Source organism: Jaculus jaculus, chromosome 11 (assembly GCF_020740685.1).
Source record: "Jaculus jaculus isolate mJacJac1 chromosome 11, mJacJac1.mat.Y.cur, whole genome shotgun sequence".
Taxonomy (NCBI): Eukaryota; Metazoa; Chordata; class Mammalia; order Rodentia; family Dipodidae; genus Jaculus; species Jaculus jaculus.
Window position 1 is genome coordinate 40451459 of NC_059112.1, and position 1153433 is coordinate 41604891.

Below are 1153433 nucleotides of genomic sequence, written 5' to 3' on the forward strand. Positions count from 1 at the left end.
TCAGGCTTCTGACATGCAGAAACCAGTCAGCTTCTGCAGTGACTAGAGCAGCCTGTAGTCTCTTGTCAGGGGCAAGTGTCCTCCAGAGCTTGATTTGGAGGAGAGCCTCTGGGTTCCTGTAATCTGTTAGCTGCTACAATCAGCTGAGGACAGCGTCCTGTTACTCTGGTAAGAGTTGATGGTTGATGGGTATGGGCCCAATTCCCTGAGGGTATGTGGGTCCCCTTGGGTGATAAATTTTAAGGGAGCACCATCAATGGCAGGCGAATCTGGTTTACCTCTGTAAATCTGAGCAAATCTGAGCAGAGACATCTTCGAACAACCAGCACCACCCACATCAGCAAGCACAAAAAGCTAGAACTCTAAGTGGGTTTTACATGTTGGGATGGGGGTCTGAGATGTGTCCTTACTGGTATGCCTCCTTTAATAAAAGCATATCAAGGAACAATTGGGCTAATACAAATCAATAAGTATCAGGTAAACATAACCAGTGAGGACAGAAAGGCCCCAGCTGAAACTAAGAAAAATTGGCGAAACAAGCAAAGGTGCTGTTTTCCTGATGAACCGGATACCAGCACAAGGGGGAAGGAGACCAACACAGAGAAAAAACAACTCCTACCAAATCAGAGAGCCAGAGACCAAGAGGCTCCCAACACCTCATCACTGAAGCAGACAAAAAATGAACCCAACATGGCTCAGGGAAATTTTGTGGAAGAGGGGGTGGAAAGAATGTCAGAGCCACATGTTGGGTCATGATATGCAGAGACATTTATCCTACCCATAACTGTGGGCTAACTCCACAATGCACGACGCATATACCTCAACAAGGAGGGGCCAATGGGGAGGGGGTAGATCACGGATGAGGCTAATAATGGTATCAAATTGATTGTATTTGCTGAATACAAAACTAAGTAATAAAAAAAATTTTAAAGGAAAAAAATATTTTGAAATTTTTATTTAAAAGGAACAGTGACTAATCAGGAACAGACAGAGACAGACAGCATGAGTTAATGCTAAAGGTTAGTATTGTAAACCAGCGTCAGACAGGGGACCCTATTAGCTTGAATCTTGGTTTACATTATAATATCTTGTAGTTATACTTTCTTACTGGGTGTTTAAGACCATGTAGGCAGCCAAAATTAACTATGTGTTATATTTTAGAGGTTATTCATGGCTCTATAGGAGAGACTTTAGGGACCTGTGAGGAGATCTATGACTCCTTACAACGTGCTCCTCCAGATACAAAATGGCCTGGATATTCATAACCTCACAGTGCCTGGCACTACCAACACAAGACCATCATAATAGGGAGGGAAAGATCATGACATCAAAATAAAAGACAGACTGGTTGAAAGGGGGAGGGAATATGATGAAGAGTGGAGTTTCAAAGGGGAAAAGGGGTGGGGAGGGAATTACCATGAGATATTGTCTATAATTATGGAAGTTGCCAATAAGAATAAATAAAAGGGCTGGAGGGATGGCTCAGCAGTTACGGCGCTTGCCTGCAAAGCCAAAGGACCCAGGTTCGATTCTCCAGGGCCAGATGCAAAAGGAGGCGCATGTGTCTGGAGTTTGTTTGCAGCGGCTGGAGGCCCTGGTGCACCCATTCTCTCTCTTCTCTCTCTCTCTGCCTCCGTCTCAAATAAATAAATAAATAATATTTTTTTAAAAAAGAATAAATAAAAATAAATAAATTGGAGAAAAAGACGATGACATCAAAAAATGAGAGACTAATGGAGAGAGGAAGGGGATATGGTGGAGAGCAGAGTTGTGAAGGGGAAAATGGGTGAGGGTGGAAATATCATGGCTTATTGTCTGTAAGTATAGAAGTTGTCAATAAAAAATTCTTTAAAGAAATAAACAAGAAAAAAATAAATTAATAATTTAAAAACACTAAATAACAACAACAAAAAAAAGAGGTCTATGGACCAATCCAAGCAAAGTGATCTCAGAAGGGTTAATAGCCTTCTCTGAAAACTAGAAGGAACTAAAGAGTTTGAGATGGGCATGGTGGCTCATGCCTTTAATCCCAGCACTCGGGAGACAGAGGTAAGAGGATCACTGTGAGTTCAAGGCCACCCTGAGACTACATAGTGAATTCCAGGTCAGCCTGGGCTAGAGTGAGACCCTACTTCAATAAACCAAAAAAAAAAAAAAAAAAAAAAAAGAAAAAGTTAATAACTATCCCTATTACTAGCAGGCAATAAGGAACTCAAGAGGTATTTGGCCTCATTAAGTTCAATACCTTCCTGGATTGATATACTCCCCTTAAACTCAGATAGCTTTGAAGGACCAGAAACCATCTGAGTCTCCTCCCTTAGACAATCCTGGCTGAAGTAGCCTATTCTAAACAAGGATACAAACAGCTATGATTTTTCTATCAACTGTACCTAGTACAGTCTGTTTCTTAGGATCCTCCTTATATGTCTGAACTCCAACCTGGCTCAACGTTTCAACCTTCATCCTGCGAGAAGGCTGCTGCCCCTTGCTGTTTCTTCCAATAAACAGTCCATCTGTAGAGATCAAGCCCAGTGTTCTCTCTTGCTTTTCTCTAACACTTTCCTTATAATCTCGTCTTGTCATCTGCATGGCTGTGCTTGGCTGCCCTCATGACTGTCCTCTGGATTTCACAAATTCCCTTAGCTGTGGTCTCCAAGATTAAATACCACAGAAACACTGCAAACGGTAAAGATTGCTTTTATTTTTGTAACAAATCCACATCCCAAGGTCAGTTCAAAGAAAAGGGGGCAGGAGAGATGGTTTAGTGGTTAAGCGCTTGCCTGTAAAGCTTAAGGACCCCAGTTTGAGATTCAGTTCCCCAGTACCCATGTAAGCCAGATGCACAAGGTGGCACATGCATCTGGAGTTCGTTTGCAGTGTCTGGTGGCCCTGATGCACCCATTCTCTCTCTCTCTCTCTCTCTTTCTTCCTCTTTCTCTCTCTGTCTACTTGTCACTCTCAAATAAATAAATAAAAGTAAGCAAAAAATTTTAAAAAGAAAAGGAATATGTTTTGTTGAGTTTTGGTTTGGCTTTTGATTTTTGAGTTTTTGAGGTATAGCCTCACTGTAGCCCAGGCTCACCTGGAATTCTGCAGTCCGAGACTGACCTTGAACTCATAGTGATACTCTTAACTGTGCTTCCTGAGTGCTAGGATTAAAGGTGTGCCCAGCTTTTGATCTTTTAACCACATTTTTATTTATTTATTTGGGAGAGAGTGCCAGGATATCTAGGCACTACAAATGAACTGGGAATCTAACCAGGGTCCTTAGGCTCCACAGACAAGATCCCTAATCACTGAGCAATCTCTCCAGCCTCTGTTTTGTTTTTTTTTTTTCCTTTGGTATTTTTTTTTTCATTTATGAAACATCCATGCTGGAAGTGAGGAGATGGCTCAGTGGTTAAAGGTGTTTGCTTGCAATGCCTGCTGGCCTCAGTCAATTACTCATGTAAAGCCAAATGCACAAAGTGATGCATGTATCTGGAGTTCATTTGCAATGTCCAAATTCTCTGCCATGCCCATTCTCTCTTTCCCCCTCCACTCTCTCTGCTTGCATTTGCAAATTAAAAAATATTTTTGAAGCAAAGTGATGCTTGAAACATCCACGGGGACATAGCTTAGTGGTTAAAAGCACTTGTGAAACCTGCCAGGTTGGGTCTAATTTCTTCATAAAGCTGGACAGGCATTTTTTTTTTAATTTTTTTTGTTGTTCATTTTTTATTTATTTATTTGAAAGCGACAGACACAGGGAGAAAGACAGATAGAGGGAGAGAGATAGAATGGGTGCGCCAGGGCTTCCAGCCACCGCAAACGAACTCCAGATGCGTGCGCCCCCTTGTGCATCTGGCTAACGTGGGACCTGGGGAACCGAGCCTTGAACCGGGGTCCTTAGGCTTCACAGGCAAGCGCTTAACCGCTAAGCCATCTCTCCAGCCCTGGACAGGCATTCTTTTGCTGTGGCAAGAAACTCTAGTGTGTACACACATGCACACACACGCACACACACACACTGTGGTGGTTTGAATAGATGGCCCCCAATATATTCAGTTTTTTATTTGTTTGTAGTTTGCATCTGCAGCCACCTGGATGGAGGCAGTGTCACTGGGTGGATCTTAAGGTGTGGTGGTGGATTTCAGGTTTCAATCTAAAGATATGCAAAGTATGCCTAGCTGGAGTTCCTGAAGTGTGCTGTGCTGTGTGGCTTTTGGCTTGTGCTTCTCTCTCTCTGTCTCTCTCTCTCTCTCCTTGGTCCTGTGAAGGCAGGCCAGCTTCTTCTGTCATTTATGGAACTTCCACTGGATCTGTAAGCTTCAATAAATATCCCTTCCTCCATAACTGTGCCTGGTCTGGAAATTCATCTCAGCAAACCTGAAGCTGTCTGCAACACACACACACACACACACACACACACACACACACACACAAATAAATAAGTTGTTTTTCTTTTTTTAATCCAATGTTGGGCTGGAGAAATGGCTTAGCAGTTAAGGCACTTGTCTGCAAAGCCTAAAAAGCATGTGGAGTTCATTTGCAGTGGCTGGAGGCTTTGGCACACTCATTCTCTCCCTCTCCCATCCCTTTCTCTCTGTTTCAAATAAATAAATAAAATAAAAAGCCAATGTAACTTTATACCCTACATGTACATTAAAAACATAAATATACTTTTTATCTCTCCAACCCTTTGTCAGAAATCTTGAGGTACAATCCTAAAACCTGAAAATGAGTTCCCAATTGATGTCTGCTACCTTGTTTTCAAGTGAGGAAACCAGAATCCTTAGGTCATGGCTGCATTTACATAGCCAGTTAGTGTTAAAATCAGAACCAAAATCCATACTTCACTCCAGCCTGAGAGATACTATAAAGTGCTCTACAAATGATCGGGATGTAGCTTTGTGTTAGAGTGCCTGCCTAGCATGCTAAAGACCATGGTACCATGAATACAAACAGCAACTCAGCACTCGGGAGGCAGAGGTAGGAGGATCGCCAAGAGTTCAAGGCCACCCTGAGATTACATAGTAAATTCCAGGCCAGCAACAATAATAATGATAATGAAGAATTAGAAAATAGGGAGCTGGAGAGATGGCTAGGTCATTAAGGCACTTGCCTGCAAAGCCTAAGGACCCAGGTTCAATTCCCCAGTACCCATGTAAAACAGATGCACAAGATGGTACATACATCTGGAGTTTGTTCATAGCAGCTAGAGGCTCTGGCATGCCCATTTTCTCTATCTGCCTCTTTTGGTTACTGCTTGCTGCTTGTTGGTGTGTGCTTGTTGGCGTCTGACATTCTCTGGTTGTTTTGTGGTGTCTCTCTGTTTGGATCTAGCTGGGCCTGGTGGCTCACACCTTTAATCCCAGAACTTGGGAGACAGAGGTAGGAGGATCACCTTGAGTTGGAGGCCACCCTGAGACTACATAGTGAATTCCAGATCAGCCTGAGCTAGAGTGAGACCCTACCTTGAAAAACAAAACAAACAAAAAAATAAAATAAAATAAACAATGTTAACTGCCAAAGTGCTTCAACTAACTGATTCAGCCTCTTGTACATGTGCAAGGAGACTCAATAAAGAAGGAGCTATAATTAAAGTGATATGATTTTTCTTTTGGGCCTAGGGCAGACCTAATGATAATTAACCAAGCAGTGTGTAAACCTGAACGACTGAAATAAGCTCATAGGTACCAAAGGACAGGGGCCATCCAGGAATCAATAATAAGGGGAACAAAGGACTACAGTCTGCTGGAATGTTCACACTCCTTGGGGGAAAGGCAAAGCTCTAAGTGTAAATGACCCATCCTAGAATTTGATTTTTTATGTTTATTTTATTTATTTGAGTGAGTGAGAGAGAGAGAGAGAGAATGGATACATCAGGGCCTTAGCCCCAGACACATACACCACCTTGTACATCTGGTTAATGAAGAGTCTTGGGAATCTAATCTGGGTCCCCTGGCTTTGCGGGCAAGCACCTTAACTGCTAAGCCATCTATCTAGCCCTGTTTTGTTTTTTTTTTACTTTATTTATTTATTTATTTGAAAGTGACAGAAAGAGAGAAAGAGGCAGATAGAGAGAGAGAGAATGGGTGCGCCCGAGCCTCCAACCACTGCAAATGAGCTCAAGACATGCCCCCCCCCCATGCATCTGGCTTACGTGGGACCTGGGGAATCAAGCCTCAAACCAGGGTCCTTAGGCTTCACAGGCAAGCACTCAACCACTAAGCCATCTCTCCAGCCCTATTTTTTTTTTTTTACTTTTTCTTTCTTTCTTTATTTTGAGGTAGGGTCTTGCTCTAGCCCAGGCTGACCTGGATATCACTATATAGTCTCAGGGAGGCCTCCAACTCACCTACCTCTGCCTCCCGAGTCCTGGGATTAAAGGAGTGCACCACCATGCCTGGCTCCATCCTAGAATGTTAGGCATAGTTATTCTGACGTATAGACACATCACTCACCAGGTGTCCTACAACTTGCTGGAAATGTTTCCAGAAATAATCTGTCGCCTTTACTTTCCTTGTGAAACACTCCTCTGATCTATTATTTAGTTTGCAGTATGGACTCGTCATTGAGAGGTGTGGTAGTCTGAATATGGTAGTGTACAAATATGGCCCCATAAACTCAGATGTTTTATTAAAATTGAACTTGCAACTTGAGCCTCTAGCAGACAGAACCCTGCTACAGGGGACGCATCACTGAGGGCAGATCTGATTCCAGCCCAAAGGTGTGGTGAGAGCAGTTTGAGCTCTGTTGGTTCCTGCTTGCTGCTTGTTGGTGTGTGCTTGTTGGCGTTTGGCATTCGCTGGTTGTTTTGTGGTGTCTCTCTGTTTGGATCTATGAAAGGGAGCCAGCTTCTTCTGCAACTGATAGAACTGACCCTGAATTTGGAAACTGAAATAAACCCATTCCTCCCCTAAACTGTGTCTGGTGGGATGTTCATCCCAGCAATGTAGAGCTGACTATCACAGAAAGAAAACTCTTTTACTGTGAACAAGTTCTGGGTCTCAAGCTAAATATGTCTCCCAACCACAACTAATGAACAATAATAATAGCAAACTTACACAAACCATGTAGTATGAACTAGACACTGTTCCTGGTACATTGTAGCCTATCTCTGCTGAAAGTTTGACTAATTTATATATGAGGAAACTGATGGCCAGAGAAGCTGAGAATTGGGGCCTGGCATGCAGTTCTGGGATTCAGCCCAGACAGCATTGCACTTAGCTGTTCTGCTGAGCTGCTGCTGCTGATACGCGGATACTCCTATGCCACAGTTTTCTCCCTAGGGTCTGCTTATTGATAATGAATTCTCCCAATCTGAAGACCTTAGTGTAAGCCGACGAATTTCTCCAGCGGCCAAGTGAAGAACTAATCTGCTAAATTCTCAGTGGACAAATCAGAAGTGAGAGGACTTTAATTCAGTCTGACTCAAAGGCCACACTAATAATTACACACTACTGCAGTTTGTTGCACGGTATTTCCTAGGGAGACTAATCACCTCAGATGGACAGAGCACTAACAGATAAAGAAAGGGTTCCTTCCAAGTCCAGTTTGGTGGACTAGTGAGCTTATTGGCATTATTGAAAGAGCCATGAGTGACTCGAAGGCAGCTATGCTATTGGAAAGTCTCTTGGTTGACTATCAAAGAGGCCCATCCATAGTATGAAGGACTCATGAAAAGCTCTACTGCTGAGCAGTTCTACTCCTGGAACTGCGAAGAAAGATGGTCCTCTCCTGGCAAACCCTCATGGCACCAGAAAGTGCTATAGAACCTACTGGGTGATAACTGTCACCAGCAGCGTGAATAAGCAGAAGACCCTGCAAGGTAGTCAATCAACCAGCTGGACAAGAGGTACACACAAGTGCAATAGTGGTACACAGCCTTTGTGGGTAACCAACTACCCTTTGCTTAGACAAGAGGCCCACTCAGTGGGAGAGAACTCATAACTGGTACTGGGAACCAAGTCAGTACCCATAGCCAGGAAATTTACAAACCCCAGAAAGAAGCCTGTGTTGCTTTCTGGACAAGTAGAATGGATATCCTTCCTCATCAAACTCTCTCAAGGACTAGAGAAATGGCTTAGTAGTTAAGGTGCTTTCCTGTGAAGTATAAAGACCCAGGTTCAGTTCCCCATACCCACGTAAGTCAGACACATTTGTCTGAAGTTCATTTGCAATGGCTTGAGGCCATGGCATGCCCATTTTCTCTCCCCCTTTCAAATAAATAAATAAAAATATTTTTTAAAAAAAAGGTTTCTTAAATTTCTATGCATATCCCATTTGACCAAATCTGCTCTCGCCCTTGGTTGGAAAAACCTGTTTTATTTTACTGGTGGCAGAGAATACTAGGGGGATCAAAGATCCATGAATATAAAAAGAAAAGACAGGAGCTGGAGAGATGGCTTAGTGGTTAAATGCTTGCCTGTGAAGCCTAAGGACCCGGTTCGAGGCTCGATTCCCCAGAACCCACGTTAGCCAGATGCACAAGGGGGCACATATGTCTGGAGTTCATTTGCAGTGGCTGGAGGCCCTGGCGCACCCATTTTCTCTGTGTGTCTGTTGTTCTCAAACAAATAAGTAAAAATAAACAAAAAAGAAAGAAAGAAAGAAAAGACAGACTGCTCACCATGAAATGTGCTACCTCTACCACATTTATGGGGGTCCAGGAGAAACTGCAGAGGAAGCAGCAGCAGGAGTATTGCTCCCAGTACTAGGCTGACAACCACCTTCAGGGAAACAGCAACATACCTTACTGTGGTGAACTGAATATTTTAGCAGAAATACAGAGGTTACAGAGAATTCAACACTAAAAACAAACTGCTGAGGAATCCCCACCCCCAAGGCTCAGAGATTGTTGCAGAAGGGGGATGAGATGACTATAAGAGCCACAGGGTGGATAGAAATATCCTGAAGGAACTGGGGAGATGGCTTAGTGGTTAAGGCACTTGCCTGTGAAGCCTAAGAACTCATATTCCACTCTCTAGATCCCACATAATCCAAAAGCACAAGGTGATGCAAGCACAACGTTGCACATGCACACAAGGTGGCACATGCGTCAGGAGTTCTATTACAGTGGCTGGAGGCCCTGACACACCAATTCTCCTCTTTCACTCTCCCTCTCTTGGATAAAGAAAAGGCTAGTCTGTTGTGCTTGCCTAAAGAAAAAAAAAAAAAAAAGCCAGGCACAGTAGCACATGCCTTTAATCCCAGCATTCAGGAAGCAGTGATAGGTGGATTGCCATGAGTTCCAGCCACCCTGAGACTACATAGTGAATTCTAGGTCAGCCTGGGCTAGAGTGAGACCCTACCTCAAAAAACCTAATAAATAAGAAGAAATATCTTAAGGCACAGCCACTCCAAAGATGACTAAGGCCGTAATAACACCACAATGAATACTGATAACTCTACTGAGGAGAGCCCCCAGTATGACTGGAGAGGGGGAGGAGGGTATAAAACTATAAAATCTATGTAAATCCCATTTAATCCCAGCACTCAAGAGGCAGAGGTAGGAGGATCACCTTGAGTTTGAAACCACCCTGAGACTACGTAGTGAATTCTATGTCAGCCTGGGCTAGATCAAGACACTACCTAAAAACAAAACAAAACAAAAATCTATGTTAAAAAAAAAAGATAGCTGTTTGTGGTGGCACACGCCTTTAGTCCCAGTGCTTGGGAGGCAAAAGTAGGTGGATCACCATGACTTTGAGGCCACCCTGAGACTACATAGTGAATTCCAGGTCAGCTTGGACTAGAGTGAGATCCTACCTTAAAAAATCAAAAAATAAAGTAAAATAAGCTGGGCATGGTGGCTCACGCCTTTAATCCCAGCACCTGAGAGGCATAGGTAGGAAGATCACTGTGAGTTCAAGACCACCCTGAGACAACATAGTGAATTCCAGGTCAGCCTGAGCTAGAGTGAGACCCTACCTCAAAAAAAAAAAAAATAGGGGCTGGAGAGATGGCTTAGAGGTTAAGCGCTCGCCTGTGAAGCCTATGGACCCCGGTTCGAGGCTCGCTTCCCCAGGTCCCACGTTAGCCAGATGCACAAGGGAGCGCACGCGTCTGGAGTTCGTTTGCAGAGGCTGGAAGCCCTGGCGCGCCCATTCTCTCTCTCTCCCTCTATCTGCCTTTCTCTCTGTGTCTGTCACTCTCAAATAAATAAAAAATGAACAAAAAAAATTTAAAAAAAAATAAAATAAATAAAAAACAAATTAAAAAAAAAAAACATTTACAAAAAGAGGCTTGAGAGATGGTTTAGCTAATGAGGCATTTATTTGCCTCCAAGCCTAACGACCAGGGTTTGATTCCCCAGTACCCACATAAAGCCAGATGCACAAAATGGTGAGTGAATCTAGAGTTCACTAGCAGTGGCTAGAAGCCCTGGCACAACTATTCTGTCTTTCTCTCTCTCCTCTCTCTCTCTGCTTGTAAATAATAATTTAAAAGAAGAGTCCCACTCCTGCCAATTGCTGATCTCTTTGTAACCTTGGGGAGGGGAAGGGTCTCTTGAGAACCTCACGAAGACTTCTGATGCTTATGAAGACTCCTGTCTTCCCTGCAGGAGAGAGGAAGCTCTGCTCACCATCGCTGCATGGCTGCTTTTCAGAACAGGAACTTAACCTAGGGCTTTGTTCATGCTAAGCAAACACTCTGTCAATGAGCTACATATATCACCAGCCTTCTTAGGACTTTAGTTTGTTTTTTTTTTTTTTGGTTTTTTTTTTTTTTTTTTTTTTTTGGTTTTTCAAGGTAGGGTCTCACTCTAGCCCAGGCTGACCTGGAATTCACTATGTAGTCTCAGGGTGGCCTTGAACTCACCGTGATCCTCCTACCTCTGCCTCCCAAGTGCAGGGATTAAAGGCGTGCACCACCACGCCCGGCTCAGGACTTTAGATTTTGAGACAAGGTTTTACTGAATTGCCTAGTCTAGCCTTAAATTCACTAGATGTGGTTTGAATCAGAAGTTCCCTGTAAGCACATGACCCAACTAGTGGCAATTTGGGAGGTGGAGACTTGCTGCAGGAGGTATGTTCTTGGGGGCAGGCTTAAGGGTATTCTAGTCAACTCCCCTTTGCCAGAACTTGGCTCACTCTCCTGCTGCTGTTTGCCACCTGCTGTGGCAAGGTGGTGTTCAGCCTGTGCTCATGCGATGCCTTCCCCTGCCATCATGAAGCTTCTCCTTGAGACAGTAAGCCAGAATAAAACCTTTCCTTCCATCAGCTGCTTTGGGTTGGACATTTTGTCCTAGCAATGTGAAGGTAACTACAACACTAGGTAAGCCCAGTGTGGTGGTTTGAGTCAGGTGTTCTCCATAAACTTAGGTGTTCTGAATGCTAGCTTCCCAGCTGATGGAGATGTGGGAATTAATGCCTCCTGGAGGCAGTGTATTGTTGTGGACAGGTTTATGGGTATTATAGCCAGTTTTCCCATGCCAGTGTTTGGCACACGCTCCTGTTGCTATTGTCTACCTGATGTTGGCCAGGAAGTAATGTTCACCCTGTGCTCAGGCCATCGTTTCCCCCTGCCATCATGGAGCTTCCCCTCAAGTCTGTAAACCAAAATAAACCCTTTTTCCCACAAGCTGCTCTTGGTCAGGTGATTTCTCTTTTTGTTGTTTGTTTGCCAAGGTAGGGTTTCATTCTAGCCCAGGATGACCTGGAATTCACTATGTAGTCTCAGGGTGGCCTCAAAATCATGGCAATCCTCCTACCTGTGCCTCTCAAGTGCTGGGATTAAAGGTGTGTGCCATCAAGTCCAGCTTGGTAGAGTGATTTCTGCAAACCTGACCACAACAGTAAAATTGGTACCAAGAGTGGCATTGCTGCTAGATACCTGACTATTCTGGTCAGAGTTGGAAGACTTGAATGCAGTAAAAACTATGGACTGTGAGGTTTGGCTTGTGAGGGTGAGAAAGAGCTTTGCTTGGACTGGGTTAGAAGCAGTGTGAGAGGCTTGCTATTATGCTATGTCTTGAGAAGTTATGCAAGTTGGTTTGTGTAGAAACGGACTGGTGTATGCAGAGGGATATGGCACAGAAGTGAAATCTTTGGGCTGAAACTTCTGCCCCTTCAGCTGCAAACGTATGAGAGATTACAGCCTTTGAGATTGGGCCAGCTGACTGCCCTGGGGCAGCAGGAAGAATGAAGACTCAAGGAGTGTCCTTTTCTTCATAGTCTGCTTTATTCCCCACTGGGTTAACAAATGAGCACCCTACCTGGTATTTGGGAAGTATAAGCAATGCAAGAAAGAGAGGGTCTTGTATTTTGGAAATGGCCATGGGCAGTGTGAAGCAGGTGTGCTGGATGCCTGCATGGAGACCGGGTGGAGCTGAGAGGATGAACCATGGATTGCAGTGGAGACCCAGTAGAGATGCCAGGACCACAGGATGGCTGCTAAGGAAAGCTGCTGGCTCCAATAAAGTTTTCCAGGACTGTGAGTAGCCAGCTGTAGGGGTGTAATTGGAACTCCAGAGAATTGTTGCTGGTTAGAATTTTCAGACTTGAGATTGTCACTGGCTAGAGCTGTTGGACTTGAGGCTACAGACTTTGGTGTTTGCTCTGTTTAAATCTTGTATTGGCTGAATATTTCTTTGCTATGCCCAATGCCATCTTTTACAGTGTGAATGTTTATTCTGTGTTATTATGTATTTTGGAGGATATTTTGGTAGTATGGCTCAGTTAAAAGATCTTGAGCCGTGCATTGTGGTGTACTCCTTTAATCCCAGCACTCGGGAGGCAGAAGTAGGAAGATTGCCATGAGTTTGAGTCCACCCTGAGACAACATAGTGAATTCCAGGTCAGTCTGAGGTAGAGTGAAACCCTACCTCATAAAACAAATAAACAAACAAAAAAGATCCTGGATTATGGGAATGTTTGATAATTAGAATTGATAAAAACTATGGGGACTCTTAAAGTTGGACTGAATACATTGCATTTATATCATGGATGGTTATCAGTTAATGGGGGTCAGGGGCAGAATGTGGTGGTTTGATTCTGGTGTCCCCCATAAACTTAGGTGTTCTGGGTGCTAGGTTCCCAGCTGATGGAGATTTGGAAATGGATGCCTCTTGGAGGCAGTGTATTACTGGGGACAGGCTTATGGGTATTATAGCCAGTTTTTCCTTGCCAGTGTGTGGCACACTCTCCTGCTGCTATTGTCCATCTGATGTTGGCCAGAATATGACATCCACCCTCTGCTCATGCCATCATTTTCTCTGCCATCATGAAGCTTCCCCTCAAGCCTGCAAGGGGAAATAATAAACCCTTTTTTCCCACAGGCTGTTTTTGGTAGAGTGATTTCTGCCAGCAATGCGAACCTGACTGAAATACCCAGGCAAGCCAGAAAATTGCCATCCTTCTACTTAGCCTCCCAAGAAGCTAGGATTATAGTCTTGCATCACCAGATCAGAGTAGCATTTGAAATTTTATTTACACATATGAAATTGTGTGTGTCTGTGTGTGTGTGTGTGTGTGTGTGTGTGTGTGTGTGTGTGTATATATATATATATATATATATATATATATATGAAATTATATGTATATAGATAGATATATTTAATACAGAGGGAAGGAGGGAGAAAGAGAGAGAATGGGCTCACGAGGGCTTTAGGTCTTCTAGCCCAAGCAAATGAACTCCAGATGCATGTGACAGCATGTGCATCTGGCTTACCTGGGTACTGGGGAATTGAACCCATGTCATTAGGCTTTGCAGGCAAGCACCTTAACCACTAAGTAATCTCTCCAGCCCCCCTCCCTTCTTTTTTGAGGTAGGATTTCGGTCTAGCCCAGGTGACCTGAAATTCACTCTGTATTCTCAAGGTGGCCTTGAACTCACAGCGATCCTCCTACCTCTGTTTCCCAAGTGCTGGGATTAAAGGGATGCGCCACCACACCTGGCTCTCTTTGACTTTTTATAACCACTCCAGTGCTCTTTCATTGCATATTAGCCCCCTCCTATAAAACTCTCCCCCAAAATAAATATGTTTCAGTTTCTCTCAATTGAATTTGCACCAGAATCTTTCTTCTAATAACCTTACCAAAAGATGTGATGCCAGGGTATGGTGTTGTGGCACACACCTTTAACCCCAGCACTTGGAAGGCAGAGAGGTAGGAGGATCACTATGAATTGAAGGCCAGCCTAAGACTACATAGTGAATTCCAGGTCAGCCTAGGCTAGAGCAAGACTTTAAAACAAACAAACAAAGATGTGATGCCAGGAATGGTCCAATTTAATTTGAATATGATTTAATTTGGAGTTGGTCACTTATTACTGGCCAGCAGTAAATCAGTGGTATCAAACTTACTTAGAAGAAGCAGGCAATCTGCTCATTTTTCTCATAGTGTAAAACAGCACATGGGGGGAAAACACGTGGTATGCAGCAGAAGAAAATGTGTTGTTCTCAAATATGGAGGAAATTGTGACTACAATAACATTTAGCTATGTCCAGATGGAGCTGATCTTGAACAAGAGATGTTGAAAGATTGAGAATGACTAATCTGGAATATATACTGTGCCCAAGGCCCAGGGTCCAATCCTTTACACCCCTCTCCAAGTAAAACAAAATCTGCAGTTTGGAGTTAAGTGTGAAAATCCAAAGGCCTTCTAGGAAGCTGTAGGAGGGCAGAGAAAATGGGCAGCTGTCCCAGGACTTGAACATCATAGTAGGAGAAGACCAAGTGAGAACCTCCAAAAAGGCTAAGCTCGGCATTTAAGCTGTCATGATATTAAAACAGCAAGAAAACCTGAATAAACCCTCCAGTTTCACTTGCTTTTCTTTTAACATTATATTTATTATTATTTATTAATATTACTTATTTATTTGCAAGCAAAGAGAGGCAGAGAGAAATGAGACACAAACAGAGAGATTGAACATGTCAGGGCCTCTAGCCACTGCAAATGAACTCTAGATGCATGTGTCATCTTGTGCATCTGGTTTTACATGTGTACTGGAGAATGAAACCCAGGTTGTTAGGCTTTGCAGGCAAGCACCTTAACCGCTGAGCCATCTCCCCAGCTAATATTTTATTTATTTGCAAGGAGAGAGAGCAAAGAAATAGATATATATGGGTACACCAGGGCCTCTAGCCACTGCAAATGAACTCCAGACGTATGCACCACTTTGTGCATCTGGCTTCATGTGGGTAATGGGGAATCAAACCCAGGTCATTAGACATTGCAGGCAAGCACCTTAACCACTTGTTTTTAATTATTTACTCTTACTTTACTTTCAAAATCAACAGCTGGGCGTGGTGGTGCATGCCTTTAATCCTAGCATGTGGGAGGCAGAGGTAAGCAGATTGCCATGAGTTCTGGGCCACCCTGAGACTTCATAGTGAATTTCAGGTCAGTCTGGGCTAGAGCAAGACACAACCTCAAAAAAAGAAAAAGAAAACCAATTAATTCTGGAGACTACACAATTGGACAAAAGGTTACCAGCCCCTCGCTAGATTGACTGTAGATAACAGTTCTGGCACATGTTACGAAAATAAGTTGCCTAAGTTACCCTTCATGGACTCTGGGCATGTGCAAATACCTGATTGGTGAACTATTTGACACCAAGAGGCAAAAATAATACCTTCAAACAATGCTAACACCATCATTTTAAAAAATTATTAGCTGAATGTGAGTGTATATATGCATGCATATATGACTTATGTGTGGGTGGTTCAGAATCTCTTGTTGCAAATGAACTCCAGATGTATATGCCGCTTTGCATCTAGCCTTACGTGTGTGCTGGAGAAGCAAATCCAAGCTGACAAGTTCTGTAAATGGCACGTTTAACCACTAACCATCTTCCTGGCCCATCCCACCATTTTGAACATATATCTTAAAGAGAACAATGAAAATTGATTCTCCAGGCATAGAGTACCAAATCCTTCTTAGCCAGTGCTGTTCTCCCATTCTTGGAACACCCATCTTCCTCTAATGAATGTCCCAAACCATATCCTCAGGAGACAGTATCTTCCATCTCCTCCTGTGTGGCTACCGTGTGAACTCTCTTTCTTTCTCTCTCTCTTTTTTGGTTTTTCCAGGTAGGGTCTTGCACTAGCCTGGGCTGACCTTCAATTCACTACGTAGTCTCAGGGTGGCCTTGAACTCAGGGTGGTCCTCCTACCTCTGCCTCCCAAGTGCTGGGATGAAAGGAGTGCACCACCACTGTCAAACTCTCTTTTGTTTTTTGTTTGTTTGTTTGTTTGAGGTAGGGTCTCGCTCTAGCCCAGGCTGACCTGGAATTCACTATGTAGTCTCAGGCTGGCCTTGAACTCATGGCAATCCTCCTACCTCTGCCTCCCGAGTGCTGGGATTAAAGGCATGCACCACCACGCCCGGCTCAAACTCTCTTTTGTAAACCATGTCATTCCAGTGGTTACCATAGTGAAAAGGCCTATTTTAGCAACACTTTGCTCAGCCAGCTTTGATAAATATCCAGAAGGACCCTTTGTCCATGTCTCATCAGACCCTTATCAGAAATGACAGTCTATGGACTGCCATTTAACTGCCTGGATCATTTGTCCCAAGGACCATTCCTGAGTTCTACTGAGTTTTTTTCCTACTCACACTCCAATCATCTGTAGCTAGGATCCACATATGAGAGAGAACATGTGATGTTTGGCTTTCTCGGCCTGGGTTACCTCACTTAGTATAATCCTTTCCAGGTCCATCCATTTTCCTGCAAATTTCGTAACTTCAGTTTTCTTTACTGTTGAGTAGAACTCCATTGTATAAATGTGTGTAAATGTGCCACATCTTCATTTTCCACTCATCAGTTGAGGGGCATCTAGGCTGGTTCCATTTCCTAGCTAATGTGAATACAGCAGCAATAAACATGGTTGAGCAAGTACCTCTAAGGTAGTAAGATGAGTCTTTAGGTTATATGACTAGGAGTGCTGTAGCTGGGTCATATGGTAGACCTATTTTTAGCTGTCTCAGGAACCTCCACACTGATTTCCACAATGGCTGGACAAGATTGCATTCCTATCAACAGTGTAGAAGGGTTCCTTTTTTTCCACATCCTTGCCAGCATTTATAGTCATTTGTTTTCATGATGGTAGCCAATCTGACAGGAGTGAGATGGAATCTCAACATAGTTTTAATCTGCATTTCCCTGATGACTAGGGATGTACAACACATTTTTAGATATTTATGTGATCTTTATTTCTTCTTTTAAGAACTCTCTACTTAGTTCCATAGCCCATTTTTAATTGGTTTGTTTGATTGATTATTTAATTTTTGAGTTCTTTGTGTATCCTAGATATTAATCCTCTATCAGATGTATAGCTGGCAAAGATTTTCTCCCATTCTGTAGGTTGCCTCTTTGCTGTATTCACAGTGTCTTTTGCCATACAAAAGCTTTGTAATTTCATAAGGTTCCAGAAGTTAACTTGTGGTTTTATTGCCTGAGAAATTGGGGCTATATTCAGAAAGTCTTTGCCAAGACCAATATGTTGATGGGTTTCCCCTACTTTTTTGTGTAGTACTTTCAGAGTTTCAGGTCTATATAAAGGTCTTTGATCCATTTGGACTTAATTCTTGTGCATGGAGAGAAGGATCTATTTTCATCCTTCTATAGATACATATCAAGTTTTCCCAGCACCATTTGCTGAAGAGGCTGTATTCTCTCCAATGAATATTTTTGGCATTTTTGTCAAAAATCAGGTGGCTATAGCTACCTGGACTTACATTAATTTTAATAGCATTTGTTTGATGAAATTGGGAACACCCATGTTCAGTACATATATGTTCAGGATTGCAATGACCTCATGTTGGAGTGTGCCTTTAATCAATATAAAGTGACCTTCCTTATCTTTCCTAACTAATGTTGGTCTGAAGTCTCTCCTGTCAGATATTAGGATAGCAACTCATGCTTTTTATCTAGGTCCATTTGCTCGAAACACCATTTTCCAACCTTTCACCATAAGATAGTATCCATCCTTTGTAGAAAGATAAGTTTCTTGGAGGCAACAAATTAACAGATCTTGCTTTTTAAACCATTGTGCAAACCTATGTCTTTTGCTTGAGGCATTGAGGTCCTTGATATTAAAAGTTTTTCGGGATGGAGAGATGGTTTAGTGGTTACCTGCAAAGCCCAATGATTCCAATTTGACTCTCCAGGGCCCATGAATGCCAGGTGCACAAGGGGGTACATGCATCTGGAGTTCATTTATAGTGCCTAGAGGCCCTGGTGTGCCCCTTCTCTCTTTCTCCCTCTCTCTCTTTTCCTGAAATAAATAAATAAAATATATTTTAAGAAAGAGTTTTTATTGATAGGTGTATGTTATTTTTGCCATTTTTCTTGTTTTGTTGTTCTTCCAGTTTTACCTTTGCTCTCTTGTATTAACGAGTATTTGAGTATGGTTTGTTCTTTCCAGGTCCCTTATATGTGTGTTTTTCTTTCTGTTCAGCATGGAGGATCCTTAAAAGTATTTCCTGTAAAGCTGGTTTTGTCTTCAAATATTCCTTTATCCTGCTTTTTTTGTGTAGAATGTCCTTATTTCTCCATCTATTTGAATGGATAGCTTCACAGGATAAAGTAACCTTGGTCGACATTTGGTATCTTTCAGAACTTAGAATATATCATTCTAAGCCCTCCTGGCTTTTAAAGTTTGTGTTGAGTAATCTGCTGTGATCCTGATGGGATTGCCATTGTATGTGGCTTGATTTTTCTCTCTAACTGCTTTCAATATGTTTTCTTTGATTTGTGTGTTTGGTAGTTTAATTATAATATGATGAGGAGAAGTTCTTTCCAGGTTTTGTCCATTTGGTGTTCAGGCTTTCTGCATCTGCATTGGCATCTCTTTTCCAATTTGGGGGACGTTTTCTTCTATGGTTTTGTTGAAAACACCTAATATGTCTTTGGAGTGAAATTCTTCTGTTTCTACTATGCCCTGACTTCTTATGTTTGATCTTTTCATAGTGTCCTGAATATCTTGAAATTCCCATTTATTCCTTCCTATTAGTTTGTCTTTTTCTTTGTTGGACTATATTAGATTTGCCACCTGGTCTTCTAGTTTAGATATTCTGTCTTCTCCTTCATCCATTCTGCTGGTGAGATTTTCTACACAGTTTTTTATTTCACTGACTGTGTTTTTCTTCTTCTTTTCTTTTTTTGTTTGTTTGTTTGCTTTTTTTTTTTTTTTTTTTTTTTTGAGGTAGGGTCTCACTCTGGTACAGGCTGACCTGGAATTCACTATGTAATCTCAGGATGGCCTCAAACTGTCGGCGATCCTCCTACCTCTGCCTCCCAAGTGCTGGGATTAAAGAAGTGTGTGACCATGCCCGGCTGCTGACTGTGTTTCTCATTGCTAGTATTTCTGACTGGTTTTTCTTTATTATTTCTATTTCCTTATTGGTGTCTTGTATTGACCTCCTTATTTCATTAAGCTCATTTCTTGTGTCTTCTTTGATTCCTTTGATTTCCTCTTTGATTTCTTTGAACATATTTATAATCATTCTTTTGAAATTTCTCAGGTATTTCCTCTAAATTAGTCTCACTGGAGGTCATTTCTGATGCATTAATTTTTTTGCAGATTTATGTTGTTTTGATTTTTTGTGTAGGGGTTTTTGTATCTTGGATTAATTTAGTGCTTGGGCTTTCTAATTATCTGCAATATTATTAGATGTATCAATCAATCTGATGTTATATATCTTCAGGGGGAGCTTAAGTTGCTAGGTATAGCTCTTTAAATTCTCAGAGTAACCATAAAAGTGATCCTAGATGTTGGGTTTGCCTGCTGTGAGAGTATTCTAGTAGGCTGAGTGGAAGAAAACACAGGCAAATTCTAAAATTTAACTAAACAATGTACACATTCAATGAAAACCAGCACAGAGTATTTATGAAAGAGTAGGTATGATAACAGATCCTCCAACAAAGTCACTGTCCCTAAGGATTTGTATTGCCCCACACCCTTAATACTGTCAACTGAGAGGCTGAGATTTCTGCTCTGTAGAGGATTCCAAGATTAGCTTGTGGGCTGGAGAAATGGCTTAGTGGTTAAGTGCTTGCCTGTGAAGCCTAAGGACCCCAGTTTGAGGCTCAAATCCCCAGGACCCACGTTAGCCAGATGCACAAGGGGGCGCATGTGCCTGGAGTTCGTTTGCAGTGGCTGGAGGCCCTGGCACACCCAGCCCATTCTCTCTTTCTCTCTATCTGCCTCTTTCTCTGTCTGTCACTTTCAAAAAAAAAAAAAAAAAAAAGATTAGCTTGTGACCAAGTGAGACCCTTCCCCAATGAATGACAGAAGAGGAGACAAAGCACTATAAATCAGGAAGAAACATATAACAAGCACAAAATATATCTTATTTAAGAATGGGAAATCCAAGCTGGTCATGGTGGCACACACCTTTAATCTCAGCACTCAGGAAGAAAAGATAGGAGAATCACTATGAGTTCAAGGCCAACCTGAGACTACATAGAGAATTCCATGTCATCTCCGTGCTATAGTGAGACCCTACATTGGGAAAAAAACAAAGAATGAAAGGCAAATCTTACCATCTATCAGATTTAACACATAATGTACCCTGACATGGAAGGTGCAATTAGCACTTCCGTTTCAAGCCAATACACCAGGCTTATTTGGCAGGTAGTGACCTGGTATAATACCAGTTACCTTTGGGGTTAGCTTTGGTCTCAGTTATGCTGCATACCCACGTGGGTCCCTCTTAGCTGTGCTGTAGGCTCAGGTAGGCTGGCTGGGTTGGTGGGTTGCTGCTCTGATCACCTGTGCCGGGTGCTGTGTAGGTGAGTTCCCTTCCCCAGATCTATGGTGTTTGCTGGCACTTGCACTGGCTGTTGGGGGTGGGGGTGTGGATGGTAGCTGATGTTCTCCTGCTGCTCAGCATGATACTCTTCCTCACGAGCCCCTCCACTGGTCCTTGCCATCCTCCCCTTCACATTTCTCAAGTTTTCCAGGAGGCTGGTGTGAGTGGAAAAATCCCTTCACCTGGCTTTTCCTGTGTCTCAGGCAGAACCAGATGACCACGGCATGGGGACATGGTTCTGCCACTGCTGAAGCCACTTCTGACTGCTTCTGTGGTTTCTAGATGTTCTAGATCTCTCCTACTTCTCTGCTGTGATTGATGTTTTTTCTTTTTATTTATTTATTTTTTTATTGACAATTTCTATAATTGTACAAAGTATCCCATGGTAGTTCCCTCCATCCCTCCCCCTACTTTCCCCTTTGAAACTCCACTCTCCATCATATCCCCTCCCCCTCTCAATCAGTCTCTTTTATTTAGATGTCAAGACCTTTTCCTCCTATTATGATGGTCTTGTGTAAGTAGTGAGGTCATTGATATCCAGGCCATTTGGTGTCTGGAGGAGCACATTGTAAGGAGTCCTACCCTTCCTTTTGCTCTTACATTCTTTCTGCCACCTCTTCCGCAATGGACCCTGAGCCTTGGAAGGTGTGATAGAAATGTTTCAGGTCACTGCCATTTGAAAAGAGAAGCTTCTCTTCCTTAACCAAAAGTGAGAGTAGCATTAACATATGGGTATGAACTTTAAGAGAAATGCTTACTGGGCAGTTTGGTGAGCATAGTATATACATTTAGCCAGAAAGCAGCAGATGTTACAGCCCTAGGGCTCATGACTACACCTGTTGTAAGTTTTTAGTATCAGGGATGTATTCTCTCCCATGGAGTGGGCCTCTAGTCCAATTAGAGGGTAGTTGTTTTCCCTCATAACAAGTGTGCTACTATTGCACCTGTTGGCTCATGTGGCTTGGCTGGCCAAATATAAGGCTTGCAGTGTCTACTATTGAGTATCTTTACTGGTGGTTTCTCTCTCTCCCCCATTTAACTGCATGCAGTTGGCTTTTTCAGCTTTCTTTCAGCTGGTCTACATGGAGGAGGCTTTCAGTTCAGCTACAACCAGATTTCACAGTAACCTCGCAATCCAAATATGTGGAATCTTCAGTGACAGGGTCTTACCATCTATTCCTGGTGGGAAACCAAGGGCCTCAGCATGGCCTTTAATGTTTTGGGGTATCAGGGACCTCCCTGGCCAACAACTCACTGAGGTATCCCATCCCTGGCACTGAAAATTTTCTAATAATAATCTATGGCTCCTGTGTGTTCTATTGTCCAAAAAAGTAGGTTTCCATATGACTTATTTATATCCTATTAGATTTTGCTTAGCCCTCCCTCCACCTTTCCTTTACTCAATCTCTTCCTCTGACCTCACTTACTCCTTTTCACCCCCATTAATCTGTTCTACTTACATGTATACAATACCATCCTATTAACTCCCCCCCCACACACCCTCCTTTCTATTCCCTTTATATGTCCTTTCTAGCTTACTGGCCTCGGCTGCTGAATTTTCTTCTTAGTCATAAAGAAGTCCAATCATTTTTAGCTGGGGATAATTTCTTATATACCTTCACTTTTTAGTAGAAGAGTGTATTTTGTTGTTTTTTTTCTTTTCTTTTTTTCCCTCCCCTAAGGTGCTTTGGCATGGTTCTTACACCACCATCTTAACCAAAAGTCCTAGACCTCTTTCTTGTGTTCTTCTAGGAGTGAATGCACTTCATGGAGTTCATAGATTATAGGAGGAGGGACCCAGAAACCTCCAGCCCTGATGTGGCAGAAGTAGGGGGATTGCTGTACAGTTGAGACCAGTTTGGGACTAAAGTGAGTTCCAGATCATCTGGGCTAGAGTGAGATCCTACCTTGAAAAAAAAAAACAAACCCAACAAGTACCCCAAAACACCAACCAAACAAGAAACCCTAGAGGGGCTTGGTGGTACATGCTTTTTAATCCCAGCACTCAGGAAGCAGAGGTAAGAGGATCACTGAGAGAGAGTTTGAGGCCACCCTGAGACTACATAATGAACTCCAGGTCAGCCTGAGCTAGAATGACACCCTACCTTGAAAAACTGAAGGAAAAAAAAAGTCTCCTAAGGGTCATCTTGCCTCACAATCTGGCTGTCCTGGTAACTATACTATTGACTTCCTTCAGTCTTAGGCCCACATCTATAGAATGCCTTTCAGTGTTGTTGCTAAGCAATTTCATCCCAAAAGAAGTATTCCTTAGTCCTGGGAATTTCACGAGATTCAGGTCAATAAATCTGCAAGACCACACCCCAAGGTGATAGAAGCAGTAAAAAACTGTATAGCAGTATTTTACAAATACTGACTAGTATTTGGAAGGAAGTTTCTTTAATTGAATCAGGAAAATAGCCTCTCCTTAGAAGTGGAGGGAGGTTTAGGAGACTCAGGAGGTCAAGTTCTGGGGAGCTGAAATTTAAAGGTGACGATCTCTCTCCTTAATGTTACAGAAATAAACCAGGGACAGTCCGACCAGCTGAGCTGCCTGCAAATTGTATAGCGTGCTCTAGAGATTTGGTGTCTGTGACCCTTCATCTATGCTGCAGTGGGCTTTTCAGCCATCCATGTTTTGTAATTAACCCCAATAAAACTCATTGGTTTACCAAAATTGGTTTTGGTGCAATCATGCTTTGGTGCCCAATCTAGGATGAACAGATGTGTGTTTTTTTTTTATCCCCAAGGATAAAGTTTCACTGATCAATTGTTTAAAAGTGAGGACAGAGCCAGGCATGTTGGCACATGCCTTTAATTCCAGCACTAGGGAGGCAGAAGGGTGAGGACTGCTGTGAATTCGAGGCCACCCTGAGACTACATAGTGAATTCCAGGTCAGCCAGGGCTAGAGCAAGTCCCTACCTCCAAAACAAACAAACAACAACAACAAAAAGGTTGTATTTTAGGCAGGAGAGACGGCGCAATTGTTAAAGGTACCTAATGGCTTAGGCCCAATTTTCCAGTACTCAGTAAAGCCAGATGTACAAGATGGCACATACATCTGGAGTTTATTCGCAGTGACAGGAGACTCTGGTGCAGCCATACTTATTCACTCTCTTTCTTTCTGTCTCAAATAAATAAATAAACAAACAAATAAATAAATAAACTAATAAAAAGTGAGGACAGATTTAGGGCTAACCCTGTAAAAGCACATATGTTCATATGCAAACAAAGGAAAAGTAGGCAAAAATAAAGTGATTTTGGGGGTCAATTTTCTGTACCCTATGTAGTAAAAAACATGTAGTTTGAGTCCATGTTGTTGCTGGGTGAATTATGACAATGTCAACATGTTTTCTGTTCATTGCAATTGAGTATTTAGTGCAATAGCTGTAAGTTCCAGTTCTTGCGTTATAAAGTAGTTGTGCTCCAATACTAACGGTAGGATCTTATGGTCCTCACAGGTTTCTCAACCTTAGAATTTCAGATTCCTCAAAGGTAATACCGTTGAATCGACTTCCAAGGTGAGCAAGCAGCGTTGTGTGATGGCCACAGGCGCGTTCCCGCCCTAGCAGCCAGGCTCAGGAAGGGCGCAAGACTCCGAGAATCCTGAGTAGGCCCCGCAGGGGCGCGGAGAGAAATCCAGCCAATCGCGCAGCGGGAGGGCCTGGAATTCCCGCCTCTGGACGGCGCGCGCGCGCCCGCACCACGCACAGCACGCACACACGCTGCGGACGCGCGCGCGCAGGCCCAGCCCTCGTCGCCGCCGCCATTTTAGCTCCTGGTTCGGGCCGCACGGTGTAGGGCTGTTGTGGCGGGAGGGGTAGGGGTTTCTTGGCGAAGTCGCTGTCTGCCCTAGACGGTGTGTATCCGTCCGGCCGGCGTCTCTCCTTCTTGTCTGCTCCCTAGCCGGCCTCTCGGAGAGTCGCGAAGATGTCCAAGCGGCATCGGTTGGACCTGGGGGAGGATTACCCCTCCGGCAAGAAGCGTGCGGGGACCGATGGGTAAGGCCGGCCGGGGAAGGGCGCGAGGCCGCGCGGCCCGGGGCTTTGTTGGCTTCCTGACGGGGAGCGGGGATCACGGCCCCGGGGGTCTTTTGTGTGCGGGGTCGCTGGGTTGGGTCGCTGGGGGGATCTAAGTGTGCGGCGGCGGCGGCGGCGCCGAGAGGCCTATGGCGGCTGCGAGTGCGCCGGGGCCTCTCCTCCTCCTCCAGGCCGGGCCCCGGGATCGCGGGCCTCGCGTCTCCGCTGAGGCCTGCACGCAGCCGGGGTCGGGCAGATGGGCGGCGGAGTCCTGGGCCGTCCAAGGGCACCCAGCCCGGGGTCGCGCGCGGGCAGGCCTGGGCCGGGGGTTGGGGGAGGACGGAGACCCGGAGTGGCCTCGAGTGGCCGTGTTCGCGGTTTGGCGGGAGGGCGGGCGAGCGAGCTTCTCGGCCCATTCAAAAAGCTCTTGGAAGTGGCTGGGTGCAAACTTCCGCTCTCGGCCTGCTCCCGCCATCTCTCAGGGCTGCTTGGGTTCGAACTGCTGCCGGCCGAACGTGCCTCACTCTGGGGGTGGGAGTGGTGTACTTTTTCCCCCCTGCCCATAAGTTTTTATTTTTCCCTTCATGTTTTCTCCCCTTCATCAGTTTTTTCAAAATGCGGAGACGCTTTTCAGAAGGAAAAAAACCACGTTTTTAGTATTGCTAGAGGAATCGCGCCCGTGTCGTGGTGAGCCGGGAATGCCATACACAGAAGAATCATGGTGGCATCCTTTTTTGTTCTTTTCCTTGACCTTTTCCTAAAGGTACGGGATTATGGAGCAATTGAAGTAGTTGCATCAAAATCTTTTTTGTTTTTTTGGTCCATTGTAAGTTTTGACTTTTGGAGTACAGACCTCTCTGGGTGAAGGAAAAATAAGCCACCCCCCCCCCAAAAAAAAACCAAGTAGGAATAAGCAAATACGTTGCTTAATTATGTTACTTTACAGTATCCTGGAGACACGGAATCGGACATCTATGTATTGTGAAGTTTTGTTCACCTAGAAGTCCTTTGTGATAGATTTCTAGGTAATCTGTTTCAGTTGGAGGGTAGGCCATGTTAGGATGCGTTTTCACCTTGTATTGCTGTAAGTGGAAAGCACATCTGTCAGGTTTTGGGTTTTTGCAGCTGTGTTTTGGCTCACCGTACGAGGTAGGCATTGTAATCATACAATGACACAAGACAGGCTTAAAATAAAAATCCCAGACAGAAGTGTTTTTTAGCTCTGTCACAGATCCTTAGAGCTGGAAGCAAGTTTCAGGTGTGTGTTTCACACCTGAAGGAGGAAAGGAGGGAGGCTGGGCTACTTGTGTGCTTTCCATGCTCTATGGCAGAGCTAGAGTCTTGCTCATTTCTTTTGGGGTCTGTTTTCATGATATTGGGAGCACTTGGTTCTGAATTCCTACATAGTAAAAGTAAATTACTTGCCATATTTGGCTGTGACTGTTCTTTTAAGCGATCAGACTAGAATACAGAGAAAACTCACTAATAAGTGAGTGTGTTTGAGCACCAATCAAAAAGCTTTCCTTGGGATGTCCCATACTTCAGGTTGTGTGGAGATTTCCTTATTCTTGCAAAACATGTGTCCTTGGTAAAAACTGTAGCCTCATGATTATTATTTATTGTTTGCCTGTTAGTAAAGGGGCCATCTGTACAATACATGCCTTACATTCTAGGGAATTCTGGAGGATGGTTTTTTTTTGTTTGTTTGTTTTGAGGCAGACTCACTACTCCAGGCTGACCTCAAACTCACAGTGATCCTTCTACCTCAGCTTCCTGAGTTCTGGCATTAAAGGGTTAGTTACTAGGGTCTCCCTCACCCTTGCCCTCCCAGAGACTCACTGTAGCCCAGGCTGACCTGATATTCAAGTCCCAAGCTGGCCTAGACAAAGCTGTCCTCTTACCTTTGCCTCCTGAGTGCTGGGATTAAAGGCATGGGCCATCATACCCAGCTCTTATGATTTTTTTGGAAAATATTCATTTATTTGAGAGAGAAATGAGTAAATGTGCATACACTAGGAGCTCCTGCCACTGTAAATGAATGCATGTGCCATTTTGTGCATCTGGCTTTATGTGGGTACTGTGGACTCAAACCCGTCAGATTGCCAAGTAAGTGCCTTTAATCATGGAGTCATATCTCTAGCTCCTCTATGGTCTTTTTTTTAAATGATTTTTTTTTTAAAAAGTTTATTTGAGAGAAAAAGAGGCAGATAAAGAGAATGAGCACGCCAGTCCTCTAGCTACAACAAATGAACTCCACACACAGGTGCTACGTTTTGCATCTGGTTTAGGTGGGTACTGGGAAGTTGAACCTGGGTCCTTAGGCTTTGCAAACAAGTGTCTTAACTGCTAAGCCATCTCTCCAGTCCCCCCCATGGTCTTTTGAGTGCCATTTCTCATAACATTTTATTATTATTTATTTGTTTGAGAGCAGCAGATACAGAGAATGTGTGCACCAGCGCCTCTAGCCACTGCAGACAAACTCCAGATGCATGTGCCACCTTGTGTATCTGTCTTTAGGTGGGTACTGCAGAGTTGAACCTGGGTGCTTTAGCTTTCCCACCAAGCATCTTAACCACTAAGTCCACCACGTTTTTCTTTAGCAGTGAGTGTACAGTCTTTTTAAAACTTACTTTCTTCAAGTATTATTTTTATCTATCTATTTGAGAGAGAAGGGCAAGGACAGAGAATAGGTGCTGCAGGGCCTCCGGCCTGTGCAGATAGATATACTCCAGACACATGTGCCACTTTGTGCATCTGGCTTACATGGGTCCTGGGGAATAGAACCTGGGTTCTTTGGTTTTGTACCTTAACCTCTAAGCCATCTCTCCAGCTCTTTTGGTTTTTTGAGGTAGTGTCTCAGAGTGGCCTAGAACTCAAAGTGATCTTCCTACTAAGTTAAGTCATAAGCCTTCTAAGTGCTGGGATTAAAAGCCTGTACCACCACACCCTGCTAGTTTAAAATATTCATTGTTAGATACGGGTCCCCACCCCCACACACCACTTAGGTTTTTTTTTTTAAATTATTATTATCTATTTGTAAGCAGAGGGAGACAGAATGGGTGCACCAGGGCCTCTAGTCACTGCAAATGAGCTCCAGATACATGCAGCACTTTGTGCATTTGTCTTTGTTTACATGGGTACTTAGCAATAGAACGTGGGTTGTTAACCCTTTGCAGGCAAGCACTATAACCACTGAACCATCTCTTTAGCCCCCACTTGATAATTTTAAGGCACCTTTGTTGCTTGCTGAGGATACTGGAGTTTTTCTTTTCAGTGGCTTATGTATACATGACAGGATAGGCTTGTCCATTTTTATGAACCCAGCTGTCAAACACCACTATAAAGTTTCCCAGTATTTAAAGGCAGTGTAATTCAGTCAGACAGTGGGAGGTTTTATTGTATTTAGGCTGCTACACTACGGAGTAGGTTATTTGTTCTGGGTGTTTTAATTTTGGAGCTGGTTGGAGAAGTTGTACCCCCTCTTATGCACCTGGGATCTCTTTTTCCATAAACCCAAGTTTTTACTTGTTTTGTGGTGGTAGGGTCTCACTTTAGCTCAGGCTGACCTGGAATTCACTATGTAGTCTCAGGATCATAACCTACTTTCCTTTCTATTTGTTGGTTTTCCAAGGTAGGGCCACACTCTAGCCCAGGTTGATCTGACACTGTAGCTTGACACTGGCCTGGAACTCACAGCTATCTATCCTCTTCTGCCTCCACAGTGCCTCCGTGCCAGGCCTACCCACTCTTTTTTATTAGTTGCATAGCACTGCAGTTGCATAGGTGCATATAGCCCATATCCTGCTCATTGATGTGAGGTAGCTTCCCTGGTATCATCGTTTCGTAGATGAAACTATGATGGGCTGTTTAAGGCACTAGCCTGCAAAGCCAAAGGACCCAGATTTGATTCCCCAATACCCATGTAAAGCCAGGTACACTAGGTAGCACTTGGGTCTGGAGTATGTTTCCAGTGGCTAAAGGCCCTAGTGTACCCCTTCTGTCTCTTTGTCTTTCAAAAATAAAAATGAAGCCAGGCATGGTGAAAATGCCTTTAACTTTAATCTCAGCACTTGGGAGGCAGAGGTAGAAGGATCACTGTGAGTTCAAGGCCACCCTGAGACTAAGTAAATTCCAGGTCAGCCTGATGTAATTTTCTTTTTTTGTTTGTTTGTTTGTTTATATTTATTTGAGAGTGACAGACAGAGAGAAGGAGGTAGAGATAGACCGCAGAGAATGGGCGCGCCAGGGCATCCAGCCACTGCAAACAAACTCCAGACGCTTGCGCCCCCTTGTGCATCTGGCTAACGTGGGTCCTGAGGAATCGAGCCTCGAACTGGGGTCCTTAGGCTTCACAGGCAAGCGCTTAACCGCTAAGCCATCTCTCCAGCCCTGATGTAATTTTCTTAAAGGGAGTGATGTCTTAGTGTTTTAGCACTTAAGGTACTTGCCTTCAAAACCAAAGGACCCCAGGTTCAATTCCCCAGGACCCATGTAAGCCAGATACACATGGTGGTTCATGTCTCTGGAGTTTGCAGCAGCTGGAGGCCCTGCCAAATCCATTCTCTGTATATGACTCTCAAATAAATAAAACACTTCTTTTAAAATCATTTGTACATACTTGTGCACTTACATGCATAGAAATTCTGGAAATAAGATGGCTGGTCAAGAACAATGTTTATTTAGAATAATCTGCTTTTGATGGTAATTTATTTCTCATTAGCAATATTTTAGCACTGGATATTCCATATACAATTTTAGTTGAAAAGCATCGTTAAAAGCTGACATTTATGCGGTATTTGTAATATGCTACACAGCCTTGTAAGTTCATTACATATATTAGCTTAAATTTTTTGAACACTACACATGGCATCAATAGCCCCAATTTACAGTTGAGCCAGGATACTGATTAATATTGCTAATGTAGTACTAAGGATGTGCTTGACAGTTGTCATACAAATGATATCAAGCACTGTTTTCTAAATCACTATACTTCAGTGACTATAGCCAACCAACCTTGAAGCCCCTCCCCCAAAGGTGCCTTTTAAAAGAGAACATGTAAATGGACAAGAAGTCTGTGAGGCAGAAGTTTGAGCCCTGGGCTGGAGAGACCGCTTAGTGGTTAAGGCACTTGCCTGGAAAGCCAAAGGTCCCAGATTCAATTTCACAGTGCCCACAAGGTGGTGCATGCATCTGGAGTTCAGCTGTAGTTGCCAGAGGTCCTGGCACACGCATTCTATCTGTACCTCTCTCTCTCTCTTCCAAATAAATAAATAAAAATAAAGCCCTTGCTTTAAAATATTTTTAAAAATGTTTGAGCCCTGACTTGATTTTCTTTCTTTCGTTCGTTTGTTCATATTCTCTATTATTTATTTTGTTTTTAGAGGTAGGGTCTTAACTGTAGCCCAGGCTGACCTGGAATTCACTATGTAGTTTCAGGCTGTCTTGAACTTGGAGTGATCCTACCTCTGCCTCCCAAGTGTTGGGATTAAAGGCGTGTGCCACATCGCCCGGCCTCTTAACTGGTTTTTGCTGTGGATGGTGTGTTCTTACCAACATGCTTGCTAGTGTAGATATTATTTTATTGAAGCGCATTATATGGTTTATGGATTATTTTGTTTGTCTTTCTCTTTGCAAAGATAAGCTCCATGTGCGCCCCCCCCCCCCAAAGTAAGGTTTCACTCTAGTCCAGGCTGACCTGGAAGTCACTATGTAGTCTCAGGGTGGCCTCGAAGTCATGGTGCTCCTACTATCTCTGCCTCCTGAGTGCTGGGATTAAAGGTGTGCCCTACCACGCCCAGTTTAAATTTATTTCTGCTTTAGTTTCCTCTCCTGTCTTTCAAAATGAAGTGATGACTAGAAGCATGGATCCTTCTTTTTTTTTTTCTGCCCAGAGGTTGGGCCTTACTCTAGTCCAGGCTGACCTGGAATTCACTATGTAGGCCCAGGGTGGCCTCGAATTTATGGTGAAACCTCTACCTGTCTCCTGAGCGCTGGGATTAAAGGCGTAGGCCACTGCTTCCCCCCAAATAGGAATCTTTTATTTTTAGAATAGAGGCCATGGTGGCCCATGCCTTTAATCCCAGCACTGGTGAAGCAGAGGTAGGAGGAGCCATGAGTTCAAGGCCATCCTGAGCTAGAGTGAGACCCTACTTTGAAAAACTAAAAAAAAAAGTGTTCTTTACGGGTTTTCTAATGGTTAGTGTGTCAAGATTAAGATAGCTAGTATTCCCCTACCACCACCCCTGAATCTAGGGCCTCACATATGCTAGGCAACTGTTCCATTGGGCTATATCATCAGCTGTATTTTTAAAAAATTGAGGGCTTATGAGATAACTTAGCAGTTAAGGTGCTTGCCTGTGAAGTCTAAGGACACAGGTCTGATGTTCCTAGTACCTATGTCAGCCAGAGCCACATGGTGGTACATAAGTTCGTTTACAGTGGCTAGAGGCCCTGGCATGCTCATCCCCCCCATCTGCCTCTTTTTGTTTGTCTCAAATAAATAAAAATAAAATATTAAAGAATTGAGATAGGTGGGCCTTTAACTCACTGTGTAGTCCATATAGGACTTGAACTAGTGAGCATCCTGGTGCAGCTTATCAAAAACTGGGATAACAGGTATGTGGCACCAGGATATCTGTCAATTTGAGCCATTTGTGGCCAAATAGCACTTTTCACTTGGCTGGGCAAATTTCTTTATATTCTATTGTAAAGATTCCTGTTCACTTAAAAAAAAATTTTTTTTTTTCCGAGGTAGGGTCTCACTTTAGCCCAGGGCTGACCTGGAATTCATTATGTAGTCTCAGCTGGTCTCATACTCACAGGGACCCTACTACTCTGGCTTCCCAAGTACTGGGATTAAAGGCATTGTGCCAACGTGTCTGGGAAAGAGAGAATGTAGGTTCACTAGAGCCTTCACCAGTAGCAAATGAACTCCAGATGCATAAACCATTTTGTATATCCAGCTTTACATAGGTACTGGGGAATTGAACTATATAGTCCCTGAGTTGTTAGGCTTTATGAGCAAGCACCTTAACCTCTGAGATATCTCTAGCCTCCCATTCACATTTTGTGGTAATATAAGATTTATATCTTTTAAAAAATATTTTAAGAAGAGAAACAGAATGGGCATGGCAGAGCCTCCAGCTGCTATAACTCCAAATGTATGTGTCCCACTTTGTGCATCTGGTTTTACATGGATACTGGGGAACCAAACCTGAGTCATTTGGTAGTGCTTTAACTGGTGAGCCATCTCTCCAGCCCCATAAAATGTGCATTTAGTTAAATATCTAGACTAGAGCAAGAAAGAAACAAAGTCAGTGGCTGTTAACATATTTCAAACATAGGCTAAGACTTGAGTTTTGAATTATGAGGCTTCATTTTAGGTTTAAGTTACTATCTCTTTTTCCCCTGAAGTAGTCTTGCTGTAGCCCAGGCTGACTGGAAATCACTGTAGTTTCAGGGTGGCCTTGAGCTACCTCTGCCTCCTGAGTGCTGGGATTAAAGGCGTGTGCCTTCACGTCTGGCTTAACTTTATCTTTGATTTCTTTTGGATTTGGGCATTATGAGAGACTGTACTTAGTTCTAGCTTGTATGTCTTATAATTCTGTAATCAGTGAACACTGGACTGGAAGAAGGGGTATGCTGCGTGTAATAGATTTTTCTCCTCTGTAAGTATTTTTAATTAATTAATTTGAGAGAGAAATAGAGAATGGGCATGCCAGGGTCTCTTGTCACTGCAGACAGACTCCTGATGAATGTGCCACTTTGTTTACCTAGATTTATGTGGGTATTGGGGAATCAAATTTACACTGGCAGGTTTGGGCAAATAAGCCTTTAACCATTGGGCCACCTTCCCAGCTTCGTTCCTGGTAAGTTTGTATGGAGTAGATGGGGGGGGGGGGTGGACAGGGAGTTCTTGTTCTAGCCACCAAGGCTGACCTGCAGTTCCCTATGTAGTCTCAGGCTGGCCTCAAACTCATGGCCATCCTCCTGCCTCTTCTTCCTGAGAGCTGGAATTAAAGGAATGTGTCACCATGCCCAGCCATATTTGAAGGACAAGATCTGATACAATTCTACTCAATGCTGTCTTTTTAGCTGTATTCTGCTCAAGAGAATTAACCATTGATGATTAAGAAGAATGAATGTTCTGCTTCTGACACATGGCTCACATGCAGTGGGCCTTTTGTGTGTGAATAAGGAGCAGTGTAGTGTTTAGGGGCTGGCTTTTATGCAATAGATATTTTGTTGCCTCATTGTAATCTGGGTCCCAACACCTTGTGGCAAATTTGCAGTAGGAGCTGGTCTGAAGTAAAATAAATTAGAGTGTGCAAGAATAGGTTATGTTGTTTCTACCACCAGTACCTCAGATCATCAGTTACCACCAAAGTCATTCTGCTTGTCAGGTTTCTTATCACAGATTATTTGAAATTACTGTATTGATGACTATCTCCGCTTGATCTTAGCCAAAAGGCCAAGGACCATGTGACCCATCTATAGTAACCAGAAGTGGAACCAGAATCAATTTCTTAAAATTGGCCCAAGTTCAGTCAGATGGCTACCTTGCACAATAGTCATGTATATTTAAACAACTTAGTGTTCTGTGAAGCTTATTTTTAACATGAGTTTTTAAAATTTATTTATTTATTTGAGAGAGCCAGAAAGAGGCTCAGAGAGAGACAGTGGGCATGCCAATGCTTCCATCCACTGCAAACAAAGTACAGATGCATGCGACCCCCTGTGCATCTGGCGTACGTGGTTCCTGGGAAATTGAACCAAGGTCCTTTGGCTTTGCAGGCAAATGCCTTAACTGCTAAGCCATCTCCAGCCTGTGAGGCTTATTTTTAATTTGGCTGTATTTTATTTTATGGTTGACCAAGGTACATAGATTTAACTGTACTGCCAATGTTTTACTGCTGGTATGGCTAAAAATAGCAAGAACAGACAGTAAACACAAAAGTGCTTTTTAAAAATATATTTGATTGTGTGAGGGGTGGTGAGCATAACAGGACCTCTCAGCTGCTGCACACTAACTACACATGCATGTGCCAACTTGTGCATCTAGCTTGTGTGGGTCCTGGGGAATTGAACCTTGGTCCTTCGGCTTTGCAGGGAAGCACCTTAACTGCTAAGCCATCTTTCCAGCTCAGAAGTGCTCTTAATTTTAGTTTTCTTATGAAGCAGTATGCACTTAATGAGCAAAGTTGAAGCTCATATTCTGGAAGGTAAAAACAACTATAATTTCTTATGCATGTGTGAAACACTGAACACAGATAACCAAAAATACCCTTTCCATAGAAACGTCAAGGAGAATCTGGGAAAGATAGTGAAGTCATCTTTTTTCAGTTTGGCTTCTTTCCCCCACTCCATCCTCAGGCTGGCTGACATGCTGTCTAAGTAGGAAGAGTTTTTACTTGGCAGGGTGCTCATTTCTTAGGTTACTTCACCTTACATTTTAAAAAGATTTAATCATCAAAGATGTTTAGAGGGGTACATGGGAAATCCTTGATCATCATTTCTGATAGTTATGTAATGCATGGAGATTCAAAAACTATCAGGTTTCCCTGAACATTGTTTTTACTAAATTCAGAATCTGAATTCTAAATTTTTATTTCTAGGAAAGATCGAGATCGTGACCGGGATCGGGAAGATCGCTCTAAAGATCGAGACCGAGAACGAGATAGAGGAGATAGAGAACGGGAGAGGGAGAAAGAAAAGGAGAAGGAATTGCGAGCCTCCACTAATGCTATGCTCATCAGTGCCGGATTGCCGCCCTTGAAAGCTTCCCATTCAGCTCACTCAGCCCACTCTGCACATTCGACACATTCTACACATTCTGCCCATTCAGCACACACCGGCCATGCAGGGCACACATCACTTCCACAGTGTGTCAATCCATTCACCAATTTACCCCACACTCCTCGGTACTATGATATTCTAAAGAAGCGGCTTCAGCTCCCTGTTTGGGAGTACAAGGATAGGTTTACAGATATTCTCGTTAGACACCAGTCATTTGTCCTTGTTGGAGAAACTGGTTCTGGTAAAACAACACAGGTGAGTAATTTTGTCATGGTGAATACTTAACTATTGTGTGAACTTATGAAATGCTGCCTGTTGGTCTTGGTGGTCATTTGTCTGTTGTGATTTGCTTATTCTCACATTGTCTCATGAGTCGGGATCTGATAGGAAGTAGTTAAGGCTTCCAGTTCTGTTCCACACACCATGGCAGTGATCACCTCCAGCCCACCACAACCTGGAACAGTGCAGGATTGGGGAGGGACACAGTTCTGTAGTGCTTGTGTGAAGAGACCTGAACCATTGTGGTATTTTATTGTTTTGTTTTTATTAATAATTTTAAACTATGTGATAAGAGCTATCTCAAAAAGTATAACTACTAAAGGCATAAAGTCTCTACTTGTGACATTCAGCTGTCTGCCTCCCCATGCAACATAGTACTACAACTACTACTTGAAGCCAGATAGCCATGTCTTCCATAGGGAGCATATCACATTACCTTCTATAAGCATGTATTACGAGAGCATGATACACACCTGAGAATCTTTTGGATTGTATGTACTAAACTTGAATCTTACAAATTTGACAGTTTCAAAATGATGTTTGTGCACTTTTAATATGTGTTTTGCTTAGTAAGGCTAACCATCTTTTCATATGTTGTGACCTGAACCATCAGTATAAAGAATTTCTTTGGATTACGGAAGTCTCTGGCCATTTGGAAAAATGGGAAAATACTGAAAGAATCTAATGACTACCATCTGTCTTAATGCAGAGTTTTACTCTCGTGCTTCCTACTAGCTTGTTTTCCAAGTTCATATACATGTGAGCATTTGTAATTGAGCTATTTCTATACCTGCTTGCCTTTCTAATGGTATTCTCTTTAGAAATAGGAACTGATCTATTAGTTGAGTGGTTCCCTGAATACTGTCTAGGAAGCCTGGAAAGTCTCTGAAATCCTTTTGAAGGATTCAACAATTTTCTTTGCTTCCAATAGTAGAGGGCTGGGAGGATGGTCTAGTGGTTAAAGGCACTTAATTGCAAAGCCTGTCATTCCCAAGCTGCTCATGTAGGCTAAAAGCAAACAGTACCCCAAGTTTCTGCTGTTGGTTTGTAAGGGCAAGAGACTTTGAGGTACACCCACCTGCACTGCAAATTTTAGTATCTTTTAAACCCACAATAAAGCAATACAATGAATGTATCCACATATAATGTCAGTCATGCCAGACATTAGAGGTTTATAACCATGAAAACAGTACATGCCACTAGATTGTTGTTTTTCGTTTGTTTGTTTTCATAGAAAACAGTTGTTTATATATATAATAGGTATTTTTTTTTAATAATTTTGTGTTTTGTTGAGGTAGAGTTTAGCACTAGCCCAGACTGATCTGTAATTCACTATGTAGTCTCAGGGTGGTCTTGAACTCATAGCGATCCTCTTACTTCTACCTCCCAAGTGCTAGGATTAAAGGTGTGCACCACTTATGCCCAGCCGTAATGGGTTTTTATAAATAATTTAGCCTTCTTGCAAATAACAGATTTTCCAATTGCATTAAATTACTACTTTTTTATTTTTTGTGTATGTGCTGCCAAAGCGAGCACTACTTTAACTTTTTTAATTTATTTATTTTACTTTTGGTTTTTCGAGGTAGGGTTTCACTCTGGCCCTGACTGACCTGGCATTAACTATGTAGTCTCAGGGTGGCCTTGAATTCACGGTGATCTTTCTACCTCTGCCTCTCGAGTGTTCCACCACGTCTGGCAATTATTTATTTATTAGAGAGAGATTGCACGCAAGAGCAAATGGCAGATTGAGAGAGTGGGCACGACAGGTCCTCTAGCCATTGCAAATGAACTCCAGATGTTTGCACCACTATGTGTATTGCCTTATGTGGGTACTGGGGAATCTAGCCTGGGTCCTTTGCCTTTGCTAACAAATGCCTTAACTACTAGGTTGTCTCTTCCAGCCTGTTTTTTTTTTTTTTTTTTTTTTTGAGGTAGGATTTTGTTCTAGCCCAGGGTGACCTGGAATTTACTATGTAGTCTCAGATTGGCCTTGAACTCACAATGATCTTCCTTCCTCTGCCTCCCAAGTGCTGGGACTAAAGGCACATGCCACCACCCAGCTCTTTTTGGCTGTTTTTTTTTTTTTTGTTGTTGTTGTTGTTGTTTTTTTCAAGGTAGGGTCTCACTTTCTATTCTAGTCCAGGCTGAGCTGCAATTCACTGTGTAGTCTCAGGGTGGCCTTGAACTCACAGTGATCCGCCTACTCTGCCTCCCAAAGTGCTGGGATTAAAGGTATGCTCTACCATACTTGGCTTTAAAAAGTTTTTTGTTTGTTTTTATTTATTTATTTGAGTGCGGCAGAGAAAGGGAGAGAGAGAATGGCCACACCAGAGCCTCCAGCCACTGCAAACGAATTCCACATGCATGTGCCATCTTGTATATCTGGCTTATGTGAGTCCTGGGGAGTTGAACCAAGGTACTTAGGCTTCACAGGCAAACACCTAAACCCCTAAGCCATTTCCTCAGCCCCTATTTTTTTAATGTATAATTTTATTGTTGACAACTTGTATATTTACAGATAGTAAACCATGATAACTCCCTTCTCGCCCCCTTCATAACTCCACTCTCCATCATATCCCCTCCCTCTCTCCATTAGTTTCTCTTTTATTTTGATGTCATCATCTTTTTCTCCTATTATGAGGGTCTTGTGAAGGTATTGCTAGGCACAGTGAGGTCGTGGGTATCCAGGCAAAATTCTGCCTGGACAGATGTGTCACTATTGCACCCATTGGCTCATTTGGCCTGGCTGGCAAAATATAAGGCCTTCAGTGTCTACTGTTGAGTATCTTCACTGTGATTACTCTTTCTCCCATTGAACTGCACACAAAATGGCTTCTTCCAGCTTTCTGTCAGCTGGTCTACATGGAGGTGGTTATCAGCTCAGTACCAGCAGGATTTCTCAGTGGCCTTACAGCTCAAGTACGTGGAGTCTTCAGCAATAGGGTCTTGCCATTTATTCCTGGTGGGAAACCAAGGGCCTTGGCAATGGCCTATAATGTTTTTGGGGCCTCAGGGACTTCTGTGGCCAACAACTCACTGGAAGGTATCCCATCCCTGGCACTGAAAATTTTCTAGCAACGATCTATGTCTCCTGAGTGTTCCATTGTCCAAAACCGAGGATTCCATATGATTTATTTATATCCCCTTAGATTTTGATTAGCCCTCCCTCTGCCTTTCCTTTACTCAATCTCTTCCTCTAACCTCATTTGGGCCTAATCTATTTTTCTACTTACATAATATACAATACCATCCTATTAAGTACCCCCTTCCTTTCTCTTCACTTTATATCTCCTTTCTAGCTTACTGACCTTTGCTGCTGTTTTCTTCCTACTTTGTCTGGATTATGTATGAATTAATTTAAAATGTCTTTAGGGCTGGAGAGATGGCTCAAGCGCTTGCCTGTGAAGCCTACGGATCCCAGTTCGAGGTTCGATTTTCCAGGACCCACATTGTGCTAGATGCACAAGGGAGCGCACATCTGGAGTTTGTTTGCAGTGGCTGGAGGCCCTGCCGTGTCCATATTTTCTCTTTCTCCCTCTCTCAGCCCCTTTCTCCTGTCGCTGTCAAATAAATAAAACTAAAATAATTTAAAAAATGTCTTTATAATCAGCTATTCGTTACTCTTGAACTTCATATTCCTTGGTTTCATAGTGTGTGTGTGGTTTTTGTGAAGGATAGGTGAAATGCAGTAGCTATAAACTCGTTTAGGCAACACACTGAGTCTATTTTATACTGGTATTTCATGAAGTTGAGTAGTTCATTTAAATCCTTTAAAGATATGTTTTCCTATTTTTGGTGGAGTTGCAGTCATCCCTTGCAGTTTTAGTTGTTAATAACATGTTACTTTTACTTGTGAGAGGGAGAGAAATAAGCAGATCAGGGAGAGAATGAGCACATCAGGAATGCTAGCCACTGCAAATGAACTCCAGAGCCATGTGCCATTTTGTGTATCTGCTTTTAAATGGTTGGCTTGGGAATCAAATTTGGGTTATTAGGTATTGCAGGCAGGGGCCTTAACTTCTGAGCCATCTTCCAGCCTGGACAAGTTACTCTTAAATTGCAGAAGCAATGTATCCAAAATATATACTAGTGCAACAAATGTGCCCCTTTGTTCCCTTTAGCATTAGAATCTTATGGATTTCAGAAGCCTTTTTCTGTCACTATGTAGTCTCTGGCTGGCCTTGAACTCTTCTTAGGTGCTTGAATTAAAGGCGTGTGTCATCACATTTGCCAGCTTTGGTAATAAAGACAAATTTATGCCTTGTTGTAATGGATTCTTTTTTGTTTTTTGCCGAGGTAGGTTCTCAGTCTAGACCAGGTTGACCTGGAACTTACTCTGTATTCCCAGGCTGTCCTTGAACTCACAGTAATCTTACCTCTGCCTCCTGAGTGCTGGGATTAAAGGTGTGGGCCAGCCTCCATCCCTGGTGGGTTCTTTTTTGTTTTTTCAAGGTAGGGTTTTTCTCTAGCCCAGGCTGACCTGGAATTCACTATGTCGTCTCAGGGAGTCCTTGAACTCAGCAATCCTCTTACCTCTGCTTCTTGAGTGCTGGGGTTATAGGTGTGTGCCACCATGTCTAGCTGAAATTTGAGATGGTACCTAAAGTGCTACCATTGTGCATGTGACTTAGGGGGAGGACGTCAAAGTCAGTCATTAGGAGCTAGCTTCGTTAAAGTTTATAGCTACAAGGGAATACTACTGCTTACATTTTGCGATTCAAATTGTAAATGCTTCAAAACTATGTTTGCTTAAACTTTTGTTTTGAAGCATTTGTTAGTTGGATGATTATTTTAATTGCATGGAGAAATAATGATAGAATAGTTTATTGGTAAGCATATTGATTGAGCAAGCCTTAGTAGATGTAACCCCCTCAGGAGTATAACTGTGTGCTGTGCATGACCACTTCTGGCTTAGAGACTTAGATAAATTTGAGTCAAATCTGTTGTTTGCAATGAAAGTAATTCATGTTAAAAAGTTGATATGCTGGTAAAGTTCAAATAATTTAAATGTGAAATTATTTGATAGATTCCACAGTGGTGTGTGGAGTATATGCGGTCATTACCAGGACCCAAAAGAGGAGTTGCCTGTACTCAGCCCAGAAGGGTAGCTGCCATGAGTGTGGCTCAGAGAGTTGCTGATGAAATGGACGTGATGTTGGGCCAGGAAGTTGGTTATTCCATTCGATTTGAAGACTGCAGCAGCGCAAAAACCATTCTTAAGTAAGTGCTCTATCCTAAACTGATTGTAGTTTTCTGCCACTAGTTAAAGAGATTTGTTGGTAGAATTAGCCACTTGTAGAATAATCTGAAAATAGATCTTCTTAGACTTGTCAGGTAATTTTTTGGGCGGGGGGGTTTCAAGGTAGGGTCTCACTAGCCCAGGCTGACCTGGAATTCACTATGTAATCTCAGGGTGGTTTTAACTCACTACAATTCTCCTATCTTGGCCTCACGTTCTGGGATTAGCGTGCACACCACCACGTCTGGCCCACTTCTTTTTTACTGTGGATTCTTTCTCTTACAACGTGTGTGTGTGTGTGTGTGTGTGTGTTATATACACACACATATATATGGTTAAGTAAAAATCAAAGGTCACAGTGGGTGCTATATGTTCTGTGAAGTGTTACTAATATAAATGTGAAGTTTTAGTAGATGTACTTTGTTCATTTAAATGATAGAAAAGTAAAAGTGTTAGTAAAAATGAACAGCTTTTGGAACAAATGATGTGTGGAGTGGGTTCTGATTTATTTGTGAATGAGGGGTTAATTATGCAGCTGTGAAGTATAATCACCATAACTGCCAAGGGGAGTGCTCTGTTTTGTATTCATGCCTCCTTAGGTTCTGCTTCCTCTCTGTAGCTGGCAGGCACCTGAGTGACTGGATTGCGCCTCTGTCTTGATCTTTATCTTACAGTTGCATAAGTAGTGATATGGTGTGAGAAATTACTGTTTTTGGTTGCTATTACTATTATGTACTGACAGGATATTAAATTTTTATTGTTGTTTTTTGAGTTTGGGTCTCACTCTGGCCCAGGCTGACCTGGAATTAATTATGTAGTCTTAAGGTGCCCTTGAACTCACAGTGATCCTCTTATTTGAGAGAGAGAAAGCAGCAGATAGAATGGATTGCCAGGGCCTCTAGCTACTGCAGACAAATTTCACATGTATGCACCACTTTGTGCATCTGGCATGGGTACTGGGAAATCAAATCTGGGTTCTTTGGCTTTGCAGGCCAGCCCCTTAACCACTAAACCATCTCTCTAGCCCTTAATGGGACATTTATAAGTCATTTTTAGAAGCAGGTTTTATCATGCTACAATTTCCTTGAATTTTATTTTAGGAAGACATTTTGAAACACAATTTTAAATAGTTGGTGACATAGGTCTCATGGCAGACATATATGCCATGTGATGGAATAAACAAGTCACCTGATGGGATTTTTTTAGAAAGCATATGAAAAATTTATGTACAAAAGTAGAATATCATTAAACCCTTGGATTAAGTCACCCATTCAAACATATGTTCTATTCATACCATTCTTGTTAATCCATATGCAAGCATTTCCCTGTTTCATTATTTCAAAAAACATAAATACCATAATTCATTTTAAGTATTATGCTGTCTGTTTTCTAGTTTTTTGTAGTTGTTTTGTTTTGTTACTGTTTTTCGAGGTAGGGTCTTGCTCTATCTCAGGCTGACCTGGAATTCACTATGTAGTCTCTCAGGATGGCCTTGAACTTAAGGTGATCTTCCCATCCCGGCCTCTAGTTGCACCCCTCTTTCCTTTCTTTTCTTCCCCTCCCTCCTCATCTCCCCTCCCCACCTCTGTAGGGTCTTGCTGGAGTCCAGGCTGACCTGGAATTCATTATGAAGTCTCAGGCTGGCCTTGAATTCACATTGATATCCTCCCTTTGTCTCCTAAATGCTGGGATTAAAGGTGAGTAGCAACTATGCCTGGCAGAGAGAGAGAGAGTGAGTGCAGAATGGCCCATACCTGCTGAAAAAGAACTCCAGATTCATGTGCCACTTTGTGTTTCTGGCTTTACGTGGATACTGGGTGATCACACTGGTTGTTAGGCTTTATGGCCAAGTGCCTTAACTGCTTAGCCATCTCTCCAGCCCTGGAAAGTTAACTTTTTTTTTAATTTTTTTTTATTTATTTGAAAGCGACAGAGAGAGAGAAAGAGGCAGATAGAGAGAGAGAATGGGCACGCCAGCACCTCTGGCCACTGCAAACGAACTCCAGACGCGTGCGCCCCCTTGTGCATCTGGCTAATGTGGGACCTGGGGAACCGAGCCTCGAACCTGGGTCCTTAGGCTTCACAGGCAAGCACTTAACCGCTAAGCCATCTCTCCAGCCCTTAACTTTTTTTTTAAGAGCACCACTATTTTCTTTGGCGATCGGGTCTTATATAGCCATGTTTGCCTCACTTGCTGTGTGAAAGGGAGGAAGATACTGAACCCCTCTCCCTCCTTTTTTTCTTCAGGGCAGGGTCTCACTCTAGCTCAGGCTGACCCAGAATTCACTATGTCTCAGACTCCTACCTCTCTCTGCCTCCCAAGTGCTGGGATTAAAGTTTTGCACCACCACACCCATCTTTAGTTTTGGATACATCTATCATTTCAGTGGAGCTTTATTCACTTAATATTTAATAGTTCTGAAATCCTCTTTATGTTTGTCTTAAACCTTAAACTGTATCTTTGGGGAGTGTGGTAATTTGAATATATGGCCCCAATATATTCAGTGTTTTGTTAGCTTGTAGTTTGGATCTGCAGCCACCTGGCTGGAGGCAGTATCACTGGGCAGATCTTAAAGTGTGGTGGTGGGTTTGAGATTTCAGTCTAAAGATAATGCAAAGTGTGCCTTGCTGGAGTTCCTGGAGTGTGCTGTACGATGTGGCTTTTGGCTTTTGATTGTACTTCTCTCTGTGCTTGGACCTGTGAAGGCAGGCCAGCTTCTTCTGCCATTATGGAACTTCTCCTGGATATATAAGTGTTAATAAATCCCTTCCTTCATAACTGTGCCTGGTCTGGAAGTTCATCTCTGTGAACCTGAAGCGCTACCATTGCTAATTTGTAATTACACTAAAATTGGCAATATTTGTATGAAATCATTGCTTTTTGTTTAATTTTGTTTTTTCGAAGAAGGTTCTCATTCTGGCCCGGGATGACCTAGAATTCACAGTGTAGGTTCAGTCTAGCCTGGAGCTAGGATTAAAGGCATGGTCACACCCAGCTTTATTATCATTAAATGTCCAAGGACTTGAGGAAAATACTGGGTGGATTTTTCTTCATCTCTAGTAAGAATATGATTAGATATTTGCTTCATTGTGTCAAATTTTTCTTAGTAAGTTGCAGTTGAGTAGAGAACAGAATCTGGAAATTGAGTTAGGTGTAATATAAAATTAATAAGAAAAATAATATTCCTAGTGGTAGTTTTAATTGATAAGCATTGTTTTATGACTGCCTAGATAGAATTGGTATGATAATGTATTGTCTTATGATAACCCTAATATTAAAAATAGCTGAATCAAACATTTGTCCTCCCTTTTTTTTCATATTTTTCTTTTTTCAGGGTAGGGTCTTGTTCTAGCTCAGACTGACCTAGAATTCACTATGTAGTCTCAGGGTGTCCTTGAACTCATGGCGGTCCTCCTACTTTTCCCTCCCAAATGCTGGGATTAAAGATGTGCACCACCATGACTGGCTTGCTTGCCTGCCTTTATTTCATTTATTTATTTGACAGGGTAGAAAGAGGAGGAGAAAATGGGCTCACCAGGCCCTGTAGCCTCTCCAAGTGAACTTCAGATGCGTGCACCACCTTGTACATCTGACTTTACGTGGGTTTTGGGGATTGAACCTGAGTTCTTTGGCTTTGCCAGCAAGTGTCTTAACCACTAAACTATCTTTCCATCCCTACACTCTTTTTTAGCTTTTTCATATAGGCATCAAGTGCCTATATACCTGTTACATCTGAAACTAAGTTTTCACCACAAAAGAATAGTAAAGAGGACTAAATGCCACAGATTTCCTTCCCCCCATCGTCTCACTCTAGCCTAGACTGACTTGGAATTCACTAGAGTCCAGGCTGACTTCACACTCAGAACAATCTTATTTCTGATTTGGGAGTGATATGTGCTACCACACCCCCCTACAGATTCTTTTTATTTTATTTCATTTTTTTATGTTTCAAGAGAGAGAATGAGAATGGGCACACTAGGACCTCCAACCACAACAAACTCCAGATGCATGTGCTACCTTGTGCATCAGGCTTTATATGGGTACTGGAGAATTGAGCCTGGGTCCTCGACTTTGCCAACAAGTACCTTAACTGTTAAGCCATGTATCCCGCCCCTTGCATATTATTCATGAATGATTCAGAACTTAGCTAAATTTGTGTACTTTTTTGGTTTTTCGAGGTAGGGTTTTGCTCTACAGGAGGCTGACCTGGAATTGACTGTGTAGTCTCTGTGGCCCCAAACTCTGCAGCCATCACCTACTTCTGCCTCCCAAGTGCTGGGATTAAAAGGTGTGTGCCTCAATGCCAGGGTAAATTTGTGTAGTTACTATTTTTTTAAATATTTTATTTGAGAGAGAGAGGCAGATAGAAAGAGAATGGACATGCCAGGAACTCTAGCCACTGCAAACAAAGAGTTATGCAGTCAGGTGTGGTGGGTGGTGCGTGCCTTTAATCTTAGCACACAGGAGGCAGAGGTAGGAGGATTGCAGTGAATTCAAGGTCACCCTGGGACTATATAGGTAATTCCAGGTCAGCCTGGGCTAGAGGGAGCCCTACCTTGAAACCCCACCCCACGTTCTCCCTATAAAGATTGTGTCCAAAGGTAATTTCTCCAGTGCTTAGTATACATTTTTAAAACCTATTTAAAGATTCTTTTTAAAATTTAACTACTTAATTAATTTTATATTTTGTTTTTTCAAAGCATGGCTTCGCTCTAATCTAGGCTAACCTGGATTCACTACAAAGTCTCAGGGCAGCCACAAACTCAAGGGCAAAAAAATCCTCCTACCTGTGTCTTCTGAGTGCTGGGATTAAAGGCATGTGCCACCACACCCAGCTAATTTTATGTTTTTACATTTATGTATTTATGACAGAAAAAGAGGGAGAGAGAGGTAATGGGTGTGCCAGGGCCTCCAGCCACTGCAAACGAACTCCAGATGCGTGCACCCCCCCTTTGTGCATCTGGCTAACGTGGGTCCTAGGGAATTGAACCTGGATATCCTTTGGCTTTGCAGGCAAACGCCTTAACTGCTAAGCCATCCCTTGAGCCCCCTATTTAAAATTCTAAGTTTGGAACGAGGCATGGTGGCACACGTCTTTAATCCCAGCACTCAGGAGGCAGAGGTAGGAGGATTGCCTTTGAGTTTGTGGCCGCCCTGAGACTACATAGTGAATTCCAGGTCAGCCTGTCCTAGAGTGAAACCCTACCTTAAAAAACAAAACAACAAAAACAAACAAACAAACAAAAAGCTTGTCCTTGTATGGCAGCACACAAGCACTGGGAAGTCAGAGAGGTTCACTGAGTTTCAGGTCAGCCTGGGCTAGAGTGAGACCCTCCCTCAAAAAAAACCAAGAATAGCAAAAATCTAAGTTTGATATTGTGCTACTTTCAAAGGATCAATGCCACAGTGATTCTAGACTGCTTAAATAGCTACTGAGGCGTCAGATAAGTTGGGAAAAGATTTTCCTATTTTGTTTGATGGCGACTGTGTCTGACCATTTGTACTGAAGTATTAACAACTTGTCTTCCTGTTGCTGTCTTGAGGGGAGCTAGAGAACAGACCAGTAAATGATAATGGAACAGGTAAGAATATCAAGATAGTCTTGATAGTCAACACATCATATTTGATCTTGGTGGGAGAAGACATAGGTGTCATTTACTGTCTTTGCTGTTAGATTTGTAAGTTTAACAGTTTCATTCTTGCTGGGCATGGTGGTGCATGTCTTTAATCCCAACACTCAGGAGGCAGAGGAAGGAACTTTTTTTAAGGGAGTTGATAATTTTTAGCAATATTTGGGGTGGCTTTGTTTGTAGTTAGTTTTATTGGTATTTGAGGTGATAAAATTTTTCCTTCAGCTGCAAATTAAGGGATAATTTTGATATTGAGGGAATCTATTTATCATGTGGTACTTAGCAATGCCCAGCACTATTGACTGAATTACTAGGTATAGTAGGAAAATGTATACATAACTGGTCCTTATCTTTTGAAAGTGAATAAAAATTTCAGATTGAAATTAACTCATCTGAGACACGATTTTGGGCTTATATGAGAGAATTTGAGAATTCAGTTCAGAAGGAGATTTTGTTTTGTTTTGTGGTACTAGGGATTAAGCCCAGCCTCAGACATGGTGGGCAATTGCTCTACCACTGACTCTCTAGTCAAGGATTTCTTCTTAAGTCCACACCTGAGTTGAAAAGGATTGAGGTTCAAGGGTGATAGCATTCCAGGCATATTGGGTAGCTTAAAATTTTTTTTCCTGAAAAGTTAAAACTTTTATTTTTAAGACTTGGAAAAAGGAGAAAATACTGAGAGCTCCTGTCATGTGGAAGTCAGGTAGGGAGAAAGTGCTTGAGGAGAAAATACAGAGAGCTGTCATGTGAAAGTCAGGTGGGGAGAAAGTGCTTGAGAGGGGGCAGGGGATGGTGTGGGTGTGTGTGTTTGTGTCTGTGTGTGTGTGTTTTGATGGAGGATCTCACTCTATCTCAGGCTGACCTGGAATTCACCATGTAGCCTCAGGGTGGCCTTGAACTCTCAGCAGTCTTGCTATTTCTGTCTCTCAAGTGTTGGGTTTAAAGGCATATGCCCTTGTGCCCAGCTTTTATTTATTTATATATATGTATATGTATATATGGTGTGTTGTAAATACAAGCATAGAGGAAGAGAGACAGAATGGGCACATCAAGGCTACCTGTTGCTGTTGTGTGTCACGTTGTGCATCTGTCTTTACGTGAGTTCTGGGAAATTGAACCATGAGTCTGAGGTCACCCTGAGACTATGTAGTGAATTCCAGGTCAGCCTGGGCCAGAGCAAGACTCTACCTTGAAAAAAAAAAGAGTTCTGACAAAAAGAAGAAAAAGTTGTTACCCTAAAAATAGATTTTTATTTGCTTTTGTAATTCTTCTAAAGCCAAGTTGATTTTTCTGCTTAACTTGTTAAGATTAGGCTTTTGTCTGGGCTAGGGGATAGCTCACTGGTTAAAGGTACTTGATTTTGAAGCCTGATGGCCCAGTTTCAATTCTCTAGTACTCACATAAAACCAGATGCTAAAAGTGACCTGTGAATTTGCAGTTCAGCAATATGCTCAGGCATTTGTGTACATGTACTTAACATACACACGCACGCATTTTTTTTTTTTTTTTTTTTTTTAAGGATTGGTTTGGGGGCTGGAGAGATGGCTAACTGCAAAGCCAAAGGACCCAGGTTCAACTTCCCAGGACCCACATAAGCTCAATGCACAAGGTGGCTCATAAGTCTGGAGTTCATTTGCAGCGGCTGAAGGCTCTTGTGCCCATTCTCTCTCTCTTTCTGCCTCTCTTTTTTTCTCTCTCTCAGCCTCATTTTCTGTCAAATAAAATATTTTTTTTTAGGCACTTACCCACTTTATACAATGCCAACATTTTAGAATATATGGAATGGGACCTATAATATCTTAGCTTTCTATAATTGATAATGAAACTCGTGAGAGTATGAGATGATTTTGTTTGTTTCTGTGTTAGGGTCTCTAGCCTAGTCTCGGCTGACCTGGAATCTACTGTGTCTCATGCTGTCCTTGATTCTTCTACCTTTACCTCCCAAGTGCTAGAATTAGAGGTGTGTGCTACCATGCCTGGCCTTTATTACATTTTTGATAACATTGTTTGGAGCCAGGCTTGGTGTAGAGTGCATTTTGAATCCCAGCATATTGGAGGCTAAAGTAGGAGAATCTCTCTGAGTTTCAGACAAGCCCGAGCTACAGAGTGAGTTCCAGGTCAGCCTGTGCTTCAAAAACAAACAAACAAAAAGCAGGACTGGAGCCAGTGAGTTGGCACACACCTTTAATCCCAGCACTTGGGAGGCAGAGAGAGGTAGGTGGATCTCTGTGAATTCGAGGCCACCCTGAGATTACATAGTGAATTCCAGGTCAGCCTGGGCTAGTGTGAGACCCTACCTCGAAAAACAACAGCAAAAAACTGGGCTGGAGAGATGTTCACTGATTAAGGACCCTAGGTTGCAAAACCTTAATGGCTCAGGTTTGAGTTCCCATATCTGCATAAAGCCAGATGTGGCATATGTGTTTGGAGAGATTGCTATTTTAAGAAGTGCCCCAAATTTGAACTAGTCCAGGATATAACTTGTTTCAGTAAGCTGTGTAACTAGTTTTGCAATTAAAAAGTTAACTGCTTTTGAAACCGGTGTTCTCTCCCCCAAATTGGAAAAGAATTGCTTTTGATTATCTTAAGAGACCCTCCAGGTTATAAAGTGTCACTTTCTCATTAGTTTCTCTTCACACAACATACTGTATATTATATAATATGATGCTGGTGACACTTAACTGTACACATCTTGTGGTATGGTTCATGCCCAGATAAACCAGGGACAACCTAGGAATTGTCTCTGATGTGGAAGGTAGGGTTTGAGTTTGTTTAGCCACTTAACAGTGTATAAAAGTGGTTTGCAAATTTGAATAAACTAATTTGTGGCACTTAAAACATGTCAGTCTCATACAGCTTAGTGTATTATAACAGACATTGTGAATTATTGGGACTCCTCATAATGAATTAGCTAATTAAAGGTCCACTTGTGTTCTTTTACTAGTTAGTGAAGTATTGATCTGATAAAGGTTGAGTAAATGCTACTGAAATAACATCCAATCATCTTTCCCTACAAAGTTAGCGGATTGCCTAGTCTGAAGACAATTGCTATATGTGCTCAAATAGATCAAGGAACTTCTGAAGCATCTAAAAGCTACAGTGTTACTGACTTATGCTGGACTATTAAGTCATTGAGTTAGTTTAGTTGGCAGTGTTTGCTTTTATACATTTACATAAAATTTTGTATCTGATAACTGTTGTTGATATAAGAAATAATAATGGTTTATTTTTTTAAATACCAAAGAAGAAACAGTACATAAATAATCACTTTAAATCTCAGCACCCACAAGATGAGGGACAGGAAGATTGCCACAAGTTCAGGTCAACCTCAGTTATCTAATGAATTCTAGGCTGCCAGGATTACATAACTAGTACTTTTTTTGGTATGTGGAATAGAATGAAGTTGGTGGGCTTGTTTCAAGTGTTGGAGTAAATTTTGGAGGTTTATATGAAATAGAGGGATTCACTATACAGTCAGTTCAACTTAGTGTTTGGTATTAGCTGAAAATAATCAAGTTGATTCATGAAAGATTAGGTTAGATTAGACTAATGAAAAAGCCAGATTGAGGCTGGGGAGATGGTTCAGTGTTTAAAGGCTCTTCCTTGTGAAGTCTGATAGCCCAGGTTGGAATCATCAGCCATCCATGTAAAAGCCATTCACATAACATTGCACAAAGGGCTGGAGAGATGGTTTAGTGGTTAAAGGCACTTGCTTGCAAAGCCTAAGGACCCAGGTTCGATTCCCCAGGACCCATGTAAAGCCAAATGCACGAAGTGGCACGTGTATCAGCTGTTCTTTTGCAACGGCAAGAAGCCCTGGCATACCCACCCATTCATTCTCATTCATTTTCTCTCTCTCCCCTTCAAATAAACGAAATATTTTTAAAAATGGCTGTTCATATGTAGGGCCAAAAATACCCTGTACTACCCCACACATATGCTGATAAGTAAATAAAAATTTAAAAAGGTAAAAAATCACAGCCAGAGCTGGAGAAGTGGCTTAGCAATTAAGATGCTTGCCTGCAAGTCAAATAACCCAGGTTCAGTTCCCCAGGACCTACATAAGCCACAAGGTTACACTTGCATTTGAGTTAGTTTGCAGTGGCTGGAATATCTGCACCCATTCTCTCTTTCTCTACCCTCCCTCTCTAATCAGTACATAAAATAAAAAGTTTTTTAAAAAGCAGAGCCAGATTAATGAAATCATAAGTGGTTAATGGATTTTATTTAGCTGTATCATGAATTGTGCCTTTAATATTTAAAGGCTTCTTGTGCTTTAGTCCAGGTGTTAAATTTGAGAATAGCTACTTTTATTAGTAACAGCAGAGGCCATAATGAACCAAGACATGATTGACCCTTTCTGTAACATTGTATAAACCACTTTTGCTCTGACACTGATTGTACACAGTGTTCTCCTGTGATGGCTAGACTGTGTCTTCACTATGTTGTCTTGAGTCATTTGTAAGCTGTGTGTGTCTTTCTGGTTTATCAGTCAGTCTGATGTCATTTGTTTTCTAGTTGTCTTCCATTTATACATTTGCTTTTCTCTGGTGGTATTGTTACCCCTCAGTTCCAGAGTCTTTTTTTTTTTTTTTTAAGTATTTTACTTATTTATGTGAGAGAACGGGTGAAGGAGATGCAGATAGAGAGAATGGGCATCCAGGGCCTCAAACCACTGCAAACACATGCACCACCTAGTACATCTGGCTTATTTGGGAATTGGGGAATCGAACCTGTGTCCTAAGGCTTTAAAAGCAAGTGTCTTAACTGCTAAGCCATTTCTCCAGCCCCCAGATACTTAATGAATTGATTTATTTTGTACTTCTTTAGAGCCATTATTGATTTGGAGGGTGGGATCTAGGTTCCTGCTCTTTCTATGCATCTCTACCAAAAGCTTGCTGTTAAGTTTATTGAATAAGAACTTTTTTTCTTTTATGCTGTGGCACTTGATATTCTCACCTGCAGCAGGGGTTGGGTGGGAGGGACTGCTGCATGTAGCAGGACCTGAATGTCTTGTGTTGCTATTACCCTGTTTGGTCTTGTGTTGAGTTGGAGTCTCCTTACTGATTCCAGAACTGGCGGTGCTCTGATGATTCTAGGTCTTTGCTCCCTTGTGGGATGGCGTTATTAGGTGTATGTGGCAACACTCGGGCATTTACATGGGATCTAGAGATTTTTAATTCTGGTCTCAGGCTATCATCCCACAGGAAACTTAACCACTGAGGGGGAGCACACTCCCTTCCCTCCAAAGATTTTTATTGACGCTTAATTTTACAATTGATTTATGAAGTAGTATGTTTGTCTTAGGCAAATATGTATTTCTTATTCTATGTGTTTCTCTTTTTTGGTCTGAAGTTATGTTTTAAAATGACATAAGAAGCAAACCAATGCCTTCTTTGTGAATATAGGTATATGACTGATGGGATGTTACTTCGAGAAGCTATGAATGATCCCCTCCTGGAGCGGTATGGTGTAATAATTCTTGATGAGGCTCATGAAAGAACACTGGCTACAGATATTCTCATGGGTGTTCTGAAGGAAGTTGTAAGACAGAGATCAGATTTAAAGGTAATTTGTACTATCCTTTAATTGTTACATATGTGCATGCATTTAAAGTTAAGGAACACTGATCTGATTAACTGTTAAATAACTTGAAAGAAACGTTCAAGTACTTAGGTTGGTCTATGGCTTTGCTAAATTTTAATTTGGGGGGGTTCACTGAACTAATGAACTAATCTCTTGTTGTTAACCTCCTTTCCTATATCTTTATTTTAGTCTTACAGGTGTATTTCTCCTGTGTTTTGGGGAATGTGTGTGGCATGCATATGTATATGTGCATGTTCACCCATCTGGGTGGTGTGCACATGTGCCTGATACTAGGTGTCTTTTTTTTTTTTATTAAGGTAGGATCTCACTCTGGTCCAGGCTGACCTGGAATTCACTATGTAGTCTCAGGGTGGCCTCGAACTCAACAGTGATCCTATGTGTGCATCCCAAGTGCTGGGATTAAAGGCGTGCACCACCACGCCCTGCCCTAGGTGTCTTTTATAGCTCCCCCCTTACTTTTGTGAGACAGTGTCGCACTAATAAATTGAGACTAGTCACCAAGCTTTGAGGATTCTCGTGCCTCTACTTTCTCAGCACTGGGATTAAAGGTGATCATCCAACCTCAGTGCTTTACCCACAGCAATTTCCTACTTTCTAGCAATCTATTGTAAGTCATATCTTTTTTAAAAAAATTTATTTATTTATTTGAGAGTGACAGACAGAGAGAATGAAGCAGATGGAGACAGAGAATGGGCGCGCCAGGGCTTGCAGCCTCTGCAAATGAACTCCAGACGCGTGCGCCACCTTGTGCATCTGACTAACTTGGGTCCTGGGGAATTGAGCCTCGAACCAGGGTCCTTAGGCTTCACAGGCAAGCACTTAACCACTAAGCCATCTCTCCAGCCTCCATATCTCCCTATCTTTTCTAAACCACCAAAGTTCTTTAATAACTAAGTCACATACTTTTCTTTGACCATGCTTTCATTAAAAACTTATTTAAAAATATTTTTTTATTTGTTTGATAGAGAGAGAGAGAAATGGGCAGACAGGCAGGGAGGGAGTATGAACAAGCCAGGGCCTCCTACCACTGCAGATGAACTCTAGACTTGTGTGCCATTTTGTGCATCTGGCTTTGTGTGGGTAGGAAATTGAATTCAGGCTTCTGTGATTTGCAAGCAAGTGCCTTTTCTTTAGCCAGACACCTTTTTCTTAAGGCTGAAATATTTGTCCTAAAGTCCCAGGTTCTCATCACAACATAAACCTAGTGTAACTGAGAGTGGGAATAAGTACACAGGACCTTAGAAATAGATTAATAGTTAAGAACTATAGCAGAGCCTAAGGAGCTGGCTTAGTAGTTAAAGACACTTGTTTGCAAAGCCTGTCTACCCAGGTTAATTCTCCAGCCACCCACATAAAGCTGGGAGGGTATTGGTTTAACAGCAGCAGCAAGAGACCGTGTGCATATATATATGCAAATAAGTTTTTTTGTTTGGTTGGTTTTTGTTTTTTCGAGGTAGTGTCTCATTCTGGCCCAGGCTGACCTGGAATTAACTTTTGTAGTCTCAAGGTGGCCTCGAACTCACAATTATCTTCCTACCTCTGCCTCCTAAGTGCTGAGATTAAAGGTGTGTGTTGCCATACCCCATTTTTTTATTTACTTATTTTTATTTATATAAGGTTTTGAAAACTGGGACTGGAGAGATGGCTTAGTGGTTAAGGTGCTTGCCTCCAATGCCTAAGGACCCAGGTTCGATTCCCCAGTACTTAAATACACAGTGGCCATGCATCTGAAGTTCGCTTGCAGTGGCCAGAGGCTCTGGCATGTCCATTCTCTGTCTCTGTACTTGAATGTAAAAAGTAACTTTTTAAGAAGAACTTCAATATAATAGGTATATACTTTTAATATGTTATTTTTATTTATTTATTTGACAGAGAGAAAGAGGGGGAGAGAGTGATAATGGATGCACCAGGGCCTCCAGCCCCTGCAAACAAACTCCAGATGCATGTGCCCCCTTGTGCATCTGGCTATCATGGGTCCTTTGGCTTTGTAGGCAAATGCCTTAACTGCTAAGCCAACCCTCCAGCCCTGTAGTAGATACTTATAATGATTGTGGATATTTTAAGGCAGGTCTCTAGCTCAGGCTAACCTAACAAGGTATATAACTGATGGTGGCCTTGAACTCCTGATTCTCTTGATTTTACCCCCCAAGTGCTAGGATTATCACCATGTGAATCTTTTAATTGTTTATGTAATAATATAGTTTACATTGGAGGAAAGTGGCTGCATAAATTGTGTGGCCCTATTCCCGAACAGTTTTGCTTTTCCCTGTGACATTTTGTGGTGGTATGAAGAGTGTTCTTTACTTCTGGGGTTTTCCAAAGTATGTTGTGCTCATTATAGATACCTAAGGAGAATTGAGTAATTTTTTTGTATCTGGTCAACCATTTGAATTTATCCTTCATATTCTTCCTGCTTTGCCCCATTTAAAAATTGTTAGAATAAAGCCGGGCATGGTGGTGCACACCTTTAATCCCAGCACTCAGGAAGCAGAGGTAGAAGGATTGCCGTGAGTTCGAGGCCACCCTGAGACTCCATAGTGAATTCCAGGTCAGCCTGGGCTAGAGTGAGACCCTACCTCGAAAAACAAAAACAAAAATTGCTAGAATAAATTTTGTAATCATTATGCACTACTATTTTTTTCATTGTTCTCTTATGACTAATGGCATGTATCCCTTATAGGCACTGTTTTTTCATTTTTTTGGTTTTATGAAGATTTCTTATAGCTCTTACTGAGTATTTCTAAGTATTTTAAAGGGCTGTAAATTAACCAAGGCTCAGCCTTTTTAATTTACTTGCAGGGGTAGAGAAAATATGAACATGGTAGAGCATCTTGCCACTGTAAACAAAATCCATATTCATAATGATGCTTTCAATTTGTGGAGACCATGTAAGAATCCTTAAAAATAATTTCAAAGTAGTAATTGGCTGTTTTTCCTCCCCCAGGTTATAGTTATGAGTGCTACTCTAGATGCAGGGAAATTCCAGATTTACTTTGATAATTGTCCTCTCTTAACTATTCCTGGTCGCACACATCCTGTTGAGATCTTCTATACTCCAGAACCAGAGAGAGATTATCTTGAAGCAGCAATTCGCACAGTGATCCAGATACATATGTGTGAAGAAGAAGAAGGAGATCTTCTACTTTTCTTAACTGGTCAAGAGGTATCATTCTTTGCTTTAGCTTTCATATGCTATTTCTATGAAAGGGCTACTTTGAAGTTAACTTGGCATATATTAACCATATTCTTAGTGTTAGAAGTTTTTCTTCTACATGATTGTGAAGATAAATGTGTAAACCCTTTGTTTCTTTATACACTGGAAATACTTTTTGAAAACACTAGTTATTGTGCTCATTAATTAGCATAAATGTTGAATGGTCATAGAATTTCAAGATTTCACAACTACATTCTTTGGAGAAGCTCAGGATCTAAGCAGCATTTTGCTAAGGCATGTGTTTGCATCACCTCTTTGAAAATAGGCAGTTCTCACCAGTTACATGGCTTATGAACTTGCGTAATCTGTATCAGAATAGTCTTTTTTTTTTTTTTTAAGTTTTATTTCGTAGAGAGGGAGGGAGGCAAAAAGTGCCTTCAGCCAGTACAAATGAACACCAGATACATGTGCCTTCTTGTGCATCTGACTTACATGGGTCCTAGAGAATTGAACCTGGGTTGTTTAGTTTTTGCAGGCAAGTACCTCAACGACCAAGCTACTTCTCCAGCCCTAGAATATTCTTGTGTTTTGTTTAACCACTGTGGATTAGAAGGATAAAATGTCTTACTAGAACTTACTATTTTTTCCCCTATAGAAAGAAACACTATTTTGTGGTGTAGTATTTTCTAAACTTTTCAACAGTTTGTACCTGTTTGGTGTACTGGGAAGTTATCTGAATAAGCAATGTTAATGGGTTTCTTATTGGTTTTCTTTTGCTCTGTTGGACTTTGTGCATACATATCCAGTTACTTAAAAACGTTGAAACTAAGCTGGGAATGTCAGGGCATACTTTTAATCACCACCTCTCAGGAGACAGAGGTAGGAAATTGCTGTTCATTTTGAGTTCCAGGTCAGCCTGGGCTAGAGACTCCTCCCCCCCCACCAAATAAAACCAGTTTTCCAATTTGTTGAGTTTACTGTATTTCATAGAGGTATTCAAATTTAGGAAAACAAGAGTACCCACTTCCTAGAATCTACCCCTTAAACCTACCATATAAAAGTAAAACAGAAGCCGGGCGTGGTGGCGCACGCCTTTAATCCCAGCACTCAGGAGGCAGAGGTAGGAGGATCGCCATGAGTTCGAGGCCACCCTGAGACTACATAGTGAATTCCAGGTCAGCCTGAGCCAAAGTGAGACCCTACCTTGAAAAACCAAAAAAAAAAAAAATAAAATAAAAGTAAAAAAGTTCCACAAATAGAACAAAAAATAGTATACCCTACTAAAGACAGTCAATGAAATCTATGTAAAATAGATCCCCCCCCCGCCTTGAAAATATGGAGGAAAAACAAGGAAGTTTAGGATACACTGGTTCATGGTCCATCCTGAGTGTCTGCCTTGCTAGCAGCACCCTGTGTTAATTAGGGACCAGGTTCTAGAGCTATGTTGTTCAGTAGAACATTTTGCAATGATTAAAATATTTTTGCCTTTGTTGGGTGGCTTGTGTGAGGAGAGACCTAAGATTATTAATTTTATAGGATATAAAATTTAAATACTTCCATGTATTGACCTATCTATTTTTGGTTTTGTTTAGTACATTGGTTTTACCTTTTACTGTTTTTTTTCACGCTGAGGCTGACTTGGAATTCAGTCTGTATTCTCAGGGTGTCCTTGAACTCATGGTGATCCTCCCACCTCTGCCTCCCAAGTGCTAGGATTAAAGTGTGTGCCAATATGTCTGGCCTTGTGAGTAAATGCCTTTAAATGCTAAGCCATATTTCCAGCCGTAGGGATTTTCTTTTTGAATTTTCTTTGGTTGTAGCTATTGGACTTTTTTTTTTTTTTTTGTAATATAAAAGTTGGGCTTTCAAACAGATCACTGTTAAAGTCTGGAAATTTTAATTTTGTGGCATGTCATTGCAGACCATTTTATAGCATCCCCAGCCTCTACTCACTAAGTGTAACAACCAAAGATGCTTGCAGACATTTATGAAATGTCCTGTGGCGGGGGGTCCTATAGAGTTATTTCCTCAAGAGCATAGTTGGATCTTTTGGGAAACTAAGTTGTGTTGTAAATTCTGTTTTCCCAAATAAGTTATCCTTTGATTATCCTTTTTAGGTATTTTGAATTGAAAATTTCCATACATTTTGTAAGCAAGAATATCAAGTGTATTTGAAATGGCATGTAAGCTATTATTCTTGCTGTGAAAAGGTATAAAGTTGGTGAGGTACTTATTTTGTCCTCTTGTGTCTGGTATCTACAATTTCTCACTTTCTCTCCAGAGTACATAGTATATTTTCTGGCTTTAAATAGCTACTAATCGTTTTTACCGGATGTTGCAAGTTACTTTCTTGTTGCTGGACAAACACCTTGCTAGAAATAGAAAACAGGTTATGTGTGGGAAAGGATTGATTTCAGGCTTATAGAATCCAGGAGAAACACCATCAGTGTTTGTGAAAGAAGCTGCCACATTTCTATAGAGTTTAGCATGAACAGCCAGAGTTCCCGAAAACATCTTAGGGCTGGACTAGAAGATCAGCCCCCAGTGACACCTCCTCTAGCCTTTTTCCTATTGGAGTTGACTTTCCACTCCAGAATAATCCCAGTGCCTTTTGACAGTGGATAGGATTTTCTTCTCTCCAGTCTCTCCCGAAGGAACTTTGCTCCAAATGTTCAACTCTGGAGTCCTGGGAAAATGAAATTCTGGTTCATAGTGTGGTCCTTTGTAACCTCATGTCTTTAATGTGATCACCTTCCAATGCCAGGGGAAGTATTTGTACTATGCTGAATACCCGATTCAACACTGTTAAGTTTCAGTATGAGTGGTGAATTTTTTTTTAATGTTTCTTACTTGGTTTCATTCCTGTAATACAGCCATCCAATTTTATGAGTTGGGGAATAATAATCTGGCTTTTGTACGAAAGGAAGGAAGGGGGGAGGGAGGGGAAGGGGAGAAGGAAAGGAAAGAAAAGAAGAAAGACAGCCTGCCTATCCTGTGGCTATGGGAGACATTCAAACCACCACACCAGATAATTTAAGCATACTTAAGAATGTTAGCAGAAGTATGAGATGGTTTCATGGTTAGTTGAAATTTTGGGGATAACAGAAGGCAAATAGTAGGAGTAGGCTTTGTGGTTTTTCAGGTGTATGCTGGAACATATTTCATGAAGGGATACTGCACCTGAGTGGTTTACATGTTTACCATTACAGTTTGCACTTACTCAGTTTTGAATACAAAGGCTTGTGGGGAAGTTCTAGTTTGTGTAGTATGTATAGTATGTTTGTATGGTCTAGTATTTTTTTGTTCATTTCATGGGGCTTTGTTATCTTTACATGGCAAGTTTAAGAAGTAGATTCTAGGAAGTCAGTACTCTTGTTTTGATAAATTTGAATAGTTGTCATGAAATAACTGTAACATCAACAAATTGGAAAGTTGATTTTTGTTTTTGAGCAATTTCTCATTCTAGCACAGGCTGGCCTCAAACTCAGAGATTCTTCTACCTCTGCTTTCCCAATCCTGGGATTAAAAAGGCATGCACCACCATGCCTGGCCATTATTACATGTTGTAATCCATAAAACCAGGACCTCCAATTAAATACAGAGTTGTCAGAAGTCTCTAGGGAAGATAGACTACTGAATTAGATAATGCCAGTTGTTTATAGTAAGAGGATTTTTGAATGTGCTGAAACTTCTTTGCTGAGACATTTTAATCCTTAAGCAACACACTTAATATCTTTAATTTGGTTTAGTAAAATGCTTTTTCAACAAGCAGTGAGTGAGCTCATAGCAAAGGTCCAAATTAATCTAATACTCATACCATTGGAGCTAAAAGTCATCCCTCAAATCAGAAACTCCTTAATTTGCATCTTAATTCTCAGTATTGCCAGGTTTTTAAATTTTTTTTATTTATTTGAGAGGGACAGACACAGAGAGAAAGACAGAGGGAGAGAGAGAGAATGGGCGCGCCAGGGCTTCCAGCCTCTGCAAACAAACTCCAGACGCGTGCGCCCCCTTGTGCATCTGGCTAATGTGGGAACTGGGGAACCGAGCCTCGAACCAGGGTCCTTAGGCTTCACAGGCAAGCGCTTAACTGCTAAGCTATTTCTCCAGCCCAATATTGCCAGTTTTTAAGTAGATGACTACTGAGTGGCAAGTGAATAAATCCTCCATTTCCTTCTGTTGTATTTGTATGAATATAGGAGAGTTTGGTATTCTCAACTTAACTCTGGAAAGTTGTTAAATTAGAGGGTAATCTTTTTATGTTGTTTTTTGTCAGGCAAAATTTTCATATATAGCTCAGGCTGGCTTCAAACATGGGATCTTCCTTCCTTAGTCACTAGAGTTAGGGGGATTACAGGCAAGCATCCATGTTTAGCCTTAATGAAAACATCCGAGTACAGAATTTTCAAAGTCTTTAGAACTTGTTCATATAAAAACGTGGTATGGGCTTCTTGTATTGTTTTAAAGGTTTTGTTTTTGAAGTGCTGGGGATCAACCTAGGGTCTTCAACATGCTAAGCAAACCCTTTGACACTATACTGTTATTTTCCCCCCATCACATGTTAGAGCTTTTGTATTCTTTGTGCTTACCATTTTTAGTTCTATATATACACATTGGATAATATAAAGTAAAATTGGAATTAATTTTAAAAGTGTAATGTTAAATAAATGATTTGCACACTTAATGCTTTAATAGGTGAAATCTGAATGTTAGATGATGTTTGTCCATCATGGTAAAGTTAAAGTTGTAGGTAATCTGAATATTAGAAGCTTGATTTTGTATCTGTTTTGAATTTTTTTTACCTAAGTAGAGATCTTAATTTTGTATTTGCATGCCAGCAGGGGGCATTCTAATCAAGATACATTTTGAATTAATTAAAAATACTTTGCTTCTTTTACAAATACATTTTTGCATGACATTGTGTTTTCATTTTCTTATAGGAATTTGATCTCAAAGGAAACTACTAACATTGGATTCTTGGCAGTAATTTTCTAGTATTACAGTTTCTGAGATAAATAGTAACAGAATATTTATGTAGGAAAGTTGCTAGCCTTGATCTACCTAATGCTAGGATTAAACTGCCTCTCTAAATTGCTGGAATTAAACTTGTGCGATACAAAGTTACAGTTTTGGTTTGAAGTCATTTGAAAGGAAATTTAGTTTGATGTAAAGGGAATACCTGGAATACCTCTTTCCTTTTGTAATACTGTATTACTTAACATCTGTAGTAACTGGGCTCTAGATCTGTGTTGATGATGTAAAGCTGTTCTCATTAGGCATAGGGAAGCACATCTTCATATAATTGCATTAGTGATATTTAACATTAAAGGCTAATTCATTTATTTAAAATGTCTAGTACATCAGTTTCTTTTAGACTGTGACAATTGAAAAGGTTATGAGAGTGAGTAGCTGAATATTCCTGTGTGAGAAAGTTCAATTTTAGTACAATTTTTGAGAATTAACTAGGAAGTCTGATTCCTCAAGAAAGAGAGGCAGTTATATATTTAGTTCAGTCCAGAAATCAAAGTTTAAGTGGTTTTGGAAATCACACTGACATCTGTAAGCCTAGTTGTGATTATTAAATTGAAAATGGTAACCATGTAATGAAAGCAGATTGCTTATGTAAAATAAGTATCATTGAATTGAAATTAATTATAAATACTTAAAATGTTTTAGTAATTTTGTTTTCATACTTAAAACTTTTCTTTTGTAGGAAATTGATGAAGCATGTAAAAGGATAAAACGTGAAGTTGATGATTTGGGCCCCGAAGTTGGAGACATTAAAATCATTCCATTATACTCTACACTTCCACCCCAGCAGCAGCAGCGCATTTTTGAGCCCCCGCCTCCCAAAAAACAGAATGGAGCAATTGGAAGAAAGGTACTCCTAGAACTATTCCTCATAAACATTTCTTTAGTACTGTTGAAACTATGATACCAGTTAGGGAGAACTAGTTCTTAGCTGGCAGTTACAATCTTAGCACTTGAGAGGCAGAGCCAGGAGGATCACTGCAGATTCCAGGTGAGTCTGGTCTGCCTATGCCTGGAGACCCTGTCTTAAAAAGAAAAGCCAAAAAACACCCTATGTTCTGGGTGTGGACTGGATTGTACACAAACAATTGTCAGGCTCTTCAGAAGTAAATGAACTGCAACTCTGTTGCCTACTAGTTTATTAATAGATGGAATATCATTTTAAAGTTGATGTAGGCTGCAAAGAACATGTTTGTAGACCTTTGGGCTCTGTTCCACATATATGCATGTGAGTGTGTGCATATGTGTAGTAGCTACTTTTAAACATTTCTGTTGCAGAGAGGAGCTAGTGCATCACTCAGAGCTCAAAGGACTTAAACTTATGAAAGGATTTGTGAAATTACTTGTGCTGTGTATAGGTACGTTTGAAAATACTGTCATTATTGACCCTTGGATGAAATTGGCCTGCAGCAAGAGGTATATTTATGTCCATCTTTTCACGTAGTTCTTATTTGAGTTTCCTTGGCAAACAGGCCTATATGAGCTTATCATTTACTAGGTTTTGGTCCTTGAGATTCCATCTGTTGCTAGTCTTAATACATTTTGTTAGACGTTTGCTTTTTTGAGTTGTTAATCTTAACATTGAAAATGTTGTGTTGTTGCAGAGAGTTTCTTAGTAGTGGCTAGATGTTTATTCTGTGACCTTGTCGTGGGCTTTTTATTTAATTAACTAATTTTATTTATTTATTAATGAGGGAGAGGGAATGAGCATTCTAGGGTCTCCAGCAACTGCAAATGAACTCCATACACATGGTCCACCTTGTACATCTGTCTTATGTGGGTCCTGGAGAATTGAACCTGGGTCCTTTGGCTTTGCAGACAAGTCCTTAACTGTTATGCCATCTCTCCAGTCCTATCTTGGGCTTTTAATTCAAAACTATGGCTGGGTGTGGTGGTGCACACCTTTAGTCTTTCCTTTAATCCCTGCACTCAGGAGGCAAAGGTAGGTGGATCACTGAGTTCAGGGCCAGTTTGAGACTACATAGTGAATTCCAGTCAGCCTATGCTAGATTGAGAATCTACCTCAAAACAAACAGTGCTCCCTTTAGCCGCACATATGCTAAAATTGGAATGATACAGAGATTAACATGGCCCCTGTGCAAGGATGACACACATTCATGAAGCATTCCATATTTTTTTTAAAATTTATTTTGACTTTATTTATTTGAGAGTGACAGACAGAGAGAGAAAGCGGCAGATAGAGAGAGAGAGAATGGGCGTGCCAGGGCTTCCAGCCACTGCAAACGAACTCCAGACGCGTGCGCCCCCTTGTGCATCTGGCTAACGTGGGTCCTGGGGAACCGAGCCTCGAACCGTGGTCCCTAGGCTTCACAGGCAAGCGCTTAACCGCTGAGCCATCTCTCCAGCCCCTCCATATTTTTTTTTAATGTATTTTTATTTAGTTGGTTGAAACGTAAGAAGGGGGGAGAGCAGGCACATCATGGCTCTAGCCACTGCAAACTAACTCCAGATGCATGCACTCCCTTGTGCATCTGGCTTAAGTAGATCCTAGAGAGTTGAAGTAGGATCCTTTGGCTTTGCAGGCAACTACCTAGTCATCTCTCCAGCCCACATTCCTTTTCTTTTTTTGTTTTGTTTTGTCTGAGGTAGTGTCTCGCTCAGGCTGACCTGGAATTCACTATGTAGTCTCAGGGTGGCCTTGAGCGCTTGGCGATCCTCCTACCTCTGCCTCCCCAGTGCTGGGATTTAAGGCGTGCGCCACCACACGCCTGGCTCTGCATTCCATATTTTTAAAAACTCAAAATTCAAAACTGTGGGCTATATCACCATTGATAATATTTTATTCAGCTGTTATTGAAAGGTCATATAATATATTGGCGTAAGTCAGCTTCATCTTAGAGGTTGAGATGATCACTATTACAGTCACTCTGGATCATCCCAGGAAGAATGAGGGAGACTTTAGCAATCTCATAATGGGAAGGAACACTCATTGGGCCCATAATGTCTTTCAAACATGGGCTACTTTACTAGAAGAGGTTCTCAGCATCAAACTGTATTCGGTGCTGATCAGGGCAGCTGGTTAGATTGAGAGAGGTGTTCTGAGAATAGCAAAAACATGGACCATTCAAGTGCTAGTCAGGATGTAGAGTAACAGGTATTCTGCAGGCCTATTTAGAGTTGTAAAGGGACCAAAGAATTGTAGGGAAGTGAGAGGGAGGTTGTTAAATGGGTGCTATAACAGGAAGGTGGCTTACGATAGTCACAATTTCAAATTATATGCAAACATTTAGATGTGTAATCTAGTCTTTGAATGATTTTGATTAAATTGTTTACAGTGTTATAAAATAAGGCTAATTAACATAATGAGGGTGTTGAAAGTTTTTGGATAATATTTAATAACTTTTTTTTGAGGTAGGGTCTCACTCTAGCTTAGGCTGACCTGGAATTCACTATGTAGCTTCAGGGTGGCCTTGAACTCCTGGTGATCCTCCTACTTCTGCCTCCTTAATGCTGGGGTTAAAGGCGTGTGCCTCCATGCCCGGCGAAGTTTAAATATTTGACTAAACTCAGGTTACAAGGTATTTTATCTTTCTTTCATGCCTGTTTTACTCAGCCACTTCTGGGCTTCTTATGACTGATTTAAAGTTCCTCTTGTAGTTGTGGTGTGATTAAATAGTGTTCTTGGTTTTTGTTGTTTTGAAGACACGGTCTCAATATAGCTTATGGTGACGTAAAGTTCAGCTATCATCCTTGCTTTGCTTTTGGACTGCTGGGATTATGGGTGTGAGCCACCAGTAAAATAACTCTGTTTTCTTTGATTTTGTTTGTACAAAAATCGATTTTTTTCTCTTGTTGCTTAGAATAAGGCTCAGAATGTAGATTGCTCAGTAAAAGGGGAAATGACCCATTTGAAGTGAAGATGGTTCTCAGGTTTTTCTTATTTATTTGCTTGTTTGTGTGCTTGAGAGAAAAAGAGAAAGGCAGATAGAATGGGTGCACCAGCCACTGCAGTTGAACTCCAGAAGCATGTGCCACCTTATATGGGTCCTGGTGAATCGAACCTAGGTCCTTTGGCTTCACAGGTTAGCACCTTAACCACTGACCCCATTGTTCTAGCCCAGTTCTATATTTTTGAGCCTAGTGACTTATTAACTGTAGACAGTTAAGGGTACAAGCAAATTGTCCTTGAATTGGGCCTACTGCCATTTTCCTGGTGACAAAAATTTCAAATGAGTTTACCCTTAGATGCATTGTTGGGGCCAAACAGTGCTCAAGTAGAACGGTCATCCAAATACACTTACCTGGAAGTGCATTTTGAGTTGATCAATGTTGCTTCCATTAAAAAATAAATAAATCAGGTTACTCAGAGTGAACTTTGTCTTAGCACACTTTAGTAGTGATGCCAAAACGTTTAATCATATGATTTATTTTCTGTCTGGAAAATAGTTTGTCAGTAAGGTTGAAATACTTTACAAGGCTATTTGAATACTTAACTGAGTGCAAAAGTATAGTCTGGGTAGCTTGTAACATTTCTAGTGGTCCTTGGTAAATCCCTTGACAAGTGGGATCACTTTGTTGATTGGTTACTAATTAGGAAGTCAACAGTTTGCATCTGGAGCATGCTTATGGCTTGCTCTACTGATGTGCCAAAGTAGCATTTATAAATCATATATAATTGTGTCTGTTCTTTTGCATTATGTATATGTGTATATTTAGCTTCAGCTAGTATTATTTCTCAGGTTTAGTGATGAAATCAAGGAGAAATACTCTGTAGGCTTATCAATATGTTTTATGAATTTTGCCTTTCCTCCCCCTAACCCTTCTCCATAGTGTTTGCAGAACCCTCTTTTTGGTGACCATCAAGTTTGTTTGTTTTGTTTTTGTTTTTTTTGTTTTTGTTTTTTTTGCTTAGCAACAGACACTTTTTTTAATTTTTCTTATTATTTTTATTTATTTATTTGAGAGTGACAGACAGAGAAACAGGCAGATAGAGAGAGAGAGAGAATGGGTGCACCAGGGCCTCCAGCCACTGCAGAGGAACTCCAGATGCGTGCACCCTCTTGTGCATCTGGCTAACATGGGTCCTGGGGAATTGAGCCTCAAACTGGGGTCCTTAGGCTTCATAGGCAAGTGCTTAACGGCTAAGCCATCTCTCCAGCCCAACAGACACTTCTAAGTAATGGCATGGGACTTGCTAACTTAGCATACTCCCCCCCCCCCCTTTTTTTTTTTTTTTTTTGTTGTTGTTTTTCAATGTAGAGTCTTGCTGTAGCTCAAGCTGACCTGGAATTCACTATGCATTTTCAGGGTGGCCTTGAACTCTAAGCAGTCCTCCTACTCTGCCTCCTGTAGTCTCAGGGTGGCCTCAAACTCATGGTGATCCTCCTTCCTCTATGAGTGCTGGGATTAAAGGCATGAGCCGCCATGCCCAGCATAATTAATTTATTTACACGTGTGCACAAGCACGCATACAGGTAGTTTTTGGTGTTTTGAGGTAGGCTCTTGTATGGATGGCCCAGGGTGAACTAGAATTCACTATGTAGTTTCAGACTGGCCTGGAACTTAACAGCTATTTTCCTACCTCTCCTTCTGAGTTTTGGGATTAAAGCTATGCTCCTGGTTACTTTGCTGTTTTTAAATATATGTGTACAAATGAAATTACTGGGGAGAAAGATTAACTTTTGTTGTTGTTTTGAGGTGGGGTCTCACACCAGCCCAGGCTGACCTGACTATGTATTCTCAGGGTGGCCTTGAATTCTAAGCATTCCTCCTACTCTAACTCCTGAGTGCTGGGTTTAAAGATGTGCGACACCACGTCCAGCAAGATTAACTTTTTAAAAAAATTATTTTTATTTATTTATTTGAACGTGACAGAGAAAGAGGCAGATAGGAGACAGAGAATGGGCACGCCAGGGCCTCCAACCACTGCAAACGAACTCCAGACGTGTGTGCCCCCTTGTGCATCTGGCTAACTTGGGTCCTGGGGAATTGAGCCTTGAGCCAGGGTCCTTAGGTTTCACAGGCAAGCGCTTAACTGCTAAGCCATCTCTCTAGCCCAAGATTAACTTTTTTTAAAACTTTATTTATTTTGGGGGTGGAGGAGAATGGGCATGCCAGGGCTTACAGCCACTGCAAACAAACTGATTTTTTTGTTTGTTTGTTTTTTGTTTTTTGAGGGAGGATCTCCCTCTAGCCCAGGCTGACCTGGAATTCGCTGTGAAGTCTCAGGGTGGCCTTGAATTCATGGCGATCCTCCTACTTCTGCTTCCCAAGGACCAGGACTAAAGGCATGCGCCACCACGCCCAGCTCTGATTTAACTTTTGAATACAATAGGAATTATATTTTAAATTATGCAGTGTTGTGAGTCACATGTTGAAATTTCCCATGATACAGCTCCTTTCTACCCCAGGATGTAAACTATGCTTTTATCCATTGTATCCAGTGTGTATATACTTGTGTTCAAGTGTTCATTTCATGTAATAGTCCCACCGTTGCAAGCCTAGTAATGCTGGCATTACTCTTGGTCTGCCTTTCCTTCCCTTCATCTCCCTATATCTTTTCCCCTTCCTTTCTTTTCATGCCTCCGTTTCCTTTCCCCACAAATTATTAGAAAGTTCCAAAGTTGGTTGCTCTGCTTTGAGTATCAAGTAGATAGGAAATCAGTAAATGATACTATTATTTCGAGAAAAATAGTTGGAATAGTAGCCAGTGAATTTAGCTTCTTTACAAAGTTGGTTTTCCAGAAATAAAAGAATAGGGATAAGTATAAGTTCTTTTGTTTTTTTTTTGTGGGGGGTGGGTTGGTATATTCGTAGAGCCACTGGTACACACATGCCCTTGTCTATGCTCTTGCCTTATCTCTAAGCTGTGTTTTCCTCAATGCTGTTTACTCAGTAAAAGACTTTCTTGTCTTTCACTGTGGAAAACAACCCTTTTTAAATCTCAGGGCATATCTTTTATGTCACCTATACTTTGTATCAATTTCCAATCTCCCATACAAACTAGAAAAGCAAGAAAGAGCAAACTGATTCATCTTCTGCTTGTATGAGTTTATTTCTAATAGTGTTAGTAATCTGTTCCCGAAAAATCAGATATTCTGTGTAAAAATACTAACAAGGAGTAGGCTGTGGTGGACAGAGATAAGAGGATCTCTGAATTTGAGGCCAGTCTGGAACTAGAGTGAGTTCCAGGTCAGCCTGGCCTAGATTGAAGACCCTGCATTGAAAATTTTAAAAGGGGGGGGGTATTTAACTTCCCAAGTCAGCCTAATTTTTTAGATATATTAAATAAAACTAGTAAAATTGGGCATTCAGAAATGAGCTGTTGTATTATATTTGTAAATAGTTGGAACATCACTCCAAGTAAAGTTTCTTTCCTAATGTTGTTCTGTATGTAGCAACACATTGTAGGACGTCCCTTTGAGAGTATACTCTTTCCAAAGTACCTACATTTGTTTCTGATAATCTGCCAATTCTTAATGGATTGTAACTTGAGGGGTTTTACTGGGGGGGGGGTATGGCATGTATTGTTTTGCTTAAAAACGTTTGTGTTATTTTTAGCACTTGGGAGGCAGAGGTAAGATCACAGTTGAGTTCGAGACCAGCCTGGGATTAAAGAGAGCCTAGGTTAGGGTGAAACTATCTTGAAATAACAGAAGTTTTGTATTACAAATGCAACGTTTTCCTTTGTAAATATTGAATGAAATATATTATGTAAAATTAAGACACTTAAAGGATGTTCGATCTAAGAGAATCTATAAGGTATGCTTTTTATCATTTTTTTTTTTTCCTTGAAGAAGTATCTCACTGTAACCCAGGCTGACCTAGAATTCATTCTGTACTCTCTGGGTGCCTTTGAGCTCCCAAGTGCTAGGATTAAAGGCTTGTACCACCATGCCTGGCATTATTTCATCATTTATTATTCCTTTAACTATTTCAGTGAGAGAGAGAGAAAGGGGTAGATAGCTAGAAAGAATGGGTACATCAGGGCCTTTAGCCTCTGCAAACTCCAGATGCATGAGCCATGTTGTGCATCCAGCTTTATGTTGGTTGATATAGGGGATTTGAACCTGGGTCCTTAAGCTTTGCAGCAAGAAAGTGCTGAGCCATCCCTTATTTTCGCCCCCTTATTATTTTTAATGTGTTTTTTAATTATTATTTTTCATTTGTTTGTTTCGTTTTTTGAGGTAGGGTCTCACTGTAGCTCAGGCTGACCTGGAATTCACTATGTAGTCTCAGGCTGGCCTTGTACTCACAGCGATCCTCCTACCTCTGCCTCCCAAGTGCTGGGATTAAAGGCGTGAGCCACCATGCCCAGCTTTATCTTTCATTTGAAAGGAAGAAGGAGTAGGAAAAAATGGTAGTGCCATGGTATCTAGCCATTTTGTGCATCTGGCATTATGTGGTACTGGAGACTAGCTGGGTCATTAGGCTATGCAGGCAAGTGCCTTAACCACTGGGCCTGTTTTTCCATCCCAAAAAGAGAGGTTGGCAGGGACTGAACTGTAGCCCCAAGCTGGCTTAAAACTCACAGAAAGGTTCTACCTCAACCTCCTGAGTACTGGGACTACTGGGGTGCACTACCGTGCATGGCTGTATTTATATATTAACAATCAAAATGTAAGGTGGTGGGGTAGTGATCTGATTGTAATACTTATATTGTAAAAGGATTATATTTTTTTTTTCTTCTTGGTTTTTTGAGGTAGGATTTCACTCCAGCTCAGGCTGACTTGGAATTTATTATGTAGTCTCAGTGTTGTCTCGAATTTAAGGCGATCCACCTACCTCTACCTCCCAAGTGCTGGGATTAAAGGCGTGTGCCACCACGCCCGGCTTAGGTTGCTTTTAAATTACCAGCCCTTGAATATAAAATCTTTGTCCACTCCCCCCACCCAAGGGGCCCCTTCTGAGTCTCAGGCTGGCCTCAAACTTGTAGTTATCCTCCTATCTCTGCTGGGACTAAACGTGCCATGCCAGGCTGTATCTGTTGGTTTTTTTTTAAATTATTTATTTATTTGAGAGCAACAGATGGAGAGAAGGAGGGGGAGAGAGAGAATGGGCGTGCCAGGGCCTCCAGCCACTGCCAACGAACTCCAGACGCGTGCGCCCCCTTGTGCATCTGGCTAATGTGGGTCCTGGGGAATTGAGCCTTGAACCTGGATTCTTAAGCTTCACAGGCAAGCGCTTAACCGCTAAGCCCTCTCTCCAGCCCTGTATCTGTTTTATTTACGGGTATAATCGTCCTTTTGTTGGTAAAAGGTAGTGGCTAGTCTTAAATCTCATGCTGATTTTGCTTATATGTAATATGCTTTTGTGTTACCTGGTTTTTTGAACAGGTAGTTGTGTCAACTAACATTGCAGAGACATCTTTGACCATAGATGGTGTGGTGTTTGTGATTGATCCTGGATTTGCAAAACAAAAGGTACATAATTAACACTTTGGTTGAATACTTTTATATAATGAAAATATTTACCTGATAATTTGTCCCATTATTGTAGTGATTTGAAAACCGTTCTTTTTTTTATTTTATGAGTGAGAATTGGTGTGCCAGGGCCTTTCAGCCACTGAAGTTTGAGCTCCAGACACGTGTGTCAGTGCATCTGGCTTATGTGGGACCTGGAAAGTTGGGTCTTTAGGCTTCACAGGCAAGCACCTCAATCGCTAAGCCATTTCTCCAGCTCATGAACTGACTTCTTTATGGACCTAAGTTTTCTTGGTGTTTCTTTCTGGTTTCTTTTTTTTTTTTTTTCTTTGAAGCAGGCTCTGGCATAGTGCCACAGGTGCCACTGCACCCAGCCTCAGTGTCCTCTCTTAATACCAGGTTTATTTATTAGAGAATGGGTATTCCTGGGCCTCTAGCCATTGAAAATAAACTCCAGATGCACCATATGTATCCAGCCTGGGTTCTGGGGCTTGAACCTGGATTCTTAGGCTTCATGGGCAACTGCCTTAACTGCTAAGACCACGTTAGGATGCTTGAAATGAAGATAGGCCATGAGATGACAAATTTTTTAAAAATATAGTTTTATTTATTTGGGCGTGGGTCGAAAATGAACACACCAGGTCATCTGATTAGCTGCAAATGAACTCTAGATGCATATATCTGGCTTTACATGGTGTAGCAGACACCTTCAGGTTCACTGAGATGGACCTCCAGACCAGGCATAATTATGGCAGAAGGGATTTATCGAAGCTTACAGATTCAGGGAAAGTTATAGAATGACAGAAGAAGCTGTCCTGCCTTCACAGGACCAAGCAGGAGAGAAGCACAAACCTAAAAGCCAAAAGACACATAGCACAGTACAATAGAAACTCCACCTAGACACACTTTTCATATCTTTAGATTTAGATTCATATCTTTAGATTGAAATCTGAAACAATCTACCACATCTTAAGATCTTCCCAGTGACACCACCTCTAGCCAGGTGGCTGTAGATGAAAACTACAAAGTAATAAAACAATGAATATATTGGGGGGTCATCTATTCAAACTACCACACATGGATATTGGAGAATTGAACCTGGGCCATCAGGCTTTGCTTGCAAGTGCCTTGAGCTACTGAGCCATGTCTCTGGCCCCTGAATTCTGAATTGTAACTGATTTGTAGTGGTCACCAACACTGTTTGTTCTGGCATTAATTTTGTTGGATCTAGTTTTTTCTATAGGTGAAGAAAGAATCATATATTATTTCCATTCCAATAGGTATATAATCCTAGAATCAGAGTTGAGTCTCTTTTGGTGACAGCTATTAGTAAAGCTTCAGCTCAACAAAGGGCTGGTCGTGCTGGACGTACCAGACCTGGGAAGTGCTTCAGACTTTACACAGAGAAAGCTTATAAAACAGAAATGCAGGTAAGGATTACTGCTTCATCTTGCGTGTTTGAAAGATAAAATTGACTGTATGCTTTGAAGACAATTGCTTCCTTTTCCTCACCATGTATTTTAGGCTCTTAAGTTCCTTAGTTTTATCCTGAGTATATGAGATTTGTGGCACAAGTTACAAATACAACTCTTAACTTTTAATTTGTCTTCTATTTTTTAAGATGGAGAGAGACTCTATTAGATTAAAAAGAGAAGAAAAATTCCTGCCATGTGAAGGGCATGAGGGTGTAGAAAGCCCACATAGGTGTAAGGGTGGGTCTTTCCGACTGGGCTGACACCAGGGAAGCTTACTAAAAGAGCCAAGAACTGTTTCTATTTTTTGGCAGTTTTGACTTGGGTTGTGTAACATTAGACATTTGGGGCATTATAAAGATAGTTGGAAGAAAGTATTTATATTCTTTCAAGTATAAATCATAGGTGTTTTCCTCCCCTGAGACTGTCATGGAGAAGTAATCCCAAATAAAATAACTAAAAGAGGCAGAGACCCAGACACCTTTTCTCTACTTCCTGTGGGGGATTGAGGAATACTTAACCTAACAAATGTTTTTCTTTTTTTTTCCCAGGATAACACCTATCCTGAAATTTTGCGTTCTAATTTAGGATCTGTTGTGTTACAATTGAAGAAACTTGGTATTGATGACTTGGTGCATTTTGATTTTATGGATCCACCAGGTATGACCGTACATTTTTATTTTAACTAGATGGCTGTTTCTTTGCATATTATTGAGCATATGCATTAAATATGTTTTAATTTTGTCAAGATATGTTTTAAGTGATGATTTTAAAGCTAAGGTGAGTAACAATTACATGAGAAAATAACCTCCCTCTTCCAGAAGTTATTCTGGGAATTTAGGTTAATTGAGTTATCATTGGTGCATGAAAATGTAAGAATTGTACTTCATAATTTTACTTATAGAAAAGTAGCTTGATAATCATAGATGGATTAGCAGAACACATTTAGTATGGAGACTTGTGGGTTTTAATTTTTATTTATTGACAGAATAGGCACATAAGGGCCTCTTGCCACTGCAGACACATCATGTGCATCTGGCATACATGGACTGCTGGGGAGTCAAACCTGGATCCTTAGGCTTCACAGGGAAGCACCTTGACTACTATACCATCTCTCCAGCCTGAGCTTTGTGTTTTGAGACCTGGCCTCTTAGCTCAAATGGTCTTGGTCTTGATCTTGATTTTTTTTTAAATTTTTTTTATATTTTTATTTATTTGAGAGAGAGAGAGAAAGAGGCAGAGAGAGGGTGAGGGAGAAAGAGGGAATGGGCATGCCAGGGAATCGAGCTGCTGCAAACGAATTCCAGAGCATGTGCCACCTTGTGCATCTGTCTTACGTGGGTCCTGGGGAATCCAACCGGGGTCCTTCGGCTTTGCAGGCAGACGCCTTAACTGCTAAGCCATCTCTCCAGCCCTTGATCTTGATTTTTAACTGAGGACAGCCTTGGTCTCTCATCTTCCTGCATCCACCTCCTAATTCCTGGAATTATAGATGTTTGCTACCATAGTTGGCTTGAAGATTTTGTTTGTTTATCAAGGTAGACTCTAGTCAAGGCTGACCTAGAATTCATGTAGTCTCAGGGTGGCCTTGAACTCATGGGTATTCTCCTACCTTTGCCTTCCAGGTGCTGGGATTAAAGGCATGTGTGCCATCATGCCAAGCTTTGAAGATGGTTTTAAGGACAGAAACTTTTAGTAGTTATGTGTAATTTATTGTTTGCCGTGTCTATCTGTATCATTGAATTTGATGACAATTTGAGTTGGAATTGAGTCCAGTGTAGAATGAAAAATGAGATTGTTTATCCTAGTTTGCAACTTGTCAAATTTTTGCTTGCTAAAGACAACTTGTCTAATAGATTGTCTTTCCTTCCTAGCTCCTGAAACTCTGATGAGAGCCCTAGAACTTTTGAATTATTTGGCTGCCTTAAATGATGATGGAGATTTGACTGAATTGGGATCCATGATGGCAGAATTTCCTCTAGATCCACAGCTCGCTAAAATGGTTATTGCAAGTTGTGACTACAACTGTTCTAATGAGGTCCTATCTATTACTGCCATGTTGTCAGGTAATAGAGGGAAAGGAACCGTAAAAAGCCCAGCTCTTCAGAGTTTGGGTGGACTCCACTTTTTAAAAAAAATTAGCATGATAGCAAATTTTATTGATGGTTTTAAGGAAATCATTTTCCTTCCTAAATACCTTGTAAGTCAAAATAGAGTAAGAATTGGCTCTATTGAATGCAAATAAAAATTGAAATAAGTTTGGATGGAATTGTAACTGAGCTTTTTGATAGGCCCATCTCTGAAGTTTTAGTATTTAAAGTGCCAGTTCTTGGCACTGTAAATTGAGCCTGTAACACTCTTAAATTGAGCCTTTTCCAGATATATAAATGTACATTTCAGTGACCATCAACAGACATGAATTTCAAATATACTGTCATAAATGGAAGTACTGAAGCCTAACTTAGGTCTTAAAATTCTGATATTGTTATTCTTTTACAATGACAGACAAAACACTTAAATACTTACTAGGTAAACAGTAATTTTTGAAAATTAGAATATTAAGTCAAGGAAATAGTACTAGTTTTTAGTAGCATAAAGCAACTTATATAGATGAACTGTAACTTAGAAATTAAATTTTACAGAATGGAGACATACTGTGAATGAATGACCACTTATTTTGAGAGCTAAAATAGAAAATGATATTTTACCGGCACTTACAATACTATATGGTACTAGTTAGTAGTACTGGAGAAAACTTGTAATTATTGAGTTGTTTATTGGTCTTGATTACTTAATGACACAAATAATTCAGAATCAATGGAATTAAAGATTAAATTGAAGTTTTCTAAATAAGAAAATACGGGTTAGGTTAGATGTATGGTATATTCTCATGGTGTGATTTTTATTTAAGAAGTAGCTAAAATGTTTTCTTTCAGAGTTATGACTGATCAGACTCAGAGCAGATGGGCAGGGCAGTGTCAAACCTTTTAATTGGTAGTCTCATTTGCGGAGGTGGTGGTAGGTTGTTGTCTGCCTTTGTTAGATTCTTCGAATTGTACTTCTCCCGAGATTTTAGGTTTTAGAGGAGGTGTGGGACAAGAGTTAGAAAAGATTGTGCTTGTTTGTTGACTTATCCCAGTTTAGTTCCTCTGGGGATTTTTTTTTAAATTCATGCTATTCAATACTACTTGAACTTAAAGTTTGTCATATGGTGAGATTGAAACTACATCTCAGTCTTATTTGTAATAGTATTACAAAACAAAGTACTGGTGTTTATTGTTAGATGATCAGAAGACTAAGCATTTAAATGCAGCATTTTTTAATCAAGGCCATTTGTGGGAAAAGTTAAAATAGGGAGTAAGGAAGAGTGGTCATGGACCAAAAGTGGCTTGCTGAGCTTGTGTTGCTTTGAAGTTAAGTTGCAATCAGAGGCTTTTATGGGGCTCTACATACTCCCATTGCCTTTGGTGGTTAGTTCATGTCAACATTCACAGCTGTGAGTTCTGGACTTCTGTGAATTACCTTGCTTCTATTATCTTAAGCAAGACCTTTAATATTTCCTGTGATGTTTGATGTCTTTGACTACGTTGGCATCTTTTAAGGGGAAACTGTATGGGAAGATTAATTTGATATTGTATTTGATCTCATTGTTGACTATTCCCATTATCTTAAACCTGCACTGATAAGTCGTGATTTTTTTTTTTATTGGTAAGGTACTAAGAACATCAAAAATGTGTTGAAAAAGTCCCAAGTGTGTTAAGTACTTATTTTCATAATGCATTTTAAAAATTACTATGGAATTGATAAGTGAATTAAGGAAAGCTGTATTTCAAAAAATGTAGTGCTTATTTGTACCAAGTTAAGATTGTGAATTAATATTGAGGCTCTAAACTACTGTAGTTGCATATTTTAATGACCCATGAAATACGACTGTTTCAGACTAATTGTCAACTTTTAAAATACTGAATTTGCTTTTATATTGAGGGTTTGATTCAAATAAGCCTTTTTAAACTTGGCCTTCATTTACTGATGTTTTATTAGAAGCTGAAATGCTAAGGCTCATGATCCCAGCCTGTGTGAATTTTCATAATTCTAAGGCGGTTTAACCTTCCACCACTACTGCTATCATCAAACCCAAGGTTTCTTGACTTTTTTTCTTTTTATGTTTACATATACTTCTGCTCACCGGTGCTAATAGTGATACCCATATAGCCACAGACTTAGGGAAACAATTCTGATGGAATGTGGGAGCAGACTGGTTGCAAAGTTGTTGTAGTTATACAGTGATCTAGTACAGCTACCTAACCTATAGCCATTCAGTGCAATGAGTGGATGGCCTTTTTTTTTGTTTTCCTTTTTAAAAATTCCAGTTAAATAAAACACTATTGATGCCACATAATTCTGGTTATTGGTAGAGCTATCAGCACTGGTTTTTGAAATAAATTGAGCTTTTTAGTTTCTTGATGGCCTTCAGAATAGCTGTTTTTGATGCCTACTTTTTAGATCTAGTTAAAATAATCAGGTACTCTGTAGCTTTGAAACCCTCTTGTCTTACAGATGTGGTTAGGTGATGTACCAAATCAAGGTAGTAAACAGTCCAAGATGCAGTTGGAGGCCATCCTGCCCTGCCCTATGCTCTGTGAACTGACCTAGCTAGGCCTTGTTCCTCTGTCTGTGAATGCGTGACTCATCGATATGGGCGTTTGTGTTGGGCCCATACCAACCTTGTTTAGTCCCACAGTGTTTTGTTCGCCCCACGGAGGCCAAGAAAGCCGCAGATGAGGCCAAGATGAGATTTGCCCACATAGATGGAGATCATCTGACACTGCTGAATGTCTACCATGCTTTTAAACAAAGTAAGTGTAAATTAGATTGCAGCTACTCTTTTGTCTAAATGTCACTTGCAGCATATAAGATGTTTCTTCTTCTCACTTTCATTTATTATCTGTGACAACTTTACATTAGAAACCCAGAGGTACTTTAGGAAAATTCCTGACTAGCATTTAAAGTGGAATTGCCTTTTTTTTTTTTTAATGTTTTTATGGTCAAGGGAAAGATTAATAGAAAACCTGAAAACTGCAAAAGTGATTATAAACAAAACACATAAATTTAGCACTAGAATTATAATATACTCTCTCTCTTTTATTTCCATACATTTTTTGAGGCAGGGTGTGCGCCCCCCTTCCCCCTCCCTCTAGGTAGGGTTTCATTGTAGCACAGGCTGGCCTTGAAAATCACGGCCTCTGCCTCCTGAGTGCTAGGGTTAAAGGAATATGCTACTGTGCCCAGCTTGATTAAAGTTCTTTTTATTTTTTTCCCCCGTTTTAAGGTAGGGTCTTACTCTAGCCCAGGCTGACCTGGAATTCACTATGTAGTCCCAGGATGGCCTTGGACTCACACCCATCCTCCTACCTCTATCTCCAGAGTTCTGGGGTTAAAGGCATGAGCTGCCATGCCTGGCTTGATTGAAGGTTTTTTTTATCTCAGCATAATTGATGGCAGCAAAATGTTAGAAAGTACCTAAATGCTTACCAATAAATATTTGGTTCTGAGTTTTCTTAGACACATGATGAAATAATATTCTAGCTTAAAATCCTGAATATTTGCTAGTGCTTTGTTTTGAGATAGGGTCCTGTAGTCTAGTCTGGCCCCCATCTTCCTGTCACAGGATGATTTTATAAACTAAAAGAAGAAAATACAGTAATAAACACAGCATGAGTGGGAAATATTTGATTTTTATATCTATAAGCCAGTCTAACAGATATGTAATTCAGTACTATTTCAACACTTTGTGCCAAATATACAAGATTATCATTTGCTTGGGAAGTTTAGTTTCTATGAGATTTTTTTGGGGAGCGGGTTGGCAGAGAAAGAGAGTGAGAGAGAGAGAGAGAGAGAGAGTGTGTGTGTGTGTGTGTGTGTGTGTGTGTGTGTGTGTGTGAAGTGTACACACCAGACTTGGTACTGCAAATGAATCCAGATGCATGTACCACTTTATGTATCTGTCTTTATGTGGGTGGGTACTGGGGAATCAAAAGCAGGTCTGTCAGACTTTGCAAGCAAGCACTTCTAAACCACCAAACTATCTAGCTCAAGAAATTGTTTGCTAATTGGTAAAGTTGACATTGAATTTCTACTTTATGCTTTACTTGAACTAATTTTTATTATAAAACCTATTTTCCTACCTAAAATGGAGCCTGTTAAAGGAAGCAAGTGAAAGTGAACTTGTCCGATACTTGAAAATTAGTAGAAGTATTGCAGTATGTAGAGCAGAGATTAGCACCATAAATGCTACAATTGTGCCTCCCAATTGAATCAGACTTACTATTCAGGGAAAGGATTGAGTCCTTCTCTGCTCAGACCTATAAACATACAAATGGGAAATAAGAAAACTTGGGGAGTAGCAACATAGAGCTCAAGGCTAGTGTTGGGCTTTCTTTTAAAACCTTTACTTTATCCCTCTTGTGCCAAAAAGCTGGTAATTCATGATATTCTAGACTTCATTCCTGATAGGCCAGTTCAAGAACTCAACATTACTTACTATATGTAAAATGTCCTGGGATAGTAAGAATATCCTGTTCCTTTATTTGAGGGAAAGGGTACCTTTTGATTTCCATGCTTCTAAGGTGGGTTTTTTTGTTGTTGTTGTTTGTTTCCTTTTGCGGGTGGGCGGGGTCATGTTTTCACTCTAGCTCAAGCTGACCTGGAATTCATTATTGGTATCTCAGAGTGGCCTTGAACTCAACATGATCCTGCTCCTCTGCCTCCCAAGTGCTGGGATTAAAGGCATGTGCTACCACACCTGGCCTAAATATTTCTGTGGGATTTTATTTTTAATTTTTATTTTATTTATTTATTTGAGAGAGAAAGACAGATAGAGGGAGAGAGAGAGAATGGGCGCGCCAGGGCTTCCAGCCTCTGCAAACGTACTCCAGACGCGTGCGTCCCCTTGTGCATCTGGCTAACGTGGGACCTGGGGAACTGAGTCTCGAACCGGGGTCCTTAGGCTTCACAGGCAAGCGCTTAACCGCTAAGCCATCTCTCCAGCCCTCTGTGGGATTTTTTGTTGTTGTTTTGCCACACAGTGGCACGAGGAGTTCAAGCCTGTGTACATAGAACCCTATCTAGATCACTAGTTATAGATAGAAAGGCAGAAGTGTTGTCATTTTAAATTTTTAAAAATGTATTTTATTTACATGGAGAGAGGGTTGAGAATGGACGGGCCCCCTTAGCCACTGCAAACTAATTACAGACACATGTGCCACTGGCTTATGTGGGTTCTGAGGAATTGAACTAGTTTCTTTGACTTTGCAGGCAATTGCCTTAACCACTAAGTCATCTCTCCAGCCCCTTGTTTATTTTTTTAAATTATTAGTTACGTACACAGTGTGTAAACAGCCATGTTGATGCCATCATTAGCCTCCTCCCTGTTTTCCCCCCTCCACTGGGACCGTCCTAGTTGCAGAATGTGAGTCATGCATTGTGGGGTTAGATATCAACTATGGGTAAGGGGCAATGTCTGTGTACAGAATGTCCCAACATGTGACGCTTAACAATCTTCCTCTCCCCCCAATTTGGTGAATTTCTCTGAGCCTTGTTGGGTTCATTAGATGTATTTCAGTGATGAGGTCTTGGGAGCCTCTGTGTCTCTGGATAACTGGTTTGGTAGGAGTTGAGTGTTCTCTTTGTCTATCTCCTTCACCTTTGTGCTGATATCTGGTTCACCAAGAAATCAGCACTTTTGCTCATTTCCACAAATACTTTATGGTTTCAGCTGGGGCCCTCCTTCCTTGGGGTGCAGTGTGGTTAGGAGGACGCCATCTTGACCGGAAGCCTATTTTATTTATTTATTTTTTAGTTTTTCAGGGTAGGGTTTCACTCTAGCCCAGGCTGACCTGGAATTCACTATGTAGTCTCAGGGTGGCCTCTAACTCAAGGCAATCCTTCTACCCCTGCCTTCCAAGTGCTGGGACTAAACGCATGTGCCACCATGCCTGGCTCTCCTTTAAGTTTTTATTTAATATTTAATTAATTAGTTTATTTATTTGAGGTAGAAAAAGAGAAGAAGAGAGTGGGCGCTCCAGGGCCTCCAGCCAGTGCAGGTGAACTCTAGTTGCATGCACCCCCTTGTGCATTTGGCTTATATGGGTCCTGGAGAATTGAACCAAGGTCCTTTGGCTTTGCAGGCAAACAGCTTAACCACTAAGCCATCTTTCTGGCCCCTAAGTTTTTTTAAAAAATATAGGTTATTTATTTATTTATTTATTTATTTATTTGAGAAAGGCAGAGAGATAAAGAATGGGCACCCCAGGTCATCCAGCCACTGCAAACGAACTCCAGATGCATGTGCCCTTTGTGCATCTGGCTTATGTAAGTCTTGGGGAATCGAACTGGGGTCCTTTGGATTTGCAGGCAAACACCTTAACATCTAAGCCATCTCTCCAGCCCTTCTTTAAGCTTTTGATACTACCGGTAATGCCTATATATTTGGATTTGGGTTTTTTTTTTTCGGGGGTGCATAATGTCTTGCTCTAGTCCAGGATAACCTGGAATTCACTTGTAAACTCAGGGTGGCCTTGAACTCATGGTAATCCTCCTACCTCTGCCTCTCAAGTGCTGGGAATAAAGGTGTGCCACCACCATTCCCAGCTGGATTGATATCTCTCCTTTCATTCAAAATAAAATTCTGCATAATTTGACATTAAGTAGAATGTCTTTACCTGTTGTCTCTGTATGGCTTCTAAGACAAAGTTGGACATTGTACTTGGTAGGGCCCTAGAAACAAGGGCAGAAAAAGTTTCACAGATGGGTGCTGTAGTTCTTGAACAAATACCCATGGTTCTAGTTATTTATTCTCCTCCCCTTCTGATAGTACAATTCTAACTCCCGAGTTGTATAATGTTGGATTGGTTAGAAATTAACTATTCATTAGGAGAGTAATATTCTGTTCTCCATATAACAAAATTACTTGAAGTGCCTATAGGCTTTAAACATGAGTAAGTTTCAGGTATCTTTCTAGACTACATGTGTTTCAAGCTTGCTTGTGAATGGTGGCAAAGGAGAAGTCACAATGTTAGTTTAGTTTCTTTACAATTATATCACTCCTGTTCTGGCACAATTAAATGGTATTATAATAGGAATTGGAAATTTGCTCTCGTAACTTGTATGTTGTATTTGGTGTGTGTTTGCATGTGTGGACAGAGGCCAAATATCAACATCAGGTGTCTTCCTCAGTTGCTCTTTCACCTTTTCTTCAAAAAATAAAAAAGGGGGGGGGGGTGGTCAACAGACCCATGTCTGGCTGTCCAGATGCGATGTAAGCCAGGCACACAAAGGTGAGGCAAGTGCAAAGTCACAGCTGCCTACTAGGTGGCACAATCATCTGGAGATTGACTGCAGTGGCTGAGGCCCTGGTGTGCCAATCTCTTAAAAGAAACTTTTAAAAAAAAATTAAAGTGAATGAAAGAACAGAAACATTTTATTTATTATTTTGAGAGAAAAGGGAAGAGAGTGAGTATAGGTATACCAGGGTCTCTTACCACTGAAAATGAACTCTGGATATTTGTATCACTTTCTATATTCATACTTGGGAGTTGAATTCAGGTCAGTAGGCTTTTGCAAGCAAGTACTTTAAACCTCTGATCCATCTCCATAGCCTGTCAGCTTGTGGGTTTTATTTTATTTTTAATTATTGACAACTTCCATAATTATAGACAATAAATCATGATAGTTCCCCCCTCCTTTCTCTTCACAAATCCACTCCATCATATCCCCTTCATTTTAGTTTGATGTCATCATCTTTTCCTCCTATTATGATGGTCTTATGTAGATGTGTCAGGCACTGCGAGGTCATGGATATCCAGGCCATTTTGTGTCTGGAAGAGTGCATGGTAAAGAGTCCTATCCTCCTTTTGGCTTTTATGTTCTTCCTGCCACCTCTTCCACTATGGACCCTTGCACTCTGTCACTTCTTCTTAGCACTATGGTGTCTTTTGAGTCATCCCAGAGGTCACTACCATCTGAAAAGAGAAGCTTCTCTAACCAAAAGTGAGAGTAGCATTAACATGGGTATGAATATTAGGAGAAGTGCTTACTGGACAATTGTATGCATTTAGCCAGACCAGCAGGTAATACTCCACTAGGGCTCAGGCATGTATTCTCTGTGGAGTGGGCCTCCATTCCAGTTAGAGAGTAGTTGGTTTACCCCTTAACAGATGTACCCTATTGTACCCATTGGCTCATTTGGCCTGACTTGCCCAACCTAAAGCTTGCAGTATCCACTGATGACTTTGTCTCCCATGGAGCTGCATGCAGCATAGCTTAAAACCAAGAGCCTCTGCAGTGGTCTGTAGTGTTTTGGGGCATCAGTGACCTCCCTGGCCAACAACTCACTGGAAGGTATCCCATCCCTGGCACTGAACATTTTCTAGTAACAGTCTATGGCTTCTGGATATTCCATGGTCCAAAAAAGTAGTTTTCCATATGACATATTTATATCCTGTTAGATTTTGATTAGCCCTCCCTCTACCTTTCCTTTACTCGGTCTCTTCCCTTGACCTCACTTAGGTCTTTTCACCCCAGTAATCTGTTTTTCTACTTACATTTATACAATCTATGGCTTCTGGGTGTGCCAGTGTCCAGAAAAGTAAGTTTCCATATGACTTATTCATACCCTCTTAGATTTTTATTAACCTTCCCTCAACCCTCTCTTTAGTCAATCTCTTCCCCTGACCTCACTTAGGCCTTTCTACCCCCGGTGGTTGAAACTCACTCTGTAACCCCTGGCTGGTCTTCAACGCACAGCAGTCCAACCACTTCCAGGTGTTGGGTAAAGGTGCCCCTCCCCCCAGCTTGTTTTTTGATACAGGGTTTCTCAATGAGCCTAGAGCTCACTGCAACACTGGACCCCAGGGATCTCCTGTCTCTACCTCCTCAACATTGGGATAAGTGGTACACCAATGCTAGCATTTTGCATGGGCACTGTGGATCAGAACTCAAGTTCCCATGGTTTCATGGTTAGTACTTTACTCACAGAGATGTCTCCCCAGCTCCTTGCACCCCTCACCAAATATTTGTTGGGTGTGGAGGATGTTACAGCACAGTTTGGTATCCCTTCTTGCCTTTCACCTTGTTTTAGGCAATGTCTCTTGGTCCTTGCCATTATGTATGTCAGGCTTGCTGGCCCATTATCTTCTAGGGATCTTCCTGTTTGCTGCTCTGACCTAGCTGTAGAAATGCTAAGATTACAGTTGCACATGCTAGGTCTGCTTTAGGTAGCTTCTGGTAGGTCTACATGCCTGCATACATAACAGGCACTTTATCCCCTGAGCCTTTTCCCCAACACATACTTAATTATCATCATCTAAGATTGTCTAATAAAGTGTTAGTTGTAAACAGTCACGTGCCTGTTAATGGGTAAATAACTCAAAGTTGTGAACAATAATTTATTCAAAATAATTGTTTTATTAGGTTTTCTTTGAACCACATTATAGCCCATTTTTTGCTTGTATGTGAGTTTGTATGTGTGGTATATGCACATGTATGTAAGCTCATGGTACCACATGCTCTTGCCTGTGCTTTCCTGGGGTGGTCATAATGAATGTGGGCGTCTTACCCTGGCTCACCTGGCCTGTTCATGTTTGAACCAGCGTCTCATACTGATCTTGGAGCTAGGTGGTATTTTGTTTGTTTTTGCAAGTTCTGGGTATTTCCTTTCTTGTCTCCCTGCACAACAGCAGTTACAGATACATATGGCCAAACCGAGCTGTTTCTGTAGGTTCTAAATATTAAAACTTGGGTCTTGAGAGATTTCTCAGTGGTTAAGGCACTTGCCTTCAGCTTCCCAGTACCCGCATAAAGCCAGGTGTACAATCTGGCACATGTGTCTGGAGTTTGTTTGCAGTGTCTAGAGGCCCTGGTATGTTCATTTGCTAAAGAAAAAAAAGAGGGGATCCAAAATAGATTCAGACTTGGGTGGTCTGAGGCCCTCATGCTTGTGCAGAAAAAGCTGAACCACTTCTCCAACCTCAGCCCTTTTTGAAAAAGAAAATTGGGAGGCATGGAGATGGCTTAGTAGTTAAAGGTGCTTGCTTGCAGTGTCCACCTGGGTTCGGTTCCCCAGCCACCCTTTTAAAGTTAACTGTTCTAAGTTGAAAACAAATGTTGACAATATTGCAGTCATTAAATGTGATGTGTGCAAATCCATTGTCTAGGTTGTTTCACTTATTTATAAAAGTTTTTCCCTTTAATATAAAGATAATCTGTTTGTATGATTCATGATCTCCCCCCCCCCCTTTTTTTTTTGCTTTCCTCCACTTTTTTAGATCATGAATCTGTTCAGTGGTGTTATGACAACTTCATTAACTACCGGTCCCTGATGTCTGCAGACAATGTGCGCCAGCAGCTATCACGAATTATGGACAGATTTAATTTGCCTCGTCGAAGTACTGACTTTACAAGCAGGGACTATTATATTAATATAAGAAAAGCTTTGGTTACTGGGTACTTCATGCAGGTATGTGGATAATTCAGGAATGCCTGATTAAATGTTTACATGGTAATGTGATTCTAGGAAACTTTCCACTTAAATACAAAGTGAGGTTAAGAACATCTGTAAAAATCAGTTCTAAATGTTGGATTACATCTAGTTGCTTTGAATTAGTTTGTATACTTGGAGGTTATATTGTTTAATAAGTTATTAATAACCTTTCATAGCAAAGCTAGGTTTACATTAGGTTAGAAATAGAGACAGGGAGAGAGTGAGAGACAATAGGCACGCATGTGGCACCATGTGCATCTGGCTTACGTGAGACCTGGAGAATTGAACCAGGGTCTTTAAGGCTTCACAGTCATGTTCCTTAACCGCTAAGCCATCTCTCCAGCTCAGGTTTACATAAATTTTTATCATAACAATACCAAAAAGGAAACGTAAAATTGATGGACCCTGTATTGTGCTGTTGACTTTCTCTCTTTATTGTGTAGACATTCCCAAATTTATATTACTATGCTTAAGGTACATGGACAAGCCAACCAAGCAGTTCTGTCCCAGCAGCCCAAAATTTAAATTGCTAACTTGTTTTTTTATTTCTGTGTAGTACTCAGTAGTATAAATTCCTATTTCTAACAAAGATGACTGGGTCATTGCAAAAGCCATAAATATCTTTTGAGATCAATCCAGATTAGAAAAATAAAAGGCTTGTTTTATTTAATTTTAAATGTACTGTATTAGAGGTGATTTATTTTTATTTTTTTTTAATTTTTAAATTTTTATTAACATTTTCCATGATTATAAAAAAATATCCCATGGTAATCCCCTCCCCCTGACACTTTCCCCTTAGAAATTCCATTCTCCACCATATTTCCTCCCCATCACTATCATTGTACTTACATATATACAATATTAACCTATTAAGTACCCTCCTCCTTTCCTTTCTCTTCTTTTTATGTCTCCTTTTTAACTTACTGGCCTCTGCTACTAAGTATTTTCCTTCTCACGCAGAAGCCCAATCATCTGTAGCTAGGATCCACATATGAGAGAGAACATGTGGCGCTTGGCTTTCTGGGCCTGGGTTACCTCACTTAGTATAATCCTTTCCAGGTAGAGGTGATTTTTTTTAATCGCCGCCTCTGCCTTCAGCTTGTGTATTTGTTCTCTGTCCTTGTGTCTCAAGCAAAATATACCCACCGTTTAAGCAAGTTGTGTTGAGTAGCTAGACAGAATTTGAATGCATTCACTGAAATTAGAGGAGGGTCCTGTTAGCTATAAAAGTCTTCTGTTTTATGACACAGGGTCTCATATCACTCAGGTTGGCCTTGAACTGCTGGGACCAAAGTTGTACACCACAATACCTGGCTAAGAAAAATGTTTAGTGTGGCATAAGGTGGCCTGCTTTTCAGAAATAATTAGGTGAATATTATAATTGAGCATAAATTTAATTTTCTGATAATCCATTTTATTTATTTGAAAGAGAGGGGCCAGAGAGAATAGAATGAGTGTTCCAGGGCCTTTGGCCACTCACTGTAAACAAACTCCAGATGTATGCGCCACTTTCAGTTTCTATCTTAACGTGGCTACTGGGAAATAAAACCTGGGTCATTAGGCTTCTCAGGCAAGTGCCTTAAACTGTTAAACATCTCTCCAGCCTGAGCCTGATATTCTTAATGTTTAATGCAATGTGGTATACACTAGCTTATCTTTGCTATGTCTCCAAATTTGCCTGATACCTAATCCCCTCCCCCCATTAAATTCAGGATTTCTAAGCAGCATAGATAATGGTACCTGACATCTAGTATGTACTTAATACATGTATTGAATGACCCTCAGTTCATTACTCTCATATGCAGAATTGTAGAATTGGAAATATCATGCTATGTTGCCATGCATTATTCGTGAGGTATCACCAGTCTTGTTTTAGTGATCAGATAAGGAAACAGAAGAAAGAAGTACATATATAACTGCTCTTTTTCCCTTTTTATGACACACTGTTTACAGGCTACCTGTTTTGTGTTTCCTTAATCATGAATGTAGTGATGGTTTATCTATTCTGTAGTTGGCATCTGGTGCTTAAGAGTCTATTCCTGATAAAGGCTTAAGACAGGAAAGACCAAGGTAGTAAATATGAGGTGATATGGACCCATTAGATCTGTCATAGCTTCTCAACTCTGCCTATCCTGGTAATGTGACAGCAGCGTAGGTGTGGATATACCCATGTTAAATTTGAAATCTGAATCATATGTGACCTTTTTTCATATTTTACAAAATAACTACTGAAATTTTTTCTCCCTTAAATCATTTAAAGATGTGTCAGTCCTTGTTCACAGGCATTAAGATACCAGTTTCACATTAAAATCTTAGCCTGTAGGGTATATACTTGTTGATTCCTGCTTTTATCATGTAATAAATACAAGGAGCCATAGGTTGGAAGAGCATGAGGCTTGTCTAGTCTTAGTTATACAATAGTAGCTTTATAGTACTTTTGCAACTAGCTTATTGCCAGCATTATTTTAATTAGCTGGGTTTTGGTTTCAGGTAGCACATTTAGAACGAACAGGGCATTACTTAACTGTGAAAGATAACCAGGTGGTTCAATTGCATCCCTCTACTGTTCTTGACCACAAGCCTGAATGGGTGCTTTATAACGAGTTTGTATTAACAACAAAGAATTACATCCGGACGTGTACAGATATCAAGCCTGAATGGTAAGCACACCTTTTGTTTTCAATTAGCTTCTTAACATTTTGCTGAGAATAGCATCTTTTAGTCCTGCTGGAGACATTGCCTTGTCTGTGTGACTTAATCCTCTCCTTGAGTAAGGATGTATACTCTTTCTTATAGGCATGACACACAACACGGTGGTATGATTGTTTTTCACAGTTAGTCCTTGGATGAGAGGACAATGGGAATGTTGGTCTTGGTGTGGTATGGACAGAATTGGGATTTGAAAGGCACCATGAGTTTATTTGGAGCTATTCTGTTGCTGCTGTGCTAACTCAAGTCTATATAGCACCCTCTGGCTATAGAAGTCTTTTTAATATTTTTCCCCATTGCTATTAATTATTACATTAGCTCTTACATGTTGGTATATTTAGGAGCTATGCAAGCATAAAAGTCACTATCATTTGTATCTTTTAGCACATTTGCCATCCTTAGTGGGTTTTGTTTTTATTTCTTGACAGAAGCTACTCTGTAAATGGTGATGGAAAATGTCAGCCCAGAGTGGTGGACTGAAAGCATTTGTTAGGTGGTGTCACTGCTTAATGTTTTACAGCTTCTTACACCGATTTATGCTTTTTGACATTTAAATTGTGCAGAACACATTGTCAATTTATCTTAAAATGCTTTGTTGAGAATAATTCTATAGCTAAACTTTATGCAAGATTTTAGCAATATGTTCTTTGTAATATAGATTTATGTTTGTAGTTATTAAAACACAAAATGAGAAGAAACTTGTTTGAATGTTTATTTAGTTCATGTATAGATCTTACAAAATAACCTTAAAGAAGCAGGTCAAAGAAGTGTGCTGAAGTGAAGAACTTACTGGTTGTGTATGTTCATATTCATGTAAAAGAAAATATTACTAAACTGACTAAAATGAAAGATTTGTCTGATTTTTTTTCACTTACCACATTTGCCATTCATCAGGAATGTGATTAATGTCTAGCTTATTAGGATCTCTGCTTTGCTGAAATGTTGATAACTTTCTCCCCCCTCCCCTTCTGGACAGGTTGGTGAAAATTGCCCCTCAATATTATGACATGAGCAATTTCCCTCAGTGTGAAGCAAAAAGACAGTTGGACCGCATTATTGCCAAACTTCAATCCAAGGAATATTCGCAGTACTGAATTCAATGCTTACAGAACTGAAGTTATTCAGGGGACAGCTTTAAAAGATGAGTGAACTCAAAAGTTCAAGTTGTGCTCTTCATGTTGGTTCAATAATGGCCTTTATTTGAAAGCTTTTTAATTTTTCTTTACAGTAAATATTCCATTCTGATTTCATAAATTAAACATTTATGCCTCCCTTTTGTGTTGACACTGTAGCTCATACTGGAAAAGTCGATCAATGTTTTGCAGTTTATTGAAAGTAGTTCTATATATAACGATGTTATAAGCATTTCTTTAGAAATGGTTGAAAATGCTTCTAAAATGTGATTATCGACCATGGTATGCATGATCGTTGTAATTGTTGACATTCCTTTTAGAAGTTGTGAAATGTTACAACTTGTGCTTATGTAGACACAATCTTCTGTCTCAGTACAGAGGCACTGACTTCAATAAAGTCTATTTATACTAATTTTGGCCAAAGTCCTTTTGGTATCTTTATTCTGCTGTTTTTACCAAGCATGGGGAATGTCTTTATTGTAGTCATAGTGTTGTTATGTATTTAGCATTTTTCCACCAGGAGCACTTCTCAGACACACTTGTCATTAAAGCAGTATTTTAAAGAGCACAGTGTAGTACTTTGTTAGGTTAATCAGTATGTGATCTAATGGGCTAAAATGTAATACTTTTTGAAATTAGTTCCCCAAGGACAGACTAATGAAAGGATAGCTTTCTATGCTTACTTCTTAAAGTTCATTTCATAAGGCTGATAAATTTGTTGTCTTGTTAAAGACATTTTGTCGGGTCTTATTATACTCAGATGAATGGTTTTAACACTCTAGCCTCTGAAGTATGGTTATTTCAATTAGGTGAGAGTGAAATCAAGAAATAAAAACAAAATACATATTGTTTTGCTAAATTTTTGATGTTGGGAGTTTTATGTTTATAGCATGAGAAAATGAAATTTAGATCTTGTTAATATGGAGTAGATAAGCTAAAATTCCATATGACCAAAAACAAGGTGCTTGGTATGACCAGAGATCCTGTAATTTACTAGTTCATTTTACTTGAACATTAAACACTGTACTTACTAGTATTTGGATACCCTCTTCTCTGCTTGGATTTTTTGGGGGGAGGGGGCGGTAAGGCAAAGTCTCAACTCTAGCCCAGGCTGCCCTCATTCACAGTGATCCTCCTACCTCTGCCTCTGGGGTGCACGGGAATTTTATTATTATTTTTGTTTTGTTTTTTGAGGTAGGGTTTCACTTAGCCCAGGCTGACCTGGAATTCACTATGTAGTCTCAGCGTGGCCTTGAACTCACAGCAATCCTCCTATCTCTGCCTCCCAAGTGCTGGGATTAAAGGTGTGCGCCACCCTGCCCGGCTTTTTTTATTTTATTATTTTTATTATTATTACTACTACTACTACTACTACTACTACTACTACTACTACTGGTGAGGGAAATGTATGTGCTGCTGCAGGATATGACCCTGACAGTGTACATGCATACTTTTAGTGTGGCTCGGTCCTAGTAAGCCTTGTAGTTTGGAAAGGAGACAAGCAAGCATAGGGAGAAAGCTTAGCATTTGGCTTTTTTGATTTTCGAGGTAGGGTCTAGCTTAGGTTAGTCTTGAACCCTCCGTGATCTTCCTACCTCTGCCTCCTGAGTGCTGGGATTAAAGGCATGTCCTACCACACCCGGCTAGCACTTGGCCTTTATTAACAATGTTGTTAGCAACCTGGGACCCCCTCCAGTCTCACCTGCTTTAAACAATGGAAATAAAACACTTCCCTAATTTTTTGGTAACTAAAGAGGGAAAAGCCTGCCTGGATTAGTTTTGAGTGCGTGGGCACTATATAAAGATAATCTGTGTCCTCTGAACTAATGGGTGGGGGGAAGCCCCTGTTTACCATTCCTCTGCCTGTGCACAGTTGGATTGTATGTAGGCTTAAAATCAGATGGATGATGGGAAGGGACATGCACAGAAGGAAAATGCTAGACCCTATTAAAAGAAGCCCCCCAAATTATTTACATGTGAGAGAGAAGGGAGTAAGTGCACTAGGGCTCCTGACCCTTCAAAAAACCTAGACACTACACACCTCTATGTATTTGGCCTTATGTGGGTACTGGATAGTCAAACTCATGCCAACAGACTGCAAGCCTTTAAACACAAAGCCAGCCTTCTTTTGTCTTTTCTTTTTAGTGTATGAATCAGTCCCAAATTTAAAGGTAAAACATTGTTGAGTGATTGTACTGGCCATTTTCTGTTCTGAGACTTCTTCAGAAAAACAGTTCATTGCCTCTTTAGGCCAGCTAATAGTTCCATAAATGCTTAGAAAAAAAACTGTTAGTGACTTCTCGCTCTTTCTTGGATCATAGTTAAGTCTGAAATGATGGCCATGTAGGTAATAAGAGTCAGCTGGCACCTTCTTTTACTCTGGGCCCAGTAGCCAGATTTCTTTCCCCCTTGTCCTTTAACATGGTTTCTAAATACCCTAAACATTGCTGGTTAACCTGCCTTGGTGGTATTCTCTGGATTGCAGTCAACACTATGGTTTAAGTTAGTGGGCTGCTGTTGAACTTGTTCCCAGAGGAGCAGGCCTGCCATTGCTTCTGTTAATGCAACTTAAGATTACATTAACCTTTCCAGGAACCACAGTGCACATTGGCTCGTATTAATCTTACTATAAATTTAAGGCACCTAATTATTACATGAGTTTTAATCTTTGTGGCTCAGGACTGAAAAGACCTTCAAAGTCCTTGAGCAGTACTGATCTTTAGAGATCTCTACCAACGTGTTTAAATGCATTTATAGCTCATTAAGTTAAAAAAAATTTTAAGGTGAGAAAGGAATCTCAATTGTAAATAGTCCTGGGGTTGTACCAGTAAGAAAGCTATATATACTTAAAAAAATTTTTTTTACTTGTATTGATACGCATTTTTTAGCTAGCTATGGTGGCTCACATTTGCAAAAAAAATGCACTTTATTAAAAGTAAGGTTGGAGGGCTGGAGAGATGGCTTAGTGGTTAAGCACTTGCCTGTGAAGCCTAAGGACCCCGGTTCGAGGCTTAACTCCCCAGGACCCACGTTAGCCAGATGCATAAGGGGGCCGCACGCATCTGGAGTTCGTCTGCAGTGGCTGGAGGCCCTGGCGCGCCCATTGTCTCTCTCTCTCTCTCTCTCTCTCTCTCTACCTGCCTCTTTCTCTGTCTGTCACTCAAATAAATGAATAAAAATATTTAAAAAAAAAAAGTAAGGTTGGAAACCGGGCATGGTGGCACATGCCTTTAATCTCAGCACTTGGGTGATAGAGGTAAGAAGATCACCTGAAACTAGATTGTGAATTCCAGGTCAGCCTGAGCTGCAGTGAAAACCTACCTCGGGAAAGAAAAAAAAAAAGTAGGGGTGGAGAGATGGTTTAGCGGTTAATGCACTTGCCTGCAGAGCCTAAGGGCACAGGTTCGATTCTCCGAGACCCACGTATGCCAGGTGCCTGAGAGTTGCGCATGTGTCTTGAGTTCCTTTGCAGCAGCTGAAGGCCCTGGCATTCTCATTCTCCCCATCCCTCTTTCTCAAATTAAATTAAGAAATACATACATACATATTTTTTAAAAGCAGGCCGGTTTTGTAGATACTTTGTGTTTTGGCATTTTGTTTAAGAGGAATTGAGAAGGATGTTCTATTTATGCTCCCCCTTTTTTTAGCTTACAAAGTAGTAGGTTTTATTTCTCAGGCATTTTTAGTGTTCCCTAAGAAAACTCAGGTTTTGCAATTACTCCTATGAAGACAGTGCTGCATACACAGGGTTATTGAGAACTTAATGATCTCAACAACTTAATTCTGTTCATAGAATGGTAGGTAGATCGGCAGACCTTTCTTGGGCTTCACTTACTGTTTCTAGGACATTTGAAATCAACCAGCCTAGCAAAAGTGGTCCTTTCAAATCACCACCTTAGTTACATTTAAGGTCATCTGGAAGTTTGGTGGCAGCTGTTCTGTTCTATTGCTATGAGGGTATTCTTTATTCCATTTAATGTTGCATTTTTGTAGACTCAAATTAGTAATAGTGGTGGGCAGGTACTGTGGACTGAACCCAACGCCTTGTGTTTGCTAGGGCTCTCATTAAGCTGTGTGTATTCCCAGTTCTAGACTGTAGTAAATTGGACCTGTGAAGACCACATTTACATAACTTAATAAGTTTTTCAATATTTCTCCCTGAGGCAGTTTTTCACTTGTTAATGGCATTGCTCTGTAGTGCTTGTAACTTATTAAATGATAGACCATTACTCATTTTATTAAGCACCACATCTGAAAGGCATTGTGTGAGGCTATCTTAAAGATGGATTGAGAAGAACAGGATTTTTTGGAATTGAAGTCTGTGGGTTTCTCCCATTTATTTGGGAGTTCACTTACATAGTGTCAGGGTGTCCTCGAACACATAGCCATCCTCTTACCTCAGTCTCTCAAGTGCTTTTAGTAAAGGTGTGAACTACCATACTGAGTACAATTAAAGCAAGGTGTGACTGTGGTAAGAAAGATACCAGTATACTGGGTATGGTGGTGCACACCTTTAATCCCAGCACTTGGGAAGCAGAGGTAGAAGCATGAAGGCCAGCCTGAGACTACATAGTAAATTCCAGGTAATCCTAGGCTAGAGTGGGAACTGTACTTTAAAACAAACAAACAAAAGTATTCAGAAAGGAAAGATCTACTAGGTAGCTGAGTCTTGTAAAGTTTACTGTTGCCATGAGAGAAAAGACAGCAAGGAGCCAAGTAAGTTAAGTAGTCAAGGATGAGCCATTGCAAATAGCAGCAGCTTAAGTCTCCCTACTAGGAAATTTAAAATTTTTAGTTTCCTTTAAAAAAAAATACTTGGGAGAGAATGTATGTGCCAGGGCCTCTAGCTAGCCACTGCCAATGAACTCCATCCAGACACATGCACCACTTCGTACATCTGGCTTTACATGAGCACTGGGGAATCCAACTCCAGTTATTATACTTTGTAAGTAAGCACTTTAGCCCCCCCCCCCCAAGCCATCTGTCCAAAAGTGGATCCTGAGCTGCCGTTTGATTTGCTACTCTTAATTAAGTAGGTGCATTCTTCTGGAAAAGATGTTAATTTAGTGTTGGGGTTCAAACAGCAGAATTTGAACAGGCTATAAGGATTACTGACCAAGGATCATGGGTCAGAAGTGGCCATGGAATTTTTCTTTGAAGTGCAATTTATGCAAACTGCTTTTTTAGGTGTATAGCTTAAGTTACTCAGTGCACATTCCTCTCTCCTGCCTTCAGATTTCCTGTCTTTGTAGCACTACCCAAGGGAAGGGCTTGTTAATCCCTGTGATTTTTTTTTTTTTTCCTCCCAGTTTTCCCTTTTGTCAAAATGACATAAATGCAGTGTTCTGTCTGATTCTCACATGGCATCTTACTTGGAAGACACATCTATGTTTCATGCAGCGTAGTATTTTCCAGCTTTCTGTTAGCTGCTCTATATGGAAGAGGTTTTCAGCTCAGCTCCTGCCAGATTTCTCCGTGAGTTTGCAGCCCAAGCATGTGGAGTCTTCAGCAGTAGGGTCTTAACATCTATCTATTCCTCGTGGGAAACCAAGAGACTCGGCAATGGTCTGATGTTTTGGGGGCGTCAGGGACCTTCCTGGCCAACAGCTCATTGGAAGTTAACCCATTCCTGGCACTGAAAATTTTCTAGTAACAATCTATGGATTCTGGGTGTTCCGTTGTCCAAAAAAGTGGGTTTCCATATGACTTATTTATATCCTGTCAGATTTTGATAAGCCCTCCCTCTACCTTTCCTTTACTCAAATCTCTTTCCCCTGACTTCACTTAGGTAAGTAAAAAAGAGGGGCTGGAGAAATGGCTCAACATTTAAGGTACTTGGCTACAAAGCCTAATGACCTGAGTTTGATTCTGTAGTACCCATATAAACACTAGATGCACAAGGTGGTGGCACATGTATCTGGTGTTTGTTTGCAGAGGCCCTGGCATGCCCATTTTCTCTCTATCTCTTTGGTTTTTCGAGGTGGGGTCTTTACCTCAGGCTGTCATGGAATTCACTATGTAGTCTCAGGGTGGCCTCAAAATCATGGTAGTCCTCCTACCTCTGCCTCCTAAGTGCTGGGATTAAAGGTGTGTGTCACCATGCCCAGCCTCTCTCTCTTCTATCTGCTTGCAAATAAATAAAAATAATTTTTAAAGTTTTTTCAAAAGAAACTGGTTTGAATTTCACTATTTGAGGCAGAGAGAGAGAGAAGAGAGAATGGACATGCCAGAGCCTCCAGCCACTGCAAATGAACTCAGATGCATGCACCCTGTTTTGCATCTGGCTTACATGTGTCCTGGGGAATCAAACCTAGATCCTTTGGCTTTGCAGGCAAACGCCTTAACTATTGAGCCATCTCTCCAACCCCCTAAATATATTTTTAATGTATAGGATTAGTTCTTGTTGTACCAAATGTACTGAAGACTAGAAAAATACCTAAAATTCTTTTGTTGTTTTTTTTTTTTTTAATTGACTTCATAGTTGTAGACAATAAACCATGATAGGGCTGGAGGTTGACTTAGTGCTTAAGGCGTTTGCATATAAAGTCAAAGGACCCAGCAGGTTCAGTACCCCAGGACCCACATTAGCCACATGTCTGTAGTTCATTTGCAGTGGCTGGAGGACCTGGTGCACCCATTCTCTTTCTCCCCTTTTCTCTGTCAAATAATTTTAAAAATCATTTAAAAAATAATAAATCATGATAATTTTCTACTCTCTCCCCACTTTCCCATCACAGATCCACTCCATCATGTCCCTTTCCACTCTCTTTTATTTTGATTATGCTATCTTTATTTTGATTATGCTATCTTTTCCTCCTATTATGAGGGTTCCTTGTAGGTAATACCAGGCACTGCAAGGTTGTGGATATCCAGGCCTTTTTGTCTGGAAGATTGCTTTGCAAGCAGTCCTACCCTTTGTTGCTTGGTTTTTAAGCTTTATTAGGGAAATATTAGGACTTAGAATTAGTTGATGGTAGTTTTTTCTGCTTTAACTTTTATTGACAACATCCATAAATATAGACAACATATACAGTGATGATGATACCCTCCCAACACTCCCTTTTCATCTTTTTTTAAATTATTTATTTATTTGAGAGCGACAGACACAGAGAGAAAGACAGATAGAGGGAGAGAGAGAGAATGGGCGCGCCAGGGCTTCCAGCCTCTGCAAACTCCAGACGCGTGTGTGCCCCCTTGTGCATTACAGGCAAGCGCTTAACCGCTAAGCCATCTCTCCAGCCCCCTTTTCATCTTTTTACATTGAAGAGGACCTGGACAGGTGACTTTAAAGGCACTCACTCCCTAACCTTCAAATGTGTGCGTCTGTGCTTTGCCTTCCTTTCCAGAGAAATTTAATTATGGTAGTGAAAAAACAGTTTGTACGAAATGCTGACTGGCTTAGAGTGTCTCCTTAAAGTGATGTATAAGTGATCAGCATCTGCCTGTGTCAACTTTGGTAAAACTTAATTGGTTGGTCAAAGGTTAAGGAATGTCTTGGAATCCAAATTTCCCAAGTTTTTTTTTTTTTTTTTTTTTTTTGCTGGGGGCTGTAATGTTAAGAATGTTTTAGTGTAGAGAACTTGCAGAACAGGTAGTTTTTGACTATAGCAGCCTTGTTTATCTAACAAACAGGAAGACTTAACGGTGGGGTGCAGTTAGTAGGAACTTTTATAAGGGACTCCCCAGCGTACTCAGTCAGACCTGAACCTCAAAATAACTCAAGGGTAGATGAATTTGCTGATTTAGAAGACCTGGGCCCAGAGGTCATTTTCTATCAGCAAAGCTGCCACTCCTCACTTTGCCCACCTGTCAGCTGCTGTTTTCCCTGAGCTCAGTTCTGGGCAAGCCTTGATTATGGTTGGAGGCCTTGGTTTTGGCATAACACTATGAGACTGTGATGCTCACCCTTATTTTCTGTTCTAGGCCTGTTGTGTATAAGACAGTGCTCTTCTCCACACTTCTGTCCCTGACCCCTTGAGATCAGGTCTGGTTGTGTAGCCCTGGCCTTGAACTTGGGCAAGTTTTCTAGCCTCTGCCTCCCAAGTGCTGGGATTGCAGGTGTATGTTGTCACTTGTACCTCACAAGAACACATATGAAGAAGGATTTTCCTTGTCTGTGGTCCTAGAGCAGCCAAGGGGCATCTCTGCACTTGAAGATGCTCATGTTTAGGGCTGTTTTTCCTGTTGACCTGTGAGTTCCTTTAAGGATTTGAAAGACGTGTCATGCTTTTGTATCCCTAGTATAACACCAAGTCCAGAATACAATGTATTTTCAGAAAATAAGGGCTGGAGAAATGGCTCAGTGCTTCAAGGTGCTTGATTGCGAAGCCTGATAGCCTGGGTTCAGTTCCCTAGTTCCATGTAAAGCCAGATACACAGAAGCGGTGTGTGCGTGTGGAGTTTGTTGGCAGTGGTAGGACACAAGGGCAAACCCATATTCTCTGTCTACCTGTTTGTCTCTCTCTAATAAACACACAAATAGAAATATTTTTAAAGGAAAATGAAATGTAAATGTTTTTTACAGTAAGCAAAGCAATAGGCATCATAATTGTCTGTTTTGTTTCCCTTCCCTGTGCTCACCTTTTCGGCAGTTTTTTTTTTTTACTTATTTGAGAGCAAGAGGCAGAGAGAAAGAATGGGTGCACTATGGCCTCCAGCCACTGCAAACCAACTCCAGACACATGAGCCCCCATGTGCATCTGGCTAATGTGGGTCCTGGGGAATCAAGCCTTGAACCAGGGTCCTTGGGCTTCACAGACAAGTGCTAAGCCATCTCTCCAGCCCTCAGCAGTTCTTTATAACCACCATGTTTTTTTTTGTGTTTGCTTTTCATTGCTAGCCCCTCTCCTAATTGGTGGTGATAGAATTTCTCACCTTTTTTTGTTTATTTGCTTTTTTCAGGTAGGGTCTCACTCTAGCCCAGGCTGACTAGTCTCAGGGTGGCCTCTTAACTCACACTGTCCTCCTACCTCTGCTTCCTGGGAGCTGGGATTAAAGACATAAGCTGCCACACCTGGCTCAAATTTCTCAACTTCTTAAATGCCTTTTCCTTTTTGTCACCAATTAAGCTAGGAATGAGGTCGACATCTGATGTGATGGGTAGAATATGAGTGGTATAAATGAGCTCATGTATGTGTCAGTCTCAGCCCTGTCCTTACCTGGCAGAGAAATGGTGAGTTTGTGACTTTGTGGAAGCACATCCTCCTCTGCAGGCGGGAGGACTGACTATAGTAGCTGCCAGTGTGATGGGCTCACTAAACGGTGTGGTACACGAGGAATGCATTGCCGGGCCTTTCTTCTCCACCGTGATGCACTGAACTAAACAGGTCATTTGTAGGACCTGAGTAAAGATCATTCTTTGTATGGACCTTGAAACATTTCTTGTGACCACGGGCATACTCTCCTAACAGGATTTTCAGTGGACTTTGCTGAGGAGAGCCCACATGTAAATGTGAGTGCTGCTCTGAATGAGTTTGCACTATCTGGATGCCTCCCCTCCTTGATTGAGGCCAGAGGAGACTGGAAGGCAAGAGTCCATAGTGGATTGAGAGGGATCATGAGCCTTTCATGGATAAATGGTCACATTCCATTCATAAGTTGAATGGGATATCGCCTCTGTGATAAATATGATTAGAAATAAAAGTCCAAGCCAGGTGTGGTGGTGCACACCTTTAATCCCAGCACTTGGGAGGCAGAGGTAGGAGGATTGCTGTGAGTTCGAGGCCCCCCTGAGACTCCATAGTGAATTCCAGGTCAGCCTGGCTAGAGTGAGACCCTACCTCGAAAAAAAAGAAGAAATAAAAGTCCAAAATCTTGAGCCAGGTGGGCATGGTGGTACATGCCTTTAATCCCATCACTCGAGAGGCAGAGGTAAAAGGATCACCATCAGTTTGAGGCCATCCTGAGAAGACATAGTGAATTCCAGAGTGAAAACCCAACCAACCTTGAAAACCCAACCAACCAGCCAACCAACCAAACAACAAAAACCAAAGGCTTTGTGTACAAAGGACACTCAGAACATCACATACTTTCTAAGGGTTTGGTTTGAAGTTTCTAGGGAAAGGCCATATTTGTGGTAATCTTCCTTTTTATGTCCAGAGGGTCTTTGGCACAGCAGCTAGCAGGAGTGGGTGTCTAGGCTTAAACAAAAGATTGTGAGCTCTGCCAGCAGCACTTATTTTTGTTCTGTAGTATGTTGTCCTTTAATGCCATAAAGGAAGACAGCTATACTTGAATGGTACAAATAGGTATTTAGCCTGCTATATGTATATGCTACATATAAAAAATAACACTAATAAGGCTGAGGAGATGAGATGGCTCAGCTGTTAAAGGGGCTTGCTTGCAAAGCCTGCTGACTCAGGTTCTGCTCCCTAGTCTTACCCTGTAAAGCCAGATGCACAAAGTGGCACACAATTCTGGTTTTGCCTTCAGTGGCAAGAGATCCTAGTGTGCCATTCTTTCTCAAATTATATGGGGCTGGAGAGATGGCTTAGTGGTTAAGATGCTTGCCAGCAAAATCAGGACCCAGGTTTGATTCCCCAGTACCCACGAAAAACTATTTGCACAAGATGGCACATGAGTCTGAACTTGTTTGCAGTGGCTAGAAGCCCTGGCTCTCCAATTCTCTCAAATAAATAAATTATGTATATTAGTGTTTGTGTATACACACACTGGAGAGAGATTTTGAATTATCTACACAGTAATTGTAAATGGTAGCAATCTTACATCGTTCAGATACATGCAGTTTAACACTGAAAGGTAGTCCTGTTGTAATGGGAAAGTTTTCCAGTCAGATTTCCTATATAATTTCTAGATGAGGTTTCTTTTTGTGATTATTATTTAAAATTATACTGTTTGTTGGAAAATAAATCCCTGAGAAAAAGGTAAATGGCAGTTCATCTCCTAACCCTTATTTCCAGGTAATTACCTGTTTGTGGCTGTGCACTTCAGCCCTGATTTTTCACTGTTGATTCACTAAAGCATTTGTGATAAGCCCCTTAGCGTTGAGGAAATCCTGGGCCTGGTGCTGGGGGTTAAATGAAATAGGATGACAGGCTATGAAATAGTGTTGTCATAACTTATCAGTGGCTAGTAAATAGGGTAGTTGCCTTCTGACCCATCTTGAGTGAAGGCAGTTTAATTGCATTGCTTCTGTTTAGATAAGCACTTGGAACCCAGTCAGATGTGTGAATGATGTGGTTAAAGTATTTCCATTATTTAAGATAGGATTTCTTAAGTGATTTTTTTCTTAAGTTCCACTTTACATTTAAAGTTATATGAAAAATGTCTCTTTACTGTATATGTACATGGACAATTGTAACCTACAGTTGTAGGAGAATCCAGTGATTGTAAACAATTGGAATCATTAGAGCTGGGTGTGGTGGTATACGCCTTTAATCCCAATAATCAGGGGCCAAATGAGGGGGATCACTGAGTTACAGGTCAGCCTGGGCTAGAGTGAGACCCTAGCCCTCAAATAAAAAATAAATTGGCTTAGCGTGGTGGCACATGCCTTTAATGCCAGCACTAGGGAGACAGAGGTAGGAGGATTGCCATGAGTTTGAGTCTGCCCTGATATTACATAGTGAATTCCAGGTCAGCCTGGACTAGAGTGAAATCATACCTCGAAAAACTAAAGTAAATAAGTAAATAAATAAATAAATTGGAAGCGTGGTTTGTTCTATGAAATTCCCCTCCCCCGTTCTGTGAAAATAATTCAGATTGAATTTGTAATTTTTTTTTTAGCTATTCTACTTGAAGAAGACTGGCACATCTGGGCACGCCACCTTTTAACTTCTGTCAGCATAACCAGCACACTGAAATCCCGAGCATGTATCCATTGTCCCAAACTGGGGAAGATTGTTTGCAGCCCCCACAGCTTGTGTTTTTGTGCTTTATCAATTCAGACGTTCTACCAGGGTGGAAGACCACTTTGGTTTGCACTGGTGATGGGTTTTGTCTTCTGATGAGTCAGCTTTGTCAATTTTTGGAAGGGTAAACTTTTAACTTTGGCAGTCATACAGCATTTAACATTTAAAGCAAGAGTCTGACCCCTTGACTCTTAAAATGATGCTGTTGGTTTTGTTTCTGTGGAGTGGGAGGGCCAGATGGAGAGGGTTAGTTCCTTTGATCAGAGAAAGTGCTTGAGAAGGTGCTTGAGCTACAGTTTCTAACTCACTTTCACCTAAAAGCAAGGCCCAGAGATAACCACGTTTTGTTCAAGATCATTAAGATTGTTCCCTCGCCAGGCGTGGTGGCTCATGCCTTTAATCCTAGCACTCAGGAGGCAGAGGTAGGAGGGTCGCTGTGAATTTTTGGCCACCTTGAGACTACATAGTGAATTTGAGGTCAGCCTAAGCTAGACTGAGACCCTACCTCGAAAAAAATAAAATGAGATTATCTTATTCCAAGGGGTCTCCTACACACTGCAGATTCCTGGTACTAGTGTTTTGTTGTTGTTTTTAATATTTATTTGAGAAAGTGAGTATGGGCGCATCTGGGCCTCCTGCCTCTCTGCAAAACGGACTCCATACACATGGGACACCTTGTGCATCTGACTTTACGTGACTACTGGGGAATGGAACCTGGGCCTGCAGGGTTTGCAAGCAAGCAACTAATAACTAAAACTAACACACACCTTTCTAGCCCCTGATAACGTTTTTTTCTTGCTTTACTCAAAAACTTTTGAACTGTACCTGTGGCATTGATGAGGCTTTGAAACTCTGTGGTAGCTACAAAAGAGCATTTCTCCATAATTCCCTCCCACCATCCTCCTTTTCCCCTCTCCTCAGTCCTCCTTCCACTGAATCTCTTTGCAACTAGTCTCTTCTATTTTGATGTCATCAGTTTTTACCCTCTATTATATAGGTAGTATATAGGCTGTATGAGGTCATGAATACCATGGCCACACTGTGTGGAAGACAGTATTGTAAATAGTCCTTCCTTTCCTTTGGTTCTGACATTCTTTCTGCCACCTGCAGATGGTCCTTGGAGTGTGTGATGGAGATATCTCACTTAGTGCTGAGCATGCCACTGCCATTTCCATTTTCTTTTTCATCCTGTGTATGTGTGTATATGTGAGGCAGGTACTGGGAAGACTACTTGGATAGCAGTCCTAACCTTCCACCTTTTTTGAGGCAGGGTCTTTTGCTATTCATTGTTGTATATGCCTAGCTAGCAGGCCCACAAGCTTCTAGATAGCCTCTTGTCGGTACCTCCCATCTAACTCTTAAGTGCACTAGGATTGCAGACATGTGCAACTGTGTCTGGCTTTACATGGGTTCTAGGCCTCCAAACTCAGGTCCTCACACTTGGTTGCACAGCAAGCACTTGTCCCTCTGAGCAAGTTCCCAAACCCCAATATGTTGATTTTTCTTATGGGAAACTTGGTTGAACACAAGGAAGGAGGGAAAAAAAATTCCCAGTTTTGATGTATGTCTACCTTGTGAATACTTACTTTAATGTGCCAAATACTATGCCAAGTGTTTCTTATGTACTATCTGTCCATTTTTTTTTTTCTTTCAAGGTAGGGTCTCCCTTTAACCCAGGCTGACCTGGAATTACTATGTAGTTTCAGGATGGCCTTGAATTCACACTGATCTAACTACCTTTGCCTCTGAGTGCTGGGTGTGCCACACTCCTAGCCTGTTTGTCTATTCTTTCTGATATCCCAGCCAAACTAAGGGAGTGATGCAAAGTTATGTCAGCTCAAGGTGTGGGGATGGGGAAAGGTGCCCATCAACTTTATCTACAGCATGCTGTTTCTTTATTTATTTATTTAATTTTTTCTCGATTTTTTTAAACATTTTCCATGAAAGCATGCTGTTTCTCCATGATCAACCCCCATCAGCACGCAGAGACCCCTTGCTTGGGGTGTGCACTTGGAAGGCCTAGACTTGCTGTAGAAATCTCAGTTCTATTTTGTGGCTGTTCTCCTTCCTCATGTCCCTGTCTGCCTGTTTGGAAAAGCATGCTAAGGTCTCATCCTTACTGCTTTAATGTTTAGTCCCTGGTAAACTCATCTGTGCCTATAAAGACAGACGTCTGTGTCCTTCTGTAGCTCCAGGTCCTTTGGTGCTGGGAAGTTTATTAGGTTGTCTTTCGAATTGGTGGCTATGTTGGCCATTCCCCCCTTCATATTTAAATCATGTCCCTGTCTGCCTGTTTGGAAAAGCATGCTAAGGTCTCATCCTTACTGCTTTAATGTTTAGTCCCTGGTAAACTCATCTGTGCCTATAAAGACAGACGTCTGTGTCCTTCTGTAGCTCCAGGTCCTTTGGTGCTGGGAAGTTTATTAGGTTGTCTTTCGAATTGGTGGCTATGTTGGCCATTCCCCCCTTCATATTTAAATCAAGAGAAAGGATTGAGGGTGTAGTACTGTGCTGTCAAGTTAATTATTTGTACAGATGTAGAACATCAGTATTGATGTACTCATATGAGTGAAAGCTTAGCTTTCCTTGACATGTTGACATACTTGGGCCAGCAGAATTTTTAGGCTTTTGTCAAATTTGAGTTCTGTTGGCATGATGAAGTGTGGTTGATAAATCATCTCTCTTCTCTTGATGCCTGACACTCAGTGGTCAGGTTTTCAAATCAGAACACTGAAGACAATTTTTAGTCTCCTCTTCTGTAATTTCATCTCCATCGTGGAGGAAATAGTTGAAAGGCTGGGCCAGGAGATAGCTGGGGAGAATCCCGGTTCTTTATTTTCATTTATTTATTTATTTATTTATTTATTTATTTATTTATTTATTTATTTATTTATTTATTTATTTAATTTATTGAGAGAATGGGCACTCCAGGGCCTCCAGCCACTGCAAATGAACTCCAGATGCAAGTGCCACCTTGTGGGTATTGGGGAATCAAGCCTGAGTCCTTAGGCTTTGCAGGTAGGCCCCTTAACTGCTAAGCCATCTCTCCAACCTACCAGTGTTCGAGTTACTCCTTAGTGAGCTCTGAAACTGTAGGTAGTGCTCTTTATTCTCTGGAGAAGAAGAAAGTGATGCTCACCTCTCTTCCATATTATAAATGCAGCCCGTGGGCTGGAGGGATGGCTTAGTGGTTAAGGTGTTTGCCTGCAAAGCCAAAGGGCCCAGGTTCGATTGCCCAGGACCCATATAAGCCAGATGCACAAAGTGGTGCGTGCATCTGGAATTTGTTTACACTGGCTGGAGGCCCCATTCTCTCCCTCCCTCTTTCTCTCCCCCCGCCCCGCTTTCTCTGTCAAATAAATAAAATATTTTTGAAAATTTTAAAAAATAAATAAATGCCAGCCTATAAGGCAGAGTCATGATTTAGCCCACTATTCCCCTGAAAGTGATAGTGTATTGGAAATGTATATTATGTTGTTAGGAGGTATTTTTCAAATGGCCACTTTTTCCTCCATCCATTGAAAGATGACTGTTGGACTTGAGAAACCATGTCTTGTCTTTTAAGGAGACACCATGAATAAAAATGAAATTTTTTTAGCAAGAACAAGAGGCCCACTGAGGAGACATATGATAAGAGGCAGTCCCAGCTGGCCTGCGGAGAACCTGTGGCAACATTCTCCCATTTCATGCTCAGTGTTTAGACTTCAAGTACTGGTTAGAGCTGCTCCAGACAGCTTATATTAAGTTTCTGGTATTGTCAGTGTTTACAGACATCTTTTATGTCAGTTATTACATTTAAAGAATTGTGTTAGCTTTTTTTTGGTGGGGGGAGGTAGGGTCTCACTCTACTGCAGGCTAACCTGATATTTACTATGTAGTCCCAGGCTGGCCTTGAACTCACAGCCAGCCTTCTACCTCTGCTTTGAGGATTATGTTGAGTAATAATTGTGACAGGTGCTATGTGAATTATGATCCTGGCAGTAGACCTTGCCATTCTCCAGATATTTCTGGTTTGGGGCATGTGGTGCCCTTTGATGTTTGGTGTGACTGATGCCAGAATTTGGGGTTTGGAAGGGGTCTCCCAGACTTGTGAACCCCAATTTTAGGAACGTTACCCTATTTTTAGCAAAGAATGGCCTCAAGAAGGATAAATTATGAATTATTGAGCTTATTTAGGGAGAAATTATAATTCATGAGGTTTATATCCAGGAAAAGACTGGCACAGTTCCACACAAGTGGAAGGTGGGACATAGAAGCCCCCTCAGCAGACAATAGAGGATTAAGAAATCGTGAAGGATTCAGAGATGAAAGGTAAATCATGCATGTAAGCAAAGTGAGAAGATACCCCAAAGCATGACACAGATTGAAGGCAAGCAGAAAAAGACCCAAGTCAAGAGAAATAGTCTCCCCAGGCTGAGAAGGGGAGAAAGACTCGGGTGGATGTTCACGCCAGGTGAGAAATGGGCCATGTGGGTAACCACCTTTAAATGGTTCAAACATCCAGTCAGGGTTAGCTTCAGTGTGTAAGCAGAGACCTGACTGATGTGCACTCAAGTGCTGACCCAGGAAGATCCACGATGTGGTGGTTCATGGCCTCGGGGCTGACCCAGAGAGGGCAAGCTGAAGCAGCAGGGCATTCCTCCTGGGCTGTCACTGGCAGCCATCTTGGAGAGACATGATCAGAAGCAACTTCCAGTTTTGCTAGGATGGACAGAATGACATCTCCTTGTTCCCTCTTTGGGCTTCTGTCTCTTGACTACCTGAAAATAAAACTGCCTTTCTTCTGTTTCTCCTTCATGACCAGATTACTAGTTTAGGCCAGGTGGTTACTATAAAAGGACATTCGTGTGTAGTTTACCAGCCCCACTTTCCTCTGTCATGGTGACATTCCAGAATGAGGCAACACAGAGAAAGCTCCCAGCTGACCTGTGTTGTAGACAAGCCCTAAGTAAACTGAGGTGGCAAGGACCACCGAGCTTAGGGGCTGTTTGTTGTTATCCTGTAACTTAGTGCTTCTTGACTGATGCATAGACCATGCAGGTCTTATGCCGTCCCATGCTATTAAGTTCAAGGCTTGGAGTGAACAAGACATGCTTGCAAATTGTATTTAAAATTATACTTTTGCAGGGGCTGGAGAGATGGCTTAGCGGTTAAGCGCTTGCCTGTGAAGCCTAAGGACCCCGGTTTGAGGCTTGGTTCCCCAAGTCCCACGTTAGCCAGATGCACAAGGGGGCCTACGCGTCTGGAGTTCGTTTGCAGTGGCTGGAAGCCTTAGCACGCCCATTCTCTCTGTCTCCCTCTATCTGTCTTTCTCTCTGTGTCTGTCGCTCTCAAAAATTAAATAAATAAATAAAATTATACTTTTGGGACCTGGAGAGATGGCTTAGTGGTTAAGTGCTTGCCAGTGAAGCCTAAGGACCCTGGTTTGAGGTTCAATTCCCCAGGACCCACATTAGCCAGATGCACAAGGGGGCGCATGCATCTGGAGTTCGTTTGCAATGTCTGGAAGCCCTGGCGCGCCCATTCTCTGTCTCTCTGTCTGCCACTTTGTCTGTCTGTCACTCTCAAATAAATAAAAATAAAATTTAAAGTTATCCTTTTGGGCTGAAGGAATGGCTTAGTGATTAAGGTGCATGCCTGCAAAGCCAAAGGATGCAGGCTTGACTCCCCAGGACCCATGTAAGCCAGATACACAAGGTAGTGCATGCATCTGGAGTTCACTTTCAGCAGCTGGAGGCCCTGGCATGCCCATTCTCCCTCTCCCTCCCTCTCTCTCTCTAATAAATGAATTAGTTATTTTTGTTGTTGTTTTGAGGTAAGGTCTCACTCTAACCCAGGCAGGTTGACCTGGAATTCACTGTATTCTCAGGGGGCCCCTCGAACTCATGACAATCCTACCTCTGCCTCCCGAGTGCTGGGAGACATGCACCACCACGCCTGGCTTAATATTTTTTTATAAAATAAAATTCATTTTTTTGTTGTTGGATTTTTTTGATTTTTAAGGTAGGGCCTTGTTCTGGTCCAGGCTGACCTGAAATTCACTATATAATCTCAGGGTAGCCTCAAACTCACAGCATTCCTGCCTCTGCCTCCCAAGTGCTGGGATTAAAAAAAGGCATGCACCACCACACCAAGCTACAGTTGTCTGAAGTCAGTTGCCAAACTTTCAATGATATTTTCTTTTTGAATTTATTTTTTATTTTTATTTATTTATTTGAGAGAGAGAAGGGACGCACTGGAGCCTCCAACCATTGCAAATGAACTCCAGGTGCATGTGCCACCTTGTGCATCTGGCTTATGTGGGTCCTAAGACAAGTGCCTTAACAGCAAAGCTATCTCCTCAGCCCTTAAATATTACTTATTTGTTCGTTTATTTGAGAGAGAGAACCGGTGCACCAGGGCCTCTAACTATTGCAAAAAACTCCAGATGTATGTGCCACCTTGTGCATCTGACTTACATGGGTACTGAGGAATCAAACCTGGGTCCTTACACTTTGCAGGCAAGTGCTTTAACTACTGAGCCATTTCTCCAGCCCTTAAGGGTATGTTTGAACCATGCCATATTTCCACTAACCTAACATGAGAAGTAGGAAAAAAAGCAACAAATAGCCAGGTGTGGTGGTACACGCCTTCAATCCCAGTGCTCGGGAGGCAGAGGTAGGAGGATTGCTATGAGGCCATCCTGAGACTACATAGTGAATTCCAGGTCAGACTGAGCTAGAGAATGAGACCTTACCTCCAAAACAACAACAAAAAAATTAAGGTAGAGATTTGATATTAGTGAGTCCTCTGGGTCCCTGGCACTATGCTAGGCCTGTTGGCACAGTCAGCTCGTTCAAAGGTAATCATTCCTGGGAAGAGTCCTATGTTATTCTGTTGCACAGTATAGAGGAGATACAGGTCAGCTAGATCTAAGAGATGAAAAATTATTTTAGAGTACTGAATGCTGGCTGCAAATTGGAACTTTAATATATATGCGAAGTTTCACCTTAAGTTTAGAATTGTAATGATGGGTTGTTGTAGAGAGCCACAACCAGTAGAAGCCATTGACATAGGCACAGCAATGTCCACCTCCAATTGAACTGCAGAAATGAGTGGGAGCACAGCCCCTCCTTAATTCCTTCCCTGGGATTGTTTGTATGGGCCTTATGCAGAAAACAAGCAGTCTGCAGCTGCCTCTTCCCTACATCATTTGATCTTGTGTCCTGTTTTCTATTTTTTTTTAAATATTTTATTTATTTGTTTATTTGAAAGAGAATGGGATAGATAGAAAGAGAGGATGGGCACATCAGGGCCTCCAGCCACTACAAACAAACTAGACATGTGCCCCTTGTGCATGTGGCTTACATGGGTCATGGGGAATTGAACCAGGGTCCTTAGGCTTTATAGGCAAACACCTTAAGTGCTAAGGCATTTCCCCAGCCCTTGTTTTCTATTTTTGATTAAAGAAAGATGTCAAAGTTTTTCTTAGTGTTTATAAAATAAATCAATGCTGCTTAGAAAGTGCTGTAGTGTCTCCAGAGCCTGCAGACCACCCAACCCCAGCTTTCACTCTATTCTTTGTGTCTGTCTTTCTAATCCTCAAGACCCCAGTAGGTCAAAGCTACATTGGTGGCAGTAGGCTGTTTCACTTAACTGCCATGTTTATTTGAACCTGAATAGAAACAACTTAGGGGGGAAAAGTTTATTTTGGCTTATTGCTCCCCAGCATAGAGTCTATCATGGCTGGGGAGGCACTGCAGGTCCACATACTAGTTCCACACATCTTTACATCCATAGAGAGGAAGCAGAGCTGATGACATCATATCCAGGGGGAGGAAGCAGGGTTATGACATCGTCACATCCACAGGGAGGAATCAGGGCTGATGACATCATCACATCCACAGGGAGGAAGCAGGGCTGATGACTTCATCACATCCACAGGGAGGAAGCAGGGCTGATGACTTCATCACATCCACAGGGAGGAAGCAGGGCTGATGACTTCATCACATCCACAGGGAGGAAGCAGGGTTGATCACATTGAAGCCTAGCCAGTAAGCAGAGCATGAACTGGAAATGAGGCCAGCTCCTGCTTCCAATGATCCATTTCCTCTAGCAAGGGCCCACCTCCTCAAGATTCCCCAACCTTTTCAGACAGTGCCACCATCTGGGGATCAAGTGTTCAAGCATAAGAATTTATCAAGGACATGACATTCAAACAATCACATATACCTACATATTGAAAATAAGTTGTTCAGTTTGGGTTTTACTATAGATTGAAAATGGGAAAGGCAAATCTGTCTTCTACTGTTTGACTGTTTGACCTTCCACAATGACCTTGACCTTTCAAAATGTCTCCCTGATATAAAACACAACAAAGCTCCAACTGGCTGCCATCCTTGGCAGTGCGGTTAATTCAGTTCCATTGTGTAGGTGTATTGACTGGACTGTCTTTTAGCTGCACTCTTTGCTTTATTGCTTGATTCATTGTCTTGATTTATGTTATTATGTCTCTCTTAAAGAAAACCCCCTAGAGGCCTAAAGGAGGAGTGTGTTACCAGAATGTTAACACCTTTGCATTGATTCAAATTGTTGAAAAAGTGCCACAGTTAGAATTTAATTTGCTATCTGTAAAAGGGTATAGTGTCTGGTGGTTTGATTCAGGTGTCCCCTGTAAACTTATGTGTCCTGAATGCTAAGTCTCCAGCTGGTGGCAATTTGGGAATTGGATCCTCTTGGAGATGATGTATTGTTGGGCTTATGGGTGTTATAGCCAGCTTCCTCTTGCCAGTGTTTGGCACACACTCCTACTGATGTTGTCCACCTGATGTTGGCCAGGAGGTGATGTCTACCCTCTGTTCATGCCATCACTTTCCCCTGCCATCATGGAGCTACCCTTTGAGTCTGTAAGCCAAAATATAACCTTTCCTCCCACAAGCAGTGCTTTATGTGGTGTTTTCTGACAGTAACTTGAAGCTGACTTCAACAGTAGTTATCTCACATCCATATTAAGTATAGTAATTAATGTAGGTAAAACAGCATAGTCCCACACCATGGTCAACTGTGTACTAAGTTACCGTAGCTTGTTTTAAATGAGTGGGAGGCATACAGCATAAGTCACAGCTGAGACCAAAAAAAAAAAAAAATCTTAACTGTTTTCCATTTTGGCATGGCACCTAGTGATAAAACACAGACGCTGCATGTGCTGGACAAGCACTCTACCACTTCACTACATCCTCAGTCAGTGTTTGTTTTCAGTGAAGCAAACCAGCCTTGGCAAGATTTGAGAAATAGCTTGCCCAAGGTCTCTTATCTAGACTACAATCTTGTTTCCCTTCTCTAAACCAGATTACCTTGTCATCTTTCCAAGCACCTCTCCTTTTAAGTGCCAGCTTCCTGGTTCTACCAGGCAGCATTGGCTCATTAACCAACCAAAGAGAATGTGCATCTTTGAAGAGAGTGTGAGCTCTGAGCTGCCTGAGTGCCGGGGCAGCTGTGGCTCCAGCTGTCTAGGTTTGCATGGGATGGTGGCCGTCAGCCCAGGGAGGGTCTGATCTTGGGATGGGAATCTGCCCGCATGTTCAGTGTGCTGTGCACTCTACATTCTGAGAAGAGGTGGGATATAGAGCAGGTCTTGGTTTTACCTGTCCAGGTGAGTAGATGCCCATGTGAGAGTCAGTTTCTGCCTGCCTTCAGTGTGTTGTTGCCTGCTTTTTTAGGACTATGAGTAGGATGGAATTTTGTCATTTCCCAGTTTTATGACCTTGAGATTATTACTTATCATTAATATCTGAAAAATGTAAAATGGGATAATAGTACCTACTTCATAAGGTACTTGCCCTGAGTTAATAAGGTTATATCTGGAATGTTAGTGTGTGCTTGGTTGTGCTTAGCACCCGAGTGACACTAGCTACTGTTGTACCGTGTTACAGGAAGTTGTCTACTTGCCTGTCCCTCTGTGTCACATATGATGAAGTGTCAACACCCTCAAGCCTCTCCTCAGGCCTGATGGACAGAAGCTTGTATCACACATCGCTTCATAGAAAACCCTTTTTTCTTCTTGCATGTATGTATGATGTGTGTGCATGTACATGTGTATGACTATGGGCACATGTGTGTCATGGCACACATGAAGATCTAAGAACTTTGGTGTGGGTCCTTACCTTTTCACCTCGTTACAGGCAGGATCTCTCATTGTTCACTATTCCACTTGCCAGGCCAGCTTCTGGTGGATTCTCCTATCTCTGCCTCCCTTCTCACAGTAGGTGCTTGCGATTACAGACACCTTTTATGTCATCTGCCTTTATGTGGATTCTGGGGATGTACTCATGCTTGCCTAGCAAGTGCATTATCGAGCAATCTCTCACTCCCATAAAACCCATTTATCTCCCCACTTCATCTTCAGTGGCTTTTCCAGGCCTAACTTGCTTCTCAATGTACCCTCCTATAAGTCTGAGGCTGTCTCTCTTGCCTGCTGGTGTCCATGTTACTCTTCGCAATGGATTATGGGAAGATAGATATTTGTAATGTCATTTCTACCTTGTTACTTAGAGATGATAAACCTCCATATTCGAGAAGCCATTTCTAATTCACAAGGCACTGTTTTTATTGTCTTTGAGGGGGACATTACCCTGGTTTTGCAATTGTGCAAACAGGCTCAAATAGGAAAAGGATTTCCCAGGGCCCTGTTAGCTACTGAAGACTTGGCCTGAATTTTCTATTTCTTTTTTAAACCTCAGGTATAGGGTTGCGTTAATCATACATACCCTTTAGTAAATGACATAGTGTCATTGTTTGCTCAAGAAAAGTTCCTTTGACAGTACATAAAGGAGAGGACTGACTGTGTTCCAGTGAGATATTATTCTCAGAATTAGGCTAAGGTTGCGTTTGATTATAGACCATAGTTTGCTGATCTCTGCTCTTACGTGACATTCTTGTTTATATGAGTTACTCCAAGTGAATATTTAGTTTTGTGGCACTGTATTTTGATTTACGTTTTACATGTCATCATAGTGAGTTAGTTTGACTCATCTCTCCTCTTGCCTCGTTCTCTTTCTCAAATAAATAAAACATAAAAAATAAAAATACATAAAGGATCCTAAATACTCTACCAGCAAACTGCTAGAGCTGATAAACAAAACACTTTTAGCAACGCAGCAGGATACAAAGTAAACACAGAAATCAGTAGCCTTCCTATATATACCAACAGCAAACATGTGGTGGATGAAATCAGACAATTACTCCCACTCACAGTTGCCTCAAAGAAAATGTACCTTGGAATAAACCTAACCAAGGAAGTGAAGGATGTCTACAATGGAAACTAAAACACTCAAGGCAGAACTTACAGAACACACTAACAAATGAAAAGACATCCCATGTTCTTGGATTGGAAGAATCAATATTGTGAAGATGTCAATCTTACCAAAAACAATCTACACATTTAATGCAATCCCCATCAAAATTCCAATGGTAAAGGAGATATAAAGGGAAGAGAAAGGAAGGGAGGAGGGTACTTAATAGGTTGATATTGTATACATGTAAGTACAATGATTGAGATGGGGAGGTAATCTGATGGAGAATGGAATTTCAAAGGGGAAAATGTTGGGGGGGAGGAAGGGAATTATCACGGCATATTTTTTTATAATCATGGTAAATGTTAATAAAAATTTAAAAATAAAAAAGAACAGATTTTAAAAATTCCAATGGTATTCTTGACAGAAAAAAAAAATCCTAAAATTCATTTGGAAGCACAAAAAACCTTGAATAGCCAAAACAATTTTGAGCAACAAAAATAAGGCTGGTGGTATCACCATACCCGATTTCAACCTATATTTCAGAGCCTTGTTGCCAAAACAGCATGGTACTGGCACAAAGACAGACATGTAGATCAATGGAACAGAATAGATAACAGCCACCTGATCTTCGACAAAAATGCCAAAACTAATCATTGAAGGAAAGACAACCACTTTTCCTGGCTAGCCAGCTGTGTAGCTTGTGGATGATTAAGGAACTTTTTAGTAGTATTTTGTAGTCGGAGTGAAAGAGAGAAAGAGAACTGGCATGCCAGGGCCTCAGTCATTGTAATGGTACTCCAGACACTTGAGCCACCTAGTGAGCATGTGTGACCTTGCGCTTGCCTCACCTTTTTTTTTTTTTTTTTTTTTTTTGACAGAGAGAGGGAGATAGAGACAGACAGAGTATAGATGGGTGTGCCAGGGCCTCTTGCCACTGCTGATAAACTCCAGATGCATGCTCCACTTTGTGCATCTGGCTTTACAAGGGTATTGAACCTGGGTTATTAGGCTTTGCAAGCAAGCACCTTTAAATGCTGAGCCATCTCTCCAGCCTAGACATTTTAATTTTTTAATTTTTATGTATTTATTTGAGGGAAGGGGAGAAAGAAAATGGGCACACCAGATCCTTCAGCCACTACAGACGAACTCCAGATGAATGTGCCACTTTGTGCGTCTGGCTTATATGGGTCCTGAGGAATTGGCTTCACAGGCAAGTGCCTTAACTGCTAAGCCAACCCCAAAACTTTTTTTTTTTTTTTTTTTTTTTTTCATTTTTATTTTTTTGGTTTTTTGAGGTAGGGTTTCACTCTAGCCCAGGCTGACCTGGAATTCACTAAGGAGTCTCAGGGTGGCCTCGAACTCACAGTGATCCTCCTACCTCTGCCTCCCAAGTGCTGGGATTAAAGGCGTGCGCCACCACGCCCGGCTACTTTTTTTTTTTTTGCGTGCATGCACTTGCATGTATATGTGTGTATGTATATGTTTTTTGTGTGTGTGTGTGTATGTACACATGTGTTGGAGTTAGTTTTACATTGCTGGTAGAAATCACCTGACCAAGAGCAGCTTTGGGGGAAAAGGGGGTTATTTTGGTTTATGAACTTGAGGGGAAGCTCCATGATGGCAGGGGAACTGGCTATAACACCCATAAGGCCGCCCCCAACAATACACTGCCTCCAGGAGGCATTAATTTCCAAATCTCCATTAGCTGGGAACCTAACACTCAGAACACCTAAGCTTATGGGGGACACCTGAATCAAACCATGACATTCTGCCCCTGGCACCCATAAACTGATAACCAACCATGATGTAAAATGCAATGCATTCAGTCCAGCTTTAAAAGTCCCCATAGTTCTTACCAATCTCAATGATGTTCAAACATCTCTGTAATCCAAGGTCTTTTAACTGAGCCATAATACCAAAAAATCCTCAAAAAAGAGCCCATAATTGCATAGAATAAGCACTCATACTGCAAAAGGCAGCACTGGGTATAGCCCAGAAATAAAACATCAAATTCTGTAGCTCCAAGTCCAACAATTCTAGTCAGTGAAAAGTCTTCAAGTCCATTAATTTTAACCAGCAACAAGTCTCTGGAGTTCCAGTTCTTCCCCTCCAGCTAGGCTACTCACAATCTTGGAAAACTTCATCTGGGGCCGGCAGCTTTCCTTGTCAGTCATCTCCACTGGGTCTCCACTGCAACCCACAGTTCTCCTCAGAGTTCCATTGGGTCTCCATGCAGGCATCCAGCAAACCTGCTTCACACTGTCAATGACAGCCTCCAAAACACAAGACTGCATTGCAAGCTCAATGACCCTCTCTTTCTTGCATTTCTTATACTCCACAATACTAAATAGGGTGCCAGTTTATTAGCCTAGGGGCCAATAAAGCAGACTTTGAAGAACAGGACATACCTTTATTATTCAGGCCCCTTCAAAGAATCAACATTCTGTCTGTTGTCCCAATGCATGTGAGCTGGTCGAGTCTCAAAGGTTGTAATCTCTCATACAATTGCAGCTGAACAGGTGGAAGTTTGGGCCCAATGATTTCATTTTTTCTGTGCCATATCCTTCTGCTCGCACCTGTCCATTTCTATGCAGTGCAGCCCTGCACAAGTTTTCAGGGCATGGGGTATAACATCAAGCCTCTCACACAAACTGCTTTTAGCCCAGTCTGGGAAAGCTCTTTCTCACCCTCATAAGCCAAACCTCACAGTCCTTAGTTCTTACTGCATTCGGGTGTTTCAACTCTGACCAGAATAGTCCATCAAGCTGTATGTACAGCACTGCAAGGCACCTCTTAGGTCAAGGTTTCAAATCTTTCCACATTCCTCTTGAAAATCAGCTCCAAAAGGCCTAAACCACACAGTCAGGTGTCTAGCAGCCATTGACACCACTCCTTGGTACCAACATTACTGTTGTAGTCAGGTTCACATTACTGGCAGATATCACCCGACCAGGAGCAGCTTGTGGGGGAAAAAGGTGTATTTTGGCTTATAGACTCAAGGGGAAGTTTCATGATGGCACAGGGAAAATGATGGCACGAGTTGAGGGTGGACATCACCCCCTAGCCAACATCAGGTGGACAACAGGAACAGGAGACTGTACCAAACACTGGCAAGGGGAAACTGGCTATAACACCCATAAGCACACCCTCAACAATATACCACCTCCAGGAAGCGTTAATTCCCAAATCTCCATTAGCTGGGAACTTAGAATTCAGAATACCCAAATTTATTGGGGACACCTGAATCAAACCACCACAACATGTATGTACCCATGTGAGGCCTCATTAGCTCACCTGTAACAAGATGCACTTGCCTACAATTGCCAGATCTGATCATTGGCTGTCCTGCCACGTTGCTCTTTTGCCTGGTTGTTTTGAGGTGGAATCTCTGGTTCCAGGGCATGCCATTTTTTTTTGCACAGGTTCTGACAATTCTTGGGTCTCTGCTTCCCTGTGTGACTGAAGTTAGAGGTGTGTGTAGCCCTGCCCAGCTGTTTAGGTAGGATCTGGGGATATGCATTCTAGGGGTCCAGGCCCTCATGCTTTTGCAGGATGCTCCCAACCTCTGAGCCATCTCTCCGGTGCTAGAAATTATGTTCTTTTCAACCAGTAGGTCTGATAATTACAGCGCAACAGGAAATGAATGCAACTTGTATTATGAGCCTCCTGTAGAAGCTGTTGTCGATTGCTATGGCAATGCCTTCTGGTTTCCTCTTTCTGAAATCCCCTTCGCCCACTTGTCCACGTGGCCTTGAGTCTACTGGAATGTTGGAATGTCCACAGAAGTCCATTGCATGTAAGCATGTCCTATCACCTGCTTTGTTTTCTTTCGCGGCACTGACTATGCCCTGATGTCACAGTAAATCAGACATTCCTATTTACTTGTGGAAGCAGGGCCTTAATTTTGTTCACTCCTACCTGGCACAAAATAGGATGCCATTAAGTCATTGTAGGAAGGAAGGAAGGGAGGGAAGGAGGAAAGAAAGGAAGGAAAGGGTAGAAGGGAGGGAGGGAAGAAAGGAAGGAACTTGCTGGTAAGAATCCTCTTCCTGTGTGACAGTCCCACTTTACCTGTGTTCACTGTGGTTTGTGTATTTCTTCCTCGGATCTTTCAATGCAATGAGGATGCTGCTGAAATCATGGAAGGCTTCAATCACCCAGCTTGCCAACAAGAAATCGGTCTCATTCAATGCTGCAAATGACAAGAACAAGAATTCCTGGGCCAAGGCCAGCAGCTTTTTAAAGCCATAATTACAGGGATTTGAGCCACTATGCTGGGCCAAGGGCAAAAGTGAGCGGATGGCTCTGAGCAAATGGCTCACCTGGGCTTCCCAGGAGAAGCAGGCATACCATGTTGTGATGTTGAATCCTAATTCAACATCCAAGGTCAGCAGAGGCACTGGAGCTGGGAGCCAGCCAGGGAGGTTTGCACAATTACTCCCCACCTTTGCAGCACAACCTGAAACACTCCCTGAGCTAAAGGTTTAATTACACAGCTTAAACATACTCCTGGGCTGGGTGGATGTGGTGGCACACGCCCTTTAATCCCAGCATTTGAGAGGCAGAGGTAGGAGGATCACTGTGAGTACAAGGCCAGCCTGAGACTACATAGTGAATTCCAGGTCAGCCTGGCCTAGAGTGAGACCCTATTTCAAATAACAACAACAAAAAGTAAAAATAGCTGGGTGGCAGAGGTAGGAGGATTGCCTGGGCTGGGGCTGAGCTGAATTGAGGGGAGAGTCCCTAGCCCTTACTCTCCACAAGGGCTCCTTTATCCCCTCCAGCTCTCCACATGGGATCTCTAGTCATATGAGTGCCTTTTCTTGGCTCTATACTTCCTCAATAAATATAATAATTTAATAATCATCCTTCTCAGTCTTTATTTAAGTATTTGGTTAAAATTAGAAAGGAAGCCAGACATGGTGGCACACACCTTTAATCCTCCCGAGTATTAACTTGGGAGGCAGAGGTAGCAAGATGGCTATGAGTTCGAGATCAGCCTGGGATGATATAGTGAATTCCAAGTCAGCCTGCGCTGGAGTAAAACCCTACCTTGAAAAACTAAACAAAAGAAAAAAAAAAAAGAAACGAACCTAGGGTTTGGGTTTCAAGGACTTTCCTGGACCCCTAACACCGTGTTTGTTACACATGAGACCTGTTCTCTCACATGTATACCAGGAAGAGCAGTGACAGTGTCTGCCTCAGGTCAGTGTTGGGTCTTGGTCCCTTGAAGCTGCTCCAATGGCATTCCGTAGGCCAGGTGGTTTGTAAACTGTAGAAGATTATTTCTCTACATTTGCAGAAGCTGGAAGATCAAGATGAAGGCATCAGCAGAGAGTCTGGTGAGGGCTATTCTCTGGTTCCCAGATTGCATCTGCTCTCTCCCCTGTGTCCTCAAGTGACCAAAGGAATAAGTGAGCTCTCTGACATCTCTTATAAGGGTACTAATCCTATGCATCACAGCTCCATTCTCATGACCTAATTCACTCCCCAAACACATTCCCAGCCTAGGGTTGAGAGTGCACTTTGAATGTTGTCTGATTCGAGAACTGGTAAGTGTTCACTGTTACAGTAAGCACAACAAAACTTGGGATATGGTAGCTCTCCTTTCCAATATGACAAAGGGATTGGTTGGTTAAGAACATCTCTTTTCCAACAAGACATAGTGCTTGGTTAGTTAATATACATGAAATTTTCAAAATGTTACAACCCAACTGTATTTTAACTGAAAGTGTATGTAGGCCTAAACACCATCAGGGCAGGCTGGAACTGGATTGAGTAAAAGTCACTATGGCCTTGAACTCCTGGCGATCCTCTTACCTCTGCCTCCCAAGTGCTGGGATTAAAGGTCTGCACCATCATGCCTGGCCCCCCCAAAAAAATTAATAATAAGAGAGAGAGAGAATGGGTGTGTCAGGGCCTGCTGCCACTGCAAATGAACTTTAGACACACACCATTTTGCGCATCTGGCTTTGTATGGATACTGGGGAATCAAACCCAAACCAGAATACATTGCAAGCAAGTACCTTTAACTGTTGTGCCACCTCTCCAAGAGCTTTTTAAAAATTGTATTTATTGGCTAGAGAGATGGCTCAGTGATTAAAGGCCCTTGCTTGCAAAGCCTTCATGGCCCGATGGTCTGTGTTCAATTCCCCCAATACTTGTGTAAAGCTAGATACACAAAGTGGCACGTGTGTCTGGAGTTTGTTTGCAGTGGCAAGAGGATCTGATGCACACATTCACTTTCTTTCATATAAATAATTTTTTTCGAGGTCAGGTCTCGCTCTAGCCTAGGCTGACCTGGAATTCACTCTAGATTCTCAGGGTGGCCCCAAACTCACCTTGATCCTCCTACTCTCCCTCTTGAGTGCTGGGATTAAAGGTGTGAGCCACCACACCCAGCCAGATAAATAAATTCTTTGTTTTTTGAAGTAGGGTTTCACTCTAGCCCAGGCTGACCTGGAATTCACCCTGTAGTCTCAGGGTGGCCTTTAACTCATGGCAATCCTCCTACTTCTTCCTCCCAAGTGCTGGTATTAAAGATGTGCACCACCAAGCCTGGCTTTCAAATAAATAAAAATATTTTTACATTATTTATGCCATGCATGGTGGCACATGCTTTTAATCCTAGCACTTGGGAAGCAGAAATAGGAGGATCACTGAGAGTTTGAGGCCACCTTGACACTACATAGTGAATTCTAGGTCAGCCTGGACAAGAGCAAGACATTATCTTGACAAAGAACAAATTTTTTTAAAATTACTATTTGTGTGTGCCCACATGCATGTGCTAAGACCTCTTGCCATTGTAAATAAATGTCAGAGGCTTATGCCAGGTTTTTTTGTTGTTGTTGTTGTTGTTTTGTAAAGCTGGATGCGCAAAGTGGCACATGACCTGGAGTTTGTTTGCAGTGGCAGTATGCCCTGGTGTTCCCATTCTCCCTCTCTCTGCAAATAAATAAATGTAAAAAAATAACAATAAATTAAATAAAAGGTAATTTATTGGATTAGCTTATGGCAGTCCAACAATAGCAGTTTTCAGGCCTGGGAGTCAAGGCACCCTGTAGCTGCTCAGTCCACATGGCTGGATGCCCCAGCAGTCCCAATCCAGCACGGAAAGCCTGGAGGCGTCCTGGGGAGCCGCTGCTCTTCAGTCTACATGGGAAGGCAGCAGGTAGGAGAAAGGGGGTTCTTTTCTCAGAGTTTCTGCTTCCTTAGATAAAGTCCCCCTCTGAGAGGGGTCCCCACTCTGTGGGAAGGACTTCTTCCTTCAGTTAAGCCTTCCTGGAAGCAACCTTAGGGACCCACACAAGAGGAATGTCTGTGGATTCCTAAACTGACCACGCGACAACAAACCTTAACCCTCACAGGCAGAGAGTGTGTCTCCACCTTTCTCATTGTCTTAACAAATACCCTACCAGAAGTAACTTATGGAAAGAAAAGGGTCTGATTTGGCTTACAATCGAGGGGAAATTTCATGGTGACAGGAACACAAAGCAGAACTGGTCACATCTTCTGGCAGGAAGCAGAGAGAAGTAGGACATGGGCCAGATGATAACATCTCAAGGCCTTCCCCCAGTGATGCACTTCCTCCAGAAGGTCTCCACCTCCTAAAGATTCCACAACCTTTCCAAACAGCACCACCAACCGGAGACCATGTATTCAAACACCTGCACCTATAGGGGACATTTTACATTCAAACTGCAAGGGTTAGCCAGTGAGGAAGACAACTGATGTCAACCTCTGAGCTCCATTTGCACACTCACATGCATGTGAACATGCATATACACCACACACACATACATGAAAACAAGTGTAGTAATTGGGGGCTGGAGAGATGAGCTTCTGGGCCATTCTCCTGCCATTGCCTCTCTCCTCACCCTAGGCACACTGGGATTACAGGTGTCAGAACAGTGTCAGAACCTGGTGTGTGGGGCCAGTTTGGTTGCCTCACACTTGGGCGATCAATACATGTGGAACTAGATGCATGTGGGAAAGCTTACAGTGACCGCAGCCTCAAACTGATCAGTGGGACGGTGGGGTGTATTTGCAGGCGGGATACAGAAGACAGACTTAATTTACCACTGCACCGACAGTGTCCCTACAGCTGTGCGAGTCATGGGCCTGGCCTCCCCTAAGGAGTCAGCTCTGGAGTTCCTAAACCTGCTGCTTGCTTCATGCCAGGCTTGCCTCCACTCTGCAGCACTGGCGGGGAAGATCTGCATCCCCATCCTACCCTCTCTTACTTGTTTCTTCTGGACCACGCTCCTGTGGCTATGGAACCCATCCTGTTTAGCTCAGTTTTTCTATGAAACATGCTTCAAGGCAACAAAGAGAGAAAAAGCCACTTTCTCTGCTCCTCACAGCAGCCAAGAGAGAAAACTACCCTCTTTTTTTTTTTTCAAGGTAGGGGCTCGCTCCAGCCCAGGCTGACCTGGAATTCACAATATAGTCTCTCAGGGTGGCCTCTAACTGACTGCTGTCCTCCTGCCTCTGCCTCCTGAGTGCTGCATTAAAGGTGTGCGCCACTATGCCCAGTTTAGGAAACTCCCCTCTTACCCCACTCTCCTTGGCTTGCAGCTCTCGCAGCTCCTGACTCATCAGAAACCCAGCTGCTCCTGTGGGCCACAGGCTCCAGGTGATCAGAGGCCATGCTTCAAAGCCTTTGTGACAGGCATCTACAAAGGAAGCATATTTGACCCCTCTGCCCACTGTCCAGAGCCCTGCTCAAGGACATCTAGAAAGCTGAAAGCATAGATTCAAGGAACAGTTTGTGCCTCTGCTCCATGTCTGCAGTGCTGGGCCTGACCCACTTCAAATCCGTCACATCTCACCATTGGGCTGAGACACGTGACACTGCTCTTATCTCCCAGTATCTCTGTGCCGGACAGCCTCTGGCAAAAAAAACACACTCGTCACAGCTCTCAGAGCTGGATGGTGAGATGATGGGTACATGTCAGGCCTTACTGTGCAGGCCTTTGGGTGTCTTGATTCTTTTCTGGGTCTTCTCAAGTTTTTCGTGCTTCTCAAAAGCAAACAGCCTTAGCTGGACATGGTGGCTCATACCTGTAATCCCAGCACTCGGGAGGCAGAGGTAGGATATCCATGAGTTCAAGGCCACCCTGAAACTACATAGGGAATTCCAGGTCAGCCTGGGCTAGAGTGAAACCCTACCTCAAAAAAAAAAAAAAAAGTAAACAGCCTTAAATTGACTCAAAACCTGTTAAAATAGATACTATACAGTTAAAAGAGTCCTTCTTGGTCCTTGTGCATAATGTTCTTAACAACACCCCAGCATCATGCCAGATCTTTTCCATAAGAGCAGGACCGTGTGGCCTATGGTAAAGGTGTATGTCTCCATGTGTTTCCCTGAGGGTTTCACCATGCATTGGTTGCCAGGAGCATTTCTTCCAACAGGAAGTGTATATTAACCTGGAATGGCTAATTGTACATGTAAACTTGGCTGGACCACAATACTTTAATATGCAGTCCACCATGTGGAGGCATGTTGTAGTTGAGATTGCATATTTCATTCAGTGGACTGAGTAAAGCAGACTATCCCTTGTGATGTGGGTGGTGTCTTCCACTCATCCAGAGGCCATGGAGGAAGAAGTGAACGGAGCCAGCAGGTCTCTTTAGGCCCTGACATTTACCTGGTTTTCCAGCCTGCTGGTCTACCCTGCATATTTTGAATTCTGCCCTCCACCATCACGTAAGCCAGTTTTCTCTCTCCCTCTTCCTGCGCCCTACTCTGGGCCCTAACCATATTGCTTTGGAGCTTTCCCCTGTGTACTTCAGCTGATGACAGGAATCCTATAAGGCTCAGGAATGCACATTGCATAGGCATAAGGTGTTTGTGTCCAACTCCACACGGTATTGAAGTTCCTTCTGAAGCACTTTGGCTGGGTCGTGTTCCCAGTGGCACACAATGGAAGTAAACTCCAGGTCAGTAGGCAAAGAGGAATTTATCACGGGCCTATTGGGAACCTGTGTACTGGTCATGGGTGCTGGGAGATGGCACTCAGAAATTCAGGAATTGGGCTGGAGAGATGGCTTAGTGGTTAAGGTGTTTGTTTGCAAAGCCAAAGGACCCAGGTTCTATTCTCCAGGACCCACGTAAGCCAAATGCACAAGATGTTGCCTGCATCTAGAGTTCATTTGCAATGGTTGAAGGCCTTGGTGTGCCCATTCTCTTTCTCTCTGCTTTCTCTCTCTCTCTCTCTCTCTCTCTCTCTCTCTGTGTGTGTGTGTGTGTGTGTGTGTGTGTGTGTGTGTGTGTGTGTGAAAAGAGGTATATTTTGCTTACAGGCTCAAGGGAAAAGCTCCACAATGGCGGGTGAAAACGCTGGCATGAGCAGAGGATGGACATCACTCCCTGGCCAACATAAGGTGGATCAGAGCAACAGGACAGTGTGCCAAACACTGGCAAGGGGGAGCTGGCTATAACAACTATAATCCCGCCCCCAGCAATACACTGCCTTCAGAAGGCATTAATTCCCATATCTCTATCAGCTGGGAACCTAGCTTTCAGAGCACCTAAGTTTATGGGGGGCACCTGAATCAAACCAGCACATTCTGCCCCTGTGCCGATAAACTGAACCATACATGATATAAAATGTAATTAGAGGCCAACTCTAAAAGTCCCCATAGATTTTATCAATTCCAGTGATGTTCATGCATTCCCCATAATCCAAGGTCTCTTAACTGAGCCATAGTGCCAAAAAATCTTCCAAAAAAACCATAATGGCACAGAATAACATTCACACTGCAAAAGATGGCATTGTCATAGCAAAAAAATACTCAACCAATACAAGATTTAAACAGAGCAAACATCAAATTCTGTAGCTCCAAATTCAACAAACCACTGACAAGACTCTAACTCCAATAATCCAAACCAGCAACAAGTCTCTGGAGTTCTAATTCCACTCCTCCAGCTAGGCTATTCACAGTCCTGGAAAACTTCATTGAGCCGGCTGCTTTCCTTAGCAGCCATGTCATGGTCCAGGCATCTCCACTGGGTTTCCACTGCAATCCACAGTTCATCCACGTGGCCCCATGGGGTCTCCATGCAGTCATCAAGCAAACCTGCTTCGCAGTGCCCATATCCATTTCCAAAACACAAGACCGCATTGCAAACTCAATGACCATCTCTTTCCTGCATTTCTAATACTCCACGATACCACATAGGGTGCCAATTTGTTAATCCAGGGGGTAATAAAGCAGACTTTGAAGAACAGGACACTTCTTGAGCACTCAGGCTCCTTCAAGAGTCTGCGTTCTTTCTGTTGTCCTAACACAGGTCAGCTGGCCCAATCTCAATGATTGTAATTTCTCAATTGCAACTGAACAGGCAGCAGTTTCAGCCTAAAGAATTTTTTTCTGTGCCATAACACTGTGCTCACACCAGTCGGTTTCTACACAATGCAACCCTGCAAAAATTCTCAGGACATGGGCATAACAGCAAGCCTCTCACATAAACTTTCTAGCCCAGTCAAGTCAAAGCTCTTTCTCACCCTCACAAGCCAAACCTCACAGTCCTTAGTTCTTACTGCATTCAGGTCTTTCAACTCTGACCAGAATAGTCCATCAAGCTGTACTTAGAGCACTTCAAGGTGTCTCTTAGGCCAAGTTTTCAAATCCTTCCACATTCCTCTTGAAAACCAGCTCCAGAACCTGATGCGACTTCCGGTTAAGGTGGCAGCTTAGGTACCACGCCAAAGCAGCCTGGGGGGAAAAAGACCAAAAAACCTCAGCAAAATGCACACTTTTACTAAAAAGTGAGGTGTATAGGAAATTGAAATGGCAGTGGAGAAGTAGAAGAGATCCAGAGTCTGCACAGGCCAGCAAAAGAGGCCCTGGCAGGTCCACCAACCGCGGTGGTGGCAGCGCACCAGAAAGCTAACAGGCTCGGCTCCAGCCATAGGAAAAGCCACGTGAGGGGAGCTTCCACTCACACCAGCACTCTCTGAAACTCAAAAAACGAGAAGGGAGAGCAGCAGTGAACAACGGAGGAGCAGATCACAAGGTAAAAGGACACGTGGAACAGCGAGAGAACCAGAGCAGCTGCGGTTCCCTCCCCTCCCCCACCGCCTGTGCCCAGCTCCAGCACAGAGCAGTGGACCTGGGACCTGGCCACACCAACTTGAGTGAACAGCGGGACCCAAGCAGGAGCAGAGTCCCGCAGCAACATCAGCGGCTGCAGCACCAGCAGCAGCAGCCCCAGCAGCAGTAGTGGCAGCAGCGGCAGATCCAACAGCAGCAGCTTCAGAGGCAGCAGTTGCAGATACAGCAGCAGCAGCGGAGGATCCAGTAGTGGCAGCGGCAGCAGCAGCAGTGGACCCAGCAGAGGCAACAGACCCAGCAGCGGCAGCTTCAGGAGCAGCAGTGGCAGTTCCAGCAGCGGGTGTGCAGTTCTGCAGGGCCACAGTTGCCAGGCTCGGTTTGCCGTGCAGGAAAAGCCAGTGCCTAGCTCCAGAAATCAGACCAGCAGCCCAATGACCCAGCCAGCAACTTGACTAAGACCAAAATCATCCAAAAAAGTAACCGGGCTTGATTGCACCAGGGAAGGGTCTCACTTAGTCACAAGCTGACTTGGATCCCTCTGCAGACCAGAGGATCTGGTTGTTATAATAACTAGTCTTGCATAAATATTCGGGGCTGTTTTTGATTGATTGTGTACAGTATTTAGTTAAATTTTAGAATCTACCTGTATTTTATTCCACTCAGCCTACTTGAATACTCCCATAGCAGGGAAACTCAACCCCTAGGAACACCTTTGTAGATACTTCGAGAGCCTTAAGAGCCACACCTAACACCTTAAGCTCCTATCCTGAAGATATATAACATCAAATCCATTGATACAGCTAAGAATACCTAGCTAGTTAGAAAATCCAAGCATTAACTTAATCCAAGATGCAAAACTATACACATTATAACACAAAAAACACTAAAAAGCAAGACAATATAAATCCACCTAACAGTATTAATGGATCAGAAATGACCTCCAGTGAGAATGAGTTAGAGGAAATACCTGAGAAAGATTTCAAAAGAATGATTGTTAATGTGTTCAAAGAAGTCAGAGAACAAATCAAAGGAGTCAAAGAGGAACTCAAAGAGGAAATCAAAGAAGATGCAAGACACCAATTTCATGAAATAAAGAAGGCAATACAAGACATAAATAAGGAAATAGAAATAATAAAGAAAAACCAGTCAGAATTACTAGCAATGAAGAACACAGTTAATGAAATAAAAAACTCTGTAGAAAATCTAACCAGTAGAATGGATGAAGGAGAAGACAGAATATCTAAGCTAGAAGACCAGGTGGCAGATCTAATACAGTCCAACAAAGAGAAAGACAAACTTATAGAAAAATATGAGTGGGAATTTCAAGATATTCAGGACACTATGAAAAGATCCAATATAAGAATTCAGAGCATAGTAGAAGGAGAAGAATTCCACTTCAAAGGCATAGTAGGCATCTTCAATAAAATCATAGAAGAAAACTTCCCCCAAATTGGGAAAGAGGTGCCAATGCAGATACAGGAAGCCTTTAGAACCCCAGCCAGACAAAACCTGGAAAGAACCTCTCTTCATCATATTATAATCAAACTACCAAACACACAAACCAAGGAAAAAATATTGAAAGCAGTTAGAGAGAAAATTCAAGTTACCTACAAAAGTAAGCCCATCAGGATTACAGCAGATTATTCAACACAAACTTTAAAAGCCAGAAGGGCTTGGAGTAATGTATTCCAAGTTCTGAAAAATAACCACTGTCAACCAAGGTTACTTTATCCTGCAAAGCTATCCATTCAAATAGATGAAGAAATAAGGACATTCCATGACAAAAGCAGGTTAAAGGAGTATTTGAAGACAAAACCAGCTCTACAAAAAATACTTGATAGGATCCTCCATGCTAAAGAAAAGGAAAAGCACACATATAAGGAACATGGAAAAAACAAGCAATACTCAAATACAAGTTAACACAAGAAAGCAAAGGTAGAACCGGAAACACACACACACACACACACACACACACACACACACACACACACAAAAGGCAAACATAAATACACACCTTTCAATAATATCTCTTAATATCAACGGTCTCAATGCCCCAACGAAAAGACATAGATTTGCAGACTGGGTTAAAAAGCAGGATCCTACAATTTGTTGTCTCCAAGAAACTCACCTTTCTACAAAGGATAGACATTATCTTAGGGTGAAAGGTTGGAAGACGGTGTTTCAAGCAAATGGGCCTAGAAAACAAGCAGGGGTTGCTATCCTAATATCAGACAGGGTAGACTTTAGTCCGACGTTAGTCAAGAAAGATAAGGAAGGTCACTTTATATTGATTAAGGGCACAAACCAACAGGAGGACATTACAATCCTAAACATATATGCACCTAACATGGGGGCTCCCAAATTCATCAAACAAACACTCTTAGAACTAAGGTCACAAATAACACCAAACACAATGGAGGTGGGTGACTTTAACACCTCACTCTCATCAATTGACAGGTCATCCCGGGAAAAAATAAACAGAGAGGCATCTGGACTAAATGAGGTCGTAGAAGGAATGGACCTAACAGATATATACAGGACATTTCATCCAAATACTGCAGCATATACATTCTTTTCAGCAGCACATGGAACATTCTCTAAAATGGACCATATATTAGGACACAAAGCAAATCTTAACAAATTCAGGAAAATTGAAATAATTCCTTGCATTCTATCTGACCACAATGGAATTAAACTACAAATCAGTAGCAAGAAAGGCTATAGAGCATACACAAAATCATGGAAACTAAACAATATATTACTAAATGATGAATGGGTCAATGAAGAAATCAAGAAGGAAATCAAAAAGTTTCTAGAGTCAAATGATAATGAGAACACAACATGCCAAAATCTCTGGGACACAATGAAGGCAGTTCTAAGAGGTAAATTTATAGCCTTAAGTGCCTATATTAAGAAATTATAAAGGTTGCAAGTAAATGACCAAATGTTTCATCTTAAAGCCTTGGAAAAAGAAAAACAAGGCAAACCAAAAATCAGTAGACGAGAAGAAATTATAAAGATTATGGCAGAAATTAATGAAATAGAAACAAACAAACAAACAAAAAAATCCAAAGAATTAATGAAACAAAGAGTTGGTTCTTTGAAAGGAAAAACAAGATTGATAAACCCTTAGCAAATCTGACCAAAAGAAAGAGAGAAGAGACACAAATTAATAAAATCAGAGATGAACAAGGTAACATCACAACAGATTCCAGAGAAATTCAAAAAATCATAGGGACATACTATAAAAGCATATACTCCACAAAGTATGAAAATCTGAAAGAAATGGATGATTTCCTTGATTTATATGACCTACCTAAATTAAATCAAAATGAGATTAATCACTTAAATAGACCTATAACAAACATGGAGATCCGAACAGTTATCAGTAATCTGCCAACTAAAAAAAGCCCAGGTCCAGATGGATTTGGTGCTGAATTTTACCAGACCTTTAAGGAAGAGCTAACACCATTGCTTCTTAAGCTTTTCCAGGAAATAGAAAAAGAAGGAATTCTACCAAACTCCTTCTATGAGGCCAACATCACCTTGATACCAAAACAAGGCAAAGATAGAACAAAAAAAGAAAATTACAGAACAATCTTCCTCATGAACATAGATGCAAAAATTCTCAACAAAATTTTGGCAAACATAATACAAGAATATATCAGAAAGATCATTCACCCTGACCAAGTAGGCTTTACCCAGAGATGCAGGGATGGTTCAACATATGCAAATCTATAAATGTGATACATTATATAAATGGATTAAAAAAAATAAGTGGATTGAAGGACAAAAATCACATGATTATCTCATTAGACGCAGAGAAAGCATTTGACAAAATCCAACATCCCTTAATGATAAAAGTCCTACAGAGACTGGGAATAGAAGGAACATATCTCAGTATAATAAAAGCTATTTATGACAAGCCTACAGCCAACATATTACTAAATGGGGAAAAACTGGAAGCTTTTCCACTAAAATCAGGAAGAAGACAAGGGTGTCCAGTGTCCCCACTTTTATTTAACATAGTTTTGGAAGGGTTAGCCATAGCAATAAGGCAAAAGACACACATAAAAGGGATACAAATTGGAAAGGAAGAGATCAAGTTATCATTATTTGCAGATGACATGATTCTATACATAAAGAACCCTAATGACTCTACTAGCAAACTGTTAGAGCTGATCAAAACCTACAGCAATGTAGCAGGATACAAAATAAATACAAAGAAATCAGTAGCCTTCATATATGCTAACAACAAACACACAGAGGATGAAATCAGCGAATCACTCCCATTCACAATTGCATCAAAAAAAAATAAATAAATAAAGTACCTTGGAATAAACCTAACCAAGGAAGTAAAGAATCTCTACAATGAGAACTTTAAAACACTCAAGTGAGAAATTGCAGAAGACACTTGAAAGTAGAGAAAAATCCCTTGTTCCTGGATTGGAAGAATCAATATTGTGAAAATGGCAATCTTACCAAAAGCAAACTACACATTTAATGCAATCCCTATCAAAATTCCAAAGGCTTTCTTCATGGAAATAGAAAAAACAATCCAAAAATTCATTTGGAATCACAAAAAACCTCGAATATCTAAAATAATACTGAGCAACAAAAATGAGGCTGGTGGTATCACCATACCTGATTTTAACCTATACTACAGAGCCATAGTAACAAAAACAGCATGGTACTGGCACAAAAACAGACATGTAGATGAGTGGAACAGAATAGAGGACCCAGATGTAAGCCCAAGTAGCTATAGCCACCTGATATTTGATAAAAATGCCAAAAATACTCATTGGAGAAGAGACAGCCTCTTTAGCAAATGGTGTTGGGCAAACTGGATATATATCTGTAGAAGGATGAAAATAGATTCTTCTCTCTCTCCATGCACAAGAATTAAGTCCAAATGGATTAAAGACCTTAACATCAGACCTGAAACTCTGAAACTGCTAGAGGACAAAGGAGGGGAAACCCTTCAACATATTGGTCTTGGCAAGGACTTTCTGAATACAACCCCAATTGCTCAGGCAATAAAACCACAGATTAATCATTGGGACCTCATGAAATTACAAAGATTTTGCACTGCAAAGGACACAGTGAAAAAAGCAAAGAGGCAACCTACAGAATGGGAAAAAATCTTCAGCTATATATCTGATAGAGGATTAATATGTAGGATATGCAAAGATCTCAAAAAGTTAAATAATAAGAAGTCAAACAAGCCAATCAAAAAAATGGGCTTTGGAGCTAAATAGAGCATTCTCAAAGGAAGAAATACGAATGACATATAAGCATCTAAGAAAATGTTCTACGTCGCTAGTCATCAGGGAAAGCAGATTAAAACTACGTTGAGATTCCATCTCACTCCTGTCAGATTGGCCACCATCATGAAAACAAATGATCATAAATGTTGGCGGGGATGTGGAAAAAGAGGAACCCTTCTACACTGCTGGTGGGAATGCCATCTGGTCCAGCCATTGTGGAAATCAGTGTGGAGGTTCCTACAACAGCTAAAGATTGATCTACCATATGACCCAGCTATAGCACTCCTAGGCATATATCCTAAGGACTCATCTCATTTCCTTAGAAGTACGTGCTCAACCATGTTTATTGCTGCTCAATTTATAATAGCTGGGAAATGGAATCAGCCTAGATGTCCCTCAACTGATGAGTAGATAATGAAGATGTGGCACATTTATACAATGGAGTTCTACTCAGCGGTAAAGAAAAATGAAGTTATGAAATTTGAAGAAAATTGGATGGATCTGGAAAGGATTATACTAAGTGAGGTAACCCAGGCCCAGAAAACCAAGTGCCACATGTTCTCCCTCATAAGTGGATCCTAGCTACAGATAATTGGGCTTCTGCATGAGAAGGAAAATAGTAGCAGAGGCCAGTAAGTTAAAAAGAAGATATAAAGGGAGGAGAAAGGAAGGGAGGAGGGTACTTAATAGGTTGGTATTGTATATATGTAAGTACAATGATTGAGATGGGGAGGTGATATGAAGGAGAATGGAATTTCAAAGGGGAAAGTGTGTGGGGGAAGGGAGGGTATTACCATGGGATATTTTTTTATAATCATGGAAAATGTTAATAAAAATTAAATTTGGGCTGGAGAGATGGCTTAGCACTTAAGCGCTTGCCTGTGAAGCCTAAGGACCCCGGTTCGAGGCTCGGTTCCCCAGGTCCCACGTTAGCCAGATGCACAAGGGGGCGCACGCGTCTGGAGTTCGTTTGCAGAGGCTGGAAGCCCTGGCGCGCCCATTCTCTCTCTCTCCCTCTATCTGTCTTTCTCTCTGTGTCTGTCGCTCTCAAATAAATAAATTTAAAAAAAAATAAAATAAAATTAAATTAAATTAAAAAAAATTAAAAAAAAAAAAGAAAATCAGCTCCAAAAGGCCAAAGACACATAGTCAAGTGTCTTGCAGCAACCCCACTTCTCAGCACCAACATTAGTGTTGCAGTCAGGTTTACATTGTTGGTAGAAATCACCCTACCAAGAGCAGCTTTTGGGAAATAAAGAGGTTTATTTTGGCTTACAGGCTTGAGGGGAAGCTCCACAATGGCAGGGGAAAGCTGGCATGAGCAGAGGGTGGACAACACCCTCTGACCAATATAAGGCGGACCAGAGCAACAGGAGTGTATGCCCTTGTTTCTTTTATTATTATTAATTATTATTGTTGTTGTTGTTGAGAAAGAGAAGCCTAAGGACCCAGGTTTGATTCCTCAGTACCCAAGTAAGCCAGATGCACATGGTGGCACATGCATCTGGAGTTTGTTTGCAGTGGCCAGAAGCCCTAGCATGCCCATACTCTCTCTCTCTCTCTTACACACATATAAGTAAATAAATAAATATAAACACCCATAGCCAAGATTGTAATGAGTAATGGGTGACTCCAATAGATAATCCCTCCTAATCACTTATCCACACATATGGTCCTTCCCCCTGCCCATCCATCCACCCATCCACCCACCCATACACCTACCCTCCATTTACCCTCACCCACTGTGGTGTAGCTGTTTCCTCTGAATTGGGGATAACCATTGACATCTTGAATGGGAAAAGCTGTGATCACATGAGATCCCCCCTCCTCAGGAAGTTGCTGGGTGGGGGAGTGGCTTTCTGGTGGGTGTAGCCGCCTTTGATGCACCCATGCTATAGTCCTAGTAAACTCATTGGCTCACCAAGCTGGACTTGGACAATACCCTTTCTTTTTTCCTTCTTTCTTTCTTTGCTGTTGTTTGTTTTGTTTCTTTTGAGATAGGCTCTCTCTCTAGCCCAGGCTGACCTATAATTCACTATGTAGTCTCAGAGTAGCCTCAAACTCACAGCAATCCTCTGACCTCTGCCTCCCAAGTGCTGGGATTAAAGGTGTGCACCACCACGCCCAGCTCTAGAGTCCTTTCTTTAGTCTGTCAATGTTGCAATACCCACCAAGCTATCCATCTATGACCTACCCACCCGCCCACTCATCCATCTCCTGTTCACCCGTTCATTCATCTCTCCTTCTTCCCAGCATGCCTTCACCTATGTTGCCTCTCATTTTACACTTGAGCACCTGGTCTGCAAGAAAAGCTTATAGATTCAGTAGGGAAACAGGTAAAAATCATCACAAGAGAACCTATTAAATAAGAAAAGGGGATTGAAACTGAAGAGATGGTTTAGCAGTTAAGGCACTTGCCTGCAAAGCCCAAGGACCCAGGTTCAATTCCCCAGGACCCACATAGGACAGATGCAAGGGTAGCACATGAGTCTAGAGTTTGTTGGCAGTTTGCAGGGCTGGACCCCGGGCACTCTCATTCTCTCTTTCTCCTTCTCAAATAAATAATTAAAAAAAAAAAAAGAGGGAAGGAGCAAGCAAGAAAGGGCCGTATTGATCAATAGTAATCATTTGTTGATGCATTTAGCTCCAGTTGCTAAAGGCATCTGCTCTGATAATGAAATGAGAGCACATGAGTAGGTGGTGATTGTGAACTCAGGAGCTTTCGTGAGTGTGAGGAAATGAGCCTGTGCTTACCTGACAGACCCCAAGCACTGTCTGGCACGTAGTATATGTGACAACCACAGGAACAATTAGGAAAGAGGAGTGCCAAGGGAAACGGTTCATATTGTGAGAACTTTTCCTCTCTTCTTTTTCCTGTTTAGTCACATAGCAGTGACGAAACTGAAGCCCCAGGAAGAACAGTTTCAGGGACACTCTCAGTTGTCCACTACTACTGTTGTCATTGTCGTCATTATCATCATTATTGTTACTTGTTTTTCATTATTATTTTATTTATTTGAGAGAGAAAGAGAGAGAATGGGTGCGCCAGAGCCTTTAGCCACTGTAAACGAACTCTAGATGTACGTACCACCTTGTGCATCTGGCTTAGGTGGGTCCTGGGGAGTTGAGCCTGGGTCCTTTGGCTTCACAGGCAAACGCCTTAACCACTAAGCCAGCTCTCCAGTCCTTGTTTTGAGGTAAGCCCAGGCTGATCTAGAATTCACGATGTAGTCTTAGGCCGGCCTCAAACTCATAGTGAGCCTCCTACCTCAGCCTCCTGAGTGCTGGGATTAAAGGAGTACACCCCTATGCCTGGCAGAGTATTATTTATTTTTGAAGTTTCACTATATTTTGAAGTCTCACTATAGCCCAGGCTGGCCTTAAACTCATGTGATGTCTTACCTCAGCCTCCTGAGTGTTGGCAATATAGGTGTGAGCCACTACACCCTACTTCCACGACTTTTGTTATTTTGTGCCAGCCTCTGAGCTTCATTCTCTTGCTCTCACACAAGCTCTGCTTTCACTCTTCTGCCCATTTTATCTTTAGCAACTTGTAGGTTTTTGCCCTCTAGTTAATGACAGACAAGGCGGCATTCCTGTGTGGCTGTGAATAAGTTTCTTCATTTGTCTAAGGTCTGTCTAAGTCATTTCCTTGCACTGGTGCAATTAAAGAAGATTGTGAAGACTACAGAGATAACATATGCAAAGTACCTGCTTTGGTGTCTGCCATGTAGTTAGCAGTCCAGTCAAATTGTATCCAGCTATCATTTGCTGTTTAATAAATGGCCTCTGTGCTAGCCAATTGTCTTATTATTGGTATAAAAATACCTGACCAGAAGCAACTTCTGGACAGAAAAGGATCTTAAAAAGGGTCCATCCTGGGCTGGGGAAATGGCTTAGCAGTTAAGTTAAGGCATTTGCCAGAGAAACCTAAGGGCCCTGGTTCAATTCCCCAGGACCCACGTAAGCCAGATTCACAAGCGGGAGCATGCATCTAGAGTTCCTTTGCAGTGGCTGGAGGCCCTAGCATACCCATTCTCTCTTTATCTCTGCCTCTTCCTCTCTCTCTCAAATAAATAAGTAATTTTTTTTTTTTTTTTTAAAAAGGGCTGGGCGTGGTGGCAAAAGCCTTTAATCTCAGCACTCAGGAGGCAGAGGTAGGAAGATTACTGTGAGTTTGAGGCCACCCTGAGACTCCATAGTGAATTCCAGGTCATGGTGAATTCCAGGTCAACCTGAGCCAGAGTGAGACCCTACCTCAAAAAACAAACAAAAAAGGATCCATCGTGGCTGGGAAGACACACAGTCCAACAATGAGGAGGGAGAGCCAAGGAATGTATACAGAATGTTCTTTCAGCTTTCTCCAGGCTAGTGGGGTGCTGCACCCACAGTTAGGTTGGGTCCTCCCTACCTTAAGGACCAGATGCACAAGGTGGCGCATGTATCTGGACTTTGCAGTGGCTACAGGCATCTGCCTTACATGGGTACTGGGGAATTAAACCTGGGTCCTTAGGCTTTACAGGCATGCACCTTAACCGCTAAGTCATCTCTCTGGCCCACAGCCTCAAATATATAGTGGCTTAAAATAACCACTTTAGTCAGGTGTGGTAGCACACTCCTATAACCCCAACACTTGGCTGGTAGAGGCAGGAGGACGACTGTAAATGCAAGGGCAGCCTGCACAACATAGTGAGTTCTAGGACGGTCGGGTCTACTTAGCAAGACCTTGCATCAAAACCAAAAGTTGGACACATGCGCTGCATCTCATGGGTGTGGTGTCAGGAGGCTGAGGCTGGGTGGTTTATTGTGCTCTGAGCCTGAGGCCTGAGGGGCAGGCGGATCGCTTCTAAGAAGACCCAGTGATGGGGCCTGCACACTGGTGCAGACTGGCTGCCGGGACCTGGGCCCAGCTGCCCGTGGCTCTCAAGACTCTTTCACTGGAGTGGCTAGGTTCCAAGAGTCAGAAGCTACAATGCTTTTTATACCCTGGCCCCAAATAGCCCCTACTGACACTGCATTTTCCTTTTTTTTTTTTTTGGTTGATTGAGGTAAGTTCTCACTGTAGCCCAGGCTGACCTGGAATTCACTATGGAGACTCAGGGTGGCCTCAAAGTCACGGCGATCCTCCTACCTCTGCCTCATGAGTGCTGGCATTAAAGGCGTGCGCCACCACGCCCCGCTGTACTCTTGCGTTTTCTTAGTCCAGCTCTTCTCTTCACAGGACCAGCTCAGCTTCAGCTGGCAGCTGTGCTGACATAGCAAGGACTTCTCTTAGCAGTGGCTCCAAGCTGTCTTTGCTGGCCTCTGCCTGAACGGGAGGATATGGCTTTTGAAGCAGCTGTGGGTCTGACCCTCCCTCCCTGTGAAGCACCTTAGAAACCATTTGGTGCACTCACAACACTTTTTTTTTTTTTTTTTTTTTTGGTTTTTCGAGATAGGGTCCCACTCTAGCCCAGGCTGACCTGGAATTCACTATGTAGTCTCAGGGTGGCCTCGAACTCTTGGTGATCCTTCTACCGCTGTCTCCCGAGTGCTGGGATTAAAGGCATGCACCACCATACCCAGTTTATTTATTTATTTAGGGTTTTTTTTAGTTTTTTTTTAAGTTTTATTTATTTATTTGAGAGAGAGAGAGAGAGAGGCAGAGAGAGGGGGAGAGAGAGAATGGGCATGCCAGGGCCTCCAGCCACTGCAAATGAACTCCAGATGCATGTGGCCCCTTGTGCATCTGGCTTGTGTGGGTTCTGAGGAATCAAACTGGGGTCCTTTGGCTTGCAGGCAAATGCCTTAATGACTAGGCTATTTCTCCAGCCCCTTCTTTCTTTCTGTCTTTTTTTTTTAAAGATTTATTATTTATTTGAGACAGAGAGAGGTGGAGAAAGAGAGAGAGAGGGCAAGAGAATGAGCATATCAGGGACTCTAGCCACTACAAATGAACTGCAGACACATGCACCACCATGTGTTTCTGGCTTACATGGGACCTGGAGAATCAAACTTGGGTCCTCAGCCTTCACAGGCATGTGCCTTAACCACTAAGCCATCTCCCCAGCCCTTTCTCGGTTTTTTGAGGTAGGGTCTCACTCTAGCCCATACTGACCTGGAATTCACTATGTAGTCTTGGGCTGGCCTTGAAATAGCAATTCTCCTACCTCTGCCTCCTGAGTGCTGGGATTAAAGATGTGTGCCACCATGCTTAGCTGGCAACACCTTTTTTTTTTTTTTTTTTTTGGTTTTTCGAGGTAGGGTCTCACTCTAGCCCAGGCTGACCTGGAATTCACTATGGAGTCTCAGGGTGGCCTCGAACTCACGGTGATCCTCCCATCTCTGCCTCCCGAGTGCTGGGATTAAAGGCGTGCGCCACCACGCCCGGCTTAGCAACACCTTTTTGATCATGCCATTCTGGTTGAGCCCCAGCTCTGAGCAGACTTTCAAGATCGAAAACTCATAATGTACAGATTGCAGATCAATGATCTACAGCCTCTTGGTTGCCAGGACAAGTTTGTATTCTGGGTTCCTTTTAGAAGTCACCTGAATACTTAGGTGGCTCTATGAGGGCTGGAAAGATGACTTAGTGGTTAAGGTGCTTGCCTGCAGAGCCTAATGGTCAGCATTAGATTCTCCAGTACCCACATAAAGCCAGATGCACAAAGTGGCACATGCATCTGGAGTGAGTTTGCTGTGGCTAGAGGCTCTAGTGTGCCCATTCTCTCCCTGCTTGCATATGAATAATTTTTTAAAAGAAGCTCTGGAGCTGGAGAGATGGCTTAGCGGTTAAGGCATTTGCCTGAAAAGCCAAAGGACCCTGGTTAGATTTCCCAGGACCCACGTTAGCCAGATGCACAAGGGGGGGCACCTGTGTTTGGAGTTCATTCATAGTGGCTAGAGGCTCTGGTGCGTCCATTCTTTCTCTCTCCCTCCCTCTCTCTCTCTGTCTGTCAAATAAATAAATAAAAATTAAAAAAAAAAGATATTTAAAAGCAGCTATGTGAGTGCTAAGCATTTTATTTGTGGTTCGGGTCCATTTTTGTTTCACACCTCAGTTGTTTTCAGAAGTTTACTAGGGTGCATTTGACTCTGTACTTGAGACCCTGATGTCATGACATTGTTCAAATGTATAAAGTCCCATTGAGTTCCTTATTTTCTTAGGCCAGCAGTTCTCATTATTGGAATAAACGTTCATGGACCATCCAACCAGGTTGTCCAGTGGGTGGGGTACATGTTGACTGGTCTCAACAAAGTCAACCAAACTGGTTTCTTTGTTTAAGTTGAGACTTTATTCGATTAAGAGAAAGGAAGGGAAGCTGGACATAGTGATTCATTGCATGCCTTTGATCCTAGCACTCGGGAAACAAAGGTAGGAGGATCACTGTGAGTTCGAGGCCAACTACAGAGTGAGTTTAGGTCAGTTTGGGCTAGAGTGCAAAATTCAGAAAATCAAAGAAAGAGAGAGAGAGAGAGAGAGAGAAGGAAAGGATGGAGCGTGAAGAATTACTGCCCATGAGAAGGCAAGAGAGTAAATGCCACCTAGAGGCCTAAATTGGGGTAATTTATAGGTTCTGAATGGGAGCTGAGCTAACCAACCACAAAGCCGCCTTCATATTAGTTCTAGGAAAGAGGAACTCCTTCCCAGGGATGGACTCAGGCTGTTTTGGGGAAAACAGATCTTGGAAACTTCTTAAGGTAAATGATAAGGAACTGATGAAGATTTGGGAACTAACCTCTCCTGGAGGCAGTAGATTGTTGGGGGCGGGCTTATGAGTGTTATAGCCAGTGTCCCCTTGGCAGTGTTTGGCATATGCTCCTGTTGTGTTGTCCATCTAATGTTGGCCAGGGGGTGATGTTCACCCTCTGCTCATGCCATCATCTTCTCCTGCCATCACAGAGCTTCCCCTCAAGTCTATAATTCAAAATAAACTCTTCTTTTTTTCCCCCAAAAGGTGCTCTTGGTTGGGTGATTTCTGCCAGCAATGTGAACCTGACTGCAACAGTTGAGACTATATAGTGAATTCCAGGTCAGCCTGGGCTAAAGTGAGACTCTACCCCCCAAAACCACCAAAATAAGGAACTAAAAATATTTTTATTTATTTATTTGCAAGTGGAGAGAGATAGAAGGAAGAGAGACAGAGAGAATGGGCATGCTAGGGCTTCCAGCTGCTGCAAACGAACTCCAGATGCATGTGCCACTTTGTGCATATGGCTTACATGGGTACTGGGGAATCAAACTTGGGCCACTAGGATTTGCAGGCAAGTGCCTTAAATGCTGAGTCATCTCACCAGCCTGCCTTTCTTTCTTTCTTCCTTTTTTTTCTCTCTCTTTCTTTCCAGTCCTTTCTTTCTGAGGACCTTTAACTACTGTGAGCTTTGAACTTCAGAGAGGATAAGGAAGGGCATGTCTCACAGACTTATATGACCCTAGACACTTTTCACAGAGCACCTTCTCGGGCTTCTGTTCTTTGGGGCACAGTGGGAAATGTAGGTCTACACCTGTGCCTGCTTGGAGATGTTTGAACCCCACCTTTGGGTTTTTGTCTGCATTTCTGGTACCTTCCATCTTCCCTTCCTGCAGGTACAATGGAAGGCTGCACTTCTCTGGTGGAAAAGCTGGCAGAGAAGCCAGCTTTTCATCATTTGTCCTTTTAGCTCTGGGATCCTGGGTGAGTTAAACTGTTGGTTCCCAGTTTCTTAGGTATATGGACAACACCCAACACACACACGTGCGCGCACACACACACACACCATACCTCCCCACCACAGACATACACACACCCAATACCTACCCCCCCCCACATACACACTCGCGTCCACTCCCAGGTCCACCAGGGAGACCAATGAGGGAGCACGCGCGCCCCCTAGTGGGCACTTCTGCCTCTGCCACCCGAGCCAGGGCCTCCATCAAGAGGATTAACATAGGTGCTTTGTTACTGCTGTTCCAAACTGGTGTCTGGGCAATTCGACTTAGACTAAATAGGCAAGAAACTGCTTCAGTGAAGACAGTGAGTTTGAGAACAGGCATAATTGGTTCCACTCCCCACTTTACAGACGGATGTGATCCTTGAGGTCACACGGAAGGGACATGATGAATCTGGGACTGATGAATGAGCTCATCTTCACACACCTGAAAGCCTGTGTGGACAGCTAGAAACAAGATCATACTACTTTCCTGATGTGCAGTTCTTAATTGCAGTTGCTTTGATTTTATATGTCAAGGACATACCTAATGTCTACACAGCTTACAAACCATTGATGACCAAAGTTCATTCATTCCATCTGTTTTTGGTGTGTGTTTGTGCATGTGAAGTGTATGCACATGTGTTTGCAGATGCATGTGGCCCATGTTCATGCCTGTGGAGCCGAGGGGAGAATGTCTAGCATCCTCCTCTACGGCTCTTCCATGTCATTTCCTTGAGACAAAGTCTCTCACTGAGCCTGGAGCTGTCTTGTTTTCAGGCAGACTGGCTGCAAAAGGAGCTCCAGTGATTCCACTGTCTCTGCCCCCAAGAGGGCTGTGGTTAGAGGTGTGCATGACCTCACCTTTTTACATCATGCTAAGGACAGAACTCATGCTTTCCCATATCCTCATGCTAATGTGGCCAGCACTCCCTGCTGAGCCATTTCTGCCATTCCTCTCTATGCTTTAAAAAAATTACTTATGAGAGAGGGAGAGAATGGGTGCCTCAGGGCCTCTAGCCACTGCATAGGAATTCCAGAAACATGTGCCACCTTGTGCATCTGGCTTTACATGAGTACTGGGGAATCAAACCTGAGTCCTTAGACTTTGCAGGCAAGCACCTTAACCACTGAGCAATCTCTGCAGTCCTCTTTTAAAATTTTTATTTATTCATATATCTGTGTGAGTATGGACACACCAGGGTCTCTGGCTGCTGCAAATGAACACCACTTTATGTGGGTGGCTGGGTAATCAAACCCATGCTGACAGGCTTTGCAAGCAAGCACCTTTAAGTGTTGAACCATCTTTCCAGCCCCCCATTTGTTCTTTCATAGTGCTGGTGATTGAATCCAGGGCCTTGTACATGCTAGACATGTGCTCTACCACTGAGCGATACCTCCAGCAATAACAAGTTGTTTATGGAGAGTTTGCTTAGCCACACAAGCACTTCACATGTTTAACCTTTGCATCAAGCCTTGGGAGATGGTAGAAATAATTCTTGTTTTAGAGCAGAGGCTGAGACATGCAGCATTCAAGTAATTTGCTTAAAGCCACATAGATAACATGACAGAATACCAGCATTGAAACCCACACAGTCTGATTTTGCAGTCTGTGCTTAAGCAACACACCAGTCTTCCTGTCTAAAAGTCACTTGTTAGGGCCTGGAGAGATGGCTCAGTGGTTAAAGGTGCTTGCTGGCAATGTCTGGGTTCAAAATCCTACTAACCACATACAGCCAGATGCATAGAGTGGCTCATGCATCTGGAGTTTGCTTGCAGTGGCGAGAGGCCCTGGTACGCCTACTGTCTTTCTTGTCACAAATAAATAAACAAAAATATTAAAGGCTAAAGCCGGGTGTGGTAGTGTGCACCTTTAATCCATGCACTGGGGAGACAGAGGTAGGAAGATCGCTTTGAGTTTCAAGACCGGCTTGAGGCTACATAATGAATTCCAGATCAGCCTGGGCTAGAGTGAGACCCTACCTCAAAAACCTCAAAATATGTAAATAAATAAATAAATAAGGGGTTGAATGGATGGCTTAGTGGTTAAGGCATTTGCCTGCAAAGCCAAAGGACCCAGGTTTGATTCTCCAGGACCCATATAAGCCAGATGCACAAGGTGGTGCACACATCTGGAGTTCGTTCACAGTGGCTGGAGGCCCTGGCGTGCCCATTCTCTCTCTCTCCCTCCCTCCCTCTTTTTCTGTTAAATAAATAACTAAATCCCAGACTGAAGATATGGCTTAGCAGTTAAGGAGCTTGCCTGTGAAGTCTAAGGACCCAGGTTTGATTCCCCAGCACGCAGGCAGAGCAAGATGCACAAGGGGACACAGGCGTCTGGAGCTTGTTTGTAGCGGCTGGAGGCTCTGGTGTGCCCACTCTCTGCCCCTCTCTCTCTCTCTCTCTCTGCCTCTTTCTCTTTCAAACAAATACATTAAATTAAATTACAATATTGTTGGCCACATGGATTAACCCACAAGTATTTCTGATGTTCCTGCGAGGTGCCCACCTCTGTGCTGGAGCTGTGGAGGATACAAAAGATGCATGAGACTATTTGCTATCTATGATCGCTCCAGAATTGGTTTTGACTTCTTAATAAAGAGTAAAATCCCTGAGGAAATACTGAATGATGAAATTTAAAAGAGCAAGTTTTTCAAAGGAAGAAACTGGTTTCTAGCAGGCTGAAGGGCAAACATGTTTAGAAGAAAAAAAAAAAAAAAAAAAAGCAACCCAGGGAAAAATCCACACTATGTTAGTGACACATGTGATCCGTATGCCTGTGAGCAGGAAAATGCAAAAGGGGCGAGTGCCGTCTCCTACGGTAAATGAAGCGCGGAAGCTCATTAGACTATAAGAAAGTGTGGGGAGGAAGCCTGCCTTCGGAGCATCAAGGGATTGTAAGATAAACTATGTCAGGTAGGTGCAAATTGGAAACTGCAGACGCAAAGACATGATCTGAGGAATACATTTACAAAAATATCAGATAAATAATAAATTATTAAATATGTTAAAAGCTAAAAGGATCCTTGGGTCTGCAAGGCTCTTAAATTCAAGAGGAAAAAAAAATGTTGGGTTGTTTTGGTCCGAGAGGGTAGAGGGAGGGACTGGAGCCGGTCTGGCTGGATGACTCCTTCCTTTGAAGACACAGAAAAACACCCCAATAGAAATTTCACAGGAAATCATTAGGCCTTGGCATAGGATGTGAGGCCCCTGGGGAGAGGAGGGAGCATGTTGAAAATACCAGGACATTTGGGAGCTGAGAGGTGCCCATCCTCATTTGGTGCTCAGGAAACAGGCCTGGTGAGAAGGAAGTGCCACTGCTGGTGACAGGGAGATTTGGGTCACCAAGGCCCTTCTTTGGGCTCTGCTGTCACCTGTTTTTTCAGCTGGTCGGGCTGCCTGGGGCAGCAGAGCTGAGGGTGGCATCTGCAGGCTCAAGGGCATGAGAGCTGTGTCAAGACCACCGGCCTGGCAATGGTTTCTCCCTATGTTGTTTTCCTTTGGCATTCCAAATTCCAGAGGTCAGTTTATAAAGAGGAAAGGGGCCAAGTGTGATGGTATGCACCTTTAATCCCAGCACTCAGGAAGCTGAGGTAGGAGGATCACTGTGAGTTTGAGGCCATTCTGAGACTACACAGTGAATTCCAGGTCAGCCTGGGCTAGAGTGAGACCCTACCTCCAACAACAAAAAACCAAAAATAAGAAAACGGAAACACAAACAAACAAACAACCCCCCCCCAAAAAAAACAAGATTATAGTCGAGAGTAATGGTGCACACCTTTAATCCCAGCATTTGGGAGGCCTAGGTAAGAGGATTGTCAGGAGTTCAAGGCCAGCCTGAGATTACATAGTGAATTCCAGATCAGCCTGGGCTAGCAAGGCCCTACCCCCAGGAGGAGGGGAAGAAAGAAAACAAAACAAAACAAAACAAAAAAAAGAGGCAAGGGTTTCAGTCAGTGACCAGTTGGCCCTTTGCCTTGGTCTATGGAAGGAGCACATGAGCTCACGAAGCTCAGCTGCACGCCCCAGTGACCAGAAGATTTTGCCTCAGGCCCCACCCCTAAAAGTTCCACCACTGGGCAACAGCACCAAGATGAGGGTCAAGCTGGGACCAAACCTTTTACATGGCCTGTGGGGACACCAGAGGTCCGCTCCTTGCACTGCTGTGGGAAGGAAAGGTTAGCAAAGGTTATGCCAGCAGCTGAGCTAAGCGAGCATGTGCACAGGATTCAGGGTCTGTCTTTAAAAAAAATTTTTTTTTGCTTTATTTTTATTTATTTATTTGAGAGCAACAGACAGAGAGAGAAAGGGGCAGATAGATAGAGAATTGGTGTGCCAGGGCCTCCAGCCACTGCAAACGAACTCCAGATGCATGTGTCCCCTTGTGCATCTGGCTTAAAGAACCCAGCCTCGAACCGGGGTCCTTTGGCTTCACAGGCAAGTGCTTAACCGCTATGCCACCTCTCCAGCCCCAGGACCTGTCTTTACTTGGTCTCTGAACTAGCCAGTGACTTTGGACTAGAGGTTCAGTTTTGCTTATCAAATGGGAATGATTGAGCTGGTACTCCATCCACATTCACAGGTGTGTGTACATTGCCTCCTCAGCCACACGGGCACGGTCCTGCCCACATGCAGGGTGCGTGTGTGTGTATGTGTGTGTGTGTGTGTGTGTGTGTTTGTGTGTGTGTGTGGTGGGGGGTGAGAGGTGAGGACACACCTCTGATCCCTCGCCTTCATGTATGGAGTGCAATCTGGGGTGTTTTGATCCCAGCCCTTTAGTCACACAAGTTTATTTCATCAATGTGGCACTTACGATGTAGTTATTACTAACTAGAATGATCATTTCGCAGACCAGGAAACTGAAGTTTGCAGACGCTAAATAACTTTTCCCAAAGTCACTCAGCTGGAAGAGGCTTTGTTAGCCGGGCATGGTGGTGCACACTTTTCACGCCAGCGCTGAGGTTGAGGCTGAGGGAGGACCGCAATGATGAGGCCAGCCTGGCAGTAGAGTGGATTCCAGGTCAGCCTGGGCTACGGTGAGACCCTGCCTCCAGAACCAACATAAATACATAAATGAAAGAGGTGGGGATTGCTCTCAAGCCCAAGGCTCTGGAATCTTCAACCTACTGTACTCTCGGATCCAGCTGTCACAGCATGGTTCCGCGTGTGCGGCTGTGACCTGCAGAATGAAGGAGGAAGATGTCAGAACTGGTGGCCAGTGACCAGGGCGTTCCATTAAGGCAGTGACGAAAGCAGAGGTCTGAAGAGAGGGTCAGCGTTAGCAGGGAAGAAATGGAGGAGCAGCTACTGCGAAAGAAACTCTGACGTGCCCCTGTGAGCACAGGGCTCCAGGGGGAGATGCTGCTTGCCTGCTATGTGACCGCGTCTATAAAATGGGGACAACAGGAGATGGGGGTGAAGCTCCAAGGGGGCAAGGAGGGCCTGCTCCAGCAGAACACTGAGTACCGGTGAGAAAGCGGAACATGTCCTGTAAGGTCTCTTGCTCCACAATGGCTCCACTTGAGAATTAAGAGAGTCCAAAGGTGGGCTGGAGAGATGGCTTAATGGTTAAGGTGTTTGCCTGCAAAGCCAAAGGATCCTGGTTCAATTCCCCAGGACCCACATTAGCCAGATGCACAGGGGAGCACATGCATCTGGAGTTAGTTTTCAATGGCTGGAGGCCCTGGTGCACCCATTCTCTCTCTCTTTCTCAAATAAATAAATAAATGAAATAATATATATATATATTTTTTTAAAAGAGATCAAAAGTAGACCTGCATGAACACTAGTTTCTCCAGCTCATCACAGTAAACAGATTCAATGAGAAACTGGAGGCTCTTACCCTCAGTTTTCCAAGATGTCTTGTGGGGAAGCTCGTCAAATGATGGATATAAAACAACCCATTAGGTCACTGCCCAACAGACAGTGTGTTTTGTGTGTCACAGGAATCTCCTTATTATTCTACTATTGATTAAGTCTGAGCTTTGATATCCTACCTTTGACCTTTCAAAAGATGGTGCAATTAGTGGAACACAGTGTGTCAACCAGTTTTCCATTGCTGTAATTTTTGCAGTGCTGGGGGTCAAGCTGAGGGCCTTGTGTATGCTAGACAAACATTCTACCACTAGGCACACTCTTTTAGAATCAACCAGGATCCATGAGACCTTCATGGGTCCTTTCAAAAGGCACACATCCAAGGGTCTAATCACCTTTCAATAGATCCCTCCTCAACCCCCTGGCACGCCTCACACTGCTGCACCATGGCCATCACATGAACTTTTTTCTTTTTCTTTTTTTTTTTTTGTTTTGTTTTGTTTTGTTTTTCGAGGTAGGGTCTCACTCTAGACCAGGCTGACCTGGAATTCACTATGGAGTCTCAGGGTGGCCTCGAACTTAAGACAATCCTCCTACCTCTGCCTCCCGAGTGCTGGGATTAAAGGCGTGCGCCACCACGCCCGGCTTCTTTTTTTTTTTTAAATATTTTTTATTTATTTATTTGAGAGCGACAGACACAGAGAGAAAGACAGATAGAGGGAGAGAGAGAGAATGGGCGCGCCAGGGCTTCCAGCCTCTGCAAACGAACTCCAGACGCGTGCGACCCCTTGTGCATCTGGCTAACGTGGGACCTGGGGAACTGAGCCTCGAACCGCGGTCCTTAGGCTTCACAGGCAAGCGCTTAACCGCTAAGCCATCTCTCCAGCCCTTTTTTTCTTTTTTTGAGGTAAGGTCTCAGTCTAGTCCAGGCTGACCTGAAATTCACCACTATAATCTCAGGGTGGCCTCAAACTCATGGCAATCCTCCTACCTCTGCCTCCCAAGTACTGGGATTAAAGGCATGTGCCAACACGCCTGGCTATAATGAACTCTTAAAAAAAAAACCTTACTTTTATTTATTTACTTTATTTGAGAGAGAGAGAAAATGGGCATGCCAGGGTCTTGAGCCAGTGCAAATGAACTCCAGACACAAGCATCACCTTGTGCATCTGGCTTACATGGGTGCTGGTCCTTTGGCTTTGCAGACAAGCACCTTAGCCACTAAGCTGTCTCTTAGCACCCCACGTCACATGAACCTTTGGGGGCCATACTCAACCCATGTGCAAACCTTTGCACACAGTGGTCATATTCACAGGACAGAGTGTTCAATATCCTCCCTGGGTTTCATGTCATGCCATGAGGTAGATATCAGCCTATTTTACAGATGAAGGGGCCAAGACTGTGGAAGGCTGCACTTCTAGAAGGGAGCCAGGATCAGCCTCTGGGCCTCAGACTCCAGGTCCTGGCTGTCACCCTCCTCCATTCTTACTCCCTAGGGTTACTGTGAAGCACTTGTTTTACTTTGAGAGACTTAAATACACCTGACTGTAGATTGCCGTGTCATTATCTCCTTCCAGACATTTGCATATCACTTCCAACTGAACCTCCTCAGTCTTCCCCAGTTATCACTGACACATTCATCATATGGTAAGGGCAACTGGTTTTGGTTTTCTTCTAGTTTGCTCTCATGTCTTAAATCTTCTTCTTCTTCTTCTTCTTTTTTTTTTTTTTCCAAGGTACGGTCTCACTGTAAGCCTGGCTGACCTGGAATTCACTATGTAGTCTAAGGATGGCTTTGAACTCACAGCAATCCTCCTACCTCTGCCTCCCGAGTGCTGGGATTAAAGGTGTGTGCCACACACTCGGCCTTAACTCACCTTGTTCATGCATTTGCTTTTACAACACCTAGCACTACATTGATCTTCTGGTTTCAGGTGACGCCAGCGCATGCTTCATAAATAGTGGGTATGTGGCATCTCTTATTGGGTGACAGGGAGGTCATGGTCATTTCACTTCCTCCCTGCTGATGAACTGCACGCCTCACCCTTGGTCTTCCCACCAGTAGAGTAGTAGGCAATGACTCCTATGCAGCCACTCTAAATGTTATGCAAAGATCTGGCCGGATGTTGTTGCTGGAGCATGTGGAAGGCCGATCAGGCTGAGGCAGTCAGTCTGTCAGGACCAGGCAGCAGAACCTGGGGACTGAAGACAGGGCAGGGCTGGGCAGGGTGGAGCGGGCAGTGCTTCCAGGCTGGGTAATCTCCAACCTGAAATCATTACTTTCTGTGCCGCTCTCTTCAGCTACAAACTTGAGAGTCAGTGCACAGACTGGTAGGGGGTGTGGCACACTGTAGGAGCCTGGGCAAGACCAAATGTTGTTATGGTCATTCATATGATTGTATTGTGATTGAGATATGTCCAGTAAAGATAAAACATCATGGGCTGGAGAGATGGCTTTGACTCAGGTTTGATTCTCTAGTACCCAAGTAAGCCAGATGCACAAGGTGGTGCATGTGTCTGGAGTTTGTTTGCAGTGGGTTGGTAGAGGCCCTGGCATGACCATTTTCGTTCCTTCCTTCCTTCCCTCCTTCCTTCCTTCTTTCTTTCTTTCTAAAATATTTTACTATTTTCAAACACAGAAAGACAGACAGAAAGAGAGAATGGGTACACCATGGCCTCCAGCCATTGCAAATAAACTCCAGATGCATGTGCTGCTCTGTGCATCTGGCTTTATTAAGGTACTGGGGAATCGAACCCAGGTTGGTAAGCTTTGCAGGCAAGCACCTTAACCACAGATCCATCTCTCCAGCCCTCTAATTTCTCCCTCTCTTTCTGTCTTTTTATTTTTTATCTCTCTCCAATAAATAAAGAAATAAAAACTTAAAAAAATGAGCTGGGCATGGTGGTGCATGCCTTTAATCCCAGCACTTGGGAGGCAGAGGTAGGAGGATCACCATGAGTTTGAGGCCAATCTGAGATTACATAGTGAATTCCAGGTCAGCCTTGGCTAGAGTGAGATCCTATCTCGGGTAAAAACAAAAACAAAGACAAACAAACAAAAGAAATAAAATAAAAAATAAAAGATAATAACAATGGTATGTACAATGGAACTCCATTATCAAAGTATGTGTATATGTGACCCAAAGTACATAGATCAAAGTGGTACATGCTCTCACTGGCAGAATGCCTTCACCTCCCTTCCTCCACTCTTTCCTCTTTCTTTTTCTTGTTTTTGAGACAAGACCTCACTGTCTAGCCCAAGCTGGCCCTAAATTCATGATCCTTCTGCCTCAGCCTCCCAAGTGATGGAATTGTACAATGCCTGGCTTTTTTTTTTTTTTTTTTTTTTTAATTTCTTTCTTCAAGATAGGGTCTAATTCTAGCCTGAACTGATCTGGGATTTACTCTGTAGTCTCAGGCTGGCATCGAACTCACAAAGTGATCCTCCTACCTTCTGAGTGCTGTGATTAAAGACGTGAGCCACCATACCTGGCTTCTCATTTTATCTCATACTCCCCCCTCCCCCTCTCCATCTTCACCTCCTTTTCTTTTTCACAAATATGGATTAGTTTGTATTATCAGAAAATAAAATTAGCCAACTCTAAGCATTTGAAACAATAAAAATAAAGCAAGCAAGGCCCTCTTCCCACGGTATGTGGGGAGGAATAATGGCCTGGCCTCAGAACAGACCATCTGAACCAGGTGATGTTCACAACACCCACCAAGTGTGACATAGCAGACGTCATGCTAGGTTCCTTCCAGGCACAACCCAGTTGAACCTTCTTGCTGGGTCTGTGTGATTGGTACGATGGCTCTGTGTCAGCAGGGTCAAGTGTAACTTGCTCAGGAGCACATAGCTTTCTGAGACAGTGGCTTCCAGACCCTGAGGTCTACAGCTTCCTCAATGGAATCGTGAACGCTAGGCCAGCAGCCCTGGTGACACCCAGAAGCTGACTAGAAAGTGTGAACTCTGGCTCCCCACCCCAGCTCCTCCTGGCCAGCCTGTGCCCAGTGGAGCAGGTCCTGGTCTCAGGCACCTGCCACATGGTGTCTTTCTCCCCTGGCTGGGCTGTCTTCTCCCTGCCGGACCTTGCTGCCCTTCTCTCGGGAGATCTCAGTGTTCAGACCTCAGCAAAACATGAGCCATATGCCAAACTTCTCTTTAGAGACTGCTCTGCAGCTCCCAGACAGAGGTTTGCAGACAAAATGTTTGACGTGGTGCCTCACTCCTTTAATCCTAGCACTTGGGAGTCAGAAGTAGGAAGACTGACATGAGTTCAAGGCCAGCTTGAGACTGAATTCCAGGTCAGCCTAGGCTATAGTGAGAACCTACCTTGAAAAACCAAAACCAAACAAAAAAAGATGTTTGAATCCCTAGCCCCAGGTGGGATTATCTATGGATTGTTTATATCCCCCTAATTCCTTTCCAAATAGTTTATGGTAAGTAGGATGTTTTTGTTATTTAAGGAAAAATAAATAATGCAGGTTTTCAAGCCAGAAGTGCCTGAGATCTGCTCAAAAGCACTTAGGGTGCCCTGACTTAGGGGTCTAGCAACAGAAGGACGAGGGCAAATCCTTCAGTGTTTGTATGTGATGACAGGACACAAAGAAGCCTGGTTGGTTCAAAAGGCAGAAGCAGAGGCAAGAATCCGGACTGGGTGCAAATGGGCTTTGTTTTCTCACTGGCCCAGGGTAGAAAATCCACTCCGCATTGGAAAACATTAAAATGTGTAAAAGGAAGTAGGCAGAACCTTCAGCAGAGATTTACTGAGATTTTGGCTGTTTTTCTTTCTTTCTTTTTAATTTTCGTTTTGCACATATATGTGCGTGTGGTATACATGTGTTTGTGTGTGAGGGCATGTGTATGAGTGAGTGTGTGTGCATACATGTGTGGAGGCCAGAGCTTGATGTCAGTGAATCTCCATCTTTTAAAAAATATTTTATTTATTTGAGGGGGGGGCAGATATATAGAGAGAATGAGTGTACCAGGGCCTCTAGCCACTGTAAACAAAGTCCAGATGCATGTGCCACCTTGTGCATCTAGTTTTACATAGGTCCTGGGTATCAAACCTGAGTCCTTAGGCTTTGCAGGCAAGGACCATAATCGCTGAGTCATCTCTCCAGCCCTGTTGTGTTATTATTTATTTATTTGGGTTTTCTGCTCTAGTCCAGACTGACCTGGAATTCACTATGTAGTCTCAGGCTAGCCTTGAACTCACAGCTGCTCTCTTACCTCAGCCTCCCAAGTGCTGGGATTAAAGGCGTGTACCACTACGCCCAGCTTTCCATCTTTTATTATTTATTTATTTATCTCTCATGGAGTCTGGGGCTTACCAACTCAGCTAGACTAGCTAGCCAGCAAACTGTAGGATTCCCTGTCTCTGCCTCCTCAGCTCTACGATTAGAGGCACATGCCGTCACACTTGGATTTCCATGAGTGATGGGGATCTGAACTCACGTCCTCATGCTTGTGGGGGAAGCACTCTACCCACTGAGTCATCTCCCCATCTCTGGTTATAATCTTCATTGTTCTTATTGTTTATATTGAGAACTTTACTGTGTGAACGTATTTCAAACTGGTCCTATTCCCATCAGGTTATGCTCTTGTGTTCTCTCTCCCCCACCCCCATTCCACTGAGGGCCCCCCTTAGTGGGGTTGTCAGTAATCACTGTGGGGGAAATAAGGTCTTAGAGAGGTTGTATTCTACACCACTAAGGCTGTTTACACTCTTAGAGGCATACACACTTACGGGCATAGTCAGCCTTTATTTTTATTTTTATTTGTTTAAGAGAAAGAGAGAGAAAGAAAGAGAGAGGAAGAGAAACATAGAAAGAATGGGTAAACCAGAGCCTCCAGCTGCTGCAAATGAACTCCAGATGCACATGACACCTTGTGCATCTGGCTTACATGGGTCCTGGAGAATCAAATCTGGGTCCTTTGGCTTTGCAGGCAAGTGCCTTAACAGCTAAGCCATCTCTCCAGCCCCATAGGCATAGTCAGGTATGGGGCTGAATGACACAGTTGGTGCCCACATTTACATGTCCCACACACGGGTGGGCAAGCATAACACACAGGCTCCTTTGTGTATGTGGGAGAAAAGGAAACATCAAATGTGGTAACTTGGTGCGTGATTTCGCTTGGGTAAAAGAAGCATTGGAAATGAATGTTTTCTTCCCTATTATTCGTATATGTGGCCACACAGATAAAATGTGAGCTCTTGGTTGTTTTTTTTTTTTTTTTGCCAGTTTCTTATGAAATATCAGGTAGCTTTCACTAGTGTTAGAGCCAAGGCAGAGACCTGGGAAGATAAATGATTTAATTCAGCCTGTCAGATTCTGTTTGTTTGAAGCAAGGACTCACGAGGAGAAAAGCGCATTAATTGAGGTCTCAAGGTGGTAGTAGAACATATTTTCTTTATTGCTGCTCTCTGTGTAGGGGGATTGCTTTTCTTCTTCTTCTTCTCGTTCTTTTTAAGGTTTATCCAGTCTTTTTCAGCCAACTTGTTTTGAGCAGGTCCTGAGCTAAGCGCAGATATCCAAGGTGTGAAGCTCAGCTTGCAGGAAGCGGTGTAAAGAGAGGCGGGGCGCCAGGGCTTTCCTCTGGGCTAGTATAGAGGGCTGTTTCCAGAAAGACGGCTTCTGAGCTGGAGCTTGAGCAGGCTCTGCCAGGTAGGAAGGGTAGCAAAGTGGCACCCCGTGGGAGAACCTGGTCCTTGAGAATTTCAGCGTGCCACATGGGGGTCTGGGAGCCCCGTGAGAAAGCGCAGAGCACCGGCCCCTGAGGCTGGAGAGGCCAGTGGGCCTGTTGGCTCCGTAGAGCGCAGCGCGGCCTTATGGGAAGTCATGCCTGGGCAGAGACAGAGGGCACGAAGCTAGGCTGGAGGAATTGGTGTCATTTTTCAGGTAAAGATTTTGATTCAAAGAGCGATGAAAGCCATTGAAGGGAGAAGTGATTCACAGTATGCTTGGGAAATGTTGTTTTCTTTGCAGGGTGAAGACTGGAAGGTAGAGGAAGGACGGATGCGGGAAGGCTTTCTAGGTTCCTAGCGCAAGGAGCAAGCGTAAGAGGGTGGCCCGGTCTGGGCGTCGCAGTGGAAATACTGAAGGAGAGACCTGGGTGAGGGATATTGAGGGCCATGTAGTCTCCACTGTTCCTATAACACTGTCCCAACCTTTTTTTTTTTTTTTTTTTTTGAAGTAGGATCTCACTGTATTTCAGGCTCACCTGGAACTCACTGTGCAGTCCCAAGCTGGCCTCCAACTCGCATAAATCCTCCTCCCTCAGTGAGACAGATGATTAAATGTTGGGTCCAGCCCATCTTCTCCTCCTCCTCCTCTTTTTTTATTGAGGTAGAGTCTTTCTTACTCTAGCCCAGGCTGAGCTAGAACTCACTCTGTAGTCCCAGGCTAGCCTTGACCTTTGCCTCCTGAGTGCTGGGATCAAAGGCATGCGCCACCATGCTGGGCTTCTGTGCACTGAACTCCTGAAGTCTACTTTTATGAGCGATCCTGCAAATTAATTCACTTGACATCCATTGCAACATTCTTCCCAATTAACTCTGTGGAACTGAGAGATCAGAAGCTAAAATTCCATTTCCCAGATTCCCTTGACGTTCAGATCATGTGACCAAGTGACCCTGCCTCCCCCTTCCCCCCCAGCAAACCCACTTTGTTCAGACACAGACAATTGTCAGAAATATCTTCTGCCAGCTAAGTTCAGGGAGATCCAGTATGATGTTTGGGGAAACAAAATGGCCAAGCTGGCTTCCACTTCCTAGTGACACACCGTCTTTTTTTTTTTTTCCTCTTGCAGCTTTGTTCTTATTTATAGCATCCAAACCTATATAATTTCTTCCAGAAATTATCCAGTTTACCCAAGATTTTCTGCCTAAAATATTTGAAGTGAATTCTGTTGCCTGCAAGTAAGAACCTGTAAGTTACATCCCAAATAACTTCATTCATTATTATTATTATTATTATTATTATTATTATTATTCATTATAATGTTTAATCTGTTTGTCAACTTGACAGGATTTAGATTCACCATGGGATCAGTTTGGGGAATTCTGTGAGGGATTTTGTAGAGTGGGTTAATTGAGGTGGGTAGCATCATTCTGTGGGCTGGGAACTCAGGATGAATAAAGACGAGAAAGGGAGCTGGGCCGCAGCATTCCTCAGGCCTGGTGACCCACTGCCTCAAGCCCCCGCCGCCGCACCTCCCCCACCATGGTGAACTGTAACATCCAGCCATGAGCCCAGAGAAGCCCTTGTGGTGTTTCCGGCTTTTTTTTTTTTTTTTTTTTTTTTTTTTAGGTAGTTTCCCTCTAGCCCAGGCTGACCTGGAATTCACTATGTTGTCTCAGGGTGGCCTCAAATTTATGATGACCCTCCTATCTCTGCCTCCCATGTGCTGCGATTAAAGGTGTGTAACACCCCCCGCCCAGCCTCTTCCTTCTATTTATTTATTTGTTTGTTTTTTGAGGTAGGATCTCACTCTGGTCCAGGCTGTTCTGGAATTAACTATATAGTCTCAGGGTGGCCTTGAATTCACTGCGATCCTCCTACCTCTTCCTCCTGAGTGCTGGGATTAAAGGCATGTGCCACCACACCTAGCTTTTTAAAATTTTTCTTTTTGGTTTTTTTGAAGTAGGGTCTCACTCCAGCCCAGGCTGACCTGGAATTCACTATGTAGTCTCAGGGTGGCCTCAAACTCCTAGAGATCCTCCTACCTCTCTCTGTCTCCTGAGTGCTGGGATTAAGGGCGTGTGCCACCATGCCCAGATCTTTTAAAAAAATTTTTTTTAAAGTTTATTTATTGGTTGGGGGGAGGCAGATCCCAGCTCTGGGATTACCACACACCTGGCATTTTAACATTGGGGCTGGAATTGAACTCAGGTCCTTATGCCAGCAAGGCAAGCACTTTACCCCAGCCTCCTCCAGCCACTGCAAACAAACTCCAGACACATACGCCACCTTGTACAAATGGCTTTACATGGGTACTAGGAAGTTGAACCTGGGTCCTTAGGCTTTGCAGGTAAGCACTTTAACCACTAAGTCATCTTTCCAGCACAATCCTTCCTTCTTTAAGCTGCTTCTTGTCAGATATTTGGTCACAACAATGAAAAAATAATTGGTAGATACGTTTTCTTTGACCATGCAATGATACTTTTTTTCTGAACACAGCCTGGGGCTACAGAGTGAGTTCTAGGTCATCCTGAGGTAGAGTGAGACCCTGCCTTGAAAACAAAACAAAAGGAACAAACAAAATAAAAAGAGAGCTGGAATGGGCACATGATTAAAATCTGGCCAGCTAGAGCAGTGCACCCATGCTACTGTCCTTAGTATAGCGATCGGCACATGCCGACCAAAGCCAGTGATTTGAAATCTTGGCAGAGGCAAGGTAGGAGATCTAACTACTCTCTGCTGGGAGCTGAGAATGAGGTAGCAAAGCCAAAAGTTTGTGTAGGGGCCATGGGTTGAAATTTGCACAGGCCAGCCTTGTCATTTAAAATTATACCTACCAAAGTATACCTATGTATCCAACATCCATTCATCTATCTTCTATCAACTATCTGTCTATCCATTCATCCATTATCACCCACCTACCTATCAATCCCCTATCTATCCATCTATCTACGTGTCATCATCTTTCTTCACTTTTCTTTCTTTCTTTCCCCATTCTTTCCTTCTTTCTTTCTTTCTTTCTTTTTTTTTTGAGGTAAGGTCTCACTTTAAGTGCTGGCTGACCTAGAATTCATTTTGTAGTCCCAGGCTGGCCTTGAACTCACAGTGATCTGCCTACCTCTTCCTCTCAAGTGCTGGCATTAAAGGCATGCACTACCACGCCTGGCCTCTGTCATCTTTCTGTCCATCAATCTATCTGTCTGTCTTATTTCTATCTATATCTATTATCTATCTTCTATCTATCATCTGTCTATTATCTTCTATCCAACTGTCCATCCATTCCTCTGTCCAGTGCATCCTGGCATTTTCGTTTGTGTATGAATACCTGTTCATATGTGTGTGGGTTCATGCATGTGTGTGTGCATACATGTAGGGGCCAGAGGACAACCTTGGGTGCTATCATCAGGAACATCAGCCATCTGTTCTTGAGACAGGGTCACATTGGCTTGGTGTTCACCAGTTAGTCTAGACTAGCTAGCTAGCAAGCTTTAGGTGTCTGCTTTCCCAGCTCTGGGATCACCACTATACCTGACATTGTTTTTTGGAGGGGGGCATCTGATTTTTCAAATTATTGATAACTTCCACAATTATAGACAATAAACCATAATTACCTCTTCCCTCACTTTCCCCTTCACAACTTCATACTCCATCTATCCCCTCCCCTCTCAATTAGGCTCTTATTTATTTATGTTCTGTTTTTTTGAGGTAGGGTCTCACTCTAGCCCAGGCTGACCTGGAATTCACTATGGAGTCTCAAGGTGGCCTTGAACTTGTGGTGATCCTCTTACCTCTGCCTCCCGAGTGCTGGGATTAAAGGTGTGTGCCACCACGCCTGGCTTTCTCTTTTTTATTTTAATGTCAACATCTTTTCCTCCTATTATGATGGTCTTCTGAAGTTATGGTCAGACACTGTGAAGTCATGGATATCCAGGCCATTTTGTGTTAGACGAGCACAATGTAAGGAGTCCTACCTTTCCTTTGCCTCTTATGTTCTTTCTGCCACCTCTTCTGCAATGGACCCTGAACTTTAGAAGGTGGGATAGAGATGTTTCAGTGCTGAGTACTCCTCTGTCACTTCTTGCCTTTTGAGTCATTCCAAAAGTCATCACCATCTGAAAAGAGAAGCTTCACTAACCAAAAGTGAGTGTAGCATTAATATATGGGTATGAACATTAAAAGTGCTTACTGGGAAGTTTGGTGAGCATAATATATGCACTTAGCCATACAGCAGCAGATGTTACATCCCTAGGGCTCATGATTCCCCTGTCATAGGTTTTCAGTATCAGGCATGTGTTTCCTCCCATGGAGTGGGCCTCCAGTCCAATTACAGAGTGGTTGGTTTCCCCCATAATAGACATGCCATTATTACACCCATTGGCTCATTTGGCCTGGCTGGCCCAACTTAAGGCTTGCAGTATCCACTGTTGTTTATCTCCACTTCTCTCTCTCCCATGGAGTTGCATGCAGTATAGCTTTTTCCAGCTTTCTCTCAGCTGGTCTACAGGGAGGAGGTTTTTAGCTCAGCTCCAGCAAGATTTCACAGTGACCTTGCAGCCCAAGCATGTGGACTCTTCATCTGTATACACCTGGCATTTTAACATTGGTGCTGCTATTGAACTCAGGTCCTTATGCCTGAAAGGCAAGTACTTTACCTAGTGAACTATCTCTCCCAGCCTCAAGTGCTGAGGGTATTGATTCCCTGTGTTTACTTATTTATTTATTTATTTAAAATTTAATTTATTTATTTGCAAGCATAGAGAGCAAGAGAGATAGAGAGGAGACAGACAGAGAATGGGCACACCAGGGCCTCAAGCCACTGCAAATGAACTCCACACGAATTTGCCCCCTTGTGCATCTGGCTTACATGGTTACTAGGTAATCAAACCTAGGTCCTTTGGCTTCACAGCCAAGCACCTTAACCACTAAGCCATCTCTCCAGCCCCCTTGATTCCCTATGTTTAAACCTTTCTGCTGGGCATGGTGGCGCACACCTTTAATCCTAGCACTCAAGAGTCAGAGGTAGGAGATTGCTGTGAGTTTGAGGCCAGTTTGGTACTACATAGTGAATTCCAGGTCAGCATGGGCTAGGGCAAGACTACTTTGAAAAACCAAAACCAAACAAAGCAAAACTGTCCAATACTTCCACACCAGCCTTTCTCCAAGGGATCTAGACATAGCCATATGTTGCATTCAGGTTTGTATTGCTGGCCGAAAACATCTGACCAAATCAGCTTGTGGGAAAAAAAGGTTTATTCAGCACCTGGACACAGCCACACTTAGCAAATGTAGGAAATTTTAAGTCAATGTCACATGAATTTTAACCTACTGCTTAGAATGTTGCATAGTTTTACTTCAAATATAACTACAGCGGATGGAGGCCCTGGTGCACCCATTCTCTATTTATCTCTCTTTTCCCCTCTACTTCTCTCAAATAAATAAATTAAAACATAAATAAAAGAAAAAAGAAAAAAAAAAGGTTTATTTTGGCTCATAGGCTTGAGGGGAGGATCCATGAGGGCAGAGGAAAACAATGACATGAGCAGAGGGTGGACATCACCTCCTGGCCAACATCAGATGGACAACAGCAACAGGCGAGTATGCCAAGTACTGGCAAGAGGAAGCTGATTATAACACCCATAAGCCTGCCCCCGATAATACTTGGCCTCCAAGAGGTTTTAATTATCAAACTGCCATCAGCTGGGGACCTAACATTCAGAACACCTAATTTTATGGGGGACACCTGAATCAAACTACCACATCCCACCCCTGGCCCCCATAGACTAATAACCATCCATGATGTAAAACACAATGCATTCAGTCCAACTTTAAAAGTCCCCATAGTTTTTATCAATCCCAATGATGTTCAAGCAGTCCCATAGTATAAGATCTTTTAATTGAGCTGTAAGACCAAAGAAAACCAAAAAACCTATAATTGCACAGAATAAATACTCACACTGCAAAAGATGGCATTGAGAGCTGGGTGTGGTGGTGTATGCCTTTAATCCCAGCACTTGGGAGGCAGAGGTAGGAGGATTGCCATAAGTTTGAGGCCACCCTGAGACTACATAGTGACTGGGTCAACCTGAGCTAGAATGAGACCCTACCTCGAAAAAAAAAAAAATGGCATTGAGCATAGCAAAGAAATATTCAACACAATATAAGATTTAAGTAGGGCAAACATCAAACTCTGTATGTCCAAGTCCAACAACTCTAGCCAGTAACAAGTCTCCAAGTCTGATAATTCTAGCCAGTGATGAGTCTCTGGAGTTCTAATCCGCCCCTCTAGCTAGTCTACTCACAGACTCATAAAACTTCATCTGGTGCTGGCAGCTCTCCTTGGCAGCCATGACATAGTCCTGGCATCTCCACTGGGTCTTCACTGCAACCCATGGTTCATCCTCATGGCTCCATCATGTCTCCACACAGGTAATCTGATAAGCCCGCTTTATACTGCCCATGGCCATTTCCAAAACACAAATCCATGTTGCAAATTCACTGACCCTCTCTTTCCTGCATTAGTTATACTCCATAGTACCAGGTAGGCTGCAAGTTTGTTAATCTGGGCAGGGGGTGGGGTGGGAATAAAGCTGACTTTGAAGAATAGGACTCTCCTTCAGCATTCAGGCTCCTTCATTCTTCTTGCTGTCCCAATACAGGTCAGCTGGCCCGATCTCAAAGTTCATAATTTCTCATACAATTGCATCTGAATGGGCAGGAGTTCTGGCCCAAAGATTTCATTTTTTTTTTTCTGTGCCACACCAGTCCATTTCTATGCAAAGAAACCCTATACAAGTTCTCAAGACACAGGCATAATAGCAAGCCTCTTGCACAAACTTCTAGCCCAGTCCAGGAAAAATTCTTTCTCATCCTTATAAGCCAAACCTCACAGCCCATAGTACTTACTGCATTTCAGATCTTTCAACTCTGACAATAATAGTCCATCAGGCTGTACTTACAACACTGCAAAGTGTCTCAGGTCAAGATTTCAAATTCTTCCACATTCCTTCTTCAAAAATCAGCTTCAAAAGGCCAAAAGCTACACACTCAGGTGCCTAGCAGCAATGATCTCACTTCTTGGCACTAACATTACTGTTGCAGTCAAGTTCACATTGCTGGCAGAAAACACCCAACCAAGAGCATCTTGTGGGGAAAAGAAAGGGTTTATTTTGGCTTACAGGCCCAAGGGGAAGCTCCATGATGGCAAGGTAAAATGATGGCCTGAGCAGAAGGTGGACATCACCTCCTAGCCAAAACCAGGTGGACAATAGCAACAGAAGAGTGTGCCAAACACTGGCAAGAGGAAGTTAGTTATAATGCCCATAAGCCTACCTCCCAAAATACTTGGCCTCCAGGAGGCTTTAATTCTCAAATTGCTATTAGCTGGGGACCTAGTATTCAGAACACCTAAGTGGTGTTCTAGGGGGGACACCTGAATCAAACCACCATACCACACTTAATTATTTGAGGGAGCAAGCAGTTTTTACAAATAATTTTATTTATTTGGGAGTGAGAGAAATATAGAGAGAATGGTTGTGCCAGGGCCTCCAGCCACTGGAAACGAACTCCAGATGTATGTGCCACCTTGTGCATATGGGTTCTGGGGCATTGAACCTGGGTCTTCAGACTTCACAAGCAAGCATCTTAATTGCTAAGCTATCTCTCCAGTCCAAACAGTTATTTTCCTTTTTCTTTTTAGTACTTTTTTTTTTATGAGAGAGAAAGAGGGGGAGAGAGAGAGAATTGGCATGCAAATGCAAGGGCCTCCAACCAATGCAGCCAAACTCCAGGTACATGCATCACCTTGTCCACATGTGCAACCTTACATGCTTGAGTCACTTTGTGCATCTGGCTTACATGGGTCCTAGAGAGTCAAACATGGGCCCTTAGGCTTTGCAGGCAAGTGCTTTAACTGTTAACCCATCACTCCAACCCCAGTCCAAGCAGTTTTTTTTTTTTTTAAATTATTTATTTATTTATTTGAGAGCGACAGACAGAGAGAGACAGGTAGAGGGAGAGAGAGAGAATGGGCGCGCCAGGGCTTCCAGCCTCTGCAAACGAACTCCAGACGCGTGCGCCCCCTTGTGCATCTGGCTAACGTGGGACCTGGGGAACCGAGCCTCGAACCGGGGTCCTTAGGCTTCACAGGCAAGCGCTTAACCGCCAAGCCAGCTCTCCAGCCCCCAAGCAGTTTTAATAAAGCTGAGATGTATCCTGACCCATTATTCCCTTGAACAAATTGAGAACTGCTTTTGGAAGGGAAGAGGCTCCAAGTGAGGGACGCGTGGTATGACTATAGTGAACATTGCTATGACAAGGCTCCGTGGTAAAGAGCATGGATTGTAATCATTGTGGAAGTGAGGTCCTGTTGGGCTGCACATCACTCCATGTCTATTACATACATGATGTTGGCTAAGTTGGCTAATTTCTATGACATGGGTTCAAACTGGCTGTAATGAGTAAAGAGTAATGTTTGGCTGATGCACCTACAGGGCTTGAGCTAGATCCATGCTAAGTTCTGACAGACGCCTGCACTTCCCCGGGGCTGCTGGTGCCTTTTCGGGGGAGTAGTGTGTGCTGGAGGAGCTCCAGGCCCGCAGCTCGCAGCTCTGCTTCCCTGGCAGTGGGAGGACACCGCTCTCCCCATGTCCCCAGTGAAAACCTGAGGCAGAGATTTGTGGGATCATGTTGATTTCCCTGCACACCCACAGAGTGAGGGAGTCTGATGATAGAGGTGGCGGGGGGAATGTTTCTGGAAGGATGATCACGGGCTTGGTCCCCCCAAAAGGAACCAATGTATGCTAGCAGAAGCACTCCACCCACTGTTCCACTGTGCCCTCCTGGGAGAGCTGAAAATGCCATTGTTCCCCCTTCACCAGGTGTGGCATGTCCCCCAGTGGATTCAGCAGTTTTAGTGAAGCTTCTGGGATTTCCAGCTGCCCGGCTGGAAGAGGTGTCACTGTGGGCGGGTCCTGGGGTCTGGCCCTAAGGTGTTTCTGGGGGTGGGATCTGAATTCCAGTACAGAGTATGCAGAGTGCTGGAGCTCTGCCTGGGGTTCCTGGAGCGTGCTTGCTTGTGGTGCTGCTGGTGGTATTTACCTGTGCGGCTACCTGTGAAAGGGAACCAGCTTCTTCCAATATTATGGAACTTCCCCTGGATCTGTAAGTTTCAATAAATCCATTCCTCCCATAACTTGTGCCTGGATTGCAAGTTCATTCCAGCAGTGTGAAGCTGACTGAAACACCAGGTTTGTGTAACTTACATGTAAGTTTCATGTAAAATTACATGACAGTGCTTGGGTCAGATGCTGTTGCTGCCCCATCCATACCTCTACAGGCCTTACCACAGCCAGGCCCACAGCCCGAGATCTAGCAGCAGCAGTTGGTGAACAGAGGCCTTTCTCTGGATGTCAGACCCCATTGTACCTGTGCTGGCCACAGCAGGGATCTGCCGAGGAGCTCACAATCAATGCACCAGCCCCTCACTCATAGCAACTCAACTGCCTCTGCAGGGTCTAAGTGGGATTGAAGGCTCCTGGCTTGGAGAGGCATTTAAAATTTTTTACTTATATATTTTTTTTATTAACTTTATTTTTTAAATACGCATACACACACATATATATTTGTACATATATATATGTAGAGCGAGAAAGAGGAGAGAGAATGGGCATGCTGGGGCCTCCAACCACTACAAACAAACTCCAGACACATGCACCACCTGTGCATCTGGCTTATGTGGGTCCTGGGTATTGAACCTGGATCCTTAGGCTTAGCAGGCATGTACCTTAACAGCTAAGCCATCATTCCAGCCCTGCAATGGTATTCTTTTTCTAATTTTTATTTATTTATTTTTTAGAGAGATCAAGAGACAGAGACATAGACACACACAGAGAGAGAATTGGTGTGCCAGGGCCTCAGCAGAACTCCAGACACTTGTGCCACCTAGTGGGCATGTGCAACCTTTTGCTTGCCTCACCTTTGTGCGTCTGGCTAACATGGGATCTGGAGAGTCCAACATGGATCCTTAGGCTTTGCAGGCAAGTGCCTAAACCTCTAACCATCTCTCCAGCCCTAGAGTGGCATTCTTTTCTTTTTTTTTTTTTTTCTTTTTTGAGGTAGGGTCTCACTCTAGTCCAGGCTGACCTGGAATTCACTGTTGCAGTTAGGTTCTCATTTCTGGTAGAAATCACCCAACTAAGAGCAGCTTGTGGGAGAAAGAGGTTTATTTTGGCTTACAGGCTTGAAGGGAAGCTCCACGATAGCAGGGGAAAACGACGGCATGAAGAGAGGGTGGACATCACCCCTCTGGCCAACATAAGGTGGACCATAGCAACAGAAGTGTGTGCCAAAGCAACAGGAGTGTGTGCCAAACACTGGCAAGGGGAAACTGGCTATAACACCCATCAGCCCACCCCAACAATACACTCCCTCCAGGAGGTGTTAATTCCCAAATCTGTGTCAGCTGGAAACCTAGCATTCAGAACACCTAAGTTTATGGGGGACACCTGAATCAAACCACCACAACTATGTAGTCTCAGGCTGGCCTCGAACTCACAGCGATCCTCCTACCTCTGTCTCCCAAGTGCTGGGATTAAAGGTGTGTGCTACCTCGCCCTGCTTTGGAGTGGTATTTCTTATAGCTTGCTTTGCCCTCTTCACCTATAATTCCATGCTCATTTTTCGTTAAAATTTTTTGTTTATTTTTATTTATTTGAGAGTGACAGAGAGAGAGAGAGAGAGAGAGAGAGAGAGAGAGAGAGAGAGAGAGAGAGAGAGAGAGAGAGAGAGAATGGATGTGCCAGGACCTTCAACCACTGCAAACGAACTCCAGATGCGTGTGCCCCCTTGTGCATCTGGCTAACGTGGGTCCTGAGGAATCAAGCCTCAAACCAGGGTCCTTAGGCTTCACAGGCAAGTGCTTAACCACTAAGCCATCTCTCCAGCCCCTCATTTTTTGTTTTATGGCATCTCTTCCCAAAGGAACCCCTGGTGCTTGCATCGTTGTATCAGAAAGCCCGAAGTAAGAACAGTAACTACCAGTTTAGTATCATCCCGGTAAACTGTGGTAGTGTGGTTTTCTGTTGCTAATACCACAATGGGTATATTTTTTTTAAAAGATTTATTTGTTTATGAGAGAGAGAGAGAGAGATTAAGAATGGGCACGCCAGGGCCTCTAGCCACTGCAAATGAACTCCAGATGCATGCGCCACCATGTGCATCTGGCTTATATGGGACCTGGAGAATGGAGCCTGAGTCCTTAGGCTTTGCAGGCATATGCCTTTACTGCTAAGCCATCTCTTCAGCCCCACAATGGGCATATCCTAACAGAAAGAGATTTATTTTGGCTCATGGTTCTGGAAGTCCAAGATGGATAGACTGTATCTGGTGATGGCCTTCTTGCTGGAAGTGTCGTGAGGATGGGCAGGACACAGCATCGTGAGAGACAAGAAATGTATATGTATATGTATTCAAGTTTCTTCTGGTTTCTCGTCCTCTTCCTCCATCTCAGGGTTTGTCTCATCCTAAAGATCTCTTAGGGCCCCCTTACTAACTATCATAGTGAAGTTTCTACCTTCTTCATGTTTCACTATGGAGATTATGTTCCAACATGAGCCACAAAGCTGGGCTTAAGTTCCTGTGTTTCATGGCTGGGTTGCCCTGGGAGGTTATTTGGCCTCTCTGAGCTGTAGCACACATTATAGGCATTGATGATTCTTTGATCTTTTTCTTCTTTTTTTGTAAAATAATTTTTTTTTCTTTTGGTTTTTCAAGGTAGGCTCTCACTTTAGCTCAGGCTGACCTGGAATTCACTGCATAGTCTCAGGGTGACTTTGAACTCACAGCAATTCTCCTACCTCTGTCTCTCAAGTGCTGCGATTAAAGGCATGCGCTACCATGCCTGGCTCTGATTTTTTAAATATTTTATTTTTATTTATATTTGAGAGGGAAAGAGAGAGAGAGAGAGAGAGAGAGAGAGAGAGAGAGAGAGAGAGAGAGTGAGAGAGAGGGAGGGAGGGAGGGAGGGAGGGAGGAAGGAGGGAGGGAGGGAAGGAGAGAGGGAGGCAGGCAGAGTGAGAAGGAGAGAATGGGCAGGCCAGGACCTTCAGCTGCTGCAAACAAACTCCAGAAGCATGTGCCACCTTGTGTATCTGGCTTACATGGATCCTGGGGAACTGAACCTGGGTCCTTTAGCTTTGCAGGCAAACACCTTAACCACTAAGCCATTCCTCCAGCCTTTTTTGGAGTTCTTACTGTCACAGCTATTTTGTTCCATTTTTGCCTTGGGTTCTTTGTGCTGTGTCCTTCTCCCTGCCCAGTGTCCCTGTACTTTTCAAAGAATCTCCCTTTTGTGACACCCTTTCTCCTGCCATCTTCACCTTTCCATATCTCATGGCTTAAATTTTGTTTTAAATTTAATTTTATTTATTTATTAAGGGAACCCCAACAGACTGCTTTTTAAAAAATTTTTATTAGCATTTTCCATGATTATAAAAAAAATCACATGGTAATTCCCCCCCCCCCACTTTCCCCTTTGAGATTCCATTCTCCATCATATTACCTCCCCATCTCAATCATTGTGATTTTTTTTTTTTTTTTTTTTTTTGTTTCTTGAGGTAAGGTCTCAGTCTAGTCCAGGCTGACCGGGAATTCACTATGTAGTCTCAGGGTGGCCTTGAATTTACAGAGATCCTCCTCCCTCTGCCTCCCCAGTGCTGAGATTATAGGCATGCACTACCACATCTAGTTTTTAAAAATATGTTAATTAACTTATTTGCAAGCGTGGGGGTGGGGACAGGCATGCCAGGGTCTCATGACACTGCAAACAAACTCCATATGCATGTGCCACTTTGTGCACCTGCCTTCACGTGAGTACTGGGGAATCGAACCCAAGGCGTTGCAATCTCTCCATCCCAGGCTAATTCACTATGTAGTCTCAGGCTGGCCTGGAACTCACAGTGATCCTCTTACCTCTGCTTCCCCAGTGCTGGGATTAAAGGTGTGTGCCACCATGCCTGGCTCTATGTCTTTACTTTAATCTCTCCCCAGGGTAATTACAACTTTGATGAGAAGATGCAAGTACTTAAACCACTAGAAACAAAACTTGGCAACTGAAAACAAAACAAACAAAAAGCCTAAGAAGCCAGGCAGGAATTGTCAGATTAAACTTCTTCAAGACATGGGGAATACTGGTTTTCACTTTGCCAGGAGTTGACATGCAGTGCCAGAAGTTGTTGGCTCACAAACCAGTTGTGCCACTTATAGCTATATTTAGAATTTTTTGTTTCAATTTTAAAAAATATTTTATTTATTTATTTTAGAGAAAGAGAAAGGGAGAGAGAGAGAGAAAGAGAGAGCGAGCGAGAGAGAGGGCATGCCAGGGCCTCCAGTCACTGCAAATGAACTCCAGATGCATGCGCCACCTTGTGCATCTGGCTTACGTGGGTCCTGGGGAATTGAATCTGGGTCCTTTGGCTTTGCAGGCAAATGCCTAAACCGCTAAGCCATCTCTCCAGCCAGTTGATTTTATTTTTATTTACTTATTTGACAGAGAAAGAAGGGGGAGAGAGAGAAAGAGAGAGAGGGAGAGAGAAAGAAAGAAAGAAAGAAAGAAAGAAAGAAAGAAAGAAAGAAAGAAAGGAAGGAAGGAAGGAAGGAAGGAAGGAAGGAAGGAAGAAAGGGTGTGCCAGAGCCTCCAGCAACTGCAAACAAATTCCAAATGCTTGTGCTTCCTTGTGTATCTGTCTAACGTGGGACCTGGTGAATCAAACCTGGGTCCTATGGCTTTGCAGACAAATGCCTTAACTGCTAAGCCATCCATCCAGCCCCCTATTTATTTTATTTAAAAAAAAACATTTTATTTATTTATTGGAGAGAGAGAGAAAGAGGCAGATAGATAGAGAATGGGTGTGCTAGGCTCTTTAGCCACTGTAAATGAACTCCAGACACATGTGCCACCTTGTGCATCTGGCTTACGTGGGAAATGAAGAATCGAACCTGGGTCCTTAGGCTTCACAAGCAGATATCTTAACTGCTAAGCCATCACTCTAGCCCTGTTTTGATTTTAAAAAGACAAGCCAGTAAACATAATTTTAAAAAATTATGTGTTTGTGCGTATGTATATGTGTACGTGGAAGCCACAAGGTAATGTTGAATGTCATTACTCTTGGATGCTGTTTTGTCCACTCTTTTTTGGGTGGGGGGGGTTTGAGGTAGGGTCTCACTCTAGCCCAGGCTGACCTGGAATGCACTATGGAGTCTCAGGGTGGCCTCGAACTCACAGCGATCCTCCTACCTCTGCCTCCTGAGTACTGCAATTAAAGGTGCGCGCCACCATTCTTTTTCTTTTAAGTCACAGTTTCTCATGGGTGGCTAGACATCACTTTCCAGGTATCTGCCTGTCTCCAAAAGTGTGTACCGCCATGCCTGTTTTTTTTTTTTTTTTTTTCTTTTTTCCTTGTTGTGTTTTTCAAGGTACAGTCTTACTGTAGCTCAGGCTGACCTGAAATTCATTATGTAGTCTCAGGGTGACCTCACAGTGATCCAGCTACCTCTGCCTCCCAAGTGCTGGGATTAAAGGCATGCACCACCATGCCCGGCTCATGCCTGGTTTTTTTATGTAGGTTTTGGGGATCAAACTCAGTTACTCATTCTTGTGAGGCAAACACTTTACTGAGTCTACCCATCCACAGATTTTGTTTTAACAAAGGACAGAGATGGAATGAAATCTACTTCCTTTATACATTACGCAGCAACATCTGCAGTTTTAGCCAAAAGCATCTCCCCCTCTCTCTCTCCCTTTTTAAATTCACATCTATAAGAATCTGGTCTCTTGCATCTGCAGAGCGGAGCATCCAGCCACTAAGTACTAAATGACACCCTAGTGGTTGAGAGTGTTAATGCACCTCGTTTATAAACAAGGAAACCACCCTAACATCATTTGAACTATTAACCAATTTTCAGTGTAAGATTAGTGCAAAAGCTACTTCTTGGGGAAAAGAGTTATGAATAAATATGGATTGCTCATTAATGGGATGATATTAAGCCAACATATCATGTATTTTCAGCGTGACAAATTGTGACTTGGCAATATGATTCAGGAATGGATACTGAAGAAAGTTTGTTTTGTCTTGGGAGAACCAGCCCAGAAGATCTGGAAATCCAAAAGCTTGCTGTTCCCATTGTCAGATGTCTGCCTGCTGCCGTTAGGAGGGGTTGGTAAGGTGGTTTGAGCGATCGTTTCTCAATGAGCTTGTGGCTCCCTCTGCTTCCCAAGGGGCAGTCTCCATCTGTTCTGGCCCCAGTGGGGGTAGAGGAAGGATAGCTTGTTTTCTTGTTGTTGGGAACTAGCAAATAAACCTCCATGGTATGGTGCTAATGCCAGGTGAGTAAGCCTATTGAAGAAGGCAGAATTCTTTTGTGGGTCGGGTTGCTTCAGTAGAGGGGCAAGAAGACTAGGGAAGGAGGCATATCCCAAACTGATTCAGGAGGCTGACTCTTTGGGACTTTCCTGTTTAAAAATGCAAGTGCTGGAGACTGGAGGGGAGCGGAATATTTATGGCTAGAAGCCAGACTTCCTTTCTACAAATGTTCCCCTGTGTGCTAAGGAAGTTCTTGTCACCTGTGCCTGCCTTTTCCTCGCTGGATTCTGCTACATGCCTTGGGCCTGCTTGGTTGGTCTGTTTTTTTTTGTTTTTTTTTTTTGTTTCAGGGAAAGAGAAATAGTGGGCCAGGAGCTATCCCACTTATTATAGCTGTAGGTAGGAAGGGAAGTTGGGGTAAATTAAAATGGAAATAAAGTTGAGTGTGTTGACTCATGCCTGTAATCTAAGCAATTCAGGAGGTGGAGGCAGGAGGACTATTTGAGTTCCAGGCAAGCCATGTTATAAGAGCATGACCCTGTCTCACACACCAGCCCAGCTTGGTGGCACACACCTTTAATCGCAGAACTTGGCAGGGGAATAGGATGACTGTGATTTTGAGGCCAGTTTGGGACTACACAATTAGTTCCAGGTCAGCCTAGGCTAGAGTGAGGCCCGATCAGTAACAACAATAACAAACAAATAACAGTCACCTAAACCCTACCAACTAACCTCACAAAACACAGCTGTTTAACAGGGTTGAGTACAGGCAGGTGCCTCAACTGCTAAACAAATCCTCCAGCCCTCAGGGCAGAGTACAAATGTGCACTTATCATCAGTTTGGGCCAGTGGGAGAGTTGGAATCATGAACTCCATTTGTGCATGCGTGCGTGCGTGTATGTGTGTATGCATGCAAAATGGCTAGTACAGTGATCTGTTTCACCTGGATGGGAGAGGTAGATGGGTTCTTGATGCTCAGGTTCAATTGCTACTACATTGTAGCTGGGTGACCAGGACAGGTCACTTAGCATCTCTGAGCCTGTTTCCTCATCTGTAGAATGAGGATCAAGGGTCCAGAATCTAGCTCAGCGTGGTGTCACACGCCTTTCATCTCAGCACTTTGGAGGGTTAGGGTTAGTGGATTCCAGGTTAGCCTGGGCTACAGTGAGACCCTACATCAAAAAAAAAAAAAAAAAAAAAAAAAAAGGAATGAAAAAGGGCAGGAGAGATTGCTTAGTGGTAAGGTGCTTGCTTGCAAAATCAAAGGACCAGGTTCAAATCTCCAGCACCAGTAAGCCAGATGCAGGGTAGCGCATATGTCTGGAATTTGTTTGCAGTGTGAGCGCCTGCTTATACATCTGGCTAATGTGGGTCCTGGGGAATTAAGCCTGGCTTCTTTGGCTTTGCAGGCAAACACCTTAACAGCTAAGCCATCTCTCCAGCCCCCCAAATAAAATATTTAAAAAGAGTCCTGATTCTTCCAGAATTCCTCAGAAGAACACATTTATTTGTTCAATGTGTAGGGCAGGTGATTGAACAGAGATGGAAGAGGGACCTCGGCTAAAATCAGCAAAGCAAAGACATAATAATAATTTTGGATAATGTTTATAAGAAGAGCACATTACAACTATATTTCTATAGTGCTTTGTATAAATGCTAATTAAAAAAATTAGAGCTGGATGTGGTCATGCATGCTTTTAATCCCAGCACTTGGGAGGCAGAGGTAGAGGGGTTGCTGTGAGTTTGAGGCTAGCCTGAGACTACATAGTGAATTCCAAGTCAGCCTGGGCTAGAGAGAGAACTAGAGAGAGACCCTACCTCAAAAAATGAAAAAAAAAATTAAAGAAAACTATTATTTGGTCTGGAGAAATTGCTTAGTGGTTAAGACGCTTGCTGGACCCAAGTTCCATTCCCCAGGATCCATGTAAGCCAGATGCACAAGGGGAGCATGTATCTGTAGTTCGTTTTCAGTGCTGGAGGCCCTGGCATGCCCATTCTTTCTCTCTCTCTCTCAACTAAAAAACAAACAAATAAACAAACAAAAAAGAAAGCCTAGGAAACTCAGGCACTGGGCCCAAATTTACATTTGAGTCATTTTGCATTTAATACATGTATGGTAAACTTCAGGAAGATTGAAATGGGGCAGTCTTATTTCTTCCAGCCAAGAAACAATAGAAAATGCACAAGAAACCCCAAGAGTCAATGTTGGTGAGATCAACACTAACTTTCATACCTGAAAAGAATTCCTACAGGTTTAATACTTTTTAAAAACGATTGTATTCTTGAAGCTGAGTCAGTCAGCATAATTTGGCTCTGAGTTTAGCACATTAAATTTCATCTCTTGATGTTCTCTCCAACATTAACTATTTTTTTTTTTTTTTTTTTAAAAAGGAAAGCCAATCCTTCCCTCACTATTCAAATGTTTGGTGGTGAGTGCAGTCAGGGACCACTGAGTAGAAACACCATTGTTCATGGATCTAAAAGACAGGATGGTAACCTATTTTGTTTTACTAATATATAAAAATTGTCAAGGCGAGTGTGGTGGCACATGCCTTTAATCCCAGCACTTCGGAGGTAGAGGTAGGAGGATTGCCATGAGTTCGAGGCCACCCTGAGACTACATAGTGAACTCCAGGTCAGCCTGGGATAGAGTGAGATCTTAGCTTGAAAAACAAAACAAAACAACAAACTGGTCATTGGACATATCTTTGAAGAATAAGTTAGTCTCAGAAAAAGAAAGCAGGTACTTTTCCAGAAATGTACCATGTGAATTGAGAACCCAGAAGCCATCGTATTTTGCCAGAAAAGGGAGCTATCTTTGTGGAAAGATGATTTCTTCTAGCTGTATTTCCCTTCTGAAATCATGAGCCCAGGTCTGTGACATCACTGGGTTGCTGTGGAAATGTTTATTTCACAGAGGGGTTTGACTTCACGTGGGGAATTTAGAAGAAGTGTGAACTCTTAGAAAAACAAAATTTGTTTGAATTGAAATGTGCAGCACTTGGAAAAAAAAAAAGAGATTCAGAAAGAAAACAATATAAACTGCCTGGAAGAGATTTTTCAGGTTTTCCTGTGAGGATTCCAGTACTTGGAAGAGTATCTTACACAGGAACGGCAGTTTTCATTCGAATTTTACTTTCTATAAATACTTATATAGTCAGGAGATGTAAGGAAAAAAGAATATCTTTACAGGGGGAATTAAAAAAAAACCAACTTTAAGCCACTCAGTTATTAAGACAGTAAGGTTTGGTCTCGAAATACCTCAGCCCAAGGAAGGGAGGAAACTATACACATTTACATTTTTATAACGTATAATGGACTTAAGAGAATAGCTGCCTTTAAAGAATGGCGACTCAAGGGGCCTGACTTTTAGAGCAGAAGCTACAAAATCGTTTTTCGTTTTGAATTGTTAAATCAACAGAACGCCGTACCAGAGCCGTTCCTCCTGCTGGGGCAGTATTGTCCCCTAAATTCACATTCCATCCTCAGCCTAGCTGAGTTTGATGTTGCATCGACTCCGTCTAACTACAGCAGCCGGCAAAAGGAAGTGGGTTTGCATTTGGGATGGGAGAAGGCGGCTGCCGGCGTGTGTGTGTGTGTGTGTGTGTGTGTGTGTGTGTGTGTGTGTGTGTGTGTGTCTGCGCGCGCGCAGGGCGGGGGTGGGGAACTCGGAGCAAGCGAGACAGAAAGAAAATCGAGACGTAGCAACTGTGTGAACATAATTTCCCCGTGGCTGGAAGAAGGGTTCTGTGCATGGGAAAGCGATTTTGAGCATTCAAATGAAAAACCCTTCCAACGGGGTGGGAGGCAGGCTTTGCAGGAGGGTGCGGGGCGCCGGGGGTAGGGTGGTGGTTTGCTGGTGTGTGTCTCCCGGAGCATCCAGCTCTCCTCTTTCCCGGGCTTGGGGCGGTCCTCTTCGCTTCCAATCCACCTGCCCGCGGCGGTACCCGCGCCCCCTGGCGTCCCGAGGGGCGCACGGCGGCCGGGGGGATGGCGAGGTGCTCCGGCTGGCCCGCTGGGGATGCGAAGGTCTGGCGGCGCGGGGCTGATTTAGTGGCCGGGGCTGTAGTACAGGCTGTCCCCGGCAGCCGGCGGAGTCGGGGAGCCCACGTGACGGCCCCGGCTCTCCGGTGAGCTCCCCAAACAGACGCACACCCAGCCACTCGCGCGCGCGCGCACGCACGCACACACACACACACACACACACTCGTGCACACACACACACACACACGCGCACCCACACATACACGCACGCACGCACGCACCCCAGCCCGGCGCGCACACGGCCGCCCGCTCTGCCTCTGCGCCCTGCATCCCGACTCGCTCGTCCTCTCGCTTCCCCCTGCGGTCCCCCGCTCTGCGCGCACACAACACACACGCGCACACGCGCACACACGCGCGCACACACGCAGCCGGCACAGGCGGCGGCGGCGGCGGCGGCTGCCCGAGTCAGGACGAACCTCTCTAGGTACCGTCTTGAGAGGCGGCGGCGGCGGCGGCGGCCCGAGCATCCCTGCTCAGCCCGAGGAGGAGCACCGCCGGGAGTTCCCTTCCCCTCGGCCATCTCCTTCACCCTTTCTTTGCTTCATTTTTGCCAGAGAATTTCAGCTGGCTTATTGATTTCATTTGATTTTTGAACATTTTTCGTTGCTTTTGTGTGTGTGTGTGTGCGTGCGCTTTTTTTTTCCTTCTCCCCCCTTTCCTCGTTTTATTTGCATCCAGAGCATGGCGGGCTGCGGGCTGTCGGAAGACACCTTCTCTTCCTTCTTTTACAACTACGGCTCCTCCTGGGAAAACCCTTCCAGCCAGGTAAGGGGTGGCTCGGTGCCGGGCGGCGTCGCGCCCGGTGCCCCCCGCCGCTCGCTCACTTGGCACCAGGCGGGGGAGAAGCAGCGGCTTGGGAGGGGGTGGGGAGATTGGGGGGGCAAGTGGGTCGCACTGTCTGGGTCAGCGCCAACCAGCTATCGAGGTGCCCTCTTCCCCCAGCACCACCTTTCCGGGGCTTCAGGGTTTGTGGCGTCCCTCGGGTGCCCGTTCTGCCACCGACACCTACCCCTCCTCACCTCCCAGCCCAGCGGGAACCGAGAAAGAGGCAGGAGCTGGCGCGTTACCCCGAACAACTCCAGGCACAAGCAGGGAACTCGAGCGCAACCTTCCCCAAGTCGCCGCGGGCGCCGCGCCCCTGTGCGCCCGGCACCTGCCCGCCCTCCGGTTGGCGCCGAGGGGCTGCAGAGCCGCGACCCCCACCCCCGCGACGTGTTGTCCCTCCACTTCCCCCCTCCAGGGCTCCCAGCCACCTCTTTCCCTAAAATGGCTGCACTCTCAAGTAGTGGCGTCCCCTGACCCTCGAGGATGGGGAAGGGGCTGAGTGGAGGCTCCGCTCCACCCGACCCCGCGCCTCCCCGGGCGCTCACGAGCACCCCACGAACACACACTTAACTTTGATGACTGTGCAATGCAGTCCGGCTGCATCGTGTCCTGCACGCTCCCCGCCACCGGCCTGTAGGTGTGTGTGTGTTGGTGTGATTCGAGGGGCCTGGGGAGGCAGCGGGGGTGGATGCGGGAAGTGGGGGCGTGGAAAAAGACGGGTGTCAGCGGGCCACGGGTTACCTGGAGAGACAGGCATGTGCTCAGGGTCTGACGGCGCGGGAGAAGGGGGGGGGCTTGCAAAAGCTATTCCGGGAGCCAGAGCGAGAATTAGAGGAAAATGCCTTTTAATTAAATAACTGTTGTAGTCTGCTGCCCCCACTGCTTGTTTGGTGAAAGTCTACAGGCATCTGTCATGTCCAAACTGCATCGGGAAGTGGAGCTGGGGGTCCAGGGACGGAAGGAGTGAGTGGTGTGTGCGTGCGTGTGCGTGTGCGTGTGTGTGTGTGTGTGTGTGTGTTCGCGCGTGGCGGGCTGGGGAAAGTTGGGGCCAGCGGCCAGGTGGAAGAGCAGTGGTGTAGGTAGTAGCTTAGCATCCACTCGGTGGTCCGGCCGGGTCTCCGGGAGTTCCCCGGCCCGGTGGCGTGCACACCTAGGGGTGCGGGCCAGCAGGGCCGTAGGGGGGGGGGGTTGTCCGAGAAAAGAGCTCCGTCCAGCCGGGCTCTCCGGGCCGCCGTGGCGTGTCTCTCCCGAGCCCGCTCGCCGGCCCTCCAGCCTCGGCCGCTCGCGGGGCTGCCCGCCCGGCGTTGGCGCGCTCCCTCCCGGGCCCAGGGCGCAGCGCGCTCCAGCGAGCTCGCGGCGGGAGGGGCGGGGGGCGGGAGGCAAAGCCCTAAAGCAAAACAACCGGGAAATGTGCTCCGCCGCCCCCGCACCACCCTGAGCCCTCCACAAACAGATCGCCAAAGTAGTAGCGGTCGGGAGAACACGTCGCCTCTCCGGCGGTGGCTCGTCCCCCCGCCCTCCGTCCCCGAAAGCGCCGTGGCTACCCGAGTGAATAATCCAGAAAGGGCCGCCCGGGAGCTCGGAGAGGCTCCGGAAGCCGCGGCACGACATCGCCGGGCGGCCGCGAGCATCGGCCACATCGCCGGGTCGCCCCCGGGCATCTGCTCGCCGCCGGGCGCACGGCCCCGGGTGCAGGACGACGGGGTTCGCAGTGATACGGCCCGGGAGAGGGGAGGCCTCGCCGAGAGGGCAAACTTGCGGTAGCTGCCGAGACTGGAGTTGGGAACCCTGGAGAGGCACGAATGGGGTCAAGGAGGGTGCCCTGGCAGCCGGTGGCGTGGGAGGGGGTGGTTTTCTAGGCCACCCTCGTGGCTGGCCCCCAAGTTCTCTCCACGTCTTCCGGGATTGCCCGGAGTCAACGACCCCTTTGCTTGGCAAACTCAGGAGCCCACGAGCCTCTCCCTCTCTCTCTCTCTCTCTCTCTCTCTCTCTCTCTCTCTCTCTCTCTCTCTGTGTGTGTGTGTGTGTGTGTGTACGCGCGCTTGTGCGCGCTCGTGGTTGCCGATGAGTCAGAAACCAACCCCAGATGATGCCTTTGAGGACCAAGGCCAGAGGCTTGAAACGCACACGCACACACACGCACACGCACCAGCCTGGCCGGCTTTCGGGTTGCCTCGGCAGGGCCGCGCCCCCCACTGTTGGAGTGAGATGCGTTAGGAGAAGTTTCCACGTGCCTCCGACCTGCCCCTCGGGCCGCTCGGTTCTCCCCGGGAGGAAGAGCGGGGAGACACGGTGCCGGGAGGCACGCAGCGAGAGATACCGCTCCAAGGCGGAGGGGCGGTTTCGCAGCCTCTTTAATGAGATAGGAAAGAAGTCGTGGGAAGGGCCAAGGAGGCCCGATTTCTCCAGACAGGTAGTCACGTGCAAACTCCTTGGAAACCAGAGCAGGTGGGCGAGAGGGAGAGGTGGGGGGGGGGGAGGGAGGCGGGGTGAGTCAAGGAAAGAGCCCTGGAGGGGGACATTTACGAAAACAGGTAAACTGTTGGCTTCTTCGGGTAAAGTTAGTTTAACTTGATTAGGAAGAGGATTTCCCCAAAAGGCAACATCTTTCCTCTAGAAAGGGAGACGCATCGGGGCCAAGAAAACGCCTAGAATCTCCGATGGAGCGGCTGGCGTCGGGGGCGGAGGGCGGTGCTCCCAGACTGGTCCAGGGGAGCGAACTGCTCGGAGAGAGGGAGAGAAGGGGAGAGAGGTGAGGGGGGTGTTGGTTCTTCCCTGGCTGCGGTACGAACTTTAGGCTAAAGTGGCAGACAGATGGAAGATGGGCCTCGTTAGGGGAAGGGGCCTTCACATGCGGAGGGAGTAGGGGCTGGTACCAGGATTGGCGGTTTCCGAAGCAGACACCGAGGGCGGCTTCGCAGAGCAATCTAGTGTGTGCACTGGGGCCTTGCTGAATTCGTCTGTCTTTACAGCGTTTGGGCTTGGGCAAATGACTGCGAAAACGGCTCCAACTCTCCCTACGAGGAGAAAGGAGAAAACAAAGGCAATAGTTAAAATCCTCTCTCCCCCGTATGAGCAGAGCTGCCATAGGGGGAGGCCAGGGCCAAATTTGGAAGAGTGAGACTTATTCATGATTTTACCTGAATTGCTGCCAAAGAGCTTACAAATCCTCTCTTCCCTAAAAATAGCGAGTTCTTCAAATATAATTTGTTTACGCTACCTCAATTAAAAATAAAACCCCCTCCGTGTTATAAAGTGCTTATGAAGGTAAGGTTTGACTGGACTAAAAAAAAAAATCAAGCTTTTTATTTCCAGATCAATAACATGTGCTCTCAACATCTAATACCATGTAAAAGGAGCCTTTTTCTAACATCAATAGCAGGCAGGCATGGCTTAGTAGAGGCCCCTTTCCTGGAATCACAAGGCATTTTGATTACTTTCATTTTCACAAGAAACATGATTATGACACCTCTCGTTATAAACAAACGAGTGAAAACTGTAATGAAGATGGAGATTCTTGATATCTAGAAACAAGCGGGGCATGTATTTACTGCTAAACTGTGCAAAACAAACAGGAATGCAGCCACCTCTCACGGTTGAAGGGAAGGTTTCTTTTTCAGCTGTTCGGTGACATTTTATTATTAAAGCTGGGGAGGGTGGTGATTTTTTTTTTTTTTTTTTTGGAGCGAGCCCAATGTGTATTAGAGCCGAAATTACATCTGTTACCATTTTAAAAACTGGGAAATTCCATCCTGTATCTGAGTAGACCATGTTGCAAGTATTTTGCATCCACTTGTCAATGTGCAAAATATACCAACCGCTTGTGTGTGTGTGTGTGTGTGTGTGTGTGTGTGTGCAGGGGTGGGGCGTGGGGGGAGCATCTGCTTAGGTGAAATTTATTTCTTCAATTAGAACAAAACCCCCAATTAAAGTGTATATGTAAAGTGTCTGCTTTGGCTCCGTGCAGCAGACAGCACACTATTCTTTAATTTACAGTTTCACGCCTAGGGATGGCAGTAGTGCAAGCTTCCAGAACTAGCTTAATCTTCTCATGTGTGCTTTTCACTCTGGGATTCTCCCCCTGTAGTTGTTTAAGCTTCCTACCTCCCTCTGAAGCCAGCCGGACAGTGCTTACCTTTTGGACCTAGGTCACCTTAAATAGTCATTACTATGTTGGCCCAGATCGAAGGAGGCCAGGTCTGTATCATACAGAATCAATCAATGGAAAGTGAAAAATGGAGCTAATTAGCTGACTGCTTGGGTGTCTGCGGGGCCAGACATCTGGCTTTACTTACCTGATTGGCCAGCTCTAGGTATGGGAGCTTTACTTGGAGTTTGTGAGAAAGACAGAGACTTGACCACACTCTAACATCTCATTGTTTCTTGTTCCATCACATTTTTCAGACTCGAAACATAAAATGGCATCCTTATAAAGGCATTTGTGTTCTGTCCTCTCAGAGCAGGCTGTAGCTGTGTTGAATCGAGCTCTGACCGTTCCTTAGTACCTGTAGTTCTTTGCACTTTATCTTTTCAAGCAGGGTAGAAGTTACAATACAGATTCATTACTGGATGTGGGTAAGTCGTTAAAAGCTTGTTTTCTGTACCTTGTTTTATTTTTTGGCGGGGTGGGTGAGAGGTCCTTGGTACTATTTCCATAAATAGTAATAGACCAAACAGGAAGTACCATGAAGAATTGAATATTTTTTCTTTTTTCTGGTTATTCTATTCCACAATTTTTAAAGTGATTCATAGAGGTGAGACAAGATTTGAGAATATTTTCCATTTATTTACAACGTTTTTAGCTAGCCAACATCACAAAGCTCAAAAAATATAAACTGAAATTCTATACGTTTTAGATAAACACTTTTATTTTCCTGAAGATGTATATATGTGAACTTCAAACCATTTTTGAAATTATATGTGTGTGTGTATGTTTGAGAGAGAGAGAAAGAGAGAGAGAGTGAGTGAGAGAGGGGGGAGGGAGGGAGGGAGGGAGAGGGAAAGAAAGGCAGATAGAGAGAGAGAGAATGGGCATGCTAGGGGCCTGTAGCCACTGCAAACGAACTCCAGACACATGTGCCACCCTGTGCATCTGGCTTTACATGGGTACAGGGGAACTGAACCCAGATCCTTAGGTTTTGCAGACAAGCACCATTACCATTGAGCCATCTCTCCAACCCTACAAACCATTTTTACTTTATTTTATTTATTTGTTGTCTGCAGGAGAGTCAACCCATGGCCTTGTACATGCTAAATATGTGCTCTACCAATGAGTTGTAAAGCCCTAGCTTATATATATATATTTAATTTTAAACTTTTTATTTTATTTATTCATTTGGAGAGAGAAAGTGAGGGGGGGAAGAGGAGGGAGAGAGAGGGAAAATGTAGGCACACCAGAGCCTCCAGCCACTGTAAACGAACTCCACATGCATGCACCCCCTTCTGCATCTGGCTTTATGTGGGTACTGGGGAACCAAACTCCGGTCATTAGGGTTTGCAGGCAAACACCTTAGCTGCTGAGCCATTTCTCGAGTCTCTATAAGATGTTTTTAAAGTGCATTTGTACATTTTTACACTAAATAAAATTTAAAGGTCCTCCTGTGAGTATACCTCACATAACTCTAGTTTCTCTTTTTTATTAAAAATTTGTTTTATGTATCTATTTGCAAGGAGAGAAAGATAGTGTGAAAGAGAAAGGAAGAATGGGCATGCCAGGGCCTCAAGCCCCTGCAAGCAAACTCTGACACATGCGCCACTTTGTATGTTACTACTTTGTGTGAGCATCTGGTTTATGTGGGCACTGGAGAATTGAACCTGGGCCATTAGCCTTTATAGGCAAGTGCCTTTGGTTTTTTTGAGGTATGTTCTCACTTTAGCCCAGGGTGACCTGGAATTCACTATGTAGTCTCATGTTGGCCTCAGACTCACAGTGATCCTCCTACCTCTGCCTCCTAAATATTGGGATTATAGGGATTAAAATCATGTGCCACCATGCCTAGCTTTTATTTTTTATTTTATTTTATTTTATTTTTTTGAGGTATGTTCTCACTCTAGCCCAGGCTGATCTGGAATTCACTATGGAGTCTCAGAGTGGCCTTCAACTCACAGCGATCCTCTTACCTCTGCCTCCCAAGTGCTGGGATTAAAGGTGTGAACCACCCCACCCAGCTTTTTTTTTTTTTTAGGTAAGGTTTTGTAGTCTCAGGGTGGCTTCGAGTTTAGAGTGATTCTTCCACCTCTGCGTCCCAAGTGCTGGGATTAAAGGTGTGTGTCAGTAAGCCTGACTCCAGCTCTTTTAAAAAATGTCCTTTTATTTATTTATTCATTTATTTGGGAGAGAGAGAGAGAGAGGGGGGGGGAGGGAGGGAGGGAGGGAGAGGGAGAGAGAGAAAGAGAGAAAGAAAAAGGCAGATAGAGAGGGAGAGAATGGGCACGATAGGGTCTCCAGCCACTGCAAACAAATGAATTCCAGATTCATGTACCTTGGGCATCTGGCTTACCTGGGTCTTGGGGAATTGAACCTTGGTCCTTAGGCTTCACAGGCAAGTGCCTTAACTGCTAAGCCACCTCTCCAGCCCCTCTAGCTCTTTTTAAAATAAATTTTATTTATTTATATGTGTGTGCATGTATATGTGCACACATGTGTCGGGCATGCCAAAGCCTCTTGCCATTACAAACTAATTCCATATGCACCATGTTTTTGCATATGTGGATGACTTGGAAATTGAACACTGGCAGGCAGGCTTTGCAAGCAAGAGCCTTTAACCACTGACCCACCACTCTAGTCTCCAATTCTAGTTTTTCAGAGTTCTTCTGGGCAGACAAAGAAGGAGACTTGAAGTGACAGGCTTGCTGTGAGTCTTCTGTTTTTAAAACATATTTTACAAATAATTTTTATTTATTATTTATGAGAGACAGACAGAAAGAGAGAGAGAGAGAGAGAGAGAGAGAGGCAGATATAGAGAGAAAATGGACAACTCAGGGCCTCTAGCTACTTCAAACAAACTCCATATACATGCGCCACTCTGTGCATCCAGTTTTTTGTGGGTACTGGGGAATCAAACAATGTTCTTTGGTTTTGCCAGCTGCTAAGCCATTTCTTCAGGCCATGTTGTAAGTCATCATCATCTTCTTTGTTTTGTTTCTTTTTTTTCTTTTCTTTTTCAAGTAGGGTCTCACTGTAGCCCAGGCTGACCTGGAATTCACTTTGTATTCTCAGGGTGGCCTCCAATTTACAGTGATCCTCCTACCTCTGCCTCCCAAGCGCCGAGATTAAAGGCGTGCACCACCACGCCTGGCCAACTATTCTTTTTTAAAAAGATATTTATTTTATTTTATTCATTTATGAGAGAGAGAGAGGGAAAATGAATTGGCATGCCAGGGCCTCCAGCCACTTTAAACGAATTCCAGATGCATGTGCTACCTTGTGCATCTGGCTTACGTGGGTCCTGGGAAATCAAACCTGGGTCCTTTGGCTTTGCAGGCATACATCTTAACCACTAAGCCATCCCTCCAGCCCTGTGAGTCTTCCTGAGAGGCTAATTTCCATGAACTATCAGCTGGAAAATATTCTGTATTTTTTACAAACCTGAAACTTGAGGATCAAATAATGGTGATAGTAACAGCCACTTCCCTCCCTCCTTTTTTTCTTTCTTTCTTTTTTTTTTTTGGTTTTCCGAGGTAGGGTCTTGTTCTAGCTCAGGCTGACCTGGAATTCACTCTGTAGTCTCAGGGTGGCCTCGAACTCACGGCAATCCTCCTACCTCTGCCTCTTGAGTGCTGGCTACTCCCAGCTATCCTCCTTTCTTTTGAGGCAGGGTCTCACTTTAGCCCAGGCTGGCCTGGAGCCCACAGTGACCCTCTGGCCTCAGCATCCTGAGTGCTGGGATTAAAGGCGTGTGCCACCACAGCTGGATTATAACTAGTCTTTTGAAATGCTATTCCAAATATTTTCTGTTACTCATTTAATCTCAACAACAACATATGAGGTACTTCTATTATTCCCATTTTGCAGACAAGGAAAACAAGACAGAATTAAGCCCTTGTTAAGATCTCAGCACTGCAAATTGGGAGGCTGGCTAGGCAGGCAGCCTGGGGCCAGCTTCTTTTTACCCTCTGCACTGTCCCTGACAACCTGAACATACTGTGAGGCTCTTTGCCCATTTCTAGCAAGTTTTTGATGATGTCATTTATTTGTGAGCTTCTTGAAATAGTGGAGAGCTCCTTTGCTTGTCAGCTCTGTCCACTTTTCTTTCTTTATGTCACTGGATAAGATTCTCTTTGGGGAATGAAGTGACACTGTCTGCTTTGGTAGAGCCGACCAGAACTCCTTAATGCCTTTTTGCTTCTCTTGGTGATGGACTGGTGATGTTTGAGGTTAACATCGTTTTTGCTATAAACAGTTGATTCAGCTGAAGAGACAGATTAAAAAAATATTTTTATTTATTTATTTTAGAGAGACAGAGAGATAGAGAATGTGCACACCAGGGCCTCTAACTACTGCAGAGGAACTCCATGTGCATCTAGCTCACATAGGTAATTGAGGACTCGAAGCTGGGTTCTTAGGCTTTTCAGGCAAGTACCTTAACTGCTAAACCACCTCTCCAGCCCCCCCCCTTTTTTTTATGAGTAGGGTTTCACCAGGCTGACCTGGAATTCACTATGTAGTCTCAGGGTGGCCTCCAACTCACTGTGATCCTCCTACCTGTGCCTCCTGAGTGCTGGGATTAAAGGCGTGTGCCGCCACGCTGGGCTCCAGCCACTTTTTTTTTTTTTTTTTTAGGTAGGGTTTCACTCTAGCCCAGGCTGACCTGGAATTCACTATATAGTCTCAGGGTGGCCTTGAACTCACGGCGATCCTCATACCTCTGCCTCCCAAGTGCTGGGATTAAAGGCGCCACCATGACCAGCTCCTTTTTTGTATTTTTAAGGTAGGGTCTTGTTCTAGCCCAGGCTGACCTGGAATTCACTATGTAGTCTCAGGCTGGCTTTGAACCTCCAGTGAGCTTCCTACTTTTGCCTCCTGAGTGCTGGGATTAGAGGCATGCACCACCACACCTGGCCAAATGGGGCTTTTAGATTGTCACCTTACCAAATCAAACAGGGAAGAGAAATTTTATATTGTTCAGATGCAGTTAAGCCCTCCATCTCTGTCTTCTCTCTCTCTCTCTCTTTCTCTCTCTCTCTCTCTCTCTCTCTCTCTCTCTCACACACACACACACACACACAGGCATATACTCACCTTCATTTTATAATCTAACCCATATCTTGTGGGCTTGCAGTGTGTGTATTTATGTCTGCAAATCAGCGTGAGGCATGCCTTTCTCTTCATAGCTGTGTTATATCAAGTGTCTTCTGTACTGAGTCAGACACCTAACATTTATGTCCATCATGAACTAATGCCTTTTAGTGGCTCAGCCCTTAAATTGTGTCCCTCCTCAATATAGTTGTGGGAAGGGGAGGGAAGACATTAAATGTCAGTAGCTTCAGCAAGACAGTCTCTAGAAAGAGGGCAGAGTTACTCTCTGGTCTCACGTTTCTGTGGCCTAGCAGCAATGTAAAAGTGCAGGGTTTGCAGTGGAATGAGAAGACAGTCACCTCCTCTTTGTAGCTGTCATCAAGGAAGCGGAACTTCCTTCCAGAGAGACCATAGGAAGTCAGTGACCACACTGGCAGCAGATGTGAATGCGCACAGCGGACAATATCAAATAAAAGGGCAGCAGAGAGTGATTTGCTGTTGAAGGCAGTGTGACTTTTTGGTGCCTTCAAAGAATTCACATATTTTCAATATAATACTTATAGTCAAATATTTCTTTTCTTTTCAATTATTATGTGTTTTTAAAAAAGAAGTAAAGTAGAAATCACCATTGGGTGATGTTACAATCTTCTCATAAAGATAGATCTTTAAACAAATCCCAGTACCTTTAGGAATAGGGTACCAAATTGGTGCCTCCCTCTTTTTGTTTGTTAATAAGAATCGACCTGGCTTATTAAAAATATGCATGGGCCTGTGTGCATTTATTTGTTTATTTGGTGTATACACTTAGCAGAGGGGGAGTTTGTGCTTGGGGAAGTCTCACCTTGACTGGAAGAGGCTGCTGTGGGACCCTAACACAGGGACACCTGCGGTGGGGGTGGGGAGGGGGAGATGGCGGGTGTGAGGGGAAACATAGGTGTGGAAACTTAAGGAAACGAGGAAAAGCCAGTATGTGGGTATCACATGCTTCCCTCTGCAGCATGCTCTTCTGATCACATTGGAAACAGAGCTGCAGGTCATAGCTTCAAGGCAAAGCGAGAATCAAGATTCTACCTGGAGGAAGTCAGCACGCCAGGACATCCCTTGGGGAAAAGAATCTTAGAAACTGGGTAAAAAAAAAAAAAAGACATAAATAAAAATGGGAGCTCACCAACACACCCAGGCACATTTTGTCCCAATTTATTATTTCTAGTAGCAGTTTAGCCCCTAATGTTAACAATGAGTGATCATGATTCCGTAGTTTCGTTTACAGCATAAATTAGCATTTTGTTTTCTGTTACAGCTTTTGAATGAGGAATTATAATGTATAATTTGCTGAAAATAGATGTTATCATCTCTTAGGATGAGAACAACCACATAAACTTGAACAAATGATAAAAATGGAATCAATTACATTTCAAATGGAAGTCGTTTACAAACCCCCAAATACAAAGTGGCAGTAGTAGCTGGTTATTGTAACAAATAATTAGTTTTTTTAAACAACATTTATTGAATTCCATTGACAATTTGGTAATTGTTCTCAGTTGGCTGTAACCCTCCCTCTTCTGAAACAAAACTGGCAAGGAATGACTACATTTTATAAACTAAACTGCATTTTGCCTCATCAATTTACATTTCACCCAGGATGTACACTTATTCGTGTATATAACCTTTGTGAGTAATAGGAAGAAAACATCAAATTCTGTCACCCGGCTTAGGTGACAGATAAATATCCAAGGTCTGGTGACGGAGGGTATTTCCAGGTCCCAGGGGCATTGGGTGGGGGGTGGCGGGGAGCAAGGAGTGAATTTGGATGTGTATGAGCATAGGTTGAAAGAAGAAAAGATATCATCATGACTTATCAAATGGGCAGGTCATGGTTTTTTAGCAGGGATTGTTTCCCAGACCTATTGCTCTCTTCCCTTGACACTTTCTGTCTTGTATTGTCATACCCCATGTTCCCCTGTCATCTCCCACCCTACCGAGGAAGCTCCTTTGGAAAGAAAACTCTTAGTTCCTGGTCCCTCATCATGGCCAGCCTGTAGCAGACAGGTGGCATGTGCCAGATAAATAGCTAAAGTTTCAGAAAACAACTTTTCTGTCATGACACATGTCACTTTATTTATTGTTCTTTGTTCCTCCTCTTAGAGTGAGGAGGACAATTCTGCAATGTCTTTTTTTGGTTTGTTTGTTTTTTGTTTTTTCGAGGTAGGGTCTCACTCTGGTCCAGGCTGACCTGGAATTAACTCTGTCATCTCAGGGTGGCCTTGAACTCATGGCAATCCTCCTAGCTCTGCCTCTCGAGTGCTGGAATTAAAGGCGTGCGCCACCACGCCCGGCTTGCAATGTCATTTTTTGAAAATGGGAATTTGACTTGGAGATCAAATGAATCCTGTTTCCATTAAAGAGTCCCCAGGGAAGAGCATGGTTGGGCTATCATAGGCTCACTTAAGCCTCTTAATTTTTTAAAATGAAAAATTCTGAAGTGTATGCTTAAATTGATAAATTCAGAAAGAGTCAAGGAGGAAAAGCAAGAATTGGAGGGCATCATAGTTTTATACTTTTTGTTACTGTTACATGCTGAGTGGCTTACTCATTTCTGATTATTTCTAAAAGATTAATCCATTTCTTTAAAGTTAATATGCAAAGAAATTTGTTCAACATCACTTTATTTTTAGATCCCACGATTTAGTCTGAAACAAATCAGTGGTGCATTAGAAACGCACAAGAATGTATCTAATGATGGGAGTCGGGCTGAACAGATGCTAAAAAAGATGCTTCGTGTGAAGTCAAGGGAGCTGCGGAGGGAATGGGAAAAGTCTCTAGAAGTTGGAGGGCTTGTGAGGTGAATGCTGTGGAGACATCCACCCGCCAAGTGTGTGCTGTGGAGGGCAGAGCAAAGAGATTTCACTTGCTCCTACATGAGAGCAGCAACAGTGATACCCATCCCTATCACAGCTGGTGAGGTTTCAGTGACACCTTGGTTTTGTTTTGTTTTTGTTTCCAGGTAGGGTCTCACCCTAGCACAGGCTGACCCAGAATTCACTATGTAGTCTCAGAGTAGCCTCAAACTCTCAGCGATCCTCCTACCTCTGCCTCCCAAGTACTGGGATTAAAGGCATGTGCCACCATGCTGGCTTTCAGTGACACCTTGGACCTGGAAGACTTTTTCTTTCTTTCTTCTTTTTCTTTGTTTCTTGTTTTTTGAGGTAGAGTCTCACTCTGGTCTAGGCTGACCTCAAATTAACTATGTAGTCTCAGGGTGGCCTCGAACTCACAGTGATTCTCTTACCTCAGCCTCCTGAGTGCTGGGATTAAAGGTGTGTGCCACCACTCCTGGCTGACTTTTTCTACTGACTAATGAATGGCCAAGTCAAGACCGGTCTTCTCAGCCATTTCTTCAGTCAGTCTGGGATACTTACTACACTGCCTACAGCATAATAGATTCTCAGTAAATTATGTTGAGTCTATCACAGAAGAATCCATTTATCAAGCACTTTACTATAACATTGGACAAATCTTTAAAAGTGCTTTAACATGGACTAACTCATCAAAATATTCCTACAGAATAGCTGCTACTAGTAATGTTATGTGTTACAAATGAAGAAGCAGGGAGGCAGAGAGATGAGCTGGCCTAACCAAGATCACACAGCTGGCAAGAGGCAGTGTGAGGATTTGAATCTAAGTGCATCTGATTGCCAAGTCCATGGTTGAGCTCTCATACCAGGCTGCCTTCAGTTGTGTGATCAGATGACTGGATGGACCGAGGGGCCTCATGGATGTGGGTGTGGGCTGCCAAGAGGACCTAACCTGGCTGCTGACAAGGCAGGAAGTGGATGAAGTGACTCGTGCTCTGAGACAGGGACAGTGCTGAGATGGTGTAGAGAAGGAGCTGCAGGGTTTAAGAGAGTCATGGCATATGTTCTGGGCTTTGAGGAACACAGAGGCTATGGGCAGAGAGAATGGGTGCAGGAACAGGGCAAAAGAGGGTGTTCTAGGCAGAAGGAATGTGTGGGAGGCACTAAGCATGGAGTACATGGCTGTTTGGTCAAATTTTTCACTTGATAAAATACACTGACTGCCTGCAATTTGCTGTCCCTGAACACAGGGAACTGAAATTGATACACACCCCCCCCCCATGAAATCACAAAAGCCTATAGCATGTATACATGAGATACATGGCTAGGTAGATGGAGGCTATGCATACAGTGCCTATCTCTATATAAGCTATGTAAAAGGTATAGGCACATCTACCCATGTATATCATATATACACATACTATTTCTTGTCTATCATTTATCCACGTATGTGTATATATCTACCTGCCCATCACATATCTATTTACCTATGTATCTAGCTATCTGTCATCTAGCTGGCATTATCTCTTTTATTTTTATTATTATTTTTTTTTGTTTTTCAAGGTAGGGTCTCATTGTAGTCAGGCTGACCTGGAATTCACTATGGAGTCTCAGGGTGGTCTCGAACTCATGGAAATCCTCCTACCTCTGCCTCCCGAGTGCTGGGCTTAAAGATGTGCGCCACCACTCCCAGAGCATTATCTCTGTTAAACTGTGAAATACCAAGGAGGAAAAAATAACGCTCACCAAAGGAAGGCAGCTTAGACTTCGGCAATGGACAGGGTGACCCTGGGACCTCCTTTGGAGTTACTGATTTACACACCAGCTGTCCACCTCCCACTCTGATCTCTTACTTAGCAAAGGGAAGGAACTACCACAGTAGGGGTCTTGTGAGTCCTGTCATGTAGGTTGGAGAGTTTTTCACCCTGTTTTATCTGACACAAGTTAGCCAGCAAGCAAGCTGTCAAATTTGGTTTAAATTTAAGATCTTTACATCATTGAAATTTGCTTGTTGACCGTGCAAAAAGAACAGTTTAATTAGGAAATCAAAGGTAAGGTTTTAGTTTTAGATTTTACTGCAGTTCAATCGATGGCTAAACTTCCTTCCTTCCTTCTTTCCTTCTTTCCTTCTTTCCTTCTTTCCTCCCTCCCTCCCTCCCTCCCTCCCTCCCTCCCTCCCTCCCTCCCTCCCTCCCTCCCTCCCTCCCTCTTTCTATCCTTCCTTCCTTCCTTCCTTCCTTCCTTCCTTCCTTCCTTCCTTCCTTCCTTCCTTCCTTCCTTCCTTCTTTCCTTCCCTCCCTCCCTCCCTCCCTCCCTCCCTCCCTCCCTCCCTCCCTCCCTCCCTCTTTCTTTCTTTCTTTCTTTCTTTCTTTCTTTCTTTCTTTCTTTCTTTCTTTCTTTCTTTCTTTCTTTCTTTCGAAATTAAAATTAGCCACCCAAGCTAGAGAATGAAATAGTATCAGAACTTGGGGACATACTCTAAGGGACATTCAGCAGTACTAATGAAATCCTTAATGCCTTGCTTTGCATGATGCCAAACTAAAAGGGTTCCAGGGCTTTGAAGAAAACAGCATAAAACATTGCAAATGGGAATGGAACCGTCTCCACAATGCTTGTCAAAAGCTTGTTATTTTGGGCTGGAGAGATGGCTTAGCCATTAAATGCTTGCCTGTGAAGCCTAAGGACCCCGGTTCGAGGCTCAGTTCCCCAGGTCCCACGTTAGCCAGATGCACAAGGGGGTGCACACATCTGGAGTTCGTTTGCAGAGGCTGGAAGCCCTGGCGTGCCCATTCTCTCTCTCTTCCCCTATCTGTCTTTCTCCCTGTGTCTGTCGCTCTCAAATAAATAAATAAAAATTTTTTAAAAAAAGCTTGTTATTTTAAGAAGTATGGCTCCATTGCTAGTTGATTTAAAAGAGTTTTATTTATTTATTTATTTGTGTGAGAGAGAGAGAGACACACACAGAAAGAGAGAGAGAGAGAGAGAGAGAGAGAGAGAGAGAGAGAATGAGCACATCAGGGCAGAGAGAGAGGAAGAGAGGAGAGAGAGAGAGAGAAAAAAAGAAAGAAAGAAAGAAAGAAAGAAAGAAAGAAGGAAAGAAAGAAAGAAAGGGCACATTAGGGCCCCCAGCCACTGCAAACGAACTCCAGACACGTGTGCCGCCTTGTGCATCTGGCTTACGTGGGTACTGGGGAATAGAACCTGTGTCTTTAGGCTTCACAAGCAAATGCCTTAACTGCTAAGCCATCTCTCCAGCCTGTTATAATTGATTTTCTTGACCCTGATACTAACATTTGCATTGGAAAGAAGTTAAAAATTATTTCCCTTGATTAAACTGGTCCTAAAGAACAAGTTGTCTAGAACCAACAGGCCAACTTGGTTATATGGATTATAATAAATATCAGTTTATTTTTTTTCCAAAAATTGGCTCTCTTTATTGTTTCTCTGGACTAGACAATCAGGTATGATGATGGTTTGGGGAGTGGTTGTGAACTGCAAAGTGCTGCTTTCATCATTGTTGTTATGGTGGAGAGTTTGCCTGCTGACAAGAGGAACCATTAAACTTGAATACAGGCCCAGGAAAAAAAGCACATGTTAAAGAAGCATTGTACTCACTTAGGTAACTATGTTAAAATACTTGTTTACAGCGATGTCAAGCATTTCCATTGCGGGGTTGAGGAATAATGAACAACTTGGTATTAAATGTCATTGCTTCCTGTGTAACTGAGTCTGTCAAATTGATCTCTATATGCATCCTTCCTGAAGTTGTGATGAGTCTTCCCCAAGCAGCATTTACTTGTTTCAATAAAGTAATTAGACAATGTTTTGGAATCTGAGGTCGGTGGAAAATACTCAAATATCCCTTTTCCAGAAAATTTTGGGAAAATGCTTAATCATGTATATGGGAATATACAGTACTTGAGAAGGGTGCAAGACAGGTGTGGTGGCCCACACCTGTAATTCCAGCACCTGGTATGGGGGGCAGAGGCAGGAGGTTCATCACAAGTTTAAGGTCTCCCAATCTGCTCTACATAGATAGCTGCAGGCCAGCCAGGGCTACATGGTGAGACTCTGTCTCAAAAATCCAAGAAAGAAAAAAGGTTGTATAGATATAAAACACTCCTTGAAAGAGAGTTGTTTTTAGATTAATTATGCATATTGTATTTAGAGTAAATAGTTAGATTTTTCCTTAATTGATTTATAAGCACCTTGGATTTGTGTGTGTGTGTGTGTGTGTGTGTTTGTGTGTGTGTGTTTGTGTGTGTGTGTGTGTGTGTACACACACATTAACATTATTTGTATCACATTAAATATAATGAAGGACATGAAAAAGGTACTAACTAATTTAAAGTATATTATGTGCCTGATCAAACTGGTCATTTGATGAGCAGATTTTTTTTTTTTTTCTTTTTTGAGGTAGGGTCTCACTCTGGTCCAGGCTGACCTGAAATTAACTCTGTAGTCTCAGGGTGGCCTTGAACTCACTGCGATCCTCCTAGCTCTGCCTCCCGAGTGCTGGGATTAAAGGCGTGCGCCACCACGCCCGGCAGAATTATTTTTTAATGCCTTCTAACTATTTAAGGAAAATCACCCAACAGTCACACAACTATCTACTAAAAGGGCCAGAAGTTAGAGGGATAGAAACATCCCTTTAAGTACTTCCATAAAAGGATATTTGCTGAAAAACAGAGGAGGGCTTCTCTGAAATTAGAAGGAATAGCTCTTTTGGTCTGCATTCTTTTTCATAGGGAATACTGTTTTTATATTTTACTCATTAATTAAAAACATATTTAAACTTGGTTCTCTATTATACTATTTTTGAAAACTATGTCCAGAAAAATGATAGAGATATATAATTTATTTCTCTTGTTATAAATATGATACCTTTTTATTTTAGAATTTTTTTTTCTTAAGAAAGTTCAGATAAAAGGAAAAAATAAACTATCGGTCATTTAAATACCTCAAGATAACTACTGAGCACATTTTGATGTATTTCATTCTAGTCTTTTCTCTAAGATTATGCATTTCTTGTTTAATTGACATTACTTATAAATATTTTATAACCTGATTTTAGTCAATTTACATATAATATTTTTATACCTCTATCATTTTCAGTTGGTCCATTTTCTATTGTATAATAACAGGACTGTTTATTTAAGTCTGATATTTATTAGGTGTTTAGGATATTGGTAATTATGGCTACACTTGATGTACACCTATGATTATATCTTTAGGAGGATATGTGATAATAGAGCTTTTGGGGTAAAGGACATACAAACTTTCAAGATTTTGTGTTGTCTCTCTGAAAAGAAGTTCAGCCACACAGGTGGCAGCTCCCAGTGAGAGGACCAGGGGAGCTGTTACAAAGCAGATCCTCTGTTTACAGAATTTTCTCCATCCATTTGAAAACTCATAAATAAATACTTAAAAATATTTTATTTATTTGAGGGAAATAAACAGGGAGGAAGAGAGAGTGAGAGCATCGGTGAGCCAGGACTTCCAGCCAGTGCAAATGAGCTCCAGATGCACATGCCACCTTGTGCATCTGGTTTATGTGGGTTCTGGGCCATGGAACTGGGGTCCTTTGGCTTTGCAGGAAAACACCCTAACTGCTAAGCCATCTCTCCAGCTCCCATGTAAATCTTTTTTAGTTGCTGTACCACTTCTTTCAAAAGTGAGGACCTTCCTTGCATAATAGGTTTTGCAGATTCTTTTGGCTAATAGAATAAACTGTAGATCTGAGCAAATGGTTTGTCTTGTGGTCATTTTGTCCCCTCCTCCCAGAGCATACCTCTGCAAACACCAGCTTATGTTCCATTGAGCTCTGCAAAGAAATGTCTTCTTTTTTTTTTTTTTCTTTTTCGAGGTAGGGTTTCACTCTAGTCCAGGCTGATCTGGAATTCACTATGTAGTCACAAGGTGGCTTCGAACTCCCAGTGACCCTCCTACTTCTACCTATTGAGTACTGGGATTAAAGGTGTGTGCCACCATGCCCAGCTAAGAAATGTCTTCTTGTTCTACTAACTGGGCTATTCTTTCTTTCTTTCTTCCTTCCTTCCTTCCTTTCTTTTTCTTTTTTTTGGTTTTTTTTTTTTTTTTGGTTTTTCAAGGTAGGGTCTTGCTCTAGTCCAGGCTGACTTAGAATTCACCATATAGTCTCAGGGTGGCCTCAAAGTCATGGCAATCCTCCTACCTGTGCCTCCCAAGTGCTGGAATTAAAGGTGTGCACCACCATGCCCGGCTAGTCACTGAACTATTCTCACCTTGAGCACAAGGAATCGGCCTGGACCCTAAGCCGCTTCTCTTATCATTCGCTGGGAAATTTTGAGAGAGCAATGTCGAACATGCACTCATGTGTCACACTTGTTTGTGCAGACTGGACCCAGCTACACAAAATATAAAGACTTTTGTGAGAATATGACTTGAGTGAAATGACAAAATGAAGACTGTGTCCTCTTCTCCAGTGTGCCCCTCTTCCTTTCTCAAGTGTTGTCAGTATTGCCTTTGGACCCTGACTATTGTAAATCATCCCCCCTTCCCTGAAACCTGCCTTTGCTACAATATAATTCTTCCCTAAGAAAGTGCATCCAGGGATGGAGAAATGGCTCAGTGGTTAAACACACTTGCTTGTAAGGCCTGATGGCTTGGGTTCAACTCCTCAGTACCCACATAAAGTCAGATGCACAAAGTGTGTCTGGAGTTTGCAGTGGGAGGAGGCCCTGGTGTGCCTGTATTTACTCTCTCTGTCTCTCTCTCTCTCAACTCAATAAACAAATGTATTTTAAAGATGAAGAAAGTGCATCCAGCCATGCCATATTGCTCATTTGCTCACACCCTTTAGGCCCAGGGGAGCTGTGGACAGACACAGTGTCCCGTATGTTACTTTCCACCATCACAAGGACTGTAGGATCCTCGTGTCCTCTGCTCCCTGCCAGCCCCCCCCCCCCATACACATCCCCTGGACTATACCCTACCATTCTTTCTCGTCATTTTCTCTCCTTCCAGTTAATCCCCCTTGTCCACAGGCTGGTGTTGTCTTCCCTGCTGTAACAGCCACCTCCAGAGGGTGGTCATCAGCATCCGCGTGTGGAGGACGGTTCTGATCACAGTTGTAACACTGCGCCATTGTGCTTTAACAGGTCACATCACCCACACCCTGGTCCCATCCTTTGGAATGTCTCTGTTCTGAATCTTACTTAGACAGTGTAACCACATCCAGTGATAGGCTCGCAGCTTTCCCACCTGCTCCTTCACACATTCATCTGCAAGATCCCTGCACCACTGCCCCTTTTTCCCAGCTTCTCAATATACTCCTCCCATTCCTCCTTTATTAATGAGTTAGAGATTTCAGGACATATCATTTTCAATACTCTCTTGCCCAAGCCTCAAAGATCTTAGTCTTTTTGTTCTATATCTGTCCACAAAAAAAAAATCTCAGTCTTGGGTTAGCCCAACCAACTGCCTTCTTTGCTTCCTCATTCATGCAGGCCATTGCCTGGTGTTGGATAAAAACCAGTTATGCCAAATAATGCCACTGTAATTTTGTATCTTCCAACTTCAGTGTCTTTTGGCAAGTCTAATATGGTACATGATACTCATTTACTGTCCAAACAATGCCCATGGTCCCTTAACTCCTTTGACCACATTACCCCTTCCCATGTGAGGATTCCAGTTTGGCCAATGTGAGTTCTTCTAGTCTCTTATCCATGTCAAGATCCCCATCACTCTTATCTTTCCTTCCACTTCTGCAGTGGCATCATCTCTTCCCATCTTTTCCCAGACTTTGATTTATAAGGTATAGCTTCATGACTCAACTAAGTTAGGAGTGACTGCATTAAATTCTCCTACTTTGAGAATTCTTTCTTGAGCGCTACACTTTCCTGTAAGGTGTCCATCTTCTTTCGGTTGTATGGCATGAAAATCCTAGCTGATGTTGTGTATCATGCACTTTAATGGCATCAATCTGGAACTGTGGTTGGTTGCTCTCTATAGCTCACAGATTCCTGGAACCAAGGCAGATAATGTTTAAGGCAGGGCAGCCTATTTGTGCTGGGCTCAGCAAGAGAATTGTATTCACTCATTATTTTTAAATCCTCCCCTCTCATTCATTTTTTATTGCCTCTAGTAAGAATTTGGCCTTCAATACTTTGCTGAAATGCTTCTGGCAATCATTTCATAATTCCTTAATGTTGGAATTCTTAATAGCCCTTTTTAATGACATATCAATGATTTTGACTCTGCTGAAAAATTCTTTTAAAATATTTTATTTACAGAGAGAGAGAGAGAGAGAGAGAGAAGAGAAGAGAGACAGACAGAAAGAGAATGGGCACACCATGGCCTCCAGCTGCTGCAAATGAACTGCAGATGCATATACCACTTTGTGTATCTAGTTTTATATAGGTATTGGGGAATCAAACAGGCCATCAGGCTTTGCAGGCAAGTGCTGAGTCATCTCTCCGGTCCCTCCCCTTTTTTGAAAAAGGGTCTCATGTATGTCAGGCTGATCTCAAACTGGCTCTGTAGCAGCAAATGACTTTGACCTTTTGATCCTCTGGCCTCTACTTCCTCTGTGCTGAGATTACAGGCATATACAACACCTGGTGTTGAGGATTAAACTCAGGGTTTTGTTCGTTCTAGGGAGGTACTTTACCCATTGGGCCAACTCCCAAACCCTAAGAAATATTTTAATGTATGTGCAGGTGCATGTGCTTGTTTGGCGGGGGGGGGGGGACACACATGTGTGTATGTATGTGTGTGTGTGTGTATGTGTATGTGTGTGTATAGGCCAGAAGACAACCTTTAGAAATGCCGTCTACCTTTTTTGTTTGTTGGTTTTCAGAGGTAGGGTCTTACTCTAGCTCAAGTGGACCTGGAATTCACTATGTCCTCTCTGGATGGCCTCGAACTGTTGGTGATCCTCCTACTTTTACCTCCCAAGTGCTGGGATTAAAGGCCTGCGCCACCACGCCTGGCTGTATGTACCTTTTTTGAGACAAGTCCTCTCATTCATCTGGAGCTCACCAATTAGGATAGACTGGCCAGCCAGTGAGCTCCAAGACTCTGTCACCGCCTCCCCAGCACTTCATCACACCCCACATTTATGTGTGGGTACTGGCGATCAAATATAGGACCCCAAGACATGTATTTTTCTAACTAAGCTATTGCCTTAGCCCTTAGAAAAATTCTTTTTGACTTCTTTGATGTCTTTCTCATCTGTTGTTTTGTCTTATTCTCTTCTTAATCGACTTTCTTGCTTTGCCTGACTTGAAATGTGGATGTTCCTGAGGTCCCATCTTGAAGCTGTTCCTCCTTCACTCTATATTTATTCTTTCATAGCAGTCTACTCATTCTTAGAAATCAATTGCCTCACTGTCCTTCAAAGTCACATTTCAGACACACCTTCTCTCCTGACTTTAGAACTATTTAACCAGTCAGCTGCTCAACAGTCCCATAGATTTTTCCAATGTAGTATGTCAAAGGGACAATTTCTCACCCAGATTGCTTTGTTTTTGAATTCTCATCTGTGTAGAAGGCAGCAGTACTTATGCTACAGTGAAGTTAGTTGCCTTTTGCAGTACGGCAAAAATCATATCAAGATCCACTTGAGCCTAAAACAGCAGCCATGCATAGGCACACAGTTACATGGGCTAGGGATGTGGGCTGAGCCCAGCCATGGATGTAGTATGCAGGGTTCAGTTGGCTCGTGTGTCTGTGCTCAGCTGGCAGTTTTTTCACAGACCTGGCAACTGATTGGCTCATGGCTGGGGAGCTGAGCATAGTGGTGCTGTGTGTCAAGATTTCCATCCTCTAGCAGCCTTACCAAGAACTTACTTACATAATTCCTAAGAGTAAGAAGAGGAAGGTCATAGGAGGCTTGGATTGAAACTTACAGAAGATCACTTCTATCTCATGGGCAAGAACAAGTCAGAGGACCAGCCCAGATTCACGGAATGGCGAAATGAATTCCAATCCTTTAAAAAAAATTATTTATTTATTTATTTAAGAGAGAGGGAGAGGGAGAGAGAGACAGAGAATGGGCACAACAGGGCCTCTGGCTACCGAAAACAAACTCCAGACACATGTGCTACCTTGTGCATCTAGCTTACATGGGTACTGGAGAATCAAACCTGGGTTCTTAGGCTTTTCAGGTAAATACCTTACCTGCTAAACCATCTATCCAGTCCCTGAATTCCAATCCTTGATGGAAGATTCTAGTTTTAGCAGAGTCTCTAAGAACATATCAGAAGGAAATGCATGTGTGTGTGTGTGTGTGTGTGTGTGTGTGTGTGTGTGTGTAAGTTGCCACCTTTAAACCTTACTATGCCCATAATCTGAGGTGACCCACATCTCTAATATTTTTCTTTTTACTTATATGATCATGTCTTTATGGTAGCTTTTATATATTCCTGTCTCATCTGCTGCTGCACATCATTCTCAAGTTTAACCTCTGTATTAGTGTGCTAAGACTTCTATAGAAAAGTACCATAAACTGGTGTCCTAAACAACAGGATTATTTTTTCAAGGTAGGGTATCACTCTAGCCCAAGTTGACCTGGAACTCAGGCTGGCCTCGAACTCACAGTGATCCTCCTATCTCTGCCTCCTAAGTGCTGTGATTAAAGGTGTGCGCCACCACACCTGGCAGCAACAGGAATTTATGTCACTGTGGTTCTGGAGGCTGGAGGCTTGAGATCAAGGTGTTGACAGGTTTGGTTCCTTCTAAGATGGATGGATTTGTTCTAAACCCTTCTCCTTTGCCTGTAGATGGCCATCGATTCCAGTGTCTCATGTTTATTCTCTGTGTGTCTGTGAATAAACTTTTTCTTTTTATAAGGACACTAGTCTTGTTGGATTAGAGACCACTTTAATGTCCTTTGAATGTAATCACCTCTGTAAAGACTTCACATACTATTACATTCTGGAATCCTGGGGATTAGGACCTCCACCTGACCTTTCTGAGGGGACAAAATCCAGTGTAACGATACCATCCGTCTGTTCTCTTTTGCATCATTCTAAAATAGTGTTATTGTAGTGATGGAGCTGAAGTCTGAGGCCCTTTGTTAGGATTGTTAATGCAAAGTGTTATTATATTTTTGTCACTGATTCTATATCCTATACTAGACTGTTAGTTCTTTGAAGGTAGAATATTTATTTGTCTTAGTGTTATCATCGCATGGAATAGTGGGCTCCTAATAAACTGACTTGAATAAACTGAAAAAATCTGCTTCTGAAAACAAGAAGTAAAGTTACCAACTCTGAGAACAGGGTCTGCCAGAATATGGTGATGTCAAGATTTATAATTTAAAGAAGAGCAATGAATTCAGGCTTTGTGCTTTTGGGCTGACCATCAACACTGAAATAAGATTCATTTCTTTCTTTCTTTCTTTCTTTCTTTCTTTCTTTCTTTCTTTCTTTCTTTCTTTCTTTCTTTCTTTCTTTCTTTCTTTTTCCTCGAGGTAGGGTTTCCCTCTAACCCAGGCTAATCTGGAATTCACTATGTAGGCTCAGGGTGGCCCCCAACTCACAGTGATCCTCATACCTCTACCTCCCGAGTGCTGGGATTAAAGACATGTGCCATCACGCCCAGCTCTAAGATTCATTTCTTTACAATCTGATTCTAACTAGCACAGAATGATAGAAGGATTTCAGAATGTAACTTTCAAATCCACCTGTCCAATTAGAACATGTTTTGCTAAGTAAAGAAACAGGGTATCTTGCAAATGACAATGATGCTAAACTTTTCTAAAATAGCCTGGTTCTCCAAAGAACAAACCAACTATCATCTGTCTGTCTGTCTATCTCTATGTATCATCTATGTCTCTATCTCTCTGTCTATCTATTTATCTATTATCTATCTATCTATCAATTATTTGGAATTATATTAAGGAATTGCCTCATGCTGCTGTAGAGATCTATCTATTATCTATCTATCTGTTGCAGTCAGGTTCACACTGCTGGTAGAAATCACCCAACTAAGAGCAGCTTCTGGGATAAAGAGCTTTATTTTGGCTTTCAGGCTCAAGGGGAAGCTCCATGATAGCTGGGGAAAATGATGGCATGAGCAGAGGATGGACATTACCCCCTGGCCAACATAAGGTGGACAACAGCAACAGGAGAGTGTGCCAACACTGGCAAGGGGAAACTGGCTATAATACCCATAAGCCCACCCCAACAATACACTGCCTCCAGGAGGCATTAATTCCAGTATCTCCATCAGCTGGTGTTGCAGTCTGGTTTGCATTGCTGGTAGAAATCACCCAACCAAGAGCAGCTTCTGGGAAAAAGAGATTTATTTTGGCTTACAGGCTTGAGGGGAAGCTCCATGATAGCAGGGGAAAACGATGGCATAAACAGAGAGTGGACATCACTCCCTGGCCAACATAAGGTGGACAATAACAACAGGAGAGTGTGCCAAACACTGGCATGGGGAAACTGGCTATAATACCGATAAGCCCACCCCCAAAAATACACTCCCTCCAGGAGGCATTGATTCCCAAATATCCATCAGCTGGGGACCTAGCATTCAAAACACTTAAGTTTATGGGGGACACCTGAATCAAGCCACCACATTCTGCCCCTGGCCCCCATAAACTGATAAGCATACATGATATAAAATGCAATGCATTCATCTAACTTTAAAAGTCCCATAGTTTTTATCAATTCCAATGATGTTCATACATCCCCATCATCCAAGATCTTTTAACTGAGCCATAATACCAGAAACAACCTCAAAAAACCCATAATGGAGAGCCAGGTGTGGGGTGCATGCCTTTAATCCCAGAACTCGGGAGGCAGAGGTAGGAGGATTGCCATGAGTTCGAAACTACCCTGAGACTCCATAGTGAATTCCAGGTCAGCCTGATCTAGAGTAAGACCCTAGCTCAAAAAACAAACAAACAAACAAACAAACAAATAAACAAACAAAAAACCCATAATGGCACAGAACAAATATTCACACTGCAAAAGATGGCATTGGGCATAGCAAAGAAACATTCAACCAACCAATACAAGATTTAAAACAACCAGGGCAAACATCCACTCTGTAGATTCAAGTCCAACAACTCTAGCCATTGACAAATATCCAAGTCTGATAATTCTAACCAGCAACAAGACTTTGGTATTCCAATTCCGTCCTTCCAGCTAGGCTACTCACAGTCCTGGAAAACTTCATCGGGGCCGGCAGCTCCTTGGCAGCCATCTCATGGTCCAGGCATCTCCAATGAGTCTCCACTGCAAGCCACGGTTCATCCTCATGGCCCATGGGGTCTCCATGCAGGCATCCAGCAAACCTGCTTCACACTGCCATGGCCATTTCCAAAACACAAGACCGTGTTGCAAACTCAATGACCCTCTTTCCAGCATTTCTTATATTACACAATTCCAGGTAAGGTGCCAATTTGTTAATCCAGGGGGACAGGGAATAAAGCAGACTTTGAAGAAAAGGACACACCTTGAGCACTCAGGCCCCTTCAAAACAGTCTACATTCTTCCTGTTACCCCAGTGTAGTTCAGCTAGCCCAGTCTCAAAGGTTGTAGTCTCTTAATTGCAACTGAACAGGTGAAAATTCACCCAAAGATTTTTCTTCCTGTGCCATATCCCTCTGCTCACACCAGTTCATTTCTACGCAAAGCAACCATGCACAACTTCTCAGGACAGGGGCATAAGAGCACTTCTCACACAAACTGATAGCCCAGTCCAAGCAAAGCTCTTTCTCACCCTCATAAGCCAAACCTCACAGTCCATAGTTCTTACTGCATTCAGGTCTTGCAGCTCAGACCAGAATAGTCCATCACCATCAAGCCGTATTTACAGCACTTCAGGGCATTTCTTAGGCCAAGGTTTCAAATCTTCCCATATTTCTCTTGAAAATCAGCTCCAAAAGGCCAAAGCCACACAGTCAGGTGTCTAGCAGAAACCCCACTCCTGGTACCACTTTACTGTTGCAGTCCGGTTCTCATTGCTGGTAGAAATCACCCAACCAAGAGCAGCTTCTGGGAAAAAGAGATTTATTTTGGCTTACAGGCTTGAGGGGAAGCTCCATGATAGCAGGGGAAAACGATGGCATAAACAGAGAGTGGACATCACTCCCTGGCCAACATAAGGTGGACAATAACAACAGGAGAGTGTGCCAAACACTGGCATGGGGAAACTGGCTATAAAACCCATAAGCCCGCCCCCAACAATACACTCCCTCCAGGAGGCATTGATTCCCAAATATCCATCAGCTGGGGACCTATCATTCAGAACACCTAAGTTTATGGGGGATACCTGAATCAAACCACCACTCTGTCTGTCTGTCTGTCTATCTATCTATCTATCTATCTATCTATCTATCTATCTATCTATCAATCATCTATCACCTATCATCCATGTAGGCTTGTGTTAAGGAATCAGTTCATGCTTGTAAGTCTAAAATCTGCAGTGTAAGCAGGCAGGCTAGAGACCTGGGGAAGAGCTCTGTTTTCTTTCTCTCTCTTTCTCTTTTTTCAAGGTAGATTCTCACTCTCCAAGTACTTAAAAAATACTTTATTTTTATTTATTTATTTGAGAGAGAGAGAGAGGCAGAAAGAGGGAGAGAGGGAATGTGTGCACCAGGGCCTCCAGAAACAAGGCCTAAACAAATTCTAGATGCATGTGCCCCCTTGTGCATTTGGCCCACGCTGGCCTGGAATTCACTATGCAGTCTCAAACTCATGGCGATCCTCCTATCTCTGCCTCCTGAGTGCTGGGATTAAAGGAGTGTGCTACCATGCCTGGCTTCCTTTCTCTTCAGGCCTTCATCAGATTGGATGAGGCTTACCTACTTTCAAGAGTATAAAATCTTTGTTCAAAATCTGCCCATTTAAATGTTAACGATCCAATTAAAAAACACTTCTACAGAAGCATTCAGAATAATGTTTGATCAAATATCTGGATATCATGGCCAAATGGACATACAATTAATCATTTCACAGTCCAAACCTGCTGGTCTCATGATAGTGAATATAATAACTTGAATATAATTATAAACAAAATAAATCAGCAAGTGACCTGTGTACATGTGTCAAAGAAGGCATTATTAAAAATATTATTAAGGAGCTGGGTGTGGTGGTGCATGCCTTTAATCCCAGCACTTAGGAGGCAGAGGTAGGAGGATCACAGTGAGTTTGAGGCCACGCTGAGACTACATAGTGAATTGCAGTTCAGCCTAAACTAGAGTGAGACCCTACCTCAGGAAACAAACACACACACATACATGCACGCACGCAGGCATGCACGCACATGCACACACACACACACACACATATTATTAAGAAGACCAGGCATGGTGGTGCATGCTTTAATTCTAGCACTCAGGAGGCAGAGGTAGGAGGATCACCATGAATTTGAGGCCATTCTGAGACTACATAGTGAATTCCAGGTCAGCTTTGGCTAGAGTGAGACCCTACCTTGAAAAACCAAAAAAGAAAAAAATATATAAAGTTATTATTAAGGTACTTCCTGATTTAAGTATCAGTTAGTGTTTTATTTATTCTAAATATTTTATTTATTTATTTGAGAGGGAGAGAGAGATGGAGAGAGAGAGAGAGAGGGAGAGGGAGAGACTAGGTAAACTAGGGCCTCAAGCCACTGCAAACAAACTCCAGATGCATGCTCCATTTTGTGTATCTGGGTTATGTGGGTACTAGAGAATCGAACCTGGGTCTTCAGGATTCCCAGGTAAGCTTCTTAACTGCTAAACCATCCTTATAGCTTTCAGCTAGTGTTTAAAAAAGATATTAAGTAGATAAAAAAAATAATAACCATAGGACTTTAGCTAACTAGGGTACAAGATATGACAAGTGTTTAAGACAAACTTTAATATCTTTATTTGAAGGTTAATTCAATTCTAGTCAATAAAGACACAACACAAATATAGATAAGGTATTCATTTTTATGCAAACATGAAATCAAAGTTTATGATGTGTGCTGGGAACTTGTTTTACAGATTAAACAAAACAATGAAAATCAAAGAATTATTTGATTTAGAAGGCAAACTCAAGTACTGATGATCTGGGCTTAGTTACCTTCCCTTATGACTGCTCTCAGATCTTTCTGTGGCTCTCATCAATGCCCTGCAGTTTCCTGGCTTTGAGCAGACTCAGAAGAGCTCTGAGAAGAGATAATTGTTTTCTTAGACAGTTTTTGGTTTCTGAGAAACAGAAGAGGCATCTGTAGGTGGTCATTTGTGGGACACAAACAGACAGGTCACTGTATTTTCATTGAGCCTTGAAAACATGTATAAAGGTAGGAAATTGGAACAAGCTGTTTTTCCTTTTTCTTTCAAATGTCCAGATATTCAGATGATTGAATACTTTCTTCCAGGATGACCGTAAGCACATAGCCCAGATTTAACATGCTGTGTTTATATAATGAAGTAGAGAAAGGTTACTTGTAGTGATAATCCAACAAGGTGGTTATTAAAACTGCCATCATTTTTATAAGCGAGTACCATCCAGGCTTCAGATCCTTTCACTTTTACTGGGAAGAATCTTAGAAACATTTCTACTGTCCCAGGTAGGATTGTTTAAGAGTCCTATGTTGCTGAGCGTGATGATGCACACCTTTAATTCCAGCACTTGGAGGCAGACGTACGAGGATCACCATGAGTTTAAGGCCACCCTAAGACTATGTAGTGAATTCCAGGTCAGTCTGAGCTAGAGTGAGACCCTACCTCAAATACCCCCCCCCCAAAAAAAAAGAAAAAAAGAGTCCTATATTACTTTATTTACTTATTGGTTTGTTTGTTTTTAAAGGTTTTTATTGACAACTTTCATAATTACTAAGCCATAATAATTCCCTCCCATCCTCATTTCCTTCTCCTAAGTCCACCCTCCATTGGATCTCTTCTTCTTTCCAATTATTCTCTCTTCTTTTTTTAAAACGTTTTTTAACTGATAACTTCCATAATTGTAAACAATATCCCATGGTAATTTCCTCCCTTCCCAACTTTCTCCTTTGAAACTCCACTCTCCATCATGTCCCCTCCCCCTCTCAATCATTCCTCTCATCATTGTGTTCTTCCTATTTCCTCCTATGAAGGTCTTGTGAATCCTATAGTTTAAAGTTGTAGCCTTTTCAAGCTAAAATTTTTTCTTATCACCATTCTTGGCATGTGGGGAGCCAAGAGAAGGGGCACTGATGATGCCACCATGATGCAAACAATTCCAACTAGATTCACAAGAGTCTACTTTTGGGAAACAGTAGTCTATTTGATCTATCCCCTTCTGAATTTAAATTGAGAGCCAATGTTGATGATGAAGTAAGTTTCAATAAAATACTTTCTAGAGCATGCATATTTATTACTTTATACAGAAGCCTTGTAACTGAGTGTATACCAGTGAGGTTACTTTTAGGAGGTCTGTTGTCTGATGCAGGTTTTAAAATCCCTTTCCCCTGTCTTCTGCATGCACAAATGGAAACACACACACACACACACAAAAACTGTCCCTTTGTTTTCAAGGAGTAAAAACACATAATACTAAAGAAAATTAGAAGGTAAAACTCCAGAATAACATGATTCTTCAGATAATACAACCCAATTGTTGGAGACAAGTAATATCCAGTTTTATTTTTTGGTTGACCTATAATAAATACAGATTGTCTAGGTATTTACTATAGAGTGGTATTTCAAAACCAAATGATGACTATTAATTCCATTGTCAAATAAAAAAGTAATATTAAGGTTGAAATTAGTACATTGGGCTTAGACATGGGGGTGGGAAGTTGTTACAAACAAAAGTATTTGAAGAACACCAACTTTTCAGAGTTTAAGCTAGAGGACTGTTCTCCCAGCAAATGCTTTGAGAGCTTGTATCACATGGCAGGCACTGTTTTGGGACCTGGACATGTGGCATGAGCAAGAAGGTAGTACCCTGGCTTTAGGGGACAGAATAAAAATGATAGAATTGAATGTGCCATAGAATAATTTTGACTAATTACTGTGACTGTGGTAAAGATGGGCCACATGGTTGAACGGACGAGTTCGGGTCATGTTGCAGATGTCCTCAGGTGTCCAGGCTGGGGGTGGTCGTGGGAAGTCTTCCTGGGGAGGTTTTGGATGAGCTTTATACTCAGGGCACATCCCAGGTGCAGAAAGCACATTCCACTCTCCAAGCTGCAGCTGAAGAAGAGGGATGCGATTAAGGATAAGGCCAGGGCTCATGCAGCCCCCGTCCTGCTGGAATGCAGGCCAGATCAAAGGTCTAGAGTTTGTTTCTATGACTTCTGTATCCATTGGATTTGTTTGTTTGTTTTTTGAGGTAGGATCTCACTCTAGCTCAGGCTGTTCTGGAATTCACTATGTAGTCTCAAGGTGGTCTTGAACTCACAGAGATCCTCCTACCTGTGCCTCCTGAGTGTTGTGATTAAAGGCGTGTGCCACTACACCAGGCTCCATTGGATTTTAAAATTTTTTTAAATTAGTTATGGACATACTTAGTATGGAAACAACACATGTTGGTACCATCCTTTATTTTTATTTTTATTTTTTTTGAGGCAGGGTCTCACTCTAGCCCAGGCTGACCTGGAATTCACTATGTCATCTCAGGAACTCACAATGATCCTCCCACCTCTGCCTCCTGAGTGCTGGGACTAAAGGTGTGTACCACCATGCCCAGCTTTGGTACCATCCTTTTCCTCATCCCTGCCCCTTTTCTGAAGGTGCTCTACTTGGGGATGTAGGCTATCCCTGTGGGGACTGTGGGCTGTGCATTATGGGAGCAGCAGTCAGTTATTGGGGAGAGGTAATGCCTCTGGGCATGGTGAACCAACTTGTGGCTCTAACAATCTTTCTGCTGTCTTTTGCACAAAAGTCCCCAAGCCATGGTGGGTGAGTGTTAAGTCTACTTCAGTGATGGTCTCTTAGGAGCCTCTGGATCTCTGCTTTGGTAGGTGTCGAGTGTCCTCAGTGTCTATCTCCTTCACCCTGGCACTGATTATCAGGAGATTTTTTTTTTTCCCTAGGTAAGGTCTCACTCTAGCCCAGGCTGACCTAGAATTCACTATGTAGTCTCACGGTGGTCTTGAACTCACAGTGACCCTCCCACCTCGGCCTCCTGAGTGCTGGGATTAAAGGTGTGCGCCACCACACCCTGCTGGTTCTTTAAAATGTATTGTGTGTGTGTTTTTCAGGTGTGTGTGCCCCATAGTGCATTGGTAGAAGAAGACAATTTTCAGGCAAGTCTTCACCACCCCCTTGTTTTGAGGCTGGTCTCTTATTGCTATTCATTGCTCTATTCTATTTGTGAGAGTTTGGTAAATTAATCTGTCTTTACTTGTTTTCTTATAGTAGGTACATTGGGATTACAAAAACCCACATAGTGTTTGGCTTTTCTCTGTGGTTTGTCGTTCCAAATTCAGGTACTTGGAGCTGTGTGGCATTTTATCCCCAGACACCCCCCCCCCCCCGCCGAAAAGTATATAAGCATAAAAGGGACAAGGCCTGACTCATGTTTTCTGAAGATCACTCTGGCTACTCCAAAGTGGATGGGTTATAGCAGGGTCAAGAATGAGGAGGACAGTGTGAGGCCCTTGAATAAGGCGGGTGAGAGAGGAGATGGTGGCAGGCAGGGATTAAAGAGTTTAAGCAGCTGCTTCTGTTTGCCAACATTGCAGGGCGATGGACATGCTTGTTAAGAAGTGCAAATGAACTTGAAATCAGCCCCTCAGGCATTAAGAAGCAGACAAACCCTCAGGCTAAGGTCCTGCTGGCTCATGTTGTTAGGTTATTGTGAAGTGCTGAGTGATAATCCAAGCACTTGTGTAAGAATACAGTGCATGCTTCAGTCAAAGGAGAGAGGTAAGAAAATTTAGTGTGACCAAAGCTAAGGGCAGGTGTCCATGGTTCTGTCAAGTTGAGGATGGGGACAGTTTTCTATTAATGATGAGGAGCTATGGTGGTTTGAATGTAATGCTACCCACAGGCTCATGTGCTTGAAGACTTTGTACCCAGGAAGGTGATGCTTTTTGGGAACCTTTAGGAGGTTGAACCTTGCTAGAAGTATGTCACTGAGTGCAGGCCTTTCGGAGTCACAGCCTCGCCACACTCGCTCTCCTCTTTGCTCTTCTCCTCTATGGCGATGTAATGATGTGATACCAGCTTCCTCTTTCTGCCATGCTCTCCCTGCCACAATGGCATCTACCTTTTGGCAACTTGACAATTTTCTTTTCAAGGCAGGGTCTTGCTCTAGGCCAGGCTCTCAAACCCACTATGTAGTTTCAGGCTGGCCTTGAACTCACAGTGATCCTCCTACCTCTGCCTCCTGAGTGCTGGGATTCAAGGCATGTGTCACCACACCTGGAGGTGGCCTCTACCATTTGGAACTGTAAACTGGAGTGGTGATCTCTTCTTCTGGTTGGGTATGTTGTCTCAGCAATGAGAAACTAACTGATACAGGAACTCTCTTCTGTTGTTAAGTTTTTAATTTTAAAATATTTTATTTATTTATTGGAGAGAGAGAGAGAGAGAGAGAGAGAGAGAGAGAGAGAGGGAATGGGTGACCTCCAGCTACTGCAAATAAACTCCAGATGCATGTGCCACCTTGTGCAGGTTGGCTTATGTGGGCACTGGGGAATCAAACCTGGATCCTTAGCCTTCTCAGGCAAGTGCCTTAACAGCTAAGCCATCTCTCCAGCTCTGTCTTGGGTTTGACTTATGAATGTTTTCAGTGTTTAAAAAATCAGACTACTGTTCAGTTGGTTAGGGAGTGGAATGGTCATCTAGCTGGGAGTCAGCAGGGCAATTTTTGGAAGGTTGCATTTCTAAGTTTTGCATACGGTAGCAGTATGTTCAGCTGTTGGTGTCATATACCTCATTCCAGTTAGTGGTGGAGACATGGCACAATGTCAGCGTGCTGGGCTGGAATATACATAATAGGAGAGCAGAAGGGAGGAAGGAAGGGAGCCATCTGGAGGTGGGAAGAGGCCTAGGAAGGAACTTGGGAAGGGCAACAAATAAGAACAAAGTATAATGACAGTATGTACATATAAAGGTACTGTGATGAAACCCATTACTTTGTATGTGAAGCTAAAAATTAATAAAAAGAGAAAAAAGTGGGCTAAAAACTTGTACTGAAGGACAAAAAGGACAAGTGGCCAACAGTTTTAAAGGATGCTCTCAAAGTCATTAATTATGCATGAAATGCCAGTCAAGCCCAAAATTCATTTTGTGGGTATGACTTTATGTGGGTATTAGGGAATAGAACTCAGGACAGCAGGTTTTATAATATATATCAGTTACCTCCTTGTTGCTGGGATAAACACCCAACCAGAAGAAGCTTATGGGAAGGAAGGGTTTATTTCAGGCTTACAGATTCCAGGGGAAGCTCCATCATGGCAGAAGAAGCTGGATTATTTCCTCCTACATCCATAGCAGAGAGCTCAAGCTGGCTCTCCACCACCTCTTAGGGTTAGACTCAGGATCTGCCCCCAGTGACACACTCCAGCAGGGCTCCACCTGCTAAAGATTAAGCAGGAAGCTTAATCAAAAATACCTGAGTCTATGGGCCATTTACACTCAAACCATCACAATATACGACCAACAACTCCTAGCTTTGACTCATGACGGGTTCCAGCAGGAGGATTGAAGTTGGGTGTTAGAGGTGTATTGAAAAAACCTGCTTCATGTTTCAATGCTCAGTGCATATGTCTTAGTTAGCAATTTCTGGATTCTAAGAACACATTTGCAAAGGTGCACAACCTCTTGCCCAATAAGCCCAGAAATGCCTAATGATGAGGTTTTGGATCATTTTCATATGCTGCTTCTGCCCTGCCCAGACTGGAGGACTTCAGACTTGACCTCTGAAAAGCCTTTAATCCCAGACCTGAGTAAACACCAAGACATCAATTGAGAGATGTAGAAGCGTCTTATCCTTTGCACGCAAAAATTGTTCTTATAGATAATATAATGAAATTCACTCTGATGTTCTGAAAGGAGCCTGTGTGAATTGACAGGGTCCAGCTCCTGATGGTTACAATCCTCAGAACTGACCCTCTTTGCTATAACTAGTTGTACTTTCCTTTCTGTCTCTCTCTCTCTCTCTCTGTCACTCGATCTCTTGGCTTGGATGAGTTCAGTAGAATCTTCATTGAACTATCAAAGTTTCAAAAACACAAGTCCGGTTGTGATCATCCCTTACTTAAAACCTTTTCAGGAGCTAGGCATAGTGGCTCACTACTATAATCCAGTTTTTTGGAGGTTGAGGCAGGAAAATTAGGAGTCCCAGGCCAGCCTGGGCTGAGCAGTGAGTTCTGGGCCACCTTAGGTTATGACTTGGTTGGTCATGTCTTAGCTTCCCAGTGTTACCCTGTTGCCTCAATTCTCTCCTTCCCCCAGGTGCCAGAGCCTACAAGGGCTCTTCCTTGACATACATATGTGACATCTCTCATCCCACTGAAACTTGACTTGCATAACTCTCTTGCTCAGATCTCCTGTCCAACTCTTACATTCCTGTCATTTTTATCATATCATTAGAAAATAACATTTATGGTGCTGGAGAGATGTCTTTAGTGGTTAAGGAACTTACCTGCAAAGCCAAAGGACCCAGATTCAACTCTCTAGAATTCATGTAAGTCAGATTCACATGGTGGCACATGTGTTTGGAATTTGTTTGCAGTGGCTAGAGGCCCTGGCATGCCCATTCTCTCTCTTTTTTTTTAAATAACATTTTAAAAAATGTTTTATTTTTATTTATTTATTTATTTGACAGTGAAAGAGGGAGCGAGAGATTGAGAATGGGCACTTCAGGGCCTCCAGCCACTACAAACGAACTCCAGACGCATGCGCCATCTTGTGCATCTGGCTAACGTGGGTCCTAGGGAATCGAACCTGCGTCCTTTGGCCCTGCAGGCAAATGCCATAAACTGCTAAACCATTCCTCCAGCCCCAATCTCTCCCTTTTTTTAAAAAAATATTTATTTATTTGAGAGAGGGAAAGAGGGAGAGAGAGAAAGAGAGCGAGAAAGAGAGAGAGAGAAAGAATGGACTTGCCAGGGTTTCCAGCCACTCCAAACAAACTCCAGATGCATGTGCCACCTTGTGTATCTGGCTTATATGGATCTTGGGGAATTGAACTGAGGTCCTTTGGTTTTTCAGGAAAGCACCTTAACCACTAAGCCATCTTTCCAGTCCCCATTCTTTCTTTTTTAAATAAATAAAATATTAAAACAATAACATTTATATTTTGAACTTGAATAGTAACATTGAAACTGAAGGAAGAAAGGTAAAAACAGTGTGTAATAATGAACATTATTTTCCCAACCAGACAAATATATAATTTGTGCAGGTTAAAAAAGCATATTAATAACTTCATGAGGCTAACCAATTTAGGACTCAATTAGAAATGTGATCCCAGGAACTACATACAAATTATTATAATTATGGTGACAGGAAATGGTGCTCCTAGGAAATGGTAGGAGGCAGAAATTTAAAAGGAGAATATATTATTTTAAAGTCAGGCAGCTCATCTTTGCAGCTCTAAGAGTTGAATTGGGAAAATTAAAGATCTCACGTCATGAAGCTACGATCAGAATGAAGTTCTGAGCTAGGCCACTCAGCAGAAAGCAGTTTGCCATCGTAATTGGAAATACAGGCTTGTGGTGACTTAATGGAAGTGAGCATTTAATCATGTCAGGGCCACTGTGTACCATAGATTTAACATACCATCACTAACATATTTTGCAACTTGGACAATTAATTCCACACCTGTACTGGTCTGTATCCAGCTTTATAAAACATGTCCTCCCCATAAAAATAAATGTATGTGGCAAATAGCCCTTTCTCTCTCGTTTGCCAAAAAAACAGATTACTATCAGGAAGGCCAAATTATCACCTGCTGTCAACAAATGGATTACCCAAGTTAAGGTCATTATTGCTGCTGTCATTATCATACATATTAAACACGTTATGGATGAACATAGGAACGAGATGGATGGGTCTGAGTCTAGCTGAAGCTTCTATTAGACCCGTTTTGTGAAGTTCATTTTGTATGCTTATAAGATTATGAATTAAAACTGTCCCTGTAGCCATATTTTTATTTTATTTTAAAGAAACTACCTCTTTAAGTGAATAATTTTTCCCCTTTTCCGTTAAAGGTTTTAGATTAATTCTGTATCCCAAAAACGCTTTCTTTCATGTTGTCATCTACTGACATTTTTCTTTCTGGATTTTATTTTTAGGAATATAAGATAAAAAATACACTTGGAGGTGAAACAGCAAGAGATAGAGATAACAGGATTATTTATTTAGTTTATTCCTCTGTTTTTATTTTTCCCCTTATTATTTATGGAGTTTATGTCTATCCTTTCTCCCCTAAAACTCTAAAATCTGTTTCAGTTAACTTTGATTTTCATGTTTCTATTTTATTTAATTAAACTTTTTGAAGACTTTTTTTCCACTCCATTTAAATGAAACACGACTGAGGAGGAAATGAATACAAACATCTTTGCATAGCTGATATGTTGAAAAATGCATGACCACTTAAATGTCACAACTCGGCGAAGCATTTCTTCTTTCTTCCCATGTTGCTGAATTTTAAGGACAGGCTGCATTTTGCATTCTCTGCCCTGCTTCAGTCAGGGAGCAAACACTGCTCCTGGTTAAAGGACTGTCTCCACCCAGAACCTGCCATGGGCGTCTTCAGGATTCTCCTTCCTCCCTCCTCTCTTCCTGCTGCCCTTCTCCCTGCCTCCTTTCTCTTCTCCCCAGCCCTATTTCTCCTCTCTTTCTCTCCTCTTCCCTTTTCTCTGGATTTCCTCCATTCATTCTTTGGCAAGTCGCTAGGGCTGTGGGAATGACAGATGTGAGGCCCACCTTGGGCTGGGCCAGCAAGCTGCACATTTAGAGGAGGGAGTTGTCCCTCCTATCTTCTGTGCCTCCTGGACCTTATTCTGCCAGATCCAGCCAGACTCTGGTGGCCACTGCCTATGGCCCTGACTGGACTTCATTGACTTGCTTGAGCAGCCAGGCTGCCGTAGCCTAGACTCCAGGAATGAGGTAAGGTCTGGTTCAGATGTCCTACCAACACACTTCCACAGTGGGAACAGGGCAGGGGAATACTAATCTGGAAAGGAAAATAAAGGACACAGAAACAATTAGGTTATTATAGACAAAATCAATCAAAGCAGGGAGAAAGAAGAGTGCCAGGGTAGGGGAAGTGGGTCAGGATGCTTCCATTTGCCAAGCATCTCTCCCACGCAACTGCAGGCATCGGGCAGGGATGACATCCTGGCTGGGTGGTGATGGAGCTTTCTCACACTCACCACCATCCAAAGTGTCTCTCTAACAACACATGATGACTGCTTTTAATTAGCATGAAGCTTTGTTATCTCTTAGCTGCATATTGCTGTAGATTTTTTGGTAATATGCACACATTGTAACCTATAAAACCTATGCTTCTCGTGGGCGTGGTGGTGCATGTCTTTAATCTTAGCACTCAGCAAGCAGAGGTAGGAGGATCTCTGTAAGTTGGAGGCCAGTCTGAGACTACATAGTGAATTCCAGGTCAGTCTGGGCTAGAGAGAGACCCTACCTCAAAAATTCAAAAATATTTTAAAATCTATGCTGTTAAATTTTTTTATTTTAAAAATATTTTATTTGTTTACTAGAGAGAAAGAGAGAGAGAGAGAGAGAGAGAGAGAGAGAGAGAGAGAGAGAGAGAGAGAGAGAGGGAGGGAGAGGGAGAGGGAGAGGGAGAGGGAGAGGGAGAGGGAGAGGGGCAGGTAGATACATGTATAGATGGATGGATGGATAGACAGACAGACAGACAGACAGACAGACAGATAGATAGATAGATAGATAGATACACAGAGAATGGGTGTTTCAGAGCTCATTGTAAACAAGCTCCATACACATGCACCAACTTGTTCATCTGGATAACATGGGCACTGGGAAATCAAACCTGGGTCCTTAGGCTTCATAGGCAAGTTCCTTAACTGCTAAGCCATCTCTCCAGCCCCAAAATCTATGCTTCTGAGGTGGCAGCCCCATCTCAGTCAATTGCCACCATATAGACATCAACACTGTGATGGGTTTGGCTTTCTCAACAGAAATAGGAATTCCACATTCACTTGTTTGCTTTATTTTGGAGAGGGGTGTGTGAAATCTCCTGGTTTTAAAATGATCACGAAATAAAACCATCTGAAAATTAGCATTACCAAATAAGCGTGTTGTGGGCTTCACCCTCAGCCTAGTCTCAACCTTAGGATAGGACTGCTGTTCCCTTTCATAGGAGCTAAAAGAAGGCGTGTGGAAGAAAACATGAATTCAACAAATGTTTCTTGAGGACCTACTATGTGCTGAAGGCCATGCTGTTTCCTACAGGAATACATATAAAGGTTTCTGCCTTGCAGATACTTTTGGTCTGCTCTTGTGCCCTAGAGGGATGTCTGCAAGCGTGGCCATCATCACTGAAATAACAAATCTGGGTAATGAATGCCACAGGCCTCCAGGGTTCATTGTCTAATGAATGTCGTGGGCAATCTTGTTCTAGGAGCCCAAAGGAAGAAGGGAGGACTGTCAGTGAGCTTGATAGTGCAAAGGGATTTACAGGGATCATAGTATCAGGAATATTCTTCAGGAAGTAGGGAGTTCAGGGCAAGAGACTGAATAGCTTGTCCTGTGGGAGAATTCTCTCTGGAGAAGTCTTACCTGCAAGGGTTGAGACATCTGCCCATGCATACATAGTAAAGTCACAGCAAATCTGGCTCCACAGACCCCCAGGCCAGCGCTGTTTGTGCCACCATGTACTGGTTATCTTATCAGCTCTGTCTGGGACCTTGGATATGTGGGATTCAGAATGGTTCTAACAGAAGTCTTTGTAGGCCACTGCAGAGCTTCTGTGTCTGCTGATTGGAGATTATCTAGTGCTGGCATGACTTTTTTTTTTTTTTTTTTTTTAATCGAGGTAGGGTCTCACCCTAGCCCAGGCTGACCTGGAATTCACTATGTAGTCTCAGGGTGCACTTGAACTCATAACAATTCTACTACCTCTATCTCACAAGTGCTAGGATTAAAGGCATGCGTCACCACGTCCAGTTTGGAACTTTTCTTTTACATAGGAAAGTACTTTCTGATAGAACCTAGCTGGTGTCCATATAGCCCTTAGGTATGAGAGTCATCCCAGTTCAAACAGACATTGGGGATGGCTGCAATGGCGTATAATGTTGGACCTGGAAGAAGGTTATATGACAAAGCATAGAAACTTCAGAAACTGGAAGAGAGCAAGAGAGTAACTTCTCCCGGCATGCCTAAGGAGTCCTCACCACTCTGGAGAGCAGTGATTTTCAGACTTGATCTTATTAACTATAAAGCCCTGTGCTCAATTGAACTTCTCACTCAAAACCCTCGAGTTTAAAACAGATGAAAATGGTCCTCCCCTCTCCTCTTACCCAAGCCTTCTCTTAGGGTGCTGTGCTTAGCCCTAGGGCTTGGCAATCCAATATTATATTGGTTCTTCTCTCAAAGAGTGAGAAAGATGGGGAATGAGGCAAAACAGAGTTGCACAGGGCATGTAACCTAGGTGGGTATACAGATAGCAGGGTTTCTCTGTGAGTTTATTAGGTGTCCCCCTCAAGTTCTTTTTGTCATACGTGTTAGAGTATGCATAAGATATTAACTCAAAAATTTATAGTTAAATTACATTATAAATTATATTATAAAATTATGCAGCATATTTTAGCATTATATACTCAACTTTGGTGAAAAATTATTACTGCCGGGTGTGGTGGCACATGCCTTTAATCTCAGCACTCAGGAGGCAGAGGTAGGAGGATCACCATGAGTTCAAGGCCACCCTGAGACTCCATAGTGAATTCCAGGTCAGCTTGGGTGAGAGTGAGACCCTACCTCGAAAAATCAAAAAAAAAAAAAAAAAATTACTAATGAGCTATAGTGTAAATGTCAAAATGTTTGGAGATCATTTTCACAGATTATGAATGTCCACCTTTGGTGGTTCAAATCCCATCTATTTAGGGATCTGATTCCTACTATGATATAAGCGAGAAGCCCAGCTTTCCCAAAAGGAGGGCTTAGCTGCTCACAGGCACTCTGTAATTTGTCATCTATGGCAGATTTTGAGGACACAGACATTGCACTGGTATTTTTTGAGAGGAAATGTTTATCATTATAGCTTCCAAACACATCACAAACAAACAATAATTTCATTAGTAGCCAAAAATCATCATAATGCTGTTGAATATAAATTTCCCTGCTATGGTAATTGTGAAACACAAGGATGATAAATAAAAAATTGCAGCAGTAATGCTGGGAATAGACTTTATTGCTATGGGTAGGACACAGTGGGAGGATTGATGGGAACCAAAATTCGAGGTGACCGGTCTTAGCTGGGGGCATGGCTGTTGTCAGTAGGCGTGGACCTTGTTCTCCACTATCATATTCTCACTTCACACACAAACCCCTGCTCTGGAGAGGATGGGATAATGTTCCTTTCACTCTATCTGTCAAATCACACTTCTTCTTTGTCTTCAGTCTCTTATCTCAGCAGCTCCATCCTGTTACACAAGCCAAGCATCAGCGTCGTTCTCTATTCTATCCTATAGAGTCCTTCACCAGGAAGCATCAGTATATCTGCCTCTGGATTGTGTCTGCGGTCAATTTTTTCATTTTCCTTCTCCTCTTTCAGCTTTTGGTCCAATTATGGACGACACTTCTACCTTTCATCGTCCTACCTCCCTGCCTGTGCCTTCCCTCCCAAGCAGGTCATTGGCAGAGCAAGCATTACCTTGTGGCCTTGGAGCGTTTCCTGTCCACCTGCAGCCGTCCTGTAGCTTTCCCTTTCTTACAGAATGAAGTCCACCTTCTAACTCGTTTTCAAAGTCCTGTGGGATCGCTGGTCTCATCTTATGCGCTTTTCTCTCTTTGAAAGGTCAGCCACCACCAGTCCATGGCAGCCCTAGGACACTACCGTCCCCTCAGCTTGTTGTTGGATCATGTCCATCCTTCAGGCTCTGTGTCCCTTCCTGGAAGAGACCTCCCTCTTCTCTCCCACCCCCCATTTTAGCTAAAGTAGCCCTGGGACTTTTCCAGTCCTGTCCCTCTCTGCCCTAGGGCTGTAGCCTCCATGCCTCTAGGGGGCACTGTTGCCACAGAGCAAGGAATGGAGCACCCATGGCCTTTGAAGCTGTGCAGGGAAGCAGGCCTTCCCGACTGTGACTTGCGGGCTTGCAGCGTGGAGAAGGAGAGAAGGGGAGAAGGGGAGAAGGGGAGAAGGGGAGAAGGGGAGAAGGGGGAGGACACAACATACTGGCAAACAAAATGCCCACAAGTTCAGGATGCTCAGCTGGGTTCTCTACAGAGCAGGCCAGACAGATATTCCTGACCTGCCATGGACATGGGCTCTGGGATGTCAGTTTGTCAATTTGTCAATTTGTCTGCTACCTCTGCTCACTTCTGAGAGCGTCAGGTCTCAGAGCAGGGCCTGTGCAGTCACCTTGGAGCCTGAGGCAGTGGGAAGATCAGTTTTGCCCATTCAGTCTTTATATACAATGTAGACAGTTTGCTCATCATTAGTTGCTTGGAGGCTTTAAAAAATATTTATTTATTTGAGAGAGAGAGAGAAAGAAACAGAGAGAGAGAGAGAAAGAGAGTGAGAATGGGTGTGCCAGGGCCTCTAGCTATTATTCATGGTCCACCTTGTGCATCTGGCTTAAGTGGGTATTGGGGAATCAAATTTGGGTCCTTAGGCTTCGCAGGAAAGCATCTTAACCAGCTAAGCCATCTCTCCAGCCACCCTCCCCTTTTTTGAGGTAGGGTTTCGGTCTAGGCCAGGATGATCTGGAATTCACTATGTAGTCTCAGGGTAGCCTCAAACTCACAGCTATCCTCCTAACTCTTCCTCCCGAGTGCGGGGATTAAATGCGTTGCCACCACGGCCGGCTCCCCCTCTTCTTTTGTTATTGTTCTGTACGCCAGGCAAGTGCTGTGCTGTGAGCGTCAGCTCTAGCCTTTTGGTGTCAGGTTATTTATTTATATATTATATATTATTTATTTATTTTTGTTTGTTTTGAGGCAGCGTCTCACACTAGCCTAGGTTGATTTGGAACTCTTTTTTTTTTTTTGTTATTTTTATTTATTTATTTGAGAGAGGGTGGGGAGGGGAATGGGCCAAGGCTTCCAGCCGCTGCAAACGAATTCCAGATGCATGTGCCCCCTTGTGCATCTGGCTAACGTGGGTCCTGGTGAATTGAGCCTCGAACTGGGGTCTTTAGGCTTCACAGGCAACCGCTTAACCTCTTAGCCATCTCTCCAGCCCTCATTTGGAACTCTTTAGCCCTGGGCTGTCCTCAGATTCACAGCTATCCTTTTGCCTCAGCCTCCCAAGTGCTGGGATTAAAGGTGCATACCACTACATTGGTGGTGTCCATTCTTAAACATTGCATTAAGATACTCTTTTACTTACTGGGCTTTTGGGGATTCCTTTTCATTTTGCATCTGAGTAGCTCACTTTCTCCACTTATCTCAAAATGATAATGGGAAGGGACCAAATTTGGAGGGCACCCACTACCAGCTGGAGTTTCCAAGTCACCTGCTTGGAAGGGAATGCATAGGCGGGGGGTGGAGGGGGGCTAGGGCAGTGAGAGGTAGCACTGTGGTCCACAGTCTGACCCACTACCAGCTAGAGCTTCCAGGTCCTTGTGTCCCAGGATGAGGAATTCTACTGGAAACACATAGTAAGGTGATAGGAATAGAGACAGTTTATTAAGAAGGAAAACGGCACTTGTGAAAATGGGAGTGGGTTAGTGACCTGGAAAAGACATAAATGCCAAAAGCACCAGGCCATAAACTTCATGGCCTTTTTAGGTCATTTCCACAGCACTCACCTCTTCCCACGTTTGTACATCATAGGCCTTTTTGTTACTTGTTACACACAGCCATCACTGGAAGGTTTCCAGTGTTCCAGTTGCTATCACCTCCTTTCATATTGCTCTTGACACTCTCCAGGTCCCTGTTCTCCTAACACAAGAGCTTGTTTTTTTTTTTTTTTTTTTTTTTTTTTTTTTTTTTCTGAGGTAGGGTCTCACTCTAGGTCAGGCTGACCTGGAATTCACTATGTAGTCACTCAGGGTGGCTTCAAACCCATGGTGAACCTTCTACCTCTGCCTCCCAAGTGCTGGGATGAAAGGCGTGCACCACCACACCTGGCTACAAGAGCATTGGTGTTTTTATTTTTTTATTTTTATTTTTTTGGCTTTTTGAGGTGGGGTCTCACTCTGGTCCAGGCTGACCTGGAATTCACTATGTAGTCTCAGGGTGGCCTCGAACTCACGGCAATCCTCCTACCTCAGCTTCCTGAGTGCTGGGATTAAAGGCGTGTGCCACCACGCCTGGCTACAAGAACATTTAAAAAAGTTATTTATTTATTTGAGAGAGAGAGAGAGAGAGAGAGAGAGAGAGAGGGAGGGAGGGAGGGAGGGAGAGAAAATGAATGAATGAAAATGGGCATATTGTCTTGTACACCTGGCTTACATGTATACTGGGGAATGGAACCTGGGTCCTTAGATTTCACAGGCAAGTGCGTTAACCACTAAGCAATCTCCAGCCCAGTGCCCAGTTTTTAGGTAGGTGCTGGCGATACAGGGCAAGCATGTTACCTATTGACTGGCCCATCTCCATAGGCCTGGTCCCAGCCTTTTTGTTCAAGTGGAGATGCAAGATAGCCTCTCTGTTGAGCTGTGGCGAATGCTAGTGAGATGCTTAATTCACTCAGCACCTGTCTACAGAGTTCCCACTGTGTGTCAGTTCTGTGCACCATTCTGGGGTTCAAAAGTAAGAAGATGGCATGTTGGCATTTTCTTAGGGGGGCGGTGAGCATTCATCTGGGTCACACATGCTAGTGGTGTCTGTGCTGGGAGAGGCCAGGCGAGGATTTCTTCCTGGAAGCAGTGGTCCAGGTGGTCATGGCAGACAGACATTCCGAGCAGGGAAGGGCTGGAGCAAAGACCCAGCAGTGGGAAAGGCTTAGCCTATCCTCAGGAGTGACAAAAAAAGCCAGTGTAGCTAGCAGTGCATTCATTTTTATTGTCCTTTTACCATTAGTAGCCTCTGTGCTAGGCCCTGGGTGATATGGGAAGATAAGTTCTAGAAGCTTCCTTGGCTGGTTAATAGAGAATAGCTCTGCCTCAAACTGAGTCCTGGGTACCAGGGTTATACTTCTTGAGAAGTTTCCAGAAAGAGGTAGGGTATTACCTATGGGGTAAAGAAAGAGGGAAAAGAGTTAAACCTTGGGGCCGAGGCCATGTGGCTCAGTGGGTAAGTACTTGCTGTTCAACTCTGAGTGCCTGAGTTCAGATCTCAGACCTATGTAAAAGCCAAAGGTTTTGACAAGCTTCTGTAATCCCTGTGTGCCTACTGTGAGAAGGGAGGAAGAGAACTTCCCAGAAGTTCATGAACAGAGTGGTGAGCAACAGTGAGAAACTTTTCCTCCAAATGAATTGGAAGGTGAGAACAAATCTGAAAGTCGTCCCCTGACCCCCACAGTATTTCAGAGGACACTCTCCACAGTATTGGCGCATGTGTGCCCACACTCACATGTGCATATGCACGCATGCGCGCACACACACACACACACACACACACACACACACACTAAATAAATAAATAAAAATTTAAAAAAGAATTAAACTTATGATGGGTAGTGAATAAACAAGAAGGGACATTTCTGTGTCACCTGCCATTTTTCTTGGGAAAGGAAAGTTATTTTTCCAGAAATAACTCAGGTATTCAGCAAGAAAAGGTCCCACTGGTGTGGAGAACCAGTGCTGAGATAATTCCCTGATGTGTTAACATTTCTGAACAAAATGTACAGGCAGCTCTCACAGGCAGCACCCCATTTCCCTCAAGAGGCAGGTGAGTTTTGGGTTGTTCAGAAGGTTCCAACAGTATCATGTTTCCACGAGTCTGTCGGGAATAGAAGAGAAATGAAGACTGACTGTTGAAATTTACAGGTAATCTCAGGAATGCAGGAGAAATTTGTATTTATGTACAATTTTGATGTTGGAGAATCATTTCCCTGGAGGTCACAGAACATCTGGAACAGGGCCACTAGTTCTGCCCCTCAGTCCTTCTCGTGTTTTCCTGAGCCAGGCGTGACCTCAAAGAGCCTGAGTTTCCAAGTTCTGCTGTGACATACTGTGGAGAGTGTTTGTCACTCAAGTGACATTAATGGCAGTTGATGTGGCTTGGAAACTTCCACTGAATCTACCAGGAGGTATCGGCCCTTCATCGCTGTTTGCATTTGAGCTAGTGAGCGAGAGGTGAGAAATCCTGTACTCCATGATGAAGTCCCTCAGCTTTCTGGACACCCTGATGTGGTGGTGACACTGAGGGTCATGTGTGACATACTCTGTCCACTGCTCCAAGCATCTCAGCTTGGCAATTAACAGCTTCAGCTTTCCTGAGGGGTGCTGTCATCACCAAGCTGTGAAAAAGTCCCATCTGAGAGATGGTGGGTTCATAACAGAACTCCCTCTGTGGTCTATTGCTTGTGTCTCTCCTAGCCTAAATGCCCACTTGCCACCAGGGAAGAGGGGGCTGTTCTCGTCAGTAGTCTGCAAGACATCAGAGGGACACGGGCGGATCCCATGCCACTGCGAGGTCTCGAGGCACATTGCCAGGCATAGTGAGAAAGGCAGGGAACAAGTTGCCTTTCCATTCATAGGCTTTGGGTGATGGGGAAAAATGAGTTATTTGAGAGGCCAGTGAGCTTGGAGTTGTTTATGAGTCAAGCGTTCATAAAGGTCCAGAACACCATCTGGTCCAGGCCCCTGCAAGGCTGTGGACACCGGAGGCTTCTTGAGTTTCTGCAGTGAAAACGGGGAGCAGAACGTGTCTTCAGGAATGGTCAGGAGCCGGACTCAGTTGAAAAGGAGAGGTGGGGAGGGGGGACGCGCAAAGTCAGAAGAACACTTGGGTGGCATGCACGCGGCCCTGCTCCTGTCCCCACGCTGCAGGAAGAAGAGGGTTGGCCTAGGAGAACGCTTTACATGGGCGGAGATCACAAGAAACCCAAGCATCTACTTCCAGGGTGCACCATGGAGTAATTATGGCTGCCACATCACATCCCAGATTACCCCATTGTGTGGGATCTTTGATGGCAGAGGAAAGACAGGAAGCAAGGCCTGAGCACTGGCTCCAACAATGCGAAATAAAAACAAAAACGGAAAAAACAAAAACAAAAACAGGCTAGGCATGATAGCTTATGCCTATGATCCCTGCGCTTGGGAGACTGGCAGCAGGATTGCTTTGAGTTCTAGGTTGGGCTACAGAAGGAGAGCTTGTCTTAAAACACTAAAATAAATAAATGAGTAAATAAACAACAACAACAACAAGATGCAAAAAGGAGTAACTTGTGGCTGCAAGTTCACATCTCCAAGTTACGCTGTCATTCAGGATCTGATTGACGAAGAACATGGCAATGGAGAAGGCTGACAGGTCCTCCTTGAAGCAAGAGATGTCTTCCAGAAACTTGAAGCCCACAGAAAGGGTCGTGGGAGGTGAGGGTTTGGTGTCCCTTCAGCGGTAATGTTAATGGGCATTTGTTAAAGGAGACGTGGGCTTTTCTGCTTTATGGGACTTGTAGGCCAGACTAAAACCCCGTGACCTATTTCATGAACAAAACCACTGCAGAGTTGACAGTCACCCTCCAGAGAGTCACCTGTCCCCTCTGAGCACAGTAAGATAATATTTATTCATGATGTTGAAACATTTGAATGAAGCCATCAGGAAGCAGCCTCCCGAGAGAGACAGAATAATGTGTGGGGACACTGGTGAGAATTGCTGCTATACATGACCATGATGGAGACAATTACTGCTGAGGAAAAAGTCAATCTAGTGAGGCAAGAAACTGAAATATTTATATAAAACATTAAAAAGATCCCATTAGTTATTACCCGGGTGGACATATCTCCATGTAATTACTGAGTCTGCTAACAAAAGCAAATTTCTCTCTCCCAGGTTCCATCTTTAAGACATTTGAGTTGACAGAACTTCTTTTCATGGGGAAGTAATTTCTACAGACAGGGAATGGGTTTAGGGTTGCTGTAAAGTTTTCCTATTCAGTAGGTCAAAAAATGAGACTCGGGCTGGAGAGATGGCTTAGCGGTTAAGGTGTTGGCCTGCAAAGCCAAAGGATCCCGGTTTGATTATCCAGGACCCATAGATGCACAAGGGGGCACATGCATCTGGAGTTTGTTTGCAGTGGCTGGAAGCCCTGCCATGCCCATTCTCTCTCTCAATCTCTCTGTCTCTTTCTCTCAAATAAATAAAAAATAAAATAAAATAAAATAAATGAGACTCCTAGGGCTGGGAACAGCTAGAGAGAAGGAGACAAATTCTGGTTCTCACTGGACACAAGGTGTGTCCTATTTATTTTTCTCTGCCTCCTTCCTGGAGCTCTGTGCCTGGCTAAAGGACACTCCACAATGATCTGGTTGGTACTGTGTGAAGTCATGATTCTAGGTTGGGTCCAATGTTCAGGGCTTCTTGCAGTCTCTCTGCTCTCCCCTGGCTAGCCACCTAGCAGCCACTCAAAAGGAACTTCCATTCCCAGATACAGACAACCTGGCCTCATCTATATAAGGATTAAAAAAAAAAAAAAAAGAGTTGTATCCCTTGGGGACTGCCTCATTTTGATTGCGTATACCTAACATTTGATTTTGGCAACCTATGTTTTCCTCTTTTTCAGTGACTGACAGACAGACTTGTCAGTTCAGCTCCTTCATCTGTCTTCTTTACCTTTATTTCTCCTGTTTGATTCATTGCTCTCCTTTTCTTCTGGCTTTCCTTCTTTTATCTGGCTTATTGCTTTAAGTCCACATATTAACTCAGGTGGTTTCCATCTCTTCCTCCAAATTAGCCTCCATTCCCTCAAACCAGCATCCTACCCTTGCTTTCTCCAAAGCCATAATTTTTTTTTTTGTGGGGGAAGGGGTTTCGAGGTAGGGTCTCTCATTCTAGCCCAGGCTGACCTGGAATTCACTATGTAGTCTCAGGGTGGCCTTGAACTCATGGCAATCCTCCCGCCTCTGCCTCCTAAATGCTATGATTAAAGGCATGTGCCTGGCTTTTTTTTTTTTGTTTGTTTGTTTTTGTTTTTTCAAGGTAGGGTCTCACTCTAGCCCAGGCTGGAATTCACTTTGTAGTCTCAGGCTGGCCTCGAACTCATAGCGATCCTCCTACCTCTACCTCTTGAGTGCTGGGACTAAAGGTGTGCACCTCCATGCCCAGCTTCCAAAACCATAGTGATTTAGTTTTTCTCCCAACATGATATTGCCACAGCTCTGGTTAAGATCATCAGTGGCCCACTTTTCGAATCTAATGACCTATTTTCATCCTTCTTTTTTGAGTCTCTAAAGCAGCCTTCCTATTTCGAAATGATTTTCTTCCTTGTTTTGATTTCATTTGTCTCCTCATTCTTCATAAATATCTACTGATCCCTATCAGGTGCTGGGGCCCAGTCCTGCGTTCTGGATGCAGTAGTGTGATTGGTTCTGGTGGAGGAAGCAGGCAACAGTGCTACAGAGATGAACAGAAAGAATCATCCTGGGGCTGGAGAGATGGCTTAGTGGTTAAGGCACTTGGCTGAGAAGCCTAAGGACCCAGGTTTGATTCCCCAGAACTCACGTAAGTTAGACACCAAGGTGGCACATGCATCTGGAGCTCATTTGCAGTGGCTAGAGGCCCTGGAGTGCCCATCTCCCCCCGTCTGTCTATTTGTCTCTCTCTATCACACACATAAATAAATAAAAATAAAAAACATTAATACAAAAGAATCATCTTGATTAGTGAGGCCAAGAAGCCCCTCCCATTGTTGCCACTCTTCCAATGCCCTTAGTCTCTCTGGCTCTGTTCCCACCTTGTTCTTCCATGATCTTGATCCCAGGGTAGTAATAGTCTGTCTCCCTCTTTGTTTTTGTAAGAAAGTCCATCCAAGCCAGGTGTGGTGGTACATGCCTTTGATCCCAGAACTTGGGAGGGCTGCAGAACACAGTCTGAAATATGAAACAGAAAATGTCCAGGTGAATTTCATGTAGGAAAGGAAAGGGTTGTTTAGTGAAATTTTAGTTTCTGTTATTAATATATGTGCCAAATGCAGAATTCTGGCCTTAAAAGAGCAGGAGAAATATCTCGACAAGTCTTGACTTCAGGCTGGAGAGTTGCTAAGTGGTTAAGGCTCTTGCCTGCCAAGCTTATGGACCCAGGATTGATTCCCCAGTTCCCGTGTAAAGCCAGATGCACAAGGTGGTGTAGGTGTCTAGAGTTTGTTTGCGAGGGCTAGAGGCTCTGATGTGCCCTGCATCTTTCTCAGATTTTCAAATAAAAAATAAACTGAATTAAAAAAAGAAAAACAAGTCTTGGCTGTTAGTGTTCGTTCTAAATTCTTTAGTGTTGTCTCGGCCCTCTGCGGCCCTGCCAGCCTTCCCCGCCAGGTCCTTACTTAGACCTCAGCCTCAAGGAAGCTCTTCTCACGTGACATGAGCACGGATTCTCATGGTCCCTGAACATGCTGCTGCTGGTCTGTATTCCACCATTGTTCTTCCGGACTTCTGGGCTTCTTCTTTTCTCTGCAGCCAAGTCCTGCTTGGTGATTTTAAAAAAACAAACAAAGAATATTTTGTTTATTTATGTGAGGGGGGAGGACAATGGGCATACTAGGGTCTCTAGCCATTCCAGATGAACTCTAGATGTATGCAGCATCTTGTGCATGTGGCTTACATGGGTACTGGGGAATTGAACCTGGATCCTTAGGTTTTGCAAGCAAGTGCCTTAACCACTAAGCCATCTCTCCAGTCCCATGACTTCTTTTTCATGGCCCAGCATCAGTATCCCTCCCACAGCCACTCTTAGCAGTGTGATTTTTTTTTTAATTTTTATTAACATTTTCCATGATTATAAAATATATCCCATGGTAATTCCCTCCCTGCCCACCCCCACACTTTCCCATTTGAAATTCCATTCTCCATCATATTACCTCCCCATTACAGTGTGATTTGTTTTTACTGAGTGTTCCCAGGCTTTCTCATCTCCCATCAGTATTGGTCTTTTTGGAAAAAGATTTATGTTGACAGGTCTTTGTGGTGGTTTGATTTGGGTGTCCCCATAAACATGTGTTCTGGATGTTAGGTCCCTAGCTGGTGGCAATTTGGGAATTGGATTCTCCTGGGGGATTCTTCTGTTATAGCCAGCTTCCCCTTGCCAGTGTTTGGCATACTCTCTTGCTGCTGTTGTCCATCTGATGTTGGCCAGAAGGTGATGTCCAGTCTCTGCTCCTGCCATCATTTTCCCCTGTCATCATGGAGCTTCCCCTGGACTCTGTAAGCCTAAATAAACCTTTTGCTCCTGTAAACCACTTTTGGTCAGATACTTTCTGCCAGCAATGCAAAGCTAACTGCAACAATAAAACTAATAGTGAGAAGTGGGGTCATTGCTGCTAGAAACCTGACTATGTGGCTTTTGGCCTTTTGGAACTGAGTTGTAGGAGAAATGTGGAAGGATTTGAAACCTTGAATTAAGAGACTCCTTGCAGTGCTGGAAGTACAGCTTCATGGACTATTCTGGTCAGAGTTGAAAGACCTGAACACAGTAAGAACTATGGACTGTGAGGTTTGGCTTATGAGGAAAATAAAGAGCTCTGTTGGGACTAGGCTAGAGGGAGTTTGTGTAAGAGGCTTGCTGTTAAGCCTGTGTCCTGAGAACTTGTGCAGGATTGCATTTCACAGAAATGGACTGGTGTGAGCAGAGGGATATGGCACAGAAAGAAATGAAATCTTTGGGCTGAAACTGCTGCCCATTCAGATGCAATTGTTTGAAAGATTACAACCATTGGGATTGCGCCAGATGACCTGCACTGGGGCAATAGGAAGAATATGGAATGTTTTGAAATAAGGGGCCTGGATGCTGAAAGAGTGTCCTGCTCATCAAAGTCTGCACTATTCCCTGCCCTCCCTTCCAGATCAACAAATTGGTAGCCCACCTGGTACTATGGAGTATAAAACAATGCAGGAATGAAAGGGCCATTGGATTTGCAATGTGGTTTTGGTTTTTGGAAATGACTATGGGCAATGTGAAGCACACTTGTTGGATTACCTGTGTGGCGGTCCATTGGAGCCATGGGGATGAACTGTGGGTTGCAGTGGAGACCCAGTGGAGATACTAGGACTATGGGATGTCTGCCATGGAGAGCTGCTGGCACTGAATGAAGTTTTCCAAAACTGTGAGTAGCCTAGCTGGAGGGCAGAATTAGAACTCCAGAGACTTGTCACTGGTTAGATTTATTGAACTTGGAGACTTGTCAGTAGTTAGAGTTATCAGACTTGTAGCTACAGAGTTTGATGTTTGCCCTGTTTGTTTTAAATCTTGTATTGGTTGAATATTTCTTTGCTATGCTTGGTGCCATCTTTTGCACTGTGAATATTAATTTTGTGTCATTATGTCTTTTTTTTGGTATTATGGCTCAGTTAAGAGACCAAAGACTAGGGGGATGTTTGAACAGTATTGAGATTGATAAAAACTATGGGGGGGTTGTAAAGTTAGATTGAATGCATTGTATTTTATATCATGACTGGTTATCAGTTCACGGGGGGCTAGGGGCATAATGTGGTGGTTTGATTCAGGTGTCTTCCATAAACTTATATGTTCTGAATACTAGGTTCCCAGTTGGGGGCAATTTGGGAACTGAAGCCTCTTGGAGGTGATGTATTGTTGGGGGTGGGATTATGGGTGTGTTATAACCAGCTTCCCCATTGCCAGTGTTTGGCACAGTCTCCTCTTGCTGTTGTCCACATCGTGTTGGCCAGGAGGTGATGTCCACCCTCTGCTCAGATAACATTTCCCTTGCCATCATGAAGCTTCTCCTCGAGTCTGTGAGCCAAAGTAGACCCTTTCCTCTCATAAGCCTCTTTTGGTCAGGGGCTCTCTGCCCGCACTGCGAAGCTGCCTGCAGCATCTTCTGTCCTCATTAGCACAATTGGAGGAGGTACAATGTAAAGCCAGTTGATCTTCGTATCTTTGGGTCTGGGGCATAGAATTCAGAAGGTGTGTGTGTGTGCGCGTGCATGTGCATGCATGCGTACACATGTGCGTATTAGAGGTAAGGCAGCTGCAATGCAGGAGGATGTGCACCAGCATTGCAGCCACGACGAAATGTGTGTGTGCATGCCCGACTTGCATGTGTGCTGTTTGACTACTTTTGAGTATTTTCCACCTTGCCTGATACTCTTCTGCTGGCCACTGAGCACAACACTGGACTTCACCATATCCTAGGCTAAAGAGATGGGGGCTTGTGGTGACACCGCTTATTCATTTTGTCATGTGTCAGCAGCAATGTGACACCGGTCTGTGTCCTTGTGTTGGGTCTCTCATCACTTATGGAGGTCAGTGGCTGGTAGAATTGGGTCCAGTGGCCTCATAAAACCTGGGATTAATTATACCATGGCCCGAGGCTGCGGGAGTAAGGCATTTGTATACCTAACGATAAGAAAGATACAATTTCATTTTCTTCAGCTTCTCCAAGAATGTGACTTATAGTCACCCCAGGAGAGAGAGGAGAGATGTTGCCCTGCATATCTTCTGCTACATTATTCTTACTCCTCAGCTGCTTATGAATATTTTTGAATTTGTTTTAGAACACAGGTCAGCCACCTCCTTGCGGCAAGACCAAATAACACCCAAGGGCATCCTTCGTCGTCAGGGAACACTTGGTACTGGGTGCTGAGCTTGTACCCAGTTTCACCTGAGCAACTTTGGGGCTTGATGACCTTTGACAAAGTACCTTTGACTTTGCTCTGTAGAGTGAAGACATACTACTGCCATTGTAGAGTTGTTTTGAAGATCACATGGGTTAAACTGCTTTGGAACTGTGACATGTGTCAAGTATAACATCTTAAAGCAAGGAGAAAGAATAAAGGTCAAACCCGGAAGAGGGAGCGGGGAGTGATGAGTGGAAGAGGAGTGAGGCCCTGGGGTAGGAGATGGGATGGAGCAGTAGGGCTTATTTTAGGCTCTCTTGCCACCAGCCACCTTTGGAGTTCTTTCTGCTAGCACTGGCCCCAGGCACTGTTGACTTACACAGCCTGATGACTTTGTCTCCAGGGTCTTAAAGGGCATTCCCTGCCCCTTCCTTACCACTAGATGCCAGTAACAATACCTCTAGTTGTAACAACTCCAAGTGTGTCCCCTCAGGGCTCCAGGTCCTCAGGAAGGCAACATCCCATCCCATGGAGAAGTGCTGCTCTAGGCAGAACATGTGGCATCTGTGAGGCAGATCTGATGATGGCAGGCAGGGCACCAAACTAAGTCAACAAAGGTTTGAAAGGAGACTTCCAGTTCTTTTAGTAAAGACCCAACCAAACCCAGTTGTGATGCTGTTTTCCAGATAGGCAAATAGAAATCTTGTATTAAGAAAGCCAGTGGGCTGGAGAGATGGCATAGCGGTTAAGTGCTTGCCTGTGAAACCTAAGGACCCTGGTTCGAGGCTCGGTTCCCCAGGTCCCACGTTAGCCAGATACACAAGGGGGCGCACGCGTCTGGAGTTTGTTTGCAGAGGCTGGAAGCCCTGGTGTGCCCATTCTCTCTCTCTCCCTCTATCTGTCTTTCTCTCTGTGTCTGTCGCTCTCAAATAAATAAATAAAATAAAATAAAATAAAAATTTAAGAAAGCCAGTGACTGTTAGAAGTGGTGGTGTGTATCCCAGCACTTGGGAGGTAGAGACAGGAGGATCTGGCATTCAAGATCATCCTCTGCTGTACTGTGGGTTTGAGGCCAGTCTGGGCTACATGAGACCTTGGCTCCAAACATCCAAATAAACCAACAAAACAAAACCCTCCTTGTAAAAAAAAGGCCCAAGTTTAAAAGTGGCATATGCACCTGGAGATTGTTTGCAATGGCTGGAGGCCCTGATGCACCCACTTTCTCTCTCTGCTTGCAAATACATACATACATGCATTCATACATACCTAAGTTTATTTGGTATCTGTAGCTAGCTTCAGGACATATAACCTTAGGATCCAGGGTAGATAGAGGTGGGTTTGACTAGGACTCAAAGGGACAGGGCAGGTGTCTGCCCTTGAGAGGCAAAATCTATTGTAGCAAATAGAAGAGAGTGGTGGGGACTGTCAATGGTTGCCTGGTTTTGTTCTTTGCCCAGCTAAACCAGACTTGCTATCATTGATTAGAATTTAAAAGGTACCCAAGTTCCTGTACTCTTCTTCTGTTGCTTTGCCATGGAATAACTATTGGACTAGCAATTCTCTTTATTTTTTTAATATTTTGATTTATTGATTTGATGAGGGAGAGAGAAAGGGAAAGGGAGAGGGGAGAGGGAGGGGGGAGAGGGAGGAAGAGAGACAGAGAGAGAGAGAGAGAGAGAGAAAGAGAGAGAGAGAGAGAGAGAGAGAGAGAAAGAATAGGCATGCGAGGGCCTCCTGCCACTGCTTTAGCCCAGGCTGACCTGGAATTCACTATGTAGCCTCAGGGTGGCCTCGAACTCACGGCGAAGCTCCTACCTCTGCCTCCCAAGTGCTGGGATTAAAGGCACGTGCCACCACGCCCGGCTTTCATGCTGGCATTTTTATGTGGGTTCTAGGGATCAGAATCAGGTCCTCATGCTTGTGAAGCATGCATTTTACTGACTGAGTGACTTCTCTAGCTCCCAGACATTGTAATTTTTTAGTTTTTAATAATTTTTTAAGAGGGAGGGAGAGAGAGAGAGAGAGAGAGGGAGGGAGGGAGGGAGGGAGGGAGAGGGAGAGAGAATGGGTGTGCCAGGGCTTCCAGCCACTGTGAATGAATTCCAAACACTTGTACTACCCTTTGTACTAGGGAATCAAACCTGGATCTTTAGCCTTCGTAACCAAGTGCCTGAATTGCTAAGCCATCTTTCCAGCCCTGTAAGTTTTTTCTCATTTTTATTAACATTTTCCATGATTATAAAAAATATCCCATGGTAATACCCTTCCTCCCCCCACTTTCCCCTTTGAAATTCCATTCTCCATCATATCCCCTCCCCATCTCAATCAGTCTCTCTTTTATTTTGATGTCATCATCTTTTCCTCCTCTTATGATGGTCTTGTGTAGGTAGTGTCAGGCACTATGAGGTCATGGATATATAGGCCATTTTATGTCTGGAGGGAGCACGTTGTAAGGAGTCCTACCCTTCCTTTGGCTCTTACATTCTTTCTGCCACCTCTTCTGCATTAGATGTCACTGCCATCTAAAAAGAGAAGATTCTCTACCCAAAGTGAGAGTAGTATTAATATAAGGGTATAAATATTAAGAGAAGTGCTTACTGGGCAGTTTGATAAGCATAGTATATACATTTTTCCAGACATCAGCAGATGTTACACCCCTAGGGCTCATGACTACTCTTGTTTTAAGTTTTCAGTATCAGGGATGTATTACCTCCCATGGAGCAGGTCTCCAGTCCAATTGGAGGGCAATTGGTTTCTACCATGACAGACGTACCACTGTTGTACCTGTTGGCTCATTTGGCCTGGATTGCCAATTATAAGGCTTGCAGTGTCCACTGTTGAGTATCTTCACTGGTGGTATCTCTTTCTCCCATTGAACTACATGTAGAATGGCTTCTTCCATCTTTCTGTCAGCTGGTCTACATGGAGGAGGTTATCAACTCAGTTCAAGCAAGATTTCTCAGTGGCCTTGCAGCCCAAGTATGTGGAGTCTTCAGCAATAGAGCCCTGTAATTTAAAAAAAGAATTATTTATTTACTTGAGAGGGAGAAAGGTGCAGATATAGAGAGACAATGGGCATGCCAGGGCCTCTAGTCCTGCAAACAAACTCTAGATGCATGCAGCACCTTGTACATCTGGCTTATGTGGGTACTGGGAAGTCAAACCTGTGTCCTTTGACTTTGCAGGCAAACACCTTAACCTCTGAGCTATCTCTTTAGCCTGTGTAATTTTTTTTTCAAGGTAGGATCTCACTCTGGCCCAGCCTGACCTGGAATTTACTCTGTATTTTTTTAGGGTAGCCTCGAACTTACGGTGATTCTCCTACTTCTGCCTGTCGAGTACTGGGATTAAAGGTGTACACCACCATGCCCAGGTTCTCCTTGTAATTTTTTTTAATGCCCAAATCCCCCAGTTTACTAAAGATGGCAAAAAAATGCAAGTGGGTTTGTGATAAGGACATTAGGAAACTGTGAAAACATTGAACTTCTTGTGGAACCTTGAGCCTGTTCCAGATGGCAGTTAATTCTCCAATGCAGTACCTTCCTTTCTCCCTAGCAGGCTATTTGGCTCACCAGTTGCCTCACTGATTTGGCCTGAAGAATGGGAATACTGCTACACCATTGTACAGAAGTGAAGAGTATAGTAACTAAGATTCTTGCAGCTTTTAAAAAAAGTATTTTATTTTTATTTATTAATTTGAGAGAGAGAGAGAGAGAGAGAGAGAGAGAGAAAGAGAGAGAGAGAGAGAGAGAGAGAGACACAATGGGAACACCAGGGCCTCTAAGCATTGCAAACGAACTCCAGATGCATGTACCACCTTGTACATCTGGCTTACATGAGTCCTGGAGAGTCGAACCTGGGTCCTTTGGCTCTGCAGGCAAGCACCTTAACTGTTAAGCCATCTCTCCAGCCCTCTTGCAGCTTTTTCTTTTTTTTTCAAAACAGGGCAAAATGTTCTCTGTGATTCAAGCATTAGAAACATTCATCCCTCTGTTGCAGAGCAGTCAGCTTTCTGTGTATGTTTTCTGTTGCATTGCCAGGGTATTTATCTTTTCAGTATAGCTCTATTATCTTAAAATACATATTTTTCAGATCATTATAAGATGCCTGGTGAGATAACATCGGAGAGAGAAAAATCCATGCGCGCAAGCCAGACGTGGCGCGGTTTGAACACTTCCAGCGAGATGGCATGGGCTGTTTGGAAGGCTGGCATCTGCAGAGTGCGCTAGGCCATACTTACCCATAATGCATGGTTTTAAGGCCACTGCCGGTTATTATCTGGCCGGTAATGACCACAGAACTATACATTATTGCTATTAGGAGCCATTTTGGGACTATTTTCAGTTTTTCTTTTTATCGAGTAGCTGCTGATACCCCCCAGACCTTCGCAGGGTGGGTGGGGTTACAGTAGCTGGAAGTCTCTGTCACAGCATTGGGTTTTGTTGAGGGCAAGTTGGTGAACAGCTGCTGCCGTATATAAGCTGTCAAGGAGAATGAAACTGATTTGAAATGTTCCTTTTATCTTTAAATGGCACTTGGGACTTTTCACCCTGAGAAGCCTTATTTTCTTCTCCCTTTAAGTGAAGGACTAAGGTTGGAAGAGAAGTTGAATTTATTTATTTTCCCACCTTTTCTGAACAATTAGTTATGTGTCTCGATGGAATCATACTGTCGGTGTTATATATTTTGGAATTCGAAAACAGCTTTTCAGGAGGCTTTACCTTTCTATGAAGAGAAATCAGGATGGGGTTCAGAGTTAACTGCATCTCTCACCATTGCAATTGTAAATCATACTTAGGATTATCTGTCATTTATCTTACCAAGAAAACAGTAGTGTCAGAGCATGAATTAGCAAGATCTTTATTTTTTAATTGAGCGTTTCTTTTTGAAACATTTATTCTTAAATAAAACATCACTGAAGAGTTTTTGGTTAAAGCTCATTATTTCATTGCTAGCTTCAGTCAACTTTCATTTGTGTGTGTGTGTGTGTGTGTGTGTGTGTGTGTGTGTGTGTGTGCGCACAGAGATTCAAGTAATTATTCTAGAAGTCATACAAGGGGAAGAATCAGGAAAGCAACATTCTGACAATTTGAGTGAAGATGTGAATTCTCTCCATGAGAGTACACAGTGGTATGATTCTGTTCAGCTGAGCAGTTGATATAAAGGTCTTAAAAAGAAAGCTTGTTTGGACAGCTTTTACTGTCGGACAGCAGGCTTCATCCTATTGGTCCTGTTGATTTATTATTTTGAACTTGTTTTACATATGTATGCATGCTATATAATAATTTCCTTTGGCCTTTTCCCCCCCTATTGCTTTGTGGACTTATGAAGGAACAAATGCATTAAGATTTTTCTGAGAGGAAAATATTTTATTTGGAAAGATGCAATGGAACCTAGTACATACGCAAAACTGAATGTGTAAGAAGCTACTTCTCTGGGTCAGGCCCTGGTGTTCACTTGGAGGAGGTCAAACAGCAACTTCAGAGCTGAGAAATGTGAGAAAGAGGCACAAATCAAGGCAGAGAATAAACATATTTTGTCACCTCCACATTAACATTTTTAATGGGAGATTTTTATGTAGGAATAGGAAACAACTAACATTAATTATTATACTTGTCTAAAGTAGAGAAGAATCTACACCATATATCATTGTCTATTTATGTAACTATCTAATGGTGGATAAATTATACCCCAACTGCTGCAGTAAATTAAAAAATAATAATACTCCTAGCTAGGGAAGCAGTTTTATAAATCTATGGTTTGATAGAAATATTTCAGGAGAGGATGACATTTCCTTAGGACTTTATTATGTCATGTACGAACCTTTGCTAATGTATGCCATTATGGTACTGAAATTAAGACCATAATCAGGGCATGCGATATCTTAAGATGTATTTTATTATCTGTGACCATCAGAGGTTTTCTTCCACAGAGAAATAAGATGGGTGGCAAGTTGCATTTTGTGTAATTCTTTGCCAAATGGGAGGGCCATTGAGTATTTGGATGATGACAGAATAATCTTTTATACTCTTAAATACATAATCCCAAGAAGGTTTAAATCAATGCGTTAATTGGTAAGTGATACTGTAATTATATGCCTAATCAGGGAAATTTTAAATCTAGATTATTTACTTGCTCTCAGGAAATTAATCTACAGAGGTCATATATTAGATTGCTTGTTTATTAAGTGGAACCCCTGTAGTTACAAAATGCTGGCTGCTTCTGCCCTCCTGACGCATTCTTCTAGATGTTCCCAGCAGGTGTCGATGGCACAGAGCCTCGAGTGCTTATTGATCCAGATTCAAACAGTTCATTAATCTAAGCACACATTATATAGATTTTTCAATGCAATTTTGAGAAGGTTGAAAAACTGTATTGAATGATGAGATATGATACTTAAATTATGCTTCTTATAGCACCGCTCCCTTGGGAGTATGGCATTTCAACTGGGGTAGACCCTGGGACACATGGCATGTGGGTCCTCCTACTTCTCTTCCTTGAGTTATTTAAGAAGTTGACCTCGTATTGCTCTTGCTTAGTGTTCTTTCCCTTTACTGTTTTTGCATAATCCCTGAAGATATCCAGACAGTGTGCCCGCCCCCCACAAATCATATAAAGACTGAAAAAAAAAATCACATAAGGAACAAATTCGTTTTAAAGGATCTTCATTTTTCTCATGAATACAGTAAGTTTCCCTAAAGTCCTTCAGTTATTATGAAGTCCCTTAGTCTTACATTTATGCCATGTAGTTTCAAATAATGTATTATTCATATCCTTTAAAAGTTTTTTTTTTTTTTTTTTTTTTTTTGAGCTGGAGAGATAGATCCATGGTTAAGGTGCTTGCCTAATGACTTGGGTTCGATTTCCCCAGTGCCCACATAAAGCCAGATGCAATAAGTGGCACATGTATCTGAAGTTCATTTGCAGTGGCAGGAAGCCCTGGCATGCCCATACTCACTCTCTGTGTTTACGTCTCTCTCTCAAATAGATGAAATTAAAAACTTTTAATTGACAACTTTCATACATACAAAATATACCATGATCATAACCCATTCCCACCATCCTTCCCTTTCCTTCCATCCCAATCCTGTCCCTGCTGAATCCCTTTTTCCAGCTAGTCTCTCTTCTATTTTGATGTCATCACATTTCTTCCCTCCTATTATGCAGGTCTTATATAAGTAGTATCAGCTACTGTGGGATCAAGAATATCTAGGCTAGTTTGTGTCTGGAAGATAGTATTGTAAGCACCCCTCTCCTTCTTTTGGCTCTCACATTCTTTCCACCACCTCTTCTGCAATGGCCCCTGAGCCTTGGAAGGTGTGGTAGCAATGTCTCACTCAGTGCTAAACACTTCACTGTCTCTTCTTTGCAGCACTTTGGTGAGTTTTGCGTCTGTGTGGTGGTCACTACAATTTGGAAAGAGAAGCTTCTCTAACCAAAAGTGAGAAAAGCATTAATATATGGGCATAAACATAAGTATTTAGAGGGTAATTTGGTGGGCATAATATATTCATTTAGCCAGATAATGATAGTAGTTTCCTTCCTAAGGTTATCCCTTTTTTTGAGGCAAGCCCCACAGATTGGCCTTTTTTTAAAAAATGAGGTTGGGGGGGGGGAGCGCAAATTGGCATGCCAGGGCTTCCAGCCACTGTTGCCACCTTGTGTGCATGTGTGATCTTGCATATGCATTACCGTGTGCATCTGGCTTACATAGGATGTGGGGAGTTGAACATGGGTCCTTAGGCTTTGCAGGCAAGTGCCTTAACCACTAAGCAATCTTCCCATCCCCCTCCCCCATAGGCTTTTGATTAGGATTTCAGTACCAGGCATGAACTCCCTACCATGGAGCAGGCTGCTAGTCCACTCAGAGCAGTTGATTTCCCCATAACAGCCATGCCACCATTGCAGCGGTTGGTACATTTGGCCTGGCTGGCCAGCCTTAAGGCTTGTAGGGTCCACTGCTAGCTAAGCTTATTGATGGCTTTTCTTCTAAATAGGCTGCATAACTCTTTCTAGCATCATTATATTATTATATTCTAGAAGCAATAAAATGAGACTCCTAAGTTCTTAGGAGGTTTTAGGAAGAATTATTGTAAAATCTTGAGTTCCACCATCACGGTTGCCTTTCTGTATGGCTTTTTCTCAGTGAAAGTCACATGTCCTGAAGGTGTCTAAAGAGGTTTTTACCTTTTTGGTCTGTTGCGCATGTTAGTTCCTTCAATTTATGATAATGCCTTTATAGCCTCTGATGGAACTGGCTGAGGTAGATAACTATATTATTCATATAAATGTGTAAATATTAGCATATTTCCTAAGAGAAAAAAAAACAGGACTGTTGAGGATAATAACTTGACAGGAGGAGAAAGCATAGGAAATGGAAAGGCTAAGGGGCCATTCACCTCCTCCCCACCGTACGGCATGGCTCACTACATATTTTAACTCAACAGTTGACAAAGCTTCATTATACATACGATGTCTCTTTGATTCTCAAGAGCTAGTTACTCAGCTCTGTTTTGTTCTTCTAGTTTAATAGAATCACACATTTGTGTTCTCCTTTGATTTCCTGTGGAGCAACTTTGACTTAAGTGATAGACTGAGGCAGCCTGGCAACCCTACCCCCGACCCTGCCGTGTGTCAGAGGGAGTGACTCAAACATGGGCCTTCGTCTGGAGGCAGCCGGGTCCCTGGCTTGTCACCAGATAAATTACTGTAACAGGCAGGTAAATGCCAGTGCGATGAGACAACCTGCAAGCATACAGCTCTGGAAGAAGTGGGATCAGTTTTGTCTGTATCAGCAAGAGAAGGGATGATCGTGGGTGATACTAGCTGGAATTCAATATGTGTGGACATGGTGTTTACCAACGATGGGAGAATTTCTAGTGCTGTTCAGTGTCTGCAATCGCATGTAACAGGGGCTGTATTTAAGGATTGTGCTTGAGACCCGAGGTGCCTGTGTCCTGCCGTCTCAGCGCGCTGGCTCGAGCAGCTGCAGGACTGCTGCCCTGTTGAACCGGAATGCTGCCATGCTTAAGGATGCTGAACTAGTGGGGTGCAGTTTTGCTTACGCAGGCATTTGCAGCTGATTAAAGCCTTATTTCTAGAGCTTGCCCATTGTTCCATAAGTAATTTGTGCATGATTATGAAAGTTACTGTGTTACCTATTTATGCTAACTTTAACATATTCTATGCTGAAAACCATTAAGTTATTAAAAACATTTGCCTTATACGGCCACAGTTTTCTATAAGAACACATTTTCCCTTTTACTGTTCAGGGGAACAGAACAAAATGCATGTTGGCGGCTGACTGTCTATAATTTGGGGTTTGGGTAGGTCTCAGTTAACACAGGAAGGCTTACCACAGGAAGTGGATTTGCTTATGAATGTTATTGCATGGAAGGGCAACGAGCTTAGGAAGTTCCGGCCCGGGAAGGAGGCCGACGTAAGGGACGTGAAGCGGAGATGGCAGGCCTTTGGCCGTATAAACGGTTGTGCCTTATAGCCACGTCTGCGTTGTGCGGGCTTCAGGGTTTTCTGTTTATTTGACTGTCTTGATGAGTGATGCTGTAGGTCAAAGGTCAGTAACTTCAGCATGCTTTACCTTTTTTTTTTTTAACTTTTGGAAAAGGACAGCCAATTAATATGTTGGGCCTTGGGAGCCATGATGTCTCTCACCACCGCTCAGCCCTGCTGTTGTGGGATGAACATGTGGGAGTGCTTTTGTCCCATTGGAAGAGTAGGCTCTGGTCTGACTCCACCTTGAGGACTTTGTTTTAGACCTTTGGGAACTACTGTTATGATCTGGTTTATTATGAGTAGCGTCTGTACTATTGATTACTTACATCTTTCAAATATGTGTGTGTGTATGCATGTTTTCATATGTTCATGTGTGTGGGTGTGCATGTGTAAGTTTGGGAAGGCCAGAGGACAACCTCAGGTGTCATTCCTTAGAAATGCCATTCACCTATTTTTTGTTTGTTTTTTGAGACAGGGTCTCTCATTGGCTTAAAATTCACCAAATATACCACACTAGCTGGCAGTTGAGACCCAGGGACCTTCTTGACTCTGTCTTTCCAGCACTGGGATTATAAGAATGTGCCACCATGCCTGACATGTGAGTTCTGGGATCAAACTTGGGTCCACCTATTTGTGAGGGAAGCACTTTATCAGACTGAGCTATCTCCCTGTCTACTAAACTTATCCCTTTTATTGATTTACTTTATTTTTAAAATTTATTTTACAAGGAACTCTGAATTACTATCCTGGAAAGCAACGTTGTGTGTTATTAATAGAAGAGTACTGCAAATTAAGTGCAATGAATACAAAGCATTATGGTCATACACTTTCTGTATTCCTCCACCTCCTCTTTTGCCTTCCTCTTTCTCCTTCTTCCTCTTCTTTTAACAAGATGGCTTGCAATCAGTCTCAGGTGGATGACTCTCCCTTGGATGTCTTAGAAGAATAAAGCCAGGCAGGTCCTGTCCTGGAGGCTATTGAAGGAAGGGCTGGGGCAGGGACTACTGCATAGAAGACCAGATAATAGTGGGGCAGACCCAGAGTCCTTCTGGGTTGAACAATATGTACAATAGCCATTAAATTGGAATTCTAGATCATCAACAAAAGGTCTTTCTTTCTATCTTTCTGTCTTTGTTTTGTTATTTTATTTTATTTGCAAACACACACACACAGAGGGAGGGGGAGGGGAAGGAGAGATGAAAGGTAATGAATGGGTGCACCAGGGCCTCCAGCTGCTGCAAATGAACTTCAGATACATGCACCAGTTTGTGTATCTGGCATTATGTGGGTACTGGGGAATCAAACCCAGGTGGTCAGACTTTGCACGCAAGTGCCTTAACCATTGAGGCATCTCTGTCATCCCCAAACATTTTTTTAAATCTGTTTCTTCTTTCCTCCTTCCTCCCTCCCTTTTGGTCCTTTTCTTTCCTCCCCCCTTCCTCTCCCCTCCCTTCCTTCCTGCTCAGTGTAGTGGTGCTGTAGTCTGAATAGGTGTGTCTTGTGATGGGGAGTGGACATTCAAATAGAGAAACCTAAATTCCCAGTTCCTATAGTATCAAGAAATGGGTCTTGGGGAGTCCTTCTTGATAAGCTTGAAGGAACTCGCTTTGTTCACCATTGAGGGTGCAGCTGCAGAGTGTATACTAAGTCTTCTGGAGCTTTGATTGTTGAGTTCCTAGAGTTCAGAGCTGTGAGAAGCAAATTTCCTGTCTATAAGCCACACAATCTAAGATGTTTTGTTAGATCAACCTGAATATGGCACTTATACATGGTCTAGCAATGAAAGCTAGTTTGAGGACATGCCAAGGGACGGTGGTGGGTTGCTGCATGCAGAAGGTGGCTGACCCGACAGGGTCTGTGGAAGGTCTCAGCAGCGGGTGGAGGACACCAGCCCTTCAGAAGGCCTGGGTCGGGCATTAAGGCAGATGCAAAGACTGGAATCCCAGCCAAAAGTTTGCGCATGATCAGTCTCTGTACCAGAAAGCCACTGGAGGGTGAGGAAGGAGAGCATGTGGTACGGAAGAGATGAATTCCTGAAACAGTTTAGTGTTAGCCTATTTATGTAGCGCCATCATGCCTTCAATACTCTGGAAAAATAATCAAAGGAGAATTTAGAGCTGTTCTCGGATTGTCAGTTTTTCATCTAAAAATGTTAATGTACATTAAACTTTTAATTAAAAAAAGCATATCCCATCACAAACTATTTTTAATATGGAATATTTAGCGGTGATGTGCACGTTCTGTTCTGAGCTCCATCCGGCTATTAACTGGAATAATTTGGGTTTTAAAATGCACCGAATTAGGTTGTGAACAACTCTGGTTAAGTCCCAAACAAATTGCATTATTTAGGCTGCTGTCCTTACAAGGTGCACGCATGTCTTTGTTTTGTGCAGGGTGAAGCTGAATTTCTGTTGTGTTGTCCTGATGGCTTCAGAAATGCCAGCAACTGACAGAGCCATTTATGGAAAACAGGAAAGAGGAAATCTCATGACAGGTCCTTGGAGCCCAGGCTGAATCTTCCTTTTCACTTGAAGATAATTTTATTTATATAATTGCAGGTCTGGAAGACTTGAAAGGGCATAGGGTTGTCTGGATTGAGCTCAAATCTCTGTGCACATTTGTGGATTTGCATGAGGATGCATTTGGACATGAAAACCTAAAGTTGGCAGGATTTTTTTCCCTATCCTCTTTTGTCTCTTCTGGGTGATTTGGATGTGATTATAATCAGGAAATAGTTTGAATGTGCTAGAACCCTGATGATTCCTAATTCTGGCTGTCATATGCACCAGCCACTTGTTTCCCTTTGGAAGGAATTGTAGAGTCAGCAGATAGGAGTTGCTTTTTTCCAGGCTGAAGGAAGAGAGTGCGCGCCTGGCTCACCTGGCCACTAGGTGGCACTGCAGCCACAAGGAAGTGTGGTCACGGTTACATAGTTCGGCTGTGGCATTAAGGTAGTTCTCCAAGGCTGTGTGCTTTGGGCCTCCCTGGATGGCAGGACTCTGGGTTTTGCTGAAAGCGCTGGGCATCCAGGATGCTGCTGAAAGTGAAGAGTCCTGATGGCATCAGAAATGCCAGCAACTTCCTGGCTATACTGTAAAACACACACACACACACACACACACACACACACACACACACACACACACACACACACACACAGTTTGAGGTTTGCTGGGATGGATGTGGAATGGGCAGTGAGTGTCACACTTTCGAGGTTTCTGAGCAGGGTGGTAGGTTCCAGCCCAACAGCAGATGGTCTCCCGTCCTTACCTTTTTCTCTGGTGTTTATCTACTGGAAATGGTCCTTTAGCACAGAGAGAGCCAACTTCCGGAAGCCGATGAATGTCATCGCCTCTCCCGGTGTGCCAGCCTCAGCTTCCAGTTGTTTCCTCTCTGTTTCTAACCGCCGAGAAAACACATTACTGCCCAAAAGGATGATCTTGCTTTTTCACTTTCAAACAGAAGCCCGTATTTGAAACTTGGAACTCCAGCCACTGCCTGGAAGAAGAGAACCTAGCCAGAGTGTCAGAGGGTGAAAATGGAATGACAGCTATCTCAGTTGCCCGCAGAACCCTAGAACTAGCCATTTTTAGCAATTTTGACACAGAATTAACAGTTTTTTCCCCCTCATTGGTGAAAGATGTGATATTGACCAAAATTAAAGAGGGCTTGGTGAAATGAAATTTACTATCGAATAGCTTGAGGAAAATTGTGCTCAGAGTGTTGGTCATTAAACCAGTAAGCAGTAGGGATCAGAGTGGAAATGTTTCTGGCTGTGTTCATGGAGGTCCTGCTATGTGCAGGAACTGATGTGCAGACATTTAGCCTTTAGCCTGGGTCTGTGGAATGAATATTGTCAACCTGTTTGGCACATAAAAATGGCAGTGTGATGGTTTTATATCTGGCTTGGGTTCCAAAACTCTGATGAGACTTAGGTCTTTTGGGTTCTGACCTTTGTGTGCCCGCACTTAGGAAATGACTGGATAACGGGGCATGAGGATGTAGAAAAGGTCAGAGTTACTTTTCATGGTAACTCCAGGACCTGTGATTGGGTCTGGCAGGCTCACAGTACGACCTTGGTACACATTTGTACAATCTGTAGATAACTACCAGACAGCTGGAATATTCCATGGCTTTTAAACTTCAAAACTAGTACAGAATGTTAAAATAGCTTCAGACGTGGCTTCTCTTTCTAGTTTAGGACCGAAACTTCCCTCATTTCATTCCTGAATTCACTGGGGTAGGTACTGTCAACAAACTGTACAAAATGAGAAGGCTGGATCTCTGGTGTTAAGGAACATTCCAGAGGTTGGTTAGGTAGAGTTCAGATTGTCTGATTGTAGATTGGGAGGTCAAAATAGGGTTCCATGGAGAATATTAGTTCTTATAAATTAAAATTGTGTACAACAAATAATATCCTTATTTTTTTTTTGTTGTTTCTTTTCCTTTTTTGATTTTTTTCCTTATAAGTTGTGTGAGTGTGTTGTTTTTCAAGGTGGAGTCTTGCTCTAGCGTAGGCTGATATGGCATTCCCTATGTAGTCTCAGTCTGGCTTCGAACTCCTAGTGATGGCCTTACCTCAGTCTACCAAGTGCTGGAAATAAAGGTGTGTGCCACCACATCTGGCAGTTTTTTTTTTAAAGCTATATATGATGTCTATTTCTACACTTCAGCCAAAATAAATGGTCTGAGTTGGGGGCAATAGTACGTAGGTATTTGTTACTTTGTTACAACAAATACTTACTGTATTTGTTACTTTTCTCACTGCTCTGACCAAGTACCTGACAAGGAGCAACTTAAGGGAAGAAGGCTCTATTTTGGCTTATAATTCCAAGGTACAGTCTGGTGGCAGGAGCAGGAAGCAGCTGGTCACATTCAATCCACTCTGGAGGTCAAAGTAGGAGGATTGCTGGGAGTTTGATTTCAGCCTGGGGCTATAGAGTTTGTTCCAGGTCAGCCTGGACGAGAGTGAGACCCAGCCTCCAAAAACAACAAAAAAAACCCACAAAATAATAACAATAACAAAAATAGCCTCGATCCATAATCAGGCAGACAGAGAGAGAGAGAGAGGGAGAGAGAAAGAGAGAGAGAGAGGAAGGGAGGGAGGGAGGGAGGGAGGGAGGGAGGGAGGGAGGGAGGGAGGGAAATGCTAGTGCTCAGCTGTCTCTCTTTCTTAGGCTGCCCAGGATTCCAGCCCATGGAATGGTACTGCCCATGTTGAAGCATGGTCTTTTCACCTTGGTTAACCTAATCTAAAAATGACCTTGCAGACATGCCCAGAAATTTGTTTCTGTGGTGATTATAAATCTCATCAAGTTGGCAACCAAGATTAACCATCAGACATAGAAAAGCCATTTCACTTAAAAATATCAGTTTAAAGGTTTGCCTATAATGCTGATTGAAGAAAGCTTAGCAGATATAGATAATCAAAGTGTAATAAGATGAATTTCATTGATAATTTTCTTTGACAGTAAGAGATAAACATTTTATATTATCTGTATTTTTTTCTATGCATATGTTTTCAAGGAGAGATTGTTATGCAACTTTTAAAAACTTCAAAAAATTTATTTATTTATGAGAGTGAGAGAGAGAGAGAGAGAGGAAGCGAGAGAGAGGGAGAGAGGAAGGCAGAGAATGGGTGTGCCAGGGCCTTTAGTTACTGCAAATGAACTCTAGATGCATGTGCCACCTTGTGTATCTGGCTATGCGGGTACTGGAGAATTGAACCTGGATCCTTTGGCTTTGCAGGCAAGTGCCGTAACTGCTAAGCCATCTTTCTAACCCCCTTTTAAAGCTTTTTATTGACAACTTCCATAAGTCTAGACAATAAACCATGATGACCCCTCCTACCGCATCCAATTTCTACCTTCCGCTGAATCCCTTCTTTCCAATTACTCTCTTTTCTATTTCGATGCATCATTTCTTTTCCTCTCTTTCTCTCTTTCCCTCCCTCTCTCTCTTTTTCTGAGGTAGGGTCTTGTTCTGGCTCTGGAATTCACTGGATAGTCTCAGGGTGGCCTTGAACTCACAGGGATCCTCTTAGTTCTGCCTCTCCAGTGCTAGGATTAAAGGTGATCACCACCATGCCTGGCTCTTTTCCTCTTATTATGCAGGTCTTGTTTAGGTAACGTCAGGCACTGTGAGGTGATACGTATCAAGGTCATTTTGTGCCTCCAAGGCAGTATTGTAAGCACTCCTCCCCTTCCTTTGGCTCTTACATTCTTTCTGTCACCTCTTCTGCAATGGTGCCAGAGCCTTGGAGAGTGTGATAGAGATGTCTCAGCACTGAACATGCAACTACCACTTCTTGTCAGCACTATAGTGAATTTTCAGTTACCCAGTGGTCACTGCCATCTGAAAAAAAGCATCTCTAACCAAAAACGAGCATAGCATTAATATATGAACATAAACATAAGTGTTTAGAGGGCAGTTTGGTGAAGCATAATATATGCATTTAGCCAGTAACAGTAGTAATTACCTCCTCCCACCAGGGCTTATGACTCCCCAAGCCATATGATTTGACTAGATTTTCAGCACCAGGCATGAATTCCCTACTTTGGAGAAAGCCTCCAGTCCAATCAGAGAGCACTTGATTTCCACCATAACAGACATGCCTCCATTGTACCAGTTGATGTATTTGACCTGTCTGGCCAGCCATAAGGCTTGCAGGGTCCACTGCTGGCAAAACCTGTTAATGACTTCTCTTTCCCAAAAGGTTGTATGCTGTAGCAACTTTCTTTTGAAGTTCAGTAGTATACAGTTTATATGTCAATCATTTATTTCTCCATCATATATATTTTTTTGAAGCATACCCAATAGACTGGACTTTCGTTTTTTTTTAAGATAAAGAGAGAGATAGAGAATTGGCACACCAGGGCCTCTAGCCACTGTAATTGAACTCCAGATTCATGTGCCATCTTGTGTGCATTTGTGACCTTGCAATGGTCACCTTTTGTTTCTGGCTTATGTGGGACTTACCTGGAGAATCAAACCTGGGTCCTTAGGCTCTGCAGGCAAGTGCTTAAGTGCTAAGCCATCTCTCCAGCCCCATAACTTTTTAATTTAATTTAAGTTATTTATTTATCTATTTGAGAGAAAGACAGACAGAGAGAGTGTGAGAGAGATACAGAAATAGACAAGGAGATGGGTAGATAGAGTCAGGTATAGAGAGAGAATGAGAATGCCAGGGCCTCTAGCTACTGCAAACAAACTTCAGATATGTGCATCACCTTATACAGTTTGTTTATGTGGGTACTAGAGAATCAAACCTGGGTCCTTATGCTTTGCAGGCAAGTGACTTAACTGTTAAGCCGTCTTTCCAGCCCTCCACCATAACTTTTAATGGCTATAAAGTGTTCTATACAATGAACATATCATAATCTACATCATAACTTTTTCCTAAAATTATTTTTATTTATTTATTTGAGAAACAGAGAGAGAGACACACACACACACAGGCAGGTAGGGAGAGAGAGAATGGGTGCACCAGGGTCTCCAGCCACTGAAAATGAACTGCAGATGCATGCAACACCATGTGCATCTGGCTTACTTGGGTCCTACGGAATCAAACTTGGGTCCTTTGGCTTTTCAGGCAAGTACCTTAACCACTAAACCATTCCTTCTGCCCTCTATCATAGCTGTTAATGGCTACTAAGTGTCCTATGCGATGAACATACCACAATTTATTTAACCAATCCCTTATTCTTAGCCACTTGGGTAATTTCCAGACTTTTACTATAACAAAGCAATATTACAATGAAACATTCTTGAATATGTCTCTTTGTGCAGTTAATCTTGACCTATGAATTTATACAGAGCCTGAGAGGTTAGGGGATTTACCTGAGGGGCAGAACGTGGCCCAGATTCCAGATTCTTCTATCATGACAAGCTGTCTTTCTGCCTCATCAGTAGAGGTCCTAGAACCTATGTGGTGGTGGTGGCCATTGCCTCTCTGGCACTGTGTGGAAAGGGAGTCAGAAACAGAGCTAAGCTACCTCCAGACATGAAGTCAGGTTCAAAAACAGGCAGATCTGATAATTTTATTAACACTGCTAATAGAGCTCTGACTCTTTATCCCTTTCTTGCTTTTCTTCTCAAACTTTTTTATTCCCTTACTTTCCTTCCTGGTTCTCTACCCCTTCCTTGACCTCCTACTGTCAGCTCTCAGGGTTATTATTTAAGTTCCTGCTTTTCTTGATGTTCTTTTCCCGTTTTAGTGTAGGCAACAGGCTCCCAGCTCTAAACCCTAGTCCTGATGTCCCTCACAGCCCAGTTGTACACTGTCTGTCAGCCACTGGACATTGCATTCTGGGAGGTCTAACTGAAGCCATTGCTCTGTGCAGGCTAGATCTTGACCCTCTGGTTCTTCGCTTGCAAAGTCTAGCTGGCCCTGGGTATATGGCACTCAGCCCTTCTTTCCATCCCTCCACCTCTGCTCTAATTCTGACACGTATCACCTCTCCCCTGGATGGCTTCAGTGGCCTCCCATGATTTCACTGCTTCTCTCCACTCCCTGGCCAAGACAACTTACAGAGGCTTGGCAAGTTTCTCCTTCAGGTAGATCTCTACCCTAATGCATGGCTCATCTAGTAGATGCCAAAGCCTGGCCTTGAAGACTCTGCCCTTTGGCCTCAAGCTACTTCTTCACCTTGGCTGCCCTGTTTCTCTAGAGCTGCCATGCTTGTCAGAGTGGGCCCTTTGGCGCTCTCCTAGTCCTGCCTGCTCACGTCTGGCTCCGAGCCTGTGCAAGGCCAAGTTTCTGTCCAGTAGTCCCTGGCTTCCTCTGCCTGTTGAATGCCACATCTTCCAGGGTGACTGCCCCAATTGCTATTTTTTCTCTACTTAAAGAATATTTTATTTATTTATTTGCAAGAGGAGAGGAGAGGAGAAAGAGAGAAAGAAGAATTTCAATGAGGCCACTGCAAACAACCTCCAGACCTGTGCACCACTTTGTGCATCTGGCTTTAAGTGGGTATTGGGAAATCAAACCCAGGCTGTCAGGTTTTACAAGTAAGCATCTTTAACTGCCAAGCCATCTCTCCAGCCCACTTAAAAAATTTTGTTTTTTTCGACCTAGGGTCTCAACTCTAGCCCAGGCTGATCTGGAACTCACTCTGCAGTCCTAGCCTGCCCTCAAACTCACAGCGATCCTCCTACCTCTGCCTTTGGAATGCTATGATTAAATGTGTGTACCACCATGCCTGACCGCCTTAACTTTTTTATTAACAATTTTTATAAATGTGTATAATGTATTTTGATCATAATCCCTTCCACTGAACCACTTCTTTCCAACTAGTCACACTGGCACTGCCTTCATGATCATGGGTTGGGGTTATTTACCAGAGCTTGTGAAGCCAACCAGTGGCTCTACCGCTGAAGAAAATGTCTTCTGGTCCTGCAACAACTATTCACTGCCACTAACTCCTCAGGGAGGGATGGGAGCCTTATGTCCTCCTACAACACCTGTGATGGAACGTGAATGGCTCAGTGTTGTGCAGGTGACCAGTTGCTGTGAGAGTATGAAAGCAATGGCCATGTCATGCTTATCTGTCTTCATAGCAGTGGTCCCAAAGCAGTCCTCCCCAGTCTCTGGCTCCTACATTCTTTCTGCCACCTCGTCCACAGTGTTCTCTGAGCCTTGGAAGGGGTGATATAGATATTTCATTTAGCACTGAATCACTCCATAGTCACTTATTTTCATTACTTTGATTTTCAAGTCTCTTCAGTAATCATCACCAACTGCAGAAAGAAGTTTCTCTAACCAGAGGTCCAGAGAAGCACTAACCTATGGGCATAAATATAAATATTTAGAAGGCAATTTGATAAACTGATCCATCTAGCCAAACAAAACTAGTAGCTTCTTTCCTAGGGCCTATGATCTCCGCAGCAATAAGCTTTTGACCAGGCATGGATTCCTTCCTGTGGAGCAGCCCTCAAATCCAATTAGATAGTAGTCAGTTACCCCCACAGCAGTTATGCCTCTATTGCACGAGTAGGCACATCTTGTCTAGCTAGTCAGGTATGTAGCTCACCAAGCTTATCACTGGCTAAGGTGGTTGATGGCTTTTCTCCCTCAGCAGCCTGTATAGCACCTTCCTGCACTAAGACAGCTAGCCAGCAGGGAGTAGGTTTCCAGCTCAATTCCTTTTTGGGTTTTGTAATTCAATAGTGACCTTGACTTTGGTTAGTAATATCCCTTGTGTGTGTTTTATATATATATATACATACACACACATACATATATGTATATATATATATGTATACATACATATACATATACATATATATATATATATATATATATATATATATATATATATGTATGACTTATTTCTCATCTCAGAATTTTAGTCTCTTTGTAGCCAAGCACACATTATCTTTCTCAAACCGCTGCGGCCTCAATTTCCCCTTAACCTAGGTGTCACCCCATTCCAAGATATTATAAACTATTGGTTGCACAATACAAATTAATGTGGGATTTAAGAAGCTTTACATAAATGTATCAGAAATACAACCACATTGTAAAGCAAATCAAGGCTCACTGCAAAGCCCCCCTGTATGAGTTCATAATAGCTATTTCTTGTTGGATCTTCTTGCTCAATGTCTTGGCCACACATATGAATGAGATTCAAAAATAGCTGCTCAGAAGGTCAGTGGAGTTGGCTGGGAAGTTCTGCTTTTGTAAGTGGGAACCCTTTTCTCTGTCTTTAAAATATACTGTGCCTCATCCCTTTTAGCAGAAAAGCCACGGGACTGGAGCCAGAACAAGTCTAAAACAGTTGACCTCTGCTACTTAAAAGCTGTGTAATCCTATGCAATTGTTGTTACGTGTAACACAGTGATTGCTGCTATATTACTTAAATATTGCATTTGGCTCTCGGTAATAGACATTTGATATGGTGCCTTGAAAATAAAATAGGTTTACTTTTCTCTCTTGTATGTAGAGTCGGAAGATAGCCTAGAGTTTGACAGAAATGAATGACCCCAGCTCTTACCATCTACTTTGCCCTCTTTGTATGTCATTTCATATTTGAGGTAGTCTCCTAAATAGACCAAGATGGCTGCTTGAGTTCCAGCCACCATATGAGTTTTCTTAACAAGTGGAAAGGGCCCCAGATCTATTCCTTCTCCTTGAGAAATTTCTCTTCAAATAATTTCAAACATTTTTTTTTTCCCTGAAGTTTTACCCAATAACTTTGGTTTAGAGCTGGTGCAGCACTTAGGCCCAGCTGTATAATTGAAATACATGGGAGCCTTAGAAAGTATCTATACTTGGCCTCAGTGCCAATAAGTTAAATCGTCTGTGGTTGGGGGTCAGGATTGGGTATTTTTCAATAACCCCAGGTGATCCAATTGTATAATCAAGATAGAAGAGCTAGGGTGAGAATATACTTAATCATTTAAATGGGGACCCTTCAGAGCGAAAAGAGGGCCAGTGGCACCAACTGGGCTTGTGCTGGGTGAACCGAGAGGAGCAGTGCTGTAAGAAAAGCTCACCCTGTACTAAGCTCTGCAAGGTTCCCAGGTGCAGTGTTTTCTTCTGCTTGTGCTCTGGAAGGAGAAGAAAGAAGGGTAGAATAGATACTAACTGGGCTTCTAGTACTCTGTTCCTGCCCAGGCCCTAGAGCAGCATTTCATTTCATTATCTTAAAATGAAATGAAATGACTTTGTAAGATACAAATACTTTAAAGATGTGTCTATCAATAATACCATCATAATTTCCTAGGAATCTGCACACTGATGCCTAGAAGGAACCCAGCGTGGATTTGATTAGCTTGTGCCTTCAGGCCTTTTCTTAACTTAAGTATGGATGCTGGCCTCCCTGGGTTCAAATCCCAGCTCTGTTCCTGGCTTTGTCTCAAATTTTCCAGAGTTCCAGTAATACAATTTGCCTCTGGGGTGTCTATGAGGATGGAAGAAATGAACACCTGAAAGACATTTCATCTAGGAACAGGCATGGAGCAGACAGTCAGTCATTGCCCTGCCTTTACTGCTTATGGCGTGCATGGCTGTCTTTTTCTTCTTTCAAGTCTTCCATATCAGAGATCTTCTTGGGTGACACTGGGCAGGAGTCCTTTCTCCTTTCCTCTTTTTTTTTTTCTATTTATGAGAGAGAGAGAGAGAATGGGCACACCAGGGCCTCCAGCCATTTCAAACAAACTCCGGAAACATTTGCCACCGTGTGCATCTGGTTTACATGGGTCCTGTGGAATTGAACCCAGGTCCTCAGCATTTCCAGGCAAGTGCTATTTCTCCAGCACTCCTGTTCTCTTCTCTGGGAGGGAAGCAGAGGATGGCTGGAATTGAGGATCCCAGATGACTTCCATTCTTACTGGCCCCCTGTCCTGCCTGACCACTAGGATCTGTTTTGAAATACTGGTGGGGATCCCAGCAGGCTCAAGAAACTAACAGGCAGAATTCAGTGAATGATTTCTGCGCTGTGCCTTGCCCCTGACTTTGGGAGATTTGTGCATGTGCAATTACTGTTGCTAGTGGCTGTTCCCTCTCACCACTCTCCTCTCCCGGCCACAGGGCTGGCCCTATAATCTCCCTTTCCATCCCACTGCCTCGCTAACTTGTAAACTTTCTTCCCTGGGGCTTGCTCCTCTAATCTTGCCTGCTCCGTGTTTTGCTGTAGTCATGTCTTCCTTTATTCCTTCTGCATTGCTTTTATCTCCTTACCTTTCCTCCTGTGGAGTGTAAACAAACCTTAAGGCAAGAAAAAAAAAAAAAAGAAAAAAAAGTCAGGCATGATCCTGCTTAGCTCCCTTGAAGGGGAAAACACCAGCTAAGTCTTGAAGACAGCACAAGGCACAGCTGATAGAGCCCAAATTCAATATTTCCTACCTGTAGCACGGCTGTCTAGACAGTGCAGAGATGCCTGGGAAAGTAGCAGGCTTGTGGGGAGAGGAGCTACCTGCTCTCCTGTGTGCCGTGGGAAGCCGCTTCAGACTTCACTTTTCCTCAGAGATGTGATGCTTCTCATCACATCTGATGCTCTGGATGGGGCTGGAGTACTTCTAAAGTAGACTGGGCAGCCCTGCTGTCCATGGCCAGGGCCCCACTCAGCCACAGGTTGCAAAAGCAGCTGCAGACAATGGGTCAGTAGTGTATGTGGCCATTGTTACCAATAAAACTTTATTCGTGGACACTGACATTTGTATTCCTGTCATTCTCATGTTAACAAGTCTATTCTTTAAAATGTGTGCAAACCAGGTTGGGGAGATGATTCAGTAGTTAAGAGTGCTTACTGTTTAAGCATGAAGGTCTTTTGGGTGGGAGACCTCTAAGTTTGATTCCCCAGAACCCATGTAAACAGCTGAGTGTGAGGAATAGATGGTAAGACCCTATTGCTGAAGACTCCATCTACTTGGGCTGCAAGGCCACTGAGAAATCTTGCTGGATCTGAGCTGATAACTTCCTCTATGTAGACCAGCTGATAGAAAGCTGGAAGAAGCTATTCTGCATGCAGTTCAATGGGAGAAAGAGCAATCACCATTGAAGATACTTATCAATGGACACTGCAAGCCTTATAATTGGCCAGCCAGGCCAAATGAGCCAACAGGTGCAATAGTGGCACATCTGTTATGGTGGAAACCAATGTCCTCTAATTGGACTGGAGTCCCACTCCATGGGAAGGGAACACATCCCTGATACTGAAAACTTAAAACAGGGGTAGTCATGAGCCCTAGGGGTGTAATGTCTGCTATTGTCTGGCCAAATGTATATGCAATGCTTATCAAACTGCCCAGTAAGCACTTATGTTAATGTTCACAGCCTTATATTAATGCTACTCTCACTTTTGGTAGAGAATCCTTTCTTTTCAGATGGCAGTGACCTTGGACGACTCAGAAGGTATCATGGTGATGGAAAGAAATGACCACAGTGCTCAGTACTGCAATATCTGTACCACACCTTCCAAGGCTTAGGGTCTAATGTGGAAGAGGTGGTGGAAAGAATGTAAGAGCCAAAAGAAGGGCAGGACTCCATATAACATGCTCCCTTCAGACACAAAATGGCCTGGATATCCATGGCCTCACAGTGCCTGATACTATCTGCATAAGACCATCATAAGAGGAGGAAAAAATCAAGACATCAAAAGTAAAAGAGAGACTGATTGAGAAGGGGAGGGGGTATGATGGAGAGTGGAGTTTCAAAGGGGTAAGTCGGGGGGGGGGAGGGAGGGTATTACCATGGGGTATTTTTTATAATCATGGAAGTTGTTAATAAAAAATTTTTAAAAGTTAAAAAAAATCTGGGTGTGACCATGCATATCTGTAATCCCAGCCCACAGGGAGAGGAGGAATGGAGACAGTATTGTTGGAGCTCGCTGACAGACAGCAACTGTGGGTTGAAGGAGGGACCCCCATTTCAAGCAGTATGTCAGTGAGGGATAAGAGGACACCCAATGTTTTCCTCTACCCTCCAACTCATGCACACACAGAGCTCATGCGCACATGTGTGCATGCACCATATATCACACACACCATACAACACGCATGTTCCAAATACGCACCAACTGTGCAAACTATTCTTTGCTTGTAGGTGGTGGGTAGGATTTGACCTTTGGGTTATAGCTAGGTGACCCCTGTCACCATGATATCCATGATATGGAGAAATAAACGATGGTATTTCCATCCATGGAAGACTATTCAACGCTAAAATGAAGTGAGTTACTGAGCTCTGTAAAACCACGAGGGAATCTCAAATGCACAGTGCTGAGGAACAGAAGCCCTTGAGACACAGCTGCATACTCTGCTTCCAACCGCATGACTTCTGGGCAAGGTGCACAGTGGACAGCAGGAGTTGCCAGAGACTGCTGGCCAGGGAAGGCAGGAGACGGAGCAGGGGTTCTCCAGAGCAGGGAGGCAATTCTGTAGGATGCCACAGGTGGTGGCACGACAAACCACGGGGAAGTTCACAGCAAGGAGGCTCTGAATTTGTGGTGGAGGAGAGAGAAGGAGGATCCATACTGTGTGCTTGGGGAATCAGTACCCATCTGTTCAATTTTACAGTGACCCAGAAACCTAAAAATACAAGGTTAATGATAGCTGTTCAACTGAGCTCAGCAGATCCAATGTGTTAGTTTTCTTTTCTTTTCTTTTCTTTTCTTTTCTTTTCTTTTCTTTTCTTTTCTTTTCTTTTCTTTTCTTTTCTTTTCTTTTCTTTTCTTTTCTTTTCTTTTCTTTCCTCCCTCCCTCCCTCCCTCCCTCCCTCCCTCCCTCCCTCCCTCCCTCCCTTCCTTCCTTCCTTCCTTCTCTCTCTCTCTCTCTCTCTCTTTTTGTTGTTTTTGTTTTGTGACCAGATCTCATGAATTCCTTGCTGGCCTTGAACTGGCTACGTAGTCACTTTAAATTCTGATTTTCTTATTTTCACTTCCCAAGTGCTGGGATTACAGTGCTGGGTTAATTGTAAAGCATGGAGTTAATCGGAAGCATGGAGTTTCTAGCACATGTTACTGACAGAGTACAGGTAGCTTCTCTTTCCCCTGGGTGTTCTGAGGAACAAGAATCTGGAAGAATCTCTTGAATAAAACATGTTTGAGGCCTTTTAGAGACTCACAATGTGCACATTAATGCTTCTGAGAAGGCCTGTCATTAAAAACAACTGTCACCAAATACAAAGATCTCATTGAGGTGCTTTAACCAGGTGTTCCTAAATAGGTGGGCAACCTCAAAGTCTACTAGCCAGTAGCTAGCACACCATTAAAATGAAGTGGCCTGGGGTTTGTCACTCTCTGAGCAGTGCTAGCCTAAGGCATTTCAGAAAAGGTGCTAACCAAAGGCCACAGAAAAGATGACCACATGCTAAAGATACTTTTGTGAAATTTCAAAGGTGATAGAGGGGGAAAGACATAGTATTGACTTAACATGATGACAGTTCTATTGCAATTTAATGTTACCTAAAACATTATTGTATTTTATTAGAAAATTATAAGCCATTAGCAAATGTATGGATTTAAGCTGGCTTTTTAAATTTGATCAATTAATCCTTCAGTTTTTCAATATTAAAAGACAATTGAAATGGGAAGGCAGGTTAGCCAAAACGAAAAATTGGCTTTAATTACAAAACTCCTCCTTCAAACTCAGTTTGCAAGAAAGATGGAAATAGAATTATACTTTTTATTTTTCTTTGAGGTAGGGTTTTGCCCTAGCCCAGGCTGATCTGAAATTTACTATGTAGTCTGTAGCAGACAGCTTCAGGTTCACTGAGATGAACTTTCAGACCAGACACAGTTAGGGAGGAAGGGATATTTACTGAAGCTTACAGATCCAGGGGAAGTTCCATAATGGCAGAAGAAACTGGCCTGCCTTCACAGGACCAAACAGAGAGAAACACAAGCCCCAAAGCCACAGCACACTTTAGGAACTCCAGCTAGGCACACTTTGCATATCTTTAGATTGAAATCTGAAAGCCACCACCACACCTTAAGATCCACCCAGTGACACTGCCTCCAGCCAGATGGCTGCAGATGCAAGCTACAAACAAATAGAAAACTGAATATATTGGGGCCCTCTCTTCAAACCACCACATTCTGCCCCTGGCCTCCAATAGATTCATAACTATCATACACTGTAACTTGTCCTAGGTTAAATTTCAAAAGTCCCCACAGTCTTGGCTAATTTAAGAAATTAAATACTGTAAAAATCAAACAAGTTAAATACTTTCAACATATAATGGCACAGAGCAAACATTTCAACTGGTATAAGGCATAGCAGAGAGACTAAAACAATGCAGACTCAACCACCATCAAACAAACATCAAACTTCTGCAGTTCAAGTTCAGTACAACCAGAGACTGCCAGTCTCCAGATTTTACAACTCTGCTCCTCCAGCTGGGCAGAGTAGCCAGGGAACATTTCCATCCCAGGCCAACAGTGAGCTCCATGGTAGCCCTTGCATAGTCCTGGTATATCCAAAACATCTTCAGGTCTTCATGCAAACCACGGTCCTTCTTTCAAAGGCTCTTTCCACCTATCAGGGCATCATGCTCTGCCTCATGCTGCATCTCAGCAGTGGTTTCTGGAACTGTGTGCAATTCGTGACCACACCATGCATTTTTCATGCTTCTGAAACCAATACCAGGTGTGTATGATACAGCCATATTCTTAATTCACAGACAAAATAAATCATAACCTTGAAAAGCAGGTTCCTTCTCCAGTCAACTCTTTCCAAAGTGTTTGCATTTCTATGATAGTCTTTCCTCAGGCATCCTTTTCATGATAAAGCAATTGGACCATCTTCCTTTAAGATTGCTAATGTGTTTGACAATAGCAGATTCAGTAATATAAACAGTCTCAGTGCCTATAATTTTAACTTGCTTGAGGTTTTCCAGCTTAAAATCTTAAATCTCTCAGTCCAATATCTCTAGCCAAGCACATCAGTCCATTACAAATTTAACCTTGATCAAACTCTCTGGGCCTCAGCAGCAGAACGGAGCCAGCCCTTATGCTAGTAGCACAGTTCCAACAAAATCCTCTGTTGTCTTTCCTTCTCCTTAGAAAGTTAATAGGGCAAGCCTCAAAGTTCAGTACTGTCTGCACTTAGCATTCTCAAACTCTCATCAGAATAGTCAATAATACTTGGCATACCACTTCAGAAGGCCTCTTTAGTTGCAAGCACCAAATCCATGCCTATTCCTCCAAAACAAAGGTTCCAAAAGATCAACATCCACATGGCCAGGTTCATCTCAGTGCACTCCTTGGTACCAAGTTCTGTAGCAGACAGCATCAGGTTCACTGAGATGAACTTTCAGACCAGACACAGTTATGGAGGAAGGGATTTTATTGAAGCTTATAGATCCATAATGGCAGAAGAAACTGGCCTGCCTTTACAGAACCAAGCAGAGAGAGAGAAGCACAAGCCCCAAAGCCAAAAGCCACAGCATACTTTAGGAACTCCAGCTAGGCACACTGCATATCTTTAGATTGAAATCTGAAACCCACACCACACCTCAAGATCCATCCAGTGACACTGTCTGGCTGCAGATGCAAACTACAAGCAAATAAAAAGCTGAATGTATCGGGAGCCATCTCTTCAAACCACCACATAGCCTCAGGCTGGCCTCCAACTCGCCATGATCCTCCTATCTCTGCCTCCTGAGTGCTGGCATTACAGGCGTATGCCACCATACCCAGCTGAAAAAAAAATTATGCTTCTTAATATAGTAGCACATGTTAGTGGATTAATTTAATTTGTTAGTGGAGTTAATGACTTGCGAGCCTCTTTGGTGTTTGTGAGAAGAATGAATTATCCAAACGGAGCTGCCTTCCTGAGCTGCCCACTCTGCAGGCTCCAACATGGATCTTCTCCCAGCAAGAAGCATCTGGTGACCTCTCATAGTCAGCCCCGTGTCTTCCTGGTCCAGACACTACAGCTCTGTGGACTGGCTGTCGCATGCTTCCTTAAACACCCTCACTTATTTTGAATGCCCTCCGAGATGAAGTGTGTGCCTTCTCAAGATACCTCCAGTCCCAGAATTAACCTTATGTCCCCCACATGGCTCATTTTAATCAGGCCACCGCAAATGCATTCCCTCAGGTGAAACTGAATGTCATATGTATTTGTTTATGTGTTTTCTGGTGTGTGTGTGTAGTATGTGTGGTGTGCGTGCCTGTGGTGTATATTTGTGGTGTATACACCTGTGTGTGATGCACGTGGCCTGTGTATATACATGTGGAGGCCAGAGGTGACAATCCTCTATTTCTCTTCTGTCCTCTATTTCTCTTCTGCCTGTTCCTTGAGACAGAGTCACTGAATATGGAATTCATTATTATTCAGTCAGACTAGCTTACCAGCAAGTTCCAGTGATTCTCCTGTCTCTGCCCCACAGCACTGGAGTTACAAGCATGTGTTGCCATGCCTGGCTTTTTTTTTTTTTTAAAGCTTATTTATTTATTTGAGAGAGAGAGAGAGAGAGAGAGAGAGAGAGAGAGAGAGAGAGAGAGAGGGAAACAGAAAGAAAGAGAGGCAGACAGAAAGAGAGTGAGTATGGCATGCCAGGGCCTCCTGCAACTGCAAACAAACTCCAGATATGTGTGCCACTTTGTGCATTTGGCTTTATGTGGGAATGGGGGAATTGAACCTGGGCCACCAGGCTTTGCAAACAAGTGTTCTTGACCACTAAGCCATCTCTCCAGCCTATGCTCAGATTTTTATGTGGCTGCTAGGGATCAAATTCAGGTCCTCATGCTTGAGTGGCAGGTTCTCTTATATTCTCAGCCATCTCCCCAGACCCCAGTATGTGCAGGTTTTAAAGGTTCAGGAAGATTTTATTTGAGAGAGAGAGAGGGAATGAGGGAGAGAATCAGAACAACATGGGCCTCTAGCAAGTGCAAATAAATTCCAGATGCATGTGTCACTTTGTGCATCTGGTTTATATGGGTACTGGGGAGTCAAACCAGGGTCTTTAGGCTTTGCAGGCAAGTGCCTTAACTGCTGAGCAATCTTTCCAGGCCACATTTATTTTTGGAATAGAAATTTCATGTCACTTATGCTGGTACACAGGTATTCACCAGTGATGTAATATCATCAGGGCCTTGTGATTAAATGACTTATTTTCCATTACTGCTTGCAACAGTTACATGCATACTGTCATAGCACTTGAAAGCATATACTGTCCCTTTGGCACGCTCAGCATTGAGCAGTTTCATGAGAAGCTCAGAGAGGTTGGAAGATGTAGCCAAGGACCCAGTTAAAAGGTGCGACTGGGACTGGAATTCCACTGTTGACTCCAGGTCTTTCTTTGGCTGCTGCCTTCTGGGAAAAGGACTTCTGCATGGACAGGTTATCATGGACATATCAATTGTGCATTCAAAAAACATCTTTAATTGCCTCAACCATACGGAATCATCCAATAGTTACTAGTAATCTTCACTCTATATACTGTGAACCTTGTCTTGCTAAATCTTGTTCTCTAACAATTAGAACTTTCCATAGAAACTGTTTTGGGAAAACCTAAGAGGAGAAAGAAGGGCTATAATCATTCTCCTGTCCTCCTTTGAACAATTAGCCTCACATGGCCGAGCTTGACTTGACCATCAGCCTGCCTGAGTTGGAGATCTGAGACAGGCAACATTGTCCCTGATAGTATTTAAGAATGCATCCCCATCAGGTCAAGTTTTCGGACTGTTTAACTGCAAAACAAACCATCTCCTGACCTAGTAGCTTGAAGGATTTGCAGTTACCGTGGTTCTGTGGATTGCCCAACCTCAGGCACACGGGGTTCGCTGGAATTCAGCGTGCCTGTAATCAGCTTTCTGTTAAGGCCACAGTTTCCAGAGATGCAAGAGGGCAGGGTCTTCAGGCAGCCCACTCACCTGGAGATGCAGGTATGGCTCTTGACTTCTAATACACGTTTTTCCTGTGCTTTGCTTCTCTTAGCATAAATTCTGGTTCCAAGAGTGACTGTCCTCAAAGCAATGTGTAGAAATGCAACGCTCTTGGGGTCACAGACCACCCTTCCACCTTCCATTGAAGCAGCATATTAAGGCTGCTGCAGACTCAACAGATGGAAGTGTGTTTCTATCCCTCTATGAGAAAAGCCACTGAATGGGGAAACTTCCTTAATGCCACATGTCTTGTTAGTGTTCAAATTGCTCCAATTTTATCTTTTGCTTAGATACAGCTGCTTATTTTCTTCTTCTCCAGATCAGGGCCAAAATGAGGTGTACACATTGCATTTGGTGGATAAATGTTCCTATTTCTTTGATCTTGAGGTGGTCCCCCCCACTTTTTTTTTTTCAGCATACAGCCAGTTTCCAGTTTCTTACGAATCAGAATAGCTTGTGCTGTTGAAGTTTCCCCAGTCTGGACCTGCTGCTCAGATCCATGGTGGCTTCTGTCCCTTTTATTCCAGTTGTAAGCGGATTGTAAGGTCTGGAAGCTCGGTGAAGTTTAGGTCCAGGATTTTGGAGTACTTCTTTCTGCAGTCCCTGCCAGGAGGTACAAAGTTAGTTTCCCTCTGTCTGGTGCTGTTGAAATTGATTTGTGGGTTCAGATAGTGAATCCAGAGCTTCTGACTCCCATTTGGCCTTTTAAAAAAATATTTGAGAGAGAGGCAGATAGAAAGAGAGAGAATGGGTGTACTGAGGCCTCTAGCCACTGCAAATGAACTCCAAACACGTAGGCTACCTTGTACATCTAGCATTAGGTGGGTGCCAGGGTGTCGAACTTGGGTCATTAGGCTTTGGAGGCAACTGCCTTTCCTGCTGAGTCATCTCTCCAGCCTGATTCAGCCTTTTAAAAGGAAGCTTTCACAGGGCATGTTGGCACATACGGTTAATATCAGCACTCGGGAGGCAGAGGTCGGAGGATCACTGTGAGTTGGAGGCCAGCCTAAGACTACGGAGTGAATTTAGGGTCAGCCTGGGCTAGAGTGAGACCTTAACTTGAAAATCACCCCCACAAAATAATAATCAAAATAAATAAAAACTAAAAAAGGAAGCTTTGGAGTAGCTGCCTGCCACCTGGCAGGCTCAGGCTGCGAGTCTGGGACAGGTGTACCTTTACCTGTCTCTGCCTGCACTTACTGAGTTCTCACCTCCTGCCAGATATCCTGTCTGACGCTTTCTGCGAATTATTTCTATGGCTATTGTTTTTATTCAAAAACATATCAAAACCCCATTTTACAGAGGAGACCAAGACATAGACCACCTGTGTGCCCAGCATCTAGACCATGGGTGCCGTCTATTTAATTCTGATTTTCCAGAGGGGTTAGTTACCATTTCCAGGGCTTGGGGGAAAACCCATCTGAGACCATGAGAAAAAGAACGAGTCCAACAGGAGAAATGAAAGAATTTACACATTTATTTACATCCTCTTAAAAAATCTGGGGTTCTTGGACTGGATCCAGGAGAACTCAGGGATTAGGAAAGAAACTCTGTCAGCTTCCCCATGGAGGAGAACGGTTCACAAGAACACCCTCCTTTCTCCCTTTGCATTAGTCCTGTGTAAGTTGGTCATCAGCGTGTGGCTGTTTCCTCTGCAAAGGGTGTAGGGTTGATGCCCCGGGATTACATTAGTCCTCCTTGTTCTGCCCAGACGCTGGGCGCTTGCAGGAGGCTCAGAAGTGACAATTTTATTTTAAAGAAAATATTTGCAAATGCAATTTGCAGTTTGTACATGAAGAGTAATGAGCAAAATGGATGCAGCTGTCTCTTAAATGAACCCTGCGGTGCCATCCTGTTTTGCTTTCCTACCGAAGTGATAATGCAGACAGCTTTTGTGCCTTTCGTGAGGCCTTAGGAGCCCTCTAAAGCTTCAAAGAGAGAGTGGAGTGAGGCAACAAAATTGTGTGTGTGCCTTGTGGTGCCTGCTATGCATCCCATCCTTAGATATGGCTGCCAGAGCTGAGAAGGAGAAGGCCTGGAAGAAGAGAAAAGGACGAGTGCAGAGAGAGATGGAGCCCTCCCACGAGGGAGGAGCAGGGGCCGAATCTAGCCCGAGAGGCTTTGTCTGGTGTCAGGAACAGTGTCTGTTCTCCAGGGAACATTTCTGACTTGCAGCGGCATTTCGGTCATCTCTGCAGAGCTCCTTAGGACCGTCCTGGTACTGGGTGTTTGCTGTCAATGTGATCGCCAGCAGTCACGCTCTGTCCGCCTCCTGCGTTGTTCCCTGACTTGTTGGGTAGACATTTCCACATCACTGGGGCTGACTGGAGCTTGCTCCATCCTCAGTGCAGGACATTTTGGCAATCCTGACCTTCCCCCATGGGCGTGTATGTGTCCCACTCTGTCTCCATGTTGACAAATGTTTGGAAAGGGGAGATGACTGGATTCAGCAAATGCAATCTCTTGGCACCGCTAGCACGAGTGTATTACTTTTCTCACTGCTGCAACGAAACACCTGACAAGAGCTAACTTAAGGATGAAGGGGTGATGAGGGGGTACGGCTCATCGTGTCAGGGAAGGCGTAGGAGGCAGGAGTAGGAGGTGGCCGGGCGCGTTGTCCGTGGTCATGTAAGTGCTATGGATGCTGCTGCTCAGATTCTTTTCTCTTTACTCAGTCTGAGGTCCCAGCTCCGGGAGTGGTGCCACTCACAGGATGCGTTTTCCTCCTAATCTAACGTAATTATTATTATTATTTTGTTTTTTCGAGGTAGGATCTTGCTGTAGCCCAGGCTGACCTGGAATTCATATATAGCCTCAGGGTGGCATCAAACTCACAGCGATCCTCCTACCTCAGCCTCTCAAGTGCTCCACCATATAATCTTGAAACTCCCTCACAGACATCCCCAGGGATTAGTCTTGTAGGTGATCCTAGATCCTGTCAAGCTGACAACATTAAATATCACAGTTATTTTAAAGGCTGCTGAGTGAGTGAAATTCATTACTCCAGCAGACACAAGGGTGTGCCTATGACTCAGGCTAAAAGGGAAGGTTCCCTAGGCGTAGCAAGGGACACACGTTCATGTGAAAATTTTGTGGTCCCAGGAGCAGCTAGGACTTGCTTGGGCATATTTCATGGCTTTATTTATGGGCAGCGTGGCTTCCTTTTGTGGGGCATTGACTGTGGCTGCCATAGGGACATCTCCATCAACTTGAATGTGTTGACCACTCTGAGCGAAGATTGGTCCTTGGTCCTTTGGACCAAGCAGTCTGCCGCCTTCAGAATGGGAGAAATGGGAGCAAAGTTTAGTGTAGGTGTGTGAGGCACTGCAGAGGCGAATTACTATTTCCCATAAGTTTCTGTAGCACATGCCTTCCCCACAAAGAACCCCTGCATCATGTTGCCATGTTGGGCCTTCTGCTTTAGAAATTGCACATTTTATATCAAAACAGCAGGGAGGAAAAGGAAGAATAGAGGGGGAAATGCAAGGAAGGAAGGAAGAAGTGAAAGAGGATAAGAAGAGGAAGAGGGGGAAGAGAGTGAAGTGAGAAAAGAAAACACATGCAAGACAGTGTTTAGGATTAGGCACCTCACAGGCGCTGAGGAGTTCCTGGGCAGTGAGTGAGTTCAGTGAAGCATTGTGGACAGACTTGTCCTCTGAGGTCTTCCTTCCTAAATGAAGGGGATTGGTCACCCCACCTGGTTGGAAGCCACCATTGGTTGCATCTACATCTTGGGAGAAAAGTTTAGCATCTCTCTCAGGTGGGGTTCCACTCCCAGGTGTGATATGATTGGGAGTTTCTGTCTCATGCTTGTATGTCATTCACACAGTAGAGCATCATGGGAGCTGGGCTGGATTGATGTCCTCTCCAAGAATAGCACTGATTATAGAACAGATTTTCCCATATCCAGAGCCATTTTTAATTCACTGCCTACCACAGCTGCCAGCCTGCAGAGATAATTCCTTCTAGCAGAATAGCTTTAGATTATTATAGGGAAATCAAATTTGCATAAAAGCACTCTCTCTCTTCTCTCTCACTCTCTCTCTAAACAGATACTGTCAATTACTTCTGTTGGAAGAAGTTTTTTGGAGGGGAAATACATTGTCTTTCTGAAAGGAAAAAAAAAAAGGTGCCACCTGCAAGCTTTCCACACATCAGAGGTTTGGAGCGCTAGAGGTTGCAGTGACATTTCTCATCTAATGCTGGCTTTACAGAATTCAGTTCAAATAAGTTTTTTAGTTTTGTTTTTATGTTTCTTGTTTATTTATTTGCAAGGAGAGGGAGAGAGAAAATTCACATGCCAGGTCCTCCAGCCACTACAGATGAACTCCAGACGCATGTGCCACTTTCTGCATCTGTCTTTAAGTGGGCACTGGGAATCAAACCTCGGTCATTAGACTTTGCGAGCAAGTGCCTTAACTACTGAGCAATCTTTCCAGCCCCATTTTATTTTAGTTTCATTTTGATCAAACCATGGCTCAGATGACATAACTTGAATGATTCTTGCTTTTGAAATGCTTATTTTATTGGATGTATTCGAAAGTTGCATGTACTGAACAAGGCAGGCTTCCTTAGGTTCATTTGCCCATGAAGAAAGCAAGGCTCCAGGAAGTGCAAAGGACGATTGGAAGGCGAGCAGCAGTGGCTGATAGCTGAAGAGAAGAGTTAGCTCTCGGAGTGTGGTTTGAGCTCACGTTGCCATAGGTATTATGATGTCATTCCAGGGAGGAAAGATCACAGTTGCAAAGTGTCAACTGTGGTTGCCTATTGAAACCTTTTAAGTTGACATCATCGAAAAAGTCAGAAAAGTGTTATTTGCCCTTTCTCCTAATAAAAGCCTTCTCTTGAAAAAATACCATGAAACTCTGAGCCTGTATTCTGTTGAAGCAAGACTGTCCAGTGTCCACTGACCACTGCCCCTTGTCCTCACACCCTTGAAGTCACTCATGGAATCTTCCAGCTGGAGATTTTACACTTACTCTTCTGCTGAATCTGGAAGAACATAGAGATGCTATTTAAAATTACATAACACACACACACACACATATATATATATATATATATGCATACACATATATACATATATATGTGTATGTATGTATATGTGTGTGTGTGTGTATATATATATATATATATATATATATATATATATATATATATATGTAAAATTTTTTTTGAGGTAGGGTCTCACTCTAGCCCAGAATGGATCTCACTCTGTAGTTCCACACCGGCCTCAAACTCACAGTGATCCTCCTACCTCTGCCTCCTCAGTGCTACTATGTGCTACTATGCCAAACCTAAAAAAAAAATAAATTTTATTTATTTGTAAGTAAAGCAACATAGAGAGAAGAGAGATAGTGAAGGTGCCAGGGCCTCCAGTCACTGCAAATGAACTCCAGATGCATGTGCCACTTTGTGCATCTGGCTTTACATGGGTACTAGGGAACTGAACCTGGTTTGTCAGGCTTTGCAGGCAAGTGCCTTAGTTGCTAAGTCATCTCTATAGCTCCCTTTTCTTTTTCTTTTTCTTTTTCTTTTTCTTTTTCTTTTTCTTTTTTCTCTTGGTTTTTCGAGGTAGGGTCTCATTCTAGCTAAGGCTGACCTGGAATTCGCTATGTAGTCTCAGGGTGGCCTTGAACTCATGGCAATTCTCCTACCTCTGCTTCCCAAGTGCTGGGATTAAAAGCGTACACACCACGCCCAGACTTCCCTTTTCTTTTAAATTATTTTATTTTATTTGCTTTTCAAGGTAGGGTCTTACGCTAGTCTAAGCTGACCTGGAATTAACTATGTAGTCTCAGGGTGACCTTGAACACATGGAGATCCTCCTACCTCTGCCTCCCAAGTGTTGGGATCAAAGGCATGCGCCACCACATCCAGCTTCCCCTCCTCTTCTTTAAACATGGATTTTTTTTTTTCATATTCTTGCGCTGATTTTAAAATAATCATTTAATTTTTCTCGGCCTCAATGTGGTGGCCTCAAGTAAATGTCCCCTGGAGACTCATGAACTTGAATGCTCAATCCCCAGTAGATGGTAATATTCTGGAAGGTTGGAGAGTGTTTAGGACGTGGAGCCTTGCTGGAGGAAATAAGTCACTGAGGGTGGGCCTGTGATTGTACAGCAGTCCCCACTTGCCACACTGAGCTCACTCTCTACTTCCCTCCTGGTGATGCGAAGATGTGGTGCTGGCTGCCTGTTCCTGCCATGCTTTCCCCACATGATGGAACTTCCCCTGGCAACGGTAGGTGGAAACAAACCCTGTGCTTTCCTTAGGCTGTTGGTGTTAGGCTACTTTATCCCAGCAGTGAGAAAGTAACTGATACACTCAATTTACCCACTTAAAGAGTACTGGTAATTGTCTCCTGTGAGCTCTGATGATTCAGGATTTGAGGACTCAAGATTTTTATTTTACTTACCAATGTAGGCTGGCAGTCTACTTGTGTTCATGAGAAAGCCTTTATGGCTATTATTTTATTTGTTTGCTTTTTTCTTCCAGCCATCTTTTGGGGGAGAAGGTGAAGAGAAAGTAGAAATCTATCTAGCCTTCACTTTGGCAGGAGGGCTTTGCTTTCTTGATTTCAAATTTCTATGCTGTATCTAATCTCATTTTACTCAGAGAGTGAGGGTTCTTACAGCAAATACAAAGAGGAGCTTGGTGCTGAAAACTCCTCAGCCGTAAGGTGTTGCTAAATTCAAATTTGCTGTGCAAGCTTAATTAAAGCGTTTGATTTACTCATGGAAGTTGCAGACTAGACAGATCACCCAGGGATCTAAACACAACACTGAAGCCCTAGGGACTTCCTGAGCAGGGATCTTCCACTGGAGGACATCCTGTTCTGAGACCCACATCCCGGCTGCCTTTTCCTCACTCTGCTGCTATCACGTTTGCTCGGATAGGATTGATGTGGCATTCTGTAGAGGTTCCCACACTGAGCAGAAAGTACCTTTGGATGCTCCTTGCATAATCTTGCCAGTGTGCAACTGGAATTTGGGGACCCTGATCTCTACCCACCTACCGAGAAAGTGCCTGGAAGCAGTGTCATTGATTTCAAACCTAGCAAAGCAGTTCTGTCTGCATCAACCTCCACCCCCCATTGCCTCTTTCTTCCCAGTGCTGGAAATTCTACTTAAGTTGTTCTGTTTGGCTTTAGGCTTTGACTGTGTTAAGACATCAGTTTCTAACCTTTCCCAGGTGCACAGTTTGCAAGACACAGTCATACTCTTTATCTCATTCCATCTTCACAGACAGAACCCTGTGAGGTAGCAGAGGTGACATTGTTTCCTTTGGGAAGGAGAAATGCAGGGGAAAAAGAATGATTTGGGAGCCAGTTAGGGTGGCTTTGAGTCCCAGCTAGACCACTCATTAACTGGATGACCTTGGGGGTGGACAGGGGATTTGACTGCCCCGAACTTAATTGCTTTCCCAACATGAAGAGGCTTTGAGTTTTACTTCATAGAGTGATTGCAAGGATTGTGCTTTCATTTTATTATCCATTCACGATTCATTCATTCCAGAAATACTCATATAGCCCCTAATGAGAGCCAAGCCCATGTCCTTGTTTTTGAAGATTCATTAGAAAATGAGGCCAACTCTGTCCCTGCCCTCATGGGCCTTACAGTCTCGTACCAGGCAAGGTGTTGAATATGTAACTTCCTTGGTAAGTGGGTGCTAGGAGAGGTGGGCACAAAGCCTCATGGTGAAGACTGTGCAGAACCAGGAGCCTTGCTCAGTTCTGGAGCCTTGGTTTTAAAGCTTTTGACTGGTGGGTTCTCACCACCAGTGCTATGCAGCCAGGCAGCTCATGCTATGACAGCCGGAGCCATTTTATTTCTGTTACCATCTCTGGCTGGTGTTTTAGGACAACATAGTTAGATGGACTCTGACCCACTTCTGGGTTGCGCCCAGGCTCTGCTCTTTACCTGTGCGTCCTTGGATGATTGACCTGACCTCCCTCGGTCTCAGGTCCCTCACCTGCAGAGGTCAAGGGACAGCCTTCATGTTGCTTCAGTGGCTCATGGTGGGCATGAGATTAGGAGACGCCCAGCATGATGGTGCTGTGCTTGCTCTGTGATGGCCCTGGTGATCTGGCTCTCAAATAATTCCCCTGCTGGCAGAGAAAACACAGTCCTCGTCCACCCTGGGACTAGGAAAGTGAGGTCTGTGGGAACTGGGCCTGGTGTCTGTAGTGCACCTTCCCCACCTCAGGCGGCTCATTCACACCCTCCATCTCGAAACCAGGCTGGGCCGAGGCAGGTTAGGCATTAACAAGGTCCAGAGGGAAGGCCTTTCCTTGGTTCACTGCAATCCTGTCGCTGGACAGGGTGACAGGGACAGAACTCTAGCAAGTATGAGGAAGATGCTGCCTGTCTTTCTTCTTCCAGGCTTGGTTTACAGCAAGATAACTGTGTTCAGGCCCCAGCTTCTCTTCTTATGGCTAAGCAGTCTGACTTCTTAGACCGCATGCTCTTCACCTGAAAAGTAGGGTAATAATAGCAAAGGCTTTTCACTTGACCATGTTCCATGTACTTTACATCTACCAACTCACCGATCCCACACCAGCTGTGAGTCAGCAGCTGTTGTTATGCCTCCACATAGATGAGGACACTGGGAAGTTGTTAAGGCAAGTGAGTGAGTCGAGATTCAGACCCAAGCATCCTGGTTCCAGATGTTTGTGCTTTAAAAAAAATGACATTATTTTTGATGCAAGCCCAACAGACCAGCCTTTTCTTTTATGCAAAGTGCAAGAGTGAGAGTGAGCAGGAGAGAGGGAGAGTGGAGAGAGAGAATAAATTGGTATGCTGGGGCTTCCAGTCACTGCAGTCAACTTCCGGATGCCTATGCCACCTTGTGCGCATGTGCAACCTTGAGCACTTGTGCCACCTTGTGTGTCTGGCTTACATGGAGTCAGAAGGGTTGGACATGGGTCCTTAAGCTTCATAGGCAAGTGCCTTAACTGCTAACCCATCTCTCTAGCCCTTAAAATAAAAAAAATAGGGCTGGAGGGATGGCTTAGCAGTTAAAGTGCTTGCCTTTCAAAGCCAAAAAACCCAGGTTCAATTCCCCAGCACCCTCATAAGCCAGGTGCACAAGGTGGCATATGTGTCTGGAGTTTGTTGGCAGCGGCTGAAGGTGTACCCATTCTCTCTCCCTCTCAAATAAATAAATAAATGACTTTTTAAAAACTTTGTTTTACCAGTGAGAGAACAAGGGCATGCCATGGCCTGTTGCCACTGGAAATGAACTCCAGATGCACACACCACTTTGTGCAGTTAGCTTTACATGGGTACTGTGGGGAATTGAACCCAAGCTCTCAGGCTTTGCAAACAAGTGCTTTTCACCACTGATCCATCTCTGCTGCTCAGGCCTTTAACCCTAGCACTTGGGAGGCAGAGGCAGGATTACCATGAGTACAAGGCCATCCTGTGATACATAGTGAATTCCAGGTCGGCCTGGGCTACAGCAAAACCCTATATGGAAAAATCAAAAATAAATTTTATTTATTTATTTATTTATTTGAGAGAGAGAGAGAGAAAGAAACAGACAGACAGACAGGGGAGAGAAGGAAAGAGGAAATGGGTGTGCCAGGGCCTCCTTTGTTGAAGTAACTCCAGATGCATGTGCTACTTTGTACTTATGGCTTTATGTAGGTGCTGGGGAATGGAACCCCAACTGGCAGGCTATATAAGCAAGTGCCTTTAACTGCTGAGCCATTTCTCTAGCCTCACCATGGACACTTTTAAAAGCCATTACCACCCCCACCATCATCATCAACAGCCTCATCATTATCACCATAGGAGATGCTTACTGTGTGCTAGGTGTGTTCCTTAATTCTCACATTAGCACACAAATTGAAGGTTTCAGCAAATTAGACACATACAAATTAAAGCAAATGTTGTATAAATATTTCTGAAAGCAATTATAATGGAGGAAAAGGAATATATCTCAGTTCTCTGAATATTTAAGAAGCACCTTTTAGGGTATTTGACAAGATTCCTTTCTTTTACATATACATTCATATATATGATTAGAATACTAAAATATGATGAATGTAAAATACTGACAATACTCTTTGGCACTGTGCTGTCATATGGATTTTGACTGTCCCTCAGGGACCCATGAAGGCTTTGTATCTAGGCCATGATATTATTGAGAGGTGGTGGAACCTTCAGGAGGCAGGGCCTAATGAGAGGAAGTTGGGCCATTGGAGCTTACATCAACCTTTCCTCTCTTTGATTATCTCAAGTACTGGTTATGGTAATAGAAAGCTGACTAATACATACCCATTTTCAAAATGTTGTCTAGTGGACATATGCATTTGTACTTTGTAAATAATGGACTCCCCTACTATGTTGTGGGATCTTGGCCCATTTCTTCTGCTTACCTGTGGAAATTCTTGATTTGTATGTAATCATAGTCCACTGTGGTGGAGAATTAGTTAATCCAGTGTGACTGAGGGATTTTCTGAGAGCTGCTTCCTCATGCTCAGTACTTTTTCAATGATGGGTAAAACAACCTGTCAGAAGTTTCTTTTCTTTTCTTTTCTTTTTTTTTTCAATAGTTAATAGGTGAGTTATCCTCCATTCTAAAAGCAGAGGTTCTCTTGTACCTACTTCACATTTTTCTGATTATAAAAGAAACCAAACTTTTAGTTCTGCCTATAAGACTGGGTGATCAGATTGTTGGCACAAACTTCCTGTTCAAAGAACCTAAGAATTCTGGGTAAGATATAACTAATATATTTCCATAATATCTGCAAAAAGAGTGAGTGAAATTTCCATGCACTAAAAATAAAGAGGGAGATGGAAAGTGGGTGGGAAGCATTAGCTGAGGCTCTACCCTGAGGGTACTTGCTGAGAGCAGAAAATTAGACTCTTGAGCTTATAGTTCTTCTGGGATAGAAGCCAGCTTTGGGCCTTTGCCACATGGAAAGTTGAAGCTGAGACCCTGATGTAAAGCTCAGCCCTTGAGGGGCTCTACCTATGAAAATGCAGATTAGTATAAAAGATACCCCAGTTGGCAGAGATTTCTTAGCTGTAATTTCAAGCAGAAGAAAAATGTCTCCTTAAATTAGTGTGTAATGTCCTAAGAAGATGCAGATGCTCTTTATACTGGCCTGGTGGCATCTCTACAGCAGCCTTAGATCACCTCAGAACCCAGAGTTGAAAACACACAAAGGTTCTCATTGTCTTGTAGTCGAGTCAAGGGAAACACCAGGTAGCAGGACGAGAGCCTCAGACACCTCACATATTGGAGTTATGGAGGCACAGAACAATGATATGGAGCATGAGGTAAGCAAGCTTGCAATGTTCAGTGAGGGGTTGGGGAGATGACTCAATGATGAGTGGTGCTTGCCTACAAGCCTGCTAACTCAGTTCTGACCCTCCCCAGCAACCATGGAAAGCCAAATGCAAAATGGTGCGCACATGGATCCCAATGTAACTATGGCAATGGGAAGTCAGGCCACTAGAATCTATAAGCTTATAGACCAGCTACTGTGGTACATGATGCAGAAAAACAAATGAGAAAGACCCTGTCTCAAAATAGGTTGAAGGCTGTCTTCTGACTTGCACACACATGTCATGGCATGTATGTGGACACACACACACACACACACACACACACACACACACACACAAATGAATAATAACTAGTGCAGTGAAATCAGAGACCTGAAGCCAGGAGCAGAGGAGTATGCTTTCCCGAAATAATACAGTTTTAATGTGCACATGTGTATACATGTGGGGACTAGGAAGACTTGAAAACAGAACATCTGAATATAAAAAATGAATGATTAAAATTGGAAGAAAATTTATGGGCTTTGTCAGAAAGTTGAAAACAATCATTATCACTCAGAGTGAGCAATAATATATATTATATAATGATATATATTATATAGGTAGGGTCTCACTCTAGCCCAGACTGACCTGGAATTCACTATGGAGTCTCAGGGTAGCCTCAAACTCATGGCAATCCTCCTACCTCTGCCTCCCGAGTGCTGGGATTAAAGGCGTGTGCCACCAGTCCCGGCAAGCAATAATATTTTTAATATAATTCATTCAGAGTTTTTTCTGAACATTTTCCATTGCAGAATGTTTTCTAAACATTTTACAGAGTAGAATCTATATGAGCATAATTTTTGTATAATTTATTTTTTGTATAATAAACGTCTCCCATCATTTTATGGAATAGGATATGGATAAAAATCGATCATCTATCTATCTATTTATTATCTATCTATCTATCTATCTATCTATCTATCTTTCTATCTCTCTCTATATCTATATAATCATCTATTATGACATGCCATAAATATGTATGTGACATGACATAATGCAACTGTTCTACCATTGGATTTACTTAGGTTTCCTCATAAACAACAGTCAAAGAACATTTGACAGAAGCTTCCTGAGTTTTTTAAAGCTTAGGCTGGGATCTAGCACAATGTCACTTTCTTCATGTCCTACTAACTTAAAGAGTCACTGTATTCTCAGGGTCAGTGTAGCAGAGGCTGATAGAAAGATGAGACTTTGAAAAGCATGGTTCAGGGGAAACCTAGCTGAAACATGCATTAGTATTTTTTTATTTCAATAAAAATTACAAACCATAGAATATTCTACAGTATTTTGTGTCTTGTTCTCCTCAATCAAGTATTATGCCATACATTTTATCTTACATATATTATCTGGGATTAAGTTTGGCTGCAAATAAAACTCCAACTTACTGTGCTTAGACAAAATAAAAGTTTATTTGCATCTGGAGAGATGGTTCAGTTAGTAAAGTGCTTGTCATGTAAGCATAAGGACTTGAGTTTAGATCTCAGGAGCTCATGTAAATGCCGGATGTGGTAGTATACACCTGTAATCCCAGCACTCAGGAGTGGGAGGCAGGTGTGATCCCTGCGGCAAGCTAACTAGTTCAACTAGATGGCTAGGTGAGTTCTGGGGCTTAGTGAGTGACCCCATCTCAATAAATAAAGTGGAGAGCAATATATATATATAGAGAGAGGGACACCTAAAATTGATCTCCAGTGTCCAATGTATGCAATATGCATACAGTCATGCATGTACCACCCCCCAGTCACCCCCACACAGATGCACAGAGTTTATTTCCTTTCTGTATTTAAAAGGAATTGAGGTATCAGGTACAGCTCTATTTATTTTGTTGTTCTACTATATGTGACTTTTCAAAACAATAAAGATCCAACCAAGATGGCTGCTGGATATGTAGCCATCAGTGTTCTTCCAGCCAGGAAGAAAAGAGCAAAGAGGAAGTGTATCTGTCTTTAAGGATCCTACTTGGAATTTGCACCAACCTTCAGGGTGGTTCACATGTAGACATTTATGTTACTGGGAAAAGAACCCATTTACTGGCCATGGCCAAGTACAAGGGACGCTAGGAAACATAATTTTTTTTTTCAACATAGGGTCTTGCTGTAGCCTAGGCTGACCTGAAACTCACTATGTAGTCTCATAGTAACCTCGAACTCAATGGCAATTGTCCTACCTCTGCCTACTGGAGTGCTGGGATTAAAGGTGTGTGCCACCATGCTTGGCTGGAAACATAATCTTTATTAGAAAAAATGGGGATTCTTTTCCTAAAGAGGAAATACCAGTAAAGGGTGCTGTGGAGAGTGCTGCACAAGTATGTCTAGCCAGCGCAGTGCTCTTTGAACTGGATGTAAGGGCTGCTGGGAAAAAAAAAGAGAAAACTTGTACAAAGATAAGCAGGTAACTCGTTGTTTCAAAATAGAGGAGATTGTAATAATGCCTCCTGCCCAACAGAGACAGCCACCTAGGCTTTTTTTTTTCCCTTGAGAGCACTTGGTAGACATTGTCTCATTTCATCTGCACTGCAAGGCACCCATCAGAAAAATGCCACTAGACCACTTCTGTGCTTGACTATAGAGGTCAAGGGTCAACAACTCTTACAGACAGAACCTTCTTTTAGAGATGACTAGACTCAGTTGCCTAACACTGCCTAGCTTGCCAACTGTGGAAGTAAATCTAGAGTCAGGGTCTGTGAATCCCATCTAGGCTAGTGTGTTCCTGCAGGCCCAGCCACCTCCATCTTCACCTTCATCCTTATCTTCTGTAAGAGCTGTGCACTGTGCTCCCTGGAGTGACAGAGCTGCCTACAGATCCCTCTGCCCTCTTGTCTACTTGAGAATGGCACAATCCTCAAGACTTTCCTGACCAAGGATGTGGAGTTTCCCAGCTAAGTCTCTCAAAACACAGGAGCACTGACGGGTTGAGTCTCCCAGGAACTTGCATCCTCTCCAGAACGCTAGTGAGAGAGGAGTGAGAGACGGACAGTGAGTGTGAAAGAACAGGTCACCGCCAATCATGAGAAAGCAGAATGAGGAACAAGCAGATGGGTTTAGTCTCTCCCCTTTATGACGGGGAAGCATGAGTGGGTGGGACACATACCACACCTGGAGCCAGTCCTGGCCTTCCTTCCTGGCTTCATTACCTCTTGTGCTGTGACCCATGTGAGCCAGTTTCTTCCTCCATGGGTTGAACTGTGTTGTCTTAGTGAACCCTGGGGTGTAGTGTCAGGCTCAGCATGGTGCAGCTTGAAAGATCTTGTAGAGTGGCCCACACAGTAAAGAGAAGTGGCTTTGTCAACAAGAAGAGCCTTTCCTCAAGGAACGCTGTGGAAGGAGCGGGGCTGGAAAGACTGTGAGAGCCACAGAGTGGATAGGAATATCCTGAGGCAAGCTTCCCGTGACCCCACAGGGCCTGACTGAGGCCTTCATGACCCTACAGTGAATGTCATAACCCCACCGAAGCAAATCTGTTCTAGGAGCTGTGAAGGAATAGATCTCCCCCGAGTTCCTCTTCAGGAAGATTCACATGTATGGACTTAGTGTCTAGGAGGAGACAAGGACAGAAAACCACAGGAAGCCCGAGTGTGGAATTGTAGACTGGCCAACTCGAAGGAACACACCCCTATGGAGCCCAACCCTGTTTTCTAGAGACCAGTCCTGATGGCTGTTATACTGAATTTGAGGCCACTGAGGACTGTGCTTTTTGAGTCTCATAAAGAAAAGAGGAAGCCTGGGGTGGTGGCACACACCTTTAATCCCAGCACTTGGGAGGCAGAAGTAGGAGGATTGCTGTGAGTTCAAGGCCAGCCTGAGGCTACCAAGTGCATTCCAGGCCAGCCTGGGCTAGAGCAAAACCCTATTTTGAAAAACCCCAAAATAAGATAAAAGGAAACCTCAGGACTGGAGAGAGGGCTCAGCAGCTAGGAGCACTTACCATGCTAGCCTGAGGACCAGAGACCACTTCAATTCAATTCCCTGGCACCCATATAAAGTACATGACCATGTACTCCTGGAATCCTGGTCTTCTGGGGGGTGGAGACTAGAGACTGTCTGGGGCTCACGTAAGCTGCAAACTCAGGAATAAATGAGAGACTCCATCTCAAGGAACAATGCAGGTGCGTGACGGAGGAGGGACACCAGCGTTCTCCTCTGGCCTTTGCATGCACACACATGTACCATATATCTCACACACCCCACCACACACTACAGTACACATGACACATCGATACATGCACACACACATGAAAAGGGAAAAAGACCATCTTACTAACTGTATTACCACTAACAACATGCATTGCTAGTGGTGATTGACTGTCGTTACAAGACACTTCTGGCAAATCTAGGCAGGAAGTCGCTCGGGATCCATGTGTTGGCTTTTCCACTTGGAGTGAAGGTTCAAATATTGAAAGATAGGGCCTGGGAAGATTGCTCAGTGGTTAAAGGTACTTGCTTGCAAAGTCTTCTGGCCTTCAGTTCTCCAGCCACTCACATAAAGCTGGACAGGTGTTCAATAGCAATGGCTAGAGACCATACACACCACGTGTGTGCGTGTGCACACATACACATGTGCCAATAACTTAAAAATGTTGAAAGATACAAAGAGTACTTTGAAGATGAACCAACTGAAGTTTTGAGAGTTTGTTACTTGTTAAGGTTTTCTACATCTAGTAAGTAATGGGAGCAAGACCGGAGCCCAGGCCTTTCTGTCTGGGCTTGGAGTCACTTATGGACTGTCTTGTCTGCGAAGGATGACAGTTTATTATTATTACTAAAGCCATTGAGCAGGCATTATACTAGACATGCTTTTTCTTTTAAAAATATTTATTCATTCATTAATTTGAGAGAGAGGCAGATTATCTATCTATCTATCTATCTATCTATCTATCTATCTATCTATCTATCTATCCATCCATCCATCCATTTCTCTATAATCTATGATGTTGGGGAGGGAGAGAGAGAATTGGCAAGGCAGGGCATCTAGCCACTGCAAACGACCTCCAGATGCATAGGCCACATGTGCATCTGGCTTATGTAAGAACTGGGGAATGGAACCTGGGTCCTTAGGCTTCGCAGACAAGTACCTTAACTGCTAAGCCATTCCTCCAGCCCAGATATGCTTTTTCATTGTTTTCTGAAAACCAATTAACTTTCGAGTTCTAGATTATTCACTCTCAAGCAATAGTGATTAATAACATGTAACATGTCTCACTGATTCCAAGACATGCATTTTTAAAGAATTTATTTGAGAGAGCATGAGAAAGAGGCAGACACACACGCACGCGCACACACACACACACACACACACACACACACACACACACAGAGAGAGAGAGAGAGAGAGAGAGAGAAGAGGAAAGGAAGGAGAGAATGGATACATCAGGGCCTCCAGCCACTGCAAATGAACTTCAGATGCATGTGCCCCCTTGTGCATCTGGTTTATGTGGGTCCTGCAGAATCAAACCAAGGTCCTTTGGCTTTGCAGGCAAATGCCTTAACTGCTAAGCCATTTCTCCAGTCCCCAAGATAAGCATTTTAATCCCTCAACTTGTATTCCTCTAACCAGTGTTGGTGTATCATAGTTTAATGGGTAGCATCTTTCATTCTTAGTGGTGTATCTCCATCTTTGGATGGAAAGCAGTAGTAATGACTTGGCTCAGAGGAAGGATGAACAGCACAAGGGAATAGTGATATAGTGTGACATTGTGTATCAGGTGGGACACCATGGGGGGGTCGCATAGCCTATTTTCTACCCCATCTCCTGTTTCCCCAGTGAGAACTCATGTCTTTCAACTAGACTCAAGCGTGCAGATGTGCTGGCTTCTTGTCTTTCCCTGTCCACTTCTCTTTCCCATAACTGTTACTGTGTTTCTCAATGTCTGCAGGGGTACCCCAACATAGTATTAAGGCACCTCAAGAGACCCCTGAGCACTTTATGCACTTCAGAATTCGCTAAACCTTTCCAGGGGCCTTGAGGAGAAAAATCTTAGTTCTGATGGACATCTGCAAATGGATGAGCCTTCCCTTTGTCTGTCTCTCTCTTTTATCTTAGCATATTTTAATTGTCTGATATAAGGGTTTAATTGTAACATTTTCACACATGTACATAATGCATGTGGATCTTTCCCCCAATTCCATCTTGTCTTGGTTCTATAGTAGTCTCTCCTTTTCCTTCATGCCTTCAATTTTTTAAAAATATTAAAAAAAATTTAAAAATATTTAAAAATTTTATTTAGGTATTGGACAGAGAGAAAGAGGGAGAGAGAATAGGCATGCTAGGGCCTTCAGCCTCTGAAAACAAACTCCAGACACATGTGCCACCTTGTGCATCTGGACAATGTGGGTCCTGGGGAATCAGACCTGGGTCCTTTGACTTTGCAGGCAGACACCTTAATGCTAAGCCATCCCTCCAGCCCCTTCCCATCTTTTTTTCTTTTTAAACCTAAATTTTACATATGAGAAAAATACCATACAACATTTGTTTTTCTGAGTCTTGGTTAGTTCACTTAACATGATGATCTCCAGTTTTCTCCATTTTATCGTAACTGACATGTTTTCATTCTTCTTTATGGTTGAATAATACTCCATCTTTTATATATACAGTGGATCTTCTCTTTCTTTTATTCATTGATGGGCACTTGAATTGATTTCATAACTTGGCCACTGTAAATAGTGCCTTGATAAATACAGGTGTGCAGATATCACTGTTGTCTGCTGGCTTTGATTCCTTTGGGTGTATACCAGGAGTGGTATCGTTGGTAATACATCACCTTCCTTCTATAACAGAGAGAGGCCAGACACATGCAACAGAACTTAGCAGGAATTTCACTGTTTATTTTTCATTTGTTTTATGTGTATAGCTATATTATACTTGGGGCAAGATACAGTGGATTTCCATTTACAGTAATGCCACAGAATTGCCTTTTAAAGCAGAAATTTATTTCACTACAAATGTCAAGTACCAGAAAAAGAAAGGATATTAAACAACTATTAATGCAGATGCTTATGGCAAGAATTGTGAATGCAGAATTCGCTTGACAGAAGTGGGGTAGCAGTGACCTGTTCCAGGAACTGCCACTTCTCTGTGTGCCTGCCCACACTGCTGCTCAGCCCTCAGGGCTCCTTTCCTTCCCAGTAACCATGGGGTGCCTGTACTTCCCCCTCTGGGACCCTGCAGCCAGCCAGAAGCCTGCATGTCCACAGGACCTTGCTTCACATCCTCCCATGTTGTCACTCTCTCCTGTCAGATAAATACTCCGACGCTGTCTCTGTTGTGACTGGAAACTGGACAGGCAGGCACCCCTTCCCCATCCACCCCCGTGGCTTCTCAATGTCTTTGCAGTTATGACAAAGGAGCAGTGTTGGAATTGAAATTCCCGTGAGTGCTTGTTCCTTGTAACGGTCTCCTTGCAGTCGCCTAGCCCATGTGAGACTGCTTCCTTGCCTGCCTTACGCTTAAATGTCATTGTAAGCAGTGGGCTCCTGGGGTGTCTGTAGAACCTGCACTGTTTCCTCAGCATGAAGATTTTGGAGGAAGGTCATAGGGTCATCTTAAACATTGCCAAAGAAGTGGATTTTAAGTAAGGCTAGAGAAGGGATAGGAAGATGTGTGTCACTGTGCATGAGTCTGTACATGGGTGCATGCGTTTATGTGCATATGTGTATATGTATGTGACTATGTATCTGTGTATATGTATACATGTATGTGAAGGTGTATATGTGTGTGTACATGGGAGTATGTATACATATACGTGAATATGTGTGCACATGTGTGTGTCAATATGTGTATGCATGTATGTGAGTGTGTATAGGTATGTGTGTGTATATGTGTATAGGTATGTGCACATTTGCACACTCATATATATGCCAATGGGATAGTGATTCATCAGTGTACATATATGTTTGAATGAATGTGCATGTGTGAATATGTACATACGTGTGTATGCATTCTGGCATCTTCATGTATATGCCAGTGGAGCAGTGGTCCATGTACATCTGTGTGTATATGTACACATGTGTGTGTGCATGTTGACATCCTTGTGTATATGCCAGTGGAGCAGTGGTCCATCAAGTGTACATGTACATATGTGTGTGTACACATGTGTGTATGCCAGTGGAGCAGTGATTCATCAGTGTACATCTGTGTGCCTTCATACATATGTGTGCATTCACACACATGTATGTGCCAGTGGAGTAGTGATGAGTGTACATCTGTGTGTATATGTACATATACGTATGTGCACACACATGTATATGCCAGTGGAGCAGTGATCAGTCATTGTTCCATTGTTTATTTATGTACATATGTGTGTGGGCATGTTGATATCCTTGTTTATATGCTGGTGGGACTTCAGCCCATCAGCATACATCTGTGTGTATATATGCATATGTGTGTGCACACATATGTGTATATGCTGGTAGGGCAATGATCCACCGGGCTTAGAGCTTACCTTCTGGTTGACTTCCCTCTTCAGCAGAAGACAAAACTCAGTGAGCAAAGATAATGGTAATCTAAGCAGAAAGAGAGAGAGATAAATAAAATACTAGCAGTTTTTATACTTGAGCAGTCCCGTTATCCTTTCCAGGGTCTTAGATAAGGAGCTTTGCTCAGCCTGCCCAGCTGAGGTGATGGGGAAGTGTGTGGAATTACAAAGATAGATGCTGCTTCTAGAGAGAAGTCGATTCTGTTAGCCGCACTGGCTCCCAGAAAGAGAGCCGCAGAAGAGCTGGCAGCGCTGCCCCATGGGCTCAGGCGGACCGTGGTGCCTCTGCAGCTCCTCAGAAAGGGTCTGTTTACGAGTCTTAGAGTCTTATCTCTGCTGTGAGGTCGATGCCAGAGTCGCTGGAAAGGGAGGTGATAAAAATAGGAGGCAGCTTTATGGGACACGCCTTTTATCTTCCTATGAGTCTTTCAAGGCAGAGCACGTGGCTGTCTGTCAAAAATAGCTGCGCTCAGTTCATATTCATAGTGCATTCTTGAAGAATCTGCTGGGGGCATGAGGCTGCATGCTGAGCACCTGGGCTTGCTTTTAGGGTTCACCTGCACTGAGGTGCAGTCAACATGATAGTTGAACTGTACTCTGAGGAACGTTCCAGTACAATCAAGAATGACATACAACGGTCTGTGGAGTGAGAATCCCCATGTTTTTTAAAAAAGATCGTCACCTAGTTGTCAGTCGTTTATAAAGGAGAGTTGGGTGTTAATAATTGATGCAGCTGGACACTTTCTGCTATCCTTGCTTCACCGTTTCCTTAGGTTTTAGTTGAGGATCCTCCTAGAAGGGGTGGATAATGCTTATACTATCAGAATTTCTTAGGATCTCTCTGGTTTTCTGTCAAACTGAATTGGACAAATAATTAATTTGATCAACTTTATATTAAAAACTAATTTCTGCTTGTACCTTCACTATCCTTTGTCAGGGCAGAACCCTGTGGTTTGCTGATCTTTCAAAGAATATACCGTGAATCTGTCTCAGAGTCCATTGAAAGCAATTTACTATTCACATGTTAAATATATGGGACAGTTGGTCTTGCTACAGCAATACAATTATTCTGGAAAAGAATTTTCAATGATGAAAATAAAAGAAAGTTAAAATAGTCATAATTTACTGCTGTGGAGTACTGGGCAGCTGTTTTCTGCCTCGATCTGTATTCTAATAAGTCTTTTAAATGAAGAGATTTATGAGATTATTTTAATTTTGATGTCTTTTTAATGCTTCATGCATTTTAAATACAACCTTTTAATAGTTTTTGAGATTGAAGAATTTAATTTTGTTTTATACTGCAGAAATAAATGTATTCTCAGGAGACCACACCATTATTGTAGTTCTTTCTTTTTCAAAATTGGCACATCCACTACATGCAGCTCAATTGCTCCCCAGAACCAATAAAGTTAGTTTTCAACAAGGCATTTTCTAGATGGGGAGCCAACAAATTTGAAGAAAGCATGTGCCAGGGTGTCACAATGGAGCTGGCATTGAAATATAATTTGTGGGTTCAGATGCAAATTTACCTGAGCAACGAAAAGATTTCTCAATGAAGATGACCCGTCTTTCTCGATTCACTGGAGAAGTGTTGTGGATTCAACATGCTGTAGATGCAATTCACGGCTGTGGGCAAGGTAGGCCAAGTCAAACATCAACTTGGAGAGCTCTCTGTTGTGTGTACTATGAAAATGCTCTCCCAATTTTTATTTTTATTGTTTTTTCCTCCAAGGTAGGGTCTTACTCTAGCCCAAGTTGACCTGGAATTTACTATGTTGTTTCATGGTGGCCTTGAACACATGGCAATCCTCCTACCTCTGCCTTCCAAGTGCTAGGATTAAAGGTGTGTGCCACCACACCTGGCTACAAAATGCTTTCAAAAGACTGTATACTAGACAATAGTCACCCAGAAACAGATTTCTAGAAAAGCAACAACCTCCTGGTACAATTAGGCTTTTAAGAACTTCATGATATTTTATTTTTATATTCTATTCAGAAAAAACCCTATAAAATTAGGGAAAATTTTCCTATCCAAAAGATTTGAAACATTTCAAAACAGGTTTATAAGATGTAAACACAATGTGTTATTCCTAACTAGAAGCTTTTCATATATGTATATGTCTTTCTTTTGTTGTTTTTTTTTTTTTGAGGTAGAGTCTCACTCTAGCCCAGGCTGACCTGGAATTCGCTATGGAGTCTCAGGGTGGCCTTGAACTTATGGCAATCCTCCTACCACTGCCTCCTGAGTGCTGGGATTAAAGGTGTGCACCACCACACCAGGCTTCTATATTTTTTTGAGGCAGGGTCTCATGTAGTTTTCTTTCATATTCTAAGACAAATGAATTTCAGTTCTAAGTTGCCTTATTCATTCATACATGTGCTAACTGGAGTTATCAGAAAGTCATGAAACTATGATCTATCATTTCAGGGCTTTCAAATATAGAACATTCTTGTTTTATTTATTTATTTGAGAGTGACAGACACAGAGAGAAAGAGGCAGATAGATAGCGAATGGGTGCTCCAGGGCCTCCAGCCACTGCAGATGGACTTCAGGTGCATGCGCCTCCTTGTGCATCTGGCTTACGTGGATCCTGGGGAATCAAGCCTCAAACTAGGGTCCTTAGGCTTCACAGGTAAGTGCTTAACCACTAAGCCATCTCTCCAGCCCCTAGAAGAACATTCTTGACTATTTATTTACTTTTTGAGTTCTTTCCTTCTCTCCTTCCCCTTCTTTCCTTCTTCTTTCTCTCTTTTCTGCCTTTTTTTCCTTCTCTCTCTCCCTCCCTTTTCTCTCCATTTCTTTCACTTTCTCTTCTTTCTCTTTCTTGGTCTCTTCTTTGGTGAATCTGGAACCCAGGAGCTCAACAATGCTAAGCACACTGTCTGCCCTGAGCTTCACCCACAGCCGGTTTAGTATTTTTCTTTTAAAAGTAAGTGATCAAAATCCAAACGCTTTTTAAAAATACCACTGCAAGCAGTCTTTGGTAGCATGGGACAGGCTCCTGCTAACATGTTAAATGAAAAGCAGGCAGGAGGATGAGGAGATAGGTCAATTGGTAAAATTCTTGCCGTGGAAGCATGAGGACCTGAGTGTGATCCCCAGAACCCACTTGGGCATGGTGGCCCATTCTTGTAATCCCAATACTGGAGAGGTACAGGTAGGTGGAACTTTGGGGGTTGCTCACCAACCAGTGTGGTCTCTGTATGGCAAGTTCCATGTCCATGAGAGGCACTGTCTCAAAAACAAGAATGAGCAGGCCCTAAAGATGGCAGTTGACTGCCACATGTACACACACACACACACACACACAGTGTCAATGGGATAAAGGAGCCTATCTATATAGCATCATCTCAGTGATGAGAGAGAGTGAGAGAGAGAGAGCAGGCTTTTTTTTTCAAGGTAGGGTCTTGCTGTAGCCCAGGCTGACCTGGAATTCATTATGCAGTCTTAGGGTGGTCTTGAACTCACAGTGGTCTTCCTCCCTCTACCTCTGGCTCCCCTGTCTGGGATTAAAGGTGTGTGCCACCATGGCCTGTCGGAAAGCAGGTTTGGATAAGAACAGTGAAGTTACGGCATTAGCTGCAGGAAGCAAAACAGCATTGCAGGTGGGAGGCATGCAGGAGCTCGAGCCCATGGACTTACCCTGTGTAGATGAACCATTGTAGTATGAAGAATGGCCAGTGACCACAGAATTTAGAGTGATCTGTCACTTTTTCCCATAATTTCTCATAAGAAAGGTATTTGTATATAGCACTGAAACCTGATAAAATACATATACTTGTATAAAGTGAAGCATAAAAGGGGCCAGAGTTCATTCTATACGTTGCAGTAGGTCCTCCCTTCTTGTCATGTTCAGTATTTTCCCATAGTGATATGTATTACATATAATGCTAAATATTTATAACTTGTTTTTGCTTTTTTTATTTTTATTTTTTTAGCAAGGTAGGGTTTCACTCTAGCCCAGGCTGACCTGTAACTCCCTCTGTAACCCAGGCTGGCCTCAAGCTCGGATTCCTGAGTGCTAGGATTAAAGACATGCGCCACCGTGCCTGGCTACATAGTGATATTTTCGTGTCTATTTGCAGGGATGGAAGTGATAATGTCTGGTGTCTGGATTCTGGTCTCACTTTATAGCTGCAAACCTAGTCTTGCTGAAGGATGATCACATTGCAAGACTCTCTCAGGACATGGCTTCTACAGTGCAGTTTTCAGAGGGCTGCTTTTCCCAGCTCTTCCTTTCAATCATTTTCTCTAGGAAAAATGTTACTTACAATTCATGCCCTGATTAACGATTACTCCAGTTTTACAATACCATTAAAATCCCCAAACCCAGCAAACTGGTTTTGTCAACAAAAGGCAGGCCATTAACTCCCAAACAGTTTTTTCTTTTTCTTTCTTCTCTGAATGACACACCCTGGGTTTACACTGTCCATATCTTTCCTTTAATTTGCAGCTTTAGAGCCAAACCTCTTTCAGCCCTTAAGTAACATCTCGATTTGTGGTGAAGCCTGACAATTGATTGTTGTGGAGCTCAGTTTCCTGAGCTATTTAATGGGTTTAAGGCTTTGGAGAGTTGTAGTGAGATTGCAAAGATGCATGCAAATGATGGCAGATATACAAATGCAGGCATGCATTCAAATGGTGGTATGCATGGGATCGGTGTAGTAATTTTTGCTGTTGTCTTTATTTATGTTATCATTATTAGTGGTTGTAAGAAAAGCTTCCTTAAGGTTAGAGCTCTGATTCTCCTGAAATCCCTGTAGCCCTTAATAATAGCAGCTAATATTATCTGTGTGCTTATTATGTTCCAGACATATCTCTCAGTGCTCTGCGTACATTAATCTCACCTAATTTCTACAAGACCTCCTGAGAGGGATACTCTCTTCCACACTTTGCAGATAAGGAACTGGAATATAGACCATTTCTGTAGCTTGTGGAGGGTCTCCAAGCTAATAATGTTGGAGCTTGGATTTGAACTCCCAAACTGTGAAATAGAAAAATAATTTTAGATGAAGCATTATGATAGGTGATATTTAGTTCTCACAGACATGTTGGGAAATGGTCTTTGTGAGTCTAAATTTCTTAAAGTTAAAGCAGCAGACCCGGGGATGGGGATTATCACTCAGTGGTTAAAGGCACTTGCTTGCAATGCCTGCCATTACAAGATTCAAATCCCCAGTGCCCATGAAAAGCCAGACACAAAAAGTAGCTCATATGTCTGTAGTTTGTGGGCAGTGGTACAAGGCCCTGGTGTGCCCATTCTTTCTTTCTCATAAATAAATAAAATAATTTAAAAAATATTTTATTTATTTGCAAGGAGAGAGAGAAAGAAAGAATATGAGAATGAGGGAGAGGAAATTGGTGTGCCAGAGCCTTCTGCCACTGCAAACAGACTTGAGATGCATGCTCTGTTTTGTACATCTGGCTTTTTACATGGGTACTGGGGAAATCGAACCCAGGGCATCAGGCTTTGCTAGCAAGTACCTTTAACCACTGAGCCATCTCTTCAGCCCTAAATATATATATTTTTTAAAAGTAGCAGATTCTTCTCTTTCAAAGTGTCCCTACTTGTGCATATTCACAATGTTTCTAAAAATATTTTAAAGATGAAGCTGTCTAGTGTACATAGCATTCAACTAAAAATACAACAACTACATAATTTAGCATTTCACTAACAGTTTATGCTGGAACTTTCTGCCATCTTTGTTTGTTTTCAAGAAAATTGGTGAAAAAAAAGATTAAAAATATATTTATAGGCCCTGACTATATAGATAACAGCATATCTGTCAGTCCAGCTTCAGTGAGTCACCCTTGCAAATGGATGGCTCCATTTAACCTTGTGTCAGTTCTAAACAGGGCTCCCAAGTCTACAAATGCGTCACAGCCTCCAAATAGTCTACAAACAAGCTTAGAGGCATTTTTTTTTTAGAATTCTTTTTTCCTTACTTAGGACTATTTCCTTTCCATTGATTTTGCTCCCTGGTTACTCCACCCCCAGCCTCCCTTCTTTTCTTTTTCCTTTCCATCCTAAATTCTGAATGTTATTATAAGAACATTAAAGGAAAATTTGGAAAAAGAAACAAAAGTAATCATTATTCCTGCAACATAGCTTTTTTTTGAGTTTCAATTTGTTCATTATTTTATCTAAGAAAAATTTTTGTTTGTATACATAACTCATAATAATATGATTGCTGTTAAAGTGAACAATGCTATTTGCTTTTGTGAATTATTCCATCAAGCTGATGTTTATAATTTATATTGTTTTATTTCATTGCTTAATTTTTTGGGTGTTTCTAAGTTTCTGTTCTTTAATTTAGATAATTCCTAGTGAACATATTTTTGTATATAGCATTTGGATTTGCCATATGGCAAATTTCTGGGTGAATTATTGGATTACACATAAAACTCTTTATGTATGTCACTGCGTATAATGAAATGGGTATTTCTATGTGAATTGGCAGTAACATTGACCCCACTGTGTGTTGAAGTTCCTAGCAATAAATCAAATACCTCCAGGAAAACGGCAGTAAAAATGAAGTTTCATAAATTTTTGTCCAAATTTTATTTATGCTATACAAATGGATTTTTACCTAATCAACTTCAAGCCTACTTAATGTTGAAAGAGTTATTCAGTTAATTTAATCTTGGATACTCAGTAAACAGTTTAGGTAAAAATAAATTTAGTCCTGATTTCAAATTATTTACAGTTATCAACTAAAATTGTTTCTATCCGTCAACTTTTCAGTGACCTGGTTAGCATAAAGATTTAAGGTAAGACTTTAATTTAAGTTAATTCTATACATCCAAAGCCAGGTTTTGTCTTTTGCACAGACCTTCCTCACTTAGGTAGTGGCAGTACTGTTTACTCAGTTATCTAATCTAGAAACCTGGGAATTACCTTTGCTACTTTTTCTAATTTACCCACATCTTAACTGGCCACCAGGACATGTCTCCTCTGGTTTTTAACTGGCCTTAGGGTTTGTTCTTTCTTTGTCCATTGTTTTTGCCTGGGATAAAACAGGGAATTCCTCCAATTCTGTGCTTACTTCGACTGGAGTGAGTGAAATGACTCATCAACTCCTACTAGACTCTTTAGCTGGCCTGTTACCATGCCTCCTTTATCAGAAGTCCCATGTGTCATCTAGAAAGGATGACTCTGGACTCTTCCCAACAGTTGGGGTCGTCTGTGACCAGTCATGTGCTGTTTCCATCATTACCTTCTGTGACTCTTGGCCATAGTCTGCTACAGCGACTGTGCATTTTCCTTGCTGTTTCTGCATGCCTTGAGGCTTCACGCCTCTGCGCGTTGTTTCCTCTGACTGTCTGTTCTCTGTCATCGCCAAGCATCTGCTCACCTTGTAACATGCTTCTTTCTCCTCTGACCTTCCTACCTGAGTTACTCTCGGGAGCCCTGTGATCTCTTCCCTCAAAGAGTTGTCACATGCACTGGGATTTTCTACCTGTCCAGTGGAGTGTGAGCTCTTTACGGCAAGATTCACCTTGGTATTTCCCTTTAAATGACATTTATATCTCACAGTAGAAAAACAAAACATGCTATGTCAGATGTGGTGACACCCACCTCTAGTCCTAGCTACTTGGGAGGCTGTGACAGGAGGATCACAAGATGGAGGCCAGTCTGGACAATTTAGCAAAATCCATCCCAACATTAGAACAAAAGGGCTAGGGATGTAACTGAGTAACAGACAAGTTATCCAGCACGCTCAAGGCTTTGGGTTTAATCACCAGTATTGTGATAGGCAAACAAGACACACATACTCTCTCTCCATATGTATATATGTATATATGTGTGTATGCAGGAGTGTGTGTGTGTGTATGTATGCATGTGTGTGTATGTGTATATATATATATATAATGTATACACACACATTCACTTATATTTTATTAGGAATTTAAAGAATAAGTTGCAAGGAACCATACTCCCCATTTCACCATTATTTACTTCCAGTCAAATTACTTATACATCTACATATGACTTTTTTTTTTTTTTTGTTAGAGATGGGATCTCTTGTGTCCCATGCTGGTTTTAAACTTGCTTTATAGCTGAAGATGATCTTAACTTTCTGATGCTCCTGACCCCACCCACCTAGTGCTGAGATTATAGACATGCCCTGTCTAACTAGTTTATTTTATTTACGACCAGGGCCTCTAGCCACTGCAAATGAACTCCAGAAGCATGTGCCACCATGTGCATCTGGCTTATGTGGGTTCTGGGGAGTCAAAGCTGGGTCTTTAGGCTTCACAGGCAAGTGCCTTAACTGCTGAGCCATCTCTCTAGCCCTGACTGGTTTATGTAGTGCTTGGGATCCTAGGGCTTTGTGCATGCTAGGCAAGCACTATACCAACTAAGCTACATCCCCAAGCCTCCATAATAACAGTAATTATTATTATTTTACACAATCAGCATCATGGGCTGCATAGGTTATCTTATAAGCTTTAAAAAACTAACATATGAAAATCTTCCTGTGTAGTTAGTCTTTATAAGCATAATTTCTAATGGCTACATTATATTATATCATATAGACATACCATAATTTATTTAACCATCCTCCATTGATGCATGTTTTAATTTTTTTCAGTTTCAATATGCTAATGCTTCACTGAATAACTTTTATTGATATTTAACAAATTTTATGAAATAGAAGAAGAGTACAAGGAAGATTTATAATACAAGTTTAATTTATTCAAACTTTACAAATTCAATCAATGGGAGATATTTATGTAAAGTAAGAACTGTTTCACACATTAAAAGCTATGTTAACCCTTTAGATTTTATCATAGTGTTAATAATTGTGCATGTTTTAAGAATATGACTGTTACTGTAGATTAAACATAGAGTGTGGGAGAGTGAGTGTGACTAAGAGAACTTTAGCTTTCCCATTTTCTGGTTTTGCAGTAATATAGCTTTTTATGTAACCAGTTCATATTTGTGAAGTGCTTTGAAGATGAAAGCTATTATGTAAAGGCAAAATCACTTCATAAAAATGTTACATATAAAATACAAAAATCCATAGACAGACTCCAAGATTTTCAAAGCAACATCAGCTCTTTCATGTAATCATTTATAACCACCATCTTTAGACTAGTAATCCAGGATTCATTTATAGATTATTCTTGGAGCATTTTTAGTATTATCTGTTACGGTGAAATTGTTTTCACAGTCAAAGGCTGTGGTTAGGAATGACGTTATTCTTTTCAACTGCGGTTATTGAAGATGTAGTACAATTTATAAATAGGTGAAGATAAATAAAAATTGGCCATAAATATAAATCTTTATTTCTGACATCCAACATTATTGCCACCTGGATTGGGATTTTGAAGAACAAAATTTCATCATTTGCTGTGTGGGTTTTAAAGTTGCAGCAATCATAAATTACAGATCATTTTATTTCTGTGGAATGTTTGAAGAAAGAAAGATTATGAGTGACAGAGCTGGAGCAATGACTAGTGCTCAGCCAGGATTTTTTTCCAAGCAATATCCAACCTTTTCAATGTGAGATCCCTAAACTCAAGGTGTATTATGTGAACATTGGACTCCTTTCATTCACACAATCATTTTCATGTTAAAATATTGCATATTTTCAGTGATTGCTTATAATTACAGAAACACCACATGTCGCCACGTTTCAACTCACCCACTCCAAATGCTTACCAGACTGTCCTGTATCAGCTGAGACATGTGGTAATTTGAATGTGTGGCCCCATAAACTAAGGCTTGAATCTTGAGTCTCCAGTGGGGAAGAGATTTGTACTTGGGGGTGGATCTTGGAGTCCAGTCCTGAGATCCGTACCCTCAAACACACCTTAAGCCCAGTCCTAAGGTGTGTGTAGGCCAGTTTGTGCTGTTGTTGTTTGCTGAGTATTTAGTGATGGCTCTCTGCTTGGATTTATGGAAGTGAGCCAGCTTCTTCCAGCATTGATGGTGTTCTCCTGGGTCTTAAGCTTGAAATATGTTCTTGCCTCTAACAGGCTGTTTCTAGTTTGGTGGTTTTCCAGCAATGAGAAGCTGACTGCAACAACATAGCTCCTTGGCCAGAATTTCAAGTCAATGGTAGTGAAGTTAAGATCATGTTCCAGAATTGCTTCAACTCAAAGCACCAAGAATCAGATCAAACTTCCAGCTTGACTGACACAAAGTGGAAGTCTAGTAATTTCGCTTTTGTGTTTCAGACTTCTCTGCTGAGGTTGATGAATACGTGTATAAGGTGACTTTAACTTTGGAAAACAAGTGAAGTGTTTTCTGCCTAGATTCCTGCTCATTTACTCTTAGCCACTACTCTCCTGTGTTCCAGGGTACCTCCTTTCTACTTCCCACCCCTGTCAGACCCTTTTGTCCTAGGCTAGGATTGGCTGGATTTTTTGGGTACTGAAGTTCAGGCATATATGAATGACAAAATTAATGTTGTTTTGGAACTCTTTCTCTTTTTTTTGGCTTTTGACCTTTTTGTGCACTTGAAATTGCATTTAATATTTCATTACTACAGGTCTTTCCATTTAATTTCCTGGATTTTTTCTGCTTGGAAAAAAAAATCTACAAATTTGGTTTTGTGGTACAGAATTATGGGGTCTAATAATTCTCCAGTCTATGACAGTTCAGTAACTGGTGCCCTCTAGCATTTTTATTGCACACAATTTTATTGCTAAAAGGTTAGGCCATTTGACCATTTTATTTTAGATTTATCCATCAAATGTTGCTCAGGGAAAATTAAAATCATGACCAATTTAAAACCTAACAAACATGTAGTCGTGTTTGGAGGTGGTCTCTTTCACCTCCCCAAACTAGAAGCATGACATATACCAGGTGGGGTGGCATCCATGCAAAGGTGGATAAGCAGTAGCACAGGTAGGACAGCCCAGTACTGCATGCAGCCAGCCATGCTGTAGTGAAAGTAATGAGCATTTCCCAACAGCATTCCTATTTCAGTCACCTATACGCTTTTCTGGAACATTGATCTTTTGTCAAATAGTGAATTCTTTCATTCTGATGTAATGAAGAACAGATCAGTGAGCTGGTTAAGGAAATTCTTTTTAATGTTTTATTTTCCAAGTGGCTTAATAGTGATTAAGAGAAATTTAAGATGGGAAATGGGAAGATGCCTCCTGTAGTTGAGCACCTTTATTTATTTATTTTTCTTTTGATGGCATGAAGATTTCCCTGTCCATAGAGCAGATGAAGTATGTCCCTAATGTGACAAGCTTTCATGGAGACCTTGTCACTTTTTTGTTTGTTTTTTGCTTTTCAAGGTAGGGTCTCATTCTAGCCCAGGCTGACCTGAAACTCACTTTATAGTCCCAGGCTGGCCTCAAACTCAGTGATACTGCTATCTCTTCCTCCTAAGTGCTGGGATTAAAGGTGTGCACCACAATGCCTGGCAAATGTAGCCACTTTTACAGTGAATCTTCTTCACCCCATACATAGTGCTATAGGACATGTGGCACTTGATTGCTCTTGGTGCTCACAGTCTTGATGAAGAAGGTTCTTTCAGTGCTGGTGGTAGAAAGTTTGTATGCTTTGGTGTACTAAATGCATTAGCCAACTAGAGTTATTTCCCACAGAATGTCATTTCAGTTGGTGTTGGACCACACAGAAACAGTGATCACATAGTCATATTGCTTAGTGACACTGTAGACTTCTTAGTTTGTGTAAGTACTCTACAATAATCACAGTGTGGAAATTTCCTAACAATGAAGTTCTCCAAACATCTCCCATTGCTAAGTGATACATGACTGTGTGTGTCACACTTAAAATTTCCTTAATGAGCCAGGCGTGGTCATGCATGCCTTTAATCCCAGCACTTGGGAGGCAGAGGTAGGAGGATTGCCATGGCTATGAGTTCAAGGCCACTCTGAGACTACAGAGTGAATTCCAGGTCAGCCTTGGCTAAAGCAAGACCCTACCTTGAAAAAAATTTCCTTAATGAGTTGTTATATATAATATATAATGATAATAATTTTCCAAAGGATAATAAAATGTATGTGATATGAGGTGTTATTTAAGGTGTAACTGGGGAACTCTTGAAGGGAAAGAAGAGCCCAGTGGGCAGTGTCTGTTTGGCTTGAAGGTCTCTCATTTTTCACAATCTGCACAAACAATCTTATTGTCACTCATGATATCAGTTGTCATTACAAGCCACTGAGGGGCTGCTCTGCCTCTCATCTTCACCCTTGGGCTCCTGTCTTTCCCAAACTATAACAAACCACAGTCAAGACCTTGGGTTTGCCTTTTCTCTTGCTTGAGACGCTTCTCTTAGGATAGCTTCCATCCCATCCTCCCAGCTCAGTCTCATTTCTTTCCCTCAGGGAAGGGGTAGGTATGACGGTTAATATTAATTGTCAACTTGACTGAATTGAGAGATCCTAGGAGACGAGTAAAGCATAATTTGGATGTGTCATTTCCAGAGACAATTTGATCATGAAGACTCTGAGCTAATGAAAAGATTAACCCTTTGATGGATTCATGATCTGATGACATTGTTGGGAGATAGGGAAAGGAAGGGGAAGGGGCCTAGTTGAAGCAGGCTGCTGGGGACTTGTCCTTGGGAGTTTGCTGTATCTTACCCTGGCTCCTTCCATGGTTCTGTTTCCCCACTTCTTGGCAACATGATGTGAACTGTTTGGCTTTACCATGTCCTTCCACCATGATGGACTGATGCCTTTGAAGCTGTGAGCCAAGATAATTTTTTTTCACCTTAAGTTGCCTATTCAGTATTTTGTTCATAGTGAGAAAGTAACTAATAACTAGGCAATCTCTTTATTACTGTACCATAATGCCCCTGCTATGTGTTAGGTGGCTTTAGTTTAGATTTAGATTTAGTTTTTTTTTTTTTTTTTTTTTTTGTTGAGGTAGGGTCTCACTCTAGTTTGGGCTGACTTGGAATTCACTATGTAGTCTCAGGGTGGCCTTGAACTCTACTTATTTCTGCCACCCAAGTGCTGGGATTAAAGGTGTGCGCCACCATGCCTGACTTAGATTTAGTTTTTAATGGTTTTCTTTAGTCAGAGTTCTAACCCTGAACAGAATAGATGCTTTATTATTTTCTTTATGAATTGCTATGTTACTAGCTCTTACTTCCACATCTGTCATAGAGTATTTAATAATAAATATTTCCTTACTGAATTAATTGATAAAAATGAGCAATTTAAGCACAATTTTCATTTTATCTAGTTGACATGTCATTTTCCTTTTTAGCTGTATTTTTGGTCTATTTCCCATTCAACTGTTGAAGAAACTGACTGATTTTGATAAAATTTGGTATATTGCACAGCCCAAGTCCCATCTTGAATTGGATTTGTAACTCAGTCTGTCATCTTGAATCCAAATGGTTGCAGATAAAACTTGACAAATGTGACTTTGAGCGCATTTCAGTACAGTTGGGTACGTGGGTCGATGTACCATTTAATTGAAATGTGTGGAGTCTAAATTTCACAAATCTTAACCCTAACCTGAACCCACCTCAACCCAATTTTCCTTTTTAATGATATTTTTTTCCCTTCAAATCTTAACATTTGAGGCTAGATTAAAAGTGTCTTGGGAGGTGAGGATCAACAAGGCATTTTGCTGGTGGATGTTTAGCTATTTTCTCTAAAAGTCCTCACATCCCTCAACCTGACAGGGCTGGTGATTGGCACAGTGTTCCTGCATGACTCCTGGCAGCTGGGTCATGTGGAAAGGTCTCGGAAGATAGAGTGACAGGGTGTGTGTGTGGTTGGGGGTGGTGAGGAGTGTTCTCCACATGTCCCCCTCCGTCCATACCAGCAGGCCAAGGCTACATGCACGTAGAAGAAAAGGCATGCCAACTTTAGCTCAGTAGAAGTGAAGCCTTTCTCATACACAAAGTCTAGTCCTTCCACCCTGGGAGGGGTGTTGGTGGGGATTAAGAACCCTTTTTGTCAAAGGAAGCATTGTTTTGAACATTGTTGGGAAATTTTCACTCTGCTATTTGGGACTTCTTAGAAATCTATGGCCTCCCATATGAATTTTTCGTGTATCCAGATGGGGAGAAACTCTCCAAGCAATGTTTTAGGAAATCGAGTTTCTGCCACCTCGTTTTTCTGTTAGGTTCTGTGTGCCTGGGCTGAATGCGAGGTTCCTTTACTACAGAGTTGACAAGGGCATTCCTCAGTGGTTTACTTAGGTCTGCAATTGTGAAGCAATGCCTAGCATCTTCCAAAACACCAGAAAAGTCAGTGCTAATATGATAAACAATAAAGGCAAAAATATAGACTACAGGTTATTGGCTATTTGTAGTAGCAAATTCTGACCCAATGTCGTCAGAAACCACATTTGATTTGTTTTTGAAGCATAACTTTCCCTCTTGGTAGCTTACTCCTGTGGCCTCATTCCCATTTTCCTTGGTAATAGAAGATATTAGCTTAGTGCAGATTTGTGACTTGTAGAATCATATCTGAGTAAGTAGAAGTCACCCACAAATTCAATACTGAGAGACATCACATTCACAGGGTGTTAGCGTGTTTCCTTCCAATGCTTGTATGTATATCGATAGGGCAAAGCTAATTTGTAGCAGCAATCTTACAGCTTCAGTGTGAACGTGTTCCTTGCCACTTACTCTCAGTGGTCTGAGAAATTCACTCGGCAGCCTTGCCAAAGATAGAAAGGGCAACCATCTATTATTTGCTTATCCCCCCTCCCCCATCTGTGCAGACACCTTTTTGCCCTGGTGTCACCAGACCTACCCGTTTGCTCCTTAGCTTCCTCTGACCGCACGCCTCCTTTCCTGCTCTTTTGGCTGCAGGAGTCCAGGACTGGCCTACTTGTCTCCTGCGCCCGCAGTCTGTGAGCTCGCAATTGGAGCTGCTGCCTCCCAGCACGGGGCTGGGCTGTGTCTGTGCTTCCCTGTAGCTGATGGCCGGGAGGGCATTGCTGCTCAAAGGGAGGGCAGCCTACCTTCGAAGCTCTGAGTGCCATCCTGACTGACACTGATCTGATCAGCCAAAGGCTTAGGGATTCTAGAAAAATCTAGCCTGGCTTCTCTCCAGCTCTTTCCTCAGTGCACGTAGACCCTCCCGTTTCCTCCAAGTAGTAGTAGGAAGAGACTGGTGAGTGACCGAAGCTGCATTTATTTTCCACGCAGTCACTCTTCACCGTGGTCTGTGAGATAGGAACTAGACCCCCTACTCTGGTGGTGAGAGAGCTGAAGTTTAGGGAGCAGACCCTCAGAGTCTGTGTTTCACTGAACTACAAAGTCCTTTCTGACAGGAAAGGAAACTAACAGTTTGGCATTGGCAGTTGGCCAAGAACTGCAATTGACATGAAGGGAAAAGTGTTTACCAATAATGGCTGTGGAGATGAATGGGCCAGTAGCCCTGAAATTAAGAGCAAGACCCCAAGGAATGTTAGTGCTCCTCTGTCCTTGCTATCCATTAAGCCAAACCATATAAAGGTGCTGATTTTGACCCCGTTTGTGGACCCTTTTTGATCTAAAACTAGTAAAGAAAACCCCTCTATGATTTCGTCTAACAACTGTCACTTTTTTAACTTTCAGATATATATTTCCAGAAAAAAATTTCATGTTACCATTTTAAATGAAAAAAATAGTCACTATCACATATTACAAATAGAAGAATAACTAAGTGTTAGGACCCCCCCCCCCCCAAGTCAACGTACTTAGGTAAGCATTGCTGTCTGTCCAAAAGACATGGGCCAGAACCTGCTTGTCTTGAGTTAGGGAGGAGGAGGAGGAGGAGGGGAGGAGGAAAGCCAAGGCCTTCTCTTGGATGGGCTTACAGAGATTGCAAACAGGATCGCAAGCGGCAGCGTTAGTGCTGGTGCCTCGGCCGCATACGTGCTCGCTGCTGCTGCGGCTGCACCTCTCACCGTGGGCAGCGTGACTCGCCGGGCCCCTGCTGGCTCACTGGGTATGGAAGTCTTGGCTGCCTTTGTTCATTGTGACTTAGTCAAATGTGTGGATGGTGGTGCCTTCTTGAATAATTATGCAATGGCAAATATGCCAAAATTTTTCTTGTTGCATTTATAGCTACAGCTTTGCAGGGTGTTAAAAAAGCATGGCATGCTCCCAGCTACCATGTGTTTAAAAAAGTGAATGAGGATAGTGTTTTCTATTCTTGTTTCTGTGTGGCCCCTACTGCGCTTTCTCTTCCCGGAGCTTCAGTTTGCTGGTGGTCAGCCTTTCTCACCTGCCTCACGGGATGGTGACGAAGACGAGTGAGGCAGGCTGCACGTCACGTCCCAGCACTCTAATTCAAACGAACTTACTTCTAGCCTCCATGCCACCAAGTAGAATTCCTGTACCTTTTGCCCTCACCATGGAGAAGAAACTGTTAGAAGGAACGTGTTTTCCTCTCTGATGACCATTCTCAGAGTCTGAACATGAGGAGGGGATGACACTGGGCTTTGTTTTCTTTAAAATAACTCATATTTTAAAAAAGTCTGTATAAGATCCATATACATGTTAATTGAAAACAGAAGTAAGTCAAAAGAAGGAAGCATGCTTATCCGCGTTCTCATCCTGTTCTAATCTTTTCTCTCTGTTAATTCTAGTTTTATTGACCAGAGACTCTTTAAATCCTTTGGCCCTGGGCTCAGTCCTCCCTATGATGGCCTTATTGGCCAGGTGGGGCGCCAGTGGGAGGCTGAAGGGTACAGAACCAGGCCCAGGCATCTCTGACATGTTTGCATCCCATTGTTGGAGAGTTTGTGGGTCTTCTTTCAAAGGACGGAAGAAAACTGCTGGGAAGGAGTGGGGTCCATAGGCCATGAGGAACTTGCCATCTCCTTTTCATGCTGTCTCTCTCACATGTCACATGGATGTGTTGATACTGGGTTTTGTAGCAGGGCAAGTTCTGAGTTGATGTATGCAAGATTTCAGTTCCCTCCTTCTGTACACTGCTTGAGAATATAATCAACATATGTCAGTTCATGGAGTAGCCTACTGGGAATACAACACCTCCAGGTCTTTTTATTTCACATTTTGTATTGTGTAAATTACATATAGTATAAATACATAAGATTATGCATTTATTTGGAAAAACTTTTAGTCAAGGGATTGGTCTTAAAATTATGCACTTATATCATGAAGATATACATCTTATTTTTGAAGAAATAGATCTGAAAAGAGAAACTCCAATATTGGATTCTGTTATTATGGGAATCTTGGTCACTTAGCTTCATGTAAGAATATATGTAAAAAAGAGAAAACTATAAGTAAAATGAAGGGAAGGTGGAGGGAAGTTTCATTTTTTTTTTTGAATTCTAAATTTGAATGCAGGTTCCTATGACTACAAAGCAGCTTTATCACTTATTGAAAGTATCTGTTAACCTTCTGTGGCTGCAGGATGGCTGCCCTAAAGTGGTAGCGCACTTCATGATGGCCTCTTTAACAGACTGCCCAGTCTGAGTTGAAGAAGTCCAGCTATTATGTAAATGGAGTTCAGAGTGCATTCCTTCTTACCGTGGCTTCCGGTGTGCATTTGACCGAGCTGGTGATGACAATCATGTTTCACATCTTAACATACAGCAAAGCTGTTTAGATGCCTGTGACTTGAAAGTAAATCAGACATGTCTCTGTCATTTTGGCAAGTTGTAGGAAGGTATTTTTAGACAACCTGGCTTACATAATTTTGATGTCTCTCTTCTCCATGTAGAAACCATAGGTACATGAAAGTAGGGTATTCGGGGAGAATGAAGATATTTATTTCCCTTGAATAAGAGGCTACATTTCCTAGTCATACTCTGGGAAGGGTTGTCATCTGATTGTAGTGACTATCCCTATTTTCAGTGTTTTACCACTTCTGGTGATATTTTTTCCAAAGTACCACTTATTTCTTCAAGCGCAAAAGGATCCTGACAGTGGATCATTGACTTTTGTTTTTTGGTTTTTCAAGGTAGGGTCCCACTCTGGCCCAGGCTGACCTGGAATTAACTATATACTCTCAGGGTGGCCTCGAACTCATGGCCATCCTCCTACCTTTGCCTCCGAGTGTTGGGATTAAAGGCCACCATGCCTGGCCTCAATTGACTTTTTATATTTGTTTTTCTAGCAACAATAATAGTAATGTTATTAATATAATTACATTAATATATTAATATATTTAATACATTAGCTTTGTAAGAATGTTTAAGAAATTGATTTTTATTTCTAAGCATGTAAGAAAGGAAATTAAATTCCTACTTTTTAGGTAATATAAGAGGTGTGGTGGTTTGATTCAGGGGACACCTGAATCAAACTTAGGTGTTCTGAATGCTAGATTTCCAGCTGATGGGGATTTGGCAATTAACACCTCCTGGAGGACTGTATTGCTGGGGGCAGGCTTATGGGTGTCATAGCCAGTTTTCCCTTGCCAGTTTATGGCACACTCTCCTGTTGCTATTGTCCATCTTATGTGGGCCAGGGAGTAATGTCCATCCTCTGCTCATGCCATCATTTCCCCCTGTCATCATGGAGCTTCCTCTTGAGCCTATATGCCAAAATAAACCTCTTTTTCCCACAAGCTGCTCTTAGTTGGATGATTTCTGCCAGCAATGTGAACCTGACTGCAACGAGAAGTTTCTGGCATCTTCTTCCCACTCTTCCTTTGAAATTACTCATTATTATTTGTATTGATCTGGAATTATTCTCATCTATTTCTTTTTTGTTTTTTGAGGTAGGGTCTCTCTCTAGCCCAGGCTGACCTAGAACTTACTCTGTAGTCCTCAAGTGGCCTTGAACTCATAAAGATCCTCCTTTCTCTGCCTCCCAAGTGCTGGGACTAAAGGTGTTCACCATCATGCCTGGCTTATTCTCATCTTTCAAAATTGAAGTTACCAGCACTGTTTGCAGGCATAGGAGGCTTAGCTAATCAGATTCCTGACTCAAAAAGAGCTCATTGCAAAGCCCATTTCATTTGGAACTTTCTAGTGGTAAGCCTTTCAAAAGTGATTAAGTGAGTGCCTTTTAAGTCAAGAGGATAGTTGAAGGTCTGAACTTTTCTTTCTGTGTTTGCTTGTTCAGTTTTGATTCTCAGCTAAACAATTTGATTCTTGTGAACTAATCAGGCCCAGCTATGGCTATTTAGTATTTATTTCTCTGGTGATGCTATGCAGGCTTATCCTCTTCTGTGGTTTTTCTGAGACCCCTCCCCTCCTCCACTTCCTCCTCAGGTGTCCACTTTTCTTTACACAGAAGTGGTCACTCACTCTTGGGCTCTTAATAGTGATAACCAGCCATTAGTCCAAATGCTTCTCTTGACAGCAATTGCTTTTCTAAAGGACGAAAGCCACAGTTGGAACAATTTTATCCATTATGATCTATTTTGAACGTGCACAGCACACAGGAGCAGGGGTTCAGAAGCACACAGCCTGTCACTTATCTCCAAGTGTGCACATCAAGTAACACTCAGCCTCTGCTTTCTCCCCTCCCACAATGTTCCTGGACGGGATCCCAGCACCGTCGTCATCTCACAAGCATGATCACACTTGGAAGGTACCAGAAAAGGGTAGAAAATAGTTTTTCTTTCTTTTTTTCTTTTTCTTTTTAAAATTTCAGAAGAAAGCCCTCTTGTGTAAGTAAGGCTGGTTTCAGTGGGCCTTTCCTGTGAATGGCCTTTGAGAGGAGCCTGCTTAGGTTAAGTTCTGCTGGCTTTAAATTCCTTATACTCGGGGCAGTGGCTAAAAATAGCATGAGAATTTAAACCCCGAGGAGGGCAAAGTAGACAGCCTTGAACCAGGTTCAGGATTTTTTTTTTTTTGCACAGCATCTGATTGAGTAGACATGACCTTTGGAACTTCTGCTGGTTCAGTTGGTATCAGTTTTTTGTCACCCAGTTTGAAACAGGAGAAAAATATTTGCTGTTGGCCGTGGAGTAGGGAGGTTTAAACTAGAGGATAAAAAGAGAGGGGTTGGGGATGTGGCTCAGTTGGTAGAAGGTTTGCCTAGCATGCACTAAGCCCTGGGTTTGATCCCAGCACTACCTAAGTCGGGAGTGACGGTGAATTCTTGTAATCGCAGCACTTTGGAAGTGGAGGCAGTAGGATAAGGAGTTCAAGGCCATTGTTGGCTACACAGGCAGTTAGAAGCCAGTGTGGCCTACATGAGACCCTGTCTTTAGCAATAAAAACCCTCAAATAAACAGAAACAAAACATAAAGCTCTCAACTCAGAAACCAAACAACAGATAGTTATTTTTCTTAGCTATATTACTAGTAGTTTCATCAAACATGATAGCAGATAAAAGTCATCATTCAATGAGTTCTGGACTAGAGAGACTTCAGGCTAGCAGCAACTCTCACATAACTTGCACAGAGCCAATAAAAATTGGACTAATCATTTTAATAAACATGACATGATTACTTTTCTCATTAAAGATTTAAGAAGTCATGCTACATAAACTATAACTCTCTTCAATGAATGAAACTGAATAAAGGATGTGAAAATAATTTTTGGCTGGCTCTCAAGATGAGATGCTGGCATTTTTTGGCATAATTGCCAAGGAATCCTATTTTCCACTTAATATTTCATTGGTGTGGATTTCGGTTCTTGGCTAGGAAGTTCCTGACTAATGGGTCTCTCAGGCTGGTCCAGGCTCAGTGGCTTTTCTGCAAGTGATTTGGAGAATGAGGTACACTTGGCTCTATCCTCTGCTTTACCTCCTCTCCTTCACAAGTTGATGATGAGAGAAGCCCATATTGGAAGAGTATAGCATACCAAGCGAGCGCACGGTTCTACAATTTTCACTGTGTCTTCTTTAGTTTTGAACCTGTCAAGTGTTATCTGTCAATCACTTGCCCATGGCTCTTTAAAATTACGGAATGGTTAATGTGCATAAGAGACTGACTAATTCCAATGATTAGCAATGGGACATGTAAGAAAAAAGCTGAAGCATACATAAACAAATAAACCAATTTCTAATAAAGACCTCAATGTTTACTCATGGAAAAAAAAGGGAAATTATTTGATTGGGGAAAACAGGCATTTTGGAGAATGCCTTGCAACTAGAATTTATCTGATGTGCATTTAATAATATAATAACAAAGATGCTATACAAAAAACAAGGGGATTATTAGATTTGTGCATGGAAGGCAAAATTACTGCAAAGAATTGCTTTGGGGGATAGACAAGATACAGGAAATGAAATGAAATAAAATAAATACAGGGGAGATGACTGGATTTCCTATCGCTGGGTGCATTCTATTAATTGCTAATATAACACTGAGCCATGAATCACTCAATCATGGCTGCTGTTTCAATTCTGGAATTTTCCTCTTAAATACCAATTGATTAGAAAAGAAAAGTCATTGGGCAGGGAATATGGTTATGATTTCACAGTCGGCTGTGAAATACTGAAAGACATTGTGAAGAGGTTTTAAATACAGCAGAAAATTTTTTCCTCCCTTTATATTGGTGGAGGCTTTGTTGTCCTTAAAAGTCTCCGTGGCAGCTGAAGGACATCAGTTAGCTTCCCACTTTCCCTCTCTAGCTCCACACCTGTGGAGGGTTCGAGGGTCTGCAGGTGGAGGGTAAATCGAGTTTTCCACTCAAACAGGACTGGTTCACGTCCTATATTTTTTGGTTGCCAGAGACATCACCCTGGTTGAGCTATAAAATTGAACATTTTGGTCATGTCAGGCCCTCTAGTTGCTACAAATGAACTCCAGATGCATGTGTCACTTTGTGCATCTGGCTTTATGTGGGTACTGGGAAATTGAACCTGGGTCCTTTGGCTTTGCAGGGAAGCACCTTAATTGTTGAGCCATCTCTCCAGCCCCTAGCCTTTATTTCTTGTTAGGCATATGGTGAGAGTTAGTAGTTCATTTGTCCCCCATTTACTGAATACTGAGACTCTGGCAAGCACTGATATCCATGTGTTGGTTCTCGTCTAAAGATGGGAGGACTAAGACTTATTGAAAGTTTGCTAGCTGTTTGGAATCATGTTAATCATTTCATGTACAAGGTATAATTGAGCCTTTACACAACATGTGTAATACACATATGCATATACCTGTACAATAGCTATAAGCACACACAGACACACATACACATGTACAGACATATGTACAGAACTGTAGACAAACACACACATATGTATGTGTGTATGTATGTGTATATATATATACATGTATATATATATACATATATCTATATATCTATCTATCTATATATATATATATATATATATGGAATTAATCATTTCTACAGAAGTATTCCATTATAGAAGTATTCTTTGCTCTCAGGGAAAAAAAAAATCAGTGTTCTTAATGGAGGTGCATTTGAAATCCTTTTTTTCGAATTCTTTTTACTCTGATTAGAAGAGCCAGACCTGGTGCTGCAGGCCTGTAATATGCCAGCTGCTTAGGCTGCTACAACAGGAGGATTCCAAATTCAAATTCTACTTAGGGCTATATAGCTAGCTAAAGGCCAGCTTGGGAAGCTTAGTGAGACCTGGTCTCAAAATAAAAAAAAAAGCAAAAAGATTAGGATGAGGCTGGAGAGATGGCTTAGTGGTTAAGGCATTTGCCTGCAAAGCCAAAGGATTCCAGTTAGACTCTCCAGGACCCATGTAAGCCAGATGCACAAGGTGGCACATGCATCTGGAGTTTGTTTGCAGTGGCTGGAGGCCCTGGTGTTCCCATTCTCTCTTTCTCTCTCTCAAATAAATAAAATAAAATAAATAAAAAATGAATCTTTACATTAAAAAAAAGATTAGGATGTAATCATGTAATTGCCTAGCATATCTGAGGTCCTAGGTTGAAACCCCAGTACACTGAAAGAACAAAAAGAAAAGGGAGAGCTGAGCATGATAGCATGGGCCTTTAATCCCACACTCGGGAGACAGAGGGAGGAGGATCACCGAGAGAGTTTGAGGCCACCCTGAGACTACATAGTGAATTTCCGGGTCAGCCTGGCTAGAGTGAGCCCCTACCTTGAAAAACAACAACAACAACAACAAAAAAAAAAAAAAAAAAAAAAAAAAAAAAGGAAGAGAGAAAGAGAGTGAATGAGTGAGCTGGGGAGATGGTTCAGCAGTTCAAAGCACTTTCTTACAAAGCCTGATGTCCTGGGTTCAATCCCCTGGTACCCATGTAAAGCCAGCTATCCAAAGTGGTGCACGTACATCTGGCATTTATAGTGGCTATAATATAAATAAATGCCAGATGTACACGCACCACTTTGGAGTAAAAAGTTGCAGGAACATGATGTCCCAAGATGGAGGCAATGCTTAGGACCTTAGCCCCTTGTGATGGGAGGGAGGGGCCTTGAGGCACCTTCTCTGGATGCAGGATGATGGAATCCATGGTTTTGACCTAGGGCTTTGTGTCTAAGCCTCACTTTGGCTAAGGGTTTTGCCAACGGACATGCCATGAAAACTGAGAGGGGACAGTGTAGGAGCCCATACGAAATCCCCGCCATTTGGAGGGCTTTATTGCAAACAAGCCTTAAACACTGGCATCCTTCGTACCCCACTGGCCAGCCGGGCTTCTTTCTCTATTCTTGTGCACCAGAAAGCTGGTCACCCACTGCTGATATTTGCATGCTGTTTCCTTTGCTGTGTGGGGGGTGGGCTTCTTCAGGTGATCGTGGGTGTCTAAAGCTTAATCTGATGAGGCAGTCTTTAGCCAAGTTGAGTTTTTAATCGCTGTGTTAGTCATCCTTACTGATTACATAAGGAACGCTGTAGGAGCATTTCAAATGCCATCAGCTCTTGGCAGTGGAATGACAATGAGAAAAAGGCATTAAAAACCAGGTACTCATAAGGGCAGGCATGGAGAGGGGCCTCCAGCTCCCTGCTCCTGAATATGCCTCCACTCTGCTCTTTCATAAGAGAACTCACTGGAAGAAAAGCATAATATGAATTAATTATTTGCACATATGGTGTGTTCCTGATGTCAGCTAATGCTACATTAAGGATAGACATGCTAGGCACCCATTAAATAATCCAGTAAATATTTGTATTGTTCATGATAAACGGATGCCTTCTGTGGACATTTTCTGTGCCTTTGTAAACATTCCTTTAGGAGGCAGATTCTGTTTGTTGGGGCTTTATACGGGGCTCAAATCTGACAAAGAGTGCTATTTGAATTCCAAATCCAACAAAGAAACCTCATACCTACTGTTTTTTTTTTTTTGGAGCTAAGTGAATATTTAGCAACACTTTAATATAATAGCCAGATCATTATGGTATATTATCAAACTGAAAGCTATGTTAATAGCATTAATCACATGTACTCATTCTTGTGCTAGCCTGGGTGTTATGTCTATATGATTTCCACAATAATTCAGTGGTAATTAGTGACACAATCACTTCAAGCTGGCACTAAATGTTTATATTGAACCAACATGAGTGTTGGGGTGCAACATATAGATGAGCCCAGCCTCTAAGTAGATATTAGGGCCCCGTAAGGTGGCCTAGTTTTCCTTTGGTAATAGTGCTATATAACTTGAACCTTTACAAGGTGTGGAAGTGCCCTGAAGACATGGTCAAGGTTGACTTTTCAGCCTGCTTTCTGAAGGTCACATCATCAGAGGGAAATATATGAAGGAATAATCTTTTTTTCTTTTTTATAAAAATATCGTATTTTTTCATATTTTTCATATTTCACACATCTATAATGTACTTTGACCATATTCACCCCATTATCCTCTCTTATCCCCCTCCTACTTCCACTAAATCCTTTTTTCTTCCAAACTAATCCCATTTCTACATTCTTATCTCTCTTTCTCTCCCTCCCTCCTTCTCTGTGTCTCTCTCTCTCTTTTTTTTTTAAATTTTTTTTTCATTTTTTATTTATTTATTTGAGAGCGACAGACACAGAGAGAAAGACAGATAGAGGGAGAGAGAGAGAATGGGCGCACCAGGGCTTCCAGCCTCTGCAAACGAACTCCAGACGCGTGCGCCCCCTTGTGCATCTGGCTAACGTGGGACCTGGGGAACCGAGCCTCGAACCAGGGTCCTTAGGCTTCACAGGCAAGTGCTTAACCGCTAAGCCATCTCTCCAGCCCTCTCTCTTGCAACTCAAGAGCTAAACTTGGTTTCTTGTATAAGCATGGGTGGGGGTGTTTCCTGGAGCATGGGCAATTTACACTGGCAACTCCACTGAAGATCATGCCCCCTCTGTAGTAGCCATCTGGGAGCAGTGGTGTCTTGTGGACCCCTCCTCCACCAATGACACAGTGTTGAAATGGTTCAATATCATGCAGACATGTTAAAAGGGTTCAGTCCACAGCTACTGGGAGTTCATCAACATAACAGCCATGTTGTAGATAGTCTTTTTTTTTTTTTTTTGGTTTTCTGAGATAGGGTCTCACGTTAGCCCAGGCTGACCTGAAATTCACTATGTAGTCTTAGGGTGGCCTTGAACTCAAGGTGATCCTCCTCCTCCTCCTGCCTGTACCTCTTGAGTGCTGGGATTAAAGACATGCACAATACACCACCATGCCTGGATCTGTTTTTTTCTTTCTTTCTTTCTTTCTTTCATTCTGAAAAGAAACTAGGGTTTGAGCAAAACTCACATGTGTGAGAGAATGGCATTAAGGGGAGGAGGGGCCCAAGGATATGAGTGTGAAAATCTCAGAATATTAATCCTAATGAAGGAGAGCCTATTGGAAGAGCACCCTTAAGGATTCCATCTCACTGAGCCTCAGGAATCTTGGCCATCTTTGCATGGTGTTTAGCTTCTGTATGCTCTAGCCCCTCCTTTCCCTCACAGAAAGAAGGCTGTCACATATCTGCTCTTCTACTTAACCCAACTATGCGCAAGGAGGTGGTGCTTAAATGCGCCTCTAGGGAAGGGGGCAAACTGTGCTGGGCTGTCAGCTGACAGGGATCAGTGTAACTGTTTGGATGAAGAACTTCTAGACATTTCTTGGAAAGCTCAAGGCTAAGATCTCATTCATTTTGGGAAAGTGGGGAAAGCGGGCCAATAAATGCTTTTATTCACTTGAAGGCAAATGTGGCTGATAATTGTCTACTTCTTGGCTGTGGAATTTACCCCATAAAAAGCATTAATCATTTGATCTCCCCCTGCACTTTGTTTTAAACAAAACAAATGTTAAGTGTATTTACTTTTTCTCTAACTCTAGGGACAGATCTCTGATTTCTTAATAAATGACTTCATTCATTCATTTGATTATTTGTTGAACACACTTGAATGATTGTCTGCCAAGTCTCAGGAATTGGGCTGGATGCTGAAATTGACATAAGGATCCAGAACCTGTGATTTGGGGCTAGTGAAATGAGAGGTGGGAGACATACATTTCTAAATATGAAGCTGATCACAGGCAGTATGGGAAATGAGCGAGCTTCTGAAAGGGCAGGTATCCGGATTGGCACCCATGAGTGGAGTCTCTTTAGAATAAGATGTGGGGGACAGGACTGTGAGAAATATTATGGACTAGTTGAAACACATAGTGAATACAAGTTTTTGTTTTGTTTTTCCAGGTAGGATCTTGTTCTAGCCCAGGCTGACCTGGAATTCACTATGGACTCTCAGGGTGGCCTCAAACTCATGGTGATCCACCTATGCCTCTGCTTCCCAAATACTGAGATTAAAGATGTGCATGACAATGCCTGGTTGAAGTGAAGTTTTTGTATGGAATATTGTCTGTATATTCTTAAAACCCCTTCCTGGGCTGGAGAGATGGCTTAGCGGTTAAGCGCTTGCCTGTGAAGCCTAAGGACCCCGGTTCGAGGCTCGGTTCCCCAGGTCCCACGTTAGCCAGATGCACAAGGGGGCGCACGCGTCTGGAGTTCGTTTGCAGAGGCTGGAAGCCCTGGCGCGCCCATTCTCTCTCTCTCCCTCTATCTGTCTTTCTCTCTGTGTCTGTCGCTCTCAAATAAATAAATAAATTAAAAAAAAAACCCTTCCTTTCCTCCCTCCTTTCTCAATCCTTCCCTTCCCTCCCTCCCTCCTTCCTTTTTTTATTCCTTCTTTTTTCCTTCCTTCCTTCTCCCTTCCCTTCCCTCCCTCCTTCCTTTTTTATTCCTTCTTTTTTTCCTTCCTTCCTTCCTTTTTTCCTTCCTTCTCCCTTCCCTTCCCTCTCTCTCTCTCCTTCCCTCCCATAGCTTCTTGCGTGCTAGTGAGTACTATACCACGAACCATACTCCCAGCCTGTGATGTGTATTTTCTTCTTTATTCCCCATATGAGAACTCATCCAGACTATGAGCTTTGTTCAGTTCCCTCCTGGTCCCATCCCTTGGCACCTTCTACCTTACTGGATGTCAGGACAGGGCCCCTTCAGCAGATCAGCAACTCCCCAGAAGAAAGTGGGCACCATATGTGGGATGAGAACACTGTGTTGTGTTGGGGATCTGAATATAAGTTCTTCAGCCTTCACCAGGATGTCTTGCATTTAAAAAGAGCACTAGAGCTTTCTCATTGATTCTTTAAACTCAGATTGTTTTAGGCTAGCAGTAGACAATCAAACAACTCAGGCTATTATATACATGTCTCTTCTATAGGAAGGAACATATGAGACAATGTGATGTGAAGATAGAGGTGATGGAGATAGACACATGCAGGGAGAAATACACAGAGAGAGAAAGAGCGAGAGAGAGCATATGAATATGAATCTACTTATCACATTTATGCTAACAGTCACACCAGTTTGGATCTTGATGACTGTTGCTGTAGGCACTGAACCCTTGGCCTGTCTGAAGTGAACATGGAGTGTTTAGTCCTCACTGATGTGTCATGTGTACTGTTTTCATAGGTACAGTCCTGCCTCCCCTTTCCCTCTGAAACCTTTGGGCCTGGCCTTGGGCATGTGTCACCTTTCACCAGCTACTCCTCCCCTTCTCTGCCCTGCTGTGGCTTACTCTGAGCTTCTCCACCCTGACAGCAAGTAGATGCCAGAGGACCTCATCAGGGACCTCCCCATTGCATCCTCACTTTCTCTCCTCTGCTTGCAGTTCCTCTTTTCCCAAAGGACTAAGAGCTGGCATGAAGGACACCTCTTTTGTGGATCCTTTTTTGTGCTTACATGATCATTACCCAAAAAACTATTGAGTTTTATTTATGGTGTGTGTGTGTGAGCCCAACAGACTGTCTTTTTTTATGCAAGAGTGAGAGAATGAGACAGAGAATTGGTGTTTCAGGGCCTCCAGTCACTGCAGTTGAACTCTAGACATAAGTGCCACCTTGTGTGCATGTGTGACCTTATGTACCTGTGTCACTGTGTGTCTGACTTACGTGGGACCTGGAGAGTCAAACATGAGTCTTAGGCTTCATAGGCAAGTGCCTTAACTGGCAAACCATCTCTCCAGCTCCAGACTACTGAATTTTTGAACTATATGTCTGTGTGTCTACTTTAAAGCCATATAAAGAGAAAGCATGCTACTGCTTATGCTGTATAGAACACTCTGCTATCCTACAGGTACATGCTTAGCTTGTAGAGGTAACAGGCAAAACTGAGCTTTCAGCAATATCAGGCCCTGAACCCCTGACACCATCTCGGCTGTGTATTTTTCCCTCCCCCAACCTTGTTGCCTAAGCAGATGTTCCTTAGGCCTCTGATGAGCCATCACTTGTTTTGAGTGCCTGAAAACAGTGGTGCTTAAGATGCCTGTGTTCTCAGGAGCTCCTATTCTAGGGAGGGGGAAGGGAACACCTCTATACCTGTCATGCACCAGGACCAGGCAATAAAAGTGATGGATGATAAGAAGTCAGGTAAACAAGTTTCTTGCTGCCAGATGGAGGTGACTGGATGTATGAGTTACCTTGTCATTGCTGGGACAAAATGCTGACAAAAATTAGTTTAGAGGAGGAAAGGTTTACTTCCAGAAACTAACCTAATTTAGACGATCCCTCACAGGTGATTCTATCATGTTGATAATCAGTATAAACTATCACATTAGGGCTGGAACAGTGTGATGGGATGGGGTAGGTGAGGCTTGAGGTCTGGAGGGTAGATGACCACAGGGAGGCTGACTTGAGAGCCCCCATGTAGTTTGGAGATTCTGTTCTGAAGCCATAAGATAGTTTAGCAAAGTGATGCAATCAGATTTATGGTTTTTAAAAAAATTTTATTTATTTATTTGAGTGGGGGAGGAGAGAGAGAGAGGCAGGTAGAGATGGAATGAGTGCACCAGGGCTTTCAGCCTTTGCAAACAAACTCTAGATGCATGAACCACCTTGTGCATTTGCCTTTGTGGGCACTGGGGAATCAAACCAGGGTCCTTAAGCTTCACAAGCATTGTTGCAGCCAGGTTCACATTGTTGGCAGAAATAACTTAACCAAGAACAGCTTGTGGGTGGGGAGGTTTATTTTGGCTTACAGGCTTGAGGGGAAGCTCCATGATGGTAGGGGAAAATGACAGCATGAGCAGAGGGTGGACATCACCTCCTCACCAACATCAGGTGGACAACATTGGCAAGGGGAGACTGGCTATAACACCCATAAGCCCACCCCCAAGAATACACTGCCTCCAGGAGACATTAATTCCCAAATCTCCATCAGCTGGGGAGACTAGCATTCAGAACACCTAAGTCTGTAGGGGACACCTGAATCAATCTACCACAGGCACCAAGTGTCTTAACCGCTAAGCCATCTCTCCAGCCCACAGATTTACTTATATATATTTTTTCAGCTGATTCTTATAGCTGTTTGGTGTGTGGACCATGATAGGCCAAGGGTGGCTGTAGGGGTGGGTGGGTAGTTAGGAGGCTTCCACTCCAATTCCAAAGAGATGGGTAGTAGCTGGCAGCTAAGGAGGTGGAGAGGAGTTGTCAGGTTCAGATATATTTCAATATCAAACCAGTGACATCTCCTAATGGCTTGAATGTGAGCTGAGAGAGAAAAGAAGTAAAGAATTGGCCCAGTGGGCAGGGAGCTGTTTCCTTTCTGCTCAGATTGAAGGAGTGGAGTTCAGGATGTGGATTAGTGCCCAAGGCTACTGTAACAACTTACCAGAAACTTCGGTGGCTTAAAACAATTGAAATGGATAGTCTGCAAGCTCTTGAGGGTCCAAGTCTGCAGTTGGCGGTCGGTAGGTCAGCCTCCCTTGGGAAGGGAAGACTCCTTCCTTGCCTCTTCTAGTGGTTTCAGCGCTTGGCTGTTCTTGGTTTGCAGAAGAGACTTTCCAGTCTTTGCTTCTGCAATGACATTCTCCTTCTGTGTCCAAATCCCCGCTTTTTTGTTTTTAACCTTTTTATTGACAGCTTTCATAACTTTAGAAAGTAAACAATGATAATTCCATCCCCATCCCTACTCTCCCTCTCACAAATCCTCCCTCCATCATATCCTCTTTCCCTCTCAATTAGTCTTTCATTTTGATGTCATCCTCTTGTCCTCCTATTATGAGGGTCTTGTGTAGATAGTGCCAGGTACTGTGAGGTCATGGATATACAGGCCATTTTCTGTCTGGAAGATTGTAAACAGTCCTCTCCTTCCTTTGGCTCTTATATTCTTTTTTAATATATTTTTTATTAATTAGTTTTGTATTCAGCCAATACAGTCAGTTTGGTACCATTATTAGGCTCATCCGTGACCTACCCCCTTCCCAGTGGCCCCTCCCTGTTGAGGTATATGGGCCGTGTATTGTGGAGTTAGCCCACAGTTATGGGTAAGATAAATGTCTCTGCATATCATGACCCAACATGTGGCTCTGACATTCTTTCTGCCAAAAATTTCCCTGAGCCATGTTGGGTTCATTTTTGGTCTGCTTCAGTGAGGAGGTGTTGGGGGCCTCTGAGGCTCTGGCTCTCTGATATTTCCCTGTGTTGGTCTCCTTCCCCCTTGTGCTGGTATCCAGTTCATCAGGAAAACAGCACACTTGCTTGTTTCGCCAGTTTTTCTTAGTTTCAGCTGGGGCCCTTTTGCGGTATGATGGGGTGGCTCTCTTCTTAGGATCTACATCTATCTGAAAAAAAGAAGCAGATTCTCTAACGAAGAGTAAGTTTGGCTCTTATATTCTTTCTGCCTCTCTTCTGCAATGGACCCTGAGCCTTGGAGTGTGTGATAGAGATGTTTCCGTGCTGAACACACCTCTGTCACTTCTTCTCAGCACTATGGTGACTTTTTTTTTTTTTTGGTTTTTCGAGATAGGGTCTCACTCTAGCCCAGGCTGACCTGGAATTCACTATGGAGTCTCAGGGTGGCCTCGAACTCACAGTAATCCTCCTACCTCTGCCTCCCAATGTGGTGACTTTTGAATCATTCCAGTGGTCACTGCTGTCTGAAAAGGAAGCTTCTCTAACCAAAAGTGAGAGTCGCATTAGTGTATGGATATAACATTAAGAAAAGTGCTTACAGGGCAGTTTGGTGGGCATAATATATGTCAAATCCCCTCTTCTTATAAGGACACCAGGCTTGTGTTAGGGTGTGCCCAAATACAGTATGGACTAACTCAACTTTATCACATCTGCAAAGACTTTCTTTCAAAATAGGTGACATTCATAGGTCCTGGGGTTGATATTTGAACCTAGGCTTTTTGGTGGAGGGTGAAATTCAGCCTAGAACAGTGAGGATAAAATTTGATTTTATTTAGGTTAGATTTATATGACATTAAGTTTGCAAGGGAACACAGCGTGTGGCCTGTTGGACAGCGGGATGTGAAGCTCCAAGCAGGAACCTGCTGTAGGCATTAATAGTTACTCAAACCACAGGGCTGGGTGGGATCTCTGGAGAGCATGTACTTAGAGGTGAGGAGAAGCAGAAGGGAGCACTGGGTGAAGATAATTTGGCTTTGCGTTTCTCTTACCAGGCTCTGATCACCCCAGGAGCAGCAACCACTGCTACATTCCCAGCCCCCAGCATGATTCACAAATTGAGAAGTTCCTGTAAATGTTTGCTATGTAAACACATGTGATATTTGTTTTTTAAAAGTATTTTGTTTATTATTATTTTTTATTTGACAGGACACACACACACACACAGAATGGGCACACCAGGGCCTCTAGCCACTGCTAATGAACTCCAGACACATGTGCCACCATATACATCTGGCTTATGTGGATTCTGCAGAATTGAACCTGGGTCCTTAGGCTTTGCCAGGAAGCGCCTTAACTGCTAAGCCATCTCTCCAGCCCTTTCTTTGTTTTAAACAAGTAAATGTGCAATCTCAGTGGCAAATTCAATACCTACAGAGATGAGAATTCTGATTCATATGTAGCCAGGCCAACATGTGTATAATCACCTTGGCTGTTCCATGCTGGCTGCCTGGAAGGGAAGACACAAGCATGTGTGACATGGGTGTGGAACATCTGTTCTCTGTGGATTTTCCTTGCATGTCTCAGCTGTTCAACAGGCCAAACCACTTGCAGTCTTCACTCACTCAGGCCCTCCTCACAGCCTACTAAGGGTTTCAGTTTTGAGAAGTTGAGAACTGTGATGGAGTGTGTTATGGTTACCCTATAGGTATAGATGTAATGTTGCTGGGAAAAAGCACCCAACCAAAAGCAGCTGATGGGAGGAAAGGCTTTATTTTTGGCTTACAGTCTCTGGGGGAACCTTCATGATGGCAGGGGAAAACATGGCATGAGCAGAGGCTAGACATCACCTCCTTGCCACAGCAACAAAAGAGGGAGCCAACTAACACTGCCAAACTAGAGGCTAGTAAGCCTTGAGGTCTGTCCTCGGCAAAACGCCTTCTCTAGCAGGGCTTTACTTCCCAAGTTGCCATCAGCTGGGGGAATCATCTGATTCAAACTACCACAGAAGGCTTGCATACGGCATGAACTTTATGGCAAGCACTATAGACGTGAAGACATTGTCAAAAAGTGAGAGGGGAAAGAAACAAAAGAAATTTGTATTCTGGAAGGCAAAACAGTGGGCATAAGTGGTGCTGTGGTGATACTGAGGATATTTCAATGTAGCAGAAAACATTTGGTTCCATATAGAGCATCATGGTCAAGAGAGCCCACAAAATGTCATGTGTAAGATTATGAGCCAGAGGCAGGAAAGAGGGCTTGTCCCACAAGCATCAGGACCTAAGTTCAGATCCCCAGCATCCGCAGCAGCGCCCATCGCGGCATCCACAATGGTGCCTACAGTGTACTGCTCCTGTGGTCTTAGTGCTGGAGAGGCTGAGACAGGAGGATCTCTGGGGCCCACTAGTTAGTTAGTCTAGACAACGTGGTGAGCTGTAGGTTCAGTGAGAGACCCTGTCTCAAAGAATAAGGTGGAGGACTGGAGAGATGGGTCATTAGTTAAGGCACTTGTCTGAAAAACCTAATGCCCTTGGTATTGCAGTTAGGTTTGCATTGCTGGTAGAAATCATCCAACCAAGAGCAGCTGGTGGGAAAAAGAGGTTTATTTTGGCTTACAGGCTTGAGGGGAAGCTCCACGATAGTAGGGGAAAATGATGGCATGAACAGAGGGTGGACATCACCCCCTGGCCCACATAAGGTGGACAATAGCAACAGGAGAGTGTGCCAAACACTAGCAATGGGGAGCTGGCTATAACACCCATAAGCCGGCCCCCAACAATACACTGCCACCTGGAGGTGTTAATTTCCAAATCTCCATCAGTTGGGAACCTAGCATTCAGAACACCTGTTTATTGGGGACACCTGAATCAAACCAGCACATTCCGCCCCTGGCCCCCATAAACTGATAACCATACATGATATAAAATGCAATGCATTCATCCAACTTTAAAAGTCCCCTTTATTTTTTTTTTTGTCAGTTCCAATGATACTCAAACATCCCCATAGTCCGAGATCTTTTAACTGAGCCATAATACCAAAAAATAACCTCAAAAAACCCATAATGGCACAGAATAAACATTCACATTGCAAAAGATGGCACTGAGTTTAGCAAAGAAACATTCAACCAATACAAGATTTAAAACAACCAGGGCAAACATCAAACTCTGTAGCTTTAAGTCCAACAACTCTAGTCAATGACAAATCTCCAAGTCTGATAATTTTAACCAGCAACAAGTCTGTAGCATTCCAATTCCACCCCTCCAGCTTGGCTACTCATAGTCCTAGAAAACTTTATCCAGGGCCGGCAGCTCTCCTTGGCAGCCATCTCATGGTCCCAGCATCTCCACTGGGTCTCCACTCCAACCCACAATCCATTCTCATGGCATCTAGCAAACCTGCTTCACACTGCCATGACCATTTCCAAAACACAAAACCATGTTACAAACTCAATGACCTTCTCTTTCCTGCATTTCTTATATTCCACACTACCAGATAGGCTGCCAGTTTGTTAATCCAGGGGGGAATAAAGCAGACTTTGAAGAACAGGACACTCCTTGAGCACTCAGGCCCCTTCAAAAAAGTCTACATTCTTCTTATTGCCCCAGTAAAGTTCAACTGGCCCAATCTCAAAGGTTGTAACCTCTCAATTGCAGCTGAATGGGTGGAAGTTCACCCAAAGATTTTTTTTTTTCCTGTGCCATATCCCTCTGCTCACACCAGTTCATTTCTATGCAAAGCAACCCTGCCCAGCTTCTCAGGACATGGAAATAATAGCAAGCCTTGCACAAACTGCTAGCCCAGTCCAAGCAAAGCTCTTTCACACCCTCATAAGACAGAATCTCACAGTCCACAGTTCTTACTGCATTCAGGTCTTTCAACTCTGACCAGAATAATCCATCAAGCTGTACTTACAGCACTGCAAGTCATCTTTTAGGCCAAGGTTTCAAATCCTTCCACATTCCTCTTGAAAATCAGTTCCAAAAGGCCAAAGCCACATAGTCAGGTGTCTAGCAGCAATCCCACTTCTTGGTACCACTTTATTGTTGCAGTCAGGTTCGCATTGCTGGTAAAAAATCACCCAACCAAGAGCAGCTTGTGGGAAAAAGAGATTTATTTTGGCTTACAGGCTTGAGGGGAAGCTCCATGATGGCAGGGAAAATGACATGAGCAGAGGGTGGACATCACCCCCTGGTCCACATCAGGTAGACAGTAGGAACAGAAGAGTGTGCCAAATACTAGCAAGGGGGAGCTGGCTATAACCCATAAGCCCGCCCCCAACAATACACTGCCACCTGGAGGTGCTAATTCTCAAATCTTCATTAGCTGGGAACCTAGCATTCAGAACACTTAAGTTTATGGTAGACATCTGAATTAAACCACCACACTTGGTTTGATTCCCCAGTACCAAGATATGCAAGGTGGTGCATACATCTGGAGTTCGTTTGCAGTGGCTGGTAGCCCTGGTGTGCCCATTCTCTCTTATCTCTTTTGTGTGTCTCTCTTTGTTTGCCAAGACATATGACATTGATCTCTGGACTCCATACTCCAATGCAATATACATATTTGCCCACACTGTATGTCCATATGGGTATTCATACACAAATACTTGTATCACACACACACATGCACTTGCAAAATAGAAAGAAAGAAAGAAAGAAAGAAAGAAAGAAAGAAAGAAAGAAAGAAAGAAAGAAAGAAAAGATCTGGAACAGCTGGACTTGAATTTGATCTCTGTCGTTTCCTTTGTGCCCTTTTACCAGTTACTTATCCTCCCATTGCCTCAGTTATCACCTAGGCATTGCGGGGACACTGTCAGTGTCTGTTCCTCGGGGCTTTTAAAGACCAAGTTAGTATTTAAAGATCTTGGAACAGTATCTGGCTCATGTCAGCACTATTTCTGACACAAAAAGAGCTTGGATCTGGGTTTCAGTTCCGACTCTGGCACACACTAACTGTACGCCTGTAGTACTTTCCAGCCTGTTTCCTCATCTGTAAGGTAAACACCTGTTTGGAAACAATTTTGTGAAGATAATATGGGTGACAGCCCTGGAGCACCACCAGATACATTGTAAATGTTGTGGAAATTCATAAATATTGGCTCTCTATTGGTAGTAGCATGATACAGGCATTTGTCACAGGCATAGGGGTGGAATGTTTGCACTAAGAGGAACCTCAGAGTTAATACTGGTCACAGCCTTCAACCCTGACTATTTTAGCAAGAGACAGAGGCCAAATGGGCAGAAAAATCTTTAAACAAAAATATAGAAAAATTGAATGGCAACTTATTACTTGAGTGTGTTCATTAAACATTTTGTCAGATACAGGATGGTGAATATTTGATAGAGACATCAAGTGTCCCGGAATGAAAAGAGACAATATAATTTGGGGGTGAGACTTTGGTAGGATCCAGCCTGGGTTCGGTTCCAGCTTAGCCAGTTGTTTGTCTTCTGGCCTTGGGGATGGACTGCACGTTGGCAACCTTCAGAATCCGATTTTGATCCCTACACTCCAGTCATTGATAATTACTTGAATGCTCTTGGGGAAGTTAAGGGATCCAGTACCAAGGGTGTGAATGAGCTGTGGACACCTGGGACGCATGCTGCTGAGGCTCTACATGATGGGGTTGCCCTGAAACAGCATCGTCCCATGCAAGGAGAGAGGAAGCTCCAGGTTTTCCCCCAACTTGAACTTATCGTTTCCTGAGGGCTGTTCCTGGGATGCGAAGTTGGGATTCCTTCCTTTTCCACGCTGCACCACTCAGGGCTCCAGTGATCTTGGGAGCAGAGAGGTCCTTGGGCAAAGGTTCATGCTTGAGAGAAGCTGAACAGCCTCACCTGTGAGTGAGCAGGGGATATGGGTGAGTGCTAACAGTATCCGACAAGTCATTTGAACTCTTGAGGTCACAGTTTCTTCCTCTAGGAAATGGAAAAAATAATGGTGCATACCTCATAGTTCTTTGTGTGGATGAAGGGAGTGGGTGAACATATAACATTTAGTTCTTCCTGCTTGCTCTGTGCCCAGCCAGCAAGGACTGCTATTGTGCTGAAAGAGAGTGGCACAAGCAAGGTGACTATCCCTTCTAGAGCCCAGTGTCCATAGACAGTAGTCAGGAAGTAAATTATTAGAGTTAATGTCCATTTTATTTGCTTGGAGAAGTGCCCATAGTAGAATCTCATGCCCTTGGTCACTTAAAAGGATCACGTGTGGCTGACACATTGTGGGCATTTATCCGCTTGGACAGAAGGTCCATCTTGAGCAGAGAGTCTATAATTTACTTACAGGTGCATATAGTGGGATAACTCAGGTTAATGTCCATGAGCAGAGAGCAACAATTAGCAAGTTAATTAGGGTCCTGATTTTAGTTGCGAAGGATAATCATTTATTAGCTTAGGTCAGACCCTGGGCCCTCCCGTGCAGTGACTTTTTATGAAAATATTGACTGAGAGGGAATCTCTGCACCTTGCCACCCCAGAACTTACACAGCTGGGAAACCTCATTACTCGCATAGAGATAGCGAGGAGCGTGGAAAGTCTTGGGCCTTGGCTTCTGCCAGCCTGTTCACACTGATGGCCTCAACATCAATAGGATTCTAACATGGTGTGAATATCAATCTTTCTTCATGCACCATTCTGCTGGTTTGTGACTGCTATGCGCCCTTTTCCACTCAGACATCTGACAAATTGACATCATCCCACCTGGGCATTTACTGAAACACGAACAAGAACAACAACGACAAAAGCCCTACAAAAGGTGCCATTGCATCTTGGGGCTAAAAAGTATCAGGAAATAGTCAATTTTACTTTTCTCTTGTTTTTCACAGTGACAGCCATTGTCTTATATGTAGGATCATGCACAAAGGGGGTGGAGATTATTTAAAAAATCCAAATTTAGAGAAGGGGGAGAGAGTAGATTGAAGAGTCAGTTTGCAGGAGAGGAAGATTTGAGCCCCAGTTCGTCTTCCTGCAGGCAAGGACACAGGGCTTATTGTGTCTGTTGTGAATCCCTCTCCTATGCTCCTTCCTTTCTTTTGGCACTAGTGTCTGTTTATCATGTGGCAGAGTTGCTTAACATGTTCCTTGACTAATAAGGGGGATGCTGAGCCATGCGTCCTATGCTATGGAAAGGATGACGGACAAGGCTTTTAAAATCTGTTTGGCTCCCATTTCCTACTCCATCCATCATGAACTGTACGAGTGAGTTGCTTCTGTTTGTAAAGTAGGAGCAGAGGTGATGTTGTGACAAACACGGTCTTGGTAATCTCCTCAGCTTTCTGAAATAAGCTGATCTAAGGCCCTGGAAACATCTTACTTTCCCTTTTCTATGTATGTACTCATTTTCCAGTGTTGGTTTAAGCTGAATTTTCCCCAAGAAAATGCTTGAACTTAAAAGCCCAAGTTAAGGGAATGCTTATTAGTTATTTTCCTGGTTTCTGTGGCAAAATACCTGACAAGGCGCACTTAAGAGAGGGAGGGTTTATTTTGGCTTACAGTTTGAAGGGATATGTACGGTCTACCATGATGGCTGGCAGCAGGAACATGAATACTCTATAGGCAGGAAGCAGAGAGAGGCAAATATTGCTGCTCAGCCAGCTCTTCTCCTTTTTATCCAGTCTAGGATCCCAGACCATGGAATGGTACCACCCATGATGAGGGTGGGTTGTCCCACCTCGATTAATCTGTTCTAAAAACTCCTTCACAGATATGACATGCCCAAAGATTTGTCTCCTAGGTTATTCTAGATTTTGTCAAGTTGACAATCAATGTTAACCATCATAGGGTGGTTTTAAATTTATTTTATTATTTACTTGGCATGTGAATATATGCTTGTGAGTGTGGGCATGAGTGTGATGCAGTGTGTGTGTGTAGGTCAGAAGGCAAATTTTAGGTTGGTCCTTACCTTTCACATCATTTGAGGCAGTCTCTTGTTCTCCATGTGAGATTCTGGAAAATTCTCTTATCTCTGCCTCATTTCTTGTAGTAGGTGCACTGGGATCACAGATGCCCACCACAGCTTCTGGCTTCCATGTGGGGTCTGGGGATCCAAATGCAGGTATTTCAGAATTGTGTAGCAAGTACTTTATTCACTGAGCCATCTCTCCAATTCCATGGTTTTCAATTACATGAAAGAGGCTTTTTTTTTCTTTCTTTGGTTTTCCAAGGTAGGGTTTCATTCTATCCCAGCTGACCTGGAATTCACTCTGTAGTCTCAGGGTAGCCTTGAACTCACAGCAATTCTCCTACCTCTGCCTCCCAAGTGCTGAGATTAAAGGTGTGTGCCACCACACTCAGCCACATTTTTTTTTTCTTAGCACTGCCTTAGTAAGCTTAGCTTTAGGACAACAAAGAAAAATAAGTGGTAGAACTACTCCCACAAATGATCTTCCATGGCTGAGATCCAGCATTATAGGTATAAACTGATGAACACTGATGAAAGTTACTGATTGGAGATCTCTAGTCAGTGTCACTGAGAGACGGTAGAAAGCCCTAGCTCCTGCCTGCTCATCCAACCTGCATGTGGGGAACTGACCAGTGTGACAACAGTGTTCTACCCATGAGCTTCATCCAGGACCACAGTGCATACAAAAGGGTCAGTTACAGCTAGGCATAAGCAGATTGGCTGATAAACTTTTAAACATTTTTATTGCTAACTTCCATAAATATAAACAATATACAGTAATCGTAACCCCTCTCCGCAACCCTCCCTTTTCCCCTCAAATCCCTCCTCCACTGAATCCCTTCTTCTTTCCCTCTAGTCTCTATTCTACTTTGATGTCATCATTTCCCCCCTTCTATTATACAGGTCTTATGTAGGTAACATCAGCCACTGTGAGGTCATGACTATCAGGGCCTCTTTGTATCTGGAAGATAGAGTTGCTAAGCACTCCTCCCCTTCCTTCATTGCTTACAGTCTTCCTGCCACTCTTTCTGCAGTGGTCCCCTGAGATGTCTTATTTAGTACTAAACACTCCACTTGTCAACACTTTGGTAGATTTTGAGTCACCCCAGTAGTCACCACCATCTGAAATGAGAAGCTTTTCTAACCAAAAGTGAGAATATATTGGTATATGGGCATAAACTTAAGTATTTGGAGGGCAGTTTGGTGGTCATAATATATCTACTTAGCCAGACAACAGTAGTAGTTTCCCCCACTAGGGCTTATGACTTCCCAAGCCATAGGCTTTAAAAAAATCATTTATTTATTTGAAAGAGAAAAAGTGAGTGAGAGAGGGAGGGAGGGAGGGAGGGAGGGAGAGAGAGAGAGAGAGAGAGAGAGAGAGAGAGAGAGAGAGAGAGAGAGAGAGAGAATGGGCATGCCAAGGCCTCCTACCACTGTAAATAAATTACAAATGCATGGTCCACTTTGCGCATCTGGTTTTATGTGGGTACTATGGAATTGAACTCAGGTCTTTAGGCCTTACAAGCAAGTGCCTTTAACCACTGAGCAATCTCTCCAGCCCCCATAGCCTTTTGGGTAGGTTTTTAGTACCAGAAAGGTATTCTTTCTCATGGAGTGGGCCTCAAGTTTAATCAGAGAGCAGTTGTTTTCCCACATAACAGATGTGCAACCGTTGTTCCATTGGGTACATTTAGCCTGGACAGCCAGCCATAAAACTTCCAGGGTCCATTGTTTGTTGATACTATTGATGACTTTTCTCCCCCAATAGGCTTCATAGGTCTTTCCATCATCCTGATGGCTAGTCAACAGGGAGGATTCCAGCTCAGCTCCTATTTGCTTTCTCATGGATCTACAGCCCAAGCATGTGGAGTCTTCAAAAGTCTTACCATCTAGTTCTGCTGGGCAAGTGAGAGCCTCAGCAATGGCCTACAATGTTTTGGGGAATCAGGGGCCACCCTAGCCAACAACTCGCTGGAAGGTATCCATCTACTCCTGGCACTAAATTTTACTAATAACAACCTGTGATTTTAGAGTACAACATTATCCATCTCCATAAGATATTTCTGTCTAAACTCTTACTTTTTTTTAAAAACACATATATATTGTTACCCAGCAAAGAAGTATGTTTCTATAGGGCTTATTCATAAGTCTTAAATTTTGATTAACCTTCCTGCACCCTCTCCCCTCTTCCATTCCTTCCTTTGACCCCACTTAGACCATTCTACCCCCAGTATTTTGCCCCTCTACTTACATATTCATTGTGCCTTCTCTTTAAGACCTCCCCTCTGGTCCCTCCCTCATAGCCCCTTTATAGATTCCTGGTCTGTTGACTTTTATTCCAATGCATATACAAATCTAAACATTTGAACTCACATATGAGAGAGAACATGTGGTGTTTGACTTTCTAAACCTGGACTCGATAAGAATAATCTTTACCAGATTCACCCATTTCCCTGAAATATTCATTTTTTTTCTTTTTTTTTTTTTTTTTTTTTTAGGTAGGGTCTCACTCTAGCTCAGGCTGACCTGGAATTCACTCTGTAGTCTCAGGGTGTCCTTGAGCTCACAGTGATCCTCCTACCTCTGCCTCCCAAGTGCTAGAATTAAAGGCGTGCACCATCATGCCTGGCTCTATATTTCATTTTTCTTTACAGCTAAATAAACTTCTATTGTGTAAATATACCACATCTTCATTATCCATTCAAGAGTTAAGGGCATCTAGGCTTGTTCTGTTTCCTAGCTATTATGAATAGAGCAGCAATAAACATGGATGAGCAAGCATCTCTGTACTAATGAGCAGAGTCCTTTGGGTATATGTCAAGGAGTGGTATAGCTAGGTGATATGATAAATCTATTTTTAGCTGTATCAGAGACTTCTACACCAACTTCCACAATGGCTGTGCCAGTTTACGTTCCCACCAACAATGTAGAAGGGTCCCTCTTTTTCCACACCCTCACCAGCATTTACTGTCATTTGATTTCTTGATGGTTGCCATTCTGACAGATGTGGGATGGAATCTTAAAGTAGTTTTTAATTTGCATTTACTTGTTGGCTAAGGATGTAGAACATACTTTTCAATGTTTATTGGTCATCTCACTTTTGTCTCTCTTTCTTTTGGCAAGTTTTCTAAGGGTTTATCAATCTTACTTAATCCTTTCAAAGAACCAACTCTGCTGCATTGATTCTTTTCATTGTTTTTCGCTTCTATTACATTTATTTATGCCTCAATCTTTGCTATTTTTTCTGTCTACTATTGGTTTGGCTGGTTCTTTCTCTAAGGCCTCCAGATATAGCAATAGTTACTTATTTGTAACCTCTCTAATTTCTTTTTTTTTTAAAATAGAATTTAAAAAAATTTATTGAAAATTTCTATACTTGCAGATAATAAACCATGATATTTCCCTCTCCCCCCGCACTTTCCCCTTCACAACTCCGCTCTCCATCATATCCCCTCTCTCAATTAGTCTTTCTTTTATTTTGATTTTATTTCTTTTTCTCCTATTATGAGGGTCTTGTAAAGGTATTTCTAGGTACTGCAAGGTCATGGATATCGAGGCCAATTTCTGTCTGGACAGTTGCATTGTAAGGAGTGGTACTCTTCCTTTGGCTCTTACATTCCTTCTGCCACCTCTTCCACAATGGACCCTGAGCCTTGGAGGGTGTGATAGAGATGTTTCAGTGTTAGACATTCCTCCATCACTTCTTCTCAGCACTATGTTACCTTTTGGGTCATCTCTATGGTTATTACCATCTGAAAAGAGAAGCTGCTCTAACCAAAAGTGAGAGTAGCATTAATATATGAAACTGAACATTAAATGTAGTACTTTCAGGGCAGTTGGTGAGAATAAAATATACATTTAGTCAGATAAGAGCAGGCTTTATACACCTAAGGTTCATGACCTCCCCTGCCATAGGCTTTTGATTAGGTTTTCAGTACCAGGCATATATTCCCTCCCATAGAGTGGGCCTTCAGTCCAGTTAGAGAGCAGTTGGTTTTCCCCAGAGCAGACATGCCACTATTGCACCATCCACTGTTTTCACTGCTGAGGACTTCTGACTCCCATAGAGCTGCATGCAATGCAGCTTTTTCCAGTTTTCAGTTGGCTGGTCTTAAGGGAGAAGGTTTTCTGCTTAGTATCAGCTTGATTTCTCAGTGACTTTGCCGCTCAGGCATGTGAAGTCTTTAGTAATAGGGTCTTGCCATCTGTTTCTCAAGGGAAACCAAGGATCTTGGCAATAGCCTATAATGTTTAGGAGGCAACAGGGACCTCCCTGGCCAACAACTCACTAGAAGGTATCCCATCCCTGGCACTGAAAAATTTCTAGTAACAATCTATGGCTTCTGGATGTGCCATTATTAAAAAAAATAGGTTTTCATATGTCTTATTTTGAATATCTTGAATTTTGATTGATTCTCCCCACTGCCCTTCTTTTACACAATCGCTTCCCCTGGCCTCACTTAGGCCTTTCCCCTCCATGTGATCTGTTCTTCTACTTACATATATACAATATGATCTCCTTAAGTCCTTCCCTCTTCTCCCTCCCTTATAGCCTTTTTCTAGCTTAGTGGCTTCTGCTACCATTTTTGGTTCCAGCTCACACACAAGTCTACACATTTGTAGCTAGGATCCACATATGAGAGAAAACATGTGATGTTTGGATTCCTGGTCCTGGGTTACCTCACTTAGTATAATCCTTTCCAGATCTATCCTTTTCCCTGCAAATTTCATAATTTCATTTTTCTTTATTGCTGAATAGAACTCCATTGTGTAAATGTACCACATCTTTATCATCTACTTCTCTGTGGAGGGATATCTAGGCTGGTTCCATTTGCTAGCTATTGTCAATAGAGCAGCAATAAACATGGTTGTGCAAGTATCTCTAAGGTAGAGAGAAGAGTCATTAGCATATATGCCTAGGAGTGCTATAGCTGGATCATATGGTAAATCTATTTTTAGCTGTCTCAAGAACCTCTATACTGATTTCTACACTATACCAGATTACATTCTCAATAGTGTAGAGGGTTTCCCTTTTTCCACATCCTCACCAACATTTATTGTCATTTGTTCTGTTGATGGTAGCCATTCTGACAGGATCGAGATGGAATCTCAAAATAGTTTTAATTTGCATTTCCCTGATGGCTAATGATGTAGGACACTTTAAGGTGTTTATGTGCCATCTGTATTTCTTCCAATGAGAACTCTCTATTTAGTTCCATAGTCCATTTTTTTAATTGGTTATTTGATTTCTTATTGTTTTACTTTTTGAGTTCTTTGTATATTCTGGATATTAATCCTCTGTCAGATGTGTAGTTGGCAAAGATTTTCTCCCATTCTATAGGTTGTTTTTTTGCTGTATTCACAGTGTCCTTTGCTGTACAAAAGCTTTGTAATTTTGTGAGATCCCTGTGGTTGAGTAGTGGTTTTATTTCCTGAGCAACTGAGGTTATATTCAGAAAGTCATTGCCTCTGCCACTGTGTTGAAGGGTTTCCCTTACCTTTTCCTCTAGTAATTTCAGAGTTTCAGGTCTGATATTAAGGTCCCTGATCCACTTGTACTTGATTATTGTGCATGGAGAAAGTCAAGGATCTATTTTCACCCTTCTATATATAGATATCCAGTTTTCCCAGCACCACTTCTTGAAGAGGCTGCCTTTTATCCAGTGAATATTTTGGCATTTTTGTCAACAATCAGATGGCTATAGCTGCCTGGATTAACATCTGGGTCCTTTATTCTGTTCCATTGATCTACATGTCTATCTTTGTGCCAGTACCATGCTGTTTTTGTTACTGTGGCTTTGTGATATAGCTTAAAATTGGGTATGTTGATACCACCAGCCTTATTTTTGTTGCTCAAAATTGTTTTGGTTATTTGAGGTTATTTTGTGCTTCCAAATGAATTTTAGGATTTTTTTTTTCTATTTCTGTGAAGAATGCCATTGGAATTTTAATGGGGACTGCATTAAATGTGTAGATTGCTTTTGGTAAGATTAACATTTTTACAATATTGATTCTTCCAATTCAAGAACATGGGGTGTCTTTCCATTTCCTAGTATCTTCTGCAATTTCTTACTTGAGTGTTTTAAGGTTCTCATTATAGAGATCCTTCACTTCCTTAGTTAGGTTTATTCCAAGGTAGTTTATTTATTTTTAGGTTTTTTTGAAGCAATTATGAATGGGAGAGACTCCCTGATTTCATCTTCTGCCTGTTTGCTGTTAATATATAGGAAAGCTACTGATTTCTGTGCATTTATTTTGTATCCTACTATGTTGCTAAAAGTGTTTATCAGCTCTAACAGTTTGCTGGTAGAGTCTTTGGAGTCCTTTATGTATAGAATCATATCATCTGCAAATAATGATGATTTGATCTCATTCTTTCCAATTTGTATCCCTTTTATGGGTGTCTCTTGCTTTTTTTATGTAGTTAGGAATTTTAGTAGTATATTAAATAAGAGTGGGGGCAATGTACACCCTTGTCTTATTCTTGAATTTAACAGAAAATCTTCTAGTTTTTCCCCATTTAGTATTTTGTTGGCTATAGGTTTGTCATAAATAGCTGTTATTATGTTGAGATATGTTTCTTCTATTCCCAGTTTCTGTAGGACTTTTATTATGAAGGGATGTTGGATGTGGTAGCATGTGCCTACAATCCCAACACTTAGAGTCCTTAGGTAGGAGAATAACTGAGTTCAAGGCCAGCCTGGAATACATAGTGAGTTCCAGGTCAGCCTGGACTAGAGTGAAACTCTGTCTCCAAAAGACAAAACAACAAACAAACTCAACTGCCCCTAAAATCAGAAAAATAAAACAAAACAAAACACAAGACCCAACTCTCTGTTATTTCCAAGTAACATATATAATTAGCAAAGACAGACAGCCACAACCAAGTGTCAAAGGATGGAAAGCAACCTATCAAGCAAACAGAAAGAGTGAATAACATATAAGCATGGCTATTTCTTTATCTGATAAATAGACCTCTACCAAAGTTAATCAAAAAGAGGGACAGAGAAGGGCTTTAAATATTTTAATAGAATGAATAATCCATCAAGAATACACAAGAAGGGTAACTTTTTATGCCACAAATATTGGAGCCCCCAATTTCATAAATTCTAAAAGGCATAGAAGAGCATATACATCAAGACACAACAATAGTGTGACTTTAATACCATGTTCATATCTTAAACAGGTACTCCAAACTGACAACCAACAAATATACTTCTAAGTTAAACTATAACATGGACCAGCTAGACTCAATATATATGTAACAAATGTCTGTTAGATAGGGAATACATGTTTTTCTCTGTGGTACATGGAAGCTTCTCCAAAATCAACCATATTATAGGCCACAAAGAAAGCCTTAACAAATTTAAACGTTAGATAATTCCTTGTATCCTGTCAGAACCCAGTGGAATAAAGCTAGAAATCAACAAGAGAAACTTCAGCAACTACACAAATGCTTGGAGGTGGAACAATACACTTTTGAGTCAACAGTGATCATTGAAGAAATCAGGAAGGAAATAAAATTTTTCTAGAAATTAATAAAAATTATAACACAATCTACCGTATACTCTGGTTACAATCAAGGCAGTCCTAAGAGGAAAACTTATAGCCATGTGTGCATATTAAAAAACTCTCAGTGATGTTAATGGACTCAATTCACCAATAAAAAGATACAGGTATTAATAGGCTGGATAGAAGCAAACTAAATTAGGAAATAAGCAACTGTGGCCATACTAATATCTGACAAAAAAGACTTTAAACCAAAATAACTTGATAGAGACAAAAAGGGAACATTTCATCAAGAGGATATAACAATCCTAAACATATACTCACCAAACATAGACACACCAAATATTACAAAGCAAAATCCAGTAGACATAAGGTCAAACATAAATCCCAATAATAACAGTGGGTGACTTCAATACCCCACTATCACCAATAGATCATCTAAACAGAAAATAAATAAACAGTGGAGACAAATGACATCCTAGATTAAATGGACTTAACAGATATCTATAAACATTCCATCCCAACTTTCCAGAACACACCTTCTTCTCAGCAGTACATGGAACCTTCTCTAAAGCAGATCCTATATTAGGACATAAAACAAGTCCTCACAAATTCAGGAATAGTGGAATAGCTCCTTGTATTATTTGACCATGATGCAATAAAGCTAGAAATTAACAACAGAAACAACATAAAATATATAAACACCTGGAGATTGAATAATACACTGTTGAACAAAATCAATTGAAGAAACCAAGAAGGAAATAAAAAACTTTCTAGACCTCAATGATAATGAAAGCATAATATACCAAAACCTAGGGGACCAATTTAGTCCTAATAGGGAATTGTATATGTCTGAATGACTACATTACAAAAATCAAGCTATCTCAAGTAAATAAATTAATGATCCATGTGAATACTCTGAAAGGACAAGAACAATACAAGCCCTGAAGTACCAGGAGAAAGAAATAATCAAGATCAGGGTAGAAATCAATGAGTTATACATGAAGAAAATAATGAAAAAGAAACTGGTGAAGCAAAGACTTGGTTCTTTGAAAACACAAACAAGATTGATAAATCCTTAGCCAAGTTAACCAAATGAGGAAGGGGGGACCCTAATCAACAAGATTAGAGATGAAAAGGTAGCTGACAACAGAAATCAATGAAATTTAAAGAATCATAAGGACATATTTAAAAAACCTATATTCTACCTAACTGGAAAATCTGGAAGAACTGAATGAATTTCTTGGCACATATGATTTACCAAAATTGAAACCATAAGAGATAAACAAGTTAAATAGAGCTGTAAGAATAGCCTGGATAGCTGTCATAATGCTAGAAAGCACCATGTGAGATGCTGAAGGGTGAAAGTCATCAATAGTCTGAACAGAGGATCCTGAAAGCTACAAAATCAACCTGCCAGGCAAAATGTACCCACAAGTACAATAGCAATACATAAGTTATGGGGGTAATCAACTGATCTCTGATGGGATATGAGGCCTGCTCAGTGGGAGGGAATTCATGCATGGTACTGACAGCCAAGTCTAAAGCCTATGGCTTTGAAGGTCATAGATCTTGGAAGCTTTCACTGATCTTTGGCTAAATGGAGATGTTATGCCCATCAGAAAACTTTCTAAATATCTATATTTTATCCCCTTGGATTAATGCTCCTCTTACTTTTTGTTAGAGAACTTGTTTTTTATAGATGGGGACCCAAGTCTCTTCAAAATGGCAAGGTGAGAAAGCTGTCTAACACTGGACAAGTCACCTCTGTCACACCTTCCATGGTCCAGACAACATTGCAAAGGAAGTGGCAGATTAAAAATGAGCTCTGTTCTCATTGTTAGGCAGAAAACCTTCTCTATGCAGATGAAGTAGACACTGATGAGACTCAAAACTGATCAAAGCAGAAAATAAGAGGTTGTTGAGAACTCACTTTGGTGATTTTTCATGTGCCCTTAAGGGCTTAGGGAATCGCAGCAGAGAAGTTGGAAAGAATGTGTGAGCCACAAGATGGAAAGGCATATTGTGGAGCACTGTTCTCCAGACATGAATGAACTGGTGCATTCATGACCCTGCAGTGATTATCCACACCCCCAGAAGACCTGCACTATTTGGATCCCACAACCATTTTGGCCTAGAGGATAGAGGAGGACAAAAGGAATGAGACAGCTAAACAGAGAAAGAACTACCTTGAAACAGGATGGTCCTTAGTGAATAAGGGTGTGAAGAGGACAGAAGAGGATAATGTGATGAGTGCATGACCAATTTACAGTGTGTTACCATATCAATAAAAATTTAAAAAGAAGTGGAAAAATTCTTAGAGATCTCAAATAGTAATCTAATGAAGCAAGTTAAGGTAATAGAAGCAAGATAAGGTAACAGGATGCCAATACCAAACCCAGTGTACATCAAGAAATAATTAAGATTCTGGCAGAAATTACAGAAATACAGCCTAAAAATGCACAATGCCAATGAAACAGAGTTGGTTCATAATAACATTGTGAAACCTCTACCCAAGCTAACTCTAAGAAAGAAAGCCTAAATAAAATTAGAGATGAGAAAGGAGTCTAATTAAATCTAAGAGATTACAAGAAAACACTATTAAAAATTACATTCCAAAAAGCTTGAAAACTTAGATACCATGGGCATGTTTGTAAATGCATATGGCCCACCAAAATTAAAGCTAGAAGATATAATTTATTAAAAGTCTTTTTAGGGCTGGAGAGATGGCTTAGTGGTTAAGCGTTTGCCTGTGAAGCCTAAGGACCCCGGTTCGACGCTCGGTTCCCCAGTTCCCATGTTAGCCAGATGCACAAGGGGGCGCACGCGTCTGGAGTTCGTTTGCAGAGGCTGGAAGCCCTGGCGCGCCCATTCTCTCTCTCCCTCTATCTGTCTTTCTCTCTGTGTCTGTTGCTCTCTAATAAGTAAATAAATAATTAAAAAAAAAACTTAAAAAAAAATAAAAGTCTTTTTAATATTTTATTTATTTGCAAGGAGAGAGAGAGTAAGAGAGTGTATGGGCATGCCAGGGCCTCCAGCTACTGCAAATGAACTGCAGACACATGCACCACTCTGTGTCTGGCTTACGTGGACACTGGGGAATTGAACTCTGGGCATTAACCTTGGCAGGAAAGCACCTTAACTACTAAGCAATCTCTTAAGCCCCAGAAAGTATAATTTAAACAGATGCATAATAAGCAACGAAATTGAAGCAATAATTAAAAAGTTTCCCCACAAAGAAAAGCCCAGGACCAGTTGGATTCACTGTGGAATTCTATCAAACCTTCAAGGAAGATTTATACCAACACTTTTCAAACTGTGCCACAAAACAGATAGAAATGTCATACTACCAAACTGCTATTAGCAAAACCACATAAAGACACAACAGAACACTAAAAGGAAATAGCAGACTAGTTTCCTTGATGAGCCCAAATGCAAAATTTCTTAACAAAATTCTTGCAAATCAAATTTAAGAATACATTAAGGACATCATACACCATGACCAAACAGGTTCAACATATGTGAATCAATAACCATAATTCACCATGTCAAGGGCAGGTATCATATGATCATTTCAATAGATGAAGAAAAGACATTTGATGAAGTTCAGCATGCCTTCACAGTGAAATTAGGAGAAATTAGAAATTTCTGGAACATACCTCAGTTAATAAAGGCTGTATACAACAAAACTATAGCCAACATATTCTGAATGTAGAAAAATTGAAACCATTTCCTCTAAAATCTGGAATGAGACCAGGGTGCCAATGTCTCTACTCTTATTCAATATAGTTTACAAAGTTTAAGCTACAGCAATATGACAACAGAAAGATATAAAAAAATATAAAGACAGGAAAGAAATGAAATTATTCTCATTTTCAGACTGATTCTATACTTACACAACACTGCAGATGCTACCAGTAAACATTTAAATTTAATAAACACATTGTACAAAGTTACAGGATAAAAAAGTGACACATAAAAACCAGTAGCTTTTATATACTACAATAAATTTGCTGAGAAAGAAATGAGGAAAAATATCCCATTCACAATAGCTTCCCACCAAATCAAGTAACTAAGAACAAATCTCACCAAGGATGTGAAAGATCTCCATGAAGAAAACTTTAAGACACCAAAAAAAAAAAAAAAAAGAATGAATGAATGAGAGAAGGAAGGAAATAAAAGAAGATGCCAGATATTGGAGAGAACTTCCATGCTCCAGGACTGGTGAATCAATATTGTGAAAATAGCTGTATTATTGAAAGTAACCTATAGATACAATGCAATCCTCATTAGAGTGCCAATGATCTTCTTCTCAGAATTATAAAAAAATGCAATTCATATGGAAGCACAAAAGACCATGTAATACCAAAGAAAATCCAAATAGATGGACTCTACTGGAGGTATCACAATACCAGAGAAATATTATACTATAGATCCATAATGACAAAGACAGCATGGTAATGGAACAAAAACAGACACACAGACCAGTGGAATAGAACAGAGGACCTGGAAATAAACTCACACAGCTATAAACACCCAATTTTTGAAAGGGCATCAAAAACATACATTGGAAAAAAGGCAGCCTAGTCAACAGATGGTATTGGCAAAACTGGATCTTCACTTTCAGAAGATGAAATTAAACTGACATCTCTCACTCTATATAAAGAGCAGTTCAAAATGGATCAAGGGCCTTTATGTAAAGCCAGAAATGCTGAAAGTACTATAGGAAAATATAAGCAATACATTGGAAGTTATAGGTATAGATACAAATGTTCTGAAGATGACTCCAATAGCTAAGGAAATAGTCCTAAGAATTAACAAATTAAATTTAAAACTTTCCTCATAGCAAAATAAACTATTAGCAGAGCAAGTACAAAAGCCTACAGAATGGGAGAAAATTTTTGACAGCTATTTCTCTGACAGAGGGGTTAATATCTAGAATATTTACATATTCTAGAACTACAAAAACGACACCAAAAAACACCCCTGCCAATCATTAAACAGGCTAATGAAATGAACAGACAGTTCTCAGAAGAAGAAACACAAATAGCCAGGAGATATTTTAAAAGATGTTCAGCATCCTTAGCTGTCAGGGAAATGCAAATCACAACCACTTGGAGAGTCTGTCACACCTCTGTCAGAATGACGACAGATGCTGGCCAGGTTGTGGTTTTGAACAGGGCCACTCTTGTTTGTTGTCTTTCAGAGTGTGAACTGGTGCAGTCTCAGTCAAAATCAATGTGGAAGCTTCTCTAGAAGCTAAGAATTGAGCTACCATATAACCCCGGTATACCACTCTTGGCCATATACCCAAAAGATGTAATGACCTACCACAGAGATACTTGCACAACCATGTTCACTCTGCTCTAGTCACAGTAACTAAGAAATCAACGTAGGTGTCCACCAGCTGATGACTAGATAATGAATATGTGGTACATAAACACAATGGAGTTTTACTCGGCTGTAAGGAGAGATGAAGTTGTGAAAATTGCTGGAAAAGGATGAACTTGAGAATAAGAAATATATTAAGTGAGGCAACCCAAGCCCTGAAAGATAAAAATTGTATGTTTTCTCTCGTGTGAGAGTGAGTAGATGTTATGATTCAAGATGGGAGATCATGAGCAGGGAATAGTGGGTGATGAGGAGGTAAAGGAGAGGACAGTGTGGATGTGGAAAGGAGGCCATGTTGGGGGGAGGGCACAGGAGTGAGACAGAGGGAGAAGGGAAAATTGTTTGAAATTAGCATAGTGAAACCTAGTTCTTTGCATGCTAATAAAATAAAAAGTCACTTATCAACACATCCTATTGTATGGTAGGCAGAATAATGTCTTTCTCCTCTTAATATGTCTCTGTTCATTCCAGTGGGGGAGAGAGAGAGAGATAGTTGAGAGAAAGGGAGGGAGGGAGAAAGAGAAGAAACTTGAGGAAAACTATTGCTGGTTCTGAGAAGTCGAGGTCTGTGTTGTGTGCAAGGAAGGAACCAGCTTTAATGTACAGGAGACAGTCCTACTCCTGTGCCCCAGGAATGAACTCAATCCTTCCAGGCCATGATTTGAGCCCACTGAGGTGCTTGTAAGGCTTCAGACCCACAGAGCCATAAGAGAATACATTTGTGGTAATTTGTTGGCATCAGTGATAGTCAACCTTACAATGTGCTTTCTTAATGGTGAAGTGGCTTCTGGACCTGGGTCTATCTGCCACAGTCAGGATGGGCTGCTTTATTTCTTAGTAAAGTGAAATGTTCATGCTCTGATGTGTGTCGAAGAGTCTCCACACAGGCTCCTGAGTTACTAGAATGTCAGAAGGTGTAGATGGTGGTGATCCAAGAAGACATGAGTGCTGGTACGTGAGGCACCCCCTGTTCCTGACTCTTCAGGGTGCTCACTATCTAGGATGGTTAATAAATCTTGCTGTCAACTTGACAAGATGCAGAATCTCCATGAAAACAAATTTGTGGGCATGCCTGTGGGGAGAGTTTTCTAGATTGCATTAACTGATGTGGTCATACTTAATTGTAGGCAGCATTATTTCATGGGCTGGAGTGGTGGTGGTGATGGACTGTATAAACAGGAGAAAGCTAGCTGAGTGTCAGCATTCATCACTCTCTACTTCCTGGCTATAGAATGTGACTACTTGTTCCCTGATCCAGCCTGGCTTTTTCCATCATGATGGGCTATACCCTTGAATTGTGAGCTGAAATAAACCATCCTCCTTAAGTTGATTTTGTCAACTATTTGTCACAGCAAGGGAGTCAGTAACTACTATGCTCTTTGAATCCCCACAGTCATATGTAATGAGGATACTTTATTTTACAGGTGGGACCCTGATTCTGCGGATGTTGAACGACTTTCCTGGGCTTTTTACAGCAACCATAAATGGCATAGTGCCATCCTGAACCTCCAGGAAATATGCCCTTTGTCCCATGCCTTACTTGTGCCTCCTCCTTTAGGAAGCCTTAGGAGTTTGGACATCTCCTTCATATATCCTTGTGCTGTAGAAATCGGTAACATAGAGCCCCAGATGGTAGCTCAAACCTGTAATCACCACACTCAGGAGGATGAGGCCAACCTGGGCTACATTGGGAGGAGCTCAGAGTGAGAACCTGTCTACAAAAACCAAACCAAAGAAAACCAAATCAAAGCAAAACAAAACAAGGAGAAGAATAAAATAGAACTTTTTGTCAGCCTTTCCTTAGTGTTTTCTCAGCTGCTAGCATTTGGCTGAAGGCAGAAGACACTGTGATTGCCTGTTGCCCACAAATCCCAGAGCCCATGGGCTCCACATAAGCCCCCTCTGTGCTTGGCTTTTGATTACCTATCAACAATGTCTTGTGGCCTATGCAATAGCACCCAGTTTATTTGCAAAGTAATTATGTTTTTTTTTTTTTTAAGATAAAAGAGGATTTGGAAAAAGAAAAAATCCCATGGTTAACCATTTCAAAGAGTGTCTTGGGATGGGCTTTACAGTTCCTTCTGCACTAAGCCAGCTTCAGGCTACACCACTGACAGTGCTGGCTGGATTAGATGTGGGCAACAATGTCCCTGAAATCCCAAGACCCTCTGCCAGCCATTCAGTAGCCTACAAGTAGCCCGGAGAGAATGGTGGCTGACAGTTAATGAAGCCCAGCCCCAGTGCCATGGAAGACAGGCTTCCTTGAATGCAGCCACACTACTTACCCGGAGAACACTCACTTCATGGAGTTTAGTTCTGGGAGAGCAGAGTAGAAGGAAAAAAAAAAAAAAGAAAAAAGAAAAAGTTTACATATCTGCATATAAACTAACATCAGAGTTCTCAGCTTAAGTCCTGGTCTGTACTCCCAAATTCCAAACTTTGTTAGTTTCACTTTCCTCATCCACAAAAAACTAGACTATTATGATTATCTTACAGGGCTGGACATAGAGACTAAATATATTCTTGTATGTGAAATTCTCTGTGGTACATATCCTGTATGGCATGAATTCTGTAGGTAGGAGATGTGATATTTCTTCCTGATGGGATTGGCTATTTGAATAAAGGAAATATTGATGCCTTATTTTTTTTTTTAACTCCCTGACAAGTCTCTTGAATTAAGCTTAACTTGAACTTGGCATGCCACTTGGAACTTAGCTACAGCACAGTGTTGGGGGTTCAAAATGTACCAACTAAAGAAATTTCCTGGGCCGAGAATGTAGTTCAGTTGGTAGAATGCTTTATTTGAAGGCAATCCCTAGCACTGCAAATAAATAAATAAAAATCCCCAAGGTAGCAACATACTAAATCTCTGCTGCCAGCTTTAATAGATGCAATATTACCATTCATCGAGAAAGTCACCACGTTTTTGGTGTATATTACTAGCTTAGTTCATTCCTGCTGCTACAACAAAATATCACAAGTTGTAATTTATAAATTGTAAGAACTTATTTTTCATAGTTGTGAAGGTTGTGTACTCATATGATGGAAAAAAAAAATGGAAGGGCAGGAAGAATGTACCTCTCAGTGCCTTCTGAAAGCTCTGATCTTATCCATAAGCAAGCGCAGATCCCTTGTGGCCAATCCCTTCCTAAACACCCTCCTCTTAATACTGTCATCTTGGGGGTCAAGTTCCAAAATGAATTATGGAGGGACCCAAACATTCAGACCACAACAATCACATTTTCCTGAATTTATTGCCATGTCGCGGACTCTAGCTTAGGAGGTGTAGACAGGATAACTCATCTCTGAATATTGGCTTGGTTTGAATCAGGGCGCTGTAGGAGTGGTGTGTTAGTGGTGGCGTTTGATATTCTGAAACTTTGTATTTTGGCTCTCTATCCCTCTCTCTATAAACCAGTTGACTTCCAGAGCTTAGATGGAAGGCAACTTACTGAGAACATCAAAACCCAAGATTGGTGTGACAGGTCAAGTTTCTTCTCTAGTAGTTTTCTACTGTGTGAAGGCTGTCTTCTGTGAAGATGTGTAGAGATCACCATAAAATTATTTGCCTGGGCAGTGGTGGTGGTTGGGAGAGATTTTGGGTAAAGTGCTTGCTGTGTAAGCACAAGGTCTTGAGTCCCATTCCCAGCAACCATGCAAAAGCTGGGGATGGTGGCATGCCCCTGTGATCCAGTGCTGGGGAGGAGGAAACAGATTGATCCCAAGGATTTTTGGCTAGCTGGTCAAACAGAATGAGTGAGCTGTGGGCTCAGTTAGAGACCCTATCTCAAAAAATAAATAATTGGCCTGGTGTGGTGGTGAACGCCTTTAATCCCAGCATTTGGGAGGCAGAGGTAGTAGGATTACCATGAGTTTGAGGCCACCTTGAGACTACATAGTGAATTCCTGGTCGGCCTGGACTAGAGTGAGACCCTATTTCAAAAAAAACAACAACAACAACAACAACAACAAAATAAACAATTGAAGAAGTCACCCGATACCAACTTCTGGTCTCACACACAAATGCACAAATGTGCACCTGCACATACATGTATACCCACACACATTGGAACATACATACACACATGCATGCACATGTACCTACACATGCAAAAATTATATTTCGAAAGTCAGATACCTTATCCTATGGGCTAACAATGCAAGGCATCCCAATAGGTCGAAGTAGGCCGATGTACTCACAGAATGATGGCATTATTGGGAGGTGAGGAAAGGGAGGGGGTAACTCACTAGGAACGTGTCTTTGGGTCTATGTTTTCTGTAGCCTCTTCCTATGTTTCCTTTTTTTCTGCTTTCTGGACACTGCAATGTGTACTGCTCTGCTTTTCCATTGCCTCCCCACTGTGATGGATGGAACTCTCTAACATCAGGAGCCAAAATAAATCTTTCTCCTTTTAAGTTGTTCTCTTAGATATTTTGGTCACAGTTATGGAAAAGTAACTGGTGTACCTCCATAAAACTTAGATTTTTTTCAAGGGTGGTCAGAGACACATGTGCACACATATAGACATGCACTTTGTTTTTTCAAGGTAGGGTCTCTAGCCCAGGCTGACCTGGAATTCACTGTATAGTCTTAGGGTAGCCTCAAGCTCATGGTGACCCTCCTACCTCTGTCTCCCAAGTGCTAGGATTAGAGGTGCATGCCACCACGCCTGGTGCCATGTACTTTCACAGAGTTTTCAGATGTGAATGAACCAATACATGAAAGGGTTCATGCCACAGCCTAGACATGCTAAAGACTCAGTCAGTGGAAGTTCAGTTTGTACGTAGTCATCAAATGCCTTTTTCTTTAAAAAAAATTTATTTATTTTATTTTTAATATTTTATTTATTTATTTATTGGTGAGAAAGAGGCAGATAGAGAGAGAGAGAGAGGGAGAGAGAGAGTGAATGGGCATGCCAGGGCCTGTAGCCACTACAAACAAACTCCAGACACATGTGCCACTTTGTGCATCTGGTTTATGTGGGTCCTGGGGAATCAAACCTGGGATTTTTGACTTTGCAGACAAGTGCCTTAACCAACTTCTAAGCCATCTCGCCAGCCCCAAATACCTTTTTATTCCATGCACATGTTAAGAAAGAAATGCCTTCTGCCTTGGAAATTGGGGACATGGTTGGGTATGGGTCAGTTGAGTGTTGTGGAGAGACGATGGAGTTACCTTTAAGGCATCCATCAGACTGTTCAGGTTCTGCCTTCTCTCTACCTGAACATCCTCATCCCAGGTTTCCCTCCTGACTTACTAAACTCTGGCCTCACATGTGCATCCAGTGACTTAACCACTCAGCAGGTACTTAGTGAGTGCCTTTTCTAACAAAACAGCAGTCTGTGTGGGTGGTGAACAGAGCCGATCTGGCCTGGCCTCTGCTGCTGGTACTGCTGGTGTCTCAAACGTGGTAAGCTTTTATTCCTTTCCAGCCCTCTGTGTCTCCTTTGCCTAGAATGTTTTTCCTTTGTTGAATTCCACACACTAACTCCCTCCTCTATCCTTTTTAAATGCTTCTGTGTATATGTGTGTGTGTATGCAGGTGGTGTGTGCGTGCATGTGGAGACTGGAGCTCAACCTCAGGAACATCATTAACCTCCTTTGAGACAGGGTTTCTCCTTGGCCTTGAGCTCACCAATTTGGCTAGACTGACTGACTAATGAGGCCCAGGGATCCTCTGAGTCTGCCTCCTCAGCACTAGGATTATAGGTGCTCACCACAATTCCTGGCGTCTTCTTTTCCTTTCCTTTTCTTTTCTTTAGTTCTCTTTTCTTTTCTTTCTTTTCTTCCCTTCTCCTTCCTCCTTCCCTTCCCCCTTTTTCCTCCCTCCCTCCATCTCTCCCTCCCTCCCTCCCTCCCTCCCTCCCTCCCTCCCTTCCTCTCTCAGTCTTTTATTCCTTTCTCTCTCTCTTCTTCCTTCCTCACTACCTTTCTTCCTTCTTTCCTTTTCTCTCTATTTTCTTTTTCGAGGCAGGATCTCATTCTACCCCAGGCTGACCTGGAAGTCACTTTGTAGCCCCAGGGTGGCCTCAAACTCACGGTAATCCTCCTACCTAAGCTCTGAGTGCTGGGACTAAAAGCGGGCACCACCATCCCCAGTCCTGGCATTTGTATGTAGGTTCTGGGGATTGAACTCATGTCTTCATGTTTGCGAGACAAGTACTTGATTGATTGAACTGTCTCCTCAGTCCGCCATCTATCTTTTATATCTTAAAATTTCCTCTTTCAGACAAGCTTTGTTAATCTCTAAACTCAAACTCAATCTAAGTTAAATCCCACCATTATTCTTTCTCAAAGTAGCCTTAACTATGATTTCAGAATACTTATCAGAGTTTATTTGTATCATTGTCTGTTTATTGCCTCATTTGCTAGGCTGGAAGTTCTATGAGGTCACAGACTGTGTTGATTTTATTGTTTTAGCTCGTGCATGCAGACCTTAACCAGCTCCTGTGAGGTTCTTAAAAATACATATACTGATCTAATAAAAGAAATGACTTAGCATTGAAATATGTTTTTATTTCACAAGTGCTGATAGGAAATGCGGAGGCTTTTAGTGGTTATAATGCATTGAGATTGGTAGGTCTGTTTTGGTTCTCTAGCTGAGCTTATATCTATGTGTACATGTAATTTTTTTAATTGCTAACGTGTGATCCCAGGGAGCTATTTTTTATTGCTGAAAAGCTTTTAAGTCGTTTTCTTTTCCTCCCCACAGGATTAGCTTTTAGCATGCAGTTCTCCCCCTTGGGATTTCATCTTTGTTATAGTTTGGGTTAGAATGAAAGTCCTTGGGTGTTACAGGGGCTTGATTCTTCAGTTGCAAAATGTATATCTCCCCTTTGATTGCCTGTTGTCATTAAGTATCAACTCATGTCTCTGGAGATCCGCTCTTAGAAAAAAATAATGAAGAAATGGATGATGCATGGAAGAATACTGCTTCCCCATCTCCTTGCCTGCTGGGGTTGGGAGGGGTGACAGCAAAGGAAGTGGGGTTGTCATTGGTTTCAATGTGTAGAGTGAATAATAGCTCCAAGCATTGCTCAAACAGAAAGCTCATCTTTTTTGGGCTAAGTCGACAAGCAAGCCCACCGTGTTACCATGCTTTGGATACATGTCCTTTCCAAGTTCCAGTACTGCTGTGGAAAAAAAAAAAACAAAAAACTGCCATCATGGCAAATGATACTGCTGGATATGGATAGAAACTCCATAAAATTGTATGGATGATATTAATTTAGTCACCTACGGCTTAATAGTCATTTTATGGACATTAAAAAAAGTTTTGTAGCCATAATGTTTTATCTATCTTTATGGTCTCTTATGCTGTGTTTAATCAGTGTAATTATGGGAGGAGATAATTAAATATAGTACTATACAGTTCTTAAGATTTTAATGCTGTTATTACTAACTTAACCACAAAAAGGATATATAAGATCTAAACCATGGCAACTACTGAAGAGAAATAATCCATTCAGAATTTTCTGTAAGCAATTGAAATGATTGAGGTGACAGTCTACCTTTGCTGTCAGCTTGTTCATGTTATGTTTTTAAAAATGTTTTTTAAGGGCTGGAGAGATGGCTTAGTTGTTAAAGAGCTTGCCTGCGAAGCCCAAGGACTGAGGTTCGATTCCCAAGTACTCACGTAAACTAGACGCACAAGGTGGCACATGTCTGAAGTTTGTTTGCAGTGGCTAGAGGTTGTGGTGTACCCATTCTTTCTCTCTCTCTCTCAACTAAGTAAATAAAATATTTTTTATATATTATTTATTTGAGAAAGAAAGACGGAGAGAGGAGAGAGAGAGAGAGAGAGAGAGAGAGAGGGAGAGGGAGAGAGGGAGGGAGGGAGGAAGAGAATGGATGCTCCAGCTCTAGCTGCTGCAAATGAACTCCAGACGCATGTGCCACTTTGTGTATCTGGCTTACCTGGGTCCTGGGGAATTGAATCTAGGTCCTTTGGCTTTGCAGGCAAGTGTCTTAACAGCTAAGCTACATCCCCAGCCCCATTTAATGTATTTTTTACTTTCAAATGGGAAGAGCAAACAGGAGGAGGTGATACACTATTCTTTGAAACAAGTGATATGTCTCTACAGTTCAGGATGATTACATTGGACATAGTTTAGTGCCCCCTCACAAAGCTACTTATGACTACAATTTAACCCTGAGCTTATACATGAAACATATTTTATTGGATATGCATGCTCAGTCAAATTAGCTATATGTTTATGGATATAAATATAAACAATTACCTTAAAAATGAAAACAGGTTCACTATGTAATCAGGAAAGGTGTTTGGAACTGCTTGCAATAGGAGAGATGGGTCTGAGCTCCCCCTTGTGGCTGGATGGACTACCTAAAGGGCGCTCAGTAGTATGTGCGGTTAAGCTGTTAGTGGGGCTCTCAGAACAGGTAAGATTTAGGTTACTGAAATCATGGTGGAGGATGGGCCTGGTTTGGAAAACCACTATGAGCAACGGTGAAAAGTCTTGAAATGTCTATGGAAAAGGTGATGAGCTCATGCCTAATCTCTGGGCTAGGGCATGCAGACCTATGAAATAAGCTAGGGAGCCTGGAGAGGTGCATAAGTCTGTGAATGGAGTCTGAATTTCCCAAACTGACATAAAGCCAATGTGCCTATGGCTGGGAGGCAGTTAGGAAAATTCCAAGACTGTCAGACCAGCTAGCTTGACATTTGCAATGGCAAAGCAAGAGAGAGACCCTGTCTCAAACACGATGGTAGATGAGGCTTGATACCCTGAGGTTGTCCTCTGACCTCAACATGTGCTCTGTGTCTATGCCTGCATACATAACACAAACACACACACACACGTGCGCGCACACACACACAGAAAAAAGGTGGGAGAAGAAAAATAATCAGGTCATAATGTGGGAGAATTAAAACCTTATACAACCATACTAGGCCAAACAGAGGAATAGTATTCAGCTTTCAAAAGGAATGCCATTCTGATACATGCACAGCATGAATGAGTCTCAAAGACATGGTGCTAAGTGGCATATGCCAGACATAAAGACATGGAATGATTTTATCTATATGAGAGAGATAGAAGTCAAATTTATGGTGACAGAAAATGAAATGAAGATTACTATAAGACCAAGAAAGGAGGAATGGAGTTATTATTATTAACTTTTAATATATTTTATTTATTTATTTTCAAGGAAGGAGGGAGAGAGAGAGAGAGAGAGAGAGAATGGGCACATCAGGGCCTTTACATTGGACATAGTTTAGTGCCCCCTCACAAAGCTACTTATGACTACAATTTAACCCTGAGCTTATACATGAAACATATTTTGATGTTTCAAGAACAGATATCACTGCAAATGACCTCCAGACACATGGCTTATGGGTACTGGGGAATTGAGCCTGGGTCATTCCACTTTGCAGGCAGGTGCCTTAACTGCTATGCTATCTCTCCAGCCTGGGAGTTATTACTTGAACAGCTATAGGATAGTGGTATTCTTTGTACAATAGTAATGTGGTTTTAGTACCATGCACTATACACTTAAAATGATTAAGGTGGCAAATGTTATTTATGTTTTACAACAATAAGAGAAACAAAATAGATATTGGATTATTGAGCTTTGCAAGCAATGAGGTGATACTGCAGGCATTTTGGAAGGGAGAATGAATGGAATGAAGCCCTTGGTTTTATTTAGCCACGTGCTTTGGTTGGCACACCTCTGGAGGTGGCTCAGGTTTCTATGTAGTTTGAAAATGGACCTTCAGTCTCTATACTTTCATGATAAAGCAGCACTAACAGGCAGAAGCCTCTAACATAGAATGTGTAGCGAGGATTGGAATTGGGACATCAGAAAAATGACTCGTATCTTCTATTTGCAGCACTTCTTGGCAATGCCAAGGAAATCATGATTTGTTTGTGCACTTCTAGAAATCAAGAGACAGATGAAGCACTGAGGCCCCATGTTGAAAGTTATCAGCTGGAATTAATGAAAAATGCAAGAATAGATCCTTCAGTTTTAGTGTAGTTTTTTTCACCAAATTGATACTGCGTTCTTTTTCATTCTCCAGCAAATATATTCTCATTGTGTGCTCCAGGAAAATGATTAAAAAACATCATTATAACACTTCTCTTCCTTTCTTCTTCATTGGAAGAGGCCACAAGTGTCTGCATTTACAATTTGAACAAAACCTTTGCTTTTATTTTCTGATAGCTGTGTGGTTCATTGGCTCATAAGATTTCAAGGCGAGAGACTGGCAAAGGGGCCAGCAGATCATCACTTCTGATCTTCTTTAGAGACAGCTGGGGCCCAGAGAGTCATCCTGGGCCCTCTTAGAATTTCACCAGTCATCTGGTAGTTAGAACAAATGGCAAGCTTGGGAAAGGTGATATATGTTGGGGCACCAAGCCCAGGGACAAAGCAATGCCCTCAAGATGATAAGGAGAGGAGAGAAGGAGACCACTCCTTGCAGGACAGAGCCAGGGCCATGTCCAGGAGGAAGCAGGGGTGAGAGGGAAGGGACTCATTTGGAGAGAGCTTCATTTGACCATGTGGTCTTTGTGGTGGATATTGGAAGAGCTAGATGTAAGCTTGTGAACTTAGATGTGAGTCACCCTTCATTAACAAACACTTGGACAAGTTATTTATTCTTTTATATCTTGGTGTTCTCTTTTGTGACATGTCAATGTTATGTCCTAGATAGAGCTTTTCCAAGGGCAAGGCAGGGCTTGTAAGTCCAGAGCAAGACTCAGCAAGAACAGATATCACTATCTGGTGAGTGGTCAGGCATCATCCCTAGTGGAGGTCTTTCTGACCCCTCTGCCACCAGCCCCTGTCCTTGTTAGGAGCCCATGGCCTGCTCAAAGCTCCTATACAGAGGACTCTGTCTTCCAGCAGAGTGCCTTATTCACATGCCGGTCTGCTCTTCAATCCAATTGTTCTTTTAGGCTAGCCACTGTGTTCTACTCAAGTTTATAACCCCATTGTCCAGCCCAGGGCCTGGAAAAATACTGTTCAACAAGTGTTCAATGATTGGTTGAGTGAATGAATGACTAGGAGAATGGACTTGCTTGACTTTTCTTGCAAAAAGGAGGAAGAAAAGTTTGTGGGCAGAAGCTGGAGAGCCTGTATACTTGATGGTAGTGGCGAGAAGTTAAAGATGGATCTTTTGCATAAGTGTGGAATCAGTAGTGATTATTTGCTTTATAATACTTCTTGATAAAATTTGTGAAGATATTCTTTGACAAGGGATTCGGAGAGAACACAAACCTGCCTGTTCAATTACAGTTTAACATTAAAAAGAAACTTAACAGTGCTCATAATTTGTGATCCATCTATCTTACTTTTGGTATTATTTCCTAAAATGTAACTGAAAATTGAACAAAGAACTTTATGTGAAAAAGTTGGTTTTGGCACCATGAGCACTAAAAAAAAGCAAACAAGTATAGAAATGGAAAGAAAAGCCAGGCACTTACCAAGAGGGGCAGGAGCCCATGTTCTTTGGTATAGTTACACAGGATACAGCTATGAAACTGATGTTGGCAAGGATTGCAATAGCAAGGACAATGCAGGTGAAATTAGCAACATATGAAAATTTATGATATTAGTTAAAATCCAGGAACTCTAGCGAGGGGAATTGACTATAGCATCCCAAAGTCCACCCCCAATTACATTCCCTCTAGCAAGGCTCTGTCTCCCAAATTGCCCCCAGCTGGGGGTCAAACATTCAGAACACAAGTTTATGGGGGGAACATCACATTTACCACACTTACCTTCTACAACTCCATATGCCTCCTCTCTAAAGGAAGATAGGTATACATAACTCAGAGATCATTATGAAGACTGTTGGGTACAAGCACCTAACACAAAGTTGGTGATCCTTTGTGTGAGTTCCTGATACATTTGTTAGCTTGCCTATCTTATGCACTGATTATGTTAAAGGATTTCAAGGGCTCCTGCCTAGTAATTTGGAGAGTCAACTCTCATTATTTCCTATGAATGCAATAAAGTTGTTTTGAATATATCCTGATAAGTAACTGCTTTCCTTAATGACCCTCCAGCGGGATACAATAGGGAAACCTCTGAAGGTTTTTATTCTTGAAACTAATTTTTAAGTACAAGTGCTTCCAATTAGTCTTGGCTCACTGTGATTTGTAGCATACCAAAAAGGCTTGGGTTTCTAAATATAGAAATCAAAATACCTTGTGTCCTTTGAAAGCCAAATCAGAAAACCTGACACAAAAGGAGAATATGCTTACTTCATTCTCCAGTGAAAATATCATAAGGAAAATTGTCTCTCCGGTTGATAGGTGTCTCAGAAAGGGAAATGCTCAATCTGTTAATAACTTGTTCCTTTCCTCTACCCTCCCCAGTGCAGTGCAGAAAGGGATTTCTTAGAAAAACAGGTTCAGTAATTAAAACATAAAAACTTACTTAAGCAAGAGTTGGATGGTGGAGTCCTTTGTCAAGCTGGTGGTTAAACATTCCTGTGCAGTGCTGGAGAGATGGCTTAGCAGTTAAAGTGCTTGCCTGCAAAGCCTAAGGACCCATGTTCAACTCTCCAGATCCTACATAAGCCAGGCACAGAGAAGTAAGGCAAGTGGGCTGGAGTGATAGTGGTTAAGCACTTGCTTGTGAAGACTAAGGACCCCGGTTTGATTCCCCAGGACCCACGTTAGCCAGATGCACAAGGGGGCACATGCATGTGGAGTTCGTTTGCAGTGGCTGGAAGCCCTGGCATGCCCATTCTTTCTCTCTCTCTCTCCTCTTTGTCACTCTCAAATATATAAAGAAAAATATTAAAAAAAAAAAAAAGAAGTGAAGCAAGCGCAAGGTTGCATATGCCCACTAAGTGGTGCAAGCATCTGGAGTTTGATTGCAATGGCTGAGGCCCTGGTGTGCCCATTCTCTATCTTTTCTCCCTCTCTATCTTTCTCTCTCCTGCTCTCTGAACGTTAAAAAAAAAATCCTGGGCAAATAAAGAAAAATGACAAACACATTCTGTTACACTGAGATTTCTGGAATTCTTTAATAACGAGGCAATGCTCCAGCATCTGAGTCTTCTCCAGCATGTCATTGTTATGCTGGCACAAGAACTTTCTAGGGCTGTGTCTGCTTTCCACTATGCTCAGCACTTAAGAATAACTTGTACCTCACAGGGTCTCTGACAGTAGTTTTTGCGGAGATGAAAACACGGAACCAGGGAGAGGTTAGCTGACCTTCTGAAGCCTCCACTGACTCAAGTAACCAGCAACCGCAGTTAAAACCAAGCTGATTTTCTAAGCATAGTTTTGTCTTCTGTGTGATGGATATGATAGTTACCTAATAAAGATGCTGGGGACCATCAGGGAAATTAATAGAGGAAAATATGGTGTGTTCCCAGACCATAGCCAGATTCTATATCATGCAGAAGCCTGTCTGAAGCATAGAATCCTGGTCCCTGCTGGAGACCTTCAGGATCAGACATTCTGGGGTAAGGTTCACCAATGTGTGTTAAAGGAGCCCTCAAGGAGATTCTGATGCATTGTAAACCTAAGGACCAGTGGGCCACTTTCCTTCATGTTCTTTCTGGCTTTGTTTATTTCAGGTTGGCATGTAGTCAAGGGATTGCTGTTGGTGCCCAGACAGGGAAACTGAGGATCCATGGGGCTAAGCAAATTTCTGAGATCTACTTCGGAAAATCAAAATTAATAAGTATCATCTACCAACCACTTCTCTCCTTGGACTCTTAGCCCCATCAGTGGTGGGGTTTTGGAAGTCCTACATCTTATTTCATTTATAAAGTCAGGGTCATAAAGGTGCCCAGGTGTTTTGCTTATTTATGGCTACCTAAAAGCCACCTCATAACTCAGTAGCTTAAAATTTAATTTACTATTCTCCATCACAATGTTGTGGGTTAATTGGGATCTGTTGAGTGTGGGTCAGGGATGTCTTTTTGTGGCTGGGGCTGTAGTTAACTGATGGTGAGATTGGGTTGGATGTGCAAGATGGTGCCTTCATGTACATGTCACATCCCTTGGCTGAACAGTTTGCAATGGCTGAAGGTTGGACAGATGTCCTTGTCTTGGACCTTTCTCTATAACGAGCTTGAGTTTCCTTGCTGCATGATAATCTCAGGGGGCCAGAGTTCTTAAGTGACATCTGACTTCCCCCAGAGCAAACATCTCCATGCAGTGAATATATCATTTTGTGTGTACTGTTCTGGTCAAAGTGTTTATCCTACAGCTCAGGTTTCAAGAGAAGGGACCAAATCCTCATGTCTTAATAGGAGGAATGTTAAGGAATTTGTGCCTCTGAGCCCATTTTTTATTGTATTTATTTATTGATTGTTTTTTCAAGGTAGGATTTCACTCTAGTCCAGGCTGACCTGGAATTTACTATGTGGTCTCAGGATGGCCTCAAATTCACAAGGATCCTCCTACCTCTGCCTCCCGAGTGCTGGGATTAAAGATGTGTACCACCATACCCAGCTGAGTCCATTTTTTTTAATGTACCAGACACTGTTGATTAGTGCCACCAATGTTCTTTTCCTTAAAATTTTATTTTATCTATGTTGTAAGGGGTTATACTCCTTTGTCCCCTTGTCTCTGCTCCTGCAACCCTGGGAACCCTCCTCAGTGGGGTTATGGTATTCACTGTGGGGTCACAAAGGCCTCAGTCAGTCCCTGTGGGGAAGCTGGAGGGGCCATGCCTCAGAGAATTCCTACCAACTCTGTGGCTCTTACAATCTTTCTGCCCCCCTTCCACAATGTTTCCTGAGCCATGGCAGGACTGTTGGCAGTTTGACTCAGTGTTGAGTTCTTTGTAGCTTCTGGATTTTTGCTTTGATTGGTTTTGGTTGGCCACCACGTCTGTCACCATCACCCTGGAGCTGGTTGTCAGGTACTCATGTTGTTGCTTCCTCTGCACTTTCTCCTGGGCCTTGGCAGATGTGGTAAAGGTAGCGTGTCTCATTGTGGGCAGTTGGCTATCTTCTGATCTTAACCTTTTGTCTGCTATCTTCCCCTGGTTTGTTGCTTCCCAGGCAGCCACCAAAGAATCTCTGAGCCCACTTTTAACCACCACTTCTTTAGGGATAGTTGTGAAGATTGTATAGCTGTGAGCATTCAGTGTGCACTCAGTGATGTTAATGATGACGACAACATAGGAGGGTCTGGAAAGTGTGGCAGCACGTGTGGAGGGACAGCCTTGATGGCTCAGTCAGTCACTGGAGATCTTATGCTGGATGGTAGGTTAGAGAAAAAAAAAACTCACTCCCTAGGTTGTACACATTGGAAGTGAAGATTTTGTTCTATTGGGTTTGCTGTGTTCTTTTCTCTCATAGGCAGTCACTATTTCTTCCATACCTCCTTCTTTCCTTCATTCCCTTTCTCCTCCCTTTACCCATTCCTTCTTCCCTCCTTCTCTCCCTCCATGTATTTGAACCAGAAAACACTAGGACATTGTGCTAGATAGATAAGACAGAATCCCTATGAGTGGGGAAACAACAACAACAAAATTTAAGCCAGCGTTCACCGGTGAATAATTTTGTGATTGTGTTAAGCAGGGCCCCGGGAGACATATGATGTCCTAGTCTCATCTCTAGTGAGAATATTGGATCTGGAATAAGAAGGTTGCCACTTAAGCCTCTAGGAGGAGGGCTCCCAAACAGCAGGGATTGGTGGTAGAGAGGAATTTGGGGCAGCTACCCCAATGAGTGAAATATCTGTGGGACCAGTGGCGGGAGTTCACCCTGGACAGGAGTAGGACCCCATCAACTTAGAAGCAGAAGGACAGCAAATTTGGTCACAAAGCTAATGGAGTTCACTGGAATGGTGATTGTTGAAGAATCCCCAAATTTTCTACGTCTTTTTACCTGAAGAGGGGAAACAAGCATAAAGTGATGGACAATGGTATTGAGGGGTGAACTCAGCTGATTTTCCTTGAATGAATAAATCACGGCTTGCCTTTTGTCCCCAATCAGCAATAATCCTAGCATTCTAACCCCGGGTCAGTCCGGACAAAAGCAGCCCACTCGGCCCCTTTCCACATTTGCCAGCCTGTAATAGCATCCTTATCGGAGGAAATCTCTCGATTGCTCCCTAACATAAACTGTTTGCTGGGCAGCCAGGGTCAGTGGTGCCTGCTAAGCTTGCAGACCGACCTGGGTGCCCTGTTTGAACTGCGGAGGGCTCCACGGAACTGAAGTGGGCCTGGCTGAGATAGTGGTGTTTACAGAGACAGGCTTGGGTCTGGGACTGTAATTTCTCTGAGTTTGTGAACACCACTGGAGTGAGCTAGTTTATGAGCTGAATGACCAAGCAGTGTGCGCAGCTAAAAGGACATTGCTTCTTTCCCACTGGAGGAATTTAGCCCTCTCAAACCTTTTTTAATCTTCTGAGAAAGAAGATTTCCAATAGACTGTGGTGGGTGGTGTGGGAAAAAAAATCCCCCTTTAAGTTACAAAGCAAAACATACAAACAATACACATAGCTGTCACTCCCCCCACCCTTCCTCCTAACAATGAAACAGAAACAGGGAGAGAGGTGAGTTTAGTAAGTGAAAATCCTTTAAGTGCTGGACAAGCTGCCTGTGCTGACGGGCTTTAGGGGTGTCAAATGAGCAGTTTAGGGCTGGAAAAATCCTCCTTGCCCAAAGGGGTTAAAATGTGGACCATGTTTCTGAGTGTCTCTTTTCTTTTGTTAATGGGAACTGACATCCCCTACAATCAGATGGGACCAAGCTTAATCATATTCCCCATGACAGGAGAAATTAAGGTCTGTGGTAGAAGACATTATAATTCTGACAGAATTTTCATGCCCTCCAAAAGCCTAAATTACTCTGTTTACAAAAATCACATGTTGGTGGATCTTTGTCTTAATGCTCTGATTTGGGGGCCTGTTAATTTCCATTTTGTGGGGAAGGGACACTTCAGTGTTATTTGTGGCTTGCTATCATTTATCTTCCCATGTGCTTGAGCAGATAAGTGGCTCCATCCCTCAATCCTTTGACTCCAAAAGCTCCCCCATGCTGGATGACTTCAGGCTTTGGACTGGCCAAAGGCAGCAGTGAGAACTGAGTCATTTTTGTTTTTCCCTAAGGCCCAGCATGTTTCTTCCTTCTCAAATGATCTGTTTGGGATCTATCAGCAGTGAACTGTCTGGATTTGATCCAGCAGAGTACCTGAGGTCTGACCCCCATGTTCAAGACAAAAACAACTTTTTTTTTTTTGATGATGGAGCATTCTACTGTTCAGTGCTTATGTCTGAAAGTAGACATGGAACGACTTCTTTTGGTTACACATTGTGACGATAATATTCACAGTACTGCACAGCGGTTACAGCAGAAGCATAGCCAAGTGAACACGATGGCCAGCAAGGATGAATGCCCGTGCAGACAGCTGGCGTCATAGGCGCTGTGGGTTGGCATATGCTTAACAACGGACTCTCCATCAAGTGCCCGTAATTTCTGTGGTGTGTATACTCCCACCCATGCCAATTGCAAGCCATCACTGTGATATCAATTGGCCTGCACATGTATCAATTAGCTCTCATAAAGCCAACGTAAGCATGCTCCTGTCTGTAGTACATATCAGCTTAACATCCCTGAACCCACCCTCAGGCGTGTGCACTTAGGGATACATACAAAGCCAAGAGAGCCCTCGGGTGCTGTTTCTTCTTTCAAAAATGTGAAGTTACAAATGACTCCGAAGGTGTCTCTAGTGTTGCAGGACGCTTCCTGGGTGGAGTTCATTGCCTCCTGCTTCTCCATTGTAGTGAAGCTACAAGCTCAGGCTTCATTTTCAAAATGTATTTCTCACCCAATACTTCAAAAACATTTTTTTTTGTCCTTTTTTAAAAATACACTTCAACTGAGGCGGAGAAAATAATTTTGTGCCCTGGAACACCAGTGAAGCCAACTTTGAAAGTTACCAATTTGAAAAAAAAATTCAGATTGGGTATGTAGGCAACATAAATGGAGGCTATAATCAGGAAATTCTGCATAAGAGCAAATGGATTTGCGCTGATTTTAACTCAGTGGGTAACGATTGTAGCTAGCAGCATTCCTCTCAAGGCTTCTTGGGGGCAGCTCAGTTCTAAAAATGGTTGATGCTTCTATTAGGTGAGTGTGCTCCACTAATCTGTGATCTATTTTAGAGGGAAAAAACAATTGCATGCGGTCTGTGAGATTTTTGATCTGACCCCCTTGGTCAGAGGACGATTATTTCTCTTTTGCAGACGTGTCCAGAGTTTCTGCTTGCAAGTGAAGTCCTTACAAAGAATTCTAATAGGCACCCTGCTGGGTTGTTGTCTGTTCTTAAGTCGCTTTACATTTGAATTGGAAAGAAATAGTGGTCAGCTGAAATGCAGGTCTCTCTGGAAATGGCCTTTGCAGAGCCAAACAATGCAAGCCAGTGTCCCTGTCCCTCATCACCCATCACAACTAAATCAATGCAGTGGAGTTGCCTGTAGAGGAAAGAGGGCCATTGGCATATTGTACCACTTCTGACACACATTGTCCTATCCAGCCATAAACATGTCTGTGGGCTGCTGCTGCGTGTTCTAGAAAAGAGGTTACATCAGGGTGCTGCTGTGAAGAAATTAGAGAAATACATGTATCATCCTTCTTGCCCCCCCCTTTTTTTTTACATATCGAAATTAGTTTCTGATTCTCACTTGGGAAAAAAAATAATACAGTAGCTCCTAGTGGAAAACCTGTCTTCAGTTATATTTAGCAGGGAAATGAGTCAAACTGTTGAGAGACTGCCAGCTTTGTCATTATAGGATTATGCATTTTAATGGAACACAAGTTCGAAGGCCTTTGGGCTTGAGAGTTGCGTCACACATTTTACTTTCCCAAGCTTTCTGAGGCCCGGAGAAACTACTGAGATTTTAAAAGCCAGGTGTTGAGTGACCTCTGTTTCTTTTTACTTTATTTTAATCACTTGATCCTTCTTACACGGCATCACTGAGGATGAGGGAATCGACACCAGAGCATTTAATTCAAAGGGCACCTCTATTTTGGAAGCTTTACATGATGACTGAGCAGAGCAATGAATTTCCTCATCTTGGGAGCTTGCGTAGGTAATTCACGTCTGCATAGGGACAAGTCAGGCTCCACATCCTGTGGTGCTTCCTCGGGTCCAGCTGGGACTAGGTGAGAGAAAGGGGAACCTGGCTATCTTTGTGGCCTTGCAAGGATGATTTCTGGAAAGGGCTGGAAGAGTGTCATGATTTTGGAGGACTGTTAGGGCAGGCTTTCTGGGAGTCATCTTGTGGATCTTGGCCTTGTTTGCAATACGTATCCAGCAGCTTATCATTTGTCTGCATCTTTCTCTTTCTTCTAATCTTCCTTGCTGGGGGGTCAGCATGCTAGTAAAGCTCTGGCCCACCTTCATTGGGGTTTTCACAAGAAAGCCACCTGTTCACTGGCTTAGACATTCTGGCCCATGTCTCAGATTTTACACAAGGATGCCCTGTGTTTTCAAAAGACGCACCAAAAGAGTGGAGTCTGTCAACCTGTGCCAAGCAGATGGCAAGGGACACTGATGACACTCAAAACATATCAGAGCAGAAATTCAGAAGGTGCTGGGAGCTTAACACTCTAGTAGACTTATAACACACCCTCCCAGGCTCAGGGAGCATTGTGGAAGAGGGAACACAAAGACTGTAAGAGCCTCTGGGTGCGAAGGAGTATCCAGAGGCGCTGCTCTCATGACTCGTAACTCCACGGTGAATACCAGTTACCCCGCTGAGGAGGGGGTGAGGAGGAGGGGAATGGGACCAACACATTTGTCCATACAACAACGGTTCTAATTACTAAAAATAAAAAAGTCAAAAATAAAAACCAACAACAAAAAAGAGAAACTCATTATCTGGAAAAATGTTTTTAAGTTCTTACCCCTTAAATATATCTGAGAAGTGTCAAGAAGAGTGAAAACAGTGTTCATTTCAATTGCATTTCTTTGTGAAGAGAAACGCTGGAGTAAGAGAGCTGCTTACGTCATGACTGATACTGAGTGCTGGAGCTGTTAGCTTTCCTTTGGAGTTGGCTGAGTGAGTGTTAGGCTGTGGAATCGAATCTATGAGACATATAACTGATGATGTGGTATTTATTTTCTTTGAAGCAACTACATTATATATTCTAGAATAAAAAAGACATGAGCCAACCTTCCCTCCTTTTTTCCTTCTTTCCTTTGATACAAAATGGAAGGTAGGTGATAATTTTAGAAAACATTACAGAAATCTCAGGAAATGCCACACCTCATGAAGGTTTAAGAGTGCTGTGGCAGTAGTTCACAGGAAATAAAACTTTTCAAAGGAAATCCACTATTTAGAAATTTAAGTTTACTCAAGGAATTAAAAGAACTTTTAGATTACTTTAAAGGGTGCCTTCGGGCACACCGCTCAGATCAATGTTATTTAACCAGATTGCCTTATATTGGTATTTTCTGGAGTCCATGTCTTGTATAATGTAAGACACGTCTATATCTAGTAGGACTCTTGGAGAACAATTGTCTTTCTTTTTTGCTGATCTAGATTTTTGGGCAAGAAACATGAAAAAATGAAAAAAAAGGAGAAAAAAAAGAATTACTATGAAATCAAAGGCATCCTTGTGGATAGAAAGAGGTACTTTAAGCCAGGTGTGGTGGTGTACATCTTTAATCCCAGCACTCAAGAGGTAGAAGTAGGAGGATCATTGTGAGTTCAAGGTTACTCTGAGATTATATAGTGAATTCATTCCAGGGCAGCTTGGACTAGAGTGGGACCCTACCTCAGGGGGAAGAAAAAGAAAAAACAAAGAGGTACTTTAGAGAAAAGTGACATATCCTTCTTATAATGCATTCAACTTCCTCCACAGAAATGTAATGTGAGGAATAAATTTCTCCTGGGCCCCAAATGTTCAAATTTTAGTTATGAATATCAATAACATTAGCCATAACTTCAGACAAAAGTGTTACTTGAATGAACATTTAATTCTGGTAAGAAATAGGGTCAGAAGTTAAGGCAATTGCCTGTGAAGTGTAAGGACCCAAGTTTGGCTCTCCAGATCCCATATAAGCCAGATGCACAAAGGTGAGGCAAGGGTGAGGTCACACATGCCCATTAGGTGGTACAAGCATCTGGAGTTCTCTCTCTAAAACATAAAAATTAAAGAAAAGGAAATAATGCACACTAAGCTACCTGGGGGAAACAGTACTTACATCAGTGAATCCTCAGAGCTAATTGTGCCATGTTAAAAGCACTGCTTCAGCTGGGCGTGGTGGTGCACCCCTTTAATCCTAGTACTTGGGAGGCAGAGGTAGGAAGACCACTGTGAGTTCAAGGCCACTCTGAGACTCCAGGTCAGCCTGGGCTAGAGCGAGACCCTGCCTCGAAAAACAAAAACAAACAAAAAGCATTGCTTCAACTTTTATTATTTAGTTTCTCTAGAATTTCATGGGGTGCTCCTGAGTCTTGCCTGTCTTGTTTTTTTTTTTAATTTATTTTTTTTGTCTTGTTTTGTAGATACAAGGTAACCAAGAGTGCCCATCTGATATAGTCACAAACCTTCATTTATTAATTAATTGACTTGGTCTTTTTGCTTTTCTTGACACTTTTTCACCATGAAATCCCCCTCATTTCAGGACAAATGGATGAGTTTTATTCCTTTTTTAAAAAATATATTAAAAAAAAATTTATTTGCAAGCAGAGGAGAGAGATAAAGGAGAGAATGGGCACACCAGGGACTCCAGCTGCTGCAAACGATCTCCAGATACATGTGCCACTTTGTGGATTTTATGTGGGTACTGGGGAATCGAACCTAGATCATTAGACTTTGTAGGCAAGTGCCTTACCTACTGAGCCATCTCTCCAATCCTGAGTTTCTTATTTTTTTCTTTTTGGTTTTTCAAGGTAGGGTCTCACTGTAGCCCAGGCTGACCTATAATTCACAATGTAGTCTCAGGCTGGCCTTGAACTTGTGGTAATCCTCCTATCTCTGCCTCCTGAGTGAGTACTGGGATTAAAGGTGTGGACCACCATGCCCAGTTCTGAGTTTATTTCTCATCTCCACCTTTACTCATCTCTGGTGCCATTGCTTCTCCTCTTTTCCTGTTTGAGTCTGGAAGGTACACCTGTCCCCCTTCATCCACAGAGAAGTGTTTGTTCTTGGAAGGTGATGTTTGTGTCCTGCCTCGTCTGCAGCTTCTTTAGTCACAGAGCCAGTCGCACTATGTGATCTTTATGTTTTGTGGTTCACCAACCACACTGCAGATTTTTGAGAGCAGTACTCAGTCCCCGAATTATGCACCCTTGATTTGATCAGTGCTTGTATGATTTACATAAAGGCCTTTCTGACAGGATCAAAGACCACCGTAGATAACAGGCTGATTTAGGCCCGAAACTAATGATACTTCTCCATGTATTAAAAAAAATGGTTTAAAGTCTGGGGAGATAGCTCAGTGGTTAAAAGAGCTTACTTGCAAAGCTTGGGTTATGAGTTCAATTCTCCCCAGCACCCACATAAAGCTGGGTGGAGTACAGTCCCTGTGTGGTGAGCTCAGCAAGCCAATGACAGTGGGAGGAGGAGCAGGAAGATTCTGAAGCTCAGGGCCAGCTAGCCTGGTAGGATTTGCTGTGTCAAGAGACCCTTTCTCAAAGAGTGTAAAAGAACATGGACGTCTTCAGTTGTTCTCTGACCTTCACACGCTGTGGCACATGTGTGCCCCCAAAATAAATATTTAAATATTTATTCATTTTGCTTTTTTGAGGTAGGGTCTCACTCTAGCCCAGGCTGACATGGAATTCACTATGTAGTCTCAGGGTGGCCTTGAACTCATAGCAATCCTCCTACCTCTGCCTCCCGAGTGCTGAAAGTGCTGGGATTAAAGGTGTATACCACCACACCTGGCTTATTTATTTGAGAGAAAGAGACTGATTAAATATATATATATATATATATATATATATATATATATATATATATATATATATTTACACGCATATATATGTGTGTGTATATATATATATGTATATGCATATGTATATGGAGAGAGAGAGAATATGGGTGTGTCAGGGCCTGTAGCAACTGCAGATGAACTCCAGATGTATGAACCACCTTGTGCATCTGGCTTACATAGGTACTGGGGAATTGAACCTGGGTCCTTAGGCTTCGCAGGCAAGCACCTGAACTGCTCAGCCATCTCTCCAGCTCCTAAAAAATTTTTTTTAGAAAGTGTTTAAAAATTTTTTTCATGTGAATTGTTGGCACTTTTGGTGATAGCAGACTAAGAATAGGCACTCTCTTGAAGTTGTCCACTGGGATGTATGAAGTTATCTTTGGAGAAGTTATCACTTATTCAGAATGAATCAGAGTAGAAATATTTACTTTGTCTTTTGTGATATTCTACTTTAGATTGCTTACTCTTGTTAGTTCTTTTTATATCATCTCCTTTTACCTTAAATTCAAACTTCAAGAGTTTTAGATCTTTCATAGAAGATCTGAAAAATATTTCCTGTAACTCTCGTATTCACAGACATGAAGACTGAGTCATGGAAGAAAGTTCTGACATGTCTGGACTTCCTGACCTCTACTAGTTGCGGACTATTTTTCCTGACATTACCACGTGGTCTCCTGTCATTAGCGGCATGCATTTTTCTATTTACTGTACTTCATTTGACAAATCATTAAAAATAGATAGCACAACACTGGCCTCAGGACTAATCTCTAAGCAGCCCCATTATTTTTAGCTTCCCGGGTGGAGAATCGTCTATTTATCCCCGAGCTTTGGGGTTCCTCTCGGTTAAGAAGGCTTTAATCATGGCAGAACTTCACCTTTTACCCCACAGTTCCCGGCTAGCCTGCCTGGCTTTAATAGCCTCCTATGAGAGAGACCTTCTCCACAGCCTTTAGAAAGTCTAAATAAATTATGCCCACAGATTCCTTTTTATCTGCTGTTTTTAGCACACAATCTCCCCCCCCAGCCCCCCCCCCCCCCGCCAAAAAAAAAAAAAAAAAACAGGCCAGAGGGCACGTTTATCTTGGTAGGTGCTTTGAAATGTCTTCCTATGGAATTTCTCTTTTCTTGAACTTGGGTCGAGATGGATGTTTGTCTGGGGCTGGGCCTGGGCTGAAGAGGGCAACATCAGTTCTGCAGTAAATACTGCCTCCCCCGCCCCCCCCGCCCCAGTACCAAACAAGCTGCACCTCATGAGGCCACGCGCTCTGCCCCACTCTGCATTGATTTTTGGGTTGGCCTTTTTGGTTTTTGCATTTTCTCTTCTTGGTACAGCACTTCTAACCCTTGGCTCCTCAAAATCCTTTCTGCTATCAAGCCTTTTAGAAATTCCATCTTTCTGGGCTGTGGAGATGGCTCAGCAGCTAAAGGTGCTTGCTTGCAAAGCCTGTTGGACCCAGGTTCATTCCTTCAAGTATGTAGAGCCAGATACAGAAAGTGGCACATGGATCTGGAGTTGGTTTGCAGCAGCAGCAGGAGGCCCTGGCATGCTCACACATTCTCTCACTCTGTCTCCCTCCCTCTCTCTCTCATGAATAAATAAATAAAATATTTTAAAAAATTCATCTTTCATTTCTATCCCTCCTTCAGCCCAGAGGAGGCCTCCTGGGTGCTTCTCTGTTCTGTCAAAAGCTGCAGCACTTTTGTTTACTTGTGCGTGTTATTTTCTCATTGCTGATGTAAAATATCTGACCAGGGACAGCTTAAGGAAGTAGAGTTTATTTCACCTAACAGCTACAGGGGCTATATAGTCCATAATGGTGGGGAAGACTTGGTGGTGGGAGAGGGAAGCCAGCTGGTCACATTGCATTTAGTGAGGGTGAGCAAAGGGGGGGGGATAGAGGGAGAAAGAGAGATAGAGGGAATGTGAGAGAGAGAGAAAGACAGAGAGAGAGAGAAAGAGAGAGAGAAGGAGGGAGGAAGAGTGAGAGAGGAAAAGGGAGAGAGGGAGGGTGAGAGAAAGAAAGGAAGGGAGAAGAAAGTGATAAAAGGAAGTGGGGCAGGGCTATAAAATCCACACGGCCCGCCCACAATGACCCACCTCCTCCAGTGAAGAGCCACTAGCTAAAGGTTATATTGTGCAAATAGTGCCACCATCTGGGGGCCAAGTGTTTAAACACATGAGCCTATGGGGTATGCTTCACGTTCAAACCACAGCACTTGAGTGTTTCAGCACCAAAATCACTTTTCCTGGTGCGTGCTAGTCTGCAGGCGGTTGTGTTAGTCAAGACTTTGGTTCCTGTGTCACATAGCCTGCAGAAATAGTTTAGTGCAGACAAGGGTTAGTTATTGTGGCTCATGGCTGTAGAGGTTTCAGTCTGTGATTGGTGGCTTCATGGCTTTGGGCCTGAGGTAAGGGAGCATATTCTTATCCTGGCTGAAGGCCTGTGTGGCAGCCAGGTAGGAGAGAGAGGGAGGGTGAGACTAAGAACAAGAGATCCTCTACCCACTTCCCTAGTGACCTACTTCTTCCAGCCAGACCCTACTTCATAGCTATTCATCAATAGATTAGCCCATTGATAAAGTGCTCACCCTCAAATTCCAATTGCTTTTTGAAAGCCCCACCTGTGCACATTGTACTGGGGCTCAAGCCTTTACCAAATGAGCCTTTTGGGGGTGGGACACTTCATGTAAAAACATAGCATACAGTGATGGGTGATACCATCCAAACAAATGGATTCCATGGGTTCAACATCTAGCATAGGGTCACAAGATTGCAAGAATTCAATGTCTGTCAATCAGGGCTGGAGACATGGCTCGGTGGTTAAGGCACTTACCTGCCAGCCCTAAGGACTCAAGTTCAGTTCCCTAGTACCTAGGTAAAGCGAGATGAACACAATAGCACATATGTCTGGAGTTGGTTTGCAGTGGCTGGAGGCCCTGGCATGCCCATTTTCTCTCTAAATAAATAAATATATATATATTTTGTTGTTGTTGTTGTTTGAGGTAGGGTTTCGCTGTAGTCCAGGCTGACCTGGAATTCACTCTGTATTCTCAGGGTGGCCTCCAACTCATGGTGATCCTCCTACCTCTGCCTCCCAAGTGCTGAGATTAAAGGCATGCACCACCATACCTGGCTTAAATAAATATTTTTTTAAAAGAGACCATCAGTGTCTATCAATCAGTGTATGGATGAGTGATACAGGCATCATTTTATTTCTGTGACAAAATACCTCACTGAGGAGATTTTGAAGAGAAATGAGTTATTTTGGCTCATGGCTTCAGTCCATGGCACCTTGGCCCTGTTGCTCTAGGCCTGAGGTATAACATCATGGCAGAAGAAAGCTGCTCAGCTCCTGGAGACCAGGAAGCAAGTACAAAATGAGGAAGGGGCTAGGGTTCCAATATCCCCTTTGGAGGTACATTACTAATGACCTATGTCTTTGCACAAGGCTCTGCTTTCCAAAGGTTCTACCACTGCTCAATGTCACTATCAGGTGGGCACTGAGCTGTTAGCATGGCTTTGGGGGATATTTAGGGTCCTCACTATAACAAGGAATAAATAAGTAGGCTTGAGCTGCTGTGGTTAAAGGCAGCATACCCTTACCCACCCCCGCCCCCAACCCTGGCAAGTGACCATGGCAAGGCTGCTTATCTAGACTTTTTTATTTTAGTTATTTATTAGAGAGAGAGATAGAGAGAGAATGGTTGCATGGGTGTGCCAGGGCCTCTAGCCACTGCAAATGAACTCCAAATGCAGGCATCGCTTAGTGCATCTGCCTTTACATGGGTACTGGAGAATTGAATCTGGGTCATTAGGCATTTCAGGTAAGCGCCTTAACTGCTGAGCCATCTTTACAGCCCTAGACTTTTTGTTGTTTGGTTTTGCCACCTTAGAGGTTGAATTCAGGGCCTTGCACATACTACGCCAGTGATATACTTCATTAACACAATCCAAACTTCCAAAGCCTCATTTTTATGTCTGTAAAATAGGGGTAATGTTATGTACCTTACAGGATTAAGATGAAGGCTGAGCCATAGCATTGTTAGAATTCTTAGTTGCAATTTTGATGTTATTTTATATCCTGGATCAAAATGATGTCACTTTTCTCTTGCCTGTCCTCAGGGCAGAAATGAACATGGGTCCTGCTGGAGGACTGTGGGAATGGCATGGGAAGTCACAGCTCTAAGAGTACTTTATTAGCTCAAGACACAGTGACTTCTAGAATACTCGTCCTGCTCAGGTGACTATCAAAAATTAATTATAAGCTGGGCATGGTTGTGCACATCTTTGATTCCAACACTCAGGTGGCAAAGGTAGGAGGGTCACTGTGAGTTCAAGGCCATGCTCTTGAGGCCACATAGTGAATTCCAGGTCAGCCTGGGCTAGAGTAAGACCCTATCTTAAAAACAAAAAAACCTAACAAAAAAATATTATCAGCAATAGTGGTGCGCGCCTTTAATCCCAGAAGAGATTGGGAGGCAGAGGTAGGAGAATTGCTGTCAGTTTGAGGCCAGTTTGGGACTACAGAGTAAGCCTGGGCTAGAGTAAGACTTTATCTTGAAAACACCCCCCAAAGATTACCATTTTCAAAGCCCTTATGATGCTGCAAGCAAGTTCTATGTGATATCATTTATCCCTCAGAACAGGTGTTTAAGCTCAGCATGTTCATTCCCAGATGAGGAAACAGAAACCAAGAGGGTCAAGGGCAAGGTCTTGTATGAATAAAACTTAGAGCCAAGTATGGACTTAGAGTCTTTGTGCTTCCCCTGTGGGAATGTCCTGGGATCTTTGATTTGAAAGATATTGTTATAAAAAAAAAAAAAAAAACTGATAAAGAGGGGTTTTAAAAAGTGTTTTTGCATTGATGTTTGAGGGAGTCCATTTGCAACCAAGTTCTGCAGAATACTCGTACCTCTTTATTTTTGCTTCCATAGGATGTGATAAGACAGAAAGCTGTTGAAAAACAGTCGTTAAATAACCATTGCAAGTAGAGTGTTGGGACTTTGTGCCCACTGACGTCAAGTGTTCTGGTTTAGAATCTTGATGTGGCTCCTATACTACCTATACTGACTCAGCAGCTGTGGCTGGCTGGCTGTCTGGCCCATTTCTCTCTCTCCTGGTCCACCCGTCTGTACACCTCAGATAGAGCTGCTGTGGCACACACATTTGGTCTTGACAAATGCAGCGTCACTGTGGCCAGCCTCTTCCATCAGGAGAAATTGCAGTGGTGTAGCTAGACCAAGACAGATGGGAACATTAATGGCCCTGAAAATCATTCTGGAAGCCAAGAGAAGGAACAAACCAAGCAGAACCCTGAGCCCACAAAGGTCAGGATGAATAGTGCTGTGTTTAGAGGCTGCACTCTTGGCTTGGCCTATGTGGGTACTGGGTGCATATTGCTCTGGGGTTCTTCATGTAGGCTGGAACTCTGGGGGCAGGCACTGTCCTTTAAGAAGAGCAGGTACAGAGTGGAACCTTTAGATGACCCCAAGGCCACTGTGTTTGGTCTGGTCTAAGGCAAGAGTTTTCCAATTATGGTGTTCTTGGCATTTTGGGTCAGGAGATTCCTTCTGTTAAGGATGCCTTGTGCATTGCCCTCTGGGGTGCACCAGAGTCCCCGGAATTTACTCAGTGTCAGTAGCACCTTCTAGTTGTGACAGGTATAATATCTCTGGAGGCTATTAAATGTCTCCAGGGAGGGAACCAAGCTGGCCTTGGTGGTAAAGTGGTACTCTAGGGTCACTGGCTTGTGAAGTCTTAGCCTGGGCAGAGCTAGTTATGAGACCTGGTTCATTGACATATCTCATATCCCAGGTGTCCCAGCAGTGATTACAGTCTATCACTCTTGCATGGAATTCTGGAAGATGTGTAGAGTTTAATACTGTGCATAAAATGTCACACATTTTGAGCTTTCACCTATCAGGAAAGACTGTTTTTTTCAAGTGGCTAAATCTGTGGGCTGGTAGATAGCGTGCTTGGCTTAAAATTTCTTCTCCATCCCTTTTCGTACTCCTATGTTCATGGCAGACACTATAAACCCATCATAGCCTCCTTTTTCCACTGAACTTGCTGGTTTCAACACTCATTTTGTAGAATTAGTACATAAGATATACCTGTTTATTCTCATCTCTGGGCTTGACCCATTGAAATCAGAGAGAATAGCCAAATGTGAAGATAGTTGTGGAAAAGCTTTCATGATGCGAGAGAGGGTCTGGGCCTTGGATCTCTAGCTGGTTTTGATCCACCTTTTCCCTTAACATTTACAGGCTTCAGTTGTTTGTTCTATAAACACAGCCACATTTTCCTGGCAGAAATAGTCATGCCATAAAGAGCTTTAATTATCATTTGTGGATTTTCAGGTAATGGAAAGCAGATAGTCTTAGAAAGCATCTATCTCAATTTGCAGAAGAGATGATTCCTGTCATTTTTCAGTCTAAATTTCCAAGGCAGATCTTCAGTTTAGGTTGACAACAGCTCTCTGTGCATCGAACAATAATTTAGTAAAGATACACTTTGTCCCCAGTGCTAGACAGAACACATTTTTTTTGCATGTACAAAACAAATCATAAAATATAGATAGTCTTATCAAAGAAATTCTCTCACCACCCAGAATACATCACTATGAACATTTTGTCACATTTACTTCCTTAATTTTCTTTTAATCTAAGAAATAGATTGTCTTAGTGTACTTTTGCTGCTACAACAAAATAACTTAGACTGGTTAATTTTTAAATATTTATTTATTTGAGAGGGATAAATAGACAAAGAGGCATATAAAGAGAGGGAGGGAGGGAGGGAGGGAGAGAGAGAGAGAGAGAGAGAGAGAGAGAGAGAGAGAGAGAGAGAGAGAGAGAGAATGGGCTCACTTTGTGCATCTGGCTTAAGTAGGTGCTGGGGAATTGAACTTGGGTCCTTCAGCTTCGTAGGCAAGGACCTTAACCACTAAGTCATCTCTCCAGCCTCTATACTGGATAATTTTTTAAACAATGGAAATTTATTTCACGTACTTCTGAAAGCTGAGAAGTGCCATGTTGTACCAGTAAGTTCAGTGTCTGGTAAGGCTCCATTCCTTATAGCTGGAGCTCTAGACATTTCCTCATGTGGCAGAAGGGACCGAGGGCCTAGGTAAGTGTCTTTTAGCACTTGTGTAAGGTGCTTATCCATTCATGAGAGCAGAGCCCTTAATCACTTCTCTCTCATAAGGCTCTTGCTTAATGTCGTCACCATAAGGGTTAGGTTTCAATGTGAATTCTGGAGCAAACCCATTTAAACCATTGTTTAAATTGTGTAAATCTTTTTTTTTTTTTTTTTGCTTGTGTGTGTGTGTGTGTAGGTTGACACTGGGTGATTTGCTGAATTGTTCTCTACTCCCCCCTTTTAAAAATTTTATTTAATTACTTGAGAGAGATTGAGAGAGAGAGAGAGAATGAGAGGCCGAGAGAGGGAGAATGGGTGCACCAGGGCCTCCAGCCACTGCAAATGAACTCCAGACACATGTGCCACCTTGTGCATCTGGCTTATGTGGGTGCTGGGGAATCAAACCGAGGTCCTTTTGCTTTGCAGGCAAATGCCTTAACTACTAAGCTATTTTCCAGCCCACCCTTTTTAAAATTAAGCAAAAACTTTGCTATATGAACATATCGCATAGTGGTTATATTTTCATTGAATTATATTCTTTTCTCTTTTTTGTTTTGGGGGTGTAGGAAGCCCAGGATGACCTGCAACTCATTCTGTAGTCCCAGGCTGGCCTCAACATATGGAGGTTCTCCTACCTCTGCCTCTTAAGTGCTGGATAAAGGGGTGCACCACCATGCCTGGTTCTGGATTAGTTATACTCTTACTTCCTCTCACCCACCCCTATTTAACTGAGGGCTCTCCTCAGTGGGGTTATCAGTATTCATTGTATTCACTGTGGAGTCATGAATGTACCAGTCACTCTCTGTGGGGTGGGGCAAATCCTCAGGTTACTCTTCCAACCTTGGTGGTCTTAACATTCTTTCTATTCCCTCTTCTTGAGCTGTGGAGGGTGTGTTGTAAGCCTCCTTTAGTGTTGAGCTCTCAGCAGCTACTGATATTCTGCTTTGATGATTTTTGGATCTCTTCAGTTTCTACCACTGTCTCCCTGGAGAAGGCTAGCTGTGAGAGCAGCACTCAGATTTCACCTCCATTTCCTCTGTAATGTCTCCTGGGTCCAGAAAGATGTGACAGAGATGGTTGGTTTTGTATTAGGCAGTTGGATTTATTTTCTTGTCATTCTTAGGGGTCTTGGGTCTCCCTGGTAATTGTTACTATCTGTAAAAAGCAGTTTCTTTAAACAAGAGTGAGAGCACCATGGATCAAGGAGGATAAACAGGCATTTTGAGGACCTTTTTTTTTTAGTTTTATTTATTTATTTGAGAGCAGAAGACAGACAGAGAAAGAGGCAGATTGGGCACAGCAGGGCCTCCAGCCACTGCAAACAAATTTCAGATGCATGCGCCCCCTTGTGCATCTGGCTTATGTGGATCCTGGGGAAATCGAGCCTCGAACTGGGGTCCTTAGGCTTCACAGGCAAGCGCTTAACCGCTAAGCCATGTCTCCAGACCTCCACTTCTTTATTGACATAGGGTCTGTCTCTTACTGACCCACAACTTGCTGATTTGGCTAGTCTAAGACCTGGGGAAACCCGGTTTCTGTCTCCTCAGTGCTGGTGTTACAGGTGCATGCTGCTGCCCATGGCTATGACACAGGTCCTGGGAATCTGAATTTAGGTCTTCATGCTTCCCAAGCAAGTGCTCTATCAACTGAGTCAGCTTTCCAGCCCTTGTGACAGAACTTACAGGTAAAATGAAATAACCTAGCCATCCCAAATCTCCCAGTCTGCCTAGTCTTTCTGGAGCCAGCTCACATTCAGAAATTATTATGTATCTTAATAGTATAATTTTTACTCTTTTGTTTACCTACATATGAATCTGTGAAAAATTTATTGTTTTCATGGTTATTTACACATTTTTTACATACATTTTGACATGCCATTTATTTTTCCCTCAATGTCTTTCTTTCAAAATGTTATGATTTTGCAACCTTTCTGCAGTCATACATATAAATCTCATTAATTAGGAGCTGAAAAACTTTGTATATTTCATGGTTTGTATATGTTTTGTATTCACTGTATGAAAATGTTTTATTATCCATTTCCCTATTTGTGGACATTTATGTTGTTACCCATTTTTCACTTCTACAAATAATCTTGTAAGGAATAATCTTATAACTTTCCTCAGAGTCTCCCTAGTGTGTGTACCGAGCAGTGAAACTAGTGGTTCACTGGCCCAGACATTGGAAGTTTCACTAGGTAATAACTGCTTAAATATAAATATTTGGTATTGACATTAAATAAAATATAAGTATATTATAAGGTAATATAAATATGCTCTACAGCCAAGGGGTCCCATGTTATGTTCCCATCAGCAATGGTTAGTTGCTAGCTCTGGCCATTCCCAGGTGGGTTGGATGAAGGCTTCCTTCTCTCGTTTGGCTTTTGATCAGCCGGTCACTTGGGGATATATTGGGCAGGGCAGGGCAGAGATTTGCAGTTTGGAGAGCTGTCGACCATAGAAACAGTAAGCTTCCCAAACATAGTAGAATGTAACTGGCCTTCAGTTCACCATAGTGTGAAATGGCAAGGAATCAGAGATTACGCCCACCCTGCTTCCCAGTCTCCAGTGAGCACCCTGCCTCAGCCCGAACATGGTAAATACGTCTTTCCACCATCTCATTGACTTGTAACTCCCTTTGATGTCTCTATTTGAGCTGGCCTTCTCTTTCACATAATAAGGTTTCTCCTCTCTTTCCTCCACTGCTTTATTCTCCAGTGTGAAAACTGAAGCAATACATTATTTAGTTTCTTTGCAATCTCCTTATCCTCCCAAACATCTCCTTTGTGCTCTGCTCCTCTCACCGACTGGCTGATCCCTTTGCAGCCATCTTCTTTCTGATGTACTTAAAGAATTTAATATTATTTGTTGTGTTATCATTGGCTGTTTGTTTTCAAACACCATTTTTAATCCCTTCTAATCCATGCGTTACATCTCACCTGCTAAAGTTGATTTTTCTTTTTTTTTTTCCTGTGAGCTTCACACTGGAATGGATTTTAACTTTTTGAAAGCTCTTTCTTCTTTGGTCTCAATATATTTCTGAACCTTGGATTTCTTCTTTTTTTTATTGGACATTGTTTTTAAATGTTGTTCTGACTATAGATTTAAAATATGAGACTTTTTCATGGGAGTTTTCATTATATAATTACATGGAAGAATATCATATACTAGTTTGTTATAGACAAAGCAGTAAACAAATGCAAAACTTCCAGGAAAGTAAATTTTATGTTTTAATAAGTTGTACTTTTTCTACTGGTTAGGCCATAGTTGTGGAACAGAGAGAATTGTCTGGACTGCCCAGAGAATTGTAAACATCCTTTTCCTAGCCATGAAATCCTTTCCTTTGTTGGGAGGTTGATGGAGTCATACAATGGACCAAAAAGAAAAATTAAACTTCAAAGTTGATTTTCTGATAAAAAAGGAAATACGAGCTCTTCCTTGTTGATTCTTTCTTGTATAGAAACCCTTGAATATTGTTGATTTTTTTCCCCTTGTTAGAGCCCCTTGAATACTGCAAAGCTCCATTTTACCCTTAGACCACTCCTCTTTGTCTGACTTGATAACCTCATCTAGCATGTCTATTCACACCTATGTTAGACCTATTACAAGGCACTGAGGCTCTGACCATTTTTTCTAAACCTTAAAATATTTTCTTCATATTTTTTTAAATAAGAGGCTGGAGAGATGGCTTAGTGGTTAAGGTGCTTGCCTGCAAAGCCTGAGGACCCAGGTTTGACTCCCCAGAACCCACATAAGCCAGATATACATGGTGGTGCACGAGTCTGGAGTTTGTTTGCAGTGGCTGAATTACCATTCTATCTATCTTTAATAAATAAAAAATAATTAAAAAAAAGAATTAGAGGTGTTGGGAGAAATAGCTTAGTGGGTAAAAGGGCTTGCTGTGCTAGTGAGAGGGCCTGAGTTTGGATTCCCAGAACTCAGATAAAATGCTAGAGCCAGTAGCACAAGTCTGAAATCCCAGGATTTAACTACAGAAAGCTGGAAGATGACAACCGGAGAACTCTCAAAAGCTCCTAGGCTACTTAGCCAGGTGCACAAGCAGCAAACAATAAAAAAAAAAAAAAAAAAAAAAGGCCTGTCTGGAACAAGGTGTGAGGACCAACACCTGTGACTGGTCTCCATTACTGCTATTTTTTCCCCTCCTTTTTTGGTGTATCAAGGTAGGGTCTTGCTGTAGCCTAGGCTGACCTGGAATTCACTATGTAGTCTCAAGCTGGCCTCAAACTCACGGCGATCCTCCTACCTCAGCCTCCCAGGTGTTGGAATTAAAGGTGTGTGCCACCACATCCAGCTTTTTCTTTTGTTTTAAATTATTTTTTTGAAATTTTATTTATTTTTTGAGAGAGTCAAAGAAACAGAAAGAGAGAGAGAAAGGGACAGACAGACAGACAGAATGGGTGAGCTAGGACCTCCAGCCACTGCAAATGAACTCCAGATGCATGTGCCACCTTGTGCATCTGGTTTATGTGGGTGTCCTGGGGACTCAAACATGAGTCCTTTGGCTTTGCAGGCAAACACCTTAACCACTCTCCAGCCCATCTCTCCAGCCCTTAAATTAATTTTTTATTGAGTATATAAATGATAGATTTTATTATGACAGCCTCATACATGCATTTCATTTTGCTTTGCTCACACCTGCCTGCCTCCTTTATCTTCTTTTTAAATACATAACATAGCCATTGATAACTTTCTTTTTTTTTTCTTTAATTTTTTTAATTGGCATACATAAATTTAGGTATCATTCAATCTGGTATTTTTCAAGTATAGCTTATTAAAAATATTTTATTTATTTATTTATTTGCAAGCAGAGGGATATGACACAGGGGAGAGAGTGTGTATATCGGCTGGCCAGGGCCTCTAGCCACTGCAAATGAACTCCATATGCATGTACTATTTTGTGCCTCTGGTTTTATGTAGGTACTGGGGGAATCAAACCCAGGCCCTTAGACGCTGGAGGCAAGTGCCTTAACCTCTGAGCCATCTCTGCAGCTCAAGCACAGCTGTTTTGCTTCCCTTTCCCCACTCCTATTCCTCTTCTTCCTCTAATTCTCCTCTCCTCTGTGTCACCTGTATCCTTTGCCCTTCCCTACTACCTCTTCCAGCTCATTTCTTTATATTCCCTTTTGGTTACAGTTCTATCTTTATATGTTTAATTCTCATTTACTCCCCTATGTAGCCATACTTAATAGATCTTACAAGCTAGAATCATATCATCATATCATATCATATCATTATGATGTCAGAGAGAATATGTGGTTTTGGTCTTTCTGAGCTTAGGTCACATAATAGGATTCTTTCCAGGTCCATCCACTTTCCTGCCAATTTCACAATTTCATTTTTCTGCACTGCTGAATGGAATTCCATTATGAATATGTACCGTGTTTTCATTCACCTGTTGTTGGGCATCTTGGTTGATTCTGAGTCTCACCTATTGTAAACAGAGCTGTAATAAACATGGACATGCAAGTATGTCTGTAGTAGAGTGTGGAGACCTTAGGGTACATGTCCAGGAGTTGTCTGACTGAGTCATATGGGAGGTCTGTCTATAAATTTAAAAAAAGTATTTTATTTTTATTTATTTATTTGAGAGAAAGAGAGAGAGAGAGAGAGAGAGAGAGAGAGAGAGAGAGAGAGAGGTGGAAAGAAAGAGATAGATAAGGAGGGAGGGAGGGGATGAGCGAGAAAGGGATGAAATGGGTGTGTTAGGGCCTCCAGCCACTGCAGATGAACTCTAGATGCACGTGACACTTTGTGCATCTGACTTACATGGTTCCTAGGGAATTGAATCTGGATCCTTTGGCTTTGCAGGCAAACGCCTTAACCACTAAGTCATCTCGTCAACCCTGTTTCTCAACTTTTTGAGAAACCTTCATATTGGTTTCTATAATGGCTGTGCTAGTTTTTACTCCCACCAACAGTGCATGAGAGCTCCTCTTTCCCTGCATTCTTGCCAGTATTTATTGTTTGTTTTCTTGATATTAGCCTTTTTAACTGGGGTTAAGTTGGTGTCTCAAAGTGGTTTTAATTTGCATTTCCCTGATAGCTAGGGAAGTTGAATATTTTTAAAAAGTACTTGTTGGCCATTTTTTCCAAGTTATGGTCTCACCCTAGCCCAGGCTGACTTGGAATTCACCACTATAATCTCAGGCTGGCCTTAAACTCATAGCAATTCTCCTACCTCAGCCTCCCAAGTGCTGGGATTAAAGGTGTGTGCCACCATGCCTAGTTCATGGGTTTCTTTTTTTATGAACTGTCTGTTTATTTCATCAACCCATTTGGTGATTGGTAGATTTATTTATATTAGTGTTTCATTTAAGCATTTCTGTGCAAATTCTGGTAATTGGTCCTTTGTCTGAAGTAGAGCTGGCAAAGATTTTCTTCCATTCTGCAGGCTTTATTGATGGTTTCTTTCACTGTCCAGAAACTTTAAAATTTGGTGTTGTCCCATTTGTTGATTCTTTCCCCACTTTATGTGATTTTCCTTAATATAGAGTTAAATTTTTCTAGTTTTAAAAACATGTTCCAGGTTTTAGATTGCATTCCAGACATTGTGGACTTTATGTTGTGGAGAGTTTTTGCTATACTTTGCTATACTTCTCCAAAGGCATTGATGTTTATATAGTTGTTTTAGTAGGCAATGAACTTGGTTGAATTCAAAGAGAACTATATCTCTTGGGTGGCAGCTGACATCTGCCCATAGCTGATCAATGGCCCCATGAAGCTGTGGTTCAGGGTCACCAGAGACTTGCCATCTTCTGAATTTTCAGTTCCCAGGAACAGGTTCTCCATTAAATTCTCCCAAAGTCATAAAGATGGGAAACAGCTGTGACAATATCTTTTACCCATATTGATTTCTTTCCAGAGTCTGCCAGCTTTTATTTACTTTCTAGAGCCTTCATGTAGTTGTTTTTGTTATTTTGTCCAGAGTTTATAGTTATCTACAGGATAGTCAATCTGATAGGATGCTTCTAAGCCATATGGACATAGGTCTCAACACAGTGTTTAAAATACTATGCGTGGAGCTGGAGAGATAGCTTAGCAGTTAAGGTGCTTGTCTGCAAAGCCTTAGAACCCATGTTAGACTCTCCAGATCCCACATTAGCCAGACACAAAGGTGAGGCAAGCACAAGGTCTCACATGCCCACTAGGTGGCACAAGTGTCTGGAGTTCAATTTCAGTGGCTGAGGCCTGGTATGCCAATTCTCTCTCTCTCTCTCTCTCTTTGTCTCTCAAATAAAATAACAGCTAAAAAATAATACTATGAGCATGTGCATGCCACATTAAAAACAGCAATTTTTGGGCTGGAGAGATGGCTTAGCGGTTAAACGCTTGCCTGTGAAGCCTAAGGACCCCGGTTCGAGGCTCAGTTCCCCAGGTCCCACGTTAGCCAGATACACAAGGGGGAGCACTCGTCTGGAGTTCGTTTGCAGAGGCTGGAAGCCCTGGCACGCCCATTCTCTCTCTCTCCCTCTATCTGTCCTTCTCTCTGTGTCTGTCACTCTCAAATAAATAAACAAATAAATAAATAAATAAAATTTAAAAAAAGCAATTTTTTAAAAATTAATTAGAAACTTTGTTGTATGGACAAATCATGTGTTGGCCCCATTCCCCTTTTCACTAACTCTGTTCCGTTGAGTGTGCTCCTCAGTGGGCTTATTTCACCATGGGGTTATGTGTTATGAGAGCAGCAGTCAGTCAATATGAGGGGTGGGTGGGCAATGCCTCTGTCACTCCTTACCACCCTGTGGCTCTTACAATCTTTCCACCTCTCCTTACACAATGTTCCCTGAGCCTTGGCAGGTGTGCTGTGTTTACTTCAGTGTTAAGCTCTCAGCAACTTCTGAATTTCTACTTTGATACGTTTTGAGAGTCCACAGTGTCTATCGCCATCACCCTGGTTGTCAGGCTTGCTGTGAGAACAGCCCTCTTGCTTAACTTGCCTGTTCCTCAGTGCTGTCACATGGACCCTCACATTTTTGTGGGGGGTGGGAGTTTGCGAGGTAGGCTCTCACTGTAGCCCAGGCTGACCTGGAATTCACTATGGAGTCTCAGGGTGGCCTTGAACTTGAATATGAAAGAGGAGTCAGTTTGATTTTTTCTTTTTGAGATAGGGTCTTATGTAGCCTAGGCTGATTTCAGACTGATTGTAGCTGAGGAAAACTTTAAACTTGTGATCTTCCTTCTTCCATCTCCCAAGTGTTGGGATGACAGGTACGCCTCACTATATCCAGTCTATGTGGGGCTGAGGATGGAAGCCAGGGCCTTATCTATGTTAGGGAAGCACCATTTTTTTTTTTTTCCCCTGAGGCAAGCCCAACAGACTGACTTTTTTATGAGAGAGAGAGAGAGAGAGAGAGAGAATGAGAACTGGTGCACCAGGACCTCCAGACACTGCAATTGAACTCCACATGTGTGCGCCCCTTGTGTGCATGTGTGACCTTGCACATTTGCATAACAGTGTATCTGGCTTATGTGGGACCTGGAGAATCAAACATGAGTGCTTAGGCTTTGCAGGCAAGTACTTTTACCACTAAGCCACCTCTCCAGCCCTAGGCAAGCACTTTTCTACCAACTGAGTTACATCCCCAGGCTCAGGTGTCACTTGGGTATTGCTGTTCTTCCACAATCCTCAACCATCTGCAAACCCTATTTAATTTCCATGTATCATGTCCTTGAATCCTTCTGTATGTGCCTCCCCATCCTTGACAAATGTAAAAGCATCTTAATATTGGTCTTTCTTGGATCTAGCCCACATCCTTTTCCAAGTATCCGTCATATAACAACCAGGATGTTCTTCAAATATAAATCAGATTACATATCTCTGCATAGAATCTCTTGAGAGATTTAGATTTCTTGCTCATAGAATAAAGTGCAAGTTTTGTGTTATGCTCTATATGGCCAGATGTGACCTGGTTCCTGTCCATCTCTCCAACCTTATATTGGCCACTTTTTCTTTCAGGGCCTAGCCACATTGTCCCCTTTCCTCTTTCTCTATCACTGATTTTCTCAATTCTAGAGTTTTGCACTTCAGTTTCTTTTGACCTGAAGTTTTCTCTCTGATCTTTCTCATTCTCCTGCTGCAGTTAAGCTCTTACCTCCTTAAGTGACCTTTTCTAATCAATCTGCAGAGTTACTTTCTGTCTCATCACCTTGTTTATTTCCCTCCTGGTGTGTGTCATATTTATAATTGTTTTGCTTATTTATTAGTTTGTCATTGCTCTCACCTATTATGGGTTATGTGCTTGGTGACTACAGAATCCTATTTTGTCTTGATTGTTCTTTTTTGGTGTTGGCATCCACAACCCTTCTAGCCTCTCTCTCACTTAACCCTAAGGCTTTGTTTGGGTCCCAAGGACTTCAGACTGCAACTTGGGAATCAGAGTCCTTTTGGCCTCAGCCGTCTCTGATTCTGGAACATGATCAATTTTCCTGAGATGAACAACAGGTAAATTTAAATGCTGTTGTTTCCATGGTGGTAAAAGAATGATTAATCCCTCTGTACTATGTATGTAAAAATAGTTATTCTTGATAAAAAAATTAAGGCAAAAAATGTGGCCCCTTAACAAAATACATAAAAGCCAACATGATTTAAATGTACCTCTGAGAAGTATGCTGTCTAAACTGAAAACAAAAAATCTCTTGGCATGATTGCACCCTGTGTCCCTTATTAGTTGGACAAGGTGGGAATTTGATCATAACAGCTCTGGAGCATGGGTCTGTGTTCCTATGCACTCTGCCAACTGTGAGGTACAAGACCACTCATGCTATAGTGCTATCTTAGGTATTCATTATAAAAGGGGAGGCAGGTTAATGGAAAGAGCCATGACAAGACAGGGGGTGGCTCATGTGTCCATTGGGATGGGGTCACTGTTCATTAATGGCTGAAGCCTATTTCTTCTTTGGAGTCAGCTCTTCTCCTGCTCCTGACTCTAGACTTCATTTTCCTCTTAGGTAGCTGGGAGCCTTTATAAAAGTGCACTGTAGCTTCTTAGTCTTCTATGTGCTTCACAAAGACTCAGTTCTCCTGAATCGTTTGAACTGTGTGCAGTAGTAAAATAGGAAAGTCCTCAGCTCCTTCTGTCTCTTCTCGCTTTGGGGACAGGGAAAGCTTCTTGAAGCCAAGGAGAGTATCTTAGTCATTTTTCTCATCACTTCGGAAAGTACTTGAAAAAAAAATAGGAAAGATTTATAAAGGGTCACAGTTTCAGAGGGGATCGTCTATCATTATGGGCAGGGCATGGTGTGCCTCATGGTGATTGGAATGTGTGGTCAGGTCTCCTCACATCACAGCCACAGAAAAGAAGCAAAGAATTAGAGAAGAACTAAAAGTAGACCTAAGCTTCCAAGGCCCGTGTATAACTATCCTCATGTCCCAAAGACTGTACAGTCCAAAACAGTCCCACTAGCTGGGAACCGTTTGTTCATCCACACGAGCCTGTGGGAGGTACTTCACATTCAAACTGTAACAAAGTATTAAAATTCCTCAAATTCATTTGGCATTGGGCAATTCAAAGCAGATGTTCAGAAAATTATAGTTTCCTCTGTGAAAAAGTAATTATTTATCATAGAAGAGCTGATATCAGCAGAAAGTATTTCAGGGCTCTATTGGGGGAGCTGCCTCACATGTCTTTCCAGACTTTTCAAGTGGAATCCTCATTATCAAATCGATGGGAATCTGATGGTCTTTCCCTGGTAGCACTGGAAGGACTTGAGCATATATGCATGCTGGACCACTGCTAGTGACTATAGACATGGCTAGGCCAGTGACTGAAGTTTTTAAGTAGAGGAATTAAGTTGATTTTTGAAATTCTGATTAAAGCATTCTCTACCCCAGCAGGGTACTTCTGCCCAAGCTTGCTCTGTTCCCCTCCTCCTCCTCCTTCTTTTTTAAAATTTGTCCTTTAATTAGCTAAAGAAATGGGTTGATTTGGTACTTATTTGTCGTGTTTTGAATGTTGTGTGCCCCTTCCCTTCCCCCATCCCCTTTCCCCTGTCCTGTTTAGACATTTCCAACCCCTGTATTCTGTCTTACTACTTGTCTGTCTCCTGTCCCCTCCAACTTGTAAGTATTTTATTATTGTTCAGAACAATTTTAGTAAAATTCTGGAGATGTAACTAGCTAGTCCTCAGAGCATAAAGAACAAAGAAAGATCACCAAAATCAGTACAAAGGAAACCTAGTTAACTTCATTTCTTTTGTAGTGGACTGTTAGATGAAGTCAGGATATGCTATAATCTAATGCATTAATTATATATGTATACTATGTCCAGATAAAGATACACATGATATGGATAATAACTCCATTAATGTGCTTGACTAAGACTGTTAAAGTTATTTTTGTTCTTATTATTTTGGGGTTAGGGTATAGTATGAAGGTGGAAGACTGTAGGGTGACAGTTAGACACATTGTGCAAGCATGAGGCTCTGAATTTGGTTCTCTTAATACCCATGTAAAATGCTGGGCATGATGGTACACACCTGTAATCCCAGCATTGGGGAGACAGAGACAGGGAATCCTTGGGCTCACTGGGTAGCTAGTCTAGCTGAATTGGTAGCTCTAGGTTCAGTGAGAGAAACTGTATCCAAGAATAAGACAGACAACATTTGAGGAAGACACCCAATGCCAACCCCTGGCCTCTGTGTGCATACACATGCACCTACACACACACACACACACACACACACACACACACACACTTACCTACCTATACACACACTCATGCAGCATGCATGCACACACACACACACACACACACACACACACACACACACAAAGCGAGCAAACATTATCCATCTGCTTTTGATGTGTCAAACTTAATATGTCAAACTTGTCAGCCACCAACCTACGCAGCTTCTTTGGAACATCTGTTGGTTTCTTTCTGGATGTTAATGTGTGTGACCATAGGAGTAGCTTCAGTACAGACTTCCTCCTTGTTATCTGTGTTCAGCACTGCCAGTGCTAATTCTCAGATGCTTTCCTTCGGTGTTCCTGAGCACTCGCCTGGCTCAGGTAGACTCTTGTTCATGTCTGTCTAGACTAGTGGTGTCCTTGTCTGTAGGCTTGTATCCTTCCCATATTACACATAAGAGTTCCCTTAATACCGATTCATGTATATCCCATTGTTCTCGGAAAACATTTGCTAGCTTCCCACTCCCTATAGTTTGGTTCCTATTCACTTTGTTCTTGCTAGCATAATGTCCTACTGACTCTTCTTTCATCTATAACCTGAAAATCCCAGCTGCTATTGGAGTAGCTCTCCTCATCACTGTGACTGAACACCTGACAAGAAGCACTGTAAGGAGGCACAGTTATAGCTCGTTGTTGCTGGGAAGGCATGGCAGCAGGAATGTGAGGCAGACACATGACCCCTACAGTTGTGAGGCAGAGAGTGATGAATGCTGGTGTTGAGGTAAGCTGTCTCCTTGTTATTCAGTCTGGGACCTCAGCTCATGGAATGGAGATAGGGAGACCTACCCTGCATGTGGACATACCCTATCTCAGATAACTCAATACAGAAACTCCCTCTAAGGCATGTCAAGAGGTTTGTCTCCTAGGTTATTTTAGATCATGTAAAGTTGACAATACTAACTATTATAGCTACTCAGTGTAGGCTACTGAGAGCTTTGACTTTGCTTTCTGACCATCCATCCATCCATCCATCCATCCACTAATTAATGACTGTACTGAATACCAAGTTAGATATTAGGGGAGGAATGAAGATTAGACTTAGTCATCACTTTCAGAGAGCTTGAAGCCACATCTTAGACTCTGTAACTTTGCTGGTCTACTTCTCTTTTCTTTCTTAATGATATTCTCTCCGCAATGATTTTCATGACTCATAGGGAGGTATTTTCTTGCCTTGAAAAAAATATTTTGAAATGTAACACTTTTCTGTCAGACTTATCATCTTCTCTATCATTACAGCTCTTCAAAAGATATACTGGCCATTGAATTGCAACTTGAGTCCACAGGACATGTCCCTACTTTAATTTTGTAGTGATATCCATTGTGGTGGATGTCTGCAGAGAGGGAATAGAGAGAGATATGGCCTAGAAGCAAAAGTAAAAGGCTGACTAGTGAAATCTATGGGAGGTTTGAGTGAGCCAAATTCAGCAAGTTGCTATTGGAATGCTGGCTATATTTATTATTATGTTTTGTTGACTATGAATTTTGTTGTATGGCTTTATTGGGTGTTGGTCATATTCCCATCAGGTTATAGTCTGTATCCTCTCCGCTACTGCCAATCCACTGAGGGCCATCCTTCTGATCTGGCCAAATATAAGACACTTTATCTCCAAGGGGTTCTCCCATTCCTTCCTAAGGCTTCCATAAACTCATATTTCCTGCCTGATTGAAGATGATGAGATTATTTATAAAAGTCATTCAATTTTTATGTGCCTTGTATCTCATAAAAACATATTTTGTGGCAGTGGCGGTATTGTATTTGAAATGCAGGCAAGAACTAAACTTTTTATTTTTATTGATCAATTAACTTTTATGTAATTTTTAATATTTTATTTATTTTTTTATTTAAGAAAGAGGCAGATATATGGAGATAGAGAATGGGAAAGAGGCAGAGAGGGAGGGTGGGAGGGAGGGAGGGAGGGAGAGAGAGAGAGAGACAGAGAGAGAGAGAGAGAGAGAGAGAGAGAGAGAGAGAGAGAGAGAGAGAGAGGGAGAGAGAATGGGTATGCCAGGGCCTCTAGCCGCTGCAAATGAACTCCAGACACATGCGCCACCTTGTGCATTTGGCTTATGCGGGTACTGGGAATCAAAGCTGGGTCCTTAGGCTTCACAGGCAAGCACTTTAATAGCTAAACCATCTCTCCAGTCCCTATTTATATAATTTTTGTTGACATACAGAGATTTAGATGTCATTCATTCATTCTGGCTTTTTCAAAAACCATTTGTTTTAGTTGATTCTTGGACCTCCTTTTCCCCCAATCCCCTCTCTTCCCTCTCCTCTACCTTAGTGTCCTCCCTCTTTTGTTTATGTGTCGCTTGTGCCCTTTCATCCATCCCTCCTCTTCCTGCTCATCTCTTTGTAGCTTTTGGCTACCATTCTCTTATAGGTTTTACTCAAATTACACACACACACACCCACACACACAGAGTTACTTATAAATAGGTCAAGCTGGGATCCACATATCTGAGAGAACATGTGGTTTTGGTCTTTCTGAGCTTGGGTCCCTTCACTGAATATAGTTCTTGCCAGGTCCATCCATTTTCCTGCCAATGCCATTTTCTGTCTGCTGAATAGAACACCATTGTGTGATGTACCACATTTTCATTATCCACTCACCTGCTGTTGGGCATCGTGGCTGACTCTGATTCTCACATGTAAATAGAGCTGCAATGAACATGGGTGTGCATGAGTGTGGAGTCTTTAGGGCACGTGCCCAGGAGTTGTATGACTGGGTCATATGGGAAGTCTGTTTGTAACTTCTTGAGAAACCTCTATTCTTGTTTCCATAACGGGTGTAATGCTATTGCACTCCCACCACGGTGGATGAGGGTTGCTCTTTTCCCTGCACCCTTACCATTTGTTGGCTGTTTTCTCGATAACAACCCTTCTGACTCTGAGATGGTTCTCAGAGTGGTTTTAATTTGCATTTCCCTGATGGCTAGGGATATTGAACTTTTTTTTTTTTTTTTTTTTTTTTTTTTTGAGGTAGGGTCTCACTCTAGCCCAGGCTGACCTGGAGTTCACTATGTAGTCTCAGGGTGGCCTTGAATTCACGGTGATCCTCCTACCTCTGCCTCCCAAGTGCTGGGATTAAAGGCGTGTGCCACCACGCCCGGCGATATTGAACATTTTTAAAAGTACTTATTAGCCATTTGTTCACCTGTTTCTTGAGGCATACCCTAACATGTGGTCACACCGATGAGGGTTTTTTTCTCCTTCCCTGCATAGTATTTCATTTAGAAGTTTCTGTAGAGCTTGTTTGGTTGGCATGAACTGCTTTAATAAGTATTTGTTTGAAATAGCTTGATTTTTTTTTTCCCCATCAATTTTGAAAGATGACTTTGTATAGCATTCTTGGTTGGTATTTATTTTTGGGTCTTGGACCTTCCATTCTTTTCTGACTTTTAGGGTAGCTAATGAAAGCTCTGAGGTTATTCTGACACTCCTGCCTTTGTATGAGAGTGCTGCTTCTTCCTTAGAGCTTTTAGTGTTGTTTCTTTACTTTGTTTTTTTTTTTGATTTTTCAAGGTAGGGTCTCACTCTATCCCAGGCTGACCTGGAGTTCACTGTGTAGTCTCAGGGTAGCCTTGAGCTCATGGCGATCCTCCTACCTCTGCCTCCCCAGTGCTGGGATTAAAAGTGTGCACCACCATGCCTGGGCTACTTCGTATTTTGACATTGTTATTATAGTGTATCCTGCAGAGGGCCTTCTCTGGTCATGCCTACTTGACACTCTATTATGCTTCTTGTGTTTGGATGTCAACTTCTTTGTCTAGGTTTGGGAAACTTTCTTCTAAGATTTAGCTAGTCAGTTGGTCAATCCATTTGCATTTATCTCAGTTCCTTATATTACATGTATTTGGAGGTTTGATCTCTTGACTTTGTCCCAGAGTTCTTGGAAATACTGACTATGTTCTTTAATTTTTTTTTCTTTATATGAGTCTGTCTTAACTTTGTCCTTCTTCCCTGAGATTCATTCTTCTGCATTATCTTGTCTGTTAGCATTATATTCAGATGTGGTTTTTATTTGATTGATTGTAACTTTTAGTTCCATAATTTCTGTTTGATTATTTTTTAGCATTTCCATTTTATTGATGAATTTTCCTCCATATTTTTGACTCTTTCCTTCAGTTTACTCGCTGTTTCAATCATTTTGGAGACTGTCTTGTTGAGGTCTTGGATATATATTTTTTATATCACTCATCTGCTTATTTAAGGTGTCTATAATATGGCCATTAACTGTTTTTTTTTTAGAAGCAGGGCTTTAAATTCTTTTTCTGACATTTCAGTTAACTATTTGTCTGCTCCCATTATAGAATGGGGATAGAGAACATAGGAGTGTGTTGTGATGGACTACTGTTCATTCCTTTTTGTGTTTCTTTGTTGTGTCTTGGGCATTGGTACTAATGGAGCTCTCCTCTCAGCTTCCAGGGGTCTAGCATTAAGATTCAACTGATAAAACTTATTTCTTTTATTTTTGCCTTAACAAAAAGCAGTCATCTTTTATTGAAATATTTTCCTTCATTTGTATTTCTTCTTTTTATTGACAACTTCCATAATTATAGTCAATAAATCACGATAATTCCCTCCCTTCCCCCAACTGCCCCTTCACAAGTCCATTCTCTATCATATCCCCTTCCCCTCTCAATTAGTCTTTCTTTTATTTTGATGTCATCCTCTTTTCCTCCTATTATGAGGGTCTTGCGCTTCTCTAACCAAAAGTGGGAGTAGCATTAATATATGGGTATGAATGTTAACAAAAGTGCTAACAGGGCAGTTTGGGGAGCATAACATATCCATTTAGTCACACACCAGCAGGTGTTATACCCCATCATGGGTTTTCAGTATCAGGCATATATTCTGTTCCATGGAATGGGCCACCAGTCCAATTAGAGATCAAGTTGGTTTTCCCCCATAACAGACATGCCACTATTGCACCCATTGGTTAGGCCTGGTTGGCCAAACTTAATGCTTGCAATGTCCACCGCTGTTTGTCACTGCTGATAACTTCTTTCTCCCATAGGGCTGCATAAAGCTTAGCTTTATCCAGCCTTCTGTCAGCTGGTCTACAGGGAGGAAGTTTCCAGCTCAGCTCCAACTTGATTTCATGGTGACTTTGCAGCCCATAAACCTTGTTTCTTTAGCCTCCTGCCAAAGTACAATCCTGTTTTGGCTTTCTGTACCTGGCTACACTAATGATATCTTGGTGTATGGGGACTGGCTGTTGCCTGGGATCTCTCTGCTGCCACTGCTGCCTAGTGAAGATCATAGTTATGCATTAAGGGGTCTGGATGCCCTGCAGGGTCTTACTGTCCTGAGCTTTTGTCATACAAGCTCTGTTCCAAAACATTCTGCCAGGCATAAACTCAGGGCAGCAATCCCAACTCAGGTTTGGGCTCCTGCAGAAATCTGTGTGGCTCTCTCCAGCCTAGTCACCTCAGAACATTAATTCCTTTAGCCCTGATTATTGTGAGGTGCCTTTTTATTTTCTTTTTTTCTTCTTTTTTTTAATGTTATCAAAGCATAATCTTGACCATGTTTTATAGAGCACAGACTTATATCCTGACACGCTCAGTCAATGTCCCACAAAGCATAAGCACTTGCTTTTAGCTGAGAAGATAAACAGAGAAAGTTTTAGTACATGTCTGTCACAGAAACTTAGGACCATTTACCTAGTTTCAAATGTGTCCAGGTTGCAGAAAAGTACCCACGTAAGCCGGAGGCACAAGGTGGAAGAATTAGGGGACAGAAGAGATCATACCTTCAGCTATAAGGAAGGCAGGAGGAAGCAGGAAAACTTACCCTTTGAATTTCCAGCCAATGCCATCAGATATGATATGCGATTTTGGGAGTCTTTGAGAATGTCAGAGCCCTTTTCAGCTTTGGATGGACAATAACTCATGAGCTAAGGTACTGGAAGGTCACTGTCACACAGAGCTTCCACTTAGTAAGTGGCCTTCTGGTTTCTTGTTTTATGAATTTCCACAAATGAAACACACAGAACAGAGAATCAAGTTTAAAGAGATTTTGTTACAGAGAGTGAGCTTAAGAGAAGCAATGAATGTGGCACTACTGCTCAACTAGGCAGGAGTGGTGTTCCTGGCAAATTAGAGAGTCCACCTTGAAGCCCAGATTGGGATCTTTTATGGACTGGATGGGGGCTCAACTAATCAGCCCCATGCCAGGTTTCTAGGAAGGAGGTCAGTTTTTTGGAAAGGGACAATCTTCCTGGGATTTTAATCCTCCAGGAAGGGTGTAGCCTTCTCAGAGGGGGTGATTATCTCTTCTAGGAAAGGGGAACTCCTTTAGGGAGGAAGACATTAGGAAAGGCTGGATCCTTCCTTCCTTCCTTCCTTCCTTCCTTCCTTCCTTCCTTCCTTCCTTCCTTCCTTCCTTCCTTCCTTCCTCCCTCCCTCCCTCCCTCCCTCCCTCCCTCCCTCCCTCCTCCTTCTTTCTTTCTTTCTTTCTTTCTTTCTTTCTTTCTTTCTTTCTTTCTTTCTTTCTTTCTTTCTTTCTTTCTCTTTGTTTTTTCAAGGTAGGGTTTCACTCCAGCTCAGGCTGACCTGGAATTCACTATGTAATCTCAGGGTGGCCTCAAACTCATGGCGATCCCCCTACCTCTGCCTCCCAAGTGTGGGGATTACAGGCGTGTGCCACCACGCCCGGCCCCTTCTGACATTTCTGACCTTTAGCAAAATGGAAGGACTTCTTTATGAGAAAGCAGATAAGGATGACTCAGATTCTTCTCCTATAGGTTCAAAGACATTCTTCATTTTTACTTTCATAGGCACTCTTACCCCTAAACTGCCTCACTAGTCATACATTTATGGGCAAGTGCCATTTCTTCCTTCCCTGGGATTAGTTTGTCATGGTAGCACCACAGGTCAGCCAGATGTATGTGGGTCATTCAGGAGAGAGTTATGTAGTACCTTTTTTGTCAGTTCTCTGGCTTGAGTAGCCCTGTACTCTAGGCTTGGTACAAATAAACTCTCTGATAGCATGAGATTAAAGCTACCCCAGTGGGGCTTTTTGTGAGTTAGAGGAAAGTGAAATTCTTGCCCATCTAAGAATCTACTATGTAAGCTGGGTATTCTTATTGTGAGCTCCTCTCTATTTGGGTGGCAAGAGTTATCTGCCTTCTGATAGCAGAGATCAGCTGAGGATTTCCAACCCCAGATCCATTTAGGTACCAATCAAGAGCTTAACCTATAGCCTGGTTTTCACTGGGCAGTGCCCTCGTCTCTGAAGCCACTGAGCCTCTTGCTCATGAGGTCTGCAGAGATCATTGAAGTGGACCCTGTGGTAGGGTGACTGTGATGTGAAATCAGTCAGGAAACAGCTGCAGCCCTCAAGAGATGGCGGTAGCCCATCAGAAGAGTGGTGTGCTAGGGACTGCAGACCTGGGGCTCACTGAAGTCATTTGTTGCAGAAGCTGGTGCAGTAGGTCCTCACCTTGTCTTTTCTAATGCTTCTGTGGCTCCTCTGAGCACCTGGAGCTGGCTATCTGTTGCTAGAGGAAAACTGCATGTTTACTGTGTTGGTTTGAATTAGACTTCCCACATAAACTCATGTGTTCTGAATGCTTGCTCCTTGGCTGATGGCCATTTGGGAGGTGGAGTTTTGTTGGGGGAGGTGTGTGGCTGGGGGGTGGACCCTGAGGTTCATTAGCCTACAGTTTGCTGCGTTAGTTCAGCTCATTCTCCTGCTGCTGTTTTTCACCTGCTGTGGCAGAGGTGATGTCCAGCCTCTGCTCATGCCATGCTTTCCCTTGCCATCATGAAGCTTCCCCTAGAGACTGCAAGCCAAAATTAAAACTTTCCTGCCATCAGCTGCTTTTGGTTGGGTACTTTGTTCCAGCAATGAGAAGGTAACTTCAACAAGTCACTGTTTGGAGGAGCGTTTAGTCAGATGGCACAAAGTGATAGGATACCATGTATTCTGTCACGGGAACAGCTCACCTACTATCTGTGATTGTCTTTGGGGTTTGGCCTAGTGCCCAGTTAGTGGGTCCAGTGGGGCAAGTGGCACTGGTGGCAGTGACATAGCTCTGCCTGCCTGTACTTTACTTGGCGGTCCCAGTAAGCAATGGTCTGCATGTCAGGAAGAGTGCTATGGGCCTGCTGGAAATTGTGTTAATTTCAACTTTCCAAACCCTTCAGCTCCTGCTTGCCTGTGCTCTCCTGGAGACCCTTCCACTTAATATTAGTGTTCCAGAGCCACAAGATGCTGGGGTCCCCAGGCACTTTCCTCTGGGGCAGAGAACTTGGGCCTGTGCTCAGCACTACATTTGGAAAACAATACTTAGGCTGGAGAGAAGGTTTGATACCCCAATACCAATGTAAGTCAGATGCACAAGGTGGTACATGCATCTGGAGTTCATTTGCAGTAGCTAGAGGCCCTGGCATTCCCATTCTCTCTTTTCTCTCAAATAAATAAATAAATAAAAATATTTAAAAACGTTTTTTGTTTCTAGATGTCTTGTGGCTGTTGTTTGGCAGTCTCACATGGTCCTTTCCCATGAGTTACTTTGTAGGGAGTATAGACCTTGGGCTAGCAAACAAATAAAATATGATCAAATATGGCCTACCATGTGTTTTTGTAAATAAAGTTTTTTTTTTCACAATGCCAAGTTTATTTATTTGCACATTGACTTTGGCTGTTTTTGCACCATCAGGACAAAGTTGATAATGTAGCTGTGGATCCTGCAAAGTCTAAAATATTTGAAGCTAAGCTCTTTATCATCCAGGTTTCCAACGTCTGGCTTACACCCCTCAGAATTTGCAGAAAAGGGAACTGGTATGGTCAGTGTTCACTGTAGTACCAAGATCTCTGGGTGAATCAGTGGCCCTGTGAAGAACTCATCAGCCATCCTGATTTTGTCCCCATCTTGGTCACCTCTCCTATTGGTTGTACTTTTTAAACTTCTAGGCTCTGGCTACTCCAAACATCCTAGAATTTGTTGCCAGTCAGGTTGCTCCCATAGGATGAGAGCACATCCCTGTGTCTCCTTTGCTTCTGTCTTTCGGGCCATGTTCTGTTATTGTGAAAATCAGATAGCAGAATACACATTGAGTTTTTATACACTTGTAGGATTATAAATCTACTTCTGATGTGAAGATCCAGACACTCCAATAATAATAATGATAATGACTGTCATCTTTTTTTTTTTACAATTTTTTTTGAGGTAGGGTCTCACTCGAGCCGAGGCTGACCTGGAATTCACTATGTAATCTTAGGGTGGCCTTAAACTCACGGCAATCCTCCTACTTCTGCCTCCTGAGTGCTGGAATTAAAGGCGTGTGCCACCATGCCTGGCTATGACTGCCATCTTTTAAGAAATAGCAGACATTGTGCTAGGTTTATAACATGCATTAGCTACACTTCTTTGCACCATATTGCCATGAAGACATTATTGTTCACATTTTGTATGTTAAGAAGTGGAGACTGAGTGGTTAATTAACATGCCCAAGTTATAGAGAAAGTGAATAGTGAGTGTCTAATTAGAATCCAGGTCTATTTGTAGTCCCAAGGTCATGGTCTTTTCTACCTTCCTTCTTCTTAATGATCTCTTTTTCTTTCTTTCTCTCTCAGATATGTTGCAGTTATCTTCTCATTACTGTCACAAAACACCCAATTGGAAGTAGCTTATTGGAGGAAAGGATTTATTTTAGCTTACATTTTTAAGAGGAAGTTTTATTATGATGGAGAAAGCATGGCCAAGTGTCACATCTCTTCATAGTAGTAAGGGAAGGAAGTATTCTAAGTGAGCTAGCTGGCACTGGCAAGTTGGGCCAGTAAATCTCAAGGTCCACCTCCAGTGGTATACCTCCTCTAGCAAGGCTCCATCTCCCAGATTGCCACCAGCTGGGGACCAAGTATTCAAAACATATGAGGTGATGGCAGACATTTCAGTTATACAGCCACAATGTATATATTACATGTCAGGGTGCCCTCAAATAAGCATTATTATGCATATTATCTCATTTAACTGATTTTGAGCCTCAAGAACTTGTTGAAATTTGAGCTTCAAGGGGGCAGGACTTTGACTTATTCTCAGTTGTCATCTTAATGTGTGGATCAGCATTTGACCTCAGTAGAAGCATGGTAATGTTTGTTTAAGTGGGCTGGCTTTCTAGCCCTTTCTAGCTTATCTGAAATCCTACTTACCTGTGACTTGACTTTTTCCTTAAGCATGGTGGCTGTCAGGTTTGCACTGCTGGCAGAAAACATCCAGCCAGAGCGGCTTCTGGGAAAAAAGGGTTTATTTTGGTTTATAGACTCAAGAGGAAGCTCCATGATGGCAGAGGAAAATAATGGCATGAGCAGAAGGTGGATATCACCTCTTGGGCAACGTCAGATGGACAACAACAGCAGGAGAGTGCACCAATCACTGGCACAAGGAAGCTGGGTATAAAACCCATAAGCCTGTCCCCAACAATACACTACCTCCAGGAAGCTTTAATATCCAAAGTGCCATCAGCTGGAGACCTAGCATTCAGAACACCTAAGTTTGTGGGGAATACCTGAATCAAGCCACCAGAGGCATTTATCCTTGAACTTTAACACATATCTTTAGTGTAAGGGAATTACACGTTCCCATTTTTCAAGGACAATTCAAGTTTGTTCCTGTTGATTTCATGCAATTATTAATAAAACCCACTGTTAACTCTCAAAAATACCATGGTTGGGTAAATGAATCATAAGGTCACACATGCATGGCACTGAAAACACTGACAAGCATGGAAGGGTTGAATTTGGGGGTTTGGAAGAGAGACAATTAAAAGTAAAGGTTCTGGAGCCAGACCTCCTGGGTTTGAGTTTCACCTCCATCACATATCTGCTATGCCACTTGGAGAAGTAAGTTAACTTCACTTTGCTTCAGTTCTTTCTTAGAGACAAGACTATGATCGATATTACAGAATTGCTGGTGAGAGTTAATTCAAATGATCGTGCAACGTACGTGTAGCAAATCCTGAAGCTTTAGAAGGACTATAAATGTCACTATTAGGAGTTCTCCATCGTAACACTTTGTAACAAGCTCTTTCACAGGTTACATGAAGTTTGGGGGCTTTTGTTTGAAATATTTATCCTTTAGTTCTTGGTAAAAGCCAAGCTAAGTACACAAAGCTCCCTTCTACAAAGCTGTCCCTTTGCAACACAAGCTGGTAAGCAACAAGGATTTATTAGATCAAAATACCCTTGCACTGGCCTACACTTACTGTAGGTCCTCCCAGGCATCCTGGATTTGTCGGCTTGTCCTCTGGTTACCTGACTCTTCCATATCAGAAGCATTCCTCTCACCCGCCCCTGCCCTCAAAGCCCTGCTACAGTTCAAGGGGATTGAGTTCAGGCTTGCCTCTAAAGGTCTGCCCCTAAACCACATTACCATTTCCTATGTACATTTCTTCCCCCAGCCTGTGTATATTTCTTATTGGGACTTGCCCCATAGCAAAATGTTCCTCGTACATTCTCTGCTTCCAGGCATTTTACTTTTGCATGTGTATGTGTGTGAGCACATGCATGTCAGGTGTTGATGTTGGGTGTCTTCCTCAATCACTGTCCACTTTTCTATTTACTGAGCCAGGGTCTCTCATTTATATCCCCAGAGTTCTCCAGCTTACCCTGGGGATCCCTAGTCTCTGCCCCATCCCCCGAGTCTGGGATTGCAGACAAGTCACCACACTTGTCTGTTATCTCCATGGGTGCTGGGGGCATCCTCATGCTTGTGCCAAGTATTTCTCCCACTCAGCCATCTACCCAGTCCTTGGCATTTGTTTTTAAAGTGAGATTGTTTGAATACTGCAGAGTTCAGCTAAAGTAGACATGCAGCCTCTGGTTTAAAAGGCACCAGGAAGAAAAACCAACCAATTTCAGCCCCTTTTTCCCCTTCTTCTCTGTACAACACTGTTTATTAGATCCAATGATGTACTCGACTCCAAAACATTCATATGGAAAAAAAATTGAAGAATTGTGATTAAAATTGATTTTTTTCCCTTTGGGAAGTTGGAATCAAAAATGGTTACCTGCTCATTTATGAAACAGATTTATTCTGTTGACATGGAGGCTTGTTTGAAATGTAATTGAATTTCTGTTACCTAATGGAAAGTGACAGTTAACAGTATTTATTTTCCATTTGTGTCTCAGCAGATAACATAACACAATTTTGATTTGTAGTTAGCTTCGGAATCTGAGATTGTTCTATCTCTGTAATTGAAAAGATGAGAGTGTGATGGCCCCAATACAATCCTTTTTTTGTTTTTACACAACCAGTAAGGGCAGCATTAGTACAGTAAACAGCCTCTTTCTCAAGCTGCTAATGGTTCTATTCAGTTCTGCTGCGAGCATCCTGTCTTTCTTATTAGGCTCTGACCCGTCTTTCTATGCTGATAATCTCTCCATTTAGATTCACATTTTTTTCTTCTGCAACTAATTTCTGTAAATAACCTCATCTCTCTTTTCTGCCCCTCCTTTTAGTTACACACAAAAAATCACCTTGGTTTTGGAAATAAAGTGAACATTCTTTGTGGTTTAAACCGTTCCTGTAGAGCTGACATTTTTAGGTGCTGTATGTGCGGGAGACGGATGTTGAGATCGGGTTTGGAAAGTTCCATAGTGGCCTGGCTTTCCCTCACAGGGTGGGAATGATTCCTTTTGCTTGGTGTCATGTTTTCTCTTTATCTGATTCTTGACCAAGTAGCCTCTTGCTTGTCTGTACAAGAACATAATGACTTCTAAAGTAGACTGACCACGGGAAGGAATGTTTGTTAAGATGGTTTTCTTTTCACTCCGAGAAGCTGAAATCAGTTCTTGAGTGCATCTTCCCAGGCAGCAATTCATTTATCTTCCATTAGCTTTATTCCTTAGATCCTTTGCTTTCCCAGAAACCCCTTTGGGTGGATAATTCTTGACTGCCATATAAGAAAATGCCATGTATGCATGACAAATGGCAGAAGTGGAGGTTTCATGGCCATTGGACTTGATTATGGGTTGCCCTGCCTGGCCCTTAGCTTGCTAAGTGACCATAGGAAGCTCACTCCATCCACCTGCTGTAAATGAGGGCCTGGAAGGCCTTCAACAGTGGTTGGATGAAAGGTCTTGAGTGAAGCTATAGCTTTTTGATTCAATAAAACTCACTCTCTGCCTCAGGGCCAACTCAATCAAACACCCTGTCAAAGAGCCCTGGTTGAAGACAAGTGGCCATAGTGGCCTGGAGGGCAGGGGCAGAGACGAGAGCAGCCAGATGCTCCCATTCATAACCACAGCCTTTAAGGGGACAGGGAACATTTCTGTGCCTACTAATTTCAACTGCGCATCAGTCTCTGTGATCGGTGCAGAGTGCTAGAAAAGCAGGATTGCAGCAAGACAGAAATCAGGACATTATCAACTTTTTTTTGTGGGTCGGGGGGTGGTAGGTGGTGTTTTAGAAATAGCTATGCAGCCATGAAATCGAGCCTTTTGTAGGACATCAGATACCATCACCATCAATTATTATTCTGCCATCAAACCATTTCCTTGTTCATGCTGAAAAAAGGAATCAAGAGGGAAGATAGATTTTTGGAGGTGGCTTGAATCTAGAGTGGCAAAGGCTTATGAAAATTCAGTGCCTGCTGTCCAAGGACAAGTTGAGGAGGGATCCAGATGTGAGGTGCTTCTCTAAGGGTGCCAGAAATTATCCTTCCAGAAGGGTTTGGGAAAGCAGAGAGTCCAGGGAATGGAGCAACTGCTCACAAAGCTGGCCAACACTTTACAGCAAATGCTTATGAAGTTCAGGAGGCTTGAAAATAGCTCAGTGGGTCAAGTGCTTGTATTGCAAGCATGAGGACATGAGTTCGATTCTCAGCATCCACCCATGTCATAATGCCATATATGTGATCATGTTTGTTTGTAATCCCAGTGTTGGGGACTCAGAAACAGGAGGATCCCTGGAGCTAGCTGCTCAGCTAGTCTAGCCTAATTGGTCTAATTGATGAGGTCCAGATCAATGGGAGACCTTGTCTCAAAAAAGAGGTGGAGCCAGGCGTGGTGGCTCACTGCCTTTAATCCCAGCACTCAGGAGGCAGTGGTGGGAGGCAGAGGTAGGAGGAGCACCATGAATTCGAGGCCACACTGAGACTACATAGTGAATTTCAGGCTAGCCTGGGATAGAGTGAGACCCTGCCTCAAAAAACAAACAAACAAACAAAGTGGATGGGACTATGGGACTGGAGAGATGTCTTAACAGTTAAGGTGCATTCCTGTGAAGCCTAAAGATCTAGGTTCCATTCCATTCCCCAGTACCCATGTAAGAGATGCACAACGGGGCACATGCACCTGGAGTTTGCTTGCAGTGGCTAGAGGCCCTGGTGTGTCCATTCTCTCTCCCTTCCTTCCTGCTCCCCCTCAAATAAAATGAAAAAGTATTTTTTAAAAAGAGGTATATGGCATTTCTAAAGATAACACCTAAGGTTATTCTACAGCCTCCATGTGCACATGCATCCACACATATATGAACATGCATGCATGCACATCACACATGCACACACACAAGCACCTCACCCACCCCCAAGATGAGAAGCTGAGCAGCATGTTCTACAGAGTGAGTCTGGACATGGCTGGTGTGCTCCTTGAGAAAGCAGCTATTCACTGACCTGAACACTTCACGTGAAACACTTCTTGTGTTTTCCTGCTCCACCCCAACCCTCAGTCTTTTAACCTTGGAAGGCTCAACTGATCTTCCCTAGTGCTGAGATGATAGGCTCTTTCACCACACCAAGTTTATGGAGTGCTAGGGATTAAACCCAGGGCTTCCTGCATGCGGGCAAGTCCTCTAGGCAAGCACTCTAACAACCTAGCTGCATCCCCAGCCCTAGAAAGTAGTGATGACCACTTGTCATGAGCCAACAGTGCGTTAACTGAAGGGGGCAAGTGTAAAAACGACTCTAGACAGGATCTTTGCATTGTAGAGAGCTACTGAATATGAAAACCAAGGAACTTAGGGCTCTTTGCTATAAAGCACATACATACACTTTTTGTTTTTTTGGCAGTAGGAAGTGAGGAGGGGTGCATTTTAATGCTGACTCTAAAGTCCTCTTTGGTGGCCTTACCACGTGGCTAAAATCTCTTTTAAATAGTCTCAATATTCACTAAATAAACCCTCAGGCAATTTAATGATCTGATGACTCAGTTTCTCTGTCAATAAATATGTCAGTAGTTTTCCCTACCCCATGGTGTTATTTGCAATTTTCTACAAAGGTTAGGGATGAGAAGATTGGAACCTCTACTGGTGGTATTATTTACTTAACAGCTAGAGTGCAGGTCTCATCAGGATGAACCCCATTAACCCTGGGCTGAGGTGGTTTTACAGAGAAAATCCTTCCACTTCATGGGGTCTAAAAGATCCCGTGCCACCTTTTAAGATTAAGTTTGAATAACACAGCTACTTGTATTGAGGTGAAATCGGAACTGTATCCATGTATCCAATGTAAATCGGATCTTGAATGACTATTGCGACTTTTACTATGGAATCCTTTATACATACTGAAGTAGGTAGCAAAAGCATCTTGTCTTAAGTCAATGTGAACTTTAAAATAGGTTTATTAATGGAGATTAGACATAAGCTCTGTTGTGGCACTACTGGTATGGTAGCTCTAAAACTGCACTAGAGACCCAGGTCATGTCTGTCTTTCTCTTCTCCTTCCATGGTGTATGAACTTTCTTTTCCAAGACAAAAGAAAGCAATAGAATCCCTAGCCAAAACTTTTATGTTTAAGATAAAAGGAAAGACTAGTGCCAAAAGAAAAAAAAAAGGTGATCACCAATCCTCTGTCATCTTCTTGGTCATCCAGATGGTTCCAGTTTACATTTTATTGAGTATTCACCTCTTCACAGCCAGCTGCAAAGAAAGCTATGAAATAGAAACTCAACCGGGCACTTGGCATTCCAAATGAAATTGTAGCCTTGCCATTAGGAATAAAGAGGGGGGATGGGAGGGATGACTCAGCGGTCAAGGTGCTTGCCTGCAAAGGCTAACAATGTGGTTTGATTCCCCAGTACCCATGTAAAGCCAGATGCACAAAGTGGCACATGAATCTGGAGGGTTTTTGTTTGTTTGTTTGTTTGTTTTTTTCAGCTGCTAGAGGCCCTGGTGTGCCCATGCTCTCTCTGCTTGAAATAAATAAATAAAAATAAAAGAATAAATAATAACTGAATATTAAGTAGACAGCTTATCTCATAGATATTAGGTAGACATTCTCTGTCACATATAAACAGATGGGTCCATTTAACTAGAAGTAGATGTGAATTAACTGCCAGACACCAAAGGTAAATAGTTTAACTGGAAATTGATATTCACTTATAGTTATGTAAATGACTGATGCATACTTATTTTTACACAGCCATGCATTCAGTATCACCACATAGGCGCATATAGATGCCAGTATGTCTATATCATTTCAGGGTGTAACTTAAGCAAAAGATGAGATGGTTTGGAAAAATCCTGTTGCTAAAAAGAAAAACATAAAAGCCCTTGTAAGGTGATTTCTAGGCAATGAGGTCCTATATATCACAATGTGGCAAAATGAACAATAGTATAAAATGTGAGGAAGACACAGTGAGGAGTGTATAGTGTTCATTGAGGGAAGCTGAGTGTAGATAATGAAGGCAGGCAAGCTGGTGACCTCAGGCTTATTTCCTGCAGTTCTCACCTCATCAGGCCTGACCTTTAGAAGGCTGTGATGCATGGGGACCCTCATCAGATTGGAAATGATGAATTAAGTAAAAGCTTCAATTGCAGACATGAAAATGTTTCATTTGCACATCACAAACAGGACTCCACATGACGTTCTGATACAGATAGTATTTTTAAAATATTTTATTTTTATTTACAAAAGAGAGAGGGAGGGAGAGACAATGGGCACATCAGGGCCTCTAGCCACTACAAATGAACTCCAGATGCATGTGCCATCATGCACATTTGGCTAACGTGGGTTCTAGGGAATCAAACCTGGGTCTTTAGGCTTCACAGCCAAACGACTTCACCACTACGCTATCTCCCCAGTTCCCAGACTGTAATTTTAACATACATAGTTCTTGTAGATGGGGTTGATTTGTACACACTAAATATACAAAGATTTCCTATTCTGACACTGGTATTTTTCTAGCCTGGACCTAAAGTGACACTGTTCATATTGTAGGCGAGATGGTCTTTCCTGAAGGAACCAATCAGCCCAGCTAGTGGTTTCTTTTGTGGGTCCCCAACTCCTGAGTGATTCATGTGTAAGGGCCGGGATGAATTGACCCTTAGTTTGCCATACTGTGAGTCATAGGGATTTGAACAACAATCTGTGTCCATGTGATGATTTAAATAAGTCTTTTGACTTATTTGGAAAATTGAGGTCAAACTATAGCTAACAATTGTCATATTCTACCTACTGTGTGGCTGCTCCTTAACTCCAGTGAGACTGAGAAAGGTAGTTAACCATTTTAACCCCCTTCAAAAGCTTTGTTCTCCAAATTCCTGCCCCAGGACGTTCTGTAGCCTAAGGAAGCCCATCACAACTGCTCAGGAAATAATGTTCATGCAGAAGACACAGACTTCTAGCACTGGGCTGCCAATATACTTTATATTACCCTGGAAAGAATGCCTTTAGTGAGTACTTTTTATTAGCCAGAGTCTCGTTCATCAACTAGGGTCTGTGGTCAGCTTTGGCAATCCCTGCTGACAAATGAAGAAATCAGTGACAGAATTTTAAATCAGGTCCTTTGAGGAGTTGCATAAAACAGAACATAAAATTCTCACTGCAGCTGTTCTTGCGTTCAATCTGTGTATTTGGCTGTGACTTTTGGCAGTGTGTGTGCATTGGTTTTGGTGGGGGAATATTTGATCCCTTTTGTGGTAATGAGGCCTATGGATTCAGTCGACTCAATTCTGTGCTTCTTTTTACTGTGTGGTCCACCAGTGGCCCATTAGCTGTTATATTAGTGGAGCAGGAGGACTTGTTTGGCTTCTTATCATTAAATGCTTAGTACGTACATTTATGAAACACATTCGTAGTATAAATGCTATTTCACACAAGGAAGTCCTAGGTGCTTCGAGCTGTTGGCTTGTTAAGGAGTAAATTGGTACGATGGTTCCTAGTAAAATTTAAGAACTTTATAGGGACTGTGCCTCTTGGACATCTGTTTCTAGGTTTTATTTTTGATGTTGAACTGAACATGTTAAAAAGCCATGCCTGACTGATGCACTTTACATTTCCTTTTCTATTTTAAGCATGGATAGGATGTTTTCCTGTGAGTGTTCAGTGTCTATCCCACAATCTCATCCCTGCATACTTAGTATGCAGTGAAATGAAGTAGATAGGAGGTAAAATATGATAGTCAGGAGATGGTGGCCTGTGCTGCAAAGACAGTCTCCAGACATGCGGGGAACAGGACAGTCACATACACCAATAAGAAGGGTGACCCACATTTATGGAGTACTGACAAAGTAGTAGACACTGTTCTGAACCAATTACATGAATTAAAAATTCCTCAGAACAACTGAATGAGAGGTACACTGTCGCCACTCCATCTGGCACTCAAGGAAGTGAGGCAAGAGTGGCTAAATAACATTGGCGATGTCCATCAAATATGATGCAGGGTAAGATTAGAACTCCAGAGATGGTTCCTGATTATGAAGTACTACTATATATATATATATATATATATATAAATATATATAATTTTTTTTTTTGAGATAGGGTCTACCTCTAGTCCAGGATAACTTGGAATTTACCATGTAGTCTCAGGCTGGCTTTGAACTCACAGCAATCCTTCAACCTCTGCCTCCTGAGTGCTGCGATTAAAGGTGTACGCCTCCACGCCTGGCCTTTACCCAGTATTTTGTTGCTATCTTGCAGGTATGTCCAACCTGCTTGTGAGATGCTTGTGTCCCAGGATAGCTAGTATTGTGGCCCACCACATTTGTAGATGACAATGTTGTGTCATAATGTCAAAAGACTGAACACCCTTGAATGTTCCCTCCCTCTCTCCTTCCTTTCTTTTGGTGAAAACACCAGATTTTGCTCTTTTCTTTTCTTTTTTTAAAGTTTTTTAGTTTTTTACTTATTTGAGAGAGAGAGAGAGAGAGAGAGAGAGAGAGAGAATGGGTGTGCCAGGACCTCCAGCCACTGAAAACGAACTCCAGATGCATGCACCACCTTGTACATCTGGCTTATGTGGGTCTTGGGAAATCGAACCAAGGTCATTTGGCCTTGCAGGCAACTGCCTTAACCATTAAGCAATCCCTCAAGCCCAGAGTTTGCTCTTTTCTGATGTGCCAGTGGTTATAAGTTTCTCTCCCAGGTCCTGCAGACGGACTGTAGCTGGAGTTGCAGCAGCTGTCACAAAGGCCCATTGGAAGGTCTGTTGACCTGTTTGCACTGGAACCTGAGTCTTTTATTTTATTCCTCTGGTCCTGTGGTTTTCCATAAGGCCTTTCATTTTCTTTGTAGAAAATTATTTAAGCCTATCTTGCCAAAGATAGTTACTATTCCTTGAAACCAAAGTTGCCTGATTGATGCAGAGCTTACCTGACAAGGGAATGCTCGTTCTCAGTAACCGTTTTGATTCCCAGCTCCATGGGTGGGGGAAGCAGAAGCTCTGTGCGCAGGACAATTAGGCTACCATGACCACTGTTATGAGTAAAGTGGGATTCTTTTTTTAATTATTAACTTTTTATGTACTTGCAAGCAGAAGGAGACAGAAGAGAGACAGAGAGAATGGGTGTACCAGGGCCTCCAGCCACTACAAAAGAACTCCAGGTGTATGTGCCACTTTGTGCAGCTGGCTTTACGTGGGAACTGGTAATCAAACTCAGGTCATTAGGCTTTGCAGGCAAGTGCCCTAACTGCTGAGACTTCTCTCCAGTCTACAAATGGGATTCTTATCTATGGCTTAATTGAATCAAAATGTGACGGAATCTCACTTATCTTCCTTCAAAGCTCATATGAACTCAGGGAGTTAGTTATTTTCTTATTCTTTGGATAGAACCAAACAATTGGGGTGGACCTATCTTGACCTTATGGCAATTATTATTTTTTTATTTTTCCCCCTTTCACATTGGCCCTTTTCTTCTAGACGCAAAGCATACATATACAGAAGTGTAGTCTGTTTATTGGCTTTTAAGGAGTATAATACATTTCCACTATGGCTCGTGAAGGTAAGTGGTGTTTGTGTTTTGAGATGAGCTAATTGGTGTGAAAAGCTCATAGGCCTAAAGGAGGCACTTTTAGATGCACACTTCTGGGGGAAATATATACCCAAGTATCACAGTGGTTCAGAGTATGTACTTTGTGGAGAATGGATCTTGGGGACCAAGATTTGATCTGCCTAGCACTCCTACTTGGCATCCTTTTTTTAACTTTTGAAAAATTTGTTAGAGAAAGAGAAAGAGAGAATGTGCTCACTAGGACCTCCAGCCACTGCAAATGAACTCCAGACACATGCGCCACCTTATGCAACTGGCTTATGTGGGTACTGGGGAATAGAACCTGGGTTCTTAGACTTCACAAGCAAGCGCCTCAACTACTAAGCCATTTCTCCTGCCCTTTTACTTGGCAACTTTGGAGAGTCTGCCTCATTCATACTAGTGAGGTTATAATATTTACCTTCTGCTGGGTATGTAGTAAGTTTTTATTCCTTTTTTTTTTTTTTTCTTTTTGAGGTAAGGTCTCATTCTAGCCTAGACTGACCTGAAATTCACTATGTAGTCTCAGGCTGGCCTTGAACTCACAGCGATCCTCCTACTTCTGTAGTAAGTTTTTAGTAAACATTCATAATAACGATTGGGTGTTCTGACTTAATGTGTTAGCGCCCTGTGAGAACCACTTTGACACTTCTTTACTGTCTTGATGCTTTTCTTCTTGACCATATAAAGTTGCTTGTCTTTTATCTTCTTCTTCCACCATTACTGGAATCGGTTTCCAGTATCTAACACTGTGGTGGTGGTTTGGTTCAGGTGTCCCCCCAAAACTTTTAAGTTCTGACTGCTAGGTTCCCAGATGGTGGCAATTTTGGGAATTGGAGCCTCCTGGAGGCAGTGTACTGTTGGGGGCAGGCTTATGGGTGTTATAGCCTCAGTGTATATTCTTGCCAGTGTTTGGCATACTCTCCTGCTGCTGTTATCCACCTTAGTTGGCCAGGAGGTGATGTCCACCTCTGCTCATGCCACAGTTTTCCCCTGCCATCATGGAGCTTCCCTTTGAGTCTGTAAGCCAAAATAGACCCTTTCCTTCCACAAGCTGCTCTTGGTCAGATGCTTTCTGCCAGCAATGTGAGGCTGACTGCAACAGCAGTTCTTTATACCTGATACATTTGCAACTGAAACAAATACTGCAGAATGGTAAGATAGGAGGATGTGTTCTAGGCATTATAAACCAGACCTTTGTATGCAACCAGATACTGCACCTACCAGCTTTGTGATGTGGGCACTTTCTTGCAGCTGACCAAAACCAAAACAAAACAAAACAAAACAAAACAAAACAAAACAAAACAAAACAAAACAAAACAAAGCAAAATGCCAGCATCACAGAGATGGGAGATTTCAGAGACCTCAGCTGCAAAGGCCTATTTCAGAGGCTAGGTATAAAAATTAGTGTGTTCAAGGCTGGAGAGATGGCTCAATGATTAAAGGTGCTTGCTTACAAAGTCTGATAGCTTGGGTTTGATTCCCCAGTACCCATGTAAACCAGATGCACAAGGTGGCACATATATTTGGAATTTGTTTTCAGTGACAGGAGGCCCTGGAGTCCCCATTTTCTCTCTCTCTGTCTCTATTTTTCTCTTTTCCTCTGTTCCCCTCTCTCTAAATCATTTCTGGTTTGGAATGGGAATGGGCTGACCCTCTGAAGGCTGCACCACAGGCACCCTTAGCTCAGGGGTGCACAGGTGACATCACAAGTGTATTGGCTTCTGAGAAACAGTATCTTGAGCCTGTAAATAAGTTAAATAGATCTTTTACATCAGTGATATGGGCAAGGTGAACCTTTATATGTGGTTGCCAATTAGACATGCTTTCTTGTCTTCTCCAGATTAAACCAAATTCCTCAGGAAAAGAGTTGAAAGATGAATTATAGAACACTCAGTAAATTTGAATGTCAGATAAACAATCAATAATCGTTGGTATATATATGTTCCATTCAATATTTGAAACACAATTATAGAAGGCATTATTTTTATTTTTTGGCATTCAAATTCAAATGGAAATCCTGTGTGTGTGTGTATGCATGTGTATATGTGTATGTCTATATATGTGCACGTATGTATGCATATTTGTATGTGTATTTTTGTCTCTCCCTTTGCCAATCCTGCCAACTGTATTTGGGATCCATGCAGCAACTAATCTTTTAATCTTGCAGCCAAAGTCAAGAATGGGCTGTTAGGGATAAATTTGGGATTTTCTCCCTAGCATATTGTGTCCAGGATTCTGGCCCAATATTACCTCTGATGCTTTTCCCACAAACTCCAGTAGCATCCTTTTTTTTAACCTTAATTTTGTCTTCATCTATTTTCATCCCTTTCATCAGATGAATAGCATTCACTCATCCTATTTATATATTCTATTTATAAACACTGCAAAAGAGAGGATATGTTTGGCAGGAAAAACAGCTCCTATTTAGCAACTGGCAAACATTGAGAGAGGTTTTGGCTTCAACAAACATATCTTAAAGTTGTTGTGGAGGGAAAGGGATCATTACCATCCGGTACCTTTTGGTGTAAACTGAAGACATGAAAACACACAGAGGCATCCTGTCCCAGAGGATGGAGAGACTTTGCTTCTATCCTCTTGAGACTGCCTCTCAGCCCTGACTCTCAAGGCACTAACTAGCCAGGTTTGCATTAATTGGAGAGGCAAGTGGGTTGAAAGCAGTGGCTGATGTCTCTGACTGATCACAGCATCACCAATGGTTTGTGAGACAGCTTTTTCAGATGTGCTTCCCGTGGACTCACTGGGACCAGGCACTCACTGGAGATGTACAGTTTGGAGCTCCCACTTTAAGAAAGCCTGATGGGTGTCATTCCAGATACTCTTGAAAAACTGGGATTTCTTCCTGCTCTTCCATTGTATCTTTGAGGGATCAGGAGGAATAATAAAAGACTTCCTAGGCCTGCTTTCTTCTTTCAAAGAAAGAGATGGAAAATTTGAACATGCAGTGATTTGTTACCCATGGGTGAAGGAACCCAGGGGGATGCTGGCTCATTAGGAATCTCCATAGGCCAGAGATTCTCTACCCACAAGAAGCTATGTTTAAGACTGTCAAGAGCTCTTTAGGCTTTTGTGGCAACTCAGCTGGCTTATGCTCATTCTCATTTATTCTTTATTTATTTTTAATTTCTAATGTATAAGAGGCAAAGAGATAAAGAGAAAGGGAAAAAGAATGTGTGCACCTGGGCCTCTAGCCACTGCGAACAAACTCCAGTCATATGTGCCACCTTGTGCATCTGGATTAAGTGGGTCCTGGAGAATCAAACTTTGATCCTTTGGCTTCACAAGCAAGCACCTTAGCCTCTAAGGCATCTTTCCAGGCCTCATTTAGTCTTTAAATTGTATTTCACTGTGCTTCCTGTTTATTTATTTTATTTACTTATTTATTTGCAAGGGAAAGTGGGAGAGAGAGAGAGAAAGAGAGAGAGAGAGAGAGAGAGAGAGAGCATGCCAGGGCCTCTAGCCACTGCAAATGAACTCCAGATGCATATGTCACCATGTGCATCTGACTTACATGGGTACTGGGGAATCAAACCTGGGTCCTTAGGCTTTTCAAGCAAGTGTCTTAACCACTAGACCATCTCTCCAGCTCCTCCCTGTTTATTATATTTATTTCATGACATCTTTATTTATTTATTTGAGAGAGACAGAGAGAAAGGAGCAGACAGTGAGGGAGGAGGTAGGAGAGAGCATGTGTACACTATGGCTTCCCTGCCACTGCAATTGAACTCCAGATGCATGTGCCCCTTTGTACATCTGCCTTTACATAGGAACTGGGGAATTGAACCTGGGCTATCAGGCTTTACAAGAAAGAGCCTTTAACCACTGAGCCATCTCTCCAGCCCTTGTTTATTTTTAGAAGAGCCATAATTTGCAGCAAAAATAGATACTCTGTATTTATTTCCAGAGAAAGACTTCAGGAACGAAAGCTCATACAAGAAGCTTTCCATTGAGAGATTATAACATACATTTTAAGGACAAGGCCTGTATACTATGAGCACAGAAGCATCACTCAGTTCATGTTTTATGAACATCAACTGTGTACTGGGAAGGGCGTTGTGGCTATTAAGATGTGTATGACAATAACCATCACTCTTACTGGTTTTCTGCCTACCAAATTTGATTCTAAAAATGTAATGTAAATTGGCTCACTGTATTTATATATTTATTTGTCTCTTCATTGACATCAGATGAAGACCTTCAGTGTTGGCACAAGTTATGAGAAAATGAAGTAGGAAAGAGATTGAGAAAATGGAATTTATATATTCAAAGTCTTTGGCTTAAGTTCAAAAGAGAAGGCATGTTTTGCATGTAATAATCAGAAAACAATTTAGGGTTACTTGAAATACTAGAATTCAGAGCAAAAGGGAAAGACTCAGGGAGCAAGATCATTCTAGAAAGCCCTGAGGAGAGATAGAGTACCTGAGTTAGGGTTGAAAGAAGGATGCCTTTGAAGTGTTAGTGAGGCCCTGGGGGTAGTGAAAAGCATTCTGGGAAGGAAACCTGGCAGCCATGATGGGTGATGTTCCTGAGGTCTTTCTAAAAGGGTATGTTTGGGAGACAAACCATTAGATCCAAGATATCTGCTTATTTCTAACTGACATTTTCCATGGAGCAGTGGACAGTCATCTTGATCTGTAAACTCTTTATATCTCCTTATTTAGAAAATATTTTTAGGGCTGAAGAGATGGTTTAGTAGTTAAGGTGCTTGCCTATGAAGGCTAAGGACCCATGTTTGGTCTTTCTTCAGATTCCACATAAGCCAGGCACACAAACGTGATGCAAGTGCAAGGTCGCACATGTGCACTAGGTGACGCGAGTATCTGGTATTTGATAGCAGTGGCTGAGGCCCTGGCATGCCAATTCTCTCTCTAAAAAAATTATTTATGTATTTGCAAGCAGAGAGAGACAGAGAGAGAGAGAAAGAGAAAGAATGGGTATACCAGGGCCTCTAGCTACTGCAAACAAACTCCAGATTCACGTGCCACTTTGTGCATCTGGATTTATATGGATGCTGGGGAATTGAACCCAGGTTGTTAAGTTTTGTAGGCAAGTGCTTTAACTGCTAAGCTATCGCTCTAGCCCTACATTCCTTTTTTTTTTTTTTCTCAGAAGTGGCCAGGATTGATACAGTCAGGTCATTCAATGCAGCTCCCAGCAGTTGCCTCTTTCAGCACAGGAAGTATTTGTTGAGTGTCTATTTTGTACCAGGAGATTCGTTTGTCCTTCAGGGGGTTCATTTCTGTGCAGGGAAAAGAACAAGGCCCAGCTCCTGTTACAACCTCCAGAGAAGCCAAGTCACAAGGCACCAGGGTGTGGATGCGTCTGACTGCACTCCCAGGTTCTCATCTCCCTTTTGGTCCAGGTCCCTGCCCTCGTCTTCAACGACCTCTCTGGGGCTCTGCCTGGTCTGTGTGCTGCTGCTGTCCGACAGCCAGTGTATAACCCCTCTTCTTTGATGCTCACAGGAGCCTTATTCTGGGCTTCCAGCTGCTCTAGACAATTTCTCCTTAGATTCACTTATGTCTTCATTCCTCACATTTCTCCAAAGAATCCTCTCTCTAGTTCTTCCACTCTTCACTGGTTTTATACCAGATGTTTCTCTCTGACTTGCTGTTTCTTTCCATCTCCTTTTTGCATTTAATTAACATGCTTATTTTTCATGTGTGTTGTTTTTGCCTCAGGGACTCTGGCCCCCAAGTTCAGTATCAGTGTTCAGAATGGTCAAGATCACTGACTTTGGGATCATCTAGATTTAGGCGAGAAGCTGCACCAGAAGCTGTGTGTTTGAACTCTCCAAGCCACATTCTTCTTATGTTAGGGAGTGAGGTGCATGTGGTATTCAGCATCTTGCCTAGCAGGGAGCAAAAGCCCAAAGAATGACAGTCGTGGGCTATCATCTATTATTACTCAACACTGTTATAGATCAAGTTCCAGTTCAGGAAGTACTTTTAATTTTTTTATTTTTCTTGAGGTAGAGTTACATTCTAGTCCAGACTGACCTGGAATTTACTATGTAGTCTCAGGGTAGCCCCAAACTCATGGTGATCCTCCTACCTCTGCTTCCCGAGTGCTGGGATTAAAGGTGTGCGCCACCACACCCGGCTAAGAACATTAACATTGAATATGTATTTACGCAGCATGGCTGCACATGACTTCTTGTCTACTAAAAAAACAGACAGAAGACAGAATAAATAATGAGAAGAAGTTAATTTATGCAGTTTAATTTAATTAATGCTGTTTGAGGTATCTATCAAAAATTTTGGGCTGGAGAGATGGCTTAGCAGTTAAGGCACTTGCCTCTGAAGCATAAGCACTCAGGTTTGATTCCCCAGAACCGCATAAACCAGATGCACATGGTGGCATGAGTCTGGAATTCGTTTGCAGTGGCTGGAGGCCCTGGTGTGCCCCCCCCCCGATAAACAAACAAACAAATAAAAATAAAATAAATAAAATTTAATGTTTTATTTTCTGAGATAAGGTCTTCCTCTGTAAGCCATGCTGCCTAGGAACTTCTCTGTAGCTCGTTTTTGCCTCTGTCTCCTGAGAACTGGGATTACAGGCATAGACACCATGCTATGTGAGAGCATTTGAAGCAAGCAGATGTTTTAGGCTTACTGACTTGAATTTGTTTTGCAAAGCAAAGGAGAACAGCTTCTTAAACAAAGAAGTGACAGTGGGTATCTATTTTCAGGAGTACATTGGGCTGTTGGGTGGAATATGTTGGGGAGATTGAAAACATGTTAAGGGTCACAGAGCTGATTTGAGAGGCAGAAAGTGGGACAAATACCCATATTAGAGGGATGCCTGTGGTACAGGAAATGTGGGACCTGCAGGATAGGAGGAGCAAGTAGAAGGGGAACTTAGATTTTTTTTTTTAAAATAAGTACTTATTAATTTTCAAGCAGAGATAGGGAGAAGAGTGACAGACAGAGAGAATGGGACCACCAGGGTCCCCAGTCTCTGCAAACTCCAGATACTTGCATTGCTCTGTGCATCTGGCTTTTTGTGGGCACAGGGGAATTGAACTTGGGTTGTTAGGCTTTGCATACAAGCACCTTAACCTCTGAGCCACCTTTCCAGTCCCTGGATCTTAGATTTTTGAACATAGATGATCACAGAAATTTTAAGTTGATCCAAATGGGGACTTAAAGGGAGAGACCTAGAGCTGAATGTTAGTTGGCCTGACTCAACTGAAGCTGTGGCAATGCTCCATTCCCCTTACATGCACTTCAATATTAAAACCCAATAGAATCAGATGTAGGGCTATGACTGGAAACTGCTCGCCTTGAGATATTCTTTGAAATGTTTTGCTCACTTTGTTAGACACGAAGTTATCCCGTGCCTACTAGGTGCCAGAAATGACTCTACCAGCTGGAGGTCTGAGTCAATGAAGCGAATCCCTGCCCTCCTGGAGATGGCATTCCAGAAGGAGACCACAGGGGCAATCAGGGAAGTGGTACCATGTTCAGCAGTGGATTTGCATGTTACTTGTTCCTGTGACAGCTACAGGAGAGACTTTATAGTTTTCTCTATGATATAGATAGGAGACGGAAGCTTAGAGAGGGTGACTTGGGAGGAATAGCAGAAAGCTAACAGCCAAGCTTGGCAGGACATTCAGTAATGAAGCTGGGGGCGGGGGCAGTGGGGAAGAGAAAAGTAGGAAGAAAGCATAGCAGAGGTCCACAATAGAGAGAGAAATCAGAAACAGCTGTAGACGTGATCAGTGCCCAAGTGCCCCAGGAAGTTAAGCAGAGTAGAAAATGAGATAAGATCTCAGGACTTGGCCCGAAAGATACTACAGATGTTGTTCCAGTGGCCAGTCTCCCTGGGGAGTGCAAGCAGGTGCTAGGGTTGAGATTCTTCCCCAGATGGAGGACTATCTAATGAAGAAATAGAGCTTGCTCATTGCAGGGGAGGGAGGGACACACACACACACACACACACACACACACACACACACACACAGATTTATAAACATGACCAAAGGAAGTTATTTTTAGAGTGGTGAAAACTTCCTGTGAGGGCAAGTGCAGAGGGTAGAATGAGATGTTAGTGTAGCAGAGAAAATGAAATTGGAGCCTATGGCTGAGCAGACAGGGGTGGTAGAGGGAGCAGCCTTGGTAGGAGGGTTGGGCTCAACTCAAAGTGCAGGAACGGGAGGGGCGAGAGAGGAGGTAGAGAGCAAGGCTTTGCTGCTGTGTGCAAGAGGGACTCTGACTTCAGATCCCTCACTTTTTGGCTCAGCAGTGACATTCCATGGGATTAGTGCAAACCTTGGTCAGCAGAACCAAAGAGGGAGAAATGTTACGAGGAATATATCACATAGAACCAGCTCTTCACTGGGTTTCATTGTGATGTGTACAGCTGCCTATTTTATTTATTTATTTATGATTTTTAAAACAGCCATTCGTTCCTCTTATCCTGTTGGTGCATGTCTTATTCTTATAGAGAAATGCTGGTGATATTAAAAGGAAATTTGTATTTACACTTTCGTTAGTCTTTCACATCTTCTTCCTGTCAACTTCATGAGTGTGAAATGCCATTAATCATTATGGTGTCATAAAACACATTTTACAATCATGTTATTTCCCCCCTAGGTTTATTTCTACCATTCTAAGAGATATTTGTGTTGGAAATAGCTTTCATTTTGAGCCTTTCATCTTGAACCCCATAGTTATTCCTGGGACTACTGCCCCTTAGTTGATAATTGCTTTCTGATGCCTGTTACAGGCTTTTCAATCTCCTGAGGGAGCTCTGGAAAGGGATGGGTTAGGCCAATAAAACCCTGAATTTTTGAACAAAAATCACCATATGGTATTTCTGTTGGACCATGTGTCCAAAGCCTGGGGATTTAGAAACTCAGGTAGGGTCCTAATAAAGTAGGAAGGAGCTCTTTTCCCCAAGAAGCTGTCAGGGGTGGTCAGCTGCTGCAGGCTCTCCAGATGGAATTCAGGTTGTAGAACTAATAGGCTCCTGATGTTCAGGCTTGGAATCTGACATTGAGGCTAGCTTGAGAATGAATGGGTTGGAAGCTTGAGGCATGAGTGTATACCTTGAAGGTGGATCCAAGAGTACTGGGTTCCCAAAAGAGTGTACTTGGAAGGTGTCCAGAAAATGAGGTGGAGGACTGCAAACCCATGGAAATGGAAGGGTGAATGCCTCGCATCAGCTGGCTGTTTTTCTCCTTGGCTTCATAGCCAGTGGCTAAGGCTTCTGAATGGCGGATTTACTGTTTCCATTCCAACTCTGCACCCTTGGCCTTTTGCTGAACATGTGACCTTCTGTTAAGTATAAACACTTAATAAAATATGGTATAGCATGGCTATCCCTTTCTGGAAGTGGCAGCACTTTTTGTTTTGTTTGTACGTTTGTATTTTGACCTTTGTGTTCATCCAGTGACGCAGCTGATGAGTGTGTAGTGTGTGTGTGCATATCACATGTGCATGAGTGTGTAGTGTGTGCATGTTGTGTGTGTACATGAGTGTGTAGTATGTGCATGCATGTTGTGTGTGTGTGCATGAGTATGTAGTGTGTGCGTGTTGTGTGTGTGGCATGTGTGCATGTGGGTATTGTGTGGTGTGTGCATCCATGCATGGTGTGTGTGTGCATGCATATGTGCATGCATGTGTGCATGGTATGTGTGTGTGTGTGTGTGTGTGTGAGTGTGTTGGGGCAGGGACACATTTTCTGGTGTGAATGAGAGAAGGTGGTTGTGTAAGGACAGTCACTCTATTGCTAAGCCTGGTGCTTTGCTTAATATATCTACTTAAAAGCTAGAAAAGAAGCATCTCTATTAATGAGTAAAATAAGTTGCTAGTCGCTTCATATCAGGGCTCTTGCCTTTATGTAACCAAAGGGCCAATATTAAGTGATGTAAACATTAGAGGAGTTGATTGTCTTGTTAAAGCAAGATGAAAGCCCACAATGGCTCCTTGAGATTCCTCCTTCTTGCCATGGATTCTGTGACTTGTTATAAACCAGTGGTATGATTTGTTCTCCTGGGATATGTAGGAATGGGTAAAGACTATTGTTTTGGTTACAACTGGGGGTAATGAGAGTAATATTAGCACTGAGTGAGTAGAGATTGGGGGTGGTGCTAAACATCAGCAGCAGTGTATAAAACAATCCCCACAAACCCCAAATGTTGAGAACTCCCCTGGAACACAGCAGGAAATAACAAGTTGCCACTTCTAAGAGTAGATTATAAAGCTGTGTCTTCCATCTTGGGTTTTCTCCCTCATTTTGACTCTTTTGACTGCTTACTTTGGGGAGAGCCAGGGGCCATGTTGGCCCTTCTGTGTTGTGGCCTGTGTGAAGGAGTTTGGAAGAAGATCTCATGAGGCTTCCCAACAGCTCCACAAGTGGGCCTTGAGCTGAGTTCAGCCCAAATCAGCATCTGGACTGTGGCCTGATCCTGTGACCCAACTATTTCTGACTCATCCATATGAGGGATGTTTGCTACTTCAGGTGTTGAATTTGGGGGTGACTTGTTATACAGTGGTAGACAACTAGCATGCAGGGAGCTGACAGCTCGGCGCTTCTGGCATTGGATCAGAGGTTCTGCAACATCATCCAGGCCCAGTGCTCCCTGTGCCCTCACTTCACCATCTTCTGTGTTGACACAGGATCATGGGAAATCACACACAGTGCTCAGATCCACAGGAAGGAGCTAGAATTCCTCCTGAGCATCTTAGAAGGGGTGCAACCTTCTCAGGAACTGCTTATGGAACCTTCTCTTCAGATCCCTGCAGTCATGATGAAGACATGTACTGACATCTCAGTTGCAAGACAGGCTGAAAAATAAATACTGAGCATTTTTTTTTTGTCTCTACCATGTTCTTTATTAGCAAGAAAGGTGACAGAGAGAGGTTGAAAGGAGAGAATTGTATACTCTTTTCTCTCTGACCAGAAGCCTGTATCTTTGGACCACTTTTTCTTGGTGACATTAAATCTTGTCTTTGGATGATCTTCACCACACCTTTACAGGAGAGAGGCCCCACTGAGTTATGCTTGCACTCAGAGACCTGGTAAAGGAGGGAAGAAGGAAGCATGGGTGTGTCTAGGTATTTGGCTCCTGGCTGCTGGTTCAATGTCGAGGGAGTGCTGCTGGAATACAAAGCATTATTCCCTCTGAAGGTTTGGATAGAGGAGCTGAACACAGATGGATTGTGACCTAATAGTTTTGCTTTTCCTTAAGCTCCTATGTAATCCCTGATGCTTTTGCCTGGCACCACAGCCTTCCAGAGGAGAAATTATAGAGAGAAATGAAAACACATATTTCACCCTCATGGCGGCATTGGAAGTTGTGGGATGATGAGCAAGAATACATATGAGGGAGACAAGTTTATAAACCCAATGGCCTGCAAGGGAATGATTGAGGGCAAATTATGGCTTAGAAATAGAGACCCAAGTTGATAGCTGAGTTGCCAAAAGAGGTATGTTTGCAGAGAGAGAGAAAAAGAGTGCAGGATAGGTTGGAATTAGGAGATAAGTATGTTCAAATCTGAGCTCTGTCTACTATTAGCTGCATGCTCTTGGGCAAACTGTCTAACCTCTCTGGAATTTAGTTCTATAATGTGTAGTTCATGAGAATGCTTGGCAGGACAAGTAGACAGAAGCTACTTGACTTTTTGTGGGAAAGGGAATCTTGACATTTTGTTTCCCTTTCTCTAGCCTCCTCTTTTTTCTTTTTTTTTTTTTAAGAGAGAGAGTGGGTTGGGGGGGGCAGAGAAAGAGTGAGTGATTGTGTGTGTGAGAGAGAGAGAGAGAGAGAAAGAAAGAGAGAGAGAATTGGCATGTCAGGTCCTCAGCCACTGCAATTGAACTCCAGATGGCTGCACCACGTAGTGTGCATGTGTGACCTTGCACTTATGTCACTTTTGTACCTCTGGTTTACATGAGACCTGGAGAGAGAGCAAATATGGGTCCTTAGGCTTCACAGGTAAGCACCTTAACTACTGAGCCATCTCTCCAGCTCTCCCTAGCCTCTTTTTACAAACCTCCTTCACTCTTATTTCTTATTCTTCCTTGGGGGCATGTAGAGTGTCTCACTATGTGAAAGAGGATTGGAGGCATATAGGTGCTCCTAGGCATAGGAATTTAATTTCTTCTCTAGTGTGGGCACATTTGTATTGGGACAGGAGAGTGCTGGATGAGTCCAAGCTAATACAAAAGCCTAAATTATTAATAGTAAAAAATGAGAAGAAGAATGTGATGGGTGGGCACTGTGTTCTTCGGTGGCACGTTTTTAAAGCTTGAGATAAAGTCTTGCAATAATGCCCAGGCTGGTCTTGAACTCAAAAGTTCAAGTGGTCTTCCTATCTCAGTCTCCTGTGTAGTTGAGACTATAGGCAAGCACAACCACACCCAGACCCTCTGTGGCATATTAAATCATTTTATCTAGGCAACTGCCTCTTCCTCCTCTGCTCAAGACTGGCTTTTCAAATTCACGGTTCCCCGTCAAGTGGGAGAGCTGGAAAGCTCTGGCTTCTGCACTCTTCACATCAGTTATGATTTATTATTTTCTTCTTTCATTATTTAAAAGTGAAAACCATCGCAACACATCAGCCTACCTGCTAGGGGGATCGCAGGCATGTGCTGTTGTGCCCAGTTTGCACGTGGGAGCTGAGGGTCCAAACTGGCCCTCGTGCTTACACAGCAAGCACTTTACCCACTCAGCTAGCTCCCCAGCCCCAGACACCCATTTCCAATAAGCTTCCAAGGCTCACAGAGAAACACTAAAAATGGAATGAAAAAAAAAATTAAGTGGTTAAGAATATGTACTCTGGAGTCTGATTGCCTGGTTCAAGTCCCCATGCTTCCAATTCACTAGTCATGACCTTGAACACAACATTTAATTAACCTCAAAGCCTTGGTTTCCTCATCCATAAAAATTGGATTAATGAAACTAATATTAGACAATGCTTATCTGAGCACTTATAATGTGTCCAGACCCATTCTCACACTTCATATGCACTGATTTATTTAATCCCCACAGCAGCCTTAAGGATGGCGTGTCCTTGTCCCCATTCTCGGTGTGTGGAGCTGAGGCACAGGAAGGTCGAGAGTCACAGCACTCTTCAGTGAGTGCAACACACCCTTTGTGTTATGCAGCCTAAGCCCCTGAGTGTGACTGCTCCCACCCTGATTTCATGGGCTCTTTTGGAGGATGTATTGAAATGGTGTAGGCCAAATGATACAGTGTTTTCTGAGGGAGATTATTGTCATAATTACTTTATATTTATTGAGCTCCTTTCTGGAAAAAGTATGAAGTGTATTTCCCGGGTCAATCAGATTAAAGAATGATCTATTATTGACCTTTAGAAATCTCCCGAAATATTTAAATGAAGCCCTTTACTTCTTTTGCTCACTTCTTTCAAGTTCGAATGCTGCCAGCTAAAAAGGAGAACCAGAGTGTGTTAATTATCTAAAGGTGGGTGCTGCAGACACATGATCCCTACTGATGAGTCACATGGCCAACCAGCGGCAAGGACTCCTGTCCAGGTAACCTCCTGCTGGCTCCAGTGGTGGGCTGATGTGGAGATGGGGAAAAGGTCACTAACCGTGGATCTCGCAGCTGAGAACAATTGTGTCTCGTGTTTGAACTTACCGTTTTGGTCCAGATTCCACCACCACACCCTAGTCACTCCACTTGAGCCTTACAAGGAGGTGGCTTGTGGTCAAGTCATGTTTCTCTGCCTCAAAATTGTTGCAAAGGAGAAGTGAAGGCCACCGACTCAGTTGGCTTGTAGGGAGCGCAGGAAGTAACAGGCGTATTATCGGAGTTGACCTTCTGCTCAAACCTGTACCTGCTTCATCAATCACTTACCGGTGGGGCTCCCGAAGGTCAGTCAAATGATTCTGTTAATCGCCTGCTCATTCTCAGGTTCTCGCTTCAGGAGTAATAAATTTTTAAAACTTTTTTAAAAATGAAAACTTGGCTGACAGGTGTGTATGGAAGAAAAATAATCAGATGGAAGAGCAGTCATTTAGGAGCAAGAGGACAGAGCAAATTCTGGAAAAGAGAAAAGTTTTCTATGGCTGAGGGAGACCTTGTTGCTCAAAGAGCTATGCCAGGATGGACAAGGGGGATATGAGGTTCATGATATAGGTAGAGTGTGCCACCATTGCCACTGGATTCTGTACCCCTTGGCATCAGGACTTGCTGCACTACTAAGGGAGACAGCCAAAGCGACATGCTGGGGTGTCGGTGGAATGAACCCCATGGGTAAGTGACAAGCTCTGACAAACAGGCTCCCATGGCTTCAGACAGCTGCCTGACCCACTTCTCACTGGTCACCTATGATAACTGCCTGCCTCTTTTGTCTTAAACCTTATCAGGTGAGCTATAAAACTTTATGTCTGCTTTATTGTAAACAAGCTTCTTCTTCACTTGTGAAAATAGAAGCTGCATCTTATTGGTAAGATGGGGAAATAGAGCCACTGACAGCAGCCTAGGGAGGGGCTGCTTGATTGAGAGGTTTGCAGTACCACAGCTGTTCCAGCATCATGGGCTCTGTGGCAGGATGCCCCGAGGAGAGTCACTATTCAGTGTGTCTTTGGGACAGTTACTTAACCTTCCTGATTCTAACTTTCCTAGTTTGTAGACATGTATTGTCATACTTGCTTCATAGGCCTGTAATTCCTCCACGAGAGCCTTAATTCATTTAAACAGTCACTGATGCAGTAAACCTCAAAATAGCAGAGAGGTTAAAAGGATAGATTTGAGGGCTGGAGAGATGGCTTAGCAGTTAAGGTGCTTACCTGTGAAGCCCAAGGACCCAGGTTTGATTCTTCAGGTCCCACAGATGCACAAAAGTGGTGCGTGGATCTGGAGTTCGTTTGCAGTGGCTAGAGGCCTTGGCATGCCCATTCTCTCTCTCTCTCTCCCTCCTTCCCTTCCTCTTTATTTGTCTCTAATAAATAAAATTTTAAAAAGGACAGATTTGAAAGCAGAATAGCTTGGTGAATTCTGGTTTCACTAGTCATTTGAACAAACTTCTGAAGTCCTGGGAGAATCAATCTTACACACACACACACACACACACACACACACACCACACACACACATACATGAGGGGGGAGGGAGAGGTAAAGAGAAGAGAAAAGAGAGAAGAGAAAAGAGGGAAGAGATGAGACAATGAGAGCTTGTACCATCTAGGGTGATTGTGAAGATATGACAAGTTTCTTGTTATCTGAAACCTTTAGGATGGTGTCTGGCATGATTTTGAGGTAAAGACAATTACAAATCAACTGAAAACAGAAGGGGAGAAAAGGCAATATGGCTTCCCTACTGTTTTACATGGGCAAGATGGCTTCCCTACTGTTTTACAAGGTCAAGACCAGACACATTGTATAGTATAGCACAGAGCCTGGTGTATAGCAAGTGTTCAATAAATAGTCATTGTGCATATCATTGTATCATTATTGTCTCTGAGTTGACTAGGCTTAGTTACTGGATGTGGGACTCTTCCAAGCAGAGGTGGCTGACATCTGGCACTGTCCTCCCTTATGTCCTCAGTCCTCATGGCAGGCCAGAGCCTCCTCTCCTCTTGTGGACACCATGGCTATCTCCCTTTTTTTTTGTTTTTGATTTTTGAGGAGGGTCTCACTTTAGCCCAGACTGACCTGGAATTCACTTTGTAGTTTCAGTGTGGCCTCAAACTCACAGCTATCCTCCTGCCTCTGGGATTAAACAGGTTGGCCACCATGCCCTGTTGGATATCTCCTTTGCCATAGGCAGGCAAATGGGAGGCTACCAGGCAGGTTACTCAGAATACGAATTTTCAGCCATGATCACAAATGTCAGACATTTCCAGCTGTGGTTAGTCGATTCAGACGTGTAGTTTCTGTACCCACAAGAGCATGGATATGACATAGCTCAAGTGCTGCACTCCACACGCCTTCTGCAAAGAGTTGCTGTGGACAAACATGCCCCAGCAGGCCAGAAGATAGAAGCCCACAGAAAGCCCCAGTCAGCCATGTCCTCATATAGACAGTGGATAGAGGGGCCTGGCAAGTGGAGCATCATGGGAAATGAAATCTACTTTCTCATTAACTTTCACTGCACTATCGCTCATTGAGGCCATTGAAAAACTTAACTCCAATTTCCATAGAAATGTGTGCTACAGTAAAGAACATGATCATGTTGTGTCATGCACCCCCTCACCCACAGGCCCCAGCAAAGTAAAAGAGGATCCCAGGCTCCAGGAAGCCAGGTCCTAGCACATTTCTGAAAACAAAAAAAACTGTGATCTGTGGCCCTTTCTGCTTCCTGGGAAGTTAGGTTTCTTTATTTGGCATTTGTTTAGCATCTATTTACAAAGTTTAGATAGCAGCTGTGACTTCAGCAGGTACACAGAGAGGAGAGCTAGCAGGTTGCCAAATTCTGCTAGTACACACATCACAGGTAACGCCATGTTGACTGAATTTGTGGCAGATGTGAAAATTAAACTTTGGACCATGGAGTTACTAGGTGAGAAGAGAGCCGTCTAGTGATCTCTTGCAAGCTAGTGGTCAGCTAGTGGACAGGATACTTGTCTGGCTGGGAGGCCTCAGGGCATCCTATTTGGGAGAGGGTGGGACAGGGCATTGTTGCAGGAAGAGAGGCTGGGCTGGATAGTGGCTTTCTGGTTGAATTGGGCTGGGCCTCTCTAATAATAGCTCTCCAAGGGAAAGGCCAATTTGCTCTCCTGCTGTTTTCTAGAATGCTTAAATTCCTTTTTCTCAGTGGCCCAGTTATGTGACTTAAGCATATGGGGACTCCAGCAACTATCTGCCCCAAATCGCACATCCCGAGCACATTTGGAGCGATGTGCCATTTTGATGGGAAGCAAAGAAATGGAGAAGGGAGGGCAAGGCTGGCCCTCGCCAGCACACTGTGACAGTCACTTGTCCTTGCAGGGAGGGGCTGCCGAGGAAGTGGCGGTGCCTGAGGGTGCTGCGTGTGTCACCGGGGCTTTGTTACCATCTGTGGCAGGAGTGGGGAGTGAGGAGACCATGTGTGAGTCAGTGTGGGAGAGTCAGCCTCCTGCTTCTGGCTGGTGAATTCTTTGTTTGATTTTCCTTTTTTGTTTTTTTTTTTTTGGTTTAGAGAGCGAGACACAACCATAACAAATGCTTGGCAGGATTCAAGACAGAAAGTTTTTTTCATTTTACTTTGTTCTTGATCATCTCGAACATTCACATACTCTTTCTCTAGCTGCAAATTTCCCTCCACATGACCCAAAATGGATTTGTATAAGAATCCTTCCCCCTTCCCTCCTTCCCTCCTTCCTTCCTTCCTTCCTTCCTTCCTTCCTTCCTTCCTTCCTTCCTTCCTTCCTTTCTTCCTTCCTTCCTTCCTTTCTTCCCTCCCTCCTTCTCTTCCTCCCTACGTCCCTTTCTCACTCCCTTCCTCCCTTTCTCCTTCCCTCCCTACCTCCCTCTCTCCCTCCCTTCCTTCCTTCTCTCTCTTTTTTTTTTTTTTTTTTTTTTGAGATACGGTCTTACTCTACTAGCTCAGGCTGACCTGGAATTCACTATGCAGTCTCAGAGTGGCCTCCAACTCATGGAGATCCTCCTACCTCTGCCTCCCTAGTGCTGGGATTAAAGGCATGGGCAACCATTCCCAGCCAAGAATTCATGCTTTTCTTCCCCTCAGGATGCCTACCAATAACTTAATCTGACTTTGCTTTTCACTCAGCATTTGGCAAAGTCAAGATTTCTCAGTCACTGGCACTACGTGTTTGGGCAAATCAAACAGACAAACAGTTAATTCATGAACACAATTCTCATCTCAAAGGGAATGATAGATATCTTATTCTGGAGCTAAATATGAGTGATGATGGCTTAAGGAGCATGGATCTAGATTACCCCAAATTCCATGTTCCAATCTGGTAACAGTTTCCTGAAGCTTTTTTTTTTTTAAGTTTTAAAGGTTATTTGCAAGCAGAGAGTGATAGAAGAGAGAGAGAGAGAGCGCAAGAGACAGAGAGAATGGGCATGTCAGGGCTCCATTTGCTGTAAAGGAACTCCAGATGCATGTGCCACTGTGCATCTAGCCTTTTGTGGGTACTAGGGAATTGAACTCAGGTTGTTAGGCTTTGCAGGCAAGTGTCTTAACCGCTGAATCATCTCTCCAGCTCTCATGAAGTTTTTATAGTAATGAAAAAAGAAAGTCATAGATACGGAACTTTCTAATTCATTGATGGGTACATTACATAGGGGTTACAGCAAAGCTGGAAAATACCTGCTCTAAGCTTCTCTAATGATAGTCTTAACTTCTGGGTTGCTGGAAGCTAGTGGCTCTTTCATATAGTCCCAAAAGGCTTATCTAACAGTCATAGGATATTAACTTACGCACAGAGGTGGGCAATAAATGGCTGAGGTAGCCCAAGGTATTCTGGCTGTGGATCTGCAATGTTCCAGCCTCTCCATGATCATTGAAGTTCCAGTGAGTCAATTAGCCTCATAGATACAGCTAATTTCCAGGACTTATAATTCACATACCAAACCAAACCAAACCAAAGTTAGACTGTTGGCTCATTCAAACCAAACACTGCTTTATTTATCAAGCTGATCAGGCAAGCTGAAAGGGAGTGGAAAATGTTTTTTAAAAAATAGTTTATTTGCAAGGAGAAGGAAAGAAGAGAGAGAGAGAGAGAGAGAGAGAGAAAGCATGGGTGTGCCAGGGTCTCTAGCTACCACAAGAGAACTCCAGATGCATCTGCCACTTTGAGCTTCTAGTTTTACATGGGTGTTGGGGAATCAAACCCGAATCATTAGGCTTTACTGGCAAGTGCCTTAACTGCTGAGTGATCTGTACAACTACCCCCTTTTTTGGCTACATGGTGAGGTCACAAAAGTATGGTGTTGGGCCGGGCATGGTTGTGCATGTCTTTAATTCCAGCACTTGAGAGGCAGAGGTAGGAGGATTGCCAAGAGTTCAAGGCCACCCTGAGACTACATAGTGAATTCCAAGTCAGCCTGAACTAGACTGAGACCCTATCTTAAAAAACCAAATAAATAAATAAATTAAAAAAATAAATAAATAAAGTAAAAGAGTATGGTGTTGGGAGGCTGACAAGTTTAGATGAGAAAAATGGCCAATCATGCTTGCCAGCTACAGTGAGAATTCCAACACTCACACTTTCCTCAATCTTATGCGTCTTCTTGCTTTGAGAAGTTTCCATTGGTTGGTTTTGGTGTGGAAAGGTGTGTATGGGACATACCTCCATGGGCTCCATAATGACAAGACAGAACATAAGGGAGACATTGATGGAGAACCTGTGTGCTTCTGACAAAGGCACACCCGTGCAGCCTGACTCCTGGGTACAGGCATTCTCCTACTGTGCAATTTGTCCTTACAGATCTCACAGTGTAGGGATTTGTCAGTTTGTTGAGTCAAAATAGCAATGCAATGTGGAGACTTAGAGAATGACCCAGTTCAGAGGCTGTGAGAACAGAGGCGAGAAGGTAGAGCAGAAGTCCCTGAGAGATTCCAGAGAATGGAAGCATGTTTTCAAGAATTACAAAGGACTTAGTGCTGAGTCTATTTGCAGTCCATGAATTTTTGTAAAAACATTTTCCTACCATCTGCTTTGTTTTGTATGTTGGAACTATAACCTTTCACAATGGGAAGTCAATCTGGGGCAAATTCCTAGTGCCTAGGACAAAGCTTGATCTGTAGCTGGCCTCAACATATGCCAGTTGAATGAATGAATGAATGTATGCAGCTGACCATCATTTACACTTGTGGAAAGATTTTTTTTTTTTTTTCGAGGTAGGGTCTCACTCTAGCCCAGGCTGACCTGGAATTCACTATATAGTCACAGGTTGGCCTTGAACTCACAGCAATCCTCCTACCTCTGCCTCCCGAGTGCTGGGATTAAAAGTGTGTGCCACCACACCCGGTAGAATATATGGATTTTTGAGGGTTGTGAATAGTTGTCTCTTTGCATTGCTTTAAAGGTAGAGATGTGCTGCTTATAATAGCTACCATCTTGAACACTATAAGATATACCCAGTATATTCTGATATATGTAACTTAATCTCCTGCTTGTGATAGCTACCATCTTAAACCCTAAGATAGATGAGGTATATTGCGGTATACCTAACTTAATCTCCTGTCAGCCCAGTTTGTTATGTTTTTTTTTTTCCCCGCCTGTGGTAACAAAACTGGAGCAAAGAGAAGACAAAGTACTTTCTAATGGCCCCTAGTTGGGAAATTGCTAGAGTTACACTTGCTGTTCTCTCTATCTTACCCTCAAAACTGGGACTCTGTTTGCATTTACCCACTTTCTTGCGCCATGTTAATGTTGATTGGAAAGTCAGTCTTTTAAAAATTTATTTATTAGAGACAGAGAAACTCATGGTGGTGGTGATGGGAATGAATATATGTGCTCCAGGGCCTCTCGTCACGCAAATGAACCCCAGATGGATGCGCCACCACATGCATCTGGTTTACATGAGTTCCTAGGAGTCAAACCTGTGTCCTTAGGCTTTGCAGGCAAGCACCTTAACCACAAAGCCATCTATGCAGCCCTGAAAGTCAGTCTTTTAAACAAGGAAATAAATGAAATGAGAGGATTTTATGTTCCATCAGATTTCATTCCCCTAAGAGATTTATGTCCCTGGATTGTATTTCATTGAGACTTTTAATGAGGAGCTAGATTTATAGGTAATAATCAATAGAGCTGGGTTTCTGTTGCATATGCATACCTTTCACAAAGAGCAGGTAAAATGGATCTTTTTAGTCCTCCAGCACCCTAGCTGCACTGAGATTGTTGGAGGGTTCAGAAGAGAGTCAGAATCTACACTGAGAGATGCTGAGGAAATAGCAGGGGTTCAGGTCCATCATTAGAGAAGCAACACATGAAGAGACCTACCTCCCAGGAGGGAACGTGACTCTCTCACCAGAATCTCCACATGCATGTTTGTGAACATAGAGATCCACGAAGAAAGCCTTGTTTGTAGTTGATGTCTCCTAGAACAGCGTAGGAATCAGCAGAGAATTCCTCTTGCCAGTGGGTACTTGCCTTCCTCACTCCTGAAACTGAAAGGCCTGACGTATGGACACCCATGCATCTTGCTCAGAGGTTATGTATGATCAGAGAACCCATGTGTGTTCTACGTGCAGGACTGGGTCCACTCCTGCCTCTTTGATATCTTCCTCAGGGGTCTTTGCCTTGTCTTTTTCAAATCTTTCAGAGTTGCTTTATTTAACTTTTGCGGCATTTCAGTATCATCTGGCAAGAGGACTTAAGCTGTTTCTTCTCCCAGGTATAGTTGAGTTTAATTTAAGTATCCATAGAGACCAGAAAACCTTTAAGAGGCAAAGGAATGAATTTCTAATTATGGGATTCCAGGCTTTTGAGAGAGTCATGTTATAATCATTTCAGGAGCAAAGGGCTCTTCCCAGATGCCTTTCAAATATGATCACAGAGGCTACTGCTTGCTAAAGTTGGAAGTACATAGGAATAACCTGGAAGCTTATTAAATCACAGGAGGTCAAGAGCAGAACTTACTATCCAGATGGATATGTTTGGAATAGGACTTATGTGGTGCCATGTCTGAAACCCTGTGAGACAGGAGCTGCATTCTTCACTTTTTCTGAGGGTGGAAGTCATGGCATGAGCACAGGTGGGCAGGCTTGTGTAGGTGTGCCCTGCATGCACACTCATGTTGGCCCTAGAACTCCCAGTCTGTCACTCCTCTCCTGACATTGTGACTCTGGGCTATTTCCAAAGTTATAAACATGGCTCCTTTGTCCACAGAAAGCAAGCAGTAGGTATATTCCTGTCCCCAGAGGAGCTAGATGTCTGTATGGTCCTTGAGTCTTGGAAACTCAGGTATAAATACATGTACCTGCTAAAGATTTTTGTCTACTCATCCCTTGCCTCCTGGATGGCTGAGTGTGACCGGGCATGGGACACAATGATCGCATCGCAGTGTGTGGTGTTTTTCTTCCTTGTAGCCTTGCTTTTTGGCTGTTCTCATATCTTCCTTCTGTCCTGTCCATCCATCTTTCTTCCTTTCCCTCCTTTGACCCCTGGACACAGAAATCAGTAGGATACTCAGTATTTTGAGATGCAGCAATGTAGTTCTTCCCGTTAGCCTATCATGCTGCTGTAAAGCTGGGCTCCTCCGTCCAGGATGGGAATGGAGTTGTTAAAGACAGCTGATGAGGTGGCATCTGTTGGCCAACAGTTTCATGCTGCAGTAGCTCTAAGCAGATAACATTAATAGGAATCACATTTTAAAGTTGTAAATTTGATGTAAAATACTAAATTTGACAATAATTGTGTTATAAAGCAAAGATTCTGTTTATTAAAGGGCTCCTGCCTCTTCTTTGTGTGAGGGGCTCTGAAATTCTTGCTTGTACCTGCCCCTAGCAATTATTGTGCCTTCTCTAAAATTCTGTTTTATTTTTTCCATTTTCGTAACAACTACATTATGATGTGACATATTTTTTCCAGATATTTTGCTTGAATAAATAAATAGGATATTAAATTCAACTAGGGTATTAGATTATAAATTAGTTCTGTAATAGGCGTCATAATGTTATTTAGATTTTCAGTTTACACAGACCTTGTAGCAACTCCCCAGAGCTATGCTACAGAATTAGAAGTAGATAGAAGTTGATGTAAGAAAATTGGTTTTTGTAATATGCTGATGCCAGTAGAGTTGCACTCTGCGTAAAGGTATTTAAATAGAACATTCCCACTTACTTCAACTGTGCAGTCTAAGGATGCAGAGTGATTCCAAATGACTTATTTGTTGATGCTGACATTTGTCATGTGCAGCTAAATTACTTCTTCAAAGTGGTGCTTACATATGAAGGCTGAAAACTCCTGGCTATAGAAAGCCAGTCAGCCTCCCATGGGTGAAAGTTTCTTTCATCTGGTTGGTATAAGGGTATTGCACAACTGTTTTTGGTGACAGTCAGTCTGTTAAGTTGTATTTTACATTGAGGAATATTCTCCACCCAGCAACACTGTGTGGTTGTAGAAGTTGTTAGTGACCAGGATGTAACCTTACTGAGCCATTTTACCTAAATAACATAAATGTGAAATAAGCACATTTAAGAAATATGGGTTTGTTAGATAATTGCTAATAGCAATACAATGAGAGCAACTAGGTAGAATAAAAAGAATATTTCTCTTAATTTCTTATTCTCTTCTTTTATTTCCTTTTCTTTCTTTTTGTGAAATAGAGTCTTACTGTGTAGCCCAGACTAGTCTTGAACTTCTGTTCCTCCAACCTTGGCTCATGGAATACTGAGTTACTAGGGTTCACCACTATGTCTAGCTGGGGTTTTTCTTGATGGTAGATTCCTGGTCAATCTAACCCAACAGTGAGAAAACTACCATGGGTGAGACAGCTCTAGTTTGTTTCTCATTTTTGTATAGTTCACTAGCCAAGAATGACTTTTTTAATTTGAAAATGGTTGAGTAAGAATTAAAATGGAAGAATACTTGTCAACACATGTCAATGATAAAAAAAGTTCCATTTTGGTGGAGATAAAGTTTTATTGGAACATGGCCATACTCATTCACTTATGTATTGTCTGTGCTTCTGTGTGTCAGTTGGAGTTGAGCAGTTGCCATGGTGACCATCCTAAAACATCCACTAACTGGTCCTTTCCAGAAAGCATTTGCTGGCCTCTGCATCAAGAAGCCCCATAGCAGGAGGAGAGTGAGTAGGGAGTGGATATCTTCTGCTGGGGTCTTCTGGTGACTAGTGAGCAATGGTGCTTTAATTAATAGGCAAAATATGAATTAACAGATGAGAAAGATGGTACCCGTGGGTCTTGTTTAAAATAGATGCCAAGTAGAAAATCAGTTTAACTTCTGTAGCATGACTGAAAATATGCTGCTGGGATAAGTTCACTTTAAAGTTTTTATTTTAAGCATATGTGTATGTATTGTATAGGATGGTATGTGGGTGGTATGTGTATGAACAGTGCATGCGTGTGTGTGTGCAGATATGCACACCCATGTACATTTGTATGGATGCCAAGAGCAGGTGTACTCCTCAATGGCTCTTCCATGTTGCCTTCTTCTTCTTCTTTTTTTTTTTTTTCTGATTTTTCGAGGTAAGGTCGCACTGTGGCTCAGGCTGACCTGGAATTCACTATGTAGTCTCAGAATAGCCTCGAACTTTCGGCGATCCTCCTACCTCTGCCTCCCAAGTGCTGGGATTAAAGGCGTGCACCACCATGCCTGACTCCCATGTTGTCTTTTTGAAAGTGGAATCTCTTTGGACCTGGAGCTGCCACTAATTAATTTTTTTTTTTTCTGGTCATACTGAGACCAGGGAACCTTAGTCATTCTTCTATCTTTGCCCCCACACAGAACTGGGGATTACAGTCATGTTTGGCCATGCCTGACATGTTTAAGTGGGTGCTGGGGAATCAAACCAAGGCCCTCTCAAGCCTTCATGCTTACCTAGCATATGCTGCAGTCCCAATTTCCAAGTTTTATGGATACCAGAGGGTGTGTGCACCACCAGGATAAATCATCTCATCTGTCATATAGCAGTAGTAGGAAGGCAGTCTGGGCTGGCAGGTGAGCCCTGGGCCTGTTTCTACACAGCTCTGACACTTGCAAAAGCTTCTGTCAGCCTGGAGCCTTGGTCTTTTCATGTGTGTACTGAAGGGGCATCTGGTCCCAGTGACCTGTGAGATGACCCAGTCTCTCTGCTTATGGGCCCTAGCATCAGAAAGTCCCAGACTTGGGAAACAGAATCTCTGATTTCTGGCATCTTTGTGGCTTCCTTGTGCCTTTAAAATTCTGCATTTCATTAAGGGTTCACAAGTCTTGACATGTTTGTAAAGAAAGACACGGCAGGAATTCATATGCCTTGCCTTCTAACAAACATGTTGTGAATAACCTATATTTGGAGCACGATTTGTCATAGGATGTGGACAGGGTTTTAAATCCAAGCAAGCTTCTGAAATCTACTGCTTTATTCTTCCCCAGTAGCTCTCAGGGTGCTCCCACTGTGCACTTTGAAGGGAGTCTTTATTGGAGAAGCCACTCTCCATTTCCGAAGAATGGGAACATTTGCATTAAACGATGCAAGAGATGCCATTGTAATTTCATGAGAATTACCCTTCCCAATGAATGTTAGATTAAGAACCAAGTAAAATCCCTTGAAAGTGGCTGGAAGATAAATTAGAGCCTAGCTGCAGTTAGGTAGAACTAAATTTTATTCCTTCCCTTTAAAACGGTTTTTAATTGATTTGGCATACTTTTTAAGTTAATAATGAATACTGTGCCTGGGTCTGCATGATCACTCCTGTGAATTAGATCTATGGTGCCTGAAACAGCTTTCGCTTACAGAGGACAGTGATTTTAATGAAGAGTCTTTGCTTATTGCACCAGTGGAAATGTGTTTCATGGTGGTTCCAGACAGTTCTCTAATTAGCAGTCCAGTCTGTTCTCCCAAATATTTTATCTGAAATGGTATGGAAATGTGGAGAGGGAAGGTGCTTTATCATGATGCCGGGAGGCCTGCTCCGCCTGGAGGTCTTAGAGCTGGGGGAGTCTTGCAAAGATGTTGTAAGACCCAGAGATCTGGAAAAAAAAAAAAAAAAAAAAAAGATGAAAATAGGTAACCCTGAATAAACAAAAGGGGTTCCTAGGTTGGAATAACAAATTTCACAAGGTCTCTCTCTCTCTCTCTCTCTTTCTCTCTGTGTATCTATGTATGAAGGGTATAGATTCCTTAATTAGGGGCTGTGGACCAGGTATGCCAGGTATGAGGGGGGTGAAAGTGAGAACTTGGCATTCTTGCCCTTACCTGCCAGGCCATGGCGTTCCTCAATGCTTTGCTGCTTGTGTCATTGATGGACCAGAGGGTGAGTCCTGGAGACATACTTAATGCTAAATGGCCTTAGTTAGTGCCCAGAAGAAAGGGAGTTCCCAAGAGCTAAAAATGTAAAGTAGAACACAGAGTGTGCCCATGGACTCCCTTCACTGAATGAGAGGAAAGAAGTTTTAGAAAGGGTAAAGAAAGGAGAGAGATTAAAATTAATATTGTGCCCTGAGAGATAGCTTTCAGCACGTTTGTATGTTAAATAGGACATTGGATTGCTAATAGTTAGAGCATGATCTTGAAAGGTTAGGAAAATGATATGAATATGAATACAATAGTACAACTACTAATATATAATTGAAGCCATCCCATGTTTCCTATGCTATGTTAAGCATTACAACCAAATTATGGGCTTGAATTGTTACTTTAGCCCTCTGGGATAGGCATTATTATTTTTCATTTTGAAGAACAGGGCTGGAGAGATGGTTTAGAGGTTAATGTGCTTGCCTGCGAAGCCTAAGGACCTAGCTTTGAGTCCTTAGAACCCATGGAAGTTAGATACCTGTGGTGGCGCATATGTCTGGAGTTCAAATGCAGTGGCTAGAGGCCCTGGAACACCCATTCTCAGTCTCTCTAATAAATAAATAAAAACAAAATATGAAAACTAGAACAGCAAACAGAGACACAGGGAAATTGCCTTTAGCTAACTTTATGTGCCCACAGAGTAGTAGAACAAAGATTGACATTCAAATATCATACTATACAGGGAAATGGGCATGCTACTTAAAGGTGAAGAAAGCATTATGCATTTCTTGAACTCAGACAATGGCAGTCAGAGCTGGGGCTGAATTGAAGAGTTGCCAGTTCCCATCATGCACTTATAACAGTAGATTGCTGTATGCTCTCTTGCTACCAAACTGTAATTAAAATTATCATACAGTATAATGATTTCTAATACATTTCAGAACAAATCACCATCTTATATCTGACATGTTGTTAATGTTTACTACCATAATTACCAATTTGAAATATATGGCAGCAATTTTTATTAGTGTTTGGTTATGTATAATTATGTCAAATATGAGACTGCAATTTAGATTGAACTGTATCAGCAGAGATCATGCAAAGTGATTATCCTGTATATTTGACATCCTGGATGTTTTGTGAATCTATAGATATTTTTCCTCCAAATCATAAAAAAATATTTAAAGATAATAAAAAAGTTACTTATAGTGTTTTTCATTTTAAGCATTTTAGAGTGTGGGATTATATATTTTAAATTGTTATTTATTTATGAGTGACACACACAGAGAGAGAAAGAGGCAGATAGAGAGAGACAGACAATGGGTGCACCAGGGCTTCCAGCCACTGCAAAGGAACTTGTCTGATGTGTGCGCCCCCTTGTGCATCAGGTTAACATGTGTCCTGGGGAATTGAGCCTCGAACCAGGGTCCTTAGGCATCACAGGCAAGCGCTTAAGGGCTAAGCCATCTCTCCAGCCCGAGGGATTATATATTTTAAAAATGTGATATACTGAATCATGGGTTGACTCAAAAGGGACAGAAACACCCATCAGAGAATCTGTCTGGTGGGCTCAACTCTCTCATGGGCACTTTGAACATCAGTTTTCTAATTCTCCCAGTAGTATGCTCTTTCTTTAATTTGTACCTCCCACCAGATAACTAACCCCAGAGAATTTTAGAGATTTTATCCAACTAGCACATAGTGGAGCTGAAATTCAAGTTTAAATTCATGATTTTGCAGTTGTCCCTATAAGAGACTACCACTGCAGTGTGAATTCCCATTACTCCTCAGCTTTCCCTTATGGCTAGACCAAGTACTGAGATCATTGCCTTGAAAGATGAAGCATTTCATCAGATGTTTTGTAGACTCCAGTCCATGGTTGATGGCTCCCATTGCTTTTGGGCCTGTAGTGAGGTACTGCATCATGGCAGGAGTGAGTGGCAGAGAAAGCTTCTCACTTCATGGTAGTGGGAAGCAGATAGAGAGGAAGAAGAAGGGCTGGGAATCCCAGTAGCCACTTTAAGGATATGATGCCAATAACCTAACTTCTTTCCACTAAGTGAAACCTCCTATAGAATCTATCAACTGCCAGTAGCATTACTAGGTGGGTTCCATGCTTTCAACAGAAGTACAATTGAGAGAAATTATCCAGAACATAGCACCTATAAAATTAGTTGGGCCCTATATTTAATGAGACAATGAATATGCTTGTCTTTCTTTCCATATAGTAGTTTCTTTAGAGCGATAACCAATGCAGAATTTATGCACAGGGATAAACAACATACAAATGGTGAGTAGAGGGGGAGGAAAGAGAGAGGTATAACAGATACAGGATAGTGGTATAAATTCTGTTCCAAGTTCAAAGCCAGAAGAAGACCCTTGCCCCTGCTTAGAGACCAGGTATAGAGAGAGAGAAAAAAAAAATCACTTTTGTCTGCCTTTTGTTCTATTCTATGTAGGCCTTCAATTGGTTGAATGAGACTTCTCTATACTGTGGAGGGCAGCTTGTTTCCCTCAGTCCACTGTTCCGTCAGGAAACACCCATATAAATATGCCTTGAACAGTATTTAACTATGTATCTGGGCACCTGGTAAGCCTAGTCAAGTTGACATATGAAATTAACCCTCGCATATATTTTCTCATAAATTCTATTAGGTTCATTTTAGCGCTAGGGAAATGTACCATCAAAGGCTATTCATGCTTTCACAAATTAATGAGGGGGAAGCTGGGACCTGTGGAAGACTTCTGAATTAGATTCTAGTGTTTTCTCAGGACAGTTACCAAGTAAGTTCCCTTGTGGTTACCACCAGACACTCTGTGGCTGCCCTTATACAACATGGCTTGAGTTCTTAAAAACAATTCACACTTTTCCTATTTCATTTATTCCCTGTGCTGTACCCCTTTCATAGGGACTGAGATGTGGTGAAGTCCACACAAGTGGTAGAGTCAGGGTGTGAACACAAGACTTGTCTGATTTTAGAGTTGATTCTCTTACTTGGTCATTCCTCAACAAGGTATTGCTTTACTTACTTCTTTGGAATAAATGACTTTAATTCTATATCCTTCTCCAAGAAGATCTGGTTTCCTGTCTTCATATATCTATATCATTATGTTTCATTCCCTTTAAAACTCTCCATTTTTTAATTAATGTGCTTCAAAGGTTTGGTTGTCATAATTTATTCACATGTTCACATCTTGGTGATGAAAAAACATACAAAGAAACAAACAAAAATAAATACAGAAACTATAATCCAAGGTTGGAGATATAGCAGCTGGAGAATGTTTCTCTTATATGCACAAAGCCCTGGGCTCAATCCCAAGCACTACCAAATAAAAAAAAAATCCTATTTCAAAAATTAAAATCTGGAAAGATTATTTCCTTGTCTTAGTGAAAAATCAAATTATTTAAACTATTTTAGATTTTAAAAGCAATAAAACTATGTAATACAGTATTTGTATATCAATTCAGTTTCTACTGTGATTTTAATGAGTTTGCATTCACTGGTTCATCTATACATTCTTAGAGAAGACAATAAGGAAAAAAAATTGCTGCTATTCACTGGGTGTGGTGTTGCATGCCTTTAATCCCTGCACTGAGGAGGCAGAGGTAGGGGGATGGCTATGAGTTCAAGGCCACCTTGAGACCACATAGTAAATTCTAAGTCAGCCTGGGCTAGAATGAGACCCTACCTCGAGAAACAAAACAAAACAACAGCAACAACAAAGACAATAAACTCCCTGAAGGTAGGACCTCTGTGTGTTCTGTTCATTACTGTATGTGTTACGTACTATAGTACCTGGCCCATAGCAGGAACTACATTAAAATGTATACATTAAGGAACATCAATGAAATACTAGTTTCTCCTTTGCTTTTTACTTTGTTAGTATGTCACATACATTTTTAATCATAATTCTTTTAAATATAGCTTTAAATTTACAAAGCAACTGATTATTAGTGGAGAAGTTACATCCCAACAAGGATGAGAATTTTGCCCTGGTCATGTTCAAATAGCTTCTTACTTTTTGTATTGACCCAAAGCTGAAGTAATACTCCTTTGTATAATAGAAGGATACGCTTTCTGGGTTCTATTAGGTAGTCATAGAAATCTTTTCAACAAACCTGTTGTAGCTACCTGGCATCTCTTGTCTAGGAAGGCTGTGTCTAACCAAAGGGTATCTAGTCTGAGTTCCTGATTCCTTCAGTGCTTTCCCTGACCAGTCATCACTGAAGGACCAGTGGCTTTTATTTGCAAGGTCAGCACTGAGAACCAGATAAGGCAAAGTTTGACCATGTGATTGTTATAAGTGAGCTTGCTGGGACTGAGATTGGATGCTGATTAAACTCCTAGCAGTTAACTTGGCTAATTCAGGGTTCTGTCTGAGTCACAGGGTGCCAAACCAGATCATGCTGAAAAGGCAAAATGGAATTTTTTTTTTCCCATTCTGATTGTAGTAGATGCTCATCATGCTTTATTTAAAAAAATGCACATAAGCTAGGGAGATAGCTTAGAGGATAAAGAGCTTGTTCTTCAAATATTAAGACCTGAATTTGGATTCCTACCATCCACCTCAAAAAATAAGGCTGGGCTTGGTAGCTCTCATCTATAATCCCATAGTGGGGAGGCAGAGACAGGTGGATCATTAGGGCTCATTGGATAGCTCTCTAGTGAAACTGATGAGCTCTATATTCAGTGATAGATCTTATTTCAAAGAGTAAGGTGGATAGCAACTGATGAACACTCATGACACTGATCTCTGGCACACGTACATACACACACACATACACCACACACACATGGATTCCTGCCACCTACATATGATCATACAAACCCACACAGAAATGTACATGGAAGCATCCAGAACGTACATGCTAATGAACATGTCAACATTTATATTTTATTAAATCAAAATTATACATATATGTGCACATATAATTTTTGTTTGTTTCAAGTGCTTCGACCATCACAGAGAACCTCAGAGACATATGAATGAGCCCTTTTAAGAATCATCAGGGAAAAGAATCTTATAAATCCTTTAACCTAATTCTACAATTGATTTCCCTAAGAGAAGTTAAATATCACCATTGTTTGTAGATTGCTAGATTACCACAAAGATAATTCTTTTATAAATACAGATGGCACTCTTATGGAAATTACATGACAGCAAGGTGATGCCAATAAAAAAAGTGACATGCTGATTAGGTCATAAAATAGATTTAAATAGAATTATACTTCTCTTTCTAATTTATGGCTATTTTTTTTGAACTTGTGATGCCCTGTTTTCATTTTGGCCTTTAATAGTTGTTCCCTTTAAAACAAAACAAATTGCCGGGCGTGGTGGCGCATGCCTTTAATCCCAGCACTCGGAGGCAGAGGTAGGAGGATCACCGTGAGTTCAAGGCCACCCTGAGATTCTATAGTGAATTCCAGGTTAGCCTGAGCTAGAGTGAGACCTTACCTTGAAAAACCAAAAAATAAAAAAAATAAATAAATAAAATAAAATAAAACAAAACAAAACAAATTAAAGGAACACAATTTTGATTGTCTTGAGCATACAGAGCTCATCTCTGATCAGCAGGGAATCAGTGTGGAAAGCCTCCTTTTCTTCAGGATCTCTTCCTACCCAAGCCAGTCTGCCTGGTATGACTTCATGAAGCTGAGACAATTTCCAGAAGGCTGAAAGCCCAGTACTGGGCTCAGAATGACCCAAATATGAATCAATGAATATGATGTTGAATTATTGAGTCAAGTTACTTCTCTTGGTTTTGACATTCAAAGGGGAAGGGCAGAAGGCCATATGCTTATATGTTTAAATGACTGGATATATACTGTCCAGACATTTGAAACCATCTCAGGTTTACTTCCCTGCTTGAGCTTTCTCTTCTATTTTCTGTGGGTGTACTATACCAAAATAACTGCCTTCCCTCCCCCTACCATTGGTTAAGAAGAGTGTGTGTGTATGAGAGAGAGAGAGAGAGAGAGGAACTGTATCACGGGTTTCGGGACATGGAGGTGATTTGCATATTAACATCATGTTATCCACTTTCACTACTCTGTTTGTTGGTGGGTGGAATGTTGAGCAATGTTGCCCAACCTCTTGGAAACAGCACGTGAATAATCCCGTAATCAGTGTAATGTATTCTGCTATGGGAGTAATCAAGTCATTGAGCTTTGAAGTAAGATCCAATTTTTGGAAAGTGGCTGATGAATGCAGTTTCTGTATTCAGAGGAGGCGGATGTACCTGGACTATTTGGGTCTTCTGGTTGAATGGGGGAGGGGGGGAAGTACTTGAGGAAACTGAAGTGGACCATTCTAAAAATAATCCAAGTTTCAGGATATATTTTCCTAGTGGCATAGTATGCAATTTGAGATTTTAAAATTAAACACGTCTGTGTGCTTTTGAATTTTGTATTGCCAAGAGCTTAGCTAGCTGGAAGGGAGGGATAGGAAGAGGAGTCTCTGCTAGGTCTGAGGGTTATCCTCCCTCCTCCTGGGCCATCCTTTCTATGTATTTCTCAGGGTGGAGTTCTTCTTGTTATTCTTGTTCTAACTTAAAAGTTCTTGCTTCAGAAAATTCTTGGAGCAAATTTCCCCTATCCTAAGCCATAGAGCCATAGTCTCTCTCTACTCTCTTTTGTCTTCTTTTAATTATCATTTTCTTTCAGGCTCTTATCACTAAGAGAAATTCTTATGTACTTGCTTGTTTGCCCTCCTCTGGGAGATTATAAGCTCTTAGAGAGGAGAAACATAGGGCTGTTTATTGTGGTATTGATAAGCCCTTGAACAATTCCAGTCTTCTTAGACATGCCAGTCAGGGACTGGCTGAAAGAATGAATGCTTAATTCTAAACTGGGGGCCCCAAAATTTTGGGGCTCCAGGGAGTCCTCTCCATCTTTCATGAGCACTGTTAAGCAAGTCTATGGGCCAGGGGCATCTTTCCTATCATGATAGTGCAAGCTAACTAGACAATGGTACACGTGATCCATCTAGTCCCAGGTGGGAAGCTTCAGCTAACTGGGCAATCCTGTTCCCAGCTAGGCAACCCACCTGAAGTCATACAGATGCTCCAGTGGCCCTGCTAGTGGATATTTATCTTACTTAATATGTCAGCTCAAAAGTAACCCTGGCATCTATGTGTTTGTTCTGGTCTTGATTCACAGGTTGTTAGCAGTGCAAATCCTCTGAATACTGGAGCCCTTGAACAGTGCCTTTGTGTTGACTTGGGCCATTCTCCTCTGTGAGCTTGTGCCATGCCCCAAAACTTTCTAATGACTCTGCTGCTTGCCCCTCTCTTTTGCTCACTCTCTTTCCCCCTCTCTCTTTTGCAACTATTTCTCTCCCCTTTATTTTTATTACTTTCTTTTTTGTTTGTATGTGGTGTGTGTGTGTGTGTGTGTGTGTGTGTGTGTGTGTGTGTGTATGCATGTTGACATGTGTGTAGGCTGTATACAGGTGGATGTGTGCACATGTGGACCCAAGAAGTTGACATCAGGTATCTTCCCTGAGTGACTCTCACTTGAGCCCAGAGCTAATCTAGCTTGTGTTCAGCTAGTCTAGCTCGTGAGTTTGCCCCAGGATCACTTGTCTCCACCTCCTAAGTGCTAGGATTACAGGCGGGGTGCCATGCCTGCCTGGCATCCATGTGGGTGCTAGGGATCTAAATCAGGTCTTTAGGGCTGTATAGCTAGTGCTTTACTGGCGGAGCCATCTACACTGTAAGCACACATACACATTCTCTCTCTCGCTCTTTCTGTCTCTCTGTCTGTCTTCCTTTCCTTTTGCTTCAGAGAATGTGAGGCACTGGTGGATTCTCTTTCTCTGTCTTTGTATTCTAAGCACAGGAGGAACAAGTTGAGCCTTCTTCCACATCAGATTTATTTACTGTCCTAATATTAGAGAAGGGCTTTATGGAAAGCCATCTATACCAATCTTCATGTAGAAGCTGGCAATGTCCAGAATAATCATCAGTGTACGCATGCATCCCTACAGACTTTCTTACCCTTCTTCTTTTTTTCTTTCCTTGCATTGATTTTATGCTTATGAAATTAATGCATGCTCACTGTGAACAATTCAGATAATAAAGAAAACCTCAGGTGACTTCAAGCAGAAGGTTTCCCCGGTGTAGCCAAATGAGGATTTGGTTTTGAAGAGAATAATTAACAAGACTATTTTAAGTGGTCATTTATTGCAGAACATGAGGGAATTACCTGTCTGGAGGGATGAGAAGTGTTTAGATGTTGCCAGCATATTCCTCAAATGTACTGTGGCCCCAGAATAATCACTTTGTAAGAAAAAGAGAAGTTGCCATGGTTGAGTAGATAGAAAACACTGCTACTAGCCTTTCTTGGTTCTTAGAAAACATGTCGAAGTCTGCCCTGTCAAAGAAAGCTTCCAGAGCACATCAGAGCCAAACAGGTACACATTCCTTATTTATTATTCATTTTTAAAATGGCAAACACATAGCTGGGTGCTGGGTGTGGTGGTGCATGCCTTTAATCCCAGCACTTTGGAGGCAGAGGTAGGAGATTGCCATGAGTTTGAGGCTACCCTGAGACTACATAGTAATTTCCGGGTCAGACTGGTCTAGAATGAGACCCTACCTCAAAAAATCAAAAACAAACAAACAAACAGAAGCAAACTCATGTTTCTCAAGTCATCAAATGTAATTTTTCCATGCCAAAGAGTGCCTTGCTCAAATACGTGGGAAAATCATTCTTAGGATCATTTTTGATGTTTCTTACAGGTCACTGATGCCCACAGAGAATCACACTGCTTCATTTCCTTACTGTTTCCAAATCTACAGATATTTTTTCAAGTTTCATTGTTTTACTGCAGTGAAGGGGGCTTGGAGTTGAGATAGAGTCTTGCCCAGGCTGCCCTCAAACTCTTGGCAATCCTTCTACCTCAGTATTTTCAAGTGCTGGGATTACAGTTATGAGCCACCATACCTGGCTTACCATCTAAGATTCTAAGATCACTAACTTCAGATGAGAAGACAAAGGAGAACAGTCTATCAGTGGTTCCATACCAGGCACTATACTGGTCCTTCCTTTACCTCAGTCCCTTTGTGATAGCCATCTGTGAGTACCATTTTGCAGATGAGAATCTTAAAGCTTGGAAGTGATGTGAAGAACTTATGTAGGCTTCTCAGTGGGTGGGTGCTGGAGTGCAGGGCAATGGTTCCTGTCCCCACTGTGGATTCCAAAATCCAGGAATGTGCAAGACATTTGTAAAACATGTTATGGTATTTTGTTTAACACACATCCTCTGGTATAATTGGAATCATCTCTAGATGACTTTTAATACCAAATACAATGCAAATGCTATGTAAATAGCTGTTATACTGTATCACTTAGGAAATAATGACAAGAGCAAAAGGTCTGTATATGTTTAGCACTGATAAAATTTTCTGACTTGTGACTGGCTGAGTCTACAGATATGAGACCCATGAATGCAGAGGACTGATTGCGTGTGTGTATGCATGCGCACTATATGTTTATGTGTGTATATATGTATTCTCTGTCTATCATCTCTGTCTGTCTATTATCTATCTATCTATCTATCTATCTATCTATCTATCTATCATCTATCTATCTATCATCATCATCTGTCTATCTTATGCCAATATGCCAACTCCATTCCATGGTCTGAAGCACAGGAGGAGCTTGGTAACAAATATTAATTGGCATGAAATATGCCTGTGTCCCTGCAATACCTTACTCGATATGCATTAAATCAGTCTTGCACATATATTTACATGCTTATTCTCATACAGGGTGTCTCCTCACATCTGGGTATGAACTCCTTGGAGGAAAAAGTCTTTTGGTTATTTGTTCGCTACTGAGTCTATGGTAGATACTCTCTAAACATTTGGTGGAATAATAAATAGTCCAATACAAGTTTTTACCGTTACTTCTTTTCCAAAATCTCCACAGATTGCTTTCTCTGCACATCAGCTTCTCTCTGAGGAGTGGTTAAAACCTACTCAGAGCTGTAAATAAAGGAAGTCTGCCTTCTTGGCTATTCCAGTGTAGCCAATGCTGAAGGGCTCTGGACTAGTGTGTACTAGCTGCCTCACAGACACAGCTGTAGTTTCATGAATAAGCAGCAGTGCAATCACAGGGACAATGTGTAAAGTTACCATGTGTCAGACACAGGCAGGGCCCTGGTTAAAGCAAACCTAAGCTGTCTGAAACGAAGGCCCCAGGCTATGGAGGGGTTGTAGCAGCCTGAACAGCCAGGTCACATTTTGGGGACCAGCAGAGGAGCTCCTTTCCCCCATTCTCAGGGGTTGCAGTGTGCCAGGATCCTCCCTTCCATTCTTGGGGGTCGCAGTGAGCCTGGAACCCCAGGACAAAATCTCAGACAGATTGGCAGGAAGTAAGGCCACTCCTCTCCAAGCACAGTATACCTGGACATTCAGATAAGACTTAGGCTTTGGCCATAACCCTGTGGCCTTTGGCCAATTGCCTATGAAACTCCTTATATGGTATCAGCCAGCACCTTTGCATACCTTCCCTTTGCCATTGCCTATGTGCTGGAATGAATGTCCCCATATTAGGAATAGGCTAGCAACCTTTAAACCCATGAATCCCCGTAGGGTCCTCTCCCTGCCTTCAACTGCTTATAAATCCATTTCCCTGACAATAAACTGATAGCTGTTCACCAAAACTGACTCCCAGGAGTGATTCTCTTGTCACTCGCTCACCTTCCCAGTTGCCTGGGACTCCTTGCAAGACGGGCCTGCCCAAGGACCCAGGAACCCACATCCATGCTGTGCTCTACTTTAGCATGGTGCCTGAACTGCAGAAAACCAGAGTGAAACAAACAAACAAAAAAAAAAACAAAAAACAAACAAACAAAAAAACTCCAGAGAGCAGCTCTCCTGCATGTCCACTAAAGCCACACCTTGTCAGGCTTCTTAACTTGGAATGAAAAGATATTTCAATATCATTAATGTCCTCTGCAATCCTTCATACATTATACTTTTTTAAAAAGACTCTTTTTTTCCCCTTTTTTATTTGATTTTTGTTTATTTAACAGAGAAAGAGGGAGAGAAAGAGAGAGAGAAAGAGAAAAAGAAAGAAAGAAAGAAAGGATGCACCAGGCCCTCCATTCACTGCAAACGAACTCCAGATGTATGTGCCACCTTGTGCATCTGGCTAATGTGGGTTGTGGGGAGTTGAACCTCGGTCCTTTGGCTTTTCAGGCAAATGCCTTAACCACTAAGCAATCCTTCCACCAGACCCCCCTTTTCTTGAGGAAGGGTCTTATTCTACCTTAGGCTGACCTGAAAATCACTATGTAGTCTCAGGGTAGCCTTGAACTCATGGCAATCCTCCTCCCTCTGCCTCCGCAGTGCTGGGATTAAAGGTGTGTGCCACTATGCCCACTCTACATCATTCTAGAAAGAAGTCTGTGGATTCACCAGAGAGCTCAGAGGGTCTGGAAAAGTGAAGGGCCTCTGAAGAAGCCCTGGCTAGTAATCAGGCTGGGTGGGATACTGGGTTATGCCTAGGTAAGGGCTGAAAAATGGATTTTCTTTAATCTTTGAAGTTTTGAGGAAAATAATCTATGTGTTTGTTCAATATTTGCCCCTGCTCCTATATTCCCCAGTCCTCACATTCTCTCCCCGCCGTCCCCTCTCCCCTCACTACCTCATACTTGTCCCTCTCATACCACGACTTAGGGCAGAAAGATGGTTTAGAGAGGCAGGTTCATGGCCATCTTCACTCCTGCAGAACCCTCAGAAAAGAGTGCAGGACCCCACGTGGAATGCTGATGGAATTGAAAGGCATTTGGCCAGGTTGTTTTCCATCCTCACTAAAGTAGCCGGCTCTGATTGGATTAGAAAGCCTCAGAAGCACTTTCATCTCCATTGCTGCTACCTGTGCAGGGGAGACAGTGATGAGCAAATGGAAGATGAAGGAAGCTTTAGGAGGCTGAGCCTCCCAGCAGGGGGCTGCTGTAGGGAATATTAAAACGCTCATTCCCAAGATAAAGCCAGGATTCCCAAGGAATAAGTCTGCTGATAATATGGAACCTATGGTATACAATTATTGTCAAAACAAACTTTTAGCATACATATACAGCTTGGTGATGGCAGGCAATGGCTGTGTGCCAGGAGCTGGTTTTGTTTGGATAATAAGTCTGAGCTTTGAAAAAGACATATACTTCAATAATGGGTATGTGCTGAGGTTGGGGAGATGGAGGTAAAAAGCTGGATTATGAAGAAAGCTTTTTTTTCATAGAAACAGCAAGCTAGAAGGAGGAAGTCATTGAAGAAAGCATGAATGAAATGGAAGAACCACAAACATAATAAAAAGAAGTGTTATTTATCCAATTACATATTCAAGTCTAATGCTAAGGTAGTTGGAAAAAAAAATTAAAAGCCCTTTCTTGGAAATAGACCATGTTCTCTGGCCACTCAGGACGGAGAACCCATTCAAGGAGAAGACTGCTGCAATTCTGGTGGTTGTGGGCCAAGAGAAGCAGACACTCTGAAGTTTGAGCCAATTTGCTGTTTAGGCTAAAGGAGAAAGAGTTTGCCAGAGCTGAGATTCAAGAATGAGGTTCAATGGAGGGATGATTAGATCACTGGTGGTGTTTGGGATGGGTGGTGGTGATGGGTGATGGAGGCGAGAGTCACTATGACAATGTGCTCCACTACACAGGAAATATCCTGGCAGACTGAGAAGACAGGGGCGTAGGGAGTGCTGTGGTACTTTGTGGAGCAATTCTTATGAAAGCATGCCAGGAGAACTGACAAAGAGGCAAACCCAGTGATCCTTGGAAGGGGCCCACCCTGTCTTTCTGCATTCCAGGGATGTATGAGCCCATGCACACACAAGAAGGTGGCAAAAAGTTACCAGGAGAGTGTTGAAGTAGAAATCCATAGTTATTAGTTTTATGGCCTCTAGCTATAGAAACTAGCAGGTGAAGATAATCTACAGACCCAAAGTGGGGGAAAAATGACATTTTAACATTTTTGTCAGGTAGGCAATTTAAAAATAAACTCGAATTCAATGTATACCATTAATGCTAGAGGTTCTGTTATAACAATGCCAAAAAAATTGCCTTCTTTTCTATGGTAGTTGAAAAAAAAGCCATGTTGTAGGGGCTGAGGAACCATATATAGAACAGACATATGTGATGGTGATAGCAGCCCCCCAAGCCATAGAAAACAGACCAAGACTGTGCCCTGCAGAATTAACACCACAACCTATGTCAGATTCTGACTATTATCCTAATAGCAGCTTTCGCATTCTGTCCAGTCCCATTAGCGATTCCCATGTTGATTGCTCTGTTACTCGTGACTGTTAATTGCTTCTAAATCTCTTTGGATGTTCAGATGCCTTGGGGGAAAAAAATTCTGACTGGCAAAGGTGCGACTTTTATTAATGTGGAAGTAAACAAAAAATCTGTTTAGAACCCTGACTGAAGTGTCTGTGACTTGAGATGCCATAAACAGCGGAGGTGGCATCTTTCTTTGCATGTCTGTCATATGTCGGTGGTGTGAGGGTGGGGGCTGGGAAATAGCTTCTCAGAGGCATCTGTAGGCTTTGTCTAACGCTGGTACACTCTGTAGGTATGTTTAGCTGATCAGATCATGCCCTGGGGAATACCACTTAGCTTGGTATGGAATGGTAGAATTGAGACTTTTCAGATAAATTTGTGCTTAATAAGTACTATTATGTCAGAAGATGTGAAAATGTGGGTATGATTTGGCTTGTCACCCAGTCACTGGTCCCCATGGTTTCTGCACCTTGGCAATCTTACTTCATGAGCTTCTGTGTTTCCTACATAGGGAAACAAAGGCCAGGGGGAGGGGAGAAGGGGGGCTGCAGTGTGGCTCCCAGAAAAGCTGGCCAGGCAAAAAGGCATTGCATGCAGAGACATTGCCTCTTCCCCATAACTGATGGCTGCCCTCACAATGCAGGACCCACAATCCCCATGGGGTAACCAGCATCCCCAATGAGGATAGCCCCTTTGGAGGGGGGCAGGGATGAGGGTGAGGATGGTACCAACATGTGCTGTTTACACACTAAGCGTGTGCATAACTAATAAAATCATGCTCCCCCGCACACAAAAAGGCTACCTGCCTCTTGTTTCAGTGATCGAGAAGATAAAAATGACAAAATAGGTGTTTGCTGTACTTTTCAGAACCATTTTGCTGAGTGTTAGTGGAGTTTTGCTTTCTTCTTTTGTGTGGAAAAATCCATGATCTAGTATTGGGATTCATTTGTTAGTAATTCTAACAGCATATCCCGGTGAGAGAACGAAGAGGTAGATGAGGAGGGAGGCATTCCCAGGGCTGTCTGAGATCTACTGATTCAATCAACTCCCTTAGTTTGTTTTGATCCCGGAATTCAGCAGTGAATAAAAATTTCTTGCTTGATGGAGTTTCTATTCTAGTGGGGTGGGGTGGGGGGCAAAGAAAAACAAGCAAAGAGATGGGCCACGTAACACTAGGGCACAGTGAGTCTTCCAACGAAAGGGAAGACTGTGGAAGAGCATAGTGGGGTGGGGCTGGGTGAAGCCACATTAGAGTCGCTGGGGAAAGGCTCAATCTGCAGGGGTCCATCGTAAAAGTCAGCACTGTGGCTGTCTGGTCCCAAGTGACAGGGACAAGATCTGGGAGGCCGGAAAGTGCCTGAGGATCAGTGGAAGAGAAAAGAGGTCAGTGTTGGAGAGGTGAGGAAGAAAGGCATGGGAAACTGTGATCCTGAAATCCTGGGTATTGGGAAGATTCCAGAATGCCCATCTTTTAGCATTTCTGAAGTCCTACATGTACACCTCATACACAGAACCCAAACTCATATATTTTGATGATATTTCTGGAAGTATGATCCTTCTGAGACAAATATCCGTGATTCACTAGGAGTGTCTGGAAACTGACAAATCTTTCTGGAAGGCTTCACCATAGATTGGTTACATTGGTACTAAAATCACCAAACCATACGGTTATACGTTTCTTGATGGTAGGAACTGTGTCATTCACATGCTTGTATCTTTTCAAGAAATCAAATGAAATGATAAGCTTACATATAGTACCAACCCAATGAATATCAATTACTTTTCAATGTATTTAGAATGGCCCAAGAGTGCTGGAAAGTATGGGATATCCTAGAAAGGATTGTTAAAAATATTCCCTTCTAAAAATGTTGTTGTAAGATTATATCTGGAGCATTTAGATATTTTTGGATTTTTTTTTAAAAAGACAAATCCATATGCTGAAATATGAACATAAGTATATAACAAACTGAACAGTAGTAACATTATTTTCAGGCCAAATTTTAATTGGATGGTTGTATTATGTCAATCTAATTTTCCCTCCATGTTTTAAACTAAATACGACAAGATGTTTCAATCCTTTCTCTGGAATTAGAGGGATATATTGGTGCCTGGGTTTGTAAGAACATAGGGTTATACTCATCACTGGTTTACCTTGGGTAACAGTGTATAGTAAGTTGAGACTGTTGTAAGAATTGCATGTGGAATGTAAGTCCCCAAGAAAAGTGTGGGTGATCATGATGTATTGTGACGGGAAAGACCAAAGTTGTCATTCTTGTCCTTTTCCCATTCCCAAATGCTCACCATAATCAGCTCATAATTTATTCCTCTGTATTTCAACGAACCCATTTGCTAAGTGGGGGTAACACAAACTTAACCTCTGCCTTTCAGGTGTTTTGCGAAAATCAGTGAACTAATATTGGTAAAATTGGAGCCCCATGGATGAAGGGTACTTTGTAAGTATAACACATTATTGTCATGTTATTTTCTGTTACTTCAAAGTGAAAATACCATATATCTCTTTGCTCTTGCCAAATCAGGAATTCAGTGACACCAGGTTCACACTCAGATATTGACAATCTGACTGTCTTTGAGGAATTTAATGTTTCTGAACACTGAAATGTTTTGTCAATATGTTTGATATAGAAAGCCCACCTTCTTCTGCAAAATTAAAGTATAATATTGACTAGATAATTTGGAAGAATATATGTCTGAATCATGTGTAAAAGTGCTACTCTTGTTTTAAATATAAATGCAAAGTGTTTTCCTTTGTCTTCTCTCACTGTTTCTTTTTCATTTGCACTGAACTGGTATTTTGAGATCATTTGTGTCTTAGGGGAAGGTCTGGCTTTGATGAGGGAGAGTGATGTCTTGCTGATGAAAGTTAATTAGGTTTGCTAAGTTTTGCGTTTCCAGACTTGGGCTGAGGAGAGACTGAGCAGAATGGTGAACTGGAGGCAGACCATCCCTGACACTGGTTATAGTTTGGATGATTTGCAGTTGTTCCTATCCCTGGATGACAAAGGCTGCAGGCCACGTGGCACAAGCATGGGGCAGAGATGGTACAGTCCTCAAGCAGCTGTTTTGTTGGGGTTCCTCCATGGAATGTTGTATCTTTTTCTTTCCCTGGGTCAACCAATGTCCTGGGGTTGTATTGTGTGCAGACCGGCAGTCTATATGCGTAGTGCTTAATCTGTGGTAATTTTTTTCTTTCTCTTTTAAAGATGGCACCTGAAAACTATTAACAGAGAAATTTAAAAACTTACTGGAGCTAGCTCTGGCCTCAATCCTGAGGACAGTTTTTATTTTTATTTCTTTTTTTTGTTGTTGTTGTTTTTCGAGGTAGGATCTCACTCTAGCCCTGGCTGACCTGGAATTCACTGTGGAGTCTCAGGGTGGCCTTGAACTCACAGTGATCCTCCTACCTCTGCCTCCCGAGTGCTGGGATTAAAGGTGTGCACCACCACGCCCAGCTTGAGGCCAGTTTTTAAAAGCACCCTCTGATGGGTGCTGGAGCGCCTCTAGAGGTACAAGTCTGCCACAACTTTGTGAGTTGGCTCTAAATCTGCTCTCTAGGTATTTACTTATACCCTTGAATTTTTAGTTTAATTCTCCATGCCTTCAAAGTGTCTTTCTCCTCAAAAATCACATCCTCTCCTGCTGGGTCCCATAAGAAGACCTCATTGTACTGGCCCCCAACACTTACTCCTTTGGAAAGGTTCTTATTTGTTTGTATCTTTATTAACAAGCAGCCCTGATAATCTACCTCCTTCAGCCCCACTCTGTGCCTCAGAGTCCAGAGATCTAGTCAAAAGTGGACGAGGACGACCTCTGAAGATTTCACCTGGAGTCCCGCGCCTGTGGATTGGTTTGAGTACCAAGACAACAATCCCCACATCCCTGTGTGAGGTGCAGATGACTGACAAGGAGGAAGCTGTCTTGGTTAATAATACAATCTGCTCGCCTCCTGCAGACACAGCAGTAGCCTACTAATTCCTTAGAAGTGAATTAAGGTTGTTTACCAATGTTTTAAAGTAACTGCCAGGGTGAAAAAAAAAAAAAGTTCATACTAAATGAGACCACTCACTTACTTTGGAGTTGCTGTTTATTTTAAGCTGAGCGCATAAATAATATATTGAGATACGAAGGGTGATTTCAAGCATTAGAACACGAAGCCTCCTGTTTACTAACTGTCATTGGGCTGAAGAGAATTTAAACAGCTCCGAACCTTTTTGTCTGTGGATGCAAAGCATGAAATTAACTTTCATTTCATAGTAGAAATCATGATTACGGCGTCTTGTTGTCGTGTCTCCTGCCGATCTGGATCTCTTTTGCTATGCAAGACAAGCCTTGGCAGCAAGATGCTTTCCATGTTCACATGAAATAAGACCTTCTTCCTCTCCCACGATAGAAGCAGGGACCTGTCTCAACCGCTCAGCCTGCTTGTTCTGGATAGAAAGAGGAATAATGGAAATACCTTGGCTGACATTCCAGGGGGTTCACTTCTGTCGGTTGGAGGCCCTGTCTGAGTCTCGTTTGCTTTATCTCTAGAATGGGAATGATAGCATCTATTTTCAGTGCTTCATGGGAAGACAGTGAGGCTCTGATGAGGTAATTGTTGTGGCATAACTTTGAAAGTTATCAGGTGGACAAGATACCACCTTTTGATGTTACTAAGGCTGCATTTTAAATAATTTACATATACTAACTCATTGTATCACAACTCTCCTGTGGGATAAAAACTGGTAGGATCCCTGTGTTACCATTCAAAAGTGAAGTACAGGAGATGAAGTGCAGGGAAGCCAAGAGGGCCACTCTATCATTTTGTGGCTAATGGGCTACCCAGTGGCTATTTAAACACAGGGAAGCTGGTGTCCAGAGTTTATACTCTTTGCTATTATCTATTTTGGAGGAAGGGCTGGATTTTCCTATGCATGATGATGTCTCTTAGCCTATACTCAAGCAAATGAAATGTCATGCTTATAAGCATGGACTCCCTTCGGGCTGAGAAAACGTAAGGATGGCTTGTATATCAGCAAGGAGGCTTTTTTTTTTTTTTTTTTTTTTTGTGGTGTGTGTGTGTGTGTGTGTGTGTGTGTGTGTGTGTGTGTATAAAGAGCTTGATGAGTCTTAGCTGAAAAGCCCTAAGTGAAAAGACCTATTACTTTTAATGCCTTCAGAAACATGAAATTTGATTCATGTTTTGTCCCCTTAAAGTTGAAAGTGTGACTCTATCTTGGTATATATAGAGAGTGTTAGAGAATGAATAGAAAATGTATGGAATGCTTAATTTTGCATGATTACATTTCATATTTGCTGAAGTAACTGAGGCAAATAGAAATGCGTAATAGTCTTACAGAACTCCTATTTTGAATGCTTTGATGGAGTACTCTGGGCTTTCCAGTCTGATACATGAACTCTTTGGGATAAATCCTTATTACGCAAATGAACAGAAATCCATTTGTGCTCGCATGACTGAAAATACGTAATTTGTACAACCGCTTTTAAAATTTATATTTACACTATATTTGAATTTCAAAATAGAAAAAAGCCTAACGTGATTAATGAAAATACAAAATGATGTGAATTTGTCGACATCCCCTGAAATATGTTTAGTCTGTGCTAAGGTTCACATTTGGAGAGGCAAGAGTGGGGGTCTGGTTGGCTTTGGATTTCTGAATGAAACGGTTCAAAGCTAGAATGATTTCCATAATCCCAGAAAAAAAAAAAATGGATGGACTCCTAAGAAGTAATCAGCTGGGGGAAAGAATGAATTCTGTGCTTCCAAATTGCAAAAATCTCCGCAATTGCTGCTGTGCTCTCACACTTGTTATTACAATAAGATAATTGCATAATTAAATACACTACGGAATTTCAATAATTGGAAACTTTGTTTTCTCATCACAGTGTGCAACTTGCTGATGCTGAAAAGCATCCGCAGTGTTTCTGGAGGCCGGGATCATTTTTTCCCATCAAGTCCTCTGCAGCGTCCGCAGCTCCTCCTCCAGTTCTGAGAGACACTTCCTGTGCAGGCTATTTTTAGTTGGTTGTATTTAGAAAAGGTGAAATTAAGCAGGAAGTCCCCAAAGTCTGACTTGTCTGCTCAGGCCATGGAAATAAAGGATCATTCTGCTCAAAGTGCCCCTGGTGCTATCTAGATTCTTCCATGTAGCAATAGGTGAAGAGTGATCTGAAAGTGCATGCTGTTTGACATAGGGAGCCCCTCTGGAATGTTGGGAGGTGGCTGAATGAAGCCTCATTGGGGTCAAGGCTGGTATGGCTTCTTTCTTTCTCCTGTGGCAGTGGAACAAGCTCTCAGTCTCTCTTTTTACTTACTTCTAAAAGAAGAATCATAGTACTTGCATCTTTTTTGTTGTTGTTGTTTTTGTTTTTTGAGATAGAGTCTCACTGTAGTCCAGGCTGACCTAGAATTCACTATGGGTGAATTTGAGGGTGGTCTCAAACTCATGGTGATCCTTCTACCTCTGCTTCCCAAGTGCTGGGATTAAAGGTGTGCACCACCATGCCCGACAGCACTTGTATCTTGATATAGGTGTAAGGTTTAATTGAGTTAGTATCTGGAAAGAGCTTAGAAAGCACTGGGCAAATTATAAGCTTCCAGTAGATAGTGGCTACTATAATGAAGCAATCAGGGTGAGGCTGCATATTCGTTGGAAGAGCAGCAAGTGTTTAAGCAGAAGCAAACAAGTAGACTTACAGTTCTGCCCATTCCTGAGAGACTCAGTGAACACTTCATGTACCACTACCATGGATAGCAAAGAAACAGAAGATGAGTAACCCCATCCCTGGCTTGCAATAGTTCAATGCACTGATAAAACTAGACATGTAATTAGATGATGTTGCTGGTGACGACGATGTTGACAAAAATAATACATCAAATCAGTGTCTGGTGGGGACAAGATATTTTAGCAGGAACTGTCCTGACTTGTCATTGTTGTCCCTCGAACCTCATAAATGCACAATTTGGCTTGTGATTATTTAGTTTGGAAGTCAAAGAAGTTCACTAGCAGGGAGTAGGTACCTAGTACAGGGTAGTTCCTCAGCACATCATGAGTTCAATAACTGGGTAAATGAAGGCACCAGTAAAATGGGCTTTGAGCTCCTTTTCTTGATAAGTAGAAAATGTTTATCACAGTCAGTTTGTGAATGTAGATACATTTGCTACTGCTGGATGTTAGGGGTGTGTATTAGATAAGTGAGGCAAAGTGCCAGATTTAAAAAAGTCTGTCACCTTGCTGGGCATGGTGGCACATGCCTTTAATCCCAGCACTTGGGAGGCAGAGGTAGGATGATGTGAGTTCCAGGTCACCCTGGGATAGAATGAGAACCTGCCTCAAAAAAAAAAAAAAAAATTCTGTCACCTTTAGGATCCTTAAAGTTTCCTTAAAGATCCTTAAAGTGTTTCCTTAAAGTTTGTGCCTAACTTTTCTTAAAATTCCAGGTCCTATTATATACATGAACTTCTCATGTGTTCATGTTTGGCTATGCTTTATTTGTATGTGTGTATGAACCCCCACTACAATTATAGTTTGAAGAATTTCAGATCTGCAAAATAGTTGAAAGAACAATCCAAGCAATATTCTTCACACTTAAAACTCAAAACTTAGAACTACCAGGTACTGGTGTTTTGTTTCTCCCAGTATAAGTGCTTCCCCTTGATTCCCTACAAAATCATCCTGCAGGGAGTTGGGAGGTAGCTCAGTAGGCAAGAGCACTTGCCACACAGACATGAGGGCCTGAGTGTGATTTCCAGCATTAATGTAAAAATTTGGTTGTAACTATGCATGCCAATAGCCCGAATCTTGTGATGGGGGTCACAGACAAGAGAGTATCTGGAGCTCCTTGATCAGTCAGTCTTATTGAGTAAAAGAAAACTCAGCTGTCCGGGTTCAGTGAGAGACTCTGTCTTAAGGAAACAGTAATAAAGACTAACAGAGGAGGATGCCCAATGCTCTTCTTCAGTTTCTGTACACATGTGAATGGAGTGGGTTCATCTTCACACACATGTGCACACACCATATGTAATATACCACACATACCCTACAACACACATACCCCCCCCAAAATGCCAAAGTTATGCTGCATCTTCCAAACAGTATCCCCATCCTTGAACTATAGTTCAGATAACATCAAGTTTATCTTCTAAATACTGAATATTAAAATTTTAGAACAAAAAGCCAATAATAGAAATAAAAGAAAGTTCTTTACATTTTACAAAAAGCAAGCTTAAAAATTGCTAGTTGAACTTTATTTTTAGACTGTAACACACTAATGTGCTTAGAATATGACCAATGTAAGATAACTAAAAATGTAAAGGTTAGAAGAGTTTTCTCACTGCTGTAACATTCTTTTCCACAGAAGATTTATATGTATATAATTTTTTTTGAAAAGGCATGTTCCTTGACCATTGTTTTTTTTGAGTGCTTCAAAAATAGATATTAATCTAATTATTAATACAACAATGGATAGCTTTTCCTGATAAGAATCTCCACCTTAGTTGGGCATGGTGGCACACAGCCTTTAATCCCAGCACTTAGGCAGAGATAGGAGGATCGTCATGAGTTTGAGGCCTCCCTGAGACTACATAGTGAATTCCAGGTCAGCTTGAGCCAGAGTGAGACCCTAAAAAAAAAAAAAAAGAATCTTCATTTTAAGGAGTAACTTTGCAAACATAATTTAGAAGCCATATTACAAATTTAGGGATCTAGTTTTAAAAAGAAAGGATGATGCACTCAATTTGGGACCTCACTGACAAACTTACATGGAAAAAAAATCAGCCTTTTTCTGGCTACCTTGAATTATTAAGCACAAGGTATCTGTCATAAAAATATAACAAAATGTAGCAAAAAGCCATGTTGTTTCAGTAGCTTGGGAGATGCTGCGTGTGGAAGCCTAAAGACTGGGGAAGGGCGTGAGGAGGCGGTGGCCGGGGTGGTGGTGGGGACAGAGTGGTACTCAAAGTGCAGGCCACTTTCGTGTCCCGGCAAGTAGTTCTGAGGCAGTGTCCAACAGGGGCGTCTGTGTCGTCTCTCAGTTTGCCAGAAAGCATCCCAAAACTCTACAAAACCATCCAGGAATTACAACATCAGCGAGTAGACGACATAGAAAGAAACCATCCAGCTGTGCCTGTTGGCAATGAGAAGGGATAGCTGTCAGGTTGAAGGGTGAGAGAGGTGGAAAGAACCAGGAAAAGCAGATACCAGAACTAAAGCCCCGCTATACTGGGAGTGCTAAGAGTGGGTCAGACATCTGCATATCTCCTATGGTCATGGTTCTTAAACCACAGCCAGCCCTGGCCCTTAGCCATGGGGGTTCTGATTCAGTAGATCTTAGGAGTCCAAGTTCTTAACAGTCACCCTGCACCACTCAGGGAATCTCACGCTTGCCCTATGGTCATGTTTACTTCCCAGAACATGACAGCATTCGGTGTTGATAAAGATGACTGGAGTTGTAAAGAAAATGTTTACTTCGGTCTAGTATACTGTGGCCCTTTTTCAAAATCAAGGAAATCTTAGAATGGTTTATTTCTAAAATGCTTAAAATTGGAAGAGCTATACTGAACAATAGGAAAAAAGACAGATAACTATAGAATTATATCATACTGTGGAGCCAGCAAGACCACTGAGAGAAGTGTATGTGATGGGAAAGAACAGGGTGCTGCCTTCCAGCTGGGCTGTGGAGCACTCTCTGGGAGGGTAGTTGGCTGTGACAGCTCCTGGTGCTGTGGGATCCACAGGCTCTGTAGTGAGACAGCCTCTGTTTGAATCCTGACCATGGTTATAAGTAGTGGAGATTTAGGAAGATCATTCAAGCTCTTAACTCCTGGGACTTCCTCAGAGGCTCAGGATGAAGACTCCAGCAGGTGCAATATGGAGAGTAGTGAGCAGGGCACCTGTGGGCTAGTAGGTGCTCAGCAAGTGTCTGTAATTGCTATGATATATTTATTTAATTTGAGAGAAAAAGAGAAAGACGGTGGGGTGGGGGGCAGCAGAGAAAATTGTTGTGCCAGGGCCTCTAGCCACTGCAAATGAACTCCAGATGCATTCGCCACCTTGTGCATCTGGCTTATGTGGGTCCTGGAAACCAAACCTGGTCCTTAGACTTCACAAGCAAGCACCTTAACCACTAAGTAATCTCTCTAACCCTACTATGATGTTTATTTAAGGTGGATCTTAAAGTAGGTAGACGGTAAATGAAGGAAGGAGTAAGTGGGATGTTGGTTGGTTTTGGTTTTGGTTGGGACAGAATATCCCTAAGAGGAGTAACAACATAAGAAAACCATGAAGAAAAGGATGGCTGGTCCTTCCTTCCTTCCTCCCTTCCTTCCTTCCTTTCTTTTTTGCCTAGTTTCCAGTTTCTAAAAGCATGATCCATATAGATTTTACATACTCCAAACATTAATTTTATCCTGATAGTAGCTCTATAAATTTGCTATTTATTTAACAGTGCATGAAAATGAGTTGTGAGGATTTAGGTTGCCCTAGATAACATAGCCAGTAGTAGCAGAACACACATGGTACCTGTACTAATTGCTAGGCTATGCTGTTTTAATAACAACAATGGCTTCTGGTTGCTTGTACTAGGAACAGATAACCAGCATAGAAAAGCCATGGTGCTGCAGATGTTGGTGCCTAGAATGGCAGATGGTTTTACAAAATGACCTAATGAGTCATGAGGCGAGGACTAGTGGGGATGGTCCCTATATGGATTAGCTACGAGATTCTGGGACAGTGAAGGAGAGTGGCCAGGAAAGACTGGGGACATCAAGGGAGGTATTGGGTTATGTTCTGCACGTCATCCTTGTGTGCCACAGCATAAATCCCTTTAATGCTGAGACAGAGGGCGCAGGTTCTCCCTGGCCATGAGCTCAGGGAGGGAAAGGCTTGCAGCTTGAGGAGTGCTCTCTACTGTCCCCCTGTGCTCTACTGGGCAGCTGCAATGCCCCCCTCCACCCCCAGGCCTTGGCCTAATCTGTCTGTTAAATGGCTAGGCTTAGACCTGGGAGAAAGTTTATAGTCTCACTTTCTTCTCCTCCTCTTCCCTCTACCTGTTTCTTTCCTCTTCTGTCTCTTCTTCTACTACCCCCATCATCTCTTTCATTGTGCATGAGGACAGATTTCAAAGAGACCTTGCCCCGAGAGTATGAATACCTAATGCAATTCAATAGGAAAAAAGAGTTTAAGACTCTTGATGGCATTTTAATTTACCTCCAAGCACTCCAGGATGACACCTGTGTCCAACCTGCATCTCTCATTTGGATGTGGTCAGAAAACCTAGAAGCCCAGATAATCCTAAACCAATCTATGCGTAAGCTTTTATATTTGCAGAGATTTTCCTTTTTGAAAACCAGTTTAAGACTAATATTAAAATAAGCTTTTCTTCCCTGAGCAAATGAGCACAGGTGTTAACTCATAGACTGCAGGAAAGCAGGGTGAAATCACCCCCAGCCCTGGCAAGGAGAGGTAGAAACTCCACAGTCCCCTAAGATGGTCTGGGTGGCTGCCCCTCAGACTCTATAGCTGCCATGTTGTGCCCCTGTGATGCAGGGTTCTCACACCTAGTACGTGCTAGGTCTCTCATCTCTTTTACCAATATCTTCTCTCTCAACTTGAGTAAGAGACACGCGATATCTTACCCTTCTACTCCCACCGCATGCTGTGGTTGGTATTGGATATGCATCCCTCAATGAACCATTGCCTTTGGCTAGTGAGTGATAACAATTATTCCTCATTTCTTTATTTTATTTTATTGTTTTGGGGAGAGACACAGAGAGAGAGAGAGAATGGGTGCAACAGGGCCTTTCAGCGGCTGTGAACAAACTCCAGATGCGAGTACCCCCTTGCGTCACTGTGTGTCTTGCTCACGGTTTGTGTTAAAAGTTAACTGTTAAGCCATCTCTCCAACCCCTCGTTTCTTTCTTTCTTTTCTTCTCTTTTTTTTTTTTTTTTTTTTTTTTTGAGGTATTGTCTCACTCCAGCTCATGCTGACCTGGAATTCACTATGTGGCTGCAGGGTGGCCTCAAGCTCACGGCAATCCTCCTACCTCTGCCTCCCAAATGCTAGGATTAAAGGCATGTGCCACCTTGCCCAGCTTCTTTTTTTTAGTTTTAAAGAAATCATTTTATTTATTTATTCATTTGAGACCCAGAAAGAGTGAGTATGGGCCCAGCAGAACCTCCTATCAATGTAAATAAACTGCAGATGCTTATGCCTCTTTGTGCATCTGGCTATAAGTGGGTTCTGGGGAATTGAACCTGGGGTGTCAGGCTTTGCAAACAAGCAACTTTAATCACTTTAATCTCTCCAACCCAATTCTGCATGTCTTGATTCATGCTTTTTCTTTTTTTTTGAATAAATGTGCATTGAGCACCTATGGATTGACCTCTTCACCTCCTGACAATGGGGAAACTAAGGTTCAGAGGTGACACGGTTTGCCTGAGCACACACACTTGGCTTGCACAGCTCAAGGGAGACACGTCCACCTTCAGACTGATAGCTGTTTTCTGTTTGACATCTTGCGAACACTTAGGGAGTGAGTTGTTTCCTCCTCTATTAAAGTGGGGTTTTCTTACAGGTGGTTCTCTAGGATGTCATTCTCCTTCTCTGTTCTCATGGTGGAAGATCTGGAATATCATCAAACATGACTGCCATGGTGAACAGAGGCACCAAAGTTTCAGGAACTGCCCACAAAAACACCTCTGAGGGGGCCTCTGTGTTTGCCCCACACACTGCTCTGCAGACTAAAACAGTCATCACGGTGACTAGAAAATTGAATTGGTTAAGCCTTCTGGTTTTTGGACAGTGAGTAACTCTATGATTTTTACTTGTCTCAGGTTAAAGGGCAACGCGAAAGCAACAGTAAAACTTCATAGCTATTTTTTCTTCCCGTGTATGTTCATAGTGGTTATTTATATCTGGGAAGTCTCCATTGGGATTTAGTTCAGGATATAGACTTGGCAGAGTGGCTTCTGTATTCCAGGGTGACATTTGACAGACTGCAGGCAAAGAAGGATGGATTTCTGGTATCTAGATGGATGGATGTGGGGGCAAAGTGCTGCGATTGGACTGTATTATGAAATGGATTTATTGGTGTGAATCTAAAAGCAGCCCTTTGCTTGTCAATATGTGATCCGTATCAATAACATTTGATGAATTAGGGCTTTGTTTGCCTTACCAACTCCACTGGGCAATAACAATAAAAGACTCCAGGTGGTGTACTGTGAATGGCTTCTTGTGCGTGACTTACCCCAGGGCTCAGGGCTGTGATCCTGCACTTTTCCTCACCCAGAAGTGTGCCATTGTGCCTGCCTTTCTCCCCAGAATTAGAAATCATTTGCCTTGCTCAGTTCCATCTCAATATCCACCCCATGCATTAACCTTGACATGCTGTGCCCATGATGGAGGTAGCATCTTCATTTTCCAGATGAAGAAATTAAGACACTGTGAGGTTCAATGTGGCCCATGGCCACACAGTAAATCTAGAGTACAGCTGCATTCTGGACAGAGGTGCCATCGTTTCTGGGGAGAGTGTAATGCTTTCATTCTCTGCGGTTACAGAGGGAAAGCAGCTGACTTGCTAATACCTTGCACACACTCCCCCTACACACACACACTTTTGTTCACCACGTTGGTGAGGCAGCCATCTTCTCTGTGAGTCTATTGGTGAGCCCTTACAGGGACCAGAGGCTGATCATTCTCTTGGCAGAAAATGTGTGTTACTTGGTCTTTGTCAGTACAGAACCAGGTTGAGGACTTTCTTTGTCGCTATTAGATGCCAGTCTTGTGTGATGGTTCTTATCATGCCACAGCTACTTTCCAGAGTACAGACCCACACCCAGCTGAATGGATGCCAGACAGAATGGGAGAAGTTGGTGGAAGCAGAGTACTTGGTTCTTCCCCCTAAAAAGCTTACATTTTGGGCTAGGGAGATGGCTCAGAGGCTAAGGGGCTTGTTTGCAAGCTGAACGCCCTGGGTTTGATTCCCCAGTACCCATGTAAAGCCAGGTGCATAAAATAATATATGCATTTGGAGTTTGTTTGCAGCTGCTAGAGGCCCTGGTGTGCCCATTCTCTCTTTGTCTATCTGGCTCTCTGCACTTACAAATAAATTAAAAAAAATTTTTTAAAAAGAACTTATGGGCTGGAGAGATTGCTTAGTGGTTAAGGACCTAGGCTTGATTCCCCAGTACCCACATAAACCAGATGCAGAAGGAAGACATCTCATCTGGAGTTTGCTTATAGTGGCCAGAGGTCCTGGTGTACCCATTCTCTCTAATAAATAAATAAAATAAATGAAAAAGAGCTTACATTTTAATTGGTGCAAATGGTTGAATACCAATCTGTTACCTCCTAATCCTTCCACATGTGGGCTAACAGAAGTGAACAGAAGGTGAATGGGCTGTGTGACTCCATTCACAGGACCACAGCCAAAAACACAATAGCAGTGAGCAGTTGCACTTGTTCAATCAAATCTGTTTACTTAGCAGTCTTAGCAACTACCTGAAATAAGACTCCCAATGTTATGTTGGGCTGGCAATCCATGACCTGTCATACAAGTTCAGGTGTCATTCTGGGTTTAAAGCTCATCCCTTTGGTGTAAGTTATGTTACAGTCTCACTTTTAATCATCTTTAGGAATTTTGACTCAAAGTCATTTTACTGTCATCACAGTGATAAGGTTCAATAAAATACCAAAGGGGTACCTAAGTAGTGAGATACAGAAAAACCTTTTGTGAACTAGAGTTCTTTAAAAGTAAGTGGACTCTTGGGCTAGAGAAATGACTTAGCAGTTAAGGCACTTACCTGTGCAGTTTAAGGACCCTAGTTTGACTCCCCAGAACCCATGTGAGCCAGATGTTCAAGGTGATACATGCGCATAAGGTCACACGTGCTCACAAGGTGGCACACACATCTGTAGTTCGACTGCAGTGGATAGAGACCACCACACCAATTCTCTTTCTCTTGCTCTCTCTCATAAAAAAGAGAAAAACAGTAAATGAACTCTTATTATCTCCTTTAGGGAAAACTTTTCAAAGTGCTTTGGTTGCAAATTTCCTTTACAGTATCTTCATGTTTATCCATCTATTTTGCTGTGTCAGTGGATATAACATAATGATGTCCTTCCTTGTTCCTTCTTGTAGGGCCTGATGGGTTATGATTCTGAAGGTGAGATTGTGTTTGGTGGGCTGAGAGGACATGGAACATAAGTCGATTAGTTATCTTAGCAAGAGAAGTTTTGACGTTAGTTTTTCCCCCTCCCTGAAATACAAGTTTAAGGGCACGTTCTCTGTAATAACACTTGTATTGTTCATGTTGGGGAGGAAGACCTTACTTCCACTCTTTTTTTTAACCTCTGCTATGATTTGAATGTGTCCACCTGTCTTCATTTGCTGGATACTTGATTTGAGCAATGAGACCTTAGGGAGGTGGCTTATGAGAGCTCCACCCCATTAATCACTTTGCGATTAATGGATTCATATGTGGTTGAAATGGTGGCCTTGTTATAAAGGTAGATCTTTCTGGCCTGCTTGGTCTCTCTTACCATGAAGCCTATTTCACCCTGGGACTCAGCAAAATGTCTCCGTCAGCAAGAAGACTCTCACCAGACTCAGCTCCTCAATCTTGGACTTCCAAGCCTCCAGAACTATAAAAAAGCCATTTTTTTTTCTTATGAATTATCAAGTCTGTGATATTCAGTTAGAGCAACAAAAAAGGGCCAAGAATGTCAAATCCATATTTTCCATGACTCAGAGAAGTGGGAAGGGGTTATAGCTCATGGAAAAATGAATATTTTAGTATGTGTGAGGCCCTGTGTATGAACCTTGTAGTAGACAGCTTCACATCACTGGGATGAACTTCCAGACCTGGCACAGTTACAGAGGAAGAGATTTATCTGAGAATTACAGACCCAAGGGATGTTCTGTAACAGTGGAAGAAACTGGCTTCTTCTCACAGGTCGAGGCAGAGAGAAAAGCTGAAGGCAACCACCACCACCACCACCAAAACAGGCAAGCTTAGGAACTCCAGGCAAAACTCTAGGACTACATATTATTTTTTGCTGGAAATTCTAGATACACCTCCACACCTTAGAGCTGGACCCTAGGATCCATGCACAGCGACACCTCTTCCAGCCAGGCAGCTGGAGAACTAAACTTTTATTAAAACTCAATCTACTGGGGGACATCCATCCAACCACCACACACCTCAGCATCACCAAATAAATAAAGAAAGAGAAAAGAAAAAAGCAGAAGAAAGCAAAGCCAATGTCACTTGAAAATATTGTTAGAAATACGGTTTCTCAGAGATAGAGGTCAAATTGGGTTGGAGTAGCATCTACCAGTCTTCACTTCCAATATGTACCTTAACAAGAATGTTAGGGTTTTTCATATTAATTAAAACTTAACATTAGCATGCAAAATAATGGGTTTCACTATGGCTTTTTTTTTTTTTTTTTTTTTGAGGTAGGGTCTCACTGTAGTTCAGGCTGACCTAGAATTCACTATGTAATCTCAGGGTGGCCTCGAACTCGTAGCAGTCCTCCTATCTCTACCTACTGAGTGCAGAGATTAAAGGCGTGTGCCACCATGCCTGGCTCACTATGGTGTTTTCATATACATATGTTGTTATCTTCTGTTCTCATTGTCCCCCTTCCCCCACCTACCCTGCCCCCTGTCTTGTTGGTTTCTTCCCTTCTTCAGCTTTCATGTCACATATATTCCACTACCCTGTCTTTCTCCTTCCTTTCCCTTAAGATCTCTTCCTCTCCTTTTGTAGTCCCCTTCCTATGTTTATGTCACACACACACACACACACACACATCTAGATTGAGGATATGAGGGAAAACATGTAATAGTTATCTTTCTGAGTGTGCCTTATTTTGCTTAACATAATGCTCTCCAGTTGTACCCAATTTTCCTGTATCATGACTTTGTTCTTATTTATAGCTGACTAAAATTCCATTGTATATATTTGGCACCTTTTCTTTATCCATTCATCTGCTAATGAACCAGCATCTGAGGTGGTTCCATTTCTTAGCTATTGTGAACAGTGCAGTTAGCATCTTTACTTCTTTTTCAAAATATTTTTAAAAATATTTTGTTTATTTATTTATTTGATATAGAGAGACAGAAGGAGAGATTAGGTGTGTTAGGGTCTCTAGCCACTGCAAACAAACTCCAGACACATGAGGTACCTTGTGCATCCAGCTTTACATGGGTATTGGGGAATCAAACCTGTGTCCTTTGGCTTTGCTGGCAAGCACCTGAACTGCTAAGCCATCTCTGCCGCCAGCATCTTTATTTCTGATGAGCAGGTGTTTTGTTGACTCACACTTTGAGAAACTGTGTCAGAGGCAGAATAATTTTTCTAAGCAAGAGCCTGTGGAGGAGAAGAGAAGTATGTACTCAGAGAAAACTTCCCAGGAAGATGTGACTAGCTAGCTACACAATCTTATAGAAAACACAGGCTGTCCTATCCCAAATTTAAGTTCACAAACATTTCTTGGAGATATTCCCTTTAGATCCCAAAGTCTGAATGAGAAACAGACCACAGGGAAATGTCTATTATGTGTGCTGTTCATTTTTATGGCAGGGAGAATTTATTACATACAAGGGATATATTTATTATTTGATTGATATCAGATTATAGGAAATCTGTGAGGAAAAAAAAAACAATAATGCCAACAAATTATCACATTAAAGTTATTCATCCAGCCATTTGTATGCCATATGAACAAGCGCTCTTTGAAATGTTCAGTTGCTGTGTCAAATAGAGAAATTATTCATAGGGAGCATTTCCATTACTTTTAGAACAACACTACTGTGACTGAGCATGTGTGCACGCGCACATGGCTTGTGGGTGCCTATCAGCAAACAAGCCATGAACTAATAATGAAACAACAAATTAGCAACAATTTAATTAAGCACAATTTATGTCAAAGAATCTGAATAGGGATATGATTACATAATTACATGTAAAAATTTGAGGCAAAGAAGAGAGCTTTTGCTTTTCTCACGTCCCATTCCACATTCCGCCAGTGTCCGGCAGCTGGCTTTTGAGCTGCCAAGCTGGGTCGTGACTTGGGCCAAATCTTTTCAGATGGAGTGGTCTGTGTGAGCTGGCAGGCTGTCAAGCTGTGTGTGGCCCTCGTACTAGCAAATGAGTAAATCAGAGTTATAAGTTGAAAATGTGCCTCAAATTAACTTCGGCATAGCGGGGGAATGCGCCTGGCATAATTTAAAGTCCGGCTCAGTGACAAGTGTTTTCTCACGGCAGCTGAATCGAAGAGATGATGGGATATTAAGGCCTGGTAGGGCTCGGAGCTTCCACAGGGCATGAACTCAGTGTGCTGTGTTTGAAATGTCACATTCCAAGGGCTCCTGGAATTACCAGGCTGAGTGTCATATCACACTGTGGGCTCTGTTCACATGATGCAAGTCCTTGCTTATCTGACCAGACCTAAAATAAGACACATCAATGCTTTATTTATGAGCTCCGGGCCACCCAGGCCCATGATGTAAGTAACCTTGGGGTGCACAGCATTGGATCACATCAGTTCCCATCAACTACCTGTTTCTAAATGGGGAAAGGCATTTCCCAAGCACATAGCGTTATTCGTGGAGACACAAGACGGCTGTTGGGCTGTCACTGTGCTGATTTCCATGTAATGTGATCTAGCTGTTGAAAGCTGTGGATTGTCGGTCTCTAATGGTAGTTTTCTCCTTCTCTGTTAATTAGTTTTACTTTCTTCTTCTCCTTCTCTTCCCTGTCTCTTTTCCTTTTGTTTTATTTTCTTATCTCCCCATTCTCACACATTCTTAAGAACAACCTTTTAGCCAATTACAGACATTGCTTAGCACGTAACTGAAGATCAAGACGTTACTAATGGTTAGAGAGATGGCTTAGTTGGGCAAATGCTTGCCTTAGTTTGGTCCCCACAAGTCACATAGAAATATTAGGCATGGTGACATGTGCTTGTAATCCAGTGCTGGGACGGTCAAGGCTAATGGATCTCTGGAGTTCACTGACCAGCCAGTTTAGTCTAATTGTTGATCTCCAGGCCACAGACAAACCTTATCTCAAAAAAAATTGTGGACTATAATTGCCTCCAGGAGACGTTAATTCTCAAATCTCCATCAGCTGGGAACCTAGCATTCAGGACACCTAAGTTTATGGGGGACACCAGAATCAAACCACCATATTCCACCCCTGGCCTCCATAAACTGATAATCATACATGATGTAAAATGCAATGCATTCATTTAACTTTAAAAGTCCCTATAGTTTTAATCAATCCCAATGATGTTCATACATCCCCACAGTCCAAGATCTTTTAACTGAACCATAATACCAAAAAATAACTTCAAAAAACCCATAATGACACAGCATAAACATAAACATTGCAAAAGATGGCATTGGGCATAGCAAAGAAACATTCAGCCAATACAAGATTTAAAACAACCAGGGCAAACATCAAACTCGTAGCTTTAAGTCCAATAACTCTAGCCAGTGACAAATCTCCAAGTCTGATAATTATAAACCAGCAACAAGTCTCTGGCATTCCAATTCTGCCCCTCCAGCTAGGTTACTCACAGTCTTGGACAACTTCATCAGGGCTGGCACCTTTCCTTAGCAGCCATCTTGTGGGTCTCCACTGCAATCCATGGTTCATCCTCATGGTCCCATGGGGTCTCCATTCAGGCAACCAGCAAACCTGCTTCACACTGCCCAAGGCCATTTTCAAAACACAAGACTACACTGTGAACTCAATGACCCTCTCTTTCCTGCATTTGTTATACTCCACAATACCAGGTAGGGTGCCAATTTGTTTAATCTGGCGGGAATAAAGCAGACTTTGAAGAACAGGACACTTCTTGAGCACTCAAGCCCCTTCAAAAGAGCCTACATTCTTTATGTTGCCCCAGTGCAGGTCAGCTAGCCCAGTCTGAAAGGTTGCAATCTCTCAAACAATTTAGAAGTGAATGGGCAGCAATTTCAGCCCAAAGATTTTACTTTTTCTGTGCCATATTCCTCTGCTCACACCAGTTCACTTCTACACAATGCAACCCTGCACAACTTCTCAGGACATGGGCATTACAGCAAGTTTTTCACACAAACTGCTAGCCCAGTCCAAGCAAAGCTCTTTCTCACCCTCATAAGCCAAACCTTACAGTCCATACTTCTTCTTACTGCATTTAGGTGTTTCAACTCTGACCAGAATAGTCCATCAAGCTGTACTTACAGCACTGCAAGGCATTGCTTATGCCAAGACTTCAAATCTCTCCACATTCCTCTTGAAAATCAGCTCTAAAAGACCTAAACCATACAGTCAGGTGTCTAGCAATAATCCCACTCTTGGGTACCACTTTACTGTTGCAGACAGGTTCACATTGCTGGTAGAAATCACCCAACCAAGAGCAGTTTATGGGAAAAAAAAGAAGTTTATTTTGGCTTACAGGCTTGAGGGGAAGCTCCATGATGGCAGGGAAAATGATGGCATGAGCAGAGGGTGGACATTACCCTCTGGCCAACATCAGGTGGACAATAGCAAAAGGAGAGTGTAGCAAACACTGGCAAGGGGAAACTGGCTATAATATCCATAATCTCGCTCCCAACAATACTCTCCCTCCAGGAAGGGTTAATTCCCAAATCTTCATCAACTAGGAACCTAGATTCAGGCTGCCTAAGTTTATGGGGGACACCTGAATCAAACCACCACACTGACTTTTATGGAGCTTGGGGACAGGAAGCCTGAGATTGAATCCTGGCTCTAGTACTGCTGGGCTGTGACTGTGAGTGAGCTTACAACTCATCTAAGCCTTGACATCCTTACTTACCACAAAGGGATAATGACACACAACACTAAGGGAATTGAAAACCAGAAAACTAATATGTGTAATGAAACACGATGCTCTGATTATATGACTTGACATAAAATACTGTGACTGACTTCTCAGACACACAGAGAAACAAAAAACAAAAGACAGCACTCTGGCCCCTCAGCTCTGCATTTCCCCCTCTGTCCCTCTACTTCCATTCTCCATTCATTCTTACACCCTAGAAATGGATTATTTATGTCCAAAGACATGAACCTGGGAGAATGGAAAGAGAGATGATGAGGAACATGGAAGAGAAAAGTAGGAAGCCCCATGAAGAGGCATGGGAGTTTATTTAGTTTTTTGAATATGAAAATGTAGGGAGATTGTAAAAGCAGAGAAATGCTCAACACACCACTGATTTGAACACCATTCTTCATTCAACAGATGCCAGATCTACCTTGTTTCTTTTGCTTCAGGAGAATGTGAAGTTGCTTTCCTTATTCAGGAACAAAGGTGACAAATGTTGGATCTGTTTTCGTAGGCAACAGCTGAGAAAACAGTCAAAAATGACTCCATGTGACTAGGGCAATTTTCTGCTTGGCTCTTCAAAGTCAGAGTCCCTTTTGAGCTATATCTGAATCTAAATGTAAGAGCCAGGCTAAGGAAGTGGGACCAAGCACCAGGCAGCTGGCTAGGACCAGAGTTTCTACGTCTTCAGTCATCGCTCCTGCATTTTGTAGTGCCTTACAGGGCTGTTACCTGCCAGCAATTAAAACCAGCTTAGCAAAAATCCCATTCTTTCTACTTGTCTCCCTCATTTCTGCAACCATCCCTGACTCATGTCCACCCTCTTTCTAGTTTGTTCTGTTTGCATCATGGAGCATGAGGGTGGAAAAGCTAGCATCACTAATTTTATTGAGTGAATTGCATGTAGATAGTTCATAACTCATGGCATGTGCCCTGTCCTTGCATGATTCCAGAAATAGGGCACTCAGTTCCTGTCACATGAGCCAGGATACTCAACTGCTTAGTTAAGAGTCTAATTGTCAGAGCTGCAAAAATCTGTCTGTAATCTCCATATCTGTACCCAATATCCTTTCACAAGTGTTTACTAACAACCCACTATGTGGAGGTATCCATGTCTGAGTGAAATCTAGCTTCTGCCTTAAAGGAGTGCAGTCATAGTGATGTGTTGAAGGGCTGTAAATGTTCATTTTTTAAAAATTCAGCATGAGCTTTTCTGAGAACCAGGTACCTTGATAAGAGCAAAAACACCACTTCTGCTTCCATTGAAGTTATAGTCTAATGGGAGATAAAAACTATCAGAAATTGACTTGAGTCAATGCACAGTAAGATTGAAGTGAAGGAGGAGGCTATCCTGAGGGTAGATAACCATGGATTCTGACTCTGAGTAGGAAGGAAGGAAGGAGTAAAAAAGGTCTTCCCACCCAACAGCCTACTCTGAACTGTGAAGGACACATGGGCTTTAGTGAAGTTCTGAGGTGAGAGGGTTGGAGATAGACCAGCATCCCAGTGTCATGACAGGAGCAAGTATGGAGGCTTGGAATGGTGGAGACCAACAGGCCATGGACACCAACAGAGAGTGGGTCTCTGAGCTCTTCAGCCCTTTAGGGGATGTAGATTTGGAGAGAAGTTGTCCACATTGGTCATGGTAAGGCATGGAGCAGGTCACCTCAGGGAGAGGATACTGAGCACCAGTGATAGAGCAGCAGGCTTCCTAGAGATGGTGACACTGGAATCCTTGGGAAGCACGAGTAGTGTCCTCCGAGGTAGCCATGAGGGATGATGTTCCAGAGGGGGCAACTGCAACTATAGCAGTAGATAGGCCTGGAGACTATAGGGCCAGAAGCAGCAACCTGCATGAAGACATGATGCTACACATTGGGCATGGTGAGGTAGCCAAGATCCCTGCCTTCTCCACCAAGGTGTTGGGCCGAGGATGCTCTGGGATGAAGCCCTGTGTGGGAGAACAGGTCCTTAGCTGGGGATGTAGAACTGCCACTTGGCAGAGGCTAGAAGTGAAGACATTCAATGCCAAGAAGGGAGCCAACAGGAATAAGAGTTGGGGATCTCACATACCATGCCATTCATGTAGACTATTGCCTTGCTGAAGCTGGGCAGGTTCTGGCTCATGTTAATTAAATACACGCTGTAAAAAAAAAAAAAAAAAAAAAAAAAGTTTTGGAAACCAACTTTTCAGGGAAGCAAAATGATACAATATTGGATTCCAGACACAAGCAAGCATGAGTCTTCCCCATTTTACCTGCTCCTTAGCTTTGTTCATGCACCTGCTCATCTCCTTTGTTAAAAGAGGAGTATTAATTAGAAGATGCAGTTCTTCCCTCCCCCCAAGCATCTGGAAGTACGCATTTGTAGATAAGATATCTGGATTGAGATCCACAGTTCTGCCTCTTCTCCCAGATGTTTGGTGTCCCACTGACAAACCCCACAGGTCTCTGTGAACGGCCGTCCTGTAATGCTAGATGCTTGACACGCCCCCGCCCCCAGCTGCACATGCATTCAAGTTTGAGAAAGGAGAACTCGCACAAAGAGGTGCTGCAAGATAACCAAGCTAATTATAGGTCCAGAGAGAATTGAGAACTTTTCTGGCTGACTGAAAAAGATTATAAATGAGTATATTTGAGCTTTTTAGGACTAATTTTTTCAGATGACTATTTGTGCACGGCTGGCAGTGGTGAGGTTGGGGAGATTACAGCGTTGTGTTTACATTAGGGGCTCCACCTGAATTAATGCTGATCCTTTATCTGGCTGGCAGATAAAGAGCTAGAGACTTTGGAGTTTCAGTTTATTCTTTCCTAATTAGTAGTTTTTGTTATTGCTCCAAAAAGTGTATTCCAATCTTTTTGGTTAGCTTGTTAAGATGTTTTAGACTAATGATCCATTAGGGGTTTGGGCAATCATTTAAATATAGGAATCAGGGCTAGAGTGATGGCTTAGATGTTAAGGTGCTTGCCTGTGAAGCCTAAGGACCCAGGTTCCATTTCCCAGTACCCACGTAAACCAGATGCATAAAGGGGCACGAGTCTGGAGTTCATTAGCAATGGCCAGAGGCCCTGGTGTGCCCAATTCTCTCTCACATTCTCTCTGCTTCTTTCTCTGTCTCTCTTAAATAAATAAAATATTTAAAAAAAGAAAGTCCAGCAATATTATAAAATCTGAGGCAGAAGAAATATGTATGAAAGAATACTTCATCCTGTTAAGTTGATGAAGACTGTCTTAGCTGCTCTTGGTCCCTTGTCTGTCTACACCCACCTGTCTCACCCCTTCATGGGGATTGCTCTTGGCCCCTCAGGTATCTTCACGTTTGGAGGCTGGTGGGATGTGACCATTACAGACCATGCCTCCACTGGCTGAAGGCCCCAGAGTGAGGCAAGGCTGTTTCCACTGGACTGGGGGGAGACATTTGCTTTCTTTCTTGGCCCCTATCCTTTGTGTCCCCCTGGGGATCCAGCTTTGCCACAGAAACCCTTGCCCCTCCTAGAGCAAGCAAGAGTTGCCCCAGGGCTGAGTGGGTATATCTGACTAGCTGCTAGCCCTGCCTCCGTTTGAACTACTGTCAAAGCAAAATTGCTTTCTTTCCTAATTCTGATGATATTAGCAAATACATGTAATGGGAAATAAAATTAATCAGTCCGTGCTTGTGAAATTGCCTCCTGTTTACCTCAGCCTTGTAGCGATCCCCCCCCCCTCCTACAGGGGTTATTTTAATTAACAGCGTGAATTTTTGGTAGTTTAATTTATTTTATGATTGTGTAAAAATACTCCTTTGTAAGGGTTTATATATAACTAGCCAGCTAATTAGCAGTAATATTTTAACAACAGCTGTAGAAGCAGGGAGTCCCATGAAACATGGCTTCTCCCTTCAGACTGCCATGATATTTATTGGCGCCTTTTCTTATCAGCCCTGGCTGAAGGGAACAAAGGAGGGTAGTGTGCGCATCAGATAATTAAAGGAGACATAAGCATGCCAGTCCTCCTCCTACCTGACATGCACAACTTCCTCAGGACTCGTCTCCAAGCCTCTGATTTAAGACACCGTCTCCCTGGCTTCTGGTCTTCCAAAGTCTATTACAAATTCCTTGAAAGGCTTCTGTATAAGATATACCTTTCCATAGAATTATGAAGAGTCATTTAAAGGCATTACCTTGAACTTAGTAACAGTTGCCGATATTTCTAACTACACTTTCTGTTTATGCCTAAGACTTAACAGGTGGTGAGGTTTACCTTACATTCCTTTGACATGCTTGAATTCAGATGTGAAGCCTAGGGAGAGAGTGGGGCTGGAGAAGGAAGAAGTGCTGGGAGAGATGAAAAGGAATAGGAGCATGGAGAGAGAGAGAGAGAGAGAGAGAGAGAGAGAGAGAGAGAGAGAGAGAGAGAGAGTGAGGGAGAGGGGGAGGGAGGGAGGGAGGGGGGAAAAGAGGAAGGGACAGAGGGAGGGACAGAGAGACAGAGAGAGACGGAGGGAGAGAGGGAAAGAGGGAGAGAGGGATAGAGAGAAAGGGGTGGGGGAAGACAAGATGAATGTAAAGCAGCCCACACTGTGGCTAACCCACCCAGCAGCATGCTTCCTTCCCATCTTCCTTCTCTCTGTTTGGCCACTTTGGGGTTGGAGAGAGAATGCATTTAAGGGCCACCTCCTGAGAGGACCCAGTGTTCAAGAACAATGCTTGTTCTTCTAGCTGTGTGTCACGAAGCTCAGTATGCATTCGGTTCACACAGGATTCTCTTCTTACATATGTGGGTTTTAGATTCTAATTCCTGCAGAAGTTTTTGAATCCTCCTTAATCTGGGAGTATGGGAATCCTTAGCTGTAGTTTCCAGCTTTAGCCTTATGTTTTAGATAGGGATCTTAAGGGCAGCTGTGTATGATTACTCTGAAAATCATGGGGGGGAGGAGGTGACTGGAGGTGCACTGCACCTTAAATGTCTGTAGTTTCCTCTCTCCCCTATCCTCTTCCCCCTGTCTCCTCTCTCCTCTTCTGCCTCCTCCCTCTCCTCCCCTCCCCTCCCCTCCCCTCCCCTCCCCTCCCCTCCCCTCCCCTCCCCTCCCCTCCCCTCCCCTCCCCTCCCCTCCCCTCCCCGCCCCTCCCCTCCCCTCCCCTCCCCTCCCCTCTCCTGTATTCTTTCTTGATTCTCCCATGCCCTCCTTTCCACTTCCCTTTCTCCTTTCTTCTCTCTACCTTCCTTTTTCCTTTCTTTCCTTTCATTCATTCTTTCCTTTTTTATTTTTTTGAAGCAGGGTCTAACTCTAACCCAGACTGGTCTGGTACTCACTCTGTAGCCCAGGCTGATCTCAAACTCATAGCAATCCTCCTACCTCAGCCTCCTGAGTTCTGGGATTAGAGGTGTGAGTCTCTCTACCAGGTTCTAAAACATCTCCTTAATTCCAAGAGAGCAAGTCATTGTGTTCCACTTTGTACCTATAGTGCTTTGCCTGTGTGTTCTTATTTTAGTTCATTTTCATGTGCTGTCACTCTCCTCTAACACACATATGACTGACAGCCTGGATTCAGCTTCCTGAGTCTGGGATCTCTGTCTTTGGGTCTAACTTCATGCCTGGTCTACAGAAGAGGCTCAATAAAGAGCTGTTGGGTGGGTGGAAAAAAATCACAGGAAGTTGAATCTTAGTTTCTACTATAAATTTCTTTATATTAAGGAGTCTAAGTTTCTGATTAATTTTTTGATATTTAACTTAATAGACTAGTCTAACTAATCTCACTAATCTTACTACACATGAGGGGGCAGCAGAGTATCTGAAACATTGCTATGTTATATGGCTCAAGAGTTAGCTGCTATTATTTCCCCTGCTTTAACATAGCAAGAGTACCCTCATGTATGTATATACACACACAGCCTTGGCTTCACACAATTATAGAGCCACTGGAGGCAAAAATCCCTGGTGAGGGTTTAGGTAGAAAGTCCCCCAGAAGTGAACATCTACTTGTCCATTGGAGACTGCAGTGACAAATAGAATGGCTTACATTTGTAAAGCATCATATGCTTCACAATGTGGTTGTGATCAGATCCCTTGTTGCAGGCCCCAGATTCTTATCACTCTGTGTCAGTAGCTGGCAGAGCGAACTTCTGGTTTATACCAGAAGCATGCCTATTGGTGCTGTTATGATCTCTTGTAGCCCATAAGGCCATGTTGGAGAAGCTAATGATCCCAGTGGAGGTTCCCAAGCTGATCAATGACAGAGCCAGGAACCGAACTCACCAAAGTCTATATTTATTGCAAAGGTGTTTGCCAGCAATGCCTTCCCATGTAGATAGATGGTTAATTATGGTGGTTTGAAAACAAAATGGCCCCCATGGGCTCATGTGTTTGAGTAGCCAATCCCTAATTGATAGTACTGTTCAGGAAGGTTGTGGAACCTTTAGGAGGTAGAGCCTTGTTAGAGGAAGTGTGTCACTGGGGGGTGGGCCTTCAAGAACTACAGGCTGGGTCTACTTGCACTTCTCTTTCTGTCGGCTTCCTCCCTGCTGATGTGATGACATGACTTTCGGCAAGGGGTGGACACAGGAGTACAGGAGTGTGGGCATCACGTGGGAAGTATGTGGAGGTTGAACCCCATTGTTGTGTAGTAGTGGCCGAGCAGATGGCCACATGAAGCTCATATCTATATATCCGTTTTCTCCAAACACTGTCGCAGTTAATGGGCACTGAGTTGAGATATGGCTGGGCAGAGAGAACAATAGAAATATGAGAAATGAAGTATAGCACTGTAATTAAAGGAAAACTGATGTGACTTATAGCCTCCATCTCAATTCTTTGTACTTTCCCTGTTAAGCAATATAAAGCAAGAACTATTATGGAAAGTAGATAGCACAATTTCTTTAAAAATATTTAAGGAAAAAAAAATCCAAAGTTGAGATTTCTTTTGATGGGGAAACAATAAAATGTTAGATAATTCTGAGGTTCTCACTGCAAGAAAACAATAATTATATTTTGTATTTTATTATAATAATGGATTCCAAGCTAAATGCACAAATCTAATAAAACCATAATACAAAGCTACAATGGGCTTCATGAATTGGAAATGGAGTGTATTTAAATGTTCTTGGCATCTGCCACCCGGCTCCCCAATAATAAGATCTATAATTTCCCGATAAGCATGTGCACAACTCTTGTGAATTTAGCTCTACAGAGGGGCCAGAGCCTATTTTCAGTGTTTATGTTAATTTCTTATTGGCATTGCCAGGCCCCCTCCTTCATGTCTAACCCTTTTGCATTTTGAAATAATCGAAAGCATCAGGAGAGGTTTTTTTTTTTTTTTTTTTTTTTTTTTTTTTTTTTGTGTGTGTGTGTGTGTGTGTGTATGTGACTTTTAAAGGGATTTGAACATATAATTAGCTGTACAGGACCAGAAAATGGTGGTGAGTCATCTTGGGTTTATTTAAAAGTGTATCTGAAGCCCTGGGTGTCACTGGTACACATTCAAAGAACATTGTGTGTTTTCAGATGAAATGGGAAAAGTGAACATATATTTGTGAGGTCTGGGGTCCAGCGCAAAACAGCTGTTACTGCAGATGGAGTGTCTGCTACAGAGCACTGTGCCCCTTTCTCAGGGCAGATACAAGTGTCACTAGAGGTCAATGTTGGCATGGCTAGTAAGTGGGGAACAGGAGAGATGGCATCTCACTTTTCTTTCAAGATCTTAGCATTTTCACAGGGCTTTCTGCTCAGATCAAATGCTTCACTAAGCCTCACACACATTTCCATGTACAACTCAGGGTATCACACTGGTGTCTTGGATTTGTCCAATTTATAAAATAGAGAACCTCCATGGCCGTCACTTATAGGGCTGATTTCAGCTAAGATCCCATCTTATGACTCTACTGCCAGGTTGCCACAGGGATGCGTGAAGAACCCACTGAGACTGTCTTCTGTCTTCAAGGATATCTTGCTCATGCCTCCCAAAAACCCATATGGCGCCAGATGGATGGCAGTTTATGGCATGGCCCAGGAATCTGGAACTTTCTGTATAAAGCTCCCAGACACATGACAAATGTTCCAAACTATTGACTCATCACTAGAAACCAGTAGTAGGTACATACCAGTAGTCCTCTCCCTTCCGTGTTTTGTTGATGCCCACCCCCACCACATACAAGCAAGGAGTTCTTTTAGGTTCACGAAAAAGCTTTGGATATTGATGGATATTAACTTCCTTGCTAGTGTTGGAAGTTCAAGATATTTAATACCTATAGTCACAGCATGAGAGAAAACACACCTCTAAAGAGCTCATGGTCTCCCTGCTGAGTCTCCCAGCTCCGTATCTCCTTTGAGGCTTGGACAAGGTGGTTCAATTGAGCTGACTCACCTGCTCTGATCACTTCCTTATCTGCTCTGGATGAGTCTACCTTGCCTTTGCCCCCAGTCTCATTTAATTAGATATAAGCCTACCTCAAAGTCAATTCATTCTGTTTCTTAACATTGGCCACAGTTTCTCTTTTGGCTAGCTCCTTGCTTTTTCCCTGTGATTGAAGCAGTGGAGGTTGATAATTCATTTTGTTCCGCCATTATTGATTTGGTGGCTCTGATCCAAAATTTGAAAATTTCTCTCCAGGTTGTTCTTGCCCTTGATTTTTTTCACAAAGACATTGCATAAAACGAAGGGTGCAGGTTGGAAATAGAAACATCAGTGCTACTTTAGGGTGTGAGGGTCCACTTTCAATGGCGAGAGAGGTTTACTGTTAATTACAGAGATTTCCAAGGGCATCACACACTTCTCAGGCAGTGGCTGGGAAAAAAATCCTCCTTACAAATGCTTTCTAAACTGAGAATGGATTTGAAAGACCATTGTCTGCCCAGGCTCAGAAATTATTCCCTCATAAAGGCCTGTGTAAAGGTTTGCAAGATACCTTTATGTGGAAGATAAACTATATTAAGGGCCCAAGAGCTTCTGCTTACCACATTTTTACTGAAGGTTTCCTTTCTTGCTTCTTATAAATGTCAGTTGCTTAAAGGCATTGCCTCCCTTGGATTAAAGGGTCCTGAACCTGGGAGCACAGACTTCTCTGATATCTTTTCTTTTTACCCTGGGTACCTTGGTGGGGGGATGTTAAATGACCAGCAGAATTTTCCATGATGCATCAGGACTAAAATGAGATTATTATCTTATCTTGCCTTAAAAAGTCTTCCTAAAAGGAGAATTTTGGAAACACTAGGACCTAAGAAGTTGTATTGTAGGCTCTTGTAGAAACTGGTTCTTCTCTATAGATCCTCTACAATACATTTTGTATTATTCCCATATTGTGAATAGTTGACATAACAAATCCTTCTTTTTTCTTTTTTTGCTAGAGAGAAAAAAGATGTGTGTGTGTGTGTGTGTGTGTTCATGCATACATGCACCCCTGTGGAGTCCCATGTGCTAGCCTGTGGTGGCTGGAGCAGAATGTTAGGTGTGCTATTCCATTGCTCTTCAGTTCATTCTAATTTGAGCTGGAGTTTCTTTTCTAATTTAATTTAATTTAATTATTTGTTTGAGAGAGCGAAGAGAGAGGCAGATAGAGAGATTGAGAATGGGTGTGCCAGAGCCTGTAGCCACTTCAAACTAACTCCAGATGTATGTGCCACTTTGTGCACCTGGATCTATGTGGGTCTTGGGGAACCAAACCTGGGTCCTTTGGCTCTGCAGGCAAGCACCTTAACTACTAACCCATCTTTTCAGTCTGAGCTGGAGTTACTTATTGATTCCAGAGCTTATTGTGTTCTTTTGAACCGTGGCAGTTCTCAGTCTCTGTTCCTCTCTGGGACTGAGGTTAGAGACATGTTTGGCCATACCCAGCTGTTTATATGGATCCTGGGGATGGACTCCACCCATCCTTTTAGGCTTTCTCAGGCCCTCATACTTTTATAGAAATCTCTAAATCACAGAGCTATCTCTCCAGCTCATAATTGACTATTCTTAAAGAAAAGAAAGTTATCTTTTTGGCACCATAGTGCTGAGAAGTGACAGAAGAGTGTTCAACACTGAAACAACTCTATCACACCCTCCAAGGTTCAGGATCCACTGCGCAAGAGGTAGTGGAAAGAATGTAAGAGCCAAAGGAAGGGTAGGAATGCTTACAATGTAATCTTCCAGACACAATTTGGCCTGATATCCATGACCACGAAGTGCCCGACACTACCTACACAAGACCTTCATAACAAGAAGAAAAGATGATGACATCAAAATAAAAGACTGATTGAGACGGGGAGGTGATATGTGGACAGTGGATTTGTGAAGGGGAAAGTGAGGGAGGGAATCATCATGATTTATTGCCTATAATTATGCAAGTTGTCAATAAAAAATTTAAAAAAGAAAGTTATCCTTTTGTTTTTTCACTTTCCCCAGTTAGCATGGCAAGCTGAGCCTGTGACCACGGGATCTCTTATTGGAGGCCATGAAAGGGCAGTGAGTATAGCAGAATGTATTATTTCTCCTGTGTTACCTTCCTTCTGTATGAGATAAGGTTTTGAACTTAGCATACAACTGTGGTAATGGGTAAGCTGCTTACTTTTCTACTTTGATTTTTTAAGACAACTGTAGAATCTGTGCCATTGTGTCCTATTTTTAGAAAACTGGTAGTAGATGCCTTCCTAAGAGCTCATTTTAAATACAGTTGAACTCTTTACTTCCTTCCCATCAAATTTGATATCATGGGTCTTAATACATAAAATAAGCCTTTAAAGCCAGTTTGTCATTGGCTTAGAGATCTTGACCTCATGCCTGTAATGAACTCAGTTTCCTCTGATCAGAGAGTATTGCAACCGGAAAAAAGCTACAAAGAAAGCTACATTAAAAAGCCCAAAGATGACACTACCCCCTAAGGACTTTTAACAGGCTTCCCCTGGGGCAGTCACAGGTGTGATAAACAGGTAGTGCAAAGGTGTTTATGAGTCCAGCCAGCTGGCAGCTATCAAAGGATTCAGTGGAACTTGGGGAAAACTTACTGTGTTAAGCAGTCTGGCCCAGTGTGGCTGATCAATTTAAGTCTCCCCATCAGCTTCACTTCCACGGGCCTCTAGATTGCTAATTACAACGTGGGCTAATTTTGCAGTCCACGTTCCCAAGCGCTCTAGATGATCCCAGCAAGCTTCTCCTTGCCTGCACTATTGTTTTTCCTGACCCTGTCAGAGTAAGATCTAAATCCTTAACCTGACACTCATTGTGTTCCATGTATCAGCTTTTCCTGTCTTTCTGAATTATGTGCCCAATAAAGTTCTCATTTCTGTCATAGGTCAGGACTTAGTCTTTTATAAATTCTGAGGCTGGGGCCATTTAAATTCTGTTTTTGATTTTATCCTGCCTCTTCAAATTATTTGCCTTGTAAGCGCTTTAACTTTTTGGCCTTTAGCCCTAGCTTCTTAGGCTATTAATTTTTTTTTTTAACCTATGTGACCATTGAAGCAAATTTATAGAAAATCTCATTGACAATGAGGTAGCTGGAGAGAAATGCTTGGAAGGTCTTCAAAGGGAGTATGTGACCAGACCTGTGTGTGTGTGTATGTGTGTGTGTGTGTGTGTGTGTGTGTGTGTGTGTGTGTGTTTGCACATGTAATTATGAGTGGATATGTCCTCAGCTATAATCAATGTAGGGAAGAGAATCTTTATTTTTCCTTCTTTAAAATATTTTTTATTTATTTGTAAGGGAGAGAAAAATAGAAGGAGAGAAGGAGTGTGTGTGTGTGTGTGTGTGTGTGTGAGAGAGAGAGAGAGAGAGAGAAAGAAAGAAACAATAGGCATGCCAGGGCCTCTAGCCATTGCAAATGAACTCCAGATGCATGTGCTACTTTGTGCATCTGGATTTATGTGGGTACTGGGGAATCAAACCCAGCTCACTAGGCTTTGTAGGCAAGCACTTTAACAGTTAGGTCATCTCTCCAACCCAAGGAAGGGAATCTTTAACTATCAGAGCCCCACATGTGTATCTTGCTCTCTATCTATAAATCTCCTCCAGCTGCTTTTAGAATATTTGGTTGTTATTTCAGTGAGATATTATCTTAGTTCCTATTAAATCCATGTGAGAGGTGAGGGAGGAGAAGAGAGATGCCAAAACAACTCTTGACTTTTTTTCAGTGTTGGGCATCAAACCCAGGATCTCATGAATGCTAAGCAAGTGCTCTAGTACTGACACGTATGTATAATCCCTCTGCTTTCATTTTTTTGTGTGTGTGGGAGAATTTCTTTTTTTTTTTAATTCTTTATTTTATTTATTTGAGAGCAACAGACACAGAGAGAAAGACAGATAGAGGGAGAGAGAGAGAATGGGCGCGCCAGGGCTTCCAGCCTCTGCAAACGAACTCCAGATGCGTGCGCCCCCTTGTGCATCTGGTTAGTGTGGGATCTGGGGAACCGAGCCTTGAACTGGGGTCCTTAGGCTTCACAGGCAAGTGCTTAACTGCTAAGCCATCTCTCCAGCCTGAGAATTTCTTTTTTATCTCATTTATTTATTAGAGAGAGAGAGAGAGAAAGAGAGAGAGAGAGAGAGAGAGAGAGAGAATAGGCACCCTATAACCTCCAGCTGCTGCAAACTCCAGAAACATGTGCCTCCTTGTGCATTTGGCTTATGTGGGTCCTGGAGAATCAAATCTGGGTTCTTTAGCTTTGTAGACAAATGCTCTAAACACTAAGCCATCCCTCCAGCTCTGTCTTAATTTTTTTTATTTTTTTTTTTAATATTTTGTTTATTTTTATTTATTTATTTGAGAGCAATAGACAGAGAGAGAAAGAGGCAGAGAGAGAATGGGCATGCCAGGGCCTCCAGCCACTGCAAACAAACTCCAGACGCGTGCACCCCCTTGTGCATCTGGCTAATGTGGGTTCTGGTGAAGCGAGCCTTGGACTGGGCTCCTTAGGCTTCACAGGCAAGTGCTTAACCACTAAGCTATCTCCCCAGCCCAATTTTTTACACTGAGAAAAGGTCTCATCAACTTGCCAAGGCTGGCCTTGAAGTTCCTCTTTAGTCCTGGCAGGTCTTGAATTCATGATCCTCTTCTTCAGCCTCCTATGTAGTTGGAATTATAGCCCAGCATCACTAGGCCTACCTTAAGAGTCAACTCTTTAGTGTGATACCTATTTTGAAAGCCTAGCATTCTGCAAACAGTCCAAAATATCACAGCATATTTGCCTGGTTATTGGGTAATTGAAAAAAAAATTCTTCTTTTGGTTTTAAGTTGGAGGAGAAATTATCAAATCTTATGTGCCTCTGTATGAGACATGTTGAGTTACTCTTACAAATTCCAAAGGCAAATTGAAGACACAGTATTTTTGCCTCTGCTTCAGAAAAAAAGGGGACCAAGAAATTATGAAAAGGCAGGGGATACTCGGCATGTCAGTTACTTTCTCATTGCTGTGACCAAATGCCTGACCAGGAGATACTTAAGGAGGGAGGATTTTTTTGAAAGAAAAACATATTTTTTTTTCTTTATTTGAGAGAGGGAGAGAGAACGAGAGAGAGAGAGAGGGAGAGAGAGCGCAGGAGGGAGGGAAAGACAATGGGCACACCAGGGCCTGTAGCTACTGCAAACAAACTCCAGATGTGTGTGTTCCCCCTTGTACATCTGACTTACATGGGTCCTGGGAAATCAAACCTGGGTCCTTTGGTGTTGTGGGCAAGTGTTTTAACCACTAAGCCATCTCTCTAGCCCCAGGAAGGAGGTTCTTTGAGCTTACATTCTGAGGGATATAGTCAATGCAGCATAGAAGACACAGCGGCATTGGTGGGAAGTTGCCTCACCACACCCCACCAAGGAAGCAAAGAATGAACAGGAAGTGGGGCTGGACATAAAACCTATAGGCACACACCCAGTCACCCACATTCTGTAGCAAGGCTCCACCTCCTAAAGTTTCCACAACCTTCCTAAACAGTGTCACCAGCTAGGGACCAAGTACTTAAACACATGAGCCTACAGGGGAACATTTCACATTCAAACCACAACACTGGCTCTCCATGGTCCCAGAGCCCTAATGCAGCCTTGTATATTATTTGTTGGTATTTCAGTGGCTTTTGGACATTCTGAATCAACTGTGCTTGTCCTAGATTCCACTCCACCCAGCTCATCTCAAGCATTTGTTTTATTCCAGCAAAATCAATAAATATCCCATGAAAATATGTTAAAAGTTACTGATCTACTAATAGATTTTTTTATTTTTTAAACTTTTTATTAACAACCTCCATAATTATAGACAATAAACTGTGATCATTCCCTCCCCTCCCTCACTTTCCCCATCTCAAACCTACTCTGTACCATCTCCCCTCCCTCTGTCAATCAGTCTCTCTTTTATTTTGATGTCATTATCTTTTCCTCCTACTATGATGGGCTTGGGTAGATCTACTAATAGATTTTATCGGATGCTAAAGATAGTTCCCTAAGTCACAAAAGATGTGTTGTAGTCAGGTTCACGTTGCTGGTAGAAATCACCCAACCAAGAGCAGCTTTTGGGAAAAAGGTTTATTTTGGCTTACAGGATCAAGAAGAAGCTCCACAATGGCAAGGGAAAATGATGGTATTGAGTAGAGAGTGGACATCACCCCTGGCCCACATAAGTGGGCAACAAGAACAGGAGAGTGTGCCAAACACTGGCATGGGTAAACTGGCTATAATACCTGTAAGCCAGCCCCCAATAATACATTGCCTCCAGGAGGCTTTAATTTCCAATTGCCATCAGCTGGGGAACCCAGCATCGAGAACACCTAAGTTTATGGGAACACCTGAATCAAACCACCATATTCCGCTGCCCCAGGCTCCCATAAACTTATATCCATACATGATGTAAAATATAATGAATCCAGTCCAAGTTTAAAAGTCCCCCAGTTTTTATCAGTTCCAATGATGTTCATATATCCCCATAGTCCAAGGTCTTTTAACTGAGCCATACCAAAATAATCCCCCCCAAACCCATAATGACACAGAATAAACATTCATACTGCAAAAGTTGGCATTGGGCATAGCAAAGAAATATTCAAGCAATATATGATTTAAACAGGGCAAACACCAAACTCTCTAGCTCCAAGTCCAACAACTCTAGCCAGTGACAAGTCTCTGGAATTCCAATTCTGCTCCTCCAGCTAGGCTACTCACAGTCATGTAAAACTTCATATGGGACCAGCAGTTTTTCTTGGCAGACATCTTGTGGTTCTGGCATCTCCACTGGGTCTCTACTGGAACCCACTGTTCATCCTCATGGCCCTGTGAGGTCTCCATGCAGGCATCCAGCAAACCTACTTCACACTGCCCATGGCCATTTCCAAAACACAAGACTGTGTTGTCAACTCAATGACCCTCTCTTTCCTGCATTTCTTATACTCCACAATACCAGATAGGGTGCCAACTTGTTAATCCAAAAGGGAATAAAGCAGACTTTGAAGAACAGGACACTCCTTGAGCACTCAGGCTTCTTCTAATGAGTCTACATTCTTCCTGTTGCCCCAGTGCAGGTCAGTTGGCCCAATCTCAAAGGTTGTAATCTCTAAATTGCAGCTGAACTGACAGAAATTCACTCAAAGATTTTTTTTTTCTGTGCCATATCCCTCTACTCACATCAGTTCATTTCTATGCAATGAAATCCTGCACAAATTCTCAGGACATGGGTATAACAGCAAGCTTTTCATACAAACTGCATCTAGCCCAGTCCAAGCAAAGCTCTTTCTCATCCTCACAAGCCAAACCTCATAGCCCATAGTTCTTACTGCATTCAGGTCTTTCAACTCTCACCAGAATAGTCCATAAAGCTGTACTTACAGCACTGCAAGGTGCTGCTTAGGCCAAGATTTCAAATCTTTCCATATTCCTCTTGAAATTAGCTCCAAAAGGACTAAGCCACACAGTCAAGTATCTAGCAGCAATCCCACTCCTTGGTACCACTTTACTTTTGCAGTCAAGTTCACATTGCTGGTAGAAATCAGCCAACCAAGAGCAGCTTGTGGGAAAAAGAGGTTTATTTTGGCTTACAGGTTCGAGGCAATATATGGCTATAATACCCATAAGCCCACTCCTAGCAATACACTACCTCCAGGAGGCTTTAATTTCCAATTGCCATCAGCTAGGGAACCTAGAATCACCTAAGTTTATGGGGGACACCTGAATCAAATCACCACAGGGGGTGTCCATTGTAAAAATGTCATTTGATATCTAAAAGTCTCCTAGTGTGGTCATGCAAACAGACAGCTTCTTTGTACCAGCATAAGAAGTAAACCAACTCCACCAAGGCTGTAATAGAATGGCTTTGCAATTTAAGAAAAAAAATCTATTTATGTATTTTGTATATATATTTCTGGGTGGGAAGCTTATTGATCCCAGCAGCTGTTGAATTTTTAAATGCCATTTATGATTGTTCCCATGATATATTGAAATGTTCAAGGCAAATTTGATCAGTGTTTCTTAAAAAGGTCAAGTACTTCTGTTGCAATGTTACTCTGAAAACATTCTAAGATGTTCCCTGGTAGTCCCAAGGTTTGGATTGGGTGGGTAGATGTGACTAATAGAGTCACACTTTGGAGGCTGGCAGTGTGGTGACAGATGAGTTTCAGCAATCTGGGTTCTGCATCCATAGTTACACTGACCTGCGATCTCATAGAGAAGGGAACAATGTAATTCCACCAGGTCACTTTACCTGTGCAAAGTGCTGTGTGATTCTGTCCCAGATTTTTTTTCACTCATTTCCCCACTTCTCAGCATCAGAGTGTCATAATGATAGCAGTTGGTCAGCTACAGCCTAATTCAGTCATGTCACAAGCTGAACTGCTTGGTAATTTCATTGTCACACTGAAAGATGGATTGAGACACATTTCAAAAAAGTGTTTCATGGTGACCTGAAAGGTTATACATTTGAAGATGGCCACAGAAAAGTAGACAGTTGTATACCATTTTTTTGTGAATTTGAAAAAGTTTTTCTCTTAAATTGAAGGGAAAACAGGAAAAAAAGAGACAAGATGCAGGGCTATTTTCTTTGTGAGAATAGTTGTTACTTTTTCCTCTTGGAAAAAATAAATAGGTTACAATCTAGGTCTATGTTTGTCTCTTCCTCAACTTCATCGTACATATTGTCAGCCTCACTCTGGAAGTATTACATTTGATGAGGAAAGAACTGGATTTTGTGTGGGAGGCAAAAACTTCATGTCCCCAGATACCCCCCCAAAAGTCCATATGCACCCTTATTCTTTGTGTTTTCTTTGGAAGAATATGTGTTTCTGATGAGATCTGACCACTTCTACAGTCTGGAGCTGCTCAGCTCACCTGGGGAGAATGTCAATCCCAACTTTCATTGAGATTTTATTCCCAAACATGAACTGTCTCCTAGAATTTCTGGGATTGAGCCCGTTGTGATGGGCTATGTGGATCTTGTGGCAAACCCATACTGGGTACCACTAGAGAGAAACTATACCACACTGGAGAATGCCTTACATTGGCTGGGAAGCCTGAGGAACCATGTGCTCTGATTGGTCCAGGTTTTTAGTAGAATCTGTAGGTCAGGATCCCAAGAGATATGGAATTCAGTGATGAGAAGTAGCTGCTGGGTGTCATAGGTCAATTTCATGACTGAGCCCAGAGCCACTCAGAGCCAATTGTTCCCTACTGTCCCACTCTTCTGCTTCACATTAGTGAGGCTCTGTATTCAGTAAAAGACCCTGTCTCAAAAATGAAGTAAAGGCTGGGGAGATGGCTCAGCGATTAATGGTCTTGCTATAAAAGCCTGCTACCTTGGGTTTGATTCCCCAGTGCCCGTGAAAGGCCAGATGAACAAAGTAGCACATGTGTCAGGAGTTTTTGTGTAGTGGCAGGAAGCCCTGGCATGCCCATGTGCTTGCTGACTCTCCTTGCCAATAAAAGTATTAAAAAATAAAGTAAAATGATGAGTGATGGTACAAGATACCTGATGTTGACATTTGACTTAAGCACACATGGACACACATATCCATGGGCACTTCCATACATGTGTGTCCACATACATATGAGCATGCATACACACACTGTACATACATACACATGGAATGTACACATCTAGATGAAACCAAGCCATGGAACAGAAAGAAGAACTCCTAAGTAGGAACATTAATTTTTTCATGTTTATTTCACGTGTCAGGGATTTAAGCATGATACTTTTTGACCCCCAAACATGTGTTGTTCTAAACACCAGGGATTGTTTGTACATATGCAGTTATACAGGGTTATGGAGAAGGATAACATTGGAATGTGTTGCTAAGAGCAGAACTGTAATCAATAGGATCACAGTGGTAATGACACCAATGTGTCTAGCTAAATAGATGTAAAGTGCACTTCATTTAAAATCAGGTTAGAACCACAATGGAGCAAGGTGGAATGAGGAGCTAGGCTGTCAGCTTGGTAATGAGTTTTGATGCTGTTGTGGGGACTTTGGGATAAGGGTCTACATTTCCAAAAGTGCCTTTGGCTACCTTACAATCTTTTACTGAGGAGTGGTAGCTCCAGAGACCAGCAGCATATGATATGTGGAAGGCTTGCCTCCCCACCAACAGATTCTTTAAAGAAAGGCTTCTTGTGAAGGAATATACCAGTGTGTTCCACTCATGCTTAACATGAGAATCACCTGAAGAATTTAAAGAAATTATTTATTTATTTATTTGAGAGAGGAAGAAGCAGAGAAAAAGAGAGAATGAGTGTGCAAGGGCTTCCAGCTGCTGCCAACAAACTCCAGATGCATGCACCACCTTATGCTTCTGGCTTATGAGGGTCCTGGGGAATTGAACCTAGCTAATCCATCCCTCCAGCCCATCACCTGGAGAATCTTTTAAAAGTCTAGGTGCTGAAGGCTCATGAACAGCCAATAAAGTAGGAATTTCTGAGAGTGGACCTAAAGTCCCAGCAAAACTTTTACAGTTAGTCCAACCAAGGCAGAGAAGCACCAATCAGAGAAGACTTTTCCACCAAAAATCTATTGGGCTACTTATAAAATACATATTTACTTACTCAGAATTTCAGGGTTTCAGCATGGGCATATGAATTTTAAACAAATTTTCCAGGAGACTTTGCTAATACTGGAGGAGGGCAAGATGTACTTTGTTTCCAGGCATGGTGTGTCATTCCTATCATCCCAATAATTTGGAGGCTAAGGCAGGAGGATCACTGAGAGTAAAGACCTGAACTACAGACACTACCCCCCCCCAACATACACATGTTCACAGAAGATGAACTTTGGCTAAATAATACTGAATTTTGATAGACTGAACAATTTATAGCTTTAAACACTCACAATTAATCTTATTAATTGTTGTGGATGTGGCAACATGGCATTACACCAAATACCAGGCTGGTCTTCATTATCAGGTCCTGCTAAGGGAGGCCCAATTGTTGTTTTATACCTGGGGTTTTAAAAAGTTGAAAATTGGGTTGAAATGGAGGCCACAGATATCATCTTTATTTCCTTTGAATCTCATACTAGGCTTGACCAGGAAAAGCAATTGATCCACCAATATAACCAAGTATTATTAAGTTGCATGCATCTGGTCATTACATGATGTACCCTGCTGCAGTGGCTTGCTGGCTGCCTGAGGATGGGTCCATTCTAGCATGAGAAGGGTGGAGCTACACTGAACTAAGCTTGCTCAGTTGTTCTTTAGAAATTCAGACAGAGGAACCCTCCATCCTTGACTATACGTGAGATGGAGAAAGGCAGAGGTTTCTGGGGACTATCTTCTATCTTTCCATCATATAACCAGGAAGTACACAGAGCTTCTATTCTCACATCACTAGGTCTTAGTCTGACTTTTAATGCTATAACTGAATACCAAAATGAACTAATTTATAAAGAACAGAAGTTGACTTGACTCATGATTTTGGAGGTCGGAAAGTCCAAGGGCATGGTGTTAGCATCAGCTTGGCAGCTGATGAGGACTTTCTTCTCATGACCTTCACATGGAGGGTGAAGCCACAGGGCAAGACAGAGAGAATATACTAATCCTAGCTCATGCTACAGATGCCATCATGGTGGCTCACTCTTGTGGTCTGTGGTCACTCAGAGCGAAAGCTTTAAAGTCTCACTATGGTCTCTGAAATCCCACATTCTCCAACTCCCCTTTGAGCTCATCATTGCTTTCTATCTGCACTGGCTCTCTTGCTGAACTTTGAACATGCTTAGCACACTCCTGCCTCAGGGCCTTTGTTTTTGTTGCTTCTGTCTTTTTCAGATATCCATTTGGTTTGCTCTATCATTCTTTTTCCTTTTCTTTTCTTTCTTTTTTTAGAGAGAGCTAGAGAAAGAGAGAAAGAGAAAGAGGGAGAGAGAGGGAATTGGCATGCTAGGGCCTCAGCCACTGCAATTGAACTCCAGATGCTTGTACCACCTAGTGGGCATGTGAGACCTTGCCTCACCTTTGTGCATCTAGCTTATATGGAATCTGGAGAGTCAAACGTGGATCATTTGACTAAATAGGCAAGTGCCTTAACCACTAAGCAATTTCTCCAGCTCGCTTCTATCATTCTACTGCCATTTCTCAGCTGTCATCTTTTCAGTGGGGTTTGCCCTGAACACCCTGCTTAGAATTTACAGCTCCTCCTTTACACGCAAGTACTCCCACTCATTAGAATCCCTGCATTTATTCCAGGGCAAATAGCATGTACTTATGGGTAGTCTGATGTATTTATTTGTTATTCATTGCCAAACACCTCTATCCCTCCTTCCACCTACTAGAATGTAAGTTCCTTGAGGTAAGGATTTTTGTCTGTTTTGGTGAATGTTTTACCACCTGTAGTTAGTCCGTTGCCTTACATATGATAAATTTATTGAATGAATGAATTGGTGAGCTATGGTTAGGCATGGCAGTAGCATTAGGTACCAGTCATTCTTTCACTGATAGATTCCTTTAACTGGTTCACTTTGAGGACTTGTGTGATGTGCTCCATGTGTTCTAGTACATATTTCCTTTTTCAGTGTTCTACTCCCACTCTCCCATCAGCCTGCTGACCCTCTCTTGTTTTCACCTGCCTCACTTGTGTCTCTCATTTTTCCTTCGTGCTTCTCTTCCTCTAGCCACTGGTTCTTGGCTTGACAGGACTAGGTATGGTACTCAGTCTCAGCAGGTTATGTGTTCCACCTTAGGGGGTGACCTTGGTTTTGGACAACTTCTCAATACCGTGCAGCATTCTGGGTGTGAAGATAGGCAGATGTGTCCAGGAATCCCACCCTCTGCTCCTCACTGGTGTCCCACTCAGCTCTTTTTGGGAGGTAAAGAGGTTATAGGAATGAATCAATTCCAGTTTCTGTTTGATCTGTAATAACAGAGATATTTAGCTAGTTTTTTACTTCCATTCTAGTTACAATATTTTGGTCCAGGGTTTCATGGGATACCACCCATGAAACTCTAAAAGAAGGCAGGTTTCTTTTTTTAAACAATGACAGAAACATTAACACATACAAAAGATCACAGTAACTAACACTAATGTGATTCTAAGTGTAAAAGAAAGAGTCTTACTTGTGAAAAACTGAATTGGTCTATATTTCCCTTCTATTCAAGTCTGTGTTCATGGACAGTTTAATGTGATTGGGTCTTATGCATGGGTGTGTGTATGAATGTAGGAACAAGGGTGTCAGAGTTTGAAACTGGGTATCTTCCTTAACTGCTTCACCACTTTATTTATACTAAAGTAGGATCTTTACTAATAGAACTCAATAGAATTATTGAAAAAGCAGATATCTCACTTGAAGCCAGATCCCAGTGATTTAGCTAGTCTAACTAGACAGGGACTCCCTATCTCTGCCTTCTGAATTACAGGTGGGCTGCCATGTCTACCTAACACTTAAGTAGCTGTTGGAGATCTAAATGCTAGTCTTCAAGCTCCTTTGGCAAGTTCCTTATCCACTGGACCATCTTGTGAGCCTACATAATTCCTGTGTTTCACAGTAACCCTACTACATTTTCCAGACTCTGGATGTCACTGGTTGTAAGATAACCATTGCTTTCATAAATTCTTCAAAAAAAAATCCCCAAAATATCATCACATCAATCTATCCATTGGATGCAAGATATAGCCTAAATTTACAAGTGCTTAATATTTACTCAGAAAAGTACTTTTTAATTTAATTTAATTTTATTTTTGAGAAGGAGGGAATGAGCATGGGTACATGAGAGCCTCCAGCCACTGCAAACAAACTCCAGATGCATGCTTCATCTTTGGCAGCTGTCATACCTGGGTACCTGGGACTCTAACCTGGGTCCTTAGGCTTCACAGGTAAATACCTTAGCCACTAAGTCATCTCTCCCAGCACAGAAAAATGTACTTGAAAATGGAGAAGAAAGCATGATTTCTGGTATGTATATTCCACAAGTTACTTTTGATAAAAGACACTTTGGTGTGAAAGTCTTTGTGCCCATGGTTTTCTTGGTACAGGTTCATAGAGGAGAAACTATTCCTTTTCCTTTGCATCTTATTTATACAATGTTTTATACTGTTACCCAAAATATGTCCTTGTATATTTGTATTTAACTTCACTAGAGTTGGGCATTAACATTTTTTATTTGGTTTGGAGTTTTGATAAATTTTGTATATGAATGATTAGTTTATATTTGCATTACTGTTGTTATTTGGGAAGTGAGGTAATATAATTATCAAATTTAGTGTTCCTAAACTGCTAGTAAAAGATGTCACTACAGACAAGGTGGTATGAGATGCTCTTACATAGGTGGCAAAGACTGGAGTCTTCAAAGTCATGGCCCTTGGGTGAGGTGATAGAGGAGATTTAATTAATAGAATTATTGAAAAAGAAAATCAATTTTTGTTTCTGAGAACAAATCTAATTAGACTCTTGTCATTTCCCAAGGACCTTTAAAAGAAGGTCCTATAGTCTAATCTTGGAATTTCCAAAAATTTGTTAAGAACTTTGGGGTGGCTTGTTTCTGTCACAGGATACTTGAGTGTGGGTAACCATGTAAACACTTTGAATACATGATATGAAGCAGAAAACGTTTACTAAATGACATCTACTGTCTGATGGACAAAGTTACCATCATCTTGTAGTGCATTGGCTCATTGAATTGTCACAGTAACTTCCTAGGATAGGGATTATTATAGTTTTACCTACTGATGGGTGAGGAAATTGAGACCCAGAGAAAGTGATGTATCTCCTAAGGGAAGGAGTAGAAATACCAAATGATGTAGTGTGACTTTAAGCCCGTTTTCATCACTATCTCCAGGCACCACTTTCTACCAGAGTAGAGCACCGCACTGCAGTGTGGATGGAGGTCGATGCGGAGTTGGGAGGACTCTCTGTGTGCTAATGAGCTTTACTTCCCACCCCTAGGATGGAGGAGGAGATTTATTCTCTTGACAACTAGAAGCACATTTTCTTGTCTCCTCTGCTTTTGACTCAGGTCCAGAGCCATCGCCCTGATGATATCTTTTGCCCTTGGAGATGGTCCTTGAATGATGCTCTCTCCTGTGCCCTTCCCCTTCCCCTGAGTTTGCAGTGGGTATCTCCCAGTGAAGCAGATGTTTGCAGCACTGGGGCTTGCTGAAATCGACACAGGCATTCCAAATGCTGCAGTATGTAGGATGTTTGTAATGCCTTTTTTATTTCCCTACCATAAAGAATGATGAACTTTGAGAGAAGAAAGGTCTAATTGCTATCAGGACAAACCAAACCATTCCAACCAGCTGATTTAATTACCATGATTCCATTGCTCATCAAGAACATCATTTTAGGCTATTATATCACAGGAAAATGTCTTCTTTCTGTTTGGTTGTAAAGAATGATATGGAATTTTATTTTTGCTTGGCAGTTAATTTAGCCTAATGATCAACAACACAGGTTTTAGAGTCAGAAAGTCTGGATAAAAACCCAATTCCACCATCTCTGTCATCTGTGACCTTGAACAAGTTGTTTGACTTCCTGAGGAATGAAGCAATGGGAAATCCCAATGTGTCTCATAGGTTTCATGTAGAGAACAAGTATCATGTAGAGAACAAGTAAAGTTAATGAAGTAATGCTTAGAAAACACACAAGCAACACACAACACATACTAAGTATTCAATAAATTAGCTAACAATAGTACATAAGTTATAAATATTTAGATAAGGCTCCAGCCCAGCTCTTTTGGGGAAATAGTTCATCTTTTCTTGTTCTTTTTCTGTAAATTAGTGACTCCCAGTCTCATGTGTTGCTCAAATTTATGATTTTTCTACTCCTAAAAAGGAGAATGAATTAAAGTTTATTTTTCCCGTGGACATTAATAAAAAAGCCACAGTTTCTTTAGTTAGCCTTGGCAATATTTCATTGTATTCTACCATCTTTTGGGGGAAAAAAACACCTGTAGCTTCTAGAATTATACAAGGGAATTAGTTACAAGACACGAAGAAGGTGAATTTCTAGAGAAAGGAATTCTCAGACTTCATATCTAAAGTGACTTCCTTTTGATAGCATCATTATCATTGGAAAGTACCTCTGATGTGCCGCACAGCAGAAGGGAAGGAGCAGTGTGTGTGTGTTTCAGAGTAGAAATGACATTTATGTTAGGTCATGTCTGAATGGCCTCCAACATCCAGTCAGAGGCCCTGTACAAGAGCACCAATTATATAAGCATCTTTCCACCTCTATATCGGCAGCCAGTCTCATGAGCACCTGTGTTTGGGGGAGGGGAGAGGAGCCTCTGGAGTCCAGCCAGTGGCTGTAGTTGGTTAGTGAAGACAGATAAGAGTTAAGGGAATAAAACAGACAGCTCATTGACTGATAGATTGTTAAGTGAGCAGGACCCTGCTCCTGGGGCTCTATCTTGATATTGGCCTTCTTGGAGTGAAGGTGGTAATGCAAGTGGTGACAGAAAATTGACCAAGAATTTAGGAGAAGCAAAAGCTTTATGTGATGGAACAAATAACTTGGTTGTGAGGTTCCATCCAGGACTGGAGTAATCCCAGGCTGCGGGCATTGATCTGACAGCTGCTCTTAGCCTTGGGGAGAGAGAGTCAAGGTCAGGTGCTGCTGGGTAGCAAGAGTTCAGAGCATGCTCCTGGACCAGGTGTTAGTCCCATAGTGGAATGCTGGCTGAAAAGCAGAACTGTATCCTTGGCTCCTTTTCCAAGGGTCATGGGGCCATGAAGGTTCTCCAAGCGTATCAGTTATGTTGTGTGCTCATCTTTTTGCTGCCATTATTTCTGAATCAGGTGGAAGTTTCAATTCTAAGGGGGGAAATCAGTACCCCATTCTCACATCAACCCACAGATGACATTTATATTAAGTGGGTCCTGTGTTTCTCATCATAGGCTCAGTGCTAGTATGGGAAGAGGACTAATGTCATTCATGATGTCTCAGGGAAGGCAGAGTCAGGGCTATTGGGATGTCAGTCTGGAAAAGACATTAAAACAGTACTGAATGTGAATGATGCAACGTTGAGTTTTTCCACTTAGGGATAAGATTAAGAAGTGGTCAAAGGAAGTTCCTGATTGTGCTCTTTGGGAATGGGGGCAGTTTGTGGTGTGTTGAGTAAAGGAGTTGCTTCCTAAACTACCCTTTGGGCTGGAAGGAAGATACTGGCTGGTATTCTGAGTAAGATATGAAAGTCAGAGCCAGAGTTGAGTTGCTGGGGTCATTTCGGAGATGATTGAATATCTACAGCCCATCCTTCCCATCTGAATCACTCAGCCATGCTTCAGAGTAAATCTTTATTGACCCTGCAAAGGTCTTGTTTCAAAGGTGGCTAATTGTCAAGGTGCTTGGAATAACAACAGGACTTGGTCCTGCCCTGTGTGCTGTTAACATTAGCTGACAAAGGCCACCTTCTTCTCTCCTTGTGACCACATCATTTATTGACCATTTCTCTGTATCCTCCAAGGTGTGAAGATGACTGTATGCATAGTTTTGTTTGAGGTTTCCTAAACCCATCATGGACTCTATCTCCTGGGCCAGTGATTATCTTTATATCTTTGATGTACCAAGCTTGGTAAGGATCTAGATATCCTGTTTTATCTAGGATTCCTTGATTCCTAGAGTAGATAATGCATGTCTCATTATTTTTTTACAAGCATTTTGTTTTTATTTCTTTAAATTTTTGTTGATTTTTTATTTGAAAGCAACAGAGAGAGAAAGAGACAGAGAGAGAGAGAGAGAGAGAGAGAGAGAGAGACAAAGAGAGAGAGAGAGAGAGAGAGAGAGAGAGAGAGAGAATGGGCACACCAGGGCTTCTAGCCACTGCAAACAAACTGTAGATACATGTGCCATTTTGTGCATCTGACTTATGTGGGTCCTGGGTAATTGAGCCTTGAACTAGGCTCCTTAGGCTTCACAGGCAAGCGCTTAACTGCTAAGCCATCTCTCCAGCCCTTGTTTTTATTTTTTAAATAATTTTTATTTTAATTTGAGAAAGGTTCTCTTACCAAGTCTGGCTTGGACCTCCCTTCCTAGATTGCCATAGATAATCTTAAACTCCTGCTACTCCCATCTACCTTCTGAGTGCTTGGATTATAAGCATGCAACACTGTGCTTGGTTTATATTATTGTGATCAAACACAGAGTTTCATGTGTGCTAGGCAAGCATCTTGCCAACTGAGCCACAGGGAGGTGTAGCCAGGCTGGATAAATAGTAACTATCTCAGATGTAGCCATAGAAATTCTTACCTCAGAGAAGAATAGGAGGTATCTGAAGCAGACTGAGTAGTACTACTAATGACCTATTATTCCCTACCTAAGGCATTCATCACTTCAAATCACTCTATCAGGTCTAGAGTGGGTTTCAAGAACAAAGGGGAATAGGCTTTGCTTTCTCCACAGGTGAGTGCATTTTCACAGACATACCCCAGTGTATGGCACCCTACAATCAGCAGGGTGAATGCTCCATTACTGTCTTCTGCATGTGTGGCTGTAGATGCCTCTCCCCCATGACTATCTGGTATCTCCACCTGGACTACAGAAGAACAACGGACCTCTGAGGATGGTCTTTCCCTTTCTCTCATCTCCTCCCTCTCAGAACACTCTGTTTGCTTTTATACTCAATTTGTATCTCCCTTTTCTTCCCTGATGATTGCAATGTGATTTCAAAGCTGTGAATAAACCATTTATGGACTGGCAATACTCTATTGGTAAAGAGAAAACTCCAATACGAGATTAAGAAACTGGTCATTATCCCAGGCAGGCTTCAGGACGAGGGTCCTTGATTTCAAACACTTTCTTCAAGCCGGGCATTAGAGGTATACACCTGTACTCTTAGCACTTTCAGAAGCTGAAGCAGGAAGGAGTATGCTTTCAAGACCTCCTAGGGCTACATAGCAAGATCCTATATCAAACATTTAGAAATATATATCAGATCTCTCTCTCCTTCCCTCTCTCAATAAATTCTTGAAAAATCACTGAATGAGGCCAAGAAGCCTCCACTGCAGTCAATGGCATTCAACGTGGTCCTCCTGGGCTAGTGCCATGCATGCATGCTTTGCGTGGTACTCTCCGGCCCTCTCCAGCTGCCTGAAGTACGAGCTGAGCAGATGCTAGTGAATTTACAAAAGGGCCATTTGTTTGTGTCTATATCCCAGGGAGAACAAGTAGAATAGCTGGGTGGGGTGGGTGGGGGAGGCAGAGCCAGGGTGCTGCGCTCTTGACCTTTGCCTCTTGGACCTGCTGCCAGCTCAAGGCACACTCAACGCTCTCTATAGTGGCCGTCCCGGCTCCCTTCTTCTCTGATGTGCTTCTGAGGGAGGCCGTCCACACTCAGAGGTTTACATTTGTTTGACTGGTTGCAAAGAACAGGAGGCTGACTTCATACTTGGTGCTTATGTGATGTTCGAGGGTCCCGACTCTTCAGTGTCATTTCTGCCATTTAGACTCTACCTGCCCCCCTTCGTGGTTTCTAGGATTGCTTTTCTTTTCTGATCTTCAGATCTTTACTGGCTTAGGAGTAAGCATCTCTATTATGGCAGAAGAATGAAGGGCGGGCGGTTGGGGGTTCACCTGTTCAATGCTACCTCCCAGGTTTCTTTTCCTCGGACAGACAGACCTGACCTCGGGGTGGATCCCCTACGCAGCATGGAAGCGAGCATAGTGACTGCAGCTGTGCACTGTGGTCAAGGCTGCAGGTGCAGGGCACTCTGGCACTTGTCTCCACCAAGGTGTGACTGCTCATTTGGCCCGCCTGTCACCTGTGTCTTGTCCTTCATATCTTCCCTGTTGCCCCCATTTTCCCAACACCTTTACAGAAAGCCTGCTCTTTTAACTGCTTCTGCTTAACTTTCAACAACACAGGCTGTGATTTTCACCCACTCCTGCTTTCCCAAATCCTTAGGAAAAGAATGTGAAACAATACTGTTGTTTTCAGGGAGGCATGTCATTTGTTTTACCGGTCTATAGTTGATTAATTTGCAAATGATATTCCCAATAAAGTGCTTAGAAGTAGATAATTACAACTATATTAACAGCTCCCGCGAAGCAGATGGTATTCCGAGGAGCTGCCATGTAGCATTAGTGCTGACGCTCCACTGTAATGTACCATCTACCCCAGAAAACCACAAACTCCACGCACAAATCCTGCTGATAGTCCAGATTGGAAGGAAATTGTGCTTTTGCGTCACATTTTGTTCTGATCAGAATTTTTATGTGTATTTTCCCCATCACCATGGTGCTCAGTGAACTGGTACATTTTATGTGGTGGCCCATAACTCTACAACGCTGCTTCTGTGTTAGTCCCGGAGTACGCGCTCATGAAGTGAGTTCAGACTGTTCGTCAGCCTTCCTCTGCCCAGGCCTGATATTTTTTAAGCATACATAGCTCTGTACAAACACAATTTCCATTTCCTCAATCACCTGAGCTGACAGGCCAGGTTGGATAACCAGGGTGGAGCTTTGGCAGGCAGAGCAAGCCCTTCTTCATTCCCTATCTGCGTGTGCCATCTTCAAGAGAGCACATGCACACATAGACACACAGTCTGCTCGTACACATGCATGTATGAACTACATGTGTATGCACACAAATATCTTCCTGCCTATTTAGAAGTTGTATTTTATTAGGTTGCTTAGTTGCAATGATTTCTCAGCCTCTAGTTCTTGAGAGGAAAGTTCCGATGTGGTGACCCTGCTGTCTTCCAGAATGTATCCCTCTTAGATATGCTGGACTTATGTGAGTGTTTACATGCACAGAGCATGGGAGTGGAATATTCATGTATTCTCTGGTCAGCTGGAGGCCTTCTGGCCATGGAATGGAGGTTGTGGGTCAGCTAAGACAGGCTGACAGTATGAAATGAAGCTTCTTGGGTGGCTACTGCTGGACTTTTGTTGTAGGTCAGGCTTGTAGCAAGGGCTGCCTGCTCATGTCAGGGGTTTACCTGTCACTCCTGAATTACTGCTGACTTTTAGGGAGTCTTTGTAAAAACCCAAGTGAGTGACAGCAAGGCACTGGGCAGTGCTGTGGGGAAACAATGGGAAATGGCACCAGGGAGTAGGCAAGTCCCCTTAGTGTGTGAATAATGACAGCTAGTATTTATCAGTGCACCATGGCCTGTCATTGTTTGAGGAACTTAACTATACATGCACTCACGTGGCATAACACCCCAGGAAGTAGTCTGTATCATACCTCCCATTTTACAGCTGCAGAGATGGCAGGGGCCGGGGGGAGGGGTTAAGCACCTGCCCATGGTGGCATTTTCTGTAAGTGGCAGATCCTGGATTTAATCCCAACCCATTTATTCCACACCCAGAGGTCTAGCTAGCATGGCGTGCCACACCCTGCATCCAGGTGGAGTGTTACGGCCTACCTTATCTTTCTGCAGACAGGCTAGCCATGCAAGCTCATGGGGACATTTACGCCTGCTTCCCAGAACAAAATGCACTCACGGCACAAGGGCAGGAAATTGGCATGCTGTCTGAATCCTGGCAACCCTTCCGAGGCTGTGCTCAGGGGAGTGACACTCATCTGACTTTCTATTTACCTCACTTAGGTAAGAATTGCCTTTTAGATTCGAGTCTCTAGTGAAATAGAGATCAGACGGCCTGTGTGCTGGCCTGCCTGTGATTTAGAAAAGCATGCTCAAATGCAGTGCTTAAGGTCCGTGGGTTTTATGTTCAAGGAGTGAGTACTGGGCATCCACTGTGGACCATGCAAATGCTGGGGAGGCTCTGGGGCAGGCAAGTTGAAAAAAAAAGTCCCTGTAGGAGCCTTTAAAGAGATCAGCATCTTGTTCTGACACAAGTAAGCAGGCAATTGTAACTTAAGGAATCAAGGAGATAATATTCATTACTGCCTTAAAAAAATCTGAAGTACTTTAAAATGGTGTGCCATTACTGTTATTAACTCTAGTAGGGAGTGAGGGGAGAAAGTCAGAAAATGCCAGAGAAATCTAGGTTGGGGGTTGAGCTCACTGCATCTCCCAGGCTCCTACTGGGAGAGGCTCTGAGAGTTCAGTTCTCTCCAACAAGGGTCCTCTCCAACATGGCTCCTACCTGCTTTTGACCTTTCGGGAGAGTGCTTGCATGAACACACTTCATTTTCAAAAGTTTAAAAATATGCACTTGGAATTGTAGATGATCAAGCATGAATCCCAGGCCATACGTGGGTGGGAGGATTGTGCTGATCTGGGAGTGAGCGAGGGCCACGTGCCCTGTGATTTGACGTCAGCCCAGTCCGGAGGCTCACAGCGTCTGTGCCGGTGTGCGTGGTCAGTCTGTGATGCAATGTGTTCCCACAGCCCGTAAATCAATTCCCTCTAGGAGAAAAAACCCCACACATCATGCTGATTAACTGAATATACTACTGTCGAAATTCCTGATTTTGCAATATTTAAGCACTTTCTCAGCTGAAAAGGTAAAACAGGGTAAGCAGAAAATAAAAAAGCCACATGTATTCATTTGAATCAAACCCTTTCTCTTTTGAGTGTTGACCTTTGAGTTTCCAAATTGGGTGAAGGAGTAATTATCAGAAATCCCTTGATAAAAGGTTGCACAATTGTAATTTGAGGAAACTACTTTATATTTATAAATCCTTTGTATTTTTGGTAGCATTTTTATAATTGCCTACTAATCTCATCCTTCATGCCAATGCTGCAAGGCATGTGGAAATATATAATTAGATTCTAATGATGAAACTGGTGACGGAGAGTTCTTCCCTTGGCCAATGTACTTTAACCTAGAACAAGTGTGGTGGGGGGAGATGAGAAAGAGAGAAGTGGATGTCAGTCAGTCAATTACCATGTGCTAGATATTGAATACTTCAGTGGATTCATTTTGTTATATAATCCCATGGAGATCAGAGTTCTTATTCCCATTTTCACAGATAGTCAAACTGAGGTTATCCAGTTAGAGTCGAAGTTGGATATTTGATTCTAGGTCTCCATTACTCCAAATATATGTGCAATGTTCAGTCAAGTTAGGCAGGCAACTCAATAGATGTTTGTTTTGGGTACAAAGAAAAATGTTGCAGTGCTGTTCAGGTATCAAAGGTGCTAGGTACACACATGTCTTTGATTTTTACATGGCTAATGTTCAAGCATCAAGACAACAGAGCATGGGAGATGTGGAGGAGTGGAATTAAGTTGAAAATGTCTCAGGAGCAGGTATGAAGCAGTTTAGATAGCAATTTAGCAAGCATAGGGAAGCCTTGAGAATTCAAGCTAGTGAGACCCCGCTTAGAGGATGCTGTTTATCTAGTCTGGTAATTTTAAGCACTCTCTGACTGAGCTCCTATCAGTAATAGTTCTGAGCAAGCACCTCCAACTAACAGGTATTTGTTTATGTATGTGCTACATGCATGAACAATTGGGCTTCTGCATCATGTACATTATAAAACACACAGGGATTTGAAATACAGAGATTCATAAATGTGAACAGAAGACAATCTGTTTTCTTTCCAGATCCTACTTGGAAAGGTGCAAGCTTAGCTGTGCTGCATTCTCAGATGACTAATCTTCCTTGTCTACTGGATTGAGTTAGAAATACCTAAAGCTTTAGAGAGGTGTGTGGGGGGCCTTTCTGGAGAGTCTGTACTGAGAGAAGGAGATCCATCTTGGATATGAGGAGGGGCATCTCATGGGCTGGGGTCTTAGACTCAATAAACAGGGGAAAAAGAGAAAGCTGGCTGAGTGGCCACATTGAGTCCACCAAGATGCGGACAAGCAGCCTTGTATAGCAGTGCCTTCCCTGCCATGGTACACTGTATTCTGTCTGTGATCCAAAACAACCCTTTATCCCGAAGTTGCATCTTGTCAGATATTTTGTCATAGCAACAGAACAGTACTACATTAAGCAAATCAGGGCACAATGTTTATACCTCAGATTCAATTTACTTGAAAAATTCGCCAGACAACACAGACATACGTTAGGGTAGACTTTCTCAGCAGTCCTGGCATTTTGGGTATTCTTTGTTGCTGTGTGCACTGTAGGATGTGCAGTGGAGTCTCTGGTCTCTGTCCACTAGTTGCCAGTAGCCTCCCCATCCCTCATGTGGCAGCTAAAAGTATCTTTAGACATTGCTAAATTTCCTTTGTTGAAGGATGGGGATAAAAGTTTCCCCAGCTGGAGACCACTGCTTTAGGAACACTAGGAGTATTCACCTTGCTTATGGCCTAAGAAGATGGCATCCAGCAGCATATCTGGAAGATATCTTCTCTAGCCCATTTTAGATTCATCCAAAGGACCCTTGGGCTTGATTGCAATCTATATCCGTCAGCTCTATGGTTGGCCAGCCAGAACGGAGGTCCAGCTGTTCAGAGATGATGTCAGCCTTTGGACGGCTCCTGACTGACCCATGAGTATCATGTCTAATTTTAGTACCATGCGCTTCACTGCTGATGGACTTTGACAAGGCCCAGCGTGGATGACCATTGTGGTCTAATGTGGGGAATCTGAGGCATGGTAGCTAGGTGCTTGGGCTTAAGAGTCAGGTACACCTGTGTTCAATTCTGAGTTTTGCTATTAATTATCTATGACCTTGAGCACTTCCCTTGGCCTCCCTATGCTTCCCTTTCTTCATTTGAGGAGCTGCAATATGATGCATACTAGTATCATACGGTTGTAGTATTCAGGACCATGGCTGCTTCTAGCTCTTACTAAATAGGAGGAGCTATTATTTTGACGATGATGATAAAATATAGGCTTGTGCTTTGTACATAGTCAGCACTTATGAATAATACATACTAATACATGTATAACATGTTTCTGAGTTTAGAGTTTGTCCACAAATTCCATGAAGCAGAGACCAGCCCTATCTTATTTGTCACTAGATCCCCATTCGCTGCTTCAGTGTGAATTGTAACAGACTGCCAAATGTCCCCTGCAGGTCTATACATTTGGGCTTGATTCTCAGAATGGCAGTATTCAGAGTTTGTGGAGCTTTTGAGACACGGGGCTTTATGGAGAGTGGTCCTGAGGTCACTGGGGATGTACTGATGAAGGGGATTGTGATACTGCCCCAAATAATACCTCTTGTCATGTGTTTCCTGGTTCATAACTGGTTTGTTGAGCCCACTTCATGTTTTCCCTTATGACATCCCCCCATCATCAGAGGCCCAAGGCAATGGTCTACCCACTCTTGGTTGTCTCCTGATCTCTAAAATGGTAAGCCAATATAACCCTTTCCATTCTTATAAGCTTATTGTTTTGGGTATTGGTTTAATAGTGGTAGAAATCTGACTAATATATAGGTGGTCAGTAATTGTCATGAGCCCATGAGACATGTATTGTTTCTTACACATCCTCAAAACAAACGTGTGATGGTTCTCTCTCTTGTTCTACCCTAACATCTCACATACGGCCTTGGCCACCTCTGCCTGTAGAAGTTTTCTGTCCCATCTCACCCTGTTTAGCAAATGGGCTTATCATAGAGCAAGGGAGGCAAGGCTGCTCAAATTTCTCTTTTTTAGGACTTGAAGTTCAAGGGGAAAACATCATTTTATGTAGATAACAGACACACTGAAGCACAATCATTAGAATTGTCTAATTGTCCCCTTGAATTTCACAGAGATTTTTTCCAAAATAGTTTCTTCCTGAATTTCATCTCATAATACAACTTTACTTAATCTGGTTTCAGGTTTTTGATTTATCTCCCCACCACAGCCCCTGGCTAGTCTTAGAAAAATTAGAACTCTTTTGTGGTTTTACATAAAGAGGAAAAAAAAAAACTTACGAGGTTGAGGAAAAATTTTTGTACTGGGAATACATAGAAAATTATCTATAAGACAGACATAATAATGCTTGATAAATTCATGAGGAAATTGATGGCAGCAGCAATAGCTGATTTAGCCTAATGCCTAGTTGCGTCATTACTCAAACAAACACAGGGGTAACATCCATTTTAATTTCTGTCTTGTTTAAAAATGAGTGAGTTTCTTTTAGCAAATGACTGCTGATGATTTACATCTTTACATTTAAAAAAGGGGAAATCTTCCACCATTTTCTGACTTGATGTTGTAGATTCTTCAAAATTTCAGCACCTCAAACCTATAATTTTCAGAATATGTTTTAAGAAAGTGAAATTAGCAGTTTGGGCTTGTTTTGTATATGTGTGTGTGTGTGGATGGGTATTGGGAACATATTGGAGTGTTGTGTACATAAATATGCATGTGTTTTTTTTGTTTAATCTAAATGAGATATGCAATTTCAAAGTTCCTTTTATTCCAAAAGCATGTATTAAGAAAACCACATTGCCTCTCAACTTCACTGAATAACCTCTCTTTAAGTACTAATGGACTGGATGAATGGGAGTTCCATTTTGCCTTGGCTGGCATCACTCAAAGACTGATTTCATGTTAAATTATATGTAATTGCTTATCTGTATCAAAATATTAAAAAAATTGAGAGTAAGACAAGCCTTCTTATTCCCACTGAGTGTAAGAAAGGATGTTGTTACTCATGAGAAGTAAATAATGGACACATGGAGGGTTCCTAGTTTCTTTTCCCGTAATTGTATAAATATGTGAAAGAAATCAGGAAAATCAAAAACAAAAAGGAGAAAATTAAGTTTTATAATGACCTGCCACCTAATGGCCACCACTGTTAGCATTTTAACATAGTATTCATCTTTTTTTTTCTTTTTTCCTTTCTTTTTTTGCATGTGTGTACTATGTGTGGTGGTGTGTAGTTGTGTATGTACAGATGTGCATGCCTCATGTGTGTATGTGTGGAGGTTAGATGAGAGCATCAGGTGTCCTTCTAACTCTTACCCACTTGCTTTGTTGAGACAGTCCTTACTGGTCTCTCATTGATCCGGGAACTTGCCATTTTCATCAAGCTAGTCTCTTGTCTCTGCTCCATACAGCATTGACATCATGCTTTTTTTTTTTTTTTTTCCTTTTCTTCAAGGTAGGATCTCACTGTAGCCCAGGCTGACCTGGAACTCACTATGTAGTCCCAGGGTGGCCTTAAACTCATGGCGATCCTCCTACCTCTGCCCCCTGAGTGCTGGGATTAAAGGCGTGCGCCACCATGCCCAGTTTAGGATTGGCATTATAGACATGCGTAGTCACATACAGCTGTTTACATGGGTGCTGTGTTCTCGAGCCCCCTCTGTCTCTCAGGCTTGTGCAACACGTTCTCTTTCCCACTGAGCCATCTCCACAGCCCCTTTGTCATCTTTTAAAGTTTGATTATTTATTTATTTATTTGCAAGCATAGAGAAATAAAAGAGAAACAGAGAACCAGTGCACCAAGGCCTCCAGCCATTACAAATGAACTCCAAATGCATGCACCAGTTTGTGTATCTGGCTTTACATGGGTATTGGAGAATTGAACTGGGGTTGTTAGGATTTGCAGGTAAATGTCTTAACCACTAAACCATATCTCCAGCCCTTTTTTTTTTTTTCATCAATGAATTTCATTGAGGGAATTGAGACAATACTGCACATATGCTTGTAATTTGCATCTGGTTATTCTCTCATCCATCTTATAGTCATGTGTCTGTATTGATGCAAATTTTCAGCAGGCTAATATCTGTGTCGATGAGTGACTATAATTGACTAAAGCCTTCCTCTGTTGTCAGACACCTAGATTGTATCAGTTAATTAATTAATTTTTTTTTAAGGTACAGTCTCACTCTTGTCCAAGCTGACCTGGAATTCATTCTGTAGTCTCAGGGTAGCCTTGAACTCATGGTGATCTTCCTACCTCTGCCTCCCGAGTCCTGGGATTAAAGGCATGTGCCACCATGCCTGGCTCTGTATCCATTATTTTTACTGCACAAAATTGTACATTTCTGAATTCAAGTGAGTGTAAGGTGTCCTAGGTCTGTCTTCCAGGTCTCATACTTGTTTCTGTGGTCTTAACTTGTCTTTTTTTTTTTTTTTTGATTTCTAAGAAAATATTTTTATTTTTTATTTTTTTTATTTTTAAATTTTTTTAAACATTTTCCATGATTATAAAAAATTATCCCATGGTAATTCCCTCCCTCCCCACCCCCACACTTTCCCCTTTGAAATTACATTCTCCATCATATTACTTCCCCATTACAATCATTGTACTTCCATATATACAATATCAACCTATTAAGTATCCTCCTCCCTTCCTTTCTCTTCCCTTTATGTCTCCTTTTTAACTTACTGGCCTTTGCTACCATTAACTTGTCTTCTTGACATAGCAAAAGGCCCTTGGCTCTTAGCTTTGCAGGCAAGCGCCTTAACCACTAAGCCATCTCTCCAACCCAAGTCCCAGCTTTTTAAAAAAGAGTTATTATTTATTTATTTGAGGAGAGAGAGAGAGAGAGGGAGAAAGAGAGAGAGAGAGAGAAGCAGGAAGAGAGAGAGAGAATGGGCACACCAGGGCCTAGCTATTGCAAACAAACTCCAGACACATGCAGCATGCAGCACCTTGCACATCTGGCTTTATATGGGTCCTGGGGAATTGAACCCTGGTCCTTTGGCTTTGCAGGTAAGCATCTTAACTGCTAAGCCATCCCTTCAGCCCAATTTCCCAGCTTGTTAAATGCAGGTTTTGGGGATTGAGCTCAGCTTCTCATGCTGGCAAGGCAGGCACTTTACCTACGTAGGCATCTCCCCAGCCCTTTCCTTGATCGTGTTGCTGGTAACTGCTGCTAATCTGCTCTGAATGGAAGTTTGCATTCTTCCTAAACTAAACTTCTAAATTGTGCTCTTGCTGTGATATAAGTTACTGAAAAGATGAGAAATAGGATATGAGGGGTTGGGTGACGCTTTTAAGATGCCTCAGGATTGGTATTTCTAGATGCACATGTGTCCTGCCTCAGCAAACAACATGATGAAAATCTTGGCTCTGTGGCATAGTGGTGTTCTCTCAATGTTAACCCTCAGCTTGAATTAGTGTGAGCCCTCGGGAGGTATCTTCCAGGCCCTGTATCTTTATGGGTAGGCCCAGCTAAATAAGCCCCATGCTCCTGAAGTAAACATAGCCTTCTGGAGTAAGAGCAACAGAAGAGCAATGAACAAGGTGCCACGGCCTTGCAAAGGAAGGGCTCTGTGTCTGCCACTCACCTGGTGTCCCAGAGCTCCTGCTGCCTCCTTGCTCTTCCTCTGCTTCCATCTTCATTTGAGGTTAAAGATATGGGCAGGAATAATGTCCTAGAAAACTATCCCAGGGAGATCCCCCTTCTTCTCTCTCATTATTTTATGGATCATCTGATTTATATAATAATACTTACGAAGCAGATACAGTTCACCAGGCTAGAAACACCAGGATAACAAATACAGACAAATTTCTTGTCCTCAAAGAGCTTATCATCTAGGGGAGCAGCTGGTTGGTGATATCATGGGACCCACTGACAACGCCCTATGTATCAGCATTCCAGCCACAGTCTAAGCTGCTATTGCTACTGCTGCTGCCACTGATGTCTTAGCAGAAAGTCCCCTTTGGCTCCTGGTAAGTCATTTTTCTTTCTGCTGACCCAGTGTGAGTGTTAATAATGTGCTGTGTTCATAGTAGGCCCTCGTAAAGTGCCTGTCGATCAGTTGGCTGACTGGGCAAGTTTCTTGAGACAAGTCAAGTTGTCCATGAAAATTTCATTTTTACATCTTTTACTTTTATTTGGTTTTCAAACAGGGTCTCCCCAGGAGCTGACTCAGTGATGGCCATAGCTTTACATCTGTACTGAGCAAATCCCTTAAATCCCTTACACATTTATTTCTAGGGGTTACGCTCTACTTCAGCAACTTAATTTCATAGTGACATTGAGACATATATTTTCAAATGAACACTTCAAAGCACATATAGGCATAGTAGAGTCCACTGAATACCAGTCCCCAGAATGCAAAGCATTCAGTGGTCTCTTGGTACATCCCTTTTTCTGTTACAGATCTCTGAGCAACATGTACGCTTCCTCTCCTTGATCCTCGCTTTGCTCATCAGACGCCACAGTGAGTTTCATCGTGGCCCTTCCCTATCTGGGTCTGCAGGCAGAAGGGTGCATTTTTAATATCAAAAGGTGTTGTATGCTTTTACATTTTAAAGATGAACTCATAAGTGCTTCTTATTTTTTTCCTCCATTTTATTTCTTTCTCGTTCATTTTTTACTTGTTTTCCTCTTTTGGCATTATTCCTAACTGAAAGGACTGATTTCAAGTACTGTCTGTTCTTTGTGAAACATCCAGGGTTCCCATGCGTGTTCCATCTTGTGGGGTGATCCAGTACCTCCCATCAGGAAGTGTTTTTGTTTCCCAGTATGTCTCACCTTCCTTCTTTGGAGAGCAGGTTTTGAAAGCCTCCCCCTGGCACACTGAGATGAGTTCATTTTGCAGAGCTGCTTCTTTGGCCACGGATCATCAGCACCTCCTGAAACCCCCTTATGAAGCCCCGAGCCCTTCTTGAGGAAGACCCTGTCTGGGCAAGTGGGAAGACGCTACCTCCATCTCCTCTGCTGGCTTGCTGACTTTCCTCTGCAGAGGTCATGTGCATTGTGGACTCTTTCAAGCTTGTTTATCAGGGCAAGGGCTTTAGAAGAGAGATTGAATTCAGCTGTCAATGACTCTTCTGAAACAGGGCAGGCAGATAAGGAGAGTTTGTATTGCCAGGTAATCACCTTGCTCGGATCCACTTGTGAGAGACAGTGGCAAGAGGAGCCTGGCAGGTGTCTTGCTTGGGAGGGGCTTGGCAAGATGATGAATGGGCTGGCTTTTTGCCCCAGCAAGAGGGGCAGTATTCTTTCTCCTCCCAAAAGGATAGGAAAGCAGAGAATTGGCTCACATGGACAGCTTTCTAAAGTTTTGGCACGATCCTTATGTCCATTAAAGTCGCTAAGATTAGTTAACATTTATTAGTGTGCCTACTACATAAAAGGGGCCACTTTTTACCCCAGAGCACTCCATTCATCAGAGGACATTTGAGATAGGAATACCAAAGTCACGGTTGTATGAATTCATGCACATCTCAGTGCCATGCATGTATGTAGCTCAGAGGCCCCCCCCCCCCGCCACATACACACAAAACATGACATGGTCACTCCCTTCTAAGTGTTGTTTGAATCATATTCTGACCAAGGCATAGAGACATGTCACAGCTGGAAAATAGTGCCTGGCTGTATAGAACTGAGATTCATGTGGAAATGAATTTGCATCATTCCTTGAAATTGCAATGAAACTAAAAACACTTTTGATGCCCATTCTAGTAGGAATATTTTAAAATGGCAAACTAATCAAGCTAGGATATTCTACAACTGTTAAAATGCATGTTGCAAATAGAACCATAGGAAATGATGTGGGAAGATGGTCAGGACTATTAAATGGGAAAAAAGTAATCTCATGTTCACAATAAGCCATTTATATTAAACACACATAGATATGCTCATGAATGTGGATGCTTGCATGAAAGATAATTTCATAACTTTTATGAGTGTACTTTTGTTTTTTGTTTCATAGGGATAACACATTCTTGTTACTTATGTCATTTCAAGAAAGCGGAAGTGCTAGACTATATGTGGTCTGAACTAAGAAGTGTCAGAACTGAGGGAAGGCATCAGCGTCTTCCTTCATCACTCTTAGTGTTGAAGGGAGAAAGGCCAGGAATGTGGCTGGAGTTGGTTTTCCTCAGTCCTGACCTGGGGAGTAGTGGCAATGATCAATATGGCTTTAAAAATGGCTGACTGCTTGCGATCCAAACCCCACATGAGGGACCCACCATTTGTCTTATCTTATCTTATCTGAGGTGTTTGTGCTAATGGGAGTGAGGGTTGGCACCGTGACCTTTGGCTCCTTGGCCTCAGGAAAGTCATAGCATGACTATCTAAGGTGCTTTTCTTCAGTTACTTTCTTAGCTCTTGACAACTGCTGAGAGGTGAAGGAGCCGATATTGCGTTTATGGCTCCAATTTTATTTTACAGCAATACTAGTCACATACTAATAAAAAATAAGATGCATTATGGTGATGTAGTTTGATGGCATATGCTATCTATATACTTAACTGCAAAGAGCCATTTGAATGTATGTGTTCTCATTGAAGTTAGGAGTCTTGTCTTTTCAACTTGTAGGTAGCTCCTATAATTGTTTAAAATGGTACCTTTGTACCTACTAAACCCTTACTTTTTAAGTCCCTGTTGGCTCTCTACATGGCCAAATTAATGGATTGAGTACTGTCTGTCATGGTTTTAATAAGAAATATATAGAAACAGAGTGCATTCAGTATAAATGTGGTCATGTACTGAAAACTACAAAATTTGTCTGTTTTTCCCACAGAATTCCTTGGATCATTTCATATTTAAAAATAAATTATTAAAAATTTTATTTTTAGAGAGAGAGAGAGAAAGACAGAGAGAGAGCGAGAGAGCGAGAATTGGCATGCCAGGGCCTCAGCCACTGCAGTTGAACTCCAGGTGCTTGCACCACCTAGTGGGCATGTGTGACTTTGTGCTTGCCTCACCTTTGTGTGTCTGGCTTACATGGGATCTGGAGAGTCAAATATAGGTCCTTAGGTTTCTGGCAAGTGCCTTAATTGCTAAGCCATCTCTCCAGCCAAAAATAAATAACGTTGAGTGGTGAGAAAAAAGAGCAAATAATATAATGAATACAAATGCCTAAGAACCACCCATGTGTTCAATATCCATATTTAACAAATGCTAACAGTCTGTCATGCTTACATCATATTTGTTTTTCTTAAGAAATAAAACATTTAATTTATGTGGCAGCTCTGTTGCTCTCTTTCCAGCCTGTTTCCTTGTCTCATCTTTTAGAGGTAGTTGCTTTTCTATAGGAAGCTGTACTTGTTTTATATTTTCACATTTTATGTAAAAATGTACTTCATTATACCATTTGAAGTCCCATGTGATTTAAAATTTACATCATGCCAGTATGTTGTAGAGAACCCTTTGGTGACAGTGACTTGATTTCCTCTCTCAGTATTGTGGTAGATTTCTCCACGTTGATAATGTAGATCTCATTCATTCACTTCAAGTGCTTCATGTTGTTTCTTGGTCTATGGATTGTCTGTTTATACGTATGTAGTTCCTGATGGATGGATACCTACATCTCACACCTGTTTTTTGTTTTCCAAATTGATAACTGTGCTAGCCATAACAATCTCATGCCTGTGTTTCTACATGTGAGAATAGACCCCTTAGGCTTGCACTTGGAAGGGAAATGGCTCAACTCTTAGGGAATTATGTTTTCAACCTCACTAGATATTGGTAAAATGTTCTCCTGTAGCTATTCAAGCTGTCAGTCCCACCTAGCTGTACAGAACAATGCCTGTTTCTCCATATTCTAGGTAGCACTTGTGTTCACCAGCCTTGTTCTCTTCTGTTTCTCTAATAGTTTATTTCTGGCCAGTCCTGGCTGTGTGACCAAGTTCAGCTCCTACCAGTGTGCTTTATACTCCAGATCCATGAAATATCACATGGCCTCTTACCATGATCAAGGCCATCACCTTTACCAGGATGCGTTTCTTGCCATTGAATGACAGCATCTTTTTGACTTTCAAGTACCAATGCAAATGACCTCTGTACCGATTTCTCAAATTTCATTTGTTTCCTTCCTCATGCTCCTATAGCTCTCAGTCAGTCTCATCTATTGTATTTACCATGCTATCTTATCATTTCCTGTGTTTCCATCACTGGATTGTGAGGTTTATGAAGATGTGAGGATATTGTTAACATACTATCTTTGCTTTTCACCTATAGGCAGATTAGCAAATGTTATGTAACTACTTATGTAACTGTATGAGACAATTGAATGAATATGTTACCCCAACATAATGTGCTAGACCCTTTTCTAGGTCTAGGGGATGTGTCAAAGGGCCAATTTGTTAACTTTCTGTTCTCACTGAACTTACACATATGTGCTTGTTGAGGTGGGGAGGGGGATTGGCAATACAGAGACCAGCATGTCAATCAGTGTACACTATGTCAAGGAATAAAGGGTCAAGGCAAGAGGTCAAGTCTTAGCAAGGGGAGCAGATGCTAATGGTGTCCCACATCACATCCCTTCTGCAACTCTACTGGAGGTGCTCCTCTAACCTTTTCTGCCTTACAGCTTTCTGAGAAGCTGAAGAGCTGTGGCATCCTGGGACCAGCAGCTTGCATGTGCCTGTGTGTGTGTGTGTGTGTGTGTGTGTGTGTGTGTGTGCACGCGCGCATGTGTGCGTGCATGCTGCAGTTGATGCCCTAACTGTTTCCTTGGCAGGTGGAGTTCTAATTGCCCTGCATGATCACCATCTCAGTTCTCTACTGTGTATTGAATTTCCCTCCTTCCCTTGTTACTCCCCCATTTTCTCCCTCTAGCTTCCTGGAGCTAGTTCTCCAACAAACATTCCATCCCCAAGCCCTCAGCTCTTAGAATAGAGCAATGCAAACTAAGAGACTGCTGGGGGCTGTGAATTGATGAAGGCATAGTCAGGGAAGGGCTCCTGGAATGGAGGGCTTGGCTAGAGAGAGAGGAAGCTCAGCTGGGCATGGTGGCACAAGACTATCATTCCATCACTTGGGAGGTAGGGGTAAGAGGACAGTCATGAGTTTGGGGAGCCACCCTGAAAGTACACAGTGATTTCCAGGTCAGCCTAGAGGAAATGTTTCTCAGATAGAGGGGAGAAACAAATCAAACTGCTTCCCTGACCCTGAGTGGGGGGTTGTGCTTGAATTATAGCTAAGGGGAACAGCTGGAGCAGAGGCAGTCAAAGCCTAGAGTGGGAGATGAGATGGAGGGGAAATGGGGATGCTTTAGGCCCAAAGAGGGGAGTCCAGTTCATTCTGAATGAATGATGCAGATGGATCTGAACAGAGGACTGGGTATTGTGGCACTGTAAGTACCACTTTCTTGCTTTACTGCTGGGACTTTTGTTCTTTATGCATGTGTGTATGTCTTCATGTATGTGTGAGAGCATAGGCATGTGTGTAGAGAGGCCAGAGGACAACCTCAAGTGCCTTCCTGAGGAATGCTATCCTCCTCTCTTTGAGGCAGAATCTTGGAGCTTGCCAATTAGGTTAGATTGACTGGTCAGGAAGCCCCAGGAATGTGTCTGTTCTTGCCTGCCCAGCACTGGAATAACAAGTGTATGCCACCAAGAAATCAAATGGGTACTAAGGCTGAAAGTCAGTTCTTCACGCATGCAAGGCAAGTACTTTATCCTCCCCATTGCTGGTACTTTTGAAAGAAGCATTTATGGCATTTGCTTGGTGCTTGGTTGGAGGAGCACTCTGATCAGATTTCAGAGTAAGATAACCTCCTGTCTAAGTTTTAGAAGCAAAAGAGCCTAATAACACAGGGACGCAGAAGGTTTGCATGTGGAATTACCCAAGCTGGATGGTCAGGAATGGACTCTACTTGGAGGTCCAGAGGAAGAAAAATGATAAAAAGTTCAAGGCAGAAACATGCTTTTTTTTTTTTTTCCTTTTTGGCAACTCAAGAATGAATAATCCAACACTAATCTGACTTTCTCTTGGCCTCATGTTCATTTGCTCTGTGTGCATTGAATTTATCATCACTGGCAGAGCTGGAAAATGGAGGTCAAATTTCATTTTGGCCCTCAACGTGATAAAAATGACCTGCAAAAGGTAGATGACAGGGTGTTATTTTATGCCCTGGGAAATTGCAAAGATCAGATGGAGTCTCTTCTGTGTCCTCTTTTCTTTCTTTCCCTCCCTTCTTAGATGGCTGATACCAACTTGCCTTAGCAATGTATCATAAATGCACATCCAGATTTGTTAGAAGTGTGGTCAAGGTTTAAAACAAGAGCAATCTATTTCTAAATGGCAATTTCCATCAGTCCAGGTTGACTAGGCACCTCTCACTGTGTGAGTTCTTTACGGAACCACTGACAAGTCATAAAAATATCCAGTGCACAAGCGTGACATTCAAATACACTGTCTCTTCTGCTTATAGTTCATTGACTCCCAGAAGTCAGCTATTTATAGCAATTAATGATTTCTAAGCAATTAGATCCCCCCTGTTTCAACAACGATCATGTTGGAGGATAAACCCTTCCTCACAGAAAAGCGCATGGCAAGCACTTTCCGTTATGGGAAGAGAAGCCAGAGTTGGCTTGCACCAGGCAGGGGAAGATTTCTTTTCTTTCTTTCTTTTCTTTTCTTTTTTTTTTTTTTTTTTAGCTTTTTGCTAGCACTTTAGGTAGACTAGTGGTCACCAGGAATGGTTTCTACATCAAGAAGTCTTCAAACTCAAGAAGTGGTTAACCTCCATGTCGCCTTGCCCCTGAGAATGAGAGCAATGGCATCTTCCTGTCCCTTTCCCAGGGACTGGCTTAACGCTTTCCTGCAGCCTTCTCCACTGGAGGTCCTGCACGAGTCAGAACTCCTCTCCTTGGCTTTGCTTTGCTTTGCTTTGTAAAGATCATTGCAAGGGCTTATCTTGGGTAATTGTTATTACTACCATCTGCATTATGGTATAATTACCTTTCCAAAATGCTGGATCTCTTTAGCTGATGTTTAAAGATAAGTGATAGTCAAATAATTGCCAAGCTTAGGAGACAGAGCAGGAACACAGTAGTGAAAGGTGGGCTGTGGAGGGAGCGTGCATTTCTTCTTTCTCTTGTTTTCATTTTCCATTTCTTCTCTGGGGGTGGGGGCTGATATTCTTCCTATGTTCCCTTGATTTTTACACAGACTAAATGACTAATTCAATGTTGTGGAATGTACCCTTATCCCAATATGATCTCCATCTGGTAAAGACAGCAGGGTAGCAGCAGCGGCATTCACCAAACCTAACGTGTTACAAGTCTTGATTGGTGAATTTTCTTTCTCCTGAGAACTCAGAGTGACAAAGCAGATGAGATAGGGTAGAGATACCCATGTGAACTCACTGAGAAGAGGTAGACAGGGTAGTGACCCCCACCATGACCTCATTGAGAGGAGGCAGACAGATTTCATGACATCTCTTCCCTTCTGGCCCCTTAACTTTTAAAATAGCAGTAGAGTAGTTAGGCCTGGTGATGCACGCCTTTAATTCTGGCACTTGGGAGGCTGAGGTAGGAGGATTGCTATGAGTTCGATGCCAGCCTGAAACTACATAGTAAATTCCAGGCCATCCTGGGCTAGCCTACCTCAAAAAACAAACAAATATCAATCAATCAATCAATCAAACAAACAAAAAACGCAGTCATGTGGAATGTTTTACTTGGTGGTACCTAATGTCTGAAGTTTAAGGGACAGGTTGATGATTCAAACCTATTTACCAGTTAGCATAATTGTCTGCAGAGTCTAAGCTACTGTGTGAACATGGCAATTCTCTACAATTTGGTGAATTAGAGTCTATGTTACATGGGGACGTGCATAGGGAGGCATTAAAATGAGAATGGGGAAATGGAAAAAAATGAACTGAAGAGATAGAGTAAATGGTAATGGAGTGAAAAAAGTATGCCAATATCCTAAAGGTTTGTATAAAACATAAGTCTTAAATTTAAGGTCTTAAAATTCATATTCTAATTCTTGCTTGCTATTATTGCTTTTGGCTTTTTTTTTTTTTGAAATTCACTTGATTAAGCAAAACTGACCCACTGTTTCCCTTCTTAAATTCTTAAACACATTAGGCATGTGAATTACTTTGAGCATGTAGACTCAAGGAATAGTTACAATGCTTACGAAACACTGAGATGAGTACTAGCTTGTAAAATACCAGCTGCTCCCTAACTCACCTTTGGAATGAAAACTTTTGGCAGATATAATTACTATTATAAAGCTTAAAAATCACAACCATGTGAGGGTTACTTTCATTCTCACCATCCTGATCGTTTCATTCGATTTGCATCATTTCATCTTCACGAGAGCCCTTTGGGTAAAATTATGATCTTTTCAGTTTTACAGATAAGGAAACTAAGCCTTAAAGAATGTAAATAGCCAGGCGTGGTGGTACACGCCTTTAATCCCAGCACTTGGGAGGCAGAGGTAGGAGGATCGCCGTGAGTTCGAGGCCACCCTGAGACTACATAGTGAATTCCAGGTCAGCCTGAGCTAGAGTGAGACCCTACCTCGAAAACCAAAAAAAAAAAAAAAAAAAAAAAAGAAAAAAAAAAGAATGTAAATAAATTGTCCAAATTTATATTCCTTGAGTTAGGAGTGTAGTTTAGTTGTAGAGCACTTGCCTGGCAAGATATTAGTTGTAAGGCTGAGCATGAGTCCCTTCACAAAGGAAATAGCATCTCCTACCTCGTTCCAGTATCTCCATGGATCACAGTCATTCTAAGAGTATTTGCTGTATAGCTTCATTATTTTTTTTTCATTTATTTGAGAATGACAGACACAGAGAGAAAGACAGATAGAGGGAGAGATTGAGAAGGGGCGTGCCAGGGCTTCCAGCCTCTGCAAACGAACTCCAGACACATGCACCCCCTTGTGTATCTGGCTAATGTGGGTCCTGGGGAACCGAGCCTCGAACCAGGGTCCTTAGGCTTCACAGGCAAGCACTTAACCACTAAGCCATCTCTCCAGCCCAGCTTCATTATTTTTTTGTAAAACAGTTTTATGTGTTTATAAGCAGAGGAGGGAAGGGAGAAGGAGGGAGAGAAAAATAAAGAAAGAATATGAGTAGGCACACCAGCACCTCTTGTGACTATAAACAAAGTCCAGATGCATGGGCCACTTTGTGCACCTGACTTTATGTGTGTACTGGGGAACTGAACCCAGGCCATCATGCAAGTGCCTTTAGCCATGGAACAATCTCTCCATCTCGTTATTTTAAGAAATATCATCAAACCTCATTAGAGCTGACATTCAAAGAGGCATATAGAGTCGTTTCATACGAGTGTGACTGTGTGTGTGTGTGTGTGTGTTTAGAGAGTAGAGAAATGTGCTGCTTACTTCCTAACTTGCATTGTTGGGCCACTGACATTTGAAACGTCTGTCTTAGATCTTGGCTATTTTAGCATACTTTTTTTTTTTTTTTGTCATGTTCAAGGATGGAACTCCTGCCCAAGTGGGATGATAAACTCTGGCATTTATTGTAAACAGCTTTGTTAGATGTTTTCTAGAAAAGGAGATGTGGCTGAAGGCAGGTAGAGAAAGCATGAAGAACATGACCATTTGTGGGAGTTAGAAGGTTTTGCTATTATCCTCTCATTGCTGGGACAAAACACCTGGTCAGAAGCAGCTTGTGGAAGGAAAGGGTTTGTTTACAGCTTATCACTTTGAAGGGAAGCTTCATCATGGCAGGGAAAGCAGGGCCAAAGCAGACAACTGTAAGTCTCAACTCCTGTCACCACCATGGGGAGAAAGTGTAGACAGTGAGCTCTCTAGCATGGGCAAGAGGTGCTGGACTATAACATCCCAAGGTCTGTTCCCAGCGACACACCCCCTCCAGCAAGGCTCTACCTCCAAAGCTTCACCCGCTTGGGATTAAATATGAGGTTTACCACGAGGTTGTGGGGGACATTGTACATGCAAACCACCACAGACAGTGTTGTGAAGTTGGAGAGGAATGCCACAGGAAGGGGAAAGCAAGGGACATGAAGGTAAATGCCTTCTTCTCTATTTGCCGTTTGCTCTAACCCTGTTTAGCTAGATTCACTGAGAAATGAGTTGAATCCATGGTAGCTATTTTAAAGGAAGGTCCCATATTGAGCATGAAGAAAATAACCTAGTAGAGTATTGCTTATTTACCCAGTCTATCGTAATTTTTCTTCCTTTCTTTTTTATTGAGTAGTCTCTTGGTATATTTTATTTATTTATTTGGGAGAAAAGAGAGATAAAGAAGCAGATATATAGAGAGAATGGGTGAACTGGGGCCTCCATCCACTGCAAATGAACTCCAGATGCATGTGCCACCTTGTGCATCTGGCTTATGTGGGGCCTGGGGAATGAAACCTGGAACCTTAAGCTTTGCAGGCAAGTGCCTTAATCACTAGACCATTGCTTCAGACCTTAAGTGGACTCTTGATTGCATCTCTGCTTTGGAGGGGGCCCTGTGCTTAGCCCTAGAGCACCAAGGAAAGGCACCATGCCTGCCCTCACAGAGCTTCCAGCTGAGCAAATGGACACACTGCACAATCAACATACCCTGGGCCTCATAAAGCTCAGGCAGGGGTTCATGGGAAAGATTCTTAGAAATGTAACAATGATCTCTGTGTCCTGAATCATGAGTGGTACCCCAACATGTGAAAACTGAGCAGAGAGTGGAAACTTCTCAGGAAAGTATCTCTCTCTTGGGTCCTGATGAAGCTTCATAAAGCTTGCCATTAGCAGGAGTAAGTTCCTGTGAGGGTCTTACTGTGGGATGCTCCCTGCCATGATGCTCTTCTGGAAGGTGGGAAGAGGGGAGGAGCTTCCACTCAAAGTCTCTCCCTTGAGCTCCTCTGGCCTCTGTACAACTGATGGAATTGAGTCGCAAAGCTTTGGTCACAACTCCTTCTTTCTGTGGCGAATATCTAAGCCATTGAACTTCTGCATCCTTACCTTACTCATTTCCAGCCTAGTTTTTCACTATTTGCTCAGTAGTTATAGCTAGGGACCAGCTCAATAAAGACAAATACATCGCCAACAGATAGATGACTGCATTTTGAGCAGAGAAAACCAGAAATGGAAACACCAAATACTTGGATATTTGTGAGAAAAGTTACTAAACACCCTTAAATTTGCATTACAACTTAAATATGCTAAAGCTTTTGTATTTATAGACTCAGTAATTGATCTAGATCTCTCTTCCCACTTTCTCTTTCCTAATGTTCTCATGCTGGGGAGAAAAACAACATTTCTAATTTACATGTCCAAATTGGTTTCAACTTACTTATATTGAATGATAATAGATTTCTTTTTCTTATAATTAATGTTGTCTGAAAACATAATGCAGATTTAACTTATTATTGTAAAGATCTTAAGGTTTTAATATTTTTTGCAGAGGCATAAATACAGTGTAGCTATAATTATTTCATTATGTATGTATAAAAATAGGATACGGCAAAAAGTACATGCTTTCCCTCACTGATTACTCTTAATGTCTCCCAAATTTCCTGATTTACAATATTCTCTAAGGATGTAGATTTTTCTAATTGAAGTACAGTAATTTGCATATTTTTAGACCTTGTTGACACAGTTAATTGATATGTCATTACTTATATCATGCTGAATATAATTTGTGCTCTTTATTCATGGCAAACTTACAATGCTGTCCTTTAGGGGGAGAACTCAGTGTTGTCTTGCTCTCCTTTCTGCCTGGCAAGGATTTAATCTAAGAAAAATCAAAGAAGACTAATAGTCAGTTGGCAGGGTTTTCTGTTCAGCTGAGTGTGGACTGGTAGCATAATAGTCTGATTACTCTTAACACTGGAGAAAATGGACATTTTCCCTAACGTTTTATTTATTTATTTTATTTTCAAAGGATGTACACATGCTATTATCTCACTTAACCCTGTATAACCCTTGAGAAGGGAATCATTACACTTCTTACTGGTAAACACATAGAGGCAGAGGGGGCCTAGAGACTGGCTCAAGGACCGAGGGTTGGAGGATAGGAGGAGACACAGTTGTTCTGTCTCCAGAAAAATCATTTATCCCATTCATAATCTGCCAGAGAGGCATGGAAATATGACTAGAAGTATACAGAAATGGAAAATAAAGAAGAGATGAAAGTGCACATGAGCTTTGAGACAGTGAAAAGCCACCTGTTGGTGTCAGTCTAGGTGTGTCTGGAAAAGTTTACAGTCAGTTGTAAGATTATACCCTCCCTTCTCTGAAAGCTTGGAGTGGCAGTATGTGTTCTCCCTGACAGTGGAGCCTAAGTTTTTTGCTCCTGTCATTCCTACAGTGCTTTGCTATGTGCAAATGAGGCATTCAAAGATAAATTATTGAATGAACCAATGAATGGCATTCTTCAGATAATATGCTTGTTTTCTTGATGGGTGGAGAATATATCCCTGCACACCGTGGCCAACTACACCAGTCCTCCTTGGCATGAGAAGACCACTTGTTGCCATCCTCCCCTCTTTTCTTTTTCCTCTTTCTTTCTTTCTTTCTTTCTTTCTTTCTTTCTTTCTTTCTTTCTTTCTTTCTTTCTTCTTTTTCCTCCTTTAAAGCCCCGTTCCCCAGGCTGGAGAGTTCTCTTGTTAAAAATATGGCTAGAATTTGCCCTCACTTTTCTATGGATTGCTGAAGATGTAGGATTGCTACTTCTGGTGGATTTCCAAGTATGCAATCTATCCAGGCAGCTAAAAATCACAACGAATGGAGTCCAGAAAGCATGCGAAAGCGAGACATTATTGGATAATGGGAAAAGCATTGGCCTGGGAGTGAGCAGGCCTGGGCATGGCTCCAAAGCCTGCCATTAGCTAGCTGTGCAACCCTTGGCAAATGACTCCTTGGAGCCTCAGTTTACTTCTCCACACATCAGGGCTCTAGTTAATGCATCTTTCTGAAGGCAGTTCAGGGGCTGGGTGTGTAAAATGCCTGGCCTGATACCTGGAACCTACTACATGTTATTTCTTTTCCCCCATTCATGTCCAAGATCACACTGGCTCCATTGAGATGAGTTGTAACTTTAGTGCAGAAAACACACACAGTTCATTCTTTATTCATGGTCACAGGACCCCATAGTTTTTTCATACCTTTGGCAGCATGTACACATACACACAGGTGTGGTTGTGGGCTGCTTCTCTCAGGGCATCTGGCAACTACTGAGCCTCCCTGATTTGTACATGGTTTCAGGATTCGGGTCTATGCAGAACCCCTCTGTTCTCTAAAGAAGACGGGATGCTGATGACCTTTTGCCCACAGTGGAAAGTGCCAGTTCCAGGCTTGAGAAGGAAAGCTGAGCATGGCTAGAGTTTGTCTTTATTACTACAGGAATGCAGTAATATGGTGAACAAACTTAGGCTGTGGAGACCTGTGATGAATCTCTATTGTTGCAGTTAGTTCCATGTTGCTGGAGCTAACATCCAACCAGACACAGCTTATGGGAGGAGAGGGGTGTATTTCAGACTTACAGAGTCCAGAGTAACACTATCAATGGTGGAAGAAGCTTGCTGCCTTTCATAGATCCAAGCAGAGAGAAACAATGGCAGTAAGCAAACACCAACGCCAGCAAGCACGAGCCACGAGGGCTCAAACTGCTGCCTTGACACCTTTGGGATGGAATTCAAATTCACCCCCAAACATGCCTTAGGGATGGACTCCAGGATCCTCCCTCAGTGACATCTCTTCCCCAGTAGGACTTTGCCCACTTGAGGTACAAAATTCAAACCTGAGTTTATGGGTCCTTATATTCAAACTACCACATTACCAACCTTTGACAAGATTAGAACCTGGGAGCTTGTCCGGGACTCAGGAATAATAGATACTTGCTTTTATTGTTTCCAGTAGATTTCTTCTGGGCCTGGTATATCCACAGGTAGAGCTGGTAGCCACCCATGCATATGACTCTCACAGAGAGGTGTTCAGCCAAGAGCCCATTATTAGCCAAGAGTTCACAATTCTTACACATCATCTGAAATTCTGGGCTTTTAAGTTGAGTCACAATCTCATGCTAGATGGAAGAGAACCTCTGCCATGCTCACAAAGATTTTGTTATTAGGCCTAGAAATTCTCAGCCTTGTAACCAAGACAAGGTTTTATAGAAAGCTATGCTTGAGTGAAGGATGAGGGAAAGTGGTATAAGGCACAGAACTATAGTTGAAAACCTGTGTATGATGAGAAAGCTCTGGGTAGTCTATTGGATGCAGGAGGAGGAAAGAGAGTTATTGTGCCTGTCATCTAAATAAAAGAAAAGGGCTCATGGAGGTCACTGACTGGGAAGCCTGTGCAGGGTGCCTCCAACTTTTTGTTTTTTGAACAAGTTGTGAATACAAGTTGGGGTAAAATGATCTTTAATGCTAACAATGATATGAGCTATAGGTGGCCAAATTGGGGATTGCACTTGTAGTAGAGGCAACTAAAAAGGGTTTCATGGGGGCTGAAGGGATGGCTTAACAATTATGGCATTTTCTTGCAAAGCCAAAGGACCCAGATTTGATTTCATAGGACTCACATTAGCCAGATGTACAAGGTGGCACATGCATCTGGGGTTTGTTTGTAGTGGCTGGAGGCCCTGGTGCACCCATTTTCTTTTTGTCTGCCTCTCTTTTTTTAAAATACTACTACTACTAATAACTAATAATAATGCCATTGGTGGTAGATCTTGAAGTAGAAACTGGGTTTGCTGAACTCTAGTCCATTGTTTTTACTTTTGGATAGTGTTAGAGGCGGTCTAATGTAATGGTTTGGAGGGAAGATTCGGGGATCTGTGTGGACTAGCTGTGTGACTGTGGATGAACATGTCAGCATCTCAGCTGCTCACGTACCTGTCAGGCATGAAAGACTTCACACCTCATTGGTGAGCAGTGAAATACATGAGGTACTCCAGGAAAAGCCTGGAGGAAAGTGCCAGATTTGGAAAATTCTCAGAGAATATCATTATACCACCAGCTCCATCATTATTCCCACCAGTCAGCAAGGATATGTGAAGATGTCCAGTGACTCTATATAAGGCACATAGGCAAAGAGGATTTGTAGTCATGACATCTCATTGCTGTCAAAGTCCCCATACTGGGGAAATAGCTTCATTGATAAAGTGCTCCTTGCAAGCATGAGGACCCAAATTTTAATCCCCAGAACCCAAAAAGTCAGGTATGGTGGGATACACTTGTAATACCAGTGTTAGGGAAGCAGGAAAAAAAGTGGCTCCTTGGGGCTTTATTGGCAAGTCTGTCTAGCCTACTTGGAGAGATGTCCAGGTAATTGAGATGCCCTATTTCTAAACAAAACAAACCCACAAAACAGATGGAAATCTCCTGAGATTTTTCTCTTGTCTATATACACCCACCCAGCCACCCACCATACATAGCCAATGTCATTCAAGAGGAAATGGGGGCTGCTATTTGGCAATTAAAAAAAATCTTAGTAAAAGTTTTTGTACAAATAAATGCTGTCTTTCTTTCTTTCTTTCTTTCTTTCTTTCTTTCTTTCTTTCTTTCTTTCTTTCTTTCTTTTAAAACTTTTTACTTATTTGAGAAAGAGAGTGAATGAATTGCCATCTAGGGCACCTCACTGCTGCAAATGAACTCCAGATGCATACAATACTTTGTGTATCTGGGCTTATATGGGTGTAGGCTTCATAAGCAAGTGCCTTTAACCATAAAGGAGACTTTCAACTCCTAGGTGTTGATATAAAAAAAAGAAAGAACCTCAAGCTGCATGTGTGGAAATGGCCTTGATGGTCACAGCAGGCACACATGTTTTCATTGGCACTTCGTTGCTTTCCTTCCTTGGCAGCCTTGTCCATGACCCTGGCTGCTGATGGCTCTGAGTGGGTTAGAGGATCAACTGTGTCCCTTTGCAAAGAAGCCTGTGCTTTAAAGTGGCTCCAGTGGGTCTTCACATTTTTTAAAGCTACCTTCAGAGACTCTAATTGCCTTGTAAAGCATGGCTAACATAACAACGGTTGCTTGGAGGTTTTTCTATACCAATGGGCTCTCTTTGGAGTTCTTTTCCTTGATTGATACCCAATTGATCTGGTTGCTTCAGCAACCCTGTGAAGTGGTTTCTGTGCATAGAGGTTACCGAAACCCCAGAAAGTGTGAATAAATCACCCAAGGTTATCCCAGGAGGCTGTGGTGAACCCAGGTGGTCTAATCCCATATTCTCCATAGCTGGGTGTTCCTGATCCTGCGGTCACTGCTGCAGTATGACAAATAGTGTGATGTGATGCCCACATTTCTGTTGGGGCATCTGGATTTGCAGAGGGTCCACTTTGTAATCTGAGACATGTGGCATGATGCCTCTGTCTCCATTTGTCTGTATGTCTCCACTCTCTCCCTCCCTCCCTCTCTCTCTCTCTCTCTCTCTCTCTCTCTCTCTCTCTCTCTCTCTCTCTCTCTCATTTCCTCCTCTGTTCCTACCTCCTGCCTCACACATCATCAGTCTCTAGTCTCCATACCATTTGGGCAGTCAGTATCAACAAGCCACAGATTTATGAACATTCAGATGAAACTTGTACATCAGTAACCAAAGGTGAGTTTAAGATAATTTTTTTTCTTTTTCTCCTATTTCCGTCCATTCAAATATTTGCAAGTACAATGTAATCCATGGATAGTTTTTCACACCTATAATACTTTTGCTGCTTTAAAGGAGGGAAACAGGTAAAAATCTCAAATCCAGAAAAGAAAGCATTACTCTCAACTAGAAGTCAAATCTATTCTTCCCGGTTATAAACATGCAATAAATCACCCATACAAAGAGCCCAATCTTTGCACTGAAAGTTGGAAACTGCTGTGCCTGCTTCCTGGACTGGGAGGGCAAACACACAGAGCAGTACCTGTACCCTGGAAAGGGGACAGTCACCTGTGTTGATTTTGTGCACCTGGAACAATGCCTTCACAGATGAGCACTTATGGGGTACTGGAGGCGTGCTCACAGAGGGCTTTTGGAAAATTCCATAGTTTGCTTTAGTAAATGGATACAGGGTTCAGCCTTCAGTTTTCAGATGAGAAAGCCAGCCACCTCTCAGTTTCTCTGGGATAGGGCTTAAGAATTTTAATGATTTTTCAATTACCTTGTGACATGTCGAGTTTCTTTGTGGAGGGTGGTGAAGGACATAATTACCCAGGTTTCAGGAAATATCCAGTTTTTCATGAGGGAAAAATGTCAACATTTGGTTCATGTGATGATTTCATTTTCTATGTGTGAAAACAAAGGAAAATGTCTGTATTTGAGGAGAGTAATTGTATCGATCAGTGTCTGCACTTTTCTCAAACACACTGTTAAAATCATAATTAAGCGTCTATATCTGTTAGACAGGACTAGAGTCCTCTGCCCAGAGCACAGCGAGTTTTCGGAGGCTCTCAGGATCACAGGAGGAGCATGGTGCAGCTGGTTCCATTGCATTACTTCACTTGCATCTGTGTGTGAGTGTGTGTGTGTGTGTGTGTGTGTGTGTGTGTGTGTGTGTGAGATACGTGTATGTGTGTATGCATGTTCATGTTGTGACATATACATGTGTGGGTACAGGTGCACATAGGTGGAAGTCAGAGGTCAATGTCAGATGCCTCTTACTCTCCACCTTATTTTCAGTCTCTCTCTCTGCATGCCTGTGTGTGTGCAGGTAGGTAAATGAGTATATTTGAAGAAGCTAGAGGAGAACATGGGCGTCCTTTTCTGTCACTCTTCTGACTTGTTTCTTTGAGATGGAGTTGCTCATGGAACCTGGAGCTGCCATTTTCCAGTCAGACTGGTTAACCAGTGAGTTCCAGTGATTCTCTCATCTCTGCCTCCCTCCAGACTGGGCTTTGGGCATGGGTGACAATGCCTGGCTTTCTTCGTGGGTGCTGGGGGTTGAATTCAGCAAGCTCTCTTCCCCACGGAGTCATCTTCCTAGCCCCACTATGTTATTTTTCTGTGAGAGGGTCTCACACAGAGTCTAGAGCTCACCCACTTGGCTAGACCAAGTAGTCAGCAAATCCCAGGGTCCTTTTGTCACTGCCTCCCCAGTGCTGGGGTGAAAGGCACATGCTGCCACACCTGGCTTTTATGTAGGTGCTGGGGGTCCAAACTCCAGTCCTTGTGCCTGAGTAGCAAGCACTCTACTGACTGACCCATCTCTTGAGCCCCCAGTTCTTTTGTACCCTTTCCTTTCTCACATTGTTTGCTCTTTATCTTTTTGCCTCCCCCCCCCCCCCGCTCTCGCTTTTGTCCTTATTTCTCTTCTGGGGAATGCTGTCTCTTGACCCTACAGATGATGTTTGTTGGGATGCCTGGAGCTGGACCAGTACTGAATCTTGAGGATTTTTGAGTTGGCTCCAAGTAAAGAAAAAGTTGCCAAATGAGTTCACCATTACTTTCATCTGGCCTAGGCTGAGGCTGGGCACCGAGGGTGGACACCCATTACTCAGTTGGCATTTATGGAGCACCTGCTGAGTATAAAGCATGTAGCAAGGTTCTGGGTAGACACCATCTTGGCCTTGGGAGACCTGACAGTATAGATTGCCTCCCACAAGCTCCTGGTAAGGACTTGACACATTTCTTATACACTACTCCAATATGAGTTTCCAAGGTCTTCAAAGACTAACATAGGAAGTGGAATAGAAGGATGGAATTTAATGCTTAGCTCTGGGTTATATCTGTTTGGCCAGAATATAGACTATTTTTGTTTTTTTTCCAGGAAATTTACATTTTTAAATTTAAATTCTTTGGTCTTGCTCTAGAACAGGCTGGCCTGTAATTCACTATGTAGTCTCAGGCTGGCCTTGAACTCACAGCTGTCCTTCTACCCCTGCCTCCCAAGTGCTGGGATTAAAGGTTGTGCCACCACGCCCAGCTTCATATTCTTAAGAGGTCAGTTTTCTAATTATCAAGCTGGGGGAAGGTACTGTGTGAATTACAACAGAACCAAACATGGTGAGGTATCTGGTAATCATTAGCTGCTTTCCTGCTGTGGTTTTGATGGACTCCAAGTCCAGTGGCTTCCGGGGATTTTTATCACCAACTCCAGGCAGTCCAGCAATACTTTCCCAGCATCACACTGCACCCATGTGTGTCAGAGAACAAAGTGCAAGGGAGGAAGTTGGACACAAGCTACTTAGGAAGTACAGCTTTTAGGAAAACAGTAAAGGAAAGATTCTGTAAGAGTTTTTGTAATAACATATTTTTCACGCCAACCCTGTGTACCTGGAGTTTGTACCTTTTTTCAACTGGTAAAGTGAACATTTTCCAGGAGCTAGACTTTGGTAACATTTCAACAAAAAACATTTCCGTGAGAGGAGGCACTATGTTGTTTTGTGTTTTTCCTTTTATCACAAGCAGGTCATTTTTAAGATCATAATTTCCTTTCCTTTTTTAAATAGATTTTATTTATTTGAGAGCAAGTGAGGAAGAAAGAGGCACACATACCTCTCTCTATATCTATCTATCTATCTATCTATCTATCTATCTATCTATCTATCTATCATCTATCATCTATCTATCTGTCATCTATAGAGAGAGAATGAGCACACCAACGCCTCTAGCCACTGCGTATAAACCCCAGGTGCATGTGTCACTTTGCAACTGGCTTTATGTGGGTACTAAGGAATTGAGCCCAGGTCCTTAGGCTTTGCACACAAGCAACTTAACCACTGAACAATCTCTCCAGCCCAAAGATCAGATGTTCTTTATATAGGTAACAAGGTCACTGGAGGGAGAGTGAAAGAGAGGAGTGAGGGGAGAAAACCACACACGTTTTTAGATTATTTGATGTCACAGAATGAGTATGCATTTGCTGCAGGTCTTTTGTGATTATACTGGTTGTCACTACTACCTAGTGCCCAGCAGAGTGATGGAAACATATCAGGTTCCTGATGACCATCCCAGAGGTGCTAGTCATTAAAGAGCACTTCTACTTAAAAAAAATTAAAATTTATTAATTTATTATTTGGGAGGGAAAGAGAGAGATGAGGGAGGGAAGGAATGAGAGAGAGAAAGAATATGGGTATACCAGGGATTCCAGTAATTGCAAATAAACTCCAGAAACATGTGCCACCATTTGCTTCTGGCTTATGTGGGTACTGAGGAATTGAACCTGGGTCCTTAGGCTTTGCAGGAAAATGCCTTAACTGCTAAGCCATCTCTCCAGCCTCCCTTCTATCTTTGATATGTGTGAGCTCTCTGCTCTACCACTCCATACAGACAAGGTGGAGATAAGCCTGAGTTAGTTGGGAATTCTCAGGCTGTTTAGTCCACAGCCAGAATCGCAACTTCCCAACCTCCCTGGGGCTCAGTGCCCTCATCTGTCAAATGGGAGCAGTAAAGCTTTTTCAGCTGCCAGTGTTAACTGACTTATATATGCAGAGTGCTTTGGGCAGTTTGACACTTTACAAATTCTAGAGAGTTGTGTGCTTGTGTGATTGTCATTCCCACCACCAGCTATGGGGTCTTACTATTTGCTAGCACTTTGACAAATGCTTCACCTCAAACCTGTCACTGTTTTTATTTCCATTTGGTCTTTGACATCATTTTCACTTGGAAGCATCTCCATTAGGAAGGCATTGCATAAGTGATTTTATCTGTCCTGTAGCTCTTCTCTGAACCTGTGGTCATTGATGCTATACCTTGGGACCAACGTTTACTGTCACTGGAATGTTGGCCTATGGAGGGTAGAAGTACTTGGTGTCCATTATTACAGTGTGGCATTCCTGGTGCTCAGCAAAGCCAGGCATGACTAGGATGCTAATAAATATTGACTGATTTGGTTTCTTTGGTCCAGCAGAGGTATCCCCATGAGCCTGAGTTACTTCTTGGGTGAGTTGGTTTCAGCATCATCTCCAGCCTGCTGTTTATCTCATTTCTCTTCAAATGTACCCACAGTGGAACGTCACATGCCAGACCTAATCTTGTCAATCCAGAGGACTTTGAGTACATTCTGTCACAGGGAAATGGACCTTCATATTTTCTAGGTATGAGATTTTGGTAGCTTTTTTTTTTTTTTTCTTGACTGTTTCAGCAGGTAGCATACACATTAGCTTCTGGCCAAAAAGATCCACTGAAGTAGGATTTTCCTTGGAAAATTGCAGTTGACTGGATAGGACTCTACTTTTGTCCTTGTTAAATTAAGTTTCCTGGCTCTGTGCCCACATTTCTATTTGTCAAAGTGTCTCAGAATTTTCACTATGAACCTACTGTATGAATGCTCACTTATCATCATTTCAACCTGTACCTTGTTATCCTGTGGGATTCACACACCTACCTTTCTTCCTTCCTTCTAGAAGTGGCAAGTCTGTGGTGGCAGATGGAGCCTGTGACACCCAATATTGATTCCCTATGTTGTTGATTATCAAAGACATGCTCAGAATTACCCAGAAAATAATACTTGTGATACTTAGTACATGGAAGGCTCTGTTCTAAGAGATCTCAATGAATGAGCTCATTTACTCCTTACAAAGAAGGTTCATGGTAACAACCATTATTACTTCCATATGTATGAGGACATGAAAAAACTAATAAGAGAGAAACCAAAAATTTACTCAGTTCTTAAGCAAGATCAGGATCCAATCAGAAAAGGATTTGAACCTATGTTTTTTTTAAAATTTTTTTTCTTCAATTTATACATTTATCTATTTATTGAGAGAACAAAGCAGACACATGCACCATTTTGTGCATCTGGTTTTATGTGGGCACTGGGAAATCAAACCTGGGTGGTCCAGTTTTGTAAGCAAGGGCCTTTAACTGGTTAGTCATCTTTCCAGCCCAGTACCTGTGTTTTTCAATCTAAAACTATCCTGTGATCACTTTTGCAGGTTCTGACACATTAGTACCTCCAGGTTGCAGTGACTCTTACTTCCTGGTTTCAGTACCTCTTGGTCATAGGGATATTTTTTTCTGTTTTAGAAAAAACTTATTTATTGCCAACTTCCATAATTATATATGATAAACTATGATAATTCCATCCTCCCTCACTGTCCCCTTCACAACTCCACTCTCCATCATATTCCCTCCCCCCTTTATTAATCTCTTCTTTAATTTGATGTCATCATCTTTTCCTCATATAATGAGGGTCTTATGTAGGTAGTGCCAGCCACTGCAGGTTCATGGATATCTGGGCCATTTTGTGTCTGGAAGAGTGCATTGTAAGAAGTCCTAACCTTCTTTTGGCTCTTGCATTTTTTCTGTCACTTCTGTGATGGACCCTGAGCCTTGGAAGGTGTGATAGAGATGTTTCAGTGCTGAGCACTCCTCTGTCACACTTCTCAGCATCATGGTGCCTTTTGATTCATCCCAGAGGTCACCACTATCTGAAAAGAGAAACTTTTCTAACAGTTAGTAAAGTTCTTTTGCTTCAGTGTGCCATGTTATTTTCAAAGAAGCCATAGAGCATTTCATCCAATTCTCTGAGTGAAGACCCACTCTGAATGCTTTGCGTATAGCTCAGTGGTAAGCACTTTCCAGCTCATGCATGGCCCTCGGCTTCAGTACCATTCACTACGGAAAACTGGATCTACTCCATTCAGCATGTTCCCAAAGTTGACAGCAGGTTTATTGTGGACTTGTAGTTACCTGCTTGGATGAGACATAGGAAAACTTTGTTGTCCTAGAGGGGTGATAGCATGATCTTGATATTGATTTTTGTAAACAACACAGGAAAGATGGCTTTAAATGCTGCTATTTAAAAGCCAGTGTTGAGGATTGAAGGTGTTCAGGATGTTGTGGGCCACTGGAAATAGTCTAACAGCATTTGTGCATTCTTCTTCTGGTCCCTGTGGAAAGGGTTGACCAGTTTCACAGCCTGAGAGCCATCACAGGGTCAGGTGATACTTTCCATGTCCAGCTTCAAGTTGCCTGTTGAAAACACACGTGTGAAAAACGTAAGAGCCTCAGCTGGGACTGGTGGAAAAATGTCTCCTTGTTTGGCCCACAGTTACAGTGACACATGTGTCTTTAGATAGAAGGCTTTGCTCAAGTAAGTCATCAATGTGTTGTCCGTCAGAGTCCTTTTGGCTGATAAAAGTCTTGGAAGTTGCCCTTTCCATATAGTTGCTATTCAAAGATAAAGACCTGAAGCAGCTCAAAGATGATTCAAGCAGTGTTTCTCAGTGTGATGCATGCAGGATGATTTTAATTGTACAGAAGTTTATATATACATTCTTATTTTTAAAAATTATTTATTTATTTATTTGAGAGCGACAGACACAGAGAGAAAGACAGATAGAGGGAGAGAGAGAGAATGGGTTCGCCAGGGCTTCCAGCCTCTGCAAACGAACTCCAGACGCGTGTGCCCCCTTGTGCATCTGGCTAACGTGGGACCTGGGGAGCCGAGCCTCAAACCGGGGTCCTTAGGCTTCACAGGCAAGCACTTAACCGCTAAACCATCTCTCCAGCCCAACATTCTTATTTTAACTAATGTATAAAATCCAACTAGTTTATAAAACAAATTATCCCATGGTTATTGCTTAAGACTAAGGAAAGTAAAAACAGTCGATTTGAATTTAATTTACAGGAAAATATTCAGTAAATAACAATATAGATAGTTTTCAGATTGGATAAGTGAGACATAAATAAGTAAGGTTGAAGATATTGGACTAAAGCATGTGAAATGTGCATGTGAAAGGTGGTAAAGTTTTCATGTTTATCATATTTCAAACCTCAATTTGGGCAAGTAGGCAGAATGGGCACAGTTATTCATAAAAGAAAGTAGGTGTTGGGGGCCTCTGAGGCTCTGGCTCTCTGATTTGGTAGGAGTTGATTTTTCTCTGTGTTGGTCTCCTTCCCCTTTGTGCTGGTATCCGGTTCATCAGGAAAACAGCACCCTTGCTTGTTTCACCAATTTTTCTTAGTTTCAGCCGGGGCCTTTTTGAAGTATGTTGGGGCAGCTCTCTCCTTAGGATCTGCATCTATCTGAAAAAGAGAAGCAGATTCTCCAACGGAGAGTAAGTTAGCACCCGGAAAATTGAGATAACACTTAATTTTTTGATAGAGAGTTTAATAGGTGTAAGATTTCTTGTACCCCATGATTGATGGTAGCTTGATATTGGAGAGTGGGCACACTGAAGCAGACCAAAAATGAACCCAACATGGCTCAGCAAAATTTTGCGGAAGAGGGGGCAGAGAGAATGTCAGAGTCACATGTTGGGTCATGATATGCAGAGACATTTATCGTACCAATAACTGTGGGCTAACTCCACAATGCACAACCCATTTACATCAACAAGGAGGGTCCAATGGGAGGGGGTAGATCATGGATGAGCCTAAAGAATGGTATCAAACTGCCTGTATTTGCTGAAAAGAAAACTACTAAATTAAATTTAAAAAATAAATAAATTAAAAAAAGAGAAAGTAGGGTTGATTAATAGAAGTAGGCAAGAATAGTGGCAAATTCTGGAGAAACATCATCATGCCTTGATAGAATGATGGGCTGGTTTTACTAATCTCCCTCATCACATACACAGATCTTCAATTAATTTCATCTTTAATCTTTTTTAGTCCTTTAAATCTCTCAACCATAAGCTTTATCTTTTAATTTCAAATTCTACTTTTTTTTCCTGTGAAAAATAAAAACACATAATTGGGCTTGTTCAACTGGTTGCTTCCAAAGCCTGATGGCCTGAGTTCAATTCCCCAGTACCCATGTAAAGTCAGATATACAAAGTGAGGCTCATGTATCTGGAGTTTGTTTGCAGTGGAAGAAGACCCTGGCATGCCCATACTTTACTTTCTTTCTCTACTTGCAAGTAAATAAAAAATAAATTTAAAAAATTAAATAAAAACACATAATCACAACTTGAGATGACCATGACCATCTGAACTCAACTTTCCACAATGATACATTTAGTTCTTGTTGTGTAACAAACTACCTGAAGATTTAGTGGTTAAGATAACCATTTACTTAGTGAACAATTCTGTGGTTATGTAGTTTGCCATTTTCCTGCCTGGTTTCAAGCACAGTGTCTTAGAAAGCTGATGGTTATCAGGGAAGCTTTGAACTTGGGATATGGCTGCCTGTCACTTGAGCGATAGAAGTGGCTCAGCCAAATGTCTCTCATCATCTAGAAAGCTAGTATGGACTTCTTGTGGCAGGGATAGAATCTAATAAAAAGGGACATGGAAGAGTAAAAGACCCCAGGACTATCACTATGCCCTTTTGGACCCATGGATATAAGTTTAAGATAGACTCAATTCTCTCAGATGAGAGTTGCTACAAGATTATATCACAAAGGAGGTGGGGGGAGGGCAGTTTTCTGACAATTTTTCAGTCCCTTATAATCATTTGGCTGAAATATCATCGGGGACAAGTCATTTTCGTTCTGTAGGCCTTAGCGTCCTTAGTGCAACAATGAGATGATATATCAGCCCTTCAGCTGCCATGGTTGTGGCATAAACAGAGCCAGTCCAAGATGACTATACTGCAAGCACTAACTGCTTAGCCCCATCCGGGCACAAAGGAAAGTTCCATAAATGGCAACAGCTCCTTTGTTACTAATAAAAAGAAGATAAGCTATAGGTGCAAATACTGAATAGGCTTGTGACTAAAAAATAAACAAAATCAGGACACAAAGCAGACCCATTGTAGTGAAATATGAGCTTACCCCCAAATCTACAATAGCTTTGCTATAAATTGTGTTTGTTCATCACCAGTTGATGGCTTCTGAAATTATTTATTTTTATTGTCTAACAAAGAGCGCAATGTTGAGTGCTTCGTTATTTGGAGAAATGCTTTAGCATTTGCCCCAAAACTCTGTGCTCAAATGCTGGCATTGGCAACACCTCTTGCTGTTAATTTTTTCAGTTAAATATTATGTGTCAGGTAAATGATGGTGCATATAAGTAGTCATTTCAGATTGCACAGCCAGGTATAAATGGACAGGCTTCTCCAAGATAGTTATGCACTTTCAGTAAACTGCAGAGCATGATGTGTTGTTTCTCAAAGTCAGATTAGCAAGAATGACAGTAAAGGTCTTCAGACTGCTAACTCTGCCAAGATGGACCCAATACATTTGCTATTTCTTTCTTTCTTTCTTTCTTCTTCTTTTTTTGACCTATAGTATAGCTTCACATATGTTTATGGTATTGAGTAATGCTGATTAAAAAAAAAATTCCCACTGGCAGCAAATTGCCATTTAGAATTTGTGGCTTTTACTCACTGCAGACATTGTTTTAAAGTGCAGGCATGGATCAGGTTAGCATCCTCCTGCAAAGGTGCTCTGAGCTTGCCATTTCTTGTACTAGGCTGTGGAACTCAGACTGAAACCTCAGGGATTGCAAACAATGAGTACATAATAAGTAAAAGCACACTACAATGAGTTGGTGGTGGCTTACAGAGACAGTGGAGCCTTCTTTGTGTTGTAGTTTCAAAGGCTGTCCTTTAATCCAAGATGTTCTTTAATTGTTCTGCTTTCATCATGATGCAACCACGCCTGTAACTGCTGGCATATAGGATCTAATTCAGGTCACACAGAGAAACTAGTTGGTTTTACTGCTCTATTTCCTCCTCTTTCCTTTCCTTCCTCCCTTTTCTTTCCTTTCTTTCTCCTTCCTTCCTTCCTCCTATTTTTTTTTTTTTGCTGTTGTTTTCAAGGTAGGGTCTCGCTGTAGCCCATGCTGACCTGGAATTTACTATGTAGTCTCAGGCTGGCACTGAACTCACAGTGATCCTCCTAACTCTGTCTTCTAAGTACTTGGATTAAAGGTATGCACCACCACGACTGGTTCTTCCTTTTTTACTTTCCTTTTCCATTTCCTCTTACCTCTTTGTCTTTCTTTATCACTTTTTCTCTCTCTCCTCCTTCCATCCCTTCTTCCCTCCCCCCTCCAGTTTTTCCTTTCTCTTGCATGTAGAATATGTGGTTACGTTGTGTGGTATGATGTGTGTGTAGCATATGCATGTGTGTTCAAATGGGAGAATGTTGAGTGCTCTCCTCTTTCACTTATCCATATATTTCCTTGAGACAGAGTTTTTCTCACCCAGGAGCTGTTGCTTTTTGCTGAGTGTCCCAGTGATTTGCCAGTGCCTGCTGTCAGTAGCAGCGGAGCTACAGATGTATGCGGCCACACTCAGTTTTTTATGTGAGTGTTGGAAAATCAAACTCAGGCCCTCATGCTTAAGTATCAAGCTTTCTTACCTGCTGAACCCTCTCCCCATCACCATGAAGCTAATATGCTTACAAGGTAAATTTCAAAATTGCAGACCATTTCCTGGAGGTGAAACCTAAATTATCCTATATAAGTAGGGTTCACTCATTACATGCTTCCTCCCGAAGACATCCCAGAGATCAAGGCAATGGCCCCTTTCCCTGCTGGAGCCTTCCGTAGGTAGTGTGCATTATCACGTATAGGCTGGTCACTTTTCAGAACACCTGGTATCCACCAGGCATTATGATATCCATAGACTCTTTCATGGACTGAAGCCCCAGTGGCAGCCCTGCCCTGAAGGAGCTCACTCACCGATGCTGAAGTAGCAGAGCATTGTGAAGGTGGGGATTGAAGAAGGGTTCTCAAAAGGCCTGGAAACTGTTAACTGATTTCTGTCAGAAGGTATCAAATAGGACAAACTGTCATGGTAGTTCTTGAGGTGTGTCGTTTTCTTGTTCTAGCTTCAGGCCTTTCTCCCTTGTCTCTACATCCTATCCCAAGTCCTATCTTTTCCATTTGGAGTTTGCAGTCAGCATCGTCAAGGTTACTGGTTTCCTGCATCTGGCAAGCGGGGATAGTGTGGCCCTTGGTTCAGTCATGGTACTGGTCCAGCCCTTCAGCTGTTATAGTTGTGGCATAATTAGAACCAGTCATATGTTACTGTACCATGAGCGCCAATTACTTGACCCCATCCTGGTACAAAGAAAGGTCCCATAAATGGTAGAGCTATTTTATCATTAACAAAAAGAAGATAAACTATCAGTTCCTTATGTATCTAGCTTAAGACTACATATACTCCATAAATTCAACAAATACTATATTTTCTTTTCTAATCTTCTTTCTCTTACTTTTAGAGACAGTGTCTCTTTCAAGTTGCTATATAGTTAAGGAGGTTGGACTTGAACCCTTGTTCCCCTTACCTCTACTTACCAAGTGCTTGGATAACAGGATTGTGCCAACATACCTGGCTTGATTTCTACTGCTGTGTGGGTTACCAACAAGGCAGGGAAGAACAGTAACTGAGCTATAGTAATAGAAAGAGCTAGATGCAGAGACCTACTGTATGTGATAAGCATTTATCACATATCCCCAGGATTCTGGAAGTTGGAGTAGATCCTGGGAATGTGGCCATGTTCTGTAGCTACTCTCCAGCCATCAGGCTCTGGAGAGTGGCTTTGTTATGATGTTTGGGAGTGGTTAGCAAAAAACCAGGAAACCTGAAAACTCAGGATAGCTGGAGTGAATTTTAAGACTTGTTAGTCAGCATGTTTCTAGAGAGAACTCAGCGTGGCTGCCCTTGAAGATGGGCCAGTTGACTGTGCCCCTGGGTCCTAAGCTTTCAAAATCCCTGTGTGATTAGAGGACATTGTATCCTGCCTATGTCAGTTGTCATTAGTGTAGTCATGAAATAAATGACATTCCTGAGGACTTTGCACTCTCTTCCAGTAAATAGAATTATGAATGGGATTCAAGTGTATTTTTAAGGATATTGTATTATTTATGTGTAGCTCATGGCCATTAGCTATATATACAATATGAGAAAAACAACAAAAGGATTAAAAAAAATCACCAGAAGTTACTGTGAGCTCAATTGTTGTTATCACAAATGGGGATCTTCCCTCATCAGGTGGAGTGGGGAGGGACCTTTGTGTCTCTCAGGGCAGCATTCCATTTTCTCCAGTAAATAATACAGGGTTTCCCCCATAATTACCTGCTAGACTGGAATAGCTCCTTGGGATCCATTTCAGTCTATTGGGTAAATGATATGTTTTCTAATGGTGTTTCTAGCTAACAGTGAAGCTTGTGAACTAATGATATATATAGCTGGGCCTCTGTTGGAACCTGCATGAACGCAGCAGTTAGTGACTTTTCTCAAGTTATATACTAGGCACCGTGCTACCACATTCCAGCATTTGTATTTAGTATTATTGGAGAAAATAAACACTTTGCAAGAGCATTCTTAGGACATTTTCACAGGGTGTCTAAAGTGGCCATGTGTTGGGCAGAGTGCCATCTCTAGCCAGTGGGAACCCATTTGGAAGGCAGCTGCTCTTTGCTGCTATGAAAGACATGTCTAAGTCAGTCTGGGAAGATCCCATGACCAGTCTCACATGGGGGCTTAGAGCCTTGGATGTAGGAATGCTTTAGATCCCCAAGGCAACCATGAGCTCATAGAAAATGTTCTGAACACACTCATAAGACTTGAGCTGGAATGTTAGCTCTGATTATTGGGTAATTCCCTTCTCACACAGCCTTACTGCCTGTCTGCAAATGAGCAGATAATGGAGGTAAACATGTATGAAAATTTCATAAATGACATTGATTATTTGGTGTGCTAGCTAAAAATTAAAACAACAACAAAAGGTGAGCGAAACCATCTCCAAATCACATAGAACCAAAGAGTACTTTGAGGGACAATATGGCACATGACTGAGGAAGGTTCTTGGCCCTTAACAGGCCTTCAGTGAACAGTTATTAAGAAACTAAATGGTGGGATGCAGAGATAGCTTAGTGGTTAAAGCAGTTGCCTGTGAAGACTAAGGACCCAGGTTCACTTCCCTATTATCCACATAAGCCAGATGCAAATGGTGGCACATGTGTCTGGAGTTTGTTTGCAGTGGCTGGAGGCCCTGGCATGCCCATTCTTTCTATCTTCATCCATCTATCTATCTATCTATCTATCTATCTATCTATCTATCTATCATCTATCTACCTACCTACCTACCTATATACTCTTTATCTTAATAAGTAAATAAAAAAAGATATTTTACAAAGAAGCTAAGTGGGCAATCAGTGAAGACCTGGGACACATTCTTTTTTTTTTTTTTTAATTTTTATTTATTTCAGAGCGATAGACACAGAAAGAAAGGCAGATAGAGGGAGAGAGAGAGAATGGGCACGCTAGGGCTTCCAGCCTCTGCAAACGAACTCCAGATGCGTGCGCCCCCTTGTGCATCTGGCTAACGTGGGACCTGGGGAACCGAGCCTCGAACCAGGGTCCTTAGGCTTCACAGGCAAGCGCTCAACTGCTAAGCCATCTCTCCAGCCCCTGGGACACATTCTAAGCTACAGATCCATGGTCTTCTGCCTGATTTGTTAACTGAGAAGGCTTCAGTACTTCTTTACATCTCTGGGAACTTAATGATTATCTCAGGGGATTGTTAGCATCAGAAGAAGTTAAAATTAGGACTGGGGTCAAAGAAGCTGCCAAATATTCTCTTGATGTTTCTTTTGCTCACCCATAGGACTGAACCGAGCACATGGTTCATTCTGCTCTCTATCCCAGGCATGTGGCCCTTGGTGCCTGCAATTAGCAATATAACTGAGTCATGAGCAGTGACAGGTTGACTCAGGTATGTGAAGCAGATGTCCTCTGTGTCTGTGCAATGACTGTCTCAGGATGGCCTGACTGCATTGCTTTGACAGATTGGATTTTTTTGTTGTTGTTGGTTGGTAGAAATCCAAATTGTAAGGCACTCAGATGTATTCTAAACTTAAAATGAATATTGGTTCAAGAGTCCTGGTTCTCAAAGCAACAGAAATGGAGGTGACAGGTCTGCACAGCCTCCTCAGAGCTGACCTGCCTAGCTCCATGCACTGTCAATGCCGGGTGTTGGATGGTGTCGAGTTATCATTAAAATGTTCCCTGCTATGGTGATGGGCCTGTCCTTGAGGCTCAGACAGGTATCAACTAGGTGCCTAAGAAATTCAGAACTAGCTCCGTGGTCTAGTTAGCCTGGAATTTTCTCTGTAGTCATACCTCTTTAGTATAGCTCTTAGGGAGTCTGAAAGTTCCTTCTCATGCTGATAATCTAGAAAATGAGAGTGGGATAATTAATGAGCCACAGTATACTGACAGCTTCACTGGGATCAGGGGTTACCTTACATTTCAGATGCTATTCCATGTATCCCCTTCTTTTATGACTGGTAGACATATTCCTGGAACCCAGTTCCAACCAGGAGCATCTAACTTTCATGCTAGGACATTGTCTACATGGTGCATCCTGGTGATGTTTCTGATTTTCCCAGCAGGTGGGTTCTGAATTAGTCCCATCAGGGCTATTACTCCCAGATCCTATGACCTTGATCCCAGCTTGTGTAATTATTAGCAATTTGCCTTATCTAGATATTTCTAGAAATTTTTGTGTGGAGGGAGTTTACTTTTTAAATTCAATGCTGGCACTACTGTTATGCCTTTTTTAAGAAAAGTCTTATGGGTCTATATTACCTCCATGCTAAGAAACAGAATCTCAGATTTGAAGGTCTTTCATGATGGCTTAGACCAACCCACAAACAATGTAATGCTGGAGTCTTATTCATCTCAGAGTACTCTGTCAACCTTCTACTTGCATGCATCTAAGCATAGAAAACTTGTCTCCATCCAGGATGTCTGGGACATTAGGGAAAAGCTTCACATATAGATTCATCTCAAGGTTTCTGTTGGTCTAATGAGGATACTCAAAGGTACCAAAATACCAAGCTCAAAGAGTAATATGTGCATAAATCAGGATACCAGGTTTTAGGAAAAAAATGCTCTTTGGACATACACTGAAACAAATTCACCTTTAAGCTAAGGAGCATGGTAAAAGTTGAAACTTGAAGAGTGCTTTCAGTCACTGTGGGTAGATGTAAAGGGAATTCCACAGTGTTTTTAGGAATGAAGGAGGAAGGTCTTAACCAGCAAAGTTTGCCATGTTTGCATTTCATTGATTTCCTTCATATTGATTTCAACAGATGAACTGTCTGCTGGTGAGAAAGAGACTGACAGTGAAGCTGAAACCCCAAAGTCCAGACATACAGTCCTTCAAGGGAGGGGGGACTACTTAGAACTCCCCCTCCACTGCCAAAGCATTAATCCTTCTGAATCCCAGAGGGAGAGGTGTGTGGGCCTTGATCTGCTATGTACCCATAGTAGGGAGCTTTTGCTGTGTGTGATGCCTCCTCTGAGTCACCCCAACATTTAGCAAGTATTTGCACAATGAAGCTGCTCAACAAACACTTCAAGTGAATGAATGAATGAATGTGTGATGGTGAATTGTTCTTTTTCTTAATAGGGTATGTATGGGTTGGGATGCTGAGTTTGTCTGAACATCTTTCTGTCCAGTTGGGAAACACCCAGAGAAGTTAGGCTTGCTATAACCACTTCTGTTTCAGTGTTCTGCTGTGATACACAAATACATCTTGGGAGGCCTTGGGATTTAGTAACAAATGGTCTTTCCCTCCTCTGTCAGTAAGAGGACAGTTGAACTGTGGTGGAACATGCTTGGAGGCGGTTCTGGCCCTGCCTCTGGCCTCTGTATGGGTTCAGAACACAGTCACAGGATGCTTCCTGGCTGGTTCCTGAACATTTCCAATATGGAGAGTGGTGTGCCAGGCTCTATGCAGAAGAGGAAATGCATAAGTAAATTTCACAACAGTATCTAAGTAAGAAACAAAAGTAATTTGTGATATTATCATCACTTTGAATATATGATATGATTATACATTCCAAATCAAAAGTTAGTCTTACAGAAGCATGCTGACATCTGGGGATGTTCCTCTGTGGTGGACTACTTGCCAGTCATGCACAAGGCTCAGGATTTCATTCCCAGTTCTGTGTCACAGACAACCCAGTCATAACAAAACACCACCTTGATAAAAATTTATTATATCATATAAATAGGGGGCTGGAGAGATGGCTTAGTGGTTAAGGCACTTGTGAAACCTAAGGACTTAGATTTGATTCTCCAGGTCTCATGTAAGCCAGATGCACAAGGTGACACATGTATCTGGAGTTTGTTTGCAGTGGCTAGAAACTCTGGTGTGCCCATTCTCTCTTTGCCTCTAAAATGAATAGGTAGATAAATAAATAAAATTTGAAAAAAATAGAATTCTACATAGTACAGTATAGTGAACAGCCACATACAAATGCCACATATCCTGAATTAGTGTATCTGTGAATGACATATGTGGCTTCTCTCACTATGATTACATAGGTTTGCTCAAGAGTTAAGAACTGACTCATTTTCAAATTTATATGTAGTGACATATATCACTGCATTTCTGAATACTGGGGGCAGAACAGTGACACCTCACTTCATGGAAGCTATTCTCCAGCAGAAAAGCAAGATAACAATAATAATAACAGAAACACAATATAAAAATATATGGTATGGGATGGAGAGATTTATCAGTGGTTAAGCCTCTTGCCTACAAAGCCTAAGGACCTAGGCTCAATTTCCCAGTACCCACATAAAGCCAGAAGCAAAGGTGGTGCATGCGTCTAGAGTTCATTTGCAGTGGCTAGAGGCCATGGCATGCCGGTTCTCTCTATCTGTCTCTCTCTTTCATAAATAAGTAAATTAAATATTAAAAAATACAAAGTATGTTAAGTGATGATAAACACCAGAGAAAAATGACATGGCTAAGGAGGATAGCATGCTAGAAGGGAATGGAGATGCTTCACTGAGAATGTAGCACTTAGGCAAACACAAGAAGAGGGCAGTGATAAAGCTATGTAAGGACTGGGGAGGGAATATTCCAAGAAGAAGAAAATGCAGGGGCAAAGGTCCTGAGGCAGAAGAGTTTGCGACATGTACAAGCATCAGGGAAGAGCTCTGTATTAGTCTCTCTTCTCATTGCTGTGATCAATTGTTCAGACAAAAGCAAGTTAGGGGAGGTACAGTTGATTTCGGATTATAGTTGGAGGTTATGGTCCCCCATGGTGGACAAGGCATGGCAGCAGGAGCTTGGGGCAGCTGGTCGCATTCAGTCCACAGTGAGGAAGCAGAGAGCGATAATGCTGCTCAGCTCACTTTTTTATTTATTCTGGTACCCCGTCCCATGGAATGATGCCACCCATACGGTAGTTCCTCTCACCTCACAGATAGGCCTAGAGAATTGTTTCCATGGTGATTCTAAAGCTTGTCAAGTTGACAACCAGAACTAACCATCAAATGATCAGCTGGTTAGAGTAGAAGGAGAAAGAGTGACAGATGTCAGAAATCAGGATGGAGCAGAGAGAGTGATGCTGAAGTGCGTTAGAAGGCAGGGAGGGATGCTGTAGGTGAACCTGAGATGTCTAACGATCAATTGGACACAGCAACCTGGGTCCCCAGCAAAACTGAGATGGCACTAGCATTCTCTAAGAGAGAAAGTAGCGTGCCTCTCTTCTGTGCACAAGTGAACATGAGATGCTTCTGTCTTCACTGAGCCAGGGGTGGGAACTGAACTGAGTTCCCAGGAGATCTGCACAGTGTTTTATTTCACAACTAGATTCTTACTTGGGCCCCTGCCCTGCCGTGGCATAGCAGTTTAGCTTAATTTAAAAATCAAGAATTCGCCCCCCGCCTACACATACCTGAGATTATACTGTCTTGGTACATAGGTAGGAGGGAGGATAATTTAGCTTGTGTAGCTCCAACAGGTGCTTTGTAGTGCATTAATATCCACTTAGTGGCCTCTTGAATTGCTCTGTCAATACCTGAGGCATTTAATGTTGCAACTTTAGGATCTCTTTACTGGTGGGAGCAGACACACTCAAGCTGAAGTTAGTACTTCTTCTACCCCAAGCTGTAAGGGACAAATATTTTTAAAAATATTTATTAATTTTCAATCAGAGAGAGAGAGAAAGAGAAAGGGAGAAGAGAGACAGAGAGAGTGGGTGCTCCAGAGTCTCCAGCTGCTGCAAATGATCACCAGATACATGTGCCATGTTGCACATCGGGCTTTACATGGGTACTGGGGAATTGAACCCAGGTCCTTAGGTTTTAAAGGTAAACACCGTAACTGCTGATCCAATTCTCCAGCCTAGCACAGTTTTTACCCTCCCCCACTGTTCAGTGAAGAATGGTTGGGGCTGGAATTGGATGGTAGCAGGAGGGCCTCCCGGAACATGAAGCAGTTGTTAGGGCTTTCTTTTTCTCTGTCTGGTCCTTCGCAGCTTTGCTCATGGATGAGGGGGGATGGGCTGCACCTTCCGGATGGCCTTAGGATTTGTTTATGATATGCATTGCACTTAGGTTGCTGCAATGATCAAAGTACAGAAACCAAAGTTTTATTTCTTTTTTTTTTTTTTTTTTTTTTGGTTTTAAAAGGTAGGGTCTCACTCTGGTCCAGGCTGACCTGGAATTAACTATGTAGTCTCAGGGTGGCCTCGAACTCATGGCGATCCTCCTACCTCTGCCTCCTGAGTGCTGGGATTAAAGGCATGCGCCACCACGCCCGGCTCAAAGTTTTATTTCTTTTTTTTTAAAATTATTTATTTATTTATTTGAGAGCAACAGACACAGAGAGAAAGACAGATAGAGGGAGAGAGAAGGAGTGGGTGCGCCAGGGCTTCCAGCCTCTGCAAACGAACTCCAGATGCGTGCGCCCCCTTGTGCATCTGGCTAACGTGGGACCTGGGGAACCAAGCCTCGAACCGGGGTCCTTAGGCTTCACAGGCAAGCGCTTAACCGCTAAGCCATCTCTCCAGCCCAGAGTTTTATTTCTTTATTGGTCCTAGAGTAAGGATCATTCTTTTGTCATGTGAAATATCTTACCTGTCTCATGCATAGCTTTGGAGGAGACACACTCACTACCTTTTTTTTTTTTTTAAAGTGGATCTTTAATTTTAGAGAAGTTTTAGGTATTTAGAATTTTTTAATATTTTATTTATGAGAAAGAGAGAGGGAGAGAATGGGTGTGCCAGGGCCTCTAGCCACTGCAAACAAATCATGTGCATCTGGCTTATGTGGGTTCTGGAGAACTGAGCCTGGGTGCTTAGGCTTTGCAGGCAAGTGCCTTAACCGCTAAGCAATCTCTCTAGCCCTAGAAATTTTATGAAGACAGTAAAGTGCTCCTACATGCTCTTGCTCAGTTTCCATTAATATTATACATTAATTAGTTTGATACATTTGTTAAAATCAACCAATATTAATACTATTAGCTAAAGTCCATTCTATTTTTAAAAATTATTTATTTATTTTACTTATGGGGGGGGCAGGAAAAAGAGAGAGAGAGAGACAGAGAGACAGAGAGTGAATGGGCATGCCAGGGCCTCCAGTCACTGCAAATGAAATCCAGATGCATGCACCATCTTGTGTGTCTGGCTTACATGGGACCTGGAGAATTGAACCTGGGTCCCTTGGCTTTGCAGACAAATGCCTTAACCACTTAGCAATCCCTCCAGCCATAAAAGTCCATCTTTATTCTGATTTCATTATTTTCCCCTGCTGTTCCAGGATCCCCTTTGGGGAGCTTCCATATCTCTTTAGGTTCTTCTTGGCTGTGATAGCCTTTCAGATGTTATTTCATTTATTTATTTATTTGCTTACTTTTTGGTAGAATATCTTGGAAGGTTTGGGGATTGGCCAGGCATTTTGTAGAATGTCCTTGAGCTGAGACTGGTTTTATGGTGAGATTGGGTTTATGGGTTTGGGGGAGAAAGACCAGCCAAGGAAAGTGCCATTTGTGCAGCATGATACCAAAGGAACATGCACATGGTCAGTGTGACTGCCACTGTGAGTGCGGAGCCACTGGCTGGAGCAGTGCCACCAAAGTTCTCCTCTAGAGTCATTCTCTCACTGTCCCTTGACCCACACTGTACTCTTAGAAGGAAGTCACCTGGTACAGCTCTCACTTAGAAATTAGTGTCTGCCTGTCACTACTTCTGAGACATTATTTGGAATTGTGTTGCATGCCCTTGAGAGATGTGCCTCTTCTCCTTCATTTATCTGTTAATCAATCATCCACTTATATCAGTGTGGGCTTGTAGATGTTCATTTTACACTTTGAAGTCTACTCTAGTGCTGTGTATTACTGGTCTTGTTTCAGCTTTGGCCATTGGTTGGATCTCGGATCCCTTTGACAAGCTTCCATCTTCATGCATGTGAATGTGTGTGTGTGTGTGTGTGTGTGTGTGTGTAAGACAGACAGAGAGAGAGAGGAGAGAGAGAGAGAGAGAGAGAGAGAGAGAGAGAGAGAGAGAGAGAGAACAAACTCCAGATGCATGTGCCACTTTGTGTATCTGGCTTTATGTGTGTATTGAGGTCTCAAACCCAGGCAATCAGGCTTTGCAGGCAAGTGCCTTAACCACTGAGCAATCTTTCTAGCCCCTAGTAAAAGTACCTTTTAATACTAGAATTCATTTGTTAAATTTTTCATTAGAAACTCATTATATAATAAGGTTCTGATATTTTACTAAATGATTGCCCTTTCCACAAGTGCTTCTGTATTTTATGATGTTAAAAAAGAAGTCCAGTAAGTCATATACTAACTAAAACAACTCACTGTAGTTACCACTGATAGTTATGTCAGAGAGGTTAGAGGGACTTTGAACCTTTCCCTACAGCAGGCTTCCTTTTCATCCCAAATAAATATGCTAACTTGAAGTAGTGCCCTGGGCATACAACATAGCATCCAGAGACAGTCCCTTAGCCCTCACCCTCATCTGCTTACCCGTCCTCCCTCCCTTCCTGAAATTCTGCTTCTGCCACTGTGTGCAGCCAGAAGGATTCTGTACACATCATTCTGTGCTCTAGGTACAATAGCAGACACTGAATACTAGGCTCCCCATGCAATGCAGACTGCAAAGGCAGGGCTTTGTGGATAATGTAGTAGCCCTCTCAGCAATTTTAACAGATTCTCCTAGGCAACTAATTTGAAAGGGTAAAACAAAATCCCACCAACTCCTTTCTGTTTGATGCCCCTTGTATAAACCAACTAGATGGTGCATACCTGCCGTGTGTGTGTGTGTGTGTGTGTGTGTGTGTGTGTGTGTAGGTAGATAGAGTCAGAGATGGAGGCTTGGCTCCAAGCTGTCCATCTCTGGGTGTCAGTCTCTGGCCTGGTGACCCTGTGGAATCACCTCCTGCTGTGGGCTATAAATGATGTAGGAGAGGTGGGGAGCCATCTCAGCGTGAAGGGAGACACATTTTTCTGGTGCTGCTGTGTTTGTTATGCTTCTTGGAATTTTAAAACGTGCCTTTATCCCATAAAAAGGTCCCAGATCTATTCTAGCCACTAGGGGTACTCTGATTTTGCCTCAGCACCAGGCTCCCACTCAATGACTCCCCTACAGACAGATTCAACTTGGTTTTCTTCTGAGAGGTTCTCAGCATGTTCACCACACCTGTTTGGATCAGTTTATTTGTCTTTTGTTTTTAATTAAGAGCTAATGCCAGTTGGAAGACATAAGAATGTGAGGAAGATAGCTGCTTATTTTACGATGGAACACAATGTAGAGATGCTCATTTTGAAAATGAGAATTATTTGGTTCCAAAAGAGTTTTTCCTTTGCTGTAAATAAGCCACACTGAGGGTTAACTGAGCGGGGAAGAAAAGGTAGGGCAGTGGAAGTCTAGACTGCTTTTAAATGTGTTTATTTAAATGAACAGCCATAGCATTTCAAGTCTGAAAGAGAAAGCCTTCTGATTGGTTTGGAAAAGCTCCCCGTGGGCTGTTCTTCTTAAACACAGTCTAATAGAGTGGTACTTAATGAGAGCCATGCAGATCTCAAATTCAATTTTGTTTCTAACTGGCTAACGCATGTATTTAACTTTGATCTGTAAGTAGGAATTGGGAGCACGATTGGCTAATGTTTGCCTTCCAGTAGGCCTAATGAGGTTTGATGAATATCAATATTGCTATGGCATCATAATGTATTTATTTGCTGGTGGTTTATTTTTGTGGCGGCAAAAACATATTGCTGTCTATTAGTCAAATAACTTGGTTTTCACATGCCATGGTAATTATTCCGATTTCCCTTTGGTGGCTGTAGGATTGCTTCTTCATTTTTGGAAGGGTCAGCATATTTTTTAATTGATGCTTAGTTTGACCATATCTAATGTCAGTCAAACTGTTGCTAATAGGCTCTATTATAACACAAAAGTGCTGATATTAAATGTTGCTGGTGAACCTGGGACCTGTGCCGAGGATTCAGGACAGCTCTATGAAGCTTCATTAGCCATTCGGCAGCAGTACTGAATTTATGTGGTTAAATTCATTTCAACTATTGAAATATGACAACTAACTTTTTGATAATGATTGGAATTGACAAACTCTCTTATTTTGGAAGTGGCTGTTTTCCCAAAACAAACTTTTTATCTAGCATGGCACATAATTTAGTAGAAACATACACTAAATGGCATTGCTGCTGATCATGAGGGCTGTGGATCAACTGAATCATTAAGTTCTTTAGTTTTCTAGAAGGAATAAAGAATGTTGTGTGGGGGCCCTGATGCAATACCTCAAGCAATGCACACACGACAATGTTGTGTAAAGTATGACTTTTTAGAAAAGGAGATGGGACAAATTTGCAGTACATACATCTTACATTATTACTTGTCGAATCAAATGTAACAAAACACTTGAGCATTTGTGGCAGGGCAAAATATGTTAATAGAAAAGAAGTAAGAAATGCCTATTTCATGAAGACCTTTCCATATGTATCTCATTTGATCTTCACAGGATCTTCCTAAGGTGGCTAATAGTAATATCTCCTTACAGTTGTCAAAAAAAGCATCTGTGGTCTGTGAGGTTGAGTCACTAGCTCAAAGCCAGTTGCCAGCATGTGGCTGAGCTAGAGTTTATACTCAGACCAGCCTGGATCTTTCATTACAGTGAAAATTTCATTAATAAATGGCTGCTGTCACTGCCTTACTTCTGTCTCCCATTGCCTGTTTCAGTGGTGGCAATTTAGAGAAACCATGCTCCCTACTGGACCCTTCCTTGGCTTCTGAGTTTGCTCTATACCTCTGCAAACTTGCCCCCTGCTTTCCCCAGCTCCACAGTCTTCCTTTGTAGTTTATCCTCAACAAAAATCAAAATCTTCTTGTGGTGCTTACTTATCTCATTCATTAATTTGCAGCCTGACAGCCTCCATTCTCATTCTAATAATCCCCCAAGTCTCTCACAACAACCTCAAAAATGAAGTGGATTCTGTTGGCCCCATTTTCACAGATGGGGAAAGGGGCTCAGGGGAGTCAAGGGGGCCCTTCTAAGCACACATCTTATAGGCTACAGATCTCTGAGCTGGGTCTTGAGGGAAGAGATGGAACTATGGTGAGGTGGACATTTTAGGTGGTGAAGGAGCAATTCTTCAACGTTCCACACGTCCACAGCCAGGCTTGGGAAGAGGGAATAAAATCATCAGGATCTGGTTCTACTAAGGGACACATGAGTCATTTCACAACATTGTGTTCTTCCTTCTTGACAATTTCCCTGACTGAAGATGTTCTGTGGAACTTGAGGTGGAAGAGTAGTTTTGGTCCCCATTTCTGATCATTCATCTTTCTGGGTGCAACTGGTCTCTTGTGCCTTGGGACCTCTACAACACACAGCTCCTGACACTGCCTTCCTCTAGTCTAGGGCTAGATGAGGAAGGTTGGTTCAGTCCTACTGGGTGTGTTCTCTCTGAAGCCAGGGGCAGTGGATAAGAGACCACCACTCATTTGTCTCATGTGGCATTTGCTGGAGTCACTTCCCAAGGAACAACTGGGTTTCAGCATGGGGATGGAGAGCATTTGACAAGACCAGGGCACCTTGACAGCCCATTCCTGATGAAATGCTTCAGCTTTTCCTCATTTTGCTCTGTTGTTAAGTTCTAGGCTTCTAGGCTAGGAGTCCTCTTACAGTTAAAACATCATGGGTCGAGGAGATGATTCAGTCAGTAAGTGCTTATTTCACAAGCATGAATGTCTAAGTTTGGACCTACAACACCCACACAAATACTGAGCAGGTGTGACAGCTTGAGGCTGAGGCAGGGGACCTCTGGGGCAATCTGCCTAGCTAGAATAGCCCAACCAGTGGGCTCTGAGTTAAAGTGAGGGACTGCCTTCATGAATAAGGTAGAGGGCGATGTAATAAGAAGTCTGGCATCAAACTCTGGTCTCTCCATGCATGCTCACACATGTGTTTGTGTACCTGCTCACACATGAAGCAACCCACACAAATGTAAACATGAATACATGTGCACACACCTTAATACATGCACACACAAGGCACACACACCATAATGCATGCACACACATCATAATTAATGTACCTACACACTGTAATACATGCATATACATGGCAAAAAATTCACACCAGAGTGTACCCACTGTGCTGTGAAGAAAAATGGTATCACATGTGAATCTGGGATACCCTGCTTTCCAAATGTTTATTTTACATCATGCTACACAGGAGAGTCTCAGCTGTTCAGGTTTTACATTGCTAAGCTGCTTGAGGCAGGAGTCTTTATTTTACAAATGTTCACCTTGACAGAAGTTTCCACACTGTAGTTTGTCCACTTTCTTTTCTCTGTTCCACTCCTTCACCCTTGTCATGAGAGTCAGAGGCATTGAGTGTTGCTCCTGGCAAACAGCCCGTCATCTCCTTGGGTCTTAATGCCACCTCTACACTTTGTTTGTAATATCTCTACCCTATCAGGGCTTTGGCAACACAATCTCGGCACATCTGAGTTAGTCATGCTTTCCCTTCATTTTCACAAAACCACTACCTGTCATATGGTCAGCAATGTTCTAGACCTAGGGATGTCATGACATGCAAAATAGATAATGTGTCTGCTTCCCTCAGCCTTTCCATATGCTCTTCCCAGGGGCACTCTCCCCAGCACAAGGAACCTTTTCTGCACTCTCAGAACTGCGCCTCTGCTGGGTTTCTCAGTTTCAGGTAGTGTGATGAACTCTGCCTGCCCTTTCATTCAATCAGCTCAGCATTTTGTGAAGCAGAAAAGTTTGTTTGGCTCAGCAAAGGTGGACAATTGAGTACATACCTCTATCTAGATCATTTAGAAAAATATTCAAGAAGTCTGATATCAGCATGGCCCCTGAGACTTCCTCTAGCTGCACTCAGTCTTACCTTTAAGATGATTTACCTGAAACTGGTTAGGTGTATAGTAAGTGTTCAATAAATATCTTGTTGATTGATTGATCCCCTTTCCTTATCAACCTACTGCCCATAATCTCAGAATGACTCAGTGTTTTAATGGCCCTGATTGGAAATACTGTCAGGCATCTTTTGAGTTAAATAAATGCTATGAATTCCTTTCTGCTCTTCCCCACTCGCCCTCTGAGAGGCCCTCCATGATCACACAGACCGGAGGTCATTGTCTCCACCCTTAGCTCCACTCCTGTCCTCTTGGTGGCTTTTTAAAATTTTCACTGTGCACAGATCTGCAAGCTCTGGATATAAGTTTGCAGGGCTCAGAATGCAATGGAGTGATTTATCTTCCCAGGGTCTGCAAGTCTGTCTCTGCTAAAGTCAGCTGCCAATCTGGTATCTCGCTGGATGCTGTAGCTGTGGTCTCAGCGTTTTGTTTGGGAAGTCCCATGCTCTGTCCTTGAGCTCAAAGCATACTTCTAAATTGAAGCTTTTTTTTTTTTCCTCCTAGCAATGGAAGAAATATCATTGTTGGTCATTTAGGCAAATATTAAGTACCAGGACTTGTTCTGACTATAAAGAAAAAGAGCCTTTGTGTTCAGGGACCTAATATGCTAGTAGGAGAATGGGAAAATCACCAGTCAAGCATGTGTAACAATGAGAATTAAAAATTATGGAGTAGGTTATGAAGCCAAACCAAGCTCAGGGCATGGGCAGAAGGAAGAGGCTTAACTGCCTTCCTCTTATTGAACAGAGGACATTTGACTGAGTATGCTTGATGTCTATCCACGCAAATCTTGATAAAGAAAGTTCTTGAGAGAAGAGACCCAGGTAGGAGGAAACATCCTGGTGTTCATTCAGAATTCCTGGGTAATTTTCAAGTGGAAAAGGGTTCTAGTTTTTAATATATTATGTGACTATTGTACTTAAATAATAATCCTGAATGACCCACCAGACAGTCGTCTATATCTATTGGTCCCTGGTTATTAAAATATAAGCCAAAGTTAGGGCAGGGCTACTTGTCAGTTTTATTTAGCACCCAGAAAGTGCTTCATGAATCCTTATGAAATAGACACTTCCTCACTACAGCCCTGTAAAGGAGGCAGTATGTCCCCTAGCTGACAGAGCAAAAGAACAAGATTCAGGGAGGTTAACTGGGTCAAGTGATGAAGAAGAAAGCCAGGGTTTGACTCTCAGATGGTTGGTCTCAAAAACCAATGCATTTCCCACTGTGTCTTATCACCCTTACTTGGTCTAGTGTGTGGAATCTATGGGCTTCCAAAGTGTAATCTCATTAGTGTCTTTCTAGTGGAGATTGAGGCAGGGAGTTAATTTGGCTGTTTTGCTCTCTCTGATTCATCAGGATGTGGTCCTTCAACCGGGATATCATTATAGGGTTTCATTGACTTCCCAGCTAACTTGCTTCCTTTGATATGGGCTCAGATCTTTTCAAAAGCCTGACCTCAAACTCTACCTGTCAAAGCTTGCTTTCCAAGAGGTTTTACATAAATCGTGGAATCAGAACATGGTTCATGCTTTGGCTGTTCAGGGGAATGCAAAGGAGCAGAGAAGGAAGGGGGCTGATATGAATGATGAATGGAATGTCTATAGTGTGAGTCATTCAATGGGCGTTTTGGATTTTAGGTATAAAATCTGATTTAATTTAGCAACAATTTTCATAGGAACATGATGAGGACTAGTTTGGGGAGTCAGGTAGACCTGGATTAAATAATGGCTTTTTAGCACTTATAAACTATATGGCTTTAGAAAGTTATTTATTCTTCCGGATTTTTAGTTATTTATAAAATAGATCTGATGTGATTTACCCCAAAGGTTGATTGTATTAATAGGAACACATTTTTGAATGCTTGCCTTAAGCCAGCACCTAATGTGATTTCTCATAAATTATGAGTTTTATTGAGTCCAAGATACAATATAGTACCATTTTTAACGTTTTAAAATTTATTTATTAGAGAAAGGAAGAGAGAGAAAAAGAGAGAGAGAGAGAGAGAGAGGGAATGGGCATGCCAGGGCCTCTAGCCACTGCAAACAAAACTCCAGACATTGTACCACCTTGTGCATCTGGCTTATGTGGGTACTGGAGAATCAAACCTGAGTCCTTAGGCTTTGCAGGCAAGTGCCTTAACTGCTAAGACATCTCTCCAGCCCAGTACCACTGTTTTATGGATCACTGAGAGAACATATTGTCAGTGTAACTATCATATCCTCTCAAGTATGATACAACCTGATATCAGAGATGAGAAAAAGTGCATTTTAGAAGGATTGAAATATTGTTTGTATTACAGGTTATGTATCCCATTAATAAGGACAATAAATTACTGAAGTGTATAAAGCAAATAATTGGCTAGTCTGTCAGGTCTGTTAGGAGTTGAGGACTCGCACATTTCTTCATAGCCTTTCTCAATTATTCATGACCTTCAAAATCAAAAAAGATTTTTCTTACATTAAGTCAAACTATCTCACAACAATTCAAGCCAGCCTCTGCTATTTATTCCACTCTGGAGATAATGAGCAAGTGGTCAGTATCCTCAGAACAGTCATTCATCTGCTTGTTAACTTATAACTTAAACAGATTTCCCTCACACTAATTACAATATAATTATCCAAGCCTACAAAACATCTTACCAAAGTAATGTGCATGAATTCAGGAAATTAAGAGGTTTTAAAAGCTGGCCATTCATCCATTCAACAGATATTAATGGTGAGCATAACATGTGCCCAGTCTTTTTTCAGAATTGAGACTGAAAGAGTGAACTAGACAAGGTCCCTGCTCTCATGGAATTTGGAGGAGACAGATGATAAATGAGTGGCCAATAATATTTTGGATGGACTTGTAGTGACAAAAATAAGGCAGGATAATGAAAGAGAATGGAATGGATGCTGAAGCTATTGTGGTAGAGTAATTGAGAACCGTCAGGGGAGGGCACTGCTAGACAGATGCTGGAGTGATAGGAGCCAAGGGGCATAGTAGTAGCAAAGACCTCTCTAGTAGGAATGGGATGGACTGTGCGATGGAGATCATGGAGGAACAGAAAGAACAGAGGGAAAAGGGGGTCAGTAAGGATGGACCATGGTGGACACTGGTAAGACTGCAGTAGCAAAAAAGGAGTTTATCCTATATAAAGGAGTGTTGGAGAGATGGCTTAGCAGTTAAGGTACTTGTGTGTGAAGCCTAAGTTCAACTTCCCAGAACCAATATGAACCAGATGCTCATGATACTGCAGGAGTTTGTCATATCCATTCTCTCCCTTTCCCCTCCCTCTCTCTCAATAAATAAGTAAAAGTAAAATAAAATAAATGTAAAGGGAAACCAGCGAGGCATGGAGTGTGTTGTTAAAATGGATAGGGTTAAGATCTAGGTTTTTTTTTATTTTTAATTTTCTAATTTTTATTTATTGGTTTCTCTTGCTACAGAATAAAGAAAGTGGATTGTTTAGCCAGGATGGAAGGAAACTTTAATGCAGTGAGACTAGTTAGAAAGACCTCAGAGAGGCACAGAGCAATCCAAAATGGCAGACTGTAAGTGCAGAGAGATGGATTGTTTGTAGATGGAACTCTTGAGATATAGATTTGAGAGGATGACAGCGAGAAACAAATGCAGACATATTCTCAGGCATTGGGACAAAGCAGCAGAATGTATGGTCATGCCATATACCATGTATTGAGGTAGATAAAGCCAGCACATCTGCAGTACAGGGACCACTGAGATGTCTGGTGATGAGTCAAAGTGGAGTGCAATCAGATGTATGAATCATTAGGTAAGAGGAAAAGCATAGATACAGGTAGGATGTCATTTAATGTCAAGGTGAGATTTTTCTAGGGAGAAAATAGAAGTAGAGTTTAGGAGATGTTTGAAGGAAGAGAAGAAGGAACCCATAAGGGAGTTTCTTCAGAAACCTATAGAAGAAGTGCTCCTTAGAATAATTAAGAGGTAGATGGCATTAAAGATGCTGTGAACGAGATCATAATGGTGGTGCTGTTGACTAGCTGTGGACTGAGCCCACCGTAGAGGGAGACCTGCTCAAGACATAACACTAGTAATCTGAGGAGTAGCCATCTTTCACTCAACAGACACACAAACACTAAAGGTTTAGAGAATATGGCCAATGTTATGAAGAAGTGATGGATCTGGGAATTTCAGCCACCAGAGCACATGGTGATTACTACCTTATGCTGCCTCTGTGTAGGGACATTGAAAAAAATGAAATGAGAGCTAGGAGAGAGGATAGTGTTCAATGTCCAGGGAGCAGAGACATGGGGCCTATGGGTTTGCTTGGTGCAAGTGCATTTTGGTAGACTGCATCATTTGGGTAATGATGCTATTTTTAAAGTGGTTAGAAAGACAAAAATACATCTTAAAAAAATAAAGGTGGTTTGGAATGGACTGAGTAGGCAAAGTGCATTTCCCCCTTTTCTCTTCTAGGTTTTCCTGAATAATAAAAGCCACCAACCACTATTCATCTCCGATTAAACAAAAGTATGTGTGCATAAAAGAGGGAGGGAAAGAGAGAATGAATATGAACCACAAAAGTCAAGTGGCAAGCTTAATCGTTGCTATTTAGAATGATGAAGAGAGGAAATATGTGAAATCCAGTTAAAATATGATTTCATGTTCTAATATACATTTTGAATTTATGGGGAACTGACGTTTGCCATTTATTCAGAGCAAGAAATGCATATGCTATAATGGGACACCTAGCATTTTTCACAAGTGATTGATCTTTTCTACCTCTGAACAGTCCTATCCTAACTGTTGAAAGAAAAAAAAAAAGAAAAGAGAAAAAGAAAAAGAAAAGGAACACATTTCAGGCTTCTCTGGCCTTGTATTATATGTGAACCAATGAAGGTACTAACATTCGTCAACTTTAGTAAGGGGAAAAAATTAAAAGAAAGAAAATTTCAATAAGGCAAAATACCCAGAGGTGGATATGTTAATTGGAATAGTCTTCACTAAAGTTAAATAGAACTTAAACACTGTTTGAAGTCCATGTTATATATCCCCAAATACATACTGAACTGGGAGGAAAAGAAACCAAGTTTTATTTCCAGCTGTGTCGTTGATTTGAAGAAGTTGTTTAACCTGTCTGAGGAGCTCAGTTTGACTATCTCCAAAATGAGAAAAACAACATTAGTCTGTACCCAACAGAAAGCCAGGTCTCAGATTCAAAGCCAAGGGTCCTATTTCAAATTGAGTTTTATGTTGAGTGGGTCCTCTCTTTCAAAAAATAAATAAATAAAATATAGTTCAGAATCCTGAAAATAGGAAGAAAAAGGAACCACTGGCTCTAGGTGCCTTAAAAGTCCTTATTACACATAGATTCTCTTCCAATGTATTAGTTACTTTCCTCATTGCTGTGACCAAATACCTGACAAGAAGCAACTTAAGGGAGGAGGAGTTTATTTCAGCTTACAGTTGGAGTCAGTACAGTCCAAGATGGTGGGGAAGACACGCTAGCAGGAGCATGAAGCACCCGGACATATTTCATCTCCAGTCAGGGAGCAGAGTGATAACTGCTGCCACTCAGCTACACCAGCCCATGGAATGGTGCCTTCTGCATTTAGAGAAACTGAGGTGTTTAATCTAACTCAGAAACTACCTCATCAACATGCCCAGAGTCTCCTAGAAGTTTCTAGATCCTGTCAAGTTGACAGTCAGTACTAACCATCACAGCTAATCGTACAGGTCACAGTGCCAGATCAGTTCTTGGATCTCTTGTGGAACTTCTAGGGTATGCCTCTCTGGCGGGGGGTGGGGGGGAGAAACTGATGCATTTTGATTTGCTTAATGCTCTCCTGGTTTCACCACAGGAAACTCAACATATTGGGAAGGTGCTCAGCCTCAGTCAAATGAATACAATTGGTCATCCATTAAGCCTTGAGTCACACTTGCCTTGGCATTGATGTGTGTTGGTAGCTAGATTCAATTTGCTTTTCTAGGTCTTCTATATCTTTGTCCCTCATTTGACTGGAGAATAGCTGGTATGTTTTTCAACATCTAACTCAGCTCTTACATGGGAGTTTCCTCAATACTCCAACTAGTTAGTCTTGGACTTGTGTCAACATAACTATTGCCTTTTGTAATACTGTTTGGATCATCTGTATCTTGCTTTATGTTTCATGAGTGAATGTGTGCATCTTGAGAACAGAGCTGAGAGTTACATTCATCTTTCAATTCCCAGCTCCAACATGTTTATGTGTTCATTCAGTCATTTCCTGCAAAGCTGGGTAACTTTACTGGGAAGGGAAGGGACCACTCCTTTGCTTATGTTGAAGTCAGCAAGAAATGTGAAGTAAGAAAGCCCTGAGAGACCTGGGGACATAGCTCTGTTGGTAAGATAGCTTCCTTGCAAACCTGGGGAATTGAGTTCAAGTTCTAGAACCCATGTAAAATACAAGGCAAGATGGTTTGTGCTTTTGTAATCCTTCTGCTGGGGAGGTGGCTCAAGAAGATCTCTGGGTCTTTCTGGCTGCCAATATAGCCTACTTGGTGAGTTCCTAGCTAGTGAGAAATCTTGTCTCCCAAAGTGTGGAAGATGTTCCTGAGTAGTGACACCCAATATTGTCTTCTGGCCTTGCATGCACATACTTGCACATATACCTCCTCCCCAACACAAAGTACAAAAGGTCTTTAATGGGGTTGGCTGGCCATATTTTGAGTTTCATTCATATGCCAAATGCCAGGACTTATAAGTTGTTTCCTATGGCATTTTCCCAAAAACTTCACCAAAACTTTACAAGACAAAAAGATTTTCAAATTCACTGGCTGTCAGAAAAAAACGTATTTCTTATGTTTAGTCTTGCTTAGTCTAGTAATATAGGATTTTTTTTTTTTTGGTCAGTTATATGAGTATATCATTCTCAGGACCTGTGGGGAATTTAGGAATTCAAAGTAGTTCAGCTTCTGTTCCACCCCTTGCCTCACCCAGAAGCTCATAGGCAGGATGGCCACATGCGCTATCTTGTAGAATGTATACTGCAAGCACTACAGATCTAAAAGTTCACAAGGTAAGAGGACCAAGCATCCAGGTAGTCTGAGATAGCTGCAAGCTGGACCTTAGTTTTGGAGAAGATTGAAAAATAATAGCAATTGTTTTCAAATTCAAGTGTCTCAATGGGAAAGGTGCTCTTGAGTTTGGGTTTATGGCATCCTTTTTTTGAGTGAATTTCCACCTTTGTGAAATGCTCTGCAGGTAATTTGGACCTATACTCTTCTCTTTATTCTCTCCATTTATCATTGAGCTAGTCAGTTTTTTTCATTGCTGTGACAAATACCTGAGTAAAATAAAGTAGGAAAGTCTTAAAAATATTTTTATTTATTTATTTGAGAGAGGGAAATAAATAAAGAGAGAGAGAGAGGGAGAGAGAGAGAGAGAGAAATGGGTGTGGCAGGGCCTCTAGCCATTGCAAACAAACTCCAGATGCAATCTTGTACATCTGGCTTACATTGGTCCTGGGGAATTGTACCTGGGTCCTTTGGCTTTGGACGCAAACACCTTAACCACTAAGCAATCTCTCCACCTCAGATTTTTAAAAAATATATATTTTATTTATTTGAGAGAGAGAGAGAGAGAGAGAGAGAGAGGGAGAGAGACAGAGCATGCCAGGGCCTCTAGCCACTACAAACGAACTCCAGATGCATGCACCCCCCTTGTGCATCTGGCTTATGTGGATCTTGGTGAATCAAACCAGGATTTTTTGGCTTTACAGGCAAACACCTTAACTACTAAGCCATCTCTCCAGCCCCCAGATTTTTTTTAATTTGCTCACATTTCATAGGTTTCAGTCCATGGCTGGTGGGTTCCACTGCTTTTAGACCACGGCCAGGCAGAAACATCATGCAGTGGTTTGAATAAAATGTTTTAAATACTTAGTCCACCACTAGTGGCAATTTGGGAAAGCTGTGGGGTCTTTAAGAGATGGAGCCTTGCTGGTGTTGTGTTCCTGGGGGAAGGCCTTGAAGTTCGTTAGTCTGTCCTCCTGAGTGTTGAGGGTCAGCTCATTCTTGCTTCCATGTTCTAGCTGGTTCGACAAGATGGGATGAGCTTCCTGCTCACACCATACTTACCCTGACATGAAGAAAGTTCCCCTTGGGACTGTAAGTGGAAATGGGCGTTTTCTCCCAGAAGTTGCTTTAGGTTGAGTGCTTTGTTCCAGTGATGACGAGGTTTCTGGACACATCATGCTAGCAGGACTGGCAGAGGAGATCTGCTGTCTTCACAGCAGCAGGAAGCAGGGTGAGGAATGCAAAAATGCCAAGCATAAAACGTACCCTTCAGAGCTCCCTGCAATGGTTTCTGCAAACTCTCAATAATCATTCAGTTGCGCTCCCATCAATGCACAAACCCATTGATCAGGTCAGAACTGTCGTCATCCAGTCACTTCTCAAAAGGCCCTTCATCTGGCAACAAGCCTAACATATGAAGGACTGGAGGACTTGTCACATAGAGGAATCTGTTTTAGCTTGACAGTTCCGATGTTCTTGGGGTTGATTTCAGTTTGGTCTTCTTTCCAGAGTTGTATTGATAGAAACCCTGTATGAAAATCATATCACATCACTGTCTTCATCAACTGCCATTAGCAGCCCAGAAAATAATATCATCAGTTTTTCAAGTGAATGAAGAACATGGGGAAATGTTTACAGCGTTTTATGAAATTTTTATGGACTAGGGAGTGATTGACATGTTAATAAACAGCAGAAAAAGATATTTTGGTTTGCTTTCTAGTTATCCTTGTATTTCCTATTGGAAACCTGTTGTCAACAGGCATATGTCTTCCATGCCCAGTGTACACATGTCTGCTGATAATTGCTATTTATACTTCATTTATAAAGAAATCCTGGAGGAACATTAAAGCACCAATCTGTACCATCTACCTTCATTTTTATTCTGATCATATCTTCCTGTTGGTGAAAGGGAAGGAGGAACTAATGTGTGATAGCTTTTTTTTTTTTCCCCCAAAGTGTACCATTTCTTTGAGATGCTTTTAAAATCATTTTAATTCTGAGTTCTGGGAACCTGGCAAAAATAATTGAATTGTCTATGTTTGGTGCAAATTCAAATATCCAATGACTAGGCTATTTTTGGTTTACCAGTATTGCTGGTCCTCTTCCTTTTGGCTTATAAGCAGAGCAATTGTAGAGTCAGTGTTTTCAGCAAACACTTTATGCTTTTCTGCAGTTACCTTCTGAAACTGTGTGTCTCCCTGAAGTCAGATTGGTGCTATTATTACTGTTGCTAACAATAGCTCCTGTCCACAGCGGGGAAGAACAATTAACAAATTCATCAATTGTGTTTGTTTACATGTCTGAGCTCAAGGCTAATTATTTAATTAATGTCTTCTATCTTGAATAGCAGTGTTAGCACATGGAAGTGTGAGCGAGTGGCAAACAAAGTGAGGTAGGAGAAATTCCAATTTATTTGTGATATGTCAATAGACTATTTATTTAAGACCCAGGGTTAGGGGAGGGATATTTTCATCTCAGTGGTTAACATTGGAATGCTAGATACAGAGCTAATTAATTGAATTAGCTAATGTCTTCTGCAGTCATTGGAAGGTACTTTGTAACCATGGCTTCTATTAATAATAAATAATAAATGGCAAACCAGATATTTTACAAAATTTCTGTCATACTTCCTGTTGTAGGAATGGTGTATGGAGCCTATCAGGATTGCGTTCAACATCAAGGGCCAACCCTAGCTCTGCTGCCTCTTTTTGGTTCCTCCATCTGTTCTCTGCAAGGTGATATCCTTGGCACTTCCCACTTCACAAAGCTCCCCTCCTTGCCTGTGGATGGTGGCTTTCATCATGGTGTTCTATGACCAGTTATGTCATTTAGGGCATTTTAGGTGCTTTGGCATGGAGCGCCTGAATGGAAGGCTGATTTTCCAAGTTTCATTGATTTTAATACCAATGAAGGAAATTGTTTGTTTTTAAGGTCCTTTCTTTTGAAGTATATAAAAACAGATAGGAGAATGACTCCAGAGCTTTGTGGTTAAGGAAAAAGCCTATTTCTTGAACTAGTTCCATGTTGTGGGTGGAAGTGGCTTCAAAGAGGAAAGAGTAACCTTGCTGTCTCCAGCAACTCCTGAAGACCACGAACATGGCTATTCTTTTTGTTTAACAAGAGCTGCTCTGATGCCCCAGCACTGCATCTCCCCACTCTGCATAGCACTGTCCAAACAGGTGAGCCAGCTACTTCCCAAGACCAGACCCTGTTGAGTTGTGTCAAGTTTGATTCTTTCCAACTTGCATTCCTTACATATTCCTGAGAGTGACTGGGGCACGTGGCTGGATGCTGTCCTGAAGCACAGCCCCATGTCGAGTCCCTGGTGTCAGAGTTGAGAGTGTGACTTCTCAAACCTGAAGGTCTCCATTCCCTCAGTAGCTCCATGATGGCTGGGGCACGTTGCTGAGCACTCTGTGGCTTTGCATTCACATCTGCAGGGTAGGAGTGGTGATGGTTTCTCACTCATGGTGAATAGGTGGCTGAATGTAAGTAGTTGTGACAAGTAAGTGAAGTAGTATGTGTAATCAACAGAAGACCTAGAGGAGCACTTTGCATGAAAATATGTGCATTTAGTAGTTACTAAGTGTTCCTTCAAAACCAATATATGGAAGGACTCATCCTTAACTGGACCTTGGCAGATGTTGGGGTTTTGATAGAGTTGTAAAAGTGGGGGCCCTGTGATGAGGTGAGCATCCCTAGTTCAAAGGAATTATCCAGAGCCCTATCCTCTCTCTCCTCATGTGAAGATACAGCAGAAAGCAAATGTCTGGCACTTTGGTGTTTCAGCCTGTACAGCTGGGGAGAAAGAAGTTTCTGTTGCTGAAGATTCCTAGTCTATGGCATCTGGTCCTGGCAGCCCTAGCCAAGACCCTAGGCACAGTTTCTGCCCTCAATGAAACAGGAGCTAGCCTAAAATGGGTTACTGAGGTACTCCCCGAAACCCCAAGCCCTAAATTTGTGTCTGTTCATTAACCAAAGAATTGGCAATCCAGACTAAAGAAAATGATTATTTATTTATTTATTTATTTATTTGAGAGTGACAGACACAGAGAGAAGGACAGATAGAGGGAGAGAGAGAGAATGGGCGCGCCAGGGCTTCCAGCCTCTGCAAACGAACTCCAGACGTGTGCGCCCCCTTGTGCATCTGGCTAACGTGGGACCTGGGGAACTGAGCCTTGAACCGGGGTCCTTAGGCTTCACAGGCAAGCATTTAACCGCTAAGCCATCTCTCCAGCCCAAGAAAATGATTTTTGAATGACTACATTTTATTCAAATATCACAGGCATGTGAGGGAGGGAAAGGGCCAAGGAAGGGAAGGTAAAGTGGGGAGAGGGAAAATGCACCACATGGTTCAGAAGCCCATGAAAATGAACCTTAGACTACATATACATGTGTGTGTGTGTGTGTGTGTGTGTGTGCGTGTGTGTGTGTGTGTATATATATATATATATATATATATATATATATATATTTATATACACACACATACATAAATATATATATATTTACATACATATCTATATATCTGTTTGCATATCTATCTATCTATATGAAAAGGGATTTAAAAAGACATCCATTTTCTTTTGTTTATTTATTTGAGAGACAGAGAGAGAGGCAGATGTGTGTGTGTGTGTGTGTGTGTGTGTGTGTGTGTGTGTGTTGGGGGGCACGAGGGAGAGAATGGGCACGCCAGGGCCTCCTGCTGCTGCAAACAAATTCCAGACACATATGCCACTTTCTGCATGTGGCTTATGTGGGTGCTGGGGATTTGAACCATGGTCCTTTGGCTTTGCAGGCAAATGCCTTAACTGCTAAGCTTTCTCTCCAGCCCAAGATGTATACTTTCAAAGAGATTAAAAAGTAAAACAAACAAACAAACAAAGAAAGCACAGTAATAAAAAGTGCCAGGGTGGGGGAAGAGGGACAATCTTACCTCACGAAGAGCCAGCCGTTTTGCTGTGTGCAGCTCAAGGGCTGCAGAGGATAAGGAGAGCTTTCTCTGTGAACCCCCTAAAAGATACAGTTTTTGACTGTGCCAGGTATCCCAGCCAGTTGGCCTGGGCTCAGAGGAGGAATCCACCTATACCTCGGCAACACTCAAGAAAAATTTGATTGGGTGAGATGAGTAGATGTTGAATCCTGCAACTGAAGCAGATGTAATGTGAAAGGTTTGGTGTATGTTGGTAGGGGTTCCCCCCGCCCAGCTACTCCAAACATCATTTAATCAAAAGAAGCAGAAAGTGTTCTCATTCTTGATCCCACGGGAGGCGTGGAGGCTCCAAAGCCATTAGAATACTGGCTAAAGGAAGTTTGGGAGAAGAACAGTGCATTAATTGACATTTGTGGAGTGTGTTCTTCTGTGTTCCACCCACTTGTCCTTTCTGCATTGCAAATCCCACAGCACATTGGTCTCCACTGCCCTTCTTGCTTGCTGGTTCCCTAGGATGCCATCCTGGGAGCAATTTTTAACCACAGGACATGGCCCAGTATATCTTTGAGTGCATGACTGAGGTTGAAATAATTGTTTTCTCTGCTGATTTGTTAGCTTTTTATTGATTAATGGTCTCAATGAACAATTTGTTTTTCATCTTAAGGATATTCTGGGTCTGCCCTCCTGTCTATGAGTTATTGATTTACTGTGGTCTGGAAAAATTCTTTTGTCCCCCAAATTTGGGACACGCCCCATGAAGGGGTTTTGAAAAGATAGTCATTCATCCTATTCCAAATCAATGCATTTTGGTGTCTTTCCCCGAGGTTTGCTGCAAGTAAAGAAAAATTAGATTTAGATAATAACAGTTTAGGCTGGGAAGACCTTTCTTAATTACTATTATTTCATAACTGACTTATTGCATGAACAACTATTAATATACATACCCATAGAACAAAGCTTCTATGTTCCTTGCATTTTTCCTACTTATTTAGGATAGAAGGCGTCTTGATATTTCTCTTTTATTCTTTGCAAGTGCATTTTAAGAACATGCACATCTGCTGGGCCATGAGAAGAGAGATTGTCTGAGCTCTTATACATTCCATGGCTCATTCACATCAGGAAATGTGTGTAAATCTAAAACAAATATGAAATTCAAGCCTTTAATGGTGGCACATGTATCCTGTAAATGAACGAAGTAAATTAGTAATAAAAACAGTAACCCAACAAGGCTCTCTGTTTTCAACCTTAGCCTGATTCTGTGCAGGATCTGCCTTTTCACTACCAATTTATTGTTTTGATTAGAATATTGTTATAAAAGGTGTGAAATATTAAAATCTCTTTAAAATTGCTACATCTAACAAGTCATTAATACTGCTTACTTTGGTTTTATCTCTTAGAAATATTGGCGTGAGGAGCAAATAATGAATTATGGGAATATACATAGGTGGCATATCTTCATTATTCTTGATTTACCATGCAAGATAGATAGAGCTAATAATAACTGTGCTCATATAGAGAACTCTCCACCAGGCCCATTTTCTCCTTTATTCCCAGGCAGTGGTAAGCGCTCTCTGTAATTTGCCCATTTTATTTTTGTCATTCATTTAAGCATGTTTTTGCCCCATTTAAGGATAAGTGCAGTAATAATTTTAATGGGCATAGTGATGGGGAAGACCACCTAGAGATTAATATTTGGACACAGCATGATGAGAATGCAGTCTTTGATGCCAGCAGGCATGTGGGTGTTTTGACAGACCAGTCAAGCGTGCATGTATACATTGCATTTCCCAAGGCATTTAGTCTTCTGTCAGTCCATCCTGGGTTGTCTCAGTGACTCCTGGGGAGTGTCCTTACTGATGAAGAGGAGGTATTTTCCATCTGCTTTGACAAACATATATTAGGTTCATGTCCACATCACAAAAGCCTTTCTACGACCATAGTCTGCCCCCTACCCCACGTTGAGCAATTATCTTTAGCTTTGATCTATGTTTATGTGGTAACAGTGTTCATTCTAGACCCAAGGGTTGTTCTTTTTGTAAACTTTAACAGACACTTCAAGGCTCTCAACCCAATCTTGCTATGTGTACTTCTCAACACTCTGTGCTGTAATATGGGCAGATAAGCTAATACTTGTTCATCTGCTAAGAGGTCTGCAAACTTGGGGACTTTCTTGTCATCTCCTTAGAACCTGGCAGAGCACATAGCATATGTCTGACAAGTAGGGAAGGGAGGGTGGGTGACAGGAGGAGCCATGTGGTATTAGAGTGACTGTTCCACAGAAGCTCTCTGGTAAAAGGACAGCCAGACCATGAAGGAAGGGTGGGAAACAGCTTCCATGAACAGTTCTCAGAACACACATGAAGGGATCAATTTTGAACCAGTGGATGCATTGCAAGTTAGACTCAAAGCAGGTATCCTAGCCAAGAGTGTATTCGATTGTGAGGTAGGAAAGGCCACATGGGCTCATTCAAGCAAAACATGTCTGAGGTGGGGAGCTGACAGGATACAGAAATGAAAACAAATTACACCCCAGGCAAGCTGCTATCATACACCTGAGAGAAGGAGGAGATGTCTCTGTCTCTCTGTTGCTGTCTCTAAGACAATGAAGCCAGCTGCTATAGTTTCCCTAGCTGTAGGAACTGCATAAGACCTCCTTTCTGTCTTCTCCAGCTTCTCTGGGTTCTGATTCATTTCCTTCTCCTTTATACTGGGCCATTTTGGCTACATGCTGTGAATTGAGACAATTTCTAGTCCAGTTAGTCAAGATTGGATAAGGAGACATGGAAGTCTGGCTAGGTGATTGATGGTTTGAGTCTCTAAACTGGGTTGGAGAGAGTAGACAATCAAATGTGCCATGTCATGTGGAGAGGGAAAGCAAGATCAGACCCAGGAAAGGGTCCTCTGGAGCACTTAAAGGCCTTGGCAGGTATCTCATGGCTGGGACACATAGCTAGCATTGGTCACTCTAATTTTAGAATGTTTAGAAGTAATCTTTCTCATGGTGCATATCAATAATGAACCCTTCCAGTAGAAGCTGTCCTTTTGGTTTGAGTATGATCCCAGGGACATGTGACACTCAGCCTTTTCTCTAGAGGCTGCCCCTTTCTCCAAATCCCCCTAACTCCTTTTTAAAAACTAACTTATTAATTAATTATTTACAAGGAAAGAGAGAGGTAGAGGGAAAGGAGAAAATGGGTATGCCAGGTGTCCTAGCCATTGCAAACAAACTCCAGATGCATGCGCCACTTTGTGCATCAGGCTTTACATAGGTACTGGTGAACTGAACCCAGGTCCTTAGGCTTTGCCTGTAAAGCACCTTAACCATTGAGCAATCTCTCCAGCATTCTCCTAACTTCTTTATGTATCTTGCCCTGATTAGGTTGGGGACCATGTAAATGTAAGAAGTGACAATTACCAATGGATTGTCAATTATAGCCTTAGGCTATCATCCCCAAAGTGGGTGTTTGTTTCCTTGAATCAAAGTTAGCTAAAAGCATTCTATTCCTTAGACATTCAGCAATCATTATTGGATAAACGTTCTGTTCCAGGTGTGGGGTTGTGGGGATGAAGGTGACTTTCCTTACTGGCCACATGGGATTCTATTCTGGAGAGAGGATATGGCTAACAAAATATTACAAGATAACATTAGATAATAAATGCTATAGGAAACAATAGAGGCATGGGCTAGAGAGCCACCAGAGTGCCTTATCTGTTAAGGTGGTCAGGGGAGACTTTACTAATTGTTTGATCCAGTTGGAAGGCAAGTATGTTTGCTTCAAGAGAGTACCCTTAGTGCTCCCTTCTGGGTTGCTGTTAGGGCCTCACTGGCATCACTGTGGCTCATCTCTGGGGAAATTGCTGATGCAGCCTGGATTGGCCATGTGCACCCCCTGTCAGGGGCCATTGATGGCATGCTTTCTCCAGTCAGCAAACGAATGTCCCAAGTCCCAAGGGTAGGAATATTTGAGGTCATATGACTAATACGGACAGAAGAACCACTCTGTTTCAGAAGTATAATATATTTTGGTTAGTGTTAGCTTTAAGGAATCCTTAGTGAGGACCTCACATTTGCAAAGGTGTGCATTGTAGCCCCTGGCCAGGCTCAGGCACAGGCATGGCTAATGATAAGACACGAGCCGATGTGTATTCTGTGTGGACTTTTGTTTTTGCATTCATTACTGGATTTTGCCATAGTCCTTTCTTTCAGAATCTGTGAAGCTGAATCTTAATGGACTGATAGCCAGAAAGATAATTATTAGTCACCTTGTGAAGTTTCTTGGGTCAATACTTCCAGAAAATCTGACAGTGTATTCCATCTTGGAGACCCAGGAGACACAGTGGTACCTTATTCTTTGCTGAAGATTAGGAGGTAAAAGAAACCCCTTTAACTTGCTGGCCACTTGTCCAAGTTTCTGGGGAATAAGACTGAGTTGCTGCTGTAGGAGGATGTATGTAAGAGCCTACTTGACTTGTGTCTCCCAGTGTGGAAATGTAAAGCTCTGAGGAATCCACACACACTCTGGGAAGTTTTTGAGCACATTATCACTTACTTACAGGCTCTAATGACTTCGATAATGTAGTGAAGTTTAGCATAAATAGGCTCATCATTAAAGTTGATGGCAGAAGTATAAACAAGGCCCACACTATTAAATTTGCTATTTGTTCGTTATGCGTCTGGAATTATCTTGGCATCTCTAGCTGCTTTTGACTGGATATTCATAAGCCTAAGTCAAATATGGCATTAGTTTCTTTTGTTTCCTATGCCACCCAAAAAGAATGAGGTGATTTCTAAAGCAATATCTCCCACAAATGGAATAAACAAAACTGAAAAGTATGATCTCTGAGATTCTGAGGTGACATTTGACATGCTGGTCACATGGTTTACAGGGCACCACAGTTTGACAGAGAACACATAGAGATAGATTCAGAGAAGTTGGCTGAGAATCTCTGATGGTGTAGTGTTGGTAAGACACATACTTACTGAATAACAGTGCAATTGTCAGTTGGCAGAGATGATAATAAGATCTAATCTGTCACAGAGGGTGGCAAGGTACCACATCATTAGACTGACAAGTGTAGGGTGGGTTTGCAACCAGGTTGGCCTGGTTATGTTTGCTCACATTAGCTAAGTGACTTTGGACAAGGTTCTTTATCTTTTTGTTCCTCAAATAAAGCTGAAAATATGGAAATTATAGGGATTAAATATCTAAATAAAGTGCTTAGGCTGTGCTTGGCATTCATACATGCATACCACACACACACACACACATGCACACACTCACTCACTCACTCAATACACCCTAGCTTGCACTTCAAGTAAACTGTAGGAAACTATCGAGAACTGTGCAAGATAGTAATCATTATCATAAGGATCCAGGTGGAGAATAAAAAGAACCTACCCCAATGTTAATTGCCTGCACAGAGCTTGCAAGTGAAAACACATGTCCCCACTGAGCACAAAAGAGCGTGTTGGTGATTTTATCTAATGTCAACTTTAGAGGAAGGCTAATATTTATTGGAACACAGTGTCTATTTCGTAGGGTTCTATTGTAGTGTCCAGTCAAGGTGACCATCAGGGTAGGTTCAAGGACAGGTGGAAAAGAAAGCAGTGTGTCTGGGTGAGGTAAAGCTGGAGACAGCAAGCTGGTCGAGCAGAAGGAGGAACAAAAAGTGTCCTTTCTTCTTCCTCCTTCTGCACTGGTGTTCATCTGAGTAACCCAGTGAGTGGTTCTCTTCAGTGCCTTGATCTGCACACAAGGCCAGGCACACCAGGGAGAAGGGTTCCTGCTATATATCTCAACTTGCAAATCTACATGCAGATGTTGGAGTCCTTTTCTTACTCCTACTTCCTTTACAACTGGGTTCCGCTGGCCTTCCCATGGGCAGTTGTGCTTAAAGCTACCAAGCAGATGTCCATACTTCTTAATCATAGACCTACGTAGGCTTCCATTAGAATGTCCCTTAGGTAGCCAAGTACCCTTGTAAACCTCTACACATTTCTAAAGATAACATCGTGAATCACACGGCACCAGAGAGGACATTCTGAACATTTGTGATGTCAAGGTCATCAAAGCAGTGACATGCCTGTCCACTTTATTTGTTAAAATACCTGATAATTATCCCAGGATTAGACATCAAGACACTATCTTGGGATGCTCTGTTTAACATAACTATTTCCTTCATGCCTTGTCAAATAGGCTGCGAGCCTGATGGGGCATTCTCCCCACTCTGTCCTTCATCTCTTAGGACTGTGGAGGTGCAGAGTATGTGGGCAGCTGGAGCTGGATGAATGGATGGGTAAGTGAAGGGCACATGTACCTGGGGTTCAGTGAAAAATCAGGCTAAAGAAAACCAGTGTAGCTGCTATTTTTACTTCAAGCTCACAGCAACTTGCAACACGACTGCCAGGTTCTTCTGCACTCCTGGCTCTTGCCCAGGTTGCTGCCATGCCAAGTGGCAGTTGTGAGATCTGAGTTTTGCCTCTGATTTGACTTAAGCCTTCCTCAGAGCAGAAACCATGTCTAGAGTATTTATAACTCTTTTTCCAGCACAGCAGAGTATGTATGATATATGTTCAATAAATATTTATTGATGAATATGTGACCAGAACGTTTGGCACACTGATCAAGACCAGGAATTATCTCCTCTACCACTGTGGGCAATTTCTCTTTTCTTGCTTTTGTGAGTATGCATGTGTGGTGTTCATGCATGTATGTATGTGTGTTCCTGTGTATTTGGGCACACATGCATGTGTGTGGAGGTGAGCATGCACATGTGTGTGCATGTATGTGGAGGCCAGAGGTTGATGAGAGGTGTCTTGCTCTATCATGCTCTACTTTGTAGATTGAGGCAACATCTGTCACTTGGAGCTAGACCTCACTGGTGCAGCTAGTCCAGCCAGCCAGCTTGCCAGGGGCTTCCCTGTCTCTACTCCCTAGTGCTTGGATGACAGATGACTGCCACACTCACCTGCATGTACGTGGGGGATGCACCGGAACTCTCATCCTCATGCTTGTGTGGCAAGCACTTTACCAACCAACACCTTCCTAGCCCTGACCATGCCCTTTTCCTTTCTTTGTTTCTTTCTTCTTTCTCTTTTCTTTGATCCTTTTTTTTTTGAGACAGGGGTCTCTCTTTGTAGCCAAGTCTTTCCTTGAGTTCCTGATCCCCCTGCCTCATCTTACTGATGATTACTGGCCTGTGCTACAGCCTCCTGGCTGTAGGTTATCTGTATATCCCTAACAGTTCTTTGTGTTCCTGTCCCTTCATGCTGTTTTGATTTAGAAGCCCTTCTTAGGACTCTCCCTGGTTCCCTCTGCTATTCGGGATCCTCTTGCATTCATACTAAGCCATCTGTGGCCTGACACCTTCACCTTTGATCTCAGCTATTGTTTGTTCACAGCACATGTCCCAGCTGGCAACAGTGGTGGTCTATTGTGACATGCCCATCTGGGAGGCCAGGGGCTTCTTTCTGTCTGTACCCCCAGTATGCCACCCTTGCCCAGTACACAACAGACTCCGTAAACATTTCCTTAAATATATTTTATTTATTTATTTATTTGAGAGAAAGAGAGGGGAGAGGGGGAGAATGGACATGCTGGGGCTTCCAGCCACTACAAATGAACTCCAGATGTATGTGCCTCTTGTGCATCTGGCTTACATGGGTCCCGGAGAATCAAACTGGGATCCTTTGTCTTTGCAGACAGATGCCTTAACCACTAAACCATCGCTCCAAGCCTCCATAAACATGTTCTGAATAAACATAGAAATTAACAAAAAACAAAGTATATAAAATCATTCCTAATTCTTCTATTCTTTCCCCTCAGTTAACATATTTGATGATTTTTTTTTTTTTTTTTGCCCCTTTCTGTGTTACAATGCCACACTACAGTCACCATGGTCACAATGACCTCCTTACTGTCCTTTTACATCCCAGGGATGCCCCAACCTCACAGACTTTGTACATCCTATTCCATCTCTTTGGAAATCTCTTCTTTGTTTATCTACTGGGGTAGAACCAATCTCTTCATCTCTTTGGTCTTGTACAACTACCATTTTTCTCTACAGAACTTACCTTGATCACCCCTGCTATTTTCAAGTTAAAATTGTAGCTCTCTCCTTTCTTCTTTTTCTGCCTTGTGTTCCTCTACCGTTGCTAGAGCGACAGAGTGAGAAAGAGCCAGATAGATACAGAGAGAGAGAGAGAAAGAGAGAGAGAGAGAGAGAGAAAATGGGCATGCCAGGGCTTCAGCCCTGCAAACGAACTCCAGATGCATGCGCCCCCTTGTGCATCTGGCTAATGTGGGTCCTGGGGAATTGAGCCTCGAACCATGGTCCTTTGGCTTCACAGGCAAGCACTTAACCGCTATGCCATCTCCCCAGCCCTAGAACTGTCTTATGTGATACACGTCTTACTTATTTACTAAGGCTCCATTTCCTCATTTCCTAGATGCAAGTGTCAGGAGAGCAGCATATTTTGTCCTGTTTTCTCTTTTGCTGCAACTCTAGAGCCTTGAACAGTGCCTGAAGCACTTGGCTGAAGTCGTTCTCTGTACCTGAGTCTTGAGTGAATTACTTCTCCATAGGATTAGGTTATATGTTTTTGTCCTGTTGGCCATAGTGATTCAACTGTACACACACACACACACACACACACACACACACACACACGTGCAACAACTCTATGAGAGCTAAACAGTTCTTTGAGTGCTTTTGGAAAGGGTTACTAGGGAGTTCTGTGGGTGATCACCTTTATGCCATCATTTGTGGGTCATGATTTAATAGCAGACTTGATGCCCTGATTAGATGCCTGATTCTTTTGTTCTGGTAGCTCTTCTTAGAACCCATCAATGTTCAGAACTTTTTCATTTTTACTGAAAGAAACAGTGTTTTCTTCTTTGCTTCAGATGGACACATCTTTACATCCTGAAGGGAGAGAAACAGCTCATTTTCTCAGATGTCCAAATGTAGCAACAGATTTTGCCTCTAAGCAAGTAAGATATGCCATAGATACAGGCAGCCCCCTTTTCCAGACCTTCCCTTGTTCTCATTATTTGCATCATCCATACCTCAGTGGTGTTTCCACAGTAGCTGGTCCTGTGTCAATTATGACAGGGGAAGGGAGACATCTTGCGCCTTTTTCTTAAAGCCTCTATTTTTACACGATGAAGTGATATCTGGAGTTGACTGTTATTCACCCTCTACTCTGCCTATAGTTTCTCTTTATTTATTTTTTCCTTTTTATTTTTTGAGGCAAGGCTAACAGACTGGCCATTTTTTTTTAATTAATTAATTTATTTATTTGAGAGCGACAGACACAGAGAGAAAGACAGATAGAGGGAGAGAGAGAGAGAATGGGTACACCAGGGCTTCCAGCCTCTGCAAACGAACTCCAGATGCGTGCGCCCCCTTGTGCATCTGGCTAACGTGGGACCTGGGGAACTGACCCTCGAACCGGGTCCTTAGGCTTCACAGGCAAGCACTTAACCGCTAAGCCATCTCTCCAGCCCCTGGCCATTTTTTTATGCAAAAGATCAGACGAAGAGTGAGTGAGAGAGAAATAGCATGCCAAGGCCTCCAGCCACTGCAGCTGAACTCCAGACACATGTGCCTCCTTGTGCAACATGTGTAACCTTACACACTTGTGTCACTTTGTGCATCTTGCTTATGTGGGACCTGGAGGGTCGAACATGAGTCCTTAAGTTTCGTAGCCAAGTGCCTTAACACTATACCATCTCCTCAGCCCCCTCTTTATTTTTCAATGTATTTTAAAAATTTTATTTATGAGGCAGAGAGAGAGAGAAAGTGGCAGATAGAGAGAGTATGCCAGGGCCTTCAGCCACTGCAAAAACTACCTTGTGCATCTGGTTTATCCTGGGAAATCAAACCTGGGTCCTTTGGCTTTGCAGGCAAGCACCTGAGCTGCCAAACCATCTCTGCAGCTCATACTCAGATTTATGAATCGGAGGAGTACACCATCAAGCTGAGGAGCAAATCCCACAGCTGGAGTTGAACCACAGCAGCATAGCTGAGGATCAATGTAGAAGGGGATGAGAACTCATGCCCTGGCCCTGTGTCAGGTCGAACTGCTAAAGCCCTAAAGGGTTGGGTGACCTCTGCATCGGAGGGGCTTGAATGTCCGAACCCTGAGGCCAGTGGCCAAGTCTTGCTCTCAGGGCCTTTTGGGTACACGCTCATCTTGTGAGACAACAAAAGCATTATCAGTGTTTTACCGAAGTTCCTCTGCAATGAGGGACTCCTGAACCCCACCTTCTTACTTTTATTCCTAACTAACTATGCTAAGGTAAGACCCGAGCTCAGCATCTCATGGTGGTTCCAATGGCTGAAGCCCATGCGTCGTGCTTAGTTTTCGTTGGTGTTCTAACTCTTCATTATCCTGTGTGCTTCAGAAGAGAACAAAGAGTGGGCACTGGGGTTGTCAAGAATAAACCTCTTCATCATAGTTGGATGGGACTCTGTCTTTTTTTTTTTTTAATTTTCAGAAAGACTTAGTTAGGCAGAAGACATGTCTAATACCAGTCTTAAAAGACAGACATCTCTCAGTTGTGTCTGAGGATAAGTATGTTCAGCAGGAATTAGTTTGAAAGAATTCTCTTGCCACATCTCTCTCAGCCATGTGAGCACAAAGAAATTCACCTTTCTTTGTGTCTCTTTTCATCGGCCATGTCCTATTTTTAGGACACTGGCATATAATTCAGCAGCTCTCTTGCAACCAAGGCCTGCCATTCCTTTTAGGAATTTCTAGAGCCCTGAATGGAATCTGACTAAGTCGAGGGCACAGTGTATTACCATCCTCTTCTGGTGGAGCATGTGTTTGAGGAGAGTGCTATTTTCAGAAAGACTTCGATGTGGTGTTGTTCAGTGATCAGCCCCCACATCACAGGCCCTCAGCATTGTTGTGAACAAAAGAAATCCCTTGTTCTTGTTTCCAAGCTGTGTGATTACAGGGCCTGTGATCAGATAGGTGACCCAAGACGGATGCCTTCCCGAGTATAACTCAAGTTTATCTGTACTTGTCCCCACCTTTATCTCTGCATGTGTCTTTTGCATTTGAAGATGGATTTATTCCAGACCTGGTCTTTACCATATCTCATGTTTACTCTTGGTATCAGTGCTGAGGGTGAATATACTCTTTCACCCGTGCTCTTGTGTCCCATTGTGTCTCCTGGCCACATGGCAAGCTGGCGTGGAGGGCAGTTTTGGCTTTTGACTCAGTGGCACCGTCCATACATCTCTGTACCAGTAGAGTAGAAGACAGATCCTTGGCCTGGGTACTTAACATACCCAGCATTCCCTCTGCTTCCTGAGGAGGAGTCAGCCTGTTTTGATTGGTTGGTTTGTTTCTGAGAAGGCATTCCATGGAGTGTTCAGAGACACTTGTTTCAGGGGTGTGGCCTCCCTCGAAGGTTTAATCCTGTGGATAATTGGGCTGTAATGGACTGGTTTTACAGGCCTCTTTTGGGGTGCACTCTGTTCTAGCACTTAAGCTTAAAAATGACTGCTTCTCGTGTGCTACGTAGTACCCCCTTTACCTGCTGCATGGGCTCCACTGCTTATTAATGTGCATGAAGGAGGTGAAGAAGGGTATCTGCATGGAGGGCATGCAGGATATAATGTGCGCTGCTAAGAATCCGCAGAGCCAGGTGGATGGCAACCAACAAATCATGACAATGATTACATTGGAACTTCGTGGACTTGTCAAAAGTGCCATCATTTGACAATTGTATCCATTAATACCAGAAATATATTTTTCTGTCTGCTTATTTATACTTTGCCAAACAATCATTATTTACTCAGTTTGTGTTTCATGGATTCATCATGAGTTGATTTTTTTTTTAAAACATTTTATTTATTTATTTGAGAGCAACAGACACAGAAAGACAGATAGAGGAAGAGAGAGAGAGAATGAGCGCGCCAGGGCTTCCAGCCTCTGCAAACGAACTCCAGACGCGTGCGCCCCCTTGTGCATCTGGCTAACGTGGGACCTGGGGAACCGAGCCTCAAACCGGGGTCCTTAGGCTTCACAGGCAAGCGCTTAGCTGCTAAGCCATCTCTCCAGCCCTGATTTTTTATTTTAAGACATGTGACAGGGCTGGAGAGATGCCTTAGTGTTTAAGGCGTTTGCCTTAAGGATCCATGTTTGATTCCTCAGGACCTATATAAGGCAGATGCACAGGGTGGCACATGCACCTGTAGATCGTTTGCAGTGGCTAGAGGCCCTGGTGCACCCATTCTCTCACTCTCTCTGTCTCTCTCACTGCCTCTTTCCTGCTCTCTCAAATAAATAAAAAAACTAAAAATAAATCATGTGACAGGACTAGAGAGACGGTTCAACAGCTAAGGTGCTTGCCTGCAAGGCTTAATGATCCAAGTTTGATTCCCCAGTACCCATGTAAAGCCAGATACACAAAGTGGTGAATGCATCTGAAGTTCATTTGTAGTGATTACAGGCCCTAGTTTGCCAATTCTCTCTCTCTCTTTTTTCCCTTGCAAATAAACAAATAAAATATTTTAAAACATGTTTTGTTTATTTTTATTTATTTGAGAGTGACGACAGACAGAGAGAGAAAGAGAGAGAGAGCGAGAGAGAGAGAGAGAGAGAGAGAGCGAGAGAGCGCACGCGCGCATGGGCACATCAGGGCCTCCAGCCACTCCGTGTGAACTCCAGGTACATGTGCCACCTTGTGCATCTGGCTTATGTGAGTCTGGAGAATCGAACCTCTAACTGGGGTCCTTAGGCTTCACAGGTAAGTACTTAACTGCTAAGCCACTTCTCCAGACCCCAAATAAAATATTTTTTAAAAATCATATGACAAAATTTACTAGCAAATGTATCAGAAATTTCTGACAGTGGAAAGAAACAACCTGGTAACCTGCTTCAATTGAACTAGTTTAACACAACTTTGCTCATACCATCAACTCAATGGAAGAAACACTGCCCTGGACAGTGGAGTGTCCAAGGAGACATTGCTAATGGAAACAAACTTCCCTCCCAAGATCACAATATATGGCCTCAAACACGAGAAGTTAAAGGAGTTGCTGGATTGAGGCCACTGAGTGTCTGGCAGGTTAAAGGAGCAAGTCTCAAAATCAATACTCTTGCTTAATAGACAGTCCCTGCTGTGTTTTTGGAGAAGGTGAAATGTATTCATGCACACACACTAGGGTCTTTGCATTCTTGTGGATTTCTTCTGGTATTTTAAGCTGCATGGAGTCTTCAGGCTGAAGGAATAGCTGAGCATGTCACTGACCAAAAGGCCTTTACTAATGTGAAAAGAGAGAGTGAGGGAGAGAAAGAAGGGAAAGAACTATGAGAGAGAGAGAGAGAGAGAGAAAGACAGACAGACAGACAGACAGAGTAATCCTCTTGACTTTAACATTGGATTGCCTGTGAAGAATACTGTTCATATGACCTAGCCACTTACTCCTAGGCCCATACTCTGGGATTTTACCAGGAAAAACCAGAGGCCCCAAAACAAACAGCCCTAAAGGATTTGTGAACAGGAAGTGTACCTTCCCTTGTTGACCTTAACTTATACAGTGAGTAAACAAGTACCTGCTCTCTATGCCCTGGTGTATCTAAGGCAGCTTCCAATTTCACTGCACTTGGATTCTGTCCAGTTGTTTCTTTGGTTCTGGTTTTGAAAACTGTCAAGAATTGCAGGTTGAGCAAGACCTGACTTAACTAGAGAAACTGAGTTGGAACAGGCTGTGGGTGGGTATGCATGTTTCTCAGGACCCTGGTGAGTCACCTGACTGTGTGTTGGATTAAGAGGGGTACACATGACTCGGTGGCCTGTTGGATTGCAGTTTAACTGAAGACCTGGCAGTGCATTTGTTGTTTTAACTTTTATTTAGTGGCTGGTTTAATCTGGTGAGCACACAGCCCAAGGGTATGGGCTGTTATATACTCAGGACCTTGGGTTCCACACTGTCCCTGGTCTTCGGGTGCTCTGGTTTTCCCTTTGGTAAGGTGCTTGGCATATTCTTACCTGATAGAGTCTAAATAGGACTGAGAAAATTTCATATAAGATGGCCTTTGGGAGGCAGAAGGTGGTGACGTGGAGAATTTTTATCATAGAGTCATCAGGTAGTTTCACTTATGCGTGAACTAAAAGCAATCTGTTAGACATTGCCTGATTGTTTGGATAGCACTTCAGAGAAAAGATTGTGTAAAAGCTGTTGGCTTATATGCAGTGATCTCTTGTTGACCCCATGTTTGTGGCTTAGTAACATTGAGTTACACTGAGATATGACTCTGCCCATGGCCAGGAGCCAGATCTGTCCTTTAGGCTATTTGATATGATTTCCTTTATCCAATGTACTTCCATTTCTTTGCTTTTCTTTTTCATTGTCTATTTCATAATATATAGTACTGTGTTACTTCATTTTATTTCTGTGCATATATATATATATATATGTATATATATATATGTATATATATATATATATATATATATATATATATATATGGCATATTGAGCATATTTTCTTTCATGCCTCCCCTCCCCTCCTGTTTCCCACCCAACCCTTTGTTCCTGTAGACAACGTTGCTTCTACTTCATGTTACACATTCTCTCTCTCTCTTTCGTTCATATACATAAAAATGATTCTGTGGATCTTTATGAAATCTAATAGGCTGGGAGGGGCCTCTGGATTTGGGGAGGCACTTTTCTCCTGCTTCATTTTCTCATCTGCTTTGGCAGCTCATCATGATGCATCTATAAGATGGGATTGGGTAGAGTCGGACTGCAACCAGCATTCCTTGAATACTTACATTCTGCTAAGTAGCTCTGATTTCTGATTTTATTAGAGTTTCCTAGATGTGTTTGAGAAAGGCCAGAATGCTAGAACAAAGTACCCTTTACTGGCTGGCTTACAAAACAGAAATTTATTTCTCTGCCAATCTGGAGGCTAAGGTCCAATATCAAGGGGGTGGCAGGATTGACTTGATTCAGAAGCCCATCTCCTTGGCTTGTAGGTAACTGGCTTCTCCTTGGTCTTCCAATGGTCCTTTGTGTGTGTTTGTGTCATAACCTTTTCCTCTGGACATATTACTTTTTGGCTGAGCTATGTCCCCTCCTTTCACCATAATCACCTCTATAGAGCTTCTGTCTCCAGATATTCTGAGGCATTTGTGGGTTAAGATTCTGTTAAAGGTATTTTCTTGAAAAACCAGATGGCCCAGGTTCAATTCCTCAGTTTCCATTTAATGCCAGATGCACAAAGTTGAACATACATATGAAATTTATTTGTAGTTATATGAGACCCTGGTGTGTCCACATTCTCATTTTCCTTCTCTCAAATTATTAAATAAAATATTTTTTAAGCATGTGAGAGGTCCATAGTTTAGCCCATTACATAACCCTCAGATGTGATGAACAGTATTTTATTTTATTTTTTAAATTTAATTTATTAGTTTTCTTTTCAGCAAATACAGGCAGTTTGGTACCATTGTTTAGGCTCATCCATGATCTACCCCCTCCCATTGGACCCTCCTTGTTGATGTAAATGGGTCGTGCATTGTGGAGTTAGCCCACAGTTATTGGTATGATAAACGTCTCTGCAAATCATGACCCAACATGTGACTCTGACATTCTTTCCGCCCCCTCTTCCGCAAAATTTCCCTGAGCCATGTTGGATGAACAGTATTTTAGGTGACATGAATAAGCTTAAGCTGTAAAGGCTGTGAAGGGTCACATAGAGGGAGGTGCAGCCCAGGCATGAGTCCCTGACTGGCTCCACCTTTATGCTTTATTTTGTTTCTCTGCCTCTGTTGAAGGACAACTCCTTCTGGGACTTTTGGTAGAGTGACTTCTTTCCCAAGTACCCTGTTGTCATGGCCTCATCTGATTTGGATCCCTCATGTTTATGTGGTTAGTTAGCAGTTCCCTATAACTCATGGCTGTCTTATGTGCCATAAGATGCCTACCTCTGGGAGTGTGGATTCTGGAGTTTCAAAGATCATTCTCAGAGCCAGAGAGATGGCTCAGTGGCTGATGGCACTTACTTGCAAAGTGGGCTGACAATAGTTTGATCCTCCACAGTACCCACATAAAGCCTGGTGCAAAGTGGCACATGTGTGTGTGAGACCAAAGCAACCTATGATGCTGAGAGGCAGAGCCAAAAGAATACAAAGCTCATAGGCTAGAGACTCTGTCTCAAAGATGGAATACCACACTGACACCTCGAGGATGCCCTCTGACCACCACAGGCATGTTGTATGGAATGTGTGCACCCATACTGGACACACACACACATGTAAATAAATATAGGATTTTTTTAAAAAGATACTACTCTATAGATAAATCAAATGGACTTGTTTGAATGATGTCTTTCTAGTTCAAGTTCAAGAATAAACATGCATTGACCCAGTTGATGGTACCCTTCATAATCCTTAAACAGTTCAATTAAGTACTTGTACAGCATCTCCATATGTTGGTTAGATACAAGGTGCCAATATTTCGACATTGCTTTCTCATTAAAATGATCAGGGCATAAGCCTGGAAGATTCCAGTGTGTGGCTCACCTGGGACCTCCCCAAGGGAAACATGCCTGCCAAGCAAACCAGAAATAGTGTCAGAGAGGAAACACACCCCTCTACTGGCTTCCCTCCCCCAACCGATCTAGTCATTAATGAGCTCTTTTTACCCTTGACAGGGCCAGGTAAGGTTGAGAAGTGCACCTCCTGTGGTGTTTAAACACATTCCAGTTACTCCCATGATAGTGATGCATGAAGAATGAACATATTGACCCCCCAAGAGTATATATTAAATTCTGAAGGATTAATCAAAACTGCACCATGTTGTGTGCAATTAAACCCTTGAAAGGCAAAATAAATTTGCTGGAGCAGTAGCAGCTCTCATACCACTTCTAGCTAGTATGAAGCATTTTTCAGTCCTATTACTTACAGATGAGTTTTTGCTCAGGAGCATTTCTCAGGAGGTGGGATGGGCATCAAGGAGTCCTCTGCAAACCCCGTTTGTGGATGGGAGGAGAACAGAGAATCAAAAACTTCTGGTGGTATCCTTTGGAACTGGGTAAATGCCAAGCAAACTCATTCTATTAGAAGGAACAGTGGGTGTCAGTTCCCTATAGAGGCTTTAAAAGTTACTGGGAATATAGCAAGAGGGAGTGGATCTTCAACCATCTGCAGGAGAGTCATAGAGAAGGAGTCCCATGTTCATGTAGACCTGCACGTGCGCTAAACATGATCAGATGTCCACATCCAGAAACCTGTGGAAAATTCTGTTCTCCCACACATAACTATGCCTGAAGTCACCTAGGATGGCACCTTCTGGAGATAGCACTGCATGCCACTGAAATGTTTTATGGATGCCAAATTTCACAATGTGCAGCCATTTTGGTTTATTGTGTTTTTTAAAGAGTCAGTTAAGAGTCTGTTGCAAAGGAGTGAGAAGTGATCTGTTGTTTGCCAAAGGCTGCCAGAAGAAAAGGTTGGTATTGGATCACTCTAGAATGACATATGACAGCCACTGGGTCACTGAAACAGTCCTTTTGAGAAAGCCTGAGCATGAAAGAAAATTGTAGTAATGCCAGGTTTATAGAAAATGAGTTAAGATATTTTTAAAAAGTGTTAATGAAGGCATGGATGAGAATTATATCTTCCTTTGTCCATTTTCCACAATAAACTTCCTGTGTAGTTTCCACAGCACCAAACTTTCAAGAGACTCATGTGGATGCAAAAATTTAGCATGTGCTTGGAGCTCAAATTCATCTCCATATATCCTATTCTATTGGGGAAAACAAACAAACAAACAAATACATTAGTGAGTCAAAATGCGTAAGTTGTTCCTTTAGTGTATCCAAACTTGTATTCCTTCCAAAGAAAAATATTATGTAGAATGATGAAAAATCATTGAATCAATAATTTTAGAAGCCCTCACAGTGTGCAATACAGCAATTAGAAAAATAAGAATAAAGTGCTTAATTTATACAAAGAAAATTTTCTCTCTTGAAGTTTAGAAATAAATTTTATTGGGTGATACACTGAAAACTCTCATGACATCTGGAATATGGAGATCTAATTGCTGATTCAATGGCATCGCGAACACGCAAACATATTTCCTTGGTGAAATGTCAAAAAGGCAGCAATCAAAATGAAGCGTTTACGCATTAAAATGAAGAAATGATGACTGGGTTGATTTGTAAACATTTATCTCTAAGCTTAGTTTATGAAAAAGAAGGAACAAGTTCAGGAACAGGATGGTAAATTTGCTCATCGCAGTCCTCGTGATGAGAGGGCATGGCCCTCTCAAGTCGTGGGTGGGTGCTATCCCAAGTTGTGTTTCTCCTACTTCTGATAACCTCACTTGGCCTTTCTTGTGGAGTTTCTTGCATTTTAGTGAATGGCAAGAAGGTGCAAGGGGACAGAGCATTTCCCATTGAAACAACCGCTTTACATTTGTTTAGGAGTCATTTACTTACATGGTGTGGGTGTATGACAGTACTCACTTTCACTGTGCTGTTGAATAAGATTGGTTAGGAACCTATGCTCTGGGCTGCCTTGGTTCAAACACGACCCTTTCTAAGAGCTGATAGCCATGAGAGCCAGTGAAGGTGTGAAGAATGGATTATGACCAAGGGTACATCTCAAGCTTGCTCCTCATGCTGGTCAAAGGAGCTCCTATAAACTCTCAGTGGGGACATTCACCATAAAACCACAACATGTTATACCACCTAACAGGCCAATTAACTTGTTAAAATAATGCTGGAAAATTGTTAATGCAACAAAAACCCTGCCCTAGCATGGTCTGTATAATTATCTTAGACTCTAAATGAATAATCTTCCCAAATGACTATATTTTCTGGTTTCCAAATGACTCCAGTCATCTACAAGAAACTCCCTGTACGAAGACTAGATGAAGAAGTAAAGTGTGCTGATGAACGCAGTGGCTTTTCCTGAGGCCATGCATTTGTAAGGTCTCCACTGTATTGTGTTTGCAGGCAACGTTATTTCTGTAGTGTAAATATGCAAGAGTTCATTTTAATAAAAAGTAAGTCCTAAAATAAGATAAAACCCATGACTAGACTTGCATTTGAAGATTTAGTGTGTATTCATCTGCTGGTTTTTGGTATAAATATTCATTGGGTTTGAGCTCTCAGGTGTTGGAACTTTTAATCTGCATTCAGATGGAGGTACTTTAATCAGACAGTTCATAAAAGTCTGCAATTCCCCCCCCCCAGAAAAAAAATCCACAACAGAGTCACAGAGAGAATTGAGGGTACCAGGGCTCTATAATAACCCACCAGGCTGAACTTCTTTGCTGGAGGGGGAAGAAAATAAACACCAAATGCCATTTTGTACCATAATATCAATATTCTATTAAGAATAAATCTCTCACTGTTAAACTGAAAAATCTCTGAAACCTGTCACTTGACTGCAGTCTTCAGAGATGACTGATAATGGATAAAAAATCCCATAGCATCTGTTTACCATGTACTCACACAAACTGTTAGGGATGTTTTGAAATGTCAGCAGTAATGTATGCGTGTGTATTAGCTGTCACAGAGCAACGATGCCACCAAGATGGCACTGGGGACTGCTCTAAATTAGGCAGGTCAAGTGAGGAAGGTTCCGAAGGAACCCTTGAAAAGATGCTGTTTGTCTTGGGGAAGAAAACAAAAACATGTGAACTGCAAATGTTAATGTGGGAATACCTCAGAAGCCCCTTACATCAGACTTTGAATGAAGTATTAAATCGCTCCAGTGTTTGCCTTCCAGACCCCGATGTGAAGGTCAGTTCGGGGAGAGCAGTAGGTGGAGGGAAAACATTTTGCATGAGATGTATTTTGCATTAGCGGGCGCTCGGATTTCTCTTGGTAACCCAAGCACACATCCAGAGAAGAAAGTCATTGAGGTACAAACGCTGACTAAACAATGTGACGGTGACAGTGCTGTTAGCAGCTGCTGCAGGTCTAGAGAGTTCTGCTCTGTTTAACTACTTGCAAGGGAATCACTGTTCATTGTCCCAGCAAAGTCACTGGGACTTCATGCCACCTTCAAAATGAGCTTTACCAAAAGTGACTGCCTTGTTTCATAAACCGGACAGACATTTGGAAATTTCAATTTTGATAATGAAGTTTTTTTTTTTTTATTGTCTGTATATAATGCCTCACAAACGTAATGTCGCCTATTAATGTGTGGAAAGAATTGAAGTGAATTTGGCTCTCCCACTTGCACAAGTCTAACATCAGACATGTTTACATTTAATGTTTCTGCTTAAGTCTACCCTTTCTCTTTTAAAAAATTACTTGAGAGAAAGAGGCATATACATGGAGATATATATATATATATATATATATATATACATGATTATGGAGATGGGAGAAAGGGGAGAATGGGTGTGCCAGGGCCTCTAGTCACTACAAAGGAACTCCAGCCACATGTGCCACTTTGTCCATCTGGCTTTATATGTGTACTGGGGAATTAAACCTGGTCCTTTGGCTTTGCTGGCAAGTAACTTAACTACTAAGCCACCTCTACAGCCCAGTGTGCTCTTTTTCAGGGATAATGCTAGTACTGCCCCACAGGTGTTCTGGAAGGTAACCCATGCAAAATGTCTTCCTCATCACTCAGTCTGTACTGAAGATAAATGCAGAATTTGTGACAGACCATATTGTGCCATGTTTTAACATAATGGGGTTCATCAGTTTTGAGGGTACAGAGAATCTCATCATGCCCTTTGGATAAGCTGGTCTTCAGGATTCAGTGGAGCGATTCCTAATTCACTCACAGTGTGGGCCTCTGCTTACTTCCTGAGAGGTGTCTCTGTGTATGTACAGAATAGCTCTTTCTAAAGTGTTTTGAGAGAATTGTTCAATTATAATTGGAGCATTAAACTCTAAAATAGTAAAACCAAGAACATTTTTAGGATACCTCACATCCTGGTTTTTGTTTTAAATTATGATATTTTAAGTGTTTTTAGGCTGCGTGTGGTGGTGCATGCCTTTAATCCCAGCACTTGGGAGGCAGAAGTAGAAGGATCGCTGTGAATTTGAGGCCACCTTGAGACTACATAGTGAATTCCAGGTCAGCCTGGACTAGAGTGAGACCCTACGACAGACAAAAAAGTATTTTATTTATTTGAGGGGGGGAGGTGAGAGAGAAAGAGGCAGGTAGAGAGAATGGGCATGCTAGGGCCTCTAGGTACTGCAAACAGACTCCAGATACATGCACTATCTTGTGCATCTGGCTTTTACTTGGGTACTGGGGAATCAAACCTGGTTCCTTAGACTTTGCAAGCAAGTGTGTTAACTGTGTAGCCATCTGTCTGGCCCTGAGTTACAATATTTTAACAATGTGTAGTTTTATTTTGTTTGGCTAATTATATACATTACAGAAGAAGAAACAGAATCAAAGTAAGTACTTCCCTTCCTTTTGTTTGATTTAAGTAGTTGGAGACATGGAGACACATGATGGGAAGAATGGTTACCATCCTTTTTTTTGGTGTGGTAAATAGTTTCTCTCTGCCAGCATGTGCACTACATACTTGCCTCTCAGTTAGTACACTCCTTCAACTCGGGCAGAGATCATGTGTTACTTCTTGATGAATCAGAACCACACATGACCTTTCCTGGATGTTCTTTTATCTTTGTTAACCAAGTTTACTTGTGGTTATAGGTTGGTGATGGAAATGATTTCAGTTCATGACACTTTTAGCACAACCAACGAATTGAGATTTTGGTACTAGTATAACCTTGGTATTCAGATAGAACCTTTGAAACACTTCCTTAGGAAGGGCTTGGACAGTGCCATGTACTGGAGAGTCAGGAAGGAGACTGGGATTAGATAAAGACCTGGTCTTGGTTCTCAGTTGGCCCAGGGACATTGCTCTTTGTAGCTGGATGGTGCTGGGTGAGTAGCTTTATTTTTCAACCTTTCAGTTTTCTGGATATAATTGGAGATAAAAATAATATGTACCTCACTGGTTGTCATCTGCCTTAAATGATAATTCAGGTTAAACAATGTCCCCAAGAACATTGTAAGTTCTTAAAAAGACAATCCATTATTAATTATTATTCTAATTGTTCCCATGAGTGGAAGTAGAGATTTATTTGGGCGTCAGGGAAATCAGTAATGTTCACACATTGCTGGACTGAAGCTGTTCTCAAGAGAAGATGAGGCAGACTTGTTTCTGTTTAATTTCTCTAAATGTGATAGAATCATAGGGTGGCAAAATTTGGAAATAAAGTTTGAATTGCTCACTGTCTCATATTTACACATATACTGTCTTTGTTCCATCTTTGTTCCTTCTGCTCAGTGTACATGCTGTGTGCCTGCACAGAAAGGACAACAAGCTTGGATGTTCTTTCTGACACTGAGGGCTGAGATAAGCCTTTGTTTCCTTGGGTATTGATAAGCAAGCTTTTAGGGTTGGACCCACTTTTCCACTAAATTCTAATGATAAGTGTAATGCTACTGTTTTGGAAAGTATACACAAGACACTGTCCTCAGTGCTTTCAGACATATATCCATTTATTTGACCGTCCCTGTGCTCAATATAAGAGATCTCAGTAACACCACCCATTATAATGAAGTACAAATCAAGTCAAATGAATTCAAGTCCTGTGCTGGTGAATGGCAGGCCAGAATTTGGATGAATCATGGTAGCCTGCTGGGTAGTGTGTGTGTGTGTGTGTGTGTGTGTGTGTGTATGTGTGTGTGTGAACATCTTCCCAGGAGCATATTCTCACTGGGGTAGCAGACCCAGAATTTTTTACTTCTCTGTCATTCCCATGTACAGACAGACATGGAGGATGAAAGGGGATTGTTCCTAATAAGGTGTCAGAGATGCAGTGACTTGGGTGAGAGGAAGTTCACTAGAAGTATCTGGAACTTCTATTTGGAGTAAACATTAGTTATAGAACCACTGTGAACATAGGGCAAATCCTAATTATTCTTTATTCAATTCTATTCTCTGGGACCCAGCCAAGCTCTGGGTTCTTATTGGTTTTTAATATCTTTTATGTTTTTCTCTTGATATTGCCATTTTCTTTTTTCTTTTCTGTTGCTGACTATTTAAAAACTGTTGATAATTTTCATACATAAATATAATGCAATTTAATCATAATCTCCTTTCATTACTTTCTTTTGAATCCCCCTTCCCCATGTCCTTCCACCAAATCTCTTTGTTTTTATTTATCTACTTGAGAGTGAGAGAAAGAGGGGGAAAGAGGGAGAGGGAGAGGGAGAGAGGGAGAGAGAAAGAGGGAGGGAGGGAGAGAGAGGGGGGGGGAGGGAGGGAGGGAGAGAGAGAATAGGTTGCAGGCCTCTGGCCGCTGCAGATAAACTCCAGACACATGTCCTGCCTTGTGAGTCCTGGGAAATTGACCTTGGGTCCTTTGGCTTTGCAGGCAAGCACCTTAACTGCTAAGCTATTTTTCTAGCTCCTACTGAATCTCTTTTCTTTCCAACTAGCCCCTCTTCTGTTTTGATGCCTTTCCACCTCCATCATCCAGTAGAACCTTGCTGATATATTAATGTGTTAATCACTTTGAGCTTACTCCTCTACACTACTCTAGGGAGCTCCTGCTCCCTAGAGCTTATAGACCATTGAACCATTCGGGAGCAATGAACTCTTGCATTTATGTTCCTGGATTATAAAAATTTTCTCCTGGAAGAAAGGGAAGGGGGAAGGGGTCATGAAACAGTGGGTTACGTTTTATTTTATTTTTTTAGCATTTATTTTATTTTATTTATTTGAGAGAGAGAGGTAGGGGGAGAGAGACAGAGAAAGAGAGAGAGAGAATGAGAGAGCACACCAGGGACTTCAGCTGCTGCAAATGATCTCCAGATGCATGTGCCACCTTATGCATCTGGTTTTACATGGGTCCTGGGGAATCAAACCTGGGTCCTTTGGCTTTGCAGGCAAGTGCCTTAACTGCTAAGCCAATTCTCCAGCCTGAGTTAAGTTTTTGTGACATTGAAGAACTGTCTCTCTGCATTGTCTAATACATCTCCGCATGCATTTGTGCAAATATGCATCTGGATGCACATATGTGGATACATTTACATGTGCACATATATAAGTTAATCATATGATTCTTGAAAATTGAATTGCAACTATATTAATTAGAGGATGATCCATCTCCATCATATCTAAACCATTCTAAACACATACTTTAATGCTATCTAAAATTTTCAGATTTTAAAGCAAACCTTGGTGCTTTGGTTTATGACATGAAAAGGCTACTGATTCCTCCACCCTCCTTTCTAGCTTTTATTAGTAACAATTTCGGAAGGTAGGGCAATTCAAAACTTCTCAAAGACTTTGGCCTTGACAGCTAATGGTAGATGGTTCCATGCTTAGGAAGGTTTTCAAGGCTAATCATTTTTCAAAGGGAGAAAAATAAAAACAAACCCCCAAGTAGATGGATACAAAGGGCACAGTGTTCTCGATGAGGCAGACAGAATCTCCAGGCATGGCTCATCCCCTCTTTTAATTATCCAGTTCATTTAGTCAGCTGTGATCCAGGACTTCAGGAAGTCACCTGCAATATGAGAAGCAGGCAGGGCAGTCAGTGACCCACGGCTTGGTTCAGGGATGGAAAATGGCCACCCAGGCTGCTTCGTCCTTTTAACAAATGGGAGAAGGGCTATGAGTATGATGTGTGAATCTGAGAAGTCCTCTTGATACCCCGAGCTTCCTTGAACCTCATCGTAAAAAATAATTGTGTCTGTGAAGTTGGCTGGGCAGCCAGGTCCTTGATGGCTGTTTCACTGGAGCAGAGAGCAGAGGCTCCAGAATTGAAAGGTGTGGGCACTGGCTGCAGGAATGCACACGGCCCTTGGGAAGCCACAATTAGCATCAGTGATGTTGTCAGACCCCTGGTGCATGGTGCCCTTTTCCAGCCCTGCTAGACTATTTGATGTACCCGGGACAACCTTTTGGGGCTTCCTGCCGTTGCCAGACAGCCTCTGAGACATCATCTTCAGGCAGTGAGAAAAGGCCAGGAAAACACAGTGTTCCTGCCTCCACATCTCAGAGACTCATTTATCCTAGGGTGACTCAGGAAAGTGCACAGCTCATTCTGCTACCAGGCGTCACTCAGTTCTCTTGAGGTTACATGTCCCAGTAAGTCAGCTCATTGTTCTGTATTGCACTCGAAGCCAAGGAACTAGGGACATGGTTTTATCCTCTTGTATAACTTCAGATTACACAGGGCCCTGTTGATTAGATAACTTAGAAGGAGTTTGAGTCAGTTTATCCATGTGAAATATGACTTAGGTCACATGTGTGTGCGAATGTGTGTGTGTGTGTGTGTGTGTGTGTGTGTGTGTGTGTGTGTGTTGAGAAGTCAGGATTAGCCAGTAGCTTAAAATCCTATTCCAATATTTGCTGGTGTGGGAGAAGTTGGTCATTGTCAAATGATGAAATTGGCATCTACAGTGGGGTGGTGAGCTGGTAAGATCTGGATTTGAACCTAGTTGTGTTACATTCAGTGGTCAGTCAAAAACATGGGAAGCCACTGAACTCTCTGGTCCTCAATCTTTTCTCCCTTTTCTGTAAAGTGAGGATAATTATGACTACTTCAATTAGGTCATTTTGAAAGATTCAAGAACAACTTTGATTTCAGAGCCAGCCAGAGGGTATAAAATTTACATTAGTTTGCTTCAGTATCACAGAGGCAAGGACAGTACACTGATTTATTTACTGAGCCCTTGGAGGCTCTGGTCAGGAAGATGGTTAGCTTTGTGAATACAAGAGTCACAGTTTCTTGCAGCCTCCCCTCAAGGAACCAAGGAGCCAGTGGCCTCTTGCAGCAGTAAGCGCCATTTAAGATACGTGGCATGTGAGGTCTCTGTCTCTACTTTTCTTTTGGGGCTCTGTAATAGGCTATACAACCTTTCAGACACTTTGCAGATTTGGTACCATCATTTGGCAATTGTTGGTCTCCTCTGTATAGATAACTACAATATAGATGGTAGGATATAGGGAAGGAGGAAGGAGGAGAGCAGGAAGAGAAGTTTCTGGCACAACCTTGCAGCATCATAAAAGCATCTCATTTTACTTGTTGTGTAGGACTTCCCTGTTGAGGTTTCAGATAGATGTCTTTGGGAGCCATGACAGATCCTTGGTGGTGGTGGTGGTGGTGGTGGGGTAGATACATTTCTTCTAGAAGACCCAGAGGTCAAGGGTAGACATAGTTCTTCTAGAAGACCCAGAGCTCAGGGTTCAGAGCTCTAGACTTCACAATGAGGAATTCAGTGGGTATTTGCTTGGAGACCACCCTGGAGCCACCAAGGGAGGAGGCAGCCTCTCTGTGCTTGCTGTCTGTGGTAGAAATGAGTTTATAGGCATTTTTGTTGGCGCTTTCATTGAAGAAGGACCTGGCACGCAATCTAAGAGCCCAGGATGATGATAATAAGTGGGAGTTAATTATGTGATCTCTCTCATGGTTAATTTAAGATGTGTGAAATATCAGTGTTGGACACTATATAACAGAAGAACATTATTCTGCATGCAGTTTGCCCTGGTCATAAACCATATTTGCAGGTCTTTTCACAGTCCTATCCTCAGCCTCAGGCTCTCTAGCCCAGAATTTTGTATGATGCTTCATGTCTATCATGGTCCCAGGGGCTCTATGGGCTCATGTCAGCCCCTGGTTTCATCCATTCAAGGAGGGAGTGCGATGTATTTACTCCAAGAAATTGCAAGGCTCAGGGAGGTTTTCTGAAATTCTTGTGTTTACCATAAATCTGAGACAGTGATATGATCAGCAAGCTTATTTATGTCTGAATACAAAACACGGAATAAAATTCAAACCAAGCAGTCTCCCTTTCCGGGCTCTCCCATCAGACAGTGAATCTGAGCCCGACAGCCATGCCGGACAGTAGTCTGCCCCACCATCCGATATTGATTAGTCATTTGGTCTGCAGTAAATTGTTCTCTGTGCTACCATTTGCATCTCCTCCCTTAAAAATGAGGTGGTACCTTCAGCTTGCTCTCCAATGTCATTTGAAGACTGTATCTGGGCCAGCAACCCAGGGCTCTGCCTCCCCCGCTGTCTGGAGAACAAGTCACTCGCAGCTCAGACATGGAGCTCAGGGTTTCCGTGCTGTTCTGAAATGATACCCAGACTGCAGGTCATGCCATAGACTGTCAACATAAAGTGTCTGTTGGCATCAATAGGATGACTCTTCAGGAAGTGATAACTTTAAAAATGTATGATGAGTGCCGCTGAATTAAGACAGATGGGCTGATTTGTGTTATTCCTAAAATAACTGGCAAGTAGGTGTTTATCTCATTTTGCAACAGGACAAAATTGCTTTTGGAGTGATTCATTTGTGATCCCAGCTAAGCTGTAGTATTAATTTACTTTACTCCTGACTGGTGTATTTGCCTCCATATTTATTGTGTTTCCCATCAGTACTGTCAAACCGTGGCACAGCTATGACACCTCAACATTTGCATTTAGATTATGGGGTTATGGGTTAGCACAGAAAGAGACTGCATCCAGATGTACTTTGGGTTTTGAAGGTGGTATCCACAGCCATTTCTGACATATTTCCTTGGGTTCTGCATGTAGAAATTTGATGGTTATTATAACCTTCCAGCAGGTTCTTCTGCTGCTAATCTCTCCCCATCCCATCACCCCTTTTCAATACTGTGCTCTAGTGAACTTTTTAACATGCAAATTTGATTCTGTTGCAAACTCTTTTTTTTTTTTTTTTCCTTTAAGCAAACTTATATGCCTGCACAGATCAGGCTTCATAAAAGCATGAAGCTGCAAGGTGGGGCAGTACTAGTGGAGATTAGGAGAAAACACTCCATTCCACCCCATCAGAACAATACTGTTCTGGCTAATGGGAAGCACAGTCCAGTTTCTCAAGGGAAGCTAGAGACTGAAGGACTTGAGAGTCTCACCCAGGCCAAATACGTTACAGGACAGCATAGTCTTGACTTAGGCCCACTGACTTATAGTCATGCATACGTTCCTCATCTGATCCTAAGAAAGAGTCCTAAAACCTTTAGCATGGATTATACAACTCAAGATGAGGCCTTCATTTATGTTTATTTTCCTACATTGCACTCCATCCCCACCATTCCACCATGCTAATCACTTTTTTAAAAAATATATATTTAAGGGCTGGAGAGAGGGCTTAGCAGTTAAGTGCTTGCCTGTGAAGCCTAAGGACCCCGGTTCGAGGCTCGATTCCCCAGGACCCACGTTAGCCAGATGCACAAGGGGGCGCATGCATCTGGAGTTCTTTTGCAGTGGCGGGAGGCTCTGGCATGCCCATTCTCTCTCTCTCTCTCTCTCCTGCCTCTTTCTGTCTGTATCTGTCACTCTCAAATAAATAAATAAAAATAAACCAAAATTTTTTTTTAAAAAAATAAAAAAATATTTAAGAGAGATGGGGGTAAATAGAGAGAGGTAGATAAAGAGGGAGAACACAAGTGTGCCAGGGCCTCCAGTTACTGCAAATGAACTCCAGATACATACGCCACCTTGTACGTCTGGCTTATGGATGTGTATGGGGAATTGAATCTGGGTTCCTAGGCTTTGTAGGCAAGTACCTTAACTGCTAAGCTATCTCTCCAGCCCCACCATGCTAATTTCTTTTGCATGTGTATGTGTGTGTGCTGTGTGCATGTGTGTGTACATGTGTATGTGTGGTGCATGCACATGTGGAAGCCTGAGGTTGACACTGGGTGTTTTCTTCAGTCTCCATCCTCCTTATTTTGCTGAGGCAGGGTCTCTCACTGGAACCCAGACCTCATCAATTCAGCTAGTCTAGCTTGTCTCTGTTTCCCTGTCTCTGTCTTCCACATATGAATTACAGCTGGGCCTTCATGCCCACTCAGCATTTGCATCCTGGGTGCTGGGGGTCTGGACTCTTATCCTCACACCTGTGTGGCAAGAGGTTTGTGCATTGAGCCATCTCATCTACACAGCCCCCCACTGTGATATTCATCCTGTATCAGCTGGCATGAAACATTCCGTAATGTGAGGCATGGCTTCCAGAGAGTCATCTGTGGAGAGCAAGGTGGGAGGGAGCGTAAGCTATGAGGTGCAGAAAATGACTGGGCAATTTATAGGCAAGGTAGTCACCCAGGTTGGAGTGATCTTTGTGCACGAGCAAAAGGTGTCTGGTCCCATTTATAGTTTGGTACCAGCTGGTGTCAGAGGCCTGTTCTGGATGGCTTGTTGAGAGGAATCATTCTGGCTTGGCTAGGGGTTTGGGAGTGGCCATGGTGATTCTAGCAATCTCCAGATGGTTATTGTTCATTACATTGTCCCTCACTGGAGGAGTCAAAATTAGCAAATACATGTTATGTGGCATTGGCAGTCTCATATATTCAAATATATGCATGTTTGAATAGTATATGCATTGACATGAACATATGCACACACATTGTGCATCCCTACACACCCACACATACCCCCACACCCTACCTAAAAGATTTTAGTCCTACCCATTTAGGAAGTGGGACCACACAGAGGATTGGAGTCATTTTCTTTTGTCTTTTTAAAACTTTACTTATATATTTTGTATTTATTTATTTGGAGAGAGAGTGGCAAAGGCTCTGGCATACCCATTCTTTCTCTGCCTCTTTCAAATGAATACATAAAAAGATTAGAGAAAGGACTTATGACTTCTGAATTCAGAAATGAAATCAGTGTAGTCCAATGGGCAGAAAAGTTTTCTAAGTAAAAATGAAGCAAAATTTTATATCGATAGGTGCATATACATATGGATATCTGTCTGTATTTTTCTCTGCCTGTCTGGCCTCACTCCCATGAGCTAAGAAGCCAGAGTACTGCAGACTAGTTTTCTCTTTACTCCATCCTCCAGTAACATTATTCCACATTCCAGTTTGTCTCTGAACTTCCTGGCCCAGAACAAAGTGCTTCTCGAAGGAGGGAGGCCTTTCTTGTAGCTTCCTGGCTTGGCCCGAAGTCAGATGCAGGAGAAAAGAGCTTCACAAGTAGGTCTGCTCACACCAGCTCAACAGCCAAATTGTGAGGACTTGATATGCCCGTTGAAGCTCAAGCTCTAAACACAGTGTCTCGCCGAGCTTAACTGTCAGCCACCTTCTTGTCCTCCCCACCCCGTCACCAGTCGTAAGTTACTCCTTTCCTTTATCTCTCCCTCTACTTTTCTACCTCTTTGAGTCAGCATTGGTGACACATTCTTCCCTGGCACTTTGAGTCTTGCTAAAACAAGGTTCTCGGGAACAAAGGGAACTCGAGTTCAGGGTTAAGATTGTTGTCCCTGGCAGTAAATTGGTATGCCACTGTCACCACTGCCACAGATAAAATTAACCATGCGTTGAAATCATTGCAATAGACAGTGTCATCAAAGCTTACTTGTAATGAAAATATGATGTTTCAAACCTAAACTCAGGAATGTAATGAATGTGCGACCATATGTTCTCCTCCCACGTAGGGCTACAGAGAGGAGATGTTGTGTAAAATACTTAGTTGTGGATAGGGCTTGTGGTTTTTCTCTGGCCTCTTCTCCCTTGTCACTCTAGGTTGTTCTAGAAGAGTGGAGGGCAGAGATGACTGGCCTGATGAGGCTGGAGGAGCTAGTGGAGGTCTTTAGCATGACTCACTCCTCTCCTTCAGTGGTGCTGACCCAGTCCAGTGTGGTTCTCTAGGGATCTTCCCTTCCCTATCTGTGGTGCTCAGGCAAATTCCACCTTGAGGCAGAGGAGGAGTGCATGAGCCACCAATAATGGACTTTGGAGAGGTCTTTCTGAGAGCAGGATTGGCTGTCAGAAATTTGCTAGAGAAACAGGGACAGAGGGAAGAAGTCTTTACTCCCATGTGGAAGCCCTTGATCTTCTAGGTTGGCTTTTCCTGTCTGCAGCTGTCTCTCTGCATGGGGCAGACCACAGTCATGTGACCAGGAGTCTTCAGGGCCAGATACCATAGCTCCTGATTCTGCCACACTCAAGGTCTCAGTATTGTGACACTGAACTCTATGCTTCCCTGGCCAGGAACTTATCTGTGCCTCTGCTCTTCAGGGGAACAGAACAGGTTGAGCAGAATACCAGCATGGTGGTTTTCGTGCTGTGCTCAGTGACATCATATGAGTTAGGGCTGGAGGAGTATCTCAGAAGAGACCAGTTACCTTGTTGCAATCCTGGATTTACTATTCTCTGGGACTACCCAAGCATCTCTAGGAGAACACCACAGAGGGTAGTTTATGAACAACAAATTTCTCATGCTTTCAGAGACTTCAAAATCCAAGGCAGATTTGGTATCTGGCTTTTCACTTTCAAGCTTTAGATGGAGATTTCCTGCTGTGTTCTGACACTATAGGAGTGAGGAGTCTCTTGACTCTGAAACTAATCCCATTGAAGGACCTTTGGCCTTATTACCCTCGAAGTCTTCATTTACTAATAATGAATAATCCTAATATCTTGGAAGTAAGGATTTTAGCATATAAATTTTGGAGGCAATATATTCAGACCCCAGCAGCCATTTAACAGCTGTGAAACTTGTCATGAATCACTTATTCACTCTGAGCCTGGATTTTATCAACCATGAAATGGGGGCAGTGCTTAGGCCCAAAGTCTTTAAGGGGTAAAATGAGACATGTCTTGTTAAAGAATGGATCTGTACATAGTAAGTGCTCAGAAAACCTTGCTTGGGAATATAGTTCTGGTCCATCTGCCAGTTCCTACCTATGGAGCTATGCCTGCCTGCTCTGTCTGAGCCAGCCTCACCACAACCCTGCTGCCCAGCTTGAATGGGGAAGAGCCAGCTAGGGGATCTGGGGTCTGTCTCCTTGGCTCTCTGACTGGCTGAGCACAGGTTTTTCGGCTTCCTCATTGTATATAGGAAACACTGATGCCTAATTGAACAGAGGTTTGTGCAAAGGTTACATGAAGCAATACATGCAGTGTTTCTGGTCTATCACATGCTTTTTTTTTTTTTTTTTTTTTTTCTTTCTGCTGCTTGTGAGAAGTTTTGTTTCCTCTTTCACAGTTAGCTGCCTGGTTCTGGGTTTTCTATTGGCCTCTTAGAGTATCATCTGACCTAGGGATAACTGGAACCTGGGAAAGAGAATTATGAGAACTAAAGACAGGATTTAAGACTGAAGGAATATGTCTCAGGTGGGAAAACTAGGAGTACCTTTTGTAAGTAGAAGGAGATGATTTTGGGTGTTCCTAAGAGTTTGCAAAATAGGCACACGCCTTTAATCCCAGCACTCGGGAGGCAGAGGTAGGAGGATTGTTGTTAGTTTGAGGCCACCCTGAGACTACATAGTGAATTCCTGGTCAGCCTGGTGTAGGGTGAAACCCTGCCTTAAAAAAGAAAAAAAGAAAGTGGGTTTGGGTGAGACTTAGAGATAGATGGTGGGTCATCATACCTCATACCTAAGGTCATCCCACATTAAGTAATGCATTCATTTCTTCTTTACTTTTTGTCTCTAGTTAAACATGCACACATACATATACACACATATATGTATATATATATCTCCATTATATGTGTATATGCATGTATGTTGTCACATAATATTGACATATGTGTGTGTGCTGGTTTCTCATCAAATGTATATGTTATATTATTGTGAAGTTGGGCAGGTCTCTGATTTTCCTTTGGCTTGCCAAAATAATGAGGTGTAAATGAGAAGGTGCCCTGCCAGGTGTCTCCCTAGAGGCCAGTTGGATCTTTTGGTACTTCCATCTCTCAGTGGCCATAGAGAAGCCCCATTTCCTCTGTATTTATGTTGATGTTTATAGCTGAACAGTGGGCAGGACAGCTCCAGCCTTTGCCTACCAGGGCTTCCAAATCTAGGGAAGCAGTTCATGCTTGAGAAACATACAAAATGTCCTGGAGAGATCGGGGCAATGTGAGTAGGGGGAGGTGGGCATCTCCTGCCAACTTAACTTTTCCATGGGGACATTTCATTATCCTAAGGTAGGAGCAGAACTTGGGGGGAGAGAGGGAGCAGAGAAATGTCCCTGTCTCATCCCCTTTATTTTGATCAAAGTCTTTTCAAAAGGGTCCCTGACAAAAGGGCCGCCCTCGCCGCAGCTGCGTGGGAAAGCAGGCTTGGCATTCTGTTTTATGTTGAGATAATGCAGAACAAAATCCCTCTCCAATGACTGCCTGATAAAGGAATAAATTGACTGGACAAGGTGATGCGTTTGATAGGTCATTCTTGCCGATGCACTAGAAACACCTTCTATTAAGAATAAAATGAGGACAAATTTGCTATGCACCTTCTGTTATTTTTAGATTGCATTGACATTTTTTTTCCCTCCAGGTTGGAGCCTATTATTCTCAACTTCCTAATAAACATCAGTGACTTAGAAAATGTTTCATTGTGTTGACCTCTAGTTAATTTTCTATGCAAGTGGAAAAACTATTATGGAGGGCCAATCAACACTTTAAATATCCCATGTGTGTATGTTATGCTTATAAATAGATGTGGATACAGAGTTTGAGCACATTTTTATCACCCCCATGTAAGGATAAAAGGCTTATTAAATATATATCTCTATATAAATATATCTATATTTATGTTTCTGAGAATGGGGGAAAATGGTTCATTTAAGGACCATTGTGGTTGAAGAGATCACGTGGCTGCTAAAATGTTAAAATGGGATAGTGTTCTAAAAATAATAATATTCCACCATGGCTTGTCTTTGGTGAGAGCTGTACTAGGGCAATTAGAGGCAGTATTCTTCTCGTTCCTCTTGAGCAGGTGGCTGGGATGGAGAGTTAAGCTAAAAAACCTCAGGAGATGCAGGCATCATTGGGATAGCACCTTTCAGCTTTTGGTGATCTTTGAATTTTCTTCAAATTCCAAGCCATAGGAGGGTGGGTTTCACAGCTGTTCTTTGGAGCTTTTCTCTGGCAGGCCGACAAGAAAATCAGAGAGCTGCTCAGAGCCCCTGCCTGGGCCCATAAATAGCGGCAAAGTGCTTGGTTTTGAAATGCCTGTGTAGCTCATTGACCGCACGTTACGGCTGGGATGCTAATGGTTTATGTGGACCGCAGGTGACAGGAAGATTTCTGCAGGCAGGCTTTGTTGTAAATCCAGTCTGCCACTGTCTCTTGCGGATCAGAGGTGGTTTCCAAGTGATCAAGGGCTTTTTGAGTTACTGCGAGGAGAGGCAAGATGAATGACTGGACGGCCTACCACAGCTGTTGCTCCTGGCATGTGGAATTCCAGAGGTTACACATAAAGAGACTCTGCTGGGGTGAGCTGGGAATGTGAAATGAGACTCAGCTTGGGCGACAAAGTGGGGACTTAGTGAAGACATTGGAAGAAGAATGAAGAACTTTTTGGTGACTATTCTTGAACCACCATGAGCAGAAAGCACCTCAACCCATTTTGATCTTTTTTTTTTCCTAATGAATATAGCTGATTACTAAGTCGATGGTGGCTTGCTCTTACAAAGGGCTTTTAAGTTCCACAGTATCTCTATATCTGTCATCTGGTCTTAGCCTCATGTCAAGTGGCAGATATTTATGGAAGAGGCAGTGATCATTTTAGAATAGCCACTGAGCTTTTGTGAGTTTTCATGGTGTGCCAGGTACCATTAAAAGTTAATTGCACAGAGGCATTCTCTTTGCCCATTAGGCTCACGGGACACAGAGATGATAAAACTTCAAATACTGAACCTTCTGAAACTGTCCTCTGAAAGGCCTTTAAAATTAAAAGGCAGGGCAGAGTAGCTGTTTGTCTCCCTCCTTCCCACCCATGGGGTCTCATGTAGCCCAAGATGGTCTTGAACTCACTATGTAACTTGGGATTCACTCTTGTTTCTCTGCCCTCCACCTACTGATTGTTAGGACAGTAAGTGCACACCACAGTGCCTGGCCTGTTGAATTTCTTGATGGGCTGAGCAGACAGTGTTTGGGAAGCAGGGGCACCCAGTATCCTCAAGGTATGCTTGGGCCATTCTAGGAACCCTGCATGATTTTCCTCATTAAGTGGTCATGGCCACTGGACAGCCTTGGAACTGCTATTATCTCTGCCATATAAAAGAGGAAACCAAGGCCCAGAATGAGCTGAAGGTCCTGTAGCTAACAAATCCATCAGTGGGATTTGAATCAAGGCCAAGTGATCTCACAAAACTGTTCAAATGGATGTGATATAAGACCCACAAATTCTCTGGGATTACCCTTCTCAATACAAACACATTCCTTTCAGAGGCATCTAGAACCTTCCTATAATTATTTACCTTTACCAAATTTACCATATAAACAAAGTCATTGATTTTTTTTTCCCCTGCAGGTGAGAACCCAGTTGGGGGTATAAGTAGTTCTGAGACTGGATTCCCACACACTACTATGAACTCTGTGCCAAAGGACACTGCAGAAAAGCTTAACCTAAGAGCCAGATGCTTTGTAGGGAGAGACCCAGGATTAGGATCCTGAAGGCATGAGTTCAGAGTTTCAGACTGAATTTCCCCAGAATCCCTTCTGGACTTTGGTTTCGATCCTAGTAGGAGATCATCATACACACAGGAGACTCATCCTATCTATTTCTTGGCATTCCTTAGCTCTCTGCCAGACTCGCTTTACCCTCCCAATCTCTATAAGGCCCATTCCTTCTATTTTTTCTGCTATGATGGCCTTTCCAAGATCTTTGCATTGGCTTACATGTCAGTATCCTTTATCCACATTCTACTTGACCTTGTAGTGTGTTACTTTAAATAATCTGTAGCCTTCTTTTCTATTTTTAAAATATTTATTTATTTAATTCAGAGAGAGAAAAAAAAATAGAAAGAGGAAGAGGAATAAAGAAAGAGAGGATGGGCATGCCAGGGCCTCCAGCCACTGCAACTAAACTCCAGATGTGTGTGCCACCTTATGCATCTGACTTGGGTCCTAGGAAATGGAATCAGGGCCCTTAGACTTTGCAGGCAAATGCCTTGACTGCTAAGCCATTTTCCCAGCCCTGTAGCCTTCTTTCTTTCCTTCCTCCTTCTCTCCCTTCTTCCCTGGGCAGAGGGTTACTATCTCATGTGTCCTAGGTTGGCCTAGAACTCCCCATGTAGCCAAGGATGGCTTTAAATTTCTGATCCCGCAGTCTCTGCCTCCCCAGTGCTCAATTACAGGCATTGCCACTATGGGCAGCTAGTGTTTATTCCTTTTTTTTTTTTTTTTTTTTTTTTTTTTGAGGTAGGGTCTCATTCTAGCCCAGGCTGACCTGGAATTCACTATGGAGTCTCAGGTGGCCTCTGACTCATGGCAATCCTCCTACCTCTGCCTCCCAAGTGCTGGGATTAAATGCGTGTGCCACCACGTAGGACACATTTATTTCTTTTAGAAATGATCTCTTTATTTGCCTACTTGCTGATTCTATGCCATACCATATGCAGGAAGAATGAGCACCTGAAAGTGGAACTGACTATCTGGTTAGTGATACAACCCCTTGTGTCCAGCCTCAACCCTGTAGCAGGCTGGACCTTCAGTAGGCAATTGTTGAAACAATAAATGGGATAATATATGACTTCATCTAGTTGTAGGATTATCCAGGATCAACGAAAGAAAACTCATGCATTCAAATCATTGTAAATATCAAGAGGGGAAACACTGAAATGGAAGGAGTGCTTAGCCTGGCTGTTCGGATGCATCAGAGTGCACCAGCAGAAATGTACTTGGGTGAGTATAGGAGCTCCGTTCCTCATCTGCTGTTGTCCATTCTGATCACTGCAGTATAAGATAATAGCTAACTCAGAGTTAAAAAGGCTCCCCCCCACACACACACATTCTCCTTTCCGTGCTACTGGAACAGAGTAAGTAAATTTCTTGGATGTGTTCTTGATTGGAATTGAATAAAAATCAATGTCCAGCAAAGCCTCAAAGTCCCTTTAGATCTCAGACAAAGTTTCCTGTCTCTGATCTTATCAGAAGGACAGTCAAGAGAGGATGTGTAGGGCCAGTCTTTGGAGAATAGGGAACTAACGGATGGCCATTAATGATTTTCGAATACCTTGTCAGCATTAAAGTGCTACGTCATGGGTCTGTGAAAATGATTGCGTTTTTGGCAGCTGTACGAAACTCATTTTCATGTGAGCTGGCTAGAAAACCTCTTAGGTATACTACCATTTTGTATGCAATTTTAATTGGAAGAGAATGAAGGCTGGTTGGTAATGCTCAGAATCAGAAAACCTTCCAGATCTTGAATAAACTTTCAAGATAAAGTTGGAATTAAGATGTGTGTTTGCACATTGTACCACTTGGGGGGATGAAGTACGCCATGATACTTAGTTTTTTGCAAGCCACAGGATTTTCCCAAGCATGTCGGGTTGTCTCTGCTATCCACCCTTCAGCAGAAAAATGTTTATTTAAATATTGTACCATCCCCACAAGCACTTTTATTATTTACCGATTTAAAAAAATGACATCATTACTTTTCTTCTGAATTTTTTAAAGCAACAATTGTGCAATTAAATTACTGAATTCATTTATATTTAATTGTGCTTTTCGTTTTAATGTGATATTGGACGACATTTCTTTCTAGGGCTGTTAGTTTTCTATGCAACACAGAGAATCTGAGGCTATATCAAGGAAATATATTACATGGGCAAGACAAAGTCTCATTAGTGTTATTTATAGGATGCTGAAACCTCATTAGGGGAAGGTATGCTGTATTCAGAAATGCATTACCAGGAACACTTTATTTTTTTGTATTGGAGAAATTGCTTTTATTGTGTTTCTTTGTCACAAGCATAGTGGCTATTGGACATTTTGGTTTCTTAAAGTATGAAATAAATTAAGTTTGAAGAAAAGAGTAATTAATTCACTAGCAAGTACAGGCTCCTCACATTAGCAGCATGGCCTACACATGGTCTAAGACATTCCTATTACCTACCCACCTTACCCTTAACTGATCATTCATTTGCAACTTGGTCTACCTTAGATAAGATACCTTAGATAAGTATTTTTCAGGGCTTTAGTTTGCATCTTAAACAGTAATAATGTGCTTTTAGTGTATTTCAGATCAGGAGTGAGTGAAACCTGAGCTCTAAGCCATAAATTGCCCAATTTAGGAAGTTCTGTCATCCTAAGTGATTGTATATCTAGGTATGTGTACCGTCCATGAATGTGCTGGAGGACCATGCATAGAGGGGATTAGCAGCAAAGAATAAGACCTACATGGTCATCTGTCTTAAGACAAGATGCATTTCACATGTGTGGTGGCCACTACTCACCCACTCTGCCTAGTCAGATACAGCAGAAGTGAGCTATTAAAGTTAAAACTATGCCTTTTTTCTGGGTCTTTGCCTCACTGTGGGAGGGAGAGGAGGGTGAAAGAAGTCACTCAGACCTGCTCCCTAGCTCCTCTGCTCCATTACCATCTCGTCTGGGTGTTCATGGTCATCTGTCTGGGTGAAAGGCTGCATCACTTAGGAATAATTTCCTCTATAAGATTCAGGAAACCCAGCTCACAAGTTGTTTGCTATCTAAGCACATTTGTTATTTACTTAACAGGAGACTAGTGGTCCCAGATTTTCTTTACTGCTCAACAATGCCATGAAGTATTCAAGTTTCTTCCATCCCAGTTCTCTGTTGTTCTCTGCTATTGCTTATCATGCTTATTGCCCTGTGGTCTCAAGAGAGCTGCCTCAACTCCCAGTATCATATCCTTATACCTTGTATATTATAAACAGGAAGAAAGGCAAGAGTCAAAGGCTTGTAACATATTCTCTTTTTTGTTTTCATTCATTGAGAAGGGAACCCTCCCTTAAATGCCAAATATGCCTCCTGAAATTTCATTGGCCAGAATGGGGACACTGGATCACTTCCTCCCCACAGACAAATACCTGACAAAAGGCAGGCATCACCAGGATTGAAGGAAGGTACTTGAAGGGACTCTGCTGCTCAAGAGCTAGAGTTCTCTGCGGGGAGACAGTGTGGACAAAGTAGGGCTATGGCTACAGGATACACAACATTTGTTGTTTTATGTGGGGGGGGCACAGAACAATTTATAATATTGTTTTTCTACAGTAAATATTTCTATTATTCATACCTGTATTCATACCCTTGGAACCCAGAAAGAGAATATTCTTCCAGTGTATCTTTCCTTTTTCCTGAGATCATCTATCCATCTATCCATTCATCCATCCATCCATGCATCCATTCATCCATCCATTCACTTGCTCAACCTCTGAGTATTTTCAAAGTAACTGCCACCTGGTGGGTACATATTAATTGTTTTGTGATACAGACAGTTAAATCAAACATGGATTAGGCTTTAAAAGGAACTCTGATATGTTTTGGAAATTATACAGATGCCCAAATAATTATAATTCAAGATAATATTCTTGTGCTAGGAGTTCCAGGGGTGGGAAGGGTAAGTCAGGGAAACCTTCTGGAAGAAGATGATTTGAGCATGTCAGGTCTATCTAACACCCATATTAAACACAGTAGCCCTTACTGCAGCTTTATCATTTGAAAAATTTCCATGATTCTCTCAGGCGTTATCTTTGACAACTCTTTTTTTTTTTTGAGGGGTGAGAGCTGACTCCCTGAAACTGCTAGTGACATGTCTACAGTAGAGTGGCCTCTGGTGGAGAAAAGAGTGGTGATAGGGCAAGAGATAGGTCTTGACTTTCTTTCGCCTCACTTGATAATGAGTGCATTTGAATGTGTGGATGAATTGGGTGGCTGGTTTTGATGAGATTGCTATTGGAATTATGTCACTGATGACTCCAAGTGATGCATCCAGGGCAAGATCACTACAGCAAAAACCAAGAGAAGAAATAGAAGTCATCAGCCACATTAAGAGTGATGAATGATCATGACATTGATGTTGTCTAATTTTTTTTCTCTTGGAAGCCCACAGCCCTGTACCTGGCTACATTTTTAAGACAAATTGACATAAATAGCTCCTAGGTACACATCGACAAATGGTCTAACTGCCAACTTACACTTGCTGTCAGAAAGCATTTAGAGAAGAGGGGCAACCTGCAGGCATCCGAGTCACATCTGGCCTGGGACCACATTTGTTGGCTATGTGTGGTGCTTTAAAAATTAAGAAAGGTTGAAAAAAAAATTTCTCCCTCTCTTTAAAAAGTAAAAAGATGGGCTAGAGTGCTGGTTTAGCTGTTAAGGTACTTGCATGTGAAGCCTAAGGACTCAAGTTCAATTCCTAAGTACCCACAGTGCCCACATAAAGCCATATGCACAAGATGGCACATACATCTGGAGTTTGTTTGCAGTGGATAGAGGCCCTGATGCACTCATTCTTTCTGTATGACTCTTTCTCAAATAAGTAAAAAAAAAATTATATATATATATATATGGAGAGAGAGAGAGAGAGAGAGAGAGAGAGAGAGAGAGAGAGAGAGAGAGAGTGAGAGTCAGGGACAGGGAGAGAAACAGAGCAAGAAAGGCAGATAGAGAGAGAAAGGGCATGCCAGGGCCTCCAATCACTGCAAATGAACTCCAGATGTGTGCACCCCCTTGTGCATCTGGCTAACGTGGGTCCTAGAGAATCAAGCCTCGAACTAGTGTCCTTAGGCTTCACAGACAAGCACTTAACCACTAAGCCATCTCTCCAGACCATAAAATATTTTTTTTAAAGTAAGAAATGTAGAAATTCTGGGCCCACAATTGCTGTGCAATTGCCTGGAACTAAGAAGCCTCACCCCCTTTTGACAAAGCATACCATCTTTACTTTGCCACAATCACAGCTGCATCCTATTCTCTAATCCTGGGCTATTTCTTGGCTGACAATGGGATCTCAATTTGGTATTTCTGCCATGAAGTTTTTAGCTCAGATTTAGGCAAAACCCAGCAGATATACATACTTGAGAACTGCTCTATGGATCTTTCAAGGGCCTCAGAGCAGAGCTCATCACTGTCTTTAACTATTTTATTGTTTTTTCTGAATGTTTTGTTGAAAATCAAGCATAAATGCATATTTAAATTGCTAATGATCCTCTTAGCAATGTGTTGACATTTCAGTTAGTTTTAAATGAAGTAAAGCTATTTGGGTACAGTTAATCTAGCTGTATAAATAAATATTTTTTTTTAGATTACATTTATGTCATACACATACATGTGGGTAGGAACTCATTCTCCTAGGAGGTATTTAACTCTCTCTAGAACTCCCTGAAATGATTTTAAGCATCTTGAAAGAGTTAAACCATCTCCCAATAATGCAATTAACTTCTTTGGGGCACTGCAAATTACAATCTTGGAAAATGTGGTTGAGTTATTGCTGTTGTTACTATTGCTGTTAAATAGTAGTAATAACAGATTTATGCAGCACCTTGACACCACAGAGCTAAAAACAATTACATTTAAATATCAATTTAATTTAATGTGAAACCATGTTTTGTCTAATCATCATAGCTAATTGCCATTCTTTAGAGGCTGTCCCCTAAATATTTTTTATTAAGAGCCCAGTATAAAGTTAGCTGTTTAGAAGTTTCTTACATGAAGTATCCTATGTTGTGAATTCATGAGTGTCAAAAAATACCTTTTAAAATGTATTTACTAGCTGTTGTGTATGTAATGTATCACCTGCTGAAGACTGGAAATGTCAGGAGAGAAAGCATGCCTTTGCATGGAATATATCTGGAGAATGTTCATAAGGCAAAGAGGAAAGCTTCAAATTATAAAGTCAATATATACAACAGTGAAAAAGGAACTGGTCTCATTTACCCCTTTTGTCAATTAGGAATCCCTATTAACAATCAGTAGGTGTTCAATAAATACCCAGAGATCAAACAGCATTGCAGTAAGTAATGTTTGCAATGATCTCCTCAGAACAACTGAAGGTGTGCGATCTCAGAATAACAAGAAAGATTAGATATCTTAAGTGTTTTTCTCTCCTAAGCCTCTAAAATTAGAAATGACTTAAAAAAAAGCCCATCAGTGGAAAATCAAATAACATTTCAATTGTTTACGTGTAATGTCCAGCACGAATGATGTACTGCTGATATTTAATCAGAAGGCCTGAGCCTGGCATGGTAGCTCATACTCATAGTTCCAGTACTCAGGAAGCCTCCACCGACTGAAATGAACTTCAGGTGTATGCACCATCTTGTGAATCTGGCTTAAGTGGGTACTGGGGAATTAAATCTGGGTTCTTAGGCTTCATAGGCCAGTGCCTTAACTGCTAAGCCATCTCCCCAACCCTGAAAATGCCTACTTGGCTAGTTATCCCTGGACCTTCTTGGCTATTGATTATTTTCCTATTGATTTGACATTTCTTCCTGTGTAGCTGGTTAAGAGCTGGTAGAGCAGAAGCAGAAGTTTTAAGTCCCAATTATGTCCCTAAATAAGTGGCTTAGCAAGGTGTTTGTTTTCAGTGTGCACATTTCAGACAATGTAACTGCATAGAACTGATCCCATGCACAGGGGAACTCCTTTAAAAGCCATGACTTTAGGTATTTCAAAGTGAGCCTACTGATCTCTTTCACTATAATCTCATGTTGTTTTGGACATGTTTAGATATTCTCATACATAAGATGTTCATTGGTCTTCCCACTTGAATCTAAGTCATGTGGTTGAATGGGTAAGGTAGACCAGATGACTAAATGAGGTCACTGGCATCCAGATGAAGGAACTTGTGCTTGCTATGGTAGAAAATTAAGCATGGGGAAGTATGAGTAAGTAGAGTGGAAGGAAGTGCAGTCTGTTTCCACTTGTGAGGTTGGAGCACTCTGAGGGCAGTAGGTAACTCCCGCTGGGAGACTTGTGGGGAGTCCTCCTCCACATCTGCCCCATCTCTTCTCTAGGCTCTTGGGGCTTCTGTCTCCTTCTCTGTGGGGATGCTGTTCTCAGCTACAGCCACTGGTGGAGAATCCTTGGCTTTGTGCCACCACTTCTAAGGAGGCAAAAGTAGCTGAGGGTGTACACTTGCCTCCCTATCCCCCTCTTCTCCTGAATCTTTGAGCTTGCCTTTCCTTCCCATCCTCTTGTTCACTTGTGCATGGAAACTCAGAGAGGGAGAGAAGTAAGAGCCACACCATTGCTCAAAGTCTATCTTCAAGGTCGATTGTGGAGGATCAATAATTGAACAACGAGCTTTAAATATGAAGTGCCATATAAATGCTAAATAGACCTGTAATTGATGGGGATTCTAACATTCCAGATAACACCAAGCGGGTTGGGGATGAATAGATATAAAGGCTCATTCTGTAAATACCACGGCAAAGTAACACATTCATTTGTTCAACAAATATTTATCTAGGTATTATGAAAGGTGCTTGAGATACAAAGTAAGCAATCACAAAACAAGGGTGAATTCTTTCTCCACCCCCAATAAAGGTATATTCTATGATGGGGAGAGGCAGGGAATGAGTAACTTAATAATAAAATATAGACAAAGACAGAATAATTTGAAGTGCTATGAAGAAACATGAAGCAGAGAGTGGGATTAGAAGTTGGAGAGAGGTTGAATTTGAAATGGAGTAGTTTGGATAAGGCTTTGTTGGGCCATATTTTAATATTTTTTTTGCCATGGAGTTTAAATTTTTCAAATTAAAATCTATTTCAACCTATACTAGAGAATGCCTTTTCTGTTATTCAAATTTTTTTTTCTGAATACCATTTGCAGAGTTTATATGTACATGGGTTTGTGTGCATGTGTATTTGTGGTGTGTGCTCATGGATATGCATGTAAAATTAAAAAAAAATATTTATTTATTTGAGAGCAACAGACAGAGAAAGAGGCAGAGGAGGGGGGAAAGAGAGAGAGAATGGGGGTGCCAGGGCCTCCAGCCATTGCAAACGAACTCCAGATGCATGTACCACCTTGTGCATCTGGCATACAAGGGTCCTAGGGAATCGAGCCTCAAACCAGGGTCCTTAGGTTTCACAGGCAAGCGCTTCACTGCTAAGCTACCTTTCCAGCCCTGCATGTGAAATTTTCATAGATCTTGATTCAGCATTTCCCTTCTGACCAATATTTCCAAGTTTCATGATTCCTTTAATTCTTTTCCAAGTCTTTCCCATTTTTCAGCCTTTATTCTTTCTTAATTTCCTCTCCACATGTCCTTTCTGGTTCCTGAAGTTGAATAGCATCTTCTGACCTGTATGATACCCAGAGATACTAGAAGTTCAAACTCAGATGCCTCTGGGAACAGCTGAAAGAAGCTTAGGCTGCAGTAGGTGTCATGAACTGTGCACAGCTGTGGCTGTGACATAATGGCCAAAAGGCCAAGCTGTGGCATCAGCACAGATGTCTTAGGCAAGTAATTTGACTTTTATGGGCCTCCATTTTCTCATTTACAGAATGGGAATGGTGATTCTTCTCTAGAAGTTTGCCATATGAATTCTATAAGCTTATCATGCAAAGTGTACAGTACATATGTCTTATCCTCTGGCCTGTCACATACTTAGGTACTTCACCTCCTGATTTTTTTTCCTTCATTCCAAGTCTGAAAGACAGCCATCTTTCAAACAAACAAAATAAGCAATGTATATTAGAATTAGTATGGACCATGGAAATTATCTAGTCTTATGGTTTGCAAATCATTCACATACTTTATTTATTTGTGTGTGCATGATGTGTGTGTGTGTGTGTGTGTGTGTGTGTACATGTTTATGAATGCGAGGGAAGGCACACACATGCCATGGTGACTGTGTTGAGGTCAGAGGATAACTTTGGATGCTGGTTGTGGCAAGGTCTCCTCTTCTTGTTATTGTTTACTGCTGAGTTCTCCAGGTTAGCTGGCCCATGAGGTTCGGGAAAATTCTCCTGCCTCTGCTTCCCTTCTTGTGATAGGTACACTGGGGTTATAAATTCTATGACTTCTTTAGCTTTTATGTGGGTTCTGGGAATCCAAACTCAGGTCCTTACACTTGGGTGGCAAATGCTTTGCTCACTAAACCAACTCCCTAGTCCCTTAATTTATTCTTAATCTAGAGAAGGAACTTTTTTTTTTAGTAAATGAAATCTGACATGGAACCCTGTGCATAACAAAGTAAATTAGATTTTCCTTGTTAAAATGAGAAACAAGAAGGCTGTAGCCATACACTTTGTGCTCCTTCTCACCCTGGTCCTTCCTGCACAGCAGCAACACCCAACTTCTTAAGGCCTTTAGACAAATCATATCAATGTGTAACTAGAAGAGGGCACTGACTCCAGTGGTCTCTCAAATGCTGCACATCCCTAAGGTCTCCTTTGCTGATGGTTAATCCTCCTTTGCCTCCTTCCTAGGCAAAATTTGGACAAGAGAATTTTCTTATCCCATACTCTCCATTCCATTTCCCTCTTCTTTCATTAAGTCTTATTTTCCAAAGATACAGTGACTATCACTTGGTAAAGCCAAATCCATTTCTATCCTTATGGAGACTCTGTAATTGACAATCTTGTTTTTTCTCAAACTCTCTCACCTTGCGGTCCAATGGAACAACAGTGGGGGCTGAGGCCTACCTTTAATCCTTCCTAAATGATAGCTTTAATAACACATTCCCTTGGCATGAAGTCCTCAATGCCTTCTGTTGTCTACAGAATTAAAAGTATATACTGTAACTAGTAGTCAAGCTCTTCATGATTTACCTAATAATAAGCTTGGTAATTTTAAACCTTATAGTTTATGACTGCCTGACTGCCCTAGATTATTGTCTCCATCTGCTCTTGATCTTCTACTCTGTGTTGTTAAAGTTTAAACTGTCTAGGGAAAGAAAAAAATAGTGATGTTATTAGAGGAGGTATGAGAGAAAGAACCCTTCTATCTTCAGCTGGGAAGATGAGAGAGATTTAAAACCATGGTGATGTAAGCAAGAGTATGGCATGTCCTTTGCAATTGATTTCTTAATACATTCGATGTGTATTTGAGCATGGCCTTTGTCAACCCTTCTAGATGGAAGCCATTTGAGATCCAGGACCAGTATGCTATTTATTCATTTTCAGTAGCCCCTAGAGTCCTCACAATTTTGTTCATCATAATCTTCAACAAAAGAAGGAATGGCCACTTGAACTTGAAGTCCAGTGAGGCTAAATAAATGATTCAAGTTAATATATCTAGTAATTAATAGATTAAGCCCTTTGGAAAATGAAAAATAATATAGAATGAGTTTTTTATTACTTAATTCCCTAACGTGTTCTTTGTTTTTATAAATGATGTACTTACACTATTATCATGCATTTGTGTTCATTAATACTTTCACCAGTGGAAAGCAGTATATTATTGGAATTATTTGTGTAGTTGGCCTTCTTTTATCTTGGCTTTTCCAAACAAAGTGATGTCAGTTACTTTTTGCCAAAGCTATACCCCAAAGCACTTCAAAGCTTGGTGGCTGGAAGCAGCCACTGTTCATTAATTGTCATGAGTGTAAGGGTTTTCTGCCATTCTGCTAGTCTGAGATAGGCTCAGTTGATCTCAGCTCTGGGACATTTTTTTGTGTCTGGGCTAGCTTGTCAGTTAGCTGGCCAGGTGGCAGATAACCTTGGCTATATAGTGCTGAGTGGCATTGGGGTATCCCTGGCGTGTTCTCTTGGTGAAAGCAGGGGGGAAAGAAACATAGAAATGTGAAAGGCCACTTGGCATAGATTATACACTGTCATCGCCACCACATTCTATTGCTGAAGCAAGCACTGAAACAGCAGTTAAGTTATAGATGGGGACAAAGTCAACCCATTCTACTATATGGAAGAAGGTTCAGAGTCACATGGCCCAGGATGTACAGATGAGGAGAAGTAGAGCACCATGGATCACATTGTGATCATCCTTCCACACTGTATAAGCCTTGAGTTTTCTTAGATGAAAGAGCTCAGAGAAGATGCTAGAAAAAACAAAACTTCCTCTTTTCTGCTTGAGACTCAAACTGGTAGTTGAAGATGCTGACTGTTAGACCTGACTCTAAAACCTGTCAATCTTTTTTATTAGCATTTTATTTATTTATTTGTTTTCAATCAGAGAGAGGTGAATGAGTGAGAGAGGGGGGTGTGGGTGTGCTAGGACCTCTAGCCATTGTGAACAAACGCCAGATACATGCACCACTTTTTGCATCTGGCTTTATGTGGGTACTGGGGAATTGAACCCAGGTCATTAGGCTTTGTAAGCAAATGCTTTAACCATTGAGTCATCTCTCCAGCCCCAGTGACTTAATCTTTTAAAGCTAATTCTACATTGTGTCCTGTTCATGTCCTTTTAGTTTCTTCTCTCCTACATGGGAAATTATATATTACTTGGTTTGATGACAGAGAAAAGAAATTGGGAAGTTCATAGGAAGTGGAACTGTTGAAAAACACTTCTGGACTGGCTCCTTCTTGGCATGTGTTATGAAGGAAAAATCTATAAGAAAGGAGAAGAATGTCTGAGAGTATGTTTTCTGGTTTGAGAAAGATTTGGTTAGGTGAGTGAGGGCATGTTGGGAGGAGGGACAGACAAATGGAAGTGTTGACTGGAGTACTGAAGGGACAAGAAAGAAGGGGCTGATCCATAGTTATTTTTTCAAGTGTGGAGCAAAATTTTTGTCAGGTTGTAAAATGACTTAGTGCTTTACAGTTAATAGCTAGTAGCACATCCCTCATTGTAGACCTTCCCAAAATATTTGCCACCAACCTTCTAAAAGGTTGTGAGTCACTCATGACAACTGTGAGTAATGCACTGGAACTTTGTGAGCTGAGACTTCTTCTCCACAAGCCTGTCCTTGGACTTCATGTCTTTATATTTACATCTTCTGCTTGGCAGCCCTTGAGTTCCTCTAGTATGCATGCCTTCTTGTTTTTATTCATGTCTCTTCTTTCACTTGGGGCTTTTCTGGTTCCCCTACTTGGCCCTTTCTTCATCCTTAACACTTTCTTGCTAGTCAAATGTGGTCCATGCACCCATAGCTTTTGTATCATCTGGGAATGAGGGGTGAAAAGGTTTGGACCCATCCCAAGCTTGTGGGCTGAAAGTGTGCTCTTTATCAAGAAACCAGAGGACTCAGGTCTACACAACAGCTTAAGAGACACTGCCTGCACTGTTCTGCTAACATTGATTTTTGCTCCCTGCTCTTCCCGTTTTTTTTTTTTTTTTTTCCTTTGAATACTTCCATGGGTCTGCTTTGCTCCTAGCTTTAGGTTTGAAAGTGCCCCTCAGCTTTTTATTAACCTCTAGTACCTCTAATCAGACATATTCACCCTGCAGCCCACGGTCCATATGTATCCTAGGATAGCTACAAATGCAGCCTCACACATTTGTAAGTGACAGCAGCATGCCACAATGTCAAAAGATTGGACACCCCTGCACATGATTCTAAAGTGAAGGGTGGCAATAACATGGACTGAAATAAAGTCCCATTAGAAGGTAATTACTTTCTCAAAGTTGCATGTTGGTTTTGGTAATTGCAAGCCAATGTTGTTTGGGGGTGTTTCTTACTTTGTGGAGTGACATGAACCAAAAAGCAGTCTGAACATCAGACAGTGCCAAGGGGAAAGTTCTTTGTATCTTACCCTCTCTGGACTCTAATTTTAAGAGGCCTGTGTGCCAGGACAGTAGGTGTATCTGCAGTTTCAAGCTTATGAGAAATCGAAGTCCAATGTACATAGCTGCCACGTGAATGTGGCACACCCAGTCACTGAGTACTTACCATGGACCATGCACTGTAAATGAGGGTCATATATTCATGATGAAATTTAATTTGCATGGCAGTATAATGATGTATGATGCCCATTTTATAGATGAGGAAATTGAGGCTGAGTGCAGGGATAGAAATTGTCCAAATCACATAGCTGGTGGAATATTTGGAAAAAGCTTCCTTTGTAAGTACTCTGTGATTTCTCTAGCTGGAAATTCCTCTCTTCAGCTTCAAAGCTGCTTTATTGGAGGGTTTCCCAAGTACATGTTTTAGGAAAGAGCTATCTCACTCAGCTAATTTTTAACCTTCCGTACCTGGGCCCAGGTATCTTGAGTCCCATCCCTACCTGGGACATCATTCTGTTTCTCATGCTGCCTTCAGCTTTCCCTCTAACTGATTCTTTTCGACAAGTCATCACTTCTCTCTCCTTTTGGTTCCTGCCTGTGGTTTTTGGAGCTTTGCTTACCCATAGAATTACCTGGCACCCACGCTAACAAGGTCATTGCATCCTCTGCTCCCTGCGCCCTGCCTGGCATGGTGCCTGGCCCATCACAAATAACACATATTTGTTCAGTGAATTGAATCTGAGCTGATTTCCCTCTGACAGAGACCTTGGGAGTGTCAGAACCCAGGTGTGGGGGAAGGTTGTTGGTAAAGGAGAATTCATCCACATGGACTGTTCTACACTATCTCCCCAGGCCCAACCCAGGTTTCTTTTGCAATGTTGACAACAGTCTAAGAAGAAAAGCTGGGGGATGGAAGAGGAAGAAGAAGAAAATCAACCTGACCTCTTACCCAAGGGGCATCTAGTCAACTTTAAAGAGCTTTTGCTGCTTAAGAATCTTGCTAGTAAAACTCAACCCAAGAGAAGGCAGAAAGCATTTCAAACTTCCTCTTGGAAAGCTATTCTGTCTTTGATTTTTCAGAATGTCTTCAAGTGATTTAGGTCTATTTTTAATACCCGTGAGACATGCTGTTGTAAGGAGAGCTAAATATAGGGGCCACATCCCCCCTTTCTTTTATTCATTGGCCTTAATCTTCCTGGGAGGATAAGAAAGAGCACACCATGTTTCACCACGGAGGAGTTGTGACGTTTGCCCTGATGGGCCCCGATGAAAGGAAATTCATAAATACTGTGTCGGAAATAAAGATAATGAATGGATTCTTTTTGGAGAAAATGTTAAGTGGGAGTTTATTTATGTTAAACCCTCCCTGTCTGCTGAAGACTGTGAGATAGCTCCTCCAGTTTTGCTCAGGGTCCTTTGGGGACAGCAGTCAGCCTGGGTTACTAGAGTGAGTCTCAGTCCCCTACCAACAGAATCCAGAAGAGCAGGACACTCAGCCAAAAATAACACACAGCATCTAAGTGGGAGCTATAATTCTGGTTCATTTTATACTGACAAGGCTTTTTCTTTCTCTCTCTCTCTCTCTCTCTCTCTCTCTCTCTCTCTCTCTCTCTCTCTCTCTCTCTTTTAAGAAGGCATTAAGCACATCTTAAAAGCAAACAACTTTGTGAGTATCCATTTGACTGGAAGGATGGACTTGGATTTCTTGCCGTAGCTGGAAGGCCCAGGCTCTGTGCTTTTGTTTCCTGTTCCTGCACTCTTTGACACCAGTATTTTCATCTGTTTCTGGTGAATCCCAATATCATCAGAATCTGAGATGTGGATTGGAAAAGTCCCTGGTGTATATCTGATACCTGGGACCATTGTCACCTTCTGAGTATCATTGCTTTTGATGCCTGAAATCAGAAAAGGTAGCAGGGCATGTGTTGTTGGAAGGACTCCACAGCCCCTTACTATTTGGCATGAGATTCACACCTTGGAGGTGAGGTGAGCAATGGACAAATCCTTCCACTTTTCCATGCTCCAGCTTCCTCATCTGCATAATGGGCACAGTGACCACATTGTGCAGAAGTGATTTAGAAATGAATGGTTCCATGTGTAGGGAGCACTCAACATGGTCAAGTTTCTCAGTTTGCCATGACATCAAAAGATGAAGCCACTGGACATCACCTTTCTGAACATGACTTAAAGCCCCTGGATTGATAAATAATTGGCTCTGAATCTCTGTGGGCTCCACATCCATTGGTCTAACCAACCATAGATATTAGTAAAAATATTCATCTGCACTGAACCTGTATTAACAGTTTTCCTTGTCATTATCCCCTACACAATATAGTGGAACAATTACCTATACAACAATTTTATTGCTTCAGGTATTATAAGTAATCTAGACATTATTTAGAGAATACTGGAAGCCATGCTCAGGTAGCTGTAACTACAAGAACATTTATATACTGAGACTCAAGTGTCTATAGATTTTGATATCTGAAGAGCACTGGAACCAGTCCCCCAAGGATACCTAGTTTTGCTATGTTTGCAGTATCACCTGGGGGTCAGGATTGGCTTGATGTTTTTTCTGTGTGTTCAGACTGATTCCCAGTGCAGTTTTGAGAAGCATGAACACCTCATATTCAGATGAGAACTCATGTCTAGAAAGGTTGTATCCATACCCCATGTGAGCTGCATCCAGGGGAAGAGGCGTGCTGCTGTCTGCCTCCCATGCTCTTTCTTTCCCGTCGCTCGTCGCTCCTCAGTGAACAAGTGCAGCCCATCCACCCTGCCTGAAAAGGGAACCTCAGCTGGAAACAACACTGTTTCTTCTTCAAGGCTGAAATCAAAAGGTCCTGGGTAGTACTCTGCACTCTTTCTCTCCAAGCCTATGAAATACTGTCCTGGTCAGTCTCAACCTCCTTCAAGAAGTTTCCCATTTCAAGCTTTTGGCTGTTAGGTTAGATTTGAAAAACTCTAGGAAGGAGTCTGAAAAGAAGAAATGAATCCCTCAGTCAGAATGCTAGGAAAGGTGATCCCTGGTGTGTGTTCTACACTGAAGTAAATACTTTTCAGAAGTTATTTTACTTAAAAATATGGTTACAGTAAGTTCAGTTTTAAGTGGAAAGTAGGTCTTTTCTCTGAGGTCGGTGTATAGTGTGTGTGATGGCTAAAGACTGAGCTATGTCCTGTAGGGAGCTGATCTCTGTTGGATTCCTGGAGTAGAAAGGACACTTTCACTTCTCTGAGAACCAGATATTACAGGTGCAATGCTTTTCTTGCCTGGCTGTCTATTTCACAGTATGATGAAGGCATGAATGTGTTTTCTCCACCTACTGATAAGCCTCTGACCATGCTGCCCATAACCCACAGTAGATATATAATGCACACTTTTGAAATCCACACAGATAGCCTAGGGCAACATAAGACATAAAAATGTGATTTTGCATCTATTTACTCATGAACAAAGGTGTTGTGATTTCTGTTATGGGCAGGAGGGACAATATCTACAGTGGTAGTTCAGGATTCAGAAAAATAACTGAATTTGAATTCTGAAGGGCAGTTTGGTCTATCTACAAATTTATATTTTGTTTGATAGCTTTGGTAGGCACATTTACAATCTAAACCAAAATGGATTAAATAAATCATAAAATTTGTCTCTCTACTCTCCACCTGTTCTCTGAAAGTGTTAAAGAAATGGATGCTCAGTTCCATGGGTGCCAGGTTAATACATGGTCACATCTGTAAATTTTAGTTCATTTGTTGTAGAACCTTAAAAAAATTATTGCTGTTCAGACAGAAGCTAGAAAGTATGAATTCAGCTCTTATTTTGTAGTTCATGTCATAATGCTTGTCTGGAAAAAGATTGAAGAGTCATGTTTGTTGCAAGTGGTCTTACCTCTAAATTATATTGTTTGTGGTTTTAAGCCAGACCCTTGACGTTACTTTAACTTGGTTTTCACAGTTTAATTTATTTTAGTTGGTAAAGATTATTCATCACTCATTTAATTCCAAGGTTATCTATTGATTCTTTTTTCCTCATTTGGTATTTTCTGACATTTTGTGGCACTCAATATTGATTTATACAAAATCAGTCATCTGAATGTCCAGAGGAGGCGTCATTTGCTTGTCATCAGCTGTTTTTCTGGACTAATAAGTGGGAGAGTCATGTGTGTCGAGGGTGTTGAGTGATTTAAGGCCTGGAGTCCTGCCCCTCACACCCACTGCATCATTCCTAGAGAAGGCTTTGCAGAATGTTGAAACAGAGATCAAGCAGAAGTTTTCAGAGGCTAAATTCTTGCCCATCATGCTTGTCAATCACTCTTCCTCAGCCATTCCAAACCTGCACTGTCATTTATAAAGGAATTAAAAAAAAGAAACCAAAGCAAGAAAAGAAGAAATGAAGGAATGAATTAATATATAAGAACAGACAATTATGGTAAATACCCCAAACTCATTTTTATTTATTTATTTGAGAGAGAGAGATGGAGAGAGGGAGAGAGAAAGAGAGAAAGAGAATGGGCATGCCAGGGCCTCCAGCTGCTGCAAATGAAGAACTCCAGACACATGCGCCCCCTGGTGCATCTGGCTTACATGGTACTGAGGAATTGAACCTGGGTCCTTTGGCTTTGAAGGGAAGTACTTTAACCACTGAGGCATCTCTCTAGCCCCCTAACTAACTCATTCTTAAACTTAAGGAAGCAACCTTATTAAAATGCACATAAAATTGTATAGGCCTGGAGAGGGGCTGAATTTTTACCTTCCTTTTTTTATTATTTGTGTGTGTGAGTAAGTATATGATGTGTTATGTTTCTGTATAGACTTGTATGTGCATGTTTCTCTTCTTTTTCCACCTTCTTTTGCAACAACAAGATAGGGGTCTTCCTTGTTGTTTTGCAGTGTCTGCTTTGGAGCTTCTGGATTCTTGCTTGGCCTCCTGTTGCCATAAGTGCACTGAGATTACAGATGCATGTGCTGCTTAGTGGCCACTTTTACATGGTGTCTCAGGAGAACCAAACTCTGGTCAGTGGGCTTGCAAGCAAGCACCTTTAACTGTTGAGCCGTCTCTCCAGACCCTGAATGTTTTGTATTTCTAATAAACTCCTTCATGATGCTGGTCTGTACCCTTTGAGTATCAAAGCCTTCCTGCCTCTTCACCATATTGGTGACTTAATACTTTTGCTTAATTTGAGATTGTATCTGAGATTCCTCTGGCATTTGGATATTATTATTAGTGCAGGTTGAAGAAGGTAGAGGGCTCCCCTTACTCCCTTCCAACATATCTATTATAATAGTTATAAGAACCCAGTCATGGCTTACAAATCTGGAAACCTATTGGGTCATTTTTAATAATCTAAAGTATTTTGAATGTGGTTGTTTGCAAAGTCGCTTTTCATGTCCTTGGATATTTTAAAAAATCTTTCTTGTGTGTTCATGCTGCACATGCCAGGGTGCACATGTGGAGTCAGAGAACAATCTCAGGTGGCAGTGTTTGCCTTCCACCTTGTTAGAGGCAGTGTTTCTTGTTTGCTGCTGTGTTATCCAAGCTAGCCAGCCTGTGAGCATCTGTGGATTCTCCTGTCTCCACTTCCTAGCCACTATAGATGTGCTGGGATTATATGCTCACTCAACTCTGTCCATTTTGGTTCTGGGAATCCAAGTTCAAGTCATGAAGCTTGCACAGCAAGTGCTTTCCACTAAGTCTTCTTCCTGGCCCTCTCTGGATTCATTTCAGCATCTGTCACATCTGATTTGACCTCTTCTGAGATCCCTCTTGTTCCATCCTTGTTCTTGGAAGGCTGCAAAGAGTCCTTATTACTCTCTAAGCTGAGCTGAAAATAATTTTCATAAAGTGTTAGGCAATAAAGCTCTGGGATACCCTTCACAGGAGCATTTGTAATTTAGTTTCATGGTCAGTGACAGAAAAGGTTTTAAAACCAAGCAATGTGGTAGAATTGTTAGATGATGAGAGGATTTTTTAGGGGAGGAGAAAGAGAGGAAGACATTACCAGATTGGTCTAGTTTTCATTCTGCCTATTCCTAAGATCTGTCTTTCCACTCCACTCGTTAGCCTACTCGTTTCCTTTGGGGTCATATGACTGGTGAGTCTCTTTTAAGAAAGTGATCTGTAATCCATCTCTGTTGTGCTTAATGTTTACCAGGTTCATGCTCTGTGTCTCTGGGCACTTGTGACATCCACAAAGTCAGGAACAGGATATAAACATACTAGAAAGGCAAATGTTATTTTTACACTGAATTGGGAAGGATGATATATGGAATGTCTTCACCTGGTTGGACTGAGATTTGATTCTTCCAAAGCAGGGACAGATCTATATGCAGAGAAAAATTGAGGTTCTCATCTATATGTTGTCTTTTATTACATGATTTTGCTTTGAGCTCAAACATATCAAAGTAGCTCAGACACTGTGGATGAAATCATCTGATTTCTGCCAATAAATGTCTACTAAAGCCTTCTGATTATAGGCAGTTGGTGTTATTAGACAGTCTTAGAATGACATAGTAATGAAATACAGTAGTTAATTACTATGTACATGGTGTATACAAAGCTCAATGTTTATGGTTGTAGCTGGGCTGATTCCCACTAAGGTATTGATATGGATTCTGTTTCATAGTTGGACTATTGGAATCTATTGCTTTCTATCTGTGTTCCTGATGTATTATAAGTTAAGAAAAAGCCATTCCTTCTAGGTTTCCCATTTTCATTTTTATAAAAGTCATCTCTTTTTATTCCATGCAGTTAAGAGAGGTGGCTGGCTGCTTAATCATGCGGACTGATGAAGATGGAGAATCTTAAATCATGTATGATACAGAACATTTGACTTTTGCTTTTAGTACATAAATGTACATTTATTTACTACCATTTTCTATGGGGAAAGATTTTTGTTCCAAGTATGAATCCAGAGTGAGATTTACAAGATTTTCCTGCATAAGCTGCATTTGTCATCAAGACTTCACAATTTCAATTTCAGGTAGAATGAAGTAAAAATCTATGGGTGCTATCCAGGAATCTGACTTCTTAGTCTGAGGAGTTTGCATGACTATTTCATTCCCAGAGCAATTTTTTTTTAAAGTGTGTGCGTGTGTGTGTGTGTTTGAGTGTGAGGGTGCACATTTGCCATGGTACATGAGTGGAGGTCAGAAGATAAGTTCCAGTAGGTCCCACCTTCTACCTCATCTGGGGCGGGGTTTCCTTGGATCTCACACTGCTGCTGTTCTTTGCTTCTGAGAAATTCTCCTGTCTCACTGTCAAGGTGCTGGGCATGGAAGCCTGCCAAGGCTTCTGGCTTTTTACATGGGGTCTGGAGATCAAACTCAGGGCCTTAGGCTTGAGCAGTGAGCCATCTTCCAAGCCCAGAGAAATATTTCTTTTTAAATTTTATTTTTATTTTTAATTTATTTACTTATGACAGGAAGTCTGGCATGCCAGGCCGTCTAGCCACTGCAGATGAACTCCAGATACATGCGTCACCATGTGCATCTGGCTTACGTGGATACTCAGGAATAGAACCTGGATCCTTAGGCTTTGTAAGCAAGTGCCTTAACTGCTAAACTATCATCTTTCCAGTTCCAGAGCACTTTCTCTTTATGGGGTCTTTTTGAAGCATTTGGCTTATTTCATAAAAGCAGCAAGTTCTTTATATGGAACCTCGTATTTTATAGATATAATTATTTGATCAAATTATGTAATTGCATTAGTAGCACTAAGGGCATAAACAGGATTTGGAACAAATACAAATGAGCCTTGGTGATCACAATATTCAAGCCAAAGGACATAGTATTGCAGAAAGTTTGTTCCGCTGGTCACAAGCCTTCCTAGGCCATGAGGCTGTGAGTGTTGGCAGTTCAGTATAGATCGTATATCTAGGCTGCAGGGAGCATAATCACTCTGTGAAACTGAACCTGGAACCCAGCATGTGTTCTCTCCTGAAGTACATCAGCTACAGGGTTTGTGTGTTTCAGAGCTTCCACTCTTGTGGCAGTGCTGGTTGATGTATCTGCCTTCATTTCTTTTGGAGCTAATATACAGGTAGCGGCCTTTGCAAGAGTGGCTTTAATATCTCATTAGACTTTGTGTGTTAGTAGTGTCTACTATAAAGTAAAACCAAAACCATAAATAAAGTGAAATGTGTATAGGGAAAATGTTCTGTTAGTACCTTCATATATTTGAAGAGTTCATTGAAATGGATTTTAAGTGGGAATATATAACAAAAAAGACAGCATGGACTCTTAGAGACTCATACTGTGTTAAGTATAAGCATGTACCATGATGGTGAAAGATGGACACTTTTCTTTCATGCTGGGATCTCCTTGCCTTTTGTGTGTGCATGAATTGTGTGTGTCTGTGTGTGGGGGTGTGTATGGATGGTATATGAAGTGTGTGTTTTTTAGATTATATATGGTATATGAAGTGTGTGTATGTGTGTGAATATATGTGTATATGTTATGGTGTATGAAGTGTGTGCCTCTATGCGTGTGTGTATAGACTGTGTATAAAGTATGTGTATGTGCTTATATATATGTGTGTATATGTATGGTGTATGAAGTATGTGTCTCTGTGTGTGTGTGTGTGCATGGATGGTGTATGAAGTGTTTGTGCACATGTGTGTAGGTATGGTATGTGAAGTGTGTGTGTGTGTGTGTGTGCATGTGTGTATGTATGGTGTGTGAAGTGTGTGTGCATGTGTGTGAGGCCAAAGGAAGATGTTGGGCACCCTTCTCTATCACTCTTCTGCCTTAGTTTCCCAAGACAGAATCTCTTGATGGACCTGGCAGTGACTCACAGCAATCCTTCTGTCTCTGCTCGTTGGGGTTGCAGAAAACCATGTGTTGATATTTTATGTGGGTCCTGGAGATCAGACTCAGAGGCATATACCTGCGAGTAAGCACTCTTCCCTGCTGAGCCATCTCTCCAGCTTCTTTTTTGGTTTTATACACATTTTACTCTGTGTCCTCCTGAGCCTCCCACACCCAATTTCTTTTCATCTTTTCTTTCATACTGAATATCTGCATCTCACAGAATACAGAGCCCCCTTCCACCAGCATTGAGCACTGTGGAGTTCATGGTCAATTCACTTGGAAAACTCTTTGTGTTTTTGTCTTTGATTCTTTAAATGAGTATTCACCCACTTTTATTCTCTAAGTTAAAGGAATTTTCCTTAAAATCAGGGGAGCACTGATCCATTTTGTATAGATTTTTCCTTCTCTAATTCTCATATGCAATGTTTTCATAAGGGAAGTGTTATACATTCCAAATTCTTTCTATTTTTTTATTAGTCAGCATATTTGTAATATTCTGCTTATCTTAAGGGAAAAAATAGTGAGAGTTTTCCATTAGTTTTTGGCATCAATTTGATATTACTTTCCCTATAGTACTGGTTATGTAACCACCTCAGTGAGGGCAACATTCCTGATGTAGTGATCGTGCATTGTTTATCCAGACAGGAGGGAATATAGCAGAAAAGTAACTGTAAGGTACCTAGATTTCGCTATTAAAGATTAAACTCTAGCATACATTTTATAAAGGCATAATAAATGTTTATAAATTTATTTTAATGCAAAATGCATTGGCTTGCTAATGGTGCTATAACAAAGTACCACCACAGAGATAGCTTAAACATCAGAAATGTACTATCTCCCTAGGTAGAGACTAACAACCCAAAATCAAAGTGGCAACATACCTGGCTCCTTCTGAGACCTCTGCGGGAAGGATGTGTTTCATGCCTCTCTCCCATCTGCTGGCAATTCTGGGCAGTTTGTGGCTGGTAGATATAGTACCTTGAACTCTGCCTTTCTGCCCCATGGCATTCTTTTCATTTTGTATCTGTCTCTGTCCAGATTTCCTTCTTTTATAAAGGTACTGTGGTATTGTATTAAAGCCAACCCCAGTGACCTCATTTTAGTCTGATTACCTTTATAGAAAGACCTTGTCTCCAGATAAGATCATATTCTGGGACACTGGGGATTAAGGTTCTCATTTATATTTTAATATGTTAAAACATTAATTTAATACATTAAACATATTTTAATAATTTTAAAACATTATAAAAAAAGAATCTGAAGGTGATGTATAGAGATGGTTCAGGTATATTGTAGGAAGAGGCATACAAGCTTGAGAAAAAAAAATGATGCACTTGAAAGTTCTTGAAAATTCACCATGCGGTCTGACTGATCTGACTCAGGCTTTTCTTACACATTATTCTCATGGTTGGGCCTTCATTTAATGAAAGCATCTAACAAAGACAAAACTGATTTCATTTTTGATTTCTTGATGTAAGACTAGTGAGTAAAAGTTCTGCTATTAATAAATTCCTGTATTCACTTACACTCTCACTGTGTTTACACTGGGAGCCACGTTCTTTGTTTTAGTGAATTCATACTGAGCTCCCTTTATTATCTGGGACTTCAATTTTGCTTTCATTAATTTCCTTGCTAAGTGATAAGTAACATAAAAGTCATGCTGTTCTGACTTCGCCTTCAGGAAAGGAGGAATACTACATTATTGAATGCTTTCACTTCCTTTTTAAAATCCATATTTCTGAGATGTCTATAGGAATCACCACATTTAATCTTACTATCTTATAGCAGGAAAAGCAAAAGCTATAAAATAAGGAGGCAGTATGAAAGTGTGAAGAAAGGGTGGAGTGGAGCAGCCTTCTAGTAGAATCTGAAATAATAGTGCAGGCTTATCCTGCACTGTGATCTGTGATCGTGTTTTGGCTATGTTCTATTTCATTTTGTTATGTTATTTTTATGTGTCTGTGTGCATAAAAACCACGTGTGTGCTCCTGTCATAGTCTCTTGCTGCTGCAAATGCCCATCTGGTTTTTCATGAATGGCTGGGGAATTGAACCCAGGATAGTAAGTTTTGTAAGCCAGTGCCTTTATCCACAGAGCCATCTTCTCAGTACCCAATATTGTCCTTAATATTCTGTATACTGAGGACAATATATTGGTCAGGGCAGGCTAGGCTAAGTTTTGGCAATAAATAGTCATGGATGATCATTTCTAATTTATATGACATCGACACTCAAGGCAAGTGTTCTTCTTGAGTTGGCCCAACATTCTCATCTGCTCTGATATGAAGATGAGTCTTATCTCTGTGGTTCTCCAATCTTGATAGTGAGAGTGGATAAGCTGAGAGTCAAGTGTTGCAGATGAATGCCTACATCTTTGAAGTACACATCATGTCTCTTATACTTCTTTGGTCCAGAGAGGTGATGTGCTTGTGCCTGTGTTTGTGTTAAGGGAGGCAGGTACATTAAATTGCTATTCCCTAACAGCAGAGAGGAGATATTGGTGAACAGTGTGCATCAGATGGTAATGCTCCTTGTTCATGGATATGGAGATCCAGGTTCAGAGAAGCTAAACAGCCTGCCTAGGGTCACAGAGCAAGGAAGGAATAGCATAGCTTATCACAGGATTGTTTGACAAAAGACTGACCTCTCAACCAGTTTGGGTAGTGCCTTCCATAAGAACACGTCCAGGCACACTCCTGAGGATATGACTGAAGTTAGGAAGAATTGCTCCCTGGATTCCTTCTGTGGTCCTCTTAAGGAGGACTTAAAGGAAATAGGGAAGCTCTGATGGTTACAAAGTAAGTTCTCTCTGGTAATTATTTGGACTATTGCTCCTCTGCCCTTTCTTCTACACACTTCATCAGAAACTCTGAGAAGTAAGTATCTATGTATTCCCAACAGAAGCATTGAAACCAAGCAAAGAAAGGCAGAGCAGTGCATGTGTCTGCTTTGGTGGAGATGAGGTGGGAGGGGTAGTGCTGTGATGGTTGAGAGCAGTAACTGAAAGTTAGCCCAGGGTGGCAGCATACAGCCTGTGGCACATGGTCTCAGATTAGCCCAAACTGGGAGCAGACCTCAACGTAATCACTGAGTGTGATTCCACATCAGTACTGTGTGATGACCACAAGATCCAACGGGATCTGAGGTGGCATCATTGAAAGGGCTTTGACAAAAGGAAGTAGGCATTGCAGTCAGATCTAGTCTAGCTCCTGGCCTTTTCACCTATGAAATGCTTTCATCTCTCTTGGATTCTTCCTGGACAAATCTGAAGCACAACAGTGACTTCAGTGAACATAAAGAGAAGCGAGAAAAGGTTAATAAAGGAAATAATAATATGCTGTCGGACAGGTAGGCCCTTGTACCGTGCATGTTGCTTGGTCTTATGTTGATGGTGGACAATTGGATTTTTAAAATAAGGCATGTAGTGCATATTATTTCCAATGACGGATAGCAGTGGGAATATTACAGTGACTTCTGGCACACTCATGACAGTGCGATATATTTTGAGGTTGGCAGCCAGGGTGGGGGAGTAATCTGAACTATCTTACATGGTTTGCTAAAGGAACTAATGATCGTTATCATGGAAAACAGACTCTCCAGTTGAACCTTGAGGGCCTGGGAGATGCCTGTCTTTGAGTATGTAGAGGATTGTCCCAGGGAATAGGTTTCAGGCTCCTTCCTTCTGGGAATTCGTAAGAAGTATTGTATCCGTGGTAGAAGATGCAAAGATAAGGGTATCAAATCACCTTGAGCACTGAATGTCAGACAACTTCCTGTCCTTTGGGGTATAATCATTGCTTCTGGGGATATTAGCAGGGTCAGAGGTATTCGAGCATCAGATGCATGATTCAAGTTGATAATTCTTAAATGTAAGTCAGAAATATATTCAGTGATTCCAGTCCTGGCTTCTCAGTAAAACCATCCAAATTATTTTCTTTTCTTTTCTTTTCTTTTCTTTTCTTTTCTTTTCTTTTCTTTTCTTTTCTTTTCTTTTCTTTTCTTTTCTTTCTTTTCTTTTCTTTTCTTTTCTTTTCTTTTCTTTTTTTTTCTTTTCTTTTTTCAAATACTAATGTTAAGCCAGAAATGCTGGTGTGTGTCTGTAATTTCAGCACTTGGGAGGCTGAAGGAGGAGAAGCATGAGTTTGATTCCAGCCTGGCTATATAGCACAATCCTATCTCAAAATCAAACCCCAAACCATCCCAGTGCTTTGGGCTCTACCCTCGGCCAATTTAGTTGGAATGTCAGGGGACAATCCTGGTTCTGAAGAGCAGAGGCTCATTATGGCGTGAAGAGTGGTTATGAACAGCATAGTCTGTTTGGGGTTGGCTTAGGTTAGGGCCCATATTTAGAGATGATTCGAGCTGAAGCCTGTAATGTGTGTGTGTGTGTGTGGGGGGGTGAGGGGTCTGGATACTGGCATGGAAAGATGTAGAGGTTCATGGTCCAATTGAAGTTCCTTCCTTTGGGCCATCTTGGAGTTGAGGTGGAAGGGGCTGAAGAAACTAGGATTTAACTGTAGGAATGAATCCATTCTCACCCGAATCTGCTTGTTGTTATTATCCATGCTTACTGGCAGCTCAGTGATTCGTTCAGTGCTTTTCTTTTGAGTGGGGATATATTTAAGTGAAATGTGTTTGCTACTCTGTATAGTACATTGTTTGTTATAGAATACACCAGCCTATTAATATAACCCTACACAATGTTGCAAATTCTGGTGTGTGTGTGTTCTGTGTGCTCATGCTGGGGAAGAGCTGGGAGTTCACGTAGAACTACATATTTCCAGAGCATGCACTTTGCCTTCCCACTTCCCTGACTTTTATACCAGAATCATAAACATGACCCACTGTCCGCTGGCCCTGAGCCTCCTCTCTGGATGCTCCATAGTTGTCCTTCAGCTTGGCAGCTATCTGGGTAGTTTCCTATAGCCTACACACATCTCTGAGTGGCTTCTTCCTGCTGGATCCCTCATCCCATTGGCATGGCATTTTCTCCATCACAGTCTACCCCTGAACTGCCCTCACTGCTGCTCTGGTAAAGGCTGGCCAGGAGAGAGAAACTGCTGCTGATGAATCCAGTTTGCGCAGGCAGCAACAGCAATGGATGGTACCTCCCCCAGGCTGGAAGAAGACTGGAGTAAAGGACTTCCAAGAGAAGCAGGCTGGCAGGTAAGTGTTGTCCACAGCCCCCAAAGGGGTCCCAAATCCCTCAACTCCTTTAGCCCCTCCCAAGTTTTGGTACTACACATGAATGCATTTGCAGAGAGGTGTTCATTGTGGACACATCTGCTAGTTTCTATTTCTTTGCCAACCATACAAATAAGACTCCAAATGAATTTACTTTAGATTCTGAAGCAAGCTAATAGGGCTTTACAAACCTATAGATGTTGTTAAATTTATACTTTCCTAATAAAGGCCCTTGAATTAGAAAGTTGCAGGTGTACATCAGAGGAAGGATACATATTTGGTTTGTGTGAGTACAAGTTCATTGCGACATAAAAATTTAATACAACACCTGTCATCAAGCTTATTGTATGGTGTGAGAGTAGCTTGGAATAAGGGGCTTGGCTTTCACCTATTTTAATGAGGTGACCATTATTTTAATGCACACTGTGTGCCTTCTTTATTCTGCCCAACTCATCATAGGCAGAAACTCTGTGTTATACAGAGAGTTCAAGCTAAAGGGTTCATTTTGGTATAGAGGCAGTTTTTATTAAAATATGCAAAGCAGTAATGTTTATATGTTATAATACCTATTGCAAATTAGCGAAATTATATGCTCTTGTCTTGTAAGCTGCCAACAGAAATCCCGTCCTAGGTCCTGTTGAGTGGCTTTGACTACTCTTCCTCACATTACATACCTTTAATGCACATTTCTACGCATCCACTCATTGCCATTTAATTAGACAGCAGTATGGAGAAGCGATGCCAGAGCTGGTTTTTCTTCTGCACTTTTCTCACACTGCTGCTGCTTTATGAAAAAAGTACACTTCATGCATGAAGCCTTTCTTATGAGTGTGTTAGCCAAAGTGAAATTGATTTCCTTTTTGTCTGTAACAGAGGGTTTCATGTAAAGATGGTGATTCAGGATGAGTTGATGTTCATTCCCAAAGTAAAGAGTAAATCTCCGTTTTATAAAAGAGGGGGCTTTTCTTAAGATTCCTTTTCTAATATATATTTTAGTGATGAGTGCTACTGGATAGGTGTTTTCATTCTGTGTAACATGATGCCAAGAGAGAGACCCTCCTCTAGCTTGTCACCAAACTGGAGAATTATTTAAAAAGCAGGAACAAGATCAACTGCGACATGGCACTTTGAGAAGGGCATGTGGAGAGGGTCCAGAAGTACCAACACAGATTCAGATATCTCATGGCATAGTTAATGTGACTTTTAGATTTTTTTAATCTTCCATTTACATTTTCCTTTAGAAAGCTGTCATCCTATATATAATCTTTGTTTCAAAGGAGAGTGGTGACTCAGATGGCTGTGTGGATAAACTACTTAAACTAAAACATTAAATCCAACTGTTTATGTTTATGTGCATGTCATGTTACTGTGAGCATCCCATAAACTTGTAGCTTATTAATGTCCCAGAAGGAAAATAATGAAAATGCTCTCTGTGCCTCTGATCTCTAAGTGACATACCCTGGTCATTTTTGTTGTGATAAATGAAGTTTCTGCCAAGAGGTGGTGATTAGATAAAGGACATTCTATCTTTACCTTTGTGTCTCTGACTATTGGTTCATCCAAGTCATTGGGGAGAATGTCACAGGGGTCAGCTTCAATTTCTCTTGTCTCTGCTTTTGGGAAAGCATGCCTCATGACTTCCGCCTACTGCCTCCACTCAGGTAATCTGTACTCCTATGCCAAATCCCCTCGTGTACAGTCACTCCACTTCCGTCAACACTTAAGCTGCCTCTAAGGGTGTCCTTTGTTGTAAGAGTGTTCCTTTTTGTCCCATCCATGGAAGTAATGGAGGTAGGCTAATAAGGGCATCTAAAATTAAGTTATGATGGATGCTCAGGTTTAGTTTAGACAAATATTGTACTTCCTACTGAAGTTGAGCCAATATTCTCCTACCTGCCTAGAAGTTACCAGTCATAGAACTACGAGGTGCATGTATGTATGTGCGTGTAGTCTGAGTGGTACACATGATTGCCCACATTTTACAGATGAGGAAAGTGAGGCTTAGGGAGGTTATATGTCCTCCCAAAGTCAGCCACAGTTTGAATTTAGGCATGTTAATTTCCATGTTTGGGCTCTTTCTCCTATTGTTGCTGGGCCATGTGTTTTGAATTTCTTTCCTTTTTTTTTATCCCATGGAATAATCACTGTGAGCAGCTGTGATGTGGGCAGACAGGAAGCAAGAGGGAAGAAGGAAAAAGTATGATGATCTCCTAATGGAATAATTAATCTTTGAATCATGAAGACTTTGATAAAATGTTTCTAATCATTTGTTTTCTTTTTCTTTTTTTTGTGGGTGAGGTTTCAAGATAGGGTCCCACTCTGGCCCAGGCTGACCTGGAATTCACTATGTAGTCTTAGGGTGGCCTCAAACTCACAGAGATCCTCCTAACTCTGCATCCCAAGTGTGCCACCACGCCCGGCTTAAACATTTATTTTATAACCCTTATTCTAGAATGGATATCAACCTAAACTTAAAACAGTTACAAGCACTCTGACAGACAGTATTTGTTCCTGTTATACAGAGGGAAAACCTGAGGTTCAGAGATACTGAAGAGCATGTCCAAGGTCACAAAACTAACTGAAATGCTCAAAATGGGAAGTTCATCCATCTAGCTGACCCCGAAGCCTCTATTCTTATTAATCAGCTATCTTGCACAGGTATCTCCAAGTTGCATTTTCGTCATACATAGTTTTATTTGAACTCTTTCATAATGATGTAATGGTGTTTGTCCTTGAAAAGTCCTCCTGATGTTGTTACTTTTTTTTTTTTTGTAAGTAAATAAGACTTGGGCAAAATGTATTTACTTCTTCAGAATGTGTTTTAATTGGATGCTGTTTGCCTTAAGTGAACTGGCTTACCCATGGAGTTGGAAATGAGCTTGATGCAATTTCTAGAGTCAACTGTAAATCTGGAAATCCATTTAAGCATATAACCCATACTGGTACACCAACCGCAGCTGTGTCTGTCAGAGTCAAGTCACTGTTCCCATCTTTCCCAGCCCCACCCCGTCTGAGGGGAGGTCTGGAACCCAGAGGATAGTGACTCCTACCTTCAGGGAACCTGGTCACTACTAATTTGATCTGCTGCTGGGTTTCTATACTGGCCAACTAAGAGCGAGTCTTTGAGAATGTTTCATCCACCCAAGCAACTGTGCAAGAGCCAAGGACTGACTTCTAATAATGTATTGTAAAGTGTTTTGGGTGGCTGTCTTCACTTAGTAATTGAATAGATTTCACTTTAACGTTTGCATGTATGTTTGGGTGTGGAATGCATGCAGGTATGGGCATGTGCGTGTGCGCAGAGGAGTGTGCATATATGTGGAGACCAGAGGTCAAAACTGGGTGTCTTCCTTAGGCGTTCTCCGCTATATTTTTTTGAGACAAGGTCTTACACTGGATCTAGAGCTCACCACTTAGACTAGATTGGGTAGAAAGCACTAGGCATCCTCTCACCTCTGCCTTTCCAGCATTGGGATCATTGGCATATATTGCTATTTCTGGCAATTTTACATGCTGCTGGTCCAAACTCAGGTCCTCATGCTTGCGTGCAATCACTTTACCCAGGGAGCTAGCTCTTCAGCTCTGAATTTAATTTTTCTCAGAATTTATTTTTTAATTAACAACATATTTTGTATATATACATCATGTGTTGGCACCCTGTTTTCCCTCATCCCTGCCCCCTTCCACTGGGGACCCTCCTCAGTGGGGTTGCAAGTATTCCTTATGGGGTTGTGGTTTCCTGAGCTGTGGTGGGTTCAAATTTTTTGTTTTAGAAAGGTTCTTTATTTTTTTTTAAGTCATTTTTATTTATTTATTCTAGAGCAACAGACAGAGAGAGAAAGAGGGAGACAGAGAGAGAGAGAAAGAGAAAGAGAATGGGTGCGCCAGGGCTTCCAGCCACTGCAAACAAACTCCAGATGCGTGTGCCCCTTGTGCATCTGGCTAATGTGGGTCCTGGGGAATCGAGCCTCGAACTGGGGTCCTTAGGCTTCACAGGCAAGCGCTTAACAGCTAAGGCATCTCTCCAGCCCAAGGGTTCAATTTTTTTGAGACAAGGTTTTGCTATGTTGCCTAGTCTGGCCTTGAATCCCTGGGAGCCTTGATATTCTTGCTTTAGCCTCCCAAGCAGGTGGGATTACAGGTGCATGTCACAGCTACTGGCTTGGTGGTTCCCTTTAAAATCCACACAACTGCTGTGTGGCCATTTTGAACTCATCTATCAATATTGTCTGTCTGTGCCTGTCTCCCCATGAGAAGATGAATTCCTCAAGGGCAGAGGTGCATTGCAGAGCCTGCCACGCAATAAACCCTCGATGGATGTTTGCTGAATGGAATGGGATTGCGTATTTGATCTGTATGGAAGTCCAGACATGATCTAGCCCTGAGGCCTTGATTTTACACTTGAAGAGGGAGGGAAAGTGATGGCCCTGCGTTTCAGGACTTGTTAGTGAGCAGCTGGGATCACACTCTACCAGGCCTGCTCTCCTCCTTTTCACTGTACCCCTTTGATATAAACTTCTTCCTAGACCTCCACTTCCTCATCTGTGAAACCAGACCCATGTCTGCATGGATATCCTTGTTTACAATATTTCCCTTCTCTGTAAAGGAACTAGAGCACAGAAACAGGTCATGTAAGGTACACTGACTCACCCTGGCTTCCCTGGTCACCTCATGAAAAGCCTCTCTGTGCTTATAGTTTTCAGACATGTGAAGGGGGGATGATTACATCAGCTATGGTATGAAGTCACTGTGAGGGGTGAATGAGGTCATTTAGGGAAGTTGTGAGTATTGTTTGGACCTAGTAGGTATGTAGTCCATGTCAGCTATTCTCTAACTGTTCTTGATTTAACAAGTTCAGACATTCTATGTATTTAAGCACCCACTATGTGCAAAACATGTGTGTACTTATGTAGGTGAGAAAGTGGATGGAGATGTTGCATTAGAATGTAAGCTCCTGGTAGGGATAACATGACTGTGGGGCACCACAAACTGTTCTCAATACCATGGGTGCATGGAGGAGTCACCTCTAATCTGGCCTTGAGAATATATGAAGGGAGGGGATACTAGTTCTTTCACACAAAGAATGAAGCTGGAAGAAGAACTGGGATAATCCTTCGGGCAGAGGGAGAGCACACTCAGACAAGAAAGGTGCTTAAGTATGGAGTGAGGAAATAGCCACTTGTCCTATGCTGGCAACCATTCAGAGTGAGGCAAGACTCAGGAAGACCATTTTAAAGAGACAGGTAAGAGAAAATTCCCAAGTCACTAAACCAAACAGCTTCAGCAGACAGAGGAGAAGCAGATATAAGTTTTGTCCATTACAAAGATCATTTCAACTTCAACATGGAGGATAAATTGGTTTGTGCAAAGACTAGAGGCCAGAAATACAGTTGAGCTGTTTTAAAACTTTAAGAAAAAAAAAAAAAGAAAGAAAACTTTAAGTGTGGGCTGGCTGGACCATGGAAATAAGATGTATTTGCTGATTGATGCATCCATTCAGGAAGAGGTGTTGTGGAAGGGGCCAGGGGACCTTCAGATTTCTTTGGGGTGCTAAAGTTGAGATGACATCAGAAAAGACATTTACAGAGATGGCACATGATGGAGTTTGATAGTAACAAAATAAAGAAGACATAGTATATGTGTTTACTGTTTTATGCCAGAAGGAAAAATGGGCCACATGAAGATTAGAAAGTAATGACATGAAAAAGCTAATGCTGACAGAGATCTTACCCTCTTCCCATAGCGATTTCCTTGTCTGAACTCATCACCATGAGTAAATTATGAAGCTATGGTTATAGTTCCATTTTTTGGATGAGGTAGTTTCAAAGAGTTTCTGATAACCATCCTAAAGAAATATGGGGGCCACCTGAATCCTCCCACATCCTCATCCTGGCTTGAATCAACCAGCAAGTTCTGAAACTGATATAGCCTAGAATTGTGTGGGCATGTGGGACTGAGGTTGAAGCAGTATGCATCCAGGGTGTCTAATCATGCTAGGATTATGACTGTCTACTGAGAGCAAGGAGAAATGCCATCATAGAGCAGAGGGCAAGTGAGCCCAGTCTTTAGGGAGGAGAATTTTGCAAGCAAGGAAAGCCTGAGCTAGTATCAAGACTTGCTGTTGGTGGGTTTTCTCTTCTGGGCACAAATAGAATTGCTTCTTTTATGCCAGGTATCCCAAGACTCTTGGACCACATAAGTTTATCAGAGTCTTGCAGGCTAGTTCCCCAGCTTTCAGCTGAGGCTGTGCAGTTGAGGGAACCCTAGAGACACTGGCCCAGAGGGCATCAGGTCTGTGCTCAGCATGAGTTTATTGGACACTGTCAATCTGGAAACTAGCATCCAGGCTGGAGGTCTGCTGCCCTCAGGCTTGTGCTCTCAGAAAACAAACAAGCAAACAAACAGCAACAACAACAAAAAACTACCCATTTTCCAGAGAAAAGTTCAGTCAAATGATGCACACTTTTGCCCACTATAAAAGATTTGACTAATCAAAAAGGAAGCAGAATCACATGTTTTGAAATGATACCAAATACAAAATAGTTTTCTGTACTCTTTGCTTCCCTGGAAGGCAAGTAAGTATACTTTGCTTGCTTCCTGCTTTGTCTTTTCATGTTGGAAGTGCTTTGTATCGGGTGTTGATTTCCATCCTTATTTGGCATTTAATTAATGTTTAGAAAAGTCTACTTCAAGATAATATACCCCACCAGTGACTAGGTGATGAAGATAGGCCAAAATCAGTAAGGGAGTATATAAAATGACCTGTTCCAACTTTATATCAGCATTGGATTGACCCTCACAAGAGTTGGCTTGAATGTAGGAGCTAAAGGAGTTTTGTTTCATTAGAAACCAAGTTCTTTTTCTTTTTAAACCTATGATTTCATTCATGGATCAAAGGGGTATTCTGAGAAGACTCTTTTTTCTTGTGGCTTGTCATCATTTTTTGTTGTGTTTAAGTGTGGTACACAATCATTTATTAACTCATGGGATCAGGAAAGGTGATGTATTAGACGTATTTCTTAGATTCAAATATTATAGATTCATAGGACTGGGAAGGACCTTGGAATTGTTTGTTTTCATGCTACATGTTCCTCACTCAGAGCAGAAGCAAGTCCAAAGGGCTGAAGATGGATAACCTAATATTGCCTCTCTCCATAACTCATTCCTGGATCTAACAAACGATGCTTAGGCTAAGGAAATTCTTCCTTGTAGCAGCTTTAAACTGTGCCCATAGCTGCGGAGGCCCCCTTCTGTTCTTTCATCCTCCCTGGAGGTGGAGAAAAACAGCTCTGTCACTGTCCTCAGGCATCAGCCTTCCCGGCCTTGAAGATCATTATGAAACCAGTCCTTAGATTTTCCTTCTCAAGGCTGAGCAGCCTCAATCCTTGGGTATCATTCTTCATTTCCATCTTCCTGCTTCCCCTGAACCTTCTCTACATCTGCTCATCACCCTTAACTTCTATAGCTTAGACATACCTGGGGGGTCTAGACAGGACCCACCAGGCCTTATCTGATCATGCATTTAATCAGTTAATAAATACTTACTGAACTCCCTGTTATAAATGTTAGACCCTGGGCTGGGGACATGGCTCAGTGAGTAAAGTACTTTGCCACACAGCATGAGAACTTGAGTCCAGATCCCTAGAACCCATGTAAAGATGGACATGGTAGTCCGTGTCTGTCATCCCAGGTCTCCTATCCAAAGATGGGAGGTAGAAACAAGGGAATTCCCCAGAAGCTCACAGACCAACCAGCCTGGCATGTGCAATGGTGAACAACAATAGACCCTGTCTCAGACCACGTGGAAGGTGAGAATCAACACCAGAAGCTATCCTCTGATCTTCACACATACACTAGTGAATGTGTGTGTGCTCATTTTCACACATGCATACATCACACATACATGATATGCACACAGGAACTAAAAAATACATAAATGTTAGATCTTGGAGTTAGACTTTGATGGTACAAAACAGATGGGCAAAAGATGGCTAAATGTAGCCATTATGAGTTTGGGTGATGCCATTGATTGGTCCATGCCAGCTTGGTGACTATGATCACATTACTTTAAACTTGAGATCTGTTTTCTCTTATATAGCAAGATGATAATAGCTATCTTGCTGAGTTCTCATGATGAGGAAATGAACAAACACTCACAGAATGCGTAGAAGAGGCCTGGCTACCTGTCTTGGCCATGGAACTGTTTGATAAATAGATTCAAAGTGACATAAGGTGCTGGACTTCAGTTTTGAATTGCCTTTCTTCTACCTCAAAGGATGAATTCATAAGTGACTTATAGGCAACTAGTTAAAATTCAGCATGGGAAGGGCTCTAGTAGGAGTAGAAGCATGTGGGTTGGAGACTCAGAGATTGAAAAAAAATATCCCCAGGACATCAAGAAATAGCCTCAAGGGTCAGGAAGATGAACTGGATGGATGTCTTTCTTAGATTAACATGCCACTGGCTCACAAGGTTGGAAGAACTGTTGCGACATAATATTGTGGAATTTCCCCTTGCAGATTATGGAGTTCGGTTTGAGAGGAAGGAGTAAGGGCTGTCTAGTGGTGAAGATGGTAGAAAAACATTTGAGGTGAACAAAGACCTATATAAAGGACATTGGCAATATGTGTTTGAAGAACCATGAGAGTGGCAAGTTGTGCCATGGGTATGATGCATAGTGTGTCAGATAGCACCAGGGGCTGAGGCCTTGGTGAGGTGCTTGCCTTGTTCTTAAGCTGACCCATGCTCATTGGCTTTACATCTATTTTAGAAAACTGAAAATCAGTTAGAGAGGCTGCCAAAGGATTTGATGTTTTTCTTCTGTGGACCAAGCATCCCTACCCTGAAAATTGGTAATTTGAAATGTTTCAAAGGCCAAAACATTTTGAGCACTAACATGATAACCACAAGTATAAAATTCCACATCAAGGGGTTGCTTTGGAATTAAATTAAATTAGCTCAGTGGGTAAGAGTGCTTTCTGCACAAGCATGAGGACCTGAGTTCTGTTCCCAGCATACATGTAAAAAGCTGTATGCGGCTGTGTGTACCTGTAATCCCAGCACCTAGTTAAGCAGAGACAAGAGGATCATAAGACTTGTCTGGCAAAAATAATGAGCTCCAGGTTAAGTGAGAGACTTTGGCTCAGAAAATAAGGCAGAACAACAATAGAAGAGGACACCAAACATTGTGCACTGGTTTCCATGTGAACATGATTATTTGCATATATACATGAACAGCACACATGCATGTGTGCAAATACAAACCACTTACATAGCATGCATTATAAAAATTCCACATAAAAAGACATGTTTAGAAATATTAAAAAATATTGAATAAAATTAGTTTCAGCCTATGTTGTATAAGGTGTACACACACACACACACACAGATAATTTCATTTTTGGTGTGAATACTATTTCTAAGAAAGCCATATATTCAAATATTACAAAATCTGAAAAAAAAATCCAAAAATCTGCAACATCTCTGTTCCCAAGCATTTCAGACAAAAAAGTAGGTGATGTGTGCTGGTTTTCCTCCTCTGTCTGGGGAGTTATGTCAATCCTGGAAGCCAGAGCCCATATCTCATTGATTTGCCTGTTTCTTCAAAGCCTCACACAATTCCATGGTGAGATCAAGTTCATGTCTAACCAGTGCCGTCACCTGCCTAGAACAAACCAGTTATGCTCATGCATGAGTGAATGTGTACATATAAATGAATGCTAGGATTCTATAGTTTTCAAATCTGACTCTATTTAAAGTACCTCTTGGGACAGGAACAGTTTTGTATAAAACCCAAGTAGCCGATAAATGAAATCAGTTTTCCCTGTGGTCTTTCACGTTCAGCTTTCTGGACTCCTGCAGGGCTACATTCATGGCTGTCGACTCTGATGAGGGCCAGCTACCTGCTACCTGGGGTCAAGTGGTGACTCCTGACAATTCCATTCTTCAATAATTTCACAGGCTGTCTACCATACATGCTTAGGGAAGCTGTATTTGTTCAGGATGTTGTCATTGCTGTGACCAAATACTTGATAAGAATCAACTTAAGGAAGAACACGTTTATTTTGGCTTACAGTTTGAAGATATAAGCCCATTATAACCAAGAAGTTACAGTGGTAACAGTGTGAGATAGCTGGTCACATGGCATCTATAGTTAGGAAGGGGAGGGGAAGATAAAGAGGGAGAGAAGAGAGGGAAGGAGGCTAGAGAGGGAGGGAGAAAGAGAAATACTGGTGATCAGCTCATTTTTTCCCTTTTTATTTAGTCTGGGACCCCAGCCCATTAGATGGGGCCACCGACATTCAGAGTGGGTAGTCCCCCTTAGTTAAACCTCTCTAGAAACATCCTCACAGATGCCTCCAGAGGTGTAGTCTAAATATAGTCAACTTGACAAGGTTAACTGTCACATCAACCAAGTACCATCCTAGATATGAAGGGCCAATTTTAAAAGAGATTGGGGAGAAAATATACTCCTTGAATATTTAAGAAGGGTGATATATTTTACATCAAATACCCTTTTTTGAAAAGATGTCATAAGCAGTGAGAAATACTCACATTGTAGCAGCTGGTTGAATGTGGTGATTGCCTTACTTAGGGCACAAAAGCTGCAATTTTCTATCTAATTCACTACTCAATCATTCCTTGGCCTCTGTCTCAAGCTCAATTTAAGCTTAGTCCCCAGTACACAGAGCCGCGGTATAGCGTATAAAGAAATGACTGGCCAAGGGGACTGAGGGAGGCAGAAGCCACGTGGTGACCCAGAGCTTGAGTTATCAAGTGGTCCTGGGAGCCCATGGCATCACTCTCCAAGGCTGCTCATCAAATCCATGTAAAATAGGTCATTTCTCCTTGAGCTTCTGCATTCTTAGGATCACTGCCTTATAGGAGAATAGGAGCTTTGAAAATGCTCACTGCGTACATTGAAGTAACAGACACATGTACTCTACAATCAGGGGCAGTGCTTGGATTGAAAGTTTTCTGCCTCCAGGGCTTTGAATTGAAATGGAAACGGGCTGGCTCTCTGCAGAACTCCATTACGGTTGATGACTGTTTGTCTTTTTTTTCAGAGAAGTTCGGCTGAGCAATAAATATGACTGCTCTTTAGGGAGATCGTGCTGAAAACTGTTGGCTCTTTCCTTACACATGTCAAGTGCATTTCAGTTTTCAAAAGCACTTTTCCATTTATAATCCTTTCCCCAAACTCAAGGAGGCCCTACCATGGAAATGGCAGCTATGTTATTAGTACCAATCATCATAATAAATACACCGGGGTGGAAGGGTGACAGGGTAGGAGTCGTGCTTAGTCAGATCTGGAGCCAATGAACAAACTTGTGTTTTTATGTTCATATGGAGCTGCCTCTGGTCAAGGGTGAATTTTGCTAAAGTTTGTGAAAATGGATTCTCCTTTGCTGTTGCTGTTTTGAGGTAGGGTCTCACTGTTTAGTTTAGGCTGATCTTAAACTCACTGTGGAGTACAGATTGGTCTCAGATCTTTCTGCCTCTGCCTCCTGAGTGCTGGGACTATAGGCATATACCACCATGCCAGCACTAATCCATTGTCCCCTTCCAAAAAGAACATGGCATTTGAAGCTAAATTTTTTTTTATGTAATCATTTCTGAGGAAGAACTTCTCCTACTAAGCCCGACAATGAACTTGTTGATGGAAAGGCAAGATGCTCATGCTTTCTGAGCTGATCATAGTGCTTGGGGCATGGGCTGCTTGCAGCGGTGGGAGTCCAGCAGGGCTATTACACAGTCAGTAATCTAGGCATAGGCTGCAGAAATGCACAATTTTGTGAAACATTCTAAAAGACATTATTTTTAGCTTTGCTGGATTCCATTATTATTTTTTTTTTCACACTGGAAAAGGAGGGATACCATCTCTCCTGACTGCTGCTTGCCAAGATGTGACTCAAACAGCCCAAATCACCTTACCAACCACCCTTTGCATAAATATTCAGTGACTCACATCAGTGTTAATGAAACGCAAATGCTTTCTTGAGAAAATCTGGAAACTAAAATGGTCAAGTAGTTTAATTTATGTGGGAATAATATGAAAATTCTGGACTGGGGAGATGGCTTAGTATTAAGGTGTTTGCCTGAAAAGCCAAAGGATCCAGGTTTGATTCTCCAGGACCCACATAAGCCAGATGCATGAGCTGGTGCATACATCTGCAGTTCATTTACAGCAGCTTGAGGCCATGTCATGCCTATTTGCTTTCCATTTATTTCTTTCTCTTTCTCAAACAAACAAATAAATAAAAATAAAATAGTTATAAAAAGACAAAAATTCTGAGATACACTTTTCATCTTCATGATATATCTTTTTGTTCTGTGTAAATGATCTTAGACTAAGGGGGGACATTTTATACTGTATTTTGTTTGCATCATTAATGTACTCATGATATCTACCTAGGATTAACCTGCTGTTTCCTCTTTTGTCGCCTTTCTCATTCAAACTAGACAAACAAAGAAGCTAGAGACACAGCAAATACAGGCAAACTGATGGTTATCCATTCTTTTAAACTCCAAGTACCAACAAACTCGTATACACTCCTGACCTGAAGTCGTTCTGGTGTATGACCAATGAAGCCCCAATTTGGCTTTTCTGTTGACAAGTTGGGGAACCTTCCATATGGTTTACTTCATAGTTTCTGTTTCATTATCTTTAAAATGATTCCAATAGTATCTTTTTGAGAATTAAAGGAAGTCACACACCTAAACTCCCTGGCAAAGTAACTAGCATATAGAAATTTGTTAGTAAAATCCAGAAATTAAAAGTTTCCTTGTGAAGGTGTGTTTTCATTGACTAGGTTTGTGACAGTGTTACCCACAGTTCCACTCATGCCAACCTGTTGCTACATTATAATTCAAGAATTAGGGCTGGAGAGATGGCTTAGTGGTTAAGGCATTTGCCTGCAAAGCCAAGGGATACCAGTTCAGTTCTCCAGGACCAGGCTGGACAGAGATCTTAGTGGTTAAGTGCTTGCCTGTGAAGCCTAAGGACCCCAGTTCAAGGCTCAGTTCTCCAGGACCCATGTTAGCCAGATGCACAAGGGGGTGCACATGTCTGGAGTTCATTTGCAGTGACTGGAAGCCCTGGCACACCCATTCTCTCTCTCTCTATCTGCCTCTTTCTATCTCTGTCACTCTCAAATAAATGAAAATGAACAAAAATTAAAAAGAAAATATCAATTCTCCAGGACCCACATGATCCAGATATACAAGGGGGCACATGCATCTGGAATTCATTTGCAGTGGCTGGAGGCCCTGGCACACCCATTCTCTCTCTCTGCCTCTTTATCTCAAATAAATAAAAAATATTTTTTAAAAAGAATTACATAGGGAAAAAGGAGGTGAAAAGTTATTATGTTATCAGATGAGATCATTGTTCCCATAGCAAAGGAGGATATGTAGAATAACAAAAACCTTAGGAATAATAAGAATTGAATTAGTCAATTCATTATAAAATAAATATTTGAAAAGTAACAACTTTCTGGTATAGTACTGACAACTAGTTCAAAAAAATATGAAGATAAAAGTCATTCAGCTTAGCATTGCCATATAAAATATCCAGGAATAAATTTATTGAGTAATTATGCAGACTTTGTGTGAAGAAAACAATGAAACATGAGCAGGAAGTAGAAAAGAAGTCTTGGATGTAGGGGCATAGGTGTCAGCTTCCTAGAGAGGAGCAGTGCAAGCTGTCGACACTTTAATTTTTCTCAAATGAATGTGCATGTTTAATGAAATTCTCATTGAAATCATGTTGCTCTTGTTTTCTGGAAACTTTTCCAAGTATTCTAAAGTTCATCTTGAATAATAAATGGAACAAGAGAGACAAAAAATAATAAGAAGCAGGAAGAGCAGCAAAGCTCCAGTAGACATTGCAAGTTCTGATAAAGGGAAGGGCAGTTAAACCATGGGAATCTGGAAGAAGAATCAGCAGGTTGCTGGCATCAAAATCAACCAAAATCAGACTGTTCCTAGTAAAAGTTTTAGGGTGTGGACATAGATACACTACACATTAGTTGAGAAATTGACAAATTATTTAATCAATCAGTCAGTCAACTGGTCAAATGACTTGGAGAAAATGCACCAATTACATTTCAGAGGGGAAAAATAAAGCCACTCAAAACATTTTTAAGAAGGAGAAAATATGACATTTATCTGATTGTGGGATGGGAAGGCTGAGCATAGAGCAAAAAGAGGTGATCATCTTGAGTTTGTAAAAATGTGAACATTTATTTTATTTTATTTATTTATTTGAGAGCAACAGACAGAGAAAGTGGCAGAGAAAGAGAGAGAATGGGCATGCCAGGGCCTCCAGCCACTGAAAATGAACTCCACATGCATGCATCACCTTGTGCATCTGGCTTACATGGGTTCTGGGGAATTGAGCTTGAACCTGGGTCCTTAGGCTTCACAGGCAAGTGCTTAAGTGTTAAGCCATCTCTCCAGCCAAATGTGAATATTCTTTACATCAGAAGTATAAGAAACAAATGGAAACATCCAGCAAATGATGAAGTGGGAGATGCTTTTGTTAAATGTGGCCAGAAAATATTGTTATCTTTTTTAAAAAATGAAGAATTTAGAACTAGAGAGAGGATTCAGCAGTAAAAGGTACTTGCTTGCAAAGCCTGATGGCTCAGGATTGATTCCCCAGTACCCATGTAAAGGCAGATACACAAATTAGTCTATTTGCAGTGGCAAGAGGCCCTGGCATTCCCAGATTATCTGTCTCTCTGCTTGAAAATAAGTAGTAATTTTTTTTTAGTTTAAAAATAACTAAAATGAAAAATGAAGAATTTATACCAATAAGAAATAATGTAGCATGCTACTATGGAAAAATATAGTTTAGGCTTATGAACAACTCACAGGAGATATGTTAACAATAAATACAAGAAAGTTGGATTGACATTTATCATCAGAGAAATGTAAAAACAAAAATGAGATGCAACTGTTAAAATTTTTGAACATTGATAATGTCACTATGGTGTTGGTGAGGGTGGGGTGAATCCCGTGTGATTTCTACCATGTTCAGGTAGGGAGAGAGTAGTGATTTAGTGTCATCTATCAAATCATATATTTAAGTAGCTCTAACAATTTAACAATATGATTCCAGAAATGGATTCTTGAGGAAATTATCAGAAAGACAGAATAGCCTTTTGATGCTGATGTTGTTTATAATAAGAAAATACTGAGTCACCCCTCATTTCCAGTCATACGTTAATGGTTAGACAGTCAGCCACATAGACACACAGACACAAACACACACACACACACACACACATACACACACATACACACACACACACACACAAAATGGTGGATTTAACACTTATTGTTAGGAATAAAGTTTTGATCTAAAATTAAGTGAAAAGAGTAGAGATGATAGTTTGGGTGAAATATAGCATCTTAAGTCCAACAAAATCACAACAAACACATAAGAAGGTTTAAATCTCAAAGGATGAAGAAAATGAAAGAGATGTCATTGGTGAAGTAATGTTAACTACATTTACTGCATTTTGAAAGCTCAGAAGAGAAGACACAAATGGGAACTGACTTGGCACGGCATTGAAGTCAGTGAGAGGCGAGCTTGTAGGAGAAGGGATCCATTAACAAAGCAGGCCATTTTGCCAGATTCTGGAAGTGAAGAGTAGCCCCAGGTGCCACGTATCTTAGATGGTGAGTGTATATAGTGGGAATGGGTGAGCAGGTTTTCAGAAAGAACCAATCAAGATAGTTTTCCTCCATGGTCCAAGGAATAAAGAACTATGTTCTCATGAAGCTGAGCCAGAGCTCTGGTCTAGGGCAATCTCACACAGTGGAACCATAAAGAAAATGAGAAGGCTTTTGTTCAGAGCCTCTGCAGGGAACAAGATACCCCAGCCTCTCTCTTTTCCTCCACATTACTGACATTTGGCCTTATACTAGCCAAAGAGAAAGCAAGAGATTCTTTTCTGGGGAATCTGACCAGTCTAAAGCAGTCCCTCATTAAAAGGTCACTTCTCCTCCATGTTCCACTGCAGTCTTGAATGTTTTATACCTAAACAGAATGGATGATTGCATCCTTCTAGAAATTCTCTAATATTAAAGAAAGAGATCCCAACAGAAGAGCAAAATAATTGGAAAAAAAGTGAGGCAATGTAGAAGAGAGGAAAATGTCTAAACCTCTCAATAATTTTGAGAGATAAGAGAGCACATTGTGTCTCATTTACAAATGGACCATTATAGAAATAAACTTGAAGACAGTCAAAAGGAGCTTGTAGAAGGTAAGATAATGGCGAGAATTCCACCCCTGAGCCATCAATGCAGTGTATAGCCCACCTGGCCGTGAACTCATGATCCTCCTGTTTTCTTCCTTCAGCATTTGCTTCCTGGTATGCACAACCCAAACAATGACTGCCTAAATTCTGTCATTGATTATAGAGGAGTTCAGGCAGCCTTCATCATTCTGAGGAGTTATAGGTAGATAATGGTGGCTGAGGGGCAGGAGAAGGAAGAAGAGAGACATTTTATACAAGAGTATAGCCATTGGTGGGATGCATGTACTCTGATAAATTAATCCCCCACCCCTCCCTATGCAAGCAAACCTAATTCAATTCAGTGAGTCATACCCACCATAAGAAAAAAAAAAAGGAGCTTAAAATAGAAGATGGATTAGTTGGGAAGAAGAAGGAGTTCAGCAGAAGGAAGATCAAGAGAAGGTAACAGAAAAGAATTATGATAAAATATAGCATATATAATATATGTAATATTAATATATATGAAATTGTCAACAAAAACAAAAAACAACTCCGTGAAAGCAGTAATTAAAGTTCTAGGAGACGTAGGAAACAAATTTGAGAAGTATATCTGGAAAAAATAGGAGTAGAAAAAAATTTAAAATTTGACAAGAAAGATATGAGATAAAATGGAGGGCAGGGAACTGTTAATGAAATGGTTTAAAAGAATTTCCTGAGGCCTGGAGAGATGGTTTAGTGGTTAAGCACTTGCCTGTGAAGCCTAAGGACCCCGGTTCGAGGCTTGATTCCCTAGGACCCACATTAGCCAGATACACAAGGGGCGCATGCATCTGGAGTTCATTTGCAGTGGCTGGAGGCCCTGTTGTGCCCTTTCTCTCTCTCTGTTTCTCTCTCTCTCTGCCTCTTGCTCTGTCACTCTCAAATAAATAAATAAAAATAAATAACAAAAAAGAATTCCCTGAACCAAGAGAAATGAGTTTCCAGATTATAAGGCCCATTAACTTGTCAGTTTAATGAAAGGAAAATGAACAAATATACTTACTCACACATATACATGGACATCCATACATATCAGCAAGATATTTTAGAACATGTGAAATAACTAAAACACATTAAAATTTCCAGGAAGAAAAAAGTCCTATACAAAAGACATAATCACACTGGAAAAACATTACTTGAAGCCAAAGAAGATAGAGCATTATGTTCAAAATTGTACCCAGCTCTCAACCTAAAAGTCAACGGCCTGCTGCTACTGCCTCCCACTGCCATGCAAATAAATACAGAAAACATCTCATCAAACTGAAATAAGATAATGGATGTACAGTTGACACAATTTTGGCATGTCTTAAGGCATTTTTCGATAGGCAAATTCTTTACAAATTTCTCAGAAAGCTACTAAAGGATGTGTGTTGTAAAATAAAAGAGTAAATCAATTCAGAGCAAGATGTGAGAACCAGGAAATAAGAATTCCAAACCCAGAGAAATCTCAGGATTATGGTGAAGACTTGCTGCAGGGTGGCTGCTCTTCAGAACGTCTGGAGAGAAGCCAGCCTGGACCACAGCCGGAGGATTCGGGGCTCCTAGAAAGTTGCCTTCAGTGCTGGATGGGTGGAACGAACAGTTGTCTGATGTGCTAACTTGTATTAAGAGGAATTTTTCAGCTCTGAAAAGAGTTTGTACAGTTCTTCTCTTTTCCCAAAAAGAAGAAATAGAGTGATTATTAAATCTAAGGAAAATGAAAATGTATTTAAGAAATAGACATAATGATGACATACTACATAACTTAGTAAGTGAACAAAATTTAAATAGTTATAACAATATTATAAACATTAAACACTAATTCAACCAACACCATGCAGTAAGTATTGGAAGGATGAAGGGAGAAATGACATGTGTGAGTTGATATGTACCTAATCCTCCTCTTTCATATCCAAAAATCAGCAAATGATAGCTGACGCAGCACCCTAGTGAGATGCTCTATTAAGTGTAGGATTGGAGGTTTGTTCACAGTTTCACAGCCAGCACATGGCGCAGCCAGTACTAGACCCTGGCTGTCGGGTGCCCTAGGCTTAGTGAAGGATGGCAGAGAAGTCAGTATAAATGATTCCTCTGTCTTAATATAGTTCTTGCCATATCTTCAAGCTGGATCACTACTGGCTCTTATTGGGTTTTATGGTGGCTTCATTTTTTTAAAGGCAGAAAATATCCAGTCCAGACAACTATTTTGTAAGAATAAGCAGAAAATATACATGAATTATGATTTGTATGGTTTTCTTATTACTCTGGGACTGGGTTTGAAAGCTGACTCATCTTCTGAAAAATTCCCTCTCTTGGCCAAGCTACTTGATCTATTCTAAACCTTGTTTTTTTGTCATCTGTAAAACGAGGTTAAAAAGAGTGAGCATCTTACAGGATCAAATAACATAAAGGGTCGACCACAGATCCTGGTTCACAGATCAGCTGGGCATACCAGTGTGTATGCTAGGGTGTACCCGAGCCTCCAGCCGCTGCAAACAAACTCCAGATGCATGTGCCCCCTTGTGCATCTGGCTTATGTGGGTCCTGGGGGAATTGAACCAAGGTCCTTTGGCTTTGCAGGCAAATGCCTTAAATGTTAAGCCATCTCTCAAGCCCCCTTTGAACCTATTTTTAATGAAGTTATATTACATTGATGTTGAAGACTTTTATGAACAAGTCTGAGAGAAACATGGAGTCAGGCTGCGAGACCAGAGTGGTTGGAATTATTTTCAGGTCTCTTGCTGTCACCAGGCACTGATGTGGGTCAGAACCTGTCTGTTATGGTGCCACCCAGTGAACATAGAACTAGCTTGAGCTATATCCAAAGCTTTGTTCTTCTAGTTATCCAAAGAATAATTCCAGAAATCATCTTTGAATATGAAAGCAGGTGGGAAAATCATTTGACGATTTCATGGATGTAGTTTAGGAAGTTGCTAATAAACAGAGGGATGCTTGGACTCCATGACTGATCTTTATCAAGTTGATTTCCGTGGAGACCACTGTCCTCCTCTGTATTTACATGAAGAAGTGTGGACAGCTAGGTTGCCTAGTCTATCATGTGAAACCTGTATCTGTAGCAATTTCCTTGGTTTTAAGAAATGCACCACTTGGGACATAGAGACTTTCAGGGCATGATATATTATTTGGTGACAGCCTTGTTCTTTGACAGATGAATTGGAAATGGCTTGAAATTTGAAAGTTTCTACAGGGGTGGAATGAGAGAATGTGTCTACCTATCCAAGTAAATGATGTGTTTCTCTGAGATTTGAAGGGCAGGAAGGGATGCTTGGGGCTCACCTTAGTATCTCAAGAGCAAATCCCTGGAACCTGTGAGAGTCAGAGACCTCCTTCCACTTTGCTTGTATGGAAGGTACTCTCAACCTCTTATGGGAGGTGGAGCTCCCTGTTCATTCATGTTCACTGCGCTCTGTTCATGCTTGTAGTTCAAAGAACCCATACATGTCTCTCATGTAGAAAACCAATGGATAGGCATATACATCCAAATGTGAAAGCAACCAGTAATTAGCTTTCCATTGCACTGATCATAGATTTTCAATTTGGGAGTTGTGAAGGAAAAACAATTTCAGTGACTTCTTTGAAGGAATGAAAGGATACAGGATTTTATTATAGAAAGACTGGGAGAGGGAAGGAAAGCAAAGGTATTATGGGAAAGGAAATGGACTTTCACAGGGATAGGTGATATCTAGAAGGTACCAAAATGTTCTGCTTAATGAAACCATCATGCTGATGGTATCTACACAATTTTATTTGGAATGGAAATTAACTACACTATTTTATTTCCTAGATATTTCTAAATAAGATTGAAGGTAAAGGGTTAACCAATCCAAGGAAATAAAAAGTCCTGAATCATGAATTCAGTGAATGGCATCTTAGATAATGTTTATGTGCCTTTGAGGTCATTTCCATTTAATTCTATGGCAAACCTGTGGCTATAATTGTTTCCACTTGCAGGCGAGGACACAAAAAGATGGAGAAGTTAGTTCTCTGTAGGGTACCCAGGCTCACAGATGTAGTAGTAGGAGGCAATATTTTTGTTTCAATCTCCCTGTTCCTCAAAGGCTATCATTTTCTTCCCTTCATGTGAGAAAAGTCAATTCATTCCTTTCTTAGGCATTTTTCAGGCTGGAAATCCTCTTTGCTGGGCATCTCCTTTCCTAGTGAGTGCTGGAGCAATCCATTTTTATTTCCAGTAATAGTTCGATTTTGCTGAATGAATGCCATTCTCTGCAAGGAGAGGATTGTGGTTACCAAGACTCAGTTCCACATCTGGCTGTCTCTCACTGGGTATGGGCCAGAGCCACCAGGGCCCACAGATAGCTCAGATCTCTCCCTGCCTTCTTTCCTCCTCTCTTCCATGTGTGTATTCCACATAGGGACCTGTAGCAGAAGGCTCTTCCTGGATGTCTGTAAAGAGGAGAGGCCCTGCTTAATGCTTGTTTGAGCACAAAATGGTTCCAACCATGGCTTACCACTCAGTAGTTCTAAGAATGTTTTTATTTACTTACTTTTCTGTGTCAGTTAAATGTTCATCGAGGTGACCAATCCCTGACACAAAGCAACTTCAAGGAGGAGGAGGTTTTGTGAACTTATAGTTTGAGATTGCGGACCATGGTGGTGGGGAAGGAATGACAGCAGGAGTTTGTGAGAGGTGAGCACATTGTGTTCTCAATCAGAAAGTACGGGGAAAAGGATGGTGGTGTTCAACCATTCTATCTTTTTTATACAGTCCATGTGTCTTCCCACTTCAGTTAACCTAATCAAAATAATTCCTCACAGGCATGCCCACAGGTGATTCTAGGTCCTATGATGTAGACAAGAAATATAAACCATCTCACCCTCTTTATGTCAGTGTGTTTTTCCAACTCTGTAAAAAAAAAATGATGAAAGTTTGTCTGGACAGATGGCTTAGCAGTAAAGGTGTTTGACTGCAATGCCTAAGGACCCAGGTTCAATTCCCTAGGACCCATGTAAGCCAGATGCACAAGGTGGCACATGTGTCTGGAGTCCATTTGCAGTTGCTAGAGACCCTGGTGCACCCATTCTCTCTCTCCCTCCCTCCCTCTCTCTCTCTCTCTCCCTTTTTCTCTGTCAAACAAATATATAAATAAAAATAAAATATAAAGAAATGTATTTTTTTAAATGATGAAGGCAACTATAGATGCACGGTAGAGCCTCAGAAAATGTCAAATCTCTTCCTCCTCCTCCTTCTCCTCTCACTGTATCTGCTGAGAGCCTGTACAGAGTAAGTGTTCAGGATGGCCTCTGCTTTCACTTGAGATTGGCTTCAACTATGGGAAGCTTGGATTTTCAGGACTAGAGGTAAATTAAAGGGTCAGAGTTCAAGTAGACAGAGCAGAAAGCAGAACAGTGCTTGTACACATGAAGGTGTCTAGAGAAGTGTGTGTGTGTGTGCGCATGTGTGCCTTCCAAGGCCACTTTGGAAATCTTTGATGGTTAGGTGCACAAGGGTTGTAACTTCCAACAAAAGGTTGAGAATGTATTGGGAAAATGGCTAAGCCATTAAGAATCAAGCTTCTCTTTGTGTATGTGTTTGAATTCTTAATGTTCAGATTTATAAGATGAAGTAATTATATCACCAATTAAATGAGTGAAAAAATCTATAAAACTTAAAAAAATGCTATTCTTGTGGAATAATATATGTACATAAAATTAAAACAGTTCAAGAATGCACAATTTTAATGTTATATTAGATGGCTGCAACCACAAAGCCCGCATGCACATTTCCATTACAGCTCTGTTTCCTTTCATTTTGAGGAAATGTTTCCCTTAACGAAAATCTCTAATGCTTTGTTTTAGCCTGAAGGGACAAATCTCATGCAAGATCTGTTTTAAATGATTTTTTTTCCTGAGGTTTTGAAGAAATAAAATATTTTTAGTCTAATCTCATTAATTTTCTTTTTGCTCTGGGAGGACATAAACATAAATGAACTTTATAAGTTGAAGCTTTCCACCTGCCTAGTTCTTAGTAGTGAGGGATTGCTCAGGTGCTGAGAATAGGAGAGACTAGTGAGGCAAGAAGAGTCTGGGGCTGGGCGGAACTTTAGGGACACTGAACACCACCTGCTCACCACACTGACTTGAGAAATCTATGTTAAGTCAGTGCGTGTTGAAAACTCAATAATATATCCAGCTTCCAAAATGTGAACTCGGGGAAATCAAAAGTTCATTCTAGTGTTAAGTTAAACATTTAAAAATACATACATGTAAGTTAGATGTGGTGGGATATACCTATAATTTTAGCACACAGAAGACTGAGGCAAGAAGATCATAAGTTTGAAGCCAGTGTGGGTTACAGAGTGAGTTCAAGACCAACCTTTACTTTTCAGACCTTGCCTAAAAGTGCTTTTTGAAAAAATTTGTAACTTGCTCTTATGATTCTTTTCTTTTTTAAGAATCAAATGGTACAAAATAATAATAATAAAAAAAGCATTAAGCATTTGTTTCTTGGCTTCCCTGTACTTTAAGCCATGTTCCTTAAGGAGAAATAGTATTACCCCTTCTGCTTTTCAAGATAAAACAAAACAAAACCTTATATCTGATCTTAAAACTTCATAGTATTTTAAATTTTATATGATTCTAAATAAGTAATTAGAGTTCATAAGATAGCATGTTTCTAGAATTAGGGAATGTTAGTGAGGAAAAGTTCCTCATGTTCTAAACAAATTCATCATAAAGAACCTGAAGTCACATACACACTACAAAGTCCACACACCGGGTTCAGGAGACTTGTGCAGAATCAGTTATGTTTACGACACTCTTAAGGGAGAAAATCCAAGCCTGATGCTGCTTCCTCTCTGCCATGTGAGTCTTTGATTTTGTTCTGACACAACTCAGCACTGGCTCAACCCTGCTTGGGTGATCCTGATATGGTCTTAAGAAAGCGAATCTATTTTAAAATGATAGCTAAGGTGAGTCCAATCAATGCAAGACATTTCTTATTTAAAGACCAGTGTAAAGCATAATGTACCTATCAAAATTATAATGTACCAATAATCAACCAAGTTTGGCAAGAAAATAGAAAGAAACACATAGGTCAGAGCAAGACAAATTAAGTGTTATTGAGAGAGGAAATTTTGAAACATTATGAAGTACAACTGGCAGGAACTTTCTAAGAACTTTCCAATGTTAACATTAACATGAACTCCAGATGGACTCTTCCCCTTGCCATTTTAGGCCATCTAGAGAGGGCAGGGGCGGAGAGGAGTATTGCTGGTTCAGAAGTTATAGAAGGCCATGACAATGAGATAGAAAACATATGACAGTATTGATACTTAAGATAGCAGTCCTAGAAATCAAAATCAATAATATGCTAGTGTATGTGTGTGTGAGAGAGAGAAGGGGGGGGGGAGGAGATTAAGATTAGCATAGCTGACACATTTGAAATTTGTCTTCAGGTTAAAAGGAATTTGATTAGGGAGCAGAGAAACCATGTTAGGTCAATTTCACAAACTAAAAGAAAACCGAGTTGATTTAGACAAAGGGCTGGCCAAATTATTTTCTGAAGGGACGGCTGGTAAATATTTCAGCCTTTGCCAACCATAAGGTCCTTGTCACTAGCATTCAGCTCTGCCTTTGTGGCAGAAAAGCAAGTAAACAACACAGAAACAGAAGCACATGGCTGAGGTCCAAAAAACCTTCGTTTATGGTCACAGAAATTCAAATTTTATTTTAATTTCATATATTAAAATATACTTTCCTTCTTTTATACTGATTTGAACCTTTCCAAGCCCTGGGGCAGTACATTCAATGATGGAGTGCTAGACTGGCCCACAGGCTGTCATGTGTTGACTGTGGTCCTTGGGGAGAGGTGGAGAGTGGGATCTCACTTTGAAAGATGTGTCTTAGGTCCCAATAAATAGAAAGAGATGAGTTCTCACTTCTCACTGTGCAATTTTGCTGAAATCTGAGTACTTTCTGTTTTGTTTGATTTTTTTTCCAGAGATCCTGGGTCTTGACAGAAGGCAGAGCCAGGCCTGAGTGTGATCTTTTCCCTCCAATGCCCCTTCCTGATCTACAAAGAACTCTAGTAGATAAACAGAGCATGCATCACTGCTCTGTACAGACCCCTTACTGAGAGTTTTTGCCATCATGATGGACATGAGGGCACTTCTCAAGATCTTGGTTATTCAGCAGTGCACTGTGCACTCTGCCTAGTTCTTTATAGAGTCTATATGGTGGGGGGCACTTTACATATATACTTTTGGTTTTAACCTCCTCCCATGTGTCATAGGAAGCTGGCTTTGCTAGTAAGCCACAGAAGGAAAGCCAGTGAAGAGTGTCCAGCTATGTCCCTCACTAGTCACCACCACCCCTACTTGTATACAATAGAATTCCTTTTTGTGGGCTGGAGAGATGGCTTAGTGGTTAAGCACATGCCTGTGAAGCCTAAGGACCCCGGTTCGAGGCTCAATTCCCCAGGACCCACGTTAGCCAGATGCACAAGGGGGCACATGTGTCTGGAGTTCGTTTGCAGTGGCTGGAAGCCCTGGCGTGCCCATTCTCTCCCTCTCTCTCTCTCTCTCTCTCTCTCTCTCTCTCTCTCTCTCTGCCTCTTTCTCTCTTTCTGTTGCTGTCAAATAAACAAATAAACAAAAAAATTTAAAAAAATAAAAAAGAATTCCTTTTTGTAATCTGAATTGTTTTGATTGGTTCTTGACTGGTACTATGACAGTCATGCTGAGCCTTCAAGTTGGGAAGTGTCTCCTATACAAAACTCCTTTGCACATGGTATGAAGTGACACTTGGGGAAACCACACAGGTCGAAGGTAGGGGCACTTCAGCCCAAAGCCACATTAGAGACCAGCTGCATTGATCTCATTGCTCACCATGCAGCCTGCCTCTAGTTTAGTTTATAGGACTTGGAGTCCAAAGCCACTTGTAAAGTTTGACGGGATTAGGTCATTTATTCTTAAAATTGATTGCCAGTGGAGAGTGTTTATGCATTTTATTAATGTGCTTCTCTTTCCTTAGCTGAAGGAATTGACTCACATGTAAGAGGGAACCTGAATCCTTAAACTGAGAGTGAAAAATGAATGCCCACATTTGAGTTTATTGAGCAATTAGTTTCTCTTTCTCTCTGTTAGCAATGGAATTTTTGTCTTCGTACACTAAAAGAAAATAGGTATTTAAGGAAGCAGGAGAATTTAACTAAAGGATTAGACTATAACTTGAAAGTTCACTGCTTTAATATCTATTAGATGGATGGACATAGATACAAAGTACTCTTATCTGAACTGATTTACAAATTGCTTATTTTCTTTTCATATATATGGAAAACTAAATTATTCATTTATCCCTCACTGTTTTTGAAGACCTATGTTCTTAATGACTCCTGCAGGAGACACCCAGAAAAACAAGACTTAATGAGTGGCCCAAGGAACAGGTACTATTCTTGGAAAATGCAAGAGAGCTTGAAATAATTCCAGAGCAACATAGACCTGTATAACCTGAGCCCCCATTCATTCTGTGTTACCCTGGAAGGGACTTCAAAGGAACTTGTCAGTGTAGACTTGATGTCTTGAGAAGTCTGTGAAATAGCACAAATTTGACTAAGCTCTGGACACGTGTTTCCTGAAGCTTGGGAAAGACAGAGGAGTTCCATATTCCTGAGTGCAAACTGGGCTGGGTACTGAAGTTCCTCTAACCAGTCATCAGCATTGCATATCCAGTTAGCACTTGAGGAAAGCAAGGCACTCAAGAGAGGTGGGATTTCTCACTGGTTAGGGGCACACACTACTGAGCTAAATTTCCTGGGGCGGGCTCTCAGCACTACCATTTGGCTTGCAGAATGATTGCCATGTGACACGCAAGACCTTGACCTTTTCTTTGCCTTAGTTTCCCTCCTCTTCACTCTAAGTAGTGCCTATCTCATAGCACTGACTGTGACATGCTCAATAAGTGGTGACTGCCGTCACTGATGAGTGCCTGCCCAGAGCCGAGCTGAGGTGGGGATGCAGAGCTAACCCTAACCCTGGCCTCAATTTGGTACAGGCCAGTTGTCATGCATGTGCTAGAGAGCTGCGCACCCACACAGTGCAAAATGCAGCTCCCTAGGATGCCAATGAAGGGCTGTGACCAGAGTGACTTTGGGAAAATGAGAGTCATGAGAGAAAGTTGAGTTTCTATGGGACTCATCCTCGTGTCACCCTCCAAGGCTCACTTAAGCAGTGTGACATAGAGCTCGAGTCATACTATCCTCCTTGGCACAGGACAGTCTTGTAACCTCTTCTTGATTAGTCGTTTACCTTGCGCGCCAGTATTCTCATGGTGTCTTTGTCCAGCACCCCCTGTCCCAAGCCCTATAGTGATAGCCATCTCCCAGGAGGACCCATTACATGTATGTCTGTGAGCACAGGGATGTGTGCACACCACACTGGTACAGGTGTGCACATCTGTCAGGAGCCATGTTGTCCTGGCCCTTCTGGGGAGTGAGTGACCAAGGTGAGTAACAGGTGACTCCGGACCGTGGCAGATGTCTCTCGCTGTCTTGCTTTGCTGGCAGCTGGGAAGCATGGTTTGGCCTCCACAGTTTCTCTGGCAGTTGGAATTCAGAGAAATCAGCAGCTGACAGCAGAAGTGGAGAGACAGGAAGTCCGTAATCAGCCTCGGGACTTTTAATGAGGGCTCTCTAGAGCAGAGGCGCTAACAAACCATCCTGGGCTCTCTTGATCAGTTTAATTGGAGGCCAGACGGTCTTAAACATTTAAAAAAGCTGACAGAAGGGTCTAATTCCCAAGGCTTCCCCTCTCGCCAAGACCCAGACTCCCAAGCTCAGTCTCTCACCACGTGTAAGCTTGGCATAGTGACCTTTAGTGGATTCCACATCGCAGGATGCCAGCTTTGCTTCTGAGCATAAACGTAATTTCATCCTGTGAATGCACACAGAATGGTACCAGACCTCCATCAGTTCTCTTGCCTTGCTGCTGGAACTGTGTGTGAGAGAGGGATCTTTGGTGAGGGAGGGATTTTGATGCCCATGTGTGCCATAGATTTCCTCTGTGTTTATAATGCATATTTAAAGCTCACTGTCTGTTTACTCCCTGACTAGGAAGCACTGCTGAATTTCCTCCTAATTGAGATGCTTCTTTGCATTAAATACATTTCATTTTTCTTAGCAAATTAAAATACTTGGAGCATTGAATTTTTGTATTAATACTATGTATGATGGAAGCTGATAAATGTGAGATTAATGGCCAAAAAGAGACATTTCAGATGGATAATTTAGATTTTTATCATTTATTAATCATAGAAAGTAAACCTGCTGTATAAGTAATTTTAGTTTTATCAAGAAGATAAATTGTTCTGGCTAATGAATGTATAGATATTCTATGCCAAAGGCACTTGGAGCGATCTGTTAATCATTTAAGTGCGTCAGGGCATATGCTATGTCTTCATAAAGCAATTAAAACACACAACTTTCTCTACTGAAATGTGTGCTGGACTTCACTGCCTAAAGCGAATTAAAATGGCATTTGTCTTAGACTAGGTTTCAGTGGCACAATATCTACAGGCAAGAAAACATGGAAGGCTGTAGATGTCATGGCAGAGAAAGACCAATTCGCCCTTCATACTTGGGGCAAGCTTGCAAATCACTCTGAGAGTGGAGCTGTGCTAACGAGCGAGGACCTGCTGGCCCCACAGCACCTATGAAAGTGGCTTTTTTTCTTGGCAGAAAGTCCCACAAGGCCCTTTTCCCTCCCAGTGCCTGAGGATTTCCATCTGTGGCTCCCATTAGCACTAATGGGAGCTCCCCGAGAACCAACTGTCCCCTCATGGATGGAGGGACAGACCCTCACTCATATTCTTGCTCCACTTATCAGGCCCGTGAAGACAGACAGAGGGCTGCATTTAACAGGCCTTTGATAGTTGTAATAGTGTCATTATGCTAATAGAGATTTGTGTCAGCTCTTTTTTTAAGAGAATCATAATTCTACTTTGAAAGTGCTCAGCGTGAACATGTTTTTAAATATTAATATTATTTTTGTTGTTTTTTTCACAAACCAGCAATAACTACCAGTCTGAAAAATATGAGACATGTGCAGATATGTGAATGGGTCGAGGGCTGGTAAAGCTTTATCTATACCTCTCACCTGCTTCATATCTCCTTACAGCCTCAGGGTCTTCCCCTCTAGCACAGGGAGGGGGCTCATTTGCTCAGGCCTACAGATGGTATGAGAAGAGAAAGGTTTAAAGGATATAAAGGCTCCAACTCAACACCAGAGCCAGTGCTCAGTGGGCGCTTTCCTGTGTGAGCCACTTCCCCCTCCCCCTCTTATTAACACTAAATCATGTTTTCAGTAGATATTTTTCCTTATGGTGTTCTCTTCTGAATTTTGAATTCCCAAGAAAAGCAACTGCTCTTGTGGAGGCCTGAGAAGCAGCCTGCACGCCTGCCTGGAGGCCTGAAATCCATTTCTGTGCAGGAAGAGGTCAGGGGGAGGGGCTGCTTGCACCCTTGGATGTGGGCGCCTGGCCAGCCCTGGAAGGTTGGCCCATTCTGGACTCTGGAACACAGATTCCCTGCCGAGTAGCATGTTGATGCCTGCAGACCACCAGACGGACCCCTCTGATGTCTATAATACACAGATCCACAGCAGCGCTATGAAGTTCCATGTTAGTATGATGCTAAATAGGGATTCCTGGTGGTGGCTGAGTGGGAGGGGAGCCCAGAGCAGGTCAACAGTGAGAACGAAAGGCCCGGGACTGGAAGGGCAGCAGGCTTGCCAGAGATTGTTGAGATGCGTTAGCAGTGGGGGAAGCACGAACAGCAGCTGCCCGCATTATTCTTGGTTCCAGCCCAATGCCCCCTCTCTCCTCTTTCTCATTGAATTTGATGCTTTATGGAAGCTGCAACGTCATAAAAATAACACTCTGCCGCATCCTTCACCCCGGGATCTCAAAGCCCTCCATGGACATTAATATTTATCGCTAGGAACCTGGGATGTCTGTTGAGAAATATTATCCCAATTTTACAGCTGAGGAGCTTGAGATTGGGTGGCTAAATGCCTTGGCACAAGTCACTCTCCCTACCTACTGAGTGGTGGGGCCATTCTCTGGGACAGATCCCAGAAAAGTATGCTGAGCTCTAGCAAAAATGGGAGACTGTCCTTTGTTTAATGGTGGAAGAAGAGTGACCTGGACACGTTCGAGGAAGACAGGACAGGTGTCTTCTTCTCTCTTTGACTTTTGAGTGCCCCTCTTGAGGAAATAGGCTTGAGGGAACTGGCTCTTATGGATTGTTCACTTTTGTTCTTTTCTGCCAAGCTTGCCAGTTAAAATCTGCGAGCTCAGAATCTGTGGCTGGCACACAGTGGACAGTTTCTGTCACAGAATTTTCAGGAAGTTATGAACAGGCCTGCTAAAGGTAAGGCCATCTATAATGTTCAAGAGGAAAGGGAATCTGCCTCAAAAGCCCACCTGAAATTAAGAAGGCTGAGATGTGATGGTCCCCAAATCAAAGGAGTTCTGAGGAATTTAGAAAGGATGAACATTGGCTATAGGACCAGAATTCCACCAGGATGGACATCTTTGTAACTTTAGCATGAAATTGTGCAGGAAAAAGAAAGGGGACTTTTACACATTTTGGTGTGTATGTGATCTCTTATGTAGCTGGAAAAATGCATGGCTTTTAAAATAACTTGAAGACATTTGTAGATGACGCCTTTATTTTGAAGAAATTTATTTGAGTTGGTAATGGGAAAATGCAATTGTGTGTGTGGGGGGCGCATAAGAAAATTAGAATGCTGTGTGGTAGGAGCATCTTTTCCCACTTTGCTGTCAATTGCTCACAAAGCTCTAAAGAGAACCTTAGACGGTTGGTGTTAGGAATACAGAACCACAAAAATGGAGCTTATTACTGGTGAGATGGCTCAGTGGATAAAGCACCCAGTGTGCAAGCACGGATACCTAAATTCTGGTCCTCAGACTCCATTTAAAAACAGAAGTTGGAGTGGGCTTCTGTAATTTCAGCATGCCTCAGTGAGAGGAGAGATGGAGGCAGGAGAATTTCCCACAAGCAGCTATCCCGGCAAAAGGAGCTGTGAATGAGAGTGGTCCTTCCTCAAGTCAGGTGGGAGGTAAGGACCAGCCTGACTGCTGTCCTCTGACTTCCACAAGTGCCATGGCATTCACAAGCTACACTCATACACACAACAAAACATGGAGTTTCTACACTGCCCAGGAGACCCTGATCGTGCAGGACAGTGGCACTGAGAAGATGGTTGTGGAGTTTTGAGGTGAGCCGCCTCAAAGATCTGTGCAGTGGGGGCCTCCTGGAAGAAGGGATTCACATTGAGGAAGTTCTGCTTGCAGATTATGTTCTTCCCAGAATGGCTTTGATGAGATTGGCACATTTTACCTATTAGAATCACACGGTGACCGCCTGGTTCCTTTTGTGAGTAAACAAAAGCTGTTCGGAAACACGTAGTTGAGTCTGGTCATGTCCTATAGAATTTTAGGAGGTTTCAGGAGTGGAGAATCTCATGTCTAATCCTCCAAGTATTACAACAGTGTGATTGTCATCTGCCCCATACCTTGAGTATTACTAGAAGTCAAGATGTCAAAGTTACACTCTTGGAGGTAAAGTCATAGCATTCCACTGTTTCTTGAGTTTTTATCTTATTTCATTTTTCCAATTTTATTTATTTTTATTTGAGAGGGAGAGAGAGAGCTTGAGAGAGGGAGAGAAAGACATATAGAGAGATTGGACACACCAGGGCCTTCAGCCACTGCAAACGAACTCTAGACACATGTGCCGTCTTGTGGATCTGGCTTACGTGAGTCCTGGGGAATCAAACCTGAGTCCTTTGGCTTGGTAGGCAAGCACTTTAACCATGAATCCATCTCTGCAGCCCTGTTTCTTGATTGTTAGAATGATGTCCTAGGATTGAATTTGCACAGGGCTGTTAGTAGGGATATAAATAGAGATCAGGACAAAGCTTGTGGCATGGGTCCTGGGTCCTGTGTGCCAGGTCTTTACTAGACCAATTGTAGCTACAGGCATATCTTCTGATGAAAGTACTCTCTAGGGGAAGACTGTACAGGTGACAAGATGACAGAAAACATATTAACTTGATCATTGAGATTATGTTCCTCTCATACTGCCTGGAATCTAAGATCTGGCCAGCTGGGGAATTGAGTACTTCTTTACCCATATTGGGTAGAAATAAATAACTTTCTTTCTCCTGATTTCCATTTGAGCTTTAGGCCTGTCTTAGGCTATCAATCATAGGTAAACACCAATTTAGAGCAACAGTTCAAGAAAAAAAGGTTGGTTTATCAGATACTTTCTCATTGCTGTGAAAAAACACCTGACAAGAAGCAGTGTAAAGAAGGAAAGGGTTTAGTTGGCTCAGCATTTTGAGGGGAAACTTTTCATCATGCTGGGGCAGGCATGGCAGCAGCAGTAGGAATCTGGCTGGTCATATTGCATCCATAGCCAGGAAAGAGAAGGTGAACAAGAAGTAGGAGCCAGGCTATAAAATTTCAAGCCACTTACTCCAAGTAAGCCACTTCCTTCAACAAGGATCTACCTCCTTAAGGTTCCACAACATTCCCCCAAAGTACCATCAACTGGGGACCACATATTTAAACACTTGAGTCTATGAGGGGCATTTTGCATTTAAATGACAATAGCTGGAGAGGTGAGGATATTAGGACCTATCCAGAGCATCCAGAGGAAGCTGACTTAACATATTGAACCTTTTCCTTCCATATATCCACAGCCCCAGCCCTTGCAGCATCAAAGCTCAGTATATGGTCTTCTTCCCCATCCGGACTGCCCTTTGAAGGAGAAGCACCTGAGCCCATGGGCAGATGTGTTGTATGCTGAGAGTAGTTCTTGGTGCCAGGAGGCATGGAAATACCTTTGTCTTCTCTGATGGTTGATGCTGAGTCCTGAGAAGGCAGAAACAGGATGTTGTTGCTGCACACTTTGTGCAGTTTTTTAACACACTCACCTTACTTAGTCACTGTGCATGGTGAGGCCTTTGCTTGATTATTGAAATGAATGGAATCAAGTCATCAGGCCAAGCCTGGCTCCCTGCCCAGGGGGCTGTCCTTCAGCACTGTCCATCCAACCACACTCACCCATGTAAGGCTGAATAGGGAAAACTGGGATAGTGTTTAGAGCAAGGTGACCAGCATTACCTTAGCTTGTGCCCAAGTGCGTTCTATGAGACAGCTCCAGGTTGAATCCCTTGGGGGTGTTTGACACAGACAGTAACTCTTAGCTCCTGTTTTCCTGTGTTGTTTAGAATGAAAAAGGGATTGTTCTGCCAAGTGTTGCAAGGACGAAAGTCATAATTATGTAGACATTTACTCTAGTCCTCGGTTTGTGCTACATACCTCCATGTTCCCAACTGAGATTTGGGTTTAAATGCTATGTACACCTCCTGGGATGAAGCTGTGATCCATGGAGATGGGCACACACTACCTCACATAAAAGCCAGCTCTCACTTCATGTGATTTTACCGGCACAGGCTCATTGGTATTATTATTATTATTATCATCATCATCATCACAAATAGCATATGATTGCCCCTCACTTGGTAAGAAGGAAGATTCCATCTGAAAAAGTTGGAAGAGCCAGCACCCTGTGATTACTGACAACCTGACTGTGTGTAAAAGCTCCTCCATCCTCCCTCCCCCATTCCAAGATAACATCTTTCTCTAACCTTAGGAATACTGACCGTTAACATGAAGTGCTCTGGTTAATTTGTTTCTACAGTCCTTTTATTTGTTTGTTGCTGTTGTTAGTCTACAGAAGTACTTTTAAAAATAGCATAGCCCATATTAGACAAATGTTTATCCAATTATATAGGCACATCAACCCAGAGAACATAATAAGGTGGAGTTACTAGAAATTCTAAACATGAGTAGCAGGCATATTAAAGTGAATGAAAAATTATAGGTATTACTGAGGTAAGCTGTTTGTAATATTTTTTAATGCTGTGTATTTTCTGAAATCCTGCTCTGTAGTGGCTTGCTTATAGCATGAAAAAGAAAGACAGTTTCCAGCGTCTGCATGTGTGGTAGTACACAGCGCCAGAAGATGCTTTCAGCTTCTGAGTTGATTGGATCTTTGATTTGGTTTTGCTTGTGTGTTTTTAACTTTCTGAGTCACTGTTTCCTACAAAAAAAAAAAAAAAAAAAAAAAAAACTCATCAGATGGAGTTTAGTCTTTTGCTACTATGATCCCCAGATTTTCAAAACACATGTATGGCTAGGCATAGAGCTCAGTGGGTAAGAGTACTGGCCATGCAAGCATACAGGCCCGGAGGGCCTGAGTTTGACCATCAGCACCCACATAAAAAGTAGGGGCATGGCCCCACATGTCTGTAACACCATTTTTGGGGCCAGAGATCGGAGAATTGCTGGGGTTCACTGATAGGCCAGTCTGAGTGAAAAGGACGGCAGCTTCTGTACAGTGAGACCCTATATCAAGGAAACAACTCAAAGAAGCAATAGAAAGGGCTGCTTGGCATTTTCCTCTGGCCTCGCAATGGATTTGCTTGGCTGTGCAAATGCACACACATATGCATATGCTATACATACACATAACATACGCATCACACATACCTCACACATTGCACAGACCATACACACACATCTCTCTCTCTCTTATACACACACATGCACACACACACACCACACCCTCCATAAAAAGAAAGAAAGAAAAGGCATGTGGCACACACCAAAACAAGAACAAGAGGAAGGAAGGTAGAAAGGAAGGAAGAGGCATGTGTGGTAGATAAACTCCAAAACTAACTCTAGTGAGCCTTTCTGGAGAGCCAGATGCTAAATGGTGTGAGGGCTGGGTATCTGCTGAGGAACACCTGGGAATATCTGTGTGGCATGTCAGGTCCCATGACAGAGACGCAGACCTGGAAGATGGAGACTCAGCTGCCTCTGGCTTGCTTTGGCTTTGTAGGAAGCAGTGACTTTAAGCCATGTTGCTCCAAATGTGAGTGGCTCTATGAGGAAAAGGATCCTTGTTACCAAGGAAGAGGAAAGCAGGAGGAAGACCCCAGAGCAGAGGTTAGGAGGTACTGATGTGATCCTTTTCAGGACAATGACCGTTGGGTTGGCTAGAGTGTGTGACAGCTCCAGCTGTGTCCAACTGTGGGGCTAGGGAGTACTGGGAGGAAGGGTATAGGCTTAAGACAGCTGCCAATTGTGGCTTCTTTATTTTTCTTTCTTCCACACCAAAGACTTCCCCACAAGAGGCTCAGTGCTTTTGGGGAAGATGAATTGCTAAATAGGAAGTGAGTAATGTTGGCAAATAGCTCATTTGGCCTTGTTATAGGGACAAGGCATTCTGCAGGACACTTGGGTGAGCCTTAAGCCTCCGGCATGGCAATTCCCACCTAAGTAAATGATACTGGGTGGATTTGCATGGATACGTTGGATAAATTCTAAGAAGAGTCCTATAATCCACGAGCCTGGCGAGCCAGCTGCCGCTCCCCTTGAAAAGGTCAGTGTAGTATTGCATTCAAAAGCCTGTTTGGAAGTTTTGCTTCTGGTAACTCATTGCACATTATGCTCAGATCTTTTCCCTTTGGATAGCTGCAGTATTGGCATGTTCTCGTACATTAAAGTGGCAGAGCTTGATTGAAATCAACAAGGAAATGAGCTTAAGAGAGCTTTCCATGGGTTGCGTTGGTAAAACATTTCCAATTCTACCCAGTCATCGCCCCATCACTGATCTGGCCAGCTGCCTTCTTGCACGTCCTGAGCTCACACTCGCATCCCCAGTCTTTAACTTTGCCTCTCCACTCTTGTTGACCTGAACCGTTTCCTTCTGTTTGCCTTTTCCACATTTGCCATTTATCTCACACAGAAGGGAAGGGGACTGCTGCTCAATGGTGCCTGGATGGGTGGTGGGCAGAGGGTCTCTCAGGTGGGCTTGTTTGGATGTGTGTAGGCTGCAGAGGTAAATTAGCTTGCAGATTTCAGCAGAGGCTGTTATCAGCATCCCTTGCCAAGGATCATGTAGAGTGCCAAATTGCAATTGATTTCTCAATAAAATTGAGTTCAACCTTCCCCAGCATAATCCAAGACAGAAATGACAGAGAACTGTCTCACTTTAAAAATTTTATTCTTTTCAGTCAATTTTGTTCTTGGAGGTTTATGATTGTTATTAGCCTTGGACCATGAGATGCTCACTTCCGCTGCCTTACAGACTTTTCAAAGCAGGCAGTGTCTACCCATCAGCTGAGATGGCACAGGCACCAGAGGCTGGCCTCCAGGACTTTGCTCTTAGGTAGGGCTCCTCACCTGGAACCCAAAGTGTCGGCATTTGCTCCCTGTGCTTGGAATGAATCATATGTAGGGCATTCTAGGCTGCGTACAAAAGGTCATTTACTTTCCCCTTCATCACCTTTCCTCTTTTTTTCATGCATGTGCACACTCAAGCACATACATGCACACTCCCTACTTTCTTTTCAGATCCCACTTGCTTTGGGAACCACCAACCAACCAGCCCATTTAAAACACATTTTTCCAGTCACAGGAGCATTTTCCTGGATGCTAGTCCTTGCCAGCACAACACAGAGCCCTCTTGGTTTACTACCTGGGTTTAGTTCCTGAAAAGGATCATCTTTCCAGCAAAGGAAGTGAATGCACTTAAGGTTGCTCCTCTGGATTGTGGTTCTGAAAAGTGGGCACTTTTCTCTCAGGAAGCCAACCTATCCCAAGGTTGCTGCATTAAGACCCTAACTATCTCTACTACCTCCTCAACCAACTTCACTCTGCCTTAAACTTACCAAAGACAAGAACTATGAGAAATAATTTAAAATTTTTTCAGTCATTCTGAGGTATATCCTTGCTCCTCCTATCTCCAGCTGGCTGTCCCCAGGGATGTTTGTTTCTTTTCCTCACCATAACCAGTTTTAAATGTATAGCTAGCTTGGTGTCATTTAGTGCACTCACACTGCTGTGAGCTCATCATCATCACCATCCATCTCCATATCTATCACTTTTCATCTTGAAACACTGAAAGTCTAGATTGGTCAAATGGTAGCTATTCATCCTCTGTCCTTCAGTGGTCATCTACCATTTTGCTTTCTGTCTCTATGAACCCAACTGCTCCAGGTGAGTCACGGAATGGAATCGCACAGTATCTGTCTTTCCATGTTGGTTTGTTTCACTTAGCACATGTCAGCTTTCATCCATACTGTAGCCTGTATCAGATTCTCCTTTGTTTTTAACGCAGGGATATCTATTGCATGGGTATACCCCATTTGGCTGATTTGTCATCTAGGTATTTTCAGAAATTACTTTCTTTTTTTTAAAATTTTTATTTATTTATTTGAGAGCGACAGACACAGAGAGAAAGACAGATAGAGGGAAAGAGAGAGAATGGGCGCGCCAGAGCTTCCAGCCTCTGCAAATGAACTCCAGACACATGCGCCCCCTTGTCCATCTGGCTAACGTGGGACCTGGGGCACTGAGCCTCGAACCGGGGTCCTTAGGCTTCACAGGCAAGTGCTTAACCGCTAAGCCATCTCTCCAGCCCAGAAATTACTTTCATTTGAGGCTTTGATGAGCCATGCTACCATGATCATGAGTGTGCAAATTTCTCTTCAACTTTCTTCTGATATATACCCAGAAGTAGATTTCTATAGAATACTGTAATTCCGTTATTATCTTGTTGAGAGGCCACATGTCTTTTCTTTCTTCCTTTCTCCCCCCCCCATCTTTCTTTCCTTCTTTTTGAGACAAGCCCAACAAACTGGCATGTTTTATGCAATAGAAAGAAAGAGAGATAATTGTCACATCAGGGCCACTGTAATCGAACTCCAGATGTGTGCACCACCTTGTGCATATGTGTGACCTTGTGTGCTTGTTTCACTGTGCATTTGGCTTATGTGGGACCTGGAGAATTAAACATGAGTCCTTAGGCTTTGCAGGCAAGCAGCTTAACTGCTAAGCCACGTCTCCAGCCCCTATTCTTTTGAAGCAAGCTAATAGGCTGGCTGGCCTTTTTTATGTGAGAGAGCAAAAGCAAGAGTGTATGTGTGTGTCTGTGTGTGAGAGAGTATCTTTTTGTTTTGTTTTGTTTTTATTTTTGGCAATCATAGTGTTTCCTGTCCCCACCAGCAGTAGACAAAGAGCCCCATTTCTCCCCATCTGAACCAGCATATGTCATTTCTGGATTAAAAATAATTATTTCTATTTATTTGTTTGTGTATTTAGAGAGAGAAAGGATGGGTGCACCAGAGCCTCTAATCACTGTATACTAACTCCAGATGCATGTGCCACCTTGTGAATGTGGCTTACATGAGTTCTTGGGAATCAAACCTGGATCCAAAGGCTTCATAGGCAAATGCCTTAACTGCTAAGCAATTTATCCAGACCTGTTTTTCTTTTTCTTTGTTAGGAGCCATCCTAATGGGTGTGAGATGAATGATAAATACTTGTAAAAAGCAAAACCTAATGTGAAAGGCAGTATGTTTTGCCTCATTTTATAGATCAGGAAATTGAGGATTGGTTGATGTCAAAAACATTATTCAAAGCCCCATTTCCAGTTTCATTTGTTTATCTGCTTCTAGAGCCATCTAAGATTTCCCAAAGCAGGCAGTGCTGATTGTCTGAGAATGCACAGACACTCCAGGCCTGGCATCCAGGAATTTGCTTTTGAGGAGGGCCTCTATTCTATGTATTGGCCATGGTGACAGCATAGCAATATGTGCTTCTATTCTCTTTCTAATGGTTAAGGTTGTCACAGGCCTTTTTAGGGAAGCAGAGCTCTTTCTCTTTGAATATGAACACAGGAATATGTTTGTCCTTTCTTGCTCTAAGCAAAGCAAGGGAAAAATAAACTGAGTAAAGATGGAACACTTTATTCTAAAATTGGGTGGATAAGAACACACCTAGTGATTCCTCTTGGAATTGGAAGGAGGGTGGCTGCTTGCTTTCATCCTCCAAAGAAATTGTCTTTACAGGGGCTGGTGAGATGGCTTAGCAGTTAAGGCATTTGCTTACAAAGCCTAGCGACCCAGGTTCAATTCCCCAGTACTCATGTAAAGCCAGATGAACAAAGTGACATATACTTCCAAAGTTCGTTTGCAGCAGCTGGAGGCCTTGGCATGCCCATACTCTTCTCTCTATCTCTCTCTGCTTTCAAATTATATATATATATATAATGTAATACAATAATATAATATTATATATTATAATATATATATATATATATATATATATATATATATATATATATATGCACACACATACATACACATATATTAGAAAAAAGAAATTGTATTACAGAAAAAGAATTGATAGCCCAGAGGTTTCGTCTTAGATCTGAGGTCCAAGATATAGACATAAAAGTATAAGTACTCTATTATCACTGGTGAACCTTTTGTCTGCAGTGCTGTATCTGAGCCCTAAATATGCCACCTCCTAGCTTAGCAGTCTTTGGCACATTTATTCATGTCATTGGACCTTGGTTTCATAGTCTATAAAATGGGGATAAAGATATCTCATATCTAGCCCATAACATCTGTTCTCCTCTTTCTAAAGAAAGAGCAAAACAAAACAAACCTCTGTACTTAAGTGCTTAGGACTTTTCACACCACTGAATAGTTTCCCTCCCTCACTCAGAGTGGACTTTGTCACTAAACAACCCTGGAGGATAAGATGGTACAAATCAGACCTGTGCTAGTACCAGGCTACAAAAATAAAGAGGCAGACACAACAAAGTTGGTCTTCCTAGGATGCAGATAGGAAGATGGAAATCTAGGGACTAGGCCAGTCTTTGATTTATCCATCATCTTTTTAATATTTATTTATTTGACAGAGAAAGGAGAGAGAGAGAGAGAGAGAGAGAGAGAGAGAGAGAGAGAGAGGGAGAGAAAGAGAGGGGGAGAGAGAGAGACTATGTGTGAGGGCCTCTAGTAACTGCAAACAAACTACAGATGCATGCGCCCCCTTGTGCATCTGGCTAATGTGGGTCCTGGGGAATTGAACTTGGGTCCTTTGGCTTTGCAGGCAAACACCTTAAATGCTAAGCCCTTCCTCCAGCCCTGATTTAGCCATCTAAATATGTGATCGGTACAGGCTATGGATGCTCTCTTACATACAGTTTTATTCATTTCTGTGGAATCAATATTTCCCTTTCATAATTAGTCAATATAATTTTCTTAATCTTTCAAGAAAGATAATTTTATGTGGTTCATTTTCTTGTGCATGTGCTCAGATAGAATGGGGTCATAGACATGCATGTGTATGGCACAGACACACACTTAGCACTCTTCTTCAAACTTACATATATTCAATTAGAATGGGGAGATTGCTCAATGAGTAAATCTATACAAGTCTGACAATGTGAGTTTGATTTCTAGAATCCATGTAAAAGCTGAATTAGGTAGCATGCATCTGTAATCTCGGTGACATGAAGATAAGAGACTTCTTGGAAAATGTCAGGGCCAGCTAGCCTGGCATATGCAGAAGTGAACAAGAGACCTGCTTCAAACAAGGTAGAAGGTGAGGAGCGACTCCTGAGCCTGTTCTCTGACTTCCACATGTGTGCTGTGACATGATCCTTGCTTGTACTTACACAAATAAACACATGCACACACACATACACACACACCACATACAAATACTGTGATTACATGTTGAAATAATTGTTCTCTTTCCTTTCTCTTCTCCTTCTATCTTTCTTTCCATTTCTCCCACTTATGCTCTGGAAATTAACCAAGTTCTCACAGCTCAGGTTTATGGACATTTCCTACTGTGTGGTCATTTCTCATCATTTTCTGTCACCACCTGTGGTCCTAATTTGTAGCTACTGGTTGAATGAAATGGTTGTTCATATATGTTGAGTAAATAGGATAGGTTCCTGAAGCCAATATTTCCCAAGGGACACAGGAACCTTCAAAACAGAACTATAGTCTCATGGTTAGAAAGTACATTTTGGAATCACATAAACATGGGTTAGAATCCACACTATACAAGTAAGGAACTGTTTGGCATTAAAGCTCAAGTTCTCAAGAGTTTTGCAGTATAAATTTCAACTCTGAATTTCATAGCTGCAAAATGTGGGGTGATGTTTAGCTTTCTTGCTGTGCTTCAACTTTCTTATCTGTAAACATACAATTTAACAGAATTTAATCCATGAGGTTGTGAAGAGTGTATATGGTAACACAGAGAATGTATTTAGAAAACTGATGTAATTTATCTATGCTGTGCTTGTCACTGCTGCTACAACAATTAGTCTTGTTACTTCTGTCCTTTTGACTAGTCCTATGATGGAGTGATATTTAAAAGCATCACTCATTTTTTCACCAATTCCTGGATTCAGATATAGCTCATGAAATCTTCCTTAGAATACAGTTGCTAGCTGTTAGGAATTGGCTTCCATTTCTAAATGGATTGTATCATGCATCTTGTTTAAATAGGATTTCTCATATTATTAGGGTGGTTGTCAATAGTAACTTTTTTCCCAATTAAGTTTTGCCATGCCAGTTGTAAGTGTAAAGTGTAAAATATGTGAATTATTTCCCAGTTGAAAAGATATCTTTAAGCACCTACACACTAGAGTGCTTTTTTTTTTTTTTTTTTTTTTTTTTAATAGAGAACAAGAGTATAAACAGAATTGGTGGCCAGGATAGTAGAATCACATTTCAGAACCTTAAATAGACATGGTTAAGCATGAAGTCAAAAGTGTGTAAATGTCTCTAACACACTTTACTTTATTTATTTGTTTTTAGCAACTTTTCAATGACTGATCATTATCTCAGATAGAGACATCCTATATCAAACTGTATAAATGTCCATATAGGGTTTATATTTTTTCAAAGATATTGAGAAAGAATGTATTTCACCTACTCCAAGACACTACCTTCCTTTAGTAGCAAATTTATGATACTCCTATAAAGAGTATCATTCCTCCCCCTACTTATGAAGTCCCTTCTTAAAATCACATTCAGATATTCAAATTCTTTTGTTTCCAGTATTGGAAACAGCTAGTTCTGACCTCTAATTGCTTTTCCATTAGGGATTTTACCATGACTGTGAGAAACAGCTGTTAGTTGATGACCAAAATCTCCTTAATCCCAAGTATTCATAATGTTAGATCACTAATTGGTATATATTTTTATAATTTGCTCCACATTATTTTATTTTATTTACTTGCACAGAGAGGTCAGAGAAAAGATAGGCAGTAAAAGAATGGGTGTACCAGTGCCTCTAGCTGTTGCAAATGAACTCCAGATGCACTCATCATTCTTTGCATCTGGCTTTATCTGAATACTGGAGAATTGAACTCCAGTCCTTAGGTTTTACAGCCAAGTGCCTTAACCGCTGAGCAGTCTCTCCAGCCACTGCTCCACATTTGTTTTAATCCTCTTCATGGTTCTCCAGTGATGGTAACAATTATGGGTAGGCATTTGTTTGGCTGGCTATGGATCTCTTCTGATTCTCCTGGTCACCTAGTGATGTGTAATAATTTTTATACTTAGTGCCTAGCAGAGTGTACTAGTTTGCACCTAAAGCACATTTTATTGATCAATTCTTCCCAGATAGTAAGAGCGTAAGAACATTATTTCATTTTATATTTGCAACTAAACTAAGGATTTATCTTTCTTTATAGCTGAGGAAACTGAGTCACAGAGAGATGAGGACCCATTTTACCCCATGTCACTCAGTGAATGACAAAAGTGGTAGAGGTTCCCATGCAGATTTCTTTAACTTTGAAGTCATGATGGTTAATCATGAGTGTCATCAACTCACCTGAATGGAATAGTGTCTAGGTGAGGATGCTGCCCAAGATGATTAAGGTAGAAAGACCTCACCTGAATTTGGGTAGCACCATATTCTAGGACCCAGACAGGCCAAAAAAGGACAGAAGGTAGTAGTTTCTAGGAAGGGCATCCTCTCTCTACCCTCTAACACCCTCCTGCCAGGATGTTCTGCCCCACCGGAAACAACCCGTCCATGAGCATTGGCTGCTGCCCCCGAAGCCATGAACCAAAATCAAGGTTTTCCTCCTGAGATGTTGTCTCTGGTGTTTGTTGCAGTGGGGCAAAACCTTTGTTCTTACTATAAATGTAGTGTGCAGATGGATGATGGGACCCATCTCAATTTCCATTTAGGATGGAAGAAATCTGTCATTGTTTTCTTATTTCCCCTCACTCATCCTTTTTATTTATGTAGTGCATATGGTCTAAAGGAAAACCAAAAAGCTGGTGTTGTTTAGCCTGTAAAATATATAACTTGGTGCCAATATTATCCCATGTTTCTCTTATATTTTCCTTCATATATCTTATGTCCATTGTGTAACTTATGGTCAATTCCACAGGTTATGTGTATGAAAATATGGATCTTTTATTTGATTTATATTGTGTACAAGGGCTACTAAACTTTGAACTGGACAAATTGTTGACTGGGCTTCACATGTTACTGAACTTGTGAAATACTGAGTTGTTCCAAGAAGAATTTCGTTGGAAAATATATGTATATATGTATATGTATGTATGTATGTATATATATATATATATATATATATATGTTATTACATGGTTATTTGCCCCATTATCTGAAATGAGTCAGAGGAAAAGTCATTTGCTTCTTTTTAAAAATTTTTATTTATTTATTTATTTGAGAGTGACAGACAGAGAGAGAAAGAAGCAGAGAGAGAGACAGAGAATGGGTGCGCCAGGGCTTCCAGTCACTGCAAATGAACTCCAGACACGTGCATCCCCTTGTGCATCTGGCTAATGTGGGTCCTGGGGAATTGAGCCTCGTACTGGGGTCCTTAGGCTTCACAGGCAAACACTTAACCACTAAGCCCTCTCTCCAGCCCTGCTTCTCTTTTTAAAAAATAAATTTTTATTTTCATTTTTTACATTTTCATACATGTATATAATGGGTTTTGATCTTATTTCCCTACAGTCCCCTTTCTTTTCCTCTTCTGTCCCACTATGACCCTTCTTCTCATTTAATTCTCTTCCCATTTCCATGTTTTTTTCTTTTTCTTTTTTGTTACCCACAGAGTTAAATTAGGAGAGTTTGCATGATCATGGATGGGACCTTATCTACTGGCCAGTAGGCAACTTACTAGTGGCTATCTCACTAAAAACCATGCCTCCCTCTCTTTCAGAAGCTACTGGCTGCCCTTAGCTACTCTAGAAAGTGTGGAGTCATATGAAACCCTCCTCACCCATGATGAAATGTTGATAGGCTCAGTCTTATTTCAGAAAACTACAATTGCTGTGAGTTCATTGGTATAAAAGTCATATCATATCCAGAAGACAGAATTTCATAAGCTTTCTCCCCACCCTCCTGCTTACATTCTTTCTTCCCTCTCTTCTGTGAGGTTCCTTGAGCCATGGAAAGGGTGGTTAAATGTCACTTTTAGGGCTGAGCATGTAATAGTCACTTACTGTAGACAATTTTCCAGCTATGCATCTCTACCTTTTGACCCAGCAGTACAACTCCTGGGCATATATTCTAAGGACTCTACACTTCACTATAGAGATGCTTGCTTAGCCATGTTTGATGCTTCTGTATTTACAATAGCTAGGAAATGGAATCAGTCCAGATGTCTATCAACTGATGAATGCATAATGAAGATGTGGTACATATATTCAGCAGTAAAGAAAAATGAAATTATGAAATTTTTGTTGTTCATTTATTTATTTATTTATTTGAGAGTGACAGAGAGAGAAAGAGACAGAGAGAGAGAATGGGCGCACCAGGGCTTCCAGCCACTGCAAACGAACTCCAGACGCCTGTGCCCCCTTGTGCATCTGGCTAACGTGGGTCCTGAAGAATCGAGCCTTGAACCAGGGTCCTTAGGCTTCACAGGCAAGCGCTTAACTGCTAAGCCATCTCTCCAGCCTGAAATTGTGAAATTTTTGAGAAAGTGTCTTATTACGGAGCCCTGGCTGATTTGTAACTCTATGTAGCCTAGATAGGCCTTGAACATGCATCAATCTTCCTGCCTTTGCCTCTTAAGTGCTAGGATTATAGCTGTGAGCCTCCACAACCCCACCCCCCTACTAGAGGAAGAGTTTAGAGAACAATATGGAGAAAAATAACCCTCTTAGCTACATGGAGCAAAAGAAAGAAAGAAAGAAAGAGAGAGAGAGAGAGAGAGAGAGAGAGAGAGAGAGAGAGAAGAGAGAGAGAGAGAGAGAAAGAAAGAAAGAAAGAAAGAAAGAAAGAAAGAAAGAAAGAAAGAAAGAAAGAAAGAAAGTTAGTTAGTTGGAGACTTTGGGAAATGCAGTTTCCAGGTACAGTGCTTTAAAATATTTTATTTTTATTTATTTATATGAAATAAAGAGAGACAGAGAAAGAATGAGGAATGGAAGGAGAGAGAGAGAATAGGCACACCAGGGTTTTCAGCCACTGCAGACGAGCTCTAGACACATGTGCTACATTGTGCATCTGGCTTATGTGGGTACTGGGGAACTGAACCAAGGTCCTTTGGCTTTGCAGGCAAGCAACTACTAAGCCATCTCTCCAGCACTCCAGGGACAGTTTTGTTTGACCTGATTGTACTTAGGGTGATTTTAGAAAACAATCTCTCTAAAACCTGGCCTTTTTCAGACTCCTTATTCACTCATTCAGCATGTACACCTTCATTTATACTTTCTGGATTGTAAGAATATCTGTGTTTTCCATACTTACTGTTTTGTCAAGTTCACTCTGACACCTTTATGTTGCTGTGGGTTTCAACAGTAGCAATCAGTTGTCCATTTGAGAGCCTGTACAGTTTATTTCTCTCAACAGAAGAATCACTCAATTCTTGCCAACTGTTTTTGTGGTGGCCCTCTCTCTACCCATTCTTGTCAGTCATGTATTATTATCTCCCTAAGAAGAAATAGCTGCTGCTCTTTTTAATGGTCATGAAGGTTCCATTTCTTCAGTTTTATTTATTTACTTATTTATTTATTTTTGTAGACATCACTGCTGAGAATGACTGTCCCAAGTTGATATGTTGACCGAGTTTCTTCCATTAAGTGCTTGCAGTATTTGGTGTTTGCTCTGTTTCCATCTTCCCAGCAGTGATCATGGTCTGTCTATTCATCTTAGCTTCCTTGACTCACACTTGCTCTTTAAGCCACATTATTTTCTTCCTAGCCATGGTTTCTAACTTATAGTAAACTGGGCATTGACTGCTTTAACTACTATATGCTAGAAAATCTCAAGCCCAATTCTTCTACATTCTTAGTGAAGAGCAGTGTGAATGCTACTTGAGAGCTGAATGATTGGGAGCTAGTGTTTTTCTGTAAAATGGGGACAAGTGGGCTATTTTGCATATTAAAGGCACTCAGCAGAGTGAATCCACAGGTCAGTGCACAATGAACAGCCCTCCTTGTTGATTGCTTTTGATAGAATTTTAAAAGTTCCATTTTTCTCACATGCAAAGGTAATTCCTTTGAATCCACCCCACCCTTTGTCTTTGTCTGTCCTCCAGCTCTCACTTCTGAGTGTCTGCCTGGCACTCGGTGAGCAATTTGAAAGACTGGATAGAGTCCTGTGAAGAGACTATGTTCCAAGTACAATGTTGATTGGATTTGGTAGCAAGGCTGATAAAATTGCTTTTGAAATAAAATGCTTGTCAATGAGTATTTAAAGATTTGACTTGCCTTGGATAAATTACATTTTATAGTAATGGGTTCCTTGATGCCAGTGAACAACAGGGGCCAACAGATTTCTCTGATGCCATGGAATTGCAAAGTGAAGCGGATCAAGTGATGGAGAACTGGGATGTGACGGAGCCAGGCAGGCCACATCACATGAAGAAAGAACTACCAAAGACCACTGGTGTGAGGCAATCAATGTGAAATTTTGGCCTTCCTCTTACACTATATTACTGTGAGAAGAATCTTGTGGAAGCCAGATTTGAAGAAAATTTTGTTAACAGAATTAGAGTGCTACATAAGACACCAACTCATAGAATTCTCTCGGCCACGAAACCAAGCCACATAGGTCAGGCAAGATCATATTTATTCCAAGAACTTCAAGAACTAACAAAAAACACTTCATGGAAAAATCTTCAGAAAATATAGAGTGAGTATTAGAAAACATGTAATTCTTTATTCAATTTAGTCATTGATTAAGTACACTAATGGGGAGGAATACCAACAAATCAAATTGTGGTTAATTTTCCAAGCATTACTTTGTTGTAAGTGATATCATCAAAGACCCAACATTCTAACTGTATTTGCTGATGTCATGCTGGAATTCCTAGGTGGCATTGCTTTGGGCATTACTTATGTCCAAAGGATGGGCAGAGGTTGAAGTGCTGTTCTGGATTTCAGCAGGTGGAATTAACCCTAGCCTTGGATAGTGGAAAAGTGAATAATCCACAAATAAACTTTAAAGTCAAAGTACAATAGCCATTGACATTACTTTGCTTTCACTATTCTCTCTCCCAGGAAGCACCTGGGAAGTAAGGCACATGGGATATTACAGCCTCTTCCTCTACTCTTGCGTCATCCATCAGGTCTACAATAGCCATGACCCAAAGAACTAACTCTCCTGTCCCTCCAAGAATCCCTCGCATCTACCACAGGTGTGGTGTGTATCTCAAATATGTTCTTATACTATTTCTCTCACCCTTCACAGAATATATCACCTTTATTTTGGGTCTTTCTAGGTTCTCTCATCCTATGTGTATCCTAATAAATATATTGTGGCCCAGAGGAAACTAATACTGGATTTTTTCTTGAAGATCGTTGAGTTAAGCAGAAAGCTATGAAAATTAATGTCCTCACCCCAAGCATATGGATAATTGAGAGTTCCCCCAAAACACCCATAAAGCATAACATCATCACCATTGTACACATAAGAAAACTGAAATCAGATAGGAAGACATTTCCTTTCTTTCCATCAGTTCTAATTAGTTTATCAAATTACTTGATTGAGGCCTGGGTGTATATCTCAGTAGTAGAGTACATGCCTAGTGTCTGTGAGAACCTGAGTTCAATCTCTAGCATTACAAAATAAAACTAATCAAAAAACTACAAATACAAGCCAAATAAAGGGCTGAGCAGATGCCTCCATGGATAAAGCTCTTGCTATACAAACATGAGGACCATAGTTTGTATCCCCAAGAACCACATAAAATGCCAGGTTGGTGTGGTGGTTTGTCTGTAAGCTCAATGCTAAGAAAGTCTATCCATGAATTCTGGGCTCAAGTGAGAGAGCCTGCCTTCATAAATAACATGGAGAGCTATATGAAGAGGAAGTTAGCCTGCATCAACCCTGGCCTCCTCATTTGTGCACACTTATGTACACGTACTTCCCCCACTCATGTGTGAACATGCATATACACATGTAGACACATGCATACACATGCAGTAAAAGAAAAGCCAAATTAGTTGGATGATAATGAAGGAGAGTTGGTTGTCTAAGACGGCATTGTGAGCACTGGATAATAAAGTATAATCATATCTGTGGACCCTGTGAGGGAAATGATAAAAAATAAGCAAATAGCAATGCATAATTTTCCTTCTACATGAACTCCATGAGATCAGGTTGGATAGAGACAACATTCTCACTGGCACTAGTTGGGGTAACATGTGTTGCATTGATACTTGAAAGTCCTGCTTGAACCTGGGCTGAAGCATGATTCTATGGAATGCTAAAGTAGTCCATTGATAGTTGTTCACATTCATCCTTGTTTAGAATTCTTGAGATTAAAAACTTTGAGTCATATTTGTGTCAAAAATAAAAATTCTCATGTATATCATAGCATATCAAAAGTGACCATTGATTGTTATTAGATTAGAGAAAGTGAAGTTTTGTCCAGAATGGAGCCAAGAAAGATAGCTACCTAAAATTACTTCTGGTCCCAGGAGAGGATCCTCATGGAAAGAATGGAGTTTATTGGTTAGGTGTTTATGTATCTGTGTATTTATTAGAGCATAATCTTGCTTTTTAAAAAAGATGAAGAGGAAGATTGCAAGCAAGGTTGTCAAGAATTATAAAGGGATAGGAGGGCATAACTTACTGTACTAAGAGAGATTGAAGTAATATAACATAGATAGCCTAGAGAAAAAAGGAGCAAATTGAAAGGGAAATTGTTTATACTTCTAAGCACCAGAGAGGTTGTCATATGAGTGACATTCATTTTGGGACTTGAGCACATCAAAAGACATGCTTAGTACAGTCTGAAGATATATATTTGCCCATTTTCCCACTAAGTTCAATGGTGCTGAACCAGAAAAGGCAGGATGTGAAGTGGAAAGTCTGAAGAGTTAGTGAGAAAACATTTTAAGTGTTTATGTTACCTTCAAGGCAGGATATTATTAACTTACTGCTCTGTAAGATTAAGAGTGACATTAAGCATGAGAGATGAGTGCCTTCTCATGAATAGAATTTTTGGATGATGTTTCAGCTTTCACACAGCACCCAAGAATAAGCCTGATTCAGTGGGTGGGTTATTGCTAGAGCCTTGGAACATTTTACTGTTGGCCAAAAGGGACTCATTCAAAGCAGTTACTGGTTCATGAATGACTGGTTAAGTGCAAGGGTTATATATCCACCTATCTGTGTGGGTTCAAATCTTGACCTAGTTATATGCTAGCTATAGAATCTGACAAGAAAGTTAACCTCTCTCAAGCTTTTATCTTTATGTATAAGGTGAGGTTAAAGACTAATGCAATCTCAAAGAGTACTTGTGGAGATTCAGAAAGACAATATATGTGAACTACTTGCACAGTGCTGGTCACATGACATGTGGAATCACTTGAAATTATTAGGTGTTATTTATTTATGAAGCATTCACAGCTCTACTGTAGACCAGTGTAATAGCTACTTTATTCATTTCTGTGACCACATACCTGACAAGAAGCAACTTAAGAAAAAAAAAAAAAGATTTATCTTGGTTTATGTTTCAAGGAGATGTAGTCTGTCATGACAGGGAGGCATGGTAGCAGTGGTGACATTACATCCAGTCAGGAAGCAGAGAGTAAGCAGGTGGTGAGGCCTGACTATACTATCTCAAGAGCCATCCCAGTGACCCACTTTCTGTAGCAAAGGCTCTGTTTCTTAAAGGTTTCACACCCTCCCCAAATAGCTCCACCATCTGGGGATCCAATGTTTAAACACATGAAACTGTGGGGTCAGTTTACATTCAAACCACAACAATAGTTTTATCAAGGTGCTAGGGATACAGAGTGAAGAAATTAATGGTATTGTTCAGAAGGATTAATTTCTAGTGAGACAAGTGAGAGAAAAAAAATATATAGCATATGTCGAGGAGTGGTAAGTATGATGAAAAAACATAATTAAGACAAAGAGACAGGAGCAGAGGGTAGGGAAAACATCACCCATTCATAGGATCAAGGCCAAAAGTCAGGTAATGAGTTTGGGAAAACATAGTAGCTCACTGTGCACAAATATGGTATAGGATGGAGAGGAACAATGAATGACTATTGGGATGAGAGAGGTGGGTAGTAGTTGAGAGTGGTGCATTAGTCAGAGCAAGCTTGCTGTGAGGCTGAGCACCTACCACAGCTCAGTTGCTTGGCATAGTAGAAATGGATTCCTCACTGATGCAGTATGTAGTTCTCAGTATTGATCCAAGAACCCAGGTTTCTTCAAACTTGTGACCAAATTTACCAAAACCCTAGGACCTATAGTGGACTTTCTGCATTTAATGACAACTGGGAAAGAGACAGAACATGAAAGATGGCAAGATGGCATGAAATGTGTTATGTGTGTGTGTGTGTGTGTGTGTGTGTGTGTGTGTGTGTGTGTGTGTATCAGGCTGGATAGGGTACCTAGCATTTCCATTCTCAAACCACTAACTCCTTACTTGGTCATACTTAACATCCAACAAAGGCTTGGGAATAAACTCTAGCTATGTGCCCAGGAAGAAGGGAAATTAGTTTTGATGAGCACATAGCCGTGTCTCCCTCCCATATATTACATGTTAATCTTCTGGGATTTATTCTTTTGAGAAAAAACCAATCACTGAGGTACTTAAAGTGAGTGAGTATCCAACTTTACATTTCAGAAAAGTCAATGTGGCAAAAAGATTGCTGGGACCAACCATCTAGGTTAACAAAGTAAACATGAAACAGCACGAAGAAGGGAGCTGCACTGAAAGAGGTGAGGTAGGGATGGAGAGTAGGGACTAGTTTCAGAGAGGGTTACAGTTTAGCCAGGCCTCGAATGAGTAAATGGAGATTACAGAGGACAGGAATTGAAATAGAGCAGGATCAAGATCTCCCAGTTGTCATTTGCTGAGGAAAAACAAACAAACAAACAAACAAACAAACAAACAAACAGGAGAAGAATTAAATAAGGGAGGACTGGAGAGATGGCTTAGAAGTTAAGGTGCTTTCCTGTAAAGCTTAAGGACTCAGGTTCCATTCCCCAGAACCCACATAAGCCAGGGTTCATTTCCACTGGCTAGAGGCCCTCGCATGCTCATTCTCTCTCTCTCTCTCTCTCTCTCTCTCTCTCTCTCTCTCTCTTTCTTCCTGTAATAAATAAAATAAAATAAAATAAAAAGAAATAGGTAAGGGAAGATAGTGTGTTTGCAGAACAACAACCCCCATTTCTTTATAGCAATTTATATTTTTGGTGAATTTGCTTTCAGAACATTTGGTTACATATGTCCTGATATGCACCAGTAAAGTGGCTGGGCTGGCATATCAGGATTATTTTGGAATAGTTGGGAAGCAGTCACTTGCATCTCATGGTCTCTCTATATCATGCTCATTCATTCATAGTACTTGTCCATCTGACTTTTTTGGAGATATCAATATGTCTCAGGAATTGTGCTTGGAACCTGCAACTAAATGACAGCCTGTATTACCAAAAACAAATATAAGCATGTTTGATGACCAATGATAAAGAATGGGGTTGCTTGAGCTGTGTTATACAGAACACTGTTAATAGTTACATGGTTTCAGATGATTGGATCACAGGTGCCCAATTTGCTTTCTATAGGCTCAATTTTACCCTCCAAAATGATACCATGCAATCTTAACCCCAGAACCTACTGAATGCGAGTGTGATAATTAATCTTGATTGTCAACTTGATTGGGTTTATAATCACCTTGGGGACAAACTTCTGAGAGTGTTTGTTAGGATATATCCAGAGATAGTGAACTGAGGTGGGAACAACCATCCTGATTGTGGGTAGCACACCATTCCATGGTCTAGAATCTCACCAAATGAAAAGAGAGCAAGACACCAACATTTATCTCTCTCACTACTTGCTTACTGTGTTTTTATTTGACCATCTGCCTCATGCTCCTCCCATTATGCCTTTCTCACCATGATGCAGTGCTCTCTCCAGATGGGAGCCAAAATAAACTCTTACTTTTAAAAAATTGTCAGGTTATGTTGTCACAACAACAAGAAAAGTAAATAATAAAATAACTACTTGGAAACAGAGTCTTTGCATAAGCAATCAAGTTAAAGTCATAGTGGGTTAGTTTGAACCCTGAAGTAATTATTGGTATCTTTATATGGAGAGATAAATTTGGGCACAGACATACAGAGATCAAGACAGAGTGACACATCTATAATCAAAACAATGCTGAGGATTTTATGTAACCAAGAGAAGCTAGAAGATTCATGGAATGATGTGTGCTTTGGTGTTTTAAGAGAGAGCCTGGCCCTGCTGAACCCATGATTTTAGAGGCTCAGACTCTATAAATGTGAGAGAACAGATACCTGCTTTTTTTTGTTGTTTGTTTTTGTTTTTTTTTTTTTTAACTAGCCAGTTTGGGACATATTGTTAAAGCAGCCCTCGGGAACTAATATAGCTGTGTGTGAAAGCATCATAAACAAGGAGGGATTTTAACAGAGAGGGGTAATACATCTTTACTTAGCATCTAAAGGGATCATGAAACTTAAAGGGGAAGTATTAGAAATGTGGAAAGAGAAGAGGGAAAAGCAGAGCAAAGTCAGGGCATAAGAAAGCAATAGAGATGGAATATGATCAAAATATAATATACAAATATATGGAAATATAATGAAATGCCTCCTATGTATAACCAATATACTCTAATGGAAATTATCATTGATCTAAAGGGCCTTATCTTCTATAACTATCACCTTGTCTTCATATAGCTAGTCTCATGCTATACTATTTGTGCTGTAAAGAAGAAGAAACAAAGGTTTAATGATTTAAGGAACTCACTTTGGTTCACATACCTGGTGAGTGGCACAGAGGTCCTTTGCCTGCAGTGTAAATTCTTGGAACTGGGGTGATTCCTTCCATGCAAGAATTAGAATGTAGGCTCTTGCTGAGTCATCAGCTGCTATCCAGGGAAATTAGGAAGCAGTGACCCTGTAGCCTGAGTCATTCCCTGGAGAACTTCTGTGCTCAGTAGGGCTTAAAATACGTGTCTGTTTAGAAAGGCTTCCTTTTCTCCCTCTCTGAGCATTTCCTGGTAGGTGAAAAAGACAAGCACAAAGAAGGAGTCGTCCTTGGCTGTCAAGTGTGCGGTGTGCAGGGAGGTTTGAGGACTCTGGTCCACTTGAAAGGTTTCCTTGGGTGTCGCACAAGTGGCCTTACAGCTGCTGGGGAGTGGAGTGTGCATTCCAGTGACCAGCCTTACCAATTAACTGGGTGGCCTGTGCTCTTATGGAACTCTGTGTCACTGCATGTCATTTTGAGAAGTGCCCAGTGCTCTTACAGCTCAGAGGTTCTACCAGTGGAATGTAGACGATGCCTAAAATATCTCAGAGCAGTTATACATGCCTTAGCTCAGATTTTTCATACCAGGTTCAGGACAAAAGATGGCATCCTTTGAAATAACAAAGTTTATGAATGCTTGGTAGGTATTCTGCCCCCAGACCCCCTGCCTCCCCATGAGGCTTCCGGGAGGCCACTCCTTTATTTCTGTGGTGCTTGCAAGCATCAGAATGGTTCACCTAAGAGACTTATCATATTATAACTCGGTTGCAATCTGGCCCTTAAGGTCTTTTAAAAGAGTGGTGGCATTGTAAAACAGTGGAATCAGATGACAAGGAGGTATTTTGTTTGCTTGTCATAGGAGTTAATACTCAGGATAGCTGAAAGGGAACAGAGGATAGGCAGCACTCTTGGTCCAGGTGGAGGTATTCAGTGGCTATCCTGCTGGAAAGAGCTTCAGCCCAGGGAATTTTGGTTGACAGCTCTTGTAATGCTATTATTGGAAGCATAACATTTTGCTAAGTGGAAAACTGTGGACACACACCCTGATCTACCACAATAATATGCTCAGAAAGTGACACCATTGGTTTTCTTTGTGCAAAATTGATAATGTGTAACTTCTTTACTTAGGTCCATCCTGTCTTCCTTCCCAAGTGGTAGATGGTGGGGAGGGGGGAAGGCAGTGTAAAATACAAAATTTGACAAAATATTAAAATTTTAATTTCTTTGCTATATATTAACTTGTTTTGGATAAATCCACAACTATGACCATCATAGCCATAAAAACCATAAATGCATTAATTGTTTTGCATAGTGTTATTGTTTTCATTATGACCCAGATTTTAGCGATTGGTAGACCAAGTCGGATGGTTTCCAACCAGGTGAACCACTACAGGTGAATCACTGGAGGTTGGTCTAGAGAGGAGCAGAAAGGAAATTATTGAAAGACATCATAGAACATGTCATAGATGAGGATGTATTTGAACTGCCTTGGGAAATGCATTCTGTATTGATAGATGAAAATGTAGCAAAGGCAGTTTTATAAAATGTGTGATTCCTCCACTGAGTGGTAAACAGTCAATCTGGAAACTACAGTGACACAGAGAAGAAAAGTGGAAGTTACAAGAGAGCCAGTGGGAGAGAAGCAAAGGCTTTGAATACAGTATGAAGACTTACAACAGTTTTTCCTTTTATTTGAGCATTAGAGCCCTTAAAGGTTTTGAACAAGATGGGTCAGGGAGAAGGTGACAAGAGACCGTCAGGGCTGTGCTTTTAGGAAGATTAATTTGGCAGCAGTGCGTTAGAGGGTGTCAGGGACAGAGTACATAGGTGTCAGGAGAGGACTGTCCTCTGTACTTCTGAATTCAGTCATAAACTTATTCTAGATTAAAGAGTAACCACCTCCTGATTCAGTAGGAGAGGATCAAGGAAGAGAGAGGATGAAAGGGAAGCATCACTGTGGACTGACCACAGAGAGCTGCCTTCAGGACAGACCTAGCACTGCCCATGACTGAGGCTAGTGAGCCACCAAAATAAACAAGAACAACTTTGCTAACAAAGGAAGTAATGTAGGTTGTTAGAGAAAAGTTTGCCACTATGAATACACTATTAATACTTAGTTTACATATCCATATTCTTTAGAACTCTGATACTAACAATATTTTGTCTATACAAATCTTATATTTGGCTTAAAAGTAGAAAGGCTTATTTACATGCCTGTTATTTTTATATCTAAGTTATGATATTTAAACAAGTTTATATACTTATTTTTTTTAAGATGACTTTAGGATTGGAGAGATGGTTCAGCAGGTAAGGCACTTGCCTGCAAAAGCCTAACAACCAGGGGTCAATTCCCCAGTACCCATGTAAAACCAGATGCACAAGGTGGTGCATGTATATGGAGTTAGTTTGCAGTGGTTAGAGGCTCTAACACACCTATTCTCTCTGTCTTCTCTCTCTGTCTCTGCTAGCCAATAAATAAATAAATAAGGTGACTTTTAAATACAGAACCATTGAGAAGACTGACATTCAAAAGAAGACATCAACCATGGTTGCCTTTTACGTAGTTTTGCAGTGGCATTTATGTGCTGTGGTGTCTGTTGCATGGGTTCTTTTATTCCCTTTTGAACCACACAGAATACCTTTAGCTGCTAGCAGCTTAAGGAATAGAAGTAGTGTGTGTTTTCTAGAGTCAAGGATTATGCAGTGCACTTTAAATTTTAATAGCCACTGATAGAGACCTCAAGAAATTCAAGCACACTGGAGAGTTCAAGTCAGCTTTATGCTCTTTTATTTCCTATAGAAACCTGTTCATGCTGGACCACAGGGGAAAGCACACAGGCAGGGTAGGAACAACTTGAAGTAGAATTTATTTTTTCATCTCCTTGTATATATGTTCTTTATTGGGTAATATGGTGTATATATTTTTTAATATTATGAAGCAGTAAGTGTTAATGAAAAAGCAACCATCTGAATGCATAACATCGTCCAGAGAGTTCAGGCTTTAGAATGCTGTGTTGGTCTGGTGGGTGAGAAAACTTTAAGATCCTTTTCGGAGACTTTTAAAAGACATTTACTTGTCAGTAGTCCAGATGGCACTTGAAATGATGAATAATGAACTTGACAAGTAGGTAAAGCAATGGCTGGTGGGAAAAAACAATATTACAAGTATATAACACATGTTATGAATAAACAGGAATGAAGCAAAATTAATGATGCAACATAAAGTAATACCTATCATATTGATTCGTTATTCCTTTACAGAGATTGTTTTTTAATAATCTGATTTGTGATTTCGTGTAATGCCCTGTTGGACAATCTGACCCACCCCCCAAGTATGACTCTTTCAAGTTGAAGATGACACCCGTGTAATTGACATCAGACAACAAAGAGCTTCTAAGCCTGACTTTACTACATGGGAGTATCATACTTTGAGCTCCATGCATGTGTGGTAAGATGTCTGTCAACTATGAAGTGGTACCAGAAAATCCACACACATGTGACCATGTATAGACTATGAGCAGTTCTGCAGACAGGTCTCTGCATTGTTTTTTTTTTTTTTTTTTTTTTCATTTAGGCACTCAAAAGGGTTTGTAACCCCCCACAGGCAGAGAACTATTGGGTTAATGGAAGGTGGCCACATCAGTCAGAATTCTGGCAGGTAACAGATGGCACACTCAAGTGGGGTTAGAGTTTAATGAAGAGACTATTTTCAAGAGTTTGGGAAAGGCTAAGAAATCAACAAGTAGTAATGACCCTCAGGCTAGCCATGGTGGGAGCCTGCGGGTGCCAGGAGAGTGAGCTGGCTCTGGAACCTGAGAGAACTGCAAGACAAGGAAGGTGAATTTCAAGAGCATAGGCTTAGGGGCTGGAGAGGTCACTCAGTGGGTAAGAACAATTGCTGTGAAGGTATGAGGACTTGAGTTTGAGTCCCTAGCACTATGTATGCCTGTAATCCCAATATAGAGGAGGAGCAGAGACAGTAGGATCTCTGGGGCTCACTGGTTGGCCAGTCGAGTCGAAGGTTCAGTGAGAGACCCTGTCTTAAGGAAACAAGGTGGAAAGTTAAGGGGGACTCCTGAAGTCTTCCAAGAGCACATGTTATATTGAAGGCAGTACAATTCCTCCTAACTACACTCAGCAGAGAAGTTTTGGGTACTAGCTTAACATTGTATCCCATTTTTTCTTGCCCTTGGATCTATTGTTAGTGTCGTCCTCAGCCTAATCAGCAGTGGAAGGCAAGGGAGCCCACAGACAGGATCTTTAAATGTCAGTAACTCGGGTGGAGGGGCTAGGCAGTAGACAAGGGCAAAGCATGGATGTCTGGAAGCATAGAGAATGCCCTACACAGGGACTCTTAACCAGCAAGTTTTATTATAAACCAATGTCCGTTCCCCTACTGCCAATGGGAAAGGCAGCCAAGTTTGGCTATAATAACTCTCTCGGTTTAGAAATAGTCACAACTGACTGATGCAGTATTGTGGGTTTTCAATCTGTGACTTCTCAAGAATGATTTCCAATTTGATACACAAACATTATAGGGCAAGTGGCTTAAAATTAATTCCATGTTAAGGTAGATGTAATGGCTGTTGGGATATTTTCTAAGGTAGGTAGGTATCATGTGAGCCTGTTTGTTCCCCAGGAATGCTGGAGACACTTGGAGGAAAAATAATTGTTTCCTCATGCCCAGGAAACCCAACTGTGATGGCCCTACATTTGACAGAACTTTTGCTCTGTTTTTATTTCTGCAAGACTCAGATCTGTAAGCTCTAGTATTGCATTAACTCATCCTATGGAGTTCATTATTGTGATTATACTGCTTTTTAAGTTTATTAGCAGACTCACTAATGTACTCTTAAAAGGCTTTATTTGGAAGGAAGTCAATATCCAAAGCCAATAGAACTGAAGGGCTTTGCCACACACTTGCTTGCTGAAAATCATGTTATCAATTTTCATGTGACTGTTAATCAATTAGAGTGACAGAGAGATGATTTGAAGTCAATTTTCTGTTTATTGCTAAATTAGCATTTGATCACATGCACTTATTTTGGGTTTTAAAGAAGCTCTGAATTCCTTTGTCAGGAGATGGAAGGGAGGCCAGTGATGGCAAGAATCATTTGTGCTTTTAAAAAATATTTGCATATGAAGATGCAAAGTGCACAACTGATTGTTTCAAGATATGTGGTTGGATTGGAACAGCTAACAGAGGAAAATGGATTTCACAAAGTATTACACCTAATACAAACATACCCACTAACTAGGTAGTTAAGAAATGACTCATGTGTTGAATGTTTGGTGGTTGGTTAGTATGTGGTCCTATGGATGGACAAGCATCAAATTATTGAAATTGAGTACGGTAAGATGTGCTGTCTTGAGAAAAAGATGTAAAGATGAATCTAGCTATTATTATGAACCATCTTATCTTGTGGCCAAATTGTTGGTTATATATTGAAAGCATCAACAGGATTTAAATGAAAGACTATGAAAAGGTATAATGGAGAAACATGAGACATGGTTATAATGATGGTAGTAGTGGTGGTTAATTTCTTATTGAGGTCTTACTATATGCATAATGGCCCTATGCGTCATTAGAGAAGGACTTCTGTCAACCGCTTGAGGATTTTCTATGTCTTGCTGGCTGCTTTTGGAGTTATCATCCCAGTAAAACAAAAGCGACTTTGTGTAACTAGATAATAGTTTCTATCTATTTGTTTCCATCTCTTTTTAACAGAGGAAGAAACAAAAGTGTTGAAGGATGAAGTGGCTTGTGTATCACCAAGGCTGAGTTTTGTCTCGTTCCAGAGAGTGTGGATTTGATCAGACTCTTAAAATTTCTAAAGTGGAGTTAGAGGCTTCTTTTGTGTGTGTATGTATGACTTCCCTTTTGTGTTTTATAAGCTGATTGATCTTTGGTCTTCTTTCCTTACTTGTAAAACAAAGGAATCAGCAAGAGGAGCTCTACAAGTCTTTGTAGGTTTAAATACTCAGATTCAACAATTATCCAAAGGGGAGTTATTCCTCTCAAATGTAGAATATTATGCCAATATTCCAGTTATAAATCAAATCCTAGGGAATCTGGAATGCAGACATTGTATTTCTCCTAAGAATCTCAAGTCCTTGTAATTGCATATTTTCAATTACTCGGTGGTGTAATTGCATCACTAAAGTACGGCTCCTTAATTTATGTTGGCTAGCAGGTGGACAAGTTTACTATCAGAAGTGTTGCACATTCTCACTTTCTCCCTTCAAGATATGCTTCCAATTGAAAAGCAGAATAAATTACTGTGGATTTGTCAATGATTCACAGTTATGGAGGGAACATTAAGGCTCTGGGATGACAGACTGTTGTTTTGTCCATATATTTGGACAAGTGATGTTGAGTTTAAATTACTTATGATAATACTTAATGGTGGGCCAGTAAAAGCACTGTTGTCTGCTTTGCGAGTATAATTAAATTGTGTAAGACAAGACCTCACTGTGGCTCTTAGCTATTAAATCTCTGTGGCGATGTGAGCCAAGGCTGCTGGTGCTGTGGGGAAATACCAAGACTAGGGAGTAAGGAAGGAGGATTTGCTGGCTCCCTCCATATATCTATCACCTGCTCCATTTGGATTCTGTACACCTATCTAAGGGAGGTGTCTGAGCTATACTTGTGAGGTTGAAATAGGGATGAGAGTGGAGCTAGTTCCATTGCTGAGTGTTGACATTTACTTTCAGCAATACAACTACATAGAAGAGAATAAAATCAAATAATTTCAACTAGAAACCATATAGAGAGACTTTTCTTTGCCTTGGAGCTCTGAGGGGAATGTCATCCTTAGGATGGCAGGTGAGAATGGCAACAAAGACTAGATACAGAGTGCTGTGGCTCCAGACTTAGTTGGAATAGGGAATCTGAATTGCAAGCTGGATCCAAATCACCTTGGAGAACTAAAGTCAGGTGAGGTGACTACTCCAGCTCCTTGTCCCTGAACTGTAAATAAATATCACTTACAGACTGTGGTGTTCCAGCTTTGAGTTAATTGTATTGGCTTGGGGGAACCTGGCTTACAGAGGATGGGTACTATCGATTCTGCCTGTGAAAGGCAGGGTTAGTAACCTCCACTGTACCAGGGGCAGTCTGTTGGTTGAGCCGCTTTTGAGTTATACTAGTTTCATCTGGAGGTGACAGTGACATCCAGATTCAGTTTTAAAGAAAGGACATTGGGTAATCTTTACTGAGAGAATTGTATACTGTGTAGCCATAGACACTCTGATATTTTTTTCCTGCAAGGTCAAAACATTCTTTTGGTCATCCACTTATGTTTAGGTGTGTTGCTTATTGTGCAAGGAGGCTTGATTTGTGAAGGCAAGTGGAGGACTGAAACCCAGTCCATTCTCAGGTTGCCAAAATGTGCACACTGATTAAAAACAAACCAAGAAAAAAAAGGCATTGCCTCAGAATTTTACAAGCCTATCACTTAGGTAGGCTAGCAGAAGCCTGGACAATTCCAAATATTTGGGTCAACAAAAAATTATTGAGAGTGTCCTGTAGAGATGGATTAGCATTTAAGGTGCTTGCCTACAAAGCCAAAGGACCCAGGTTCAATTCTCCAGGACCACTGTACACCAGATGCTCAAGGTGGTGTATGTGTCTGGAGTTCGTTTGCAATGGCTGGGGGCCCGGATGTACCCATTTTTTCCTCTCTGTCTTAAGTAAATAAATCTTGTTGAGAGTCAACTTTGAGACAGGCTCCATGCAAAGTACTGGCAGGCATGGAATGAACCAGCTGTGGCTTCTGGTTTTTATAATAGTTTAGGATGTAGTTGGGGTGGACAGCCAGGTAGATGGACAAAGAGGTTATAGATGCACTGATAAAGTCTACACATGCAGCATGTTGTAGATTAAAAAAAAAAAAAAAAAAAGAGGCACAAAGGTGGCTTGACAAGGCCACTAAGGCACAAACACTAGCAAGGGTGCAACACAGACTCATGTGTATTTTTAAGTATTATTGGAAAATCTGTCACAAATCCAAAGGGGGACCCAGACATACAGTTAGAGAAACTCTGCTTTCTCTGCTGGTAATGGAGATGATACTTAAAAATAAAGTCATAATTGACTACCATATTGACACGTTTTCACAAGCAAGGCTGTAAATAAATTGGAGCTGGTTCTCCTATGTGATAAAGACAGCAAGCTCATGTGGCATTTCCTATGAGGTATCTACATAAACATTTTAAAAGAAGTCAAACAAAAGTGAACTTGGGAACATGGCCTCCTCGAATATAATTAATGACTACAATTTTCAGCATTTGCCTTATCATTTTTCTCTGAAAATTAAAGATTAAATCAATCTAAATGTAGTCTCAGTACCTAGCTTTTAAATAAGCATTTTCAATGACCTTGTGGAGCAACTTTTCTGATCAGCTGCATGTTCAAGATAAAAAAAAGTACAAACACTGAGACTGAATGTTGAGTGACATAGCCAAGTCTAGCAAATGGCAGGCCGAGAGTCCCAGGCAGCCTCTGCCTATGTCAGAGCCTGTTTCTAAGCCATGATGCATGCCGACCAGCAAGTAGAACTAAAAGCCCTTCTCTTCAAATGACTTCTCTGTTCTTTAGACTGAGGGCTGTATTTGATAATGTCTGTCTCATGCTAGCACACACATTTAGGCTTCTTGTGAAAAAAATTTTATAGACTCTGAAGTATACAGGGCAGGAGCAGATAAGAATATGTAATAATGGCATATCCACCTGTAAGTGCTTACTACATATCAGACATTGTGTTAAATACTTCACAGTAAAATTTACGTTTCATAAAACATACACGAAATTGCATAAACTGCATTAATGTGAAGTTTAAAGCTCAGCACATGTTTATGTGGGTGTGTATTTCCAGAAACTTCCCTGGTGCTCTATACAAATCAATACCCTACCCAAAAGAGTCTCTCGTTATCATTTAACTTTGTCTAAAACTGTACTTCATATAAAAGAAATTAGGCAGTGTTATACTCTTCTTTTTCTCCACTATCTATATATTTTTTGTTGTTTTGACATGCAGCAGTGTTAGTTTACAATATTTTGTTATGTGGTATTTCATTCTAAAAATTTACCACTATTTATTTAATACTCCTGTACTTGAACACCAGGTTATTTCTAAATCTGAGCTAACATAATGAAAGCTAGTAGAAAGTCTTTTGTGCTTTGGTGAGCATATATACTTAGTTTTCTTGGATATAAAATCAGGAGTGGAATTTCGGTGGCCTGAAGTAGGTGCATGTTTGGATTTGATAGATAGATATTGCCAAGTGATTTTACACAGGTAAAACCAACTCTCATTATCAACATTCTTTTTTTTATTATTAATTAGTTTTGCATTCAGCAAATGCAGTCAGTTTGGTACCATTATTAGGCTCATCCATGACTTACCCTTGGACCCTCCTTGTTGAGGTATATGGGTTGTGCATTGTGGAGTTAGCTCTCATTTATGGGTAGGATAAATGTCTCTGCATATCATGACCCAACATGTGGCTCTGACATTCTTTCCACCCCCTCTTCCACAAAATTTCCCTGAGCAATGTTGAATTCATTTTTGGTCTGCTTCAATGATAAAGTGTTGGGTGCCTCTGGGTCTCTGGCTGTCTGGTTACGTAGGAGTTGATTTTTCTCTGTGTTGATGTCCTTCATCCTTGTGCTGATATTCAGTTCACCAGGAAAGCAACACCCTTGCTTGTTTCACCAGTTTTTCTTAGTTTCAGCCGGGGCCCTTTTGAGATATGATGGGGTGGCTCTCTCCTTAGGATCTACATCTATCTGAAAAAAAGAAGCAGATTCTCCAACAGAGAGTAGGTTAGCACCAGGACAAATGAGATAATCCTTACTTTTTTTAATAGAGAATTTAATAGGTGTGGGCCCTCTTGTAGCCCACAATTGATGGTAGTTGGATAATGGAGAGTGGGCTTATGTTTGGATATGGTTGACTTTTTCCCCAGCTCCAGCTATGGGTCTCGTACCACTGAGGGAACCAGTTTGCCGAATCAAGAGCAGTTGGTTCCCCACCATGGCTGTGTGCCATTATTGCACTTGTGTGGGCATCACAACAGGTTATTTGCTGCTAAGTAGGTTTGATGCTTGAACAGATATTGGTCATTTTCCCCCAGTCGCACATGTAGCACCTTCTGGCACTAAACACGCTGACTGTCTGGGGACTAACTCTCTTCCAGCTTCCAGCCATGCCATTCCATTTTATGTGTCAATCACACAAGGTGTCTTCAGCAATAGGGTCTTACCACTAACCTTTGGTGGGTCATCAAGTACTCTGACAGAAATCTGTCTGTCTTTTAGGAAACCTTGTAGGTCTCTCTGATCAAAAGCTCATTGTGGATGATAGCCACATGCTGGTACTGGGACTTACAGGTCAGTGCCCACTAAGAAAAGGAAGAAAAAGATAACTAATATACAAGAATTAGAGAGAAGAGAGAGAGAGATAAAGAGAGGGGGGAGGGAGGGAAACTGTAGAAGATTAACATTGGTCTTCATCATACCCTCTCCAGTGTCTTGTGACTCAGGTGTTCCCTCTAAGGGCCTGGTGAAGGCTCAGCCATTTGATCTGCTTTTTAAGGAGTAGAATTTTATGGTACCATTGCTGTTTGGGTCTAGATTTGTGTTTCCTACCCCTCCAGTGTCCTCTCCTCCCTCCCCACCCATCCTATTGTCTAGTCCATGAGATGTTTGCTGGGTATGAAAGACATCTTGGGTAGATTCAGGTTAGGTGCTGTAAATGAGTGAGACTATGTGTTTTTTTTTTTTTTTTCCTGTGATTGGATAAGTTCACTGATAATGATCTGTTCCATGTTCAACCATCTTTCTTCAAATTTCTTTGTGTCATTTTTTCTTAATGCTGTACAGAATTCCATTGTGTAGATACACCACATCTTAGTTATCCATTCTTCTAGTGATGGACATCTGAGTTGATTCCAGCTCTTAGCTATTACAAATTGAGCCATTACAAACATGGTTGAGCAAATCTCTCTGGCCTGTGGTTTGAAAGTTTTAGGGTAGATGCCCAGTAAGGGAATAACTGGGTCTGTTGGTATCTCTGTAGTCAGCTTTTTCAGGAGTCTCCATATTGTTTTCCAAAGTGATTGTACCATCTTACATTCCCACCAACAGTGGATGAGTGTCCCTACTTCTCCACATCCTCACCAGCATTTATTCTCATTGGATTTTTTGATGTTGGCTATTCTTATTGGGGTAAGGTGGAATCTCATAGTTGTTTTAATTTGCATTTCTCTGATGATTAGGGATGATGAACATTTTCTTAAGTGTGTGTTTGCCATTTGTATTTCTTCCTCTGTGAACTGCCTGTTCAGCTCCTTGCCCCAGTTTGTGAGTGGGGTGTTTGACTTTTTACTGTTTACATTTTTGAGTTCTTTGTAGATTCTAGAGATTAGGGTCTGTCAGTTGGATAACCCACAAATATTTTCTCCCATTTTGTGGGTAATCTATTGGCTTTGGTTATTGTATGCTTGTCTGCAAAGAAATTCTTCAGCTTCATATGATCCCATTGGTTGAGTGACTGTTTAAGATTGTGAGCTACTGGGGTTTCGTTCAGGAAGTCTTTTTTCATTCCTATATTATGGAAGGTACTTCCTAAATTTTCTTCCAGTACTAGTCTAGTTTTTGGTCTTATATTGAGGTCTTTGATCCATTTGGATTTGAGTGTAGTGCATGGTGAAATGTGTGGATCAAGTTTCAGTTTCCTGCATATGGTTATCCAGTTTGTCCAGCACCATTTGTTGAAGATGCTGTCTTTTTTCCAGCCTATATTGTTAGGGCCTTTGTCGAATATCAAGTAGCTATAGTTGCTTGACCTAAAGTCCGTGTCCTCAAGTCTATTCCATTGGTCTATACTCCTGTTTTTATGCCAGTACCATGCTGTTTTTATTACTATGGCTTTGTAATATAGCTTTAGATGAGGTATGGTGATGCCTCTAGAGGTATTTCTTTTGCTGAGGATATGTTTGGACATGTAAGGCCTTCTGCCTTTCCATATGAAATTTGAGATCATTTTTTCTATCTCTGTGAAGAACACTGTAGGGATTTTAATTGGAATTGCATTAAATCTGTATATTGCCTTTGGTAGGATTGCCATCTTCACAATGTTAATTCTGCCTGTCCAGGAGCATGGGAGGTCTTTCCATTTTCTCAAGTCCTCCTCAATTTCTTTTTTGAGTGTTTTTATATTTTTTGTTGTATAGATCTTTCACTTCCTTGGTTAACATTATTCCCAGGTAATTTTATTTTATTTTTTTGTTGCTATTGAAAATAGGACCGTGTCCCTTATTTCTTTCTCTGTATCTTTGTCATTTGTATATAGAAAGGCTACTGATTTTTGTGTATTGATTTTGTATACTGCTACTTTGCTATATGAGTTAATCACCGTCAGGAGTTTTGGGATGGTGTCTCTCAGGTCTCTTACATATATAATCATGTCATCGGCAAGTGGAGCTAACTTAACTTCTTCCTTTCCAATTTGTATACCTTTTATTTCCTTCTCCTGTCTTATTGCTTGAGATAGGACTTCTAGTACTATATCTTGAAAAGCATAGGTGAGAGTGGACAACCCTGTCTTGTTCTCAACATTCTTGAGAGATCTGTTTGTTCCATGTCCATATCAATACTTGATAATGTCAAACACAAAATATTCTCTCCATATAGTACTATCTCCATCTGAATACTTGACAGTTAATTCTTGACCATTCCAGGAAGCTGACAATATTATTATCAGTCCCATTTCACAGCTGAGAAAGTTGAGGCATAGAGATATTAAATAGTTTGCCCAGAATTCCACCTCTATTTGTTAAAAAAGAGAGATAATTAGAAGCCAGGTAATTAGATAATTAGAAGCACTTTGGTATGTAATAAGAATATTTGTAGCTGGGTGTGGTGGCACACACCTTTAATCCCAGCACTCAGGAGACAGAGGTAGGAGGATTGCAGTGAGTTTGAGGCCACCCTGAGACTCCATAATGAATTCCAGGTCAGCCTGGGCTGGAGTAAGACCCTACCTTGAAAAACCAAAAGAAAAAAAAAAAGAATATTTGTTTATGATAAATAAACATGTAGCTGTCCTTCATGGTTCTGAGGGTAGATATCACCCTGCTGCTTTCCTTTAGATTGTTGAGACATCCTGTGGGGAAAATATTTGTCACTTTGTGGTTAGAGGGAGCAGAAGGCATTCTGTCTCTAGTCTCAGTTACCATCATTAAATATTTTTCTTCATGCTACTTTAAAAATTACATATTACACTTTTATGATTTAGCATATAGAAGAAATCAGACAAAATAGCATAGTACGTTAAGGAAACAGCATGTACCTGTTACCCAGCTTCATCAAGAGCAATTGACATTCCATCTTGTTTCTTTAGTATCTCATCCACTCCTCCTTCCATATTACATGGGAGCAAATCCAAGATGCATTTCTCCTATAAATATTTCATTTTATGTTTAATGAATAACAAGTAAAATACTATCACCACAATGAAAAAAATGGAATAATTGTCATTATCATGACCTATGTGTGTCAGTGTTAACATTTCCAGGTTTATAAAAGTCATTATGTTTTAATAATACGTATGCTCTCTCCATCTAAATAAGGCCTATGTGTTGCTGTTGTTAGTTGATGTGTATTTTAAGTTTTATTTATCCTCTGTATTGCCCATCTCTTTAGTTTTACTTTCTAATTTATTTGATAAAAATAAGTGGCATCAGCCTTCTGAGCTTAGAGTTAGAAATTTAAAGAAGGATATTGGAAAGTTTCTTTTCTGTCCTTCTTAAGAATTTTGAAAAAAAAAAAAAATAGCCAGGACTGACTTCTGAGCTCTTCTTTAGCTCTTGGTTTTCAAGTGTACTTCTGGTGACTAGCAGATACCTACAGGATGACTTATTAATAATGTTATGCCACCACTGATCTGATGTGACTCTGGTCATCCATGCGCCTATGAAGATGGGGGGAAAAGAGACCCTCAGCCCCCAGATGTTAAGAGCCATAGCTTGGCCATTGGAATGTTTTTGAAGCAAAACTGGTTTGAAAGTGCTGTGAGTAGAGCAGTAAATGAATGTGAGTCCAGTTAAGCCTCCCGTCACCAGGCTCCACACAACTCCATCTCTCCCAACCATTTGAAGCCATTTCTGTAAAACTCCGCCTAGTCAGTTTCCTAGTGAGTAGCAGCATGCGGCAGGAATACTGGCTTTTGTATGTCTGAATGTGTGCCTCTTCCCTCCCTCAACCACTCGAAGGCATTTTGGAACTCTCTCTCTCTCTCTCTCTCTCTCTGTGTGTGTGTGTGTGTGTGTGTGTGTGTGTTTTCCCAACAGCATATAAATCTAAATTGAATTCAATGCTTGTATAAAGGGTGGCTTATGTCAGAGACAAGGATGTGTTCTTTCAACTCTAAATGGAATAGCAAAAACCTGAATGCAAGGTGTTATTTCCTGTGGGGCAGAGAAAGATTATTTTCTTCTGTGACACCTTTTCTCTGTACCATTCTTGATTCTCTCTTGTACTGTTCTCTGTTCTTTAATTGGTGTGTGTGTGTGTGTGTGTGTGTGTGTGTGTGTGTGTCTAACTATGTGTCTTGTATTCCTTCTATCTTCTTTATTATGAAAATAGGTGCCAAACAAGCATGAACTCCTCTATAAAATGCAACACATAGAGCACTTCATGCATATTTATTTACTCATTTAACTACAACTTTACAACTGACTAGCTGTGTCACTTTAGTTAACATCACTGTGCTTGAGTTTCCTCATATGAAATGGAGATAAAAGTTTAATTTAATAACAAATTTTTAAGATAAGTGTTCTAATCTCTGTATTCTACAGAATAGGAAATAGGCAAAGGGAAGTTACTTGACCTAAATCACCAGATATGTAAGGACTGGGATAGCACACTCATGAACCTAGCACCCATATCCGTGGTTTAAATACTACTCTACTTAGCTTCAGTTCAGTCATGTCTGTGAGTGATGGGGAAAAAAATTGGGGGACTTTAAACTAGTTTTTTAAAAAAACTCTTTCTTTTGATGAACATGTGTGAAATGTATTAAAGGGGTTAATCTGTTCCTTCTGAGCTTTTTGGGAGGCAATTTTGCATGCCAACTATGTAGTTTTCAGCAAATCTTTTAAAAACTCTGGCCTTTGGTTTTTATTATTTATTTATTTTAACTTTTATTTATTTATTTATTTGACAAGGAGAAAGACGCAAGGGTGGGGGGAGATAGAATAAATAGGCACGCCAGGGCCTCCAGCCACTGTAAACAAACTGCAGATGCATGCACTCCCTTGTACATCTGGTTTATATGGGTCCTGGAGAGTTGAACCAGGATCCCTTGGATTAGCAGGCAAGAGACTTGACTGCTAAGCCACCTCTCCAGGCCTGGTTTTTATTTTTAACATGGAGCTGTACCTCATGCACAGTTTTCTGTGAGCTCAGATAAGTTTGCATTAGGTCTCTAAAAGTTCTTGACTTATGTGTTTTTTTTACTTTACTCATTACTTTGACCAAATACCTGAAAAGAAACAGCTTAAAGAAAGAAGGGTTTATTTTGAATTACAGTTCCAGGGCCACTTTCCATGATGACAAGGGAAGACATGTCAGCAAGGAGTAGGAGGTTGTAGGACACATAACATTTACTCAGGAAACAGAGAGTGAATAGGAAGTGGAGGCAGACTATAAAACCTAAAGCCCCAAGCCCAGGTGATAGTTCATATAGATATCTCCAAGTTGATTCAGTTTTATTCAAGCTTCTTGGATTTCCAGGTGCCTCACTGGAGGAGTGTCACTGTGGGCGGATCCTAGGGTCCAGCCTTGGGGTTTGTTTCAGGGGCAGATCTGGAATGCCATCCTAATGATATGCAGAGTGCTGGAGCTCTGCCTGGGGTTCCTGTAGCGTGCTTGCTTGTGGTGCTGGTGGAGATATTTCTGTCTGCGTGGACTTGTGAAAGGGGGCTAGCTGCTTTTGCCATTATGGGACTTCTTCTGAACCTGTAAGCTTCAGTAAATCCTTTCCTCCCTTAAAGTATGCCTGGTTTAGAAGTTCATTCCAGTAATGGGAAGCTGACTAAAACACTACTGACAAACTTTCTCAAGCAAGACTCTATGTCCTGAAAGTTTCATAACCATCCCAAATAGTGCCACCAGCTGGGGACTAAGTGTTCAAACACGGAAGCCTTTGAGGAACATTTCACATTCAAATCACAGCACAGAACAGGTGGTCCATAGGTTCAACTTGGATTATAAGCCTTCATGGAGCACATGGTTGTGCTGGGCTCCAGAACTGGAGAATGAGCAGTATAGACAGTGCTCATGTCCCCTTGGAGCCTCCTTCACTGTAAGAAGGTGGGAAAATTCACAATGACCTATCTCGACATATGCTAAAAGAGAAATGAACTACTGTTAGTTTCACATGCTGAGTGGAGAACTTGACCCCAGAGGAGGCCTAACAAATACTTGTTGGACTAGATGGACACCATCAGCTGCTCTAAACTTTCACCAGCAGGGTTTAAAAATGCAAATGTCAGTTGAAAATGTGTCTGAAAGGGCAGAAGGTAGAGCAGTGCTGACTCAGCAGGAGCTGCAGCCTGCATAAGTCACTAGGAACTGGAGGGCAGTGGTCAGCAGGGAATTTATCCACCAGGAGTCACATTAGCCTTGGGGACACCATGGTGGTGGGAGGACAAGAGGCATGCTAAGTGGGAGCACATGTGACCATCATTGCTGTATCTGGCTTGCTCTGAAATTGACTGTGGACCAGGTTTTTTAGCATTGGTGAGCTTCTGTACCTTACTTATAAAATTATTTTTAAAAAGTGATAATAGGTACCTAGCAGGATTTCTGTTATTTTTTTATGTTAAAAGGTTAAGAGGAAATGCAAAATGGTTCTCAAAAGGGTGCATGGTACATTGCAATTGTTTGGCATTGGCTTTATTATTATTATATATTATCAGCACTATAACTTTATTATTGTAAGGAGGCTTCTGAACTACTCCCTAATCAATATGTTAGTTCTCTTTGTTTCCAGAGCCTCAGAAAGAATGCCACTTAGGAGAGTGGTATTGTAGAATAGGATAGTAGTGTGTTGGAATGTCATATAGTGTGGTGGTGTGGTAGAATGCTGTGTAGGGAGGTAGTGTGGAAGAATGCCATGTAGGATGGTGGTGTGGTAGAATATTGTATAGGATGGTAGCATGGTAGAATGTCATATAGGATGGTGGTATGGTAGAATATTGTATAGGATGGTAGCGTGGTAGAATGTCATATAGGATGGTGGTATGGTAGAATATTGTATAGGATGGTAGTGTGGTAGAATGCCATATAGGATGGTGGTATGGTAGAATGAATGCTTCTGCTGTGACAGGCAAGAAGTTTGTTGTCTGTTGTGCCACTGAGAACAGGTGGTCTTAGGACAGCCCCTTTCCCTCTCTGGGATTCTGTGCTTCATAGGCAGACTCTGGCTTGTGCTGGGTTCCCACCAAAAGTAATCTCAATAATTATTTTAAATATATTGTATATATTTGAGAGAGAGAGAGAAATGGGCATGCCAGGGCCTCCAGCCACTGCAAATGAGCTCCAGATGCATGCACCACTTTGTGCATATGGCTTACATAGTACTGGGGAATCGAACCTCAGTCCTTAGGCTTTGTAGGCAAGCGCCTTAATGACTAAGCCATCCTTCCAAACCCCCACCAAGGTAATTCCTAATCCTGAGTCTCTGTGATAATCACTGACTGCTTGATAGTGAAGCATGGCCAAGAGATCCATCCTTTTCCACCATTCATGCTTAGGTCAGTACTTTTCAGTCCAGGAAGATATTCTCTGAAACCCTCCCAGGAACATTTGGTAATATCTAGATAGTTTTGGTTGTTACAACAACAAAGGGTTGGGTAAGTCCAGGATGTTGCTAAGCATCTCACAACTCAGAGGTCATATCTCTATGACAAAGAATGACTTGGGTCAAAGTGTTACTTGTGTTGAGAAATACTCACTTAAACCTTACCTCATGTTTTCTGAACAGCAAGAGCTGAATCACAGTAGCCTTTGCATAAATTATTTTCTGGAAGTGTTCTCACCGTTTGAAGAGTCACATGGAGATTTGTTACTTGGAAAGCTTTGCTTCCTCTTCTTGCTCTTTCTTGGGAACAAGGAGCTAGGGACAATGTTATGGGAGAAATGGGATCAAATACCTTGGAGTATAGAATATGAAGAACATTGGATATGATCTTCCTAGGGGACTGACAGGTCATGAGTATTAGGTTCTAATGAAACTCCTTTGTGCCAATAACTCATTCTTTATTGGAGGCATCCATGGTGGGCCAGTCTCAGGCTTTGGCTGGAGTTGTAGTAAAGGTAAAAATGGAGCAAGTGCTGGCTCTGTAACACGAAGTTTCCTGTTCCCACCATATTATATCTTCCAGGCAATCTCTGCTCACCCATTGGACTCTATTTTGAGACACCTCTTTTCCTTACTCCCTTTCTCCCGTTAGGGGCTTCTGTGTCTCTTGAGGCTGAGGCTAGGTCTTCTAGCCTCTTGCATCCTGAACATCCTATCTTAGGCCTGGTGCTGAACAGATTCTCCAAAAATGTTTGCTGAAAGAATGATTGGGCGAATGAATGAATGAAGCATGGCTTCAATACCTGGTCTTGGTGCAGTTTTCAGTTTCCACCATAGACTGCTCTTTGTGACTTAGATTAGAAAGATCAATGAGAGTGCTGGGCATGGTGGCACATACTTTTAATCCCAGCATCCAGGAGGCAGAGGTAGGAGGATTGACATGAATTTGAGGACACCTCGAGACTACAGAATGGACTCTAGGTCAGCCTGGACTAGAGTGAGACACTACTTTGAAAAATCAGGAAAAAAAAATAAATAGAGCAATGAGAGAGAAGAGGAGGCAGTTTTCTGGCTGAGATCTCAAGGAGGCACCATTCTCTTGGAGCACACAAGTGGGTTTGGGATTTGAGAGCTCTTTAATACAAGTGACAGTGGTGGGTGAGCTGGCATGGTGGGTCAGAAGCATGAAGGTGATCTAGGGAAATAGGCCGATAACTGCTCTATTATGGAGAAGTATTAATGATCCCCATAAAGATGGTATATGGCTCAAAAGGTATTATTTTTAGTAGGTGTCTAAATTATGTGAATTAATAAGGAACAGCTTGGGTAGTGAAACTCATTAGCTTCTCAAATCTAACTTATTTACATTGGATGTAAACCTTTCTAAGACTGGTGGCATTAACCATTGTAAATGATCCTCCCAGCAAAGATAATATTTTCTTGTAGTGTCTGTATTTTCCTCTTAAGATGTGGGAATGGGGAGAAACTCTGGATGCCTTAGATACTTTTTTATAGGTAACATCATCTGTCACTTGTAATCCTCAGTGAAACAGAAGTTCTGGTCCTCTGCAGAGACATTCACAACTCATCACCCATAGACTGTCTGTCACACACTATTGTGGTACCGTAATTCAGTTCTTTTAGAATCACTCAGGTTGGTCAATGGCCTGTTGTCCTCATCAATAGGTGGTTAGTGTTAATTTACAGTACAGTCCTGAATGGGAGCCTTTTCCCATCTTGACTTCTTCTTATAAAACCCTTGAAGAGCTGACACACCTCTTTGTGTAGAGGCCTTGACAATGCTTCTGATCCCCAATGAGTCTGTAACATACGTCACTCAAGGATTTAGCAGCATGGGTTTGCCCACTGACACATCCTTTTTTTTTTTTTTCTCAAACTGCTGTCTTCCATTCTAATTTCTTCCCAGCCATTTTCAAGTTGTAGCATTAAATAAAAAACAAAAATGAAGGGAGTGTGTTCTGAGATTTATCAGTGCTCTCTCTCCATTCTCCTCTACAAATGAATGTCACCCCTAGTTCACTGTTAAGTAGAACAGAGGGAGATAAAGGCTGCCGAGTGACAGGCTGTTGACCTCACTCTACGCTGGCCATTATCATCCCAAGTATCCAGGAGGGGAAATCAAGGACCTGAGATGGTTTATTATACATATGAAATCATAAGGCTAAGTTAGGGGAGAATTGAGATGTCAAATCTAGGTATGTTTTCATGTTAAACCTGATTGATCTCATCAAATACCATTGGCAAAGAGAAGGAAAGGCCCAGGGGAAGGTTAAGTCAAGGCCAAAGAAAAGATTTATAGCTGGGTAAAGGGGAAGGGGTATATCAGATGTGGAGTACAGAGAAAAAGTCAATGATTTGAATTCTGCCCACTAATAGATACCATGGAAGTCCAATGAGCAGGTCCAGCTTAGCCTTGAGAATTTCCTTATGGCTGCTTCCCACAGATCTTGAGTCAGAGCTTAGAGATAGCTGAGGTTTTGTCAACAGTTGTCGCCATTCCGTGTCCATGCCTTTATCATTGTGATGTGGCTTAGAGTGCTTGGCTCCTTTTGTAGAAAGTAGAGGGACACCATACCAAACCTATTCATTGATAGCATTTAAGAAGAACTTTCTGCATGAGAGGTAAGGATTAAATCTAACCAACTGTGAGCAATTTCTTTATTAACATATAATTATTTGAGGTTGGGCATGGTAGTGCATGCTTTTAATCTCAGCACTAGGGAGGCAGGGGTTGGAGGTCACCATGAGTTTGAGGCCATCCTGAGACTACATAGCTAACTCCAGGTCAGCCTGGACCAGAGTGAGACCTTACCTTAAAAAATCAAATAATAATAATAATAAAATATAATTATTTGAAAGGAAAATGGAAGTATAAATGGCATAGGAAAAACAAGGCCCTTGTTTCATGATTATCACAGTCAATGTATATAAGAAGTACATTCTCAGGTATCAGTGTCAGCACTCACTTGTCCAGGGGCTGGAGACATGAATATGCAGGTCAGCATGACCCAGTGACTACACAGTGAATAGCCCTTCTCTGAACAATTAACATGTCACAGAAGAGGGAGCAGAGGCACTGGAAGTTTGGAAAGCAGACAGTTGGTTCCAAAACCTTCCCTGTTAGCTTCTCTGAATCCAGTCTTGATTCATAGCACAGAACTTGAACTTAGAATGGGATGTATGCTGAGTGAATCCTGACTTGGCTGTTTAGCACTTGTATGACATTAAGATTAAGTGACATCTTCAAGGCTCATAGATGGCTCCTGGCATGGCATAGGTGCTCGACAAATAGAAGCCATTCATTTTGACAAGGGCAGAAATCCAAACGGCACTTTGATAATGACTGAGGGCGGATTACTTAATTTAATATAGCTCCCATTCCATGTGCCAAGGTGTCTCAACCATCATGTTTGTCAGAAAACAGCTTGTCAGGTTTTTATTCCATGAAAGAAATTAAGTTTTACGTTATCACTTAAAACATCTACACGTTTATTTCTGAACCCTGTAGCAGAAATGGCTAGATAGAAAGCACGGTATGAGAATAAATCTTGTTTCACTGGAGAGCCAGTAAAACAACAGATTTGCTTCCCTTGGGAGTCTTGAAGTCTAAGGTCTGATCATAAATTTTATTTCTTTCATTTGTTTGCTCTGTATATTTGAATTAGTTTTCTAAGCCTCAGTTTCCCTAGCTATAAAATGGATGATGATAATAATGTGTTGTTGGAACGGTTCAATAAATCAATGCATTTAATATAGTTAGTATCATGTCTATTAGACAGTAAACACTTTGCAAAGATTGGTCCTTACTGTTGGTGTTAGTTAGTGTCTGGGAAGGTGGGGAAGGTGGAATTCCAAGGCATGACATGCTCACTCTATGAAGAGCCTTACAGACTTCATCAGTCAGAACTGTTTGTGGACATGAATGAAAACATTAATATTTGATGATTACAACTATTTTTCTTCAGCAACAGCTCCATGTTGGACATGGTGCCAGTCATTTGTACACACTTTATTCCTTGCATCTTCTCAGCATTTTACTGACCAGTAATTCAATCTTAGGATAGCTTTGCTACTTGTTCAGTGTCCTGTGTTGGTGCATAGTGGTCCCTTAAGGTGAAGCCAAAAAAAATCCAGTTATACCTCACACTATCTTTCAGCTGATTCTAGTCACAGACCAACTCAATGATACATGTGGAGTCAGTTATTTACTTTGTGCCTTGTATACATTGGGCTTTTATTCCAGGTATTTTACTGGAATAATCCTATCTTGTCCTCATACAGTACCATCAGAGAAATACTGCTATGATGTCTGCCTTTATCAGTGAACAAACACAGTCAAGATAATCATGGAAATTTAAGTCACAATTAAGGATTTCAGGTTTGAATGTGACATTCTGCCTCTAGAATCTGTGCTGTGCTCTCAAGGAGGGGTAGGAAGCATGCACACACATGCTGCAGGCTGAGTGTGATCCTTTCTCTTGGATCTGGTGTTTTTCTTGCTCTGTCTCTTGGTGTCCCTCTCTGTAAACAAAAGGGGAAATCGGTGCCTCCTAAACATCTTCTCATTAGAATTGAAATGTAGTTTCCCCTTCTGTTGTCTACCATACTACTGACCAGTCAGAAAATAGCCATCAAGTGAATGTCTTCACTTTCATTGGCCATATTTATAAAATTCTGGGGAAAGAAGGTAAGACGGGAGGCCCCACAGTGCCACTTAAAGCTCACTACCAGCTCCTCACTTGGGATTTATTCCTGGACCCCGGCTCTCTTTCTAAACACATGCAGGTGCACTGTGACTGTAGAGACATCATCATGGCTGTGTTTGTCCACAGCTTTCCTGTACACTGGCTCCTAACACAAGCTGCACATGATCGCCTATGGTGCAAAGTGGCCACTCCATGGTTCAGAGCAGTGGATGGACAATTATTTGGTGGGAGTGTCTAAAGACCTACCAATTTCCCCCATGGAGTCTTTGACTGTCTATGCTATTGCTAGTAGCTTATGTGTTGGTTTGAAAAAAGAAAGCTTTGAAACTCTGAGCTTATCTTGAGGATCCATTTAAAAGGAGCCTTTGTGTTCTCACATAAATGCAACAGAAGAATGGGACCCAAAATATGTTCATGTACACTAGTCTATGGACGAGAGAGCTGTGGGTCACACAGGTGTTTTGGTCAAGTGAAGAAGCTCTTAATAATGGACTTATCTATACCAAGAGTTCATATACCTCTAAGCTGTTACCCTGATTCTGAGTGTATACTTCTTTTAAGAGGAGGTCTATAACAAAGATCAAAAACTCATGGAATCTCCAGGTTATGCAAATGAGTGACATTGTCCAGTAGAGAGCAGATAGAGCCAAGGGTACTGTGGCCAACTGGATGCCACATGTCCAATTCTATGGAAAAGTCATATCAACATCATTCAGTTGATACTAGGTAGTGCCCACAGGACTGTCAAGCCTTTGAACCATTGGGAACAGTAAGCATCCTGGCTCTGTTGTAAAATAGTTCAATCTTAAGGGCTAACAATTCACACAAAGACTTTAAGGATGGTGGAAGGTCAAACAGCATGACTTTGGATTGGGTGCACATCATGGGCCACTCATCTGTAAGGACAATTCTGTCACTCTCATGAGATTTTAGAAAGGGACTCTGGTTCAAAAAACCCAGGGAAACACCAACTCAGGGAAGGATAGTTACAGCTCTATGACACAAGCATCTCCTTTTTCTTTACCCTTTCAATTGGGGGTACTTAAAAGTCCACCTGAATTTAGAATTTCATGTAGGTCAGTGGATAGCCATGCCTCCTCTATTGATCATTCTGTATATTTATGGAAGTGTCTCTCCTCCTGTCCTCTTTCATCTGTGTCACTTGAGGCCTTGTTGCTTCTATGTACTCTGGTTTCAAATCCGTGCCACCTTCCCTGACGACAGAGTGAGGATCGTGAGGCATGGGGCAGAAGTAACAGGCAGTTTTAAGTAAGCATTAGAGATATATCAGAGCCTGTTAAATAGGAGAGATTATCAGGGTGTGGGGCCAGAGGGGTTAGGTCCTTGATTTTTGGGAAGTCAAAGAGAAAGAGTTCTCCTTTAAGAAAAATGGCAGAAATGGATGTGAATTAAGAGAAAGTGGAGATTTTATCGCTGCAGATAAATCTCTACTATACTCTCAAAATCCAGAGCCTTCACCAGGACATAAAGATGATGGTTTGCAGCCAAGTATATGTACACTCCCACCAATGTTTATTTGAAGTTCTGTGTTAATAAAACACGTAGCTGCCTCTCTCTCAATTTTTCTTTGCTTATGCTTTCACCTCTTTTTGTTCACTGTGCCCCTCAGCACCTGGAGAGTCCTCTTGTGTGAAGAGGAACCACAGAACACATGGCTCTAGGTGGATCATAGTTAAGAGACTTGAGGGGGCAGGGAAGAAGCCTTGGTTAGTAAAGAACCAGTTGTGCAAGTGGAAGGACCTGATTCCAGATCCCAGTACACATGTAGATGACTGGAAGACATAGCAGTTCTCCTGTAACCCCAGTGTTGGGGTTGCCCAGACAGAGAATCCCTGTACCAACCTGGTTAGCTAGATGAGCCAAATCACTGAGCTCTGGTGCTAATGATCACTTGTCTCAATAAAGTGGAGAGTGATGAGGGAAGATACCAGATGTCAACCTCTGGCCTCCATATGCACACCCCACACACATGTGCCCACACACATACACATGCTAGGATAAAGAAGAAACTCAAGGACTATTTGTATTTAGAGTCTGGGTATCACTTTTAACTTTAAAGGAAACAAACACCAAGTTTCTTTGTTGATAATTTATAGCATAACTTCATAAATGGTGTGTTTTTAGCTTCCTTGTCAGAAAGACTTTATTTATTAGCATTAAAAGGACTAAGTAAAATGTCATTACCTCTAGAGTAGAAAGAGATAATTAAGCCTTACATGCTTTAAGGAAAAAGCCAGAATCAGAGCTGTGTTGCATACAGCACGAGCAGATCAGGTGAAAGTAGCCTGTTTCAGCTGTCCTCCGATATTGTATTAGCTACTGGATAAGTGTTACAGGACTGCAAGACACAACTGCTGTCTGGCAAACTTCCTCAGGCTTGCATGGTGCTCTTGTGTGGTTAAGTATTCACTTAGGTGGAATCACTTCATAAACTTAGACAATGAGGGTGTTGATGACTGGCTGGCCTGTTTAACTTATCATTAGTTGCCACCACTTATGACTAGGCTCCAGGACTTTCTAGGCATGGCACCTTAGTATTATGGAAGTTGACATCACAGGAAATATAGACCCATCTGCTTGGGGCTTCCCATTGCAGAGTTGAAGTTGGCCTTTGCCAGGGATTTGGACAGAATGAAGTGGGTCTGAACTGCTGCCTGTTAGAATTCAAGGACTGTCACGTTGGGTGTGGGTAGCAATGTGATGAGTCTGCTGAGCAAAGACAAGACCAGAAACTGAGCCAAGTGCTAGGATGCAGACATACAGGGATGTGGGAGGTAGGAGCTGCTTAATGTCAATTGAAACAAAGCACTGGCTGCTTTAGGAGAGAGCAGCTACTAAGACCAGGCCCATGGGAGCTCATTGTCTATATGACCTGATTTTTGGCTTCAATTTCTTTGTCTGTGAAGTGGGAATGTAGGGAAGAATGTAAGCCATGCAAGATACCTGGGTCAGGGCTGGCCAAATGGTGTCATTGTGTATGCTGGTCCTGGCATCATCAGAAGCCTGACCTCGACCTTTGCAAGGTATCCGTGAGTGAGTTATGTCTAAATACTGATCCAGACACAGCATGGATGCTTGCCATCGCTTGGTCTGCCTGGTAGGTGTGGGACTGCCCCTGGCCCCAGCTCTTGATCACACCAGAGGGAAGGCACAAACAGTGGATCATGAACCATGAGCAACATAGACATCGTGGGATAGCAGCTTAACTATAAACAGCTTTTGAAGTTGGCTGCAGTTTGGAATGCTCTCCTAAGAGAAGTGTACATTTCATCTGCTTTGAAGGTTTAGAATGAGGCGATTGCTGCTGTCCACTGTCAGGGCTGCCACCAGCTTCCCACTTGCTCTTCTTATGTCACTTAGTATTTCTTCCTTGTGTTTGAGGACTTACAATCTCCTCTGGGACACGTTGCTGTGTGGTCCAGCTTACCTGCAGCTGGATGGTACAATCTCTGGTGATATGTAATGCTCAGCCAGTATTTGTTGAATGGATAAACAGTTTTGACTGAAAGTAGAGAAAATATGTTACTGACCTATCTTGGTTAACGTATCTCTGCTTTAAGGGTCTAAAGGAAATAAACTCATCTATGGGCCTAAGAGTGTATATTTTCTATGGTACAAACCCCCATATTCTTAGGGTATCATAACTAAAAAATACTGCAGTCTTGTCACAAGTGTCCTGTCCAATACAGCAGGAAGCCTGTATGCAATATGGAAGCATCATCTCTCTATTGTGAAGGTCTCAAGAAACCCATTTCAAATCCTTTTTAGAACCGTTTTTGGCTTCAACTGTTATGAAATAATAGAAATAATATAAGCATGTTGCGTTGAGTTTGTCTTAAAAGTTGCTTCATAAATATTCTGAAAGAATCAAGATTAATTGATATTGCATTTCTATGATCACAGTGATGATAAATGCTGACTGATGACAAGTATTTATCAATAATATCAAATGAGAAAAAATTCCCCAAACTATGTATAATATAATCATTATATGATAATCATGAACATATATGCATGTACATCAGGTAGTAGCATTAACTGAAAATAGTTACCTTGAGTTGAAGAAATTAAGAGTAAGTTTGTGAGTTATTTTAGATAATATTTTAAAGGCTTTTTTCTAATAAGCCTTCCCCTTCTTTAATAAAACAATGAGCCTCTATAGGTGGGGACATACATTTTATTTCAAATAGAGCCCATGAGGTATTTTAAATCTTATGTAAGTCAGCATGCATTACGTTCTGCTATAGTAACAGAACATCTTTGAAATCTCAGTGCCTTAAAATAGCAAAGGCTTATGTCTTACGTAGGGTTCATGTTTATGAAAGATTGAAAGGGGTACTCATGCAAGCCACTGAAGACCTGAGTGATCAAGTGAATCATGACCTATCCTTGGGCCACAGCACACCAGGGCAGCTGATTGTGCTCTAGCCTAAGGTGACTGTTTGTTCTTACTGCAGTGTAAGTATTTAGATTCCTGCTAAGACAGCCATTTTATGTGCCTGTTTCCTCCTCACCTCCTCGCTCACCTTGCCCACTCACACAGGTGCTAGAATCTTTGGGGAGTGTTTCTCACTGGGCCAGGCACTTTTCTGGATGCCAAGAATCTGCCAGAGACAGGCAGAAGCCAGCCAGAGGTCTTTGTATTCAAATGGGTCAACAAGTGATAAACACCAGAAAGTGAGTGATTTGTGTATGGGAGACAGTGAGTGAATACTCTGGAAAAAGAAGGCAGGCGCACAGGATGTGCTTACAAAAGGAAAAGAGACCTATTCCTAGAGCTTGGGCTAGTGATAGATAACCAGAAATTAGATTATGTTAGATGAGGAGAAAGAGAGGGAGGAGGAGAGAGAGACAGAGAGATTTGAGGTGCACTGGGGAAATGGGCAGGAAGAGTGAGGCCCACATATGACTAGGTTGGAAGACAGAGAGTGAGGAATGAGCAGCTATTCCAAGGCATAGAGATTTCCACCTGCTCCACTTTGTCTCTGCCCCTGTCGTTCATGCCCTGTTTCCCCTGGGTCCCTTAAGTCTTCAGCTTGAGATCTGTCCTCAGCTCTGGCTGTCTTCTTTTTCCAGTCTCAAATCTTGCTGTCACCCTCTGTGTTAGTCACATGTTGTGGAGTGACCCCTCCTGTTGACAGGGCTCTCATATCATCTTCTCCTCAATGGCTTTTCTGAACTCTTGCCCCCACTTTCTCATTTCGGTTCTCAGTGACCTGATACAGGGCCAGTTAGTATTAGTGCCCGTCACACACGTCATGTGTACATGGGCCAAGCACACTGCTGAGCACCTCTCAGGCTTTCCCTGGCTTCATCTTCTTACTTTACTATTGATGTGCTTATTATCTTCGTGTTAGTGATGGTGGAGCCATGGAAGGAACTTTAAAGTTTGCTTAACACACCTCAGCTTACAAGGACTAGTGTGCTTATGTTTCTAACCTAAGCAAATACGTACAAGTTGTACCTATTCCTAACACTAAATTTAATCACGATTTTTTTGTGTGTGTGATATCTCTATGCCTTCTTTTTTGTCCCATCCTCCTTAACCAACGTCCCAGATACTACATCCTGTGAGCTATTTGAGAATTGGACAAGCAACTTTGATGTATAGCTTAGCACCTGGCAGGGAGTCAGCACCAACATCACTAAAGAAGGCAAGGGTCACAGTTGGAACATCGTATATGGAGGGCTAGCAAGCAATCTGTTTGCTTTTCAGAACAGCATTGCAAAAGCCCAAGGGGCTGTGTCTAGTGTGAGACTCCCTGAGGTAGCATAGAACTCTGGAGGAGGGCTGCTGAGGGCGAAGGTGCCCTTGACTATGGATGGCCCATCCCCTTGACCAGCAGAATCTTGGTGGTTTCTCATGTACTTGAGAGAGGGAGAGGGACAAGGGAGGCCAGGAGCTCTATCTGTAAGGCAATACTTCAGATGACATTTCAAAGCTTACAGAAGGCTCTGTTGCCCAGGAGAACACACAAGTTCGTATGATCTCAGAACCACTGGGTCAACTGCTGAAGGCGCGAACTGTGGCCTGGGCCACTCGGGCCTGAGCAGTGCCAGGGAGGCGGTGTTTTGACAATGGTCTGTATCTTCTCTCATGCTCTGGGTATTCTTGATGAAACTGGGAGAGGTGTTTGACAGAACAAAACTATCCCCAAAGTCTGCTGTTCAAGGTGGTGACAACATGCATGTTCAGCTGTCCATATATTCCACACAGGGCACAGATAGCCAAAGGGTATGGGGTGTGAGAATTTGAGTTCTGGATAAAGATGAGAAAGGAGCTAATCTTTCCCCTTTCTCTTGCTTTCCCATCTCTACCCGCACCCTTGGCTTTCACTGCTGTGACATCATAGGCTTTATTCGCGTTTTCCTTCCAGAAAGCTCATGTCCCTGTAAGCATCAAGGTGACTTTCTCTAGTAGCTACTCACCTTCAATCTGTGAAACATTGTCTTTGGAAGGGGGTGGGGGGTAGCGTACAGAACTTTGAATGCAAGAAGAAAACAGGAAATACAGAAGAGTTCCTAAGATACTCCGTATTAATATTATAAAACCTAAAAGTTCCCTGCTGACTGTGGAAAATTAATGATAGGTACAGTCAATATTAATTGTCCCTCCAAATAACTAGGGGGAAAAATTCTCCAAAATGAAGATCCATAGAATCCCCCTGCCAGTACTGTATTGAACCTTTCTTCTAAAAATAAATATGTTTCTTAAACCATTGACAAGATCATTTGGGAAAGTGTTTGCTTGATCCAACTAATGGAAAACCATGCTAATGATCTTTGGACAGTAGGTTTTAGATATATTAGCTCTTAGGTGGTGAGCTGCTTTGCCAGTCAATACTGCAGTCTTTCTTTGAATCAGGAGCATGGCAGATGAAAGGGTAGAGTTTGGATACCTGATCTCCCCTGTAAAGGGTTTTCTGTCCCTTTTTCTGTAACTCCCATGAATTATTAAATGTGAAGTCAGCTATGCACAGGAGGAAAAGGCAGACAATTTCCCTGTGAGTGTCCAGATTAGCCTATTGCTCAGTTGAGGGAGGATTCCATGTGACCCTGCTTTCTATATATGTCTGTAGAAATGAAACATGGTCCCTACTGCATCTCAAGTGAATGATTTTTCAATTAGCCTGAAGTTCCTTTGTGGTATTCCCTTTGCAGAGGTTTAAGAGGTTTTGGACAATTTATGTGGTTAGGAGAAGCTGTTTGTCAAGAAACAATATCTGTGACAACTTTTATGTTCAACTTGAGTCCCAACTCTTCTGCTTGTTTTTATGGCACTGTTTTCTGAGGTGTTAAAGCTAACTGAAAGGTGTGCTGGAAACATTTCTAGAGAGTACTGGAAGAGCTGGATGAACCTAACTGGTGAATCCGTATCAACAGTGGATAATTGGCATGACTGCAAGGCCATTTGGTGAGTGACATCAAAGTATTTTGCAACAGCCTAGGGATGTGGCTTAGCTGCTGCAGTGCCTGTGTAGCATGCACAAAGCCTAGGGTTTGATTCCCAGCACCTCATCTACAATGTGTGGTGGTGCACAGCTAGAATCCTAGCGTTCAGGAGCTGGAACGAGGAAGATCAGAAATTCAAGGTTATGCTTGGCCTACACAGTAAGTTCAAGGCCAGCTTTAGACTCATGAGAACTTGCCTCAAGAAAACATCAAACATTAATATAGGTTGAGCAGAACACTTCACCTCTAGGGCAGTAGAATAGTTTCAGTGGTTAAACTAATGGCTTTGGCATTCAAACAGGTCTAGAAGATCTGAAAATAGTATTTCCTAAGACAAGTTGTTATCCTAACCAGATGTATCCTTTTTCTTTCTCTCCTTTTTATGTGTGAATATGTGTGTGTGTGTGTGTGTGTGTGTGTGTGCATGTGCTTGTGGAGGTCAGAGGACAATGTTGGGTATCTTCCTCAATCATTCTCCTCTTCATGTTTTTGTGACAGTGTGTCTCACTCAACTTGAAACTCACCACTTAGGTTAGTCTAGCTAGCCAGCACACCCCAGGATCTTCCTGTCTCTGACCCCTCTATGCTGAGACCACAGGTGCAGGCCCCTGTGCCTGACACTCTTTCACATGGGTATAAGGAATCACAATTCACACCCTCATACTTGCATAGAAAGTGCTTCTCTTCCTAGCCTCATATGTCCATTTTCTAACCTGTACAACTAGGATTGGTACAAAGATTAAATGAAAGAGTGTATGAAAAGAGCCTGAAAAAATTTATGCCTTCAGTAAAAATTACTTCTTTTGTTACTGACGCTGCTCCTGTCAAGAGTATAGGTGAAGGTGACGTAGAAGGATATGCACAAAGACATAGCTGGAATATATCCCTGATGGCATTGCTTGTGGAGTATGGTCTCTAATACTTTTTTTTGCAATGTCCGCAAGCTTTTCTTGAGTGAAATCCATTTTTCTTTTTTAAGTTTTGGAAGGAACACAGTCTTAAAATGAGGTGAGTATCCCAGGTGTGTTGTGGGGGGGATCTTCTCTAATGGTTATAAAAAGTCAAAGTGTCAGTGAGATTTCATCTGGAATTTGGGGATGTGGACATGGAACATGTGGGAGGTTGGGTCACTCCATCAGAAAATGGAGGCAAGGGATGAAAGATCAGGAACATTTGAAAATGAGATCATGAGGAATGAGAACTCTATAGTTGCTTGGCCTCATATATTTTTTTTTATTAGAAGACTTACTGACATTTGAAAAATGGAGACCTATGCCACCAACTTGAGGTTGATTGGCATTTATGGGCAGCATAAGGCCTTCTTTACCACCTTCTGCCACACTAGCCCCACATCCAAACTCTCACCCATCCAGCCTCTGAATTAAATTGTATAAACTGTAAAACTTTCGAAATGTCTATGTGTGGAGAGACTAGTTGTCATTCTTAAAATATGACTTATCTGGATAGAAAATTGAAAAAAAGTAACTTGTGACATTTTAAACACATTTACTGAGTCTTGTTTAAAAAAGAAAAAAAAAACATATAATAAAGCAAGGAGAAAATTGTACCTGTTCAGAGAGAAAAAGTGGGGAGAACTGAAGAGAGTTTCATATCAAGTCTTTATTGAAATAGCTGGATCTAAATCCCAATGGATTTTGTAAAAATTGAAAGAATGTTTGGAGGGAGTACACGGTTGCTATAAATATCTATTTATATTCATACCTAAGGAGTGGGTTAGGTCCCTTAATTTCCTTCATAAATGGAAAATTATTTGCATGAGCAGAGATTTATCATTTTAATGATGTTACAACTTGACCCTTAGAGTTTTAGAAATTTGAGAGCTTCCAGATGAATATTATTAGAGTGAGGATATATATGTAAGACTATACCTGAATGCTATAAATGGGCTTATTTTCCTCCAAAAAGTTAAAGTGCATTTATGAATCTTTTATGCTTGTTAGTCCATTTTTTTGCATGGAGGAATATTATGTTTGTTTCTAACCCATCCATATCTCATAAATGTCCATATATACTTTGTCTGTTAAGTATTTAATTCAAAGGAGAACCAGTCATTTTCTAGAATCTCATTCATCTTACCATATACCAAAAGTTTAGCACCATAAAGTATGGTGATTGCTGTTTACATCATTTATTTATAAATGATGAGGACATTATTGTTGTCACACAAAATGTAGAAATGATGTTTTTCCTAGGAAGCGTGTTGTAATTGCAAATTTAAATGAACTCTATTACTTTTTCTAAAGTGTCCATTTCTTTTTAAAATTTTATTCATGTATTTATTTATTTGCTGGAGAGAGGGGAGAGAGAGAGAGAGAGAGAGAGAGAGGGAGAATGGATGCTCCAGGAGCTCCAGTCACTGCAAATGAACTCCAGATTCATGTGCCACCTTGTGTATCTGACTTACATGGGTCCTAGAGAATCGAACCAAGGTCCTCTGGCTTTGCTGGCAAGTGCCTTAACTGCTAAGCCATCTCTCCAGCCCTAAAGTGCCAATTTCTAACAAGGATTCTTTCCTTATGCTTCCTCCCTATGACTTTCTATGCTGGCTACCTCATCTCTCGGTGGTTGTGTCTGGAACACACTGTTTCACGTACCAGGCCCCACCCCTCTCCTTGATTCTGCTTTGCAGTCTTAGCTTCCCCTTCATTTTCAGTGGCCTTTTAGGTGCCAAGAATTACTGCTTCAGGCTAATTTCATGCATCATGTTAGGAGATGAACATGCCTTAATGGTTTATGTTTTGTGATCTAGGCCATAACTGGCAACCTGGTTATTTTTCTTTTGTCCAAGTGATGGCTAAATTTTTGAATTTTACATGAAAAATTTGATTTATTTTTTAAAAATAATCAGAAGGTTTGACCACACTAGGTGCATTTTACATGTACTAGTGAGCTGGGATGGTGGGGGAGGCTTGGTTGTCAATAAGCCCTGCCCTGCCTTTGCCTCTGGGGGTGGGGCAGGTCTTCATTCAGCTGTGCTACAGCTCTCAGTGAAGTAGACATTTCATTTTGCTGTCTTTGTTACGTTGTTTTCTTGTTCCTGAAATTCTTTTCCTGAAAACTCTTTGTTCCCTCTACTTAAAACAATGGGGAATAGAAAACAACAAACAAACAAACAAAACCAAAACTAGATCCAAGACAAAAAGTGCTGATCACATGGTAGTATCCTTCAAGGTCAGTGATATGCATCAATCAGCCATTTCAATCTACTAGTATAATTTATCATCTGGTATTTTTCCAGTGTGTTATTCATTCTTTCAAATTTTAGGGAGGTATAAAGTAAGCTGGAATATATTTATCACAATTTGACAAAGTTGAACAGCTTTGGGGATTTGGTGGGTGCACATCACACTCCCAGAGACGTTGGCATGTCTGCAGCTCTGGGATTTGGAGAGAGACTTTCATAGGATTGCTTCTGAGCTTTCCCATTATTCCTTTTATTGTTGCCCCTTCTGGATGTGGAGAGCTTTTAAAATAAGCCAAGTGCAGACCTGTGTTTAGCCTGTGCTTGACATATAATGGATGCTTGTCAAATAGATAAACCCTGTCATCTATGTTAACTTTTACATATTTCATGAGACAGACATTGAAAAACATTTCTTTTGGTCATGCATGAAGTCAATGAGAAACTAGGTTAGATCAGGTCATTTTGCTTGAATATTGGTTGCATGATGAAAGTGCAGTTGTCCTCCTCGTCATTCACAGGTCTGGTTGTACTACCCTGTGAGTCAGCTTCTCAATACAATGTTCAGTGTTCACTTACTCTGATTACTTGAAAGTGTTGTATGCATTAATGATAGTGACTTTAATCTGTATTTTCAAAGGAATTGCACCAAAATAGTATCAGAACATATATCAAAAAAGAACATTTACAAACTTTTCCTTGCTGAGCTCATTGGTGTGATTCTGACACTTGGGTCATGTTTTCCTACTTACTGCAAATTCGATATTCTATGGCACCATTCTACAGGTTGTTTTATTAAGCCAAAGAACACACAAAAACGTATTTGTGAATGTCATATTAGCTCCAAAGACTCATATTATGCAGTTCTCTGCAGTATTGGGATTCCCAGGGAAGAATCTTTTCTCTTTCAGTAACTTGGCAATGAAGCAGGCCTGTTTGATGCAATGTGAATATATATGTGGTCTTAAAGTTTTGCCATGTTATAAAATGAATATTAGCTTTGTTTTCCTGCTTTGAATAGAACTTCCTCTGTGAGGCTTTAAATAAATCATATCTGTTATCTGCAAGATATACCTTTTTTAATTTTTTTGTTTATTTTTATTTATTTATTTGAGAGTGACAGACAGAGAAAGAGAAAGGGAGGGAGGGAGGGAGGGAGGGAGGGAGGGAGAGAGGGAGGGAGGGAGAGAGAGAGAGAGAGAGGGAGAGAATGGGCATGCCAGGGCTTCCAGCCACTGCAAAGGAACTCCAGACACTTGCACCCCCTTGTGCATCTGGCTAACATGGGTCCTGGGGAATTGAGCTTGGAACCGGGGTCTTTAGGCTTCACAGGCAAGCACTTAACTGCTAAGCCATCTCTCCATCCCAAGATATACCTTTTAGAAAACATTTCCTTTCAGAGTCACCTGAGTAGTTGTACACAGGAGTGTACCACACTCACCCACATGTGCACATGAGTCATTGCACATTGAGAACAGCTTTGCTGATTACAAACAACTGAAGATAGGCAGTCAGGATGTTAGTTTGGGATAGAGATAAAAGTCTGATCTAGAAAGCTTTCCTTGGTTATTCATTCCTTCAGATATTGTTGCTGAAACAACAAACAACAAAATCAAAGCAAAAAATAAAAGATATGAAAGAGAAGACTTACTATGCCCATTAGAATAAAAGTAAGTAACTTTTATACCTATAAAACTACTGAAGTCTCTTAAATGCAAATATGATATACCAAACTGAAGAGCATATTCATGTGGCCTAGTGGGGCCGAGAAGGGCTTGGAGACCTCACTTTATGAATGCAAAGTGGTTTTCTATCTCTGCCACTGCATGAGGTATCACTCATACCTACATCTAGATCTAATCTATGTTTCTATATTTGTATGTATACTTCTATGCATGTGAATATACATGCATATACATATTTGTATGGTCTGTCCTACTGTGTATTATCTATATCTGTTGTCCACATATGATGAAATACTGGCCATTTCATATAGTTCAACTTATAACTCTGATCACAGAATGGGTTCCTGCCTTTTTAGTCCTTCCATTTTTATCCTATTTATTTCCGTGTTAGAGAAATAACTAGAGGCCAGAAGTGCCAAGTGAGAATTGTTATGTTTCACTAGACAGAATTTTACCATAACCCTAAGATCTCTGGCCCAGGCTATAGATCCTGCACAGTCTACTTTTTTTTTTTGAGTGTGGTTAAGACATCTGAGTATAATGTGTGACACTTTCATGATTGGGTGACATGAGGCAAAGATGAAATTTCTCAGATGCAGTCAATCTCTAAATCATTTGATGTGATTTAATCAAACACTTAGCCCAGGTGGGTCTGACTTTATCAGGTAAAAGCTTCAGGTATTTTCTGAGGAGAAAGTCTCTCCTCAGCTGGAGAGGTTATATCGGGGCAGATGGCCTCTCGGAGCTGAGAGCCTTAACCTTACAACCTGAAATACTGAATCCTGCTAAGAATTTGACAGGCAGTGGAAGAGGACCCTGTGTTTTGCTGGGAACATAGCCTGCCTTTGTTCACAGCCTTATAAGCCCCAAGCATATGACACAGCTATGATCTGTGCATCCTCTAACATGCAGCAAATACAACATAATAAGTGTGTTTGGCTTTAAGACAGGTAGCTTTTAATGATTCCTAATGCCACAATGTAAAGTAAGCATTAAGAACTGTATGTTCAGATAGCAGGTCGGATGGCACCTGTGTCTGACAACACCTACCTCTTTAGCATCTCCCTTCATCCACCTCCATAAGCAAAATCAAGGAATGGATCCAAGAAAGAGCCCACCACACCACACTGAGAGCCTCGTACTCATTCTGGCTCAGTAGCTGTGAACTCAGCTTTATTCTTATTCTCTTTATTCTGTTACTATCATGGGGAGAAGTTCTTTCAGGACAAAAATATTTAGCTTGCTCTTGGATTGGAAATGTCAGACCCTTGATATTAGGAATGGGGTCTTAGAACTGAACCAAAGTAGACATGTCATCCTACAGCAATGGATGAGGAAAAAGTGGGGGGGGCATCATAATATACTTCCTTTCTACTGTTCTCTTTTTAGTGTTCTTCCCTGCTCAGGCTTCTGGGCTTTTTCTTCCTCTTCCCCTTTGTGTTATGGTATTTGACTTGAATGTTGATGAAGGAAACTTGGTGCTGCACCAAGAACTTATTTCGGGGTAATTAATTCTTGGCATCATGGCAGTGTTTCACAACTGTGACTTCCTTCAGTATGAATTGACAGACTAAATGTCCAGGCTTGGTACATGTGCAATTATTGCATCTCTTTTTTGCCAAAAATTTAATCATTTATTGAACTCACCCTTTTGGGGGAGAGAATGGAGACCGAGTGTGTTGGAGAGAAGGATAGAATTCCTATAAGGATCCTTGAGAATGGAGTCTAGATTTTCATGTTCCCTTCTATGCAAAGACGTTCCAGGAAGTACCAGGAAGTTGAGCCATGGCTCAGATTTAGGGGAGGTGGTGCTCTCAGAAATCAGCCAGACAGACATTATCCTGTGCCAAATTTTGGTGGACTATACAGTGTGAGTACAGAGAAGCAGAAGAAGACAGTGAGAGAAAGTGCATCAGATACAGTGAAGAAGACATCAGGGAACTGATGTTTGCATCAAAAAGGATAAAGGACATGGGTCCAGGAGGAGAAGAAACTGTGTGGTGGTAACAAACTAATTAATTCTTCAGCTCACGCTGAACTTGGACTTGAAGTTAAGTGTAATTTCAGTAAAAATGTTTGTACTTCTTCATTCATGGAAAAATAAAAAAAAAACAAACAAACAGTAATTGGGGCTGAAGAAATGGTTTAGTGGTTAAGGCACTTGCCTGCAAAGTCAAAGGACCACAGTTCAATTCCCCAGGACCTATGCAAGCCAGATGCACAAGGTGGCACATGCATCTGGATTTTGTTTGCAGTGGCTGGTGGCCCTGGTGTGTCCATTCTCTCATTCTCTTTAGCTCCATCTGCTGCTCTCTCTCACACATATAAATAAATAAATAAATAATATTAAAAAGTAATAATTTATTCTTTGCTGATCGAGAGTTTATAACATACAAGTGCTGCTAGGGCGGGAGTCACCTGTACCTTATTTTCTCCCAGGTTCGTGCTGTTGTACGGATATTTACCTGTCATGGGTGTTCACCACAATGGGGAGGGAGGCTGCGAGAATGAATCACACCAGTGAGAAACTTGTCACAAGGAATTTCTAATAAGATCAGTTATGTGATTGTGTATGTAGCAGGTAAAATAAGATAAGAAAGTACTTCCATGTGATTCCTTGTTCAACACTTGCTTAATGCCAGTCTTTATTTCCCATGCATTAAAGCAAAGCACCAAAGAAATTCTGCAAGTGAGCCCACAGATAGCTCTACTGGATTCAATGAGTGCCTTATGTTCTATCAGAAATAGTATCTCTTTTATTAGTCATGTGTTTTCCTTCCCACCTGACTTTTAAGAAGTGAAGTTCTGGAAGGTTGTCTTGGTTGGTGTTTTACCAGCTGTGGGGACAATGAAAGGTTTTGGAGGCTAAAGGGAGATGGCTTGTGTGCAAGACAAGTGACTTCAATCTTGAAAGTTCTCTGAGGGCTGGGGACATGGCTCCATGGGTCAAGTGCCTACTGTGTAAACATGAGGACTTGGGTTTGTATCTCTAAAATGTTCATAAAAGCTGAGCATAGTGGCAGAAACAGAAAAATTACTGGGACTTGTTGTCTAGCCAAACCAGTGAGCTTTGGGCTCAGGAAGAGAACCTGTCTTGGAAATAACGAAAAAGGTGGAGAACAGGAGAGGATGACACTTGTTGTTGACCTCTGGCCTCCACATACATGTGTACCTCCTGCACCAACACACACACACACACACACACACACACACACACACACACACACACACCCTTATGAAGTCCAGTTTCCAAAGGAGTAGTTAGCACACAGCAAACCTTAATGCAGATAGAGTCACACTCAGGTGGACAGACCATGGCCATGGGATATGTCACAGGCAGAAATCCAGCTACAGGTTATGGAGGGAAGGTTGGAGGATCAGCTCTGAGGGTGAATCGTAGAAACAATGTGTGCCATCTGTCAAATGCATCAGGAGCATGGTACATCCAAGTCAACCACTGAGAGATGCCTAACACTGGACAATGAGGTTTCCTAACACTCCCATTCTCACCTAGAGACTACCAGCTCTGGAGTATGCCAAGGAGGGCTGGTGGTTCATGACATACATCTCTTACCAAAGGCTCACTTTGCAGTTGTACAATTTTGGCTTTAACCAATCTGCACAGTACTCACAAAAGGGTGAAGTCACTCTATCACTGATATCTAAGTGACTATTATAAGTGCTACTCTGAGGAACCTAGAATATTAAAGGTATAATATAAAAACCAGATTTCTGTTTTGCGTAAGAAGAGGTTATACACACAAAAGACCTTTACCTAGATTGTATGTTATATACCTCATTAATTTAAGATAGAATTCAAAAGTAAATTATAGCCCTAGATATGGCTCATAACTGCAGTTTGGATAAGCTGGCGACTTTCTCACCCCTTCATAAACTGGTAACATCTAGAAGAAATTACATATTACACCCAATACCTAATTGTTCTTAAAGAGGCAATACATGTTCAAGACAGGTGGCTGTGGCTTGCACATGAAGCTGCTGCCACTAGCTCATAGTGACGATCCTCTTTTTGCTATTTCCCTGTGGGTTTGTGGATGGCTGACGTCAGGTCTTGAGTGTAGAAGGATTGGGTCCTTTGAACTACTTGTGGTGCCTGAGAGCCAGGGAAAGTTGGTGAGAAGGAACATCTAGGACATTTTAAACACAATCAAGAAATCTTTGAGCATCATTCACAGAGTCCCAGGTGACTTTCAGTAAAGCCCACAGGTTGGAAAGCAAGCAACTTTAGCATGAGTCTCTTAGGCCCAAATTGTCTTCTTAATCTCTAAGAACTGGAGTGGAATGAGTTCTAATATGCATTGGCACCTATGAGTGTGAGTGTGTGTGTCCATGGATGTAAAATTGGTACAATTTTGTTTCCTTCAAGTTCTTAAGCTTGGAAGCAAGTGTCCGGATGGCTCATGGAAATATCCTTACTTGAATACATTTTCCCAAGGGCTCCAGAAAGATAGGACAGACACTGACCTCTTTAAAAATGATAATGTCAATTTCAAGTTAGTTATTTTGTAAATTACTTATTTTGCAGTTAACAGGAGCAAGAAAGGATGACAGCCTATGGTTTTTAGAGAGCCAACAGGTTGATGGTGGTCACCTCTGTTTGTTATTGAAATGGCCATGATCCTTCCATTTCTGCTACCAGGTCTTCCTATATCCCAGCACATTTCCCAGAGAAGCCCACTGCCCCTAATTATCAGAGTTGAACAGATGGTCCCAGGCAGTTTTCAGGATTTTTGTGAGATGCCAAATGAAAATTAACACTCCTGGGGAGACTTATTTTAAAACCAAGATCCTAGGGCTGGTGAAATGTGTGTCAGCAGTCACCATTTTCATCATTTCTTGGCTTCTTAGGTAAGCTTTGCATTGATGTAGTATCCTGGGATGATGGCATATTGATAGTACCAGTCTCTTTTCTCTCTCTAGTTTTGGATAGTTTAAGTACATATTTACTAAAAACTCAAAAAAGTTATAACTTTCAATGTTTTATAAAACACAATCACAAATAAATATGCACTAAGCTAATTAATAATTTAGATGCATCAACACATTTGGATATGTCACACATTTCTCATTATGTTGACTAATATTTTTTATTTACTGATGTTTTCATAGGCCAGGCATGTGGTAGGCATTTAAGAAATGCAGAAGTGAATGGATCACTCATGAGGATAGGGTAAATGAAGCTATAGTGGTGATATGGTAAAATCCACTTTGCCGGTGTTTCTGAACTGTGCTCTTCTTTTAATCCTTCATCTTTCACATAACTACTGTGAAGGCTAACATTCATTGGAGCCTGTTGTGTGATAGGTGCTCCTTGGGTTAATGTCTGGTTGAGCATATGAATGAGTCATTGCATTTACACACCTGTGGGAGTGTATTATGATGATACCCTTAGGTCAGTCAGAGAAGGAAGAGATGGAAACGTTAAAGACTTGCTTTAGAGCACAGCATTGTTAAGAGGAGTGGCTAAGAATTAAATTCAGGTATGATTAGCTACAGAGCCACTCCTGGGAAACACTATAGATTCCCAATGCCTCCCAAAGCCTGTCTCTCTTGAGTTCATTTAGATAGCCAGCTCATCTACTAACCTGTTCTGTTGGGAGTCCAGGCACCATGTTGAGTGTTTGGTGCTAAGGTATGCATGTGGGGGTGTTCAGTGTAAAGATAAATGTTTGTAGGTATTCCCAACCTTTTATTGGGAATAAATAGAAACTATAAGAGGTTACTGGTGATATCAAAATTATCTGAGATGATAAGTTGTGGAGGTGAGATTGTGTCAATTCCCTTCAGTCTTGCTAAATCAAGAACTGTCCCTGAAAGTTCCAACATAACCTGTTTTTTCCCCCACTTCACTTCTCAAAGGGAAACTTTATAGAGCATTGTTGCTACGGGGAGTAGTAAAGAAGGAAGCTGGTGATACCCTGTCAGTCCTGCAATGCACATCTATTTACTGCTTGTCACCCAAGTGGAGTGACTGGCTCTTCAGAGGGCCTATATGTTTTCACTTAGGGCTGACACTTCATTTAGGACATTATTGTAGTATAGCCCACACTGCTTCACAACCCTCATACCATTGCGAGAAGATGACTCTAACAAGAACAAAATCAGATCTTGTACTCAGAATGAAGCCTCTGGAAGGAGCTTAGCCACCCTCCTTCCTGCTTGCTTTTCCTGTAAATACAGCCTAAACATGTTTCTTTCCATTAGGTTAATAGCACAAGGCTCTGTGGTAGGGGTCCTGTGCTTTACTATTAAATGCAACTAATTATATAAATGGCAAGTCATCAGGAGTTTTTGCCTTCTCTCTCTCTCTCTCTCTGTCTCTTTTTAACCTTCACTGTATATATATTTTTAATATACAATGGGACTCATGGCAGCAAATATTTCACAGGGGAGTTTGTGCCACCATCATAATTAATGCCAGAAAGTTATGTGAAGGTCTTCCTGTATTAAGTAAACTAGCCTTTACTGAGGATGGAAAGATAAATGGTGGGAGTCCTGAAGAAAGAGGCTGTAAAAATGACCTAAGATTTAAGATATATAAACTACGGGAAAAGAACCCACATAATTTTATCTTTGCTGAGAAAGGTCACTATTTTTCTAAGACAGTAATGGAATTATACCATCCTCAGATAGCAAATAATTGTACAACTGTGTGATCAGATGCCTATATATGTTGAAGGAAAGAAAAGAAAAATAATAGAGAACTGTGCCTTGCCCAGCATTTGTTTGCTGCCCTTCCAGTGATTAGGTTCTGTCAGTCAAAGAGTGTTCAGATACAAAAGCCATTAGGAGTTGGATCTTCAGCTCTTCCGAAGGGCAACAGACTTGACCATTATCAGGGAAAGCTGTCCTGTATCACTAGCAGCATGACTGGGCCCTGTGGGGGTGGGGGTGAATTATAGTTATTGGCATTTAGTTTGTATGCTGTACTATCTAGGGATTTTAATAAACCATGGATGAAATTTAATGTTTTTCCTCCCTAAAAACATATAGCATTTTCATAGAGAGGCTTTATTGGTCATATGGCTTCATCAAATTGCAATTCATAGAGTATATATACAAGGGAAAGAAATAGATATATTCCAACCAGTGGATTAAGATCAGTTTGTAAGTCAATATCTGCCAAGGAAAAGGGGGGGGGGGTGATCCTAAGGATCTTTTGTGTTGCCTTTAAATAAAGAGTTCTTTTTCTTCAGGCTTCAAATACTCTTTTTATCTTCCCCAAGTTGATTGTGAGGTCTTCAGGGCATCTAATGAAGACCAAACCTGGTACAAAGGTGAACTTGGTACTAGAGAGTTCAGAGCAAAGAGACCTGCTCCATACATCACTTCCCAGCTGGGTGAGATTTGGCAGAGTGTGTGGGCTGGCCTTCCTGCCTCTGCTCCTGCATTCCCCCAGCCATTCTTTGTCAGCCTTTGTTCATAGTTTGCTCCCATCTGCAGCAGGAAACATTAGTGAATATTCTGACATCATTCTGTGGGTATTGTCCCAGGACAGGGGTCTGTGGAGAGAGTAGGAGGTGGCAAGTGACATGACTAAACTGGAACAGAAGAGCAGCATGGACTGTACCTTTTCCCATCACTTCTCACTGGGACTACTGCAGTCCACTCATAGCTGGAGCTTCTTGGACAACTCCACATTGCTTGCCGCATTGGATGTGAGCGTCCTAGTTTCTTACATTCCCCTTGATTTCTTTCTTCCCTGTCTCCAGCTTACTGCTGAGATGAAGACAGAGCCCTGCCATCATCTGATTCCCTGCTTATTTTACCCCACATCTGTGTCCCTCTGGGCTCCTGCCACATGGTCTTCTCAAACTTCCTCCTGGACATTCCATTCACACACAATACTCTGTCTTCAACCTTCACTGTCACCTCTGACTGATGTCTCAGCTCACTACCTTCCAGCTAGACTAGGTCGTCAATGCTCTTCTCTACTCCCTCTTGACACCAGGTATCTCTCCTTTGAAGTAGTGTGCTGTATTTGTAGCTTGTTTTTGTCCCATTTGGTCAAAGTCTTTTTCTCCTAGAAGATAATAAGTGAGCTTCACAAGAACAGAAATAACTGGTTTTAGCTCATTATGTCATCTCTGATACTTGATACTCTGCCTGTCACAGAGAAAACATTTGATAAAGCTTAGTTAAACTGAGGAAAGGGGGCAATGATAATTATAACACATGTTCATATAAGAGGGGTGGATAAAGGGAGAGAGAGAGGAACAATTAATTTGTTCTCTCACTGGTAGCCTATGGAAGGTAACAATGGTATACCTGTCCATTCCTGCCTAAAATACTGTTTTTTATTGACTGTGGGACCCCATAATTGTCTGATAGATGATTATATGTCATGAAGAAAGAAAAATAACACTGCCAATTAAACTATGGCACAATATTCATTGCAAGATGACTTCCAGTTTTATCAGGGCTTCAGATGTCAAAATATAGGAATGTCTATGTCTTTGTATTGATACATATTAGAGTTAAGCTACAATAAACCTAGGAAAAATGAGCTGAATTGATAGGGCGGGCTGAAGAATGAAGATCATGTGATTGGTCATATATGCTAAATTCAGAATTTTGAACTCTGCAGTGTTTCTATTTTATTTTTTTTCAAGGTAGGCTCTCACCTTAGTCCCAGCTTACCTAGAATTCACTATGTAGTCTCAGGGTGACCTCAAACTCATGGTGCTCCTCCTACTTTTGCCTCCCAAGGGCTGGGATTAAAGGCAGGAACCACCACACCCATTTTGTGTGCGTGCATGCACGTGTGCAGTGTTTTTTCTTATACTAATTCTATGACATGGTGACCTGGATTATGACATATCTTGTCACATCTTAGCACTTTGGTCATTTGTTAAGAAGCACCACTTGCATTTCCTGTGCTTGGGACTAAGGGGTTCAATCTAAAGTTTGGCAAGTAGATGATATTGTGGCACCCAGCAGTATAACCAGCCAATGGAGTAGCAAGCCACAAGCAATGCAGAACCAAGAGCTGCCATGGCCACTCTTTCCCTTGAGCTCTTAGACAGTAATGCAATTGTGTGTCTCATCAAGATTGTTTCTGCTGCCTGCTCCTTGGAAGAGAAATGGAGTAATCATGGTTTGAACCATTGTCTATAGGTACAACAATAGCATTTAAAGTCAGCCAAACTCTGACCCTAGCAGCTCCTCCCTACATAGGCATTTGTAATCCTTTTTTTAACCTTCTCATTTGGTAGAAATCTAGGGCAAAAGGTCAACTCGTCAAAAATTAGAGATTTTGCAGTTAGACTTGAGTCTATAGTTAAATGACCTGAGTAGGCCCTTTCACTCCCATGAACCTCAGTGAGATGAGATGTCTACATTAATCTTCCATGTCTAGCTTTATCTGAGACCCTTCAACCCACATGATAAGGAAGTCATATGATTCTGGGATATGTTCTCTCTTCCTTCCATTCTGCTCATAATTCTACTCCATTTTTCTTTTGAGCCACCCAACACATCAGAACCAGTCACTGTGCTGTGTATTCTGCCACATCTTCCATTTTGTTTCATTTTTTCATTATCCTTGGTGCTTGCTCTTCTCATGGTCTAACCTTGTGTCCTCCTCCCTAGCTCAGTTGGAGGCCCCATGTCCACGAGCCTACATCTAGAAGTGGCACTGAACACCACTCTCTCAGTGAGGTCAAGGAAATATAATGGTGCTGGTTATGCCCAATTGGTAGGGATGTCTCAGCTAATTAGCTCCTTTAACAGATGACCTGGCTTTCATCAGAGGTGACCCAGTGGGTGGTGGTACATTAGGACATGACTCTCCAGGCCGCCACCCCTAACTTGTTCCTATTCACCACATTGATTTCCTTCTTAGTAATGACTAGTTATAGTAGGTTTCTTTCTATACCATCTATCTTAAATTTCTATTTACTCTATTTTGTGCTTTGAAAACCCATTTTTTAAATGTCAAAAGTTTTAAATTTTTTAAATATTTTATTTATTTAAGAGAGAGAGGGAGAACAGATAGATAGATAGGAAGGAGAGAGTAAGGGGAAAAGAGAGAGGGAGAGAGAGAGAGAGATGATGAAAAATGCCATGGCCACTAGCCACTGCAAACAAACTCCTGACACATGCACCACCTTGTGCATCTGGTTTATGTGGATACCAGGGAATTGAACTGGGTTCTTAGGCTTTGCAGGGAACTACCTTTACTGACAAGCCATCTCTTCAGCCATCAAATGCTTTTTTATTTCACATTAAGAGTATGAATTCCCTCACATGGTTCATGCTTTAGTTGTCATTATGCTGCCTATTGAAGACTCTCACACTACATTTAAATTCTCCTTCTTTAGAAGGACATAGATACCTAAGTCATTTCCTTGGGGTCCTATCTTAAGGATTCTCATTCCTTTGAGATGAGATGTCCTTTCTATAAGCAGGGGGAGGCTGAGAGAAAGCCCACAAGAGAGGAAAAATGGGGGAAATGGGCATGGAATGAGTTTTTCCTGGGTGCCTACAATGGGCCTCCCAAACATAATCTGTCCACCTAAACTTGCCAGTCAATATCATTTTCATTTTTGAACCAAAGTCCCCGAAGTAGCAGGATGTGGAGCCAAGATTGAAAACCAAAGATATTTCTTTATGAAGCCTCATTTTCTAGCAGCTGACATGTTTTAGTTACCTTCACATTCCTGGCCCAAAGCACTCAAAACCAAAAGCAGCTTGTGGGAGGAAAGGGTTTATTTTGGCTTGCAGACTCAAGGGGATGCTCCATGATGGCAGGGGAAAACATGGCATGAGCAGAGGCTGGACATCACCTCTTGGCCAACATCATGTGGACAACAGCAAGAGAGTGTGCCAAACACTGGCAAGGGAAAGCTGGCTATAATGCCCATAAGCCTGCCCCCAACAACATACCTCCTCCAGCAAAGGCTGTAATTCCTAAATAGCCACCAGCTGGGAACCAAGCATTCAAAATACACTAGTTTATGGGGGACATATAATTCAAACCACCACATGGCATATTCAAATTCAAGAACTTCAACTGTTTATAATGGATGGCTAGTGTTGCTGGTCAACTGTTCAGTTATTTCTTTTTTAAAAACTATTTTATTAACAATTCTATACATGTACATAATATATTTTTAATATGTTATTAGAGGGAGGGAGAGAGAGAGAGAAAATGAGCATGCCAGGGCTTCCAGCCACTGAAAACTCCTTGTGCTTCTGGCTTATGTGGGTATTGGGGAATTGAACTGGGTTCTTATGCTTTGCAGACAAGCACCTTAACCACTAAACTCTCTCCAGCCCTCCATTATTTTTTCTTACTGGAGACCAGTAACACCACCAGTGATTTTCTTAAAGAGATTAATGGACTGTTCTTTCATATTCTGTCTTATCTGAACATGCCTGGGCTTTATCATCCACAAGCCTTGCCTTTGAGGTGACTCTCTTTTTGGTTCATAGTGCATAGTTGTTGCTGGTAGAATGAATTCAGTTCATTTTAATTTATCTCTAGGCCAGGATTTTACTTCTTTATCATGTCACATTGCCAGTTGTGTTTTTATCATTCAACTTATTTGGACATTAATTTTGTGAAATGTTGTTGCTCTCAGTGCAGGGGCTGATTTCTGCACTGAAGATCATTCATGCATTTCCTTGGAGATCAGACCATCTCTGTTTCTTTTTTTTTTTTTTTTAAGCATTGTTTCCTCTCTATTCAACCTGGAAAGCTTAGGTGACAATTCTGAAATGGCCATAGCTTTGGGCATCATAATCTTCTGTCATAGATGGATGAATTCCAGTGATGACCCAACCCAGTGATGCCCATCACTTCCATTTTCCTTTTTCAAAGTCCATTGTTCAGTGTTTCAGAACATGGACAAACCATGTGCCTTTGACTAGTATCCAAGTTTAGACATTTTCTGAAATATCTGTTTTATGATACTTGAAGATTGCATTGCTGTTTATATAATGAGATACACAGCTTCTATTTAGATTTTACCTTAACATATATTTTCAAAAGTGCTTTCATGTGTGTTATCTCAGTTCTTCAATCCATTCTTCACACTGTGGTTAAAGTGATTTAAAAAAAAATCAATTTGATCCTATCATATCCCTGCTTTAAAACCTCCATTTACTTCCTGTTGTCACTAAAACAAATTCCAAATTCCCTTTCATGGTTTGAAAGTGCCTATAGTAGCTGACGACTACCTGCCTCTCTACTTTGACCCTCCTTTCCTTGTGTAGTCATCTTGGTCTTCTTCCTATTTCTAGAACTCATCTCTGCTCTTTGGTCTTTTTCTGTTCCTTATTTAAAAAGTGATTCTCATTCAGATGTCTGCAGTTGACTCCTCTCCTTGATACCTAAAACAGGTAGTACATGATACTCATGGTCTGAGTAACAACTCAGGATGTAATGAGTCACTTCAAAGCTCAACTTTGTACTCTTCCTGAACAAGTCTTTCCATTCTAATTCTATTCTCTCATCTTTGCAACATCTGTTTTCCTCCATGTATACTGTTAGAAATATAGTCTGCTGAGCTCCCAGAGGCTAAAGAAGGGAAGCTTTAGTTTCCTTGGGATTTTTCTCCCTTCACTGCCATTCACTTGGAGGGTGAGAAAATATATGGTCGTGGGAAGAACATTAAACTTGGTGTTAGAGGCTGTGTGGTCTCAGATTAGTTTGTTGCTTATAAACAGTGCATGTGGGGAACACGTGCATCCCTCTAGTTCTTGTGGTTTCCTCTTCTGTGAAGGGAGAAGCTTCAGACTAGAGCTCACCATGCTTGCATTCATGACCCCGATTCCATGTGTGGACATAAAAATGGATTTCTCTGTGTTGGTTAAGAGAGGATTCATGCTAAATAAATCTGATAAGGTTCAAATGAACACAGCTTCCCATTTCAAAATTTTTCAGCATTTTTCTTTTGAGATAGGGTCTTACTATGTAGTGCCGACTGGCCTAGGGCTTGATACACTTCTGCCTCAACACCCCAAGTGCTGGGATAATGGGTGTGTGCCAATATGCTTGGCTCAAATTTGTTTCATGTGCTTTGGAAGCCAAGACTATGTAAGGGAAATCTGGTCCCATGAAATGTGGGGACATTCTTACTCACTGCCACTAAACTGTGCTTAGTATGTGTGAAAGGGACAAATCACAGGGAAAATAACACAGGACATAGGTGACATGTCAGATAACTGAATCTAAACTGTGAGATAGTGACATAGAATGAAGGACACTATGAGGTGTATTTTCTGGTTGTTTAGCTTGAGTTCCTGTGGTGTACTTGCTAATTCAATATTGCACCTCTAGTCCTTTTGCCTGTGTTGTGGTGGAAACCAAACACAGAAAGATACTGCCCTGATTGTTCCGAGGGAAAGCAGCATGCACTCTTGAGAACCATAATTGAAGTTGGAATTATGCCAGGATCTCACACTTGATTTTGGTGATTTTATATTTAAAATTAACATGCAAATATTTGGTATCATTATGGTATTTTCAAACACAATTTGTTTTAGTTGACGCACCCCAGCCCATCTGCCCTATATTCCTGTCCCCACTTGTATCTTTCTATTTCATGTCACATGTGTGTTCTTCACCCTCCCTCCTTCCTTGTCTTTTTTTTTTTTTTTATTTGCAAGGGGAGAGAGAGGAGAGAGAATTGGTACATCAGGACCTCCAGCCATTGCAAACAAACTCCAGAAGTATATACCACTTTGTGCATCTGGCTTTATGTGGGTACTGGGGAAGTGAACCTGGGTTGTTAGGCTTTGCAAGCAAGTGCCTTAACTGCTGAGCCATTTCTGTATGTGACTTTGTCATCTCTTTTTATCCTCTCTTTGTTATGTTCCTAGATTTTAGGGGTTACCCATATTTGTCTTCATTTATATACATAAAGGTAAATGTCAAAAGCTAGGATTCACATAGGAGAGAGAACATGCAGCTTTCGGCTTTCTGAGTTTGGGTTTCTTCACTTAATATAATTCTTCTCAGATGCACCCATTTTCCTGCAATTTTAATTATTTCATTTTTCTTTTACTGTTGAATAAAATTCCACTATATCTGTTACATATACATAGTATACCATCACATTTTCATATTCAATTTTTCTGTTGGTAAGCATCTAAATTGGATCCATTAAAACACCCTTTCTACTATCTAAGTACCAACCTGAAAAATCACTGCTTTTTGAACCAGGCCCAACTGAATGTCTATGGAAGAGGCGCATGCCAGGTTTTCTGCCATTCACTAGAATGCCTGTCTTCATGTTCTCCGTTTCTGCTTGTATGCTCTGGTTTCTATGAAACAGAACAAGTGGACAACCAGACACGTGGCTGAATTCATGTGTCCTTATTCCATTTTGGGGTATATTTTGTATGATTTGTGTGTGTGTGTGTGTGTGTGTGTGTGTGTGTGCATCTATATGTGCCCATGCAGCACCTTGTATACTCATCTGATGTGAGGCTTGCTTGCCTGCGGTAGATCAGGGGGAATATTGGGTACACCCTGTACACCCTTACATCTGGCTTTATTTGAGCTGAAGTCTCTTATTGATCCTGGAGTTTTCTGATTTTTCTCAAGCCCTGGAGATTCTCCTGTTTCTTCTCCCACAGGACTGGGGTTACAGATGTGTGTGGCCATGCCCAGATGGTTTTTTAGGTCCTATGGAGTGAACTCTTGAGCAAGTATTCTGGCCTCTTCAGGTCCTCATGCTTGCATAGGAAGTGCGCTTATTCACTGTGCCCTCTCCCCGGGCCTCAGTATATGATTTGACTGATCATATCCCTTTTCTCTTGGAGTCATTGTGTTATTAGATCACTCTCTTTGGGTGCTGGGTGCCCACACTCTAGAAAAAGGCAAGAGCCAGCTGTCTTAGTGTATAGCTCTGTAGCAGCTTTGCTTGTCTTGTCACGCGGAGTGAGCTCTGTCTGAAAGGATGCTGAGATGCGGCAGTTAAAACTGAAGGAGCTACTGTAATTGCAAGTGATGAATGTTTAATGTCTTCCCAGCAAGCTTCACCTTTGCCCTTTCACCCAACAAGATACATGTGACAGCGTGACGGTGGGTATTAGCAATAGCAGCTTTATTTTGTGACTGTTTTCACTTAAAAAAGAAACAGTTCTAGCTTTGCTTTGGAAATAAATATATCTAAACTTAAACTGTGCATCTTCTCTGAGATGTTGGTTGCTCTATTGTGATTATGTTTTTGTACAATAGGCAGTGTTCCTTTTGAAGATATATAGTACAATGTTTTCACTTTAAGAAACAATTACCAGGGAGAAAAAAAAATTAGTTGCTTCTACCTCTCTGACTCTTACAAGGACAATCTGTATCGTTCAGCACAAGAGTTTGATTGGTGCAAAGGTTAGCAAAGGACTCAGGGTTCTGCTAAAGACTCAATGTGGAAAAATAGAAGTATGTCCTGGAGAGGTGGATCATTTGCCCCTCAGTCCCACTAAGTCATAGCATATTGCAAGAAAGGAAATCATTAAAATGAGAAGGCATTTTTTTTTTTGCAAGTCACACTTATCAAACATGGTAAAATAACCCTTAACTCTACTAGTTCCTGTGTATTTTTAACAGGATATATATACTTCTCTTTTCTATTGTTCAAATGTGCAAATATTTTAAAGAGAAAAACAAGCTTTTATGGCCATTTTATTTAAGTATTAAGGGGATAAAAAACAAGTGTAATAGGAACAGTATATTTTTATGTCTAAAGTAACCTTTCCATGGTACTCTTTAGATAAAACTGAATATGAGGAAGGAAAAGAGGAGATAAGTAGCTCTCTTATTTATCGTAGTCCAAAATCTATTTTAGTCACTGCTGGTTGTTGGCATTTCCTGATGATGTGACATAGGATCAGAGGATTGGGTTATCGGGAAGAGAGGAGATTCCCAATTTAACAGCTACTCACCAAAATTTTTCCCTTATCTCCACATCACAGAAAATAAGTATCTGTTAAATTTCCAATCCTGCAGTCTTTCTGATTTATCATCAAATCGTGGATGCACTTAGCTGCCTAGCGTTGGGGGAATCCAATACGTCCTGTCACATAAGAAAGAAAGAAAAAATCCTATTGGAGAATGGCTTACAGTCTCCCCCACAGTGATTTATTTCTGTCACAAGACTTAATTTTATCATGAGGCAGATGCTCTGTCTATATCAGTGCATTCATTTTTGCATTTATCTGCTTCATTAACACAAAAAGCACCTGCTGCATTTGGGGGATGTATTTGACTTCTTTATAACATATGCCCTGATGACCTGATTAAGTGCTATTTAAACACACCCTTAATTTCTTCTCCTTTTTCTTCTTCTTCTTACAAGTTGAAAGTTCCCCAGCTCCTTAAGAAAGTTAAGTCCAAACATGAAGGGAACTCACAGCAAGTGAAATGGCAGAGTGTGAGCATTACAGAGGCAGAAGGTATTAACATCAAGTTCTCTGTATCAAGCCTCTGTGATTCATCTCAGAAGGAATAAGCAGAGCTTAGTGGGGTTTCCAGGTGATACCTGGGATGAACTGGTGGCAGCCTACATCATGAACTCATTTCATTGGCTGGCCTGTAACAGATGTTGATTTTCACAGAACCTGAAGTAGACTGAAAAATAATATACATGAAAGAAAGGAGAGGGACAATTGAAAGGGGAAGAAAAATAACAGAATAAAGAAATGGAGGGAAGGAAGTAAGGAGGGAAAGGGGAAAGGAAGAAAAGAGAGAAGGAAAAGGGGAAAGGTTGAAGGAAGGAATAAATGGAAAGAAGGAGAGAGGAGAAAGGGAAAGAAGCAAGTTGGGAGGATGGCAGGAAGGAGAGAAAAGTGGAGAAAGGGAAGGGGAGGGAGGAAAAGGAAAGCAGAAAAAGGAGTAAGAGAAGAAATGAGCTAAGGAGGAAGGAGGAAAGAAAAAAGAAGAAAGAGGAAAGGAGGAAGTAGAAATGAAGAGCCAGAGGAAAGGAAGGAAGGGAAGAAAAAGAAGAAGGAAGAAAGATGGAAGGAAGGTAGGAGAAAAAGAAGAGAGGGAGACAATAAGGAAAATTCTCTCTCTTTTTTAACCTGGCCTGAGTCGTCACAATTCACAAGAGAATGCTAAATGACAAGCTCATGTCTCATCAACATGGCCCTCCTCCCAATCTGCCACTTCATATAGATCCGCCGTTCTGAATTATCATCGTGTTTGTGGGGCAGCAGAAGCCACAGGTTAGAATGCTTTGGCAAATGTCACCAATTCCAGAGTTACCACTATGTCTGCCTCTCGGGCTCTGGTCTACACTGGCCCCCCACACAGACCTGCAGAGAGCCTCCTACCCATGGCAGGAGGACCTGGGAGGAAGTAGCCCACTAAAGTCTCACGATCAGCCATCCCTTTTGGGCATGTCCTCCAAGGGCTGTCCTGCTGTCAAAAACGAGTGACAAGACAAACTGGCTTCTGGGAAGTTTCCATAGTCCCCCTCCTCCCCTTTTTCTTTTCCAGAACTGCTTTTTCATCTAGTTTCCCTTAAAAGAAAATGGAAACATGGGGCTGGAGAGATTGCTTAGTGGTTAAGACACTTGTCTGCAAAGCCAAAGGACCCAGGTTTGATTCCCCAGGGCCCTCATAAGCCACATGCACAAGGTGGCACATGGATCCGGAGTTCATCTGCGATGGCTGAAGGCCCTGGCATGCACATTTTCTCTCTCTCTGTCTGCCTCTCTCTCTCTCTCTCTCTCAAATACAGTAAATAAATAAAAAAAAATTAAAAATGTATACACAGGAGAACACTTTTTCTCATCCATCAGGGGACAGGGCACTGGAAGATCCTGGTGCTGAGTGTTCCAGGTTTGCATTTTAGTGGGAGGACTGCAAGAAAACTAATAGACAGGAAAGGAGACCAAGTTAATGACAATTCTGGAAACAGCTGTTGTATGATTCAGCTTCACTACTTCAGTTAATTAATCAGCACCTCGCTGGCAACTCTAGGGGAGAGACTCGTTAGATGCGGGTAGCAAACAGACAATGCTTTCATATCAGGTATGTTCTACAACATCTAATACAGCAATGACTTCCACAGGAGTGGGCAGGGAGTACGGTGACTTAGACAGACACGTGGGAAGTGGCCCTGGGTGTTCTTGCAGATATACATTTGCCAGGAGGACTGCATAAGTTGCCAGCTTTGTTTGTCTGCAGTGGGCTCAAATAAAACAACACTGGCAAAAGGACCTCCAGGGATCCCTGTAGATGATGCTTTTCATTGTAATACATATATACATGTATTCATAGGTTAATCACAACAGGCATGATACATAATGAATCGAGTATCTTCAGGTATGATTTTACTCACAGTCTCCTATTTGAAATTTTAATCATTGGAAATGGTCCAAAAGCTTGACAACAACTAAAAGAGATCAAAACATTCAAATATAGGCCACACAACAAGCGACTCTGGCATTTAGTTACTAATGTTATTGACTCTTCAACTTTTCCCTGACTTTTTCTGTTCTAAAGGGAAGCAACCTCTTGTTCTCCTCAGGCAGTCAATAAAGTTATGCATATTTTATGAACAATAATGCACAGAAATCTTAAACAGACAGAATTATATCTATATCTGGTCAATGTGATATGCAGTGCTTTTTTTTTTTTGACTTGTCCAAAATCATTGTCAGTAAAACCAGAACTGAGTTTAGTGTAAAAGTTATATTACTTTAAATTTATTACCAATGCAAGACCTTCCATAGATTAATTGGAAGGTACCATTCTGCATAACCATTATTTGACTTTGTTACTTTGTGTCTTTACCTTGCCATTATAGAAAGGAAATCATAGAAACAATAAGAAATAACAATAAGAATATGCAATAAGAAAGAGAATATAGATGACCTTGAATATATTCATAATTATTACAGGTCTTAGAGATGCATATACATTCATATATTTGATTTATTTATTTGGTTTGTGTGACATTAGGACTTGAACATAGAACCCTGCATATCCCAAACGCTCTTTGTGCTTTTACTTTTTGAATTTTTTTTATGAGAGAGAGAATTGACATACCAGGTTATCCAGCCACTGCAACTGAACTCTCTAGACACATGCCCCACATTGTGTACATGTTCAACCTTGCACACTTGTGACACTTTGTACGTCTGGTTTATGTGAGACCTGGAGAGTCAAACATGGATCCTTAGCCTTCATCAACAGGCACCTTAGCCACTAAGCTATCTCTCCAGCCCTGTGCTTTTACTTTTCAGTCAAGGTCTCATTAAGTTGTCCAGGCTGTTCTTGAACTCATTCTATAGTATTTTCAATCCTTGAACTCATGATCTTCCTTCCTGAGTAGCCAAGATAAGAGTACTGCATCAGTGGGTAGGATACTTATGTTTTATGCATGTATGATTTTGTCTATTTTTATCATTTTCTGTTCCTCAGAAGTAAAATTACAAGGTAGAAATTATCTTATGTGTGTAAAGGTTATCATGCTTGGGAAATTCTCATAGAATTCCCTTCTCTGCTACTCTCATAACTAAACTCAGCCTTAGGTTTTCTGTTTGGCCATCAGGGACCAGCTGAAGTGCTTGCTACCACAGACTGGAAGTTGTCTCAACCAATTCATTTAAACAGATTATCTAGTCAGCCCATATGTACTGATCGAGACAATTATGGTTTCAGGTCTTTAATAGATCCTATACTTTGGCAGAAGAATATCTGTAACACCCCAGGGAACTGTAAAGTGCAATGTCCCTTTTAAATTAGCTTTATGGTGCTGGAGTTTTATGTATTTACTTGCAATATTAACTCAAAGTACTCATCTCGAACCATCTCTATTGTTAAATACAACATTTCTTGTAGAAAGGGCTTTCCTGGCAGTTATTAATGGTGAGCCTGTTTCTAAAGAAAACCAATCCTGCCTGCTTCAGGTGCCTCTGTTACAGAGAGAGCTGGATGCTTCCTTAATCCTATGTAATCTGACCTACAAACCTCAGATAAAAAAGGAACTCTTGCCTAATCCAACTACTCAAAGTGTGATTTACTTTTAGGTTTTTGTCTTTAGATGCACCTTTTGGCTTTCTTCTGCTTCTAAATCAGGTGTTCCTGATTTTTGACCCTTTTAGAAAAGTGGAGATTAAAAAAAAAAAAAAATCTTACTAGGAAACAAGGCAGTGGCACAGTAATCAGTTGTCCAGCACTGCTTATTCTCAGGCTACTTGAAAACTCTCTTGTTTCTTGTCTTTTTTTTTTTCCTTTCAAAACACATTTGTATACTCAGAGCTTATCCAATGATAGCAAATGGGATAAATGTACCACTATTGTTCTGAGACCTGAGCCAGACATCACTGACTGGTCATGGCACCCTTCCCAATGGAGCCCCAGAGTCTTCCTGAACACCAAGTTCTACGAAGCTACAACTGCTCTGTGATCAAAGCTGATATGAAAGATGAAAATCGTTTGCTGTCTTTGGCCTAGAACTAGGATCAGTAGACTGGAACTCAAAGCCAAATCTGGCAGGATCTCCATTTTTTTTTAATATTTTTTATTTTTTTATTTGAGAGCGACAGACACAGAGAGAAAGACAGATAGAGGGAGAGAGAGAGAATGGGCGCACCAGGGCTTCCAGCCACTGCAAATGAACTCCAGACGCGTGCGCCCCCTTGTGCATCTGGCTAACGTGGGACCTGGGGAACCGAGCCTCAAACCGGGATCCTTAGGCTTCACAGGCAAGTGCTTAACCGCTAAGCCATCTCTCCAGCCCAGGATCTCCAGTTTTTTAAAAGGTGACTCCCATATGTGTTCTGAATTCTATGGGCTATTCATTTTATAAAGGTTTATTGTAATGTAGCCATGCTCATTCATCTAAATATTGTTCAAAATTGTCTTCATGCTTGAATGGCTGAATTGAATAATTATTATTGGATACTAAAAAAAAGAAAGAAAAAACACTCTCCACATAACTTAGTTTATAATCTTTACAGAAAGATTTTGCTGACCACTGACCCCTGACCTAGGTCTTTGTAGGTTATTGTTTAGAAACAGACAGGATGCGAATAGCGTTGAGCAGATGGAGAAAGGGGGAGAGGAAAAACCTTGTATGCACCTCCTGGGAGTTGTTGGTGCAGGATTTGGTTAGATTGGAAGTGAGAAGTAGTAAGATTGCTTCACGCAAGCTCCTGTTCTTACAGAAGCTGGTGCAATCCCTTCGCTGACAGAAGCTCAGGCCAGCAGACAGGACTGCTGCCGTGCTCAGCTGCTGTGCAGCAGAAAGAGCTCTTGTTTCCCCATCATCACACTGGAGTGAGGGACACGATCACTATTCACTTCTCATGTGACTTCATTCTTCATTGCAGTTGGACATGAAATCATAAAAAAACTGCCAACACATCTGCACAGGTCCTTGAAAAGTTTCAGATCCAGGCATTCAGGAATAGTCCTCCATTTCCTGTCTTGTAGAGAAGACTAACTTGTGTTTTCTCTCTCTTTTCTTAAGATTTATTTGTATTTGTGTGTGTGAGAAGGGGAGAGGGACACATGAGCATGAGTGAGAGCAAACATGGGCTGTCCATGGCTTCTGTCCACCTCAAACAGGCTCTGGACGCATGAATCTGGCTTTACGTGGGCAATGAGGAACTGAACCTGGGCCATAAGGCTTTGCAGGCAAGTGGCTTTCACTGCTGATACATCTCCTCAGCCCTGAGAGTGTGCCTTTTCTATGGCACCTCTAGTCTTTCTTGCCTTTGAGAAGCTTCTGGGATTGGCTCACTGTCAGGTGTTCTTTGGAATGCTGACTAAAATTTACCTCACCTTCAAAAGCACTCTACATTGCTAAAAGGGATGTCTTTATTGTTTCGTCCAGCTAATCAATGAGCATATAACTGAACACAGCTCATTTCCTCCCCACAGTCCACCAGCAGAACAAGCAGGTAAAATGACAATTAGGACGAGGAAGGAAGTGATAGGCTCAGGGACCATACCGAGGCTTCTATAGAGAGTGTAGCTGCCCTCAATGCAGTGGTCAGCAAATCCTCCTCCTGAGAAGGAACTCTAGCCAAATCTTAGAGCAGTGGAGGAGGCGCAAGAGTGCAGAGCCCATGAAGAGCAGTGAAGATTCATGAGTGTGAGGACCAAGGGGAGGAGGGTGCACACAGTTGGATACTGGCAGTGAGTGGCGGGTGCCATTGTGAAGGACACCACGGAGATATGTCTGTGTCAAACTAAGGGAATTTGAATTCCAGCTGCCATACTACCGAGGAACATAACAAGTTCAATAGTGACATGATTAAATGGTGAAAGATGGCAGTCCTTTGGAGGACAGAGAGGAGCATGGCACTTGCCAGGTGGATAAACTCATTACAGGATGGAAAATTTTGAGTAAGGTGCTCCCCATGTTTGTACATGTGTGCACAGGACATGTGCACATGTCTGTTTCTCTTTTCCACAGAGCCATTTCTCTTACTTTGTTTGTTGCTGGGAGGCCTAGGATATTTATAGGACCAGCGGAAACCTGTCTCTCCTCGCTTGGATATTTCCTAGGCTAGAAACTTTGCTTAGACCTGTAATTTTACATGATTAATATTTTCACTGAGTTTTGATATGATCAATACCTTTGCTACCACAAGTGATTGATTATGACAGCAATTCTATTCATACCAACTTACATGAAGCTCACTTAGGTAGAATGCCACTGATTTCAAACCTACTCATGTGTGTGTTTCTTTTTGGCCAGTGATCCTTCATGGACAGAGCTAGTAAGCATTCTAAGTATGTAAGACTCTCATTTACACTCTGTTGATTTCATCTCCTTTCTTAGCTTCTGTTGTCATCTCCTATGTATACTGTAGTCATCAAATCCACTCCTTTGGTAATACCAGTTCTATTGGGACCCTAGGATCATTCTTGCAAAGTTGGCTAGCTTCCTCTTTTGCCATCTATGCTTCTTTCTGTCCTGTGAATTTTACACCTTTTGCTCCTATGTGTTCCTTCCTTCTAAATTATTACCATTTCTTTGATCTTAAGGCAAAGGGGAGCATTGCAAAGAATATGTGGGTTTTATAATCTCACATACATGAGGTTCAAGTCTGGAGGTATCAGTTCTTATTTTTGTGACCTTGGAAAAATATTTTCTTCTCTAATTTTCCTTCAATGGTTAAAATGAGGTTTCTAGCACCTACCTTACAGGTCATTATTAATACTAAATGATGCCTGTGTAATGTGTCTAGCATTGTGTCTGCTGCAGTTGCTTGCTTAGTGAATGAGAGCTGCCCATGGTGTTATTAGCAGGAATGTTGCTCTCCCTCCCCTTGTCTACACAGTGCTCATGAGTGCTTGTTTCTACTAGGAGAACCAGTTTTATCAGCAGAAAGACCAACATCCTTATAGACCACTTCTCCCATCAGCCCTCTGGAAGACTTTCACTGCTGAAAACAAACCTTCTGACTGGTATACTTTAAAGTGTCTCTGCTGCATCTTCCAAGCAGGATCAAAAAAGCTTCATGCTCCTAGAGCTCAGAACAGTCTAAATAGACACAGGGGCCTTTAACTGGGTGCTGCCTGTAACATGGGTATCACATAGTCAGGAGTGGGACAAGCTTGTTAAGCCAAAATGGGCTGGGGGACAGTGGTGGGAAATGGCAAGCATATTAGGACAGAGAATGTTTGGTTGGAAATGAGGAGCCTAGTATTCTAATCCTCAGTTTAGTATTAGCTCCTGGCTGGGAACGTGGAACCAAGCTGGGACATTTTTTAAATTTTATTTATTATTATTTTTACTAACAACTTCCATGATTGTAAACAATATCCCATGCTAATGCCCTCCCTCCCCCATTTTCCCCTTTGAAATTCCATTCTCCATCATATTCCTTCCACCTCTCAATCAATCTCTCTTTTATTTTGATGCCATGATCTTTTCCTCCCATTATGATGGCGTTGTATAGGTAGTATTAGGCACTGTGAAGTCATGGATATCCAGGCCATTTTGTGTCTGAGGGAGCATGTTGTAAGGAGTTCTACCCTTCCTTTGGCTCTTACATTCTTTCTGCCACCTCTTCTGCAATGAACCCTGAGCTTTGGAAGGTGTGATAGAGATATTGCAGTGGTGAGCACTCCTGTCACTTCTTCCCAACACCTTGATGCCTTTTGAGTCATCCCAAGGTCACTGGCATCTGAAAGAGAAAATTCTCTACCAAAAGTGAGGGTAGCATTAATATATGGGTATGAACTTTAGGAGAAGTGCTTATTGGGAAGTCTGGTGAGCATAGTACATACATTTAGCCAGACAGTAGCAGATGTCATACCTTTAGGGCTCATGACTATCCCCATTTTAAGTTTTCAGTATCAGGGATATATTCCCTCCCATGAAGCAGGCCTCCACTCCAGTTAGAGGGCAGTTGGTTTCCACCATGACATGCATGCCACTATTCCACACCTTGGCTCATTTGGCCTGGCTGACAAAATATAATGCTCGCAGTGTCCACTGTTGAGTAGCTTCACTGATGATTTCTCTCTCTCCTATTGAACTGCATGCAGAATGGCTTCTTCCAGCTTTCTGTCAGCTGGTCTACATGAAGGAGGTTATTAGCTCAGTTCCAGCAGGATTTTTCAGTGGACTTGCAGCCCAAGTATGTGGAGTCTTCAGCAATCTATTTTTGGTGGGAAACCAAGGGCCTCAGCAATGGCCTATAATGTTTAGGGGCATCGGGGACCTCCCTGCCCAATAACTAACTGGAAGGTATCTCATCCCTGGCACTGAAAATTTTCTAGTAACAATATATGGCTCCTGAGTGTTCCATTGTCCAAAAAAGTAGGATTCCATATGATTTATTTATATCCTCTTAGGTTTTGATAAGTCTTCCCTCCACCTTTCATTTAGTCAATCTCTTCTCCTGACCTCACTTGGGCCTTTTCACCCCTATTAATCTATCCTTCTACTTACATATATATATATGTTACCATCCTATCAAGTAACCCTCTCCCTTCCATTCTGTCCCTTTATATCTCTTTTTTAGCTTACTGGCCTTTGCTACTGAGTTTTCTTCCTACTCACACAGAAGTCAAATCATCTATAGCTAGGATCCACATATGAGAGAGAACATGCAATATTTGGCTTTCTGGGCCTGAGTTACCTCACTTAGTATAATCCTTTCCAGATCCATCTATTTTCCTGCAAATTTCATAACTTCATTTTTCTTTACCACTGAGTAGAATTCCATTGTATAAAAGTGCCATATCTTCATCACTCACTCATCAGTTGAGGGGTATTTTTATCTCCAGTTCACATTTTCTGATAATTTCTACTCTTTCTTTCTTCCTTTCTTTCCCTCTCTCTCTCTCTCTCTCTCTAACCTCAGGAGAAATTGTGAAGTACAAATAACAAGCTTTTAAATAGTGAAGTCCCTTTAGGAAGGGAAAGTTGTCTAAGGGGTTGTGTTAACCCCCCTCGGACATCACTAAGAAAATTACCCTTCTAGGTTCTGGATGCCCTCCTTGCCCCTCTCTATTTTTACACCTGTGCAATGCTATTTGGGAGAAGAAATAACTTCCTTAATTTTGTCCTGTGGATACTCTATCAATTTCCAGTGGTCCAGTGTCTACATAGGTAGTTGATAAGCAATCCTCATAACAGTTAGACATAGCTGTCAACTTGGGCCTGATTCACATCTCTTCCTTATCGAAGTGGGTTGTCTGTTATCTTTGAGCAAATTTATTTGCTTTGAGGGTCTCGGTTTCAACATCTGTAAAATAGAGCTGTTGATAACCTACCTGATGTCCTTCAACTATGAACAGAATATATTGAGTGGCTGAAACACACAAAGTGTGACTCATTTCAAATATGCTCCCACAGACGTGCATTATTTTCCACCATGAATCCTGTTTCATGTAGAAAGCAGGTAAACTTTTTCTAATTGAGGATCATTAAGTGCCAGCAACGTATCCCTACTATGTCAATCCAGTCTTTTCTGTACCTATTTGTCATTTTCTTTACATTATGCAGGGGTTATATTTACTCCATCTGCAGTGAGTTGGAATGTGACATTATGATTCAGTGTTAGGGGAGAAATAAACTATTACAGACAGTTGGTGTGTTACCTGGCACATGGTATTTACTCAGTAATCATTACTGTCATTATTCTTATTGGCTTCTATAATGGGGTACTAGAAAACATAGCTTTTCCTATATTAAAAAAATTACTATGTACACAAACTCTGCCTTTTAGTTTCATTTGGCTTTGTTTGTTTTAATGGTTTTTGTTTTTTAAGGGAAGGTAATAGAATGAATTTCCTTCAGATTTTACCTGTAAAGTATGAAGCTAATTTGTCATTAAAGGGATCACAATGAAACAGAAGCAACACTTTGGTTTACTAAGAGGTTCTGATAAAAAATACCTAGGTTGTCAATTTTTCCAGAAAGAATGTACCTGTGAATTAAGAATTGTTTAGTTGAAAGCAGAGCATATGCTTTTATTGTTTCTTCAGATGTTGAAGGATTTTGCTGGAAGGAGCCCGTAGACTTCATTTCCATGTGTGCACATAGAGGGCAAGAGCAGCCGAGGGAAGAAGAGTTTAAAATGAAAGCAGGAAAGCTGCAAAGGGAATTGAAGAGATTTTGATACAAGTGGGCATAAAATTAATGGGCTATATCAAGCCTTTCAATCATTCTTTTAAAATGGGAACATGCAGCTTGTCAAAAGGTACGATTAACACTCACAGAGCCCAGCATCTTCCATTTAGTTGTAGCTGAAAAATGGGCCCTGGTGTCAAACCCACTTGGCTTCAAATTCCCACTCTGCTGTTTTCTGGATGCAAACTTGGTAGATGAGTTATATAACCTCTTAAGACTTCAAGTATCCTGAATATATATGTATGTATATACATATGTATGTATACATATATAATATCAACCAGGAGAAATTGATAGAATACCCATTTTACAGAGTTTTACATAGGCTTATTGGCATGCAGTAAGAACAGAATATAATTGTAATTATGACATTTCTTGATAATCATAATGGTATTGGTAACAGTCCAAACAGTTGTGTCATTGCCTTCTGTACTAGCCCAATGGCATAAATAGATTTACTAAGAGCATTCTAGTTTCCATGTGACAGATATAAGGAAATAGGATTGAAACTCCCTAGAGCAGTGGCTTAGTGCAAGCTAATGCAAAGTTTATTTGTTATATTGTTTAATGCATATTTCCAAAAGAATCACAAGCTGAAGTCATTTGCAGTGCCAAGAAATGTTCTGATCTGGCATTGAAGGGAAGAGGAGATAGTTGGACTTGTTTGATGTTGGGAAACTCATTGACAACTTTGTGCCATTGTTCCACTAAGACTTCTTACTGTGTTTTTTTTTTTTTTTCTTTTCTTTTCTCATTATCATTCTGTTTCTTTATACCCTGGCTTTTGACCTTTGTTACATGTTAATTTTCCCATCTATTTGCAGAGGAGAGAGCTTCACAGTGGGTTTCAGAAGTCATACATTTGGTGAAGTTTCCAGAAACTGGTCTAAGGCATCCCAAATACAGTTTCTGAAAATAGCTTTGCATGTTTTGGGGGAAATAAATGTGGGGCACAAGTCAGGCCCTTGAAGTAAGGTTTGCCTCTTGTATATGCTGTCTTGGCCAACTTTGTCTTCTTAGGACTTTGTATGAAGCTCTTTCTGAGAGGAAAGCATGTTACTTCAGGGTGGTGGTGGGAGCAGGAGAGCTATAGACTGAAAGACAACATAGAAGGCATCTTACTGAGTCTTACACCCAGGTCAGGGGATTCTCTTAACTACTTGCTTTACATTAATTCAAGATTGATTGTTTGATGACTTGAATAAATATTTATTGAACAGTGTTATTGTTGACATGGGGAAATAAGAGAGGAGTAAACATCCATTCTAATTTGATGGAACTTTTGCTACCATCTTCCACTCCTGAGCAGGGTAGAGCCACCTATCTACCTGGTCCTTTTTCTAGCTTGGCTCAGTATGTAGAGGAATGGCTTTGATTTGCAGAAAGAGAACAGCCTGCCCTTTGTACCTATCATTGAAGGCTAGATTTTGAAAGTGCAGGCTCTCCTTGTGAATAATTGGATTCTGGAGAGCTCTTTACTCTGTCATTTATAGTGGGTATATGGAAACTAAACTGTATTGAAACAAGTTTTCTACATTAGGGATGTTTGGTAGCAGCTGCCAAACACTCAGAAGGTGAGATTTGGAGACAATTCTTTATGTTGGCATTTGGGGGAATAGTTTTAGCAACAGATGCAGATTTCTGTCTTTGAGAGAGATGCCTCTCCTCACCTCTTCCCTGGACTTGGTTTCTGTGTTTTATAATGACATTATTTCGTTCCCTCAGTATTAAAGAAATTGATTATAAATTGTGTGCTGGTCCTGGATGCTCCTCCCTTTCTGAGTTCTGGATGCCACCAGAAGTTCTACCTCAGAGTAGAGAGCTGTGAGGAACACAGAGACCTGGATCTTCTGTAATGGGGAAATGTGGTGTCCTCCATGTGAGCTGAATTCTCAGAGAGACTGGCCACATAATGAAGTATTCTAGTCATCACTATGGGAAAATGATCTATTCCATTCCATTGTGTGTAAGCTGTGCTTACTAGAGTGCTCTCCTGCCATGATGCAGGGAATCCGGGCAGTACTGAATAGTACATGCATGACACAGAGCTCTGTATTCCCAAATGCAGTACTGACAGGACAGAATTTACTGTGGCTGCATTGTTAACTTTGGCCTTTGGAATGCCTAGTAAATTTTCCAACATACTTGATTTTTTTAATAGTATATTCATGTGATAGATATGTATGCATACATGCTAGAGGTCAAGGAAATACTACACTATTATATATACTTAAAACAGAATGATAGTTTATGAATAATTCATAATATGTAATAACTTAACATATGGGTAATACATAATACAATAATATAACATAATGAATAATACATAATATATAACATAATATGAATAATACATATGATATCTACATATGATAATACTATAGGTAATGGTTTAAATATGAATGTGTTTATGCAAGTATGAATCTTAAATATTTTATGCATATATAATAGTATATCTCAGTGATTCAAAGTTAGCAATAATTGTATGGGTAAATTATTTAAGGAAGTCAATTAAAAGTGACTTAGTAGTTAAGGAACTTGTCTTCAAAGCCAAAGGAACAAGGTTCGACTCCCCAGGACCCACCTAAACCAGATGCATAAGGTGGTGCATGCATTTGGAGTTCATTTGCATTGGCTAAAGGCCCTGGTGTGCCCATTCTCTATTTTTTCTCTCTCTATATATCTGCCTCCTTCTCTAATTCTCTTAAATAAATAAACAATTTAAATTGAGAAATAGCCAGGTGTGGTGACATATGCCTTTAATACTACTACTCAATAGGTAGAGGTAGGAGGATCACCATGAGTTTGAGGCCATCCTGAGACTACATAGTGAATTTCAGTTCAGCCTGAGCTAGATTGAGACCCTACCTCTAAAAATCCAAAGGAGGAAATAAAGAGAGATAGAAACATAATTAGAAGTATTATAACTTGTTTTGGGCCTTTTGGGTGTGGGGGTACATTTATTAGCTGTCAACTTTAAATATATGTAATTATTTTATTTTAAGATGTGTTTAATGTTGTCAAAGAATAGCTCAAGGACAAAAGATTTCATATATGAGGAAGTTCATCATTATGGGGATAAGGCAGAGGTCCTCTTTTTAGTGAAAACTGGTGTTCATTGAGTCCTGTGTTCATTCACTCCCTATTCATTCTGTGCTTATTAGGCATCTACCAGGCTGGGGATAAGCAACAAAAGAAGGAAAGCAGGCAACATCCCTGTTCTCATGGAGCTTATAGTCTTAGTAAATTATGTAACTCTTACACCCTTTAGTTTCTCCATCTCTTTAAACCACAGGAAGTGCATTCTATTATTCTTGCCTTCTCACCCCAGTTTTCTCACACAGGACTGTGGTGCTTATACAAGGGAATGCTGTAGTTTCTAGGTTAAAATATAAAGCCCAGTGCCATACATCCATAGCCCTGTGCCCACATGGGTGCACTTAATTATGAAGACAAAGCATGCATTTAAAAAAATGTCAAGATGGCGATCTGGTGTTCAACTGCTCCAGAAGCCATCCTCTATTGACATGACCTATTGTTGATGCAAGGTTGAAATGTGCATTTAAAGAAAACTGTTCCCAAAATTCTGAAGCTATTAATCTGAAAGTTTATAAGGTATCAGCTCTTGTAATAATGGACCCACTAGAAAACCTTTGATGAATATACAATTACTAGCAACATTTCCAAACTGGCTTTCTTATGTAACAATGTCTGTCCTAGGAAACATTTAAATGTAAGACTTATTCTTTAGATGTCATGGAAGTAGTATAATTCTTTTCATCTGTACAAAATATACATGCATATACACATGAGTATGTTATTTATGTTTTATGAATACAATTATATTTAAACTATGTTCATATTTTATGATTTATATTTATAAAATGCCTTGATATCTAGGCATGTATGTGTATATATATATATATATATATATATATATATATATATATATATATGTGTGTGTGTGTGTGTGTGTGTATTTGAATGGAAAACGTATGTGCATATTTAATATAATTTTATTTATAAAAATAAGTGTGTATATACAATTGGGATGATTTACACTGTTATAAAACATGGATGTAGTGTAAAAACTCAAGATAGAAAAGTTATTAATCTTTAGCATGATGACTTTCTAAGACATTTTTCTTTCCAAGTTTTATCTGTTGGAGAATGGTTTTGAATATGGACATTTCTATCAATATAAAGGGCCAGAATTCTTAATTTTCATTCATTTAACAAGCATTTATAGGTTACATTGTGCCATCATTGAATGATTTGCTGTCGATGTCAAAGGCAACAAACTGAAGGTATATCTTTTTTTTTTTCTTCCTCAAGACTATCTTTATGGGACTTAACTATGGAGTGTAGGGAAACAGGCAAGTAACAGTGTTCACTTGGAAGTTATATGCTACAAAACAGAGATGATGAAGGCTTCAGGAGTGTATAGGGGTGACACCTTGCATGGAGATGGCATTTATGGAAGCAGGGGAGGTGGGAGTTAGGTGGGCAGTGGCAGAGGACCATAGGTGGTCTGGATAGTGAGACCAGCATCTAGGACACAGAGGCAAGGAGAGGCCTGATGGTCATAGAAATTAAAGGCGGTTCTCCCAGGCTGGAATGGATGCAGGAGTGTACCAGCTGAAGAGTCAGTGCTGATGTGAGAGCTGGTGAGCAGGCGAAGGTTGGAGCCTATAGTAGAAGATATTCCATATAATGGATTGATCACTTTCTTCATTTAGATTGAGAGGGCTTGGCTGTGGAGCTGTGGATGAAAGAGAGTGGAGGACATGCTCAATAATGTCAAAAGTGTTTTCAACAAACAATTTCACCATTCTGCATCTTTGGTCTAAGATTTCTGCCACATGGACTACCCAAATAAAGCTTCCATTTGAAGTGTCAGGGAACCATCTCCTCAGAATTATTCTGGGAGGTTAGAACTGAATGTAAGCCTGGATACCCTGATGTTCACTTTCACAGGCTCTCTGCTCATTTTCTTGGCTGTAGAATGCATAACAAAATACCACTAAACAACTTGTTATTGGTGTATTACATGAGAAAATTGAAGGTCAGAGAGAGAAATGATCATCTTGGTGATGGTTGATATCCATTGTGCTCCTTTGTGACTGTCTCCTTGAATATGTCATTGTTTTAAACATGAAGACTCAATCATGCCACAGTGTTGGATAGTGGTCCACAGAGAGGCAAAATTGTATAATCGTGGGAACCGCCTGCCTTAGTTTGAATTCTGTTTTTGCTAGATATTGAGCTTTATGACCCAAGGCAAATTTACCCTGTTTTTTTCTAGCCTCAATTCACCACCTGTAAAGTATAGCTTCTATCAAGTGTGATTGTGAAATAGAAATGATGAAATGAGGCCAGGGATATAAAATATCTGACATATTTTGGGGTGCTGTAGGCTCTTTCTCTCAGAATGAATGGCTCTACCTCCTATTAGGGTAACTCAGTCGCTTTGAGCTTTAGAGAAGTCTCATGGTGCTGGCTGTGTTTACTGGATAAGCACCATGTTTATCCTGCAAGCGGAACTTGTTGCTTTTGACTGAGTGCTACCTAGAGTACACATACAAGTCACTTATATTTGAGAACCCGAGACACGATGTATTACATTCAAGTTTAATTGATGAAGAATGCCATGAACCAAACTATAGTGAAATCTCCTTTTCTCCCTAGCTGATCTCTCTCAGTGTATAAAATTTTTTAGAGGCTTTTAAAATGTTGCCTTAAGGCACTTCAGTTAATATTGAGATGCATCCTAGTAAACACTTTTCTTTCCAGATGTTTACTAGAAATTCTCTAATTTTCTCTTGATACTAAGGTGGCTTTACAAATCTAGCTTACCTTGAACAACTCTTCAAAATTTAACATTAGTGTCAGGTTGTTTTAAATTGTGTCCCTTCAAATTTTTTCTTACACATATGGGGAGCTGAGATCTAGAAAGAGGAAGGATGTAATCCAGTCACATGGCTGGTTGTTGAGGTTTACTTAGGGTTTGGGCCAAAGGATCAGGTTTTCTGACTTCTTGATCAGTGTCACTCAGCTTAGTTTACCACACTTTGACATCACCTTATTAAAATATTGTTTGGGCCCAGGTGAAGCCATGGAGGAACTGGTGAGATGAACAAGAGTACTGCTTGCATGGAGAGCCTGACAACCTGCACCAAGGTGATACAGACAGACACTGAGGATACCCAAAATGTACCAAAGCAGAAATATAGAACCTCCTGAGAATTCCCTATTACTTTTGGGCTTGAGGGAAGCAGTACTCCATAGAAAGAGTATGAAGTGACTCACTTCTCTGTCTGAGAAGCGAAACCAAGAGACAGGTGGAGTCCCAATTTCCTTGGCAAGGGCACACCCCATTTACATCATTTCCTTCCATTAGGCTCAGCCTCTTCAAGGCTCCACTGCTTCCCACTAACGGCGTAGTCTGGTAACAGAGCTTTTGACTTTGAGTGACAGTCCAAGCAGTTATGCACTCATATAATATGAACACAAGTCATATATGTGCACATGTGTTAGATACACATAGTATTTCATTAATTTTAAGATAAAATAGAAACATTTAAATTTCCTTTACTCTATCTCTCATCCCTTAAGATTTGTGCTTTGTTTTTTTGCTTTGTAGGTTTTTCTCCCTTCATTATCAAATTTGAATATATCTCCCAACTTAAGTATGTGATAAGTCAAATTATCATGCTAATTAGATATGTTTTTCTCTATTTAGCCAAAATATGTTCTCTTCAAACTAAGAGTCATTGCCTGCAGTTCAACTGTGGTCATCAGGTGAAACTCCAGGTGTGTGCTTTGTTTTACTGGCCTTTCCTGCCTTTACATATCTACCATTGCACATGGGCAATGCTGGCCAGCAGAAGTCAATGTCACTCTCCCACCAGCTTGCCATCAATTATAATGGACACTCTGGTGGGCCAGGGGTCAGTCCTTCTCACTCTCCGGCATCAGAGAACAAAATGCCCAAAGTGTCTTCTAGCAACATTTTGCTCACCCAATATGTATGTATGAGTGGAGTGTGTCCCTGCATAAGATAAATCCATTTTCCCTTTGTTTGGACCTTCTTGGGTGTAAAGAACAGCTGATTTCCCAGGCACTGTGAGATAATACCCATGGGCTTGGAGGTTGTTAGTAACTCATCTGTCTTCCTCTGTCCTCCACACTTTTCCTGCTGGCCCTGTAATCTTTCTTGGTTCAGATTCCTAAGGCTTTGATTATTGCCATTTCTGTCTTCTGGGCACTCTGAAGTGTTTGTCAGTGTTAAGGGGTACTGCGTGTAGCAGGTTCTCCTGACAGCTCTAATTCACATCTTCCCAAAGGAATCAGTTTCCCTCACTCACCACTTTATGCCCAACAATGGTCATTGTGGGCTAGGGGTTGGGAGACATGGGATTTAATTCTTATTTTGCTAGAACTAGTTGTGTGGCTTAAGGACTCTCCTTATAGCTGTGTGAATTTCAGTTCCCTCCCTGTAAAACAGGGATAAAAATCCCCAACCTCATCGACTTGAAGAGTTACTGGGAGAATCTGATACAGTGGCAGATAGGAAAGGCGTTTTTGAAAAATGAAGACGTCTAGGGAAAGTGATATGTGATTATTCATCTGGTTTTACCTTATCAGCTCCCTCTTGATAAGGCATTTCTTAGTTTCCATATTAACCCTGAGATTTTTTTGAAGTATCTATTTTAATAGAATAGTTAATGTATCCTCTTAATTAATCAATATTTAGTATGATCTACAATGCATCTGAACACAACTGATAAGACATCCTGGAAAGTAGGACTGATGTGATACTCACCTTCATCAGAGAGTAGAACAGATATTTGAATAGATGTTAGAGCAGTTGATTGGATGAGCCCCGCGGAGGACAAGAGAAATGTTGATTGAATTGAATAAACAAACATGTACTTTCAACTATGATGATTATCAAGGAGGACAGCAAGAAAGAATCCAAGAGTTGCATGACCCTGGTGGCACAGAAAGGGTTCCCTGAAGGAAATGATGGACAGAGGGTGGAGGCCAGGGAGAGAGATTCAGGTGTGGGGAAGGTATTAACAAACAAGCATCATAGCAATTTAGATCTTATATTGTGTTTTAAAAATATTTTATTTATTTACTTGCAAAGATAGAGAAAGAGAGTGTTTGTGTGTGGGTATGCCAGGGCCTCCGGTCACTGCAAACAAGCTCCAGATGCATGCGCCACCCTATGGATCTGGCTTATGTGGGTACTGGGGAATTGACCTGGGGTCTTTAGGTTTGGCAGGAAAGCACCTTAACTGCTGAACCATCTCATCAGCCTTAATTTTTTCTTTTTTCTTTTCTTTTTTTTTTTTTAATGAGAGAGAGAGAGAATTGGTGCACCAGGGTCTCAGCCAAAGTAAATGAACTCCAGATGCTTGTGCCACCTAGTGGGCATATGTAACCTTGCACTTTCCTCACCTTTGTACGTCCAGCTTATGTGGAATCTGGAAAGTCAAACATGGGTCCTTAGGCTTTGCAGGCAAGCACCTTAACCACTGAGCCATCTCTCCAGCCCAGCCCCAACTTTTATTGTTTATTTTGGCCTTTGTATAGAACTTACATATATAATTTGTAAATAGTGAATATTCATAGATTTGAGTAGGTGCTCAAGCATTTTATAAAAGAAAAGTAGCCAGAGGGTGAGAGAATGCTATCTTTATGAGATCAAACCAGATGCATAAAGGATGATGAAAAAGGGATCTGGACACTCTTAAGAGGCTTGGAGAAGGGCAGTAAAGTCAGTGAGACAAAAAACTAGAGGAGTAGGTATTGTGTGATGGGCTACAGAGGAAAGTATATGGAAAGAACATTTGTCTTTATTGTGAAACCACTGAAAGCTACTGCTGGCTTCCTCTCTCCTGCTTTTCTTTCCTCCCTCCTTCTATGCCTCTTTCACTTCCTTCCTCCCTCCTTCACACCTTCACTTCCTTCCTCCTTCCCTCCTTCACCTCCTTCTTTCCTCTCATTTAATACCTTTCTTCATTCCATATGTATTTCAATGGGCCATGAGTCATTCTGTCTTTTTCTTTTTTTAAAAAATTATTTATTTATTTGAGACAATGAGAAAGAGAGAAGGGGGGTGGAGAATGGGTGCGCCAGGGCCTCAGCCACTGCAAACAAACTCCAGACACAAGCACCACCTTGTGTACCTGGCCCTGGGGAATTGAACTGAGGTCCTTTGGCTTTGCAGTCAAACACCTTAGCTGCTAAGGCATCTCTTCAGCTCCATTCTGTCTTTTTCTATATCCTACATATAGCAACATTTTTGGCTTAAATTTCACATTATTTTCTGTCTAAAATCTTATTTTATTGTGGGCACATTTGATGGAGAATTCCTCTCACATCTATCTGTGGACTCTACTGCCACTTCAGAGAGTCATCACACTACTCATGGCACAAGCACAAGACATCACTGCCCTGGTGGGTGTTCCAGTGATAAACAGACTTTGCATATGAGTGCAACACATGTGTACATTGAAACTAAATACTTGGTTGTGTCTTACAAGTTCTCAGAGGACCAATGCTACATGTATCAGTGAAGGTGAAGTGGGATTAAAAGTTGCAGAGTGCCATGCAGTTGGCATTGTGCTACATACTTCCTACAATTTTTCTTTATGTTTCTATGGAACATATACCAACCAGAAGAAAATAAAAGATTTTTGGTATTGTAGATAAGGGATCAGCAAACATTTTTTCTGTATAAGAGAAATTAGTAAATATTGTAGTTGTTTTGGACATATCATTTCAATGACAGCTTCCCAACTCTGTCATTCCAGTAGAAAAACATCCATAGACAATATATAAACTTATGGGCATGGCTCAGTTCCAATAAAACTTTATTAATAAAAAACAAATGATAGGCCAAAATGAGCCTATGGGCTATAGTTTGCCAATACTTGCTAAAATAATAACATGAAATAAATAAATAAAAATAAATTTCCGCTATTTATCAAGTGCCAATCTTTTACATACATTTCCTTCAACTGTTCTCACACCTCTTCTCTATGGAAAGTCTTTTTAATCCTCTTTCTGAATATGAGGAAAATCTTATAACTTGAGTAATGTGCTTTAGGTTAAACAGCTAGTCAGAGCCAGAATTCTGTCCTCAGTCTGTTCTATTGGTATGCAGATGGAAAATGCTGCTGTTCATCTCTCAATATCCACCATTTCTTTTTTTCTTTTTGTTTTTAAAACATGTAGATGGAAACATGGTGTATTTGCATTGGAGTATGTATTTGGTGCATATGTGCATATATGTGCTTGAGTGTGTGTGTCTGTGTGTGTGTATGCGCACATGCACGCCCGTGCATGTGATGCTGCAGACAGAGGTGGACATTAGGCATTTTCTTTAATTACTCTCCACCTTATTTATGAAGGCAGAGTCTCTTATGTAAACCCAGACTTGGTTAATTCAGTGAGTCTAGCTAGGCAACTTGCCGCGGGGATTCCATCTCCATCTCCCTAGTGCTGGGATTATAGGCAGGCCTCCATGCCTGCTCTGCTTTCATATGGGTACTTGGGTGGTGTCCAAAACTCTGGTCCTGATGCTTGTGTGGTAGGCATGTTACTGACTGAGCCATTGTGCCAGACCCCTGTTTTCCTATCTCTGGGTCAGCTAAACTCATTTCTGCCATTATTGACTCCATTTCTCAGCCTTCATTGGAGTGGGGAGTGACCATGGGACAGTGGTACTCCCTGGGGTAAGGGTGTGCATGTCTTCAGTTTCCAGGCCCAGCCCACAAAGAGAAGAGCATGGCCATCACATCGTTTTGACTCTGCTCACTGGCTGGAATACTCTCATGATTGCACAAGCTAGAGCAGCTCTTCAGATAAGAAGTTAGAAGCAGGGAGAGAGGCCACCTGAGTACCTAGCATCATTTGAGCTTAGAATCTGATACAAACTTAGCATTTCAGTCCAGAACTGTGTGGTGGCTCAACAGCTATGGGAAACAATCTTTTCTCTTGTTTTAAACCACTGTTATTATGAGTATCTTTGTTGATACGTCTGTGCCTGTTTCCTGATCAGTATTCATTTCCAGGGTAGAAGAGACTATTCTGAAAGGAGTTCTAGTAGTGACTGTGTTATGGGTAGGAGCATATGTGCTGTCAGAGTTTAGTAATAAGAATCTTTTTTTTTTTTTAATTCTTTCCTTCTGTCTTGAGCTGATTTTTTTCATTCTTGCCTCTTCTTAAGACTATATTTTTTTCTCCTTTAACTCAATCACTCTTCTATAAGCCCTGGATTTCCTTTCTTCATCAACTTAGCAGCATTTCCATTTCCTCTTTCTTTGTGGCCTCAAAAAAAAAAAAAAAAAAAAAAGAGTACCATTTTGAAATCAAGCAAAACAAAGCTCAAAAAAAAAAAAAAAAGAGTACCATTTTGAAATCAAGCAAAACAAAGCTGAAAGTAAACATGGGATACTGATAGTAAAAATAATTCATGTAGAGGAATTGCAGGGCTCAGTAAAATTAAAGAATGCGTACATGTAAGATATCTCAAGTCCTTGGTGGTTGGTGTTTTGGGAAGGGTTCATACCTCTGCTCTTGCTTATTGTGCTAAGGAACTCACTTTCTCCTTATCTCTGGCACCTCTCCCTAGTAGATAATATCCATCCTACATACAAGAAAACTCATCTTCCTTTCATATCTATTTCTTCCCATGCACCTTGGTTCCAGAGGCTCTAAGAAGAGACTTAGAAGAAACTTTTTCCATTACTGATTTCTTTGGACTTGCCCTTCTTATCCTGAGACTATGATTGCCCCATAGTTGCCTCTGCTGCTTTTTACATTGCAATATGCCGTGAAAAGGTAAAAGCATGCATGCACAGCTGTATAAGTTCTAGGTTGGAGGTCAGCAGTAGACATCCAAGGAACACAGGTTTCTGTCTTAATGGTGTGTTTGCTGAGGTCTGAAAGCACGCTTGAGGAAGGACACTGGACAAGTCACTCATGTTCACCAAAACTCCCTTGTTTCATCTATAAAAGGGTCCTTTTGGGTCCCCTTTGACCAGGGAATTGGGAAGATCAAATGAGATATTCATGCAGTACTATGGAATTCATAATGCAGTTTACCTTTACCTAATCAACTGAGCAGTTGGGATGTACACAGTACAGAGACAGGGGAGCAAAATATATATTAGAAAACTTAAGGAAGTTCTTATGAGGGAGTTAGAACCCTCCACTAGGACAGAGGGCACTTATCAATTCCATGGTCACTCAGTTGTTTCTGCAGTCAGGCTATCTGATGGTAGAAGACAGAAACTTCTTTTCCAGGCTTCTTTAATGGCAGAGTTCAGGCACACAATCTATACTCTCCACACAGGTGAGATTTTAGTTTAGAAACAAATTACTCAAAAAGTAAACTTCACCTAGAACCTGATATCTCAAGTAGCCTGAAAGATAATTCAGTGGAAGCCTTCTGTGACCAGCGTCTGTCCCAAGTGCACTGAGTCTCCACTGCACTGTTCTGCAGTGATATTTGGGTACTGCCCTTGGCTGCTTAAACCTCCAGCCCATGCTTTACTTTTACTGGAGCTTCTGGGAAGTATCTTAAATCCTTTGATCTTTATTTTTCTGCCCATGCTGGTGCTGGCTGCAACTAAGAATCATAGCTGATGATGAAGACTGGCAGAATCCCTCAGCAGAGTTAGCAGGAGGACATACACATACGCAGAATAGTGTTAAGCAAATGATTTCAAGGTGAATTGCTTGTAAGTGTGAAGCAGTGGTGAAGGTTGGCTAGATGGAGTGGAACTCAATGACCCGAGCTCCGAGGCCTTGTAGAGGAAGAGCAGTTTCAAACCACAGACAGGAGCCTAGTGGTGATATGTAGCAGATAAGTGACAGCCACAAATATCATTTTGGAAGAACATGAAGACCAAGCTTCCAGTCTTCTTCCTGCTGGTAGTGGTTTGAATTTAAGTTACAGGATTTGATGCTGGATAAACTGATCAAAGGAGCCAACAGAGGCTCTGGGGAGGTGTTAAATCAAAGGTAAATGGGAAGAGCCAGGTATCAGCCCTGTGGAAACAGAGCCTTGCCGAGTAGCTCGGTATTGAGAACAATAGAGCTGTCTTTGTGATGGGCTGATTCTCATGTTCACCCTTGGCTAGGGGAGAGCTCTGTGCCATGAGTAACTCCCCAGTAAGACAACTTAGAGAAAGCGGTGTGTCTCTGGTGAGACTTGATGTTAGGAACAGGTGAAAGAGTTGGTGCCCATTCCATCTGTCCTCAGAGATCCCTTAAAGCAATGCAGACTGTTGAGTGCAGAGATACAAAAACACAGGCTGAAGCAATCTGACTAGAGGTGACACAAAACCCTCTGAGTGGTCCTTTTCCTCCTTGGATAGCAAAGACCCCTTGCCACATCCTTTCTTGTCCTCCTTTCAACCCACTATAGGGTTTTAAGTTGTTCTGCAGTCTCTGAGTAAAGGATCGTGTAACTATCGGGATGCTAGATGGGAGAAGAAGCAAATCCTGGCCTGACTCTCAAGTTCCTGAATTAATGCTTATTAATGAACATCCAGAAAACCCCCAAGAACAGCACCCCATCCCTTAAATTGCTAGCCCAGTCATCGTTATGAGTGCCACGTTAGAACAGTAAAGCTAATAATTGTAACCATGTAGATGCAGAAACCATTAACATTTCTCATGCCCCATGGTAGGAAGAAATATATTAAAATTGATTTTTTTTTAGTTTCTGCCTTTGTCTGTGTAACATTTATAATAAAGGACACAGGAGAAAGTATCCTTTAAAATTGATATTTCAAAGCATTTTGGGCTTGTTGGTGTTAAAATAAATTTTTATTAATGGGTTCATATTGCATAGGAAAAGGTCAGCATCTGAATATGACAATTTTATCTTCTTAAAGAGAGAGAGTGTGTGTGTTAGAACTCTTGAATAATTACACACAAGCCAGTATCTAGCTACTTCTTCATATTAAACCATTTTCAGATGTGAAATTATCCTTTTGATGTGATCTGAGCTAAATGTAGATGAATGTCCAGCTTATGGTTCTTTTTTCACTTTTACGTCTCTTTTCTCTTTTTCTGTCTCTCTTTATGCACAGAATGTAACTTGTTTCTCTCCTATATAAGCAGTAGTGGGAGCCACGTGTTCTGTCACCTGTTTGTCTCTGGAATTCTATAGCCAGTTTATTCGCATAACTAAACAAGCTTACGTTCATCTGTGAAGAACACATTTCACTGTATTTTCTTCCTGTTGCTGCTTCCTGGACATGATGGGATGAACATAAAATTATGTGGGTTTTTTTTTTTTCTGCAGTCACTTTAAATAAAACATACTTTGAGAAAGCCTGCCTCATGTGTTGTGAATGTTTTAGAATGTATCTTAGCTATAATTCCCTAGAAATGAAATGGCATGGAGCATTTCTGATGCATTTTCATTAATCTGGTATAATCTTGCTGATGATTAGAGGTTATCAATGAGCATTTATAGACTGTCAGTAATAACACTTCCAAATGCTTGGATTTATTATATATTTTGTAATTCTGTAGGTGACTTGGACGAGGTTGGTTCATATAAGAAAAACAAAACAAAAAAATCTTTAATTCAGAGAATTACAGAGGCTGGACACATTAACCTCAGTTATATAAAGTTCATAAAGAATGACATTTTATACTAACCTGTTCATCATATTTTTTAGAAAGACTGTGTGATAGATTAATAAAACATTGCAAGTCTGCTATTCAAACCAAATCGTATAATCTTTATAATAAATTGAACATAAACTCCCAACAGAATGGAGAAAGATGGTCAGGGGACGTTAACAGTTAAGAATTTCACCATAGAATACATTAGTTCCTTTCAAATGGCCCTCCCTTGTCACATGGAAATGGGTGCAGTGTAAGGCTGGAGGTTTTTCTTTAGCCAGTAAGCAGAGCTGGATGCAAATAGGATGCTTAGAGTCTGGGGCAAGGTACTAACCATGGCCACTCATGTCTGCATGGAGTCCTTCTATAAAATGCCAGCTGGGACTACAGTCATTTGGGTGGATATGACTGTCTGCCACAGTTGTACAACAGACTAGTCATTTTTAAATATTAGTATGGCATCTGTGCCATGTGAATTCAAAAAGCAAACTAGTATAAAGTGTGATGCAAATATATCCAGGGTTTGTACTACAGAAGTGCCTCAGCACACATTAACATTTCACCTTTCATTTCCTGCAAAGCTGCTATCATGTTATCACAAAGAGGGCGGTTCAGGGGTGATGTTCATAGAAGTTGAAAGTGAAAAGAATACTTTTATTCTTCCCCATTATTTATTCTTCCTAAAGCTATCCACTTCTTAGACACTTAAATTTTCCATTGTAGCCATGTAAAGGTTGATGGCTCCTTTGAATTTTTGTTTAGCATTTTTGTTTGTTTTACAGAAAGCTAAACCTCCATTCTCAGCTTCTTCTCTTTGGAATAGAGGTGATTTTATGCAAATCCTGTTTTGTGCTAGGCTTACTGTACCAGTGGCTACAGTGGCCAGGAGAGCTGTGGCATATGTTTAGCAGGCTCTGTCTGTCCGGCACTGTCAGGGGGCTGAGCACCATAGAGAGACAAGCTATGAGCTCTCCATTGTTAGGGGAGTGCTAGCAGCCAGGACTGCTGACAGTGCTGTGGTCTTGAGTAGAAGCCAAGAAGCCTTGCCTTCCTCCTTCCCTACCTTTCCTTTCCTTTGTTTCTTTACCTCCTAAAACCCTTTTCTTTCTTCTTTTTCAAGTTAAGCAGGGAAGTCTTCACGTTATTATTGTTACTATATCAGTCCACTAGGGTTTCTAGTGCAAGATTCCACAGCTCTCTTGGCTTAAACAGCAGACATTTATTTTCTTACAGTTACAGAGGCTGAAAATGCAGGGTCAGGAGAGTGGAGTTCTCACGAGGCTTCTCTCCTTTGACTGATGGGTGTCATGTTCTCTGTGCGTTTTATGTAGCTTTTGTGTTTGTTTTTTTTTATTAGTTTTGTATTCAGCAAATACGGGAAGTTTGGTATCATTATTAGGGTCATCTGTGACATACCCCCTCTCCATTGGCCCCTCCTTGTTGAGGTATATGGGTCGTGCATTGTGGAGTTAGCCCACAGTTATTGGTACGATAAATGTCTCTGCATATCATGGCCCAACATGTGGCTCTGACATTTTTATTTTTGCACACATTTGTGTTATCTCTTTCTTTTCTTAATGTAGGCCCTAACTAGATTCCTCCTTTTGATTTCATTTAATCTTAATTCCTTAAAGGTTGTGTCTCCCAATGCAGTTAGATTGTAGTAGGTTAGGGCTTCAACCTGTAAATATGGGAAGGAGGCGCCCTGGACATCTAAAATAGTTAATGTAATGACTGCCTGGATAAGTGTATCACTATTGTATGAAAAGAGATTCTTGTCTGTTTTGGAAAGTGAAAGTTATATATTACATCCCCAAGAGAGGTCAAAGTGCTCACACTCCATTCTATGCCCACCTTCCCTTGAATACTCCATTTCTCATTTCTAGAACATCTTTCTCCAAAGTCAACTGCCCACCTCTTCAAAGTCCTATGCCTAAAGAACAGTCAGAGTGGTATTGCCAAACCACTCAGTTCCAGGAATCTTCTTTATTTAATTAATCCTTTAAGGTTCCCTGGTTCCTCTTTTCTGCCCCACATCAAAGCTGCCCTACTCTCATGCCCTCAGCCTCACACTCTGTCCTTGATTGTTTTGATGGTTCACATTTGCTAAACCAAACTCAACTTGCTTATACTATGTGAATTTCAAATTCCAATAGGCAGATGAGAAACACCATCATCATTGCCAATACTTATTTGACAGACATTTCGGAAGTATATTATCTTATTTGCTCCTTAAACTCTATACAGCAGTTACTTCCATGATTCATGTATCTCAAGTGTGAAACTAAAACCTTAGGTCATTTGCCTTTTAGGCATTAGAAATAAAGTAACTCAAGAAGTGAGGTACTTGCTCAAGATAATGATGGCCGAACATACATTTTGACTTGAGAAGTGTTTTTCTAGTATTTGTGCTATTATCTGTTTTTTTTTTCTGGTAGAAATACCTAGTATGTAGATTTGTAAATGACATAGAAGCTTCCATTGTTCAATTTACTACTTAAAATCATGAAGGAACTAAGGTCTCAGAGGATTGTAATTTCTATGGGGCTACACAATGAAATGCTATCCAATACACACTAACCACCCATGGTTATTATTTCAGATGATAACCAATACTTATCAGGTTTGAATATGTAAAAACCATTTTGTCTATATAGTTTCAAATTTTTACAAGTATGATTTACATAATCATTAATGCCCTCATCTTGCAGATAATGGAAACTGAAGCCAGCAAAAACATTAAGACAGTCACATAGTTAAAATGGACCCAACACTCTAACTCAATGGCTCTTTGCATTAAAACCTTTTCTGACTGACTGGCTTTGTCTGCATCCACAGCCTTGGCTCCTGTACCTACAGATATCACTGCTGTTTTACTTGAAGCAGTATTGTCTAAATAAAACATGGACATAGGCCAATCAGTACAAGTATTAACTGTATCTGACCAAGGCTAAGACTCAACATTTTATATAAATGAGGATAAACAATGGTAACTACATTAAAGCAGCATTTCATTAATTCAAAAAAACCAATTAGCATCTTTTTTATGACCATGAGAATGAGAGACAAGATTTTGGCCTCAAAAGTCATGACAATATTTAAATTAAGTAATATGTGCAAAAGATGAACACAGTTCCCCAGTATAACAAGATCTGGATCATTGCTATGGGGTGGGATCATCATTATTATTACTACTTGTATTATTTTGGAGCCTTTGAAGATGTGTGTCTTTCTTGCATATGGCCTTGGATCTTTGTGGAAACACATATACACATTCTTAAGCAAGGAACAGTTTTTTGTCATATTACCATTTTTGGATCATTAATAAGTAATGGACAGGATGCAGTTTAGCCCTCAATCCAACACTCTGGTTGGCTCTCTGTGGCTTTATAGTTCTTCTTCTCTCTTTTTATCCTGCCAGGCTATTAGAAGTCCTCCTCATTGATTTCCAATAGCTTTCAGAGCAGCTTGGAAAATACCTTTTATTTCATGAGCCACTGTTTTCCCCTCCACATCCCACCATTTGTTGGCCCTTTCTACAGTGTGGTGATGGAGCACTTCTGAGGTCACCAGCTCATCCAGGCACCAACAAGTTTGCTTGGTTAGCATATCCCCTACCAATGATGTTCTATGTTTTCTCCTGAGCTGTTGATTTCAGTTAGAAGTACATCCCATATATTCAATTAGGAACACTTAGGGGGAAAACTTTTTTCTACTGGTTTATAGTCCCATCTGGAGGAAGGGAGTTACTCTGCAGAATAAATTGAGTGTGAAATTTGGCTATGCAATAAGAATTCACTTCCGTTAAGGCAAAGAGAAGGGATGCATAAAATTTAAATCATGCATAGAATAAATGCTTTATCTTTAAGAAACATATAAATAGCCATCAAACACCATAGAAACATAGAGGGTTTCCTCTTTTTTTTTTAAGAAACAAATTTGTGTGCAATTTCAGAGCAAAAACTTTGCAAGGAAAGATTATGCATGTCCAATGCTGATAAGACTGCCCAAATATAAATTTTATGATGCATTTCCTTTAGAATTTCATCTTTTACCAGCACAACCAAAGAAAGGAAAATAAAGTTTGAAAGCCTTTGGAGAGCAGAGGGCAGGCACCTGAGGAAATCAGGAAAGAATTGAGAACCTGAATCTGTAGCTAATTTGTGACATTTTTGCTAAGGTTGCTCTCCTTAAAAGAAAGCACTTGCTCTGACTTCTCTTTCCTTCTTCATCTACAGAGCTGCAAACAGCAGCCACAGATTTTTTTTAAAATGCAGGGCAGGAAGGGAGAAGAGGGAAGAATTAGGGGAATTTTCAAACTTCCATCTCATCCCTGAAGTTCACAATGGAAGGATTGATCTCATCTGAATTGCATAATAATGTAGTTATTTTTTTCTTACTCAGCAACAGAAGTCTCTCAGATGGAGCTCTGATACAGATGGCAAGTCATAGGCTAAAGATGAGGAGGTCCCTCAGAGAACCCTGACTATCAGACACCTGGAGATATGCACACACAAGAATTGTCTTTCCAGAATTTTTCTATGGGGTAAAAAAATGAGATCCTTCATCAAGAAGGATCTGCTAGTTTAACACCATGTCAGTTACCTGAGGGGTACAATATTCCATCTGCAATCCAAAGGAGTGAGGAAAAGTTCTACTTTGCCCGTCTCAACATATGACCCGCTGAAACTTTCTGTCTTGCACATCTGTGCGTTCTAACTTTAGAGACTGCTGTTTATTTTCAGGAAATATTGAATTCATTTTCCTAGCCTAGATTTATTCTACTGGCAAGAGATCTCAGATTTTCATTTTTACTATTATCTCTTTAAACCTGATTGTGTTTGACTTCTTACAGTTTCATTATTCCTAAGTACCACCTCTGACATTTTACATTTCACATTTTACTCTGTCTCTTTAAATTTCTGTGCCTGTCTTCCTGTGTCATGTGGGGAGGGTGAATTTCTTCTTTTTCATTCTTATTAAGCTGCATCATTGGCATAAGCAATGTGGCAACCAAAGCAGGCTCTTTCAAAGTATGGATGCTAGTATAGATGATATATTTTTGCTTAGATGAGCTCTAAAAGTGCCATTTCCCCCTAAAAATATGAGTATGAGAAATTCAACATTGAAGTTAAAAAGAAACAGGACCTAAGTACTGTATCTTATCTTTTGAGAAGAGGATTGCTGCTTTGGATAGTTTCTTTAAAGAAGTGGATTAACGTTCAGCAAATAACAAATTAGGCTATTCTGAACACACTGTGCCTTAACCATATAGATAACATTACTTCTTTGTTTTATTACATTACCTTAACTTTATATAGAACCTCACTCTCAAGGATCTCCCAGCATTTTCATATTAAGTCTCCCATATATCTAGGAATGACTTTCAGAAAACACACACATGCACACACACTCACACCTGTTGTAAGCTCATTCAAGCAATCTTCAGCATAGACTAGGTCTGGCTTGGTAGTGGAGATTACAGCCCTCTTAGTACTTTGCTAGGTGCTGTCATTCTAGTTGTTGGGCTCTAGAAAGATCTGGCAATTTGTGTGGTAGGCATCTGTTTATCCTAGTAGCTAGTATGGATGTGTTTTGATATTTTAGCAACAGAGGCAGTGTACTACATTGAATATCAGTCATGCATGTGTCATGTTAAGAAACAGAAATAGTCATTGCTTTTCTCCTGATAGAAAAATCACATAAGGAAACAGTAATTCAGATCATCTTTTCTGACCTTAACTAAAACCATTGTCATTGACACTATGGAGAATTGTTTCTGCCCTCGTATTCTTTCCATGTAGATAGGAAGAAGCGACACATAGATAACATATTTCGTAAGTATCAGCAAACCCTCATATGAATGAGTTGATCATGGTGAAGAACATAGCACATGGCTCATGTGTTAACTCCACCATCTTTTAAGTGGGTCACATTGTAACTTAATTGTGCTCAGCAGCTGTCTTTGAGGCAAGCAGGTCTAGGAGTCTCACTGTATATGGGATCAATGGGCAACCTAGTAGCAGAAAGAACTCAACTATCAAAATGTCTAAATGTGGGCAGGAGGGATGGCCTGGTGGTTAAAGTGCTTGCCTGCTAAGCCTAAGGACCCAGGTTCAATTCCTCAGTACCTATGTAAGCCAGATGGTGGCACATGCGTTTGGAGTTCATTTGCAGTAGCTAGAGACCCTGGCATGCCCCTTCTCTCTAATTGCCAATCTCATTAATAAATAAACAAATATAAATATTTTTAAAATGTCTAAATGTGTCTAGGAATGGGACTGAATATAAAACATTAGGGGAAGTTTTCATTTGTGTATAATTGTGATCATCATGGAAACTTTGGAAGAATACCAACAATTGAAACCGTCCTACCTTCCAAAAGTGCTTACTACTTCTTAGGATAGAGAAAACTGTTATAAAGATTAGTGCATAGGGATTCCCTGATCACTTCCATAGTACTTGCATTATCCCTGACCTGGAAGTGTCTCAGAGTCAACAAAGTTCTATCATCAAGAGAGGCAATGTGCCTCATGTTTATGAATCCATGTTGTAGAGTGAGTCATAACTGCTTCACTGACTAGATTCATGACCCCAGAAAGCCATGTAACATGTGTGACTCTGTTTCCTTGTTCGTGATAAAGTATATAATAGTAGAAGTTGTTTCATCGGGATATGGTGAGGTCAATTTACTTTGAATATATAACTTTTTTTTTTTTTTTTTTTTTAGAAAATCATGCACAGAAAGCACTCCATAAATGGTAGCATTTAAAAGCGATACTCTGACCTTGGCACTGTGGTTGGAAGGCTTGATTCCCAGCCTCGGCTCAACTCTCAAACAGTTGTGTGGCTCCAGAAAGCCACTTAGCTGCTGGGCTAAGTGAACAGCATTCTTTCTCATCAGTAAAATGAGACTCTCTGTCTTGGTCAGTCAGACTGAGAGTTTCCCTACAGATCTCCCTAATAGCCCTGCTGGTAAAAGCCCTTTGCAAGCAATATAGTTCTGGACAAGTGCAAAGGCCCAGTAGGTGTTATCTTAACAAGGCATTTATTAGTAAGACTGGGTTACTCTCATCCAGTTGTAGAAGAAGGTATTTAAAAGGAAAAGATGACTATTGTTAAAATAAAATGAAGAGGGAATGAATGGGAAGGCAAAGCAACACTAAAGATATGCTAGGTACAGCGGCGTCACTGAGTGATCTGAAAGGGCTTGTTAGACATGGTAGAATCAGTGCTGTGATCTGAAGGAAGGGATAGGATACAACAGACTAAATTTTGTAAGAATAAAGACATGGATAGTAATAACCATAATGTTGCAATCTCTGTATTTATGATGCCTGTGCTAGTATGGATTATTCAGTGTGTTCTCAGAAAAATAAAATAAAACCTTTCATGCACCTCATTTTATAGAGGTGAGAACTGAGACTTAGAAAGTTCAAGTCACTGTGTTAGAGAGATCTCAGCTGGCCATGTACCTATGTAAATATGAGACAGGGCTGCACAAGCCTGTAATCTCAGCAGAGTGGAAGTAGAGGCAGGCAGATATCTGGAGCTCACTGCCAGATACTCTAACTTAATTGGTGAAGTCCAGGGAATGTGATACCCTGCCTCAAAATTGGTGATCTGATGTCGAGGTCTAGAATGTCAGTGAGGAGGACTCTACTGCCTCCATGTAAGTTTAGGAGGTGGAGAGCAGATCTGAAACATCTTCCTCCCTCATCTTCTTCCTGCTCCTTATTTCTTTAGGTTATTTTTTCTAGGAAGCTTTCTTTGATCATCTCTTCTCTCTGGGCTATGTGCCCCTCTATGCTTTCTCCAAGATAGCCATTGCTATACAATTGCATCATATCCTGCTCTATATCTGATACTTTCAGCTAGACTGTGACCTCAGAAGACAAGAGATAAGGTTGTTCATTATGGACTTCAAAGAAAGATAGATGGAAGAAGGAAGGAAGGATGAGGAAAGGAAGGAAGAAGGAAAGAAAGTGAAAGAGTATATCAAAAGATAAACTTGGTAATAAGATAAACTTTGGTGATTTATAGTACAGAATAATTTTGAGAAGCCTCTGTAAGGCAGAATTGCCATATCTCTCCTCTTCCCCATACACACATGCCGGAAATATACTTTCTTTTTGAAGCTCTCAAGAGGCAATGAGAGCCTACTTGTGGGTAGGCCTACAGTCCCATCAGAGTGTGCGTAGCTGTTGTCTGCCTGCATCTGCTTTACCTGCTCTGCTGATATGTGGGCCCCATGGCTCAGAGCCATTGCAGCCAATTTGTTCGATAATCTGCAAATTAAAAATTCAATAAGTCGTTCCCAGAATCATTTTCAAAAGCTAGGACATAGAAATTAACATGTTAATAATCACTGCACGGTGGGGTGGGTTTTCTGCTGTGGGTTGTCATTGCTTTAATTTGGTATTACAAAAAAGCCACGGGATGCAATCCTTTCATTTTGCCGCTCAGAGTGTAGGATTTTAGGGGTGTTCTGTATGTATTGATGTGGGTAATGATATTGTGCATGGATTTTGTGGCAACTTAGGCAAGAAACAAATAGGGCATGTTAAAATTCATCAGAATGTCCTTTAATAATAAGGCCTTATATCTATATAGCACTTTTGATGTTTTGCACACCCTCAAATGACTCTCAGATGCGCTGTCAACAAGCCTGAGAGGTGGGAAGGCATTTTCCTCTGCATTCACACATGGAGAGACATATCAGGAAATGTGTGGTCTCACACCAATAACTCCTGCATGGTATGATGGCCACTGGCTCTCTGCTAGGTACAGACCCTTGCCTCTTTATGTGGAACCTTCGTAAAGGGCTAACAGATTCATGCACAGGTTGCTCCAGTGATTCAGATCTAATAACCTCAAGCCAAAGTTCCCACTCTGAAACCTATTCCAGGAGCAGCAAGGTTTTGATAGACAGAGCTGGGTTTTTCGACTACAAATTAATTCAGAAACCCTAAATTTACTACTTAAGCCATCTGAGCTTCAAATGTCCTATTTCAATGAGAGATGGGATAATAACTACTCACAAGGTCACTGTTAGGATGAAGGTAGAGAGGACTGGTGAAAAAGTACTCAGTGGGTATTAATGATTCCTGCTACTTGTTACCAAAGACAAATAGATAAAGCTGAGCATTTTGGCATGCACCTTCAATCCCAGCACTTGGGAGGCAGAGGTATCACCATGAGTTTGAATAGTTTGAATCTATCATGAATCTACATAGTGAATTTCAGGTCAGCCTGGGTAAGAGTGACACCCTACTTTGGAACAAAAAGTAGATAAATATATTTGAAATAGAAAGTATTAAGCAATCTTTACTTGCCATATAGTAACCACTGTGATTACATTTAAGCTGATTACAATAAAAGTAAACATCTAATTATTTTGTCTCACCACTCACATGCCAAGTGTCCAGTAGCCACATGGGGCTAGTGGCCACCGCCTTGGCAAGCATGGACACAGAACGTACTAGTGCCCACCACAACCTTAGATGAGAAGATGTCCCAAAGAAGCAGGCAGATTAGACAGTTTTCCAAATGTCACTCCCATTGCCACCAGAGGAGGCTGCTGGGAAGGTATGGACCAGTGTGTTCCTACTTTGCTTTGTTTCACCTGATTGTTTACATCGGGGCTATGCAGATTGCGCTGAGGGATCTAGTGTGGCACATTTAACAGGCCCACTCCAGAACATCCTGCTGATAATTGCGTTGAGCTCTGTGAATGGTGGGTAATTTCCTCTCAGGTGCCTGTTCGACACGCTTGTTTGGCATGCTTTATTGCCGGGTGGATTTACACTCTGCTTTTGCCATAAAAACTGTTTCCAAAAGAAACAAGAAGCATGGCAAGATAAAAAGCAATATAAAAGAGTATTTTGTGATTTATTTATGTCAAATTTATGGAAGATGACAGGAGGCATTACAGTTCCAAAATTAGTTGTCACAGTCAGACTATAAATCCTGTAGGACAGGAGTTACAGGAATGAGTTGGGGACTGGGACCCCTGGGTCTGTGAGGGTCTCATGGGAAGCCCAGAGAAGGCAGGGAGCTGCACAAACTATCCGCAGAAGGGTTGTCAGACCATCCTTCAAGCAGAAGATCTGCTCTGTACCAGACAAGTATCAGGTGCTTGCTATGTTTTGAGCTTTCTATGTATAATGTTCTTTAATCTCTGCTAGCTTTTGCTCGCTTAACCACGTGCATAAATTCTGTGACAGAAGAGATGCTGTGAAAAGGAGGCCAAACCAGATAAAAAGATGGTGGCCAACTTGAATGTGCTTGCTATGTTCTCACTAAAAACTTACATTCATTCAAGGCGAGCAGCATTTGTTCAGCACCATTACATGCCAGGCAGAGTACCAAGGCACCAGTGGTACAGACATGACAAGATATGGTGTCTATTGTCAAGGAACTTTGGTCTAGCAAGTGACTGAGCTGATATACAAACAACTGTGATCCAACTTGCATTGAAAAGGCAATGTGCAGTTCTTTGGGGGTAACAAGGAAACTCCTCTTTAATCCCACCTGGAGTATGTGGAAGAGTTTTGTGGAGGAGAAATCTTTGTGAGAGCAGATGGGCCTTTAATGTTCAGAGATGGGAGAATAGTTCCACTGACGCTTTCTCAGCTCATGACATGAGCTCACTTACTTTCCTAAGAAATAAGCAGGGCTGGTGTCAATACATTTACATAGCTTTGGGTCCTTTGGCTTTGCAGGCAAGTGCTTTAATCACTAAGCGGTCTCTTCAGCCCTCATTTTATATATTTTAAGTCAGTATAACAGTTGTACATATTTATAGGGTCCAGTATAATGATACATGCATATAATATGCAATGATCAGGGCCATTAGCATATTCATCACCTCAAAAAATTTGCACGTTTGTATATATATGTTTGTCTATGGGTAGGTACACATGTGCACACGCAGATGTTTAGGCCAGAAGAGAACTTCGGTTGTTTTCACCAGGAATAATATCTAATTCCTTTAAGATAGGGTGTCTCACTGGCCTGGAGCTCACTAATTAGAGTGCACTAGCTAGCTATTGAGACCCAGGAATTCACTCATATCTCTGCTTTCCTAGCACCAGGATTATACAGGTGCATGTTCATTAGTCATTCAAAAACAACAAAAAAAAAGTTTAGGGGTGGTGGGGGTAGAATTGGTGCACCAGGGCCTCAGCCATTGCAATCAATCAAAAATCAAACTCCAGACGCTTGCACCCCCTAGTGGGCATGTGCATCCTTGCGCTTACCTCATCTTTGTGCGTCTGTTATTAGCCATTTTTTAAAAAAATATTGTTCATTTTTATTTATTTATATGAGAGAAAGAGAAAGAGAGAGAGAGAGAGAGAGAGAGAGAGAGAGAGAGAGAGAGAGAGAGAGAGAGAGAAGCAGATATATAGAGAGAATGGCCACGCCAGGGCCTCCAGCCACTGCAAAAGAACTCCAGATGCGTATACCCCTTGTGCATCTGGCTAACGTGGGTCCTGGGGAACCGAGCCTCGAACCAGGGTCCTTAGGCTTCACAGGCAAGCACTTAACTGCTAAGCCATCTCTCTAGCCCTTATTAGCCATTTTTAATAGACTTGTTCCGTGTGTCCCAAGCTTGTTTCTCTCTTCATTCCCCTTCACTGTAAGAGAAACTGCGGAACATCACACAAGTAAAACCTCAGGAGCCATCATTGCCTGCCCCCTTTTCTCTCCATCTTTGCATCCCACAAGACACCCAGTGCTAGATATATCTGAAATTTAGCTCTGTTTCTACACTGTGACTTCATAATGAATTCTAGTTGGTGTTATTGAAAGCAGTATAAAGAGAACAGAGGGCTGGATATATGGCTTAACAGGTAAGGCACTTGCTTGCAAAGCCAAAGGACCCAGGTTCGATTCTCTAGAACCCATATAAGCCAGGTGCACAAGGTGGCACATGCTTCTGGAGTTTGTTTGCTGCAGCTGGAGGCCCTGGTGCACCTATCCTCTCTCTTTCTTTCAAGTAAATACATAAAAATTAAAGAGTATAGAGCCTGGAGATGGAGTGTGGGTTTGGGTCCTAGCTCTGTAACTACAGCCTTTACCATTGTCATCTCGAAATCAGGTGCAAAGTATAATACCTGTCTTGGAATTGTGAGATTTCATGAATGAAAGAGGAGCTCATAGCATAGGTGAACTCCATCAAAGCTTTGCCATGATAATCAGCCATGGTATATAGAATGTTATGCTGAGCACATCAGCGTTATCTCATGGAATCTTCCAACATTAAGGGGGTGGTTGATAGCCCCATTTTAGAAATGAGAAAACCAAGTCTCCAAGAAGGGAGCTAGATCACCCCTACATTCACAGAACAACAAAGCTGGCATTCTAACCCACAAGCAAATGAGGGTCAAGCCTATGCCCGTTGTGCTTCCTCACAGTGGAAAGACTTCCATCCTGGCATGCTGGCCTTCAGCTCAAGCGGACTTAAGGAAGAACATGAGGGCATCAACAGCATGTCCTTCCTTTCCAGCTCTTCTTCCCTCTGCCTTTATACCCTATGCCCGGCACTTTCCATCTCCTCTGTCAACTTTTCAAGAGCACTGGAAGCAAGAAAGTTTAGACATGTCAGGAATAGTCGTCGTCGTCTTCTCCTCCTCCTCCTCCTCCTCCTTCTTCTTCTTTTTGTAAATTTTACTTACTTATTTGTAGGGGGCAGTGGGGGCACACATGCCACACATGTATCAGGTACAATTTTCATGCTGCTTTACACAGATGCTGAGGAACTGAAACAGGGCCAACAAACTTTGGATAGCACCTTTACCTGTGGAGTCATTTCCCCAGTTCCTAGACAACAACTTCTTAAAAGAAAGTATGTGGTCACACATTTATGGACAGTTAAGCTGTCCAGAGAGTGCTAGACACTGTATTAACTTCTCTCTAGGGCTGAGGCTTATACTCAGCCTCCACATGGCCCCTGTCTTCCAGGGCCTATCTACTTCTGCAAAGGAGTGCTCATTGTGCTTCAAATGAGCTGTAGGCATTACCTAATGATTAGGAAGGACTTACAATTGCTTTAAGACAAAGGCATGACTTTAGTAGCCATGCCATATAAATCTTATGTGGATAAAAAGAGACAAGTAAATTAGATCAACCAAAGGTCATTCATTTACTCAGCAGGGTGTTCTGAAAGTTCAGGCAGCCTCTTTCTTGCCAGGAGTGAATGGGTTTAGAAGTGAGGATTTGCAATGGTATTTTGCTCACAAAAGTTTCCTGCAGTGGGTAAAGCATGATATTGCTCATGGTACTAGCAATAAGAGAGGCTCAGAAGGGAGAAGGAGGGAGAATCATGCGAAACATGAAAGCCCCGTGCTATTTTTCTTTCCTTTGACAAAAAAAAAAAAAAATCATAACAGATCATCTGGGTTTAAGTGAGACCCTTGCTTCTTGAGCCTGTGTTTTAGAAACTGATTGGTTGCAATTTTTCTTTTTCGTAGGGACTCCACTATGTCAGGATTGCAAAATGTCACTTGACAGTTAGATGACCCCTATCTGAAAGGCACTGAAAGATGCCAATTGCAATTCAAGAATCTCAATTTTTGAATATACCTACAACCTATTCCTGGTGAGAAGCACATTCCCTTCCTTCGTGGGCATGCTAAGTGTTGTGCTGAGAAAAAAAGAAAAACAAGGTAGAGAGAGTTCTTTGGAATGAAATGAAATTTGCAGCTAGGAACTCAGGTCCCTGATGGTTAAGGGGTCTCCCTTTTTTTTCACTGCTGCTTGCTGTGTGGCTCTATGTGCTCAGGAAAGGGCCAAGTGCAATTAAAATAGATGAGGCAAAAGGCACAATCTAATGGTCTCTATTTGGACTTTAGTCAAGGTTGCAGTCCATATATGTACTGGTTCCCAGCAGCCCAAGTTCATGCAATAAGCTCTAGGCAAACAGGAGATTTGTATTGATTTTGGGACTGTTCAAACTCAAACAAATATCTTCCTGGCTAAGAAGACGCAGCCTTCAGCAGTACCGCCCAGTTTGGATTTAGGAATTGTTAAACTGCCTCAGGCAGCCTTGAACTCAGAGAAGTTCTGAGTTGAGCAGGGAAGAGAAACATATTGAGACACAGTTTTACTTCCAGTGTTCTTTCTGGAACATCGTTTGACCATGAAGAAGCCATTACCTTCTCTGGACCTCAGCTTTCTGATCGGTAAAAGCTTTCTTACCTCTGTACTTATGTGACCAACCTTGGTTTTGCCTTTCAAAGTTCCTTCACTTTTCCATACAGTGCATTACAAAATTGGACAATTATTGTGATAAGGGCATTTAGACTTTTCTATCCTGCTATACTTGAGAAGAAAAACAACCCTTTACTATTTTTGCTTTCTTTTTGGCATTATTTAAAAAAAATAGAGAAAGCGTTGTGGAAAGAAGATAGGCACATTTGGCCTTCTCAGCAGATTTGATTTTTTTTTTTTTTTAAACTGGTCAGAGGGTTTGACTTAGTTGGAAATGGCACCTAACAGTGCAAATGCTCATTATCTTTATTGGTCATGATCCACGGACCCATTTCTTTGTCCAAAGCCTTCATGAAACACAGCTTATTAGTTAAAGCATGCACCTCAACTCCTCTAGGTGGTGTGTCATTTGGGTAGCTTGCTGTCACTGTGTGGAAAAGGGTGATTTCAGAGAGTTATGTGTGACGAGCATCTCCTCACTGACTAACGTGCATGGAAGACTATAATGGGTAGAGAATATGGTCATTCCATATCTGTCCCAGTTACCACAGGGAAAAGCCCGTTCTTACTCCATGTGGTTGCAATGCAATCACAGGTGACATGGGAGGCTAGGAAAGAGTAAATCCCTGGGATTCTCAATAAGTGGTGCTGTCAGGCCTCAGTCCTCCACTTATGGTTCTGACCTTGTGCTTTCTACCCTGTTGGGATCTTGATCTGAAGGAAAGCGGATGTAAATTGCCACCCTGCTATCAGAACTTCTGCCACGGTGGCAGACCATTTTTGGGGAGACAGGATTGTTAGGAGATAAAAAAAAAAGTGAAGTGGTATACCTTCTCCTCCCTGGGAAATATAATTACCTAAATAGATGTGAAATTTTTTTTAAGAGCACTGTCTAGAGACATCATCTGCCTCCACTATTCCTTATGCTATCTTTGTGGCTGTGTTTTGTTTTCTATCAACATTTAGATTTAGCTAAATGAAGACATGGAAACATAATTAATACAATTCTTCACAGATTACTTCCCTGATAGCTTTGAGATTACTTACTTACCATGGAAGTGGTTAACCTAACTACCATTGTTTGACCATGTGCTTATAAACCCACATGACAATCAGGTTCCTGGAGAAATCAGGATGACTTCTTTTAGTGAAGCCTAATTCTGTTTTGAATTTGGGCAAATAAAAGGGAGCCCGAGGCCTCAGGCTACAGGCCAATCTGATGGTTTTCTCCCTGGGTAGAAGTTATTGAGCTGAATAGCGTGTTTCTTAAATCTTTTCTTTTAAATTTTCTTTCTTCCTTCCGTTCCCTTCCCTTCCTTTCCCCTTCCCCTTCCTCTTCCCCTTCCCCTTCCCTCCTTTCCTTCCTTCCTTCCTTCCTTCCTTCCTTCCTTCCTTCCTTCCTTCCTTCCTTCCTTTCTTTCTTTCTTTCTTTCTTTCTTTCTTTCTTTCTTTCTTTCTTTCTTTCTTTCTGAGAGAGAGGGACAGAGAGAGAGACAGAGAGGAGAGAGAGAATGGGCATGTTAGGGCCTCTGGGCATGTTAGGGCCTCTAGCCACTGCAAATGAACTTCAGATGCATGGGCCACCTCGTGCATGTGGCTTACATAGGGAATAGGAATCAAACCTGTGTCCTTAGGCTTTGCTGGCAATTGCCTTAACCACAAAGCCATCTCTCCAGCCTGCTTCTTAAATCGTAGCCATCTGCAAAGATGCAGCATGCAATTCAAGATGATGGGGAACCTATGCCAAAAATAATAATCATTTACATATTTTTTTTTCCTTTTAGTCGTTTTCACAGGATAAGTGAGTGATTCCCAACAGGACTCCATGGAAAATTGACTGGACCAAAGTGTGCCCAGTGGAATTCAAATAGACTTGTGGTTTTGGCTCATTCCTAGCTCCCAAATTAGTAGCTAAAGATTGCCTGTTTAGTTTTGTTGTGCAAATTGACTGTGAATTACTTTTAAATGCTCTAGACAAGAGTATTGTCTTCACAATACCTCAGTACCATTGCCATTTGAATTGTGTTTGGGGGCAGTGGGGAGGAGGGGGTGTTCCTGTGTAATGTCCAGTGTTAAGTAGCATCTCTGGCCTCTACCCACTGGATACTAGTAACACTCCTCCTTTCTTCCCTGGCAGTCGCCACACACTAAGTTGTCTTTATTGCCAAGGCACCTCTGGGGAGAACTGCTACTGATCTTGAGATAGTTCCACAGTAAAAGGATGCAAATTCAGGTCATTACATGTACTATAGAGGGGGGATCTTTCTGGCCTCTTATCAGGAGATTTCAAACGAGTTTTTAAAAGGTTAGCCTGGATTATTACCTGATTTGACTCAGCAGGAAAAATCATACCATGTTGTGTGTGAAGTGACTATAATTTATTAGCTCATTAGTCTGGCTTTGAAAATGCCATCCTGAGTACTTGCTCAGACTGACCAACTTTGGAGGTTGAGCTGCTTTTTCATAAACTCTATTTTTCCCTCTGGTCTTAGACACTCATTGCTTTACTTTCTCAGTTTACCATGGCCCGGTATGCCGAATGAAAAGTGGACTCATACTCCAGTGTCCACCTGTTCCTAATCTGCCGTTGCCATCACCTTACTAGCTGAGAGGCAGATAGAGACAGTTAAAAGGAGGCAGGCCTTCATCCCAACACTTTCCCTAGAAGGTCTAGCCCACAGCTATGGAGGGCTCAAAAGGGAAGCAGAGTCCATATACTCATTTTGGCATTTTCCCAGATGTCCATCATGAATGTAGGGTAAATGATTTTCCTGAAAGCCATGTTGTGCTCCACGGGAAAAGCCGGGAGGATTCTCAACTTCTGTTCTCACACTCTGTTCATGGCCCCTCGCCTTCTGTGGAATTAAGCGTCCCTTCAGCCAACTGAGGAGGATTTTCTGTTTAGGAGTGTGTCATACACATCCCAACATTGAAATAGTTGTTGAAATATGCAAGAGGGGCACATTTCATTTTGGACTTGATGCTTGGAAATAATTTGGAGACTGGGCAACCATTTCATATGTCCTGATGGATTTTTATCTGACCAGGTGTTCATTTTGTTCCCTGCTTAGCTCTCTGTCAGCAAAGAGCTTCTCCTTGTGTGGACAGCACGGAGGAGGACCATATGGTGGGTGATGCCGTCTCTTCAACCCGTGTAGTCACATTTGCATTCAGCTGTTGATGAGTTGATGGCGGGGAGACCCCTGTCCCACACGGGAAGCTAGTTGGTGTTGGAGCAAGACTGGATGATACAGGATTTACTCTTTCTATGTGCTGGAGACTTCATTTTATTTTTATTTTATTTTTCTGGTAAATAAGTCAGAAGTACTAGCCTGACTCATTTATTTGCATACTGAACTTCTAGGATATGTTCCAAATTCCACTCTTTATGTCAATGTGAATAATCCTTTTGGGGATAAACAACCCTAAAACACATAACCTTTAAAGAATTAAGATGACTTCTATTATATTTTCACAGAACACCCCTAATATTTTCTAGACAATGTAAGTAGGAAGCACAAATCATTTTACTTTTATGCTATGTTTGAATGAGTTAAATTGTACTTTATTTCATAAATATATTTAAGCACTTTCTAGAATTAATGTTCCTATAAATGTTATAAATATGAATACTTTACTTCCATCAGTGTTTTAAATGCATTTATTTATTTATTTATTTGAGGGGGTACAGATTGAGATATATAGAAGAGAATTGTCATGCCAGGATCTCCAGCTACTGCAAACAAACACTAGTCATGTGTGGCAGCTTGTGCATCTGTCTTATATGGGTATTGGAGAATCAAACCTGGGTACTTAGGCTTTACAGGCAAGTCCCTTAACCACTAAGTCATCTCTCCATCCTGGTATCAGTTATACTCACAACATAGCTATGTATTATGACCCATATAAGAACACTTATTTGAAAATTGCCTTGCATTTGAGAAAAATTGACACCATAATGTTCAATTCATTTTTAGGATAGATTACAATTAGTTCAGGTACACTGACTTGAATCAAAGTTAAACAAATTAAAATTTCTGTACTTTCTATATAATTGAGTATGTGTGTTTTCAGTTTTCAAAAGATAACTGTTTCTTAAATTATGTGAAGTTTTTGGTTGATATCTCTCCATTTTTAAAAATTTGAAATATCCTTATTTAAGTGCATATCTAATGATATGAACTACCATCACTTGGTTATGTCAGCACAAACAAACCTCTTACAATGCTTAGACCTTAAAAGGAATGAATATATACCCTCAATCCCTGTCTTTTTTCCCTTTGGTCTCTCTCTGTCATAAAAGGGGGCCAGTCTGTTGAGCTTACTTCAAAAAAATCCAGAAGGACATACTTCTTAATTGTATACTTAAGAGCTGATCAATAAAATTTTGAATAGCATCTATAGCCATAACTTTGCCATTTGTATGTGAAAAGCTATATGAAAGAGAATGCCGTTTTGTCTATAGCACTTATCACTACCACACATTATCCTCTTTCTCCTGCCAGTGGACTATAAATAGTACAAGCCCCTGTTTTTCTTTTGTTATATGTTCAGAACCTAGAGGGATGCCTGACATGTTGTAGACAGTCAATAAATATTGTAATGGATGAGTGAATGAACAAATGTTAAATCATGTTGAGAATAATTTAGAATTTTTTTCTGGTTCAATCCCTCCCTTAGACATATGTACAAATAAGGCTAAAGAAGTTTGTTATATCAATTGACCATTTATTGACTTATTCCTCTTGTTAATCTATCAAATATTTATTGAACACTCATCATATACTAAGCACAGTAGTATTAAGTGATATTGTTACCAGATCAAAGTAAAAGAGAGACCCTATCTTTTGTGAAGTCAGTTTTCAAAAGGGAGGCGGGAAAAAAAAATGATGATGGACACTTTTATTCTTTAGTCAGAAAGGAACCTAAAGGGGATATTCAGAAGTGGCATAAGCTATTATCCAGACAGGAGAAGAAAGTACGAGTAATGGCAGCAAGGGGTAGGAAATGAAAGGACATGAAGGCTTGTGGAAAGAAATTACATGGGCCATCCTCTAAGCCATACACCAAGGAGAGCATATGAAATAACCTGGGAAACCAATGGCTACAGTGCTTAGAATGTAGCCTCTGGACACATTGTACTTGAGTTCAAATCCTGGCATCGGAACATTGGACAAGTTAAGTTCTTTGTGGCTAGGGTTTCTTATCTGTGAAGTGGAAATTACAGTGCTTGCCTCACACAAGAGTCCACAGAGAGGACTGAGTGGAATTCAGTTGTATGCCTTCTACATAGCACCAGATTATGTATAATAGAATTAGGAAACTGGGAGAGCTGGTTAGGGCAGCCTTGGGAGAGACTGTATTTTTGTTGAATTCTGAATATTTTGAAATAGGTATAAATCAGGGAGGGAAATATTTGGATTGAATTTTGAGATAAAGAACTTTCAGATCATCAAAATGGAAGGAAGGCTTCAAAGAAAAGGGACTAAAAAGATGAAGACTAAAGACTTGTTAGAAGATGTGGTTTGGTGATGACTGTGGAGAGGGAGGGAGAGCAGAATGTCTGGAGAGATCTTTCAGAGGTAGCAGAATCTAGATTTTTCCAGCTCACTGCTATTTGCCAACATGAATAACTATTTACTGTTAAATAAATACTTAATCTACTTTATTTTGTATTACTTATGAAATAACTATTGACTTTAATTCTTTGTGCCTTGACTCTTCCTACTTAGAAACTGAAGATTTAATTTCACCCTCATGGGATCATCAGAATAAACAGGAATAAGGCATTTACTCTACTTATTCCTAAGCCTAGCACATAAGTGCTCAATATAGATGATCAATATGTCTTAGTTGTTCATGTTGATAAAAATATAAGTTACTGAGCCATGTCCCATCATTTGCTGCAATTTTCTATTTTCCTGGGATGTAGATTTTTTTTCCTCATTTATATATGAATACTCAGTGTAAGTTGCCTTCGTCTTTGCCCTTGTCCAAGTAGCTAGATTCAGAGAAATGCATAGTAATAAAGAAAATTGCTCTTTTATATCAGTAGTTAGGCTTGCCATGAATAATGACATTAATAACTAATAAGCTACAATGTGGTATAGATAATAGGGAGTAATTTATTTTGATATTTTTATGCCATCATAATGAATTTGTTTGTTATTCATTGTAACTCTACTTTCAAGGCATAAATCAATGCTGTTTTATATTCTGGGCAGATGCTGTGTGTATTTCCAGAGGTTTCCTAAGGTAAGGAATTAACATTTATTAATAGTAACCCAAACATTGGGTATTTTGAACAGATTTTAAAGGCAGCAATAAAGAGAGGGCTTCCATGGATGTCTTCCCAATTTGAGTGAGTGCCATAAATAAGTATGTTGGTATTTAATACTGAGACCTTGATTTAAACTTAAATTGAATGTAGATACACATTTTGGTTATCTCTTCAATTGAAGTATAACTTTTCCTCAAAAGAAAGATACTGCTTCAAGAAAAAGTGAATGTTACTGCCTTTTTACTGCTCTCTTTTCTTATTAGCTACACTCTGGTATCTCTTCTAGCAAATACTGATAGCCAGGGTTGCTTATTGAAGAAAGCAAGACAATGGCATAGCTGAGAATTTATGTGTTTCTACTTCCTGTTTGTGAGTAGAATATTTGTGCTGTGGTGTTAAGTATCAGGTAATTTCCTTATATCTTCAATTATTGTAACTGCTGTCTCTGAGTGCCACTCTCAAATAAATGGAGAAACTGGACTCAGATTTCTTGTGAGTTGTAATTATGAAAAATGAAAAGAATAAAATATCACCCCTTAATAGGAAACAGTCTATTTCTTCACAACTATTCAAAACAAATATGTATATGTTTTTCTGTATATATTTTTATTCTCCGTTCTAATGTGCCTCATAAGTCTAATTTAAGCCATACATTTTTATTTCAGGTAGTGATTTGCTTAATTATCTTGTATTATTGGGAATGTTTCAAACTCTCAATAAAATGTTTTAAAATTAAACTTTCAAATGTGAACTCCTTCTATAAGATCTTAAGTTGTAACATAGAAATCTCTTGAGTTTTTTATTATACAAGAATACATGTTACATTTAAATTATAAATAGTATAAAATTTTCCAAAAAGCTATTGAATGAATACTGCATAAAATAGTTAAATGTTTGGTTACTAACACATGCCTGGGACTGGCCCATTAGTAAATGTAAAATATATGAAGACTGGGGAGAAGTCTCAGTGGTTAAAGGCGCTTGTCTGCAAAGCCTGCTGGCCTGGATGAACTCTTAAGAACATTCTCAGCAATCAAATGTGCCATTTTAATTTGAAGCACTTTTATCAGATTTAGTTTCTGGAATATCTTTGTGTGTTTCCACATGTGACAATGTGGCCTTGAATTTTTTTTTTGACACACATCTCTTAGAATTTTGAGCCTTGGCAAGTGAAGTTGTTTGACAGTGTAAATCTATTATAACATGGTTAGTTACCCTTTCTTTTGTTCCCAAGTATTCTATCAGTGAGCATTCAAGAAGACATGGCTATGAAAACTGAAAAGAATCAACAGGTCAGGCATATTTAGTACAGGTTTAATCTCAATAAACTGACTATTCAAGGCTATAAGACCCTGACCACTGCACTTAAGTATTTCTCTAAAACCTAATGATTCCTAATCTTTACTTCATACTTCAGATGTGACAAGGAAGGCAAGAAGCTGATCATTCTAATACCTGTATCACATACTTGCAGAATGTGTAGTCTGCATATTTAAAGTGAAGCCAACATCACTCTGTAATAAGTTCTGTTTTTTTTTTTCTTGTAACAATAATTTATTGTGGTAGGTGGCTACTAAGAGGTTTATTCAAGAGGATCATCCAGAAGTAATTTAGAAATGCTAGATAGCTGCATTAAAGTTACAGCAACTAAGAATCATGTTGACCAAACACATCTTTGGAGGGTGCTATCAAATTTCTTTTATGCATTTAATGAGTGCATACCCAACATATTTAGCTCATGACATGTTCGGGAAAGCTTGTAATAGAGTAAGATATTTCCTTTTAGCTCTGCCTGGTTTTACTTTTTTTTTTTTTCTTACTGCATTCAGAAAGCAAAGATGGTGAACTTAAACAAGTTGGAGCAAATTTTAATGTTTCTTCCAATAGGGGAAGGAAAGGTCACCCACCTCATCTTCACATAATATTCTTATAAGCTTCTGGGGAAGGATTTCTGCAGGATGCAGAATCTATGCAGAATTTTGCAGTGGAGATAATTTCATGAAGGAGTATCTTAGAGTCATGTGACCATGTAAGAGAATAAATTGGTAGAGACAAGAGGCTGGCAGTCCAGTGGCCTGCGAGGGACCAGAAATATGCTTCCATGATCAGATTTTATATAAAATGTGCACACTTAGTGATACGAGATTAAATCTCATAAAACCTGCCTGTGCTTTTGGACAAGAAGGGACAATATTCTACTCCAGAGCTCCATGAAAACTAGCATTAAGACAGGAGCCTTAGGTAGAGGATGAGGCTGTAGAAACAGATTCATCATCTCATGATTTCCCAAAGAGGCTGCTTATTGGGTGAGCCCTACAGGAAAGCAGCAAGCAAAGCAACTCAATGGGACTCTAGCTAGACATTATAAGGACAGACTAGAACAGGGAAAAAAGAAGAATGGGTTGGGGGGGATGGTGCCTGGGCGGGGGAAGAAGAATAAATCATTAAAATAGCTAACAACAACAATGGGTAACAAGTTTTTTTCACTTTGAAGTTTTAGAAGTACAATTTCATGTTATAGGCTTTCCTTTAGAGACCATTATCAACCTATGACCAGAGAAGGTTCTTTTAATGATATATTGAATGAAAAATACAGTGTGATGTCGTGTTTAAGGTTCCATGTACACTGGAAGTAAATTTCTACCATAGCTCAGGCAGGAGAGCAACCAGGTTTCCATGTCCTCACATAGTATGAAGGAAATGAAGACTATGGGCTACGAATAATTATTCCATCTCTACTTAACTGTTAGACAACCACCATTTAACTCGAGCTTTTCTTAATAACCACTCAAATATTTGCACATCAATGATGAATAGATATGACTTCCTGACTCCTGAGAATTATCTTGGAGATAGAAGGTAAATATATATATATATATACATATATATATATATATATATATATATATATATACTTTTAACCAGGAACAGGCCCTAAATTGAGACACTGCAAGTTACTTAAGTCAATAAGTTAAAGTTGTTAGGAGAGCTTTCCCTCTTAACTCGGAGATAAGGTTTAGTTGATTTCTATTTTCCTGAGACTATTGTCCCTATATTGGTCCATATATAGGCAACCATTTTGGTTTTGAAATATGCATTCTGTTGCAAGTCTGGGTTTCACAAACTCGAATATATTCTTCTTATGTGTCCTGATTATTGTTTTTAAGGAAAGCTGCGTGGTGTGTGCATAGGAAAGAACATCTTAGTGATGCATTCCATCATATCTCCCACTCACTGGTGATCTGCTTTTCTCTAGCATCATATTCTAGGCTTTGCTCCTTTATGTCTACTTTCTAGTGGAAAAGACCAGCATGCAGCTCCTTGTAGACATGAGGTTATGTGGGTGTTCTTCCTCTGCCTGGGATGCCATTTCTGTTCCTAGTCATCCACTTAGTCTATGCTCACCGTGGTTAAATACCAGCATCCTGTGTAGGGAACCAATCCCCAATCACCTGCATTTCTCCATCTCATCACTTCTCTGTCAGGAAGGATACCTGACTGTATGCATTTGCCTCTGCCTATTGAGCCAGAGGACTTTTTGGGTCAGAAAACTCTAATTCTTTTTAGTGTCCAGAATGTGCAGGCTCTGGCATGCAGTAAGTCATCACTAAGTATTTGTTGAACTGAACAATTGTATAATTGCAAAAATTATCATTTTCCCCAAAGCAGAACAAAGCAGAAAGAACTATATAATCCTCAAGGTAGCCCTAGTGTCCTAGTTAAAACTTAGTCCAATGTGTAAATTTTAATTATCTTTCTCTGATTAATTGGCTCCTGAGATGACTTCTGGATTTTCCCCATGCTTGGGGTAAAATTAGACCAGTGTCTGCTTCATTACACTAAGCTACCTGAAAGAGTAAGTTGTACTTTCTGCTAAGGCTTAAAGGGCAGATAAGGTAACATCTTTTCTAAGAAGTCATAGTGAAGAGAATCAACCATGGTCATCACCATTGGCCAAGTCAGCAGCATAGAAGGAAGAAATGGCATTACCCTCTACCATAGTAGGTCCTTGTGGCCACTTGATGTGGACTGAACAATGATCTTAATTGTCAAATTTTAGCCGCTTTTTCCCCAAAAGTCATTATTCTCAAGGAAATACAATTGAATGTCGATATTCCTGAGTGAGATTCGGTATTTGCCATCCTTTATTCTGAGATGCTTTTCAGCACTGAAAGGATCTGTTTTGATAGTATTATACTTACTTTTGTCTTCTACCATTGCTTGCTACCATATATAGTGATGACAAAGGTTTGGCTATGTTTTTAAAGGTCCTTCCAAGTCTGGGGAAAATGATGAATATCTGGGTCCACTTATAGAGAGTTGATTTGGAGGTGCCGTCAGAGATGAAGGGGGTTTAGAGAAGTTGTTGATGAGACAGCAAATATATACCTTTCCTTAGGGTAAGAAAGCTGACTATATCAAAGACAATTTCCCTGGTAATACTTACCTGAGTGTTCTTAAAGATGCATGGCATGTATACCTTTCTGGGAAGGGGATGTGAAATTTGCATTGGGGCTATACCTATGATGAGTCAGTTTGCCCATGGAGGGTAGTGGATTAAGCCTTTTCCTGTCTGCTTTGCTAAGTATGCAAGTGCTTTATACCTTTTCAGACACCATCCATTTCAGAAGAGAGCACTTTTAAAATGGGTTTCCATCTCAACTCAGCCACATTTTTAGTGCACAGTGAAATTCATTTGAATAATAGGCCTTATTTCTGTGTGCTTTCATCAGAATTGAGAGCAAGGAAAGAAAACAAGGCAGATTTGTAGGGTAGCTATAAAGTGAAAAATATGCCTGTGAGTGACTGATGGCTGTGATTATTTTCAGTCTCCACCTCTTGTGGATACTTCCCTAGAGTTTTGTGAATGTGGGGAGGGGATAGCTGTTGCCCTTGAAGTCACATCTGGCTGTGTTATTGAACCCAGTGACACTTCACAATATAGATTCTAGGGGCAAGAAAACATCTTGAGATTTGCAGTCTAAAGAGGCCAGGCAAAATGGAATCCATTTGCTTAAAATGGTAGGGAGTTTATTTACTGGATTAAGTGTGAAGTGTGTTGATAACAGATGGAACGAGTGATCACATGACAAATTTAAATAGTCTAAGGATAACCCCGATGTCCTGGTCAATGTTCCTTCTCTCAATTAATGCCAGTGCTAATTAACTGGCACAAGTGTTCGCAGCCATATGGGGGATGTTGCTGAAAGCCGGCTGGCAGTCTATATCCAGCCTCTACCTGTATGTAATTTAATGCTCTGCCGGATGCTTTGGGACTTCCACAATGGACCAGCCCAGCACAGAGAGCTGATAGTCTAGAGCCTCATGATGTTTTCTTTGTTTCTTTTGTGTACATTATTCCAAATATGGTTGAAAATTAGAACCCATATTGACTTTCTGCAGAAAAACAAAAATATCCTTGGTCCATGAGTATATGTTGGCTCTTTGGGTTTTTGGTTGGTCTGGTTGACCTTTAGTCTCATTTCCCAATAATGGGTAGCTGTCACATACATGATGTCCACCAAACCAGGGATGTGTCATTGAGTTATTTCCTCTATATCATAAAAAAGGGAGTAAACTAGTTAAAGCAAACATGGAATAGCAGGGCTTGAGAGTGAGAATTTTAAGCATGCATACAGATTTGATTTTCACAGGAGGCAGATATGCTAGGGACAAGAACATGTGGTTTGGCGTCCAACCAGCTTTCTAGTCCTAGATCCTCCCAAGGGCTGGTTTGGGAAACAGACATTCCCTTCAGCAACATCTACTAGTTTTTCCTAGGTTACCTCAAATAAGAGTCAAAATGAAGTATAAGGGACCAAATATTGCACCATCAAAATGGTCCACCTGTGATTAGAAAGAGGAATTTATAGTAATGACTCAGGGACCACTGGACTGTTTTGTACACACAATGGTGTGTGGTGTCCTTAAGTAGAGACAGTGTGATCTGCACATGTGACTTAAGTCTCTAGTACTTTCATCCCTAAGGGCCTCCTAGAGAGAAACTTTGAAGGCTCCATTGCTTTGTGAAAATGCAGTGCTGAGCCTCTCTGAACTTATGTGAGCTGTCAGATGGGGATTATGATACTTGTTTTTCAGAACCTTAGGAAGCATTGTGTGTGAAGCCTCTGTGATTGAGAGTGTCATAGGAATTGTTTCTTAGTCAATAACTGTCCTCCTCTTCTGTCCTTTCCCCTCTACCTTTCTCATGCAGATAATAGTACAATAGGGAAGAAAATTAACACAGGCTTGTAAAGTAGCTTTATATTCTCTATTAAAAACTATGAGAAGCACATCAGTGTCCATTTTTAAGGGTGTGTATGTATGTGTGTGTGTGTGTGTGTGTGTGCACATGTACACACACATGTGAAGATGTGTGCATGTGGAGGCCAGAGGACAGCCTCAGGCATTATTCTCAGGAGTGGCTTCCACCTCCTTTGAGACAGGGTCTCTTAATGGCTTGGAGTTCACCAATAAGGCTACACTGGTTGGCCAGAGAACCCAGAGATCATCCTGCCTCTGTCTCTGCAGCACTAGGATTGCAGGTGCATCGTCATGCCTGGCATTTTTATATGGGTTCGGAGGCTCACATTCACATCCTTAACACAGGCAAGGCAAACACTTTAGTGACTGAGCTATCTCCCAGCCATGGAGCACTAGTGTCATGTTAACCATTTATGTCCCTGCCCCAGCCCACCATGCTACCTATGACAGAGTTCCCTTCCCTGTAATAATGGTTGGATATATCAGTGAGATCAAGAATAACAGAAGACAGCGATTCCAAAGCAGATGTTTGCAGACAGAGAAAAGTGAGGGTGAACTCTGGGTTCATAACAATTCAAGAAGCACAAGAAGGTGGTGTGGTCTTTTCCAGATGTAAATTTAAGCCAAGTGACAAAACAGGAAGGCACCTGAAGGGGAACTGTCACAGCCCAGCAAGAGGCAGGCCTTTCTGTACCCACTTGGCTTCCCAGCTGCTGCTGCGTTTCTGAGATGGAGCCGAAGCATACACTCAGCCCAGCACAGCAGGGAGGAAGAAAACACATGTAATTTCCCTTGTGCCCACTCTCTGCCTCCCACATTGGCAATTACATAGCTGCTCTCCTCAAGGCTTCTCTAACAGGCCTCCACATGCCCAGTGTGCAATGGAAAGATTGGGAACCCAAGAATACCAGCTTTCCCGTTGACCCTGGGAGCAGTGTATGTTGTTGCTCATACAATGGCTAGGAACTCACATGAGCCCTGTGTCTTAACCTAGTGGCTGTTGGTTTCCTTTCTGCACTAACAGATTGCAGACAAGCTTTAGGAAGGTGGGCATGACTGGGTAATCTCAACGAGCCTATGGTTATCATCTGAGCAGTAAATGAGGATGTGTCCTTTGTGGTGACACTGCCCAGTCCTAAAACTATTTCTTACTGGCAATGACACTTTGGAAACTTTGGCCAGACTCATCTCATTCTTTCAATCTCTAAGTCTCTCACCCCATAGAAGTAATAGTAGGCATATCTACCTGTCAGAATGGATTTGAAGGTAGAACGAAATAATCTATGTCAAGTACTTGGTTCAGTGTAGTTGGCACATGGCAGGCACAAAGCATTTAAGAGACACATTTATTTGTGTCCACACTAACTAGGAGGGTCGTCACCATTGCGTTTGCTATTGGTGATTTGGGAACCTGACCTTTCATTATATCAAACTCTCTCAAGGAAACGATTCCTCCCAGTGAGCTGCCACCAAGGAAACTCAGGCTATAACAGGAAAGAAGACATTGTAAGGCAGGGACTTGTCACATCAACTATATTACATACTGCAATAGCCAGGGGCTGATTAGTACAAATTGAGTTTCTCACTAACCTGCCAGAGGCAGAGTGCACAGTTGGCTCTGTGGTTCAGTTTGATTATTGTGAGGAGATATTTACACTAGAAGTGCCATGAGAATAATATTAAAAAGTGCCATGCTTGCAGCACTTAGTAATAGTGATGGTAAATATACATATACATACATAGATATATGTATACATATAGTTATTCACACAGTCATAGTCCACATAAAGATGTTTTGGTAGATAACATATGCAAGAGTACCCCAATAAGACTATAGTAGGGATGAAAAATTCCTATCACCTATGACATCACAGCTGTCACAGTACAATACATTCCTCATATCTTGATGCTGCTTTTGGAACGAACAAGCCTGTGCTATCAGTCCTATATAATAAGAGTGTAACCTTTCCAACTTTATGCAATGCATAATTCATGGTAATGATAACAAATGACTGTGCTTCCGGCTTGAGTATGCATCTACTGCACTATGCTTGTAATTGTCACTTTAGAGCATGTTCCTTCTGCTTATAAAAAAGTAGTTTACTGCAAAATAGTATGCCGTGTTGTGCCAGCAGTAGCCTCGTGCCTCTTGTGTTTATCTTGTGTCTTGATTGCATCATTTTCTCTTGGGCTTGATTTAATCTCCTGTCGTTTGTACATCATGGCCTTAGGAATAACACACATACATACAAATACATGTATGTGTATCTATACATAATGTGTACATATGTATACCAGTTTATGCAGATGATAGACTAAATCATCTGTTTCAGTGATGAAATTGCCAATCAATGCATTTCTCAGAACAAATAATATCCTTGTTTAAGTGAAGCATGACTGAATATATGTATATAATGTATGTATACATATATAATATATTTTAGTATACATGTATAATTTTTATTATGTTCAATGAGTGGAATATATGTAACCCTAATGTATTATTGGACTTGGGGCTTGAAGGCCAAATTCTCCTCAAGGGGCTTGGAGGAGGGAAAGGCAGAGAAAATAAAAATAAACATAAAAGAAAAGCAATTCCTGTACTGTGCGAGCAGGACTTATTCATACCCTCCTTTCATTCCTGTATGTCTGGGTTGTACTGTGTCTTCCCTGTTCTTCTTACTGATAGTATTCTCCTGTCAACTTCTTGGCACACCAGACTTGGAAAGAATGCTTCTCTGCTTTGAGCTTGTGCTAGGCACTGGGAAATCCTCCTGTTCTGCCCTTGTATCAGTAGCAAGACCGTTCTTCAAGCTGACTTTGTATTTTGGCAGTTGCTGGATGCAGCCAAGCTTTGACAAGTGGGAGGCTCTGCTTGATGGAGACAAAAGGTGAGTTTCTTTTTCGTACTCCCACTTGAGGTTCTCTCCACGACAAGCGAGCCTACTTTAATCTTACCAGGCCTGACGAAGAGATCGCTCCCAGACTGCGAGTCAGCATTTGCCCACACGACTGTTGGGTGAAATCTATTTTTAAAAGTGTATAAATTCTGCTAGAAGACAAGCTGTGTGTTCTAGGGGAAAGGGAGAATATATATGCCCCTTAATGTGCTGTCAGGGGCCTGAAGCAAGGTTTGTTCTTCTCTTCACCCATCTCTGGGAGCGCAGATTCTATCCTAAGGGTATCCATGCAAGGTTGAGATGTGGGGAGTGCTCGTTCCTCCAAGGGAAAAGGGCGGTCCAGCTGCCATTCTGTGTCCACCTCCAGCTGTTCTGGATAGTGCCAGTTCTGAGTCTCTAGCTGCTTGTGACTCACATCTGCAGGTCACATGAAGCTGACCATCTTGACACATGCGTCACTGCCATTGCAAATACAAACTCAGAAATCAGGTTTGGCTTCTTTGAGTCCTTTGTTCCCTTTTTCTATGCAATGAGAGCCTATTAGGAAGGTTTGATAGAGGTTTTGTTATTGTTTAATCAGGAGTTTTGACTAAAACAAATGCAGGGCCTTGGGGACAATGGAAAGACCCAGGTAGATGTAAAGAAGCAAACAAATCTCAGAATTTGTGCTGGTCCTACTAGACGTGTGCGCTTGAGCTGCCCCGGCCCTGTACTCTCCTCACACTGCCTTTGTGAGGCCATCCTTCTCATTCACTCTCCTCTAGACCAGGGCCAGCTGTCACATTGGAATTTTGTCCCTTCCTTGTTCTCTCATTCTATATTCAGGATTATATTTTCTGGTCATCATCCTGCTCATAAAAGTCACTTTAAAGTTGCTTTTTTTTTTTTTAAATTTTTATTTATTTATTTGAGAGCGACAGACACAGAGGGAAAGACAGATAGAGGGAGAGAGAGAGAATGGGCGCGCCAGGGCTTCCAGCCTCTGCAAACAAACTCCAGACGCGTGCGCCCCCTTGTGCATCTGGCTAACGTGGGACCTGGGGAACCGAGCCTCGAACCGGGGTCCTTAGGCTTCACAGGCAAGCACTTAACCACTAAGCCATCTCTCCAGCCCTAAAGTTGCTTTTTATACTGTCTTTCCAAGTGGCTCTTCAGTTTCTCAGTAGTTGGTTTGTTCCAGTCTCTTCATGTAGACTATACATTCTTTGAAGGAAAGGACAGTATTCTATGAATCTTTGTTATGTATGTATGTTTATGTCCTTTATCCTAATCTTTTAAATGAATTATATATACATATATATTATATCTATGCATATGTATATATTCCTTTTTATTGAGAACATATATTAACATATAAAAATTTTCTATGTTCATATGCCTTTATCCTTTTTGGTCCCCTCTGCCTCACTACCTCATCCCCATCTCTTCTTTCAAGGTATACTCTCTTCTATCTTGTTGCCTTATTCTTTTTGCCCTCCTTCATTTTCCATATCACAGATGTGGATGGGCTCAGAACCATGCTGGTTTTGTGGGGTTATTGCTATTGATTGCAGAGTCTTGAATACACCACACAGTTCATGTTGGGTAGATGATACACCTACTCACCCTGTGGCTCTTACATTCTTTCTTACCCCTTCATGACTACCTCTGCAATGTTTCCTGAGTCCTGGGTCATCCAGTGCTAAGCTCTGGGATTTTTCTTATCTTTGTTTATGAGTCCTGAATGTCCATGGTATTTTACACCTTCTGTAAAAAGAAGGTTGTCTAATGAAAAGTGAAATCAGGAGGGCTTAAACATATAAACTTAATGGCTGTTTGATGACATAATGTCTCTGTTTAGCAAAAGGACAGTGGAAGCTTCCCTCTGTGAAGATCTATGACCTTCTAAGCTGTAGGGTTTTGATTCAATTCAAGTATCAGGTATGAATTACCTCCCACTGAGCAGGTCTTCTTTTTCCCCAATCATAGAGCAGTTGATTACCCCTATAGCATGTGCCACTATTGCACTGGTGGATACATCTTGCCTGTATAGTTGGTATTATAGCTTGCAGGTTCCACTGCTTGTTCAAACCACTGATGATCTTTATTTTCTAGCAATGCACAAAGTATGTTCCAACACTGTGACACCTATCTAGCAGGGAGCTAACTCCCATCTCAGTTCCAACTTGATTTCCCAGTGTCCTGTATCAACGGGATGTGGTGCTTTCATTAGTAGGACTATACCATCTCATTCTGGTGGATGACCAAGTGTTTTGGCAATGGCCTGCATTATTGTCTTGGTATATTTTTAATCAGTATATTTTAAGTACCTAAAGTTGTGAACAAAGACAAGCAAAAAACAATAAAAATTTGAAAGAATTGAAAAGATAAATCTTGAAAATATACACGTGAGTCATATTAGGTGACTAAATTTGATGTGATTAGTTCTTATTATTATTTCTGTTGTCCATGTGTGGGGATGTGTGTGGAGCAGGGTATGTGTGTATAGGCATACACATGCCACTGCACATATGCAGAGATCATAGAACAATTTTGGGATGTTGGTCCTTTTCTTTTGTCTTGTTTGAGATATTATATCTTGTGTTCTTATTTTCTACTGGGAAGGACAGACTAGCTGGCCTGCAAGCTTTGGGTTTCTCCTGACTCAACCTCTCATTGTTGTGGGAGCATTGAGATTACAGACATGTGCACCACTTTGTGTCTAGGTTTATGTGGATGCTGGGGATCTAAACACTGTCAGCAGAGCAAGTGCTTATAACCACTGAGATATCTCTCCAGCTCCTGAAAAAAATTTTAATCACTACATCTGAATAATGATATTGGAGAGAGAGAGGGAGGGGGAGGGGAGTGTAGCCTGTACCTGGCATTGTTCTGTATGCTTTACACTTATAACTCCTGTGAAGGTAGGTGCAATGATCACCCTTGCTTTAAAGATGATGAAACTGAAGCTCAGAGGTATGAACTGACTTTCCCAAGGCCCTGTAGTTAGTCTGTAATATAGCATAGTATGAGAAGTGTTTTGAAATCTTATTTTTTTTCACCTGACAACATAATAATGCATTTATTTAACAGCTATCTATTAAGTAGCTGAGATGTGCAGAGAACAGTATCAACTTTTGCTTTATGGAAAAGGAGGTAAACACTTTACAAAAGCAAGTACATGTGATACATTCTGTACAATAGAATTTCAGGATACTGTGGAGCAAACAGCATCACGTAATTTAATTCAGAGGTGGTTTACGTGTTTATTTCTTACATTTGCTTGTGATCATATTCATCAAAAACCTTTATTTTTATATTGGTTTAGATATGTGGACTGTTTGTTCAGAAAAATATAGAGAATTGTCAAATACCTTAGTTTCACCAAATGTGTTGTCTTACATTACCTGTGGTCTGTCAAGTTAAGAAACCATTATTGATACAGTGACAACTAAATTTCATACCTTTCATGTTTAGATTTTTCATAATATATTTTCCCATGACGTTTATGTCACATTTTTGTATCATGTCTCTTAGGCTGTGGCTTGTGACAGTTTTTAAGGTATGTTTTTTGTTAAATGTTTTACATATTTATTTGGAAGAGAGGGAGAGAGGGAGAGAGAGAGAGAGAGAGAGAGAGAGAGAGAGAGAGAGAGAGAGAGAGAGAGAGAAAGAGAATGAATGAATGAGTGCTTCAGGGCCTCTAACCACTGCAAATAAACTCCAGAGGCAGGTGCCACCTTGTGCATCTGGCTTACATGTGTGCTGGGGAATTGAACCTGGGTCCTTAGGCTTTTCAGGCAAGTACCTTAACTACAAAGCTATCTCCAGACTTCAGGTATTGTTTTGGATGGTAGCATTATGGAATAGTAGTCAGGTATTTTGGAGAACATCCTTCACTTGGGATTTTTTGTTGTTTGATTCATGGTTAGACTGGGGTCCTGGGTTTTGGGGTGGAGAACACAGAGAAGAACTATACTGTCAGTGAGCATATTGGGAATACATGCTATTGACATAAATTATCATGGCAACTCTTGCTTTCTGGCTATGGGCATATGTGTTATAGATACCAGGTTTCTTCCTATCCATATCTCTTGTTGTATACTTTAAGATAACTAAATATGACCCATACTTAAAGGATTGTGAATTATGTCCCATGTTCATGAAGGAGGTTTTCTATTGGACAGATTGCTACATGTGACTTTCCAAATTTCCTATTGATATACATTGAGGTTTTCCAATTTTATCAAGTATTACAATCAATGTTGCATGAACCTTCCTTACAAATATCTTTTAGAATAAATGCCTTTATAAATTTGGGACAAATGAGAAGTTTTCTAAACTTCTATACATTTATATTGATAAATTACTCTCTAGAAAGTCCATACCCCTTTGCACTCATGAATGCTGGTTCACCCAACCAGAGCAATGATCACATTGTTCTTCTTAATCATTGATGAGCAAATAATTTAGGCATTTCATAGCTATGCAGCTAAAAGAAAAATGTAGGTCTTATTTTGAGAAATCAAGATTGCATTTTCTCATTTCATACTGGAGCAAACTCAGGTGGTTAAGTTACTTCAGTGAGTACTTGCTAGGGCAATATGCCAGGTGAGTAGGCCCTACTCCCAAGGGTATTTCAGTGTAAGGACAAATCCAACATGAAAAAAGCTCTGATTTTTTTTTCCTAAAATTCAAATAATTCCTACAATTCAAATTGTACTTACATTTATTCCATTAAAAATCCACAAAAGACCTTGTTAAACTGTTTACTAGTCTTTTCATGTTAAAAAAAATGGCAAAGATTGCTTGAAGTATTTTTGTAATGTCCAAATTTATTTATCATGAAAGCTAGAGACCTGCAGAGATGGGGAGGTTATTGGTGCATGAAGAAACCTACACTGTAAACAAAAAAGTTGTTTACATAAATCTGTACTCTGAACAGATCTTCACTGAATAAACTCGCCTTTGTGAGTCCATAGAAGCCAAATGGGTTGGGGCTATGACAAAAAAAAAAAAAAATTCCTTGATGTGGTGTTATGTGTACCCAAGTTTAGATACCAAGAGGGACCAATATATTAATACTAAGTGCATAAGTGCTAAATGGGATACAGTTAAAATATGTGCAGAGACAATCTGTGTAGAAATTAATCTTAAATAACAGTAATGCTGGCATTTTAGAGATATTGAGCTTTGTCCTAACCCCTGTTTCACATGAAATAATCATAATGTACTATATCTTAGGTAGGTTAAACTAGAGCAACATGGGAAAACATTCTGAGGGTTTTGATAGAAAAACCCAAATGTTTTATAGAACCTGACCATGGAGATTTTATAAGAAATTGGGAATCATTTTTATAAAATATTTTCAGCTGTTCTTCAGCAAATTCAATGCTTATTCATCTTAATGTCACCTTAGTTTCTTGCATGTCCCCGAGTGAAGGGCTGTACCATTGGCAGTATTGTGTAAAAAACTGGTTGCATCAGTAAGGCTAGAAGGGAAATTAGAAATAATTTCATTATGTTGAAAAAAAATCCATACGATGGTCTTCCTTTTTGTTTGTCGGTTTGGACATGCACTACTGTCTGCGATGGAAAGGCTGTTTCTACTCTTTGCAGGCAGTGTTTGTGTTGTATGCTGTTGATTTTAAGAGCTAAAGACTTGGCTAAGCTTAAAATAGGGAGGACAAACTGCTCTGGGAAATCTCTGAAATATGGGTAGTCTTTACGTCTCCAAATTCAATTAAAATATTTCTTAGGAACACAAGTAAGCAGCCAAGGGAAAGGAATTATAGTCATTCTCTATAATGCAATTGGAGTGGTGGTCAGTGTTGTGGTTGGGCTCATGCAGTGAGTTTCTTTTGTAACAGAACCCAGCATGTATCCAGTGGAATAACACCTAGGAGGATCGATGGGTATGAAGCCTAGTTAGAGGTGACACTGTGCCCCAGGACTGTGCATAGCTTCCATAAAGCTAGAATGGTCTCATGTCATAATACCTGCTCAAAGAAAGCAACACTAGGTGCCCTCTGACATGGAAATATGTCACCAGGGCCATTATCCTTCCTAATGCTAGTGTATGTGAACTAGAATATCCTATCTATAGAGTTTCTAAGTCTGTTCAGGAGCAAGGTTAAAGGTGGGCTATTGTTTCCATTTTAGAAGGTAATCTTGACATTGTTTGTTTATACCCTTGGCTTGTCTGATTCATTCTGATGGGTGTCACCCTCTGAACTACACACTGCATTTTGCTTTTCCTCTTTTTGTAACATCTTATTTGTTTATTTATTTGAGATAGATATAGAAATAGAAAGGGGGAGAGAGAGAGAGAGAGAGAGAGAGAGAGAGAGAGAGAGAGAGAGAGAGAGAGAGAGAGAATGGGTATACCAGGGCCTCCAGCCATTGCAAACAAACTCCAGTTGTATCTGCCCCTTGTGCATCTGGCTAACATGGGTCCTAGGGAATTGAACCTAGATCCTTTGGCTTTGCAGACAAGCACCTTAACCATTAAGCAATCTCTCCAGCCCTTGCTTTTCCTCTTGTAAAGAGGTGAAGGTTGGGTAATCCATTGTAGATCGGGTGATTCAGAGTATTACTTTTGTTAAATATAGGTTTAACAAACATTCATATTATGGGCCATATTAGGAAGCTGCATATTTCCCTAGGGATTATGAATACTTCATCATATCTGAGGCCCCAGAGTTTCATATTATAGAGTCTGGAGGGGAATAAGCTTAAATTGGGGCATTTAAGTAGCAAGCAAGCAACCAAGAAGAACCTTGGAAAATTAGAATTGAGTAATCTAAGCTGGTTCCTTGTGAAGCTACAGTTTCCATTGTCATGCAGCTCAGAGTAAGAAAGTTGCATAAGTTTGGTAATGTACCCACATGTCATGTGTTAATTAAGTTTTTCATTTTCTTCTCTGTTGGTGTCATTTGGTTTCATGACAGTCACAATGCATCCAATATTATCATGAGCAGATATAGTGAGCCAGTAAGAATCAGCGGTTTCTTTTCTTTCTTTTTAATGTATAGCTTTTTGCATTTTTAAAATATTTTATTTTTATTTATTTATTTATTTATTTGACAGAGAAAGAGGGAGAGAGAGGGAAAGAGAGAGAGAAAGAGAGAGAGACAGACAGACAAACAGACAGACAGAGAATGGGCATGCCAGGGCCTCCAGCCACCAGAAACAAACTCTAGATGCATGCGCTCTCTTTGCATCTGGCTAAAGTGGGTCCTCAGGAATCAAACCTGGGTCCTTTGGCTTTTCAGGCAAACACCTTAACCATCAAGCCATCCCCCCAGCCCTTTTAATGTATAAGTTTTTAAATTGACAACTTCCATACTTACAAACAATAAACCATGATAATTCCTTCCCCTCCCCCTTCTCCTTTTTAACATGATAGCCATTGCTGTAGCATAGTCTCAAGTGGAAATCTGACTCTACTCAATCTATTCTCTCTTTCTCTCTTAAACAGTTGCCTGTTGAGGACATCTCAAAAATAACCCTCTAACATATTTATCTTCTAAGACTTAAATTTCTGGACTTTCCCAGAAATTTGAGATAGGATTAGCACATCCTCTTCTGTATATCCTGAAGCATCAACTGTAGTTCTCTGCTATAAGATGAGATTGTTACTGTGACATGAATTATTTCTTTATATCTCTTGAATTCCTCATAGTAAGGAAGGTAGTTTTTCACCTCAGTATATAAATAGTTGACTGATAACTACTTACTGAATGTACAAAGGCAAAGATAGTTTGTACAGCTTGTGTTAAATTGCTAGTTATATTTTAGAAATTTAGATAAATGATTGAGGGTGGTTTAGAACTTGAAACTTTAGAAAATATTCTAACAAAATATATTTCTCAATCCTTATAGCTACTTTATGAACACTTTCAACTTGAGGGAAGATGATAGGAGATAGGTTAATCTAATGACATAGTTTCAGAAGAAAGACTGGACTTCTGTGTCTTTTCCTTACCAGTTATATGTCCCTGAACCTCAGTGTTGTATTGAGTAAAATGTTGATATTAATTGTCCACTTGACAGGACCTAGAATCATCTGTGAGTAAAAATCTTGATTAGGTTAATTAAGGTGAAAAGACCCACCTTACCTGTGGTGAGCATTTTATGGTCTGGAGTCCTGGAGTATACAGACAAGGAGAGAACTGGCTTAACACTCCATTCATCATTCTGCTACCTCAGTGTGGATGGAATGTGACCAGCTGCCTCAAGCTCCTACCACCGCGCCTTCCCCTCCATGATTGACTATAACCTGGAACTGTAAGCTGAAGTAAATTCTTCCTCCCTTCAGTGGTTTTTTTGTTAGGCGTTTTTTTTTTTTTTTTTTTTTTTTTTCTCCCAGAAATGAGAATTTGACTAATACACCACTTTCTAGAGTTTTGGTGGAGCTAAATTGTGTTGCTATATGCCAGGTTTCCTCAGCTGTCTTTGTACACAGACATGATTGTCTGTGGTGATCATGTTTATTGCTGGAATGGAGTGCTAGGTGAGTGAAATTTATTAGAGAAGTAATCCTAATACTTATCCTATCTTTAATTCTCAAATGAGAGAAATTCATTTCGTAGGGAATGCTCAAGCATACAGTCAAGACAGCAAAGCTGTCATGGAATCCTCAGGCCATGATCACTTCTGCAATGTGCTTTGGGTTCTTTACAAGGAGAGCATGTAGAAATAACAGAGAGCTTCCACTAAAATTCTATATGTTCTTTGACCTAGAGGATAAGAAGGTGACATGCACATTCCCGAGGATGCTTGTGATACTGAGATATTATTGTTGCCCATCTGTCAATGCATTCATCTTTAATTTGGCTAAGGCATTTTGGTATTTCAAAACAAACAAACACATTTTGAAACAGCTCAGAAAAAATGTCATTATGGATTTTAATATGTTTACTATGCTTTATTTTGGAAGATTTTGATATGCAAAAAGTTCCTATTGAGACGCACAAGAGGGTGCACCATTGATTTGAATACTAAAAATAAGATGGAGTCATGTTCTTTTCCCTTTCTTTTTCTTCTTCTGCTTTTCCCCCCTTATTTGAGTAATTGTACGGTAGAGAGCTAAATGACAAGGAAAACAGAATGCTAAAAAGCAACATTGGGGAAGCTGCCCAGGCTGGGCAATCATCACCGTGGACCCCATCCAGCTCAAAATAGCCTTGTTGAACATTGGAACAAGCACAGCTGTGGAGGTTTCTCCTGACACCAAGGGGGCACCCGACGGGCAGCCACAGGATGCTTTATAGCCACCAAAGGCTAATATTTGCTGGACAGCAGACACACTGTTTCCTACCAGTTCTTTCTTTCCCATTATGTCAGGAGAGCCCCATAGGGGTGGAAGGAATGTTTATTTTCCTGTTTCCCAATTCTTTGTCCTCTTTTTCTACTAAGTGTCTGGCTCAGACCTCCATCTTTTCTCTACATGACCCCAACCTCATCAAATGGGTTATGCTATACTGGCAATCCCCTGAAGTCTCCTTCTCTGACATTCTTAGGGCTCCTTGCATTCCCCTTCATTGTGTATACTACCTGACACATCCCATTCTCAAAGAGACCTTTCTTTTCATAAAATGCATCTATCTTGCCTATTCACTCCCTTAGCGTGGCAGAGCTCACTTGCCCTTTTAGACTCCGCTATCTGTCCTCTCTGCAAGCTCCTTGAAGGTATGTCTCACTTGTCACAAAATCCTCCAGTGACTACATCACATAACAACATGTCAGAAGAGAGCAATCTATAATGAAGGGATGAATAAATGAATTACCTACAGAGTTGTTGCAAAAAAAGGGGGATGGAGGGAAGGATGGAGGGAAGGAGAGAGGAAGAGAAGGAGATAAAATTCTTTGAATGAAGAGATGTCCCTTGAGGCCCCTGCTTTTCAACAGGGACTTTTCATGACTTTCCAGACTGTCTCTAACAGGGCTTCAGATACTCAAAGATGCCGAAATGGAGTCCAAGGTAAGAACTAGAAGCTATACTTAGCAGAAACCCAAGTTTGGCTGGTTTTCATGGCTTTGTGCAGTCTTTCACATCTTTAGTGCACTTATATTTTTAATGTCTCTGAAGCCTTGAGTCTGGACCTCATGGGACCATTTGGCCATTTCAAACCTTCCATGTGACATAACAGATAGTTTCTCTTGGACCTGGCTCCAAGAACTGTTGTGCTTATGCATATTATTATAACTCTGAAACATCCCTCTGAGATGAATGGGATGTTTGTCAAGGAAATTCTCCTTTGGGACATGGTGAAAAGAAACTGATCCTAAATAATGAGGAGATGGAAAAGTGGATAGACTCTGATGGTGAGGCAGAAAATATTACAGTTACCATTGTATAGCTTTATTCTTCCCCTAGGGTGTAAAAGATACAAAGAGGTTGTTTTTGTCCCAATAGACCGCTACTAACTCTTTAAGATGTGTGGGATATAGAGTGTGAGAATATAGTCCAACAAGTGAGTATATGCTCATGGATAGACAAGTCAATTGTTTCTTTCAACCTTTCTTAGAAAAAAGAAAAGCCTCCCAGTACATAAACTCTATTTACTTCTTCCAATAATTTTTCCAATTAAAGTAGCAAAATTTCTGCTTATCCATAATAGGCCTTTTTTTATTCCTAGTAAAAAGAAGAACCTGTGGGCTGGGAATAGGGACTCTTGGGCATGATCCACAGAACCACATCTGGTATATTGCCAAGTTTGACTTTGGACAGAAGTGGCGGAACTTTCTGTCCCAATTTCCTGGTACAGAATGGGATCAGTAGCAGTTTTGAAGGCTTCTGCACATCCTGCATGAGAGTATTTTGAAAATTAATCAGCATTGCGTGTTAGTGGGAAAAAGACATTAAATTAATGAAACGTGGGTTTCACTTGCAAAAAGGCCCTATAGACAGCGAAGGTAGATAAATTGGGAGAAGCTGAAACCATATGGGGACCTTGAGAGTGTTTAACACTTACAGTGTCTCTCCTGTACTCATATTCTCTTGCTGTCTCTTACACATACACACACTCAAATACATACCCATACAAGTATTGCTGGTCAAGTTACATAATTCAATGAACCTGGAAGTTTGGGGTTTGTAACTATAGCAAAACTACCATTTACTGCCTGTTCTCTCATCTTAGTGGCTTACCTCAGATGATTCTTCTCATTTATGGACTTTGCTAGAAATGTATCTGTTGTGATGTTCAGTGTATGAGGGGCCTAGTGTTTTGTCTTTTCCTGGCAATGAACCTGTGATTTGCATATTTTTGTAGGAATTTTTTTTTTAACCAAATCAAGCTTGATGAATTGATCTTTATGAGTGGAGCAGAACCTGAACCAGACTGTCTAGCTCATAGTCTGGTTCTGTCTCCTAATGATCTTATTAGACAAATTCCTTCACATATTCCATAAAGCAAGGCTAATAACCCTATCTATTTTGCAGTGCTTTTTTTCATCCACAGTTTCACTTTCTGTCATTTTAGTTATACGTAGTTAAACTCTATTTGAAATTTCAAATGAAAAAGCGTTGAAGACAGTACTACATGGGCTTTCAATGCTGTGTCATTTGGAGTAGCAGGATGAAAACTTGTGTCATTCTGTTCCATCCCATTTGGATCCTGATTCATCCCCTTGTCCTTCTGTGCACACTGCCTGCCCTCTAGTCATTCAGCCATCTGAGGTATCAAATCTACTGGAATCATAGCCCTTTTACATAGGATCTGTGACTAGTCCAGAAATCCACTGGGGTCTTGGGACATGCCCTCCATTCATGAGAAGGACCAAAGGGGTCAATATATATGGGTGCTTTGAAATTAGGCAGCTTGACATATGAAAATTGCTTAGAACTGCATCGTGTCACATAGTGGGTAGCCAGTACATGATACCCTGTTGTTTATAACTCTTAAAACCATTGTACTTAAATACTTTCTGAAAAACAAGTATCTTTAATTTAAAATTAAACAAATCCATTAACCTTTATTTCTGGGTGTGGTATGAATTAATATGTAGTAGGGTCAATAATTAATATTTCCTAAATTAAAGAGATGTGTTAAACAGTCTTACATGTTAAAATAAAGAAAATGTAGGTCATTTGCTTTATATTTGGTAAATATAGAATCAAAGGATTACTTATATATGGGGTTCATTTCCAAGTATAAGCCCACTTTAGTTATCCTCTGAAAGTTTATGTTCATTACATGAGGACATTGGTTAAGGTAGTGAAAGAGTTAAGAACTTGCACACATTTGTGAGTTTGAATCCTGATGCTGCAATTTACCAGTTGTGCTATAGGCAAATAATATAAATTCTTGATGTCCATTGCTTTTTGTATCTGTAAAACAGAGATAGTAATGCCTACCCCATGGTTTGCCATTATGATAAAATAAGACACTGCATGTAAATAATTTTGATGCCGGGAGGAAGCAAAGTATTTTATAGAGAAAGCCATCCTTCACATCTCAGGAGGGGTACTGTTAGACTATATTCCCAGTAAACAGCATCCACTGGAGTTATACCATAGGTGGTCCTGAAACAAAAACTGACAGCTCCTAACATTGTTATTATGATGATGCAGCCAGGCAAAGGCACTGCGAGTGAGGAGCACATGGTGGTTTGCTTTTTCTCTGCTAGGAATACAACCAGAGACAAAATGACCCAAGCCAGTATGTTATATGCTGTCCTTTATTGTGATTTATTTTTACTAATTTATGTTTGAGAGGCTTTCCTGAATGTGTATTGCAATAGTCCAAGACCAAGTCTGTGACTATTACGAAATTTAGTAGGGGAAAGAGCAGACGTAATCTTTTCTTGCTGGGTGTCCTGGTTGCCAGTGCGTGATCTGGCCAACCCCACCTGCCAGGCACGCGGGTATTGTAGGCAGCACTTTTAGGAGGTGGCACCAGGACACCAGTAGTATTTTGTAAGAAAGATCCTTGGCGTTGGCCTGTGGAGCAGAGAATGTGATCCCCAGCTGGGAGCCAAACCACAAGCATGTGAGCAGAGCCTCGAGTTTGGTTTCTGCCCAAGTCCATGTAGGGGAGTGGAAAAGACAGAAGACCTTTATGAATACTGCAGCTCACATGCCGAGATAATTCCACCTGCCTAGTGGGATCCTCCACCTGGATCTAGAGGAGGAAATGCAAGGGCAATTGATCTTGCTGACCTAAAATCTTCTCCCTTGGAGACAAAAATTGCTCATCTATTTCCTAGATTTGAAGTGCCATGAATTTAGGCAGCTCACTTCATCCACATGTGCCTCAGTTGCCTCTTCAATAATTCAAGGTTAATAGTAAATATTCTGCTTGCATTATTGTGTCTGACCAAAAATTATTGCCCAATTAGCATTTACAATGAATCTAACCAATGCAGTTAACTTCTGCAGGTAGGCCACACATTCACTTCTGCCTCTTACTGTTCTTATTAGTCAACAGTGTCCCAGGTGCTGCTGCTAGTGGGAAGTTGTGGTCTCCTCCATGGGCTGGGCAGATGGCTCAACACATAATGTGCTGGCTAGATTACCCATGAGGACCTGTGTTCAGAACCTCAAAATCCCCATAGAGCAGAAGGAAGTAGTATACCTCTGTAATCCCAGCACTCCTTTTTCAAAGACAGGAGTATTGCTGAAACATACTGACCAGCTAGCCTGGCATACATAGTGGCAAACAACAGGAGACCCTGCCTCAATCAAGGTGGCATGTGCTGACATATGAAGTTATCCTCTGACCTCTTCATGTGTGTTGTGGCACATGCACACCTTGCAATTACCGGCAAGCATACCAAACATACACATACATATTTCTTTCTCTCTCTCCCCCACAAATACACATAAGGCGTTTTTAAGTCTCCTTCATGAAGTCTCTCCATCATATCATAGGTCACTGTTTCAATCAGGTTTGCATTGCTGGCAGAAAACACCTGACCTAGAGAAGTGTTAAAAAAAATAATAAAGGTATATTTTGACTTACAGACTTGAAGGGGAAGCTCCATGATGGCAAGGGAAAACAATGGCATGAGCAAAGGGTAAGACATCACTTCCTGGGCAACATCAGATAGACAACAGCAATAGTTTAAACATTGGCAAGAGGAAGTGGGTTATAATACCCATAAGCCCGCTCCAACAATACACTGCCTCCAGGAGGCTTTAATTGCCAAGTTGCCATTAGCTGCGGACCTAGCTTTCAGACCTAAGTTTATGGAGTACACCTGAATCAAACCACCAGGGTCACATTCCTAGTTTTTCCAAATAATGAGGTAAGCATTGGTTTTGTGTAGAAGGCATGGCATGACTTTTTTTTTTAACTGAGAACTTTATGGTATGAACATTTTACCTCATGGTCATTTTTCCATCGGGTTGTGCTTTTAGGCTCCCTCTCCTCCATCCTCCTCAGTGGGGTTATCAATGTTCACTGTAGGGTCATGAATGTATCAGTCTCTGTGGGGGACAATGCCTTAGAGTATACCTTCCCACCCCGTGGCTTTTACATTCTTTCCTCCACATCTTCCACTATGTATCCTGAGCCTTGTTATGTTCTCCTTTAGTGGTCCACTCTCCGCAGCCTCTGGTTTTCAGCTTTGATGAATTTTGAGACTTTTTTTTTTTTAATATCAGAAAGAAGTGGGTGGTATGTGGCCAGTCTGCCATGCTGTTTCAGCTGCTACCACAGAGTGTCACTGTTGAGTGCTGATGCTGTGTAGCATAGTGGAGGCTCTGGTCCTGAGATGTATTCGACCTTTGTTGCAAATTTTAGTACACATCCAGACATGTCACCGATTTTGGACATCACACTATATTTTCTTTGATAACCCTCAGTCCTTCTGTAATATTACTGCAAGACACAGTAGCATTTAGCATTCCTCATGTTACACATTAAGACCCCTCATTTTCTTGGTCTGCCTTTGAGACCTGTTTATGGGAACTTCTCCATTCTAACAGTAGGATTCTGTTAACACTGGACACCAAGTGACTCCTTTTGACTTTTATTTTCACAGGTGTCCTTTGACCTTATGTGGATCTGCTCAGCTCTGCCCTGTGGACAATTCCTTAATTTCTTTGTAAGGTCACACAGGTCACAGTACTTCTTTCTGTGAAGGAACTTGTGCCTGTGGGCCTTGTCATTACCTTACTAAAGACTTCTGTTGCCCACCCCTGGAAGAGGAGTGGCTGGCCGTGCTGATACCTCATGGCACAGGATGATTAAGTAATTTACAGGAAAATAGCTTCTAAGCTAAAAGATTCTATAGAGAATAACTGTTATGACTGCTATTAAATAGGCAGGGATGATTACTGCACATGACAGAAGGAAAGGCTAACTCTCATGCACTTCAGGTAATAGTCACAAAGTTATCTGAGGTGAAATGCTTCCTAACATTTTATAGTATGCTGGGTTGGTAGTATGTTTTCCTTCATATCAAATCATGTTTCGTTCTATACTCTCCCTCTCTCATTCATTTTCACATTAGTTTCTCTTGTCTCAGCTCCATGAGTTTTGAGCCACCATATTGTAAGCAGAAGATGGTCCAACAATTAAAGCATCTATGTGATAGGAAGAGGATGTTGCATTCATAACCTACCCTGGGATAGTACATACAAATCCTATCCTTCTCATCAAATCACTAACAGAAACAGGGTACTTTCTTTGAGCACATCATAAAAGGATGATGGAGGAACAGAGCTTTGGGGACAGCCTTGACTCCAGCACACCTTCATTCATGATTGTTTTCTGTTCTAGTACTCTGTCTGGCTTCTAGGAAAAAAAATACCACATTTGAAAAAAAAAAATGCATGCAGGTTTCAAACATTTTGGCACCAGAATAATTGGGAAGAAACTTGCATTCCTTTCTTGATGAGTCTTTCTTTGACTTTGGGATCTCCTCATTTTTATCTCACTAGCTTTACTGTTTGTGGAAAAGAATCTGCCCACCTGGCCAACACACGTTTTTCTTGCTTCAGCACCTGTCCAATTCTAGCAACCTTGAGCCAGTGAGGTTCCAGTTTCCAGGACCTGTGCATGAGTGCCATTCTCCTCTTTACTGTTCTAGCCTTTATCAGGCAAACTGGTGTACCCCAAATCCTTAGACTCAATGGTGTGTGACAGCCAGAAAAATCTTTGCCTTACTCATTCTTCCCTATTTTCTTTATTAAGTTCTCCATAATGGTCTAGTTTCCTGGATTTGTTTCTGGAAAGATGTCCCTCCACTGGATATAATATTTGTTTCTCATTTCAAATTCATTTTAGCCAGGCATGTTGGCACATGCCTTTAATTCCAGCATTTGGGAGGCAAAGGTAGAAGGATTGCCGTGAGTTTGAGGCTACTCTGAGACTACATAGTGAACTACACAATTCAGCCTGGGTTAAAGTGAGATCTTACCTCAAAACAAAACAAAACAAAACAAAACAAAACAAAACAAAACAAAACAAAACAAAACAAAACAAAAAACAACCCTCATTTTGTCAAAGTACCATTCCAGTTATTTAAATAAGCCATAGGATTTTTTTCATTGTAAACAAGAATTGTCTTCTGCTACCATTCATCACTTTTTGTGAAGTTACTGTTTCTATTTGTGTGTGTGTGTGTGTGTGTGTGTGTGTGTGTGTGTGTGTGTGTGAATATAGGCACACATATAAATGTGTATGATTTTACCTCAGCTGTCTTTCCTAAAAGATTGCATTAGGAACACAGCCACAGGTTGAATCTCTCTTCTGTTGCCTTGTAGCTGTGTGAGCCTACAGAAGTCACTGCATTTCTCTGAGGTTCAGTCCTTAAAATGAGAAGAATTGCTTTCTCTCCCTGCAGGGAGGAGTGGGATGAGGAAATCCTCAAGGAAGGAGGTGCAGCACTTCTCAGGAACTCCTGTGCTGTCCTCATCTTCTGTATGCTTAGGTTCTTCTAGAAATTGTTCCATCCTGTTGTCAATGCTTTCCATTTTTGTTTATAAATTCCCTACAACTTTGTGTAACTATCACTTGTCATTTGTACAACTTGTGGTCTCTATTTGTTGAATAAATGGGTAGACTTGCCTTCCTTCTACCTTTGTCCCTGCCACCCACACAAGTACAAATTTCTTTAGACCTATCATGTGTCCAACTTCAGGCTCAATGTCATTTTTGTAACAACCCAGATAGCTCTGTATTTTGTTCCCCATATTGTGCTAGGATACAGAGACTTTGCAAAGTGAGGTCATACACTAAGTGGTGGAACCAGATGTTGGACCTGGGTGTCTGACTGCAAAATCACCATAGCTCCTATGTTTGCAAAAAGCTACTGTTTATTGAACACTGACCACTCACTGGCCATTTAGCATAGATCACCTCTTTTATATTCCTAACAGTCTTAAAAATTAGGTATTATTTTTTTCCATTTTACCGCAGAGGATAAAGCTTTAGAGAAAGATGTTCATTAAGTATGCCAGAGGCACACAGCCAATAAGTGTTCTCAAGTACAATGTCAGATGACCTCTCTTCACTTCCTTTCTACTCACTGCTTTGTGAATGAACCAGCCAGTAAGTGAGCGGGTCACCTTCTTTCCTTCCTCTTTTCTCCACTTTCCCTTGCTTCCTTTAGTATCCTTCTTCATAAACAAAAAAGATAGCAACTCTACAAATTGAAAAATATAGAACAAGTTAGAAGTTAAAAAAAATGTGTGGTATCCATGGTGGTGGTGGATGGTACAGAAAAGTCTAAATAAAGCAGAGCCAGTATGGAATAACCTTCCACCCAGAGTGGCCACTTCTCTTCCTCTCACCCTTCCTCCTTTCCTGCCCTTGCCTTTTGTCCTCTTAGCCAAGAGTCACATTCCTTCCCTACCTCTTCCAGCACAAGCTCCCTTTGGGGGTCCGTGTTTCCCTGCTGTGGCACTTGGCATAACGTGAGACACACACATTTGCAAGACTAATCAAGTGTGGAAGGGACAGGGAGTCCCAGCACAGGCTCCCAAGGCAGCAGCCACCACAGAAGCAAATCTCCCTTCACTGGCCCCAGAGGTGGGGGGGGGGGTGCTCAGGCTACTCCCTGTAACTCAGCCCCAGCTACCCTCTGCTGGGACTGTGGAGCAACAGAGGCCCTAGCAACGGAAAATGCCACCGGACACTCCACGCGGTGGCATGTGCCGGCTGCCTCTGGGAGCCTGTGTTCTAAGCCAAAGTTCATCTGAAGGGCATTAGCTGAGCCAGAAAGTCATGCGGCTCTCATGTTGGTTAGTATGTCACTTTGAACAGCTCTTATCTGATATTATTATGACTAACTCAGTGCTGACAGCATGGGACAGATTATAAGGACCATGTGACGATTATTTAAGGCACTGCAGAGGCAGAGTAAGTACACTGGGTTACTTATATTAACCCATTCTCTCTGGAATCACATTGCCACAGGAATTTATTCCCTTGAGTGTTCGGTAGGCAGAAGAGAGAAGAGAATTACAAAAGTCCATTGAGTTCCAAAGGTCCTACTGATCCCCATTTGGATGGCCTTTGAACCATGATTTATTTTTGCCCATATAGCTAGGGGAGTATTTTGGGCATCAAAAAAAAAAAAAAAATCAGTGGTGAAGGGTTGTTCATATTTCAAAACCTTTCTTTTCTTACACCTTGTCTGATAAATCCTATGCCTTTGTTGTTGTTGTTAAGGTTGATCTTTAAGATATTAAAGATATTAAGATATTAGGGAACTGCAGGGAAGTGCTAGCTAGAGAAATAGTCCTTTAGCGTTGTGCCTAAATGTCAAGCAGGGAGAGGGTGTTAGTCCACACGGTACGATTGGCGTGTTGGATGGTGCAAAGCAAACATATAAAATGCTGTGATTTATTATTTATATGTTATCTTCAGTGTACATGGAATGGAACAATGGTAGGCAGCTGCCCAAAGGCTTTGACAGCAAAAATCAAAGTTGCAGTCCTCCACATGCTAGAGAGGGATTTTGTGTTGCTTAAAGCCATGCTCTGGCAAGATAAACATGGCCTTTAGGTTTGACAAAAGGGACTTTTAAAGCTGATTTGGAGACATAGAGGACAATAAAACAGGGTGCCTGGATAAGAATTCAGGACCTATCCTTGATAGATGTGCAGGTCACTAAAGTGCCAGAACGTTTGGTGGGATTACCTTGGACCATAAACAGACTTGGTAAGCTTGAAGAAGATGCTGGACAACAGTTGTGTTCGAAGCATTTCTTTGATGCATGTTAGGGCCCCTTAAGTATTCACTTATAAAATGGAGTAATGCTAATACCTTCCTCATAAGGTTATTAGTAACATTTCAATAAGAACAGCCTGTTAAAACTTAGTCTAGAGCAAATCAGTGCTTAGTACAAAGTCTGGTACTACCCTTCTATTCTGTTAATATCATGTCCATAAAAATGCTCAATAGTGGAAGGCAGCAACATGTGAATGCATGATTGAAATGTCACTCGACCTTGAAGCCATGTCACCCTTCTTTTTTCTGTGGGTGGTGAGGCCATTTCCAACCTTTCCCCTTCCCTCACAATGGGCACTGTACTTCATTCATCACCTGCCCTTGGCATTCAGCAATGTTCACACTGCACTGCTTCAGATGGCTTATAGACACAAAGAACAAATGGGAAAGCCTCGGAGGCAGCTTCACTCTTACCCTTGTTGTCCCATGCAGTTGAGCTCTGGTCCCAGACATGCCTGTACTGCTCTCCCACGTAAAGACCAGTGGTTAACTGAGCTATAGCCCTCGGTGGTAGTTTAAGGAAGATGAGCGATGTTGCTAGCACCCTCTGTGGCTTTCATCTTTCTGTTCCAAGCAAGTGGTCTAAGTTTTTTTTTTTCCATTGCATATGGCATAGTGTCTCACTTTGTCATTGGTAATGTTTTAGTACCTTTTTTTTTTGGATTGGTGCTATGTGTAGCTCCCTGATAGATCCAATATTTAATTCAGTTTTGATAAGTTCTATACTCATCTATTTGGTAATACATGTTGAGCATTGAAAAGCCTAGAAGCACTTTACTGCCTCGATTATTCAACAAGAAATTGTGGATATTTTTCCCCTTAAAGAAATACTAGTCAGTAGTGAATACATCCAAGAACCACAACCCTTGGGATATTATGACACCAAATTCTGAAACGGACTAGAAGCTTTGGTACTATTCCTGCATTCTGGTGGATCAGAGCTGGAGTTTGCTGTTTGGTTGGCACACATCATCATGGTGGTGTCACTTGTCAAATATCAAGACGCTTGTTGGTCAGTAGCTTTTAGACAGGCTTTCTGAGTGTCTATACTTAATGTCACTGTGTCTCCTGGTCTCAGAACTATTTGACTGCCTCAGTATTCATGGACAAAAGGACTAGATCTTGTCCTGTCAAGAGTCCTTAGGCACATTTTGATTAGTTGATATCCATTTCCATACCCATTACTATACTTATGAATGTTTGGGGACAATAGCACCAGTCTGTTCCATGACGTGGAAATCAAGGCCTGGGTTGGGTCTAGATTCCATCTTGCCTGATTTATATGGTCTTGGATATATTATTATCAGCTCTTCAGTTTGTATAGATGGGGAGAATCATAATGCTTTACCCAACACTAGCAGAGGCTAGGATAAATGAATTTCGATGTAAAGTAATGAGGACAGTGTTTCAACATGACTGGGGCTCAGGAGAGATTTCTTATGAATTATTATATTACTAGAAGGTTTGGTTATATTCAAGCACAAATTAGATTGATTTTGAAAATAAAATGAAAGAGACCCAAATATCCCTCCCACATTAGTGCAGAACAAAACAAACAAACAAGAAAGAAACCACAGCCTTTTCTTGGTGCAGACCATGTGGAGGAAAGTTTCATTTTGCCGATGTGATAGCACAGATATTTAAAGCAATAAATAATATGTAAGATGAAGGTGGAATATGTTTTCTGAAAGGTAGCTTGTATTAAATCATTACTGACTGTTACATGCATGGAGGATACATTGGTGAATTACAGAGAGTACCTGCCATTGGTGAGCACGTGACTACAGGAGAAACAGAGGCATAAACCCATGGCCATAACATGCTAGCTTCCATGGTGGTGGAGAACATTCAAGACTCAAGGAATTCTGAGTAGAAGGGGCTAACTTGGCCTTCAGGGCTCCTTGCAGAAGTGATTTATACAGGAAGAAGAGTGCTAGATAAGGTAAGAGGGTCCAGATTCTGAATGAAATCTGGGTGTAGGGTTCTCTCTCATTGAGTGATATGAGGTAAGGCTAGAGACAAAGAAAGAGCCAAGTTGGAGAAGACCTCTCAGGCACAGTCAAGAACTCACTAAGTCAATGTGTGGGCATGGAAAGTACCTATATTAAAGGTATAGTTTAAAGAACTCAGTTAACTTGGACCCAGGCATTTATAATGGAGTTGAGAAAAAGGTGCAGACTTAAAAATGATGAGGAATTGAAGGTGATGATAGGTTTTAGAAGATGCTGTTACTCTTTTCCAAATGATACAGATAGCACAGAGAAGCAGCTAAAGTGGGGAGGTTCTGAAGCCCACTAAGGTGGTATTTTGTGAACCTGGTTTTACAAGGTGTTGGTATGCAGCCACAGAGGATTCCAAGGCTATGAAGAGATAATCCTCACCAGAGAGACTGATGTTGGAGCCATCATTGCAATCACATAGGGAGATAGCTGAACAAGCAGAGTGGGGTGAGAATCAGGCATACCATAACTAAGGGACATCACACAGAACATGGCAGTTTGAGAGGAGGGAAACCTGGAAGACTACATCATGGTGAAAACCAAATTCAGGAAGGTCAGGTCGACATATAACCATGCTCAGTTCCTATTGCTGTCTTACCACTGTGCTTCCTGCTTGCCTGCCAGTGTGAGTTTTTATGGAATTGCCTTGATAGAAGGTTTATCTTTCTTTCTTCCTTTTAAATATTAGGTTTTTACTACAAATAGCTATCTAACATTAAACTGATTTCCCCCTACATTTTGACTAAAACTAAAATTTAAAGTGGGACATGAAAAATGACCCTGATATGTCTCTTTACATCTCCCACTTATAGTGAAAGCTAGACTCATAAACCTTTCGTTCAGTCCTGGATTGAGTTTAGGTCAATTCTTCTTTTTAACTGAACCTATTCCATTTTTTTCATCATCCTCCAAATATGTTCTTTTGACTGCTTTTCACACCCTTTTATGAAATGTTTGTCCTAAATCTCTTTTATTTTGAGTGGCACTTATAGAGTCTAGCACCGAGCAGATGTATTCATTTAATAGTTTTCTTTGATGATTCCTTTAAGAGGTTTTATAATCTTTATATTTTACCATTGGGTTGAGGATTTTATGCTCTCTTAACAGGTGTATTACCTTCATCAGATGTTTTCATTTTAAGCTATTGACTTATAAACACATGGCCTGAGGGAATTGGTGTGCAGACAATTTATTCACTTACAGATTTATTCTCCTGTTCATCTTTGTATTTAGTGCAGGGGAACCTAGCATGATTGATAATGACAGGTCACTGGTGAAAATGACTTTTTCAATGACCAAAATAATTGTTTCTTCTAGTTGACAAAGGGTCAGTGGGATTTTGAAAAAGTTAATTACAAACAAAAATGCTTTCATATTTAGTCCTTCAGGTGTGTGGTTTTTGAGAAATTTGTGCTTTTACATTTCTTCTGAGGACACTTGAAGGTTTGTCTTTCAAATCACTCATAATGTTCAAAACATAATGTGCTTTGCTTGAAGTTGACATGTTCTAATCTTATGCACCAGGAACATAACACATGTCTATAAAGGACAGGAAATGGGGAGAGACTGCCCTCTTTCTGTTTGGTGTACAAAGGGGCTCACAGAGCAAGAGTGTGAAATGAAGGCTACATGTGGCTTGTGGGACATGACTCTCAGTGTCATCCCTTGCACACATGGATGATGTAGTGGGGAAAAATATTCACTGTGTAACTCTATGAATAAGCTGGTCCTGCCTGGGTCTGGGGTTGCATGGAAATTTATGTACACGAAGGGGAAAATGTTCCAGAGCCTTTGACTTGGAGGTCTTTCGAAGAATAGAAATGAAATCAAAGACTTTTTGCTTTAGACATATGGACAGCTGCTATGAACATTCATTGAGCAATCTTCCTTCATATTCTAGACCCAAATGCCTTGAGCCACATCACAAGAGTGATGGAAGCATGCATCAACAGGGAGAGTAAAAACAAGAAGTGTAAGACTATCTCACTCCATGTCCATCCTGTTTTGTAGTATTATAAAACATGTTGAATGTTCTAGTCCATTTTCTATGACTGATTTTCTTCCTCATGTGTGTTGGTATCATTTCTACCTGTGCCCAGGAGGGGCCAGAACTGAGCCAACGTGGAAAGGGAGGTGCTCTGATTTCCTGAGGCATACAGGGCCTCTCCTCTTGGTGAAGAATTGGACTGTGGCCATCTCTGGGAATAACAGGCATGATTTTACCTTGCCCTCTGTATAGTGGTCCATTTAATGAGCAAAAAGGATCAAAATATGAATGAAGTATGGAAGATGGGAGTGGAGGAAAGGAGAGGCAGATGGAAGATTATCCTGAAAGTGAACTTTTTTTAATATTGTATTTATTTCTTGGAGAAAGGGGAAGCAGATAGAGAGAATGGATGCACCAGAACCTCCAGCCCCTGCAAATGAACTCCAGACACATGCACCATCTTGTGTATCTGGCTTATGTGAGTACTGGGGAATATGAACCTGTGTCATTAGGCTTGGCAGGCAAACACCTTACCTGCTATGCCATCTCTCCAGGCCAAAAGTGAACATTTTGAGAACCATTTTATCTCAGGAGAAAGAATAAAAGGGATCTCTGTAATCTCAGCAAGTCAAGTTAAAATTTTATTTTGGTACAATTAAGGTATTTTAAAAATCAGTTTCTGCATTCAAGCAGATCAAGTACCCTTCCTCCCTCCCTCCCATCACTGCTCCTCCTTCTTTCCTTCCTTCCTCCCTCTCTCCCTCCCTTCCTTCTTTTCTTTTTACTCTTCTCCTCCTCCTCCATACCCTGACATCTCTTTGATGGTACATCTCTTTTAGAAGTCATTTAATTATTTTACTTTTTTGTATCAAAAATAATTGTCATCTTAGTATTTTCCTAAAGGATTGTAAATTCCTTCAGAGAAACACTCATATTTCCTGTGTTTGCTTTTGCCACGAGCCTCTCCTCATTGCATGGGAATACTTCACATATTAGGCAGTCACATGTCAAATACATGAATAAATGAATACATAAATGAATGAGTGAGCAAGAGAAGAAGTTATGAATGTCACACGGTGGCACAGAGCCACTTTCACACGGGTGAGATCCAGCATACGGCAGCACTTCGCAGTTACTTCTGCTGACCTGCACACATTTTAAGGATTTTGATATAATTCTACACCTCAGTGTTCCTGCCTAGCCAGTGTCTTCAACAATAGTTTGTCCACTCTTTTTTTTTTCCCCCCGAGGTAGGGTTTTCACTCTAGCCCAGACCTGGAATTCACTATGGAGTCTCAGGGTGGCCTAGAATTCATGGCGATCCTCCTACCTCTGCCTCCCAAGTGCTGGGATTAAAGGTGTGGGCCACCAGGCACAGCTCAGTTTGTCCACTCTTTAAACTGGGGTGGCTTTCAGTTGTTAGGGGTAAGAAATCTGGATAGCCTTAAGCAAACAAGCGAACTCCAGCATATTGGAGTTTGTGCTTTTTTCAGAAAAAAAAAAACAAAACAAACAAACAGACAAAAAAGCCCTGATGTTGAACAGCACCAGAAGAGTTAACGGCAACCAATAAAATGAAAACCTAAAGCTACTGGGAAAAGAGTCAAGACTAGAAAACGCAATAGTTAGCTGACAAAATGTCTGCTTCAGTTTGGGCCAACTTCCTTGAACCTTACCCCACTGCAGTGGCCCCCAGTTGAAGTGGCAAAGAGGTGTCAGTGATAAATCACCCTGCCCTGAGACAGCACAAACTTTAGTAAATCGCTTGTGGAGGCCAGTGGGGGCAGTGGTGGTACAGGATGGGCAGTCAGCAAGCCCCTGCAGGTGGAATATTTGTCTCTCCTTCTTCATGGACTCCTTCTCTTCATTCATGGATGGAAAATAAACTGGGCAGTTTTCATTGAGGCATTTCATTGTATCTGTCAGGAGTAGACCAGACCAACATGCAGCAAGCTGAAAGGCTGACAGAAACCCTCACCTCAGACCTTAGAGAGCTGGAGATTTACTGGGGACCATCAGAGCCAATTCCCTTTCTTAACATAAACAAAGAAAAGCCAACTTACCAAACTAATAAAACTAATTTGGGCTAGAGAAATGGCTTAGCAGTTAAGGTACTTGCCTGCAAAGCCAAATGACCTAGGTTTAATATCCCAGAACCCATATAAACCAGATGCACAGGGTAGCACACGTGTCTGGAGTTCATTTGCAGCACCTAGAGGTCCTGGTGTGTCTATTCTCTTTATCTGCTCCTCTCCTTCTCTCTCAAATAAATAAAAATAAAGAAATGTTTTTTAAAAATCTAATTAAACTGTTTCAGAGTTTTAAAGATATTTTGAGGAAGCAGCTTAGCTATTGTGTGAACCCATGTCCCGATGTCCTCCGTGGCTGCTACAGAAGGGAAAGGAAGGAGCAGAAACCCTCAGCAGCCATAAAAATTCAGACCACACATAGGTGTGAACCTGCATATTTTGGAGAAAAAGTGAAGTTGCCTGAGAGATGTTCCCTTCTAGATATGATGGGATGTTGAGGGCTCCCCATCTTCTCTTAAATACCAGTGCTAAGCAATATCCTTTCCTCCAGCTGGACTCGCTCTCTGTTGGAGTGCCCAACAACTGGCCCATTAGAGGGCTCATTCTGACATACATGCCTGGCATGGCCGTCTCATGCTGAAGGATCTTTGGTGCTTGTATGCCGTGCATATCCCGTGTCTCCTATCAGCCTGTAAATCCCAAAAGGTCAAAATCCATTTGATTATTGGGGGTCTTTTTCTTTGTTCTACCCACCTTCTGGCATGGAAGTAACATTTCATGAACACACTGGAAATTCACTAAGTATATGTGGGAACATAGATGTTTCTGGGTTCCCTAAAACTTTCAGCACCATGCTTTAATTTCGGGAACCAGAAGTGACATGCAGTTTAGGAGAATGCCATATTTTACTTTAAACCATAGAATTATTATTAAATTTCTTTTTGGGGTTGCACTTTCTGAAAACTCAGCCCAAATAATTCCCCCTCTTTCAGCAACTAAATGCCAAAAGTATGTACCAGTGAAACCCCACTTGCCTTTTGTTTTCTCTGTGTGCTTTCCCCAATACATTTCAGAGCCATTCTCTACAAAGTGTGCTTATATGGTTAACCCCTCCTCTGCCACCTGCCTGTGCCTGGTGGGATGGGAGCATTGTTAGGCGCTTCTGTTGTTGCCAGTGAAATGTCAAGCAACTTGGCTTTCTGTGTGCCTGGGGGCCTTATGTGATGGGCTGCCTGGCACCTAGTATCTTCGCATATAAGGGCAGCTAAGTCAGTTCCTATGCCTGGCTCAGGCTCAGTCTAGAGATGCAGGAAGAAATATGGTTTTAAATTACAAGGTGTTTCACCCACATGCATTTCTCTTTGTGGAAACTTTCTTGGGGGAGTGAAAAACATATTTTCATTCAATTGAATTCCTTACACACTGCACCCCCCACCCCACACACACCCTTGGTTATCTGAGGACAAGTGTTGGGTTGTTTACTATTTTCCCAGGGTACAAAGTCTTGAAGAGTTTAATTGTGGACTTATCTGAAGAATCAGTCAGCCTCATTCCTCAGAAGAATGGGGCGAGTGTAGGAGAAAGGAATTGTTCGCTCTGCGGATGCCCAAGTGGTAGAGCCCACTCTTTTCCCTTTGAGAAAGGTAGTGGGAGGGGTGGGGATAGGTCACTTGTCCTTTTTATAGAACTCTGAGCTTCTGGGCTCACCCTGTCAGCTGGCTCCCTGCTGTTTACAGTAGGCTCTCCCTGTGGCTGGTATGTCAGGGAGAGGGAGTTCTGGTTAGGACAGGTTCCCTGAGGCTTGGGCTGGTTTGAAGAAGTGGAGGAACCTTCCTGCTTCCAAACAGGATCCCGAGTTATTTCAATTGAAGGCGAAGCAGGAAGAGGATCTCAGGGAAGTTGGATGATAACCCCCAGGGACAGAGGAGGGCTACATCAAAGTGATCCAGTAGAGTCTGTTCTCATTTTCCCTTTTCTGAGGCTATGGATGGCTGGATGGTGTTAGGTGGTACTAAAAGGAAAGTTGAGGGGAAAGGCAAGATGGATAATTTCAGTATTCTTCATAGATGGGATTCAGGGAAAATTAAGCCTTGGTTATGTTCTCAGATCATGCCTGAAGATTACTTAGGGGCAAAGAGGGATTGTTGGCCAGCTCCTGGGATTCAATTCCCAGGATGCATTTCCCAGCTGTTGGCCATGTTTTAGATTCTTAGTCTAGTAGCTGAATGGTAATTGACACCTTAAATCCTGGCCCCAGGGACTCATATAGACACAAAATTTGGTTCCATTTTTGTTCTTTTAAAATTTAAATTAACTATATTTGAAAATGCCTGATGAATGATACCTAAATGCTAACGAAATATGCTAACTAAAATAAAAAATAAATAAAATTTAGATCAAATTATAATAGCCAGGCACGTTTCCTGTACAGAGCTTACCCGATGCAGAGCAAATGCATACCTGGCCTGGCAGAGCCCAGTCCCACTGGTGGAAACTTCTCTGCACTTGATCTTCACCCATACTATTCTAGTTATGATGCTCCTTTGAACATTTAATGTTTCATCTTTTCAAATCAATAGATAGCTTTTGACAGATTGGGATGGGATTTCTTTATGCACACCACTCTTTCTGGCTGAGTTAAAATTACAGTCTCTAAAGTGATTTCATTTACATTTGATCCTATGTGGACCTCAAGGGTCAAGCAGAAGCACATCAGACCTTTAAATCTTTACTCTTTTTTCAGCCTCTCACTTACCACTGGCGAGGACTGCCTTGCTCTCCCCCTTGTCTTCTTGAATACGCTGGCTTCTGTTACAGTCTCTGAGCAGGATCTTTTATTAGCATGGATCTTTACGGTGCTGACTTGATTCTTTTCATGGAATCCAAGTTTCAGGTACTTTTTCTCCTCCCTGCATTCGCTGTCTGTGTTCCCCTAAGCTCCTTTATCAGTACATGGAAAGGGAGAACATTCTGTCAATAACAATATTTTATCTAGGGCTCCTGACCAATTAGTGTAAGGGCCATCACTCAAATCCTATTTTCTATTAGTAAGAAGGCAGACTTTTTTTTTTTTCCAGGGCTGAAGCAAGAGGAGAGAATCGCCATTTGTTTGTTGGAAACTTAGAATACAGAGTAAGTAAAAGTCAAGCTGCCTCTCAAGGGGATTTACAATTCACTTTTTTTTTTTAAAGGGGAAAAGATTCCCTTTTATTAGATAAAAAGAGATTTTCCAACTGTAAGTATCCTCTCCAAAGCACATTATTCTCTAAGATATGGACTTGTTGAGTAAGTAGCCTGACTTGGGATTTTAGACATTTTATATCACCATGCCCATGTTTTAAAATAAAGAAATGAAGGTACAGTCTGTTTGCATGATTTTATCCAAAACTGTGAACATAGTAATCAGATCACTGGGGTATGTAGCCAGACTGATCTTTTCTCCTATGTGGTGCATGAAGTGTATTTGTTTGCTGTCATGGATGTTGCTGGTAGGATCCTGGGTGTTGTGCACACTAGAAAGAATGATGTTATCAGGCGGTTTCCCTATGGAGACTTATGGTATGATTTTGGAAATAGAAGACATATCCAAGTTTAGAAATCAGAAAAAGGTAAGTTTTGACATGATAGCTGTGAGATGATGTAGGGTAGAGTGGAACAGTGAGTAGCATTCAATATTAACCATGCTAGGCTGTAATGACGTGCTAGATGGAGCCTAACATATGTCCCATTGAGCCAGTAGTAGGGATATAGAGCAGGCAGCATGATCAGAAGAGGTCAGAGAAGTAGGGAGAACATCAAATACATGGGACACGAATGGCAACTGTTTAACACAGCAGTCCACATTGATTGTGGTGTTTTTCCTAGTGTTTTCTCTCTTGCTCTCTCTCTTTCTCTCATTTTTTGGTAGCCAGCAGGAAATAGTTAATAATGTAAGACACAGTGAATGAAACATTTTTACTAACCTCCATACTGGGATAAAAACATCTTTCTTGTTTAAGTGATGGATTAATATTTTAATATTAGAAGATTAAAAATAATAAACTCTACCTTTGATAGCCATAAATAACATTTGTCTTGATGATCCATTGTTAAGAAGCCTAAGATGTTTATGGATAGCCTGTTTTGTATTTAAATTATTTTTTCTCATGTTGGACTTCCCCAAGTCCAGCACTTACTACAGTACTTGGTGCATAATGGGCATGAAGTAAATATTTGTTGAATGAGTGTAACTCATGGAGGAGTTAATTGTAGCCTTGAATGGGAGAAAGGCTAGAGTTTTATAAACTGAATCCATCCAGCTCATGCTGGGAGCTGAGCCAGGACTAATACATCTGAAACATGCCTCCATGTATAAACTCTCTTCCTCTGTAAAATTGCTATCAGCAGTACATTCCAGTTCTTACCATGCACATTTGTTTTAAATCACTACATTAACTAATAGAGAAAGTTTATTGTTGAAAGAAAGAGTAGCGATTCCTATTTCTTTGTTTTCATGCATGTTAATATTCTACCCCAAACTTTTCTACCTAAAATAATATTGCGGGGTTTATTTTTTTCTGACCATGAATTGTTGCTTTTATTTTAATTTCAATTATTAATCAATGGGATAGGAAGATATGTGAAATCATATGTTTCCATTTTTATTTCAACTGCTCATCCACAAAAAAAAAAGCATCTTGTCTTATATGCTTTTGAATCAGGAAAAGAGATACAAAGGCACAGAGAAAAATATGAGGTGAAGTTTTTAGTCTCAACGTGCTCAGAGCCTAGGATGGTCCAAATCAATAGAGCTGCAAAACCTGCACTTACAACATTCTTCTCACAACATAACTAACACAGTAAGTGCTTATAGTCATTAACTTTGATATTCTTTATATTCTCAACTTGGGTAGCAAATACATTTCATCTCTCCTGCCTGGTTCAATTGCTTCTAATGGCTACTTGGAGTTCATTATCTAAAATGAACTCTAAGGCCACACATAGATTCTGGGGTAAAGGGCAGCAATCAGTGAAGTGGTGTCAGTGTATGAGCAAAGGAGAGTGAAGTAGTCCCTGCCAGGGAAAAGTACACAATCTTTGTACTGAGAAACAAACCCCTGGGAATATTCCTCAACACCTTCCCCTAGTTCTGATTCAGAAGTGTGTAAGTTTTTGTGTCTAATTGTAGAGTCCCTAAAGGCAGTGCTTTTAAATGGTGGTGCAGACACAACTGGATAGTACCGTTGCTTTAAGAATGCTTAAGAAATAACAGAAGATGGGCTGGAGAGAAGGCTTAGCAGATAAGTCACTTGTCTGCGAAGCCTAAAGACCCAGGTTCAGTTCCCTAGTATCCATGTAAAGCCACATGCATGTGGTGGCACATGTGTCTAGAGTTTGTTTGCAGTGGCTAGAGGTCATGGTGTGCTTTTCTCTCTCTTTTATTTATTTCTTTCCTCTCTCTCACTATCTTCATCTTTCTCACTCTCTCTCAAATGAATAAATAAAATATTTTAAAAAGAAATAATGAAACAGGTCATTTTGAAACTTTTCTAATAGTGATTAGCTATTTATTTTAAAAGTGATGGTGATAATTGCTAACACACACACATACACACACCCCCACACACACACGCACACGCACACACACAGGCACATGCACACACATATGTCTTTGTAGTTTATAATGCGCTTTCCCAAACAAGAGGCACCTTAACAGTATATGAAGGGTGTATGTATAACTGTTTATCAGCAGTGCAAATCATGACACTTCATGGCATACTATGCAACTAATATTTAGGATGATGTCAGTATTTTGTATTTGCTGATAGAACATTCACAAGTTTTTTGAAAGGAGATTGAATTACATAGTAGTATGTCATATATATCCAATTATTTGAAAATTATATTTTCATTAAAACATACATATATGTGATTATTGAAAAGAATTAAGTCTGCAAATTTGCAAAGAAAAGGTGGTTTTCATTGTTGGAATACAGGGAATCTTTTACTTCTTTCTGTGTTTCTGTGTGTTCTAAAAGCATGTTTTAAAACATTTTATTTTTTTACGTTATTTATTTGAGAAAAAGGAAGAAGGGGGTGGGAAGAGTGACAGAATGGGCATGCCAGAGCCTCCAGGCCACTGCAAACAAAATCCAGACTCAGGTGCCACCTTGTGCATCTGGCTTACATGGGTCTTAGGGAATTAAACTTTTGTCCTTTGACTTTGCAGGCAAATGCCTTAACTGCTAAGCCATCTCTCCAGCCCCTAAAAACATTTTGATGAACATTCTATTCCTATGAAAAGAAAAAAAAAAAAAACAAAGTCACGAACTGAAAATCTTAACTAATTTTAGTTATTAAGGTTACATGATATTTACAACTCTCACATGGAAATCTTTCTCTATGCATGTGATACCACACACACATACACACACACCACACCGCACACACACACACACACACACACACTCACACACACACATATCACCGCACACACACACACACACACACATATCACCGCACACACACACACACACACACACACACACACACACACACACACACATATATATATATATATATATATATGTAATTTGTGAGAGAGAGGGATAGAGGAAAGGCAGGGAGAATGAATGCACCAAGGCCTCAGTCACTGCAAACAAACTCCAGATGCATGTACCACCTTGTACATCTGGTTTATGTGGGCACTGGGGGATCAAACCTGGGTCTTTAAGCTTTGCAGGCAAGTGCCTTAACTCCATCCTACATGTGTTATGAAGAACAGAACTTCAATTAAATGGTTTAATACTTAGTTTCCCTCAGTGCCACACAACATTCTTACTGATTTACATATCTAAGTTCAATGAATTTTTATTGTACTTCTTCATTATCCGCATTTTGTAGTTGAAGAAGACACAGAGAGACTAACAAAATTGTCTGAGGTCACAGAGCTTCTTAGTTACAGAGCCAGGATTGAAGAAAGCCAGGTCACATGGTTCCAGACTCTGCATACTTCAGTTCCACCACAATGCCTGATAGAAGATGCAGTGGGAGGAGGGGGGTGTAGTGGCCTTGGCAGCTGAAGTTAGAGATTCTGGCTCCAAATTCTATTCCCTTGCCAATACACATTTGTGCCCTTTTTTCGATGTCGATCATGGATTATAAGGCTATAATCTCCGTATCCCAGCAGTTTTATAGGCTGTTGTAATTTTTAAGTAAGTTTTTATTATAAACTTCTGGAATTCATAATTGGTGATAAAATCTTTCTCCCTCTCTCCTTTCCTCCCTTTCTGTCTTCCTTCTTCCTTTACTCCCTCTTTTATTTCTCCTCTCCTTCCCTGCCTCCCTAGTTATCTCTCTCACTCTTTTTCTCTTCTCCCTCCTCACATGTTGTTTCTTTTCCTCTCCCTGTCTCACCTATCATGTGCCAAACACTACTCTAGCAACCAGAGATAAAATAGTGAATACAAATATAGACTACTGTCCCTGTGAACTTTACATTTCAGAGAAATGAAAAGAAAATAAGCAATACATAAAGAATTTAGAGTATTGAGAAAGACTATAGAGAAAAATATTCAAGAAATAGGGGTACTAATGTCTAAGCTCCTAGAGTGGAGATGGGGTTATGACTGAATTAAGGAGCATGGGGAAGTCCTGTTTCCTTTCATCAGATAATGAATACTTGTCTCCATACGTTTTAGTTATTGTCTAAACTTGCAGGTCAGAAAACTCCAAATTAAAGGCAAAAGCTGGTTTTAAGGCTACAGCACATTCCAGGCATACATCAGCTCTCACTTCCTGCTCTCTTGAAGCCGCCTTGGTCTGTTTTTCACATTTATTTTCTTATTTCATGTACCTAAGTTTGCATGTATCCCTAAATTCCAATTTCCCACAGTAAACACAAAACTTGTTTTTCCTCTTTTTTTGTGGGGTAGGAGTGGTAATGGGGATTAAAACTTGGACTTTGCTTGTGCTATTCAGGTGCTCTACCCCCAAGCTATGCCCATAGCCTTTAGATACAAGTTTTAAACTTTCAAAACATGAATGGAGTTAGTGTAAAGTACAAAAGAAACAAGATAGACAGTCCACTTCCCTCGTGACCCAAGGAATTTCTCTTTATTTTCACTCACACTAACTGTGGAGCAGTCTGTCTCACTCTCCTCTTCTTTGATTGTTTCATTCCATCAAGATGGTATGTTCACATCCTCACAAGTAAGCAAATATTCACAGGTGAACATACACACCACAGATGAGCACATGAGCATATATGTGAGCATGTGTGTGCTCAGTACTATTACTTCCAGGAAGATTTTCACTTGGTTTGGTTTTGTTGACTACAAATGGTCTATTGTCTTTAAGGTACTAAAATATTTGCTATTTAATTCTGTGACATTTATGAGTTACTGTTGGACTTGCTAGTACCTTCATGACACTTCTTAGAAGTCATCAATGTTGATGGATGTTGTAGTTTTCTAGCATAATTAAAACTGTGGTTAGGGCTGGAGGGATGGCTTAGTGGTTAAGGTGCTTGCCTGCAAAGACAAAGGACCCTGGTTTGATTCTCCAGAACCCATGTTAGCCACATGCACAAGGGGTGCACGTGTCTGGAGTTCATTTGCAGTAGCGGGAGGCTCTGGCACACCCATTCTTTCTCTATCTCCATCTTTCTCTGTCATATAAATAAATAAATAAATAAATAAAATATTTAAAAACTGCAGTTATTTATGAGGTTTCATTTAGAAATTGCTGCAATATGTACTTACTGCTAATTGATGACAAACACATGCTATTTATCAATAATTCAATATATCTATACCCACATCTTATGTTGTTCTGCTCACAGTTTCAGCATAGAGAGTTTGAGAAATGGTGGTTCATGCCACCGTCATTGCCTGGGAAGTATTTCAAAGTGATGATGTGGATTGACAGCCTGGTGGCCAAGCAAGGGTCAGGCCACAATGACCTGCAGTTAACATGGATAGTCACAAAAAGTGTGATTTATATTTCAGGTGTAATTTCAAAGGTACTACCCTGCATCTTAACATCATTGCTATTTGATCATTTCAAATAAAGCACTCTACAATCATATTCTTATGTCATGGACAAGTTTGCAAGGTGGCATACCTATATTTATGACAAGGCTTTTGCCATTCTGTAGGGTCAGTCATAAATCATGATTGTTTGTGGATCCATTTGTCTTCTCTTCTAGATTTAAAGATGGGTGTTTGTTGTTTAACTTGGTGCCTACAGTGTGTACCTTTTAGATAGAAGGGGCTCGGTAAGTGTTTGAGGAATCAATACATGAATTTCTACATGTACTAATATCTTGTATGAAGGGGTCTGAAAGTATATAACCAATTCTCTAGTGTTTGAAGATAAGTACTATGTACATATCTCAAACTTTGAACAATATTGGGGTAGTAAGAAGCTATCACTAAGAGCTAGTTATTTTTAATTGTCTAGGTTATATTTTCTGATTGCCTTCAAGAAAGAAAGTAGTACTTGGCAAAAAGTTGGGCTTTGTAAAGATTCATTTAAGAAATCAATACATACATGAATGAATAGGATTTCCTGCTAGAATGATGAGGTATCCATCTCTGGGCCTACCCAGCATTTGTGGCCTGGCTTTATTCCAATACATTGTACTGATATGATTGTATTTCCTCATTTGCCTATTCATGTGATAGCCAGTGAGTGCTCCAAAGGTGATGGTTTTGTTTGAATCTTACAGATCTGAGGTTAGTCCAGGTGGAGGAAAGTGGCAAATGCATGTAGCATCATGAAGAGACACGTGTCTCCTCTGTGGTCTTCTGTTAGTAGCTCAGAAGGTAAATTATGTGAGTTGACATGGAATACTAGGAAAAAGACTTTTCACTTGCTTGTCCATAGCTATACAACTCTGTTATTCATCTAGCGCATGTTGACTGAGTTGATTGTCACTGCTGTATGAGCTAAGAATGTAATTATGAGCAAGACAATGACCTTGTCTTCATGGAATGTATGTTCTCAATACCTACCTCAAGCTCCAGTTTCTTCTTATTTCTTCTCAGACACATCTGGATTTGCTTGAACAATAAGGTCACATTAAGAATATGAATCCTGGGCTAGAGGGATGGCTTAGTGGTTAAGGCATTTGCCTGCAAAGCCAAAGGACCAGATTTGATTCCCCAGAAGCCACGCTAGCCAGATGCACAAGGGATCACATGCGTCTGGAGTTTGTTTGCAGTGGCTGGAGGCCTTGGCATGCCCATTCTCTCTCTCTCTCTCCCTCTTTCTCTGTCAAATAACTAAATAAATAAAAATAAAATATTCTTTTTTAAAAAAGAACTTGAATCCTGCACTTCTAGACTTTTCATGAGTTATCTACAGCAGAGAAAAGGCTTCCATTCTTCAGTGGTTTCTATGCTCATTTATTGTGTTGGGGCGTGGATGGCACCTGATTGTTGGGCTGTCAAGGCTACCATATTTAGGACCATCTGTAAGTCCAGAAATTCAGTTAAAGGTATTGGTCTTGAATTCAGAATTTACAGGTCAGCCCAGCAGGCTGGAATCAGGTAAGATCTGTATCTCAGAACCTTTCCCTCAAGGCAACTTCAGGTCTTGCCCTTAAGCTTTTAGGTGACTAGACAAGGCCCACTCATGGCTGATTACACATATTGATTACATCTTGAGAATCCCTAAACTTGTGTTTGGAAAAAACAACTGAGCATCATGGGTCTAGCCATACTGACATATAAAATTAACTGTTAGCTGTCTAAACTTTCAATGATTCTGATAGGCTCTTCCTAAAACTCTGAGAAGTGGACATGATGGACCCACTTTAATTGTAAGGAAACTGACACACACACAGCATGGATATGTTCCTAAGACTGCATGGTCATGGCCGAGGTCAACATCAGAAATCAGAGCTGTGAGATTCTGCTCCACTAAACTCAAGATAACAGGGGAAAACTGACTCAGAAGAGCCCTCTTTTGAAAAGGTGGTTTTCCCTAGAACAACACTCACTCTCTCTCTGTCTCTCTGTGTTTCTTTTTTCTAATATTTTCTAACAAAATTTAATTTAAAAATGTTTCTTTGGCTGGAGAGATTGCCTAGTGGTTAAGGCACTTCACTGCTCAGCTTAGGGACCAGGTTTGATTCCCCATTACCCACATAAACCAGATGTGCAAGGTAGTGCAAGCGTCTGGAGTTCATTTGCATTGGCTAGAGGCCCTGGCACACCTGTTCTCCTCTGCCTCTCTCTCAAATAAATAAACAAAATATTAAAATTTTTGTTTCTCATATTCAGTGTCTTTCCAAACTAATCCCAATTATCTCTTTGTTATTCAATCTTACTCTCCCATTTTGTGAGGACTCAGAGCAGTTGTGTATATCTGGGGTTAGCCAAACCCAGAAGAGCAACCAGCATTACACACATCTCAGTCTTTCAAATAGGTGCCTCCCTCCACTAGGCATGGTTATTCATTCCTGTAGTCCCAGTACTTGACAAGTGAAACAATAGAATTGCCATGAATTTGAGGCCAGTCTAGACTACATAGTGAATTCCAGGCTAGTTCCTGGGCTACAAATGGTGCCTGAGGTACCATCTCAAAATCCTTCCAGCTCAATATCAAAACCAAAACAAACCAATCAGCAGAAAGCCAGGTGCTTTTAGGGTCAGCCATATAAGATTTTTAAGTTCTAGAGATGTATTACTTAACGTATCTATAGTTAGCAATACTTTGACGTACATATTAAAATTTAAGAAAATAGATTATTGACACAATAATAAAAATTGGGTTCATATTGAAAGCTACCAACATACATTTTAGTGCATATTTCACTTTTATTGACAACTTACGTACTTACAGACAATAAGCCATGATATTTCCCTCTCCTTCTCCATTTTCCCCTTCATAATTCTGCTCTCCATCATATCCCCTCCCTCTCTCCATTAGTCTCTCTTTTTTTTGATGTCATTTTCTTTTTCTCCTATTATGAGGGTCTTGTGAATATATTGCTAAGCACTGTGAGGTTTGTATCAAGGCCAATTTCTGTTTGGACAGTTGCATTATAAGGAGGGGTACCCTTCTTTTGGCTCTTACATTCTTTCTGCCACCTCTTTTGAAATGGACCCTAAGCCTTGGAGGGTGTGAGATGTTTCAGTGCTAAACACTCCTCCATAACTTCTTAGCACTATGTTGCCTTTTGGGTCATCTCAGTGGTCACCACCATCTGAAAAGAGAAGATTCTCTAACTGAAAGTGAGAGTAGCATTAATATATGAATATGAACATTAAGTGTAGTGCTTTCAGGACAGTTTGATGAGAATAATATATGCATTTAGCCAGACCTTGATGAATGTGCACTTATCATAAATTCTCTACTTATTGATAGATGATGTGATCTTTTCGTTCAATTGGAATATGAATGACTAATTATAGTGATGACTTATCTCAATTCATCTATAATTAACAGCAAATTTTTTCAGACTTGTAGCCCCTTAAGTTCATCAGGTAACTGAAGTTGACATTGTGATTATGTCACAGTTATAATTCTGTGTCCTGCTTGTCATTTTGGGATCTATCTTGGGTCAAACCACAAAAATTGGGAATGTGTATTAGAATTGATTAGGTCCATGTTTCTAATGCCACAAAATCATAAATGACTCATAGTGATAGACTTTATATTATTTATATTTATAAATAAATCAGTAGAAAATGCCATTTTAACAATGATTGAAATATGACAAGGCAGTTGCTTTAATTTAGTATACCAACACTTAGGGTGGTTTCAAAGCACTGGAGGGAGGGAATTTATTCCTATGGTGCCATCTTCTCCTTTCTTGCTGTCCACCAGGCAGCCTGAATCTTTCATGTTTTTTGCACTTCACTGACTATATCTGTTGGAATCTTCTGTGATTCCAGACTTAAAGATTCAGACTCTCTATTCCAGATATCAGGAGCTCATCTTGCTCAACTCTGTGGCTTGAGTGCTTCCCAAAGCTTGAATATATAAAGACCTTTGGCAGGTGATAGAGGGAAGGAGGTGGTTGGAGGCTGGATGCACATTAGGAACATGCATTCTGCCACCAGGTTGTCCGGGGCCACATCCCAACTCTCTTATTTAGTTTGACCTTTAGCATATTTCTTATCTCTCTTCATCAGTTTCTCTATTAGACAAAGAAGAAAGAGCAGGCCCTCTTGTGTCCTTACAAAACATGTATGAAACACTTGGAATTGTGCTGAGCTCATGATGGACCTTTTAGGTTAAGTTAGAAACAAGTAACCTATTTATATTTCCATCTTATTTGTTTTAATTTTTTTTAAAAAAATATTTATTTATTTATTTGAGAGAGACAGACACAGAGAGAAAGACAGATAGAGGGAGAGATAGAGAATGGGCGCGCCAGGGCTTCCAGCCTCTGCAAACGAACTCCAGACGCGTGCGCCCCCTTGTGCATCTGGCTAACATGGGACCTGGGGAACCGAGCCTCGAACCGGGGTCCGTAGGCTTCACAGGCAAGCGCTTAACCGCTAAGCCATCTCTCCAGCCCTATTTGTTTTAATTTTTTTGAAAATGCATTTTTATTTATTTTTTATTTGAGAGAGAGAGAGAAAGAGAGAGAGAGAGAGAGAGAGAGATATGCAGATAGAGAGAAGGAGAATTGGTGTGCCAGGACCTCCATCCACTGCATACAAACTCTAGATGATTGTGCCACCTTGTGTATCTGCCTTATGTGGGTCTTGGGGAATCAAACCAGGGTCCTTTAGCTTTACAGGCAAGCACCTTAACTGCTAAGTCATCTCTCCAGCCCCTATTTCTTTTCTATTTATTATTATTTTTATTAACAACTTCCATGATTATAAACACTATTCCATGATAATGCCCTCCCTCCCCCCACTTTCCCCTTTGAAACTCCACTCTCCATCATATTCTCTCCCCCTCTCAGTCTCTTTTATTTTGACATCATGATCTTTTCCTCCTCTTATGATAGTCTTGTGTAGGTAGTGTCAGGCACTGTGAGGTCATGGGTATCAAGGCCATTTTGTGTCTGGAGGAGCACATTGTAAGGAGTCCTACCCTTCTTTTGGCTCTTACTTTCTTTCAGCCACCTCTTCCACAGTAGACCTTGAGCCTTGGAAGGTGATACAGATATTGCAGTGCTGAGCACTCCTGTCACTTCTTCCTAGCACCATAATGCCTTTTGACTCACTGCCATGTGAACAGAGAAGGTTGTCTACCAAAAGTAGAGTAGCATTAATATAAGGGGACGAACATTAAGAGAAATGCTTACTGGACAGTTTGATGAGCATAGTATATACATTTAGCCATATAGCATCAGATGTTACACCTCTAGGGCTCATGACTACCTCTGTTGTAGGTTTTCAATGTCAGGGAAGTATTCCCTCCCATGGAGCGGACCTCTCGTCCAATTAGTGGGCACCATGGCAGATGTGCCACTATTGCATCCATTGGCTCATTTAGCTTAGCTGGCCAAATATTAGGCTTGCAGTGTCTGCTGTTGAGTATCTTCACTGGTGATTTTGCTCTCTTCCATTGAACTGCATGCAGAATGGCTTATTCCATCTCTCTGTCAGCTGTTCTACATGGAGGAGGTTATCAGCTCAGTTTCTGCAAGATTTCTGAGTGGTCTTGCAGTCCAAGTATGTGGCATCTTCAGCAATAGGGTCTTGCCATCTATTCCTGGTGGGAAACCAAGGGCCTCAGCAATGGCCTGTAATATTTTGGGTCCAGCCCCTATTTCTATTTTAAATCACTAATTGATCTATCTGGTCTTTTACTGACTTTTGGCATGTTGGGGGTTAATAACCAACTTTTTTGGTGAAATAATGTTAGTAGCCATATCTACTGCCTGGTTGGGAGTCCAGGATTAATACACTTCCCCTGTTTCTTTGCATCTCTTAGCAGCTAACACTGGACCTTGTATTGCTCACTATTGGTCATTGGGACTTTTTATTTTCTTGTTTCCTTAGCAATAGGGAACCTTAACAGTTGCCAAATGTCTGTGAGGTGCCATCCTACTGTCTGTCCCTATACTCATACAGACAGTGGTGTCATCTCTACTTTACAGAAGCCACGTAGGTGAAGTATCGTGAATCATACTGAGTTAGGAAGTGCCATGCCTAGTTCTTCCCCATATCAAAGAAAAATCTGCTCCCTCCCCATTATCCATCTTTCCTCTGACCAGTGTCTTTCTAGAAACCCAGCATACATTGGTCTCATCAACCCATTCATAGGCAGGAGCATCCACCTACTCTTTTACTAGCCAAGGATGCCTCCTGCAATGTTTTCTTGTGGATCCCAGACTTTATGGAAGAGGACCCATGAATGGATGGGTAACACCTCAGCAAGCCATGACTGGCTTCCTTTATTTGTATGTTAATGTCCATACAAGGCTGCCAAATATTACAATAAGTCAGTGATGGTGGTATCTAGCAAACAAGAATTAACTCAGTCCATCAACATTTTTTCCTTTGAAAGACTACTTATTATATTTGATCTTTTACAGTCTGCAATGAGCAGCTCTTACAACAAATATCAGAACTTTATTGGAGCACCTGTATGTGTGCATAATTTAGAGATGAGTCTAACTTATATTTTGAATTACAGATGGGACAGGTATGTCTTTATAGGGTCTGCATATATTTATATGATTAATTAGAACTATTCTCAATCCTTTACTCATCCCCACCCTTTCTCTCCCAACACACACACACTGTTGTGTTTACATGTAGATATTTTGGCTAATAATGTGTCTAACTTTAAGACTGTAAGTGCTTTCAGGAAGACAGTCATTGTATCTTACAAAAGGTAAGCACCTGGCTTATTATTGGACCATCTTTTGTAGCATAGAAATTGTGTTCTATACATTTGCAAAGGCATGTAATGCCATACACGTGTCTATATGTGAGAGGTGTGTATTGTGTGTCTATGCAGTTGCATTGTGATAATAAACTCTCCCCAGTGTAGACTTTTAGTGAGAATTTTTAGTTTTTCATTGATTTTTAACTTATTAGTGCCGACTTCATCTACCTTTACAAGGTAAGAAGACTGTGACCAGTCATATTTGTAGGTTGAACATCCCCAATCTGAGAACCTGAAACACAAATTTTTCAGTGTCAATTTGACAACCAAAGTGGAAAATTTCACATTTGATCTCTTGTTAAAAGTCATATGCATTAAAACTATTGCATGAAAGTACTTTCGAGCAAGGTGAGGATTATATGAAGTGTAAGTAAATTTGATGTTTCCATGCTCACTATGTCTTATTACATAGATGCAAATATTTCAAGATCCCAAAGAATATTGGAAATTCTAATCACTTTTTTGCCCCTAGAATTTCAGATATGTGATACTCAAGCTGTACCAGGCAGAGTCCATGGAAGGGAGAAGAAAGTCCATTCTGTCCCTTTTGATACATCTGGAGTTCCAGTCTGAGGCTATAAATAACAACTGTAGACATGGAGTAAAGAGACATATTTCTTGTGTCTACTTTTCCAAGAAGGATATTGTTTTCTTTCCTGCTCCCCTTTTATGGTATTGGTAATAGATGATATTTATAATCTATAGCATATGAATGATATAAATACATTTCTCCTCTCCTATGGCACCAGTTTATTTTACTCATTTCTAATTCTTGACATTTATACCATAGTTTTATGGTGCTCCCTGCCTGGCTTCAGTGAGTATGAGCAATTTGACTTTCATAAATTCTTTTTTTTTTTGAATGGAAATTTATCTACTTAGGGAATTTTCAAATTTTGATTTCTTTATATTTAATCATTGATGACTTTTTCCATGAATATTTAAAGAGACACTTGCCATTGTGAAAAGATCACCACTATTATGTACCTTAGAGCATTTTGCCTGGTGGCACTTGCACAGTTTCTGCTCAGACTCTTGCTCACACTTGCAGTGATTAAGCAATGACCATGAATTCAAACCTCGTTTTCAACATCCATTTTAAAGTTTTCAAAGGTTCTTCTCTACATGAATGTCTTTCATGTTGGAAAGGTCTTCTCTTCTACATTCATTATATCCAAGCATGCTTGTCTCTCCCTTTTCCTCACCTGTGCAAAGGCATCCAAAGAAAACATGGGCTATGACTTGCCTTTCATGTTTGTGTCTTTAGCCAACCCAAGTCAACTCTGGAATGAAAAACATAAATATATTTCATTTTAAACGTCTATGAACACATGGAACCTGTTGGAGCTGAAAAACTTGAACCCAGAAGGAAGGGAGCATGATGCATTGCCCCCTGCAGGCTAGGATCTGGAAATGTTACTGCCTTCCCCAGTGAGTCCTGTTGGGTTCTTTTATTTTTAATTAATTTATTTTTTATTAACAACTTCCATGATTGTAAACAATATTCCATGGTAATGCTCTCCCTTCCCCCACTTTCCCCTTTGAAACTCCACTCTCCATCATATCCCCTCTCCCTCTCATTTTGATGTCATGATCTTTTCCTCCTCTTATGATGGTCTTGTGCAGGTAGTGTCAGGAACTATGAGGTCATGGATATTAAGGCCATTTTGTGTCTGGAGGAGCATGTAGTAAGAAGTCCTACCCTTCCTTTGGCTCTTACATTCTTTCTGCCACCTCTTCTGCAATGGGCCCTGAGCCTTGGAAGGTACGATAGAGATATTGCAGTGCTGAACACTCCTCTGTCACTGCTTCCCAGCACCAGGATACCTTCTGAGTCATCCCCAGATCATTTCCATCCTAAAAGAGAAGCTTCTCTACCAAAAGTGAGAGTAACATTAATACATGGATATTAACATTAAGAGAAGTGCTTACTGGGCAGTTTGATGAGCATAATATATACATTTAGCCAGAGAGCAGCAGGTGTTACACCTCTAGGGCTCATGACTACCCCTGCTGTAGGTTTTCAGTATCAGGGATGTATTCCTTCCCATGGAGTGGGCCTCTAATCCAATTAGAGGGCAGTTGGTTTCCACCATGACAGACATACCACTATTGCACCAGTTAGCACTTTTGGCCTAGCTGGCCAGATGTAAGGCTTGCAGTCTCTGCTGTTGAGAATCTTCACTGGTGATTTGTCTCTCTCCCATTGCTGTTGGGTTTTATGGTAAGACAGGCAGGAACTCCCCTTTTGTCCATCACTAAATGAAACTCAGAAGTTACTTAGCTCAAGGGGTAGCTTTGAGGTAGAGTATACTGAAGGGGACTCCCACTAGTGTGTCTCTGGTTCTCCCCGCTGAGCATGTGGTCAGTGCAGACAATGCATTCTACATCCACCAGCTTTCTAATTCCACTTGGAAGTGCCTTTCCTAGCAGCATCGTTCGCATACATGTAAAGGGATGATGATGATGTGTACTTTGATGTTTTATTTTTAGAAAGTGAGTTTTTCTACTTTTAAAATAATTGTGTTCCTCTTTTTGTTTGTTTGTTTTATCAAGGTAGGGTCTTACTATGACCCATGCTGAACTGGAACTAACTCTGTAGTTCCAGGCTGGCCTTGATCCCACAGTGATCTTCCCCTACCTCTGCTTCCCCAGTGCTGGGATTGGCTCAGCTGTTAATGGCACTTGTTTGCATAGCCTGATGGCCTGGGTCAATTCCCCAGTACCCATGTAAAGCTTGATGCACAAAGTGGTGCATGTATCTGGAGTTTGCTTGTAGTAGCAGGAGGTCCTAGTTCATCTCTCTCTCTCTCTTTCTGCTTGCAAAAAAAATTTAAAAAATTTTAAAAATAAAAACATTGGGTTCACAAAATACCTCAATGTAATAGGTAACTCAAGTCATGACACTTTCACTCATACCTAGTTTACATTGTAATTAGTGTGGCTGGGTTAAGTATATTTAGTGATAATGATAAAGGCACTGAGGGTTTTAGTTCTAATATGTGCACACATATTTCCCCCACAGGCAGAGGCCTCAATCTCCTAGGCTCAAAAGGTATGAAGATATCAGAGCATCCAGGTTCTTCTGCTTGTGTATTCTGGGCTATTGGCTTTGAGCATTTCCCCACTGGATGATGGCCTGCCAGTTCACCAGGGAACCTGCATACTTTTGACCTCAGTTGTAGTTTTTATAAAACTAAAGCCACGAACTTCTGAAAAAAAAAAAAAAAGATTAGGGGGGCATTTTCAGTGTATTTTGGAAATATTTCCTAAGACAATGGAGATTACAAGCTCTCACACTGTGGGGCTGGAGAGATGGCTTAGTATTTTAAGACATTTGTCTGCAAAGCATAATGATCTTTCCCATTATCCATGTAAAGCTAGATGCACAAAGTTGCACATACATCTGGAATCCATTTGTAGCTGCTGGAGGCCCTGGTGCACCCTTTCTGTCTGTCTCTCTTCTACCTCTCTCTGCTTGCAAGTAAAATAAAATAAAATAATAAAATAAAATATAAAATAAAGTAAAATAGAAACCCACATACTCTAATCCCTTTTATTGAAGACTTGCACTGAAAGGAATTTGTAAAATCCCCTAGATTCTGTGGCTTTCCCAAATTTGACCGTGTTTCTAAGCATAGGCTATAAAATACACACTGGAAGTTGATTCTAATACTGATGTTGTGAGGTAGAGGGTCAAGTCTCTTTGTTGAGATCTGTCTAGTTTAGAAGATTGTATTGTATGCACTTTATGAAACATACTTACATGGAAACATATTTGTATCATTGAAAAAACTTTGTGATGTGATATGGTGTGCCATGGAGTTTATACATCTGCCCATCATTTGGAATCGCCACCTTTGAAAGGAGCCTTCATTGCACTGAAGGAGAAAAGCGGTATTTCTCTTTGTGGGTGCTCTTTAGTGTCTTGAACCAAATACCCCAAATTCATTTTTAGATGTTGATCTACAAAGAAGGGTACATTCCTTTAAATGCCATGCCTGATCACACTTGTAGAAACTTGAAGTAAAGCTTCCTTTGATCAAAGTAGGGAGTCCTGTGCATCTCTGTTCTTCTTTGAATCTTGCTTTTGCCTAATTTCCCTGGCAGCTTTATCTAGATGTGTGTAGTTCTGTTACTTTCCTTCTGAGAGAAAGCTATATGTTTCCTTCAGATTTATGGGAAAATCCTAGATGGCTAAGTTATATGACTGTTGGCCACAAATAAAACATGATATTTTTCTGCATATTCTGGTTATTAAAACCAAGATGGAGTGGTACAGGACTTACTCAAAGCTCCAATTCTTCCTCATCCCACTGTTTGTCTTTAGAAAGTTGCTTAAACTCTCTAAACTTCAGTGAGTTTATCCCTGTAGTCAGCAGAACAATAGTGAGTGTTCCTACTGTTAGCATAAGGATTGAATGAGATAATCTGCATAACTGTTCAGCACAGTGCAGTCCCCCAAAATCAGCAGTCATTTCTTTATTAGTGCTATTTTCATTAGAGCCCAAAGATTATGAACTCTGAAATTAAAGATACTAGATAGACCTGATTCTTTCTTTCTTTTCCTTCTTTCCTTCCTCCCTCCCTTCCTTCCTTCCTTCCTTCCTTCCTTCCTTCCTTCCTTCCTTCCTTCCTTCTTTCTCACTCTATTTTTCTCTCTCTCTCTCATATGTAATGTGTGTGGTGCATACATGTGTGTGCAGATGAACATCCCTCATGTGGATGTCAAGTGTCCTCGTCTATTGGTTAAATCCATAAGAAAGAAACTCACTGAACCTGGAGCTCCATATCTTTCAGTTAGACTGACTCACCAAGTAGCTCCAGTGATCCTTCTGTCTTGTCCTCTCACAGCATGCTTAGCATTACAGACATGTGTAGCCATGCCCAGGTTTCTATGTTGGTGCTGAGAATTAAACTCAGGTGCTTATGCTTACACAACAAGTCCTCTTACCAACTAAACCGCCCCTCCATGCAGACCTGGTTCTTTGAACATGGAAGGTAAGTGGAGAGAAACATGAGGACCTTGCTTCATTTCCCTTCCCTCGAGCTTACTACAGTTGTAGGTGGCCTTGAGAACTTCCAGGATTAAGATGGCATTATTGAGCCAAGCATTTATTGAACAGACCTGGAAAGAGAAGCCATGGGATGTATGGATACTGTAAGTAGTTTCCATATGCAAGGTTATGTGTGGGAGAGGTAGTAGCAGCTACTGACTCTCTCACCTACCAGACTTCGCGATCTTCACTGAGACCCAGAAGCAGAAATTGAAACTGGGGTCATTTCCCTGCACTTCTCCATTGTGGACCATTCGTTCCATAAAGTTGTCAATAGCTGTGGCCAGAATTTGCAAATGAGAAGCCACTCCTTATATGCCGGGGAGTGTGGTTCTCTGAAATAAATTCTGCAGCCGAAAAGAACTCCCAGTGTTTTCTGAGAAGGATTGACCTCCTTTCATGCCACTTACTGTGGTTAAAGCCGTGAGGGAGAACTAGTGTGGGCATGTGGCATAGCTCTTAGCACCGCTGCTGCCAGGGAACAAGATTTGTGTTTCTAAGGAGATACAACAAAAAGGAGAATGCTTTAAGAGCCAGCGGCTGTCAGAGTGTAAAAGTATCCACGTTCAAAGAGGGAAACAGAAGCTGAATTAAGTAATTTTATACACACGTTACAGGGTGCCTTTCTGCTAGTAATTCTTAAATTCAAAAGCAAATAGTTGTGACCACAGAGGGCTTAGTACCTCTCAGCTGATCTGAGCTCACAGACTCAAACTGGGTGTGATTGGTATTAACCTGTACTGTGCATGTGATTTTAAGATGGTCTGACGTTTGTCTGTCATTCTGGTGGGTTGTGGTAATAACAGGAGACAAAGGGTGACATAGTCAAGCAGAGGTTTGGGCGGACACTGGACAACATGTTCTGAATAAAGCAGAAGAGAAAACTCCAGTTCTACCAACTATGCCAACAACACAGAGCCCTCTGCCAGCCTTTTTAGTGCCCTGGTCAAACTTTTTGCAGATGTTCACTCCATTACTGACTTGAAAGGGTGTCCTGAAGTGATTTCTTGGCTGAAGTATCATCACAGGACAGAAATCACAGGGAGAGTGCACCACAGAAACACTACAGTACTGCTATATTTACCTAGTGCCTGTGCACTAAGGTTTTATTTTCCACAGTTGGAAAGGGAACCACCTGTCTCAACTGCTGATGTCAGAGAGCTCCCTCGGGACTCGGGCCTGTTGGAAAGCACATGATACTGTACATATTTGCTCTTACGTCCATATCTGGCTAAGATTGGATTTCAGATTTGTACCCTATTGTGGAGTTTATTGAACAGGGACTCCAAGGTGCCTTCCCATGTGACCATACCCATGTGAATTAAAAAGGTGCGTGTGTAAGCCCCTGTTGTGAGCACTCTCTCAGCCTGCCATGGGAATACTTGTACTGCACTGAAATGAGTGACACGGGTGTTGAGGTTGCTATCCATGGACTTGGTTGGAATGTGAGTATCAGAGGTGTTACTTCTATACCTAAGAGCTACACTGTTGGCATGTGGTGGAGGATTATCTTATTTCTAATGATGATGATGTTTTAAATAATTGCATTGTTTGACAGTTTATGTGCATATTATTAAACATATTTTAAGTACTAGGGATTAAACTTAGGACCTTGCACACCATAGACAAGAACTCCTCTGCTGAGCTGTATTCCTGTCCTATACATATAATCTATTATCTATCTATCTATCTATCTATCTATCTATCTATCTATCTATCATCTATCTATCTAACATCAAAATGGCAAAAAGAGCCCATTCTCTCTCTCTCCCTCTATCTGTCTTTCTCTCTGTGTGTCTGTCACTCTCAAATAAATAAATAAATAAATAATTTTTTTAAAAAAAGGGCTAGACATGGCTTAGCGGTTAAGCGCTTGCCTGTGAAGCCTAAGGACCCTGGTTTAAGGCTCGGTTCCCCAGGTCCTATGTTAGCCAGATGCACAAGGGGGCGCACGCGTCTGGAGTTCGTTTGCAGAGGCTGGAAGCCCTGGCGCGCCCATTCTCTCTCTCCCTCTATCTGTCTTTCTCTCTGTGTCTGTCGCTCTCAAATAAATAACTAAAAAAATTTTTAAAAAGTGGCAAAAAGAGATTATCATGTAATATTCCATTTTAATGTGTAATATATTAATGCAAAGAAATTATTAAAGAGTGAATGAAATACATAATCTGGAAAAATTGTGTATCTTAGGCAATATATTGCATTTTGTTTGTGTTTTTTAACATTTTTCTGAGCTATGTAACTCAGTGCAACAGTTCTTTGTGCATGGGAAGAATTAGACATTTAAAATAAACTCTTTAAGAAAACGGGAGGGCCACTATATTGCATGATTCCAGGGGGTATCATTTATGTCATAGTCTAAGACTCACTGTATATACAATGCCAGAAAATATGATGCCATCAACATTACTCAAACATTACATAAATAGAGCACTGTTACCCACAATTGCAAGTGGCTGGCTATTAGTGAAGTTGTTCATTATTTTAATAGTGCCATGCATCTGAATTTGAATATCTTTACCAACTTGCAAATTATATGCCTATTATCCAAAAGAGGTAGAAAACAAGGTCTGAGGGTATAAATTACATTTTTGGGCCACATCAAATCAACGTCTTATTAGGGATCATTATCTTTAATTCCCAGCCTTCCTATGATTCACACTTTCATTTAAATTTATATCTGACATGATGCTTGGTATCTTTTGCTCATACCCTAAAAATAGAGTAAATAGGATGGACTAAGACCCCATGGTTCATCTAATCTTTTCTGTAGTGTGTATTTCTCCTCTGAACCATTGAAAGTGTTATAATGTATGATTGATATTAATTAGTTTTCTGGAAAGTATTGCACTCTTTAATGTGAACTGAACTAGAAATAAATATATTACCATGAATTAAGATTTTATTTGTAGAGAAGAAGAACTGGATGAAGGCACCTATGTGAAATCCCAAGTACAGGTGTCAAATTGAATTAATGCCAGCACAGTCTTGAGATTAATTGAGTACTGAATAAGAAATAAGATAGCATAACATGACTGTGTTTACCGAAACATTTTTTGGTTTCAAAAACTAAGGCTACAAGAGGCTTTTTTCTTCCTTCAAAGAGAGTATTAGGTACATTTCATAAAGCAAATGGTATTATCTGAAAATACCTCCATCTCCAAGACTGAAACAGTTTTCTTGAGAGCATAGTATTCCACATGTATCCTGTACTTTATGCATTTTCTGATGCTGTGAACATCTTCAACATCCTATCAGTTTTATAATTGGATAAGCTCTAGTTTCTTCCTTTTTGATTCTGGAATACTGGGCAAAACTCACTCTTCATTTGCATCTCAGTATTATGTGTATATTTGGAAAAAGGTGTGGAAGGAGATAAAAGATTTTTAGGGGCTGGAGGACTGGTTTAGTGGTTAAGGCATTTGCCTGTGAAGCCAAAGGACCCAGGTTCGATTCCCCAGGACCCACGTTAGCCAGATGCACAAGGGGGTGCAAGCATCTGGAGTTCATTTGCAGTGGCTGGAAGCCCTGGCACACCCATTCTCTCTCTCTCTCTCTCTGTCTCTCTCTCCCTCTTTCTCTGTCAGATAAATAAATAAATAAATATTTATAGGATTGCCCCTGGGATATTCTAGAAGGGTTTCCTAATGATATTATGGGAACACAGATAATGCAGTATTTAATATGTTACCATGAAAACGCCAGGAAGCTCCAAGAATCATTTATAGACTATAATGGGAGTAGCACCCCACTGCAGTTGTGCATTGCTGTAGCCCTTCTCAGTTATTCTTTTTATTTCAGAAAATATTTAACCCCATAATTCATTAATTTGATTTGCATCTACAATATAGCTGAAGCCTAGACACAAAAAATGCTTTCTATATTGAAGAATAATACTATTCATAATAATAAGCAATTAAAATTTTTCTAGTAACCATCTTTTATGAAGATTTATTTTATTTTAATGTTTTTATTTGTTTGTGTGTGTGTGAGAGAGAGAGAGAGAGAATTGGCCTGCCAGGGCCTCTAGCCACTATAAATGAACTCCAGACGTGTGCGCCACCTGTGCACATGTGCCGCCTTGTGTCCACGTATCACCTTATGTGGGTTCTGGGGAGTTGAACCTAGGTCCTTCGGCTTCACAGGCAAGTGCCTTACCTGCTAAGCCATCTCTCTAGCCCGCAAAGATTAATTTTAATAAGATTTTCAGCACAGGACAGACATCCAGAACATCTTATGTAATCTGTCAATTATTAATGTGGCATTTCACATTTTATTTTGCATACTAAGCAACTTAAATTACATGTACATTTTATAGAATATCCCAATTTTGAAAATGAAAGCTTAAATGTGAGAAACAAAATATAAGATATCCTTTATGCCATTTTATCAATTTCAAAAGTAGTTGTATTATCAATTGCAGATTTTTGAGAAGTGTAAATGTTAAGATAATTTACTTCATAGGCCACTTGGCACAAAACTGACTTTATATTGAGTTGTTTCGCTCCTGAAACATTATTTTTCCTCTTTCTTTTCTTCTGCATGTACCTCAGATATCAAAATTTAAAACATAATTTGTTGTTTTATAGTTCCTCCCACATTGGCAAACTCATGGTATCTTGTAAGTTTTCATGTGCCATATGGTTGTGGCTGTCTTGTTTCTTAACAGAGAAATTCTTGAAAGACTTTTGGCTCAAATAATTTTGTGACCAGCCTGTTGCAAACACAACTGTTTTTTGCACTTGCTGCCTCTTGTCTCTGTAGAGGCAGAGCCACGACAGAGCCAGGGCAGAGCTGGTATGAGGCACTTTTCTTTTCTTCAGGTAAAACAGAGGCTTCAGCAGACACTGACATATCTGTCATCTGTGATGGTTATGCCATGCATAGAAATTCAGTTTAATATAGGACTGAAAGAATAAGTCAGCTTGGCTTGCCTTCTATAGCTTCTTTTGTTTCTCTGTCTCGTTTTCTACCTCCCTTTTCTCCTCCCCCTCTTCTTACCTTCTCTCCCTCCCACCTTGCTTTCCTTTCTTCCTTCTTTCATTTTTCTTTTTTCTTCCATTCTATTTCTTCTTTCTTTCTTCCTCCCCTCCTTCCTGTCTTTCTTTCTTTCTTTCTTTCTTTCTTTCTTTCTTTCTTTCTTTCTTTCTTTCTTTCTTTCTTTCTTTCTTTCCTTCTTTCTTTTTCTTTCCTATAGATGAGGACTCCATCAAAAGTCAAGTCCATGCATCTACACTATTACTGCTTGATTTTAAACTGATTTTAAGTTCTTGTATATAGGTAGTAGATGTGATTACTAAGAACTTATTCTGTGTAAATCACTGGGTTCATATGCCTCTCTTTTAATAGTAATGTGAACAGGTAAAATAGGTGGCTGCATTGATATTTTTTGTTTGTTTGTTTGTTTTTGAGGTAGGGTCTTACTCTAGTCCAGACTGGCCTGGGATTCACTATGGAATCTCAGGGTGGCCTTGAACTCATGGTTATCCCCCTGCCTCTGCCTCCCAAGTGCTGGGATTAAAGGTGTGTGCTACCACAGCCAGCTGCACTAACTTTTTTTTTTCTTTCTTTCTTTCTTTTTTTTTTTGTTCTGACATTTTTATTGATTAAGGTGCTTGAGGTTCAGGCACTGTCTCACTTGAGATCTCACAGGCAAGCCACAGTGACAGATATGCATATCATCTGACTGCCATGGCCATGGCTGTTCTCCTAGACCAAGTCACATGTCATTCTTCAGCAATGTGTTTTGAGACAAAGGTAAAAGTACTTAAATCTTGATTTGGAAGAACCTTTTACTTATTCAAGAATTACATACTATTAACACTTGATCCTTCCATATTTTTTTTTGTTCATTCTTATTTATTTATTTATTTGGTAGAGAGAGAGAGAGAGAGAGAGAGAGAGAGAGAGAGAGAGAGATTGAGAGAGAGAGAGAGAGAGAGAGAGAGAGAGAGAGAGAGAGAGAGAGAGAGAGAATGGGCACGCCAGGGCCTCCAGCCACTGCAAACAAACTCCAGATACGTGCGCCCGCTTGTGCATCTGGCTAACGTGGGTCCTGGAGAATCGAGCCTCGAACCAGGGTCCTTAGGCTTCACAGGCAAGTGCTTAACCACTAAGCCATCTCTCCAGCCCCTTCCTTATATTTTGATGGAAAAGAAAATTGTTCTAGAATGTTAAGTGGCTTTTTCCAAAGTCAAACAAGTAAACCCAGACATCCGGTTCCTTGAACCAGGTTCCTCCACTTCTGCCTCACTCCTGCTTGTCTGATTTGCCCTCTATTTGGAGTGTTTTTATTAGTCATCACCAAACGAAAGTTAAATCTTTGGTATAAAAATATTATCATGTCTTCTCAATGTATTACAAACCTCTTGTTGAGCTATAATATTGTTATGAAAGCGCATATATCAGAAGAATATAGATGAATTCATTTGATTAATAGATCATAACCAAGAAAATACAACTGGCAGCCAGAAAGAGACCATAACTGGATCCCCAGACACCCACCCAGCACACTGCTGTTGTAGCACACCCCCAAGAGCCACCACTCACAGCCTTTGCTGACTTCCAACAGAATTAGATAGTTTGTTTTGGTCCTTTGTAGAAATGTAGTCATGAAGAATGCATCTTTTGGTGTGCATCTTTCTGGTCACATTTGCCTCCCTTCATGTAGGTAGGATTTAGGGACCAGTAGGAATGTAGGTATACAGAAGTAAACCCTTCTGCTATAATGAAGTATTACAGCTCCAACAATCAAAATATGGAAAGGGGAATGAATAGCTTTTAGTTATCATGACTTATTGTCTACAATGTTTTAGGGGATCCTTAGCCATACTTTGGTTTGGTTTAAATGTAGAAGCAGGGCTGGAGCGATGGCTCAGAGGTTAAAGTACTTGCCTGCAGAGCCTAATGACCTGGGTTTGATTCCTTCATACCTACGCAAAAGCCAGGAACACAAAGTGCCACATGCATTTGGAGTTCATTCACAGTGGCTAGAAGCCCTGGCATGCCCATTCTCTCTCTTTCTCTCCCGCCCTTCTTTTCTCTCAGTTTGGCAAATAAATAAAAATATTAAGAACAATATAAAAGCAAAATAAATCTGAAATATGGTACCTCAGTGGTTTTCACACATAATGTATCGCATCAAACCTTCATGTCCACCTTTTTGCATGTTCTGTGACATGGGAGAATGCAGTAGAGAGAACACAGTGCACCTAGGTTAACAATCCTCACAGAGCACTGGCCAGACTGTCCACTTAGAGGCTTTGTATGCCTGTGCAAAAAAGCCTAGGAATATCCTATTTTTAGGTGTCTTGCATGGGCATGAATGTGCCAAAATGGAGTACAGAGAGCTCCATCTCTGGAGTAGACACTTTTGCTTTGAGAGGAAGTAAAGAACCCATCAAATCTGATCATCTACTTGGGCAATGTACAACCCTGACTCCTTGTAGAATGAGAGAGCATATGGCTTGTTCAAAATGGCAATGTTCAGTGAAGTCAAGTTCCCTTAGGGTAGTTGTCACATTCTTTCTTTCCTCTGGTTGCAGGAAAATGTGGAATTAGATCCATCATGCCAGTGAACCCTGCTCCTAAGGACACAGTATTGCATGAAAGTAGCCAATGCCTCATCAAGGCTTTGTTTTGACTGATGTTTAGTATTTTCCTGGTCTTTTCCCAGTCTCATGTCATCATCACTCTCCAGAGTTTTGGTGACAATTTAGTGCTTATGGGTATTCATTCAGCCATGAAGGAGACCTCCATGCTTGTAGCACTGAAAAGCACTGAAGTACATGTCTTATACCTCCTGCTAAAGAGAAAGGTATGGACAAAGAAAATAGATAACCAGAAAACTAACCCCCAGGGATCCAACAAGTATCTATCCTATGCTATGGCCCTGATTTAATCCATTTACTAGTAATATTATGCTAAAATAATTCAGGCAGATGATCTTCCTTTCCACCCTATAGTAATGTCTTACTTAAATGCCTTCCACCAAATTAAAGAGACCCAATTCTTTTTTTCAATATCATGAGATTGTTGTTGGAGAGGCAGTATTCTGATATTAGGAAGCAAGCAGATTACTTAAGACTTATTTTCTTTAGATCCATTTCTATATACAAAACACTAAATTTAGGAACCAGCTTATTTTCAGAATATCTATGACCAGTATCATTTTTTTTAATCTGTTGCAAAACTAAACCACATGCCTGTTTATTATATTACGTCTATATGCAGATGTAGGTAAACAGTAACTACCACAGCTGTTGTGTTGTTTTCACACTCACCGTGCAAACAGAGGCTCAGTTTGAAATGTGACTTATGACACTTAGGAAAATTAAAGACAGAGAAGTAAAAAGATGCTCTGGGCAACTACCCAGGCGTGGCAAGAAACATCAGTCTCCTTCCAATCAATGCATGTGGCTTTAAGTGTGATAGTCACAAGTCTCTTGTGTTCTTTTCCTAGAGGATTAGTAGGTGTTTATTTACAATTTAAAGAAACAAAGTTGTGCTCTTTCATGAAGTTGAACATTTCACTGACATGAGACACACAGGTTCACCTGACCAATCTGGTCCTGTCTGAGAAGACAGCCGTGCCATGCATTTTCCATCTGGCAGGGATCTCAGGGAAAGTGGAATCTGAGCTCCTCCTTTGACAGATAAGGAAACTGTGGCTCAAAATGACTGAGTGAATCAAAGTCAGATTGCTGACTAGTGACATAGCTGAGTGAGGGCCAAGCTTTGTCCCATTCCTTCCACTTTGGGCAGAACCAAGGATCACAATGTGAATCTCCTTGTAAGATAGACATGAGTCTCCTGTACTTACATTAAACATCATGGCCTTGGAATTACCATTCCTATTCCTCTTACAAAAAATATCTAGTGGTCAAAATAATCATGATCCAATTATGAGAAGAGAAACTTCCAGAAAACACCCAGGAAACCACAAGAACACTAACTTTAATTGACAAACACTAAAGCCTCCTTTTTGTGGATATCATTAACCTTTCAGGGGAAAGAAAGTGAGTTGATCCCACATAAGATATTTAGCAGTACCTAAATGCACTTCCTGCCTACAAATAAGACTGCACCCTGAGAGCCTTTCCCAGGCAGCTCTTTGGTGGGGGACAGGTTGGATTCTGGAAGGCCAGCCACATCAGTGTTTTGAAATGTGGACTGCACTTGCCTCATCAAGGCAATTTCAGATGTCTTTGGTGGCAGCTATCATTTTAGCAACTGCTGGCAGGGTCTCCCCTGACTACGCTTCTCCCCTTCCTAGCCAGTGGACTCTCTTCTGGGAAGTTTTCCTAGTCAGGAAGGCAGATGATTCCTAAGGCGCTTACTCTTCTTTTTCATTTGATTTATGCTTCCCAGCTGTATGCTAGAACGAAGGGAAACTCACGAATGAATAACAAGCAGATGCTTTTATATAAATGGCTAAAATTTTAATCCTCTCAAGGATAATTAATTTTTAAAGGAACATTTGCTTTAATTTGATAAAATTTTAAGTAGGGAAATGAAGTGAAGATGGTAGTAATGTCTGGGAGTCTGTCCTCTGGGCTTACCTCTGAGAAGATCTTGGTAGTTGATACCTTCTGTCCCCTATAACTCAGCCTGAGAGGATTTCATTTGCTTTAATTTTGTTTATTTGTAAGCAGAAAGAGACAGCAGCAAGAAGACACACACACAAACACACACACACACACACAGAGAGAGAGAGAGAGAGAGAGAGAGAGAGAGAGAGAGAGAGAGAGAGAGAGAGGGAGGGAGAGAATGGGCATGCCAGGGGCCTATAGCCACTGCAAATGAACTATAAATGTATGCACTACTTTGTGCATCTGGTTCTCCGTGGGACGTGGGTACTGGGGAATTGAGCCCAGGTCATTAGGCTTTGCAGGCAAGTGTCTTAATTATTGGGCCATCTCTCTAGCCCCCCTGAGAAGATTTCTAAGAGACCAGGTAGTTACTCACAGATGTGTTGAGCTTTATTCTCTGAGCCTGACTGTAGGAGCTATTAGACTTAGTATGCTAGCTTTATAAAGATGGTTTTATCTTCTTTTTTTCACAATTTTTATTAACATTTTCCATGATTATAAAAAATAACCCATGGTAATACCCTCCTCCCCCCCCACTTTCCCACTTGAAATTCCATTTCCATCATATCCCCTCCCCATCTCAATCAGTCTCTCTTTTATTTTTATGTCATGACCTTTTCCTCCTCTTATGATGGTCTTGTGTAGGTAGTGTCAGGCACTGTGAAGTCATGGATATACATGCCATTTTGTGTCAGGAGGAGCATGTTGTAAGGAGTCCTACCCTTCCTTTGGGTCTTACATTCTTTCCACTGCCTCTTCCGCATTAGACCCTGAGCTTTGGAAGGTGTGATCGAAATGTTACTCAGTACTCCAGTCACTTCTTTCCAGCACTGTGATACCTTCTGAGTCATCCCAAGATCACTGCCATCTGAAAAGAGAAGATTCTCTACCCAAAGTGAGAGTAGCATTAATACAAGGGTATGAATACTAAGAGAAGTGCTTACTGGGCAGTTTGATAAGCATAATATATACACTTATCCAGACATTAGCAGATGTTATACCCCAGGGCTCATGACTACCCCTGTTTTAAGTTTTCAGTATCAGGGATGTATTCACCCCCATAGAGTGGGCCTCCAGTCCAATTGGAGGGCAGTTGGTTTCTACCATGACAGATGTGCCACTATTGCACCCCTTGGCTCATTTGGCCTGGCTGGTCAATTATAAGGCTAAGCTGGAAGAAGCCATTCTACATGCAGTTCAATGGGAGAAAGAGATACCACCAGTGATCTTAACTATATGAGGAGTATTTGAGACTGTCATGCCTGAGATTTCCTATTTGTTGTCAGGGCCATAATTCTGTATTCCGCTATTCCTCTCAAAATGAAAGGCTGCTATTTTGTACATATAAATACTTCATGTTTATCACAGAAAATTTGAAAATTACAGAAAGGCACACACACACACACACACACACACACACACACACACGGAGAAAGCTAACAAGGACTTATAATGTTATCAGTACTGTGAACAGCTTGCTATATATTAGCTGTCTCCTCTTCTTTCTTCCTACATATGAGTGTATAAGTTTTGAGGAATACTTTTTATGCTTATCATTACTCAAATTTAATCTTAAACCTCATGTTAGCATTGACTTTATATATATATATATATATATATATATATATATATATATAGAGAGAGAGAGAGAGAGAGAGAGAGAGAGAGAGAGAGAGAGAGAGAGACACTGCTTTATAATTTATCAACTAGGCCATCTAAAGTTGAACATTTAAACTACATTTAAGTTTTTGACAATGATGTAGGATCATCTAGTCTGGCACCAACAATCTTATTCTAAGAATTTATGCATGTATCCATTAAAAATATTTTTGAAGGGCTGGAGTGACAGCTCCGTCACTTAAAATGCTTACTTACAAAGCTTACCAGCCTGAATTTGATTCTCCAGCACTCACATCAAGCCCGACACAAAGCATCTGGTGTTCATTTAAAATAATTTTGACATATGTTGCCCTATGTCCTATTTGCACTCTAAAAATAGTATGCCATTTTGCTACCCTTCTAGTCGTACTTGACCTCTATGTTTATTTTTTTATCATATGTATCATGTTTTATTGTTTTAATCAGACTTTCAGTTTTGATTTGGTACTTGTCAGTAAAGATAATATAGTTAATGAACGCAAAGTAAAAACAGAAACTCAATATAAGAGGCCCATCAAAAGATGAATGTGGAAGCAAGTGTGAGGGCTAAAGTATGGATCAACAGGACTTGGCTCTTGATTTGCAGATGACTTTCAAGCAAGCAGGTCTTCACTTTCTGGGAAATACGGTTATCTTAATAGCTCAACTGAGGAGGACATAATGCACAAGTCACTTGAAGCTCAGCTTTGTATTTGTTGAGCTGGAGATGATAAAATTGTTTAGCAAACATTTTGTGTAGCTGTAGAATTTAAATTACCAATGTTAGTGAAGTCTGTGATATATATTCCTTGTGTCCCTGTCATATAAAATTACATAATCGGTGATAGATAATAATAAAATAAGAACAAACCAAAAGAGACAGATTAAAGGAATTCATATGGTTCTTCTTAGATTTTCTTTGCCATAAATACTTAATTCTAGGACTAAGTTAATCTTTCTTTCTCTCACCAACACCTTTCTCCCCATTTTTTCATATGACAGCAACATTTTGATTGAGCTGTTAAAAGTTAAGGTCTATTCTAGAAGCATTTTTCTTGGATAAGGATGTTTCTTTAAAAATGCTCTCTCTGAGTTAACTAATATCAAGTAAGATGTCATATATCACCACACGATTTAGCTTAGAACTTAAAGCTAATTACTTTCTAAGGTGAAAATTTATTTTCTTTCTCACACTTTGAGGTTACAGATTTTTTTCTCACCAGAATGAAATACAAATATCACAGCACCAAAATAAAATAAAATAAAATAAAATAAAATAAAATAAAATAAAATAAAATAAAACATACTAGAAAGAAAAACAAAATACTCAAAAAGTATTTCAGGCTCTGTGTGATGAGATGAAGGAATTGGTGAAGAATACAATCATTCTTCCTTCTTGAGATTATTTGCAAAACTTTCCTAAAGTCAAGAAAAGTTAAATTAATTAGGACCTAAGATCTATAAAGAAGTACCAGGAGCAGCATTTTTCTTTTTTTTTTATTTAAAAATTTGTGCATTGTTGTTGTCCCCAGTCTTCACTAATTACAGCTGGTGGGATAAAATATTATTCTTATCAATGAACTTCTGTATTTTTGAGGTGCAGTATCACTTTAGTATTTTACTTAATGAAAAATTTAAAATGTATGACCTATTTTTAATTCATACGTGAGAGAACATGTGACATTTGGCTTTCTGAGCCTGGGTTACCTCACCAAGTATAATCCTTTCCAGATCCATCCATTTTTCTTGCAAACTTCATAATTCATGAAAAATAACTGGTAAATAGTCTTGTTAAATATTTCTTATATAAATAATCAATAATTATCTGCATAATAGATGGATTAGCCTAAAATTATTAAGGTAAATGAAAATATCTATAACTTCATACATGTCCAATCACTGCATCACATAAAATCAGATTTTAGTGAATTTTTAGAAATTATTTAATTATTTGCTGAAAGAGAGAGAGGGAGAGAATGGGAATGGGAGTGGAGGTATCAGGGTCTCTAGCCTCTGTAAACTAATTCCAGATACATATGCCACTTTGTGCATCTGGCTTTATGTGGGTACTGGGGAATCAGACCCAGAGGTCTTTGCAGGCAAGTGCCTTAACTACTGAGCTATCTCTCCACCTCCTTCCTTTAAATATTATTTAATTATCTGCAAAAAGAAAGAGAGAGAGAGCTAGAGAGAGAAGTCAATATTTTGTTATCACATATCTTTGTACATAGCAAGTACAAGTCTGGCTTTATGTTTAGATGAATGCAGCTCAGATTAATGTCCATGTTATTTTTGGTTATAATCTGAAAAATGACAAAAGCACATTTTGAAGTCTCAGTTAAAATCGAGGCTGGCTCAATTCCACAGTGCTGGTCTGCAGCAGGGTTTATTGGAGTTGAGAACTGTGTTGCTGAGATTGTCTATCAAACCCTGTTTATTAAAAACGGAGAAAACACAAATGCTAGGAGGCATTTGAGTTGTCCACCAACTTTCCCTCACGTGTTTCCCCTAAAGATCTTTGTTCCAATTGACATCACCAGAGCCATTCATGTAAGATAAGTTTTAATTTAAGAATAGTTATGAGAGTCTGTTACTCTGTACCCAGCTTCCAACTTTGGTGCCTCAAACTAGAGCTCCAAAGTATGTGCTCAATAATGGATGTGGGGTATCAGGATCAGCGGGGCCCTCTAGAAATTAAAACCAAACAATTTAGTGCCTGTTAGCAATAATTAACTCTATAAATATTAGCAGTCCTGGATAGGTTCCTTTCCTTTCCGGAAGAATGCTCTAGGCAGATAGAATTCTGGGAATGTTGATGTCCATTTATGGAGACAGTCTTTCCATTCAAAGTTGCCCGCAGGGGCTTTGCAGTGCCTCTGATTTGAGGGTGATTACTATTCTTGGCTTGTAACTTTTGTTCTTCCTAGAAGACTTTCTGGGATCTGCCTGCTCTTTTTGACAATATTTGAACCTTTATCTCCTTTATTTTTTTTCTCAGTTGTAAAGTGAACACATGTTTGTACTTTATTGACACACTAGGTCTACATTAATTTGCGTATTATATGTGATGGGCTGATTTGAATGTGTAACTTGCATAAGCTTGGTTGCCTTTGATATCAATTTTAAATTTCTTCCTTTCTAAGTTTAGCCTTAGTCAGGTGTGGTGGCACACACTTTTAATCCCAGCACTCAGGAGGCAGAGGTAAGAGGATTTTCATGAGTTCGAGGCCACCCTGAGACTACATAGTGAATTCTTCTAGATCAGCCTGGACTAGAGCAAGACCTGATCTCAAAACACAACAAACAGAAAAAAAAAAAAAAAAAAAAGAAAGAAAGAAAAAGAAAGAGCTTAGCCTTCAATTTGCTCTTCTATAGTTTCTTGTAAGTGTGTAAGAATCAGTGAACAAAGATGTTTATACTAGTAGCTGTTCCTCTTTTGCTTTCTCTGAATATTAATGATGTGAAAACCCACAGGTCTCCTATTGTCTTCAATTTGAATATGAGTACTTTGGTTTAGTTGCATTCATTTATTTTAAACATTGGCAGTTGACTAATATATAGAGAATACGAAGGCTCCTCTTTTATTATTGACTTAAAGGACAGCTTTTCCTGTCTCTCCAAAGTTGAGATTTGGAAAGCAAAGATTTACTGAGGGAAGGGATTCTATGGGTGTGTAATCTTGGCTCTGTGTAGGTATACATCATGACCCCTCAGCAGATGCTAATAAATACCTCTTCCTATTGTTTTGAGAAAATGTGGGTTGATTTGGATGCAAATTATAATGATCAGTGCCAGGACCTTGTACCCAAGCAGTATGTGCTTTAAAAAATAAAATGATAATGTTTTTTATACAAAATAATTCTCCTTTCTTAAGCACTATCGTCTCCCCCAAATTGTAAGCTCCTCTGTATCTTCGTATACCATTTTCACAATCCTTCCACAGTGTTGCTGTAGACACAGTAAGGTTTCATTAGATCCTTGTTGACTAAAATTAAACATTTGCAAGTCTTGGAGGAAGAGTTGCAGAAGGAATGAAAGTAAAGCTACAGGAGAGTCAAAGCAGAGAAAAATTAAACGCAGAAACTGCCTGGGGAGCCAGAAAGACCAAGGTTGGTAAGCAACTAATAAATTCTCCTGAGAAAAGAAAAAATAAATCCGGATAGAAGAGAATTTTTTAATTTGTAGTGTTCATTTACCAATTTATAAATCCTCTATAATATCAAGCCCTTTCATTACAGTTACCATTTTGAGACCTAGAGAAATAATTGAAGTGCTATCATTTGTTCAATTTTGATTGCATAGTAGTAGAAAACTTAGGGAAATGCCATATGCTATAGTTTAGCAACCCTTTCAGGGTTTTTGTTCCTGAAGTAGCCTGTTTGTGATGGTAAAAGAGAAGAAATAAAACACAATGCATTTTAAACCACTTCTGGTTTTGGTGGATATGTAGTGGAATTTTCTTCTTTAAAGCAGTTAGGTGGCAGAAGACATACAAGAAAACTGTCCCAGCTCAATGTGAACAGGTGGTAATATCTAAAACAATAATCCAGCATGATCTAGTGCAAAGAACAGCTCTAAAATGTGTGAATAGGAGTTTTTAAAAGTATGACGGATGCCTGGCACTAGATGAGCGTAAACAGAGGTATCAGTGACTGTCATGATGCTGGATTCAGTTGATAATAATTAATAAACATTGACTCTTTGTTGCTAAGTGGCCAATATTATTTCACAGTTGACTGCTGAGGGTAAAGCCAATGACCTTTGTCCTGAATTTTAATAATTTACTGAAGTTTTACATTAAGTCAAAATCTAATTGGGAAGAAAATGAGTGTTCCTTTGTGGGGAATGCAGAATAATGTCACTAATTGCATGTATGAAAGTGTTTCCTGAGCTTGTATTGTCCTGTTCTTGTTTTGATTTGGAAAATTAAATCTCCAGTAATTTTCTTCTATCTGTAAGAAGGAAAATTGTCTGAGCAAAATGTATTCACCTAATATAAAATGTCAAAGCTGCTGGCCATCATTTTTATGTTCAGTAATTACAAACTATCAATTCCATCACATTATTCAGAAATTTACTAGCAACTTGTTGCAGATATCAGTGTCCTGGTCTCTTATGTATGCTCTGAAGCAGCAGTAGTCTGCTAGGGACATTTTTGTTGTTGTTGCTGTTGTTTTGAATTTCTTTCTTTCACTTTACTATTTGAGCACATGAACATATAAAATATGTAATGGGGAAATGTGTCTACTTTTTTTTTTCTTTCTAAAGGTATGGACAATAAAGAATTCGTTAAATTAACTTCAATAGAATAGGAATTTAAATGAATAGTGCTTTGTAAATTCTTTTAAGATGCATAGGGAGTTTTTTTTTTTAAGCTAAATTATTCTCAAGCTAAAGAAACGAAATGGTTTTAAAAGTTTACAGGGTTTGAGGTTTTATGAAAACATATCTATTCTCAAAGATACCTCCATGTACTTCTCCGTGAACTGGGAAGGGTTAAGTCTGACCACTGTGATGTTACGGGAAGTGTTTTTCCACTGTGTCTGCTGCTATGAGTTTGTTATGTATTCAGTATGTAACGTCATCATAAAACAGTTACACCTGCATTAGCCCTCGTGTCAACGTATGAGCTGAAAAGTGATAGCAAGCAGAGCTCAAGAAATGAATATTTCTGCTTATAGTATGTCTGTATTTTTCCTTCATTCCATGGACATTCTTGATTTCAAATAACTGCCCTGCCCAGGGCTCTAGGGTTGGAATCCAATGTTTATTCAAAAAGGCACCCCAGGGCGGCTAGGGAAGAGATGCTACATGTATGGAAAAGGGCAGCTGAGAATCCAGGTTCTTCTAGGCTTGGCAGCAGTGGCTGTCCTCACTCACATTTGTTTTCTGGGAGCCTGTGAGAGCAATGGGAGTAATCAGAAGCAACATGAAAGGATGGGGTTCCGTGGCTCGGTCTCCTTACAAGGAGCAAAGCAAACAACAGTCACAGTTCAGGAGCTGATCCTCCCTCGTGCTAGGGGGACAGTAGATTTCAGGGTGCAGGAGTGTGTTTATTTCAGCTGTATTATTGACCAAACAAGCTAAAAATGTCTGATTTACTACTTTCCAATGCTCCCCCAATTAAAAATATCTCATAAACATGCATCATGGGAGAGGTTTTTGCTTTACTCCTAAACTAAGTCGAGTTCTGCTTTGGAGATCTGTCTTTAGAGCACACACATTTTAGCCAAGATTATAGTTACTTTGCCACAGAGCAGGGAACATTGCCACTTGCTTGTTTTGGAAGAAAAAATAAATTAAAAAAAGATTGTAGAGGATTGTGGTCATTATATAGCCAGGGCTCCTTTTAGAGTATGTGGCATTCAAATCTGGCTTTAATCACAGCAGGGTGCTTGAAGACTCCAAAAGTCCAAGTGTTTCCTTCTTTCTTTCTTTTCCTTTTCCTTTTTCTTTTCTTTTTTTCTCTTTTTTTTTTTTTTCTCTAAACATTACTTCACTGAGGCAGAGGGCTGCCTTGGAGTGACGTCACAAGTCTCAGCAGCAAGCTGCACAGGAGAAGGGAGGCTGGGTGAGTGACAGCCCAGCCTACTTTTTAATAGCTTTGTCATGTGACTGGGGACTGTAGTAAGACAGGTGCCTTCAGTTCACTCTCAGTACGAGGCTGGTCGCCTGCATGAGTGTGTGCTCTGTGTCAGTGTGGACTGGGAGTTGAAAAAAAAAGCGTGACTGGCTTCATTCAGGAGCTGGATGGCGTGGGACATGTGCAGCCAGGACTCTGTATGGAGTGACATCGAGGTGAGCTCTCTGGGTTGGGCTGAGCATTGCAGGAAGGAGGCTTCCCTCAGATGCAAGAATTCCTGGAAAGGGGGATGGGCTTGGAGAAAGGACTGGAGGGAGAAAGTAGCCGGGCTGGAGCTTTTGGACCGGGATCTCAATCTTATCTTAACTCCAATAAGTTTGCTATTTTAAGGTGGCTCCGAGACGCCTTGAGCAAATCAAAGCTTAGCTGCTGTCATCAGTATCTGTAGCAGTTAGAAACTCTCTCCATGTGCCCCTGGCGCTGTTTCTACTCCTATGCAATATTTATGCTCTAAGATATTGATATGATCAGGAGCTGATGTCTTTCCAGGGGTGTTTAGTGGCCTGCTTGGATGAATGCCATTTCTATTTATAAGAAAAGGAAAATAAACATTAACATTGGATGTGTTCAGATAGAGTCCGGTTTGCCTCTAGTCTGGATCCCCCCTCCCTTCATTAAACAGAGAACTTCTAAGATTTGTAAATAATCCTGTAAGGGAGTGGGGCTGGCTACGTTTAGATCGCTTTCCCCACAGAACACAAAACAACGGCACTGTTTTCCTTTCAAACTCCTCTGTTGGCGGCTGAAAGGTTGGGCTAAGGAAGAAAAAGCAAAAGCAGGCTCACAAGTGCAAGGTTTTCTGCTCGCGTCGGTGTCAGGAAAGCCAATGGTTAAATGTCTCGGTACCACCACGGAGAGCTGCCCGAAGCCGGCAGGGAATGGAGTGTGTGCAGGACTGTGCGGAGCAGCTCCTGCCCGAGTAAAAATAGACGGCGATACATCAATTCCACAGTCTCTGCTGGCCCCGGTTCAGACAGGGGGGAGACGCGAGCAGGTTCCTCAGCATCTCTGGAGTCTGGCGGGTGACAGAGGACCTTCGGAGTGTTTGCATTCGGCACAATGGAATGTTCTCGGAAAGTTTGGGCAACTTGGAAAACAAGCGAAACTTTCTGTGGACTCTGGTGAGATGGACCCAAATTGAATTGCGCGGAGGGGAGGATCGGAGCGGAGCGGCTTACAATGGACCTGGCAGAGGACTACCAGTGCTCCCTGCGGGTAGCTGGGGGCACGTAGGGTAAGGGGGAGGATCAAGGACCACACGTGATTTGATTAAATAAGATGTCCGTGTGGTGCAGCGATACACATCTAAAGGGAAAGAGAGGGGGAAAAAAAAATCATCTGGCCAAGGCCGCCTGCGAATGCATTTTTCCTCTCTAGCCAGGCATGCCCTGGATTCTTAACTCTTTGCTGGGCTTTGCACATGCTGGCTCCGGTGGCCCTCCTTCGCTTTGGCAGATGTGATTTGCGGTAGTAATTGCTCTCATCTTGTTGTGATTTCCTGGTAAGGCGGCACAGGTATGGATAATTCATGTGTCCTGTAGCTGTTAGGAGTCCGAGTTCTGAGGCTTCAAAGTCCTAATGGCTGAGTAGCCGGAGTGTCCTGTGGGTGGCTGTCTGGCCGGCACTGTGCGTCTCCTTGGCTGTACTTTCATTTTCCCATCATGTATTATTCCTGATGCAGGAAGCTGATGGAGGGAACTCGGTGGTATGGAAATGAAGAACGTGGACTTTCATCATTGGAATCCCTGCAGTCATTTGCAAATAATCTTCCCTGCTATTTAGAACAGTGGCCTTTTAAATGCTTTTTTTTTTTTTTTTCTCATGAGGAGGAGGGGTTCTCAGGCTAATTGTCCAGCCCTAAGATTGAGTCTTGGGTCAGCTGTGACTGGCCAGTGGCTGTTTGCACTGTAGGCAGCCGGCTGCTAGGAGCCCTGCCTTCCAGCCAACGACTGTGGGAATCACCTCTGCCAGTCTGAAAGATTATGAGCAGCAGGTAACGGAGGCCGATTTTGTTTTTGGAGCCATTAATGCTTGCTGTCATCCTAAAACCCATTATGCCCTTTTACACATAATGACAGGACAGCACATTGGTTAATAAAGGCCCATAACATTAGAGCCACTTGGAGTCCCTGGTGTTTCACAGTTTAATGAAGGTGATGTACAATAAGGTTACTAAGATTGATGGAGACAATTCACATGACATAACACTCTACCACATCTGTTGCTCTCTCCTAGTCCCTCTTCCCATCCCTCTCCTGGATCTCCACTATTTTGTCTAGAAGTTACGATTCTTTTTATCAGTAATATAATTAATGTGGCCGAGTTCACTTGTTCTTTTCTCCCTCTCTCTCTTTAAAATTTACCATCAATGGCGCCAAAACCTCCAAAAGGTTAATGGAGAATTATACTTAATTATAATGATTCATTATTATCAGTGCAGTTAAGCTAATTTATTGTCTGCTCCTTAAATAAGAGAAAAGTCTGTTAGGTTGAAATAGCGCACAATAATTAGCCTTTTGTATTTAGTGACTGCTTTATCCTCTTAAATCTTATTATAAAATTAAGGCTACAGTTGTGAATCGCTGTCATCAGTGCAAGGAGGCAGCAGGATGTGTCTGTAACAGCAGCAAGGCTCACCTGTTAGAGATGTATAGAGGAGCGATCACGATGAGTGCGTCAGATGACAGTGACACAGATGACAGTTACAGGACTTGGTCTGCTGTCTGGCATCATCCAAGGCCATGGAGAAATTAATAACAGGAGCGCTGGCTCCTACTAATGTGTTTTAGATTAGCAAAATCATTCCCCATTCACAAGCACTGATTTTTACTAGGATGTCAACATTGGTGATGCATTAGCACTTTTTGGAACCATAATATAAAGTAAAAATGAAAGAGGAAGGGGAGAGAGAAAGAGGGGCAGGAAGTAAGCTAAAACAAATTGATGTTGCCTACTCAATAATTGTCAAAAGTTACTTGTAAATATATATTTCTAGAAGGTTAAAGTGTTTTGGGTAAGTTATGTCTGGCCAAGGCATTTAAAGAGAGGTGGTAGTAAGTTGTCCACCAGTCAGTGAGGGTGACACCTCAAGCATTCCAAGACATGGCTTCTGAGCTCACAACAGGAACAGAAGCCAGGGCTAGACAGCCTGTTTGTATATATTTTTTTCTAGGTTGCTTTGGATGCTCTTTTTTGTTGGAAATTATTTCTGTTGAAATCTTCGTGGTTTTTGCACCGTTGCCTGTTTCTGCATTTATGGTGTTGAGGAACAGTTGACACAGAGGGTTTGAGCTGGAAGGATAAGGAAACCAGGCATTGCTGCATTCATAACAAAACATTAACATTAGACGGGGACAGACTCTTCTCTCAGGTCCTGCCTCCACTTACTTATAAACCTCACCAGGTATGCTGACCTGTAACTTTGGGCTGACTCAGGTAATAAAAAGAAAAGCCCAATAAAAAGATAAGGAAGAAGTGTTAATTGAGAGGACAGCCCTTCGTTTGCATGACTCTGTGCCTGCTGGTTGAGATCTCACTGGGGCCTTGTGGAACAACTGCAGTGATCAGCAGGCTCTAGCTAGCCTCCCCACCTCCACTTCCAAAGTGTTGACGCCATTACCCAGTACCTACTTTTAGCCTGTGGCCCATAATCACCCTTAGGTACCCTGCCAGAAGGAACAGGGGTCCTTCCCCAGGAAAATAACTATATAAAACTTATTTATTGAAAACCTAACTGTCAAAGAAGACCTTAGAAGACTGTAATCACCAGTTAAGTAGCCAAGTCAGTGTAGAATGACATCTCATTGGGAAGGGGAATCCACTTGCCTCAGAAAACAAAAGACAGGGTAGTTAAAAGATGACACCATGCATGCAAAGATATGAAGTGATATGATGACCTGAAATAGCCTTCCTGTTAAGTAGTCCAGACACTGTAGATGATGTTTTAAATCTTTCAATATATTGAAATTATTTCACAACTTTTAGCCCCAAAGAATCATGTTTCATTCACAGGAATGCAGTTGATATACCCAAATATAGCACAAAATATAATTGTGACACACTATTGGGTTTTCTTTTCTAGTTGTTTCTCTTCCAAGTTCCAAGCGATCCCAAACACACACACACACACACACACACACACCGACCTTGCAAGTCATACATAGTAAAAAGACCACATAGAGAAAAATCAGCACATTTGTTCTTCATCTTAACAAACTTGCTTTTGACCAGTTATGCATCCATAACCCAGAAACTCATAAAAAGTCAAGTGAGAGTAAATGATTTAAATCACAATTCAAAAGAGCCACAGATGAGTCAAAGGACTCACATCATTAGTTGCTAAATGAATTATATGGATTGTAATGCTTAAAGGGAGTGCAGTTCCTGCATTCTGTTTTTCATTTAGCAATTGTTTACTAGGTGTTCATTATGTATGACTGTGATTCCAAGGAAAAAAATCAAGTTTGAATCCTTGTCCTTTCTGTCCCAAGGCTTACGCTCCAACAGTTAACCATATGTTGGTATCAAGTTTCCTGAGTACAACTAAGACTTAGACGTATGAACAAATTCTACTGAGTTTTAATTGGAAGAATCAAAGAAGCCTTCCTGGAAGCATGGTCATTAGCATAGATTGGGATGTAAAATTTCAGATGGAATTAATCAGGCCAAGTGTCCTTTGGGAGCAAAGTGAGCAAAGAATGTAAGGTGTTTCCCTTGGTGACAGCAGCCCCAGGGGCCAGCTTTGGTGGTTGTCACTGAATGAGCCAGGCTCAATTCCTATCACATGCTATTGCTGTTGAATGAACTCCTGCAGCTAATAAAAGCTTATTTTGTTTTTCTTTTCTGTCTCCTGCAGTGTGCTGCTCTGGTTGGTGAAGACCAGCCTCTCTGCCCAGATCTTCCTGAACTTGATCTTTCTGAACTTGATGTGAATGACTTGGATACAGACAGCTTTCTGGGTGGACTGAAGTGGTGCAGCGACCAATCAGAGATTATTTCCAACCAGTACAACAATGAGCCTTCAAACATATTTGAGGTAAGGGCCTCCTCTGGAGAAATTAACTTCTCATTGACCATGGCTTGGGCCGGACTGAAATGGTACTATGAATTCATAATGGACTCCTACTATGTCCAGAGATTTGCATTAGGAGATTTGCCATTACAGTTAAGTATTTTCTAGTTTGTGGTTTAAAAAAACAAACAAATAAACAAAAACAACTAGTTTTGGAAAAAATGGACTTTTTTTTTTTCTTTTTGAGAATTAAGGGACTCAAAACTGACAACAGAGTGTATGAAACTGTGATGAAATACAAGGGGTTGTGAAAGAATGGGTGACAAAGAAGAACAAAAGTCTAAACCTGTTTATACCTTCCTGTTCCCACAGAAAGAAACCTGGCAATAGACAGACCTAGTGTATAAAAATTAATATTCAAGAAGGCATTCTTTATGAAGTAAAGGGTTAAAGTTTACCTGTGTTTGTTTTACCATGTAGGTGACTAGTTTGCATTATTGCTATTTCATTATGGCTTCATAATCCTAATTTTGTTGTATGATGGAAAATTCTAAACTCAAAAAATTCTAAATGCACTTATAAATTAGTCAAAATTCATTTACCTTTCAGGAATGAGAATTACCTCCCAGACTCTAGACACCTATTATGAGCCTACCCTATAATAAAGAATGTTAATCTACTCCTATTAAAGTGTTACTTAGAGAAAAGAGGTTTGTTCTCACAAGATTGGTACTCATTTACTTGAAAATAAATCATTTCTTATAGCAATAAACCTTTACTGAGTACTCTGACAAGTGATTCAAGTTAAAATTGTCAAATCAGCCAGTTTCAACATTTATAACCATCACTACTCCAACCACCATCATCGCCTAACATTTTCCGAGTACTCCCTGTGTGCCAAACTACATAAAAAAACACTTGTGCTTGGGGGCTGGGGAGATGGCTCACTGGGCAAAGTGCTTGCCATGCATATGCGAGGACTAGATTTCAGATCTTCAGCACGCACAGAAATGCTAGTGTGAGGATCTACCTGTAATCCAAGTGCTCAGAGAGTGGAAATAGGGGACCCTTGGGACAGGGTGGTTAGCTGGGTTACCCAAATTGAGGAGCTCTAGGTTCTAGTAAAACACTCTTCCTTGGTCAACAAAGAGTGTCCTAGGAAGACTCTTGATCTCAACCAGTAGTCTCCACACTGACATGTGCATATGCACCCACACATGTACACCGTCATGCATATAAACATGGGTGTGTGCACATGCAAATAAACAAACAAAAATCCTTTGTTAGCCACCAGTGTTGACGTTTGGTAGCTATCTTCAAAGTTATTTGAGTGATATCTCAAGTGTCTCAGAGAGTCAATTTTATAAAATGAATTGAGCTTTTCTACTGTCCAGTATATAGATGGTACTGAATAATTGTAAAGTAAGTGTATGATAAGTGTGGCCATGTAGGTAACCAGTAATCATTAACAATAATCATCAACACTTTGGAATACTACTTCTGTGTATCACCACAGGCATCTTTCCAAAGAACTGATTGTTTGGATCTGTTGCTGCTATCCCCATTTTACATACATGGGCACTGAGTTTCAGAGAGCTCAAGTGATTTCATTAATTGACAAATCAAGACCTGGTATTGAATTTCTAAGTTTGTCTTCTTCTAAGTCTATATCATTGACAAAAATAGGAAGCCAGTGATTTTGGGTGACAGCCATCCTTTACAAAGATGTAACCAGCTGCTTCTTTGCTCAATATATTTAAAAATAGAACAGACTGTTTCCTTTCAGTGTTGGTCAGTGTGGAGGCCCCTGCGAGTTGGTGAGCCAAAGGACCTGTCGGTTCCATGGATGGCTAAGATTTTGTAACATGTCTGGAACATGAAATGGGTCTTAAAAGAAAAAAAAAAAAAGTTAGGAGGGTGGGAGACTCAGGGCTGAGGAGTGAGAGCAAGGTAGAGGAAACAGTGAAGGTTTGTGGTTAAGTTAGATTTTCCCAGGCTTCTCAGCCGGGTCTCAGAAAGTTCATGTAAGGACTTGGCTGGTTTGAACTGGTAAATTGAACATTCCTCATTCAGTACACTCGTCAGGTTACAGGCCATTCTAAGTCATGCAGCATTAAATAAACAATACTTAAAAAATGTCCATCTCTGCAGACCTCTTATCTAATAATCAGCTATGGCTAGTCTATATTGAGTGGATGCCATGCATTTTGTAGATGATAATTCTAGATTAACTTCAAGGTGTGTGTGTCGGGGGGGGGGGGTTGATGTGATAATCATTATCTCCCAGGTAGGCTAGTTTCAGAAAGGCCAACTTTCTCTATGACCTCACGTCCCCATATTGCATGTTGTTGCTTCTTTATGGGGGACTTCCCATTTATAGCTCAGCAGACTTGGCTCAGCAGCTAGTCAGTTATCTATATATAGATGCTTAATCTATGCAATGACACTCCTTTTGTTTCCCTATATAACTTTCTATGCTGATAGAATTGTTTTCAGAGTTCTAAAACACAAGGTTCATTTAATTTAATCTCTCATTAGGTCATTTTAAACCAATGAGTCTCAACCAAAGGAATGTTGCCCCAAAGGGGACATTTGACAGTGTCTGGAGGTCTGATTGCTAGGACTATGGTATAAGAAAATGCCATTAGCATTTAGCAGTAGAAACTCAGGGTGGCACCGACTGCCCTCCAGTGCTCAGATCAGCTTACCATAACAAGGAGCTGTGTGAATCAAACAACAATAGCGCCAAGTTTGAGAAGCCCTGTTTGTGTTGTTATTTTACTTTGGGATAAGCTGCTAAAATTCCCCTTTATGAAGTGAAACAGGTGAGTTGAGCAGATGGCTGAGACAAAGCTTAGTGAGATGTTGGCTATGAAGGATGAGAAACTATCATCAGATTTCTAAGGCACCTTGGGCTTCTGTCCCGAATTCTCTGAATGAGAGAGAACAAGAATGACTGAATGACTGTGTTGATATGTCTTCATAGCAGTTTCCTCTGATGTCCCAGAGCCATTCTTCTTTGACTAGGCAAAGGGTAAAGTCATATGTAGCAACACTTACCAACAGCAACTCTGTCACAAGCACTCACAATGTGATGGCTTCTATAAACTTTGCCCTCTAGAATTAAACTCACTCATCTCTACCGCAAAGGGATAGGAAAGTGAGCAGAAGTGAAGTTCTAAAATTGTATCTTCCCGGGCCAAGGAGATCCCTAAGTACTAATGTTCCCTTTGTCTGACAATAGCACTGTATGATCTCTACCAAAGCAGACTTTCACAAGGCTTATTCCCAAGGGCCACATACTCCTGTAGACTTCCTCTTATGTTCCTCTCTCATGATTTTCAAAGCCTGGTCTCTTCACATTGGAGAAGGCCTTGGCCTTGAGTGGGCCAGTCAGTCACGGTTCTGCTTGCATGGCTCTGTCAATCATAAGCATTATTCTATACCTCTGACTCCTGGATAAAATAAGCTATGAAGGAGTTAAGTGCTTCCTCCTGCCCCCCAACCCCCCACGACTCAAGTTGCATGTTGATAACACTGCTGGAAACTGGCCATGGAGTTCTGAATAGTAATCAAGACAAAAAGTGAGATTTAGGGCAATGTGATGGTTGAAGGGTTTGGAATGTATAGAGCTTTCTCCCTTCTGCTTTGTCCATACATTTGAATCTAAGTATAATTTTTACTTAATGTCAAAAAAATAAAATAAGTTATAATAATAAAGGGAATGATGTTGAATGTTACATTTTGGAAAAGAATAAATTTGAAGAGTCAAGATAGCCAAGGGACAGTTGCACATGTTGAGTAAGTAACTGGATGTACAAGCAATAACTTCTGCTCACAAAACCCATGTGTGGGAGTGTAAATGTTGGTGACCAGGTATAGTTTAGAGGCCACTTTGGCAAACAGGGTGCAAGGCCTATCAAGGGGCAGTCTCAGTGACTGATCCATGTGTAAGGAAAACAGGATCCTCTCCCTGAAAGGACTGGTAGCAAGATTTATGTTTCAGAATATTGCAACATAACTTCCTTCCCCCTGTTGCCTTTGTGCATTGTTTGAAGCAGAATAAAGGACTGCTTTTACAGCACAGCAGTGTGTAAAGATGGGTGGCATGGGGATCACTTAAGTAGCACTGCGCCTTTCTGGGTCACTGGGGGCCACCCTGTCCCTGCTTTATTTTAATACCTGTTTTAATGCCTCTGTGGTACAAATGAGTGGGCAACTGTTGTTCATTTGCCTGGCACTCCTGAATGCAACTACTTGGGGTTCCTTAGCACAGTGGCAAGTGAAAATGTTGTTTGGAGCCCATTATTTATAATGTACTGAGAGGCCCATTGGTGCTGATGGGAGAGACCTCACAGCTATGGGCAGCATTCGGGGATGGTAATGACTGTGAACCTCAGCTAGGTTTGAGGCTCCGAACTTCTATAGGAGAAGGGTGAGTGGTGACTCTGGGTAGTCTGTGGGCTAGGTGTTCTGCATACAGCTAAGGCAGAGAGTGCTAGACGCTTTCAAGACTACTTGATAATCTTTGCAGGAATATAGATAACTGGGTAGCTTTTCTTCTTTGGGTTTTCAGTTATAGTATTAAAAAAGTGAAAATAACTAAACAGGTTATGAGCATCGTGAGAGCAAAGACACAGCCAGTCTTGTTCACTGTAGTGTTCCTAGTCATTTGCTTAAAAAATAGCAGAAAGCAAGTAGCTATAAAGCTCAAAAGAGGTGTTTTCTAAAGAAATTTAAATCTAGTTAGAGGTAAAATATAGAAATGTGAAACAATTATCAAATACTATGATATATACATATGCATACTTTATATATCAATAAAAGAAAAATAATGTAGTGCTATATGTGTAAATACATATATATGCACACAGGATTATCATCTTTTATTTATATTAGTAATTGACAAACATTGAAAGACTGTTTTTACACACACACACACACACACACACACACACACACACACATATGTTTTTACATATATATATTACTTAGAAGGGAAACAGCAGGATAGCTTAACACTGGTGAGAGAATGAGGGGCATGGAGGTGAAGAGTTTGCTTTATTCATAATATAATATATATATTTAAAAGATCTTTTTCTTTTTTGTTCATTTTTTATTTATTTATTTGAGAGTGACAGACACAGAGAGAAAGATAGATAGAGGGAGAGAGAAAGAATGGGCGCGCCAGGGCTTCCAGCCACTGCAAACAAACTCTAGACGTGTGCGCCCCCTTGTGCATCTGGCTAACGTGGGTCCTGGGGAACCGAGCCTTGAACCAGGGTCCTTAGGCTTTACAGGCAAGCACTCAACCGCTAAGCCATCTCTCCAGCTCATATATGTATATATTACTGAGAACATAGGGAGTACGTTTGGATATAGACTAGGTACAAAATTATGGTGGACATTGAGCATCTATTTGGAAATACTTAAGAGTTTATGTGGTAGAGATTAGTGCCTGCCTGAAGCTATTTATCAAGAGGGCAATGCAATGGAGCTGGTATAGAACCAAAAAATGATGCTGGGCCTGGAGGGATGGCTTAGTGCTTAAGGCGCTTGCCTGTAAAGCCAAAGGGCTGAGGTTCAATTCCCCAAGACGCACATTAGGCAAATGCATAAGGGAGTGCACGCATCTGGAGTTCATTTGCAGTGGCTGGAGGCCTTGGGATGCCCATTCTCTCCCTCTGCTTCCTCCCTCTCTTCCTCCCTCCCTCTCTCCCTCTTTCTCTGTCAATAAATAAATAAATAAAAATAAAATATTTTAAAAAATGATGCTGACAGATCTAAGAGGTAATGGTGAATATGAAGTAAGGAAAGCAAGACAGCTTGTCCTGTTGGATCCCAAACTCAGTGTGATACAGGGCAGGGGAAGGACTAGGTGAGAGCAGAAGGAATGGCATCCAGGGGCACACTCAAAGCACCTCGAAGGAAAATTCCATCTACCCCAGGTAACTATGAGTTATATATAGAGGGAGAGGTGGCAAGGAATTCTAACCCAAACACATTCCAAAGGGAATCAGAACTTCATGGATACCTTTCCTGGTTGGGTCTGCTCGCCTTTGGGGGCTGAAGCACTCCCTGAGAATCATTCTACAAAAGGGGCTCTCCATCTCTTTGCCAGCTCGAAGCAGACCATATTTAACCCAATCTACAAATTTTCATGGTGCCTGCTTATTCTCACTTGCCTGCTTGGAGGAAATTCTGCAGCCTTCCATGGTAATGAGTTCCAGTTCCTGACTGCGCCTGTGGTCAGAAGACTGTGAGAACGGCAGCCTCTTGGAATTTCAACAAAACAAATCATACAACAAGAAAGTGCAGGAAAACAATCTTACCTTCATTTAATTATTGAGAGAGTAAATTCTCCTTTGTTATGTGGGGAAACTGAATTCATTTACAATAATCACTTTTTAAAGATTTCCTGATTTTCTAATTTGCAATCATTTAAATTTGTCATTTAAATTAAATTTACAGCCTACAACCAGATTTTTTTTTTTTTTTGCCACAATTGGTAATGGCACTTACAGAGAATATAGACTTCTAGTAAGAAAATAATGGCCATTTAAGTAGGGAGATAATTGGCTGTAACATAAGAACACTGAGGAATGCTGAAGCTCATGGAGACTTATGGAGTATTTTTAAAATTTATGTTGTACTTATCCTTACATTTGTAGTCTACCACAAAATTCCAAATTCTGGGTATAAATCAGTTAGATGTTCGTCTTGTAGACACACACATCAGGAAGCAGCAATCTGACCCATTCTGCTGTGGGCTTGCTTGTTTGTTTTCAACTTCTGCCTCAGCTTATCTTGCAGGGAGACTAACTAGGGAGTGTGTGTGTGTGTGTGTGTGTGTGTGTGTGTGTGTGTTCTTCCAGGTACCTCAGCTAAACACTGTTTTAGACTGGCGTGATAACATCTGGCTTATCTTGGGAACATCTGGTTTATCACCCTATTTTTCTCCTTGCCATTATGCTGACCATTGGAAAACCCTGGCTCAGGAGTTCTGACCCACAAGGACTATGTCTCTTGGTATTGATACCTGCTAATAACTAGCAAGTCACAGGATGCAAGTTGCATGATCAGGAATCCCCAACATGTACTTCTCTGCTGCTGGAGCTTGTGAATGGAAGTGGAAGTTGCTAGGGATGAGGTTATCTGCTGTTTATTCATGGGAGCTGATCCAATTCTTAGCCTTTGCAATCTGGAAATGGAGAATCTATATGCTTAATTAGGCGCAGTGATTTTAGTAAGTAGTCTTTCATGGTTGGAGGGGGGGTGAGAACATGGACTTTATGTGAGATGTTTTGGATGCTTCAAGAGGCAGATGAGCCATTGTATGAGTTTGTCTTAGAGTCTTCCAACACCCTGGAATCTTTTTTTGTTTGTTTATTTATTTTTTATTTATTTTATATTTTTATTTATTTATTTGAGAGCAACAGACAGAGAGAGAAAGAGGCAGATAGACAGAGAGAAAGAGAGAGAACGGGCACACCAAGGCCTCCAGCCACTGCAAACAAACTCCAGACGCTTGTGCCCCCTTGTGCATCTGGATAATGTGGATCCTGGGGAATTGAGCCTTGAACTGGAGTCCTTAGGCTTCACAGGCAAGTGCTTAACCACTAAGCCCTCTCTTTCCAGCCTCACCCTGGAATCTTAAGTGACTTAATTTATAATAAATATTCCTGTGCTTGGAAACATTTAGGGACAAAAGAAAGGGAAGAACCAAATTCATGAAGACGAAATTGTGACTTGGATCAGGAAAAGACTGACTCTTTGCCTCTTAGTTTTACTGCAAAGATATCAGTCTATGTTAAAATAATCATGGTTCTGAACATTGCACTGGGCAAACAATCTGTGGATACAGCACCTGGGCTCTATGTGGCCACCTCATACATATGCTGTGCAGTGCTTTTGTCATGTGGTGTCATGGAAGCCTAGCCCAGCAGATGGCTCACCTCTGTGTGAGAGGAACACACAGAGCAGATAAAAAGATGAACATTAATGAAGACATTGTTAAACTGAGAGCCAAATTGTTCCTCCACTGTTCCCTATCCCACACTTCACATTTTTAACAAGGTTAATTTGTCCCTTTAATTATGTGCCTATTCTTTTAGCAATGAAAACTTTTATTGTGGCTTTTATAAAATGAATTGCCTGTGATGTGAAACAATTTTGGAAGGACCATTTTTATCTTCTTTCTTAACCTCTTAGGTTTTTTTAATTTTATTTTTTTTAAGACTGTGCACTCAGAGGTTTGGTTTGAAAGCAAAGCAGGATACTATAGTTCATGTCAAAGATGCTAACTTATAAGTAGCTAGGATGAAGGTGTGTGTGGAAAGGGGGCAGGTCTACAGTGAAATCAGTGAAATACATATGCTTACTCTTGGCAAAGACAAAATTTTTCAAAGATAAGTGACTTCTTACCATGAAGCCATTTGTCTGAAAATGATGATAGGAGATATCTTTACTGTCTTTTTTTTTTTTTCCAAATGATAGAGAAATGGTAGTTTCACAGCCCAATGCTATTACTATGTAGAGGTACTCATCTCTATTACCAGATCACAGAGAAAATGCCTTATCCTAATATCTCTTTCTTTCCCTCTCACATTCTTTCTCTTTCTCTCCCTTCTTCTGACTCTTCCTATTTCCCTATGCCAGTTTTGTGATTTCTAATATAGGTCCTAGATTTGAAATCTCTATAGACCTTCATCCCCAGAAGTACCCACTTTAAGCATCCTCCTGCTTTTCTGTTCTCTTCCCAACTTCTGTCCACAGGCAGCAGTTTAAAGAGGCACATCCAGTCAGGGAGGAGGAAGGAGATCCAGTGGCTCAATCCTTAGTGGCTGGTGTTTTTCCTGGTGCCAAATCAGCACCATTCCTCAGCCCCACTCTTCTGAGCCCAATTGAGCTGCACAGTTTTTCTCACATGGTATGGATAGCTGGAGTTCTGAACTTTGAAGGAAGGCCTCAGAGCTATTTACAAAGTGCCCGTGCTTGGTGAATACTAAATTACATTTAGGAAATAGTCTATGGCTACCAGTTAAACTTCATTTTTATTCTCGACACAGACACCTAAATCAGAGAACAGTAACATTTTAGGGATTATGGAAGCAGTTTGGGTATAGTCCAACACCATAATAGGATCAGAATTTTAAGGTCTTTTGTATTATTACCAATAGTCACTTAGTTTCTACTGCAGTGTACTTTGTAGGGAATTACAGCTTTTACTAAAAAGATTAAAATGCTATTATGCAAATGATTGCAATATGTTATTATGTTTACAAATTAACATCCATGGCTCAACACACAAATTAACTAACTATTCTATCTGTGTTATTAAGGATTTAATAAAGTAACTGTTAATAAAAATGGGTAGCTTGGAACACTTAATAGGAAACAATTGTGATTTAACACACACTGCTCGAGCATGTAGTTTAATGTTGTAGGTGATATAACGGCAAAATCCAGTTGAGCAAACCTCAGACTCTGACTCCTAAGTCACAACTGGGTGAATGGTAGGATCATTTGCCTGAGACATCAATGAACAGAAACTAAATAGCTTCAGGCTACATTGTACAGCAGGCAGCATATCAACAAATCTAAGCAAAGCACACGACACATCTTCTATTAAATATAGTCCATGGGAATGATAATTGCCCCCTCCCCCTCCCTCGGGTGTTTGATGTTTCTCATTTCACACAGAGAATACTTACATTATTCTAAAATGGAGCTCAGAGCACATTTTGCTGTGGCAACTGGGATTTAGATGCAGAATATCACTGTGTGATAAAAGAGGAAAGGACTGGCTTCAGACTAAGATGGCTTTACAAACAGGCTGCAAATTGCTATTCCTGGCTGTTCATGAGTGATCATAAAAGCAAGGAGATAAGAGCCACCAAGGTCCCTGAGAAATGGATGTGTGTGATTATGTTATCTTGTGAATTGGATTTACTAGAAGGACCAACAAAACCTTCACTTTAGCCCAATGGAAAAGCAGGAAGAAATGCAGATTTGTGGATATAAGACGTCCTTAGGATCAGGGAAGTTCTAAAAACATTACCATTAAAGTGGTTCAAGAAATCTCTAGGAGTCCAGTCTGAGTCTTTTGCTTATTTCATAGTAGAAGCTAACCTATTACTTGAAACACCAAGCCCGGAGGGCAGGGACAAGTCAATTCATATTTCAAATGTTTTAAATTTGTTTTTCGTACTCATCAAAGATGTAGATGACTTCTGTAAACAATTACCTGCTTTGGTCTACCTTCTGAAAGCCACTAACTGGGGCTTCTGAGAAGAAAGATCTGAGCATACTTCGGAAATATACAGGCGGGGAAGCGATCACAAAGTTGGCCAAGGTTTGTGGCCTTGCATACAATACAAACCATTTATTTTGTTCCAAATAGCACCTCTGTTGTTGTTGGGAAAATACTTATGCAAATTTTTGATATCTAGCTTTAGCAAGGTGCTGGGTTCCTTCATTTCCTTCCACATTTGGATAAATTGTGTTGTTCTTTGCTATTCCAAATTTGTCCTTGTGGAAGCGAACACTTGCAAATTGCTTGAAGCTTGCTAAGCGAAAGAAAGGGTGGGGAGGGGAGGACAGAAAGAAAGAAAGTCAAAAGAAAACCTGACCGAAAAAAGTTGCTCTGACAGCTTATGATGTGATGGTCTGTGGCCTTGTCCTGTTCCCAGGCACCTGATCAAGAAAGTCGTACAATCCTGTTAGGCAGGCATTCCAGAAATCTTGCCAACATTCACCTGACATGACCAGGGTTTAAAGTCCTTGCTGTAACTTTATGAAGCAGAGTGGAGAAGTGTGCTTGTGAATATGGGTGCATATATACTCTCTCTCTCTCTCTCTCTCACATACACACACACACACTTTTTATAATAAAGAAAAAAAGAAACTAGGATCCTTGCCATAGAAGGGTGGTAAAATAATTAGTCCAGTAGACAAATGTCTTGGACCATGTTTAAACAGAGCTTTAAGGACACAGTGTTCCCAACACTCACATATCTAAATACAAACCAGTGTCAGCTGCAGTACAGACTAACGCGTAGCAGCCTGCTTCCACATAGGTCATCGTCAAACCATTTTGGTCCTAGTCACACTGCACATCTGTTTCTGTGAGCTGCAGCTTCTTAAGGTGGCATTTGGACTTCATAAGAACACAAACAACCGAGCTATAAATTGCCGCTGCTGGAGTTATTTTGAATAAGTGTATACTGTTTCATATTTATAATGGTGAGCCTTCATAATATTCACAGTGAATATAGAACACCGATCAGTTCAACAAGCATGAAATTGTATGTTGTCAACTTGTCACATAAATAGAGTCATATTCTGGCTAGCGATAATGTTGAACTAACATTTTTCCCCCAGAATTATCTGGAGGGTCACATAAAAAAAATATGGGAGGTAGCACTGCTTTTGCATAGATAACCAATCAAGGCTATTGACATTGATATTTAGGTGGAGACTGTCCCTGTCCCTTTTCTCCCTACCTCTCTCCCAAGTAGTTAGATGTTCTTGGGTAGATGCTAATTGGTTAATCTGCTGTCATTTATTTATTTTTCTGTCATCCAGTGGTATCATTTTCAGTCAGTGCTTACAGGATTTTGCTGGGTTATGCATGTGTGAGTGGCTTTTATTGTTGTTGGTCTAGTTTAAACAATTTTGTTTTAAAAATATTCTATTCTTGTAGTGCAAATCAGTGCTAATTGTCACGAGATTCTCTAACTACATACTCTGGCCAGCTTTCTCTTTTCCTTTGCACCCCAGTTAACTCTTAATTCATTACCAGAACATTAGCAAATAGTGACAGCCTCTTTACTCAAACTTTCCAGAGACAGAAAATGTAAAGACAGACAAAAAAGAAATTATGGAAGTAAATTTGCAATTTATTGAAAAGGAGAAAAGACGAATGAAATGTTTTTGCCAGCAGCTAGGGAGCAACTCAGACTAGTTTCCAGTGGGTGATATTTCGGCACCAGAGGCATGAGGAGAGTCTTTTTGTGCTTTTGAGAAACTCTTAGATGTGTTCAACTCTCCCCATCTTTCTTCAGATGGCCTGAAGACAAGAAAGCATTTCAGCCTGTGTCTGCAATCATTTTCACTTACCCGGTTAACTTGCTAACTTCAAGACCCCAGGACACTGCCAGAGCTCATCTAAAACACCATGCAGATACTGCCGAAGACTATCATTCACTATGCACTTTTCATCTGGTGTGGCTTGGGGTGGGATGGTCATATTTTCTCACAGGAGAAACCATTTCCTGGTCAAAGCCCTTGGTCTCCATCTTTTGCACATTTTCCCATTTCTTTGCATGTTTGGATGTAAAGGTTCATCTATGCTCTTACTGATTTATTAAGCCACTCAACAAAAAAAAAATATATCATCAGCTGCTAGTATGCTCATCTTCTTCACACTTTCTGGGGATAGAGTAGTTAAGAGGAGACACAGTTCCCTGTCTCCATGAAGCTCATGCTGGTTAGTGATGGAAACAGACCTTTAAAATGGAGGGAGATAAGGGCTCTGACAGAGGGAACACGGCAAGGACTTTCACCACCTACTTGTTATCCCAGTCATCATGAACAGATCAATTCTGCTATTCTCCTACTTACAGAAACACTGTCACCTCAAAGTGGGATCTTCCTGAAACACATTTCAAGCAGAACAGGAACTTTCTTTTTCCTAGTCAAGAGTAGAGAATATTTGAAATGGGAAGACCTGAAGCACATGGTGTCCCACATGTAGAGTTCATTGGAATTGTTGGGGGGAGGGGTCAAACAAGAGAAAGTCAACCTGAAGGAAGAAAACTGAGCCGTCAGCATTAAAGTTCTTGACCCAGTGCACATCTGACGTGACAGGAATCCTGTACCCCAGGCAGGGCGTGCGAGCTTTCAATGGATGAGAACCGTTTTGTACCATTTTAGGCTCGTTGACCTTTCTCTCTGAGAATGATATTTCAGTCCAGCTGGAAGGGCTGACATGCTGTTGGCCTATAAGAAACACCCTCCCTGTCTTTGTGGCTTTGCTCTCCTCTGTGACCCTCTGTCTCTAACTGGTATCTTGATAACTCTTTGCTAGTGCAACCCAGATGCTGTCCTGTCCCCTTGAGAGAGGCAGGACAGAGGGAATGCCACATATCTTTCACCTCTTTTCTCTAGAGGATCCAACAAACATGCTACTGGCAGCCATATTCAGTTAGATTTCTTTCTGATTTCTATAATGCTCTAGCTTAAATCTTTTCTCTCTAGTCCTTTCTGAGAAGTCTATTTCTCCATTTGAATGGCTGTTGCCTAGGGAAAAAAGAATGTCTATAATAGGAATGCCCTTGATTTTTCCATGGGCTCTTGGCCTCAGGATATTAACTTCCCTGGGTGTCATCTCATCTGCTCAGATGTGAACTTGGAGCCTCTGTATTCCAGACATAGTTCTTCTGGGGATCCAAGGAACCTTGCCAGTTCAGATGCTGTCCAGAAATGTTCTCATGTCAGGATCTTCTTGTGTTTTGCCAGCCCATGCTTAACAGGAACACCTCGCTCCCCTCTAAGCTATAGAGCTTTGCTGGGATTTTGCTTCTAGGCAGTGTAGCCTGATGGGCAGGCTCACCTCCTCTTCCCACTGGGGGAGATTCTATCAAATGCCCAGGAATTGGAACACAGCGATGCTGCACAGGATAAGTGGCTTCTTTTTCCTGCTGGTCCTCAATTCCAGGGCTCTGCATGCAGCAGATTTGAGCATTACATTAGGTCACAATGCCACTGTCTAGCTCCTTTAATCCTATCACCCACAATCCTAGCAATGTAGCTGAGGTGGCTGCCCCTGTCCTAAAGGAATTTGTGTCAATTTCTTCTGGTACAAACCTAACCTGGACTGCTTTGCAGTATTTGTTGGAACTGAAAATTTTGACAAAGACATTCTGTCTATCCTGAGCTGAAGAATTTTCTGTGTTTAGGTACATTTGGAGGTAAATAAATGTTGTCTGGACTTGGCAGATAACTGAGTGTGTGAGTCCATGTAAAACACACCCTGCCCTGTTTAATTTGTCTTTGAATGGCAAATGTGTTTCTTCTCTGAGTCAGCAGAAGGGATGATACCCTCTACCAGGAACCAGGACTGTGTGACCTGGCTGCTTTTGTGGCACAGAAAAACAAAACGCAGATCTTATTTTTACCCTTACTTGCTGGCTCATTTTTGTTCCTGGTTACATACATGTTCCACAGCTGAAACTAAAGTCATATGTTTCATCGATAGGATGCCTGTTGTCCTTAACCATACTAATTACTTTTATAATTTATACTAGAAAACTTCATTTCTCTGGTCATTATTAACATAGCATTACTAATTGTCTGAAACAGCTAAGTAACACATTGTTTTATAAAGTTGGTGTTGCGATGCCAGACTAGATTCAGACAGATTCCCTCATGTTTAACACATTCAAAACTCCCAGACAAGCTTTTCCAACCTTCTCTTAGCACTTTTTCCCTTTACCTTACAACTGAAATGTGGCTCTGCTACATGGTTTTTGAGTGTATCGGGCATAAGAATAAATGATTAAGAAAATTAATAAGGAGGAAGAGATGATGAAATCATAAGGGAGATTTGCAAGCCGACCAATTGATGAGACTAAAAATTATAGAAAATAAACATTCAAAGTATGACTACCTGGGGCTGTTTAATTTAAGGGCAAATAGTCCTGGGCATCTCAGTACTTCACTTGTACAGTAGGTGTGCAAAACTGTAAATAAATCCATCCTCATAATTTTTTCAAATAAATGAAATTTTTAAATGATTTTTAAAATCAATCCATTAAAAATACTTAATAAAAATTTGATGTTTAACAAAGTCAACTATTTTGTTTCATTAATGCAGAGGCCAATGTATTCTAATGCCTAATATTCATGAGAGGTCAGTGAGGCATAGCTATAAACAAGTTTTTAAATCTAAAATATTTTCAGTGTCTTGGTATTATCCCATAAATCTTTCCCATGCAGAAATGCATGGTAATTGAGAGAATATGCTGTACTCTGTGAAATGTTGCATTTCATTTTGTAATCTGCTAGATTATACTTCTCTTAAAAAATACAACTGTTGGGAGCTGACTCCAGTGGTAAGAGCACTTGTCCTGCAAAAATAAGAATCCTAAAGGGCTTGAGACCATGTGAGTTCAGTTCTCCAGCACCTATGCCAAAAGCTAGCCATGAATTTCTGTAACCCTATCAACACGTGGATGAGTGATAGGGGACAGCCTACATTCTTCTTGGGCCTCTATGCATGTGTACAGATGGGACAAACAACATTCACACACATGTGCATTCACCATGCACACATACATCACACCACATACACTATACACCCATGCCAAAAAATAATACAATAAAGTTAAAAATGTTTTTTTTTTAAACTGCTAAGAATTTTTCCAGTAAGATTACATGTTCTTTTACTTATCAGTCCTAAAGCTCGTTGGCTAGAGGGAAGCCTGCATTTAGTGAATACCAATACACTTCAGTAGTTGTCATTGTGTAATTCTGTACATTAATATGAAATTACAAACATGCCCCCTTCATTGCTATCCATCTTTACTCTGTCTAGTGCTCAAACAAATTGCCACTCTACCATGCCCACTTCACCTGTTTGGATCCATTTGGAGTATAGTAAATTCAAATATCAGTACCAAGAATAATGCCTTCTATTTTGTTTAGAGAATTTATAAATAAATCACTAACTTTCACTTTTACAAAGCAATTGTTAAAATCCACTACTTGTTCTGGGCTAGATGGTTTCAGTTAATGTACAAAATGGAGTTCCTTAAATCTAACCTGTGTCTAGAAACATGGGGACTCCTCCTCTAGCTGTCTCTTCATCCAGATTCTCATGACAGGCTCTAGTACCTTGCACCTGACAGTGGACAGCCTAGATGTGTGGACCTTGGTGACCCCTCATTGATATTCAAACTTTGACAGTATCAAAGAGTGCTGTCCTTGTCCAGCAGGATGAGCCGTGCTGGCCCCCTGGCCCTTTCTCATGCTTATCCTTTATAGGGCGGCATTTGGGTCTCTCTTCATGTCCCTTTCAGGAGCAATTCTTCCCCGTGTCCAATTTTCCCCTTTCTCTTTATGGCTGTCATAATGGCCCCTGATGCCGTCAGGCAGCCACGACCCTGTCCATCACTCACCTGCAAGCTATTCTTAAGCTAGGAGATGGTCCCTAAGTGACCAGATTAATTGTGCCAGTTCTGGCCTTTTCCACCCGACCTTTCATCCAGTGGCATAAAAGCTGATTCCAGGCTGTATGCAAGGCAGCCTGCCCTCCGTCTCTGGGCCTCCGTGGAGCTACTCAGTAACAGGAAGTACACCTGTGCAAATTAAGTGCAGAGGCAGGAATGAAATGAGGTGTGAGGTTGGGGGATATCAGAAATTAAATCAGTCCTTCTTTGAGGGCCACTGGAAATTAGTCTTAAGAAGGGAGAATCCCAAGGAAATTTTCCATGGACACCATTTCCATAAACGGCCTTGCAACAATGTGCTATTTTAAAGATGGGTTGTTTTGGTCTCTGTTTAGTTGGAGCCTTTACCAGGCACAGGATAAGCTACTAAGTCCCTAAATTTAGGAAGGTATTTGTGGCCTCCTTTGGCACATAGTGAGTTTTTGTCTCGTATGCAGGGAAGCATCTTTGTTTTCTATAAGGTTTTGGATTATGGTATAATCGTCCAGGTTGTGGCTTTGCCACTCAAGCTATATATCATAAATCACCCGAAGGAGAAATCTAGCTTTATGCCCACCATACACATTGGGGCTTTCCCCAATGCTTCCTAATGATGGCCTTCACAGTGGCTGTACTGAATAGAGAGAGAGAGAGAGAGAGAGAGAGAGAGAGAGAGAGAGAGAAGAGAGAGAAGAGAGAGAAGAGAGAGAAAGAGATGACCTTCGTAGCCATCCTGACCAATCAGGCTAAAAATAAGACATGTCAAAGATCTGAGAACATATTCTCCAAGAGATGGTTTATAAACAGAGCCAGCAGTGACCACAGTATGTTGTGTGCCTGCCAGCCTGGCTGTGAACCTGCCTTCTAACCCACAGAACAGACTTGGTGTTCATATTATGATAGGAAGGCAGTTTCACTGGTAGTCGGGACATAGGTGCATGAGACCATTATTCATATAGAAGACAATTTTAAGGATATAAAACATTCACTCCTAACCCCCAATGGAACCAAAATGAGGTGGGACATTTCTCTTGCTCAGTGAAGAGCTAAGATCAGGTATCTTTCTAGGGTTCCAGACTATTTAAGTATGTCTATCTCTATGCAAGGAACCATCTGTCCCCTGGGAGCTCATGAAAATACAAGTCTGTAGATTTCTGACATGCTATTCCCAACACTGTGCTCATATTTCTTCGTCTCTTTTGACCCTCTGAATAGGCACAAACTTGAAGATGTTTTAAGTATTTTATCATTGCTATTGTAATTTTCTTGTCAATAATCATGGGGGAACGTATTTTCTTCATATGTACAAGTGATTGGAAGAAAGATAGTCTACCATACCATATTGTACAATGCTTACCTGGCTTGTGGAAAGAATCAGGTCCAAAGGCCAGTAAGAAAACCTGGGGTGGGGAGTGATGGCTAATTCTTAAGGCGTTTGGGTTTCCTGGGAGCTGCGAATGTTTCTGGCCTTTACTTTCATTTATGAGCTGTGACCATGGGAACCGCAGTGCAGAAGCAAAAAGGACAAGAATCCATCTCACCTTAGGCATCTACATATTCTGGTTTCTCCAGTGCATTTGAATCCATCATCGTCACTTGCACTGTTTTCCAATGTCCTTGGTGGGCTTCTTTAGAGAGGAAACAGTTCATCTGGTTGAGAACTTTGGGATGCCTTGAATGTCATAATTCAGTTCGTTCCTATGTTAGATGCTCTTGTGCAGAAATTGATCTCGCTCATCCTTAGATGAACTCACTTATCAGCTATTTCTGGAGCAACCACTATGTGGAAGGCATGAAAGTAGGTTTTCAACACCCAGCAATGTGTTAGGTACATGAAACATAAGACACGGGGTCTCCCCTTTGTGTGCTTACCGATGACAGTCCTAAATGGCTTCACTGATACACAGCGGGTCCTGCATACAGCGAAGGGAGACATGAACACAGCAGCAGACAGTAAGAAAATCTATTGAAAACAGAAAAGACAGGCAAGGTGGTCATTGTTATTTACCTGTTAGACTTGAATGAGTCAGAAGTTATGCACAGTCCTGTTTGTGTAAAAGATGTAGTAAACTATATTTTCAGGAAGTAGAAAGACAAGGGAAAGACCACACAGAGTAGGCTCTTAATGCCAGGATTGAATGCCTTTACCCTTTAAGCCAGCCCTGTGTATGCTGTGGCCGCAGTCCTTAGATTTGAACAAAGGCAGGGCAGCTACAAAGAAGGACTCCCCAGTCAAGATACCCTTGGGCAATATCTCTGGGAGCAAATGTTACACATACAACCAGAAATGAGTTAAATAGTCAGCTACAGCAAGCCAAACTTAAAAAAAAAATGCCCCAAAATGACCAAAAATGGAAACATATTACAGTTATCTGCATTCACAGTACAGAGCAAGTTGGTCGTATTTAAGATAATTCTCTAGTGCCTGCTATTTTTAGCCAAGGGTAAGCTCCTCTAAGAGCCTGTTAGCACTGCATCCCTTTAACCTGGCCTAACAAACTAAGCCAATAAGCTGTCTGATTTTCCTCATCTGTCCATCCGGGAGGAAGAGCGATAGCTAAAACAAACCATTTGCAGGGAAAATGCTCAGGCTATCTTGTATTAAGAGCCTGTGTGTGTACACACACACACACACACACACACACACACACACACACACACACATATATATATATATTTTTTTTTAAACATCCCAATATTAAGTGTTGCCTGTCAGAAACCAAAATGTCAAGCTTTGCTGTTTTGAAATTGTAGGCTCATGGTTATAAAAAGAGGATTTTATAGGCCTGGCCTAATGGAAATAAACATTACTCCATTACCTTCAGTAAAACCAAATCTTTACAGTTCAAGCTATCATTATTAATGTCTATGAGAAGAAAGAAACATTTCCAGGGCATATATATATATATATTTATTTATTTATTTTAGGCAAAGAAAGACTGGCGAGCTGTACCATAGCAAATGAAAGTTTTCTTAAAGCTTTCTCCTCTGTGACTTTGCAGAGTGTAATTTGAAAGCAGAAAGCAAAGAAAATGCAGTATTAAAACAGTAGGCTGGCTATTCCTAGGATCTTTCTCACGTATTAAAAAGCCTTTGTGAGACTATTGATCTGTCAGGTCTTGTCTGTCTGTCTCCATATAGTCTATACAAACAACTTTATCAGTTCACTGGTGTTCACCACCTTAATCCCAGTGTGTGCATGTGTGTGTGTCTGTGTGCGTGTGTGTGTGTGTGTGTGTGTGTGTGTGTGTGTGCACATGTGCACACTGGTGCATAGGTATAGGTAAAGGATGTTTGCTCTACATCATGTAACCACAACTGTAGATGACATCATGTTAACAACACATTAGCTGCTGCTGAGTTTATCAGAAACAATACTGCTGGTGACCCAAGTTTAAGATGATCCTGAGCTTGAACAATTAGCTCCATTCAGAAGGTTGTAGTAGCCAGCTTAGAGTGGGAAGGTGTCAGCCATGGATGCTCTCTGTGAGCCATCAATCACACATCTACTTCCAAAGGTGTTTGGCAGATGTAGTGGGAGGAAGAAGTGTGTATCACAGGGCCTCAGTCCTTTAGCATGCTTGTTACAGAGCTGAGGAAGAGAGGTTTCCATGATCTTAGAATACTGGGCAAAGAGGCAGATGACATTAACAGACATCCTTCTATGTCCCAGACCCCATGCCTAGGACCTCAAGGTTCCCCCAGAGTCTAACTCTACCTGAATCACCAGATTTTCCATAAATATTTGATTGGGCCCTGCTAAGTACCAGGCACTACCCTTGGTTATGCTTGGTTTCTGTCTTCCCACAGATTAGGAATTTAGAAGTTAGTATTTAACCAGAACTCAAATTTCCTGGTTCCCACAGGTTCTCTTCATTGGTAGTAAGTGAATTTGGCATTTTCTACCTGGAAGACCTCAAAACACTGGTTAGTCACATGGCTATCTCCAAAAGGATACTTTCTTCCCTGAGGTGCTCTTTCATGATCAAATAGGGCATCTTCTCTGTACATGTGGCGGGGGGACGGTCAGGGTCCTGCATGACAGTGTGCTGTCATGAGCAGTTTTGTGGTGCATTTCTGGCCTTACCTGATCTTTAGCCCCCTTTGAGTCTAGCTGTTAATCTTTAGCACAAGGCTGACACTGCAACACGGGGGCATACAAGGTTGCCTAACACCTTGTTTGTGTGCTCCTAGGGATCAGAAGCCAGTTTTCTGTTTTTCACCAAAGCTACAACCCTTGAGCTTCTCTGTTGCATGCCCTCTCTTGCTCATTTCTTTGTTATCCATTTCTGACTACTTCCTTCTTACTCTTTGGTGACTTCTCACAATCTCCCTCCCCCTTTTTTTTCTTTCTTCTTTGAACATTTTACAACTTGTACTTGGGCCATCTCAGTGTCTCTCTCCCTTTGGTCAGCTTTGTTCCCTGTTTCTCCCAAACAGATCTTATCCCACACCTATCAGACTTGACTATGAATTCATGTTCCATGCTTTTCTGCTTTTATTGCATGGCAAGAATGTTGTCAGAAAGTATAGAACATAAAGCAGAAATATCTGGACTTTAGGAATTTTTTCTTCTATGGGACATAAACAACCTTATATGGAGAAAAGGTTTATAAGACACAAAGAGGCTATGGATAAAATGTGGATTGTTGCTCTACAAAGCCATGTCCTGAGCCCCATATGTACTGGAAGAATCTATCAGCTAACTCCTACATTCATATCCATAGAAGTGAATTGTCACATGAGGAAATATGTGGCCACTGACAAGGGATTAACAAACTTCTTGGAGCTTTAGGAGTGGGAGGAAGCTCTTAAAATTTGTGAGTGAGGGGCTGGAGAGATGGCTTATTGGTTAAGGCACTTGCCTACCAGACCTAAGGACCAATGTTCAATTTCCCAGTACCCATATAAGGCAGATGCACAAGGTGGTGCATGCATCTGGAGTTCATTTGCAGTGGTTCCAGTCCCTGGTGCACCCATTCTGTCTATCTGCCTCTCTCTCTCTCTCTGTCAAATAAATAAATAGTTTAAAAAAATTATGAGTGAGGGCTAGAAAGGTGTCTTAATGGTTAACGTGCTTGCCTGAGAAGCCTAAGGACCCAAGTTTTATTCCCCAGAACCCACATATGACAGATACACATAGTAGCACATGCATCTGGAATTCACTTACTTTGCTGTGGCTAAGGGCCCTGACACACCCACCCTTTCTCCTTCCCACTCCCCCCCTCTCTCCAATAAATAAATATATAAAATATTTGTGTGTGAGGAGAAAAGCTGGCCTGGTAAAAGTTACTCTGATAGATCTTCTAGGGGTGTGTGGGGGTCTTCCATCAGCACAGAGGAGTGGTGAGCATTTCAGATACCAGCTTTCATTTCATTAGTTTAGCACATATTTACTACTTCCTGTGTGCAAGGATATAGATTATTTGTTAGAATTAAACAGGGATTGAATAGGGCTAGGGAGATGGCTCATGGGTTGAAAGACACTTGCTTACAAAATCTGTCAGCCCAGATTCAGTTCTCTGGTATCTACCTAAAACCAGATGCAAAATGAATGTGACACATAGATCTGAGATTTGTTGACACATACATGCACACATGAACACACATGCACATGCAAACAAAAAATACTTTTACAAAAGAAATAGGAAGCAGTGCAATGAGGGTGAGGAAAGCCTAAGAGATGATTAGGAGATAGAATTAATCTAATTCGATAGAAGGGCTAGCAGATGTAAGAATTGTATAAAATTGATATGACATAAAATTTCATCTAGCTACTCATTTCCCATTGAGGAAACTGAGGCCCAAGCCTATTACATGTCTTGCAAGAGTAGCTTGCAAGGAGAAGCTATTCTCTGATCTGTCAGTGACCAAAGTCTCCCATCTAGAGGTCACACAGAAGGCTTGTGGACAAAGATGGTGGACAGGGGCCCAGAGAGGAAATGGTTGTGGGAGTTTTAAAACTTGAAATAATGTGCTAAAACTAAGAGGGTACCCATGACATTGAGAGGAAGACATGAATATAGGATGAAAGAATCCATAGAGATCTTTATTGTAGAAAGTGGTAAGTTTGGGGCTGGTGAGATGCTCAGTGGACCATGCACTTGCCTCACAAGCATGGAATCTGAGTTCTGAATTCCAGCACCTACATAAAATGTAGGCCACGGCAGTACACACTTATAATCACAGAGCTGCAGGAGTGGAGACAGAGGATGCCTAAGGCACACTGACCAGCTAGTGCAGCTGAATCAGACTGCTCTCAGTTCTACACCTAGTGTCAGATAGTAAGGTGCAGAACAACTTGCTTCTACACACACACACACACACACACACACGCACACACACACACCTTCTCATGTGTTCCCATACACATATGAACATGCACACAAGCAAACACATATACCACACAAGCATATGCATGCAAAGAAATAAAAAAAAAAGTGGTAGGTTTGATGTTACAAGAGAGAAAAAAGTGAAAATTCTGTCGTTTCACATTTGGGTGATGTTGCAGTCATGTTTGCATTGCTGATAGAAATCACCCAACTAAGAGCATCTTGTAGGAAAAAGAGGTTTATTTTGGCTTACAGGCTCAAAGGGGAAGTTCCGTGATAGCAGGGAAAATGCTGGCATGAGAGGGTGGACATCACCCCCTGGCATACCTAAGGTGGACAACAGGAACAGGAGAGTGTGCCAAACACTGGCAAGGGGGAACTGGCTATAACACCCATAAACCTGCCTCCAACAATACACTCCCTCCAGGAGGCATTAATTCCCAAATCTCCATCAGCTGGAACCTAGCACTCAGAACAACTAAGTTTATGGGGGACACCTGAATCAAACCACCATAGGTGATTTGGAGAAGTGGACATTAGTTAATGAAAATAGGTTTGTGTGGAGCCGGGGGTAGTATACAGTTGAAGGATGAAGGAAAGACAGAATCCAGGAGGTCACCTATGTAGATTTCCAGGTGACCATTAAAAGCCTGTCAACAAAATATAATGAATGAGCTCTGGAGGAGTCATGGACACTTAGTGAGGAGAGATGTCTTCAATGAAATATTTATCTGACAGATGTCCTGAGAGAGCTCAGAAAGATCTCAGGGCTTCCCTTTTCCCCACATGTTAAAGATGTTTCACATTTTCTTTAAAGTCCACACTTCACCGGGTTTCTTCTTGGTAATACTAAGGGTCTAAGGCCTGTATTTCTGAGTGTCAGGCTCTGGATTGAACACATGAAAACAGTGTCTTAATGTAAAAAGAAAATGGTAGCTCTATCAAGTTATTTAATAAATTAAAAATACTAGTCTCAGCTAATTCTCATAATCACTATAAATGGGTTGAAGGTATTATCGCATATTATGGTTTGGGAAGTGGGGCTGAGTAAGCAACTTGCTCAGGGTCAGGTCTCAGAACGGTCACCAGAAGAGGTAAGATTGCCTAACTCTAAAATTTGCCTTCTTAACCACTCCCTATGCTGCCTTTTAATTAATGCCTGTATTGCCAGGCACTAAGCTGCTCACCCCTCCAACTCCCAGACTCTTTCAAATTTTCCGAATGCCTGGGATTATTTCTGTCTTCTTGTTTCAATCCTCCTAATTTTAAAATCACAGGAACCTCTTACATTCAAGAACTCTCCCTGATTAATTCCACCTCTACCTAAACAGCCTGCAGAGCCACCTGATCTTGTCCCAGCGGTTTTGGTGCTATGCAGCGGAGAAAGCAGCAGGGGTCCTTTCTGTCTCAGACCAGTCAGCAGATGAGCGCCATCTGCAGAGGAATGCACTAGATATTGTCTTTGACCATTGGGAGACTGCAGGAACCATCAGTGCTTCATCGGGCTGCAAATGCTCTTGGTACCTGTGGTCTGGTTGACTAGGATTTTTGTTGTATTTGTTTGAGAAGGAAGGCAATTACAAAGAATTGATAATGCATTCTATACTTGTCTCTAAAGTCATTTGGGGGGTGGGCTTGGGTCTTTGTAATGTTGATTTAGTGGGATGCCTTTAAGAAGGCCTCCTGTAAGATGAATTTAGTGGAAAATATTTTTTTTTTCCAGGTAGGGTATCACTCTAGCCCAGGCTGACCTTGAATTCATAGCAAGGCAGTCCTCCTACCTCTTGTCTCCCAAGTGCTGGGATGAAAGGCATATACCACCTACGCCTGGCTTTGCAAAATATAACTTTTTAAAAATGCCATTGAAAGTATACATGTCCCCCACCCCAAATACACCATTTCTCACAATTGTATTTAGCTCTGCTCATTTCCCTTCTCTTAGTGAGTATGTAATCTGTTTTGCACTAGTGGTTATACATTTTGTCTTAATATTTTGGCTTCCTCTGCTTTAAGGAGTACTATTGTGTCTTTTTCATCTTATACATAATACTTGCAATTAATAAATGTCATAAGACTGAATGTCATTTCTCAGCTAAATTGTAAGCAGGAAGGAAGTTTTTTTAATTATTTCCTTTGCTTTCTGTGTTCTCTTAGCTTCTGTAGCTTCTGGAGTTTATGATTCAAAATTATGTACATAAACAGTACTTGGTAGCTGGATAAAGAATCAATGAATGACCAAACACCATCTAACTTAAAACCACTGTGGAAATATTTTTTATGGGACTTGGAAAATTGCTTCAGTCACAGAATCTCTTTATTGGCCGTTGGTGACTATATCGAAATCTTTAGAGGAAGATTTCAATTCTATTTCAGCCTGGTCATTCTTTGTTTCAAATAATAAAGATTTTTTTTTTTTTTTTTGCATCTTGATGTTTAAGATAAAGTGGGCACCATTTTACATTTCTGGCTGCGTTGACAAAACAGTGTTTTATTGCTGTCTAAACATGAGCATACTCACATCCCCTCCCATGGCGGCTCCCTGAGCAAGGTTCCTGTATGTCTTTGCCCTGAGTTTGAAGTATATTGTACTTAGAGGTCATAGTGTTTTGGCTTGAGGAGCAAATTATTGATCAGGGTGTTATAGTAACAGTTGTACTGCTGATTGGATGGAGATAAATACTCAGAATGTAAGTGGTATTACCTGGTGTGATTGTTTTTTTGGGAGCCTTTTCTTCCTCAGAGGGCTTTGTGGGAATGGTCAGCAGGGGAATATGATCGGTAGTGCTATCATGGAAGGATACCATGTTGGTACCCGTTCCCTTCATCATGCATCATTTGCATTCTGGCCCTTACCTCCATCATTTAGTGCTTGTTTCACATTTTCATTATGCAGATAGAGAGGGAATGGGCATGTAAACAAACTCCAGATGCATGCATCACCTTGTGATTCTGGCTTTATGTGGGTACTGGGGATTCAACCATAGGTCCTGAGGCTTCACAGGTTCTAGAAGGCAAGAACCTTAACTGTTAAGCCATCTCTCCAGCCTTTAAAGATTGTTCTGTTGTACATTTCTTCCATGTAAATTCTTTCTGAAGCACTCATAATTCTTCTGAGTTTTGAAGGAAGATGAGGAAACAGTGTCATGTTTTTTTATCCACTAGTTCTTGAGTCCTTCCTCTGATGCCATCAAATACATTTTTTTTAAAATTATTGCTTATTTAAAAAATCATATTAAAGATTCATGACATGGGCTGGAAAGATGGCTCAGTGGTTAAAGGCACTTGTTTGGAAAATATGGTGGCCCATTCAGTTCCCCAGTACCCATGTAAATCCAGATGCACAAAAATGGCACATGCATCTGGAGTTCTTTTAGAGTGGCAGGAGGTCCTGGAGTATAACCCATTCTTTAGCTCTGTCTGTCTCTTTCTTTCTATCTCTATTTGTCTCAAATAAATAAATAAATAAATATTTTTTTAAAAATATTTTAAATATTTATTTATTTGACAGAGAAAGAAAGAGAGAGAGGAGAGAGAGAGAGAGAGAGAGAGAGAGAGAGAGAGAGAGAGAGAGAGAGAGAGAGAATGGGCATGCCAGGGCCTCTAGTCATAGCAAACAAACTCTAGACATGTATGCCCTCTTGGGCATCTGGCTAATGTGGGCCCTGGGGAATTGAATCTGGGTCCTTTGGCTTTGTAGGCAGACACCTTATCAGCTAATCCATCCCTCCAGCCCAATAAAATTATTTTTAAAGATGTACACAACATGGTATTTTGGCAACTACATATATAGTGAGATGTTTACTACAGTCAATCAAATGAACATATGTATCACTGCACATAGTAACTTTTTCTGTAGCAGTAATACCTAAAATCTATTCTTGGCCAAATGTCAGTATACAATAGAATGTTAGCTATAGTTTTCATGTGGGACATTAAATCTCTAGATTTATTCACAGGCATATAACTGTAAGTTTATACCCCTTGTTCTATGTCTCCTCTCTTCAACTCTTCCACTCTCAGTCACCATCCCTGTACTCAGTGACTTCTCTGTACTCCAGTACAAAAATCGTTTGATGATACTCTGCTCTCTTGAAATTTTGTGCTATCTGAATATTTCCCATTGAGGCCATACTGAATTTCTTTTTCCACTAGTTTTTAAATTATAAATAACTGAATTTTTATTAGGATTTGTTACAGTTCACAATTTCCCTCCTCCACTGAATTTGCTTTTCCTCTGTCCTTTACTAGGAGATGCTGGAGACAGCTCCCCCTTACACATTAGGCATTCGCATAGGCTTGAGCTAAAGGCCAAGTCAGCCCATGTCTGCTGTGGCTCCCTGGGGCCTCTGTGTCTGATTGCATTGGCATCTCCACTGAACTGAGAACCTTCTCTTTACCTGACTTCAGGACCAGTACTTGGAGCAAAGCCTCTTTTCTCTAATTAACAGAGACAACCCAAGGTAGAATGGTTTGCAGATGACATGCAGGTAGTCTCCAACTCTCATCTATTTCCTTAGGAATTCTGCAGAGTAGAGAACTCGTTCTCTGCAGTGTCCTGAGTGGGCTGATATAAAACTCCTTATAGCAGCACCTTCATTTTAAGTATACTCATTTATATGATATAAACAAATTTATGTTACCTTTTATTCATGTTCACTTTATCCTATAAAATATGAAATATATATTTATATAACTGCATTTTTCTTTACATTTCAATTCATGGAGACAGTACATACAAATTTCACATATTCTTTCTTGCTTGCTAAATGAATTAAAAGGTAAATGTTTTGCAGTGTGGGATCTGTCAAGAGCCTTGCTGGCCCATGAACAAGCAATAGAAAAGATGAGAGGTGATCTCTAAGTGCTTTTTCTGAACATTAAACACACTTCCCTGTTTCATAACATTATTTCCACATGGACTTTTCCATATGACTACCTTAAACCTTCAGAAACCACCCAAGAACATATCTCTAATTCACAATGGGGAAATTATGTTGTGGAAACTATGACTCTGGACGTGTTTGCTAAATACCTTGAGGTCTGTAGAACCTCTCTTTCTTCTGTATATCTCACACACACACACAAAAAAAAAACAAAAAACAGAGGCATGATAGCAAAACGGCTAAAGAACTTGGCATTAGGAAGACCTGCTTTATACAACTTAGCTCTAGCATTTGCTTATGGTAAGGCCATGGATACATTTCTTCTTTTTCAAGGTAGTACCTATGTATAGAGGCATTTATTCATTCAACCAATATTCAAGGATCCTTTAATACATGAAAGCTAGGGATTTCATAGTGAGCCCTTGTTTTTAGGTCGAAGTAACTGCACAGCAAGTCCTTTACTCGGTGTCTGAAAGACAGCAAGCGCACAAAACTAATGGTCACTGACGACACATGTACAAAGTTCATAGTGATAACATTTGCTTTTCATCCACAAATGCACTCATAGTCAATGCATTGTTACCACAAACTGTACCTTTCAGTACTCCATTTCCTTCTATGAAAATCAATCAGGATTTAGATGCAGTAGCAGGAACTTATGGAGCTCTTCAGTTGTAAACATCATCATCCTTTGTTGCCACTGTCCTCCTACTCCTCCATCATCATCCATCAATTTTAGCTTCCTTGAGCAGATCACGAAGGCACCTATGGTGGTAGAACTGATGAAAACGGTGTTGAGTTAGGTTTGGTAACTGAGCCATCTGGGAGCTGGGAACAAAGCTGCAGGGAGGACCTGGTTAGAATTCCCTTTGCAGGATTAGACTGGTACTGGGTGGACACCAGTCCCTAGAGGTGAGGGGAAAGTTAGCCTTTTGCCTACTGTCTTTTACTGTATATCCAGGGAAGAAGGGGTGATTCTGCAAAATGTCACAACAACAGTGAAGTAATCTGTGACAGCTCTTGGGTCTTGCAGCTGGATGGAAGGTCTTGTAAGCACAACATGCTTGACATGAAGGGAAAGGGGGGGGGGGTGGTTGTTCCCAGTGAAACAGGGAGAATTCTACCACCCAGTGGCTGTCCTATGAAATTCCATGACTTGAAATTTGTACTCAAGTTTCACTTATTTTCTTTCCCTTAAAACATAGTATAAGCAGCTGGGCACAAAATCTCATGCCTATAATCCCAGCACTTGAAAGACTGAGGTAGGAGAATCACTATGAGTTTTAGGTCATCCTGGGATATAGAGTGAGTTGCAAATTCTGGGTTAGACTGCGATCCTGCCTCAGAAAAATAAAACGAAACAAAAAATTCTCATAGTTAATAAATACATATTTTTATGTACATATATAGGTATGCATACATATATTGGTGCTGGATGTATTTTATACAACTTCATTTCTGATGCTATTTGTCACAAGTAAGCACTCCTTTTTGTGGTCTTTGATGTCCCTGGTATTTGCTGTTGTGCCCTCATTGGTTCTTTATTGTCCTAACAGTTTCAGAAGTACTCACAAAGAGATGAGCCTATATTGTGAGCCCAGGACTATGCTAGCTTTGGGAATGTACAGGGACATGTGGCACCATATTCCATATATATATATATATATATATATATATATATATATATATATATAACCAGTCCCTAAAAAACCATTTATGTGTCTCTGCCAAGAAACATTACCTTTTTCATTTTTTTAAAGTTTTTGAATGATATATATAGAAATAATTCTAGGAAAGTGCATAGTTCAATGCCTATACTTAATTGGCAGTCAATAAATGGCAATTTGTAAGAACAGCCAATACCCTAGACTTCTTGGATAGGTCTAGAAAACCAAAAGTGTCCTTGGGAACAAAATTGTATGAGAATTCAGGTCAGGATTCAATTTTCAGAAAGGAAGTGTCCAACTGCCTGTCCCTGGACTCTGTGACAGCTCTTTGATGAGAATGGGGCTTCTATTTTGTGCTAGATACCCGGTTTGGATCCAATGTAGGCTTGTACCAAAGACAAATCCCAGATGGTTTCTGTTTCATATACCTTGCATCCTCCTACCACCCATTCTTTCTAGTACATAGTGTGCACTTGATGAACGGTGGTTGGAGTGATGACCAAAACTGGGATACTCTAGCCCAAAAGCACAGGGATGTGACTAAGCTGCTTGCCTGAGCGGCAGGGATCACCGGTGCATCATTTTCCAAAGCAGTCCTCGGACAGGCTCAGTGTTTAATCTCTGTCACAAAATGCGCCTTTGAAAGGAAGATGTGCACGCACAATGTGGCCTCAGTGGTGCCTGTCATCCCCATGCATGGCTAGGGCTTCTCTCAGAGGTAGCTGAAGAAGACCAGGAAGCAAAAGCACTTGGATGTGAATGCGAATCCCATCGAGTCAGCCATGTATGCAGCGGCTTAGGACTTAGGCAATATCAGAAAGCAGTGGTCCACCCTACGGAACACAGCAGCCTAGAGACTCCTCACTCTAGGTTTAGCATTTGGCTTCTTCAGTGACTGCTGCCTGTTTTACCTTACTGTGTGGTGGCATGTTTTGGAAGGGCAGGAAGCTTGAATTTATTTTGTGTCAGCCCTATGAGATGGGTATTGGGGGTGGAAAGGTTTTGTCTCCTTGTTATGCCTTTGGTAACAAATTTCCATCTACTATGTTTTATTATACTACTATTTTTTGGTACAGGGTAGGATAATCTAGTTTTTGCAAATGTCAGCTAGTGTAATTATTCATTTATTTGATGACTAGTAAGCAAATATGATCAACCAATTTCCATCTTTATGTCACTGGCTCTGCAGTACTAAGCCTAGCCAATTTTAGTCATGTGACCTTTTTTGTTTTCAGTTTTGGTTTTTGAACTAAGATCTCACTCTATCTAGTCCAGGCTTACCTGAAACTCAATGTAAAGCCTAGACTGGCCTGGAGCTCACAGAGCTCCTTCTGTTTCAGCCTTTGGAGTGGCGGGATTAAAGGAATGTGCCACCATATCCAATTCTCATGTGCCTTTACCATGTGCCCAGTACCAGAAAGACTGTCCCTGGCAGTCTTTCTTGGCCCCTCATTTTGCCTGTTTGTAATCTGTTTTTCCTCTCTTGCAAGGTAGGAAATTATTTGGTCATCTGGACTGTGTTTCTGACTAGTTTCATTATTTCATGGAGTGTCTGAAATAGTATGTGCTCACTGGGTCTATATTGAATGGTGTAGAGTGGAAAATTATTTTTGGTGTTTTATTCAAAGCACAACACTAGGTGTTTTCAGGAAGCACCAAGCTCAGTGGGTACTTGTTAGTACTGAAGGAGTCTCTAGGGAACTCATCATCCTCATTATTTAATGTATGGGTTTTGAATGTGTACGATGTTACCAACTATTTGGAAATAAAGATAAATTCCTCAAAACATAACTAATATTTTAAATTATGCATCTTAAGTACTAAAAGGGAAATTTGTAAAATGGTGAGGTTGAAAGATATCTGAGAGAGAGAGGATTACTTAAAGAGACTGGTAACATATTGCAACCTACATAATATTGAAAAAAAGATACTCTTCTCCCTCCTCCCTTCTTTTTCTTTACATCACCTCATTCATAGATAACTTTGTGTTACCCAGTGTCTGCTTGCTCTATCATATTAGAGCTTTAGAATATAAAGATGCACATACATGTTCCCCAAAAAACACATACCACTAAACAGTTTTAGAGATGAGCTCTGCCTTTGAGAGAAACATACCAGCACTGCACTTACCTCATTTAGATTAAAAACTCCTCTTGGTGGGACCAGACCATCTTTCTTTTTACTTACTATTCTTTATTCCTTCTCTCAAGGTAGGTTTCTTGTCAAGTCTTGGGTACTGCTTGATTATGAAGATTCTCAGGGTAAATAGACAAAAGAGGAGGGCATCAGATACTTCTATGAATTTCTGCAGATAGGCAAGGTACATAATAATGTTTATTTGAAATCTAGTCTTGCCTGTGACATGCCCACATTCCCCCCACCAGAAGGAAAACCTGGATGCCTTCCTATATCCTAATAGGATGAGAGTTCTGTTTTGAGATAGTTGTTGTGAGGAATGTTCCATGACCAAAATAACATTACCATGCTCGAACTCCTGTGGCCTGATAAGAGATTCCTTGCCTGGATACTTAGAAATGTTATTTAAAACTCAAAATGATTCTGTTTCATAACTGACACCCAGCATATGAATGACTTATCTGATACTTGTCATATACACATGGCCTTGTGGAGTTATATTTTCACTACTGCTGTTTCACTTCCTTGACTAGACTATAGACCCTGTGAGGATAATAAAACTAACATTCATGATTGTTAAAATCTATGGAAGGCCTCTGTGTCAGGCAGCATACTAAGCCTTTTTCATGTTTTAATTTATTAAATCTTTATAACTTATGAAGCAAATATTTCATCAGTGTCTTCACTATAGATGTGAAACAGACTACTAGGGAAGTTTAGTAGCTTCCTGAGGGCCCCATTCCTAGGTGGTAAGGAGTGTTTATGCCCAAGCAATCTGACACCAGATTCTTATGTACTTATTTGATTGCTTTTCAAGAAATCTCATGCTTTAACCACCTGCTGACTCACACATGATAGTCCAAAAATATTAAAACACTTATCAAATAATTTTCTAAATGTTTTCGTAGTTTTATCTTGTTTCTATTTACCCTTCTGGGTAGGATTATTCTTTGTAAGAGCATAAATGAGGAGAGGAATTATTTCAGATACAGCAGGGAAGTTTATGCAGGATCCCACCTGATTCTTATCACTCAAAGTTTTCTAGTAGCTACATATTTGTCACACTTAGACATGGGAACATTTCTGACCTAAAGTTTGAAATTCATTTAATATGCTTTTTCTCCTCAAAAATATCTTATTTAGCTATCTTTTTACCTACTTAATAAATAATAACTCATCATATCATTTTAATAGACCAGACATAACATAATGGACTAACTAAAATTCTTATTTAGTGCTTAGTGTTTCTGTACCCATCACTCTGTTTTTACATCTTTTACTTACTTTCACTGTATAAGTTGTTTCAAAGAGTGCCTTCTACTGGAAATAATTCTTATATTTACCTTTTATGGAGCTGTAAAGCTATAAGCTTTAAAAAGTTTTGACTGTGTTTTTGCTTCCTGTAATGGAATCCTTCCTCTTACAAAGGGAAAGGACATCCTAAATGTTGAATGTTTAATTTTGAAGAACTCTTCACAAATACCCTATAGCAGGAAGGAAAGTTTAGGAAAGGAGATTTCTCATATCTCCAGAATCCAAATAGCAACCTGCTTAATGACTTCCTGAAATCTTTGTGTTAACCCAGGAACATCACAGTGCTTCACAAATTCCCTGTTAGCAGTGACAGCATAGTTGGACATTGAGGAAACTAGTATACACCTATATACACATATGTGAGTATGCATATCGGGGTCATATATCTTTACATGACTATTTTCCTCTGTAGGTAGAGGATGAAAAAAAATGTGCTTATGGAAGCAAGGGGTGCAGCTCAGTTGTAGAATGTGTGCTGAGCGTTTTCAAGGTTCTAAATTTGATCTGCAATACCACACAAAATTGCCCCAAACTAGTCTTTATGTAATAAGTATTAAACATGTCAAAACATTTGAAAAGAGTTGGGTTCCTATGCTTAATCAATAATACTTAATGGGATAAAAGAACTCAAAAGAAAGTTAAACTCTTAAAATTTCTAGGAGGAAAGAAACAGTGTAAAAAGTATTTTGCATCATAGATGCCAAACATGAAGGGAGAAAAGTGGGAAAAGAATTTTAAAATGGGGCTGGAGAGATGGCTTAGTGCCTAAAGCACTTGCCTGTGAAGCCTAAGAACCCAGGTTCGATTCCCCAGTACCCACATAAGTCAGATGCACAAGATGGTGCAGACATCTGGAGTTTGTTTGCAGTGGCTAGAATTCCGGGTGTGCCCATTCTTTCTCTTTGTCCCTCTCAGATAAGTAAATAAACAATAAAATATTGTTTTAAAAAAATTAGAAAGGAAAATTAGAGAGGAAAGTGAATCCAATGTTGGAGAGGTGTTGCAGTCAGGTTCACATTGCTGATAGAAATCACCCAACCAACAGCAGTTTGTAGGGGTTTATTTTGGCTTACAGGCTCGAGGGGAAGCTCCGCGATGTCAGGGGAAAACGATGGCATGAACAGAGTGTGAACACCACCCCTGGGCCAACATAATGTGGACAATAGCAACAGGAGAGTATGTCAAACACTGGCATGGGGAAACTGACTATAATACCCTCAAGCCTGCCACCAATAATTCACTCCCTACAGGAGGAATTAATGCCCAAATTTCCATCAGCTAGGAATGTAGCATTAGGAACACCTAAACTTATGGGGGACACCTGAATCAAACCACCACAAGAGGTATGAGGATATCGCAGTAGTAATATGACTGGGAGGGTCAGGCAGTACATATAACATAGGGAGCGACAACTTAGAGATGGCACCTCCTTTATAAAGTGATCCACTACTCCTCAGCTCCCATATGTTCAGATCTCTTGATTCATTTCTAAAATGGAAAACTTTGTGATGCAATTTTCAGTCCATTGTTACTAAGTAATCTAATAATGCTTAAAGACCTTTTGTAGGCAAAAACCAGGTTGGCTAAACAAAAGTTCTGTCTGGGCTTGTTCTGGTAAGAGACCTCCAGTGTGTGTCCTGAGCCAGCATGAATAAAATGGTAGAAATATCTATTATTTTACTCAATGTGTAGTGGCATCCTCTCTAAAGGGGATTCAGTATAATCCAGAAGGAGTTTGCTGCCCAGTATGATGAGGTACTGGACAAAATGTGCTGAGCTGATGGAGACTAGATTATCCTCAAAGCATATTATACACGTGTTTGACAATCTCATAATGAAACCCATTGTTCTGTACAATTAATATATACTAACTTAAATTTATAAAAACAATGAAAATTCACATAGAGAGAAGAGAAAACTAGGCCTGGAGTCCTCCTCTGCCATCGTGTGACAGTGTTACTTCATGTATCCTCATGAGCTCTTGTTAGAGGCTCAGGATGTCCGCACCACACATCCAAAATCAGAATCTGCACTGGAGCATCTTTCAGTGCTGGGCATTGCCTGCACACTAATGCAGTAGCTGTCTTGGTATGCTTCATGTTCTTGTTAAAAAACACCTCAGTCAGACAGTATATAGCAACCATTTGAGCAGGGAGAAAACTTCAGAGAGCCTTTAGTGTTCGCAGTAGAAGTGTGGACAACACCGCCACAAAGATCTACTCTCACTGAAGCTTGAACATAGCAGTTAATATGGTAATGTTGACATATTTAGCAATGCATTCCCAGTGTTAAGTTCTTTACAAGAACCCTGTGAGCCAAATACAAAGTGCAACACAGGTAATGCATTTACTTGGTAATCAGTAAATTGTCTTATGTAGTCAGTAAATTGTTAAATCCTGGACAACTGATAAGATCATTTGCTTTCATGTGCTTTTTCAATATTGTGCTCAGCTTCAAGTATAAATTGAATAGAGTGACCTTTTGGTACTCTGTGAAATTGACTGCATTTCCTAAGATCCTTTGGTTTCAATTACCATAAATTTTTGATACTGGGTCTATAGCTATGGCAAGGGCTCCAGCATCATGGTATGCTGTCACTGGTTCCCATGGTACTGTCTGCAGCTGTACATGTTGTTATTAGTATGTATCCCAGCACACAGGCTTGTGTTCCCAGTCAGAACCTCATGTCAAGTGCAAGAACAATGTGCAATTTACCCAAACGTAGTCACTAAGTGCATTGCAAAATGTCAGTGACTTTGGGACCCAGGGATGGAAATTGTGTTCTAGGTTGCTGGCTGGATCTTGATGTTGTGAAATGGATAAGGCAATTAGTGGTTCCTCAGTTTATTAGCAACTTAATTGTCAGAATGTAATGAAATTTCTGAACTGCAACAACTCATTAGAAGCCATGCAACATGTGACTTCTTTCTTTTTTCTAGAAGAATATTCAGGGAGCTATATTTTCCCCCAAAGAGAGGTCTTGAAAATAAAATTAACAATTAAGTTTAAATTTATATCTGTGAAGCAGTACAGGGTTTGAACTGTTGAACTGGAAAAAAATACTTGAGAAAAGGTCAATCAGGAAAAGGAGCATGTTCCAATTGCCCATGCTAGGTAGGTCACTGGTGTTGTCTTGCTTAATCTTTTCAAGCCTCAGCCTCCTGTCTGTAAAATGCTACAATAATATTTGACTCATGGGATTTGGGGGCAGATAGAAGGAAATACAATGTTCTATATGCTTAATACATAGTCTCCCCAGCTCATCACAAGAGTTTAGTTGAAAACTAGCCTTGTTTCTCTTTTACTTGTCAACTTATATATTTTTCTTCTTGCTTTTACCTTGAGATAAGTTTGACTTTAATTTTTGAAGATTAGAGGTGTAATCATTAAAAAGCATGGGGCCCCTTGTGCTGCCTGGTTGTCAGGAGACCCTATGTTGTTGTGATCTAGTGCCTGGTAGACAGATGGCTTTTGCAACTCAGAAATTTACCTCGTGGTTCGCTGGTAGGTGGTTTCCTGGTATATGGTAGTGCTTCTCTGTGGCCATTACAGAAACATTGCTCTGATGTCTGCTGCAGAAGCACACACTGAAATCTTGCTTCTCTGCTTGGGCTTTGTTATAGCTACAGCTCCCAAAGAAAATATTGGCAATGTTTAAGAATAAAGAGCTATTGAAGAGTTATGAATGGTGATTAAAACTTTAATTCATATTTCAAAGACAATAATTAGTTTCTAAAGTCCACATTCCAAAAGAATAGTATCATATGAAATGAGTATTTCATTTCCAACTCAAAGTGAGAATAACATTGCACATTCTTCTGTTCTTCTAGTTTCCTTTTCTGATTTTTCACGTTACTTTTCCTCTATATTCTCACTATTTATGCTATTTTTATCTTTGTTCAACATATAATTATATACCTTTGTAAGCTAATGAGTGAATGAATGCTGGGTGGCTAGGATGTGATACACATTATGCAGACAGTGACAATGTCTGTCAAGTCCTCTGTTGTGTTTTTACATGCCTGAGACACCTGGAACACAGAAACAATTTCTCAAATCGACAAGTGAACAAAAAAAAGGAAACAAAAGAATAAAGCCAAATCAAACATGGCCTTAGCCTTCAAGCAGCTTGATCATGTACTATGAAATGTTTACGTTGAGGCATGATACTTAGACATATGTAAGGGCACTGTATGATAATTTATACATCTGTACAACATGTAATGATTAACCTGTTCTTTGATACTATGAACAATTTAACTAAGGTGCCTACTACATTTACCACAGCCTCTATCATCTAGTCTTATTTAAAAAAAAAAATCCATGGGCAGTGAATTTTTTGTTTATTTTTACCTATTTATTTATTTGAGAGTGACAGACAGGGAGAGAAAGGGAGAGAGAGAGAATGGGCACACCAGGGCCTCCAGCCACTGCAAATAAACTCCAGATGTGTGTGCCCCCTTGTGCATTTGGCTAATGTGGGTCCTGGGGAATCGAGCCTCGAACCGGGGTCCTTAGGCTTCAAAGACAAGCGCTTAACTGTTAAATGATCTCTCCAACTCTCTAGTCTTATTTTGAAATCAAATAAATTACATTATTTCTTCTATAATCTTCAAACACAATAAATATCTCTTTTTTCCATATCCTGTGTTTAAATTTCCTATGACTTATTGGATTTATAGAAAAAAATTATATTTTGTCCTAGTTGAGCTATTCCAAATGGGAAGTGATATCTATGGGGCATTTTATGAACCATACAAACCTCAATTTATAAAGCATGTGGCAGGGCTCATCACAGGAAATGTTAGGATTTTATTCATATACTTTCCCAGGTTTCTTTTTACTGTTTGTTCACTATTGATATGTAACAGTTTGAAAATTATTTTAAGTAGGAGATATTTATACAGTTGTTTATGGACCCTTTATGCCCAGTATCTCTTGTGATCCTTAACACCATCAAACAGCCATCTCTACTTTTACAGTTGACAGCTTTAGGTTCACCTGGCCCAGATGACTTCCTAAAAGACACAAACCCATACATGATACAATTAGAACTGATCTAATTCTTCTAAGCTAAATCCCATAAGATTTTGAGTTGACTTTTTATAATTATTCACAATGGACATCATATTGATGAGGTGTGCAGCATAATGACAGACTGTGGAGTACTGTTTTGGGAATATTGAATGCTCTTCCAGAGACAAATTGAGCAGATATTGATGTTATAATGGCATCTAGCTATTTTTCTATCAATTGCTAAAGCCTAATGTTTTCACGCGATTCCTGGAGGTGAAGGGATACACCTCAGAGCTGGGACATCCATAGCTGTTAGCATCAAATTTTGCAGCCACTAATGAACAGACACAGCTGGCCAACATTATCTTTATAGCCCTGGAAAGTTTGTCTCAACCATGAATAGCCACTGGGCTCCTGAGGACTCTGGGAGTGGGTTAGGACCTGGGCACGTGGTGACCACTGCATCAGACACCTTCTGTCACTGTTACCATCTCCTTGCTATTGTTAAATGCTGTGAAGAAGAAATATGTTTAAGTCTAAATTCAGTAAATATTTTTTGAATTATTTTATCTGAAATTCATGAAATGCAATCTTAGTGATGCTATATTTAATATAATGCTTCTTAAATGCTCCTCAAAGCACACTTATTCTGATTTTTTTATATACAATAATCTTATAGATTGCCTTAGCAGATTTCACTGCTAGCTCTATATATGAGGCTACCTGGGCCTATGAAAGGTAAATTTGAATGTGGCACTATGAAGCTGAGTGAGTTTACATTGCTATTAATAAGATACTTAACTATATTAATTTCTTTTCTCTCTGAACCCTCTTCTCTTTTTCTATAACACAAGTATAGTCCTTCAATTCTTAATTTTTATCTTTGCAATTTATGCCTACAAGCATTCTCAGATGTATTTAAACTTAAATCACCTGAAATGTTACTGCTTGTAGCTTTTTGGTGTTTAGCCATTTGGGTATTTTTTGGTATACATAGCTGCATCATGGGCTAGACGCAAATGCTATTTGCCCATTTCTTAAATGGAGTTATGTATGATTGAAGACTTGGGCTACAGCTCAGTGGTAGAACACATTCATAACATGTGCTAAACTATATCACCTGCAGCAAATCAGTAAGTGACCTTTTTGCTTTAGTTTAACACATATGTTCCTATGCCATCACTTGTGTGAATGTTGAGCAGTTCATAGGTGGAACCCCTAGATGCTGTTTCATTGTCACCCCAGGTTTGAGTAGCCGGCCCAACTCTTGCCTCTTTGGTCAGAGGCAACTTTAATGTGATATTGTAAATAAAAGATCCAATTTGATGCAATAAAGCACTAGGTTGGCAGGTGACCCCATCCTACACTGGAGATCTATTTAATGAAATTTTAAGTAGTGAAATAAGGTTTGTGCAAGGAACTGGGGAGAAAACTAGAACTTAGGAAAGAAAGGCTCTCTAGGGAAGGATCTAGGTTTGGTATATACTGGATGAAGAGAAGGATCTAGAACATGTGAGGGAATCTGGGCATCTCCTTGAGGGCCAGCTGGTGATTACCAATGGGAGAACAGAAGTAGATGACTCTGCCACTCAGTCTTTTGTGGAGGCTGATCCTCTGTCCTGGTCTTCATTAGACTCCCACCCGAGAAGCTTTTAAAAATCCTAAACACACTCAACACCTACCAAAGCAGAGATCCAGAGGCTCCTAAGAACTCATCACTGAAGTAGATGTAAAATGCACCCAACATGGCTCAGGGAATTTCATGGAAGAAGGGCCAAAGAGATTGTTAGAGCCACTAGTTGGGATGTTATACACAGAGATATTACCTCCTCCCCATAACTGACCAGTGCATTCACAATGCAAGACTCACAATCCCCATGGGATGACCAGCTTACCCAGTGAGAAGGGTCTCTTTGGAGGGGGCAGGGATGAGGAAAAGGATGGTACCAACATGTGCTATTAACGTACTGAGTATGTCTATAACTAATTAAAAACAATCCTGAATCCTACCTACAAAGGTACTAATTTTTGGGGGGGCGGGCTTGAGTCTAAGTATAAATGTTTGTAAATGCATACATAAATCTATTAAATAACCAAGGTTGTGAATCACTGCCCAACAGGCATCTGTCATTTTGAGTAAAAGATAATGGCAAATTATTGTGAGTCAAGTTTTTGTACTACCAGTTATATTTTAAATCTTGAGTGTTTCCAACTAATCTTGTGTAAAATATTTCCTAAGAAATCTATTCATGTTCTACTTTTAAAACTAAATCTGTTTCTTAAATGTTTGACTTTCCTTAATCACAAGTAGAGTTCTTATTACTTTATCTGTTCACCTTCCTCACAGTTATTTCTGTGTTTATAGTAATTTATTTTGTCAAACATTTGCCTTTGCTTATTTAAAATAAACTCTTAGAGGGAAGGAATGTTTAATTATTTTGTTCATAGCTATATCCCCAGGGTCATGAATATCTAGTACATAGTAAGTACTCAATAAATATTTTTTTAATATTTTTGATACTCATTTTGAGGTATAAGTCATAATTCCTAAAACCAACAAGCCATATATATATATATATATATATATATATATATATATATATATATATATATATATCTTTTATTTTATTGGAAAATACAGACTTGGAGATTAATAAGATTAATAATTATAGTCCAATATGTCTTTAGAAGTCATTACATTAGAGTTTCCCATTTGCAATATTTTAAATAATGCCAGGACTTACAGAAGAACAAAAGCAAATATAAAAGGAAGATACTGTTTCTGTTTTGTTTCCTCTTAATCTTCCATGAAGCCCCAGGGCATGTTAAGGAGTTGGCTGGCCTGGAACAAGACAGACTCAGATCAGCTGCTGATGCATCATGAGAAAGTCTGCCTCACACTTGGAATATACCACCTGCTTTGATGCTGTGGCTCTTACTGTTCACTATTTGTATGCTTCCACACTCTGTCAGGATGGAAGTCATTAGATGACAAGTGGTTAAACTACCTGTTTTGTCCTTTTATTGTCCCATAGCTCTTTTACTTTTTGTAGTTGAGGATATTTTTATTATTGATTTCCTTACAGGAGTTTTAATAACACTTTTATTTTCTTTAGATTTGAATTCTTATTGAAATAAGCTTGTCTTCTCTTATTGCCCATGCCATTACAGGGAATTGTGCTTTCTAAGATGTTGGTGTCAAACTCACTTAAAAACAAACAAAGTAGCCAAGTGTAGTTGGGCACATCTTTAGTTCCAGCACTTGGGAAGCAGCTGTGAGTTCAAGGGCACCCTGAAACTACAAGTGACTTCCAGGTCAGCCTGGGCTACAGGGAGACCCTACCTGGAAAAATCAAAAACAAAAACAAAAAAATCCCCTCCCCCATTGATGTCATCAGACACTTTGTCACAGGCCTGACTGCATGCTCATAGCAAATAAGCACAGATAACCAGTGGTCATGAATGGGACTACAATGAGATGGGCTTCAAGGAAAAGTATCTAAAAATGCTTCACAAAAAGTGTGCCCAGTCTGCCAATAAAAAAGAAGCTATGTTAATAAATATTAGGAGACTGCAAACTTAAGCATATACTTTGAAAATTCAAACTCATGTAGAATTTCTAGATTCAAAAATCATTGGAAAAATTTCATTGTCCTGTTGTATGTATTTGGCAAGTGTTCAACGACAAGCACCCCCTCTGCTGAGCACTTCAGGGGAATGTAAAGTTCCCCAAGGAACCACAGGTCCAATCTCAGCTCTAGGTGGCTTCTACTGTCCTGGGGATGGGCCAGGGACAGTTCAGAGGATTATCAGGAAGTACACTTTGATTTCCTTTACCTTAGATGGCCCCACAGAGGACAGCCTTGCCTTTCAGTGGCTGCTAGCCACCTCCAGACAATTTTCTCTTATTCTAATGCTATCACTGGGATATCACTGTCATCAGATCATTTAACATTACCTACATCTTAGTGTAGCCAACCTGAAATGCTGTGCCGATCCAGGTGTGGAGGAGCTGCAGCTGCAGATCTTCACACTTATCTCGTGGTGCTAAGTCATTACAAGCAAGTACCAGAGACCTTTACAATCATGCCTTCTAAGCACTTGTCCTAGGCAGAAAATGTACTATCTTACAGAATATTTAGTAGTTTATAATAGGAAATTATTATGAAGATTGCTTACACCATCAGTCTGAAAAAATACTGCTCAGCCCATGGTGAGTATAATTTGCTAATTTGCAACAATAAAGCCTTGAGAGTTATTTATGACCCCTTCCTTTTTGATACTTGGGTTGAGCAGGCATATTTGTAATTTTGGTTAAATGTTTCGAATACATCTCCCCTTTCCACTTACACCTACATGCAAACTATGAAAAACAATTATCTTGCTCATTGCAAGTTCTCATCTTAGGGCGTTTGACTTTATTTTACTCTTTTCTCTGTGCAGAACATTTCTTTTTCTGTGTTTATTGCCTGCTACTTCAAAGGCACACACAGGCACACACACACACACACACACACACAAACACACACGCTCTCTCTCTCTCTCTCTCTTTCTCTCTCTCCACACCCCCACAATGCTTTCTTTTATTTTGAGTTAATAATAACTACTGAGTCTTGAAAAAAAATATATGCTCTATTCTATGTGCATGACATATATGCATATATAAATATAATTTAATTTACTGTGCATATATTTTATATGTATAATTAAGCTATTATCTATCTAACATCTCTTACTTGTCTTTGGAAGTAAATGATTGGTACAGTCTTTCTGACAGAATAAAACGTCCATTACTATATAACAGATATATTATATGCTAGCCACTCAAATCTATATAAGCTAAGATATAATATAAGATAAGATATAATATAACTAATATATATATTTAAATATTTTTATTTATTTATTTGCAAGGGGTGAGGGAGAGTGGATGTGGCAAGGACTCTTGCAGCTACAAATGAATTCTAGACATGTGTGCCATTTTTGTGTATCTGGCTTTATTGGGTACTGGGGAAGTAAACCCAGGCTATCAAGCTTTGCGTGCAAGTGTTTTTTTTTTTTTTCAAGAGAATTTTTTTTTAAAATTTTTATTAACATTTTCCATGATTACAAAATATACCCCATGGTAATTCCCTCCCTCCCCACCCCCACACTTTCCCATTTGAAATTCCATTCTCCATAATATTACCTCCCCATTACAATCATTGTAATTACATATATACAATATCAACCTATTAAGTATCCTCCTCCCTTCCTTTCTCTACCCTTTATGTCTCCTTTTCAACTTACTGGCCTCTGCTACTAAGTATTTTCATTCTCACACAGAAGCCCAATCATCTGTAGCTAGGATCCACATATGAGGGAGAACATGTGGTGCTTGGCTTTCTGGGCCTGAGTTACCTCACTTAGTATAATACTTTCCAGATCCATCCATTTTTCTGAAAATTTCATAACTTCATTTTTCTTTACTGCTGAGTAGAACTCCATTGTATAAATGTGCCACATCTTCATTATCCACTCATCAGTTGAGGGACATCTAGGCTGGTTCCATTTCCCGGCTATTATAAATTGAACAGCAATAAACATGGTTGAGCAGGTACTTCTAAGGAAATGAGATGAGTCCTTTGGATATATGCCTAGGAGTGCTATAGCTGGGTCATATGGTAGATCAATCTTTAGCTGTTTTAGGAACCTCCACACTGTTTTCCACAATGGCTGGACCAGATTGCATTCCCACCAGCAGTGTAGAAGGGTTCCTTTTTTCCACATCCCCGCCAACATTTATGATCATTTGTTTTCATGATGGTGGCCAATCTGACAGGAGTGAGGTGGAATCTCAATGTAGTTTTAATCTGCATTTCCCTGATGACTAGTGACGTAGAACATTTTTTTAGATGCTTATATGCCATTCGTATTTCTTCCTTTGAGAATGCTCTATTTAGCTCCATAGCCCATTTTTTGATTGGCTTGTTTGATTCCTTATTAAACTTTTTGAGTTCTTTGTATATCCTAGATATTAATCCTCTATCAGATATATAGCTGGTGAAGATTTTTTCCCATTCTGTAGGTTGCCTCTTTGCTTTTTTCACTGTGTCCTTTGCAGTGCAAAATCTTTGTAATTTCATGAGGTCCCAGTGATTAATCTGTGGTTTTATTGCCTGAGCAATTGGGGTTGTATTCAGAAAGTCTTTGCCAAGACCAATATGTTGAAGGGTTTCCCCTACTTTTTCCTCTAGCATTTTCAGAGTTTCAGGTTGATGTTAAGGTCTTTAATCCATTTGGACTTAATTCTTGTGCATGGCGAGAGAGAAGAATCTATTTTCATCCTTCTGCAGATATATATCCAGTTTTCAAAACACCATTTGCTGAAGAGGCTGTCTTTTCTCCAATGAGTATTTTTGGCATTTTTATCAAATATCAGGTGGCTATAGCTACTTGGGTTTACATCTGGGTCCTCTATTCTGTTCCACTGATCTATATGTGTGTTTTTGTGCCAGTACCATGCTGTTTTTGTTACTATGGCTCTGTAGTATAGGTTAAAATCAGGTATGGTGATACCACCAGCCTCATTTTTGTTGCTCAGTATTATTTTAGATATTCGAGGTTTTTTGTGATTCCAAATTAATTTTTGGATTGTTTTTTCTATTTCCATGGAGAAAGCCTTTGGAATTTTGATAGGGATTGCATTAAATGTGTAGATTGCTTTAGGTAAGATTGCCATTTTCACAATATTGATTCTTCCAATCCAGGAACAAGGGATGTTTCTCCACTTTCTAGTGTCTTCTGCACGTGCAAGTGTTTTAACTGCTGAGCCTTCTCTACAGCCCCAATATATGTATTTTTAAATATGCATGAAATATAAGCTGTATATTTGTACATAGTAAAGGATATGTCAGCTGTAGATATCACTGCTCAATACAATATGGATTTTATGATATTGCTGTATTCAGTAAACTTGACAACATCAAACCATGCTTGCTTGTTAATTCCATACTATCAATCATGGCAAATCACTGGTAGGCACTGAACTTTATACCAACTGTAGATATTTTTGATCATTCATTTGTATAATAATTTTTTTTTAAAAAATTTCAGTAGAAACTTTGGACACATCATATGTTAGTACCATCATTTCCCACCTCCCTGCCCTCACACCACTGAGGGTCCTCCTTAGTGGAATTGCTGGTATTTACCATGGAGTTGTGAGTTATGAGTTATGAGAGCAGCAGTCAGTTATTGTGGGGGGGCAATGTCTGTGGATATTCCCTCCCATCCTGTAACGCTTACATTCTTTCTGCTCATACTGCTACATGGTTCCCTGAGCCTTGGTAGGTGTGCTTTAAGTCTGCTTTAGTGTTGAGCTCTCAGAAGCTTCTGAATTTCTGCTTTGTACATTTTGAGTATTACTATCATACATTTTCTATATTATGTAGTTATGTAGTATAGAATTCTCTTTTCCTTCATTTTTTTCATATCCTATCCCTACCTAAAGGTCTACTTTAAGTGTTCCTATTATAGTGGAGTGTTTTTTCAACAATCCATATCTTGTTTCACTATTTTGAACTCAATCTATTGCATAAGAATGAAGACAGAGAACACAATAATAAAAATAATTCATTTCTATATATGAGGTTGTATATGTTTGCATGGATTACCTTTGTTTATTCTCAAGATAACCCACAAATGTGCTTTATTACTATAATACACTTCTCAGACAAGAAATCAGATAATTGAAAATCAAATACTTTATAACTAATAGGCCCAGATTCAAAATTAGATTGTTAACATTGAAATCTATGTTTTTATCTCAGTTCTTGTATAAGAATATAAAGATGTTAGTTGTTTGATGCTCTTTTTGAACTTTAACAAGATATTAAGACATTCAGTGTATTAGTCTGTTTGCCAGTGATGTAACCAAATATCCAAGACTGAATACATAGAAAAGAGGTGCATTTACCTCACTATTGTTGATTCAGGTCATGGTTCTAAGCCTTGACTAAGCTCTAGTGAGATCTCCCCTGGCTGCATCATATGGTAGAGAGTATCATGGTGGGTATGTATGTGAAAAGGAGAGACTAAAGGCAAGATATAAGTTCTAGATGAGTCAAGAATAAGGCTCACTCTTTTGTAACAGCCCTCTCAAGAGAACTAACCAGGATCCCATAAGAACTATCTTTATCCCCTCTGAGAGCAGCACATCTGCCCAATGACTTTGTTGCAATACCTCCCACTGAAGTTCTACCATTAACATTGTCCTACTGGGGATTAAGCTTCCAATGCATAAACCCTGGAAGAGAAAAAAATACACATCTAAGCATCTGTAAGAATTCCATGAAAGTATGTGAAAGAAGATCCTTAATAACTAGGATTGAAGAAGACTCCTTAGGAATCTAGGTACAATTCACAAAGAACAAATAAAATGATTAGTAACCATTAATATTCTATACTTGCATGCATTAGGGTGAATGCATCCACCATACATGGAATTGTAGGTCTCACCATAATTTATGTAGTTCTCACCATAATTTTTGTACTACTCAATAGATGCAAAAAATAGAAAATTGTCCAAGCTTGACTAATTTTCAGAATCTCCTAGGAAACTTATTAAAATTACAGTATTCTGGACTGTTCCTTTGGGACAGTCATTCTTACATAAGAATAGCTTGCTTCTAGCATTATCTGGAGGTTGTTATTTATTTATTTATTTATTTGTGTGTGTGTGTGTGTGTGTGTGTGTGTGTGTGTGTGTGTGTGTCTGTGTGTGTGTGCCATAGCTGACATTAATGGGTAGAGATCAGAAATGCTGTTAAAAATCCCACAACAAACAGGACAACAAAGAATTTTAGAGCTCAAAATGTCAATAGTGTTGAAGGAAAAAAAAATGCTGAGTTTTTTTTTTTTATTTAGTAGTCCACAATGAAGCTCAGAACTCTATTTCTTGAGCCTGGGGACCTGTTATTCTGATAAAGAAGTTAGAACTTAGAGTTTTTAGTTAAATTCCATTTTATAAAGAATGATCAATGCAGCCTCTGAGGAAGAGATAACATAGGAATGAATGAAGAGAAAAACAAAAAGAAGAACATTCTAACAGAAGAGCCAGTCACACCCAAATGGGGCCAATCATGGGTTAGGACATAACCTTAGCCAGCAACAAGCCTTCAAAATCAGTTCCACAGTGGCCTTATCTTTCCTGGAATATAACTGCTTCTGTGTCTTGCTTTTTATCTGTTGATAAATACTTATATGCCTTTCTAAACTTATTTTATATCCTCTATAGTAAAGATATATTTTAATGGCACTAATTCACTTCTTTTTTTATAATAGTCTTGTCTATATAATTTCAATAAATAAAGGAAATGAAAGCAATAATCTATCATATTTATTTGGTTTGATATCTAACTCTACCTCTCATTCGCCACATGATTTTGGGACTAATAATAGTGCTGAATGGATAATTCAAATGGAAGAACTTATATATAGAAATTAACTCAGCATCAGGGACATATGAAACATTCAGTTAAAAAAAATTAACTGCTATTCACAGTTTTTAAAATTAAAATAACATTTTTCTAAGAGAAAGATGACACTATTTAAATGACCAGAAACAAAGTTGGATCAAGGATAATGATTAATGGATGTTATAATCAACTTTGGACATTGAAGTTATTATTTTTTTTTTTAGGTAGGGTCTCACTCTAGCCCAGGCTGACCTGGAATTGACTATGTAGTCTCAGGGTGGCCTTGAACTCATGGTGATACTCCTACCTCTGCTCATGAGTGTTGGGATTAAAGGAGTGTGCCATGCCTAGTGAAGATTTTTTTGAAATTTAGGTTTGATCAAAGAGGATTGAAAAAAATTCTGATTCACAAAAATTAGTGTGTACAAGTGTTTCCAGGTTTAAGAATGCTCTACCTCATTTTGCAAGGCACTTTTTATCCTGAGACTAAAACAAAGTGATTCAATGTTTCAGGTTAATGCGGCAGTAGTCTCCACTGTGATCATGGTAAGATAAATAATACATTTGACTTTATGTATTTAAATTTAGCTACATAAATATGCAGAAATATATCAAATAGTATAATATTCATGATAAATTTACTGCCACTTATGTCTAGAGTTCCGTCCACCACAGATGCAAAACCTCTAGTTATATATGTACACACACACACACACACACACACACACACACACATTTCCACTCGTAAAAGACTGTGTTGTGCCCTGATGCTGTAGCCTCTGGTTCTCAGAGAATGAATTGATGTTTTGATTTTTTATTTGGAGGGGGTGCACTCTCATGTGGGCAAATGGTAAGTTTTGTCTGCACAAAGCCCTGTTGATTCTTCTTAGATGTTTGCAGATTGACTGGTGACGTGTTCAAGTGTCATCCCCACACAGAGATTGAATGGATTAATCCCTGCATTTCTAAGACTGATCCCAGTCCTTACTTTTACAGAAGATTGTTAATTATATTTATCCCTATAGATTCAGAGTCCATGGGGTCATTTCAGAATTAGATCCTTTGTATTTAGTTTCTGTTCATGTTTCCTTTTCCTCACTAAGAATATGTTGACTGTTTGCCTGGCCTACCAGCAGCTTGGTATGTGTGAAATGAATGCAAACCAATTTTAAGTCATAGGTTAAGATAAATATTGTCATTACTTTTTAATATTTTATTTATTTATAAGTAGAGAGACACACAGAGGAGAGAGAATGAGAGAGAGAGAAAGAGAGAGAGAGAGAAAAGGAGAGAGAGAGGGAATATATGGATGCACTAGGGCCTCTAGCCATTGCAAATGAACTCTAGATGCATGTACCACTTTGTGCATCTGGCTTTATGTGGGTTCTATTGAATCAAACCCGAGTAATTAGGCTTTGCAGCCAGTGCCTTAAGTGCTGAACCCTCTCCAGCCCTAAGATGATTATTGAGAAGATAAATATTCTAGGGATGGACATGCACAGAGTTGAGAACTAGAGAAAAAAACAATAAAAACAAGAAAAAGGAAATGTTATATTGCATTCTAGGTTAAAATTTATTTTTAATTATTTAAATTTGCTATTTCTAATTGACAAGTATCTTTTTTGTTTTCCTGTGCCAGAGATTGAACCCAAGGCCTCAAGCTCTCTCCCACTAGCCACTCTAACCCTCCTTATATGCTTATATGCCAAGTATCTTAATAGTCATGAAATAGTACTCATGGAACTTCTATTTTACATACCACATGGACAAGAGAAATCACTAAGATATACCTAGAGCCTGGATATAAGTACCAAAATATCTATTACCCCAGGGAAAGTGGGTAGCAAGTGTCTAGAATCACTGGGAAAGCCTCATTGAGAAGGTGATATTTGAGTAAATGCAGGGATGAAGGGGAAACCATGGGGCTGTCTGGTAGAACACTATGCTAGACACAGGAGATAGCAAGTGCAAAGCATTAACAGGGCAGGATGCCTGGCATGTTATGGACCAGTGAGGAGGTCAGAGCAGTGTGCAAGGATTCCGACAGGTAGCATCGGCAAGTGCAATGATGTTGACCCATATAGATAGGGTAAGCACCTGCCCTGGGTAGCCTGTGATTGTCTGGCTCTCTCTCTGAGGAGTGGGTCACACCTAGTTTGGATAATGAATTGCATGGTAAATCAAGCCTTGTAGGTAACTGCAGATTTTTTGGCTTGATTCTTAGGGATATGAAATAGTCCTGAGCAGGGTCACTTACTTAGGCTTCTGTGCTGGTCATGGAATATGAATGAGAACTGGCAAGTGGCAGGGGTGAGAGCACAGAGGAGGGTGATCATAGAGGGCTGTCGTTCTAGAATGTGCAGCCAGAGCCACGTTGCTGTACCTGAGGACACGCAGCTGGCTAGGGGTGAAAATAAAAGTAACATCCATTCTCCTGACTTGCAGTCTTGTATTCTTTCTGCAGTGCTCTGTTTCCCTTCATTTAAACTTGAGGACTTATGAAATGTCTTGGTAGCTCTTTTCAGGTCTATTAAGCCTCCTGTTCAATGGCACCATTCAGTTCCCTTTTCTTCCCATTGTGAGAAATAGTCCCAAAACATTGCCTTTGTCTGTTTCTCCCCTGAAGTAGTTCATTTTGCCCACACCAACCTTTCTGTTCAACCTCTATATTTACACTTTCGGCTCCTACAACCTCTCTAGAATAATGAACTCCACATGTTCAGTACATGCTTATTATCTCATGAATATTGTGATATAAGTTAATAAGTTAGAATGGAGTCTAAGTACAGATGTGAATATGAATTTTATGCCTGCTCAAATAAGAGCATACGTATTCATGGGAATTAAATGGATTCCTACAGTTCTAAATATATCCATGCAGAAAATTCTTCAGATCTGCTTGTAGTTTATTTCCACTTGATTTTTATTTTATCTTTGTAAGAATTACCTTCAGTTCTTGATCATTACTTTCCCTGGGTAGAGTGGATAAGTGGGAGGAAGAATATTATGTGTTGATTATACACTTTTATCCAGTCAACTACAATTGACTATATAAGAACAAACTCTAGGGACTGAGATGTATATGTGCCTAGGTACTAGATGCCACTTTGCATATATGTATTTGTTATATAAATATGTGGGCTTTCAGAGGGAGGCAGAGAGACACAAACATTCATTATGTTTCAGGTACTGTATATGCCCACAGCAAGGTAACTAGACAATGAAATTAAAATTCATGTTGTTGCTACTGTCCCCTAAATTCTAGCAATTTTAGCATCTAGCAGAGGTTGTTTCTCCTGGATATAAACTAGCAATAAGCAAGCCCTCAGTGTCTTTGTGAGAAATGAAACATATGCATGTATTGTATAATGCATGTTGTAAGGTAAGGAAGGCCATTTCAATTTTTCTCTGTTACACACATATGCTTGTGTTTTCATCATTATTTTTTTCTACCTACAATACCCATACCTTTTTCATGCTCCTATATTTCACATGCTAAGCAATGCAAGCTAGTTTAGGTACTCCTCTTATTGAAAGGGGTGGAAGCCAGGGGCCAGTAAGTAGTGTCAAGGAAAGATTATATCCAGAAGTTGGGTAAAAGAGAAGGGAGGAAAACTTGTGCCCATATGTGGAGGAGCAAGAAATTCCACAGTGGATGGTAGAGAGTGTAAAGAGGAGAAAGACTTGTTTAGAGACAATGTCCCAACTAACCCACAGCCTTTTCCACAAAAGCTGAGACCTCTCATGCTGACTTGAGCAATGAGCAGTCAGTGACATTGAAAAGAAGACACTGACAAGCTTAATTCTATTTTAGTAATTTAATCTAGACTTATCTTCTAATTTCATTTCTTTATGTTGAGTTAAATTTCTTTCAAATTTTAAATAAAGTTGAATGACACCAAAATTTGTACACACAAACTTATTATTATTACTATTATTTTGCCAATTCATGCATGAAAACAAGGTATAGAGTTCTGTAAGTGGAGATTCTGGCAAGGAATGCTCATAATCTACTGGATTCCTCCTTTGGACTTTAAATGTATCATAAAAGTTCCTTCTCATTTAGTTCTTTAAGCTCCTGGTGGCACCTAGTGGAACAAATAATCCAAAATAGTGGATAATCTAGAAATGTCATTTATATTTGGCTTTGGAATATACTACCAGATGTTACTGTAGCAGATTTACCTTCCTAATTAGACCACACTTAAAGTAGAAGTTAATTTTGTCTTCATTAGCTATTTCCAAATCAGCAGGATGGGGCAAAGAGGAAGCCCAGGGCATGCTGGGTATTCAGGGACTCTGGCTCGAGCTGAAAGTTGGTGGTAGATCCTGTGCAAAGAATGTAATTCAAATATTAGTAATCAGGATGGTGGGCATGGGCACTGGAGGTGTTTTGAGCACCATCTTGGATACATCTCATGTTTTAACAAGATTATTATGCTATTAATTATGAGTGCAAGAAAATTCCATAGTAGAAATGAGGAACAAAAAAAGCTAAAAATTTGTACAGAAATATACACATACAACAATAACAACAACAACAAAATTCCAGAGGCTCAGAGAGGTTAAGTGACCTCTCACACAGATTGATCTCTGAGTAAACAGTTCCTAAGAAACTGAAACTGATTAATAAATGATAAGAAGACCCCCTCCTTCCTTCTTATTGGTGATTTGAATAATGAGGAAGCAAGAATTCTCATGGCCTAACTCGCATTAAGAGAGCTAAGATAATGAAGCTGTGATTAAATGGCTATTAAACTATTTTTATCAAACAGAGATCAAGCGAGTGTGAGAATCTGGGGATGCAGAGTGTAATTGCAATTCTACAAGATGCAGAAAAAATTAGTATCATAAGCAAGGCATGGACCTTCCATAATTGCCAGCATGTAGAAACCTTTGGGATGCCACATGCAGCTTTCCTTCTGTGTGACTCCTATCAGGTGTGGGTGGTCATCTGAAACCCTGGTCTCCTTCCTAATGTTCTGGATTTGTTCACTCTATGGTGCAGTTGGTTGAGATGAATGCTCATTCCCACTACACCTCTGTGCTTGGAAGATTTATTTTTTCCTGTAGCCCAGGACAGCCCATAGTCTGCCTTAGATATAGAATTGCCATCTTCAGGTGTCCTTAGCCATCTAAAAAAGGCACGGTCTGCCCTCTTTCAGTTTTGCTTTTTGGATTATGTCACACTTAGTAGAGGTCATATAAGGACAGGACAGTCCCAAAGAGCAGTGATGAGCCTCAGATTCTGTTGATGGTTCTACACCATCATTTATTAATGATGTGGCGTGGTTTAGGAATTGTTGCAGATTCTACATTTTGGGTTGTTGGTATAAATGCCAGTGTATCATCTGTCATAGGAAATTCCTTATACCTGCAGTGAGGCATTATTGATATGGCTTTTGGCTTCCTGGGGAGCCCTTGGAGAGTGGAGTTTTATAGATATACACACCTTTATTTAGGTCGGCAGAATATTGTCAGAATCATCCAGCGTAAGGAGAAGGCAAGGTTGAAGCCTCCGTAGGAAATGCCCTTGATAGCTACAGAGAAACTGTGGAAATGCTTGTTGGCCTCATTTCTTCATATTCCCTCTGCTGCCAGCACCACGGTGGAGCGGTAGCTCTCTCCTCACTAGTGTGATTTGGTCTTTCATTCTGACCTCTCTGCTTTTCTAGGCTTTGAACTTAGATGGAGCCAAGAAATTCTATAGTATCCTTTGTTTTTATAGACTAGCAGTTTCAAGCCACTGGAGGAGCAGTATGAGAGCCGAGGCTTTGAAGGTTTACCTTACAATGTCACTTTACTCACTAATGTGTTTCCATAACCTGTTACTTGTGAACAGACGTGTTCGTAGGCCTTGGGCTTCATCTGTGGTGACTTTGATTTATTTGCTCTGTAAATTGGGACCAGAGCAATAATGGAAAGTGACATTAATTGTTTAACAGAGTCCTCTTTGTCACATCCATTGTCTTTTCTGCAACAGTGATTGTTGGAACTTATACAAAACTCATTGAAATTGCCACAGTGTCAGTGTCCACTAGATTTGATTTTGCACATCACAGTGAAGGGCGATGTCCACTCAGTTTACAATTCACGGTGAGGGATGGTGTCCACTCAATTTACATGTCACAGAGAGGGGCAGTGACCACTAGATTTACATGTCACAGTGTGAAGTGGTGTCCATTTGATTTACATGTCACAGTGAGGAGTGGTATCCACTAGATTTATATGTCACAGTGAGTGGCAGTGTCTATTAGATTTACATGTCATAGTGGTGGGCAGTGTCTGCTTTATTTACATGTTACCATGAGGGGAAGTGTCCACTTGACTTACATGTCATAGTGAGGGGCAGTATTCACTCAATTTACATGTCATAGTGAGGGGTAACATCCATTCGATTTACATGCCACAGTGAGGGATAGTGTCCATTCAGCTTTACATGTCACAGTGAGAAATAATGTCCACTTAGCTTTACATATAGAAATATTTTTTAGGCATCAATACAAAAGTGTCTTCAGTAAATATCAAGTTTTCTCTCTCCATAATTAAAGAAAACACAGAGATGGAAATCACAACATTTTCTTTCTTAATTTCAAAAGAATTTTACTCAAATAAATGGTCTTGAAGCACCTTTCAGAACTACTCACATACAAGGATAATAATAAAAATAATAATAATTGCTTCCATTTGACACAGTAAAATGACATATATAAATGACCTTACTGGTATAGCCTGTCTGAAAACTGGCCCTCCCTGCCAAAAATCTCAGTGCACGTGTGCGTGCACACACACACACACACACACACACACACACACACCATGCCATTCTCCAGTCCTACAGGCACTCCCCTCACATTGTGGTTCCAGGAGAGAAGGGAATTAAAATAGTTGGTGGTTTAATCAGATCTTGTAAATTAATTATGACATTATCAAGTTCCAATATTTATACCATTGTATGTGATATATATTCACTCAGGCTTATTAACAGAATTGGAGAAACTAGTTAATTTAAGTGTTCTTTGTCATTTTGACTTGATTGGAATCATCACAGTTTGTTTATACAGGGACTGGAGCTGAGGTGTTATTGTATTCTGTGATTGAAAACAAATAGCAGCTTGTACTATTACTGGCAAGCCGAACACAAAATTTAAATCAGAGTAAACAAAATTACTCATTTGTTGGTAAGCACTCAACTATTTTTCTCGAGCTCTTCTTTTTCTATTTCAGTAAAATAACCCTTTTTGAAAAATTGGATATCTGAGGAAAATATCCAATTTAATCAAAATATGCATATGTCTGTGTAAGGATATGCATTTGAGGTATTTTTGAAGGTATTTTATTTATTTTATTAGATAATATGGGGATATTTTAGTAATGAAAATATTATATTTATATGATTTAAAATAATGCGTTTTCATTTATATATAATTTTATTGAGAAAAAGGTAATGATCTAAGCTTTTTGCATATAGGGGAATGTAAAAAGGATGAATTAGAATTTTTGAAAACTAGTTTATGATTCTAGGTAGAAAACAATGGAAAATCCTTTTCCTTTTTATTATTAAGATTATATGGACCAGAGTCCAAGAATTGGAGTAGGGCGAGTGTGCCAGAAGCTGTTTATACTATGCAGTTTAGACTTTAATGAATCAGTCGGTTTCTGCAAGTAAGTGTGCCACTGAACATAAATCCTGGTATGAATTTATCTTCTTCATTAGAGCCTAAAACTCTCTCCACTTGTCATACCACATTGTATCCAAAGTACTTGACTATAATTTCAAATACAGGGGCAGCAGGGACTTGCAATATGCAAATGTTAAAATGGCCAGCTAAAATCCACCATGAGTACAAATGTCTCTTCTTGGCCTCTTGAATCCCAAAGAAAGAGAAGTGCATAGCTTAACTCCTCGCTAGAGAGTGATCATTAATGAGGGAAAAACAATTTTTATGGGAAAATAGAATGTCTGTGTGATAAAGCCCTGCCTAATTTCGCTGGTAATACAATTTGATTTTCTGATTAGCTGTCTTATTCTGTGATTCTTGTAATTTTGTCAGGTCAATTAACTGGAGTTCAGTGCTAGAGAGAAAGGAAGTGTGAGTTCTGCTGGCTTCATTAGATGTTAGCAGCTTAGGTGCATTTGTGTAATGGAATCTGTTGGGATAATTCAGCCATATTGTTAATGTCACAGCATATAGAATTTTTAAAAACAGGACTTTTGAAGCAAGTCCAATTGGACAAACAAGAAGTGTTAACAGGAGGAAAAGGAAATGATTTCCACACATCGAAGGATGACAAGAAATGCACAACAATCAAATATTTAGCAAGTAACACTGACTACGTGCTGGTATTGATTGACTCGATACCTGTGGGTATAGACAATAACACATTGTCCCATTAACAAGGACCAGGCACTTCAGTTTTTGTAGACTACCAAAGTTCATAATAATAAATTGTTCATGAGTTTCTTCCTTTCTATTGGAGGAATAGAGTTATTGATTGATTGATTGATTGATTGTACTCCTTACCATGACATTGGCACAGACTAAGGTGCCCAAAGACATTGGTGGAGTGCTTGCTTCAAAGTTAGCTTTGGTATATGTTTGCTATTAATGAGTGTAGGAGAAAGAAAATCTATTTAGAATGTATTTCCAGAGGCTCTGACTAGAAACAATGTTGTGCTTGAACTGTATACTTGGTCACAAGTGATGAGTGTGGTGAAGACATGCAAGAGATTGGAATATGACCTAGTTGGCAAAATGTTTGCTACACAATCATGTGCACGTGAGTTTGGATCCCCAGAACCCATGTAAAATGCCCAGCCTTGTGGTACATGCCTTTAATCCCCACCCTGGGGAGGCATAGACAGGAAATCACTGAGGCTCACTGGCTACATGGTCTAGTTGAGTCAATAATCTCTAGTTTTAGCAAGAGACCTCGCCTCAAAGCATAAGGTGGAGAGGGACTGAGAAGAACCATCAACATAGATGTAGGACCTTCACCTGCACACACATACACACTCACATACATACTGTGCTAGTTTGAATCAGATCTTCACATCAACTCAAATGTTTTGAATATTTGGTTCCCAGCTGGTGGTAGTTTGGGTGGCAGAGACTTGTTGGAGGTGGGGTGTTAGGGGCATGCTTAGGGGTATTACAGTCAGCTACCCCTTGCCAGAACTTGCCTCATTCTCTTGCTTCTGTATTCTTCCTGTTGTGGCAGAAGTGATGTCCAGCCTCTGCTCTTCCATCTGTTCCCTGCCCTCATGAAGCTTCCTTTTGAGAGTATAATCTAAAATAAATCCTTTCCTTCCATCAGCTGCTTTTAGTCAGTTTTTTTCTCCTAGCAACATGTAAGTAACTACAACATACATCACAAAATAAATTTCTCCTTAGTGTGTTGGAAGTAGAAAATGAGAGATTTATGACTAAAGATGGCAGAGATGTCAGGGGGAGAAATAAATGATTTTTGAGTGTTCAGTGATGAGGTTATAATTGAAACTATGAAAGTGTGTAGATTCTCTTGGTATAATGCAAGTTCCTAGTGGTGTTTAAAAAAAGGTTGTCTAAATGTTTTGGATGGTATGCCAGATTGGAGATCTAAGAACTATGTATGCAACTTAAACACATTATAGTTAACATATTCTCAGGACCCAAGACCCTCTAAGTCTTTCCTTGTTTTTGGTGGAAGAAGACATGAGGATGTAGAAAATGTCAACAAAATAGATACACAGCATCAGGACTAAGCACTGACCTAACAGATTGCTCAGCTGGACAAAAAGTGAGTTCCCGTGTGGGCATTCAGGGTTTCACACAGTGTCTACATTCATCTGGACAAGCACAGCCTATGCTGATTAATAATGTTGCCTTCCTCTAGATGTCAACTCACTCATGTTTTCTTCTATATTATTTTTTTCTCCTTCTGTAGAAGATAGATGAAGAAAATGAGGCAAACTTGCTAGCAGTTCTCACGGAGACACTGGACAGTCTTCCTGTGGATGAAGACGGATTGCCCTCCTTTGATGCACTGACAGATGGAGACGTGACCACTGACAACGAGGCCAGTCCTTCCTCCATGCCTGACGGCACCCCTCCACCACAGGAGGCAGAAGAGCCGTCTCTAGTAAGAACCCTTCGTACTGTTTAATGGCAATTGGAGTTGCCTCTGGCTACATTGCATGGGTATGGTGTAGTAACAGTAAGGTTTGTATTTTAGTTTAGACCAATGCCAAAACAATCCCCAAGCCAGTTCAGAGTTGCAAATTCTGTGATTCTCTATTAAAATACTGATAATGCATTTAATATATACATAAGTGTAATAGCTTGTTTTAAGACAATACTACTGTTATGTGTGTATGTTTTTATATCTTGGAATAATGTTTCTATTCATGGTGAAAGCTTAAGTAGCAGACAACTAAAAAGAAGGGACTGAACATTCACCTGTGATTTAAACAAAGATGAAATAAATAAAAATTATTGAAAACTATTTAGATTTGTGATTTAACATGAACTTATCATTGAAATTTTTAACATATGTAATTTTTAGTAGTTTATTTGATAGAACTATGACAATTTATTAAGCAATCATTTATGGTTAGATAATTAGTTTTTTATCTTTCTATTCTTCACTAATATGAATTAAAAAATAATCAACAGTTTGCATTTTTAGTTTGTGTACAAAATTCTATAACAGGGGCTGGAGAGATGGCTTAGCAGTTAAGCGCTTGCCTGTGAAGCCTAAGGACCCCGGTTTGAGGCTCGGTTCCCCAGGTCCCACGTTAGCCAGATGCACGAGGGGGCACATGCATCTGGAGTTCATTTGCAGAGGCTGGAAGCCCTGGCATGCCCATTCCCTCTTTCTCCCTCTATCTGTCTTTCTCTCTGTGTCTGTCGCTCTCAAATAAATAAATAAATAAAATAATAATAATTAAAAAAATTCTAAAACAGATTTTATAGATCTGGCATGTGATGTTTTAGGACTTAAGATCTATATTCCTTATGAAGGCTGAAAAATAATAGTTCATTTTCACCCTAAGATACCAATATTTATGATAGGCAATACAGAGTAAGACTTTTGGTCACAAAGTGTGATGTTGCTTTCCAATGAAGTGCTTTACCAGAATGTGACAAGTTTTGAGATATCTCATTGATAGCAGACACTTGTTATTTGCCATAAACCTCACTTAAGAACATGCAGTGTAAATTTATACAATTACAGAATGCTGTTGTTCAAATGCTACTAATATACTCTAGCATGCCATTTGGAGGTGGTTTTTCTCTAGGTCTAAAACTTTCAGCATTGAAAGAACTCCAGATAAGCATTTGAGATTTCCATTCTTGAGAACATCCATATGTAATTGTTTCTTAGTCTCTAGTTCCCCCATTTCATAGGTTTGTGGTCTAGTTCCCTGATTTCTTTACATCCATTTTCATCTGTACAGTTTGTTCAATTACAAGAAGTCATATCAGGGCAGGGAGGTCCCTGAGAGTCATCCAGTCAAATGAACAAATCGAGGTCAGGAAATAATAGATGTTAAAGCTGAGCATGGTGGGACATACTTAGAATCCAAGTACTTAGAAGACTGAGGTAGGAGCATTGCCCATTGGAGACCAGGCTGGGCTGCATTGGAAACCCCTGTCTCAAAACACAAAGCCACAGCAAATAGACAAACAAAACAGTAAATTCTTATCTGGTTTTATTGCTCACACCTAAGACATCAACCATGATTTTCTTTATGAATCCTTCATTTATTTTCTGAAGTCCATTGATAGCCACTGTTAATAATCTATTGTTTTTTATTTGAGTCAGTCAGTTTGCCTAGTTGATTGTGAGATGTGTTTCAAAGATCTTAGAATCTTTCCTGTCATTGTCATTTGATTCTGGTTGGACTAGAAGAGACAATGCATACCTATTTCTCTGTTCCTAAATTATCAAGGCACCGTTTCTCACCTCATGGTATGCTACTTTTAGGAATTGCTCCTTTATGGAAAAATCAAATGAAGGAAAGGGGCTACTTTCACAGTTAGTATTCTATTCTAATGATAAACTTGTTTTTACTTAAAAAGAGAATGTTTCCTTTACTACTTTTTTGTTTGTTTGTTTGTTTGTTTTTTCAAAGAGTCTCGCTCTAGCTCAGGCTGATCTAGAATTCACTATGTAGTCTCAGGGTGGCCTTAAACTCATGGCAATCCTCCTACCTCTGCCTCCCAAGTTCTGGGATTAAAAGTGTGCACCACCACAACCAGCTTCCTTTACTACTCTTGTGCTAAAGAGTCATAGACTTAAAGAAGGATAGAATTAGTTCCTATAATTGCTAACACTTTTTTGTCCACTTAAGAGAAGCATAACTTTCCTTGTTTTCCTTTCCCTGGTGTGCTTCTAGCTTAAGAAGCTCTTACTGGCACCGGCCAACACTCAACTGAGTTATAATGAATGCAGTGGTCTTAGCACCCAGAACCATGCAAGCCACAATCACAGGACCAGAACAAGCCCTGCAGTTGTTAAGGTAGGCTTGCAGACATTTTAACACAAAGGGGGAAGGCAGGCAGGAAGGAAGGAAGGGTTTTTGCATGCACTTATGTAACAGGTTTGTATGTGTTAGCTCATCTGGGAATGAGCAGCTGCCTGGAATGGTGATGCACATTATGAAATGTGTTTCCAAAAGCTGCCTGAGGCCAGTGGAAACCACGAAGAGTTCATTTATGCTTTGTTTTTGGATGGGAATGTGCAAATTCTCATCTATTTTATTAATAATGTGACAATGCAGACTACTATAGAATTTGCTGGTGGGCTAGTAGGTACTGTCTACGAGCAACTTTAAGATGCAGGATGCTGTTTCACCAGCTGTCTAACCTAAGAAGGATCACTTTCCATTCACTGTGAAAGATATGTCTCTGTCATTAATTGGAGAAAATTCTGCCAATGACATAATTCAGTTAGCAGGCTGTATTAACCAATGTTTGTCTTGCCATTCTCTGTGAGCAAAAATGAAGCATTAAGGGGTACTTAAGAGAGTTGTGAATCCTTGGCTTCAGCCATCAGTGCTAAATTAAGGTTTAAATCAACTTATTTATTTATTTATTTATTTTTGTACTCACAGAAAAGGCGCTGTAGGGTCTTGTTAGTTACATGTTGCTGAGTAGGAACATTGAAATGTAGGAGAAATGAAATAAAAAGCTGCATAAATGTCATTTAGGAATTTTAAATGTAATTTTCTTTCCTTGTTCTGCAAACAATTATTCACAGCTCATAGACCTAGTATACTTAGACTGAACACTTCACTGAAAATCTCATCTCTTCAGAAAACCTATATCCATTCTGATAAGGTTCACTTCACTCATTGTAGCTTTCTCTTTGCCTTGTTTTTTAAGACCGAAAATTCATGGAGCAGTAAAGCGAAGAGCATTTGTCAACAGCAAAAGCCACAGAGACGTCCCTGCTCCGAGCTTCTCAAGTATCTGACCACAAATGATGACCCTCCTCACACCAAACCCACAGAAAATAGGAACAGCAGCAGAGACAAATGCACCTCAAAAAAGAAGTCCCACACACAATCACAGTCACAACATGTACAAGGTAGGTGAGGGCCGGGAGGAGTAGATGGGGCTACCCCGTGCATCCTGCATGGTCCGGGCAGGCAGACCTTCTAGTCCACTCCATTAGTGTGTCTCTGTGTGAAAGAGAATTCAGCACCTCATTGGACACAGGTTGAACATATCCTGTTCATCTGATAGGCACCAGAAGACACATGCAACATAAGCTGGGTAGAGTGTGGGAGGCAGGGATTTGGGATGCCCTTGAGGGTATGCAAATCATTGGATTGCAGAGACCACTGACGGTAGGTGCAAGCTGGGTTAATCAATTCATTAAAGTGCTTTTCTACTTTCCCTTCTAGCAATAGGAAAAATGAGGCACCAGAGTATCACTCTCTACACCCTAACAAGTAGTAAATAGTACTTATGCAGTCTTTCTGATTAAGTGCGTTCTTGTTTTGTGTTTTTTTTAAGACCACCTGCTAGGATTACAGATTTTACTTTGTATGTAAGAATTCCGGAATTCCTGACTTCTTTTGCCCTTTGCATTTAAAAATTATTGCATAGATTAAACAAAACATCTGGGTTGATTTTTATTAGTCCCATATGTAGCTAGGAGGCTGATGCTTCCGAGGCAGATTGGGTTGATTTGGGGAAAATCTCTCTGGCAGACATACAGGTTTCTTTCTCAACCCTCTCCTCAGTGCTGTAGTCTGGAAGGCCCAGGGAGAGCTTGTGGAAAGTAATTATTGCTTTAAAATATGCCAGTTCCCACTTTCTACTTCAAGTCTTGGCATAGAAGAAGGCATATTCTAAAGTAGTAATTACAAACATCAACTTATTCGTTTTTTTTTTTTTTTTCCTCTTGTTTCTCCAACTTCTTCTAGCTGCAGGGTGGTATCCTCTGTGTCACTTTGAGCCATGATTATTTCATACAGGTAGGCCGTTGTTGCTGCTGATTTTAATAAGTATTTCTTCCCTAGGGCTTTGAAATGCCTTCTTTCCTCTTACCTCATAGGACCTTTAGGAACTTTTCTTTACTATTTTGGATTGGCTTTCAATTACTATTTCCCTGTTGAATAGGCCAAATTTGCTGTCCATCTTTCTCTGTCAGTTTGGGAAGATAAATTTAGCTAAATGGGCCAAATTCTCCCACAGTTCAATCTTCTAGGGCGAGCTCCTAATTGCACGCTCTGCTACGGTTTTTCTTTATTTTAAATTTAAATTTTATTTTTTAGTAGAACTTCATGGTATTAACAGCCTGAGAGAAGAGGGCCCACTGAGCTTACTATACTGAGTGAATGAAGAAGTCATTGTTTGTTGGGTTTCCCTCCACCTCTTTCTAGTCAGACAACAGTTTCTGGTGCTGAATTTAAAGTCTTGAGCTCTGTGAAGCCCTGAGTTCAGGAACCGAGCCAATTAGCACATGGTCTAAAGCTTTTGTTTTCCCCTGAAGGTCCTTTTGGATTTTGAGGTTTTCTAAAGTTCAGTTACTACTAAATATTACTGTAAACATTTATAAATCAGGACAGTAAAAAAAAAAAAAATTGAACAGCTCTCTGGAAGATTATTCTCTAAGCAAGATCAGCTACAAATGAACTTTTTTAAGGTATAGATTTGTGATAAGACATAAAGGCTCATCTTAGAACACAACCTGCTGATTTGAGAGAAAAAGAAATCTTGTAGTTATTAAAGGCCTAAGAGAACATGAAACCTGGCTGGCTATTAACAACCAATGGCACTCAGCTTCCAAAATGACTTAAGCTATTATTAAAAATCAGGAAGTAAGAAGCACACAGATGAGTGGAGAAAGACTAGTAAGAAGGCAGCTAACCTTTCTTCATGTTTTGTGTTTCTCACAGAACTTTGTGTGCTTTCTGTAATATTGTGACATCACTCCCTTTTTGGTTCAGGAGGATAATTGTCTAGTCTTAGGAATGTGTCGAGGTCTCATCCATGCATTCTGCAAGTGCATAGATTCAAGATTATTATTGTCTGCCTGACAAAGATCCTCAAGTACCCTAGTAGCCTGTGGTCTACCAGTTCTTGGAGCAGAGCCATAAAAGTTCCCTATAAACAAAATTGGTATTCTAGTGAAAGCATTGGTCTGGTGAAGGATTCCAGGCCCAAGGAGGTCTGGAGACTGCATCTTCCTATGCCTCACATTTCCTATTGGCCAATAGGCCTACTGAACATGGCTGCTCCTTGTTGCTCTTCTCCCATTGCTATTTTCTAACTGGAACCCAGCTTATATCAGTTTTGGACATCTTCTCTTGAACATTCAAGTAGTCTAGTCCACATCTCAAAAAATGGAATTTCAGTTTTCTAATTTTCAATGTACATTTATTGTGAGATTTGGCTCATAGTTCCTTATCAGCTTATATGTTCTATAGAAGCTATATAAATTATCCTAGTTATTAGAGAAACACCATAAAATGGGTAAAGTTCCTTCATAAATTCATTCCTTTTTGAAAGGTCATTTAATTATGCATACTCAAAAATTAATATACAATCAGCTCATTTATTTGTATATATGCAAAACCCAATTAACTGATACACCTAGTTTATAGAAGACAGTATGAGCTTTCTATTTCTGGATGTACATTGGATAGATGGTATACTGTACAATTGTTTCAAAAGTAAATCTACAAATTAAATATGTAAATACTATTTATCCATGTAAAGTAACTAATTTCAGGCTAATTTGGACATAAATAATATTTTCACATTTCAAAGGACCTTAATTACTAGGATTGATTAACTTTCTTTAAAGTCTATCGAATATAATTCCTTCTGATAATGGGAGAAAGGGAACATCATCTCGGCCAACTCTCTCAAGATTCAGTTTAGTGGCCCTGTAGACATTATTTCACATTTTTGAGTCTTGATGTTCTCATCCACAAACTAAGAAACTTTATTCCAAAGGCCCTTTTTGTTTCAACTTTATGATTTTTCATTATGTATATAACTACTTCTTGACCTTCTGAAAGTGGTTATTTAATGAGAATAAATGGACGAAAACCTACCCGCATATATTTCCATAGATAAGCATATATATGCATAATGTTTTTCATATATTCCCCCTCTTCCTGCTCAAAAATACAAGACTGACAGGACTGACATGAAGAAGTGGTTGACAGATTAGTGTGAAAAGATTTTTACTCCATCACCGGCATTCATTACTGGGAAATATCTCTGTAGTAACTTTTAGCAAAGACTATGGAAGGAAAGTAAGTAGAGTGTTTTTTTCTTTTTAATTTCTATAATCTGTAGATTTCTTAACTGATAAAGATGATAGCTTTCTTCACTTGCCTGTCAGATTTGGGGTGCCAATTCCATTAAAGCCATTTGGGTCAATGTCCACAATTTCCCATAATCTCTCAAGTAATTTTCCATAATAGGCTTGGCCTCATAGAAATTTCCTATTTTCAAGGCTAGATATAAAATGATAGATTTTAGGAGTTAAGTCAACTGAATATTCATAACGTTCTGTCACTGTGTAGTTACTTTGCTATTTCCTTGTCTAAACAAACCGTGTACTGTATTCCAAATTAAAACAGAAAACAATATTTCACTTTGATGGTATGATGCAAATTTTGTGTCCTTAATGAGATGGTACATATTGGAGAAAATTCTGTTTTTCTATGTGTTTTTGAATGATAGTTTACTAATGCTAATGTTGTTTGGAATTCGTTTTAGCATAATGGACCTTGTTTTGCCTGACTTTGATTTAATGTTCAAGAATTTCCTTAGTTTAGTCTTCTGGTTTCCTGGTTGTGTTTCCAATCTGAGTGTACAGAACTGTGTAAATGTGATAAATACTCAATATTTTATAATTAGTTTCTCCTTTTCTCCTTTAGCCAAACCAACAACTTTATCTCTTCCTCTGACTCCAGAGTCACCAAAGTAAGTATTAAGAAATGTAACCATTTTCAGGACGGGAAGGGGGTTCTAATACATTTGGCTACAGCAACTCCATTTCAGTTTGTTTTTATAAATGTGCCATATCTTCCAGTGACCCCAAGGGTTCCCCATTTGAGAACAAGACTATTGAACGAACCTTAAGTGTGGAACTCTCTGGAACTGCAGGTAAGCATTATATTTCAGTTGGAACTTCTCTTTCTGTGTCAAAAAAAATCAGTTAGTAAACTATATTTTTATATTTTTACTGAAATAGAGTACAAACAAAACTAGATAAGAAGTTATCTATATTTTCAGTTACTTATTTAAAAAAATGAATTGAAAAATATATTAAAGGAAAGACACTTATTGTGTATCAGAACTATGTTAGACCTGCTGATGTAGCATTTTGCTTTGGATTCTTGAAAAACCCTATCTCAAAAGAATATACCAAAGTGTGAATAGGAGGAGAATTAAACATTTTTGATCTTTCACTGAATAAATGATCCAGACCTATACATAAGAATGGTGGTAGTTTTCTTATTTTCAAGAAGAAGAACTAAAGTTTAACAAAATTGAACAATTCGCACAAGATCATCAAGCTGGAAGGCAAGGGGTAGATGTTGGAATTTAAGTTTTACCATCAATTTTTCACTTATAATATTTTCTCATTTTGCCATATTTAGTGGCATAATTCCATCCTGTGTATATCACCATTTTTATATCTTTCCAGTAAAGGAGAAAACTGAAAATACATTCTTTCATGCAAACAAAATGTTCTTATGTATTTTTCAACAAGGGCAATTTTCTTCACTTAGGACTTCTGAGCACCTTTAGCCAGTCCTTGCTTCAAATGGAGGGGAAAGAGATTTAAAGTTTGGAGTCATGGAAGAGGTCCTAGGCAGACTTCTGAGTTGGTCATAACGGTACTCCTCTACCAAGTACTTTAGGTTGAGGTACTTGAGCTTCACCAGAAAGTGAACCTTAGGATGTCAGAACAAGAAATTCCTTGGCTCTGAGTATTTCTGATAAGGATAAAGGAACAGTAAGTTAAACAAGATGCTTTCAGCCAGAACTCTGGTGCCTACATGCACCACGGTCATTGTCACTAAGTTTAATTTCACACTTTGAGTTTGCTAAATTACCTCCCTAGGAAAGGTCTACTGCATGATTGCATGATTTGGTCAAGCAGTGGAGTAGTTAATTTTCACTGTATATAAAATAATGTGTTTATGTGAATACTCAGGCATGCACATACATACAGTTTTATATACATATACATATATATATATATATACATATACATATACATATATGTGTGTATATATTCACTTATAAGCATAGACATAACTTGAAATTTTAAATAAATTTTATCTTATATATGATAATAAATAAAATTCTGGGGTACATATAATATATAGTACAGGTCTTTTTATCTGGCCAGTGAACATAACAAATAAATATTGGGTTTGTTGTAAAAAATTGATTATGGCCTACATAATTTCACATTTTACTTTTACTCAAAACATGTAAATATGTCTTGAACTATCATATTTTTGGTTTGAAGCATGCCTTTAAGCTTGACTCTGCTAAGTAGGGATTCATTCTTCTCTTGAACAAGTCACAATAATGATATATCATAATGTTATCTACTTTTTGTTTCTTGTTTTCAGAAGAAAAAAAAAGTTAAAGACTTTTGTATGCTAATCCAAGTACAATATTTCTAGTTGTTTTATAGTTTTCCAGTCTTTTATAATACTGGCCTTCCACAACTAATTTGGCAGTATTTCTTGTAGCAACTTATCTTTGTTGCACATTTTAATAGAAATATGCTTGTACACTTGTTATTTATTTATTTATTTTTTTGTTTTATGTAGTACTTTGTTATCTCACCAATTTTTTTTTTTTTTTTTTTTTTTTAAATTTTTTTTTTATTTATTTATTTGAGAGCGACAGACACAGAGAGAAAGACAGATAGAGGGAGAGAGAGAGAATGGGCGCGCCAGGGCTTCCAGCCTCTGCAAACGAACTCCAGACGCGTGCGCCCCCTTGTGCATCTGGCTAACGTGGGACCTGGGGAACCGAGCCTCGAACCGGGGTCCTTAGGCTTCACAGGCAAGCGCTTAACCGCTAAGCCATCTCTCCAGCCCTATCTCACCAATTTTAATCACTGATGCAGTGGTCATCAGTGGGACTGGGGGAACACACCACTGTGCCTCTTAGTAACAACCTGACTGAAACGAGTCCTATAACCAGGAATGTCCAGACTATTGTAGGGTCAGTAAGTTAGCATGCTTCTGGAAGGGGAAAAAGAGCTCCTTTAGCATATACCAATACTAGCTTTCTACTAAAGAAACACTTATTATCCTCTAACTCTAAGTAATGTAGATGTGCTACAGAAATGTCACAGATATAAATTAGTTGTTAAATTCTTCATAGCTCTAAAATACAAAGGTATCCATAATATTGACTTCTATAGATACTTGCATTTATTTGTGATCATTTTGTGAGAATGTGTATTCATATTTTTAATTTTTTCTAAGTATTTTTTTTAAAATATATTTTTTTAATTTTTTATTTATTTATTCGAGAGCGATAGACACAGAGAGAAAGACAGATAGAGGGAGAAAGACAGAATGGGCGCGCCAGGGCTTCCAACCTCTGCAAACTAACTCCAGACACGTGCGCCCCCTTGTGCATCTGGCTAACGTGGGACCTGGGGAACCGAGCCTCGAACCGGGGTCCTTAGGCTTCACAGGCAAACGCCTAACCGCTAAGCCATGTCTCCAGCCCCTAAGTATTTTTTTAATGTATTTTATTTACTTGAGAGAGAGCAGTAGAGAGAGACAGGGAGAGAATTGGCTCACTAGGGCTTTCAGCTACTGCAAATGACCTGTAGTTGCATGTTCCACCTTGTGCATCTGGCCTACGTGGGTCCTGAGGAATCAGACCTGGGTCCTTTAGCTTTGGAGGCAAGTGCCTTAACCACTAAGCCAATCCTCTAGTCCTATTTGTATTTTTTTTTTATTTATTTGCATGTGAGGGGACACACCAGGATCTCTTACTGTTACAAATAACTTCTCTGACTTTACATGGGTAGCTGGGGCATTGAATCCAGGTTGGCAGGCTTTGGAAACAAGTGCCTTTAACTGCTAAAACATCTTCCAGCCTTTGTTTTTATAATCTTGCATCCTAAGTTTTCACTTAATATTTTAATAAGGATTTTTTATGTCATATAAAATTCTATTATCAGGCTTTGAGAATACTAGATTAGTTTGAATAGGTATATAGAAATTTATTCAATCAAACTTCTATTGTTACATATTTAGATTGTTTTTATAACATTACTAATTTGAAATAGCATTTAGGGGAAATATTTTCTCATGAAGTTTTTAATCTTATTTTTTCAAATAGATTGGTAATATCAAAAAAGTATGTAAATATCTTAGAGAAGCCTGATATATACATTTCTATATCACTTTATGAACTGATGTTTCTATTTAGCCATACCAGTGATGCTAAGAGGGCATCCTTGCCTGATTACATCTATGCTAATATTGGTTGCTTCATTTTAATTTTCTACTTTATAAATGTGAACATGTATTAACTTGAAGTTTTTATATTATTGAAATTATGGTATCATAAAAGGCACATATTTTTATTTTTCCTCTTGTCAGAAATTGAATATTATCCTCAGTGGAAGATAAATTATTTATTTATTTAGTTATTTATTTTTGTGGTGCTAGGGATGGAACCCAAATCCTCACATATGCTAGGCAAGCACTCCATCATTGATCTGCATCTCCATCCCAGGCACTTAGTTTTAAATAATTTATTTCTAATTTTGTATGGTTACTAGCCTATTGAAAGGCACATAGTGATTAATGAGAATCATATTGTTCCTGATAGACATCCTTAAAATTTTATATACTGGATTTAACTCTGTGAGGGTTTCAATATTTATATGTTTAGTTAGTACCCTTTATTTAAGGTAGTAATGACAGATCATTGGCTACAATGGAAATCAATTTAACAACATTTTTTTCTACTTGTATGCTGCAACATGTCAGTTATTGGTGGGATTTTCATTTGTGTAGACAATCTATGAAAAGTGCAGGCCAAAGTACTTGGACATAGTAGGTGTTAAATTAAAATTCTCTAGTTAAGAGATGTGGTTATGGTCTAAAAAGTGAGAGCATTTGTTGGTAAGTGGCATGAAAGGAAAAGTATTCTGTATATAGTACTTCACCAGAACAAATGCCTAGCGGATGTGTTTTAGTTAGCTAAGCATGGCGTCAGTGACTGTGCAGATGTCATGTGAGAAGTTGAGATGGAGCCAAATTGCAATACATAATAGAGGAAATTTAGAACTAAAGAAAAACAAGGAGATGAGGAACTTGGAAAGTGCTTTGGGGGCAGTTCTAGAAGATGAATTTTGTAGTATAAGAAGGAGGTGGGGGAGAAGAAGGGGTATTTTTATTGTAATAGTTAATATTTCTGGCTCTGAAATGCTATGCAATGAATGATGTTCATGATCTTCATCTTCTCTCAGAAATCTTCAGTAGAATGCATTGCTTTTTGTTTGGAAAATGTGGCAAATGTTGATTGTACCTCAGGAGAATCAAAAAACAGGGGGAAGAGAAAATGATGCACTATAACATGGCTTCACAGTAAAAGGCATGGCTCCACAAAAGCTCTAAAAGAACCGTGAAGATGGCTGAAGGACAGGAAGAAGTATTATGATGCATTACCCTAGGGAGAGACCCTTGGGAGGAGGTTCAAGAAAATATTTGCAAGAGAATTTGAGACAGGGGAATAAAAGAGAGGAGATCTTGATGCAAGGAGAGAAGCAAGAAGGCGGGGTGTTGAAGAGATGGTCATATGACAATGGACTTGATATGGAAGATGAAACCAGTGAGGGAGAGACTGCAGTATAGAACGCATGCAGTTCCCATCTTTGTCTCTTGATTGCTGAGATTCTTTTCTGCGTCTGTGATCTTACTTCAGTTTTAAAGTCACATTCACAACACTAAATGATTGACTATCTGACTCAAAGTAACAAAATATATGTTGAAATACATTATTTCCAGTATTCAACCATTTCACTTTCTAAAAATGGCAACTTCACATGGTTCAATGTGAATGTATATACTTTATGCATGAAAAAGTGAAAAATGAAAGTATATTATGATTTTTTAAAATTATTTATTTTTTAAATTAAATATGAACTTTACTGAATGAACAAATCACGTGTTGGTCTCATTCCCCTAATGTTATCCTCTTATACCTCCTCTCCTCCATCCTCATTCCCCTAAGGGCCTTCCTGCCTTAGTGGCGTTATTGGTGTTCACAGCAGGGTTATGAATGTGTCAGTCTGTCTTTGGAGGAGGGTTGGACAATGCCTATTCTTCTTCTTCTTCTTCTTTTTTTTTTTTTTTTTTTTTTTTTTTTGGTTTTCTAAGGTAGAGTCTTGCTCTGGCTCAGGCTGACCTGGAATTCACTATGTAATCTCAGGGTGGTCTAGAACTCTCAGTGATCCTCCTACCTCTGCCACCTAAGTGCTGGGATTAAAGGCATGCTCTACCATGCCTGGCCACTATTAAAGCAGACAGCATAATGAAGTTGTATAAAAAAAACTTTCTTGGGTGTTAGACAGCTTAAATTGAACCAGTGACATTTGCTGGGCCACTGTGAGGATTAAATGAGATTAAGCATGGCCAATAGTATATTGTGTAAGTATTCAGTAAATATTAGCTGCTTGATTCTTCGTTCACTCCATCTACCTTGCTTCTCACCTTTTCAGTTTCTGTGTATCTCACTTGTCGGTAGCAGTCTTGTTCTTTCTTGCCCTACATCTTCTTTGCCACTTTCATATATGGCATTTCTTACTGTTTTATAATGCCCACCTCCCCATACCCACCCACTGCTACAAAAAATAAATATTGTTTCTGGTATAGTTGTGAATTTAGCAAATTGGGGAAGAAACAAGAGACATTTATTTTTTATATTTTTATTTAAAAGCAGAGAGAGGTAGAGGGAGGGAGAGAGAATGAAAATGGGTGGCCTAGGGCATGTAGCCACTGCAGACAAAACTCCAGATGCATGTACTACTTTGTGTATTTGGCATTATATGGGTACTGGAAAATTGAACCTGGTCATTAGGCTATGTAGGCAAGTGCCTTAACCACTGAGTGAACTCCTCAGCCCAACAGCAACTCTTTCATTTTCTCTCAAGGACAACTGCTGCTATTACTACTCCTTCTGGTGATTAATCACTCCACAATCAGCATTTTACACAAATTATATTTTGACTCCCAGCCTACTCCATTGTTGTGGAAAAAGCTATAGGTTAACATTAGTTGTATGGTGGACGCTGAGTTCAAAGTAGATCTGCCCAAGTAGATTGTATGTTTCTTTCCTGGAGATTAATGATAGTGGTGACATCTTTTATGTTAAATAAATTTCACTTCACTGGCCAAGTGTCATTGATTGCTATTGGTTGCCAGGAGCATTGCTTTAACAGAGATTCTAAGGGCAAGCCTATTCTCAGTGGGGAATGCCATGCCAACTAGTGATGTTTGCCACAGGTGTGGCAGAGGGTGGGCTGGGACAGAAATAACCTCCATAGAGTTGATTTGTGGATCTACATGCTTACTCTGGTTGAGATGGGAGAAGTAAATCAGGTTATTTCCTGGGTCTCCCAATGTCTTCTTTGACTTTCTCTTACAGATTTTAGTGAAAATTTCCAAGCATTTAAGTGAAAAATGTAAAGAATCAACAAAATCCTAAGACCTCCAGAAAAATGTCTGTGGCCCATCTGCAGTGTCTTTGGGAGTCAGGAGGGATGAGATAGGAAGTTGGCTTTCTTAGGTATTGCCAGCTGGTCTGACTTCTTTGTGCTTGTCCTAAACTAGCTCATTTTGGCTTATTAAAAAAAAAAAAAAAAAAAAAAAACACCTCTTTTCTTTTACAGGTGTAAAAACTAATTTGATTTCAAAATAGTTGTTAGTAAAGCAAGATGGGAGTAAAAAGAATGCTCTTTTGGCAGAAGGCATTTAAATCTATTGCATATGAAGATTTTCCACAAACTATCGCCTCTTTGTTTCTGAAATAGAAATGGCAAGCAATGTCAGCTTAACAAGGTGATGGTTTTAATCACAAGACATGAAGAAATTTGCTTAGGGACCGACGTGTCTAGGGATAAAATTTTATGTATATGCATGTCTAGTTTTTTAATAATTATAAACATTATAAAATCAACCCAGTTTTTTTTTTTAATTAAGAAAATCAAAAGAACAAAATATTCAGGAATCTTTTAACCTAACACCCCTGGGTTTTGGCCACTTTTGCTGCCATTGATTTATTATGGACTGTATTGTCTTAATCTGAATGGATAGATTTGATGACATTTATAATTTACTGGTTTTAATTTGCTTTAAATCAGTAATCATTCAAAGTACATTTTAGTGGGCTTATATCTTAAAAAACACCCATGAACAAATTAATTTCTAATTTCTTTTATATGGATTTTTTTTCATTTGTTAATTTCTCACTTACAAGTTTGCATTTTTCTAAACAGAATACTTTTTTGGTGTCTGATATATTTGGGGAAATAGATGAAAACAAAATATAAGTAATAGTCAGCTTTACAGGAAAGCCATAGCATGAGAAAACTGGAAAATAATTTTGACAGGTCATATAGTCCATTCCTGTGCATGAAGAGCCCAACAACTTCTTCAGTGTTCATGTACACTCATTGGCAGGACTTTCCTCCACATATATATATATATGTGTATACACATATACATATACATATATGTGCATGTGTGTGTGTGTATAATTTATTTGAAAAAGAAAGAATGGACATACCAGGGGCCTTCTCTAGCCACTGCAAATGAACTCCAGATGCATGCACTACCTTGTGCATCTGGCTTTTGTGGGTACTGGGAAATTGAACCTGGATCCTTAGGCTTCACAGGCAAGTGTCTTAACTGCTTAGCCATCTCTCCAGCACATACATATTTTAATATGATTCTTTATTCTCTATTTTCTGTCTCCTTCATGTTGCTCTAATGTCATGTTCACTTTTGTACCTCTTTTTGTTTCTATCTATCCCATTTCCTATTTAAGCCAAGGATAACAAAGCCATTTCCAAACCCACACCAGCCTTGAGCTTCAGTGGTAGATACTTGCAATGTCAAGTTCTTGGCCCAGCTCTGTGGGAATGTACCTGAATACCAACTAGTAATATGCTCATCTTCTAAGAGCAATGTTTGAGATATTAGGCATCTTTTGGAGGAATGTTTGGAAACTTTCTTACAAAGCCAGTGGGGTCCTGAATCATCAAAGGTGACATAAGAAATACTTCACATTATAAGGTCATCATGTCTCTAGTCAGTGTGGACTGATGAAAGACAGAGTACTGTGATAGCATGTAGAAGACCCTGGTGTGCAAAGTCCTAACACTTTAGTGGGAAAATCTTGTGGACTACCACTGAGTCTTGGGAAAGTAGGCAGAATGGAGGAATTCAAAAGAGCTTTTATCAGTCAAACTACTTTAACAACTGGAGTAATAGTAGCCATGATTCCGTGAGTATGCTACCTGGAAATGGACTGTACCTTGTGAGGGACTGAGTTTGAATAAAGACAAGTCCCACCTCTCTTTGCCTGGTCTTTCTACTTGGTGAGGTAATAAACTAACTAAAGACTTCTCCTTGTTTTTTCTTGAAAACCTGAATCCCTCTGTCAGGTAACTCAAAAGTAAGCTGCAGAGTTAGCTGGAGGTTCTGGACCATTTTGTAAACTATGTCACAAAACTGGACCACCACCACCAACAAAATCCTGTGCGAGTTTTTGGATGGACCTCAGAGTACCGGAAACAGAAACACAAGCTTTGCCACATATCAGAGTCATGCAGTTAAACTCCAATGAGAGATCCTCAAAGGAAATCGCTTGAGAGCACATAATGAAAAACAAAACATTATTATTTTTTAATAAATAGGGTTTCTTTTAAAGATGACTATAGATTGCGTGCTGCTTCTCCCAGATCTTGGTGTTGGAAGTACAGAGTGTGAGTGATATAGAGGTACTTGTTTATTATAGAGCACATTTCAATGCAGTAATCATAAATATTGCTAAGGTTGTGCTCTGTTGAAATATGACCTACATACTCGTGATTGTTTGTGTTACGTGATTTGTCTGACACCCATTACATCCTGGGTAATAGCAGCCATTTGTTGCTCTGCACAGCAGGCTCTTTTGACAAAAGAAAATAGGCAGCAATAAAAAAGCTATAGTCTGAATTACATTCTGCACAGAGCTCCACTGCCGAGAGTTTGTGCAAGTGTGTTAACAATGCTCTGAACTGCCTCTTGTCAGCCTTCAGCCTGTAATGGCCATCTGTCCTCACATAAATCCATCAAAACCTGCTAAGTTCAAGAGCGAGCACGGAATATACCTTGTACTGTCAACACCAAAATGTACACATTCCCCAGAAAAATCAACACACAGGAAAGAACCCAGAGGGCGTGGGAGGCATTAGCACTGTTGATTTAGGCTTGTGGGAAGATGAGTCAAGGAAGTGAACATTAAGGAATTGAGTATTGACCTCCCTTCTACCGCAGGGGAAGAAAATGTGGGCAAAGGAGGCCAGGTTAGAGAAATACAGCTTATTCAGGGGCCAATGGGGTAACCTGTCCCATTAGCAACTCTTAAAAGTTTGACACAGTGTTAAAAGAAATAATTTTTAAAAAAACAACAACAACCTTCTTTGCACTCTTGTTTTGCTTCATTTTTGCCTTGGGTCTTGACTCTATCTGGAAATAGATTTCCAATTAAGCAGTGGGTGATACAGAGTCTGTCATCCATGAGATGTCTCAGTCTTGCACTGATATATTCTCCTATTAAAGACATTTTGGTAAAGAGTGAAAGTTTAGCAAATTATTTAAATTGTTCCCCCCTCTACTCACCCATTCATGAATCCTGAAGTCTACCTAATAAGTGGGCATTTTTGGTTTAGTAAGTAAATGATGTGAACAGAAATTTGCATACCTGGTATCTTCATTCACGGGGTGGGGGCGGGGGAGGGCATAGTTGGCTGTCTCTGAGAATTTCTGTACGTTTTAAGCATTGTCTGCAGGAAGGAATACAATTATTTTAAATTGAAATAACCTTCAACTCTTTATTAAAATGAACCATGCAGTCCTTAGGATCTAAGTCCCAGCAACTGATGTGACACATTCAACACATAGTAGGTGTTCAGGCAGTTTCTGTGCAATGGCATTAGGCTGTCTGCTAAGCAGTGGAGCAGAAAGCTCTGTTTTTAACTCAAAGAAAGCACAATCAGCGTGGTGCCACCCCCAAGAGCAATTTGAAAAGCAGTTATTTAAGCAATAATGAGCTTAGGTACTGGGACAAGGTTTCAAATCTTCAAGACTAAAAGAATTTCTATATTTAAAATCCCTAGATAGTCCAGCTATTTTTAGAACCAGTCTCTCTGTTATAGTGGCCTAATTTGGCATTTCTGAAGTTTAGGGTTTCTTTTTATAAATCTAGAATGTCAGTCAAAACATGGATATTTGGAGTACAAGGCAATGTGTTACAGAGGCACTTAAAGGCCTTGGCTCTCTGTTTGTGGTCTGGGAGCCACCTCGTTAAAAATATCTAACTAGTATTGTAATAATCCTTGGGCCATTGGAATGGGGCACTCACCACTAAAGAAGAAGGTAGAACAATTAAAATCAAAGAGTGTGAAAGGAATTGCAACCAGTCAGTTCGAGCATCATCTGCAAAGAGCTCATGAACTCTTTACGGAAATAGACAACTCTCACTGAAAGTGAGAGAAGGGGAAAGGCAATAGCAGGGAGTGTGGGGATGCTGAGCTGGAAGTAAAAGTCATCCTAAACTGCAGTGAGCATGAAAAGATTTCTGCAGGTGGATTTTGGGCATTTGAACGTCATTTCCTCCGAGTCAAGAGCTATGCCTTTTGGTGTGTTTGACTGGTTGTTACTCAGCTTACTCATCATTCATTCTTAATCCTCTGAAGCTCCCCAAAGTATTTGAGAACATGGCTTTTCTCTTCTAAGCATCTGTATTGTTAAACGTGTTATGCTGGTAACTGAAGGGAGTGTGTGAAAGAAATGAGCACAGATAGACAGGGCAATGCAAAATGGAAACAAAGTAAGAAAAATGAAGAGAGGAGAAAACTGATCCCATAGTCACTTCTCAGTCTGAGGATCAGTCACACTCATCCATAAGAGAGGAAGCCCAAAGGGAGTGAGCCTCAGTGGCAGGACAGTGTCACCCCACTTCTGCTTCAGTGAAGTGGGGTACTTGCAGGAAACAAACTCTGTGCCCTCTCCCATGGATTTGCATGCCTCTGTCTTTAGGAACTTTTCTGGGATGGAATTCCAGAGTCAAACCGCTTTTTCACTTTCATTTGCTTTATTTCCCTGGAGAGAATTAGCTCTGCATGCTAATAATTGCCAAATATTGGTGCAAAATATTTCCTGTAGAGGAAAACATTCACTTCTTCCTTGTCTATTATAAAGGAGAAGGGAAGTTGGCATCTTCCTAGTCATATCAAAATTTCATATGACTTTCTCTGACCTACTTGGTTCTTGACATATTTATATTTTTCCAGCAAGGTAGGAATTTTCTCCTTGAAATGCTCAGTTGCCTTGAGTGTAACCCCAGGCTTGTTAACGGACTTGAATCTCTTTCTGCTGAATAGCATGCTCACCCTTCCTCCTAAGTAGAAAATGTGTTGTAAACTAAAATGTTCCCTTGTAAGCATAAAGTCATTTGAATGATAGCCTGCCCTCCTTCAAAGTTCCTTGGACTCTGGAGCTATTTCACAATGATTCTTCCCAGGAAAGAAGGGATGAGGTGAATTTACTCAGGTATGAAGTTTAGAGATAACTATTAGACCTCAGACTCTCCTACCATGGCTTAAGAATTATCTGTCCTTAGATAGCAACATAGGGAAGGCCATCACTGTGTGGAATCTCTCATCTTTCTTTATTTCTTTCATATGTAATTAGTCACCAAATTTTGGATTCCTTTCAATCCTCTGTCTGAGTGCACTCAGTGACAGTGCTCTAATAAAATGGTCCTTGGAATGGTGATATTTAGACTCACTCTACACTTAGCTTTCTGTTGCAGAACCATATTTTTGACATAATATATTAGTTATGCTTATAAGAATATATTACACCTGCATTAGCCATGGTTTACTAAGTTAATGAACTGTAGAGACCAAGAATCATTGCCATCATGTGGAGTGGCTCTGGTTTCTGGCATTCAGCTGGGCCATCTTATTTTGCTTAATTTGTTTCAAAGTTGTCAATGATATTCCTATTCTGACCAATATTTGCTGTTATTCTATCCTTTTTAAAGAAATTGCTTAGTCTCTTATCTCAAAGGTAGACTTTTCTTGATTATTCTAAGAGCTCTGAACCACTGGCATCTTGTGTGACATACTTTGCCAACAAATGCCACCAAGGCAGTTCTGTGATTCTATTTACAAAAAAAAAAAAAAACTTTAAAAAATAATTTTATTTTATTAATTTATGTGTAAGCAGAGAGAGGGGGGAGGGACATGGAGAGGGAGAATGGGTGTGCCTGGGCCTCTAGCCACAACAAATGAACTCGAGACACATGCACCACTTTGTGCAGTCTGGTTTTATATGGATACTGGGGAATCAAACTTGGGTCATTAGGCTTTGCAGGCAAGTGCCTCAATTACTGAACAATCTTGTCAGGCCCATTTCTGTGATTCTGAAGTCCCACTGTATGTCTTCTTCATTAAGCACCCTATGTGGCACCTTTGAAAATGTGAGTGCTGGTAATGCTTGCTGTTAGGCAGCTGGCAGGGACACATTTTAGGATTTTTAGGAAGTGGGACTTGTTATCATTAGTCTTTGGAATACAAAATATCACAGCCCTTGCTTCTGCCTGGCATTATCCATCCATCTTTTCTGGATGACAGATGCTTAGGGTAATAATTCCTTTTTCAGGCCTTGTCATGAATGAGTTTTCGTCTTTACTCAGTTTCAACCATTGTCTGAAATCTTGGAAAAATTAGAAATGGATCTTGTCATTTCTTTTTTCTTATCTCTCTTTCTTTTTCTTTTGCCTTAGGCCTAACTCCACCCACAACTCCTCCTCACAAAGCCAACCAAGATAACCCTTTCAGGGCTTCTCCCAAGCTGAAGCCCTCTTGTAAGAGTGTGGTGCCCCCACCATCAAAGAAGCCCCGGTACAGTGAGTCTTCTGGTGCCCAAGGCAGTCACTCCACCAAGAGAGGGCCTGAGCAGTCTGAGTTGTATGCCCAGCTCAGTAAGTCCTCAGTGCTCAGCAGGGGACATGAGGAAAGGAAGACTAAGCGGTCCAGCCTACGACTGTTTGGTGACCATGACTACTGTCAGTCAATCAATTCCAAATCGGATGTACTCATTAATATATCACAGGAGCTCCAAGACTCTAGACAACTAGACTACAAAGATGCCTCCTGTGACTGGCAGGGGCACATTTGTTCTTCCACAGATTCAGACCAGTGCTACCTGAGAGAGACGTTAGAGGCCAGCAAGCAGGTCTCTCCTTGCAGCACCAGGAAACAGCTCCAAGACCAGGAAATCCGAGCCGAGCTGAACAAGCACTTCGGTCATCCCAGTCAAGCTGTTTTTGACGACGAAGCAGACAAGACCAGTGAACTGAGGGACAGTGATTTCAGTAATGAACAATTCTCGAAACTACCTGTGTTTATCAATTCAGGACTAGCCATGGATGGCCTGTTTGATGACAGTGAAGATGAAAGTGATAAACTGAGCTACCCTTGGGATGGCACGCAATCCTATTCGTTGTTCGATGTGTCGCCTTCTTGCTCTTCTTTTAATTCTCCGTGTAGAGATTCAGTGTCACCACCTAAATCCTTATTTTCTCAAAGACCCCAAAGGATGCGCTCTCGTTCAAGGTCCTTTTCTCGACACAGGTCTTGTTCCCGATCACCATATTCCAGGTCAAGATCAAGGTCCCCAGGCAGTAGATCCTCCTCAAGGTAAACCTCATCAACACTCACCCATAGGCTTTTCCTCAGAAATCACAGGGAGCATTGAGGCTTCCTTTCCAGCCTAACTCCTCACCTTGTGGCCAGAAACTAACAATGCTGACATACAGCCCTCCCCACAGTGTTCTCTCACAGCCCCAGCCCTGAACGCAGAGCCTTGGCCAGTCAGATCAGAGAGAGCCATTTGTAAGAAACTCGCTCTTGTAACTTTTTCTATTACCTAGAGGGCTGCCCTATGCCAGGCTAGTTGCAATTCCATGCGAGATAAAACTGACAGCATACCAGCCCTGGTGCTCCATGTTAACATCAATAAGAGGCACACGGAGAGAGAATGTTATCACGCCCCAGCCTCGGAACTGACTAGCAGATTGTAAAGTGTCACTGAAAGATCTCAGGATATGTTAGGAAGGAAAAGTCCATTTATGTAACAAGGTATTCCCAGAGATATTCAGAAGTCCCAATGAGCATGGCCTATGTGGTAGTTGGAAATGTCCCTTATTTCCTTATCTCTCGCAGGTCCTGCTACTATTATGAGTCAAACCACTATAGACACCGCATGCACCGAAATTCTCCCGTGTATGTGAGATCACGTTCAAGGTCACCCTACAGCCGTAGGCCCAGGTAATAAGGCATGCTCATTCTCTTTGAGCTCCTTTTACTCCCACCTTTAGATGGCAAGACATTTATCCCAATCTTCTCTCCCCTCCCCAAATGATGATCATGCTGTGCATGCAAAATAAGGTGGGTGACTTAACGATACAGTTGTGTCTCCCAGGTACGACAGCTATGAGAGCTATCAGCACGAAAGGCTGAAGAGGGAAGAATACCGCCAAGAGCATGAGAAGCGGGAATCTGAGAGGGCCAAGCAGCGGGAGAGGCAGAGGCAGAAAGCCATTGTAAGCAGCCTGGGCCTAACTGACTTTTTCTATTTCTGTGTGCTGCTTGTGTGTGTGTGTGGGGGGGGGGGGCGCATGGTTTGTATATTAGAATATAATGATAATACTTTGTTCAAATAGCCTTATGACTTAAAGCTATCAATGTGTTTTGATACATAGAGACTATAGCTCATTGGGGAAAAAAAAGTATTCAGTATATTTCTCATTATGTTAACTATTTTATTCAAATTATACTTCCTTGCCTTTCTCAAAGTTTGTTTTGAAAAATGAAGGGAGTAGAGATTGCTTGGGTCTGATACCCATTGGGAAGGATGAGTTCTACTGATTATCTCCCCTGTTGCCTCTTGCTCTGAATGTCAGTGATGGGGTGTGGCTGTTTCGATCCAGCATTCATCTTCTTGGCAGACGTGTTAAGAACCTGGATTCATGTTCTGCTTGAAGTCAGATTGCCTAGGCATTCCTTTTTAATAACCTACTGTATCCCACCCCACCACATATATAAGGTGTTATGGTCACCTGATGTGGGCAGTCCTGGTTCTTCTGTGTAAAGATCTGGGTTCTCTTAAACCTGCTCATTCTCTGAAGGTCAATACTCTCTCTCAGTGGCTGCTAATATGTAGCTTCACCCAGCTCTTTGCTACTATAACAGACCTTGGGTGACAAAAATGTGCCACTCAAGCAATCAATACCCAGTACAGGCCCATAGCAGACATTCTTAATCAATCACATAACTCTTGTCTCTTCAAGGTCCCCCAGAGTATCAGGGTCTTTCCTAACATGGTGCTCCAGAGAGCCATGGCTAATCGATGAGTTCTGGTCCTGCTTTGGTTATTGCAAGTGCTACTTGCCAGTGATAGCTGTTCAGTCACTTTTATGAAGTCACTGTTTGGCATATCTGGCATATAAGCTAAGGATTTAGGAGCTGACTTCAGCTATACACATTGGACTCTACAGTACCTTTAAGAAAAACCAAAAACAACAACAAAACATTGACTAAAAAAGCATTATTTAAAACAGTTCACAGATGGAGTTAAACTTAGCCAAGTTACTTATCAGCTGGGGAAAAGGTTAAATGAAGTTTGTTCATCACAGGCACAACAAAGAGAGAGAAATGAGAAATTATTGAATGGTTAGGCTAAAGTTCTGAGTATTTACTGGTACTTAACTCTGAATCTACCAAAAATAGAACGAAAGGCCTTTTGCTAATTGTAACACTTTTCTCGTTTTTTCCTCAACTTACAAATGAGCTATTATATTAAGACTTGCCAGAGAATCATTAGTTAACACTTAGGAAGACTAATGAAAATGAAAATTTCAATCTTTCTAGAATCACTATATTTAATTAATGTCATATTTAATAATTATAATAACTCACAATTGTATAATGCCATATAGTTTACAAAGCTTCTTAATATAACAAATTAAAATTAATCATTACAAAAGAGATCCATATTGAGCAAGCATATAAGAAAATAGCATTTGACAATTCATTCCATTTTCTTGTTTGTAAGTTTATCTCTTATAAAGTTCTTGACTTTCTCCTCAGACATAGGGTATTACTTGCTCATTTGGGCAAAACACAGTGTAATTTAACCAAATATTTATTAAAAATTATGTAGGTAAATGACATGCACTTATTTTATTTCTTCCAAATATAAGTCAATGCCAGCTAATTAAAATAAAGAAAAGGAAGGAGTAATGTTTTTCCTGTTCTGGCTCCTACTGCACATATCAAGTGGAGTCATTTGTAATGTCACCATCCCCAGCTTGGATACAAACACAATACCTTGTCTTCCCTTGTGTCTCCAGTTCCTTACTTAATTCTTTAACCAAGACAGTATTTATAAGTTCTCTGCAAAAGAGGATTTAAGGGGCTGGAGAGATGGCTTAGCACTTAAGATGCTTGCCTGCGAAGCCTAAGGACCCAGGTTCTCCCACATAAGCCATATGTCCAAAGTGCCACATACATCTGGTTTCAACTACAATGGCTGGAGGCCTTGACATGCCCATTCTCTGTATCTCTCTCTCTCTTTGTCTATTTCTCTTTCTCTCTCAAATAAATAAATAAATAAATTTTAAAAGAGGACTTAAAATAGTATACATATCAACTTGGCTTATAGGAAATCATTGTGCATCAACTAGATACTGGCAAGAATTTTGGCTTTCATGATTGCTTTTAGTTTTAGCTTTTAAAAGCAGATTTGGAAAAAGTAAAAGCTAAGAAATGAAAATTATTTACTCACACAGTGATCTGTGGGTAGTAAGTGCTTACTGCATATTTGGGATTTTCTGTTGAACCAGTTCACACTTGGAAAGTTACATACCATTTCTGTTAAACACAGTGAAAATTCATAACTTTGTGGTAAACATTTGCCAGATGCTCAAAATATAAAATCATGTAAGACCTTGTACCCAGATTCAAAGAGCTTCAAGTCTGCTGGCAGATAAAGCTAGAACTGTGAAGAGGGTATGACAGAGGGTTCATCTAAGGTCTGTGGCATATAGGTGGCCCTCTCTAACTAGGGATGAGGAAGGGAATCCATATGAAGGCTAAGAAGGATGAACTCTGAAAGGAAAGAAGGGAAAGTATTTTTAATATCTGGAACGTTGAATATGGTGAGTTTTGTTAGGCAGAACTAAGATGCACTGTGCGATTGTATTTTGAAGACAGTATAAATAATAGTAGAAAACATAGTTGTATGTGTGTGTGTGTGTTCCTGTGTGTGAGTGCAGGCACACGTGTGCCATGGCGCATGTGTAAAGGTCAGAAAACAACCTCAGGTGTCAGTTCTCCCCTTTTACCTTGTTTGAAGCAGAGTCTCTCATTTACCACTGCATTTGCCAGGCTAGCTGGCCCAGGTGTCTGGGGAAGTCTCCTTTCTCCAATTCTCATTTTGTCATAGGTTCTCTAGGATTACAAAAACCTACTACAGCATCTGGCTTTACATGGGTCCTGAGGATTCAGACTTAGGTACTCAAGCTTAATTGGCTCTGAGCCATATCCCCCACTCAAATAGTGGCAAAGACCTAAATATCTTGTATGAGTCACAAGTTGATATCATACTATTTTGATATATTGAACTAAATAAAATGTATTGTTAGCATTATCTTTATCTTCTTTTTATCTCTCTTAATGTGGCTCTTAGAAAACTTAAAATTCCATACGGTACACTATGTTTTTATTGACTTTCTGTTCAAGGAAGAGGACGCTGCTTTCACTGTTTCTGGAAAATAGCTCAGTATTTTGGGAAACTATGAGGTGTTTATAACACTGGGGTAAAACAGGGAGCAGAGGCAGAATCTAAAGAGTTCTGTGACTCAGACTAAAGATTTTGAACTTTATCTTGAGGGCATAGAGGAATTATTCAATGAACTTACCCAGAAGAAATTTTCTGATTTTTTTTTTTTTTTGGTTTTGTTTTGTTTGTTTTCCTTCTTCCTGACACTCTACAACTAAGGAAGCCAAGAGAGGACACCTAAGTTGGCCACTTATATGACTTCCATTCAGTTTTTGTAAATACCCTTAAAGTATCTAATGAATAACACATTTGGTATGTCTTGGATGAAATTTTGGATTAACCATCAATCAGAGGAATTATGTGCCTATGGGACCAATGAAACTGAAGCTCCTAAAGGAGAATTTTTTTTAATTATATTTGACAAAATAAGTATTTCTTTGCCTTGTGTGTTGCATTGCATTTATTTTGATTTCTATGAAGCGGTAGTCAGTAAACTTTCCATTGATTGTACCTCAGAAAGTCTTAATAGAACCCATTTGAATGTTACTAAATCAGAGAGTTAAGCCAGCACTAATAGGAACTGCTAAATCAAAATTATATATTCTGGTTAAATATCACCATTGTAGTGGCTGTTTTCTTATACTCCCACTAAACTCTTGTTTCAAAAACCAATTCATTCCCTGCCTTTCCCTGTCTCCTAAACTTAAAATAATTCAGATTACGTTGGAGCCGTGAAAGTCAGAGTTTAGTACTTAGTGTCTAAACTGTCACTGCTTTAATTTCTTGTTGAAATCCAAGTCCAATTCCATTTGCAATCTGTACAGTTTCCTGCCAGAAAACATGATAATGGGATGTTCATTTAAAGAACAAATCTAGACATTATGATATGGCTCAGTGCTTCAAAGCAAACTCAGATGTGCTCGGCAGTGCTGGGCCACGCAGCCCAGGAGCCAGGGCAGTACATCATCAACACTGATTATCAGTTTCTTCCAAAAGCATTATAAATTGTCAGTTATTATTTTTGGAGAAAATAAATCAGTTTCCTATTTAAGTCTTTTTAGTAATACTGAAATATTTAGCCTTTTCAGAGTTTTCAGTTGAGAGAAGAATATATATATGGTTACTTAGTTTGATATTTGGACATTTTTGGTTTGAGAAGGTGAAATATACTAGGGATTTGTTGACAACACCAACCATTTAGTTAATAATATGGTGATGTGTACTTTCACTTACATTAACTGATAGATCTCATGTATGACATTTTTACACACACCTACTCAGGAAAACAAAGAAAACTTCCCCAAGGACAGCAGGCTTGTGAAGCAAATGCTGAGCTATATTCTCAGCCCTAATCTTGATAATTTTTTTCTAAAGTCATGCTGAAAATACTCTGGAATTGAAAAATATCTTTCATCAACAAGGTTGTAGTTTTCTTAGCAGAGAAGGATGAATTTTTATGTTACTCTGATGTGGAAATATAGCATAAGAGTTCTGGGAACAAAAATCAAAATTATACCAGCCTCTTCCTTGTTGGTATCTGGGCTTACAGGACATTTTGGTGAGATAATCTATTAAAAAATGTATTAACATAGTACTTGCCCTATTTAGAGTTCAATAAATGTTAATCTCCTTACTGCTTCTCATCTTTTCTTAGTGAAACTCCTCTTACCAAGAGTTGGTTATTATTTGTTGAGAAACAACCATTCTTTGTTTTCCCCAGCTAACTAGTAAGCTTAGGGCTCCCTTTTGATAAAGATTTTGGGAATGTAAAGTCAGTTAATTCAGTCAGATTTTTTTCCCTGTATTCATCTTCTGTGTTTTGGTAATAATGGGGATTTACTATAGCTGATAATACAGCATAAATCTTCAGTTTTATTATCTATCCCATCCACAAACTAGCCCTTGTGAAAATTGAAGCTAAAAGTTATTTGATAAATGTTCTGTCCTCCTCAATAGTGAAAAGTGGTCTGAAAATAATTTTTCAAGGGGCTTTTTCCAAAGGTTTCGAGTTCCTTCAAGCCTTTAAGAAGTTGGAAATGTTATTAAGCATTTTGATTTCTTTTCCTTTCATCTCCTGTTTAGAAATTAATGTCTTGAAAAATTGGCTGCAAATGTTAAGTTTTTTTTAAGATATGAAATCTATTCATGTGTCTAATGCAATTGCAACATGTTCAAAGAATGGTTTCTTTCCTAGACATCTTGGCCATCTTGGAAAGGTTTTAGTCTTTGCCTTCTAGACCTTCAGATGCCTTCTATTTTCACTTTTTGCAAGTTGAAAACAAAGCACTTTAATAATTTTCCCAAATGAGAATTTCAACACATTATCTCTGCTCTTTGTGAGAGAGCAGGGCATGGCCCATTCATGTTTCATTGAAAGAGATGATAGACTAAAAGGTCATTTAAAAAACTCTGGAGCAGTCCTTTCCTTTCTTGTTCTTTCCACCTAGGTTCTGTCTTCTGCTTTGCAGAATGTGCCAGTACTCAGTATAATAGGCCCTGTGGTTTATCTTGTTTGTGTGGGATCATTGTTGCAGACAACATTGTATGAAACTACACTTCAGAAAATGCCCCAACATGTGTGTATGTGGGTGTACATATGGTTGATTTTAGCTTTAACTCCACATTTCTTGAATACATAGGCTGTGTGTATTCCCATAATGGTAGCTGAGCAATTCCTGTGCTATGGCTCAATTTCTTCTCTCTTCTGCATTCCCCTCTCCTTTCCTCTATACAGTAGTAACTTTCCTAAAAGGCCCATTAACAAAAATCCATAACACCGTGCAAGCAGGCGCCAGGAAGTTTAAGTTTAGATAACAGTCCCATCCCATTTGGCTGTGGGGCTGAAGCTCGATGTGTAAGTAGAATGGCATGTGCTGCGATGACTCCCTGGCTAAGATGTGCAGCACTGCTGGGGCCTAAGCTTTCCCAGTCACTTCTGTGTTGCTCATCAGGCTGTGCGGGATGCTACAGAAAGCGCAGCAACAGCCTTCAGTTGAGACAAATAGACTTCATGGAATCCACTGAGGCCCCCGAGTTGGTTTTACTTCATCTGGTCAGTCTGTAGACTCGATTCGATGGCTATTGTCAGGGGAATTGTGTTTTACCAGCTGTTTCAGTGGAGGACCACCTCTTATTTTTCTAGAGGTATTATTTTATAAGCAAAAGCTGTGAACATGTGACTCTTCTACACATCTCCTCATTAAAAGTGTAAGCTCATGTTAATGCACGCAGCTGAGCCACCTGGGACAAACTTTCTCCCATGATGAAACACAAAACTCAGCTTTTACTCTTGCTTTTATTTGGAGCATCTCAGAGGGTAAAGAGTACACAGGCATCTTTGACGTAATACAGGGGACAGGATAAATGTAAAAGTGATTGATAAGCAGTTCATTTTACATCAAATGTTTATTGAGACATTGCTATGTTTCATTTGTACTTAAAATGGGAAAAAGGAAAGATTTAGCCTTTACTTTTATGAATTTTTTTTTGTTATTCTAGGGAGGCAGGTATTGAACAGTGAGTCAATTATAACTATTAAACTAGAAAATGCATAGGATCACAAAGGAAAAATAGAGTTTTCCATAACAGCAGGTAATAGAAAGTCTGACTTTAAGCCTGGAGGGGTGGTTTAGCAGTTAAGATGCTTGCCTGTAACGCCAAAGGACCCAGGTTCAATTCCCGAGGACCCATGTAAGCCAGATGCACAAGGTGGCACATACATCTGGAGTTTCTTTAGAGTAGCTGGAGGCCTGGTACACCCATTCTTTCTTTCCCTCTATCTCTCTAATAAATAGAATATTTAAGAAAAGAATGTCCGACTTTATCTCATATCTCAGAAAGGGAATAATTGTTGAGCTTAACATGTGTCTAGAGTATAGGTGAAGGGCTTGGGAGTGCAGTGTGGGAAGGGTATTCCAGGTAGCTGTGGAGAATCTTGCAAAGGCTTTGGGGAGGAAGGAATACAATGTATATGGGCGGGCAGCATACAGAAGCTTATCATAGAATCCAACATCAAGATAAGAAAGGCATGTAGGAGAAAAGTCCATGATGGCAACAGGTCTAGAACTTGCCCTTGCAGGACCTACCTGTGAGGTCTTTCTTAGTGATTTAACCACCGTATTCAAAGTTTTGGAAGTCATTGAAATGTTATTCCTGTTGACTTAGTAAAGACTATTCTGTCTATGTTGTAAAGGCAGATTAGAGGAAGGGACCATGAATAAAGGGACCCAAGTTAAAAGTCCATTACTCTAATTCATAAAGAGAGGTTGTTGCCTGGAGAGATGGCTTAGCAGTTAAGGCACTTGCCAGCAAAGCCAAAGGACCCAGGTTCAATTCCCCAGGACCTACATAAGCCAGATGAACATGGTAGTGTAGAGGCTGGAGTCCTGGCACACCCATCCCCCCATCTGCCTCTTCCTCTCTCAAATAAATAGAATAAATTTTTTTTTAAATGCTATTGCATGTATTTTAAAAAAAGGAGAGGTTAGAATGTTGGCACAGGACATAAAATGCAAACTGAAGAGAGATTGAGGAGGTAAAACTCAGTAAAGCTTAATGAGTAATTAAGTATATGGAGGGGACAATAAAAGGAGTAGCCAAGGGCTGTACTTGGACTTCTGCCCCGATAATGAGCTAGATGATGTCAACTTCACTGATACAAGAACATGGAAAAGATTCCATTGGGGAGGAGGTGAAGCTGGAGAATCTGGTTTGAGCAACTTTGTTCTAGTTTGACAGATGGTTAGTTGAATGTGCAGCCTAGAGGAGCTTTATTTCCCTGGTGAAAACAGACAGGAGTGTTGCACTTGGTATACTGGGAGAATAGGTGAGCAGACTTTCAAGGATGCTATAGAGTCTAGGAACTGCTCAACTATATTTCACAAGTGAGTGCTCACTCTGTGGTAGATTATGTGCTTAATACTTGGTAAAAGCAACTGAAACAACCCAAGAAATATATTGTTGAGATATCTGTTTGCCTTAAGCCTGAATAATTTTGGCACCTTCCAAGAATGAGACTCTTAGTGTAACCATGGAGTCTTAGTAATGGGACTCTTAGTAAAATTCTTGGGTGGCTAAGTCTGTCTCTTAGTCCTGTGCTTCCTGTCTTTGCTTTGTCCTAACATCAAGTTCCTTTTGTTATGGTTGTCCCCGGTTAGACACACAGACCAGTGGGTTAGTACATTCTTTGTGTCAGCTCCATCTGTTCTTAAAAAATTCTGTCAGTTTTCAGAGACATCATCTCTTTTGTCCTTGTTGCAGAACAAGAGATATAGGATTGCTTCTTATACTTAAAATGCACCCCTGTTTTGTAGTAGGGGGGGAATCTTTTCTTCAGGTTACCGTATAGTCTGCCCATACCGTGGAGGTGACAAATTGCTGGTTGGCTCCCAGTGACATGCTTTTTTTGTGTTTTTCTCTTATGTGTGACCACACAGTTCTGGATAGTTCTTGGGGTGTTTCCTCTTCCTTATCTCTAGAACTAGCTAAAGTCCCCCTTCTCCTTGTTTCCCCTGCCCACAGGAAGAACGTCGTGTTATTTATGTTGGCAAAATCAGACCTGACACCACACGGACAGAACTGAGGGACCGCTTTGAAGTTTTTGGTGAAATCGAGGAGTGCACAGTAAATCTGAGGGATGATGGGTGAGAATCTTCAAGATTATTTCTTGTTTAGAAGCTGACGTATGTAAAAAATTATGGCCTTAAGATTACTGGGATGGGAGTTGCCAGTGTAAGTGCCTTGACGGATGACATGTTGAGTTCAGCACCTTATTTATTTTCTTCCATCCCTATTTATTAATCTTTCTAGTTGAGATCTCCTGTCCCAGAAAGAAGTATTTAGCTGCTTGACAGGACAATCACACTGATAAATGGATACAGTGGCTAAGGCCCTGGCACCAGTGATGCCTCCCAAAGTAGACAGGGTTACAGTCCTGTACCCTGATGTCCCCTGACCAGCTCTGAAACTCTTTCTCTCTGTCCGTTGTAGAGACAGCTACGGTTTCATCACCTACCGTTACACCTGTGATGCTTTCGCTGCTCTTGAAAATGGATACACTTTACGCAGGTCGAATGAAACTGACTTCGAGCTGTACTTTTGTGGACGCAAGCAATTTTTCAAGTCTAACTATGCAGACCTAGGTATGGCACATTGCTGTTTTACATGCAATGATGACACCAGAATGTAGAACTCAAAATGGGAGTGAACACTTTCTTCAGGGTTGGACCATTACTTCATTTTGCTGAGTATCAGTACAGACTTTGTATGGGACACTATCAAAAGCAAGATGTGTAGGTTTTAACAAAAAAGGGCAAAAGTAAGTTCTTGCTTTATGAATGGGGGATAAGACTGCATCATTTGTGTATGATGTGTGAAATTGTTCTGTGTATGTGTGTGTGTGCGTGTGTGTGTGGTGTATTGCGTTTATATGTGATTAAGATTTGTGTGTGTGTCAGGTTGTAGCTTTCAAATCATAGCATTACCACCACTGTGGAAAACTCTATGGAAAACTATATGTGATAGTCTTGTTCTGCTTTCATTATTTTACAAGGTTTTGATATGCCAGCTACTTGCTTTGAATTACACTTGACAGTAGGAAGTTGAGTTTTATTGGCTAAATGACCCCAGACTTACTTTCTTGAGAACAAAATATAAATAAAACATTGAGCATTTACATATCATATCCATTGCACTGGCATTACTGCAGATTTCTCATTTGAGAGCTACCATCATCCTAGGAGGTATATACTGTCTCCATTTATAGATAATAAGTATGAAACATATGTAAACATGTCTTTCCTATTAAAAATATATAGAATTATTTAAAGAAAAGAAAAATCCCCTATTAGTCTGTATGTATGTATTTGTATGTATGCATGTATATTATATGTTTTATATATATATAATATAAAACTGAAATTCTACTTCTCAACAATGTCATGTAATATATGATTGACAGGATTACACATAACATATCCACATATTTTAATGGTTGCATAATGTTTGAATGGGTAAATCATATAATTATATTTAATAATTCCATTACTGCTATATATCTATTCAATTTTTAATTTTTTTTCTTTTTGGTTTTTTGAGGTAGGGTCTCACACTAGCCTAGGCTGACCTGGAATTCACTATGTAGTATCAGGGTGGCCTCAAACTCATGGTGATCCTCCTACCTCTGCCTCCCAAGTGCTGGGATTAGAGGTGTGCACCACCATGCCCAGCTCAATTTTAAATTTTTGATATTATAAATAATGCCACAGTGGACATCTTAATTGCCCTTCCTATCATAATTTTCTACCTTTGTATGCCACTCCCTATTGAGTGAGTGCATTATAAGCCTTTTAATTCTTTGATGAAGAGATGAAGGAATGTGATAAATGTGCATATGACATAATTATTTTAATTAATTTGTAATAAGCATAAAATTAACACATACATCTATTCCTCAGCATTATTACTTATCTATTTGAAATCTATCTAATGTGGTATAGGGACAGAAATGAATTGAATTGCAAACACTGGGATTTCTTTTGTCCCTTCCAAAAGGGATGTCTTCTTGAAGTAATTGATATAGGTGCTGTGCATTGTTCAGGGGGAATATACTATAATTCACTTCACGAGCTAAATAGATGGTAGGAAGCAGGGGAGAGGCAGATGACTGGGTAGAGAGATAGAGGCCTAGGGATGAGAATATAAAATGTGGCAAGTCATTTTTTCAAATGTTGGCTGATAAAAGCAGTCAAGACAGATTGAAGCCTTGAGTTGATTTGACTTATTTTCTTTAGTGATGAAGGCTGTGGTGTTTCTAGTCTCTCAAAACATCCAGAGTTTAAAATAAGCTACCTAGAGGGGCCTTTAGATCACGATTCATCATAGTAGAGGGAGAATTGGATGGTATTTCCAAATTGAACTGGCACCTCCTTGAAATATTTCTAAGAAGAATGCTGTTTCTCCTCTCGTTATCTCCCTGCCTAGCAGCAGTCATAGAAACTTTGCCATTGCTAACTTTGTGCCGCATTTTCTGAAAAGTGTGTTTGATGTGCACTGTAGTAGCATGAGATTTGCCAATCCCCTAAAGATCTGCAGGGCCATGAGTGGTGTTGGTTCTGAGCATACTTGTGATGTAGCCAAGAGTCCTAGCTATAGAATCATGCCAACCTGTGTTTGGGATTTAGCTTGGCAATTACCTTAGGCAAGCCTTGTAGTTCCATTGATTTCTGGTTTGTTCTCTGCAAAAAAAACAAAAATAAAAATAAAACCTTATAATACCATTATGAAGACATATAAGTATGGAGCTGTTAGTTAGCACAGTGCCTGATGTAAGATAATGTGCTCAATAACCAGTAGTTATAATTATTAGAAAAGTCAGTAGTGAGAAGGTCGAGATTTACAATTGTTCAGATATGGAAGAACACGTGCCAGGGACTAACACTGGAGTTCAATGAAATCTTATATGCCTTGTCTTTGGTCCTTGAAAGGTATAGACTAAATAACTAAAACTATGCATGAATACTAAATATGGTGAGCATAATAATAACATACTAGATACATAGAGGGATTGGAATTAAACAGATGGGATATGATACAATTTAATTTTATCAAGAGAGTCAAGTGAGTTGTCATTTTTGACAGCATCTACCAAGTTCATCCTGTTTCTGTTTTCTCCTTAAAGTGAAGTTAGTTCCTCACACATCCTATTTCTCTACCATGGAAACTAGTTAATGATGACTACACTATTATTAGAGCAAAAGATAATGATCCCAACTACTAATTATTAGCCACTTTAATAAATGAGAATTAAATATTAATGTGATTTGATCAAGGCTACGTTCATGGAGCCAAGATTTAAAACCTACTGTATATGAATCTGTGATCTGTGTTCCTAATTACTGTTTTATACAAAAACAAATCTTTCTAAAAATACCTTGATAAAAAATATAAAACATGAAAAATAGCATCAGAACTGAAGGATGGGTTGGTTCAGCATTATGAACATAACTTTTTGACTAGTAATTAGTTATGATAAAGAAATTATATTTAAATAAGAAAGAGAATGAAAATAATACATTTGTCATAAACTTTTTATTAACTTAAAAAAGATATTAAACTATCAGTGTCTTCAATGTTTACACAATGCCTTTCCATGTGTCCATGCCATTTATTGGTAAATCATTCTCAGATCTCAATACAAATATTTGCAACCATGCTTTTAATAACATGAGGTTGCTTGAGATTAATGCATTCATTCAACAAACATTAATTTGAACTACCTACCTTGTGCCAACACTTTTCCAGGTGCCAGGAATACAAATGTGGGGTGATTTGTTTCTATTAATACAGGATCATAATTTATAACAATTTCAGTTGAAAAATGAGGTTGCTTTAAGGTTACACTTATATTATGTTTCTTTTCACTGCATCTTACTGAGTTCCAGCATCCTCTTCTGATTGTGAGAGAACATACTAGAATGGATAATATTCCCTCACATGTAGAAGAGCATGGTAGATTAAATGCTACCTGTCACAGGTTGAAGAGTGTGCAAGAGTAGATGTTATCTCCTCACATGTGGAAGAACATCCTAAAGTAAATGTTATCCCCTCACATGTTGAAGAGCATGCTATAGTAGATGTTATCCCCACAAAAGTGGAAGAACATGTTAGAGTAGATGCTATCCCCTCACATGTGGAAGAACATGCTAGAGTTGATGATACCCCTGACAAGTGGAAGAACATGCTAGAGTAGATGTCATCCCTTCAGATGTGGAAGAACATGCTGGAGTAGATCATATCCCTTCACATGTGGGAGAACATGCTAGAGTAGATGATATCCCCACACATGTGGAAGAACATGATAGAGTAGATGTTATCCCCTCACATGTGAAAGAACATGCAAGAGTAGATATTATCCCCACACAAGTGGAAGAACATGTTGGAGTAGATGATATCCCCACACATGTGGAAGAATTTACAAGATTAGATGATATCCCCGCACATGTGGAAGAGCATGCTAGAGTAGATGATACCCCTCACATGTGGAAGAACATGCTAGAGTAGATGCTATCCCCTCACATCTGGAAAAACATGCTAGGGTAGATGTCATCCTTTCACATGTGGAAGAACATGCAAGAGTAGATGTTATCCCCACACAAGTGGAAGAACATGCTAGAGTAGATGATATCCCCACACATGTGGAAGAACATGCAAGAGTAGATGATATCCCCACACATGTGGAAGAACATGCAAGAGTAGATGTTATCCCCACACAAGTGGAAGAACATGCTAGAGTAGATGATATCCCCACACATGTGGAAGAACATGCAAGAGTAGATGATATCCCCTCACTGTGGAAGAACATGCTAGAGTAGATTATATCCACACACATGTAGAAGAGCATGCTGGAGTATATGTTATCTCCTCATATGTTGAAGAACATGCTAGAGTAGATGTCATCCCCTCACATGTGTAAGAACATGCTGGAGTGGATGTTATTCCCTCCCATGTGGACGAACATGCAAGAGTAGATGTCATCCCCTCACATGTGGAAGAACATGATGGAGTAGATTCTATTCCCTCACATGTGGAAGAACATGCAAGAGTAGATGTTATCCCCACACAAGTGGAAGAACATGATGGAGTAGATTCTATTCCCTCACATGTGGAAGAACATGCAAGAGTAGATGTTATCCCCACACAAGTGGAAGAACATGATGGAGTAGATTCTATTCCCTCACATGTGGAAGAACATGCAAGAGTAGATGTTATCCCCACACAAGTGGAAGAACATGCTAGAGTAGATGATATCCCCACACATGTAGAAGAGCATGCTGGAGTAGATGTTATCTCCTCATATGTGGAATAGAACTACTTTCTTTTTCATCTGGAAGGAAGCGCTTGTTGGATAACTCCTGGGATGTACTATTTGCTGGTTTGTATGAGTGAGCATGCATGTGAACACTCTTGCACAGTGAAGAAACTCCTGGGAAATACTGTTTCTCAGTAATTTGATTACTTGCCAATGAAAATACATATGTTCTAAAATTCTGGACTTTCCTTAGAATAATCCAACATTAAACAGTTTAATTCTTGCCTAAATTTCCTTTCAAAAATGTTATTTATATGCCCTTCCTGATTCCCTGCTGTTTTTTTCCTATGGAATATGTTCCTCTTGCACCCTGAGATACAATGAAAATGACATTCTGATTTTGAATTAATCTCTTGTGCTAAGATAGAATTAATTAATTTTCACATTTATTTTGCAACTACAAAAGTTTTTAATTTGAATAATTGCTGTGCATGAAACTCTAGAAATGTAAGCAAACCATTTATGAGGCTATAAAGAGAAGGTGTTGAAAGCAATATAAATTAAGAATTGACTAAGATGATTTTGAGGAAAAACTGGCCAATTTGCCCTTGTTTTTATGTCTGAGGATTCTGTGATTGCTCTTATATGTTAAAAAGTCCTTACTGCATGATCACCATGAGTTCAAGGCCAGCCTTAGAGTCCATAATGAGTTCTAAGTCAGCCTGGGCTAGAGCAAGACCTTGCCTTAAAAAAGAACAAAAAAAGAAAAAAAAATCCTTGTTAGAAAAATATCAATAGAGATACATAATAATAATCAGTTTAAAAAAAAAACACGTGGGGGGATTTCTTTGTCCATAAATTTATGAGAGTGAAAGTTGATTAAATCTGGGCTGCAGAAAACCAGCCCAGTACTTGAGAGCTTAGAGCACTGCAATCTTTTAGACTACCTTTTTGTTCTTTTTCTTTTCCTTGTTCAAGCTAAGAATTGAATCCATGGCCTGGAATTTGCTAGACAAGTGTTCTGGGTTTGAGCACCACTTCCAGCCTCAGCAAAATAAATAAATAAATAAATACAGTAAATACATAAATAAATCTCATATCAAACTTATGCTTCTGTCATTGTACATTTCTGTTGACTTAATTTGGGGGTAGCCATGGATTGCTCATGTATTTAGAATTGTTAAGGTATTCTAGGGAGGTTTTAGTTTCCTTCTAAATGAATATTTCTTTCTTTCTTTCTTCCTTTCTTTCATTTGTTTTTTGAGGTAGGGTTTTGTTCTACCTCAGGGTGGCCTCGAACTCATGACAATCCTCCTACCTCTGCCTCCTGAATACTGGGTTTGAAGGCATGTGCCACCACACTAGGCTTCAAATGAATGTTTTCTGAAGAAGCAATAAATTCATTAAAAGGCATTTAATTAGAGTTCCTAGTCACCTTTCTCACTTGTAATGCCACCAAAAACTATCTGTTTTTTCCATAGGTTCCAGTGAAAAAAAAAGTCAGAATATTTGATAGTGATAGCATTGAACTTGACATTCAACATTGCCCAAACACATCTGCATTGTTAAGGGTTCTTTGATATTGTGTGTGTAATTTTGCACACAATCTGACTTGAAGTGGCTTAAAGATACAAAAGATAGTATGGTTTAATTCTACCTGCAGATTGTCATCACCCTCTCTCAAGGAGGGAATAGGCTACATGTAACCTTTCAGGATAGAAGCATTTCACCAACCTTATAACTTGGGGACAGTTTACATCCATCTTACTAGTGTTCTCAGAGGTATTGGTGAGATGGATGATACTGCTTCATAGTAGAGTAGTATATTGGAGATTAGGTGACATTCTGTAATGTTTTCTCACCAATTCAACTGGATTTTATGCTCAATGAAATTAATTACATTGAATAAGAAAAAAAAAAAATTCTAGCTTTTACTTGTATCCTTGCAGCTATGTCATTGAAGAACCCCAAGGAAGTCACTTAACATGCCAAGGACAAGAGGAGAATGGCCATCTATTAAGCAGAGGAAATAAATTTTATACCTGTATCTTAGGAGTGTTTGAGTCTAAAATGAGTCAAGATGTCCATGTTTTTGAAAGCTCACCATTCCATTTCTGTTTCCATCTAGTTTCCAATCTGGGCATTGCATTGAAGACTACTGACTAGAGATTTTACACTTGAATAAGAGATCTTGAAGTGGAAGCTCACTGGCTATTAGCAAGGGGTATATCTAAACTACTGTGGGTTTCTTTCAGATTCAAACGCAGATGACTTTGACCCTGCTTCCACCAAGAGCAAGTATGACTCTCTGGATTTTGATAGTTTACTGAAAGAAGCTCAGAGAAGCTTACGCAGGTAACATGTCCACTGGCTGAGGATGACAGAGATGGTGAATACCTCACGGGACAGCGTGTCCTTTCCCCAACAGACTCTTGCAAGTCATACTTAGGAGTTTCTCCTACTTTACACTCTCTGTACAAAAACAAAACAACAACAAAACAACAATACAACAAGAACAAGAACAACAACCATGGTTTACATGAACACAGCTGCTGAAGAGGCAAGAGACAGAATGATATTCAGTAAGCACAGGTTGATTCACGGGTGTCAGCTTGGCTTTCCCTGGAGGCTCTTGGTGACAGAGTGTATGTGAGGTGTGTGCATTTGTTTGCGTGTGTGTGTGTGTGTGTGTGTGTGTGTGTGGTCATGTTTAGGGGAGTATGTATGTGGGCGCATGTAAGGACTGAGGACACCTGACCGAAACATACAGGGCAAGCACTTCAAATGCAGCAGCTCCAAGAAGACACACTTACAACCTACAACTTCAAAATGTTCATATTCTATACAAAAGGAAAAATATCTATCAATTTCAAAGGAAAGAAAACTCACCAACCACCCTAAGATGACACTGCTGATGTCTGCCATCAGCCTCAGTACTGTCTTTTAAGAAAGTGCAAACCAATTTGCAGCAAGCTTTCTCTCTTAATCCATTGATTATGTGACAATCGGAAGTAAATGCAGGTTCCATAGAACTAATATCCTGTCTCTTTCTCTCAGTTTCTCTCTCTCTCTCTTTCTCTCTCTCTCTCTTTCTCTTTTCTTTCACCATGGAATCTGGGTGGGAGAGGATCCTGCTAAACTTTCCTAACATTTTGAAGTTTCTGTAGTCCGTCCTTTGTCCTGACACCCCTGTAAATGTCCAAAATGTTGAGCTTCCACTGCAAATTTTACACAAGCCTTGTCAATGGTCATGCGGGCAGCGTGTTCAGCAGTTCTATCTGAGGAGCGGACACGGTGTTACATTACCATGAGAGTTGAATAGAACTCTATGGATGTGTTCAGATAGTGTGATTGCTACATTCTCTGATGTAGTTAAGTATTTACAGATGTTAAATGGAGTATTTTTATTTTATGTACATACTATACAACTATGTTCTTTTTTGTTACAGCTATGCACTGTAAATGCAGCCTTCTTTTCAAAACTGCTAAATTTTTCTTAATCAAGAATATTCAAATGTAATTATGAGGTGAAACAATTATTGTACACTAACATATTTAGAAGCTGAACTTACTGCTTATATATATTTGATTGTAAAAAAACAAAACAAAACAAACAAAACAAGACAGTGTGTGTGTCCGTTGAGTGCAACTAGAACAAAATGATGCTTCACGCATATCCATCCCTTCATAGGTGAGCTTCCATCTAAGCATATTGTCAAAAAAAGAAAAAAAATACCTAACCCTCTAAAGGTGTGAACCACTTCTGTGATATTTTTCCACATTTTCTTGTTGCTTGTTTTTCTTTGAAGTTTTATACACTGGATTTGTTAGGGGAATGAAATTTTCTCATCTAAAATTTTTCTAGAAGATACCATGATCTTATGTAAAGTCTCTCAATGGGTAACCATTAAGAAATGTTTTTATTTTCTCTATCAACAGTAGTTTTGAAACTAGAGGTCAAAAAAATCTTTTTAAAAATGCTGTTTTGTTTTAATTTTGTGATTTTCATTTGATACAAAATGCTGAGGTAACAATTACAGTATGATTTTTACAATAATTAGTGTGTGTCTGAAGACTATCTTTGAAGCCAGTATCTCTTTCCCTTGGCAGAGTATGATGATGGCATTTATCTGTATTTTTTACAGTTATGCATCCTGTATGAATACTGAGATTTCATTCCTTTGTTTACTAAAGAGACATATTTATCAGTTGCAAAATAGCCTATTTATTATAAATTATAAGATGATGAAAATAATAAAGCCAGTGGGAATTGTTTTTTCTTTCTTTTCTTTTTCTTTTTCTTTCTTTTTTTCTTTTTTAACCAAGGATGCATGACATTTGTCAGGTTGGAGTGTAAGTTCTTCATTTAGGAAACTCAGCTGTCGTGGAAGCAGTGTTCCTACTTGCACTAGCATGGCCTCCAATGTGACCATGATGTTGTTTGATAACATTGCTTCTGCTAAATTCAATGATAATAAAACAAACCTTCAGAAAACCACCATTTTGAGCATCAGGATTTCATCTGAGTATGGAGTCCCTGCAATGGAATTCACTAATGTTTGGAGTATGCACTCAATTTCCAAATTGAGATTCAATTACTGTTTGGCTGACGTGACTTTTCTGGAAGACGTGATAGACCTACTACTTAATTGTTCCTTTCTTTTTCTCACCCAACATGATCTTATGAGGTGGGCTTCACCCCCCAGGCCAATGCAGCTAATTTTGATAGCTGCGTTCATATATCACCAGCATATTGTGTTCTGAGTGAATCCACTGTCTGTCCTGTCGGATGCTTGCTCAAGTTTTTGGCTTCTTATTTCTAAGTAGATAGAAAGCAATAAAAATACTATGAAATAAAAGAACTTTGTTCACAGGCTCTGCGTTACAATAGTAACACATCTTTAATCTGCCTATTTCTTGTTGTTCTGTAGGTTAAATGCAGGTATTTTAACTCTTTGTGAACGCCAAACTGAAGTTTACAGTCTTTCTTTCTGAATTTTGAGTATCTTCTGTTGTAGAATAAATAATAAAAAGACTATTAAGAGCAATAAATTATTTTTAAGAAATCAATATTTAGTAATCCTATTATGTGTTTAAGGACCAGATGCATTCTCTATTTTGCCTTTAAATTTTTGTGATCCAACTTTAAATACATTCTCTTTTTTGCTCTGGATTGTGGACATGAGTGAAATACTGGGTTTCTTTTCTTACTTATCAATAGACAAAACTACAGATTTCACATTGAGGATTCATTTATCTCCCCCACCCCAGCCTGACAAATATTGTTACCATGAAGATAGTTTTCCTCCATGGACTTCAAGTTGCATTTACAATTAGTGAAGCTTTTGTATCTTATGCAGACACTGTGGGTAGCCCATCAAAATATAAGCTGTGTTCCTTTTTTCTTTTTCTATTTTTTTTGGAGAAAATATTTCCAACAAACACATGCACCCCACCATCATGGGAGGCAATTTCAGCATAGATCTTTAGGACTTTTAGATGACCATGGGCCATTGCCTTCATGCTGTGGTAAGTACCACATCTACAATTTTGGTAACCGAACTGGTGCTTTAGAAATGTGGGTGTCTTTATTTTTAAAGAGATGTAGCAGAAAAATTCTTCCAGTGCAACAAAATCAATTTTTGCTAAAGGACTTCGAGAACAACGGTTGGGCTGTCAACATTAAAAGCAGCACAGAGGAAACCTTGCACTATTTGGGTATGATGTTTGGGTCGGTTGAAAAAAAGGAAACCTTTCATGCCTTTAGATGTGAGCTTACAGTAGGTAAAGATTATGTGTCCTTTTTTTTGATGGCTGTAACGAGAACTTCAATCACTGTAGTCTAAGATCTGATCTATAGATGACCTAGAATAGCCATGTAATATAATGTGATGATTCTAAATTTGTACCTATGTGACAGACATTTTCAATAATGTGAACTGCTGATTTGATGGAGCTACTTTAAGATTTGTAGGTGAAAGTGTAACACTGTTGGTTGAACTATGCTGACGAGGGAAAGTGAGCGATTAGTTGAGCCCTTGCTGGGCTCATTTCCACCTGCCAATTCTACATGTATCATTGTGGTTTTATTCATTGTATGAAAATTTCTGTGATTTTTTTTAATGTGCAGTACACATCGGCCTCACTGAGCTAATAAAGGGAAACGAATGTTTCAAATCTACTTCTGCTTTTCTTATTTATCGGAACCAAATTGCTGGCATGTTTCTCAGATCAGTACACATTACTCGCTTATTATTATTCTATTTCCTCTTGAGCTCGCTCTCCCATTCTCCCTGCTTTTCCATATTCATGGATGTGTTTCAGCTCTGAGGACATGTGTGCTTCCAGTATTTTACGTGGCCTTCTTTCAAATTGTAAAAGACAGATGTGGTGATTTTCTAATGAATATTGTGAGGTTGTGAAGTGACCCAGGACTTTGTCAAGTAGATTAGGTGGATTTTTGCATTTAACCCTGAAAAGTGTGTATTTTTAAGGATAAGGTACTGACTCAGTAGGAAAGCAGCTTAATATGCAGTGTGAAAAGTGATTCTACTGTAGAGGAACTGAGTAATTTTCTAAGACTATATCAGAAAAAAAGGTCACATTCTAGGTGAGTCACTGAGTTGCTAGTGGGGTGAACTGGTAAATTGTGACCCATATTGCCGTCAGAATGTCAGCTGTGCCTGATAGGTGATGTTGGTTTCAATGACAGAATGTACTGACACTACTTCCCCTTCTCCTGACTCAGATGGTTCTTTCTACTTGCCTTGAAAGACCAACATTGCATAACACTGGAGCAAAGTGGCTAAATATGTCCTGGGTCCCTTCTGCCTAAATCTAGAGAGAAAAGAATGCTGTGAGCATCAGAAACATGATAAAACTATCGATAATATTCATTGAAATCTGCTAATTTATGTAAAAATCACTGCCTATGGTTTGATTGCCATTTTATACCAATACTAAAATTTGTGAATCATACAAACCCTTCCAAAGGATTAACTTTTACCATTGAGGTAAAATAGGGCATAGAAAAAAAATGGGGTATTTAAGAGCAGAAATGGAAGGTGGTTTGGTGCTGGAACTTCCTGGCAGGAGATAAGGGATTCCTTTCATATTTTCCTCAAATTATTAAATCTTTTCCAGCATTAATGATTCCAATGGCAAAAATAATTATTGGAAGAAAAAAATAAATGAACACTGGATATGAACAGTTTGTTTAAAATGAGCTTGTGTCATTTCAAAAGTCCTCCAAATTAAATCTGTCTAAACTATATATGTTATATTGAGCTGAATTCTTTTTCATCACTACCAGTTTTCTGTTCTTGGTAGGTTATTTAGCAAATCATTGGATATAATTTACAGCCCTAATAACATTATTATACTCATTTGACACTGGAGCTACAAGCTACCCAGTTATATATAACTCAGTATTAATTATAGCATACTTTAACCAAAGCCTACTTTCTGCAATATTTACTTTATATGAATCTCACATTTTGTAGCTGTCCTCACTATTGCTTGTTTTTGAGCACACTGTACACAATTATGAATCAGTCTTTGTACTTTGTCAAATAGCTGAGAGTAATAAAGAGGGTCACAACTCACAGAGGAGTTCCTTGGAGGTTTGTAACATCATGATTTAAATCTCAGAAAGATTTAATCAAAAGCTGAATTAGTCCCTGGGGGAAAGAACATTGTGTAGATTCCATTGATGGGTACAAAGCAACCTATTTCTTTCCACTGCTCTCTGTTACCATCCTGGGAAAGGGAACGTAATTCTTCTGTGAGGAATGACATATCTTCTTTTGGTTTTGGCATGGGGGTGTGGGGTAGAGAACATCATGCAGAACCTTTCAGGTCAGGCTTCATTTTTTCCTCAGCTGAGTTCATTCTACATACTGTGGCATTATCTGTATTTCTAGGACATGGTTAAAATTAAATGTCCTCACCTTCTTGTTCTCTTCAGCATATCCCATGTGATTCCAGAAACTGTGCAGAGTACCCAAAGCTACACTCCAGTCAAGCATGTGGAATGTGTGGGTCACATGGGCTGGTTTCCAGGTCTCTTCTGTGTAATCAGGTGACTGCCCCAGGGCAAATTCTCAGCATTCAAGGACATGGAGAACTTGCCAGAAGAAATGAACATAAAATTCCTGTATTTCGAGGACCAGGTTCTACTGAAAAGCCTAGCACTGTTCTATAACTAAGGGCCAGAGGCTTTTAGCTTTCTACATGCTACATTGATATTCACAATCACATAGAATCACAGCCATATCCTTTTAAACTAAGCATTCTTTGCTCATGACCAACTGACTTATTGATGGAACAAAGTAGAATTGATTAGTTGAAAATAGGTGATAGAGCTTTTGGAGGAGAAAAAGCAAATGATCCTGTAATATTTTCATGATTAAATTAAATGAACACAATTATACATGCACATATGCACACCAAAGCATTATTATAATCAGCAATCTTAAAACACTGTATTGTTTCAAATTTATGCATATAGCACTTACTGAAGGCAAGTAGCAGTGTGATATTTGAATTTGCATATTGACCATTTTCATATATTTTCATATATTAATTTATAATAGGAAGAAGCTGAATTATTAGGAAAAATCCTTGGGTGAATAAGAAAAAAATATTTTGCTTCTGTTGGTTTCAGAGCATCAGGGGAACTTAGCAACATTATCCTGCCTCCCCCCATACACATAGTTCTCTGTGATGGATTTTCAACAAGATGACATCCAAGTGAAAGCTGAAATTAAATGGGAAGGAAAAAAATGTTAAGTGGTAAAATCCAAATAGCTTATTAGGCTACTTAATTGGAGAGAATTTATTTTTGCTGCTGTTAGTAATTCTATAGTCAGGATTCTCTTTAACAATACTAATTAATTAAAAAATGTAGCTATAGTAATACTGTTACCACACAACACCCTCCAGCAAATTATTAGAGGAAGTTCACAGGTGCTTTTCTTGGATTGACATTGGTGGTGGTGATAACTTGGTTTTGCTTTCATTTGTATCAATGCTTCCTTCACTTTCCAGCAAGGTACCTTGCTTAGTACCATCATAGCTTGACAGCATACTTAAAAAAATATGATACTCAGAAAGTAAAACCATACTTGCTCTTGTTTAACCACTTAGGTTTATAGTTTCTTTCAATGCATGACTGATGTTACATATTGTTTAGACATATTACCCTCTCTGTAAGCACTCCATTTTTTGTTGGCAGGACTGTGTGTGCACCATCAAAGAAAAATGTATTGTTATGCTGCATCCTATAAAAGGGAACTTAGTTACCTGGACACACAGCAAGAGATGCAGCTGCAGTATTTCCGTGTCTGGTAACTCCATGATCAAATGGGATTCTCTAATTCTTTTCTATGTGCTAATTCTATGAGCTTTTTGTGATTTCCAGTAGGATAGCACCTGGAGGAAAAGCAAACCTTGGAATTCATGACTCATAGCTTAGCTTTAGCCACTACAGTGTAGGGGGAGGGGCCCATGTGTTGGGATGACATCTCTCCTGCTTTCAGGAGCAGATGTGTGGCGGCACACAAAGGGAGCACCAGAGTACACGCTCGATGAATGAAATAATTCATAGACAGCCCATAAGAGTTCCTTTGTCACATGGTGCCTGTGAATCATTGAGCCATTGCCTTGGCACACAATGACATAGCCTAGGAGGAGAAAGGTTATATGAAGGAAAGAGAATGAATAAATAGAAGGTTAACCAAACACATTTAAACACCAGGTACAAATCAACATTTGAGCAAAGATTTCCCATGGCTTCTGATTTGCCTTTTATGATGACACTTTCCATGGGATTATGTAAACAGAGGAGACAATTGTACAGGTAGGTGGTAGAGCTGCAAAGAAGAAATAGAATGTACATTGCTATGCTGGTTCTTTGTGTGGGCGTGGTTCTATGTGTTGGCTCACAAGAGCTGATTAAAATTCTGCTTACTGCCTCACTATTAGATTGATGTGGGCATAGAAAGAATTTTGGATAGAATTTTTAAACATTGATTTTGTGCAGTGATGGAAAGATGACTCTTCCCACACATAATACAAAAAAGTTCATTGTATTTTAATTATGCTCCCAGGAAAGTCATCTTTTCTTCTAATGGACTCAATTTTTTTTTTTCATCTCAAAATAGCCACTATAGCAAGAGACCTTCCTAGACTATACACGTTTAATGGTTAAACCTGAATACCCTTAAGAGTCATACAGCAGATAACCTGAGGATATGTAAAGTCATGTCATGGGGAGTACTAAAAGGTTTTTTTTTTTTTTCACTTAAAAACTTTATAAACTTCATTTAGAAACTTCAACAACTTAGAGACTTACTTTTGTAAAATAAGCTTTTAGCTAGGCCTCGTCTTTCAAAATGATGTTGGTTGATTTCACACTTTTCCTTATACATTAACATTTGAAAATAAAGATGCTTTTGCTTAAAGAAGGCCGTCATGACAAGCCACCCTCAATTTAATATCCAGTAGGTTACAAGGATTATGAAGAAGGCCAAAATGATGACAATTATGATGATGGTATCATCTAACATATACTATGGACTTACTGTCTTACTTGTTCATAGTGTATTTCCTTAATCAGTCCTTCTAACCAGAATATACGTATCAACACAGTCCTTCTCATGTAGTAGATAAGGAAATGGAGGTTTGGTGAAGTGGATGTCTGGATTTGGGCAAAGTCCAATTAACATTGAAAACCTCTTTTCTCATCTATTGTGCAATATATATATATTCTAATAACCAAATGTTAATGCTTAAAATATTTTCTTGTGGAGGTAATCGATTATTGTAAAAACAATTGCAGTTTTATTATTTCCTTCAAGCCGAAACCACACCCTTCCTATGTCATGTCCTTTCACTGTTCATTGATTAAACTCTAGTGGATAAGAAATCACAATACAAAAGGGTGTGGGCACAGATTCTCCTTCACATGTAGCTGGCGGTGTAAAAACAAACTAAAATGTGAATTTTCTGAGAGTAGCAGTAGGATGATCTTAGGGCAAGTCAGTCTTTTTTCTATGTATACTGTGTTTTCTGAGAAGTATATTACTGTACAGCAATGGAGGATGAAGATTATATTACATAAAATCCATCAGAAGTTAATGGCATTGTAAGTCAAAAATGCATCTACTACACCTGACTTCTGAAGGCTTGCAGCTGAGGAGCACAGTGCACTGTGTGGGACTCCTTGCTTCCTGAAATGAGCACTTGGCTATCTGGAGCTACAGTTCACTGCCTTTTGTCTGACATCACAAGAGAGGATTGCATGGTATATTGCTAACCCAGGAAAAAAAAATCAAAATGTAAATATAATTTCTAGTGAATGGGAATTGTTTTCAAACTATCTGTTAAAATTTTATTTATTTTCAAGGAGGGAGAGAGAAAGAGAGTGAGAGAGAACATCAGGGCTTCTTGGCACTGCAAACGAACTCCAGACACATGCACCACCTTGTCCATCTGGCTTAGGAAAGTCCTGGAGAATTGAATCTAGATCTTTCGGCTTTGCTGACAAACGTCTTAACCGTTGAGCCATCTCTCCAGACCCAATCTTTGTGATTTTTAAAGAGCATGTAGTAATGTCTGTTTGGCAGGTATTGTTAAACCAGTAATTACATTAAAAGACACTTTGAAGGTCTAAGATGCTTTCCCCTTACTATTAAAGGAATTGTAACAAAAGTATAATATGTAGTAGTTCTTTATCATTATTTAAACAGTTTTAATGAATCTTGGACTGAGGCTTGGGTACATAATAAGCATTAGGCATACTCACAAGCTGTTTGGTGACCCAATGTTTCTCATTTCTTTAGTTATTGATGGTTAGGATGCAATGCCAGTTAAGTACCAGCAGATGATGATGGGGAACCCTCTGTGGACTTCTCAACTACATTTATCTGGATTTCTCCTCACCATGCTAACCTCTCTACATGTACATGTTAGGATTACTGTGGACTCTGATCACTAGACTCTCACAGTCCACATGGGTGGATAGCCTGTTCGGGGTAGCATCCTCGTGCCTTACAGCAGTGGTGGGGAGAAGTGGGGTCAGTTTTCCAATACTGCAGAGAATGGGCCCCATCCCATTCCAGTAGCTGGGCTTATGGGGAATGTGGTCAGTTAAAATATAGAAGTGGCAAAGACTTGTAAATTGGTACAGGTTTTCATCTTGGAAGTTTAGGAACTTCCATAAAAATAACCTTGGGTTTCCACTGTCGTGTCTTTAGTAGGCAAAGCATTTTCATGAAATGACTGGTTTAATGGTGGTTGCAAAACACAACTTAATTTTTAAAAATTTTTTAAACTTAGAAATCTTCAAACTTGGGCTGGATGAATAACTTAGCAGTTAAGGCATTTGTCTGCAAAGCCTAAGAACTCAGATTCGATTCCCCAGGACCCATGTAAGCCAGATGCGCAAGGGGCACATGCGTCTGGAGTTCCTTTGCAGTGGCTGGATCCCTGACATGCCCATTTTCTCTCTCTCCCTCTCTTTCTCTCTGTCAAATAAATAAATAAATAAATAATAAGATAATAATAAAAAAGAAAACTTTCAAACTTGAGCCCGGTGTGGCAGTGCATGCCTTTAATTCCAGCACTCAGGAGGCAGAGGCAGGAGGATAGCCATGAGTTTGAGAGCATCCTGAGACTCCATAGTGAATTCCAGGTTAGCCTGGTCTAGGGTGAAACCCTACCTCAAAAAAAAAAAAAAATTCAAACTTTTAACTAGAAAACCTTTCAAATAAACACATAGGTACATAGAATAATATAACTGAGCTGTACAAGTCTATACTTATGGTCATTTTAAAAGCACATGCTTTCCAGTTCTTGTCAGCTTCCCACCTCCCCAATGGTTCCTAAGTATTGTTTCCATCCAGTTTTCCCATTAGTTTCATTTCCATATATCCCAAAGTAAGATACAAAATTGTCTTGTGTCTTAAACATTTGCATAAATTTTCTACTTGGTGTATACTTTTGAAATTTGCCAGCTGGGACTTTTAATGAAAATGCAATTAGGACAATTGAGGTGGTGGAAGGCAGGCAGGATTCCTTCATTTGGTGTGTGGAGTTGCCTTTGCAGCTGATCCAACTGCCCTAGCTAATTGTTCTTTGCTGCACTTGATATTTTTTGTTTCCTATTTATCACTTTATACAATAGCTTTAAAAGTTTTCAATCCTTGGTCCACACCCTCATCTTCCCAGGCAAGTGGTTATAAAGTCATTCCAAGGGAACATGAGGTCATAAAACTACAGCAGAAAATGGGAAAAAAAAAACCTAGGTGTGTGTGTGGAGATTTTATATATATACATATACATACATACAAACATACATATGGAGAGAGAGAGAGAGAGAGAGAGAGAGAGAGAGAGAGAGAGAGAGAACGAACAGTGTGTGTACCCTTTGGTTTTTCTTTTCTTTTGAATCATAAGTTTTTTCAGGCTTCTCTCTCTCCCATTCCTACATACTTGGGTATGGCCATGACCTTTCCAGAGCAGACTCAGGGAAGCCCCAGCACCTAAGAAGTGATTTCTTGTAATAGTAACTGATTAAACTACTTACCAGCTGGAGCGCATGTTTCTGCACTTAAGTTAATTGAACTGTTGCAAACTAAATATGATTCTCAATCGTTTAAGTATTCCAAAGTACTTCATGCATGCAGATAAAAATGAAAAAAAAAAACCAAATTGGGTTGGAATGTGCAAATTAGGCATAACACATTGACATTTAGATCTATGACCTGAGAATCTTGCAGTGGCTACCTTGAAAAAACTTTATGTGTTTTTCCCAATCTCTCTCTCTCTCTCTCTCTCTCCTGCTGAACTCTCCTATGAAACCCTGAACCACTGCCTGATGTGATCTTCAGTAAGTGGAAATCAGGCTACAATCAGAAGAACTGTCTGTGTCAGTATTTTTCTACCAATTTGGCCAGAAAGTAATCTCTTAATAATTCATTTCATGGGCCAATTAAGATGGGAATTGTTGCTAAATGGGGGAAGTGTAGTATTTGATTCTGTGAGAATTTTGCTAGAACTTAGTTTGGTTGTAGGGCACCAGTCTATGATGTACTAGCCCTTCTTTATCTAAAGCCATTGAATATCATCAATAAATGACTAAATTTAAGAAGGGGATGACACTGAGTAAAGTCTGAGCATCAAAACAACTTTCAGTCTTTTCTTCTTGATGCTGTCCCCTGCCACCCAACATGCATATAGAGACAACATTCTATTCCTATAGTTTTTTGTGGCTATGGATTTCCTAAACTCCTGCACAGATTAGGGCAATGGCTGGACTTGAGAGAGTTATTTGAGAGGCTTTCATGGGCTTTGAGCCTTTGGAGCAGCTTAATGAATCATCTTGACTGAAAATTCACAAAATCCATGGCCATTCTCATTTCTTTCCAAGGCTACTATCCCACTCACAAGAGAGTTGAAGAAGATGAAGTACAATCCTATATGGGTTGATTTCATAGACCCTATCTGATCAGATAAATAAGCTTAAAGAATTAGACCTGACCTCAGGATGGGGTGCTAGGGGACACAGAGTAGATATTCGGAGCTACAGGAGGTAAGACCCCACCTTCAGGTCACACAGTGGGATGGTTTTAGTGGGAATATAGTTGTTTCACTTATACCACAGGCTTACTGGGCCCATACAGTGCCTGAACATGAACCTGCAGCCTATGAACAAAACCAAACTCATGCAGGATGACCTGGACCCAGGTTAGCAGGAATATTGACTGACCAGTCAGGTGTGGCCAGAAAGGAAAGAAGATCAGGTGGCATTACAATGAGTCAGGTGCATGTACAGAAGGAGTTGAAAAGTTTAGGACAGACTTTTTACTTCCAAATGCATCCTCAATGGCTGACAGGTGACACTGGGAAGTCAACCTTTGATGACTTGTGTATTTATAGTTAATCTGGAAAAGATAAACTATGGTGTGTTCTGGAACACCCCTGCTTGGTTGGCTTCAAGGTGAGAGCGAGTTGGATTAAAGCAAAGGGGACAGAATTATGAACACCCAAATCCTCCCTGCCTGCAGAGGGTAAGGACAATGACCCTGGTATTCAGAGAAAGGGACACATAGCAAGTGTGCTATCAAATTTACTATCAAGCCCACATCGAAGTGGGCTTCCTTTTCATTAAACATTCAGTGAACATTGACCTTGAGTACTGTGTCAAGCACAGGAAGGATAAATCATTAGTTTCTACCTCAAAAAAAAAAAAAAATTAAGCAAATAAGTACTTATTATCTCTCCAATACTGAAGCCATAAACAAAGTGATAGAAAATAATTCATGAGCTCTCCTGTTCCCAAGCAATGTGACATACAATGGGTACACACAATGTGATGAGTGAGGAGCTGAGACATGTTATAAGGTCTGTGGGTGGAAAACCTCTGCTTTTACAGGAAAGCCCACTGCTTCCGAACTGGTTGTCATATGTGGAACTGGGCAATTGGGACAGGCAGAAGAGATTAAACTCTTATCCCAGGGCCAGAAAGATGGCTCAGCAGTTAATGGCTTGCCTGCAAAGCCTAGCCACCCAGGTTTAGTTCCCCAGTACCCATGTAAAGCCAGATGCACAAAGTGGCACCTGTATATGGAGTTTGTTTGTAGTGGCTGGAGGCCTTGATATGCCTGTTCTCTGTCTCTCTCTTTGTGAAGAAATAAAAAAATATTTTTTTTAAAAAATTTTAAAAAACCTCATCTCCCAGATCTGCCCTTGAGTTGAAAGAAGCCATGAATTTTGTACACATCATCTTGTGAACACATTTTTTTTAAAAAATAATTAAATCAAGTGCTCTTTGTGTTATAAAAACTTGCCTGAGCAATTCCCTCCTTACTTTATCCTGAGACTTTTGACCTTATCCCATGGTCTTTATTTTGTCTTGTAGCCTAGCACTGACTCCTGAATCACAAATTTTCTGAGGACGTTGGGGGGGGGGGGTGAATGAAAGTGAATAGAGGCTTCAGGAGTTGAACTAACCCCCAAATGCCCTGATTCTGATTTAGTTCTGAAACTCCACTCTTTGCACATACTCTAAACATGACAACCTATGATCTTGACTCGGAAAAATGATCCTTCCGTCCTTCTCTGAGAAGTTGAGTGTGAGAAACACATGTGTGGTGGCATTTTCCTTTGCAGGACTCTTCTCAGAACAACTCAGGCTACTGCAGGGTACTCAGGGTGAGCTAATCTCACAGAATGTGGGTCTTCTTTCCTGGGAGTGTTCTTACTTCTTGAGGCCCAGAGAAGCTCCTGGGGCGGAAGTTGCCCGCTGCTTGCTTCTCTACAGCTTTTGCTTTTCTTTCTTAGCTGAGTCAGCTAAGAAAGCCAAAAGGACTGGTACCCAGGCAATCTTCCTGTTATTTTAACAATTCTGGTTACTGTTTGAGGGGCATTTCCCTGATGGCCTACTGATTTATGCTGATCCTAGGGACTTAGAAAAGCTTGAAACATAGTGCACAAGACTCACCCGAGCTCAAATGGATGGAGCCTGGGGACATTTGCTCAAGCCTCCCAAATATCTATTGAAAAACATCTCATTTCTGCTATTTCTCCTGCCAAATAAATGGTCACATCCATGTGCATCCCTTACCCAGCAATCTGTTTATCAGGAAAGAGAAGCCTGTTGTCTCCCAATTTTTGCTTCCCAGGTGACTGGTATTAATTAGTTTGCAGCAGGCATGGTTTATCTCTGCCTGGAACCAAAGGAGATGAAAATGCCTCCGTGCAGCACGATTATTATTTTTTTTTTCTAGCAACAATGAATGGGACGAAGATACTTATCTAAAAGGACAGGCTTGAGGTGGAGCTTTCATCGGCAGCACTTTGAAGTGCATTGTTCGGCTGTGGCTGGTCTGGAGAAGAAAGAAAAATAGCATGTCATATTGTGACTACATTAACTCCTTTCGAACACAGGGCACCAAAGCTCTTGCACAATGATGGACTGGATCTGAGAGCAGAAAACTGACTCCACTAATGACTATGGAGTTGCTTCTCAATTATAAGCCTTTCTTGATAGGTATTACTAAAGTTCCAAAATGTCATGTCACCATATAAGAATTCATCTTGGTCCCCCAGTATAGAGGACAAAACTTTTAAACCAATCTACATTCTTTTAATTATTATTGAGATTGCCACCTAAAGTGATCCTTTAAGGATAGCATACCTGTGGATAAAGCAATGTACCCCAGAAGATAAAAACCAGAAATTATTAGCACAGCTGACTGTGAAATGACTATACATTCTAGTATATGACTCTAAAGCACTCATTTCCTCAGTTTTCTCAATATAAAAAGTGAGAAAAGGGCTGGAGAGTTGACTTAGCAGTTAAGGTACTTTTTTGCAAAGCCAAAGTACCCAGATTCAATTCCCCAAGACCCACATAATTCAGGTGCACAAGGTGGTGCATGTGTCTGGAGTTCATTTGCAGTGGCTGAAGGCCCTGTCATGCCATGCCTGGCTCTTTCTGTCAAATAAATAAAATAGTTTTTAAACAAAAGTGAAAAAATTTAGCCCATTAGATATGGGTAGACATGGATTTCTCTGTGGTAATCTATCCAGAAGGTCCTGGCCAACAATGTACATCTGAGCAATGCCTTTGCAAACATGGAAAGTAAAATGTGAGGTAATAATGGTGTGTGCTTTCAAGTTACTCCCCCATGCTGTTCTAGGTAGCAAAGACAAACGCGTGTAAAGTTTGACCTGTGCTGGAATCATGGACTGTGAGTTCCAGTTCTGACGCTAATGCTGGCTAGTGGCAACTATCTGCCAATATGTGTTTTCCTGTCCATGGAAGCCTCTCCTTTTTATTCCCCTTCATTAGTCTCTTCTTATCTATCTACTTGAATCACTCATGCTGATGTTTCCTCAGTTTTTCTTCTCAATTATCTGTCTTATCTTTGTGAACCTTCTTGAGATATATCATGGTCTGCAATAACACTGACCTTCCTGAGACAATAGAAGATAACTTCATCTATTTGCTCAACTGAAATCACCTTTCCAAGCTTCAGACTCACAAGTATCTATTAACCACAGAGGGATTCCCCCCCCAAACATATAAGAGCTCTATGTCCCAAATTTAGTACATTGTCTTATTCCTAAAAACTCAATGATAGCCTTGTTTTTAGAGATGTCAGCAACTCTAATGGCTGTGAGCCATCATCAGTCCTCCCGGACTTTCATGGCCATATCATATTTACCACCAAATCTTGTTTATTTAGCTGCTTTCAAAGCTGTCAAGTGAATCCCTTTTATCCTAACCACTCATTTATGACACCTTCCAGTATAGCTTTGGTATCAAAACATTGCTTCTAAAAAAAACTCTAATTTCATCATATACTTCCCTGAGTTAGGCTTATTCAGAGCTTCTAGAAAGAGCCTCTGAAGGTTTCATGGAACAAAATAGGAAGTCCTTATGACTGATTTTAGCCCTGATGACAAGAAGCTATGAATGACCCCATGATCTTCCCCAGACATTGTCATTGTCACCACATCATCAGTCCTGTTGCAGCTCAGTCTTAACACTGCATCCACTCTCATTGCCTTTGGGATGGCTTCTGGAAATAGACACTCTCATATGTCAAAAACTTGGCAAAAGATACTCTTTCTACTTGGAATGGCCCCTCTCTCTCCTTTTTCTACCAAAGAGAAGCACATATTTGTCTGATGGGATAAAAGTCCAGGTTTTGGAGTAAGACTTAACTCCACTCAAATCTCTGATATAGTACTGGCAAACTCTGGAATGATAGGCCAGTTGTTCATCACCTAAATCTCACTCGTATTACTTTTTAATGGGAAATAACAATACCAATACCTCCTACATGCAAAGTACCCTAAAAACTCAATGTGACATATTTAGAATGCTACATGGATCCGAGGAACTTTCAGCAATTGGTAAGTAATATTTTTCTTGAATTATAAACTCCTTTTCTTATCCCCCAAACATACTTTCCATGTGCTGAGGGAATTTAAGCTCCAAGACATCACAAGGTCCATTTTGCTCACATTGGTTTAGCACTGATCCCTGTGTCTGACCTACAGCAAGCCTGTCATAGAATAGATTTCCATCAAGATTCAATTCAGGCACTACTGCTTCTAGGAAGCCTTTATTAAACCTGAATCTTCCATCAGCATTGGTTAAATACTGCTCTGAAATTATAGGCCCTGCTTAAGTGCCCTGGGCATGGTTTTGCCTTCTCTACAGTCTCTAGAGTTCCTGGGGACAAAAGGATGTAGCAATTCCATCTCTGAACTCCTAACCCCTTTCTCAGCCCCACACAGTCCTGCTCAAGAAAACCTTTGTGAATTAATGAGTGATTCCTTAGTGAATTAATGAATTTGTGGAGGAGTGGTAAATGCAGCTTTCTTTGATTCCTGTATTCCCCACATACTTTCCCTCTTTCCTTACTTTATCTGCTGAATCTGGGCATCGGGTAGGGGACCTGTTAGCCAATAAATGTGGGGCTGGTGAAACCATTTCTGCACCCAAAGTAGCACCACAGCCAGTATCCCCACCCCCTGGTGCTCTGCTGAAATTTCAGTGTTGATGGTGGCACCTGGGGAGGAAAGTTTCCTCCATCAAAGGACTATTAGACAAGCTTCCCCTGAGAGAGGGCAGGACAGTGGCACGGACGAGCTGCTGAGGAACTCCGCAAACCTCCCTAAAGGCAGCTTGAAAACTGTTGTATAGTAAGTGTCCACCTTGAGGCTCTTCCCAGGGAGTTTAGGAAGACTGTATTTCTCCATATGTGCAGGTGAGAGTGGCTGAAAAATGTTCCGAGATAGAGGAAAGAGACTCTCTGTTCTTTTGGCCATGGCCTCCAAACCACCTTGCAGGCAAGGCAAAGGGCCAAGCTGACCCTGATATGCATCGAAATGAAAGGGTTTGTGTGCAAATCAGGGAAAATTCCTTTCAGCACCTGCAGGATCAGTGCCAGGGCGTTAACATTTGGAAGCTTCAACTCAGTGCCAGGTTGTTGTTTGAAAAGGAGCAGATCTTGGAGCAAATGCCAGTGAAGTATAGAGGGAAGAAGTGAGGACAAGGACTCCAGGAATTAACTATTCAAGAATGTTCCAGACACCTGATAGTTCTTTTCCTTGTCAAAAGGAGAGAGGAAGAGGGAGAGGGAGAGAGAGAGAAGCCCGAAGGACATTCAAAGGAGTGCTCATGGAAGCAGGCTGCTCAGGGTTTTCAAGGGAATTGAGAAGGCAGAAGCTACAAGGTGATTGGAGTCAGTGTCAAATGTGAGAACAAAGTGTCAGTGACATGAGCTGAGAAGTGACTAAGCACTCAAGCCCTGAAGTAGCTAATAGACGAATCCAAACGCCAAATGAAGCAGTTGTCTCAACTCATTTGAATACTGCTGAAGAGGTGGTGAAAACCTAACAGAAGGGCTGGCACCTCTTCTGCACTGGTAGCATATCCCAAGATGCAAGTTAATGTTCCCTGGCTGTGTTATTGTGGGATTGTGATTGATCTGCCCTCACCATCAGAATGGCAACCTCAGGACCAGTGTACCCGAAATTTTCATTTGATTAAAGGCTATTATTATGATTAAGCAGTGTGGGGGATACTCTGTTTCTCCACAGAAGGATCTCTAGAGCTTTAAAGTTAGAGATATGGTTTGGTTCTCAAGCAGGTCAGCTTGTCATTTGTTTAGAACTTTCCTCTTTTCTTCATCATTACTTCATTATAGTAAAAATCCTGAAGGGTTTGGGTTTGAGGGCATGATGGAATGGGTTGAGAAGAAGGCAAAATAATAATGCATGACCCCTGCTTTCTTGAGGAGTGTCTGCACATGAAGAGTAACTGAGTAAATATACTAACTGCTTTACAAATACTGCTTTCCTGGCTTCTCCTCCTCCCTTATTACTTCCTTACCTCCCTGACTTCTCTCCTTTTTATGCCCTATTAAGAAAAGACTGCCTTGAAAATGCCTGTTAATGACAATAGCCACTGTGTACTTAGTGCTACCTTTGCCCCCAATTCTACATCGGGTATTTTTCATGATCTCAACCATGGTTTATTACAACTTGGAATGAGAGAAGCAAATATAACCACTCTATGGATGAGAAAGTTGAGCTAAACACAAAGGAAGTGGCTTGTTCTTTTCAGCAAAATGTGTTGGAGCTGGAGCCCAGAGTGATGATTTTTGTGGTGCAGTGTTCCTTAGACTATGTAAATATGGCTTCTTGCAGCAAATATATCTAACCCATTTGACACTAGGGCCAAGACCAGTTATGCTTGTGAGTTAAGAGAGTGTCTTCTAGACTGGAGAGATGGATTGGTGGTTAAGATATTTGCCTGAAAATCCAAAGGACCCAGGTTCAATTCCCCAGGACCCACATAAGCCAGATACACAAGGTGGTACATGTGTCTGGAATTCGTTTGCAGTGGCTGGAGGGCCTGGTATGCCCATTCTCTCTATCTTCCTCTCTGTTTCTCTCTCTCTCAAGTAAATGAATAAAAATTAAAATATTAAAAAAGAGTGTCTTCTCTTTAGCACTCCTCTCCATCCCTCTATTCAAACAATACCTGATAATGCTACCCTTTTGCTCAAGTGTTCTGAGGTTAACCCCTGAATGCAGAGCTCCTTGCTTGTATCTCTGCCTCAAGGTCTCATTAGTAATTAAATAAACTTATCTTGGTTGAGAGACCTTGATGCTAAAGTCAGCATCTTTCTATAGGCATTTAAATGCAGACTCAAAGATAAGAATTTTAGATGTTCAGAAGTGGATAGCAGAAATTTTAAAAGTAGATAAGAGTTCATTGCCTCTCAAATCTGAGCAGCAATCATCTCCAGCTATTCATACAAAAGCCCCAGTGAAAAGCTGAGTGCTGAGAGCCAACCTTTGAGTTGGGAATGATTTTCGTGGATTTGCTAGTCTTTTTTTTTTTGCTTGAGCATCTACTACATGCTAAGCACTATTCTGAGGAGGTGATACAGTGAAAATAACTAGCTCCTAGGATGGCTATACTACTAGAAACTTCCCTCCCTGTTTCTCTCTCAGTGTGCAATCTCATAGTGTATCAACTACATAGAAAGATATTTTGAAAATGTGGCTAGGGAAAAAGAATATGAAGGCATTAAAATAAGGAGATATTCATTTTAAACTGCTTACTTAGTATTACTAGTTTCAATCAATGACAATTTAAAAATATTAAATGCATTCTGGAGCAGCTTGTCATACAAAAAAGAAAAGGTGCCATTACTGATATTCTCCATGGTTTTTCTAATACGATCTGGGTCAGCACTGGGAAATAAGCTGGAAGATGAATAGGATGTCAGAAGGCAATTGAGTTCCAAGGAGCTATTGCGAGTTCTCTGGAAAATGCAGTTGGAACAACTTTGTCCAAGGCGATGGTCAAATGCTTCCTTACCACCCCAAAGAGTGATGGGATGTCCTTTCTGTGAAAAAAAAAAAAAAAAAAAAAACTAAAAAAACTATTGGTAGCTGGAGAGATTGCTTAGTGGTTAAGGTGTTTGACTATAAAGCCTAAGGACCCAGGTTCCATTCCTCACTACCCATGTAAGACAGATACACAAGATGGCACATGTGTCTAGAGTTCATTTACAGTGGCTAGAGGCCCTGGCATGCCTATTCTCTCTCTGTCTCTCCTCTCTCTTTGTTTTACTAATTTTTAATTATTTTTATTTATTTAGAAGAGAAAGAAGAAGGAGAGAATGGGCGCACCAGGGCCTACAGCCACTGCAAACAAACTCCAGATGCATGTGCCCCCTTGTGCATCTGGCTTATGTGGGTCCTGGGGAATCTAAAGAGGTCCTTTGGCTTTGAGGCAAATGGCTTAACTGCTAAGCCATCTCTCCAGGCCCAGTCCCCCCCTTTTGTGCGTGTGTGTGTGTGTGTGTGTGTGTGTGTGTGTGTGTGTGTTTTGAGGGAGAGTTTCACTCTAGCCCAGGCTGACCTGGAATTCACCATGTAGTCTCAGGGTGGCCTCAAACTCACAGTGATCCTCCTACGTATGCCTCCCAAGTGCTGGGATTAAAAGTGTATGCCACCATGCCTGGCATGCCTCTTTCTTTCTCTCTTTTTCAAATAAATAAATTTTAAAAATATCTTTAAACAAAAACAGATCTGTTGACATTTTTCTCTGAGTGAAGGTAGAGGAAGTGATCTTAGGAGCCATCTGCAACTCTGGTTCTTCAGTTATCCACATTCTGTCAGCCTCAGGAGATCCCCTCCATGGCCCAACTAGGCTCAAATGGAGATCCAACCCTTTCTAGCTGGCTTCCTTTGGTCAAGAATGCAACTTTTTGGCCCCAAAGAGATGGCTTATCAATTAAGTGCTTGCCTGTGAAGCCTAAGGACCCTGGTTCAAGGCTTGATTCCCCAGGACCCATGTTAGCCAGATGCACAAGCAGGCACACGTGTCTGGAGTTCATTTGCAGTGGCTGGGGGCCCTGGTGGGCCCATTCTCTCTTTATATATATCTGCCTCTTTCTCTGTCACTCTCAAATAAATAAATAAAAATAAACAAAAATTTTAAAAAAAGAATGCAACATTTTAAGCTTCAGTTTCCCTGTTTGGGGAATGGGATAATAGGATTATGGTTAATCATGATAGCACATATTGATATAGGGACTGTTTGGATGCCCACTGTCCCCATGGGATAAGTTTCAGACACATTAGTAACTTACTATGGAGAATCTTGTTTACATATTGGACATTATTACAAGTGATTTTTTTTAACATCAAGGTTATCTTTTCAACAGTACAAATGATGTGTGGCTTCTATGGTGACCATGACCACTGGGAGAAGTGTCATTGTTTGATAGCAAACTTAGGAAGGGTTTCTGCTCTCACAGGCAGGTAGTGATGCCTTCATTGACAGCCGAGTCCTTTCATGACAATGGAAGAGAAGATGTATTAATTAACTTCTCATTGTGATGAAATACTGTGGTAATTATAAAAAAGAGAAAGGTTTGTTTTGGCTTATGGTTTTGGAGCTTCTTAATGCAAGATTGAGTAGTGCCAGCACTTAAGACGTCTGACAAGGAAAGTGCATCATGGTAGGAACATGGCAGCAAACTTCCTCATGACTTAGGGAACATATAATAAGACTGAGAGATCTGGACCCCCACCCTCCCCCACCACCCGAGTGCATGCCTGCAATGACTTAAACCTTTCCACACTGAGCTTTCTACCACTAATCAATAGTGCTACCCTGGACACCAAACAGAACATAGTCAATATCCAAATCACAGTGTGATTGCAGCTATCTTGGTCACTATAAGAAAGTACCTGTGGTTGTACACTTTATGAGGAAAATAAATTAATTTAGCTCACATTTAAGGAGGTCCAAGACCATTAGCCTGGCATGAGCTTCTGGTAAGGGGCCCACTCAGTATTTCTGACAAGCTTTTCTGGAGTGAACCTAACCTTCCTTGAAAGACTGGCACTAATACCCTCATGAGTGTGGCATTGCATGATCAAATCATCTCTTAAAGGTTTCACTACTTCAAAATCAATACTTAGGGACTAAGCTTCCATGACATGAAACTTTAGGTGACAAACCACATCCAAACCACAGGAAATACCTATTAAACTACTGTATAAAGTACTTATATGCAATAGAGATTTCTTGGTGAACAACATTTCCATATCCCTCACTTAACACTCTTGAAAATAAAGCAGAGAACCACAGTGTCATCAGTTGTGACCGTGAATCTGTGACCTGCTCTCGGATTTGTCCTGAAAATTCCCAGCCTGGCACAGCTGAGGACTGTAGCATCAGAACTGTCAGGCCTCCTTCCCCCAGCCTTGGCCCCACAAAGAGTGTGTCCGTGAAAGAAGGAAAGCGTGCCTTCCATCAGCCCGGGTGTAACTGTTTCACCTTCTCTCCATTCCTTTTGGCCCCCAGGCTTTCCTCTGCTTAACTCTTGTTATGTGACCTGTAAGAAAGGGGGAAAAATCAATTCTCCTATTGAAGTCAGCTGGTAAAATTTGATTCTTGGCCCCCTAACTATAGCCTGATGTGTCCAGCTACATGTCGCCTGGGATTAGAGTCCAGGAAAGCTTCCTGGTCACCTTTCCCACATCTTACAATACAACTCATGCTTCGTTATGAAACACTTTAAAGGATGACAATGCTGTCTTTCAGTTTTTCTGCATCATTTTGGGGGTGAATTGGGCTGGGGGAGTGATGGCAGGGGCTGAAAATCAAAGCCCGAAGCATTTCTCCTTGGCTGCTTATTCCATTTAGGTTTTGCAGCACATGACTGCAGCAAGGATATAGCTTCCCATGCACTGACTGGGGACGGTTTTATCTGTACTTCCTGTTCCTCTGGCCCCTAAATTATTATGCAGCCTCTTTTGAAAACATTTGATGCATGTGTGTATGCATATTCATGTGTGTGGCTGCACGTTATGTGTGTGTGTGCGAGGGTTGATCCTCAGGAATTGTTCACCTTTCTTAAGGGTTTCTCATTGGTCTTGAGCTTGCCCAACAGCCTAAACTGACTAGAAAGTCCCTGGGATCTTATCTGTCTCCACCTCACCAGTGCTGGGATACCAAGTGCGTGCTAACAGGCCAGGCATTATTACCTGGGTTTTAGGTAAAAAACTTAGGTTCTCATGCTTGAGAGGCAAGTGTTTTTACTGAGTATATTTTGAGCTTCATGCAGCATCTTTTAAATCATTCATTTACTGTAGGCCACCAGTGAACATCTATTGAGCGTGAAGCACTGTAGCTGCTGCAGAGAAATATCCCAAGTCTCTGCTCACAATCTAAGTGGGAGCAACAGACAAGTAAGTCAGTGAGATTAATGTAAAGATGTGGAGTCCTTAATTGTTTTCTAAATTGCACTTGTTTTCCTCCACGGGGCCAGCAAGCACCAAAGGAAACATTTCTAGGGACAGTTGTAATGTACTGAATCATGAAAGTTAAGGATAAGTTTATTACAAGAGGATGCAAACACAATTTTGTGATCTGACATCAGACAGATGTTCAAATTCTGTGTTTAGCATGGATGAAAGTGTTACCTGGTGCTTGTATGAGCTACCAATCCTCTCAAATTGCATGTTTCTGAGCTCTAAGATACATTGGCCTTGTTTGCAGGGGTTTGTGAAAATTAGTAAACTATTTGTAAGTTCTAGGATCATATCCATCACTAAATAGATAGATGCTCAGTGATGGAGACTATTATTATTATTATTACTACTCCAGTTGATTATATGCTATGAGACTGACAGGAACAACTCTGTGATAATTAAAACTTGAACACAATCCACTGGAAAACTAAAACATTTTCAATTTTACTGATATTTGCAGTGGTGTTAAATGATGAATAGGAAACTTGGAACCTGTATGTTAAGGGCCTTATACTCTGTACTTAGTGGATTGGATTATTTCTTGAAGGTGGTAGGAGCCAATGGAGGTTGACCACTTTTTAGGAAAGATTGCATGGAAACAATTGAGCATCCCAATGGTGGCTTGGTGCTCCTCACTGCCAGGTGTCTGGTCTTGGTTTTCAGAGCCTTTGTTCACTGACTGCCTGGCTGTGGACAATAAAAATCCAGCCACCATCATGCCTCTGAAGAAGACTCAGCACTTTTTCAGTGAGTAAAAACATGCCCTGTGAAATTCTTGATGATTTCTCCTCTTCACTCTGAAATGTCCTGAATTTCAAGCAGCTATGGTGTTGCTGACTCACTCACTTCTCATTTCATAAGGATCTGGGTTGACTTGTCATATGTTATAAATCTTTAGTTCATGAGATCCCTTTTGTTACTGTAAGGCAGACCTGGAAGTGTGTCAGAGAGAGTTAAGATAAGCTAAACAAAAGTTGAGCTTGAAAAGTGTGCTGTAGGGGGCAGGGCAGCTTGCTGGGCAGATCAAGTTCAAGTGTAAAATCCAGAGATTGGAACCCCTAACACTCACAGAAGTGCCCATGGGCATGGCAATTGACTGTGATCCTCACATATGGGAGGCCAAGACAGTGGAAACCTGGACCAATCTAGCTAGCTAGATTAGTTAAATTTGCATGCTCTGAGTTCAAGTGAGAGACCTTGCCTCGGTAAATGAAGAGTGAATGAGAAAATCAGATGCATAAAGTATCAATCTCTGATCACACATGTGTACTACAAACCTGTGGACATGCATACACATGCAAGCAAAAAAAAAAAAAAAAGTCCTGTAATTTTTCTCCTTTTCTGTAAATTTTTCTCTGTTCTTGTTATCTCTTTCCTCTCTTCTCCACTCTGCTCCTTTCACTTCTTTAGCTTCTCTCTTTTTTCAATTTTTTTGAGTTATGATCTCCTTCTAGCCCAGGCTGACCTGGAATTTACAATGTAGTCTCAGGGTGGCCTCGAACTAACAGCAATCTTCCTACCTCTGCCTCCAGGCTCTTTTTTCTTTTCTTCTTAATACAAATAAAACTTTAATATCTTTAGAGTAGAACATTATTCAATTTTGTCCACAGGAAATGTCAAGGAGTGGACCTCATATATTCATGTGAGACCAATGAAGTTGATCATGAATTTCCCAGTATTTCTTTCAAGTTTTTTTTGAATCTCTATGTCATTCCTGAAAATAATAATAATAATAATAATAAAACCAACCATGTCAGAACTCTGACATGAGGCAAGGCTTTCCTTTTAAGGGTTTTGATGTGACCACTAGCCACTGCGAGAAACCATACAATCAGGCCTATATGTTAAACAGGAAATGCAAATATATAGAAGGGGAAAAAAAGACCTGGATGAAGATAAATATTGCTTATGCCACAGTTTGTTTTGTTTCCTCGGGAATCAACTGTATTTACAAAGCCTACAGCGTAAACACCAAGAGACTTGAATATAACTTGCATGAAAAACTTGCCCACATCTTTGCTCAAGTTGCTCACTCGTCAAAGAAAACACAGGCAGATGAACATGGGATGAGTGGTTGGGTAGGTGGGTGGTTGGGTGGACAAAAGGATTGACTGGCTGTCTAGAATAACAGCCCCTCCTCCAAACCATGACTACTTCATTCATTGTGGTATATTTTTTTCCTCGGGTATTTTTTGGTTATTGTGGTTTTGTTGTTGTTGCTTATTTTGCTACACATGGCTTCCTTCTCTCTCTTTGACTTTAATACTCCTTGTCAAAGTCAAGGTCAGAGAGAGAGAGAGTTAGAGAGAGAGAGAGAGACAGAAATCTGGCATAGCCTGCCTAGTAAAACACGTGTCTCCTGATTGGGAAATTGAGCTTCTCCCATTCACCAAAACAGGGTTTCATATAGGAAGAGATGCTGACTCAGTGACCAGGGCAGGTGATTGACATATGCATAATTTATCTCTCTCACTGACTTTGTCAGGCAGCAGGTTTGTAGTATCTGAGAAGCTGGCTGTCAAATGCTCATTTTCCATACTTTCACAATATAAAATGCTCTCTGCAAGGGCCATCTCTTTCCTTACTAGAAATGTAAGCTCCATATGGCTAGGGTTCTGTGACTTTTGTTAAATTACATACCCCAGCACATTTAGTATTAAAATTTTCAATAAGTGAGTGGTAGGATACAAAGTCAGTGCACTTTCCTTTGTTTCTTGCTTTCTGCAGACTTTTATTGCCTCTCATGGTAAGGGCTTGTACTAGACAGCCTCAGGTTCCTGAGATGAACTTCCAAATCAGGCACAGTTATAGAGCAATAAATATTTATTTGAAGCTTACAGATCCAGAGGAAGTTCCATAATGGCAGAAGAAGCTGGACTGCTTTCACAGGTCCAAGCAGAAAGAGAGAAAAAAGAAAAGAAAAGAAAAGAAAAGAAAAGAAAAGAAAAGAAAAGAAAAGAAAAGAAAAGAAAAGAAAAGCCACATGCCAAAAGCCATACCACACAACACGCTTTAGAAACTCCAGGCAGAACTGGACACTTTTCATATCTTAGATTGGAATTTCAAATCCACCACCACATCTTAGGGCTGGACTTTAAAATCTGCCCAGCCTAGTGAGACCTCCTCCAGTCAGGCAGCTGGAAATCCCTGAAGTTTTAATAAATTCCTGAATCTATTGGGGGTGGGAGGGCATTTATTCAAACTGCCACAGGGCTCATAGTGTCACCTACAAGAAAAGAACCTTTAGTTACTGTTCAAGATTGTGTTATTGTAACATGAAGAGCTAGGATTTGGAAGCTATTTTTTTTTTTTTATCACTGGCATCAGGAGATTTAAAAAATATTTTTTTTATTTTAAAATTTATTTTCAGAGAGAAAGAGAGGGAGGGAGGAAGGGGGAGGATGGGCATGCTAGGGCATGTAGCCACTGCAAATAACTCCAGCCACATGCACCACCTTGGGCATCTGGCTTATGTGGGTACTGGCAAATCAAAACTGGGTCCTTAGGTTTCACAGGCAAGTGCCTTAAACATTAAACACTCTCTCCAGCCCCATCAACTGATTTTTACATAAATTTTTCTATGTTTTGTATACTCCTTTTACTTCTGGATTTACTTAAAGTAGAAGCATAGTTTTCTCCAATTATTTTTATATTCATGCATTCATTTCTAAAATATTATTAAACTGAATTTTATGCTTTATTTTGCTCTTCACAGACTATATTTTATTTTCTTTATATCTTCTTATATGCAATTCCTTCCCTTCAAGTCACCAAGTAGCAATTTGCCCGAGTTTTATGACAACATCTCTTTTTATTTGGTATCTTCTGCAGTATCTTTCAGTGTAGCTACATCAAATAAAATACCTCTCCATAGACTTGGCAGGAAAGCGTTAACCATTAACTCCTACAAGTCCATGGCTTTTTATCTGTCCTCTAACTTAAATTATGAGATAGATCTGAAGTAGGGGATGGAAAGTCACTCAAGCAAGGTCCTATTTTCCTGGAAATAGGAGAGGCAGTATTCTAAAAAAAAAAAAAAAAAAAGTAACTAGAAGCAAATTCTTTCCAATACTAGCTGCAATTGCACCAAAAGGGCAGATAAATAATCTTTTACCTAGAGGTAATGAACCCATACTTTTATGTGTAAGAGTAAGAATAGCTTTAGTCATGTTTCAAATTCTAAGATATAAGACAAAGTGATAGTAATTAAAGAAATAAATTATCAATACCAAAGGTATGGATTATTTACTAGCATGACCATATGTTTGAAAAAATTATTTATAGATAAATAAATAAAGTTTGGGTACATTCAATTAGATTCTCTGTGCCATGTTTGAGTTGCCACACAGATAATAGAGTCAACTGGGACTTAAGAGAAATAAGAAGACAATAGATACAATTGCAAACTCAGTACCTCTCCTACAACAACAACAGAATAGGGTAAATATCTGGAGAAGATGGATTTGTGCTTGGTTCCTGTATCATATATTTACATAATATATGTAAACAGTTTTGTTAAGAAGTGCTGTGCCATGCCATATTCTACACCTGTGACAACTGACTCCTGGAACTTCATGTTAGGAGAGGTTCTCAGTATCAGGAGCGACATGTGAGAAAAGATGCTACGATCCCCAGCAATGCACTCTACTTGGATCTGTTACCATACATCTCATGAATTTTTCACTGTTGACTCATTCCTAGTTACTACTACATAATGTTTTATTTACTTCTATAATTGTTTTTGGTTTCTAAATACCATATTATAAAATGTGTTTCGGGAAAGACTGATGTATCCCAAGAGCCATCTGGCCCCTAGTATTGTTCATCAACTTGGTACTGTTATTGAATTGTACCTTATCTATCACTTCTGGCAGATTCCATAGTAGAACAAATAAATATCCCACCCAAATGAAGAAGAAACAGAGATTTTTTGCCTATCTAAGAAATGGGAGAAATATGCAGTGTAACTATATAACTATAATGTGAAGGATTCTGTTAATAATATACTTTCAATAGCAAACCACAGCAAATCCAGTCAACATGGCTTAAAGTGATATGGCTATCCCTCACTTCACAAGGATCAAAAAGTTGGGATTGGAGAGATGGCTCAAAGGTTAAAGCACATGCCTGTGATGCCTAAGGAACTATGTTCAATTCTCTAGGTCCAATGTAAGCCAGATGCACATGGTGGCACCTGAGTTTGGAGAACATTTGCAGTGCCTGGAGGCCCTAGCACACCTATTCTCTCTGTCTCTCTTTCTCTCTCTCTCTTTTTCTCTCTCTATCTCTCTCTGTGTGTCTGTAAAAAATCAGTAAATCTTTAATAAAAGAAGTTGGTGATTTGCTGACAGACATTTATTTAGGAGCATTGTAATGCTAGGGTTTTCACCTCTTTAGCTCTCTTCGAGTTTTTCTCATGGATAGCAGATAAATACCACATTGCCAAGTTTCATGTCTACCTTGCAGCTAGAAAACATGGGACCAGAGAAAGCATCAGACACATTTTCTCATTTTGTCAGCTGATGAAAAGCTTTAACACATGACATTTGACTTTGGTCTCCTATTGTTTAGAAGTGTACTGTATGGCTCACCTGGTTGCAGGGGAAGTTGAGAAAGCACATGCTTAGGAAAACCTTTCACACATGACCTTAGACCTTGACTGTCTTTTGTTTAGAAGTGTAGTGTGTGGCTTACCTGGTTGCAGGGGAAACACATGTTAGCTTTGCTAGGCTCTGATAAATGAGATAAGACTAAAAGTACTGGAGGTAGATGTTGGTTAACCAATTAATACTGTCTGCCACAATATGCCCCTTAGACCAGTGGGCATTTGCACACAGCCTCTTTTCTATATACATACTTTAACAGTGTGTATTCAACTCCCTTTCACAGAAAGTCACTCCACATATCACTTGTGTAAGGACCTGATTTAAAGTGCAGCCCCATCAAGTGTTTTGCATGCTTCATGATTGGATGCAGATGTGTGTTTTCTGGTCTGGTGACTAATGATAAAAGACCAGAGTTCTGGTCTGCCTTTCAAGTATACAATAGTGATGAAAGGTCAAACAGCTTGAATGACACTCCATTTTAGAGAAGTGGGGAGTGGCAGACAGATGACTGGTCTATAATACACCTCAAATGGAAAAGGTTTTGCTCCTGTGGTAGAATGATATCCTGAATTAAACAGCCCCTCTCCCCCTGCCTGCCTTTTCTGGGAGGATGTTTGAGATGGAAATGCTAATTGAGCTCACTGTCACATCATAAGTAGAGCTTGAAGAAGATGATCTTCTAAGGAATGTACAACTTCCTAGACCATTTCCTACCCATGCAGGTTCAAGGACATAATGCTCATGCTGATTTGGTTAATACATTTCCTATGTGGTAGCAAAAGCCAGCATATTTGTTGATACAGTTTTAAATCATGGGAAATATTGTCTCTTACTGTCCAAGTTTAGGAATTAGTCTAATAATGTGAAGCATTAAAGAATACAGGTTTCTCTTGGAAGACACAACCTTGAATACAATGTGTGTGAAAGTACAGCTGTCCCACTTGTCAGCTGTTGGAATTCCTCCAGACCTTTTGGTAGCCTGCTGCCCACTATCAGAGGATTGGTCTGATCCAAGATAGAAGCCTTCAAGGATCTACCTCCAACTTTGTTGTTAACATTTGTTTGGGTTGTTCATGGCCTCTGCCTTCCCTGGTGCAATGGTTTGACTGTGACCTAGGTGTCTCCAAAGTGTCCATTACAATTAAAGACTTGGTCTCAGAATGACATTGATAGGAAGTGATCCTTAGTGTGTCATCCATAGGTCATTGGGCCCACCCTTGAAAGAGCTTTTGGGATTCCAGTCTCTCTATCTCTTGACATATTGTTTGGTGATATGGGCTCTGTCACCCTCCCATGTGCCTTCCTGCTCTAATATATGATCTAGGAAAGAGGAACTTCTCCAGGATTTATCCAGTGTCCAGCACCATGTACTCAAAGTTCTCAAACTTGAATCTCAGTAAACAACTTCTCCTGCTCTTCCTTCTCCTCCTCCTCCTCCTTTACAACATAGATATGCCAGATTTTCCATTCTCTAAGTGAACTATTCCGCTAGGTATTAAACATATTGTATAGCAGCTTGTACCAGTGACAGAAGACTAAAGTATAATTGGGACAAAGGACCCCGGGACTAACCCAAAAATTTTCCAAGGGAATTTCAGATAGTCTGAATGCTAGTCAAAGCTTTAAAGAAAGACAACATCAAGCTGTAAGAGCAACTCACACAGGTATAATAAAAATAAAGAGAAGGTCAAAACTAGGCTGGCAACAGACAAAATATGGCTTGGTTGAAACTAAATTCAGGAGATAATTAGGCTAATGTAGACCAAATTCTGTGGCATACCTTTCTTGTGTGTCTTGGCACAGTGTACTGCCCAGGGGCATGTCTTTAATGTCACTGACCCATCCTGGATACAGGCCAAACAAGGAAGGGTCAAGAAAGGAAGCCCAATTAATCAGGAACCACTAGTGTAGGCAGTCAAGGTCCCAAAGACAGGAAGGACAGCTATGTCATGAAGGTATAATAGATCTTAGACTACCAGCAGGGTCCAGAGCCTAAGAGGTTAGGGATTTGGCAGAAATAAGTGGTAATGAGCATTGAATTTAGACAATAGGGCAGAAGGTGCTCCAATGTATCCTATTACTTCATTCTCAAAGTTGAACTGCTTGCTAGGTATCTCCAGAAATCCTCAAAACCTTTTGGTGATTAAAGACTGAACTAAGATGCCTATGAGACCTAATTGTACTACTAAATTATTTTTGCTTCTTTTTATTTTTTGATTCATTCATATCTTTGTGATGATTTCTAGAACAAACCATTGTGAAAATTAATAATAGCTGACACCTTGAAAAGGATTGAATACAACATTCCAGGTACGGATCCAGGTGTTTTCCATATTGTGCATATGTAATGATATTTTCTGTCATTCTCTTTATAGAGGGCATACAGGCCTCCATTTACTTTATTTACATCGTCCTCAAAGGCTCTCTGTGTGACTTGCCCTTTTTCATCTATAAACTCCCACCCTCCCATCCATCCATCCTCCTGTTCAACAAGTTCACATACAAGTTATTATGTTAGAGACAAGATGTACTTACTAAATAAATTTGGCAAACCTTCTTTGGAATTTTATAGTCCAGTCAGAGAATCAGTTAGTTCAATCATCTCTTAGGATAAAGTATGATAGCTATAACAATAATATGCAAGAAACCTTGAGAATTTAGATGAAGATTTAGTGTTGTTTCTCAAGAAGCAGAAAAACTAGCATGATGAAGTCTAAAGTAAAAAAAAAAAAAAGTCACTCAACACCCAGTATGAAAGAGAAAACCCATGTCAAAGAACAAGAGAGGTAGATATTTCCTGAGTGGAACATAAAGTAGGAAGGACAGGAGGTGAGATTAAGAAAGGAAGAAATAGAGGAGGTCAGGCCACTGAGGGTATCCTGAAGGGCTTGGATTGTATCCTAATGGTTCTAGAAAATCTCTGATGAGTGCTAAGCAGAGGAAGGACATGATCTGTCCACTTCATATTCTAAAAAGTATTTTTCTCTAACTGTGGTATAATGGATGAATTTGATGGGGCAAGACTCAGCAGAGGCTGTCAGTTATAGTCCCTGGGTGAGAGATGATAGCAGGCTGAACCCTGGCACTGGTTATTAGGGAGGAAAATGTGGGCCAGGTGGAGTGATACCCAGGACTTGGAATTATACACAACTTGCTATAGGCTTTCCTTATGGAATATATAATATTAAGCATATAATTCCACTCATCTGTAGCAAACAGTTTTACATTAAGATCTCATGACATGTTTTTAGTATTTAATTGAGTTCATAAAGGATTATGAAAAGCTATGCCTCCATACTTGGTAACTGATGACAAAGGATTTCTCATTTTCATAAACTAGACCCCAACATTTATGGCAAAAGATGGGTTGCATTAGAGCATCAGGGCCATCAATTAGGTTTGAGTTCTTACTCTTTCTCAGTTATAAGTCTTAGAGGAAGTTATGCTATGAGATATCAAAATATGGGACTCAGTGGGGAGATCTGGGATAGCATCTCCTGACAGCAATTATTTTGAAAGAAGATAATGGTGGAAATTATTATGTACTTCCACACTGAAATTCTGCCTTCCTTTTCAAATGACTTTCGTTTTTTCTTTTTCTTTTTCTTTTCTTTTCTTTTCTTTTCTTTTCTTTTTTTTTTTTTTTTTTTGAGGCAAGCCCAACACACTGGTATTTTGTTTTAAATGAGAGAGAGTGCAAACAAGACAGAGAGTGAGAGAAAGAGAGAGAGAGAGAATTGGCATGCCAGGGCCTCCAGCCACTGTAATCAAACTCCAGATGCATGTGCTACTTTGTGCATATGTGTGAACTTGTATGCTCATATCACCTTGCATGATGGCCTCACTTTGTGCATCTGGCTTATGTGGGACCTGTAGAGTCAAACATGGGTCTTTAGGCTTTGCAGGCAAGCAGCTTAACCACTAAGCCATCTCTACAGCCCTCAAATGACTTTTTCTTTAAGGGAAAAACTTAGAGCCAGATTCTAAGAAAGCAAAATGACAGTAGAAACTTGGAAGACTTGGACTCAGCCCAGATGCCCAAGCTAGTCTGTGATGTAAAACCTTAGAAGCCTAATTTTTCATCCATTTTATAAGCAGGAGGTACATGAATACAGTCTTTTTTTCTGGAATTATATTTCCTCACTATTGAATGTAACTTTTGTTCAATTGAAAAGATTCATATTTTACTGTCAGTCATTTCAACTACTATGCAGTAGTCTGTTGAGAGCAGATTTTTTTTTTCTTGTCTGTGGTTCATACTTTTATTGTTGTTGCCTCACAGTGTTTTCTGTTACCTTACTCGTGTGCATGCTGTAGTTAGCTCTGGCTTCATTATCAACCTGTCACTTTTGCTGAGCTTAAGCCCCTGATGTTTTATCTTATAATTACATCACATATTTAAAATGGCATTCAGATGACTCTTATCCATTGCATTCCTACTTCTTGTTGTTTCCAAGAGTTTTCAGAGCTCAACACTTTTTCTCAGTCTTAAAGGAAGGTGGGGCATGTGGTATTCCCCAGTGTCACCATTAGCTCTTTCCCAGATGATGTCAGTAGTACAGTCATATCTCCACTTTCTCTTCTTCAATCATTCAACATATTGTTCAACCTGCAGTTAAACAACCTTATCTTTTTGGTCTTCTGCCATAATCCCTGAGAGCTATTAGAGCCTTCTTAATTTTATTTATCTATATTATTTTAACATGAGGGGTGTGTGTGTGTGTGTGTGTGTGTGTGTGTGTGTGTGTGTGGCCAATGCACATACATGTACAGATGCAGGAGCCACATGTACATATGTGAAAGCCAGACAAAGATGTTGGGGAGAGCCTTCGACAGTCTTACTACCCACTAACTCTCCTTGTATTACTGTAGTCCATTCACACTGACCTTCTTTCTGTTTCTGATGGGCTGTGCTTTCCCTCCCATATAGCGCTTTCACATGTAATTTCTACTGCCAGAAATAGTCATCCTAGACTTTTGTCTGTTTTGCAAGTATCAACATAACACTAGTTTGCTCTGCAAAGCCTTTTTAAAATTTATCCAAAATAGTATAGTTCTATTTCTTTCCTTAATGAATTTCTTAACAGTTCTTTAAAACAAAACAAACCAAAAAAAAAAAAATTTGCTTGCATATCTGCCTACCCTCTTAGACTATAAGCCACTTGAAAACAAGGATTTTATTTTTCACCACTGAATCAATAGCACTGAACACAATGAATATCATATGGAAAGACCTTGGTAAATTTATGTCAGCTGTTTAGAGTTGCAGGAAAATAAATCTTCTCAATCTCACAACAGAACTCTCCCTCACTAATCAAGGGAGGTAGCTAATATTAATTATTTCATTCATGTTTACTCAGTGAAAGTTTTCAATACCTATGAATATGCCATACATATTTTGAGCATTGACAATATGGAGATGAATGTGACATTTTCCTTTTCCTTCAGACACTCCAAGTTTATTGTGTGAAAATAGAGAAGTAAATAGTTATGATGTGATATATGAAGTAATAAATACATGCATAAGTTACTATAGAACATAAACAAGTAGTGTATCTAAGAGATGTGACATACAGTGAGTCTTAATAAATTTTTAAAAAAATTATTTATTTGATAGAACAAGAGAGGGAAAGAGGGAGAGAGAGAGAAAGACAGAGAGAGAGAGAGAGAGAGAGAGAGAGAGAATGGGCATGCCAGGGCCTCCAGCCACTGCAAATGAATTCCAGACACATGCACCCCCTTGTGCATCTGGCTTACGTGCATCCTGGAAAATCAAACAGAGGTCCTTTGGCTTTGCAAGCAAACACCTTAACCACTAAGCCATCTCTCCAGCCCTGAATCTTGATAAATTTTCAAGTGTGTACCAGTCAAACAAAAGGAAAGAGGCAATTCCTAAGGGAAGGAGCTGGCATGAGCCAAGTATCTAGTTGATGTGAACATTGGTACATCCAGGAAACTGAATGTTCAATAGAGCAACTGATGTCATTGGACCTGTCAGGCTAGTGAAGAACTAAATTGCTGTGTCCTTTGATGCAAATAAAAAAAAATGGGTCTATTGATTGATTTTTGGTGGGAGGGAGAGAAAGAGAGAGACTCTGAATTGGTGCATTACAGAGCAGCAACCTGGAAGACAGATTGGAGGAAGGTGGTACTGGACACCAGTGAGATATTAGAAAGTGTTTTTACTGGTTTTGGTTTCATGTATATGTATATATATATATTTGAGACTGGCTACATATAGGCTTATTTATGCAGTTGATATGAAAAATAAATGAAAATCTAATGAATGAGTTAGGAGTAGAACTATGTTGTTCCTTCAGGGATTATTCTCTCTTTTCTTTACTAGTTACCATTTTGCCACTCACCCATTCTTTATCATCAGTGTTGAGGCTTTTCTCTGGCAAACTTCCTCCCTCACCTCTGTTGGATTAGGATCCCCTGCCTTTTACCTCTCACTGATTGTAGTATGCAGCCTCTGCAACATTAACTTAAAATAAAATTGCAATTTAAGTACAAAGGTAATATATTGTTCAATGTAACAACATGCTGGCAGAGTTGCTGGCTCCTGGTATACATCCAGTCTGTATTTCTTATGTGAGTGCATGTATGAGTTATTAAGTAATCATGGAGAAATCACAATTTCAGGAAATTGTGATTTGGTATGAGCTAGTGATAGCCTCAGCATTTAGCTTGGAAAATAAGAAATACAATGGGGATATTGACAATAAAGGCAAGAAGAAAAGAACTCAGGATAAGTGGCAATGAAGTAATCTACTTGGAAAAGTTAGAATTTAAGTGGATTATAAAAAAGGTTATAAAAGTTTGAGATTGAGTTGTTGTTTATTTATTGACAGGCAATTGATAGTTGAAAATGGTCACCAGGGATATTGATAATAAGAAAATATTTAACAAAGAGTGGTGGTGTGAGGGTCACAGAAATAAGATCAAATGATAAAGATGTTAGGAAAACCTGAAATGAATGGATAGACACAAACAGCAAGTCTGGGGAATAGAAATATGAAATATTTTCAAAGGTCAGGTAAAAGAAGGGTGGCAAATAATCAATTTGCATGTATTTTTGTAAAAAAATTGGTGTTGTGGAGATCAAATATGTGGGTATCATATGTGGGAATCCTCAAATATACTAGGCAAGTATCCTACCAATAGTTCTAGTCTCAGACCCTCAGTTCCAGTTTTGTAATTAAGTGATTTTTAAAATCATTTACTACCTAGAAAGAGCAATTTTAGTGAAGTATTGAAGATAACAGAGTTGGTGGTGTTTGGAGAAATGTGATAATTAGAGACAAGTTAGAGCAACATATTATTCTGAAATGCTTGTTGGGGAAAGAAAAATGAATGGAGTACAGAACACAAATGGTGAGAAGTTGGCATCAGAGTTGAAGGAAGTTTTTCTTTTCAAATAAAGAAAAATAAGCATGACTACATCTTGAGAATAGGTAGTGATCTCAGAATGGCATTAATAATACATGTGGAGCTGTTTAGGCTTAGGATAGGATTAATTTAGAGTCCAATAGGAGAGATTACCACTGGGTAAAAGGGAGTTACACATCCTCTGAAGTTAAAGAAAGGCAACTGAATACTTGCTTGAATTTGGATTAGTAAATATGCACAGATGATTCTCTCTGTTTTCCTAGAAAGTAGATGGCATGATCATCTGAAGGAAGTGGAGTGGCGAGAAGGGATAAAGAGATGTTAAGTTGCTATTTGTTGGCTGGCTTCTGTGGCAATTAAATATGGAACTTAACAGAGTGAAGAAAATGATTGTGTAGATGTGGACACATTGCCAAAATGGATAAAATCCTATCTGCTGTATAGTAACTTTTACAGTTACATGATTTGAGTGATATCAGAAGATAGCTTATGTCAACCTACATTAATGAAAGCAGATAATTATGATGCAAATTAGCATAATTGGGTACATATATGGATTTCTAACTTGGAATCTATGATTCATACTCCATGTACCATTTCAGGAATTGGTATCTTATGGATTCCCAGAAAAGAATGCAAATATTTGTGTATAGAGATAGAATTTTATGGAAAATATGGCCTTAAATTTTACTCAATTTTAAAAGTGCTTTTAAACAAAAGTTTAATATGAAAAGATTGAATGGAATATAATAGTTTAGGATGGATAAGTGATTACTCAAAAGGTAATAAAAGAATAAGGATGTGAGTCTTTTGTGTCACATCAATTACAAGGGAATTGTTATATTAAATCACCCACATATACCACATATATGTGCATGCACACACACACCCCAAAAAATGATTAACAGCCAGAATATAATTACAAAAACTCAGTAGTAAGAAAATAACACAACATATCAAAGGTATTTAAACTGATAGTTCACTAGAGAAGATATCTGGATGGCAAAAGATTGTGTGATAACATTAGACAACCTTGTCTATTTCATCCTAGTGAGGAATACTTACAGTGAGTTTATTATCTCTTTCAACATTGATAAAAGCTCATTTTTCTTGGGCTGCGTATAGAGTGAGGATATTTTCCTATAATGACAGGAGAGTTTTGTTTCTTGAGGCCCAAGCATCAATGGGACCCAGAAGAATTAGTCTTTGCCTGATCATAGCAAAGTAAACATGACATAGGTAAGGAAAAATATATGTGAAAATGAAATTGATGTTGGGAAAATGATAAGAATAAAATGGTAACAACTTTTTCCTCACCAAATCTCTCACAATATTAAAATAAATGTGGTAGGTGTTCTTTACATGTTGATTTAATATGGTCTATACTTTGTTGAGTTGAATGGCCTCAATTCAGAAGAGACAATGTTCCTGAAATGAGACTCAGGAGTCTCCTCTTTTCTGAAGATGATTCATCTCTGGAAGTTTCATCTCTGGAAGAATAGTTTGTTGTGTAGTGTGTGATGCATGAATTACATGTGTGCTTCACATGCACAGACATGTGAAAATCAGTGGAGAATACTTGATGTTCTCTTCTTGCTTATGTTTCTATTTACTTGAGACAAAGTTTCTCCATCAACCTGCTGCTGCCCTTGCCCCTGCCCCTATCAGCCAGCCCCAGTGATTCTCCAAGTTAACTTGGTGGTATCCATCTGGAGTGGCTCTCAGCCTTAAGCAGCAAATGCTCTTAACTACTAAGACAGCTCCTCAGCCTGGAGGAATAGGTTTTACTAAACATGTAAATCTACGAATCTATCCCCAAAGTGTATACAGTACCAAGAGATAATTCAAAAGTTTGACTCCCTGAAATACTGTATCTTAAAAATGCTGTTGTTGATGACACTAATCATGGGGAGCTCCACAGAGCACAATGTCAAGTGTCTGCTCACATTCCAAAATGCTTCATGATAGCATCCTGTCAATGCATCAGATGACCTTTGAAGAATTCCCACATAAAATCAGTACTAGGGAGATTATCTTTGACTTACCTGACTTATGAACATAGTAGTTTATCATAATACACCCAGGAAGCTATAGCTAGTATTAAACAAGTCATGACTCCTTTGAGCTTAGCTCCCAATAGGAAAGCTACCTTTGCTGCAACAAATGAAAACACTATATTCTACCCTCATTGCTCTTTGCAATTTGAGTGTACAAATGTACAGCAGAGTATGAAAATGAAGAGCAAATAAAATGAGAGGTGAAGCCATTGCCAGGGTAAAGATAAGATCTGGTCAAAAATTTTCAAAATGTATTGGAAGGAGAATATTATGGTTTGAATATGAAATGTGCCTCATAAGTATATATTTGATTACTTGGCCCCTAGCTGCTGATGCTGTTTTTGGAGGTTATATATTCTACAGGAAAGGTTGCCTAATCAGAGAAATTAGGTCTTTTGGCATGGGAGAGCCATTAGGGGTAATCACTTAGTCGACTTCAGGCCATGTTCTCTATGCTTCCTGGCCTGATCAGATGTGAGGAATGCCAGATATATGCTCCTGAAAACATAGTCACCACCATGCCATCTGCACTTGATGACTATATTCTCTAAAACTGTGAGCCAAATAACTACTTCTTTACTTAAGTTGTTCTATTCAGGTATTTTATTATAGCAATGAGAAAAGTCATACAGAAGAAAAGTTTCTGGAATACCTGAAGTAAAGAAGCAGATAGTCCCAGTGATATGAACTGCTAAAACTTTAAACTATTGCAGGTTGACTGATCAAAATTAACTTTGATATAAAAGTAATCTGCATAGGGCTGAGGAGATGGCTCAGTGAGTATTGTTTGCTAAGTTCAGGTCCCCTGCACCCACATAAAAGTTGGGCATGCTGCCATGTACCTATAATCCCAGATCTTGGAAGGCAGAGACTAGGGCTTCCTGGCTAGTTAGTCTAGCCAAATCAGTATGCTTTAGGTTCACTGAGAGATCTTGTTGCAAAAAAAAAACAAGGTGGAGAACAAGTGAGGAAGACACCTGGCATCAACTTCTGCCTTCCCTACACATGTGCCCATATGTACATACACACCTGTATAAACATGTACAGTCACACACAAACATGAATACACAAACACATGCACACTGCATACACATACACACACATACACAGACACACACAGATACACACACACACACAGAGACATCAAAAAGTGATTTATATGTAGGATAGTGGTGACCTAATTCAAACTGTCAGAGGACAAGTACAGCCCAGTTCTTGCCTTTGAGGACCAGCTAACTACAGCAATTGACAACCAAACAAAAGTCTACTCTGGGCTGAACCTACCACTAATGAAATGAACATTTCATTTACATATAATTTGACCTTGTTAAATATAATCTTATTTACACATTGTGGTGGCTTTAATTATAATCTATAATAATAATATATTAATATTATATGATTATATAACATAGATTATAATATTATATAATCATATGATAATTTATTATAATAGCATAATATATAAATAATATAATAATAATATAATTCCCTATAATCTCATGTGTTTTGAATACTTGGTTCCATCTGATGGTAATTTTGGAGGTAGAGCCTTGCTGGAGGAGGTGTGTTATTGGGATCAGGTGTAGGGGTGTTATAGCCAGCTCCCCTTTGCTAGAATTTGGCTCACTTTCTTTCTACTGTTTCCACCTGCTATTATAGTGATTACATCCAGTCTCTGCTCATGACATTTTTCTTCCTGAAATCATGAAGTTTCCCCCATGAGATGGTAAGCCAAAAATAAACAACTTCTTCCCATGAACTGCTTTTGCTCAGTTGTTTTGTGCCAGCAATGAGAAGGTCTCTCCCTCCTCTCTCTCTCTCTCTCTCTCTCTCTCTCTCTCTCTCTCTCTCTCTCTCTCACACACACACACACACACACACACACAAATTTTAACAAGTCAAGCTTTCTATTGCATTAGGGTCCTGGTAAACATATAGTCAAATTGAATAATTTCAAGAGTGTCAAATGATTTTAATTCCAATATTGTATGCAGAAGTTCTTTGCACAAATAGAAGTTTCCCTTAGATGAAGTAGGTCTGGTGAAGTGGAAAGGTGACAGACTTGGGCTACAGAAATATAGACACTACCTCATCTTGTCCCTAATGGTTATGTATATGTGGCAAACTATCCTTTTAGTCCTGTGCTATCTTACTCAAGATTGAGCTAAAAAAAAAAATCAAAGTTGTAATAATTGACTAATCAAATGAATCAACTCTGAGTGCCTATTAAATGATCGTTTTCCAGACCCATTCTGTATTGATGACATTGAACATGACCAGAAGGGTTCTTTGTATTTGGATCAAACCCTACACCCTAATCCTAGGTTATAAGAAATGAACAATTTGGAGAGATACTGCACCGGGTTATTTAAGGCCCACTTCTGTTCCAATTATCAGTGGCACTCAATACAGGCCATGGTACTGATGAATCCACTAGCTCTTTACTGATCTATGGTCATTGTGTGCAATTGTATCTTATAAGGCATGACCTGGTTCAAGTAGCTTCTGATGAGCAGGAAGTTTGGTTTAGCAGGAAGCCCAGATGTCAGGTGCAACTTGGAGACATTGAGGACAGATGGGGGCTGCATGGATAATTTGGAGATAGGGGGAAAAAAATAACCTGAATGTGTGCATTATCTATCAGTGAGAGTATGTGCACGGCAAGTGTGTGTGTGTGTGTATGTGTGCTCATGTGCATGCAAATGCATGCACTTGTATGAGATTAAGTGTCCCAATTATAGCAACATTTATAGAGACTGCTAAAAATTGGTAGTACAGATCTATATTTATTGAAACAGAAAGATGCACATCATAGATTTTTTTTTTAAGCAAAAATTAGCTATGTCGCTTATGTTTCATTTTGGGAGAAGAAATCTTCCCTGTGAATTTGTCAACTATGCATTTGAAGTATGGCTGAATTTGCATGGGGAAAGCACAGTTAAGTTTTATGCCCTCTTGCTTCCCTTTCTCAGGGAAATGAAATCATTGTTCTTCTTAAAAATAGGACTCAATAGTTCACAGTCACCAATAACAATAAAGCTATTTCCATTCTGGCAATAAAAGAGGATGGAGGCTTCACAGGTGTGGTGAGGAAGGTGGCTGTTGCTGGAGACATGAAGGGACCAAACAGAGCAAGTGAGTGAAAGGGGAGAGGTAGGAACAGCTAAGCCAGGTAAAGCCTGCTTTCTCTCAGGTCCTTATCACCTTACACATTGGCCCCAGGGTAGCGGTCCTGGGCTTTGTGGTTTTCTGGGCTAGTGACAAAGCCAAGGGTCCACATGGCAGGGACAATTGTTGAGTGCAGGCCACACTGCATTGTTTAAGATTTAACTCCTTAGCTCCTAGTGACCTACAAGCCTACAAGCTTGCCTGGGGCTACCTGCTCCCCAGACCAGTATATTTATTGCTGATGTGCAATCCAGGATTTCAGGGTTGACTAGCAGCTTGGAGTGTGGACAAGGGAAAGGAAGCTATTTATAGCAGGCAGCAACAAAGGTTTCCTCTCTTTCCCTTACCACGAGTTGTATTTCTCTGAAACTTTGCCCATGGTGTGCAGAAATCAAAAGGGCAAAAGAACAAGTTTTTTTGGAGCTGGTTGTGAAGTTCCAGGACTCTGTTTTTAGAGCAAATCTGCCTGCTTCAGAGAAGGTTGCAGCCACCCTTGGATTCCAAATCAGCTTGATGGTGGTGTAAATAGATGCAAATGAGGGTCAAATCAATTTCCATAATGAGCAGCACTAGCAAAGCGGACTCCTCTCCACCTGACTCAAAATTACTAGAAAATCTAGTGAGGAGAAAAAGGGAAGAAAAAGGGAGGGAGGGAGGGAGGGGGAGAGAGAGAGAGAGAGAGAGAGAGAGAGAGAGAGAGAAGGGGCAGGGTAGAAGGGAGAGAGAAGAAGGAAGGAAGGAAATGCTATGAAAGGGAATACTAACTTCTCAGTGATCTGAAAACTGTTGCTCTTTGGTGGATATTGGAAATGGAAACTGTGAGGTCCAGTAATGAATCTGTGCTATCCTTTTGTAAACTTATGTGGAAGGTAGCCAATTCTGGTATAGCTCTCTAAAGGATTATTCTTTAAACCAGGCTTTATGCTTTCTTTGCCAAAGTTTGTCTTTCCTTAATCCTAAAATCCATTTATTTTCATCTCCTAACTGCCCACTCCTGCTTAAGGTAGCAGCTTTATTGAGATACAATTCATCTGTCATAAGATTCCCCCCTTGGAAGTACATAATTCCATGCATTTAAGATATCACAGCTATACCATTCCCACTATGTAAGTTTGGGGATATTTTTTCTAAAATATAGTTATTTATTTGAGAGATAGAATGAGGCAGACAGTAAAAGAGAGAATGAGTATGGGTGCACCAGGGCCTCCACCATTGCAAACAAACTCCAGGCACGTGAGCCATTTTGTGCGTCTAACATTACATAAGTCCCTTGGAATCAAACCCAGACCTTCAGGCTTCACAAACAAGCACCTTTAACTTCTGAGCCTTTGCTCCAGCCCAAGTTTGGGATTTTTTAGTCACTTTTGTAATAAATCCATACAGGTTAAAAATTACTTCCCATTTCTCCTTCCTCCAGGCTCCATCAATCTGCTTCCTGTGTCTGTGGATTAGCCTTACTGGAGGCTTCACACAAAGAGAATGGTGTCCAGTGTGCTCTTTGCCTGGCTGCTTTCATTCTGCCAAGTTGAAACATGCATCACTAGTCCATTCCTTTGCGTGGAGTTCAACCTTATTAAACAGAATCTACCTGAAGACCATATATTTCTATGTCACAGATCACTGTCCCTTGTTTTATCAGAAATGACATGAATTTGGAGAGCAAAGTTGCCTAGCCTCACTTCATTGCTTGGACACTCAGTCTGCTGAGTATGTTTAGCTCCTGCTTTCCCTTCATTTCTGAAATTAGCTTCATGTGATTCAACTAATGCTGAGCTAAAGTGGCTTACATATATCACTAGCATGCATTTATATGAACCACAGTGCAGAGGCACTCATCTTTTAAAAAACTTATTTTGGTCATTTCAGCATCGCTCATGTCACTGCATGTAGTTGACTTTCGTATCTGCAAGACAAGAGTTGCTAGAATTTTAATACATATGGGCTATTGACTGAACCATCTGAAGAATTTTTAATTGGTATGAATATGGAGTGTAATAATTTATATGGATCCATTATTTTAAATGTTTAAATACATGGAGGGAGTTAATGTTAATTGAATGGGTTTTATTTTCTGGAAGGCCCTGAATGCCTTGGGATAATCCCAATTTTCCCCCATGTGAAACAATGCTTTCATAAAAGTCTTTCTCTTTAGGCATATATCCAATACTTCTCTTGGGCATGATCATGCATTGAAGAAACGTGGTTTTCACAAGCAGCTGGGCACAAAGGACTATTTACTCTTACTTTCTCCACCAACAGACCCTCATACTTCACAGGCAAATGTACAGGCAGAATAAACAGTTAGTGATGATGCTTCCAAGGCAGTGCTCAAATCTGTTGGGGGACAGAGCAATCAAGTTCAACCTCTAGTTTCTGAGATACTTGGATTGACCATTTTAGAACCTGTTTAACAATGTTTAGAGAGAGTATGTCAGAAATCTATTGTTATGCTAAGTACAAACAAAGTACTAACAAAGAAGAAAGTTTATGCTAAGTACTAACAGAGAACTCACATATTCTAAGTCCACCTGGGAACTCACTGGGGAGATGAGTTCTCTTAAACTTTGTGTGGTATTCAGGACTGTCATTAAGGCTATGTCTATCTGGGCTAAGAACAGCATTGTTCATAGTAAGATAATATTATGGAGAAGATGCCCAATTTACTAAAGATGATAGATCTGGTAGAGCTGGCTTTCATATGGGTTCAGAGTTACTATGCATAGAATTTAGGTAGAAATGCTTGAACACTAAAAGTGCATTTTTCTTTTAGGCAAGAGAAGTTTAAACAAACTGGCTATGTATAGTAGCTCAAGTCATTATAAATGGACTAACAGTGAGTTTCATAGAACTCAGTTTTGATTATTTGGATTGAATCCTACCTGTAGTCTCAACTTCTGCTTCTTCCATACCAACAGCTTCCTAAAATAGTAGCCCAAAGACAAAATTGTTACTAAATCTATGTAAGAAGTATAATACAAAAGATGGTGGCAGATATTCTATTCACTTTAGCAAATAACTGAATGTCACTCTGCTACATAAAAAAATATCATACTTCAGAAACATCCAAAGCTCGGGCAGAATAGCCACTTGCACCTTATAGAAGGTTCTGGTGGAATTGTTCTGGTTATATCCTATTTACATTAAGCATCATGATTCCCTTAAGCTTTTTATTTGACGAGGCTCACATGCCATGTTCTCAGACTGACACATTAGAGAATATTCAGAATAGGTGTGTGAGATTATCAGGGTCTATAATAATAACAATGATAATAATAATAATAACCATGAAATAACAGCTATTGAATGCTAGGCTGTATGCCAAGTGCTTATATTCAGAGTCTCTTTCCAGTCTCATAATAACTCTTTGAATGAAATAATCTTGATATATTCATGATACAGTCAAGTAAGCTGAAGCACCATGTTAGTCTTATCTTAGAAATACATTGTCAGAATACAACCATGTTTCTTATACCTAACTTCCATAATCTACCTCCCAGGTTATCACTACAACAACATCATTTTTATCCATTCATGCCTTGTGTCTGGCAATATATTTGGCAGCAATATTTCTTGAGAATAATGTTTAAAAGTTTGATCTGTACACCTAGAAGTATAGCTACTCATCTATACTTACATGGACTATGTTCACATGAATGAATAACTTCAGAACTCATTGTGGGAGCGTCTTTAAAAAGGAGACTAAAATGTGCAGAAAGGCTGGTATTACAGAAGCTACAATGCTACTGTCATTTAGAACGTCTTCAACGAAGGAAGGTGGGAAGAAAGAAGGGTTCTTGGCTGGTGATATACTAGTTTTGTGAAGCTGTTATCATTGCACACATGTCATAGGTGAGGAAGGGAAGTCTGCAGCCAAATTGTCAGTCACAAAAATGACTCAAAATAAATTATGCTTTTCAGCCCTTCTGTCACTGTGATTGATTTTTAGCAAACTGTTAGACATGGAAGGATCCTCATTTTCTTAGTTTCTAAATAGATTTAAGCATGGAGGATGTATTTATTCAATTTTTTCAACCAATACTTATGGAATGATTATATTATGCCATGGTAATTGGTGGGTGTAAGACTTAGCATTGGTCTTAAGGTGGGAATTCCATTGTTGAGTGAAAGTGACCACCTATCAATGTCACATTGGCTCTGCTCTATGGGAAGAAAGGGAGGTCAAACAGCATGTGCTAGGTAGGATGGGGACTCAGAAAGAGGAGGGAACATGGAGGAGGGATCTCAATAGAATGTGGGCAAGGAAGAGGAAAATAATGGTACCCACACATGATATGTCCATACACAGTTTCTGCTTACTACAAAGAAAGAGGAGGGAGCTGATGATGAGGCTCTTGAGCAGGAACTTCCCTGTGAGTGAAGGCACAGGGGCTATGTGTGGATGTGAGAAAGTCTGGAAATTAGAAAGCGAACTGGAGGAGAAAAGAAGAGGGAGGAGGAAGGGAATGAGGAACATAATGGGATGGAATACATGCAGCCTGAAAGCAGACTGGAGATCTATTGTGAAGGAAGAAGGGAACCAGAAAGAGGAAGTGGGCAGAAAATGTGGAGAAGGGTAGTTCAGGAGGGGAAATAGGAACTAAGCATTTTGACGTATATGTACAAAATGTCATACTGGGGGGTTGAGAGATGGAGCAGTTAAGGTATTTGCCTGCAAAGCCTAATGACCGGAGCTCAATTCCCAGTACCCACATAAAGCCAGATGCACAAAGTGATGCATGCATCTGGAGTTAATTTGCATTGGCTGGAGGCCCTGGCATGCCCATTCTCTCTCTTTTCTCCTCTGTCTCATCTCTTTCTCTTTGCTTGCAAATAAACTGAAAAATAATTTAAAAATTTAAATGCCATCATGAAGTTCTTCACTTTCTGTGTTAGCTTAAAAATTAATTTTAAAAAGAAGGGCTGGAGAGATGGCTTAGTGGTTAAGTGCTTGGCTGTGAAGCCTAAGGACCCCAGTTTGAAACTCGATTACCCAGGTCCCACATTAGCCAGATGCACAAGGGGGCACACACATCTGGAGTTTGCTTGCAGTGGCCGGAAGCCCTGGCGAGCCCATTCTCTCTCTCTCTCCCTCTATCTGTCTTTTGCTTTGTGTCTGTCACTCTCAAATAAATAAATAAAAAATGGACAAAAAATAAAAATAAAACAAAAGAAAAAGAAAACACACACACACACACACACACACACACACACAAATACCCTTAATGAATAGGTCAGCTCCGTTGGAAAAAGGGAGGAATATCTTTGTGTGTGGATTCAATGTCCAGTATTGAGGTAGTTTTGAGAGATCAGATGGCTTATTCCTAGGACTTCATCATGAAGTATTTTATGTGCCAAGGAAGTGAATCTGAATTTTCCTTGTGATTGAAAAGAAACCATTAAAGCATGTATAGGAAGTATGATTAAACTTTCATGTTAAGACAATTCTAGAAGATTTGAGATGATATGTTGAAGAATTGAGAGAGGGGAGGGTAGTAAAGAGAATGTTTTAGAGGCTAACCACCCTAGTGCCATCCCTCACTCCCCCAATGCCTGAGAAATTTCTTAATAATATAATTCCTTTGATGTATTTCCATTTTCGTCATCCTGTAGCTCATCCTTGTCTGTTCTGTTCCCTTGGTCCCTGGATACCTCTTCTAAACGTCTAGACTCCTATGACTCCAGACACGTATGTAGCCACTATAGACACCTAGCATTGAGAATGCCCAAGGTACCTGAGCATAATCTGTGGCTCAGACAATAATTTGGTGTGTTGCAGGAAGAGAGAAGTTGGAACTATACATGAATATGGAATGCTTCCTCATTGCTTTTTTACACATGGATCATAGCTGGTGAAGATGGTGACACTTCAAGTGCTCAGGACAGCCTGACAGGATGGTTGAGGGCCAAGGCTGGCTTTTTGTGAAGATGGTTCTTACGTACTGGGACATTTCTCTCTCCTTGGAGGAAGGAGGAAGCTCACATGACTCAGGAAGTAAGGCTTACAAGGCTCCTAAGATGGAAAGAAGAGTTACAAGCCTCTCCCCAAGGTTATATAAGCAGCAACACTTGCTGGGGAGAGGGTCTCTGGCCCATAGAGCTGCCTGCAGGTTGTGCTGGGAACTCCATCCATGAGTTGTGCTGGGGTGGGCTTTGGGGTGATGCAACTGCTTTTGAGTCACTCCACCTCCTGCAAGTAACCCCTCTCCTATTCTTCTGTATGTAGCCCCAATAAATGTATCAGTTCTCAAAGCTAGACTTGGATGCAGTCATTCCTTTTGTATGTCATCAGTGCCCTATGTGAGGTGAATATGCTCATTCCGGATAATGGCCATGGACATCCATTAATCCTCATGCTTCATACTAGTAACATCATTTTCTGTGTGTAACATGATGCAGAAACATAACCTGTAACTAATGATTCAAACATGAATTTTTTCTTATGGGACTGGAGAGCTGGCTTAGCAGTTAAGGTGCTTGCCTACAAAGCCAAAGGTCCCAGGTTCAATTCCAAAAGACCCATGTAATCCAGATGTGCAAAAGATGGCATGTGCATCTGGAGTTTGTTTCCAGTGGCTGCAGACCTTGGTGCACCCATTTGCCCTATCTCTCTCAAATAAATAAATAAACAAACAGAAGAAAAATTTTCCTGTGGGATGAAATTATCAAAATGAACAGAGTTAAAGAAAAATACTTTCCCAAACCAGATGGGAACATATGCAGAGATTTGAATTCTGCTCTTGACTCTCTTTATAGCTGATTTTATGACACTGGCCAAGTCAATTAACCTTTCCACTCCTTAGAGTAACCTCAGTAATCTTAGAATAATATAACCTTGCCTACCTGGCTCCCCAGCCTGCAAGGATGAAAGGGTTAATAGGAGAAAGTATCCAAGGCACTGTTTATCAGTAAGTCTACAGTCTGTAGTGCTGGGCAATCTGTGAGTGAGTGTGTTAGATAGTGGAGGGCTATGAAACCTTTGTAAGAAAGATTATTGGGCACAATTATCTCTTTTCCTGGACAACCCTCAACTTACAGGTCAGTGAGCACGTCTGTACTGGGTGATATTCAAGGTCAGAGAAAGCACGTGCGTTACTACTATGTGGTAGCAAATCAGTTAATTATTGGATAACCTGTTCTTAACAACCCCTAGAGCACCACCTGACCTTGCACCAGGGCTATGAAAAGACACTTTCCTGACACGGAAATAACTGGACCTGTGAGGGCTCTCCCTGTATTTACAAGGGCAGCTAAATGCATAAGTTGCAGTTTTCTTTGAGAATCACCACACCTTCTTTTTCTCTGTGATTTCTCAACTCTCTCCAGAAAGGAGAGTAGTTAGCTAAGGGTTGCAACTGCCAGACAAAGAGAGGCTGGTGAACATGTGATGGTGACCCCTTGCATGAACTGTAGGCAGATTTGTGTTTTCAGTTTTGTTACCTGTGAAGATTAGAATATTTCATCCTAAATTCATGACCTAAAGGTGGGATCACTAATAGCTTATCTCCTAGAATTGAGCAAGTGTTAATTAATCAACTAATACAAAGCATTCACAGTAAGTCTCTGTAGTGTTTCTCAGAACTATATGGAGCTCCAAAAATTTTTTGAAGTTGCCTCTCTGTATGTTTGTCATACTGTGTGTAGACGAGATGCTTTTGTAGAGCTCTGAAGGTAGTGAAGCTTAAGAGCTTCATCGGATTTCTGGGAAAAAAAATATTTTAGCACAGAGAATGATTTGAGGGAATTCCTTGAGGGAGGGATGTTCCTCAGTGTTTTCCAGAGATTAGTACGTGGTGCATAATGAGGTAAAGAAAAACAATCACAGTAACAATACAGACTCAGGGAGATCAAGTAGCAGGGGACAGCACCACTGAGTCTCACTATGAATGGAATGCAATGCTAAGCCTTTTGTATTTATTAACAATTTATCCTCACTATGAGGTGGAAACATTCTAGATTGTTACATAGACAGCAAAAAGAACAGAAATGGGTGCATGGAGCTATGATGGAGCCAGGAACTGTCTGGACAGCTGGAATTAGAAGATTAAGTTATTTTAAGGGCCATTGGGAAAGGAGAGTAGGTCTTCTAGGAGGGTATTGTAGTAATATGATATGTGATCCTGGTAGCTTGCAAATTCATCAAAGGCATATATCTTGATGGAAAGGATAGGCCTTGTGCAGAATTCAAAGAGGAAATGAAAGAAAGAGATATCAGAGAGGACACCCCCAGGCTTTGGGTTGAGCAATTAGAAAGTCAAGTTGCTGTTGTTTCTTTAATATAATGAGATACTGTGGGAGAAGGAATTTGATATTCAAGATCCAGCAGGAGAGTTATTCCAGAAATTCACTGTGATATGTAATTGGAAAAATTGAATAGACAGGTAAATATAAGATCCTCAAATTCTGAGGAGAAGGCTAGGGCCAGTGAAAGTCAAATATTGAGTCTGTGGAATTCAAGCTCATGCAACTCCTATAGTGATTTTGGTATTCCTGGGAAATATATGTTGATGAGAAGGTATATTTTATTCTCCAAATTTTACTTTCAATGCTTTCCTTGTTTGATCATATTTTCCCCACCTGCTAGGTGTCAGAAGAAATAAAAAGAAGAAGTTGTAGGTTTTGTCTTGTTTGGATTTTTTTCAGGTTTTCCATTTTGAATGCTTTTGGAAGAAAATAGGATTGTAGTTGAGTGGCCACAGAGAAGCAAGGATCTAAGAATTGACAATGAACAGAAATATCTCGCATGAAGAGGGAATAAGAAATGATTAATAACATTTTTCATAATGTGAGCCTTTAGTAAGAGGTGCTTAAAGACACAGATGTAAGAAACATTTGAGTTAAAATAATCCAGAGCGTATTTTTTCTGACATCTCAAAGACATATTAGCTGTTGTGGGGTTATTACTCTTCTTAGCAGCCATTACTCTCAATAATTCTCCTTTTTAACTTTCATTGTTTCTAAGTACCAGATAGCAGACAAATGCTTTGTTGGCATGTATTATTTTCACAGTATTTTATTGATCCTTACAAATTTTTGCCATGGTATTATTGGTTCCTCTGTTATTCAATCCAGAAAACTGAAAATCAAAAGTATGGACTTATTATGAGATGGGTAGTCCTAGGCCAGAATTTCCTCAAGTTATTTCCCAGAATACTAAATGCTCTGAAAAGAAAATGATGATGTTACAAGATTGTGAAATGTTAGATTAAATCAATATAAGCATACTTTTGAACAGGACTTCTCAGGTCATTAATATGCTAATGTGACTATGAAAGGGCCTTAGCATGCAACATTTCTCAGTTACATGAGCACAATTTCTTTTCAGGAGCTTCTCACAAGTTTAATAATAGGAACAATGTATTTTGGGATATGCCTCTTTAGGTCAACTTAACCCTGAGGAATGATATATGTCAGAAACTTTCTTTTTAGTGAAAAACTCCGAAATATTCTCTTTCTGCTATGCCGTATTGTTACAAGCATCTGATGCTATCTTATATCTCTGATTTCTCACATCAGGAGCTTGGATATACATTTTGATTGATGTACTGCTATTGATCACATAAATGTGATTTCACCCTGGCAGGTGATCAGCATGTGTACCTTATGGATAGGATCTAGACACATAAAAATTTCCTTTGGTCAACTTTAGATACAAGCCATCACCTCAATGCTCACAGCATGGGATGCTTGTGTAGTCCTGGCCAGTTTCTCAGTCTCTGCTCTTCTTCCATATGGTATTCCAAATACACATGTATCTCTGTAGACCTAGTATGCATTTATTATTGTGGAAATGAGACTTTAATAAATTGCCCCTTCTGAAAGTGAGAGCTTTCTCTATAGGGCCATAAGTCCCAAGTCTTTGTTCCTACTGGACTTAATTTCCAAGTGATCAGACAACATTTGTTCTCTGGTGCCATGGTTGATTGTCTCTTCTATGACTGTCCCTTCTCAGGCCTTAGTTCCCTGGAAATGATAACATTTGACTCTTGTTTGTGTCTGTATTTATGGGGAACTTGAATTCGTGGTCTGGGACTCAGCTATTTATATATGGAAGTCTGAATATTGATTTCCTCAGACATCTACACATCTCCTAACCCAGAGTCTCTTTCACTGGTTCTTTGCTCCTCTTGCTATTGCAATACATATGGCAACAATGGTGCTTGCATTTTATGAATGTCAATGCTGACTGTGTCAGACTCAAGCTGAGCTCTTTGTAAACATTATTTTATCAATAGCCTTATGAGATGAATTTAATCATTCCTACATTTCAGATGAGGAAACTGTACTAAGGTAGTAAGTTGCCAAACATACTGAGCTACAAGCATAAGATTTACATACACGTTTTCAATCTCAAGTCTGTGTTCCTAATATATGAATTTCTCATATACATTTATAATATGCATTTACTTTCCTTTACCTGGATTTTCTTATGTTATTCTTAATCTAAATTTTGAAAGTAGTTTTAAATTTTTAATTATTTGTATTTCCTAACTCTCTAAATTGACCATATAAGTTTTGAAGAAGGAGGAATTCAAACTGGGAATCTCATTCTAGCCTACTCACTCTGTAGTGAATTAGTGAATATAATCTTTCCTACATGTCAGATGAAGACACTACCAGGATAGTAAATTTCCAGACTTAGCTACAAGCATAAGATTCACACATAGGTTTTCATTCTCAAACCTGTGTTCCTAAGACAATACAAATTTCTCATATACATTTAGAATATACAATCACTTTGTATTACCTGGATTTGCTTATGTTTTTCTTAGTTTAAACTTTGAAAGTATGTTTTTTTAATTTATATTTTCTAGCTCTCTAAATTGACTATAGATTTTTTGGGGGGGGCATGTGCATGATTCAAAGTGGAGGTCTCATTCTAGCCTACTCAGTCTGTAGCCACAGGCTAGCCTCTAACTCATAGTGCTCTCCTTCCCTTCTGCCCTCTTAATGCTGGGATTAAAGGTGTGTGTCACCATGCCCTGACAGCCTTATCCTAAAGTTAAATAGGAGTTTCCATGGAAAGAAAAGGTACCTTGTATCAGATTCAATCTTTGTGTTCATTTGCTAATCAGTCAACATTCACTAAGGGCAAACTGACAATTAGGCTGTGTGCTTGGTGAGGGAGAATGAGCAATTTTTAAAACAACCATAATACCTGACTTCAAGAAGCCTCTGGTTTATGAGAAGGTGAAAACACAAACATAAATATAGAAAATATAATGTTTACTATTATAGGTAGTTAAAGCTTTCATAATTATTGTTATTTTTTTAATCAGTAGAAGAATAATCAAGCATTGCAGGCTCCATCACTTTATTTTCTCTAAGCCTAATATATCTCAAAAAGATAGTATACATGCTTGTCATGAGTATGTTTTAGTAACTGTAGTCATATGGTTATCTAAACCATCACTTCTCTTCACATATGGGTGATGGTGTTCTCTCCAGTGAATCATTTAGAAACTTTTCTGTACATGTGAAGAATTGATGATAATCCAAGGTAGATAGATGGTATTATTCAGGATATCATAGAAAGGAGACTTCCTTGTAAATTATTTATGCTTCAGGCTAAAAGTATCCACCAGGAGACAGAAACTGAGTGGGAAGGCCCTAGGTTTCTACACATTTTGAGCCAGTAAATGTTGTCATTAGACATGTTGGCAGTTATCCTTGGGCAGCTGTAATAAATAAGTAGTTCTACCTGTGGGAAAGACAAGATGGTATCCTCAAGCAACATGGCAGACAGCCAGGTAGCAAAGGGAAGAACCATGGGGACGTACGAACCAGATACTTTTGAGAAAGTAATTGTTTTAGGAATGGAGGGCATTGACTGTGAAGGCTGTTTAATGCTTTTCAAAGACATACATAGTAAAAAATAAACAATATGATGATCAATACAGTTGTACATTTTATTTGTTTATTTTCCCAAATTTTAAATGCCTGTTCAAAATGTATGCTGATTGCAGGTAGTCTAAGAAATAACAAGAGGAATTTGCATCAAGATTAAGAAAAAGAAGAGCTTTCCTGCTGAGATAGAGTAGAAAAGGTCAATAGAGGAAAAAATCCCAGAGGAAAGTTACAAATTCATGGTTTATCAATAGGAGGTTAGGAACAGCAGGTCAGTAGGAAAATAGGGAATATTGTCAGTTATTTCACAACATTCATCTATTCAAAACCAAGGTCTTAAGCCAGGAATAGTATGTCTCTGGAATTCTCCTATAAGCAATAGGAAAATCAACCATATTTTGATAGTCAATTTCATCTGTGAGTCTAAGTTCCAGAGATTTCTGAAGAAGGGATATTGTTAGTCATGGACAATAGTTATGACTGATATTTAGTTTGCTATCTGGCTTGCTAAGTAAGGTTATTGTAGCCTTTAAGAAATCTCAAAACTTTCTATCTCCACCCTTCTCTGAGACCTCATATTGACACCTTAAGGGAGAACTTTTAGCTCTCTAAATACAGATGTGGTAGGATTCCTGAAACTGGGTGGTATTGGGTTGGAGATGGGGGAGGAATTCCCCTACGTTTCAGATAAGAGATAAAGGATAGCCATAATCTGTCAATAAAGAATATTTAAATTCTACTGTTGTTAAAAGTAAGAGATCAATGTGTTTATTCATCTTTTCACTTAAAACTCCTTGCCGAGGGGCTAGAGAAATAGCTCACTTGTTAAAGGCACTTCCTTACAAAGCCTGATGATACACGTTTGATTCTCCAGTAACCATAAAAGCAAGATGCATAAAGTAGCACATTGATCTGGAATTAGTATTCAGTGGCAAGAGGCTCTGATGTATGCATTTCTTCTCTTTTCTTTTTTTCCCTCTCTGCTTGCAAATAAATAATTAAAATATTTTTAAAATTCCTTATTGAGAATAAGCTGTAGATCAGGCCTATTGGTGGAGTGTAAGGATATAATTATGCCTACACAAACTTTACTCACTGTAATCGTAGTGGGATGAAAAAAGAATGAATATGAATACATGGCCTGATATTTTGATAAGTTCAAAGGATCTAGAATCTCAAAGTAGAACCAGCTAACCAGTACTGGTGTATAGCTTCTTAGATAAGGTGGCATTACTGAAAGGCCAGCTGAGTGACTTTACTGAGATTAGGCCTCATGACGTAGCACTGAACTAACAAGCTCTGGAGGTCACAAATATTGGTTCTCAGTCTAAAGCTTTTCATTTCTCTTTAAAGATATAAGCAGTTCTAGAAATTAACATAACCATGAGGCTGCAAATGATGATTAGCTGAGATGTGCAGTAGTGATAAGTTTATAGGAGGTCCAAGGAGAGAAAAAAAAATCTGTGATTATCAGTATGGCCAATTTATAAATGACTTCATTTGGATGCCCACTCTGATACTTTGCCATCTGCTTTGAAAGAATTTCCTTCCATTATGTAAAACATGGGATCATGGGGTGGTGCTTATATTAATGGATGGTTTTTCTTTGAGGGAAACCTCATGTGCTCTCTGTCAAGTTGAACTTCAAAGTCAGATTACATTAGATGTTCATGCTGTTAGCCACTTGGCAATTCTAATCTGTCAACAGATGTCTGGGTAGGGCACTTTTGTGCATAGAGCCTGTAGAGAAAGTGGGAGCTCAGGAAACTTAGAAGTTCCTTTAGAGATGAAAACGTGCAAGGCACACAACTTACAGTCTAATCTTTATGGCTGACTGGGAGACCCACAGTGTAATTTCAGAGTTTTCCTCGGCATGTGGAATCTATTACTTCTGAAACTTCCAAATGTACATATTTCCCCCAAATGAGATCTAAGTCTGTTGAGTTAATTATCATACAATTACAGCAACGGAAAAGAAAACCCTAATCAAACGTGAACAGCTTGTGTAACTATTAACCAGGCCATGGTGAACCATTACTGAGCTCTGAATTGTGTGATCCATCCTAGACTCTTGGCCCTCTGTGAACAAATGCTTAAATGAGTCCATAGCTATTTACAACAGAGAGGCCCAGCCACTGGGACCTTGTGATTGTATTTAAATTGTTCAGTCATTACATTTTACTGGAATGAAGTTCTTACGGCAACCTTCTTTCTTCCTTATTCTGTCTTCTCCATGTGATGGGAAAGAGTGGGCCGGGCACAACATGAAAGCATAGCTTCCTAAGATTCTGGCATATTGACATGGCGACTTGCCTCAAAACCTCTCTGCTCACATATTCCTGTAAGCAACTAAGAAGAGAAGGAGTCAAATACTGCTGGATACGTTTTCTATCCAGGAAAATCTCAAAGTCTAAAGCATCTACTTAGGTATCTTTGAATGTTAGTCCCATCTGATCTGTCTCCAGGCATATTCAATCTACTGCCAGTAGACAAGCAGTCTAATAGAGAATGACTCAGGTGGAGCATAATAAATTGTACTTTATATTCTGAGACACAAGGGGTAAATGTGTATCAAAACTGGGGATTGGCATCATGGTTTACTCTTATTGAAAATGGCTATGTTGTTAACCAGGCTGAGGTTCAGGAATGAGAAGGGGAAAAGCAACAACAACAATAAACAACCAAACAAACAAAAAAACGAACAGATAGTATGACACTGCTTTTGAGCTCTGGTAATCAGACTGTGAGCTTATTTTATCCTAAGCACAGTAGGAAGCAGGCATGCTACTGAGTGCCAGCACCACGTGAGTTCATTCTAATCACTTTTTCTCCAAACTTAAATTCATATCAGGCGTGGTAGTACTCTTCAAGCCATCAAATGACCAGGAAAAACAGGAACTGTCATTTTCTTTGGGAATCTCTGGGGACAGGTACACAGTCCACATAAAAACTGATGATATGTGGAACAGATTAGTCTCTCTTGGGCTTTGACAGACTTGGGTGTTCAGCAGTGGAGGCAAGTGGTTGATTTAATTCTGCAGCCACAGGCTTAACTCCTTTCTACAAATGAGCTTTTGCATTGACAAAGAAGTCTACATAATATTTTGGCTCTCTGCAGTCTCCTGGTAACAAGATCTGGGCAAAGAGAGGTGGGGAGTATGGCACAGGAAGAGGATGGAGGAGTATCCATGCTGCGGATGGTGTGGAGCTGCCACAGCAACCACCAATGGTAACCACCCTGAGGGCCCCATCTGAAAACAAATGGGCTGCTCCTAGAAAAGCATCTGTCTCTGAGGACCAGTATGAGAGAGCATACTGTGTTCTTTTATCCACTCCAACCTTCTGCTATCAAGAAGTGAAAGGCAAACATCTTGGGAATAAGAGCTCAGTTGGGGGTGAATAATATGGAATCCAGGATGTTTTGAATGTCAAGACTTGCTTTCCAAGCTTACCTTGCTTCCTGTAAGTGTTTTGCAACGGCTGAAAATTAGCTTTGGACGAAATCCTAAGTTGTGGTTCTCAGGGGGAGAAAATGCCAGTGAAAATGAGCCTGACAGAAAGATGCCCAGGCCAAAGCTAAGTTACAGAATAGAAGTCATAGGAACAATGTAGAGTCACAGGTGATGTCTGTGACAAAGAGGAGGGATGGGAGAGGAAGAAAACAAAAACTTAATCACAGAAGAGGGTGAGAAACTTCTAGGTTGAAGGAGCTGCCTCAGGCTGGGAAGAAAGAGTAGTCAAAGATTCCGGGGATGTGTGTCAAGGGCATCTTGAGAGAAGTTGTTTGGCAATACGGTACAGGCTGATCTATTATCCTCATCTTATGTTAAATTTATCAAAGTTGATGATTCCATTTTCTGCCCTTGTCTCAATGAAAATGAGAATGATGGGGTATAGAGGATTCTTCCAATATCAGACTGGCATAGTAGAGGACCACAAATCCATCTTCTGCTTAGAAATGAAAGGGCAAGACCTTAGGGGAACTAAAACATGTGAATGTTTTATCTTTATTATGAGTTAGGCTTGGGTGGAGACAGGATAGCTGGGGCTATTCTCAGTGTTTTGGGAGCTCATCACTTCCTGTTTTTTGTAACAGTGGCCCTGAGGTTTCTATGGATCTGAACAAAAGGCAAAATTCAACTCATCTGCACTGTCTCCCCAGAAGATGTGGGGCAGCACAGACTAAGGAACTTTGAGTGGTTTCTACTCATGTGTTCTGGCCACTATTGGCAACCTGACAAATCCATTGATTGGAACTGAGGAAACTATCCTTGATGCATTGGGGTTTTTTTTGTTGATTTTTGCTTTTTTTTTTTTAACTGGGAGAGGGGGGTAAAAATTCCTAGGGTAGCAACTAGCCAGGAGTTTTGAAGGAGGAAATCAGATTTGCAAAAGGATAATACGTTCCTGTGATATTGCACTTTTCCAAAGTATTTTTGTTGTTGTTGTCATCTGCTCATAGATTCCTCTTGCAAAGGGTAAGTCACTAAATGTGGCAAAAGTTTTTCCCTTTGATATTTTCAACATAGAACAACAGAAAAGCATATCTCAACAGGCAAGGGAGCCTGGTCTTTTCACCGTGTGCTGTGTGGCTCAAGCAATACCATGAAGCTGGTCTGCTTAGTATTCTTGCATTTATTTATTTATTTATTTAAAAGAGAGAGAGAGAGAGAGAGAATTGGCATGCTATTGCCTCAAGTACTGCAGTAGAACTCCACCTAATGGGCATGTGTGACCTTGTATTTGCCTCATGTTTGTGTGTGTTGCTAACTGTGGGATCTAGAGAGTAGAACATGGGTCCTTAGGCTTCACAGGCAAATGCCTTAACTGCTAAGCCATCTCTTCAGCCCTATTGCTTTCTAGAATGTACCTTCAGCACTGGATAAAGCATGAGTTTGGAGCTATGTTTTACCTGTCCTACATATGTAATATTTTGACTATTCTTACTCTTCTCTCTTCCTATAAATGTTGTCATTGAATAATGAAGCTACTGTCCTTTGATTAAGTTAACCTGTTTTAATAAAAGAGTAATAGAAACAGTTACCTTGAATGAAGATTGTTCTGGGTGAAGGATTCTGCATTCATAAGCCATTTTGCTTTATCTACATGGAAAGTTTGTAAGGTGATCATTTTTCTATTAAGCATTTGAAGGGTCCTGAGCTCTAAGGGGTTATGTACATTTCCCTAGGCTTATACAGGTAGCAAGTGGCAAAGCAGAAATATGGATATACAGAGAATGAGAATCTGACTGGGTCCCATAGGCATAAACATTCTGCTACATGGCCTCCTCTGAGGCCCTTACAGAAGCCTGTGGTAGGAGTTACAGCTAGGCTGGTGGAACAGGCCTGTCATCCTACCTATCAGAAGGCTCTGGCAGGAAGAACACAAGTTCAAGGGCAGTCTGTGCTAGGCCATGTGTTTACAGTCAGTCTGGGCAACTTATTGAGACTATGTTTCAAAATAAAGAGGAAAAAGAGGGTTAGAGAAATTTCTTAGAATGCATGATGACTTAGATTCAAACCACAATTCCACACAGAAGGAAAGTTTTAAAAATTATTTACAGAATTGAGTTAACTGGAAATCATTCTTCTCTAGACCTACTTGTTACTTTAATATATCCATCTTGCTGTGTAGTAGCCAACATAAGCTATGCATTCTGAAGCTAGACGAGTGTGTGTTCTCATCTTGACTTACTCCTCCAGGTATAACTATGGGCTCTTAGTAATGTTCATCAACCTTTCTGAATCTCAATCTACTTATTATTTCAAAATTAATATGATATTTTCTTTATAGAGTATAGGAAGGACTGTGTGGTATTAACAGTGAATGGTCCTGAGTAGGTCTAAGTAGGCCTATGAATACTTTGTCTTCCCTGAAACTCACCTGCCACTATCCACTTCTTGAAGTAAGAATTCCTAAATGGTCTCAAGCACTTGTTTTCTAGAGACAAGCAAATGCTTCAGTCGCCGGTGCTCAAATTCAATCACTTCCTTAGAAGCAGATTGAGCCTCATTATATAACATTTCTACCTTCCTACATGATAACCTCATAAATGGTGGTACATCCCACTCATTTATTTTTCTTTTTAATGTTTTGATGAATGACAAGAAACTGCTAACCTCCCAACATGTAGCCATCTGCAAGTGACAGGAGCCTGTTTGAAGTAAACATGGTCTATTGATTATGAAGCCTTCCCTTCCAATGATAGACTTTTTTGGTAGTAATCAAGGGCAGGAATGCCAATTGTGGGGCCATTATATATGACTTTGGACTTCATAAATCTATAGAGTGGGTCTAAAGGGACATATTGCCTTCCTGTAGATACTTCAAGAGATCCTGTGGTTTATTTAATTTGAAGGGATATTTTTATAATTCTGGCTAAATTGGAAGCACAAGTCAGATGAAAGTTAGGAACAAATTATAGTGAGTTTGTCCCCTAGAGACTTAGAAAGAATAAATCTAGCCCTAGTCAGTGATGGCTATTGACTATATATATATATATATATATATATATATATATATATATACATATGTATGTATACACACACACACACACACATTTGTATCCCATGAAGGAAAGCCACTATTTTAGGAATTGAGAGTTTCTGGGGTCCAATGACAGAAATAATAATTTTTCACAAACTGAATAAGCACATGATTAAAATGGGTGAGAAATATTAGTGTTCAATTAAGCAGTGTGAAATTAAAGTACTTTCAGAAATATTTTATGAAGGCCTAACAGGTATGCAGGAAAATAGTTGCACCCAATCTTAGGGTCTGAACAGCAAGTCTAGAGGAGGAAAAATATTAACGTGATGCTGTGTAATTCTTCCGCATTGGAAGCTGTGTTAAACATCTTGAACATTATGTCATATAATTCTTACAACCATGTAGATAATATCTGCATTTTTAATCTGTAGTATATAAAAAGTAACTTATTCATATCTGGGCTTATGACTAACATATTTCTCAGCTTGAATGAACCCAAGACTTGCCAGAAAAGTGTGTCTTCTTTCTATCATGTAAACCTTGTGTGCTGCTTTGTGGCTTTTAGCCCCATGTGTCTGCCACCTTACTTTCTGCAAACTACTTTGGTGAGACCGGGATTTGGGTCATTTGTCTAGGATACAAAATAGGCTGCCTTTAGCATAACACCACAGATTAGGATTAATCACAAAACGTTAAAGGGAGATCCTAAGAGAAATTGAGTCTGAATCAGAGTGGGCTTTGGAGAGCATAATTGAATTGGGCCCTCCATGGGTCTCCTCTGACTATACCTGGGCATTGTGCTCTGCTGAGGGCTTTGCCCAGAGATGCTCACATAGAGAAGAAGATAATATCCATGCTGAACATGTACTAAGACATTATCTTAGTTGAACAAAATCACATCTTTAGGAAAGGCAGAGCTGAGATCTGAACGCATCCACTTCCAAGGGTTTAGCTTGTTGTACTTTAATACATTCATTCTGTCACCAATATTTGCCTATTATGTTTAAAGTAAATGGCTTCCAGATAAGTAAAGAGCAAGTGTTCACCTTAGCATCTTGTAGCCTTATGTTTATTAGTTATCTCCCATTAGAAAGAAACTTGGCCACTACTGGCACAGGAGTTTTTCTTGGTTTTCTCCTGTGTTCTGCTCTGCACAGCCCTGAATAACCTATAGGTATTCTTCAAGGATACACACCTGCTTTGTCTGTATCAAGACTTGTTCCTCTTACACGAAGAGGGACAAATCGGGGCCATTCTACTTTGAATCATGTACTTTAGAAAATTTCATACTTTTTGTTCCTTTCCAATTTTATTAAGGCAAATGGACCTGAGAGTGGTTAAAGATATGGTGCTCACTTGGCATGAAGAGAAGCTGGACTGATCAAAAGGAAATCAGGCTATTGTTGGACTTTCCCTCTTGGGTTTCAGCCTTGTTATCCTCTTGCTAGATTTCCATACTGCTGAACTATAGACAACTATAAAGAAGGGCAAAACCCAAACTAAACACAAACCACAGTTTCATGTGATGCCAGCTTGTTCAGCTTCTTTCCTTCTTGAGACTAGGTGGTGGCTTGGGAATCCATGTGCTATCAGTTCTTGGCATGGTCCACTGCACAGTGCATCCTCATGTTGGGTCTTCTTCCTCGCAAATGAAAAACCAAAAGAAAAAGTAAGCACTTTTATTTGATTGAGAGATGACACACACTTGAAATGATGTGTCACATAGAGAAAGGTAAATTCTCTCCAGCTCTGCTTTATTCTTTGGACGTGGAAAAATTGAGTCAGTACTTAGTGTTAATTATGTGGATACCAACAAGAATTTTAACAAATGAGTAAATTTGGTGGGGGATATTTGTTTACTTCACTGACAACCAATAAATAGTCCATGAATCTACTTTCTAAAAAGTTGAAAAATTGTTCTGACATATGAATACATATAAACTAGTAATTCTGATCCATTCATTTGTTTCTCAATTCAGTAAGTAGGAAGTTGAGTGACTTCCATACAGAATACATGGCTCAAGGCCAAGAATATGCATTGGTGGATTAATAGACACAAACTCAGCCTTAAAAGCGTTCATAGTAATGGAAGAATAATCCAAGAGAACCAAAAGACATATATAATATTATTTTATATGACATTATAGCATAAATGACTAAAGTTATGACCTCAATGTAAAAAACTAGGATCTTCTTTTTGCACATTATTTAAATATTTCTCATGATTTTAACAAAAATTTCCCATGACTTTTGTTGCATTTTCCTGTCCTTAATAGGCACATAAATATATAAACAATTTTATGGTCAGTCATCATAAAATGGTTTGAACTTTGTCTAACATAACATGATAAATTAATATTTATTGTATGGTCTTCATTCTAGTGACATTCATGCAATTTTCATTACTCTTAATAACATCTCTAGAAGGAATTACCATCATTGTAATTATCACTACTCCTAGCAGTAGTAGTAATAGTAATGGTGGTGGTGTTAAGATAGTTTTAAGTTCATACAACTGGTAAATATACGTATATGCCTTCAGATATGAGCTCAGATAGTTTTCCTTCATGATGATCATTCTATTATGCCAAAAAAGGTGGTTTAGGAATGTATTAGAACACACAAGAATGCATTGCACATATAAAAGACATGACTACATGCAGTTATAGTATCATTTATTAGTATATAATGTTTGTGTATGTAGGATCACAATATGAGATTCTTTGCCTAATTGTACCATGCTGAAAAGAAGGTTTTAAAAATACTACTATTAAATCACACAAACCCCTAATTCATTAAGGTCTAGAAATCTATTCACATCTCAGAAATGTTCCCTGTTTAAAAACAGACTTCTTAACAATGTATTGTTAAAAGTGGATGAGGGGCTAGGGAAGACGGTTCAGTGGACAAAGTACCTGCTCTGCAACCATGAGGGCCTGAGTTTGAATTCCCAGTGTCCATGTAAAACCTGTACACAGTTACATGTGTGTATCACCCCAGCACTTTTACTGTGAGATGTGGGGTGGAATCAGGAGAATCATAAGACTGTGGACTATCTATGTTGGTAAACACAGATACTAACAACAGAGATCTTGCCTCAAAGAAGATGGAAGGTGAGCACTGTGGTAGTTTGAATGGATGCCCCCTGATAGATTCAGGAGTTTTGTTAAAGCTTCTTGGATTTCCAGGTGCCTGGCTGGAAGAGGTGTCACTGTGGGAAGATCCTAGGATCCAACCCTAGGGTGTGTTTGGGGGCTGTGGGCTGATCTGAATACCAGTCTAAGGTATGCAGAGTGCTGGAGATCTGTCTGGGGTTCCTGGAGCACGTTTGCTCACAGTCCTGTTCGTGGTACTTTTCTCTGCGTGGACTTACGAAAGTGGTCCAGCTTCTTCGGCCATTATGGAACTTCCCCTGGATCTGTAAGCTTCAAAGAAATTCCTTCCTCCCATAACTGTATCTTGTCTGGAGATTCATCCAGCAATGTGTAGCCGACTTCTATAAGGATCAATACCTAAAGTTCTCAGACTTCATCTGTGTACTGTGGCACATACCCCAAGATCCTCTATACACATGTGTACACAAACATTTTTTTTAAACTGGATGTATTTTATGTGGATCATGAATTTGGGAATCAACGATAAATGAGTTCAGCTCCCAGACAGGCAAGGATGATGGAGAGTCTTGACAAACCTTGCTTTCTCAATGAAATTGGGAACAATCAAATTTTCTTGGAAGGATTATTATAAGACATACAAAATTTAAATTGCATAATATATCACTGATACTTAATAAATGCTGTCCTGGGTGGCTTCTTTCTCTCTCTCACCCATTCTTGTAGTTCATACTCTGAATAGACCTTAGAGTCTGATTAAAGAAATTCCTAAAGATTTTGTAAGTCTGCTGTATGACTCTGAGCAAACATCATATCAAACCATTTGCTAAGGTTGTGATGGCTGAGAATCAGGACTTCATTTTATTCAGGAAACAAGCAATGAAGCAACCATTCAAGATAGCTGAGGCACCAGGATCTGACAACTCAGGTCTTAATCAAAGAACAAGGAAATGAATGAGATGTGTCTTGAGGCGAAAGTGTGATTCTGCTTTTCCAGGTTTGTCTATGATAGTGATGTTCTGGAAGATGATGCTACTATGGAAATTGCTGGAAGGATTTGTTGAACTTCAGGCACCTTACTGATTCGAAAGCTGGTGAAACACCCTCCTAGACTGTAATCCCCTGAGAACTCTGGAATCTGTATCTCCCCACTTTTGCAGGGCTCTTGCTTTGAAATGAAAAAAAATAAAAATAAAAGGCAAAACAAAACAGATGTCTCTTGCAGCTGGTTTCACCTATTAGCTCTGTACTCTATCCTAGAAGAGAGCTTCGCTTCTATAACAGCAATGTGTTCACTGTGGTAGATGTACAAGATGCCATCCTGACAGCATTAATACCAGATACAAGTTCATTTTCTTTACACCAAATGCATTGCTTCTCTTTCTTGCCTCTGCTCCAAGCTCCCACTCACTCTTGGCCTCGCCCCTCCCTCCTCCTACCCCTCTGAAAGTGAAGGTGTGGATGAGTTTCCAACTACTTAGCTTCAATCAATCCTCAGCTTCTTCAGCTATTGAGAGACTCTTTTCATGGTCTCTTCAGCAACATTTGCTTTGATTTGACTCACCATTCCAATAATTGGGAAATGAAATCTTCAATGGGGAGGTATAAGGAAATAGGACCCAATAGTTCCAATTCAGCTAGAGCTATAGGAAATGCATGAAGGTTAAAGCCCTTGTCAGAGTGAGCCATTTACTTTTATGAAGAGCATGTATTTCAACAATTGTAACTAAATATAGTTGTTCTAACCCCTGAACCCATAAACAGTGATTGCAAATGGTGACCTTTAAAAGAAAAAGAGAGAAATGCGGAATTGACTAGGCTGGGACTGCATTTTTTTTTGTGACTGTGTTTCAGAAGTACCTATGAATGTGTCTTTACTTGCTCTTCCTAGCTTACTCCTGGAGTTTACCATTACTAACTCTCTAACTCCTTTGTTTTACTTAAGCTTTGCATCCCAGTGCCCAGGCTAAGAAAACAGTCACCATAAACTACAGGCATCCACAGAAGCAAATTCCAACTAAAACAGGATCAGAAGTCACTAAAGGAGAAACACAATAGATTAGAATTCCTTGTAGCCCCCCTTCTGGCTCCTTTCAGGGCCCCGGGGCAAGTAAGCATGTGTGCTACTTTGCATGGCTGACTAAATGGCATGCATAGACCCTCAAATAGGCATTTGGCTTGGGTTCAAAAATAGGTCCCTGAACCAGTTTCACTTTGATTCTGTTATTTTTCACTGGCAAGTTAAACTCCCTTGGAAGTGCTATCATCTGGGAAATAACTCAGTGTGGATAAGCATTAATGGACCCTGTCTCTCCAGTGTGGGGGAATAGCCTACTGGTGGTGTGAGAGAAGAGGTGAGGGAAAGGCCAGGGGTAAGTGAGACGGAAGGATAGGAATGGGAAAGAGATGATTTCTACCCTGAGCTGGAAACTTTAAGTTTCCTTTTCTCTTTCCCCATAAACAAATTCACATTCTAGTTAAGAAAAGAGAGAGAGGGGGCTATGTGGGGGTGATCACATTTTTCCACCTCCTTGTACCTTTCTAGAACTCAGTGGAACAGGTTCATGTCAATTATAAACCATTCTGTGCCTCAGGTTCCCTAACTGTGAAATGAGAGTCATACCCTTGCTTGTTATGAAAGTCATGATGGCTATTTGAGATCTTTTAAAATATTTTTATTATTTATATGTAAAGAGAGAGAGAGGAGAGAGAGTCAAAGACAGAGACCATCTGAGGTCTTTTAAAGTAGAGCAATGCAGAGTCAGTTTCCTGAGGTTGGTACATACATACTTGCTTTGTCATTGGCGTCACAGTCTATGTGTTGCCTTTAATCCCTCTGATCTAGTTCACCACTACCATTTCATTGATGAGAACCTTAAAATCTAAAGATCAAAGTAAATTGTTTAGTCAGCTTGTCAAAGTGAAATGGTTTGCAAAGTTAGGACCGTTATCCGTTTATGCCAGTAATGTTTTTTTTTTTAAATCAGATTATTGTTTCCATTTTGCTTTAAAGAAAACTGAGCTCAGTGAACAACGCCTTAGTGACTCCATTAGCCTGTGCCTTAGTAACTGCATTATTTTGGTCTAAAGTGCAAGAAATTTAAATCTTAGCAAGCATTTGACTGCAGGTGTCATTTACCAACTTAGAGAATCATGGTGAATTGAACAAACACATAAATGGGGGTGAGGGTGGAGCTAGTGGAAACTCAGCAACAACTGGGCTCAGGATTTCAGATGCTGTGGGGTTTTCTTCCAAGTGGCAGATTTCTGTGTGTCTACATTTCACACTTATAGGAACATTATTTATTTTTCACCTCATATTCTATTGCTAGAGAGGCATATAACACAAGGTTCCCATTTTTTTTTTTTTTAGCTTTGACCACAAGAGGGAGACTGTATCACCCTCTCCATGCTCTGAAATGAATGGTATCTCAGGCAGTTCACGGATTGTTCTGGAAAGGGTGAAGTGACAAGCTGTAGGAAAACACAAAAGGACAGCTTAAATCATGAGCACATGATGGGCAGACTGTGGATGGGGCTGGTGGCAGTAAGACATTTTTCTGTGTAGAAAACTAAGACGGTGGAGTCACAGCAAACACATTCAGCTACATCAGCAGAAGTCCAGGCCATTCACCTAGAGTTCTTCCACATCATGAATCTGACGTGGCTGCCACCCATGCCAACTAACATCCGATTGGAACAGATCCTCCATTCATATGGTCATCCTTTACAGTCTGAGCAAAGTCCTTCCACTGACGCTCAGCTAACGAGCAAAAACCACAGGCACTGAAGGGACTTGTGATAGTAAAAGATAGTGAGGTCTTGTAAGTGGCTCCTTCCTGTTTTTCAAGAGCTGCCTGACCTGACGTGACTGTCATTTAGTGTTCTGACTTAAACTCTCGAGTGTGATGGGACTCCTCTGACCATGCCCAGACTTTACAGTATTGACCTGCAATTTCCAGGAGGCCTCTTCATCTTTCTTTGCTCCAGAGGGTGTCACATACATGTTACAGTTTCTTTTAGGTTGGCCAGGCTAATAAGTCACTTGTAACCTTCAGTATGCCTAGTAATTAAACAGACCAACTAACCACTTGCTAAATCGAAAGATTAAAACCCCCAGAAGGCTCCTGCAGAGCTCCAAGGGCGGTTGAGGTGACACAGACAAAAAATAAAAAGGCCCCACAGTTCTGTGAAAGCCGTTTTTATGTTCTAGCAGGTATTACTGAGATTAGAAATACAAGGTATCATAATTGTAAGGAAAGTATTCTGACTGCCTCTAAAGTATAGCACTTTATAAATCAGTATGTCATTATTATGGTCCTGGAGAAAGGAGGCTTTCCAAATAAAATAAAACATCTCAGAAATTAATTGTATTTTTTTCTAGTAAATAACCCCTTTGCCTAAAGATATGGCCAAATGCAAATGAATGCGGTGGTTTTATATTCATAATGGATTTTAAGTTTAACTGGAACATAGTGTTAACTAGGCCAAGGACTATAGAAGGGGGTGCATTTATACCAGTAATCTTGTTTCACTCTGTCCCAAGTGGAATAATCTACCAAATCTTCCTATAACATTGGGAGAAAGCAAACGTTTCCACTGTGGACAGGGGAGAAGCTCTTGGCTCTTAGGCTAGGGAGATGGCTCAAGGCATAAGAGAAATTGCTGTGTAAGCATGACAATCTGCATTCAGATTCCAAGAACGGGGAAAACTCTGGATACAGTAGCAAGTGTCTATAATCCCATTTCTCCCATGGTGAGATGGGAGACAGACAAGAATATCCCAGAAGTCCATAGGTCAGCTAGTCTGGCATATGCTGTTGGACAAAATGAAACCCTGCCTGAAACAATGTACAAAGTGATGACCAACATCTGAAGTTGTTCTCTGATCTCCACATGGATGTTCTGGTGCACATGTGCCTGCATTTGCACACACACACACACACACACACACACACACACACATACACACATATGAAAAGAAGTTTTTTTTTTTTTTTAAATATATTTATTTATTTATTTATTTGAGAACAACAGACACAGAGAGAAAGACAGATAGAGGGGGAGAGAGAGAGAATGGGCGCGCCAGGGCTTCCAGCCTCTGCAAACGAACTCCAGACGCGTGCGCCCCCTTGTGCATCTGGCTAACGTGGGACCTGGGGAACCGAGCCTCAAACTGGGGTCCTTAGGCTTCACAGGCAAGCGCTTAACCGCTAAGCCATCTCTCCAGCCCGAAAAGAAGTTCTTTTATATGGAAAAAAAAATCTCAAAACCTGTTACATACAACACTTACTAAGACGTAAACTTTTGATTATAATTTGCATGTGCCAGAAAGAATATTTAGAACATCTTTTAGAAATTCTCATAGAAATAACATGTGGTGTGTTTATCTGCATTCTAGAGGCTTAAAGACTGTGACCCTATAGCATTTGGTGCATTCAAGGTCATCCACATAGCCACCTCATTGCACCACCCTGCCTCTGCTTGGCTTTGGCAATGCTGATTCAAGAGTGAGTAAGACACACTAAGCCTGATTCACACAAGAGGCCATTTGTATCATGTCTTCAAGCTTCCAAAGGGGATGATTATAGTTGGGATTTAACAAAAATCCCCTTTCAACTTCACATATTTATGAATGTGCCAATGAACACTTTAAGAATGTATCTATCAATATCAAATGTAGGTTTTAGCAGAAACCTTGAAAAAATGGAAAAATTATCCTCTGAAATATTGCTGCTATTATTTTTTAAAATTGCAAGAAAATGTTCTGCCATTTCAGACCATTCATCTCTGTTAACAAGACACTTTTTTAGTTAGATAGATAATGTACACCCATCTGGTGTGTGGTTTCTTCATTTACTCTGGTAATAATAACTAAAGGCATTTCTCCATTGCTTTGGCAGTGTCCCGGCCAATCTTTTGTCTTTCCTGCTGTTGATGTGGGATGAAATAAGCAAGAAGAAATTGAGCCCTAGTTATAATACACAGACATGTCATTTAGAATGTCATTTCAGTGTTGAGGAGGGAAACAGTGCCTAAGCGCTCATCAAACAGAACCTTAATAAATAAAACATCCTTAAAAATAAAACATCCTGGCCATTCAGGCAAAATATAGTGGATTTTTCTTTTTTTTCTGTTGGCTGTGGTTTGGATGCATGTGATTTGAGTGTGTCCCTCACAGATTCATATGTTGAGAAATTGGTCTTAAATGCAGTAACACTTGAAGCTATTGAGGAACATTGAAAGGGTAGGGCCTACTGTAACAGTATTGCCATAGAGTCTTGATGTTCTGGAGGGATAAGGTGTTCCTATGGGATTCTAGTCAGTTTTGCAGAGGTGGGCTGTTATAAAAGAATGAAACTGAGTCTGGGTGAGTGAGATTGCTCAGTGGATAAAGTGCTTTCAGTGAAAGTAAGAGTTTGGAGCCTCAGAACTCACATAAAGCAGGATGTTGTGGCAGGCATCTAATCCCAGTGCATCTATCACAGGAAAAGAGGTGAGTGTAGGATAATTTCCCCAAAGCTTATGGTCCAGGCAGCCTGGAAAACGCACCAGTAAACAATGAGAAGTTCTGCCATAAGCAAGGTGGATGGTGAGAACTAAAATCTGACATGGTCCTCTGACCTCCACATGTGCAGTGGCACACACACATGCCCACATGTCACACCACACACTTATGAACATGTATACACAGATCAGATACTTCTCTCTCTCCCTCCCTCTGTCTCTGTCTCTGTCTCTGTCTCTCTCTCTCTCTCTCTCCAGTGAGATTGACCCCTTTTCTCCCTCTGGCTTGCTCCTTGTCATCTGTGCTCTGGCTGCTATGATGCCACCTGCCATGGGGTCCTCACCAGAGTCAAGTGCTGACCATACAAAACTGTGAGCTAAATAAGAATCTTTATAAACTTCCTGATCTCTAGTAACTTGTTTTTTTCATCTGTTTTTGTATGTAGGTGTAATGAACATATGCATGAGTGTTCATATGTGTGTGGGCACACGGATTGGTGCACATGCCTGTGAAGGTGTGTGTGTGTATGTACATACACATGTGTGGGGGTCAAAGGTTGACCTCAGAAGTCTTCATCAATTAATTCCATCTTACTTATTCAGACAGATTCTTCACTGAACCCAGAACTCATTTATTTGTTTAGCTAGCTCTCTTGCCCTGAATATCTGCCTGTCTCTTCCAAGCACTCAGATGCATGCTGCCATGGTAAACATTGAATGTGGGTTCTGCGTGTCCAAACTCTGGTTTTCATGCATGGGTGGTCAGCACTTTAGGAACTGAGTAATCTCCTAGCCATAGGCTATGATATTTTGTTATAGTAATAAGAAATTAATATAATTTTTTGAACATCACTGAATTCTTTCTTTTCCATGTTGTAATGTTCTTTAATGCGAGGTATACACATTGCAAATATGGGTGTCATTCGGACTTTTTTCTTTTGCCTGAGTTACACAGACAGGGAACAGAAGCATAAAGAGTTGGACAAACTTTCCATTTGGCTTAAGTTCTGTTTCTAACACAAGTAGGAATAAAACATTGAAACTGTTTTCTGTATAATTCAAAGTAAAGAGAAGGAATTTGCTTTAATCTCCTTGATATTCAGGCTGCGCCTCAGCATCTGCACAATGTTGTTCCCTTTCTTCATTTTCCTTCCTGTGTACACAGACTTGGCATGTTGGCGTAGATTTTGCCTGGGGATTTTAGAAGGGATAAATGTTGGTCTTGAAACTGCAAACTAGCATTTCCCCCCACTCTCTTTCATTCCCATTCACTTTCCTTATGTCTTCTCTCATTCCATTTCATCCTGTGGTTTTTCTTTCTCTTTATTCCTGAAGCTGCCTGACACTCTGTTAATTAGTTTTATTGAATGTAGCCTATCAAAATACAGTTGAATTCAGGGAAATTTACTTTTTTGTTTTTATTTGACTAAATTGTTTTTCTCTTTCATGCTTTGTTTATGCTTTGCTGCAACATAGCAAAGGATTGTGATTATCCCAGGCCTCTCTTGGCAGGTGACCACAACTGCCTTCTTCTTGCCAGTTAGTTGTGATGACTCCAGGCCCCCAGCTCCCAACCAAGCAGGAGGCAGGAGTAAATGAAGATCAAACAGCTGGTTATTTGAAAATGATGAATAACCAAGTACCAGTTGAATAAAGAGATTTTTTAAAAAAAAATATAATATAGGTGAACAGAATTCAGCCAACAGTCTGTCTCAAAGCTATTTTCACTGTAGACAAAGCCACTTAGTATCATATGGTAGAGAGTCTGTTAGAGGGCTCATTTTTCTTCCTTTCTTTCTCTTTAAGATACTTTTTGCTTTTCTATATTGGTTTGTATAAGATTACTTTCAAATAAGCATATCTTGGAGCACTTTTCTCCCATACTTACTACCCTTCCATTTCATACCCCCTCTTGTCAGCCATCCGTAGTTTTTTCCTAGAATCAATTTTTGTTTCTACTATCTTTTCATCTGAGCATATATTATTTTATGAATCTATAATATCTAGAACCCTCAGATGAGAGAAACAAAATATTTTTTTTTCCTCAAACTGAACTTATTCTCTTCATATAATTATCTCTGGTACCATCCATTTTCTTGCAAATGACCAAACATTTTTATGGTACCATCCATTTTCTTGCAAATGACCAAACATTTTTATGGCTGGAAAAATTCTACTGGGCATAGGTACCATATATTCATTATCTACTCCTCTGTTTTTAGATACCTATGTTTATCCTATCACTTAGTTATTGTGGGTAGTGCTGCAATGAACACTGATGTACAAGTATCTCTGTGACATGTTGGTTTGGAGTCTTTCGGGTAACTATTCAGGACTTGTACAGCTGGGACACATGATACATATGCTTTGATACTTGGAGTGTTTTGAGAAGCCTTCATACCAATTTCCATAGTGAGTGGACTAGTTTACATTTCCACTAGCAGTGAATAAGCGTTCATTTTCGACTACGTTCTCTCACACATTTGTTATTTGGTTTGGTGGGCTTTTATAATGGCTGCCATTCTGAATGGGCTGAGGTGGAATTTCACTATAATACTGATTTGCATTTCTCTGGTGGGTAGTTATGTGAAACATTTTTTCATATGTTTCTTAGACCTCTGTACTTCATCTTTTGAGAACTGTCTGTTCATGTCATTAGCCTATTTATTGATTGAGTTGTTTGTTTATATGATGTTTAGATTTTAAATTTTTTGCATATTGTAGGATTGAGTCTCTGTCAGGTATACAATTAGCCAAAATTTTCTTCCATTTTGTAGGCTGGGATTCATTTTCCTTTGAGGAGCAGAAGCTTTTTAATTTTATGAAATTTCATTTGTCAATTGTTCATGCTACTTTTTGAATGACTAGAGTCCAATTCAGAAAGGGTTTACTAATCAGGCTGATATATTCAAGTGTTTTAACTGATTTTAATTCTAGCAGTTTTAGGAGTTTCGGGTTTTACATTGAGGTCTCTGATCCATGTGGGGTTGATTTTCACATGGGGTGATAGGTAGGGATCTAGTTTCATTCTTCTATATTTGGATACCCTGTTTTGCCAACACTATTTGTTGAAGAAGCTGTTTTGTTCTCCAGGGTATATTTTTGGCATTTTTGATAAAGTCAAGGAGCTGTAGGTGTATAGGTTAATGACTAGGTCTTCTGCTCCATTGATCTATGTATCTCTTTTAGTGCTGGTACCATACTGCATTTATTACTATGGCTCTGTGGAGAAATGCCCTAAATTCAGGTATGGTAAGACTTCATTAGTTTTGTTTAGTATTGATTTTGCAACATAGGCCTGGACTTTTGTGCTTCCACATGAATTTAATGATTTATTTTCTATTTCTGTGAAGAATGGCCTTGGAATTTTGATGGAGATTGCTTGTAATCTATTGGTTGCTTTTTGCAGAATAGCCGCACTCACAATGTTAATCATTCCAATCCATGATCATGATGGTCTTTTTGCCTAGTATCTTCTTGAATTTTTCCTTCAGTGCTTTTAAAAACACAATGTGTGTGTGTGTGTGTATGTGTGTGTGTGTGTGTGTGTGTGTGTGTGTACATAAATACATGTGAATAGCAGATATCTTGCGGCTGCAAATAAAGATCTGGCTTGACATGGGTGGCTGGGGAATTGAACCCAGTCTGATGGACTTTGTAAGCAAGACCTCTTAACTGGTGAACCATCTTGCCAGCCCTGCTTCCTTGTTTTAAAGTCAAATAGCCTCTTTCATTTCAGAGTCTTTTACTCCCCTATTATTTCACTTCTTTGGTTAGGTTTGCTCCTAGGGTTTTCTTCTTGAGGTAATTATGAATGAGATTGTTTTCTTAGTTCTTTCTCAGCACATTTGCTGCTGGTACTAATAATGTGCACAGGTATTTATATGTTAATTTTGTATATGACCACTGCTCTGACAGTGTTTATCAAATCTAAGTTTTTTTTTTTATTTTATACAAGTTGTTAGGATCTCTTATATAGAAAATCTTATCTTTTGCAAAAGGATATATTGACTTCTTCATTTCCTATTCATAAAGGGTTCAATTTATTTTTTAATTTGCCTAAGCAGCACTTTATTTTATTTAAAAATTTACTCATATGAAAATATATTTCATTCCTTTTTCCTCTTCTAAGTTCTGTTTAGTTCTCCTAATAGGTTAAATGTCATTCTTTTTATCAGAGACTTAAAAATGGCACATTTGACATGCAATAAGCAGCACATGTTTAAAGTATACAGTGTTACATGTTATGACAGATGGGTACAGTTTCAATCCTAAAATTTTGAAAACATTCTGGTTCATTCTGGGAGCAATTGCTTAAAATTGGCGTGCTTATAAAAGACAAGGCTCTTTATTACATATATACTAAATTTTATAGGAGAGTCCACAATTGGAGGTAAACAGATTAGAAGTGATATAATAAGATGCATTCATTTTGTATATGAATAAATTAAGATTCAAGAATGTAAGATCATTAATTAAAGGTCAAAAATTGTCAAAGTCATAAAGTAGGCAGGTCATCTGATAGCCACTTCTATGGGAGTTGTTTATATGAAAACCTATCAGTTTTAATTTTGGTATCAGAAAAAATATTTTAAAATAAAACACTCAACATTATTTAAAAATATTTTTATTTATTGATTGAAACAGAGAGAGTGGCATAACAAACAAATGAGCCATATTGTACATCTGGCTTCATGTGAGTGCTGGAGCATCAAACTCAGACAGCAAGCTTTGCAACTAAACACCTTTAACCACTGAGTATTCTCTTCATCCCTCAGCATTATTTTTCAGTTTTTTGTCTTTTTATATTATATATAGGTTATAACAGATTTTACTCTTTTATCCCCTTGCCCCTGTTCTAATTACCCTGGGGGATCTCCTCAGTGGGGTTATGGTATTCATTTTAGGGTCATGAAGGTCCTAGTCAGTTCCTATGGGGTAGTGGGGAGACTGTGCCTCAGAATATTTCAATCCACTCTGTGGCTCTTACAGTCTTTCCACACCCTCTCCTGTAATGTTTCCTGAGCAATGGCAGGCCTGTTGGCAGTCTGATTTAGTGTTGAGTTCCCTGTAGCCTTTGGATTTCTACTTTGATAAGTTTTGATTGATCACCATGTCTGTTACTGTATCCTGGTTTTCAGGCTAGCAATAAGAAGCGGTATTCATGTCACTACTTCCTCTGCAATTTCTTTTGGGCCCCAGTTCATGTGATGGAGGTGGCACATCTCATGCTGAGCAGTTAGCCATCTTCTGGTCCTACTGATCAATCTTGGTTCTCCATTTTCTGTGCCACCTGTAAAATAAAGCAGATTCTCTAGCCAAGAGTGAGCAGATTGGGTTACAGGAACTCATATCTGGTATTGGAAACCAAGTCAGAATCCTATGGTCAGAAAACTCAGACTTCAGAAAGAGGCCATCACTCTGGAGAACAGTGGCCTTACACACACACACACACATACACACACTTCCCGAATGACCTTTCATACCCCTATTTAAACTTAACATTATTTTAAGTCCTGATGTGAATGCAATTCTTTTTCACTACCTTTATGAGGAACTAAAATAACAAAATGTTTTTCAAATTTCATTTCTGGATCCATTCTAAAGGATCCTGAAATTTGAGAACCATTTAGAAGGGTCCATTCTAAAAAAAAACAGGATCTCAAGACACATAACATTGATAGGAACGTGAAGAAAGATATATGATATAAGAATAGATTTTTTTGTCTACTTAATAAATTTATGCTGACTGAGTTAAGAACCCAATATCCACTATGAAGACAGCCAGCATGTAAGCTTTCTCTTTGGCATTCTTGCTTTGCAATGGTCCTGATTCTTTGCCAAGGTTTTCATTTTTTGTTGTTGTTGTTTCATTCGTTTATTTATTTATGAGGGAGAGAAAGACAATGTGTCCATTAGGGACTTGAGCCATTGCAAATGAACTCCAGACACATGCACCACCATGTGCGTCAGGCTTACGTGGATACTGGAGAATTGAACCTGGGTCCTTAGCCTTCAAAGGCAAGTGCCTTAACCACTAAGCAATCTCCGGAGTCCTTTGCCAAGGTTTCTGTTTGAAACTTCTCCTTTGGATTCTGATCCATGTTTTAGAGTTGACATGGAGTCTTCAAAATCAAACACTATCAAGTAAATATCTCACATAAAGGTATAAAAATGAAGAAATAAAAGTAGGCATGTTAAATTACCTACTTCTGTACAAAACTAAACTATACTTTCCAAGCACTAGAATTTGAGCAGCTGAATAACTCTTATGCACATCCTCAGATAGTTACCTTTCTCTTTGACATTGAGCCATAGGCTTCAGGTCAGAGGATTGATTCTGTTAATATCATAAGCTAATTCTTCCTCATACTATTTTTAGTACAGAATACATATTTTTCTTTAATTTCTAGATTTAATTTGTATAATTCCTATTAGAATTGCTATAAGAATGTTGAAATACATTAAAGCAACTTGAAGAAAATCATATTCGATAATACATTCAAAAATGTGCTATAAATGCCACTGGAATGCATTTTAACAACCAATCCTTCTCTTCCTGATGAATTATTTGTGAGAGATCTCTGAAGGCAAATGTGATTATTAATTTTGGTTGTCAACTTGACAGGCCCCAGAATCACCTAAGTAACAAATATCCTTTCATGTCTGTGAAAGATTTTCTAGATTTAATTTCTTGAGGTGAGAGGACCTACCTTTGCTGTGGGTAGCACCATCCTATGGGATGAGGGCTGGACTGAAGGAAAAGGAGGGAAAAAAAAAACTGAGCATCAGCAATCATTACTCTTTCTTGACTATGGATTAATTGTGACCAACTACTTCCTGCTCCTGCCACCATGCCTTCCCTGCCACAGTGGGCTCTATCCACTCTAACTATAAACTGCAACAATATCTTTCTCTCTTAATCCTTTTTCTTTGGTCAAAGCAATGGAAAAGTAATTAATACAGTAATTAATTGTTGTAGTTTCAACACCTATTACTCTGCCTGAAATGTAGTTGTTGATCCATGTAAACTCATTCAGTGTGTCATCAGATTCAATACTTTATAGGTCTATTTTTTGTTCCAATTGTGTCTTAATTAACAGAGTAGTCCCTAGGAAGAATGTCTATCCACTTACTAACTCCACAACTATTGACTGAACACCTCCTATGGCTCCTGAAATGTGCTGGATTCTGGGACACAACCATGAGTAAGGCAGAAAGATATCCATTATCTTATAGCATGCTTTCTAGTGGCAAAAAGTAAATATATCTCCAAGTAATGCACAAGATAATGTTTAGAAATTAAAATTCAGCAGGGATCTGATAAAAGAGTGGAGAGAATAGGTGGAGTATGTCAGTAGGTCACGTTTGTAGGGGACTGAGGAGACACAGCACAACATGGAAAACTCAATGCTCCAGGGACAGGTAACAATAGAAGTATATGGATGTGTTTAAGTAACAGTAAGAAGGGCACATAGCTGGAGTAGGTAGAGGAAGGGACCATCATAGGGGAGGAGGCTAGGGAGCTAGAGCAAAAAAATCAAGAACACAGCAGGCCTTGGAAGACTCTGTCTTCTTGATTTTATACCTTTAAACAAGCTGATTCCACTGAATCACAGTGCTCCTAATACTTCAAGATAACATTTTAGGTTAAAAACTGATTTCTAATGCTTCTTAATAAGTTATGATATTAGAAGATGAATTAATAATGGGTTATAGTTCACTGTGAGTCAGAGTTTGTCAACATTAAACTATATAGAAACATAAGAAACGCTCTATTCTTTTCAACACAAAAAGTGTGACATCTTCAAAATACAATTAGCTTTTAGCATAAGTTGTATTATCCAGAAATTCTGTGTCATTCCCATGAATTTACTAAATACAGCGTCTCTGGCTTTGCATGAGTCAGTTTGAGAATAAGCATTTGTTGAAGTATGAGCAGTTCCAATTAGAGATGGTATATATGATGGCTAAATTTATTTGTTGTCTTGGCCAGGTTATGGTACCCAGCAATTTGGTCAAACACTTAATGTAGCTATTGCTTTGAAGTTTTTCTGTAGTTGTGATTAACATCTGAAATTGACTTTGGGCGGGAACAGTAGGATGTGAGGGGGTCTCATCACATCAATGCAGGCTGTAAGAACGAGTGTTGCAGAGACAAGATTCTGTCTCAAAACAGAGATATATAAAATCTTATAGGAGCTTCCAGATTTCAAACCTGCCCTACTAATTCTAGATATGTCAGCCCAGATACATGCATACAAGTGAATTTCCTGTTTTTGGTTTCGTTTTGTTTTAAGTATTGAGACAAGGTCTTGGTAGGTAGCTCAGGCTAGCTTTAAATTTATGATCTTTCTGTCTCTGTTCTCTGTTTCTGAAAGATTGGGATTCCAGGCATGAGCCAAACACACCTTGTCATAAAGCCAATTTCTTAAGGATGATACAAACAGATTTCCATGTATATAATATGCAGTCACCTTCAGTATTCATGAATAATTGGACCCAGGACCCCCACGTTCTTTCCGTATATTTTCAGAGGATAGTAACAGGGATTAGAAGTCTGTATGTTTAGTTTAGAAATAATGTGTTTTTTTCTGAATATTTTTCATCTGTGCCTGATGTGTAGGGTCAAGTGTGTGTGTGTGTGTGTGTGTGTGTGTTATTCTGTTTCTCTGAAAAAAACTATTTGATACAGTACCCTTAGTGTTTCTGAAGTCTGAGGAGATGATTAAAGGTTTTGGAATGAGGCCTACTGTTTAGTTTTCAAACATTAAGTGTCATCATCAAAGAATACATAGATTTGGTCTATCTACAGCAATGAATTTAGAAAGTAGCCAAGAATTTGGAGAGTTACAGTCCTAAGAATTTTTTTTTTTTCAAATCTTACATATCACCTGCCTTGGAAAAAGCCCTCCAGTCCATAAATAGAATTTACAATTGTTGAGCAATTGGATTCATTCTATATGCAAGTCTTTCTATTTGCATTTTCCTCCCTTGGCCTTGTAAATAACCCAAATAAATTCTCCATGTATAGTTTATGGGAGTGCCTACTCTCAATTAGGAATAGAATGCCATAAAATGGCTGTATCTGTTACAGAAGGAATTCTTTTCTCCTCATTAACTCATCACTTCAGAGAGCTCAGTGCCTAGGGGAAACCTTGCCTTGTACCAGGGTTTCAGGCTGTGTGATTTTTTTCCCCAAGAATTGAATGATTGTGCTATTGGGGAAACAGTATCACCAGTGACAGATAACTTCTTTATTGGAGAAGATGAGTAAGAGTGACTGTAGCACTGATATCATACTTAAAAACCTAAAGGGGAAGAAAGGTGATAGCAAGTATCGCCCAACACCTGTCCATAAAGCTCATGATTCATCACACCCAAAGAATTCTGCAGGGATAATACATTCATTGTGTCATGGCTACCAAATCTTCCCAAGTTTAATAGCTGCTGCAGACTCATGGTGCAGCAGAAACCTCTGAATTAAGATGATTCAGTGGGTTCCAATTCATCCTAAATAAGTGGCTGTCTAGATAAATGAAGTTCATCAAATTGCAATGAATACCATATAACAGCCTTGCTGGGATTGCATGCCCCTGGGACACAGACCGTGTCTAACTGTGAGCTAGACAGCCACTTCTGTGCGTACCACTTCACAGTCCATGTTAAATAACAACAATATGACAATGTATTTGCCCTGAGTCATTTTAGTTGTTATCAGCAAGGTTAATACTTTAACTACATCAATTAAGTCACTTGCATTTAACCAGGTAATGAAATGCCCTTATGGAATGCAGCCTTGGAAGCATCTTTTTAAGTAGCAAGAAAATAAAACAACAACAAAAAAGAGAATGAATTGTATTTTATTCAATTTATTTTCAAAAAAAGACAACTGATTTAGATTTTATTTTAATTAGTGATCTGCAGAGATGATGTTTTTCTCAGCTTTACAGGGTTCCCTTCATCTGGTCATTTTGTCTCCTAGCCCACAGGATAGATACTAGGCTATTGACACATTGTGGGAAGAGGTGCCTAACCATTGGAAAATGACTCAGGACACTTGCTGGGATGCTTAGACAATGAGGTAGCGGGGTTGGCTTTTTCCCCACATTTTGCTCCAATGGGAGGGCCTGTGTCCAAGTTTTACTTTCCATGGTCCAGAGGCTACCTCTCTCCAGTAGAAAAACTGGAATTTCTTATGGTACCAGAGACTCCAGGTGCAGACAAAGCCTACAAACAGCTGGCATTCACCAGCCAGACTGCCTGGTGCCAAGCAGCTTGTGCATTCTCCACAGATAGGCCTGTTTTTTCACATTTGTTCATGGAAGTCAGAGTGAGAGCACAGTCTCACCCCTTGATTGCAGCCTCACACTGCCAGGAAACCTTACCTAGCCCTGCCCTAATTCTGTGGGTTTACAGCATAATTAGCAGACGTTGTCTTTCCCACTTTAACTAATCTTTGAATGGTGGTTGCTTTTTTGTTGTCAGAGGACTCCTCACTCCTTACACATTTTAAATTTTATTATATTTTTATTTTAAAGAGAGAGAGACAGAGAAAGAGGAAGAGACAGAGAGAAAATTGGCCTGCCAGGGCCTCAGCCATTGTAATCAAACTCCAGATGGCTTGTGCCACCTAGTGGGCATGTGCCATTTTGCACTTGCCTCACCTTTGTGCATCTGGCTTAAGTGGGATCTGGAGAGTTGAGCATGGGTCCTTAGTCTTCACAGGCCAGCACCTTAACCTCTAAGCTGTCGCTCCAGCCCTCAGTCCTTATTCTTGAACTCCATAATGTGACTTTTGACATTTATTGTCAAATTCACTGGCAAAATGGGGTTGACTCAGAAGGATTCCCCTTGTCTGTACATAGTGCAAGATGTTTGCTGGAGTCCACAGTTCTAGTAATTGAAACATATTCTTTTCTTCAAAATGATGAATGCACGTGACACCAGTTGGGGTCGTTTTTTTAACTTCCTGTTTTCTTTCTGACATGCTGTGGCTACCTTACTACTCTGTATGGCTGAGGGTGAAGATGGCTACTTTCAAGTGCCTTCCAAATCTCTCCTTCAATGCACCCAGCCACCTCTGTAAAGCTGGGCCAGCAGCCGTCTCCTCCTCCGCTCACGCCCTGCTCTGTTGTGTTGTATAGCTTCTAGTGTTTGCTGCTGTAGGACTTTTCGTATGCTGCTAACAAAGCCTGTGTTCTCTGTCTTGACATACCAACAACAACAACAACAACAAAAAATGGACTTTGGGATAAATACTTTTATTACTAAACAAATCAACATGTTAAAGACATAATTACAAATGTTTTTATGTTATAAAGGGGAAAAGGATTTGGAACTTGAATACAAGGTGTGAGTCTCATTCTACCTCTGAGAAAATCCCTTCATATCTCTGTTCTTGCTCATGAGAGTCACAAGGTGTTGCCACTGGAGGTATTGATTCTTAGCCTATTGCTCCTAAAGGGCTCCTCTAAGGAATTGTAGGCCCAGGCTCATCTGCTTCATGGAATTGACAAGACGATTATAGAGGTTTCTGTATGTGGTCTTCCACGTTGCAAGGATTGAGACAATCACCCCACTGAAAATATAGTTACTGAGGAAAGATAAGGTCCTGTGGCTTTTAAGTGATAGCAGAAACTACAATTCAGAAATTCTACATCTGGTTTTGACTTTTTTTCCTTCAATGTGACCAAGGCTATGACATGAGCCCTCATTAGTGGAAAACACACACACACACACACACACACACACACACACACACACACACACACACACAGCTCTGAAATCGCTACAATCCTGGAGTTCAGAGAGTTACTTATTGACTCTGATTTCTTCTCCCACTGCACGTAGCAACTAGGCAGGTTCAGCTGTCTACTCCTAATCATTTGACTTTGATGTTATATGAGGTTAATAGAATCTTATGTATGATGTCACTGGGGATTTATGGATAGAAAGAGTAAGGAGCTGAGCTCTTTCAATCCATTTTTCTATATGAGGAGGAAAATGGTTTCTATAAACATTTTATGCATCTCTGAGCTTCAGATTGCTTTCATCTTAGTACCATCTGGTAGATTCACCTCTGTTTTTTTCTTTCTAGGTGTTTACAGAGGCCCTGCCTAGCCTTTAAAGGAGTTGCAGTACCCTTAGAAACTTAAAAACATTATTGTGATTCTTTAAAGAACATTTGCTTGTACAAATTATTGGATGAATGAAATTGTACCCACAGCAAAAGGAAGACCTGCCCTTGAGTGATTTTTACCTTCATGTCATGGACTTAAGATATTTCTTCTCTGTATTCCAAATAACTGGCTAGATAAAGATTTTGCTCCTCATTTTTTCTCTTCAGGTGGAAACATTAGGACCAGCCTAGTTTCAATAATGCTGACTCACATGGAAGGTTCTAGCTGTTTTGATCTTTCCTAATGCTTTCATCTTTAGCTTCATTCTACAACATCAAGCTATGCTGTCTCTTTGTAGAGTAGGAAGCTCTCTATGAGTGGCAACAACAGCAGCGACAGTGCTGGCCTGTTCCTCTCTCCAAAAGGAACAGTGACAGCTTGAACCTCACCTGGCTTAGCACACTCTTATCCTTATGGACAATAAATCATACACAGTCCCCAAAAATCAGAGGCATGAAGGACTCATACCCAACTGCTGCTCTTTGGCAATGACAAACATTTCCTTTAGGGATTACTAATATAGTGCTTATAGGTTCCTTCCTGTGTGAGACAAACCAGTGACAAACCATTGACTTTCTTCTTCAGCTACATGGAAGGCTGTATGCTACATGAATGTGGTTATCAATGCTGATATATAAATACAGTTGGATCTTGACTCCATCCTAATTTTTTTTCTTTCCAGGTCTCAACTATGAAAAGTCAGTTGCCTTCACCAAAACATCTGGTCTTTGTATCATGTCAATAGAACCATAAGGGGTCAGGAGGTAGGTGTTATACTATTCATCTTTGATTAGTAGGTTGAGTGGGTGTGAGAAAGTTACACCTAAGACCAGGTAGGATAAGGCAAAATTGAGGGTATACAACAACCTCTGGGAAATAGGAATGCAATGGTCATGATGGGCAGAGTGTTAGGATAATAGGCAGATACGTTAAGGATGCATTTGGCACAGATGTGCTTCTTAAATAGAGAACACCACCATCAATCACCACAGGAGCAAGCAGCCATTGATATACTTAGGAACCACCATGAGGTATATGTGAGATTTCGCTTCCTATACTTGGGTTTTGAACATTTAGGACAGTAGTAAAAGTTAAGGACAGAACTTCAAGCTTTTGCTATCAGAGAGGCTAAAAATCTCTATGATGTTGTAATTAACACTGATATCAGGAAATATGGCCTACAGGGACCAGCATACAAAGGGGTTTAGTTGGTGGAATTAGGCATCCTTAGAGGCTGCTAAGCTGCACCTCTCCCACACACATTTGACTCTCTGCTTCTTGTTCACCATGAGTAGCCTCTGCCACATGTTCCCACCTACCCTCCTCAGGAGGCCAAAATCAATGGAGCCAAGGGTGATTGGATGATGGTCTGGAACAATTAGTTAATAAATCTGTCTTCCTTATATGATGTTTTTGTTAGATATTCTGACATCACTGTGAAAACTTAAAAATCCATAGGATTTTGCAAATGTGGTTTTGGACATTCAGTTTTGTAATATTTTAATGGAGCAAGCCAGGAAGTCTTACTTGAACACATAGCATAGGAAAGCTCTCAGACACTGAAGCTGGGGACTTGGGGCTGCCTGAAATGAAAAAAAAAATGCTAATGCAGTTGTAGTTTGCTAAATTCAAATTTTGACTCTGAACTGTGGCTTCTTGAAAGTTTACAAAATGTTATAGGTGTCTTATTATGAGTAATGAATAGTCTGAATTAAATTTGTTCCAAATGGTTTTGTACCATTTTGGTTTTCTCCTTGCTACACATGTTAATGGTGGTGATTTTCTCTACTTTTTAAAGAAATGTGGTCTGTGTGATGGTTTGTAAAACATCTCATATTGCATTGGGCCGCTGAATTTGTGGTATACGCTTTTAACTCTCTACTGTGTGTCAAGGGGCACACAGTATGTTACAGGGACTTAGTAATCAACATATTTTCACCATTGAAATTTTAACAGGCATTATTAAAGTGAGGCTTCAACTAATAACTATGTGGCTGACGTTGTAGATATTATTCTTAGCCATGTAACAATGACTGATTCCTTGACAAGTGTAGATTGGTTTGAACCAGTCAGATAAGCACCCTCTTTCTGGAATAGTGGTAATGCACAAAATCAAATAAATTTTGTTTCTTCAATTTTATAGCCATGAGCAATCAGGAGGACCCAGCCCACCTTAAAGTTATCTATCTGGAAGAAAGGTATTTATTAGGAAATGTTTACTAAAAAATTGTTAAATGCATGCTAAATCTTTGTTATAAGTATCCCTTGGTATTTTTCCTTCTAAAAGTTATCTGGCATGAATACTTGGGCTGCTTGATTGACAGCTGTCTGACTTTTTTCTTCACCTGTCCACAGTGGTGGCTGGATGATAGAATGGAACCAAGGGATTGCCTTAGGAAAGGCAAGAACAGAGGCCTGATCAGAACTACTGCTATTATCATCACCCTTCCCAAGTCTGCAACACTGAAGATATTCCTGTCACTCCTGACAGAATGGCAGCAATCAACCAAGACCCCACCATTTTCACAGAGATCTGAGAGATACCTATCAAGCAATTGCCCTTTCAGTAGTTCCTTCAGCTGCACTGGGGCAATGAGAGCTGTTTAAAAACCCTCAGGTATTCAGGGAGATTCTGATCCAGCCATCACCATATGGAGGAGACTTTAGAGAAGTAATGAAGCAAGGAGACTTCACTGAAACCCTAAGAACTGTCTCATCATGGCTGTTGCACCAACCCTGGCTTAGCTTTAAAAGACTTTGTTTGGGCCATGATAGCTTCAGATGACCCTTGGATGACCCCTCCTACAGCTACTCTAGATAATCCTGTCCATAGCCGCTTGACCTCATTACAGCTGTCCTCTTTGTAGCTGGGAAGAGAGATGCCTTCTCCATCCATGACAGATTAGGGCTCATACACTACTCGATATGTAAGCAGCACTCCTTTCACCCCGAGGCAGCAGTCCAGAGGTCCACCTTCAGTGTTCTGCCCCTCTGGGGAGCATAGGATGCAACAAAACCTCCTCTGAGTGCTTTTACTGTCTACCTGTGGCCTTTTATTACAGGAATAGCAGGATGAGCTGGTTGCACAAAGAGCAGTTGATCCTTAGAGTGCCCGGCTCCAGGCACACCCAGAATTAGCTAGAGGGTAACAGAAGAGATTCAAAGAGGGGTCAGGACCAGAGACTGTAGACATCAGAGACTATGTAATACTCTGGAATTGCTGAGAAAGTGAGAGGCAATGGAGAGCAGACTGGAAGGAAACAGACTGCCAAGAGCTTATAACAGAGTGAGAGAACAGAGATCTGAGGCTGTAGAAGAGCTACAGGCTCCAGCCACGGAGAGAATCTGAGCAAACCACCCTATATACAGGATGTGCATAAAGTTAAGATGGGAGCTGTAATTTAATGACCTAGCACAGTCTAATTCTCTTTGTTTCCCAGAGTCTAGCCCCAGCCTCTTGTAGTGAGATAGGGCCAGCTCACTAATTTCATCCATGTGGTATGGCTGCCTTCACAAAGCAATTTAAATTGGCTGTAGCCATGACACCAGGCATCATTCCTCACCGGTGAAGCCACGAGAGTGGATGCCTGTTCCATCCACACATGATGGCCAGAGCTTTCTTCAACAGTAGCACCTTCAGTGATTGGTGGGAAAAATCTGATCAATCCACTTTGGATGCATAATATGAAAGTGTGTGTGTACGTATATGTGTGTGTGTGTTGTGTTAATATGTGGCTACTGTATCACCTGTCTCATCCTGACTACTACAGTTGGTTACACTAGAACTCGCTGAGCAATGACCCTGACTTAGCACTTGCATGAGAAGAGATTGCAAGCAGGTTTTTTCATCATGAGATGTCATTTTCTTTAGTGACACAAGACTGGAACTCCACAAGTTTACAGATGACTTCATTTTGCTTATTTTACCATATTGGGAATTATAGCATATACAGTGCATTTAAAAAAATAAACACATAGGTGAGCAAATATACAAGTGAATGAGTGAGTTGCACAATCATTGTTGGGGCACAAATATGGTTAATTATTATCATATTTGTATTTAACATTTAACCTCTGGTTTTGTCACTTGTGTTTTTTTTATCCTTTTCTTCAAATGAAAATAATGATGCATATTATTTAGGCTCTTGTGATTAACAGTAATATTAGTTATAAGACATAAGATATTTACATATAAGAGAAATAGGAGTCATAGTGGAGCTGAATTAGTGGCTGCTGTGTATGTCAGTTTTAAGGTTACTGTTTCATAGTTGGTGACAACTAAAAATGACTAATGGTTATTTCTTGAGAGGTTACTATGTACCACTAAAATAATAACAAAATAATAAAATAATTTTACCCACATTAATTTATTTAATCCCCATACCCAGCTTTTCACATGGGTACTGGTGATAAACCTCAGGGCTAACTGGGCCTTTTCAATCCCTCAAGATTGTGTAGAAAGCACTGTGACCCACTGCTAGCTAAGATTTTGAGAGCAGAAAGGGTCATAATGTCTTGGTCATATGTTGAATCTGACTCTCAAATATCCAGTTATCTTAAACTATGCAACAAACAACATTGCTGGATTATCAGAGCTGTGTGTGTTAAGCCTTTTACTTGCAAAAGCTCATGAACATGCTGCAAATCATAATTAATGTCTTACTATTAGGGACGATCTATGATGAAACATGTATCACATACAACATTCTAGCTACATTGGCTAACATATACATGGCTTCTTAAGGCATGTCCATTATTTATATTTTACAGATGACAATACTGAGTCTTTTCATATCTCCCAAGTGTCCATGCCAAGAAGATAGCAGAACAGGCCATCAGACTATCTTGACATTTTTACTACACTAAATCAGAAGGTTCCTTCACACATATTTATTTTATTTAAAAATCTCTGTTCCCTTTCTACCTGACATAAATAGAGCACTTGAAAGTCACCACTACTGTCAATATTAGAGACATGTCAAATGCCAGGAAGCTGCTTTGGAGTAACTGTGTAATATTATACAACATGACAAGCTTCCATCCACAGTGGCAACATTAAAGCCAGGGACATGTGGATTGTGTAAAACCCCAAAGCCATTAGCTGAAATCACAGGACCAGAAGGCTGAAGAATTAACCACCCAACCCAATATGGTCTCAGCCCTGGATGGCAGAGGCCTGCTCGGCATGGGGAGGTTATTTTCATTCAAGGCAAGATGCGTGCTGACATTCAGTTTTCTGTGCTGGAGCTAGCTGGGCACATTATCTTCTCAGTGTGGATTGGATGAGGGAGGTGAGAAGCAAACAGCAAACTCTTGGCAGCCAAAGGCAGGCGGTAACAGAAAAAGGGGGGAGAGCTGTCAGAGGACTAAGGAAGAGTCATTCGACTTTTGGGATGTTCCTGCCATTTTTCTTCAGTCATGGGTGTGCTGTTGGAAAGTATCTTCATGATATATGAGGGGTAAGAGGGAATCCTGAGGATGAAGAGACTAGAGGCCATCTAATTGTCTCTCAGACTTTAGACTGAGTATCACAGCAACAGCTGGAATTTTAGCAGTTAAGATACTTCTAGGGACAGGAGTATCCATACGGCAGAAAAAAATATTTAATAGTAAAAATGGTGAAAAAAACCTCATAATTCTACATAAAGCTGAAGTTGTAAGTCTGAGTATGTTAAGAATAAGATTTGGTACTTTTCTTTTTTTCTTCATATATTTTATTTTTTTTAAAATATTCTATTTATGAGAGAGAGAAACAGAGAGAGGGGGAGAGAGAAAATGGACATGCCAGGTCCTCTAGCCAGTGCAAATGAGCTCCAGACACATGCACCATAATATGTATCTAGTTTACATGCATGTTGGGGAATTGAACCTGGGTGCAGACGACATTCCCTGCCACACCCCCACCCTAAATCCCCTTTGGCCACAGGTGCTCCACTCAAATCATCTACCTATCCTCATTCCAATGACTACAGTTTTTCTGAGGGCTGTGCTGATTATTTTAGACTAATTAGAATATACCCTTGAAGTAAGGATGAACTCATCTCAAACTTTACAGTACAACTGGACTAAAAGGTAGTTTCCCATAAGTCCTTCTGGCCACTAGGGAAGAAAATATATCCAGGGAGAGAAGGCAGTAGCATATCACATGAAGCCATGTCCCCTCTCCACTGGAGGAGTGCAAATCTCTTCAGTAAGCTTCCCTGAGAATGTGACTTTAGCCCATCTCTGATGCTGTTCCAGATGAAAACAAATGACCCTGCGGAATCTTACCTGGTATGCAGAATCTACTGAAAACAGGCCAACCATATAGCCTGCTCATGACAAGAATAAAGAAGGAAGATGGATGCCTCTTCTGGTGTCCTAAGAAGTCTATGAAAAAAGCATATCTTTATCCAGGAACTTGCCTCTGGCTTTGTCACTTATAAGTGGGAATTTCCTATTTTTGCCATTAAAATATTGTTATATTTTTCAGCCCACTCCACCAAATACTTTTTCTTTTGTTCTTTTAAGAGATGGGTGAGGATGGTTGACCTACTACATCTAGAGATGCCTATGGGAATTCCTGGACACTCAGAGGGTTAGAACTCAATGAAAAGTTTATGTGCACCTCCTGTCACACAGAGATGCATGCCAAGGGTTCACGAGTGGAGACGGAGCCAGGTGTGGTGGTGCACGCCTTTAATCCCAGCACTTGGGTGGCAAAGATAGGAGTGATTGCCGTGAGTTTGAGGCCACTCTGAGAGTACATAGTAAATTCCAGGTCAGCCTGGGCTAGAGTGAGACCTTACCTCCAAAATCCAAAATGAGAGAAAGAGAGAGAGAGAAGGTAACATTTCTTTCAATATTAGGTCATTTTTTGGGCAAGGATTGAAAAATGCATTCACACCAATAATGTATTCAAGACTGAAAAGAAAAAGAAGAATATAATATTAGTTGGGGGTTTAGTAAATTTACTACCAATAGAAGCCTTGTTTGCTATTCTGGCAATATTTTATTTTAACTTACTGCCAAATAAGCCTGAGCCTAATTTTTAACTAATATTTAGTGCTGGGAAGCCCACGGTCCATAATTTGTATTAGTATCAATAATATATTAGCCTAATTAATTATAAGCTAACTTATAATTAGGAAAACAAATGAAGAAAATGAGACTTTTGTTATGCAGTGGCTTCCACGTATTGTCAACTTTTTGCCTGTTTTGCTCAGTTGCTAATTCTCAGAATTCAATAATCTGCACTGGGTCTTCCAGTCATTAGTATGAATTAGCAACACTCCACTGTAATTCATTGTAATTCACCAGAGATGAAGTTTTGATAAATGAAGAGAAGGTTTGTAACAAAAATCACTGTGGTGAAGCCAAATATCAGTGAAGTCTAGGTCCCTTTGGTAATTAAGCTCTTCCTTTGGTTTCTCCACACTACACCCCCTGCCATTTTAAGAAATATATATATATATGTGTGTGTGTGTGTGTGTGTGTGTGTGTGTGTGTGTGTGTGTATTGAAATAAATGAAATCCTTAAAAACAACAAAGTCTGTAAATTTGAACTTGGATTTTAATAAACTTAACATTAGTAAATAGTTCAGGTGATTAGAGGAAGGGCTTCTAATCAATCCAGACAGATAAGATCACAGTCATAATTGCTTTGGTTGTTATTATCTCCTTTAAACTTACTTGTACAAAATGGAAAATAAAGTCTTGAGATATCTACAAATGGAAATGAAAATAATGGTTTTCAGTGATAATTTGATAGGAAGTAATTGGCCACCTGAAGAGAAAAACCCTCATCGTGGAAATAATTATAAATAATTAGTTAGTACACGATTGGACTATATTTGATACAATAAATACTCTTAACTAGAGATGCTAACTTGAGGGTTTGAGGACATTTGCAATCACATAAACTGGATGTAACACACTTTGTAGACACAGTAGCTGTAGTTCTACTTTGTTTTATGGAAATGATTTCTTTTGAAATATATTTTAATTAGCTAGTAATATCTTAAAACGAATATTTTATATCAAATTAGAATTTTCTTGAGAACATGCAAATATCAAACAATGTTTGTTTTTTATTTCCATGCTGTCATCAATTTTATGACTAAAATAAATAATAGAGCCACTGACATTCCTGACATTTTTATATATTTAAAAGCCAGTCTGGAAATGTTTAAGTTTTTGACTCCATCTCTTATATTCATATAACATTTTTCTTTGGGTTTGTGAGATGGTTTCATTTCCTTTTGCACGTGTGTGTGTGTGTGTGTGTGTGTGTGTGTGTGTGTGTTAGGGTGGGAGTCAATGTCAGGTGTCTTCATCAGTCTCTTTTCAACTTAATTTTTCTGCCTTAATTTTTTTTTTTTTTCGAGGTAAGGTCTCACTCTAGCCCAGACTGACCTGGAATTCACTATGGAGTCTCAGGGTGGCCTCGAACTCATGGCGATCCTCCTAACTCTGCCTCCGGAGTGCTGGGATTAAAGGCGTGTGCCACCACACCCGGCTCTGCCTTAATTTTTGAGACAGGGTATCTCACTGAACATGGAGCTCACTTATTTGGTGATACAAGCTGGCCTTCAAGTTCTGGGAATCCTCCTGCCTCTGCCTCATGAAGTGATGAGATTTTAGTTATGCCACCCTTCCCACCAACTTTTACATGGGTTCTGGGGATCCAAACTCAGGTCTTCATGTTTTTGAGGCAAGCACTTTACCAGTGAGCCATTTCTCAGGCCTCTCAGCTTGACCCTTTTTGAGGTAGAGGCTCATATTGAGCTTAGAGACCACTAAGTCTGCTAGACTAACTACCCAAGCACTCCCAGTGGCTCGTCCTGTCTTTGTCTCTACTGTGGTGAGGTTATAGGTACATGCACCATGCCCAGCATCTTACATGGGTTCTGCAGGTCTGACCTCACATCTTTGCATGCGTGTAGCAAGAACTTTACCACTGGGTTCTAATTTTACTTTTTTAGGCATACTTGATATTTACAGCATTGTAGAATAAATACAGTTCACAGAAAATAAAGATGTTTTAAAAACAATATTGGAAAACTTATCTTACCAGGGAGATATGTCAATAAGTAGAGGAGCCAGAGCAGGGATCCAAGTCTTGATTCAATCATGAAACCTTTCCTCTGAGCGCTGCTCACTCTGGTCAGATCAATATGGAGCTCTTCCTTGTAGTAATATATGCACTCAGATGAACTAGACATCCTTCATTTGGAACCTAATGTACTGGCACTTCATCTTAGATGAAATGATTTGTCCTATGTGAAAAGTATTACATAGCCAAGAATTAAGACCTAGGTCAATAAAGAAACTTCTAGAAAATTTCTTAGGGCTATTTTGTTAGTTGGAAAAATGGAAAAAGAAAATTAATTTCTAAATATACCTTAAAACAGCCCATGAAGTTTTGCCCCTTGTAGGACATACCACTTCTTTCACTGGACACCATTCTCTAACCTAATGTATTTTAATTCTTTTTGTTTTATTTCAAACAGTAACCAGAGACAAGTTGCCTGATTCCCCCCCCCCCCCCGAATCCTGGCTTTTTGTTGCAAGACTGGCTGTTTCTCTTCTTCCATGTCTCAGACCAACTGAGCCTGTGAGAAAGGAGTAGCTTCTCCGGACAACCATCCTCCATGGCATTAACTTCCTTTCTTGCTTTCAGAGATATTCCTGCTACATTATTTTTTCTAGTTTACTCACTGATTAATTGCTCATTCTGTCTCCACCATATTTCTCATTTCTTTCCCCCATGCAAACTACATGAAGGCCAAGATGGGTTTGGTGTGATCACTATTACATCTATAGCAGGAGAAAGGTGTTTAATAAAGAAAGCAAAGCGTGATTCCAGGACCCGAAGGGTTTCACGAAAGCTGACCACACAGAACTGCAGGAAGAGCAGCCACTGAAGTGTGGTGGATGGCTCCAGATCCAACTTGATGATGACCTCAACAGCTGGAGCCTGACCCTCTGCTCTTGGTCAGGAGTCAATATTGTCAGATGGTCTCTTTCACCAGCTCAGCTCTATTCTATCACCTCTTCATACATCCTGAGTTCATGAATTCTCTTTATACTCTCCACTTTTATCTCTTTAGTTTTGCTGACTCATTCACATCTTTTGACTTAAATATAAGGCAACACAATTTTAAGTTGCTCTAAAACAAGAGGACTCTATGTTAGTTACTTGCCTCATTACTGGGACCTAATTAATACCCAGCACAAGCCTCTGAAGGAAAGGGGAGTTTATCTTTGTCTTATAGTGCTAGGCCATACATTCCACTGTGGCAGGGAAGGCAGGGCAGCAGCAGTGTGCAGCAGCTGGTCATATTGCATCCACAGTCAGGAAGCAGATAATGATAAGTACTGGAGCTCATCTAGCTTTCTCCTTTTTACACACCTCAGTACCCAGCTCATGGAATGTTACCATCCATATTTATAATAGACCTTCTCAATTCAACTAATCTCATATATAAAACCCCTCAGAGACATGACCTGGCAATTCTAAATAATGTCAAGTTGGCAACCAAGGTTAAACATAAGAGGACTGTACAAGTTTTGCTTATATAGTGTTAGAGTGGAACCTGGACCTCATACATGCTAAATAAACACTTTGTAACTGAACTATGCAAGCAACCCATTATACAAATATTGTCACATTTATTTAACATAATTTAAAAATATGTATACATCAAGCCGGGCATGGTGGTGCACACCTTTAATCCCAGCACTGGGGAGGCAGAGGTAGGAGTTCCAGGCTACTCTGAGACTACATAGTTAATTCCAGGTCATCCTGGACCAGAGTGAGACCCTGCCTTGCACAAGAAAAAAAAAAAAAGTATACATCAATATTAATTATAACATTCATATAGACACACACACACACACACACACACACACACACACACATATATATATGAAAAACCAATACATACACACAGTAGTCACTTCTCAGCACTTTGAGGAGTTTTGAGTCTTTGCACTAGTCAGTACAAACTGGAAAAAAAAAAAAAAAAAAGAAGCTTCTCTAACCAAAGGTGACAATAGCACTAACTTACACTGGGTCGAGGAGTGTCATGCTCAGACCAGGGAGACAGGTAGAAACTGGGCAAGGAGAAGCTCTCTGCTCCTCTCAGTCCTCTTACCCCAGTTTCCTCTTACATTCTTTCAAACATCTGCTCCAACCCTAAGCCAAACCCACCAGGGCTTTCCTAAGTGACTAGCAACACGAATCAATGCTGGTGTGAATACAAATACTAGTAAATGTATGAAAGAAAGAAAACCTTAAGGAAATCCTGGGTAGTGCTTTCAACAAAGCAACATTCTCAGTACCACAGCAATCCGTTAATCTCTTGGCGTTTTAAGTGGTTCTAATTTCAGAACTTGCCCGTGTATATGAAATGATGACATCATACAAGAAAAGGCCAGGGTGTTGTGTCTTAAAAATATCATGGTGCATTCAACATTAGCTTAACAAAACTGATACTCCAATTACTAACGCCAGTCATACTGGTTTAGTTTGACATTGATCATACATGCAAATAGTATATTTTGATCATAAATTCCTTGTGTTACCTTCTCTCGCCTCCCTTCCAGGCTCCTTCTCACTGTACCTCTTCTTCTTTCCATTTAGTCCCTTTACTATTTTGATGTCTTTGTGTGTGTGTGTGTGTGTGTGTGTGTGTGTGTGTAGATCCTCTCTGCCATCTGTGATGGAATGTTGATGAGCCCAATATTGTGCAAGTCTTGTGCAGATAAAACAGCCGCTACAAGATCATGCATATACGTTAACACTTCATGGCAGAAGACAGTGTACCAAAGCAGGACTCTCCGTTCTCTGGCTTTTGCATTCTTTATGACCCTTCTCCTGCAATGTTCTGTGAACCTTGAAGGACATGATAGACATGTCTCATTTAGTGCTGAGCACTCAGTAGTCACTTCTCAGCACATTGATGAGTTTTGAGAATTCTCAGTAGTCACTGCAAACTGGAAAAATAAATAAATAAAGAAGCTTCTCTGACCAAAGGTGAGAATAGCACTAATTTAGAGATCAATTTGATGGGAACAGCATAACCCGTTATGCAAACAACAGTATTATCCCTTCCACTAATGCCCATGACCTTTCCTAGGAGAAAAATCTTGCTGTTCTACTCTTTGCTTTTGGTCATACCATTATTTCCTGACTTCATTTTGGACGAACAGTTTATTGGGCCAGACCATCCAGGTAGTTCAGCTAGTGGTGGCAACAAAGAAACTGTGAACCCCCACTGGGCCGTGGGTGGCTAGCCATACCCAATGGCATGTTCTAGCATACTTACATATGGGACAAGGTGAACATCCAGCTGGCTAGACTGCTTGGCTTCCTTGAAAGCAAGGTAGAGTGATAGGTGAGAGAGCATAGGTGTGCAGAGACTTTCATGGTTCCAACTTCAGTTCCACCAAGAACCAGCCAAATGTATAGAATCTTCAAATCTCTTCTCTATAGAATGGAGATGCTGAATGTATTGATCTTTTGGTTAGTTTGCAGGTTAATTTAAATCACATATGAAATCCTATCTGAGGGGCTGGAGAGATGGCTTAGTGGTTAAGGCATTTGCCTGCAAAGCCAAAGGACCCTGGTTCAATTCTCCAGGACCCATGTAAGCCAGATGCACAAGGGGGCGCATGCATCTGGAGTTCATTTGCAGTGGCTGGAGGCCCTGGTACACCCATTGCCCCCCACCTCTTTCTCTGTCTCAAACAAATAAATGAAATATATTTTTAAAAAGCTATCTGAATATGTCTATATATTTGTTTCTTCTTTTATCTCTCATTTTTGAAGATCTAATGATACAAACTCAGCACACTGTGCTTTATTTTATTAATTTTTTTCAATCACTATATTTTATTTTTCCTGTAAGCCTGTGAGGCAACCTGGACTAACAAGGGTTAAGCAACTCTTTTCTAAGTATGCAAGTAATATGTGGCAGAGGTGGGACTTAAAGTGAAGGCTGATTGAATTCAAAGCATAGTTCCTGTTTTTCCAGAATTATTTCTGTCTCAGGAGACCCTAGGCAGTGTGGAAGGTGAGTGTTGACAGTCAGCATCCTGTGGGGATTTTTATTTCAATGGCTTGCGATAGATTATCCCAGAACACATCCTCAGGATCGTTTTTCATTTCCATGCAGCCTCATCTCTAGCCCCGTGTCCTATTCATTTCTATGCTTTTGGCTGCCAAAATGCAAGACCTGCCACTGAGCCTGGGTGCTCTGTACTGTTGGGTCTCACTGCCGTCAAGTCATCACTGATGTGTTGAAAAGGTTTGTTCTGGTTTGCTTTACAGAGAATCAACTGCTGCCTCTTTGGACCAAGTTCATGCACACTGTTTGAATAACATGGCTGTAAGAACCCAATCAAAAGGTCCAGGGTTTTGCTCCCAGGACTATGGTGATGGAACACACAGCAGCCTTCCAAGCCATTCTCTGCCTGCACAGCAGCCTTGAAATGGTTTGCATGAACCAAAATAAGTGTGCATCTGCAAAACATTTTCTATCATGTTTTGGATTTTTTAAAAAGGTCCAAGCTTTGAACTGTTCGTTCTAAGACAGACTTGGCCTTGGGAGTTTGTGGGGGGGGGGGACACACACCCACACCTGTGTAGAAAGATGTGAATATATCACTTTGAAAGGAGAGAGCCATTATAAACGTTGGTGCCATTAAATTCTGAAAATCAGGGCGCGGAAGGGAATGCCTCCACGGCTGATTGCAGGGTAACTGGTGCAGCTAAGCAGGCTCCAGACAGTACTAGAATAGCAGATCTCCGTGTGACTGCAGAGGAATATATAAGAAAGAAAAAGACAGATGGTGTACTTAGGTGCACTTAAGTCTGATTGCACGAGTTGATAATGAATGTTTAAATATGGCACTCCCATAAAATCAGATACCTGTAGACAATACTGGCATAACTACAGTCTTGCTATGGGAAAAAAAATGAAGTTGTAGATTTTAATTTTTGTTTTTGTCATTATTATGATTGTCTATTTACTTGTATGGGGATTTTCATAACTTTCCCAGAGCCTAATCATAAAACATAAAACACAATCAGTAGCACAGAAAATAGTTTCTTAGAAACAAAAGGAGACTTAAAGATTATTTCAGAGCTGGGGAAGCTCATGGCCATAGAGGTAAGATGACAGAGATCAGGCAGCTCCTCGTGAGAGACTGAATATTAAAAACGGTATCACCTATCTCCTTGCTTAGTCACTACCTCACCACAAAGCACCATGGTTCTCTGGAACATGATTCTGTTCAAAACAATCAGTCATGCATGTCCCAGAATAATAAACAAAATACAACCAATGTTGCTTAAAGAAGAAAAAAATCCCACCTTCTGTCCCATTAACCATTTTGGCTAACATAGTTTATTGACCCAACACAGATAAAGTACAGTGTGTGTGTTGTGGGGGGGGGGTGTTTTGGGGTCAGTAAACAGGGCTTCATACTAAACTGAAGGAATCTAACAACCTTGATAATGATTGATTTTGACTGTGCCAAACATATATTTCGCATTTTTCAATAAGGATTCAGCTCTACATTTACACTAATAAAATTATAAAACATGTAAAGACAAACCTCTTGCTTAAATCAGGCACCCTGCAACAATCATAGCATGGATGTAGTTCTGGGGCAGGGCAGTAGGGGTGGTAAGGGAGTTAAAGAGACATAATCCTGGCCCCAAGTGTATACTCCATGCAGAGAATAGGCATCCATCAGATGCTGTAAATAAATTGGACCTGGCATCTTAAGTGCCTGGAATGTTGGAAGATAAACCTTCCATCACATCCTTCTTTCAGATGGGGAACCTCCCATCAGAAAGATGAGCAGCATAATTGAGATGAGTAATGCCTCTGAATTCTGAAAGGACTTCAGAATCAGAGCGAGAAAGACAATTCCCAGGTTAGGGAGCACAAAAAGTGCACGTCACTTCCCATATGAGTGATGAAAGGTGTGCAGACTTTACAATCAGAGTGCTGACAGCATCAAGACCCTTTGGATGTGTTGGACTTGCTACCCAATTGCCATCTCCAAGAGTGGTCCACATCAGTAAGCAGGGTTGCTACGAGGAAGGTCACTCAGTTCTTAGCCAAGCATTTTATCTTCTGCTCATAGCACAGTCTTTATCTTATAAAAGATTCTCCACTTGTTAAATTAATGTATTTTAATTGAGTTTGGAGGAACTTAATGCTTCACTTTGACTGTAGGAATCTATAAGATTTGAATATTTTATATGAAAACATATTTAATGTACATATATAACAAATTTAAATACATAGATGTCTGTACAAACACACACACACACACACACACACACACACACACACACATATAAACACATGCACACATGGCTAGTGATCATTCACTCAGAAAGTTTTGGTTAAGAAAATGCCATACTCATATAGATGCCTAAGATTGCTTAGTGAATGAAACCAGCTGAATGGATTCATATCCTATCATTTGTTTACTCATTATTAATTGCTGAAGAGTCATCTAATAGATTTTATAAGAATGACGACCTTCTTAATCATGTTCTCCCATAGGCATGTACAAGCAATGTACTACTCCCACCCAGGAAATAGACTCTGTGTGCTTTCTTCATGATCACACAAAATTCCCTCAGCACTTATGTGACATTTTATCCCAAAAAGCATGCATCCAATTTGAGAAAGAAGTTGCACTATTTATTATGTAGGTCAATGAGAAATGTGCAAAACTTCCAAACAAAGGGACAGTGAATTAAATAGCACTGAGCTTAAAACCAGATTGGCATGATTGAAAATGCTATGTTCATCATGAGACCACTCTACAGCCAGGCAAGAGCACAGAGGCAGTGCTAATGTGCTCCTGGAAGCTTGGAGGAAATTTGTAGTTTACATTAAACGACATAGAAATACCACAATTCTCACAGGAGGATATCTCCAAGGGCTCCAACAGGTATGCATGTGAGATTTGATATAGTATGTGTGCTCTGTCACCCCCTGAGTGACTCTGTTTGAAAGGAGAACCCAAAGAAGATTGTGTTTGCCAAGAAAATGAAGAGTTCACTGGTGAGGTAGGCTTCAGATCATAGAGAAGCTGTGTCATGATTATCCTCAAAGAGGCTTACACAATTGAGCACCTGATGGCATTAGGAGTGACAAACATGCAGGTAACACTGCTCACTTCTCAGAAGCCAAGTGGAGAAAGGATCATAATGAAGATTCGGATTGGAGTGGTGGCCAGGAGAATCCAATCTACAGAGATCTATGAAGACTCTAAATAAACCATTAGCCCAAAGCATATTTCACATGCTATACAGAGATCAATTCTAGGTGATCAGGACACTAGGGGAGGCCACCCAACCCAAATAATACTCTGTAGCTCTGTTTCTTACTTGAAGCCAATTTTCACATCTGAAATCTATGATGAAAGGACTGGTCAGATCTTTGGGAGAAAGCATCCTAGAACACCATGGTAAGTATAAAATGTTTCTCTAAAACTCCCAACAGTGTCTATCAGCCATTTACAATAGAGAAGAGGAATAGCCAAACATTTCACAGATGAAGTCCAAGTTAACATTAGAATCTGGGGGACCCAAAGGCCCCACGTGAATCCCATGTGAACATGAAGCACTTTGTAGACAAGGAATAAGTGGTATGATGGCCCAGGTCTGGTTCTAAGTTTGTTTGATGGGCTCAACAATATATCTAGTGGTCCAGTCCTTGAATATGTAATTGGAAAAGGTGTACTTAGTGGTTACATTTCCATCACGGTCTCTTCCTTTGTGGAATAATAGCCAGTGTAGTGAGAAGGCCAAGTAAAGCCCCTAAATCTGGACATCTGTCTTTCACGGAGACAGTTACAGGGAAAAAAAAGTGAATGCAGGAACTAGCAGAAGGTAGCACACACTTATCACTATTTAATTCACCCCTGTATATCTTCAAAAACAATCAGATGGATTCTAAGACATGACACTAAGCTATTGCCAATTCAAATACCATCCAAGCTGCAGATATATACAAGACATGGAGCTAGTGTTGGGGTGTTAAATCTGTCCTCCCCATCGCCAAAGCCCGTATGCTAAAGGCTTTATCCCCAGGGTATTGCTACTTGTAGTATGTGACACTTTTAGGAGGTGGGAAGTCTTTAGGTCACTGAGTCATGCCCAAAAGGAGATCAGAAGATCCCAATCTCTTCTTCTCTTCTCTCCTTTCCTTCCTGGCCCTGAGGTGAGATGTTTGTTCCATATTTCATTCCCTATTATTACTTTCTAGCATACACACTAGGGATTCCAAGTAATAGGTTGGTTTGTCCACTCATTGACTGATACCTTGAAAATGGGAAGTGCAAATAGTCCTTTTTCTCTTATAAGTTAGTTACCCCAAGTTTCACTGCAGTGATGATGAACAAATGAGATGCATTTGCTAGTGCAGGACACCCTAAGTGCATGGCACTCAGCTACTGATCATGTGAATAAATTTTATTCTTTTTATACCTGTTAAAAGGGCAGATCAAGGTTGGGGAGGTGGATTAATGGTTAAAGGTGGTTTCTGAGAAGTATACTGGCCTGGATTCAGTTCTCCAGTACCCATATAAACACAAACTTACAAAATGTATATATTTTTGGAGTTTGTTTGCAATGGCAAGATGTACTAGGGTATCACCCATTGACTCTCCCCTTCTCTCTCTCTTACAAATAAATAAAAGCTATATTTATTTTTATTTTTTAAGGTAGGGTCTCATTGTAGCTCAGGCTGACCTGGGATTTACTACGCAGTCTCAGGGAGGTCTCAAATTTATGGCAATCCTTCTACTTCTGCCTTCTGAGTGCTGGGATTAAAGGCATGTACCACCATGCCCAGTTTCAAATAAGTAAAAATATTTTTAAAAGGGTAAATCAACAGAGATACTGATAAAGTCCACAAAATAAGATAGGCTTCCGTCAAAGCACTTTACCCACCTGAGGTAAAAGGTAAGACTATATTGCTGAAGATACCATGTGCTGGAGAGACCTGGCTGGACTCTGGAAGAGAACCAGAGCCCAGACAGCCTGTCTATGGAAAAGGCTACATGAGCTAGTGGGGGAAAGTGACCAACAAAGGTTTGGGCAACCATTAGACCATAAAGGTCTAAGCTACTTAGAAGCAAACACCCTGACATGATGTACACACCAGTACAACAGTGGCACACAGCATCAGTGGGTAACCAACAGCTTTCTGATTGGCTAAGAGATCTGCTCAGTGAAAAGGAGCCCATATCCGGATGTGGTAACCAGGTCTGAATCCTATGGAGGCAAAGATTATGTTCTCCAATGTCAAGGTCCCACTAGTCTTTGGCTAAAAGAGGGGTTACATCCATCCAATTCTCCTAAATTAATAACACTTATCCCATTTAACCTGCTCTGACTTTACTCTGTTGGAGAATCTGTTTTTGTTTTTCACAAGGTAGTGACACTCAAGAAACTAAACTACCCATTATACTTTAGCCAAATCCCAGCTGAAACCACAGAGGAAATGGGTTGATGAGCAAGAATGCACTTCCATGGTGAGCCTGACAAGCAGTGCCAAGGTGAAGGAGACAGAGAGGTCAACACCTACCAAAGCAGAGATCCAGAGGCTCTTAATAGCTCATCACTGAAGTAGACTTAAATTATACCCACCATGGTTCAGGGAATTTTGAGGAAGAGGGGGCAGAAAGATTGTAAGAGCCACAGTTTGTGACACCATGCATTGCTTACCCCCCAACAACTGACTGCTGCTCCCACAAAGCATAACCAATAAACCCAAGAGGAATACATGCAACTTCACATATGAGGGCCCCCAGTGTAATGGGGATAGGGATGAGGGAAAGGATGGTACCAATGTACAATGTATCCATACTAAGTATGTCCATAATGCTAACTAACTAACTATATAACTAGATACAATTTAAAAAAAAGTAAAACCCATTACTATTAAACATTTAATAATAATATTATTATTATTAGTTATGTACACAGTGTGCATATGCCATGTTGGTACCATCGTTAACCTCCCTGTCCTCCCCCCTCCAAAGGGGCTCTCCTTGTTGGGGAATGTGGGTGATGTATTGTGGGGTTAGCATCAGTTATGGGGAGAAGGCAATGTCTCTGTGCATAATGTCCCAACATGTGGCTCTAACAATCTTTTTGATCCCTCTTCCGTGAATTTTCCTGAGCTATGTTGGGTTCATTTTAGGTCTGCTCCCGCAATAAGGTCTAGGGAGCCTCTGTTTCTCTGGAATCTGGTGTGGTAAGAGTTGAATGTTCTCTGTGTCTATCTCCTTCACCCCTGTGCTGGTACCAGGTTCACCAAGCAAGCAGCACTCTTGTGCATTTCCCTTATTCCTTTATGGTTTCATCTGGGGCCCTGGTGAGATGCGATGGGCTGATTTTCTCCTCAGCTTCTGCATCCATACTTCAGAACATCAAATGACAACATCATGCTAAATGATGTGAGGCAAAAACAGCAAGGGTATCAGTGCCCTTAGTAGGACATACTTCAAAAATACTATAAATATTCATGATGAGCCTTCAGGAGACAATATATCAATAGATTTTTTTTTTTTGTGGTCCAAAAAATAAATGTCTTCCAGAGTAGACAAGCAGTTGCATATCATCCCTGAACAGGCAATGAAGCAGAAAAGATAGCTCATAGGTTCTTCAGGTTCTGAATACATCCAAAATGAACATGTAAGAACACTGGTCCAACACATAGACCACATGTCCCAAAAGTCACATGCATGTGAACGGAGTTCAGAGCAGAAAAGTACTCTGTAGCAAGTTCAACTCTATGAAATTGACTGTGCAGTTTGGGTCATTATTGTCTCTAGGATGTTCACAGTGTTGGTGTTGGCAAAAGATAGTGTGTTAATCCCTCTAACATAAAAAAAATAGCATAAATTGAGTGGATTTTAAATAATAAGAGTTTATTTCTTACAGCTCAACAGGCTGGAATTTCCATGTTCAAGGCTCAGCTGAGTGTGGACCAAGTGGCTGCACTTTGTTTCACAGCTTAGTATTCCTGTCATCCACACATGGTAGAATGGGCTGGGTTCTTCTCCAGAACTTAGCACACGGATTCCATCATGAGGACTGCCTTTCAGAACCTAATCATTTCTCCCAACTCCACACCTACAGATGCCATTTCAAAGGACACTGGGATTTAAATGAGTTTCAGGAGATAGCCAAACATTCAACTGATAGCAAATACTATGTGGGGCTCATGGCAAGGCTCGGGGAAGAGGACTGGGTTCATTCTGCCACACAGATGAGCCACGACTGCTATCCGAACAGAAAAATAGATTATGGCCATATGGAAATGGTGATACAGTTTAGTCACAATACCTTTCTACATAAAGGATTTTGAATCAGTTTAAAGCTTTGTGAATTTTCTTTTACTTTCTTGTAAAATAAAACCCCTTTATGGAAACCCTCTTAATGAAAAGAAAGGTCACATGGAATCCTGCCCCATGAGGGTGAGATGTACTCTACATTGTGCTACACACCTATTATTTGTCGCAGGCCATCATACTGCTACATTTAAACATCTTGAAATCATGGTATAGATATGATGATCACAAATGAACAGCCTTGAAACTCAGAGTTTTCAGAAATTTGAGGAAGTAGACGAATTTACAGAGTTGATGACATTTGAATGGCTGATTCTTTTGTTTGTGCAACTTCCCTCCCTGCCGGGACCCATTCCTGATGATTGCAGAATACATTAGAGTCATGCACATATTTGCAAAAATCTTTCCAAGCCATGCTTTCAAAATTCACACACTCACAAGAAACAATTGTTTTATAGTCATCTTTTACCTAGCCTGAGCACATAAATCCTGTTTCCTAATTTGTTGAGCTCTTGATACATATGTTATAGGGAACTTTCAGTAATAAAATATTCAGTGAGTAAATTTTATGTTCAGTTTCTATTCTATGAAATTTTCACATGTAATTTATGTATTGATGAAAATAACTATTAGAAGTTAGCACAAATTAAAATCAGGGCTGGAGATATGGCTTTACAGTTAAGGTGCTTGCTAACCAAGGCAAAGGATCCAGGTTTGATTCCCCAATACTCACATAAGGCCAGATGAACAAGATAGCACATGAATCTGGAATTTGTTTGCAGTGGCTAGAGGCCCTGGTTTGCCCGTACTCTCTTCCTGCCTCTTTCCCTCTTTCTCTGCCTCTCTCACACACAAATAAATATATTTTGAAAACACCATAAAATTAACCTAACCTAAGAAGTGAAACCCTTCTATAGTGAAATGTTTAAGGCACACTAAAACTGGAAAGATCTTCCATGCTCATGGATTGGCAGAATTAATATCCCCAAAATGGCTATATTACCAAATGTGCTCTATAGATTCAATGCAATTCCCATGAAAAGTTCAATGACAGGGGCAGAGAGATAGCTGAGCTGGTAAAATGCTTGTTTTTGCAAGCATGAGGAACTGAATTAAGTACATGGAGCCCACTCATAAATATGTACAGTGGTGTACACTAGAAATCCTGAAAGTGGAGATGTAGAGACAGACAAATAAATCCCTTGCGTGATGGCCAGCTGTATACACTAATAGAGAGATCCATACCAATGAGAAACCCTGTCTCAACAGTGGTGTGGATGACTAGAGAACATCATCTGAGGTTGTCTGCTGTCTTACACACATGTGTGCCCACACACACACACACACACACACACACACACACACTCATGTATAAGAATCTAAATGCACATGTGCAGCCACATACATGCACACTGATTTATAAACAACATAAATAATTCCAATTATATTCTTCACTGAACTAGCAAAGATTATTCTATAATTCATATGGAAACTTAATAGCTCTGAAGCACCCAAAGTCAACCTGAAGAAAAAAATGCTGGAGGTATCCCAATACTTGATTTTCAATTATTCCACAGAGTCATAGGAACAAAATCAGCTAAATAGCCCCTAAACAGAAAATGGAGAAATGAACCAGCAGAGAGGACCTAGTTTTTGACAGAGGTGTCCAAAACATACTTTGGAAAAAAGCCTCTTCAACAAGTGGTGCTGGGAACCTGGATCTTCACATGAAGAGGAATGAAAGTAGAGCTGCACCTGCCACCTTGAACAAAAAACAATTCCAAATTGATCAAAAGACCTTAATACCAGACCTGAAATGGGAATTGCTAGAGGAAACTGTGGGGGAAGCCCTTCAAGATGTAGGCTTGGCAGAACACTTTCTGCCAAGGACTCCAACCGCACAGGAGACAGCACCGAGAATTAACAAAGAGGACTACATGAAAGGAAAACACTTCTGCACTGCAAGGGAAACGATCGCCAGAGTGAAGATTTCCGGAAGAAAATCTTTGCCAACTATGCCTCAGACAAAAAGGTCAGTATCTAGAACATATGAAGAAGTAGAAAAACAACACACCCAAAAGTCTTCCAATCAGCTTAATTCAGCTTAATGAGCTGAACAGACAGTTCTTAGGAGAAAAGATACAAATGCCACTAAGTATTTGTAATGTTTTTTAAACCTCCTTAACCATAAAATAAATGTGAGTTAAAACTACTTTGACATGTCATCTCACCCCAGTCAAAATGGCTAGCATCAAGAAACAAAGGACAACAAATGCTGGCCAGTGATATAATTACGGGTCCATAAGGCAATGTCGGGCTTTTTATGAGGGTGCTGGCAACCACTTTTACCAGCTGAGCCATCTTCCCACACCATGATCTAACTCCTAAACCATACCTATAACTGTGTGTGGAAGTACAGGAATTATAAATGGACAAAGCCCAATTCTATGACAGTTTGAATGTGCTCTTAGTTCTCTTCAAACATTTATGAGTTCTAGTAACTATTGGAAGAAAAATATATGTTTGTATATGGTAATTGCAAAAAGAACTCTACAGCTAGAAAGCAAAACTAGTTTTCTTTCTCTGCTCTCCAAATGGTGTCAGCATTATATAGGAAAATGGTTGTTCTGGGATTAAAGACATGTGTCACCACAGCCAGTGGAAATTTGTATCTTAATCTCAATTTTGCCATCAGTGGTCATGGAAACTATAAGACAGCCATTTAACTCTTGTGACCATGTGCCCTCTTGAACAAAAGCTATCAATACCATTATTTCTCAGAACTGTGTTAAAGATTAAATGGCTTAAAACTTGTAAATTATCATCCCCTGAAATGAACAAACTAACATATAAGCAGGCAAAAAACATGAAGATGTCTAAGGTTGTTGAAATAACTGACTACATCCTTGATGATAGAAATCTAATTTTAAATAATCTAAGACATCTGTGGGATTCTTGATTTTAAGATTTTAAACATCTGGGGAATTTGTGATAGTACACAATGTTTATCTGTGAGGAAAAATTCCCATCTCTACTGTTTCCCACATGAGCTATTTTATCTTTCAATTCTGTAGTGAATTCAGTAGAATGTTTTTCACTTTTCACTATGTTTAATTTTTTGAAATCTTTGCTTTTTTGATAGAAGCATTATAATTTTCCTATGGCAAAACCAATCCTTTCATAACACAATTGTTGGTGTGGGAGGGTAATCTTTTAGGTTGAAGAGGGGGTGAGTGGGCATTAGTGGCAACCAGACCAGTCAGAACCAATGGTATTCTCCCTGGACTTATTTAAAGACAACTGAGAATGAAATACACTCTTTTTATTGAGAAGCTGAGTAAAATAGCCTCTCTTGCCATCAGGAGTGGAGGCCATGCTTGGACATGGAACCTACATAGGAAAGTATAAATAAGCAATAGATAAATACTGGGAGATCATTTGATTTCCTGTACCCATGTGCATCTGAGGTTTAGAATGTGACTCAGTTTTCAGAGACCAGAGTCAACAAATTGCCTTTTCCCTTTAACTAGTCAAAGTGATACTCTATCCCTTGCCATGAAATGGAATCAACCTGTATTCTTGCCTTGCAAGCATCTTAACTGCCAAATGCTTTTGAAAACTGTTCAGGACCATTAGCAACATACACTTCAGGACATTCAGACTACTCAGCCATACTTTGCATGCCTGTCTCAATGGAGTATTTACTCTCAAGATCTAACCACTATGCTACTTTTCCCAACTTCTGGCGTTGTCACGCTTTCTTTCCCTTAAGAATCTGATTATAGCATTTAAACTCTTCATAACTAAATGGCAAGATTATTTTGCATAAACACACACAAATTCTTCCCAACTCATTCCCAAATGAGTCTTCTCCATCAGTGCGAAGAGATGCCCATGGCATATGGCTCTAACTACACTATTACATTCACTCCCTACAGAGAGTCTCTGGGTCAGCTCCGGAGATAGTAATTACTCCTTGTGAGGAAGTAGCTATACATCACTTAGGGGCTTTTTAAATTGATGCTTCTTATAGCAATGTTTCTTTTTAGAGATGCCTTGGAGAGCTGCAGACTAACTTATTTAGGTAACATTTGCTTATTTTTTATTTATTTTCTAAGCAGATTATGATCTTATGATGAATTTAGATCATTATTACAGAAACCCTAAATTCATGTTTGATGCATCTGCTTGATAATGATAGATTATCTCTAGAAAAAGTCATTGAAAACATTGGACAAGTAAACTATATTTATTTATTGGTAATTATAGCATTACCTCCTGAAATTGCAAAGTAGCTCTTTAATATGGATATTATAGCCACATCTGGGTAGAGCACTTCCTTTCTCAGGTTTTGAAGACTCACCCAAACAGCATGTCCTTGCAAAATAGCAACATGAGAAAATGCCATTAGTTTCTACCTCTTCTTCTACCTTTCACATTCCAAGGATTTGAGATTTATAATCACCAGGACAATTGTGATCACTGGAGCAACTTCTTAGTTGGCCTAATAGGAATGTAGAGGCAGGAATTTCAAGCATGCACACATCTGATAGAGGACCTTATTTGAAGAACATTATAGCTAAATTGGAAAGAGCATAGGGCAACAGAAATGATAAATGGAATGGAAGGGATTACTGAACATATGAGAAGAGATTAAGAAAAATGGGGTTGTTTAGTCTTGAAAGAAGATGAGTCTGAGGTGAATTGATTGAGGAATTTGAACTAGCTAAGGGCCACAATGCAATTAAGTTTGATCCATTTGAAGGTGTACCTTTAGGCAGAAATATATGAAAGGCAAATTAAACGGCTCTTATTTTACAGAAAGTGTGGTGATAAGCATAGAAAGGTTTTGTAAGTACTAAGCTAAAATAATATAGCATTATCATACTTAAGAACATATTCATAGTGATTAATTGAAGACTCTCATGAATAGGAGGATGTAGAAATATGCATCCACGACTTGGTAGAGTTTATAGAGGCAAACCATTCTCTTTTTTACTTTCTAGTTGTGTTAAGTAAAATAAAGATATTTTGCTTGGATTTAACCTATTTGATTATTTGATTCTGTTTATGTGATTCTATGCTTTGGTTTCCTCATCTGTTAAAGAGGGAGTAGAGATAGTGCTGACAGAATTTATTACATACTAAAAAAGGAAATAAAATTTTCAAATGCTTTAAAGTGTAAAAACAATGATATAAATGTATGCATTACCCAAATCATTTTATCAATGAAAACATTTATATAGAGTTTTGAGAAATATATGATAAAGAAAGCACTTTGTAATAAATTCAAATTATTCAGTTTTACTCTACCTTGTTTTAATAAATAATTTGAGGATTAATTTAAAGTATATCAAATGAGAAAAAAGTGGGTAGAATCAGAACAAAAATGTCAGTAACATAAAATGCTATTAGTGAGGCTCTTAGTCCCTTGCCTTCTCTTGGGCTTGAGTTCTTTGTACTTTATTTTCTTTCCTTCTTTTAATCTAATAGTCTCTATAAACCTTAAATATGTTATTAGTGAGAAGACATATAATAGTTTATTTCATATGGAGAGCCTACTGCAGCGATTTGAATAAGATCTCCCTCTTAAAGTCATGTGTTCTGAATGCTTGCTTCCCAGCAGATGGCGATTTGGGAGTTGGAGACTTGTTGGAGGAGATATGTTGTTGGGTGTAGGGGATGCTTAGGGTTATTATAACTGGACCCCCTTGCTAGAACTGGGCTCACTTTCTTGCCATTGTTTTCTACCTGCTGTGAGAGGGGTAATGTCCAGTCTCTGCTCATGCCTTGCTTTCCTCTGCCATCATGGAGCTTCTTTGTGAGACAATAAGCCCAAATAAACACCTTCCTCCCATGAGCTGCTTTAGGTCAAGTGTTTTGTGCCAGCAATGTGAAGGTAATTACAAGAACTACAAAATTTACTTAAATCTTTCTACCAACCACATGGGTAATATAAATAACAATGCAAAATTTCTGAGTTGTGCACAGAATAGTACACTCTAAGTTTTTGCACAGCACAGAACAAAAGCAGACCAAATGACATGGCAGTAAAAACATCTACTTTTAATAGTATGGCAAAATAAATGTGTCTTCTGAAGTCCTCCTCAACAGAACCCTAGTGCAATTAACAAGTCCTTGGCAACATGTCTAAAAGAAGATCATTACAGGAATGCATAATAGATCTATATAACTATGAATATATTTACCAAACATTCATATTATATATTATGCATATACATAGGAACACATGTACATAATATATATTTATGGTATTTTATAATATATTTTGTATATTCCAAAAGTACAAATAAGTTTCATTAAATCAAAACATAAAACAACAATGATAGTTCTACTGGCTATTTTATAAATTGGCACACATATTTAATTCTTTGAGTCAAAAATAGTATATTCCATTCAACAGTCAATGTATTCATCTCATCAATTCACACTGTGTACTCAGTATTTACTGACATTCAGTTAAACCTTTAGTACACAGAAATAAAGCATAAGCCTTATTCATCCTGCTTCTGCTTTTAATGGCTTATACCAAGTTTAATCTTCCACCAAAACAACTGCAAAATCTGGATGAAATATAACAAAAAAATTAAGATGTAAGAAAAGCCAAGACAATTAGGACTTATCAGATAAGGAATGAGAAATGATTTTAAGATGCTGAAGAGCAACAGAAGAAAAAAAAGACCAGCTCCAAAAATGGAATTTAAGCAATAAAGAATGCGAAGGTCAAATGAACAGTTTAAGCTTTCTTCAGAGCCTGGAAGAGCAAGTGCAAATGATAGATAAATGGTCCTGCCTGGCTAAGGTAATTATTATATTTTAGATATGACAACATCTTTAGAATTGTCAAAATTATTTAGTACAATATCCAGCTTCTAATTAACCAAGTGCTATAAAGCAGAACTAAATAACCAAAAGGAAAGAAGAAACAGAAACTAGAAACATACTTTGACTGAAATATTTCTAAATTTATCCAACTATAAGTTAAAGATAATCAATGAAGATCACTGAATTCCAAAACAGATGGGAATAAAAATTGTACTAACATAGAACTTAACCAAATGAGAAGAAATGAAGTGGAAATCATAGTATTCAAAAAGTAACTAATAAATATCAAGAGTCTAATAAGTTCACTTAACAAGCCATTAAATCCAATAGAAAATAGGGTTAAAGAATGGTAAGGGGGTATCTGCAGTACAAGGCATAGAGAGATGAACCTGATTCAGTATTCAGGGACATATGTAATAGGACAAAAGAAAGATTTCCTGCAAAATGTAGCCTGAAACCACAGAATATGGGGGAAAAAAAGAGAAAAAGAGGGCAGAAATACTTTATATAGATACTTAAGATATTATTTTTCAAAACCAAGATCATCTGTGAAGCATAGATTCAAAGAATTGGGAAATCTAGGTAATCCTATTAGAAATGCTAAAAAAAAAAATGGATAAACAGACTGGGGATGTTGCTCAATGATAAAATGCTTATCTAACTTGTAAAGACCTGGTATCGAATCCCAGCTTTGCAAGAAGGAAAAGAAAACTGAAAGTAAATACATAAACATAAAATAATAAAACAGAAAAGAAAAATAGTGCTTTTTTTATAAAAGGAGATACAGGAAAAAAAAATCTATGATCCATGAAAACTGTTCATTTTTAGATGGAAATGTTACAAGATAGAAAATAATGTAAGAACTTGTAATCTACAAAAGAAATGCTAATGTTACGCTGAACATTCGAGGCAAAGCAGAAGTATTCAGACTTTATTAATGTTGCACTGCTGCTATCACCAGTTGTTGCAATTTGGTAGCATAAATAATAAATTGATAGTACTGTAGCTTTCTAGTTAACAGGTCCTCCAGAGTCACTGGGGTGCAACCAAGGTCTTTATAGGAATGCTGTTGATTTAGAAAACTAAGAGAGAAGCCATTTTCTGACTTGTTAAGATTCTAGAAGACATGCATATCTACTGTGTGGTACCCATATCTACCTTCAAAATGGAAGACAGTGGGTCAAGTGTTTCTCATGCAGTCATCCTTACAGTTTCCTGAAGCTCTCAAGTGATCTCTGCTTTAAATGCAGTAGAGTGGATATGATGAATCATCTAAAATCATCACATTTCAGTAAATATAAACCCAAGCATATCGGTCAAGCCCCTTTTATCACAAAAGGGAATACAAAACACAGCTTCTGAGGATTTGGGCTTCAACATCTTTGGGAACCATCACTCTCCATAATGCATAATGATGTTGTATGATAGCATAAGTAGAAAAAGATCATCAAAGAAGAATAAATACATGGAAACATCCTTTTGAAGAGGGTAACTATCTTGACATACTGAAATATATGTAGTGCCTAGGGATGTGCCTAAGCCAATGAGGACCAAGTTGCAGAAACTTACTACTGAGTCTTCATTGACTCAGAAGCATATTTTCTATGATTGAAAATTAATGTGTATGAAACCACAGCTAATACTTGTGTCAAAAATAAATATATACTCAAATATCATGCATCCTATTTATTTTACTACATCGTATACTAGCCCTGGTCATCCATTTTCTACTATATTTCTAATGACATAAACACTTACAAATAGTGCACTGTAAATTTATTCCCAACATTCAGTCAATAATGTCACATTATGATTTGGAATTGATCATCATCAGAACATTGATACCATGGAAATTAGCAAGTACTACAGCTTAGAGTGTGATTTATTGTTTTGAGAATTGCCCATTAAGTGATAAAGAATATGTGAGTCATGTACTTTAACTATTATACAATTTATTCATAGAATTTATTCATAACCCATGTCAAGCTCTAACCTTTATATTCATCATTTAATTTTTATAATGTTTGATAGTATACATAAGCCATGATACCATTCACACCTTATCTATTCATCAACTGCCACTGCAGCTGTTGATAAAGAATGCAAGAATTTGGAAATTTTCAGTAGAAGCATTTTGTGAGAATTAGTAGCATGAAATTTAGAATATAGTGTATGATAGATTTTGTTATTATTGAAAAACAGTGAAAATTCACTATTCATATCAGGGAAACGTATAACTGCTTCTCCACTTCAAGTATTTTCCTCATAACACACACACTGTAAGCTGAAATCATCACAAGTGGAAATGCACTTAACACTTTAATCTTACCTGCATCCTATTGTAGCTTCTTTCATTCTACTGCTGGCCATGAGAAGCTGTGGCTGACTCCTCCACTACAGCTACTGCCCTGCATCATGAGAGACTTTTGTAGTTCACATTGCTTCCCCAGGAAAAAGCTCTATTAAAAATTAAAGTGTAGTTGCCACTAACTTTAGATCAATACTGCCCTATCATAAAATTAAGAAGTTGTAAGTCAAGCCATTGAAACCTGGGAAAGACTGGTTTAATAAACTCACATATGTGCACAATTAGCTGAGCAAGTATTTACTGGTGTGTACTAAAGTAAGTAGTAGGTCAAAGATGAAGTTCATGTGTTAGAATGTGAATTATCTGAGAGGTAGTATACATTACTTATTCAAGGATAAGCATGTGGGTTGTAATTTTCAGGGTAGTCATTAAATGAATAGTAAATAACAGAGAGAAAATAATTACACTGGGCATGTCTAGTCATAAAATATAAAAGAGAAAGCTATTTCTATTTAATGAAATGGCTGATTTATTTGGAATCCAAAATACTATCCTAGTATTTGCGTTTTCAAAAACATCTTCTGTCTATCTATCATCTTCCTTTTTTCCTTCTTTCTGTGTGTGGCTAGACTTTTAACAAAATTGTTAGCATTTCTATATATAGATTTGTAGCCTGACTTCATTTCATGTCATATTGCATGCCATTTAATATTCTTTGAAACATCATTTTTAATGGCAGCATAAAAATCTCATTAAGTGTACTATTATTTATTCTCTTCCTTATTGGTTGATATTTGCTTTTTATGAACTATTATGAATAGTACTATGAGGAAGTTCTTTCCCACATATTTCTTTGACAAATCTATGATTATTCCCACAGGATAGATACCTAGAAATATAATAGAAAGCATGAATTACTTTAAATTCTTCATCCATTTTGTTAATTGACTTTCAGGAAGGTTGTGCTAATTTACATTCTCTTTAGTAGTTAAAGGATTTTTCTCACTAGTTCTTTTACACATTGAATATTATTGCTTACAAATATCTTGCTTATTTTTAACACTGAAAATAGATATCTCATCATGATTTTCATTTATATTTATTCAACAATATTAAAATTAAGTCAATTAAAAAAATTGATGACCATAAATAGAAGGTGGACTTGTTGGCTTATAGGAACTCTTTGCATTAATGTTCTAAATGTTACTTACTTATTTTTTCCCTGTGTTTTCTTTGCTGTACATTTTTATGTCACTTCTTCTCGAATTTATTTGTTACCTCCTGACAATCAAGATGATAATATTTGGAGATATAAAAATTTTTAAAATTATGTTTATTTATCTATTTGAGAGAGAGAGAGAGAGAGAGACTGAGAGAGAGAGAGAGACTATAAGCAAACTCCAGAAGCATGTGCCACTTTGTGCATCTAACTTTATGTTGGTACTGGGGAGTCAAACCGGGACCATCAGTATTTTCAAGCAAGGGCACTTAGCCTCTGGGCAATCTTTCCAGTTTTGGTAGCAGAAAATTTTAAATGGTTTTACCCTCTTGAGTGAGATTAGCATCCTTATATGAAAGATTCAGAGATCTCAATACTTCTGCCACTTCAGGAAACTAAGAGCTATCATACATGAACCAGGATGATCCTCAAAAGATACTAAATGTGTTAGTATTTTCAGATTGTAAGAAATACATTTGTTTCTCGTATTTTGTTACAGCATCTGAAATAGACTAAGGTATTTATAATGAGCCTTTAAGCCAGATAATAATTTTAATCAATTCATTAAATTTTATGGAAAATTACTAGTTTTTATACCTATCAGGGATATAAAACTATATAGCACCCAAGAATCCCATATGCTTAGCCAGAAACCTTCAGTCTCCCTAACCCAATTCAAAGTAGAGTGCATAAAGAATGGTTATCACAAAAATAACATTCACACCAGAAATATTCATTAGAATTATTCTTAAATTTATTTATTTATTTATTTGAGATAGAGAGATGTAGAGCAAAAGAGACAGAGAGCTAAGAGAGTATGGGCAGGGCCTCCTGCCACTGCACGCAAATTAGAGATGCATGAGCCATTTTGTGAATCTGACTTACATGGGTACTAGGGAATGAATCAAATCCGAGCATTGGGTATTGGAAGCACGTCCCTTTAAGTACTGAACCATCTCTCCAGCCAAGAGGTATTTTTGATAGACTGGGTATATACTGAGCCTAGAAGAAAAAGAAAATAATAATATGTAGAATAAGGTAAGTTATCAAAACATGAGGGAAAGTTTGGGACTACAGAGATTTCTCACTTGTTTACAAAGCTGGATGTTCTGGGTTTGATGCCCTAGTGACAACATAGAGCCAGATGCACAAAGTGGTGTATTAAACTGGAGTGTTTTTTATTTCTTTCTTTCTTTCTTTTTTTTTTTTTTTTGCAGCAAGAGGCCATAGTGTGCCCATTCTCATTCTCTCTCTTTCTTTCTTTGCAAATAAGTAAGTAAAAATATTCTTTAATGATGGAAAGATGTCAAAGGACATATATTGGATGAGTAGAATTAGTAGGATTTGAGGTCTAGTGATAAGAACAGATGTGGTGATACCCAGTATTTGATGACTGGTGATGCTGTGCGTGTGTCTTGATACGTTCCCATCCTTAAGCTGTCTTTGCTCAATCTGCAACAAAGAGTATTTTAGCATTGACTACTAGGGCAAACAACAAACACAGTGCTAACTATAAAAAAGAAAAAAGGCAGTGTGTTCACCAGAGATGGCACCATCTCTGCTTGGGTCTAGTGTCAGCACTCTAAAGAAAATTTGCTGAGACTTCAATGACTGTATACCCAAACAATAAGAGCTTGAGAGGGATGTATCAATTGAGTAACTGATCAGATGAACCTCTCCACACTTTAAGTGAAACAGACAAGTTCAATATGGGATTTAGGATACCTTTAAGTTTCTCACATTGCTTGAGCAATTTAAAAGTTTTTCTTCCAGCCTCTCCTGTTCTGTTTAAAATAGATAACAGAAGTCATTTGGGAGGCAGAGGTAAGAGGATCTCCGTGTGTACGATGCCACCCTGAAATTACATAACGAATTCCAGGTCGGTCTGAGCTAGAGTAAAACCCTACCTAGAAAAACCAAAAAAAAAAAAAAAAAAGTAAGTACTCAAATTATTTAACAAAATTCCAAGAGGAGATCCTTTAGAACTGCCTGTTAATTGGAATGGGACTTGCTCTCCTCTCCTAAATTAACAAGAAAATAGGCAAAAATGTGTGAAATGCTTGTTTTGAGACTCCCAGTACAGGCAGTGTGGCACTGAGAAGAGTAACTGACAGGTTTACTGTAGCCCTTGGTGCTACTGGGGACCACGGCGGGGCTGGACTGCAAGAGAGGAGTCACGAGCTCTGTGGTCTAACTGAGTGGAATGAAAAAAACAAGACTCAAAGGGCAGGGCCTAAAATACTAAATCCACTCAACACATACCAAAGGAGAGAGCCAGAGACTCCCAAGAGCCCATCACTGAAGTAGACCTAAAGGGAACCCAACACTGCTTAGGGAAATTTGCAGAAGAGGGGCCAGAAAGATTGTTAGAGCCACAAGCTGGGACACTATGCACTGAGACATTGCCTCTCCCTCATAACTGACTGCTGCCCCCACAATGCATGAACTACAATCCCCATTGGGTTGACCCACATCGACACGGAAGAGGGCTTCTTTGGAAAAATGGCAGGGAGGAGGGAAAGGATGGTACCAACATGTGATGTTTACATACTAAGCATGCCCATATCTAATAAAAATATATTTAAAAATTAAAGAAATAAAAATAAAATAAATAAATAAAACATATTTACAAAGAAAATACTAAATCCAGAAATGCCATTTTTCTCTCCAAACATCATCCCATGGCTGTTTCCCCAAGAATTAGCAGGTGAAGGAAAAGGAATAAAAAATGAAACATTATTATTACTCCCATTATTAAAATCCTTAATGTACTTCAATTTTTAAGTTTACTTTTTGCAATTTAAAATACTTATTCATAATTTATGATTATAGGTTATTTGTAACTTAATCTCCTTATAAACTGTGAGCTTTAAGAAGGGACAATTTTTTAATAATTATTTCTTTATTACAAATACCTTGAGCATGGCTGGGTAGGCTGATGTGCGTAAAGAATTCTGTGGGCATGGGGGTCATGCCTGCCTTGCATACACAAAAGCTTAGCAATACACACACACACACACACACACACACACACACACACACACACACAGAGTAATTTTGGGATATTGTCAAGATAGGGAGTCCAAGCTCTAGATGAGTAGGTTGGTAGAAATAGATCATATCAGTACTTTTCAACTCAGTATTACAATCACTACAATTTCAAAGTGGAATGCCTGGTTTTAATTACATTGTCAATAGCTGGATTGGAGGGGGAGCGTGAGAAAATGGTAAAACACTCATGCATGGATAGATAATTTTCTTCCAGCTTCATGTCTTTAAGGGAATCCTAGGACTTAGCCAGTTATGCCCTGGTTGAACCCACCAATCAATTTTAAAACATTCTTGATATATTTCCATTTATATAAAAGAAATTTGCTGCTTTCTCCTTTCATGGAAATAAGAAAAACTGTTTATGAAGTTCCACTTATAAATGAGTGAGTAACACAGGCTGTCACCTAGATAAGCTAGTATGCACAGGCATCTATCAATCTTTCATTATTATCTTGTAATTACATATTTTCAGATCAAGGGCATTTTTATCCTAATCATATTTGGATTTCAGAATATATCAAAGTTACCTATTAATAAATAATCCATGAAGTTAGAAAAGTTAAAGTCTTCACATGAAAAATTTAAGATAACTTCTAAAATAAAATTGGAACTATCTTAATATAATATATATGCTATATGTATGCAAAGAAACTAAAGAAGGTAGCAAGAATCTGCATGTTGGCAACAGGATAAATGTTTGAATAACCAAAGTGGACATCCAGTACGACCATGGCCAAGAGTTCAGGGGATGGAAGAAGAGGGAGGGGTTAGTCTTCCTGGAGTCACTTCTTGGCCAAGAGGTGTGTGGTAGGCAGTTCATGGAGCTCATTTGAAAGTATTTGAATATCCATTGTACTAGAGAAGAAAAATGACAGTATCCATGTCATTTTTCATAACTCATTAGCTGCCTCAGTTAATCATGAGCTATTTAACCATTTTGTGATGGTAAAAGATTATTCCTGAGCTTTGAGTTGGGAGAATCAAGGGTGTGACTGTCATGGAGTATGCCACAGCATGTCAAGAATCAGCAAGCTTGTCTTCAGTATATCCTACTTAGAAATAATTGCTCTGATGAAACATAGCCCTTAATATGTGCAGCTTGTGGAATGGCCTTGGAATGTTTTCACTTGAGTATCCTTAAAATAATTTTGTGAAATTGTATACACACTCATACATATTTCAGTTGGCAGCTTATTTTTTTCATCATATATTTAAATTACTTTCAGAGTTATCACTCCCTTCACATTGCAAATATTTATATTTAAAAATAAAACTCTTAGATTGTGCTTTAAATGTTTCTGCACAATGTAACTATCATAATGATTAAACATTCACCAGCATTCAATTAAAATACATGAATAGCTTTAAGTATAAAAGCATTAATTTCACTCTTCAAACTAATATTTTTATTCTATTTCCTCTAAAATGTTTTATCATAATATCTTGTGTTTTAGGCTTGGAAGGATTTTATTGATTGTCCTGCTATATGTTGCTACAATAAACAATATACATAAATTGAAATTACATTTTTTAAATGTTCCCTATAAGCATAAGACTGTTAAGTGTTAATATCTTCTGCAACAAGTTAGACTAATTGGCATGAACATACCACTTATCAAAACAACATATCGTATTTCAAATTTTATTAATAATTATCAAGCATGAAATTAATATTTTACATGCCATCACTTAATGATATATGTTTCTTTTTATTCCTTCTCTGACTCACATATTTATGGATAAATATTATCTATTACTAGAATTACATAGTTACCACCTGAGTTATGCTTCTACTTTTGGTTTTTGTAGCTCTGAGCTTTGAGAAATAAATGTCATAAATAGTGGATGGAAATGTTAGAAGCACTGTCATTCATTTCTTTAGGCATCTTCATTAATACATGTCCATGTTCTAATAGTAATCTTGCATCATAAACTACCTTTAATCTATTATCTGACAATTTGATTAGGTCCTCCTCAATTTTGCTGAAAGCCAAAATTTGGAAACCACCTGACTTTCAAAAGATGATTTACCATGTAATTATGACAGCATTTAGTATTCTGCATCTGCACTAATAGTATCCCCTGGTCTGGCCCCAGAGTTCTGCACCCAGGGTAGACTTTAGTTGGAGAAAAATATTCTTTTATTTCCTTAGTGAAAGAAATGAGGTTTATGTCAGAGGAGCTGGGAATGATATACATAAACTTACATACATACATTTACATAGGTATATAATCTGCCTAATGATTTTTTCTTCTCAAGAAAGTTAATCTTAAAAAGAATATTAAAGAAGGCAGAAGATCAGAAACTAAGGAAGATGTCATGTACCACTAAATCCAGGTATCAGTACTTGGTGACAGAGTTCTTTCTTCCAGCAGTGTCAAAGCAAAGGAGTTAACATATTTTCCATTGATTATCACCCACTTCTTATATCCATGCACGTATGGTAAATGTGTAAAATACATTGTAAATGGTTGATGATGATAAGTCTGCAAAATAGATAAGCTAATGTGTTTGAAGGTTGGGGCATATTACATTATTCAATGGGAAATAATGGTAACTGATAGTTTGATGCAATTTCATATCTGGGTATTGCCTGAATAAAAATGTGCTAAACAAAAAATCATCTCTTTAAAAAGATTGTAATATTATTTATAATAGTGAAAAATACAACTAATTGAAATTTTGGTTCATGATATAATAATTAAATTAATATGTATAAATCTTCAAGAAAATTTTCCAGGGGCTGGGGACACAGCTCAGCTGGTATGTGCTTGCCTAGTATGCAAGAAATCATGATTTTCATTCCTGATACCACATGCCTATAATCTTAGCCCTTGAGAAGCAGAGGATCTGTACTTCAAGATCAGCCTTGGCTGACTACATAACTAATGTGTTTGAGGGCAGTTTTAGTTAAATTACATCCTGTTTAAAACAGAAAAGGAAGAAAGAAAAAGTGAAGAACAGTTTTTCAGATATTACAGTTATTTTATTGAGATTAAGGAATAATATGTATTTTTCATGCTGGTTAACTGAAAAAGGATACAAACTCTTAAAACATAAGAAAATTCATGAGCAAAGTGTGCATATGAAGAAAAACGTGAGGAAAATACATGAAGATAACAATCATCTTGGGTTTCCATCTACACGTTATTTTTACTTTTTCCTGTAAATGTATGAAATTTAATTATACTGGAAATGTGCTTACATTTTTGGAAGACATATATCTTATGTGGATACAATATTATCTATGAGTATAAAAGGTATTCACATTTATGTAATGCCATATACTTTATAAACATTTCTTACACACACATATATATGTGCATATACATATATATGTGGGTATTCATATACATATATGTATGTGTATGAGTTCTTTTATTCATGTAACATTCTCTTTATAAAATAAACATTTGTCTAATTTTCTTGTTTTTTCTTTATTCTTTTGTTTATTTAAGAAGTAGAAATTACAGGTTAGGAAAACTTTATACAGAATATAAAAACAAATAAATGATTTACAGTATACAAATAAAGGGTTATGTAGACAATATATTCAGTTTATATCTGAAAGGAAAAGGGATTTTTTTATTAGTTATGTACAGAGTGTGTATAGAGCCACATTGGTACCAATGTTAGCCTCTTCCTTGTCCTCCCTGCCTCCCCAGGGACCCTCCTCATTGGGGAACATGGGTCGGGCATTGTGGGGTTAGCCATCAGTTATGGGTAAAAGGCAATGTCTCTGTACATAATGTCCCAACATGTGGCTCTAGCAATCTTTCCACACCTTTTCTGCAAATTTCCCTGAGCCATGATGGATGCATTTTAGGTCTACTTCAGTGATGAGGTCCTGGGAGCCTCTGTGCCCGTGGATATCTGGTTTGGTAGGAATTGAGTGTTCTCTGTGTCTATCTCCTTCACCCTTGTGCTGGTACCAGGTTCACCAAGAAATCTCATTTACCCAAAGACAGATTTCTGCCCCAGTACTTGATGACTCACCAAAGATTAGTGGTAGATCCCACTGCTGAAGACTCCATATGCTATTGGTATGGAATATGGAGTAACCTGGCTGGAATCTGGAAGAGGGTCAGCCCCCAGACAGCTCATCTAGGGCCAGAAGGTAGCACATGTGTGACTGAGGGAAAATAACCAACATCTGTCCAAGCTACTCATAGTCTAAGCTACTTAGTAGCAAACAACCTGACACAATACTCATACAATAGTGGTGCACAGCCATGGTGGGTAATCAACTGCTCTTGATTTGGCTAACTAATCCACTGAGTGGAATTAAACCCACAGCTGGAGCTAGAAAACAAGTTAGAACCATATCCAAAATGAGCCCACTCTCCATTATCAAGCTCCCATCAACTGTGGGCTATAAGAGGGCCTACGCCTACTAAATTCTCTCTAAAATAATAATAGCTATCCCATTTATCTGGTGCTGACTTCACTCTCTGTTGGAGAATTTGCTTCTTTCTTTCAGATAGACACAGATCCTGAGACAAGAATCAGCCCATCAAGGCCCTAACTGAAACCAAATATAATTGGGGATGGGTTTTTATTACCTTCAAACTTATTGAAAAACTATTTGTAATAGTTGCCTTTAAATTTTTATGTATTTTATTTGAGTTGTTCTCTGTGGTTTCTTACCAAAACTCATGAGGTAGTTGATGTAGATGATTTAAGAAACCATCAACTATTTTTAGATATAGGACTTTCAAGTTCTATATTTCTCAAATTAAAAAAAATATATAGAACTTTTGGGTCATACTTTATTATTCTGATAACTATATAGCATTGCTCTTTTCATGCTTCATGTTAAGTTTTAAGCTAATAAAAATCTGAAAGAAGCTTGTGTTTCCTCTTTCTAATATAAGTGGTTTGTCTAGATAGTTATCTTACTATTTGTTTATCAATGTTGGTATCACATATAAAGGTTTCTTGAGGTATAATTTATTTCATTTATTAGATTCATATACTCTTTTGAAAAGTTTTCTTTTGACACATCTTTTAATATTTTTTTCTTATTTGTACTTTTGACTAAATGTGAAATATCAAGTACATGTATATTAATGATTTTTGACCATTATTCAGATCTATCATTTTTATTTGTGATTCTTTTAATAATCTGTCCTTTATATTTTGTTCATTTTTTATAGTTTGCCCCTTTGTTCTTGATCATGTTTTTAGCATTGTCCGTTCTTCTATTAATTGTTTTTATATAAATAATATAAAAATAAGTATAAATCAGTTTTTGAATAATTCTAATGTTGGAGAGTTTTGGGACATCGCATAAAAAAAAAATGAGCCCTTTCTTCTGAGCCAGCAGTTTGCTTATAGCTGACAAAGGGTGGCAGGTGATGTGGAAAGGATGCTAAGCAGCAGCATGTTGGGTTTGGGTCTGATAACATATCTCATGCAAGGTGCGTGTATTTAATTTGAGCCTGTCATAAGTCAGCCAATCCTAGAGCAAAACTCCACAAGCCACAGCTATTGTTTGAGTGGGAATAGTGACTGTTGCATAAACTGCCAAGACCAGCAGATACAAATGTGATTGCCAACTGTTTTCTTCATTCACTTTGCCCCAGTAGCAGCCAACTTCTTGAAAGCTTAGGATGTGTGTTTGTGATGGTTAATGCTTGACAGACCAAAGCGTTCCCAAATTGAACATTATTTCTGGGTGTGTTTATGAGGGTGAGGGAGAATGAGATTGACATATGAATTGGTAGGTTCACTAAAATGGACTGCTAGTCCTTAAAGTGTGATGGTGACAATCAACTCATTAAAGACTTAAATAGAAGAAGAGGGCAGAAGAAATTTGTCCTTCTTTTCCTTCCTCACTGCTGGATATAGGATGTGTTTCCCTTCCTCTTCAGCTTTACAGTATAGGTTCCTCTGGATCTGAAGGTTTGGGGCTCAGCCTGAATAACATTATTAGCATCGCCTGGTCCTCAACTTGTAGAGCAGAGTATGGCACACGTAGCCTCCATAATGATATGAGTCAATCTCTTCTTGAGTAAAAGGGTACAGTGATTGCCTCCATTTGGCACGTGACTCTCTTTTGTTCCTATGAAGTTTATATTGTTGACACCTTCTATATTTACAGACAACAAACCATGGTATTTCCCTCCCCCTCCGCTCCCCCACTTTCTCCTTCATAGCTCTGCTGTCCATCATATCCCCTCCCTCTGTCCATTAGTGTCTTTTTAAATTTGATGTCATCATCTTTTTCTCCTATTATGAGGGTCTTGTGTGGGTTTTTCTAGGCACTGTGAGGTTTTGGATATAGAGGACAAATTCTGTCTGGAGAGTTGTATGTAGGGAGTGGTACCCTTCCTTTGGCTCTTACACTCTTTCTTCCACCTCTTCTGCAAAGGACCCTGAGCCTTGGAGGGTGTGAGATGTTTCGCTGGACACTCCTCTGTCCCTTCTTCTTAGCACTATGTTGTCTTTTGGGCAATCCCAGTGGTTATCGCCATCTGAAAAAAGAAGCTTCTCTAACCAGAAGTGGGAGTGACATTAATATTTGAGTATGAACATTAAGTATAGTGATTTCAGGGCAATTTGATGAGTAACATAGTCATTTATCCAGACAAGAGCAGGCTTTATACCACTAAGGCTCATGACCTCTCCTGACACATGCTTTGATTAGGTTTTCAGTACCAGTCATGTATTCCCTCATAGAGGGGGCCTTCAGTCCAATTAGAGAACTGTTGGTTTCCCCCAGAGAAGACATACCACTATTGCACTCATTTATTCCATCTCTGTCCCTGTGTGTTGTTTTTTTAAGTAGCTCACAAGATGCCCTCAATTTCATGATGTTCAGCAGTGATTATTTGCAGTGAGTTCATAGATTTGCAGGGTTGATGTGCTCTGTTCCAATTACAGAATTGCATCACTGCCATTTTTACTTGCTTTTTGTTGTTGTTGTTGTTGTTTTGTTTTTTTGAGGTAGGGTCTCACTCTGGCCCAGGCTGAACTGGAATTCACTGTGTAATCTCAGGGTGGCCTCAAACTCGCTGTGATACTCCTACCTCTGCCTCCTGAGTGCTGGGATTAAAGGCATGTGCCACCACGCCTGGCGACTTGTTTGTTTTTTGTAGTTGTTAATTTCACTTGTCTTTAAAGGAAGAGTTGGCATGACAGATTTATGGTTATACATTGTACACAGAAAATTCTTTTGAAGTTATGATAATAGTTAATAATTTTTAAATTGGTTTCCTATTTGTTCATAATAAGTATGACTGTAGCAAATTAGAATGTATGGACCAGCAGTTGGGGTGCACTCTGGAGCCCAGAGGAGCTTGCTTTTTCCTTTGGACTGAGTCTGATAAAGCTATAATTAAGATGTAACTGGAACTATAGACTCAATTGTGGCTTGGCCTGCTCTTCTGGTGTCCTCATTTTCCTGACAGAACTCATTTCCTATACTTTTCACGAAAGCTTTCTCTTCATAGCCAGAAGGACAATCTTTCTCTTCGGGAAAAGTTTAAATGTTGTGGAAAAAGGCATTGACTGAGCCAGCAAACATCCAGGAAAGTGGCCCTGTAGTTTAAGTTCAGTTGATTTGGGTCTTAATTACATCTGCAAAATCCCTCTACCGTTGGCTTACAATGAGACACTTTACCAGGACCTGGGAGATGATGGGGCATCTTGGAATTCTGTTCTCCTTCTGTAAGAAAGGTCAGATAGAGCCCATATAATGCCTTTCTCAGATATGTAGCCTGACATAGTATTTTAACATAAACTATTATAGAAAAAATAACCAATCAGCCAAAGAATTTGATATACTGTGGTAAGTGCCAAAACAAAAGCATGTACAAGGAACCATGGTAATAATAGTTTTGAAGCAGCACCTATTGTTTTTATGGGTGAAAACAGAGAGATCTTTTCCTACCTAGTGTATTTCTTGAAGGATGAGTAAGATGGACAAAATTAACATATACAGAACTAGTATGCAAGCTGCAGAAAGATTATCATTGGACATAGTTGATAACTAAATTTTATATTTACTTTAGATGATATATTCATTATGGATTTTTGCATTAATTTTGATTTTGAAAAATTGTACATCAAGATATTTATTTGGCTTACTGACTTTTAGGGGTAAATTTTTTTTTTAAAAAAAAATTGCACTTGAAGCAAATGCTCTATTTCACACTAATCTCTTTCTCCAAGCCTCCTAGTATGTAACTACACAGGGAAGGGCACTGACATAGGCATTGCTGAAGTATAAGGAGGAGGTAGAAGCTATTCACAGTGTTAAGAAGTCTTGCTTTATCCTCTGTGGAAAATGGCAGAGACTCCTTGTGGGACCACAAGGGAGAGCAATGGTTTTGGAGCAGGGAGTGGCCAGATGACACCATTCTCAAGAAAGGTTATTTTTTAAACAACTTTTATTGATTCATTATTTTTTTTTAAGAGAGAGTGAGAGAGAAAAGAGAGAAAGGCAGGTAGAAAGGGAAAGAATGGGCATACCAGGGCCTCCAGCCACTGCAAACAAATTCCAGATGCATGCACCACCTATCTTGTACATCTGGTGTTACATTGCCACTGGGGAATTAAATTTGGTTCCTTAGGCTTTTCAGACAAGCCCCGTAAGTGCTGAGCCATCACTCCAGCCCAAGAAAGGTCATTCTTGCAACAAGACTAAGTATAATGTATAAAAGCTCACATTCTGTCACAGAAGTTGGAGAACATTGCAGGAGTCACATGGAATCAGTCATTGCAGTTTTTACCATAGTTTAGGATCACTGAAAAATATTTTAATTTTGAGGTCTACCAGTTGAAACTGGAAGGCCTTTATACAAAACATGCTACATGGCTCTTTTGATTTTCTAAGTGATAGACCTTTTGCTTATTTTTTTTCCCCTATGACAATCATCTTTATAGCTGAAGCATTTCTCTAACTTTAGGCAGCTTATTTCACCTGAGAAATGTTTTTGATGAGGTACAATGTTCTGACACATAATGCTGGGAATGAGTCTCCACCTAAAGTTCTCATTGCATTTATATGCAGCAATGTTAGGTTAAGAGTAAGGCAAATGAATTCTTACCATACAAAATTGAACAACCCAGCTTCATAATTGCTTCAGGACAGCCGATTGCCTATTTTGTCTCTGTTCAAAGTACCCAAAGGAAATCTTACTAAGGCCATTGAAAATATCAGAGTCTGCAGATGGAGATCATAACTATATGGTATTGGCTGTATATTTAATATACAACTAGTGAAAATGATTCAAGGGAGGAAGCCAGGATTACAATTGGATGCTTGATTGGAAGGGCTGATATTAACCAAGAGGCCAATCTATAAAAGACTACTTTACATAGTAAAGAACTGGCATATTAAAAAAGTATTTACTGCCTTGAAAGATTTTAAATATGCACAAAATAAATTCTGATGGAATCATAGAGCCATTCATGTGTCAGTGTTATTTAATATCTCTGATGTCAGCCCCCACCCCACAGATCCATCCTTTAGTTTTTGTGTTTTTTTTTTCTTACATTACATAACTATACCAATCCCAGATTGTTTTCTCCTTTGTAGATAGAAACTGAAAGCTCCAATTTACTTTATTTATTGGAGGTTTTCTTTTTCAATTAGAGCAGAGCTTCAATATTTTTAGTGATTCTTATCATATAGACTGACCATCAGTTAGCTGGAATATGTCCTGATTGGTTCTTGGAATTAGGGATAGAGTTGTTAATCTTAGGATAGACTGGAAATGAAAGAGGACTGTAAAGATCAAGCCAAACATTTTCATGCCTCCCTAGAGCCTGCATCATGCCTTGTTGAACTAATCTGTTGTCAAGTTTTCTGATAACTCTGAACATGGAAGGAATGAAGTCCAGCCCCCAAAGGAAGCTCCTCAGAGACTCAATTCAAGATCAGGGAAATGCCAAGTCATAAGCAAGGGGAGCTGCCATCTCATACAAGTTAGAATGGCTGCCATCAAAACATTGGCCATAATCAGTGCTGGTGAGGATGAGGAGAAGAGGGAGTCTTATGCATTATAGACTCGAGTATAGATTGCTTACAGCCATGCTAGAAAACAGATAACTATTAATATTTGAAATAGTACTACCTTAGGATCCAGTGATCCATCCATGGCTTCATACCCAAAGGACATTATGCCATCAACTTTGGATGGCATGTGCACTACATGTTCATGGCAAAATTATTCACAATAGTCAAGATATCAAAGTTACCTAAGTGTTGGTTAATGATAGAATTGTCAAAAAAAAAAAAACACCCTGTGGCACCTATATAATTTAGAAAATTGTTTTTCCTATAAGAAAACAAGATTTTGCTCTTTACTGCAATATAGGTGATTCTGGAGGGTATGCTAGATGAAGTAAGCCAGACTCATGAAGACAATATTGCACAATCTAACTCATATGTGTGTGCTTATTTATATTTTTAATTTTTTGTTCATTTTTATTTATTTATTTGAGAGAGACAGAGAGAGAAAGAGGCAGGCAGAGAGAGAGAATGAGCATGCCAGGGCCTCCAGCCACTGCAAACAAACTCCAGACATGTGTGACCCCTTGTGCATCTGGCTAACATGGATCCTGGGGAATCAAGCCTCACACCGGGGTCCTTAGGCTTCACAGGCAAGTGCTTAACCGCTAAGCCATCTCTCCAGCCCTGTGTGTGTTTATTTTTTGAAGTCAAACATACAAATATATGGAGGAGAAAATAATGGCTTCAGAGAATGAGAATGGATGAGGAAAAAGTGGGGAAATATGGCTCATAGGGCAAAAAGGAGCAGAGATGAAGGAAGGCCAAGGATAGTGATCTAAAGCAAAACATGAGGACAAAAGAGAAGAATGATCTGCGGTCATCATGTGAGTAGATTCCAGCTGCAGTTGCCACAGGAAGAAGATGAAGTAAGGATAGTTGTGTGACATGAGCATGCTGATGTGCTTCACTGTGGTAAAAGTTTAACTCTCTATATGCATTGTGTCTCATTGTGTTGTGTATCTTGTAATATGATTTATTTATCCAAAAGAAAAGCAAAAGTAGAGCAGGGTGATGCCTCCATGTGGGGCATCATTTTAGCAGTTCCGAAATTGCTTTCCTGATTCCAGAATATTCTGAACCCAAATCCCACTGCATACCACACACTCTTCCATTACATAATGGAACTTGAAAAACAAGATTTAAAACATAAATCTCCCTAAGAGAGTTTGCATTTTAATTAAATTTTTATTAAAGCAAAAATTACGGGTAGCTGAGCATTGCCTGAGAGACTCTATGTCAGAGAACAGTACTGATATCCTATGTTGGAGGTGCCATTTTGTAGGAAAGGGAAGAGGAGAGAAAAAGGGACATCTTGTTGGCATTTCATTTTACCTTTACTCATTTTACTTAACAACAAACACAATATCTAAGTTTTAACCTCCTGCAAGATACCTCACTTTGTTGAAATATTAAAATAGTACATGAACTAGGATGAAATTCAATTATTTCCCTTTTAGCCTCAGAGATGGTGAGAGGAAGTCCACTCCTAAAATCACTGGCTCTGGCTTGTAACTCCCAGTGCCAGACATGGGTTACACCCAACACTACAAGGTCCTTAAAACAAGGCTGTCAAAGCATGTGATTACTCACCAGAGCTAAGAGGTAAAACTCTGTTACTGAATATGCCACAAGCTGTCCACAGAGAACATCAAGAGATTATGCTGGGATTAGGAAGGAAGCCAACTTCTCAATTGCTAGCCTTCATAGTGCTGGAAAGTACTATATGAGCTGCTGGGGAAAAATGGCCACCAACATTGTGAACAAGTGGGGAATCCTGCTACATATGAATTCAACTAGCCAGATGAGATGTACACATTGGTGCAATAGCGGGACCTCACTTATGTGGATAACCAGTGACTCTATAATTGGATAAGAGGCTGCTCAGTGTGAAGGAACTCATAGCTGGCACTGGGAACCAAGTCAGAATCTCGTGGTGATGAGGGTCATGGACTCCAGTGAGAAGCTCCCACTAGTATGGCTGAAACAGAGGATATACCCAACAAAATCCCTTTTAATTAACTATGCCTGTCCCCTGTAGCCCATACTGCTCTCACTCTTTGTTGGAGAATCCACTTTCTGTTTAACAGAAGGTGGTGAAAACTGGGGCACACTAAAATCCATCAACATGAAAAGAAAAGATAACTACGTCAAGAAAAGATGAGCCACCTCTTGCACATGAGACAGGGTCCAGGTGAAATCAAAGAGGAATTGGTGAATTTAGCATGAATGCTGCTCTCATGGTGAGCCTGAAAATCTGTACTAGGGAGATGTTGGTAGACACTGAGAACACTAAAATGTATCCAAGCAAAACTCCAGAAATTGCTGTGAACTTAACAGTAAAGTAGACATCTCTCACACTGCCAGGATGGGAAGGAGTATGCAGAGGCATTATCCTCCCACCCCAAACAATGATTGACTGCTGTTCTCACAACTCATAACCTATAACTACAGGGTGAATACAACAGCCCCACTGAGGAGGGTCCTCAGTGGAATGGGGACAGAGAGGAGGGGAGGAGGAGAATGGGACCAACACATGATTTGTCTGTACAGTTTTTCTAATTAATAAAAAAGTCTCCATGTTTAGACCCCTTCCCAGAAGCACCATGTTCTCATGAACATACTCAGAATATATAAGTATAGGTGCATCACTAGTATAGTAGTATGCATACACAGTATGCGAATATATTTATATGTGCGTGCAGCTCTCAGTTCTAAAAAGTGGGAGTAGATAATTACTTATCTCACCAATGTGTGTCAAGACCGCTTCTTCTTAGCACATGAAGGCTTCCCTCTTACCATTTTGCAGCTACAGAGCTGGGCTTCTCAATTTCAGCAGCATTCACCTCTTGAAACAGGTAGCTCTTTGTTTTAGAGGGCAGTCATGTGCATTTAAAGCACTTAGAATTCTTGACCTCTACCCACTACATGCCAAGAACATTTCCCAGTTGTGACAACCAAAATGCCTTCAGAGATTACCAAATGTCCCCTATGGTGCAGAATGATTCTTGGTTGAGAAACTTTGCATGAGAGGAATCCTATAATAAAATATGTACTCACTTTTGGTCAATGTTGAGATTAGTATTAATTTTTGAAATCACAAATCAGTCTGCATTGAGTATTCCAGAGCCTTTGGGTAGATTAACTTCTGGATATATTTCCAGGTCAAAGGGAAATGCACTCTACACTGCTCTTCTTTTGTACATATCTCTCACTTTGCTTCAGCTCTGCACTATCAGAATCACTTGCTGATCTTGAGATGGAGAAATGAACAAGAAGATTCTCAATAAATGTTCGAATCATATATTCAAAAACTGAAAATGATGACAGCAACATTCATCAATTGCCTTGATCAAAACTATACTGGAAGAGGAGGTAAACTGGCAAATGTTTATATTTCAAGGCAGAAGGAAAATGAGGGGGGGGGGGAGAGAGAGAGAGAGAGGTGTAACAATACAGGAGGTGATGACAAAGCATACATTTACTGCATGCTTTCTCTGTCCAGGTGCTGTGAGGTGCACTTTACATATGTTAGCTCCAGTGTGATAGGAGTTATCACTGAGGGCCCTGCAGGCATTGGCTGAGGTCCCTGGGCATCTTCCCAAACCTAGTGAGCAGACTTATTTAAACCCTTAGCACTGCCAACATCAGTGCAGGCGCTGCTTCCCTTGTGCAGAGGCAAGGGCTCTCTCCAGTAGCCTAAAACATGGTACCAACTTCAGAGCTGGTATATTTTCCCAAAATAACCCTTTCTGCCAGCCTCCTGAAGGGTTCTGTGATAGATACCTATGGTACATTTAAGCCAAAAGTCAGAAACAACTGGTGAGAAAATTTGGTTGATCCATAGTCATGGCTTATTTCACTCTGTAGTATTAGAAAAATACTGAGCCAAAAATGAATTATTAAGAGATTTGTGTACACCTTTAATCCAAATACTTGGGAGGCTGAGGCAGGAGGATTGCGGTAAGTTTGAAACCACCATGAGACTTCATAGTGAATTATATAGGTCAGCCTGGCCTAGAGTGAGACCTTACCTCAAAAAAAAAAAAAAAAATAAATAAGAAAAAAGTAAATAAACAGATGATACACAAAATATTTTCACTTTTTTTCTTTCTTTGTATCGTTTGTGTTGATTCTTTTCCTTTGTTCGATGTGTATCAATGCATGCTTTTATGTGAGTATCGGTGTCAGGAGCAGAAAATGTGCATCCAACCACATACGTATGTCAGTCTGAGGACAACCTTGAGTATTTGTCCATTCCTTATACCTTGCTTGAGATAGTCTCCCTTCTTGTTTTGCCCACTGCTTGTGCACCAGTGTAACTGTGCCATGGGATTCTTGTTTTTCCCAGCTCCACCCCTCATTGCCATAGGCACATCTCAGTCACAGGTGTGTGCACCACTTTGTGTCTAACTTTGTGTAGGTACTGAGGAATTGGACATGAAACAGAAGGCTTATAAACAAGTACCTTTAACCACTGATCCATCTCTACAAGTCCCATTATTTTATTGAAACAGGGTCTCAAAGTTTAGTTTACAGTGCTCTGGGATTCACTATATAGCCAAGGTTGGCCTGGAACCCACAGCAGTCTTCAAGCCTCAACTTCCAACGTGGTGCAATTACAAGCATGAGCCACAATGCTCATCAGGCATCAGATCTGTTGCCATGATACTTGTCTTCCACTTGAAAAATTTGATGTAAGCATTTTTTAATTTGTTACAAATGACAACTAGACTGGAACCATCTGTCTAGCTCCTAAGGAAACAAAGAAGTGAAGCCTAGTCCAGTGTTCCTTAAACATATATAAACCTTAGAATCAACTGACAGTATTTTTTTATGGTTTAATCTTTAAATCTTGCCTCCTCTCCTTTACTCATTTGATAGAGATTATAGGCAGGAGTAATGTCTAAATGTTCACTAATAACATTAATGTAGTAGAAAGGTTGACAAATGTATGCCATCATTGAGATCACTGCTTGGAAAGCTACAACCTGTGAACTCTTGTTTTGGTATCTATGGTGGTTTGATTCAGGTGTCCCCCATAAACTTAGGTGTTGTGAATGCTAGCTCCCCAGCTGATGGATATTTGGGAATTAATGCCTCCTGGAGGGAGTGTATTGTTGGGGGTGGGCTTATGGGTATTAAAGCCAGTGTTTGGCACACCCTCCTGTTTCTGTGGTCCATCTTATGTTGGCCAGGGGGTGATGTCCACCCTCTGCTCATGCCATTGTTTTCCCCTGCCATCGTGGAGCTTCCCCTTGAGCCTGTAAGCCAAAATAAATCTCTTTTTCCCAGAAGCTGAACTTGGTTGGTGATTTCTACCAGCAATGTGAACTGGACTGCAACAGTAAAGTGGTACCAGGAGTGGGGTTGCTGCTGGACACCTGACTGTGTAGCTTTGGCCTTTTGAAGCTGATTTTCAAGAGGAATGTGGAAGGATTTGAAACCTTGGCCTAAGAGATGCCTTGCAGTGCTGTAAGTACAGCTTGATGGACTATTCTGGTCAGAGCTGAAAGACCTGAAGGCAGCAAGAACTATGGACTGTGAGGTTTGGCTTATGAGGGTGAGAAAGAGCTTTGCTTGGACTGGGCTAGTAGTTTGTATGAGAAGCTTGCTCTTATTCCCGTGTCCTGAGAAGTTGTGCAGGGTTGCTTTGCGTAGAAATGAACTGGTGTTTGCAGAGGGATATGGCACAGAAAGAAAAATCTTTTCCCTTTCAGCTGCAACTGAGAGATTACAACCTTTGAGACTGGGCTAGCTGACCTGCGCTGGGGCAACAAGAAGAATGTAGACTCTTTTGAAGGGGCCTGGGTGCTCAAGGAGTGTCCTGTTCTTCAAAGTCTGCTTTATCCCCCCCTGGATTAACAAATTGGCACCCTACCTGGTATTGTGGAGTATAAGAAATGCTAGAAAGAGGGTCATTGAGTTTGCAACATGGTCTTGTGTTTTGGAAATGGCCATGGGCAGTGTGAAGCAGGTTTGCTGGTTGCCTGCATAGAGATCCCATGGGGCCATGAGGATGAACCATGGCTTGCAGTGGAGACCCAGTGGAGATGCCGGGACCATGAGATGGCTTCCAAGGAGCTGCCGGCCCCAATGAAATTTTCCAGGACTGTGAGTAGCCTAGCTGGAGGGGGGGAATTGAAATGCTAGAGACTTGTTGGTGGTTAGAATTATTGGACTTGAAGATTTGTCACTGGCTAGAGTTGCTGGACTTGAAGCGACAGAGTTTGTTTGTCCCGGTTGTTTAAATCTTGTATTGGTTGAATGTTTCTTTGCTATGCCCAATGCCATCTTTTGCACTGTGACTATTTATTCTGTGCCATTCTGGGTTTTTTGAGGTTATTTTTTGGTATTATGGCTCAGTTAAAAGATCTTGGACTATGGGATGCATGAACATCACTGGATTTGATAAAAACTATGGGGACTTTTAAAATGAGATGAATACATTGCATTTTACATCATGTATGATTATCAGTTTATGGGGGTCAGGGGAGGAATGTGGTGGTTTGATTCAGGTGTCCCCCATAAACTTAGGTGTTGTGAATGCTAGGTTCCCAGCTGATGGAGATTCGGGAATTAATGCCTCCTGGAGGGAGTGTATTGTTGGGGGTAGGCTTATGGGTATTAAAGCCAGTTTCCCCTTGCCAGTGTTTGGCACACCCTCCTGTTGCTGTGGTCCATCATATGTTGGCCAGGGGGTGATGTCCACCCTCTGCTCATGCCATCGTTTTCCTCTGCCATCATGGAGCTTCCCCTTGAGCCTGTAAGCCAAAATAAATCTCTTTTTCCCAGAAGCTGCTCTTGGTTGGGTGATTTCTACCAGCAATGTGAACCAGACTGCAACAGTATCCCTGCCCCAAACCAGCAACTTTGACCACCCAGCATATACAAACCATACTTTTGAGTATTGTTGATCATAGCACAATGCATATTCAAATTAAAGCCTAAGCCATGGGATAATAATCATGAGTAAGCATGTTCATATGTTTTGGTAAATGTCTTCCATAGCCTTATAGTTCCAATACTTAGATCTCAGCAGGTGGCAATTCAGGAGGTGGAACTTTGCTGCCGGTGGTGTGTCACTGGAAGTAGACATTGAGGTTTATTGTTCCCTTTGGCAATAGTAGCTCATATCAGATCACTCTTGCCGCTTCCTGCCAGCTACTGTCACAAGATGTGATGCCTAGCCTCTTCTCTCACTTCCTTTTCCTGTCATGATGAAGTTTCCCCTCAAGACTGTAAGTCAAAAAATAAGCCCTTTCTTCTCATTAGCTGCACCTGTTCATATATTTTATCATAGCAACAAGAAGGTATCTACAACAGAAAATTTGTGTCAGGGGATGGGAACTATTACTGCATCAGCCTGACTGTCTTTTTGTGGTCTTTTGGAACTGATTTGTGGGAGGACTATAGAGAGATTTAAAAATTGGACTAAGAAAAGCATTGCAATGCTGTAAGCAGGGCTTGATAAGCCATTCTGATCAGAGTCTAAAAGCTCTAAATGTGGAGAGAACTGTAGACTGTGAAAGCTTGGCTAATGAGGTTTCTGTGGGGTAAGAGAACTTCATTGGAACTAGGCTAGAGGCAGTTTGTGTGATATTCTCGCTGCATTCTGCCCATGTCCTGAGAAGTTGAGCAAAGTTGAATTTAAAAATAATGGATTGGTGTGTTTGGTGGGGAAAACCGCAAAAGGATATGTAAAGCTTGGCACAGACAGAAATGAAATTTTCAGGCCAGGAACTGCAGCCTAATTCAACTCTAATTGCTTGAGAGATTACCACCATTGAGATGGGGCCAGTCATTCTGTAGTGGGATAACAGGAGGAGTGCTGATTCTCTCTTGAAAGGAAGTAGCCAGAAAGAATGCTGAAAGAATTTCATGCTTACTCTTCAAAGACAGCTTTAGCCCTCCCCCACCACCATTTGGATTAACACATTTGGTAGCCCATGTGGTACTGGTTTTGGAAATTTTACAATTGCAAGAGGGTCACTGGGTTTGCAACATGCTGTTTTTGGAGATGCACCTAGACAATATGGAACAGGGTCACTCTTCCTGAATGGAAAGCTTAGGGACTATGGCATAGAGCCATGCAGGTGAACTGTGGTTGCAGTAGAGACTCCAAGATTTCAGAGATGTCAGGGCTCTGCAACAGCTGCCAAGGAAAGATTCTCACTCTGGATCAGGTGGATCCACCTTGAGTGTAGTCACATAACACTAAGGGGTGGGATTTGGACCTCAGCAATTTAATCCCAGATCCCAGATGCTGGATATAGAGCTTCAGGTTATGGTGTTTCCCCTGCCTGTTTTCAATTTTGCATTGGTCCAATCTTTCCTTGCTGTGCCACCATCTTTTTGTAGTGTGGTTGTTTATTTTCTGTCATTATATGCATTTAACTTGTGTTGTTTAATTACAATTTTACTGTCTCACAGTTAAGAGACCTTAAACTATGGATTCTGAATGATGTCACGACCAGTAACAATTACTTGGGACTTTTAAAGATGGACTGAATGCATTTTGCCTCATAAGATGGTCCTGAGTCTAGGCAGCCAGGTCAGAATTTGCTAGCTTGAATGTAAATGTCCTCTGTAACCTCATGTGACTTAAACACTTAGTCCAAGTTGGTGATGACTTGGGAGGTGGTGACTTTTTGGACATGGTGTGTCACTGGGGATGAATCTTGAGATTTATTAGTTTTGCTTGCCAGTAGTAAGTAGTAAAAGCTGCTAGCTTCTGTGTTAAGATGTGATGTCCTACCTCTGCCCTACCGTCCTGGCCCAGCCATGAAGAAACTTCCCAAGACTGTAAGCTAGCACTAACCCTTTACCCCCATCAGCTGCTTTTGACAAGGTGTTTGGTTCTATCAATGAAAAGGTAACTACAACAGATACATGGCTCCTCCATGCCCATAACTCAACAGACCAGGCCAGCCTGTCCTATCTTTACCTTACTTATTTCCTCTTTCTTGGATCTATTGCTCTTGCTTATCACCTTGTGAATGAATTCATGGGATCTCAGAGATCTCAGTCAACTTTCTGAAATATTAAAATGAAAGGATGAAAGAAATTATCTTTTTGATAAGAGGCAAACCGGGAAGACAATATTAATCTTCCTTTTTAGGATAAAAAATTGGGAGAGACACTAAAGGGCTCACCTTGGCAAGCATGAGATCCTGACTTCAACTACCATGACTCACATAAAAAAAAAAAAAGCTGGACATGGTGGCATGCACTTGCAATCTCAGTGTTGAGACCAGAGATACATGGAATTGCTGGTCAGCAAATCTAGCCTACATGGTGAGCTTGAGGATAGTGAGAGATTCTATTCCTAAAAAGGTGATGTTCCTGAGAAGTGAAACATCAGGTTGTCCTCTGACATCCACACCTATGCACACATATGTACATATACATACCTTTCTTTTTGAAGGAATCCCACGTGCTTTTCACAGCTATTTGTCCTGCAGAAACATTCCCTCTGTTCTAAATGTGTTCAACTGGAGACAATGCCTTTTATTTCACAATAAGAAAGAGCTTGAGGGAAATTGCCACCGGAGGTTTTAGAGTAATGAAACAAAGCCATGCTGATGTCTGCCTAATTGCAGCTCTTTTTACATTACTAGGTTAGGATTAAATATTATATCATTACTTTTGTGTAGTTATAGGTGTTTCACATACTTATTGGAAAATTTGAAGACGAGAGAAAAATAGAAGACATTTCTAAGTCACTAGAGAATTGCCACTCTTGAAAACCACTTAATATTTTGATGTGGTTTCTTCACAGTTTTTTCTCATCCACTTATCTTAAAATCAAGATCATATGCTAGATACAATTTTCTCTCCAAAATCATTGTGTAATATTATAGGCTGAGTGTTTTACCAATTCATTGAAAATGTTCAGAAATATTTCAAATGACTGAAAAATCTCTTGGTGTAAAGAACTGCTATAATTTATTTGACTAGTATTGCACACAATGCTAAAGATAAATGTTGAAAGACTGAAGGTATTTTACTAATGGGTAAGGGAGCTACAGAGCTTATACAGTAGTCTCCAATGGTCTAGGATTTTTCCCAACAACCACAGCTGTAACTGCTCTTGGCACATGGTTGACTATTTGATTTGGATTAGAAGTGAATCTTTGGAGAATTTGGACTATAAAAGTGTTCCAAGGGAGGAAATTTAACTTAGAAGAGGGTATGGCAGGAGGAAAATAGGGGGATTATTTTATTATATTGAAAATGCAAAGAAGCTTTCTCTTATTTTTGAAAACAACTACAGAGGGCAGTCAGCACTTTTCAGCAGGGAACATGTGGATACACAATATGAAGAACATATTTGAAGATCTTAAACTAACACTGTAACATTAATTATGAGGTTCTAAACTATAACATTTAAGTATGATTGATTAGACAGATACACTGTGCCAAACATAAAACATTAGGATAGAATGATAGACAGGACACAATTTTCTTTTTGGCTGGTTGGGAAGACAGAAATATATATATATATATATATATATATATATATATATATATATATATATATATTCTCATGTATAGAATAAAGGGATTGCCATATTCCTCTTCAATGATGAAGTCTTATCTTCTTACTTCATTCACCCATTTCAGAAATATTTGCTGAATGCCTACTATGTTACAGGCATGTTGCTAGTTGATGTGGATTCAAAGCCATAGACTATCAAGAACTCAGAGCACAATAAGCACATGTAATAGAAATATGATCTACAATAAATTGCAATGACCTGTCATAATAAAATATGGCCAGGGTGATTAGGGTGACACAGATGAGGGCTCTGTTTTTCTGAGGGGGAGTGTAAATCTGGGGAAGTATGGCAAGGAAGAAAACAGTGAGTAGTCCAATACATGAGCCAAAGCTTTCCAGGCAGAGAATCTGGAGAGGCATATGGCTTATACAGCAGCCCAGGCTTGTGGGGCTACATGAAGCAGTCAATGGTGGGGATGTTGTATGTATTCATTTCTCCATCCTGTAGACACTATACTTACTACATATCAACTATACTGATTTCTGGACTGAGCTCTTGAACTGAAAAAATGGTTGGCAGAAATGCAGGCCCTGAATGTTGGGGAGGGAGGGTTAAAGCCTCACACATGAGTATATAATTACAGTGGCCATCATCAGGATTATGGAAAACTATTCTTAAAATGATCTGCATGAATCAACACTATGACAAATATCTGAACTAATAAACTTCTAAAATCATGTGTTATTGACTCACAGTTCTGGAGGTTTCTCCCTTGATTAGGTGGGCCCCATGGCTCTGCAGAAGGCAGGGAAACATGGCAGGAACATATCATACAGAAAAAAAAAAAACCTGTTAGCCTCAAGATAAGGAAGAGAGAGAGAGACAGACGAGAAAGAGAGAAAGACAGAGAGAGAGAGAAGAGCCCACAGTCTACTCTAAGGGTAAGCTCTTGACCTAGACCTACTTCCAGACCTTACTTCTTAGTCTCCACCATATCCCAGTAGGACAACAGGTGTAAAATCAAGTTTGCGGCATATAGCCCAGTCAGAAACACTTAGTATCGAACTAGAGTACCACCTCATAGGCTCATTGGGAAGGATGAAACGTCTATGTGCAAAATATCTCCCAAAGGTTGGAAAGGGGTAACTTGGGAGGATATAGTATCATGTCAGTTAAAAATAATAAACAAGATGGAACAGCACAGAGTGAGGCTGAAAATGAGACTTGTCTTTAGTTATCCATGCCTATAGGCTTTCATATGTCATGACAAAAATTTAGTGAGTTTTTTATTACACAACATTTGCAATTTCACTCTGCCCTGCACCTAATCCTGTTTTCTTTTACTGTTTCCACTCTAATGTTATTCTCCAAAAATCTCCCACTCATTTCTTTGGGATGGTCTTCCCTGTTCCCATGATTAGTGTGGTTGCCCCAGTCACATCACACATAGTGAGTGACGGTGAATGGTCTTGTGGATCCACATACTCCAAGCTAGGCCAATCTCTCTGCTCCTTGCTTAGGGCCTGAATGTATTTTTTCAAATGAGTTCTGAGGGTTTTTTCAATAACTTTATACTTTTACCCTTTATTTACATTTGCAAAGTACACCTGATAATCACATCGTAAGTGAAACTTAGTGAAAATAGTATCCTGTTTATTGATATCAATGACTTTTGAGCAGGAAGATAGTATAGGACCTCTTTTTTATTTTTATTTTTATTATTTATTTATTTATTTGTTTTTTTGAGGTAGGGTCTCACTCTGGTGCAGGCTGACCGGGAATTAACTATGTAGTCTCAGGGTAGCCTTGAACTCATGGTGATCCTCCTACCCCTGCCTCCCAAGTGCTGAGATTAAAGGTGTGTGCCACCATGCCCAGCAGTATAGGATCTCTTAAACATTCATGGGATTGCATGAATTCACCTGGAATAATTGGTAATATATATGTTAGTCAAGAATGTCTAGAAAAATGCACCTGACTTTCATACCACAATTCGTAGTTATATAGTAGCATGAAACAGTACAGAAAATATCTGACACTTGAAAATAACAAAAAATACACCAGGGATCTCTTGACCTAGCAGCTGAGTTAGGAAATGACACCATTCCAGGTCAGAAGTACCTGACATTCCCGGGAACAGTCACCCCAAGGAACTACTTCCAGCTAATATCATCCAAAGATCTTGGCATTTTTATGAAAGCTGGATCAGTCCACTCAAAAAAATAGAAAGAACATTTGTCCCCAAAGTGGCATTAGTCAACCCTGGCATTTTTGAACTAAAATAAGGCACGGAAAACTAATTAGGTAATCCCCAAAGCAGTAAGTTATGCAGCATATACAAATTCCCACTGAGGGCAACACTTGCCTTGAACTTTAGAGGTTGTCTGGATGAAGAAGTTCTAGAAGGAATCACAACTCCTTATGAACCTTGACTAGAGAAAATAATTTGTTTACATCCCTTAGAGTGTTAGAAAATGGTCGATTTGTGTGTGACACATGGAGCCGAGACAGACCTTACACACTGCCAGACCATTTTCTAACTCCCTAGGAAGTAGGATTGCTCAAAATGGAGAGTTCTTTACTGTGTTCTGTGGTAATTCTACTGGAATGTTTTTCTTTCTACCTATAACCTTGTCTCCATTGATCAGCTTTCCTATATTCTTCCTACACATGACCAGGCTCAAGTAACCATTGTGCTATTAACTTCTTTATGGGATCAACTATTTTGGATCCATGAAATGAGCTGAGAACATCCAGTACTTATGTTTCTTATTTATAATTCTGTCATGATCTTAAGCACTTAGTCAAAAGAGAATTTGAATTGTTTCATGAGTGAAGTGTCAACAAGCACACTGCTGAGAAAACTCAAAATGATTCCGTATATAATTATGCTTAGAAAATGTTGTGTGGGAAATACACATGACTTTGTTTAGCCTTTAGTGAATTAATTTATGCTTCAAACTTCAAAACGTTAAAATATTCACCACAATTTCTAAAGTTTACTTAAGAAAACAAACTATTGTCACTTAGGATCTCAGTAATTAACCCTCAAAATAACACTACTAATATTAAGAGAGTGTTTGACATATGACAGAACCTATAGCAGTTGCTTTACATAAATGGTTTCATTTAACACTCATGAGAAGATTAAGATTTGAAATCTATTACTTCTCATTTTTCACCGAGGAAAACTATCCAAAGTCAGATCTTGTGTAAAGCCATGCTATGATGTGAACCAAGGCATTGTAACTCCAGAACTTGTATCATTTTCTCCCTTCTATTTATACCTGTATTTCCTTAGAACACCAAGAAGAAAAAACTGCTGGTGCAGAGTATAAAACTCTTTACAGTGCTGCTCTTCTGTAGGAGTGGGTGTTTATTGCTTTGTTTTGCCACACATGATGGTCCTAACATCATTTTGGTCAGTTACAGTCAGTGTTTGTGAGTCATGTTTCCATTTTCTTTTTTTTTTTTGTTTGTTTTTTACTTATGAGAGGGAGAGAGAGAGAGAGAGAGAGAGAGAGAGAGAGAGAGAGAGAGAGAGAGAGAGAGAAAGAAAGAAAGAAAGAAAGAAAGAAAGAAAGAAAGAAAGAAAGAAAGAGAGAGAGAAAGAGGCAGATATAGAGAATGGGCACCCCAGGGCCTCGAGCCACTGCAAACCAAACTCCAGACGTGTGCGCCTCCTTGTGCATCTGGCTAATGTGGTTTCTGGGGAATCTACCCTGGAACCGGGGTCCTCAGGCTTCACAGGCAAGCGCTTAACCGCTAAGCCATCTCTCCAGCCCAATGTTTCCATTTTTTCTCCAGTGTGTCTACAAGGCAATGCTAAAGTAGTTCTTTTCTTAAAAGGTAGCACTATAAACAAAATTAGGGACATTTTTTTCTCTTGTCCATCATCTTGAGGTGGGAAGATATATAACTAATTTCTTTGAAATGAGTTCTTGTTATGAAGATAAGAGATAAAGCAAAATGCACTGGCATATACAAGTGGAAAATATTCATATGAAAAACAGGAGAAAATAACAAAGATTGTATCAAGAATTATAATTATGAATGCTTGCTTGTGTGTTTTTTCTTTTCATCTTGAAGGCTTCCCAAATGACCATTCTTTTTCATTTCAAATTATATTATTTAATTATTTGTTTCTAAAGCCACTTAAGGCATTGGGTATCCTAATATGATAAATAGTTTAGCTATGTGGAAAACAGCATCTGAGTTTCTCAAATAAGTAAAAATAGAATATACTTATGATCCAGCATAGTCACTTCTGGGTATTTATTCAGAAGAATTGAAATCAGAATATTAGAAAGATATTTGCATTTTAAAATCACTTTAAAATCAGGAAATCTGGCTGTTTGCCAAATACAGGAATTCTACTGGCTAGTTTCTTCCTGCCTCTGTTTCCCAGACTTTTGACATCACAGGGCCACTACCAACTTTTGGTTAACCAGCATTCCATTTACTCTTTCCAATGGCACAACCATGACCCTGTGAGAACAGCTCCAGTCATGTGTGAGGTAGGATTGCCTTGGAATTCATCCCCCTCTCTGGTACTTGTATTTTGAAGCTTTGATTTTTCTTCTACTTTTAAAATTTGACTTGATTTTTGTTTTCATGCTATCATTTTTATAGGTCTCATTATGAAAGAATATTTAACTTGCATATTACCCTCCTGACAAATTTTTGAAGGATCAGACCTTATTTTTGAAAATAGATGGGCACAATAATATTCAGCAGACCTTCACAGCTTATCCCCACATTTGCTTATTTCCGAGTCATTCTCTAACCCCACTCTACCCCACTGGCAAGTAAAAGTGTACGCTTGGCTTTGGGAATTTGAGTACTTTACATATCACATAAAGTAAAATGGTATGGCATTTGTCTTTCTTGAACTGACTTATTTCATCTAGCATGATTCTTCAGGGCCAATTCTGGTGGTCATATATCACAATTTCCTTCTTAGGAGACATCATATTCCTATATATGTGTAAAAATGTACTTCAGTATAAATAATTTCATCTATCAGTTATTTAGATCTGTATTTAGATTGTTTCTGTGCCTGAGGTATTAAGATCATATACAGAACACCAAATCTTAATCACTTGATCAACAGGGAGTGTCCTGTGGTAATGACAGAAATGCAAATATCTTTCTAATATTCTGATTTCAATTCTTCTGAATAAATACCCAGAAGTGACTATGCTGGATCATAAGTATATTCTATTTTTACTTATTTGAGAAACTCAGATGCTGTTTTCCACATAGCTAAACTATTTTGTATTTTCATCAACAGTGCAAATGCTTGAATTTCTCCTACATTTCACTGTATTTTGTTTTATTGGTAACATCCAAACAGGTATGAGGTGCTATCTCACTTCAGCTTGGATTTTCATTTTCCAAGTGACTAAAGGCATTGTTCATTTTTCATATTCATGCTGCCCATCTCAATAGACAGATGAGTTTCTACATCCTTTCATGAAAAAAATGCTCAACATTCTAAGAATAGAAGTAAATTGCCTTAATTTAATAAAGACCACAGATGAAAAGCCCACAGCTAACATATTTAATGGTGAAAACCCAAATGCTTTTTTTTTTTCTAAGATGAAAACTAAGGTAAGGATGTTCATTCTTGTCACTTCTTCTCAACTTAGTACTTAAATCCCTAACCAGAGCAATTAGGGAAGAAAATTAAATAAAAGAAATTCACATTGAAAAAGAACAAAAGCAGAAAAATTGAATCTATTGGCAAATGACATGATTTTCCAAATAGAAAAGAATAAAACCTCCACAAAAACAAAAAAACCCTGTGGGAACCATAAGTGAATTTAGTTGAGTTGTAGCATACAAAGCCAACATCTCACCATCAATTGCATTTCTACATACTAAAAATGAAATATCTAAAGAGAAAAATAGGTAAACATTCCCACTTGCTATACTATGTACAAAGTTAAATGCTAGGTCCCTTTAAAGAAAGAAGAAAAGGACTTGTATATAGAAAATTATAAACAACAATGAAAGAAAGTAAATGATGCCCAATCAAATGTCCATCCTATGTTCAAAAGGCAAAGACAGACTTTTCATCTCAACTAGTGGTACTAAAATGGACTGGACAGAATTTCAGTTCAACGTGGTCATCTTCTCCCTGCTGCAAGGTGATTGCTGTCAGAGCCTAACATTTTAGAGCTCTTTTTGTGTCTGCCCATTTGTAGACCTGATCCTTCAGGTTTCCATCATTATGAAATTCTTTATTTTATCAGTGAATTTTCTTCCAATGACTTGGTACACAATGGCGGTCCATTGGTTTCAACATAGAGCTCTGATGATGCACTCTGCACTGCATCCACTGAGAGAAACTTAAACTCAATGAAAGTTAGCAAGGAAGCAATTTCAGTATCCAGAAAAATTAAAAATAAAAGTTAAATCCTATAAAATGTTACCTATGTAGAAGAATGAAAAATACAAATGGTCATAATATATCAAGTCAAACCTTTAAAAATGTTTTCATGTCATAAACATATTTTGGGCTTTAGTAGGAACTGAGAATTAATATTCTCATATGACCACAGATGGGTGGGCTCGGGGGATAAAATGTCACTTTCCCAATCAAAGCAGAAGACTGCAGCATGTTGCAAAATCCTTAATTATCTGATGCTCCTGAATTCACAAAGCTTCTTAGAAATAGGATTTCTTTTTCTTTTTCTTTATTTTAGCTCTTACTTTCGCTGTTCTTTAAGACTTTTTTGTTGAGAATATATATTTTGGCCAGTTGAAAAGTTCTGGAGGTAGCATGCTAATTCCTCAGTTCCTTTGTAATTAAAGTCTGTCTGAAGTGGTACACTGGATTTGTAATAACTCTCATGACAGCAGAGCCAAACAGAAGACTGAAGTCATCAGCCTGTCTCCTCCAGTGTTTTACATAATGACCTTCCAAATGATAGACAGTCCTTAAAGCAGTTTTGACTCAATGAAGCAAGCATTCTCTTATAGAGTCCAGAAAGCAAAGCTGTTTTCCAGACAGCAAGCTAATATAACTGGCTTTGAGTTCTGTCCTTAAGTGATATTCTGTTCTTTATGGCAATATTTACTTACCCAGTGGCTTAACTAGGATAGCTAGCATATTTGACTTACAAATATGTTTCTTCAAAAGAGTACAAACAAATCTACCACCCCATCATAAACAGTGGTGGGCAGGAGGCTGCTGGTCATTTGAGAAATGTGTGTACATGCGTGTGGAGTGTGGAAGGGTGTTATTTGCTTAACTTTGAACTGACCATTAACCCATATCTTCTTTGAGGCCCATCACACCTCACCTACAATGGGAGTAGAAGAATCCGCTACTAGGCTTCCTGGGAGAGACGTTATAGGAGGAGGATGACATAGCGCTTTCAGGAATGGAGCAAAACAAAGAATCTTCTTATATTACCGCTTCATCAAGTACCCTGTTCCTACGGAAGAAAACCCTCCTTGTTTCTTTCCTCCATGATATCTCTTTACTCCAAACAAAAAAAATAGTATTTCTCTTTCTTTTTCTTTGGGGGGGGGGGGGGGTCGAGGTAGGATCTCATTCTAGCTCAGGCTGACCTGGAATTCACTATGTTATCTCAGGGTGGCCTTGAACTCATGGTGATCCTCCTACCTCTGACTCCTGAGTGCTGGGATTAAAGGCGTGCACCACCACGCCTGGCTTTGTATCTCTTTAGTGCTGAATTCAGCAATGATTTGAATATTGAAACTCAGTACGCACAGGATGGCTGCAGTTGTCTGTTCTCAGGTCCCTTTGCTGTTCACTATGACTTTTTGAAGCAGACCATTGTCTTACCTGATTACACTGTGTTCTATCTTACCCAGAAACACTTCTGGATCTTTCTGCAAGGACTGGTGCTTTGAATCTGAAATGCCCCCACATCCTCATACGTTTGTAATTGAGCCTCACACTTAATCCCCAGCAGGTGGCACTGTTCGGGAGCTTGTGGAGCCTTTAGGAGAAAGAACCTTGCTGGAGGAGGTGTGTTGCTGGCTGCTGGCCTTTATAGCACAACCCAACTTGCCATGATCACCCCACTTGTTCTGCTTCCTGGCTGCTGGTGTCCTTGTGTGATGTCTAGCTATCTGATACTGTCATGCTTTCCCCATCATGGTGAAATGTCTCTTCAAAACTGTAGGCTGGATGCAAACCCTTTTCTTCCCTAACTACTTCTGGTTGTGTATTTTATCTCAGTAACTGCTACACTGACCCATTTTCTACCATCTCTAAAGTAGCGCCTTCAAGTTATCTTTGTTTGTTGGTACAATTTTGTTCCAAATTCTTTTTTTTTTTTTCCCTAGCGTTACTGTGTGCAGGATATTATAAACATTGGATGAAGTTCACAACAATAATGAGGTCACACATGGTCTCTGTCTTCAGAGCTCACAGTCTAGTAGAGCAACAGAAAATTAATTACAATGGGTATGACAAGAGGTGGAGATAAACATGAGTGCTATGGGAATAATAGTCAGGGCTCTGAATTTCCATTTTTAGGATAGGAATGTCTTCCAGGATAAATTAAGAATGAAATGAGCAAGTAGAGATCTGGTAGGTAAATTGGGTGGTATAATAAATAAATAATAAATATTCTATCTTTGTCTGTTATATAGCCAGCTGATGTACATTGTGAAATGTTGGGAAATAGAAAGTGATAAAGAAGGACATAGAAAATAGTTATCTTACATCTTACTATACAGATATCATAAAACATTGTATTTATGACACTTTTTTTCTAGTCATTGGTGAGTGTTGATAGGGATGAGCGGCTAGTAATCTTCAGACAAGCTCAATTGTTTTAAAAAAAAAAAAAAGAATTTTCACCACAGATGCAATTTTGAATACTGTGTCTTTTCACTTACAATTATACTATAGGCGCTGTTTCACCCCATTAAATCTTTCAAAAACATTTTAATGGCTCATTTGATTTTCCTACATGAGTCCCTTCTGGTGTCCCTCACTCCCGTGGGTACCCAATAACCTGTCTTGTTCATGCCTGCTAAGCACTCTCATGGAATAGGTGACACCAGTCCAATACACAAGGCATCATTTGGAGAGAATGAGTGCCCCCAGATGGCTAGATATGCATGTCAAAGACAGGACGCTGCAAGTATAATCTCTGACTGTAGAAATCCCTTCCATACATGGTCAGTAAATGTTCCTGACTAACCTATTGATTGATGTTCCCTTAAAACAAAAACAAGAATCAAAAGTTGACACACTTTGGCTGAATCTGTTTGGAACCTTATTTACTCCTTTCATTGGGCAACACCTGAGTACCTCACAGTGTGAGTTATTGATTTTGCCAGTCGTCATTTGTCCTGAACTTTCCCTGTAGTTGGTTTAAGATAAGGGTCAGGACATCATGTGCCAGGTGTTTAATATGCTTCTATTCTTGTTGAAATAGTTAACTTAGTGGCAGCTATTCCACAAATCCATGCATTGAAGTTATAATTAGTACATTGTATACCCTAGACTCATTAGTATTGTCACCATTTATCATTGTCACTGATACCCTCCACAGTGTTTCTTAGGATCCAGGCATTGAACTTTGTGCAGCAGCAGCACTCATATTATCTAAGTAACAGTTTTCATAAAAACCCTTTCAGGTAGTTGTTTATTAGCATTCTACTTCCAAGAATTTAAAATTAAAACCCAGATACTGAATAGCTGGGGTCATGGTTAGACTGGATTTATTTGTTCCAGAGTGTATACTTTTAACAGAAGAAATATGAGGAGGTGTGTGTGTGTGTGTGTGTGTGTGTGTGTGTGTGTGTGTTAGAGGGACAGGAAAAGATAAGAGAGGAAGAAATTGGGAAAAAGAGATAGACTAGAGAATATCTCTACTTTAGGGGGACTTGAAAAGGCTCATTAGACTTTATGTATCTTCATTAAGGATGGTCATCAGACAAATAACCTGTTGGCACTGAGAACCAGGAAACTTCTTTGGAAAAGTAGTAGTTCAGTTGTTATCACATGCCATATCTTAACTGTAAGTTTACTTTATTTCTGTAAGATAATACTAGAGTCAAAGAGAATAGCAAGGAAAGAAGTGATAATGTCATACCAGTGTGCTTATATACATTGAAATAGCTTGAACTCATGTTGATGTTTTTTTTTCTTTTTTTTTTTTTTTTTTTTTTCGAGGTAGGGTCTCACTCTGGTCCAGGCTGACCTGGAATTCACTATGCAGTCTCAGGGTGGCCTCGAACTCACAGCAATCCTCCTACCTCTGCCTCCCGAGTGCTGGGATTAAAGGTGTGCGACACCACGCCCGGCTCCCATGTTGATGTTTAATTACCACTGTAACTATATTAAAGGTGAGGCCTTTATGAGATGATTAGTTCATAGAGGCTGTGCCCTCATGAACAGGTGACTAATTGTTACCTTGGTTGAGTAACAGCAATGGTAAGAATGTGACCACTCCATTCCTCCTATCCATTGTTCTCTGATCTCAGTGTTAGAACCAGAATGACTCTTGGGACTCTGATTGCAATAAGTGACCCAACCACCCCACCTAATCATCACATTCCTGGAACCCTGAACGTCCATCTCCATTGTCACTCTCCTAGAATGACCCAGACCATCCATCCCCATTGTCACTTCCCTGAAGTGGCTCAAGCCCTGAGGCAAGGTGGACCACCTTGCAACCAAAGAATTGCAATGACTCCCATTCCCCCACTAGCCTGGAAGGGAGGAGACTTTTTGACTTGCTTGGTTAGTGTCCTTGTCAGGATGCCCAGTATAAAGTCTGCTATTAAGCTGGTCCTTCCCTCTCATATCTTTCCCTGCTTTTTCTAACACTCATCATGGAGTAGTATGATAATGAAACCCTTGCCATTTGCTCATATCATGCTCTTAAACTTCACACTTCAAGGACTGCAAGCCAAATAAACCACTGACTTAAAATTACTCAGCTTCTGGTATTTATTACAACAGGGTTCTAAGAAAGGCTAAGGTTTTTAAGATATACATGCATATTTTTATTTGTTTACATTTCTGTTTATTTTATCCTTCCCTTTACCTGTGTCCTGACATGAATTATACTGCAGAGAACATAGAATGCTTAATATATAAGTTCTTTGGTGGACTGGTTCTGAGTCTCTCCATAATTTCTATCTCCTGGTATCCGTTTCCTACTATAAATTCCTTTCTTTCAGTGTGAGAAGGACCTGTGACTTTCTTTTACTGAGTAGAACATGAATGTGAAGGAGAATCATTTTTCTGATTATAGAGCACTATATAACTTTGTTTTGCTAGCAGACTCATTCTTAGGACTCCTATTATTGGCTTTAAGAAGTAAATGATTGTGTTGGCAAAGCCTTCAGGATAAGGGACTCAGAGTTTAACGTTGTTTCCAGAAAGAAGCTAAAGCCTAAGTCTTAAAAACTCACTGAAACAGCTTCTAAGAACCTGGGTGAATCCAGATATGAATTATTTTCTGTGTGATCAAGATAAGAATATAACCTAGACCTTTTGACTGTGTTTTGGGGAGATCTTGGACAGGGAGAGAATCTAGTCAAGATGTTGGTATACAAAATGCCAACAATGTACTTACTCTTCAAAGCTACTAATTTGTGCCAGTTTTTAAGGACCAATCAATAATAACTACATTTCAATGTAAACACCATTCCAACTATTCCCTCCAATGACTGATTCATTCCAGAAGGAGTTATATGACCCTCAAGTAACCAATATAATGGGAGCTTCTGTCTTTGTTTTGCAAGCTATCTCACTGACATTTCTACCTATACAACTTGAGATTCTCTACTCTATAGTTAAAGTATGAATCTTAATCAATTTTTCCAAAAAAAAAAACATATGGCCAGTCCCTTCTTGGAAGTTACTGATTAAAAGATGACAGGCTAGAAAGAAAACCTCAGCATGTGTATTTGAATGACAACACATGTGATTCTAATGGTAATCCCTCAACAGGAAGTCAAGTGCCAGTCTCATACCTCCTGGACCATTGGGCTTTCATTAAACAATAAGGTTTTCCAAAGTTCTTCTGACCACCCTTCTTCCACATGATGACGTTGGTCCATATGCTCTACCTTCATAGTTTTAGAAACATCTCTATATTAGTGACTTTTATGCCCTTGTCTACCTTCATCCATACCTTACAACACAGAGAACAGACAACCTGCTGGGAAAATTCTACTAGGTTTTCCCCAGATTTCTGTAACTAGTGTACTGACACCATCTCAACATCCCATCCTCTTCCTTTTCACTGCCTGTTTCTCTTACCTTCTTTGTCACACTCCATTCAGAATGCTGGAAGTTCATCTTATGATTTACATTCTTTCTTATCATCTCCAGAATGATTCTAAATTCTTCACTCCCCAAGGGCCATTTCCCACCCATGTCAATGACTTTTATTCCTGCCCTCCTCCCCTTGCCAAAGGGCCATCTTCAAACCATGTATAAGGCTTTAATTCCTACCCTCCTTGTATTGCCTTTGATATGTTCATACAGTTTAATTTTTGACATTAATAATATTTATCAAACTTTCCTGGCTATAAAATCCTTACCCTATTTATTCTTTCAAGTCTCATCTCATCTATGTGTCATTGTCTCTTTTATTTCTGAAATTTGAGATGGAGCCAAGAGCGACTTTTATGTTACCACATTGTTTTATGCATACCTTTCCTTAGTTTCTATTATACTGAGTCCACATATTTATGGTAATGCCTTCCTCCATTAAACAATAAATGCCCTGAGGGCAGAAGTCATTGACTATTTCTTTTGTGTCGTAGCCCGTGAGTTTGATTTTATAATTCCAGTGGTTTGAAGGGTGTTTACAAATATTGCACAATTCTACTGGACATTTGTTGAGCTGACTGACAATAGGTGCTATGAAGCAGGATAAATTCTTATGAACTAGAAATACAAGGTGAACTACAAAGTAGCTTGACACTTAGGCTGGAGCACACGCGGAAAGGGTTAGACATTAGAGAGGGTTATATGTGTCAATGAACTGTTCATAGCTGCACCAGTGAAGGGTTTTACTGGAACCCCTTTGATTGTAATCTGGAGCACGTCTTGCTTCTTGAGACTACATTTTAGTCTTGGTTAAAGTGGATAATCACTTACACACATTGTTTTATTTTGAAGTCTCAACATTGTTCAAATTTCTTGAGTTGATTTAGCCATATTTTGTGTGAAATCTTGCTATATATGTAAGATAACTCAGTAGGAATGAGGCAGTAGTAGAGGGATGTGTGTGGTGTGCATGAGTAGGGTGAGTTAGGTTAGGTCAAGATGAACACATGCAGTGAAATACAGAATAATCAAATAATCCATAGTGTACTTCTGCATACTAGAAGCCAGTTTTCTATGCCTGCTGCTCTCTTAACTGTCTGGTGGAGTAAACTATATAGAAATGTGAATTATGAGAGGTATATAGCATAGCAAAAGGTCTTCGAGTTGTTGTCAGTGGGAGAAAGTTAGCACCTCAATGAGTTTGTGGTTCTAGATTGTAGATTATTGTGCACAAGCAAAGGAAGCCAGAAACATTAACACTGTGTACTTAACTTTGCTTTTTTCTTTTCCACCTTGAAGTATAGTGATAGCTCAAATGCTAAAGAAGTTCAGAGGTAACTCCTTGGGTCAGCTTGGGAATAACAGTCATTACCAATGTGCTCTTAAAGGGCATCATTCAGACCACTGTTCTTATGATAAAAATTAAATCATGGGATGACACTGAAAGAATTAGGCACATCCAAATTTGAGCACAAAAATCTCTGTAGAGAAAGGAGTTATGCATTTCATTCAGACAGATGAATTTAGGACTCTATATGCATTAAAGGAAGGCAGATGTGCTTGATGAAGCCAGATGTACCCATGCTGCCAGATGTGCAGGTTTCCCTATCTAAGACTTGAAAGAAGTGAAAGGTGAAAGCTAATGTACATGTTATTGTTGGCGACTGAGGTGCCACTGATACTTAGGGGAAATATGAATGTTCTTTGAGAGATACACCACATAATCCACAAGTAGCAAGTAAAATACACTCGACACCTTAAAGAGCCTAAGCAGGCATAGGTTTAAAAAGACTGGTCTGATGCCAAATAAGTACACCCAAACACTGCTTTTCATGGTTTGATTATAAAATCCTTGTCTTCCTCTCCTGTGCTTTTGTACTAGTTGCATGGATATAGGTTAAAATGACTTTTACTTTTTTGTCAAATATATTTTAAAAAATAACTATTTATAATCTAAATTAGAAACTCCATTTTAAATCATGATACCTATCTGCTCTCAGATTAAATGAGAAACAGTAAACCAAGATCAACACTAAAAACTGTCTGCACCATGTTTTTAAGCTAGGCCATGTTCTTGCTCTCTTTGTTGAAGGGAAAATTGGATACATGTTTTATACACCGTAAGTAATTCAAGAAGGAAGAGGAGAAGCTAATTGATAGGTACAAGCCTATGAATGAGTCATGCGTATTGTCTCTGGTCACCTCCAAACCCCATTTCCAGCCCTGGCAATATGAGGAAAGGAACAGCATAAAAATCAACCATTTCAAACTCTAGTGGAGTTATATATTATGAAACAGGGAATAATAATGCTTTTCAAATAGTAATGTAACAATTTACAGACTAATCAAGACCAACCCCGTTCTTGCTGCCTCTCTCTTACAGTTTTCAGTGGTGGTGACCCTCACATCACACTAAGGGAAAGGTAGAGGAACTTGTGTTCTGACTTAACATGATGCCTGACATAAATATAATGTCTTTTCTTATATGGGGTGACTGAAAAGTGTGCATAAATAAAGATATGTTTGCTTTGAATTAATCATGAAAATTCATAAGCATACAACCTGTATGTTGCCTTCCCAATGGCAGTTATCTGTGAAACTATGAGGTTTGCATTTTCCTTTTAGCTGTTATGTTCCATTAAATTAAAAGTTCCAGAACAAAACAACTGGGCTTTCAGAAGTGATGGTGAAATTCAAGGTTAATATAAGATTTTTGGGCTGGAGAGATGGCTTAGTAGTTAAGGCACTTCTGGCAAAGCCAAAGGACCCATGTTCAATTCCCCAGGATCCATGTCAGTTTGATACACAAGGTGAAACATGCACCTGGATTTTATTTGCAGAGGCTACAGGCCATGGAATGACCATTCTCTCTCTCTCTCTCTCTCTCTCTCTCTCTCTCTCTGTCTGTCTCTTTCTCTAAATACATAAATAAAATTTCAAAAATTAAGATTTTTAATTGTGCCATTATAGTAAAGGCCCAAAATGAGGTCTGGGGAAAAGATTGAGTAAAGGAAATGTGGAGGGTCAGCTAATCAAAACCTAAGAGGATCTAAATAAATCACATGGAATCCTCCAGTTTCAAACAATGGAACACTCAGGAGCCATAGATCGTTGTTAGAAAATTTTCAGTGCCAGGGATGGGATATCTTCCAGTGAGTTCTTGGCCAGGGAGGTCCCTGAGACACTTAAAACATTATAGGCCTTTGCCGAGGCCCTTGGTTTCCCACCAGGAATAGATGGTAAGACCCTATTGCTGAAGACTCCACATACTTGGGCTGCAAGGCCACTAAGAAATCCTGCTGGATATGAGCTGATAACCTCCTCCATGTAGACCAGCTGACAGAAAGCTGGAAGAAGCCATTCTGCATGAAGTTCAATGGGAGAAAGAGAAATCACCAGTGAAAATACTCAACAGTGGACACTGCAAGCCTTATAATTGGCTAGCCAGGCCAAATGAGCCAACAGGTGCAACAGTAGCACGTCTGTATGGGGGAAACCAACTGCCCTCTAATTGGACTGGAGGCCCGCTCCATGGGAGGGAATACATCCCTGATACTGGAAACTTAAAACAGAGGTAGTCATGAGCCTTAGGGGTGTAATGTCTGTTGTTGTTTGGCTAAATGTATATATTATGCTTATCAAACTGTCCAGTAAGCTTTTCTGTTAATGTTCACACCCTTATATTAATGCTACTCTCACTTTTGGTAGAGAATCTTCTCTTTTCAGATGGCAGTGACCTTAGGATGACTCAGAAGGTATCATGGTGATGAAAAGAAATGACCACAGTGCTCAGTACTGCAGTATCTCTATCACACCTTCCAAGGCTCAGGTCTAATGCGGAAGAGGTGGCGGAAAGAATGTAAGTGCCAAAGGAAGGATAGGACTCCATACAACATACTACCTCCAGACACAAAATGGCCTGGATGTCCGTGGCCTCACTGTGCCTGACACTACTTGCATAAGACCATCATAAGAGTTGGAAAAGATCATGACATCAAAAGTAAAAGAGAGACTGATTGAGGGCTGGAGAGATTGCTTAGTGGTTAAGTGCTTGCCTGTGAAGTCTAAGGACCCCAGTTGGAGGCTCCATTCCCCAGGACCCATGTTAGCCAGATGCACAAGGGGGCACATGTGTCTGGAGGATTTTTTGCAGTGGCTGGAGGCCCTGGTGCACCCATTCTCTCTCTCTATCTCTGCCTATTTCTCTGTCTGTCACTCTAAAATAAATAAAATAACAACAACAACAAAAAAAGAGAGACTGATTGAGATGGGGAGGGGGTAGGATGGAGAACAGAGTTTCAAAGGGGGAAGTGGGGGATGGGAGGGTATTACCATGGGGTATTTTTTATAATCATGGAAGTTGTTAACAAAGATAATAATAAAAAAGAAATATGTGGAGCTATATACAGGTGACAATATGTAAAGCTTAAGTCCTGTCTCCAGATTTTAGGGGTCAGTTGCTCTGGGTGGGACTCAAATTCCATCATTTCTTCAAGGCTATATATATATACATGATGCTAACATGCACCCATTGGGCATACCCTGGAAGATGTGAAACAAAGAGAGACTTAGTACTGCTGGTCTGTGAGGAAGTTGTTAACTTAATGGAAGACTGCTAAATCTCCCAGGCAGAGCACATCAGTCACTGTACACGTCCTTGAATGGGTTCTCTACTAAGGAAGCACACTTGTGATTATAAAAAGGTTGCTCATGTACATCTTCTTGCAGAGTAAGATCTGGTTCCTTGTGTCAACACAGGAATTCTGGGTTATGAGAATTACATGCATCATTGCACAGGAATCAACAAAATAGCTTCTTAAGTTAACTTCAATCTAATGGTACTAATTCAGTGATTACTAGAATTTATCACTGAAAGTCTATTTTTATGAAGCCCTAGAAACTTTGGGTTGAAGACTTTAAACAAGATATAAACTAAAGATTACACTGAAGAATTGTGTTATGTGAGTGAGTTCTTTTTTACATTCACTTAGCCATATCCATTGAGAACAGTATTGTTAATTCTCTGGGCAAAATATTATCTGATAGACCCCAAATGTTTTGATAACTGTGCTCTTGGCAAGTTTTAACATTTTTTTGAAAGAGTTATTGGACCAGAAATTATGTCAAACATTGCACTACGTTTCATTAAAACCATACTGAGTTGAATCCAAAACTTATTGTTACTCATAAGAAAGTGAATTAATCAGGATATGGGACAAGTTTGGATCCAGCGTGGTCTTACTTGGTCCAATTAGGCTCCATGGCTGTCATTTTTCCTTAATGAAAAATATGATTGTTAGATATTTGGGCATATGTCTAAATGCCTTCTATTTCTAAAATAACATGTACATATACAAATCTAATACATCTTAACACTGTATTTTAGAACTATTATGTATTTACAAAGAAATGATTGATAGTAAAAGAGAAGTCACATAATATCTTACCATAATATGGCACCTTTAATATAGTTAATGATAAAATACCAGTACACAGTTAATATTCCAAGTCACTACTTCATAAACATTGGCTCAGTTTTTGCCTCACATTCTTTCTGTCCCAGGATCTCATCCAACAAACCATGTTATATCAGTAATAGCCCTTAATTTTCCTCTCATTATGACATTTTCCTAGATTTTTTTCCCCTTAGTTTATAATGTCATAGTTTAGAGTACTGGTCTGTTGTTTTGTACAGTGTCTCTCTCTCTCTCACTTTTTTTTTTTTTTTTTTTTTTGGTTTGCTCACAATTAGACTTGACTAGAGGGTTAGGATGCATACCGCATGAGCAGAGGCATTTTCATTACGTTGTGTCATGGGTAAACACTGTCTGTATGAGTGTCACCTCACTGTCAATCTTGGTCCTCTACCTGAGGTGGTTTTCTTCCCATCCTTTCCCTTCTCATACTCTCTGCATTCTGCTAAAGGAGATCACTTAATGGGGTGATATACTCTACCTAGTGGGTGGTAGAGTGGTTTAATTGTTTGGAATTCTTCTGAAAGGAACATTTTCCCCCTTAACTCCATTTATTTATCCCATCATGGACTCATGTATAGTTATTTTATACCTTGAGTTATACACAATCCTACTTTATTTATTTATTATTTTTGTAGTTAGTGAATATAGTAAACTTGGTACCATTGTTAGACTCTTCCCTGTCCTCCCCCCTTCCACAGGGACCCTCCTTCTTGGGGTGTATGGGATATACATTGTAAGGTTAGGCTTTAGTTTTGGGTAGGAGGAAATGTCTCTGTGAACCAGGAACCAGCACAATGGTGAAGGAGATGGACACAGAGGACAACCAACCCCTACCAATCCTACTTTATTTTAGTGCTCGTGTCTCCTCATGTTTTTTTCTGCTAGGAGATCATGTAGTTTGCTTCTGAGTTACTCTCCATCTCCCCCTCTCTCTATCTCTTTCTCCTGCCATGCTGGAGGCAGAACCTAGAACACCCACACATGCTAAGAAATCACTCTACCACTTAGCTATATACTCCTAGCTCCACGTCCTCTTGTCCTCATTGTGTGTGTGTGTGTGTGTGTGTGTGTGTGTGTGTGTGTGTGGTGTTTACTTTCTGGCACTACCATATACTCCAAGGCATTCTGTACATTTCCAGCCTCTATTTCATAGTGAAACATTCCTTCAAGGAGTTATGGTTCCATTCAGTCATTCTCCAATGACATTAGAAATAAAGAACTGGGGCTGGAGTGATGGCATAATGGTGAAGGCGTTTGCCTGCAAAGCCAAAGGACCCAGGTTCCATTACCCAGGACCCATGTTAGCCAGATGCACAAGGGGGCACATGCATCTGGAGTTTGTTTACAGTGGCTGGAGGCCCTTGTGTGCACATTCTCTCTTTCCTCCCCCTCCTTCTTTCTCTGAAAAATGAATAAATAAATAAAAATCACATATTAAAAAAATAAAGAACTGTGTTTTAAAAGAACTCCTTGTTGCTAAGGTACCTTGTCTTCTGGCCATGCTCAGTTGACAGACATAGGAAATGAATGACTGCACACACTAATATGTGCATGTACAAATATCTATAAATATTTCTATGAGTAACCATCTGCGTGTCTATTACATTAGATGTAAATCTGTACTGATGCCTATGATTCTATTCCCTTGTAACATAGATCATTCTAGACTTTTCCATTTGCTTATCTATATTCTCTACCCCAACAGTGCAAAACCTGGCTCCCTCCATCTGCTGTCACTTAACTTGTCAATTACAGTGTATGCATACAGAGGTATCAGAGCTATTAACCTCTAACCCCGTGAGAAACGTCAGCTAGAGTACAGTGCTTATGTCTCTTGCCTTTAGTCTTATTTATTTCCAGTTACATTAGCATGTCCCCACTCCTGCCCCTTGGAAATGTTTTACATATTTCCAGTGCTATTAAAAATTGGGTTTTGCCACATTCTGCATTCCATCTTGGCTTCTTCTGGCTGTCTACGTTTTAAAATTAAATATTAAATATGAATATTAATTTTAAATTAATATTAAGGTTTAGTCTTTAGTATTCTGATGCCACTCTTGTGGACCATTATTTGCCCCCAAATAATCCAGTAGTAAATAAAGTCTTGTACACAAATACCTTTGATATATGGTCAGGTAGTTTTTCAGTGGATAGTACTTTATAGAAATGTAGTCTGAAAACTGAAACATAGCATCTGGATGTATGAATGTACATGTGTATCCATTGGTTGCTATAACAGTCCAATTGTCAGAATTGTTGGCTACATGTAACAACAGATCAAGGAATTAAAAACAACAGGAATTTAGGGAAAAAATAAGACTTTTGAAAATCAAATTATTAGCCTTAGAATCACAAACCTTCTCCTTTTGTTGTTTTGCTCTTATATTAATGATATTTATGAGCAGAAAGAAAATTATAATGATCCCCCAGGTACCAAACATTGATATGTGACATTATCATAGTTTTGCATAACATGTGTTTAATTGATCTTTGCTCCTTTTTAACTCATGTATTTTGAAGCAAATAATAGACAAGCAACTATCATACCTATCCAAATTAAGAAAAAAATCTTATTTCCACAGAATAGCACCTAAATCAGTATATTTACATTCAATTAGTCTGAATTCTGAGTCAAACAAAATTCTATACCATTTGTTTCAGATTTTAATTTTTTTTTTAATTTTTATTTATTTGAGAGCGACAGACACAGAGAGAAAGACAGATAGAGGGAGAGAGAGAGAATGGGCGCGCCAGGGCTTCCAGCCTCTGCAAACGAACTCCAGACGCGTGCGCCCCCTTGTGCATCTGGCTAACGTGGGACCTGGGGAACCGAGCCTTGAACCGGGGTCCTTAGGCTTTACAGGCAAGTGCTTAACCGCTAAGCCATCTCTCCAGCCCTGAGATTTTAATTTTTAACCATGAGTGTAATTTTCCCATTTTGATCTCATGTCATTGATTTGAGGCAGAAACAAATCAGTTTTGCAGTATTTGCAATGATGAATTTGTCTATTTGTTTTGGGGTCATTGTACTTGTCCCTTTTATATCCTGTGAGGTCATACTTAGTGGTGGTTTCAAAATTGCTGCAGATAGATTACTAGAAATGTTTTGAGACATCCTCTGTCTTTATTGTACTATACTATTACCAACAGAATATGTAGACTCAAGATGTTGTGTTTTAACATCATCACTTGAATTTAGATATAATCATATTCATAGGAATATGTCATTATATTGAAACCTAGCTTTTATCATTCAAAAGACTTATATAGTTAAATGAACCAATACTCTTTTTTTTTCCTGGATTTTGACAGTCACAAAAGTATTTCTCCCTCTCAGTTATTATATGTATTTACTCATGTAATACTAGATGCTTAGAATTTGAATTTTTTCTTTTACATATCTAATTCTTTTAGATTACATTCTAGTATACAACATGAAGTATAAAAGTGCTTTGATTTCTTTTCCTAAAATAGAGTATTTATTTATGTGAAGAGAGAGAGACAGAGACAGAGAGAGACAGAGACAGAAAGAAAGAGAATGGGCATGCCAGAACTTCTAAACACTGCAAAAGGACTCCAGACGCATGCACCACCTTGTACATCAGGCCTTACATGGCTACTGAAAAATCAAACCTGGGTCGTTAGACTTAGCCACCAAGTCCCTTAACTGCTAAGTCATCTCTCCAGCCCTGATTCCTTTTTTTCTTTTCTTTTTTTTTTTTTTTTGTATGTAATAGGTGATGCCTTTAATCTTAGCACTTAGTAGAGAGGCAGGAAGATGGCTGTGGGTTCTAGGCCACATGAGTTTTAAGTAGCCTAGGCTAAAGTGAGACCCTACTTTGGGGAAAAAAAATTTTTTTAATTTTTATTAACATTTTCCATGATTATAAAATATATCCCATGGTAATTCCCTCCCTCCCCACCCCCACACTTTCCCATTTGAAATTCCATTCTCCATCATATTACCTCCCCATTACAATCATTGTAATTACATATATGCAATATCAACCTATTAAGTATCCTACCCCCTTCCTTTCTCTACCCTTTATGTCTCCTTTTTAACTTACTTTTTTAAAATATTTTTTTATTTTTATTTATTTATTGAGAGTGACAGAGAGAGAAAGAGGCAGAGAGAGAGAGGGAGAGAGAGAGAATGGGCATGCCAGGGCCTCCAGCCACTGCAAACGAACTCCAGAAGCATGAGTCCCCTTGTGCATCTGGCTAACGTGGGTCTGGGGAATCATGTCTCAAACTGGGGTCCTTGGGCTTCATAGTCAAGTGCTTAACCTCTAAGCCTCTCTCTAGCCCCTGATTTCTTTTCTTAATGGCTTATTTTCAGCTCCTTTCTTCCTATTGTTATGGGATGGATTATGACATGCTAACATTGTATGTTGGGATCTTATCTCTCACTATCCCACATTGGTACCCTTTGTAGGAAACAGTGACCTTAAAACTGCCTGCTACAAGATGGGTCACCTCTACTGCATCTACTGGAGCCCAGAATTCATTGCAGAGGAAGCAGTGAGTACTGATACCACGGTCAAGCACATATTATCAGCTACATATTGGCAAGTAAGGTAGATTTCTGAACTTTCTGTTCTAGTGAATTTGGATCTCCTGCATGTTAATGCATCAGTAAAATAATGTTTTAATTAAAGCTAGTCTATGCTTATAGAGCTCCTTATAAACTTTCTTTTCCAATTTTCTCCATGGTCTTGTTTTTTTTTTTAATATATGAGTGTTTTGGTTTTTTTTTGTTTGTTTGTTTGTTTGTTTTTTTTTTGTTTTAACGCTACTGGTTCTAGAAATAACTTTTTAGGGCTATAGAAATATGTTCTATTTTCAGACCTAATCAAATCAGCTTTTTCACTGTCCCCAGGCTATAGTTCCCTTATTACTGTTTCTCTATTCTCTCTCTCTCTCTCTCTCTCTCTCTCTCTCTCTCTCTCTCTCTCTCTCTGTCACATAACTGTATGTAGTTTCTGTCTTCCAATTAGTTATTCCAATTCTTCATAACAATTGAAAATTCCATATATTAAGTTTTTATTGCATTCTTTAATTGTCGTCTTCTGGACACAGCTCTAGGTTTAATAATTGACAGTTATATATTGTAAATAAATAACTGCTTGCCATTTTTATTTTATTTAGTTATTTATTTAAGAGGAAAAGAGAGAGAGAGAAAGACAGATGCAAATACAGATTAAATAGGTGCTCTAGGATCTCTAGCCAGTCCAAATTAATTGCATATGTCTGCAGCACCTTGTGCATCTGGCTTATGTGGGTATTGGGGAATTGAAACTGGGTCCTTAAGCTTCACAAAAAAAAATCATATCTCTAGCCCTGTATGTCATTTTTTAAATAGCAAAAGAGGATCTGCCATTAGTGGCTACTAATTCACATTTATGAGTAATGGGATATAATTTAGGAAGTAACATGAAGTGAAATGAGGTCTAGATGTATAATCATATTACTTAGTACATTCATTACTCCTGCATTGATTAACAGAATGTCTGACAGAAACAACGTGAGTGAGTAAAGTCTTCTTTTGGCTCACAGTTTCTGAGATTTCAGTCAATCATGCAGGGTTGACCAGCTTAATTCACAGTGACTGGAGTGTGTGGTAGAAACTGTTCAAATTGCTAGGGCCAGGATACAGTGATCATGACCAGAATCAGGCACTATGTATAACCTTCACTAATGCTCCCAATAGTGACCTATTTCTCCTAAACTCTCCTGAAGTTTCCCAGATGGTACCAGCTGCTGTAAGATGGGTCATGAGCTGTGAGGCTCTTTCAGATTCCAACCATGCACCTGGGCTTTTGTTCCCTCTCTTCTTTCCTTCTCTTTCTTCATTTATTTATTTCTTTTCTTCTTTCTTTCTTTCCTTCTTTCTTTCTTTCTTTCTTTCTTTCTTTCTTTCTTATTTTCTTTCTTTCTTTCTTCATTCCTTCTATCTTTCCTTCCTTCCTACATTTTCTTTTCTTTCTTTCTCTCTCTCTCTTCCTTCCTTCCTTCCTCCCTTTTCTCTTATTCTTTCTCTCCCTTTCTCTCTCTTTCTCTCTCCTTCTCTCTCTCTCTCTCTCTCTCTCTCTCTTTCTTTCTTTCTATTATCTATCATCTATCTCTATCATTTCTTGGAAATCTTATGGACTAAGACAGTTAATAAAAGCAGCATCCTGCATCTTTAAATCTAGAATCAGTAAGCCTCCTTCATGAGATCACTGTGAGGATAAGAAGATCTGAATTTCTTCCTAGCTGTATAGCTTTCTCTATGATCTGTTCACTGCTTGACCATTCAAGCTCCTAACCATCTTTCTCTGACTCAGTCAGCTCTTTCTTGATGAGACCACATTCACTTCTACCTTAAGATGCATGCATGTCTTCTATCTGTGGTACTTCCCTGGTTTTCACCTAGCTAATTTTGTGGTTTCCTGAAGTTGTAAGCTCAAAAGCACTTCCCCTATGGCATTCACTAGTCACTGTGCATGTAAGGCTCTGTCATTTCAATCTATCTTTACAGCCTTCATTCATTGTTCTTCCTCAACATAGTTGTTTATGCCTGAAATTATATGGCAGATTTATTATCTTACCTATTATATTTCTCACTAATGTCTAAGATACCTGAATCTAAAGCTGTCTTCCCTTTGTTATCCTCCAGTATAGAACAATTTTTTTATGTGCTTGACAAATATTTGTTGACTGAATATACCATATGCTTTGTCACATAATGGCAATTTAATGACTTATACTTTCCTTTTCCATTAAGTTTTACTCCTCTGATTACCATTGTTGCAGTAATGCTGGAAACATCCACTAGACATATTAAACATATTCTGTTCCTCTTCTGTCCCCTCTGCATCTTTTTGTTTGCTTTCACAGATTAAACTGTAGCCTACAGTAGTATCTTTCTTGGTCATTATCATTTGGCCAGTGGGGAGTAAACAGTGTTCTCCATTAAAATGGACTTTGCTATTGTTCCAGGGGAAAAAGTCCCAGTTTCACGGATTCCTTTGAAGACTGTGCAGACGAGTAGCCTGAGTGAGGGAGAAAATTACTTGTCCAGCTCAAAGTTTAGAAGAGCATGCAATTTTAGAAAGTTTCTAACCCAGTTTGAAATTTCTCTGAATTATCAAGGCTTCATAATTCAGAACCTGGAGAATATTTGTGCTCAGGGCCTGTTGACAGACATGATGACAGGGTCTGATTGATAGTGCAGGGCCTTAAAATGCCAACAAACACAGTGATTGTCAAAAGACAAGCAGAAACTAACGTTCACCAGACATAAATGGCGGACGTGGCATTATGCTGAGTGTTCAGAGCAATGAATGCCTGCAAGCTTTTGCTAAATGCTGGCTTTAGGAGAATCCCACTGCTTTACCCTTTAAACCATTCTGCCTTTATTTATTTTATTGTATTTTTCTTGTCATTTTTTTGTGCCAGGGGCTCGCTACATTGCCCAGGGGGGCCTCAGGCTATTGATTCTCATGTTGCAGTATTATGAGCACTAGGATTACAGTCTTGTGTCACCTCTGAGCAAACTCTTCTTGACTGTGTCCAGGATATCTAGGATGGCAGCTCCCCAGCTCGAGACATTCAGATGTATAGCCTGCATCATTTTATTCATATCTAAGCAACACTTTCCTGTTGCTTATTGTATTCTGCTTCTAACATCATTTGCTACAGTTTGAGTGTTCATGATGGTATGTTCAAACCTCACCAACATTGTGATAGAGATGAAACTTGGGAACATAATCTTATGGATGCATAACCTTTCTGAGTGAGTTAAATTAATGCAATTATGATAAAAGCCCCTAAGATCTACCATGTCTCTCACACCAGGTAAAAACCAAGTGAGAAGACAGCGTCTATGCTACAGGAAGCTGGTATGCCCAAATCTGCCAGTGTTCTGGTCTGAGCCTTTTTCCTTTCAGAACCACCAGAAATAATTTATATTATTTACAAACTGCCCACTTTATTATATTTTGTCATAATTACCTAAATGGATTAAGATGACTATGTACATTTAAAAATATATATTTCAATTATCCTAAAACAAAATGATACATTATTTTATAAATCAGTTCCTCTTACCAAATAAAGTGACTATTAAGAATTAATTAAAATATTATTAAATAAAATTGTATCATATATCACCAGTGAATGGAGTCTGCCTGGAGAAGGGTTAGAACCTTAGTCTATTTGAATGACAGATTGGGGCTTTCATTTTTTTGTCTTACTTCATTATGATCTTAGATTACCCAGATGGTCTGGGCCCCAAATTGCCTCTACCTCTTTATGTTTTCCTGGCTCTACTATTATTGCTAGGAACTTCTTTATTCCCAGATGATTCTATGAACTAGTTTGAGCTGCATCTTTGGTAACATGTGGGCTCTGTGGTTATGGGAACAGAATTAGGTTTAACATTCTCTGTGAAGTTAAAAAAACCCACTCCATCCCCATAGTATCCCTTCTTTCTTGCTTTTCCTTTCTCAGGGGAAGTTAGGTATTTGGGGTGGTCTTCCCATCTGGTAGTATAGAGAAAGTATGCTAAGGAGAATAAAAAAATAATGAACTCATTTTAAAAACACCAACAGTAAGACCAAAATATCTCTGCATGTCTTAGAATTCTGAATAAATTCAATGCATTAAATCTACTCATAATTCCTATTTACCAATAAATAAAACATGCTAAGGAGAATGTAGAAACATGTGAAGGTGATGTGTGGTCAACACTGGCATACATACCAAGCTGTGTCAGACAACACAGTATGTGTTTCTCCCACTCAAAATCTTATAAAGAGGAGAGCCCCCTGGCATTTCAAAGATATGATATGCAGAGTTGATAATCCCTTTTAAACTGACAAAAACTCAATCATTTTTGTGATTCAAATAGCTGCAAAATATATATGTTTCTGATATGAGTTGCACTTAAAGTATAAAAAGACCATTTTCAAAGAGCCATTTAATGTTCAAGAGCCTTACAAATAGGATCAGGTGACTCATGGTGGCTGAAGAGATCTATTTCTTGTTTCAGTCTTAAATGTGCTGAAATGATATCCAATTCATAATGCTACTATTGATATGCCCAGAGGGTAGAATCCTGTGACTACTTAATCTCATGTTCCCTGAGAGCTGAGGACTGCATAATCTTTCATTGTGTGAGGTCACCATTACTCATGGGAGCATTTTTCTGTATTTGAACATTTAGGTTGTTTCTTTGCTTATGTGAAAAATCACATTATTATTATTTTCAAATCTGATTTTGTTTGTAGAAGTGATGCTTTATATTTAAATGAGGATCTTGTGGTTTAAGAGTTGAATAATGAGCAGAAGTGCTTATTAGACTTTTTAATTTTTTTATGTTTTGAAATACTTTTGTTTATTTGCAAGGAAAGAGAGAGAGAGAGAGAATGGGTGCACCAGGGCCTCTAACTGCTACAGAATAACCCCAGACACAAGCACCATCTTGTGATCTTGCTTATGTGGGTACTGGGGAATCAAACCTGGGTCCTTTGGCTTTGCAGTCAAGTGCCTTAACTGCTAAGCCATACCTCCAGCCTGTAGAGTTTTTAAATTTTTCAGTTGATATGTGATATGCACCTTTCATTTGTTATTAGTGCCATTTCCTGTTTGACTTACAAGTTCATTGAAAAGAAGGACCTAGTCTATATAGCTTACTGTTATATTTCCTGGATTCAGAGTAATGTCACACGCCAAAATGAGATGAAATAAGAAAGGCCCCCATATAGTTAACCTAGTAATTATGATAATGAAATTAATAGCAACTCTCTTTAAAATAAAATACTTGGCAGCTCATGCCTGATTGCAAAGTAAGGTGCACTTGCATGACCAAAAATAAACTATCCTGAGTTCAGGCTCTGGGACTTTTATATGCACATAGATGTTACATAGAAGAGATGCATTTGAAAGGCTGGCACGGTAGCACATACTTTTAATCCCAGAACTCAGGAGGCAGAGGTAGGAGGATCACTATGAGTTCTAGGCCAGCCTGAAACTACATAATGAATTTCAGGTCATCCTGGTATACAGTGAGATCTTACCTCAGACTATATATATATATATATTTCTATAAGCCTTTTTTGCTATCAACTTTTAACTCAAATGAGAGGAATATAGATGCTTAGAACTCTTCCTTTGTATTTCAAGGTTTTAGGGCAAGATTGTTCAGAGAAACAAGAAATTAAAACAATGAATGACTATTCCTTTATAAGTTGGTATAGGTTGAATATGAAATGCTTCAAATAGGTACATGTGTTCATCACTTTAGATCCATGGTAGTGGTCATTTTGGGAAGTTGTCCAAACTTTAGAAAGTGGATTCTGTCTAAAGATGATAACTCCTTGGCAGTATCTTGTCCCTTGAACATTTCCTAACTTTTCTCTTCTTGCACACTAGGAACTAAATAGCCATCCTCAGTCACAAACTCCCAACATTGTAATGTTTTGCCTTATGTGGGGTCCAGAAACAAGGAATCCCATGACCTTGGATTGAACTGTATGAAACTATGAGCCAAAATAAATTATTCCTCGCTATAACTTGTTCATCTAGTATTTTGGTCATTGTGATGCAAAGTTATCTGATGCAAAAGAAAAGTTAAAATTGAAAAAGGAAAATTACAAACTATGTAGAAGACAGAGTTCAACAGTGACAGATGTTACACAGCTTTGTTATTTACAAGAGGAACACAAGACCACGGGGAAGTTTTCATTCTGAAAGAATTTTACTAAACCTTTTAACTTTTAAAGGTTTACTGTGTAGCCCAATTAATATTCATAAAACACCCACATGGGCTCCTCCAATCCATGCATCCTTCTTGACTGTCATCCAGAAAGGATTTAGATATGAAAGGTCTTTTTTAGCACCTCTTCCTGTGGGCCAACCACTGTGTTCCACACTTAATATTCATGAGTTCAATTAATTTTCCGAGACAGTTATTGTTAATATCTTATTTGACAGATATGGCAGCTAAGACACAAAGAAGTTCAATAACTGTCTGAAGATCGAGAGCTTCTCAGAGGCAATTCAACCCAGGGAGTGTGTCACAGAGACTTGAGTCCTTAATTAGAAAAATCACAGCTGCAAAACTCAAGGATTTGACTAGTTGACACGTTTATGCTCAGTTTATCCATTTTTGAAAACCAGCATATATGTTTACTAGTGTAAAATATGTGCTGAGCACCAATCTAAGTGATTTATCAATTACATTTACTCTTCACAATAACATTATATTGGACATGCTCTTACTACTATTTCTGCTTAGAAAATGAAAAAAAAAAAAAAAAACTAAGGAAAACTGAGGTCAATTACAATGATCTAAAATCTTGGTTGCAAAGACCTTGACCAAGGAACCAAAGGACTGAAACTCCCTGCCCAAACCTTTGTGCCCTCCACATTCCTCTCTTTTCTCAATTCTTAGTACTACTTCTGCTCTTGTTGCCTTCCCTCTTCCTCAACTCACCCCAGTTTTTCCTTTGCAGTCAGAATATTCTAACCAACATAATTATTTTCCAGTTTTTTCATTGTAAATTAATAGTAGCCTTTTGCTTTCCTAAATTATCATGTTTTTATGTTTTCATTTCTAATAGCCATGTAATATTTCTAACATATTTTCAAAAATATTACTCCATGTTTCTTTATTGATATATAAGTATTGTGTAGAACATACATAAACTGACCTTTTGTCACAATGTAAATATTTTCAGGAGCATGTTATAACAACAGTTATTGTATAACCTTCTTAGTTTAATTGGTGTGGTATTGATTTTTAAAGCTTTGTTTTTTAGATATATTTTACTTTATTTATTTGAGAGAAAGAGACTGGAAGAGGGTGAAAGAAAGAGACAGAGAAAATGGGTGTGCTAAGGACTTCAGCCTCTGCAAGCAAACTCCAGATGCATGTGCCACCTTGTGCATCTGGCTTACGTGGGTCCCAGGGAAGAGAACCTGGTAGCAATTTTTTTTTTTATTTTCTAAATTCCCTTAGAAATAAAGATAATAGTAACAACTTGTTAAACTCCCGATCATTTAAATAGGTTAAAAAAAAGTGAAGTATTGGGCTGGAGAGATGGCTTAGCGGTTAAGCGCTTGCCTGTGAAGCCTAAGGACCCCGGTTCGAGGCTCGGTTCCCCAGGTCCCACGTTAGCCAGATGCACAAGGGGGCGCACGCGTCTGGAGTTCGTTTGCAGAGGCTGGAAGCCCTGGCGTGCCCATTCTCTCTCTCTCCCTCTATCTTTCTCCCCGTGTCTATCACTCTCAAATAAATAAATAAAATTTAAAAAAAAAAAAGTGAAGTATTGATAAATAGGAAGTTAAATTCTAAGGATGAGTTAGTGAGATAGCTTAGTATTTAAGGCCTTGCCTACAAAGTTAAAAGACCCAGGTTCGATTCCTTGGGACCCATGTAAACCAGATGCACAAGGTGGTGCATGCATCTGGAGTTCTTCTGCAGTAGCTGGAGGCCATTGTGTGCCCATTCTTTCTCTCTCTCTCTTTCTCCCTCTCTCTCTTTCAAATAAATAAATAAAAATTAAATATTACAAAAGAAGGTATACCAAACATGCTAAATACCTTTTTAAAAAGTAGACAGAATAATAGAGGTGCATGACAAAAGCCATATAATTTTTAACAAATGCAGGGAAGATAGTAATTGTCATGCTTGATGTTCATCATCAACTTGACTGGGTTTATGATCACCTAAGAAACCTACTTTAAGGTGTGTCCATAAGGGTGTTTCCAGTGAGGTTTAAGACCCACTCTGGATATGGGCTGGGATCTTAGGGAGAATAAAATAAGAGAAAGAGAGCTGAGCACCAGCATTGATCTCTGCTTTCTGACCAGGGGTAAAATGTAACCAGCTGCCTCTAGCTTCTGAGTCCACCTCTCCTCCGCCATAATGGACCTTGCTCACAAGCTGTGAGCTAAAACAAACCCTTCACTAATTTGCTTTTGTAAATCATTTTATTATAGCAATGAGAAAACAAGTGATACAATAACCATAAATTCTGCTTAGGGAAAATGTATTTTAAAAGTTAATGACTAGGTAGATAAAAAGAGAGTTCAAGAATGAGAGGTACATGCATTATTAGTTGTACTTAAGCATGTGACTATGACTTACTGGAATTATGGCAACAAAGCCTCATATAAAGGCTACCAAGTTTGAAATAAATTCTATACACCAAAAATGGCAACTATAAAGAAGATAAAATGTGAGAAGATCTAGGTCAAATTCTTTCATGACAAGGAATCCAGACTGGTTTCCACATCAGCCATTCTCTTCAATGCATCCTGACTTTGGCTTCTTAATATTTTCATTTAAAGGATATTCATTCTTTTAGGTTCTTCTTTACTTACATTACGCTAAAGCACTGTTTAATGAATTTTTCAGTTGACATATGAAATAGCAGATTTCATTATAAAATTTCATACATGTCATTGTACTTTGCTCATGTTCTCCCCACTCACAAACTACTCTCCCTGTGCTTCCTTCTCTACCCTTCCTGCTGGCTCCTTTTTTCCCTTAAATAGTATCCCTAAATGGTAAATAGTGTGCCTTAAACAGTATAATGTATGTTTGTACATATATATGTATTAAATCTAGATCCATATCTTGAAGAAAACACGTGATCTGGGGTCACGTGTGTATGTATGTTTGTGTGTGTGAGTGTTAATGTATGAGCGCACATATGCTACAGCATGTGTTTGGAGGACAACTTTGTGCATCTGCCCTTGCCTTGCCCCCTTTGTGAGGCTGGGTCTTTCATTGACACTCACTTCTGATTTCATGAACATAGTTCTTGGGAGATTCTCCTAGCTTCACTCTCTTCTTGCCCTATACACTTGAGGATTAAAGACACTTGCCACGATGTTTTGCTTTTATGTGTGTTCTGGGGATCCAAATTCAGGGAATCTTCTTGCATGGCAAGTGCTTTATCCATTGAGCCATCTCGCCAGCCTGTGTGAATGTAATAGGTTTAAATTCAGATAAAACTAAATTGTCTTAAAATGTAACATTAGTTCATCAGTATGTGTCAGAATGCATTACTTATCTGTCCTTACTATTTAAAAGCTTAAAAATATACCCTGAGTTTTTAAAATATTTTTATTCTAGTTTTGAGTTAGAAGCATAAATTGTACATTACTAGGGATTAGTGTCATATTTCAGTATGTGCATACAGAATGCTTTAATCAAATTCATCCTATCTTTATCCTTTCTTCCTTCCAATGCCATTTCCAACCTCTAGAAATCATCCAGGATGCCCTTTTTTTAAATCTACCACATTAAAGACAGAACATGCAGTTTTTATCTTTCCATGTTTGACTTATTTCACTTAATTATTCAATCCATTTTGCTGAAATAACATAACTTTACTCTTCTTTATGACTGGTTTATGGTTCATTATATGTGTAAATCACTTTTTCTTTATTCATCTATTTTTTGCAACTTCGGTTGAAGCCATATCATAGCTATTGTGAATTGGTCCAAAATAAATATGGACACACAGGTGCCTCTTGATATGGTCTTTTTGTTTGGACTAGGCACTAGAAATAAGCTAGCTGGATCACATAGCAAATCTAGTTTTAGTTTGTTGGAGAACTTTCATACTGTTATTATAATTTATAATAGTTTACATTCACACTGATAGTGTATGAGTATTTCCAGTGTGTAACATCATATAGAATAATTTGTTTTTATTTATTTATTTTTAACTTTTTTGTTCACTGTTATTTATTTATTTTGAGAACAACAGAGGGAGAGAGAGAGGGAGAGAATGGGCATGCCAGGGCCTCCAGCCACTGCAAAACAAACTCCAGACACATGCGCCCCCTTGTGCATCTGGCTAACATGGGTCCTGGGGAATCAAGCCTCGAACTGGGTCCTTAGGCTTCACAGGCAAATGCTTAACCACTAAGCCATCTCTGCAGCCCTGTTTTTATTTATTTTATAAAATGTGAAAGGTATATTATTAAGACAGACTATTTTTCATAAAGTAAATGAAAATAATCAAAAGAAAATCTGCAAGTGGGACAAAAGGAAACATGACTAATAAGATAATTAAGGGAAAAAACTAGAGAATTAAGCATAAAAACAGTCTTTAGCATATCTTGTTAGTCTGTTTGCTGTTGCCAAAATTAAATACCACTGATTAGGTCATTTATAATGGAATGGCATTTAGGAAGCTCACAGTTCCACGTGGAACTGACGTTCACTTTGCAGTGGATGGAGGTCATCTTCATGCTAGGTGATGGCATGGTAGAGGACATCTCATGGCTAAGTAGAATAAGCTTGCTAATCTTGATCTCTATTTCTCTTTTTATAAAGTCACTAATGCAACCAGGAGGGTCCTATTTGGATTGAATCCTATTTACCACCTAAATGCTTACCTCCATATACCACTAACATTTGACTTGGAAGTATAAATTTCTACCTGAGTTTTGGAGAGGATAAGTATCAACACTATACTAATAGCTAAGAAGGAAAATTAATAAAGAAAAAAAATGTCTTTTAAAACATAAGTAATCAATAAATCCCAATGTTGGAATTTTAAAACTTTCCAAAGTAATACAAAGAAACAAAGAAAGTCTACTGAGAACTACTAAAAGATGATTTCAACAGACAGATATATATTATTCTTGAGTGGGTTGCTTTTGCATTTATTATAAAGATATTCTTTTCTTTTAACAATATACCAACCCATAGCATCCTCAGCTAAAACCCTGATAGGTCATTGAAATAAAATAGAGGATCCAGATACTATGCTGAAATTTAGTATATAACATATTTGACAGGTTATATCAACTAGAACTAAGTCAAAAAACCTTAGATGAAACTGATCTATAACACTGGACTTGTAAATAATTCTTTATAGTACAATGCATCCTCTTAGAAAGATAAAATACTTAAATATAACAATGATAGAATACTATTGACATGGAACCATGGATGATTATTTTTCCATCTTGAGGCAAGATGAGCTGTTGAAATATAATATGATATCTACATGTTAACACTTATTTATTTATTCATTATTTATTTTAGAGAGAGTGGGAAAGAGACAGAGGAGAGATAGAGCATTGGTGTGCCAGAGCCTCAGCCACTTCAATCAAACTCTGGATGCTTGTGCCACCTAGTGGGCATGTGTGACCTTGCACTTGCCTAACCTTTGTGCATCTGGTTAAAATGGGATCAGGAGAGTGAAACATGGGTCTTTAGGCTTTGCAGGTAAGCACCTTAACCACTAAGACATTTCTCCAAACTTACAGGTTATCTTTCAAAAAAAATGAAAATTTGAATCCTTTTTAGAATTTCAGTGTGGCAAAACAAAGCAAAACAAAAATAGATCTAAATGAAAACATGAAATTTTTGTAAGGCTATGTGAATATGAGCACCACTGGGCATTTTAGGATTTGAGTTTATCAGCTGTACCATTTTAAATGTTCATTCTCTGGGAAAAAAGAAAGAAAGAAAGAAAGAAAGAAAGAAAGAAAGAAAGAAAGAAAGAAAGAAAGAGAGTTCAATTTCCTTGAATAAGTCCCTGTAAATTGTATTTCCAATATTAATTGACAATGTAACATGTATCTGTTGTTGTACAAAGCTCTGTCTAAGACATACATGGCCGTAGTAGAAGTTACTGTCTCTGCAAAATATTTTCTTTTTTAATCTTTTTTGACAACCTCCATGTATATATAATGTACTATGACCATAATCCCTTCCCATCACCCTCCTTTCTATCCCTCCCAAATACCTTATCCACTGAATCTCTTCTTCTTTCCAAGTAGTTTCTCTTCTATTTTGTTGTCATTTTCCTTCCTATTATGCAAATATTATGCAGGTAGTATCAACTACCGTAAGGTCATGTGTGCCATAGCCACTTTTGGTCTGGAAGACAGTATTGCAAAGCACTCCTCCCCTTAATTTGACTCTGACATTTTTACCACAACCTCTTCTGCAGAAGTACCTGAGCCTTGCAGGGTGAGATAGAGATGTCTTACTTAGTGCTGTACCCTTCACTGTCAAGTCTTCTCAGCACTTAGATAGGTTTTGAGTGACGCCAATGGTCACCACCATGTAAAAAGAGAAGTGTTTGTTTTTAAGCAAAATGAGAGTAGCATTAATATATGGTATAAGCTTAAGTATTTAGAGGGCAATTTGGTGGACATAATATATCTATTTAACCATGCAGCAGTAGTTCCTGCTGCTAGGGGTTATGACCTCCCTAGTCACAGATTTTTTATTAGGTTTTCAGTACTGGCTATGAATTCCCTCCCATGAAGTGGGCCTCCAATCAGTCAAACAGCAGTTGGTTTCCCCCACAGCAGACACTGCCACCATTGCACAAGTCAGACAGCATATCTGGCCTGACTGGCCAGCTGTAGAACTTGTGGTGTCCTCTGCTGCGTCACAGTGCTTTCCTAAAAAAATGTGATACATCTTTCCATGAAGAAAACAAAGGCTAAGCTGTAGAACATCTTCTTCCCAGCCTTTAGAAATTTCTGTGTTAAGTTTTGAATTAATTTTTAAAATAGAATTTTCGATCCCCCTAAAACTTGGCTGTGGATATATATATATATATATATATATATTTAAATATATTATAAATATACATATATATATTATAAATATATATAATTATTTATTTATTTGTGAGAGAGGGTAGAAAGAGAGAGCACATACCAGGGCCTCTAACCAGTACAAATGAACTCCAGACATATGTACCACCTTGTGCATCTGCCTTATGCAGGTTCTGTGGAATTGAACCTGGATCCCCCAACTTTGCAGACAAGCACCTTAGCCACTAAAACATCTCTCCATCCCTGTGGATTTTTTAAAATTCTAATGTTTTAAAACAATTTCATTTTCTTCATAATATTTATAATATGGTTAAAAATATAGTCTAAATTGTAATAACATTATACAAAGTATTTATGTGGCTCTTAAAATGTACTAATACATTTCTGAGTTCTGGACACTTGACTTAAATGACACACAAACTAACCTGAGAGTCATTATTTATCCACTTTACAAATTTAAGGAAACAGAAAAACAGTGAGAATCAGAATTTGTATTACTAGGCAGTGAATTAAATAAAACAGAACATAGCCATGGAAGATAATTTAATGAGGTGAGAATGATAAAATAAATCCTCATTGTGCATTACATTAAAAAGTAGTTGTTCCTACAGCATTGATTATGTGACACATCCATGAGAAGTTCTTAGATTTACTTCTATATTAATCATTTCCACATTTACCTGTAGTCAATTACATATCTACTATATTTTTATAAATTCCTATTTGCATAGCAAGCTGTTTCTGAAGAACATTCTTTAAAATGGTAGCAAAACTTATTTCTGGATCAGAGTTTGGGAATGATTTTGAAATTTTTTATTTGTAATAATTTCCTTCAGTTATTTGAGTTTTCAAAATAATAAAAGCATTTTGCTCCCAGATTCCCATCTCCTCTCAAAATTCTACAAAAGTTGTCTGTGTTTATGTTCACTATACATCTCTGTATCTTGCACACAGTAAGGACCTACTTTGTCACTGAACCATATTCCCATCCCCAGTCCCACATATTGAAGAAAGTGAAAGTATATACTAGGCATACATCAGAAAACATCATGCTTGCCTGCCTTCCTTCCTTCCTTCCTTCCTTCCTTCCTTCCTTCCTTCCTTCCTTCCTTTCTTTCTTTCTTTCTTTCTCTTTCTTTTTTTCTCAAGGTAGTGTTTCATTCTAGTTTAGGTTGACCTGGTATTCACTATGTAGTATCAGGGTGGCCTCAAATGATGATCTTCTTACCTCTGCCTCCCAAGTGCTGGGATTAAAGGCATGCCACCACGCCTGGCCAGATTGGCTTTTTTTTTTTTTTTTTTTTTTTTTTTTATGAGAGAGAGAGAGAGAGAATTGGCCTCCAGCTGCTGTGATCAAACTACAGACGTGTGTGCCCCCTTGTGCACATGTGCAAGCTTGAAGGTTTGTATCACTTTGTCCATCTGAATTACGTGGGGCTTGGATAGTCAAACATGAGTCCTTATGAGTCACAGGAAGCACCTTAACTGCTAAGCCATCTCTCCAGGCTTCATATATTTTTGTTTGTTTTTATTATCTAATTGATATTCATATTCAGCATTAAATTACACACAGGGCATAGCTAATATTAGTTTTTCATTTGAATAGTAGTATTTTATTTCTATTATGAATGTGTATTTTTGCATGTGTGAGAGTGGTCATGTGTGTGGCTAAGAGAGAGAGAGAGAGAGAGAGAGAGAGAGAGAGAGAGAGAGAGAGAGAGAGTGTGTGTGTGTGTCTATGTGAATGCATATGGATGCCATAATATTACCTCCAGTGTTATACTCAAAATTCTGTCCACTTTTTTTTGAGGGAGAGTCTTTGTCCTGGAGCTCAAAATTTAGTCTATACTGGCTGGCCAGTGAGTCCCAGGGATCCTTCTGTCTCCACCTCCCCAACATTGCAATTACAGACTACTTGACCAACAGTTTTACATGGGTTCTGGGGATCAAACTCAGATCTTCATGCTTGCATAGCACACACTCTCGTGATAAAGCTATCTTCTCAGCCCAGTAGTATTTCCATGCAATAGAGAGTAAGCAATTTAAAAATATATTCTTATTGAAATATTTTTTATATATTTGAGAGCGGGGGGGAAGTTTATGTAGAGAGTAAGTGTGGGTATGGGTGTGTCAGGGCTTCTTGTTGCTGCATACTCTGGACACATGTACCATTTTGTGTATCTGGCTTTAGGTGGGTACTGGGAAATTGAACCCTTGATAACATACATTGCAAATGAGTGCCTTTAACTGCAGAGCTATCTCCCAGTTCATTTTCAAATTTTTCCCAGTATTTTCTTAATGTACATATTACAGTTATGTAATAAATGGAATGACCTAAGCAAGGTCAGTGGAATAGATTCAGTAAAAGAAGAGTTGGGGGAAGGTTAATCAAAATTTAAGATATTGAATAAGCCATGTGAAAATTTACATTTTTGTATGGTAGCACGCCCAGAAGATATTAACTGTTACTACAAAAACAACAGTGCCAGGGATGGTATACCTTCCAATGTACTGTTGGCCAGGGTGGTCCTGTTGCCCCCAAAACATGACAGACTCTTGCAAAGGCTCTTGGTTTCCCACCAGGAAACAGATGGTAAAACCCTATTGCTGAAGACTCCAGATGCCTGGGCTGCAAAGTCACTGATCCTGCTAAGCTGAAAACTTTCTCCCTATATACCAGCTGACAGAAAGCTGGGAAAAGCTGCACTGCATACCACACTATGGGAGGCAGAAGCCATTGTCCATGAAAACAGTGGACACTACAAGCTTCAAATTTGGCCAACCAGGCCAAAAGACCAAATGGCTGTAATAGTGGCATGTCTGTTATCGGGGAAACCAACTATTCTCTAATTGGACAGAAGGCCTGCTCTATGGGAGGAAATACATGGCTGGTACTGAAAATCTAATCAAAAACCTAGGGTGAGGGAGGTCATGAGTTTTATGAGTGTAACACCTGTTCTTATCTGGATAAATGCAAATATTATGGCCATTAAACTGCTCTGTAAGCACTTTACTTAATGTTTATACCCATATATTAATGCTACCCTCACTTTTGCTTAGTGAAACTTCTATTTTCAGATGTTGGTGACACTGAAATGACCCTAAAGGCATCATTGTGCTGAGAAGATGTGACAGAGGAGTGATCAACACTGAAACATCTCTAACACACCTTCCAATGCTCAAGGTACATTGCAGAAGAGGTGGAAGAAAAAAATGTAAGAGCCAAAGGAAGAGTAAGAGCATTTACACTGCAATTATCTGGATCGAAACCGGCCTCAATATCCATGACCTTGCAGTACCTAGTACAACCTTCATAAGACCCTCATAATAGGAGGAAAAGGTGATAACATCAAAATAAAAGAGAGATTAATGGAGGGAAGGAGGGAATATGATGGAGAGTGGATTTGTGAAGGGGAATTGCGGGAGGGGAGGTAATTATCATGGTTATTGTCTATAAGTATGGAACTTGTCAATAAAAAAATTACCAAAAAAAATAAAACAAATAAAAGCGTACCCCGTACATTAAATAATCATTTTTGGTCTACAAACTCAATGAATACATACTAAATGTTTGTTCAAACTTATCTTATTTGTATGTTTTACATGTATGTGTGAAGTATGTGTGGTGTGGTGTATTCATGTGTGTGTTTGTCCATGTGTGTACATATGTGTACACCCTGTGCGTGCTCAGAGGCCACAGAACACTGTGAGATGTCCTGTACCACTCCTCTACTTGCTTCCTTGAGATGAAAACTCTCACTGAAACTGGACCTACTGTTTTTAGTCAAACTGGCTGACTATCAAATCCTAGTAATTCTCCTGTCTCTTCCCCAAAGATATAGGATTACAGGTGTGCAGAGCCACACTCAGCTTTCTATATGTGTGCTAGGGAATCAGCGTCTGGACACATCAGGCCCTCTCAAACCATCATGCTTGTGTGTAAGTGCTTTTACCTGCTGAGCCATCTCCCTAACCTTCAAACATATATTAAATAATTACTTTTGTGTGACCTGCGCTTTTAAACATATCCAAATATCCTCTCCCTGTACTCTTCATCTTTATCACCAATGTGTGCATCTTTGAGATTTTCTTCTTTGTTCTGGAGTTTAAACTTATCATCATTGATTCCCAATCCTTACTGTTACTGTTTATTGCTTTTAATGCAGTTTCCATTCTATTATCATAATTTTAGTCTTCTTAGAATCTTTATCAAATCAACATCCTAGTTTTGCTTCTACCTGCCTCTCAGGCAACTTCCTTCTTGTCTCAACTTATTTTCATATAATTTCATCTTTGTGTATGGATGCTAAATTTTCATATTTTATTGAGATAACAAAGTGGAGCAATTTTGTTATTTCTGCTTCCTTTTTTTAATATTTTCAAATTTGTAAATTTTATGTATGTTAATTGCACTTTCCTCTTTTAATATGCATGTATGATACTAATATCAAACCTATTTTAGGCTAAAATACTTTAAGCACATTATTTCACATAATTTCTACCTTTTTAATATATATATTTTGAGACAGGGTCTAGTATATAGCCCAGGCTGGTCTTGAACTTACAACCTTCTTGTTTCAGCCTTCCACACACTGGAGTTGTAGGTATGTGCACTATGCGTAGCCCGGCTACTTTTATTTTTATGTTACAGGTGAGGAAATCAAAGTGGTTACATACTAAGTTAATCATTCAAGTTCACATGATTTGTAAGATGTAAAAATAGGATCAAAACTTAAGCAACTTGCTTTCTTCCTAATGTTCTGTATTTAATATTTAGTAAATGTTTGTTAAAATTGTGATTTGAAGAAAGTGTATGTGTGAATGATTTAAAGTATTGAATAGTACTTTTCTTTTTTAAACCAACATTGGCAAAATATTACTGTGGTTTTACTCCAAAATATAAGTAAGTATGCCATTGTAAAATTCAACTGGTTTGTCATATTTCTGAAAATAGTTATTACTAAATAGATTTAGAAGAAGTACAAAACTGGTGGATTTGGGGTGAAACATACAAATTTTGTAATATATATAATATATATGTATGCATGTAATCCTATTAATTTCAACATATGCACATAAAGATACACACACAAAACATACTTGCATATCGAATTCATGCAGCTGCTTTAGAAATCTTGTTCCTGGTTCTGTTCAGCACATCTGTGGCTGCATGGCCAATCTGTGACTGGTTTTTATCACAGATGCTGCACTTCTGAGCAAAGCCTTGGCAATGCAGAGCTAGGCTTCTGCATTGTCCTTCACATTGGCAGTTTTGATCCCCAGTATGTGACAAGTTATGTGCTAATGTCACCTGACAATTGTGTTTCTCTTTTCTGCTTCATGAATATTATAATTATAGGAAATTCCTCAAAGATTTTGGCAGTAGATTAGTTGTCAATCTTACTTTTGTGGTTTATTACACACTCTCATCTCTTTATGTGTTTTCCTAGACATTTTATCATGAGAATCACAAAGTCTGCAATGAAGAATGCTCTTTAAATACCTTCTCTCTTCAATACACTAATCATTTCTGGGTACACAGACACATATGAACACGTGCATGCACAAACACAGCTGAGGATTCTAAACATATATTAATTCTTCTGATGATAAAACAACACAGAAAACTGGGCATGGTGGCACACACGTTTAACCCCAGCAGTTGACAGGCAGAGGTAGGAGGATCACTGTGAGGTCGAGGCCACACTGAGACTATATAGTTAGTTTAAGGTCAGTCTGGGCCAGAGTGAGACCCTACCTTGAAAAACAAAACCAAACCAAACAACAACAACAACAAAAGAAAAACGAAAACAAAACAAAACAAAAAACACAGAGTAATGTTAACTTAAAATCAGAGAAAAATGGAATAAATATCTTGAAAAAAATTGCTATGCCACCACTCATTCTGGAATGGAGAGAGAATATGAAGCCAAAACAGATTAGCGTGCACTGTTTTTAATTTTCTATGACAACTTGTCTGAGCCATGTGATGCACAGAATCTGGGTGTGTTTGTAAAAGTGTTTCTGGAAGGCATCAGGGTTTAAATTGATTAACAAAATAGCCCACATGGCCTTCCCAACAATGCATGGGCATCATTCAATTTAGTGAAGACCAAATAGGAGAAGAAGATGGAGCACAATGGAAAGTGCCCTTCCTCACCAGGACTGCTTCAACTGGAACATCGATCTCTTTTCATCTTTCTGAGTTTCAGACTTTCAGTTTCATAGTGGGATTTATGGCTCATTCTCAGACCCTCAAGTACACCACATACTTTCCAAAGTCTCTAGTTTACAGATTTCAGATTGTGGGAATTAGATAACATAACCCCATGAGCCAGTGTTTTATAATTTCTCCATCTATGTGTGTTTATAACTAATTATGTCCATATACTTGTAACTATTTCTTTGGAACATCATAATACCAAGAATTAGGGCACTTCTCTAACAAACAAGTAAAAGTATAGGAGCACCTCTGTGCTCTGGTTATTAATAAGTAATGAGATGAGGCTGAAAGAGTCCTGCAGTATGTAATAGAGAACATTTGTGTTACTCTGAAGAGATTTTCAAGATGATTCTGGTGGTGAAAGGTTCAGATCAAAGTAGACTTCATTATAAGAACAGAGAGTAAAATTAGCACCAGATAAATGGGTAACCCTTGATATGATGGTATTAGCATATTTTTGGACATAATTAGTCAATAAGAGTGGAACCCTCATGATTGGGATTAGTGTCCTTATAAGGAGAAATAGAAGTGATGATTGCATAATTCATCTATACAAGAATGCAAGGAGGAGCTGGAAACTAAGACAGCATCTTCATTGTACACCAGACTTACATTCTCCAGAACTTTCCTGCATCTAGAACTATGAGCAAGAAGCATTTGTTAGTAACCCCAAGTCACTTATTTTCTTGTTTCTGGACACTAGTGCCTTACCATAAGCAGCTTAGGGAAGGAAAGAGGTTTAATTCAGCATAGTTTCAAGGGGAAGTCTCATCGTAGCTGTGAAGGCAGAGGAGGTCTACAAGGAGACTATTATCACATGGCAGCCCAGTTAGAAAGCAGAGGAAAAGAACCAGATGTGGAGTTGATTTCTAAGACGAGGCCCACCTTCATCGGCATTCTTCTTACATCAAGGCTTCACCTCCTCAAGGGCCCATAATCTTCCCAAACAGTGCCAACAATGGGGGTCAGGTATTAAAGTATATGAGCCTATGGGAGGCATTTGACAGACCCAAACTATGGTACCCTACAATCACAGCTCCAGAATATTAAAACAGATTTTTTCAGAAATGTCATCCAGTTCCCTTTAACTGTTCACAGAGAGGAAGCTAACTGCTGAGAAAGAGGTAAGATTGGCCTTGGGGTCTGAGACAAAGAGCAAATATTTACAAGAGATTGTTTTAGATAGAGGACTGATGTTTTATAGGATAGATGTTTGTCTCATGTAACAATAAACAAAATAACTGTGTGTAAAGGAACAAGTTTCTTATCTCCATTGTGTACAAGCATAAACCACAGGCTGACTTGGTGACCACATCTCACAAGGAACTAAACTCTTTCTGTTTTATTGCCCTGCTGTTTGAAATTTCTGTCCTCAAGTGAGTCCTCCCATACTACTTACCACCAATTTCATATGGAAGGTTGGAAGGTATTAGGAGAGATGATAAAAGAGAGCAAAGCTTTTCCATTGATTGAAGGACACTTCCATAAATGGAACACCACATTTCCCTTAAGGTCCATCCTATAGAACTTGGCATGGTCCTACCCAGCTGCAAATGAAGCAGAGAACTGTAGTCTCCATCTAGGCAGCTGTACACGCAGTTGAAACATAGTGACTTTTTCTGTTATTACATTGAAACTTTGAATGGACACATCATGTGTTGGCACCATCATTTCCCTCTTCCCTGTTTCCACTCCACTAAGGGCTCTCCTTAGTTGGATTGCTGGTATTCACCATGGAGTCATGGGTTATATGAGTTGTTAGAGCAACAGTAAGTCGTTGTGTGTGTGGTGGGGGCAATGCCTCTGGATATTCCATCCCATCATGTTGTTCTTGCAATCTTTCTGCCACCTCTTCCACAAAGCTGCCTGAGCCTTGGTAGGTGTGCTTTAATTCCACTTTAATGTTGAGCTCTTAGCAGCTTCTGGATTTCTGCTTTGGTACATGTTGAATATCCTCAGAGTCTTTCTCCATGACCCCAGATAAATATTAAAAATGTACAAACTATAACTGTACTATCCTTGAACTTCCAATGAAATCTTATGTTATTATTCAAGGAATGCTATTGGCTATTTGACCATCTGAAAGTCTATTATAAAGTAGAGATCTGGGAAAGATGTTAATGTCCTTGCCCCTTATAGCAGGAAACATCATGAAGAGATCAGGAATAATCATAAAACCATCGGGTATGAAGGCAAATGGAAAGTAGAAGACTCAAATTCCAGCTTGGTGCATTCTGGAGCTTTTATTGGATTTACAAACCTATAGTCCCCGTAGAATGTACCTTGGCGCATTGTTTTCTATATTTCCATTTTTTCCACAGTAAAGACAGATTGCTCCTGAGATAGTCCCTAATGAATGGACTCATAGGGAAGCTGAAAACTTAAGCCATTGGGTTTAGGAAATTCTAAAGTGGGATTGAGTTTTGGAATTTGGGTACTAAGAGATGACATCATGGATTTGAACTTGAATCTTAGCACACCAACACATCCTCAACATTTTGCTCTCTGATATCCTTTGTATTTTATTTGTCTATTGTTTCCTTGTTTTGTCCCATGAAATATAATCCTAAAACTTGACACCATTTTGGTCTGGTGTACTTTAAGCCCAGTCAAGATGAGATTTATCAAAGCATCAAGCAGACCATTACTGTCAAGTATCATTGCCTGGGCCTTATAATTTTCCATAGACAGGGGCAGGAAGGGGATATGATATATGAAAGCTCCACTTCTAGGAAAGAAAGACATCATGTTGAAATAGTGAGGCTCCTCTTCTTCCTTGAGATTGGAAGCAATAGGAAAAGACTGTTAGAACACATGGCTTTTTTAAGGTCCCAGCAGCATGCTGAAGTGCTACATTTGCTTCACCAACACCCTTAACCTTGGTTGTATATTTTTGTGATACATTGAGTAGAATATTTTCTTTTTCTGATTACATTCGTTTAGACAATGCCAGAAGCCTGATTCTCTAACTTGGCACCTAGTCCTATCATTCTGTCTTGTTCTACTTGTCAAACAAGTTTGAAACTGTCACCAGCGTTCTGACCAATTCACTCTGCCTTGTATTCCTTAGACCCACACATCTGGAGAGTTGAGGCCCTGCTATCAAATCTCAAATTTTCATGGTCTCTAAGTCCCAGCAAAGCATGTTCCTAGTTGAGAAGAAAATTGTGTGTGTGTGTGTGTGTGTGTGTGTGTGTGTGTGTGTGTGTGTGATGATCCTTTCTCTGAACTCCCAATTCTCAATCCATTTCATTTTCTGTTTCAGAAATGATTAGGTCCTCTGCTAGGGGTCACCTTTGTGCTCTGACCTGGACTTTTTACTATGTTATCTGGCTTAACTTCCTCAGACCTTCTTTTTATCCCCTTTGACATCAATAAGTTATCCGTTTTCTACTCCCTAGTTCTCTCAATTGCTTTTTCATTCTTTCTGCCTTAGTCTCTTTTCCTTCTTAGTATGCATTTCCATCCTCTGACAGGCCGTATACATCCTATATGACAATTTTCCTCATGGTGGCAGGGACGAGACAGATAAGCTATTGTAAGCCTTCTTTTCAAGATTCATAATTATATTTCAACAAAAACATTATTGATTGATTAATACTGTCTCAGGCACCGATAACAAAGTGATATAAAAAGATGATTTCTGCCCCCAGTGGAGTTCAATTGTACGTAAAAATAAATAAATAAATATTAATAAAATAAAATAAAACAGAGAAAGATGAATAAATGCATAGTTACAATGCAATGAGGGAAATTCAATAGAAGAGATATACATCAAAATTCTAAGAATGTCAATGAATGAAAAATAAAGTATCTATGTGTGAGACAATGCTACAGTCCAGATTGAATGATTAAACAGATATTTGCTGGGGTTTGTATACTGGAAGAACTTATTACAAACTGCAGAAAGTTAGTAGGTAGGGTGTTCCTTGATTTACCTGTGAGGAAATAGAGTCTAAGAGGTTAAATGAAGTGTTCAAATTCACTGGCTCTATTAAGATGCTTCTAGGAACTTGTGGTCAGGAAAAAGTACTGTTAAGGTAGACAAAAAAGTCAGCTGGGCATGATGGTGCACCCCTTTAATCCCAACACTTGGGATGCAGAGGTAGGAGGATCACTGTGCATTTGAGTCCAGCCTGAGATTGCATAGTTAATGCCAGCTCAGCCTAGGCTAGAGTGAGACTCTACCCCCAAAATAAGTAAATAAATAAATGTCACATTTTTAAAGGAAAATAAAGATAGACAAAGAACACAACAGTGGTTTAAGTGCATCCTTCTTCTTCTACATGGCACTTATGTGGGCTGGGTGATCTTTCCATATGTGGTCTATGAAGTTTTTCTAGCAGGTGAAGAGATCTAATAAAATGGCTTGAGTATGGATGTTGAAGGTCTCCCTTAGGTCCATGTGTTGAAGATTTGGTCCCTAAAGTAGTTCTATTGGGAGATGTCAGGGTATTTGAGAAGTGAGGCTTTGGGGGGCCATTTCTCGGGTCAGTGGAGTCAAGAGCTCAGAGGGAATTTTGGGACATACAGTCTCTCCTTGCCTCCTTTTCTCCTTGGCCATCATCTAAGCAGTTTTATTCTAGTGTGTGTACCCACTTGATGTGCTGGCTGCACATGGACAAAAGCAGTATAGATGACGATCATGGACAAGACCCTTCGAAACTGTGAGCCAAAATAAAGTTTCATCTTTATATAACTTCATTATCTCATTCATTTCATTATAGTACTGGAAGGCTAACATAAGGATGTATAATTGCCTTGATTTTGAAGTGAAAGACATCATGTTTTCCTCAATCCATTTGTGTATATGAACTTTATTTCCACACTATTGTATGGCTGTATGTATATGAATGTATGAGATGTTTTGGCTCTAAACTTTATCTTTGCTATACCTGACCCTTTTGAGGGATTTTGGATCCAGCATCAAAGATTTACCCAATATATGGTGGTAGCATAGATAGATAGATAGATGCAGGAGAATTTTAACAGTGTAGCAAATGCCATCTCTGTAGTAATCATTTTTGTCATAACTATTACTGCATTTAGAATGCTTAGTATAGTAAATATCAATAGTATAGTGTCTTTGAAAGAAAAGGTCAGTATTATACCTGCTGGATGATAGGTGAGATGAATATACTTTTTCTATTATTGATAACATTAATTAGACTCCTAAATTAGCTTTAGCTGATCCTCAGGTCCCATTTACAGGAACAGCCTAATGTTCTTCCCAAGCATGAGTTAGCATAATCTTCTTAGGATTTGCCAGGATCTTCTTATCATTTTATTAGCTTCTTGGCACTTGAAGTTGGAATTTGTATTGGGCTTCCTCTGAAAGAGAAAGGCATTTTTATACAAAAATGCCTGGGTTAATAGCATTTCCTATTGGGAGGTGAAGGCTAGATCTTTGCATATTTTCCACCATTTATCAAAGCCACTGCTGCAAAGTAAAAGGATGGGCATCTTTGTCAGGACAATGGATGCAGCAGAAAGCTTTCTGTTTCTTGGAGTTTGGGTGGGAGAAGACTTAAACTGGAATATAAATCAGGAGATGCTGTTCAACATTAGAAGCAAAAATAGACTAGGAGAAAAGCATTGGCTGTTTGGCAGCCAGATGGTCACTTTCTTTTCTTTTATATTCTCCCTCAAGATGAACTTTGAGGCCTACACCATGTGTTCACATGTTTGTAGAGATATGAAAATGTGCCAAGATAATCTTGGTTTGAAAATTGAGCTCATAGAGGGTAATTTTAAGGGGTTCTGTCATTTGGATTAATTCTTCCCCATATCCTTTCCTGTCCCTTGAATTTTCACTACTATTTCCAACTTTGGATTAAGGCATTAAAGGCTTTCATTAAAACAAACCAATGTTACCTAGCAGGGGTAAACAACTTATCATGAATATCTTACTGTGAATAATTAAAATAGGGATTCTTTCCTTAGCTAAGCCTTAAGAAATAATGGTATTGTACAGGCACTTGCAGTTTATTGCGCACCACCATTTACAACGTAAATGGAGTAATTTCCTTATTTGTTCCTTACAATGATTTTAGGCAGTAAGGCAGGCAGAAGGGAGCTGTTATTTTCTTTGAAAAGAGGAAGCATATGAAGCCCTGGTGGTCTACTGATGCTCAAAGGAGACTCTATAGGACAAGATGGTAAGAGGAGAGCAGTGAGAAAGGGAAGGAGGAAATAGAGTTAGCCTGTGGGAGGACCAGTTCTCTTTGAACCAGTGCAGAATATACTGAATACTTACCACATTGGGGGCAGCTTTGGGGGTATGTAGAGAGGATATGGGTGAGAGAAAGAAAGAGAGAGTGAGAGGGAGACCACCAATGCAACAGCCTTGACTACCTCTCCTTGAGCATCGATTGAGTGGTAAGTTCACTCACACACACTAGTATCTTCAATGTCCTTTCACTTATCTTTTCAATAATCTTACAAGATGAGTAACATCCTGCATGTATGGATCAGAACACAAGGATTTAGAAACACTAAAAGTCTGGTTTGAATAAAAAAAAACGGGCAAAATATTTTCCTATTTCTAAGCCTCACATGTGTTGGAACCACGTGCTACCACATTGCGAGAAAACAAACAGGAGAAAAGGTCACGCTAGGGCCTTGAAAACAAATATCCCTTTCTTCTCATCTGTCTCCGGTTTGGCTTCTCTGCCTTTCCCCTTTCCATTAACTCTGTAATCCTGTAGAGAACAGAAATTTTATCACATGCTGGCCCAAGTAAGAGCTTTGAAACTTACTATTTGGGAACTCTTTTAGTTTTGCTTTGCAAAATTTCTTATTTTCTGTTCACATTCATTATGAAGGGAGATGGGACTTTACACATGTTGACTAAAGTACCGTTCCTATTTTTGATGCAAAAATAGAATTATTTATTTATTTAATTATTTATAAGTCAGCTTCTCTCCCTTGTGAATAATGAGGCTGCCTCTTTCCCTCCATTTCACATATTGTCCACAATTATGTTTAGATAATTATATCACATCAAAAGTTTTGGATCAGCTTTGTTCCAAGCAGGACATCATTTCAGGGTGATGGTAAGTTGATTCAATGGCAGGCAGGCAGTTTGACTTTCCCTCGGTGTTTGCTCCTCTGGGTGCTGTAAACCAGAATTACTTTCCTTGATTGAAAGGTGGCCACCTCTTGGGTGAAATGTGGCAGCTGCTCAATGGTGTGCATTAATAAAACATGATCATCCTGGAAGCAGCCAGTCATGATGAGCTGATGTGTTTAATTGATGTGGCAGACAGCGGCTGCTCAGACTCAGAAGTATTCTTTGAGCTATCATCTCCCCGCTGAGGGGCCTTGAGTAGCTGCTTAATTCCTCCATTATGCGTTCTCCTCATCTGTAAAATGGGAAGAATAATCCTCACCAAGCATTGTCAGAATCAGTTAACTCAGATGAAGTTGTCTGAGGATCCTAGAGGAGTGGAACCCTGTCATGACCAATGATTAGTGCTCGTATTATTCTGACACTTGCCCCTGGGGCTCATTGATCAGAGACAGTTCTAGCTGAACTGGGCACAGCAATGGCTTGTGCAACTGCATTTGATGGCAGTTTGCCCTGAAGATAAAGTCTGTCACACAAAATCTCTCCCCAGAGCAAGTTTAAGCTGGTTGCAGTATTGATGTAGGTGGTCTGCCTGCCAGGATGCGGAGGCGGTTTAACTAGAGCTAATTACAGCCAGCCTTGGTGCCTGAGCCAAAACTCACCTCTGGTCATGATGGGCTGCTCACAGGAACTGTTTTGGAACAGGTATCCATAACAGTGACAGGGGTAACACTCTGGAGAATGTCAGGGCACCTCAAGTTCAGGACACTGATAGTTTTCTAGAGAGAACTGGCTCCCTTGCAGATTGTTCTTCATAATCAATTTGTCCACTTTGGTGAGTTTTGTTGTTGCATGAGTTTGTACATTCATTCCAAGTCTACACACCAGAGAGGAGATGAGAATGCTGACATACAAGACTTGTAATGTTCTAGGATTTTTGGATCAAAGAAGAGGCAAGAGAGTCAAGAACAAACAATGTGTAGAGAAGAGAACAAATTGAGGAAGCTGAGAGTCAAAGCTTTGATATGATATGACTGATAGTATAATATAATAATAAATTTATAAGCTAAAATCTTATGATGAGTTCTTCTAAAAACCCTTAATTTCTTGACTCATATTTAGTGAAAATTATCATCTTTTCTCATTAGACTACATTAATAATTTTCAAATAAGTTGTATATGGTTCAACCTTTGCCCACTTGCGGACTTTCAGCAGCATCAGCTTAGTCAGAATCAGTTACATTTTTGTTTATATCTTTCAGAACTCTTTTCTATATTGTGCTTAGACCCATGATCATACAGAAATTTGATGATTCCTTCTCATTAATTTCTTTTGTCCCTTCTTCTCCACTATCTTCTACTGAACTCCTTACTTCCAAGTAGCCCCTCTTCTGTTTTGATGCTCTCCTTTTTTGGCCTTCCTTCATTATAGATATTAAAATATTAATGGGTTCAATATTATGCAGATCTTATGGAGTTAATGACAGCTGCTATGAGGTCATGAATGCAATGGTCATTTCATGTCCAGAGGGCAGTGAGCCAAAGTACTTGGCCCCATTCTTTGGCTCTGAAATTCTTTCTGTCCTCTGGTCTGTAACGTTCCTTGCGCTTTGAAGGGTGAGGTAGAGATGTCTCATTTAAGCTGGCTCTCTGTTTCACCTTTAAATCAATCTCATCTCAAAATCTGTCTGCTCATTAAATTCCACCCACACTCATTTTCTTAGGACTCTGAAAACCTTTTCCTACCCTAAGGCCTTTGCATATGTCCTTTCCACCTGACTTACAGCACTGGTTAGACTCTGGTTCTTATCACTTGCTAATTTAGAATTAAGCCATCCCTCTCATTCCTTATCAATATATGGTTTGTTATTTCACTCCTTCAATTAGTCATTCATTCACTTATTATTTGACTTACTTGTCAGCTGGTTCTATCTCCTTCAGAAGTTATAGAACTCACAGAGAAAATTCTTGCCTTCATTTTGTAGTTGCTGGCACTCCGCATAGAACCTGGCACAGACAAATGGGAAATTTGAATGACAACTGCTTTATGTCACATATGATACTACATACTTCATATACAAATAATAAAGTTGCTTCAGAGCCAGGTGTGGTGGCGCACGCCTTTAATCCCAGCACTCGGGAGGCAGAGGTAGGAGGTTTGCTGTGAGTTCAAGGCCACCCTGAGACTAAATAGTGAATTCCAGGTCAGCCTGGACTAGATAGAGTGAGACCCTACCTCGAAAAACCAAAAAAAAAAAAAAAAAAAAAAAAAAGGTTGCTTCATAAACAACTTGGAGAGGTTGGGGTTAGCTGTAGTTGTAATATAAATAAAGAGGTGTTTGTGGGCATTGGTTCTTGCTGAAGATTAGAGCTTAGAGTTAGTACAAATTGGTTTCAACATGAGCATCCATTCTTGTCTCCAATGCTGGCCCCAATGTCCTTCAAGATTAGAGGCTGGGTGAGCAGCCTAATGGAGATGCTAAATAGAAATCCTCTCTCACTGGCCTTGAACACAGACTAGCTTGAAGGCATGTTGAACAATTTGTCATCAAGGCCAAGCTCAAGTGGCTAACTACCTGTCTGATATGGGAGGATTTAGTTAATAATTTCTATAGCAGGTCTTCTTAAATTGACATGAAAAATTTTAATGCAGCTCTGAGGATATTGGTATATAAAGTAGGTACACAGATCAAAAAGAATAATCAAGCCGGGTGTGGTGGCACATGTCTTTAATCCCAGCACTTGGGAGGCCGAGGTAGGAGGATTGCCATGAGTTCAAGACTATCCTGAGACTACATAGTGAATTCCAGGTCAGCCTGGGCTAGAGTGAGACTCTACCTCAAAAACAAAACAAAACAAAAAGAATAATAAGATAATAAGTCAGAAAGAAATTTATTTTAAAATATGTTTGTGTACATACAATTTTGCCATTTTTTAAAGATGAAAACAAATTGGCCTGCTAATGAGTTAGATATGTTTGTTTACTTTTACAAAAGGAATTAAATCCTGACTGAATAGTTGGTAATATAAGATGTGGAACATCTTCAGCATTTTTCAGAAAAGACCAAATTTTGACTTTATAATCTCCAGTGCTAAGAAGACTGCTTTGATTAAATACTTGTTTGAAAGGACAGAATTTATGTTTAGGCTCATTTCAGAAATTGTTGGAAATTCTGTCCTAATCTGAAGATACAATTCATTTAAAACAGTGAGTTTTACAATCAAACATTCTAAACACGATGCACTTCAAAGGTATCTTAGTTTGATACTTACATGCTAAACAATGGTAGGAGAAAAATATGAAACATTCTTATTTTCCATACCTGAGTTATTATCTTTCTACAAAAGCAGAAGACTTGGTTTGCATAACACAAAATGCATGGGTTGTGCATTCAGAACTGAGCACTGGTGAAGTCATAGGATGCAACATGGGACAGCACTCCTGAAACACCTTAGATTCACTGGTTTAACATGAATTTTTGGTCATTGTGTGCTCAGAAGTCTTTCACGGTTGCCAACTTTTTCACGAATTCCACATTTAGTTATGAAACCCCATTTGAGTTTGTGACCCATCGTTGAAGAAGTTAAGCTGTAGAAAAGAAGTGGTAGAAACTTCACAATGTATGAGCACAGACCACCTTAGTCTGTTCTTCTTAGGAAGTTTTCTCATTTATTTTCAAATCAGTTCTTGCCTGAGGCATCTGTCTTTGGCTTCTGATTGTTATTTCCCAGAGAAAAGTTTAGGGAATGTGAAAATCATTTCTCTTCTAGGTTCACTTGAATTCAATTAAGAATCCTGAACATTTAACAGTCTATGTTTCTAAACAACAACAACAACAAAAATCTGTTTAATTAAAGTGTAAAATGACTGTGACTTTTCCCAAACTTTGGCATTTAACCTGTGATATTTTGCATGTGGGTTGAAGTACTTTCATAATTAATACAATAAGCAGGATATTTTAATAAGTGAGATAAGTTTCAAACAGTGTGGTTTTTTATTTGCCAAGACACTTTTATAAATTATTTATGCATATATGTGCAATATTTTCTAGGGTTCTATGAGTGCTTTTAATAATTAATTTATGTGACAAAGAGAGAGAGAGAGAACATGGGCATGCCCAAGTCCCCCGTCACTGCAAACAAATCCTGGATTCATGTGCCACTTTGTTCATCTTGATTTATGTGGATACTGAGGGAACAAACTGAGGCCATCAGGCTTTACAATCATGTGTCTATAGCCCCTGAGAAATCTCTTTAGCCTATGTTCTGAGTAATTTTTCCCAAGAGATTCATGTATTTTATATTAGGATTGTTTTGATGAAATGTCTGCATTTAACTAAGAGGGTAGCAAAAACATGCTAACATAAAGACATAGATGTATTTATATCATAATTCTTAACTAGAGCAACCAAAACTGTGAGGATATATCATTGAAGTTACAAATTTCATGGTGCAGCTATGGACTACTATATACAGGAACTAAACTAAGACTAGAAAAGTCCATTAAAATTATATATGCCAGTATTTCAGAGATCAGACTATACTTGTACCATGATTAGAGCTGGGTGTTGAAGGTTGCAAGTTGCTGCCAACTGTAATGGGCTAGTGAAGACAGAGAAGTGACTGTAAATCTTTGTAAAGTAGTCCTTATGGGGACAGAAGTAGTCACAGGGCTTAATGGAAAAATAAGGAGAACCTGAAATCCATCCTGGAAGGATCGGGACAGACTTGCTAAAGGACGCAATGCTAGGGAAAAATCTTAAGGGCATAGATTCATTGCCCAGAGGGCAACTTTGGCATTTTGAGGGATATTGGGGAAATAAGAATCCCCGAGACTTCCTTGTCATCTTGCTTCCTTTAAAATCCTACCAGCTGTGTCCAAGTAGAGAATGTAGCTGCCTTTCAGGCTCCACACTCTTTTCCTTCCTCTTCCTCCTCTTCTTCCTCCTCTTTGCCATCCTTCTTTTTTCAGTGCTATACATTGAACCTAGAATGTTGAATCTATGGCTTTCTGGCAAGTACTGTAGCACAGAACTATGCTTCTGGCCCCTAGTTCATACCCCTAGCTCCTTAATATCACAAGATGGGAAATAGTTTTTCCTTTCAAAGCCAATTTGAGAATACTTGTTAAAAACCAACCTGCCTGGATTGTATTTCTCTCCTCCCCTTCCTTCCCATCATCCTCCCCCACCATCCTCTCCTCTATCAGACTGCCTGTTCTGCCCCCTATCCTATCCTCCTGTCTCGTTTCCTCTCCATTCTTTTTCTTGGGGCTGAGCATGGAACTCAGAACCTTGTACATGATAGGCAAGCACTCTACTATAGAGTTACATCACAGCCCTTGAAGTTTTGAGGCAGTCTTGTTATGTAGCTCCGGCTGACCTCAAACTGCAACTCTTCTGCCTCAGCCTCCTAAGTGCTAGGATTCTAGTTGTGTACCACAATGCCTGGCTTGAATTTTCTTCCTTAACCCATGGTCCAAGCCTTTTGGCTGAGAAATTGGTATTTTCTGTTGAGTCTGCCTTGGACCCTGCCATGGTGTTTAGAGTATCTATGTTGTAACTGCCACTTAAAACCTAGAGACAAGGATTCACCTACTAGAAGAGATTGCTGGCCAGGTGAACTATTGGATGCTCCTAGGGGCTGTATTGAACATTCCAATGATGGAAGAAATCATCATCTATACACTTTATGTCATATCTGCCTATTGAAAGATCAGCAGAAATGAGGAAATACACATTTGCTAAGTTATTTTATGCCCCAGTCTCTTACCAGGCACCTTTCACTAGATCATAAGGCCTCTGCCTGTACCCTTTGGAAGTAAATGGCATTTTAAGTATGAGAAATACAGAGGTTAAATAATGCTTAGCAACTCCCATGCATCAGGAAGTTTGAGGCTTGATTTGTTTTTAATTAACAATTCCATGTTCCCTTCTCTACATGTTGGGGGCTCTTTGGAAAACAATGTCTGTAGCACAATGCGTGATCTTCCGAAGGGCCAGAGGTGTGTGAAGGGGAGCTTTGTTTGTTTCCTTTTTTGCTGACTTTATGATAAGATGGTCTTCTTTCTTCAAATTTTAATGTGCTGTGTCAGGAGAAAGTTCATAATGAGAGCTCTGGATTTTCTGTCTTTTGAGCTGATTCTGTAAGATGTGTCACATGTCTCCTCCTCAGAGAGAGTAATTAATGGGGTGTATTGTTGTTTCCATCTGATACTATATCAGGGAGAATTTCTTGTGGGGTCCACAATATAGGAGTGAGAAAGGCAGAGGAGGGACACTCCTAAATTTCTGCATAAAAATTGGCTCATTTTCCAGTATGATGCTGCAGGAAAACATCAATAATTAAAAGGGAAATACTCATTCTTCTGTACAGAGAGAATTTCTTGTTAAACCTCAGTGACAATTCTTTCAGAAGGGTCATTATCCCCGGCTGTCCAGTTGTAGATTGGCAGGTGATAGGTGAGGGGAGTGCAAAGAAGATAGCCATTGGACAGTCTCTGGGAAGCCTCACCCACTCCTTCGGCTGGCTCAGCACTTGTATCAATGCCACACAGGGTTCCCCAGGAATTATTACCTTTCATCTCTCAGGTAAACATTCTGCTTAGTTACAGAGGTGAGAAAGAAAATAAATGGGGGAGGTGTATCTCCTTTTATTAGTCTTTTGTGCAATAGTAGTAAAAATTTTTCTAGAGAGAATTGCATACAGTAAAACAATCACTCGTCAAAGGGTAAACTTACTGAACACCATGTCTGCTTTTAAAAGATCCCCTGTGTGTCATGAAGTACACAATGTTCATAAAAAGTTGTACTCCAGGGTTCGATATCCTTGTTTCCTCAATTACTGGAGTTTTCTAAAGTCTCCAAGGAAGGAGGCTTGAACATTTATTGTCAGGGAGCACCAGGTTGCACTTTGTCCCATGCTTGGACATATTCATTAGCCCAGACTCTAGATTTTCAATTACAGAATCCATAAAGTCCCACAAAGAAAGCAGCAACATCACCAGAACTGGCCACAAAGCAATTAAGTAGTGAAGCAGTGAAGGAGGAGGAGGAGGAAAAGAAGAAAGAGAAAGGAGAGAGACAGTGAGATGGAAGTGAAAGGAGGAAGAGACAGAAGGAGGGGTGGAGAGGGAGAGAGAAAGGAGAAAGAGAATAAAAAAGGAAAGAGAGAAATAGAGAACAGGAGAATAGCCAGGATTAGATTTGTATGCACTATCTTTTTGGACTCTGTTCATGCCTGTATTGTTAATTTGTCTATTATTACCAGTGTGCTCCCTTGGTGAAATCTGGGGGTGTGACTGAGTCATCAATTAATGTTTGGTTACTATTTGGTATCATTAAAAAAATCAAAATTGCTATCCTTAAAGACCTTAGTCTTTAAAGAGAACTGGTATGATTTGTTTAGTCAATGAGGATATTGAGAAACATTATCAAAAATCATTCAGGCTGGGCGTGGTGGCACATGCCTTTAATCCCAGCATTCGGGAGGCAGAGGTAGGAGGATCGCTGTGAGTTTGAGGCCACCCTGAGAATACAAAGTGAATTCCAGGTCAGCTTGGGCTAGAGTGAGACCCTGCCTTGAAAAACCAAAAATAAAACATAAAAAAAAAAATCATTCAGGGCAGATTGGCATGCATAGAACATCTTTAGATAATTGCTTACATCAAGAATGAATCTGAAGAGGAAGGTAAAGGCAATTTTAATGACAAGGTCATTCAGAAATTCAAGTTTGAAAGACCAGTATGAATTACACAAAAGGGCACTAAAAGTTAAATATAGTTCTAAAGATACAGATTTCCAGGTTCAATTCTGATACATAAGCAGTTGAATGAATGTTGCTGCTCACAATTCTTAACAGAGAAAACCAGGCAAGAATTGAACTTTTTCTAGAGCCAGTTAGGAGTCTGAGGTTTTAGGGCCAGCTCTTCTGAAGTGTGAAGAGACAGATGCATCTGCAGAGACATGGCCTGAACCTCCTTTCTCAGAGCAAAAGCCTGGAGTACCAAATAGGCCAGAGTATTGGAGGTTTTTCATGCTCTATTTAGGATGCTGTGATAGAATATCTTAACCTGGGTGCCTTTTAAATAACAGAAATCGGGGTTGAGGAGATGGCTCAGTAAAGTGCTTGCCTTCTAAATGTGGGACCTCCAGGAACCAAGTAAAAGTAGCCAGGCATGGTGATGTGTATTTGTTATCCCAGGACTGGGAAGGCAGAGATAGGAGGATCCCTAGAGCTTAAAGGTCAGCCTGTCTAGCCCACTTGGCAAGTTCTAGGCCTGTGAAACCCTGTCTCAACAGAACTGTGGACAGTGCTTGAGGAACAATTGAGTTTGTTTTCTCACCTCTACAAGCATAGGTGCAGATGAGAATTACTTACAATTCTGACAGCAAGGAAGCCCAAGATCAAGACACAACCAGACTTGGTGCCTAACAAAGGTCAACTGTTTGGCTTATGAATAGTACCTTCTTACAATATCTATGTGTAATAGAAGGAGCAAGTCACCTCTTTTGGGCCTCTTATGTAACCCAATACAAGAGTAAAAACAAATCCTCATGACCTAATGTCTCCCAAAGACATCACATTCTAATACAATACTTTAGAGATTAGGATTTCAACATATTAATTTGGGCACATAAACCTTCAGATTGCAGGTAGTAGTTTTAACGACCATTGGAGCTAAGTGTGGACCAGCATATTCCTTTTGCCCTAATTTGTAGGGAAGTTACAGTCTTCTACAGGCCTTATCTAGAGACAGTACAGGATTTTCCGAGCCAAGATATAGAAACAATGTCCCCAGGAACATGAAAAAGGAGGACAGTTTCATAATGAAATGTACTCAGTCTTCTCCCTGTCAAAACCTCCTGTTTAGGGGAAAGACTTTGCAGAGCATTATACCAGACAGGAAGTGGATATCTTCCAAATATAGACCCTTTCAGTCATCTTACCTCACAGGTGGGAGCAAACAATAGGTTACAGGGACCAATGAACCAAGGAAACAGATTGGGAGCAGTGCCTCTGAGGAAGGGAATAGCAGGCTGGGGGTGGGGGCAAGTTATACTGAAGGCACAACACCTGGGAAAGTCACAGACTGAGAGAAAGACTCACTAAGTAACTATAATTTAACGCACTCTGTTTCCCTCTCACTTTGCCATCATAATGGGTTAAAGCTGGAGACACTGCAAATACACACTGGCAATTACTGCGTAATTCCGCATTTGCCTTCTCGTTACTGGGACAAAACACCTGACCAGAGTCAACTTATGGAATTTTAAGAGGAAGTTTCAATATGAGAGGGCAAGCATGAGCAGAAAGCTGGGTGTCACAACTTTTTAACAGCAGGAAAGAAGTAAGAATAGTGAAACAAGTCGAGCTGGACTATAAAAATCCCAAGACTACATCTAGTGACACACTTCCTCTAGTAAAACTCCACCTTCCAAAGGCTCCACAAGCTTTCTGAACAGTGCCACCAATTGGGAATTAAAAATTCAACATAGGGCTAGAGAGGTTGCTCAGTGGCTAAGGCACTTGTCTGAAATGCCTAATGACCCTGGTTCATTTCCTCAGTACCTATGTAAAGGCAGATGTACAAAGTGCACATGCGCCTAGAGTTCATTTGCAGCAGCTAGAGGTCCTGGCATGACCATTCTCTCCTTCCCTCCCTCTCTCTCTCTCTTTCTTTCCTCCCCCTTCCTCTCTCCTTGCAAATAGGTAAAATATTTTTAAAAAAGAATTCAAACACATGAGGCTGTGCAGATTATTTTACATTCAAAACACAGGAAAAACCAACACATGGGTGTAAGCATCTATACCTAGATGAAGTAGAAAACACAGTCCAACACCTAGCCAAATAAGTTTAAATCCTTACAGGATCAATATATCAATTCTTATCAATTGATATAATATGTCTGAACTTAAGAAAAAAAATCAAGGCATGGTAAAATGTAAAAACAGATAGAGGCAAATTAAACATGGAAATTATATTCCTATAAAACAACTTTTGACATTATTATGCAAAATTCTAAATGATTGCAATTAACATGGTAAGTACCTTAATAAAAAATAGGCATATGTAGTGGCATATATGCCATAATCTTAGAACTAGGAAATCTAAGATCAGCATGGGTTATTTATTGGGTTCTGTATAAAAATAAGTAAAAACAGAAATTAGAAATAAAAAAGAAGGAAATTGCTATTTATATATCAGTTATATATTAACACACACATGCAAATATTGTAATATATAGTTATATGTAATGGAGCATATAATGTCTTGTGATTATATACATTTATGTAAGGCAACTACATAAAATTTCTCTTATCATTCACATTTATTATTTATTTTTACATGCATGCACATTTGTTGTATGTGCATATATGTATGTAGATATACATGTAATTGATACTATATTATTCTACGTGCATATATATTGATAATAAATGTATATGTATATAGCTAAAGAGATAGAACCATGTATCCTCTGGGTTTTGTTCCTCTAGACAAGTTAATATCATAGCAGCATTTGATTCTTCCTCCACATATAAAAATATTCATGATTGCCTAATGATGTAAATTAATGATTAAATAATGAAATAGATGGAATGGAAGAGAATAGCTCCCACAGAGAAGAACTTGGCAAGATTAATACAGATACTCTTCTCTCAGATCATTTGAATTTAATCCCTGTCACCCGGAATGTGGAAGGTACCTAGGGATTTGTTTCTGAAGAGCAGTACATGAAAGAGAGAGGAGAGTAAGCCTACAGGTAAGAGATCTGATGACAGTATTTTGGCAAGGAACCTCAACTAACTTCAATAAAGGTCATGTTGGTAGCATATCTTGCTAATGTGGTTAATGATAATGACATTTCATTTCCATTGTCTCCTTCCTAAAACCCCCTAAAACAATCTAAATCTAAATGCAAAAAATTTAAGACAAAGTCTAATTGAAAGACCTTCTATAGAATACCAAGATTCCTCAGAGGCAGGTTCTTTCAGGCAACAGACCTGAGTCTTCGTCTTCAGGATACAGGAGCCTTAAATCTCTATTAAGATAATCAGATCTAGTGTGTAAAAATTCATATCCAAAACAACTTTCACATATCTTTCAGAGATAAAGACTGATAGGGCATTTGATGAACAAGTGTACTCACTGGTACCCTGTCCATGCTATCTGTCAGTGAAATATACAAAATGAGCCTTAGGCGATTGATTCCACAAACATCCTTTTCATATGTTACTCATCTGTATTCGGTCAGGGCACTATTAAAGGATGGTTTGTTTGAGTACCACCCACTCTCTCCTTTGCCTTGGGCTTTCTGGTTTATTTCAAGTCACCAAGGGACAAAAATAGCTACAGTTTTGGCAGGAACCATTCTCTTTTCCTGTAGGAAATACTCGCCATTTAGCAATGAGCATTTTCAAATGCAAATGACCCTCCAAATTAGGGCAATCCTCCTTCTTTGAGCCACTACTAAGCTACCACCTGTGTGTGCTCCTATTCAAAGCCAGTCTCCTCAGCCCATATGCATCTCCTCCAGTATTTTATTTGACAATCTGTTTCAGTTTCACCAGGGAGCTAACAAATTATGTATTGCTCATTTTGTCAAAGTCATCATTGATGACAATTCCAGCATCAAGAGGCTCATTTTATTCTGCAGATGTTTTTATCAAATAGAAGATAAATCATGGTTTCCCATTTGTTTTGTGTTGTACTTCTGGGAATAACGGAGGGCACAAATAAAAACCTTTCCATTAATAAAGAAAGAAAGGAAGACACTCAGGAGGATCACCCATGATGATTTTCAGATATGAAGAGCACACACCGACAAGAGATTATATTTAGCACCAGTGTAACAAGGTGCAGGGAATAGCTGTGGTCCTGGGAGAAGGCTGTGTGAAGGTAGTCTTGAGTTTTCAGTAATTCATTTTCTCCCATTCCTTTGGGAAGATTGGCCCTAACTTCACTGAGTTTTAGAACACAATAGTATTCACTATAGCATCTTCTAGCATCATATAATATCCTTGATAAAATAGTTAATCTCATGGGTAAATCTTTCATTGTGAGATATTGCTTAGATATTCTCATGGAAAGAAATGTGTGTGTGTGTATGTGTGTGTGTGTGTGTGTGTGTGTGTGTGTGTGTGTGTGCATGCACGTCCACATGTGCGTGCATATGCATGTTTGTATTTTTGTATGTGGTATGAAAGCATATGTATATGCATGTTCACATGTGGGTAGGCACACATGTAAGTGCAGGCATGTGTGAACATATGTGCATGTACACATGGAGGCCAGAGATCCATATCAAATGTCTTTCTCATTCATTTTTTACTTAATTTTTTTAAAACTCTTTTTATTGACAACTTCCATAATTATAGGCAATAAGTCATGATAATTCCTTCCCCTCCCTCACTTTCCCCTTCACAAGTCCACTAATCAACATATCCACTCCTCCTCTCAATTAGTCTCTGTTATTTGGATGTCATCACCTTTTATTCCTATTATGAGGATCTTGTGTAGGTAGTACTAGGCACTCTGAGGTCATGGATATCCAGGCCAATTTTGTCTTGAAGATTTCATTATAAGAAGTCCTACCCTTCCTTTGGCTCTTAAATTATTTTTGCCACCTCATCTGTAATGGACCCTGAGCCTTGGTAGGGGTGATAGAGATGTTTCAGTGCTGAACACTCTGTCATATCTTCTCAGAACTATGGTAACTTCTGAGTCATCTCAAGGTCACCACCATCTGAAAAAAGGAGCTTCTCTAACCAAAAGTGAGAATAGCATTAATATATGGATATGAACTTTAAGAAAAGTGTCTGGTGCTAACTTACTCTCCATTGGAGAATCTGCTTCTCTTTTTCAGACAGATGTACATCCTAAGGAGAGAGCCACCCCATCATACCTCAAAAGGGCCCCAGCTGAAACTAAGAAAAACTGGCGAACAAGCAAGGGTGCTGTTTTCCTGTGAACTGGATACCAGCACAAGGGGGAAGAAGATCAACACAAAGAAAAATCATCTCCTACCAAATCAGAGAGCCAGAGACCCAGAGGCCCCCAACACCTCATCACTGAAGCAGACCAAAAATGAACCCAACATGGCTCAGGGAAATTTTGTGAAAGAGGGGGAAGAAAGGATGTCAGAGTTAAATGTTGGGTCATGATATGCAGAGGCATTTATCCTACCCATAACTGTGGGCTAACTCCAGAATGCATGACCCATATGCCTCAACAAGGAGGGGCCAGGGGGCAGGGGTAGGTCATGGATGAGCCTCACAATGGTACCAAATTGACTATATTCGCTGAGTACAAAACTAATTAGTGAAAGAAAGAAAGAAAGAAAGAAAGGAAGAAAGAAAGGAAAGGAAAGTATATTACAGGGCAGTTTCGTGAGCATAAGATATGCATTTAGCCAGACACCAGCAGGCGTTATACCTCTAAGACACATGACCTTCCCCATCATATGCTTTTGGCTAGGTTTTCAAAAGCAAGTATATATTCCCTCCTATAGAGCAGGCCTCCAATCCAATTACAGAGTGTTTGGGTTCCCACATAACAGACATGCCACTATTATACCTGTTGGCTCATTTGGCCTGGCTGACCAAACTGAAGGGTTGCAGTGCCCACTGCTATTTATCTCTGCTGATGATTTCTCTCTCCCATGGTGCTGCATGCAATTCAGCTTCTTCCATCATTCTGTCAGCTAGTCTACAGGGAGGAGGTTTTCAGCCCAGCTCCAGAAAAATCTGCGGCCCAAACATGTGGGGTCTTCAGAAGCAGGGTCTTACCATCTATTTTTGGTGGGAAGTCAAGAGCCGTGGCAATGGTCTGCAATGTTTGGGAGGCTTCAGGGACCTCCCTGGCTAACAACTCACTGGAAAGTATCCCATTCCTGGCACTGAAATTTTTCTAGTAACAATATATGGCTTCTGGGTGTACCATTGTCCAAAAAAGTAAGTTTCCATACTGCTTATTCATATTATCTTAGATTTTGATTATACTCCCACCCTTAACTTTACTCAGTATCTTCCCTTGACCTCACTTAGGCCTTTCCACCCCCAGTAATCTGTTAACCTACTTACATATATACAATACCATCCCCTTTCCTACCTACTTATATCCAATTTCTAGGTTACTGGCCTCTGCTACTAATATTTACTCTAACTCACATACAAGTGTAAGCATTTGTAGCTAGGATGAACATATGTGAAAGACCACATGGCATTTGGCTTTCTGGGCCTGGGTTACCTCTCTTTGGATAATGCTTTTCAGATCCATGCAAATTTCATGATTTTATTTTTCTTTACCACTGAAGAGAACTCCATTGTATAAATGTATCACATCTTCATTATCCACTCATCAATTGAGGGACATATAAACTGGTTGTATTTCCTAGCTATTGTGAATAGAGCAGCAATAAACATGGATGTTCAATTATCTCTAAGATAGTGAGAAGAGTCCTAAGGATATATGCCTAGGAGTGGTATAGTTAGGTCATATGGTAAATCTATTTTTAGCTGTGTCATGACCCTCCACACTGATTTCCACAGTGGCTGTACCAGTTTGCATTCCTACCCACAGTGTAGAAGGCTTCTTGTTGCTCCACATGCTCACCATCTTATTTTCTTGATAATAGCCATTCTGACAGGAGTAAGATGGAATCTCAAAGTAGTTTTAATTTGCATTTTCCTCAGGAATAAAGATATAGAATATTTTTAGATGCTTATATTCCATTTGCATCTCCTCTTTTGAGAACTCTATTTAGTCCTGTAGCCCATTTTTTAATTGTGATGTTTGACTTCTTATTATTTAGTGTTTTGAGTTCTTTGGATATCCTGGATGTTGATCCTCTGTCAGATGTATAGCTGGCAAAGGTTTCCTCCCATTCTGTAGGTTGCCTCTTTGCTCTATTCACAGTGTCCTTTGCTATACAGAAGCTTTTTAATCTCATGAGGTCCCAGTGGTTGATTAGTGGTTTTATTTCCTGAACCACTGGGCTTTATATTCAGAAAATTATTGACAATGCCAATATGTTGAAAGGTTTCTCCTACTTTTTCCTTTAGTGGTTTCAGAGTTTCAGGTCTGATGTTAAGGTCGTTGAGCCATTTGGACTTGATTCTTGTGCATGAAGAATGATAAGGATGTATTTTCATCTCTATCTATCTATCATCTATCTATCTATCTATCTATCTATCTATCTATCTATCTATCTATCTATCTATCATCTATCTATATACAGTTTTCACAGCATCATTTGTTAAACAGGATGTCTTTCTTCCAGTGAATATTATTGGCATTGTTGTTGAAAATCAGTTTGTTGTATCTGCCTGGATTTACATCTGGGTCCTCTATTCTGTTCTATTGATCTACAAGTCTGTCTTTGGGCCAGTATCATGCTGCTTTTCTTACTGTGGCTCATAATATAGCTTAAAATCAGGTATGGTGATATTGAAAGCCATATTTTTGTTCTCAAATTTGCTTTAGCTATCTGTGGTGTTTTGTTCTCCCAAATAAATTGTAGGATTGTTTTTTCCACTTTAATGAAGAATGCCATTGGAAACTTGATGGCGATTACATTAAATGTATGGATTGCTTTTTGGAAAGGTTGACATTTTCACAATATTGATTCTTCCTATTCCAAGAACATGGGATGTCTTTCCATTTTCTAGTGTCTTCTGTATGTTTCTCTTGAGTGTTTTAAAGTTTTCATTGTAGAAATCCTTTGTTTCCTTTGTTACTCTTCTCCCAGTGTATATTTTTTCAGGTAAATGTTAATGGGAGTGATTCACTGATTTCATCCTCAGAATGGTTGTTATCAGCATATAGGAAGGGTACTTATTTCTGTGTGTTTATTTTATAGCCTGCTACATTGTAAAAGTGTTTATCAGCTCTAATAGCTTGCTAGTAAAGTCTTCAGAGTCCTTTATGTATAGAATCACATCATCTACAAATGCTAATAATTTGATCTCTTTCTTTCTAATTCATATCCCTTTTATGTGTGTCTCTTGCCTTATTGCTATAGCTAAGATTTCCAGTACTATATCAAATATAATGGGTACAGTGGACACTCTTGCCTTGTTCCTGATTTTAGTGAAAAAGCTTCAAGTATTTTTTTTTCCCTATTTAGTATTATATTGGCTGTAGTTTTGCCATATATAGTTTACTTGATCCACAGTGAATGGTCTTTTTGAATAGTCTTATATTCTGTTTGCCAGTATTTTGTTGAGAATTTTTGCATCTATATTCATGAGGGAGATAGGTCTATACTTTTCTTTTTCTTTTTTTCTTTCTTTGTTTGATTTTGGTATCAGTGTGATTCTGTCTTTGTAGGAGGACTTGGTAGTATTCCTTCCTATTATTATTATTTTATTACTATTTTATTAAAAACGTTTGAGAAACATTTGCATTAGTTCTTCTATGAATGTCTGGTAAAACTCACCTGTAAAACCATCTGGGCCTGGATGTTTTCTATTTGGGAAATTTTTAGAACTGTTTTGATCTCTGTGCTTGTTATAGGATTGTTTAAGTGGTTGATCTCACCTTGATTGAATTTTGGCAGACCAGACACAGTTATGGAGGAAGGGATATTTGTTGAAGCTTACAGATCCAAGGGAAGTTCCATAATGGCAGGAGAAACTGGCCTGCTTTCACAGGACCAAGCAGAGACAGAGATAAGCACAAGCCTAAAGCCAAAAGCCACACAGCACACTTCAGGAACTCCAGCTAGGCACACTTTCATATCTTTAGATTGAAATTTGAAACCCACTACCACACCTTAAGATCCACCCAGTGACATTGGCTCCAGCCAGGTGGCTGCAGAATGCAAACTACAAGCAAATAAACAACTGAATATATTGGGGGCCATCTATTCTATTCAAACTACCACAGGTACTTACAGCTATATATGTTCCTCTTATGATTACCTTCATTGTGTCTTAAAGCTTGTGGTGTGTTGTATTTGCATTATTATTTGATTCTATGAGTTTTTTTTTTTATTTCCTTCTTGATTTCTTCAATGACACATTCATTTCTTAGTAGTGTACTGTTTAGTTTCCATGGTTTTGTGTATGCTTTATACTGTTTCTTGCTGTTGATTTGAAGTTTAATCCTATTGTTATCAGATATAAGGCAAAGAATTATTTTGAATTTTTGTATTTTGGGCTGGAGAGATGGCTTACCAGTTAAGCACTTGCCTGTGAAGCCTAAGGACCTCGGTTTGAGGCTCAACTCTCCAAGTCCCACATTAACCAGATGCACAAGGAGGCACATGCATCTGGAGTTTGTTTGCAGTGGCTGGAAACCTTGGCCCTTGGCATGCTCATTCTCTCTCTCTATCTGCCTCTTTCTCTCTCTATTACTCTCAAATAAATAAATAAAAATGAACAAAAAAAATTGTATTTGCTAAGGTTTGCTTTCTAGCATAACATATAGTCTCTTTATAGAATGTTTTATGTGCTGCTGAAAAGAATGTTTATTCTTCCGTCTTTGGATGGAATGTTCTGTAATCTTTTAGGACTATTTGTTATATCACCTCATTTAATCCAGATGTTTCTCTGTTTATTTTTTGACAGGATGACCTGTCGTTGATGAGAGTGGAATATTGAAGTCATGCAATACAATTGTGTTTGGTGTTATTTGTGATCTTAAGTCTCATTGTATTATCTGATGAAATTTGTAGTCCCCATGGTAGGTACATATATGTTTAGTAATGCCCTCCTGTTGTATAGTTCCTTTAATCAATATAAAGTAACCTTCTTTATCTTTCCTAACCAATTTTGGCTTGAAATCTATCCTGTAAGATATTAGGATAAAACACCTTCTTGTTTTATAGCCCATTTGCTTGAAACACCATTTTCCACCCTTTCCCCATAGGATAGTCCGCAGGAAAAGACAGGTGAGGGGAGCTTCCACTCACACCGGAGCTCTCTGCAATTCAAGAAACATGAAGGGAGAATGGCAATGAGCAATGGAGGAGCAGATCCCAAGGTAGAAGAATACATGGAACAGCGAGAGAACTAGAATAGCTGCGGCTCCCTCCCCTCCCCCGCCACCTGTGCCCAGCTCCAGCAAACAGAGCAGTGGTCCCAGGACCCAGCCACACCAACTTGAGCCAACAGCAGGACCCAAACAGGAGCAGAGTCCGGCAGCAACATCAGTGGCTCCAGCACCAGCAGCAGCAGATCCAGTAGCAGCAGCAGAGGATCCAGCAGTGGCAGTTAAAGCAGCAGCAGCAGTGGCAGCAGCAGCTGTGGACCCAGCAGAGGCCACAGATCCAGCAGCAGAAGCTTCAGGAGTAGCAGTGGCAGTTCCAGCAGGGGGTGTGCCAATCTGCAGGGCTACAATTGCCAGGCATGGTTTGCCCTGCAGGAAAAGCCAGTGCTCAGCTCCAGAAGTCAAAACAGCAGCCCAAAGATCCTGCCAGCAACTTGACTGAGACCAAAGTAATCCAAAAGGATAACTGGGTTTGCACCAGGGAAGGTTCTTACTTGGTCACAAGCTGACTTGGATCCCTCAACAGACCAGAAATCTTAACCTTTTTGTTGATAGATGATCAGGTTGTTATAATAACTATTCTTGCATAAATACTCGGTGCTGTTTTTGATTGAATATATACAGTGTTTAGTTAAATTTTAGAATCTACCTGTATTTTATTCCAGTCAGCTTACTTGAATACTCCCATAGCAGGGAAGCTCAATCCCTAGGAACACCTTTGTAGATATTCTGAGAGTCTTAAGAGCCACACCTAACACCTTAAGCTACTACCCGGAAGATATATAACATCAAATCAATTTATACAGCTAAGAATACCCAGCTACCTAGAAAATCCAAGCATTAACTCAACCCAAGATGCAAAAATATATACATTACAACACAAGAAACACTAAAAAGCAAGACAATATGAATCCACCTAAAAGTATTAATGCATCAGAAATGACCTCCAGTGAGAATGAGTTAGAGGAAATGCTTGAGAAAGATGTCAAAAGAATGATTGTAAACATGTTCAAAGAAGTCAAAGAACAAACAAAGGAATCAAAGAAGAAATCAAAGAGTAAATCAAAGGAATCAAAGAGGAAATCAAGGAAGATGCAGGACACCAATTTAATGAAATAAAGAAGGTAATACAAGACATAAATAAGGAAATAGAAATAATAAAGAAACACCAGTCAGAATTACTAGCAATGAAGAACACAGTTAATGAAATAAAAAACTCTGTAGAAAATCTCACCAGTTAGAATGGATGAAGGAGAGGACAGAATATCTAAGCTAGAAGATCAGGTGGCAGATCTAATACAGTCCAAAAAAGAGAAAGACAAACTTATAGAAAAGTATGAGTGGGAATTTCAAGACATTCGGGACACTATGAAAAGATCAAATATAAGAATTCAGGGCATAGTAGAAGGAGAATTCCACTCAAAAGTCATAGTAGGTGTCCTCAACAAAAATCACAGAAGAAAAATTCCTCAGAATTGGGAAAGAGGTGCCAATGCAGATACAGGAAGCCTTTAGGACACCAACCAGACAAAACCTGGAAAGAACCTCTCCTCATCAAGTATAGGTAAACTACCAAACACATACACCAAAGAAAAAATATTGAAAGCAGTTAGAGAGGAAAATCAAGTTACCTACAAAGGCAAGCCCATCAGGATTACAGTAGATTATTCAACACAAACTTTAAGGGCCAGAAGGGCTTGGAGTGATGTATTCCAAGTTCTGAAAGATAACAACTGTCAACCAAGGTTACTTTATCCTGCAAAGCTGTCCATTCAAATAGATGGAAAAATAAGGACCTTCCATGACAAAAGCATGTTAAAGGAGTATTTGAAGGCAAAACCAGCTCTACCGACAATACTTGATAGAAATACATGGTGAAGAAAAGGAAAAGCACACATATAAGGAACCTGGGAAAAAAAAAAGCAATACTCAAATACTAGTTAACACAAGAAAGCAAAGGTAGAACTGGAACCACATACACCCACAAAAAAATAGCAAACATAAATACACACCTTTCAATAATATCTCTTAATATCAACGTCCTCAATGCCCCAACCAAAAGACATAGGTTTGCAGACTGGGTTAAAAAGCAGGACCCTACAATTTGTTGTCTTCAAGAAACTCACCTTTCTAGAAAGGATAGAAATTATCTTAGGGTGAAAGTTTGGAAAACAGTGTTTCAAGCAAATGGGCCTAGAAAACAAGCAGGGGTTGCTATCCTAATATCTGACAAGGTAGACTTCAGTCCAACATTGGTCAAGAAAGATAAAGAAAGTTACTTTATATTGATTAAGGGCACACTCCAACAGGAGGACATTATAATAATAAACATATATGCACCTAACATGGGGGCTCCCAAATTCATCAAACAAACACTATTAGAACTAAGGTCACAGATAACACCAAGCACAGTGGTGGTAGGTGACTTTAACACCCCACTCTCATCAATTGACAGGTCATCCTGGGAAAAAATTAACAGAGAGGCATCTGGACTAAATGAGGTCATAGAAGGAATGGACCTAACAGATATATACAGGACATTTCATCCAAATGCTGCAGAATATACATTCTTTTCAGCAGCACATGGAACATTCTCTAAAATAGACCATATATTAGGACACAAAGCAAATCTTAACAAATTCAGGAAAATTGAAATAATTCCTTGCACGTTATCTGACCACAATGGAATTAAACTTCAAATCAGTAGCAAGAAAGGCTATAGAGCATACACAAAATCATGAAAACTAAACAATACACTACTAAATGATGAATGGGTCAATGAAGAAATCAAGAAGTAAATCAAAAAAATTATAGAGTCAAATGATAATGAGAACACAACATACCAAAATCTCTGGGACACAATGAAGGCAGTTCTAAGAGGTAAAGTTATAGACTTAAGTGCCTATATTAAGAAATTAGAAATGTTGCAAGTATACGATCCAATGCTTCACCTTAAAGCCTTGGAAAAAGAAGAACAAGGCAAACCAAAAATCAGTAGACGGGAAGAAATAACAAAGATTAGGGCAGAAATTAATGAAATAGAAACAAACAAACAAACAAAAAACAATCCAAAGAAAAAATGAAACAAATAGTTGGTTCTTTGAAAGGATAAACAAGATTGATAAACCCTTAGCAAACCTGACCAAAAGAAAGAGAGAAGAGACACAAATTAATAAAATCAGAGAAGAAAAAGGTAACATCACAACAGATTCCAGAGAAATTCAAAAATCATAGGGACATATTATAAAAGCATATACCCCACAAAGTATGAAACTCTGAAAGAAATGGATGATTTCCTTGATTTATATGACCTACCTAAATTAAATCAAAATGAGATTGATCACTTAAATAGACCTATAACAAACATGGAGATCTGAATAGTTATCAATAATCTCCCAACTAAAAAAAGCCCAGGCCCAGATGGATTCAGTGCTGAATTTTACCAGACCTTTAAGGAAGAGCTAACACCATTGCCTCTTAAGCTTTTCCAGGAAATAGACAAAGAATGAATTCTACCAAACTCCTACTATGAGGCCAGCATCACCCTGATACCAAAATCTGGCAAAGATAGAACTAAAAAAGAAAATTACAGACCAATATCCCTCATGAACTTAGATGCAAAAATTCTCAACAAAATATTGGCAAACAGAATACAAGAATATATCAGAAAGATCATTCACCCTGACCAAATAGGCTTTATCCCAGATATGCAGGTATGGTTCAAAATACACAAATCTATAAATGCAATACATTATATAAATGGGTTGAAGGACAAAAATCACATGATCATCTCATTAGACACAGAGAAAGCATTTGAAAAAATCCAACATCCCTTCATGACAAAAGTCCTACAGGGACTGGGAATAAAAGGAACATATCTCCATATAATAAAAGCTATTTATGAGAAGCCTACAGCCAACATATTACTAAATTGGTAAAAACTTGAAGATTTCCACTAAAATCAGGAAGAAGACAAGGCTGTCAACTGTCCCACTTTTATTTAATATAGTTTTGGAAGTCTTAGCCATACCAATAAGGCAAGAGACACACATAAAAGGGATACAAATTAGAAAGAAAGAGATCAAGTTCTCATTATTTGTAGATGACATGATTCTATACATAAAATACCCTAAAGACTCTACTAGCAAACTCCTAGGGCTAATCAAAACCTACAGCCATGTAGCAGGATACAAAATAAATACACAGAAATCAGTAGCCTTCATATATGCTAACAACAAACACACAGAGGATGAAATCAGAGTATCACTCCCATTCACAATTGCATGAAAATAAAAATAATAAAGTACGTTGGAATAAACCTAACGAAGGAAGTAAAGAATCTCTAAAATGAGAACTTTAAAACACTCAAGCAAGAAATTGCAGAAGACACTAGAAAGTGGAGAAAAATCCCTTGTTCCTGGATTGGAAGAATCAATATTGTGAAAAGGGCAATCTTACCAAAAGCAACCTACACATTTAATGCAATCCCTATCAAAATTCCAAAGGCATTATTCATGGAAATAGAAAAAACAATACAAAAATTCATTTGAAATCACAAAAAAACTCGAGTATCTAAATTATACTGAGCAACAAAAATGAGGCTGGTGGTATCACCATACCTGATTTTAAACTATACTACAGAGCCATAGTAACAAAAACAGCACGGTACTGGCACAAAAACAGACATGTAGATCAGTGGAACAGAAGAGAGGACCCAGATATAAGCCCAGGTAGCTATAGCCACCCGATATTCCATAAAAATGCCAAAAATAGTCATTGGAGAAAAGACAGCCTCTTCAGCAAATGGTGTTGGGAAAACTGGATATATATCTGCAGAAGGATGAAAATAGATTCTTCTCTCTCGCCATGCACACGAATTAAGTCCAAATGGATTAAAAACCTTAACATCAGACCTGAAACTCTGAAACTGCTAGAGGAAAAAGCGGGCGAACCCTTCAACATATTGGTCTTTGCAAAGACTTTCTGAATACAACCCTAATTGCTCAGGAAACAAAACCACAGATTAATCACTGGGACCTCATGAAATTACAAAGATTTTGCACTGCAAAGGACGCAGTGAAAAAAGTAAAGAGGCAACCTACAGAATGGGAAAAAATCTTCACCAGCTATATATCTGATAGAGGATTAATATCTAGGATATACAAAGAACTCAAAAAGTTAAATAATAAGGAATCAAACAAGCCAATCAAAAAATGGGCTATGGTGCTAAATAGTGCATTCTCAAAGGAAGAAATACGAATGGCATATAACCATTTAAAAAAAAATGTTGTACATCCCTAGTCATCAGGGAAATGCAGATTAAAACTACATTGAGATTCCATCTCACTCCTGTCAGATTGGCCACCATCATGAAAACAAATGATCATAAATGTTGGTGGGGATGTGGAAAAGCGAACCCTTCTACACTGCTGGTGGGAATGCAATCTGGTCCAGCCATTGTGGAAATCAGTGTGGAGGTTCCTAAGACAGCTAAGGATTGATCTACCATATGAGCTAGCTATAGCACTCCTAGGCATATACCCGAAGGAATCATCTCATTTCCTTAGAAATACGTGCTCAACCATGTTTATTGCTGCTCAATTTATAATAGCTGGGAAATGGAACCAGCCTCAATGTTCCTCAACTGATGCATGGATAATGAAGATGTGACACATTTATACAATTGAGTTCTACTCAGTGGTAAAGAAAAACAAAATTATGAAATTTGCAGAAAAATGGATGGATCTGAAAAGGATTATACTAAGTGAGGTAACCTAGGCCCAGAAAGCCAAGTGCCACATGTTCTCCCTCATATGTGGATCCTATCTACAGATGATTGGGCTTTTGCATGAGAAGGAAAATACTTATTAGCAGAGGCCAGTAAGTTAAAAAGGAGATATAAAGGGAAGAGAAAGGAAGGGAGGTGGGTACTTAATAGGTTGGTATTGTATATATCTAAGTACAATGATTGAGATGGGGAGGTAATATGATGACTAATGGAATTTCAAAGGGGAAAGTGTGGGGGGAGGGAGTGAGGGTATTACCATGGGATTTTTTTTTATAATCATGGAAAATGTTAATAAAAATAAAAAAATAATTTTTTAAAAGAATGAATTTGTTGAGTTTGTAGCTCAAGAAAGCACTGGAAACAATGTTACAATAAATTTATTTTTTCTAAGAAAAAATAAAATAAAATAAAATGCCAAAAAAAGAAAAAGAAATTAGAATATGTTATTCCAAGCCCTTCTGCCTTTTAATGTTTGTGTTGAGTAATCTGATGTTTTCTTGATGCGCTTGCATTTGTATGTGACTTGACTTTCCTCTCTAACTTCTTTCATTACATTTTCTTTTGTTTGTATGATTTGTAGTTTAATTGTAGGATGGTGATGAAAGGTTCTTTTCTGATTTTGTTTGTTTGGCATTCTAAAGGCTCCCTATATCTGTATATGCATCTCTTTCCTTTTTGGGTGATAGTTTCTTCTATGATTTTGTTGAAAATACCTACTATGCCTATGAATATAGAGTAAAATTCTTCTCCTTTACAATACTCTGAATACTTGTGTTTGATCACTTCATAGTGTCCCAAATGTCTTGATATTCCCATTCATATCTTGCTAATATTTTGTCTTTCTCTTTGTTGGACTGGACTAGATCTGTCACCATGTCCTCTAGGTTAGATATTCTGTCCTCTCCTCAGTCCATTCTACTGGTAAGAATTTCTATAGGGTTTTCTGTTTGACTTGCTTTGTTTTTCCTTTCTGGTATTTCTGATTGGCAGTATTTCATTATTCCTATTTTCTTACTCATGTCTTCTATTGACCACCTTATTTCATTAAGTTGTGATTTCTTTTGTGTTCTCTTGAGATTCTTTCATTAATTTTTGTACTTCTTTGGGTCCTTTGAGTTTAATGAACGTAGTTATAATCCTTTTTTAAAATATTTGTCATACATTTCATCTAAATCAGTCTCACTGGAGGTCATTTCTGATGGATTTGTCATTTTTGGTGGAAGCATATAATGTCTTGAATTTTTGTGTTTCTTGTATTACAATGTTGATATATTTGCACCTTGATCAGCTGTGCTGGATGCTGGGTGGCTAGGGGGTGATTCTCTGGAGCTTCGTGGTGCTGGTGGTTGGGGAGAGGAGTTGTACTAGAGCTGCTCAGCTGGTCCTGTTTTTCTTTTCCTTGAGGAGCTGCTCAGCTGATCCCTGCTGTCTTCTCCATCAGGCTTCTTGACTTTGTAAGGAGGATGGTGTGAGTTAAAAATCCTTTCAGCTGGGTTCTGCTCCTGAGGCTCAGGCTGGGTGGGCATATGGACCTGGGCTACCAGGGCCACAACAGGAGCCAATTCTGGCTGCTTGTGTGATTGCTAAAAGTTCTGAAACTCTCCTTCTCTGCTGTGGTTGATAATTCCTTATACACCTTTGCTTTTGGTTAGAAATATGTGTTGTGCTGTTTTTCTGCTTATATTCCTCCTAGACTGCTTTTGTGTGGTGACTATGCTTCCATCTTAACTGGACCCTGCATGTTTAATTAAATTTGACATGGGGGCTAAGTTGTAATCCATGAAGGTCCTGTTGCAATAAGAAGTTCAGTGTGGTTGCAATAAAGAGAGAATGAACACATATATAGGAAACCAAGCTCTTCCATTATGTACTTGAATAATAAAAGGTAGTCAAGAATAGATATAACTTTGTGAATTCTCTGGACAATGTCGGGAATCAGAAAGAAAAATGTGTTAGAGCTACAAGTGCTGAGTATGCTGGCAGAAGATAAAGGTCATCAAATTGTTGCCCAATAGTGGACTTTAAAAAAGCTATACAGTGGCTGGGTATGGTGGTGCATGCCTTTAATCCCAGCACTTGGGAGGCAGAGATAGGAGGATTGCCGTGAGTTCAAGGCCACCCTGAGACTCCATAGTGAAATCCAGGTCAGCCTGGGCTTGAGTGAGACCCTACCTCGAGAACTACCCCCCCCAAAAAAAGCTTCACAACACTCCAGGCAAGGTGTGCACATTGGGACAATAGTAACATGACTGTTACGTGAGTAACTAACTGCTCTTTGATTAGATTGGCTGCCTAATCATAGAAAGGAATTTATGTTTAGTATGGAAAATCTAACCAAAAGCCTGTGCCATGAATAGCCATAGACCCTAAGAGGGAAACTAATAATTTTGTTCAGCTAACTGCATATGCTATGACCATCAAGATCCCTCTAAAATATTTATGGGGGTTTTGGAGGTAGGGTCTAGCTCTAGCCCAGACTGACCCAGAATTCACTATGCGGTCTCAGAATGTCCTCAACCTCATGGCAGTCTTCTTACCTCTGCATCATGAGTGCTGGGAATAAAGGCATGTGCACCACACCCTCTTCCTAAATATTTAAGTTTATGCCATATACCTTTAGTCAGAGAAGCTTTATTTTGAAGTCGGTGTTGACACTCAAATGACTCAAAGCTTGCTAAATGCTGAGAATAAATGATTGGTGAATATGCAGTGCTCAGTGAGACATCTGTATTACCCCTTCCAAAGCTCAGGAGACACTGTGGAAAATGGAGTTGGAATAAAGTAAGAGCCAAACAAGTAGGAGGAGTGTCTTACAAAACTGATTTACAGGTAAGAAATGGATGCTTCATCAAAGTAGAAGACTATGAAAAAGGAAGGAACTCAGTGGAAGGATTATGGGAGAGGAGTATAAGAAAATGTAATAGAGAGGCTTATAATCAAAGTGCATTATGTATACAAAAATTGTTTATAAAAAATTAACAAATAAAAAAGTTGTGGAAAAGTAAATTAATACTGGATAAGGAAGAAGTTAATACAGCTCTCTCAGTTGTTTTAGTTTCTTTCTCACTGCTGAACAAAAATATCTGACCAGAAGCAACTTAGGAAAGACAGGAAACAGTTTATTTTGGTTTACAGTTCCAGAAGGCAGATCCATCATGGTGGGGAAAACATGGCAAGAGCATGAAACTGGCCAGGAATAAAGCAGAGGGAAGAAACAGGAAGTGGGGCCAGCCTATAATACTTCAAGGCCTAACCCAGTGAACATTTCCTCTAGCAAGGTTCACTCCCTAATGGTTACACAACCTCCCCGAACAGCTGATGAACAAGTGTTCAAAAACATCAATCTATGGGGGATATTTTACATTCAAATCACCACAGACATATTACAATTATTGCCAGTGGCATCAATTATGTGCAAGGCATAATACTAAACCAGAGTAATTCTACTCAATTCAATGAGAAATCCTTTTTATTACTCAAAACTGTACCTTGAGATTGTATTGCGTTTCAGCAGAGCACTGGAGGTGCCAGACTATACAGCTGGTGCCCTATGAATGATGACCAGTGACTAAGAAGAGCACAGGGTTTGCATTCAATTCATCCTGGCCATAAGGACCTCTCTGATCCAGCAAACCATTCAATTTTGTTATCTGATATTCTTGTCATCATTGACTTATTTATTGATGTATTCCTTCACATTGACCATCTACTTAATACAGGTCGGCTAGAAAATATACATATTCATATTATATATATGAAATAATTTGCATCAAGACCCTCTTGTTTTTCATGGAGCATTGACATCTTATTGCTTTTTTTAAATACATCAGTCCCCCTTTATGATTCTGCCAGATTTCTCTAAGAAACCCTTGGACCTTTTGCATCAGTATTGCAATTCACTATGTAAGAGAAAGATTCCTGCTTAGTTCTCATTTTTATCTCATAAAATAGGAATAAAACATAAACTCATCAGTATATAAATAATGTGATAAGCAAGGCTATTGCAGGGAGGTTATGTGATTTTTTTTTCTCCCTTTACCTTATTTTCACATGATTTAATACTAAAGTTAAGGTAAAAATAATAATACAACATAAGAACAGGAAAAGCAAACAAGACTTTAACAAGCCTTCAATAGAGTGACAAAAAGAGATGGGAACTAGAACATGGAAATAATAAGCAGTAACTCTGCCAAGAAACACAGCTTCCAAATGGATCCTGAATGAGGAATTTACTTATTTATTACCATCTTTCCATTCAGTTCTGTATTGACTATTCTTTTTTCCTCTCTCATTTAGAAACCACTTGGATTTATTGCATCTCCTAGTGTCCTTTTCCTTTTTGTTTGTTTGTTTTAATATCTAATCTCCTTATTTTAACATCTCTTTCTGCTCAGAATTCTCAGACACCATTTACTCTCTTTTTTTTCTGCAAATAGTAGAGATCATAGAATAAGCAGGGAGAATTATTGTTGGTGTGCAAATGCTTAAGACAGATCGTAAAGTCCCTGGTGATCAAGGCACTGCATAATGCTGACTAGCTCCAGCAGCGACAGCAAAAATTTTCATAAGCCAGATGCTTAGCTTTCAGCACAACACTATCAATGTATCCCCACCATGTGAGAATCCCTCATTACTATCCCAAGAAGCCTATTGTCTCCCTGACCCTTGGAGAAGTCCTGCAGTTTGTAGGGTTCTTCCTGAGCATCACTCTACAACTTCATATAACTCACAGTGATGAGGATAAATGAACAGGGTAGCATGACAAGTATAACCTAAAAGAAATAAATGTGCATTTATGTCTTTACTGGACATAATCAAATTCAGATACAGAATTTCAAAACAGAGGGCATTAAAGGATTTTTTAATATCATGATATTGCCATTTGTAGTGTAAGGAGTGTATACCTTCTTGCAATTACAGGTGGTAAATGAAACAGTTGTCATCTGTTAAAGCTAATAAGGGATTGTTTAATGAATTAATTAACATTTGGGATATATCATGATTCTAATTGCTATGATATACAGTTCATGAACATGACATAAGGCTCACTGATTTTTATCTTAAAATTAGCGATACCTTAAGGAATCTCCTCTGTTAGTCTCCTTTAAAACGTTCTAGATGAGAAACTTCCACTGGTTTTTGGTCAAAAGAGAAATGACATCCATCAAAATCTCTCTAAGTTAACAATGCTTATCCCCTTAAACCTATGATGATGCCACTTTCTGTTGGAGAATAAGTTTTTCTTTTTCAGAAGGTAGTGAGAACCAAGCATATCCAGAATCTATCAACAAGACAAGAAAAGATTGCTGTCTCCCTGGCAGCAGATGAACCACCCCTCCTCACACCTCAGCTAGGGCACAAGAGAAACCACTGAGGAATTGGCAAGAAGAGCCAGAGTGCTGCTGCCATGGCTGTCCTGACAACCTGTGCCAGAGTGATGGAGAGAGACACTGAAGATATTCAAAATGTACCAAAGCATAAATCCAGAAGCTGCTGAGAGTCCAACAGTAAAGTAGACTTAAAACACACCCATGATGGCTCAGGGCATTTTGTGGAAGAGGAGGAGGGAAGATTGCAAGAACAACAGGATGGGAGGGAATATCCAGAGCCATTGTCCACCCCTACAATGATTGCTGCTTTCACAACTCCTAATCCACAACACCATGGTGAATTCCAGCAATCCCACTGAGAAGGACCCTCAGTGGAGTGGGGGCAGGGAGGGAGGACATGATGTATCAATACAAAGTTTCTACTTAATAATATTAATAATAATAATCTTTAGAATCTGAGTTGTTTATATCAAGAGGAAAGCTGTTAAATTTTCCCCAGGTCTTAACAAAAACAAAAAACTTGTCTGTGTAATTTCAAATACATTACATAGGAATATTATATTTGTCTTATAGACATGAAAAGTTAAATGTCAGACCTACTTTTCTGTTGAGAAATATCATTGCATAAATACAAAATGAAGACTTAACTAACCAGCCTGGGGGTAACAAATGAAATGCATGTCTCCTTCATCTATCAAAACTTTAGTCAGACCTGTGAAACACCTCCCCCAAAGAGAATGTTACCCCATGGCAGAGAAAAATTAGAGTCTAGAACTGGAACATGGTGGCTGCTATCACTCCACCACTCTACTGAAAGCCAAACAGTTACGTGAAATAAGCTAGTCTCTTAGATTGCTGCAACAAACTCCCATGTGCTAGGTGTCTTATATTAACAGCAATGTACTCATTCACAGCCCTGGAGGCTAGAAATCTAATATCAAGATATCAGAAAGGCCATGTTCTCTTTGAAGCACCTGCAGGAGGATACTCCCTTTCCTCTTCCAGAAACAGCATTCATTCCTTAATCTTGGGTGTATTACTTCCAAACCTGCCTCTGTTTTCAGATGGTCTTTTCCACTGTGAGTCTGTTTGTGTGTCCAATGTTCTTTTTTATCAGGAAAATATTTATGTTGGTGTTAGGGCCCACCTGAGTAGGTAAACAATTAACTCTTCCTTCTTCTTTCCTGAACAATCACTAGAGAAGACTTCTGTGACCTCAAAAGATGTTGAGATTTCTCCCATGTGCTATCAAGCACACAAACCTGCAGCAGACATTGGCATCATGTCCTCTAATTCAATTCATTTCTGATATACCTACAACTATCTCATAGTGTCAGATCCCAGAGGTTGAAGGCTTATACACTGCTACCTCATTTCAGATGAGAGCTGCAAACTGCAGGTTTTATATGTCAGTGTCTGTGCACACATAGGCTTATATGTGTGTTTATATGTGGAAGCCAGAGAACAACCTCAGGTGTCATTCGCCAGGTGCAATCCACCTTTCTAAAAAGTTTCATTTATTTTTTAAGAGCATATAAAAACTTGGGTGTCATCTGGCATATCTCTAGTTACCATGATGTTTGACAAGTATTTCACTTGCCCCCCAACTAGGTTATTTCAACTGCATTTCTGATGTATATTAACTATAAATGACTGCTGTTATGACCCTTTCTTGTATTTGATCTTTGAGCTTAAGTGGCTCACAAGATTCCATGACATGGATATATTTACCATTAATAGACACCATAAAAGAATCAGAGGAATAGAAACACAGGCAAGGCATGGGAGTAAGGATTCAGAAGTTCCCTGCTTTCTCTGGACACACTACTCTCCAGAAACTTCTGAGCCCTGTTCTTTTAGATAGACATGAATGCTTACATCATTGATCACTGGTGACCAATTTAACCTTTAATTGTTCTTTCATTCTAGCTGTTTGGAAGGTGAGGATAAAAGTTCTAATCTTCTTTCTCATGGTAAGTACCTACCTGAAGCTAGACAGGGCCTCCCTAGGGCATGCATCCATAAGTTGACTCACCAGCACACAAGCCACATGATCACTCCAGAGAGTCTATGGACGTTTGGGGTTTTTGTGTCAGGAAGCAGGAATGAGACCATATCATATTCATTTCATCCTAATACCTCATCATATTTGATAACATCTTCAAATATTTCATTTTCAAATAAGTTACATTCAAAGATTCTGAGTGGATGTGCATCTTGGGAGGAACATGATTGAACTTAATACTCTAGGGTCCTAAGTTCCCTCATTGGTGTCATACATGTATGGGCCATCTCAGTCTAGTATGCCCAAATCTGAACTATTGATCTCTTATCTCAAAATACATTTTCACCCAACATTCTTTCTTATTTCAGTTAAAAACGCAGAATCCTGGGGTAGACAGATTTCTCGGTGGTTTAAAGGTACTGGCTTAGAAAATCTGATGGGAGCCAGGTGTGGTGAACCACATATTTAATCCCAGTCCTTGGGAGAAAGAGGTAGAAGGACCTCTGTGAGTTCAAGGCCAGCCTGTGACTACATAATGAATTCCAGGACTGCCGTGTGTAGAGCGAGACCCCACTCAAAAACCAAAATCAACAACACCACCAAAAAAAAACCCAGAAAGCCTGATGGCCTCAGTTCAATTCCCCAGTACTTACATAAAGCCAGGGGCATAAAAGAATACATGTGTCTGGAGTTCCTTTGCAGTAGTAATAGGCCCTAGTGATCCCGTACTCTCTCTGTCTCTGTCTCTATCTCTATCTCTGTCTCTGTCTCTCTCTCTCCTTGCTGCTGAGAAAGAAGAAAGAAAGAATCCTTCTCATTACCCAAGCCTTGGAAGTTAGAATGTCCCTTTTTGTGGCTTTTTATTTTCTGTAGCTCACATCCAAGATATAAGAAAATTCTCCTGATTTTACCTGTACATTTTATAGAGTTTGACCACTTTCCAGATCTCTTCTCAGAAGCTCTGATGTGACTAGATAGCATTTCCCACTTGGATCATTTCAATATTCTTTTAGCTGGTCACCCCCATGTCTACTCTTCTCTTACAATCTTATTTTCCAATACCAGTTGGAGCTATTCCTTTTAAGCATTGGTCAAATTATATCACTCCTCTGCTAAAATTCCTCATATATCTTCTTATACTATCCAGACCATAAGCCTAAATATGCCTTAGCTCTACTGTATAGCTCTCACTCTGTCTCCCTTTCTGCCACACCATTTAAATCCACTGACCTGTCTCTCTCTCTCTCTCTCTCTCTCTCTCTCTCTCTCTCTCTCTCTCTCTCTCTCTCACACACACACACACACACACACACACACACACACACGGAATTTGTGTGGCTCTTTACTCTATGAAGACAACTTTGAGGTTATTTTAAAGACAAATTTTTAAAATTATTGAAGTACTAGCATTGATGGTGCAGCCACAAGTAAGTATGTGGACAAAAGAAAACTATTCAAAATAATTCAAGTATAATTCATAGAAATCTACTACAGTAACTGTAAAAATAATAAGTAAACTTTTAAAATAATTTGGATGCTTATCATTTAGATAACAATAAGTTTTATAAAACACTTTCACATATATAATAGATATTTTGTTAACATATTTTATGTTATAAAATTTTTCATTTATCAACTTATCACTGATGTCTATGAACTATTTTTTATTAGATAGGATCTCATATACCCTAGGCTGGCCTTGAACTCACTACTAAACAAAGGTGACCTTAAACTCCTGATCTTCCTCCTACTACTTCACAAGTACTGGAATAACAGGTATGTGCCACCATGCCAGGTTCAGACAATGCTATTAATTCAAGAATACAAAGAAAGAACTCTATCAACTGAACTACATCCCCATTAGGGAAGTTCTCTACAAAATTATTGTCTCTTGAACTTCTAATGAGTCTTCTTTGCATTAGGATATTGAAATGATAACCTTTAGACACCACAGTGAAAAGACATTGTATAATTATGTGCAGAAAAGAAAAACACTTCTTTGTCCTTTTACTTAAACATTAGTTCAGAGTGGGAAATTCTGATCACATAGCCCTATCAGTACCTTATATGAGAAGTATAGATTTAAAAGCAGTCCTAACCCTTCACACACACACACACACACACACACACACACACACACACAAAATCCAATCCTTGGCTTATGTTCTTTAAAAAACATAATGAGAAGTAGAAGTAGAATTAAAATTAAGGAAATACTCAATGAATTCAGTCAGTTAATTACCTTTAAGGGTTTTTTTTTTGGGGGGTGTCATTTGTTAATAAAAAACATGTTTCAAGTCAAGATGGTGTCCTCAATAACCACATTTTAGCTTCTGAAGTAATATCAGGCAAGATCTGTGGAGCTCCAGGTCCAGTAGGTCTCAGTAGACCTCCAGCAGGTGGGCACAGAGGGGCACAGTAGGGAATCTGCTGATTCCCATGCTCTTGGATAGCCCACTTGGCTCTCAGGTCCCCTCAACCACAGACCCCAGCTACCACTCCATGACCAGGTTCTCTGCTGTGCTACCTGCCCGCCCACACACTGTCCTTCCCTCTCTGAGCTCCCCACCCACTGTGTCTGCCAATGACTGTATGCTATCTCTCTCTATCAGAGGCCCCCCATTGTGTTTGTCCTTGAGCAAACTCCATCCCTTTCTCCCAGAGCACCCCCCCCCCAGCTACATCTGTGGCTCCCAAATGCCCATAGATCTGCCTGTGTACCCTATCTCTCTCCCAGAGGCCCTCCCACTGTGTCCATCAGAAACTGTGTATGTCTCTCTCCTGAAGGAATCACCCCCACTGCATCTGTCAGTGGCCCTTTCACACTGCATCTGTTTGTGGCCCACTTTTACTGTCCTTGCTCCCAGAGTCCCTTCCACTGCATCTGTGGTGGCTTGTGCATCCTTCCCATCTACTGTATCCAGCCCATGCCTCTTTCCCACAGGCTGAGAACATGACCCTCTTGTGCTCCTCTATCCTGTCACACTCCCCTCCATAGCATTTTTGGTGGGCAAACCTGCAGGCTGGCTTTCTCTGCTCACAGATCTTCCACATTCTGTGCTCCCTATAGGAACCCTGTGTGCACCCTGTGGCCAGTTCCCCTGTCTCCCCTATAGCGACCAACTCCCTGATCTGGCCTGGTGTGTGGAACCCAGTGACCTCCACCATCCCTCCGACTCCACAACCTAATCTCAATGACAACTTGGAGCATCACATCAGCCCAAGAAGGAAAATACAGGTAAATCAGGTAATCACCTGACTGGGGGAACCAATGAGTCCTCCATATCCTGCCCATCTGGATTCAATAGGAGAGCAAAGGTAAGGGCAGGTGCTCAGGCCCTAGAGCTACAGGAGTGACACAGCTGAGAACTGGACAAAGGGATTGCTAAGCTACAACCCCACCTTTGGTATAAAGCAGCAGCCCAGAGAGGCTGGTGTACATGTGCCCTTTACAACCGGCATTTGCCAAAATACAAAGCCACTATCAGCCTATTATATTCAAACATAAAATGAAACATTTGCTGAAGACAATAAACGACAAAACTATTGCTTCCTCCTTAATTAAATAAGATTCCCATACCATGATGGACAAATCACAATGGAAAAGAAACAACACAAAAATATCAAATGGAAGGAGCACCAGCAGCATTGCCTAGTCCCACAGTGTAACTTTCCAATGAAAAAACAGCAGAGACAAAAGGAATAGAATACCAAAATGAAGACAAAGGATATGTGACTCTGACCAAGCAAATGGCAGAATTAGCAGAAAATCAACAAAATACCAATAACATAAATCAAATACACACAACTGTCTTTACTAGGCTAGACATAATAGACAAAACCCAGAGAGACCTAAAAATAGAGCTAAGTGAACTGAAGATGAGCCAAAAAACAGAGGATCTTTATAAGAAGCTGGTTAAGCTTAATGAAGCCATAAGTAAATGAAAGAATGAATTCCAAGAGTCATTAAGAGAAACAAAACATGACCTGAAATTGGAATTTGACAGAGATTGATACTGTATAGCAAAAGACTACAGAAAATACAAATTGAACTAGGGAAAGCCTCTCTCAAAACCCTAATCATGTGGAGAACAGAACCTCAGAACTGGAGGACAAAATAGAAGACTCAGTTTGGGATTCCAAAAACTTTAATGAGTTCAAAAACTCTTGTGAACAGAACATGAAACTGTAGGATATCCGAAAATGTCCTAACATTCAGATCATGGGAATGCCATAAAGGAAAGAAATGTAGACAAAAGGCCTGGAGAACTTATTCAACAAAATTACTGAATAAAACTTTCCCAACCTCTCAAAAGAGAGTCCCATCAAGATAAAAGAAACTGGGCTGGAGAGATGGCTTAGCGGTTAAGCGCTTGCCTGTGAAGCCTAAGGACCCTGGTTCGAGGCTCAGTTCCCCAGGTCCCACGTTAGCCAGATGCACAAGGGGGCGCACGCGTCTGGAGTTCGTTTGCCAAGGCTGGAAGCCCTGGCACACCCATTCTCTCTCTCTCCCTCTATCTGTCTTTCTCCCTGTGGCTGTCGCTCTCAAATAAATAAATAAAAACTTAAAAAAAAAGATAAAAGAAACTAACAGAACACCCAAAATACTGGACCAAAGAAGAAACTCTCCAAGGTACATTATAGTTAAAACTGAAAACAAAGAGAGAGTGTTAAAAGCAGCAAGAAGGAAACAACACATTGCATACAAAGACAACTCCATCAGAATTTCCTCAGAATGCAAACCCTGAAAACCAGTGGAGCACTTCTAAGTCTAAAAACTATGGCTTTCAAACCAAACTACTGTACCCAGCTAAAGTACCCCTTATAATAGATGGGAACATGAAAGGGGTGCCCACTCTCACCACTGGTCTTCAACATAATACTAGAAGTCTTAGCCCAAACAATAAGACAGGAGAAAGAAACAAAAGGGATTCAAATTGAAAAGGAATAAGTCAAGTTAGCCCTATTTGCAGATAACATGATCCTATAACTAAGTGACCTGAAAGTTTCCATCTGAAAACATTTAAAGGTGATTAACTCCTTAAGTAAAGTAGCAGGTTCAAAATCAGTATCCTTTCCATATGCAAAGGACAAATATACAGAAAAATAAGTCAGTAAGTCTGTCCAAATTGCAAAAGCAACAAGAAAAATTAATTACCATAGAATAAATCTAACAAAGAATGTGAAAATTCTCTACAATGGTAACATAAAAACACTGAAGAAAGAAATTGAGGAGGACTTGAGAACATGGAAAGACCTCCCATTTTCCTGAGTATGTAGAATTAATATAGTGAATATAACAATTCTACTCAAAGCAATATACAGATATAATACAGTACCAATAAAAATTCCAGCATCATTTTTCACAGGAAAGAAAAAATTATCTCAAAATTCATATGGAATGGCAGCAGGCCTCAGCTATCCAGACATATCCTCAGCAAAAGAAACACCTCTGGATGTATCACCATACCTGATACAAAGCTATATTACAAAGCCATAATAACAAAAACTACATGTACTGGCATAGAAACAAAAATAAAGACCAGTGGAACACAACTGAAGATGAAGCCTTAGGTCAAGTAACTATAGTTACTTGATAGTTGACTAAGGTGCCAATAAAGTAGACTGTAATCTTGAACAAATGGTTCTAGACAAATTAGATAACTGTATGTAGAAAAATGAAACTAGGCCCACACATCTCAGCGTATACAACAATCAAGTCCAAATGGAATAAAGACTTCAATATATGACATGAAACTGTTCTCCTAATGGAAGAAAAAATAGGAAGAACTCTCCATGACATATGAGTGAACAAAGACTTCCTGAACAAAAGCCAGTAGTCCCGGGCTGGAGAGATGGCTTAGTGGTTAAGGCGTTTACCTATAAAGCCAAAGAACCTCGTTTTGATTCCCCAGGACCGATGTAAGCCAGATGCACAAGGTGGTACATGCATCTTCATTTTTTTTTGCAGTGGCTGGAAGACCTGGTGTACCCATTCTTTCTGTCTCTCTTTCCCTATTTCTCTCTCTCAAATAAATAAAATGTTATTTAAAAAAAAAAAAAAAAACTAGTAGCCCAGAAAATTAATCCCTCAGTCAGTGGGAGTTCATGAAACTACAATGCTTTTACACAGACAAGCATACCATATTAAGAGCCAATAGATTACCCACAGAATGGGAGAAATTTTTTGCCAGCTATTCCACTGACAGAGGCCTAATATCTAGAATCTACAAACAAGTCAAAAAAACTTAACAATAAAAAAGTCAAACATCTCATTCAAAAGAAATGGGGCAGAGAACTGAATTAGAAGTTCTCAGAGGAAGAAATACATATTGATAATACATATGAAAATGTTCAACATCCCTAACCATCAGGGAAATGCAAATTAAAACGACTATGAGGTTATACTTTCCTCCAATAAGGATGGTAAATAATCAAATGACAGGAAACGTTGGTGAGGATGTAAAGAAAGAGGAACCCTCACTCACTGCTTTGGGATTGTATGCCCATACAAGCACTATGGGAATCAATATGAAGATTTCTGAAAAGGATGGCTATAAAGCTGCCTACAGATCCAGTTATTCCCTTACAGGGTATTTACCCTAAGTGCTCCATGAGTCACTATAGTGATATTTGCTCAACCATGTTTATAGCTAATCAATTCATAATAGCTAAGAACTGGCATCAACCCAGGTGCCCATTATTAGATGAATGGATAATGAAGTTGTGCTACATTTACAATGGAATTCTACTGAACAGTAAAGAAAAAATAACACCATGAAATTTGTAGAAAAATGGATGGTCTTTGAACAGATTATACTCAGTGAGCTCACACAATTATAGAAAGACAATTGCAGCATGGTCTCATTCATCTGTGGTTCCTAACCTGGATCATCTGGAGTTACTGACATGTCTAATAGGGAACAAGAGGACCAGACAATAAGAATGGAAGGGCTTGGAGGCAGGGGAATGGGAGGGTGGGGAAATATACACAAAACTAAACCCTAACTGAGCTGGTACCATAGAAACCTTTAACCTTGAAGAGAGACTAAAAAATTGAAACTTTAACATGAGCATGAGAGCAGCATCTGAAAAGAAGGGACCTGGAGAGAGAGATGAAGCCCAACCTTTATTATTATTATCATCATCATCATCATCATCATCATCATCATCATCATCGTCATCATCATCATCATCATCAACAACAACATTATTGGCCTATAACTCCCAGTACCAGTAAATGGTTTCTACCCACCATGAATTGTTTATCTGAGAGACGTATGAGGTCCCCAAAATAAGACAGGCTTCTGTCAAAGAACTTGATAACCCACCTAAGGTAAAAAGGTATGACCCTATTGTTTAAGGCATCATATGCTGCTGGCACAGAGCATGGCTGGAATCTAGAAGAGAGCCACATCCCAGACAGATAGCACATGTAGTACTGGGAAGCACTACATGAGCTACTAGGAAAAAGTGAACAATAGTCAGAGAAACTAGGGTTCTCAGCTACTCATAAACAAACACCATGACAAGATGTACACACCAATGCAATAATGGCACACAGCCTTGGAGGGTAACCAATAGCATTCCAAATGGATAAGAGATCTGCTCAGTGGAAAGGAACCCATATCTGGATTTGGAACCAAATCAGAATCCTATGGAGGCAAAGATTATGCTCTCCAATGTCAAGCTCCCACTAATCTTGGGTGAAAAGAGGGGTTACATATATAAAATTCTTCCTCAGTAATGCTTATCCCATTTAACCTGTGCTGACTTCACTCTTTTGGAAAATGTGTTTTTTCTTTTTCAGAAGGTAGCATGACCCAAGAAGATAAACTAATCCTCTCACTTCGATCAAACTCCAGCTGATACCAATTGATGTATCCATACTAAGTTTGTCTGTAATTAATAAATAAAAAAGATGTACCTATTCTACAAAATAAAGAGACAGCTAAAGGTGTCAACAAAAGTAGAGTATAACAGGAAATATAAAATAGTTGTCACAGATAAAATTCAAACAGGATGATTTCAAGAAGAATATGGAAGAGAACAGAAAAACACACAAGAAGGCAGTACATTGCAGAAGCAAGAAGATACAACTTAAACAGAAAATCCCATGAGCCATATGGCATGTGGGCTTAAGGAAATTATGAAAATATAGCAGAATATCATACCACTTAAGGTTGATTATAGAAAATCTACCTAGTGGGAAAGATAGAAAGAGGAAACTGAATATATGCAATAATGTATTTTTTTAAAAAAAGCAGTTTTCTAGTTTCCTGATGGAATAGATAGATAGATGGATAGATAGATAGATAGATAGATAGATAGATAGATAGATAGACAGACAGACAGATAGATAGATAGATAGAATGTGTGTGTGTGTGTGTGTGTGTGTGTGTGTGTGTGTTAGATGGAATATATCATGTGGGATATAAAAAGTTAAGATAGATAATGTAGGAAGCTATCTGAAAATTTAGAGGAAAAGTTGCTTTTTCAAACTAAAATAAACTATAATAATAAATAAAGCTCTAAGTAGGTTAGACCATGAGTTGCTTGGACGGATATTGGTCATTTTCCCCCAGTCGCCCATGTAGCACCTTCTGGCGCTAGACATGCTGACTGTCTGGGGACTGACTCTCTCCCAGCTCCCAGCCATGCCGCTCCATTTTACTTGTCAGCTGCATATGGTGTCTTCAGTAATAGGGCCTTAGCACTAACTTTTGGTGGGTCATCAAGTACTCTGACAGAAATCTGTCATTCTTTTAGAAAACCTTGTAGGTTTCTCTGATCAAATGCTCATTGTGGGTGATAGTTCCATGCTGGTACTGGGAGTTACAGGTCAGTGCCCCTAAGAAAATGAGGAAAAAAAGGTAATTAATATATAGGAGTTAGAGAGGAGAGAGGGAGGGGGAGGGAGAGAGAGGGAGGGAAGTTGTAGATGGTTTAGGTTAGATTTGACCCTACCCTCTCCAGTGTCTTGTGGTTCAGGTGTTTCCTGTAAGGGTTTGGTGAAGGTTCAGCCATTTGGTCTGCCTTTTAGGAAATAGAATTTTATGGTACCATTGCTGTTTGGGAATAGATTAGTGTTTCCCACCCCTTTGATGCCCTCTCCTCCCTCCCCATCCCTCCTTGTGTCTAGTCCATGAGGTGCTTGCTGGGTATATAAGTTATCTTGGGTAGATTCAGGTTAGGTGCTGTAGATGAGTGAGACTATGTGGTGATTTTTTTTTTTCTGTGATTGGGCAAGTTCACTGAGAATGATATGTTCCAGGTTCAACCATTTTTCCTCCAATTTCATTGTGTCCAAGCAACTCATGGTCTAACCTACTTGGCAGCAAATAACCTGGTGTGATGCCCACACCAGTGCAATAGTGGCACACAGCAATGGTGGGGAACCAACTGCTCTTGATTTGGCTGATTTCCTCAGTGGTATAGGACCCATAGCTGGAGCTGGGAAATAAGTCAGAACCATATCCAAACATAAGCCCACTCTCTAGTATCAAGCTACCATCAATCATGGGCTACAAGAGGGTGTACACCTATTTAATTCTCTATAAAAAATGTAAGGGTTATCTCATTTGTCCTGGTGCTAACCTACTCTCCATTGGAGAATCTGCTTCTCTTTTTCAGTTAAGAAGAGAGCCATCCCATCATACTTCAAAAGGGCCCTGGCTGAAACTAAGAAAAATTGGCAAAACAAGCAAGAGTGCTGTTTTCCTGATGAACCAGATACCCAACACAAGGGGGAAGGAGATCAACACAAAGAAAAATCAACTCCTACCAAATCAGAGAGCCAGAGCCCCAGAGGCCCCCAACACCTCATCACTGAAGCAGTCCAAAAATGAACCCAACACTGCTCAGGGAAATTTTGCGGAAGAAGGGGCAGAAAGAGTGTTAGAGCCACATGTTGGGTCATGACATTTATCTTACCCATAACTGTGGGCTAACTCCACAATGCATGACCCATATACCTCAACACGGAGGGGCCAAGGGGAGTGGTTAGGTCACTGATAAGCCTAATAATGGTACCAAACTGACTGTATTTATTGAGTACAAAACTATTTAATAAAAAAATAAATAAAACTCCTAGCCCTTATTCATTACCATTAAATTGCACTCTTGAAGTAATAACTGAATTTCATGAATATGGACAACAAGGCAGCAGATAAGGCAAAAGCAGAGGTTTTATTCCAGGTAGGTGAAAAAGAATGTAGGTAGTCTGCAGTAATATTTTTGGAAAAAATAGCAAAATTTGATGGACAATATATTAAAACTTGCTTTAAAGGATCAAATAGGTGAATAGACAGTGTGGAAATACTGAGTGAAAATTACTGGAAAATACAGGAGCAAGTAGCTACAGGATTTGCTCACACTGGAGAGATGGGTATCATTTGAGTGCACTTGCTCTGGAATGCAAACTTGAACTTTTAATTTTAGCAAATAGCAACGATTCAGCACTACACAGCAGGCATTTCCATATTACCATGGAAAGGTAATATTGAGCAGGAAGTGACTGTGAAGGCTGGGGATAGAGGGTAAATGACCTTGGTGCTGAAGACATAAGGAGTGGGAAAGTAAAGAGAATTAAACCATAACAAAAAAATAAAAGAACTGTTTCTATGGAAAAGTGGTTATAGCATTTACATTGTTTAAATTTGCAGACCACATATGAGGGAGAACATGCAGCGCTTGGCTTTCTGGGCCTCGGTTACCTCACACAGTATAATCTTTTCCAGATCCATCCATTTACCTGCAAATTTTATAACTTCATTTTTCTATACCGCTGAGTAGAACTCCATTGTATAAATGTGCCTTATCTTCATTATCCATTCATCAGTTGAGGGACATCTAGGCTGGTTTCATTTCACAGCTATTGTGAACTGAGCAACAATAAACATGGTAGAGCATGTACTTTTAAGGAAATGAGATGAGTCCTTAGGATATATGCCTAGGAGTGTTATAGCTGGTTCATATGGTAGATGAATTTTTAGCTGTCTTAGGAACCTCCACACTGATTTCCACAATGGCTGGACCAGAACAGTGTAGAAGGGTTCCTCTTTTACCACATCCTCGCCAGCATTTATGGTCATTTGTTTACATGATGGTAGCCAATCTGATAGGAGTGAGATGGAATCTCAATGTAGTTTTAATCTGCATTTACCTGATGACTAGGGATATAGAACATTTCCTTCATGTTCTCCCTCATATGTGGATCCTAGCTACTGATGATTGGGCTTCTGCGTGAGAAGGAAAAAACTTAGTAGCAGAGGCCAGTAAGTTAAAAAGGAGATATAAAGGGAAGAGAAAAGAAGGGAGGAGGGTACTTAATAGGTTGGTATTGTATGTATGTAAATAGAAGAATAGATTAATGGGGGTGAAAAGGTCCAAGGTGAGGTCAGGGGAAGAGATTGAGTAAAGGAAAGGCGGAGGGAGGGCTAATCAGAATCTAAGAGGATGCAAATAAATAATATGGAATCCTCCAGTTTCAGTCAATGGAACACTCAAGAGACATAGATCATTGGTAGAAAATTTTCAGTGCCAGGGATGGGATACTTCCAGTGAGTTGTTGGCCAGGGAGGTCCCTAATGCCCCCAAAACATTATAGGCCATTGCTGAGGACCTTGGTTTCCTACCAGGAATAGATGGCAAGACCCTATTGCTGAGGACTCCACATACTTGGGCTGCAAGGCCACTGAGAAATCCTGCTGGAACTGAGCTTATAACCTCCTCAATGTAGACCAGCTGACAGAAAGCTAGAAGAAGCCATTGTGCATGTAGTTCAATGGGAGAAAGAGATACCACCAGTGAAGATACTCAACAGTGTACACTGCAAGCCTTATAATTGGCCAGCCAGGCCAATTGAGCCAATGGGTGCAATAGTGGCAGGTCTGTCATGGTAGAAACCAACTGCCCTCCAATTGCCTTGAGGCCTGCTCCATTTGGGGGGGGTGGGGGGGACACAGGGACACATCCCTGATACTGAAAACTTAAAACAGAGGTAGTCATGAGCCCTAGGGGTGTAACATCTGCTGATGTTTGGAAAAATATACATACTATGCTTATCAACCTGCCCAGTAAGCACTTCTCTTAATATTTATACCCTTATATTAATGCTACTCTCAGTTTGGGTAGAGAATCTTCTCTTTTCAGATGGCAGTGACCTTGGGATGACTCAGAAGGTATCATAGTGCTTGAAAGAAGTGAGTGGAGGACTGAATAACTCTCGATCACACCTTCAAAGGCTCATGGTCTAATGTTGAAGAGGCAGCGGAGAGAATGTAAGAGCCAAAGGAAGGGTAGGACTCCTTACACCATACTCCTCTTGACACAAAATGGCCTGGATATCCATGACGTCAAAGTGCTTGACACTACCTACACAAGACCATCATAAGAGGAGGAAAAGATCATGAAATCAAAAGTCAAAGAAAGACTGATTGAGATGGGGAGGGGGTATGATAGAGAGTGGAATTTCAAAGAGGTAAGTGGGGCATGGGAAAGTATCACCATGGGGTATTTTTTTATAATCATGGAAGTTGTTAATAAAAAAAAAAAGAAAAAATATTTGTAAACCAGATTCACACTGTGTGGAGATTTCAGATAAACTCAAGCTTTAATTGGGGGTTAGCATTGATAGTGTAAAAAAGAATTTCTTCTGGACTTTATGTAGCTCAGAATTAGTTAACAGAACTTGCATTCAAAGGCAGCCAGCCTGGATTCAATTCCTAACTACCCACACAAAACCAAATGGACAAATTAGCACACAAGTCTGGAGTTTGCTGGCAGCAACAGGAGGCACTGGCATGACCATACTCCCTCGCTTTTTGTGCTTCTCTACTCACAAATAAGTAAGTTTATATTTGTATTTGTATAAATATATGTTTATATGTCACAGAAAAAAAAATATATATCACAGAAAATAACTTCTTCCTAAGTCACAGACAATCCAAGCTCTGGCACACTTTTTTCAAAGACAATGATCAGTACATCATTAGAACTACCCAAGCTTGAGATAAAGCAAAAGGCAAGGAGAACAAGATGAGTGCATTAGAAGTGATACAAGGCTCTAAACATTGAATTTATCTCAAGTGTTTTATATGTACATGATGATTGTTTTATTTAAATAGATCAAAGACAAACAAAACAATTGCTTCTAGGATCCATAAAACAACTTTGAATAGATGTGGAAAAGGAAAAATATCAAAATTTCAAATTAAAAATGTATTATTTTATTTCTTTTTGTTTTATTAAGGTACAATCCTTTTTTTTTTTTTTATTTGAGAGTGACAGACACAGAGAGAAAGATAGATAGAGGGAGAGAGAGAGAATGGGCGCGCCAGGGCTTCCAGCCTCTGCAAACGAACTCCAGATGTGTGAGCCCCCTTGTGCATCTGGCTAACGTGGGACCTGGGGAACAGAGCCTTGAACCGGGGTCCTTAGGCTTCATAGGCAAGCGCTTAAACACTAAGCCATCTCTCCAGCCCAGGTACAATCCTTTTAATGAAGATTTATAGAGCTATACTTAGAATATTAAATGTTAAGCATATAGTTTCATATGTTTTGGAAAGTGAATTTGCCACATATATATTTTGCCAGACATAAGTTGTGAAACATTACTTCCATTTTCTGTGTCAGTTAGTATGTGAATGAATGGTGGCCCCAAAGATATTGGTTCCATAAGGGAAGTAAGTAGTACTCTTCAGTAAAGGTTTTGAAAATGTAATTAAAATCTCCTTACTTGGGGCTTAGCAGGTAAGGTGCTTGCCTGTGAAGTCTAAAGATCCAGGTTCAGTTCCCAAGTATCCATGTAAGCCAGATGCATGACATGGTACATGTGTCTGGAGTTTGTTTCCATTGGCTGGAAGCTCTGGCACACCAATTCTCATTCTCTCTGTCTATCTCTCTTCTCTCTATCTTAGCTAAAAAATTAAATAAATAAAAATTTAAAATATTCCTTACTTGTGTCTAGCCATAATTTTTTCTTTTAAAGAATCTTTTCTTTGGTATTTGTACAGCCATTCCAACTTTCTTTGAATTATTAATTGCTTGGTATATCTGGGCACATTCTATTAATTCCAGCCTGTTTATGTCTTTGAATTTAATGTCTGTCTTCTGGACAACTTATAATTGGAGAAAGATTTTTTCAGACATTTTGAAAATCACTAGCTGTTTATTAAAGTGTTTAACACATTTACATTTAATAAAATCACTCATAAAGCAAAAGTTAAGGAATTAAGACTGCTATTTTGCCTTGTCTCCTCGCATAATTTTGTGTCTTCCATTATTCATATATTGATATGCTTAATGGCACTTCATAGATTTTTACATTTTTACAGGATTTATTATATTCACAGTAAAATTAAGAGGAAACTAAATATATTTCCTGTGTTTTTCTTTTTATGCATTGCCTTATCCTATTCAATATTTTCCACAAGACTGGCACATTCTTTGTACTTAATGTACAAATAATTGTTTCCTAGATTTTATAGCCTTTTGATTCACAAAGTTTCCTAAATTTTATAGCTTTTTGATTCACAAAGTGCTTAAAATTGGATATGAACAATCAAAATGAAGAATTAATGGCAAAGATAAATTAGTCTAGAGAACAAAATGAAAAAATGATTTTAAAAAGCCTAAAAAGCATAGAGATAACAGGGAAGAATAGACAAAGCACAGAATATATTTAGGGAAATAAAGACACTCTGTACACTATTATACTGATGGATCAAAATATAAGACACTAAGAATTTGGGATACAATTATTTGTTCAGTCAGTGATTGATTTCTCTCTTTATTAACATATCTATTCATTGAAATATTATCCTCACACTTTTTTATTTTACATAGGATTTCCATTTCCTTGTCTTATTTCTCATAATTAATTTAAATTTTGGCTAATAATTCCTGTCCCTGTCTTTTCTTGGAGTCAGTTTCTATTAATTGCTTTTACTCTTATGTAAGAACTCTACAAACTATGTATTTTGACAAAAAAAAAAGGAACTTCTGGTTTATCATGTTCTCCTTGGAAAGTTAACCCTCATTTTACTTCTGTCTTCAACCCTAGGAGGTTCCTTCAGGATGTGTTCCAATACACAGAAAGAGAAAGTCAGTTTCTAGTAGGCAATAGCTCCAACCAGGGAAACAATGCCAAGAAACTCCAGGGTAGAAGTTGAGCAGAGCTAGTGGATCATTACTGCTGGTGCAAGAGAAGAAAACATCTTAGAAGAATTATCCTGGAATACATGACAAATTTCATAAACTCTCCTTGAGCTTCTTCAAGTCTGAAGAGAATAACAACAAATAAGACAAAGAGTGTTTGGAACCTTCCAAAAAAATGCTTTAAAATGTGGGCAAATATTTTATATCTGGGAAAAGTGTGCATTTGGTCACAGTGATTTTTGATTTTTCAAATTTTAGAGTCAGTTTTGTTCAAAACTAAAACATGATCCAAACATGAAGAAAATAATATGTCACTATCTAAAATAAGTTTCTCAAATTTAGATTCCAAATCTGTTCTTTTACTGCCCCTTTGAGAACAATGGGATTTTTCTGAGTGCATCTGAGTGCAATTTAATACCTTTATCGAATAGGCTAAACAGGAATATATCAGATACATTTGTAACATTGCTGAAATCATGACTTAATTATGAGAAGTTGAGGAAAGATAATTCAGACTAGTAAAATGATCTCTAAGTAGTATAGTTTAATGTTTATTACTGATCTATTTAGTTTACCTAGTTTGAAACTAAGCACAATGAAATTTTAGCTTTTTAAATAATACTTCAGGCAAAGCCAGATGGTATAATTAAGTCACTAAAATCAATGAAGGTGTTAGAAATCTTTAACAATGTGAAAGTTATCACATTGCTGAGGACTTGGTTAAATAGAGAAGTACATAAAATATAGCAAATAATAGAATTTCAACAGGAAGTCAAGGTCTAAGTTTGATGGACATTTTCCATACCTAGTTGCCCTCACTGGAACTGGAATGATTTAGAG

At 40.8% G+C, this 1153433-nt stretch overlaps 2 protein-coding genes and 1 non-coding gene across 6 annotated transcripts; all 3 read left to right on the top strand.

Moving 5' to 3' along the window:
- Positions 1-24505: 24505 nt before the first annotated feature.
- Dhx15 (DEAH-box helicase 15) lies at positions 24506-87145 on the top strand. The gene is made up of 14 exons (XM_004656095.3): positions 24506-24744; positions 34377-34812; positions 39863-40056; positions 51115-51274; positions 54258-54476; positions 60181-60348; positions 68795-68881; positions 70162-70311; positions 70905-71013; positions 72228-72419; positions 75087-75209; positions 82677-82867; positions 85382-85551; positions 86577-87145. Exons 1-14 carry the CDS (start codon positions 24674-24676, stop codon positions 86692-86694), a joined length of 2388 nt encoding a protein of 795 aa, XP_004656152.1. The 5' UTR covers positions 24506-24673; the 3' UTR covers positions 86695-87145.
- LOC123453407 lies at positions 61534-61635 on the top strand. The gene has a single exon (XR_006632800.1). It is a non-coding gene; the product is annotated as a U6 spliceosomal RNA (small nuclear RNA).
- Positions 87146-168208: 81063 nt separating the features above from the next.
- Positions 168209-925308, top strand: Ppargc1a (PPARG coactivator 1 alpha). 4 transcript variants are annotated; one of them, XM_004656094.2, is made up of 14 exons: positions 168209-168533; positions 425934-425998; positions 825516-825695; positions 882616-882810; positions 885071-885193; positions 886059-886263; positions 890081-890126; positions 890236-890309; positions 903261-904176; positions 904702-904806; positions 904961-905081; positions 913841-913962; positions 914309-914460; positions 921383-925308. In XM_004656094.2, exons 2-14 carry the CDS (start codon positions 425981-425983, stop codon positions 921484-921486), a joined length of 2361 nt encoding a protein of 786 aa, XP_004656151.1. In that variant the 5' UTR covers positions 168209-168533; positions 425934-425980; the 3' UTR covers positions 921487-925308. The 4 variants fall into 4 exon arrangements, with proteins under 4 accessions (XP_004656151.1, XP_004656150.1, XP_044986065.1 ...); XM_004656093.2 differs by lacking the exons at positions 168209-168533; positions 425934-425998 and adding an exon at positions 820689-820815; XM_045130130.1 differs by lacking the exons at positions 168209-168533; positions 425934-425998 and having other exon boundaries at positions 921256-921390.
- The last annotated feature ends 228125 nt before the right edge of the window (positions 925309-1153433 follow it).

Bases quoted from the DNA above. Each gene is read 5' to 3' on its own strand.
- Dhx15 (XM_004656095.3), top strand. From the start codon at position 24,674: ATGTCCAAGCGGCATCGGTTGGACCTGGGGGAGGATTACCCCTCCGGC. The intron at 24,745-34,376 runs GTAAGGCCGGCC...TTTTATTTCTAG, and splicing joins AAGCGTGCGGGGACCGATGG to GAAAGATCGAGATCGTGACC. The intron at 60,349-68,794 runs GTACTCCTAGAA...TTTTTTGAACAG, and splicing joins ATGGAGCAATTGGAAGAAAG to GTAGTTGTGTCAACTAACAT.
- Ppargc1a (XM_004656093.2), top strand. From the start codon at position 820,768: ATGGCGTGGGACATGTGCAGCCAGGACTCTGTATGGAGTGACATCGAG. The intron at 890,310-903,260 runs GTAAGCATTATA...CTTTTGCCTTAG, and splicing joins GGAACTCTCTGGAACTGCAG to GCCTAACTCCACCCACAACT. The intron at 905,082-913,840 runs GTAAGCAGCCTG...CCCTGCCCACAG, and splicing joins GGCAGAGGCAGAAAGCCATT to GAAGAACGTCGTGTTATTTA.